Source organism: Camelus bactrianus, chromosome 15 (genome assembly GCF_048773025.1).
Source record: "Camelus bactrianus isolate YW-2024 breed Bactrian camel chromosome 15, ASM4877302v1, whole genome shotgun sequence".
NCBI classification, from domain to species: Eukaryota; Metazoa; Chordata; class Mammalia; order Artiodactyla; family Camelidae; genus Camelus; species Camelus bactrianus.
In genome coordinates this window covers 40,357,717-41,185,509 of record NC_133553.1, presented here as the reverse complement: position 1 = coordinate 41,185,509, position 827,793 = coordinate 40,357,717, and the positions used below count along the sequence as shown (strand labels likewise).

Below are 827,793 nucleotides of genomic sequence, written 5' to 3'. Positions count from 1 at the left end.
CTTACCATCTTGTGTATAGAACATAGGATGTACTATGGAGGTTTGATGGGTCTCCCCAGACAGACTTGAGAGTCAGGAACCCCAAAGTACAGAGAAGATGGAATGAACTATGGCAACTGCTAAGAAAACAAGAACATAAGTCTGGAGGGGAAAAAATGACTTCACCAAAATGGAGGGGTCTGAGACATTTTAGGACTGACGCTTTGAAAAGTTCATGTTTCCTGATTCCATAAGAATTTTCAGCGGGGGGATGGTATAGCTTAACGATAGAGTATGTGCCTAGTGTGAGATCTTGGGTTCAATCCCCAGTACCTCCATTAACAACAACGACAAAAAAGAATTCTCTTAATACTATCCTAGTGATCATGAGCTGGGGGCTGGGGGTGGCTATCCTGTTATTCACCTTGGTATCCCCTTGTGAAGGACATGAGAGGCACTCACCAGAGAGATAAAAATTTAATAGTTTCTATAAATCTGATTCATAGAACTACAGAGCTAATTTAATGATGTTCATTTTATAATATGAATTCTATTCCTCCCAAGTAATATATTCATTGTCATTTTAAAATTCAGAGTTAAGGGGAAAAAAGCCCTTCAAATACTCTTAAGAGAGTCAATCAAATCAAGTGCCCCAAACTGGATGGCATATGCACTGCCTTGACAGTTAACTTAGTGCAAGAAACGTGACCTGTTTCAGGGAGAAGTAGAGCTCAGAGGTAAGGGCATGTTTAGCATGCCCGAGGTCCTGGGTTCAATCCCTAGTACCTCCATTTAAACATATATATATATACACACACACACATACATACATACATACATATATATATAACTAATTAATTAATTAACCTAATTACAAAAAAAAAGGCAAGTTTTGAAAATTTCAGCAGAGGTGAAAGCCAAAAAGAGAACCAAATGGTGATTCTAGATGTGAAAATTGCAATAATTAATATTAGGAACTTGAAAGTTACACTTCAAAGCAGACAGAAAGACAGGAAGTGATTACAAAAGATATAGGCTAGTAGAAAATATTCAGATGAAAAACAAAGAGAAACAAAAGAATTTTGGAGGGTGGATATAGCTCAGTGGTACAGCACATACTTGGCATGTGTGAGACCCTGGGTTCAATCCCCAGTAACTCCATTAAAAAAAAAGGAACCTATTTTAAAAAAAGAAATGTGATGTGTTTCATGAACATAAAGACACTTTGTTGGAGAGTGGGAACTTCTGCTCTTGGGCCTGGGAATTCCCAATTTTTGCCCAAGTCTTGGCGAAGTCAGAGCAAGGCTTCCTGTGTGAGGAGAGCAGCGGGGAGAGGCCAGGGGGAGTTGGGAGGAAAGGAAGAAAGCTCATTATACTAGATATCAAGATGTCTAGGTCCCAGCCTCAGCTGTTCCACAAACTCACCGTCCCTTGGCCTCTGGAGGCATCAATTTCCTTTATCTGAACAAGATAGATGGATTAGATGATATATCTCCTTTTTAAAAAATCTTTCATAGCTTTATTTTTAAAAGTTGTATCAGAGATTTAATTTGTTTTAAAGCTATGCTAATGCTTGATTTTTACTGCTTTTTAGAGTTACAGTCAAAATTAGAAATAATAGCACACGTTGCTGAGGCCTTCTTATCCAAGTTTCGACTGACTTTATGATGACATGAGTCTTCTCCAAGGTACGAGAGAAGGACCTGTTACTGAGGTACCTTGCTTTCCTTATAGTCATTTAAAGTGTAGCATTTACAGACTTTATAGAGAAATCTTTGGGAGCGGGCCGGTAATTAGGTTTATTCTCAGAGGAGATACTGGGGATTGAACCCAGGACCTCATGCATGCTAAGCATGTGTCTACCACTTGAGCTATACCCTCCCCAAGAAATCATTTTTTAAGTCTTTTAAGTCTTTATTTTCCCACCTTAAAATATGTTTCATTTGAAAATATTTTTGACAAGTTATTCATCTGTTTTATTCGCCAACAATCAGTTGACATAGGATTTCTCATTCATTCATACATCTTACTGTAAGCAGAAATCAGTAATCCCATCCACTATCTCGCTATGGGAAGAGAATTGGGGTGAAATCCAGTTGGTATTTTAAGCAATGCATGAGTTAGTCTCTACGGTCTTTCATATTATGTGTTGCTTCCCTATTGTCATCATTCATTTCTTGAGCACCTTGAGGCTATGAGTATCAGAGGCAAAGGTGTGTCATGATATCATCTGCTAAGGATCTAACAGATCGGTGGCCGGCTTTATTCTTTCTAGGTGAACTCTGCCACCCTCTATTTATCCCTTTTACATATGCCAATTACATCCTTTTCATATATCCCAATCATACATCCTAATTGTATCCCTTCCACCCGTGATTCTAAATAATTCTAGATGCCTAATCAAGGAGGTCTCAAGCAGTTAACCAAGAAGACCCACAGCCACAGGGGCCGACCCTCCCTCCCGGGACCTTCATGCCCGGGCAGCCTACGGCGACACCCTGCCCTCCGGCCCCTGCGGGCCGCCTCCGGGATCGCGGGAACGAGCGGCGCGCGCGCCCGCCCGCGGCCACGTGACCCCGGGCCGCCATGGCGGCGGTGCCCGGAGGTCCCCGCTCCGATCCTCCGGCGGGCGCCCGCTTCTTCTGCACGGCGGGCCGCGGCCTGGAGCCCTTCCTGACGCGGGAGGTGCGGGCGCGGCTGGCGGCCACGCAGGTGAGTCGTCCTCGCTGCGATCCCGGGCGGGGAGGCGGGCGGCCCTGCTCCCGCCTCTGCGGGTGCTCCCTCCCCGCCCGGGTGCGTCTCAGACCCGGGAAGGCGACGCGAGCCCCGCACCCTCGACCCCGAAGCCACCGAGGCGACGCCGCGGCCCTCGGAGTTCTGCTGGCAGGACCTTCAATTACTGCCGGAAAGAACCGCCAGTCGTTTTTCCCTACACCTCTGTTACCGCCTGTCTGTCACGGCCCAAGTGGTTTTTTTTCTTTTTTAAGTGGGGTTCACGCGAGTTACTTCCTAGACTCTTTAAAGGAAGGTATTTGATCGTGCCTATAATTAGAATTAGACCTGTCGGAGTTAGCATCCTTTCTCCATCCTTTAAATGCAAATACGATCTTCGTGTTCAGCTACTTTTGTCAGTTTCCTGCCAGTGATTGTATTTATCTCATAGGGTTGTCGGGAGGATTAAATGGTATAGTGTATGTAAAGTGCACCTCACACACGTAGTAAATGGTAGCTAGAAAAATAATATGCTCTTGGAGGCCTCAGAGTCCAGCTTATGGAGAAAGTTTCAACAGTTGCTGGTTAATTTCAATGAAATGAAGGTTTTAACCATCAGTTTAGGTTTTAGGACATGCTGAGCTGGTTTCTTGAAAGCAGAGGGAAAAGATGTCCTAGAAAAAGTCTCCACTATCTAGATGGGGTTTATATGACAGTGTGAATGATGTGTTTTTGGAAAAATGAAAGCTTATTGAAAGAAATTGACCACTCCACTCCCACAGCTCCTACAGTGTTGAAAGCCTAGGAAAGGAGTTCCTGTGAAGAGGGTGCGGAGAGAGGAGCGTAGAGGGGGTCATTAAGAATGGTATCAAACTTACTAGATTACCTGCCATTTGTGGTTTTGGTCACAGAATTTAATACAATGTTGAATGTAACTAATCTAAAAAAGCAACAATATACTAATAACTGCTGACATGGATTAAGCGTTTAATGTGTCCAGAACACTAATTTTCACAACAACCCTGTGTTATGAGGTAGGCTCCACATTTAACAGAAACAGAAAATGGTACAAAGGTAAGTCCAATAAATTACTCAAGTCATGGAACCAGAAAAGGGCAGAGCTGGGATTCAAACCCAAGCTGGCTGTGAAATCAGGCATGAGTGTATTATCATGTTCAACCCAGGCAGGTTGGCACCTGGGTCCAGTTCCTTAACCACTATGTGGCCGTGGCATCGTGCCACACAGATTTTTTTTAAATGTTAATATAGAGTTCTTGGTATGAAAAATAGAAGGCTTGACCAAATCTGAGTATGTTGCATTATTGGAAAAAAGAAAGATGATCTCTGCTTGTTCTTAAGCTTGAAATCTTGAAAGACAAAATGAGGTGTTGGTGGGGACAATAAAAAAATACTCAATTAATCATAGGGGAAAACTTCTTGGCAATGAGAGAAATTAAGTGTCAAGAGATTTGGGGATTCCCACATTAAAGACTGTGTATGTTTGGAGGATAGTTATGCCTGGCCATGGGATCTGGACAAATAACCTCTGATATTCTATCCCAGTTTCACTAGTATAAACTCTCAAAGTTAAGACAATCCTGAAATAATAACGATAGGATCTAACATTTATTAAGCACTTAAAATGTGTCAGACACGTTATGATTTAATCCTCAAAAGAATCCTGTGTGATGGGTCATTTTTACCAACATTTAACAAAGAAATAAGGAGAAAACTGATGCTAAGTGGTGGGGCTGGGACTTATATCTGATTCTCTCTTGCTTGGAAGCCCATGTGCTTTACCACTATTCTAAATTACTGTGGGAACTGCCCCCCAGAACCCTGGATGTAGGTTATTTATGCATGTAGGCTTTCGAGTCAAAACAAATATATTGCAATCTTAGATCATTCTTTAACAGATTTTTTAATTTGGACAATTTACTCAAATTCTGAGCCTCCCTTTCCTTGAATATAAAATAGAGATGTTAATAGCTACTTTAAAGGATGTATGGAATCCTTGAGGTAAAGATTCATAGCACATATAGCACAGTGTCTGGCAAATAGTAGGTGCTCAATAAATGTTCCCAAGAATGAGTTGCACAGAAATACTTAAAATCATTCTAGCAATGACAAGAGAGTCTGTTAGAAACTTTAGTTCACTTCAGGAAAATTAACATGGTAAAATCTGAATTTACAAAACAGATTAATTCAGAGTGATTGTTTACTTGTGCAGAGTAATCACTCTGTTCTAATCAGTAGTTTTCCAATTTAATAAACACAAGAATCCCCTCGGGAGCTTATTGAAAATGTGTATCTCTAGTTTCATCCTTCAAAAGCTTTTCTTTTAGAGGGGCTGCAGATAAGTTCAGGTGTTTGCATTTTAACTCACAAACTCTTTCCTCTCCTAGGTGGGGGACTCTGATGTAGGAGCTTCCTCCAATACACAGCTGATGATAGAAAATATTCTTCATATTGTCTAGCTTTTTATCATGGAGAATTTCAAACATGCACAAAAGCTGACATGATGAATCTCACGTACTCATCAACCAGCTGCAACAATGATTGAATTCTTCATCACCTTTCCCATCCCTCACTCCATTTTTTGAACCAAATCCCAGATATCACTTCATTTGTAAATATTTACTTTTATATCTATATATACCTGTATATCTATAATGTAAGGACTCTTATGATATATGTAGTATAATGTAAAAGAGATGATACATATAATGGCTCTCTTTAAAAAATATAAACCACCATATCATTATCACATCTAAAGATTAATAATTCCTTACCATCAAATATCTAGTCAGTGTTCAGATTTCAGTTTGTCTCATAAATGTCACTTTTGTTTTTAACTTTGTGTATTTGAATCAGGAGTCAAATAAGTTCCACGCATTGTGATTGGCTGATATTAAGTCTCTTATTTAAAAAAATTTAAGTCTCTTTTAATCTGTAGATTTCCACTTTATCTCTTTTTATTTTTCCCCCAAGCAGTTTGTTAAAGAAGCTGGGTTATTTGTCCCATAGTCTAAAGCAGGGGTTGACTATTTTTTTTTTTTTTTGTAAAGGGCCAGATAATAAACATCTTAGGCACAAAGATGTTGGACAGCACTGCTAAAGTTTCTCCTGGTCTAGACATTGCCAGTTGTATCTCCATGGTGTAATTTGACATGTTCTTCCATCCTCTATATTTTCTGTAAATTGAAGTCCTATAAGTTGTACCTACCTCTTGGTCATAGTCAGGTTTGATTTTTTTTTTATCTTTCCCTTTTGGTGGTGTGGCAAGCTTCTCTATAGGTTCCTGGGTATTTTAAAATGTTTAATTTATAGCACATTAAGTAGACTATCTACTATAGTATGTAGTATATAGCACATAGTATAAAGAACACGGTAAAGAAATATACTGGGTAAAATTAAGCTTTGCTTTGTAATAATGTTTAATGTATTAAATACTGTTATTTATTATAACAATAAAGTAGGAACAGTAATTTTTAAGATGAAATTCGGTATAGTAGAGGTGTTCCTAATACCAGCTACTCGGGACTCCCTGTCAGTTGATTAACTGACCTTTAGAAACAAACCCACATAGCAAAGACTATTAACCCAGGTCCTGAGTAAGCCAGCCGTTTTTACTTTTTTGGTGAGGTCATGATGATAGAGGGTAGTGGGGCAGAGACAAGCAGACAGTCAAGTTACTTCATTTAACAGGGTGATTACATAAGGGTGTTATTGGGGTTTGGGGGTTTTTGTTTGTTTTGGTTTGGTTTTTTTTTGGTTTTTTTTTTGAAGAGTCTACATTCCTTGTGGATTGGATACTGGTTTTAAGATTAAGTGAAACATATTTTTAAATTACTTCTAAAATGAACTCCAAGAAGCTCACACACCACCTCAGCTCTTCACTTAGCACTTTAAAATTAAGTCTGAAATGAAATGGCATCTGTAAAATTAGAACTTTCATATCTCTATTACTGTACATTACGTTGTTGCCTGGGCTTAAGCTTTTCATCTTTGTGTTAGACTTGAATCCCTGAATTTTAAAAGAAAGGCAAAAATGCTAACTTTTGAGATATGCTAGCAGATAACAGAGCTTTTACTTTAATAAAGGCTGTTATTTCATCTTTTGAAGTGTTAGACATAAAACCAGCTGGTTTTAGACACTTTGTTATGATTTAATTCCAAATGGGAAAAACAGATTGTATATATAAATAAATTTTCAAGTAGCAAATCCTAAGATGAAATATTCTAAAATGCCAGCATTCTCCCTAAGTTTTGTAATTGAATATGATCAGTTACAAGCAATAAACTGAAGAAAACGAGTAACAGTAGCTTTGACAGTGTTTGAAATCATAAATACCAAAATTCATTTTCTACTAATTTAAGATATAATACTTTTTATCTTCACAAAGGGTGAACAGTTAAAGTGCTTTCATAGATATGACTGAGTCTCACAATGGCTGTTTTACAGTTTCATAAAGCACTTCTGATCACGTGCTGATTACTTGCAAAAGGACTATAAGCCTAATGTTAATTTTTTAAATAAAAAGAATAATGTTGCTTTTGGTCTTGAGAATGTATTTAGCATTTTAATGCCTGAACACATATCAGTCTTATGATTGGACACCAGAAATAAATTAAAGCACATTTTAGGTCCTCTTAATTAGCTTGATTTTCAGTCAGGTTTTTTTTTTCCCCCTTTGCTCTCCATCTACTCCCAACCAAAAAAGATATTTTAGAGGAAGTTCTTTATAAACCATTTCCCTTGATATTCAAGTAAGTGAGAAAACATAAGATCTTTGTACAATTAAATAAATAATGTCTAGATCACTGACTACTTAGTTTAAAATCACTAGTCTAGATGTTTGCATCAGTTTGTTTGTAAGATTTGGACCTTAAAACCATACATTTTTCAGTAAAATAATTATTTCAGTTCCCCCAGACTCCTGACAAGGCATTTCATGTCTGTTAACTTGTTTTGTGATGGCTTAATAGCAGTTATATTTTTAGGTCAAGTAATATACAATCCAAACTTTAAAAAATTTACTTTTAAAAACTTTGTTTCCAAGTTCTAAGCATTCTGAGGTGTGTAATTTAATTTTGACTTCAGTGGGGAAATGTCACGTTTGTAGTGAGAAAGAAGTAAATTGTAGAAACCAGAAGTCCTTGTTTTACTTACTGCATTATCCCCTTAAATATTGATTCCTAAACATTCTTCTCATTCCCTACTTCCTCCATGTCTCTAGGTCAGCTACACTGCTGGTGCCTAAGTTATTTGGGTTTTATTTATATTTGTTTTTCCAGCTCTATTGACGTATAATTGACATATAACATTATGTAAGTTTAAGATGATTTGACACATTTATACATTGCAAAATGATGACCACCATAGCATTCGTTAACACCTCCATCCCATCGTTTAATTACTATTACTTTTTTGTGGTGAGAACATTTAAGATCTCTTTTAGCAACTTTCAACTGTATAACACGGTATTATTAGCTGTAATTATCATGCTGTACGTCAGAACCCCAGAACCTGTTAATCTTATAACTGGAAGTTTTGGAGTTTTAATTGTTATCAACCTAGGGCTTCCTCCACAGAGATTCTTCATCAAGCTAGAGTGGTAACCTCAGAAATTACCATCCCAAAAGCTTAATTAGACCAGGTCAGATCAAAAATACAACAACACTTGGAGTTCAAGTTCCCAGTAAATGGGAGCTGCCTAAACACATGGGATACCCCAGATTCCCAGGCTGCCTCTGTCCTAGGAGATGACTTAGAACCATGTCTGTCAGCCCATGGCCACTGCTAGAAGAAGAATGCAAAGACCATCCACATCCATCCTGAGCTTGAGGGGTTGGGTTGACCCAAAAGGTTTAGGATTCCATTAGTATTGCACACCATTTCCAATACCTCATTCAGCTCTCTCTGAGCCAATGCTGTTTTCATTTTCCTTTCTTCCCTGACTTTTACCCCATCTCCATCCTGTTTCCAAAGCCTCTTTCTGTTTGATGCATGTTTCTTGCTTCTATCCATTTTCTGGTTCCACAGCCAAGTGTCTCATCATTTCTTCCTTGGTAATCTACTTCTCCCTCCAGCATCACATTCAACACTCAGCCCTTTGTGCCTCTTCCAAAGTAATTTTTTTCTGCCAGCTAATTTAGTGCTGCCAGAGTTTTCATCAAAAGTCTGTAATGGGCGACCATTACCGTCTGTGCTACTCCAGATTTCATGACCATTTATCAAGCTGGCCTGCACCGTACCACCCATCCACCTGACACTATCAATCAGCATAACACAGAGATGTTGCCATGCGGACCTACAGTTTCCTTCAGCAGGCTGTCTCTCCCACCTCTGCACTCTCCTCCTTTGTTCTTTCGTTAGAATCCCTCTTCCCAAATCTTACAGGATTCTTCCCCAAGACTTTTACTAATGATGACTTCCATAGTTAGTGCTGCTTCTTGTACCTACAACTTATCAGTGCATGTTTATGTTAACTTGTTAGTTTTCTTTTGGGTTCAATGCAAGTTATTGTCTTATACATTTTACATTTTAATTTGTATGTCAATGTGTGTCTATTGCATTATTATTCATCTTTAGGGTATATACTGTACTGTGTGCTTCCTTGTAGACCAGGTGTTTAATAAATACCTGCTGATGATGTTGACCTTGGGCCAGGCACCTAATTTGTCCTACCTATTATACCTTTCCTTTGCCAACTTTTCAGTAGTGTGTGAGGTTTGGTAATGTAATTACTGAGTATTTTATGTTCTGTTTTTCTAGTAGTGTGTGTGTGCACGTGTGTGTCTGCACACGTGCACACACACACTTTCCAAAAGAGAACATAGATATGATCTTGGTCACTGACTTTATGACTGCATGCAGATTATTGAACCTAAGCCTCAGTTTCCTAATCTGTGAAATGGGGAATGACAGAAGCTACCTTAGAGGGTTGTTATAAGGATGGAGGTGTGGGGATTGTGTCCAGAGTGCCTAGTACAATGTCTGACAAATAGAAGATACTTCAGCAATAGTCATTTTTATTATTGTTAATCTAGATGTTGTGTTTTAATTCATTTAGAAGGGGGAAAGAAATGATTCTTACTGTGACACTGGGTTACATTAATATTTAATTTTTTCTATCTCTAGGTTGAATATATTTCAGGGAAAGTGTTTTTCACCACTTGTTCTGACTTAAATATGCTGAAAAAACTAAAATCTGCAGAAAGATTATTTTTGCTGATTAAAAAGCAGTTACCACTTAATGTTTCTTCTGGAAGTAAAGGTACGGTGTATACCTATCACTTTTACCCACACCATATATTGTACTCCAGAGTTTCCTGCTTGATAATTAGTATGTAGCCATTTCACATTTCTAAGATTCATTCATACCTGTCAGTTCATTAATTAGGTATTTTTCTGTATTTCCTGCATATTATCACCTAGTTGTATCTCTTCTCTTTGCAATCTCCTGTCTGTTTTCTGAGATTTTATTGTCCCAAGTCACATTTCATCCTTGAGAATCGTGGTCAGACACCTTCTCTAGAGATATGTATGGTCAGTGCATTTATTTAGATTTAGGAACATGTAATAACCCAAAATGCATTGATTTAATAAGTTGGTCAAAACTGTCACCTCGTAAATTTTAACTGATGAGTGATATAACTGGAAGAATACTGCATAGTAAAATTTCCTGTTGGGGTGACTCTAAATGTTTTGAATAAACTTAAACTCATTTATAAGGCATTAGAGCTAAAAGGGGCTTAAGAGTTTCCTGATCCCTCCCTAATTTTATAAATATGCTGCTAAAATAATTTAAAGATATTGATAAAAGCAACAAAAGAAGGATTAGATACAGCTGGATTAAACATTGTCTTAAACCTCATCTTGATTGCTGCTTGTGCACCAGAGAGCACGTAATCATAGCCTATAATAAACTGTGTCAAGGGCATACAAATGGCGAGAAATCAAGACAGTATTTAAAGCAAATACTAAGGTATTATACCATGGGGTCAATTTCATCCCAATATTTTGCACACTTTCATCTTCAGAGAACTACAGTAATTATCCTTGGGTCATCTTGACCGCCCTTGTTCATCAAAAAAAGAGTACACTTACCAAGCATGGCTGGCAGCCTGAGTTATGAATGGGTTGTGGATATCTGAAGTGTTACTTTATGGAAACTCGTTTTATCACCTGTGCTAATATTACATGGTCTAAAATAGTCCCAAGATTCAGTTGCTCTGTTTTTGAGCTCTGTGTTTTGCAATTTATTCTGTTTTTTAAATTTAATTTTTAAAATCAGCATTATTTCAGAGATCAGCACACACTCTAGGTCTATGAGTATGATGAAGAGTTACATATGTTAACATAGGACAAATGATCTTGGTAAAGTATGTACTATCTTTGGAAGAATTTTAAAAGTTTTGATGCTAAGTATGGAATATAAGAACAAAGTTTACTCTGTACAGTATTTATGTTAAATTATATAAATTCCGATGAAAGGGATGTCACTATGTAGCAATTTATCAGCACCAACCAACTGAGCTAACCAGCCAGCTTCTATGTAGCAATTTAATAAAACTTATTTTAAAGAAATAAAGGCAATGGGATTTCAGGGTGATGAATAGCTTCAACATAGGATAAACTGAGATTTTATTTATTTAGGAAAAATATTTAATGAAATGCAAAGACTTATAAATGACGATCCTGAAAGCTGGTTGAAAGCCATTTCAATTTGGAAAAATCTTGAACTTGATGCAAAAAAGGAAAAACTTTCTCAGAAAGATGCTAACCCACTAAAAAGAAAAATGGGAGAAAATGATGTCATCGTTGCTAAAAAGTTGAAAACAGAACAAATGCAAGAGATACGTGAGAATAAGGAATGCCAACTGGAAAAACAAATAGAAGAAGAAACACTGGAGCAAGGACATCGCATCACGAAGAGAGAAGAATTTCTAGAAGATCTTCAGAATGATGCAGTGGGCACTCGTACCCACAGCGACTTGACTTTCAGAGTCTCCTGTCGCTGCAGTGGCGCTATCGCGAAGACCTTTACTGCACAGGTATGCGCACCTCCCAAAGTGGGTTCCCGTTTTCTGAAAGAATTCATTACTCTCTAGATCTAAAATGACATGAAAACCTTTCACAGAGTACATAACCAGGTCCAGACAGACAACTGGGCCTAATCTCATATAATTTAGTCTCTTTAAAAATGCACTTTCCTTCTTAACTTTACCTCAAACGTTAAAGAGGAATAGTATGCCACTCTGGGTACAGACCTCCTTTTACTTTCTCCTTAAACATTTCCTCCAACTCATAGATATCCTTTACATTTGGAAATTCTAGGATTGTGGTCCTAAGCTTTTTGGCTTTCTCTTCAGTTCAGTTGTGTGTGTGTGGACTGGCTGCTCTGCTCCAGGTCCTGCAGGTGTGACCATCCCAGGACTAGACTGCCGATACACAGATGTACTCGAAGGGAGAGCGAACACCACACACAGACCCTTACAGGACAATAAAGGGCTTCAGTCTGGGTCCTTTGGGCAACCTTAAAATCATACAGACCCTGAAGTTTGGGCCTAATGCTACTGATCTCGTCGTTTTGAAACATATAGGATTGCAGTAGCTGAAATAGTTCATTTTTCAGCTTGCATCTGTTTCCTAAAATCCAGAATGACCATGTTGATCAGGCCATGGTCTGGTTATTTCACGTGTCTAAAGTGACAAGAATAGAGATTACACACAAGCAGACGTTAACGCGTTAGTGTAATATTTTAGTATCATAACCTTAAATTACCGTCAGATAGTCTGACTTGATTTTCCTACAGGCTACAGGCTGTTAGTTTTTGCTTACACTTAAACTTAAAATTTTCGTTTTTTTGTATTCTTAACTTTTCTATAACCTGCTGCTTTTCCAGGAGGTAGGAAGAGTATTTGGAATTGCTCTTATGAAACAGTTTGGATGGAAAGCAGATTTAAGGAATCCCAATTTAGAGGTAATGAATGTTCATTTTATTTTATATGCTTATAACCTAATTCTTTAAAGACAATGCCAACTATTCCTTTTTTTTTTTTAATTGAAATATAGTTGATGTAAAATACTACGTTTCAGGTGAACTACATACTGATTCGACATTTACATACATTACAAAATGATCGCCACAGTAAGTCCAGACCCGTCCTTCCCGTACAAAGGTGTTACAATATTATCGCCATGTCATCTACTCTTACTGTACTTCTAGAGTTTTAAAAATTATGTGTACAAGAATGCAGCAGTCTGTTTTCTCTTCTGCATTAGACTACTACAGATAATTTTGCTAGTAGTTTTCACTGTGAAAAATCTCTCATCCAAATAGGACTTTTGGAATAGAGTTGTTTAGTCACAGTTGAACTAAAAAACACTTATTATAAGGTTATAGAGATGTTTTGTTTAATCACAGTAACATATGACAGGTCTCTATAATAAGAAATTCTAGCTAATGGCAAAAAAAAAAAAGGAAAACAAAAAAGCCGGCACAAAGCTCAATAGTGTGTTAATAGTGGCTTTGTTAGGGTGTGGGGTTATTTTTCTTTTCTTTTTCTCTATTTGCAAAATTAATTTAATGAGGTCACACAGTGTTTAATTGGAACAGAGTAAACATGCAGGGAAACAAATTTTAGCAATAAAAAAGTCTTCACTATTTTTTGAAAACCATCTCATAAATTCAACAGTTAGTCTAGTCATTTTTATGATTCATTCATTCATAAATTTATTGTTATAAAGCTCGGAGTAATGGCTGGCCAAATCAGAAGATTCTGTGTTGTTTTTCAATTTTGTTATTTGATATTTTTTGCTTTTAAAAAGTAGCACCTGGTGTATAGCCTTTATTTCTGCTATGGAAAATATTTTGACCCCAAGAATGTTTTGATGTAAGAGTGCCTTTCTTCACTGCCCCCTTTCCAGTTCTCCTTGCTTTCCTGGTTTCCTCCTTTCCCTCTCCCCCGACTCCATCTCACTGTCTCAGAATTATAGTTTTCTCATGGTTTAGTTCATAAATATATCTAATTTAATTCCTGTCACTCATTTATTACAATTAATAATAACTATTGGTAGAAATAATTAACACAAAATTGGCAACAATTCACACATAGTAAAATCTGTGTGACAGAAACTGACAGAAGAATCAAATCTTAACAAATTTTATTCTGCAAAATTAATAGAAAAAACTTTATAGTCAGAAAAGCTATTCCTGACATTTGATATATAAAAATATTAATATGTCATATCTTTAATATAAATTTTAAATAGAAGAGAATTAATCCCAATCAATAGATTTCCTAAAATGAATAATATACAAAATTGGGAAGTTTAACTTCAGTGATCAAGGGATTAAACTGACTAAATGGAGTTCATTCCAGATTACTCTTTTCTTAATAAAAATTTATCAATATTGTAATAATTCTGATGAAACTATATTAAAATAACTTTGGAGTGAAAGTATCAGGGATCAAATGTTCTCGAGGTCAAACAGCAGAGTTAGAATATTCCATAAACCTCATCAGGCTACAGAAATAAGATTCTTTTAAAATTTATATGAGCTACTAATTATAACTTGAGACATTTAAATCCTCATTATGACCTAACATGATGACTGCAGCTAACACTGCTGTATGATATATAGGAAAGTTGTTAAGAGAGTAAATCCTAAGAGTCCTTCTCATGAGGGAAAATTCTTTTCCTTTTTTCTTTTTATTGTGTCTATCTGAGAAGATGGATGTTAGTTGAACCTATTGTGGTGATCATTTCATAATATATGTAAATCAGACCATCATGCTGTGCATCATAAATTTAAACAGTGATGTATGTCAATTATTTCTCAGTAAGACTGCTCACCTAGAGATGGTAGGGAGGGAAAAGGTCACCCTTGCTACAGTATATTGGGCCTAAAGAATTTTTTCTGTCAACTGTGGCCTCAAGTCTTATTTGAGGTTAGAATCAGGGCACATTTAGATAGTCCTCTCTAACCTAAAATGTTGAAAAATCTGATTTAGTTAGGGTCATTCAGAGAATCTCTGGGAAGAAAGTTTATCTTGAGTTCCTTCACAATTCTCAATATAACTCAATATAACCAAACTGATCTCTGAATTTTTCTATGATGTGTGCTTAAAATTCACTTTGCCTCTGCTCAAGAAAAGATATTATGGAATATTTTCCCAGAAATGACAAATAAGACCTTGGAATCTCTCATTAAAATATAGATTATATAGGTTCAAAATGGAAGCTTTCAAACTGTCAATAATTCGGTCGTGTGTTTCCTGTTCCATTCTAACTTCTATGTTTGTTTTTTCAGGTCTTTATACATCTAAGTGACATTTACTCTGTGGTGGGAATTCCCATGTTCAGGTAGATATTGTATTCTTAGCTTCAGATTTGTCCCTAGGAGAGTTTGTAAAATTAAGAACTTTATGCTTATATTTCTAGTATGAAACATTGATATGTCAGAGGGGGCTAAAGGCATTTGAGTTCTTTGCTTGAGCCAGTCAAGTGTTTTCATGGAGGCTAGTGGATCTGACTTGATCTGACTAGGTAGAGCTGTGAAAGATTTGATCACAGCAGTCCACTGATTACATGATTCATACTGAAAATTATAACTAATTATTTCTGTTACTAAATGATTTTCACAGGCCCACATTTAAGTTAATAATTTTAGTCTGTTGGTATCTTGGAGTTCTGATTAAAATAGAAAATACAGCCCAATTCTTAAAATTCACCTTGAACATTTTTCAAATTTTATTGCAATTATTCTTTTTTTTTTTTTTTTTTTTTGGTGGGAGAGAGTGATTCCAGTTTTTAAAATATTCTTCAGGTTTTTTCTTTAGTCATGTTGGGTACTATGTAATAATAAACGCAAACGATTCATTTCCTTATTCAGAAATACTTATTGAATGCTTATTGTCCAACTAGTACTTTTCTAGATGCTTTGGGAGGAAAGAGCTGGTTGGATGGAAATAATGATTTTCAGTTTCTTGGCAGGATGTAAATGTTGGCATCTTGAAAACATTTTATACGCATAGCCCTGTTTACATAGTATAAAGAGATTTAGATACCCTTTTTCTAGGTGATTCTAGGCATGGAATGTTTTTTAAGAAAAATCATAGAAGTCCCATGGGAATACCCCATGTACCCTAAGCTCTCATTGAGGCATGTGTAAGCCTCAATCAGGATGTAAAGAAAGAATGCTTAAGTTCACTGTAATAGCTTTATCAAACAGCAAGCTGTAGCAGTTGATCAGCACACTGCTAAGAACATGGTTGATGTTCAAGTTCTTGCTGTATGCTAGTTATACAGTAGCTCCACTAGCCTCTGGATTACGAAAATCATGAGCTAAATAATATTTCTTGTCACCTTAACAGACATGAGGTCATCACCTGCCTCAATGCCCTATTGGTTTCCCTTGGCCGCTACCCACCCAAACTCCCTATAAACTCTCCCAGAGCAAACCTAACCCACTGTTTCACACCTACACCTAAAAGGTGTCCAGGGCCTCCTACTCCAGTGCCTTTTGAAGTCCTAGGCCCTAACCCTGCAATATATTTGTAAAACTCTTTGATTTTTTTTTTAAACAATTTTGCCTACTTGGGTTTTTTAAATTTCATAGTAGTTGACAGGAAAGGTGGGGAAAACTGAAAGATGGCCACATTTCAACCTAGTATAGTTATTGATGGTCATCAAGACAAGGGTAAGTAAGACTAGTAAAACAGTTAAATAGGAAATATATTTTTAGAAGGATTCATAAAGCAGCTAAATAGTCTTTAACACTTTGGTCCAGAAAAGGGTGAGCTTAATTATCTAGAATATTGGTTTATGAGGAACATTTCATCCCCAGCAGTGCTGATGGAGGTAGCATGAATGTATTTATATTTTTAGTACCAAATGAAAGAACTCATTTTTAATTTGTAATTATATATAACATACTAAATTTTATGCTTTTGTTATTAAGTTTCTATATGTTTTTAAACAGAGTACAATTTTATTTAATGCTTGCTAGACATCCTCAAGAAGTCATGCTTATGGCACCTCTGGTAACATACCTAAAAGTTGACAAATAAAACGTGCGTGTCTGAAAGTTAAGGCTCAGGCCCTGAATGGGCAGTGGCTGAAAATAAGATTACATTAGATGCTCTGTGATTAGTCAGTTTGACTACCTCAGCGAAGGAGGAAGCAGTCATGATACGTGTTGGCTAAAAAGAACAATTGGCCGGTGTGTGAGGAACAGGGGGTGTATGAAGACTTGAACAACAGACAGAAGTGCACGGAAGGCATGACATGGAGGTCAGGAGCTGCAGCCTGGTGACCCTGACGAGAGAGGAAAGTCAGAAGTGGTGGAAGGGAGTGTGGAGCAGCCACAGAGTGTGAGGGATACAAAAAAATGTACATCTTAGTAGTCCCTAAAGACGTTTGGATGGAGCTCTTCCTTCTCTGAGTAAAGAAGCATTTGGGTACCAGTAGCTCCTTAGGCATTAACTGTGTCCGCTGTGCCACGCCGCGCACATTGTATGGCACAGGATGGCACGGGGGTAAGGACTGAGACTTCAAGTCTGCCTTCTCCACAGAAGAACTCTGCAAGGTCGAGCGTGTGATCACATCCCTCTGCTATAAAATTAAGGAAAGAGTAGTGTGTACTTCACAGTTTTGTGGTTCGGATTAAATGAGACAGCACAGGGGAAAACGAGATTACTGTTTTTAGGATTCAGTATGGGTTGAATAGATTTCAACCATTTTACTTTTTCAACAGACCAGCAACTAGGAAAGGAATGGGAGAAGCATTTACCAGAGTAAGATTAATTCATTCTATTGATTTCAGTTGAAACAGATAGTAAGTACTTACTCTGGATATCTAACATTGTGCTAGAGATCTGATATTCAAAGATGAGTAAAATGGTTATTGAGTACAAAGGATGCAGTCCAGTGGTGGAACAGCTATGTGATCAGTGCTTGACTAGAGTTAGAAAAGAGGACCCAACTGATGGAGGACAGGTAAGCAAAAGAACAGAGAGGAGTTCACTTAATGCATCACTTAAATGGAGAATAACAGGTAAGTGGACAAGAGGAGAAGATCTTACCAGCAAGGAACTGCATGTGCAGAGGCAGGGGGGTGGAGGGGGCTTGAGGTACACGGAGGACAGCGCGTAGTTTCAGCATAGATGGGACAGGGAGAGTAGGAGAAAATGAGACTGGATGATTAGGAACCGTTCACCGAGTATCTTGTAAGCCGTGTTAAACAACTTGGATTTCTTTCTAGAAGCAGTAAGAATTTGAAGCAGACGAGTGATAATTTTAGATTTGTGATTTTAAAAAATTACCAGGAAAATGATATTTTAAAGTGGAAGGGAAATAAAAAGGAAAGGTGGGGGGAGGTGGTTAAATTCTTACAGTAGTTCAGGCAGTGAAAGCTGAAGAACTGAACTAAGGCAAAGGGGGGGGGGGGCAACGCAATAGAGGCCATGAACTCCAGAAAAAGTTAAGGAGCCTAGAATGACTTCCAGATGTCTGATCTGGGCAACTAAGAGACACTGGTCAGTCACTGAGATACAGAATGCGGGGAAAGGAAGTAGTGTGTGTTCAGTGGAAGATGCCCAGGTGGATACTTAAAGTTACAGCCCTGGGGTTCAGGTGACAAAAGTCTAGGCTGGAGATGTAGATTCAGACCCAATACATAGATGGTAAGTGGCCTAAGAAAAAGAAGAAATGTATTGAGGTATGAACTACAAGGAAAGGAGAGTGTGCTTAGTTGATATCTGCAAGTTTTGCAGTGCTTAAATAACCTCCAAGTAAAAGGTGTCCAAACACACACTTGAAGACAAAGATCTGGGACTCAGGTGACACGTCTAGGCTAGAGATTTGGATGAGAATGTCTTCAACTTGGTGATGGATGGCATGTAAGAGACTGAAGAAGAAATGCATAAATGGAAAAGAGAATCAAAAACCACATTTTTTTTGTATTATGGTAACATCCAGCTAAACTCTGATTAAGCATATTAGCCAGATCCTATGAAAGTAGAGAATTATTTTTATTTCTATGGAGTTTATTTCTGAATACTTCCTTCCTTTGAATAATTTTATGATACTGATATAACGGGGCCCTTTTGTTGAAGTGATAGCAGATTGGTTTTGCCCAAGTTTAAACAAAGTAAGAATGCGTTCACTTTTGTCACATATTAATAGAGTTGGCTCCCATAAAATAAAACCTGTTAGTAGAAATATGTGCATAATGGTCAAAACTTCCAAAGGTTCTGCATAAATCCCTGATGCTTAGAAAAGCGCTTTGTGATATATGTGGACAAAGAAAGTTTTCCAGACTGTTTCTCTCCTGTGTGTGTGTGTATCTAGGGTGAAAATAATCTCTCAATCTGGGTTTTAATGTGTTCTGTAGTAAGATACTGATCCAAATATTTTATAGTCTTTCTGCCTGCAAAGTTTATATCCCCAATTCCAAATCTATGGATATAGTACAATTTACAATGCGAATTTTTATTTCCTGAGAAACCTTAAAAAAAAAAAAGAAAGATGAGAAAGAAAATGATGAAAGGAAATAAGGTTTGGAAAACACTATGGCTTTGTGTCATGTTAGTGGAAGAGCCCCCTCAGTGGGTTTGGAACAAGCCTACCCCCAAAACAACCAAGCACTAATTCTTAAAATCAGACCTTCACATCTTAGCAACAGATTTTATAAATGAAATAGAAAAGTGCATTGAAATGTCCAAGGCAATGCTTGTTCACTGCATTAGAAACATAGAAATAATATTTTGAAAATTTCTATGAAATCTGGAAACACTGATAGTGGCAGTGATGAGGCAGAGGACAAAGTATGAAGTGATACTTAATGGAGACCAGTGAACTCACTGGGGAGTTGTCTGCCCCAGCCCTGCAGTCAGTACGTTATTTTAGGTAGTGCAACGTCATGCTTCATCCCATCTTTTGAGAAAGATGCAAATGAGCAAAAAGCAAACTTACAAAAGGGACTTTATAGAAAACATATTTTGAGGGTTAGCATCCGTTCAGCCCTGCTCACCGAACAGCATTCCTGGGAAGACTCCAGATCAATGGGCAAGGTCTGCTCCCCATGGGAAGTCAGCAAAGTGTGTGAACACTTCAGAGAGATTTCCCCCATGTGATTACATTTTTATAAGTTAAACACATAAGGGCTTAAATTTCAGTTGTCTAAATATTTTACCTTTCTGAAATATCACACTGGCTGGTTAGATATGGTGCCAGTTAGAAAAAGTAATTGTGTAATAAATGTTAAGTACTCTCTAACTTGGGGAATACTTTAGTGTGTGTTGTCTGAACATGTAAAGATGATTTACTGATATGAACAGGTTAATTATTTTTGTTTATATTATTTTCTTTAACATACAGTAACATTGGGTGTTCTTGACCTTTAGGGTTCCTTTAGCCAGCAGAGCTTACATCAAGACAGCAGGGCTGAGATCTACCACAGCCTGGGCAATGGCCTCTCTCGCGGAAATTAAGGTACAGAAGATGTTTTCGTTCTTATCAACAGAAAAGCAAGGTCCGTTCCATAATTAACTCACACAGTCTCTTACTGATGGACATCTTGGTTGCTTTCTTTTCTTTTTTCTTTAGCCCTTTTTTTTCTTTTCTTCTTTTCATTTTTTTCTTGCCATTACATTTATGAACTGCAGTGATATGTTTTTATATATCGCTGAACTTCTGAGAGTATTTTGGCCATGAAAAAGCTGAGTCAAAAGATCGCTACATTTTATTACTTCTCATTTTTTTTGTCACCATCATGTGGCCTGTACAACCTCTTCTTCTTAAACTTCAAGTTTTTCCTCTGTGACCAAGATCTTGATCAATTTTTGTAAATGCCCCATGGACATAAGAAAATAATTTTATTTTCTAGTCAAGAAATGGCCTCTGTATCTTTACTTAACTATTTTACTATCTGCTCAGTTCTGAAAGTGGTATTTTGAAACTTACTATGTTATCACATTTTTTAAAAGATTTTTCATTTTTATTAGTCGTCCCCTCATTTAGCTGCTGGGTAGTTTGGTATATATATCCCACCGTTACTGCTTCATCCTGAATTGTGCCTTTTTATTGTTATGTAAAATTTTTGTTGTCTTGGTTTGTGAATCTAAACTTAAATTTCACCACATCTTATTAACATTTTCACTCTTCTTTCTCTTTGCATTTTCCTTTGTAGTACTTCTTGGCACTACTTTATTTTCAGGTTTGCTTTCAGTGGGTTCTTTGTTTTACAAACACAGAGCTCTGTTTTTAACCCACTCTGCTGGCCTCTGTCTTTCAATGAAAGAATTCAGTATTGTGGCCAACATTCCTGCTTGTATTCCTCCTGTTTCACTCTGTTTATAATTCTTACAGTTTACTCTTTATTTTTGTTAGTTTGATCAAGTTATTTCATTGTTGTCACTGAGGTTGGAGATTTTACTTTGCATTCTGTTCTATGAATGGTTCCCTCCCCCAGCTCTCCTTAAACACATAGGACTCTTCTCTTACTTTAAAACAAGACATCAACTCTTTTCTCTGCCAAGACACAGTTTTCACCACCAAGACACTCTAATCGTCCCCCTCTGTCTCCTCTCCCCTATCCTAAGATGAGACTTTAGGGTACTTTTTTCTCTTTTCCTGCCCCCACCTTTACTCCTCCCTTCAATGAGACCAACTCCCAACTACTCGATTGAACTAAATTATTTATTATGTATCAGAATTTCCCTTAAAGTAAATCCTTTTGTTTCAAAAGTTATTATACAAGGCTCAGTGGTTGAGTGTGTGCTTAGCATGCAAGAGGTCCTGGGTTCAATCCCCAGTTCCTTCATTAAAAATAAATAAGTAAATAAATGAATAAACCTAATTATCTACCCCCCTCCCCAACAAACAAACAAGAGATCTTGTCACAAAAGTTCTTGTCCAGCACCTACACTACACAGCCTGTCCTTAGTCACTAAGATACAGTGTGTCACACACTTTCTGTGTAAACACGCAGAGGTGCAGTGTGAGGGGCATGGCACCTGCCTTTGTCCTTCACTTTGTCTTTCTCCCTTTGAAGGTCTTCGCTCTGGTTTATTTGTTGCTTGGTTAGTCTTTTCTTAGGTACTTTCCTCAGATGTGGTGTTTGAACAATATACTGTCAGCTTCCTCCACATGCTCAGATGTCCTCCTCTCATCCTGGGGACGCCCACCTTGACTAGACGCCAGGTTCCCGGCTTGCGGTCCTTCTCTCTCAGCAGTCTGTAGGCGCTGTTCCGCTGTCTGTTAGCTCCGGTGTCACAGGTGCGCAGTTGGTGCCAGGATGACTTTTCTTTTCCTTTATACCTTGTTCTTCCTGCTTGTAAGCTGGTGGGGGTTTCCTCTTGACTCCTCTGAAGTTCAGGAATTAGTACCAGGATATACTTATGTAAGTGTCTTTTCTACTCAGCCCAGAACTTGGTGAGTGGACCACCTGAGTTCTGATCCTGGCTCTGCCACTTACTGGCTGGGAAACATGAGGTAAGATACTTAACATCTCTCTGCCTCAGTTTCTCATTTGCAAGATGAAAATAATAATTTCATAGAGTCATGTGAGGACTAGGTGAATTAGCATTTCTCAGGTAGTTAGAGCAGTGCCTAGCGTACAGAGAGTGTGTAAGTGGTAACTTCTGCCTAGTAATGTTGGGGAGAGGGAAGTTCCCCCTCCACCCTTCAGTTCTTCTGGCTGATCTAATAATTAAACTGACATAAAACAGATTACCAGGAGAAAAAAATCAAGTTTCATTCGTATGCATGGAAGTCTTATAGAAATGGGACCCCTGAAGTGACCAAAGCAAGCTATTTATATATTATCTTTAGACGAAGAAACAATTATTAGTGAAGATTTAATGAAACAAGGGGGCTTGTGCTGTGGTAGCAGACTAGTGACAAAGTAACAGTGTTTTTTCATACAACTTTCTTAGCCCTGAATTCCCTAACTGTGTTGATAAGGATGCTTTCTATCCTGGTAGAGAGGGGACACCTTCACATGGGAGATTTATTTTCTGATTTCAGGAGGAAAGAAGGGGGTCAGAGTGCCTTTTTTAAAAATATCTTTTCTCTTTTACTGGCTGTTTCTCAAGTCACTTTAATTCAAAATAATCAATGTGTCATTGAGGCATATTATGGGGCAGCCTTCCCTGGACCCCAAGAGTAATAATGATTATAGTTATTATGATTATTATATATTATTATAGAATATATAATAATTATAAAAATCATGTTTTCCCTCCAGCTTAGGCACTCTTTCATCCATTATTTATTTAGTTATTATTTCCTTAACTATTTTGCTTTAGTGACTTTAACCTTAAAACTGCTTCCTTTTTTCTGCTTCTAGGATTCCTGTTACAAACACGTTGAGCTTCCCGGATCTCCCCTCCAAGTCGCTTATCCTTTCTCACATGGTTTCCGTCTCATTATATTTTGGCTCTGCACTTTGAGTTATTCTTGGACATTATCTTCCAGCCTATAACAAGAGTCATAGAGATGTGCTCTGCTTTATTTATTGAAACCTTTAGCTTTAAAATCATAGGGGTTTTTTAGTTTGAGAAGTTGTGTGTGTGTGCGCGCGCGCGCGCTTTATGTGATGTCTCTAGAAGTTCTTACCTTTTTTCAGATGCTTATCTGTCTCCTCCAGTAGTTCTATTCACCAGACATGTGTTCTGTTTGTTCTGCCCGCGTTCTCTCTAGCTGCTGAGGGACCTCCTCCCTTTAGATGTGCCGTTGTTCTTCTTTGTTGGCTCAGTGGGGCTCAAGCGTGGGCAGTAAGGTATTTAAATGGCCAGAATCCTGTAAGTGGTAAAAGGCAGGTGGATGTCTGGCACCCCTGGGCTTGGTAGTGTAAGGAGACTCTCAGCCGTGCTGGGACCCCCTGTTCACTGGTCTCGCTGCAGGTCCACAGGTCTGGGAAGGCCAGATTCTTCCCTGGCTCCAGTGATCCTGCCTTCTGGGCTCCAGTGATGGTCTCTGATCACTCACCCAGCCCAAGGCGAGGAAGCCTCACACCGGCTCCTTCTGGGACCTCAGCAGAGCCCAGGGCTTCTCTTAGTGCCAGGTCCCTCTAGTTCTGAGCATCACTTGGCTCAGAAGAAGTAAATAGCTTGGAGTTGAGAGAAAAAGCAAAGAACTACTTCCACATCACCATGTTCCCAGAATCTATGATTTTCTGTTTTGTTTGATTTAAATCTTTAGGTCCAGTTTCTTTTAATAAGGAGAAGGGGGTATGATTACAATTCATTTTTTCCCAAACTGCCAGTGATTTCACCAGTGTGTATTTACACATAAATTTATTTACCCACCCACAAATTTGAAATGTTACTTTTACCTTGATGTAGACATACATTTTTCAGAAAAGTAGAAAGTAAATGATTGGAAAAGAATCCACAGATAATACTCAATAAAATTTCCTTTACTGTCAGTTTGCCCTGCAAGGACCTAGAGTAAAAACTGTTTCTCTAAACGTGACTGCCAACAAAGAGGGTCCATTAAAGCAGGTAAGACGTAGCACAGCAGAGTGTTTTTGCAGAGGGGACGCAGCGATGACCCACAGTGTAAGTCATCCCTGTGTCCAGCCTTGACCCAGGCCCCTCTTTGGAGCTCGGTACCCAGAGCGGCACACAAGCAGCTCGACCTTGGGGAGGCCGGTGCCTCAAAAAATGAAAGTTAAGCCTGGGGACGTCAGATACATTTCATGTGTACTGTAAACCATTCTCCCTCCTACATGTCATAACAAGTAAGGATAATCAAGTTAGTTATTATTTTAAGCAGATGGAAACACGTCTCTACTTCTGCCTGGTACCCAAATGTCATGGCTTGGAAAGGTCCTACAGTAAAATAAAGAGACTGAAAGATACTTGAGGTCAGACTACCTCATTGAACAGGGACCTTGGGGGAGAAAGAGCACAGGGTCTGGTACATTTTAAGATCTTAATAAAAATTAGTCCTGATACCACTATTAATTTTAAACAAAACTACCATTTACATCTTCATTCTTTTTGTGACTTTCTGCCCCTTCCTGGGGGATCCATATGATTCCCACCTTAGAATTTAGCACCCAGGGAAAGTCTGTCCCTTTCCTGAAGGACATTTTGTTTCTTTCCCCCAGGTACCCCCTGGCTCTGGCTGAAACCTGGCTGTCACTGAGCGCTCGGCCTCCTCTGTAGACAGACCAAGGGACCCCTGGGCCTGGAGGTGGGGTAGGTGTCCGCCTTGCCCCCCACTGCCCCTCCTGCCCCACATCTCTCACTCCCTTAGAGGCACTCGCTGTCAGATTGCCCCGGTCATATGCAGATCTCTTCCTGTCATTTCTGTAATAGCATAGACCTGTATTCCTGTCAGAACTCTTTATGATCTCAGTGTCCACTGTAGTCTGGACACTGTGTAGTCTGTGTGGTCTGATCCCTTAATGTCTTGGCTTCCCTGCCTCTGATGACCTGCCTCAGTTACATCCCAGACCTTATCATCCCCAGAAGGGTATACCTTCCAGAAAATCTCAGTTTCAAGAATCCTGCTCTTAACCTCTTTCTCTTTCCCATCCACTTCCTCTTGTTTCCTGACACGATTCTTTAACCCTATGGGACCTCTAGTCATTTGACTCTCCTCACCACCTGTCCTCAGTCTTCTTTCACAGTTTAAACTTTATGTTCTATCATTCCAGTCATTTCCTTGCTGGTGCTTTTCATTCTCCTGCTTCCTGTTTGACTTAAATGTTAGAATCAGAAGAGGACTTTAACACGCTCTCCTCACCAAGTCTACCAGCGTATTGGAACCTGCGCCCACATCCACCGCCTTGTCAGCATTGTAATAAATGAGCTATCCTCGTCTCCAGCACCGGAGTCCAGGCTTCCGTTCCCTCTTGCCTACTTCAGGGCGTTTTCCCCTACTGGGTTATTCCCATCAGCATGTACACATGCTGTAATAGACTGCAACTTAAAGAAATATAACCCTCTCCTGAGCCCGCATGCTCCATCGGCTACCGCCCCTTCTCTGCTTCCCTTCACAGGAAGACCTGTAGCTCGCTGTGAGTATTTGGTGTCTGCTTCTCCTCTTCCCACTCTCTCTTGTGCCCACTTCCATCAGGGCTTCATCACCAACACTCTGCTGAAGATGTTCACCTTTCTAACCTGTTCACACTTGGACTCCAGTATCACTCCTTCTTGAAGTGGATGTGTCCACTTTGTTGTGGGAGCCCCTCCCTAGGTTCCACTGCCGCGTCAGGGCGTGCTGCTGGCCATATGCATTGCTGCGTCGTCACTGACCAAACATCTGTTCCTAGATCACCAGTGTCCAACCCATAGACTTTTCTTTTTTAACTTCTCTCGCCTCCTAGATGGCTCATCCAGTTCTGATGCTTTAAATACCATTCATAAACTGGACAACAACCACTGTTCCTGATTTACATCTAAATTTGTATCTGTAGCCTGAACCTCTCCTCTGAACTCGATGCTTATGTCCAATGACTCACTTGACATCCATGCTTGGTCTAAGAGGTATCTCAAAATTAACATGTCAAGGACTATATACTCTTGTCTCCTGTGTAGCTTTTCCTCCCCAACACTTCACAGCTCAGTAACAGGTAGCTCGTCTTCCCGACGCTCAGGTCAGAACCGTCAGTCACTTCAGACCTTTCAATCTTTAACATTCCACATCCAACCCATCCTGTTGGTTCCACCTTTAAAATAGACACAGAATCCAACTACTTCTCACTGCATGCACCAGTAGCACTCTTTATTCAAGCCACCATCACTTCCACCTGGATTCCCTAACTAGCCTCCTTGTAACACTCTTAACCCCTCTGTGGTCCACTTTCAACAGAGCAGCCAGAATGATCCCTTTGAAATGTAATGTCATGTTACACCTCTGCTCAAAACCTTCCAATAGTTCCCATCCGTCAGAACAGAACCAGAATCCTTATAACACCTACAGGATCTGATGTGATTTGACCCCCCCCCCAGATGGGAGAGTTACTAGTTTTTTCTCCAAATTTCCTGTTCTCCTCCCAGCTACAGATAGGATGACACCTTCCTGGCTCCTTCAAATTGTGTGTGTCATGTGACTGACCTGCCAGTTAAATGTTGGGGGAAGTGTGTTGTATGTCACCTCCAGATGGCACCTCTCAGAGCCAGTGCATCATCTGACATGTTTTCCTTCCCTCTGCCACACTGATGGCACTGCTCTACATGGTGACCGCTTTGTCACTGGCTTCCAGAGTGAGGAGCAGAAGCAGCCCCAGGTGTGATGCTGTGGGCATGTGTCCTGAGCTACATGGTGCTTTAACCCTGAGGACTTGGGGGCTGTTACTCCTTGCCTGGCCACCTCTCTGATGTAATCGCCACCTTGCCCCCTCACTCACTGTGCTTTGGCCACACTGGTCTCCTTCCTGATCTTTGTGCTGCCAGGCATGCACCTGCTCTAGGGCTTTAACTACCTAAAATGTAATAAAGTGTAAAAAGGAATCTTTACTCTGAAATACTGATTCCTCAAGCTTTAGATTTCTTTTGTAACACCTATTATAATAGGTTTAATAATATCAAATCAATATTTCTGTCTGTAGGCTGGTGCATTTGTTTTAGATCCAATGTGTGGACTTGGAACAATACTTTTGGAAGCTGCTAAAGAATGGCCAGTAAGTTCCGAAGTTTGGTAAACCAAGCAGTGTAGTTATTTTAATCAGTGTGCGTGTGTTACTTACAGGTAGACTTTCTGTTTGGGGATTAATTTTTAATTACATGGGTTGCTATTTACTGTAGTCAGAATGGATTATGATAAAGGGTTAACTAAATTGCTATGCTACTTCTTTAAGTACTGTGATAAATTTAGGAACATATGACAGAATTCCAGTAATTAGTCATGCCCTAGATTATACAGATCCCTAAATTCCTTAGACATCTGTAATTGTAAAATACTAACAGATTTTACATTTTTAACAAAAACTTTTGTTTTTTGCTACTGAATATCATTTTAAAGAAATATTCTAAATTTGTTTTAACATAAATTAACAAATTAATCTATTAATTTCATTTTCATCATCTGAGAAAATGCAAGTTGATTTTCTTGACTCTAAAATGTCTGATGGGTTTATTTATTCTTATAATACGAATTTCTTTTCTCGTAGGATGTGTATTATGTGGGTGCTGATGTCAGTGACTCACAGCTACTAGGTGCGTGTGACAATCTGAAAGCTGCAGGCCTTAAGGATAAAATTGAGTTGATTAAAGCCTCTGTTATAGGTAAGATATTAAAAATGCAAACATTTGGAATAATGAACATATGTAAATACACTTTAAATCATAATATAAAACAAGATTCACTTCCCATATATGAAGGTTGAATTCTTTATACCATGTGATATATCTATGGGCCCAATACTCAGGTTACTTTGAATATTACAATTGTAACTTTTTTATTTTTCAAAAAATTCAATCAGGAACAATATTTATGTAGTTTCCCTAAGCATTTAAGTAAAAGCATGCCTTTTTAAGATATGTTTGTTGCATCTGAACCATTTCTCGTATCATAACCAGAGATCACTTAATACAGGCATAAAATAAAGAGAACAATATAATAATAATAAAGCTCTCTGGATTTCTTTCAATAAACTATATGAAATGTTTTGAGTCATCTTACCTTCTCCTCACCTTTGTTCCTCAGTATTCTTATGCTGTATGAAGGCGAGGTACCCAGCCACCCCAGTTTGCTAAACCAGTACTAATTTCATTACTAAACCTGGGGGAGTCTGGGGCAAACCCGGACAGCCAGTCACCCTGTGAGGTAGAGGGACACCATTACCCCCAGTTCACTAATGAGGAATCTGCAAACATGATGAGGAATCAAGTCTCTGGAGCCCAAAATAATATTTCCCTAAGAGCCATGGGACTTAGACTGTTTTAGAAAAGGCTCACATTCCTTCTTTCTCTCCCTAAGTACACCTTTCTCCCTTAAAAGTAACCACCCTTAATTCCCAGCCAAGAAAACTGTATTCCCTTGTCAGAGCGAGAAGAAGTAATAGGTAAGTCCCAGTACTGGACCTGTAATCTAAAGGAACAGAATATTGTTTAAAAATTTTTCATTATAGTGGAAAAGTAGCAGAGATGAGTTATCAACAAGAAAAAAATACTCGGATAACTTTTGTATAAGTGCATTAATAAAGCAGCCTCTAAGAAAAGATTGTCTTATTGACTGAGATCTCGTTTGCTGCCAGTAACTCTTTCCAGACTTCCTGTCAAGGTTTCTAACAGAACTCTGCATAAGACACACGTTTCCAAAGGAAGCTGAGGAGTGATTAGACCGAAATCAAGTTTTCATACACCCTAATTTCTTTAAGAAAGTTGTTTTTTGAGACCTTCAAGAAAGGATGGAATGGCTCTGTAAGTAGCGTTAGAGCAGTGATTTTTTTCCAAACCCTCTACAGTCTCCAAAGGGCCGTGGCAGCATGAGGAAGGATGCACTCCTTTGCTGTGCCCCCAACACCACTTTTACCAGTTTTTATGCTTCTATCATTTCCCATAAGATTTCACTTTAAAAACAAGCAATGGAGCTTAATTGTTATTTTTTTAAGTGTCTTAAAAAAAAAAGTTCTCTATGATACCAAGTAGTCAATACATCTTAGTTTTTTGAAAGATCATTCTAACTGCCAAGTTAAGAATAGATGATAGTGGGGCAAGGATGGAAACAAAGAGACTAGTTAAGACTACTGCAGTGATCCGGGTAAGAAAAGAACGAGAATGATGCTGGGCCTTCTGACTGCAGCTAGAGGGTGGAGTTACCCTTCATCGAGCTGCGGAAAGCTGCAGGGGGAATAAGTTAGAGTTTAGGGCTTGTTCAGTTCCGCATGATTATTAGACACCATGTGAAGATGCCAAAGTAGTAGTTCAGTATACAGATCTGGAGTTTAGGGGAGAGGGTGGGCATCACTAGTGTAGATAACATTTAAATCCCTGAGATCACCTAGGGAATGAGTACAAATAGAGAAGAGAGCCTTTCTCTGAGGATGAGATGCTTAGAGTTCTGGAAGGTGCTATTTTAAGGAGACCAAGCCCAAAGTTAAGTATTTAGCACATGCAGCTGAAGGAAATGCATTTAAATATCACTCTATGAAGCATGACTTTTCATTTAGATCAAATGACCACTCTTCTAAATTCATTTTGCTCATTTACAATTCCGAGTTTTCTTACGTACATAAACAAAATGAAGTTGTATCTGTTAATATGTTGGCTCCACTGGCAGAAGACCTCTGCAGAAAGTTACATGTTGCCAGTTTTATACTGGTGTTAGCAGATGCTACAAAAAGGGAAATCAGCTAAGTCAATTCCAGTAGTGATTTAGCTTTTTCCCCCCCAGTTCTAGGAAATTAAGGAAGTTTTTTCTGTCAGAAATGAAACATCTTTCATTATTGTGAATACTGTTGTAAATTCAGCTCAGCACTGCTTGTGTGTCTGTTTACACATTGTTTGGTAGACCACAGCATCATGGCAAAAATTAACGTTCTTACTAAATAAAGAAACTTATGAGACGGAAATGTACTTGGAATTTGATGTGGTACCCACATAATTCATAGTTACCTCCAAACAAGCTGTGACATTCTGAATTGAAATAGAAACTTATCAAAATATAAAAGACTGTTTCAAAAGTTTTTAAAATATATACAGAGTAACTGAACTGCAGACTGTCGGTGATAAAGATGACTAAATGCAAAAAAATAAAATTCTGCATGACAGCACATGCTTTATTTGTTTGCCTGTCATTAGTTGGGTTTAAAATGTTTAAGCCTTTGAAGAATTACACTGTAAGTTAGCCCAGAGTATCGCACATTATACTGCTACCTTAAAGAAGTTGCCTTGCTATGGTTGCATTTTTTTTCCAAAAGTCATTGGAAATCTGTAATCCAAGAATTCAACAAATGGAGTGCCAAAAGAAGTTAAGTTTTTGAAATTTTTGATGAATTATAGTTACTAAAAACAAAACTGACAACAGGACATTAAAAATCTACCCCTAAAAACACCAAGGAAGAAATGAACAAAGCAGTGAGAGCTCAATAATGCACAGTGTTTATTCTGGAATTCTGTAAATATAGTCTTGGATAGTCTTATGGGGAGAACCTTCGAAAGGCTTCCTTAATTTGAATTGGATAAATGTGTATTCTAGAATGGAATGGAATGGAATTGAGAAGGGCTTATTAGATTTTATAGCTTCTGAATTTGGTAAAACAATTAAAATAATAGAGACAACTTATCTGAGTTCTGTGTTATGAAAATATTTGTCAAAGGCACCTGAATAGAGAAGCTGTGAACCAAAGGGCTGAAATATTTACTTTCCCTATGAAAGAAGTAGGACTGACAGTCTCCTCCATTTAGCAGAATTTACTCTAAGCTCTCTACCATTACTTCCTATAGAGAAACTGTTTTCTCAAATAAAAATATTATCATTTCCAGATAAGTTTATCAAACATAAAAATGAAACTTTGAAGAATATTGCAGGCAATTGTTTAAAAAAATTTAGAAGTTCACATTTTAGAAAAAAGTACTACATTCTTCAGAAAAATACCAGTGAGAGAGCAGATACATCTAAGCAGATACATCTGAGAAACTGATCAGTATATGAATACAGACCACAAATAATTATCTCACTTATTTTTAATGTTAAATGATACTTTTTAAAGTTTGTATTAAAAAAAATTCATTGTGCCAGATATGTTGTCTTTAGATTCACTATAATAAACCAATTTGTTAGACAATATAGAATATATTATATTCTATATAAATACATATATATTCTATATAAATATAAATATAGAATGTAGTATTATTTGTTATTTATTTATATAGAAATTTATTTTTATTTCTAACCCCTTTGTTCTTAACAACATTTCTGCCTGAACTATAAATTAAATGGTGGCCAGATCCAGAAGTCAGACTACATTTTGTATATTTCAGACTAATTATGGACTTCTAGATTAAGAAAACAGATTGAAACTTCACTGAAGTATTTGCATTCTCCTATATTTAATAAGATAAGAAAAAGAATAGCATAAATAGAAAGAAAAAATTCACCAGCAGCAACCAGACAAGGAAAGTGCATAATCTAATGCCATAAACTTCAAAATCTGGCCAAGACAGAAAGAGAGAAAGTTACAGAGCAAGAGCCAATGGAATAGTGGCTACTTACAAGGTTACTGAGGCAAAGTGTGAACCAAAAATATCGTGCCCAACCAAGATGTCATTTTAGTACAGAGATACTTTCAAATATAGAAAAGTTCAGGCAACATTTCACTAATAAGCACTTTTGGGGGGAAAATTAATAAAATCCAGACATTTAAGAGACGAACCAACTGAAAAATGGAGAAAGCCAAGGTAAAGTGACTAGTCGTGAGGACTGAATCAAATATACAACTGATTTTGAACAAGCGGGAATTACAGGACAGAATGCCATTGCTATGAATCTGGACGGTGGCAAGAATAACAAACAGCAGAGAGCAGGATGGAAGGAAATAGGAAAAGTGTGCCCAATTCTATAGAAGTCCTCAGTTCACCTAGTCTTTTGTCTAAGTATGCAAATGGAAAGATATCTTTAAGGCTTTTAAAACCTATTGGAAGAAAACATCTTAGGGCCATAACCCTGGTTTTAAGCAGTTCTTCCTCATTTTTCTCCCAGTAGGAAGGAGGAAATGGACACTTCTTTTATTTAAGACATACCAGTATTTAAATTTTTTTTCATGTTCTTGAATCATCCTGCAGAGATGCAAAAAAGAGCTGATTTTCTACTTGTTTGTTTTGAGTTATGTTTCTATTTCAGAAATTTATCTCCTTAGTTACAAACACTTCGTTCACAGGCAGTTCAAATATTTAATAATTTAAAAGACTTTACTCTGTGTTGAATCTTATGGGTCAGGTGCTCGTGATTTTAGGAGTTTCTGCATCAGAAACTCTGCGGGTGGGACCAACCTTGTGTTCTACCAAGCCCTTCAGTTGGTTCTGATAACACACTAAATAGGTTTGGCTAAGGAGGGCCTGAGAATTTGCATTTGTGGTTCCCAGTTGGTACTGATGCCGCTTGCCTGGGGACACACCTTGAGAACTACTGCCCTCAAGGGAAGGCGAGTTGGAAAGAGGCCCATTTGGAAGTAGATGTCCTACCTAGCTTTGAGCAGCCGTGGGAAGGGATTGCTATGTTCTGCAGAGCTTCTCTGAAGGGCTCCATCCAGCCCACTAGTCTCCACCTGGCTGTCGTCTCCCCCATACGCATCATGGAGGACGCTGGAAATCATGACTACAGCAGCTGACAGCTGAGTGCTCACTCTGTGCCAGGCCCTGTTCTAAATACTCTCCATAAGTTCCTCACTTGTTCACTTCTAAGATAGGTACTTTTATCCCATTTTACAGATGAGAAAACTGAAGCAATAATTTCCCAAAGCCCCATGGCTAGTAAGTGGCAGAGCCAAACACACACCATCTGACACCAGAGTCTGCACTCTTGGCCCTGTCAACAGAAGCTTGGGTTACTTTATGCTGTGTTGGTAGATGACACTGCTCAGTTATAGAACTTTGTAAAAATAAAAACTATTCTCTTCTATCTAGGTGAAGTTTATTCCTTCAGCTTCTAAAATGATTTAAAAGCAGTTCAGCAAATTATATGTTACAGAGTAGGAAAGTTGCAAATAAAAATAGAGACCAACCAGAAGGGGAAAAAATGTTACCAAACCTGCACATGGGTAACTAATGTATGTGTGTGTAGGCAAAAGACCTGGGCTCGGTCTCAGGAATAAATTACTGCATGGTTCCTCAGGTATAAAACACTTGGTAACCATGATCACCTTCCTTGTCTATTCATTGTCTTTAGTAGTTTTGCAAAAAGTATCGTCACAGTATTCAGTATAGTATAGTGTATAGTATGCAAATAGATGTGTCCTGTATCAATACCCTAAAGCTATGTGTGTGAAGTTAAAACATGCCTTAGAAAAAAGATTTCCTGCCCAGCCCTGACAGTATATTATCCTGTTACTTGTTTTCTAACAACCTGCTCTTCTTTCTCCTGCTAACCTCAGGTAAGGGTCAGAACTAGGAAAGATTAACAAGTGTTCATTAGACGTTCCCAGACTGCAGGATTTTTTGTTTAATTTTTAAATTTCCTGCCAACAAAAATTTATATTGTCTTCAGAATAGTAAAGATTATTTAAGTTCTGTTGGAATTCTATAGAATTAGATGCTGTCCAAAATGAAAGTATCTGACCTAACTTACTTTAGATGGTGATGGAAATAAAATAAAGAGAAAGTGAGAAGTTTACTCAGAAAATCTGGAAGTTAAGGTTGAGTGTATCCCCTTATGGTAATCTAATTTCTGAGAATAAAATGTAAAGCTGAGAAATTTAGATTCAATAATCGAACACTGTATTTAATTTTATTTAGTGATGATGCTCATTGTGTTGATTATTGACTGTTTAGCCTTTTCTCTAGTCTTGGACTTAAGTAGATGTTCTTAACCTTTTGGGTCTCCTTTAAAAATACAGTGAAAGCTAGGGACCATCTTCCTTAGAAACAAATAGATCTACACTTGCAAAATTTTATATATAACCATGAAAAGGGAAGTGAAAGTTATAGGTGTAATTTTGTAAAAGGTTTTTCTAGACAATATATTTCCTCTTGGATCTAGCAACTTTCTATTCATGTAATGTATTTAAAGAATTGAATTTTCTGGTTAATTAAAAAATCTGCTCAACTTATGTCGTGTTTTATTATACCTGAAAAACTAATTTTCAAAGAACAGAACACAACAACTGTACCATCTCTCTGTGATTCTGAAAGCTTTTCAGGATCCTGTAATTTCTTTAAAACAATATTAGTAACCCTAAATTTTATTTAATATGTAAAAATAATCCTGTGTACTTCAGTTATCTCATATTTAGGTTTTAAATATTTGAACTTACTGTAATAGGATTCTGTCGTTTTTGTATTTCAGAATTGCCTTTGCCTTCAGAAAGTGTCGATACTATTATTTCTGACATTCCATTTGGGAAAAAGTTTAAGTTAGGAGAAGACATCAAAAGCATTCTACAAGAAATGGAAAGGTAAGTTGTGGATTTATTTCCATGATTTTTGAGCTATTGGGCATTTAACCAAAATAGCTCTTCAGTTAAGATTTGACTGCATTTTAATAATTTCCCACAGTTTTTATAGCTTAATTTTCTAAAGTCTCAAGTCAGAAGTTTATAATTAGTTATTCCATATCATCTTACACTGTAAGTTTTATTCAGAAAAAAAGTATTTTTTCATTGTTGACTGAAATTTGAGTATCTAAAATAGTAACCTCTCTTTCAGTCGCTGAGCTAGTTAATTTACATATTTACTTCTAATCCTCCCCAAAACCCTGCCTCCTGTGTGTAAATCCCCCACACTTTATAGGTGAGAAACTGGGACCCAGAAAGTTTATCTTTCTCAAGATCACAGAGCTACCGAACAACAAAACAGAATTTCCACAGAGAACATTCAGACACATAGAATGGACAACACCATTGTTGATGGTGATTTGAAAATGAAGAGATGCTATTTGTGTTGTGTTTCTAAGGTCAGCCTCAGGGAATATAATTCAAAGTATTTCTCTGAGAGTTTCAAACAGTGTGGCCTGAAAGTGTATTTTCCTGATCATTTAAGTTGATAAAGGAGAGAGCCTCCAATGCGTAGAGGAATGAAAGGGCATGGATAAGCGGTCAGTTCGTATGGAGTTGTGTCAGCTAAGCACTTGGCAGTGCAGGACAACATCCATCCTGCAGGTAACCCTGCTGTCACCTGGGATCTCCTTTCTGGGACACACCTACAAGTCAGACGCTTTCTGAGCTCCCGTACTCCCCTCTGCCTGACAGCACATTCCCCTCGAGCAGATTCTGCAACCCTGACTTCACACTAACGTCACTTCAGGAGCTTCTGAGAAACACCGTTGCCCATTCTCTGCCATTCCCGGCCGAGGCTCCGACTGCACTGGTCTGGAGGGAGCCTGGGCGTCAGTATTTCCTAAGGGCTCCCGAACTGCTTCTGTCGTGCGCCAGGGTTGACGACCCCAGCCTTCGTGCCTAGTGAGCTATTCACCAGCTATGCTATTCAGCCTGCTCGTGGTGAGATACCAGTGTGTGTGAGCATATTAGACTGAATGTGGAACTTTACGCTTAACCTGGAACCTCCCAGAGACGGCGGCTTACCGTCCCTCGGTCTAGGTCTGCATGTCTCACACATGTCCACAAGGCAGTGGAGGGCAGTGTTTGGAGTAGGCAGTCCTTTCAGCATTAGTAAAATTATGCCAGCCTGACTTACTCTAGGCCAGTTTTGGTTTTTATGCTAGGTAGCTGGAAATGAGACAGTAACAGACATGACTGTCATCACATTGTTTCAGTAAACTCAAATATTTGCCTGGGAAACAGGAAGATATTCCAGATTTCCCACATAATTTGAGAACCTTGGTAGGATCAGTTCGAGGTTAACATATTTGGACAAAAGGAATGTTCCCGTCTCCTGTGACCAAGCCTCCCTGCTGCCTGCCCTTCGCGTTTGTGGTTTTCTTTGCCCTCTTCTGGTCTGAGGCTGATGCAGGCAGTGCAGTGCAGTGTAGTGGTGCCGAGTCCCAGCTTTGGAGCCTGACTGCCTGGCACTGATCCTGGCTCTGTTAACACTTCCTCTGTCCTAGGCACCGCGCCTAACCACTCTGTGCCTTGTCTTTAGGTAACAGTACCTACTTCACAGCACTGCTCTGAGGAGTCCGTGGACTTAAAGCTCTTCGAACAGTGCTGGCACCTGCAAAGCGTTCAGTAACTGTTAGCTTTGTTTTAGCTTAAGCCACTTCCGATCCTTTTGAGATCCTCTTTAGGTGGGGATATATATATAAATTTATCTAAGTCAACATAACTTTTTTCCCAGTGGTTTACCAATAGTTTAAGACTCTAAATAGAAAATGGAAGGGAATGGAGAGGGAATTTTGTTAGCAAAAATAAGAAAAAATATAAGAGGCCAGTAAACATGCTCATAGTTGGTCCTAAATGTAAGACAGCACTGGATTCTTCAAGAAAGAACATGCCCTCAGACTCTTAAATCATCAGACAGATGACTGCTCTGGTAATGTGAGCTACACACTCCTAGCTCAGTTATTTCCTCCCCTAATTTATTTCAGCAGTAACAGTCTCATGCATGCAAAGTGCAGTGAGGAATTCAGACAAGTATAATATTTGAGTTTTCCTCTCTAATATAACCATGTAAAACATGAGCAAAATTAGAAATCAGCTTGCTCGGCTTGAAGGAGGAAGTCACTGTATCCCCAAAGACTCGAGGTGGATTCATGGAAGAAGCAGGATTTCAGTGAAATTTAGAAATTTGCAAAGAATAAAAAAGAAGACCACGCCATGCTTTGTACATACAGATACTCAACTTGAGTACATCTTGAGTAAACAGTGAAGCAAAAAGGGTATTCAAAAAACAATGAATTTACTGGACTGCTTGGAACCGAGACAGTGGTAGAAGGTTAAGGCCTCATGCCTTCCAAGTTCAAATAATTTGGGAATTTGTACCATCAACCCCTAATCATGCAGGTTCACATGCAAAAGGGAAATCTCTTTCATGTTGTTTGATACAGGATTTCCCCAATTTATTGCACATAATTCTTGTTGTTTTTACAGGAAATAATCTCTCATACTACACTAGTGTTCAGAGGACTACAACTTGGGAAATGTTGCTTTTTAATTTCTGAATAGCTTTCTTAATAAGAAATTATGTGTATACGAACATGGAAAGATGCCTGGAAGGACAGTTTATCCAATATGTTCATCTCTGAGTAGCAGGATTTCAGGTGATTTTTACTTTCTTATTTTCCCTGTTATTTGAAAAAAATTTACAATAAATAAATTAGTGAATATCCTGCTAGACGTGTTTCCATGTACATATACACAAGTAGATACATGTTTTCAATTTCACATAAATAGGATCATCCTTAATTTACTGCAGTGTATAAACTGCTTTTTTTTTATTCAAAAATATGTCATGAATCTCTTTTCTGATCAGTTGTTATAATGTACATTGTATTTTTCAGTGGCTGCCACATATATTATACGTATATACCATTATGTAGCTGGTACTTATGGATGGACATTTAGGTAATGCCCACTTTTTCATTTTAATAAAGAACAATGCTCTGAACATCTTTGCACAGTTTTTCAAACTTACTCTATGACCAAGTTACTTAAAACCACAGTGCCTCAGCTTCTTCATCTGCAAAATGGCTATGCTGAGAATATACTTGAATTCTGAAGATTAAATGATATATAATACAAAGCATTTAAAACAGTGCTCCATTCAACATAGTCTTGGAATTCCTAGCCACTGCAATCAGGCAAGAAAAAGAAATAAAAGGGATCCACATTGGAAGAGAAGAGGTAAAATTGTCACTATATGTGGAAGACATGATACTATGCATAGAAAACCCTAAAAGCTCCACACAAAAACTACTACAGCTGATAAAAGAATTTGGCAAGGTAGCAGGATACATGATTAACATGCAGAAGTCAGTTGCATTTCTTTACACTAACAATGAAATAGGAAAAGAAAGTAAAGAAACAATCCCTTTTATAAAATCGCATCCAAAACAATAAAATACTTAGGAATAAATCTGACCAAGGAGGTGAAAGATTTATACATGGAGAATTACAAAATACTGATTAAGGAAATTAAAGATGATGTAAAGAAATGGAGACATATCCCTTGCTGTTGGATTGGAAGAATCAATACTGTTAAAATGGTCATGCTGCCCAAGGCAATCTACAGATTTAATGCAATCCCTATCAAATTACCCATGACATATTTCATAGAACTAGAACAAATCATAATAAAATTTATATGGAACCATCAAAGACCTAGAATTGCCAAAGCATTACTGAAGAAAAAGAAAGAGGCGGAGGAATAACTCTCCCAGACTTCAGACAATACTACAGAGCTACAGTAATCAAAACAGTGTGGTATTGGCAGAAAAACAGACATATGGACCAATGGAACAGAATAGAGAGCCCAGAAATAAACCCACAGACCTACAGTTAATTAATCTTCGACAAAGGAGGCAAGAATATACAATGGAGAAAAGACAGTCTCTTCGGCAAGTGGTTTTGAGAAAACCGTACAGCATCAAGCAAATCAGTGAAGCTAGAACACTCCCTCACTCCATACACAAAAATAAACTCAAAGTGGCTTAAAAACTTAAATATGAGACAAGACACAATAAATCTCTTAGAAGAAAACATAGGCAAACCATTCTCTGACATAAATCTTAGCAATGTTCTCTTAGGGCAGTCTACCCAGGCAATAGAAATAAAAGCAAAAATTAACAAATGGGATCTAATTAAACTTATAAGCATTTGCACAGCAAAGGAAACCATAAGCAAAACAAAAAGACAGCTTACAGAATGGGAGAAAATATTTGTAAAAGATGAGACTGACAAGGGCTTAATTTCCAGAATATATAAACAGCTCATACAACTTAATAAGAAAAAAAACAGACAGCCCAACCCAATCCAAATATGGGCAGAAGACCTAAACAAGCAATTGTCCAGTAAAGACATACAACTGGCCAAAGGGCACAAGAAAAATGTTCAATATCACTAATTATCAGAGAAACACAAATCCAAACCATAATGAGGTATCACCTCACACCAGTCATAATGGTCATCATTCAAAAGTCCACAAACGATAAACACTGGAGAGGCTGTAGAGAAAAGAGAACCCTCCTACACTGCTGGTGGGAATGCAGTTTGGTGCAGCCATTATGGAAAACTGTATGGAGATTCTCAAAAAACTAAACATAGACTTACCATATGATCCAGCAATCCCACTCCTGGGCATACATCTGGAGGAAACTCTAATCAAAAAGATACACACCTCCCTTCAATGTTCATAGCAGCACTGTTTACAATAGCCAAGACATGGAAGCAACCTAAATGTCCATCAACAGATAACTAGATAAAGAAGCTGTATTATATTTATACGATGGAATACTACCCAGCCATAAAAATGAATAAAATAATGCCATTTGTAGCAACATGGGTGGACCTAGAGATTGTCATTCTAAGTGAAGTAAGCCAGAAAGAAAGACAAAGACAAATACCATATGATACCACTGTTGTCCAGATTTTCTCACAGGCTCTGTTTCATGGGCTCTTCCTCCTCTGTCCTGCCTTGAATGTTAAGTCTCTTCCTTGGCCCCTTGTCTCTTCTCTGTGCTGCCACCCCAGCGATCTCATCTACCATTATGGCTTTATCTCCCATTTACTGTTAGAAACTGGAATCTCTGCCCTGAGCCCTGGCCTTTCTCATCCCCTCCACGCTCAGCACAGTCCACCCAGAACTCCCCTCCTCTCCTCCCCCAACCCGTGACTCGCCCCCAGGCTGAACTGCATGCCATGCTCCTCCTCTTCACTTCTTCCTGCCTTTGCTGTTCTCTGCTTCCAGGACCCCCGTGCCCCCATCCCCAGCGGTCCCTCCGCCCAGCCCCCTCCTGCTGGTCCTTGACACCCCGTGTAGGTATCCCATCCTCTGGGGATTTCCCCAACTCCCGCCCAAACTGTTCCTGCAGACCCCACACGTGCCCGATGGTGGCGTTTGCTGCGCTCTGTCACTCCTCACTTACTTGCCTCTCCCACTGTTCGGTCATCGCTTTAGCAACTCAGGGGATTGTATGTCATTTGGCACCTTTTCCACAGAAGTGCCATTCAGACTTCGGTCAAAGGATTAAGAAAACGAATTCTCCACCAGCTGACACTTGAAGGTCTTCCTTCTTCTTCTGATCTCCCCTCTTGCCCTTTCTTTGTTCCTGTCCTCACTCCTGCCTGTGACTTTACTCTGCTATCAGCCTACTGCCTTTGACACACGCTGATTCCTTTGGATTCTTTCACTTGCTTTTCCTTTGTACAATCACTTATTAGACTGTGACTACAAATTACTTTGAGGCTTGCCTTTTAAATAGAGTAAAAATAGATAATTAAAGCAGATCTGTACTAGTGATTTCATAATTACTATAATGAATATGCATTATGGAAGATACTACCTAATTATCAAAATCCTCGTATTTAAATACATAAAATTAAATTTCAAATTAAAAACACCAAATATTTTAAACAAAGTGGGATTGTTTGTTGTCTGCGAAGAAAGAAACACTCATACCAATTATCATTTTTTGTCGCAGAGTGCTTCATATTGGTGGAACCGCCGTGCTGTTGCTCAGCGAAGATCACTGCAGGCGCCTTAGAGATCACGGAGGGACCAGCATCCCTCTGAACTGTAGGGAGGGCCACGCAGGTGAACCCGGGAGTGAAGAGTGCTTGAATCCTGAGGGGAAAACTGGCATATCAGACCCAGTGTCACCTTCATTCGCAGCCAGTAACCAGGACTCCTTGGACAGAATGCCACCATTTGGCTCTTTGGTGCCAGTGGAATGCTACAAAGTTAGCCTGGGAAAAACAGATGCGTTCATGTGCAAATATAAGAAGTTGCACTCTCCTGGACCATAGCAGGCTTGCTGCCATAGGCTGGGTTCCGGTGCTGTGCCAGCTGTACAGCAGTAGAAGATGGTTGTCTGTGAACTCTTGACAGTGCCAGAGGGTTCCAAGTAAACAGACGCCCCTAAGACAGGGGCTGGGGCTGCTGGATACTTGTTCTTAATAAGAGCTCCTGCTTCACACGCTGAAGGATGTTTCTGACAAAGAACAATTAATATATATGTGAACCAACGGACTCAAGCTTTGCCTTTCGTCAGAATGTGAAAAGATCAGCTCTGCCTGCACTGTTTCTGAGCAGAGGCTTCAACTTCAAAACCAAAGGTTTTAGAGGCTCACCATAAAGTATATGGCAGTCATCACACGTTTGGTAATGTTTGCACCATCAAATTTTTTGAAATGTAGAAACTTTCATGTTTTGACATCAGCTTCTTTTGATATTAAACTTGACTTTTTGAACCTGTAATTTTCTTCTCCGTTGGAATGAAACGAACTTGTGTTTGCAATACACTGTGTATGTGCCATACACAAGTCAGTGGCAGTAAGAGCAACGTGAATTAAGCCAGTGTCCTCCAACATGAAAAATAAACTTTGCTTTTTTCCTAAAAGCATTAATAAATTGTGACCTCATTCTGATTTAAATAAAAGGCATTCCTTGTGTTCACTACTTGAAGAAACAGGAAGCTGATGAAAAATATCATTTCATTTCTTTTCTTTCAGTAGCTTCATGTGGTGGCTTAGCTTCATGGCTGCTTTAGTACCATTTGAACAACCTTCCCACGTTTTGGAAAATTCTCACCTCATGAATCCCAGCTCTCCAAAATAGAAGCAAATCTTGTTTTCCAGCTAGGGTGTGGCACATAACTTTGGCCCAGTATCAAGGTCCACTGGTCAGAGTAGGATTAGTGGGGCACAGATGAGAAGTGGAATTTTCACCTGAGAGCCCCTCACAGTAGGCCTGGTGTGACTGGAGCCTATCACGTATTCACAGAATAAGTATTTATCACATACCTACTATCTGCCAAGGCACTGTTCTAGGCCCTTGGAGCACATCAGTGAACCAAACAGATCCCTGCCCTCCCAGGACTTAAACCTAGTGGGGAAGACAGGTAAGAAACAGTAGACATAAGTAATGTGTTTGACAGGTTAAAAGATGGTAGGTGGAGGGGCACTGCAGGGGTAGAGGAAAATGAGCAGTGATGCGGGAGGACCGGAGGGTGGGGACAGAAGTGTTTGGCATTTAAATAGCTCCAGCCTCAGTGAGAATGTGAGGTTGGAGCAAATACCTAAAGGACATGGAAGAGTGTTTCAGGCATATGTAACAGCCTGTGGTGAGCGAGTGTCTGATGTGTTCAAGGAACAGCAGAGAAGCAGATGTGGCCGGAGTAGAGCAAGTGAGGGGAGAATGAGAGGTTAAAGCGGCAGTGAGTGGCAGGAGGCGGTGGCGGGTTAGGCCACAGCGGGCCTTAAGGACCATTGAAAGACTTTGACTCAAAAGCACTGTAGAGTTTGGAACAAGTAGCAGTCTAACACAAATTTTACAGGATGCTGTGACTACCGTATTATGAGTGGACTGTAGGGAGGTAGGCGTGGACATGGAGAGGCCATTTGGGAGTTTTTTGCAATAATCCAGGCAAGAGAAAAACGGTAGCTTGCCCCAGGTGGATTCTGGATACATTTTGAAAGTAGAATCAGCAGGATCTACTGATGTGTTTGATGTGTGGTGTGATGAAGAGGAGGCAGGGATGACTAAAATTTGGGGCCAGCACCTGGCACAGTGGAGTTTCCCAGTCAACCAATAAGGGAAAGACTACAGGAGGGGCCGGCTTGGTGGGAGAGCTCACAAGTTCAGGTTTAGACTTGCTAACTTTTAGACGTGCATTAAACATCCACGTGGAGATGCTGAGTAGGCAACTGAACAGGTGAGTCTGCAATTTGAGCAGAAGGTCTACTCAAGAGCTAGAAACTTGGGGATTTGCTGCGTACAGGTGCCATGATACTGGATGGGATCAACAAAGGACTGAGTGAAGGAGAAAGAGGAAGAGGAGCAGGGCTGAGCCCTGGGTTCCTCCAACACTCAGAGGTCAGAAGAGGAATTTCCAGGGGAGACTGAGAAGGAACAACCAGTGAGGCAGGATGAGGAAAGGGCAGTTGCCTGGAAGGCAGATGAACAAAGAACATGGAGGAGGGAGCAATCACCCAGGAAATGCTGCTAATCCTTCTCATAAGGACTGGAAATTGACCATTGGATTTAGCAGTGGGGAAGTTATTAGCGACTTTGCCAGTGGGAGTTTTGGTGGAGTGGAGAAGGAGCAAAACAAGACTGGATTGGGCTTACTTACAAGAAAATAGAAAAAGAGCCAGAGGTAGTGAGTACAGGCAACTCTTTCAACTAGTTTTGGTGTGAAGGGAGTAAAGAAGGGAGGTAGTAGGTTGGTAGGGGGAGTGGAATCAAGAAAATGAGGGGTTTTGGTTTTTTTTGGTTTTTTGTTTTTGTAAGATGGAAGAAGTAGCACATGCTTTTTTATGTTGAAGAGAATGTTCCAGGAAAGACGAAAACCTGATGATCTAGAAAAAGGGGGACAAATGCTGGAGCCGTGTCCTTGAATCAGGGGATGGAATGCCGGCCACAGGTGGAGGAATCAGCTTTACATAAGAGCATGAATAATTTCTCCATGGTTATATGCGGGAAGAAGCATATAGGATTTCTGCAGCAACATGATAAGCGTGCTCCTGAAAATGTTGTCATTCACAAATTCATGTGCTAAAAATAACAGAATTGATGGGGAAAATAGGGTTGCGGCAGACCATTCCAAACCTATCCAACTTTGCACACTGCGCAACTATCAGAAACACCAATTAACACAGTTTAAAAAAAAAAAACTTTACATTCTAACACTCCACAGCTCCAAGAAAAGGGCAAACACAGATTGACGGAATTTGGTGGAAGGAAGGGTAGGAGCTGCTTAACTGCACAACCAGCATTCCCAAGACAGAACCTGTGTTGAAACTGACCCGACGAAGGCGCAGTGGGCGGGCCTTACGTTAAGTACCTTATTCCTCCGCAGCTCGCCCCAGTCAGCTCATCCCGTCGGTGGCCTTCACGTTCAGCTGCTCTTACCTGGAGGAACAATATATTAAGGTACTGGGGAGGAAATCACTTACGATCCAACCCAATTTTCACGTTACAGTGACATCATCCCCCTACCGAGCGATAATAATTGAGTCGGTGCTCGTTACAGAAATGCGCAGTGTGGGAGCACAGGCTGCAAGGGGGCGCAGGTGCTGGAAGGCGGACGGATGTGGCGGTGGCAGACGGTGGACGTTCTCTTCTGATTGCTTCAGTTTTTCTCAGTGAAAAGGTATGTGGCCATCTCCCCAGTTCCTGAGTCCGTAGTTGGAGTAGCTCCCTTCCACAGTAAAAGAATCCCCACAATGGCTTCGGAACCGTGGAGAAAGGTTGCCTCTCGCTGGAGGGCCAAGTTCACATACTCCCTAGGCTCCCTCTTCCTACCCAAAAGGCCAAACACAAACATACCGTATCTTTATTAGGAATTGCAGCTATTGGTGCTGTTAAAGGGGCACAGATGCTTGATAGACTTCTTTCGTTTAATGTAAATACTGAGGCTCAAACCCAGGACCTCGTGCATGCCAAGCACACACTCTACCACTGAACTATGGACTTCTTTGGCATCTGAAGGCAACCTATGTCAGCTTTGGGTCTGCTGCTCTAACTCATTTACTTTTAACGGAGGCCGGGGCAGGAGAGGGCTCTCCAGCTGGTCCAGGGCCCTCTGTACTCAGCTGTTTTGCCCTGATGACCCAGGAGATCGAATAGTGCTCTAGTGTCTGTGACCCGCCTGGATGCTGTGTGCAGCCCGCAGCAAGTCCCAGTAGGGGGAGTGCAGATGCATCCTCTTCGCTTCTGGAGCACAGCCAAGCTCTCTTGGGCAAGCAATCATTCTCCTTTCAGAAATAACTCTTGCTATAGAGGGCTTGACCACAGAACACTAGGTGACCATGTGACCTGAACTGCCCATCTTGTGATTTGATCAACCAAGCTAGGACAGTGAGCCCAGCCCAGCAGCACGCCCCCATCAGTTGGGAGGGGATTGTATCAGCACTGAGTGTGCATAGCTGACTGTCCTCGTGAGCTGCTGGGACCTTATCCAGCCCTGTGCCTCCCGCCAGCTGTGCAGCCCCCATCCCTCATGACCAGGGTCCCTGTGGGGAGTTCCCATGAGCAGTTCACCAAGGAGGATGAAAGTCAAGTCTGGTTTGCAGATGGCCCTGCCAGTTTTGCTGGTACCTGGTGGCATTTCACTGCTGGGGCATTTTAGTCCCACATGGGGCTGAGGGACAGCAGGGAAAGGAGACCCTCCTAGGAGTGGTCCACGTTTTACACTTTGCTGGGAAAGAGAGACAGCCTGAGAGGCAGTAGCCCCCTCTGTCACGGGCAATGGCTACCAGTTCAAAAGGATGGTCAGTGACAGGAAAGGAGGTCTGAGGAAGAGGAAAGTTGATGCACATGTCAGAACCAGCCTCAATATGGGAGCATATTTGTGTCTTGACCACTGGAATGGTCAAGAGTTTCCATCAAGGACGAGATTCCAAGTATTCAGGTAGCAGACTGCCTGCCCTGTGCCCTTTCCTCAGCCACTCTTGCTCAGTGGCCTCGTGGACAAGGTGGCCATGGTGTCAGGGATGGGGATAGTGCATTAGCCCGACAAGGACTCCTCACCAAGGCTGATGTGCCTACTGCCCCTGCTGATTCGTTTTCAGCAGCAGCAACCAACCTAGACTTATTATAATCCCACATCCAGGCGGGAATGCCCCTTGCAGAGAGGGCAGTAATTCGTCCTCACTGGAAGAACTGCTCACTCTGGACTTGGATTCTCCAGACCAGCCACGCCTTTCAGGGACTTAAAAAGTGCCTTGCTTACTATCATTTACTTCCCTGCAGCAATGCTTCCCACCAGAGTTCAGTTACAGTGATGTGAGTAAGACAGCAGACCTCTGCTCATAGGGCTTCTGTTCTTACAATCTACCCCGTCACCTGAAACAGAAGGCTTAATGGCACGGCGGAACAGCCTACTGAACACAATTTCTGTTCCGGCAAAGAACTCTTGGGGGTGAGACGCCTCCCTGCAGGATGAACCAGTGACCAGTAGATGGTGCTCTTTCTCCCAAAGTCAGAATAAAGGGACCAAGGGGTGAAAGTGGGAGGGATGGCTGTTACCCCAGCGCTTCTAATGAGGCAGGCACCAGAACGGAGCCCACTGCCTGGAAGGACGTCAGCAGAAGCTCCTGGCCTCAGGAGTCAGCAGGGACAGAGGGCAGGGTTCCAGACCCAGAAGCAGTGGTGCCAGCTGTGGTGTGGCTACCCAGCAGAGGCTGCAGTGGGTCACCGTGACAACAGTTCTGTCACAGGGTTTGGAAGGCGTTCCTAGCTGTACTGCCACTTAGACTCATTTCCTGCCCTCTTGAACACCTTCATATGTGTATATTTTTAAGGAACTCCTTTTCTGCTAAATGACCTAGAGCAGATTCTGCCCATAGCAGCTGGGAACCTCGTCCCACGCAGCGGTTACTGAAGCCCACTCCTATCGGGCAGGCCCTGCCCGTCTCATTCTCAGTGCGAGGCTCACATATATTGGGCATGTGCCCTTCTGCTGTATTTTCCCGGTCTCAACTGTATCTTCTTTGCCGCCCCTCCCCCACCCCAAATTACTTTTAATGTTTTGGCCTCTCAAAGATTTCGGACAATACAGTCTTTTTCATTCTGTGCCTAAGCCTTACTTGCATCTTCAGGAGAAAAAAAAATATGTAAAGGTGGACATCTTTTATGTAGGTAACCAAGATGCAGCAAATGGCAAAAAAAAATGTGTTAAAAATGTGTTTCTTCATTGACGTGAATGACAGTGGTGGTGATCATGAGAGGCAGTGCTTCTAAGTATCTCTGTGTATTTGGCAGAACTAAATCATGGTTTCAGTTTCTGCTAAAATATCTTTTAACAAATGCGCAAGCCAATAAATCTTTTTGAAAATCTTCCAAAATTTGAGGCTATCTTCTAGTTAGTTTTCTACAGTATTTCCTCCGCTTTGGCACAGGGTGTGGCACCCAAGAACAGTTCATATTACTTGAACTACATTAAACTGGCTCCTGTTAGAAGGGAACAAATAAATGCTTGTGGATCTGAGGACAGTAAATCAAAGGAACACCCAGAAAGCCATCTGAGAGACAGACAGCTGTCAGGGGAGACCCCTACCTACTTCCTACATAACCTCGAAAGCTAAGTCTCACTGGGGACTCAAAATATGTTGATTTTTCAAGAGGCACTTGGATATTAGGCAATATGACTGTTCAAGATGCTGTGCAAGGAAGTTTTGGACAAAAATTAGGTGAGAAGCAAGGTCTTAACAGAGAAATCCTGGTAATAAAGAAATCCTGAGTATTTTCATGCATTTTCATTCATATACAAAGCCCTAGGTATTTTCCCATAGTGTTTATAGCCTTTCGATTGTCTTATTCTTTCACTCATTCATTTGTTCCTTCACTCATTCATGTAGCAGGCATTTCTGAGTGCTTACTGCGTGACAGGCTCTGGGGGTGCTCCTTGGTTAAGGGACCTCGCCCGCAATGCTACTGTGACCGCTGCCTAGAAGGAGAGGCAGGCAGGGAGCAGGAGGGCACCATGCGGAGGTCCCAGTGTCTGACAGATAGGGTTACCCCTGACCCCTGGAAACAGAGGGATAAAACCACTCTCTGAAAAAGCTTGACAGAGAGAGAAAGATGAACAGAGTCCGGGCAAATACTTGACAGTGAAAAGTAATGGATTTTTTTGAAAGTTAAAAAAACAACTGAAAACATGCCTAGGTGTGGTAAGCTTCGTCTTTACTTACGTTCTATGAACTTATTATGTTCTAGAGAATCAGGAATTTGCAGTGTTATTTTGCCGTCTGAATGCCACAAGCATTTAATATTGTCAGTTTTCATCACGTTCCTTCAGTGCATAACTGCCTTCCCAAGCGTGTAACAAATGAGAACAATGACTCCGGGTCTGCTCCCTGCCTGCCCCGCTCGCTTATGCACATTTTTTTCTACCACTGAGTGGTCATCCTTCTAACTGCCCTTTTGTGGCTCCCGCCCTGGATACGTCTACACTATTTGAGACTGAGTTCACCTTGGGAGAGTGGGCATGTTAACCATGAATTCTGCCAGGGGGACCCAAGTGCCCAGGCCTGGCCTCTGGGTACTAACATGAGAAGCAAAGAAAAGTAATTCACTGGCGCAGAGGGGTTTTTGTTTTTGTTTTTCTGTAAATCAGATGATATCACTCTCTTGCTCAAAACCCACTAGTGATTTTTCATTTTCCTCAGAAGAAAACCCCAAGTCTTGTTCTGGCCCCTGGTACCCCTCTTCCTTCCTCTCTGACACGCTCCCTTTCGTTCGGCCCCCCTTGCTGACCCTGGAATATGCAAAGCTCCATGCATCTTTGGACTTGCTGCCCTCTCTCCCTGGACAAGTCCCCATGCACCTGCACTGCCCAGGCTCTCTGCTCACATGTCCCCTTATTAGCGAGGCCATCCCTGGCCCCCCAGCTAAACGAGCCACCACCTCACCCTTCATGCTCCACTCTCTTAGCTGTCTCCATCTCTCTCCATACAGCTGACATGTCTGTTTGTGGACCGTCTCTCCACCATCACAATGGCAGCTCCACGAAGACAGTGGCCTCGTTGACTTGCTCACAATTTATCCCCCTCTACTGAAGTCAGTCTCTGGCACGTGCTAGGCACACAATACAGATTTGGTAAGTGAATGACCACGTGATAATTCCTTTCCACGCCCATCTGCCAACCAGGTCAACAGTGCCAGAAAGATTCCAGATGCCAGACAAAGCTCCCTCTCGCTCTGCCCAAATCCATGCCCTCCCATGTCACAATGGAAAAAAGAAAAAAATTTCCAACTGTGACTCCCTGAGGGAAATTTTTTTTTTCCTTTTCCCTCTGACATTAGAATGTATGGAATCACGCAGCACAGAACCAGCGGCTCAGGTAAAAGCTCGACATGTTCCGTGACACCCTTCTTGATTATGTAGGCGTATCACAGACCTGCAGGCTGATTGCTTTTAAAAATAATGAAGTTGGACTAAATTTCACCTTAACCCATTGCATTATTCACTCATCTGGCTCATCTGGCTCCCCACAGTTACTGTTTTCTTGGGGGGGTTTGTTTGTTTGTTTTGTTTTATGGCAAGGTTGTGAGAAGGTGTCTATACATCCAGCCCCACGTGGCTCCGTGGGACCCTCACCCCTCAGCCCACCTCACTGCTGCTCACCCTCATTCTTCCTTCCCCCTCACTCCAATTCTCTCGAACATCATTCCTCACTCCTGTGAGCACTCTTTAAACTTGTTGCTTTGTTTGGAAAATTCTTTGCTTAAGAACTGGCTCGTCCTCTGAATCAATACTGCCTTAATCACATGCACTGTCTCCCCCAGATCACCCTTCACACTTGGTTTAGTTTCAATTCCCGAGTCCCCTTTCTTTGAGAAACATGTTGGCAGGAGAGCGATTTACTGTCGTCACAGCAGAGACATAAAGCAGAGACTGACGTTCCATCGACACATTTGCAGGAATAGACACTTTGTGGACCTCAAAACCTAGTTAGCTCATCTGCTGGCGGGCAGGGCGGGGGTAGATGCCTTGCCAGAAACTGGCTGAGAGATCTTGGGTTAATGCTCAGAGTCTATTGTCAACAAGATGACAATTAGCACTTCCACATACCTCCCAAGGCTGTCTCAAGGTTTGGTTTGGTTTGGTTTTGAAGTCACCACACAGAGACCAACCTCTTCAAGAGAAAATATAAAATGAAGAACTCTCCTTGATTCATAATTTCAAAAACTTGGAAGATATCCTTATTCAACTCAGTATCAGATGGCTTTCTTTTACTGTTTGTGTAATTTACATGCGGTATTAGTAATGAATTACTAATCATTCAACTTGGATAAATAAAAGTTTCTAGTGTTTGAAGTATTTTGTGGGCTTCTTAAAAGTGTGGTTACTGCCAACACCCCTGCAAGGCACATCAGCTCGTGGATGACACCAGAGTTTCAGAATTGATGACTTTCAGGACCACAGATTAAGATGGTCACAACACAAGGACTAAAATTCATGAGTTTCTGAGTTCCTACACTGTCTCTAACCAGATAGCCTCCTTTTTGAATAATCACTTTCATTTAATAATGTTTTAAAAAAAAGCCATCAGGAATGCTTTCACAGGACAAAGGAAAGAGGACCTACCCCCTTAAAATATTAATCTTTGAGCCGCCCAAGTGACATGGGAATTTCTCAAAATGTTCTGTGGGGGGGAGTGCCAAGAAAGTAATTAAAATTGCTGTCATACCTTTAGGCGACTGCAGAGTAGAGGAGCTCCTCAAGGGCACTCATGTAAGGAGAGGTGCTGTGCTTATAAAAACAGGTCTGGCATTCTTTACAGAGTTACAAAGGGCAGTGTGTGCTCCGGTAGAGAAATTCAGCAGCTGGATTAAAAACTGCAGAGCCATAACTTCCAAGGGGAACCATGAAAAATGAGGGGGAACGTGAACCTTCCTAGCTGTATACAGTTTTGGAAAATAAGCGCACATACGGTTAAAAGTGCACTATTGGCATTTGTGCTGGGTTTCGGGTAGGTGATGCAGATGTCAGGTGGGAAAGTGGAAAGAATAATGACTTTGCAGCAAACAGGCCAGCATCCAAACCTTGGTTCTGCCACTTGGTACCTTAGGGAAGGTGATTTACCTTCTATGAGCTATAGTTTCTCTGTCTATAAAGTAGGGGCTATAAAAACAAGATACGGTTTATAAAGAGCGTGGCCTGGAATAGCCCCTCAGGAACCTCAGTCAGTCCCTTTGGTGTCTCATCAATGTCGAGAGACAGAACTGGAGAGGCCTTGAGAATCACAGCTCTCTTTCCCACTTCTTTATGCCTAATATTTACAAGGATCAAGGAGACCTAGGAATAGACAGGAATGGGACTCCAGCATCATCCTCTTAGAATCAAGTGCTTTGAAAGAGGGAAGTGGTTTTTGAGAAACTAATAGAATCCAGAACTAACAAATGGAAACCAGGGCTTAGGGAGAGATGAGAAAACCTCAGCAATTTATGCAGGTGTCCGGGTTCTTTTCGGGCTGCTGTGCTAAACAGCTTCAGCCGCTGTGATGAGCTGTGAGGTGTTTTACGTTGTGGGGAATGAGTTTCAAGCCCACTAATGCCACAGCTCAGGGAAGTTCAGCTCAGGCACAGCCAGATTTCTAAAGCGAGTATTCAGGTCCTCACCACAGTCAACATGACTGACAGGCAAAGCCATGAGGATAAAAATAAAAGGTGTTTTATGATTCAAGAACCAAACGTCCCGAGCTTGACATCTGTCTGTGACGGTGAGGGACCTACTGTGTTCTGGGAGCACAGTCAGTGGAGTCCCAGGCCCTTCTTGCCTGGTTCTAGCGGAGCCTCCATGAACCCCTGCACCAGCAAGGCTTCCATGCACTTCCCAGAATCTCCAGAGGAAGTCACTCCACATCTATCCAGCTACTGAGGGAATTTACCTCTATGGTCCCATGAAGATATAGAACGTTTCCTAAAGAACCTGAGGGTACAGTTCATCCATGTTCACAACCCATGCTCAAGGTGGTGACAACATTTGAGTCCTGGCCACCCAGTATGAGCAGATGATGGGGCAGTGGTCTGTGCATTTTGTGACTGTCAGCAATGCCAGCCCTAAGATGTGATGGAAACTTAACGAGAGCAGGCCAACAGTCTACCAGGTGGGATTTAAGCTGGGGGTGGCCAGCGAGTGACATCTGCCTTTCCCATTCAGTCACCATCACAACATCCTTCCCTCTGTGGCTGGACTGAAATCCTCCCAGTCACCACTGATTGATCAAGTTCACTCATACTGAATCCTCTTTGCCAACCCTGGTTATCAGCAGCTTCTGGAGGACAACTAGGAACCAAACAGGACATGGCTGGCTATTGGATCAATTAAAAAGAAGGTGCAGTGGGGTCATGGGGCCATATTCTCAACTACAGCTTTTCAAGCCTGGGCTCCACTCAATTAAGGATTTTTCCTAACTGGTTTTGCCATAAAACTTCGTATTTTTTCTCCTTTTTTCAAACTATGGTATCCCCTTTTTAAGAACCGTAATTTTCTTAGTAAATAACCTAACTCTAAAAATTACTTCGTTGTCACGTCTTTGATAATGTCTCTTCCTTCCCCCTCCATCCAATTTACCAGCACATCTTGTCAATTCCACCTCTAAAATACATCTTAAATATATCACTTCTCCCCATCTTCATTGCCATCTTTGTAGCCATCATCGCGTCTCCTGGATTCCTGCAACACCCAGCTTCCTCAACTGGCTTCTCCATCTCGTGTCTTGGCTTTTTCCAATCCATTCTCTCCACCCAGTGACAACCCTGACATCATTAAAATAGAAATCAGATCCCACCACTGTCCTTTAAGGACTTCCATTGCCAGGATAAAACCCTGTCTTCTTACAGTGTCAGCAGGGCTCTGCCTATCTTGGAAATCTCGCCTACACCACTGCCCACTTGCTCTCGCCTCTCCAGCCCACTATTCTCTCAGCTCCTGTCTGCAGAGAGGCCCATGTGTAGCCCAAGGCCTTACAAACAGCAGGCAGCATTTTACAGTACATCCTAACAGAGAAGAAAAATAAGACAGCAAAGTATCTTATTTTATAGCCAGCCAATTTGTTTTCCTCTTGTGGACCCTACATGAAGACATAGTCTAATAGGTCTTAGAACAATTAGAAATCTTGCTTTGAAGGATGGCAAAGTATGGGTTGTATACAAAGGGGAAATACATTCGATAGCCATGCTCCCAGTATGCAACAATGTGCCTTGAGCGTCTTCAAGCATCTGTGGTTGTCCTGCAGCGAGAACTTCTGGTCAAAGGACATGGCCCCAGGGAAATTCAAATAATGCAATGTAAACGGGTTCTCGGTCGGTTGGTACAGCTATTTGCATTCAAAGGAAATCATCTTTGAAGCCTTCCTTTCAGAATTCCAATTAGAGATGTGAAACATATCAGCACGTAAATGGGAAAGCTTTAAATTGAGGTGTAGAACCATATTGAGTTACTAACCTAATACTGCTTGAGCCATCAAATAAATGTTCCATAGTACTTAATCCATAACACATTGCAAGTTATATCTGAGTTAGTTTGGGTTAATAGTCCTTTTAATTATTCTAATGAGACTTCCTTTCTTGCCAAGCTAGATTCTCATTCCATTTAGCCTATTACACTACTGTCTATTTTTTTTTTATGGGTTCCCTAAAATTCGTGCTAAGGGAGTCAGTTCTGTCCAGGCAAGAGGAGAGTTCGTCTTTGTGACTCTGAATTCATACATTTATTCTGCAGAGATTCATGAGTATCTCTCGGGGTCCAAGGCTAAGCCCTGGAGACAAAACCCAAACAAGACACAGTTTACACCTTACAAGAGTCTATGATGCAGTTAGGGGTGAGCAGGTGATTAGCAGGCAGAGTGTGACTGGGTGGGAAAGGGGTTCAAGCTGTGTAGTGTGCTCAAGGCTGCTTCTAGGATTGTTGTGTTGAAGCTGAGACTCAGGGAAAGGTCAGCTTGAGCGAGAAAGGGTATGGGAGGTGTCCCCAGGGCAGAGGAAACAGCCTGAGCAGAGACCCGGAGGCAGTGACCAGGTGGCATTTGCACCCCAGATGCACTGCCCTCCACTGGGCCGGTTAACTTGACCCTGTGGCCTCCTGAGTCTCTAGGATCCCAGGTCCCTCTTCGTCCTTGGCTCAGGTAACCTTTGGAGCCAGGTTCCTTAGCTCAGGTGACTGAGGTTTATTCCTGCAGTACACCTCTGTCATTCTCAGATTAAAGCTTCAAATAGGAAATCTTCGAGAGGCAAATGTACCCCTCCCCCTCAAAAAAAAGTTAATAATGTAGTTTTCATGTTACTGAGAGTGGATTCAAAGAATGATATGAGTGGAACTGCACAGCCAGTGAAAACTTAATTCAGAAGAAATCTATCTTAATAACTGTGTTGAATCACTTTCATTCTGGATTTATGAAATCATGTGGGGCTTGAAAGGGTGAATTTTTAACTTGTATTTTACTGCATTTTACTAGAATAAGCTTCACAGAGGCAAAAACCTTGGTCTGTTTTGCTTCACTGATATTTCCTAAGTGCCTAGAATACTTCTTGGCACATTAGCAGGAATTCAATAAATACTGAAAGATACACTGACTTTTATGGAGAAATTACATTCTATGTAAGTTTCCTACATCCTGGACTTTTAATGGTCAAGGGTCCATGGTGCTGCAGAGGAGGAGTGGGCAGGGTTCCCTTGGAGTGGATGGCAATGGTTCTAACATTGCAGATAAACCAAGGAAGACATTGTTAAAAGGAAGGGCCCGTGGGGCGTATGGACATCTAATCAAGGTTTTGGGTAAATCACCCCCCCCCTTTTTTTTTTTTGTAAATGTTGTCTATATGTAGCAAGTGGACATGATCCTTCTGTTGCCGACAGATGCAACCGTCCCCCTTTCTCTGCTCATATCTAGCTATCTGCCTGCTCTAACACTTCGTCTACAATCCCAGGTGTTCTGTAAATCCATTTACTTCCTACTCAAAGCCCTTTCTTGCAGGGCTGGGGGGAGTTTGCCCTCAGTCATTACTGGGGACACACACACAGCGGTGCCAATGTCCTTGGCCCTTCCAAGGGTCAGACTGGCTACCACTGAGAAGCCCATCCTCCCAAGGCTTGGCCCTTCCCAGCCCTGATTCTGCTGCTCTGAAACCATGGTTGGGGGTGCCAGGGCCCCTGTATCTCTGGAGACCCCATAGCCACCCTCCCTGTGGACCCAGCCAATAAAAGGGCTGCCATCCTTTTCTCTTTCCAGCCTCCGGGATGCTCCTGAGCACTTCTCATTCACAAAGTCAGTCCTCTGGACCCACTGCATCCTCACTTCAAAGAGCTCAGCTACCTCTGCTTTCTGCCCTGCAAAAATTCCCCGAGGCAAAAAAAAAAAGTCTGGCTATAGGCAGGCAACCAGAAGTGGGACCGAGAGAACATAGGAAGCACAACTGTCTCCATTACTCCTGCCCCATGCAGTGCTGTGCAGCCATTTCCATCCCTCTCCATTCACAAGCCAATTAAGAAAACACCCCAAAGAGAAGCCTAAGGACTGGGGACCAAATGCCTGACTTTGGCAACATTCACTCACACTCTGTGACAGTAAACAGAGAGTAAGGGACTTTGCTCTGAGCTTACTTTGGCTGGAAGTCAGGGAGGCTTCTGACTAGCTTCTGGGCAAATCTTTCTGGTGTGTGAACCCTTCAACCTTCTGTCACTCCCAGGCTCTCTTCCACTCACACCTCAAAGCCCCAGGAAGCTGCTCAGAAACTTCAAAAGTCACTCACTCAGACGCCGCTTTGGTGGTTGGAATATAAATGTTCAAGAGTCTTGCATCTTCTGCAGGGATCTTTAAATAAAAACATCAAAGAAATAGCTCTTCTGCTTTGGAAATTTCCCACGTAAGTAATACATGAAAATAATTGCCCCTTTCTATATGTCTCTGATCTCCTCCAGAGGGATGGGTTTATTAAACAGGCCTGAGAGATTGCTGGGGAATACACCCACGGGCCGCGGTGAGAGCTTGTGTGGTCACCGAGATCATTCCACCTCCTCCGAAAGGCTCCTGTGACAATATGTGGACACTGTCACCTGGAAATCAGGCTTGGTTTCTGGGTGGGGGGTAGGCAAATTATCATGGCCCTTTTTTGAGTACCCAATCTGTTTTTATAATGAAGGGAAGAAAAAAAAAGCATCTTTTATAAAATTAAAATCTGAAACGGTGTTGTACTCCTGGTGTGGCAACTTCCCCAAGTTTACAAAGCATCTTTCTCACACATACGTAGAAGCCAGGATAATGCATGAGTTAGAAGGCAAGGCTCAGAAGTTAGCTAGTGCCCATCCATCCATTTAAGGATAAGGAAACACCATGGAAGGGTTTTAATGTTGTCCTATACCCACACATAGAAAAAAATGAGCAAATGTTCTGCATCCGCCCCTCAGCTTCATTATTAGGAAAATGGAGTAAGAGTTCCTACCTGTGAGGTCGGGCCACTCAGGATGGCTGCTGTCGGCAGCCTTAAGTGAGTAGGGCGCGGGGCCCAAGCCAAAGTTCACAGTACCTTGCACAGGGTGAGAGGTAAATGTACGCATGCGCTAGTAGCGTGACTCCGCATTATGAACAATACGCATGCGCCAGTAGTGTGAGTCCGCATTATGAACGCTACGCAAGCGCCACTGGCATTATAAAAGGGCAAGTGCGTACACCTGAGCGCCGCCCACCACGCACTCCACCCGCTTGTACTGCAATAAAGTACTGTTTTGCTCCGTGTGGGCTCCTCGCGCATTATGTCGGCTCCTCACACCTTCCAGTTGGGCAGCTCACCTCCTGGAAACGCTCTTCAGCATCCCTCGGCTGACAGCGGTTCTCTTTGTGCATCCCCTGTTCGACCAGCCCCAGCTTCCCAGACACCCTGCTCACATGAATGCACTCACCCCCTGCCCCGCCCAGTGATGGTTCTAATCCTTAGGCCAGAACAGCTCCACCTACCAGTTTATTAAAGGGCAGCATTTTCCCTCGTGATCCTCGTTAACCTGAGGGGCTGTGAGGGACGTGCCTCTTGCCTCAGCTGCTGGTTTCCCTGGTAACTGATGAGCCAACCTGGTGTCAGTTCCCCCTATAGATTGTAGCCTCCTTCTCCCCGGGTAGTGAAGGCTGTTGCCATGTCCTGCCCGCCATCTGTTGCACATACTGGGGTGTTGCTCCAGGACCTTGCTTCCGATGTGTAAAATCCCCTGTCCAATAAGCCACTGACGTCTCTCTCCGGCCTCTTGCTTCGGTCTCAAGCCTGGGCAGCTACAAGGCTTGCAGCCCAGCACTACTACCTCATAGAACTTTTGAGAGGATTAAATGAAATTATACCTGGAAAAAAACAGTTACTGGCAAATTTGTAAGTGCTAAATAAATGTTAGCTACTAAGGAGATGACCGCAGCTCTGGCCCAGTCCAGTGGCTCCCATCCCAGGTCTACAGCAGAATTATCTGAGATGTTTGTTGTTTTTTTTTCCAAAAATACTCAAGCCCAGACCCAGCTGCAGACATTCTGAATTAATTGGTCTGGGGTGGGGTCCAGTTTAGGTACAGCTAAAGAATTAACCAGGTGATTCTGGTGTGCAGCCAAGGTTGAAACCCACTGGCTTAGGAGGTCCAAGGATAAGGCCAGAGACCAGGAATCTATCACTGGCTAAATACCAGGCAGATGGTAAACAGAGAAGAAAACTCAAAATACTACAGTAAGGTTTTTAAAAGAAGTTTGAAAAACGACATCTCTTATCAATTAGCAAGTGTGTGGTTGCTACAGAAGATAAGAGTGACCGCCCTAACTGAAATGAAGCAGTCCATACGGCCTGATGAGAGTCTTAGAGTTCTCGCCTGTCCTAAGGGCTAGGGAGATGTAGCGCCAGGGCTGAAAGACGGGAAAACACGCCCAGATTAACAAGGGGGCAGTCATTTAATGCAGAAATCCAGTTAACATAAAGAGACAGGCTGAACGACAGATAGGACTTCAAGCAATACTGCATAGTGTTACAGATTCGCTCTTCCACGGTTGATTGGGTTTTCTTATGATTTTTGATTCCAGTACAAGGACGGGGAAGAGACTTCAATTAAAAATAAATACATAAGGCAGCAACAGAAGAATCTCCCTGTGACAAGGAACATCCACAAGTAATGCATAAGTATTTGGTGCTGACACAACAAGACACCATTAGGACAAGTTCTGAAGGTGCTGCGTTAAAATTGAACAGGCATGGTATGATGACAAGAAAATTACACTTGCTTTGTTAGGAGTCCTTTTGCCAATAGAAACGACACTCGGGGAATTGTTATATACAAACTTTCTGAAATAAACAGCAATCATACAAATGTTTCTACTGCGGTTTCCTTTTTTTCTTTAAAACCCAGAAATGTTCCATAGCACTGCTCCCCATGCCTCAGAGTCAAAGCATAAAGAGTCATTAAAGCACTTGAACACTTGAATCCACAGTCGTCTTGTCCTTAGAAAGGTATGGAGGTTTTGCATGATTTGATATCAGTCATCCAGAAGGGGCTGGCAGGCAACAGGCTGGAATGTAAAAGACCGTTTTGTTTTGTGCTTGGGGTCCTGACTCGAACTCCGGTCTGACCCCTTTAAGAGTCATCTGCACTGTAGACTGGCCACCGAGCTGTGAACTTGAGTGAGGACAGTCATACCGTGGAGTCCCTGCCTGACTTTAGATGTGCGATCTTGGTCCGGCTGATAAATGGGTAAGCGATGCAGAGACCTCCAGCTGTCACAATAAAGCCTAGACTGCACCAGGCACAAAAGATAGACCAGCTGTAGCCGTGCTCCACGTCATCAGGCAGGCTGTAAATCAGCTTGGGGAGCCGGTTCAGATCATAGGAGATGCTGGCGGCGTAAGTGCAGAGGGAAATGGTGCAAAATATTCCTATAAATAATACAAAGAGAGCAGAATGATCGGTTACAGCCCTGCCTGCTACACGGCAAATGCCAGACAGGCCTTTGTGACAGTCAGATCAACGGACGAGATGATCAGTCCAGACACTGGCAAAACCTTTACAGCCCAGACTGAATGCGAGGTTCCAGAGATACAGGAGTGAAAGAGACAGAGGGGAAAATTCTGATAACTTGAATTATTCAGAATTATCTTGATTAAATGGTATGTATATTTGAATTGTGGTTTTTTTTATTCTTAAAAATGACTTGGTAAAAATTTTAATTATTTTTAAGGGGAAAAAATCTTCTATAATCACTGAAACCTATTACAAATGATTTTCATTTCCCTTTGTTCTACACCTGAGTTGACACCGTTTTAGACAGTTGTAGTCATCATACAAAGTCTGCTTTCTTTTTTAATAACCATTATCATTAGTATTTATCATGTTGCCCATGACAAATGTCTGAAATGAATTTTTACAAGTTTTTTTAAGGCACAGCACCTGGCACATTCTAGGGCCTCAAAAATCTTTTTTTAAATAAATGAATAAAAGATTTTAAATAATATAAATTAAAGCCAGGAAGTTGGAATTAATGTAAAATAGCTGACATCATACATTTCAAGATCATATAATTCATCCATTCAGAATGTAGGTAATTTGGGTGGCATAAGGAAAAGCGACAGACCTCAAATTTTACTTTTTTATACCAACACATTATGTATAATCATCCTTTCAGAACACTAAAATCAGCATTCTGATTTTAAAAAAAAATGCTTCAAAAGCCCAAAATGGAAAAAAAAAAAAAAAAGGACACTATGAACTTATCTACGAAACAGAAACAGACTCGCAGACTTAGTAAACAGTCCTATAGTTACCAGGGAAAGGGGGTGGTAGGGGATAAATTTGGGAGTTTGAGATTTACAAATGCTAGCCACTATATATAAAAATAATTTTTAAAAAGTTTCTTTTGTATAGCACAAGGAACTATGTTCAATATCTTGTAATAACCTTTAATGGAAAAAAAATGAAAATGAATATATGTATGTATAGGCATGACTGGGACACTGTGCTGTGCACCGGAGATTGACACATTGTAACTGACTGTACTTCAATTAAAAAAACAAAAACAAAAAACGCAGGATTTTTAGTACTCAAGGATGTAGATGTTTCTATTTCACCCTCAGTGGGCATGTGATCACAATGAAGCAGTTGCTGAGCTGAAGACGCGTGATAAATACAAAAACCAGCACCCAGTCAAGTATTGGAACATCCAGCTCTGTCCCAAGTCGTACGCATCTCTTTTTCATACTTTGGTTTATCCCCATGTACAATGGAGGTTACATCTATTGGCTGGAAAATTGCTTTGGTAACCTTAGGGATCTTAGCAGCATCTCCATAGGAAACAGAAACATAGATTTGGGGACTGAAAAGAGAGGGCTCGAAGTAACAGACCCCCCTACCCCTTTTTCATAGAGCTTTGGGGATCAGAAACACTAGCAGAAAAACAAACTCAAAACAGGCAGCAACCGGGAGGAAATAAAGGTGACCTCAATGCTATTTTTTAAGTGCTAGAATTCTGCCTACACTCAAATCATACAAGGGCACACTGCCTGAATCTTTTTCAAAATGTGCATTTAGAAAAGAAATGTTTTAAATGAAAAGGACAGTTGATCTGAGGCAATATGATACTTCCTAACTCTTTGCCTAATGCTATTTTAAACTCTAAAGTGATTCTGTTTTTCTAAAGAGGATAAAACATTGTCTCCTGACTTCTTGCTTTATTATTAGATTATTCTTGGATTATTACAGTAAACATAACACTTTTTGAGTTCTCCAAAGAAAGATCATGATGGAAAGAATTATTTCATAAAGGAATGGTCCAGTCAAAAAAAGAATACTCCTGTGCTTTTTTCAAATTTTGTGAAGAGCAAACGTTCTTACATCTACGTGAATATTTTCACTGGCACCAAAACACAGACAGCATTTATATACAAACGAGGTCCTTCTAATGAATGCTGGTAACAGAACAACAAGCCAGTTAGAAAAAACTGATCTCTGGAGCATTAACAGGTAAAAGAATATCGGAACAATGACTTGTTCACAGGAAAAACAACTCTATTCTACATTTAACTGCCTGCACACGGCTGAATACCTAAAAGCAAGGCTTTTTACAAATAATGAGGTTTTACTGACCTCTGAAATTTTGAGTTCAAACTAAGACTTTTAAGCATCCTTTGATGTCCAAATGCATTGGGCTGGGATGCAGGGAATACATATTCTGGTCCCCAGATCTATTACTAATCACTGTGTGACCTTGAAGTTAACCCAACCTCTCTGAACCTCATCTAGGGAAAAAAATGGGGGACTTGGTTCCTGAAGTCCCTTGCAGTGTCAAATTTCTGTGACTCTGTTACCCAAAATATGGCAAGAATAGAGCAAGAACATTTCCCAAAATAGGAGTGAATCTAGTACTCAATATTATGCAGCTAAAAACAAAATTGAATGTCATGGATTTTTCTTTCTGCACAAACTCCTTTTGATTTTATCCTCAACATTTGTTCTTTTAGCACCTCTCCCCTGCCCACTCCATAAAACTGCTTTTGGTGAAATGAATGTTAACATAACAATCCCAGTTCATACTGAATAGAAAAAGATTAAGAAAAGACTTAACCTGAGAATTTAACCTCAGGATGACCTTCTCTGCCCTCAGTGTCCTGAGTAGCTGTGCTTTCCGAGAGCACTTGGTTTGTGCTGATGTCACGGACACTGTGAATGACGTCACTAACAAAATGTCTTTCCTTGACCGAGTTGCCAGAGAGCTGAAACTCCCCTAAAGCTACATTAGTGGCCCACCAGGGGCACAAATAGGGGACTTCATGGCATGCTTTTTGGCTACTAATCTCACCTTTGGCTCCATCTTGCCTTGCAAACCTGATTGCTCCTTTGTCTTATTTATATTACTTATTTGTATTTATTTTATCTTGAAATAATACATACAGCTCTGTGTGGCTTAAGTTCTTTTTGGAATAAGGCATTGTCAAATCTTGATGAAAACCTGCTTTATTTCCTGCTGCCTTTACTCTCTCAGGAGAGGGAGGAGGTGATGGAGGAGGTACCATGAGCTGGAAATATGCCCTCTGTCTGCCCCGCCCCCTTCCCACAAAAGCCTCCGGAGGCTGGTCTTTAGTGACATGTTTTCTCCCTGCAAGATACTCTTGAAGTGGCTCTGGGGGATAGGAAAGCAAAGATGAACAAAAGAGCATATCTAAGAGTTCCCCTCTCCAGACCCTCACATCGTAAGGAGGTGTGACCCCTCTTATTTGTGGGATGGGCAGGACTGTTTCTAATTATTACAAAGAAACGTAAAAAGAGGAGACAAAGCACCATTTCCAACGTATGCAACAAGCTTTTGTAAAACAGACCTAACCCATTCAAGATACCTTAAAGAGGGGAAAGAAAAACCCTTCTAACTTTGAAGGCACTAAGAAAAAGTGTTTTTTAAAGGATGAAAACATCTCAGCTGCAGCCAGGTGAGCAGTCTCAGGGCAGCTTTGATGCTGTGGAGCTCTATTTTGGTTCCCTGTGCACAGTCCTCATGTCTATTAGTTTGCTCTGGCTGCCGTAACAAAGCAGCCCAGACTGGGTGGTAGAGACAACAGAAGTTCACTGTCTCACAGTTCTGGAGGCTGGAAAGTGAGACCAAGGTCCTGGTGGGGCTGGTTTCCTCCAAGGCCTTTCTCCTTGGCTTACAGACGGTGGTGGTCCTCTCCCTGTACCTTCACATGGCCCCCCCTCTGTAACCACCTGCGTCTGAAATTCCTCTTCTTATAAGGACACCAGTCATGCTGAATTAGTCCACCCTAAGGGCCTCATTTAGACTTAATCATCTCTTTAAAGGCCTTATCTCCAAATACAGTCACATCCCAAGGTACTAGGGGTTAGAATTTCATCACATGAATGCAGAGTGGGGCACGATTCAGCTGATAACATCATGGGGAGGAGGAGTCAGTGTATGAAGTATATTTCTATTCCGTTTATAGGCCTAAGCAAGATTTTACTATTTTAATGTTAATCAGTTATTCAAGAGTTATTTATCAAGCATCTACTATGTCCCAGACCCAACTGTGACCTTCTTAGAGGTAGCTGAGTTTAGTAAGCTCTTGTTGGTCACAGCCATCATTGGTTTGACATTGATGTGATCAGGAACCCCAAGTGTTCTTTCCACTCAACTGTGCAGTGTGCATCTCAGGGAAAAGCAGTGGAGACCTCCCGGACTTCCTGTAAGTCCCACACAGAGTCTAATAGTGCCGAGGACATGGAGGCAGCAAAACTACTGAACAAAACTGAGTTCTGCGATACGGTAAGTTCTACACAGCCAAGAACCAGTGCATCCCGTATTGCTTCCTGTAGGATTTACCTGGAAAGCAAGTTCTCTCAGATAAAGTTGCATTTTTGTCAGTAGCAATCTTACAAAATATGGGATGAGGGCATGACAACATAAGGCACTAGCCTTGCATTCCAAAAGTTCAAAGTCGAATTAATAGTCCTTCCTGAAAATCCACGAGGAGAGAGGTCACCTCTCCTCCCTTCTCCTCTTAGGCGTTGCCTGCCCCTTTGCTTCTCCCCTGACCAGCAGGAGTTCCCTGGGGCTGCTACCCTTGATACTCTTCAGCCCGCGTGCTGGCACCAGGGGAAAGGGTTTCCTAAGTCCCAGACTCAGTCCTGGCTATTGCGGGTAGCATCTTCAAAAGGGTGAATAATTACTGGTTCTATAGAGCTCTGTATGCAGCTACTTTTCTTATAAAATATTAAAAGGTTTTCTGCCAGTATTCTTAATTAGAAGATACCGTGATATCAGAGAATTATGGGACCGGAAGGGATATTTTCGAATCAGGACAGAAGTAAATGTATGCTGCCCTCCCAGATCATCAACCTAATTTCCTTCCCTAAAATCTTCACGGTGCCCATGGCCAGCTGATACGATATAATTAGGGTAACTCGGCCCAGTCTTCTGACCGCCCTCCTTTGATATGCTTGAAAGGCAGAAAGGGGTGGAAGTGGCTTCACCCTGGTTAGTCTGCTTGATAAATAACGTAGCTGTAACGCCCAAAGGCATAAACATTGATTTTTTTTCCCACTCCTTCAAAAGACGGTCTGCCCATCATTCTGGTCTCTTTGCAATTTCAGGAAAAAAAATGCCTCACGCTACTTTTCACACAGATTTCTCAAAAAGCTATTCCTAAGTTGCCTTCGCTAAATGACTGGGCAGGACTAATGAGACAGACAAACCTTAAAAAAAAAATCGAATACAAAATCCACACTCTGCAATTCTTAAATTCAAAAAACATCTGCTCGTTTTCTGAAAGATTGCAGCCAACTCACTGAGTGGCAAATCCTGACCTGACATGACATGAGGCTATTTATAGTCCTTATTGATCTCGCTCAGTGTGAATATTCATATGTTTTGCTACAGAAATGTTAAAGTATTTGATTTTAGACCCTGTTTGGGGTGTTAGATAACATGGACTGTATGCACTATATTACCTTTCTAAAATAAATTCCAAGATGCACCTGGCCTCAAGGGTTTCAGATATGTCTTTAAGGACCTGTAGTTTTAGGTCATAATCTATGGATAACTTAGACAATTTAATACATCTACAAAGGAGTCTTTTCTTTTTTTAATATAATATATTGAAGTAAAACAAAGGATTGCCTAACATGGGTGTTCCCCTTCCCTGAGCTTTGCTGGGACAGCCTGGGCTGGTCTCCTTCTCTGCTGCCCCAAAGGCCCTCCCCCATCAGCCGTGGTCACTCAGGGCACAGCCTGTGAAGGGGAATGGCAGTCCCCAACAAGGGAGGACCAAGCTTCTTCCAATTTTTGAGACTCCTAGTATATTAAAAGATTATTTAAACCCTACAAGGGAGACATAAAAATTGGATTTAAAAATGTTTGCATTGAATAAATGAACCCTTTAAAATATTTATGTTTATAACCTATAATAAGCCATCATGATCACAATGGCAATCTCATAGAAGGCATCACTTAAAGTTGATGGAGATATGCACTCACAGGGCCTGAAAGCAGTGTAGTCTGGGAATGGGCAGCCCCTTCCCGCTAGGTGACGAGTCTTATTCCCTCAGTCCTCTGTGGAAGCCTCTGTGATGCTGGGGGTGAAACCTCACAGGACATGAAGTCAAAGGGCTACATCTGGGGCCCTTGAGGGATGTCCTCTGGCTGAAAGACCCCTGAGAGGCCCCAGGGACTAGGACTGAGAACTGACAGTCAGCAGCCCTGCTGCTCTGCGGGAGGGTAACCAAGGGCTGTCTGTGCGCAGTAAGGCAGAAGGAGAGAGAGTGTTTTCCACTGAGCATCTTAAACTGTCACATCACTGATGATCTTCAATGAAGGTTTGGCTAATAAATTCAGGTAGAGAATGAAGATGCCGGCGCATTAGAAGAGGCTAAGTTTAGCCTCAGAAATCTGTGGGAGTGACACCGACGAGAGCTGATGAAGACACTTGTGCTTAATTAAAATACATTCTTTTAACCCTGATTTGCTCTCAACTCCGCTGCTACACAGGAAGGTCCTTCTGCTTATTTATCTCAGTCTGTGGATTAACATGGTTATTTCAGTGTTTACAAAGGGAAGGGGAAAGGAAAGGGGTTATTTGTAGTAGCAGAAATGAAACAAACCTCCCTAAATCCCACAGGAAGGGAACACAACACAGCAAATCCACTCCATGGAAGAACACGCAGCTACTAAAAGCTATTAAAAACCAAATACAGAACAACACATGGGGAATGCTTGTGGTTACGATGCTAAATGGAAGCCCAGAAAACTACATACTTTCCATGTGATGATGGCTGCAAACATTTTTTCCTTTTCTTTTTTTTTTAAATTGAACTACAGTTGATTTACAATGTTTCAGGTGTACAGCAAAATAATTCAGTTATATACATATATTCTTTTTCAGATTCTTTTCCATTATAAGTTACTACAAGATACTAAATACAGTTCCCTGTGCTATATAGTAGGTCCTTGTTGATTTCTTTTCTTTTGTTGGTTTTTTTGTTTTGTTTGAGTGTGTGTGTGTGTGTGTGTGTGTGTGTGTGTTTTATGAGACAAAACATTTGGGTAAGATTTGGTCCAGAATAAGGAAAAAATTTTAACAACCTAATTTTTCAGGTGGTGGGATCTAGAAATGGATTTCTCCTTTATTCCAAAAACAATGTTGTTTGGGCAATCAAAAGCAAAAAAAAAAACAAAAAAAAATGTTGTGTCCATTGGTCCTTCTGGACTGGTTATCAAACTTCAGGTTTATAAGTTTGGGGTGCTTCAGGGGTGGCTGTGGTTTTTGCTACTATGGCTATTGTTCTGCTTGTTTCGCTTTTGTTTACCTAAATTGCACCGGGACTTTTGATGATAAATCCTGCTGAGCCATGAGCTAGTCCGGCCCAGACTAGCTAGTCTCTTCCTCTCTCCCTCTCTCCCTTACAGTCCGCAGATGCATCAAGAATGAGCTGAGCAGGGGAAGGTGGGACTGGCTGAAGGAACTCAGCACCTGGGTCTCCCCTGAGCCCACCCAAGACTGAACTCCCCCCTCCTCCTTTTATTTAAAACCAAACCAGCCCCTCCTCCTTCCAGGGAACACTCACTAAGCCTGGCTTTTATGGTCCTGTGATTTATTTTAATGCCAACAATTGTTTTCTGTCTAAGAGCATCCTAAATTATTCATGCATTACCCATATTAAAAGTGTCTTTAAAAACGACTCCTACTGAGGATTTCCTCTTGTCTGGCCCTCAGCAACTTTCATATTCCTGATCGGAGAGTGCGGTGTGCGGTCTTTCCAGTGAATCTGCACTTCTTTGATGTATGGGAGGACAAGAGTCAGGAAAACGGGCGCTCCACTAATAAAGGGAGGGAAGAAGGTGGGGTGGGGGGGATTGCTCATGACCATTAAGCTTAAAGAAATCCCCTGGGCAGCACAGGCCTCTCTGATTCTCTGCCAGCCTCGCCTGCTCCTTCTATAATTTGGATCTTAAATGAATCCTGTATGCGGGCAGCCACCCAATGGTTGGTCTTGAGGGTACAAATCCTCCTCCAAACCTCAGGAACCAGAATGTTAGCCTCCCTGTGCTGCAGTCCTCCAGCCTCTGTGTATTCACCCAAATCTGGAGAACTTTAGCTGGTACTCTGCTGCAGCATTTCATGTGACTTCTGAATGCTCTATGGGGATGATTACAATGACCAGCCACATTCCAGTCTGTTGCCCATGACAGTGCCATCTCATGGGCATGACAGGAGTGGACAGGATGAGAAGGAAGGGCCCCTGTCCCAGAAGTGGGTTACTGAGGCAGATGGGGTGACCAACCAGAAGGCAAGGTGCCTTCTCCCTGTCAGCCCTGAAGGACAGAGAAAATGGTTCCAGCCCGAGGGGTGCGGCCACCTCCCATCAACGTGGGTCTGAGGGAGTGACCAGGACAGTGAGAAGGGCTAGAAAACCCAGTCGTGGTAACCTGAGTAACAGAACCGCAGGGGAGCAGAAATAAGCTTACTCCAAATGGCCACCCCGCTAGAGCAATCTGACTTCTGCTACTGAGAATGCTTTGTGAAACTGTCATCTGGGCACTCACTAATCACTAACACACTGACATTCCGCGAAGGAGCAGGAGGAGAGATTTCCTCCCTGCAGCCACCTTCAGTCAGTGTCAGCCAGAGACCCAGCTCCTGACTCCTTCTCAGACAAAACTGTCCTTGACCGGCTAATCAGGAAGACCACGGTCATGTCCCCACATGCCCCGGCCAATCTCCTGCTTTAAGATCAGGTCATTCTTCTGCTTAAGACCTTCTGGTGGCTTCCATCACCCTCAGATTAAAATCCAAGCCACCGCCTGCTTCTCCACCCCATGTGATACTGTCCTTTGCTTCCCTGCTCTCTGGCCACACTGCTTGTCTTTCTGTGGCTCAAAACACATACACTGACCCATCCCTGCCTTAGGGCTGGGAGCACACCCCGCCATGTGGAATAGGGTCCCCTGTTCCAACTCCTTTACCTTCCTCACAGCTTTTATCACTTCCACTAATTATTGTTTGTGTCTCCCTACAACAGAAACGGAGGAGTATTCTGTCTGTCTTAATCCTTGTACGTCTAAGGACATAGAGCAGAGACTGGTTCATTGTAAGCCCTCAAAAAATATCTGTGGAGGGAAATGAATGAATGTCCTGTGTGTACAAATGACCCCAACGACATCATCACTCCGAGTGGACTCTGAGTTGACTTTCAGCCCAGGGGGCTGGGCTACGCTGAGCTAGCCCCCTCTCCCTCCTCCAGGGCTCCTGATAAGCAGTGGCCTGTGTTGGCCCAGAGTCCAGGCCAAGGCTGGGGGCACAGCACGGGACAGAAAAATCAGAGCTGGCTCATAGGGAGAGTAAACCCAAGATACTTCCATCTAACCTTGTAATGGGCCACAAGGGGGAAAATCAAGGCTGCATTTTTAACACTGTTGTTTTCTTTAAAGTCTGCGTTACCTACCAAAGCCAAACGACCCTCTGGTCGCTTTTCTCACAAGCAAAAAGTAAATGAACGGAGAGAGAACAAAGTGAAGATAGCTGCAGGCGCGGCGAACCTCCCTCTTGCGGGGAGAGGTGCGGAGGCCTTCTGCGTACCTGTCATGAGGAAAAGGAGTCCGGCCACGTGCTGGGTCAGGCTCTCCTCCCAGAAGAAGCTGACGGTGGCCACAATGCAGCCGCAGAGCAGGACGGCGACAGCCATGCCCAGGAAGCCGGCAGTGATTCTTCTTAAATCTAATCTCAAAACACAAACATTCGCAAAAGTCAGCGGAAGAAAATTAGAGAATTTTGAAAATTAGAGAATGAAGCGCCCTGTAGACATGGCAAAAATTAGTAAGTTCCGTGAACAGACGCAGGGTCTCTGGGGCCAGGGTGATTTAGGAAATTCTCTTCCCAGGTATTTCACACAGGTAAAGATGGGGTGTTAACAAATTGAGGGGTCAACTTCTACCCTCCCTGAGTCCATGGACAAGTCCACACCCAGTAGGAAACAGACCAGAGGACCACACAAGGGTGAACTTGGGTAACAGAGAGCAAGTTACTCAGCAAACTGAGAGTGAGGAAGGTTTGCCAAATATCTTTATCATCCTTAAAAGAGCAACAGAAATGTAGGTTACCACCACTGTTGTGGCTGTAATTAATCTGATTTGGGGTGAAAAGCCTCAAAAGTGAGCTACAGTGAAATATGGTTTTACCTGCACACCCAGGATGCCAATTATTTTATTTTTCAGTTCTATTGACTCCTGTCTATTTTCAAAAGAGACATGAGAAAGTGAAGGCAATTGTAACCGAAATAGGGCCCAAGATGCACACATAAGACAGCTCTCATAAATACTGTCTCTCCTTAAACACAGGGCCTACAACCCAAGCACCCAAATACCCAGGCTAAGGAAGGACTGTTCCCACGGGCCAAGCCCCACTGTGTACCCAACCATCAAGTTTGGTTTATCACAAAAACACAACTGTGATCACTGGGCCAGGAACCCAGCCCCCGGCCCTCATCTTCAAGGCCACACCAAGAGCTGGACTGCCTACCTATTCCTGGGTACACCTCTCCTCTGACTGCCCACCCTCCTGCCATTTTATTTTTTCTATTTCCCTTTTTGGGGAACAAAGCTAATTTTTAAAATTGTGAGCTAAATTTGTATGACCCTCCTGAAAGCAACAGATCCTAAACATAAGTCTGCCTCTGAGGCCAGTCAACAGGTCTGGGCAAGGTGGATCGTGGACATCTGGGCACACACGGAGCCCGGACCAGAGGCACACTCCACTGTGTGAGTGTGGGCTACCCTGCAAGGGTGCCGCCACCTCACTGTATGTTCCTGTGGCTCCCGGGTGACTCAGAGGTGATGGATAGAGAGGGTGGATGATGGTAGCTTCCAGTCCTGCCCTTGTCACACGTGGACCATCCCTTTCTTTTAAAGGGATTTCTCATCTCCAGCTCAGAGCATCTAAACTAAAGCAGGGCATCACAGCCTAGAAGAGGACGTGTAGACACTGCAGAGCTAGGAGTCGCGGGCACGGATCATTTAGAGGGGCTGTTTAATGTAAAGGTGTAAGTTGTTTTGAGACATCTAATACGATGTAAGTTCACCACCATTATCTCACAACCTCCTAAATTCCCTATGGTTCAAGTTTTATTTTCTATGGCCATTAAAAAGCAAAAGGTTCAGACATAACCCACGTGGGATGTGCATTAGTACCAGACATGTTAAGCTCATCTGGTAAACACAGTACAGATCACCACGTGTAACTTTCTTGGAAAGAGCCATGTATGAAACTGTAAGAAGCATCTCTCTCTGAGAACTTCAAAGAGGATTAAGAGAATGCTCAGTGCTGTCTTGCTGGGCAGGAACAGGGTACAAACTCTTAAAGAGATACGGTTCTTTTTCAGGACCCTGTGATGATCTTCTCTCACCTGACTAAAACCAGTGATTATGTGGCTTTTGGACCGATGATTAAGGCAACGAATGCCAAACATGCTCATAAAGAATTAAGACATAAGAGCACTGAGATGAGGTTCTAACTAAGATCTGCCAAGAAATGATCGTTAAGATCAGCCAGCAAGAAAGAATGTTCAGGAAGTTATACTCTTAAGAAATAAGCCACATTTTAGCCAATGACTTTCCACGTCCTAAATTAGAAATAATATTTCTAAAATTACACCACTGCTGTGGCAGTATCTTAAGAGCTCCCATTTACGTGTTTGAGATTCAAAATAGAGCCCTTTGATCTGCAGAGAGATTTACTTACAAAATGATTCTCTGCTTGGTTTCGCATAGTGACTTTGGTCACCAAACAAGATTGCTGACATCCTTGCTGCTTATTTCACTGGAAGATGACAATGTCCATTAGGGTAAACACTAAAAAGAATTAAGCCTGGTTTTTTTTCTTCTCTCTTGAATTATCTATCTCTAGGCGGCATATGAATCAACCGTTTTCAGGTAAATATCCACCCTCTTGGGTGTCACCTTTCATGTTCCTTTCTAGAGTTTCACATCTTCCTGACAGTGAAAAAGATAGTTCCTGCCATTGGGACATGGAAGTAACAGACACCCTCTGAGAAAATTACAACATACACTCATAAAGGTATCTTAGCAGAAATACCGAGGTCTGAGATAGACACAGTCACTAAAATGAATCTTGGATAAACAAAACAAAAATAAGAGCACCTGAGGTATAATCTCCATGGTTCACTAAGACAAGTGCCAAGTCACATCCTTGCAGCACATGGCTTGCTAGAGAAAAGGCTCCGGAGGTGGCCTGTGTACCTACTGATGCCACCGAGACAGATACGCTCGCTGCCCTGTCTCACAAAGCCCCACGTTTGATCTGTAAACAAGTGGTGACCACAGCTCAGTGAAATGACTCTGTGAGTCTCTGACCAGGTCGGATGGGGTCCCCGGAGGCCCACGTATGGTCAGCACAGCATCTTTCAGTCCAACCCTGAGAGGGCGGGTGGGAACACTTTTTGTTCAGAAAGACACCGTTTCCTCTCCAACTGTTTCCCAGAAATACTCACGAAGCAGGTGCCATTCATCTTGCTGTATTGTCTTGGTCAAGTTGAAAGGAATGTTCCGTAAGCGGATCGGCTGAGAAAAGTGGTACTTGATAGCTGTACATCGCTGTGCGATACCTGGAAGGAAATAAGAAATGTGACTTAATAGTCTGTGCATTTGTAACAGAACTCTGGAAACTGAAGGCAGGATAACGCATCCTGAGGGGGGAGGGGTTACTCATCTCTCTATTTCTCACATGAATAGAGGCAAATCAGAGCAGTAGATACCCAAAATATGCAATAATTTTTTAAAATTACGCTTCATTTTTGAATGTATTAAATGGGATCAAGATCTAAACTCCCCTAATTGTTTCTTCAACATTGAACTTGTATTAACTAAACACAAAACTCCTCAAGGAGAAAATGGCCTAAAAGTATACAGATGGTTGGAAGAGATTAGCTTAGAATTTTAAGTTAACACAGATAAATTTCATACATCTGAACTGGATCCAACATCAAACTCTCAAGTGGATTGAATCAAAAAGCTCATTAGGAAGTGTGTTATTTGGAAACCAGGAGACGTTTTTCCAAAAAAGACATCTTCCACACGGTGGATGAAGTGGTGATGAGGTCTGTGGAGAACCCACGAAAGCCTAACTAACCCTAGAGCAGCCGATGTAATTCCTTAATACAAAGTTTACTGCCCTGAATTCTAGGTCATAAGAGAAAGGGAAATATTGAAAGCAGAAAGGAGAAAGAAATTTTCCCCTCCCTTTTCTGGTTGTATGCACAATATTTTGAAACGGGCAAGTGTACCCACTGTTTTCTCTGGTATCTTCTCCTACCCTCCCTCCCAACCCATGCTTTTATTGCATAAATTAACACAGGCTTATTTTTCCCCTAAAGTCTTCTAAATCCCCTGAAAGTATCTATCCTCCCTTCAAATTAAAACAAAACAAAACATCCTTCTTTCATTGTAAGTCATCTTGGTCAGTTTGTATAAATGCAATCTGATTAATTTTTAAAGAGCGGTGAGTTAAAGTTAATCCTTTAACTCCAGCAGCTGTTAAAAAATATCCTTGTGGATGCAAATAAGTCTCTAATTGGTGGAATTCAAGGAAATGTAATAATACAGTGAAATTTTTTAAAAATCAGGCATTGAAAGGGGGAGATTAATATTTGAGCACCGTTTACATCATGAGCCAGTTAGTCCCTTATGTGAAGGCATCTACAGGATCATCTTCCCTGAACTGTCTCAGTCAGCAGTGTGCATAAGAATCACCTGGGGAGCTAAACATATAGCCTCCTGGACCCCACCCAAGATATTCTCAATCAAAAGTTTCAGAATGGAGGCAGGAACCTGAAATTTAACGAACATCCCAAGTTAAGATGCAGGCAGCTTTATAAACACTACCCAAGACTAACTCTGCTTTGTGGAAGCTTTTTTTTTTTTTTCCTATGAAACCACAGATTCTCTAAAAGCTCAAAGCTCTTTTATTTTTCTGTTTCTTCAACTTGGGTCCATGGCAGTGGTTGTGAGGTCTAAGGCATATAAGTCAGTGCTGACATATAAGTTATGTGTTTAAAAGTCAGAAAAAGCCTGTGCTTACAAAGAGCAAATGATCTGGTATGAGAATAACAACAGATAACAGACTGCAAATGTCTTAACAGCTTACATTTGTATTTTTCCAAACTATCATTCCACTTGATACTCTTCCTCGGCTAACCTTGAGGCTCCATGTAAGCAGGAAGTGAAGGCTAAAGCAGGGTTGAACACATGCCCCCAACACACATACAGAGCTTGGAGGCAAAGACTGGGAATTTATTGGTTCCAGGCAGTTAAGGACACTTCTGACCAATCATTCACTTCCCACTAAGATAGCCAAGCAGAAACTTCAGGGCCCACATATGACAAAGGATACAGACTTTATAGAATTTGTTTAGAAGAGTCATCAAAGAAACAAACAGCAGCAACAGAAAAGCAATAGCAAACCTTGGAGAAAAGGAAGAATCTAACTTCCAGAGTTGTTACATTATATGATTTTATATGCCCAGTTTTCAATAAAAAAGTACAAAACATACACAGAAAAAGGAACATATGGCTCACACATGGGGGAAAAAAAAAAGCCAGTCAATAGAAGCTGTCACTAAGGAAGACCAAACACTGGATTTACCTCACAAAGACCTTAAATCAGCTGTTTTAAATATGTTCAAAGAATTAAAGGAACTAAACGTAGCCAAGGAACTAAAGGGAAGTATGAGAATGATGTCTCACCAAATAGAGAATATCAGTAAAGTGCCAGAAAGTATGAAAAGAAAAAGAAAAGAAAAGAAATTATGAAGTTGAAAAGTACAATAACAAATTTTAAAAAAATTATTAGAGCGTCTCAAAAGAATTTTAAACAGGCAGAAGAAAGAATCAGAAAACTTAAAGACAGATCAATTGAGATTATCTCATCTCAGGAAAATAAGGAAAAAGAATAAAGAAAATGAACGGAGCCTCAAAGAGTGACTAGACACCATCCATCATACCAAAATAAGTATAATGGGAGTCCTGGAAAGGAGGAGAGAGAGAAGATAAAAAGAATATTTGAAGAAGTAATTGTCAAAAAATTCCCAAATTTGATGAAAAACATGAATTGGCCCATCTAAGAAGTCTGATAAACTACAAATAGGATAAACTCACAGAGATCCATACCCAGACACATCATCATCAAACTGTTGAAAGTCAAAGATAGAGAATCTTGAAAACAGCCAGAAAAAAGGAATGTATCATGTATAAGGGTTCCTCAAAAGATTAGAAGCTGATTTCTCATCAGGAAACGTGGAGACCAGAGGGAGTGGGATGACATATTCAAAGCACTGAAAGATTATAAACCAAGAATTCTATATGCAGAAAGTTATCCTTCAGAAATGAAGGAAAAATGAAGATATTTCCAGTTAAATAAAAACTGAGAGAATTTGTTACTTGCAGACTTTCCCTACAAGAAATACTAAAGGGAGTCCTTCAGGATGAAATGAAAGGACAGTAATTGAATCCGTATTAAGAAATGAAGAACAGTTGTAATATTACAACACGGGTAAACATAAATGGAATTACAGTAAGTGTAAACAGACAAGCACCCCAGTCAAAAGCAGAGATTGGCATTACAGATAAAATAACATGATCCAACTCTATGATGTCCACTAGAGACACATTTTTGATTCAAAGACACAAGTAGGTTGGAAGTAAAAGGATGGGAAAAGATATACCATGCAAACAGGCACCAAAAGAGAGTTGGAATGGCTATCTGATAGCAGACAAAATAAGATTTAAGACAAAAACTGTTACTAGAGGCAAAGAAAAACATTTGATAATGATAAGAGAGTCAATCAACTAAGAAGATATAACAACTATAAACATATATCCACCTACCTACAGAGCCCCAGAACACTTGGAAAAAATGATAAAATTGAAGAGAGAAATAGACAATTCAACAATAATAGTTGGAGACGTCAGTTCTCCACTTTCAGTAATGGGCAAACAACTAGACAGAAGGTCAACAAGGAAACAGAATACTTGAGCAACACGATAAACCAACTAGACAAAGCAGACGCCTACAGACACCCCACCCAACAGCAGAATACACATTCTGTTCAAGTGCACACGGAACACTCTCCAGGGTAGACCATCTGTTAGGTGATAAAACACATCTCAATACATTTAAAAGAAAGCCATACAAAAGATGTTCTCTGACCACAATAGAGTGAAATTAGAAATCGATAACAAAAGGAAATTTTGGAAATTCAGAAATCTGTGGAAATTAAGTAACACACTTCTAAACAACCAATGAGTCAAAAAAGAGACCACAAGGGAAATGTAAGAAATTGAGATTAATGAAAACAAAAACACAATATATCAAAATTTATGGGATCGAACCAAAGCATTGCTTGGAGGGAAATTTTATAGCTGTAAATGCCTACATTAAAGGAGAAGGTCTCAAATCAATAGCCTGACTTTCCACCTGAAGAAACTAGAAAAAGAAGAACTAACTAAACACAAAGCAGGAGACAGATTACATAATTAGAATGGAAATAATGTAGAGAATAGAAAAATAGGGAAAATAAAAACAAAAATAGGTTCTTTGAGAAGACTAAATTGACAAATCCTTATCTAGATCATTTAAGATGAAAAGAGAGAAGGATCAAGTCACTAAAATCAGGAATGAAACAAAAGACATTACTAACAATCTTACAGAAATAAAAAGTGGTATTAAGAGAATCCTGCGAAAAAATTATATGCCAACAAATTAGATAATGGATATTAAATGAGAAATTCCTAGAAAGATACAAACTACCAAGACTGATTCAAGAAGAAATAGAACATCTGAATAGATCTACATCAAGTAAAGAGATTGCGTAAAAGTAAAAGAACTTCCCACAAAGAGAAGTCCAGATGGCTTCATTAGTGAATTTTACCAAATGTTTAAAGATGAATTAACGTTTCATAAAAGTGTCAAAAAAAAAAAAAAGAGGAGGAAGTAATTCTCACATCATTGTATGAGGCCAGTATTGCCCTGATACAAAAAAAAAAAAAAGGGCATCACAAGAAAAGAATATCACAAAATAGTTCTTATGGGTATGTATTCAAAAGTCCCCAGGAAAGTATTAGCAAACTAAATTCAGAAACATATAAAAAAGATTGTACATCACAACCAAATGAAATTTATGCCAGGAATGTAGATTGTTTCAACAAATGAAGGTGAATTAATGTAATATACCATATCAACAGAATAAAGCATAGAAACTACAAAATCATCTCACAAATACAAAAAAAAAAAAAAGCATTTGACAAAATTCTTTTAATACTCACCAAAATCCCCTAAGGGCTAGATATAAAATATGTATTATTAGCTCCATTAGGTAGGCAGAGAAATCTGAAGCTCAGAGAGGTTAAGTAACTAGCCCTAGGCCACAGTGCAAAGTAATAACCAAGCTTTAACATACATGCTGTTACCCAAACTTCATATAATGCTCACTCAGCAAAGCTAGAAATCGTTAATCTTTTAGAAATGCATCTTAATTCTGTGGGTAGTGAGAAGTATAGTTATTAAATGAACTGTCAGTTTGAAGTGAAAAACAAATTTTTCAGTTTAGTACAAATGTATGCTCTTTTGGAAACAAAGCTGATACCTGACTGAGGCTCCTGTCTGTGTATTACCCATGCCTTTCAGCATGTGTTATTTGGAGACTGGATGGGCTCCATGGCTGACTCAGTGGCTTCATCCGACCTGCGTCTCCTGGAAGCTGTGTAATGCTAGAGGAGAGGAATGCACTGAGGAGAAACTGTTCTCTCAGACTCAGAGGGGCTGGCCTTAGGCCAATTCCTGCGCTAGGGAAGCGTGTGGTCCCTTTTACATCATTGCAAATATTCTCAGAGCCCATCTCCTCCTCTGCCCCTTGCTGGGAACAGGCATGATCCCAGCGGGCAGACAGAGTAGCAGAAAGGAGGCAGGCAGCCAGCCCAGTGCTCTCCCGCTCCCCCAGGGGAGTCCCGCACGTGCCAGGAATGAGGTAAGCAGTGCATGCATCACCAAATTACCTTTCCTTCCCCAGCAGGCTAAATTTAAACTGCCAAGAACTCTGAAATGAGATGAGAAAGGAGGTAGGGAGAGTGACAAGGTCTGGACTGGAGAGTAACAAGCAGTACCCAAAGATCCCAAAGAGGGAGTCTTGTGATGAACTCAGAGCATCTCCCTGGAGTTTGCAAGAAAATCCTCTATGGCCCTGGTGCTCCATTCCCTCGGAAGATGACTAGAGAAAGATGAAGTAAAGGACAGATCAGCAGTTGTGTCAGAGGCCTGCCATTAGCAGATTTATTTTCTTATTCTTGAACACTTGTTCCACTGTCATAGCAGAAAGTCAAGTAGATCCAAAGAGGAAAGTATATTATTAAGCTTTGGCTGCCTACAGCACTCGTGTAAAATTGACAAAATGAAACCTGACCAAAAAAAATCACACAGGAAGAGACCTGGAGTTTCTTGGTGGCTTGCCAAAGACAAATTAGGTCCTTTTCGTAAAAAGATAAGCATCCATAAATCCACAAATGGTGGTAAAGACAGAAGTTCCGTGCGAAATTATGTTAAAAAGTGATACTAGGCAAATCCACAAGGAGGCATTAGATTCAAATTTTTTCAAAGCCGTGCATGCAAACTTTGATATTAACTGGCTTTCCGGGTTTTGAGAGCAATGAATCTGGCTCTCTGCAAAGGAACACAAAAAGCATGAGCTCATAGCACCAGATGGCATCACACAATGGGGGGAAGAGACACGCGGGGGGTTGAAAAGAACAAGTTGTGGTCTATTTTTAGTGATTAATTAGCTTCTTAAAGGGCCAAGGAGAGCCACTTTAATAATGCCATAAAGCATAGAAGAAGATATATAAATATGCTGCACAAGGGTGAAAAATGGGGCTTATGAGCTGGCGAATTTCTGTTGTTTCTGCTGGTTGCAGAAATAAATCAAATTCCAAGCTAAGTTACAGAAACCCACACTCTAGGTTAAATGAGGAAGAAAAGTGAAAAAAAGCAGAAGATGTTGTAAAAAGTCATTAGGGTCAACCAATGAAGAGGCAGATGCAGTCAGCCAGACTTGGATTTGAATCTCAGCTGTGTGACTTCTAGCAAATTACTTAACCTCTCTGAGCCTGGGTTCCCTCATCTGTAAGAGAGGGAATAAAGACAGACATAGGGTTATGGTGAGGGCTGAAAGAGACGTAGCATAGGATGTGGCCCACTCTAAGCACTCTACAAATGTCAGCATTCAATTACGAGTTATCTCATGGCATCTGTCCACGTTCACCAACAGAACCATTGCCACACTCTAGGAGTCTGTCCCCTAAATGAGTATCGCAGAGCAACTCAAGTGCACATAGAGATAAAGAGACACATGAAAGAACTGCCTGAACAATGGTCTAACTAGTGGCTCTTGTGTTTCCTCTCCACTCTCAGCACCTCTCAGAAGACCATAAAGAGTCCATTTCACTCCTAAACGGCAGGCTAACTGGCCTCCTGGCCAACTACCTCTCCACCCTCCATCCCACCCTGGCACCACTCAGATCAATCTGCTGTGTGAAGATCTGGGGCCGCTGCAGCCTCGGTTGCCCATCTGTAATGTAGAGCATGAAAACCTTTCAGATTTTTGCTCTATCCACCTGTCTTTTACAGTATCATGAACTTAAAAGGTTTCTTTATATTGATAACTGTAAGTGGAACACAGTTTTACTTGCCGTAATGTAACTATGTATTTATTTTATAATTATGTATTTATTTAAAAATAAAGCATCTGAACCATAGTAAGTGCTACGTAATTAATTGTTGAGTAGCTTTAATGCTGTGCAAATGTACCAACTTCCACACTTAGGCAAACAAATGAGAAATCTCTGGTGGTCCCTGAGAGCAACAAACCTGGGGTTTTCATCATCCAGCTGTCTTGCCCCATCCAAGAACATACCATCAACTTCCCCCTGAATCAAGCCCAGGTTATGGACCTTCATCATCTATCTCTGTCCCCGACTCACTCACACTTACCGGTGACTGGTCCGCAGGTGCTACCCCCACCCCGCCCAGATGTGTCCCCTGGCAGTGTCGTGCCCATTTCCCCTATATCTACAGCCTTCACCCGATGACAGTCCAAAACCTACTCAGCCCTCCAGGCCCACAGCCTTCATTCAAAACGTCTTCCCTGAAGACTGCAGCCCACGCAGCTCCCTCTCTTCTCTGGCTTTATTTTGATGTTACAGGCAGAGCCACACAATCTGGCTCTAATTACTGTCTTTGTTATTTCCGAACAGATCAGAAAGTCTGCCTCCCTCTGGACGTCCCAAGTTCCTTAAGAGCCGAGGCTGTGACTTTTTTCTAGGTCCACGACATTTAAAAAGTTGCTTACAGTGGCTGATGACTACGGTATAACTGACGCTCAGCTTCTCCAGCAGGTGAAGGGGTCCGTGAACAGTCTGCATTTCGAAGGCAACCTGGGATTCCATAACTGGCCCATGGCAGAGAAATGAAGAAGTCTTTCCCCACAAGCTCTGCCTGCACACACCTCAGTTTCAAGAGGAAAGACCAACTGTGGGGTCACAGGGCAGGCTGGCTGCCACGTTCCCGTCCAAAAGATTTAATTTCAGAGGGAATCGGGTGCTCAACAGACAAAAGAAAAGGTTTTCCTCATCACCTCCATGAATGAGTATGAATAGCCCTCACTTAGATAAATAAACCAAGGACAGTAGCTTAAAGCTGATGTTTAAGCCCCAAATGACCAAAACCAGGGCTGAAGGGCAAACCCATCATGAAGGAGAGAGATATAAAATCAGTAGATCTAGCGTGGCACTGTCCAGCAGAAACAGAATCCAAGTCACATACACACACATATGTATAATTTTAAATTTTCTAACAGTCATACTACAAAAATAAACAAGTGACATTAAGTTTGATATATTTTAATTTAACATGCAATCAATATTTTGAAAATTATTCATGAGGTATTTTACACACTTTTTTCACACCAAGTCTTTGAAACCTTGTGTCTATTTTCCTCTTAACACATCTCCTTTCAGACAAGCCTCATTTCAAGTACTCAGTAGTCTCACATGGCTGGTGGCTGCTGTACTGGAGGGAGGAGATTTCCAGATGAAGGTGAGTAAGACTCCAATTAAAGCAAAAGCAAGTGCCTGAAAGGTGTGAACGTTATTCTTTCCTTAGATTCTTTCTCCACAACATACTAGCTTGTTCAGCTATAGCTACTTATTTCTAACGGAGAATCAACTTTTTAGAAGCATGGGATTATATCTGTGTTCACTCTATATTCTCTTTGGAGCAAGACAGCCTGGATTTGCATTCTGGCTTCATCACTCACTAGCTGTGTGCCCTTGGCCAGTTACTTAACCTCTCTGGGCATCAGCTTCTTCAGCTGTAATAATAGACAGTGATAGTCTATCTCACAGGAGGATTAAACATATAATACTTACATAACATAAATATTTGTATAATACTATTAGTGCAAACTTCCATCATCATCATCATCATCATCATCATCATTATTATAACTACTACTACTTTTACTGTTACTATTTTATTTACCTGACAAACCTAGACAACTGGACTATTCCTTAAAGGCAAGACTCAGGTGAGTTCCTTTAACTGTAAATACATCATCTCTAGGGTCCAAAGAGGGAGGGTTCAGGCCAAGCCTGATAGGTTCAACCTCTTGCAGAGATTCTGAACATCAGCTTAAAAAAAAATAGTGACAGTAGAGAAAACAAGAAATAACACTGTTCAAACAGGTCTGATCCTGTACAAAGGTGGAAACTGTCATTCGGTTAGCATAGTGGATGATGACTGGTTTGCTGAATTAAAATTTAAATTTCCTTTAATTTAGTTATTTTGCTGGGTCTACAATAAAAAGTAATAAAATATGTAAAACTTGAAAACCAAAGATTCTCAGTTTCTCAGAACCATCACGGCATACATCAGTGACTTAGCTGGTGGGTTGGGGATTTACGATTAGAAGCTAAAGAGAGGATGTGATTTTATGTGGCTTATGGAGGATTTCAGCCCAGCTGGCTGGGCAGTCTCCCTCCCCCTCTCACTTTCTCTCCCTGTTTCATCTTCTTTCCTTTACCTGCTCTCTCTAGCAGGAGACAGGAGAACCACAAAGGGGAGACAGGTCCTGTTCCTTTTCTCCATCTCAGAGTTGCCAGCGTGGGAAAGGGGGATGTGATGATGCCACTGGAGAGAAGGCAGACTCATCAGGAACCAGCGCTGCATCCCACGCCTTGTTCCCTGAGCCCCGTCTCATGTGAAACCAAACACAGCCACCGCCTCATTGGGGGCAGGGCCGCCACGCACTGTGGTAGCTTCCCTCCCACAGGGGATCCCGTGTTACAGGGACAGGCCAACAGTCACTTCTAGTTACTCTTGCCCTAGTCACAACATGCCGACCTCAGAGAGATCGATACAGTCTGGACAAAAGCTGTCTTGTAGTACACGGGTCTAAAGCCGTTGCTAACACGCACCTTAAGTTAAAATCTCCTGGATTCAGGAAGGCACCCAAACAGTCAGTGCAGGAAGCAAACTGAAGCTTTCTTCCCTCGCCAATCTCCACGACCTTTTCACTTAGTGTGAGCATCGATGAATATAATGTATTTATTTAATCAGAAGGTTAAACCTCTGTACTCCAAGTATTGGGAGAAACTTGGGAATATGGGTTTTTTCCTGCGTCTAATATGCGTGTGTAAGAAGCAGCATACAAGAATGCAAACTAGAATATTGGCTTTGGAGCAAGCTGTGTGACTGAGAACAGTACCCTGCACCATTCTGACCCTCCATTTCCTCACTTGTAAAATGGTAGTAATACAATCTCAGAATTGTCATGAGGGTCGAATGAGATAACAAAGTGTCCTAACCATGCCTAGCCCACAGTTGAAGTTAAATAAAGGGCAGTGTCCATCCACTCGCTCTCCTCCCACCCACTTAATAAGCCAGACCAGGAAAGTGTGAATCCTGACCTGAGGGACTACAATACTTGTAATTTCACCCTTGTCTCCAGTACTTGGGAAGAAAATTATTGGCCTAGGATCAATCACTACCTTTTGCCCTCAAAAGTCAACCATCTCCTCATTTATTCTTTCTTTCATCTGTTCATTTGTTCAACAAACATTTATTTAGCAAGTGTCTTTTAGATGGAGGACCTACTTTCTGAGTCTAGAATACAGTTCCACAAAAACTGAAAACTAACAACAAAATGAAACTAAACCATAACTCTGAAGTGGGGGAGGAAGGAGAAGGGAGGGATGGAGGGAGAGAGAGAGAGACACAGGGAAAGAGAGAACTCCCGCCTGCTACATGATGACCTATAAATACTGATGGCTTTAGCAGTTTCCCAACTACTCAGAAAAGAGCAACTTACTGGAGAAAGGCTGCCCATTTTAGAGTGGGCTGGCAGTGTCTGGGGGCAAATTATCCTTAAAAGCAGTGCACTCTTGGCCCCTTGCAGGTGCCTTGATAGAATCTTTCAAACTGATCTACACTTTCAAAAGTACGTGTCCTTCCTGAACATGAGTCCTGGACCAAGCTGAATTCACTAATTCCCACTGCACAGGGAGAGGAAGAAAGCAACGCTTGGTGGGGCTCATTTATGAAAATTCAGACAAGGGCAACAGCTCTGCTCAGACTGTGAAAAAACATAAACATATTCGCTCTCATGAGCAATGTTCTCATGTCCCCTTCACCAGATGGGCTGCTGGATTTACGACGGGATGTGTCACAGAGACACATCAAGATAAATGGAAACCAGGAGCCCCTGGAAAGCCAGCTTCAGGATCTAAGAAGAGAGCCTTTTTTGCTGCTGGCTAGCTCAGTGATGGAGTTGTACTCCCAGGTTCTGACAGATGATTGAAATCAATTTCAAAAAACACTATAAGCTGTTTTTAAACAATATTTTCAACAGTTTCTAAGTAATGATCAAGGCTAAGGATGATTAAGCAAAACTGCCCAGTCTGAACGTCACTTCCTTTTACCTCTTCAGCTCACCCTCTCCTAATCAGGTGGCCTGGTAGGTACCAGAGACAAGAAACAAAGGAGCCATAAAATCTCCAATTTGGATGCATTATCAAGGATTCACTCCAACAGGAGCTGGGGATGGCGCTCACCGCCTTCCGGTGGCAAGAACCTTATGGCAGAAGAAGCCAAATCTCAAAGCACTGGCAGCCACGGCAGGAAGATGACAGTCGGGGCAGGGTCCTCTGTCTTTGGCAGCCTTTACCACTATTTCCCATGTGTTTCCCAGCTCCTCCAACAGCTCCACAGGCATTTCTAAATCACGGCATGAATGTGCAGCCAGAGAAGCATACTTCCGAGACCACCCGAACTGCTTCAGTAGTTACAGGGAAATGATAACCACACTTTTATTTATTATATAGCCGTGATGTGGTATTCAAAGTGCCTTCTCACGCATCCTTGTACGTTCCATGAGGCAGATAGCCTGTGCCTTTTACTTGCCTACGGCCACATAACTAAATAGCAATGATAATTTACCTAGGGCTTGCTATGTGCCAGTGGAGAGCTTTACCCACATTTTCCCCATGAGCTAGGTTCTGTTTGACAGAGGAAGAAACTGAGGCTCAGAGAGGTTAAATAATCTTCCTGAAGTCCCAAAGCCAACAAGTGACAGAGCTGGCACTGAATCTGCATCTGCTTCCAAAATCAGTCCTTAGGTATCTTCACAGACTTGGTCAGAGGAGAATCTCCATGACTACATCTGATCACGCCTAATTAGACCTCTTAAGTGGACAAGGACAGAGCAGGCAGGCACAGACTGACAGGTGGCATTGCTTTTATCATAATATTAATTTGGGTATCTCCATCCCCTTTGCTTTCACACTGCCCTCTACCTGCAAGGAAGCAGAAACAAAGGCTGGAGGAAATCACTGTCCAAACCTCTGCAGGCAAAGATTTCTTTACCTGCTTGCCGAGGTTTCCTGGTGCCTAAAACAGAGGAAAAACAGAAGGGGCACAGGAGTGGCTGGGGAGAAAGGGGAAGGCACGGGGAAGATGGGAGGGGAAGGAGGGCCATTCAGGGCAGAGATTCCACCCTGGCACCCCAGACACACACAGACCTCAGATGGGGGAGGGGTTTCAGTACTTGAAGTGAGGATGGGCAGGGGAAACTGCTTCTCGGTCCAGAGGAACTGCCACCTCCAGGGACCTCTCTGTGTGCGAGGAAATGAGGGCCCGCCCCCCAGCTGCACACTCTAAACTGAAGTCACCATCCCTCCTCCCACCAGAACTACCCACCTACCCACCTAGTTCAGGCAGTCAAAATAACTGGGCAGGGGTTGAGCCTGAAACAGAAAGGTCCTTCTGGCCCAGTTCCAATGACAGCGTGAAGGAGAGCTGTAATTCTTTCTGTTTTCCAACAGCGCTTATCACATCTAGTCCTCACAAGTCCTTGTCTGAGGACGAGGACAGGACCAAATAACTTGCACACAGTCCAGAGCTGTACCTTATTTACTACTGTTCTCACTGTACCTGCTGACACACGCGCACGCAAGCGCGCACACACACACACTCGCTGCCACATTTCAGCCCACATCTCATCCAAACATGCCCACAAAATGTTTCCAGCCCTAATTTTACATCAAGCAGCATGAATGATGTACACAACCGGGCAGGGGGAAGAAAAAGAGCCAAAAAGTGCCAACAGGCAGTTCTGCAGAGCATCACTTCAATCAGCTATTTGAGGATATGATGTTAAGAACCCGGCGAGGAGGCAGAGCTTATCAGAATCACAAAAATGAAAGGTTAACACCCAGCCCCCTTCATCCAGTCGGGTCAGCAGCCAGGCAATGAGCCTCTCGTTTGCTCCCTGCCCAGCCTCCCAGCCCTGGGCTGGGCAAGGCCTCTCATTCAGCTGCCGGCTCAGCCCAGAACTAGAGCCCATTAGCATTCCTATCACTCCCCGCAACCCAAGGGGAACAACTTCCAGCTGCCTTGTACTTAAGCATCACCCTCGGCACCATAAGCCTGAGCCTGTGCATAACTGACAAGGAATATGTTGATAAGGAGTGAGACTGTTCCAAGCTTCTGAAGGATAACTACGTAATTAAAAGAAAAACCTAATTTAAGAAAATTTGGAAGAAATGTTTTAAAACTCTCTGGCAACATCCTTTATGGATTATTCTCCTCTACAGAGACTTCGGTTTTGCCTTCATTTGGTTTTCAAAGCCTGGGGCTAGATAGCCAGTGTCCCAAGGCATCCACAGTCCTCAGCCCCCTCTGGGGGTCACTTTAAAAGCCCTGGACTAGAAGAAAGGCCACCTCCGTTGCCCCCAGGCTCAGAAGTACCTGAGATTTCTTAGGTTTGAGCACCTGGTGATGTCTTGCTCAGGATTTAACACACTGCTCTCTGAGGACTCTGGCATCCTGGCCAGCAGCTGCCCCTGCTTTTCTAGGGCAATGCAAAAGGACTCAGAGAACACCATTAATTCCCAGGAGCACCGATGAGCAGAGATAAATTCAGCCCCCGCAGCGCTCCCTGCTTCTGGCTGCACCACTTCAATGCCTGGCTGGGTTAAGACTGTGCAACCAGCCAGCCAGCTGCCAAAATGCACCGTGAGACACGCAGACAAACACACAGGGCCCCACTACCACACACCCGGAGGTGCACCACCTCCCAACGGACAACCTGGGCCAGCATTTCTTCATTCCACACGGTGCCCCCCTTTCCTCCAGGCTGGCTTAACACTACATTATGGCCCTGCCACCTGCTACCTTTATGAAAATCTCTTATTTAAAATGAGGCTGATAATGCTGATTTCACAGGCTATTCCAAGGACTATAGGAGATCAGGCACTTTTGATGCACGATCACCTTTAATCCATGCCTCCTACACTGCCCCACATGGTGACATCGAACTGAATCGGTCTTACCTTGCTCGATTTATTGAGGAGCTTGTCTCATCTCAGCTACTGGATTTTGTGACTTTTCCCCAATGCAATCCTATCTATAAACTAAAAATGAACACAAGTCCTATTCTCCAAGAGCTTAAAGTCTAGAGAGTGACAGTGGCATTATTGAAATAATAGCACAAATAGATGCAAAATTACAACTCTGACATTAAGGAGAAGCACGCAGTGCTCGGAGACCATGGAAGAGGGTGCCTGAGCGCTGAGGGAAAGGCAGAGCCTCAGTCCAGGAAGGCTGAGGTCCCAAGAACGAGCAGGATCATCCTCATGGAGAAGTGGTCAGGAACAAAGACTTGGACGAGGCAGGCCTGTGAGACTGGGGAGGGGTGTCAGGGAAGATGGCGCTAGAGAGGAGAGAGGGGCTAGATCATGGCGGATCGAGATGGTCTCTGTCATGAACCTCCGTGGAAGCCACCACAGACTGTGCATAACCAGAATCAATGGCATGATCAGAATTGACTTTTTAAAGCAAACCAACCAAAACACACTTCCCTCTTGCCCTAGCGTGAAGAATGGACTGGAGTGGGGGGTGGACGGGCAGAGTCATTTGAGTGACGGAAATACAAGCAGGTTGCTACAGAACTGCCCAGAGAAACCGGTTCCTGATGGCAGGGTGGTGGGTGGGCAGTGACTCTCTCCTGGAGTGAATTTTAAAAAGGAGCCAGTCAGCCAGGTCACAGGGGCGGTAGGCATCAGAGGCAGGAATGGGTATTCCAGACAGAAGAACAGCCAAAAGCAAGGTGAGAGGTAAGGAGCATTTACAGGGACTGACGGACAGCAGGTTCAGTACCGCTGGAGCAGAAAGTGTGAGATGGAGCGTGATGAGAAATAGAGAGCTGAGAGGGAAGGTTGGCAGAGACCAGTCAGGGAGAGCTCCTGCTTGCACACTGCACAGCCTCCTCCAGCAAGTTATCAGGAGCCACAGAAGGGTTTAAGCAGGGCAGTGATAGGATCAAGTTTTATTTCCCAGAGATGATTTTGTCAGGTGGGCAAAAAAAAAAACGGGATATGAGGCAAGACAGGAGTCAGAAAGATTAGCTAACTAGAAGGCTATGCATCCCCTGGTTAAAATACTCTGCAGATATCAAAAATGACTAAAATTGGAAGCTTCTTGTGGCTTCATGCCGGATATAAAGCAATATATATCGTATTCTCGCAAATATGTCTTTGTGTATATATTTGCATAAAGACTGGATGAAGAGAAATCAGACTTTTTAAACAGGATTATATACACGGTTACAGTTGATTTTTGTTTTCTTCTTGGCTGTTTTCTGCATTTTCTGTAACGAGCGTGTGTTTAGGAACGTTTATAATTAGAAAGAAACAAAGATGTAAACTACATCGAGGCAGTGTGAATGGTCCTATCAAACGGACAGCAACAATTTACATTTCACTAGTGCCTGATATTTAGTGACCCTAAATCTTAAGCCTCAAGATAAATATCATTCTCTCTGGGTTCACTGAGAGGAAAATGAAAAACAGGGACGCAAGATGATTCATTTAACATGACACAAAGGGCTAGAGGCAGAAGCAGACAGGAACTAGGCAGATGCCTGTACTCTTGAGCTGGTCCAATCCTTTTTGCTGAGATATTATTTGAACAGCGCAGACCATGCACAATGCAATAATTAAGGTAGCCAAAATCATGAGAACCAGCCCAACAGACTGCATGATTATCAGCCCAAATCAACAAAGAAGTCAACCCAAAGCCGTGGATAAATAAGACCAAAGGCTACATTCCTAAAAGGACTGTAATTCCAGAATCTTGAGCTCAACCATGACAGTATTTTTCGGGGGGGGGGGGGGCAGCCTTAGAAGGGAAAAAGCTAAAAAGTTCAGGTTTTCGCTAAAAGGCACTCCCACAGGCGCCGTAACAGTTCCGAGGCCAACTGTAAAAGGTCAGAAAGTGGGTGATGGCCCAGTGGAATCCCAGCCTCTTCCCCAAAGGAGCTGGAATAATCCTCCCACTTGTCAGCACATCAAGTTACCGAGCCCATAAAAATTAACAACCCCGCACATGGTGGCGGCTCTCCCTTCTGAGGAAGATGGCCCGCACCCTACCTATGGAGTGTGTATCTGCTTTTACTTTAACCACACTCCCGCGCCTCGTGGCCTCTCTGGCCTTCTGAGATGGAGTACGCTATAGGGTGTAGATCCCTCTAAATAAACCTACTTTTATTCAAAATAAATAAATCAAAAGTTCATGTGTTAAAAAAGAGGAAAAAGCTAACACAAGTGGGACACAACAGTGGCACACTTAACTCCCCTGCCCAAAAGGGTGGGACATACAGTCAGTCCCCAGTAGTTACATGAACACAATCCTGGATCCACAGCTACAGATATCAGGCCCTTCTGGCTCCCCGCTGTCCAGGATGAGTTCCTTTCTCCCTCCTGGGCAGGGAAGCTGTGGCCCCAGGATAGCACCGGATCTGGTCGCTTTTATTCCATGAGTGCCTAGAAAACACAGCAAAGAGAGCCCCACAGGAGACTGGCCCACGTAACACTGATTTTTTTTTTTTAATTTATTTTAAAACTTCAGAAAAGCCTAGAGAAATCCAGTGGTATTTTTTTTTAAAATCTGGCTCCCATAGCCTAAAATAACATTTTTTGCTTTGCTGGATGGGTGAGGTGAGACAATGAGGAGGGAGGACAGAGGAGGCAGGACGCTTCTTCTCCAAACTGCCAAGCTTGCAGATTAAAGAAGTGCAGATTAGTCAGTGTCCACGTTTATGCTGCAATGGACAACACTGTATTTTGTAAGCTAATAAGGTGGCATCTCCATGTAAATACACAGAAAATGAATAACCAATTTACATTTTCTTAATCTACCACCAGTGGTCCTGAGGATCCAGGGAATAAAAATGAACTGGAAGTTCAGCATCCATGGGTCCTAATTCAACTTTGCCATTGCCAATCCCCCTGTCCCTGCGTTACCTAAAGAAGGTGGTGATGGGCTGTCATGGTGGAGAAGGACTGGCCGGCCAAGGCTGTGAACAGGATGACGTGTGGGATGCCCTACAGATGATACCTGGCTGAGCCTGTCAATCAGCTGGAAGCTCTCACAGATCCGCCCATCTGTCCTTCAGTGACCTTTTCCTATTTCTGAGCCCTCTTGTTGTCCCTTGGGCTCTGTCATTCTTGCCCTGCTCTTGTTCTTATTTTCTCCTCTAGGAAGGATGGCCACAAACATCATTCCATAAACAGGAAGCACCAGACACCTTGATGCTGTACTTAATCAATGGGTGGCGTATTGCAGCACAGTACACCCCAAAGGCCCCGGGCAGTGACCTGAGGAAGTCCTCATATTTCATTCTCAAGGGTGCCTCCTGAAACCTCACCTAAAGACTATTTGCCCTAACTCCAGACCTAATTCCAACTTGCTTCCTCTGTGGCCCTCTATTCCTACCCCATGAGAAGCAGCCAAGAGGAATGCAACAAGGGATAGCTAGATAGACAATGGAAGCAGAAAGAAGAGATTACTTAGAAAAGCAGCAAGCATTAAAAAAGGGATCAGAATCAGCACAACCATTTTTGTTTAAAGAGTAGTGTACTGCATCATTTAGTTTTGAGGGACATCATTGTACACACCTCTGTATTCCCTGAGGGTACCTGAGTATTACATCATAGTTCATAACGACAACCTCGAATCATCAAGCAAAAGTTAAATTCAGTGCAGTTTCAGAAGGCAGAGACGTGCATGATGCATTGAGTAAGTATATCCATCCAGCTAGATAAAAACAAGTTTTTGATGCATGGAAGGGTAGGTGTTTTTTTTTTTTTAATTGAAGAATAGTCAGTTTACAATGTTGTGTCAATTTCTGGTGTACAGCATAATGTTCCAGTCATACATATACATACATATATTTATTTTCGTATTCTGTTTCATTATAGGTTACTGTAAGATACTGAATATAGTTCCTTGTGCTATACAGAAGAAACTTACTGTGTACCTATTTTATATATAGTAATTAGTATCTGCAAATCTCGAGCTCTCAATTTATCCCTTTCTACCCCCTCTCTCCCCTGGTAACCATAAGTTTGTTTTCTATGTCTGTGAGTCTATTTCTGTTTTGTAAATAAGTTCATTTGTGTCTTTTTTTTAAGATTCCACATGTAAGTGATATCATGTGGTAATTTTCTTTCTCTTTCTGGCTTACTTCTCTTAGAATGACAATCTCCAGGTCCATGTATGTTGCTGCAAATGGTATTATTTCATTTTTAATAGCTGAGTAGTATTCCATTGTATAAATATACCACAACTTCTTTATCTAGTCATCTGTCAATGGACATTTAGGTTATTTCCATGTCTTGGCTATTGTAAATAGTGCTGCTATGAACACTGGGGTGCCTGTATCTTTTTGAATTTGAGTTCCCTCTGGATATATGCCCAGGAGTGGGATTGTTGGATCATATGGTTAAGTCTATTTTTAGTTTTTGGAGGAATTTCCATACTGTTTTCCATAATGGCTGCACCAAATTGGAAAGGTAGGTTTTAGCTATCTGGAAAACTCATCCTTTACCTCCTGATGCTTTAAATAAATCATAAAATGTAATAATTCAGAAAACTCTTTGAAATCATAAAGTCCGATCCTTTACTTTAAAAATGAGAAGGTGAGAGTTAGAGAGGTTTAAATGAATTTTTGTTTCACTTGCCAAGGTCCCACCAGTGGCAGAAAAGCCAAGACCAGACCAGTGGCTCCCAGTTCCCGGGGTTCCTCATCTCCCCACCCTCCTCATGGACACAGTCCCCTCCGTATATAAATGGTCATTAACAGCAGCAACACCAATGTTATTCTCCTCAATCACTTAAGCTTAGTCAGAGAACATGTCTCCTTCTCTTTGTAAAAACTGCTTTGAGTTATATGGTGGAATTTGCTGGTGCCTTTTCTTACAAATTCCATGAATATCACACTCCTTGTCATATGGTTACTACAGAGTAATTTCAGTCTCCAAGTTCATAGTCTCCCACGGATCTCGTAAGACTATTCCTAGTGTTACTGTTTGTAAAAGGGAACAAACAAAATCCCAAAAGAATGAGGAAACTTTCTAAGAAATATATTTTCCCAAATCAAGAGACCAAAGTTAAGACCAGTAGGGGATGACCTCCTCTCATTCTCCATGGAGGGGCCTCTCCCCCCTCTTTATCATCACCATTCAGTGCAGTTTTGTTCACCTATTTTGAACAGGTTTTTTTTCCCTCCTCTTAGATAATCTTCTAAGTCTTCCAGGTGATCAAAATGATGGGCCCAAGGTACAGTGGTATCCTCAACACCTTACACCATATCCATTCTGTCTTCTGGAACTCACCCTCGGGCTCTCTCAATAAGAATCAGCCTGACCGCAATGGGGAGGACACAGACGATTGTCTTATCTACCTAATCTCTGCTTTGTGGGGAAGGATTTAAGTAAAAACAACGGATCCAATCAAGCATCAGAAGTTGAGCAGGAGATTTGCCATTATCATCATTGCCATGGATGGCTAACAAGGTTTATCTGGACATACACTTTCATCCACATAAAGGAGAAAATTTGGGGTCAGGGGAAGTCATACCATGTTCAAAATTCTTGAGTAGGACTTTCAGTGAAATTAACTGTTATGTCAATTACAATATGTGGCAAATTGCCTGAAATATCATTTGAGGGGGGGAAAAAGAAACAAATGAATAATCAAGATTCATTAAATGAATTAAAGAATATGAAAAGGCATATATGTATGTATATGTAGGACTGAAACATTGTGCTGTCCACCAGAAATTGACACTTTGTGAACTGACTATACCTCAATAAAATAAAAGATATATCTCAAAAAAAATTCATAATATGAATTAAAGTGATCAGATATAACTTCCAGGTATTTAACACAGTGGATTGTTAAATTCAGAAAGCACATCTCTAAAACTTTCGAATAAAATGAATCATAATAGATAATTGTGGATTTCTCTTTGACTTCATGTGGACTATGAGTATTAATACTCTCATGAAGCAAAAAAGGAATAAACCTAGAACTTTTTCCTGTAACAAAGAAAAAGTATATGATTTCCTTCTTTCATCAAAATCTTTCAAAAGTTCTTCAACGAAATTTAAAATGAGCAAGTAAGGCAAAATTTAAGTTATACTATGCAATTTTCTAAAGGGTACTCCTTTTCTGCTCTCTATTATGAACTCTAACTTCAGTTCCTAAAAACCAGATATAACTTATTATTATCAGTTCCCTGGGAAATTATCTAAGAAGAGAAAAATTATATAGTGGAGTCCTTTCAACCAAATGGCAAACACTGCTCCCACAGAAGAGAATTCCTGGAACAATATAGAAAGTCCTGCTTTCTCCTTTGAAAGCCTCAGGAAATGAAAAAGAAAATTAGCACTAAGAAAGCATGTCACATTCAAAAGAGCAAAGGAAAGACATGTGGGTGAACAACTGAAAAGAGAAAAAGGCTCTCATGTTTGGAGCATCCTAACGCTTACCTGCTTCTGGAGAGAACTGACCTTTTTCTGTCCTTACACATTGCTGAGTTAATTAAGCTGCTGTTTTCTGGGCATCTTATAATTACAGCCAGTTAATGCTGCAAAAGACCCACCAGGTTACACCAATCCAACCTCTCTGTTTACAAATGAGAAGATGAAGACCTGCCGAGGTGAGGTGACTCGCCCAAGGTCACACAGCTACTTAACAGCAGAGGGAAGCAGGTGCCTCGAGTCTGTGATTCTTGTCACCTCAATAAACTGCAAAATAAGCTTGCTGAGGGAGAGATCACTTCAGCACATCAGAAAAGCCACCAGTCTGTTGGAGAGCTCTCTCTGCTTAAAGAGTCTGAAGAGCACTCTTGAACCCCGCATGGTCCCCCAGGCTTTTTCCAGCATACAGATGCCTCTGTCCTCAGACGTCTGACACAGCATCAGAATAGCCCAGCCAAGAGCCTGATGAAAGGGCAATTTTTCAGTGATTCATTCTAGCTACTGGGCTTTCTGGTGAAAGCAAGTATGTAATTGGACTGGCAACAGTTTTATTGAAAAACAGAGTATTTAATAAGCCAAAAGTGTATAAAGAAATACTTATAACAAACTTGGGAAAACCCTACCCATCTATTGATTTTCTAGTGTATTTGAAAAACCACCCTGGCTAGGTCCTATGAAGAGAAGAGCAACAAAGGAACATTTCCTTGAAGGTGGGGACTTACTATGGGGTATAAGCAGAAAGACAAGAAAATCGCAGTAATAATGTAATCCTTCTATTAAGGATTAAGAATACTTTATGAGGAAAATCCTCCGTAAAGAAGCATCCTGTTCATTTTACACCGATTTTTTGAAGACTTCAAAAATAAAAGCAACCATAAATGCTTTTTTTTTAATATATACTACTATTACTGCTTTTTTTAAACATGCCAAGTACTTTGTCTTCTTTGAATTATTAGTGTCCTGGTCTTTGAAAGCTCAGAATAATTCTCTCTTCTCCTTGTCCTTGAATTGAACAAGAAATGCTGGAGAGGATGAAAAAGAATGGACCAGATATAATGGTGATTTCAATCAATCCAGTACAATTTTTTTCAACAGCTATTCAAGGGGAAGAGTGCCATGTGTCAGATACTGAGCAGGGCAATGGCTGTCCCTGACCTTAAGGTAGGGGTGAAACAGACAAGGAAATAAACCACAAGGCAATGTAGAAAGTACTATACTAGAGGTAGGCACAGAGCACACTGGGGTCTCAGTGTAACAGAGATTAATTCTGCAGGTAATGAGAGGTTAGAGGGAGAGTCAAGGAAATCTAGAGAGGAAATAGCAATAGCACTAGGAAGCTTTCAAAGAAGAGTGCCCAGATGCACAAGACGGGGTTTCAGCAGCAGAAGCAAGTTCCACGGTGACACAGAGTGAAGGGCATGTGCACTGAGGGAAGAGCAACTGGTCTGGTGGAGCCTCTTCCTAGATTCCATGGAGAAGTGTCTGAGTACATAACTAGAGAGGGAGCTGGAGTCACATGGTGCAGGCTTTTTTATGACCTGCAAAGAAGTTTAGGCGTGCAGTTGTGGGCGGTGGAAATCCGCCAAGAGATTTTTGGTTTGGTTTGGTTTGGTTTTGATCATATTCACCGTTTTAAAGTGCGTAACTCCTTTGCATTTAGTACATTGTGCAACCATTCTATCTCCAGAACATTTCCATCAACCCAAAAGAAAACCCTATCCCCATGAAGCAGTCAGTCCCCACTCCTCCCTCCTTGTTTTCTGTCTCTGTGGATCGGCTTACTCTGGACAACTCATATAAATGGAATCATGCAATACTTTGCTTTTTGTGTCTGGCTTCTTTCACTTAGCCCAATGTTTTCACAGTTCATCTGGGTTGTAGTATGTATCAGTACATCATTCCTTTTGGGGGCTGAATAATGTTCCACTATATAAATACAACACATTTTGTTGATCCGTTCACCAGCTCATGGACATCTAGGTTGTATCTACCTTTTGGCTACTGTGAATAGTGCTGCTACAAACATTCCCATGTAAGTTTTTGCTGGAGTCCCTGTTTTGGTCTATTCCTAGGAGTGGAATTGCTGGATCATTTGGTAAATCTATTTTTAACTTGGGGGGAATCCATCAGTCAGTGATTTTTAATCAAAGGAAAGACGTGATGAAGGTTGTATTTTAGAAAGAGAAATGTACCTAATAGATATTGAAAGAAACAAGATCCCATAGAGTTAGTTCCCCAAAGAGTCACCAAATAGTTGCTCATTTGCTCCTTCCTGCTTTCCTTTCTTTCCTGCCTCCTCACTTGCTTTTTTTCTTTTTGAACCTACAAATTGGCAGGCAATCTGGTGGACCAAATATATGTCCTCCCACATACCTTGTGGCTCTACACCATCTTCTGAGACTTCTGTGCTCAAATCCTGCTAACTCAGCCCATCTGCCACAGTTCAGATTGTTTTCTTGCTTTGTAACTCCTGCTCTAAAGAGGCATCGGGCTTTAATAAATAGGCCTCTCAGTTTCAAATTAGAGGTCCAGGAGGAGCACAGCAAGTCCATCAGGAAAGGTGAAGTGCCCTGGAGTGGTTTGACTTGAACATTCCCGCCAAAGTGCCTGGGCTTCATCTTAATACACGCACCCTCCATCCCACTCCAAACACAGACTCATATGTTGCTAAACCACCGCTTCCTCAGGTGGCCTTCCAGGTTTGTAACACTGACCTCATCAAGTCCAATGTGTGCTAAACTGACAGCAACTGCACTATCTGATCTTAAGAGTACATCGATATCCCCACAAATGCACAATTTTAAACATTTTGCATTCCATCTTTTTAAGTGCAATTATGAATAAGCCTCCTCAAAAATAACCATGCAGTCTCTGGGTTACTAGAGATTAAAGAGTCACAAACAGCACTTCAAAAAGCAAAGCACAGGGCTTTCAGGGTGCTTCCAAATGCCCATGAAGAACAGAAGAATATGCCACTTTGGCATGAGAATTATATTGAGCTGAAGGCAACTGAGAAGCAGATACAAGGAAATCTCCCTGCCCTTCCCCTATTTTGCCTAAAATAATTTCTGTTATTTGGATCTAAATTTGTAAAGATGCCCCCTCCTTCTCTCTACCAGGAAGGACAGAAACTTACTACTGGAGATAACTCTAGACCCTTATCAGTCCAGAGATGGTACGAGAAGAATCCACATAGCAATCCTTGCTCATACTAGCCCTTATCCACCATTAGTTTCTCCTTATATTTGCCTTCCCACAATTTGTCCGCCCTAGAAACTCAGTCCTTTTCCTTTGTCTTGTCAGTTCTCTAAAACTTTATTGTTCTTTCATTAAGATGCCATATAAGATAAAAAACAAATTTCTTCTGTATAGCACAGGGAACTATATTCAATATCTTATAACAATCTTTAATGAAAAAGAAAGTAAAAACAAATATGTATATATATGCATGACTGGGACACTATGCTGTACACCAGAAACTGACACATTATAACTGACTATACTTCAATTAAAAAAAAAATAAAGATGCCACAAAATCCCAAGTTCTATCCACCCCTTTGAGTTACCCAACTCTGAGGGCTCTATATGCATGATGCACATGTGAGTGACTTCTGTGTATTTTTCTCTTGTTAATCTGTCTTTTGTCAGTCCATTTATAGGGACCCAACCTGAGAACTCAGGAATCTAGAGGGAAAAAGATGTTTTTCCTCCCCTATTCCCATCAAGGCAGGATGTGGAGAGAGGATGTGCTAAATCTTGAAGAACGGGCTAGAAATCAGGTTCTCCTCTCAGCCAGATTCTACCCATGGAATGATCCCAGATAGAATGGGACTGCCATTTGGACCTCCCTGCTGTGGTGGACACTATGGCTGTGTACACAACATCCTCACTTCCTTAGCTAAAAATAGCCAGATTTTGTTCAGGGGTCAGGCAGGCAAGTGCTTCCTGGGGAGAGTGAACCCTTAGCCTCCATAAGGGGGGAGCTTGATTGGCCTAAGGGAATCATCGTAATCGCATTCTACTTGCCAGGGGTTGGTTTAAGAATGGTCATGTGACATAATTCTGGCCAATGAGACCCATGGGAAGTCTGCTGAGAGACTTCTGGGAAATTACATTCATTGTAAGAATGGTTTACCAAAAAGGTGCACGGCCTCTCTCCTGCTTTAGCCTTTGTACTATTCCTGTGTGAGGAAGTGGCTGACAGCCCAGCTGGTGACCAGCAAGAGACAAACCTGAAGGCCAAATCACCCATGTTGGAACAACTAAAGCCCAAGAGAAGTCAATCTTTAATTAATCAGCCTAGGCACAGGCTACTCTAGACTTCTTGTTATGAGAGGGAATACATTTATTTTACAGGGTAAGCCATTTTTATTTAGGTTTTCTGTTATTTGGCACTAAAAGATCCTTAGCTGTTAAACCCACCTATGTGAGCGGGTAAATGTTTATCAAGCATTTTATTCATTGCATTTTGAAAAACTAGACTCACAACCCAAATTATAATGTTTCCTACCTAATCAGAAATGCTTCTGTACCTGACCTTTTCAGGAATAAAAACAACTCCAGAAAGCTACTTACATGTGAGAATACTTGGCCAGGAGGGAAAAAAACCCAGGTCTGCCATGTTAGCCTACAAACAGAACTGGGAAAGTGCTCAAACAAGAACTGTGTGATAATTCAGAAATAAAAACACGCTCTGAAGAAGACCCCTGCCACAAACTTCCAAAATGAAAATCTAGGGCATGTTAGTAAGAAGCACTCAATTTCCCCCACGGCATAATCAAATACAGCAGCAGAATCATCTTACGTGTGGTTTACTGAAGGGTGAATTGCTCTGTTTAATGCCTCTCAGGGGCTCTCAGACATATTTATTTCAATAACTCAGTCACTTTTGGAGGACACACCAAACTGTGACCTTTTATGATTTCTCCCGTCATTTTTTTTAAACTTTCTCAAATTAGGTGTGTTGGGACTGGTTCAGCAGACTAACAGGTAATGAGTTATTTTAATACAGCTCCCAATTTCCATAATCAGTGGTGGTGCCTAGGGATGACTTTGGGAGACTTAAGTAGCCATGCTCACAGTAACCATCAGCTCCCTGTACAAGCCTCACCCCTAAAAATTAGACAATCTGGATAAAGCCCCCACTTCCACGGCCAATCAGACTGCAGTCTCTAAGCCTCTTCTGACACAAGATCAAAGCACCTCCCCTGTCCAAATGACAGACTCTGTTTCATAAATTAAAACTGATTTGAGATTACGCTGATGACAACATCCCTTCCTTCGCAGATATTCTGAAAATACACTTTCAGAGAGAAACGGAGGGAGTTATGATGTAATTGACAGGCACGTGTAGCACACGTGAAAATCACCTTATCACCGCATCACAGTGAAAAAAACTGGGTGAGGATCATGGCTCAAAGCTCCTTTCAACTCCATTAATCTTTGATTCTACATGTGCTTACCCATTTTCCTCCAACCAATTTGAGTTTCTTTCAGAAAGAAAAAGGTAACCCTTGAGAAAAAAGGGAAAAAAACACATGACTTTGATGTTTCTTCAGCGGATATCTTTCGGCTGGATTTTATCTTTCACTGCTGAATAGTAAACGGTTTCCTTGTGCCTTTTTTGTTTTGTTTGTTTTAAACATCTGAACAAAAAGACAGTATTTTTCAGAAATGTCCATGTTAGCAGTCACTGTCACTCTTCCTGCCACTCAAGTTCAGCCTCTTTATTTTTGTAGTATCTGTTAGTTTTAGTTTCCTTCAACCAATACTGCCATTTTCTGAACACAAAGTTTCCCCAAAATATGTTAGATGCTGAGGATTAAATCACCTGGAATAAATGATTAAGTACCGGTGGCATACAACATACGCTAAGCTTCCATTGGTGCAGACTCGGTGATTCCCAACGGCCATTATATATTTGGTTTCTTCCCCTCTACAGTTTACTTTCCACTATGTCAAACTGTCACTCTCATGATCAGTTCCACAATTCTTCAGTCACTTGACAGGTGATCAGCTCTCTTGTTTTTCAGGGTAACTTCCTTGAATACCATTTAACAGGATGCACAGGCTTAAAATGCTACAACAACTCGAAGCATTACTAGAAGTAGTTTTCAAAATTGTGAGAACATAAGAATGCTAATTCAAACTCAAATTACCCATCAGCCACGTCCTCAGATGTTCTTCCTCACTACTCTGGGTGTAGTTAGAGAAAGCATAACCTCACAGGACGAGGAGGACATAGCACCCGTCTTCTTCACTAAGCAGCCTCATTTTCAAAAAGCATTTCTTTTCAACACCCAGTAACATTGCTGAGTGATTTTTTTTTATAACTTCACATTTTAAATTTATTTTGGGGGGAGGTAATTAGGTTTTAATTAATTTTTTTAATGATGGTACCAGGGATTGAACCCAGGACCTTGTGCATACTAAGCACGCACTCCACCACTGAGCTATACCCTCCCCATCCTGACTGATTTCTGAGTGAAGCAAATGCTCACATCCCCTACACCAAATTAAAACGTCTCAAAATGGATGCAAAAGAGATCCAATTCACAGATAGCCTCCCACCTCTATCCCCACCCCAACTCTCCCAACCTTGCCTGTTACAGACCCTAAGTATGCAAGTCAGTGCTTACTGGAGTGGCAGTTGGACTCATGGGTGTTGATTTACAGTTGAGCGACCTATTGTAAAGGGACAATTAAACCTTCTGGAATTATCTATATATTAAGAATTTCCCACTGATATTTCTGGAATCGCTTCCCTGTCTGCCTGTGTGGTATCAAATAACCTGGAAAAGCCAAAAGGAACACATGACATTCTTTTGATCCCTAGAGGAGGAATGAGTTGATTGATTTTTACCTATGAACAAAATACTTAGACATCTGAACAATGAGGGACATCCAGCAAGTTATAGAAAATAATTCAGTGTGTCCCCAGTAAGTCAAGATACCAGAAACTGAAATATGGTTTGTATTGTTCCCCCTTTTCACTTGCTAATGCGTTCCCTGATGGGTGTCCCCATGACATTATTGTTTGGTCTGCAATCAGCTTATCTGGCTGAGTTACAAGAAAGATGGAGAACAGCCTGCAGTTTCCCGTTACTCTGAAGCAAACAAAGGCTGTCAGCTTCATGACGGCCCAGGCAGACTCTCTCATGCTCCAAAAAGTTCAGTCACATGCTTTTAGTTAAAACTTGCAATAAAACAGATTAATCACTGCAATCACTTTTAACCACAGGGAAATGCTGCAAGAAAGCAAAACAAACAAACAAACAAACAAACAAAACCCAAATAAACTGTCATACATTTTACCAGGTTTTGAAGATAAAGTCCATTTTCTATTGACAAATGCCTTTATTTTGATAAAAATCATTACCACCAGTTGTGTAAAGCTTTCAGCAATAGCAATGGTGTGAGGTTTTAAAAAAAAAAATATCAATTGGAGAAGAGACTAATTTGTTAAACCTCAAGCAAGTCTACAGGGTTAAAATGATCTTATCTGAATTGCCCCAATCTATTGAGCTAATGCTTTATTCCAAAGGAGATATATTTGCTATCTGTATTATCTGCCAAAGTTCCAGTTTGGTTGTTTTCAGCTTCTTCCTTTCATTTCACCAGTTGCAAGGGGGAGGGAAGTGAAGGGGGTGAGCATATTTGATTATTTTTATTGTTCCAGCCAGCAAATAATACAAGGAAATGGGCTTCAGGTGGTCACACAATTGAGTATCAAAGAAGGACAGCGGAACCTCTCTGAAAGATAAGGTGCACACAGGAAAGGTGGCCTCTAGGAATAAGGAGACAGCCAACGCGAGGTCATGGCTTGCTTGGCAGAGGTCACGGATCAGTAATCCGGGGTAGACTGCCCTGCAGATGCACTAGAAGATGGAAGGAGAGTTCACTCTTGGTAACTGTTGGGAAAACCCTGTGACCTGCCTAGAGTCCTTCAATGTTACCACTCACGGTCTCACACTTAGCACTGGCACTGGGTGTCTCCTTTCCTCCCTCAATGAAATGAAACTTCCAGACGCTCCACCAACAAAAGCCTATCTTCTGTGACAATCAAGAACACTTGCAATTACGAGCAGTCTGCCTGATGGGGTCTGAGGGCTCTTTTTGAGCTCTGAAGGAAAAAAAATCAGGAGCTAAGGAAGAAATCGCAGTGATGGGGGGATAAGTGATGTGAATTTCTATGACACAGCCAAAAAATCTTCTTTTTCCCCCCCAAGGCCGTTGCTAAATGTTATCTATAAGACATGGCAAATAGAAATGTCATTGATTCTGGCAATTCTGATGACAAACCGCTTAAAGCACCATCCACTTTTAGCATTTCTAAATCACTTTTAAGAGACGACTTCCCTGGGTGGATGGAAAGGATGGGATCAGGTGTCTTTTTTGGATAGCAGGATGGCGAGTAAGAATTTAATTTCTCTGCAAGATAACCTTCAGGAGTGTTAGCAAGAGGCTGTGTTGAAACATCGGTTATCACACTTGGGTCTGTTCAGCCTCAAGACACTGTGGGACAAAACTACAAATCTAGTCATGAAGATTTGTGTAGTATGAGCTCGCAGTTGTTTAATCAAAAAGGCACAGGTAACACTGTGCCTACTGTTAGGGATGATACAGAAATAAAATGCATCTTCTTCTCTCCTATGTATGAGATGAGTATGTGTGATACAGTGGTGGACTGGGAGTCCCATCGTAGAGTTCAGCCACGATGGGAAAAATGCTCCTTCTTCTGCCCAGATGAGAAACTCGACTTTGCTGATGGGCAATGGGAAAAGGAGTCTTCCAACGGAATGTGTACATGCCGGTGGGCACACAAGCAGTTCTCTGGAACATGGGTAGGGTGAAAACAGTTGAACTTCTATTTCTATTTATTACCACATCCCTTCGAAGTTTGCTTTCATCTGTGTTCTATGATGTGTATGTTAGTACAGTCCATGCACCTAGGTTTAAAATGAGTAAAGATCAATGACAAAGAGTGATGCTTAAAACAATTTTGGAGACCACTTGCCTTGAGAATTACAGAAAGGAAAAGGAAGTCTTAATGATACCCCTGGAACCCCCAAAACTGAGGAACCCCTATGCCAGCAGCATCTTCTGGTTCAAGAGAAGGTCCGCGAACAGTATGTGAACAAATGGGTCAGGAAGGAGAAAGAGTACTAGTCTCTCAGATTTCCCAGATACATCTGCTCTTGGGAGATAATTATTCTAACACAAATGATACTTCGGTCTACAAACAAGCTGAAGAAAATCATCAATCTATTTCTTCTGTGTCAGGTAGAACTTGGTGGGTCCTACACAGACTATTAATTTCATGGAAAATAAGCCAACAGGGGAAACAGATAAATCATTAGCAGACTGAAGAAGAGACCCAATGAATTCCAACCAATTCTCCTACTTTCTTTTTCTTGCAGAGAGCAAAATGACAAAGTATTTATGTCCTACTGTCTTTGAGATCTCTGTTTATCTCATTAAAGGAAAAATGCTCTGAAACCACAAGGACATGTTCTATTTCAAGTTTCAAGAATTCAATCCCAAATGATTTATACAAGTTAACATTACACCCACAGAATTTTAATCTTCACATTTCTGAAATTCTCTCACTTTTCACTTCATAAAAACAAAACACTACAACATTCATTTCCCTTTTGTATCTTGCAGGCAATATATCATATTAAGATTTGGTTTATGTAAACAAGGTATATATATTTGAAAAGTAATGCCAGTTGTTTTTAATGAAAATTTTTAATTAAATTTGTTTTAATTAAAGTGAAGTCCAGTTAGAACAGTTGGCACTTTCAATATCATTTTGATGACTAATTTCTATTCAAAATTAATTTCTCCAAAGTTCCACATAATGTATTCACAAGACTCATCAATGTTTATTTATTAAAGTCAGTGTTTTCAGTAACTGAAAGAAGCATTATATAATGTTTCCAACTGAGTCTCTTTCCATCTGTCCTCCTATTTTACTGTTCATCCCAGAGTTTAAACATAAGAATTGCCCTTGGAACCGAAATGGCCAGGTGTCCCCCAAAGGGTACAGCTCTCCAGCACTTTGCACTGTATTTCCTGTCATTTACCCACCAGTGCTAGCAGCGTTCCCAAAGGGGTCCTCCCATAGCCTACTAAGAGTAGTTACTGTGTAACCCACTAGAAAATAACTCCACCATTTGATGTCGACTCTATCAGGGCAGGCTTTTTTATCCATTTTGTTCACTCATATCGTCTACACCTAGCACAATACCTGACACTCAATATGTATGTTCATTGAGTTAATAAATTAGATGAACAAGGGAATAAAGAACCTATCTTTAGGTCACTCCTCTCAATCCCTGGGCTCCATATATAATCCATGCCATCCCCATCTACCTTACGGGCTCTTTGTGAGTTTTAGGCCTAAAGGCTTCTTTCTAACATCACAGTCCCAGTGGCACAGTGGGGCCTGAGGCCCTGTTCTTTAAATCAGTTCTCTCAAGTTCCTCCCACAAGGCTCCTTCAACTGTTCTAGCCCTCCTCTTGCTGGGCGGAGGATGACTTCATTTGCATACTGATCAGAGACAGTCTTTACTTAGACCAGCAAAGCTTCCTGAGCATCAAAAGATAGCTGCAAGAAGGGCCTATAGGGAAAAACAACTTAGGCAACTGATCAACTCAAATACAAAAGAACCCCGCCTCCCCTGTGTAGCTGAAATCTTCCTAACACTACCGTGCACACAGCAGGCTTTCAATGGGCATTTATGGCATTGGATAGTAAACTACGGAAATACAGTGTGGGACTACCTCTAAAGCATTTGTAAGGTCCCATGTTATTCCAGTGGGCAAGACAGTGAAATGTGGATTGGACAATACCGTGCTAGTAAGGGGACTTGCTGCTAGAAAAACCACTGTATTTAAACTGTGCTGGTGAAGGGTCCTTTGTCAGCCTGGTAGAATAGCAGGGAGTTCTAGTCTTGGTTCTTACTGGGTTTATCAATAACTGTACCTCCATTTTTATTGAAGGTTGGTTGGAGGTCCAATCTAGACCTTCTGGGGTCACTCCAGCCTAGAAGTAAACTAGAATCATAAAGAAAGGGTGACAGAGTTTGATGATTTTCCCAAATAAATGTCCCAATGATCACTGCTTTCAGGCTCATGTGATTTCTCTCAAGTAGATTAACACTACAGAGCCTATACACTGCATTTCTAAACCAATTTCTCATTGTTCACATTGTATGTTTCTTTCTCCTCTAATCGCTCAGAAATACTTGCCTGGCCTCCAGTAACAATTGTGAGAAAGTCTTCCATAACATCAACTCTACCTTTTTCCCTCTGCAACTTTTACCCACCATCCGGCTTTGCCCTCTAAGTCCACATGAAGAAAGGCTGACCTCTTTTTCTCTCAAAAGCTCACTAAATACGCCAGGCATTCCTTGTGGCCCTTTCCACTGCTCCCGACTCTTCCATCTGAGTCTGCTTGTCTTCATTTCCTATCATTAAGATTTCTAAATGTTTGGACTCATAATGTAATTCAGAGAAGACGGAATGAAACGTGGGGCCCCAGTTGTCCACATGTTTAAATTAGATGTGATGTCAGTTTCTAGATATACAGGGCTCATTTAAGACATTCATACCACAGCCACTAATGTCAGATGCCAAAACAAAGGTAATAATGTTTACCTAACACGGGCGTCAAAAATCATCTGTTCAAATTATTCTTAGAATCGTAGATTTTTAAAGCTGTTCATTTCACAGATGATGAAACTGAGATCCACAGGAGTTATATAAGTAGCCCAAAGTAGATCAGTAGCAATGTTGAAAAGACTTGAGGCACTCTGGCATCTCCCAGACAACAAATTATGATCTTACAATGTACCAAATATCCGTCATTTTCTCCAAACTCCTCACGTCTTAATAATGTCAGCTCATTGACCTCCCAGAAAACTAACTTAACATTGTTATTAGTACAAAAGTGACACACTTTAGAATCAGAAAATCCTTTAAAGAGTCGTGAGCCTTCCTACTACGGGCAAGAAAACTACAGGGCACGTGGAGGAAACACTGTGATTTAGTGGCAGAGCCAGCAAAGGAACCCACGTCTTCCAGTTACAGCCTAGAACCCTTTAGCGTTCTACACGAAGGAAGAGCTAAACACCATCAATAGTACAAATCTGAGACTTATGACTAGAAAAACAGAATTCTTTTAACTAGTACACAGCTCTGTCTCATGGAAGTGTTAGGATGGATAACCATTTGTCAGAAAGACTTACAGAAGAAGGGAGTTTGAGCAGCGGGTGGGCGGTTGGATTTGATCACCTCCAAACTTCCTTCAGCCTCTAGGATTACTTCATTCTGGACTGCCCCAGGGGGCCGGGCATCTCAGCTAGCCAGGGCAGGTGCGGAGGCGGGGAATGAGCAACTGTCTCGTGGGCTCCCTCTCCTGCCGCTGGTTTGAAGGAATTCTACTCTGCTGTTCCAGGCATGACTTTAGATCCAATTTACATGCAATCAAATACTCTAGGCACAGGAAGAGTGTAAGGAAATGCAGCTCTGTCACTTCCAAAGACAGACTACACTGCTTAGCTTTCAAAATTGCCTTTCCTAAATGAGCATTCCATAACAGAGCCTCCACATTCAGCTTTTACAGTTTGTTCATGTACAATGCTACTATCAGAATTAATTATGCAGCATCTTCCTGAGGAGAAATCAGATTTGGATGCGAGTTAGGAGAGGAAAGAATTAAGTGCACTTCCCAAAGGAAGGCTACTATGTCTGATTCCCCCCCCAAAAGCGCTGGAGTCCTTCCACACACAGACAGATTTCAGATGGCAGTCCCCGGCTGAGCTAGCCACAGGAAGGAGGAAGTTGACACGCTTGAGAAATGAAGAATATGCCAACTGACAAGACTCTAAAAGCCAACATGTTATTAACCCTCTCCTTTCTATGTAATTCCATTCCAAACTAGAATTCAACACAAATCTCTTTCTTTGCTTTCCTGAATGGTTACTAAATGTTAAAATGTACTGATTTTAGACTTACTCCTTTCTATTTCAATAATGACTCCAAGGGAAAGAAGGTGGTTTTTTTTTCAACTCAGAGAAAAAGAATTTATATTAAGGGTCAAGCTCTGAAAGTCAGAAGGAAGCTTCAGCAATAGGATTGTCACTTTGAATATTTTTACATGAATTACATATCTGTATATACACACATACATATATATTTATTCAAAGGATTTGATTACACGCATGGGAGTCAGGTGTTGTATAGATTTCAAAAGGGCAAACTGATGCTCTACAGTTCAGTGTGAAATAACCAAACAACAACAAAAACAAGATTACAAGGTATCTCAAATGTAAGAGAGTGATTTTGTAGAGTGACTCCATGCGAAAATACCGAAAGCTCTACTTTAAAAGACTTCGTCGGGTTTTCCGCTCTTCTTGCCCTGGTGTGACTAAACACTGAGGATGCTGTGTGCCCAGTCATTAGGAAGGGTGAAAAAAAACTAGATGTCCTAACTGCGATCAGCTGCCTCCACCAATGCATTAATGTTATCTGAGGTCTAACCCAAAGGAACCCTGCACTTCGTGGGTTTGGAGGAAGGTTTCTGCGGCCTCCTTAGTTGCCCATTAGTCTGCCAGGCTGGCACGACTATATCAGTTCTGTCTGCTCACAACATCAGTACTATACAAGGAAAAATCCTTTTCCTCCTCTTGGGAGGTCTGCACCACTTTTCTTCCAAAGGTATTTCTAAAAGGAAAGCACACCTTGAGGGAAGGCTGGGAAAGGTCGGGGTTTTTTGATTGTTACCCTCCTGTGGAGCAGCGTCCAGAATATCCACACATGCATTCCAAGTCAGGCAGGTGTACAAAGACAGCGAAGGACGGGAGGTGAGGGAAAGAGAGGGGGAAAGGAGATAGAGGCAGAGGGGCTCAAGCAGAGACTTCAGGGAATAAGGGAGAAAAGAGCAGGATGACGAGGAAAAAACAGAGTCGGGGAAAGGAAAAAGAGCGAGAGGGAAGAAGGAAGGCCAAGGGGAAATTAAGGGAGAGGGATGAAGAAAGGAGGCGGCGGGGAAGATGAAAGAATGCGCGGGGGCCGCGGCGGGGACCCGCGCGCCCCCGGGGAGCCTCAGGCTGCGCTCCCCGCGCGGGCGCCAGGGCGCAGGGCGCGCCCGCCGCTCACCTTTCAGGATGAGGGTGTCGATGTCCCGGTCGATGCCCAGGAAGTAGCACTTCCTCCAGAGGCCCGAGTAGGTGGCGAAGAGGGGCCGGCCGCACTCGGCGTCCAGCCCGCCGAACCCCAGCAGAGAGCGCCAGGACTCGGGGTCGGCGCGCCCGGGGCCGCCCGGGAGCAGCCGGCGCCCCAGGGGGGGCGAGTCCCGCAGCGGCAGGTGCGACAGCGGCATCAGGCGGTTCTTCTGGTCCGGGGGGTCTGCGCCCGCGCGGCTGCGCTCGCAGCTCTCCTTGTGGCGCCGGGGGTCGGTCTCGTACCAGTGGTCGGTGAAGATGGCCGTGACCAGCAGCCCCAGGGAGCAGAGGCTGAGGCCGAGGCTGAGCGCCGTGACCAGCGCCCGCGGCTCCATGGCTGCCCGCCCCGCCGCGGCCGCCGGTGGGCTCGCGCGCCGCCGCCAGACACAATGCACTTGGCCTCGACTAGGCTCGGCGCTCCCTCCCGCGCTCCCCAACCTGCCCCCCACCTCCCGCCCGCCCTCGGCTCCCGGCCCGGCGCGCTCCCTCCTCGGCTCCCTTCCGACCGCGCGCCCGCCCCCTCCCCGGCCCGCCGCCCCGCGCCTGCCGTCGCCGCTCGCACTTTCCCGCCCCCGCCCCCAACCCCCTCGCCGGGCTCTGCACGCCCCCTGCCCTGCCTTACCCCCTCGCCTCCTCCCCACTTCCCGATCTCCGGGACCGCCCAGCTCTCCGGCGACCCCTTCCCTTTCGCCGCCCTCACTTTCCTCCCCTCTCCTCTCTCCCCTTAACCCCGTCCCTACTTTACCCTTACTTTTCTTCAACTCTTCCTCTCTCTCTTTCCTCCACGCGTTTTGTCCCTCTATTTCCCCGCTCCTCGTCCTTTCTCTCCCTGCCCGGGAAGCGACGCTTCTCTCCTCTACCCCCAAGCTCACTGCTTGCCGTCCTCTCCCCTCCAACGACCTGAGAAGACATCCGCCAGCATAGGACTCAGTCTCGTCACTTGTCCGAGTTGATTTTGATCAGTGTCCCGTTTGGTACCCAGAGGCAAATCCCCTCCAGGTCGGGCTGCGTGGTGATGTTTAACTCTTTGGAATCTCGATCCGGAGCTGAGGACCCTTTCTCCTGAAGGCTGCAGCCTGACAGCCCCTTGGCAGCTGTCTCCCTGCCGTCCTCCCTTTCCCTGTCACTTGCCCACGGACACCTCTCAGCGCTCGCTCCGCTCCAGCCCCTCTTCTGAAAGAAAAGGCTCTGAGTGTCACTGGAGCGACAGACCCATGACCAGAGATTTTCTGTCACTTCACTTCAGCCTGCTCATTTGGAAATGGGCTTCTTTTTGGATGACCACCTCCATCTCCCGCCCGAGTGACGGCCTCCTGGAATTTCTAGAAGCGCGTAGGATCAATAAGCCCTTGCAATGGCACCTGCTCTGTGAGGTGATTATTGCCTTTGAATAAAGAAAGCTCTTGGTAATGAATCAAAGGAATGAATTTTTTCTCCTGTGCAAGTTTCTCGCATGGGCTGGGAGGGCCAACAACGAAGCAGTGCTACACATCACAGTCAACATCTCAGCTTGCTTCTGTTTTCCAGGGCACCTTGCAGTCACAGATGTCAATTCTGAGAATGGCTGGCAGATTCACATTTACTAAAATGAGGAAACGTTAGTACCCAGGGTCCTGAAAGAGTTAATCGCTTATGTGGAGTCTTACAACAGAGGAGCAATAATACCCTTGTGCCTCTTAATGCCCTTGGGGCCAAGTCACAGACAGAAAACTGGGCTGCGTGGGCCCAGGGATGCCAAGTCTTGTGTTCTTATGCTATGAAATATTAATGATCAAAAGATTATGAGGCATTCATTAGATGCTAAATGTCATTACTCCACAATTTAATGGGACTTATTAATTAGTGCCCCACATCAGTTGGTATTAATATGACATATATTTCCCCTGAAATGACATCTGTAAAGGTGGTATAAGAATCTTGCTGGGATTTATTGTCATTGCTGTTTGTACTCTGAGCATTTTCAGAGGGTATATTTCCCATGAAGATTGTGGACCTCTTCTGAGCGGTTCAGTTCACAGATAGATCACTTAAGCAAATCTTTCAGTCATGTTGGACTCCTGTGCCCACTTCTGCTGACCTGACAATGTGAATTATTGCTTGGATTTTCTCACAGCTTCAGCAAGATCTATGGTGAGCTCCAGTCTAATTAAGGAAGACAAAGAATTATAATTTTAGTGTCCCTCTCACCTATAATCTTTTCCTTAACAGGAAACGCTAAGCTCATCAAAGGAGTCTTATCTGGATTTGCACAAAAATGGTGAGACTTAGAAGCCTTTTTTTATTTATGCTCTATAATATGTGTAAAATCCTAGATCTTTATGGATACACAGACAGAATATATTTAACTGTGAGCCCACAGTTGACATCTGCAATTCGTTCAAGTTGTCATGTGTCCTTTTATTTTTAAAAAATGCCTCGTGAGATAAAGTTATTACAAACCTTGAAAGTCCCAAGGGTGGGCAAACCCTTAGCAATTCTTCATCCCCTTTTCAAACACTGAAATAAACATTCTGCCACATTTCAGAGTCACCTGATTATCTTCACACAAAAACCAACCATGTCCCCACCTGGAGTAGACAGAAGGAAACCTCTTTTTCAGGCACTTCTGTTTAACATAAAAGAACATAAGGCTCTGCTTCATTTTCCTAGCTGGAACCCTTTGATCAGACTCCTCAGGAAATAGCATTATACTTGAAGTTCATTTATGTCTATGTTTAAGACCAGTCTCAGCATATAATCCAATGGTTACTATATGATGGATTACCCTTGACAGGATTTCATAAAAAATGTCACACATTACAAATATGGGCCAGCAGCATGTAATGAGAGCACTGCCTCTGCTGGTGCAGCATTAACGGCATCAGCAGGGATGTGACATATGATATGTGTAAGCAGGTTTTGCTACAGCAACTGCGTACTGCTCCATCCATGTTCTTAAAAATTTCTCTTTTGGATATTTCCAACAATGAAATAGCATCCACTAACCCCACTCTGTTAGCGGAGTGGGAAACGCAAAGATGAATAAGTGGATCCCATCTTCAGAATGCTCCCAGTCTCGTGGCATGAGACAGACACGCAGATTTTTCTGTGCACTCTAGGAGAAATAAGAACAAAGTGTGTGGGGACACGGACAATGAAAAGACTAACTGCCTGGGGGGAGTCAGGAAGGCTACTTAGAGACAGTAATTTTTGAGTTAGTTCTCAAAGGATGAGTTAAACTTTACCAAAAGGATTCCATGGGAGATACTGTCGTTATCATCAGCATATAGATCTTGGATTTATGTGTCTACCTGACAGACTTGGAGGCTTCCATATTGGGGGGCAACTGTAAAAGAAGAATTTTGTTTCCTACATTTTTAAATCATAAAGCTGACATAGTCTAATCCCTGACCTGAGCTAAATACCTGCAGACGAGTAGAAGCAGACGTCTGAGCCAGAATGCAGTTGATGCAGGAGGGCTTTTAACTTGGCGGGGAGTCAGGGTGATGGGAGAGCCAATATCCTACCAGAACGCGGAGGCATGTCTTAGCTGTGGCGATGCTGTGCCCTCGATGATGTTTTCAAACTTAGTTTGTTCTTCACTTGTCTTAAGTTTCTCTTTGCCATCTCCAGTTCTGATATCCCCAGTATCTCCCTTGGAGAATAAGTGTCCTATAATGACAGGGGAGAGAGTGGAAGAATTTACTCCTGGGGGTCCCACTGTACTGTAGAATTCAGTATGTCTGAAGGTAAAGTCTTGTATTTCCCTATGGTCCAACTGCCCCACCTCACTTCTCTCTCTCTGCTGCTGCTGCTGCTGACAAGTCATTTAAGTCACTCAGACTCAATATTTGGAATTATCTGTCACATTCACAGAGTGGTGGGGATTCTTCCTCTGAAATGTCTTTGCAGCCAATCTTTCCCCTACATTTCTCTCGCTTCCTATCACTACACCTCTGTCACTTCACATCTGGATTATGATTCCAGCTTCTTCCTCCGCCCGCATGATTCCAGGACAACCAAATTCACGTGCAGTTCTTCCAGAAGTTATCCTGGACACTTGCCAAATGCATCTTCCTCAAATGTTATTTTGTTGATGGCATCCTTCAGCATCCAAGTCTCCTTTCCAGATTAGAGAGAATTCTCCTCTATGTTACTCTAGAGTCCTTCTTTGTTACTGTCAGTATTCCCATAGCATTTAAACATCCCAACTGATGTGTTGGCCATGTTTAAATATTTAGAAAACAAAACACTTTTGCCTCTTCCAGCACACTTATTATAATATCTAGGTGCTTTATGACATTCATCGTATTTCCCTATACGGTTGGAAAGTTCTTGAATAAATATTTTCTTACAAAAAGGTACACACACACACACCCAGAGGTCTCCAATTATCACAGAGTTACGGCAATAATTTATTGACATACCCATGCTAAGCTAACCATGCTAACCATGAATATTCTAAAATGTTTTCTCTCCTTTGCCCCAGTGCTGAGATCAAAAGCAGTATCTTCCCTCATTTCAAACATTTAGATTTCACAGAATTTATACTATGCAGTTTAACCAAAACCACACACTGGCTCTCATAAAGAGTAGGGGTTTATTCTTGGTAATATCAGACATTTGTCTAGCATTTAATGTGAGGATAGGGTCAATTAAATTTTTGATCTACAATATGTCATTTCAGCAAATAAATGAGGTATCTTATGTTAATGTCATCATTCTAAACCAATCCCCTATAGCAAGTTTATTTTGATTCAACAACATTTATTGAGCACCTCCAGTGTAAGTTATTGTGCTGGGTCCCACTGGATTATGCAAAGATGAAAAAACACATGGCCTGTGTCCTCAGGGAGTTTTAGGTTAGTGGAGGACAAAGACAGACATGCAGGAGGCTATAAAAAGGGATGCCTGAGCTGAGTGCTTTCACAGAGGTGCAGACGGAATTCAGCAGGGAAACCTAGTACAGAGAGATCAATTTCCAAAAGGAAGAATACAGTTAAGCCCAGTGGAATAGATGACATCTCCGTTAGGGGTTGGAGGAAACAGGATATTTTCTGTATATGTGTCAATTTAGTCCAGGGCAAAGCCAAAAGTAAATTTTAGAAGTAGCACCTACCGGAGTGCTCCTTCTGCCCCACGCACGTGGTAATTCATCGCGTCATTTTGTCACTAACTAGAAGCCAGGAACCAGAAAATACCGCAAACCCCCAAAATAGACGGTGCCTGATAAGTTTCTCATTTCACTGACACACCACGGAATGTCACCATTCTTTTTCACATTCCTGGATTAAGCTGTTTCCTTTTTGGCGCCTTTAAGCACATATGGTGAAGGAAAAAACACACACACATTCAAAGGAACCCATAACCATGTTAAGTCCCACTCAGAGTGTGACGTTTTAGCAGATGGTGGCTCATGAATCGCCACCCCAAACTATATGCTCCACCTTATTTGTGTGGACAGACACTGGGTTTCTAAGCTGGGGGCTAATTCAGTTCGTTCAGGCCACATTTGACAACCAAGGTGGAACTGGACATAACTATGATACTAGTCTCTCTAATTCACAGCAGCCTGTGACGCTGTCCAGGTAAACAAAAAAGCTAGTGTTTCCAGGTGTCTCTCCTTTTTCTCACCCTCGGACCTCCTCAGTTGCATCTACTCAAAGGCACCAGGGTCTGGGGAATACACAGGCGCTGGAGTGGGACCATATATAAATTCTCAATCCACTACTTGCTACCCGATCATCCTTAGCCGGTCACCTAACCTCTCTGAACCACCCAAGTTCTGAAAACCAGGGATATCGACATCTACCTCTCAGGATTAATGATTTGTAATTACCACATGCTAAGTAGTGTTTCCTCCCACTCCTCCCTCCTCCAGCCATGTAAACACAGAAACATGCTTCAAAAACCCACAGCCTAATTATATCAAGCCCACATGATTTAAATGTCATAAATACAAATAGCTAAATAAGTTATTCATGACATGATTCTTTTGCATGTTACTTATTCATGTAGGAGAGGCAATCTACTATTCTCGTTTGTTCAGTTAACATTTAGTGAGCACCTATGGGCCAGGGAGAGAGCATTCCAGGCAGAGGGAAGAGCCAGTGCAAAGGTCCTGAGGCATGAAAGAGTTTTGTATCACGGAGGTACTGGAAAGAGATAACTGCAGCTGGAAAGTAGTGAATGAGGTAGTGAGTGGTGTGAGATGTAGTCACAACATTAGTCAGTGGCCATTCTATGGAGTTTGGACTTCGGTCAAAAGAAACCTTTGGAGAGTTTTAAGGAGGGGAGAGGCATAAGTTTATTCGTATTTTAAATGTCACTTAGACGACTGAGTGAAAAAGGAATTGGGGCTGGGGATGGCAAGCCTGAAAGCAGGGAAACCAGTCAGGAGGCTACTACAAATAGTTCAGACAAGAGATATTAGTAATTATCAACATATATGTTTTACTGCCATTTTGTTAATTGTTTTGGATTTGTTTTAGTAGGTCCTTCTCGTCAGTTTCTTCTTTTGTTCTCTTCTCTCGTGATGTGGTGACTCTCTTTAGCGTTATGTTTGGATTCCTTTTTCTTTTTTGTGTGTATATCTATTACAGATTTTTGGTTTGCAGTTACCATAAGGTTTTGGTACAACATTCTGTATATATATGTAATTGCTTTAAGTTGCTGATCTCTTATTTGCAAATACATTTTAAGCACCTTGCATGTGTACTCTCCTCCTCTCATGATAACTGTTTTTGATGTCACGTTTTACATTTGTTTTGTGTATCTCTTAATTGCTTCTTATGGAAACTGATGATTTTACTACTAGTGTCTTTTACTCTTCCTACTAGTTGCTACAAGAAAGATTTCCTACCTTTACTGTTTGTTTGCCTTTACCAGTGAGCTTTTCCTTTTTGTAATTTTCTTCTTTCTAGTTCTGGGCTTTTCTTTCCTGCCAGGAGAAGTTCCATTAGCATTTGTCGTAAAGCTGATTTGGTGGTGCTGAATTCTTTCAGCTTTTGCTCAGACAAGGGATCTTAGTACCTTAGACTAAAAAGAGGCAGCAGACAGAACAGAGAAGTGGGTCAAGGTTGAACACACAGAATTACTGTGAGTCCAGATGAGGGAAAGAAGAAATCAAGAACCAGGCCTCTATATTTCTGGTTTCAGTGTCTGAATGGCTATCATGCACTGAGGTGTGGAACATTTTTGGGAATGAAGTTAAAAATTCTGTTTGGGGCGTGTTAAGTTTGAGATGCCGTTCAGAAATCTCAGCTGGATGCAAGGGCAGCAGTCTGGAGGGAGGATTTAGATTTTAGAGATGTCAGCAGATAGGTGCTAAATGCACGTTGATATTCAAATTCATGGGACTAGATGAGATTGCTTAGGAGAAAGTGTAGCTAGAAAAACTAGGAGGTTCAGGGCCAGGAAGGATCCAAAACCCTCGAGCATTTAAAAGCTCTGTTGAGGAAGGAACTGCCACCAAGGAGACCAGGAAAGAAGGTAAGAGGAAAAACAAGAAAATGCGTGTCCCCAAAGCCAAGATAGGGGAGTCTAAGGATATGCTTTGATGACAGCCACAGGACAATCAAGTTCTATGTGATGATTTTATGGAGAGGAGGATTTACTTAGCCTCTCCAAGCCTCAGTTTCCTCATCTGTAAAATGGGGATCAGAGAAATAATATCCTTCTCACAGCTACTATGAGAATCAAACACAGGATGAAAATAAAGCACTAGCAATCCAGAGAGTGTTAATGGCTGACGTGTACAAGTGCCCCACGTATATGGCGGCTGTGGTGACTACTGCTATTTACTGGCTCCAACAATAACACCAGGCACTGTTCATGCCTGCAGGCCATGATCCTGGTGTGGTACGGAACGTTACTCTCCCAAGGACTGTGCCCCAGTGAAAAGCCAGCGGGGCCTACCATAAGGCTCCCACAAACATAAATCGTCGATAGTATTGGTGGAATGATGAGTGTTCAAAAGTACGAGAAACCATTATGCTCTTTCAATGGGCTATTTTGTTATGAGCCCATAAAGGGGTTTAATGGTGCTCTGTGAACAGCCAAAATAAGCTGCCAGAGGACGATAAGGTATCTCCCTTTCGCAAGGTCCCTAAATGGACTAGATAGAAAGGCCTCTGTAGAAAACAACTGCCCATGTTTATGGATACAAATCACTTCAGGGGAAAAGAGGGAGTAGCTGGATGTCCCTTCCCCATGCAAGGGGCTGGGGAAGCCCTGACAGGACAGGGGACATTAAGCCAGCTGTCAGCAGCATCTGGATGAGAGGAGGGAAAGAGACAGCCTCCCCTGAACAAGGGCAGGGAGTAAAAGGCAAGACTCAGGAAGGACCCAAGACTCAGCCAAGATGCACCTGCTAGAAGCCAGAAGGCAGCTCTCCAATGAGAAATCCAAACTTGGCCCACATGATCTTAGTCGGCATCCCAGATTCACATCCTCCAGACCAAGAGACAAAGGCTGAGTCAAATGTCCCTGAACGTGGTGAACTCAACACAGGTCTGGAGGCATTTGCCCCCACCTCTGAGAGCCATGTCCCTACCTTAGACAACTCTTTATTTTTCCTTTTCCTTCAATTCTTGATTTGGATAAGCCTCTTGAAAAATTATTTGAGTCCAGGTAATCATCAGCCAGTATGTGAATAGCTATGATGAATCAGATACTCTGAAGAATACATAACAATGTGTTGTGTTCTCTACAGCTCTCAGCATGCCAGTATTTCATTAGCCGCTGTGGGGTGCAATCATTGGATGCTCACGGTGCTTAGAGAAGCATCCTGTTCTTTTGGAAGAAGTAACCCATTTGGCAGAACTTGGCACACACCTCCCCACAGCAGCACCTGAGCCCCGATAACGAATGAGTGCCACGTGGCACTGATGGTTACTCATGTGGAGAAGCAAGTAAAAGCTCGAGGACAAATTACTGTCTCACCTCCGACATTGGTATGGAGAGGTAGGACCTTGTCAGGATCAGATTTATGAGGCTGATTAAAAAAGAGAGAGCGGACATGCACCAATGGCCAAAAAGGGGTCCAAGTAGGTGGCTTTGATGTATGAGTTCCATCTGCCTAATTTATTTGGTGTCTGCCATCTGCATGTGATCAAGAGCCTTGGACCATGTGAGTGGCAAGTCAGGGAGGGGGCTGACAGTGAGGGAGATGTCACTTGTGTTTTCCAGCCAGGCCACCATGTGCCCTTATGAGCCCCACTGAAACAAAAACACAACAGAAGGGGCTTCTCTCCAAATAATCCCGGAATTTAGCCAAAAGAAATCCTTGAAGTTTTAAACACTGAAGTTTTATCCCAACTTCAAGACTTTCTGAATATTTAGGGAAATTATTTACTTTCTCAGTTTCCTTTTCAGAAAGCTGCCTGGCTTTTCTGTTTGTTTGTTTGTCCTGAATTTTGTGGGCATAGTTTTAATTACTTGCTTTTTCCATCCTCACTCATCACTTTACCCTTTTCCATATCAACCACTTTTGCAAAGAAGCCCAGGGTCTTTCTGTCAATAAAATGAGATTGAAAATGACTCTCATGGCAGTATTGTTAACTGGGTTTATAGAACACCCTTTTAAGTGTTATATTTGGTAGCAATGACTGCAGACCAGATATAGAATCCTGAAAGGGGGAGGTCAACCCGGAATAGAGCCAGGATCTGGACTAAGGTTGTCTGGGGTTCCTGGGATCTGAAAGGAGATTTGCAGAAGAGGAGCTATAGAAAGTACTCTCAAGACAAAGAAAAAGGAGGTGGCAATAGCAAATAGCACATGATCAAGAAATGTGAGCTACGTACTATTATTCTATAAACTTGTAGGTAAAAAACTGCACAAAATAAGCAACATACCAAGTGGTAGGCACAGGTCACAATGGGTTGGAATGAGCATTCCCCAGCCTGGCTCAGTGTGGGTTTGAGTATTTAAAGATTTGGAGGGCTGATGCTTAGGAGAATGGCCAGATCTACAGTTTCCCTGATTGTCTTGCCTGCTACCTGCCACCGATAGCCATGGAGCGTTTATGGATTTATAAAATAATAGCAGGTAGCTGACATTCGTTGATCACATACTATTTGCCAGGCATTGTTCTAAGCACTTTATGTGTTTTTTTCAGTCAGGGAGTTTTGCTGTAAAAGGAAGGATTAAAAATGAATGATAGGTAGAGGCAGAAGTGGGATTAAGAGAGGGTTTGTTTGTTCTAGTGAAGATGAGAAGATAGTAGCATGCCTGTATAGTTTTGGAAATGATCCATAAGGGATGGAGATATTAATACAGAAAAGAGAAGTAGAAATGTTGGAGTGAAGTCAGAGAATGGACTAGAGGGAAGGGCTCTGGTAGATAAGTGGAGAGGTTGTCTTGGGTAGGTGCCTGCAGAGTGCATCCATAGTAACTGTGGAAAGAGTTCAGGACATGGTAACAGTTGCGGAAAGATGGGTAGGTGGATAATTGGACCTTACAGAAGTTCTCTGCTGATTTACAATGTGCTTTGCAAATGAGGCTGTGTTTAGAGGAAGGAGAAATCCTAAAAATGGAGATGGCCAAAGAATTATTGATGGGGCAACTAGGGATTGAGCTTTGAAAGGTCTATGAGAGTAAATTGGTGGAGAGAGAGATAGTATTTCAGGAATGGAAAACCATGTGATCCCAGAGATTGTAATGAACAAGGCATGTTCACGGGATAGTGACTATCCTGGTCCTGCTAGAATGGAGTATTCGTGATGGAAAGTTTAAGATAAATTTGAAAATATTGATTATATTCAGGCTGTAGAGGGTTTAAACAACAGTAAGATCTTAGGTAACGAAGAAAAGAAGAATGACATGATGGAAGAAGAGAGATTGTGGGGGGAGGGTATAGCTCAGTGGAAGAGCGTATGCCTAGCATGCATGAGGTCCTGGGTTCAATCCCCAGTACCTGAGAAGAGGAAGAGGAAGAAGGAGAAAAAGAAGATAGATTCAGAATTAATCTAGCAGTGGTGGTAAAGTAAGTGGTGAGAAGGACTTCGGATCACCTAGGCCTGGGTGATGAGAATCATAAGGACAGCACTGGAAGCAAAGGAGGAGATGCCAGAAACATTATGATTAAAAACAGTGAATACGTCAACTGAAGGGGATAAAAAGAATCAGACACAAATGCTGGAGATTCAAGCCAAGATGACTAGGACAATGATGGATCTGTCGACTGAAATAAATAAATAACCTTTATATAAGCAAGTAGGTACATAAAATCAGGAGGCAAAATTTAAGCACAGATTTGGAGATTTAAGCTCTGGCCATTTGAATTTGAGAGGACAGAAAGATATCTATATAGAAAAGCCCACCTGATAGAAAAGTGGATTCAGCAGGTATCTACCTAGAGAAACTGTGGGAGTTGGTGTAGAAAAGAACAGAGATAGCATCTGGAGGCAAGGGCTGGGTAGAGGATGAGGAACCAGGGTCTGGCAGCCTGTTGCGAGTCAGCCAGGAGAGCCACCCCAGCCAGGATGGGGAGTTTCAAGAAGGGCCTGGTCAATGGTAATGTGAACAGCGGGAATACACAGGAGCCAACAGAAGAGTGAAAAAGGGTCTCAGCGACATGATACCTGGGCCTTTAGCAAGTCATCACCCATAGAGGAGGCAGGGCAGGAATCAAACTTCTGGAGTCTGGGAGATGAATGAACAGAAGGCAAGGGAAAAAACGGTAGCACATATTGATCAATTTTGGGAGAACTTTGACAGTCAAAGGAGGGAGGGATTTATTCTACAGCTAGCGAGGTCAGGAAGATTAAAGCTTTTTTGAAGGCAGAGAAAGCTCATGTATGTTTGAAGGAGAAACACGGGGAAGGAGAACTGAAAGTTAGTCCTAAAACTGAAATTAAATTAATAATTTGAATAAAGAAAAGTTATGATATAATTAATATTATTATTGCTTGCCTATAATACAATTTCACTTTATCATGGACTGATTTGATGTCAAATAGAGAATTTTAAAAAAAATCTATAGGTATCCCATTAGATCTAAGGGAGACAAAAAAGGTAGATCTAAAGGTAGAAGCTTCCTTTTTCTATTTCCGTAGGGATATCAACTTTGTGGTTGTGGTCGGATACAATAATCTGCCCACTCCACCCCAAGAACCTAAGAATATGTTACCTTACGTGGCAAAAGGGACTGAACGTGATTAAGGATCTTGAAATGAGGCGATTATCTGGAATATCCCAGTGGGTCCAATCTAATCACGTATGTTCTTAAAACCAGAGAAACTTTCCTGGCTAGAGTCAGAGAAAGGTGTACAATGGAAAAGAGGGTAGAGAGATGCATTGTTGCTGGCTTTGAAGATAGAGGAAGGAGGGCACAAGCCAAGGAATGCAAGAAACTTCTAGAAGCTGGAAAAGGCAAGGAAACAGATTTTCCCCTAGAGCTTTTAGGAAGGAATGCAGCCCTCCTGATGCTTTGGCTTTAGCCTGGTGAGACTAACTTTGGACTTCCGACCTACGGTACTGTAAGGTAATCAGCTGTCTTATTTTCAGTCCTTTAGGAGATGGTAACTTATTACAGCAGCAAGGAAACTAATATAGTATTAAATAGCTTTCTTTTTCAAATAGGTAGCCCACAATTCATCAGTACTTTCCCTCCTCCCTGACCCTGTTCCCCCTTTGATCACAGTCTAAGGGTCTACTGAATTCTACTGAATTCCACCAGATATAACAACTAAAATTCCCAACAGCTGGAGAGTGAATGTTTGCTCCAATCCTCCAGCACTCCGGGTGTCTATATTCTCCAGGCGTTTCCTTCAGCTGAGCACTCATTCTCTCGCCCAAGGTGCTGCTCTATCTGCCACCCAGCAATAGGAAAAGGCTTGAGAATGATTGAGGTGAATGGTCCAGAAAGCCACAGAGAAGCCTGAGTACCAATGATTGTGTCCCCCTACCGTCACAGGAAAGATGCGCTCAGTGAGTTTTATAGATTTGTGCAGAACCACGAGCTATTTCCTGTATCAAACAGCTGGGGAGGTTTTGTTTTTTCCTCACTTTGAACTCAGTCAGAATGGCTTTCTACCTGGCATTTAACAGAATGGAGCATCTGTAGCGATTGCCCTAATTACCCGAACCCAAGTCATCAAGACCCTCGAGGTTGCCTTTGGACTCCAAGTATGGACTCTGAACAAGGACCCAAGTATCTTGAGAGTTACCTATAAGGCAGGTGTCTACTGAATGAGCAGTATTGATCCAGAGGAGGAATTTATTGCACAGGAGGAAGGAAAGACATCAAGGCTAACTAGTAGATACAAAAGGAGCTAAGTTAATAAGTCCAGGGGAATGTGGACAGGTCATGAATACTTCATGGAGAAATAGCCAAAAACAAACAAACCAAAAAAGGAGGGGAGGAGAAACTGAAGAATGTTTATATTCTTAGCATCATAAAAGTCATCGGTGTCAAGAACACAGTTGGAGTGTCAGCGTAAAGCATAGAAAGTCTGTGCCAGTCACTGTTGCTTGGCATTGGGGCTTATTTCCCTTGTTAATGATGTTATGATAAAAAATGCATTAGGTTAGTTATTGGTAATTAGGTTACATGTGTCTAATTAGCACCATTTTAAGAAGAGACTTGAATAGAGATTTAGAGGAAGGGTGGTCGTGTAGCCATAAATGAGGTCATGAAAGATCAGTTTACCTCTAGAGGGTTAAGTTGTACTCTTCCAACAGAGAGAGCTTCTGGCTCCCCTTTGCTTCTCTGGCTGAACCAGCAAATGGATATAAAATGTGTTTATGTATAAGCATGGTCTTGGCAGGCCTGTGTGGGAGAAAATTCTCAGCACATAGGCCAGTGATGCTATGTGGAAACCAGCGGCTGGCCCTGCCTCCTGGTATTCAAGAGGGTGTGCACATCCCGTGGCTGCGTGTAGAAGAGGTTAGAGTCGCTCATTGTAAAATCAAGACCAATGTTCAGTAATGCATATGAGCTAATCTTTTAAGGAGACTCACTTATGGGTACCATATGTACGGCAAACAGATCTATTGACCTGGATGATGTCTATATGTATATCATTCCTGGAAAAATGAAAGATGTCTGCTTATTTGTACATTTTTCAGAGATCTTTTCTCTAACTAGACAAGGGAAGGGACAAGTGTTGGGAGTGGAGGGACGATAATGTGATAAATCTTTTTCAACTTTAAGATGTGTTTTTGTTGCTATTCCATGGTGCTTATATTAAGGTTTATGTTTTGTCTTCCTGCACCTTGATAAAAGGTATGTGTATGTCAACTTGCATACACTCACACGTATTTGTAAATACATATTATCTCTCAACTTGACAAGTAGGTTAATAATGTGTGTATGTATATGCAGATGAGGTGGGAGGGGCCAGTAAAATCCCACCACTAAGAACCCACTGCCACCTGGTAATTGTATCACTTCACTGCAGGAGAACTGAAGAAATAAACTATCTCAAGTGACAAAATAATCTAGTGGTCTCGGGAGGAAACACATACAAGCCTCTCCTTCACTAACTGATGCTAAACCCATGCTCCACAATGAAAGTGTACTGTGCCCGCACGCTTAATATTACACAGAGTGATAGGTTATATACCCAATTTTTATTAGGACTCCTGCTTGACAATTCTTTCCTTCCTTTTAAGGTAAGTTAATTTATATCATCCTGTAGCATGCCTTTTTATTGTGAGGCTTTGACACCTGGGGTCTTACTGACTTCGGAGAAACTGCCCCTCCCAGGGCCAGCCAACTCCAGAGACAGTAAAGGACTCATCCTAGAGTACACCCTTCATATGCAACAATGAAGCCAGAGCCTGCCCTGACCACTCCCCTTACTGGGCTTCCACATGCTGAGCCACTGTCCTCAGCCCTAATCACCCCAAGACCAGGGTATCAAACAGCTAGCGACAGCCCTTATACCCCAGAACCCACTGGAATCATTCAAACTAGCCAATGTTAAACGTTTTCACCCTGCCTCACCTGTTTCTTCCCGCAGAAGGCACAATGAGGTCTCTTGCCCTAGTTTCCCCCTTGCTCCTTCTGCCTCCTGGTGGATCCCACTGCTTGCCCTCCCCCCTCCCTCCTCCCAAGGCGTGACGCAGCCCCTTCCCTTGGGAACTGCAAGTAACAAACTATTTTTTCAGTGGCAGTCACCTCTTGATCTATTGTCCTCCCCATACCTGAATAAAGCTACGTCTTAAAACACAGCCCTGTAGGGGTAGGTTCATGATCGTTGTGTTGATTAGTGAGAAGATTAGGATTCTATTGTTTGGGAGATGGTACTAATAAGGCCAATAGTTCAGTCATGAGAAAAGTCCGTTTCTTTTACAAGCCATTGCCAAATATGCACACTGCAAATCCAGGTATTAGCAAATATTTACTTAGAGCTACCAGGTACCAACTAGATCTGCAGAAAACCATCTCTCTACTCTAATTCAAGTGGAATGCTTATATAAACACCTGGAATTACCAAGGCCAGGAAAGAAGAACCATAATTCACCTCTGGTGGGCCAGGACCACCTGAGTCAATACAAATACATGATGTCCAGGAGCTCCCCCATTCCCCATCCATGCCGTCTGGAACGGAGGACCACGGCAGAAGTTCTGTGACCATATCACCTTTGGTTCCTTCCAGCCAGTCTGCAATAAATTGCTTCACAAATGTGCAGCCTTTGACCTTACACCTAAATGTGGTAATACAAAGGACAGCCACTATGTCTTTACAACGTAAGTATCTCTAAAGACATCCATGGAATTGTCCTGAAGTTAATGACGGGGAGGCTAAGTAGAGTGGGTCTACTTGGTTTCATTTAAACAACTGTACACTTTTATAGTTAGAAACTTCACAATCCCAGTTTTATAGTTGAGGAAACTGAGACCTAGAAAAACAGTGATTTTTCTAGAATTAATGGCTAACTGGGATAGAATCCCCATCTGACTCCTACTGCAGCTCTGCCCTATCTAGTTGTGTGATTTAGAGCATGTCTACTAACTTCCCTAAACCTCAATTACTTTGTTGGAAAACAAGGATCATAGAACTCCTTCACAGCTTTGTCGTATTATTCAAGACATGAAAAGTGCTTCGTAAACCATAAAATAGGAAATGAATAATGTATGTTATTAATAGTGTCATTAAGCTAATAGAACAAAGGGGCCAGGTGGATAAACAACTTGGACTTACAGTCCCACCTTCTCTTGTGAGACAGAAAGCATTTCTAGAATATTACTAGGATAAGAAATACACTCAGATGAAATGCTTCATCCAGGAGCCTGGAGTGACCATGGAACCCCTGTCTGCAATTATGAATTTATTCTTTTTGGCTACTGTGTAATCCCAGGATTACTCTGGGAATCTTGACTGAAAAGCTTTTAAATTATTTAATCTCCTTTTGCAAATATATATTTAGTTACAGAAGTAATACATGCTAATTGCAAACTTTCCAGTAAAACAGAAATGTAGCAAGCCAAAGTGATGAGCCTTCCCTCACCTCCCTCAACTCCAGTCCCCAAAAGCAGCACTGATACACAGTTTTTTTAACACAGAAATGAGATCATATTTTATATATATATATAAAGAGAGAGAGAGAGAGATGTTTTTCCCTTAGCAATCTAAAGTGGACATCTTTATCCAAATACAGCTGCTTGGCTAGTTTTTCACAGCTACATAATATACCATTGCATAAATATATCATAATTTATGCACCCCCCCATTTGAGTTGTTTCTAATTTGTCATTCTTGTGCATGATGCTATAATTAACTTCACTGTGGATGTACTTCTGGACACTTGTTTAAATATTTCTGTAGAATTGATTTCTGGAAGTCAAAGGGCAGACACCTTTGGGAGGGGATCAGAAGACCTAGGCTTCGGTGTTTTCACTTTAAGTAACTGTTCTGACTTTCAGCATACTTCGTCACCAACTACACCTCCAGGCAGACAACGGGGCACAAGCCGAAGGCAGATGCAGTGTAGATGGTGCAGAGTTGGTAACTGCACCAGAATAGAACCCAGTGCATCAGAGGGGTTGAGTGGAGTGCTTTGCAGTGACTCAGCCCTCACATCCTTTGCCACTCACCCCATCAAACTCCGCATTCCTGCTGACTTGCAGCATCTGTGTATACAGCAAAACTTTTGACAACGCCAGCCTGGGGTTCCTTTAAATACATGGAGGAGATCATGTCACAGTTAGTGAGCATTCATAGTGAATAAAAACAAGAGGAAGCTGAAAGTACCATCCTGCAAAAAGGTCAGACTCGGTCTCCATTTGGAGGCAGGAAATATCCATCCTTCATGAGCCAGGCAAGGCCCTGGCAGGCCCAAGGCACGGCTCTACCCAGTGGGCTGCTCACAACGCCAGCCTCTCTCAAGCTCCCACAGTCCCAGCCTATGTGTCTGAATTCTAGCTCTTGGGAAAATGCTGGAATGAATCCCAACTTTTGGAGTTGCCTTCAGCTTCAAGAAAAGATTTTCGGGAGTCCAGTTGTATTTACTGAACATTCATGGACCAATTCCTGATGCTTCCAATCTTCTCCATCAACTGTAATTCACCTGTTACATTTGGACTTTTGGCTGTGCTATAGTTTTCCTAAATTGAAACATTTCTTACACTCAAAGTTCTCCCTGGTGTTCAAAAGCAAAATTGGTTTCCTATAAAAACTTGGCATTGCTATTATTAATTAACAGAAAGCAGAATGCCTCTGTGTGTTTACCTTCACAAAGTGTATCCATGCAATGCATTTCCTTCCCAGAGGCAACGTTATTCCTATAGACCAGAAATTAAGTATGTATTAAAAGCAGTAAGCGCAAGCTTTTCACCAGCAGGGAAGTTCTGAGAAGCAGACTACTGTATTTCATGAAAAGACATGGGACACAAGGGTGTGAAAATTAAATAGGACCTCTCACCAGGAGAAAGTAAATGATGTTAAATCTCTCGCTTTATCTGCAGCTACTTTTCTGTGGCTTGATCCAATTTGCCAAACAATGTATGGGCTGCTTATCCAGCCAATCAGTAGCTATTCATTGGCCAGCTTTGTGGCTAATCTGACTTGCCAGTAATGCGCATGTGCATGTAAGAGTATGTGAGATTTTATTGCTAGTTATAACAAGAGGATTCATAGTTTTAGGACTTAAAGTTAGAATTCTTTTAAAGTCTGGTGCTGAACAGTAAGATGATAACAAAGGCTCTCTGTGTGGTTTCTTTTCAGTCGTTAAAATTTGAGTCATGATATATCTAAATCCGTGAACCAGACTGTGATATTAGTTACACTTCTATATGTATTAGATGATTTGAAGTCATAAATGATTTCTGGGTCCACCCTTGAAGTTGGGAGCCACATTTGCTATCATATTTGCCTCTGTGGATGTTATAACAAGGTTAGGGATGTAAATAAAACTGATCAATACTAGATGTTTGATAAACATTTGCTGACTTTAATTAGAGGTAGTCTCTTTCCTCCACTGTTTATGTTCTATGATAGACAAACAGAAAATAAAATATATTCATTGAAAAGGGCTGCTCAGAATCCTTCAGGGTTGTCAGTCATAAGAAGCAGGGGGCACGGTGGGACTTATGGTTGAAGGAAATGGCCTTGTTAGCAGTTCTCTTTTTCTTCCCCTTCTGTTGAAACCAGAGCCAGAGCCAAACAGAGCCATGCCATGTGTCCTGGGAGTGCTGAGGAACATCAATTCTATTAAACCAAAAACGGGACAAAGCCCAGACTCAGGCAGGCAGGAGGCATGCTGGGGCCTTGGCAGCAAAGGGAAGGCAGGAATGAGCACCGTAAACCAGAGTCTGAGCTGGGCCAGCTGGAACATCGAAGGCCCTGAGTCCAGTCTGACAGGTGCACACTCGCTGGCATACAAAGGGGTCACAGGGCCCACAGGAGTCACCCCTTCTACCTCCATCCCTCACCAGATCTCTGCCTGGCCCCTGTGCTGGCCAACCATTCACTTCAGCCCCAGTTTCAATCTGGGCACCTCTGTCCATCTGTTCTTTGGTACCACAAGTTACCCCATCACCTCCAAGCTCATGACATTTCTTCTCCTTTCTCCTTTAGTGATGCTTAAACTGCTTTTCTAGAATCATGAGCATCGTGGCCCCTCAAGCCTGTCTTCGGCACTCACTCTCATAACTGCCCCTACAGGCCACCAGAGCATTCAGCCCATCATTCCCAGCTTATGCTTTGCCCTGGGCTCTGGGCAGAGAGAGTGAGACTCAGCCTCAAGGCGTATCATCCAAAGGTGTAATGAGGTCAGGCTCAGTTCAGAGTTTGTGGATACGCAGAGTTTTGGCCCAAAATAGCAAGAGTTTCTGAGAACGGGCTCAATCATGATGTCAGGTAAGAAGTTGTCACCAGTACTGGGTGATGAAGAAGAGCATGGGGCCCAGCATCTGTGACGTGTCACTGGACACCCAGGCTGGAAACATCAGCTAATCCCAAAGGGGAGGCTGATACACTTCCTGCCAGTTTTGGATTTGGGACTGAGGTGGACATAAGGTTCAAATTGGGGCCATTTTAAAATCCAGCCTTAAGGAGCTAGGGAGGACAAAGTCAGAAGGAGAAAGATGAGTCCAAAAAGTAAGTGATATGGCTGCTTCTTGGAGGAGACGCCAACTTAAACAATGACGATTTATAGTATAGTAAGACAGGAAAAAATCTCCATTAAAAGAATTATGTTTGAGAGAACTTTCAGGAAAGAAAAAAAAGATGCAATTTGGGGTTTTCCTAATTACACAGAAAATGGTTATGACAATGACTATAAACTTACTCACAAACCAAGAGCATTTACTTCTGATGGGCATGCACCTTGCTGAAGGAAAAGAAGAAATGTCCCTTTCAGAGCTCACAAGTTCCCAGTTAAATGACAACTCTCTCAATAGAGCTAGTAGTTCAAAAGAAATAGTCAGGCCAGGAGAAGGCCTGCTGGTTTTAAGGGAACATCTAAACTCGCACACCAAGATCAAAAGGTTTCCTCCCAAAAGTCTGTGTCAGTCATTTAATCCTCCTCACTGTGTAATCTGATTTGCCACGATAAGTCAACATAATAATCACAGCAGCAAATACTTAAATATACGCTTCAAACCTGGATAATTTGCCCAGAAGTAAAATGCATCCAAGGATCCAGTATTCTGACATTTAATAAAAGTTTGAATTATAGTTGCAGTCTGCTGTGATTTAATTTTCTGGAGCTCAATATTTAATAAAACAATAGAAAATTATTACAAATACGTTGTGCCATTCAGAAACTGCTGGCTATGTGCCTGCTTCTAGGGTCAGACTGTAAGAGATTAAATCCCAATTTAGCCATGTACTAGTTGTCTGACTAGCCAGTGATTCAACCTAGATGTCCTTCCATTTTTCTCACCAACAAAACGGGAATCATCCTAAAATCTACTTACCATGGCTCTGCGAGGATTAATAACAATACATCCACATTGCTTTGAACACTGCCTGCCCGACACTCGGAGGGGACGTAGCAGAAGTTAACTAAGTTTATGATTTTGTAAAATGGAAGTGCGCTACTCACTCTGCTTGTTTTGTTTGTTTGCTTGCTTGCTTGTTTCAAATAACTGTCCAAACATCTGCACATTTTCCCAGTCTGTGTCAAATCTTCTTTCAAATAAACCCTTTTTAGAAAGAGAAGAATTGAATTGATTGTAGACTTCAACTCTGAGAGTCTGCAGTTGTGTGGCTGAGAAGCTAACGCTGCAAGGCATCTGAGCCTCAGATCACAGAGAAATCTGACTTTAGGGCAATCTTAGAAACTGGCACCAGCCTTTGAGTTCCAAATCTGAAAGAATTTCCAGAAAGCACAAGGGAGGAAAGATCTGGTGAACAAGGTAACGTGAAAATATTGGTTAAGTTGACTTCTGCCCTGTCTACTGTAAGTCTCGTGATAGCAAGAAAGATGTCACATTCGCCTTTTTATCCTTGAGGCCAGTAGAATGTCAAGAATCTAGAAGGTATTCGGTGAATGCTGGTTGATTGTTTAAATGAATGAAATTAGAAATGAACCACAGACATGGTACTGAGCTCATAACGCATTCTTTCTTCATGTAGGCTAGCACTCCATCAGAGAAAAGGATTTTGCTTCATTTTTCAGCAAAATTTTGTTGAGGGTTTTGTTTTTCTTTCCGGATCTCTGATTATTTAGGTAACAAGAACACATAATAAAAAGAACTCCCATATGCTAAGCAGAACACACCTGATCAGAGAAGAATTCTTGGGTGTGCTATTACTACTGTACTAGTTTTACAAATTGAAAATGGAGAATAGTAAGGTTGAGTTTTTCCAAGATCACCCAGCTAACAAGAAGCTGACATAGGCCTGAAACCCAGCTTTATCCTATTTCTAAAGACCCTGCTTTTAACCACAGCATTGCATTAAACTCTTAAAATCACAAAATATCAAAGACTAAAAGGATCTTGTATACTTTATAGGGAAGGAAACTAAGACCAGAAGGGTGAGGTGCCTTGTCAAATACCACCTGGTTCATCAAAGCAGAGCCTAGGACTTGAACTTAAGACTCCTGTCTGACAATCCAAAATGCTTTCTCCAAATATTTGCAAATGATGTGAGTGACAAGGGCTTAATTTCCAGAATATATAAGCAGCTCATACAACTTAATAACAAAAAAACAAACAACCCAATCCAAAAATGGGCAGAAGAGCTAAACAAGCAATTCTCCAGTGAAGACATACAAACAGCCAATAGGCACATGAAAAAATACTTAATATTGCTAGTTATCAGAGAAGTGCAAATCAGAACTACAGTGCAGAATCACCTCACACCAGTCAGAATGGCCATCATTCAAAAGTCCACAAATGACAAATGCTGGAGAGGCTGTGGAGAAAGAGGAACCCTCCTACACTGTTGGTGGGAATGCAGTTTGGTGTAGCCATTATGGAAAACAGTATGGAGATTCCTCAAAAAAACTAAAAACAGACTTTCCATATGATCCAGGAATCCCACTCCTGGGCATATATCCAGAGGGAACTCTAATTTGAAAAGATACATGCACCCCAATATTCATAGCAGCACTGTTTACAATAGCCAAGACATGGAAACAACCTAAATGTCCATCAACAGATGACTGGATACACACACACACACAAACACACACCCATACACTCACAGAATGGAATAGTACTCAGCCATAAAAAATAATAAAATAATGCCATTTACAGCAACATGGATGGACCTAGAGATTGTCATTCTAAGTGAAGTAAGCCAGAAAGAGAAAGAAAAATACCATATGATATCACTCACACGTGGAATCTAAAAAAAAAGAAGAAATAAATGAAATTATCTAAAACAGAAACAGGCTCACAGACATAATAAACAAACTTATGGTTACCAGGGGAAAAGGGGTGGAAAGCGATAAATTGGGAGTTTGAGATTTGCAAATAGTAGATATACTATATATAAAATAGGTAAACAGCAAGTTTTAAGTTTCTCCTGTATAGCACAGTGAACTATATTCAATATCACGTAGTAACCTATAATGAAAAAGAATATGAAAATGAATGTATCTATGTATACATATGACAGAAACATTATGCTGTACACCAGAAATTGACATATTGCAAACTGATTGTATTTCAAAGAAAAAAATACACTTTAAAAATTTTTTTAAAAAATACTTTCTCCTATAAATAATCACTTCCTTTTTAACAAAAGCAGCCCTATTCTAACTTTGGTAAACCTCAATCAGTCTCTTTACTGAATGCTAAAACAAATTTCCCTTCCAGAAATGACTTACTCTTATTTCATAAGCTCAATCAATTCTTTTGTAATCCAAAATATGCACCACAAAATAAATTCCATGGGTTAGTGTTCTAAGTGCTCTTTTTTTTTTTCAATTTTCTCTGCCTTCAGTATTGCCACTCAGAGCATGCTGCCTGACACAGACTCTTTTCCAGGGACTGGGACTGATGGAGAAAAAGGAGAAAAACAGACAAAGTGCAAATCTATTTTCACAATCAGATCTAGCATTCACAAGATGATTGCCAAGAAATAGATGTGGGTGACAACAGTTCCCTGATGAGGTCTAGCATCTTAACTGAGATGCCCATTGTGTCTGATCCATTTGTTAAAGATGTCCATATTGCACGGACCACATGATGATTAAGGCGTAGTTCACCAAACCAGGCATTATGACTGATTTTTTTTTAAATGCATATGTGCAAATGCAAATTTGATTACAGGAATAATAATGCTTTCTTTAGTTTAAAAGGAGATGCTATTCCAGTATACATGTGGGGCTGGTTTTACTCCAGCAGTGATACAGTTTGGATCGCAGGCCCCATATCCACTCCCCTATTAGAATCAAGGGATGTCTTCACAGTACAGGGAGAGAAGAAAATTCAGTTTTGGGATACAGGACAAAGGCAAATGGACATGAAATATATGTGGTCTCTTTGGAACCACCAGAAGAGGCTGCTGCAGGAAACCCCCCATTAAAAGAGTCCGTTCCACATAGCTTATGTGGCAAATGTTGATAATTGTTGAATTGGAGGGGGGGCAAAAGCATCTATTCTATTCTCTCTATTTTTGTAAATTTGAAAATTTTCACAATAAAAAGTCTTTTTTTTTTTTTCTTTAAAGTAATCCTTTCCTTGGGAAGAAGCTTCCCAGAGTCTTGGCTTAGTGGTGATGCTCATCGAGGAAGCAGGGTCAGTAGAGGGCACTGGACTTGAACTCAGGAGTCCATGGCCTCTAGTGGTCCAGCAACCTCTCAGGCCACCAAGCCTCGAGGATTCAGCCTTTCTTCACTCCCAGTTTGTTTCATATTCTCCCCTCCATTTGCTCACATCATATCCCTGAGAGTCCTTATCGTACTGTATTTCCTTTGTCTGCTTCCCCATTCCCTCAGGAATATAAGAACTCCTTGAGAGATGGGATCACGACCCATCTAAGGCTGAACCTCCAACACTAGTCCAATGCCTGCATGCATCCCGCACTCAGTGAATATCTGCTCAGTTAAGGAAAGAAGCAACTGACATTGATGAAGTATACACTTGTTAGCAGTACCCATTTTTTACTGTTGTAAAGATTAAGTGAGATCACTTAGCACAGTGACTGGTGTGTAGTAAGCACTTATTTAATAGTAGCTGCTTTAATGATTATCATTATTACTATGATCATTATTATCTACCTATCATATGCTATTAACTGTCACCTGAAAGGAAATGCTCAGAGAGTTCCCAATCACACTGTTACTAAGCAGCAGAACTCAAACCTAAGACCATTGGTCGCCAAAGCTCATGCTCTTAGCTCTGCATCATTCTGATTGATTTCTCATGCCACTGCCCTAAATCAGTCTGTAGATGGACCTAAAAAGATCCAAAGGATCTCAGTTGTGGATTGTTATCCTCACCAATAGGATGTCAGATTCTAGGGGCAAGACACCTGGCACCTTTCACGGCTGAAAGGAGGAGTCATCAAACTGTTCCAGGCTGCTTAAACTCAATTTAATCCCTGAGTGAACAGAAAGAAACAAATAGCAGTCGCTATAGTTCATGTGGTTGAAATAAATGTATACTTCACTTGAGTCAGCAGTTTTCTCCTCCAAAATGCATGAGTGTTAGTTTACTGTACATATACTTTTCTCCCTAGACTTAGTTTAATCATAACTATATTAAGTCACGTGGGGGCTGCTAGTCCAACAGCACAGGTTTGGATTAAATATTAAAAGAGCACTGGATACTTCAATAAAAATACTAAAAATAAAAATAAAATTTAAAAAGAGAACACTAGACTGAAAGAATTTCCTTTTCCTTCATCTGCATTTGAATTTCTTTTTCCCTAAGGAGCAGTGAATGGCAGCTGTCAGGGAAGACTACAGGTGAGGTGGACTGGCGGGACAAGGGGTCCGGTAGGGGATAATCAGTGTATGAGCTCTGCCTAGTTCACTGACTTGGTGATCTCAGACAAGTCATCACTTCTCTTTATGCTTCTGTTTGCCCAGCCATAAATGAGAAAAATAATTCACAGTGAGAGTCAGGAGTTTGCATTATGAAAGTACCCTGAAAACCCATGTAAGAGTTAATAAAAAGAAATTTATTATACACACAAATCGCCACATTATATTACACCCCACGTTAAGAAGGTGCCGAGAAAACATGGATTTCCTAAGCTTCATTCTCATATGCCTTCCCAGCCCACAGCTGAAGAGGCAGCATCAGGGAGCCACAGCCAGCCATTCTCAGGCAGAATGCAGCCTCAGGAACACTTTGGCTCCCAGAGATCAGATATGTCCTCCTTGCAATGTGTTTTCCTTGTGAACTCAGCCAGGGACCTAGAACTGGACTTTCCGGACCAGCCCTCAGACACTCCTTTTCAAAATGTATTACCCAGATCATCAGATAAAATTGTAATTGCATCAAACAACCTAGACTAAGCTCACACATGTAGCCTTCTGGGGACCACAGAGTGAAATTCAAAACTACCTCCCTGGAAAAGGAAGGGAAGCCCTAAAAAAAAACAACAAAATGAGTCACTGATGTGGCAATAAAGGGTCAAAAGCAGGAGTGCGTCAGATCCTAAGCGATTTGCCAACACCTTCGAAGTTCAGTGGTTTCACCTTCTTCCAAGTGTTGGGGTTTTCTTCAAAGAAGAGCAGCATGAAGAACCTTAAAGAGCTCCTGGGAAGTCAGATATGTCCCTCCTCATCAGCAATAAGGATAATAAGAAACTTCCCTTCTAGCTAGTCCACACATGAAATAATAAGTAGGAAAATAGTGGCGGAAACAGAAGAGAGGAGAATTAACGAGGACCAGATGTTCAGAAAGCAAAAGAAATTTCAGGAACCTGAAGGTGATCTTTGAACAAGTTACTGACTCGGTAGGAAAGTCTAGAAATCGTGATCATAATGGAACACTGAGACAACTTCCCGAAAAAGTCCATAAGCCCTTTAATCAGGAACAAAAGGGAACAATGGATCAAAATACCCAGAAGAGCAACGCACCCAGCCCTATGAGTGAGGGAGGGAAAATCTGTCTTCACCTTTTGTGTGATGAACAAGGGCTAAGCATAAGTAGCTGTGCACTGAGTTGACCAGTTGACTGAACACTAAATCAACTCTACTGAGCACATGGAGTTCTTTCAAATAACCCACTCATATGGTTAAGCTTCAATTCAAGAATCCTAACCAGGTATTATTTACAGCAACAAAAACTGAAACTCACAGAGCCTGAATGCCACCTGACACCCACACTGGGGGATAGATCATCCTAAATTGGAAATACCTGCACACATGCTAGCACAAGGAGAAAACGTGTCAACATCACGTAGAAATGACCATATCCAGTGTCCATGTTCCCTTGTTGGTCTCCAAAACTACTGCTCTTACCCCGTATCACCTTTGTTGCACACTCCCCACCCTTTGCCCTATGAATAACAGTCCTATTCCCAGAGTTTGCAGTAATCTGGTTAAAGTGATTTATATTAAACTATGAATTTTTGATTACCTTCATCTTTCCAGAAGGATTTGCATTTTTACAATAGAAGACCCATTAACTTCAATTCATGTTCAATGTAAAGGTTTTCAGTTACATGTAGATGATCTTCTTTTAATATCTGAGTGTTTTGGTAGAGGTACAAGGTATTGAAAGCAAATCAAGCAACTGCAAACTGAAAAGGAACCTGTGTTTCATTCCTCTGTCTCCCTGTGGACCATTTTAACTGCTTCTTCATCCAGATGGCAGAGTAAAGCTTCCCCATGTTCTTGAGATTCCATGTTATGGTTCTAGAGACAGACTGGCTACCACTAAATACCACTTTCAATGTGCAGAGAGAGAGTCTGACTGACTGGCAAAGCCTGGCTTCCTTTGTGGCCACGGACATGGGTGCGGCATCACCCAGCCATGAGTACAAGGGTCCTGACTGTGGGTAGGGAGTTGTGTTGGTGGGTACTGTGTAGGCTGAATGGGCATCCTAAAAGCTACCTGCTGCAAGAAGCCTTCCCACAGACCCTTTGAACCTGTGTTTTCCAAAGTTCTCTGAAGGTCGAATCATCAGACCCTCACCTGAAGAGTCTGAATCAGTGGGTCTCAGATGGAGCCCGGGAATGTCTATTTTTAGTAAACACATCAGGTAATCTTCATCACAAGGGGTGCTTGGGAAACCTTGTTGACTTAAACCACAGAGGCTACTGCCTGTATAGAAGGACACCTCTGAGCTGTGCAGCCGAGCCCACCATCCTGCACTCCTCAAAATGTCCTGATTCTGAAGGAGCCTAATCTCTCTTTAGCCTGATATCTTGGGAGTCTTCTATCCTGAATCATTTCAAAGACCCGGGAAGTAATTGTGAGGAGACTCAAAATTACCCACACTTCAACTTAGGTCAGGGTTAGGGTTCGGGAACAATGCATTCAGTTTTTGCCTATCAAATTGGCAAAGATAAAAAATAGTCCCCAGGGCTGGTGAGATGGTGGGAAGGTTTGCTGTCTTGCTGGTGGAAGTACGAACTGGGATGGCTTTCTGAGAAGGTAACTTGGGTATGCTTTCTAAAGCCTTAACAGTGTCCACACTTCTCAACCTAGCAATTTTGCTTTTTAAGAATTTACCCTAAAAAATTAATTAAGACTGGGCACAAAAATGTATGACAGAGTTCATCACCACATTGACTATATTGGCAAATACCTGGAGGAAAGCACACCCAGCAACAGGAAATGGCTGAGCAAACCAAAGCAGGTGCGCACAGCAGATACACTGCATTGTCACTAGAACTGAGGAGGTATGATACCATTTATAGACAGGGAAGTACGTTAGCAAAGTATTCAGCTAAAAAGTTACAAGAGGTATGATCTCATTTTTATTTTAAAAAATTGTAGTAGACTATTGGGGTATGATTCCATTACTTGGAATTACCCCCACAACCCTATTGAAGTGAGTGGCCTTCCTGGCCCTGTTTTTAATAACAACTTGACTGTGGCCAATTAATAACTTAGAATTCTCTGACTGGAAAATTAGAAATAATAGACACAAAACCCACGATCGCTCACATGATCGCTGATGTGTAAACTGAAGGATATTGTTGAATCAGGGCTGGAGGGGCCATTTTCATTCCCCCGCAAGCAGAGGAGCAGCGGAGAGAGCCTTGCCTGCAGGAAGGAGATGGGGAGGACAGAGGAACAGAATGTGTCCCTCATAGAGGCTGTGATGAATGGAAGGAGGCGTGTCACTGACTCCCTCCCCTCCGCACTTTTAAGTAAGTCCCCTTTCCTTGAGCTACCTTGAGTCATATAAAAGTCAACCTCCAAATGTTAAAACAGATATGATATCTGAAAGACGGTATTTTGGGTCTCAGTTTTGCTTTTTGGTATTTTTTTGTTTTAACTTATGAGTTGAAAGGTCAGAAAGCCCACGTGCCACCTAGGATCATCCCATTAACTGAGTGACTTTGGGAAGTCATTCCACCGTCTAGATTCTGTGGGAATTTCAAGCAGGAAATTCTGGGCTTTCTGGGAAGGATAAAGAAAATTCGCAGGGATAGGACACACAGAACACCCTGTCTGCCCACCATGTAGACGGCCCAAAACTGAAGTCAGGAAGACTGAATCATGTCCTGTATTTATGAAGCCAATGAGTGGCAGCCTAGGTGTAAATCCTGGTTCTACTACTCAGTGCCTGTGGGTTTGGGCAAACTGCTTAATTTTTTTATGTCCCAGTTTCCTTATCTGTAAAAGGGGATTTTTATATTGCTTCCTTAGGACTGCTGAAGGATTAAAATAAGTCATAAAAAGTTCTTAGCATAGTGCCTAGAACATAAAACAAGCATTAGTTGTGATCCCCAGATGCCCTGTTCAAGGAAAGGGGGTTCCTTCTTTCCAAGAGACAGATTAATCCCCTAGGCCAGTGCTTCTCAAACCTTCAGTTGGCCTAGAAATCCCCTAAAGATGCGATTCACCAGGTCTAGGGTGGGTCCTGAGAATTTGCATTTCTAACTAGTTCTAGGTAAACCAATTACAGCTGATCCACCAGGCAGTAGTGTTAACAATTCTGCCTCAATGAAACCCTAACACATAAAAGCTTTTCACACCTGTTTCCAATATGCAAAAGAACCCTCAATGAACTGGAAAGCATTAAGACTGGGGCCTTTTCGTTCCTTAGATGTTCTCATTACATTGAGGTTAAACACCACTATGTTTTCAGTTTTAGCTCCTAGAGTGACTATTTCAAAAATATACTATTAGTTCACTTTTTGGCTTCGGTAGGTTCAGCACATAATTTACTCTTTCTCTGATGATTTGTAAGGCACTTCAGACCCTCGCAGCACTTCGGGTCATTATTTAGAACATTCATTTTCATTGCCCAGCTCCGTAGACACAGAAGTTATGAGATAAGAAATTGGACTGAATTTGTTCAGAGCCAGAGCATAGGCTGGACTCTGGTGAAGGGTTTTACGTGTTTCTACTAACTCTTTGGAGTGAGTGTCTCTTCTCGCTGTAAAGTGGAATGAAGCCTGCTATTCTGGTTACTTGAAGAGCCCAATCGTGCTCCAGATAGCTGAGTTTTAGACAGTGCTGCAGAATAACACCCTGGGGTGTGGCCAGGGACTCCCTGCCCTTCTGCAGAGGGCGTTAACGGAAGCATTTAAGACCTTAAGGACCCCAGGAGTCCTTTCACCGCATCACTTATGCAAATACTCCTTTTTCCTCAGTCTTGTCTTAACCAAGAATTAGGGCAGCTTCATAGCCATTTCTCAAATAAATAGACTCAGGATTGCTGCTTACTGAACACTTAGGAAACCTGTGTTTCTCTTTAGCTTGTGGTGATTTTACAGAGGATTTCTGCTCCATTCAGTAGTCATTTCTCAAGCTGTTTCAAACTCACAAGATCTATTAGAAACCACGTGAACCATATCTTGCCTTGTCTGGCTTTTTTTCTCAGTTTGGTTCTATTTCCTTCCTTCTCCATCCCCTTCTACCTTTCTTTCCCCCTCTTTCTTCTCTCTCTCAGGCACTCTTACTGAGGCAGAATGCGTGGTGGTCACGCTTACGGAGAAGGTGGCATCCTCTCCCAGCCCCACTTTTTCCCATGTTTGCCTTCTGAGGTTTCTCTGTTAACACCAGTTCTATTCTTGTTGGAAAACTTGGTCTCTTTTTGATATATTTAAGTCAGGCCCCATTTCTCCCAGATGTTTCTCTGACTCTGAATCTTTCTGAATGTCTGCGGGTCTCAGCACGCAGACATACTTCCCCAAGATTGCTGACAAATGCTGCTCTTGGAGCCTGAGATAGATCACATCTGGCCCTCCCTTCCATCAACAGACACGGGTGTGAGTGTTTGCTTGTACAGCCCTGCAGCACCACCAGTTCCAACCCAAAATAAACACTAATGCAACTCCAGAAGCTCTGAAGGATCATGTAGATTACTGCTATCCAATAGAAATATGTGAGCCACATTCTATTTTTAATGTTCAAATAGCCACTTTTTTTAAAAAAAAGTAAAGGGAAACAGGTAAAATTCATTTTAATGATATACTTTAACCCAATATATTAAAAATATTATCATTTCAACAAGTATTCAGTGTAAAAAGTTATCAGTGGAATAGGTATTTTACATTCTTTTTTTCACACTAAGTCGTCAAAATCCAGTGTGTGTGTTACACTGACTGCACATCTCAATTCGGACCGGCCACACTACAACAGCTCAATAGCTGAAGACGGGTACCTATTCCCACACTGGAAAGAGTAGAATGTAGATGTTGGCTGTGATTTTCGTAAAGGAGCAGGGTGAGAGGTTTTACAAGCATATCATAAAGGCTGTAACCTTAAAAATCTTTCTTAGACAACTCTCTCCACCCAAGGCAATTGCTAAGTATCTCTCACAGGGCTCCCCTCCACTCACCCCCTCTCCTCTTTGTTCTTCTCTCTCTTTTCCCTCCTCCTTCTCATCTTGCCATCCCTGCCCTAGGCCCCCGACAGTGCAAACACTTCTCTGACTGCTTTTCCTCCAAGAATTAGTCCTCTTGGAAATGCAGTGAATAAAATTGTCGATTTCGTTTGCTGATTCTTAAAGGTTCCTGGTGCAGCCGGCACCAGCTCACCAGTCTGCTGGGTTTCTCGTGGGTGCCTGGGTGAGCACAAGTGATCCCCAGCCGGAAACAGATGAGCCACTCTTCAGATGCGTGGGGACTTCACCAAGGCAACCAAATCTGCCTGCAGTGAAAACGCTCCTGCTAACCAGCCCACTTTTCAGAGCCTGTCTCAGGACCGCTGCCAGCACTGCAGCTCTAACAGGAGAGTTAAGGGGAAGAAAAAGGATTCTGCTCCGTGGCAAACACCGTTCCCCACCTCCCACACTCAGAGTCTTGGGACTGAGAGGGTAGGGAACACCGAGACAAAGCAACACTCCCTGGACCCCAGTTTTATTACATTAAGCTGCAGGGGTTACAGAATTAATCATGATTTGTTTGTACAACTATTCTGTCAACACCAGTTATATCTACTCTTTGCTTCTCTGAGACTCAGATGTGCTGCCCCTCAAAGACGATACTGGTTGAGTTACAGCTTCCAGTGGTGAGGGTGGTTTTGCTTACATTCAGCCCAGTCCTCCCTAAGATTCCTTTTGAAATGCATAGTTTTAAATCATTTGGTTGGAATGAAGATGGCAAACCTGGCTCATAAGATAGACCCTCTACCTACGGAAAATAGGTGCACATAATAGCATCTAGAAAAGTAGGCTTGACCGTCTTGGGGCACAATCACACCTAACTGAATGAATCCTCGTTTTATTATGTCCACGCAAAAGATATGATTGGACCATGCAAGATCTACCCCCAAATGACCCAAATTTTCACAGGAATCAGAATCAACTCAGACTCCCAATATTCATCCAGACCAAAAGAGGCCTAGAGCTAATCTAGTAAACCCTTGACGTTTTCTCAGCCAACACAGTACTGGCAGAAATGGGTCATCCAGGGAGAGCATGGATTTGAACAGTGTTCAGCCCAGCGTCTTTTTACCTTGTATCAGTCACTCAGAGAAACCTTGGGCTGAAGACTTGGCTACTCTTGATACACCCTCTCGTATCTAAACACTAACAAATATCCAAGAAATAAATTCTTCTTTTCATCTTTTCCCAGCTGAATCGAGTCATTCTAACGCTGAATGGCTTTTTAATATCTCTGACACACTCCTCCTCCTGCGTCTGCCAATAGTATAATGTATTATTTGGCTGGTGATATTCTCATTTCTCTTCTCAACTCAGCAGCCAGAACTGCTTCTCCTGACTTGGCAGAAGTTGAGGATGTCCATTCTTGCTGACTTTTGTGCCTGTTCATTGCCAAAATCCATAATAGTTAAGGTTTTAATTTTGTTCTCAGTTGTTTTGTGTGTGTGGCCAGAAATTCATTATTTTCCAGATTTACTCTATAGTTTATGAAGTACCTGACACAGGTCTCTACTTCCCTGCAATCCTCAAGAAATAGGAAATTGTCAAGTGGGACAAGTTATACAAGAATTCTACACACAATGTAATTAACTGAAAGGTGTTTTGTGGTTGCTGTTCTTGTTGTCATTGTCAAATACAAGAGCATCTCCTCCTGTGTGTGGTACACAATCATAGTTTCCTCTGAGCTGGTTCACTTAATGATACTTCTCTCTGCTGATCTGGATGAATAATAACTTCAGACAGCTGTGGTACAGTGGAAAATGTGTCAATGAACTGGACTCTGCCACTAGCTAGATGTGTCCTTGGAAAGTCATTTAATATCTGTAAACCACATTTACATTCCTCCATTAAAACAGATTAGATTTGATCAATGGTTCCCAAGGTGCAGGTCCCTGGGAGCCTCCAAATTCATGGGATCTCCAAATCCATGTGCATACTTGGCAGGCTATAGATGAAACAAATGATACGTTTCACTCATATAGGTATTGTTTCAAATATATGTAATTGCTGTTCTGATTAACAAAGTTTAAATTCATGTAAATGATTATTGAATTCACAGTGGCATACTGTCATTATATACTTTCTCAATCCATCAATACTACAAGTTTAAGTGCTACTGAGTGGGAATCCAAGAAATGTTGATGTTGAAAAAGTTCTCTCACTTGAAAAGGCTTAGAAACCTCTGTGGTATAATGAACTGTAAGATCTTTGTCAGCAGTAAAATTCTGCGTCTAAACATTTCTATTTTGACAGGGGGTCTCCCATACTCTAACTCAAGGCCAGTAAAGGAAATAGCTGGGCATGGGGCAGACTTGGAGTAACTGTCAACCCGCCCATGCAACTCGCCCAACTCCCTCTGGTCACACTGTACTGTAATTAACTGCAAAAGCTCTTGCAGCAGGGAGGAAAATTCCAGATGGGGGCTACTACTGTCTTAGAAGATTTCTTGAAACTTCTTTTTTCTCTTCTCTGTTCCATTTAACTGTTGACTCACTTCTGGCTGGCTGTTTCTGGAATAGGCAATCTATCAATTATGGCAGCCAAACTTGAAGCAAGTGGTCTACTCTCATTTATAGCCTGAGTATTTTAACTTAAAATAGGAAGTCTTCAAAATAAGCATATGCAAACACTAAGCAAATTATACCCAAACCACAAACTACTTCTTTGGGGAACCATCTAATTCTTTTTCACCTTAATATAAGCCTTAGGATAATCCTGATGGTGATAATTATTCCAAGGATGTAGGACTATATACTTATTTATGTAAGAAGCAAAGTTCAGTGATTATAAACATAAAAGGACATGAATATCTTTTAAAGAAATAAGGAAGGGACAACTTACTTATTATGAGTTCCTCGAAGGATGTTTATCTTTGTTCCCTGTATCCTAGCATTTATGGTTGTTGTTCTATTTGTTAAATGGTGAATTTCTTGAATATAAAAAGAAGCACTAAAATTGGAAGAGAATCTTAACTGCACTTCAACTAGAAAGTATTGAAAATAATCAATCACAGACTGTGAAATTAATATAAATAATACAGAATTGAAGAATATTTATGTGAATGCATTTTCTAAGAGCTTGGGGAAAAAATGGGTAAGGAGCCAATAGAACTGCCAGAACATATCACTGTAAGGTGATAGATATCAGTTTTTCCAACTGTCTCAAAATTGACGTTTTGGGAACCGGTTTATCAGATCACATGTGGAGTTAGTAAACCACTGCAGGAATAGGACGCAGATAAAAATGTCAGAGGAATGACCCGAAGGGACCATTTGCTCCAATCTAAAGATGCCAGAGAGTAGTAGGCACTAAAACTCTTAGGAGAGGAATGAGGCAAAATGATTAAAAAGAGAGTTAGGTCAAGATACAAAGTCAATTTAGGTAAAAAGAAAACAGCTGACTTAAAATATTTGAAAAGAGAGATGGCATTGGTGAGTTTGTGATATATGACTAAATGGTTAGCTTGACAACAAAAAGAAACTTCAGCCAGAGTATTATTTACAGAAACAACAAAAGTGGAAATTGACTTTTTTTTTTTTTTTTTTTTTTTAGTAAACAGTATGTATCTGGCACCATTCTAAGCACTTTCCTTTCTCATCTAATCCCATCTTCTCAATTCTGCTGGTACTTATGGACAAGGTGATCCCATTCGATGGGTGAGGTTGGAAAAGTTTGCCCCCAGGTGACCCAACCAGAGAGTGGCAGGGTAAAGATGAGAAAACAGGATTCTGCCCTAACCGGTGTTCAATATTACAATGCTCCCATTAGAGATCCTAATGGAAACAAAAAGAGCAAGGGGTTTGGGGAGCAAGAGGAGAAATGCCTTTGTGAAAAGTTCAGGAATGACTTCTACTAAACCCTAGCTAGCTACACATGAAAGAAAGGTGAAATGGTCCACCCTGTAAAGCAAGGGGACAGAGCATCATCTGAAAAGGAAGGTGAGGAAGGCGTTAGTAGCAGAGGCCACTGACATTGCAATGTACTGTTTACAAGATTTTCGCAAAAATTCTGCTGCGGTGGCTGACAAGAATAGCCAAAGGCATGATTTATGCAATCTGGCAGTCTGCCACTGAGAGGAGGGAAAGAGCTGACAGTTGGTGAACTTAAGAGAAGTCACAAGGAGGGGGTGCAAAAGAAATTTACTAGATTTTGAGCAGGGAAAAGACTCTTTGCTCAGACAACACAAATCATATAAACACAAACTAGACAATAATACAAAGCAGTGCAACATCAAGGCGCACGGGAAATACCACTTGTGATACAAGCTATAAGAAATAGAGGAACTCAGATAATGGGGTAGATACCACTTACACATCTTGTATGTATATTTTTTTTTAAAAAGATAATCCTAGATCCTAGTGTGAAAAGTATTTTTAATTAGAATTCAGTTAAACAACCAAAAACCAATGAGGTTTCATTGAGGAATAGGGAAAGTACTGAGCTGAAAGTCCAGAGATTTAATATAACATTTTAAAACAAATACCTTGGTATTGCTAAGTTTAATATCCTCACTGGTAAACAGGGTGTAATAATAATAATACAAGGCTCAGAGGATCTTTGCAAGCATTAAATGCAATGATGTTTGTGAAAACTGCCAGTGCTCTTCCGTCTTCATCATCATGATTATTACGCCTGCTCCGGTCCTACTTAGCTATACGACCCTAACAACTAGAAAGTGGAAGTAGAGATGAGGAGCTTAGACTAGATTGTCCCTTTAAACTCTCACATGCTCTGGTAATATAAACCATTGCTTTTCTTCAAAATTACATAAATACATTTTGTAATAGATATGCAATTAAAATGTGTAAGACCACAGCATCCCCAAACCCAGTGGGTAGAGAGGAAGAGAAATTAAATAGATAAGAAGAGGGACAAAGCTGCCCATCTAAACCCATACACTGTGTGTAGCAAGCAGATCTGTCAGTCATAAGAAAATACTTGCGAAATTTAAAAGCAGTGGAGTGAAATTTCAAAAATAAGTATCAATATGCAGGCAGGGCCCCCATCACACCCCATTAAAAGGACAGTGATAACAGAATAACACAGCAATGCGTCTTCTCCATTTATTTAGTAAGCTCCTACTGATTCTACAAAGCTGGATACAAATGTCTGTCACCTCCCCTGTGAAGCCTTCCCCAAATAGCTCCCAGAGCACTGTGTGTATCACAGGCTTACCATTCATTTGTACTTGGTTGTTTTATACATCTACCTACCCACTAGATTGCTAGGTCCTTAAGAATTAAAACAGCATCTTATTCAACTTTATAGCCTAGCCAACCGTGGGGTCTGGCACATAAAAGTTGCTCAATAATGCTGGTTTGAGAACTGAATTAATTAATTAAGTCAATGTTGAAAACTCCAAGTACATGATAGAAGGTGGCTCTTAAGTCAACAGAAAAGACTTCCAGCTTTAAATGGCATCTGACACGATCTCTCTAAAATTTCCCTTAAAATATCCATGAATCAGAAGGGGCAGGGATAAAAGACTGACATTTTCATTAATCCCCATGTTGATGGAAATGTGCTAAAGAGTGCGATTGGTAAACCCTTGTGTTATGCTGTCTGAATAGAAAGACTGCCCACCTGAAAAAAGGTACAAAGACCATTAATTTCTCCCAAACTGTATGGCTCCCTGGAATAAGAATGCAAGATCTGACCCAACCAAGAAACTGAATAGCTGACCTTTATTGGCTAGCTGCTGCTTTCAGAGGCTGTTGGTGTATTATTTCCCACTTTCCCCAATTTATAAACATCCAACCTATGAATTATAGGTAAAAGGAACCAAAACAAGTGGAATGGAAATTATAATCAATGACATAATTGAAAAAAAAAAACCCACAAACTGGAAAAAGCCTCAATTATTCTGTTAGGAGCCCACAATGTTTCAGAGGGAAAAAAATATATATGTATAAATAAAAAACTCTTCAAGCATTTCGACAGGAATAATAAATTGCATAATAAAGGTGGGGGGGAGTCAGGCTGATCTCAAATTTCTCCTTTATATTATTAAGTGTTAGAAGGAAATTAAGCAGAGTGTACAGAATTTTGAGGGGCAAAATTTATAATTCAAGCTTTTATACTCAGCTTTCACAACACTTGTAGTTACAATTGAGAGGAAACCCAGTTCAAACTAGCTTATGGGGAAATAAATTAATATATTGGCTCACAAAACTTCCAAGGTAACTTTAGGTACAGGTAAACCTAGGGGCTCAAATTTACCACTGTTCCCCTGTCTCTTCCTCCCCACCATCAACCCCACCAACTCTTGCTTCATCCTGTCTCTGATTTTTTTTCTATATTGACCTCATCTTCTCCCACTGTAAGTACACTCCTTCCTTATTCCAGGAAACATAGCTCCCCCCACAAAAAATTCCATGCCCCACTGTTTTAGCTCATGATTCAAATGAAAGACAGACTCCCTGCATCTATGAGATTTTAAATCTCATGAAAATGCTTTGGCTGCTTGTACTCAGATCATGTCTAATCACCGTGGATGAGAGGCTGGTCTGTTAATGGTCAGGCTTGGGTCACTCACTGCTCCTGCAGCCAGGGGATAGATACACTGTAATTAACAGGCTCACAAGAACCTAATGAGATGGGAGCGAAGCAATTCCTTCACAGAAGAAAAGGGTAAGCAGACAATAAGAGCAAACCACATTTCCCCCATGCCTACTTAACACAAACTCATACAATTTCAAAAGTCCTCCACCTAATGTTTGTCCACCTAATGTATAACTAAAAATCACACTTATTCCGAAGAGAGACAGTGCAGAATCACATCTGGTTACCAGCCCATGATTGTGTCCAGGATCTCTGGGTAATGTACACATCTCTGACATCCAGACATGGCTTCTCTTGATTCAACAACCTGCAGTTTAAATGATCAATGTAATGGTCCCCTAAGCTTCCAACACAGTAGAGGAGGGGAAAATTGATACTCCATCTAGAAACTCCATCTAGAAACTCCATCTAGAAAAGGTGACATGACATCTGCCAAAGCATGTACCAGACCGACCCTACAGAATAACATGGCAAGAATTTACGTTTTGACAGTGAAACTGATCTGACAACCCCACCCTTTGCCCTGTGCACTGATCACCCAAGTTCATTATTCTCCAAGACTCTGCCTAAAATAAACGCAGGGGAAAATCCTTCTGGAGGTCCTGCCCCTTAGTGTCCCTCTTACATTTGGCATTATTACAAGGACCATTATTATTAATCCTGGGGATTGCCTTAGAAACCTAACAATCCCAAATTCTTTGGGGTTGTTGCTTCTCTGGCAATTCAGTACTTTTAAAACCCTAGCCATCTACTGGTTGAGTCTAGTTCTGTAGGTGAAAATCAGAAATCTTGTCTTGTCTTGTCCTTGATTATAGACCAGACTCTTTGGCACATCTGTCCCTTAACAGCCAGTCTTAGCCCTCAGCTAAATGAGTCCTAAATGACTCAGGCTGAGGTGCTGAGGCAGAACTAATCAGGACTGTACCCAGGCTGAGCCCACTGATTGGCTGTTTGCTAGGGAATGAATTGTTACCTTCACCACCAGCCAGGGCTGAGCAGCATAATTTGGAAAAGGCTTAAAGGATCAGGCTTCTGGATTTCTCAGATTCCTCCTGAGTCCCAGTCATATCCCCAGTGTTGTCTCCCACCTCTTAACTTCTGCCCACATTACCTCCAACTTAGAGCAAGGATTTTGGCTTTTGTAGTTCCATGAGGTGCATGATTATCTGACCCATAGTGGTCTTAGAGTACTGCCCACAACCAAATGGAGGAACGGCATCTCTTAACAAAGTTATACACTATTTCCTTCCTGCTTTCACAGGGACCAATTTACACTGAAGCTTTTTCTTTTCTTGAAAGAAATGCAAGAAGCAAACAACATCCTGAAGTTTTGACAACTCCTCTAAAACTCCAGTCTCAGCAGGCACATGGTCTGGGTCCAAAGAAGGAAGAGGTGACCCTTTAAACATATGTTTCAGATCAGCATAACAAAGATTGTCAATTTTGCTGCCCTTGGTATGGGGGTCCTCTCCGTCCTGTGCTACCCTTAGACTCAACCAAATCTTCACTTGTAGAGTTTGTTTCTAGCAATTGCCTATTCCTAATAGCAATTCTATATTTAATTTTTAAAAAATATTTGATGTATTTTATTTCTTTCTCGGGGTTTTTTTTTTAATCGAAGCATAGTTGACTTACAATGTTGTGTTAGTTTCTGGTGTACAGCATAATGATTCAGTTATACATACATATTATATATATATTCTTTTTCATATTCCTTTTCATTATAGGTTATTACAAGATATTGAATGTAGTTCCCTGTGCTATACAGTAGAAACTTGTTGTTTATCTATTTTATGTATAATAGTTAATATCTGCTAATCTCAAACTCCTAATTTATCTCTCACCCTCCCTTTCCCCTTTGATAACCATAGGTTTGTTTTCTATGTCAGTGAACTTCCTTCTTTTTCGTAAGTAAATTCATTTGTATCTTTTTTTTAGGTTCCACATATAAGTGATACCATATCTGTCTTTCTCTTTCTGACTTACTTCACTTACTATGCTAATCTCTAGGTCTATCCATGTTGCTGCAAATGGCATTATTTCATTCAGTATTATGGCTGAGTAATATTTCATTGTACATATATATACACCACAACTTCTTTATCCAGTCATCTGTCAATGAAGATTTAGATTGCTTCCATGTCTTAGCTATTGTAAATAGTGCTGCTATGAACATTGGGGTGAATATATCTTTCTGAATTAGAATTTCTCCGGATATATGCCCAGGAGTGGGATTGCTAGATCATATGGTAACTCTATTTTTAGTTTTTAAGGAATCTCCATACTGTTTTCCATAATGGCTGCACCAATTTACATTCCCACCAGCAGTGTAGGAGGGTTCCCTTTTCTCCACAGCCTCTCCAGCATTGATCGTTTATGGACTTTTTAATGATGGCCATGCTGACTGGGTATGAGGTGATACTTCATTGTAGTTTTGATTTGCATTTCTCTGATACAGTTACTTTTTTCAGTTGTAAAGGAAAGAAAACCAACTCAAAGTATCTTAAGAAAAACAAAGGAAATTTCTAGACTTGTATGACTGGAAGGCCCAGGAGTAAGACTTCCAGCACAACTGATCAAAGATCTCAAACAATTCACCTGGACCCACTTTTTCTTCCTCCTTCTCTCCCCTCCAGGGCTCATGCTTTCTCTCTCTCTTTCTCTTCATCTCAGAGATCTGCTTGTTTCTGTTTATTTGTTCATTTCATTTTGTTTCATCAGCCTTATTCCCTCTAGACATAGATGAATTCTGTTTGCATGATGGAAGGATGGCCACTGGCAGTGCAACTCTGCATCCCTACAGCTTACAATCCATACAAGTAATTTAATTCAAGGGCTCTGATTGGCCATATTTGGATTACATGTCCACTATTGCAAAAGTCATTATGGACAGAGTATCACAATGTTCCTACTCTGAAGTAATAATTGCATCCAAACTACATGAGTTGAAGAAGTAAATGCACCTTTCGAAAATAAACAGGACGCTGAGCAGAAAAGCACACAGATGTTCCATCACTCCAACATCCTTGTCTTCTATGCCTGAGGGCACCCCCAATATGCATGGGATCAGAAAATATACCACCCACTTATCTTTTCTGAAGAATGCACTTGAAGAAGAATTCCAGATAACCAAAAATAAGATATTAAGACAGGAGACATCAAGATACTAAAAAATATTGATGCACTTCCTTTCCTCAGTTTGACAGTAGACTTGGGAACTAAGTTTTATTTGTGCTTTCAGGTAGATTTTGCCATCCTGGGGTGAGATTTGTCCCTCTTTTCTTTTTTTCAACCTAGCTTCTGCTTTGGTTTCTTTCCCAATTCCAAGAAATCTGATTCTCAAATCACATCCTTTATCAAACATTTCAGATAGCACCTTCTTATTGGATTTGACCAGTTAAACAACATAGTTGGTACATAACTACTAGGATGGATAAAATCCAAAATACTGACAACACCAAATGCTGAAGGATATGAAACAACAAGAATTCATTGCTGATGAGAATGCAAAAATGTTACAGCCACTTTGGGAGAGAATTTGGCAGTTTCTTACAAAGTTAAACATAGTCTCACCATATGATCCAACAATCACTCTCCTAGGTATTTACCCAAATGAGTTGAAAACTTATGTCCTACAAAAACCTGCACATAAATGTTTATAGCAGCTTTATTCGTAATTGACAAAACTTGGAAGCACCCAAGATGTCCTTCTGTAGGTGAATGGATAAATAAATTGTGGTACATCCATATGATGAAATATTATACAGCAATAATAAGAAATGAGCTATGAAGCCATGGAAAGACAAGGAAGAAACTTAAGTGCCTATTGCTAAGTGAAAGAAGACACATCGGACTGTATGATTCCAACTATATGACATCCTGGAGAAGACAAATCTGTAGAAACAGCCAAAAGATCAGTGGTTGCCAGCAGTCTAGGCTGGGGGGAAAGAGGGACAAACAGGTGGAGCATAGGAATTTTTATGGCAGTGAAACTCTTCCGTATGCTACTGTAACTGTGGACATGTGACATTATCCATTTGTCAAGCCCATGGACCTACACAACACAAAGAGTGAGCCCTAACTTAAACTATAGACTTTAGTTAATAATAATACATCAGTATTGGTTCATCAATTATAACAAATATACCATATCAATGCAAGATAATAATAGGGGAAACAGCCAGGTATATAGGAACTCTCTGTACTGTTTGCTCACTTTTTTGGCAAACCTAAAACCACTCTAAAAAATAAAGTCTACTAATTGAAAAAAAAAAAAAACAGTTAGAAGAAGTATCTTTTGTTGCCAGAAAATAGGAAGTACTCAAAAACAAAATGTGGATATGTCAAAAGAACACAGGATCCAATCTAAAAGAGCTACCAGTAGTCAAAGCTAGATCAACTTTTATAACAAAATAATGATAGCATGGGGTTGTATATAACCCAGAGAATAAATAAATATCCACAAGTCCATAATGATATAAGACAAACAAGCAAACAACTCTTCCTCACAGAATAATTCCAATGAAGAAAGATAGAAATGGGGGAGGGTATAGCTCAGTGGTAAAGTGTGTGCTTAGCATGCACGAGGTCATGGGTTCAATCCCCAGTACTTCCATAAAATAAATATATAAGCCAAATAAAATTACCTCCCCCCAAAAAAACAAACAAAGAAAAATAGAAAGAAAAAGGGAAAAAGAAGATCACTATTAGAACACTACCATAATAATTGCTGCAGGCAAGATCTACTGATGAATACTCACTCAAACTAGTGGATAAAAGCTTGAAGAGAAACAGGATATTTGCACAGTCTCAAAATATTATCCAAAAATTATTTATTAACTACAACAGGAAAAATAGTGACTGCATCATAAAGTAGGGCAGACACCACCTTAACCAAGTGATCAAGGTTAACATCACTTGCAATAAAGTATGCTGGCCTACCGGTCCAGAATGAATTCCACAACCCTGCCTTCCTGGAGCCGAAATGCTTCCAAACATAGAGCACTCTACCATGTACTTCCGTGTTTCTCCAAGAGCATGCATGAAAGCTGCCTTTTTGGAGCATTAAAAAAGAAAAAAAAGGTATACTGGATCACATATCCACCTATGTGATGCACTGAGAAGGGTACATAGCCCCTAACATATCCTTCCCAAAGCGCGTAATTGCAACCTAACTGTGAAAAAACATCAGACAAAGCCAAACTGAGCAATATTCTATAAAATATGTGGTCAGACTCTTGAAAAGTATCAGTCATGAAAGACAAGGAAAGGCTAATGGACGGTCAGAACGGTTAGAGACTAAATTGCAATGAGATCCCTGGACCGGAGAAGGGACATTAATGGGGAGAACGATGAAATCTGAATAAAGCCTGCAGTTTAGTTAATAGTATTATATCAATGGCAATTTCTTATTTTGATCGTTGTCTCACGGTCTTGTAAGATGTCAGCATTAGGGGAAGTTGGGTGAAAGATATATGAACATCTCTGGACTGTTTTTGGAAGTCTTCTGTAAGTCTAAGCTTATTTCAAAATAAAAAGTTAAAAATAATAATTGGTGTTGTTCTGTGCTGACTTTGTTACCTATCTAAACTGTTCATGGGGCTGGGAAAATGACTGAAAATTTTTCCTCTCCCCAGTGACAGAGTCATATGAAATAATATAATAGTTTTCATTGATAAGAAATCTGAAGAAGAATTTCTATATTTTAAGTGAATCCTGAACAACCGTAATACTTTGTATGTCATCTTCCATCTCGACCTGTACTCCAGTGCCAAACATCAGTACAGAAAATGTGGCCCCTTAACTATGTTTTTAAAGTCTGATGTAATAGTGTTCTTATGGCTACCAGCGGGGGAAGAGGGTGGGAAGGGATAAATTGGGAGTTCGAGATTTGCAGATACACATTACTATATATAAAATAGATACACAGCAAGTTTCTTCTGTACAGCACAGGGAACTATATTCAATATCTTGTAGTAACCTATAATGAAAAAGAATGTGAAAAGGAATATATGTATGTATATGTATGTATGTATATGTATGACTGAAACATTATGCTGTACACCAGAAATTGACACAATCTTATAAACTGACTTTACTTCAATTTAAAAAAAATAGTGTGTTGTTACAAGATATGGGAAGTGGTGTCTGGTTGCCTGGAGTCACTGTTCAGCCCTTGGCAGTCATGTTCTTTAGGGAAGAAACATCCTCTGAGCCTCAGTTGCTTCATCTGGAAAATAGGGATCACGAGGCACCTGCCTCACAGGTTGCCCTGAGGACTGTACGGGCTGTTAAATATAAAGCACCTAGAATAGCCCTGTCCCTTAGTTGGCACTAAATCTAAGTTGGCTGTTGTGACAGTTGCTATTACATAAACCACACGGAGAATAATATCACTTTGTTTTGGAACTCCAGGTGACTTATATTTTTGCCTTTATATTTTCATATACTTTTCAAATTTGCTTTAGTACTTTTATTATAAAAACAATGGGCTCCTAGAAAGGATTCATATCATATGTTTGTAATTTTTGCAAAAAAAAAAAAAAAAACTACACACATATTCCTACAACTTTCCTCTCTTACTGTCTCCTCCTCGCGTCAGTAAAGAACTTGGCCCTTCTTTCCACCTCAGTCTCACTCCACACTCTCACCACCTCATAGTCCAGCTCTCATTAATTTCCTTCCGTTACTCAAAACGCCATTTTCTCTCTGCCAAGGCTTTCTCTTCTGTTTCTCTCTTGGAACACTTTTCTCCACCTTACTGCCCAGGTTAATGCCTTCTCCTCCTTCAGATCTCAGAGTACTTGTTTGTGCATTCATTCATTCCATCCATCCCACAGGCTCTCACTAGCTTCTACTGTATGCCAGGTCCCTGGGGAAAACAGTGAACAAGACAGACCAGGTCCCTGCATCATCAAAGGCCTGGCAGAAAACAGATGGCGAGTTCACATCAAGTAATTTGAGGAGACTTTAAACAGGAGTGATTTAAGCAGTTGTCAGTGGGCAGAGTGTAGGGGAGTCACAAAGGATGGTCACAGTGGACACCATGGGGCTTGAGGGGACAAAGGAAGGAAATAGTGGAGCCTGGAGAAAGAGAGTGTGGAGAGGCCGTCTGATAGGACCCGTGACTTCCAGTCAAGGACACAGCCATCCTGATGTGATTCCCCCGGGGGAGGGAGCCAAAGGAGCAAACTCCCCCAGCTCACTACCACCGCTGCTCCACAGGAGCCAGCTGTAAGGGACTATTGGCTGTGGTCCCTATATGTCATCTGCTGGGTCAGCGGGCAATGTGGAAAAGGCAGAACATAGATCTGGAGGGAAGTGGAAGAGACATTCAGCACAAAGCTTGCTCTCACAGAGTGCATATCCTCGTGCAGGAAGACAAACAGCCTCATGAGAGCAAATGTTCAGTGAGCCCTGATGATGTACCAGGCGCATTCTAGGCACTTTACATGTTGTAACTCACTTACTTACTCCTCACAATAGTTATTGACTCAAATTAACAGATGAGGAAACCCAGGCACAGAGAGGTTAGAGACCTTGTGCAGAGGCAATAAGTGGATGAGGTGGTTTCAAACGCAGGAAGTCTGGCTTCCTGGCCCATGTTCTTACCTGCTTTGCTAGACTGCCTTCCAAGCAAGCTATTTTTCAATCATGATATGAGTGTGCAGTGACCAAAATCAACTGGGAAAATGGGTCAGAGAGTGACAAGGTTGTGGGGAGCAAGTGGGGCGGTGTTGGAAGGAGTACCTCTTTATTTGCTAGATGCTCTTAGGAGATCTTTGAATAAAGAAATGATTTAAGCTGGGACCTGAATGACCTGAGTCACCAGAATGAGCCAGTCCTACAAAGAGTGACTCTGGGCTGAGAGGAAGCAGACACAGAGGCCCTCCGGCAAGACTGGCATCTAGGAAGACACCAAGTCCTCCTGGGGCTGGAGTCTAGTAAGCAGAAGGGAGCATGTTATGAAATTAAGCCAGAAAGATAGACAAAAGCCCTGGAATGAAAACTGCTGGGGGTATTAAGTAGGGAAATGAAATGATAAGATTTATATGCTTTTTAAAGATTGTTATAGATACTGGGTAAAGAAAAAATTGATTCCAGAGCAGGTTAGGGAGGGGACAAGACACAGGGAGACCAGTTAGGAAACTATTGTAGGTATTCAGACAAGAGCTGATGATGTCTTGAACGAGGTGAGCAATCGAGAATAAAAAAAAAGTGGGCCGATTGTGGATATATCATGGGGAAAACCTGATGTGAGCTGGTGATAGATTAGATAGAAGGGAGATAAAGAGAATTTCTTGAGAAAAATCCTCGGAAAGTAACTGACGGGAATGCAAGGATAAAGAATCAACACGTTTCAGCCATGTTCATTTTGAGGTCCCTATTAGACATCTCAGTGGAAGTGTCAAGAAGACAGTTGGATCTACAGTCTTGAGTTCAATAACAAGTTCAGGGAAGAAGACAGAAATTTGAAGGTTATCATGTATACATAATAGTATTACTTTATTTTAAAAATTAATTGTTCAGGTTAAACATCGCCGTTTTTCACACCATCCACAAAATATTATATTACGTATATGAAAAATAGTTGACATGAAAAGCCAAGAGGCTTTTCATGGGACTTTCTAGGGAGTGAGTATAACCAGAAAAGACAGCAGAAGTCTGTCACGGAGGAAGCAGCCACGGAGACTAAGAAGCAGCAGCTGGTAAGATGGGAGGAAAACCTGCAGAGGCTGATGTCACAGAAGCCAAGAGAAAACAATACTATTTCTACCAAAAGGAAGACAATTGTGTAGAATGCTGCTTAGAGGCTGAGTAACAAGAGGACAAAGAAATGGTCAGTTTGGCAACATGGATTTTGTTGGTTGCCAGGCCAATAAGGCAAATAGCAGCACATACTCCAGGCGGACTGGAGCAGCATTCACGGAGGGAAACGAAGACACAGGAGCAGTAGGAGGTGTGGGGATGCCCTGTTGCAATGCACAGAGATCTAGCAGGGCTGGACATCAGATTCCAGGAGAGGGACCACAGCCACTGGGCTGAGGGGTTTTCACCCTGCATAACTGGAGGTCCAAAAGTGGAATGCGTTGTGTAACCTTGGCTCCAGTCCTGTTCTTCCAGTTCAGCATTTGTCATTTAAGGGAGAAGCATTGTCCCCCTGGCACAATGAGGAGGCTGAAGTCCGACTCTTGTGGTCGACCACTCAAGCAGTTGGCCATGGTTAGTTTTGATGGGGGCCAACTCCTATCCTGGATAACCAGCTTGCTTAGGATCAGTCCTGGAAAAGTTAACCCTTACCTATCTTGATAAGAAGAGCTTCCATGAAGTGGTGAAATGAAGAGAGACTCAAATGAGAGGAAGTGAAAAAGCGAGTGAAGACAACCCTTTCACGCAGTTCACTGTGAAGGAGGACAAAGAAATGTAACACAAGTCAGAAGATACGGTTGCCCAAGCAGAGTTCTTTGAAGATAAGATATTCTGAAGCCCTTATGAATGCGGATCTGAATGATCCAGCAGAGAGTGATAATTGCAGGCGTGAAGTCTTTCAACTGCAGGGGGACACGTGTTCCACTGTAATGGAATGGAAGGAAGAGCACACTGCTGACAGGTGTATAGATTTGGTGATGGGGAGATAAAGGTGTCTCATGAAGTTTTTGTTCCCTCAGTCAAGGGGAGTCTAACAGGTCAGTTACTCTAAGAGGCTTTCAGGGGACCCCCAAACTATACCTATCTATATGTTCCATAAAGACCTTCACTTATTCTTTCCACTGATAACATTGTGTTTTAATTTTCTGCTTACTTGTCTATACCCCTGTCTAGGCTATTAGCTGCTTTGAGAACAGGTTATCTTGATTATCTTATCATGCCCACAGTATCCAGCACATCGCAGATATTCAATAATTATTTCTTAAATGATGGAACTAATTGTGATTAGACGGAAGGAATATGAGAGATAATTTTTCTTCCTTCTACTTTTTCAGTATTATCCAAATGTCTACAGTAAGCAAATACTACTTTAAGAGTAGAAGAAACAAATTCAGTTAAAGTCAATACAATAAATATAAAGCTGAAACTAAAAAGAAAGGTACAGTGTGATAGAATTAAAGATATAAAGGTGTAGAATGATGATAAAAATTTATCTCATATACTATGGAGAGGATAAAAGGCAGGGAAAAAATTGGGAAATAAAACAAAAAATCAAAGAGAGAAAGTAAATACCAGAAGGATTTGGAAGTTGTCACTAGAATATGGTTAAAGTTAATTGTGTAGTTTCTGGTGTTAACTGCATTAATTGCATATTCCTCTCACGAATGTTGAGTGAAGTCCCTCTGGTGTAAGAAAAACTCTTAAGGTCGATGGACTGTAATCCTAACGTACTGCTGTGTAACTTAGTGGCTCAAAACAAAAAATAAACATTTATTATCTCACAAAGTTTCTGTGGGTCAAGATTTTGGGAGCAGCTTAGCTGGGTAGTTCTGATTCTAGAGGTTACAGTCAAGACGTCAGCCGGGGCTGCAGCCATCTAAAGGCTTGACTGGGGCTGGAGGCTCTGCTTCCAAGATAGGTCACCAAAGAAACACTAATTTGGGGCAGAAGACCTCAATTCCTCCCATGTTGGGCCTTTCCATGGATCACTGCCGTTCTCCCAGCATGGTGGCTGCTTCCCTCAGGGTAAGTGATTGTTCAGCAGAGACAAAGGGAGCAAGACAGAAGTCACAGTGCCTCTTATAACCTAGTATCAGAAGTCATGCACCATCATTTCTGCAATATCCCAGAGGGTACAAGTATCAGCCTACTTAATGTACAAGAGTGCATGAATACCAGGAGGTGGAGATCATTGGGGCAATCTGGGAGGCTGGCTACCACATGAATCATCAGGAAAAACTGAGAAAAGGGCCCCCTAATCTGCAACAGTACAACACATCTGAATGAATGAGGCAAGATAAATAGAGTCCATTTCAGTTTAAGGATTTCGTATTGAAATGGCAGAAAATAACAGCAATAGAAAAGCAAACATCAGATTCTACCTGCCTCTATTAAAAGACTGACTACAAGTGTGGATCTACTTTAGATTTTTCTTCGTTTTTTAAGTGAAAAAGGGTAGATACACAAACACTGTCCAGAATACAGTGGCAGAGTGGAGCATAAAGACTGGTAATCTCAAAAGGAAAAATAAGCAAAGTATATACAAAGACATAGTAAATGAAGTCTATTTCCATTCAAAACAGAGATTGGTGGTGGGTTTATCACTGAAGACATTTTTCAAGCTCTATAAAAGTTTGTAAATATATGGAATATATCACATAACAAAATATTAATTAAATTTATATCTGAGGTTTCATGTATTCAGTGTATGCTCTCTCCCCCAATTCCCCATCCTCTCCTCCCCATGCCCTGAATTGAATTTTTCCTCTTAACTCTCCTTTGTTCACATCCAAGGATGTGTCCTGGCTGCTACAGTCAGAATGCAGGAGCAGAATTTCTAAATGATGGGGATTAGTGATGGAGAAGATAAAAGGAGAAGTGAGATTAGGAAAAATAAAGTAAGAGTTGATGATGACAGCCCTACATACACCAAGGAGAGGGTGGATGCTTTTTAATCCCCTTAGGATGTAAACAAGGAAGTGGAGGCATCAAATCTCTGCCTTCCTGGTCAGTTGCACTTTCTCCTTTTCTTATGCAGATCACTCCAAGAGCTAGAGCCATCAAACATCCCGGTTTTCCCAGGATGGGATGTTTTCCCAACATGTAGGATGTTTAGTGCTAAAATCAGGACAGTCCTAGGCAACCGAGACAATTGGTCACCATATCTATTGAGTTTTTTTTAAACACACATGTGAAATCCAGGTTCACTTCTTGGCCCCTACTCCTTTCCTCCATGTACATGACAATCAAATATTCTTGATCAATTCTTATAAAATTCAAGAATAGAAAGGAAATGTACATAAAAGAACTCATTCGAAAAAAGACAGAGCCACATCTAAACTCTAAATAAACCATGACAAAACGTTTTTGGGGACTATAAATTAGTATTTGGGGAGGATAGATAATGAGGGCAAAATGAATGTTATGGGTAAAAGACAGAGGGTTTCTTTTTTTTAAGTAGTAAGATAAAGCTCTGAGACTAATGGTCCTGGGGATCAACTGAAATACAGTTGCCAACAGATGTGTTAAAAAAAAAAGTCGGAAGAGCTGGATCAAAAAGGAAAACATTATAGAAAAAGAGAAGAGAGACATAAGGGAGGGGAAAATAATATTAGCATATTCTGTTAAGCAAAATTAATATGCAATTATAAGTATTTAAGTATTCATACTATGTAAATGCCTTTTGCAAATAAGATTATAGATTTGCTTGCAAACAGTAACTGTGCTAAATAACTGTAAGGTGCTATTATTTAAAACAACAACAACAATAACTAGTGGATAATACTGGCAGCAGTCCCGACAGAAATCTCAAGCTTCCAGGAAGACCCTATCTATAAAGAAATGTGCACTGCTCACAGCATCCCCATAGCTCGACAGGGCTTAGCAAACGAGAAATAATTATTTCTCTCTGGGTTCTCCCTTGAATTGAAATGGATTGGCTTGCTGGACAGTAACATGGTGAGTTTCAGGACGGAGGTTCAAAGGACAGAATCCTCGGGCTTATGATTGCCCCACAAAGTTTCTCTGTGGGACCAGGACAAATTTAGACAGGACCTCAGTTCAAGTAAATGGCCCTCCAGCTCTGGTGTTTGTCACTGTAAACATGTCTCTGCAGCTCCCGTCCACTCAAGTCCCCTCCTCCCCTTCATCCACAGCACTGACGAAGCACCAAGACCACAGGGGAAGCTGCAGTTGCTGTGTGTTTGGAGCAGTTCTGCAGGACACAGCAAAATCCAAAATGGATTGTGACCTGCTGATAATCTTTCCCAGCGAACCAAGTGATCATTGATTAAAAATAGCTTTGAACGTGTATCGCACTTCTATTTCAGGCCTTGTTTTATTTGGAATGCAAATACTGCTGGAAGCCAGAGCTGCATGAGCAGCAGCTGGAAATCTACTCAGACATTCTAGCCAATTCACGTCAAGCCCAGTTGGTAAATTAATGCCATTCTGCGGTCTCAGTGAAGGGAAGATTGTTAATTATGCCCTACTGTCCAGTGGTTTCTATTATGGACACATCTGGACTGAGAAGCCCATTTGAAATCCCCAATCTCACTGCTTCCCGGAGTCTAAACCAAGTTTAAAAATTGATTTGTGAGGATGAGAGGGTAGTGCTTACAGACTGCCTCACCCACAGACTCCAGGTAGGCTCTAATGAAAGTCTGTCCTACTTTCAAAGGCTCTTTCATGCCTCGGGTGCTCATATTTTTCATGGGTATTTCTTACCGGTTCCTAAAATGCAGTGTTTGGACAGGTTTCTCAGTAAATAATAAATAAAACACACACACACACCCATCCCTGCACCTCAGGGCAAAGGAGTTTAGTTTCCACGGCGCCCTCAACCACCGCAGGCTGTGATTATTTTCATCTCTCTGAAAGGAAGGCGAGCTGGGACCTTGTCTGTTTTGACAGAAAGCCTTTCAAGGAATGTCTATGCCCTTCATCAAGAGACATAGCTGTTTGTTCTGAGGAAAACTTCCCTCCAAATGATCGCTGATTTCTTGTTTTGGCAGCGGGAGTGGTGGAGTGGAGATGGCACCGTGGGAGGTGCCATCCTTGAGAAGAGAATTAGAACAGATCATCAGTCAAACCCAGGGTGGCTATTCAAATCCAACTGGGTTTTAATTTTAGCCAACGAGCAACTTTCTATCGTACTTAGATCTCAAGTAACATAGGTTCCCCAACCTCCCTATGCTCTATTCCCTCTTCCCATAAGACCACCGGTGTTCACAGAGCAGAGAGCATCCTCAGACCAGGCAGCAGTTCAGGATGGAGATGCAGGGCCAGGCTCACCTTGGTGAGTCAGGTGTCCTACATGACTTGATATTTTCACCAAGCAAAGGCCAACTGCCCAATGTGCACAGAAGCCAATACTTAGACATCTGCTTCTGAGAAAAGGAAGAGCTTTATGGCAAGATTGACTGGCAAATAGACAAGAAGCAAAGCTCTCAAATTTACCTCCTCCATTCAGGGTTCAGGGTGAAATTTAAGGGGTTAGGGGAATTTCAAACTTGGAAGCTGATTGGCTAGTCTTAAATTAGTCCCTTTAAGCTATTCATGCTGCTGGAGGCCAGATTTTCCTTATTGAAGGACTTCCCACTTCATAAAGGGCTCCGGTGGCAAACTTTCCATTCTTTGGGTTCCATCAAGGTCACTGTGCAGGACCCCTGGCTCTGGAAACAGCTTCACCTTAAGCTGCTCAAAGCCCACAGGCTACCAGGTGGTAACTTTAGGGAGTGCATCTTGCATTTCTCTACCGTGAACCCAAATGCTAAGATGATGAACGGTGCTTCCAGCTGGAGCTAGAGAACTGAGTCAAGAAATGGAATGACAGGTTGGGGTCAGATTTGGAAACTAGGTGCAAATCCAGATTTATTCAACAGTAAGGTTGAGGCCAGAGCTTGGGTTTAGAAACTTAACAACAACAAAAAAATGCATGGTGCCGTGGAAAGAGCAAGTACTTTGGAAGTAAACAGATTTGCACTCAAATTCCAGTTCTACTGCAAGAACTTTTGGCAATTTCTTTAAGTTTTCCGAGTCTCTGTTTTCCTCATCAGTAAAATAAGGCTAATGGTGCTTTCTTTGAGAAACTACATGAGAATTAAACCAGATAGAATATGGGGAAGGGGGGAAAGCTAGGCTCGGAGTGGGCATTCTGTAAATATGAATTATCCTGCTCCCTTGGCCCAGTGGCTCTTGCCCCTAGCTGCAAGTTAGAATCACCTGGGGAATTTTTTAACCCATTCCTATGCCTGAGCCTCCCCTGCCCCAGAGATTCTGGTATTAGTGATCTGGGACAAGATGCGGTCATCAAAATTTGTAAATGTTGTTAAAATCTTTCCAGGAGATTCTCATTTGTTCCCAAGAGTGAGAACCACTGCCCAAGTATATCCAAATGAGTATCATCCTTGGATTTTTGAAGTTTTCTATTATGGTTTAGGCAAATATTTTCTTCACTGGGGCTTAATTTCTGTATTATTTTAAGAAGGGGAATAATATTCTAATTTTATATTTTTGAGTATATAGTAAGCAATATTTAATAAAGCTCCTGAAAGCAGTAACTGACAATTAGTAGATATTCAATGAATATTCATTCTTCTCTTTCTTGTCATTAGTCAGGGAACACACTTGTGCCAAAATATTAATAAAATAAGGACAACAGACATGAGATCCTACCAACCATGCAGTTTTGAAATTAAGATAATTACTAACTACCTCAGGCAAACTGCCTTACTAACTTGTGCTGGGACATGAGGTTCAATCCTAGGTTAGAGATGGCAAGTATGGTGTCCATTTACCCCAGGCCTCCTCGCCATGCTCTTGGCAGACATAACTAATCAATTACAGCTCTCTCTCCTATGGAGCCCTGATGAGGCCCCAAAGTCCTTCAGCACACAGCTCTCAGGCCTACACTAACAATTAATCAGAGGCTAGTATATGTATTGAAACAAATCTGTCATCCATATTTTAGGTCAGGGCTGCCTTAAACCTACAAATGAGGCATATTTCAGAAATGATTAAGTGGGTTCCCTGGTCAGTAGGGAGTGTGTGGCCACAGATAAAGGCAGACCCTGAGAGTACCCCGTTTTCTGCAATCTGATAAGCAAAGAATCTTCTCTGCTTTCTGGTGGGTGCTGGAAATGCAGCAGGGAAGAGTAAACACCGAGCTAGAAATGGAAGAGCCATTGCTGCATGGTGCTTGGTGCACTCAAGGTGTCCCTCCCTCCCACAGCTTCCAGAAAGCGTTATCAGATTGTTTTCCAAAAGCCAGATTATTTCTCAGACTTAAGAAATGTGAAAGTAACCATGGCTGAGTTTGTCTCCTAAGGTGGTGGGCAAAGACTCTAATGAGAAACCCCCAGGAAGCGCAAGTCAGTGGGTGTAGCCTGACCTTGGTGCCCGCAGGCTTGTCATAGCAGAGCCCTTGTGAATGCCAAGGCCAGAGGGCTGGTGCGAATGGCTGGGATCCTCGCCCGCTGTGCCCGTCCAAGGACAGCCAGCACGTCTGAGATGGAGGCTTCTGCTAGTACTCCTTGTGACTGATTAACGCCTTTGAAGGCCGTTAAGTGTGTTCACTTGTTACAGAGCAGCCTTAGCCCCTGCTGGGCAGCATCGGGAAGGCTTTGCACTGATTCCACAGCAAGCCCAGGTTAGCATTCTAATAGCCTGTTAAAAACTCCTTTACTTGGGACCTTAATAAAATTGTAACTTACTCCACTAAATCTCTCACCCTACTCCCCCCCCCCCTTTGTTTTAAGATCTAGTGCTTTTCTTCATAAAAATTCAGGAAACAGGAGCTAGGAAATAGAACAACTGCAGATAGAACAGAGTGTTGGTTTTGTTCGTTTGGGATTTTGACCACCAAAATGTGTTGCCTGCTCCTTCTACTTCCCTTCCCAGCATGGAGGACTCAGCGACTGAGATCACAGGGAGGTGGCCGGGTTTAGGAAGCCATGTAGAGGCATGGATGCAGGGAGAAGGGAGTGAGACACAGGGCAAAGAGCATGTGGGGTGTGGAGGTGGTGGGTGGAAGAGACAGCCGGCATGGTTGGGAGATTGAGCCAATAAGCAAATATATCAGGATAATAGGAGCCAAAATTCTCATTACCAGTGAAGGTATTAATAAACATCAAAACAGGGAAGCCTAGAAAGAATCCTGAGGTGTTGGATTGGAACTGAAGTATCAGTATGAACTTAGGTTTTATTATTATGTGTGTTTGTGTGGGTGAATATGTATGCACACACAGACAGATATGCAAATAGTTATAGATGTATATGTGTGTACATATGTTTACATATGTAAATACACATATATATTCTACAAGTACATATATATATATATTTCCTATATCTGTTCACTGAATGAATGAGCCTAAAAGTAATGACACCTAATAGCAATTAACCCACTGAGTGCCCAGATCTTAGTTTCTAAATACACTCTTTATTAAAGGAAGCCAGAGATCCTTTAAAAAAAAAAAAAAGAAAAGCTAACTCCAGGGCTGCAACAGAGAAAGTGCAAGTTGAACCTGAAACATCATCTTATGCCAGAAAATAAGGAAGTGCTTAATGAAAAGTGCAGATCTGCAAAAACATGGATGAAAACATTATGCTGAGTGAAAGAAGCATTACATGAAGGACACATGCATTCATTCCATCGATGTGAAGTTCTAGAACAGAGATCTATGGTGGGAAAAAACCAGCACAGTCACTTCCTGGTGGGGGAGTGCTGTGGAGGCAGAGAAATCCCCCAGGGAAAGGGCTTGAGGGAGCTCTCAGGTGCAGTAACATTTTCTTTGGATAGAAGTTTGAGTTACACAGATGTATGTATTAGTTAAAACTCATCAAATGGTACACCTAAGATTTGTGCATTTTCTGTGTATAAATTTTACCTCAAAAGGAAAGAAAATGAACTATAAACAAATATTAATCTATAGTTGATATGTCTACTGAAACACTTAGGGGAAAGTGCACTGATTGATGTCAGCCAATGACTTTGAAATGCATCCCCCAAAATGAGGTCAGTGGATGCAGAGGGAGATAAGGAGATTTGTGATAAAGCAAGTAAAATATTAACTGTATAATCCAGATGATAGATACACGCCTTTCCTATAGATTTCTTTCACCTGTTCTGTTTGTTTGAAAATTCCCATAATAAAGTGTTGGAAATTTTTTAAAATCCTGCTGTGGACTTAATTTTTTAAAATCCTGCTGTGGGAATGCAGGTACTAAGGTGAAGCAGCATAATGCAAAGAGTTGGACCAGCTGAGAAGCCTAGACAAGCTGCATTGGAGTATTTTTCCTTAGTCTCATTCCTAAAAGAAATGAGATACAGGAACATCTATGGGTCAGTTCTTCCCATCGTCTCAGATCACTCAGAATAGATAACCATTTGACCATCAATGGATAGAATGCTATAAAGCATCAAATCAACCTAATTCCTTCTAGTTTCTTTTCTTCTGAAAGTGTTACCAGTTAATCACATTGCTTGAAAATAGCCTGTTTGATATAACCAAATGTCCTTTCATTTCTATTTTAGATCAGTAGTTATCTACTGGGGAATGTGCCTCATTTGAACATATTTTTTGCTAGTGTATTATAATGGTAATGCATAATATATGAAACATAATTTTCTACTAATTACTTTTTGCCTACTATACCCCGGACAGCTTTCCATGTTAGTACATATAAATTACATCATCTGTAAAATAGAAACATTATAATTGTGAAGATAAATTTAGTTAATATATTTTCTGCTCAATTTTGCTGTGAACCTGAAACTGCTCTAAAAAAATAAAGACTATTAATTTTAAAAATTTAGTTAATATTTATAAATAACTTAGAACAATGTCTGGCTCATAGTAATTGTTTAAGATTAGCTATTGTTATTTCATTGTAAAGATGTTTCATAATTTATATAATTTATTGATGTGCACATATAGGTTACTGTTAGTTTTTCCCAACTACAAACACATGAAATTGAACAATCTTATACATATATCTAGATATATTATAAATACCACTAGGATAAATTCCTAGAAGTAGAAGTTCTGGGTCACAGAGAAGGTACTCTGTACCGCTTATATATCTATTGTTTCTCAGCCAAACCCCAACCTCCCACACATTTTTTTCCCCCCACTTTGGGGTAGAAATCTATAAACTCCCTTTCCCAGACTGCCTTGCCAGCTGGCTTCTTTTTGATTTCCAGGAAGATATTGCCAAACCAACCACCAAAATGGTTGCATCTGTTTGAATTCCCACTAACAGTATATCAAAGACTTTCTTTGCCTACTTACGGAGTTTTTAAAAAACCTTAAAAAAATACAGCTATAGTGCCCCAATCTAGACCTTCGAAGCAGGAACCTACAGGGATGGGGCCCAGGCATCTGTGTTTTCTAAGAGCATCACAAGTGATTCCAATGCACGGCCAATGAGAACCATTGTTCTAGATCTTTCATTCTCAAAGTGTGTCCCTAGACCAGCAGCGTGGGCACTACCTGGGAGTTTGTTAGGAATACAGAAGCTCAGAAGCTGCAGCTTAACAAGATCCCCAGGGGATTCAAGTGCACATTAAGGCTGAAGAAACACTGCTCTATAAAGGATGCCATCAGATGAGCAGCAACAGACCCAGGTTTTGTGGGACCTAAAGCCTATATAATTTGGGGAGTGGAGGCCCTTTTTACTGAAAGAGAATACGAAGTCACAAACAAAAACCGAATATTAATTGAATATTTATTTACAGTGAAGCAAGAAATCATAATAAAATACTAATTCCTAAAAGTGGGAAAATTCCACAAACATCACAAAACTCAGGGAGGGAAAAATGGCAAAACATGGTTCCTAGTGTGCTGCCTAAAATACATGCATAAAATTTTTCTACATTTTTAGTCATCTCTTTCTATGATAGATAATGTTCTATAATCTTTCTATAAGGAGATGAGAAAGATAATTCAGTCTACTACAAATTTGTTTTTTCACCATTGATAATTTAGAAAAGTTTTTTTCCCCAACTTCCAACTCATTACAACGTCATGTAATATTTTTAGAGTTTTGTCAAATTTGGGCTAAGAGCTATGCAGCTTCCCTCACCCATGAACTGGAAGAGTCATGGCATTTCAGGCTTCTTGTGCAGTGGCTAGTTTCAAATATCCTTTGACCCACTGACACTCGTTCACTTTTCTTTGGTCCATGTCCTTGTGCGGACCATTGTTTTCATCCTCCTTCTGCTCTTTTAAAAAGTTCCTTGTCCGGGGGTGTCCCAAGTCACATAAATTTCCTTTCTCTTCTGTTATTGTCTTATCTATATTTTCTTTGCTCGTCCAGATCCTGTTTCTTTATCTTTATGACTTTGATTATCAGAATTTTTAGCTTCTGCTGTAATGAAAGAGTGCTCAACATTTTGAAGTTGCTGCTAGCCTTTTCCTTTTAGTTTAGATCATCAGTTTCTAGTAAGATACATCCTTCCCTTCCTCTTTGAGTTTCAGTGTATCAACCATTCCGAAAATAGATACAGAATTAATCTTGAAATGAAGGCATGCATAAGAACAAGTCAAATATGCTTCTAAATTGTGTCTACGATATATTGAGCTACACAAGAGTATAATCAAATTACTCTTCTGCTACATCTATCGCCATACTGATGAGTATAGGAGTTCTGTCACAAGAACCCTTGTTTCTTCAGGATTTCTTAATGCACTGTGTCAATACAGCATGTTGTTTCACCTGAAACCAGCAGAATTCATCTAGACAAGATGTGACAGATATGCTAAGACTTATTTTGAGATGCATAAAACCTGCAAGATCACAGACTTACCACTTAGAGTACTTCTTAAAGGTTTTTGCCCTACAAACAAAGGCAATCTGGAAAATTCTATGCTGAGCACATAACACTTAAAAAAAGAGAGAGAAAATGGTGTGTTTATAATTGTATATGCTTCATTACTGAGCATCTTCCTGATGGAAGAAGGTTTCCATTTTGTTTAGGCATCATTGAGAACTGAATTCTCCATTTATAGCTTTACATGTCTGATGACTTGGAAGAATTTTCCACAGACTAGCTTCTGGCTCTGTACGTTTCCAATCCTGTCTCGCTCCCGAACCCCACAGGCTTCCAGTGCCAAGTCTGGTAGGGTAGGTTCATTCCATGGCACCATATGTGGCCTTGCACCTTCATGCCACAGTGGTGAGTAAGCCAGTACAGCAGAAGATAGAAACAGAAGCCATACATATATTAGAATGTCTAGCAACAGTGTAACGAGACACAGAAGTAACTATAAACTACATAGAAATACATTATTAAACTCCAAATCAACATATCCTCAACTCAATTTCCCTTTATCTCAATCCCCAAAATGCCAGCCACTTGGAGGCTACCCCACAGCTGGGGGGATTGTAATGAAGGGAGAGGGGGACTGAAAAAGAGACAGCTGTCTTCACTAATTTCAGTTCAAATATCTTACTTTTGAAACTTTACAAAATGGTTCAATCTTGAAGAAGATATCCATGGGGCCTCTCCTGGGGCTCCTGAAAAGAGCTGTGTCAGCAAAGATCCCTGAAGCTTGAATTTCATGAAGTTCACAATCTGTCTCTGAGGAGGAGCATGCAGGATCCGAATGATAAAGCAGAGTAATATCTTCAGAGATCTCTAGTAGAACCCCTTGACATCAAGATGGGGAAACTGAGGACCTCAGGGGTTGTGTGACATCACCCATTTGGTTAGTAACAGAGCTGAGACTAGATATCTTGACTCCAAGTCCAGTGCCCTTTCTTTAGAGTGCTTCTAGCTTGGTGATTTTTCCCCTTAAGACCTGTAGACGTTGAGGGTAAATTTATGCCCAATTTGTATTGAAGGAAAGAAAGTATTAGAAGAGGTGCCACTCCAGATTTCATTTAGGAAAAGCACCAAAAACTACTCTTTCTCCCTGTGATTAGTCTCAGAGCCTCTCACAAAGTACTTGCCAACAGAGGTATCTTGCTGAACCACTGACTCTTACATGGCAAAGGAAAAAAAATCCCTTCCATAAGTCATAAGTCACAACGCATATGTTGATCAGAGGTGGTTTGACACCAAAATAGGCATTCTCTACACCAAAGAAGGAAGAACTACGTAATGCTGATACTAATGTTGATGTTAGCCTATTACAATGGTCTCATGCTGTGGCTCTGTTCTGATTTGTGCCTTGAGATAAAGATTTAATATCCCTCACTTAAATTACAGCATCTATTGGGTTTTTATGGGCTGCAGCATGTTCCTACACTAACATTTCAATACAATCATTTCCACCCTGAAGATTTATTTGGCCTGACAATTTAAACACACCACACAATTAACTTACATATCAGCTATCTGGGCCATATTCTCTTGTCCTGATGCATGCAAAAGTCATTTATTGAATGCCACTGCTGTGCCTGGCACTGTGAGAGGGGCAATAGGAGAGGCATGTGACATCGATGAGGGACTACAAAGATGAAAGACACAAGATGTTTGCCCTGGTGGAGCTCCTAGACAAAGGGGAGAAACAGATACCCCACCCAATCATTGCAATGCAGTATGGTGGAATCTGAGAGCACAGAGGAAGGGACCAGTCATTTAGCCAGAAAGATGGGAGTTCAAGAAGGCTTTGGAGAGCTGACCCTTGAGTTAATTCTCAAACGAAAGTGTTCACCAGAGAGAGAAGAGGAAGGGCTTTAGAAGCAGAAGGACTAGCCTGTGCAAAAGTTTGGAGATGTGAAGGTGAATGTTTAGGAGACAACTATAAGTTTATTTGGGCTACAACCTAGAAGCCTGGGGGCAGGGAGGGTGGGAGCAAGAGAAAAGCTGAAATGCAAAGGGTATCATATCCACTTGGTAAGTCTTTGCTAAGGAGTTTGGGCTTGGTGCTGCAGGAAAGGGTAAGCTTTTAGTCACTGTGGTGACATAATCAGATCTGTGTTTAGGAAAGCCAAGTACAGGAGGCATGGAGTTACAATGCTGTGCAAAGATCCAGGCAAGAACTAAGAGCCTGAGCAAGGAAAATCCCAAAGACTAGGACCACAGCATCCTTCAGCAAAGGATCTCAGGAGGGATCATCTGATAACCATCTCATAGTAAACACCTGTAACTAGCAGTGTCAGGGCTGGATAACTGGACTAGAGCCCTCCCCATCTTCGTTCATACAACAAATAATTGCTTACAACATAAAGTTCCCAAATCATTTCTATACGTAAGTAAGAAGTGTCCCAGGATGACCTGTATCTGACCATTCTCCCCTGTTCTAGCCTGATGATGTCACATGCTGTTCAAGTTTTTCCTTTTTTTACAGTCATTGAGACTGGATCCAGATGGTCCAATAAGACTGATTCGTAGAGACAACATTCATGTAAGAGGTTTGGGACCTGAGTCTCAAAGCTCCTCCCTTCTAGGTCAAACAGGAAAGCACAGATATGCCCTAGCTGTGGGAATGAAAGCAGCGATGTAGGACTAGGCCAGCAAGCACACAATGGTCCCCAAAAGGCAGAATTCACTGGTAAAAGCTAAATTGGAAAAAAAAAAAAAGATTAAACTTTAAGACAAATCCCATCCCAACTCTGTACCTTGGAGCCAGAACACTTGGGCATGTCTATGATAAATGGGCCCTCAGAACTGACTGCAAGTCACTCAGTTATTGGGGTGGATGAGGTCTGCAGTGAGCAGCAGGGCAAAGGGAGAGTTACCTGTCTCTTTCCCACGAGCAGCTCTGCTCAGGGGGCTCTTTCAAGAGAAAAAGAGAGGTGCAGTCATTATGGAAAACAGTATGGAGATTCCTTTAAAAACTAAAAGTAGAGTTACCATATGATCCAGCAACCCCACTCCTGGGCATATATCCAGAGGAAACTCTTTATTCAAAAAGATACATGCACCCCAATGTTCATAGCAGCACTATTTACAATAACCAAGACACAGAAACAACCTAAATGTCCACTGACGGATGGATAAAGAAGCTGTGGTATATTTATATGATGGAATACTACACAGCTATAAAAAAGAATTAAACCATGCCATCTGCAGCAACATGGATGAAACTGGAGATCATCATACTAAGTGAAGTAAGCCAGAAAGAGAAAGAAAAGTACCATATGATATCACTTATATGTGGAATCTTAAAAAATGACACAAATGAACTTATTTACAAAACAGAAACAGACTCACAGACATAGAAAAGAAACTTATGGTTGCCAGGGGGAAGGAGAGGTGGAGGGATAAACTGGGGGTTTGGGATTTGTAGATACTAACTACTATATATAAAACAGATAACAGGGTCCTACTCTATAGCACAAGGAACTATATTCAATATCTTCTAATAATCTATAATAAAACTATGAAAAGGAATATACATATTATAACTTAATCATTATGCTGTACACAAGAAATTAATACAACATTGTAAACTGACTACACTTCAATAAATAAATAAATAAAATTTAAAAAGAGAGAGAGGGAGAGGAAGAGACGCCTTAGCTCTTGTGTCCAGGCAGTGGAAACCAAAGGAAGTCAAAGATCTTGCTTTAGACAGTTATCCTTGTCAGTCAAACGTGGCCAAGAAATTTTGCAGATTCTGACCAGATTAATTAGGAGGTCCCGATAAGAGGATGGAGAGAGGCAGAAACACCCTCTCCACATGGTGAGGGGGCAGACATGTTTGTTGGAAGGCAGAAGTCACCAAATAGAATCCAGAATGCCCAGTTAAATTTGGATTTCAGATAAATAACAAATAATCTCATAGCATAAGTATGTCCCAAATATTGCATGGGACATGCACTAAAAACAAAAAAAGTACTCGTTGTTTATCTGAAACCCAAGTGAAACTGGATAGCCCATCCTTTTATTTGATAAATCTGACCGCCCTAGTGAAAGAATCTTCCTCCTTCCTCCTCCTTCCTCCTTCCTTCCTTCACATCCCCCCATCTGAATTAGAATCTCAGGGTTCTGGAAATGTCTGGAAATGGAGAACTTTAAAATCACCCAGGCCATCAGCTTAAATGTATTCACAATGAGGGTGAGAGGATAGCTTGGCCCAAAGTCACGCTGCTAATTAACGGCAGACCAGGGCATCAAATCCATCTGCAGACCCTACTGCGGTGTTCCTTCCCCTCTGCCACCCTACGCCCCTTTGTCCCTTGGCTCACTAGCTCCTAAATTACATGAAAATTCCCTAAGGGCAAAGAGAATTGTTTTTTAATACCCTCTCCCAGTGCCTAACACAATGCTTTATGAGCCCTGGCAGCGCAATCGATATTGCGGAGTGACAGCCCATGCGGCTAGATTACCTGGATGCCTGCCACCTCTCTCCACTTCACTCACCCCTTCTGTGTCCCGGGCGTGTGGGAGGTTGGCACAGCCAGGTATGAACACTGTCCCAGCCCTCCTGAGAGGCCGCGAGGTAGGACTTGCTGAATAACATACAGCCTTTGGGAAGGATCCTCTTTACTGAGGTAATGGGTTCAAGGGAAACACAGCTGCGACCTGCGCTTCTGTGAAAGGCGGTATTACCGTAATCAGAAATTGCAGCTTCCTCCACAGCAAACCTTTGAGCAGAGCTGCCAGTAAACAGTCAGCTGGACTTGTCGGATTTCTTTGTCTCCTTTCCCTTGCCTCCCTCTTGTGGACAAGCAGGCGAGCAGTTAGCACAATGGATGTGAGGAGGTGGGGAGTCTCTAAACAGATGCACAGCCTGACAGAGCCACGTCTATGCCAGCTATGGCGCTTGTCCGCCAGCCCGTGACAAATTTGTGATGTGCCCCGTCACTCCTCACATCACTGCGTCCTCTTCTTGTTCCCAGGACCCCGAGCATCTTCCCTCTGCCCCAGCCTCTCCTAATCTCCCTCCCCCTGTTCCTGACCTCCTCCCATTATCACCCAACCTTTTAGGCTTCTTGAGCGAGCAATTCTTTCCTCCTCCAGGGAAAAACTGAATTGTTTCAATTAGAAGAAGCCTCACGGTCTGAAGCAGGATGCTGAGATGCTTAATGATGATGATCATAACATTTATTTAATGCTTATTAAGTGTAAGATCCTTTTGGACAAACGCCCTTGACACACATTATCTCATTTACATTCATAATCTTCACAGCAAACCGATGAGGTGGATACAGTGCTTATGTCCGTTTTACAGATGAGGAAACCGCGGTTTGGAAATATTAAATAATACATGCAAGCTTTTACTCTAAGTGGCAGAATTGGGATCCAGACTCAGAAAGACTCGCTCTAAAAAGCCCTGTCCAATAGGACTTTCTGTAGTAATAGAAATGTTCTTCATTGTCCAATATGGTAGCCACTAGCCACAAGGAGCTGTTGGGCTTTTGAAATGAGACTGCTGCAACTAAATTTTTACTTTTATTTCATTTTAATTTAAATAGCCATAGATGACTGGTAGCTCCTCTACTGCCTTGCACAACTCAGAATATAACCCTTGTGTTTGTTGTTCCAGTTATTTGCTTTCGCTTTCCCTTCCCCTGACACAGACTCACACGTACACCCTGAGTGGGTCAGGGAGTTACTTTGTTTATATCATTCCCCTGGCCCTCACTCCAGGTAGATTTAAAGTAGACCCTGGCTCGAAAATTGATAGTTGATTTATGTCCCCTTTGATGTAATAAGGCAAGGGAAAGTGAATCCGTGATAGGAAAGATATGAGCTCTCATCCTCACTCTGCCGGTGATAAGTCACATCATTTCTCTGGGCCGCAGTTTCTGCCTCTGTACAAGGACAGACTGTACTCCCTGATCTCAAAGTTGCTCCCCGCTTTAGTGTTCTGTGGTTGGAAGCGCCCCGCAGAAGCTCTCTCTGGCTCTCAAGGTGGCACGTTGAAAACAAGGACCCCAGGTGAGGAGTCTGGCACCAACAGTGATTATTACCTGGAGGCGCAGTCAGCAAGCATGCTTGATTGTGCACATCCAACACCCCGTAATATATGGGGTTCTTTTTTTAGAACCCTAATCAGAGATTCCATTTGCATAATTAACATCTTTAGGAATAATTGCAAATGACACATCTGTCCTCCATCGCCCCCTCCTTGGCAAACTCTGTGTTATAAACACAGCTTCTTCAGCTCTGTAAACACTTGGTGTCTGGCCTGTGCTTTCTGCTTTAGACACATTCCACCTTGGGGCAGCAATAACCCTGTATGACCTATCCCTGCGTGGTTCCATTCTTTCTGCCAGCGGTGCTCAAACCAGATTAGGACCTGCTTGCCACAATGACCCACTGTGACTAGCCACAGAGCAGGAGTTCTTAATCCTGGCTCCCTAAACTGAGGCATCAAAAGATTCATGAAATTTTCTGAAGTTCTGAGTGAGTAGACTTGTGTATGTATGTTCTGGGGAGAGGGGTCACAGCTTCCATTAGAGTTTCAATGGGTCTCCATGATCCAAAAACTTGTTAAGAACCACATGCTCCATGATTTCATTCATCTGAAAGTCCAGAATGGGTAAATCTATAGAGACAGAAAGTAGATTAGTGTTTCCTTAAAACAGGGATGGAATGGGGGGGTATGGATAAAAGGATGAGGCGGGTGATAGCTAAAGGATACAGAATTTCTTCTTGAGATGATGAAAATGTTCTTAAATTGACTGCGGTGGTTGTACATATTATAAATATTCTAGAAACCACTGAATTGCACACGTTAAATGGATGAATTGTATAGTAGGTGAAACTCAAAAAACAAAAACAAAAGCAAAAATCCTGTTTTTAAAACTGGCTAAGAACCCCTGCTTAGAGAAAAGGACTATAGACTGTGGGCCCCCACAGACAGTGAGGCTGAGCCCTCTCTGTTCCCAGAAAGCCTTGGGCAGTACCAAGTGTAGCTCTTTACTGGAAGTAAGGCTAGCTTTATGCGAGGCCTCTCGTGGGGTCTGAATTAATGGTATCAGGAAGGCTTTCTAGGCCAGTGCTTCTCAAACTTTAGTAAGCATATGAGGTACTTGATGATCTCGTTAAAATGCAGATTCTGATTCAGTGGTTCTGGGGTGGGCCTAAGATGCTCCCAGTGGTCCAATGACTAGACTATGAATAGCAAGGCACTAGACCAGAGCTCTGTTAGCATCCTTTCCCTTCCCCTGAATCTGCATGCCATCCAGCCGCTTTTGACGACACTTCATTTTCTGGGATATATAGCCCTGGGTGCACTTCCTTCCTGACTACAGCTTTCTCCCCAGCTAACTTCTCTGCTCTCTTGCTCTAGTGAACTGAGCTGAACAGCTTGGAAACCTCAAGGGCCCCCTTTATCCTTCTCCCTTTAAGTCTAAGCCAGATACAGACCCACTCAGCTCATTAGTTTTATTTCCCCTCAGCCCCACACAGACCCAATTTGGCTCTTCAGAATGAGGCTGCTTCCTGCAAAAGGCACACGTAGCTCAGATAGAACTTAGACAAAAGAAGTTAGTCCTTCTATGTGTCATAAATGCAAATTTTCTTCTGTTCGTCCCACTGAACACTTCACTTCCTCAGTACTGAATAAGGAAGCGTGGGACCCTGATGAGATTTTTGAACCAAGGGGGTGTTCATCTAAAGGGAGAAGGCTGTGGGTGGTCGACATGAAGTGGGTTGCCTCAAAAAAGAATCGGGACCCCTTCCTTAGCCTTACTCAGCTAGAACAACATCACAGAAGCTATTCAGGGACTGAGTGATGTGGTGGAGTAGGCCGAAAAATATGATCACAATATTTTGCAACAACTTCCATCAAGAGGTGGAGTCAGTTTCTCTGCCTTGAATCTGGGCTGGCCCTATAACTTGTTTTCACCAATCAAATGCGGCAGAAGGGCCACTATATGAGTTCCAGAGCCCAGCCCCCAAGAGCCCTTGCAGCCAGCTTCCCCCAACCTGAAACACTGCCCTGAGACTGCCATGGAAAGAGCCCAGCATAGCCACCCAGGATGAGAGGCCGATGGAAGAGAATGAGGCGCCCCCGCCGACAGCCAGCACCATTTGAATGAGAGGCCAGCAGATGAGGCCATCTTGGACACCCCCGCCTCCTCCAGTTTAATGCAGCTGCTTAAGGAGTCCAGGTGAAAACAGCAGAGGAACCACCCAACCAGCCCGCAGAACTGTGAGAAATAATAAATCACTGCTGTTTTAAGTCACTACATTTTGAGGTGGTTTGTTATACGACAGTTGATAAGTGAAATCGATGGGAGGATGAACTAGATAACATCGAAAGAGTTTTCAAACATGATTCTGGGTTTTAAGAAATGTTGGGTGAGGGGGTGTTGATCGAGTCCCAATCAAGCTTTTTCTTCTACCTACAGCAATCTTCTCTCTTCACAGCAAGGTTGGTTCCCACGTGTGCTTGGCGCTGACCGGCCACATGAGGAAAACAATGAATGCCCCCAAAGGGCCTCTTCACATCTTTAGCGATGCTATTGTAACAAGGTGTCTTGCTGGAAGCACAGCAGGAATTACGTATGTTCTAAGGGACTAGAGTTAGGTCACATTGTTCCCCTGCGGGGAAACACAATGCCCGGGGGCTTTGGGATTTGGACGGAACCACTTGGGAGAGGGCTGATGTGGGGGGCCTAGGAAGAGAGAGGGGACAACAGGATAACAACAGCAAGGGTGAAGTAGTACCCCCCTCCCCCTGACTTCAAGTTAATTGCCCAGGACTCATCTTGAATCTCTAAGAAAAGAGGAATTCTGCCAGAAGTTGAAGGAAGACCTTCGGAAAATCTAGGCACAGGTGCTGCCTTAGAGCCCACGCGGGCTCTCTTCCTTTCCACACCCACCCCAACTCTGCCATGCATACAAGGCAGCTTGGGCATTGTAAGAAGGGAAGACTACAGATGTGGTTAGCCGGCTCCCATTTTCAGTACGGGCTCAGTCATCCCACCCAGGCTAAGAGCCCCTAACAAAGGAGCCAGAGCACAAGAGCAAACTCGTTTCTGAGCCGTGTGATATACCAATACCTTGGGGACCCCCCTGAAATGACTAGAGGAGCCTCTGGGGGGAAGGTGGTGGAGGTCCAGTACGGGCAGATGGAGATCTATCTGGAGCACCGTGTGAATGTGTCCAAACATATACTCACAGGCTGGTTATGCAATGAAATAAAGACCTTTTTCCATGTCTATCCTGATGGTGAGAGGTCTCCATGACCCTGGATCAGATATTCTGTTACCATCCAGGTGCTGTGTACATTCTTCCTTATTCAAGAGCTGTTTTTCTACAGGCGTTTTAGGTTATGTGAAAAAATGAAGCTAATTTCGCAGCCTGGGTATATATTTCAACTACGTTGGAAGATAAAGCTGTGGAATGACAGTTTGGAGCTCAGAGGGATGACTTAGTTCCTCTCCCCACTATTCGCCTTTTGTCTATTTATGGAAGACTAATAGTACAGAGATGCTAGTCCAGGCACTATTTTACCTCAAGGAGGATACAGATTGCATTCTACTCTCATTTCAAGAAGGGAAATACAACCATAAATATCATGGAACAGTTTATAGGAAATAAACACAATTTGCCTGATTCAACTGTTTTTTTGTTATGTCTTACTGCTATTAGCCTGTTGGTTTCCTTATTCCTTTATTAGTCTAACCATTAGGGGAATGCTATATGAATTATGAACTATTTTGAAGTCTACAGTTAAACAATTTGGTAATAGCTAGTAAAATGGAAGAAAACTTGTAACCCAGCAATTCCATTCTTTTTTTGTTTTGTTTTGGGGGGTGGGAGGGAGGTAACTAGGTTTGTTTGTTTGTTTGTTTGTTTATTGTTTAACAGAGGTACTGGGAATCAAACCCAGGACCTCATGCATGCTAAGCATGCACTCTACCACTGAGCTATATACCCTCCCGCCCTGTAATTCCAAAGTATAGATCCTGAAGAGAAAATTTCATCCATGGCCCTGAGGAGACTTGAACAAGAAGGTTTACTGAAGCATTGTTTGTAGTAGGAAAAACATATTTATCAATAGAATAGAGGGAAATAAATTTGGAGTTCTTCATACAAAGCAATACAATGCAGCAGTTAAAATCACTGAACTAGGTCAACTTGTGTGAACATGGGTAAACTGCAATATAATGTCATACAAAAAAAGTTTTCAAAGGATTCATACAGAATATATCCCAAGGGTTAATATTAGAAGTCCAGCTTCAGAGAGGACTACATATTCCTTCTGCATATGTCTCTATATAGTAAAAGTAATTTTGATAAACAAGAAATCTAATGCCGCAATAGCACTTCTCTCTGGAAAAAAAAGACAAAGGAATAAGACAGTGGGGTGGCAGTATGGAGATGTAGCTCTACTGTTACATTTTGTTTCTGAAGAAGGAAAGAAGGAAGGAAGGAAGGATGGAAGGAAGGAAGGAAGGAAGGAAATCAATGCTAATATCGCAAAATGATGACTCAAATCTGGGTAGTTGGTATATGAGTGTCAGTTATATTTTTTCAGTTATCTTGTATATTTCTTTTTTAATTTAAAAATGGACAGTTCACCAGCAAAAGGACTTCACCTTCTCTACTGTTGTGCCTATTCATGGGTTTCTTAATGACCAAGGCACGAGTAAGCACATTCTTGGATTAAATGCTAATACCCAACCTCTTCTCATCCCCACACATGCTATTTTTCCTCACTATTACATACATGCATCGCCTTTGGTGCCTGTGGGTGGCACTAGCCCCAGGAGACAGGTTACGAGGGAAAGAGGGGGAAATATCAAACCAAACCCTTGTACGACAGGAAGAAACACTTGCTCTGCTAAAGCCCACTTTGGAATGTTCTGTCTCTGTCACCTTGGGCATTTGGATTCATTCTGAGCATCGTCTCCAGATACAAGTCATTTAGCCAGCCAACAGGAGTAACAATTACTGCTGGTTTAAAAGATTGGTTGATTTCTCCGGCATCTATTTGCCTGCAGTTCTGGCTCTCTGACAAATCAAGTCGGATCAATTTGTACCCTAAAGAGTAAATGGGAGGATGTGATTATTTTCTGGTTCAGTAGAAAAGCATTTCATTTCAAAAGGTGGTTGTGTAGCATTTCTTTCGAGATTCACTAGGAATGGGTCAGGACCGTAGAGAGGAAATGATGGGTTCTCAGGAGGACAGCTCGGCTTTGCTTCCTACAGAAGCTTTGGGAACAGAGGCAGGATGTGGGGGTGAACAGAAAGCATGCTCCACTGAAGAAAAGGCCCTAGGTATCCCATTGTCTGTGTCAGTTCAGGATGCTACCACACAATGCTATATGGACTGGATGGCTTATTGACAACAAAGTTATTTCTCATAGTTCTGAAGGACGGAGGTCTGAGATCGGGGTCCTGGTAAGGGCCTTTTATGGGTTGCAGATAGCTGGCTTCTCTTTCTATCCTCACATGGCAGAAAAGAGAGCTAGCTAGCTCTCCAGCCTCTTCTGATAAGGGCACTAACCCCATTCCTGAGGGCTCCACCATCATGACCAAATTACCTTCCACAGGCCCCACTTTCAAAGACCATCACATTGGGGTTAGGGTTTCAACATGTGACTTTTGGAAGGACACAAACATTCAGTCCATTGAACCTGTGCTTAAGGAATATTTTCTTTGTCTCACCAAGAGCAGTGGGTCTTCTAAGGGTTAGAAAACATGCTGAAGACTCTAGAGGATGGAAACCTAATTCTACTGGCAGCCACATCCAGCTCTAGAAAATTATCCCTGAAATGGAACCAAAAAAAAAAAAAAAAAAAATCCCAGAAAGTTCTGAAGAACGAGAGGGAAACAGAGGTGGGAAAACATGAGAATCAGTTTGCTCCTTGACATTCTAATGCCCTTTACTTGCCTGTTGGCTGATCTCTTGGCTGAGACGCAGCATTGGGGGTTGGTTCTAGGTTCCTGTGACTGAGGGCTCTCCCTGTGGGATCTGCCTTCTCAGGTGTTACCCAACACTTGAACTCAATCTTCAGGGTCAGATTCAAACCCGACTCCTGCACATGTTCCATTCCCCTCACCCTACAGACATTACAGTTGGTACAGAGCAGTTGGGACAATGTAGGGAAAATACTCTGGCTTCGGAGCCAGACTGCTGGGGTTCAGTTCTCCACTCTGTTGTTTATTACTTGTAAAACCTTGACAAACTACTTATGCTTCAGTTTTGTTATCTGTAACACGACAGGAATAGTACCTTCCTCCAAGGGCTGTTGTTAAAGGACATGGTGGGTGTGACTCTGAACACAAGACCTGGTGTAGATGGAGCACTCTGCAGATGCTCACTGTGATTACTGTCACTATCATCTGCTGCTTTTGCTATGTGACGCTATGTGGTTTCCCATGAAGGACTTGAAGATTTTAAATCCAAATTTTTGTGGGAGTATGTCTGTTATGTGAGTGTCAGATATATCCATTCTAGTAAGCCTCCAACCTTAGAGGTGTCGTAAAGGCTCCCTCTGAGTCAATCCCATCCATCATGGAACCGTCATCCTTCCTTACATTCATCGTCATGGCACTCAGACATTTGCTCTTGCTTCCCATCTCTACGACACTCTATGTGGGGTAAGTCCCTTCATGAGCACCATCGGGTAGCGATGGACAAGAAGTCTGAAGGCAAGAGTTCTGGTTCTTTTTGTGGTGATAACCAGTTGTATGTGAGCGATTTGTTGTCATTTGTGTCATTTCTGCCTTTCGGTTTCCTCACCTGTAAAGTGAGGATCATTCTTCATCCTCTATTTACTTCAGAGTCATGAAAAATGAAAACATGAAAGTGAAGGTATGTCGACTTGTAAAAAGTAAGAAGGAAATGCAAGAGACCATGGCTGGTTGGTTATTTATTCTGACGTCTGCAAGTCCTTGAATGCATGACCCAACAGTCTAACATGGTAACACCTAGCATGCAGGAAGTATGTCTGCACAATACTGCTTTCACAGGCCTCGTATTGTAACAGCAAGTGACTTCATAAATATTGTCGATGGTGGTGGATCCCTGGGTAAAGTTTAAAACTTTTCAATACAAACTGCAATTTCTATCTGTCAACTGTTTGTTGCTGCCACATATTACATGAACTTGGCAAATTAAAAGCCTTGCATCCTTAGATTGGAAACTGACCATGTAGTTTCTGGTTGGTTCATTTATATCTGATTCGAAAGTTTCTATTTTCAAAAAGGATCGCTGTGGGACAAATAAATTGGGGGCTTGTTTTCCTTTCATTTTAAAGATACAATTGTCATGTAAAGTATTAGCTGACTTTGTGTTTTCTGGCTATATTTTGAAAGCCCCTAGAGCTGTAGCCAAGCCATTAAAACTTTGTTTGCACAGGAAGTGGTCGCCTCTTACAAACATTTTCTTTGTGTTTCTGTCAAGACTGGGCTAGGACCTACTGCTATGGTTATCTGCTGCACAGTCCCAACAGAAATGATGAGTACAAAGTAAATTGTAATGCTTTACTTGCAACATGCATTTCTTGCTGTTGAAGACTTATGAACACCCCTTTTCATATCCTTGAGCAATTTGGAGATGATTAATCACCACTCCTGCTTAGAGGATGCAAATACAGGAACTAGGGAAAATGCACTTATTGATATTAATGGGATTTATTTCAGACTTTTTTTAAGTGTTCAGTCTCCTTAGTTATGGTGAGACCAGTACTCTCAGACCCTTTTGTTGCAGGGAAATTACTATGTCCTATCTTCATGCCTCTGCTCATACTGCATCCTCAGCCTGGATGTCCCAGTCCTCCATTATTTCTATATCTGTCAAAATCCTTTCATAGGCCACCTATTCTGTGATGCCTCCTTCCCACCCCAACCCCAATCCAACTCCCCCTCCACTAAGCTCCCATAGCAAAGCATCTTTGCGTGATGTTTATTCTGCTTTGCCTTTTAATTCTTTGTCTCCTACAGAATTTTGTTTCTTGAAGAACTCTGACCTATGTCATTCAGATTTTTCTCTCTCTCCATACACACACACACACACACACAGAGACACACATATATATACAGCACCTACAGGATGCTTTGCACGTAGTAAATATACAATAAATAATAACTGACAGATTATAACAGCTGTAATGTGCTCATTTACAAAACATAAAGTTTTAGTACTTCCTATATACTTCCTATATCCTAAATACTTCCTGGCTTGTGCCAGACTCTGAAATTGGAAGGAAATAACAAGGATAAATAAGACACAGACTAATGAAGGAGACAGCCATGCCACTAAAAATTACAACACACAGTGATAAATGCTGTTGATAAAAATATGCAAAGAAATATGGAAACACAAGAGAGGGAGAGATTAACTCCACCAGGGAGAGTCTAGACAGGCTTCACAGAAAAGGCAAGATTTGAACTTCAATTGAAAGGGTGAGAGGAATTCACCAGGTGACAGGGATGTGGAGGGTGTGAAAGGCATTAAAAGACAACGGAATCACTTATGAAGAAAATCATAGGAATGTGAACATAATGATGGCGGGGGTGGGCTGGGGTCATGTGACTGGAGCGCTGGGCAGGTAGTGGTGAATGAGAGAGACGAGAGAAACGGAGCCAGGCTGTGAACTATTTTCCTTGCCAGGCTTAGGCACTTCCCCTTGAGCCAGTAGGCAGGGGACCTGTCTCGGGTTTTGCAGCAGGAGAGAAAGTGGATCAGACCAGTTTTACAGTGATCACGCCGGTGGCTGGAAGCTCCACTGACCGTCACTTTTAGCCCTCATTTCCGTTTCCCACCCCCGGCACTGGTGTTTCACTGTGCTCTGGGGAATGGAGCAAATGAGGGTGAGCTCCCAGGAACTGTTAATTCCCTTTAACGCTTCAGTCCAAAGCAGTCAGATTCTCAGAATACAAATTTACTGTTGCATACTTTCACGTAGACAATCACAGTAAAAATAAATGTTGTTAATTAGTGTTGGTCTTAAAGACTAACAGCATTTAATCCTGCCTCACCCCCCTCAACCTTCCCTGTGAAACAGCATTGCCTTTATAAGGAGTCGGAGAGGAAGGGAATGGGGCAAGTGAAATGTATGAATAAAGCAATCACAGGAGTTTAATTAAGTGAAGCTCTGCCAGCTGCTGTGAATGTGACCCCACAGCCATATTTTGTTTGTATTTCAAATCATCCTTTCTAAAGAAAGAGAAGAAACGTGCCTGGTAAGAATCTTCCTACACTCCTCTCCCCCACCACCCCATACACACCCACATACACACTGTTAGGCAAAGTAGATTTAATTTTTCTCAGACCAACAGTAAGAGGCAGTGGGAGCAGCTGGCAGTGACCCTCGGAGCCTTGCTAATAGCACCTAAAGTGCTTCAAGGATCCTGCAGGGAGTAGAAATATCCTAAAGCTTCCAAAACAGGAAAGAAGCAGCGGGGGGTGAAGGATGCTCTGATTCTCAATTGGTTCTGCCACCCCTTGGCTAGTCTTAAAGCACAGGGAGGGGCCTCGCCATAAGCTATGAACACTAATTTCCTAAATGCCAGGCTCTGTTTTTCAGGACCATAATCCTTTGGCAGCCCAGGATGCAAAGATCTCATTCCAGATCACCAGTTTCCTTTTTCCGTGCCCTTTGAGGGGAAACAATTAGCCTGTTCATTTTAACTGTTGACTTATCTGTAGCCAGTGAGAGCAACCGTTCAAGTTTGGACTTGGAAGTCAGACCTCCCAGGTTCTGATCTTTAATTCACAACTTTCTTTGTGCTTTGGGGCAAGTTACTTACCCCGTCTAGACCTTGAGTTGCTCATCTGTAAATGAAAGTAAAGAAAGCACCTAGCCCAAAAGTTATTATGAGAATGAAATAATACGATCGATGTGTCTGGCACCGAATGAGGACCTTGTAAATGTTAGCATCATCAGCAAGTGTCAACAAAACCTTCTTGCCTACTCTTCTTCTCTAGTAATGCTAATTAGTGTGAATTGGTTTATCAAGTTGCTTTAGAAATAGAACTATAGAATCTGGATCATAAAAAAAAAGTCAAAGAATGCCAAGTTCAACTTCTCTGCTCTTCAGAGAAGGAAACTGAAGTTCAGTGACCTGCCCTCGAGCCCCTGCCTCTTTAGTGGTCAAACTGGGACCGGAGCCCAGGGCCCCCAGTTCTACTTGAGTGCCCTTTCCACCATGTCATGCTTTGCTCTGAAAAAAGAACCTTAAACCACAGAAGGTCACGGAGTACCTGACCCAGCTGTACACCGAGCTCCTAGGCAGTGCAGAGCTTAGGGTCAGACGGAGCAGGTGCTGGAGTTTTCTCAGCATGAGGGGGTTCCTGGGACACAGCACTTTCAGCTCTAAAACCAGTGGTAGGTAAGCTGGACAGCCGGTCACCTTACTTAAGGCAGACCTTCAGTAAGTATTCATGGACCAGGGGAATGAATGTCTCCCAAGTGCCAGTTAAGTGCTGTGTATGAAGGTGCTGGCTTATGCTGGGACAGGGAGACACAGAAGGAAAAGAGAAAGGAGGGGTCTTCCTTTGTGTCGACAATGAGAAGTCTGGCCAGAAAACCGTATCTTCTGGGTTAAAAGGAAAGTCTTTCAAAATGGATCTGTCGAGAGAAAAGAAAAACTGAAAAGTAAAGATAAACCATGATGGACTTTATCTAAAGGAAAAAAGCAGAAGGTTAGCCAATACAACACAGCCACAGCCGGGGTCGGGTAGGGGGCTGGCTGGCCCTGGTTCACTTTTCTCTTGAGGCCCCTTCTTAGTGGGACTGGGAATGAGGCTGGGGCTCTCCCTTCAGTGTGGGGAGGGACAGCGGCACTGTTCCAGGGCAGGGACACTCCATGTCTGCACCTCTAATGGCTGGTGGCACAGGAGATGCTAGTAGAAAAGACAGCTTCAAACCTGGAGAATTAGCCCTGCCTGGAAGATAGAAATGGAAGGACAGAAGGAAAAATACAGCCAGCCAGCTAGTCACTTTTAGAATAATTAAAGGATTCTTATACTGTGAGTCACAGGCAGCCTAGAAAACAATCATAAAGTACAAAGCAATATTTTAAGGCCCAGGATTTGCTGGGCATAAACAGCCATCACTGTCCTTCCAAAACAAAATGGTATTTCCCCTGAAACCGCGTGCTGCATTAAACTGGTAAAATAAGTGCCTTTCCACCACAATTACATAAAACCAGTATTAGCAGTATGGTTTTTGCTCAGTCCGTGGGTTAAACCCTGAAACACTAGAAGATATTTATTCCCCTTTTATTAATAACAGTTGACTGTACAAACTCCACCTGATAGTGAGAGGTAACAATCCTGCCCACTGATAATTTTAAATTTCTTTTTGAAACGTTTCCAATTCTACAAAACACTCTCTCAGCTGAGCCTGGGGAAATCACAGCCCCTTTCTGGACCTGAGCCTTATCCTGGACTTGGTGAACTGAAGCACTCATTCCTGTTCTTCCATTCTGTTCTAGGACCATGTAATAATGGAAACATTTTGCCTATACTCTCAACACAGTTTTAGACCATTCTTAGAACTTGTCATTTGTAATAGACCCAGCCAGGGAAAGAGGAATGGAACAGGTGCCCTGAGCTTCTTGAAGCTGGGTTGAGGAGTCCAGCAGATGGACTTGCCGTAATTCACCAGACCAATCCTCCAAACACCAGATGTGGATAAAGGGTCAGAGAGGTTGCCATCTGCCTGTCCTCATCCAATAGCTTTACTTGTTTCTGTGGCCAATTCATGCACAAGTTATTCTTGCAGCTGGACCAAGACCACTGAACCAGAAAGAACAAGGTCCACATGCCCCGTGATGAAATTTGGCAGCAAGTCAGGGATTTCCTTCCCCAACAGGACTCTGGATCTGGATCCCTTCAGCATGAACTCAACCTGTGGTTCATTCCCACCCCCATCAATAGTATACTTTTTCTGACCTGCCACGACTGCTTCTCCTGCTGCTTAACTAAGTATGCTAAACGGAGCGAAGAGTAGGCAAAATGTAGTAGTAAGTGGACTCTGCCTGAGAGAGTTCCTGCATTCCTTGTTGAGCATGATGTTGGCTATGCTGGCTACCCCTTCCTTCTGCCTCAAGGTCAACAGGACACCACAACCTGGGCACCCCAGCTAGAAGTACTACTTCCATGGTATTACGCTCTGGCCCTTTCCAGAACCGTGTTCCTTCTTTGGCATTACCTCTCTCTCTCCCATTTTTTCAGTGCCTTTATGGCCCACAATCTAATGAATCTTAGTTAATGTAGATGCCAGAAAAGGATCTGCTATATTTGCAACTTTAAGTCCTTCGCTTTTATAAAACAGAGAAGTTATATAATAGAGGGACCAATGTCTCATCCAAAACCCTCTTCCAAAGTAGTAGAGCTGAGGTTCAAAGTCGTCTAACTCTAACTCCAATTCTCCCACCAATGCAAATAGATGGAGCCACACTTAAATATCTTAAGATATTTTTCTTAAGACGTGCTAGCTCTTTTTGATCTGATGTCCTCGGTCTTTCTCTAGCAATGCCTTATTTTGAGGTATGCAATTGAGCAAGGAAAATCTGGTAGCTCTTTGCAATACTCTCCAGTAGAACTCTGCTTCTGTAGGAGATCAATGATGTAAAATAACACGTTGCTTCAATTGCCTTCATCCTGAGGGACAGTCACTACTATACTGTGACAACTCTGAACAAGGAGCCTTTTCCATTGCTGCTTATGCATACTTTTCTAGATCACAACCCAGGATACAAACAAGCCTAAGGACTTCTGAGGACATTTCCAGCCAACTGAGCAGAGCATTTCCCAGAATGTCAATGAAGTTGTGTGATATCAGGAAAACTCGAATAAATAATCACAGATAAATAATTCCTGGCTCCCTGAGCCATGATTGTAGAACAGGATCTTACTGCTTTCTCCCCATCTCCTCAAGGCATTCTCTTCGCCCAGAGAGTCCCAACAGCCTGATACCAGGCTGATGATGTCAAGAACACTACCCTTTGTTTTAGTTGGGAAGAAGTTCTGGCAATTTAGCAAGTACAGACACATGAAAGAGAATGCAGACTCTTTCCTAAGAGGGTTTGGAGACATTTTATCAGTAAGAAAGATGCTAGCATATTTCTTGGAGCAAGTTGTTTTGGTTTTCTTTTCCCCTCTGTATACAAAGTCCTATGAATTTCTTCTTAGGAAGAGAAACAGAAGACTGGGGTAAGTGATGGGGAAACCATTCTGTAACTGTTTCTTTTGTCTCCTATCTCCACTTCAGACTTTCTTCACTTTCACTAGAGATAGGAAAGTTATTCTGTAAATCAAAAAAAAATTTTTTGAAAAGATAGAATCAAGTATTTCTTAGACTTCAGACTTTCTTCTCTCAGACTTTCTTCACTTTTCTTCAATCATTAGAGATAGGAAAGTAATTTTATGAATCTAAAAAAAATTTGTGTAAGATAGAATCAAATATTTCTTAGAAGCTCTTTCAATGGTTATGAAAAATATGGAAGTGCTGCATAAATTGTCCAGAAGTCAGGGCTAGAAGAGAATCCAACTGGTTTCAGGATCATTTATAAATGAAAAGTCAAGAGACCAAGAGCTTCGGACAAAAGGGGGCCCGGGGAGGGGGGGGGGGAGTGTCAGTGGGTTGCTATGGTCACAAGCAAGCAGAAGGTATAGGAATCAAAAAGTCAAGTGCAAGAGGAAGGAGTGAGTAGGTCCCATGGGTCAGGGCAGGCAAGGGTCAGGAGCCAAGAAGTCAAGTCCACCCAAGGAATGGCACTAAGAAGAAGAGACCCTTTCTAGTGGGCCTCACCCTGGGTCACAAGTTCCATTCCCTTTTATTTACAAATCCTGCCTACATAGAAACCAGCCTGGGGGTGAGTCCAATAAGCAAGTGGATATTTCTGATAAAGAAGAAAAGAAAACAAAAATTAAAGAACCCCAGAAGCATGCCAAACATTTGACATACTCGTTAGTTTTCACAGCTCTTTGAGAGAAAATGTATGTCACATTTTCTGGTTATCTCTCACCTTTTGTGTATTTTGCTATTATGAGTTCTGCCTCCCTAAAGTCAGAAAATTTGCTTCCCCAGAGACCTTGGCAGCTAGAACACAGGCATGAAGCCTCGGATTGGCCACGAAGATGCACCCAGGCAACAGTTTAATCAGAAAACATGAGCCAGAGGGAGGAGGTGGTGCCCTGTGATGTGACCCATTTGCTGACAAGGGTGGTGGCAAGAGGCATCCAGTCTCCTGAGGTACCAGTTGTTGTGAGATCAGTTCCTGGCCCAGAAGTATCAGTACTGGCAGGGTTGCCGGAGAGTGTGCATTCCTGGCAGCCTTTCTGTGCTCTGGGGAAAAGCAGAGTCAGCAGCTTCCTTACTGGGTCACTTCTGCAGCATGGTCTCAGGCTTTGACCCCAGAAGCTTAGCCTCAAGCCTGCTCTGGTCCTGCCAACTGTTTCGTGAGCTACCCCACAGCCTTTCGCTTAATCAGCGCAAGTCAGCTGCTATTGCTTATAAGAGCCTTGTGTGTTTAGAGATCAGTATTGCTACCATCCCTTCTTACTGAGTGGAGACCAAAAATTGAAAAATGATAAGAAACCAAAATGATAAGAAAGAAGAAAAGTTAAATAATTTGCCCAAGGGCCTCTAGCTCATAAGTAGCACAGGCAGGATTTGAAGCCAGGACAATCTGACTATAAAATGTGTGTTGCTTCCCATTTAAAACTAGAAAAAGCTTAGGGAAGGAGCACTTACATGGGGTGAGGTAGGGAACATCTTCCATTTCCATCAACTCTAGATACCTTAGTAATTGGGACACCTTTTTCTCTTTGCTTGTGCTCAGTCCCTTTTCTGACTTAACTGTGTGCCAATAAGCATATGGGTGATGCTAAAGATAAACCAGCACCACCAATTTCCATTGCTACCTTCAAATATTGCCGTTCACAGTTTATGAAGGGTGGGACCACTGTCTGTGGATTGCTGAGGAGGTGGCCAACTGTGGCGTTTGTTTACCATTGCTTTTGATGAGTTACAGCGAGTGATGCATTATTCATAAACTCTAGGTTTGGAGAAAGTTCCCTGGCTCAATTTCTGCTCATTGGCTCCTCTGATCCAACACTGAAACAAACAGCAGCAGATAATGAGGTGTATAGCCTCACCTGCGCTCTCTAATTGTATGAACCCAGAGAACCACAAAGAGAGGTTGGAAGATTGAGTTTTAATTCAGAGTCCTCCCATGTATATTAAAAAATGAAAACCGGGCATACTGATAGGAGACTAACAAATTGGAAATAATCTCTTAGGCACCTGAAAATGCCAATATCCCTTAAGGTGAAAAAATTAAAACAAAAAAGATCCCAGGCAGGTGCTAGAAGTTAGAACAGTTGCAACCCTAAAATACGAAGCAGCAGAAATCTGTCTCAGGCCCTCAAACTCCCCTCCTTTCCTCCTCTATTCCTAATGATGTTCTCAACCCTTCCACCCCTCAAACACCTAAATTGAATTCTCTCTCCAAACTCAGTTCAACAGCCCACTCACCTTCACACCACGATACAAATGCCTTATAATAACTTAAAAACTACTCCTCCCCAGGTATTTGCACTTAAACTCAATAAAAATCTTAAATACAGGGATTATATTTTGTAGTAGACATCAGTTATTTGTAGTTGCCCCCAAATCCTTATTTTGCACCCATACAAAAATAGTATTCTTAAAAAGTACGTAACATATTGTAATGGCTAGTTTTACTTGTCAATTTCACGGGGATCAAGGGGTGCCCAGATATTTGGTTTAAACATTATTTTGGGGTGTGACTGTGCGAGTGCTTCTGGACGAGATTAGCATTTGAATTGGTAGATTGACTAAAGCCGACTGCCCTTCCCTGGTGGATGGAGGCTTGAGTAGAATAAAAGGCTGAGAAAGAGTTCTCTTTCGGCCTGATGGTGTTTGAGCTGAGCCTTCCGACTCAGGCTGCAACCGTATCATTGACTATCCTGGGTCTCCACCTTGTCCACTGCAAATTTTGGGACCTCTGAGCCTCCATAATCACATAAGCTAATTCCTTGTAGTAAATCTCTAGACAGGTAGATAGAAAGATAGAAAGAAAGATAGAAAGAAAGACAGAAAGAAAGACAGAAAGAAAGACAGAAAGACAGAAAGACAGAAAGACAGAAAGACAGAAAGAAAGAAAGAAAGAAAGAAAGAAAGAAAGAAAGAAAGAAAGAAAGATCCACCCTATTGGTCTGTTTCTCTGGAGAACCCAGACTAATACACACATGTATTCACTATGAAGTATTAGAAAACAGCGAATCCTTGTGGACCTATCACCAACCCAAGAATTAAGTTGCTATTGCTCTATCCTTTTCTCTCCAGCCTCTTTCTCAGATATCCAAAAATATTTTGAATACCTTCTTAACATTTTGATAGTTCCTCACTCTATAGATCCTGCCTTCTTGACAACAAATAAACAAATAGAAAATTGTATGTCCCAGTTCTCCCCATCCAGGATCCTAGGGAGATTGCTATTCCACCATTCAGATGCACCCATAGTAAACTGATTCAAAACTAAGTTGCACGGGGAAGAGGCGGGATGTGAGGCATTCATATTTCTAACATGGACTGGAACCAGCAGAGTGGTGGCCTCCTGATCATAGCAGATGCTGTAACTCCTTTGGAAGGTCATTTTGGAATATGGAAGTGCACACTGGGGTTACTCCTGGAAGCTTACCTACAAGCTGTCTCTCCAACCTTTGTAATGATTCTTTAAGCTCTTTATTCCCCTGTAAATTCCTTTCCGCTTGAAGTAACCAGAGAAAATTCATCGACAACTAAAGAGCTCTGACCAATACAAAAATTGGACTATAAGTGGTTACAAACAACAGATTTCAAGGACCTGGAACCTTAGATCGACTATCTGATCGATTTGGGGTTGAAGTGATTAAATATTTGGGTATCAATTAAATGACAAGACATTAGTAATCCATGTATGTGAGGTGGTAAACAGCAACCTAAGTGATTCCCTTTTGACATTTGGAATAAAGTGTCTACTGAGGCCAAAGTTTTGGCTTCCCTTTTGACTGCTTTCCCACTTACACCATTATGTGGGGCTAAGGAATAAAAGAAATGGGGGTTGGGGTGGCTGCCTCTATAAGCATCCATGAGCTTTTAAAAACGAAGACAAGGTAAAGAATTTAAATTCTCACACCAAGGTCTTGTTAGAGAAATAGGGAGCTTCTAGGACTCCTCTAGGAGAACTTTCTCTCTTATAGTCACATGGCTGTCGTAGCCAAATGTAAAGCAAATGCAGAGTCAGATCTGGCCAGTTACTGAATTTCAATGTAGGTTGAATTTATGTACTCATTAGATAGCTTATATGAAAGTCAGGGTATTATATGGGAAAGAGGGGGGCCACAAGAGTTGGAATGAGGGCATTTGAGAGGGTCTAGGTGATTCTGAGTACCCTCAAAGCCACTGCACCTCTCTTACCAAAAGAGGCAGGCCCTCCTCCCCTGTCTGAAGATGCTCATGTGGTCCTGCCTGAAGACCTTATATTGACCTCATCTGAGACAGTTATCTCATACAGGAATTCCAGTTCTCGTGCCTTACACCTGTGACCCTTCACTCCCTCCAGACGTGTAACTAGTTCCAGACCCAGCATGCCCAGAGGAGCCAATTAAAAAAGTCAAACCGGGAAGGAAAAGATCTACATGCCAAAAGAATTGCAAGATTTTGCTAAAACTAATATTTGCAAAAGCCTGGAGAGTATATTGGGTATTTTACCAGGAACATAATTTTATGGGTCAAATTATTAGCATGGGTACTAACCAGAGAGTCTGGGTTCATTCAACTTAGCTGGTGCCAACTATTAACTTGGTTAGTTGACTGAAACCTGGATTCCACTGTGGCCTATCGCTGAAGGAAGTAGAAAGGCTACTTCCAGAGGTTTAGGGAGATAAGAATGTTGGAATGGATTTGTCATATGCAACATATAGAATATACCAAAACTAAGCTGAGAGAACACTCCCTTTCCTAAGGCATTAAGGAAAACATTGATAAAGAGAGAACCAGGATCTGTGAAGTGTGCTCTGCTGAATTTCTACTGTCCTCTGGGGATAAAGGTGGTAAATATTGCCACTGAAATGAGTTCCCTGATTTCAGCAGGGTTGATGGATGCCCAGAGGGGTAGATACTCAGTAGTAGGATTTAACTGCCAGAAACAGTAGATGTGGTTATTATAAAAGCAGAATGTTTTGACTTGCAGGTGTCTTTTGGTGGAAGCTAACTGATCATGATGTTTCTAAAACCGAGCTAGATGGGCAGCCTAAGAGGGAGGTACTTGACCAGTAAAACTGAAAAAAATTCTAAGCCTGGCAAACCTAGACTTAAACCATCATATTTGACTAAATCATCACCAGGGAATCATGGCCTAGCCTCCAATATCCAGACTCTCAATTCAGTGAGTGAAAAGGAGAAACCTTGGGGAAGAACACTGTAAGAACCTATAAACATCTTCCTCTACCCTTTCACCAAAAGCAGCTGCATACATTTACCAAGGTAACTGCATACTGGAGGAAGGGAAATGCCTAACCCTCTCACAAGTTACCGACACGGCTTCGGGTTGCTGCTAACCCCTAGGAACCCAGAATGTACTGTTTCCCCCCAACACACACCCAGAGGAGACCCTTATACATGGGAACCAGTGAAAGATGGAGTTGGAGTCCCAGTCCATCTCATAGTGGGAACAAAGTTTCCATTAATCCAACCTCTGGTTATTTGCCCCAGTTCCTCAATTACAGTCTGAATGGATAAATCCAGTAAATGGCAGAATCCTCAAACTGCCTTCTTGACCCAAAGTAAGCACTAGTGGGACCATACCTTTCTAACAAAACAGCAAACCAAAAGCAATGCTATATTTGTAAGAGAACTCTGGAAATTAGCATCATCAGTAAAGAAAACTAAAGGAGTGGTGATTTCTATTATGTCCTCATTTATCTCACCTGACTCACATGTGCAGTGAATAGATGGATCTTAGAGCATGACAATGAATAACCAGAATCTTCATCAGTAACATCGGTTGCTGCTACTCTTTGTAAAGTTGTCAGTACTGGAGCAAAATGACACAACTCTGGCCGTCTAGTATGCCATTATGCCTACAAATGCTTTTTTCTCTATTATCATGAGCCTGAAATACCAGAAGCAATTTTTTTGCACCCACAGGCACAGCACTTTCTTGTCCTGCCTCTGAGCGACACCAATTCTCAATGCTCCCTCTACTTGTGAGAAAAGGGAACTTCTACCTTGTGTAAGTGTTATTATTTCAGGTCTCCTGCACTCACAGCTAAACAAAATTCCTAACAGAAATTGGACCATGTCAAAATGCATACCGTAGTTAATGGATGTGGAAAGAGGGATTTGGAGATATTTGGGCCTTTCCTTTTTAATAAATGCCCAAGAATGAGAATTTAGAGTCAGATTATTTTTCTCCAAGGTAATTAGAAAGACTATCTTAATTGTAACAGTCCACATGCAGTCAATTTAGTAGATCAATCAAACATTCTAAGTTTGTTTGTTTTTTTAAATCCATCAAAGTGGTGGTTAGGCTGCACTGACCTGTTCCATGGAACTAAGTCAATTCTAACCAAGCCCTGAATAGATTCAGTCTGTGAGACTCAACTGCTTTTGATTAACAAAATGTCCTCATATCCATCATATAATAATAATTTTTAAAGTTTTTTTTTTAATGTAGACGTAGCCACAGACCCATTCCTTTTCCCTTGGTTCTGGAACCAAAACAGAATTTGCTAGTTTGACTGAAAGCTTAATCTCTCTAAACCTCGGTAGTGAAAGAATAATAACACTACACTCACTATAAATCAGTGGAGGAGTTATAAAGATGAATGAGGCCACACTGGGCCAATTTCCTGTTTTATGTAAATCTAAAACAGAGTCACACAGGATTAGGACCATAGGCACTGTTTTTCAGATTCCCAGAAGAAAGTCACTTTATCAACATAAACTTGGCATGACTTTGAAACATACCAGCATCCATCTTACTGGCCCATTGACTTGCTGTAGTAAGTTGTGGTATTTTCCTTATTATGTTATGCCCAGAGCCACAGAAAGATTAATGTTACAAGTTAAGCAAATAGTGTGATATTTACAGCTTAGTCTGTTGGTGAATATTAAAGCTCTTCCCGGTCCAGGTTCCTAAGGACCACAGGAGAAGGTCACACATGTGCCATGGAGACAGTCAGGGCTGTTCCAAAATGTTTAGTCCACAGATTAACATCCATCTTCAAAAGGAGGAAAGACAAGGAAAAGTTACCATAGGTCATTAGGAGCGGGGGTGCAGAGTGGTGAATCGATTTACAAAATCTACTGTTTGTGAATAAGAAAGAAGATCTGCACCCAGTTCTGGGTCAGAGACAAGCATTGATCTTATAGATGAGAAAGCAGTGGTGAAATATCACTTCCAAAGGGATCTACTGGTTTCTGAATTCTCAAAATATCACCTCAATCAAGGAGTCTTGTTGAGAATGTCAGCTACATGCTAGAGGATATAAGAGCCACTGAGGCCCTTGAGAAGCTTTACTTCTGTGAATTTGGGGAAGAAGGGAGTGAATCCTAGGTCATGCTCTAACGTGAGTACACGGGCCCCTTTTTCAGAGTTGGTAGCACAATGAATGCATACACTCTAGGTTATCTGTGAAGAGTAGCAGAATATGCCACCCACAAATATGTCACTTTGACACTCTGATTATTTTGAGCTAAGGACCACTGAAAAGAAGCAGACATAAAAAAGTTCTTTGCCCTTCCCCTATTTGCCTAAAAGCAGGATATAAATTTGCAAAGTTGTTCCCGCTCCTTCCAGGAAAAACAGAAGTTAACCACTGGAGGCAGCCCTAAGACCCCTATCAGCCTAGAGACAGCACCAGCGGAATCTACATAACACACACTACTAACTAGCCCTTATCTTCTCCTAGTCCCCCGATATTTTTACCTTCCCCAATGTGCCCCTGCTAAAAACTCAAAGTCCCTTTCCTTTGTCTTGTCATTTCTCTAAAAATGTGTTGTTCTTTTGTTAAGAAGCAATATAAGCCCAAGTTCTAACCACCTCTCTGAGTTACTCATCTCTGAGGGCTCCCATGTGTATGCACGATTTATCTGATAGTTGTATGCATGATGCACATGTTAATAAAATTCTGCTTGTTTTCTCTTGTTAATCTGTCTTTTGTCAGTCTAATTTGCAAAGCCCCAGCTGGAGAACCTAGGAGGCAGGAAGAAAAAGAATTTTGTTCCTCCTCTATACCTAGATCAGGTCACCAAGAAGCCAGCTGTCACACATATTCTGAAAATGGATCAGAAACTGGACTCTGATGGAAGAGACATACCGGGGAAGACAAGGAGTCCTCGGTGAACTCTGCAATCCAGTAGAGGAGACAAACATACAAGCCAGTCACTTACACGTATGAGTTTGTCTCCACCTACCCCTCATCCCTCAACGACACACACACATACACACGTAGAAAATGCTGTCTTTCTCTGCCCAGTGGTCCTTCTCTCACCATTGGAGAGGTATGCAGCTTTCCCAGATAGTTCCAGAAGTCTGGGGATGCAGTCTTGGAGGAAGAAAAGATAAAGACTTAAGGAGGGGATCTGCCTATGAAGAGAGATTGGACAGATGTGCCAATAAGTAGAGACAGGGAGAAGAGCAGGGGAGAGGGAGGAGAGAGAGATGGAGAAGGGGCAGTATGAGAGATGGTGACCAGAGCCTGGGGAGAGAAGGAATGGGAAGTTGTTGTTAAATGGGTATAGAGTTTCAGTTTTGCAAAATGAAAAGAGTTCTGGAAGTTGATTGTACAATAATGTGAATATACTTAATGCTACTGAACTGTACACTTAAAAATGTTTAAGATGGTAGATTTTATGTTATGTGTGCAGTTGACCCTTGGTGTCCATGGATTCTACATCAGCAGATTCAACCAATAGTGGGTTGAAAACACTTGGGAAAAAAATTTCCAGAAAGTTCCAAAGAGCAAAACTTGAATTTGCCACTCACCAGCAACTAATTACACAGCATTTACATTACATTCTATTAGGTTTTATAAGTAATGCAGAGAAGATTTAAACTATACTAGAGGATACAGGTAGGTTACATGCAATAACCATGCCACTTTATCAAGGGACTTGAACATTGTGGATTTTGGTATCACTGGGGTTCCTGGAACCAATCCACCTCAGATCCTGAGGGACAACTGTATTTTACCACAGTCAAAAATTTGTAAATGCAGATTCTGATTCTGAGATCTGGAGTGGAGCTAGAGATTGTATGTTCGGGGGGATCTCTTTAAAATTCCAAAGCTCAGGCTACACCCCAGATTCATTCAATCACAACCTCTGTTGGGGAATCCCAGGTATAGGCAGGTTTTGAAGTTCCCCAGGCGATTCCAACATGCAGACATGTTTGGGAACCATTATTCTCCACTGAATTGGTTTTCACGAAAGAATCCATCTCACTCTTTCTCACTCTTTCTGATTGGACAGCCCAGAACAAGGCTCTCTCAATCCAGGCTGCACTTCAGAAGCATCTGAGGAGTCTTTAAAGATAACCTGTACTCTGGTGTCACCATTTCCTCCCTCCTAAGTGATCCTATTTAACTGGTCTGGAGGAAGGCTCAGGCAGGGGTAGTTTTTAAAGCTCTTCTGCTGACTTCAGTTGAAAACTGGCTGAGATGTTTCCCCGTTAACCACAGCCTTGTGCTTAGCCTGCCTCTCTGCTCTCTGATCCAGCCCACCTGCTCAGACTCTGCCCTTAGCCTGTCCTCTGTGTATTCCACACTCTGACCCTGGTTTGATTATCCAAATATTAAAGTGTGGCTGATGATGAAGGGAGCCCAGCACCAGCCAATCGAGTAAATCTGGCAGGCACTAAATGCTGTCAGAAATCACAGATTTCCTCCTTCTGTGCCAATTAGCTTCGTGCCCAGAAAATTTTGATTTGTGGCCACAAACCACACAGTTTAGCCTCACAAATGCATGTCATCCATTACAAGGGAAGTCAGAAAAAAGGTTTTTGGTTCACACAACTTGGGGGTTTTCAGTTCCTACTATGGGGGAGTGGGGGCTGGGCAAGAGATCTGGAGAATATATATGTGTCAGCTTGCCTGGGCCACAGGGTGCTCAGATATTTGTTAAAACAATATTTCTCTTACACCAGAAATTGACACAACATTGTAAACTGACTATACAAAAAATTTTTTTAATTTAAGAAAAAAGGCACTTAGTATTTGAAAACTTAAAAAAAAAACTATTTATGGGTATGCCTATGAGGATGTTTCCAGATGAGATTAATGTCTGAATCTGTAGATGAGTAACATAGATTGCCCTCCCCAATGTGGGTGCACCTCATCTAATCCACTGAAGCCCTGAATAGAATAAAAGGCTAAGAACAAATTTTCTCTCTCTGCCTGACAGTCTTTGAACTGGCACACTGATCTCCTGCCTTCAGACTCAGACTTGGCCTGGAACTTACGCCATCAGCTCTTTTGCTTCTCTGTGCCTTCCGCCTTGGATTTGAACTATACTAATCCGGGCTCTCCTGGGTCTAGACTCCTCTGCCTCCAAAATTGTGTCAGCCAAGTCTATACATACAAATGCACGCAATACATATGATAATATATATATGATGTGTGTATGTGCATCTAGTTGATTCTGCTTCTCTGAAGAACTCTGATACAGTGTGGCCTCATAGTATTTCATTCATTCATTCATTCATTCATTCATCACTTAAAAATATACATTTTTTTGAGAGCCTATGTGCTGGAAACAGTTCAAGGTGCTTGAATAAAATCAGCTCTCATTCCCCCAGCTGTGGAAGCCACCCTTTCCCAGATTAGTAGAAAACTTTAAATACTTGGATCTTATATGCAAGACATAGATTCTATACAGATTAGTATCAGTGCTTGTTAGCAGAACTTCAGCAAATCGGGAGTTATATTAATTCCCTGCCTCCCATCACTGATGTTAGACCCAGAGGTTTATGCGACCTCTGGGGCAGAGTGTCAGGCAGGGCTAAGGAGAAAACATACTTCATAAACATTGATTGCTTCTTGTTACACCTTGCTAATGTAATCTGTGTTGCAGATGAGAATTAGCATAATATTATCCATAATGCCAGTAAAAATGGCCTGAGCTGCGGTGCTGTTTGTGGTTTTGGTTTTGTTCTTCAGGAAGTTGCTTTAGGAAGGGCATAGCAAGACCTTGTATTTTCTTGCCAGAGTTATAAGGGAGAACAACTTCTTTGCCCTTTTCTTTTTCCAATAATAAATCATGAGTAATAAGCTGCATCGTGTATGACTGCCCCTGGCCAAAGGACATTTAACAAAATTCAGATAAGTCATAGGGTTTTTTCTTTTTTTTGTCTTTTTTAAGTTCTCTTTGACCTTTTAGATCAAAACTGTAACTAACAGCAATGTTTGGGCCAATTCCATTTATGGTATGCTATTTGTAAAGAACTTTAGCCGTGGCCTTTCTAGAAATAGGCGCTTATACACACCTACACATAAGCACAATTCTTCCTTTTCTGTTGATTACGTGTGGGCCTCTCTCATCTGCTGTATTTTACTATAAATCTCTCACAGGCAGAGGCCTTGCCTGTTCAATAGGATATATTTCATGCCTGCTGAGCTGTTGGACTTTTATGGCTCTTTGAATATTGTTCACTCAACCTTCTTTAACATTGAGAAGCTCAGACCATGGAAGAGACACTGGCTACTGATTCTCTCCAGTCGGCCTCTAACGCAGAGGGGCCAATGGCACTTGCCGGGTCCTGGGGAAACTCCTGCTGAGTGGGTAGGTGGGATGCTTGAGTCGCATCTGCAGCCTTCAGCTTGGTCTGAATCTCTCCTCTGAATGCGGCTCACTCTCTCAGACTCACCAGCCCCTCCTCTGCTGCAAGACCTCCCATGCGCTGATGTCCGCTTGAGCACCCTGGCCTGAGTCTTCATCTTACTTCTCTGGAACCCTGTACCCCCAGACCTCTGTCCTTAAAAAAAAAAAAAAAAAAAAGTTTCCTAACTAGGATCTTAGCTCTCAGGTTCACCAAAAGTAAATGAGACCCTGGGCCAAAAGACTTAATTAAGCTTGTAATTCTTCTAGTGGTAAGACCAAGAGGTGAAGTTGTGGTTTTGATTTTTCCCTGCATGTAGAAACAGAAATATGCAGAAACCTGTGCTCCTGACTGACTCCCATCCTTTGGGAAACCATCTCTCCCTCTGAGATACACTGGCACTGACTATGAATACCCTTTATTAATCCCATTTTCATTTTTCCCTGATCTTAGATATTTCCATCTTTGCTGTTGAATCTCTCCAGGTTAATTATAGAGAGAGGTGGTGACTTTTTTCTTAAGATCTTAACCCAAGGGTGGTTCAAATTCTAAACTTGCTAAAGACTTGAGATTAGGATGCATGAATTGCATCCCAAGAAAAGTTCAAGGTAACTTTATTTTGTGCAACTGATATTTTTGTGTTTTCCCACATTAGACTATCTCCATTCTTTTTCTCTGAATATAAAAATACTTGTTCATTATAAAAAAAAAATTCAGGCAGTATAGGAATGTATACCTAAAGAACTAAAGATTATCCCAGTAACTTCTGTGAATTTTTAAAAATTGAGATGTAGTTCACACACCATAAAATTTATCCTTTACAAGTGACTCATTAAGAGGTTTTTAGTATAATCACAAGATTGAGCAGTCATCACCATTATCTAGTTCCAGAACATTTTCATCATGCCAAAGAAACCCCTGTACCTATTAGCAGTTACTTCCTACCCTTGTCCCCTAGTCCCTTGCAACCTCTAACCTACTTTATCTCTATGAATTTCCCTAATCCGGACATTGCATTTAAATGAGATCATACAATATGTGATCTTTTGTGACTGGATTCTTTCACTTAGCATACTGTTTTCAAGGTTCATCCATGTTGCAGCAGGAAACAGTACTTCATTCTATTTTATGCTTGAACGACATTCCATTGTGTGGATAGACTACATTTTCTTTAACCATTCATCATTCATTGGTGAGTATTTGGGTTGTTTTCCACTTTGGGGCCATTATGAACAATGCAGCTATGAACATTCATGTACAAGATATGTTTTCAATTCTTCTGGTCTAGGACTGTTTTAATGAATAATGTTTCAGACTTTTTTGATGCATATTTATGTTTACAGATAAATATGTCGTGGTCTATTATTGTTCCCAGCTACTCCCATTTCCTGTAGGAGAATTAATTCCCGTAGCAAATTAATCAGTTGCTAAATGACTCGCAGTGCCTTCTGAGGGAAGATTATGTATCCCCACCCCATTTTCATGCCCAACACGTCGCTTGCCTTGGCCTGTGGTTTGCGAGTGCGTGTAATACACTTCGTGACTGAGCAGAAGTTTTCGAGCAGTTGTATGTTTCTGTGAGCTGTCCTGCTCTTTCCCTGTGCTGTGCATAGGAGACTGCTGCTTCAGTGTGGGTCCCAGAATAAGACCCAAGAAGCTGATATGCAGCTGACTATAGCCATTAACAATATGAAAGAGGAATAAATTACTATTATGAGCCACTGAGATTTTGGGATCATGGTTTCTGTAGCAAAGCTGACCAAAGCATAAATAAATCATTTATTGTCTGCTTTTCTCACCTACTGATAATAGTGTAGACATTTTTATAGATGTAAATTTGTAACAGTGGTGTTACTGAAATGAGGTCCAAAAAGACTAAGTGACTTGTTCCAGTGACAAAATTACTAAGAGAGACAAAGTCAATTTTATATCTCTGTTCTGATTTGCAATCCCATTTTCTAATTAAAGCAAAGGAGAGGGTAATCTGGGACGTTCTGGTGAGGTTACAGGGCTTTTTGCAAAGATCCTCATGCAACTGCATGATTGTTGGACTGAAAATTCCAAACTCACTCATGCTGTACTAATTAATAAGTTAATACTAATTGGGAAATTGTAAAAAGCTGAAATGTGTGTGTTGGGATTTTTGCAAAAAGGTTTCTTTTTTAAAGGGGAGAGTCTATTATAAGAGTTAATCCTAATTCTTTATCTCTGCAGCCTCCAGGTCTGGGATCAATACTGACAAATAAGTAGTTCCCTGCTCTCAACACACTTTGCGTGCCTCACCAAACCGCCATTCCGTTTTGCATGATTTAACACAATTGCCTGCCTTTGCTCCTGAGGCTGGCCGCTTAGCCTGCAAGGGACCATGCACAAATGGAGGGAAATCTTGGCCAGCATCTGTCCACACTCCGTCTGGTTTAAGGTAGTATTTCCATTTTTATTTTTAATCTTAAACTCATAAATAACTAACAGTTTTGCATAACTAATTTTCAGGAAGAAAGGATTTTGGTAAACCGCCAAATAACAGCCAATAGCTTACAAATCATCGTGGTTAGAACACACAAGCTTTAGTCTTATCACTTTTAAGTGATAAAATGGCCACTGGTGGTCTTCAGAAACCTAGACCCAATACAAGAAGAGTTTTCCTTTCTTATACTGACTAGGCAAAACTCCATTAAAAATCATTGATTTCAATGCTTTAATAGAGGTGAGACTGGTTAGGTAAGAAGTTTCTTTTATCAATTTCTTCTTTTTCTCTGATCTATTGGCACTTATACACATAAATATACAGCATGTAAGCAAAATGCTACAAGTTGTTAACCTTTTATACCAAATCTATTTTATATTTATTATGGCATAGGCCTTTTGAGATGATCTTAGTCTGATTACCTCAATTTACAAGCAAGAAAAGTAATATCCTCAGAGCTCAAAGGGCATTTCCTAGGTCATGAAGCAGGGATAGAGCTGGGACCAGAACCCTGCCTCCTAAACCTTAGTCCAGTGCTCTCTCCTCACTCCATGCCACTCCCTTAGCAAGTGTACAACCAGGAGGGAACTCATTAAGACCAGCTCAAGTTGGGAAAAGGCATCAGCACTGAGTCTTCTAGAAAGTTGAACCTCCCGTGGAAAGTACCCTATGAGTGGGCGTGAGCCCCGCCAAGAAATAGGAACAAAGGTATCTGCTAAGGATATGGATGGGAGCAGACATGGGTCTTTATCTAGTGCAGAATTACAATCAAGTAAGTTTCTCCAGTCCTCACATTGTCCCCCACAGTGGGACAAGCCAGGGCAAGTCAGAGACAGGGTCCTGGAGAGCAGCAGAATGAAGAACACTGAAAGGGGGCAGTAGTTAAACACTGCCGATGCATTAACCCCTGAGCCCAGCAAGATCTGGGTTGGATCCATGAGAGGCAGGAGCGACATCGGCCCCGCCAGGTGCCATGAGGTTAATCATTCTCTCCATCCAGCCAGGAGCCTTCAGTGCCTGGATCTGAAGGGAGAGCCACATCCTCTGGCCAGCCTGACCGGAGTGTCCGCGTTTTACCATGACCTAGGAGTCCTCTGGAACTGGAAGAAAGATCAGAGGGAGCGAGATCTTGACAAAAGGGTGGAGGGGACACCAAACCCAGCAGGTGACCCCCAAATAACACTACCGACTCAGATCCAAGCTCAGGCTTCTAAGAAGGAATTAGAAATGCCCTTGGTGGGAGGCTCACACATGGCTTAGTCTATTTGTTTCTAAACCACCAGGTTATTCTTAGGCACAGTGTTTCATAAGGTCCCCCAGATAAGCCAGTGTTTGGAAGGCTCAAAAGGTGAGACACCCAAGCTCAGCAATAGGACTTGTGGAAAAAATTAGGTCATCCATTGTTCTAATGCCTCAGAGGACCAACATCCTAAACGCTTTTGCTTTTTTGAGCTTTAGACAATTGCTGGGGGCATGGAGTGGAACAAGGAACCTCAAACTATGAAACAATGTGGAAAGCAGACGTGGTGTGAAAAATCGTAATCAAAAGATCTTTTTTTATCTAAGTAGAAAGAGTGGTAAATCAATAGACTTTTTGATAGATTATATACATAGATTATTCTTGGCATTTTAAATATCTTTCCCTTTCCTCCTTTCTCTCAACTCCCCCAAATAGCCTCTGCTCGCTGAAAAAAAAAAAAAACAAATCCAAAATGCCAAATAAATCTTCACTCTGACTACAAAACTCCAACATGCAGGCATTCTGTCACTGCTTGTTATTAAGCAATGTCTGTTTCCAAAATGTAATTTTTCCCCCTTTCCTCTTCCTTTCAAACTTCCCCCACCTTTCATACTCCCAAATAGCTGCTTCTCAGAACATACCTATTAGGCAGGTCAGGGAGAGTTTTATCTGCATGTTCCACTGGAGCCCAGAAAGTGAGGTTAAGTGGCAAGAGCAAGGACACAGAGACAGCCAGGGGTGGAGCAACAGCCTCGAGGCCCTATACCACCCAGGGCTCTGCCTGCCTCATTATTACACCGCCTCTCGAAAACCCTTGCTGAGACTGGCTTCCTCCAGCTTTTACTGTCGCCATTAAAAATATTAATGGTCCAAGAACCCAGGAGCTCAACTAGTGTTTTCTTGAAATATCTCACTGCTGTTGAGGCACACCCAAGGTGAAGCATCATTACACTCACTGCCCATGGACCAAGCGAGACAGTAGAGCAACAGAATCCTACTTGTGAGACTAAAGGGATATTCAAAGGCACCTTCACTAGTCTGAGCTTTTCACCCACTTTACCGGCACTCCTCTGTTAACAAGGGGACCCCACTCCAATAGTACTCTGGTACCGGCGTCGTCTTTACCAGAGGTGGAAATTATATCTGAGATGTTATGATATGTCTAAGTGCTGGCTTTTTCTTTCCCCCAGAAGGGCATTGGTGAATCGCTCCTCTGTCACACCATCCCCTTGCGTTCTATGCTTTGCAATGACTCCTTTCACATTTAGGATGGGGGCCCAGTGGGAACTACCAAGGGCTATATTCAGAAGGATCATTTTGCTCCCATGAAGCCGAGCTATGTGGACTCTGAGGGTGACCCTGCCCTCAGGAAGCTCAAAACCTAGCAGCCTCCCCCTAATAACATAGTCAGCTGTTGGTCTTCCTGATCAAGACCCTGTACTGAAAGGATCAGAGCTGCTGCCTGAACTTCATTAGTCAGGGCAGGATGGGGTGTGTGCCCCCGCTCACCCAGGCTTCCTATTGAACCTATCAATACAGCAACATTAAACTGGATTTAGAGCACAAGTCTGGTGCTCTAAACCAACATTTGGACTGTTCACCATGAAACTTGGGGCTATAACTTTAAATTCTAACTTTAGTCATTTATCCTGAGAAGTTTCATACCAAAGCAAAAACTCCTCAAAGGTTGATTCTGGATGACATTTGCCTGAGTCTGTCTGACAACAGCACGCAGAGGAAGAACACCTGTTTTCTAATCTCATTTCCATCCATACCTGGCCATCTGAGAAGACACAGGCCCTCTCTCTCTCAGCCTTCTTAGTTTCCCTATCTGGGGAAAGGTAATACTTTACACTTTACCTTTAAGTATTTCAACAATGACATTAAGTAACACAAGCAGACCCATGGTAAAATGTAAAGCATGGTGTTCAAGAGGGAGATGGTTGTTATTTCTTTGTCCACTTGTGCTAGCTTCCTGCCCTGTGAAAACTGAAGGACTTCAGTCAGCCAGAGCCAATGGCAACCAGAAGATTTTAATCACCACCAGTGTAGCCCAGCAGCTGTCCGTTTATAAGGATTCTCTGAAGCCTTGGTGTATTTCTTCTCTTTCCAATAACAATAATATATTGTTACCTCTTCATGGTGTGTGTGCGTGTGTGTGTGTGTGTGTGTGTGTGTGTGTGTGTGTGTGTGTTCTTATCTAAACATTTCAATGACACAGGAACCAACCTTTAAGGAATTTTTAAATGTGTTTCCTGTTTAGGATGTCTTTTTCTCAGATCTCCAGCATTTACTTAAAATCGAAGGCTGCCACACAGCCTGCCGTGTAACCTAGACTCTTATTTAACCCCGTCTTGTGATGTTATGGGATACAAATGAACAGGAAGTGTTGACATGGCAACTGTTTGGAAAGCAGCCTGGGCTTGAAGCAGAGGCCTCCATTGCTCAGCCTAAAAATGGCCATGGCCTCTATATGTTAAAAATACGAAACAAATGAAGTCTAGAGATTCTTCCACAAGTAATTTGCAATGGCAGAGAGAGAGGGAAAGAGAGAGGGAGAGGTGGATTAAAGAGATTTAAAAGAGACTTCAGGTCATCGTGATAGGTACCCCCTGATATAATTCTCATGAGAAGGACACTTTAGCCTCTGTGATATTCTTCCCCAAAACCCATAACCCCAATCTGATCATAGAAAATATCAGACACATCCAAACTGAGGGACTTCCTACAAAATGCCCGATCGGATTAAGACAAACAAGACAGCAACTCTCACAAGTGAGAGGAGTCTAAGGAATCGCAATGACTGAGTATATGGTGGTGTCCTGAATTGGATCCTGGAGCAGAAAAGGGGCGTTAAGGGAAAAACTGGCGAAATCGTAATAAAGCCTGTAGGTTAGTTAATAATAATGTCCCACTGATAATCTCTTGGTTTTGACAAATATACCATCGATATGAAAGATGTTAACATTCAGGGAAATTGGGTGAAGGGTTCACAGGAACTCTCTGCACTATGTTTGCAACTTCTCTGTAAATCTACAATTATTCCAAAATAAACAGTTTATTTTGAAAAGAGAGAAAGAAAGACTTCATAAACATATCAACTAAACTGTGGACTTGATTTGAAACTTGATCAAAGAAACAGTTGAAAAAATTTCGTCTAAAAGCCAACTGGAAATTTAAACACTGGATATTCGATTATATGAAGGAATTAATTACTAATTACTCTTAGGTGTGTTAATGATATTATAGCTTTAGTTTTTAAAAGGAGTCATTTTTTAGAGACACAAACCAAAATATTTATAGACGAAATGATACAGTATCTTGAATTTGCTTCAGAAATAATACAGGAAGGGGAAAATGGTGGGGGAGTCAAAGTCATCAGGAAATAATTACTGAAAATGGGTGGTGGGTATATGGGAGTTAATTATTTTATTTTACCTTCTTCAGTATATTTGAAATTGTCCAGAATTTTTTAAAAAATTAATTAAAAAATCCAAAGGAGAAAAACCATAATTCCCCAAATTTTGATCACATAGCATCATCTCTGCTGCTATATTTGCCACCTTCCAGTTATTCTGATGCAGCTTCCCATTCTCACCAAACCCAGAAGCCAGCTTTGGGATCAGAGTTCTCTCCGGCCCACCCACTCATAGGAGCCTCTGAAACTGGCTCAGAGATAACCAGGACATCATCATCCAGCTGGGAAGCCAACCCCAGGTGGGGTTATTCTAGGACCCTGGTAGCCACAGGGGCCACCAGAGCCCAGCAGTGTGAAGAGGGTGCTTATTATGAATCTAAAGGCAGCCCCATCTCTTCAGCCAACTCCAGGAGCGGAAAGGTCCCTCCTCTCTCTCTTAGTGGTGGTTTTGACATTTTTGTTCCTTTCAGCCTCGAAGCAAATTGGATCTGAACGCAGATGAACAGGAAGAGAAGTGACAACAAGTCAAGGCTTAGTTTTAATGCCGAGCTTTTTCTTCCTCCCCCAATGCAGAAGTCTTATTAAAGAAACAGCAGGATGCTGACAGGAAACGGCTTGTAAGCAGAAATAACACTTATTATAACAAGTCAGAACAGCAGGCAGATAGGTTTGTTTGTTTGTTAATTATATCTGATTTTATTTTCTAATGAATGCCTTCAGAAAGGGGAGAATCATTCTGACAGCTGTTTGAAACCAAATTTTAAATCCTCTTAGAAAGATGATACCAAGCAGGGGCAATCAGATTCCGTGAAGCAAGAGGAGGTCTCCTCCAGCCCCTTTTGTCGATCAGATCTGTGATGCTTAATGATGTATAATCCTGTGAATGAGGATCTAAATTCCTGCTTTAATTGATGCCTGTGTCAATTGATACAGAAAAGTCTTTTGCTCACCTATGGGGAAGGTACTGATCGAGACATACACGAAATGCATACATAATTTGCCGGCATTTATAACAGGCAATCTATAGCTATTTTTATGTATGATATCCCCAGAAAGAACAAAGTATGTTTGCCTTAGGGGAAAGTGTTAATTTTATCTAGATTAACTAACTAAATGCTTACACAATCATGAATCAGAAAGAAAGATACAACTTTTAAAAAGAGGACTCGAATGAGAAAGCAAAAAAACTATTTGGGGAGCAGGGCTGGGAGTAAATTAACTGGCAAGAGTGGTTTTAAATTGCCCTCAGGATGAATTATGCCTCCTACTTTTTTGTCAGCAATGAGTAATTATTAAAAGGAGGCAGCATAGTTCACATCTTGGCATTTTTATCCAGAATTAAGGTTTCACATTACACATTCCCACTCTACTTCATTGTGTAACTACAAGTATCTGCAAAACCAATCAAGGATACCTTGGAGATCAGGTCTATGCAGACAGAGCAGTCTGAATCATTTAGACCAGAGCAAAAAATCCATGTGATGGATAAAATATAACAATTAAGGGAAAAAGCAGATTTTCATCTAGATAATCCAAAGCAACATCGCCGTCCCCAGAGGGATTGCCCTCTCTCTTTTTCCCTTGTCACTTCTCTTCACCTAGGCCACCTCTAAAACTTTGCTTTGAATGACACCTCCTCCAGGAAGCCCTCCCTGGTTAATTGACATGATCCCTTCATTTTGCTCCTCAGTGCAACAAGAAGCATGTCTGTATTTTACATTTGGTCCTTAGTAGCTTGTTTTATATTATTATCAAAGTGTCCCTCTGCCTCTGTGTCTTTATCTACCCCCTTACAGAGAAGTTCTTTAAGGACCCCACTGTGTCTTCCACTTGCTCAGTATTTCCCTAGAGTGCTCACCGTCAGCAAAGAGGACTCTCATGAACATTGCCTATCTAATGTGTAGAGCCAAAATCAAATCGGTGGCTTTGGCTTGGGCTTGGAGTCCCACCCAAAAGTTTGGAGGACAAAAAATATGAGATTATGCAAATAATTTTAATTAGATTCTTTTAAAACTTCTCTGAACCTGTCTCATTATTTGTTATGTAGCGATAACGTGAAATTCCCATCCCTCGTCCCCACCATGATTTTTGTTTTAAACTGGCTATTCTTGTTTTTATTGAATTGAAGGTTTCTTCAGGCTTGCTAGAATTTTACTAATAAACTCAAAACCCAGCTTGTGGGCTAGATGCAAGGCTGTGTCAGCAGAGATGCCAGCTCAGGATAGCAGTGCTTCCTTCTCAAAGGGACTGGCTTGGCCACATTCCGAAGTTAATGCAGCTTGGGGGAGTCTAGCCCAATAAAGGGGTCTGAATTCCTACAGCCACTGACTGTGCAGTCCCTCTGGGGAGAAAGAAGGAAATGAAATGCTTTATCACATTCTCAAGTCCATGGAAATCTGGCAAACAACAGACATGGTTAATTCAAGATGGGGATGAATTAAGACAGAGCAGGAGACTGGGAATGGATTTCCCAGGGATTGACATAAGATATTTTCTATATGAAAATTTTTCAAAACCGAATTTCTTACCCTCTCTTTATTAGTATCCAATGTATTCAGGAGCCTATCCTGAGGCTGTTTTAGCCAAGACATTTAGGTTTGCACTTAGGAATGAGTGTGTGTTGGGATTTGGGACAGGAGGAGAAACTCGGTGTGAAGAAATACATCCCTTCTGCTCCTAAGAGCCAAGGAGAGCTATCCAATCTGCAACGGGTCTCAAATCAGCTTTCCTTCCACTAGCACTTCAGAAATCTCGGAGTTTTCAGGGAAACTAGTGGAAGAGGTCATGCTGATGATGAGGGGAAGCTGTAGGCAAATCAGCTCAGGTGTGGAGTTCGGAAAGCAATCAGGCTAAGAGTTGGAACAACTAAAATAAGTGCTAAGAGCAGGATGTCTAGTTGACAGCACCAGGAAAGCACCCCAACTGCCTCACTGTAATGACGATGGGGAGTGGGAGAAGCCCAGAAACGGGAAGCCAAGTGGTGGGAGCAGTCACCAAATGTCCAGTGACCAGGTTCTAATCATGTCTCCAGCATCCATCAACTGGGGCCTGACAGCACCTTGGTAGGCCTTTCCAGACCTGGGTTCCCACATCTGTAAAGCATGCAGGGCGGGCTCCATGGGTGTACACTGGGTTTAGCAATCTGCTGTCACCATCCTGAAATTCTTATTAACAAGAGACCTCAAATTTTCGCCTCGTACTGGGCCCCACAAATTATGTAGCTGGTCCTGAAAGTAAAAGTGGGATATGAAGTACTTCTGGTTTAATTAATTAATTCACTTATTTTGTTTTAAGGTAACTATAGAATTATCCTATGAAACCAGGGTGATAAGATGATGAAAACCAGAATAAGACCACACTTTAAACATGCTTCTTTGGCAAATGGTTTGGTCTTGAATCAATAGGCTACTCCAGCTAACTGGTAAGGTTAGCTGAACTCCTCCATGTGGATGAACTGTCATAGCAATAAGATGCTGAGTTATGTACTAAACACAGAAATTCACACTGAAGGTATTTTAACCTCCTGACTCTCTTAATACCAGGGGATGCTCATTCTAAACTCTATTGTTCAGTGTTCTCATTGAACAAGAAATACAACATAGAAAAATGTATGGCTGTTTTGGTTTCTGGTGATTTTAGTTATGTCAAGATCATAGTAATATTCATAATAAAAAGCAAACATGTATTAAAGACTGAATATGAGTAAGATCTTGTTAGACCCTGGGATTTCAGACTTAGGGTTAGGATCCAAGTCAGGATTAAAGTTAGGGGTTGAGATTAGGGTTAGGGGTTGGGATTAGGGTTAAGGCACAGTACGTGACCTGGAAACATATTATACACAGAAACCTAGACAGACTATTCATGGAGTGATATACACATACTTGCACACACATACACACAATAGAAAAAAAAGAAGAAAGTTTTGTTAAGAGCCAATGAGCCTCAGGGTCACAGAATACTGCAGGAGTTCAGGGGAGGGCAATCTCGGGAAGCAGGAAGGCAGTCTAAACATCACGATTCCCTTGGCGCCAAGAGAGTGGACCCCATGGTATTACCTGCGGTTGGTTCCTGTTCAAGTTTAGGAGTCATCATTGAGTCAATGAATGTATGGTGACACCATTTCCCAAGAGGCTCTGGCTAGTCCTGTGGAGACTCAGAGGTGAACAAGCTAAGGTTCTGGCCTTCGCACAGCTCTAATCCATGTGAGTGAGAAACACAGACATGTGACTGAAGCCGTGCCAGGGCCACTAGCCCTGCCCCCTGCCAGCTGAGTGACAGGAGGACTTGGAGAAGATGAGTCAATAGAATTCTCTTTGAGTTATTGACGGAGACAGTTGTAAAATAAGAAAAGTATCAATCAGGGGAATTCAAAGAAGCAATCTTCCATCCGTGGGAGTGTACCAGAGAGTTGTGAGGTGAGAATGTGACTTCAGGTAGTTTTGCTCATTAGCTGGCTGCCTGGCAGTCCTGAGATCTTCTCTTTCCAATCCTATTTGCGCAGAGTGACAGTCACAAAAAATAATGTTACTTGACTTTTCTAAAAGTAAAGAAACACACAGTATCATTTTGCTTCACTTTAAACAACTCGGATGTTTAAAATCCAAACAGATTATAAATCACTGAGGAATCCTTGACTTTCTAAAATGTCTCACCACAAGATGGCCTTAAAAAGTAAACTCTCGCAGCAGAGCATTTTAGGTGCAAATTTGACTTGCAGAGAAAGAATTTACACACCACATCGAAGCAGCACATCTACCACACAAAGTCAGGTAGACCTGTAGTCGATCCAAGTCATAAAAAAGATATGAGGCAGTCATTCTTCACCAAGATTATTCAATTGAGAGATCTGGAAGAGCAATCTAAACAACAATCTTCCTGTCAGTGGCTATATTATTAGACTGCAGCTTTCCAGTTTCCTGTGTGTTGACAGGAAGCTGACCTCCTGAAGTAGAAAGAATAAGACAATGTAAACCCATGGGATCATTTCTTCAGCCCCATTAAATACTGGTCAGGGCCAGATTTGTCTACACACAGCTACTTCCACTGCAGTGAAAAGTCTGAAGTAACAGACTGGCTTGCAGGGATCTCCAGGAAACTTCTAGAATGGAGTATTTAAATAGTGATTTGTGAGCACTTAGAAATTAAGACATGATCACTGGTTTATATTTTCTTGAGCAGCTGTACTAAATGATTGATGAAAAGACTCACATGAACCCTGGAGAGGGGGCCCTAATGGTATATCACAGGGCTCTTTCCTGCTCAACATTTTATCAACGTCTGGAATAAACATTTGGAAAGCCTTGTTATCAAGATCATTAAGTATGTAAAGCTGGAAGGCTAACATATTAGGTAGCAGAATCTAGATTCAAAGAGTTTCAATAGGATGGAAGGAAGAATCAAAACAAACAAAATATAGTTTATAAGGGATACATATAAAATTTTACACTTAGGATTTTATATAAAGAAAAAAAGCTGGCTTGATGGAAGGTCATGTGACAGAGAACTAGATGTTTTGGCTAGCCACAGGTTTTCTATGGCCCTTAATGAAATATAGATGTTAAAAACAACAAAAATCTAGTGGATTCTTGGCAGTTAATGTTTATTTTCTCCTTGATTATCAAAGATTCTTATTTTCTTTATTCTCTTCTGAACTTTCCCAAGTCTTCTACAGTGAGCATGTTATTTTTATGAACAGAAAAAAACCCTACTCTTAGTATTTGAAAATATTTGAATGACTGTCTAAGGAAGTTGGAGCAGGCTATTCTGTGTAGTTTTAGAGGCTGGAACTAGGAAAAATTGCCTAGTCTCCAGCTCACAGTGGAGGAGTTCCTGTCCCTGGAGGTGTCCACATAAACACTGGCTAACTACAGAAATCACACAGCACAGCACAATGGTTAAAAGCTCTGGCTCTGCCAAGCTGGGTTCAAATCTTGATGCACCACTCATTACTCATACAACTTAGATAGATGTATTATTTTTCACTATTTCTCCAGCTACAAAAGATGCATGACAGTAACTATACTTACCCAGAGGGTTGCTGAGGATTCAATGAGTTCATCCATACCTATGTTCTCAAGACAGTAATTGGCCTCTGCTCAACAAACATGAGCTACTATTATCTGTCAGGAGTGGTACAGAAAGGATTTCTGCTTTGCTAGAAAAATTAAGTGATTACTAAGGGTTCCCTCCACGTCCATGATCTTATTGCTCTAGGTGAGCGACCACCCCTCCTCAGGTGGTACTCTCATTACCTAAGCCTGAAGTTCTGAACAGAATCCTGCTAATAACAAAATTATTGCAGGAGAGGAAGTATCCAAAGGAGGACACCGTCCAAAGGTTATGCAGAATCTCATGAGTCCCATCACCAATAACAGGAAGTAAGCCCAGCAGTGGCACTGGACGTATAAACCAAATTCATGATCAATGAGTTGACAAAGGACAGGGCATAGGTGAAACAGCCAGAAGAAGAGGAAGCCAAAGGAATTACAGAAAACGGAAGTCCATGTTCATTCATTTATTCACTCATTCATCCATTCAATAAATGCATTTACCAAGTACCTACTACAAATGTGCTAGGCACCATGCTGGTTGTAAGCAGAAAATCAGGCCTAGTCCCTACCCTAATGGAGTCCACAGTCAGTGGGAAACTTATTTAAGCCAAATAGTCATCCAAGTAAATATAAAACTACAGCCATGCTCAGCATATGAAGGAAAAGTGCCTAGGACCCTTCGATAGAGGTTTGCCCTGGAGGTCAGGGAAGACAGCCCCGAGGAAGCCATGACTGAGCTGAGATTTGAAGAAAGGAAGGAAGTGGTAAGATGAAATGGGGGGGAGAGCATTCTGGGCAGAAAGCAATTGATGGGAGGAAGCACAGCGAGTGACAGGAAGTGAAAGAAGGCCAGAGTGGCTGGTGTGCAGGAATAAGCATGGTGAAGCACGGTTTGAGATAAAGCTGGAGAGAGGCAGGGCTTTGTGCTCATGTTAAGAATATTAGGAGGGTATAGCTCAGTGGTAGAGTGCATGCCTAGCATGCATGAGGTCGTGGGTTCAATCCCCAGCACCTCCACTGAAAAACAAAAACAAATAAGTAAACCTAATTACTTCTCCCCACCAACAAAAATAGAAAAATATTTAAGAAAAAGAATAATTTAAAAAAAAAAAAGAATACCCTATCCTAGGGGAGAGAGTACAGCTTAGTGGTAGAACGCATGCTTGTTATGCACAAGGTCCTGGGTTCAATCCCTAAGATTCCATTAGAAATAAATAAATGAATAAATAAACCTAATTACCTCCCCACCCGCCTCAAAAAAAAAAATCATATACTAAAATAATGAAAAGGCTTTTGAATATTTTAAGCATTTTCAGGTGGGACGGGGTGGACATGAAGCTCAGATGAAGAAATCACTCTGGATACACTGTGAGAGGTGAAGGTCAAAATGGCTACAGATAGACCAATGAGGAGGCTTTCACGGTAATCTCAGTAAGAGATGATGGTAGTTTAGGACAGTGGGAAAGGAAGAAGGGAGAAGAGAATGGATTCAGGAGAGGTTTCAAAGGCAAAATTGGATGTGACATGTAAAACAGAAGGAAGGGTCAGAGAGACTCCAAGTTGCAGCCTGCTTAACGCTTCAGTGAGATATGGAGCAATGAAAAGATCTGGGGGGAAGGTCAAAAGTGTGGTTTTGGATGCATTACATTTTAGATGCCTGGGAGACTTCCAAGTGCAAATGTTAAAAAGGAAGTTGGACGTGTGGGTCTAGAGCTCAGAGGAGAGATCTAGGCCAGGGAAACATTTTTGGCATGCATAAAATTTAGAATAAGAAGTGTGTCTAGGAGTGAACCTTGGGTATTTTAATATTTATTAACCTGGGAAGAATAGATAAGACTGCATAAGAGATAGTAAATTAGCTGTCAGAGAAGACAGAGGAAACCAGAAAAGTCCTGTGTCAGTGAAGCCAAGAAAAGACAGCTGTTCCAGGAGGAGAGCGGCCAGTAGTGCAGATGACTACTGTGAGGTCAAGGACGACGCAGGACCTTTGCACAAGCTGTCTGGTTGGATTGATGGGCCAGGAGCCAAACTGACAGTGACCTAAGGGGTGAGTAGGAAGTGAGCAAAAAGAGTCCATGAATATAAATATTCTTTCTAGAAGTCTCCATAAAGGGGAGAGGAGAAGGTGATGGTTTGAGGAGAACATAGGGTTGGGAGAGGGTTGTCTCCACTCACCCCACTCCTCCCTCCATGGGGGCCTCAAGCATGCTATAAAGCTGACAAGAAGAGTCCAACTGAGACGGGACTGAAAATAAAAGCATGATGAGAGAGCGTGCAGCACTGCAGAGGGATAAGGGACTGAAAAGGGTATGTAGCCGGGGACTAGCCTTTTGCCCAGGGAGATGAAGCTGGTGACAAGGTGGTCAAAAATGGCAGGAATCTATTAATGTTATGACAATGCTGGTGGAGAGTGGATCAGCTGGAATCAAAGCTCCCTGTTGCTCCCTGGTTAGGCCTGCAAAATATTTGTGAGAAATTGGTATGGTACAACCGAGAAATGTTAGCCTAGGTATCTCAGAGGTTGAGTCCTTGCCCAAAATAGAAATGGCAGTAGTCCCTGTGGGTGGGAGTTCTTAGGGTTCTCCTCTGAGTTGAAATATAAACCAACTCCTTTCTCAGGAAATATCAGGTGTTTTTCCTCATTCAGGTCACAAGATTATTTCCCCAAATCATAATGTTTTGCAAGTGAAGAAACTGGGCCGCATCCCTAGCTATGGCTCATCTCAACCAGAACGGAAGAATTCGGAGTTGGCACGAGTCCAGCTTTCCAGTGTTTTCCAAAGTGCAGAATACCAGCGTGGCATGAAGCCATCATCTGACACAGTGTCTTCAGACGCCCACTCCCAGGCCTCATGAAGTCACAGTAGGGAAGTTAATCCAGTTTGTCCTGAGCATCTGCTGGGTGCCAGGCTCCTTATCGGGTCACCTAGGCAGACATTATCCCATTTAATTGTCATAACACTCAGCGACTTCTGGATCTGAGCTTCTACCTGAGATAAAAGAAATCTGCTTTGCCACCTTTCTGAGAACCCCAGGCTGGTTCTTTCACCTCCCCAGTGGCCTTCATGTATGGCCCCAGGCTAACCTGGCCCATCAGGCCCACGATAAAGGAGATTTTTTAGTTTACTGTGGCACATTTCCTTGAGCCTTTCCAGACTTCTCCCAGCCAACCCAACTGCCAGGAAAGGTCCATATTTTTATCTTCTCAACTTTCCTTTCTTCCAAGCTGTGTTCCAGATAAATATTTGTGGTCATTGCCCAGTGAAACCAAAGTACACAAATATCATGTGCTAATTAAAAAAAAATTTTTTTTAAGCCAGAGAGGGATTTTCTGAGTACTTATCAGAGACCTAATACATTATTATATTCTTAGGCCACCAACCCCGACCTCAACCCCAACCCACTGTGTCAAAAAAATCTTTTCATCTCTCAAATGACAGAACCAGAGTGAGCCACTGAGCAAGACTTGTAGGAGGAAGTGAGGTTTCCGAGAACTAAGAGGTAAATCTCTATTCCTCACCATGTCTCAACAGCAAATTCAGTCTGTCCTTGCCTCCGGGGACACTTAGGATCAATCGTCTCCTTGTCACTAGTCACCCTACCATAATTGCAATACCTCCTGTGAGAATATCTTATTATCCAGCTTTGATGTTCTGAATTCTATAAATTTTTCTTGGTATCTTATTTTTTCCCCAGCTTTTAATCAGGTGATATAAGCATAAGTAGAATGCTGAAAACTGATCCCAGACTCATAAAAGCAATCCCTAAACTATTTGTTCCTAAGAATCAGCAGCTCCAATCCCAAAGGAATACTCTTTCACAGGATAAATAAACATGATGTGTCTGTAACCTCAGAGTGTCCTGAGGACTGCTGATGTGGGTCAGAGATTCAGAAGGCTTCTCCACTCCCATCTGAGAGGAATTCCTACTTCCTTCCCTCTCCAACGTTTGTCTGTCTGACCTCACTGTCTACCCTCCCCGACTCCCCACACTTCCTCCATGTAAAAGTGAGGGAGACTTTTGTCCTACAAGTTTGCACTGACCTGTCCCCAACTGAGTTTAGTGATAAAGCAGTCAACAAAAATTTACTGAATACCAGCTACATGTGAGACTAGTTGACCCTTCATTACCTATCATCTGCATAGCTCATTAAGAATGAGGAACATTCCTTAAAAAACTAAAAACAAAGTTACCACATGATCCAGCAATCCCACTCCTGGGCCTATATCCAGAGAAAACTCTAATTTGAAAAGATACACACACCCCAATGTTCATAGCAGCACTATTTACAATAGCCAAGACATGGAAATGACCTAAATGTCCATTGACAGATGAACAGATAAAGAAGATGTAGTATATATATATATATACACACACATATGTGTGTGTGCATACACACACAAACAATGGAATACTACTCAGCCATAAAAAAAGAATGAAATAATGGCATTTGCAGCAACATGAATGGACCTAGAGACTATCATATTAAGTGAAGTAAGTCAAAGACAAATACCATACGATAGCACTTATATGTGAAATCTAAAAAAATGATAGAAATAAACTTATTTATAAAACAGAAAGAGACTCACTGACATAGAAAACAAACTTACTGTTACCAAAGGGGAAAGAGGGGGAGAGCTAAATTAACAGTTTGGGATTAACATATATACACTATTAAATATGAAATGAATAAGGACCTACTGAATAGCACAGGGAACTATATTTAGTATATTGTAATAACTTATAATGGAAAAGAATCTGAAAAAGAATATATATATATATAAAAATAACTGAATCACTTTGCTGTGCACCTGAAACTAACACAACATTGTAAATCAACTACACTTCAATTGAAAAATGAAAAGAATGAGGAAGACAACACTTTGAAAACATACTGTAAAAATGCTGAATAGTAACAGTTAATAATAACACATCAGCCTAGGTAGAAAGCAGGTTTATCTAAAGGGGATAAAATTACCTACAGCAGCTACTGAATAAAGCGAGTCAGCACCCAGACACTTGTGCTATTTGTAACAGTGATGTTCTTTATTCAGCTTTTAAAGTCACACCTGGCATTCAAAGCCTATTTCTCAAACACAAGGCCCTTGAAAGCTTTTCCTTTTTAATATATAGACAGCATTGTCTTTTTCACTAGAATAATTTCAAGTTATGGCCACTTTTCCCAACAAGATCAGATAGGAAAAAAATGTAGATGTGAACTTATTGTGTGTTTGATTGAGTCATTCCTTCTTTCAGCAAGCATGTGTTGCAGGCCTGCTCTGCCTCAGGCATTACACCAAGCACTGAGATACCAGGGTGGGCAAGACACAGGCATGCCCACAAGTAGCTCACAGCTTGGCAGGCATCTACACAAATTACAGCAATGAAGCATTACAGGTGCATGACAGACATCTGTGAAGTCATTACAGTAGGAGCCCAAAAAGCCATTACAGGGGGTTCTACCTGTGATAGGTCATAAAAGGCTTTACAGAATAAGAGATAGAAAACAATCACGTGGCCAAAAATGCATGACATTTCAAAGTCACATTCGAGCATCACCACATTTCTAAACATTCCGTCATTAAGTGACTAATCTCTCTAAATAACAAAAGAATTTGTTATTTCTGACAGTAATGATAGTCAAACTTAGGAACTATGGTATTGGCTTGATCAATATGTGTGAAATGCTTCTAATTGAGGTTTGTGGTTTGTACATTCTTCTCCAGAACAATACACAATTACCATCAAACTTTTCTAATTCTCAGCTGGCTGATCCACACAGTAAAGCAACAGTTACAACCCATTCTGCAAAAATCTTCTGGCCCAGTATCTACTAAAGTTGCACATCCTAGAGTTATGATTTCACTATTGAAAATATATCTGGTAAAATCTGAATAAGCTCTGTAGTTTAGTTAAATAGTTTTGTACTAATGTTAAATGTCTTTGTTTGGAAAACTGTACTATGATTACACAGATGTTAAAATTGGGAAACTTGGATGAGGGAATATACAGGAAAGCTCTGTATCAGTTTTGCAACTTTTCAGATAATTTAAAATTAGTTCAAAATAAGAAGTAAACAAATATTTGTGCACATGTATGGGTATATTTACATTTTTTATTAGATCAATGCTACAAAAAGTGTGTTCCACAAGCTCTTTATTAGTATCAGACAAACTAAATATGGAAACTGAAAGCAAGCATTTAGAAGCTTTTATAACAATTTAACATTTCCACAGTATTTAAGCATATGATTATTTTCCTAGAAATGTACATTTATCACATTTTTTTAAAGTATCAATCTGTATTAGTCACAGTTCTCCAGAGAAACAGAACCAACAGGGTGTGTGTGTGTCTGTGTGTCTGTGTATCTGTGTGTTTGTTGATATACACAGAATTCCTTCTTGCTCAGGGGAGTTTCAGTCTTTTTTCTATTAATATCTTCAACTGATTGGATAAGGCCCACCCACATTATAGCAGCAATCTGCTTTACTCAGAGTCTACTGATTTAGTTGTTAATCTCATCCAGAAAGACATCTTCACAGAAACATTCAGAATACTGTTTGGCCAAGTATCTGGGAACCATGGCCCAGCTAAGTTAACACATAAAATTAACCGTCACATAGTCCATGACAGATTGGAAATGTTTTAAAATGCCCTTCACTGGACATAATTTGAGAAGCATTATACAAGATAACTTTTAATAGTCTACCAAATAGTTCCATTAATAAAAAACGTTCAGACTAAGAATGCTCATTTTATATGAGAACAGGGGAAATACTGTGAGCAGTGCCCTGGATGGTCTGGGGAAAAAAGGACAGAATCACTTTTCTGTTCTCACCATTGAGCCTAAGCCATTAAAATCCACCTTTGTCCATTGATACAGTTTCTACTGCTCTAATCCTGAGGTTACTAAACTTCCTCAATTCACAGCATTTTAATGTCTCAGTAATTTTTTCACAGAGCCCCTAGGCCAAAAAAAATAATCTAACAGAAATCTCATTTATCAAGTGGGTAGGTCCCAACAACTTACTTTGTTTGAAAAAAAAATAATAATAATATACATAAATTAAAAGAAAAAAATACTTTCATTTTACATTTAATCACAGTTATTTATAGAAGGATGTATATGCCAGCTGGGCACTGAACATCTTCTCAATTCTTGGTACCTGTCTAGATCCCACCACTCAGTCACCTTTTTCCACACCGACTGTTCACTTAATACTTGCATTTTACAACAGTTGCTGAAACCCCACCTTCTCAGAGATAAAACATCTTGGAAAGGAATGTAGCACAATCTAATGTCGAACCTGTGAATTATTTTGGCCTAGTAGTTCACTTGGTGTCCAAAAGATATCTGGTATCACCATGTTCCCTCGACCCTTAACATACACCACAGAGCCTCTGTGAGTTAGCTGTGGTGTCCTCAGCATCTAGCACACTCTTATTCCTTTTTTTTTAAATCGAATTATAGTTAATTTACAAAGTTGTGTTAATTTCTGGTGTGCAGCATAGTGATTCATTTATATATATATATATATATTTATATATTTATTTTATATTTAATAGTGTATAATCCTTTTCATATTCTTTGTCCTTATAGGCCATTACAAGGTATTGAATATAGTGCAATACAGTAGGACCTTATTTTTTTTTATTTTATATATAGTAGTTGGTATGGGAAAAAAATTCTCTTTTTCCATTTTGATTCTGTTCTCCTACTTTCAAAATCTAAGCATCCACTTTAAGTGTCTAGCAATTACCTCTGTTGAACTGCAGTGAAGCAGACATGACATTTATTGTCATGTTATAACTCTGGCCTTTCACGGCTAGCACTCAAGAAGCTGCGTATGCCCTCCTTTGTTCTTTGTCTCTGGTGGAGGCCGTAGAGGACTAGGAGGCCCTCAATGGCCAGGCGTCCTAACTATGTGCCTCAGAGAGCATGGCAAAATCTTTTGGTCTGTTATATATTTAACTACAAATACAGTTTTTCACCAAAGCTCATAAGTAGATACAGAAAACAGATGGGCGATTCCTGGTGGAAGTGGATAGGTGGGGGGTGGGGGGAGATAAAATGGGTGAAGGGGGTCAAAAGGTACAAATTTCCAGTTATAAAACAAATGTCATGGGTATGTAACGTACAGCATGGTAACCACAGTTAATAATACTGTATTGTATATTTGAAAGTTGCTGAGAGAGTAGATCTTAAAAGTTTTCATCACAAGAAAAAAATTTTTTCTAACTATGTATGGTGATGGATCATTTTGCAATATATACAAATATCAAATAACTATACTGTATACCTGAAACAAATATAATGTTATATGTTAATTGTACCTCAATTTTTGAAAAAAGTACAGTTTTAAACTCCTCATGTTACCTTTTAACAGACAAGACAATTCAATCAAGGCTGTAAACAGTACAAAAATAGGTAGAATGTGGTACCTTTTTCCTAATGTTTAACCATTCTCAGTCACATTTTAATCTAACCCTGATTTTTCTATTCCATTACATTTATTTCGCTCACCCTAAATTCCTGTCATTAGAGTCCCTTGTATCGTGTAAGGGGCTCTAACAGCACTACTCTGGGGCTTAAGCATAGCTTGAAATCCAAAGGCTTTGCTTTTTTCATCTGGGTCAATACCTTCTCCTCGTCATGATGATTGTCTTCATCATCAAAACATGAACTATTTATCCTGTTTGGCTGGTGTCAACAGCTGGAGAGATGGCCTCCCTCTGTCTCCTGTTTCTAGCTTTTTCCTGGCTCATTTTCCATAGGGGAGAAAGAGAACACTCCTCCATCTCTTCTATCCCCTGCAGGATTGTCTCTTCCTGGCAACAACAGAAAAGACTTCCTCTCTCTGTCTGTCTCTGTCTCTCTCCCTCCCTCCCCCTCCCTTTTTATGAAGACCCCCTAGTTTCTTTTATCAATTGTTTATTATCACTTTCATACAGCTGATACAGCCTACCTCTGACATTAAGCTCCTACTGGCTTGTAATGGAAACTACATTCATCTCCAAGGAAAAATCCAAGCTTATCAGAACACACGTTTTAAAACCTCTTTCATAATAAAAAGCACACCATGTCAGATAGTGGCATAGAGCCACTAGGACCCCAGGATGCCAGAACACAGGAGAGCAGTGCCCTTCCCGTCCGCTCCCAATACCCACAGCCTGTTGAACTCACCCCCTCTCTCTTGCTGGAGATTTTCTATAAACCAGATGTTAACAAATATATTGGATTCTTTATGCTTTAATCTGTTTGAAAGTTTGAAAGTGCTGAAAGAGTTAGTTAGGTCTGTTATTCATTCAACTATACCTACTTTTTGATGACCTGGGGAGGGGATCAGCAGGATAGCCCTTTGGAGCAAGGCATCCCAGAAACCACCTCACTGTGTTTAAAATCCAACTGGCACACAGCCTTCAGTGGGAAGGCTGATGGGTGGTGTTCAGTAAAAATTAAAAGCCTAGGAAAAGTACAGGCCCCGGGCCAGAACAAAGCAACTGAATGATGGTTCCATCTGGGAGTAGAGGTGGGAGTTTTTTCTTGCCCTGCTCCTGGGGATATTAGTGAAGTCACAACTGCTTCGCAACAGCGACTAATTCCTCATCAGAGGGCCTCCTGCTTCTGCTGAGCTGATTTCATGCGTGGTAAATGAAGCGTTTCTCAAAGAGAGAACTGATAGAGGAGGAAACAGGAAAAGTGTAATTGAATCCCCAAACATTACCCGCACTGTAAAACAGGAGGAAATTTTCGGAAGCAATGAGAGAGGCCAGCCCAACCCCAGGTCTCCCTTAGACACGCTTTCTTCCTTCCTGACTCATCGGGCTTCTTTAGGAAAGCCTGGTGAGAAGGGATTAGGAAGCAGGCAAGGAAGCCAGGCTTTTCTGGCAACACAGGCATTTTGATTTTAGATTCTGCACGTCTTCAAGAACAGACTCGGTGTGCTAGTGTCCTAGGCTGGAGGCCAGCCACAGTTCAGCTGCAGATGAAGCACGTCAGATGGTCAGTGCTGTCAGCCAGAGACCCAAGGACTTTCCTGGGGCTGCACCCTCCAGAAGTTTGAAGATATTGGGACAGGTCTGCCTTCTTGAAATGTGCAAATGTCACCAGCCGGGAGTGGCAGATGCCATGAGGCGGCTGAAAACAGATCTCCATCTGTTAATGGGTTAGGCTTCCTGGGACACAGATTAGAATAGTTTGAAACAAAGTGACGGAAGCACCGGCTGGGCTTTTCACATGTTATGGTTTCTGGGTCATTTCCTGCCTTTGGAATTTACTTCCTTTCCAGGTTCAACAGAACCCAATGAATACAAGAAAGAGGTTGGGATTTTTCTTTGCCTAGAGCCCAGTGGAGGGGGAGCTCTGCATCTGTGAACTGGTACCTCTGAGGTGGTTGACTCTTCCCCTGTACTCGCATCTGCTCACACTGAGCCAGTGTGGAGGAAGCTACAAGAATGGAACAATAAATTAGGGAAGGGAGCCATCTCCAGTTAAGTCAGATGAGTCCTCTTGTCCTTAGTCATCAAAAAGGAAAAGACTAGATTGGGATGGGTGCAAATGATGCTTTATGGAGAGGAGCTCTTTACTGCCAGGACTCTGTTCAGGGGTGCAGCCCCTTTGGGAAGGAGGCTGAAACCAGCTCCACTTGGCCCCTCCCCTGACCTCCACTTAGGTACTGAGGACAGTGACATTTGCTACACAACCATGACCGGTTTTGTTTTATTTTACTAATATTCATTTCCCACATTGTCCCTCAAAAGATTTAAGGTAGCAACGACTGTCTTCCTGACAGCATTTTTATGCAATTTTGGGCACTTTGAAGCTGATGTGAATCCTTATTGCAAAATTTTTCTGCAGCCCCCTGGAGTTCTGCAGTGCAGGGATGCCCCAGAACCCTCTAACTTGGAGGGCTGCAAGAGCTGGTCAAAACTTAAGGCGCGCCCCCAACAACAACAAAAGATGGTTCTGTAGGTCTCTAGGACATTAACCTCCTTCTAGGTCTCTAGCTTTCTGAATAAAGTCATTATTCCTTGCCCCAACAGGGGGAAAAAAAAACTTCATGCAAACGCTTCTGCCACTGTTGTTTTTCTTAAGTCTGAAAAGGTTTGTCTCTCTGGAGAGTGATCCACAGTCACAAGTTCCTTCTGAAAAGCCAGCTCATGCAGTCCTGGTTATCAGGAGGAAGCTCGTGGGGCCTGTTCACATGTCCAGAGCCCATCTCTCTCTAGACCAAGAGATCAGAGTTCACAGTTTCAGAGAAAGGGGTCATTTTTTGCCCCCACCCTCAGCCTAAACACAGCTAAACTGGCAGCAAATGCTCTGTCAGAGCACAGGAAGTGGCAGGTCGTGACATAGGCTTTATTCTGGTGGCCCCCTCCACCTCCCCCATCCCCAGAAACAAGAACCAAGACTCCCTCTCCTCCCCTACTGCCTTGACAAGAGGCCAGGCTATTACTGTGGCTCAGGAGTGAATCAGACTGACCTTTCTGCATCACAGTATCTCATCATCAGGTGGCCACAGAAATGGTCTCCTGTGACCTTCACAGCGATATTTCCCGACATTAGGAAGTTCCAGGGAAGTAAGTAAATACCTAGGGACACAGTTGGCTCCATAAATAAGCAGGGTCAGAAACACCTGTAAGTATGATTCCAAACAATAAGACGTCTACCCAATCTTCCCCCACAGAAGAGCACTTTGGCAGATGAAGGCATTATGTTTCCACGTAAAAGTGTAACCTGGAACTGGTTTACTTTTCTAAGCCATTGCTTTTAAAGTTTAGAGTCTGATTGCACAGGTCTGGCAGGAGGCCAGGGACCTGCATTTTTATCCAGTTTACCTGCTGATGCTTCAGAAAATCGTAGTCTATGGCTGATACTTCAGAAAATCGTGCTGAAAGAATTGTGAATCATTGTCCTGTTAACATGCACTAACTGTTTACACAGGAGAGCACTGCACCTGGATTCCAGGCCAGGCTTTGGCGCTCTGTGTGGCCATAGGCAAAACAATCTAATTCTCCAAGACTGAAGGCCTTGGGACCAGATGGTGACCTCTAAAAATTTCGTTGAAGGCTGGTTTCTAAATTATAGCCCCAAAGCTTGCAAGGCATAAGGTTTGGCCCAAAGGGTCAAAGTGGGCAGGGCTTCTCCAGCATGCCCTGAATACTAACCGATCTTCTGCAGCACAGAAAACTTCAGAGGCCAAGGAGAACCCTCTTGCCCCAGGGCTGCAGTCCTGGTATAGTATCCCACATCTTGGAGTACAGGAACTGAAGGAATAGATACATATCCTTGCTTTGTCCTCAGCTATTTTCAAATAGGAAAACGGGAAAGGAAAAAGATAAGATTTGTTCAATGCTTTATTATCTATTACCTTTCAAATTGTCAAATGATCCTAGTATCATTAGTCCCATTTTGAAGATGAGAGAATTGAGGATTAAAGATGTTGGATCACTTTCCTAAATTCCCAAGGTCACATGGCTACTGAATGCTTGACCTGAAATTTGAACTCATGTCTATCAAGGTCCAAGTTCCATGTTCTTGTCACAAAACCATTCATAACTAAAAGATATGCTGTAGCTATTCTGAGGGCCTAGACATTTTGAGACCCTCAAAGTACCTTCATCTCTCCCTGACCTCCATCTACAAGTGTGACCCACTCTATTTCAGAATCTCACCTCATCTTTGACCTTTATTCCATTCTTGGCCTGAACCAACCCCACAGCCTTGCGCATTTCTTATTACCATAAATTCTTTACCCGCCAGGGTGAAATATCACCACCTCTCCTGGGCCCAGGAGGACTTTTCTGGTCCATAATTCCTCATTACTAACTTTAAGACCAGTGGGTCCTAGAGATCCCAGGATATCCTCAGAGGTTTCGGTGGATTGAGAATCCTCAAAGCTTAAGAGGCATTAGTGCACTTACTGACTTGAGACTCCTCCCCTCACCCTCTATCCCCACACTCCCTACCCACCCCCACCCCCACCCCCAGATCTCTTCTCAAATCAGGACAGAGATGCAGGAAACCTAGACCAGCCAGTGCCCTTCCATTAGGAGGAGATGCCCCCTCAAACCTCAAGTTCTTAGTAACAATGGTTATTCTGGGATGCCATGCACCCCCTAGTGGGAGTAACGGAGAGAAAAGACAGCATTTTTATGCTGTTTTCAGTAATCCATCCACCCACAGCTTCCTGCGCCTCAGCTGCCTTTGACTTCCAGCCCTCTCGCTGTCTTGGCATGATTCATTCTTCCCATGATTGGGCCTTTTGCCCCATAAAGCCCTCCCTGTCTTTACAGACATAATGAACTAAAATTAAGCAGAAGGCAACTCAGGCAGAACAGCAGGAAAAGCCTCCTATGGTGAGAGCTCTTAAAGCCCTGAAATCCCTTATAAGGCAGACCAAGACCTAACTGCGCTGGGAAACCAGCAGAGAATATCTTGGAAAGATATTTTTGGAAGGGAGGAGGATGAGGGAAAGGCTACTTGCCTGATTTCAAAATATGTGTTAATGTACACATCTGACCCTCTCAGCCTAACTCAAGATTTTTTTTGAAGTTTTCCTTAATTTCTAAATACTTCTGAGATTTTTAAGTTATAGTTTTGTTAATGTGTACTATTTTAATTCTATGGTGGTTAAAAAAAAAAAAAAGACAATGTTAATGCCCTGTGCTATGTCTTACCTCTTCTAAGGCCAAGGGAACCGTCAACATTTACCCACTTTGGAAAAAACACATGAAGCCCTGTCCTAGCAGAGGGATAGCCCATCTAAGGACTGCGCACTACAGAACACTGGGGTACATACTCAATATCTGTCACAGTCACTTACTCTTTAAAGACCACGGCCATAGCCGCCCATGACAGGTGATGAGCTCTATTACGTTGTAATCAATAAACCATTTTCTGAGTACCTACAATACACAAGCCACCTGATCTTATGCATTTTAAAGATCTGCCCATATCTAGTTTAGTCCTTTGTCCAAAGAAGGGTTTTAATAAAAGAGAAAGAGACCTAAAGTATTTACATGCCCTAAGAATTCTTCTGGACATATTCACACTCCATGTTTTAGTGAAATATCTGATCATTTGCTCACTGGGTGGGGGTCAGCCGTCTCATCCTGCAGCCCAATGCCTGTCCCTAGGGTATACTATAATTACATAGCATCTCGGCTCCATGTGACTTTGGTTGCTATGGTCTTACTTATTCCTAGCTTTGAGTCATGAACTCATTAGTGCCCATTCAAGTCGGCCTTCTCTGATAAGTTCCCTAAACTTTGGTCGTAATGCTAGCAATTCCAGTGCAGAATTTGCTATGGCTCCTGCCTCATCTTGAACCAAGTCCCATAGACAATCTAATCTCACATCTAATCTTACAACGTTGATTCCTTCCATCATTTCTTTCAGAACCATTTGATAATGTTCATTTCTCTGACAACCAAGAACTTTGGAAGAATCTCTCCCCTCAGGCACTTCCATTTTTGTGTCCAGACTGGCAGCCTTCCGAACTCAGCAGAGGCCTCACAGAAGGTGGGTGAAGGGTTAGCAGATACATTGCACAGCAGTTCAGTGGACACCTAGGAGATGGAGAAAGGTCAAGGATGCTCCATGGTCAGCCTCTTGGGCCCAACAGAAGAAGTTGAGACTCCTTCCTGCATAACTTGGATTTAATTTGAACTTAGGGCATTTTTTAGTCTGGAGACCTCTTACTTTCACCCTGAATGGAACGCTTAAAGGGTGAAGTAAGGTTCTCAGCTGGCAGGAAGGACACACTGATCTCTGGCCTGAAGCCTTTGCTATCCCTGAAAGACACCAAAATGGTGGTGAGTTCGCTGAGCCACCTGGAGCACTTCTGTCATTATAAATTGTTCATCATGTAAGCTGGCCTTGACTCTGGAAGAAAGGGTGCTGATGTGTGTATGTGCTCAGAGGAGAAAAGATTTTGGAGAGAGAATGAGAATTAAAAGGAATAAACCCAACTAATGGCTGCTCTGGGTTGGCTGGGAAAGAAATAAGTGAGGGTGCACCAGAACTCAACCATGCCACCTGGGGCGTCTGGGGACAAAGACAGCTCCTCCCAGGCAGAGCACTGTGCTGGGACTCCTTTAAACCTGCAAGTAGAAGTGTTTCTTTCCTGAAAATCAATGTTGAGTAGATTAGACACCAACACCAAAGAAAAGGTTATGAAAAATTATTTTTCATGCAGGGTAAGAAGCATTAATTTGGGCTATCTGTAGTGAACTGGGTTCCTAACACTGGTTGCTTTCCAAGAAGCAAAAGATGAGCAACCAGTGATGGGAAATTCAGGTGTGCATCTTGTCAAAGGCAAGGAGAGAGTGGTTCAGCTGGCCCAGAGCTGCATCAAACAGAAATCAATGGTTATGGGGCTAGTGAGGTGCCCAGAGAGGACAAGACCCCTGGATGAGGCCTTGAGAGAACCAACATTGAGCTCCCAAGGCAGTGCTTGTGGGCAGTGGGAAAGGTCTAAGCTACCTGCCCGTGTCTACCACCAGTTAGATAGATATGCATTCTCTGCTAATATCCCCAAGGGAAGGGAATTACGTGCCAGCTGGAAATTTCCCAGGAAAGACAGCTATGCAGCTCCTGGATGGCATCCCAGGAAACCAGGTGAGGGCTTGAACTCTGGCCAGAGAAGCAGGGTGTGTGACACATGAGGGAGCTGGGTGGGAATTATTACAACACTCAGGCCAAGGAGAACGGGGTGTGGTGCGTCCAATGAAGGGTGGGTGTGAGCATTCCAGAGCCTAGATAATGTTTACGGAAGAAGCTTTAGTAAATATAGACTGTAGTCACTCTGGCTGTCCTAAAACCTTTTCTCCAGCTGACTTTCTGGGCCTTTTAAAGCTATAACACAAGGACATTCCCAATGAAGTTGAAGCTAGGGGACAGCCACAGACAGGATGAGATGGCCAGATCTGCAGCCCGGAGCCCAGGAGACAAGGCAAGCCGCTTTGACTTGAAGAAGTAGATAGCTCTGTTTTGGAATCATAGTAACAAGTTAAAACAAGGATGCCATGCCTTCATCAACTTCATTTTCCATCCAGCACTTCTGGGAAGGCTGTAAACCACTCTACTTTGTCCTTTCGAGCCTTTTTTTCCCACTTGCCCTGTTTTCCACTTATTTCCTGGGGTGTGCTGAGCAAGTCTGTACCACCTCCCAACTCCGTGTTTAGTTACTGTCATGGCAGCTGACAATCGGCCGTAGTGGGAGTATTTATAATATGGAAATGGGCCAGTGCTACAAATCAGAGCTTTATATTTGTTTCTGGAGAGCCGGCTGGTAAACATTTACCAGTACACCATGTCTGTAACTAAGAGTTCTCACTTGAGCAAGAGGGCAGTGAACTGAGGAGTAGCAAGGTAAGGAGGTGGGGGAGGAAAGGATGGTGAAGCCCAGAGTGTCCAGAGGGAAGTGGTAGATCTCTAAGACTGGCTCTGCCTTCCTCACAAACACACACCTTGCCCCTAACACAAGCCTTGGCTCCAATGTGTATCAGTTGTTCAAGAAGAACCTGCTGTGTGTCCTTTATGATTGTATTATCGCATTATACTGATTCTTATTTTGTGGTTAGCTGCTTTATTCCTTTGATAACTATGTAAATTTAAAAAGCTAAAGCTCTAATCTGTTCTTAGAAACAATGATCAGTACATATATGTAAATTTTAAGTGCAATATATTGTATATATGTATTTATATGCAATATAATGTATATGTGCAGTCAAACTATAATAATTCTATCTAATAAAACTGAAAAAGGAAAAAAAATCACACACACACACACAAAAAGAACCTGCTGTGTGTCTGCAACACATGTAGACACTGTTTTCTGTTGATTACTGTGGGGAGTTGGGGTTGTGGGGTACTTTGACTTCCCAGTGAATATTTTTTGAGGTTTATGGTACAGGGTGTTGTTTTCCCTATTATGGATTTAAAGCGTTTTCACACAGATTCAATCCCACTTTTCCTCTTCCAACCACCCCTACTCCCCGCATAGAACAGCATGTGCTCTCCTTCCCCTGTATGTGCGTCCCGTTGACTTTGGATGCAACATCTTGTCTCTTGTAAAAATATCCCTGAGCCAGATAATTATTACTCCCTCTAGAGTGTTTTACTATACATGCAAATCACCTAGGGAACCTTGTTAAGAAGCAGATTTGCAGTCAGTAGGTCCGGCTGGGGCCTGAGGGTCCTCATTTCTAACCAGCTCCCAGGTAGTACGGATGCTGCTGTTTAGCAGGTCATTGTCAGCAGAAGAGCCCCAGGCCGAACGTGTTCATCAGTGCTGCCTCCAACGACCATCTCTCCCTTCTACCTCTTCTACTTTAGTCCCACCTAATCTCTAGAAGAGGCAGCCCCTCACTGGAGATCAGACCAGGAGCTGGATCATAATCCAGCAACCAAATCCATGTCAGGTGCTTTAGATCTTCTTCTGAGAATCTGAACTAGAATTTAGTTCAAGCTAGAGTTTGAATCGTCCTGCCTAAGTTTCCCCCAAAGCAGAGCTTGAGTCAGAAGTCTGCACAAAGCAATTGATTTGGGAATCCCAGAGAACAAGAGTACAGGCTATGCTGAGTGACAGGAAAGGAAGAAAAACCAGTACTAGCATGTGTTTGTGTTGAATTGATCCTGGCAAAGGACGACAGGTGCTCATTCCTGTGGGACCTGCTAACAGGCCTTCTGCTGTGCATCTCAGTACTACTTCAAGCATTTATCCAGCCTTTCCTTTATGAAATTACTGATTAAATGCTTGACAACCCTTTATTTTCCAATTTCCAAATAATGACTTGGTTCCCTAGCATAGTCACCAATAAATTTTATTGAATATGATCATGAACTCATGGATTTAAATATGTTTAATGCACTTCAATCCACTGCAGTCATTATTCTAATTGGTGCTCAAATTATCCCATCTTTGGTCAATGGAAACTTATGTTCGCTCTTGAGTTCTTCTGCTACAATCTCAGTAGACTTCTGTGATTTCCCTCCTTTCTGGGGTGATAAGATATCAACAGAACTTTCTCTAATGATGGTTATGTTCTGTATTTGCTCTCTGTGATACTGCAGCCACTAGCTACATGTAGCTATTAACTACTTCCAATGTAGCTAATACAATTGAGGAATGAAATTTTAAACTTTGTTTAATTTTTATTAATCTTATTTTAAATAGCCACATGTGGCCAATTGCTACCGTATCAGCCAACACAATTCTATTTTGGCACAAATGAAGAAACTTAGGTACAAAGAAGCAATAGGATTTGCCTATGTTATAATTCAGTCCTTATCATTAGACTAGTGCAGGGGACAACTGCCTCTATATAATCTGGGAAACCTTTGTGAAATATTGATGTCTGAGCTTCACCCTCAGATATTCTGATTCACTGTGTATGAGGTGCACTCAGGAATCTGCTGTTTTGTTGTCGTTATTTTAATATTATCATGTGATTCTGATGAGCAGCTGGGTTACGGAACCACTGTATTCAATTGCTGGAATGTAATATTTATGTTACAGCTGTGGTGCATTGAAGATCATGCCAATGAATCAACTGTGTATCCTTAACTCCTTGTGGTCAGTTTCAGAACTTCTCAGAGGATCATAGCTCCCCGCCAGTTATGTAATCAAGAGCTACATGTTGAGGGGGAGGGTACAGCTCAAGTGGTAAGAGCACTTGTTCAGCATGCACAAGGTCCTAAGTTCAATTCCCAATACCTCCTCTAAACATAAATAAATCTAATTACCCCCCCAAAAAATAAATAAATAATTTAAAAAATAAATTAATTTAAAAAATTCTTTAAATGCATGTTTTAAAAAAAAAAGAGCTACATGTGCTTGCAGAGGCTTGCTCCTCTCTGGTTTCAATACAAGCCCTCTGGCCTTAGTCTGTTTTGCCTGCTATAACACAAATGCCATGGACTGAGTAGCTCATAAACAATAGAAATGCATTTCTCACAGTTCAAGATCAAGATGCAGGCTGATTCAGTGTTGGCTGAGAGTCTGCTTCTTAAACAGCCATCTTTTCCCTGAGGCTTCTTGTAAACAAAGGAACTAATCTCATTCAAGAGGGTTCTGCCCTCATGACCTAATCACCTCTCAAGAAACCCACCTTCTATTATCATCACCTTGCAGGGGGTAAGATTTCAACATATGAATCTGGAGGGCAGAAACATTGGCTTTACTCTTTTCCAGCAGTGGGCAAACTATGGCCTAATAAGTCAAATACAACCTGCCGCCTGTTTGTTTTTTTTAATAAACTTTTTTTGGGACCCCAGCTACATCCATTTACATATTGCCTATGGCTGCTTTAAAGCAACAACACCAGAGTTGACTAGTAAAGTCTTATGTTTATTATTTGGTCCTTTAAAGAAAAAGTTTGCCAGTTCTTGCCCTCTTCTATTCACAGACAGTATCCCAACCCCGTGCAAGAATCTCAGGGTTATGATCACCAAGAGGACCAGGTAAGGGTGAAATGAATCACTGCCAGCTCTTTGCATTAGAAAAACAACTCCAGAGTCCTGTTAGTCAAGGAGGCATCAATTTAACCTTTTAAGAGCAGTGCTTTAGATATTATTCTTCTCTGAACTGGACTCTTCTGCACAGTCCACCATTTGGCCAACATCCATTCAACAAGCAAAATATTAATAAACTTCCTTTGTGCCAAATTGTTAAACTTGAAAACAGAAAACGATTTCTAAAGGAAACTTCCTTTTATTAAAGGATTATGTCAAAGAGCACTCTAAAAATAAATTGGCCTTTCAAACAAGAGTAAATATAGACAGAATTTATCACTTTCATTTTCTCCACACACGTCTTTCTTTGACAGGTTAATAACCACCTAATGAGGACAGGCATTAGATGAATATTTATGGCGGCCCTGGTTGATGAACATGATCCATGAACTATGCATTGAGCACTGGATTTCAGACCAGAGTCATGAGATCCTGTTAGTCGTCGTAGTTGAATATGCGTTGAATGACCACTTTACGCTGGGCCCCCACCCACAGAGAGCTTTCAGTTTCTTTCCCGAAATACTTTTTCAGGGCAGTGAGACAAAGTTATTTGAGAAACCCAGCTCTGACCAAATAACACAGGTGCTTTTATCATGTTCAGAGGGCAGACTTCAACGGCCTTCTGAAAACAGCCCAAAACCCAAAAGCACCAATGAATAGGGAGGGAGTGTTTGGTAATTAGTGGGGTTTTTTTTTGTAATGAAAACAACATCGTATTTTAGAAATTGTAAAGAAAAATGCCCTTTATCCCTGTACCCTAGTACATTTGTTTTTGTTTTTTGTGTGTACATTTTTGTGTGCTCCCATTTAGACTTCATCCAAATGTATACACATGTTCACACGTGGTTGACTCTCAATGAGAGTTTATCCCAATAAGAACAATCTTTTAGATGTGTATAAAGGTTTATCCCCAAGACATTCATCACGGAGGTATCAACAGCGTCCTGTGTTAGAGCTGCAAGTGGCTCTCAAAACTTGCTATGCATTGGGACCTCTTGGGAAGGCTTTTTTTTTTTTTAAATACTCATGTTCTGAGCCCACCTGCCTAACATCCTGATCTAACTAGCCCAAGGTGGGATCAAGGATTGGGTATTATCTTAAAGCTCCCCGAGGTAATTTTATTTTATTTTATTTTTTAACATTTTTTATTGATTTATAATCATTTTACAATGTTGTGTCAAATTCCAGTGTTCAGCACAATTTTTCAGTCATTCATCGACATATACACACTCATTGTCACATTTTTTTCTCTGTGAGTTATCATAACATTTTGTGTATATTTCCCTGTGCTATACAGTGTAATCTTGTTTATCTATTCTACAATTTTGAAATCCCAGTCTATCCCTTCCCACCCTCCACCCCCCTGGTAACCACAAGTCTGTATTCTCTGTCTGTGAGTCTATTTCTGTCCTGTATTTACGCTTTGTTTTTGTTTGTTTGTTTGCTTGTTTTTGTTTTTTAGATTCCACATATGAGCGATCTCATATGGTATTTTTATTTGTCTTTCTGGCTTACTTCACTTAGAATGACATTCTCCAGGAGCATCCATGTTGCTGCAAATGGCATTATGTTGTCAGTTTTTATGGCTGAGTAGTATTCCATTGTATAAATATACCACCTCTTCTTTATCCAGTCACCTGTTGATGGACATTTAGGCTGTTTCCATGTTTTGGCTATTGTAAATAGTGCTTCTATGAACATTGGGGTGCAGGTGTCATCCTGAAGTAGATTTCCTTCTGGAAACAAGCCCAGGAGTGGGATTCCTGGGTCATATGGTAAGTCTATTCCTAGTCTTTTGAGGAATCTCCACACTGTTTTCCATAGTGGCTGCACCAAACTGCATTCCCACCAGCAGTGTAGGAGGGTTCCCCTTTCTCCACAGCCTCTCCAGCATTTGTCATTTGTAGATTTTTGAATGATGGCCATTCTGACTGGTGTGAGGTGATACCTCATTGTAGTTTTGATTTGCATTTCTCTGATAATTAGTGATATTGAGCATTTTTTCATGTGCTTTTTGATCATTTGTGTGTCTTCCTTGGAGAATTGCTTGTTTAGGTCTTCTGCCCATTTTTGGATTGGGTTGTTTATTTTTTTCTTATTGAGTCGTATGAGCTGCTTATATATTCTGGAGATCAAGCCTTTGTCGGTTTCACTTGCAAAAATTTTCTCCCATTCCATAGGTTTTCTTCTTGTTTTACTTCTGGTTTCCTTTGCTGTGCAGAAGCTTGTAAGTTTCATTAGGTCCCACTTGTTTATTCTTGCTTTTATTTCTTCTAGGAGAAAATTTTTGAAATGTATGTCAGATAATGTTTTGCCTATGTTTTCCTCTAGGAGGTTTATTGTATCTTGTCTTATGTTTAAGTCTTTAATCCATTTTGAGTTGATTTTTGTATATGGTGTAAGGGAGTGTTCTAGCTTCATTGTTTTACATGCTGCTGTCCAGTTTTCCCAACACCATTTGCTGAAGAGACTGTCTTTATTCCATTGTATATTCTTGCCTCCTTTGTCGAAGATGAGTTGACCAAAAGTTTGCGGGTTCATTTCTGGGCTCTCTATTCTGTTCCACTGGTCTATATGTCTGTTTTGGTACCAATACCATGCTGTCTTGATGACTGTAGCTCTATAGTATTGTCTGAAGTCTGGGAGAGTTATTCCTCCAGCCTCTTTCTTTCTCTTCAGTAATGCTTTGGCAATTCTAGGTCTTTGATGGTTCCATATAAATTTTATTATGATTTGTTCTAGTTCTGTGAAATATGTCCTGGGTAATTGGATAGGGATTGCATTAAATCTGTAGATTGCCTTGGGCAGTGTGACCATTTCAACAATATTGATTCTTCCAATCCAAGAGCATGGAATATCTTTCCATTTTTTAAAGTCTTCTTTAATTTCCTTCATCAATGGTTTATAGTTTTCTGCGTATAATTCTTTCACCTCCTTGGTTAGATTTATTCCCAGATATTTTATTACTTTGGGTGCTATTTTAAAGGGGATTGTTTCTTTACTTTCTTCTTCTGTTGATTTATCGTTAGTGTAAAGAAATGCAACTGATTTTTGAACGTTAATTTTGTAACCTGCTACCTTGCTGAATTCTTCAATCAGCTCTAGTAGTTTTTGTGTGGACCTTTTAGGGTTTTCTATATATAGTAACATGTCATCAGCATATAATGACACTTTTACCTCTTCTTTTCCAATTTGGATCCCTTTTATTTCTTTCTCTTGCCTGACTGCTGTGGCTAGGACTTCTAGGACTGTGTTGAATAGGAGTGGTGATAGTGGGCATCCTTGTCTTGTCCCAGATTTTAGTGGGAAGCTTTTGAGTTTTTCACCGTTGAGTACTATGCTGGCTGTAGGTTTGTCATATATAGCTTTTATTATGTTGAGATATGTTCCCTCTATACCACTTTGGTGAGAGTTTTTATCATAAATGGGTGTTGAATTTTATCAAATGCTTTTTCTGCATCGATTGAGATGATCATGTGGTTTTTGTCCTTTCTCTTGTTGATGTGATGTATTACATTGATTGATTTGCATATGTTGAACCAGCCTTGTGTCCCTGGGATGAACCCCACTTGGTCATGATGTATAATCTTTTTTATGTGTTGTTGGATTCTATTTGCTAAAATTTTGGTGAGGATTTTGGCGTCTATGTTCATCAGTGATATTGGCCTATAATTCTCTTTTTTTGTAGTGTCTTTGCCTGGTTTTGGTATCAGGGTGATGGTGGCTACATAGAATGAGTTTGGGAGTATTCCCTCCTTTTCTATTGTTTGGAAGAGTTTGAGAAGGACTGGTATGAGTTCTTCTTTGTATGTTTGGTAGAATTCCCCGGTGAAGCCGTCCGGTCCTGGACTTTTATTTGTAGGGAGGTTTTTAATTGCTATTTCTATTTCCTTTCTAGTGATCGGATTGTTCAAGTGTTCAGATTCTTCTTGATTTAGCCTTGGTGGACAGTATGTTTCCAGAAACTTGTCCATCTCCTCTAGGTTATCCAGTTTGGTTCCATATAGTTTTTCATAATATTCTCGTATGATATTCTGTATTTCTATTTTGTTTGTTGTAATTTCACCATTTTCCTTTCTTATTTTGCTAATTTGTGCTCTCTCTTTTTTCTTCTTTGTGAGTTTGGCCAGAGGTTTGTCGATTTTATTTACTTTTTCAAAAAACCAGCTTTTGGTTTGGTTGATTTTTTTCTATGGTCTTGTTAATCTCTATTGTATTTAATTCCTCTCTGATCTTTATTATTTCCTTCCTTCTGCTGCTTTTTGGGGCTTTTTGTTCTTCTTTTTCTAATTCATTCTGGTGGTGGGTTAAATTGTTTATTTGAGATTGTTCTTTTTTGAGGAAGGCCTGTATCGCTATAAACTTCCCTCTTAGCACTGCCTTTGCTGTGTCCCATAGGTTTTGAGTGGTTGTGCTTTCTCCCTGAGGTAATTTTAAACTGCAGCCAGGTTCAGAGCTTTGGTCGAGCCCAGGGCCTCAATTTTACAGGTCAAATATCAAGGCCCGCGAGCGCTCTCCAAGCCTGCTGCCCTTTCCTTGGCCCGAAAGCTTCCTGGAGCCCTGGAAATCACAGCAAATAGCCAGTTAGAGACCTTCTATGTGAAGGTGCATACTCAGAGCTTTACTTGCATTAGGCAGGTGAGATGTATTCCAGGGTTCTGTGAAGAAGGAGTTAGCCCTTGCAAAGCATAGAATAAAATGTTCCTGAAATACTCAAGATTTATAAACACGGGGTCTGGTATCATCCCTCAGTTGGAGCTGTGCCTTTGACCTAGTTAGCACATATTGTCCAAATGTTTGGGATTGTGTTCTCTCAGTCATTCAGTCCTCAGTTTAATATTCAACAGAATGACCACCAATATTTAGAATTCTCCCGAGAGTGTAGGCTCCAAAACTGAAGATTTGACATGCTACCTCTTTTCTCTTTCCTGTGTGGTTGAAATTTAAAGTGCTTCCGTGTTGTCCCTCCCTTTGGGAATTTCCTCTGGAACTGGAGACTAATCATTATGCAAATATTAAAAACTTTGAAAGTTTGAGAAAAGAAGGGAATTTGTTTAAGCAATTCTGTCCCTGCAGTTTAAATGAGAGATGACAAACAGCTGTAGTGATTTGACCCGTAGTCAAATTCTACTATACAATCTGTGTGATTTCAAATTATATTTAATTCTTCTTTGAGATTTATGTGTACTTTTGCTAAAACTTCTGGGTTCCCATAAATCTCAAAGTATACGGACCATCACCCAGCGTGTTTGCACTTCCTCCCAGACTTAAAGGCTGTTCTGGGAAAAAACAGATGAAAACATTTCTCTCTCGGAATGTTAGTTTGACTGAGAGGTTATTTAGATTTTTAAAATAGCCTGCATGCCTGGGGTGATCTGAAAGGAAATGCTGCCTAATAAACAGGGCAAGTCGTGCTCACTGGGGCATAGCCTGAAGGGAAAACAAAGTCTTTACTCTCATCCTGAAGGTCAGAACTCCTTGGCTTCACTTGCCAGATTTTCTCCCTCTGTGTCCTCACAGGTTTCTAAACAATAGACTGCTAGTTAATAATTCTTTATCTTAAACTTCCCGTTTGAATCACTGTGTGGTTTTGCTCTCCTGGTCTGACCCACACTGATATCAGGCCCTTGCTCAGCACTGAGTTCCCCAAGAGCAAAGGAAGTGCTGCAGGGCTGGGACTGGGGCCGGTGGTTCACGGCCTGGCAGATCTGTTCAAGAGCAGACTAGGCACCTGCGGGTCCTTGAACGCCGGGCCCTGGGTCACTTGCTCGTCTCTCCCTGGTCCAGGCCCTCTGTGCTCTTTTCTTTCATTTCCTTCCCTCCCATCCCCCCCTAGAGTTTAGTCTAACATACCCTAGAGAATTCTAGTTAGTACTTGTTATGGGCTGAATATTTGTGTCCCCCAACAAATACATCTATTAAAGCTCTAACCTCCTATGTGATGGTATTTGGAGATGAGGTCTTTGGGAGGTAATTAGGTTTAGAAGAGGTCACGAAGGTGAGGCCCTCATTTGGGGATTAGTGCCCTTATAAGAAGAGGAAGTCAGAGAGATATGTTTCTCTCATACACATTCACCAAAGAAAGGCCAGGTGAGCACACCGAGAGCCCAGGAAGCGGGTCCTCACCAAGCCAGCTCTTGGACTTTCCAGTCTCCAGAACTGTGAGAAATAAAAATCTGTTGTTTTAGTCACCCAGCAATAGTATTTTGCTATGGCAGCCCCAGCTAAGGCAGTGCTCAACTAGTACTTAGTGAAAGGCTGAATTACCTTCTCTTTCAGAACCATTTCTCTAACACAGCCTAAGAAAACAGTTCAGCCTAGAAGCAGTACAGTGTGGTGTTCAAAAGTTAGACGTTAGAGGCTTATAAACCAAGGGTAAAACCTACCATGACCCTGATCCAGTTATTTTCTGTGCCTCAATTTCTTTGGCTATAAAGTAGACATCATAATAACACCTACTTCATGGAGCTGTGGAAAGGATTAAATAAGATTATGCATGTAAAGGACTTAGCTCAATGGCCTCATATATCAGTTTGTAGCATGGATAGTAAGCTAAAGTTACTCCCCATCAAATTAACCAAAAATCCCCCTACTCTGAGTCATAAAATGATGAAATTAAAACCCCAAATTCAGTATGTCAGTAATTAGTCTTTCAGAGGGGGTCTAAAGTCACAAAAGTTGAACATTGCCTCTTTCTATCCCAAGAGCCAAACAAAAGCCAAAGTAAACAAAGTTTAGGAAGGAATGTGAAAAACAGAGCAATGGCATCAATTGCCTCCCCCTTAGGAGAAGATTGGATTAGAGTGAATATTCAATCTGTTCTTTTTTTGCTTCCTTTTCAAAAAGTTGAAACCTTCTTCAGATTCAATTCAATGAGGATGTTTAATGCTTCTTCCATGTTCCAGGAATTATGCTAGTCAGTAAAGGTTCAAAATCAAGATACCCTTGCTCTCAAGTAGCTGAAGGTCTTGAGGTACAGAGATAAGCATGTAAACAAAGCCAAGGTTACTTTGAGTGATGGTTACTCTGGAAGAAAGTTCACAGGCTCTGCAGGAGAGAAAAGGCAGGGACCTAGCAAGGTCAGAAAATCCTCCCAGAGAAGGAAAAGGTAATATTTGTATTGCTATTGCCCTGCAGAAGTAGAAAGGGAAGCATGGAAGGCATAACTTGCATCTTTAACGTGAGGAGAGCAAGATGGTGTTTAGTCTGAAACTTGCTGTTAGAGTATTTGTTCCTTCTGAATGAATGATACTAACAATGATAGCTACCACTTACTAAGTGCTTAGTATAAACTAGGCATTTTGCATGCCTTAGTTCATCTCAGTCCTTCCCCAAACCCTGGAAGGTCAGAATCATTACCACAATTTTACAGACACAAGAACTGATGCTCTAAGATATGAGGTGAATTTCAGCCAGAGTAGTGGAGCAAAGACCACCTCCTTCCCCAGCTCCGCTCCTGACCTGCTGCTACTGCCCGTGTCCAAATCCTAGGGCCCTCTGCTTGTATACAAAATCACACAGGGTCCACAGAGCATTTCAAAACCTCAGCAAACCTGGCTGAAAGTACTTTATGAAACACTGGCTACTACAAAGGCCAGATTCAACCAGCTTGAATTCACAACTGAAAATATTTTAACGGGAAAATAGACGGGCTACCCAAACCCCATCGACTTATTATGTACCACATCTCTAAAACAGTTCTAGCAGGTTATTAATTGCAGCCATAAAGAATAACACACAAAAAAAAATGTTATTGGATTTTATACCATCCTTAGCCCAGTAAGTAAGCTCCCAGCACAGAGCCTAACAGTGTTCGGTCTCCTTCCCTTCCTCTGGTACACAGTGTAGGAAAGGCTATCCAAAGACAACAGGATAGAGAACAGCAGGCTTATCACCCACAGGCATGGTTCACAGTCCTCTCCAGACCCCTCCTGAGAGATGCTATCATCAGTTACGGTTCCACCACCCAGGAACTGACCTTGGCTCGGAGACTTCCACTCACTTGGCCAGGGACATTCCACAATCCCTTTAGTCAAGCCCTGTACTGATGTTGGAGATAAGCTCATTATGAGCACCCAAGGGATAGAATTGGAAACTATGGGACTAGGACAGGAAAAGTAAGCTGCCTAAAATGGGAGCCCCTGGAACAACTGTGTGAACAGCCCCAGGGAACGACTTTGAGATGCAGGTCAGAGGGAAGCAGGACATGAATACCATGACACGTCTGCGTGGATTCTGGTGCTCCAAAAGGAGAGTTTATGACATTTGAACACTCAATTCCTGATTCTGGAAAGAATAATAACATGCTGAAGAGATGACTACGTACACAGGACGTCCTCAATAAAAAAGAGCTGCCACTATTACTATCATTAACATTTTGCCCCTTATCGTTAAGACTAGTTAAGGATGTTATCGTTAAGACTGTGTATATAAGGGGCTGCTGAGGTGGGTGTTGTCATCGGTAGGCTTAAAATGGCCCTCCTGAAGACACCAGGTCCTAGTCGCTGGCACCTGTAACTCCTACCTTATTTGAAAAATCAGTCTTTGCAGATGAGATTAAGTTAAAGATCTTGAGATGAAGGAAGATTATTTTGGATTATCTGTGTGGGCCCTAAATGCAATTACAAGCGTCCTTATAAGAGAGAGGAAGTTTTCACACACAAAGGCAATGTGAAGATAGAGCAGAGAGAAATTTAGGGATGCTGGCCTTGAACTGGCCTTGAAGGTAGGAGTGATGAAGCCATTAACCGAGGAATGCTGGAAGCCACTGGAAGCTGGAAAACGCAAGGAACAGATTCTCTCCTGGAGCTTCTGGAGGGAGCACAAACCTGTCAACACCTTAAATTTGGCTTAGTGATACTGATTTTGGACTTCTGGCCTCCAGAACTGTGAGCTAATAAAGCTTGATTGTTTAAAGCCACCTGGTTTGTGGTACAACAGCTACAGAAAACTAACACAGGTATTAACTGGCTTTTCAGCCTAGCAAAACTCATCAGCAAACTGTTGTCAGCATGAGTCCTAGCTAATGGGTATTAACTGGATTATGCAGTTTCAAAGGTATAAACAATGGTGTGCTGATAAACCAGTACTCTGGAGAAAAAAAAAATCCTGATTTTTAGCAGATGCCAATTCCTGTAATGTAAATACTTCCACCATGGCCCAATTCCAAAGGTTTAACATCTGGCTTGCATAATTCTTTAGTTTTTAACAATCAGCTCTCACTAATGGGTAGGAGACAACTTCAGCACCTCCCTGTAGAGGTGCTCTAAACCACTAGCAAAATTGCTCTCAAACTGTACTGAATGTAATTTAATTTCACCTTGATAATCCTGAAGGGTACTTCATGGTATTGTAGTTTCTGAGAGTCAACATGGGGAATGTTAATTACTGTCACACTGTGGACGTGCCGAGTTGCTAATCAACAGCATTGTGGTGGATGGTTTAAACACTGAAGGGCTGAGGAGGAAAAGGCAGAACAGGATGTTCTATCAGTTGTCAGGTGTATGGTTTTATTCCTTAGGGAGCTCTGGAAGGAATCTAATAGAGGCTATCCCCTTCCCTGGGTAAATTTATCATGGTATAAATAGTAATAGCAGTGACAGAAATCATAATCATTTTCTTCCAATGGAATAAGGCTTTATAATTTTCAAAGTGAATTGGACTTTCACCTTGAGGAAAACAGAATAGAGGCTTTATCTTCAGAAACAAATGAAGTGTGTAAAACTCAGTCTCTCTCTTCAGCCCCATGCTACTGACTTCTGAATAGCATTCCAGTTGTACATATCTGGGGCTTGGGAAATTTTCCTAGTTCCTGGGGAGGAAATTAACTAAAACATATGACATGCCTGGCAAGAGTCACAATTTCACACAAAAACTTTCTTGCAATAACTTCGCATATTGCTTCCCCTGGTGGGATCACTGACTCTAGGGGAAGCTTGGGTCTAAAATGACAACTCTATTTAGTAAAAGTGAGAGCTGAATATTAAAACCAGCAGCCTTTATTTCTCAAGGAGAAGTCTCCATCTTAAAATCACTTTTTACAGATGATGTCATGACAGAGATAAGTTCTTCCAGATTTTTTTCTTCATGTTTTTACAGCACAAAAGCATTTAAAAACTTCTTGGGTGAAAAAAATATATATAAGCAAATATGGTTACTATTAATTCAACAGTGTTCCTTTAGATAAAGTATTGCAGAGTATTTACATGAAATTGGAGGTAAGGGGGTAGTGACTGGAGAAAAGGTTGACCGAGATTGGTAGTTACGTGATTTATTCCTGAATTAGACAGGTTATGGGAATCAATGCTTTCAAATTTCAAAGTGTGCTATATATGGCGTATATGTAACATATATGTAAATGTATATTATATGTATATATGTAAATATATTATATATTTATGGAAATACAAGCAAGACAGTTATTAGCCGTCTTTGCTAGTAGAAGACAATAAAACCATTTCAACATTAAAGGATGCAGTTACCACTTGTGTTTCCATGTGGATGTGGTGAATGCCCTTCAAGTTCCCACATGCACAGGGTCCAGGATCTGAACCACAGGCTGTCTGATGCTGGACTTCATGATGTACTACTACTTAGTAAAAAGATTTTCAGAACACATTTGTTGATCATCACAGTGATGAGATGGTATTAAAATATTTTACGAACACTTACCGCAGACAACACGTTCATTTCCGATAGGAAGGGAAGGGTCAGAGCTAGGAGGATGAAGGATTAGATTTATGAAGCTTCAGTCCCTTCACTGAAGAGTGGTGGGAGTCAATTCAAGCTCTCTGACTGTCCCATAGGCTTTGTGGTACAAAAATGGATAATTTGCTGTGAGTTTAAAGTAACAAAACCAATAACCAGTCTTAATTTTGCTACTGAATTGACTAATTATTTGCTTGTGAAATTATGTATACTTTGCAGAGAATTTTAAGAAAATCTTTGCAATGTACATATTCATGAGCCCCAAAAGTTAAGTTAAAAGTTACTTCTATTATAAGGCTATGAAAACACAAATGTCTGTAACAATTTTAACTAGCACTTTCTCATAAGTAAATGTGTTCAAAAAACCCTAAAAAGATTTGAATATCAGATATTAAATATAATAAGACAGGAGGAAGAAGAAAGAGTGTATCAGGAAATAAAAATTCACAGATAATCCAGTAATGCAACATCTTAAATTAGAACATATAATCTCAACTCTTACTCCAAGAATTCCATAGCATGTTACTACTCTTGGATAAAATCAGTAACAAAAAAATGAGATGGTCAAAAGATAACAGCAAAAAGCAATCAGGAGAAACAATGATTCTGTAATATCCCCAAGCCCAAGGAACAATCCCTGAAGAAAGGAGGAACATTGGTTTTGGATTAAGGTACAGACCAATGTTTGAATCCTGGTTGTCCACTTACAAACTGTTTAATAACCTTGCACCATTCACCTAATACCTCTGAACCTTAATTTCCTCATTTCTTAAATAAGATAATTACACCTATTTTATAAGGATTTTTGAGAAGATACACAATACAAGCTCAATAATTCTAATCATCACCCAACAGATAGGAAAGTCTGCCGTGTGGTTTTCTTTGAGGCTGTGAGTGAGTGGATATGAATTTCTCTAGCTGATTTGTGCCAGGGGATGTAACTGTTCCAAGAGGCAGTAAGGGTTGGAGGTGTGTGAAGGCTTCCCCCGCTCCCATACTTCATTTGTACACTTCCGTCACCAACAGAGGAGTCACCCGGCTGTGGTTAAGCCTTCACTGAGATGGTTTGCACCAGTCACATTCCCATCTGGATGGAGGAAGTCCAGGAATTTTTTTTTTTTTTTTTTTTTTTTTTTGCCCTGACTCTCAGCAAAGATTCACCGACTGCCCCCTTCCAGGAAATCATCTGAGAGACAGGTATCACATGGTGATAAGAGGCCTTGCAGCTGACACCGTTAAGTTCTTTGCCCATTCTATGTATCTTGCACTGAGAGGCAGAACAGCACAGTGATAAGGAGGACAGCTTTTAACGTCAAACAGATCTATTTTCAAAGCCTACCTCTGCCGTATGCCGCCTCTAAGCCACAATCTTCTAAACAGTAAATGATGATCATAATAGCATTTACCTCATGGGGTCATTAGGAAAATTAATGGCCAACATACAATGAGTGCTGTGTTTAACTGAACTCATTTCTCACTTCAACTCTATGAAGTATTAGTATCCCCATTTTACAGACATATAAACTGAAACACAGTTTTTCCATTGCTTGTCCAAGGACTCAGAGCCATTAGTTTGGTTCTGTGTCCATGTTGTTAACTACCACATAACCCCGCCCAAGAAGAGTAAATGAAATAACATATGCACAGCTCCTAGCACAGTGTCTGATACTTAGAAATCAGTCCATATGTGGTAATACCATGGTATTTAGCTATTGTGCATCTGACAATTCGTTATGAATTCCAGTTTGGGTTGCCACCTGAACGTCTGCTGGTTCTGTTCACAGCATCTGGCCCACCAATTGATAAAGTCACAGTGCAGATTTTGGGGGGCCATTCTGGCTGAATTCTCCCCAGTCATTGGAAATACCAGTGAACAGCTGGGCAGACTGGTCAACAGGACCTGCAGTAATTCTTATTCATCCCCTGGGTAATTTGGCACTGGATCTCAAACCATTGAGAAGCTAGTTTTATGGGCAACTGACTTCAGAACTTGTGTATCTTGGCAAAAAATGTGGCCATGATTTAGGCTAATAAATTTTTCTGTGTGATAATTACCTATGTGAGTTACAAACTTAGTAACCTAATTTGAAAGGAAATTATTTTATGTTCATGATATGTGGGAGCAGGAGGAGAGTGAGAAGAAAAGTTACAGGTTAACAGTATAATTCTTTAAATATCCCTAGTGGGGAAAGAAAACCAAATGACAGAAAAAGGAACTAGTAAGGAAGATGCAATTGCATTCTTGTTTTTATATCTTATTTATTTATTATTGTATTATTTAATTATTTTATTTTGGTTGGGGGGTAGTTAGGTTTATTTATTTTTAGAGGAGGTACAGGGGATTGAACCCAGGACCATATGCATACTAAGCATATGCTCCACCACTTGAGTTATCCCTTCCCCTCAACAATAGCATTCTGATTGGATATATTTCCTATCACCATTTAATCCATGTCTTATAGCTCTTCTGAAAAATCAAGATTATCCAAGGGATCATAAAATGATTCCACTCTGCATCAACTGTCTTTTGTAGAGGAAAGAACAAAAGTTCTCAGGCACCACCACCAGATGGGCTGGAATTTTAATATCAGCCCTTCATATGTGCCAGCTCTGCAAACTTGGATGAGTTACTTAACTAATCTGAGCAGAAATTTCCTGATCGCTAACATTCAAATATTATCACTCATCCAATAAATTTTCTGTAAGGATTAAGTGCTAAAGTTTTGCCACATAGGAGATGCTCAATAAATGGTAGTTATTGTTGTTATTATCTTTGATTGGTTTCTCTTTGAATAAATTTCTGTCACCTAAATGAAAAAAGTTCATTCAAGGCATATATTCAGATATTTCTTAAAGGGATTTTTTTCATCCAAATTATATGCATCAATATTGTTCACTTGAGTGGAAGAAATTCTAGAATGGAGATATGACTTAGTAATGACAAGACAAAATTAGTTGAGTAACTTATCCAATCAGTTCAGGAGAGGAAAACAAAACAAAACAGGGTTCTAAGATTTTTCACCCCCTCTGCCTATGGGTTCAGTTTATTACTGCAACCCTCTAATTTGTTTTAGCTATGGAGACATGGCCATTCCATTTCCAGTTTTACCAAGGAACTGGAACTATATTTCAAAATAGGAACAATTGGATTTAGAAAATTACTTTTATATGAATAGAACTCATTTACAACTGGTTATTCAAATATCCAGTGACAGCATAATAAAAATTTAGGCCCTTCATTTAATTAAATGCTCTGGTTTACTATTCCCTGGAAGTCATTACACACATTTGGGAACTGCTCTCTTTCATGTATTTAAAATAGCATTTGACATTAAGACAGTAATTTATTAAGAAGTAACTTGCTGATCTGAAAGTGCTGATGTGACTTCAAAATGTATTTAGGATGAATCCAACTCAATGAAGCTTATATGCATAGATCTGGGAAATAAGAGGCTTATTATAGGATTTTCATAGCTGCCTCAAAATGGCAAATGAAGATAAATTGCAGAAATTAGGACTACGTGTTGTAATCAAAAAGGAAACTTCTTACAGACTGAAACAAACTTGGAAAACAAATGAGTGGAAGATTAAACAATGAAGTCTGAGTAATATTACTTGTTCCCCTGTGATTAAAGCCTGACAGGAACCATGAGTCAAAATGTAAACACATGCTAGTTATAGTGGACCTCACTAGTTTAAACTTTGGTAAACCACAGGTGCCTCAAACTTACCATTGAAAAACTGTTTTGGGGAAATGAAACTAGCCACTATCTTTTTTAATGCATGTGATATATTATTCATAATAAGCAATTCTTATGATAGGAGTAAACATACTTATTCTAGTGACTTTTCTAAATTCTGCAAAATATGTTTATAATATATATTCCACTTCACCTGAAATTAATATAATATAATTCAGCTATACTTCAATTGAAAAAATACATATACAAATATAATTTCCTTATATTTTCCATATCTAATTCACAAAATATTCAAGAATTTCCCATTATGTGCTTAATTTTAAGGTCTGAATTTTTAGACGCCTTCCTTTTTCTGAGCTCGCAGATTTACTAATGCACTACTACAAACATATAGAGGGGAGCCCCCTGAAATATGATAAACCAAAAAAAAATGTAGTATAAATGAAAGGAATCAGCTAATAACAGGAAAGCTGACATTTATTCAGTACTTACTATGTGCCGAACACTGGGCCAAGCACTTTAGGAGCATTAGCTCTTTTAACCAGCAATCCCAATGTGACAAAATCCCAGTATCCCAAATTATAAGAATAAGGGTTTTGAAAATCCTTACGGTTGATAAAACATTAAATCCCTAAATGAGAAAAGAAGGTCTTTTCCAGGTGATTTCCTGGCAATTTGTAAAATTAAAGTCTTCCTAAAATTAACTCTATATTGATATAAACTAATCATACATTGCCAATGCCTACAGCCAAATTCTAAGTGATTTCTCTGCTCTATTAGTCACTTTTATCAGCTTTTATATGAAGCTTCCTTTTTGTAGGTCCAATTGAAGACCAAAAGATAAAACTTCCTTTCCTATACTTTCAGCTGATTTTCACCAAAGTATCCTGTCATCAGAAACTCACTGCTAAGTCTGAAAGATCTGCCATGATTTGGACTTCTCATTCACTCCTCAGACTTTATTAACTACCTCCTGTGCACCATGCCTTGGGGATACAAATAAGACATGAACTCTGCGCTCAAACAGCATTCAGCCTATTAAGGGAGATATGTAAACAAACCATAGCAAGTACAATGTGAATATTATCACATAATAGAGGCAGAGAGAATGGAGGCCCAAAGGTGGAAGTAGTGGATTTTCACAGAAAAAAAGAAAAAGAAAATTCTAGAAGGATTCACGGAAGCAGTGACACAAAAAGTAGTGTCTTAAATGTAGATAAGAATCTGCGACTGTCCGTGGTTGTTCAATTTACTTGCATGTTCAATCTATTTTTTTGTCAACAGATGAATTACTTAAAAAAAAAAAAAAGCCTAGGATTCTGTGTCTAGGTCACATACTATCCTATACTATTTTACTTCCTTTTCCTGACATTCTGTTTCTTCCAGCACTTAATCTGGACTTCATTTTTTTTTTCTTTTAAATAACTAATCATATTGTTTTACTATCAACATGAAAATTCTTTTCAAAATACTTATGATGCAACCCAGCAATGCCACACCTACGTATATAACTTTCACAAGAGACATATATCTCTCACGAGAGAATGTACAAGATTGTTTATTCCTGCATTGTTTGTAAGAGGAAAACAACGGAAACAACGTAAAGGTCCATAAACAAGAGAATGGATAAAATGTGGTCTTTTTATACAATGGAATGCAATATAGCAGTTTAAATGAATACACAATGTATATTAATCCTTGTTGAAAGAGAACTTAGAAGAAAATATAGAATATGTTATTTAATAAAGATAGAAAACAGGCAAATCAACACTATATATTGTTTACAGATGCATGTATCACATAAAGAATTTTAAGAACACACAAAAAATGACAACTGGAAATTCAGGATAGGTGTTACCGTTACAGATGGCAGGAGAGGAATGGGACAGGGTGGTTACAGGGGCTTTAACCACATGTGTAAGATGTTTAATTTGGAAGAAAGGAAGAGGCAAGAGAAAGAAAAGGAGGAAAGAGAAGAGAAAGAAGAGAGAGATCTGGAGCAAATATGACAAAATTATATTATATGACTGAGCTGGATGGTAGATACATGACTTGTTGTTATATGATTCTCTATACCTTTTGATATGTTTGAAATATTCTATAGTAAAATGAAAGATGTGCTAAGCTTTGTAACAGCAACCTTCAGTGTTGTTAACCAAATCTAATAGTCAAACAAAAATTTTAAACTAAAAAATTAGCAAACTGTACATACAATTTTCTAGTTCTACTAATGAAAAAAAAAAGTAGTTGCTTCTAAGGAAGATAACAGGTACAGTGTAAATCTCCCATTCTCCTTCTAGAGCATCCTTAAGGAAGACCAAGTGGGTGCCTTGGTATCATAAAGCAAAGCGCTGGTGCTCATTAACCATTCTGCTGTGAACCAATCTGTGATCAAATGAAAGCTCCTGGGAGACCAACAAAGTACTGACAATTTGCACAACAGTAATTTACACTTTTTGTTTTCTTTTCAAGACCCCTCAGAATTTTTAAGAAAGAGTTTCAGTTTGGCAGGCCTCCAAATGAAAAAGCTTAATATTAATTCATTTGCTAATAACTAAATTATTAGTTCTGGAGGCAAAATTAAAACCTTAGTATGGTAAATCTAGGAATCAAGGTCAAATCCATATTGGGTCTCTGACATCAAAATAGGATGATGATCTGAAGAGTGGCCATTTTTAGGGGAAAAAGCCCAGGGCTGGGAGGATGGAGACCTAGATCCTGGGGCTGCCACCCACCAGTAGGGTGACTTTATAGAGCATTCGCTTACCCTTTCTCTGAACCTTCATGTCTTTGCCCCATAAAGTGAAATATTGAATCTGAATCTATCATTCTAAACTTCTTTCTAGGTCTAAAAGTCTATAATATGGTATCCTAAATCATAGTAAGATTTGACCACTTAGATTAAACCATGGGTAATAAAAAAATTCTCATTAGAGATTTTCAGAAATGTGATAAATGTGTTAGGAACATGTCTCTAGATTTAAGCTTAAGCAAATCTTTTCCCCCTATTTCCCAAAAGAGGAGGTAGGGAAGGAGAATATACGATGTAGACGTTAACATGGGCTCTTTGTAATCCACAATAAATCATGGAAAACTGAAGCCAGAAAGTGGGAAATACAAAAGCAGCCATTCCATAAACCTTTCTGAAGCTATTATGTACAAGGGCACTGTTAGGCACTAAAGGACACAGTCCCGGCCCTTTAAAAGCTCAAGGTTTTGTAGGAAAGACAGAAAAAGATTTAGATGTTAACTACTGTAATAGAGGCATATACAACATGTTACAGGATTAGGTAAGAGTACTTAATTCTGACTAGGGAAATCAAGGAAGGTTTCCTGGAGGAAGTAAGGTTTAAACTAAATTCTAAAGAATAAATAGGAAATAGCTGAGGGAAGAAGCAAGTAGGAACCCCATATGAAAATGCAGAGAAATAACATGAATTATTTCAGTAAATAGCAAGTAGCCTCGTATGGCTATAATTCAGAGTAGGGGGATATGGCAGGAGATGAGAGTGGCAATTGAGGCAAAGGTCAGATCATGAAAGGTATTGAATACCAACAAAAGAACTTTAAATTTTATTAATAGGAATGAGGAACCACTTTGAACCAAGAATAGAGATAAGATACAATGTGAATTTTAGCCGAATCTCTCTGAAAGCTCTGTGGATGATAGACTGGAGGTGTGAGAGGCTGGAGTCAGAGAGACCAGTTGTAAGACACCAACCAATACATGCACAAGTGTAACAACTAATGAGGGCCTTGGCTAACAAAAGTGTTCTGATTCTCGAAAGGGTAGGAAAGGATAGATTCTGGAAACTATAGATTGGTGAACTACATTTTCCTCTCTAGAAAATTCTGTAAAAATCACCTGAAGGGTCACTGGGGAGCCTTAGAAAATGGGTTGAACAGTCGATCACTAGGAATCACTAACAGTTCACCCAAACCAACCTCCTGTCCTCTGTGATGGGGCTGTCAGACTGAGAGATTGGGAAGGAGCCGATGGACTGTGTGCCTTCACTTCTGTTTTGGTGGCTCTCTTCCCTCTTGGAGTGTGGGCACTAGCGCCACCCCAGACTTTGTTTTTGGCCTTGCCCGTCCTCACAATAACCTAAATGAAGATTTCTTTGTAAGAATTGTTAGGATCTCAGTGAGACCCTCACAATTAAATCTAAAAAAGGCCACATGAAATCTACTGGGCCTTGTCTAAAAATATTCTCCAATTTCAGAAGCAATGGCAGGCAAATCACTCATGAGCCTTGACACTCTGATATGTCAAGAATTCAACATAATACTCCACGTGAGAATTGACCAACCTGTCAAAGCCAATTGATTTCGTTTCGTATCAGTTATTCTCAGCTTCAATTCTTATGTCAGTTTGTACCTATTCCCAATGGACAACTGTGGATTCCCAAGATTCTGCCAGGCTCTCTCTTCCATAACAAATTCTTCCCCACCCTTGGGCTTTCACACAGCTGTTTCTTGCCAGAGTGTCCTTTCCAGTTGCCTGACTTCTCTGCTTTTAGGTCTCAGCTGAAGGCTTCCCCAACCACCCTGCATCAAGTAGGGTGCTCCTTGGTTTCACCATCTCTGACCCTTGTTTCCTTCAGGACATTCATTACAGCCTGCATTTATTTATTTGTCTGATTTCTTATTTGGTTTGGTTTGGTTTTGTCTTCTTGGTCTCTCTGCAAGAAACAGAATTCCCTGAGGGCAGGGACCACTTCTGTCTTATTCATCACTGTATCACCAGCACGTAGCAGGGCACCTGGGACATAGTAGGTCATCAACTAATATATATTGAATGAATGAATGAATCCTTGGTTCAGATTGGGCTCATTTATAGGACTCCATTTTGCCTCAGCCTCTCCACTTTGCTTCCTGCCCTGACCACCCACCAACCTTCTCACCCCTACAGTATCGTATTTCACCCCTCACCCCTGCCTGGCTCAGCCCTTCCAGCCTTGATCTCTCCCCTCGGGCTACACAGTGAACCATGTGTTTGTCTTGGAGCTGTTTCTCTTGCTGCCTCAGTGAGCAGCTAAAGTTGTTAACCTCAGCTGCTCTTTGCTGCCTCTCCTTGTCAAAAAACAAACAAACAAAAAACAGCCAAAACCACAGCTGCCTTGGGATTCTACAGCTAATCCTTGAGAACTGGCTCTAATTTTCAAATTTACAGAAGGCACAAAGTTGACAGTGTGGCTAATACAAAGGTGAATCAGTATCACAATGATCTTCACCGGCTGGTCAGTCGCATCTCTGAAACGTTGTTTTCAAGCTGGGTTCCATAATTTAAGGGGGAACTACTGAAAATGTAGATGTCCAGAAGAAAGTGGAAAGTTTGTAAACTACTGGAATAAGAATGGGGCTAAATACACAGACTCTGGAGCCAGACATAGTTTGAATCCTGGCTCTAGTACTTACTATGTGATAGTTGGTAACTTGGATAACCTTGTTCCTTGGTCTCCCCAACTGTGAAGTGGGGCTAATAGTAGCGCCCATCTCACAGAATTATGAGGATTAAATGCGTTGATACATGCAAAGTACTTAAAATAGTGCCAGGCATATATTAAGTGCTATATGAGTGTCAGGTCTTTATATATAAAGAATGGTTAAGAAACTGGTTAGAGTATTTGATTTATTATTCTTCAAGACCCTTGCTAGTTAGAGTGTGGGCTGAGGACCAACAGCACTGGCTTCACCTGGAAGCCTGTTAGAGATGCAGAATCTCAGGCCCTGCCGTTGACTTGTGAGAGCACGCGACAGGAGCCAAGCTGGGAGCGGGGAGAGACACAGTAAGATGTCAGATCCACAGAAGAACAAAATTAATTTTTTCATTCTTCTTTCCTCTTTTTCTTCCCCCCAACCCATCTCTATTGCTTTTTTTCTCTCTCTCATTCTTTTTTTTTTTTTTCTTTTCTTGTAGAATATACTTTAGAAGGGAAAGACATACCAGTCAGAGAGATGCAGCAACAAGTGTGGAGGGTGCGTCCCCTGCTAAGTGCAGCACCATCTGGGCTGCTGCCCCAGATATCCTGGGTTAAAGGAGCCCCAGACTTAAGCAGCCAACAGGATTATCTTTCTTCACCCACCAGACAGCCAAGTCAAGAAGTCCAAAGTGGGCCAAGGTTGGGGAGGTGGGGCATGGCATAGGTGGGCCAGATCTCCTGCCAAGCAGGAGCAATACTGACTCCTCTCACCTCTCTAGCTCTTGAAAGGAAGAACTTTCCAAAAGGCAGAATGCCAGCCTAACCAGCTAGCTGTGCCTGCCCTGCAGTCTAGTGGGATGTCCTCACTCTGGGCCGGGCCATCCACTGGGAGAAGTAGCAGGAAGCAGCCATGGGAAGAGAAAAGAACCTCAGGCTGCTTGGAGACCCTCACATTGAAGGGGCCAGAGAAAGGCTGTGTTTTAGTCCCCACTGTGAGGACTCACCCATAGGAATCCAGCCAACCAAATAGTCAGATTTGGCTCAGAATGGCTCAGAAGGTCTACCAATGAAAGCTTAGTTTCTGCCTCTTAAAGAATTATGACCTGTAAGAGAAACACAAAGAACTTGGTAAATGGACTGCAAAGACAGGCTGAGGAAATGTGGGAGGAATGGACTGTTTGGTTCCACTTTGAAAGTTTATTTTGAGGGGTCATATTAAGAGAATCTTTTGCTGGAATGGGAATGCTGTGGAAAACGCAAGACCATTAAAAAGGAAAACAGTTTCATCTTGCTGAAGGGATAAAGGAAATACGGTGTCATATCATTTTTTTTAATATCTTTTTCTGTGCATTTGGTTTCCTAACTGAAGTAAAAGACACTATATGTCATGAGCCATATATTTTTCTTTCAGTTTTCCCAAACAGAACATAATATACCATGTGGCATGCAGTAGGTGCTCAACAAATGCACTGCATTTCAGGAGATGCTGATCTCACCAGAACTTAAACTGATTTGACAGTAATCAGATGATTAATAGCATTAATATGAAGAAAGTACATGGCACTAAAAGACCAGAATTTCACAATCTTCTTCTTCCTGTGTTAACCAGGTATTTACACAGGAAGGCAACAGGTAGGCATTGTTAGGGGAAAATGTAAACAGATGAGGATGGAGAATCCTTGTTGCTCCTCTAATTTGCTCTTAGTCACTTAATGTTTATTAGGACTTCAATTTCCCTATGTGAAATAGAGATGGAAGACAGTACTTATCAAAGCAAGTAAGACTGACGGAGATGGGCATCAAAGACATTTGGGAAGAGATTCATTTCTGTTGAATTCCTGGCAGAGAGATCCCTGGTCTCATTTTGGCAGTGTCACAGGCTTCCCAGGTTGTCCCATAAGGAATTTATCCTCAATTACCTGCTTCATTTGAAAAATGAAGAAAATGAAGGTGGTCAGTGAAGCCTGACTGAATACTTGGAAAAGATTCTAAATCCATCAAGGTTCACGGTCGCATTTTAATGTAGACGATGTAACTCAGAACTTGGGGGTGGGGGAGAAGGGGCCAAATCCTGGTTTTAGGGTGTGAAGGGATTGGGAGGATGGGGCGAGATGTGGAATCAGTTGGTGCCCATTTGTATACAGCATCCAAGCAGCAAAGATCCATCCCTCTGGAAATGGGATGATCAGTAGGGAAAAGAAGGAAATCTGAACTGTCCTGAGTCACTACACCCTCGAGATGCCCAGACAAGGTTGCTGTGTCTTAGTCCATTCAACCTGATACTACAGAATACCAGGAAGTTGGAAAGTCCAAGGTCAAGGTGCCAGCACATTTGGTGTCTGGTGAGAGCCCACTTCCTGGTTCATAGATGGCCATCTTCTCATTGTGTCCTCACTTGGGAGAAGAGGCAAGAGAGCTCTCTGGGGTCTCTTTTATAAAGGCACAAATTCCAGTCATGATGGCTCCATCCTCATAACCTAATCACCTCCCAAAGGTCCCACCCCCAAATACCATCACACTGGGGATTAGGTTTCAACATATGAATTTGGGGGGAACCCAAACATTCAGTTCTACTGCAACATCCTTACAAGAGTACAAGAGGCTTACTTTCTTCCTAGGCTCATCATTACTAAACCAAAGGTCAAAACCTGTAAGTACATCACTCATTGTTTTAAGACCACATTGTAGCTCAATCTTGGTTCACAGAGAGTGAGACAGGCTGATTTTTTTTTTTTTTACACTTTTTGTATTTTGTAATTGAGTAATAGTTATTTTACAACAGGCTGATGTTTTAATGTCAGAATGGTAGCAAGTACATCTGGTGCTAAAGAGGAGAGTTTATTACATCAGATGTGGGATGGGAAGCAAAGAATTAACAGGAACACAAGTAACACATATGCCCCCATATTTTCAGTTACCTCATGATGAGTATATTTGCTGAAAGCAGTATTTCAGGAGGGCTACACCATATTTGGGGGCTATGTTAAGTAACAGAATGAAGAGGAAGAGAAAGGAAATGGAATCTTATCGAGAAGGAAATGAGTCAAACAAAAGCAAAAAAAAACCTGGGGAATACTTTTGAAGTAAATCTATTTAAGAACCTCAGAGCCTCTTACACCTTTGGGGAGGAGAACCATTAATCTAGGCCCTTCTTGGTTTAACATTTACAGTTCTGAAACTTGGCCACGTTCAGGCAGAACCACAGGATTGTATTTTGTTTATTTTATAGTGTTACTGGAACATCAGCTTGTCATTAAAAAAACAAATTTCAGTGAAACAAGATAAAGATGATATAAAATCAAATCCTACAACACTCAGAGATAGACTGATTTCTAAATCAAATGTTTCTAGCCCCAACTGGAAATTGTTACCTGTCCCAGGAATATTATTCAGATAATAAAAGTTGAGCCCAAAGATGTAACTCACTTTATTGGTAGAAGTTTAATGAGATGGCTTATGGAAATAAAATTAAACAAATGTTCTACCTACAGCAAGAGTAAATTACATATACTGGATTCTGTTTATCAGGCAATTGTTATGGTCCTAATTTACTGCTTGATTCTTAACTCTTCATTTCAAAAGCAATAGCTGCTCCTCTAACAAAATTCTATTCATTCCCTCATACTATGATTGTAGAAAATTTTCACCCTTAAATTCCACTAATTTTCATTAATTATCATTAAATTAGTAGATTAAACTTTGTTGAGACCTTATGAAACGCTTGTTCATCTAATTCTGCCACTCTCATCAGGGGGTTGTTAACTCAAAATTATTTGTTCTTTTATGTTTGTATTTCTGTTTACTCTCTTCTCTCCCTAAAGTTAATCATTAAGGACTTTATATTTCCAACTTTAAAACGAGTACCTGTATCAAAAAAGCCTACACTATAAAGAAAACTCATTCCAGCACATACAATGAAAATGACCTATTTGCAGAGACAACAAACTGGTTAAAAAAAAAAAAAAAAAGCTTTTGTTGTTTTTACATATGAGCTATTAAATAACTACCAAGAAGTAAAATTCAGTCATATTTCTTCACTAGAGGTCAATTCTGTTGGAATCTTACTATTATTGAAATTGACACCCAATTCTCTGATAAATAGACTTCTACTGAGGTTTTACATTTTTAAAGTAAGAATAGTGTTTCAGATTTCTTCTATATCCATTTAAATTTGTCATGTGATATTGGAAACCATATATATTACATTACATTATCATGAATCACTGCACCCAGGCCAATAGGAAGTAACAAAAAAAGCCAAGAAACAATGTGATTTTTTAAAGAGTTAACTCAATGCTAGATATCTTTTAATATCACATTTGCCTTCTACGGAATAGATAAGAATTCCAACATACATAGGAGTGTGTGTACTACACGTGCACAATATATGGCATATAATTATATTCAGGCATTCATATATAGATGTAAAAATATGAATATACACATATGACTTAAATTCAGTCACAAATACATTGCTCCTGTTTCTCTCAGTTACAAAAACCTCTTACAAATTCAAAATTTAAAAATTATTATAAAAATAATCTTTACATATTATATCTAATCTGCATCTGGTATGTGGTTCTTTGAATGTCTATTTGTGCATTCAGTATGATTTTTCTTACTAAAGTTAAATTTTCTTCTAATTTTAACACATCACAAAGGTGATCACAACTATTTCCTGCATAAACCTCTGAGACAGCTTCTCAGAACACAAGACAAACTAAGAAACAACACAAATTGATTTAAAAATCTAAAATCCTTAAAATGATACTCTTTTTAATCTTGGTAGATTACTGTGTTGCAACGGATCCTTTTGCATAGCGCTTATCAGTGTAGAAATGTGTGACAACTTTAATCATTTTCAGATCTGCAAGTTATTTGCAACACAATTAGAAAATCATTTGTTTTGCTTTGTTGGTTTTTTTTTTTTTTTTCAAATTAAGAAAACTCCATTATCCTTATCTTCATCTCCTCTAATTCTAGTGGTATCTATAGACCCCTAACACTGGGCGTGTGCTACCTTAAGCTGACACATTCTATACAAAATTCATATAAAGGAAGGGTCCTCCAGACTCTCTCTTCCTGTTTTACGTTATTCAAAAAATATGACTCAGGGCTCAGTGGTACACATGGATCATGGCCAATAGCAATTTTTTGTTTAATTTTTAAAGAGATCATCGAATATTTGAGTGGATTATACTTAAACCACAGAATTATGAAGTTATAGGCAACAGCCCTCGCATTTTTATCTCTGAGGTTAAGTGGCCTGCATCACACAGCTCAGTAAATAGAAGGCTTGCGCCAGAACTCAGGTCCCACTCCCAGGTGAATAATCCTGAGTGTGTAAGATAAACACAAGTAACAGTGTCAGGTTCTTTATTGAAGAGAAAATGAGTCAGCACTCTAAAATACCATTCAGCTCCACAGGCTTCCAGGCTATTCCAGTTCTGTTCTCAATGAACAGAAACTTGTAGATTTTATAAACAAAGCCAAATTTTCAGATAAGGGAATAAGAAAAATGCAGCAACATTGGAAGTATGTGTTCTAAAAAAAGAACATGACTCTTCTTATCTCAGAAATACTTCATATACAGTTTCTTAACTTGAGAAGTCAGGCTAAATTTGATTAAGCACATTTCCACATATCACATGAGCCTACTGCTAGTGTAGAATAAAGTGGAAACCAAAAGAAATGCCACATATTTCATGGTGTGATTCAGTTTTCTTTCCAAATGACACTTCCTTTGAAAAAGGCATAGAATTGGAATCTGCCTTTTGGAAAATGCTTCTTTTCAACTTTCAAATATAATTGTGATGTAATTGATCTAATCTGCATTTCAAAGCTTCTAGAACTGAGCTTACTACCAAAACTAAGCTGGAGCTCTCCTTTTATGGGTCAAAATAAAGAACAGTGTATTGAATTATTAGATAAGCTTTTGTTCTTTTCTTCAAATATTTGCATGAATTATTCAGGCCTTATATGGATGGAGCTTTGAAATATTCAAATTCCTTGAAATATTTCATTATTTAAGGTTCATTCTTATTAAATCCTGGAGGATGTACTTTTCTTGTGAAAGTGCAGATTCGGTTCAATTATTATTTCTTCAGTGGAGAGTGTATACAGAGCAGAGTCTCAGGTGATGGAGGAGAGACAAAGAAAAGCAAGACAATCTTCAGAGATTTTACCCACAGAAGGAATACAATGCTATAAAATACTTGTAAACCACAAGCTATAGAGCTTATAAAGAGAAAGAGATACCTTCCAGTGGTGGGGCTAAAGGAAACACGTCAGCGAGAAGCTGGCATTTCAGATGGTCCCTGAAGGACCAACAGGAGTTTCACAAGTAGGAGAGCCATGACACGAGGGGGCTGAGACCTGCACTTGACTCACGCTCTCATTCTCATCCCTGAAACCCCTTTAGGATGTGATAACCCGTGCTGTCATCTTCACAGCCACGATGCTAGCTCCTCTGGTCTAAACCATGATTTCGTCCCCCACCTAGCAAACATATTCTGACTGTCCCAGGAGCACACTTTCTGAGGGCCGTTCCTGCACTCCTTCCCTACAGAGACTCCCCTGCTCAGCAATTCTAGGCGCACAGCAGCCCTGAAGAAGCAGTGCAGAGCAGCAATCATAATCTCACCACAACTCCTAATTCACACCCATTCCTTCTCTCCCTTGAGTCCTGCTTAGTGAATGATGCAATCCGAAGCTAGAAACCTGGCCATGAATGTGGCCATGTGACCCCACCCCCACTTCCAGTGCTTCCACGATACCCCAAATGATAGTCCTTAACTTAGAGTAGAAAGCTTGTCTGTCCAGCCTCATTTATTTCCCATCTCCCTGGCTCACAGTGACTCTTTGTAGACCCCAACACGCGCACACACACACACACACAAACAGGCATCACGTATTTTGTATCTGTTTTGCTTGTGCTTCCCCTTCTATCTGGAATACAAGCCTCTCTCCCCTGGGTTGTCAAAAGAGTTCCTACTCATCCTTTATGTCTCAGCTCAAATGAATTCTTTTCTTTTGATAGCTTCTTGCTCTTACTAATAGAACAATTTAGCCTTTCTGGACTGAATCCATTACTCAGATCGGCACAATACATCAGTCTTGATGTTTTGCCCATACAGCAAAGGATTCTTTCTCCTTATTGAGGGTAGGGGGCAGGGGGGAAAACTGTGACTATAAGTTAAGTCTTTTTTTGGAGGGGAGTGTCCAAAATCCTAAATTTTGGCACAAAACCATCAAAATAATGCCACATTTACCTAGGGAAACACTGAGATGGTCTAAAAGAGGAAAGATGGGAGATCACAGCAGGTGCATGAACTGTGCAATGGCAAGAAAGAGGAAAATCAAGGAAAGAGAATCAATAGTATGTATAATTAACTGGCTCTGGAGAAAACTGGAGGAATGAAGGATGGGTATGATTTTGACCATTAGAAACTAGGAGAAGGATGGTATCTTAGATGGAATTTGGAAGGCTCAAAAAGGGGAGGAACTTTGATGGAACAGCAGGATATCAAGTGGAACTACCACAGGCAGATGGACAGCTATAGAACTCAGGTGGAAAAAGTCCTGGACGAAAGATAGGGACTCATTTTAGAGATTTACTGAAGACATGAGAAAGTGTACAATTAAAGGAAAGAGAGGGTAAAACCAGAGGACAAAGGCCTCGGCCTTGTGGGATATCTATGGTTACAAAATGGGAGGAGGAAGTGAAAGCAGTTTAAAAAAAAAAAAAGGAAGAGTCAGAAGAGGTAGTGAACCAGGACCGTGGAACATCACAGTAGCCAAAGGCAGAGAGGAGTGAAAGGAAGTGTGGTCAATAGTGTTGGACGCTGCAGAGTGAAGGAAAATGAGAACTGAAGGAAAAAGCTGCTTAATTTGGTGTTTGGGAAATGACAGTGGTGACCTCAGAGACAGTAGTTTCCAAGAGAGTGGTGGGAGGAGAGGAAGCTAGATCCCGAATAGTAGAGAATAAATAGGAATAGATGGACAGCCAAGACGGTGCTTTGGGGACAGTCTCGTCCAAAATGATAGTGATAACAGATGAAACAAAAAATAGGAGAGATGTCAGGCATATTCATGCTCAAAAACACCTCCGTTGCTCAGAAATGGATAGGAAATAATATAATGAGTGACCTAGAGCTGTCGACCTACTGGATTCAGCCAAAAGCAAACCAAGGTATTCAGAAGCTGGACTCATACAGGGTATTAGGGGCTAAACATCTTCCATGTGAGGCACTGGACATCAAGGGCCAGATCGGGCTACCCCCTTGAAAGGAGCTGTCTAGGGCTTGTAGCCTAGGACTACAGGCTTATACAAATCAACATACCCAGGGAGGGTGGAAGAATCAGGCACACTCTTACAGCCAGAATCTGACTCTGGAAAAGGGAATGGATCTACAATACTGTGGGATAAGACCAAGGTCTGGCCTGGGAATCGCAGAAACTAGATGGAAAAACCACAAAACTACTAAACAGGAAAGGTTGCGTTTGGAAGGACATAGGAAGGAAGGGAGGCAGGGAGGAAGGGTGGGAGGGAGGAAACTAATGCTAAGAAAGAGAGCTAAAAGTAGAAGCAACAACATGGAGAATTCACACTGGACAGAAAATGGAAGGAAAGATTCTAAGACCAAAGAGAAGAAATCAGAGATTACAGTGTTGAAAATATTGAAAGAGGTTTAAATACAGTAGAGTGGACAGCTCTTGTTTTTTTTCCTCTACCCAGCTCCATTTCCCCCCCTTGACAACAGCATTTCAATTTTCCTTAGAGAACCAGACTTACTCTGTCTTTACGCATATTCTAACCCACTGACTAAAATGATTGGTTCAGAGATGTGACCAAATCATGGAATCCAAACCACCCCAGGTTTTTCACAGGTAGCAACAGCTAAACATTAAAAAGGGAGTTCTGGGTATTGCTGAGAGAATAGGATATAAGCCTGGGGCTTCTGGCAGGCATCTTCTCACCACACAGGGAGAGCCTGTCTAGAAGTGGAGCCAAGACAGAAGGAAGTCCACCGGAGGGATTGAGAAAGCAAGACCAAGATTTAATTATATTGTTTGATACCCCAGACCCAAGATTCAATGATATGGTTTGATACCTCAGATCGAATCATAATCGCTTCTTATTTGTTAATTGAGCCTAGAGGTTTCCCTTTTTTTTGATAAGTTAATTTGAATTAGGTTTCTGTTATTCTTAAAAGAGTCCTGATACAACAGAAATGAAGAGACATAGCTGTTTCTATTTTTAGGTAACATGATCAGTTATCTAGAAGATCCAAGAAAATCAACTGAAAACCTACTAGAACCAACGATGCAAGGTCAACATGAAAAAAAATCAATAAACCAATTATTTTAAAAATAGGAACTATGATAGGGAGAAAAAAATAGGTTGGATTCACAATCGTAGCAAAAACTAGAAAATAGCCACCCAAAAAACTAATAAGATATGGGCAAGAACTACAAGAAAAAGCTATAAAACCTACACGAAGACCTGAGTAGGAGGACTCAATATTGTCAAGATAACAACTGTCCTCAAATTATCTATAAATTCAATATATTTCCAATCAAACAAAAATTGATCAATAGCTCAATGGAAAAAGAGAGCCCAGAAATGAGCCCATGTTTAAAAGGAATTTAGTATGTTATAAAGGCAGTATTTCAAAACAATAAGGGAAAGAATGGAGTTCTCAAAAAATGATGTTAAAACAATTGTCTATTATTAGAAAAAAAATTTACTTTTTTTACCTCTATTAGAATAAACTCTAGATACATTTGGGTGAAAAAACAAAGATATTATCAAGCTATTAAAAGAAAATATATAGAATATCGTGTTTCTGATCTTCGGGGTAGGAAATATCTCCAGAAACAATATAAAAAATCCAAAAGCCATAAAGAAAATAAATGAAAAAGATTAAGAAATTTCATTTTATCAAAATTTTAAATCTGTTCAACAACAAAAAAAACTATAAATGAGATTAAAATTCCAGGGATAGACTGGGTGAGAACATTGTAACATACATAGCAAAGGACTTGCTGTTATACAGCCTCAAAAAAAAGACAAACAAAATAGAAAACTAGACAAAAAATATGAACATTCTGTTCACAAAAGAAGAAACATGAATGGCAAACATGTGAAAACATTTTAGGGGGAAATGCAAATAAAAACACGGGGTTACCATTTTCCACATTTAATTGGCAATAAATAAGAAAGATTGATTTCAAGTGTTGACAAGCATGCTGGAAAGGAGGCGCTATCTTAAACCCCTGCGGGGCATAAACTGGGCAAGCCTTTCTGGAGAACAAACTGGGCAGTGGTGTTTCCAGCTTTAGACGCATTTATCCTTTGACCCCGCAATCTCACACCTTGGTATCCACTCTAGACACTTGCATGTGCGCAAAAAGGAAAGTGGTAAGAGGCTGTTCACTGAAGTATTATCAGTAGTAATAAAAACCTACAGCAACCTAAATGATCCTCAGAAGAGGGCCAGTTTAACAGTGATGCATCTGAGTTATGTAAGAATATGCAGCAGTTAAAAAGAATTAGAACACACTGACGCGGAAAAATCTCTACCAGACATGGCTAAATTAAAAAAAAAAAAAAAAAGGGAGGTTGGAGAACAATCCACACTATATGCCACCAGGTCAAAGCAACATTCCCTCTCTCTTTAAATCTCTGTGTGTGTTTGTGTCTGTATACAAACACATATGTATATAAATGTATAATATACATGTAAGTAATATAGATATTTAAACATCTAAAAAGATGAAAAGATACGCTCCAAAGTGAAATCTTTGTTGGCCAGAAGTAGGAACCTGAAATGGAGGTAGGAGGAGGGGTAGAAAGAAAATTTTTTATTTACCTGTAGTGTATGATTTTTTTTCAAGATCCCTTGTAACTTTATGAATGTAGGTCTTCACTCTGTTTAGGAAAAGACCCCCCACCTTCTAACGGCCTCCCAGCATCAGGCATCTGCGCCCCTGCACTATGTTCCAGACTAGCTGCATTCCTGGCGAAGCCATGACTCAGCCCAGGGCGCCCCAGGCCAGGCTGGGACGCAGTGATTCTGTTCTTCTGTTCTGGGTCAACATTCACCCAGATGGACCACGGGCAAATCAGTTTCACTTCCTTTCTCACCACCAGCTCGGTTTGGAAGCAGTTACCTTACAAGGGGGCGAGAACAAGGGAGCAAGCACATGGCTACTCTATATAGGCTGCCTCCTCCCACACTCTCGGTGCCTCTGGTAACCAGCCAAACCCGACTTGGCAGTGGGAAGGTGGAGATTTCAGGGGAAATGCTTGTGGACTTTGTGCACTGCTCAAAGCAAAAGGGCAAGCTGAGAATACCATCACTGGAAATTTTTTAGTGCAGTCAAGTGTTCCTGGCCCATCTGGCAGACTACGCAGTTTTTCTTGCACTCTTTTTGGTGATTGTCGGCCAGACAAAGTGGCCCTTCACCATGAATGTAGTCCTGGAGAGATGATTTATAGACCATAAAGACAGATCAGACTGGGAAAGGGAACCCAGATGCCATGAACAATCTTCTTTGGAGAATGCCACAAATAAAAACCTTACTTACCAGTCAATGGCATCCTAAAAGGAGAGGAAGTCAGCATGTGTAAAACAGCTGTGTCAATTATATACAATTACACAGCTTCCAGGGTACAACTAACCACACCATGCTGCTTCCTAAACACTGGAGTCCCTTCTCTGTTCTCCTCGTCCACCCCAAAATAATCTAAAACCACCTTATACCAATTACCAAACTAGGGGAAAGGCAAACCACTCTGGGAAGGGAAAAAACAGCAGCAGCTCTAGATTATCTTTTTCAGAGTTTGGCTAGGATTGTTGAAGTTATTTGTCATTTTCCTTTCTTCTTGGCTGCCTTGACAGCCCTTCAGGATTTCAGCTGGTTCCAAGCACTGCCCAATAAAGATCATTCCAGAGAAGTTTCATATTCCTGAGATTCCTTGCATTTCTCTTTCTTTAACTTATGAAATTAGGTTGAAAGTGATGAGAAACAGCCCAGATTGCACCATTTCCTATGCAAGGTTCTTGCAAAGCAAGCTGTGCCTCCTTTTCCAATGAGAACAGAGAGAGGCAGTTCTGATTGGGAGGTGGGCGGTGGGGGCCTTTGGAGCAGCAGTAGGACTATTTGTCTTTTGAAGAGGCCCCAGCAGGCCCAAAGGCTGTTTGAAAACTTTTTGTAAAGGAGAGGAAGGAAAAACAAAAAAGCAGACTTTTGTGTCCTCAGCCTTTGAAAAAGCCAGTGACTGCACTGTGGACTTCATTCATTCACCAGACGTTTATCTTGCACCTATGCGATGCCAGGCTCTGTTCCAGATGCTGAGGGTAGAAGGATGAAGACAACCAGGTGTCTGATCCCTGCAGGGAGTTGCTGTGCGGATGGGGTTGGGGGCTGATCTCCAAAGAAAGCTTCAGGAAGCCCTTTCCCCTGTTTCCCCCGAGCTGGCTGCATGCCAGTCCCTCCCTCATTTGGGCTCTGGAATCTCTTCCTTCTGCGTCCTTGGTTTATTATTCCCTTCACCTTTCCCCTTTATAATCACATGTCCCTTTGTAAACATCAAAGCAGAACCAGGGAGCTGATGAAAATGAAGCCTGTGACTCATAAGAGGATGTTTTTCTCTTCTTCATTTATATAACTCTCTTCCCAGGAGAACCTTTTCATTATGAGACTAGCTTGCCTCCTCCTTTTTATAGATTCCTCATTTGGGTTCTGATTATCCAAATCTACTCTCAATATTCCACTGGTGTTACAACTCATCTACTACTTGTCTGAGCCCTCAGAGTAGCTTGGCAATCATTAATTGTTTCCCTATGCAGCTTTTTGTTGGTTGGTTTTTCATCCTTCATTTAGACTATGCCCCCAAATCTCCATACTCTTCAGAGTTTCCTGCCCACATGCCAGCCCAACCTCCCCCCTCACCCAGGAAGCCTCAGTAGACGACAGTGCCCATACTTCACAGAGAACACAGAAAACATCAGAAAAACACTCCCTCCATTTCTAGTCACCTGCTAAAGACTGAATGTTTGTGTCTCCCTCCCCCAAAATCACATGCTGAAATTTAAACCCCAATGTGATGGTGTTTGGAGGTAGGGTCTTCCGGAGGTGATTAGATCATGAGTGGGCTTAGAACCCTTCTAAAAGAGGCCCCAGAGAACTCTCCAGCCCCTTTCCCCTTGTGGGGACACAGTGAGAACCAGGAAGTGGGCTCTCACCAAACACCAAATGCACTGGCACCTCGAGCTTAGACTTCCCAACTTCCAGAACTGTGAGAAGTAAATTTCTGTTGTTTATAATCCACCCAGTCTATGGTTTTCTGTTACAGCAGTCTGAAAGGACTAAGACACCAATTCTGAAGTTATCTGCACCTGCACACATTTCTTCTACCCCTGCACAAAGGAAGGGTGTCCTGTCATTTAAGGCGAGCTCCTGCACTAAAGCTTTGAATCCACCCCCATTTAACCTTCTCAGGGAGAGCAGTCCGTCAGTTAACCCTTCTTCACCTTCCCCTCCATCCCTTGCCCTCTGCTGGATCCTTTTCTCCAGGCTAATACAAAACCCCTAGCATTTCCTCATATGAACTACCTGCTAAAACTGGTCCAGAAACTCAGCCAGGGATGAACAATAATAATACAAAAAAGAACCACGACAGGATCTACATAAAGATATTATTAATTGACTGTTGGATCTTTTGAAATTATCCTTTATGTCTGTCACCTTTTTATATTCTACTTTCTGGGATATTTTATCAATTCTGTCTTCTAATTCTTCCTGTGAAATTTTTACTTTGCCAATCATACTTTTCATTCCCAAGACTTCCTCATATTTCTTTTTATAGCATTCTTGCTCTTATGTTAGGTAGGTAATAGCTCAAATCTCTGAAAATGCTAATTAGACTGCTGGGGTTTAAAAAAAATAAATTTACTTCTGTTCCTTAAATTATTTCTCTGTCAGCCTTGTGGGATCCTTGTCATCACTAGGCGTATACTGATGAGTACATACATTATATTGCTACTCCAGGTCACATTCCTGAACTCCAGATATTTATCTTCAGTTGACTAATGAATGTTTCTACTTTGACATGAGCTAAAGACACCTCAAACTAAACTCATATTTTCCTCCAAATGTGTGTTTTCTTTTGTCTCACTAAATGGAACTACCATCCACTCAGTTACCCAAGTGAGAAATCTAGGAGTAATTCTTGACTGGCCCTATTTTTCCTCAGCTATATCCTCGTGGTTCTGTCTCTTTAATATCACTCAGTGCTGTCGTAATGTTTTCTACTTTGTTGAAGAAACATAGGTGGTGTAACTCCTGGCATCTCTTCTTGCACTTAACCACTCTGTCTCAGGGAAGGTGCAGTGACCCATGATTTATCTGGGCATGTTAGTTCTGAGCCACCCTTCATCCTCTTGGCTGCTAGTTAGAGGGGACAGACATTGGAATCCTCCAGGTATAGGATTCCCCAGAGGTGTCACAGGTTTGGTTCCCTGGGAAACATGTTCTGAGATAGAATTAATGTGCAGGGGTTTATTAGGGAGTGCTCTTGGAATCAAGACTTGGAGAAGGGAAGAAAAAAACAGGAAGGGAAAGAAAAGGATAGGAAGGGAAGAATAGGAACAGAAAGGGAAAAGAAGGGAGGAAGCCTGGGCAAAGGGAGAAGTTGAACTGAGATTCAGTCTCAATAAAGGACCGAGCGGACACTGGGGGAGCTCCAAAATTGGGATGATGTTCAGAGATGTCTCAAATTGGGGCTAGGGGGGTCAAAGCTTTATATTCCTCATTGATCAGTTATTGGATGCTGGTCACCTAAAAGGAAGGCATAACTGTGAGCTAGTGGTTCTTTTCTGCCAAGGCCATCACTAAAGAGGGCTGCTAGCTGAGGGTACTAGCAGCACTCCCAGCAGCCAGGGGAATTTATTTCTGAAGCTGAGTCTAGGTGGTGCACCTCAGCATTCACCTAGAGAGGCCTGCCCTAACCTGGGGGTTTACTTAGCATCTCACTTGGCTCTCACACTAAGCTGAGGCCTCTGTCTTAGCTTTTTTCAGCAATAAATGGCTGAAGAGTCCATCTACCAATTCTTTGTTTTATTCCTTAATTTCCTCAGAGCCCTAGGCTGAAACAAGGGATTCTATTCATTTATTGTTCTTGGGGGGAGTTAGGTTTATTTACTTAAAAGGAATTTTTTAAATGAACATACCAAGGATCGAACCCAGGATGTAGTATATGCTAAGCATACACTCTACCACTTGAGCTATAACCTCCCCCACGAAGAGAAACCATTTAAACCTAAGACACTTCTCCGTAGCCTTTCTGCCACTCACCAGAATAAGACCATCCTCAAGTCCTTCCTAGACTACAGCTGTTTCCTATCTGGCTGTCCCATCTCCATTACCACCTCTCTTCATCTTTTTCTCCACACTTTAGCCTAAGGGAGATTCCGAAAGCACAAATCTAATCAGCTCCCTCCTGGCTTTCCTCTGGCCCTCAGAGATAAGGCCTAACCTTCTTAACAGGATTGAGAAGGCCAGCGAGATTGGGTTTGAGCTCCCTTGTCTGGTCTGATTCTCTTAACACTTAACCCTTATCCCTCAGCTCTGCACTTGATGCTCCAGTAGGAGAAAAGTACTTGCTGTCTCCACCAGCAACCCAATGGTTTCTTGACTCTGTACTTTTAAAATAATTCCTCAGATTAAAATGTATTGAACTCTTTCCTTGTCCATCTCACTGACTTGAATGCGAGCATCTTAGGAGCAGAGATATTTCCCTGTTCTTATACTATGCACTTAATAAATATTAAATGAATGCACAAATGTATCTGGAAAGGATTTATGGGCTGTTCTATGCTTATTTATTAGCCAGGACCACTAAACATGGAAAAATGTTCAACCTTACTATTAAAAAGGCACTCTGAAACACGGAGGTACAATTTTCCACTTAGAAATTGGCAGAGCTACTAACAATAACATTTGAGGCTAGTAAGGGTGTGGTGAAATGGGCACCCTGATACACTGCGAGTATCAGAAAAGCATTTTGGCAATACGCGAAACGTCTTAAAATGCTTAATTCTTGTACTCTAATAACTGCACATCTAGAAATCTACCCTATCTAACCAGAGATAGAGGTAAAATTTAGGTGCAAAGGTATTCATTATATGCTTTTCTATTATACTCGCACTCTTAAATTGTCTATATGTGGTATATTGGATATGTTTTAATTTAAAAATCAGCAAAATGTTCGTAAAATGCTGAGAGGGTTAGAGCCAGCCTCCAGGACAGACCAGTGATTCCTGCTTCCTCGTATTCACAGCATGTGTAGTTCCCTCTCGTACTGTTCCAGAGTTGATCTATGTGACCAAGAGAATGTGGCAGAAGTGATGGCACCCAACTTTCAAGATAAGGTTATCAAAGACTCGATAGCATCCGAGGCAGTCTTTCTCTCAGATCACAAGCTCTTGGGGAAAGCCAACTGCCATGTCATCAGGGCATTCTATGGAGAGACCCACATGGCCAGACACGGAGGCCTCTTAATAAACACCACACGAGTAAGCTCGGAAGTAGATCCTCCAGTCCAAGTCAAGCCTTCAGAAGACTACAGCCCCAGTGAAACCCTGAGCCGGAACCACACAGGTAATCTCCTCTGGAATTCCTGGTCTAGAGAAGCTATGAGCTAACAAAGGTTTATTGTTTTAAGTTGCTAAATTTTGAATAGGATGATCAACTATCTACATTTTACCAGGACTGAGGGATTTCCTGGGACATGGGACTTTCAATGCCAAAACCAAGGAAGTCCTAGGCAAATCAGATAGTTGGTTACACTAGAATTTTAAAATATAGCTTTATTCAGATATAATTCACATACCATAATGTTTGCCTATTAAAAGTTCAACGGTTTTGGCAGGGAGGGTATAGCTCAGTGGTAGTGTGCTCAGCATTCAAGAGGTCCTGGGTTCAATCCCCAGTACCTCCATCAAATAAATAAATATCTAGTCAACCCTCTCGAAGAAAAAGTTCAATGCTTTTAGTATATTCAGAGTTGGGCAACCATCACCACAACCCAATTTTAGAGCAAAGAAATCCTGAAAAAAAAATCCTGTATTCTTTAGCTATCATCCGGAGTCTCCTCACTCCCTCTAGCCCTAGGCAACCACTACAACTTTCTGTCTCTAGTCATCCTACTTTTAAAGATAATTTATTAAGCAGCAATAGATAATTACTACAGGGTTATGGATAATGGGATGGCGGATCCTTGCTTTTTCATTGCTCTTTTACTTTATACGTTTCTGAATTTTGCAAATTTTCTACAGTAAGAATATTTTTATTCAATAAAGAAAAAAGTAGTAATAGTCTGATTTATTGAGAAGATGATGTAAGATTTTATGGAACTGTTGTTTTGGCCTACCTAGCATCCTTCTTCACCCTGTTCTTCTGGTAACATGCTACCCCTCTTCCTTAGAGAGGCCTTTCCCCCAATTCCAGGTTGTCCTGATATGGTTGCCAATCAAAGGATAACTTGACTCAGGCTAGAATGATCAGATTTTATCTCCCAATAATGTAAATTTGGAGTAGAGGCACACAGGGAAAGAATATATTTAAAACTAGTCATCAGGAGGCAGAATGCTAGCAAGTTTGTTAGGAAACTTTTGTTTCTAAAATCTCTGTAACCTTCCCGGTTCCTCTTTCCTCCTGGGCATTCGGTAATTCCTTTGAGTCTGTAATTTACTCCTATATGACTCCATAAATCTCTTTTTCGTTTAAGTTAATTTCTGTTGGTTGCAACAAGAGAACTCTAACTGATCCAAATAATAGAAAAAAAATATTCATGGAGTCGGGGGAAGGTTTACCCCTTCAAAAAAAATCCATAAATCTATCACTCCAACACAAAAGATTTTAATTTTTTCGTATTACTGATTGGTTCGTTTTTACATAGTTAGAATCGTGGTGTACATATTATCTTACATTTTGATTTTCCTACCTAGCATTGTACCTGCAAAATTTTTTAGTGTTCCTACATAGTCTATTCATCATTTTAAGTGTATGTAATTATCTCATACAGGTATATCATAATTTATTAAATCTTGATCCACTGGTTGGATGTTTGAGGTGATTTTAGCCAGCAGATATGATGTTTAAAATGAGCATTTTCACAGCAAGCTGTGTGCTTCTGTTGAATTATTTCTTTCCTTAGGATAAATTTACAAAATTGAAAAATGGATCTGCTATGGTGTTATCCTTGATCCTTTCATGCATTTGATGTGTTGCTTTGTAAAGTGAAAGGTGCTTTTGTGCACAAGTAATCTTCTGTTTTTATGTTTGGATTTCCATTTATAAGATATTCTCAGATTGGGCAAATTCACATGAATAGACTTTACTTGGTTATAAATTGTGCTCTGTGTTATGACTGTTACACAAGTATTCATGTGATTATAACTATTTAAATACACCTTTGATTGAATGTAACATACATAAATAAAAATGGCACAAATCATAAGGGTAGAATCTCAATGAATTTTCACAAAGTGAACACAGCCATATAGCCAGTATGAAGATCACAGAGGACTACTCGCCCTCTAGAAGCCCCCTCGGGCTTCCACTCAATTATAACCTTCTGTCAGATAACCGCAATTCTGACTTCTAGTACCATAATTTAATTTCTTCTTTAATTTGAGCTTTTAAATAAATGTAGCCTTTTGTGTATGGCTTCTTTCACTCAATATTATGTTTATAAGCTTTATCCATGTGTAGCAATAGTTTGTTCATTCTCATTCTGTGTAGTATTGCATTGTACAGTTATACATAATTTATTTATCTTGTCTACTGTTGAATGGACATTTGGGTTGTTTGCAAATTTGGTTACTACAAATAGGACTGAAATTGTCAGGTCACAGGTTATGCACATGTTCAGCTTTCTTAGAAACTGCCAAACAGGTTTCTAAAGTGGTATGCCATGCCAATTTACATTCTCACCAGCTGTGTGGGAGAGTTCCGGCTGCTTCACCTCTTCTGATTTTGACTTGTGCTTTTTCATGTGTTTCCTGTTACTTAGATGTTCTCTCTTTTAACATACCTGTTCAAGTCTCTGACCTATTTTCAGGGGTCAGCTTTATTGAGGTATGATTTTCATACAACAAAATTCACCCTTTTGAGTACAATTCTGTGAATTTTACAAATGTATTCTATAATGTAATCATCATACTCATGATATAGAATCTTTCCATTACCCATGAAAGTTCCCTTTTGTCCTTTGAAGTCAATTTTCTTCTCCCACCCTCTGATTCCTGGCAACACTAACATGTATCCTGTCACTATACCTTTGTTCTTTCTATAATTTCATATAAATGCAATCACATAGGAAGTAACCCTTTTTGTGTCTGGCTTCTTTTACTGAGCACAATGCTTTTGAAATTCTATCCATGCCATTCCACGTATCAGTAGTTCATTGGGGTTTTTTTTTTTATTGCTAAATAGCATTCCATTTTATGGATATACCACAATTTGTTATCCACTCATCTGTTAATGGGACATTTTGTTGTTTCCCAGTTTGGGCCATTATGAAAAAAAGCTGTAATGAACATTCAAGTACATGAGTTTGTAAATACATATGTTTTCATTTCTCTTAGGTAGATATCTAGGAGCATGATGCTGGGTCCTATGGTAAGTGGTGTATTTATAAGAAATTGTCAAATTTTTCCAAAGTGACCATATCATTTACATTCTTACCAGGAATAGATGAGGGTTCTAGTTGCTCGACATCTTTGGCGACACTTGGTACTGTCAGTGTTGTTAATGTGAAGCCTTCTAATGGGTGTGTAATGGTATCTTATTATGGTTTTAATTCCATTTCCTTGATGACTAATAACGTTGAGCATCTTTTAATGTGCTTGTTGCCATTAATAAAATATCTATTCAAATCTTTCACCCATTTTATAAATTGAGTTCTTTTATTTTAATTTGAGCTCTTATTGAGTTGTGTGCATTCTTTTGTGTTCTTGATACAAGCCTTTTATCAGGTATATTTTATAAATATTGTCTTCCAGACTGTGGTTTGAGTTTTCATTCCTTAACATGGTCTAAAGATGAGCAATTATTTTTAATTAGTAAAAAATCAAGTTTATCAATTTTTTCTTTTATATGTCATGCTCTTTGGGTCCTATTTAAGAAATATTTGCCTAATACAAGATCACAAACTTTTTTTGTTTTGTTTTGTTTGTTTGTTTGGTGGGGGGGGCAGGTAAGTATGTTTATTTACTTATTTGCTTATTTAATGGATGTACTTGGGATTGAGCCCAGGACTTTGTGCATGCTAAGCACAAACTCTACCACTGAGCTACACCCTTCCCCTAAGATCACAAACATTTTACTCCATCTCTTAACAATCTGACAACAGCTGCATGCTATATTATATAATACCAGTTTTGATCCTTCTTTTAACATCTTTCTTCACTATTTTTTCTTGTCTCATTTTACTGGGTAGGATCTCTAGTACAATGTTGAATAGAAATAATAATAGGCACCCTTATCTCATGCCTAACCTCAGGAGAAAAGCTATCATTATTTCACCATGAGAGATGATATTTGCTAGAGGTTTTTTTAAGACAGTCTATAAGATAGGATACAGGTCTCTCACTGTCAGAACAGGGAGTTTCAAAATATGGGAATGGGGAAAACTAGGATGAACACTGGTGCTGTATTGGAATTGGAAAAATCCTTACAAAAGAATGGTTTTACATATAGATATACATATAAATACAAACATAATTATGTCTGTGTATATAACTGCATTTATGTACATATATATTTCCTAGCTCTGTCTATTGACATAAAAGTAGAGAGTATATCTAGCACATAAATCTTGGTATCTAAATATTATTCAATATCATTCTCCAAAGGAACTAGAGCTCATTGGGAAAATGGCTGATTCCAGACTTGGGGCAGGAAAAATATGAGATAAGCCTGGAATAGCTTCCAGAGAGTGAGTACGTGCTCCAAAAAATGATAAGGACACGTCAAAAGTACACAGGAACCAGCCTGAAGGAATTTTAATTCATTAAATCTTGGACAATTTGAACATCAGGACAAGTACCAGCAGTAAAAAACTACAACTATATTGAATAAAGTAAAAACCCATGAATTAATATTAATAAATTTAAAAGATTAAATTAACTAGAAGATAGACTGGTGGGTGGATAGCTGGGGGAAGTCTCTTTTACACTAGAATTCTAACTAATAAATATATAGGGAATGACTGGGTTAGAAAATCATCATTTTGCAATCATCATAGTGATTATTAATTCTGGAATCATCAAAAGATGTTAAAAATGAGTCTTAAAGTATCTCCACATAAAATACTTCGAATTGCATTGGGAAAAATAGTAATTTTACAATAGAGGAACTGATAGATACACCTTAACTACGTGATTAAAGTCAACATTACCAGTAATAAGACAAACCAACACCATGGGCATCCTGATATAATATACTGACACAGATACAATATCACTTCTGTGGTATTCCCACCAAAAATGCATTATCTGAATCTATTCATGAGGAATCATTAACTGAACTCAATAGAAGTATATTCTTCAAAACAACAAGCCTGTATTATTCAAAAATTTTATAGTCATAAACTAGAAAGTAAAGATGAAGAACTATTTTGGATTTTAAAAGACTAAAGTGACATGGCAACTAATGCAATGTGTGGTCCTGGATTGGATCCTGGACCAGAAAAAATACATTTTTTAAATTATAAAAAATAATATTAGGAAAATTGTTGAGGTTTAGTAAGGTCTGTAGATTATACGATAATGTTATTATCAATGTATCCTCATTTTGGTAGTTTTACTGTGGTTATGTAAGTAAGTTTCCTTGTTCTTAAACAATACATACTGAAGTATTTGGGGGATAAAGAGATATCTATAACTTAACTCTTAAATGGCTCATACAAATAATATAGATAAAATGAAATAGATAAAACAAATGATACAACTTTAAAAGCTTGGTGAAGGATATACAGGAGTCCTTTCCTTTTCTGCAACTTTTTTGTAAGTCTACAATTATCACAAAATAAAAGACTACCAAAAAGAGAAAAAAAATTACTAGTTTGCCATGAGTTTTAAATCATGAATGAGATGAATTCTTACGTAATTCTTGTGCAAGGCTATACATTTCAGCCTTTAAAGTTATACATTTCCCACTAAACACAGATGTAACTGCATATTAAAATTTTTGATGTCATATTTTCATTATGATTTAGTTCAAAATATTTTCTAATTTCTACTGTGAGTTTTTTCTTTGATGAATTACTTAAAAATATATTGCTTAATTTCTGTGTTATGGGGAATTCTGTAAATGTTGGGTGAAATATTTCATATATATCAATTGTGTCAATTTTGTTAATCACATTGTTCAAACGTTATGCATCCTTACTAATTTTTGTCTCCTGTCCTATCGATTTCTGAGAGATGTGTTAAAAGCTTCTAATGTGACTGTAGATTTGTCTATTTCTCCTTGAAGTTTTGGCAGTTTTTTTTCGCTTTATGTATTTTGTACTATGTTGCTGGTTGTATGCAAAATTAGAATTGCTATATCTTCCTGATGGGTTAATATTTTTATTATTGTGAAATATCACACTTTATTTCTAATAATGTATCTTTCCTTAAAGTCTACTTTATATGTTATTTATAGCTATATATGCTTTCTTTGGGTTAGTGTTTATATAAAATGTCTTTCTATTCTTTTACTTTTAACTATTCTGTGTTATAATTTTAGATTATTACTCTTGTATCTTTCATAAACAGCACATATATTTTTAAGACCAGTATGACAATCTTTGTTCTTTACTGGAATATTGTGCCATTTATATTCATGGTAATTAACTGGAGGAGTAATATATTGGGGTTGATAGCTAACATCTTACTATTTTAGTTTCTATTTATTCTACTCGTTACTTAATCCTTCTTATCATCTTTCTTGCCTTCCTTGGGCTTAATTGAGTGTTTTATTATTATGTTTTCTTTTACTATTTATACATTATATTATTTATATATACTTTTACTATTCTCTTAATAGTAACCCTGAAGTTTACAATACATACCCTTGACTTGTTTCAGCTAAGGATAAATACTTTCACTACTTCTGAGACAATATATCCTTGCCGGCATCCCCATGAGAGGGCTGTATCATTCTGATCCGTTCTTTGGGAGTGGACGTAGGTCTTCACCTTTTATGAAAACTGACTCTTATCTGGCTCTCTCCTCCTTCTGGGCTCAAGAGATCCAGATTCTCCCGAAGTCAAGTCATTCCCATTTTCTTAGAACCCCTTTCAGATAACTGAGTCTTCTGCCTCCCTAAAGGCTCTAGAAAAATCACATTTTAACCTTCCCTCTAGAGAAGAGAAGGGGAAAATACTTCTTATTTTTCTATGACAAGCCCATAGTCAAGAAAACAAGATAGATTTCTTAATCAACTGCCACACCTACTAATATTTGGGTTTTATGGCCTTGACTTAGAGTGTAATCATAATTAATCACACTGTTTCCATGGGAAATTAATTCAAAGTTATAGACATTTATCCTTTAGGGAACTTTGAGAACCCAATCTATCCACTGGATATACTCTCTGTATAACAGCATTTTTCTTGCTTCTCTTTATTTAAGGGAAGGAAAAATTGCAGAGACCAATGATAAGTTTCATTATTACTATAAAAATACTCTGGTCACTGCTTTAAGGCTTTGCTTCAACATTAATGCCTACAAATGATGTGAACATGAGGGAGTACACTCTTTCTCACCAAACTGCAAGATATTTTTGTGTCTTTAGTTTTTCTTCACTGGGGACATAAATGACATAGAGATAGAGAGGGGTAATCATTTCAAAGATATAACCTCCCTGAGGTACACTGTAGGGTTAAGAATGCAGTCATAAATACAGATGTAGGTAAGGCTTAATTTAAGGAACTGAATTTTGAGTATTGCAGCACTTAGGCCTAAGAACCATGAGACAGTGGCCTGGTTTAATAAAACATTACAAAGGTCCATTAGGAAAACTCTCCAGGGACAAAATGGTGGTAGTTTTGAAATAGACCATAACAGCTGCTGCTTTTGCTAAAAGTAACCATCCTGATTCCTAAATTTATCTCATTCTGTGATAACCGACTTCTCATTTTGGGGAGAGACAACGTGCTAAAGCATTTCCTGTGCTCGTTAGCTTTCATCCTGGACTTAATACTAGTCTTTCTTTGAGGTGTCTGATAAGGTGGCTGCCTCAAGTACCAAGCACTTTTCACAAGATGGACTAAGGGTAAATTGAACTCAAATTTTTTTTTCTCTAAAATCCTTTCCTAATTCCACAGGTGGAACACTTTTGTTTTTCAGTTTCACTGGACCACCATTCCCATGTCTAGTCCAATAACAAGGTGTATTTCTATGTGATTATGCAGCATATCGTAAGAGGAAACGTTTTTCCAAAATAAGTTATAAATTTGGCCTAGGGTTGTCCAAAAACTGGAAATGATCTATAAAACAATTCAACAGTCATAAAATGATTTTTAAAATCTGCTTTTCCCCATAAGAGCTCATCCACACTTAATCATTCAAGAGCTGATTATCCAGAATGTGTAATATACAAATCCGTTATTTCTTCTTTTCCCTTCTGCTGCCTGATTTTTGGTCATTTCACAGCTCATTAGTATTCTTGCTCTTGGAAAATAAAAGCAAATGTAGCTCAAACTAGTATTTGCAACTTTCTATCTAAAGGTTTTGTAGGAAGGGTTACAATTACTGGTTTATATATCGCTTTTCTTTAATAAGTATCTGTTTAGGCTCCATTGGGCACTGGGGAAGAATTAAAGATATACAAGACATTGTTCCTATCCTTAAAGCTATTACAATATAATTGGAGAAAAAAGGTTTGTGTATAGTAAAGTCAAATATTAACGCAAGACAATATATTATTAACCAACAATATGAAGGAATGTGGTCATACATACATAGTGTACAAAAGAATTTTATAGACCTATCATGGTTTAGAAAAGGGAGAGCACAATATGAACTGACAAGATTGTCACAGAAACTCTCAATAAAGTAGTGAGACTTGAGCTGGGAGAGCTAGACTAGCAAAGAATGGATGGAATTTTAGCATGGGAAAAGCGAAAAAAAGAAAATTCTGCACAAAGTAAAAAACACAAGAAAAATCCCAGAATTCCAGGGTCAAAGACCCACAGATACTTTTAAATGGACTATTCCAAGCATACAGAGTATAAAGAATAATACAACAAATTCTTTTTTCTTTCCCACCCAGCTTTGTCACGTATTTGCTTCAGATCCACATTTTTTAAAATACAGATTTGGCTAAAGGCTTCTATGTATTCTATCATTGTCCTGCTTTCTCAGCAGAGGTACAACTATCCTGAATTTGGAGTTTATCATTATCATGAATGGTTTTAAATGTTTATGACAAATGGAAATATATAGTATTGTGTAATGTGCTTAAAGTTAATGAAAATGATAGCATACTTTATGTACATTCTGCTACCTTTTTTCACTCAATATTCTATTATTGGAGATTTATGCATATTCTAGTTCTAGTTCATTTCTTTTAAGTATAATATTATATTCCACTGTGTGATCATACAATTTACTTATCCATTTTCAGATTGATGAACATTTAGGTTGTTTCCAATTATTTTCCTGTAATAGACAATGCTTCAATGAACATTCATTTACATGTCTCCTTATGCATATGACAGAGTTTCTTGTACAAATGGAGAAGTGGAATTGTTAGATTGTAAGATTTTAAGGACACTTTTAGCTTTAATAGATAACAAAAAATTGCCTTCCAACATGGTTGTACCAATTTATTCTCCTCCCCATAGTGTATGAGATTTTCCATTTCTTACCTACCTTTGCAACTCTGATGACTACATCATAGACATGGAACTGCCAGAGTACCCTGGAGTCAATTCTTCTTGTAAACTAGCTCTCTGTGTAGGTGATGCTCAGCTTTGGGTCTCACCATGAGCCAGCCCAGCCCAAGCTAAGAGGCAAGATCAAACGTCTAAAAGAGAATTGGAGAGCAAAAAAGGACTGGTTTAGGGGTTGAGGATTGGGTGCGTATTGTATTCACTTTTGCATCCCCAATTATATAATACAACCTGAAACTCAGTACTCAAAGCTCAGTAGATGTTAAATTGACTGAAACTAATTGTAATCCCTGATCCCCTTCTGGCTTTCACTCCTCTAAGCGTCAGTTTCCCCATCTGTATATTAAGGATGATAATAAATTAAGGAGTCACTCCAAAATTAAATGATATATAAATATAAACCCATTTTTAAAATTTTTTATTGAAGTTTAGTTGATTTAAAATATTGTGTTAGTTTCAGGTGTACAGTAAAGTGATTTGGATATATATATTGCTTTTAAAAATTATTTTCCTTTATAGATTATTACAAGATACTGAATATAGTTCCCTGTGCTATACAGTAAATCCTTGTTGTTTATTTTATATATGGTAGTGTGTATCTGTTAATCCCATATTCCTAATTTATCCTTTCCCCACATTCCCCTTTGGTAACCATAAGTTTGTATTCTATGTCTGTGAGTCTGTTTCTGTTTTGTAAATAAGTTCATTTGTACTGTTTTTTAGATTCCACATTTAAGTGACATCATATGATATTTGTCTTTCTGTCTGACTTACTTCACTCAGTATAATCCATGAAAATGTTTATAAATGTTAAAAAGCAATGCAAATTAAATTATAAAAGATTCAAAAGCTGCTTCTGTGTTGTGACTTCTTAGATTTGACCAGGTAATATTTTAGCAGTTCAAAAGTATTGCCAAATGCAAAGCTACAGAAGCAATAAAAAGAGAGTGGTTTCCAGGGGTTTAGGGAGAGGGAGGGAGAGAGGAATGAATAGATGGAGCACAAGAGATTTTTAGGGCAATGAAATTATTCTGTATGATACTACAGAGGTGGCTACAGGTCATTATGCATTTGTCAAAACCCATAGAATGTACAACATGAAGAGTGAACCCTAATGTAAACTATGGACTTTGGTTGATAATCATGTGTCCATGTTGGTTCATCGATTGTACCAAATATGCCACACTGATGAGGGATTTTGAGGGTAGTGGAGTATATATGTGTGGGTGGGGAAGGCTATGTGCCAACTCTCTGTATTTTCTGCTCAGTTCTGCTGTGAACCTGAAACTCCTCTAAAAAATAAAGTCTATTAACTAAAAAAAAAAAAAAAAAAGTATTGCCAAATGTCCCATTGGCATTCTTCTTATAACCCTAATTAGTTTTGGACTCCCACCTACCTCAGACTCTTCTCAGGATCACATAAAAAGATACACTGTAATTTTAAAAAGGTATTCCAATCTTTAATTGCAGCTCTCAAAGAGCATCTATGAGGAACCCATTCACGGTTAGAGCCACACTTGAGTTCCATTCAGTTCTCTCTAGTCCTCAAACATAAATTCCCAAACGCTTTTTCTAGGACCCAGTTTATTGGGCTTTTCATTATTTTCTCCCTTCTCCCCTTCTTCCAACACCTGAAAAGTTGATTTAGCTCCTTTCTGGCTAAATTATCCCCCTTGTCTTCTCACTTCTCCACTATCATGTCTTCACTATCCTTTCCCTAAATTCCACATCACAAATACATTAAAGAAAGACAAGCTGGAAAATACTTCCTGGGGAAGAATGGATACATACTCATATTTTAGTAAATCATCCCACAGCATAAAGTCTTGTTATCGAAGTCAGTAACATTATTTTCGCTTTATATGTTTAAAAAACAAGGTCAGGAGGGAGGCTATAGCTCAAATGGTAAAGCACATGCTTAGCATGCATGAGGTCCTGGGTTCATTCTCCAGTTCCTCCATTAAAAACAAAACAAACTAATAATAAATAAATAGACCTAATAATCTCCCCCCACTAAAAAATAAACTAAAAAAAATAAAAAGGCAAGATCCAGAAACATTTTCTGCTTCTGTTAAGCTGCTCACCATTGCCCTACACTCTCAGATTCTCTTAGCGATCTCATGATTCTACCGTCTTTATTTGTATGACTCAAATTTAGACGTCATGATCTAATTTCCTCTTGCACTTTCTAAATCTGTCACTATCCTTGCAATGGCTTCTCCTTAATGCCCTTTCATCTTCTCAAACTTAATATTCCTAAAAGTGAACTCACATTCATTCCAAATTTAGTGGTCCCTCAGGACTTCCATGTTTCCATTGTTGGCATTTTGAGAAGCATGTTTCCTGGCCAGGTGTGGTTTTATTAGAAGAAGAATGAGGCCAGAGAGACTAATTAAGAGGCCTTGCACCAAGCAGCAAAAAACAGGCTGCACTCAGATTTCCAGACATGGTGTTTTGGGTTTCTTTGGAAGGACCAAAGAGGGCTCTCTTTAGGTGAGAGGTAAGCCCTAAACATTGGCATCAGCAAGGTAAAAGTGTTATACTTTCAGGTATTAAAAGTTCATACAGACATTTTCAGCTACTGACACCCAGTTAGTGGTGCTGATGTTGAGACAAAAAGAGAGAATGTGTGGAAACGGCTCCACACTTACACTGGAACAGTATTATTCACAAATTTCATATGAGCTTAGCCATTTGTACATGAAATACAAAGCAGCAGGGAGATTGTCATGAGTTTCCTTCCTCCTGTTCCTTTTGCCATGAGAACAATTATTCCATCAACACATGTTTAAACTATTTCTGATGGTATCAGACGCTCAGCTGGGAACGTTCATACTACCAGATTAGTCTTAATTTAAACATAATTTTTTTTAAAAAAGTATCTTTAAGTAACCCAGATGATTAGACTCCAGGCTGAAGTTTTGGCTCTAATGCTGAGAGAGGCCTTGTTCCAGCTGGGCTTTGCCATAAACTCAGGACCAGCAAACAGATCTGTTTCCTGGGGGGGGAGATCTGAGTCACTCTGAGAAATAGGTTACCTTCACATCTGCCTTCACCCATGAGCAGGGGGTAAGGAATAATGAAAAACTCCTGGTACGTTATTTGAATTATTTAACTGAGCTTGCTTGCTTGCTTGCTTTTTTTTTTTTTTTTTTTTGTCTGTTTTGATCAAGAAAAACTCTAGTCCAGGTTTAAACCAAATGAGCAGATTTTTTTTTCCCAAAGAGATGAACTTTCTAGATCTATGAGGGGATTGCTTTTCAATAGGTTTTGTCAGCAGCAGGGTAGTGGAGTCCTCCTAAGGGAGTAATAATAACTAGAATAAAGCTCCTACAGAAAAGGCCAGCAGGAGAACACTGGGCAGTAATGTACCCTGGAAACACAGTGTATGTCACCACATCTGTTCTTGGTCAACTTGGTCTGGCCCAACAGTGGCCTCCCTCTGTATTTGGGAGCTAGGGGACAGAGCAATACCCTTTAACTGAGGGCATCTAAAGGGAATTTTAGGCTAGGTGTTATATGAAAGGGAACCAGGGAAACACTATGCTTTAATCTATCACGGGATAAAAAATGAATATAATGAGGAGTTTCGTTGATAAGATTATCCAGCATCTCTCTCTCTCTCTCTCTTACCCAGTCTATACTCAGCCTGCACTTACTTACAATCCTCTGATATTTTGTTGTCTCTTTTTCACAGAGCCTGCACCCCTCAAATTGAGTCTAAAAAGATATTACCTATAGTGCAGGCCAAAGAGCACCCCCTTGAAATCCTGGCTTCCCAAGAAGAGGTTCTTGTCTAACTTGTTTGTCTTTGCAAGATCTCACCGGGAAGCAATACTGGGTAGAGGCACTCTACGCTCTGCTTTGTTGGTGCATCAAAGCTGTTTGGTGATGAGATGACATCTGTCCTGATGAACTGTTGGCAGGGCAGGAACTTTACAGTAGGATCTATGAGACCAGGTTTCTTTTCCCTGTGATGATCTCATTCATCAGAGGGGAGCAAATACATTTTTTGGAGATGTTTCCTGACTGGGACGCCAGGTCGGAGTTGAGGATTCTGTAATTATAGATTGTGTTTTGATCCCCTGGAGTTCGGCAGCACAGCGGCCCTGAGTTTGTTGCAACTATAAAAAAACTGAATCCAAGTTTAGGCTACAATATTGTGTTGAGATAATAGGTAGTTATAATCCTACTGTAGTCAACACTGACCAGACTGCATTTGGAATACTGAGCTCAAGGCTTAGTGCCAGAGTTTGGAAAGATACTAATAATTAAACGAGTCCAAATGAGAGGGGTAGAGATGAGATGTATGATGATCATAATGCATGAGAAAGGCTGAAGGGGATCTGGGAGAATATAACTAAGAGGAGCTAGAAGAGCAGAAGAGGGACTCTGAACATCAATAGTTAGGTCAGACTGACCTCCATGATGACAAACCTAATGATACTTTACTGTCTCCCTCCTCCTTAGTCTCTCTTTGGCATTTAACACAGTTGATCATTCTCTTCTCAAAATTCCCTCCTTCTTTGCTTCATCGATACCAATTGTATTAGTTCCACAGATAGTAAAATTGAATAAGAAGTGCAAGATACTTGTGTGTGGAAACACCTGCGAAGGATAAAGAGGAACAAGAGCAGGAGTAGGAGGCAAGAGTGTCTGACTGCTATGCATACTGTAACGCCTGTGATGGGAGAGGAAGAAGGGAGAGGGGTTGGGTAGGAAGAGCCTCAGTCTGCAGGGCAGCTCTGGGAAAGTCTGGGAGCCTCAGAACAAAGACTGCTCATTAGAGGAAAACAAATTGGGCAGGAATGGCTGGCCAAGCTCAGTCATTGGCTAGGAGCACCTGGGGGGAGAAAGACCGCTGCATGAATGCTGTGATGTTTCCCAAAGACACGGCGCCTGGTGGCTGCCAGTGAATCACACTCATCACAGCAGGTGAATCCTTGAAGGGAGTCCAGAGTGGTGCACTTCTATGGCTGCCACACAACTTCATTTCCACATGACATACTGGGTCCCACCTTCCTAGCCTCCTTTGCTGGATTCTCTTCCTTTGCTCACGCTCTGTTGGGTTTCTCTAGGAACCCATTTTCTGCCTATTTCATACATCTTCTCTATAAGAATTCATCTCAACCCACAATTTTAAATACTACCATCACTGAATGTTAATGATCACTCCATACGTTAATTCAGGTCATCATTTTCTCTCACCCGTTACTGCAAGGGTCTCCTAACGATTCTCCTATCTCATCGCCAGCCTTGTCATCTGCTTTAGATTCATTTGCCTTCTGCAGCTGGTGGGATATTTCTAAGGTACAAATAAGATCGTGTCTTTCCTGTGCTGAAAACCCATTAACAGCTCCCTTGTGTTCTCAGTTAAAAATCCAAGTTATTTAACACAATGTATATGCCCCTTAATGGACTGGTCCCTGTTTATCAATCTAGCCTCATCTGTTATTCACCCCAAACAGAATTACTTCTGTTTCTTTGAGTGTAACCTTTCTCCTCTCAGAATGGCTTCTTGTCTGGCTAATTCTCTACTTGTCTTTTAAGTCTCAGCTTAGAGGTTCCTTCCTCTGCGAAGACTTCCATAAGCTGCAAAGACTAGATTTGGTGCCCTCTTATATGATCCTAGGAACCACATAATAAAGGGCAGGCGGAATCTCGGTTGTGCATTTACAGAGGGCAGTGAAACATCACTTGGGTGCTACATATTGGAAATGTAATAAAAGGGACAATATTTTACATTATCAGGACTTCTCCTAGGGAACATACCATATGAAATAGAAAGGAATTTTATGATAAATAATTTGGCGTGGGTGATCGTTCTCCGAAGGGACGTGATAGGCAAATATTCTCAATCCAGTCATCATCCACACTCCCTAGCCCAACCCCTAGGCATTTAGAAATGTTAATGACAGTATGGCTGGGAGCAGTATTGATGCGGGCAGGGATGTTATAATGTGTGGGGACAGTCCCACACAAGGAAGAACTGTCCTACCTAAAATGCTAATAAGACCTCCATTGAGAAACACCGTGCCAGGAGGTGTGCAAATCTGGGAGCAGAGCTGAACTGTAAAATTTACCACTTACTTTACATTTCTATTCGAGCACCTCAAACCTACCAGATATAAAACAGGATTATCTACTTTGATCCAGTGTTAAAACCCTCCCCCAGATAACCCCAGTTCCTCTTATTTTGCCAAACGCTATCATCTTTTTGGGATCTTCCCAGTTGTCTAAGCCAGAAGCCTGCTTGTTGTCTATGTCTCTGCCTGCTTCCTCACCTCCCCAAAACTGTCAACTCCATCTTCCAATTATTTCCTGGTTTCTTCCCCCTCTCTCCATCCTAGGCATCCCTAGCCCTAATCCAGGTTCTCTTATATATGTTATTGCATTTTCTTCCTAAATCATATCTCCATTCCCATCTTCATGACTATCACCCTTTAAAACATTCTAAAATGTACTCAAGGGGAGTGGGGATAGCTCAGTGGTAGAGTACATGCTTCACACGTGCAAGGTCCTGGGTTCAATCCCTGGTACCTCCATTAAAAAAAAATTTTTTTTAAAAAGAGGTAGGTTTCTTTAAAAAAGGGGTGGGGGGACAAACTACTAAAAAATAAAATAAAATGTACAAAAAATAACAGTAATTAATACTTTGTGAGATTACTGTGGTGCCAGGCACTACTGACTTTTGCATGTGTTTTCTTTTTGACTGTTCACAATAGCCCCAGTTTGAAAGAACTTTCCAAGGTCGTTCAGTAAGGAGACAGAGACAAGATTTGAACCCAGGTAGCCAGGCTCAGAGCTAGGCTAGGCTACATAACCTCTGGAACTTTCTGCCGTATTGTTTCACAGACATATCAGGGTCTGCTTCTCCTCCCCTGGTGGATGGCCTGGTTGTAGTGAGTCTTTTTTGAGCTCCGTTGGCTCAGTATTTCTTTCCCAGAGCAGCTAGTGTCCTGAAAATGTGAGTGGTGGTTATGAGGTCAATAAGCCAAAGAAGTGGATCCAAGGGGTTGGTTATTAGACAAGAGGTCCTGAGGATGAGACTGAAAGCTAGGTGGAGACAAGGGACCTTCTAAGCCAAAGACCCACGAGGGACGGGCTAACAGAAGGGTGTTCTGGATATAGTGCCAAGAGCTACTGCCCATCTTAGCCTTTCTGTGCTCCCTCCTGTGTGATGCTTACTTGGATGGATGCTTTAAGGGGCTAAGTGGTCAGTCTAAAGTGTACCACCTCCCCCTTGTTTGTCTGGCAAACTCCAACATATTCTTCAAGATTTAACTTTAGCATCATTCTTCTATCTTCCTGTATACATTTATGTCTCCCCTGGGCTCCTCACACTGTCTTGTGAGACTGCAAATTCCTGGAGGGCAGTCACCATGGCTTTTCTTTTTGTATTTTATATCACTAGAGTCCTATCATCACTGACTCTAAGTGTGTTACAGGGAAGGCAGCTTTTGGCTTAGCACAAGGGAAATTTTTAAAAGTATACTTTAACTACAGACTAGTGGCTAAGAGTATGGCCTTTGTGTCATACTACCTTGGTTCAAATTTCAGATGTGTTACCTTGAGCAGTTTAATCTGTTTGTGCCTCAAAAAAATGGAGATAACAATACCTATGCCATCAAGCTGTTGTGAGAATTAAATGAGATAATACATGGAAAGTACTCATCTCAGTTCCTGGCACCCCGCAAGCACTTGGTAATGTTAGATATTATTTTTTTCTATTATTTTCATGATTATGCACCAACACCACCTCATAATGAGGCGGAGTGCTTTGGAAACAGTGAGTTCCCTTTCACTGAAGGTATTCAAGCAGTAGTAAATATAAGAGAGATGCTGCGGAAGCAGCTTATGACTTCTAAGGATGCTTCTAATCATAGAAGAGGGGAGCTATTTCTTCTGATTCAAAGAAAGTGTGATCGTTAGTGTTACTTCTAGTGAAGCTGAGGAGCATTGGAATAGGGGGAAAAAAGACATCAGATTTGGCTGTATGTATATATCACAAAGAACAAAATACTTTATTCTTTGTCGATTGCAAAAGCCCTTTTATTTATGTTGTAACCCACATGGCAAGTCAGGCCCTTACATGTAAATTCATGTCTTTTCAAAAGGCCTAGCTTGGCCTTGCCAAGATGGAACAAACAAAACTTTAAAGACTGTTTCAGCCCTACTGAAATGTCTTTTCCCTTTGAAAGAAGTCTATTAGTGATGCAAAGGCAAAGTTATCTACACAGAAGATAATCCTAGCAAACAAAGCAGTGAAACTATTAGAACGTTCTTGTGCAGCATTCAATCCTGAGAATTTGGCTTTCCAGCATTAAAAAGGCGGAGAAAGAGAGCAGGACTGATTCCTATTTGGGATAGTTTATTAGGTCTGCTTATCTGAACCCTGGGCTAATTATCCCCCTGTTTGGCTTAGAGGCCAAACAATTCTCCAAATGTGGACAGGCTGAAGGAAGTCTTGCACTCTGGGCAAGTACTTTAAACAGACAAAAGCAGGGTTCTTAGCCATGGAATAACATTTACAGTCAGGAGTTTAATTCCCAAGACTTGAGAGCCTTAAGGTAGATCCATCCAGAAGTCACCCAATGAAAAGCACTCATAGGGCTGCAATTTAAGCGCTATGCTCATAGCTGATGCTTTAAAATAATTAAAAATTAAACAGTGGAAAGTCTACTTGTATAGGTGAAGATATGGTCATTTTCCAACGTCTTTTAGTCAGAGCACACAACTTCTTTGAGAATTTATTAAGCATGTAATCTTTCTGTAAGCAAAAGAATTGCAAAGATAAAAACGTATGTTGCAGTTAACTGTAAATTTGCTTGACTATTATTTGATTATACTTATTTATCCTTAACAGGCTTGATAAGACCTAGTTTCTCAGGGAGCCAAGAGGCTTTAGGGAATATTAGTGGTCAGAAAGTGTGGTGCCTAAGGGCATTGGGAAAGCGTTCCTGAAGTAAAATTCCAAAGTGGAATTGCTGAAAGTGGCCATCACCTTCTTGACTAAAGCTTTTGGAAATGCCTAGTGGGCAGTTTATGGATCACAGAAAATTAACCTTCCACATCCACATGATTTCTCGGACAGCCAATAAGAGTTGCAGCTGGTGTCCACACAGATAGTATGTAACGCTCGCAATCTGGGTCTTGAGCTGGGTGGGGCTTTGGGTAGGTAAACTACAGAGCTTCCGGATCATCACGTGTTGACAGCTCAGGTGTGGGAATGGATCTTGTCCTCGCTCCACCCTCCACTCTCCACCCCCACCTCTCCTTTGCAAGGTTGCTGGGCAGCTTGCAGTCCCCGCCCCGGCTTTAGATAATCCAGATGTCTCTGGTGAAGGTCAAGCCCAGCCTCAGTTCTGCGCTCTGCCTGCCTCCCACGCCCTCCACGCGGGCTGGCTAGCGGCCGTTCCGCGTGTTTTCCCTCAGAACTTCCCACGCCCTACCCAGTGCACACGCCTCCCAGGCCGCCCTCCTGGCTTGACCTGTTTTGCACCCTGACAGGTCAACTCCAAGGGCCCGAGTGTCGGGGAGCGGGGCCAGCACAGTTCACTTTCCTCAGGGGCTTTCCTCAGGCTTTTCCCCTTCCCCACAATCCCAGAAAGTCTGTGGTACTCCGCTGGGTCCTCTGTGTGTACCTGCTTCTAAGGAAAAAAAAGTTTGGGACACTGGCAGTCTTGCAAATGAAAACTATACTACCTGCTCAGGAGGGGACATGATGCGGCGACGTCAAACTTTGTCGTTGCGGGAGTGACAAGCGAACAGGAGCTCCCTTCTGCCTGTCTCTCGCGCGGTCTCGGGGGCGGGCGAACCTTTTCTGGCACCGCACCGTAGCAACCGCGCGCGGGGCCGCTGCCCCGGGAAGATGCGGCCGCGGGGGCCGGGTAGGGCCGGGCCGCCCGCCCTCGCCAGGCAGGCGCGCGGAGCCGGAGCGCGCACGGGGCGGGCCGCGCACGGGGCTGGGGAGCGCTCCCTCTGGGATCGCGGCTGCGCAGTCGGGCGGGAGCCGGGAAAAGGGGGAGGAGGGTGGAGGAGCCGGAGTAAGGGGAGGGGGAGGAGCGGCGAAGGCGGAAGCCATGTTGGAGTTTCACCCCGAGCGAGGGGCTGCGAGCGTTCTCCGCTCCGTGTGGGTGTGACCCGGGTTCGGCGCCGCGGCGTGCTGCCGGGGGCGGGGACGGTTAGGCCGGTCATCGTCGTCCGCTGCGGCGGCCGCAGCGTGGAGCCGAGCGATTGTGACCGCCGGGGGAGCCGGGGGCCGGCCGCGGCTCCCACTCTCCGTGTGGCCCCCTGAGCGCCCCCCCTCCCCTGCCCGGGAGGGAGGCGGGGGGCACCCGGGGCCCGCCATGAACCCCGGCTTCGATCTGTCCCGCCGGAATCCGCAGGAGGACTTCGAGCTGATTCAGCGCATCGGCAGCGGCACCTACGGCGACGTCTATAAGGTGAGGGCGAGGAGCCGCGCGCCGCCGAGGCCGCGGGGCGCTGACCCGCCGCCGGGAGGGCCGGGGGCGCCGCGGAGCCTGGGCGTCCGAGTCGGCGCTGCCTCTCGGTGGGAGACGCTGGCGCCCGGGAGCTGTGGGGGAGGAGGAGCGGCGGGCGCCCAGGGCTCCGCGGCCGCGCAGCGAACAAAGGGCCAGATGTTTAACCCCGAGACCTCGGAGTCCTCACCTGAGCCTCCCCTGGACGCGCGTCTCCCGGGAAGGACTGAACGGTGGCGGCCACTCTGCTCTTGAGCGTGCGGGCAGGTCGCGGCGTTTGTTGCATTGGCGGGGTCAGTGCGACGAGCCGGACCGCAGGGGTCTGGCGTCTGTCAAAGCTGCGTGCTTCAGGCCGACTTGGGGTTGTCCGCGGTGGGTTGGCATCTGCTGCCCACTGGGCCCAGAGGTAGTACCCTTGGCAAGCTCGGTTGACAGCCCCTCAACCTTTCTCTTCTTAACATCCGCATACCAGTTTAATTCTCCAAGTGATGACTTTATTCTGTAAGAGAGATCTCGTTAGTATTTTTCTCTTTTTTCTTTTTCTTTCTTCCTTTTTTTTTTTTTTTTGGAGGAAAGAGAAAATTTGTTTTCTTCAACTCAGATTGGATTATGATGCCTTATTTAACTTGTTTTTGTCAGTGACACATAGGATTCAGCTTTTTTTTTTTTTTTTAGGTAAATTGAATACTTAGGAAAGGTGCTGGTTTGACAAGGTTAGAATTCAAAGTCCATTGGTAGTACAGCATTCCTGTTGTAGAGGGACCACTTCTAAATGTGGGAGATAAATCATGCTTCCCTGGCCAGCTCAACTCTTGTCCTCGCAGAGACTGCCAAGAAGAGGAGGCTAGTGCCAAATGTGGCAGCAGTCTTGATTTGGTTGTGTATCTTCTTACTTGTAACTGAAGTGGAACTTCTCCTGTTTCACGTAACACCTGAGGATGCCCGAAGAAACTTAATTTTACTTTGGAAAGTTTTGTCTTAACTTTATTTTGCCCACGTTTAAGCAGTAGATTTTTAACTTTTACTTCACTGTAATGCAAATGGTAACTTAAAATGTTTAATACAGTGCAGCCAGTATTCTGCGTTAGTCTTGTGAATGACTTGCTTTCCATCATCACTTATCTCGCCACTTTTCTCCATAGACAGTACAGGTGTCTTGTGCACACCTATGTATAAGGTACTGTGCATCTAAGCACTTGGGTTGCAGCAAAAAAGACAGACACATTGCCAAGTCTTACTTGTTTATATTTTTTGGACAAGAACAACATTAAACAAGCATTTAGATAGTTGTTTTAATGCAGTTTTATCTTGTGCTGCGGAGAAGAGAAGATTAGGATTAGGGTTAGGAGAGCATGTAACAGGAGAGCCTCATCTTCTCTGGGGAGTTAGTGTAATGGGGAGAGGAAATTATTCCAGATAGAGGGAGCATGATCTGTGAAGGCTTGGAGGCCCCAAGGAACAGGGTAAGGATTTGAAAGGAGACCTCTATGGCCAGAGCAGCCAGAGAGGGAGGATGGCCCTAGATCATGCAGTCCTCCTAGGTACTGTAAGGAGGTCAGACATATTTAGGACAATAGGGAGCCATTGCAAGGTTTTAAGTAGGAGAGTGAAATAAGATTTGAATTTTTAAAAGTTTACCTACTGCATTGTGGGAAGTGGAGATGGGGGGGCAGAGGTAAAGAGCAGTTAGGAGGCCATTGTGAGAATAACCATTATGCTCTTGTGCTTTGGAATTTGTAGTGATTGTGAAAGTTGAAGTGAGTGGATCCTGGTAGCTTGGAATTGATTAAAGAAGTCTGGTTGTATTTAGACGAGAAGTTAACTGAAACTTTGCTCATGTGTCAGACTTAGGCGGCAGTGTGTGCAGTAAGTTCTTTTTAGGTTCTTTGCAAGAATAATTGGCTATGTATTTACTATATTTAGGAAAAACAGCTGGTAGTTAAGCCATATGATTAAAAAGTTAAAAAAATTAAGGCCTGTAATTTCCTAAGGACATCTAGGTGCAGTATAGATATAAGTTGATTAATCTTGTCATCTGTTTAAAATAATCATAATAAAAGCTAACATTTATAGGGTGCTCATTACTTGCCAGGCACTGCTCTAGGACTTCTCCACGTATCAGCTTACTTAATCCTTACAAAAATCCTATGAAATAAATGCTGTAATTAATTCCATTTTGCAGTGGAAGAAACTGAGGCACAGAGAGGTTATGGTGACTTGCCTAAGTTGGTAGGTGGCAAAGCCAAAGTGTGAACCAGTTAGCTTCAGCGAGTACATTCTTAACCAGTAGGCAGTACCATTTGTCTAAAGACAGGATATGGGCAGGTAACGTATTACCAAATTTCCAGTGGAGAAACTGAGGCACACGCTTAGTGCAGCATCTGAGTTGCAGTCACACTCTGAGTAGGAGTGGATCTTCAAGTAGTAGTTAAAATACCCATCTCCCGCTGAGTGGCCAGGCCTCACTGTTTTTGTAGCGTCTGCCAAGTGCACATCAGATAATAGATGCTTGATCCCTGACGGCGACTCTTCTAACACCAGGGGCCCAAAGCAGAGAAACTCCATGTGGTTTTTGGCATCATACCCCCTGCTTGCTAAATAACCCAAAGCTTAAACTGTATGTGTTTCTGTCTGTACATAATCATGTTTGTGCTATAACAGAGTTTTTTATAATTGTTTTGCTGTTTTAGATTTTTCTTATTTATACAAATTGTGTTCATCAAAGAGGAGTGCATTAAAGGATTTTTTTCAAAAGCCAGTGTATATAGTTTGCTCCTTAATTTGTCAGTGTTCAGGTGCTAAAAATGGAATGAGCTGATTAAATAAGTTAGGGATCTAATTATTTATAGTCATTCTTAGAAGTTTGGTGTTTTAAGGGATTTTTACTTTGAAAACTGTATGCTACCCAATGGAATCATATGTTTATTGTATATAAAATGTCATGGTTTAGTTAAAAAGTCTGAGCTAAGATGTGGAAGTTCTGGAATATATTAGCTACGTGGCCTTGTAAAATCATTTAGTCTCTCAGAGCTGTTTTCTTGTGCAGTATTATTACCCTCATTATGTCCTTCTGTTTATGGTGTTAAATAAATGACTTGAGTTTTACTCAACAAATAAGTTTTAATTTTTTTGAGTCCAGAAAATGCAGATATACATTTCCTCTGCACCATCTTAAAGCACATGAAAATATAGTTTAAAAAGAAAAATCAATCTTACTTTTAAATGTAACTCTGGGCTTTATCTGTCAGGTGAGGTATCTATAGCAGGGGCTACCTAGGGACCTGGGAGTTGACACCTAGAAAGAGCTCTATGGTTGGGCCTCAGGGGCCCATGAAACCCTCTGAAATTAATGGCTTAGTGTTGTATATGTGTTTTTGTGAAGAGATGGCTTATGATATTCATTACATTTACAAAGAGATCCATGACCCCCCCCCCCCAAAAGAATGAATAATCTGTAGGTTTGTCATTTGAAAGAGATTTCTGGAGAAGTGATATACCGTATCACTTTACCAACATTTACCAGCATCGCGTGCGTTGTGCTGTTTTTTCTCTGGCAGTTTTCTAGTTTACTTTGTATTATTCCCACCCTTACAGTCTTTATGTCTGGATGGTTTTCTAGATTTATTCCTAGAGAGAAGAAGATACTAAAGCTGGAGGTAGGGTAAGGCAAGGTTTTTTTGAGGGATTGGTCTGAATGTGTTTCTAAGGGAGTATGTCATCTACTCTGGTGGCTTTAGCCTGGCTCCTGTGAACTACTCCCAGATGTCTCTAGCTTGTGCTTCATCTTGAGTTCTAGCCCGTTGTCTCCAGCTGACCTCTTCACAGACTACATCGTCCTCCAGAGGGATACCTTTCCTCATAGCCCACTTTTGTCGAATGCCCCAATATTGACTGTTTACTGAGGGTTAAGGCCTTGGAATCATCTTTTATTTGTGGGCTTGACTTCGTAGGTTTTACAGAGTGTGACCAGGATGTTCCAGGGAAAGCAGTTCTAGGGTGTATTAGACTCAGAAGTCCTATGGTAAAGAAACCTGGTAAACTTTGCTTAACCCGGTAAACTTCACACTTAATTGACAATGGGATTCTTTTTCTCTGTAATACCAATTGCGTGTCCTTAGAACTAGTGCCTGTAGAACATGCTTTGGAAATGTTGGTATTCATTTTATCTACATGTGTTTGGAAGCCATTCCCTCTGAAGCAGATGCTGTGATGTGGCTAAGCTCCAAGGTAGCATTCACATGGTAGTCTGTATAAACAGACTTGGAGTCTCTTGAAAGCTGACAGGAGGAATATTGGAGATTGGACAGAGAAATCAGGAAATTAATTTGTATGTTCAAATATTTAGTGAGTTATATGTTGGCTTTTTTTTGAAGCTCTGCATCTTTCAGGGTGTTCTGATTAATGTCATCAAACACTAATTCTTTCATTATGGTCAGGATTTATAAGAACGTTTCTGGAAAACTCAGTTCTGAAACCTCACCTCTTAGATGGGACATGAAGCCCTTAAGCGTTTAGAAAAGAAAAACTGAAGGAAAATGAAACGTGGATCTATCTGGGGTTATGCTCATTTTTACTTTCATGGAGGACAAAGTCTAGAGGGACCAGAGGAAATGGTCCTAGACTTCAGAGAGATTGTTTGAATGTTTAAGGAAAATTAAGGTAGATTTTTCGAGCATCAGTAATTGTTTGAGATGGAAAGTGACAGTGGAACAGTTGTGGGATAGTTTCTCTAGAGAACTTTAAAAAACAAGCAGGTTATCTGACTTTGATATGTATCTGATTCCCTAAAGGAGGTACTTACCTCCAAGATTGGATTTGTATATATATTTACTTGTGAAAGAACATCTAATTATTTTGTATTGAGAATGAATAGTTAGTATTCTCTCATGAGAGTCCATTGAACATCCATCCTATGCTGAATAGCTGTAATGTGAAAGGAAAGGTTCCAGGGACTGTGAGAGGAGTAGCAATGACAAGACATAGCACATGGCACTTTATTTATAGAGACATAAAATGTGAACCTGCTTTTAGCTGTCATAGTCTGAGATCAAAACCTTGTTGATTTCCTCTTTTCTGGCACATTAAATCTCTTAACTGGCTGAGAGATGGTCTTGACACTCCATAGTGTGGACAGCTGACTTCTCTGTAGCACAACATAGTGATTTAGGAGCCGGGATCTGGAGTCAAACCGCCTAGTTTCACCACCCACTAGCCAGTTACTTAATGCTTCTCTCTGTGCCTCAGTTTCCTCAGTTGTAAAATTGAGATGCTCAGGAAAGTGCTTAGGACAGTGCCTGTCGCATGGTACTCAGTAATTGTTAATTGCTGTCAGTAGTAGTATTTATTACTATATGTTTCTCCTGCTGCTGGCCTCCTAACCTACTCTGCTCCTCATGCTGCCACCTCGGTGTTTGTGCACTTGCCGTCTGTGCTTGAAAATTCCCCTGTCCCAATATCTGTATGGTTTGCATCTTCATTTCTCTCAGGTCTCAAGTGTCACCATTTAACGCCCCTGTTCTTATCATCCTATAAAAAACAGCTCCTCTCCCTTTTGTCTTTCCCAAGGATGGATCCAGATTTTGTCAGGCCTGAACTTTATAAAGTAATTTGGGGGCCCTCGTTAAGAAAACAAATAAATCAGAATAAAAATTTTGGTGTGAAAATGAATATTTAGTTAGAATGAGAAAAGATGTCCCAACAAGATGTTGTAACCTTAGAGTCAGATCCCTTTCTTGTGAGATCTCTTTAGGCATTTAATCAAAAAAGCTGTCGTAAAATGCTTCCTGATAGCAACCTAGTTTCTCTTCCCCAGCTACACTCTCTATGTTCCAGTAACTGTCAGCATTCACAGAGGCCCATGCAAGTGACGAGGCCTGACCATAACTTTTATTAGGTTTATAAAAAAATTGAGCTCTGCCCCTTACTCTCCCTAATTTTCGTTGTGGCATGTACCAACTCATATTTATTTGTTTATTGCCTTTCTCTCTTCACTAGAGATTTCAGAGGAAGAAGATAGTTGATTCTGGTTGGGAGAAATCACAGCAGGTTTTACAGCCGAGATGGCATTGGGCTTGACCTAGAGCCCTGGCTGTAGTGGGTACAGAATGAATGAAGCATTATGGATTATTATCAGGCCTAAACAAAGTCAGTAGGCTTAATGTATCTCCTGCATATTAAGCAGTATTCATAATTTGTGTGTATAGGAGGATACTCTGTCATTTTAAAGTAAAGACCGTTGGTGACTAGTAAATATATGTAGTTACTACGTTACTGTTTTTTGGTTTTTAAAAATATGTTTAAATTGGACTTCTGGGCAGGAAGAGGACTTTGTTCACCAATACCAAAAGACCTTAGTTTTGAGAGATGAAATCATGTTTGTTTTCTACTTTAGCCTTTTTTTTTTTTTTTAAATACAATCTTTTTTTGTTCTGGAAGATGCCATGTTTCAGAGTTCCAGCTGCCTTGACCTGAGATTACAGGTTTGGGTTCCTAATGTGATAATGTATTACATACCTTAGTCCTTAAAATCTGTTGAAAAATTTTTAGATTTGACCACAGATTTAGGTATGTCCAAATAAGATGTTTATTTAGTTTGTTTAAACTCTTCTTAGAAACTTGAGTTGCTAAGAAGTTTCTTTCCTTATAAATTATCCACCTTCTGCTCAAAGAATCTTCTCTTCATTGCCTGTGGACTAAGGTATAAACTTTTAAGCCTGATACTCAGGGCATTGTCCTTTTTGCCCTCCAGCTCCTGAAGATGAGAAAGTTTAGATTGGAGGAGGCAGAGAGAGAGGAGGTAAGCAGAGGAAGGATTGGGGCAGGTGGGTTCCATTCCAGGTGGGTTTTGAGACTAAAAGGGAGGATTAACTAACATGGAAAACTTGTTTTGGGGAGCATGGAAAAATAAAATTTGCTAGGTAAGGCAGGGCCAATTTATGAACTTGAAAACCAGCTAAAATCGTGTAGCAGGATGTTGGGAGCACTAAGGCTTTTGTATGAGAAATAATGATGTTGAAAGTGCCCAGAATTATTCTGGCTCATAATGAGAATGGATCAGAGAGGAAGGACAGAAATATCTGCCAAACAGAAACTGTTTCAGAACCCCTTCACGCTCTTAAAATTATTGAGAATGCCAAAGTTGTTTATGTTAAATCTATTGCTGTTAACCATATTAGCAATTGTACCTGAGACATTTTTTAAAAATATCAGTTTATTGAAAAGAATAAGAAACCTGTTACATGTTAACATAAATCATGTTTTTATGAAAAATAACTATTTTCAAACAAAAAATTTAGTGAGGGGAGTGGCATTGCAGATCTCTTTAATATTTGGTTAAATAGGAGACAGCAGATTTTCAATTCTGTTTCTTTATTCAGTCTGTTGGGATATTTTGTTTTGGTTGAAGTATGTGAAGAAAATCTGGTCTTCACATGTATTTGGAAAAGGAGAGTATTTTAATAGCCTTTCCAGGTAAGTTGTAGGTATTCTCTTCTGATACTTCTCTACAACTTGACAATTGGTAGCTTCTTAAAAGTTAGTTGCGTGTGTAATCTAAGACCTTATCAATGAACTTTTCCTGTTGTTATGTTAAATGCTAATTATTGGTGTCTCTTGGGCTTAAAGTAGATGGTTTTTACCTGTGTATGACTTTTTTTTTTTTATCATGCATTGGTCATTTGGAGAATACAGATTCATAGAATTATCCAAATCTTCCCAAGTTGCCGTGTTTCATTACACAGTATCAAAAATCATCACTCATATCATCAGAAAAGTCTTATTGATGGTAGATACAAGTTTTCCAAGATTCAAATTCCTCTTTGGAAGTATTCAATGCATCACTTGCAACAAATGCTGTTGGTTTTTTTCATTAAATTGACACATTCATTTAGTTCATTTTTGAAAAAATGTCAGATGTCTAAACACGAATAATCAGTTTGTCAGTTGCTTTCTCAAGTAAAAATGGTGTTCTATGGAAAATGTGGCTAGTTCAGTTTGCAACTCAATCACACGTGCTATTTTTTGAGGTAACCAGGGTAGTTTGGTATGCAGAAGTGCTTTGTGCGTTTCATCAAATAGAATGTTAAAATGAGAAATACTCAAGGGTCAAGATTTGATAAAACTAATAATGTTTATGCTTCAATAAGGGCATTCTTAAGTGAAACTGGCTTTTTCCCCCCAGTGAGTGAGGGCATGGCAATGAAGAATAACAGTGACTGCTATACCTTGTGGGGCCGCCGCCTTGATTTGTGCAAAGGCACCAGCAGTTTTACCACCATTGCTTTTGTACTGTTAGTGCAAATGTTGGCACAGTGGAAGAGGGGCCAGCAACATTTTGGTATAACATGAAAACAGTTTTGACCTTTCAGACCCTCAGAAAGGAATCCTGGAGACCTCCAGGGATTCACAGAATTGTGGTAGAAGATGATACGGAGTAAGCTAAGGGTGAGGTAAGTGGTGATGGGTCAGACAAGGCAAATAGTAGCGAAGAATGGAAAGGAAGGAACAAATAGATGAGAAGCATCTTGGAGAGAAATTTGACAGGGCTTTGTGAGGAAATACAGGGATGGAGAGAGATGATTCAAAGAGGACTTCACAATTTTAAGCCTGATTGAGGAACATAAAATGGGTGCTTTATAAATATTTGTTCAAATAAATTAATAATGGGAGAATGTTATCAGTTACAAGGACAGTAAAGTTGAGAAGGTGGAGAGCTATGATCGTGTTGGGCTATTTTATTAGAAAATAAAGAGATAACTGTGAGATTTCTTTTCATTATTTTCTTGCTGTGGTTACCCTAAAGAAACAGAAATAATGACTTTTCTTCATTTTTCTGTGGAGAATAACAGTTCTTTAGCAGTGTCTTTAAGACTAATAGAAACTGATAAGGATCAGTACCTTTCTCCCAGCTCTTAACTGAGGGGTTGCCAGGAGGACGTGCAAAGACGTGTTCTTCTGTTGAAGAAAAATGCTACAGATTTGGAGGGTAATTGATTAAGGAATTAGTGAATGGAACAGTAGAATATGAGTTAGATATTTTTATTCTGGTGTAAATTTAAAACTTTTGTTTTATTCTAATTATGACTTACACATTTTTAAAAGAAAAAAGTTAATAAGAAAACTGTAAGAAAACAATATGATCAATAATCTTACTTCCAAGAGAGAAATACTCTTAGTATTTTTTTTTTTTTTTTTTTTTGTAGACAGATGTTTTACAAAACTTGTGTGCTTTTGCAAAATACTGAAATTAAATTCTGGCTTACTTAGAGTGAAATGCATAGAACTTAAGTGTTTCAGTTAGATGAGTTTTGATACACATACAGCTGTGCAACCCAGGTCTTTATTAAGATAGAACATTTCCTTAATTTCAGAAAGTTCTTGTGTCCCTTCCCAGTCAGTCATGTACCCCACCACCATTGCAATCTGTTCTGATTTCTGTCTCTATAAAGGCTCTTCTAGAACTTGATATAAATGAATCACAAATGAATTGCCTTGGTACCTTTGATGAAAATCAGTTGACAGTGCATGTGTGAGTATATTCTGGACTCTGTTTTGTTTTGTTGAACCATCTGGCTGGACTTGCTTTCAACAATACCTCCGTGTCTTAGTAGTAACTTCATAGAAAGCCTTGAAATCAGGTCGTGGGTCCTGCAACTTCATTCTGCTTTTTCAGGATTGTTTTATCTATTCTAGGTCCTTAACTTTTTACCACACAAATTTTGGAATCATCTTTTCGAGGCATATAAAAAAGCCTGCTGAGACTTTTTTAAATGTTTTATTTTGAAATAATTATAAACTCATAGGAGGTCACAAAAAGAGTGCCAAGAGGTCTCATGGACCCCAACACCCAGCTTCCCTCAGGGCTGACATCTTTACCTAACTATCGTGGATTATCAAAACCCAGAAATTGATTGGCACAATGCAATTAACTAGATCTTAGATTTCACCACTTTTTGCATGCACTCAGTTTTTTATGTCTGTGTGCATAATTTTGTGATATTTTACCACATACGTAACCTATTGGGATTTTATTGGGAGTACATGGAATTTGCAGCTCATTTTGTGAAAAATTGAGGTCTTAACAGCATTGAGTCCTCTGATCTGTGAATACAGTATTTCTCTCCATCAATTTAGATATCCTTTAACTTATCAATGTTTTGCCCTTTTTTCTTTTTAAATTATAAATTTTATCCCTAGCCTTTTCTACTAATATTGTAGTAAAGATAACTATTATGTAGTACTTCTTCAAGGTGGTACAGGAATTGTAATGTGAACTACATTTTCAGTTTTTATTAGAGTCTTCACTATACTAGTGGTGTCTGACTTCCTTTGATTTAACCTTGTACATTTTTAGCCCTGAGCATATGGACTCTTTAAAATTGGCAAAAATGAAAACAGGGGAAATGACTATTTAAAAAGCTGTCACTTCAGCTGTATTATCTGTAAACATTAAAACAAAATGCTTAGAACCTTTTGTATTTTTATATGTTAGAAAAATGTGTTTATGTGTGTTATATTTTGCAAAATTCATATTTTTGTGCTTTTTAATGGAAAATAATGTTTGCTTTGTCCTTAAGTGAAAAAAAATATTGTGCTTGATTGTTTAGAAGAGCCTAAAGAATTTCTTTCTGATCTTGAGGAGATTATGCTCTGATTGAGGAAATAAAATATGCCTAAATGGAATATCTGAAGAACATTTCTAAGGCAGTATTTTAACAATTAAAAGAGCAATAACATGTTATAAGTACTATAGAAATTCAATTCAAGGGGAAGGTGAATTAGGGTTAATTTGGTAAAGACTTCCTGGAAGAGTGAATCTTGACCTGGGAGTTAAAGAAATAATTGGATTTTCATTTGTAGAGGAACTTCCATTGGTAGACAGCCTTTCATTTGTGAGGGAAGCCATTCCAAAAGAGATTAAAATGTATAAACATACAACTGTGGGACTGCAGTGAGCAAAAAAGTAATAGACAGCATTCTGACTAAAGCAAGGGTCCTAATTGCAAGATGTAATAGATAATGTTTCAGATATCCAGGATACAGATTTCAGTGCTTGGAGAATGTAGAATTTGATTTACAGTATAATATTTTCGAAATTCCTTAGGGCCAGTCTTAACATTCTAACCTGATTGGTTGCTATTTGGATGGTACTCTGAGTTTTATTTCCCCCCTTTCCCTTCTGTTAGATTAAAAGTTATACTATTTGGATACTTTTGGTGGGTACCTTAAAATTTCAACATGAATAATAATATTAATAAACATCTCTGTTCTTTTTCTGGTCAGTACATGGACTTGAGAATGATTCCATTCAGTTACCACCTTCCTGTTTTGTGTTGTCTCTTATTTTGGGTCTTTTTTTTTTTTTTTTTTTTTGTCTCACAGATGAGTGTTTATCATCATTGCTTTCCACAGGCAGTGCTCTTTTACATTTACCTGTATAGGTTTTCTGACATACAGTGTTTCTTTGCTCATCATTATTTCTTGGCATCTTATTCCATCGTTCTGGCTTCAGTTTTTGTCTTCTTGGTGAGCATGATTGGTACGGTTTTTCCTTCTTCTTCTTTCCCTCCTATCCCTCCCTCCCTTCAACTGTGTAAGGTAAACGAAGTCTCTTTTTTTCAAAAATGTCTCTCATTTGTCTTAACTTTTAAATCCTATTTAGTTTGGTATAGAACTCCAGATTGATAGTTATTTTCTCTCAGAACTTTGAAGATACTCAGTTGCTGATGATAAAAAGTCTTATCAATTTGTTGTTCTTTGTAGCTAGTTGGTGTTTTCTTTCTGATTGACTTTTAAGATTTTTTTCTTTGACTCTAGTATCTCGCAGTTTCACAGTGATGTTTCTAGATGTGGGTTAAAATTAAAATATTTGTTGTTTTTCTTTAACCTAACAAATAGCTTATTTCATCAGTCCTGGATAATTCTGAGCTGGTATACCTTTGATTGCTATTTATTCCCCATCTCTGTTTCTTTTTAGAGCTCCTATTGTATGCTTTATCCTTCTATTCCTTCATGTCCCACAACATCATGATTTGTTCACCTCTTTATTCTTGTCTTGTATTATGGTTTATAGCTTCAGTATATTCGATAGTGTCTGTCTGATCTGCTGTTCAAAGTTCCTGTTGCCTTTTTTTTTTTTAAGTGGGTTTTTGGGGAAATAATTTAGACTCATAGGAAAATTGGGAAACTGATAAAGAATTCTCATGTTCCCTTACCCAGATTTACCAATGGTTATTAACACTTTGCCACATTTGCTTTATCATTTTGTCTCTTTCTATATATAAATACATATTACTATTTTTTTCTGAGCCATTTCATAGTAAATTACAGACATCATGCTCCTTTACACATCTACACTTCAATGCATATTTCTCAAAATAAATACTTTCATTTAAATAAAACCATAGTATAGTTACCAAAATCAGAACTTTCAATATTAATATAATACTATTATCTGAGCTGTAGACTTTATTCAGAGTTCTACCAATAGTCTTAATAATGTCCATAATAGCATTTTTTCCCTTACTTCAGCAACTAATCCGGGGTTATAACATGTTGCTTTTAGTTTCCAAGACTTTTCAGTCTCTTTTAAACGAGAATAGTTTTTAAGCTTTTCTTTGTTTTTCTAGACACTGACATTTTTGGAGAGTGTGTGTCATTTATTTTGTAGAGTGTTCTTCATTTTTGAAATGTCTGATGTTTCCTTTTGGTTAAATTTAGGTTACACATTTTGGGCAGAAGAGTATATAAGTGATGATGTGTACTCAGTGACTCATATCAGGGATATGTGATGTTGATTTGTCCCTTTATTAATGTTAGTTTTGGTCACTTGGTTAACATGAATCTACTAGGTTTCTTCTCTACAAAGTTATTATTTTTCCTTTTGTAATTAATAAGTAATTTGTGAGGAGATACTCTGAGACTGTATAGTATCTCCTTCCTCATTTGACTTATACCCATTAGTTTTAACATCCATTGATGATTCTTCCTTGAATTAATACTATGATGGTTGCAAAATGGTAGTTCTCTAATTCCATTAATTTCTTCTACTTTTATTGGTTGACATTTTGTTGTGATGAAGAGCTCTTGTTTTTCCATTTATTTTTGGTCCTAAGGATTCTAATTTTATTCATTGGGTTCTAATTAATCACTATCATTTATTTTGATGGTCAGAGTATTAAAGATTTAGTCAGTTAGATTCTGTCTTAGTCATCTCAGGCTGCCCAAACAAAATGCCATAGAATGGGTGGCTTAAACAACAGAAATTTACTTTCTGACAATTCTGGAGACCAGAAGTCTAATATCAAGCTGTGCTAGCATGATTGGTTTCTGGTGAGGGCTCTCTTCTTAGCTTGTAGATGGCCCTCATCTACCTCCTTGCTGTGTGCTCACATGGTAGAGAGCGAACAAAGCTTTCTTGTGACTCTTCTAAGGACCCTAATTCCATCATGAGGGCCTCTACCCTCATGCCCTCATCTAAAACTAATTATCTCCCCCAAGGCCCTGTCTTTAAACACCATCACACTTGGAATTAGGGTTTCAGTACATGAAATGATGGTAGGGGATGGGGCACAGCTAAGTCCATACCAGGTTCCATTGCTTTTCAAATTATAATAAGTGTATTTTTAGAAGCCCTGTTTTACTCTTTCTCTACTCTTTTTGCATAGTTTCTTGTTCTTGGCAGTTGACCCCTTTTTAATACCTTTATTATTTTAGCATACTTTATTAACATTCTCTTTCAAATTACCATTCTATCTTTTCAAATTTGGAGGGTTTTTATTCTTGCAGTGTGTTGATTTGTTGTGTTTACAGACTCCCACTTGCAGTTAGATTTTTATTTTAATTTTGAATTCATCTGAAATTTCTGTAAGAATCTTTTGTGGTTCAAATTATGAGAGTGTCCTTCCAAAACAGTTTTTCTTTCACTCTTGTCAGGACCCATTGGTCTGGACTGAGTCTCACTGGTCTGAGATTAATCTTTAGGTTAATTGCTCAGCTTGGAATTTCCCACCATTTATAGGTAATGCAGATTTGAACCCCAAGCCAAATAAGCAGCAGGCCCTTGGTTTTGAATGCTTATGGGACTTTTTTTCTTCCTCCCTGCTATAAACATCTGTAAGCAGGTTTTTGTGTAGATATAACTTTTCAGCTCATTTGAGTAAATACCAAGGAGTGCAATTGCTGGGTTGTGTGGTAAGACTATGTTTAGCTTTGTAAGAAACCGCCAAACTCTTTTCCAGAGTAGCTGTACCATTTTGCATTCCCACCAGCAGTCAGTCCCATTCTTGTTGCACCATAACCTTGTCAGCATTTGGTGTTGTCGTGTTTTGGATTTTGGCCATTCTGATAGGTATGTAGTGGTATCTCGTCATTTTAATTTGCAGTTCTCTAGTGACATTGATGGTGATTATCTTTTCATGCTGTTATTTGTGATTTTTATATCTTGTTTGGTGAAGTGTCTATTCAGATCTTCCGTCCTTTTTAAAATTGAATTGTCTTCTAATGGTTGAGTTTTAAGAGTTCTGTATATTTTCAATATAAGCCTTTTATCACATCTGTGTTTTGCAGATATTTTCTCCCATCTGTGGCTTGTCTTTTCATTCTCTTAACAGAGCAGAAGTTTTTAATTTAGTGAAGTCCAACTTAATGATCATTTCTTTCATTGATCTCACCTTTGGTATTATAGCTAAAAACCCATTGCCAAACCCAAACCAAGGTCACCTAGATTTTCTCTTTTAGAACACTTATAGTTTTGCATTTTACATTTAGATTTATGATCTGTTTAAGTTAATTTTTGTGAGAGGCGTAAGGTCTATGTCTAGATGCTTTTGTGTGTGTGTGTGTGTATGTTCAGTTGTTCCAGTGCCATTTGTTGAAAGGATCATCCTTTTCCCATCTAGTTGCCTTTGTTCCTTTGTCAGAGATCACTTGACTGTGTAAGTGTGAATCTGTTTCTGGGTTTTGTATTTGCTAGGGCTGTCAAAGCAAAGTATCACAGACTGAATGGCTCAGACAACAGAAATTTACTTTCTTGTAGTTTCTAGTTCTGGAGGCTAGAAGTTCGAGATCAGTGTGTAGGCAGGGTTAGTTTATTTTGAGACTTTTCTCCTTGTCTCATAAATGTCTGTTTTCTCCTGGTGTCTTTTTGTGGTCTTCCCTCTGAAACTGTGTTCAAACACAGAGAGTTTGAGGTTATTGAAGAGTAGTAATTTGTAGTCAGATATAGCACAGAACTAGGGGAATAAAGCCTGAGAGTCCATTCAGTTTAGTTAGGAGAATGTACTTGCTGTGTGTAGAGTTGTTTTCTGATTGGAATGATTGGCAGAGTATTCTATTTACAAGTGATTCAGCAGGTAAGAGGAGGCAGTGACATCTTCTAGAGTCTCTTGTGGAGGAGTTTGATCTTGTTACTTCCTCCTAGGATCATGTCATTCATTTCCTTCTCCTAGTGTGTTCCCTAGGAGTATTTACTGAACATCTGTACTGAGCTTTGTACCATGGCTGACACAGAGGATATGATTCTTCTTCTCAAGGAGTGGCAGACCTAGGTATGGGCATAGTACTAAGTAATTTCATCACAGTATTAATATGTAGCATTTAAAAATTATATATTGAATTATGTGATTCTTGACAGAAGTTCAGAAGATCAGAAAATGATTGTAGTCAAATAGAAGGCTTTTTAGAAGAAACAGAATGAAAGTTTGGCCTTAAAATATGATTTAGATTTAAATAAGTGAAGTGGAACAACATTGTAGTTGAGGTGAATATTGCGAAATGAAGATCTAATGGAGGAGGAATAAGCGAGAAGGGATCATGCAAGAAACAGGTCAGACTACATGAAATGATTTGTATTGGAGAATAGTGGAGAATACTGGATATTAATAACAATAATCATTATAATAATAGCAAATAGCATTTATGGAGTACTTACTATGTAGTAGGCATGGTTTTATGTAAACACTTTTCAGGTATTTTCATTTTAGTCCTCCTCACAGCTTTATGAGGTAGGCATTGTTGTTATTTCCATTTTTCAGATGTGAAAAGTGAGGCATAAAAAGAAAGGTCAAGAATAGGCCCAGAATCTAGTAAGTGGTGACATTAGAATTTGGATTCAGGCAGTCTTAGCCTCAGAGCCTGTGCTTTGTAGTCACGGTGTTTTGCTATAGAGAGGTAAGTGACCAAAATATGTCTTGAGAAACTGTCTTCTACATATACATTAAATATAATAGAAATAAGGGAACCATTGAAAATGTTTGAACAGAAGTGTACATAGTGAGCTGCTTGTTGACAGGGACCACTTTTTAGTCCTGTGGGGTGTGGGTGGGTGTGATGTAGGGTGGGTAGCTAATCCTTAGTCTGGTATTTCAGATTATCTGAAAGATAGTGTACCAGTTCATGAGTCAATGGTAATGATGTGAATTAGATTGATGACAGGGGGAGTTTTGGTTTGGAGAGATGGGAAGCTTGAGTAGAACAAGATGTGGAGTTAGATTTTGGACAGATCGATTGAAATAATACTTCTAAGTAGAATGGTCAGTTGTCTCATTCCCTTCCTCATCCCACCCCGCTTCTCATTCCCACTCCTAAGCCCCGCAGTGATAGCCCAGCAGACTTGAAGGGACCGATGGGGAGATATGGTAAAGAAAGAGAGCGTTCGTGAGAACAAGAATTCTTCAGTGATGGAAGCCAAAAGAAGGGACATCTTTTGCCTTGAATTTTCAAAGGAAGAATAGCTCGCATCTAACTTCTTCCTCATTTTTAATATCCAAGGAATTCAAAAAATTCAAGACTCATAGTTTCAAGCTGTCTTTTGAGGTGTCATGGTACATGACATGACTATAAATATGCTATAAAATAAAAAATATAAATATGCTGTAAAATATACTATAAAAGACCTATGCTATAAGTACACATATATGTGAAAGTTATGGTCTTTAGGAAAAGGAAAAGATTTGATATTACAAGTTACTGAGTATTTTTTAGTTGAAACAGGTAAGAACAATGGAGTAGAGGTAGTGAGAGATTACCCACCATGTTGTTGTTATCAGAGTTTTCTTTCAAAAACTGTGCATCGTTAAAATCCTTTTTTTGGATTCCTATATTCCTTTTAGTGCCTCTGGAATAATTTATGATCTCCCATTGTCCCTGCACAGGAGGGTTCACACTCTTCTCCCTCCACGTCATTCTTAGGAGGTAACAGAGCTGATGGAGAAAAGAAAACATTGACGATGCCAAGTGATAGGAAACCCAGATGGACAGTGTCATTATTAAAACTTGTTTATCTTCCCATTCTCTGCTTCTTGCTGCATTTGTCCCCACTTTCTGCTTCTCCACCCTTTCTTTCCTTAATGAAAACTCAAACCCCAAACCCTTAAAGAGGGTTGAGTAGAGACTAAAGCTTTTTGCAGAAACAGGCCACACACACACACACACACATACACTTATGTTTACTTTTTGAATGTCATTCAGCTTCAACAGTCATAGGTCAGTTGTCATTTTTATTTCTTAATCATTATGTTGACATTTTTCTTTGAGGTTGCTTGTTTCTAGTCAGTGCTATGATGGCCATTTGCTAACACTACTGGAGTCTGCTGATCGTATAAGATGTTTTGATTTAGAACATTGAGATTTTTTTTCTTCAGTAAACTGTAGTTACATGAGGTTTGACAAACTTTTTTCTTTCAAAAACCAAAATTGAAGGTTACTGTTAATTACTGGGCAGACTTGCTATTTTTACAGTAAGTTTGTATTGTTTGTGTTGATATTTTCTTAGCTATTTCTGTAGTGAAAGTATTTGAATTAAAATTTAAAGAACATTTCTATATCATAACGTATTTTATTAGACGTGATCACATAAAAGGTATGAAATTCAAATCTATGTTTTATAATATTTTAGGCAAATTATTTTAAAAATATAATTTAACTTATTTTGGTGGGTTTTAGAAAAGTCTGGAAACCAACCTTATTTGGCAGTAAAGGGATCTAGTTTTTTAGCACCATTGTTTGCAAAAATTATTCATTTACCTGATGGGATCAGCTGTTTTGGGAGACAAATACCTTTTTGTTTACCTGGCCAAGGTTTAAACTTACCTTTTTAAACTCGTAACATTAACATTTACAAATTTTATTTAAATTGTTTATTATTTAATTCTTTAATTTAATTAAGATATTTCAAAATCAATTTTAGACTATTTTTAGATTTATAAAAAGTCACAAAAACAATAGTTTCTGTAAACTCACCCAGTCTCCCCTTTTGTTAACATCTCACATGACCATGGTACATTTGTCACAACTAAGGAACCAACTTTGGTACCTCACTATTAACTGAATGCCACTGTTTATTTGGATTTTGCTAGTTTTTCCCTGATGTCTCTTCTCTATGCCAGGATCCCATCCCGGATACCACATTACATTTTGTCATCATGTCTCTTTAAACAAGATTTTCCTGTCTCTGGCTGTTTCACAGACTTTGTTTGTTTGTGATGACCTTAACAGTGTTGAGGGGTGCTGATAGGTATTTTGTAGTGTGTTTCTCCGTTTAGATTTGTCTGATGTCTTTCTCGTGGCTAGACTGGGATATGGATTTAGGGGAGGATGAAGTATCCATGCTGTTTATGTGACTTATCACTGGTGATGTTATCCTTGATCACCTGGCCATGGTGATGTTTTCTATGTTACTCCACTATAAAGTTACTTTTCCCCACCTTTCTGTGGTGTTTTCAGAAAGCAAATCACCAAACACAGCCCCACACTTAGCAGGTGAAGAGTTAAGCTTCATCTTGAGGGGAGGGAGGGAGTAGCTACGTAAATGACTTGGACTTTTGTAAGGAGATTTTTATCTTTGCCCTTTAGTTATTTTATCTAACATCTAATAGTTGGATTTATCAATATATATTTTGTATTCTAGGTTATAATCCAATGCTCAGATTGTTCCAGCTTAGACATTGGGAGCTTTTTCAGATTGTCTCATGTGTCACTTTGGTATGTCCCTATCATTTTGTTTTTATGCTTCCTTACTCTCTGGCAGTATAAGCTGTCCAGGCTCCTCAGGTGTGTTCCCTGCCCCAGCCTTATCATCAGCCATTTCTCCGAGGACCCCTGGTTCCTTTTATTGGAGTATTAGTCTAAGAAACCATGGTTTGGGTCCCGGGTGTGCTAGTTCTTACTGATGTGTCATTATTTCCAGGCCCTCTCAGTAGATAGATCTAGGAAATATATGTATTTATATAAAATATGTATTACTACATATGGTGTTATAGAATATGTATTTATAACATTATATATAAGTATATACATTACTAACTTATGTATACATACATATCTATAATTATTTCTGTGCCTATCTAACTGTACCCATCTTAAGCTAAACATGAATTTATACTGGTGTCTCTGACTCTGACCCAGTCCCACATGGTTCAGTCTAGCCTTCCCCTATGGCGTATCTGTAGCCTTCTTCTCTAGTAGTAAGAAACCCGGCTGCCACCATCCCCCATCCATTTATACCTTTGTTCAATTTCAGTATCTGTACAGCTTTTGGGGAATTGTCTCAACTCTGTTTTACAAGTTCTCAAACCACACTCTTCTCATACTTTAAGTTGCTCGTTTATTCTTTGAAATAATAATTATTATATATCATGTGCTAAGCAATTTGCTGTGAACTTTTATCTGTAATAACCAATTTTGGTCTTGATCCATGCTATGGTGTCAGGTCTTTAATTATCCCTGTTTCACAGATGAGAATAGAGGGGCCCAGAAGGCTTTTCTGATTGGCCCGAGGGTCTCCAGCTAGTAAGTGGCGGAGCAGCAGAAGAACCTACAGTCCCCTGTGGGGCCTGTGCACTCGGCTACACTGCCGTAGTTAGGTACATGAAAACACAGATATGTATCGGTTGTGTTGGTTTCTAATTTTTTTAAAGTAGTATTTTTTACCAAGGAAGGAGGACTGATAGTGATTCAGTGATATCAGAAGAATCCCCAAAGTGTCTTCCTGGACTTGAGAGGGGACAGTGGTTAGCAAAGAGTAAATTTCCTTAAAAAGGCAACAACCAGGGGGGTGGGAAGGGACAGACTGAAATTTCAAAATGTGGAATAGATAAACAAGATTATACTGTATAGCACAGGGAAATATATACAAGATCTTATGGTAGCTCACAGCAAAAGAAAATGTGACAGTGAATATCTGTATGTTCATGTACAACTGAAAAATTGTGCTCTACGCTGGAATTTGACACAACATTGTAAAATGACTATAACAATTAAAAAAAAAGGCAACAATCATGCAGTGGAACTGTATACTTAATAAAGCGGAAGGTTTGTTTTCTTCTGGTTAGTTGAGATTGAGCTTCTGAGAAAAGTAGTTTTTATGCTTTTGAAAATGTTCTGGCATAAAACATGGTCAGATTCACCCCCCGCTTCCTGCCCCATACCACCCCACCATGATTACCAGAAGATTATTTTTTCCTTCTGGTGGAAGCATGTGGTTCTTACCCTCTTCACATATGTCCCTTGAGTAGAGGGGAAAAGATTGGGTCAGAACTGTGGTTAGCAAAGGCATTTAGCTGGTGGCTGATCAAGTCAAGAATCCAATCAGTTGAAGGGATTTCTTTATTAACAGGCCAGAAATATCATATCTGTTGTATTTCACCAGAATCTGTTTAGCTTTTGGTTTCATTGGTCAGCTTATACAGAAAAACTTATTTTGGAGCTTTGTTTTCAGACATTGCAGTCACCCAACCCGCCCTCCACCAACTTCTAGCCACCCTAGCATTTGACTTAAAAGTTTTTAACAGTTTTATTGAGATAAAACTTAACACCATCCAATTCACCCATTTAAAGTGTACAATTCAGTGAGTTGTACAACCATTCTGACTTAAGTTTGAGTCTTAAAATCAGAGACGAGATAATAATGGATGGAATTTATTCTTCAAATTTATGCATTTTATGTAATTTATAATTCTGTTTTAACGTTAGCTGCTATTAATGGCGACCAAAGGTGACTATTATTGCCTGGCTTTATTAAGTTATACGGCTTGGAGAGATGTAAAAATCATTAGAAACTATCAGAATGTGGTTTAGTTTGTTTAGTCCTCATTAAAATAATATACATAATTGCCTTGTTTTCACCATAATTTCAATTTCCTTTCTTCTCTTTACTGACTGTCTCCTTTTCTCCCACTCAGTTTTGAGGTCATCCAATCTCTTCAGCCTGCTTCAACTAAGTCATGATTAAGCTAGATTCAGTTTATTATTTGTCTACCAGTAGATGCAAAGGGAAGAGATCTTTTTTTGTGCACTGACAATTCCCATTTCTTTAATGTAGAACGTGTTAAATTTCTCCCATTGCTTAAGCAAAATCAGATCAGTTAGCATAGAAAATCTGAAAGGAACTTTAATCATTAATGCTGGTGCTTCTTCATTAGGGCTGCATAGTTTTTAAATGATGGCCATACATTTGGAACTGTTTGAGAACAGTATCTTTTTAAAAAGCACCTCATTTCCTAAAAGGACTTTGGATTTAACAGGTACAGGCTGTCATTTTACAGAAAAGTAAACCTGGTTGTGAACCACACCCAAGTTGTGGGCCATCTTACCTGGCTCATAGAATCACTTTCATAGCCTCTTGAACTTCATCTTTCTTCCAGAAATTGTTGGTAAAAGTAGTTGTGATTCTCTATGAATTTGGTGTTTTCATTTTGACTAAATGAATTACCATTTATGTAATGAATTACCACTTATATAATATTTGATTTTCATACAACATTTAAAGTATTGGATTGGTACATACTCTTAAAAGAACTGAGGCACAGTAGGCAGGGTAGGAATAGAGATCTGCAAGCAGGTGGCAGTGGAGGTGGGATGGTGGGGGCAGTTTCTCAGAAACATTACTGACATATTTTCTTAAGAAAACCTATTCTTCTAGAAAATTTGCCTAGTATTATTGTAAGTAGCAGTTTTGAGTTGATACTCACCTCTCATTTCCCCTAGAATGACATGTAAAAACTGTTTAATAGGAGATTTTATTGTAAAATTTCAAAATTTCCATACTCTGGGGTTTGGCAGTAAGATATTAATGTTAAGAGCAGGATTGTTTCCCTGCATCTGAGCATCACTAATCCTTAGAGAAAAATGGCACCTTTTTTTGCTTCTTGGTTTTGGCTTTTGATGGAGAGGTTGGTGGGTATGTTTCTGGTTTCCAGACTTGGCAATTTCTATAAAGATTAGGAACGTGTTGCCTGTTGTATGAGTATCAAGACGGAAAGGAATGAAATAATGTTTAACTGTGGCAGAATGGTTTATTTTTTAATTAAAAATTTTTTGACACGTAGTTGACTTACAGTCTTTCAGGTATACAGCAGAGAGATTCAGTGATACATGTATATCTATTCTTTTTCATATTATTTTCCATTATAGGTTATTACAAGCTATTGAATATAGTTCCCTGTGCTAAACAGTAGGTCCTTGTTGCTTATCAGTTTTTTATATAGTAGTTTGTATATGTTAATCCCAAATTCCTAGTTTATCTCTCACCTCCTTTCCCCTTTGGTAACCATTAGTTTGTTTTCTGTATCTGTGAGTCTATTTCTGTTTTGTAAATAAGTTCATTCTGTCATTTTTTTAGATTCCAAATGTAAGTGATATATATTTGTCTTTCCCTATTTGGTGTAACTTCACTTAGTACAATAATCTCTAGGTTTATCCATGTTGCTGCAAATGGCATTATTTTATTCTTTTTAATGGCTTAGTAGTATTCCATTGTATATACATACCACAGTTTCTTTATCTAGTCATCTGTTAATGGACATTTAGGTTGCTTCCATGTCTTCACTATTATAAATAGTGCTGTTGTGAACATTGGGGTGCAAGTATTTGTTTAAATTAGAGTTTTCATCTCCTGGAGTAATGGAAACAAAAGCAAAAATAAACAGATGGGACCTAAGTAAACTTAAAAGCTTTTGCACAGCAGAGGAGAAACTATAAACAAAACAAAAAGACAACCTTCAGAATGGGAGAAAATATTTGAAAACAATGTGACTGACAAGAGATTAATTTCCAACTGTGCAAACAGCTTATACAGCTCAATATCAGAAAAACAAACCACCCAATCAAAAGATGGGTAGAAGACCTAAATAGACATTTCTCCAAGGAAGGCGTACAGACAGTCAACAGGCACATAAAAAGATGCTCAACATCGTTAATTATTAGAGAAATGCAAATTAAAATTATGGTGAGATATCACCTCACTCCAATCAGAATGATCATCATCAAAAAGTCTACAAATAATAAATATTGGAGAGGATGTGGAAAAAAGGGAATCCTCTTACATTGTTGGTAGGTCTGTAAATTGTGCAGCCACTATGGAAAACAGTATGGAGGTTCCTTGAAAAATGAAGAACAGAGTTACCATGTGATCCAGCAGTCCCACTCCTGGGCATATGTTCAGAAAAACGAAAACTCTACTGTGGCAGAATGTTTTAATGCTGACTGTGATGATCACATTGTTCAGCTAGCGGATACTCCTTGAGGTACTCTTCTTTTGGAGTCACCCTGGGGAAGTATAATGGGAATCTGTGAATAACTGTGTGTGCTGTTACTTAAAGATGCAGAGACTGACAAGAGGGGAAAGGCACAGTGTACTTTGGGAATATATCAGAATCTTGTACATTTTCTGCAAGATGCAGGAGATTAAAACCCCCATGAGTGGCCAAGTGATCCAAAGCTGGACTTTCCCAGGAGCTTCTTTTTCTTAGTCAGCACATATGTAGTTGAGCCTCGACATCTTATGCCAAGAACTTTCCAGGTAGCTCTGAGAAAGACAGTTGTGAGCAGAATCCTTTGTCCAGTGGCACAGTGTGCCTGCCTCTACCTGGCCTGGCCTTTCTTACGACTTTTTCTGATTGCATTCTCTCCTGTATAGTCCCTGTTCCTAGAACTTGCACTGTTACCGTAGTTGCTGTTCCATGTGCAGCAGATGGATTCTCACAGGTAACCTCAGTCTCTGTAGTGACTGGCTGTGACCTGTTTTTGGCTGTTAGTCTCTGGTTTCAGTTGTTTTGTGGTTGTGCTTGTTTTTCTCACCAATAGCAGTATCTAACCATTGACTCTGTGCCCAGTCTATCCTCCAGGCTGCCCTGGAGTTTTCCAACTTCTGTTCTGATCTGGACCCCATCCTCCGGGCATGAGGATACTGGTGGAGAGACAGTGAGGAGAACCTCGATTCTACTCCTAACTAGGAGATAAACAGATGAGTGTGCTTCAGTCACTTAACTGTCATCTTCTCATCTCTTGCTAAGTCCTCTTTTACTTTGTGTTGGAATTTGGTCTTTCCTGTCATTCATTATCTTCTGGTCCGAGGACTTGGCTTTTTCACTGCCACTGTATATTCTTTGATGAATTTCTTCATATCTTGAGTAAAACTGAACACTGGGATACAGTTTCTCCTTTTGCTAAGAAAGAAATCACATAATTCTTTGTTGGGTCTCTCTGCTGGTAGCTTCAGGGAGGTAGAAGTTAGTTACGTGTAACAGACAGTGAGACAAGGGAAGAAACTTAAAAATGATTGAAATAGCAGTTTAGTATCAGCCAAGTAGATATCACTTGGCCAGATAGGAAGTTATTACCCGCTTGAATTAGAGTGCTGGATTTGAATTTAAGCTCTGCTAGTTTTTTTTAGCTTTGTGACCTTAGACACCTAATTTATCTTTTCTATGCCTCGGTTATATTTGTGAGATAAAAATGATGAACTAGTACTTACCTCAGAAGGTTATTGTGAGGTTTAAATAAAGTATTTAAATCTTAGTACATTACCCTGCACATACTAAGTACTCCATAAATGTTAACTATTAGTGTAATACTATTTGTCCCTGTTATTTATTACATAAATTTGAGGTGATAGTCATGACTCTGTTTAGGGAAGTCCTTCTAAGTATTTCCAGGGTTTTATTTATTTGTTTTATTTTTATTTTATTATCAGCCTGTCTCAATCATATTCTCTCTGTCACATCATCTGGGGTTTTTCCTCCTGCAGAGCACTAATCAATCTGATATTTTCTTGTGTTTGTTTCCCACCACTGGCATGTAAGCTTTGTGGGATCAGGGGCCTCTGTCCTATTCATTGTTTTATCTCTGACTTCTGGTGTGGTCCCTGGAACACAGGAGAAGCTCAGTAAATATTCTGGAGGAAGACTAACTGCTATAGTTAGTATTCAGTGTGTAGCTGAGGGGAGATGGCAGTGACTCTGCAGCTAGGAATCGCTGACATTTTGTTCTCCTCTAGAGCTATTTTGTCTGTTTTCCAGGTCCCTGACCTTCTGGCTGTCAGTTGATTTTGCCTCTGGAAGTATGTTTTCCTCTGACTTGATTCTTCTTTTCTTATCTTGTTTGGTGCATTAGTGTAGTTTCCCAAAATTTGTTTTCTGGAGCATTAGATTCTTAAAATGATCCTTAATTAAAGGATTAACGATTCTATAAACAAATAAGATTGGGAAATGCTGCTAGTCCCTTCCTCCACACGCAGATTCACAGTATGTATTAGCATATTGAAGATTCTGAAAACTCCCATAACAGATGTACTTTTTAACTTTGATCAGTTATTTTTCTAAATTAATTGATCATAAATCTAAACACATTTTTTTTTAACCTAATGACTATAATATCCCAGTTCCCCAGAACACACTTTGGGAAATGCAAACTAGCTGTTTATAGTGAAACATTGAGTTTTACAACTTCAAGTGGATTTTTATTGGGATTCCCATCCAGTGCCTTTTGTCATACCTTCAGTTCTATTCACTCAAGAGTCTGTGTTCGGTTTTTAAAAATTAAACAGAATTTCAACTAAATATTGTACACTTATTATGTATAAGCACCACTCTATGGAGTCCTGGGTATAAAAACACAAGTAAGGCAGTCTAGGAGCTCACAGCCTTAACAGGCAAAACAGTCATACAAATAACCATAATAACAGTGTGATTTTATTTTAGAAGTGTATTTTAAGTTCTGTGATGTGGTACGAGTAGAAATTCTGCGTTAGGATGCCAAGAAAAGTTAACACTGTGGAAATGACCTTTAAATTTTTTTCCCTTTTAAAAAATGCTTTTTGGAGGTGTAATTGACATACAGTAAACTGTGTGATTTGACAAGTTTTGATGTATGTGTATATACCTGTGAAGCCACAGCCATCACAGCAATCAAAATAATAACGTATACATATCCTCAAAAGTTTATTGTGTCCCCATATTATCTTTCTTGCTCCTGACCTTTCTGGCCTCTAGCTAGTTCCCAGGCAACCTCTGATCTGCTTTCTGTCAGTTTAGATTAGTTTGCAGTTCCTAGACTCTTATGTGCATGGAATCATAGAGTATGTACTATTTTGTCCAGCTTCTTTTACTTAGCTTAATTATTGTAACATTTATCCATGTTGTTGAGTGTATCAGTATTCCTTTTTATTGCTGAGTAGTGTTCCATTTACAAAGCATAAGAATTACTCAGGACTGTATTAACAGACTGATTTCTAGTAAATTTATGAAGTTGTGCAGTTATCTCTACAATCTAATTTAGAAGGCATCCCTCATCCCTGAAGATTTCTTTATATGCCTTTGATCTCAGTTCAGTTTGATTATGATGTGCTTTAATGTTTTTCTGCATATTTCTTGTGCTGGGAGTTAATTAAGGTTCCTTGGATCTGTGGATTTGTAGTTTTCATCAAATTGGAACAAATTTGACCATTATTAAAAAAAATTTTCTGGTTACCTGTTTATTTGGCTGCTTGAAGTTGTCCCGCAGCTAACTATACTCTGATCATTTTATTCCAGTCTTTTTTCTCTCTCTGTTTCATTTTGCATAGTTTATATCTGCTATTTTTTCAGTCCACTAATCTTTCTCAGCTGTGGTGTCTAATCTGCTGTTATCCTATTCAGTGTATATTTTACCTCCGTTATTTTAATTTTCATCTATTAGTATGATTTGGGTCTTTTTCATAGTCTGTATTTCTAGTTAACTTGCTCAATCTTTACTTTCTTTAACATATGGAATATAGTTATACTATTTTATTATTTTTTGTCCTTTATTATATTAGTCTAGTAAAGTATTTATTATTTTAATGTCCTTGTCTGCTAATTCTTTTTTTGACTCTGTTTTTGATCAATTTTCCTTCTCGTTTTATGGGTTGTGTTTTCCTAGTGCTTTATGCGTTCAGTAATTTTTAGTGGATCTAGACATTGTAAATTTTGCCTTAAATGTGTTGGATATTTTTGTATTCTTGTTAATGTTCTTGAGCTTTGTTCTGTGGTATAGTGAAGTTACTTTGGAAACATCTTTTTGAGGTTTGTTTTAAAGCTGAGTTAGGTGGAAACAGAACAGCCTGTAACTTAGGGCTAATTTTTTCCAGTACTGAGGTGATATCTTTCTGAGTATTTTTACCCATTGCCAAGCTGCGAGGTTTTCTACTCTGGCTGGTGGGACCATGAACTCTTTCTGGCCCTTAGGGAACTTTGGGAATTGTCCTCTCACCTCCTTCCTGGTAGTTCTGTTTTAGGCCTCGTGTCCTGAGGATCAGTCCTGAGCTGAGAACTAGAGATGGAAATGGACCCTGCAGATTCCTGAAACTGTCTCTCTCTGCAGTTCTCTCCGCTCTGGTACTGTGTCCAGTGACTCTAGCGGCCTTCGTTTCCCCACGTTCCGAGCTCCATCTCCCTGATTCGGGGAGACCATCAGACTCCATGTGGATTTCCCCACCCCGCACTCAGGCCTGAAAATGATCTCTAGACTGTAAGCTGGGACAGTTGTAGAGCTCTGGCTTTCTTTTTCTATTTTCAGGAATCACTGTAGTTTACTGTCTGAAGTTCAATGCCTAAAAACCACTGTTTAAAATTTTACTTTTTCAGTTTTTTTCGGAGGGAAGGGTAAAACTGGTCCTGGCTACTCTATCTTGGCCAAGTATCATCCTTTTGGAAACTAAAAAACCACTTTATTACTCACTAGTTAAAAGGGAAATTACAATAAAAATTATACAGTAATTATGTCAATGGAAAATTATCAAAACTATGGCCATAGGTGAAGCAGGACTTGCAGTTGTAATTTTCAGTTGCAAATTCATTTATTAAAAACAAGAACAAAAAATAAAATGATTAAGCATTTGCCCCAAGAATTAGAAAAAAAGTAAACTCATAAGCACTGGAAGACATGGAAACAAAAAGAAAGGGCAGGAATTAAATAGAAAAACAGAGGAAGAACAAGGGAGGGAGGGAAGGAGAGAGAGTGTGTGCGTGCTGTCCATAAACCCTAAAGCCGGATATTTGAAAAAATATGTGAAAAAAGACAAGTTTCTGACAGGGTCACCTAAAAAATAAAAGAGAAGGCATAAAATAGTATTTACTGATTGATTGTTATTAAGAACGAAAAGAGGGTATACTTACCAATATAGCAGATATTTTTAAACTCATAAGGGAATGTTATGAGCAATTCATTCTAATAAAAGTGAAAGCCTGGTGGATGCGTGGATTGTAAAAGTCAAGACAGAGTCCAGGTTGGAAACCGTTGCAGTATTCCAGAGAGGAGATGATAGTGGCCTGCACCTTGGGGCACTAGGAGTGGAAACAGCAGTAAGAAGATTGAGCAGACATTTATCATCCTGTGAATGAGAGGTGGGGAGTCTCAGAGAAAGGTTAAGATATTGGGTTATAGGATTCTAGTTTGGATGGTATTTTATTGCCCAGTAGTGTTACACCTGAGGAATGCAGGATTTGGTGAGGGGGAGGGTGGAAGTTGAGGTATACGGGGGACAAGTGGCATTGTCTAGTTGGGTCTTGAACTCTGAAGAGGGTTCTTGCTAAATTGTCTGCTTATGTTGCTGCAGAACTGGGTTCTTGTTTCTAAACACCAGCTTGGTTTTGTTTTTGTGAATATGCCTTTAAACATACCCAGAAATATAAAATACCTTTAAAAAAATCAGATTAAACCCACCCCCATATAAATATTATTTACCCAGCTAGATCTTAGATAGGAGAACAAAGATCCTACTCAGAGCAGCCTCTTGTAATACACACTAAAACGTATGCTTGTAATCAGAGCCCTTAAATTTTTGGCACAGTTCTTTGTAAGTACTCAGATTTCTCTGAGTGATGTGACTGTGACTTGGATTCTGATTCTCTAGAAGTCATTGCCAGGTTTATCTGACCCTGCTCCCAGGCAGCTGGGGCAGCCTTCCATCTTACCTTTCATTTCACTAATTAGTCCCTAAAATTCTTTTTAAATGGGCCACTTCGACTTATGTTAGTGAGGTGCTAAAGGTAGAATTTGCTTTCCTCTCCTGGTTCTAAACAAAACCCCTAGTTACCCCAAAGATGGAAGAAAGGTGCTTCCCGTGTCCTTTTTTGTTCTCTGGGAGAAGTGACTGTGGCAAACACTGGAGTGGCCTTTCCTCTTATTCTTTCATTCCTTGACTGGTTAGAAAGCTGCCACATACCACTTCCACCCTGCCAGTTTTAGCATAATCCTAACCTGACCTGCACTGAGCTGGCTATTATTAAAGCCTTTGTCTACATTGTCAGAAGCATTTACTGCCTGGCAAAAGCGTTGGCTCTGCCTGCTGACTTCTTACTGACATGTGAAGTGCAACTGTGTCTCCATCTAGGCCTATAGTGTGCTTTTTGCAATGTAAGTTTTCAAAGTGCCAGAGGTCCTCTGGTTTTAATAGATTGCTTTGAAATTTGGTATGAGGATGTAGACAGATTTGATTGCATTGATGTTTCACACAGTGATCAATTATTCCTTTAAATATCACTCAGAGGAAAGACTTATACCATGGTCCAATAAATTTTTTGACCAAACATTAACCAAATCACCAAGTTCCTGTTATCTTTTAATTTCAAGTTTAATTGTTGACTTATAATTTTTAGAATAGAGAATATATTTATTTACATGTTTCAGAAATCGAAATGCTGTTTTAAACAATGTATGTACCTTGAGAAGACTTGCTCCTACCCATCCCCATCCAATCCTCTCCCAAGCATGTAATTGTTTTTACAGATTTCTGTTTATTCTTTCCAACTTTCTTTATGCAGATAGCTAATCAAATGTGTATTCTTGTTTTCCTTGTCCTTTCACTCAAAAAGTAACATACTAATATTCTTCACTTTGTAGTTTTATTTTGTTTTTCATTTTTATTCTTTGGAGCTCTCTCCATATCAGTACATAAAGATCTTTCTTTTTATTTGTTTGGTTTTGACTGCGTAGTATTCAGTTGTGTGTATGTGGCATAGTTTATTCAACCAGTTCTCTGTTGCCAAGCACTTGAATGTGTTTAGTTTTTTGCTATTACAAATAGTTTTGTAAAGAGTAACCTTATTATTAATTTGTTATTTCCTATGTATGTAGGTATCTTATTTAGGTTCCTAGAAATGTTTCCTAGGTAAAAGAGTAAATGCACCTGTAATTTTGGTAAATATTATTGGATTCCCTTTGTAGAAGGGTTGTGCATTTTGCATTCCTCGCAGTAGTTTGTAAGGGGCCTTTGAGCACCTGTATCCCCACAGGTTGATGAGAGTGTGGTTGGATTTACATCAGATTTTGCCTGTGATGAGAAATGCTATCTCAGTGTATTTTTTTTAATTTGCATTTCTGTTATTGTGAGTTAGGTTAAGGATCTTATATGCTTACATTTTCTATCAGATTGTCTATTTCTGGAAACTTCGGCTCTGTTTCTGGACTTTATATATCCCTTGATCTGTCTCATTCATTTGCCACTTCTACACTGTTTTAACTCTTGGGGCTTTACAAAAGATGCTTTAATATCTGTTAGAGTTGTTTGCTTATCTTTTTCAGAGTTTCCCTGCCAATTATTGCTTATTTATTTTTCAGTAAGTTCTTTAGAATCAGCCTGTCTAGTTCCTGGAGGAAAAATAAGTTGGTATTTTTACTGGGTTTGTGTAAATCATAAATAACCGTAAGAAAAATTGATGCCTTTATGATGTTTAGTCTCTCTCTCCAAGAATATGATTATAGCTTTCCCTTCATTCAATTCTATTTTCATTTTTAAAGGTTTTTAAAAGTTTTCTTCATTAGTTGCACATTCTAGTTAAGTGAAAATGTACAAATATTTTACTTTTCTTATTTGAAATGAGGTCTCTTCTTCCTTTCAATCTTGTGTTGTTGTTTGCATATATGTATATATGAAGGCTGTTTCTGTATATTCATTTTATGGCTTACTGTCTTACTGAATTCCCTTGTGTTTGTGGTCGGTAATTTTTAGTATTCCTTTGAAACGCATTTGAAAGAGTTGGTGGGTACTATATAGCTTTTTAATTAAAAAGATCTTTTTTGGTACTAAAGTCTTGGTTGAGAAACCTTATTACACTGCACCTCTAGTGTAGATATGAACCCTAGCAAGTTGAGAAGGAATCATTTCTTTGATTTGAAATTTGGGTGTGTTAAGGGGGTTATGAAATCCAAACATTTACTGGTAATTGATGCAACTTAAGTCAAATAACTGAGTATGTTTGTTTTTGAATAATTTAGTAATGTATCTATAATATATCTCATAAAAGCTTCATCTGGTGTAATACAGTTCTTTTTTCTTTATACAAATAGCAAGTATAGGGAACCTGTAAGAGTGTTTCAAGGCAGGTTTATACTGTGACTGATCAAGACTTTGCAATGCTAGGCCCTACTTTAAGAATTTTATGATCTTTCACATTTTAGAAAAATAATCTATATCTCTCAGATGGTAAGCATGGTCTTTTATAAGTGAAGAGAGGATACTGTTTCTGGGCTAGTATATTTGCTAAAATTGTTTTATGAAAAGTGCTTTCTGCTCTATTAAAAGCTTGAAGCTAAAATACATTGTCTTGAGTAAGAAACTATTCCTAGAAGTTCAGAAATGTAAACTGTATTGTCTTTTATTTACCCGAGAGTACTCTGGTGTATTAGGCTGTCAGGGGCTTTTTAAACAGCTCTAGTCTTGCGGATACTGAATTTTTTCAGGTTTTAAATAAAGCCGATATGTCAGAAAATACTTTGAAGAGTAATTGAGATCTCAGTCCCTCCTTTTTTTCTTTCTCTCTCTCTCTCTTTTTTTTTTCACTAAACAAATGGGGAGAATTATTTGACACAATATTTTCCAAGCCGTTTGTAATGTAGCATTGGATTTCTGATTCCTTGTATGATGAGTGTGAGAAAAGTGAGAAGATTGAACATTGGAGTACGTGTAAAATGCCACAGTAGATTTTAGCAAAAGTCTTGTTATGTCACAGCAGTAAATGATAAGGGACAAGTAGGGTAATATGTTTGGCCTTACATTTGGGAAATTACATTCAGCCTGAAAAAACAAAGGCAGTGAAGTATTAGAGACAAACTGAATGGCACTGAAAAGCGAGAAAGTAAGCTGATAGTGTAGTCCAGACAAGTCAAAGTATGTAATTCCTCTTTTGTATAAGAGAAAAGTTTCAGAGGCATTCCACTTTCCTTTTTAGATATAATGTAATTAGTGAAAATCTGATGGTTGACTGGATGTATTGATTGACAAAGTAAACCAGAGCCAGTATTATCAGGTAATGGAAAAAGCTACTTACTATAGCCTAATTAAAGCCATTCTGAGTTAAAAATGTCTATATGTGTGTAGGTTGTTTCATAAAATCCACTTTTTATGTACTTGTTTTAGTTTTGTCAACAGCAGGTTATTTCCCACTCTATGGTGTTTTTCACACATTGAGAGCCCCTTGCAATTGGGTTTATTGCACGTTATGATATTAGTACTTCATTGTGAGTTGGTGTTATTTCTTGAATGGAAACAATGGCATCACCTTTCTTTCTTTCTTTTTTTTTTTAAACAAGATGTCGGAATGCTAGAGAGTTGTTTCATTTCATCAGTGTGTGGCTGAACTACCAGCGTTGTATTTGCTCTTAACTAAAATGATAGATTCTGGCTACTGTAACAGTGGATCCAATCATTTGTTTTTTGCTTTAGGTTACTAAGAGTTAGGAAATAAAAGTGTTGGTTTTTTTTTTAATGTGTTTGTCCTTCAGAAGTATAAAATCTTGATCAAAAGACATATTTTATGCATAATATCAGATCCCAATTGTATCATCAGAGAACCCATCCCCAACTTCCTGATTATCTAAAGAAGATTCCCAGTTATTCCTACAGCACATATCACGAGTTCCAGTTCTGTATTTGTTTTTCTTCCATGTTAGACTATCTTCCCCCAAGAGCTCATTATAAAGAACATACTGCATAGAGCCTGGCACTCAGTATTTGTTAAGTGAAGCAATTGATGCATTGTTAAGCTTTCTCTAATGTTTTTTCTCAAAAATGAAATCTAGGCACAAGCGAAATTCACAGCTGAATCTTTAATTTTATTTACGGCAATTGACAGTGTATGTGGTGTCTGCATAATGAACATTCATTTTCAAATAATCTTTTTTTGAGTAACATTCCTGGTTATGGGTAACTTGGTGATTAAGAACATAGCTTTTTGGAATCAAGACAGCCTGGGTTCAAATTTGTTAACTTCTCTGAGTGCCAGTTATGTCATCTATAAGATAGATTTAATAATAAAGCCTACCTCATAGGGTCATTGTGGAGTAAATAAGCTTTGCACATAAAGCTCTGGCACAATGCCAGGCACATAGTGAGTGCTTGGTGAGAGGCAGTTCTTTCGAGTTCATTGCTGGCGTGGTACCATCATCATATTCTGAGTAGCACCATGGTGCATTTGTTGAATCAGGGACAAAATATTTCCAGGTAGGAAAGCTGTAAAATTATGTAAAACAAATATCCTGTTGTATTGGGATGCTAAAAATATACTAGTGGTGTGAGTTAATATTTTATTAAAGATATCCAAAAACAAACCATTTTAGGAACAAAACACCTTATTCAAGTGTTATTAGCTTGTTCTAATTAGCAAATATGGTACTTTTTGAAGGTTGTAGGATATTTTGTAATCATCAAAGATTGATTATACTTTTTGAGCCTATCTGATATTATTAACACACATGAAAGAGGTTGCTGGTTTTCATCTGCTTCACACTAGGAATTGTTACTGGAGTGGAAATTGGCAAAAATCACTGAAAGAGCCTGGTATCAGCATTGCGAAACTGTTAGACCATGAACTGAAATGAGTGCTCTGATAAAGTAACGTAATCCTTCTGTCAGTCTCATGAGTTGTTGTTTTTCTTATAATATTTCATCTTTAAATATGCATGCTTTGAAATGCCAAGATTACTAACTAGAAAATACATGTGGTTTAGCAAAGTTGCATGGCTTCATATAAATTTGTGCCTTTTGAATTAGAAGCTTTAGGGACATTCTCTTATGTTTTCATGGAAAACCATAAAACTAAAATCTTTGTGCTTCTATTTGGCTCTGTGTGTGACATGGTACCACTTAAAGCCTTCAGAGGTTGAGAGACTGAGAATCTGCTAGTACTTTGAATAATGTAGCTGAAATTGTAGATGAATTGTATCATCAGTTTCTTGTTTGCAATTCTTTATGTTGTATATAGATTGTTGTGCTTTTGAAAGTTATTAGCACAACATGTTATACTTATGCTTCTTTTTGTTCCTTAAATAATGTATGCTTTAAAAAATCAAAACTAAAAAAAGTGAAAGTCCTTTCCTCTCACCTCCTTCCTGTTATCTGTATCTAACCACTGGTTGCTGATTTATGTATTCATTTCTAATGTTTTTCTACATGTGTGTATGCTGCATACTCATACATGTTTTATTTTTAATACTGTCTTATCATGCATCTTGCTCTTCTATTTCAGTACCATGTTATGGAAATCTCATTCTGTCAGTACATAAGGCTCCTGTGGGATTTCATAGTATGAGTTTACCATAATTTAATCATTTTCCTTATAGTGGACATTTAGGTTGTTTTTAGTTTTCTTATAACCTTTGCTGCAGCAAGCATTTATATATACATATCTTTGTACATTTTGTAGAATATTTGTGGAATAGCTTGTTAGAAGTGAAATTGTTAGGTCAAAGGGTATGTGTTTTTAAATGGTGATATTAAAAATTGTTCCTTTAAAAATTATTGTTCCATTATACACCCCTATCCTGAACATGTGGGGATCTTCATTTTCCACGTGTTTTTTCCATCCATTCATGTCATTCATTCATTTGAATTTTACAAAACTGATATGCTGGGATATGTATTTATTGTGTTAATTTGCATTCTTTGGTTTTTACTGAGGTTGGTAATTTTTTAGTAATTTATTGTTTAGATTTTTTCTATAAGTTGCTTTTTAATATTTCCCTTTGTCTATTTTCCATATATTTATTTTCCCATGTAGAATTCTTAATTTGTATGTGGTCAAATATGTTGCTACTTTTCATTGTCCAGTTTCCTTGCTTTAGCCCTTAAAGACCATTGTGAGATTATCATGAGAAGCCACAAGCTGTCCCACCAGAACGTGGTACCTGAAAATAATATTCATCAGCATTGGTGACATCAGTTTCAGTTATTGTCAATGATCTGGGTTTCTAACCTCTACCATGCCTGTCTCTACTTGGTCTTAAGTTTGGCCTCATAAACACATTCTCCCTGTCTTATTCTCTGAATTGGTCTTTTTTCCATAATCTGCTCTTACATTTTTTTTTCCTGCCCATCTGGCCAAGCTCTTTTATAACTTATTTGAGGATATGCTGTCTGGATACTTGGCAGCCTGCATGAGCTCAGGTCCAGCTTTACTGGGGAGGAGTGGTCCTACTCCACTGTGGCCCTGCCTTCGAGGACTGTTCTGGACACCTCTAGATTGACAGTGCAGCTGTTTAATTCTTGAAAATAATTGCTTAAACAAATTTAATGTGAGTCTTGTTGATTTTGGCTCTGGACAACCACAAGCCAGAAAATTTGGAATACAGAAGCATTTTTTTTAACCATTCCTGTCCATTCCCATTAAATTACTTTAGTTCAGGCAGTCATCATTTAAGGCCTACTCTAATACAATATATCCTTAGAGGTTGTCCTGCCTTCTGTTGGCCTCTTCTCAGTTTATCCTCTGAGATCATCAAAGTATAATTGAAGTAACTTCTGCAATAACAGAAGCAAATGAGATGCGGCTGAAGGGTTTTGGGGACAGAGGAAAAATGTGAAAAGAGAGGTATTCATATTGGTCATTCTCCTGTAATAGGTGAGCTTTTAGTGAAAGGAGGAATGATAGTAGAAAATTTTTTATATAATAATAATAAAAGTGTTTCATGTCGTTGCTGAGAGTGCTTTGTGAAAGTAACATTCATAGATTTCATGAAGCAAAGTTAGCCTATTTGTCTTATAAATGTATTGAATTTTGTGTCATGAAAAAAGCTTATGTCTTAATAGCACAGATTTTAGTGAAAGATATCAATCTAGCCCTCATCCAGGCACATATTCCAGTAATTTGTTCACTCATCCCAGATCTAAACAGACTTTCAGATTTAAAAGATGAAGTTGACAGTTACATAGCTTTTTTAAAAATGGTTGAATTCTGATTATTACAAGCAAAAATGAGGTTCTCAAATGGATAGGTGCTAGGCTTCATGACTGATGTATTTGAAGGATATACTCTTTTGTAAGGTAGAAATTTTCTTAAAATATGCAGATGGCTTCTAGTGAGAGGGTAGAATATTTTGTGTGTTTTATAATTAATCTGGACCACTGATTATCTGCATTGAGAATATTCAGTTAATTTGACGTATATTTGCCACCAGTTTTCATGGTTTTATTTTTTTGTTCACTATATTTGTAAGTAAATTCCTCAGTGATTTAATTAAAATACATTTTCTAACAAGTTCACTTATCAGTTTCTCTAACCCAGAGCAATTAGGAGGTGAGAACGTCCTAAGCAGCACACTGGCAGTGAGAAGTAACCACTGACAACCTAATGAGAGAGGGAGAAACCAAAATCCTTCAGAAAGCAAGCAGAACAGTCAGATATATTTGGAGATGTGCTTCTTAACCTCTGGGTTAGGGATACCTTTGGGATTACCCAATGGAAGTTGTAGACTTTCTTCCTAAAAAGATGTGTAAACATGTATCCGTTTACATTCAGAGTCAGGGAATTCTTGGGTTCTTTGAAGCCCATCCTTGGGTCCAGGTTAAGAATCCATGATTTAGTAAAGGGGCAGGTAGCTTTCCATACCTCAGTAGCCTTTAAGAGCATCATTGTATGAGTTTATAGATAATTGACAATACTAAGTTAACAGAAAATGCTAGAATTTGTACTGCACACTAATAAATACACAGTATTTCTTTGAATTAAAAAATACACATTTGCCATTTAACATTATCCCATTATCTGGAAAACTCAGACTTCATTACTCTGAATACTGATTAGTAAGGTGGTATTCTGTATTTGCATAAAAGAAGCTACATTTTAGCATTTTGTTGGGAGGATTAGGTTTATTTGTTTATTTATTTAATGGAGGTACTGGGAATTGAACTGAGGACCTTGTGCTTGCTAGAGTGCTAGGCTTGCACTCTACCACTGAGCTATATACCCCCTATATTTTAGCATTTTAATTGTCGGTGTCCCTGAGCCTTTTTGTGCCAGTGAAATAATGAGCGTCTCTTCCTAAGCCAGTGTTCAGAGATGTCCAGTTGGTACCTTGTGATTGCCATGGTAGGAGTGTTTACAAGGCCAAAATGCATACTGCCAGTCAAGGTTTGCTCTGCCCTTGTCCCCCAGACTGGTTTTTAAACATTTACTGCGTGCATCTGATTTTAATTACTCATTCAGCAGACATCTTTTAAGTGCCTGTTGTGTTCCAGACATTGTCCTAGGCACCACAGATACAGCACTGAATATATTTTTATAAATCTTAAATTTCCTACTAAAGACAGGGAAATGTTGGGAGTCCTTAATCAGATCTTGGAGGGAAATGGGGAGTCAGGCAAGTTCTTACTGTAGAATCTTCAGAATCTTTTAATGTACTGTTGTGCATTGTAAATCTCTAGGAGGAGAATACAGTGGCTACTTACTTAACTCTTTTTTTTTCTCCAGAACATATTTATTATCTTTTAGAAATACTATTCTGCTGCTCCATTGCAGTCGCATGCCAACTGTTAGGAATTGATATATGAAGAGCACTTACTCAAGGGGTGTAGGTCGGGGTATGGCCAGGACTTCTAAAGAAAGACCTTCCCATCTGTTTTATAGGTGGTCCACTTGTAGGTTGTGGATTGAATTGTTTAACTGATGGTGTCCTGAACCATTCTATTGTATTTTCATTTCCAGTATTTAAATGAAAAAGCATCTTACGTAATGAGAAAGCACTGTTCTACTTATATTGTTACTAAGTTTAGAAGAATACTTTCCCTTCTAATCTGCAGTTTCTGACTTGGAGACACCTTATGGTATGTGCCTGTGAACTTCTGCCGCCACGCGTTCCCTGCTGCTGGATTTCTCCTGAGCACTGGGCATCTCTTGCTCCAGAGACTCTCCCTGTCTCAGGAGTCTCTGAAACCCCATTCATCTTCCGCTTCACCCTCATTAGGTTGCAGTGTTTCTCAAAAGTGTCATTGATGGACAAGTGCATCACAGTCACCTGTGTGGTTATTAAAATCATGGGTTCCTGGGTCTCATCTCAGCCCTGTTGATTCAGAATCTGTTATGTATGAAGCCCAAGAATCTGTGCATTAAAAGCATATCTAAGGTGATTTTTACTGAATTGTTTATATTCCATGCTGAATTGGAAATTCATTTTTGGAAGGTATATACAGTATTTCTCAGTGTAGGGCTATTGGCATTTTGGCCAGGACTGTATCATTGTGTGGCACTTTGCAGGCACAGCAGGATGTTTAAAATCCTTGGCTCCCACCTACCCAATGCTGTTGTCATCCCCAGTTATTGGTATAACTCAGAATGCCTTCACACATTCCAGACACTTCCTGGCTATAATATCATTTGGGGGTAGCATCCTCCTTAATTAAGAGTCACTACCATATACTACATTTCTTATCTAGAAGTTACTCTTTAATTAATTAATTAATAATAAATAAATAAATAGTTAATACATATGTCTAACCTAGGACTGCAAATTACTCACTGAGTCTACACACTTCCTAAACAATACACGGTCCATAGAGCACTTAAATGTCAATCACACCTTCCCATTTACATGCCACTTTGTTCAATATTTGAGTTCTGGCTTTTAAAAACCTGCATATATTAGATATTATTATTATCATTATTACTATTACTCTGCACAGTCATCAGTATTTGTTTATATTGATCCAAGATTGACATTTTATTTGATTTTTTTTACTCCTTGCATTTTAGACTTTCCTTCTGATTCTTTTTTAATCCTGAAATATACTTTAGAAAAATGTATGCCTTTTCGTGGTAGACTCAGTTTTTGTTTGGCAAGTAACATTTTTTTATCCTGTTTCTTGAATGATGTTTTCACCTGGGAATATCATTCTAGGTTGACTTAATTTCTCTCAGCACAGTATTTATTATTCTGACTTAAATTGTTTCTGTGAGAAGTGTAATTGTCGTTCCTTTGTAGATAATCAGACTCCTTTTTCTCTGATTGGTTTTAAAGATCATCTCTTTGTCTTTGGTGCTTTGCAGCTTCATATGATGTGTCTGGATATGGATTTCTTTTTTATTTATCATCCTTGTGACTTGGGTCTCCTGAGTCTGAGGTCTTACATCTTCTATCCATTTTGGAAATTTTTCAGCCAGTCTCTTGGAATATTACTTCCTCTCCATTTTTTTTTTTCTATTCTTTCCTTCTGAAACTTTAATTGAATCTTATGGTAATCTCTCTTTCATGAGATGTCTCTACGAGATATCATGATTTTAAAATTTTCTTCTATCTCTGTCTCTCCTTGCTGTTTCAGATCTGTCATTTGATTTACTAATTGTCTCTGTGTCTGCTCCAATTAGGTTTTTAATTTCAAGGATTGTATATTTTTATTTCCAGAAATTCTATGAACTTCTTTTTTCCTGTCTGCCAGGTCATTTTTGCTAGCCCCTTGTTTCTGGCCCATGTATTTAATACCTTCCTTTAGTCCAGTATACTTTTAAAGCATACTTAATTGTAATTTTATATTATGTATCTATTAATTCCAAAATTTGGACTTCTTGCAAATTTAATTTTGTTGTTTATAACTTTTGCTACTCCAGTGGTTTGTTTCTTTTTGATTTTATAATTTTGTTTTGATTTCATATTTGGCTAATACTGAATTTAAGAATCTCCTGGGGCATGGGTTGTAGGTGTGTTTACTTCTCTTTCCGACAGGTGCCTGATTTACCACCAACCCAGAAACAGCTTAGACTCATATCTTGGCTTGAGACTCTTGGTCCTTGCAAGAACTGTAAATTTATACTCAACTGAGAACAGGTTGTAATTATGAATTTGAGTTTTCAACCACATTCCAGAGAAGGCCTGATTCAAACACTTGTTTTGTTTTGTTTTGTTTTGTTTTGTTTTTTAATTCAGTCTCTTTGTCAGTGGACAGACACCCCTTCCCTCCCCTCCATTTGCTGAAGGGTATGGCTTTTCAAGGGTATTGCTGGTTTTTATGCTCTGGTCTCAATTCCAGCTTTCACCGCATCTAATAAAAATTAAAATTCAACTCTCTAGATTCCAAGTTTAAGCTAAGGTCATGGCTTAGCTGTTTCTTACCACTCTGATTTCATTCAGTAAATGCATTTAACAGATAGTTTTTGAGCTAATTACTGTTTTCTCTTTGTTTTTGCCTCCAGTAGATTTCTTTCCCTGTGAGTTCAGCAGTGCATTTAGAAGAGTACTTGTTGTATCTTATCTGCTATATCTAGGTATTTGTAGTGGGAAGATTTTTATGTTTAGTCTTACGTATTTCCAAAAGCAAAACCTCAGGTGATTTTTGTACGCACTGAAGTTTGAGTACCTTGGGGCTGGAGATGCTGCTGCAGTCGCTTCGGTAGTAGGAAGTTGGAATGTGGTTACCTGGTCCCTTAATGTTTTCCCAAAATTAATGCCACTGTTAAGTTTTATCCATATTATTCCATTAAATTGACATTTGTGGTCTACCAATTATCATTTAAAAATATTATTGATATGAAACAAGTCTATTTTGAATTCCAAACAATTTAAAAGTTAAACTTTGAAATGTAACTTATTGCTGTCTTTTTATCAGTCAGAGTATTTTCCATGCCTAAATATAATTGTTAGCTGTTAAGTGCATTTTTTTTAAAAGTTAGTGTGATAGTTTCAATCTGGTTTTTTTTTTTAATTTTTTGAAATTAGTATCATATAGTCCTAGAAATTTAGCTCTTTAATCGTCTGGCTTCAAGAAACAAAGAGGCATTCAAGTTAATTCAAGAAAAGAGAGGCTATTGTAAGGATACATGTGATATGGAACTGGAAGATTGTCAGGAACTCAAGGCAGCTTCAGAGATTTGTTTCTTTCTCATGGTCTCTTAACTTTTTTCTGTGCATTTGTTCTTTTCTCTTCTCTTTATTGACTTATTACACTGGATTATATTGCATGGTGGTTCAGACTTCTTAGAGCTGTGATGGCCAACACAGTTATCACTAGGCACATGTGGCTATTAAATAAATCAAAATTAAAATAATGTGTAGGCTCTATAGGCCAAATACTATAGAAACACTCATGAAAGATACCAAAGAAAACCTAAATAGAGAGTGGTGTTCAGGGATTGGAAGATTCTGCATAGTAAAGATGTCATTTCTCCACAAATTGATCTATAATTACAATCAGAATCCCAGCATGATTTTTTAAAATAAATATAGAATAAACTGATTCTAAAATTTCTATGGAGAGGCAAAGGACCTATACTAGCTAAAGCAACTTCGAAAAGGAAAAATAAAGTTGGAGGAATCACAGTGTCTGATTTTTAAAACTTAACTGTAAAGCTGTAATCAAAATAGTGTGTGGTATGCATAAAAAGTAGATACAAGATCAGTGGATATACATAGAATCCGGAAAGAGACCCACACAAATATAGCCAAATGATTTTGACAAAGATGAAAGGCAAGTCAGTGAAAGAAAGAGAATCTTTTCAACAAATAGTGTTGGAACAGTTTGGCTTACAATGCAAAAAAACAAACAAAAGGAACATTCACCTGAACTTTACAAAACAAAATTAAATTAAACAAAAATTAACTCAAAATATATCATAAATCTAAATGTGAAACTTTTTCTCTTAGAAGAAAACATGAGAAAATCTCTATGACTTGAGATTAAGCAAGGTCTTCGGCATGACACCAAAAGCATAATTCATGAAAGAAAACAATTGATAAATTGGACTTCATCAAAAGTAAAATTTTGCTCAGTATATTAGTTTGCTAGGGCTGCCATAACAACATACTACAGACTGGGTGGCTTACCCAATTGAAATTGTATTTTCTTACAGTTCTGGGGACTGGGAGTCATCAGGGTGTCGTTAGGGTTGATTTCTCCTGAGGCCTCTCCTTGGGTTGTAGGTGGCTGCCTTCTTGCTGTGTTCTCACGTGGCCTTTTCTCTGTGCACACGCATCTCTGATGTCTCTTCTTCTTCTCATTAGAACATGTAGGTACCGATGGATTAGAGCCCATCCATATGGCTTCATTTAACCTTAACTACCTCTTTAAAGGCCTGTCTTCAAATAGTTATATTCTGAGATACTGGCGGGTTATGAATATGAATATTGAAGGCATACAGTTCAGTCCATAATGCTCTGCAAAAGACACTATTAAGATAATGAGAAGACAGGTTATAGACTGGGAGAAAAATATACGCAAATCATATGCCTGAAAAAGAACTAGTATCTAGAATACATAAAGATCTCTCAAAACTCAACAGTAAAAAAATAAACATCCCAATTAAAATTGGACAAAAGACTAGAAGACACTTCACCAAAGGATGGCAAATAAGCACATGAATAGATGTTCAGCATCATTAGCCATTAGGGAAATCCAAATGAAAACCACCATGAGGTATCATTACATACCTGTTAGAAATGGCTAAAAAGTACAATACCAACTTCTGGCAAGGAAGTTCTGGAAGAACTGGGGCCCCCATACGTTGCTGCTGGAAATGAACAATGGTATAGCCCCTGTAGAAAGAGTTTGACAGTTTCTTAAGAAATTAAACATACCTACCATGTGGCCCAGTCCCTCTCCTGGGTATTTTTCTAACCTGTACATAGATGTTTGTAGCGGCTTGATTAGTATTTACCAAAAACTGAAAACAGCCAATATGTCCCAACACTAGTAGTGAATAAATTGTGGTATATCCATACCATACAGTGACATATGACTTAACAATAAAAAAAGAACAAACTAATGATACATGCAGCAACTTGATGAAAGAAGATAGTCTTAAAAAGTTACATAATGATTTAATTTACATGAAATTCTTGAAAAGACAGAACTGCAGTGTCAAAGAACAAATCAGTGGTTGCCAGGAGTTGGAGTGAGGGGAAACTATAACTTTCTAGGGAGTTTTTGCAGTAATGGAACTTTTCTGTTTATGGATGGTGGCTAAGTCACTTTATGCAAATCTATACATGTGTTAAAACTACTAGAACTATATTTTTTGAAGTTGATTTTTTCCAGTTGAAAGCTAAGTAAGTCCTGAGGATGTAAAGTACAGCATCATGACTATTGTTAACAATACTGTATTGTATATTTGAAAGATGCTAAGAGAACAGATCTTAAAAGTTCTTATCACACAAAAAAGTTCTTGTAACGTGGGTGGTGATGGGTGTTAACTTATTGTGGTAATCATTTTGTGATGTATACATATATCAAATCATTGTGTTGTACACCTAAAACTAATACAACATTATATGTGAATTGTATCTCAATAAAAAATTTAAATATCTCAAAAAAATTTAAAGCTCTTCTAATTTAAATATTTTCTTGCATACACAAAAAGTAAATACATTTCAGGCTTCAGTTGTGCTAGCCGCATTTCAGCTGATCAGTTTCTGCATGTGGCATGGTGTGCTGTGGTGGACAGTGCAGGTGTAGAACATTTCCACTAATGCAGAAGGTTCTAGTGGACAGTGCTCTTTTGCCGTGGAGGGTCAGCCTTTTTTTCCTGTAAAGGGCCAGATAGTAAATTCTTCAGGTTTTGTGGGCTACATGGTCTCCATTTCAGCTGCTCAACTCTACCATTGTATTGTGGAAGCAGTCATAGACAGTAATTAAACAAATGAGCCTGGCTGTGTTCCAGAAAAATTTCATTTATAAAAATAGGCATATTTGCTGACCTCTATTTTAGAGAATCTGATTGGCCTGCTTCCTTTATTGTGTCAGCTCAGGGTTTATTGGTAGAGTGACCTTATAATTTATCATTCAAGTTAAATAAAATTGTAATTATAATTTTGAGAGTGAAAGTGAGCACTGTTAATAATTCTGATAGACAGTAGGCATAACCTGGGAGTGTCCTGGGCAAACCAGGAATGTATGTGACCCTGGATATCAGTCTTCCTATGAATTGGTTGCCCTTGTAATAGGCTGGTGCCTAGTCCAAGCAACTGTAGAAGCAAGCAGACTCCTCCTTCAGCAGGGGCTGTGAGTTAGCCATTTCCCTCTGAAAGGGAGTATTTATATGGGAGGCACCCTGAGGTTTGGCCGGCCCAGTATACTCAAAATAGCCTGTCTTCTGTCCCTGTGCCTTCGCTCATGCTTTTCTTTCTGTGCCCTCTTTCCCACCCCTCTTCTTTGTTTGTTGTAATCCAGTCCATCTCTCAAACCTCTGCTTAAATGTACGTCTTCCATAAAGCCACTCCTGTAACACCCCTTTCAGATTTAGAAGTTGGTATTTATATTTTGGAAAATTCACATGACACAGTGCCTTAGACCAGGTCCCCAAACCTGGCTGAGCATCAGAAGCACCTCAGTAGCTTTAAATACGGATTCCTGTGTCCCATCCTAAATCTGCTGATTGAAATCAATGGTGGTGGTCTTTGTTGTTTTTCTTTTAAACTCCTTGGATAACCAACCAGCTGGTTCAGTATTGGAATCTGTTAATTTAGACTTAATATTTGATGTAAATGTTGACTTTTAGAAGAATCTTAGAAACAATCTTTTCTTCACTTTTTAATTGAAGTATAGTTGATTTACAACATTGTGGTTTTTTACTTTCTTGTTTTTAAATTGGAGGGAGAAGACGTAAGGGAAATTACTTGCTCAGATCCCAATGCTTATTATTGGCAAAGCCAGGACTAAACTTTGCATTTCTTTACCTCCATTTCAGAACCTTTCTTCATACTCATGTTGGACAGCCCTTTCTAAACAGGAAGCCTCGAATACTGGGAGGTGCTTGGTACACAACAGATGATCAGATTTTTACTAGTCGTTATTTAATTCACTTTGTATAGTACATAGCACATTTTTTGCTGTGTAATGGTTGCTTCTTATGTTGTTTACACCCATTCTCACACTCAAGGCTTTTTTGATAGTTGGAGATAACTCAGCAATCAATATGCAATCATAACAGAAAAATCCTTTCCCACACTAGTGCTGCTATGAATGGCTTCTGAAAGGCTGACTGAACCAGACTGAATTCTGGGGCAGCTTTGAAAGGTAATAGTTTACAAGAGCTCCTCTGAACTGAGATCAGCTTTAGATGTGCAGGGTTTTCCTCTCCGGGCCCACTCCCATTTGAGAAAGGTTACCCAAGATCTGTGGGAGTGTGTGTGGAGGAAGGGATGCCTAAACTTGAATGGGAGTCAGGAAAAGGCTTGTGGGAAGTGACAATAACCTAAACTGAGCTTTAAAAGACATCTGGGAGTTAGGGAAAGAGTTTATCTAGGCAGTAAGTGTCAAAGGGCAAAAATGTGGATAGCTTTGGGGAATGGCAAGTTGTTTAGTTTGGCTAGAGCATAAAGTGCAAATTAGAAACTAGAAAGATAGACAGGGGTCAGATAGTAAATGATTTTATAGGTAAAATGCTGTATTTCACAACTGGCTATCCACATTCAAAAGAGTAAAATTGGAGCCGTGCCTGACATCATATAAAAAATTCACTCAAAATGGATCACAGACCTACATGGAAGAGCCAAAACTATAAAAACTCTTAGAAGAAAACAAGGGAAAAAAACCTGACCTTGGATTCCAGGCAGTGGTTTCTTAGCTGTGATACCCAAAGCACAAGCAACTAAAAATAGATAAGTAAAATAGATAAGTTGGGCTTCATCAGAATTAAGAAATTTTGTGCTTCAAAGAGCATCATCAAGAAAATGATCAAATCCATAGACACAGAAAGTAGACCAGTACTAATTGTCAGGGACTGGGGAGGGGAGGAGTAGGGGTGACTGCTAATGGGTCTGGAGGTTTCTTTCTGGGATGATGAAAATATTTCAAAATGAGATGAGAATGATGGTTACAAAACTGTGAATATATTAAAAACCACTGAATTGTACACATTAAAAGGATGAAGTTTATGGTACATGAATTATATCTCAATAAAGCTGTTATAAAATATAAAAAGTGCTATATTTATTGAATAATTTAAATTCTCTGATAGGGAATTTGAATTTGTGTCTTTAAAGCTATGGTGTGCACTCCTGAAGAGTTTTAAACTCAAGAGCAACATGATCTGAGCATCACTTTCAGAGCATGTCAGAATGGTGATAGTGGTCAAATCAATGATGTGGCAGAAGACTAGGTCTAGAAGCTTAGAATATTTATCCTTGGTTTTCTGCCCTGGGCAGATCTAGAAATTTTACATTACTGATACTGAATTATATATTTTTTTTTACTGTATTTAAGGTAATATTTTACAATATTTACCTTGTTTTGATTTTTTTCTAATAAATTTCTCTGAATGATTGAAAAAAAGAGTAGCAGTTACAGAGTTAGAGATAATACTAATTTTTAAATTTACCTGTTTATAAATTTGACCACTGTGAATTTAGAGACACTAAAATATGGTTTATTTTAGCTAGAAGACCAAGATTCTTGATGAATCATAATGCTTTAACACCTCTTTAATAAACATAAGGATTTTCATGTTGAAAAGCTTAGAAATTCAGATTTCTTGAGTTTTTTTTTTTAATTTTTCTTTCTTTGTGCGAATTATCTTAATTCTGTTAAGTAAATTACTTAATGGGCGATATTTCAGAAGGCAAAAAGAGCAGTAATCATTTTTGCTCGCTTGTTTTTCTGTTGACTTTAAAGAACCGTAATTTTAAAACTTGTTATTCTTTAGAAAATTCTGAACTGATTTAAATTTTGAAAAATTATATTCATAAGTCAAACCTATAGTAAACAGTTGACTTTAGTAAGCTACTTACCAGTAGTTTACTGTCACAGTTTTTCTGTTAAATATATGCTGGTGTTAACTATTAGTAAATCTATTTTTAGAAGAGTACATTGTGTACCACAGCCATTTTGGACACTTTGTGTAACTTGTGTTGTCAGTAGAAAGTGTGCCCTCTTGTGGTCAATTGGGAGTAGAATTTCAGTTGTGAAAATAATCATTCTAGCTTTCTTTGAGTTCCTGTTTTTTCTGCTAGTCTGTGATGGAATTACCCATACTCTGAATTTCATTTCAATAAACAGAAAACAGAACCACAGCAAGATTAAATAGAGTTGAGAATTGAAGAGAGTAGCATCTTGTCTTATTTTATTTGGTGAAGATGTGAGTTAAAGGACAGAGTATGAAGGAGGAGCCTAACAGAGAAAAGATTTATCACAGGGTGAGGAAAGGCAAGTAGTCTGATGGTGTTTGAGAAGATTGATGACTAATATTGATGTGATACACCTAAATGTTTTGCAGGTGCACTCTGCCCTATCCTCTTTAAAATATACTCCTAGAATGATATTCTAATTTTATTTCTACTCTATTACATACACATATGTATATACACACGTGTGTATATGTATAAAAAAATCTTATCTTCTCATCCAAGGGAAAGGAATAAATACTTAGCTGGCACTTTTTGAAATGTCTGTCTCATGTAATTGAAATTAAGTTTAGTTTGAAATAAAAGTTCAAGTCTGTTTTGTACTGCCTATAATAAGTCGACATCATTAGTGTTTATTATGGGTTTTTTTTTCCAAAAGAAATGAATTTTCCTAAAAACTTTAATTTTTTCTTAATTTATATATTTTAATTTCTTTGTTCTTCTTTGAGTTAAAAGGGTAAATTTTTTATTTCAGCAGTGGCTGTGTCTGTCACATGTGTACCTTCTTAAATACTGATTTTTTTAATGCTTTATTATTCTTAGAAGGATTCCACTGTTAATGCTGTTATCATCCCCTGTGGATGATTGACTGATCTTTACCAGTCCATTAATAAGAGAATGTTAAAATTGGGAATAATTCTGGTCACATGAATGAATGTTTCTGTGATCAGGGAATTGCATAATTGGTCTTCACTGGTTGATATGAAAATCAGTTTATTAATTTTCAGTTAATAGTTTAACATATTATTTTGAAAATTCTGATCCAATTATAAAACATTTTAAATTGACAAAGAGAAACTGCCATTTTTATACAAATTGAAAAGACAGTTTCTGCTTATTTATACATAATTACAGTTGTAAACACCAGCAATCTAATATTATGGATTGATTTTTTTAATGTTTTATTTTTAATATGTGGCTTGTAAAAATCTATTTGATTTTTATTGAGTTGTACTTAACTGTACCATCAGGTGTGTCTAAACAGATGCAGGGCGAATGTTTTTACAGTTATATAATGGTGTTTGCTTTTCTTATTCTATGATTTTTAAATTTAAAAGTTTAAAGCTAGTTCATGAATTCAAAATTTTAACCAGCCTTTGAATGAATGGCAATGGAGTGTAATGCTTAAAAACTCAGACTCTGGAGTCAGACTGCCTGAGTTAGAATCCCAGCACTATCCCTTACTAGTTGTGTGACCTTGGCAAGTTCTTTAACTTCTCTGCGCCTCAGATTCGTCATGTGCAACACAGGAGTAATATTAGTACCTACCTCATAGATTGTTGTAAGGATTAAATGAACTGATATAAAAACACGTAGAATAGTGCCTGGCACATACTAAGGTCTGTGTGTGTATTAACTTTTATTACTACCATTATTAAATTTATACATGGATTAATATTCAAATTCATTGTGCGAATACTCTGTTTTGTAAATGTAAATCACTTTTGCAGTTCTCACTTTAAATATATTTCTGAATAATTGGAAATAAATAGTAAACTAAAATGACAAACTTTTTTGAAAGCTTTTTTTCACAATTATCTTTTCTTCTCTTTTAGGCACGGAATGTTAACACTGGTGAATTGGCAGCAATTAAAGTAATAAAATTGGAACCAGGTAAATTAATTGAAATGTGATGTTTCTTATTGCCATCAGCCACTGGTTATCTTTAAGGCTTGTTTTAATGATGTTCGGTCAACATTCTCTTGTTCCCGACATCTTCTGGAAAATAGAACTGGTACCTACTCTTTCCTCCACCTCTTTGAGACCTGTAGACACCTTGCTCAATTTTTCCCTGAAAAATAACAGTGCCTGAGGAGACATTGTTCCTTCTGGACTCAGCTGAGCTAACTTGTCACAATTGATGGTGGTGAACATTGTCCAGGTGATGAGGGGCAGTGTGTTGTGGTGGAAAGAACAGACCTGAGATTTGGTGGTTGTAGTCCAGTTCTTTGTGTCCCACGTTCTTGCTCTGTGAACTTGGGCAAGTAAGTTCACTCCTGAGTCTCAGTTTCCTCAATAAACCTAGCTCTCACATTTTATAGGTCAGTAATATCATAGTAGTTACGCTCCTTTACAAGCTGTAGGACTACTCCATATTTTTTGTCTGATTCAACCATATTCCATCTCTGAATTCTCTCTACCCCCATAAGGCCCATGTCTTTCTGAACTAACTACATACCCTTGTTTTTCCTCTCTTTAAAACCCCTCCCTCCTCTCCCTCCCACCATAAACAAGTCATCATATTAGTGTCTAGACTGAGTTCCACTGTGATGATAGTGCCTCTCTGATGGCTTCTTCCACTACAAAGTGATAATACATGAATTTAGTAAAAACAGGTTTTAGCTTTGCTATGGGCACAAATCCATTCAGTAATTTTTTTTTAAAGGGTAGGCTGCTTTGTCTATAAAAGTTGAGATGGTCAAATTCATTAGGCTTTTTGGACCACATGTGATCTCTGTATCTCATTCTCTCTCTCTTCCTCTCTCTCTCCTTTCTTCCTCCTAAAATGTAAAAAACATTCTTAGCTTAAAAGCCATTAGCAAACCAGGCCTCCTGCGGCTGTAGTTTGCCCACATCTGATTTGGATCATCGGTAGACTTTTTAGAAGTTTCATTAAAAAGAAATTTGAAGAATGTGTTGACTGGCTGTGATCAAACCACATTCAAATATAATGAATTAAAAAAATACTTCCTCAGTTATACATATTTATAGATTTTGTGTACTCTATTTTCTAACATCGTAAGACATTTCTTTTTTCTGTGAATTTTCTATTCTTTAGTGGATATTTGAAGTTGATGAAATCTGAGATTTAAAAAAATGAAAGATTTGGCATTTGAAGTAGGGCCTCCATTTTTAACCATTATGAGGTAACTGTGTTATTTGATGAAGTTATCTCTAATTTGAAGTAGTTTGTACATACCTCATTCTCTCAAATCAGTTTAGTGCCTTCTCTTTCAGGAAGCCTTCCTTCCCTGACCCACGGTCCCATTAAGATGACTCCTCTGCAGGAATAGCTCTGCAGTGGCACTTACTACAGCTGTATTGTCATTCTAGAATTGCCCTTCTTTGTTTCTAGGGGTTAATCAACTTTGTGTCCACAGCACTGGACTTAAGACTTGGTGCATGGTATTCATTCAGGACATCTTAAAACTTCCTTAAAAAAATTAGGAACTTGAAAAATCTTGTTCATCTAGTCGTTTGTTTTCTGATTAATAAATTGTTTGCCTTGTTATGATGTTAATCTTGGATACTATCGTGTATATTGATCAAAATAAAAGTAGAAAATACAATTAAATAATAAGAAAATTCGTTCATATTCTGCACCCAGAGATAACAAGGGTTATTACAATAAATATTATTAGATACATACTTAAATTTAATTAACATTGGATTCCCTACTTATGTGTTTATAGAAACCACCTGAATTTTTATATTTAACTTCTTTGTTTTACTGTGTTTATATCCTGTAAGAAATATTTAACATGTTAGTGAGCTTGAAGATTATAGCCCAGTGGTTAAGAGCAGACTCCAAAGCTAGGCTACTTTGATTCTAGTCTTGCTTGACCACATTGCTTAAGCTTTCTGGGTGAACCGCTGTTTCTTCATCTCTAAAATGGGGATAATAATAGTAGCCCCTTCTTCAAGTTATTGTATCGATTAAATGAGCTAATATAACTAAAGCATTTTAAATGTTTCTTAAGAAGTTAAATATTAACTTGCCATAATGACCCAGCAATTCCACTCTTTTGTGTCTACCCACACAACAGTTTTCACACACAGATGTTTATAGCAGCATTATTCGTAATCTGTACCTTTGCCCACAAAAGAATACTTATAATAAAATCTTTACTTTTAAGCAAAAGTTGATATCTTACTGTTAATTAATTAACATTTCTGTGTCTTCTAGTAATTGGATATCTTTTCCTCCCATGTTTTGTCTCAGTCATTTAACAAGTATTTATTCATTGTCTACTATGTGCTGGGCATTGGTCTAGGTGCTGGGAAAATAGTGGTAAACAGCCCTTGGGAAGCTTATATTGTAGTTCAGAGAGACAGTAAACAAGGAAGATGATTCATGAACTAAAGCTCATGTTTAAAGTAGTAGAGGCACTTTAGCCAATGTGATGATAGGAGACATTGAGAGCAGGTGACATTTGGATTGAGACTTGAATGATGAGAAGACAACAGTCATGAGACAGTCTTGGGGAACAGTATTCTAGGTGGTCAAGAGCAAGGACAGTGAATGAGACAAAAATGAGTGCGGCAAGATTGGGAGCGGACAGGAGGCCTGTATGGCTGGATCCTTGGGAGCCAATGGGAGCAGGGTGTGGAGGAGGGCTGGGAAGCTAGGCGAGGACTACATTATAGACGGCCGTGAGCACTGTGGTAAGGAAGTTAGATTTTACTTCAAGCTCAGTGGAAAGCTTTTGGAGGATTTTTGGACTGAGCAACTGGGTGGTATTGAAGGTACTGTTTACTGAAATGGGGGAGACTTGAAGGATGAATGTTATCAGCAATCTGGTATGTATTTTCAGTAGTCCTGTATTTATTATGTATGTTTTAGATGTTGAACAGGCAGTTTGACATATGCATCTGGAGCTCTGGGGGAAGTTAGGTTAGAGATATGAATTTGAGGGTCCTTAGCATGTAGGTGATACTTAAAGCTGTGGAAGTAGATGAGGTCACCTGAGAAGAAATTAGAGATAGAGGAGGATGGCCAAGATCGTAACCCTGGGTGATTCTGATCTTAGAGATCAGCTAGAGGAGGAGAACCCAGCAAAGAAAACTTGAGAACAAATAACAAATTAGGTAGGAGAGACACCTGCCAAGTGTTTTGTCATTGAAGCCCATGGAGGAAAGTCTTTTAGGAAGGAGGGAGATTAGACTCTGTGAGATGATGCTGGGAAATGGGGGTAAGATGACGATTGAGAATTGAGCATTGGTTTTGGTGACTTTGATAAATCAGATCAGTGGACTGCAGGAGCTAATTAAGGAGAGAATGAGAGGAAAGAAAGTGAAGATAGCAAGAAAGATTCTTCTCTCAAGGCCTTTTGCTAAAAAGGGGCATTATCTGGAACGGGACCTGGGGCTTATGGATGTTTTTTTTTTAGTATAGATGATTCTAAGTTATGTTTTGTGCCAATGAGAAGAAACAGGTAGAGAAGAAGAAATTGATGTTGCAGAAGAACTCTGGGAATAAGTCTGAGGAAATGAAGAGACAGGATCCAAGACGTAAGTCTAAAAGCGAGGAGAGGTGATTCATTTTAACAAGAAATAAGGCAGAGTAGAGTATAGAGGCAGGTAGGTTGGTGGCATTGATGGTGGGAAGATGGGTTCTTATCTGATTCTTCCCATTTTCCTTTTGAACTATAGGACGTGGTTGTCATCAGAGTGAGAATTGAAGGGTGTATTGGAGATTTAGTGATGGAAGTAAAACATTAGAAATAGCCTCGGAGGCTATAAAATGACTTATATCTTGATGTATATATCTTGGAGAGTGCAAAAAATGATATGTAGAGTGGGATAAATGTAGTAGGATTGTCTGATGTTGATAAGTGACCCACTGAAATTCGAAGCTGTAAATTTGAAGTGAGTCTAGTATGTAGGTACTGCTCAGGCGCAGGTATGGGGAAAGGATAGTTGGGGTTTATCCTTGTAGTTTCGCTTGACAAATATTATGAAGGGAGAGAGGTCTTGGAAGTTGAGGGAGTTTGTAAAGGAATGGTTATATTGCTGGTCTGTGGAATCAGGGCTGAGTAAGAAGGAGAGTAAGGACAAGAAGGTGGTATGGAAAGTGGAAAATGATAACGTCAATGAGATCAGTCCTGTGAGACAGGAAGATGGTTGGAGTAGGAGAATTGGTCAGTTAGCTGGAAAGATGGTATGACCTGAATGGGATATTTGAAATAAAGATTTTAAAGGTGGTGCATTTATGAAAGGTGACAAGATTTAAGGTATACCCATGTGAGTGGGGATGTGGCTGTCCAGGAGGCCTGGGTGTTTTGATGGATCATTTTTGAGGATGTTGAGGTCACCAAAAGGGATGAGTAAAGTAGTGATGGAGAAGGAGAGAATGAGCCAGGTGCTGTGCTATCACTGTGAGGTAAATGGTGAAGAATTCCAGAAAAGCAGCTACAAGGGGAAGTAAGAGGTGGTAACTGTGATAATAGTCACTCCAGGAGAGGCTGGGTTTTTGAAGGAGAAGAGTGGGGAGGTATTTGGAAGCAAGAGAGAGGATGAAGAAAGATGCCTACCCCATTTCTAGGCCCTGAAGTATGTGGGATGTAAAAGAGTGAATTCCCACAACTTGAGAGGACTGAAGAGGAGGCAGAGTCCCGGGGGACGGGCAGGTTTCATTTAGAACATACATGTGAAGGGAACCCAGAAAAGAGCTTGAGGGCAAAGAGGAGTTTCCTGGTGACCTGTGAGATTAAAGAATACTCATTTCTCAGTCAAGGTGTTTATCTTTTATTTATTGATTTTTTTGAAGATCTTTTTCTATCAAGGATTTTAATCCTTTTTTTAATAAGTTGTCATTTTTTTCCTGGGACATCTTCAAAATTTCCATATGACTTTTGGATGTAGATGAATATATAGCTAAATCTATCAGTATTTTTCTTTATGCTTTGAAGGGCTTGCCATTCCCACTGTTCGTTTATATGTATGTGTATTTTCTATTCACTCGAGTTTTGTTGTACTTTTTCTTTAACATTTCGATCTTAGATCCATGTGGAATTAGTTTCAGGTATGATGTAAAGATCAAATTTATTTTTTTTCTCAAATAGTTAAATCAAGCATCCTAGTACTTTGGTGTAATTGGCTCTGTTCTGGGCTTTCTGGTCTAATTTAAAGGATTGCCTGTTTATTTTGTTGTCAGTGCCACTCTGAAACTAAGTTTTGAAATGATAGTTGTTCTTGAGATAGGTTGTTGAAAAGAATATTTTTATAGAATTTGATGAAGATTAATTTAATGATTGATAATGGCATATTGTTTGGATGTCAGAGATAGATACAATGATATAAGATACTCAATGACATTGGAAAATAAAGGTGAATTTTCTAAAATATTTAAATTACAAAAATTATTTTAACCATTATATTTATATAAATATTTCTCAAAGGCATTTCATCTCAAATAGCATCCTGAGAGTACTGTGTATAGCATGATGTAACTAACAGCTATAACTTATCCTCAACAGCTCATGACAAATAGAGAACTGTTGCCTCTAAGAAAAAGGTTCCTCTCTCTTAGTGTCACTTGTTACTTTTCTTTAGGTTGATAAACATTTACTGGCATATACTAAGATAAATGAAAAGACACATTTCTTGATTTTGAGGTGTCCAGTCCTTTATATCTGCCTCCTTTGTCTGCTGTTTCTGTTGCGTTGTTGGCCAGGAGATTGGGCAGTCAGATTTGTTAGAATTGCATCTAATGAAAAAGTAAATGCTGTGAGTTTATCAAAAGAACATTTCCTTTGAGCTTTGAGTCCTCTCTCTTGCCTTCTCAAGGTACTTTCTGTCCATGGGTGGTTCTCATTTATGTTCTGAAAAGTTAAAGTTACTAAGTAAGTGCTTAGTTTGAAGCCTAATTGCTACTTGGGAAGAGTTTCTACGATGGGTAGTGGGAATCAAGAGAGAGCATATGGCATAGTGGTTAAGAATGTGGACTTTGGACCAAAAGTGCTTAGGCTGTAATTGAGGCTCTCTCACAGTAGACTATGTGACTTTGGCAAGTTACTTAACGTTTCTATTTTCCCCTCTGCAAAATGGGCGTAGCAGTAGTTCCTACCTGATAGAATTGTTGTAAAAATTAAGTAGTTTAATATATTTGAAGTACTTAAAATAGCTGTAATTTTTATTAATAGGAACTTAAAAGTTAAAATTATTATAAGTACATTCATGTTTTACTTGTACAATTAAAATGAGTAAAATTAAATGTTACTTTTTCATTCTAGGAAATAAATGTAACAGTTGATTTCTTATACTGTCTACTGACTTAATGCTATCTCTTCGCACCTCCCCACCCCTCAACAGACACACATAACACTCTTACACATGCCATAGAACTCCCGGAGATGCTGAAAGTGATTTGTGTGTTAGATTTTTCTTTGTGATAACTGTGGAGGCTACAGAATAAGGCAAGCTTATGAAATTATTTCCTTAAACTTGCTTTCTTTATAGTGACCACTCAGGTGCAGTGAAATAAAGTTCAGGAATTGCCTTTTTGAACTTAAATATTATGTCGAAAGTAGACTATTAAATCTTCAATGGAGGAGGCTTTGTCTCTTAATTATAGCCTTGAGACAGTGTGCAGCTCTCTGCACATAAATGTTTGGTAAATATTTTATTGAATTAATATTATATATAATTTGTATATAATAAACTAGGACATCCAGAATAGTGATTATTTTTAATGTAAAAACTTTTTTTTTAATGTTCAAAAGAACCTTAACAACTTATGAGTTCAGTTGCTAGAGTTCTTGTACTTTGTGGAACAAAGCAACTTTCTGGCCTTTTGTAGGTTACCCATCCTACTTTCTGGAGAAAATGGAGAAATGTATTTATTATTTGTAAGATAAAATCAATCTCCAGATAAACAGATTAACCCTTTTTATATGTTTAGTTTGGATCTTTGCTATGTACATATTTAGTGTTAAAACAAAGAGTCTGTAAGTATCATCTGTATGAGTAACATTAAAAGACTCTGAAATGCTGACAGGTCCTTTTAAAATTAAAAACCAGGGAAAACACTATTATTATATTGGGTTTGTTTTCTTTGTCAGAGGAGGTACAGGGGAGAATTTAGCAGCATAATTTAAATGAGCCCAGAAAATCAATAAAAAGTAATGATGATGTACAGAACTTGGTTTAGCAGGATCCACTTTCTTATTAGTGTTTTTCCAAATGGTAGAATTATTTTTCTTAAATTCACATATTCACATAACAACAGCAACAATAATGGTGATAAAAGTCACAGCAGCCACTCTGTGGTGGCTTGCTTAGGACGTTGTGCCAGGCTCTGCACTAGGCTCTTTGTGTGCTTTACCTCAGGTAATCCTCACAGTAACAGACGCTGTGCAGTAGTTATAGTATTATCCTCCCTCTCACAGATTTAGAACAGGGACACAGAAAGAATAAGCAGTGGAGCAAATTCAGATCCAGATTTATGTTTTCCTAGAGCCTATGCTATTATATATATTCCCTTATGGATGCTTCCTGTAATTTTTAGAATAATTCCCAGTTCTACAGCAATATATTTTTTTGAAAGTTTGCCTCTACTATAGTGCTCACTGTTCATTTATTTTCCATTTTAAATTGAATTTTAAGTTTTTATACTTTTTATTTAACATAGTTTCAGACTTTAGAGAAAATAGTGCAGAGAACTTCAATACTTCACCATTTCTTAATACTAATATTTACTACATTTGCTTTATCCTTTCCTACACTGAGACACCCTCTTCCCTTGAATACTTTAGTGTGTATTTCCTTAAAACAATGAAATGTCTTTTCATTGTCTTACCTAACAGTATGATGGTCAAAATCAGGAAATTAATGCTGCTACAATGCTATTATTTAATCCACAGACCTTATTTGTATTTGTCATTTGCCCCAGTAATATCTTTTTAGGCAAAGGAAAATCTAGAATCATGTGTTGCATGCATTTGCCAGATCTCTTCAGTTTCCTTTTATCTGAATGTGTTCTTGAGCCTTTGTTTTGAGTGCTGGATGTATTTATTGCTGCTGAGGCATAGATGCTGTCTTAAGGGATTGAACTAGGACATAGATGTGTGTATGCACACATAAATACCTAGATACCACACACCTCTTCCCTCCCTCACCCCCAATATTTCTGTACAAAACCATGTGGGTTATTCCATACTTATCCCTCCAATCCCAGTCTAACATTACAGGGTTCATTTTCTCTTTCCTTTCCATATGTGTCACTTTATTATCCAACAGGGAGAAACCTGGTTTCTATTATCCATAATATATTTATCTATTTGCTTAGTCCTTGAACATAAGAGTAATTTCAGAATTGTTAGCGTATGCCTCTGAGAAATCAGCTACTAACTGGGGGTCATTTTTTGTTTAGAATTTTATTTACCTGAGGGCTGGGGGCACCTAGTGTTGTGAAATCTGGTTCCCCTCCTTCCTCCCCCTTTCAAAAGTGATTATGTTATTCTTTTGAAGTCTGCTTGGTGTATTAGTTTCTAAGCTGCCATAAGAAAGTACCACAAACTAGGTGGCTTGAAACATCAGAAATTTATTCTCTTACAGTTCTGGCAGCTAGAAGTTGGAAATCAAGGTGTCAGCAGGGTTGGTTCCTTCTGAGAACTCTGAGAAATATGTTTCATGCCTCTCCTCTAGCATCTGGTGATGGCCAGCAATCCTTGGTGGTCTCTGGCTTATCGATGGTTCCAGTGTGCCTCTGCTGTCACACAGCAAGCACCCTGTGACTAAATTTTCCCTTTATATAAGGACATCAGTCATAGAAACCACTGTAAAGGCCCCATCTTAACTTAATACTGCAGAGAAATTATTATTTCCAAATAGGGTCACATTCACAAATACTGGAGGTTAAGACTTCACCATATCTTTTAGGGGGTACAACTCAACCCATGATGCATGGCCAGTTCCTTTGTTTCTGTTTGTATTCATTTTGGGGATGCCTCCCTCATCTTTAATTTTTTTTTTAAGAGTATTTTTCAAGTATGTGAAACTTTAACAAGATTCAGGGACTTGTCATTCTTCTTTTTTATCCTATTCCTACTCATCCCTGGTTGATAACCACTTTATTTGGTCTCCGGTTTTCCATGTTTTGTTGTTTTGTTTTGTTTTACCCAAATGAGCAGACACTTCAGCATTTTCTTATTTTTCTCTTCTTTTCTTTCACAAAAGGTAGCATGCTATATAGATATTCTTTTGAATTTTGCCCCTTTCATTTAACAGTATGTCTGGGAAATCATTCCACATTAGTTGCTAAATATCTTTTCTCATTCTGCATAGTACTCCATCATATGGAGTATACCATAGTTAGTCACTATACTATGTGTGAGCATTTAGGTGGATTCAGATATGTTGCATTTACAAATAATGCTGTTTATAAAATTTGTATTATCCATATTGAGAAATGCTACTACATGGATGAACTCAGAAACATTTATGCTAAATGAAAGAAGTCAGACACAATAGGTCAAATATTGTATAGTTCCATTTCTATGAAATATACAGCATAAGTAAGTCTATAGAGACAGAAAGCAGATTTGTGGTTGCCAGAAGTTGAGGGGAGAGGGGAATTAGGTATGAGGTCTCTTTTGGGGGGTGATAAAAATGTTTTGGAACTAGATAGAGGTAATGGTGACACAACATTGTGAATGTACTAAATGCACTGAATTGTACACTTTGTTTTATAGGTTTCACCTCAATAAAAACTATGTATTATCCATATAATTAAAATAGCCTCTTAATTGCTTTTTCTCATTGGTGTTGGTGCTCTTGACATTTCAGCCATGGGATAGTGCACCTTCAGATACTTCCCCAAAAGAACAAACCCTGAAGTTTACCATTTTAATGACAGTTTGTATGAAGTATATATTTTCTGTTCACACCTTTTTTTGGTCTCCCCATCAGACTTCAATTTTCTTTACCTCCTCTGTTTTTCATTTTGCAGAGTTATGTTTTGTTTTTCTGTTACATTGGAGAAAGTTAAAGTCTAATGATGCTGGAGCTAAAGTAGCTATGTGGGAAAATAGGGGCATGATCTAGGAAGGGAGTGGGTCATAAAGGATGGAAGCTAGGAGAATACTTAGGGCCGTGTTGTATACCATGATACTTTCTGTTCCATGTCAAAACATTTAGAGCTGTGGGTCATAGAAGGTTATTAGAAAGAAGACTAATACTTAGTCTATATTTTAAAAGATAACTGGCAGTAATGTGGCAAATGTACTGAAATTTAACTGGAAGACCAGTTAAGAGGTATATTGAGAAGGGTATTGGGTTCAGATATTTGCTTTAACAAAGAAAACCAAAATAAAGTGAGCTAAACAAGATAGACATTTCTTTCTCTCTCATGTAACAGTTCTGGGGTGAGCCCAAGGTGTAGTTCAGTTCTGTTCCATGAGGTCATTCAAGAATGCATGTTCCTTCCATTTTATGCCATCACTTGGTAGAGTGCTCATTCATCTGTTTATGTGAAGCTAGGTCACTGATGTGTCCATCTTTAGCTTGCCAGAAGAGAGAGAGGTGTTTGTTTTGTTTTGTTTTTAATTGAAGTGTAGTTGATTTACAGTGCTGTGTTAGTTTCTGGACAGCATGGTGATTGAAATATACATACATATATTCTTTTTCACTATAGGTTAATACAAGCTATTGAATATAGTTCCCTGTGCTATATAGGAGGTCCTTTTTATCTGTTTTGTATATAGTAATTTGTATCTACTAATCCCAGACTCCTAATTTATCCCTTACCTCCCTCTCTTCCCTCTTTGGTAATCATAAGTTTGTTTATAGAGACAAGTATTTTAAGGCAAGCAGTTTTTCTTTTAAGGAAGTGAGGTTGAAAGCTACACACCAATTTTGCTCATCTTTTGTTGCCAGAATCTAAGTTACATGGGCACACAGATGCAAGAGAGGTTAGGAAATGTGGTCTTTAGCTACATGGCCAAGAAGGAAAGAGTGGCTGTTGGAGGCACACGTGGTAGTCTACCCCAAGAGGTGATTTGAGTGTTGTTATGAGGATTTGAGCCAAGGTAGTTGTAGTAGGGCTGGAATTGAGAGGCATTTAGGAGGTAGACCGAAGAGAGAGAATGTATTTCCATTCATTTGAGACATGTTATGAGGTGTTTAGAGATTGTGTAGATACGTACAGTTGTCAGTTTGCAGGTTTGGAGCTCAGTGGAGAGGTCTTGGCTGGAGGCATGGATTTGGAAATCATTGGTTTTTGGTAGCAGTTGCAGTTGGAGAATTTCAAAACAAAAGAGGAGGTCAGTAGGATCAAATGCTGCTGAAATTCAAGTAGAATGAGAATTGTTAAGAGGCTTTTGATTTGGCTCTTAGAATGACATGGACCTTTGCAAGAGTAATTTCAGCAGAGTCATGGGATGACAGATTGTAGTGGGTTGAGGAATGAATGGAAGTTATGAAAAAGAAACAAAGCTCAGACTATTACTCGAAGAAATTTGACTGTGAAAACAAGTAGGGGGACTGGTTTAATATGGGAGACACAGCGTAAAGGGCAGGTTTTTTTAACTTTTAAGTCTACCCAAGAAATAGAAATAAAAGCAAGAATAAACAAAGGGGACCTCATTAAACTTAAAAGCTTTTGCACAGCAAAGGAAACCATAAGCAAAACAAAATGACAACCTATGGAATGGGAGAAAATTTTTGCAAAAGTTGAAACTGACAAAGACTTGATCTCCAGAATATATAAGCAGAAAGAGGCTGGAGGAGTAACTCTCCCAGACTTCAGACAATACTATAGAGCTACAGTCATCAAGACAGCATGGTATTGGTACAAAAACAGACATATAGACCAATGGAACAGAATAGAGAGCCCAGAAATGAACCCACAAACTTTTGGTCAACTAATCTTCGACAGAGGAGGCAAGAATATACAATGGAACAAAGACAGTCTCTTCAGCAAATGGTGTTGGGAAAACTGGACAGCAGCATGTAAAACAATGAAGCTAGAACACTCCCTTACACCATATACAAAAATCAACTCAAAATGGATCAAAGAGTTAAACATAAGACAAGATACAATAAACCTCCTAGAGGAAAACATAGGCAAAACATTATCTGACATACATTTCAAAAATTTTCTCCTAGAAGAAATAAAAGCAAGAACAAACAAATGAGACCTAATGAAACTTACAAGCTTCTGCACAGCAAAGGAAACCAGAAGTAAAACAAGAAGACAACCTATGGAATGGGAGAAAATTTTTGCAAATGAAACCGACAAAGGCTTGATCTCCAGAATATATAAGCAGCTCATACGACTCAATAAGAAAAAAATAAACAACCCAATCCAAAAATGGGCAGAAGATCTAAACAAGCAATTCTCCAAGGAAGACATACAAATGATCAAAAGGCACATGAAAAAATGCTCGATATCACTAATTATCAGAGAAATGCAAATCAAAACTACAGTGAGGTATCACCTCACACCAGTCAGAATGGCCATCATTCAAAAATCCACAAATGACAAATGCTGGAGAGGCTGTGGAAGAAAGGGGAACCCTCCTACACTGCTGGTGGGAATGCAGTTTGGTGCAGCCACTATGGAAAACAGTGTGGAGATTCCTCAAAAGACTAGGAATAGACTTACCATATGACCCAGGAATCCCACTCCTGGGCTTGTTTCCAGAAGGAAATCTACTTCAGGATGACACCTGCACCCCAGTGTTCATAGAAGCACTATTTACAATAGCCAAAACATGGAAACAGCCTAAATGTCCATCAACAGGTGACTGGATAAAGAAGAGGTGGTATATTTATACAATGGAATACTACTCAGCCATAAAAACTGACAACATAATGCCATTTGCAGCAACATGGATGCTCCTGGAGAATGTCATTCTAAGTGAAGTAAGCCAGAAAGAGAAATAAAAATACCATATGAGATCGCTCATATGTGGAATCTAAAAAACAAAAACAAGCAAACAAACAAACAAAAACAAAGCGTAAATACAGGACAGAAATAGACTCATAGACAGAGAATACAGACTTGTGGTTGCCAGGGGGGCGGAGGGTGGGAAGGGATAGACTGGGATTTCAGAATTGTAGAATGGATAAACAAGATTATACTGTATAGCACAGGGAAATATACATGAAATGTTATGGTAGCTCACAGAGAAAAAATTTGACAATGAGTGTGTATGTGTCCATGTATGACTGAAAAATTGTGCTGAACACTGGAATTTGACACAACATTGTAAAATGATTATAAATCAATAAAAAATGTTTAAAAAAATTAAAAAGCAAAACAAACAAAAAACAACAAGATCCTATTGTATACCACAGGGAAGAATATTCAATACCTTGCAAAAAAAAAAAAAAAAGACTAGGAATAGACTTACCATATGACCCAGTAATCCCACCCCTGGGCATATATCCAGAAGGAACCCTAATTCAGAAAGACACCAGCACCCCAATGTTCATAGCAGCAATATTTACAATAGCCAAGTCATGGAAACAGCCTAAATGTCCATTGACAGATGACTGGATAAAGAAGATGTGGTATATTTATACAGTGGAATACTATTCAGTCATTAAAATGACAACATAATGCCATTTGCAGCAACATGGATGTCCCTGGAGAATGTGATTCTAAATGAAGTAAGCCAGAAAAAGAAAGAAAAATACCATACGATACCACTCATATGTGGAATCCAAAAAAAAAAAAGACAAATAAATACAAAACAGAAACAGATTCATAGACATAGAATACTAGCTTGTGGTTGCCAGCGGGGAATGGGGTAGGAAGGGACGGACTGGGAGTTCGATATCTGTAGATACTGACAGATATATATAAAATAGATAAACAAGTTTATGCTGCATAGCACAGGGAAATATATACAAGATCTTGTGGTAGCTCATGGTGAAAAAGAATGAAAATGAATGTATGTATATTCATGTATGACTGAAAAATTGTGCTGTACACCGGAAATTGATACACCATTGTAAACTGACTACAACTCAATAAAATTTAAAAAAGAAAAAATAATAAAGTCTGAACTTGTTTGTAGGCTATAAGGCAAACGTGAGTGGTAATAGGGAGAAGAAAGGCATCAAAAATAATACAGATGATGGAGCAAGGCTCTGAGGGGGGTTTGGAAGGAGCTAGGATCAGGAGGTGCCTCTTGAAAGAAAGTACCTCTGTTGGGGATCACATATTTGTAGGGCCAAGAGTGGGCACAAATATACATTAGCTTTAGTAAAGGTTGAGGAGAAGGTAATGAAAAATCTTAACAACAGGGCCTCCATTTTCTCAGATGTAAGAAGCTAGGTCCTTAGCTGAGAATGAAGTGGGGATGGGTAGGTGTTATATCTGAAGGGTAATGGAAATGACTGTTGTTTTAAGAGCCATTGTAGAGAACAGAAGGAACTGGTTAACAGTGATGGGACTGTTGTGTAGTGTTATATGCCTAATTGAAGTTAGACATAAACCATTTTTATTCTGCTCATTAACGTAGCTATGCTACTGTTCAAGAGCTGTCAATAGAACATCACCTAAAAACAATGTCATCAATTTTCACCTATTGAAAGAGCTTTTCTCAAGAAATTCAAGTTACAGAGAAATTGGTGTTAAGGGAACTAGACAAGATAATACTCCAGGGCAGGCAAACTTGTATCTATTTTAAAAACTGTTTGTTAGTGAATTTCCTATTCTGTTATGTTAATTATGCACCCATGTTACCAGAGTCTCAGAGGATAACAAGCTTATATTCATAAATTTATCTTCAGCCTTACTCATAAAGTGGGTAAAAAAAAAAAAATCTGAGCAACCCTAAGACAGATGTTTAATGAGACAGAAGTACTTTTATGGAAAAGAGAAAAGTAGTGCCCAGATATGTCACTTCATAATCTCATCCTCCTGATGGGTCTTCTTGACTCCAAATGTGTAATGCAACCAATGATTTCTGGTATTTTACTTGAAATGCTGCTAATACAAATTTAACATTTATTACACTCTCATAATGTACCAGTTTCCATTTAAGACTTGGTTCTAACAAAGCTTACATTTTCTTGATGTTTTATAAATTACACTGTAGTCCCAGATGTCTTCACATTGAAATATTAACCTATGCTTGCTACCTTTGTATTTTTTATGATAGCCATTCTAACAGGTATGAGGTGATTTCTCCCTGTAGTTTGATTTGCATTTCGCTGATGATTAATGATGTTGAGCACCTTCTCATACACCTGTTGGCCATTTGTATGTCTTCCTTAGAAAAATGTCTGTTTGGTTCCTCTGCCTACTTTAAAATCAAATTGTTTGGGGTTTTGTTGCTGTTAATTTCTGTGAGTTTTTAATGTTTTTTGGATATTAACTCCTTATCAGGTGTATGATTTTCAGGTATTTTTTTCCCATTATGTTGAGTGCCTTTTCATTTTCTTGGTGATGCAGAAGCTTGTTAGTTTTTTATCATACAAAAGACAATGCATAAATGTTGGTGAGGATGTGGAGAGAAAGGAACCCTTGTGCACTGTTAGTGGGAATGTAAACTAGTATAGCCACTATAGAAGACAGTATAAAGATTCCTTAAAAAATTAAAAATAAAATTGCCATATGATCCAGCAATCCAGACTTCTGAGTATATATCCAAAGGATATGAAAGAATATCGAAGTGATACGTGTACTCCCATAGTCATTGTAGGATTATTCCCAATAGCCAAGATAGGAAACAGCCTAAGTGTCTGTCTGTGGATAAGTGGATAAAGAAGATATGGTGTGTGTGTGTGTGTGTGTGTGTGTGTGTGTGTGTGTGTGTGTATACACACGAATATTATTCAACCAAGAGGGAAAACGAAACCCTACCATTTGCAACAACATGAATAGGCCTTAAGGGCATTATGGCAAGTGAGATAAACTAGCACGTTAAATGAGTAAATGAACCTCACTGGGGCACTCCCCAGTGTTCCTCAAAACCAGTATGTCTGCCCAAATTGGATATCTTTCTTAGAGAAATTGCTGCATAATAAACAAACCAAAAGATAAATCAGCAAATAAAGTCTTTTCTGAAGAGCGTAATGTATAATCAGTTTAATTAGCAAGCAATTCTTCACACACTGACATAAAATGGAGACAGGAATCTCAACTAACTGAGAAAGTAAAAATCTGGCCATTTATCGGGCTGGAATAACAGACAGATAAAACCTCAAACATAACAGGAAACAGTGTTTCTCCCAAGAGTGGGAGAACTGTGTAGTATCATAACAAACTGTCTTTGAGTGACTGTAGCTTGCTTATTCACTGAACAACCTTGTTCTTGAAAACCAGACTATTGGAAACTTGACTTGTGTGTAATTATATCAGCACGAATAAAGCATCCCACTCTTGCCTGGAGAATCTAAGTCTTTTTGACATAGAGTAGCAGTCTTGATTTATAACTGAGACACACAGCTTCGGATAAGGGGTTTCTGGACACAGCATCCACATCTGTCTTAACCTTATAGTTGCTAAGGAAAGAGAACCTTGGTTCAGGTTGCAGTACATTTCTGAAGTGGACCCCTTTACACATAGCTCTGCTTTGCTCTAAGCCTATCAAAACACTGCTTCATGTAAATTTCTTGTAGATGCCACTCTTTGCCAAATCTTACAACTCTCTTTTCCTTTGTTTTGTGAGATGGCCCAAGTTCCCCCTGGCGTGCAGTCTTCCTTGTTGCAGTGGGTCAGTAAACCTACTTTTGTCAGACTGCAGGCTTCTTCTTGTGGTCCTCGGGCTGCTGAGGCTAACACACTGCCAACTCTTGAGACTTTTAAAAGAAAATTAAAAACAGATCCAGATGAGAACTTGTGGCAGAGCTTGCTAATAGAATAAAACTCACAGACACGTACTTTCAGGCTTCACTTTTAAGTTCTTATAAGGTGTTATCTTTTTTCTCTTTTTGTGTTTTAGAGTCGGAATTTTAGAGCCATAACATGCTTTTTAGGTCATCTATCTAGATAGTTGTTAGATTATTACAACCTTCAAAATTTGGGGCATTAACCTGGTGTTAGGGAAGTATTACTTGAACAATCTCTTAAGCCTAAGTCTTCCATTTCATACGGCTGAAATGTAGGGACAGCGTTTGTAATTTATCCAAGGTCACACATCTTATTTGTAGATCTGATTCCTCTGACTCTTGAGCCATTGTTCTTTAGTTTTTCATGCCAGAAAATAGTATTTAATTAAGGTTACTTGTAAGTACTCACTTGTGGTGTTGTTTACAACAGTAGTTATTAAAGTAGGCTATAAATGCTGACAGATAACACTGATTAATTAGGTAGCAACTCATGGGAGAAACTGTTCTAAATGGGGAAACTCATTCCTTTTCCAACACAATGAAAAATACTCAGAATTGATGAGCAGGGAAAATCATAGGGACAAAATAGGGTATTATGTTTTGTTTCCATGAGAGCAATGTTTATTAAATTGTAAAGCAAAAATTTTACAGTGTGACTAGGTACCAGTGAGACCCCCTTCCACTATTTTTTCATGGATCTCCAAAGTTAAATGTTATCAGTCTTCTTTCCTGTCACCTTTTGACATTAGTTTTTTCTGTCCTGAGGAGTAGGAGAGGTGCTTTCTCCCCCTTTGCCTTGCGTCAGTGACAAGACAGGAGGGAAATGATTTATCTAGTCCTCTTTCTATCTCCCTAGAGAACGTTAATAGATCCCTTACCCTCAGTTGTTTATTCAGTGCTGCTGTGTGTTTACTGTCATCATGAAGAGAGTCATTGTTACATCATTTATGATCATTACTTTTCAAAGGTTAATCATGGACTGCTTTGCCAAAGCAATAAAGGACTATTTAGTATATCTACAATTTCTCCCTCCTTCCCTACCATGTTCAGTGATTTAGCTTCAAAAGTATTTATTTAGTATTCAGTTTACTTAGAACAGAAGATACAAAGACATGGTTCTTGCCTTCAGGGAGCTTGTTACCCAATGTGAAAACTAACCAGAATGCTTGTGTAAGTAGCCTAACTGCAGGGAATCACCTGTTGAGCAAACAGTGTGTTTACAAGTGATGGTGCTGATACTAAGGAATGGTAGTGGCTTTGACTAGAAAGACTTGACCAATTCACAGGTATTTGAATAGGTGGCTTTGACTGTTACGTGTGAAATACTCTATTTAGGGGCTATCTAGGCAAGACTCCATGCGAAAGGACACTAATTGGACAGAGGAACTAAAATATCCTGATTGAGTTGGTGAGTTCCATAGAGGTGGTGAGGTTCATTTCACTTGCGGTAATTTAAAAAGGACCAGTTCTGCCGAGTCTTTAAGGCTGGCTAGAATTTTGCTGGGAGAGTAGGAGAATGGAGAGTATTTCATATGAGGATAATGTGAAAGCAAAGATGTTGTTGACTTACTCTGCCTGTTTGGGAAATGGTAGTTTCATTTAACTAGACTGGTACACTCTGCTTGGGCATAGTAGGAAATAAGACATGAAAAGTAGAGTGATGATAATTGATAGAAAATCGTAAATGCTAGCCCAAAGATTTAGACTTTACCCTACGGATAGTAGGATTTTTTTAAATAGGTTAGTAACATGGTCAGTGTACACAGGACAGATTGGAGAAGAGAGACCCTTGTGGTAAGAAGACATTCCTATTACAACATCCACACTTGAGTAGTATGGAAGGCAGGTACAGGCAGGATTTTAGGGTGACAGAATAGGACTTAAGATGTAATTGACTGGTGACAAGGGATAAGGAAGGGGTACAGTCCGTGTCACCGTTGGAGGCAGGCATATGTCAAAATTGAGTTTATGAGAATAATTTTGCCATACAGTTTTGAATTTAGGGAATGGTAGTTTCATGAGTTTTACTTGGTTGTGGTTTATGCCTATATAGCTTCAAAAACAGCTCAAGAACCACTAGAAAACTTTATTTTAAGATAAGTGTTGTGAGAGAAAACCGGAACATCCACAAACTTGAAGCATCTCAAAATAAGAACTAGCCCTAAACAATACTGTGGTTTTTGTTGGTAAGTCTGGTAAAAATAGAAGTTTTGCCCATGTATTCTTCACTTGGTTTAAAATCTATTCCATGCATTATTTTTCCTTTTTCTGTTATTACTCCAGAAACATTTTTAAACCTATTACAGATCTACTTTACACAGAGAGACTCTAGATATGCTGCCATAATTTTTAATAAGTAGGAAGGATATAATCAAGAGAACTCATACTGGGAGTTCACTTCTGTGTTATGAGTACCTGCCTTATTTTGGATCTTACTTTGGACTTAGATAAATAAACTGTTAAATAGACCAAAATGGTAATGCTGCCTCGCAGCCAATAGTTCTGTTTCGATAGCTTCACCATATTTATCTAACAACAGTGTTTCTATAATTATTTGCTTTATTGGGTTTTTTGGCTTGTTTTTTAAAAAATATGAGTAGATAGTTTATTAATTCAAAGTGCTTATGTTATTGATGAGAAGAGTAGATCTTACAAACTTAGTACAACTGACGGCAGTGAAAATAATTAGGCATACCAGAAAGGCAGCCAGTTGGATATTAATTTAAGATTATTATTTTGTCAAAGAAAAAGTAAAGAATTGTACGAAATGTTGAAAATACAGTGGTTATCAGTTTGTATCTAAAAGGGAAGGAGGTGTTAGGGATTGAATGTTCTGCTGTTGTTTTCAGGGAAAGACCTACCCCTTAACCATTCTCTGTTAGAGGGACAGTCTCTTGTTTGTTAATCCACTAAAACATTTGTGAAGCACCTACTATAGTTCGGACAACTTTTTCATAAATCGATGGTAATAATTCTATCAGTTAAAATAATCAGTTTATCAGTTAATTAATCAGTTAATTATCAGTTTAGGATACTGTTTACTGTAATAACTAAACTAGAACATATCAGTGGAAATTTTATTTCAGCTTTATGTAATAGTTTAGCAGATGAGATGTTCAGCTTTCTTTTGATGACTTGGGGACCCAGACTTAATTTTCTGGGGCCTCACAGTGTCATGTAGCCAGCTGATAGGCAAAGAAATAGTGGGAAAAGGACACATTATTTTTGCTAACATGCCATTGGCGAGAACTGGTCTCTTGGGCACATCACGTTGACTGGGAATTGTTGTCTTTTGGCTGAATAATTGCCTCCCACAAATAACTTCCACAATGTGGAAGGGACAGCATGGATTATTTGTGAATGGCTGGCCGGCTCTGCCACAGTAATAATGTTGATAGGAATTGGGCATTGGTTTCCTGTGGCTGCTGTAGTAAAGTACCACAAACTTAATGCCTTGAAACAGCACAGATTTATTCTCTTAAAGTTCTGGAATTTAGAAGTCCAGAGTTTCATCAGGTCAAGATTAAAGTGTTAGCAAGGCTTCACTTCCTCCTTGTACTCTAAGGGAGAATGTTATTTCCTTGCCTTTTCTAGCTTCTAGAGCTGCATTCCTTGCATTCCTTCATTCTTGGCCTCTTCCTCCATCTTTAAAGCCAGCAGCACAGCATCTTGCTCCTTGCCTCCTTATAGTCAAGTCTCCCTCTGCCTCCTCTTACAAGAACACTTGTAATTACATTTAGGGCCTACCAAGATAATGCAGGATTATCTCCCCATCTCAAGATCCTTAATTTAATCACATTTGCAAACAACCATCCCCTTCGCCCCGCCTACATGGTAACATTCACAGGTTTCAGAGATTAGGGCCTGGATACTTCTGGGGCCATAATTCAGCCCACTGCAGATGGTTAACATTTATTAGATGCTTAATAAGTGTCATGTTTATTCTGAGAATTTTGTATGTAGAAGTTTATATTTTTCTGCCTGTTTACATGGTTTATTCATGATCTACTCTACTTGCAGACTTGCCTGTTTTCCTCAGTTAAGTTTTGTTTTTATTTTTACCATTTTCTGGAAGATACATTCTTCACATTAGTGTCTAAAACTTTCATCAAAAAATCCTAGACTCTCAGAATTGGAAAGAATTTTGAGATTTTCTAGTCTAACCATTCTGCTTTACAGTGTTCAATTAGGTATGTTAGGATTTTTTTTTGGAGGGCAGGTGCTGTTACTTTATTCTTTCAAGTATATTTCTATTGAGCTTTGAAGAATGTCCTTTAAATCTACTATTAGCCTTCTTTGGATTATTAATGTCTCAAACTGCTTTCTTTTTTCCTACCGTTTTTCAGTTACCTTTAAAAATCAAGTTGTGGATTTTTTCCTCACAAAAATATTGAATTTAATAATTTGGCCATTCTCATAATCATGTGGAGATAACATGATAGGACAAAAGGGATGCACTTTGGATCAACAACATTTCATAGAAAAGAGGTAGTTGAAGGCCACTCATAGGTTTTAGTAAAAGCACAGGAGTAGCAAATAAACAGTTGTATAAAACATACTAATAACTAGATGAAATTAAACCAAAAGCAAATGCTCCTGATTTAGAGTTATCATGTATAGGAACTTTGCACTGTCATAGATTCATTCAGGCAGCAGTTCTACTGTTTGCATATTGGGTGCTAGAGGACATAACATTCCAGTGAGGACATAGACTTACAGACATCGAGGTAGTGTCATGAGGGCTAGGATTCATACAAAGATCACTGTAGACATGATGCTTGCAGGTGTGAATAACAGAAACCACAGCTCAAGATGGCTTTTAAATAATATAGGGAGTTTATTGGTCATGTATAAGAATATCTAAAAATTACAGAGGCAGATGAGGCTTCCTGCAGTAGCTCAGCCACTTCATCACATGCCTTCCTCCTTCCCCCGTTTTCCTGTTTCTCCTCGTGCTTTCTGCAGATCAGCTTCATTCTAAAGCTGGCTCCCTTTGAGGTTGGATGGTGACCACTGACAACTTCAGGGCTGCCCCAGGAAGAGAGCTGCTGTCCTCTAACCATCAAACTAAAGTCCTAAAGTTCTCTCTGACTAGAGCAACTTTGATCTCATGTGACCCTTTCACTGGATTGGGGAAAAGTATAATTAAGAAGCAAGTGAAAAAAGCAAAATTTAGAACTTTCAAAGTATTTAGTATATCCCTGAAAAATGATATTAGTCTCATTATGGCTTTATTATTTCTACCTTGGAGTTTTCTTAATATACTGAAAATCAGCAATTCTTACTGGTGGGATGTGAACCCAGAAGAGGATCCTAGTTTAATGATTTTCTTTTGAAATTTTGGAGGCATAAAAATGTCCTATTCTCCCTTTGGAGATCTTTGATTTTGTACTTATTTCATTGCAGAAAATAAGAATCTGACATACTGTCTCTTCTCCATTACTTCTTCTCTTGTAACTGGGATAGTAAGGTGGGTTTTGATCTTGAATTCAAATGGTTCTTGGTTAGGCTATTTCATGCCTCAGTTACATTTACAGTAGGAACATACCAAGGCCAGAAATGTCAGAGCTTGCCATAACAGCCTCTTATTTATGATTTGAGATTTATTTTGGAAAATCTTCTTTACTTTGCCACTAATGTACATTTAATCAGGCTATTCATAGTATACAATGCTTTAAAAAACTGAACTAGATACAAAGCTACTTTGATTTAAGTGTAAACACTTCCATGTGTTCTATTTCTGCATAGTCTCTGGTTTACCACATTTGCATTCATGCACTTCTGTTTCTCTCTATGACAAGTGTTCATTCAAGAGCCATAGCATGTGATAGTGCTATAGGATTGCCAGATCTTATCTTGAAGGATTTGGGCAGAGAGGAGTAAAATGAGAGAGATTATTTGCTAATAGTCTGACCAGGCTTAAATACAATCCCATTCTGTATTCCAGCATAGCTGGAACAAGGCACTCAAATACAGGATAGGCCTGGGTATGTGGGCCATCTGGTAACCCAGTGCTGGTAGAGAACAGGCTTGTCAGCTCTACAAAGAGAACTGTTGAGGTACATTTGATATTCTTGGTCTATAAGGGTTCCTGCCCTAACTTAAAAAAGAATTACTTCTTTGTGCAAAATTATACTAAATATTATCTAGTAATAAAGTAAAACATGCATGTTTTCTAGTGAATTATATGATGATTATGTCCAAGGCATAATAGTAGTAAAAGCAAGTGCTTACCTAGTGCTTACTCTGTGTCGGATGACGTTCTAAGCGTTTTATATACATTAGCCCATTTAACCCTTCCAACAGCCCTGTGAGATGGGTTATTATTATTTTTATCCCCATTTTACAGAGGCAGAAATTGGCACAAAGAGGTCAGGCAGCTTGCCCAAGTTCACACAACTTAATAGGACAAAGTTGGGATTTGAAATCCACATAGTCTGGGAATAGAGTTTATGCTTTTAATCACTGAACTTTCTGTCAGGCAAGGACTGAAATTGTCATTAAAAGTAATATCAACATTATTTATTATGTTTTGAAACAAATTGACATTTTGAAGTTGACCTCCTAAATACTCAACATGCTTATTTTTTATTCTAGGAGAAGACTTTGCAGTTGTGCAGCAAGAAATTATTATGATGAAAGACTGTAAACACCCAAATATTGTTGCTTATTTTGGAAGCTATCTCAGGTACATTGTTTGTTTCCCTTATGAAAATGAGTAATGATTTCCATCACCTAATTCACTTAACAAAATAAAGTTAGCTCTAATACCATGTTTCGTAGTTTTCTTCATGCTTTGAAGGTATTTTCATACGAGTGGAATTTTTGTTTATGACCTCTTTATGTTAATTCTGTAACCAGTATCACAGCCTGTGATTTGTCTGTCATACCCTTGGGAATTCTGGATGTGGTTTCAGTGAGGAAGCTGGCTAGTAAAAACTGACTTTCATGGTTAGTCTTCCTGTGGTAGACTAGAGATCTAAATATGCCATTCTGTTGCCCCTTTCTCCTAGACTTGGGTGAATTTAGGAAGTATATCTGCTGTTTTTATTAGAACCTTTTTTTCTTTTGTGCTTCCAGCCTCAGAGTATTGCATCATCCCTTTCCTTCATTTGGTCCAAAGGACTAGAAACTATAATTATTGCACTAACATCTTATTTTCCCAGATCCTAAAGTGAACTTAGAAAGACTGAATTTGCCGCCTCTTGTTTTGGTTTGGCAGGACCAAGCCAAGTTCCCCAGGTCATATTCCCCAGGCGAATGACCTCAGGGTCAAATCTTGTGTTTCCATTCAATTATGAGTTGAACACTGTGAACTTGTTATTTTTGAGGTTCCTTCTATAGGAGGAGAATTGGAGAATGTTTTCTTATGTATGTAAATACTGCTCTGTTTGTTTCCCAACAAAATGACCCTACTTAGACTCATTTGGGAGAAGCATTATAAAATTTTCTTCCCCCAAAGGCAAACAGGTCTTTTTTAAAAGAGTTTTTGTGTTTCCTCAGGGACATTGAACTGAGTATTTCTCAAACATGATCAGGATCTTCTAGAAGTATGGGACTATGCAAAGCCTAATGTTAAAAAAGAATATTCAAAATATAATCAGTATAGCCCCATCCATTTACATAGCAGCCTTGGTGTGATGAAATGAGCATAGTCTTTTTGCCACAGAGACAATAGTGTAGTTGGTAGTTTAGAGCTTGGGTTCTGGAGTTGGATTGTTCAAGTTGGTTGAGTCCTGACTCCATCACTTACTAACTTTGTGACTTACAGCAAATTACTTAACCACTAACCACTCTGTGCCTCCATTTCCTCATCTGTAAAATGAGGATAATAATAATAGATACATGATGTGATAGCTATAAGGGTAATGGGTAAATACAAGTAAAGTGTTAAGAAGAGTGATTAGAACATAATAAATTCTCTGTAAATGTTAATTACTATTACTATGATTATTATTACTGCTCAGCTATTTTTCTTTTAATACAGTCAGGTTAGTACCATATTCAATCTTTTCAACAACACTGTTAGCAGTATTACTCTATGGTAAATATTATTTCCATTTTACAAATAAGGTGTTTGAGAGAGTTTCACATCAAGTATTTACAGTCTCATTTCAAGTTATTAACAGAGGAGGGTCCTAGTTCCTTCTGTGATGTTGCACTCATGGATCACATGACTTTTGACTTGGCCTTTCTACTTCCTTACTAAAAGAGCTGACCAAATAAACTTCCAGCACCTCACCACCCCCTACCCCACACCTTCCAAAAAAAAAGAAACTAATGCTTAACTAAACTGGACATTAGACTTTCTGGGTTACTTAGGCAAAAGCCTTCCCACACAGGTTAGGCAGCAAAACATTTGATCTTGTTACTGGAATGTAGAATTCCTTTTGGGTTTGTATCCATTTTTGTTGAGACTTGAGGCAAAATAGCACATCTCTGTAGTAACTATACTCTTGAAGCTTAACTTTTAGACATGCTACGAGAGAGCCAATTTGAGGTTATGCCTAACAAGAATTGTACTTACCCATTTCCTGAAATCTAAAAATATTCTGATTATATTTTGAATATCCTTTTTTTAAAGTGAACTTTTTAAATCGAAGCATAGTATATATATATAGAAAAGTATACAGATTTCTGTTTTGTGTATAACTTGATGGATTTCTTTAGCGTGTACCTTTATTTTAATCCAAATATAAGAATATAAAGAGCAAAATTGCCCAGAAACCATAGTGAAACAGACAAAATTAGAGTCTCTTTTTTTTTTTTTTTTTTTTTTTTTGCCCAGTAGAGCTGTGTGTGTTTGGAGTTTTATGATCTAACCTAGGAATACTAGTTTAAATAGATGATTTTATTCTGTAATTGATGCAAGTGATATGAAAGCAAACAGTAGTATACTACAGAACAGCAACTCATCCTCTCTTTCTCTAGCTCTTTTCTTTTATAAAATGTCTTCCCTGATTCCCTAATTAAGGTCCAGACTTAGCCATATTTGAAGTAGGGGTTAATGAGTAGCTTTGTGGGTTGTTGGAGCTGGAAGGGGCTCAGAGGTCTTGTCACTTAGCCCACTCTTTTGTACTGATGAGAAAATGGAGTACTGGATAAACGACTTTTTGAGGTTATCTGTCTACTCATTGTTGGCCCTGGGATTTAAACCTCACCAGCAGTCTTTTGGTATGCTGTATTACTTAATCTGGGAAGGGCAGATTTAGTCTCAAAGGGAACATGGCTTCTTGGATTCTTCCTCATTACTCAATGATTTTACATAAGACAAGGAGCTTGTTTGTTAGAACTTGATACAAACCCCCTAAAATATATTCTGTTCTTAGTGACTTTCTTCCTTCTATCTTTTTGCCATTACAGCCTGCTGTATCAAATTTAGACCAAAAAAATTGAGGAAGTTAATGTGGTGTGACCATTAATAAATTTCCCCTCCAGGAAATCAGACTAACCCTGTGAATTTATGGAGTAAATGACCAGCATATAATTAAGTTTAGAAACCTGTACTATAACAAGGTAGCTATGCTCACTTCTCAAAGAAATACTGAGATTGAGCTCCTATAAAACAACACCTAGTATTCTTGATGGTGCCTTCCCTACCTGTTCTTCAATATCATTAAAAGCCTATGTTTATTAATTGCCTAATTACACATACTATGCAGTAAGAACTGGATAGACAAAACTTTTCTCTGAAAGTTTAAAATTTAAATAGTCTTGGTTTGGTGTATACTTTTATCTGTGTATTTCTCTGTGTGTATTTATAAAACAACAGATTTAAATCATCATAGAGCTATTCTTTATTCCTAGTAGAGCTTAACTATTACTTCTTTTAAGCAAAGAATGATTTTAACTTCAGATTTCTTCTAAGCTTTCCTTAGCTTAGTATAACCTTTAACAATAAATTAAGAAAATTAAGTTATTCTTTTCTAGTTTGAACTCTTAAAATTCTGCCTAAATAAAAGAAATGATCCTCAAAAGATAAGCCACTGGAAAATCAGATCCATACAGTAAAAAGAATTCTATTTAGATCAGCTGTTTTAAACTTTTGAAATCAGAGTACTAGTTTAGATGAGCCTAATTTAGCTCAGAATGATAACAAACTTATAAATCATCATCATTTACAAAGTGTTTTTACATTATTTCTTAGGATGTATAGAGTGCTGTATTTGGAGATGTTAAGATAGATAAAACAATCCGTTCCTATAAGGAGCTTATTATTGAATAAAAGAAATAGTCATGAGCAAATAATTGCAGCATAATATGCTAGGTCCAGTAATCTTGATGTGAGGTACAAAGCAGTAAAGAGGGTAGAATATCTGATTTTGTCAAACTAAGGGAATCGAAGAAAGCTCTATGAATGGTGTGATTCCCAAATATTAAATGTTAAAGGATTAGTAAGCATTTACTGTAGTGTGTGTGTGTGTGTGTGTATTTGTAAAATCTTAATTTTTGACAAAGGAAATACATGCATGAAAAAACCATGAAGTGTCCAGGAGACAGCTAATAATCTCATATTAGACCTTAAGGGGAAAGGGTGTAGTTTCAGTGTGTAAGGCTGTGGAGATGTAGGCAAAAAAGGAACCTTTTGTGCCTTATTTAGGACCTGTATGTACCGAGTATACTTGTTGAAAAGTTTTAACATAGAGGTAGTTTATTCTATGAAAGATGGACTTGGGTTATAGGAGATTGAGATAGGAAGTCAGTTAAGTCTATTACAGTACATTTATTACAGTAATCCAAGAAAGAGGTGGTAGTCTCTTGAGTTATATAAAAAGTGGGAGAATTTTTTTTTCTCAATCCAGAGACAGGACTTGCCAGGAAAACCAAAGGATCTTAACTGGAAATGCCTTTTTGAATGCTTACACTATGAAAATTAAAATTACAGTTAAGTCAGTTTAATTTATACCTAGCTACCCTCTTTTTAAAAAAAAAACAACTTAATTTTAGAGTGTGTTAGATTTACATAAAAGTTGCAAAGATCGTGCAGAGAGTTCTCCCAACTTTCCCTAGTATTAACATCTTACATAACCATGGGACATTTGTCAAAACTAGGAAGTTAACATTGGTACAATACTGTTAGCTAAACCGAGATTCTTCATTGGGATTTCACCAGTTTACACTAACATTCCCCTTTGTTTTTAGTTTTTTGTTTACACTGATACAAACCACATTTGCTTCCTTCAAGTGCAGTGGTAGTAGTAGTAGTAGCAGCAGCAGCAGTAGTAGTAGTTGTTGTTGTTGTTGTTGTTGTTGTTGTTGTTGTTGTTGTTATAGCAGTTACTTCAAATGCCTTGTAGGGTGGTTAGCACTGTCCCTGGCTTCCACTAGATGCCAGTAATGGCTCCCCAGTTGTGACCACCAGCAATGTCTCCAGACATTGCCAAATGTTTTTTGAGGGGCACAGTCACCCCCAAGTGAGAACCATTGCTTTAAAATGAAAAAATCGGTGGAACTACCTTATGAAATTCCTCTTTATGCCAGTGTTTTCTATAGAACATTGGCTCTGAGGGATGCTAATATGTGATTTGAAAAAAATGAGTTTATGGAAAAAATAATTTGGGGAAGTAGTGAACCAAACAAAACTAGAGAAATCCTATTTCTTCTTTCTCTTCTTGATCCTCCCTCTCCCCTCTGCTACTTTATCTCTTTCCCCTCCCGCTCTCCCCTTCTGGACTTTCTCCACCTTCCTTCTACTCCTCTTCTCTTCCTCCTCCTTTCCCCACATTTTCGTCTTTCTCCAACACCTCCTCCTTCCCTTTCTTCTTCTATTCTTTCTCTATCCCTCCCCCATGGCAGGATTTCTCAGGGCCCTTAACATACCAGTGGCATCGTTAGTTTCCAGGAGACTATATATAGTATATGACATTTCTAAAACTGATTTAACTGTGCAGTGATTTCTTTTTGGAAGTATACTTTGTATAGGACTGTTGTCCAGTGACCCAGCCTTCGGAAAATATGCTGAATTAGGGGTTTTAGGTATAATTATAGAGAAATAGGTCACCTTGTATCCCCGAAACTCAAGAGCTACCTCTCATTGTTAAAGGGGAAGCAGATCATTGGGTTACATATAACTCTTTGAAATGTAGTAGTTTTTGCATATCTGTTTAAAAATGAACCCAAGACATTTTATGTTTACCTAACATTAATTAAGTTATTCTAAATTAAAACGTCTAGCAGTTATTGAACCTTTAAATTTTCACTTTGACGGTTGAGGTTCAAGTTTAATTGTTTTGCTGAATATGGTGGAGTAGCCATTGGCAAGTGCTGTGGTCAGCAGGATAACCAGCAGTAAAGTACAGGGATCAGGGGACTGCAGTGTGGGCCACGGGTTGGCATCCTGTCCCGGGGGAATAATGATTTGGTATGCTAGTTTCTAGCAGACATTCTAGAGCTGTTTATTCTTGGTGATCATGCTCCCATTTTATTTTACTTTTTAAATAATATTATATTTGGGCAAAATACACAAATAATTATACTTCAGTCAGTGTAGGAAGATTAAAAAATATGTTTTAGAAATGATAAGATTTTTAATTTAATGAAATAATTACTAGAATGTTTGTTCCTATAGCTCTAGTAAACATTGAACTAGAAGATGAAAATAGTGAACTTTTTCCCTGTTAGTTATTTTTCTATTCCTTGTCAGATAGAAAGATAATTTCTAAGAATAAGAAAAAATTATTCCAATGATTTGTTGAGTCAGGGAATTAATAGTGTACACTGAATATTTACCTCAGTGATTAATTTTATTTCAATTAAAAAACTCAGAAACAAAGATTTTATAATTCATTGGCCTGCATAAAATGGGCTGGTTTGATTCAAGCCCTTTCCTGTTAGGCAGATGGCTTGGTAAATGACCAAAAGCAAATGCAGATTTACCATAGCAAGAGACACATTCATGGAACAGATAGAAGTCATTTTTCTAATAGACTCTGAATATTCATGCTTTCTTGACAATACTAGACTTAACTAAATAGAATGTTATAAAGGTAAAGTATTTTAGGCATCTTAACAATAAAGTATTAAATATGTAATTATGATTTTTTAATTTCTCATTCTGTAAGTTGGGAAGTCATTTTACATAGAGTGAGTAGAAAATTGTGTTTTAAGCAAGGTGGGAAAGGTGGGTAGACCAGCTTCAAGTAGAGGATAGTACGTAAGAAAGCAGAGAACTCATTTCCTGCATCCATTTTCTTTACGAAGGAGAATTGTTTTCAAACTGGAATCGTAGGGAAAGCATTATTAAGAAAGAATTGAAGTGCAGATAGGTGAGTAAATAATTATAGAACAGCTAGACATTTTAAATGAATCTAAGTTTTTAAACTTATATAAATTATATTTCATTATTATACAAAAATTTAGCAGAAATGAGCATCATCTTCTATCAGTGAGTGTCTTTTGATAAACAGGCGATGTGTCAGAAGATTAGGGATCAGCGTTGACCAGTTCGCAAAGGAAAGGAAAAGGTGATTTCTAGAAAATACAGACCTTTAAACTTGACATCAGTCATCAGTCCCCAGTAAACATCTAGGATAAATTATTAATCAGATAATTAGTGCTTATAAAAAGGAAGTGATTAGCATAACTTTAGGAAGAAGTTATGTCAAATCAATCCTATCTGTCTTCTACTTTTTTTCTTAAAAAAGAAAAAGTCAATTTTACTTATTTACACGTTCACTGAGTTCCAGGAGCAGTTTAAGGTGCTTCACATAAATACACGACAAGATAAAAAAAAAAAAGTAGAAAACAGCTTACGTTTATTGAGCTTATATTGTAGATCCTTTACTAAGCAGTTTACTTGTTATTTCAGTTTATCCTAGGCTGATCCAAAAACTACCATTCAGCCACTTTTTGTAAGATGTGAGGAGTCTCCGCTGCCTGTTCCTTAAGCACTCGGGGCAGGTATTTTACATGAGAGATTCATGTGTGGCAGATGTGAAAATACTTTAGAGGGGTAGTTCCCAAACATTTTGGTCCTAGAACCCCTTTTATTTTACACTCTTAAAAATTATTGAGTACCCCAAAGAGCTTTTGTTTATGTGGGTTATATTTATTGATATTTACTGTACTAGAAATTAAAACAGAAAAATTTGAAACAATACATTTTCCAGTACCTACCAGAAGGAGGACATCATCATAACACTTCCTGTCACCTCTGGAAAACTCCACTGTATCCTCAAGAGAGACAGTGCAAAGGGCAAATAAATTTTTAGTGTTATGACCTTGCTGACCCCCTCAAAGGATCTCCGAAGCCCCCAGATCACACTTTGAGGACCACTGTTCTAGAGAAAGGATTCAGTCTAGAGAGGTCAGGCAATGGAATCCTTCATTACACATATCAAATTGATTGGTTGATTGACTTGCCAGAGTCATGTCTCAGTTTAAGCAAAGACTCAGGTAATTCTGAGCAATCTACATTGTTAGAGTGACATTCATGTCACTAGTGAAAAAAATATTTCCAACGTTCCTTAAGCTCATTAATAAACTCAGTAGTGCAGGTCAAAATAGTTTGTAAGCAAAGCCCTGTAGTAACTGCCTCTGGAGGGTAGACTCCTGATTAGGGTCTTTTCAACCAACCACTTCTGGAGCATGTGTGTGTTGGGAGGGGTGTGTTTCCAGCTAGAAATATGTGTCACACTGCCTATGCTGAAGTAAAACAGTTGAAGGGCTAATAAGGTGCATATCAGAAACAAAGGGATGTGAGTCAAAACTTTTTTTTAAGAATGATATTTAACAAAGACAGAGTCTTCTGCATAGTTTCAGTGAACCATATATACAAATATGGAACTGGAAAGGAAACTCATCTTACCACTTTTATATAAAAAAAGGTCCAGAGGATTTAGGTAACTTCACACTGCAAACCAGCAGTTGAATGCAGTTGCTAAGATACTGAAGACAGCCTTTAGCCAAGTTAATAAAAAAAAAGTGTTCAAATAAAGAGATAATTGTTAGATTCTCTAGAGGATCTAGATTTCTCCCTGTCAAGCAGTCACCATTTATAAGTGCCTCTGTCATTTTGGATGAGGCCACACATCTGCCAGCCCCAGACATCCATTCTAGAGTTATTCAAACAGGACACTGGGCAGCTAGCTCATACTTTACCATCAGCTGTCATGTCTCAGTTTCATTGGGATGTGGACCACCTGTGAACTTTAGGTCCTGATTTCTTTTTCTGGGCCTCACTATCTTCAGCTTTTGTTACTTTTTTTTACTCTGTACTCTAAAGTTCACTGGCCTTCACACTCCGAGGGCTTGTGTTGCCTTGTTACATGCTGCATGGTCCATCGCATCCAACCAAGTCAGCCCACCTCTCAGGTCTAGTTAATCTCACCACCACTGCCACATGTAGTTCACTGCTGATAACAGCTCCACTTTTTAATGCATTGTTCTTGCAGTACTCAGAATAGTGCTTGATTCTGGGTGCCACATTTTAAGAGACATTGACAAACTAGAGACCATCCAGTTAAAGGTTACTAAACTGAGGAGTCTACAAACCACCATTGTTCTACAGTGTGAGCTCAGCCTTTTCTGGCTTCATTTCCTTCCATTGTCTCTGCAGGTAGCCTGTGTTGTGTTCAACTCACACTAAATCACCCACAATCTCTCAAATGTGGCATCTCCTTTCAAATATTCATTCTTCTGCACAGTCCCTTTCCCTGTCTCTTGGTGGTGAATTCCTACTTTAACCTCAAAAACCAACTCAAATGTTTTTTCCTCCCTTAAACTTTCCCTTGACTTTCCTAGTTTTTTACTTCTGGGTTCCCCCAAAACTTTATACATGCCTGGATTATGCACTAATCAAACCATAATCCAGTCCAGGGTCAGCATACCTTTTCTGTAAAGGACCATATAGTAAATATTTTAGGCTTTGTGAGCATTGTGTGTTTGTCTCTGTCGCAACTAACTACTCACCTCTGCTGTTTTTGTACAATAATAACTATAGATAGCATGTAAATTAATAAGTGATACTGTGTTCCAAACTTTATATGTACACTAAAATTTGAATTTCATGTAATTGTTCTGTGTCAAGAAATATTATTCTTCTTTTGACACCCCCCGCATCATTTAAAAATATAAAAACAGCGGGGGGAGGATATAGCTCAAGTAGTAGAGTGCATGCTCAATCCCCAGTACTTCCTCCAAAAAATAAAGTAAGTAAACCTAATTACCTCCCCTCCAAATACACACACACACACACACACACACACACACACACACACACCCATACACCCTCTACCGTTCATAGTTCTTGGGCTGTACAAAATCAAGGACCCACTGGCCATAGTTTGCTGATCCTTGATCTAATTAATTTATTTATTCTTTCAATCATGCATTTATTCATTTATGGGACAAATTTAATTTGCTAGATATCCTTCTAGGCACTGTGAGTCACTAGTGGTGAATGAGACAGTCATATTACTAAGGCAGAATCTTTCTTCTGCATTAGACAGAGCTTGCAGAGTTCAGAGACTTTCTATTCTATCATCCCCCCTCCCCGCAAGTATAGCACATATCCTGGTACATTTTGAGATGAAGTAATGATTCAACAAAGGAATAAGCTATTAAATATTTGCTAATTATTTCTCCTGTGACTGTATAATTATGCTATCTTATTATGTGAGTGTGAGAGAGAAATGCTACTAAGGACAAGTGAGTGGTAAATTTTGACAGGTTATTTTGGAAAGATCTTTGTTGAGTTTAGATATGAGGGTAAAGTTTACATTTTGTCTGTTTTGTCGATGAGAGCACTATCAAAGTGATAAATTTGGGATGTATTGCTGTGATGAATCATCTACATCATTTTTTGGTGTGAACCTTTTAATTAGCATTAAATTTGTATGATACAGTCATAGGGTAAATGGGTAAACTGTGAGGGAGGGGTAGTTTTTAACTAAACAGACATTTTCTCTAATTGAATATGCCTGATGACATCTTTATTTCCTATAAATGATGTATTTTAAGGATTAAAACCTTGGGTTGAGTTATAGTAACACATTATATTAAGTAATTTGTTTACTTGCAGAAATTAGCTTTTCTCTTAGCACATTGCATTTATGTGTTTTTTTAAGGTATGGCATACAACCTTAAAACACTTGTTACTTCAAATAATTTTCATCATGAAAATGTGATGCATGCTTGTTTTCTTTTTATAGGCGAGATAAACTTTGGATATGCATGGAATTTTGTGGCGGTGGTTCTTTACAGGATATTTATCATGGTAAGACCAAAGTTATATGTTAAAAAGATTAAGTAGAATTTCTTAAAATGTAGTCATTTACTATATTAAAACATTAATGTTGTTTTGAGGGAAGTATGTTTTATCATTGCTATTTGGATACATAAAGAAATTTAAGATATATGCAGATGAAAGGAGCATTTGCTTTATAAGAAAATTATATGCAGTTGAATTATTTGCTAAGGCTAAAGAAGACATTACTATATTAGTTAATTCAGTTGTAATAGGATACGGGAAATGATAGATTTTCTGAAATTGTTTTAGAAGGCTTAATGAAGAAAGTGGGCTTTAAGTTGGTCTTTAAAAGTTAGGTAACCTTTGGGGACCAAGAAGAAGAAGTGCATTTTAGGAGATGAAATAGCAGTACAATGACATGAAGGTGTAACATCTGAGAGATCACTCTCACTGGTCTGTCTGGAGTATATATCTGGGGAATGGGGTCAGATACAGAGCCTTGAAAGCCAGATGACAGAACATGAGAACATTTTGCTTTATCAAAAGCTGTATCTTTTTTGAGAATATTTTTTAGTAAGTGTGGCTATTCTTTATATTTAAGAAATTTTTTCATTAATGACATTTTAATTTCAGAAGTTTAGTGAAAATTGAGAGACATTTGACATCATTTTGCATTGCAGAACATAGATAGTATTTCTGGAAGCTTGTTATGAATTCAGAAAGCAGAGTTGGGGGTTTTAGAGCTTGAGCCATCGTCCTCCTTATATTGGTGGCTTTACAATAAATGCTGCATTTTCCTTCACCAAAATACATACATACATGCGAAAAGATGTTTCCCCTCTTTTTTTGTCTTCATTTGGACTAATTTCTCTCTACTATTGTTTCCACACTTAACTGATTTGATTACTTTCTTTCTGCAGTTCTTTCAGCTAGGTCTCCTAGCGGTAAAATTCTGTCTTTGACTCTTATTCTTAAATGACAGTTTAAGTGGTTTAAGGGGCCTAGACCGTTTTCTGTGTTGACAAGTATTTTCTGTCAGCATTCGACCATTGTCTTCTAAGCTGCTGCAGTTGTCGGTACCTCCTGTCAGTCTAACCATTGATCTGTTGCATGTTATCTTTTCTTTTCTAATTGATTGTAAGATTTTTCTCTTCATTTCTAGTGTTTCTGTATCAAAATGTATGTGTAATTTTACTTTTCCTGCTTAAGACTTAAAGTGCTTACTGCCAAGAATTAGTTCTTTCATCAGGTCTAATTATCAATTATTTATCTCTTAAAATATTTACTCCTTCAATTTCTCTGACTTTCCTTCTAGAATTTCAGTTAGATGTACCTTAGATCTTCTCCATGTCTCTTAAAGTCAGGTTCATTTTTTCCACTTTTTAATCCCTCAGAGCACTGAAGATACTCAGAACCATCTTCCAGTTCACTGTATGGCTGTGATTCGTATATCCATTAGGTTTTAATTCTTGGTGACCATATTTTCCATTTCTAGAAATTGTTTGCTTCTGTTTCAGATCTCCCTCCATTTTTTATTTGTTTTACTCTTTTCTTGTAATTTTTCATTCCTTCTTTTACATCTATAGTTTTTTTAAGCATAGTTTTTAGTCTTAGATTATTTAGTAATTCCATCAAATATATATATATGTGTGTGTGTGTGTGTGTGTATGTATAAATATAAAATTGTTATTCCGTTTCAACCCTCTGATGAAAGTAACATAGCAATATGAATTTGTTAATATTGATTTGTTTATGCTGATCAGCCTCTTGGAAGAAATGATGGTTTTTTTAATACCTTGTATGTTCTCAAACGTGCATGCTGGGAATTTACATGCTTATACAAAATCCCAAGCCCTATCTTTCTGTGTATTCAGTCCTTTGATTATACTCAGGTTTCTACCAAATATCCTCCTCATGACAATGTATACTCCTCTTTGGCTACAGTCTACTGTAGACTGCAAAGAAGCAAACAAAAACCCCATAAGCATTGCGGTTGTTAGAAAATAAGAACTTCTCTTTCACCAAATAAGGTAATCCAGGATATTACACTACTACGTTCAATGACATACATGGTGACATACACTCTACATAGAATGACAACATGGTGAAAGAGAGGAGAGAAGGAAAGAGAGAGACATAAGAAGAAATGGAGATACATGTCTTATATGGCTATACAAGTAGACTGTTTCTTTGCAAGTGTATACAAATCATATTTTGATCTGTCATACAAAAATGTTTTTGATTAAAGCCTCCTTTTTAAAAATTATTTCCACTTATTTCTAAAGTACCATTAAGCCAATTTTATATTTTGTCTTACTGTCCTTAATTCCATCGCTTATTCCATATGATTTATTTTAAATCTTCTTAAAAGGGGGAATATATTAGTTATCTATTGCTGTTTAACAGTGCTCTTAAAATTTGCCATCTTAAAGCAAACATTTATTATCTCACTGTTACTGAGGGTCAAGAATTCGGAAATGGCTTAATTGGGTGATTCCCTTATAGGACAGGCCAAAACATCCATAAGACATTTGGTCCATGCCACAAGGTCCTTGAAATTTGGTCCTTTCCAAAACATCCATGAACATACTTGGTTCATGCCGTATAGTTTTGGACAGGACCAACTATGAGGGACTTTTTGGCATGGACCAAATATGAACAAATATCAAGGGCCTTCTGTTGTGAACCAAAAGTCTTAACAGAGGTTTTGGGCAGGCCCAAATGTCCTACGAACCAGATGTCTTTTGGACATTTTGGATAGGACCGAATGTCTGCTAACTAGGTGATTCTAGCTCATGGTCAGTCATGAGGTTGCAGTCAAGCTCTTGGCTGGGGCTGTTGTCATCTGAAGGCTTGACTAAGGTTGAAGAATTTACTTTCAAGATGATTCACTTAACATGGTTTTGGCAGAATGTTTCACTTCCTTGATAGCTGTTGGCCAGAGGTCTCAGTTCTCGTCATGTGCATCTCAACATAGAACAGCTTGAGTATCTTCACAGTGTGGCCCCTGGCCTCTTCCAGAGCAGATGACCCCAAAGGGCAAGGACAAAGCCACAAACCTTTTATGGAGTAGTCTCAGAGATTACATTCTGTCACTTCCACCACAATTTGTTCTTTAGAAGCAAGTCATTTCTGTCTAGCCACACTCAGGAAGGGAATTAAGTTCTGCCTCTGGAGGGGGATGTATCAGAGAATTCACAGACATATTTTAACCACAAGGACTGGGGACAGTGGGGCAGATTTTAAATTTACATTTTTTCGTAAGTTCCTTCTCCTCTCCTTTGATTTACTTTTTCTTTGAAGAACTAACGTTAGAACATTTTATTGTCTCAACATAATAGATTTTTTGGTCTCTATTTTTCATTGACTATTTTTCCTTCTTTTTAATAACTTCCTACATTCTATTTATGGTGAATTGTTTTCTCATTTATTTCATAATTTTGAGATCTTCAGTGGGAATTCCATATAGCTTTTGAGAGTACGTCCTTCTAACTGTTGGGTTTTTTCCCTCGGACCCCAATGACCTCATTGTTGTTGATATATATTTGAACCCTAAACCTGAGTGAAGAAGAGGCCTGTGGTGACAAATTCTATGAGGAGACTTCTTCCCCCTGTCCAGATCCCAGGCCGTGACATACAAATCCTTCCTTAGTCATCTCCCGGTGCTTGTCTACAATTTTAATGAGGATCTAGGCCTTTGAGGATTCTGGTTTTATGTGGGTGTTTGTTTTAACTCTTCCTCTACAGACATATAGCTTTTTCTTCTGTGCCCATATAGGGGATAAAACTGAAGCCCTATCTTGCCAGAATTGGCCTTCCCCTAAGAGGCAAATAGAATATTTGACACGTTTATCATTCTGTTTTTCATTCCGCCCCCCTACTTTTTTTTTTTCTTCTTCTGGGAAAGTCTCTTACTGTTTATGAGCTTAGTGAGGCATTTAAAAGATTATTTTAAAATATTTTTCCTATCATTTCTAGGTGTTATTTTCAACATTTTTAGGTTGTCTTGTTTGCCATATTGTGGGAACAGATCTCAACAAGGCCTATCTTACTAGATGAGAGTGGGCTTACAAGCCACAGAAATTAGTTACTATAAGGATTATCCTCCAATATTTAAACTTAGCCTTGTCCCTTAAAGAATCTAAGTGAAATAAATTTCTCTCTGCCACAATTGTAAAATACAAGTACTGTGAACTACACATTTTTACAGAAGTGTTAAAGTTTGTGTAAATGTGAGCTCACTATCTAGCACACAATTTCATGGTTAGAATTTAATTCAATTTCTAGAATAGCTCCTCCCACCTAACTTACTTCTATATTTTAAAGTGATTTAATAGCAAAAAAGAGAAAACTATTTAAATGTCCTTCATAGTTGATAGATGCACACAGAGGAAATACTATTCAAATATGATGATATGATTAAACTATATATATTGATATAGTAAATGAAAAAGGCAAGTTTCAGAATTGTATGTGATAAGATTCCATTTATGTTTATGTGTGTGTAGTAGATTATAGGCCAAACTGTAGATATTGTTTATTATTGAGTAATACTAGTTTGGATAAGGAAGAAACCTGTCTCTATTGATTGGAATGTTTTATAGTGATCATGCATTAATTTTATACTTACAAAGTTAATAATTTTAGAGAAAAATTACTGATTTTTAACTTAACCATAATACATGTTGCGTGTCAATTTTTTACAAAAAGCTTTAACGAAAACTAGCTAAACTTTTGGCCATGCTTGCTTTCTTTTAACATTTAAGAGGTAATATGATCAGGTGTAAAAGTGAAAATGCAATTAAGTTCAGTGACTATTTCAGTGTTTCATTCATTCATTCATTCAGTTTTTTTTCCCATATTAAGTCATTTTATTTTTGAAAGAGTCTTATGATGACAGTTCACTCTCCCACATTTTATAAACATTTATTGAGCACCTTTTCCATGCCTGGCACTGTTCTAAACACTGGGTATACAATGAACAAATGAGATTTTTAAAAATTCCTGCTCTCATGGAGGTTAATATTTTAGTAGATTTGTTTAAGTATGTTAAACTGCTGCTTCATGAAACTTGTACAGCTTTGTCTCTTACTGAAAATACATGCTTTAACTGATTTTATTAATATTAATTTTCTTCTTTTATAGTAACGGGACCTCTTTCAGAACTGCAGATTGCATATGTTAGCAGAGAAACACTACAGGTAAATCCAGTGCGAATTAAGAAGTAATGTTCTTTATTAAACTGAATGTTTGATTATTGTATATTATTTGTTAAGTAAAGGTTAAACATTCTAACTTGGCAAACTCTTGAATTTAATACATTTTAAAGTTGTTTTTGTTATAAACTCAAATTATATTTGCAAATAAATACTTTAAAGCTTCAGTATGATAATATACCTACTAAAATTCAAGCACTATGGATTTGTTATTTATTTATTTTTAATTCCTCTTAATACCAAAGAAAGGCTTGAAAATTAAGTACTCTTATGAGTTTGAAACTCATTCTGATACTCATTGTTTTTAATATATATTTTTTAAAAATTGTTTAAAACTATTTGCAGAGTTTAATGAAAATTATTTGTCTTAGGAAAACTGGTCATTCAAACTGAGCTTTGCTTCCTTCACTTTCTTGATTCTTTTGTCTTTTAGGATATTCCAGTAAGATAAATTGATTAATACTAGAACTTTATATAATGAGTAAATAAGTAAGAGAGAATGCTACTCAGTTGATCCCTTTAAATTCCAAAGTGTGCTCTATATTAAAATCTTGTTAATTTTTTTTTTTAATTCCAGGGATTATACTATCTTCACAGTAAAGGAAAAATGCACAGAGATATAAAGGTATATACATCATATGTTTAATCTCATGGCCCTCTCTTAATTTTTAAATATCCTAATCAAACTGTTGAGCATAATTGTCTTGATTATTCTGTTTGATGAACTTAACTGTCTACATGTGTTATGATAATAAAATTGAGTGATAATTTGAAGGGTTTTATTTTTTATAGTACCTCTTTTGAGATACAGTTCACATACCATAAAATTCATCCTTTTAAAATGCACAATTGTGAATTCATGCTTTAATCATATTTTAATTTTTTTATTTATTTATTTATTTATTTATTTATTTATTTATTTATTTATTTATTTATTTATTTATTTATAAAACACAAATAAAGTCCATAGCTTCCATCAAGTTACAGTCTTTAGGAAATTTCATGCTTTGAATGTTATAGTAAACTTTGGCAATCTTAAGAAACTGTCATTAATAATGTGTCAAAATGGATAAATTAAACTTTGACATTTTCTGCTCGTCTTTAATAGGCAGAGGAGAGCAGGTGCACTGGGCATACTGTGCTAAACCATTGCTGTGGCAGGACTCTGATATTATTTCCAAAGATACTGTCACCTCCCCACCTTAGATATTTTCTCTGTTCATTTTTCTTTTCCGTTCTTCCTCCTCATTCATCTTTCCTTGTACTTCTTCTTTCCCCCTTTTGTTTTCTGCAGTTTTCTCTAGCGAAAAGATTCTAACCCTTTTTTTGTTTGGGGGAGGGCTTGGGTTGGGGAACCACTATGCTCTTTGAGTCTCTGATGAAAGCTGTGGACTCTGCTCAGAAAATGTCCTTGTGCACATGCCTTCAAATTTCACATGAAATTTCAGTGGGCTCTCAGATCACCAGCTGAAATTCTCTGCTTTAAGTATTATTCATAAGCCACTTAAAAGATGTAAGCAAAGAGCATTGGATTCAAAGGTAGGAGAGATCAGAAGAATATGAGTAACTCAAGAAAGATTCTGTGTCATTAGCACTTAAATAATCTGGAAGGATTGATAGATTTTTGTCAGAAATGGATGTTGGAGTGCCTTCCATACAGAGGGAACAATGTGAGCAAAGATACAGAGGTCAGGAAATGTGGGGTCATTTTAGGGGGCATAAAAGCTGCACTGTTTTTGAAGAGGAGAGACTGGAGGAGAGTGGCAAGAGATGGGGTTGGCCAGGTGGCGTGGTGCTCCATTGTGCAGGAACCTGTGGGCTGAACTTCATAGTTGGGGCCTAATTGGGTAGCTCCTGACCACTGCCACTATTGCTACCATGTCTGAGTCACCACTGTGTTGTATCTCACCTGCGCTTAGGGAATGGCCTTCTAACTGTTCTCCCTGCTCCCATTCTTGAGTGGTTCTGCAGGCACTTTTCTACCTCACAACCGAAGCAATCTTCTTAAGTCAGATCTTGTCTCTCTCCTGCTTGTAAGCCACCATTGGCTTCCCCTCACACTCAGTATAAAATCCAGATGTTTTACCATGGCCTATAAGGTTATGCATGATCTGGCTCCTGCTCTCCTCTCTGACCTCATCTCACATTCCTCTTCGTTTTGCTCATTCTGTTTCAGCCACGCTAAACTTGCTATTTCTGGAATATGTCAGGTTCCTTCTGGTCCTAGGACTTCATATTTGCTGTCCCCACTTTCTGGAATGTTCTTCTGGATTTTGGCACACCTCTGCACCCTCTCTTCATCTAGATCTCTGCTCAGCTGCTACTGCCTTAGAGAGGTCTTCCCTTCCTAGTTTATTTATATTCAGAGTACTTGTCTCTACCTGGCTTTGAATCATTTGTTGATTCATTCATTTATTCATTCGTGTGTGTGTGTGTTATGTATTCATGTTTAGATTTTCTTTCTCTCCTACTTGGATGTAAACTCCATGAGAACTGGAACTTACTCACTACTGTCACCCCAGAGCTTAAAATAGCATGTGGTTGCTAGTAATCTCTCAGGGAGTGAGGGATGAGTGGATGCATAGATGGATGGATGGAAGTAAGCATCAAAGGCCACAAGTGCAGGTGATCTGATATAAACTGTAATTTAGAAAAATTACTTTAGAGCTGAGGAAAGACCAAACTGAAGATGCTGGCAGAAATCTAGATAGCTAGGACCTAAATCAAGTTGAAATCTCTACTCTGGTTTCTTCTTTCTCCTTTTTCTCACTTCTCTCATTATCTCTTAGGGTTGTAGTAATATCAGCGGGTGCACATTTTGGTTATTTCTTCCCCTTTTGGGAGCTGAAGGGTGCTTTCATAGTATTTTTCCCCTGAACTTATGGTTAGATGGTTGATGGCTCTCTGAACTACAGAGGCTGCTTACTTTTGCTTGCTCATTTAAAAGTTGCAGAAAAGGAGTGGCGGGGGGGGTGTAAAAGCCTGTGCTTTGAGTTTTTTTTAAGATGAAGTGGTTATTATCTTTCTTGAGCTTAGGTCAAGAAGCAAAGTGGCCAAAATGCTACAAGGTTCACAGTGACATTTCAATTCTCTGGGCCTGTGGCAAGTTGTTTATGTACTGAATGGGCCTAAACTCTGGGCAGACACATTAGAATGGACTACCCCATGGACTAAGCAGCAAGGTTCAGCCTTACACACTAGCACTGGTTTAGGTGATGCTGATTTCCTAGGAAAGGAGATGTGTTTCGGTGTTTTTGAATGGGAAATAGCAGTGAAGTTTAAAATGTAATTCAAGGAATTGGAATTCCATTGTAGTGACAGTGATCAGAAAGAAAAAAACATTTAGGTGAAAATATGTCACTTTCATAATAATATTCATATTGTTAATAGCTTTTTACAAGGCAGAACATTTTATAAGGATAGTTAAATTGCCTAAAAAATGGACAGTAAATTTTCCTTTGAATATAGTAATGAATTAACATTTTAATTGTGCATGCTTTAAATTTTAAGTATTTCTAGATCTAAGGCTGTCACGTGATTATTTTAAAGACATATATTTATTCTGTTATATATGCTGTCTGATAAAATGTTTCCTCCTTTAACTAAAATGTTCTCACTTTGAAGGGAGCTAACATACTTCTAACGGATAATGGTCATGTGAAATTGGGTGAGTAAATTTGAATTTTGTCACTTGTACAAATTTATTCCAAAACATAGTAAGTTTATATTTTCCTCTTTAGGACTAGATTTCCCCTCCCTCAGTAGCGTCTATGTATTTTTAGGTGGAAATCTCATTGCAAGACATATGTAATCTTTCTGTATTTGTTTCCTCTTCTCTTTTTGTTAAAAAAAAATTTAACTTTATTTGGGGGAGGGGTGGTAATTAGGTTATTTATATATTTATTTATTTTAATGAAGGTACTGGGGATTGAACCCAGGATCTCCTGCCTGCCAAGCACACACCTTACCACTGAATTATACCCTCCCCTCTGTTCCCTCTTAAATGGGAATAAAGTTTGTCCTTCACATATGACAAATTTGTTGTAAAGATATAATGAAATACTATTCCTTGGAAATTCTTTCACCTTAACTCCAGGAATGGGATTTCTAATAAGAAATCTGTACAGAATTATCTTGGAACCAAAAAACAAGGAGAATAAACAAAAGCCAAAAAAATCAGTAATGCCCAAATCCTACCTACTTAACATAAGCTTTCAAAATAAAACACAGTATTACTTACATAAGAATGTACTATAGATGCTGAACAGTGCTTTATTTGAAACTGTAACTTTTATTTTGTTAACTTTTGGTTGTCAAGTTATGATTAAAACAGAGTTCAAAACTTAATAACTTAATTTGAAAGTCTGACCAGAAAACATGTATAATATAGTAACTTTATAAAAAGTCAGGTCTGTGATGTCTGTTAGATATAAATGTTAATAACATTTATGTTATTATATGTTAATAAATGTTAATAGTAAACATGAAAGTTATTTTGAAGTGTATATTACTATAAGACCAATATTCAAAAAAATATTTCTCTTATAAAAACATGAATAAAACTGTTTTGAAGTATAGCCTATAATAGAACTAATCAGATTTAAAAGTATGATAAAATTTGCCTAAGCCACCTCTAAGTACTGGAAAAGCAGTTGTCTAACTATTGATGGCTTAGTGAACAATTTCCATCAGCAGTTCAATATTTTTTGTCAATATTATGTGCCTTATTTCTGTGAAATTAGTTTAATGAAAATAATTATTGAAAATTTCTTCTCATGTTACTTTAATTTTACTTTTTTTGTTTTCTAAATGTTTCTTTTTTTTTTTAATAGCTGATTTTGGAGTATCTGCTCAGATAACAGCTACAATTGCCAAGCGGAAGTCTTTCATTGGTACACCATATTGGTAATTGTATTTTAATCAATAATTTAACTTTTTGTTTTTCTATCATTGTATACAGTGTTTATTAAAAAAATAGACTGGTCAAAATTATTGGGACTGAAAACAGATTAAGGAGATCATTAACAGGTTAACTAATTTAGGCATGTAAATTTGTGGATGGAACACACAGCCATAGAATATTCTACCATGCTAATTTTCATGCAGTGGAAAAAGCTTTAAAGATTGATACAGCTTTTGGAAACCTTGATATAGTTCCAGTTTTGCTAGAAAAACCCAACTCTTGATCCTACACATATCACATGTATTTTCACAGATAAGTCCATATTCTGACAAATTTTTCAGCATTTTATTATTTACAATATTGAACATTTTTGACATATCTTGGTTGCACACAAGATCAAATACATATTTCTTGGCATTTGGAGGCTTCCAGTATCTGATCTGCTTCGTTAACCTTAAGTCCTACCGGTTGCCTCCACAGACCTTCCTCTCTAGCTGTGTTTGTCTGCTTGGTGTTCTTTGCCCAGTCTATAAAAGCTATCTTATTCATTCATTTATTTATTCAGTAAATGCTTTTGACCACTTACTGTGTGCCAGGTATGCTATTAGTCATTGTGAATATAGTGGTGGACAGGTCTAGAGCTCTTTTGTGCACACCATTACTTTGAAGTAACAGCACTCTGGAGATCTTACATTCCTTCAGCCCAAGAGCTCCCCTTTCTCTCCTGTTGCCCTGGTCTGCCTCCTCAGCAGTCAGGTAACACTAACCTGGATGACTTATTTTCTTGCTTAGGATATGATGTATACCATTTTTAATATTGATTTGTCTTTTTATCAAATAGATCCATATTTTAAAAGTCAAATAGTGCTAAAGAGAAAAATTTCGTATAAAATTTTATGACATAGAAATTCTTCTAGTTGTGCCTGCTGCCACCTGTAGCATGGTCTACTATTATTTATAGGCTTTGTGCTATGATAGGTGGAGGTTTTAGCTCTCTTCATTCATCATCCAGTCTTCTCATCCTTTCAGCGTACTTGCCGAGTCAGTTATTATACTATTATTACACTTACTATCTTGAAATTTTTTCTATATTTAATAATTTCTTCATTTTTCATCTCCTTAGCTTTTATTTTTGGTCCCTGGCCAAGACTTCCATACCTTCACACATTCTGCAGTCTGTGAGATGCCTCTATACAGTTTTCCACACCATAAAGCCTATCAAATTATCTGTCAGTCCCGATTTTTGTTTGTTTTTGCTTTGTTTTAAATTTTTTTTCTTACTAAGTTCTTTCCCTACTATTCCAATCTGAATTGTTTATTTTCTAGGTGTTTTGTATAGCTTCACCCTGGGAATTTTTCATATTCAGCTTGGAAATTCATTTTCTGGAATCCAGGTCTTCCTCTTTCATTAATGTCTCCCTCTCACATGTTTTGGTAACTTCCTGAGAAATTTGAGGAGAAAAATTTTGAGGCTCTGCGTGTCTAGCCTCACACTTGATTGATAATTTGGGTGAATATAGAATTCTAGGTTGGAGTTGTGAAGCATTTCTCTAGTGTCGTCTTTTCTCTGATGCTGATGGGAAGTGTGATGCCATTATGATAGATGATATTTGAGCGTAACCCCTCCCTGCTAGAGTCTTCGTGGTTTGGTATTCCATAGTGATATACCTCATAATGTTTTTGTTTGTTCTTTCTACCTTTATTCATTGTACTTGGTATTTGTGCTTTTCAATCAAGATTCATGTCTTTCAGTTCTTGGATATATTCTTGTATTATTTCTTGATAGTTTCTTTGCCATACTTTTTCCTACTTTCTTTCTGGAACTCATTATAATAATAATGTTATATCTTGGACCACTTGAATGAATCTATTAATTTTCTTAAACTTCCTCTCACTTTTTTTTTTACTACCAGTTTCTCACTTTTTAAAAATCATTTTTGTTGTACTTTAAGATTTCCTTGGCTTTTGAGACTCATGCTTTCATGATGGAGGCTTCCTTCAGATGTCTATTAATCCTTGTCTTCTGGTTTACATTGAAGAGCAAGGCACTTAAATCTGTCATACCTCTGTGTTTGTGGGAGTTAGCATATAAACCTGGTTTTTAGTGTTCCAGAACTGAGCAAGTGAAGGAAGCCAAGGAACTCATTGTTCTGTACACAGACTTCTGCTGCTTCCAACCCCCACTCTCCCTTATTCCTGATGTCTCTCAGTCTGAAGCCTCTCATTCAATTTTCCTTGGTCTTTATGCAGTAGGAACGGCAAAGGAGTAGTTGCTGGACCTTAATGGACGAGAAAAGGAATCTGGAGGACTAAGTGTTCATTATTTAGACTTGACATTTTCAAATACACCTGTTTTTAGCCCCAGTGTTAACTCTGCTTTTGTAAGTTTGTAACCCTAATTTGTAAACCTTTCTGAGATTCTTAGGGGTTAAGAACCAGCTAGTTGGAATCTAGTCATCAATAAAGTAGTAACTGACATACATTAAATTTTACTCATTTCTGGGGTTCTTAGCTTGCTGGTTGTTCTCCTCTGCACACAGTTACGTTTGTCCTTCCTCCTCTTTGCCACATCATTTGCTGTCATTTTCAGTCCAAATATGTCTTCTGGATTTTTCAAAGATAGTATGTTTATATTTTTTTGTTTGTTTGTTTGTTCTTCTTATTGTTTAGGGTTGATTTTTGAGAGGATTAAGAGTTTAAAGAGCTGTATATTACTATTTTTAGGTACTCTGTCTCCTCAGTTTGATTTTAAACATCTGGAGGAGCTCTCATTGAGTCTCCAGGGCCCAGCATGGTTCTCTGTACATACTTAGTAAATGTTTGTTGATAACTGATCTCCAGCTGTGGCTTCAGAGATTAAAAACTAATGTCATTTTTTTAATGATGGAGTAGGTAATATCTTGGGAGTATGTGAAATTGTGAATCAGGCAGAGAAACATTTTGGAATACTCCCCCTCTTCAGCTCTTTCTAGGGTCATGTCTTTCCCACCTAAACTCTCAGGATATAAAATCGAATGGAATCTCTCATTCATTTGACTAAGGTCAGCACAGTTAATCAGTTAATCAAAAAAGTCTGTTGAATTGGAAAAAAAAAAAATCTCGAAATTAATGTACTACACCTGTACCTGAAACATTTTATTTCAATTTAAGGCATGTGAGTGTACTTTTTTTTTTTTTTTTTTTTTGCCAGTCTTTTGATCTAGGACCAAGGCCTTTTCTTTGGATCACTAGATAGAGTTTTCTATCTTATTAACATAAGCCATGCGCACGTGAATCAGCTACATTTCCTGGCTTGTGTTTCTCTGAAGTGCATGGATAACTTAGACAATACAAAGCATGTGATTTTTTTCCGGTCAGGTTTATTGAGGTATAAATTCAGCCTCATTAGGTATACTGTGTATGAATGTTGAGTGACTTGTGGTAGTGAAAAATACCACTGCAATTAATGTACAAAATAGGTTTCCATACCCAAGAAGGTTTCCTTTTGTCCCCTTTTAGTAAATTTTTCTAGCCTCTGGCAACACCTGATCTGCATTCTATCTCTAGTGTTGCCCTTTCCCCCAGTGTTATAATGTCATACAAATGGAATTATGCAGTCTGTAGCCTTCTCAGTCTCTTTCAGCTGTCACGTTCTTAACCTGGGTTTCCAGATTTTTTTTTTGGTTTTGTCTTCAGAAACTTGTCTTCAACAAGTTTTTCTAAAGCATACACTTTAATTTTCGTAACAACTTACTCTTTTCACTTTCATAATTCAGTTTTTATGATATTTAATTAAATTATGTAGTTACAATAACAAATGTAACAAACAGGTTCAGAGATGACTCAGTTGACTGTGGTAAGCATACATCTAAACTGGCAGGAGTAGAAATGCACGAGGTGGACTCTTTCCCTCCTATTTTTATGGAAGAAGGGAGAACATCAGCTAACTTGGGGAGCTAGTAAAGAGCCTGTCACCTGTGTGCGCTTTCATACTCTGCCGAGGCATTTCCACCAGCTGGCTAGAATCGAGCCATCAATTAAGTTACAAATGACTTACTTTAAAATTCACTTTTCTTATGATAATTTGAATATTCATAAGAGCTACTCTTAAGATTTAAAACATTTTAAGACCAAACATTCTCAAAGTTAGAGAGGGTTTTTTTGTTTGTTTGTGTGTTAACTTTATTGATTTACTTGACTTTCCTGAAATCATACCAGGAAGACATACTTGTAAGGCTGCCTGTTTAAATCAGTTTTGCTATGTAAGAGTTGAAATGTTTATCTCAGTTATTTTCAAAGCTACTACTAAGGATTTAAAATTTTTTATATTTGAAAATTAATATAATTATTTAATCAATCAAATACAAATTTATAGAGGTGTAATTAGAATAAACCTACAGCAAAGTTAAACAAAATAAATAGTGAATTTAGGTAACTTTCCTCTGAATGAACATTTTTTTAAAAGAAGACACTCATTTTAAAAATTTTCCACCACCCAATTAAGTTTATAGTAAATATAAGTTAAGTGCTAAGTGAAGATTATTGGTGCCCCAATAAATAGTTTTGGTCACGTGAAAACAGTCAGAGGCCAGGTTGCAGTTTATTGATATAAGGAGATAGAGCTAAAAATTATAATTATTTATTACAGCATGTCATTTCTCTATAGAATTTTTCATCTACAGAGGAAGAGAAATTGGGGTGTGGACAAGTTTGGTACATGTTACTCTGTTACAGTTGTAAATTTGTATAAATCTTTATAGTGAATAGTTTAACAAAATAATAAAGAAGTAACTAGAAGGGCTTGAGATGGAAGGTCTTATAACATGTTAAGATCTTGGGAAAGATGGGCCTTTTAAGTACCACGTACTTATTTAAGTACCACGTATTATTCAGATGTCAAGGCCTGCATGGGCCTCAGTTTAGATAGTAATGGTTCCATGTTCCTCTGATGGGAATATGAAGGAAAATACAGTAAACAGAAGGTTTTTCTTTTCTGGAATATTTCCTTCAGGATGGCTCCAGAAGTTGCAGCCGTTGAGAGGAAAGGGGGGTACAATCAGCTCTGTGATCTCTGGGCCGTGGGAATCACTGCCATAGAACTTGCTGAGCTTCAGCCTCCTATGTTTGACTTGCACCCAATGAGGTCAGTGTGTCACAATTGAAGAATCCTATGCTTAAATTAAGGCCCCCTCCCCATCCTGGTATTACTTATTATATCATGAACAAATAATACTTACCTTATTTGGGAATAGTAGTAGTAGAATTAATATTATATATTAAAATACACCAACATTAAAATGCTGTTAAATGTTGATTTTTCAGAGCATTATTTCTAATGACAAAAAGCAATTTTCAGCCTCCTAAACTAAAGGATAAAATGAAGTGGTAAGTATTTTCATGTTATTTACTTTTATAGTCCTGAGCAAAAAAAGAACTGAAATCTAAAAATCTTTATTTTCAACATTTCTCAGGTCAAATAGTTTTCATCATTTTGTGAAAATGGCACTTACCAAAAATCCAAAAAAAAGACCTAATGCTGAAAAATTACTCCAGGTATTATTTTTGCCCTGAAATACGTCTTTTTTCAAAAAGATAAAATGTCACTCAATCAGACTTCTAATAAGTGTTCTGTACTTTATTATTTTATTTTTGTAGCACCCGTTTGTCACACAGCCTTTGACACGGTCTTTGGCAATTGAACTGTTGGATAAAGTGAATAATCCAGATCATTCTACTTACCATGATTTTGATGATGATGATCCTGAGGTAGGAATTGTTTTTTTACCAACTAGTGTATATAACATGTATGAATATATGTATGTGCATCTCAAGATCCATTTTTTTTAAGTTCTGGGTCTAGTTTAAACAAAAAAAATCTTGGGGGAAGAATTAACTCTTTGACTTTGCCTGTCCTTGGGAAGTCCTGTGCTGGATTTTTCCTGTTCACTACTTATAGAGACTGTTTTCTGAAAATGGCAAAGGCAGAATCGTCTAATCTACTTGTTGAAATTAGTGTGCTAAATATTAGATGAAGTTGCCAAATAAATCATCCTCTATAAAAGAGAATGCAAATGGGAAGCACTTACACAAGATGTTAAAATATACTCAAAATTTCTATTCCATTTTCTTCTCAAAAAGAACCCTTTTTCAATACTTTATGAGTTAATTAGCGGTTAGTGAAAAGTATAGGGTTAACTTTGTTGGTAACTAAAACCCTGATTGTCCACTATGGAAATGTTTAAAAATGAACCAGTGTAAGTTAAGAGAATTAAGTAACCCTGGTATGATGGGAGCATGGGTGTTAATGAAAGTTTAACTTTGGTTGGCGTGTTTAACATTCCTAACTTAGCCAATGATCATGGCACCTGAGATAAACTCAGTATATGTGACATGTCAGAATTCTGTTATTGGGTCTGTAACTGAGCTGGATAGCCTTGAACTTGACCGGCTTTATGGAAGGTACTTAAAATGGTGTAAATTTCATTGATGATACTGAAGGAACAATAGCTCTCAGTGGTGTAAAGATGCCACAGATTGTCTTAAATCAGAGAACCTTTCTATCAGTTCACCATTGTTCTAACTTGTCATCTTTATGCAACTGAAAACAAGCTACTGTCCTTTTGTTTAAAGGTCTGGAAAGGCATTTGGAAACAAAAACTTAAGAAATAAGAAGTTTTATTGACTTTATACTAGGGAGGAATTGGTTTTTGTTGTTTTGCTTTATAAATTCTTCTACTATAATTTAATGTACAGGCATTCCTTGATTTGCATGGTAGTATGAGACTGTAAAAATGATCATGTGAGCTGAAATCCTGCAAAGCAATCAATAGTCAATAAGGAAAATTATAATTGTTTTGTGACCTTAAAAAATTTGTCAGAAGATTTAAAACTCTCATGGTCAGTTTTAAATGTATAGGAAAAGAAAAAAGAAAAAAATGTATAGAGAAGTGAAAAAATAACAATGCTAATATTTATTACATTGCAAGTTGAAATACTAGAACCTGTGAGAATTAACTTGTTTCTTTTCTTTGTAAAAAAAAAAAAAAACAAACTTATGTGGATTGTTTACTTCTCAAGTAGTCTGCTTATTGAGTAGATTGTGCAATGCTTGCCTTCTTGTTGTATAACTTTTTGACACAGAGCAAGTATTTTTTTTTATGCCTTGGTGAATGTCATATTCCTTTCTAAGTTCAAATCAGCTTCCAACATTTTATCCTTTGAACTTTCATTGCATGAAATAATTTCAGTATCCCTGTGATGTGAAGTTTTTTGTTGGCTCCTCTTCTTCTGGGACATCATCGTCCTTTTTATCAGAACTTCTTTCTTCTCATCTGTCAAGTTCACGTTCACTAAGTTACCCTGGCTGTATGTCTACAGTTTCTTGAACAGTGGCAGTGTCAGCATTCTCACAGTCAGCTATTTTCTTCTATAATTTCATTTATGTTTGATTCAAACTTCATTTCCAACATTATCCAGTGTTATCACTTTGTTTCTTTGCAGCAGTTTTATCTTTGTTGGCTAATTCCTTCTTTCAGTTATCTTTTTTTTTTTTTAATGTTACATAAGTATATTATTACTGGGAGACAAGGAGGCAACACAACTGTGCACTTTACTGTCTGTGCATGAACTGAGTAACAGATACTCGGTGGCCAGTCACAGACAGACTTTTAAAGAAGTGATGTGGTTAGTCATTATCAAGATTTGCATCTGTTTTTCACATAGTGATTTGTGGACTGAAGAGCTAGCAGTGAAGTTTTTATTTTATACAGTTATAATTAATATACTGAATAACAATTAATATTATATACTATTATACAATTAATATACTGGTGACTGAAATTTGAACCAATTATAGAAGCAACTTGTGGAATAAAGATTCTTCTGAAGCTTTCTCACGTAGCAGAGAAAGAAAGGTATCCTTCTCAAGATTATGTTGTTGGTTGTAGATTGGGGAATAACTTTTCTTCTCACCAAGTTTAAGATCATAGTTTTTCCAGAGAAATTTATAATAATTTATACATATATAATACTACACTGTGTATATGTTATACATACTATAATAATATATAGTATATATATTAACTGTCTTATTATTTACAAATGATCTGTAATTGTAATTGCCAAGTGCTGTGTGTTGTCACTCAAAATTTGAAAGTGTCTAGGATTTCAGCACTTGCTGTGATACTGTACATACTGTGCGGAAGCTGAATTCTCTTGAAAATATTTAGCATGTGTACTAGTTCTACTTTAGTCTTTAGTTTTTAAAATTTATTATACTTTATACCCAGTGGAAGAAAATTGACTTGTCATGTCGGGGTCCCATGTACTTGAGAAGTTGTACACCTTGAAGTATTGTGATTCTGATTTTTACTTGATAGTGTTTTCCGCTATATGTTAACTCATTTACCATGTACAGCATTATAAGATTTAATAATTTTATAATTATGCCATTTAAGCCAGAAAAGTAAAATTGTTCTTATAGGCAATCGTAGGTTTCATCCATGTTCACTGATGACAGCCGACTCTGTGACTAACCTGATACCTATTTTTGCTTGTTTGTTTTTGCTCCAAATACTGTGATAAAAAAATCCAAGGTTTTTTCCAGTTCTGTAGCTAACTAGCTGAATGTCCTCTATAAAGTGAAGATTAATACTTGTTTCACAAGTTTATTTTGAGGACAAAATAAGCTTAGGTATGTGAAAATACTTTGTAAACTACAAATCACTGTGTACATGTAAAATTTAAATACTTAAAGTTTTTAAATTATTTTTGCTACTGTTTTACTGCCATTGGTATTTTAATGTTTGGGTTTTTTAGACTCATGTATCTTAATTTCCTGAGAGGTGCCTACACTGAGAATCACTGGGTCCTGTTCTTGATTTGCCTTGTAGAATCTTAAGAATTTGAGCTCAGATGTTTATGAATTACATTTTCCTCAGAGATGTGTAGGAGTGTATCACCTTCAAAGGTAGTAACTTCAAAGGTAGTGTTTCACACACAGGAAAAAAAGCCTATTTGGTACACGAAGTAGATGCTGGCTCTCTAAGGTGAGTCCTTGGAGTGTATGGGATAGAGCTGCAGAAGCTTTCCAAATAAGGCCTCTTTTACTCCATAAGTTTCAAGGACTGTCCATGAATTAATAGTAAGAACTCGTCCCCACTTCACCTACCCGCCAGGATATTTCTCCCTGAAAGTGACAATACATGTAGAGAGATTTTAAGAAAGTAAGAGGAAAGAAAATAGAGAGCTGCTTCTACAAGGAAAAACATTAAAAGAGGGGGCAGTTTGTGTTTACTTATAAGTAAAAGGATCATAAATCATTAATGTCTTCAGGATTATTTCATTTATCTCATCCTTCTTGATATAAGAAATTGAGGCAGATTTTTTTTTTAATTACTGTTTTCTCTGCAACAGGGAAAGCTAACTGCAGCTTTTCAACGGCTATTGAATTGTTAAAATATTCAGCTTTGAATATTTATTTAACTCAGAAAACATGTGTTGGGAACCTGCTGTGAATAAAATATATCCCTAATCTTAAGAAGCTCCCAATTTAAGAAATGAGAAGCTTTCAGTTTGTGATTGCCTTTTTTTTTTTTTTAAGATTAACAAAGTTGTATTTTCTCCCCATTTTTATTTATTTTTTATGGTGATACTCTTTTTTTAATCTATTCTTCATCATATTTAATAACTAAAGATTTTTGAGGTGGTTCAAAAGGTTTTTTAAATTGAAGTACACTCAATTTGTTCCCATTTTTATATAAAATGAAGTATTTCTTTAATTTGAGGTAATTCTGTGAACCACACTGTAACTTGTCATTGGCTTTGTTCTTTCCCAGCCTCTTGTTGCTGTACCACATAGAATTCACTCAACAAGTAGAAACGTGAGAGAAGAAAAAACACGCTCAGAGATAAACTGTAAGTGTATACCATACACAGTGTATAGTTTAGCAATGAAAAATAAAATTTCAAGTTATAATTGAGTTACCATTATTTTTGCTTCATTTTCTTCCAGATAATTTTTCTTATTAGACCCCTTGAAAGGTAGAGTTTAATGAAGGCAGTAAGAATTTCATTTTTCTTATTCCTGGGGACTCTGTGGTGGTGACCAGGGGCAGGTATTTATGTTGTTATTGTTTGGGAAGAGGAATAAAATTCCTAGAACAGTCAGGAAAGAAGTAATCAAGGCAGTGCTTCCTAAACTTAGATGTGTGTAGACCTTGCTTAGAGAGCTTGCTCAAATGCAGTTTTTGATTCAGTATATCTGGGATGAGACCTTAGGTTCTTTACTTCTGGGTTAGATAGAGGCTGACGGTCCATGGCCCACACTGAGTAGCTCGCAGAGGTGGAGGTCTGCAAACTGGATTGGCATCTGAGTAACCTGAGAGCCTTTAAAAATGGGTTTTCAGGTCCCACTTTTCCACAGATCCTGGTTCTTTAGGTCTTCCTTTAAAAGTAATCTACCTTTTAAAAAAGCTCTTCATGTAATTCTTATGAGCAAGCATGTTGTGGGCCCACTGAGACAAACCATTCAGTTCACTTGGGATCCAGTACTGTCAACTCACCGATGATTAACTTTTCCAACAGGAATCTCTGGAATAATAGTGCCTTAACTTTTTTCTTTTTGGAAGCATTAATTCCTATGACTTAAAATGCTTAATTTCATACCATCAGGCTTACAAAGACAATTTTCTGTGAATAAAAGATTTATCCAGAGGAGTTAAAGTCCGAAACGACCTCAGTGATGTTAGGTCATGTAGTAACTTAAGATAACTACCGTTAAGAAGCTTTTCCCAATTTTTGTCTGCATTAGTAACGATAATAATAATATATTTCATACTTTAATTCAGATAAATTCATCTCTTCATCTGAAGAGCTAAGTAAGGTAAGTAAGGACAGGCACTACCAACATTTACTAGAAAACGAAAAAGAAATGCAGAGACAAATCGATTTGCCTGTAGGACAGAGTCATACACCTAGTTAACAGCAAGCCCGAGCTCTCTCGACCTCCAGCCCGGTGGTCTTTCTCAAACACTGCTCCAGTTCAGAAACCATCTCAGCACGCCTGTGTGGCCTTTACACTGGAAGTCCCTTATGAACCTTCCTTTGAAATTTTGTGTGGACCGTATACTGTGTATTAAGTTCTTGGAAAAGTTTGGTGCTAGTGCTGCGTGGAAATGCTCTTAAAAGGAGGAAATTCTTGAAAGAAAACACGATGCACTGTACAAAACACCCAGGACTGGGATTTGTACTTTGTTTGCCTACAGTTAGTTGTGTGACCACATAAAATTACCTTTACAGCTGCCTCTGAAGCCACATGATTTAATTTACTAACGTCCCCCCCCAAAAGTATTTTTTGAAAATGGCAACCTTAGTATGGGAGCATTTCTCTTTTTTTTTTTTAATATACAAAAAGTAATTTCAAGATGTCTTTGTTGTTTCTTTAATAATACAAAAAGTAATTAGAGATACCTTTGTAATTGATTTAGAAAACCTTGTGTTCAGTATTATTGAAAATCTAAAGTACTTTCTATCTTGTTATCCAATTCTGTTTTAAAATTGTGTTGTCAGGCCCTTTGTTGCAAAGTGCTGTTACTTCTGGATCACTCTTTCCTAGTTTCAGTGATTCCCAGCTCCTAACTGCATATGCATGTAAATGCTATTTGAAACTAGTTGCCTCTGCCCCATTGTTTCTGAGATTCTGACATGCTCTCCTCTTGGTGGGAGTAGGTAATACATGGTGGACATCTTACCTTCTCCCCATTTGCCAGTAAGACAGGGGACATATCCCTCTAGTTGTTGAAGTGGCAGTAGAATTAAAACCACCACTTTTAATAATTTGTGGGTTTGATATTTGAGGCTTTTAAATCTTACACAGTGTTCTAATATTTGCTTTCTTAGGATGTTTTATGATTTCATATGAGGTATGATACATAGAACAGTCAATTGTGCTATTGATGATGAAGACAGGCTTTGGAAAAATAATTTATTTTAATAATTGTATGTATCTATTCTTCCTGATAATGTTTATGTTTACAATTATGTGCTGTCTCTCGGTGCAACCGAGGTTTTCTCTATTAAACTAAATTGTGTTTAGGCAGCGTGCATGTAAAAACTGACTCATTTGTAGAAAAGGTGTTACTATTTCCCTTTTAGGATGTCCCCTCTGCCTTCAGTTCAGTATTATAAGCAAAACTTGCTTTAAGAATAAATGGTTCTGGGGCTCTTCTTATCTGATATAGGAGGATCAGTTTTGACCCATCATGACTAATGAAGGGGGTCAGCAAATAATCATGTTGGAGCTGTTTCACAGAAGCTAAGAAGGAGTTTTCATCTCGATATTAAAATATAAGTTTATGGGGTGTGATTTAATGTACGTTCAAGGAGATGGTAGAGGGAGCAGAGACCAATAGACAATGACAGCTAAATAGGCATTTTCAACATTATGAAGAACATCATAAAACAGCATGGCAGCCTGCAGTGATTGCCCAACAGTTATTTGAACAGTAACTGGAAGGTCCTGTGGCAGAAACTTGTCATAACTTTAGGGCATTTGAAGAGAACAGAAGAGTGATACCAGGACATGAAGGATGAATCTCCGTAGGGGCTTTGCTGTCCAGGCTCCTCTTTTTGAGAATGCATTCCCACAGGGGTGTTGAACACATGCTACAGTCCTGTCCTTGTTATGAAAGTTAGTCTAAGACAACGTCCCTGCACCCCTGTACTCAGTTATACAGTCTGGTGGAAACAGGCATGTTCACATGTGACCTTAACACAAGGCAGGTAGATGCATAAAACTATCTTCATGTGACGTTATTTACAGATTTGATTTTGCTATTTGATGACAAGTGTGTGTGAGAGCTGTTCAGTAAGCCTCTATCAAGGTGAGAGAGAGAGAGAGATACTCATGAAATCTATATTTTAATTCCTTAGTAAAAGCTATTTGATCATCTTTTGATGTGTGATCATATGTGAGCATGTATGAGGAACCCATTATTGAAAAGCCTACTTATCTCTAAGGGTCAGAATTTGATATCTAGTGCATAACAGCTATAAAGCATATACATACTTCACAACTGGAGATCTTGTAGGGCTATGTTTCTCAACCTTTTTTACGTGTGCCTCCTCTTGCTAAATATTCAAATCTCATGGTCTCCTTTAATTGGTATTAACACTCACAATAAATCATACATACGAAGCTAAAATCAAAACAATTATAAAATGATTGTACTTTGAAATCTCACTCATTTCCCTACCTTGATTGAGAATTACTGTTTTGGCTGCAGCTCTTAGTAGTTGAGCTGTCATATATTTGTCATTAACTATTTTTCTTCCTTTAAGTGTTTTACATTTGTGCTCTGTCTTTATCTCAGTGATCTTGAATGCTGTACCCAGGTTATAAAAGTAGATAATAATAATGATAGTGAGATACAAAAATTAAAGGTAAAGGTATTGAAACATTCATAAAATTAGAATAGCAGGGAGAAAGGTGAGTGTAGTTCAGTTAATTTGTATCTGCTTTAGCTACAGTAGTGTATTAGTTATTTAGTGCTGTATAACAAATTACCCCCAAATTTAGCAGCTTACAACAAACATTATCTCACACATGTTCTGAGGGTCAGGAATCTAGGATAGCTTAGCTGGGTGATTCTGGCTCAGGATCTATCATAAAGTTACAATCAGGATGTCAGCTGGAGCTGCCATGTTCCAAAGGTTTGAATAGGGTGGAGGGTTTGCTTCCAAGGTTATTCACATAACTGTTAGCTGGAGGCTTCAGTTCTTTGCCTTGTAGTGTCTCCTTGGGGCTGCTCACAGCATGACTTCTCCAGAGCCCAGGACAGAACCCTTATCTCAGAAGTTAAATGTCATCACTCTGTTGTATTCATTTGGTCACAGAGAGCACCCCTGGCGATGTGGGAAGGGACTACACAAGTTAACGAACACCAGGGGGCAGGACTCATTAGAAGCTATCTTGCAGGCTGGCTTCCGACAGTACTGTGCCTCACTTGCTACCTGCACACCTAAGTCCTAAGTTAAGGTTGTCTCTATTTTATGCTGGGTCACAGTGAAGTAGTATGTTAAATCCTGACTGTAACGTACACGTAATTTTGCTAGTCATTCTTTTTTTACCATGGAAAAGGCCTAGAATTATTAGATTAAGCTTAAATAGCTTAGACTTTCTTGGGGTTTTTTTTTTTTTTTTTTTTTTTTCAGCTAACAGATTCTTTATTTAAATCTTTGGATTGTGATTAGTGTGTGGTAGATGGTAAAATTAAATGTGTTTTGCCATGGAGTAGCTTTTTAAATTATTATATCATTAAGAATATAGAAACAGACAAGCCTTTACTTTTTTACTTTTTTTATTTTTTAGTTGGCCAAGTAAAATTTGACCCACCTTTAAGGAAAGAGACAGAACCTCATCATGAACTTGTAAGTAGTATAGTCTTAGAATCTTAACACTGAAAATGAATGTTTGAATTAGTCTTTGTGACATATTGGTACTCAATACAAAAGCTAGTTGTTAATATTTTCAAAGGCATTTGGGGAGATAAAAAGGTAAGTAATTCTAAAATTCAGAATAAATCTGTGTTGCTGAGATTAAATATTTTCAAAATTATTTTAAGAGAAACTTACCAGTTTTGACACTCTCTGATTAAATGTTTGTATGCAAGTTCTTTAATTTTTTTCATTTTTGCTTTGCAGTTTTTGAGGGGCTTTTTGTATATGTATTTATTAGGATAAATGCCGCAATTTTAAACTAGAGTATTGGACCAGTAGCAGCACATCTTCTCACTAAATTTATGGGCAGCTTTTTAAGAGTGTAAGTCACTTTTCTAAACATCAGGGTAGAGCCCAGTCTGTTTGGAGAACTGAAACTCAGAAGAAACTAGGTCTACATAGCAGATCAAGTTTATCATTTATTGAAGGATTACTAAAACGTTCTTTTCATGATTCTTTTTTGTTGGTGTTTTACATACTCCTTTCTAGATATACGATAAAATATTAGATGCAGTCTTAGAAGCAAAATGCTATGCAAACATTTGAGGTGTTAATATTTTGTGGAAGAATGAAAAATGAGACTTAAAAAGCAAGCAGAATTAATCCTAATAAAATTACTTAACCAGAGTTCCAGGTTATGTTTCAGTTTTTTTTTTCCTTTTCTACTTAATAATGAGAAGAAAGGAACTGTTAAGTGCTCAACATTGAACTGGGAACTTTTTTCTTAAATTTAATGCTTATTTTAACCCACTTGACTAAAGGCAGACAAAGGGAGTCTTTAGCTTTTACAGACTTACGAAGTTGCTCTAATTTAGTATACTAGCCTGCAGGAAAGGAATGTTAAAGAAAAATTCTTAAAATGATTATATTACTTAAGCCTGACATTTATGTAGAGAAGATGGAGAAGGTTTAGAAGAAAAGGTAGTCATGATGTTTATAAATGCAAATTGTTATTTTCTGCTTCTATTTTCAAGTTAGCATTGCATGTGTTTAAATTCCATACTAATTTAGTAACTGCATTATAGAGCAAAGTTGTTTCACTGTTGCTTTTTTAGAAGCTCCTTAATATGATTTGACTTTGCAAGTTTGCCTTAAAAAGTTATGTTAGCTGGATTTATTTCACTTGTGAAAATTTCCCTTTGTGACTTTGTGGCTTTTAGTCTAAGTGTAAATAACTTGGGTTTCTTGGTCTCTGCTAAACAGCCCGACAGTGATGGTTTTTTGGACAGTTCAGAAGAAATATACTACACTGCAAGATCTAATCTGGTATTTCTCATCTTCTGATTTTCTTTGTCAGCATTGTTTTAGTCTTAATTGTTCTTAGTTTTTTTTAATCAAACATTTTGTCCAGTTTTAATGAACCAATTTAAGCACTGTTTTATAAATTCTGCCATTTAGCAAGTTACCATATATTAAGGATTGTAGCAGTTTTTTTCTACAAGTTAAATAAACATATTTACTCAAATATAATTTTGCAATTAAAAATTTTAGTGAAAACATTTTATTTTTTCACTCAAATAGATTTTTTAAGAAATTACATTTCTCTATAAAAATGTATAGTTTGAATAACGCAGCTTATCTTAATGAACTAGAAACCTTTCATATATATAAAACTATTCATAGTGTTACATATATAATACCTGTATAATTTAAAAAATAAGTTACCCCTGATTAACAGTGAAATCAGCCTCAGGTGAAATTTTAACCTTGTAACATTATATAATACCCAGTTTTCTCTGGCCAAAATTTGGGTTATAAAGACTTCCTGAAGTTATAAATATTAAAGCTATCTTACCATTAGGTAAGAAAAGATGAGAAATTAACCCTAGTAAATATTAAATAAATAGTAATTTTAATAGTTGCTATTAAATAGTTCTTTCTACTTCTGTAGCTGGCCATGGCCCCAAGTTGCTTCCATTTTTCCTCCTAAATTCCATTTTTCTGCCTTTTCAATGGAATTTTCCTTCTCTTTTCTTTGTCTCCAGCTAAATAACATACTTCTTTAACTTCTGGTTGGTTTAAGTGATTCTTTATATAAATTCCTAGATCTATGCCCAATAACATTCATAGAACATAAAAAAGATTTTAGAGATAATTTCTCTTTTTGGAAAGTTGCTGTCTTGATAGGCAGAAAATACTTGCATATATAAACTCTTAGCTCTACAACAAAATACACAGTTGATTGCCAGAATTTTGCCAGGTGGTAACTGTTGATGAGGAGAGGCTTAACATAATAAGTACTATGGAAATCAGAGAAAAGGGAAAAGCTTTTGAGTTGATATGGCTCATCTGGCTTCTGGGAGGGACTAAGACTGGTTTCAGTATTGTGTAGGAACCATTACAGATTCTTCAGGAAGAGAATGGACAGATGCCTCCTGTGTTTTCATGGGAATTATTAATGTGGAAACAGTCATTGGCACAATTTTGAGAGATGGCAGATAAAGAGCTGAAATTATGAAATGGTTATTCTGCTGGAATTACGGGATTAGCTCAGAGAAGGAAGATTGAAGTCATCAAAGAGGATATGATAGATGAACCCATGGGATTGCATGTATCGGTCACCACAACAGATGATGCCTGTGTTTTGCAAAGGTAGAACCAACACTGGAGGTGGGGAAGAAGCAATTGAAACACTAGAAGAGTCAGTAAGATGCACTGTCTTAAAAGAAAAAGGGATGCATCAGGTGTCCCAGAGAGGCCAGAAGCATGAGGCTGGAATAACTGTCTGAGGGGACAAGTGAGATGGAATGTCTGAAGAAAGCACTGCCCATGATTTCTGGATTAAACGTTTCTTCATAATTAGACATATATAGGCTAGAATGATAATTAGTGAAATTTGTCGTGGAAATGAAAGACCACAGAATCAAAAGTTTAAATTGACTGTGCTATTCATTAATATTCTCCAGGAAAAAAACCCAGAAACATACTACTTTAAAATTGCAAATATTCTTCTGACCCTGTGTGTAACTAGCCTGGTAACTTGAGTAAGTTATCATGGCTCTGTTCCCTAGAACTACCCTCCACGCCCCCCAGGTAATCAGGAGTTTCTTGATAGAGGGAGCAGTTGACAAGAGGGTCTTTTGTCAGAGGAGGGCTTTGGGGGCAGTTAACTTGTGGAGAGTTCTACAGAAGAGGGATAATGAAATATTTGTCAGATCCTACCATTTATAAAGTCAGTCTTTAAAAGCTAACACTTATCTATAAGTTTGTATATACCAGACATTATTCTAAACACTTTAAATATATTAACTATAATCCTTATTTTACACTTAAGGGGATTTAAGGTGCAAAGAAGCTGAAGTTGATCTTAACCACCCAACTAAGTGACAGCAGAGCTGGGGTTTGACCCAAGCAGCCTGGCTCAAGAATTAAAACTCAAACCACTGTGCTGTATTGCCACTACCCAACACTGTCATCATTTTTTTTTTCCACTAATACCAATCTTGTACTCACATCCTCTCTCTCTTTTTAATCAACATACATGTTTCACAGTTATTTTTTTATTATGGTAAAGTATGTATAACATAAAATTTATCATTGTAACCATGCTTAAGTGTACTATAAATGTGTAAGTGGCATTAAGTATATTCATACCATTGTGCAACCATCACCACTGTCGATCTCCAGAATGTTTTCATCTTCCCACGCCACAGCTCCTATCGCATTAACAGGAACTCTCATTCCACCTTCCCTCCCAGCCCCTGGCGATTGCCATTCTATTTTCTGTCTCTTTGAATTTTTCTGTACTCTGGGTACCTCATGTAAGTGGAATCATACATTATTTGTCCTTTTATGACAAATGATGAAAGTGAAGTGTCTTGGCATAAAGTCATAACATCTTCAAGAGTCACTCATGTTGTAGCATGTGCTAGAATTTCTTAAGTCTGAATAATATTTCATCATATGTATATAACCACATTTTGTTTATCCGTTCATCTATCAGTGGACACTGGGGTTGCTTCTACCTTTTGACTATTTTTGAATAATGCTGCTATGAACATGGATGTACAAATATCTGTCAAGTTTCTACTTTTAGTTCTTTTGGGTATATAACTTGCAGGGGAATTGCTGGATCACATGATAATTCTGTGTTTGATTTTGGGGGTAATCACCATGCTATTTTCCAGAGCAGCTGCATCACTTTGCAGTTCACACCAGCAGCGCACAAGAGTTCCAGTTTCTACGAATCCTCTTCAATACTTGTTATTTTCTGGTGTGTGTGTGTGTGTTTTATTGAAGTATAGTTGATTTACAACATTGCATTAGTTTCAAGTGTACAGCATAGTGATTTGTTTTTTCTTTTTTTTTAACGATTATATTCCATTATAGATTGTTATAAGATATTGGGGATAATTCCCTGTGCTATACAGTAAATCCTTGTTACTTACCTATTTTATGTATAGTAGTTTGTATCTGTTAATCCCATGCTCCTGATTTATCCCTCCACACTCCCTCTCTCTTTTGGTAACCATTAAGTTTGTTTTCTGTGTCCATGAGTCTGTTTCTGTTTTGCATATAGATTCACTTGTATTGTTTTTTAGATTCCACATATAAGTGATATCATAGAGTATTTGTCTTTCTGTCTCACTTCACTAAGTATGATATTCTCTAAGTCCATTCACTTTGCTGCAAATGACAGTATTTCATTCTTTTCAATGACTAGTATTCCATTGTATGTATATCCCACATCTTCTTAAGCCAGTCATCTTTTGATGGCCGTTTGGGTTGCTTCTATGCCTTGCCTATTGTAAATAGCACTGCTGTGAACATTGGGGTGCATGTATCTTTTTGAAATAGTGCTTTCGTTTTTTGGTGTGAAGTATCCATGGTTATTTCATTCCCCTGCTTTCATTAGTCTTAAGTCCTTGGCATTGTGAATAGGACTTTAACTCTTACAAGTACTTATTGCTAGCCACTAGACCACCTAATGAAGCCAGAATGTCTAGCTGTCATCTTAGTAGACAGTTGGCACCAAGATGACAGCCCTAAATCTTTTAGGACCCAGAAGAAACATTTACCCTCTTAGAGACCTTGCTCCCTAAAAGTTCTGTGTCATCAATGATTTCTGGTTGTTTTAAGTGCTAGGTGTATTTATCTTATGATTTTGTAAATGAATTTAGTATATTATATCTCAGTTTTCATTACTATAATAAAATGATTTTTTTAATTAGGTAGTCATAATATATGAAACCAGAAGAACAGAGTTTGATTTTTAGCATTATTAGTGAGTAAAAAAGATCTTTAAATTTTGAAAGATGCCTGAGTTAAAAAAAAGAAAAAAGAAAAACTCACTATAATTCTATAATTAAATAGTTAAGAGTTTTGCCCATAACTGTAAGGCCTAGGTATATCAATCTACAAGATGCTATCTTTACATTAAAATATTATTTTATACATCTGTTCAGCTGATGCTGATTTTTTTCTAATTTGCCTAGTTTTGCTGGACATTTTGGACCATATGCCAATGAAAAATATATTAAAACTTAATTACAGTTGACCCTTGAACAACGAGGGGGTTAGAGGCACCAGCAGTCGAAAATCCAAGTATAACTTTATAGTTGGCCCTCCATATCTGTGATTCTGCATCTGCAGATTCAACCAGCAGCAGATCATGTGGTACTGTCACATGTATTTACTGAAAAAAATCTGCATGTAAGTGGACCCATACAGTTTAAACTGATGTTGTTCATGGGTCAACTGTATATGTAAAACACTATATTAATTGCTGTGGAGGAACATGAGTAGTAACATAATCATTGCTTGGAAGAAACTTACAGTATACCTGAAAAAGTAAGAATAAAATACTTAAAATTATAATTAAAAACATGTCCAAAAGATATACCCAACTGATCATTATCAGTAAACATAACTGAAGTACTTTAAGATTACCCGTGACTTAGGTCAAAATTGAATGAAGTCTGTAAGTAAAGTTTAATTTATTCTGGAAAAAAAACAGATCGGTTTTGTTAATTTCAAATCTGTTAAACTATTATTATAAAAGTTATGTTGTGTGATCACTTTTTTTACCTGTTATCTATGAAAAAAATTTCTAGGGAGAACTCTTTTCATAATTGCACAATGATATATCAGAACATTTTTTAGAATTTCAAACCTAACCTGCTGATACTCATTTCCAACCTTGCTGTACAGAAGTCATGTTTATTCAGTTTGAGTTCCCTTAAATCCTCTGCTTTTATTAGTCAGAATACTACTTGGTCAGTTAGTGTTCTGACCCTACTTGCTTTCCTTTTCAAGAAATAAGTCTTTTTTGAATTATCTAGGATCCAATCCCTTTTTAATTCTGTAAATTACCTACCACATTAAAAGGTATTTCCTAACACCTCATTCATGCCATATTTTTTCATTTTTTGATGCGAAAAAAAAATTCTGCTATTCTCTTTTTTCTTGGTTAAAATCTATTGCTAAAGTATATTTTCTTTTGTGTTTTTGTAGCCAACTGTATCAGTTCTATTGACTTCCTGCTGTTTTCTCATCAGGTATAGACTTTGTAATCTCCAGAGGGGTTTAAAAAAATAAAAAACAGTAAGATTTTCTTGATCATATGTTGTTCTTTTCCAGTGTTCCACGTTACATCCTCTGTTCTATTTCAGTTCTTGTTGGCACCACAGTTTTCTCAGAGTCTCTATCCTAGGTTCAGAAGTATTCTCCCATTCATCGAAACAAACCACTGCAGTTGGAACTTTCTGTCTCCAAAAAATGTTTTAATTGGGTTTAGGGTGACCTTCTTAAATTTTTTGCTTGAGTGCTCAGTTTGAATCTATACTAGGCTTTTGCATGTTTTCAGTCCATGTTGTTACTAATTTGCCTTTACTATGTAGTTAAACATTGTCATTCATTAATAAGTTGATGCCTGATTTATGCTACTAATTTTTTTATGTCTATCCTGACATGTTCAGATGTATTCTTACTTAGCTTGTAAAGGAAGGCCATATTTTACCATCACTTTACAAGGTTATTTTAAGTACTTTTCCAAGTATAATTTTGTTAGCATTTTCCTATTACAGAATAATAGCTTCCAAGTCCTTTTTGAAAAGCCGTTTTAGATCAGTCTTTCTTAGACTGCCCTAAAGATATATCAGTGACTACCAGCTTTGCCCAGGTTTCACTTTTCTTCCTTTCCTTTTTATTTCTTCTCATTTTTCTTGTCTGGTTTGCTGTCTGAACTCCTGCCACATAATAGGTGCTCGCTAAAAAATAGTTGAATTAAATGAGATTAGCTACTTATTAGAAGGACTTAGTGTAATTCTTTTACTTGATAACATGCCTAGTACATTGTTTTTTTTCCCGTGAATGCTAAAACGTAACTTGATTTACGGAGAAGGAATTAATAAAGAATGAGACCCTTTCAACCTTAGCTTTCCTAGTAGGGCTTAAAACATGGTCCATGTAATAATCAGACTTGGATCTATCTACAACTTCTCCCTAGCCTGAATGTTATTCTGTATTTGAACCTACACTCAATTTTCTGTTAAAACATTGCATTAGTTACTTTATATTTTAGTTTCTTCTCTTACCTTCCTAAAAACACTGCTGACCTCAGTTGATTTTTTTTTTAAATCATTATCATCAATCTGGTAATTGTCATTTTTCAGATGGGCTGACTTTTCTTAATGACACATCTATATTTATATAACAGAAGCCATGGCCACTCTGCACACGTGTGCTTTTGAAAGCTGTCATTTCATTAAAGGCTTAAGAGATTATATTGGTTAAAGGGTTACTGGTCTGGGAGAAGGGCCTAGTTATGTGTAGTGGGAGAAAACAAACTTGAGTTCAGAAGGGTATCCACTGAGATTAGTACTTCTCTATACCAAATACCAAAGTTTAGAGGTTACTATATAAAATCATGACCACTTAGATAGTGTAGCATAATAATTGTGTGGCAGTCTTATGATAATAGCAGTTATATCCTAGTAAGGTAAGGTGAACAGCTGTCCTTTTTCATTAGAATTTTATGTGATACCTTGTGACAGTTCACTATTCTTTTTTGTTTATGATGTATTATCTTTTCTGTCACTGGTAAGAACATTTATTATTATGCATGGAAGAACACAATTATTAAAGAAGACAAAATGTGAGCCTTGTCAAAACCAGGCATTTGACTTTTATTTTCATCAGATATTTTTTTGACAGGTCTTGAGGTATTTAAATTTTTAAGTGCTTTTCACTTAAAAGTGATGCATTTCTTAGACGTCTCATATTGCTAGGCTTAGTACTTTTGTGATCTAGAATTATCTGTATGTATGTTAATAAAGCTGAAGTGTTAGTTACCAATTTACAGTAAAATAAACAAATGGCATTTGAGCAAGCATTTATTTAGGGCCTAGTTAGTATGTGTCAGGCATGATGCCAGACACTAGGGAAGAAAGATGGATTTAATAATTTTCCTTTGTTTCAGGAGCTCACAGCCTAGCTACCATTTTTATAGACTTATAAATTAATTAATTAAAGGGCAGCATAAGTGCTAGAGAAGTGTGTGTTAAATGCTGCGCAGACATGGAGAAGGTTGCAGCTATCCTCCTGGACAGTCTTGGAAGGCTGCTCCAAGGAGGTGACCTCGCATTAAGTCCTCATCGTGCATCTGACAATGACTTGTAAAATTAGAAAGCACTTTAAGTATACGATATTCTAATGAAAATAAAATTCATGTAAAATGTTGAATATTCCCCATTTAATGTTAAAACAGTACTTGAAATACAGTGGCTTAAAAGGGGGAGAAAAGGAGAATTCACTCTGTACTTTCCATGGTTGTTGGAAAGCATTTTTTCTCTAAAAAGGCATTTGAGTCAAGCACATACATTGTTAGTTCCTTTAAATTTCAATTCTTAACTCTACAACCTTCAGCATTCATTGGAAATGTTTAAATATTTGAAGAAATGTCTTAATAATATTCATTTAAAGTTTTGCTGCTTAACTCTTTAAAAAATCATTAAAAGTCCTTCAGTGCAATTTATAATCTTATGCAAGTTCACATTTACAATTTACTTTAAAAGAGCACCCTGTTTCATATCTTTAAAAAATTATTATTACTGCATGAAATAGTAGAAATATGTGAATATGTATATATACATAATTATTAACAATCTCATGTACAAAGTTAAACCAAGATTTTTGTTGCTTGTTCTCTTCTGTAATCATTTTTGTTTCATTATCGCTTGAGAATAAATACCTCATTTGAGCTTTTTTCTTTCTAAAAATTGATTTTTTACAAATGTTAATTACAGAAGCAATAACGATAAATGAACCTTGCATATACTATTCAAACAAATTCCCAGAAAAATATCGAACTTAAATAATAAATTATATAAATCAGGGCTATGAACTTCAGTCTATTTTATTATTGGAAATGTCACCATGCCTTCTTTTTAAGAACATACAGCAATACAGATTTATTTGAAGTCTGGGTTTCTCTTTTTAAAAACAGTGAATATTAGTGTATCATGATTTGTGATATACCACTATTTGCTAAATATTTTGTTTTGTACTATTAGGATCTACAACTAGAATATGGACAAGGGCACCAAAGTAGTTACTTTTTAGGAGCAAACAAGTAAGTAAAATTCTTTTAAAATTAAATTTAAACTCAAGAATAATTAAATTGACTTAAAATATATTATATACTAATCATATTTTAAATATTTATAGTAGTAAATTATATTAGTCTGTTAGATATATTTGTAATATTTTTTTTTATTGAGATATAGTCTATCGTATGTTTTTAACTTTTTTTCACTACTACCTTACTAATCATCTCATTAATTGTCATAATGGGGACAGTCACCTTAAATTTTTATATCAAGCTACTTTATGGACCTTACTTGTTAGACAAAACTAAGTACATTCCAACTAAAGATGAGTTTATGTTTCAGCAACTTACTTCTTTTATTTGCAAAGCTGATCAGTTTATTCCTTACAGAACTTGCTTTGGTACGTCTCTCAGATGTGTTGGCCTCTGTAAACAGCTGGAAATGTTCACACTGTTTAGAAATCTTTATCTTTTTAGTTCTTAAGAGTCTTTTAAAAAGTAGGTAACAGCTAAGTATCATTTATTTCATGCAAGAAATAAACCCAACAGTTATTCAAGGTCTGCTCTACACCAGGCAGTGTCTGGGTGGTACAGCACAGGGGTGAAAAGGCACCTTATAAGGCATAACAATTTAAGTTATTAATAGGCCTGAATTAGGAAGATACGGAGACAGGACTCCACTATTCCCCATGCAGTCTCATTTCCTGAGTTCATGGACAAATTATCATAATAAAACCTAATTTATAAGGAAATACTTAAATTGCCAAAATCTCCTAGCAATCTAGTTTTTATTTTAATAATCAGAACTCCCTAAAATTTTAAAATACAATTTCAGTTACATTAGTGAGTTGAGACATATATATATATACCCATATTTTAAGTTAAGCACTTGAGAAATGGTAAATAAAGACAAGTAGCTCAGATTTAGAGATAATAATGCAAAAATCATGTCTCTCCCTTTTTATAAACTAAATAATGTTTAATTTAAATACACCTAAAACCTAGAGAAGGCTTTGAGTGACAGAAATGCATTAATTTTGATTTAAGCTGAACTTTAGTTAAACACTATGAAGTGTTTTGTTTTTATTACCCTTGCTTATGTTTCCTAAAATGGAAAGTAAGTCTAAAATTTCCTTGGTAGAAAAATGAAATATTATCTAAATAGTAACTACTTGCTATTTATAGTTTGTCCTAATTTGTTGATGGACAACAAAGGAAAATTTATCTTATAATGAGTTAGCAAATAAAAAATTCTGAAGTGTTTTTTTTATGTTATTTTGTCTGAATTTGAGGTCATTGGTTTTATGGACCTTGTTAGCAATTTTCGGTGTATTTTAAGAGAATGGATAATTTAGAAAAATATTTCGTTTGCCTTTTTTGGTTTATCTTAAATATATTTATATATTCTTGCAAAAATACCCCCCAAATGGCCTATCACTAAATGCTTTTCCAGATTCCTTTGTTCCCATTGTCTGAATTTTTATTGTTAGGCATTTTCATAGTATATAGTTACTTTGGCTAGGTGAAATGTTAATAATTTGCCCAACCTTCATTTTTTGATTAATTGGATCCCTGCTTAAGGAACTGTATTCTATATAATGAATCACTGGCAAGGTAGGTTGGCCAAAAGCTTGACCTTTGGCTGTGTTTCATGTACAGGTATATACATACATGTGACATGAGCATGGATGTAGCACTTCTCTTACTGTACTGATATACGTCTGCTTTATTCTTGTGATTAGGCAGTGTTTTAAAACTCACAGGATTTCCTGCTTTCTCCATAGGTGATCAGGCAGACAAATTTCCATTTATGGGTTTCTACCTATTCCAGACCACTCAAGAACTATCTAAAATAGTTTTGTTTTTTTTTTTTAAATAGAATGCATATATATTTTGACTTACTAGGCTGTTTTCTTTTCTTTTGAATTGTTATAATTGGGATCAACTTTTCAGACCATTTAAAGTTGACAAAATATTATTTTTAAAAGAAAACTAAATTGTTTCTGATTTTGTTTTTAATGTAGAGCAAAAGTTCTAAAAATAATTTTCTAAAGACTTAAGTTATAGTGAAAAGAAATTCCTAGCATAATTAAATGTGGTGGTAGTAAATGCCAGATCCAGAGTCAGAACTGTCTCTTCCTATAAGCTGTGCAATTTTGAGAAATTTACCTCAATTATCTCTAATAAATGGGGATTATAATAGTACCTGCCTTATAAGATGCCAAGGGTGAAATGGAATAACCATTATAAACCATTTTGCACATTTAGGGTTTACTGAATGTTTATTCGTTGCCCTTATTTGTAGTATTTACTCAATAAATAAACATTGATCATAATAACAAGTGAGTATGAGTGAATAAAACTGCTTTTTGGTTTTAAAGAAATAGAGAAGTTTTTTATTTTGTTTTTTCAAATATAATCAGGCAGTACTTATAGGTTGTAAAAGGCTGATTATAAAAAAACTAAGTCAGGTAATTTGGAAAGATTTTAGTAACCAGCAGCACAGATTTTTTAGTTAATTCAAACATGCTAGATATTTTGTAGGTGGTTTTTCACTTCTCTCCCTATTATTTTCTTCACTTTATCAGTTAAATCTATGATCTTCATTTGCACATTGTTCCATTTTTAACCTTTTCATCCAAATTTCCTAATCATTTTAGATTGACTTAGTAATTCAGTATCTGAGGGCATCATTTTTGCTTTGCTCATTACTTTCTCAAAATTTCATAATAGAAGAATCCAAGTGTACTAGTGAATAGTGATATTGTTTATTGTATAGCATTCAGTCTTGATGGTTAAATTAGTATCATATTTTTCGCATTGCTCTTAAGATACAGTATTTAGTATAAATGGACCTTTAAGCAAATTTAGCTGTGTTTCATTTTCTCTTTTATAAAGGCTGAAAAGCAAATCATATTTCCTGCCTTTCATTAAGACTTCGTGAATTCTGTAACTTTATAAGTAAATATCTTAACACATAGTAGGAAATTTAGAAGTAAATGAATTTAAAAGAGATTTTTAAAAAGTGGAATGCCATATAAGTCCAATTAAATACAGTAAACTGAAAATAAACTACATTTTAAATTCCCCTTTTAATTATTTTCAAATCCTAATATTCTCTACTGGAAAGAGAAATGGCTCAAAAAATATCATTATATGCTTTAAAAAAAGGTTTTTTCCACATCTAAGATGATATGAAAGCCCACTGTACAGTTCAGAGATACTATGTTTAACTTGATAAAAATAGTTTAAAGCAGTGCTTCTTAAATTTTTAGTCTCAGGATCCCTTTTCATTTTTAAAAATTGAGAACTCCAGTGAGCTTTTGTTTATATGGGTTATAAATATTAATATTTATAGTATTAGAAATTTAAGTGGAAAACTTTTCAAAATATTTATTGATTTATTTAAAATAGAAGTATACTCATTACATGTCGTCATAAATATCTTGTATGTAGTAAGAAATTCCTCATTATTAAGGACCAATTCAAATGCCACCTCTTAATGGTACCTTCCATGTAACACCACTTAGTTCTTCTCTTGAGACTTAGAAGCAGCAAATAATTGCAATAAGAGGCTTTATAAGTGTCAACATAGTACAGCAAACTTTTTGTTGAGGCCCACTAATAACATTTTTTTATGAAGAACAGCTACTTTTTTTTCTGAAAAAAAAATTAGCAAGAAAAGTGGCATCATTTTATATTTTTTGCAAATTTCCTTAATGTTTAGCTTAGTAGAAGACAGCTGGATTCTCCTGTCTGCTGCTAATCTGTTGTGATACCATGTATCTTAGTAGTCTCCAGAAAACTCCCAAGTTTCATTCTCCGTGAATGAATAGTGCTTTAGTATTATGAAAAGAGTTTTGACCTTGCAGATCCCTTACAGGAGCCTAAGGGACCCCCAGGGTCCCTGAGCCGCACTTTGAGAATTGCTAGTTTGAAGAAGTGTTGCTTAGTTGATAATAATAAAGGAAACACTAATTGAGTACTTAATACCTTCTGAGTTACTACTCAGAGCACTTGTCTGTATTATTTCGTTGTATCTTCAGATAGAGACTTTGACATAGGTACTGTTGTAATTCTCATTTTAAAGATAGGGATACTGAGCTTACAGTGGCAGAGGCGGGATTCAGATTCCAGCTGTCTTTGCTTCACAACCTGTGGCCATTTTGCTATACTGCCTCTGAAGACCTGCCTTCCTAGAGCTAGCCCTTGCGGAGCTTTGTGAATAGATAATGCATTTCACTGAAGTACCTCAATTTTTTATCTGCAAAATAAGATTTGCAATTATTTTATGGTTCTTCTATGTCACTTACCACACCAGATTTGAAACTTTGTTTTTTTTAATACTTAGATTGTTATTAAGCAAACCTAATTAACATATTTGATGGCTAAAATCTAGTCTATTAATTGTTCATACCAACTAACCACACCTTTCAGTTTCTCTGGTTTTATGTTTTGATAATTCTAAGGCAGTTTTTACCACTATATATCGGAGAGGAAAATGATTAAAAGATAGTACCTTACAACTTCTGAGGAGAGTACATTTTCTGCTGATTCACTTTTACCACAGTAATCTATATAGTAACCATACTTCTCTGTATCTCATTAGCTTTAAGAAGGCTATTGAGTTTTTATGCTCAAAGAGTATAATAAAGGAAGTATGCTGCATAAACTTGCAGTGAAAAGAAGTAAGGGAACTTCAGGAATGCCATGAGTTCTCTCTTACATTCCTGGATATCAAAGTTTTATAAATTGCTCCTAATGATAAAATCCTCGCACCTGGTCTGATACAGGCTTAGTCTCCCAAAAGTGTAAATGTGTTTGCCAGTACACCCCTGGAGAACAGATACCTCAGGTAAGTGAGTGTCTTCTGTGAAAGCAAAGTGCTACTACATTCATGTATTCACATCACATGCATGCATGCTTTTGCAGAGATCCAACATGTTGAGTTTCATTGTAGGATTGCCTGAGAGCATGATGTTTTTTAAAGTGTGTCGCCTTCCTTATCTTAAGAAAAAGAAAATATAATTTCAGGTGTCAGGTAAAATTTTCCAGGTAAAATTTGAATCCTGGAAACCCCTGACAATGACCCTGCAATTATTGTTTTGTCAGTCCTATTGTGACATTTCATGGTGGGTTGTCCTTTGTTTGAATTGGTATTTTTCAGTAAACATTAGGATTTTTTGTTCATTTAAAATACATGTATAAAGACATTAGCAACAGAAAATAGAGATATCTCATTAATTGTAATTTGATGTTTTATGGTATAAAGGTGATCATTATAGCACATTTCTTGTAGTAAATAGTAAAAAAGCAATTTAAAATTTTATAGGTAAGATTAAAGTGATAAAAAATGTATTTGGGTTTTTTTTGCTTGTTTATTCACATTATTTTTAATTTTTATTTTTCTCTAAGGAGTCTTCTGAAGTCTGTTGAAGAAGAATTACATCAGCGGTAATTTTAATTTTAATTAAGCGTAAAATACTTCATGTCAGATGAGTAGAGTCTGTTTGCCCTCTTCTCTGTCATGTAGCCTAAGATTGTTTTGTTGTTATTTTAATACTGTGAATCCTGTAAAGATGTAGAAATAAAATTCTGTCCTGCAGCAGCCTTCCTGCATTTTGTAAAATTTCTTCTTGAGCTATTTTGGTAAAGTCCATTTAGTAACAAGGGAATTATCCTTCTTTATCTGTAGAGGGCATGTGGCACATTTAGAAGATGATGAAGGGGATGATGATGAGTCTAAACAGTAAGTTCTGTTTCCATTTTTGGTAAAAGAAAAGATATTTGACCTGGTTTATTAGTAAATCTGACAGCTTAATACTGAAGTAATTTTAGTATCGTTACTAATATAACATCATGGGTTGTACCACAGTTTTCTTTTCTCTGTTCTGGTTGTATTAATTGACTCAGGCATCCTTAACAAAATACCATAGACTGGTGGCTTAAACAACAGAATTTATTTCTCACAGTTCTGGAGCTGGGAAGTTCATACCTTCTGGCTGTGCCCTCACATGGTGTTTTGTTAGTGTGCGCGCGCGCACACACGCACGCACGCACGCACGCACGCACGCAGAGAGAGAGCGTGCGATCTCTTCCTCTTCTTATAAAGCCACCAATTCTGTTGGAGCAGCTCCCTACCCAAAGGACCTCATTTAACCTTAATTACCTCCTAGAAGCCCTACGTCCAAATACAAACACATTATGGGTTAGAGCTTCAACATAGGAATTTTGAGTGGACACAATTCAGTCCATAGCACTAGTTGATAACAGAAAACTTTGAAAAATATTAACAAAGACAGTAAACATACCTTGTAGTTTAATGTTATAAATTAGTCATTAGTAGCTGCTGTAATTATTACCTCAACCACAGTCTTACTATATGGTTGTTTAAATTTCATCTGATATGTTTCAAATAAACATACTTTGCATATGAATGTATTTTTAAGGGGGCAATATTTTCACTTATGTAAGTATTGATATTTAGTCCTTTTCTTTTTTTGTTTTTTTAAAGACAGATACATATTCATGGTAGAGTGACAAGAGCCCCTGACAAGCAGTTGGTTTTCCTTTTTACCTCTGTGACCTTGAATCAGGTCACTTAACCTCCCTGGGCCTCGATTTCTTCATCTGAGAGTTTATGCTCAATAATCTTTTAATGTTTAGTAGTTGTAAAACTCTGATCCTGGGTTGTAATGAATCTTAACTTCAATCAAATAAATGCTGCCGAGAATTTCATAGAGCATGTATATTGCTTTCGATGAGCTTCATCAGAGATATTCCGTATCTAACAAGAGTAAAAATGAAGCTTCCATTGTGATATATTTTTATATCATTTTGCTGTTTTTCCTTAAGGCAGTTGTTGCTTATGTTTTTATATGAATTACCTTTCAGTTGATATAAATTGGAATTGTAGTTATCTTTTCCAGTTTTAATTACTATATAATATTTGAAACCAAGAAGGCACATCTACTCAGTTACTTCTGAATAATACTTCATCCAACATAACTTGAACATTTCACAAAATACTTTGTAAAACACTCATAACCTTAGAAAAAGAAACTTGTTTATGCAAATTTTTCTTCGACAGCTTTGAAAAATTGATCATTTTAGTAATGATTTGTTTGTAAAATGAGAAGTTCTGACTCTAAGCTTTTATGTCTTTACAGTTCAACCATGAAAGCAAAAGTTCCACCTCCTTTGCCACCAAAGGTAGGCAGGCTTGTTCTCCAGTTTGAATTGCATATGTGTGTGATTGTTCTGCCACTGTAATACTATATTAGTACTTATGCTCTGGCCTGTTTTCACTTGGGATCCACAAAGAAAAATCATGAAGAAGTTACTAACCATGATATAAGTAAATGGTTGTGATTATTTTTGTTTGTCTTTTTTAAATTATCCAACTTGTTATTTAGTGTTTATTCTAAATAATAAGTTCTAGAAATCTGTACGTGAAAATGATTAAATTAATGGATTGCTATTTCATTTGGGATAAACTCACATTTTTTAAATAAGTTTTTTCCTCAAAATCTACAATCTACTAGTAACTGATTTCTTGAGAATAGGTAAAGAATAGTGATTTATCATCACAGATATTTAATTTCCAGAAGATTCTTTTAAATTAAAAATACAAAATAAAGGACAGTCATTTTCAAGATTTTTTTTTAGCAACAAAATCCTTTTGTCAAACAAAGAAGCATCATAAAATAATAATCCCAACTGATGGGATTTTTTTAAATAAAATTAGTTAATATAGGTATGATAATTTAAATTTATTTTCTAAGTTCATTTGCATAGCAAATTTTAATTATAAAGTGAACTTTTATAAAATGAGCTATTCGAGGGTTTGAAATTTTGTAAATGAGAATTGGAGTCCAATCTTGATATCCATTGTATTACTATATTTTGTTTTCATTTTATACTTTCTTAAATCATGATACACAGAGGTACATAATACTGTTTTTACTTTATTTAGTTTAACACTAGCAGAAATATAGAGATCTGAATTTCAAAGAGATAAATTCTGAGCAGTCTTCCTAATAAAGAACACATTATAAGGTTTTATAAATTCTCCAAACCTTCAGCTGACTGGAGGTTTTCCCAATGTCTGCACAGAAAGTTTCTCAGGTGTCCTGCATTGCTGTGTTAGTATTCTCTCATTTGATAAAATCTTAATTAGCATCTTCTCCTACTCCCAGTCTGAAATTTTATGCATTAGCATAAAAGACATTGAGTCATCTAAAAGAGACAGTTAAGATTAGCCTTGTAAAGAGGTGAACTTTGATTAGCCTGAATGTTTAAAATAAAAAGAGACTCATTTAAATTGGAGATCAGAAAGAGCAGAATATTTTTATTTAGCATATCAAGTGGATAGGCTTGTGAGGAGTTAATAAAAAGAGACCTTTTTTTTCTGAGAAAACTTACCTAGTGTACATTTTCAGGATATAACGATCATCTGAATCAGATAGTTGAATAACCTTTGAAACTCAGCTGATAAACACAGTTTGAAAGCCTCTGATATGTGATAATATTTACTTCAGGAAGAATATTTAATATTTTTAATGTTTAATGAAACATGAATAATTTCCTGTTTAATCATTGGTCTCCTTTTCTGTATTATTTCAGCCTAAGTCCATATTCATACCACAGGAACCTCATTCTGCTGAGGATGATAGTCAAGGAACAATCAAGAGATGTCCCACATCAGAGAGCCCAGCAAAACCATCCCAAGTTCCACCGAGGCCACCACCTCCCAGGTTACCTCCACAGAAGCCTGCTGCTTTAGGTAATGGGGGAAGCAGGGGTGAATGAAGAATGTTACCAGGTTTTCATAACATGTGGGAAAATGGGGGGAAATCCTTCTTTAAGAGATTATTTGAAATTCCTTTGAGGAGGAGAGAAGAAAGAGGCAGTAGCTCTGGAGGTATTCTCTACTTTTGGGGTCATGGTTTGAAGTGTTTTTATGACAGGATTACCTATGCCCTAGTCTGGGATATTTTGCCCCTTGCTTCTCATTTCATATCTAGCCTTCCCTATTTTGGAGAATTGTTTATGTCCAATTCATCGTTTATTTAAAGTGTTGCAACGAAAGAAACAAAACTCTGAATAAACAAGGAAAATGTATTTTGGTTCTCAGTTACTTCTGTTTTAGAAAAAAAAAAAGAGAGTACCTTGTCTAACTCCTTTATTTTATTTCATTTAATTGTTTTTAGAAAAATGATTGTCAATATTTTCTAAGTATTTGCCTCCAAATTAATACTGGAAGGTGCTGTTATAATACTGTAAAGTTTCTTTTGTGCATTGCAAAAGAAGCAATTAAAAAAAGAGCAGCTAATATTTCTTGAATAACAGACTATAAATTGCCCCTTTCCTGAAAATAGTTATGTATTCAGTATTTTTTTTCTTTTGAACACAAATATATGTACTTAGAACTTAGATACAACCTTAATTTTAATTTCCCTGTATGAAAGAAATAGAGATAAAAGTAGAAGAATCTGTGTATATGTGTATATATATATATGACTTGTAACAGTACTGAATATTCTGATTGTGTGATCCCAGATGAAGACTGGAACTGTCTTAAAATATTTTTGTTTCCTACTTGATAATTTTCTGAATGAAATTTTTGTGAAAATTAATCCTTTTTTAATATATTTAAACATATCTTATTGAAGGAAATGGGGTGAGCTCCTTCCAGTTAAATGGTGAACGAGATGGTTCATTATATCAACAACAGAATGAACATAGAGGCACAAACCTTTCAAGGAAAGAAAAGAAAGATGTACCAGTAGGTATTTATATTTGTAAGCTCTTCTTATATTTGTTTCTTTTTTCACAACTAAAATAGTTTTGTAATTACAATTAGTGGAACTATATCAGTTGTATATTTTACAATTAGTATATTTGTACTTTAGTATATTAATTATAATGATAATAGATTGTTTAAATCTTGAAAAAATTGACTTTGTTGTGGTAAACTTGAAGGCTTTCTGCTGTTCAAATTATTTAGGCCAATTTATGATAGCGTATTATAAAATGTGACCTTCTGCATATAGGTAAACACTTAGTATTCTTGTGATTGTTGAGAAAATATTATACTCAGTGATGAGAATTGATTCTTACAGATTCTTTTTATAGTCTCAAGAACTTATGGGAAGAAGGACATAGGCAAATAAGGAAAATAGCTTCTACCTCAGGACAAATTTCTGTTTCACACTTTATGATATTACTACTCTTACTCAAAGAAAATAGCTAACAAAGAAGAAAATTTGATTATTTTCTAGTAGATATAAGGTATCACTTCAGGAGAGATGAAATTAGCCTTAGCAGCTGTTCCTGTTACAAATGTTGGATAACTGTTGCTATGACATAACTACTGCAATGTAAATAGAATTTTATCAAGGAGATTAAAAATTTTTCACATTTGTAAAGAATTTACTCTTGATCATCAGAAGATGTTTGTCCATCATCACAGAACTTAAAACAACAAAAAAGTCCTTTGTTATTCCTATACATATTTATAGGACATTTAATATGTTTGTGTGCATATAGCTGCAGTTTTGTGCAGTAAGCACATTGCTACAAGCTTTTGTACTGTATCTGTTCAACTGTTTTATAAGATTTCACTGTGGAGTATGACACTGTTTTTTATAATTCAGTTAAGTAAATTTGACTGGGGTTATCCATTGTAATCTGTGAAACTTAGGACGTTTTTAATAAAAGTATGAAATGTCCTTCACGAATAGGTTTTATGAAGTCTGTCCAACAGAGTAGTGCCTTTTTGCTTTCATCAATGTAAGTTTTAGCAGCCCTGCTAATGTAGTAGCACAAAAATGCAGTTCTATGACTCTAACACAGTATAAGAACCCTGGAGAGATGAATACATTTTTTAAATTTATTCATTTTCAATTCATTTTTTCTATTACCTTATTTTACTAGGATAAGGAATAGAAGTTAAATTAACAGTCTATAATTCTGAAATAAATATGTCACGACTGTATCAAAGGATAAACAGTATCTATGGTATATGGAAACATGATTATAGTTTGTACAGCTTCTTGAAATTATTTACAGCTAATTCTGTCAGTACTTAAGTTAAACATGACAGTTATTAAAATTAAATCCAGAATTAAAAAAAGATATTTTGCTAAAATAGATGATTTATGATAATTTAAGGACATCAATATAAAAATAAGTACAGATTATTTGCAAAATAGGAAAAAATTATCAGAAATTGATGGCAGTATTAGTCTGTATATCCTCATAAACATATCTATAAAGTAAAGTTTCAGTCTTTAGAATGTCTAAAAGTTACTCATGTAAGTAATACTACCCAGAATATCTCATTTGTATCATGTATATGACATCAGTTAACAGTGGCTTTTAAATTTTTGTCTCATTTAAATAATTGATTTATAGTCGATTGAGAAATACAATTATAACATCATTCTTATAATGATGGTATTAAGATAATCTCAAAAGAAATCAAGGTTTTTTCATAAATTTATGTTTAAAGTATAATCTCTTCCAAGGAGAGTCTTTCTCCAGAGACAAATCATGTACCCCAGGAAATGTAGCCACTTAGAAAAATATCTGGTACTCTTGAGAATATTGCAGATGAGCAAAAATGTGCTGTTTTTGCTCTCCTTAAACTATCAGTATACTGTGACCAATGATTCATACATTTGAATTCATCAAAATTTAAAACTTCAATTGACAAAACACTCTGTAAACAAAGTAAAGATCATCTGCAGACTAGGAGAAGGCATTTGTAATATATATAACAAAAAGTATTCAATTAGATTATATAAAGAGCTCCAACAAATACAGTTAAAAAACTCAGTTAAAAAAAGATGGGAAATGAATTCATAGAGGAGGGAAGAGGGAATAGAGTTAGCCAATAAATGTTTTTTTAAAAACACTCTCAAGCTTCCTAGCAATCAGAAGCGTGCAGATTAACAAGAAACACAGGAGAAAACATATTTCACTAATCAGTTTGATACCATTATGTGTCTGTGAGACTATAAGGAACCAGGACTCTCATACATTGCTGGCGGGTGTTATGTGAAATGGGCACTTTGAAAGGCAATTTGACAGTCAGTATCCACTAAATTGTAAAAGGTACAGACCCCATGTTCCACTGGTTTCACTTCTCATGGTCTCTAAAAAAACCATTCACACATTGTGTAATAAGGTATGTACAAGGGTGATCATTTCTCCAATGTTGTTACAGTAAAAAAAATTGAAAATAATCTGAATATCCAATAACAACTAAGGAATAGCTAAATAAAGTCATACTGTGCTGCAGTTAAAACAAATGAATCAATGTGCTCATATAAAACACTGTCCAAGACCCAGTGTTGAGACAAACAAGTTGATAAAAGTGAGTGTTTCTGTTCAAAAACACACAAAAACAATATTTCTGTGGGATCATATATATAAACATGCAAAAAGGTCTGGAAGGATACACAAATACATGAGTACATATAATTGCCTAGAGAAATGTTTGAAAGGGTACGTAGTAAACCACTGGGGGTGGGGGGCAGGTACTAGGAATAGGTGAACTGTAGAAGGACTATAGGGAACTTCAGCTTTATCTGTAATGTTCTGTTTGACAAAAAAGAATGTATTCATGTATTTTATTCCAATACATGTGGTTGAAATACAGTATTGATATACCAAACAACAAGAAGTATAATCATGCATTTGTTCTTTTTCTAGAAGCCTATTAGTAATGGCCTACCCCCAACACCTAAAGTGCATGTAAGTACAAATATCAAATAGGTTAAGTTTTCAAACTAAATACAACAGCAGATAATTGCTTAAATGTGTACCTTTGGTTGGGTTTTTTGGGTTTTTTGTTTTTTTTTTTCACCTGATTGAAAGAACCATTATTATTGAAAAAAAATCTGGACGATTGCTAATTTAAATATTAATTGATTATATCTGGAAAAAAGCTTTTCAAAAGGAAATTATGATAAATTATGTATTTTAAAGCTACTTTATTTGAAAATTTGTTAATATTTTCTTTGCCCATACTTTTGAAGCAGCGTAAAAAAGGCACGGGTATAATAGGAAGTACAAAATGTAGATATGACACATTTTTCTCTTACGTGTTTTCAATCATTAAAAGCATAGAATTTTAGAACTAGAGGAGCATCTAGCCCAAACTCTGTTTTGCCCATGCATAAAACTGAGACCCAAAGATCTTAGTCACCAAGATCACAAAACTTCACCTAGTTCTAACCAGACCTAGAACTGGAACTTAAATGTGTCCTATATTATAGTCCTTGTAGGTTTTTTTAGAAATAAATACATACCATGATGTCTTTTTTAGAATTAAAATTACATTAATGCACCATAATTTTTGGTTAGTATGGATAGAGCAACATTTTTGCTGATCTAAATCTATAATCTTAAAACCTTATGTAACATTAGTGTCCATAGTTTTCCTAGTTCTTTCAATTCTACTTTTTAACCTTCTTACCTTTTAACTCTACTTTTTAATTAGTATAAAGATCTAAATTAATTATCTCTTATGTTACAAAATAAAAAGGTTTTTGGGTGTAGAGGTCACCCCAGTCTAGCAGAGACATGCGCGCGCGCACACACACACGGATGAGAGTTCCTATTGGGCTACAAAGTGAAACTCCTGTATCAGGTATGCAGTTGACAGGGAAGAGCTGATAACTGTGGGCTAACTATAAATTTGATTTAACTTGGGACTGGTTTGATTGTTTTGTACCTCATTTTGTCATTCGGATTTTTAGGGGATTATCAGTACCTTAACATAGCAACTTTGGTACCTGTCTTAAGGATAATTGTGGGATTAATTAAATCATATAATTTCTGCCCTACACTGTAAAAACATTTTTTACTGGTATCCTACCACCTGGTAGTATTGCCAGCCTGTTGTTCTTTTTGGGGGACTATAAAATCTTTTAAAATATTGGTTGGTAGATTTCTATGAATAAAAAGGAAATCTTGGGGGGGGGTGTATCTCAGCAGTAGAGCTCATGCTTAGCATAATCCCCAGTACCTCCGTTTAAAAAACATTTTTTTTTTAAAAAGAAAATCTTAAGATTTATTATTTTGATTATTTTATGTTAATTTTTTAATCCATTATAGTCAGCTATAATCGCTCAAAGTATTATCCCCATAATTGTGAAGAAAACATTCCTGCTCTAAAATGATGTATAGTCCTGTTCCTCTGACCAAATATTTCTGTATTTTTCCCTCAAGTTCTTGGGAGTAAAAGTGATTAAATAAGTAAGCTTTCTTGTTTTTATTTATTCCAACCAGAACAGTAATTAACATTTTACTCTTTGAAGATCAAAAAAAAATGTTCAAATGAGTGACATATATTTCATTATAAGGTATTTATTATCTGAAAGGTTTGTAAATGGGCTTGACAAATCAATATTAACATCAAAGAATAAAGCTTTTAATTGAATCCTTCCAGGGAAAATAATCAGATAGCTCAGTGTTTTTTAAAAGTGGGTTTTTTGAGATTGAAGTACATATATGAATTTCAAATCAGTCGTATCTCTTCCACTTTGTCATATTAAATTCAGTGATTAATGCTATTTTTAGGCTTATGAAATAAGCACATTTTACCTTTGTAGAGATTATGATTTCCTTCTCACCAGAGACTACTGTATTGCTCTTAATGTGGAACATATAAGTAATATTTCTGTAAGCAAATTATTTTGCAGAATTAGTTACTATTACTGCTTTGTTTATTTCAGAAGATAGGAAGAATAAAATGACTCTCTGAAGTAAAACCTTGTATCATTTGACAGTTCTTGTGCCTGGAATCTCTGTGGTACCACTGTAAGACAAATGAGTAAGACTTTGTATATTTGTTTAGTTATTTTTTTGTTTTTCCAGATGGGTGCATGTTTTTCAAAGGTTTTTAATGGATGTCCCTTGAAAATTCACTGTGCAACATCCTGGATAAACCCAGACACAAGAGGTAGTACTATGCCTTTTCATCAGTTTTATTTACTTTCTACATATCTTCCTGAAAAAGAATTCGTTACAGTTTTTTAAAATATTTTAAGTTAATATGTTTCTCTGTGTTATTAGCAGTGTTTGAGGTGACACATGACGTTAAAATTTCAGTGTACTGTCACCATACCGATATGTTGAAACCATATACTCTGTGCCATCCATCTATGTAAAACATACATTTATTTCACAGGTAAAGAAAATGACACTCAAAGAGAGCCATTGTGCATAGCCGATCGGTAGTAGAGCTGCCGTTTGAACCCAGTTCCATCCTGTCTGACCCTATAGCTTATGCCTTTAATCTGCCAGTCCTCATCCTAAATATTGGGCAGTATAGGCATGCTCTTGGCATTCTGAGTTGTTCTCAGCGTACTTCAGCTTAGTCTGGAGAAGTTCTTCACCTGTTGTTTTTTGTTTGTTTGTTTTTGTTTCTGGGGGGGGCAATTAGATATGTTTGTTTGTTTGTTTATGGAGTTATTGGGGATTAAACCCAGGACCATGTTTTATATTATCATAAAAACCAATCAAACAGGAGCATGGTCAAACTTCTAATATCTTTTAGAAGATACTGAGTACCCTAGCAGGTATTCAAGTGTTAATTAGCTTTTTAAATAGGCAGTAGTCAGATCTTGTTTTTTTTCATGTTATGTTTATAATAACAGCCCATCTGCAAAAATATTTTAAGTCTATATCAGCTATTCTTGATTTGTATTCTGTATGTCAGTTGCACGTGATCCTCTCCCAAAAGGAATTTAGAAAAGGAACTGCAGAGTCTCTACCAGTCCTTAGCACCCCGTGATGAGTGAGGGGCCCTAGCGTGCCATTCTTCAAAGCTTCTTTTACATAAGTGTTCTTCACTGCTTTGAGGCTGATATTTGCATATAACTCAATTCATTGAGCTAGTGTTTCTGAGCACTTATTTGCATTAAAATAAAAAATACTGCTTAGAGACCATATGTTAATGTATATATAACATATGGTTATATATACACATGTTAATGTATATATACTTTAGATTATATAAATCCTTTTAAAAAATATCTTATATATCAAATTCAGTGGATTACTTTTGTTTTTTCAGATCAGTACTTGATATTTGGTGCTGAAGAAGGGATTTATACTTTGAATCTCAATGAACTTCATGAAACATCAATGGAACAGGTATGTTATTTTGTATTTTTCCTTTTGTTGAATTCTTAAGTTATTATATGTAGACACTAAATGAGAAATAAATTTCAGCGCTATGATTTGCTGCCTCTTTTATTCATAAAACCTTCCCAGAACATGTTCTGTTTACCAGATACTAAAGACACATTCAGAGGATTAGCCCTCACCTTTAGGGAGCTCATGCTGTAACAGAGGAAGCAGACATGTAAACCAGTAACTGCAACACACTTGGAGTTAGATGGCACACTCGGAGGGAGTACAAGATACAGGTCACAGAGGTGGCTATCACTAGCGCCTCCTGTGGGGAGATGAGAGACATAAATGGTGATGGTTGACAGACAGACAGAGGATAAACATGAAGGCATGGAGTCATGAACAGCATGGCATGGATGGGGAACCATGAATGGACACTTTGATTGGAGTATAGAATGAATGTAGAATAGTAACAATAAATGGAGCTGGGTGGGCAGGCAGGTGCCAAACCCCAGAGCTTTGTGAACCATGCTGATTATCAGATCTGTGTTTTAGAAATAACTCTTTGCATGGTGGTGAGAGATGAGACTAGAGACTATGGTTAAAGAAGTGTCTAGTCAGGGCAGAAGGAAGAAGGCAGAGAGGAAAAAATGGGGTTTGGAATTGTACGGGGACATTTTTGTCACAGTGACTTAGGGGAAGCTTTTGGCATTTAGTACCCAGGGGCCAGGAATGCTAAAGAACCTGTCTACAAAAATGATGATAATGATGACATTAATAGCTAATACCTATAGAAAGCTTACTATGTGCCAGGTACTGTTTTTAAATGCTTTACATATATTAATTTACTCAGTCTTCACAGTGACTCTTAGAAGTAGGTACCATTGTTATTATCATTTCAGATGAGAAACCTGAAGCTCAGGAAGTAGCTTTTCAAAGATCCCACAGCTGTCAAGTAGATGAACTGGGATATGGGCCCAGGCAAGCTGGCTCCAGGGTCCCTGTCCTTAAATACTTCATCATACTGTCTCTCCCACTTGCAGTGCTTCTGTAGAGAACCACTGGACTTAGAGAGGGATTAAAGAGCTAGAACTGGCCAAATTGAATGACCAGTTGAACATGAAGATTAAGGAGAAATCCGGGTTGACTTCAGGTTTCTTGAGTGACTGAGTGAATGACAGGACCTCCAGGCAGAGTGTAATGTACAGGAGAAGTCAGTTTGAAGGGAATGATGATGCATTCAGTTTGGTCATGCTGAGTTTTGGGTGCCTGTGGGATGTATGTATAATCCTCCATTCTCAGTATCAGTTGATTACAAACAAAATGGAGAGCAAAATCCATAAGTAATAATAATTTCTTTGTAATGAAATATACCCATCGTTTGTCATCACATTTTTTAATCGGATTTTTTAACTGTTCGATACACATACTTTAAATCTTTTAATCTGGGAGAAAGTATAGTGTGAAGTAGCTGAAAAATACATACGAAGTAGGGGAAAAAAGAAAAGAATCTTGTTATTTGTAATAATAAATAACTAATTCAAACGTGGTTAATATTTTTCTTGGATATAATAAGATACCTAAAAATCACAGTACTGGTATGAGTATTAATTGTACACAGCAAGACCAACATCATGGGGTAAGCATTTATCAACCTAGTTTAAGGGACTGTTGAGTGAAGGCACTCAACCCCACCCAGCGCCAGTCTGTAGTAACTCCCCTTCTTTGAAATTACACAACTGGGGTAATATTTTTTGAACTAAACATGCCCATCAAAGTGAAATATCTTCCCTCCCAGAGGAAGCCTATAGGAGTAGAGAATGTGAGTATACGTGAGATCTTGAGATTCTTCATCTTACTGTGAAATTGATTATTATGCCGTGAGTCTCCTAGATAGGGGAAGATGCTGAAAGGTGAGAACATGACACAGAACATGACAGAGAAATGATGTAAAATTTATCTGCTTTTATTATTTATAGCTAACATTTATTAGGCACTCAGTGTGCACCAGTCTTCTCAGCACCTTACATGGAGCATCGCGTTCACTCACCACGACAGCTCTATAGGATAGGTGCTCCGTTTTACAGATAAGAACACTGAGACACGGAGATTAAGCCAGTTACCCAAGGTCACAGTGTCTTTGAGAAAGCAGCCATCTGAATCTAGGCAAAATGCAGAACCCACTCTTCTTAATAGTGTACCTTTATTAAACTGATTATTTCACCCAGAAATAATTCACCTCTTTTGGTAAGGAAAGTAGACATTAAAAATCTAGAAGCTTTAGAATTTTACTGAACATGGTTAAAAATGAAAATCAGAAGTGAAATCCAATATTTAATAAAACTTTGCGTAAATACTTTTCCATGTTCCCTATGTTGATATTTATCAAAAGAATTTGTCTTAACCCTGGTACTTTATATGTGATTGTGTTAATAAACCCACTTATATTTACAAATATGTATTTTCATAATAAACTATAGGTTTGGTACTAGCAATGCTTTTTAAGTATGTATTTTTCTGAAAATAAACTCACATTTCAATCCTGAATTAAATGAAAATCAGCTTCTTGCTACTTTGACAACATGTACTGGTATGTGTCTTGGAGTAAGTTATTTCCCCTTCTTTTATCTGCCTAATTTTCTCAATGTAGCCAATGTATTCTCAATTCTATTGTGAAATTTTTATGAAGAGTATAAAGCAGGGAATGTTTATATATGTACTTTCAGTCTGAGACACAGTTATAATAGGCAAGTTTTCCAAAATTAAAACCCACATTGCAATGCCACATTTACTTGTTCGGAGAAATTACATGTTATATGTAGGTACATTTAGCAAATAAATGAAAGAATCAGATTTTATTTAAAATAGATTTTACTTTGTTTCTCCCCCTTTTATTATTACCTTCTTTTAATTATTCAGGGCCATCATTGTGACTCTGCGGTTTAATAATGTCCTTAGAGACCTCGATGTTTCATCATTCGTCTCTTCGTTCTTCCCATCACCTAACCCTCGTCCCCGTCTGTTTTGGAGTAACCTAGTAGGGACTGTCAGGGCAAACCCGTCAGCCAAGCTTGTTAAATCAGAATCCTTAATTACGTTCATCAGTCGTTCCCAAACCTCAGACTCTCCTGGAGGGCTGGTTAAAACGTAGATCGCTGAGTCCATCCTCAGAACTTCTGCTTCAGTAAGTCTGGGACGAACCCCAATAATTTGCATTTCTAACTTCTAGTAATGCCCAGGTGACGCTGATGTTGTGGGTTCAAGGACCACTTTCAGAACCACAGAACCACTCCCAATGAAATGTTAATGAGAGCAATTGTTTCTTCCTTCAAAATATATTAACTGTGTTTCATGAAACCCTCTTTTCTTTGCCCTAAATACGATCGATCACTTTAAAGCTTCCAGAGAGGTGCCTCTCAATTCTTATGTGCTGGATTTTAGTAATGAATTCCACATGTATGTCCTATATGATTTGTAAGTTTTCATCATATTTTCTCTCAGCCTATTTTTCCTCCATACCTCAAGTTTCCATATCCTGTGTTTCACTACACCGTGATCTTTTTTCTCTCTCCTCTGCTCTAAAAGCCATACATGTCCCATATGCCTAGATAAGGACATTTTTTTGGAAGTACACAAGAAAGTCTTAATTATTTAAAACCCCAGATCCAAAATAAAGGAATAGATGTTTGAAAATGTCCTTCACCCCATGTAGTTTGGAATTACGTAGTCCTTACCGTAAGGAGACTGGAGCTAATCATACCATGTTGAAACTTAGATAATGAAATTACACTGCTAATTTATTTTTCTTCCATATAAATGTGTATGTATGTATATCATCTTGTATTAAGTACCTTACAAAATGAATTTCTATTAAAAATAAGTTTCCTTTTTAAGAACTGGCCTATTGATATGACAGCACACATGGTTAGTATGTGCGTGTTTACACCACTGTTATCTGGTACCCTTTGTAAACTCTGTGCTTTTTTTTTTAATCAGCTATTCCCCCGAAGGTGTACATGGTTGTATGTAATGAACAATTGCTTGCTGTCTATATCTGGTAAGTTTTTTAGTTTTTAAATACCTTACAGTTGTTCCTGTTTATGTTACCAGTTTTTATGTCTTACTCATTTTTCTCTACAGGTAAAGCCTCTCAGCTTTATTCCCATAATTTACCAGGGCTTTTTGATTATGCAAGACAAATGCAAAAGTTACCTGTTGCTATTCCAGCACACAAACTCCCTGACAGAATACTGCCAAGGTAGCTGTACATTTAGTTGTATTTTCATCCATGGAGATAATGTTAATTTGTTGTAGAAAATAGTTATACTACAGAAACTGAAGAAGCGTTAAGCTTGGGGGTGTAGAAATCGTGTAACGAAAAAACTGCAAAAAGTAATATATTTTCAGAAACGTTTATCACATTCTTTTAAAATTTTCTACTTTATGCATTCCAATTACATCAAACATTTTCTTTCTAAATTTTTCATTGTTTTTCTGCAAGGTTAAAACTTTTTTTTTTCTGTAATTTTATGGTAATTTTATATCACAAAGTGCTTTAGACTTATTGTGTCATTTTGAATGAAATAAATTTTTCTGGAAGTATTTTCTAAACTTAGAAAGTGTAAATGACTTATTAAATGAAGATTTTTAATAGAATATAATTACTACTTAGAAATCGAAGTGTTCTGCTTTTCTACTTTCAAGGATTTTTAATTATGTTCTCTTCTTTTTGGTTATTATTATATTGGACCTCATTTGTTTAGTAAAGTTCTCCTGACTGGTATAAATTGTATTTTACAAAAATTTTATAATATAACCCTTCCTCCTTTGCAATATTAGTTGCAGAGAGAGTAATGTAGAACCTTAGCTTTTAAGTAGCTTGAAAATCTGTTGTTAATTGCTGAGTTTACAGTATAGCTAAGATTTATATGCCCCTTTGTGCACAGAAAAAGATTAAGTTTTTGATGAATATTATTTTAAAATATACTGCAAGCTTTTTTGTCTTAAAATAGATTACACTGAGTTTAATTGGATCTTTTCATCATGACTTGATAGTGGATTATGAACTTGATTTATTATACTTGTACTGTAATCTCTGTAGTTGGAGTTAGGGGTATGGCTCCTAGTCAGGGAGTTTCTTCCCATGTTGTTTACGTGCCCCTCTTTCTCTCCCAGCTGCCACTTTGTGCTGTTGTTTTTCTGCCTACTTATAGCATGTCTCCATTTTCTCCAATTTTCTGACTTTGATAATCCTAAAAATTCCTGTGAACTTAGAAACTGACCACCAAACTTTAAAAGTAAAGAGCCCCTAAAGAGTGTAACACGCATAAACTTTAATGCATTAACTTTTTTATGTCATTTTTTCAGAATAGAGGCCTATTCTTTTCCTAGTTTGTGGCTCATCTTTTTACTTTCTCAGTGGTATCCTTTGGTAAACCAAAGTTAATAACGTATTAAACAAATTCATTCAACGAATTGAATGCCACTCACAGTTTGAGGTGCTAGGGATCCATCAGTGAAAAAATATCAATTTAAGTGTATCAGTATTTTCCTGAATGATTTGTTTTTGCATTTTTAAAAGAAATCCCAAGGTTGTATTCTTCTAAAATCTGAATATTTTTAGTTTTGTTTTTCTTATTAAATCCTTAATCCATTTGGAATTGATTGGAGGAGGGATGAGAAAGTTACCCAATTTATTCTTATTTTTAACAGATGACCTATTATGTCAGTGCCAGTTTTTGAACAGTTCATCTTTTCCCCACTGATCTGTGACAGTACCATTATCATGTACTAACTTTGCCTACATGTATTATATATTCATTTCTATTTAGGAAATTTGCTGTATCAGCAAAAATCCCTGAAACCAAGTGGTGTCAGAAGTGTTGTGTTGGTAAGTAAACTGTCTGAAATCATGTAGCTCTCCTGCTTTGCAGAGTGTATCAGAAAACGCAGTAAGACGCATTTTTAAACCTAGTGTAGAACAGTACTACTCCAGGACATTCTGCCAGTAATAGTTTTATTTTTCCCCTTTAAGTAAAATAAATGTCTTGGCCATTCTATCTCCACGTAAACTAAACCTAATGTAGTACCTTGCACATACAGTTGTTTTGCAAAAATTCCTTGACTGGGCAAATGGAGAGAGTAGGATGACTTTACCACAGGACTTTATCACACCTTGTTCTCCAAGGAGCCTGTTACTTTTCATTCACCATTATTCACTCAGCGTGTATTTTCATACTTTTAATATGTGAAACCTTACATTTGTGATGTGAAGGTTATAGTCTTCCTGTTCACACACCTCTAGCCTAAAGCATCCCCACCCCCATAACAACTAGCTGATTTATTTGCATCTAACAAAAACAAAAAACAGTTTCCTTTCCTCCCTTAAAAAACTCTGAGACAATTCAGTTTTATTATTTGTAAGCCTGTCCTTGAGATTTGATTAGTGTCTTCATGTAGCTAAGCCCAAAATGTTACTGCCTCTGAACATTACTACCAAAAGCCCCCTGAATCATACCCCTGAATGTGCTGCAGCTCTCCATTTGGCGACTTCTCCCCAGACCTACTTGGACCCTTCCTTCAGAGTCTTGCTGCTTCAGCTAGTCTCCCTGCTGCCATAAGACCTAAAGTCCTTCTTCTCGCCCCCAGGCCCCATAACAACCAGCAGTTTCACTTGTGCTTACAAATAAAAATCCTGCAAATGATAAGGGAGTTTCCTACACTACCTGAAGTAGTGTTTCTTTTTTACTCTGCAGTCTAAGAAATTGAACTGGCAGCCAGATTTTGCTTGTTTGTTTTTAAAGCATGCAACTATTCCTGTAGGGACTTTGTATTATAAGAGAAGTTACATGTACTTTTTTGCCTTGACAGTGAGAAATCCTTACACGGGCCATAAATACCTATGTGGGGCACTTCAGACTAGCATTGTTCTATTAGAATGGGTTGAACCAATGCAGAAATTTATGTTAATTAAGGTAAGCATGAATATCAGCCTAAGTCATTTTTAGTGTAAAAGCTTGTCAGTTTTCCTGTTCTTTCAAGAAAACTTTTTTTTTTCCCAGTTAATTCTTAAGTTAATGTAATGATTTTGGCTATGTGGCAGAGTGGTGAAAATCTGCCCAATTGTAAGGAACTCAACTGGCCTGATCGAAGTTTTGAAAGAGACTAGACAAAGAGTTCAGAGTTACGGCAGTTAGAGGAGCTGGAAATAGTGACTCACACGTACAGTCTGATGTCAAGAACAGGAGGTGCTGAAAGAGCAGAGAAGTGTTACTTGAATATATTCTCTGTTGGCCTGCTCCATCCACTGCAGCAGAGACAACCTGTGCGTCGGCGTAACCATGCTGAGGGAAAGTCTTCGTTCTGGTTGTCTGCCTACCTGTTAACTTGCCCAGGCCTCCCCATGGATGGTTCTGTGTGCGTTAGTTTCTCTAGACTCTTTAATGGATATTCTTTAAAATGTTTAATATTAAATTTTATGGAAAAACTAACTTAAAATCTGTGAAGTGCTGGCTCAGTCACCCCAAGGAAATACCAGATGAATTTTTAAGCTATTTTATTTGCTATTTTATATAGATCAAGTAGTCTTATTTCATGAACATTTGATATCTCCATAGAAATTGGGATCAAAATAAAATTGGAGTGAATTCTTTCTAAATTGTATAATACAGAACCAGGGTGTTTAAAGTATTGGCTTCCTGTTATTTAATTTTATGAGTAACTAGGCAATCTAGTTTTAATTTTCACATCAGTATTTATTAACCTCAAAATTAACTAGGGCTAAAGAAATGAAAAAAGAGTTTAAAAAATTTAAAACCCATTGCAGTAGTGTTTCCACAGGTAAATTCACCGAAAAAAAATTCTTTAAACCAAAAGTTCAAGGGGAAAATAGCCTTATAAATTGTCCAGAGCAGAGCTGCTGAACCAGCCCATTTCCAGCCATGTTGTTTTGTTCTCAGTTCCTTTTTGTTCTTGCCTGTTTGGCAAAAGTGCATCCTAGAGGTGGGTAAAGGGTATGTAGTTGTTCCTCTGCAGCCCTTTGCTTTCCTGTCTTCCTTCCTAGTCTGTTAGCGATGTGTCCTTCTTGTTCCTTTCATTCGTAACCCCTGTCAGAATGACAGTTTCATTACATCAGTTGCTCATGGATACAGACAGTCTGATTAAACCTTATGAATGAATTTTGTGTATTACGTGATGTATTAAACCACTTAACCCTTTCTCCATTGAAGAGCACGCAGGAAAGAATATATACTTTGAAGACATGGGAAGTTTAATACCCATCCATATGTTCTCTTTGCCAGGTAGATAGATGATACCAGGGAACTTGGCCCTGACGAATGAGGTCTGCTGCTGATACTCTAGGATATTAGACCCACAGTAGAATTCTGCTTGCTGGTCCACTTCAAGACCTCTCACTTTTCCCGCTTTCCTTAAAATCCCTGAGCTTTAGGCCCTTATTTAGCTTCCCTTCATCTTAACCCAGCTCTCCTTTCTCTGTCTCTCTGCTCAGGACTTCTATATGTATATTTTGTAGCTATATTTGACATTATCTCAAGTGATATGATATATATTTTTTTTAATCAAATGCTTGGTTTTCCTTTTGGGGTATGAGAGTAGTTAGATTGATTGACTGACTGACCTGATTGGAGGTACTGGGGATTGAACCCAGGACGTTGTGCATGCTAGGCACACACTCTTCCACTGAGCTATACCCTCCCCCTTACGATATTTCTATACTACAACTCTTATCAGATGTATTCAAAAACATGCTTGTGCTATCTGTATTCTTCATGACATTTCTGAGAAATTTTTTTGCTTCACTAGACTATATTTTCATCATAAATAAAAGTTATAAATTGAAGCAAACACTTGTTACAAACCAGGCAGTGCTATTTAACTAGAGAGACAAAGATGAGTAAGATTATAGTCACTGCCCTCAAGGACCATCACCAGTAGCAACTGGAATTAAAACTATTATTTGGGAATCCTCTTCTGTTTATGATTCATACATTTCGTACATTTTGCTTAGTTACTGTTGGAGGCTAAGTAGAAGTATCCTCACTCTGTTGGTTTTCTTATTTGCTCAGGAAAAAAAAATTAAACAGAAGCATTATTTTCTTTCTGTCTTACTTGCTCTTTCCACATTTCAGAAAGAATTATTTAAAATGTTTTACCCTATTAAAAACAGGGCAGATTTTACCCACAGCATATCCCCCAGGTGGGACTGCTCCTAGAGAGGGTGTGGAGTAGGGGCAGCCCCCCGGCAGTTGCAGGGAAGGAAGGATGTGGGGACAGCAGGGGGACACAGAGCTTCACGTTCCAGCCATGAGGACCATGCTGTATCTCCTAACACTGGTAGTTACTATAGCCCCATTTCACCCATTTAGTTTCTCTAGAATTTACAGTGAGTTCCCAGATTAAAGAATAAGTCAAATTCAGTAGCTTTTAAAGATATTACAATAGCCATTTGGGAAATATAATGAAAATGCAGCCTATTTTTAAAAGCAACAAAAAATATAAAATATATTAAGAGTAGACTTAATATGTGTAAGACCAGTATATTTTTTATAAACAACCTTGTTATTGTAAAGAACATTGCTATCACCTCAGACCTCCCCATGGCACTCCCTACAAATCATTTTCCATTTTTATCATAATCATGCACCTCTAAACGTCAGCATTAAGTTTACCTGATTTTTCAACAATATGTAAGTGGAATCATAAAATATATATTCATTTGGGTCTGACTTCTTTTGTGCAGCATTACTGTTGGATGTATTACAATTTGTTCGTTTTCATTGAGCTCTAATTTCCCATCGTGTGACTGTGTCATCATTTTATCCATTCTACTATTGATAGGCATTTGGGTTCCATCCAGTTTTTGGTTATTCTGAGCAGTGCAGCTTGTGAATATTTTTGCATGTTTCCTGTGCGTGTATGTAGTGGTGTTCTCTAGAACAGATAACTAGGAGTGTTACTGCAGGGTTCTAAGGGAGGCATATCTTAGCATTAATGGTTATGTAATTAACCGATATAGTCGTACCAATTTGTACTCCCACCTTCTGTGTATGAGTGTTTGCTCCTCTCTGTTATTAATAACCCTTAATTAATAACCCTTGTTATTGTTGTTCTGCTGGTGGATGTGTATAGTAGCTTGTGGTTTTATTCCCTGATTATTAATGAAGCTAGCATTTTCCATCTATTTTTCCAAACTTTCAAAATAAGAATATATTTAGTCTCTTTGTAGCAAAATAAAAAATAATTTTAAACTTACATAAAATTAAAATCGGTTGCGTTATAACTAACTTAATTTACTAAGTTGAATCACTTGAAATACAGGGCTAAATTTCTTATTTGGGGGATTTTTCTGTCCACACTTGTAAGAGGAGTGTCTCTTGCTAATTAGCATTTCAGTTTTCTCATCCACGTTAGCTCAGTTGGATAAGAAGGCAGAGGAGTATTACTGAGATAGCATCAAATTGGGAGACAGGCGACTCTGCCACAAAGGGTGGAGGGGACCTGGAACAGCCACCCAGTTGCTAGGTCTCAGTTTCCACCTCTGAAAAAAAGAGGGTTGGACAGATGGTTTGTAGCTTCTTTCTAGCCCTAGTATCCTAAAAGCATGTGTTTTTTTTTGACTAAAAAAAATTTTACGGGTGCTTACCTTACAGTCTTTATAAAGATACTTCATAATTTGGATTTTTCTGCAAATCCTGAGTTTCTGTGAGAAGAAGCTGTATTCATAGTGGAGAGTACTATTTCATATATTTTCATAGAACTAAAATTGTCAATAGTGTTCTTATGAAATTATTTGGCTTTTGTTTTCCTTTGTTTAATATATCTTGTTTTTTTTCTAGCACATAGATTTTCCTATACCATGTCCACTTAGAATGTTTGAAATGCTGGTAGTTCCTGAACAGGAGTACCCTTTAGTTTGTGTTGGTGTCAGTAGAGGGAGAGACTTCAACCAGGTGGTTCGATTTGAAACAGTCAACCCAAATTCTACCTCTTCGTGGTTTACAGAATCAGGTTTGTGATTTTTATTAATTGTTAAGGCCAGTGTCTAGACTTGTTCGATAAGTATTAAATTTACTGTATCTTTCATTAGGCAAAAGCCATGCATAAATATCCAGTCTTGAATAACTTACCAAACTGGAAAAAGAGATGACATGCTTTGAAATAGCTAATTTGTGTGACACATTTAAAACCTACTAGTGATTCCCAAACTCAAGTGTGCGTCAGAACCTCCTGGCGAGGCCCTGCCCCCAGAGTTTCATTCAGCAGGTCTGGAGTGGGGCCTGAGACTTTCCATTCTGTAGGTTCCCGGGTGATGCTGATGACGTTAATACAAGAACCACACTTGGAGAACCACACATATACACACAAACCTCAGGCTAAGAGAAAAACTGATTTATATAAAAGGAAAAGCTGCACTAAGTATGGTGTATTTTCCAGTATATTTTTGTAATCGATACACAGGTATTACCCAGTAACCTTAATACATACTTTTAATGATTTATAATTAGGATAGAAATTATAAGTAAATAGTAAAATACTTCCAAAGTATTTGAGGGTGCTTGAAAATAATTCTTTTATATAATTTATTCCCTTAAATTCTGATCTATGTTGCCCAGTTGCATAATAAATCCTCCCTTTGTAAGTTGTGTCTTAGGAAATACTATCTCCAGTTAATAAGCTTTTTACAGAAATTTGATTGTTGTTTGAAACCTTCAGTAGTATTGTTGCAGTCCACACACATTGGCAAAACTTGAGTTTCATGGTAAATAAATCTGATTAAACTTTCATACTTAAAAAAAATGACCTTAAAGGCCTTTTTAATCTTTACTTTTAAAGCACTGTGTTTGTTATGAAGCTCCTTTTGCTTTTTTCTCTTTGAAAATAACACTGTACAATGTTTTGCTATAAAATAGACAGTGGCCATTTTAGAAGATAATTTTTAAAGGTCTGGCAAAAGCCCCTTTGTGTCAATTAGTCAGGAGTTGGTTGGAAGCCTGGAATAGCGTTCACAAAAGGGAAAAAATTAAGAGACTGAGGTTTTTTGGCATTGACAAAAAAAAAAAAATGATGACAAACACATTCACAAAAGTCTAAAGACAATTATATGGCTTGCTAAAACCCAGAACCCAGGAAACTCGAACCAGCTTTCCTTCCAGGACACATTACTGAAGGAAAACATGGCCGTCTCTTGGCAGAATTATGTGGCTTCTCTTTGGCTTCCCCAAACTCACTGTTAAATTTTCCCTGTAGACACCCATCTTCCCTTGCAGACACAGGACGAACTCCTGCTTTCTAATCTCTTCCTCCCTGTTTAACAGGAAGGGATTGTTGGCTGATTAATATTTTATTTAGCGAATTTCAGTTGTCTTATTTCTCCAAAGCACTTTAGTTTTAAATCCCTTCCCACCAATTGTTGAATGAAGGGCTTCATTTCCTGACAAAAGAATTTTGTACCTTCCTTGCCAGGAACTTTTGATTACTTCTCTTACCATAATGAAAGCCCTTTCTTAGGTGTTAAGCATAATAAATATAATTCAGTCTGGTTTTTAGATGATAGAATAGAAGAAGAGAAAGAAAGTATGTCTAGGGTTTTGTATCAGCTGAAATCATAAGCTAGTGGCTTCCTAAGCTCTGCTGCACACTAGAACCCACCTGAGAAGCTTCTAAACCTCCTGATACGTCAAGTCACACACACCCTCAATTAATTAAGAACATCTGGTGGCAGCTGGGCATCCAGATGATTCCAGTGTTCAGGAATTAATGTTATAAGCAATTTGTGAATCTTATTTTCCTGTCTTTCTAATAATGCTAGACTGGCTTCTTGAACTGATTCTTAATTTTCACCAAGTGTTTAGGAGTTACAAAGTTCTGGCTGGCCTAATTTACTGGAGACCTGTTCCATATCCTTCCAAACCTAGCTGTGGAAGTACCAGGTCTAAAATAGTGTGAGGGTCTGAAATACAGCATTCCTTGGGTTTATTAAGATTCTAAACATATAGGAAGGAGAAAAGAGGCAGGCTAGACTTTGGATCAGACCCATTCTCTAGAAACCAAGCCCTATAGCTCAGTAGTTTCAATTCTGATGTTCATACAAAGCCTGGTATATCCTGCCTTTCACTTCCTGGAAAACTAAGTCATCTAAACATTTTCCGTTTGTAAGAACTTTGATGAGCCATTATAAAAATAATGCCTCTTTGTGTTTTTATAGTACTTCATACTTCTCAAAGTACTTCAGTATTTTTATAACTCATTTGTTATTGAAGTAATTTGTTTGACTCTAATTCATTCAATAAATATTTATTGCATGTGCTCGACACTAAGTATAATGATGTACAGAGCACATCCCTGGCCCTCTGAGCTTCAAATCAGAAACTAGTCATAGCATAATGTAGAAGATTAGACATCTGATTTCACATATGAATAAAATAATGACATCACCAGTAGTAGTGAAGTAGCTAACCCTCTGTGAAGCACTCACGTCGTTTGGCACATCTGTCAGTGTTTGTACACAGCCGCCTGCCTCAACCACTACATATATTTAGCTAAAAATGTGTATCCATTTCAAATTCAGTGACATTCAGGATTTTTTTTTTATTTATTGTTTCTATGCTTTAAATATTACTACTTTCTGTAAGTTTTATCAAAGTTGTTTGTGTTGCAGATACCCCACAGACAAGTGTTACTCATGTAACCCAGCTGGAGAGAGATACCATTCTTGTATGCTTGGACTGTAAGTTTTTGTTTACGAATATCTTATTTTAATAATATTTCTTTTATCTTAGTTTCTGAGTGACTTTTTTTCTCTCTAGGTTGTATAAAAATAGTGAATCTCCAAGGAAGATTAAAATCTAGCAGAAAACTATCATCAGAACTCACTTTTGATTTCCAGATTGAATCAATTGGTAAGCCAAAGTTTTCTTTCTTGTTTGATTGCATTATAAGCTGCTCAAAATAATTTATCTGATAATTATTTGAAATTATAAAAATGTATTACTAAGGACTCATTTTTTTAAATACAGAATATAATGAATATGAGATGAATATCAGTCTTTGCTTTTACACATTTTCTAAAATAGTTTAATATAATCTGTAAATAATATTATCTTCTCTACAGAATTAGCATTTTCAGAATAATTAAATATCATTTTTCATAACCTAGTTATGAATTTCCGTTTTCTCTAGGCTCCTATAGAGTTCCCCTATAAGTACTTTAAAATTTAGTCCTTAGTATAGTCCATTGTATTTTTGCTGTTGTATCTACTGATCAGAGTATAAGTACATGGAAAGTCCTCTTGCCATTTTTACATTTTGCTTGATAAGAGTTTTTTCTGAAAAAGGATTTCTTTTAGAATCAGTATTCTAAGATGATTGCATTCAGGAAAAATGAGGTTAAATGACCATAATAGAGAGAATGCTGGGGAAAATGAGTGACAATTAATCTAGCTATACACAGTTTCTCTGATGTCCTCTGTCAGTAAAGACACTTGCATGTGTATGCATCGGCAGAAGGGAGGGCCACGGGCAGATATTTTATTTTTCTTATTCCTAGTCCTCTTTTTCACTCTTTCCCCCAATTAGAGTGCCTCTCTCCCAACAAGCAAATGTTGATGATAATAACAAGTCAGTTTTGAGGGACATCTACTTGAGAGGCTACAATGGATTCTGTATTTAAAAACACAGAGCAGGGAGGGGAGAAGGATATAGCTCAGTGGTAGAGCATGTGCTTAGCGTGCACAGGTTCCTGGGTTCAATCCCAAATACCTCCATTTTAAAAATAAATAAATAAACAAACAAACAAACCTACTTACCTCTCTCCCCCCGCCCCCTCCCTCCAAAAGGGAGAAAAAAAACGCATAGCCAGATCAAAAACCAAGACGTAGAACAAAAACTCAAAGTAATATGCAGGCCTGAGGCCAACAGACCTGCCACACTCCTGGGTGATAAAGAAGACTAACAGCATCCCACAGGAGGTGGGGAGCCAGAGCCAGGAGGCACCTCCTAATTAAGACTCCACCCACATAAGGCCTGGTGGTTTTGCAGGTGATTTTTACCCACCTTTAGAAGAAGAGATAATCCCTATCCTATACAAACTGCTTCAGATCGTAGACAAAGAAGAAATGGGGAATAAATCGGTTTTTAACATTGATGCTAAAATCAATAAAATTATACAGAAAACAAAATTATCTGATCTCATGAAAATAGATTTTGGGAAATCTAAATAAAATACCAGCAAATAGAATTCCATATTATCAAATAGTAGGCTTTAATCTCAGAAGAGCAAAGATGGTTCAGTATTAAAAAGTTTATTTATGTAATATAGCACATGAAAGGTTAAAAGCAAAAAGTCATGTAACTCTTCAGCAGTTACACCAAAAGCATTCAATAAAATCTGTCATTTATAACTTTAAAAAAACTTCTTAAAAATTAGGAACAGAAGGAAATACCCTTCATCAAGCAAAGCCTATTAAAAATATCATGTTTAAGGGTTAAAGTAATTCCCATTAAGCTGGAGAATGAAATAAGGATGCTTGCTCTCATCACATTTCAACATTGTCTTATTAGACAGGAAAAGGGAACTATGAGGATTAGTAAGAAATAAGTAAAAATAAAAATCCTTTTTTGCTGATGGAATGATTATCTACTAGAATATACAACTCTAAACTATTAGAACCAATAAGAGAATTTAGAATTGCTAGATACGAGTAACAGAGATGATGGCTTTCTGATATGCCAGTAAGATATATAGGAATAAATGTAATCAAATATATCTAGAAAATCACAAATTATTGTTCAACAGCATAAAGAAGATTTGAACAAACAAACTACACCATGTCCATGGATAGGAAGACTAAATATGAGAAAGATGTCAGTTCTTCACAAATTAATCCACAAATTCAGTGTATTTACAATAAAAATCCCAATAAAGTATTATGTGCCACTTGATAAGCTATCTTAAAATTCACATGGAAAAGCCAAAGGCCAGGAATAGTGAAATAAATTTTGATGAATACTTACCCACTTGATATTGAAACTTACTATAAAGCCTTAGTGATTTAAGACAGTGAGGGATCAACAGAGAGATGAACGTAAAGAAGAGTGGAACAGAAGAGAAAGCTCAGAAGTACGTGTGAATGGAAAGTTGTATCATATGTCAGTGGGAAATGATACACTATTCAACAAATGATTCTAGTACAGTTGTTTATCTGCAGGGGAACAAAATTAGATTTCTTCCTCACTGAATACACACAAAAGTATGTATTAAATATGTAAATACAGAAAGCGAAGGTAAAATTTTTAGAAGGCACATTTTTGCCTCTTTCCCAGTAATTCTGTTTCTAGATATCTTCCCCAAGAAAATTTCGCACATGTATTCCAAGAAAAGGTACAATAATGTTTATTGCAGCATTGTTTGTAATAACAAAAAAATAGAAACTTCGTTTGGTTCATCATACCAAATGTAGGAAAGTTGGAAACATTCAGTATAAAGTTTACACTGATAATGTGAACTTACTATGTTGTAATAGTAAAAACATGCATGAGATAACATTGCTGTCTCAGGGAGGAGGGGAAGGCTGGAATGGAACCAGAGAAGGAATATATAAGCACGCTAGCTGTATTCATTTTTATTTAAAACAAAAAGCAAATATGGCAAAAGGTTAGGAGAGTGGAATGGTGGATACATGTGTTTTTATGCTATTCTCATATTTTTCTGTATGTTTGAAATATTTTATTTTAAAATATTGTTATTTTATCAAAGCATACAGCAAAAAAGATATTTTCAGTGAGTTTTATTTTTCTTGTCAGAAAAATAAATCAGCTGTGTATAGTACTTACGCTACATAGTATATGCTGTATAGTTCTGAGCGGTGTAGTAAAGATGCCATTATAAATACGGAATGACTAACATTTGTTACTAATTGAGATACTGCTATGCGAGATAGAAAGAGGGATGAAATGATGCTTATCAGTTGAACTTTTGTACTATTAACAGTAACTGAGCTGTTCTTGCCTGCTAGTTTGCCTGCAAGACAGTGTGCTAGCTTTCTGGAAACATGGAATGCAAGGTAGAAGTTTTAGATCTAATGAGGTAAGTAATCTTTTTTAAATTATGTCCATTAACTATTATGTCCTGATAATAGTTAAATTATCAGATTCTACATCAGTTTTCTTTAACTTTGGAAAATTCCTAATTGGTACAAGGAATACTTGACTTGCTAATACCTTTATTAATATTTTCAGTATTCAGTCCAGTGATTAAAATTAGTAGCCCATACTTTATAGCCACATCTACCTCTCTCCACTCACCTGAACAACTTCCGTGCACATTACATGCTTCCAGATAATCACCCTCATATGCAGAACAGGAACTCCCTAAATACTGTGGTTTTCTCTCAGCTTTCCCAGACTGTCACCTGGAATGGGATGGCCGATGCTGGCTCTCTCTACTTTGTATGTCAGAAATAATGACCAATGCAGGCTATCACTAAAGGGTTCTGCATTTCTCTTGAAGCCATCTTGCCTCCTATTTCTGTTATCCTTATTCACTTGACATTTATAAGATTCTTTGCCCATTTCCTTTCCCTTTTCCCTAATCTTTTATTAATCTTACTCCTTTTTATTAGATAGCTTACCTGTATCTCCTTATCTTCTTACCTTAATTTAACTCCAGGAATAATTTAACTCCAAGTCATACGATGTATTCAGTTCAGTTTAACGTTTACACAAGAAAGTGCTGAGGTTTCAAACATGAACAAGACTTGGTACTTGCCCCCTAGAATATTACAGGCCAGTAAAGTCATCCTAAGTTTTTCCATACCCCCCAGCCAATTTCGGTAGTATAACTTTCACTTGAGCATTAGAGGGAAAGGAAAACCTTAGGTGCCCAAAGCGAGAAAATAGCTCATTTGTGTTTTAAACTGTCATTCATTAAGCTCAGAGCATTTCTTCTAACCAAATGAGCAGTGCAGAAGAGTGATCACGAGCGTGGGTACCAGGGGAGACACCCGGTTCAGTCTCAGCTCTGCTCTTCAGTAACTGTGTGACCTGGCATATCACTTCACTTCTCTTTACCTCTGTTTTTTCATCGTGAATTGAGGATAACAACATGGCATTTCCTTCATAGGGTTGCTAAGGTTAAATGAAAGGAAGCCTGTAATGTGCTTAGCATAACGCCTGGCCTACAGTAAGTGTTCAAGAAAGGTGGCTGCCAGTATGTTTCTACGAGTAATTCCCACAAGAAGGCTCACTTCTCAGGAAGATTTTTTAAAATCACTTGAAGCAGTGGGGGCTGGAGATAAGAATAGTCAACAGCTAATGAACACCAGGCAGAGGAAGAAAGGCATCATAGGCGGGATACAAGAGAATGGTTTAAGAAAACACAAGTTCGCCCCCAAAAGTCACCTGCAGGGCTTTTTCAAACATAAGCAGCCCTTACTAAATACAACCCCTCCAAAAATGGTATGTCCCTCTAGTAGGCAAACCCCAGAACACATCGACAATCAGTCATGATGAGCCACTATTATAGCATGTTGTGTCCTTCAGGTGTGCTGAGTCACAAAAGAAGTCAAGAATCACCGACTGTTGTTTCCAGAATAATCAGTTTCAAAATCAAATGTTTTTTCAGCCTGCCAAATTTAGGGGAGAAGCTACTGCCATTATAATTGGGAATGTTTTGCATTCAGTAAGCAGTAAATGGTGGGTTTCTCTTTCCCCTATAGGCTTTTCTTACTCTCCTGTAGGCTAACTCCCCAACTAGTAACTGTTGGGGAGTCACACCGAGGACTTTAGGACATACACCATCAGAAAATATTATTTCAAGAGGCTGGAAAAGGGAATTATTATTCCTTAGCTAGGCATTATATCCACTAACACTTAAGAGAATACTGCAAGATACCAATGCAAGGTAGACATTATCTGTCCTACTTTGCTGAATTACAAACAAATTGCATACCTTGCATAATTATCACAGCTGGTAAGTGGGAAACCTGGAATTTCAACTTGAGTCCTGAGTTTGTCCCATCATAGCACATGGCAGCCTTTTAAGTAAAAGGACCAGACCAAGTGGCTTACTGCTGCAGGAGTCTTGCTGTTAGTACAAACATAAGTGAGGTTTCTGATAAATAAAATGGACTAGGTGCTTTGCTTTTAAATTTTTCCCTTGAAGTCTGTATAACAAGTAAATGGTTTCCCACTGTCATGCTTTATGATTAATTGAAAAGTAGCCACATTTTTCCTAGACTAACAAATGGATGCACCTGTGTGCTGCCTTAACAAATTAACAGTCATAAAGAAATCTATTTCCATTTTAGGAAGTATGTTTCTTTTCTTTAGTGTTATAAATTAAATGCCCATATAAAATTCTGTGCCTTTAATTTCAGAAATTGATATTTTAATTGAACAGGTAACACAAGAAATTTCAGATAGCACAAGAATTTTCAGACTGCTTGGATCTGACAGGTATGAAAAGGGGTTATATTAAATACATAGTTCTACACGTGTTTTATAAATCCAGCATGAAACTGGTTTCTTTTTCAAGAGACTTGAAATTTCTGCAGTAGTATATTCAACATTGTATTTTTCATATTATAAGAATTCACAGGTCAGAAAGTTATAAAGCCTTTGGGAATGTGTCTGACCTTCCAAGTAGCAGGAATATACAGATCTGTCAGTACTAGTTTTGCATTAAACATAATATTTAAAGTATGCTTTATAGCACAAGAAAGAGGAGGTACTGTATGCTAGCAAACAGAAACATTTTCAGTTTTAGTACCAAAAAGGATTTGGGGGTTCTATTCTGATTTACTTTCTGATTCTTGAACTACAGATTCCTTTTGGAATTTGTAATTGGAATTAAGTTCTCCCAAATTATTTCTACTACAGGTTTGCCCTGCCTGACTCTTAGAACAACACTGGCTTAGAGGTGGGAGGTGGTGGGCGGCAAAATTACTTCCCAGAGCTGGAATTGACTCTTTAATCACAGTGATTTGCAAGTGATTTCTGCCCACAAGTCAAATAACCAACATTTATTAGAGGCATATAATGAAGAAGCAATGGGAAAATTTTCTGCTAACATGAGTTTTCAAGAGTAACTTTGTTTTGTTACATGTTTTTTGTTTGTTTACTATTTTAGGGTCGTGGTTTTGGAAAGTAGGCCAACTGATAACCCCACAGCAAATAGCAATTTATACATCCTGGCGGGTCATGAAAACAGTTACTGAGAGATGTTGTGCTTTGACAGTTAACTATAGAAAGAACGAACACTACCACTGCAACATTAACGGATGCTTGAAGCTGTACAAAAGCTGCAGTAACCTGGCTTCAGTTACTTGTAATTTATTGTGGCATGAGATAAGAGGGGGAAATTGTGTGTTTTAAGTGGTATGGATATATTTAGCATACTGAACCACACAAGTGCTTTTTCGTTGTTATGTAATCTTTGTATATACAGGCAGTAATTTTTCTGTGAAACTTCATATTGCTGAAGACATACACTAAGAATTTATGTAGATAATGTACTTTTATGAGATGTACAAGTAAGTGTCTTATCTGTACAGATGTAAATGTTGATGAAAATGCAATTGGGATTAATATTTTAAGAATTCTTTAGTATATTGGGTGTGGCTGTATTACAAAATGGGATGCTGGCAATGAAACAGTACATTTAACACTATTGTATTTTTATTATATGTAATTTAGTAATACAAAGATAAATCTTGTAACTTTTAAAATTGTAACAGAGGCTGTAATCATTTTATAATCTTGTTTTTAATTTTAATGCAAGTACACTGGTGTGTTTATATTTGCACAAAGTATTGATATGTGATGTATTAAGTCACAAAAGTAAGCTGTGACATTGTCAATGTGCATTCAGCTCCACAACATCTTTTTTAAATGTATTTGGATTGTTTTCTACGTGAAGCAAACCAATTAACCCTCTGTCGTAGTAACTGGTCTTTTTATATTTAAGCAGAATCCTGTCAGATGGCTTGTCTGTGCTTAAAAACAATACCTTTGGGAAATTTTTGAATCACAGAATAGCGGTACCGTGATGTAACACTGCAGTTGTTGGCCGAGTTACAGTATGCACAAAGTATAAGCATATCAGAGAGTCCACACTAAACATTTCATATAATCACTTTAAAGAACTATGACATTCCATAGAGTGAAGTGGTTCAAATTTCTAGTGGAATTTTTACTTTTGTTGGCCTTATTTTATGATCATTTTCATGTTTCTTTTGATTTAGAATATTTAACACATGGCCAAAATAATTTAGTTACTACCTCATATAAACAATGTAATGGTTACTACACATCACAGGAACTTGGTTTTGGTCAAAGTCATTTTTGATTGCTTTTTTCCAGTGGAATATGTATATACCAAGTTTTAGCAAAATGAACACTTTTGGCTCTTTTTTGGTATATGTTCTTTATATTTTAATGTGAGTATATACACTAAGAACAAACTAAATTGTGATTTAATGGTCTTCATTTATTTTAATTGACAATGCTTTTAAATATGTTCATGATTGTACATAGTGTAAAATAAACATGTTTTTTAACATGCTGTTGTATAGTAGCTCGTCATCTGGCTTAATCTGTATATAGTGAGACTAAAACATATTAAGGAGAAAATTTTTTTAATTATTCTGCATTAAATCCTTAGGTGACCATTCTGATCCCTCAGCTCATGAAATTTTTATTCAATCTGTTCATCTCAGTTTCATAAAGGACTGATATTCCCTCATTTGAGAAAAGGGCATCTTTTGTAGAATCTTCAACTTCCTGATCAGGAAAATCAGTAAAACATTCGTAATCTTTTGGTTAGAGCAGGGATTGGCAAACTGCATTCCTCAGCCCAATCCTATTCAATGCCTATTTTTATAAATAAATTTTACTGGGAAACATACTCATTTACATGTTGTCTGTATAGCTGCTTTTGCCAAAAATACAGTTTTCCCAAATAAACTGTATGGCCCACAGAGCCTAAAATACTTACCATCTGCCCCTTTATGGACATAGTTTGCTGCTTCCTGGGTCGGAGAACAGAAGGGAGAGTGTTGGGAATGCAGTTCCAGAGGCCGGAGAGGGGATGATTCGGTGGGAAGAACTGTGCTGGGAGCAAAAGGTGGCATTTCTACTCCTGTGAATGCTCCTGCCTGTTGTTACCACCTTTGGTGATTGACTTGACTCCAGAACAGTTTCTTTATGTAAAAATGTGACTTCTAAATCATACAGATGTTAATAATCATAGCAGTTGTGTACATTTATCACTTTTCCCAAATACATTGTGACTAATCTTAACATTAATAACTGAATAATGATTTTCAAAAACATGTCTTTATCAGTATAACATCATCATCAGTTTGTTGGAAAAAACAGGCTCGTGGAAAAGATTTTTGAGAAATCAGTATTCTATCCTTGCCATTTATTGACAACGTTGTTGATCCTTTTTCTGGGCCACTGTTTTTTTCTAGTGTCTAAGTCCCATAAATTATATAAAGGGTCACATCTCAAAAAACTTAACCATCACGTTTAACTGTCAAGCATTTCAAAATACTTACAGAAAATAAAGTACACAACTGGTTGTGTGTTATACATGGGCTTTTTAAATCTAGTGACCCCTGGAATCAATTTTTGAGGATGAGGCCCAATAACCTGTATTTTTATGAAGTTGTACAAATGATTCTGATATGCAGCCCTCCATGAGAACCACTGGCCCGACACTGAATTTAAACCAGTGTTTCTGAGTGTGGTCCAAGTACCACCTGCCTCAGAAAGAAGAATCTTTGATAACATAAAAATGGAGATTTGGGGGCTCCACCCAGTAACTTTTGATTGAGGCCCTTTATTCACTCAAAAGGAAGAGAACTACTAACTGAAATGTTGGAAACAAACGATTTCATCTTCACTGAAATTCAAAGCTGTCTAATCTTGTTAGCTAGTTTCTTAGACGGTGTTAAGAAGAATGAGATCAGTTGTTCCTGGGCCTGTTGGCATCATTCATCTAGCAAGTGGATCACTGATTTCAGTAGAGACAAGGAAATAAAGGACAGGTATCAGTTTTCACCATTGCTAGAAGAAAGGTGGAGGGAAGTGTGCTATATGAAATAATGGGTAGACACTAAGAGTATTACTTGAGGAGACATAGTAACAGGAAGTGCCCAGTGCACGTATGTGTGTGCCAGGTGTTATTCCACTTGCTAAATTTACATAGATTGTCCCAGTGAGGTGCCAGAACAGCCCGGTGAGGGAGGAATTGTTAATGCCACTTTACAGATGAAACTAGGCCAACACAAAGGTTAAATAACTTGCCCAAGAATATAGCTGGTAAGTAGTAGAGCTAAGATTTGAACCTAGGCACTTAGTTCAAGGTGTATATTCTTAACTACTGTACCAGACTGTAGTACCCAGAATATATACAGTATATCTACTACCCTCGGAAATACATTCTAGCATTGCTCCCCTGCAATTAGACTTACTTTCTCCAGGAATTGGATTTCAAATTCTGATCTTCACTGTCTCTTTGCAGCAAAAGAGAAATTAACTTTCTGCCTTAATTGTTTGCATTTTCTTTATTCAGTGTTTTTATGTAAGAATAAAAAGATTTGCATATAATTAATTAATTTTACAGTTAAAGCTTATGAAATAAGTCTAGTCAAAACTCATTACAAAGACTTTTTTTTTCTTTTTTTTTTATTCTTGTGAAGTAATTATTTAACCAACATGCATTGATCACTTACAATGGATTGAGGCACTTTACTGGCACTGGGGAAAAGATGGAAAAGGCATCATTCCCAGTATTCCAGGAGCATGCTTGGATGAATAAAGATAAATTTAAGGAAAGGTACAAAAGGCTGTGCCTAATTCTGCTTTGGGAAAAGGAAAACCTTTGTGTAGAACATTATATATAAACCAAGCTGTTGATAGATGAAGAAGAGTTTATCGAGTGCAGAAAAAAATCAAGGTAGGGAGCTGTGGCTAGACTAAGCCATATGCAAAAATACTGCATGTTCAAGGAAAAGTGATGCTAAATGCAGCTGACCTTAAGGTGTGTAGAGCAGAGTAACAAGGCCTGAAGCTAGAAAAAAAGGATGGGCCTCATTGCGAAGAGCTTCCTAATGAGAAAAGTAGATCCCGTAGTCAACAGTTACAGAAACTGTAGGGATCAGGTTCCATGAAGATGAAAATAGCCATTGGGTTTGTACCTAAGATGATGGCTTGGATCCCTACTGAGAAAATTATCTATGTAGCATGATGAGGGCAAAAATGATAAAGAGAAATAAGTTGACGTCAGTTTATGTAAATTTGAGTTTAGTGGGAGTTATGTTTGGTCTTGAAAGAGGAAGGAGATAAAGGTTACTGGTTTGGTTTTGTTTCTGAAGGTGGGAAATTAGAGCATATTTCTAAGTACATGAAGGAAGTGGAGAATTGAAGATGAGAAATGCCCAGGCAGGGAAATGGACTAACTTCAACGTTTACATGGGCTTAATCTTTGTGCTCCTGAGGCCTTGGAAAGGAACAGTGTTATGGAAAAGCAGTTAAAACGTTTCCCGAGTGCCTCCTTCAAGGCATCTTGAAAGGGTTCTCCGAGGAGAGATTGCTGCCGTGTCCACACTTCAGGGCTCAGCCCAAAGATGAGCCACCAAGATGCTGAGCCGGGCGCGCGGGCTTCCCCTGCGGCGGGTGCCAGCGGAACCCGCTCCGGAAGCCGCAGGGCCCGCGCGGCCCGAGCGTCCGGTTGCCCGGGAGACGCAGCGGCGGGGGCGCTCCGGAGTCGCTGCGCCGCCGGCTGTCTGCGTCCCGCGTCCCGCGCCGGAGTCGGGGCCGCCGGGGCTGCTCGGGGCTGCGTCGCCGTCGCCGCGTCCGCGCCGTAAGTGCGGGTGCCGCCGGCGGCGGGCGGGGGCCGGGTGGAAGCGGGTCGGCGCGGGGGATTGGAGAGAGAAGTGGAGTGTGGATGGAGGCTCCTAGAAAAGGCTCCTGAGAGAAGGGGAGCGCGAAAGTCTTCCCCTTCGGCGGCCTCTGGCGGGACAAGCAGGGGTGGGGGCGAGGGGCAAAAGGTGAAGAGTAGCTCCCGCCGGAAAAACGACCCTCCCGGTGCGGCCTCCCGGGGGCTGGAGGGAGGCGCCGCCCCGGGGAGGCGAGCGAGGGCGCATCTGCACTTTGGGGGACCCATGTGGTGTGGCGAAGCTGGGCTGTCATTAAACGTATAGTCAAGACTAGTTTAAGGGGCAGGGTATAGCTGGGTGGTAGAGTGCACACTTGGCATGCACAAGGTCCTGGTACCTCCATCAAAATAAATAAATACCTAATTACCTACCCCAAAACAAGAAGGACAAAACAAACAACAAACAAAAAGACCAGTTTAGAGGCTTGGAAATAAAATGGATTATGCCAGACTTACAAATCTGTCCTGTGTACACAAGACATGTGAGGTTTTTAAACAAAATTAGCTTCTTGGATTATGAAAAGCGTATGGCCTTCTGGTTTTCTGGGGATGCTTTTAATTAATCCAACTGTACTATAACCAAGACAAGTTTATAAAGACATGTGTGTACTTTTTAAGTTCTGCAATTAGGTATTATGTTTGTAAGACAGATGGAGGATGGTCTTATAGCCCATTTTCCTGGTCCATTTTATTAAAGATAAATGTATGTTTGTTGCATTGGAAACAATAACAACACAGCAGATTAATACTTTTAGCCTGTAGAATCCACAGCGGGGAAACCTCATTCCTAACGCCACTATTTACACGAGTTGCCTATAAACTTTTAGATTAGGCAGTTAATGTGTTTTTTTGCCCCATTTCCTCTCCCCTTCTGAATTTTGCTCTTCTTCTCTCAGTGTATTCTTTAAAGACTTGCTCAAGCCCTCATGACCTGCTTTGTGATACAATCGTGGAATATAATCTTCCTCCAAGTGTTTTCTCCGTGTCTAGGTGCATCCTTTTGCAAATCCTCAAGACCAAAGCAGTTCAATAGAAAATTTTCAAGAAATTTAATGATCCGCTCAAGTATCTATCTGTTTATCTTTGTATATTCACCAACTGGCCCAAGTCTATGCCTGTTTTTGCTTTTCTTTGTACACAGAACATTGTTAACAGTCAGATATTTGGTAAATTCTCAAGTCAGGAGTCCCTGTAGCCAAGAGGTACATAGGTTCAGATTGAAGGTCACTCATTACTGTGAAAAATACTTTCAGCCAATTGCATCTATTCCCTGCCAATAGCTAACTCACAGTTTAATCTTGATTTCCTGCCCAGGTTACTATATTAACAAGCAGAATGTAATGATTGCCTTTGCTTAACAAAGAAAGTCATTCTACATATTTTGTAGAAAAGCTAGAGAATAAAATTATGGCAGGACTACAACAGACAGGCTGAGCACCTACTGTGTGCCAGACTATGGGCAAATAGTAGAAGTCAGGTGTGATGAATAATGTGTGAAAAAGGAGCGGGGGGTGGGGGGGAAGTTGTTAACTCAGTATGTGTGCAGAGAGAGAGCTTGCCTTTGGGGATCGGGGAAGGCTAAGTAGAAAAGACGTTTGAGTTGAACAACAAAGGATTTCGGGGTCAAACCTTCCAAGCAGGGGTGTAAACAGAGACTGAGAGATCTGAAAGTATTTGGGGAAGAATCTGAGAAGCCGTGCAGGAAAGGTTCACTGGGACCAGGATGGAAAGGCCTGTAAATATCATACCACAGTTTGAACTTTCTTCTGAGGCCACACACATTTTTGAGGGAGGACAATATCTGATTATACTGATGTTTAAGAAAGGTATTTTTGGTGTAAGTGAAGTAGATATGCAGGAAAAAAAGTGAGTTGAGACACTTTAGTCCCACTATATATGGGTTTTAAAAATAGCTCAATTTTTTATATAATTTCAAACCTGCAAGAATAGTACAGGGAACTCCCATACATCTATATTCATTCATTATTTAAATTTTACTCCGTTTATTTTATCATTTCCTTTCTACCTCTCTTTGTATATATATGTATATGCGTATTAATCTTTCTGTACCATTTGAGAGTAACTTGCAGACATCATATCCCTTTCCCTTAAAGTAGTTCAGTGTATATGTCCTAAGAATTAGGACATAAGCACAGTACAGATTACCAAAATCAGGAAACTTGGTATCTGATCCACCGTCAGTATTTAGGTTTTGCCAGTTATCCCAGTATGATTTTTTAATAGTTACTCTTCCCCGTTCCGGGGTCCAATTCAGGGATCAGACATTACATTGTGTTTTCACATCTCTTCAGTCTCCTTCAGTCTGGAATCGTACTTTGACCTTTGTCTTTCAGGACCTTGATATTTTTTAAGAACACAGGCCCATTATTTGTAGAATGGCCCTCAATTTGACTTTGCTGTTTCCTCATAATTAGATTCAGGTTTTGCATTTTTGGCAAAAATATCACAGAGGTGATGCTCTGTCCTTCTCATTGAGTTAATTCTGATATGTTGTGTGAGGTAGCTATCTTAAGTGTTTTTTTTTTTTTCTTTGTTTTTTTGCATATGGATACCCAGCCATCCTAGCACTGTTTGATGAAAAAGATATTTTCCTTATTGAATTGCCTTGGCATCATTGCCAAAATCAATTGATTATTAATCAAGGGGTTTATTTCTTGACTCGCTCTTTTGTTCCATTGATATGTATGTCTGTCCTTAAGCCAATATCATACTCCCTTAATATACCGTAACTTTGTAGTAAAATTTGAAGTCAGGTGATGATAAGTTTTCCAAGTTTATCCTTACTCCAAGTTGTTTTGGCTCTTCTGGGTACTGTGCATTTCCATATAAATCTTAGGTTCATCTTGTCGACTTCTACCCCCCCCAAAAAGCCTATTTTTTTAATAGAGGTTCAATTTGATCTATAGATGAATTTATGGAGAACTGACATCTTGCTGAGTTTTCCGATCCATGACCATGGCATTTCTCTCCTTTTCTTTAAACCTGCTTTAATTCCTCTCGGCAGTGCTTTAATTTCCTGTGGACAGGTCTTGCACTTCACTTTTTAAATTTTGTCCCTAAATATATGATTCTCCTGATGTTACTGTGAGTGGAATGGTGTTTTTTTTTTTTTTAATTTCATTTTCAGATTGTTTGTTACCAGTATGTTTATTGTATTCTGATCTTGGATCCTACTACATGGAACATTTGTTCATTAGTTACAGCAGTTTTTTGTAGACTCATTAGGATTTTCTACACACAGTAGCATACATTTCCGAATAATAGTGGTTTTTCTTTCCATTCCCAATCTGTATACCTGTAGTTTCTTTTACTTGACTTACTGCACTGGTGAGAACTTCCAAAACAATGTTAAATAGAAGTGAAAGCAAACATTTTTTCCCCCAGTCTTAGGGGAAATACGTTCAGTCTTTCACCATTAAGCATGATGCCAACTGTAGATTTTTCACAGATCTGCCCTGTAAGAAGTTTCCTTTTATTACTAGTCTGTTGAGATTTTTATCGTGAATGGGTGTTGAGTTTTATCAAATCCTTTTTTTTCATATCTGCTAAGATGATCATGTCCTTTGTCTTTTATTCTGTTAATATGGTGTTTTACGTTATTGATTCTCAGGTATTATAGCAAGCTTGCATTCCTGGGATAAATCTGTCAGAGACATGGTGTGTATCCGTTTTATATGTTAATGCTAATTATTCTGTTGAGGATTCTTGTGTCTATATTAATGAGAATAATGGTCTGTAGTTCTTTGTGTGATTTCTTTGTCTGACTTTGTTATCAGGGTAATACTGGCCTTACAGAATTAGTTGGGAAATGTTCTTCCCTCTTCTGTTTTTTAGAACCGTTCGTGAAAGATTGGTATCAATTCTTTGAATTTTTAATAGAATTTCTCTCTGAAGCCATCTGAGCCTGGGCTTTTCTTTGTGGGTAGATTTTAATTACCAATTCAGTTTCTTTATTTTTTATTATGGGTGTAATAAGATTTTCTGTTTTTCCTTGAGTCAGTTTGGTATTTTGTGTCTTTTTAGGCATTGGTTCAACAAAGTAGTTTAATTTGGTTGCATAAAGTTGTTCATAATATTCTCTTTTTACCTTTTTAATTTCTGTAGGTGGTCCTGATTTTGGTAATTTTTCTTTCTTTTTTCTTAGTCTAGATAAAGATTCAATAATTTTGTTGATGTTTTTCAAGAACCATTTTTTTTGCTTTATTGATTTTTTGCTATTATTTTTCTGATGAGGAATCAGGCGTTAATCATATTGCTGTTCCCTTGTCTGTGAGTAGTTCTCTCTCACTGTTTTTTGTTTGGTTGGTTGGTTGGTTTTGGTTTTGGGGTTTTGTGGGGTTTTTTATTGAAGTATAGTCAGTTTACAATGTTGTTTCAGTTTCTGGTGTACAGCATAGTAGTTCAGTCATACGTATACATACATATATTCATTTGTATATTCTTCATTATGGATTACTGCAAGATACTGAATATAGTTTCTGTGCTATATGGTATAAACTTATTGTATATCTATTTTATATATAGTAGTTGGTATCTGCAAATCTCAAAATCCTAATTTATCCCTTCCCTGCCTGGTAACCATAAGTTTGTTTTCTATGTCTGAGTCTGATTCTGTTTTGTAAATAAGTTCATAAGTTCATTTGTCTTTTTAGATTCCATATATGAGCGATGTCATATGGTATTTTTCTTTCTCTTTCTGGCTTACTTCACTTAGAATGACGATCTCCAGGTCCATCTGTGTTACTGAAAATGGCATTATTTTATTATTTTTTGTGTCTGAGTAGTATTCCATTGTATAGATATACCACAGCTTCTTTATCCAGTCCTCTGTTGATGGGCATTTAGGTTGTTTCCATGTCTTGGCTATTGTATGTAGTGTTGCTATGAACATTGGGGTACATGTGTCTTTTTGAATTAAAGTTCTCTGTGGATATATGCCCAGGAGTGGGATTGCTGGATCATATGGTAAGTCTATTTTTAGTCTTTTGAGGAGTCTCCATACTGTTTTCCACAGTGGCTGCACCAAACTGCATTCCCACCAGCAGTGTAGGAAGGTCCCCCTTTCTCCACACCCTCTCCAGCATTTATCGTTTGTCTCTCACTGGTTTTCAGATATTCTCTTACGTTTTCAGCAGCTTGGCTGTGATGTATCCACTTACTGATCTCTTTGTGTTTATCCTGTTTTGGGGATTTGTTAAACTTACTGAATCTGTAGATTAATGTTTTCCATTAGGTTTGGAGAGTTTTTGGCCATGACGTTTTCAGTTTTTTTTTCTGCCCCTTTTTTTCACTGCCCTATTTCTGAGAATCTCACTCCATGTAAGTTGGTACTGTTGATTTTGTCCTGCAGGTCTCTGAGGTGCTGTTCATCTGCAGTATTTTTCCTTCATTGGTCATTTTCTAGCCATCTGTTTTCAGACTCACTGATTCTGTCTCCTGTCATCTCAAATCTTCTGTTGATTACATCTGGTGAATTTTTCATTTCAGTTGTATTTTTTTTAATCTAATATTTCCATTTGGTTCTTTTTTATACTTTTCATTATTGTGTTGAGATTCCCTATTTATTGAGTTACCATGTTTTCCTTTAATTCTTTAAATTATCATTTAAATTTATTTGAATATACTTGTAACAGCTGTTTTTTAAGTCTGTCAGCAAAATCCAATACCTGGATCCACTCAGAATTCATTTCTCTTGACTTCCCCTGAGTATTGGTCACAATTTCCTTTTTCTTAGCATGCCTTATAATTTTTTATTGAAAATTGGACATTTTGGATAATATGTTATCCAGAAATTCTAGATTCTGATTTTTCTCCCCTGAGGGTTTTTTTTTTAATGGGCTGTTTTTTGTTTTTGCAACCTGCCGGTATCCTAGGATCTGTCTCCTCCCAAGTGTCTGCTCAGTTTTATTTTCTCACCCTGGCTTTTGCAGAAGTCACCACTGTCTGCATAGCTTGGCAGTCACCAGTAGTTTGAGCAGTGCTGGTACTCAGACATAAGCTTTTCACTCTCTTCCAGGGGATCAGCGTGTGGTTGGGGAGTGCATTCAAAATTCAGCCCGTCCTCAGACCTGGCCAGCGTTGACTTTCCTCTAGGCCTTCTCAGGTCTTCCCCAGGTGTGCCTGCAGCTTCCCAGTTAGCCAGAGATGTGTGGAAAGCTGATCTCGCCTTTCTATGGTTCTTTCATTTTTAGGGTCTTCCCATAAATTTCTGGCTAATCTACACCTCACCCCAACTGGACCACATTCTCAGGCTTACAAACCTGTTTCCTTTCCCATTTGTTTCATACTGAATTGGTAGGAATTTTACTGACATATTGTCACAGGTTTTCAGCCTCTGAGCCATATCAGAGACATCCCCCGGGAGTAAGGCTGCTGGCCTGGCCAGCCCACCACTACACCTGCTGGTCACACCACTACACCTGCTGAGCCGGGGGACAGAGGAGAGGATGGATGGCAACAGCCTCAGGCAAGAAGCCACAGACCCACTGCTCTTAAGTGGAGTTCTAGCAGCTTATCACAAATAAATGCTTCTCCAGTTGTTGTTTTTTTGTTTTTTGGTTTTTTTTGCTTTTGCTTGATTTCCAGATACTGAAAATTGTTGGTTTGGAGTTTGGTTGGTTGCTTGCTTTTTTTTTTTTTTTTTTTTTTTCTTTTTTGGACAAAATTTTGCTTAGTCTTATGCTTGTGTTTTAGGAAAAGGACTTGCCCATCTCTTTACCCCACCCTAGTCAAAGTCTGACCCCTTGTGCTTTTTTGTGGGATTTTTTGAAAACATAACTTTCTCCACTTCCTGTACTGAAACCAGTCTAAATTCTGAATCTCTAATTGGGCAAATTTTGGTAGACTCTATTTTCCTAGGAGGTTATCCATTTCATCTAGGTTTTCAAATTCATCTGCATAGATGCCTGCAAAGTAGTCTCAAGAATAAAAAAAAAGAAGTCTTCTGTTTTGATGGTTACTCCCTCTTGTCATTTCTTATTTTGCATATTGTTTTTCCTTTTTTCCTTCAGTAAGTTAGTTAACGATTTGTCTATTTTAAATTTTTCCGGGAACCAGGATTTTGGTTTACTAATTAGATTTACTATTTTTTGTATTCTCTGCTTTACTAATTTCTGTTTCAGTTTCATTATTTACTTTCTTATGCTTTCCTTTGGTTTATTTTTTAGTTATTTTTCTTTATGATTTTTCAAGATCACACCCCCCTCCTGTCTTTGCTCTCTGCAAAAGTTTACAATGGCAGCTTCAGAGATACCTCTTCCAAAATCGGGGGTTTACTTTTCTATATAAGTTCGTAGTTCTCTGTCCTTGTGATGTTGAAGGCATTGGGTTTACGCAGTTTTATTGTTCTAGTTGACTTCTGTAGCTTTGTGAAACAGATATGAAGAGAGGTTCTATTTAAGGAACTGCCACTATCCTTGGCTACCTCAGAGTTTTCACCACACATCTCTTCACAAGCCATTTAGATGCAACGTGGAGCAAGTCTGGGCATTTGGCTTAGAATGTCCTGATTTTGAGCTGGTTCTGTCCATTCCTACAGAGAGTTCATCGAGCAGTGAGATATTTGGTCAGGACCTCAGGTGAAAGGTTAGGAATTATTGCTTCTAAAAACTCTGGTGGAGTCCAGGTGAGCTGGAGTTAGAGCCCTCAGTTCCTTTGTGGAATTCCTGCCATGTTCTGACTCCTGCCGGTTCAGATTCATCTTCCATGAACCCTGTGAGGACTTCAGAAAACAGATAATACTGAGACGCTACCCGGTGAAGTTCTATTTTCTGGTGCTTCATTTGATCATATTCAGCAGTTTGGCTGATGTGACAGATATCTAAATATTTTGCCTGTTCATATCTGAATATGAACCTGTTGAAAGAAAAGGAAAATCATAGATCAGTAGATCAAATCACCTACTTAGCAGGAAATAAAATAACACGTAGACTACAACTTTATAGTTAAGTCTTGTGGCACGTTCAAAATTTCCCTCGATAACCATAGTGCTTATCAAGTAGGCTAAATTCATAAATCTACAAAGTTCTGCACCAATAAATTTCTAAAGCAAACGCATGGTTTCTTTTGTCCTCTTCCCAGTCACCTATTTCTAGGCTATAGAAAAACAAGTGTATGCATGCTTCTATCTAAATAGCTTTAAGATCATAGTACCTATTTTGTTTGTTTGTTTGTTCTTTTTGGGGGGGAAGAGGAGATAATTAGGTTTATTTATTTATATGAATTTGTTTTTTAATGGCAGTACTGGGGATTGAACCTAGGACCTCATGCATGCTAAGCACCCGCTCCACCGCTGAGCTATGCCCTACCCCCCAATTTTAAAATACAGTATAATTAAGAGAGTTTTCAGAGTATAATCTGTGATGGGTTTTGCTGGTATCTTAGTGTGTTGCTCAAGTTGTCTTCCTTTTATAAGAGAGAGAATAGAATCTACAACACTAACAAAGAAATAGCATGTGTAAAGCAGTATGGCAGTAGTCATTTATTTCAGAAACACTTTTCCCAGTTGTCTGCGAGCCAGAGCAGATGATTTCTTTCACCACTGAGATAATCTGTAGATGGAAGAGACTGAATAAGAGTGAAGTTAAAAATGTGTACTCATTTGAAACACGAGAATTTTTTAAAGTGGTCAGCTCTGTCACTTGACATTTCACTAATCCTAAAACCTGGAATAAGTGGTTCTTCAAATTGTGCGTTCTCTTGAATCAACTGAGAGGCAGTGTAGTGTTGTGATTCAAATTGTGATTTCTGGAACCCGACTGCCTGAGTTCTAATTTCATACTAGCTTCACTGTGCCTGTTTCCTCATCTGTATAACTGAATAAGAATAACACCTACTTCATAGGGTATTTGTGCAGATTATATGTAATTTGCATAGAACAATGTTATTTAATTGCTAACTATTATTATTACTATTAGATTGTATTAAGATACTGCTGGAAAAACTGGGGTGGGATTTTTGAGACTATTTAGAATTTGTGTATTTTTAATTGCTACATTGATATGTTTAATTACACTGGCCTTACTTGTTACTTAATATGTAAACCAGTCACCACAAAATTTATGAATGTGTGATGCAAGTCAGAAAAATCAAGCCTCATATTTCAATAGAAATCACTATGGATGTGAAAACATTCATGAAAAATTAGAAAAAGCTTTCCTCTTTTTGTGCTTTATTATTATTTTCTTTGAGATCTAAGAATTTAAGGATCCATTCCTTCATAATATAAAAGTTAAGGGCAGTAAATGCTCTGGAAAGATTTTACTGTTTTTGATAGCTGCTTCGTTCAACAGCCCTCTTTCTTTTATCCACCAGGTGGCAGTAGAGCACTTTGTACCATGTCCTACTCACCGCAGTACTGACAAGGGTTAGGAGGGAAAAGATAAACACCACACACCAGAGTACACAGTGTTCCTTCAGCTGGATTCTACAGCATCACATTTTAATCATTTTCTTGAGGATAATGACAGTAGACTGGATAAGGTTCTTTTCTATAAATTCCCAGTTCACTGAAGTAAACACAGACCCATTACAAGAAATAATACATGGAATCTTTGCAGTGGGTGAAAGAACAGCATAGGACTGAACTAAATGAACAAAACAATGTCCAAATATTTTTCAGTGTATTTAGAATAAATTGACGGAAATAAATCTTTGGCATCCTGGGCTAATTGGCTTTACATAGAAAACTGTGAAGCACTGTCCTTGGTAAAATGATTAAGCTGAGTCCTCTTATTTTCCAGGTGCAGTGCTGAACTGCAAGTCGATCGATACCAGTAATTTAAGTCACTTCAGCTCAAATGGGAAAGTATGAAAAATTGGCCAAGATTGGAGAAGGGTCTTATGGAGTTGTATTCAAATGCAGAAACAAAACCTCTGGACAAGTGGTAGCTATCAAAAAATTTGTGGAATCCGAAGACGATCCTGTGGTTAAGAAAATAGCTCTACGAGAAATACGTATGTTGAAGGTAGGTTGGCTTCCTCTGTCCACCTGTAATAGCATGGTACTGGGTGAAATGTGTATGCCAAAATTACAGAGGATTTTAAAGTGATTTTTCTTTCCCCATTGGACTTAAATTTCTTTGTATCAGCAGCTATGTAAATTGATCATCACTTTGGACTTTGGCCGCTCTGATGTTTTACTAATATTATGAGTACAGCTACAGATGGTTAGAATATTGAAGTTCTTCCGTTCTGGCTGGTCCTAAGTCCCCTCATCCCAGTGTTTACCCTCCCCTTCAACCCTGGCCTTCCCCCACCCCTGCTCCCCCCAAGCATCCCACTCCAGCCCAACTACTTCTCCCCGCAAACCAGCAACTAAGAGAGCAATTCCTGGCACAGAGGGGCCCATAGGACTGTGCCAGGGCCCCTTTAGGCATCAGCGTGGATTGGTCCCTGCCTGTGCTCCACTGGCTCTTGACATATCGACTGTCACCCCCAGCTGTGTATAGACATATGACACAAGCGTTTTGTTAGAAATTGTTTTTACTCTGATAGGATCTGATATGTAAGCGTCATTAGTTCTCAGTGTAAACTTTTTCCTATCCTAAAAATCTTACAGTTTTAGAGCCACGAGAGAGCTTAGAGATGCTTCTCATCCAGCACTCTTATTTCATCAGAGAGGAAACGGAGGCGTCGCCTGGCGCTCCTCAAATATTGACGCTCACCGGGATCTGGGGAGGGAGGTGGTTCTTGTTGAAATGCAGATTCTGAGTCGAGGCCTGGGGTCAGCCTGAGATTCTGCATTTCTAACAAACTCCCTGATGGAGCCAGCAGCTGCTTGTCCATGGACCACACTTTGTGTAACGAAATTGATTTCCTCAGAAACACACAGCTGACCTTTACTTTTGACAGGTGTCATCTGTTCTTAGGAAAACACTAGAAATCCAGTTTTTTAAGAGAGATAATATTTATTATATCATCTATCCTTTTCAAGTATTATTTGTAGTAGGTTTCTTCAACTAAAAAGTTTTAGTGTTTCGTTTAAAATGTAATTTGATAAACATGGAGTTTTCAAGAGCACACCCATCATGATTTAAAAAACAAGGAACAAAAAAAGTTCCCTGTTACCTCGTAGCCAGCAGAGGGCGCTAGTCAGACAGCCAGCTCGTCACAGAACTGAACTGCAGGGTGTGTCTGAACATGGCAGTGGGTTGTTTTCTAATAAAAGATGCTTTTTATCCACCCTCTCCCACCAAGCCTTCAAGTAAAGTTAATGCTTAACCTCCTGGGTTACAAGTGCGCAATTTGACAGTGCACTTGAAGGTTAAAAGTAGCCAGACTCCAACTCTTTCTGGTCTCCGGTGATGACTCTCAGAATGAATGTACATCTTTCCTGCTTTTGGTATGTTTCACCCTGTGCCCTGAACAGATCCCTTCTGTGATACATCTACCTTACCTTCCTCACAGGCTCCTATTATTTACATTTTGCTCTGATTCCCCTCCCCTCCCCCTGCTTCCTGCTACTACCTGTTTTACTTTTGACAAGTCACTATTTTTCTGGGCTAAGTTCATTTTATTTGCAGAAAAGATATAAATTGCCGATCTACCCAAAGGCAGGAGATCTGACCTTGCCGTTGCATCCACCGTAGCACCCGGGACTCCCTGACTCTCCTGGCAGAGACCGTTTCGCTCCTGTCCTGCAGTTTGTGCCTCAGCACTGAGCTCACCTGTGTGACCTGTTTCCTCCACTGTTGGCCTTTCTGCTCTTGTCGACGGTGGAGCACATAGAAAACAAATGGATCTGGTGCTCTGGGCATGTCCTTAACGTATAATGGATTCCCTTTATCCCGCACTGCGGAGCAGCAGGCACATAATCACAGGGTGATTTCTTCATGGTGGTTCTATTTTTTGGTCAAGCCGTGCTTACAAGTCCTGAGGGAGAGGGTGCTATATAAGCCCCCATACTTAAGACTCTACTGGACCTGCAAAACATGTACTGAGCTTCTATTATATACAAAATACTTCTCTCTCTCCATATATCTTTCTGAGTAAGTGGTGCATAGGGTTTAGAAAGTTGATTTGTCTCCCATACTGGGACAACAACACGGAGATGCGTTATAAGCAGGAATGATCAGATGTCCTGGTTTGTAGCTTTTGTACCATTGTTCAGTCTGGTTAGCATCCTGTTTGTCTGCTTAGCATCTTCTTTCAAAAGTATACTGGTTTGTATGTGAAATTATACGGTCACCTTAGCCAGAGGCAGGATGACCGTATGTGTCAATTTGCCAGGAACAGTCCTGGCTTATACTTGTTAAACTGGTTGGATGATAAATTGTGCAGTTACTCTAGTGACAGATGATTTTACTTAGTCAAGATTAGTTTGATTTGGGGGGGGCGGTTTACAACATTAAACAGAGGCTGCCTCGTGAAATGCTTCAGTTTGGGAATCAAATTTAACACAAAAAACATCTGAGCATAAGAGAGAACAAGAATCAAAGAAGAGAGCTGAAAATGTGATAAATTTAAAACACAGACCAACCGTAGGGACTCCTAGAATATGCAGTTGAATCAGATTTGAGGGTTGAGATCTAGTATTTCTGAGAGCCAACACTAAAATCCAGACCGGGTTTAAATCCAGCTGACATTTCCATTAAATCCATGGCGATATGTAAGCTAAATGGGTATTGATGATTTTTATAGTCTTTTGCTCAATAATTCCATTACCATTCTTTATTCAGTTCATTTTATGACTTTTTATTTAGAATTTCCATTAAATGCATAAAATATTTTTTATTTTAGTGTTTGTATTTTAAGTTGTACTTTATGTGCTATCTCTGAGAGATTCAAGCAGCTTAGTTACCCTTTATTATGGGGTACATAAGATAAATTCTTAAATTTCTTCCAATTTTAAGATTCTATGATTCTTACTCAGAGTAGTTTTTCTCTTGTGAGTAACTGTAATAAAATTCTCCACGAGAGATACAGAGAGGATGATAAGCAAGGTCTTCTGCTCTTACAATTGTAAGGGGTCTGGGAAAAACTATTATGAGAAACAAATCACCAAACTTTGTATTTCAACTCCTTTGCAGCAATTAAAACACCCGAACCTCGTGAACCTCATTGAAGTGTTCAGGAGAAAAAGGAAAATGCATTTAGTTTTCGAATACTGTGATCATACACTACTAAATGAGCTGGAAAGAAACCCAAATGGGTAAGTAATCTAGAAACTGAAGTTCTGTCTGGCCGGTTCTCAGTTTCATTATCTGTGGGATTAACTCTGGCAAATTCAAATCTGAGCCCCTTTCTACCCGGATGCATCTGCTGGCCCCCCATCTCCAACCTCAGGATGTGCTCAAAGGGCAAACAAGTATTGACTTACAGTAAATATAATATATAGTACTTAATAGTAAAATGTGAAACCCTAGATATTTTTACCACCTCTGAGATTCCTCCTGGGTGAGATTGCTTCCCTCCTTTGAATACCCATGGAATTTTATTGTCATCCCTGTTATGGTACTTGGTACCTACTACCTTATATATTTTCTATGCATTGTGTCTTCCCAGACTGTGAGGTTTTGGAGTGTAGAATTTATGTCTAATTCATCTTAGTAGCTTAGTGTCCTGCATTCTTTCATTGATTCACTTCAGAAATTTTATTGAACACCTGCTGGTGTAGAGAATAGAAAGATATAAAGGCACAATCCTGCCCTCAAGAAGGTTAAAATCTAAAGAAGAGACAGATATTCAAAGTAGCAATTACAATTGACAGTGTAGCAATGACAAATGATGATTTAGACTGGGTTACTGTTGGTGCACAGGATACACAGGAGAAGCAGCTCCAACATCTATTGGTCCTGGGGAATCAGGGAGGTTTCTGGAGAGGAGGAAGCATTTGGGCTGAGACTTTGAAAAGGGGAAGAGTTGGCCAAGTGGACAATCTTGGAGGAATGCACAGATGCAACAAAGAGCAGGGCATAGTCAAGCAGCTCTTTTGTTCTCTATGTATTTAGCAACCACAAAGCTCTCTGAACTACCCTACTTTCCACTCTGAGTTTTTCAAGTGCATTTAGCAGTGCCAGTGTATACAGTGTGCTTTTGGTCAGCCCTGAGATGTGGCTCTACATAGCGAAATGCAAATAGGAACAATGCAGAATATGCCACTCTTTTTATGAAATCCTGGGTACTTGATTAATTTTGGTTAATTAATTTAAGTAACAATGATTAATTTAAAATTCATCTACTTTCACTCCCTCCCTAAAACCTACTTAAATCACAGCCAACGGAGTATAAAACCCGGTAAATAGCACACAGACCTAAACAACCAGGCAGCATACATACCAAGCCTATTTGACCTTTGCTCATTAGGGTAAATTCACAGTTTGAAGAAATAACTGATGTGTGGATATGAGATGATCGATGTAGTGGACATGTGGAATGAGGTGTGGGATGGTGAGATAATCAAGAGACTTGAGGGCTAAACTGTATCATAAAGAAGAGCTGATTTAACACCGGAGTAAGGTGTGAAAGTGTACTGCTTCCCCTGCCAAACGAAGGCTCCTGTGCCCTCTGCTTTTCGAGTAGAGGGAAAAGCACTTGTTAGATCAACAGCTGCATACAGTGTTGGATTTGCTCCAGCTAAGAAACTCCATGTGTGTAAAGCAACTGCAGTTGGTTTCATCTGATTACATTTAAACTACTCCCATTCTCTAAGATCCTTTTCTGTTCAAAATAGGTACCATAGGTAAGTTATTGGCAACATGATAGGAATTACCACCCTACCAATAGGAAGGATTTCCTTTCGCTATCATTGCTCTGTACATAATGGAATAATCCTGCCTTCAAGAAGCTTAAAATCTAATGAAGACTCAGATATAAAGGAACAATTGGAAATGACTATCATGCTGTTATTACATGGGTCTGTAAAACCACAGCTATCCACTCCTGGCTGGCGACAGCACATCATTACATCTGCAAATCTGTATTTCAATTTTTTTCTTTTAATTCAGCCTTACTGAGGAATAATTGACATATAAAAGGCTTGAATTTCCTCTCAGCTAACTGACTGTAGAAAATTTCCCATAAGACTGCTGGTGTGGGTAGGTGGAGGGATGGCAGTGCATCGTGAGCAGTGAGAAATACTTTAGTTAGGGGAGCACCGGCTTCACGTCCCAGATACTGAGGCAGGGAGAGTCTTCCTTTGAAATGGCTTCCTGACTTACTGGGGATGATGAGATCCCAGGGTGACAGAGGCCAAGTAGTACTGCTTCACTGTCTTCACACGCAGAGCCAGAGCGATGATCAGAATGGTTTGATCTGACTATGGATTCTCCCGCACCACGATAGATGGGCACATCACTGTGGTTCTGTTTGTTCTGTATAAACTAGTGACTCACAGTTAATCAACAGGAATTAATTAACCTCAGATAAATTCAATCTGTGTTGTCATTTAGCACCCTGCAGGATTATTCTCAGTGTGTGATTTTTCAGTCATCTCATGGTTGTCCCAGTGGTCAATGGAGCGAGCCTTACAGATAAAAAAAATAAGGGCAAACATTGAAAATTCTGGTGTCCTAACTGTGCCTTGAACCAAAATAGTAAAAGCCCTAAAGCTATCCTTTTGTCAATTTATTTTTTCCAGTGAAATGAAAAATGGCCAGCCCATCTCACTTTTCTTTTATTACTTTCCCATATGTTCCCATGTTGTTTGATCACACCCAGTCCAGCAAAGCCTTGTCTTGAATGGGCACTTTATTCCAGATGACCGCAGGTGATTATGCAAATAACGGGTTCATCACTGGACGCCCATTTCCCAGCGTTCCAGCCGCTAATGGTAATCACATCCCCCTTCAGAACCAACTACATCAGACAGCCGAGATTCCCAAGGCCTTGATTTTGTTTCCCAGACCCACTCCTGGCATCACAGTCTGAACTAACTAGGATTCAACAACAGAGTCCACTCTAGCTAGTTGAAGCAAAAAGGGGTTTATTGCAGGGTATTATTATGTACAACTCCTGAGAGTGCCGGAGAAAGAAGCTTAGTTGAGCACCTGTTAGGTACCAGTTACTGTTCCAGGCCCCAGAGCTACAATAATGGACAAGATAAAATCCTTGCAGAGTTACAAGCCTTTGAAGAACAATAAAGCTCACTGAGAAATTCGAGAATGCCTAGGGAAGGGAGTAGGAGGATGAATAAACACAAAGCTTTGGAGGTTTAGACAAGCCTGGCCTGTTCAGGGAATAGCAGACGCTAATGGGGCTCAGGAGGAGGTGGAAACGTGGTAGGAGATAAAGGCGGGACAGGGGGAGGGCACTTATAATAGACATGAAATCATTAGGCGGCTGGGAGGCCAAAATACAGGTTGGGTTATTGTAGGTTAGCAAGGACCGATTCGCCTTGGGTACCCATAATGAAATCATGTTCTCCATATCGAGTTATGTAACAAACTAAAACAGAGATAATGAGCTCTGACGTCAGAGCCAGGATTCCCTGAGTGGCTAAGGGAGCAGCCTCTGAGCAATCCAGCCTGAATCCCCGACCCTGCGACCCTTCCTCACCCCTTCAGGGTTGATCCAGGATATCTGATTTTTGCTTTTAGGCCTTCACTATTACTGTCAGTATTTCTGCACTCACCCAAAGTATACTGTTTAAACGTCGAGTATCAGGTGACTTCTGCAGGTTTTATCCACGCCAGAATGCCTTGGGAAATGCTGACTGTGGCTGGATCATGTCTCAGGGCTCCATCTTTCTGGAATGAGCACTCTGTGATTCTGTATTCTCTTTCATAACCATCTTCTCTTTGTGAGATCAGTGGCATTTGTTTGCAGCTGTTATTTGTACGTATGTTGTTTTGCCTAAGATGGAATCTCTCTGCTTGGAATCCAGCTCACAGGATTCTCGTTTGAGCAGAGCCGTGACACTTCCCGTGAGATGCCGCTAAACACCCCTCTTCCACAGCAATAGCTGGGGAGTTCCTTATGACATGACTTCATGCCCAGTTCCACGATATTAGCGCTGGTAACCAGGGTTCTGCCGGTTTCTGAACCCTCACCCGTACCTGGTTTCCCAGACCCAGCCCTTCATCCCCGGCCCCTGGGGTCCTTAGACCCGCCCAGCGCTCCGTCTCTACACGAGTAGGGCATGTGTTACTCTTGCCAGTCCCTCCCAGGATCTGAAATCCATTTTCCTCCCTCCACCACCGCCACCCTAATCTAAGTCACCAGATCTCACCTGGAGTATTAATATTAGCTGTCTAATTAACCTCCTGGTATCCACTTTGCCCCCAGAGATCCATTCTGTCTGTTTTGTCACTTGCCTTCTTGAGTCCTTTCAATGACTTCCTTCTGAACTTAGAGTGAAATGCAAATTCTTCGCCAAGGCTGAGGAGGCCCTCGGTGGTTTGGGCCCCACCAGCCCCACCAGCTTCCCTGGCGTCTTAGCCGCACCAGCCGCCTGGTTGTTTTCCCCACACTCTCCGCTCTTTCTCACCTCCGGGCCTCTCCCTGCTCCTTCGAGGCTGTTTTTATTCCTGTACTGGGTCTCAGTCCCCTATACCGGCCTCATCAGATCTCAGACCCTCACCTCCTGAGCCATGGTGATGTCAAAACCCAGACTCTTTGGGGACAGATTTCTCAGTCAACTGGTGAGGTATTTTTCCATTTTCCCACCTCAGAAAACTGAAGGCACAGATAACTTGCCCAAGGCGATAGGACCAGGAGGCAGCACGGCTGGGGTCGGACTCTGTCTCGTCTGCACAAATGGCTGTACCGTTCTTTCCGCCTCATTATAAAATGTAAAGTGTTGTCTCAGGTTTGGCTCTGCTCTGCATGAAGGGAGGAGGATAAATCTATATCAGAATTCAGTGTAGGAAATAGAAACCACTGTAGACATTTCAAGCAGAAAGCGATTTAACACTGAGAATTAGGTGATTTCACAATATTGAGAGGAAAGGCCAGAGTCGGGGGGCATGCCACTGTCATTGTGAGCTGAGATGAGGAAACTGCTCTGAGCAAAACTGCAGCCCACGTGTTGTTGTGCTCAGTGTGTACCCCAGCCTCCCGGGCCTGGTCACTAGTGCCACACCCGAATCACAGTCACAGAGGCTGTCCCACTGCTCTGCACGACCAGCTGCATCTGTGCAATGATGAGTTCAGTTTTTAAAGAGTGATCTAAACACATGATTTAAATATCCAGTTATGGCTGCCGTCACCAGGGGAAAATCCTGGGCTATCCTGCTGGAGAGGCCAAGTGAAGGGGCGCCGAGGCTCCCCGGCTGGTAGCCCGGACGTGCGAGTGAGGCCTCCCTGCAGCCTCGTGAGTGCCCGCAGGAGACTGCACAGCTGAGCCCAGGCTGTTAAACAAAATACAAAATCCCGTCAAGGAAATACATGGAGCCCAGGCCACAAGTTATGTCCCATGGGCCTTCTCTCTGCAAATCCCTGATCTCAAGAGGCCAGTTCTTGCTAATCTGGCTGCCTCCCAGCTGCCTCTCAGATCCCTTCTCATCCCTCCACCTCACCACCCCAGGTGAAAACCCTGTTGGCTTTTATTGTCCAACGCCCCCCAAATAAAAACCTCCTGCCACTTCCCTCCCAAAAATCCCAATATGATAAAATATTAAAACTGAGTGATGGGTGTGTTTGGAATATTAGATAATTTTATGTCTTTTAATCAAAATATTCTTACAGGAGATATTCTGTAAAAAAAAAAACAAAAACAACTCTTGTTCTTCAGATTTTTTTTAAATAGTAAACCACAGCCTCATCTCCATGAACAGGGTTGAAAAGGAAGCAACACACTAGGAAAAACAGTCGCAGCCACAGGCAGACGCTGATACACACCGAGTCCTCTTAAATCAATTTGGAGAAGAGTAAATAGGCCTATCAGAAAGCAGTACAGGCCATGAGCAGGGAGCACACAAAAGGAGACATTCAATGTTCATCAGTGTGAAAATTAAAATCATGAATGAAATGAAATGAATGAAACCCAAATCAAGTTATCTTTCTATTTTAACCACAGATTGGCAAACGTAACACCGGCAAAACTGTCTTGTTGGCAAGACAGCGAGGAGATAGGGTCTCGGACGCACAGGTGTTTGGCGGGGTGTGCGTGGTCATGACGTCCCTCAGAGAGGGTAGTTTTTGGCAGACGTGGCTGTGAAGGCGTCGGCATGGGTCAGTGGTCTGAGCAATGAAAAGACAGCAACAGAAAAGTTAAAGGGAATGTAATTGCTACAGTTGCTAGAAATGGATACACAAAGTAAACTAAGTACTCCCAGACAGACACTAGTTGCCCAGAACCCCTATTCCCCAGTGGAAGATCCTTCGCGATGTTTTTCACACGGAGCAAGGAATCTGCAGGAGTGAGAAGCTCCCAGCCTCGCACTCTCATGGGCCCCTCACTCTCCCCGGCCTCCCCGGCTGTGTACCTGCCTGCTTACAGGCGTAGGTAACTGTGCTAAAACAGCTCCTGCACACACTTGAGTGTTTACTGCCAACAAGAATTGGATGAACTGAAGATCAGTCTACAAGTATGTCTCTTTTCCTGCAAGGTCTCAAGTCTACCTGAAGTTCATACCTGCAGGATCAAAATATAACATGTGCCTACCTCTGGTGCCAGAAATCCCACTTCTAGAACTTCCTTTAAAAAGATAATTGCACAACTGATACAGGAAAATGGGGTGTGAGAGGATGGCCATGTGTCAGGTCTCAGGTGAGTCCCTGGGACGTGCCCCCGTCAAGTGAGGGTCCTTGGCTTCATGCAGGAAATAATTCAAGAGGGAGACACAGTTCATTAAAAGTAGATTTATTCAGAGAGATGTACTGTCCATAGACAGAGGGCAGGCCATCTCAGAAGTCAGGAGAAAGGCCATGAGGTGAGGGGTTGGGTGTTGAGTTTAAAGTGAAAGTAGATACACACTCCACAGACAGAGTGCGGGCCGTCTCCTGAGGTGAGGGAGCGGGAGGCTGTGAGGTGCGGTGTTGCTAGTGTTTCTGGTCTCGGTAGCTTCGTATGCTAACAAGTGGGAGGAGTATTCCAACTACTTTGGGGTAGGGGCTGGGATTCCCAGGAATTGGGCCACCTCCCTCTTTCTGACCTTTTATAGTTAGCCTCAGAAGTGTCGTGGCTCCTGCGGGCGTGTCATTCACCATGCTCATATATTACAGTGAGCATATAATGAAGCTCAGGGTCTACTGGAAGTCAAGTCTCCTGCCGTCTTGGGCCTCAAGGTCTGCTGGGAGTTGAATTTTCTGCTATCTTGGTCCTCACTGCTGTCATTCCTTTAATGGCTGTGCCCTGTCCCCTTCCGTCCTGTCTCACAACTTCCACAAGATAGATGATTAGATATTTGATGAAGCATCGTTTCTAGAAGTGAAAATTGGGTCAATCTAATTGCTTATCCTTGGGGACTAAGTAAATTATGATGCATCCATGTCATAAATCCTTGGCCACTGGAATATACATATACATGTTAGTATCTGTACCTCAGTGCATAGGATGTTTCTGAAAGAGGCTGGGGAAGGTTGCCAAGGGTGAAATGGGTGGCTAAGCAGGTGTGAGAGAGAATTCTTCATGGATATTCCTTTAGCTTCAGAAACTTTGAGCCATGTGAATGCATTTAATTTAAAGTTAAAGGTAAGTGCAGAGAGAGGGAGAGAACCTGAGATTGCTCAAGGGACAGCCACTGTAAGTTACAGCAGCTATTTCAGGGTAGCAAGATTGAATCAACACTTTTCATTCCTTGTCTATATTGTTTGAGTTTTCATGAAAAGCACATATCATTTTGACAGATTTAAAAACTTCAGATTACACAAGAAAATTATATAACTATAATGAAAAAACAGTAAACCAATTTTCATTAAAACATTTTAAAAATTTTTTCCGAGACCCCCTTTGCACTGCACTCGCTGGCCATGACAAGCCCTGCCCATTCGATTTCTATTCCCAGTTCTGCTCCTGAAACCCTGTCCTGAGAGGTTTCATTTCCTTTTCTATTTTTTCCCCAGAATTGCTGATGGAGTGATCAAAAGTGTTTTATGGCAAACACTTCAAGCTCTTAATTTCTGCCATAAACATAACGTAAGTAACATTTTCTGATTTATTTGCTAATTTTTTCACCATGACTCTTTTCCTGTAAATAGCTCAGGGGTCTGTTGGAGAAGCTAATGACAGAGGGAAAGTTAGAACCAGGAGAGCAAAACAAAAGAAAGTTACAGAATATGAAGGAAGATCATGCATTATTCATGGCCCCTTTCCAATTTCTGTAAGAATCAAATTACTCATTCCTTATGAATTAAAAGTTTGTATAAACTTAATGTTTCCTTTTGCTGCAATACTAATGATGCCTGTGATTATTTTTAAATTGGGTTAATATAAGTTTTCAGGGTATCAGTAGTGTATCTCATCATAGCACTCAGTTTTGTTTTGTTTTCATGTCCCTTAAGTCTTTGATTCTATAAAAGACTATAACAGTCCCCCTTCCCCTACCTTCTTTCCCCGTATCATTAACTGTTTTAGGGCCATGGTTGTCAAACTTGAGTGTGCATCAGAATCACCTGCAGGTCTGGTTAAGACAGTTTGCTGGGCCCACCCCCGAGTTTCTGATTCCAGAGTTCTGAATGGCGCCCGAGAATCTGCACTGCTCGCATTTGCCCAGCTGGAAGTGAAGCCGCTGGCCCTAGAACCACGCTGTGACAGCTGCTGTGGTTCAGAAGTCACTTTGGCTGATTGCTTCCTATGTGTTTCTTAAACTTGTTCTTTCACCTGTATTTACTGTCAGCTGGTGTATGAGGCTTGATCATGCCCGGGTTCGGTTTTTTTGGACAGGAATGCTTCATGTGCACTTCTTGTTGCCTCCACATCACGAGGCATGAAATCTCTAGCTGCTTTCCTGCTATGATACTCTCAGATGAGTGGGTTCAGGGGGTGCTCATTTGACCCTCTCCATTATCCCTTTTCCTGCCGATCATTTACTTGATGGTTTTAGCATTCATAGACAATTGTAACCTCTATCTAGTATTTCATTAGGGTTAAAAGGTGGTGATTTTCTAATTCTGTTATCCCTTCTGCATTTATTAACTGGAACTCTGTGGAGAAGAACTTACCATCATGGACTCTGGCTACTATAAAATACAGTCAGATCAGTAGGTGACTATTCCCTTTATTTGTCAGTGCTCAGAGTGACGAGCTGGTGTCCCAGCATCCACCAAGAGTGAGCAGTGAAGGGTTTGGGGGAGCTGTTGGACACTGCCATAAACTTACGGATCTTATGAACTTGATGTGTTTCAATCCTTTGCAATCATTGTTCTCTCTGATGTTCAAATTGTCCCCTCTCAGGCCAGTAGAAGCTTCTTTAAATTGGCTCCTGGGTGCTTTTGCTATGATAGTTTTTTAAAAAATAACTCTAGACCTTTTGAGTTGGTGCCTACACAGAGGCAGCGTCGAGGGAAAGATACAGACTACCATATGGTCAATTCTGATGCCAGCAGAACATCTATCAGAGAAGTCTGGGATTGCTGAAAAATACTGTAAGATCATGGAAGTAAATTTCAATACTTAGGGAAAGCTCCCTTTGGTTTTAAGAAGGTCAGTGAATTTTGTTGCTGTTGTTAGGATAAGTCAGAAGCTTTTATTTTCTGTTGATAGAGGATAGAGAATATTGTTCACGAGATACATAAACCTGTTTTTCATGATGCAAATTGTACTGTCAAATAATTGCTGAAGATGACCCTGAATTGAAACCACATCTCTGTTGATTTCCACCACGCTGTGAGAGGTATTCAAGTTCACCTAAGTTTGCTGCTGGATTTATGGGTCATTACAATGATTTTTTAAAAATTCTGTTTACCGTAAGTGTTTGTGCCTTATCCCTATATAGTCAGACACTTTCCCATGTACTCGATTGTAAGCTTGCATGCAATGTCTGTAGCAGATTTATCTTTGTATTTCTTTAATGCCTAGCATGGATCTTTTTATATAAAAGGTGCTCAGGAAATATTTATTGAGTAACTGGATGAATGAATGTGTCAATCAACCAACATACCTCCCTGATTATGACTTACTGTTTCCACTGGACCTAAACATTATTGTAGCTCCATGCAACCACCACCACTTCTCTGCTTGGAACAACATGTTCTGTACCTTAAGCTTTAGAATATTAAAAACCTCTGATTTATAATCTATGACCTTTATTAATAATGGATAATTTTTCGGACAAACGTTATTCCTCCAACGTGGAAATTACTTCTGAACTCTGGGTATCCCATTTTTTTATGTTATCTATGGTAAGCCTTTTTTTTAATCTATTAGCTAAAATGCATGCAAAGGGAAAAAAATCTAGACCATATATAAGCTGTTACAATACTACATCTAAAACCCTTATACTCTCCTTATTTTTAAAGGAAGCGTCCTGATACTCTCAAGGACTAGAAAAGGCAGTGTGACCCTGCGGTGTTGCCGAAGATTCAGAGCTTTGCACCTGTGGAGGCCATGACTGCCCTTTTAGCTCCAGAGTGGTGATCCTAACCCAGAAAGGAAGGTTAAAGTAGTAAGAGGTTAAGGCCTTGCTACTCAAAGTGTGGTTCATAGAGACCACCTGAGAGCTCATTAGAAATGCAGAATCTCAGGCCCATTCCAGGTCGACTGAATCAGAATCTGCATTTGAACAGGATTTCCAAGTGATTCATGTGCACATTAAATTTTGAGAAGCACTGGGCTTAAGAAAATACTGACTCTATTCTTTTTCACCCGATAATGTGGCTAGAATGAGGTAATGGAAGTGACCATTCAGCATCATTTTGAGCTCATGGATTTTCATGTATTTGGTGTATTGATTAGACAGAAAGAACTTCATGTCAAAATGACAAAACTACAGTGGCTTCCAAGATACAGACGATGTGTCTGGCCATACAACCATCGTCATCTTGTTGATGGTTCTGGTTGTCAAAAAAGATTTCCTTCCCTTCTCGTTGCTGTATGAGTATCCATCCATAAGGCTCAAAGAACAGCCTTCTCAGGCGTTCGGTCAGGCTGCGTAAAGAAGCAGCTTCTGGTGGGGAAGTTTCCGGAGATGATTCTTAAAATTAAAGGATGGGCACCTCTTCTTGCTGGCTTGTAAGATTATAAAAATGAGATTGTACACCAGCCCCAATGACCCAACTTGAGCATTGTTTGCTGAAAGCTGTGCTTGAAACCCAAATCTATTAAAATGTTTCGGTTACCTTGACTTGCAAGTTCCCTGTTCTTTGGTGGAAAATAAGCTGATTGCAGGAGGCACTGCAGAGTTTGCACTCACTGCAGCTTTGCAGTGGAGAAAGTGAAGGCTGTGTGTCTGAGCATCGTCTGTTCTCCATGCTCTGTTTCTTACTTGCCCAGTGATTTTTACTCTTTTTCTTTCTTCAGTACTCCATCCATCCCTCTTTATCAGTAGCTCTCTTACCTGCAGCTACACGAATAATTTTTTCTGTTTCTATAGGACTTCATTTGCCTTTGTATGTTTTGGTTGGAAAATAAATAGCTGTGAGTTTCCCATGGATTTGCACACTTAAATAGGTCAGTAGATGGGTATCAGTGTAAGTCCATTTGCTTGGTAGTCGCCACCCACAGTCCAGGAGTTTTAGGATTTGACGCAGACTCATCTGAGGGTTATAACCTTCCCTTATTCAGTCAGTATCACAGGTGAGTCTAACGCAGAGTGTCAATCCAGTTTTCATTAATGTGTTGCCTAAAAGGTAGGATCAAATCTGTGCTGGTTTATATTACAACAGTGTATTTTTTAAAATTAATATCTAGGGCCTTGGGCCTCTGAAGAGGACTAAAAAGCTTTCTTCTAACTGCTGGTCGTGCAAATTATGAAACAGTGGACAGTAATGAGAGTAAATACAAAGAAGCTTCTAGTACCAGTGCCATTTTTGTGACCCAAAATGAATGTAGGGTTCAACATGTTCTCTTCCTAGATAGCTATTATAGACACAAAGAAAAAAAATGATTTCAAAACTGTCAGTTTGACGGGGACCCTTAAATGGACTGACGCCACAGCAGAGAGGTGAGGCAGAAGGAACTGGTGGTTGTGCTACTTAATCTGGAGACTGTCAGTGGCCACCTGCAATCACAGGGTTGCTTCAAGGATGAATTAATTCCTGTGAAAGTGGTGTGAAAGGTGCAGAGCTCCCTGTGAGGACTGAGCTGTAGGAGAGCAACAGCCTTTTCATCTGTTTGCTTGTTGGGAGGATAAAGTGGAAAGCTGACGTTCTGAAGACTAGGGCCCGGGTTGCTTTCTCCGGGGGCATCGCAGCATGGAAGAGCCACTCGTGGAGTAACAGTGGTGGGGTGCACCCAGCCCGCCTCCATCCACACCCCCAGCTTGGCTCTCTCACGTCCAGCCGGCAGCATCTGCCTCACTCAGGGTGGCAGGATGATGCAGGGAGCCGTGAGGTCTCTCTGCACAGGGGACTCAGGTGAGAATGCCTCCCAGCGGTGACCTGCTCTCCCAGGAGCGACTCTGGCAGCATCGTGCGCTCACGTCTCAAGAGAGCTCTTAACGGACCCTGTGGAGGGTCCTCATCCGCGGAGGCTGAAGGCTTCAGTATCTCTTGTTAACAGGTGACCACACATGCCGGCTTACCCAGGTCGGTTGTGGTCTGTTGTCCTGGCGTAGTAATTGATAGCGCTCACTATCACACATCCTGATTGGATGATAAATAAGACGGTCACTCTAATGAATTTGCTTTTGGTTGTCACCAGAATGTTTTTCCAGTATCTCAAATCTGCAATACTCACTCACGCAGCCTGAATCTTGATTCTTGGGTGGCAGCAGTTCGGTTAGAGGCACACTGAGTGTGATCTCATTCAGAGTTTTATCTCTTACCGTTTAAGTGGGGCCTAGTAAAAAGTGGAAGAAATGATTATATAATTCTCCCTTCTCAAGAGAAAAATTCCTATCCAATAATTATTTTAATTTCTTCCCTAAAGGAGTAACCTTTTTCTTCTTTTGGTATGACAAGATTTTCGAGGGAAAAATGGCCAATTTAAGTTTTTTGAAAAGTGAAGGAAAGCTGTATTTATATTTATGTCTCTCACAGGCTGTGTTTATCATTTAAACTAATCATTAATGTTTATTATGCTTTGTTGTTCTGGTGGCTCAGGGAAATAATCAAATATATTCTTACAGTGTATTCACAGAGATGTGAAACCTGAAAATATTCTAATAACTAAGAAAGGAATAATCAAGATCTGTGACTTTGGGTTTGCACGAATTCTGAGTAAGTAGCAATTTTTTTACTAACTCATCCAATTCAGATGATTATGAAATGATACAGTTAAATTCTTACTTTAGAAATTGAATGTATGCTAATTGTTATATTGTTATTATTCAAAAAGGAAAATGTCCCTTTAACCTTTTAGTCAGTACATTAGTTTGCACTTCAACTGCATCCAATCAACTACAGTTTATTAGATGTCACATTTGTGTGCTTTGCCCTGAAGGAAAGGAAAAGAAATACAAGATGCATTTCTGGTCTTCGTGCACTTACAAGCCAAAGTAAAAGAAACAAAAGAATAATGCAAGATGATTGGCAGTAAAGTACTAAAGTGAAGGTGCAGATAGTTCCCTCGAGGGAGAGATTAATATGGTCTAGAGTGGTGGGGAAAAGCCGCATGGAGCTGGTGAGACCAGGAGAGTGAACTGAAAACGGCAGAGACAGTTCAGAGACAGGGCTGAGAAAAAAGAAGTCATCCCAGACAGGGAGGAACCAAAGGGAAAGGGGGACAAATAATGATTTCTCCCTGAATCTGGAACTGTGCCAGGGGCAAAACCATGCTTTAACACCACGTACATTGCGTGGCGGGTGTGCACATAATCACAGGTGGCTTTGACATTGCATTTGGAGCTGGTTTACATCAAGTTACACTCCAGAAATTCTCGTTACCTCCCCCTTCCTACCCATCTGTGTTTGGGACTCTATAGAGTTAACTAGCTAAGGTACCTTTGAAAGCTGAATTATTTTCAACTGAAGTATAGTTGATTTACATACTATATTAGTTTCAGGTACACAGCATAGTAATTCAGCATTTTTGCAGATTATACTCCATTTTAGGTTATTACAAGATAATGGGTATAATTCCCTGGGCTGTGCAGTGAATCCTTGTTGCTTATCTATTTTATATATAGCACAGAAGGTGAATTTATTATCTGATTGCACAGTGTAACTGCTTACTCGATTAGTGCCACAGTACATTAACTGTTAGGAGTATCATGGCTTCTGAATTATTGACGCTTATCTGAATGCCTGACGTGCCCTTGGGAGTAGTTCCTCTGATGGGAGACTGTGACCTCCTGACCTGATTGATGCATTTGCAGTTCCAGGAGATGCCTACACTGACTATGTCGCTACAAGGTGGTACCGAGCTCCTGAACTTCTTGTGGGAGATACTCAGTATGGTTCTTCCGTCGACATTTGGGCTACAGGTTGCGTTTTTGCAGAGCTATTGATGGGCCAGCCACTCTGGCCTGGAAAATCAGATGTGGACCAGCTTTATCTGATAATCAGAACACTGGGTAAAAGTTGCATTTTGTGGCTTACAGGGTTTCCAAATTTTTCTAGTAATAGTATGTCATTGTAATGAACAGTAAGAGCTTTCTTGCTTCTCAAGTGCTACCCCGGGTGGTGGTTCTGGGCTGCAGCCGAAGCGCAACCCTCTTCTCACTATGTAGAGCCCTAACTCTTCTCAGTGAGGAGTTTTCAGGTGCCTTTCCAGGTCGAGTCACTTAGCCGTGGACTAAATTAAACTCTACATTCACTCTCTGCATCAGGCTAGGCGAGGGCTAAGGTTGAGTCAGCTGCATAGCGCTTACTCTAAAGATATTTAATCAAATGCAGCTCCTGTCCACCATGAAAGAGGGCCCCCCACTTCTAGAGCAGGGATCAGCCAGCTTTTTCTGCAAAGGGCTAAATGGTAGATATTTTAGGTTTTGCAGGCAGTACAGCCTCTGTTGCAACTCCTCAACTCTGCTCCTTTGTACTTTACAAATTGTAAGAATTGACAGATTATACTTTCACACACACCATCTCTTTCAGTCTTAAGAAAAGTGCATTAAGGACATTATAGCATTTTTCATTATGCCCATTTTACAAATGAGGAAACTAAGGCTCTGGGAGCTTCCATGAGTACCTAAAGTCATACAACCAGTTAAGTGCAGAATAAGAATAAACTCAAAGGGTCTCTCTCGAGCTTTCATCCCGTGTCAGCATCCTGGGCCGTTGTCCACTTTCACCCGGCTGGGGGAGAACGTAACCCAAAGGTCAGCTGCAGCTTTACACCTGCAGCACGAATGGACACAAAGCGACCGTCCACCCACAGGAGGAGTGTTTATTAATTCTTCCTCTTGCCTCTCCTGGTAGCCTGGCTGCTGGGCAAGGGAGCTACTGCTGTCAGGTGTGATGCAATTCCCTGTTTTGTTCTAACATATTTTTCTGGAGAATCCTGTGGCATGAAAAACGTGGGGTGGGGTACCACTGCAGGCCACACCTGAAGCTTACATCGTTTAATTGGCTTCCTACAAGGATGGTGGAAATTCACATTAGGCAGATAGTAGACGGCCCTGAGTTTGAATCCGGGGTCTGTCACCTTATGATCGTGTGACTTTAGACAGGTCACTAAATCTCTGAGCCTCATTCTCTCACTGGGACAGTGGAGGTGAAAAACAGCAGCTATTGTGAGATGGTTAGGAGATTAAGTGAGACCTGTGGGTGAAGCCTCCGTACCACTTCCTCACCCCCTCTTTCGGTGGTGGCTGAGTGGCAGACCAAGCCACACGTGGCAAAGAGGGCTCTTTGGGAACACTGATCTGACCTGAGAAGGCTTTTTTTTTTTTGCAACGACCTGTTCCTCCCAGATCTGGAGGGAACGAGCAGGCTCAGTATTTCTTTCACATCTGGACTTCAGAAGTTAATCATTTAAGAGCTATGATATTTTTACCAAATTTATCATGAGCTATGTGGTTTGTGCTTTACAGGGAAACTAATCCCAAGACATCAATCCATCTTTAAAAGCAACCAGTTTTTCCATGGCATCAGTATTCCTGAACCAGAAGACGTGGTAAGCTGCTCGATGCTGGATGCTTTGTTGTGTGTGTTGCTCCTTTCTTTAAGGGGCACTTGTTTCTCTTTTAGTATTTGTGCTTTTGGCTCCTGTTTCCCTTGTGACACACTGACACGGGTCAGAGAAACTATATAAAAACTGCATAAAATGAAGCAGGAGAATGCTTTTAAAAGTTTACATGCCCTATCTGTTCAAAGAGTCATTTTAAATTTTAAGTGAGAGTATACTTAGTTCCTGCATAAATACCTTGATCCTTTGAGTCAAAACACTCAGGTGTCTTCCCCTGAAATAGTTATGAAATAATTATTTTCTCATAAACAGTACTTACCATAGTCTATTTTGAAGGAAATGCATTCTCTCTTTTCTTTTTTACATTCTCTATTTTTTTTCAACTTCTGAAACAAAGTTCAAATCAACAAAAGCCGTTTCTTCACAACATGTACTTTCACTCTGAAGGTTATTCCACAAAATGATCCTCATTGTATCCACATCAAAGCGTCAGACCCCAGTGATCACCTCAACACTCTTGCCTTTCTTTGGGAATCTGTCAGTGGCCATTTGACCCTCTTACACTCTGTAGTCATTGATTTCCTGTCTGTTTCACCTCAGTTTGGGCTATGATCTTTAAACCCCATATGGTCTAGATTCTGCCTACAGAGCTGTCAGGAAAGGTGCGTGCCCAGCTCAGGCTGTGCTAGAGACAAGAGCAGTGCAGGGATGGGGAAAGTCTGTGAGGCCACGTCATGATTTACAGCACATGCGATCAGTCGGGTTCAAATGGTCCCGACTGTCTCTAGACACCCTGTTCATTTCAAATTTATTTCACAGAACACCTTGATTTATATCCTAGACTTTTTAAAATTATATTTGTTAAAGCTTTTAACAGATATTGTAAAAAAAAAAAAAGGTTAAAAATTGAATGACGAGGCTAGAGGTTGAATTAGAAAAGAATACTTATATAACATGTTTAATTTAAAGACTAAAATACAACCAGATCACACGTACTTGCTGCCTAGTCAGGCTTCCTGCTTTCCATATACTCCTCGATCCCATCCTCTTCCCTCCTTACTATTTTGAATTTTGTGTTTATCATTCTGTTGTTTCCTGTAATGCTCCTCTACGTGCAGTTCACTGTATTTTTATTCATGTCCCAGGCATCCCTGTAAGTAGATATTACAGTACTGATGTAGGATTTCAGAACATGGAAAGAGCACTTACCAAGCATCAATTGCAAGACATTGTGAAACTAAGAAAATAAGTCCAGTTTTTCCCTTTCTCATTACACTATCGTGTAAAAGTATGATTTTAAAAATCTTTCAGAGGAATTAGCTAACCCTCTAGGGGCTCTTTCACCAAAGTGTTCTTAATCCTAATATAGTCAGAATATACATTGCTTTGATGTTATGTAACATTGAAATACTTCGGGGTTTTTTTTAGGAAACTCTTGAAGAAAAGTTCTCAGATGCTCATCCTGTGGCTTTGAATTTCATGAAGGTACCTAAGAATCAATTATGGCCATTATTGACTGCAAATCATAATGACTGAAGCGGGCAACTCTGGGAGGGGTGGACAGTAGGACAAATATTGCCAGGGTAGAATGTAGTCATTGAAACTGTTAAGGAACTGTAAAATAATTACAGTTAAAGGGACATCCGTGGTTTAAGCAGTAATCTTCCTGACATACCCATTAAAATTAGGAGAAGATGAAAGAGTATAATTAGGGTTTGCTGTGATGAACACCATACTTCTTTTGCATTCCTTAGGAAATTTGATGGATAAGTCAGTATATTCAGACTATGGAAATCTATGAGGATGAATGTACTCCTTCTTAAGTTTGAAGGTCAAGAACTGTGCTGTCCAATATGGTAGCCACTGGCTACATGTTACCAATGAGCACTTGAAATATGATTAATTAGAATCGAGCTGTACTAGATTTCTAATGATAATTACTTTAAAAGGATACAAAGTATTTCATTAATAATTGTTTTAAATATTACATGTTGAACTGATAACATTTTAGATACACTGAGTTAAATAAAATGTTGAACTCTTTTAAAAAATTAGATCAGGCAAAATGAGAGCCATGCAGACACCAGAGATAGCCCCTCTACCAGGGCCAAAAAAGATAGTCAAATAAAGGACAAATTCTAATAAAAAGCAGAAGAAGCTCATCTGTGACCAGTCTGCCATTCATGTTTGACCAACCGAGGCCATGCTAGAAAGTGTGACTCCTGCATTCAGCGTGGCTGCTGAAAGCCTTTAGTGGGGTAACGATGGAGACACTAGTAAGTGTATCTATCTTTAACAACCGATTAAGCTGTATTTATAGCAATGGCTTCCATGTCATGCATCAGAATGACTGCTCATCAGAATGAGCTTTTTAAAAATACACATTCCAATAAATAACCTCAGATTTACAGAAGCAGAATCTCTATGAATAGAACCTTGGAATTTGTATCTTTAAATCTCCCCCTAGGTGATTATGATAAGGAGCCCAGTTTGAAAGTTGTCTGATCTAGAGAATGGAGCCATCTGGATGACCTAGAGTCACCTTTGTAGACCAGCCTTTCTGCTAGTGCTGGTCACTGCCCAGGTGCTATCCAGGGTGCTGGATTCCTTCAGTCTGGGTCCTCCTGAGACTCAGAGCCCAATACCTGTGAGCCCTCAGACTGCCCTCACCACTGCTCCACTGGACCTCATCTGCCTTCTACCTGTCTCGCTGCTCTGCCCTGTCCTAACCCAGCACTCTTCAGACCCTGTCCTGGAAGTCTAATTCTCCAGCCTTGTTCTGGACAGGTTGTTCTGACCCACTTGCAATTTAGCAGAACCCCCAAATGGTGGGGGAGGATATGTCAAGCACTACAAGCCCAGTCCATTCTCAGGTGGCTTCTCAAACTTGAGCAGATGTAGGTGCACCCAGGAGACTTGTTAAACACAGATTGCCAGGCCCCACCCCAGTGCTTTTGATTCAGTAGGTCTGGCATTGGACCAGAGAATTTGCATTTCTAGCAAGTTCCAGGTGATGTTGATGTAGCTGGTCCAGGGACCACATTCTGTAGAGTCCTACAAACGATCTGCTTTGACATGTGAGGAAGAGATGTCATTGGTGAAGCACACTTGTTCTACCTTTACCCGCTTTGTGACATCCAAATTTCATCAAGTCTTCCCTCAAAAGACTTGGAAGTGGCAAAGAAAGAGCAATTCTAGTTATTAACAAGTTCTAAGTACTGGTAATATACAGACTTGAGGTTTTTCTAAACTCGTATTTACTCTATCAAGTTGTTTTTCAGAGTTTTGGGGCACAGTAACAAGATAGGCCCCTCTTTTAATATCTTCTTTGCGCTTCTCTTCTTCCAAAGGAGTGTCTGCAGATGAATCCAGATGACAGGTTAACCTGTGCCCAACTCCTGGAGAGCCCCTACTTTGATTCTTTTCGAGAGGACCAAATGAAAAGAAAAGCACGTAATGAAGGAAGAAACAGAAGGCGTCAGCAGGTACCTCCATTCAAAAGTTAAAATGCCGTAAAAAAGATCCTTTTTTTCCTCCTCAACTTTCAAAGAGAGACGAGGTGGACACCAAGACATTTTTCTTTGCACTGGTTTAGTTGTATTTGTTTAGCTAATAAATATTGGTGACTGATGTAATAAAACCATAAAACTATGAAAATACCCAGATTGTTGCAAAATCTTATTCCAAGTACACTTGAATCAAGTTGTTGTGCAACTCTTTTGTTACACGGATTGGATATTCCCCACCAGGTCATGTACCCAAAACACAATAGCTTCATACAGTTAAACCCTGCTTACAGCAGAACTGAGTTTGAACCCTAGTACCTTTCTGTAGCCTCCAGATGCACAATAAAGGAAATTTGACTCTCCTGTTTCTTGCACCCGTGGCAGGCACCTACGTCTGCCTTTCCCAGACTTTCCCTGGAAGCCAAGGATGTGCTCTGGCCAGATACAGTGGGATGAATCAAATACCCGAGAACCAAATCCTGTCCCAAAATGTGCCAATATTGCAGACTGATATGGTAAATATAAAGGCAAATGGTGATCCTGTAGCTGATTAGGTGACGACCCTTTACTTGCTTTCAGGAAATCTTTGAAGTTAAAACATAAACTCCATGGAAGTAGGCTTCTTTGGGGGGTTTTTTGGGTGGGGGGGGGGAATTGGGGTTTTATTTTTTAATGGAGGTACTGGGGATTGAACCCAGGACCATGTGCATGCTAAGCACGCACTGTACCACTGATACCCTCCTCCTCCCCGGTTTCTTTGGGTTTGGTTTTTTTTTCCCCCTCACCTGTATTTCCAGCACCTGAAACAATATGCTGCATCAAAGATACTTAGTAAATATTATCCAAATAAATAAATAGATGAACATGGCTTATTAATAAGCCAGAATGGTAACTTCCCATTTTTCAGAGACTGACAGTCATCACATTTTGCATTTGCTTAATCTTCCTTCCATCTTTTTTTTTTAATTATTTATTTGTTTATTTTAATTTGGGAGGGAAGGTAATTAGGGTTGCTCATTTATTTATGTTTAGAGGAGGTACTGGGGATTGAACCCAGGACGTTAAGCATGTTAAGCATGTCCTCTACCACTTGAGCTATACCTTCTCCCCCTCTTCCTTCCATCTTTGAGCTCCTTTTTTGTTCATTTATCTTAAGGAAGAAAGCGGCCTCTTTCTGCAGTTAAAATAGAAGTTTATTGGGAGAGAAAGATCATACTAATCAATAAGATGAAATGTTAAGATGATTTCTGTGCATCCAAAATCTTTATCCAAAATAAAAAATCCAAAAATTTTATTACATAGGCCATTTTACAACTTTGACTGTTAAAGTTGCATGCTTGCAAATCAAGCCTAATACAGTTTACTTAAATAGCCAAAAAATTAGAGTTGGTTCAAATAAGTCTGAGACAGCAATTGGAAATACAGTGTAAAAACACTGGTCTCCTCAAAAACATCTCACCAGCTTCCCCACCTTTGTCCTGGGAGGGTGAAGAGCACCACTTCCCCATCCTTCCTCTTGGTCCCTGCTTCACTTTCTACCACACTCGCCGCCAGGTGGCTGGGGATGCTGCTCTCCCTCTAAGTCTCCAGTTCACAGCTCTGCCGCCCTTTCCTTAATACCTTGTAGCCCAGCTGATACAGGTCAGGGAATTTACAGAGGCCTTCCCAAAGACCCAGGACAACCGAAGGGAAAGAAAAAAAGAGCAGCATGCACATCAATAATCTCGTTTACAAAGACTATGTCATTTTTCTCTGTCCTTAGCCATTCGCATCCTGTCTACCTGTGTGTGGCAGCCCCGCGAGAGCCTCTACCACAAGCCCACGTCTAAACACCTCCCTCCCCCAGGGGAAGTCCCTCAGGAGCGAGGCCAGGGGAGGGACAGGGATGGCTTTCAAGTTCTGGTTTTCTTTCTGAGCACACACCTCTCTCCTAGGCATTTTACTGTATCAGAAAATAAACTAAGAATTCAGAAAGGTTTTTTTCATACAGGGTGGTTTCATTTTGTAAGTTCAAATTTCTACCGAGATCTTAGTTCCTGTCTCTGAGTGGATGACCAACAATTTCCTTAAGATTAAACATTGTTTAAAGTTGATCACAAAGAGGTTTTATATCTTTGCTGTTCTGCCAGTATCCTAAAACTGATATCTAAAATTAAAAATTTGAGATGGGTAAAATGTAGACTCTTGGAATTATTGTTTAATAGCTGGTGGACCTCTATCTATTTTTTAAACACTGACTACTCAGAATTGAGTTTTTTTGAAATTAATCATAGTACATCTCTGAGAATCCTAGAATAAGTAATAGAAACGAATTTTCAAGTATCAGAGAATCACAATTTTTGGAAAGGTAACCCTGCTTAATTTTCAAATTCATGTTCTTTGACATCTTTGTACCATATGTATCCTTTTTATTTTACCACCTTTAAATCAAGCTGTACCGATAGGAATTGTTTTCAATGTACTTTTTTATTTTTGTCTCATTCTGCTATTAGAATCAACTGTTGCCTCTCATACCAGGAAGCCACAGCTCCCCCACACCTGATGGAAGAAAACAAGTCCTCCAGTTAAAATTTGATCATCTTCCAAACATTTAGGAAAATGCGCTTTCAAGTGGAAAGTAATTTAATACGTGCACACTTTTTATACAAGAGAGATACGGATTCTCAGTGTTTCAAATGCAGATGAGCCATATGAAAATTAAGATGCTTTCTAGAATTGTTTTGCTCTGATCATTACTGATTCCTCTGCCCATGCTTTTTACATGCCAACTTTATCTTTTACAACATTTTCTTTAAATGTTATACAGTCTGAAACTGCACATATGGAGGAGACATTTTCAATTTCATCAGAGCAGCTCCTCTTGAGGCAATTTGTACTGAGAATCTGTGGGCTTATACTTGGATTTATGAAAAAGGTTTACATATGCCATCTCACTCCAGCTGACCATGTAATGTCTCAGAGCAATATCAAATAGCTTGCCTAGCTGTTGTTTGTGTAAGGAACCTCATTATGTTTCTGCATTTTAATTTACTCTCATTGTAACCAGGCCTGTTGAGTAATGCTGGCATTTAATTCTATGTTTTTATATTGGTGTAGAAAGGGAACCTTGAAATGTCGACTAGGTTTATCCCTTAATTCCAGGGCAGACTCCACATTCTCTGTCTCCTAAGACATTGATGATTCTATTTTTAAAGCTAGCTAGAGAAAAATCCATACATTTACATAGAAAATAGTGGTGAATGACAGGGGATTACCATCCTCATGACATAACACCCTCGGAGAATTCACTGCTGACTCTCCTGCTGTCCTTTGATACCTCACTGTTCCTTACCCTTTTCTTCTCCTCCTAAATCATCTCAGTACCTAAACCTAGCCTCCAGTATGTTTTCTAAATAGTTCACAGTCAACACTCTTCCAAACATGTGCATCCATCTATAAATTTTACAGCCCTAAATTTGTGCATCATGGAAATTCAGGTTTGTAAACACTTCTGAAAGCAAGAAGACCATCTTTCAGTTAACTTCATTTTATGTCTCTTACCCAAAAAAGGGGGCACAAACAAGCAAAACACCTTAACAGGTGAGTCTAATTTATGTTGGGACACTTTCCCAAGTAAACTTTACTTGCATACATATATACATATATGTAAATATATGTTTATAATTAGAATTTTTGAAGCATCATAGTAAATGCCTTTTATCCTGGACATCTGCAAGTGATGCAGAATGTTTGAAAGTACTTTTAGCTTGCTAAGAAGGAGCTCATGCTAAATAACAGCATGGGGCTGTGTATCGCTGTCTGGTGTAAAGGCACAAACTGGTGATATTTCCATCAATAAATATTAAGATTATTTCATTAACTCTTTTCTGCTCCTGGGTCTGGCATGCTCCCCCTGAACACTGTCAAATTTTGCAAATACACATAATTTTAGAAATTCCTTGTATCTGGCACCAAGATACCAAGCATAAATTGTTTCAAGAAAACACAGTTCCACCTTACGTTCATCTCTGAAAGTCTGGTGCACATATAAATGTGGTTCTGTAAACTTCCAGACACCCTCATTCAGTAGCTTGAGTACATCTCTTTATTAGGAAAAATGGCACCTAAACAATCGTTCCTTGCTCACTAGAAGGATATTTTAAGCGGGCTTATTTGGCCATTTAATGTTCTTAGTGTGAATGTAAGCTGCTAGAATCTTCTTATTTTCATCTTATTATCAGAATATGCCTCTTCAGATTTGTATGTTTCTTGCATTTTTAGTAAGATGATACCACAGGTGCAAGGAAAATGAGAAATAAAAGATAAGTGGCAACTTTGCTGAAAGATTTCTTTTTAGCTTTCACAGTGGGTTTTTTATTTTTATCATTTAATTTTTGTTATTGCCAAACAACTCATGCTGCTCCAGCTCTCTTAAATGTGTGTGTGTGTACATATATATATATATATAATATGTAACATATATACACACACATATGCAGAAAGTAAGAAGACAGCCCAAGACTCCATTATCCATTTTGTAATTGTGCTTCAAACAACAGTGGAGTTTTTGGCAGGGGTTAGTAGAGTGTATTCCCTTAATTTTTGCTTACATTTAAGAATCAATTCAAGCTAGATTTCACTCAGTTTTTTCCCTTAGACAAATTCAACATTTAGGTATCAGTGGGGAGAGGAGAGGAGAAAGCATCTAATGCTTAGAAAAATGTTCTCATGCACTCCTGTTACCGTGAAGAAAAGGCGTCCCTGATGACATCTGCGTGCTTCACTTCCCTGGGCGACCCAGGACCGGCGCGCCGCAGCTGCTGGCACCGCAGGAGCACACATCTCCAAGCATGGCTCTTTTCTCTTTGAAGAGCGTCTTCTCACCTCCATACTCCACAGATTCCCTTGCATTTCTCAGCCACATGGAAGACAGTTGCACTAAGCCCCAAATTAAGCAGTGACGTTTGTAAAAGTCGTCCTGAGCCAGTAGGCTTGCCCCAAGCTCTTCAGAGAAGCCCACACGACTCTAGAACCACAAGTTTCCTTTTACAGTCTTGCACAGTTTCTGGCTTTCCTGGGACTTGTCTCACCCATGCCAGCTTCCAAGCTTTTAAGTTTATTTGTAGAGCTCTTTGCCATTGCTGCCCAAATACTGCACCATCATGGTGAGTGACCGGCCCCAATACCCCCTTTCTCCACCTCGGTGTGACCTCTTGCCATCCTGGTTTCCTCAGCCTTTCCACACACGTGTACTGGGAAATCCACGCTGTTCTTTTCTTCCTTTCTTTCTTATATTTATTTTTTGCGAAGCACTTTACAGAGGATTAAAAATGCAGAACTTACTTCTTGTTAGTGCTCCTGCTTCTTTAGGGAAGAAGGAAGTACACCCAAAGAAAGGACATTTGATTCGACTATATCAGCACCGTAAGCCTATTTGCTTGGATTTTTGTCTTCGTGTCCGTTTCAGTTCTGGTGGTATTTGAATGTAATTGCTCCGACTTGCCCCAACCACAAAGCCCTGTGGGGGTGGGGGGTCGCTTTCTGAGGATGATTTTAACTAGGCCAAGTCATTTAAAAAGGTGTGTTCAATACAAAACAGAAACAGACTCATAGACATAGAATACACACTTGTGGTTGCCAAGGGGGCGGAGGGTGGGAAGGGATAGATGGGATTTCAAAATTGTAGAATTGATAAACAAGATTATACTGTATAGCACAGGGAAATACACACGAGATCTTATGGTAGCTCACAGAGAAAAAAATGTGACAATGAATATATGTATGTTCATGTATAACTGAAAACTTGTGCTCTACACTGGAATTTGACACAACATTGTAAAATGATTATAAAGCAATAAAACATGTTTAAAAATTTTTTAAAAATTAAAAAAAAAAAGGTGTGTTCAAGAAGCTTTTGATGCCTTGGATGAGGGAGATGATTGAGTAAATAGTTAAAAAAAAGAAAAAAGCTCCCAGGCAGGCAATGAAGAGAGGAGCGGCAAGGAGATCTGCCCTCTCCTAAGGCAGGTCTCACTGCTCTTGCAGATTCCCCAAACCACAGGACAGCAGACAATTAATGCTGTTTTTAATGAGATGAAAAACTTTTAAGATGTTTTACGGTCCTTTTGTATACTTGCCATAGAATTACGATCTTTTCAAAAAGATGACACTTTCTTAGTCATTTGTCACCACCAATGATTTCCAGTCCTGATTTTGGAACAATTTAAATGGCAACAGAATTCTCCAAAACAAATTTTTTTTTTAAACTAAAACATACTACCAAAAGAGGAATGATCCTAAAATTCCACAGACAGTAAAATCTTGAAAAAATTGGAGTATCAGTGTAAGGTATTAGCTAAATCACAAATACACAGATTTTTAATGCAGATAGTTAAGAAAAATAAAAAATGGCACTCACAAGTTAATGTTCTGGGCATGTGTGTGTATTTGTTCCCTATTAAAACCATTAACTCAACAACTTCAGTCTTGTTTTAAGAGAAGACTGGAAGTCTTTAAGAGTGGGAGTTCAGAGAATAACAGAAGTATCATTTGGTCTGGGAGTTAGGGCACCGGGTTCCAGGCCTGGCCTGCGACTCTCTATGTAGCCTGGTCACAACATGTAACTTTTCCGCGCCTTCTATTTCCTCATTTGTAAAATTAGAGAGTAGGTAAGTTAGGGGGTTTCATAGGCTTCCCTTCAGCTCTAAACTTCTGTGATTCTCTGCAGCACATGCGTTTGTGTCCTGGACCCATCTCCCACCAGGAGAGGCTTTCTAGAGAGTGTTTAACAATACCAAGATGAGTGTTGGCGTTGACGATCTAGCCAGGAGCCGGGGGATCTCCCTCCCTCCCTCTCTCTCCCTCCCTCTCTCTCTCCCTCTCTCCTGTCTCGCTCGCCTTCCTTCACACTCAGACACATGCACCATCACCTCCACCCATTTCTATCAAGTCAGTAGCAGTTTGCAGACAACCACCTAACAGCGGTTAAATTTTTACAAACGAAAGTGGATTTTAAAGCTCATTATCACTGGATTTTAATTAATGTAAATCAAACAGGTGTGCTTTCAAAATGCAGGGTAATATGTAATCATTCATTGCTGGTTTAATCTAACTCCAATTAGCCTGGGAATGACATATGCTGTGAAATACTCATTTAAGATATCCATTAAAGCAAAGAACACTCAGGACATTTCTAACTTCAGTAAAAGTTTTAGTAGTTTCAATAAATGATAGATGACTTGATAGAACTCTATGATTAGATCTAAATTATATCTGTTTTATATTTCAGCAACAAGGACCCAGGCTCAGTTAACTTTATGTTTAACTTATAATTTAAAGTTTGTAATCGAGCTGAGAATTGGCTATCCTATTTAACTGATATATAAATGACTTGTATTTATAAAGTTAACATCCTTCTTTTCTGTTGTGAACACTAGTCACTGACCATCTCTAAATATTGTCACATTGAAGATGCTGTGTGTGTCTACTTAGGATTTTAGAACAGATTTGTATACAAGCAAGTCTAGTTCAAATCACATGAAATTATAGCTATATTTCAATTAGCACTTGATAATTAACATAATGGCAATTTACAGTACTAGGAACAATTCACTACAAAGCAGTTTTAGTTGTATTATTTTAAATATGTATAATTTGTTAAATTTATCTCAAGATATGTAGAAAACCTACATATGGGATTAAATACTTTGGTGACTTTATAGTTGAATATATAACTTAACCTAAATATGTTCTTCAGCTTATTTTAATAAAAGTTAGAAATATTTCTGTCTCCTAATTTCTGTTCAACTCAGCTATTAGTTCATTGCCTATTTATATTTAAATGAGAAAACTGTCCTCTTCATATATAAATTCCAGAATTTGTTATTTAATTTCCTATCAGTTGGAATATCTGAACAGCTGATGTGGCAAAACTATTCCTTTTTTCTTTTTTTTTTTTTTTTTTTTTGTCTTGGGTTGGGAATTTTTACAAATGGAAAAACTAACAAAATCTTTTCCAGGCTGATTGGCTAGATGCTAATCTCTGAGGACATCTTTACAACTTTACTTTGAGGCTGTAAGATTCTTCTTCTTTCAATTCAAATATTTCTCTGGCCCTTTACAATGCTTAAGATACAAGATATGAAATGTTCTTGTATCTTCAAGTCCAAGCTACCACAGTGGTTTCTGTTGTAGGTTTATTTTTATTTTTATTTTATCAATGTATAGTCAATTTACAATGTTAGTTTCCAGTCTACAACATGGTGATTCAGTTATACACACACACACATATATGTTCCTTTTCATATTCTTTCTTTTTCTTTTAACATTTTTTTAAATTGAAGTATAGTTGATTTACAATTTTGTATTAGTTTCTGGTGTACTGCATAGTGATTCAGTTATGTATTTTTTTCATATTCTTTTTCATTACAGGTTACTACAAGCCACGGAATATAGTTCCCTGTGCTGTACAGTACTACCTTGTTTGTTGTAGGTTTAAAAAGATAAAAAGACTCAACACCAAACTTAGACTAATCATCAAGACAGAGAAAAACAATTGGTAAAGTAATGAAAGAGGTCACTATTTAAATATGCTATAATTCTTCTATCTTCTTTTGAACTAACCTTTCTGCTTTCATTATTTTTAATGGTGTTTATGCAAAAAGAATGTGGTCAGTCATTTCCAGCAGTAACTGCAACAATTCTTCTCAACCCACATCACCTTTACCATGACGCTTTGCCACTCCTTTTATCGAGAGGTGAAGTCTCCCTCCCCTCTCCTCGCCTTCTGACCTGTGACTGCCTTAGACGCAGCAGAGTGGCCTCTGTACCACTTCTGGGCTTAGCCCTTGAAAGGCTTGGCGGCTTCTGCTTTCCCTCTCTGGGGAAGCCAGCCTTCATGCTGTAAAGAAGCTTGGGCTAGACTAGTAAATGATAAGATACCACAGGGAGGTCAGATTCTGGCTTTGCCACTTATAGGTCATGACTTTAGATCATCAGTGTCTTCAGCTCTAAGATGAGAATAATAATAACACCTGCCTAAAATGAGAATTTTAACACCTGAGGTTGTTAAAAGTATTAAATGAAACAATTATGTTAATATGCTTTACAAGAGAAAGAGCTATGTCAATATGATTATTTTTAATATCTTCTAGAATATTTGAACATTTTAAGTTCTACAGTTAATATGTGATCCCTTGAAATAAACCCATGGAATTTTCAAAATACAGTAGTTGCCATGTTCCCTCCCAAAGAAGTGTGAGAACTCATCCTGTTAGACTGGTCCTGTCTTCCATTTGGTGGCACTTGCATTTCCAACGTGAAAAGGCTCTTACCTTCCAGCAAACAAAAATGTCAAGTCTTTCTTTGTACACCAATTTAGTTTACTGACACTATTTAAAGTGTTTGCTAACTGCCTAGCAAACACTATCAAATATTAGGAAGAAACAGACGTAAATGAGCCCAGAATGGAACATGTAGAAAGAAAAAATGTAATGGGATTTAACCAGAAAGGCACAAATTAAGACCTCACTAGAAAATCTAAAGACACCAACACTAGCATCATAAAATAATCTGACCATGACTCTTGGCGACTTCCTAAAGGATTGGAATCATCAGAGGTAAAAGAGTTGGCTGGAGAGGTAAAACTAAATTTTGAAGAAAAAGCATTTTAGATATGGGAATACACAAAACAAATTTAATATTGTGCTTGTTAAGCAGCCCAGGGTGATTAACTATAGGAAACTCAACTAGAGAAAAAGCAAGAGATCCAGGCTAGAGACACAAGTCTTTAAATTTAATCTGTCTATTCTGGCAACTGAATTATATGAACAATTTTTATTCCTGAGGCAATGAAGATGTGCTGTGAGTGAGAAGAAAAGTCAGCCCTATCTTTGAGAAACACTTGCACTAAGAGAAGAAAAAGGAGGGGGAAATGTTAGAAGTGCCCTCTAGAGGAAGAATCAGTCATTGTCACTTGTCCTGCAACAGACCCCATCTCAAGATCTCCTTTCCTCCTTTCTTCTTTCCTAATTATCCCCCTCTCTGGCCACACACCTAATTCCCTTGGATTTGACTCCCTAGCCTGTGTTATCGGTTTCTTCCTTTACCAAATACCCATCACCCCACTCTTCTCTAACAAAGACATGCTCCACTATCCAATTTCCTTCCTCTGAGATTTGCTGATCTTCTGCTACCTGTAATTTTCAAGTCAGAGAAAAACATCCTGAATTTAATCTTGTCTAATATAAGAACCCCCAGTAAAACTCCAGCTCTATCTTATGTAAACTAAATTTGGAAGTAACCTTAGACTGAATTCAAATAAATCTCTAAAATATATTTGTTTTAGAGAGTGACATCTCATTGGATGTCATATACTCTGTTATTCCTTCAATGTAGTCCCATTCAGAAAAGAAAAAAAAAAAAATCCCTCACCAAAATTGACTCCATCAAATGTTCCCTCTATGTCATGGGTTCTTAGCCATGAGTTGGCTTCAACTGGAAGTCCCCTCTTCCATTTCCAAATCCAGATTCCAAATGTAACCCAGGGCTACTATTGCACCAAGCTCCAGAGAGATTTGCTGAGTTAATACCTGGACAAGTCACAGTACCTCCAATCTGGGACAAAGGACCTCTTCCCCTTTGCCCTGCTATTCACCAGCTTGCCTTTCCCTGCATCCCAAGCCCTTTATGACTTGAAATAGAGCGAAACCATGACTAAATCTACCCTACAGGCTGACCGGCCTCGAAGAGATAAAAATCCCTTCCTCATTCTGCCTTAAATAGTTAACATTTAGAAATGCTTCTGGGTTCCAAAGTAATCCCACTGAGAAGCTATTAGGGAGATAAAGTACCAGTTAGAATTTTTGTGTGAATTTGTTTAAAGGAATAGCTTTCCCAAGAGTAGTTTGTCATCAGAATGTCAAGAAGATGAAGGTGTGGGCTGTGGGGGTGGGATTGCTGGGTAGCTGGAGGGCAATGTGAGGACATCGGGGTCTTTCTTTAGGGATTGGAAGTGAAGGGCACCACAAGGGGTGAGAAATGCAGGTGGAAATACACTTACAACAAACCATATCTACTTTGAAAATTTACCAGTGCCACCCTGGCCAACATTTCTTACAAAGACCATACATCGAAGCAGCGTGGGGAGGTGGACATACCTTGGCTGGGTTCTAAAGGCAAGTCTGCCACTAACTACATTGTGGTGAGAGAGTTCCCTTCTCTCTCTGGCCCCTCAGTCTGTGATAAGGAGAAGACAAGCTCAGCGTGTTTAAGGATCCTTCCGGCTAAGACATTTTGTGAAGTGACATGGATGAACAACCTCATCTGTCTCTTGTCTGGTTCCTGTGTCCTCTTCCACCCTCCCTTTCTCAGTTGTGTCACAGATTGAAGGGAGAGGTGGGACAGAGTAACGGCCCAGCTAAGGATCGTGCTCTCTCTGCTTTACAAGGAAGGAATTAGTCCCACATCCTCGCACCTTCCTGATCATTGAGATCTCCCTTCTCCACCCTTCTGTCAGCTGCACAGAGCTGGGTCCGTGGCGGCCAGGGCAGTTGCTCTGCAACATCCCAGCTTTCATCTTGTAGGCAAACCGAAGATCTGTGAGGCATTAGATGGTCTGTGTTACTCAGCATTGGGTTTGGTTTTTGTCCTGTTTCTGCTGTTGTTTTGTTTTGTTCTGCCTTGGTAAGCACTTTAAACTCCTTGTGGCCATAGATGACACACACCATAAGTGGATGCCACTCTGCAGAGGAAGAATGCCGTTCTTGCCCAGTAAGTGCACACCCTGCCCTTTGATCAATAACATCGACGAAGAGGAATACATACGGCTGAGAGAACAGCTATTAAGTACAAGTGAAATTGAAACTTCAATTTTCAAATTGCACAATTCTGAAGTATTAAAGTAAATCCTTGGCCCGAATCCCAAGAAGACTCCATCTAGCAACATTGCCAGGAGATTTTCCGGCACTCTTAGTGTGTAAAATCCCAGAACATTATTTACAGTACTTTTATTTTATCTCAACTTGCTAACCACCAGCTACTTTATCTTGCACAAATTCACAAAGTGTTTTTTGTTATTGCTGGGTTTTTTTCTTTTTAATTTTCAGGATTTTTAAACCTATAAGGAAGTGATCATCTCCAATGCAGTTGAATATTCTAGGAAATTTGACAGGGTCAAAGCTAGAGAGAGACATTAAATAATGACAGAAATCTCAAGCCTTCTGTAGTAAAAAGAAAACAAATCTTTTAAATCAATATTCTAAATATAAAGCAGCTATCTTATGTTGAAATATGTCATTGATGCATTGTTGAGGCAAGCTATGGCTTTTTTAGTTCATCCTTGATTTCACCAATTTATGCATGTATTGTGCATTTATATGTGTGTATTATCACCTCTTTTCTGTTGGCTTTTATGTTCTTGGTAGATTAACTGGTCCAAGGGAACTAAATTACATTAAGCTCTTACCAGATGTCAGGCATTGTACAGGATGCTTTATATATGCTCTGTAATGTTTTCCCAAACACTGTAGGAAGTAAATATTGTTGGCCATCTTTTTGCAGGTAAGAAATCTCAGGTTCAGAGATGTAGCCAGAAAGTGGCAGAGCTGGCTCTAAAAGTTTCAAAAAACTTCTGCCAAACTTTGTACTTATTTTTGCATTGAAAGGTGTTGAGCATTAATTGTCTGAATCCAATTCACTTGTATGGGGGCATTTTCAATCTTCTCTGAATTCTTATATCCTAATAGTTGTAATTTTTTTAAGGCCAACCTTAATTAAAATAACTATCTAAAAACACTGTGTCCTTAGCTATATAGCTGGCCCCCAGCTATAACAAGGTGTTTGGTCTCTTTGCTTGTAGATCGCATCACATTAGTAAATGAAGGCATCTTCATATTCCTCTTCTGTATGTACAGGGCCTGCCTCCAACCAAAGTGAGTTACTGAAATTATCATGAAATGTGTCATATGAATGCAACATAAAAAGGTAAAATTTAAATCAGAGAGTCCTTTGTGAGATCACACCAGTCTTCTGATTTTACAGATAAGGAAACCAGGGCCTCAAAAAAGTTAAGGGACCCAAAGAAATGTCAGATACAGATTATTAAGGGACCCAAAAAAATGTCAAATACAGATTAAGTAGGTGGTCAGAACTGTATTTATTCTGTTTAACTACTTGTGTCTCTTCATCGCCTTGTTTGATAATAGATTTGAGGCAGTTTTTATGTATAGTAATTATAAAATAAAATGTGAAAATAATTTCCCAAAGCAGAAATGATGAAAATGTCCTAAAATTAGATACTGGTAATAGTTGCACAGCCTGGGAATATACTAAAAACCATCAAATTGTATACTTCAAAGAGGCAAACTTTATGGTATAAAAATTAATCTCAATAAAACTCATCCGTTTTTTCAAAGAGCAAAGCTTTGTTTTTTGCAATAGGATAGATGATAAATGACTTTTAAATTTTTATTTATTTTTATTATTTACAGCCTCTCTTCTCAATTCTCTATTAAAATATCACCAGTAAATTGGCTTGTGTCGTATTAGCTTAATCAATCGAGAGCATTGATCTATTGCCTCCATTTCTCTATTGTGGAGTATTAAGCCAGGTTTCAAAGTTTCTGCTGGGATTGAGAAATTGTTTTCAAATAAGATTCTGTAATATATTTCCAAAGAGAATATACTTTTCCCATGAGAAATCCTCTGAGTAAATTAAAAGCCATAAACTAAGGCTAAAAACAAAACAAAACAAACGAAAAAGCTAAGGCTAAATCTTGTTGATTTCTATTAAGAAACAGAAAGTTAAATCCATTGCTCTGTATATACAAGCATATATTTGCATATAAACCAGGCATACATTTCAAGCAAAATCCTTGGATTAGTTTACACAAATTGATCTAGGAATCAGCCTCTTTCAAATTTATCATAGAATATAAGCTCAGAAAAAGGCTTGAAAACAAAGATATTCATCCAAGCATTATCATTATTTATAATAGCAAAAAGGTTGAAACAAATTCAAGTGTCCAAATCAGTGGATTATTGTACAGCCCTTAAAAATGGGGCTTTTATTTATTTTAAAATCTGTATTACTTTTCTGCTTACAGAGATAACAATATACATAATATTTTAAAATTTTAAACCTCCAGAAATTTCCATGCAATTCCTCCTCTTAAGACATAACCAAAGTTAAGTGCTTGGTAAGTATTTTATATGATCATCCTATAATAATACTGCTTTGCAACTTACTTTGTTCACTTTGTAGTGAATCTTTGTACATCAGTTCCTGCACGTCTGCCTCACTAGCTTGTTTGTTTCTTTGTTTTAACATTGCTTTAAAGTATTCAAGACTTAGGGAGATGTTCATAATATAATGTTAAGTGAAGAAAAAAAGCAGACTAGAAAACATTACATATGCTATGATCCTAAATTGCGTAGGAGAGGGGAGTGGCAAAGATGATACACAAATGCATATAAAAGACTAAAAGAAGTACAACAAATTGTTAATAATGGTTAGTCCTGTAGTGGAATTGTAACTTTTTTTTTCTGTATAATATTTTGTATTTTCCAAATTCTCTGATGAGCATGTTAAAAATAGCATTGGCATTTTCTACTTCCAAAAATAATTTAGGTTTCTTGTAGGCAATCTGGAAAATACAGATAAACCCAAAGCAGAAAAGAAGAAGTCATTCATGATCTGACTACCCTGAGATAATAATTGTTGCCTTTTAGATACATTTTTAAACACTTTTTCTCTGTGTATGTGTGTGTGTCTTTTACAAAAAATTATGCTGGCCATAATTTTTGTAACTGCCCTTTGTCACTTAAATGTATTGTGAACATTAAAAAATTTCACTAAACACTCTTCTACAAAATGTTCTTTGGCTACACAGGACAATAATTTATATATAGGATTCAGTTACCAGTTTTTGCTTTTTATAATTAATGTACTAAACATTTGTATGACTAAATCTTGATCCATATATACTGTACAATATTTTCATCTGGGTAAACAGATAGAAATGGAACTGCTGAGTCAGATGGTCTGCAAAATGTTAATGCTTGATACTTATTGCCAAGACATTCTTAAGAAAAGATTTAGCAGGTTTTCTTCCCAGCAGTGGCAAGAGAAAGCGGTCATTTTCCACACTTCCCGCAGTGCCAGGTGTTAGTAATCTGGAAACTGACTTTTATTTTTTCTCTTAGTAGGAAAATGCTCAATGTTGAGTATAGAAAACTTAGAATGTACAAATAAGCAAAGAAAAGTAAGATCATTAAGGATCTCCTCAACGGCTGATTCTATATGTGTGTGTGTGTGTGTGTGTGTGTGTGCTCAAGCACATGTACATATTTACTGTATAATTTAACAAAATTAAATCATGTAATAAATAGCAGCTAATATTTATTAAACATTAACTATTTGTTAGACTCTAGGCTGTGTGTTTAAAGTAAATGAATCCCTCCACCTCTATATAATAGTATTTTTTGTATTTAATGTGGCTTTATTTTAGAAAGGAAAACTGAGTAGAGAGAGTAAGAAATTTGCTTTAGGTTATACAGCTAACCTGTGGCAGGGCTGAGATTAAACTATCTTATTTTTTTAGGTTCCTTGTTCTTATATCCACCAGGAGCCCCTAGAGGGTTCCGTGTTCCCTGTCACCGGAGAAGGTCAACTTTGCTAAAAGCTTAAGTACTGACCGAACCCCTTTGCTTAAAACAAGAGTATTTATTATTTGGAATTAGAAGGGTGCTTGTACATAAATAAGCAATTGAACAAACAAACAAATAGGGAGGGAAGGACAAATCTTCGTTATAGAAGATTTCTAATATGTATAGATGCCGTTCCCTCCAAGCAGTGGACTTTAGTTCCCCTTCCCTGGATGAGGGTTGGACTTAATGACTCTGTTCCGAAGAACAGAGTATGAAAAGGGGGCAAAACAGTGACTTTGGAGTAGATGAACCTGGCAGACCCCCCCTCCCGTGTGACCCATGCTAAAACCCCACCTGTGATCAGTCATGCTGGTGTCACGTCCCCTCGATCTGGCATGAAGAGAAGCGTATTTCACTCTGGCCATCTCCCCACAACCCATAACCCCAGTACCATCTTGAGAAAAAAATATCAGAGAAACCCAAACTGAGGGGCAGTCTACAAAACACGTGACCTGTACTCCTCGAAACTGCCAAGGTCGAGAATGAGAGACTAAGAATGTGTCACAGAGCAGAGGAGACGATGGAGACATGAGAGTGGAGTGCGGTGTGGGATCCCGGGCTGGACACTGGAACAGAAAAGGGTATTTGTGGAAAAATGAGTGAAACCCACATAAAATCTGGAATTAGTAGTAACATACCAGTGTTGGTTTCTGAGTTTTGACAAATGTACCTAGGTAATGTAAGTTGTTAACATTAAGGGAAACTGGGTGATGGTATAAAGGAACCATCAGACGTCTCTTTGCACCTTTTCTGTAAATCTAGAATTATTCCAAGATAAAACGGTGTTTTTGTTTTTGTTTTTTTAAGGAAAGGATGCCTATTTCCACATGAACACCACTCATGGAGTAGAGAGATGCGGTGCCAGCTATGGCAGGCTTTTCAGCCTATGGAGTCTGATTCAGTCTCCTCTCTTCCTGTTGTTGCTTCCCAGTTAGGGTCCAGCCTCCAGCCAGAGTGAAGCCAAGAGGGAAAACTCAGATGGGGCAGGGCAGGCGGGATCTCTTGGGCCTGATCCCGGGGACCCCAACTAGTTTTCCTGGTTAGGGTTGGTTTTTTAGTTTCTGCAGGACTGAAAGGCCTCTGGCCATGTTATTGGTGAGTCCATTCCTGTGATATTTCTAACTCGATTATTAACAAGCAAAGGAGGTGGCAGTGAAGTCCACTCCTAGGTTGACCTCAAGCAGCAGGGAAGTCTGGGGTTGGATGCTCCCACTACAGTGCTGCCTGACTTCACAAGTGAGCATGGAAGAGAAAATGTGTTAAGATCACCAAGCCCTTCCAACCTGGGCCCTGTAGAATGGCTCCCACAATGAAGGGTGGAGAGAAGGGTGGTTCTGTCATCAGCGAGGTAGTCACCAGAGAATACTCCATCCATGTTCACAAGTACGTCATGGAGGAGGCCTCAGGAAGAGTGCCCCTCAGGCACTCCAAGAGGTCCTGAAATTTGCCTCAAAAGAGGAGGGAACTCCCAATGTGCACACTGACACCAGGCTCAGCAAAGCTGTCTGGGCCAAAGGAGTAAGAAATATCCCATATCGTGTCTGAGTGGGGTTGTCCAGAGAACATAACGAGGATGAAGATTCACCAAACAAGCTCTGTGTGGTGGTTACCTTTGTACCTCTCACCACTTTGAAAACCTACATGCAACGTGGATGAGAACTAATTGTTGAATGCCAAAGCCATAAAACTGAGGGAAAAAGAGAGATCACTGAGTACCCAGAGGACAATATAACCCTGTTTGTTATCTTTAGCTAGACCATCTCCCCAGTATTTCTTTAGATCATGAACCAGGGCTGTTTCCCTGGTTACAAGGGCCAACTCACTAGGACAAAGGGCACAGTGGTTGTGTTATTCCAGGAATTTGTAATGGCAAATGCCAAGCTTTCATGTGAATATGTGTGTTACGTGTCCTAAGCATTTGGAATAGACTATTTGTAGACTTGTATACTACTCTAGCTCTCAACCACTCTGTAATCTGCTGCTTTCTTTTTACCCCCCTTGATAAATCATGAACATCTATTTATGTTATTAAATGTTCTACAAATCTTTCACAAATGCAATCTTCTCAAAATGACTAGATAAATTAAGGGACACATATCAAAGGAATACTCTATGGTTATTTAAAGGAATGAGGTAGCTCTCTACATGCTTGTATTGAACAATCTCTAAGAAGAATTTAGTGTAAAAAGCCAAGGGCAGAGCAGTCTGTATAGTGTTGCTACCATAAAAGAAAAATATATATGCACGTATATAATATGATATATGGAAGAATATCTCTGGAAGGATTAGAAGGGAAACTGGTATCTGTTGCCTTCAAGGAGGAAACTCAGTGGCTGGAAGATAGGTGTGAAAAAAAGGTTCATTTTTTTTTTTACTGAATAGCCTTTTACATCTTTTTAAAAATTTTGTAAGACACTGATGAATTATTTACTTTAAAGGTATAATTTTTTAATTACATCATAGTTAATGCCTGCCTAGTATATACATTAGGCTATTTCCAATTATCACTATTATATATAATGCTTCATGCCACATTACTTAGTTGCTAAGTCTGGGCCTACATTATGCTAATTTCCTTCAAATAAATTACTGCAAATGAAATTGTTGGATCAAAACATTTTTAGGATTTTTTTTAATATGTTTTGGTATGTTTTGCTAAACTCTCCAGAAGTGAACTTAAACATATTTTATTTGCCTAGACCCTCACTAACAGGAAAGAGGTTTTGTTTTGTTTTTTTCCCACTTTGGTAGGATAAAATATAATGGAATATATATATATATATATATATCTGTATACAGTTTGCTTTGTTTCATGAGAAGCACATGTGTGGATGGTAAGTTTTCCAAATTCTTGTGTATATGAGTATTTCTTCATAGTTTTATCTGTTACATATTTTAGAGTCAGAATAATTTTCTCTCGCCACTGTGAAGACAGGGCTCCATTAACTTGTGGTTTTAAGTCTGACATTGTCTGACTTAGACTCTTTGTAACAACCTTAGAATCTTAGTGGGTCACACCTGCTCACGTTACTGGCCGTCGGCTGCGGTTCGGCTGCTGCCGCTCTGCTCCGAGCGGCGGCTTGAGAGAGAGCGCCTGCGTCTTCTTCAGACACTGAGGCTAATGCAGCGGCTCCCGTAGGGGAATGTGCCCTTCTCCTGGCTGAGGGCACAGGAGCAATACACCTGGGGGAACCCCGCAGTGCCTCTAGAATGTTCTCTTCAGGAGCGATGCAGGTCACGTCTGCCCACAGTCTGATGATGCTTAAGGCAAATCTCCGGGCCGAGCAAATTACAGGGAAGGGAGTGAATGAGCCTTCTCCTTGAAATTCTGAATTTTTTTTCTAGAAAGTGTCCAGATGTAAAATCACCTTCTTAATTTTTACAAAAATTCAACTCACACAAAACAATTTGTGGGTAGTTGTCTTCACTAAGCGTTAGAAGGAAATGAGAGGACAGAGGATTTATGGCAGAAAAAGAACGCTTCGAATTTGAATTTTGACATTCTCGGGTATAAAAGCCCTTCGACCCCCCCTCCCACGGGGATCTTGTTGCCACCTCGCGCCCGGAGCGACCGTACTACGTCTTCTCCCTCCTGTCTCTCCTCCTCACTCCCTCCCTCTCTTCGGTTCTTGGAATTTGGGGATTGGTGTTCTGGAACTGGAGCAGGAAGTGGGTGACCTGACGGAAGAAGATCAAACGTGCCTCTTTCCCTTATCTTTTGCTGCCTAGCAAACCACCCCAAAACTTAGCGGCGGAGGACAACAGCCATTTTATTATCTCTCCCAATTCTGCAGGCGGGCTGCAGCTCAGCGGGATGGGGGTCTCCGCTGCTCTCATTCCGGGTCTCTGGTGCTGCTGTGGTCAGATAGCGGAGGGGCGTCCAGGGCGGCTCCCCGCACGTGTCCGGCTAGAAGGCTGGGCCCACGTGGGACGCGGGGGCAGCCACCTCTCTCTCTCTACCCTGTGATCTCAGCCCTTTTCTCTTCCCTGGCGATCTCTCCACAAAATGCCTCCTACACTTTTGCTCTAGGCTCCAAGATACACAAAAGCAGGAGCAGCCAGGCCTTCCTAAAGCCTAGGCCCGGATGGCGCAGGCTGTCACTTCTGCCACTTTTCACTGGTTAAAGTGAGTCCCTGGGCCAGCCCAGGTTCGTTGGGGCAGGAGAAAACCCAGAAGCGGGGACAGCTGTGCTGGGGGCCGCCTTTGGAGAAAGATACCACAATGCTTTAACACAACAGTTCATGGCATTCATGCCTTTGTTAAGTGTGCTTACTAAGTGGTCATAAAAGCTAATACCATCTGGCATTATTAAATATTAAAGTGTTGATATTAAACTAAATATTTATTATTACTTTGCTTTTATTATTGATTGAAGATTTTGGTCACTTTTACTCCTCATTCCCACCATGCCTTCCCTTGCAAATAGATACAGGATGATGTAGTTCCTCTGCTGGACACCTTTATACCTTGAATATACCTACACTTTGTAAAATCAATCAGCTATTCTCAGTTCATAAGGCTGGAGACATTTATTGCTCCGTCACCTCTCCTCTCTCTAACTTCTTTCGGCTGTAATTTGCAACGTCAAGGTTGATTACATTTAAAGTATTCTGCAATTAGGCTTGTTTTCCATGCTTCTCTGTGGACTGATTCTAAAAGTTCACAAACAATAGGCAGTCAGGGCAGGCCTTGTGGACCACTGTGAGCACTTGGACTTGGACTTTGAATGAGACGGGGAGCCCTTTGAATCCTCTTCTGCTGACCCTCAGCCCTGACTCTGCTGGCCACCTGCTGTAAGTGTTTTTTAAATGAAAGAAAGAAGGGGAAGGAAAAGTCTGTGGCAATTTCAATCCACTACACCTGCTTCAGAGAGCGTGGATGTTAAGGGTAGGGTGATCTTAACAGGAGTACTATGGAGAACCATCCGAGTCCTGGTCACTGCACATCTAAATAGAAAGGTATGATTACGTTTCCTTTTCCCCTAAATGATGCATGCCAAAAAAAAAAAAAAAGTGTTACTCTCATTTGATGAATAGCTGATGTGTGTGTGTAGAACTTTGTATTAGAAATAATTTCCCTTTTAATCATTTTTCCCTCATAATTTTAAAGGTATTATTGCATGGTATTCTAGCATCTAGTCATGCTGACAAGAAATTTGAGGTCACTTTGATTCTCATTTCTTTATAGATTACCTGGTTTTCCTTTATTCTCTTAAAGTTTTTAGCACTTTCCTCCTTATCCTCAGTCGTCAGGATTTTCACCATGCTGAATCCAGCTGTGGGCTTGTTTCCTCCCTTCCTGCCTCCAAACCTTCCTTCCTTGTTCTTTCGTGTCTTTCAGTGCTGGGAAATGCTTATATATTATTTCTTTTACAATTTTCTTTCCTCTGTTTTCTCTGTTCACTCTTTCTGTAACAATAAGTCAGGTGTTGGACCACTTGGATTGATGCTTTGTGTCTCTAAACCTTTCTGTCCCATTTTCCATCTCTTTTGCTTTCCTCTAAGGTCATTTGTTTCTATCATGGTCTCTTCTTTTCTGTTTCATAATTTTTTTTTTCTCGTAAATCTGCATATGTGGGCAAAACTTGTTGATTGACGGCTCCTCTTAAAGGTGAACAGCTGAGGAACTGCTGGAATTCCTAAATGCCAACATGTGGGGCTTTGTTCTCTCCTTATAAAGCCATCCTTTGGGGGGACCCCTCTATTGTGTGCCAGGGATTGGGTGGGAGAAATAGACATGTGTTGCAGGTGTTGCACGGGTGGCGTCTCAGAGGCAGGTGGGTGGGGCTGACTGTCCCACGTGCAGATGGGAATTAATACCTGTCTTCTCAGCTCCCTATCTTACTTCCTCTCTGAACCTGGCATTTCCAAGCCATCTCTCCTAAGACCTTTAAGGCATTTCACCTTTCTCCAAAGCAGTATCCCTTCGTCCATACTCCCAGCTGTAACTGTCCACATTTCATCACCATTCAGCCTCTCCCCATCCGTTTGCCGTCTTTCATAGACCTGTTCAGACCTCTTCATCTGCTGTGGCTTCCCCTCCAGTTCTCTTTTTTATTTTGGGTTTCTTTGAAACTACTCAAGTGGAAAGCCTGAGGTCTATCAATTTCTCTGCTTAGAAAGCACAACCTCATGTAAAAGAGAAAAGGGGGAAATATCCCATATTTGAGAAACCATTTTCTTCCTCACCCTGTGTTCCTTTTTTGATCTAGAAACCTAAACCATTTACAGTCTTTTGAGAGAGTGGGAAATGAGCTTCCACCCTTTCTTCCACCTCTGCTCACCCACTCTTTCTGAAGAGGAGTAAATCACCTGTAGGCAAGGTCAGGGGAAGGGTCTGGTGTGTGTCTGGGCCCCTTCTTGGCTTTCTAGAAGCAGCCTATCCTGGGCAGACTGGAATCCTCTCTCGGGCAGACTGAGTGAATCTAGTGTTAGCAGAGAGTAGTGAAACAGCCCTGGGGGTTGTCTCCTGAGGTGATTCTCTATCTAGAAAAGACAGTGATATCATTACCCATTTCTGATGGCATTACCCTTCAATTTCACAAACGTCATTAAAATATTATTAAATATTTCTTATCCATTTAGAACTTAAGTGCAGAGTACTTACAAGGAATGTATTAGAGTGATGGATGGATTTCTTGGTTTGGGGTGGGCTTGAGCCAAAAGAAGTATGACTAACTCCCAAAAAACAGAACAAGAGTTATGCCGAGTTATCTCCAAGTCAATCTGGGTATATTTTATTACCCACAAAGTGGAAAAAAAATATTTTTAGAATTCAGAAAAAGGAAAATGTCAAAGTGTAACAAGGTAACTTCATGTGAGATTGGACTGCAGAATGTTTTGAATTCTTAGTGGAGAGAGACTGAAAAAGAATTAGACTGAACTTGGTTTAGGATAATGTGGGCTCTTGGTACCTCCTAGGTGGTGTAATTTATGACTGAATAACTTAGACATGGAGAAATACACTATCATACTGTTTGCCATTGGTTTTTGCCCTCTGTTAGGGGTGGGAGGGAATAGGATTTCCCGTAAGGGAAATTGATATTCTGCTATTGACCATCCTTGCATCAGATAAAGAGAGACTCAAAGTGCCTTCATTACAAGGTGGAGCCATAGAAGGGGTAAAGCAGACCAGTAGTAATGCAAAGCAAGGTGGGGCTGGTGTGGGCACTGAAGACTTACCTGCTAAGCTGCTGCCTCAGAGTGATTTCCTTTCTTTGTCCCGCAATTTTTTGTCATGTCTCATTAAAAATTATAGCCTGGTATCAATGTATACTGAGAAATTAATGAGATCCATGTAAATGTGATGGGGCAGCTAAGGAAAGAGCAGTCAACGGATAATAGCTAAAGTGATTCTATTGGAGTAAAACCTAACATCCGTAATAAGGAGATTCCAAAATCCTGTGGTTCAAACTACATTTAAGTTGACTGCTCTGACCCGTGACAGTCCAAGTGGGAGCTCCAGACCTAGACACCGCTACTCCACACAGACACCCAGGGCCCTGTGGTGATGAGGGTGCTGCCACCCATTATGTGTAGTGTCCAAAATTATCTAGTCATCACCATTCAAGCCAAAAGGAAGAGTGAGGAGGGAAAGTCTAGGGCTCTTAAGAGTAGAAAATGGAACTTCCCCCACATCACCCTTCCATGGGTTGGAGCTTAGCATCCTGGGAGCAAGGAAGGATGATATGAAAAAAGAGAATGTAAAGTACCTCAATAATAATTTTCTACCAATTACATGTTATAATAATATTTTGGATATATTGGGTTTAAAAAAGTTTTAGCACATACTCCTTACATATATTTACCAACTTTTAATAACACACATATAAACACCAAGCTAAATCATGTGCATAAGAAAATATTCCAGTTATTATTGATACAAAAATTTTGCTGTCACAAATAATATTAGGGGTAACAACATAATTAATAAAGGCAATATAATTGATTTAGCACTTTGCAATGGAACAAAGGTCCAGTTCTCTATTCAGTTTGTTTCAATATATTCTTTTAAATTCTGTCAAAGCTAAAAAAATACTTCAAAACGATGTGTAGAAATAGATTGTTGGCTGCCTTTACTAAATCATAATACTTATTTTTCAATTCTATCTAATAATTGTGTAAATGTTTTCTTAAAATTTGTTTAGGAAAGACCGTTAGGAAAGGTTGATCAATTATTCTTAGAAATTAATTGGATATTGTCAAATTTCTATTTTTAACAAGGATATTTAAAACCTATTGAAACTTTTACTTTATGAGATTTTAAAACATGTTAGAAAATTCTGTTTCCAAGTTTTTCATATGTGTGCATACACAGGTTTTTATTGAAACATTTAATTATGTTGTTTGAAGTATTTAAACAATCATATAGTGACTGGTACCCACTTTAAAAAGGTACGTAGAAGAGACAAATCAAAAGAGATAAAAAGTAGAGTAGTGGTTACTGGAGGCTGGAGGAGAGGGGAATGGGGAGTTATTATTTAATGGGTCCAGAGTTTCAGTTTGGGATGTTGAAAAAGTCCTGGAAAGAGAGAGTGGTGATGTTTGTACAACACCGTGAATGTACTTAATGTCACTGAATTGTACGCTTAAAAATGGTTAAATGATAAATTTTATATTTTACCACAGTCACAAAAAACAAAAGAAGGAACAAACTACTGATACAACATGAATGAGAGACTTGTCATCTCAATGACATTATGTTGAGCAAAAGAATCCAGACACAGAAAGGAGAGTACCTAGTACACGATTCCCTTTACAGATTCAAAACCAGTCTATCCAACCTATGGGAATGGAAGTCATCACAGTGGTTACTTGGAGTTAGGCTGGCGTAATTTTGATTGGAAAAGAGCACAAGGGAATTTTCTAGAGTGATGAAAATGTTCTATATCTTGATTGGTGTTACACAGATGTCGACTGAAAAAAAAAAAAAAAACCCATAACCTAAAAGTTGAGAATTACTTTTTACTGGGGGACATGACTGAGGACTATGTAGCTCGGGAATCAGCCTCTCAGATAGTTCTGAGGAACTGTTCCAAAGAGGTAAGGGAGGAGCCAGGATATATAGGAGTTTTTGCTAAAAATAAATCACCTAGTGGAACATCAAAAGATTACTGCTAATCACAAAATCCAGACATCTCAAGTTAGTGATTTTAGTGCTTTTCTATGGATAGGAAGATGCAAGGGTCTGGGCTCCCAATGATTCCTTTGATATGCATCTCAACTACGTAGGGCCAATGTCCTGTTCAGCGCCATCCTGAAATCCCCTGGGCTTGAGGGCAGGCATAATTTGTTGTTTACCTGAATGGCAGGCAACAGTTTTTCTGTCCACACAGGTGTATGCAATTGTCAAAACTCATCTAGTGTCTATGCATTGAGCTCTACATAATGTACACATCAATTAAAAACAAAACAGATGAAACATTATGATAAAATACAATAAAACAGAATTAAAATGTTTTAAATTGAAAATAAAATGTAACAAAGAGAGTTGTGAGACATTACAAGATAAAGTGGTCCAATAAAATACTGCTTCAAGAATTTAGGTTTCTCTGAGTAGCCAGAGTGCATCTCCTCAGTGCTCAATAGAAGACATGAAAAATCCACCAATTCTCAAAAAGAGCTTAAAATATTTTCCCCTTTTGTAGTTGGTTGGTTGGTTGGTTTTAGCTACTGAGCTAAGTCAACATTCATCAGGAAAGAAACTGAACTAGTAAAGAACCTTAATCTCAACTCCAATGTACAGTAGTTCCCCATTATCTACGGTTTTGCTTTCTGAGGTATCAGCTACCTGAGGTCAACAGCAGCCTGAAAATAGTAAGTGGAAAATTCCAGAAATAAACAATTCATAAGTTTTGAATTGTCTGAATAGTGATGAAATCTCTAGCCCACGCTTGGACCGTGAGTCATCCCTTTGTCCAGTTAGCCACTTAGGATTATCAGATGGAGTTATTGCAGTGCTTGTGTTCAATTCACCTTTATTTTACTTAATAATGACCTCAAAGCACATGAGTAGTGATGCTGGCAATTTGAATATGCCAAATGCCTTTTAATTGAAAGGTGAAAGTTCTCCACTTAATAAAGAAAGAAAAAAAAATCATATGCTGAGGTTGCTAAGATTTACAGTAAGAACAAATCTTCTATCTGTGAAATTGTGAAGAAAAGAAATTCATGTCAGTTTTGCTGTTGCACCCCAAACTTGCAAAAATTAGGGCCACAGTGCGTAAGTGCTTAGTTAAGATAAAAAGGCATTAAATTTGTATAATAAGATATTTTGAAAGAGAGACACAATCACTTAACTTTTATTACACTATATTAATAATTGTTCTATTTTACTGTTATTGTTAATCTCTTCCTATGCCTAATTTATAAATTAAACTTTATCATAGGTATGTATATATAGGAAAAAACATAGTATTTATAGGGTTCGCTACAATCCATGGTTTTAGGCATCCACTGGGGGTCCTGGAACACATCCCCACAGGTAAGGGGGTGTGGCTACTGTATTCCTTTCCCAAGTATCTCCCTCATGGTCCATGAATTCTCAAGAATGTTCTGATTTTTAGAAAAAACACTTCCCTACACAGTCATTTTACTCTGTGGCATTCTATTCAGTGGGGTTTTAATTTGGAGAAAAACAAATTTAGTCAGAAAAATATTCTGTTTGGCTTTCTCCTGAGAAAGGCCCAAAGGATGGATTAAATCATCGATGCAAACTAAAATGTAAATCCCAGCCAAACCTTCTGGGAACCACACCCAACTTCCTGGGTAGTCGGGCAGAGCCTAGGGAAATGGGGCAGCCAGGGCTGCAGGGTGGGAGGGAAAGAGAGGGGGAGGGAGCACTGCATTGGTTGAATCCCTTCTCCACTCCATACCCTATTTTAGGAGCTTTACTGTAATTGTGTCATTTCAAGACTATAAACAAGAGTACAGAAAAGGGATTCGAATAGAGGTAAAAAAAATTTCCTTGCCTATCTTTACCCACCAAATACAGAGTCATATCTAAGCAGAAGCCGACAATGACAGATTCCAGGAAGGACTGGGTGGAGGTGACTGCCAAGAACAGTCACCTCCTGGGAACTCTAGCACCTCCTCACTGTGTCCCCACCCCCACCCCACAAACAGGTGGCTAGGCTTTTGTAAGACTTGTCTAAACAGCCAGTAAAAGAAAGTATGTGTTTAATTTTGGAGAAAAGGCCTGCTGTTTTATATGATTATTTTTAATTAGCTATTTTCTGGAGGTTGATTAAATTTGGAAATAATTGCATCTTGGGAACTATTTAAGAACGTCAGATTATAAACCCAGAGCTGCCTCAGGAATTTGGGGATGAGTTGTCACCCTGTGACCCACTGCCAGGCCTGAAAACAAGCATCTTTTGTCTACAAAAGAGATCGTGGTCATGCAAATTTTTCTAGTTCTCTGCCTGGAAAGAGAATCCCATCTGGCCGACTTCTCTTTTTTCTCTCTTTTCTTATATGAAATATGCAAAACACAGATGCCCGAGCCACCAGAGCGGTAGATTATGTCACCTGTATGTTGCAGATAAAATTGAAACATGACTAGAAGTTGAAACTTGCCCTTGGGAGAAGCATGTAAAACAGATTTTATTTGCATAGTGATATAATTTTTTTAAAATAAATCCAGGATGGAAAGTCAAACAATTATGGGGAAGAAAAGAAAATTGCCAGTCTGAAAAATTCAGTCATAAATAAATTACAAGAGAAGTAGTTTGAGCATCTAGAATATTTAAAACTGGGATGTGAACTCATAAATTTTAAAAAGTTAAGATTTTTTTTATATTGTTACGATTATATGTCTAATCCAATTTACAAAGCACTTTCACACCCAGTATACTATCTAATACTCATGCCTATGAGATAGGCAGAGATGTCAATATTAGGCTTACTTTACAGATGAAGAAACTGAAGCTCAGAACAGTTTTGCCCAAGGTCACACCTGAATTTTAGTTGGAACCCACAGGCAGGTCTTGACATTCAAAATTCCTGGACTCTTGCCACAGTATCCCACTGCTTCTGTTTTCTTCCTGAAAATATTATGAAACTAAATAATAAGGTAATCATAGAGCAAGCTCTTTAGTTAATTGTATTTACTAGTACAAATTTAGAAAGGCATCATAGGGTGGTGGTTAAGAGCTGCTTACCACTGCTGAGCAGTGTGACCTGGGGTAAGATACTAAATCTTTTCTCTGCCTCAGACATCAGCAAGACTAGAATAATAAAAGTACCTACCTCATAGGGATTTTGAAAGTAGTAAGTCATTTAATATATATTAAGCACCTGATACAGAGCTTGGCTCACAGTAATCATTTAATAAGTGTAAAATTTTATTGTCTTTGCAAATTAATTTTATGTTTAGGTTACTCTGATTAGCATTGAGGTATTTTAAGTAGTTGTATGTGTGTTGTATTACATGGATCCTAAATACTACACAAATTAAATACTGAAATCAAATACCTCATTTTACTATCTCTAGCATGTTCTTGCCAATTATGAGAAAGTATTTCTTTTATCTGATTAAGGATCAGACCTCAGAGTCAAATTAATTAACCTTAAGTCATTACAAAAGACTGCAGTTTATACCTCCTCTGAGTCATCCTAGTCCAAGAATCATGGAGACTTCAATGTAATTTTTTTTCAATATAATTTTGAACAGCCTTTTGACCTTTCCAAAATAATGGCCAAACTCACTTACCTTGCTCAAATATATTTATTGTGTATAATATTATTTAGATATCAGTTCCCTTCGGGTAAGTGTTAATAGCACACTTCAGTATAAAACAGGCAAACACAGTCAGGAACCACTGACCTTGTGTCAGACAGCAAGGATATTCTCAACTCCTGAAGTTAGGTGGAAAGAACACAGGAATGGCTTAAAGGGGATTATATCAGGGAAATGAAGGGCTATTTGGACATCAAAAAGAATGGTGACTGTAACTGATTTGAGCACACTGAATTTCCAAAGTCTGTGAATCCATAGTGTTTAGGGTAGGGAGAGAAAAGAGAGAAATGTAGGGCAAAACAAAGGAAGGTTTTCTTTATAGAAGAATGCCAGCCAAACAATCAACAAAGTGAAAAGGCAACCTAAGGAATGGGAGAAAGTATTTGTAGACCATATATCAGATAAGGGGTTAATGTCCAAAATATATGAAGAACTCACACATCTCAATAACAACAACAACAAAAATCCCATGTAAATTGGCAAAGAAACTGAATAGACATTTTCCCAAAGAAGACATACAAATGGCCAACAGTACAAGAAAAGATGCTCAACATCACTAATCATCAGGGAAATGCAATTCAAATCCACAATGAGCTGTCAGCTCACACCTGTTAGAATGGCTATCATCAAAAAGACAAGAGATAAGTGTTGGCAAGGATGTGTAGAAAAGGAAAACTTTCTGCATTGTTGGTGGACATGTAAATTGGTGCAGCCACTAGAGCAAATAGCAGGAAGATTCTTCAAAAAATTAAAAATAGAACTACTGTATATTCCAGTAATTCCACTTCTGAGTATATATCCAAAGGAAATGAGAAGACGATATCAAAAAGATATCTGCACTCCCATGTTTATTGCATCATTATTCACAATAGCCAGGGTATGAAACAATCTAAGTGTCAGTGGATGAATGGCTAAAGAAGATGTGGTCTATACATACAATGAAATATTATTCAGCCATGAGAAAGAAGGAAATCCTGCCATTTGTGACAGCATGGAGAGAACTTGAGGGCATTATGCTAAGTGACGTAAGTCAGAGAAAGACAAATACTGTATGATTTCACTTATATGTGGAATCTAAAAAAGCTAAACTCAAAATGCAGAGTAGAACGGTGGATATCAGGGGCCGGGGGTGGTGGATATCAGGGGCTGGGGGTGGGGGAATTTGGGAGATGTTGGTCAAAGGGTACAAACTTGCAGTTAGAAGATGAGTAAGTTCTGGAGATCTGATGTACAGCATTGTGATTATGGTCAACAATATTGTATTCATTACTTCAAAGTTGCTAAGAGGCTGATCTTAAATGTTCTCACCACAAACAAGAAATAATTAGGTGATGTGATGGTGATGTTAGCTAACACTATATTGTAATATATAAATGTATCTAATCATATTGCAATATCAGTGTATCAATCATCATGTTGTACACTGTCCACTTACAATGTTATTTGTCAATTATCTCTCAATTTTTTAAGAAGAGGAATGCCTCTTAATTAATGCCAGTTTATTAGTGTTCAATGGATGATGGAAAGTTACCATTTTGCAACCCCAGTGTTATAATTAATCCAAGCAGGGGTTATCTAAATCAGTTCTCAAATGTCAGTGTACATCAGAATCACCGAGAGGCTTGTTAAAACACAGATTACTGGATGCCACCCCTACAATTTAGCAGGTCTGGGATGGGGCCCAAGAATTTGCTTTTCTATCGGGCTTTCATGTGATACTGGTTCCAGAATCATACTTTGAGAACCACTGATGTAAACAATCAGGTGATTGATTGTTGAGGAGCAGGTTATTCACACAAACAAGGGTTATTTAAAATGAACACTTAAAAGGAAGAAAAGAAAGTGAATCAGAGTAGTAGAAATTACCAACACCCTTTTCTGACTAAATTCAGATACTGTACATGTTGTCACTTGGTGCTGGAGTCTCGGGATCTGGAGACGGCAGACCTTCCTGGAAATGCCAGGAAGATCACATCTAAACTTTAAGCTCCCTTGAGGACCAAGAATGCTACCTCTACCTCTATTTCTACTATTAACAGACTTGTTTTACCTTGGGCAAGTACTTGACTTTTCTTTAGGTTTTATCTTCCTTAGTCATAAAATTAAGATCTTGAACTTTTTTCCATGAGCCTTAGTGTCAGAGTGTCACAAAGCCTGAAGAAATTAGACTGGAAGAAATAAATGACTGCATCCTGTAGCTCTGAAATCAGATAATAGCAATACAGAGACAGACACCATCTCTAGTGAAAATTATTTTTGTAACATTGCATCAGGGATTTCTTTTCCTAAGAAAGACGCTTATCTTAGCATCTTAGCAATATGGATTTTAAAAGAATGTGAAAAAGAAATGTTGTAAGACAAGTTTAAAAAAAAAATCAATGTTGCTGCAGCCACTCTGCATTGCATAGGGGTCTAGAAATCACTTTACACTGTGGAGGTGAATAAACAAATAAATAAATAACCAATGTCTTGCTAGATTTAAAACCATAAACCACTCTTGTAAAATTTTGTGTGATAATGAGGTAGATTAAGGGAGACCTCATCAGAAAATATGTTTCTTTGCTACCAACTATCTATAAAAAGCAGCTAGTTTATAATCAATGCAGTTTAGACAGGTCCCAGGTTTATCTCCTTTACAGACCCTCCATTCTGAGGAATAAATGGCACTGGAGCTACAATGGGCATAATTTGAAGGATCCTCAAAGACCATCTCTCTAGCTCCAAGCTTTTCACGTGAATTTCATCCATAAAGATCCTCTTAGCCAGGAAAGGGCAAGTCACCTTGATGGGTGAGCTATGGGGGAAGGGTGGTTTCCCAAAGGAAAACTCTCACTGGAAGAAGGTGGGAAGGAGACTGGACAGGCAAAAGGGAGATTCCATGTTAGGTTTCGGTTCAGTGAAATTAGAATCTCTGAGGAAACAGGAGTTGGGAGTTGGGCGGCAAGGGGCTTGGGGAGTGAGACTTGGTGAAGGACTAGGGAGATGGACCACTGAGGCAGCCTGGGTGGAGGGAGGTGCTGGGCAGTTGAAAGGTGGAACCTCTTTGTCAGGTGGGAAAGAAGAGGATGACCCGGAGAAACCGGGCTTGCTGTCATAGTTCCTTATGTTGCAAATGGATTATAAACCAAGCTGATAAGGTCGAAATTATGCAGTTCTGGGAAACATTTGCATGAATTTTTATCACGTGCTTCAATCAGTGCTGCCTCCAGCTCCCACAAACTTTACACTCTTTTACCCCAGCAAGATACCCTTTTGTCACCCTCTGTCATGGCAGTGGGTTGTAAAGCTAGGGAGGGAGGGCAAAGCAAAGCCCTCAAGTGTAGACCCACCCTTCTTAGTCTGCAGTATCCAGCTTCTTAGCGATCCTCTCCAAGGGTCCTCGGAATTCCCAAACTCTAGCTGGACGGCTGCCTTTAGAACAAAAGCCCAGGTCAGAAGTGCCAGATTGAGAGCCCAGGGGGAAAAGGGTGTCCGGTCTTTGGCTCACCTGCATTCCATGATAATTATATTACAACAGAAACACGTAAAGGCATTCCAAAGTGCATTGAGGCACACGTATTTGTTTCTTTGACCTTAAGAAAATGTCCTAATATTTCAAAGTTGAAAAGATTTGTAAAATTCTAGAAAATGTCCTTTCCCCCTTTCTGAAGGTATTCTCTCAAGCTAGATTGACTTAGCACAGGTCTCATTTTTGTAAGACTCAATGCTGGTCTCATTTTTCAGAGCACATAAGCTGCCCAAATAGAGAGTGATACCTGCATAGGTCACACACCCGGAGCCATGCTTTTGGTTTTATGAACTTAGATCAAGGATCCATTTTTCAAGGTCTGAGTTTTAAAGGTAGGAGTTGAATAGTGACTAATGGCCCTATTTACCTCCTAAAAACAAAATGCTGAAGAACAAGAATGGGGTTGAGCAAGGGGACCGCTTCAAGGCAGAGCCTGCCGACAGCACTAGCTGGACCCAAGAACAGCCTTATAAACTGGTGTCCTTCAAAAGATTAAAGAATAAAGCTGTTGGAACGTTCCTCTCTTGAACAGTCTCATTTTTCAAAAAGATAAATCTGAAACAGCAGCGTACACACAGTCCTTGGCAGGAGGAAACTGGGGTGGATGAAACAAGTGCTGGCCTTGGAGTCGGCCCACTGCTCTGCCCTGGGTGAGATAGGGCAGCCTGCTCAAACTGGCTGAGCCTCAGTTTTCTCCTCAAAAAAGTGGGAATACTAACACCTGCTTCATACACCAAAATATAAGGTAACTGGGAAGTTGGAAATGCTCAAAAAAATGTTAGTTTCTTTTGATCATAGCCAAACCAGTTCTTCGAGAGCAAAAGCTCAGGGTAATAGAGCACGATCTGTGCGTTAAAAACGAAGGAAAAGATGATACAAATGAACTCATTTACCAAACAGAAACAGGCTTACAGAGGCACAAAACAAACTTATATTTACCAAAGGGGAAAGGGGAGGGAAGGGATAAATTGGGAGTTTAGGATCAGCAGATACAAACTACCATATTTAAAATAGATAAACGACAAGGTCCTACTGTATAGCACAGGGAACTATATTCAGTATTTTGTAATAACCTATAATGAAAAAGAACATGTAATTGAATGACTAAGCTGTACACCAGAAACTAACACAACAGTGTAAATCAACTATACTTCAATTTTTTTAAAAATGAAGAAAAAAGATATGGCAAAATGAGGGAACTCCAGGTTGATGGTTTTGATTTTCTTAATGAAATAAAAGTCAAAATTAAGAGCAAAAGGGAGGTGGAAATGGGTAGGAGAACTAAGGTGTAAGAAAAGAGGGAAAGGTGTCAATTAGGTGTTGTGAAGATTGATAGAGTTTACAAGAGACTCAGCAGACGTCTTGGGGATAGTGAGTGACCTTTAGAGGCTTGCGATGGTGAAACGAAGGTGACACCGGCTGTGCAATTGTGTGGTTCTCTAGCACAGCTCAGGTGCGCATGCGCAGGCGCAGAACTAGTGGCTGGTTGGAGTTATCTGAGGCTGGACTTTTTGCAAGGCAAGAGTGGTAAAGGGAGAGAGGCAAGGAAATGCAAAGTATTTTCAAGGGAGTGATCATAGTGATAATCATGGAGTTTAAGCTAAATAAGGGAAGAAGACAAGACAGAAGGAGACTTCCCTGAAAACGCAAGGGAGCAGTATAGATGTTTACTCCACTTCTGGTATGAATTATGTTACCTTTCTCCTTAGGTGGCAAAAGCAGTTAAGGCCAATTTTGTTTTAAAATAATAATTATTTATCTCCCTTCCATTAGCAAACTAAACCCAGAAGTTTATTAACAGAATAATACAGCATGAGCAAAAACAGTTTATTCTAGGAATTCTCGAGTGCTTAAATATTATTACATCAACAAATGAAAGAAGACTAACCAGACCATCCTATCATTAGATATGGTATCAGTTATCTACTGCTGTGTAAGAAGCCACCCCAAAACTTTGTGACATAAAATTGTCTTGCTACACTCTTAGATTCTGAGGGTCAGTAATCAGGACAGAGCCCAGCAGGGGCAATTTATCTCTGCTCCACAATGTCCAGAGCCTGGCTGGGGAGACTCCAAGGCTGGGGTGACTTGATGACTGAGGGACAGAATCATCTGGAAGTGTCCTCACTCTTTGGGCACTTGATGCTGGCTATTGGCTGGGACCTCAGCTGGCTGTCAGCTGGAAAACTTACCATGCCTCGCCAGGTACTTTCTCACAGCGTGACTGATGGGTTCCAAAAGTGAGCATTCTAAGAGAAGAAGGCAGAAATATGGTATTTTTATGATCCAGTCTCAAAAGTAACATAGTGTCACTTCTGCCATACTCTATTTGTCCAGGCACTCACAAAGATTTTTCCAGGTTCAAGGTGAGATGATATAAACCCCACAACTCAATGGAAAAAGTGCCAAGCATGTGGGATGGGAGATAATCTTTTAAAACATAATCTGCTACAGATATTTAAAAATTATTTGATCAAAGGCAGCCATTCCTTGCCTTTTTAAAGCTCTTAAATCAAAGAGAATAGAAGGATGGGTATATATCCAAAATAATTGAAAAAATAGTCTTAAAGAGATATTTGCACATCTGTGTTCATAGTAGCACAATGGCCAAGAGGTGGGAGGAACCCAAGTGTCCACTGCCTGGTGAACAAATAAACAAAATGCAGTGTATACATACAATGGAATACCATTCAGCTTTAAAAAAAAAAAAAAGGAAGGAAATTCTGACACATGCTACAACATGGATGAACTTTGAACTCATTATGCTAAGTGAAATAAGTCAGCACAAAAAGACAGATACTGTATGATTCTACTTATATAAGGTAACTAGAGGGGTGAAATTCATAGAAACAAAAAGTAGAATGATGGTTGCCAGGGGCTGGGGGAAAGAGGGAAATGGGGAGTAATTACTGAATGGGTACAGAGTCTCAGTTTGGCAAGATGAAAAGAGTTTTGGAGATTAATTGCACAATAATGTGAATGTACTTAACACTACTGACCTATACACTTAAAAATGGTAAATGGTCAGTTTTATGTATAGGTATTTTATCACAATTGGAAAAAAGAAAGAAGGAAACTTTCTAGCTCTGCTAAAGAATATGGTGGCAGATATTGCATGTTGATAGGCTCTGGAATAAATGCACAGATGGAAGTGGAACAAACGATTTCCCAGGCTCTCCTGTGGCTGGGGCTCAAATGGGATTTGGGTCCTCCCATCAAACAGAAGCACTCAGGGGAGGCTTTGCTTTGGACCTGTGTCCCCTGTGGAGAGGGGCAGTGCGCAGACTATCTGCTTTGTTGGTGCAGTCTGTGGCAGAGGTGGCAAGGTTCTGGAGCCAGTCCCTGGAGCAGCGGCTTATTTGTTTGGCAGATGACTTCTGGATTCAGCAGCTTTTCAACATCAGATAGTGGCAGCATTTCTAATTTTGGTCAAGGCAGAGTGGTTATGGGGTCCAGGAGTTTCCCGGGTCCCGCTCCTCCCACCTTTATGCAAAGCCTGGAGGCAAAATCATCACAGTTTTACATATAAACTGAGTGTAAACAGAGAGAACCAAAGACACTGAGTTTTTTAAAGAAAACTATTGGAACTAATGAAAGAGTTAAATAAGGTAGTCAGATTGAAGACAACTATATTTTAAAAAAAATGAAAACTAATGCTTTTTCTTTAAGCCAACAATAATCAGTTAGGAATGTAATTTTTAAATCCAATTCCAAATGACAATAAAGGTTAACAAGAAGTAGGAATCAATGTACAAGAAATGTGCTAGACCTACTCAGCACACAGGTTCCATTTCAGCCCTTTTCTTCTTTGTTTCACCTTCAGAATATGTTCCACATTCTCCTAACTAAAACCAATAAATGGCTAAAAGGAATATTATAACAAAATACTTCATGAAAACTGCTCCCACTGAAGTCTCTGTCATAAGAAAACCTGTTTTTGCCTGATCAGCTGAGCACATTAAAATTCAATTCTTCTTTTCTTTGTTATTGTTGTTTTCCATCCCAAGGTTTTGTTGTTTTAACATCCATGTTAGAGTTAAAAAAACAAAAACACACCATAAATCAAGGCAACTTTTTTTGGTTTTTAGACAAAAGAGGTTAAGAGGAAAACAATTCTGAAGCAGCAATGCTTCTGCCTCAGGGAGAGAAAGTTTTAATATAATCCGTATGAAACTGTGCTCCTGGCATTCTCTTCATAAATCATGCATGTATGAGAATTTTCAAAGATTTAGGGAAATGAAGTGTTGCACAAGGGATGACGAGATATGTTATTTTGTTTTTGTATTTGTTTTCTTTCTCTTTCTTTTTTCAGAGTAGTTTATTGGCCAAAAAAATGAAGCGATTGTCTCTGATAGAAGCAGTCAAAGTAGAAGAGATCTGAGAAAGTTTGGATGCTTAGCTATATTTATCATAAGTAAACTCTGTTTAAGGACCATAAGCAAAAATTAGGGTAAACTGCAAGCTCTTAGAGATTCAGAGCTATATCAATTTCTATACCTATTATGAGAAAGGAATCAGTTTTGAAAATTATAGATGTATTTCTAAAATCAATGAATTTGAACAGCTTCATATGGATGCATCATGATTAAAAATATCAGTTAATGTCCTATAAAACAATTTCATATACAAATGCATCAGTTGGGTCTGCTGGGAAGCAGAAAGTGAGATAAAGTTAAGAGTGCAAGAGATTTATTGAGGAATAATATCCGTGAAAGGAAAAGAAGGAAGCACATCTCGGCAGAGAAGCCATCAGACCAGAGTGCAGATCAGCCAACAACTCAGCTGTCACAATGGGGAGTTCCAGAGCAAAGACTGCCCACTAGAGGAGTTCTGCATTGGCTGGAAATTGCCGGTCTTTTGTTTCACTATCTTGCTGAGTCATTGATTGGGGCCACTTCAAGTAGAGTATGACCTTGGCTCGAAAGCTGAAAGAGACTGTCAGCTAACTGCACAATCCTTACAGGTGGCAATGAGTCCTTTCTTGAAGGGGCATCTGAACTACACGGCATCTTCATGTTTGCCACAACAAGTTAGCATCAGTGTTACATACAAAACAAATAATGTGCTGCTTCCTTACAATTTCATATTTTTTTAAAAATGATATGGGTGTGTAACCTATAAATGACATCAGGTTTTAAGAAATGCCAGCTGACCACTTGGTCTGACTGTCTCTGTCATTTGCTTTATTGAAATACTTGGAAGAAAACAGGCATTTTGTAGGTCATGTGTGTTTATCTAGTAAAATCTAGAGTAACTCCACTAGTCTGGCAGATCATCTGAGCTCTCAATGGGGTACAGCCCTGATCTACAAAGAACTGACAGCAGATTTATTGTGGAATATATTTATCTGTAATTAAGCTACATGAACATGAAATAAGACAATAGTATTTTAAAAATCACTTGTCTTATATAGTTCAGAAAGCATTATCACCTCAAGGCGTGAGGTATGACTTCAGAGAAACTCAAAACACTGTTTTATAGTCATTATCGATATTAACATAATAGCAATAGTCACTATTAGGTAACTAAAATTTTTTTCTTTGGCTTATTATTACTATACTACTCCTAATGAGCACCCTAAAATGCATTAAGAACATTAAATAACTAGCCCTCTAATTTGTCAATATTTATCAAAATTATAAATCTACTCTCCCATTGGCCCAGCAATCCTTCTTCAGGGAATTTATCTTCATATATACTTGAACACAGGCAAAATAATTTTACTTATTCCACCACCATTTATAATCACAGGTTAGAAAAAAACCAAAAGTCCCTCAGAAGGAGACTAATAAATTATTGTACATCTGTCTAATAGAATTCTATACCATAAAAACATGAGTGTGTTCTCTATGCATGGATTTGGAAAATTTTTTAAGATAAATCACTAAGTGTAGAAAAAAGATGCAAAACAGTGTTTGCTACAATCAAAGCAGAAATGTAAGTATATATTTTTAGACATAATAAATGAGTTTAGCAATGTTGCAAGATATTAAATATTAAAAAATCAATTGTATTTCTATATAGCACCAATAAACAATCTCACAATAATATTAAGAATACAACCATTTACAATAGGATCAAAAAGAATAAAATATTTAGGAATACATTTAACAGAAGAAATACAAAACTTTTACTGTGAAAACTACAAAACATTATTGAAAAAAATTAAAGAAGACCTATATGAATGGAAAGACAGCTCATGTTCATTCATCAGAGGAGTCAATATTGTTAAGATGACAATACTCACTAAAATGATCTACAGATTCAATGCAATCTCTATCAAAATCCAACTTTCCTTTTTTGCAAAAATTGACAAGCTGATCATATAATTCATATAGAATTGTAAGGGACCCAGCGTAAACAATCTTGAAAAAGAAGAACACTTTTAAAAGACACACACTTCCTTACTTCAAAATTTACTACAAAGTACAGTAATCTAGAGAGTGTGGCACTGGCATAAGGTTAGATAAATAAACTGATGGAATAGAATTCAGAGTCCAAAAACAAGCTCTGACATTTATGTCAATTAACTTTCAACAATAACATCAAGACAACTCAGTGGGAAAAGAAATCCACTTTTCAATAAACGGTCCTGGGGCAACTGGATACCCATCTGTGAAAGAATGAAATTAGATCTCTTCTTCACACTGCACACAAAAGTTTACTCAAAATGAATCATAAACCTAAATGTAAGAGTTGAAACTATAAAACTCTTAGGGAATTTTATAAATCTTCATGACTTTGGGTTAAGCAAAGTGTTTTTAGATATTATACCAAAAGCATAAGCAGCGACAACAAAAATTAATAGATTAGACTTAATCAAGTCAAAAACTTTTGTTCTTCAAAGGACACATCAAGAAGGTCAAAAGATAACCCACAAAATGAGGGAAAATGTTTGCAAATCATGTATCTGATAAGGAGTTTGTATTCAGAATATACAGAGAACATTTACAACTCAATAGTAAAAAGACAAATAACCCAATTAAAGACTGAGCAGAGGATCTGAACAGACATTTCTCCGAAGAAGATATATGAATGGCCAATAAGCACATGAAAAGATACTCAGTAGCATTAGTCATCAGGGAAATGCAAATCAAAAGAACAATGACATACAGCTTCGTATCTACTAGGATGCGTATGATAAGAAAAATAGGCAATAACAAGTGTGGTGAGAATATGGAGAAATTATAACCATATGTCACTGGTTGAAATGTAAAATGATGCAACCACTTTGGAAAACAGTCTGGCAGTTCTTCAAAAGGTTAAACAAAGGGTTACCATATGCCCCAGCAATTGCACTCCTAGATACATACCCAGGACAAATGAAAACACGTGTTTGCACAAAAACTTGTACAAGAATGTTCATAATAGCATTATTCGGTATAGTTAAAAAGTGAAAGTAACCCAGATGGTCATCAACTGATGAATGGATAAACAAAATGTGGTTATTACCATACAGTGAAATATTATTTGACAATAAAAAGAAATAAAATATGGATATATGTTGTAACAGCAAGAAAACTTGAAGACATTTATGCTAAGTGAAAGAAGCCAGTCACAAAAGTCCATATTTCGTATGATTCCGTTTATTTGAACTCTATGGAATAGGCAAATCTATGGAGGCTGGAAGTAGCTTATTGGTTGCCTGGAGCTGGGGGAGGTTGTGAAGAAGTGAGGAATGACTGCTAATGGATGTGAAGTTTTTTTGGGGGGGGTTAATAAAAATATTCCAAAATTGATTGTGGTGATGGTTGCACAACTCTGTGAATATACTTTAAAACATTGATTTGAATGCTTTAAATGGTGAATTGTATAGTATGTGAGCTATATCCCAATGAAGCTGTTTTTAAAAATAACATATATTTGTTCAAGTTACTAATTAATTACAAAGGGTGAAAACAACTTTACTTTGGAGAAACTTGATCGACTCCACCTTAATCAAGTAATCAAAGTTAGCATCACTAATGATGGGACATACTGTCATTGTGCTCCCCCTGATGTGATATACTCAGGATACTACGCTTCAGTACTATTCCTATCCAAAACACAGAAACGTAAATCTTAAGGGAAAACTTCAGACAAACCTATATTGAGGGATAGTATCAGGCAAAATGACCTGTCATCTTAAGAAACATCATTACCATGAAAGATGAAGAAAGACTGAGGAACTATTCCAGATTAGAGGAAACTAAAGAGACATGAAAACTAAATGCAGTATATGATCTGCATTGGATCCTAGACCAGGAAAAGCTATCTCTATAAAGAACATTTTAGGGATAATTGGTGAAAACTGAATAAAGTCTGCAGATCCGATGATAATATTGTATCCATGTTAGCTTTCTGAATTTAATAATTTTACAATGGTTACAAATAAAAGTCCTTATTCTTGGGAAATGCACACTGAGTCCCTTAAATGTTTGGGGTAAAGGGAAATGATGTGTGCAAGTTGATCTCAAGTAATTCTGAAGAAATATTATACATACATTTATGTATGTATGTGTATATGCATGTATAAAGAGACAAGGATAGAGACAGAGAGACAGAGACTGAGAGGAAATGATACAGTAAATGTGGCAAAATGCTAAAAATTGGTGAATCTGCATGAAAAGTATATTGTGCTGTTTTTGAAACTTTTCTGTTAAAATATTATTTGTGTTTGCTTGTGTTTGCATTGAGAAACTCTGGAGGAATATAAAAGAAACTAATAAAAATGGTTACCTGCTTGGGAATTGGGGGGATGCACTATAGTTGGTGGGCAAGGTGAAATAGACACTTTATGAATCATGTGAATGTATCACTTATTCAAAATTTTAAATATCAATTTATTTTTTTAAACTAACCTTTGAGTATCTTTGCATGACATATCATGGTACCGTGGTTCCTCATATTCAGGTATTGAACTCCTTACACGGTGCCTGCTTGACTGATGAGGTTACTTCCTCTGGACACAAATTACACAAGGTGTTATAATAGATATTAAGTCATTTGCTTACGGCAACAAAGAGCAATAGAGGACTTCAGTTGGCTGACCTGAGTTAAACCCAAAATGTAGCTCTGATTCTCACTGCTCACTTGCCCGTCCAGCTCTTAGTGTCTGAGACTGAGAAACTGCAGAAATGTTAGCATTTTGCTGCCGAGGAGAGGAAGACGAGAGGGAAACTGGCAGTCAGTATAGATGCTCCGTATCGTTTGTCTTTAAACTGCTGCCTACTTGTGTTTACTTCTAGCCTCTTCCAACTCTGATCTGTAATAAAGAGCAGGCAGATTTTATTTCTTGAGTGCATTTCTGAGACCGTCACAGTCAGTTCAGAATTGTCTATGAATCCACTTTGTTCTCTGTATGTTGGCCCATTGTAGCCATCACCCGTCCTGTGTGTACTCTGTGTTTGTAACACATTTTAAGTACAACAAAGAGTGTATATGTTTAAATTTAAAAATTAGATGAACAGCTGTGTACCTACTACTCAGGTTAGAAATAGAACATTACCAGGATCTCAATAGAACCTTATATAAAACTTTCCCAGTTGCAAACACTGTTCTACACTATTTTTTCCTACAATTCATAATATATCTTAAAGATCTCCCCATGACCACCATTACGAATTCAGTATTCATGACCGCCATTACAAATTCAGTATTATTTTTAATATTTTGTTATAATTTTACCACTTATGTATATATCCATAAATATACTAGTTTTCTAATGTTGCATAACATGTTATCCTAAAACTTAATGGCTTAAAACAGCACACATTTATTATCTCTTAGTTTCTGAGTGTCAAGGATTTAGAAATGGTTTATCTGAGTGCTTCTGTCTCAGAATTTCTAAAAAGGTTGCAGTCAAAACATTAACCAGATTTCAGGCATCTGAAGCCTTTACTGGGGGTAAGGGGTCTATTTCCAGGAAGCCTCAGTTCTCCCATAGGGTTGCTTAAGTGTCCTCACAACATAACTGATTTCTCCCAGCATCATGTCTGAGAAAGAGAAAGAAACTAAAGTCACAATGTCTTTTAAGACTTCACCTCTGAAGCCACGTACATAATTTCTGCAAAATCTTATTTTTGCTGATTGGCTATTGTATAGGATTGTCTATTCAATATGGGAGTGGTATCAATACCAGGGCAGAAATACCAGGAGGTAAGGCTCATAGGGCCATCTTAGAGATTGGGTATCACAATAAATAACATACAGCTTTGTTCCCCTTGGTTTTTTGCACTTTATATAACAGATCATATAATGGTAGTTTCCTGCATCTTGCTCAGTGGTTTTTTGTTTGTTTGTTTGTTTGTTTTCTCTTTTTCTTTGGAGGTTTACAGGCATGTATTACCAGTTTTATATTTAAAGGTTTTTTTTGCAGTTCTGGAGGCTGGGAAGTCCAAGATCAAGACCCTGTAGATTCAGTGTCTGGTAAGAGCCCACTTCCTGGTTCATAGATAACTGTCTTCCTTCTTGCCCTCACATGGTGGAAGAGGAGAGGGATCTCTCTGTGGTCTCTTTTATATTGCCACTAACCTCATTCATGAGGGCTCCACCTGCATGACCCAGCCACTTTCCCAAAACCCCACCTCCAAACACCATCACATTGGAGACTGGGATTCAACATATGAATTTTGGAAGGAACATAGACACAAACTAGTTCATTCATTTTGCTACATAATTTATTTACCCATCCTACCATTTATGATATAACAAACAAAGCATTGAGGAACTTCCTCTGGGATATATATGCTATGAGAATATATCTATACCAGTTTATATGGGACTTGTCCATATTCACATTTTAAGAAAAGAAATAGTTATCTAAAGTGACTGTCTCATCTGTTTTCTCATAGCAGTGGAAAAGAATTTTAAAGCTTTATATCCTTGCCTAAGCTTAGTATTGTTCAACTTCTAATTTTTTGCCAATTCAATGGGCATAAAATAATATTTCATCATGGTTTTAACTTGCGTTTCCATGATTACTAGTGATCTGAACATCTAACCATCACTATTTCCTCTAAAGTAAAATACCTGTTCTGGATACTAATTCTTTTTTGGTTATGTGATTTGCAACTACTTTCTCCTACTTAATGATTTGTCCTTTCACTTTTTCATGGCACATTTTGATTTACAGATGTCCTTAATTTTAATACAGTCAAATTTATCAACCTTTTCCTTTATAGTTTGTGTTTTTTGTGCATTATTTAAGAAATCTTTTCTACTTTGAGCTCGTAAAGATATTCTTCATTTTCTTCTCACAATATTATAATTTTGTGTTTTACACTTAAGTCTTTTATTCACATGGGATTGTTTTGTATAGCATGTGAATTAGAGATGTAATTTCATTTTTTCTATATGTATTTATCAATTGTGCATATTTTATTTATTGAATAGTATACCCTTTTCTCATTCATCTGCAATGCTTGCTGTGTCATGAATCAAATTACTATACATTTGGCTTTCTACGGATCCATTGGTTTGTTTGTCCTTGTGCTGATACTACATTGTTTTAATTAATCTGACTATATAATAAGTCTTCATAACTAGTGGGTCAAATTCCCCTGCCTCGTTCTTTTACAGAAGAAAAAAATTTTTTTTTTTTTTTTTTTTTTTTTTTTTGCTATGCCATATACATTCTAGAACCAGTTTATCAAGTCATGACAAACTCTGTGGGAATTTGATTAATGGTGCATTGGATTGAGGTGTGATCAGTTTGAGGAGCCATTACAACTTGAATCAACTGGAAAGAGACTTTTGAAAAAAACTGGAATCTGCAGGGATCCTGGAAAAGAAGTGGCAGGAATAGTTCCATATATCTTGGAGAGCTTTTGATCATTTATTTGAATTGTACCTTTCTTGCTCCCCTACATGTTTGAGAGAGAAAAAGACAGAGAGTCAAAGTATTAACCAGAGGTGATAAAGGGTGGGTATCCAGTGGTTTTATCAGCCACTACTTTCTCTGGTGTATTTTCTGAGGACATATTACTTGGAGAAATGGAATTGAAAATAGAGATTGGGAAGAAAGACATGAGAAGAAGTAAGAGAGGATTATGTTGCTGCAAGAGACCTTAGCTTTGCTGATGGCTGCAACTGCTGTTTCTTATGCATGTTGGACTCTGAAGTTTAAGGGGAGGAATCCTGAATGGGGGTTGAAAAAGACTTCAGAGAAAAGGTGGCATTTGAGCTGGGGGCGACAGCGTGGCTAAGAGTTCCACAGTGAGCATCTATATGGGAGGTGGGGTGAAGCTGTGGCGGGTAGGACTGAAGGAAAACGGTTAAGGTCATTCCAGGCAGACAGAACAGCATAGATAGGAAACAGGAGATAGAAATGATGGGTTTATAGGAGGCAATAGTCGTTCATTTGAACGAGGGGTATAGCTGGAAAGACAAGTAGTAGCCCGATTGTGCAAAGCCATGAATACCAGGCTAAGGACTTTGGACTTTATTCTGGGATGGCAGTGGAGACTCTTGAACAGGAGAGTAACTAAATCTCAAGTTTGTTTCAGAAAGATTACTGTGGCTGCCGCCAGGCAGGGAACTCTGTGGCTGCATCCGTTTGCGGTGCAGGGCAAAGCGCGGACAACTGCATTCCCAGCTGCAGGGGGGCGCGACGCCGGCCCCTCGGCCCTGCTCTCCTCCTTCCCTGCTGACCGAGTTCCTACTCGACGCGCTCAGAAGTCGGCTAGCCCGACTGGACGCGCCCTCCTCGGGCCTCGTCTAGTCCGCCTGGACGCGCCCCCGTGCGTCACGTCCGCTCTGACTCTTGGCTCATTAGAGTCGACGGCGGGCGCGGACGGGACCTCTGCGCCTGCGCGGGGCGAAAGTCGGCGGTTGAAGCTGAGGGGCCCGGGGGGAATTTTGGCGTCTTCACTAGCAGGTTTCTGAGTCTGCCACGGTCGTCTTTTCTCGCAGCACGCCCATAGGTGTTTTGATTTGTCCCAAGAGATATAAGCAAACGCTGTAGAGGGGCTTGGTTGCTCCTTGACCTTAGCGGCGCTGAGTCCAACATTCTTATGTGTCTCAGCTGAGAAGTGTAGAGTCTCTTTGTAGTTTCAATCCAGCTGCTTGCTCGGAGTCGGCGGCCAAGAAGTAGACACTAGTGAAAACCTGCCCTGGCCGCTAAGCATGCCTAGCCAGACTGTAATCCATGTTTCTAGGGCTTGTTTACCTCTGCGGTCAAATCTGAGACTCGGAGTTGAGGAGGTCATCAAGTCCAACCTCTTAACCTTTCCTGTCGTCGTGAGTGAGCTAATGTACGGTTTTTACCTGCACACCCCTAAGAGATGTCTTAGGACAACTCTTGATTACATAGTCTTGCTGAAAGCTTCCTCCATTCAACTTTAATTCTTTAAACAATAGTTATAGAGAACCTACTATGTACCAAGTAGTGTAGTTCCTTGGGATACAATGATGAGCTAGAGTGCACACGTAAGATTGTTGATATCTTGGAGTTTACATTTCAGACGGTAGGGGCGGGTGGAAGGGGAGATCAACAGCCAAAAATAATTAAGAGGCCATGATTTGTGCTTGCAAGAAAATAAATCAGCCAAGGCTTATGGAAGAACAGTATAGGTGGGAACCACTTACGTGGTCACAGAAAGTTTCTCGGAGGTGGTGACGTTTATAACCAGCCAAATGAACAGTTAGCAACAGAGTGAGTTCCAGGCTGAGGAAAGAGCAAAGCCCTTGAGGCAGGAAAGAGGTTGATGTTTTCTAGGAATAGATAGAAGGCCAGTGTGGCTGGAACGTGGTGAGCCTCTTACCCAGAGGACTCAAGGATGATTTTTCAAAGTGTCCTTCTGAACACTTTGAAAGTGCGGATAATTTTAAAATGTAAATCGTGTGTACATTTTAGAAGGAAAGGACCTAAGACTTTGCTGAGATTCTCAAAGAGGTCTTGTAGATACTAAGAACCACTGCTTAAACATTTTTCAACTATGTGATCCTGGTTATTCTCTGGAATAGCAGGGTATAAATAATATCAGTTTACACCCAGGCTAGTTCTCTAAACTGTCTTCTCATCTGTGAAACAAAAACAATAGGATTGCTATGAGGATTAAATGAAAGTGCTTAATGGTAAAACTTCGAGGCGAGGCGCTAGCCACACAGTGCTACTGTTGAAAACAAACCCCTGCATCCCTGGGTAGAGGAACGACTTACAGATAATGCTCCTTTAGCATTCCGCAAATATACACTAAGAACCTATTCTGTGTAGAGCCCCTGGTGGAAAAGATCTGCCTTCCAGGAGTTTGTTATCTAGTTGAAAGACCCTTGTAGAGATAGAGAACACGATAAACTAAATGCTGTGAGAGGGGTTTGAGTTAAGTGCTCCGGGATCTGCAGGAGAGGCTTCAGCTTCCACTGGACCTAAGTGGCTTCTGAAGTTCATATCTGAAATAGGTTTAAAAGATGAACACACTGAATTTAAAAACACACACAATATCAATATTACACGTACACATTTTATTCTTGGTGATGTGGAAAGCCCGATTGGAAACACTGCAGTCACTTCTATTATCCGAGAAATATTGAGCCGTAGGTTTCGTGAGAAAGGCACCTATCTTTTGTCCAGTCTGTTTACTATACATTGCATACTCTGGGCAGTTATCTTCATGTGGGGAACAAAGTACACACATCACACCCCTTTCCGAAACGAAAGGCCGCGGGACTCCAAGAAAAGGGTGGGAGCTCTCCCGGCTTAACCACACAATGGGGGCCGCTTCACCGTAGCTAGCACTCCACCCAGCAGGCCCCACTCGGCCCGGGGTTCGACTTCTCGGGGCCTTGTCGCTCCTCCCCCTGCAGCCCTCGGGGGCGCAGCCACAGCCCGGCAGGGCGCCCTCCCTCACTCGCGCGTTGCTCCTCCTTGGCTGGGGAGCCGGAAAACCCGGAGCGAACCGGCCCTACCCGGCGGCGCATGCTCAGTAGAGAGCAGGTTCAGTTCGCTAGTAGGAAGCTCGAGAGCTACACCGGCGTCGGCGTCGGCCGCGGCCGCACCTCAGGGCAGCGAGATTCCCCAACAACGACCTCGGGCCTTTCCCCTCCCCCGCTAGACCCCCGAGCTCCGCTCCGCCCCGCCCCGGGTCGCTCGCGTTTCGGGGTCCCAGCTGCGCGGAGCGGGCGCCGCGACCGGAGCGTCCCTCCACACGCCCTCCCCCAGCCGCCGGCTCCGCCGCGGGGCCAGGCCAGGCCCGGGAGTGCAGCCCCGGCGGGCGGGCGGGCGGCGGCCGCGGCGGGGGCAGCTCCGGGCGGCGCCGGCGGGCCGCGGAGGGGTGGGGGGCCTGGCCCCGGGGCGGTGGTGCGGGATGCCGCCGCCGCCGCCTCCGGGCTGCGTTCGCTCTCCGCGGCTGGTGCCCGTGTCGGGTGGGTGGCCGGGCGCGGGCCTCGCCCCCCAAGCCCCACTCCGGGGCTAGCCCGGCTGCGCGGCGCCCCGAGGGGGCCGGGCCGTCCGTTGGGGCCGCGGCCCTGTTCCGTGCCGCGAGCTCGCCCTCTCGCGGCTCCCCGGCCCGGCCGCCGCCGCCGCCCCTCTCCCCTCCCAGAGGCGCCCCGGGGGCACCATGCAGGCGCAGCAGCTGCCGTACGAGTTTTTCAGCGAGGAGAACGCGCCTAAGTGGCGGGGACTGCTGGTGCCTGCGCTGAAAAAGGTGAGACGCGCGCGGGACCCCTCTTCCAGGCTGCATCTCCTGCTAGGATGCCGGGCGGGGGCCGGGGAAGCCTGGGGAGGCGGGGCGCGCGGGGCCGTCTTTCTTCCCGGTCTCGCCGCTTCCCTGAAAGGACGGCGCACACGTAGAGGTTCCCCAACACTCGCTAGCTCTCGGTGTTGACATTCACCCGGTGGGTGGGAAGGCCGCAGGGAGCCAAGGAGAGTTTGTCCGAAGAATCCAGTCGCTGGGAGGTTAATGCCGTGCCCCTGATTCAGAGATGAGGGTTGGAGGAGCCTCAGTTTTCAGTGGAGGTCAAAGCAGGCCACTTTTCCGCCTTCCCGGTCTTATCCCAGAGCTGCTGTCAGCCTCCGGTTTTAGATGTGTAGTCTGTTCTTTTTAGTGGGCTCGAGAATGCTCTGGCTATAATACTTGCTCTAAGTAATTGCAGAGCTCGCCTGCCAGCAGGAACATGGCCTGCTTTGCTCGCCCTCTGTAATCACTCATTCCTCTGAATTCCCCGACTCCTCCGACTAACAGGGGAGTGTGCACATGCCACTATTTCTCTCTTTCTGTCTTCCTTCCTTTCTTTCTCGTTCTCTCGTTCTGTCTCTCTCTCTGAGTCTGAGAATCTTGGTACTGTCTTTCGGTTTGTTGATTAGAAATTTTAACTTTTATGTGTTTCTTCGAGTTTCCCACACTTATCGAAAGTTATATACCCCATGATCTGTACTTTTCTTTTAAATGTTTTAGTATAATTAGAAAATGTTGCTTAATTTTCAAAGCTTCTAACGCAGCATTGTGACTTAATAAATACATTAAAACATCAGAAACCGATGTTTGAATGAATATAAAAACTACCAATGTATTTTTTGTTATCCTTTCCCCTTATAAATACAGGGATAGCTTTACTCTTAATAGTGTTTCTAAATCCCATTTTATTGTTGCTCAAAGAATGTTTCATGTTATTTGTTTAAAAAATATTTTCCTCCTCACTGAGAATTGAGATTATAGTGTACCTTTTGTTCTAAACATTTACACTATTAAAAACTGTGTTTTAAAAGGTGCCTGATACTGCTCAAGTGCCAGCAACTTTTGCTTTCCCTTTTGCCCTTTCTCCCTCTCCCCCTCTCGGTATCTTACAATGGAAACTATATTTCATTTGTTAGCAGAATTTGCTGGTTTATTTCAGATGTTAGTTAGTGACTTTTTTGCTCAGGTGTCTGACTAGTCACAGACATCTCTGTGCTATTGTTTTCTAAGAAAACCAAAGAGATGCCATATGCCTTACAGTACTTAATTTATTAGAAATCCTGTCAGGCTCTCACTCTGTTTACTTTTGGCTTTACTGCAAGCTTGGCAGCCTGTAAGAGAAGGGGAGCACAAGGTCTCAGTGATGGGAGAAGCAGGTATCTTGACCAAGGTAGCGGTGGGGTAGGGAGGAGAAAGAAAAATTACTGAAAATATATTAAAGAACTCATAAAGCACTGTCAATTTGGGGCTATTTTGCTTAGAGGCAAGCAACTCCTATCCCAGGGGAATCACTATGATACCCCATCAGTTGAGGGTCCTATGAAGTAGTGAAAAGAGCATTATAGGAGTTCTCAGTCCGGGTCTAACTCTGCCACATTTGTGGCCCTTGCTGAAATTTGTCCACAGAAGCATTTTGTTTGGCTGGCATAGTGTTGTTTTATTTTTAATGTAATTAGTTGCCAATATTTTAAAATGGGAACTATTACATAAAATCTTAATTTTTGAGCTTTCCTTGGAGAATAGGAAGATCTCTCTGCATTGGGCCAGCATTCAAGCAAGGCAGTAAACTGCTGGAGCTGAGTAAATGGCTGTCTTCTTTAGACAAGACATGTATCTCTGATTTAACACACTCCCCCTTCGATCCTCTTTGCTTATTTGCATAAACCAGCTTTGACTTCAAGCAGAGATACTTTTGCATGATAGTAGAAGTGATGGGAGGAGGTGGAAGTGTACACAATCTAGCTGATATGTAAGATTCTTCCAATTCTTATTTAAAATATCCACTAACCATGATTCTAAGCCACAAAAGACAAGGTTGAAATTATATTCCGTATCTGGATGTGCTCTTGGTAGCTCAAAATCTGCTTATAGACTTTCATGTGGGTATCTCCATATCTTCCTTCATATGCTTCCTTTAGACCTATTGTACTATTTGCAGATACATCCAGCTTGTGTTATCTTACCTGAGGCTCCTTGGACATGCTGTTTTCTTCACCTGGACTGCCTTTTGCTTGGCCTAACACTGTTCATCCTCTGGACTCACTAGACCTCAGATCTTTTCTCAGATCCTCCGGCCTGAGTTATATAGTCTTTCTTTTAGTCTAAATATTCTTTTAGGACCCTAGCCTAGCATTTAACAGTTAATTTTAAATTCCTGTTTATTTATCTTCTCCCCACCCAACTCAATTGGGTGGTCCTTGAGAGCAGGGATGATATTTTACTCTCATTTTGTCCTCCATGCATACAGTGCCTGATACCTGGTTGACACTAAAGTTTGAATGAATGGGTGAGGGAAAACCCAAACAAAACTATTAGCTCTCTCCTTTCTACCTACCATGAGAAAAAATCCTCTTGGTTAACAGCTTTATTATTTTATTTGACTGGTTCAGAAATTTGGCGTCTTCTCTGACTTACTACTGCCCACACCCAGGCAGATCCTGTAGACTCATTCTCCTTTGACTTGTTCTGTTTTTTGTTTTTTTTTTTTTAACTTTTTTTAATATTGAAATAATGTGTCAATTTAATTTCTGGTATACAGCACAATGTTTTAGTCATACATGAATATGCATATATTCGTTTTCATATTTTTTCACCCTAAGTTACTGTAAGATATCGAATATAGTTCCCTGTGCTATACAGTATAAATTTGTTTACCTCTTTTATATATACCAGTCAGTGTCTGTAAATCTCGAACTCCCAGTTTATCCCTTCCCCCCACTCCCCACTCCATAACCATAAGTTTGTTTTCTATGACATGTTCTTTTAATCTGTTCCCTCCTACTCTAGCTACTCTTGAGTCCTCTTTCTCAGACTGCTGCTTTAGCCTCTTAACTGAGTTCATTGCCCCTTACTTCTCCTTTATTTATTTTTTAAATTTCAGAAGTTATAGGACACTTCTGAACATGTCACACTCTTGTTCAGAACGTTTGGTGTCTTTTGAAGGCATAGAATGAAGTGTGTATTAAGCTTTTAGCATAGAATTGTTGGTGATCGATGACTTGGCTTCACCCTGCTTTTCTGAATGGATTGATACTGTAATCTTTATGCTTTAGTCAGACTGGACTACTACTTTTCCTGAATATGCCCAGAAGGTCTCACTGCATCTCTCAGTCTAATTCCTACCTTATGTATTGCATAAGTATATTATACCTACTATAGACCAATTATTGCCCTCAGCACTAAGGATTAAAAAGTAATTGACATCACCCAGAAATGACTAAGTTCAAACATGATGGGAAGTGGCAAAGGGTGAGTTTGGAGAGGAAACTGGCTTATAGAGAATTTTTTGTGTGTTAAGCTAAGGAGTTTGAATTTTACCTTGAGGTTATAGATGTCATTGAAGAATTTAAATAGAAGAGTAACATCAGATTTGAATTTTAGAAAATCCATTTTGGCCATAGAATAGAAAATGAATTGAAGAAGAATGAGACCCAAGGTAAGGGAGAAAAGTTAGAAGGCTAGTTTAACAGTCTAGACAAAGGAGGAGGATATAGCTCAAGTGGTAGAGCTCATGCTTAGCATGCATGAGGTCCTGGGTTCAATCCCCAGTACCTCCTCTAAAAATAAAAAAAAGAAGTAAACCTAATTAACCCCCCCCCCAAAAAAACCCCCAAACAAACAGTCTAGTCAAAAGATGAGATGACCTTGAGGTAAAGGTGCATTTGAATTAGGATGGAAATGTGGGGATGGGTTTTATTTGAGAGGTGTTTAAGAGGCAAAATTGACAGGATATAGCAACTCACTGAGTGAGTGGGGGAAGTGGTAAGAGCAGGAGGAATCTTTTCTGGTTTGAGTGCTTTTAGTCAAGATAGTGTAGGAGGAGAACCCTTTGGGGTGGCAAGAGTGGCATAATAAGATGAGTTTTGGATTTGATTTGAAATTCTTTTTGGGTTATCCACATGGACTTGTGAAACTGGCAGTTGGTTGTTGGTATCTGGTGAAACAGATTTGGGACTTCTAGGTGTGTAAGTAGAGCCATGAGAATAGATGAAGCCTGTATCCATACAAAGACTTGTACATGAATGTTCATGGCAGTTCTGTTCAGCAAAAAACTGGAAACAACCCAAATATCCATCAACAGGTGAATGAATAAACTAATTATGATAGAGTCATATATTGGAATACTACTCAGCAGTAAAAAGGAATCAGCTGTTGGTATACATGACAATATTGCTGAATCTCAAAATAAGTTGAATGAAAGAAGCCAGACCAAAAAACCCTCACAGTGTACACTATATAACTCTGTTTACATAACATGCTGACTAACCTACAGTGACAGAATGCAAGTTAGTAGTTGTTTTGTGGGGAGGCTTTTATGTTCATTTGTTTGTACCAGTAGTTTCAGGAGTGTGTGCGTAAGTTAAAATTTAACAGATTATATGGCTCACGTATGTGCAATTTATTGTATGTCAATTGTACCTCAAAGAAGATGTTAAAAAAAAAAAGTAGATGAGGCCACTCATTGGAAATGGTTAGACGTAAGGGTGAAATTGGGCTGGCATCAGAACTGGGGGAAGAGAATGGACAATAGGGTGTAGAGGGAGAGCAGAGGGAAAGGAGTGAGTACAGGTTAAGAAGGAAAGAGTCAGAAAGAATGAGATCCTAGTGTCTAAGAAGCTGAGGATGGAAGGAGTTTCAAGAAAAGAGTTATGAACTGTGTCAGGCTATAGAAAAGTCAGATAAGGTCCCTGAAAAGTGTTAAAATTTGATACCTAAGGGGTCACTTCTGGCTGAGCAGTTTCAATGTCAGAGTAGAAGATGGGAGAGCATGGAAGAAGAATAGCAAGGACAAGTGACTTTTTTCAGATTTTTTTTTTCCCCTAGAAGCTTGGAAATGAAGGGAAGAGAGATACTTCTGTAGCAAGGAGGGGATTCACGTTGGGGAAGACACTTGTATTTTATTTGAAGGTGATGGAAACTTGTTTATGTTGGGAGCCTTTGGGGAGGGAGCTGATAAAAGAATACTGGTAAAGATACTGAACAAGGAGATGAGATCAGGAACACAGCAGTGGGATTTAGCTTGAACTATTTGCCACGTACCATTTTAAGTGCCTCACATGTGTTCTCTAATTGTTACAGGAAACTATTATGTCTATGTTATAAGAGAGAAAACTGAAGTTAGGAAAGGGTAATTTGTATAGAGTCTGCATTTTTAAACAGTACTGATGATGCTATACTACCTCTGGCAGGAGTGATGACATCCTTTCTTCTAAGATGGAAGGGAATGAGGTTAAGATGGCTTCGTAAGTTGGGGAGCAGGGGAGTTCATGCTAGGTAACTTACATTTTCATGATGAAATGAAAGGCATGATCCTTTACATAGAGTGAGGAAAGAGAAATGAGTAAAGAGTTTAAGAAGCTGATCAAGTCTTGGAATTGATGCTGTGGAGTCTGTAGAAGGAGCCAGCCAGAGAATTAGAAAGGAATTGCTGAGGAGTGCTGAGTGGGGAGATTATAAATTTGGAGTAGCATTCATTGTGACATTTCTTCCAGCAGCATTGATCAGTTCAGGTAAATGGGTAGAGAAGGATAATTCGTTGCAGGTGACTGCAGTAGAGACAAAGAGTATAGGGATAGTTCAAATAATAGAAAGTACAGCTATATTATAGACAGATAAATATTGGAGGTATAAATGAGAACTCCATGGATTAGAAATCCTGATTAGTTGAAGAGGATAATGGGAGCAGATAAGGGATTAAGATTAGAGATGATGATAATTATATTTTGAAGTTTAAGGATTCCAAAGATGAAGAAGATGAGACAATTAGGAGCTGTGAAGTTGGTGTGTTGAATGATAGGTTGCGTACATGGATGACGATGAAGTCCACAAGAATTATGGTGTATATTGTGGAGAGGAAGACTAGAATCCAGCAGTGGTAGGGAGGTCCAGAAATCACAGGGGCGAGGATGCTGTAACCAAATAGTAATAAAAGTGGCAGCTACCCGCCATATTGTATTTTTTTCATTACAGCTGTAGCTGGAATATGAGAGAACTTTGCACTTCATTTTAGAATATTTTTTGACTTGTAATTAAGTTTTTTACCCAACATTTATTATGAAACGTTAAAAATGTACAGAAAAGTTGAAAGAATTGCACAATAAACACCCATATACCCATCACCTAGATTCTACACTTTACATTTTGCTGTTTTCTTTATCACATGCCTGTCCTCTCTATCCATCCACCAATCCGTCTTATGTTTTGATGGATTTCAGGGTAAATTGTGGACATTAGTGCACTTTACGCCTAAACACTTCAGCATGCATGTCATTAACTTAGAGTTCAGTATTTATTTATGGTTCTTTTTGTTTTTTGGGTAAAGTTCATGTACAGTGGAAGACACAAATATTAATTGTACGTTTAATGAGTTTTGGCATATGAATACCTCTCAAGCTTCTACCAAGATTTTGAGCATTGCTTAAACAGTATGACAGTCTTTGAATTTCATATCATTTACCTTGATTTTTAGCTGAGAGTTGCATAGTTAGCCCATTTTTATTTAGATATTTTAATGTTTATAAGATTTATCTAGAAGATTTTGTGCATTCTTGCCTTTCTAAATGTGTAAAGTCGTTACAAGGAACAACATTTTTATATTGTTTCCACCACATAAGTTAATCTTACGAAATAATACAAGAAAAGGTTGGAAAACCACCTTTCAGGAGTACTTGGAGTGATTCCTACTTCTCAAGACAAGTTGGTTAGCTGACCTCTAAGGTTCCTTTTGACTTTCAGTTCTATGATTATGTCAGAGAGGAGAAAGGGTGGCTGCTGGGCAAAGCAGAGACATGAATGATTACTAACAAGCAGTCTTATGTCTTCATTTGTATATAACCTTACTAAAAATGCAATTCAATGCAAAAAAAGATAAGGCTCATTATCGTCACTCCTAAAATATTCCTCATGTGCCTTCTCAGTCAATTCCTGTCCCCACCTCCCAGAAGCAACTGCTATTCTGATCTTTTACCATCCTACCATAGATTAATCTTATCTGTTTTGGCTATCATATAAATAGAATCGTACAGTGTATATTTTTGGTAAGGCTTTTGCGATTGTGTTTATTAAGATTTCAGTCCTTTTTTCTATCATATGAATATGTCAGTTTGTTTATCAAGTGGATATATACCTGGGAGGTTTCCAGTTTGGGGCTGTTGTGGATAAAGCTGCCATGAATGTTTTTATACAGATCTTATTGTAGAAATCTTTTCTTTTGGATAAATACTGGTAAAAATGGCTCATAGAGTAAATGTCTGTTAGTTTTGTAAGGAACTGCCAGACCTTTTCTCACAGTGGTTGTACCATTTTGCATTCCCAAACAGTATATGAGAGTTCCAGTTGCTCCACATCCTTGCCAGTATTTGGTGTTATTTGTCTTTAATTTTAGTCATTGTGATGGATTTGTAGTAATACCTCACTGTGGTTTTAACTTGTGTTATTCTGATGACCAGTGATACTGAGCACTTTTTGATATTCTTTTAGGTTATTTGCATATCTTCCTTTGGGCAGTGGCTGTGTAAATCTGTTGCCCATTTAAAAAATTGAGTTGTTTTTAGTTCTTTATATATCCTCGTTAACTGTCCTGTATTAGGTATATGTTTCATGAATGTTTTCTTGTAGCTGTGGCTTGTCTATATTGATGGAGTCACATTTATAGTTTTTTTTTCTTTTAAGGTTATTGCTGTGTGTCCTAGACCCCTTGCCTGCCATCAAGTCATAAAAACATACTTCTAATGCTAGTTTCTAAAAGCTTTATAGTTTTAGCTTTTATATAATCTGTGGTCCATTTCAAATTAATTGTGTATGATATAAGGTAGGAACTGAGATTCTTTTTTATGCTCATATCTAGTTATTTCAGAACTTTTTGTTAAGAGACTTTCCTTTCCCTGTTGGATTGTGTTGATGTTTTTGTGAAAATTAAATGAATATATATTATATATTTGTGTAAATGTATATTTAAATATGTAATATATGTAAAGTAAATATATATGTATTTTTCTAGGGTCTTCATTCTTTTCCACTGGTCTTTTGTTCATCTTTACACCATTACCACACTATTGATTACTGTAGATTTATAGTAAGTCTTGTGGTTAGGTAGTGTAAGTCCTCCAATTTTGTTCTTTTAAAATGCTATTTTACTATTTCTAGATTTTGTATATAAAGTTTGAACCATCCTATCAATTTCTACCAAAAAACCTTGGTGAGATTTTTATTGTAATTGCATTGAACTTGTAGATCACTAGGGAGTATTGACTCTTAATAGTATCAGATCTTTGGATCCATTAATGTGGTATATATCTCCATTTATTTAGACTTTTAAATCTCTCTCAGCAGCACTTCATAGATTTCACTATGTAAGTCTTACTTGTCTTTGGTTAAGTTTAATCTGAAATATTTTGTTTTTTGGTGCTGTTGTAAATTGTAAAATTTTATTTTCCAGTTGTTTGCTATGAGTATGTAAACATGTAGCTGATTTTTGTATATTGATCTTGTATCCTTTGACCTTACTGATAGTTGTTTTATAGATTCCATAGAATTTTCTCCATAATTATATCATCTGCAAATAGAGACAGTCTGACATTTATTTCTTTATTTCTTTTTCTTGCCTTGTTTTACTGGTTAGACTTCCATTACATTGTTGAATCAAAGTAGTGAGAATAACCATCCTTGCCTTGTTCTCATTCTTAAGGGAAAAGTATGTCTTATTTCACTATTGAGTGTGACATGAGCTGATAGTTTTCATTTATCAGATTGAGGGTTTCCCCTTCCATTTTTAGTTTTCTGAGAGTGTTGGGGTTTTCTAAAATTATAAATGGATGTTGAATTTTGTCAAGTGATTTTTCTGTCTGTTAAGATAACCATAGGGTTTTTCTCCTTTATTCTGTCAATATTATGGTAAGTTACATTGATTTTGAGTGTTAACCAGCATTTCCTGGGTAAACCATGGCACATAGCATTTTATTGAGTTCCTGCTTCGTGCCAGTATTCTAGACACTATGCTTGGTACTTTATGTACTTATCTCTGTTCTACCTATTGATTTTTCAAGGTGGTAATTTTTACAGCTGAGTTTTACAACTGAGGAAATGGATCCTAAGAGAGCCAAATTGCTCAAGATCTAATAACTGAGTAGAATCCAGGTTTGATCCTAAGCCTATCTGGCTTCAGAGACACCTCTTTCTGCTATACCGTGTTGCTTCCTTTGAGTATGCAGTATAATACAGAACAGTGGTGTTGTAATTGTCCTGTACCTTAGATTTTAGGGAGGAAGTTTCTTAGGAGAGAAGGAGGTGGAAGGAAGAGGTTTTGAAATCCCTTGCTTTAGGCTTAGAAGCATGGCTCTTTTACATATTGGGGTTCTGCATAGGATTGCATTTGTTGGAAGGGTTCTGCTGCATTAAAAAGTAAGAGTTTTAGCGGGGAAGGTATAGCTCTGTGGTAGAGCGCATGCCTGGCATGCATGAGGTCCTGGGTTCAATCCCCAGTACCTCCACTAAAGAAAAAAAAAAAAAAAGTAAGAGTTTTAAAGGCACTAGTTAGTGAATAGATAGCATAGACCGTAAAGGAAAGGGCTAAGATGTAATGGTCTTGGGATGGCAGTAGGAAGCTAGGAGACTATCTTTGTGTGCTTGTATTTGGGAATGAAGGAAGTGATATTTTAAGTGGGAGTGAACCAGGTGAGGATGAGGAGGAAGTGTGTTTGTTCCAAGGGTTTGTGGTGGCTTGGAGCTCAAGAGGAGCTCAGCATCTTGGGAATTCTGAGTAGCTGGAGTCTGGACTGTGGGACCAGATCTTGTGAACCAAATTATTGCATTTTATGTTTTGAGTGGTTGAGAATCACTGAAGGGTTTTAAGTAGGATATTGATAATTAGATATGAAATTTGAAGGATCACCATTTGCTATGTGGTATCTAGATTAAATGACAGCAGAACTGTAAGCAGGAAGGCAAGTTAGGAGACTTTGCAGCAATTCATGGAGGAGATGATGGTGGTCTTGACTAGGGATGTAGCTGTGGGGATAAAGAAAAGTGGACTGATTTTCAACTTAGAGGTAGATTGGTGGTTGAATATCAGGGTAGTGAGAGAGAGAGGAGTCAAAGCTGATTCTGGCTTAGGAGTCTTAGTGGTAATGATGATGAGTGAATACTGGGAGAGTAGCACCTTTGGAGGGGAACTAAGAAACCATCAGAACTCTGTGAATGAGAAAGTGTGAGAGAATTGTGATAGAAAGGATTTACACATTGCAGTTAGCCCAGTATGGCAAACATGGAAGGTGTCTTTGTTGGACTGTCCTCATTAATTATGGGCAGGTGCAACCTGAAGGCTCTGATGATGTTTTTCAGTGTACATTTCAAATGCCATCTCCTCTACAAAGGCTTTCTACTTCAATTTCATGCCCTGAGTAGAATCAACCTCTTAATTTCTTTAGTACTTTGTACCTTAATTTTAGTACTTAATGACAGTCTGCCCTTTAAAGTGCTCCTCTCCCAGTATTCACTTCTTCATTGGGAGTTATTTGAGAGCAAGATATGATTGTGGTCACTTTTTTGTTTCCTATAATGCTTAGCATATTTCTCATGTATAGCAGGTGCTCAGTATACATTTGTTGAATTGTGTGGTTCTGAGCCTTTCCCCTCAAGAATATAGTTACTGATGAGTTTGGTAGGTCATAGTTGAGATCTTCACCAGTCAAAAGGCATTGGAATTATCATGTTTGGTGTATTCTATTTTAGCGAATAGGGAAACAAATACTATACTTTAGAAATAATTCATTTGAAGTGGCTAAATTAAAAAAAAAAAACATGTAATGCTTCAGGGGAGAAGCAGATGCCAAGATGGGAATAAGCATGCAAGATATTTATTAGGAGAAGTGCTTCTGAGAGAAAACGAGGAAGGAGGCAGGGAGAGTCGTCAGACCATGATGCAAGTCTGACTCCATGTGAAGGAGAGAGGCAAGGAAGGAAGGAACTTTGGGTGAAAGTGTTATAGACTGCAGTGCAGTTCTAAGGAAAGTCACCCAGATCTCAGGAAGTCCTTGAGTGAAAGTTGCCTATCACAGGGATTCCTCACCTCCCAGGACTAGGCCTGCTTTAGTATGCCTGTGGTGCTCATTGACTGGGAGCAGTCAGTAACAACTGTGGCCTCCAAGCACCATGATGGATTTCAGAGTGCAGCAGCTGGGGCCCTCAGTCGGTTATTTTTCCTGGAGTCAGAGATCTGAGAGGTTCATTCTCTTAGCCAGCCAGGGCCATCTCTGGCTATAAGTAGCCTGATTGGGGATAATTGAATTACAATATTCCCCCACTTAAAGTAGGTAATCTGTTCCCTCTATACTGCTTATGTTTTAGAAAATATATTTTAGGATGAATTCTTAAAGTCAAAACTTAATTATCATGATATTAATAGTACAGTTTGCTTTAGCAGTTATCAAAGTTTGCATTTCATATTCATGTTTATTTCATAATTAAACATTTAATGTACAAAAACATAAAGCACTAAAAACAAAGGAAAACAATGCAAATAATACTCATTATTATACGAGCTAGTGAATCAAGAACACTTCAAGCACTTCAGCAATACCTTGAGTAGTCCATCCATCCAGTTATGAAGATGAGTGCTTGTTGATTTTCCTTTCTAGTCTGGACTACCTCAGGCAGACAAACACAAGTCAATAAAAGAAATTTCTCATAAAGTCAAATTCTGAAAACCTCCCTTTGGAGTTGGGGATGGGGGCATACACTGTAGAAAAGAAGTAATTTAAACTTCTGGTTTTATGGACCCTGAATTATTCAGATACTATTTTTAAAGTAGGTATTTTGTTTATTTTTAGAGGGCTTTTTTTGTTGTTGTTAACTTTTTTTGTTTGTTTTGGGGGAGGTAATTAGGTTTATTTTTAAATGGAGGCACTGGGATTGAACCCAGGACCTCATGCATACTAAGCACAAACTCTACCACTGAGCTATACCCTTCCCACCTAAAGTAAGTATTTTAAAACTGTAATGGGAAGATGATTTTGAGAAAAGTTTCCTTAATGCTGCTTTTCTGCTTTTTTTTTTTTTTTTTTTTTGAGGGGGAGGTAATTAGGTTTATTCATTTATTTTTTAGAGGAGTTACTGGGGATTGAACCCAGAACCTCATACATGCTAAGCACAAACTCCACCGCTTGAGCTATGCCCTCCCCATCTCCTGCTTATTTTTGACTGTTTCGTTTATTCACCAGATTTGTTACTTACTGTATGGCACGCATTGGGGACATACAATTAAAAAGTAAAACATAATTGTTGCTTTTATGAAACTTGTATCTGGTGATAAAAAAGGTCTATAATCTGGCCGTATGTATTAAAAGTAACCCAATTGCAAGTGGGATCAATCCTATTATATAGAAAGTTGTTTGGTGCAGGATTTAAGAAAACGACAACAAAAACCCCCAAAACAAGTCTTGGGATAAAAAAAAATGTTGAGTTTCAAGTTAACAGACACTTTTTTTAATAAGCTAACTTAAATTCCAGTTTTTTTTTGTTAACAGACACTTTTTTTAATAAGCTAACTTAAATTCCAGATTATTTATCTCCCGTATTTTTTTTTAACCATTTTTTTTGAAGTATAGTTGATTTACAATATTATATAAGTTTAAGGTGTGTAACATAGTGGTTCACAGTTTTTTAAAGTTATACTCCATTTATAGTTATAAAATATTGGGTATATTTGGTACCTCCCGCATTTTGATATTCTTAGTTATTCTCTTATAATCCCTGAAAGAAACTTTTCCCTTTCTATCTAGACAACTCCCATTTTCTATTTTACTTATAATTTAAACCATTTGCAAGTAAGTAGATTTCAGTATATGGTCCAGTACTCTGTAATGGAATGCACTTATAATTACATTCACATCTGTTTTCTTTAAGGACTTGAGTAGGATTCTGATTTCTGTACACATACTTAATAACTTTCTCTTAATTTTTTATTGTGGTAGAAAATATATAACATAAAATTAGCCATTTTAACCATTTTTAAGTGTATAGTTAAGTGCCAATAAAGTATATTCACAATGTTATGCAACCATCACCACTATCTATTTCCAAAACCTTTCATCACCTCAAACAGAAACTCTGTACACATTAAGCAATAACTCCCAACTTCCCCCTCCCTCAGCCCCTAGTAACCTCTAATGTACTTTGTCTTTATGAATTTATGCCTGGTCTAAATATTTTATAAAAGAGGAATCATACAATATTTGTCCCTTTGTACATGAGTTATTTTATTTAGCATAATGTCCTTAAGATTCATCAGTATTGTAGCATGTATCAGAATTTAATTCCTTTTTAAGGCTGAATAATATTCCAGTGTGTATATACTACATTTTGCTTATTCATTTATCTGTTACTGGACACTTGGATTATATCTCCCTTTTGGCTATTTTGAATAATGCTACACTGAACATTGGTATAGAAGTATCTGTTTGAGTTTCTGTTTTCAATTCTTTTGGGTATGTATCTAGAAGTGGAATTGCTAGGTCATTTTGGTAGTCTCTTTAACTTTTTGAGGAACTGCCATACTGCTTTCCGCAGCAGCCACTCCATTTTACGTTCCTCCCAGCCATGCACAAAGGTTCCAGTTTCTCCACATTCTCATTTATACTTGTTATTTTCTGTTTGTTTGGTTTTTTTTTTAACTGCCATCCTAGTTGGTGTGAAATGATACCTCATTTTGTGTTTTGCTTTGTATTTCCCTAATGACTAATGATGTTGAGCATCGTTTTATGTGCTTATTGGCCATTTGTATATTTTCTTTGGGGAAATGTCAAGTCTGTTGCCCATTTTTAAAATTGTTTTTTATTTTTGTTGTTTAATTTTAGGACATCATTGCATATTTTTGATATTAGACCCTTATCAGATATATGATTTGCAAATGTTTTCTCCCATTCAGACACAACCAAGATGCTGTCTTTTCAGTTTCTTAATAATATCCTTTGCACAAAACTTTTAAATTTTGATGAAGTTCAGTTTATCTTTTTTTCTTTCATTGCTTGTGCTTTTGGTGTCATATCTAGGAATCCATTGCTAAATCCTAGGTCATGAAGATTTACCCTTAAGTTTTCTTATGGTTTTAGCTCTTATATTTAGGTCATTGACCCATTTGGGGTTATATTTTGTATTTGATGGGAGTTTAGGTATTCAGTTTCATTCTTTTGCATGTGGATGGACACCTGTTGTCCCAGCACCATTTGTTGAAGAGATTAATCTTTCCCCACTGAATAGATTTGGCACCATTGTCAAAAATCAATTGACCATAGATATATAGATTTATTTCTGGACTCTCAATTCTATTCCATTGGTCTGTGTGTCTGTATGGCAGTATCACACTGTTTTGATTACTGTAGCATTGTGTAGTAAGTTTTGAAATCAGGAAGTGTGAGCCCTACAACTTTGTTTTTCTTTTTCATGACTGTTTTGGCTGTTCAGGACCTCTTTTAAATTCCATATGAATTTGAGAATTGGCATTTCCATTTCTGCAAAAAAGGCTACTAGAATTTTGATAGGGATTGCACTGAATCTGTTGATAGTTTCTATTAGTATTGGCATCTTAATATTAAATCTTTCTACCCATGAACACAGAATGTCTTTACATTTATTTAGGTCTTTAGTTTTCTTCAGTAATGCATTGTAGTTTTCAGGATAAAAATCTTTCACCTCCTTGGTTAAATCTATTGCTTGATATTTTTTCTTTTAGAGGCTATTATTCTTTTAGTTTCTAAATGGAATTACATTTCTAATTTCCTTTTCAGATTGCACAAAGCAGGTATATAGAAACATCTGCTTTTTGTGCGTTGGTTCTGTTCTATAGCTTTGCTGAATTAATTTACCAACTCTGGTAACTTTCTTATAGATACTTTGGGATTTTTCTAGTATAGGATTATGTCATCAGCAAACAAATAGTTTTACTTACTCCTTTCCATTTGGGTGCCTTTTATTTCTTTTTCTTTTCTGATTGCTTCAGCTCGGAACATCTAGTACAATTTTGAATAGCAGTGGTAAAGTGGGCATCCTAGTCTTATTCCTGATCTTAGGGCAAAAGTTTTAAGTTTTTGACCATTAAGCATAATGTTAGCTATGGGTTTTTCATAGCTGTCCTTTGAAATGTTGAGGAAGTTCCCTTCTATTCCTAGTTTTAGGAAGATTTTAATCATGAAAGGATGTCGGGTTTTGTCAAATGCCAATCTACTTCAGGATGACACCTGCACCCCAATGTTCATAGCAGCACTATTTACAATAGCCAAAACATGGAAACAGCCTAAATGTCCATCAACAGGTGACTGGATAAAGAAGATGTGGTATATTTATACAATGGAATACTACTCAGCCATAAAAACCGATAACATAATGCCATTTGCAGCAACATGGATGCTCCTGGAGAATGTCATTCTAAGTGAAGTAAGCCAGAAAGAGAAAGAAAAATACCATATGAGATCGCTCATATGTGGAATCTAAAAAACAAAAACAAAAACAAACAAACAAACAAAAACAAAGCATAAATAAAGGACAGAAATAGACTCACAGACAGAGAATACAGACTTGTGGTTACCAGGGGGGTGGAGGGTGGGAAGGGATAGACTGGGATTTCAAAATTGTAGACTAGACTACACTATATAGCACAGGGAAATATACACAAAATGTTATGATAACTCACAGAGAAAAAAATGTGACAATGAGTGTGTATATGTCCATGAATAACTGAAAAATTGTGCTGAACACTGGATTTTGACACAACATTGTAAAATGATTATAAATCAATAAAAAATGTTTAAAAAATGCCATTTCTAAATTAATTGATTATGTGTATTGTTTTCCTTCATTTTGTTAATGTGGTATATTATATTGATTAATTTCGTTGTTATTGAACTACTTTTGCGTTCTTGGGATAAATTCCACTTGGTCAAGGTGCTGTTTAATATGCTGTTGGATTCAATTTGCTAGTATTTTGTTAAGGATTTTTGCATCTATACTCATAAAGGATGTTGGTCTGTAATTTTCTTATGATGTCTTTATCTGCCTTTGGTATGAAGGTAATGCTGGCTTCACAAAATGAGTTAGGAACTGTTTCTTTCTGTTTTGGGGAAGGGTTGGTATTAATTCTTTAGATGTTGGGTAGAATTCATCTGTTCTGCCATCTGATTCTGGACGTTTCCTTGTTGGGAGGTTTTGATTACTGAGTCAGGGACATTACTTGTTAATATGTTTGCTGAGATTTCTAAATTTCTTCTTGAGTCCATTTAGGTAATTTGTGTGTTTTTAGGAATTTATCCGTTTGTTCCACATTATCTAGTTTGTTTGTGTATAATTGTTCATAGCATTCTTTTATAATCTGTTTAATTTCTGTGAGGGCAGTAGTAATGCCCCCACTTCCATTTCTGATTTTGGTTATTTGTGTCTTCTCTTTTTCTGAGACAGTCCAATTTGTTGATTTTTCCTAAAGATACAGCTTTTGGTTTCATTGAGTCTCTCCGTTGTTTTTCTTTCCTCTGATTTATTTCTAATTTTTATCACTTACTTGCTTTGAGTTTAATTTCTTTTTCTAGTACTCCAAGGTATAAAGTTAGGATGTTGATTTGAGATCTTTTTTTAATGTAGACATTTATAGCCATAAGTTTCCTTCTTTTTTTGTTTTTTGTTTTTTAACATTTATTATTGATTTATAATCATTTTACAATGTTGTGTCAAATTCCAGTGTAGAGCACAGTTTTTCAGTCATACATGAACATTGTCACATTTTTTTCTCTGTGAGCTATCATAAGATCTTGTGTATATTTCCCTGTGCTATACAGTATTATTTTCTTTATCTATTCTAGAATTTTGAAATCCTGTCTATCCCTTCTCACCCTCCGGACATCCCCTTGGCAACCACAAGTTTGTATTCTATGTCTATGAGTCTGTTTCTGTTTTGTATTTATGCTTTGTTTGTTTGTTTTTGATTTTTTTTTTTTAGATTCCACATATGAGCAATCTCATATGGTATTTTTCTTTCTCTTTCTGGCTTACTTCACTTAGAATGACATTCTCCAGGAGCATCCATGTTGCTGCAAATGGCGTTATGTTGTCAGTTTTTATGGCTGAGTAGTATTCCATTGTATAAATATACTACATCTTCTTTATCCAGTCATCTGTTGATGGACATTTAGGCTGTCTCCATGTCTTGGCTATTGTAAATTGTGCTGCTATGAACATCATAAGTTTCCTTCTAAGCATTGTCTTTGCTGTATCCATAAGTTTTGATATGTTTTCTAAGTATTTTCTAATTTCCCTTAGGATTTCTTCTTTGAACAGTTGATGTTTAAGAATGTGTTGTTTAATTTCTACATATTTGTGAATTTTCCAGTTTTCCTGCTGTTGTTCATTTCTAACTTGGTTCTATCATAGAAGAGATTCTTTGATTTCAGTCTTTTTAAATTTATCGAGTCTTTGTTTTGTGGCCTAACATATAGCTTATCCAGGAGAATGTTCCATGTGTACCTGAGAAAAATGTTTATTCTACTGTTAATGAGTGAAGTGTTCTATATATGTCATTTAGGCCTAATTGGGTTATAGTGCCCTGTTTCCTTATTGACCTTCTATCTTGATGTTCTGTCTGTTGAAATTGATATATTGAACTAACAACTATTATTGTAAAACTATTTTATTTCTCCCATTTGGCCAATGTTTGCTTCATATCTTTTGGGAATCTTTTGTTTGTGCATATATGTTTATAATTGTTTTATCTTCTTGATGAATTGACCCTTTTATCAGCATATAAAGTCCTTCTTTGTCTCTTGTAACAGTTTTTGACCTAAAGTCTATTTTGCCTGATATTAAAATAGCCACACTAGCACTCTTTTGCTGTCTATTTTTCATGGAATATCTTTTTTCCATCCTTTCACTTTCAATTTATTAATAGTTTGGGGTATAAAGTGAGTCTCTGTAGGCAACATATAGTTGAATCATGTTTTTTAATCCATCCTCCCAGTCTGTGGCTTTGATTAGAGAGTTTAATCCAATTAAACTTAAAGTACAGTAATGACTGGTAAGGTAGGACCTCTGACATCATATTGCTTTTTTTGTTGTTAAATTTTGTATCTTTTTGTCTCTCATTTCCTCCACTACATACTGCCTTTTTTTCCCCCTCCTAGTTAGTTTATTGTAATGAACCATTCCCTTCTTATTTCCTTTTGTGTGTGTTTTTTAGATATTTTCTTTGTGGTAGTGCATGGGAATTACATTTAACATCCTAAATTTATAACTATCTAGTTTGAATTGATATGAACTTAACTTCAGTAGCATACAAAAGCTCTGCTCCTATATACAGCTCAGTCCTATCCTCTTATGTTGTCATCATAGATTATATCTTTATACATAGTGTATCCAGTATCATGGATTTGCAAATTGTATTTTTACGCATTTGTCTTTGAAATCCTATAGGAAATACAGCATGGAGTTACAAACCAAGTATACAATAATACTAGTTTTTATATTTCCCAGGGTATTTTACCTTTACTAGAGACCTTTATTTCTTCATATGGCTTTTAGTGGCTGTTTAGTGTCCTTTCATTTCAAGTCATAGGAGTATCTTTAGCATTTCTTGTAGGGCAGGTCTAATGGTAGTGAACTCCCTCAGTTTTTGTTTATCTGGGAACATCATAATTTGTACCTCATTTTGAAGGACAGTTTTGCCAGATGTAGAATTATTGGTTGACACTTTTTTTCTTTCAGCACTTAAACATGCCATCCTACTATATTGTAGCCTCCATAGTTTTTCTGATAAATAAGCTGCTGATATAGAGACTTCCTTGTATGTGAAAGGTTGCTTCTCTTGGTGCTTTTAAGATTCTGTCTTTGTCTTTGGGCATTTGGATTCCAATGTCTCTTAGTGTGGGTCTCTTGGATTTGTCCTACCTGAATTTTATTGAACTTTTTGGATTTGTAGATTAATGTATTTCATTAAATTTGGGGCATTTACAGGTATTATTTTTGTCCCTTCTGCTCTCCTCCTTCTGAGACTCCCATAATGCATGTTTTGGTCTACTTGTTATCCAACAGATTCTTTAGTCTCCATTCACTTTTATTTTAAGCATTTTTGAGCATATTCAAGTAAGTTATTTTAAAGTTTTTAGCTAGTTTGATATCTGAGCTTCCTTGGGGACAATTTCTCTCAGTTAATTTTGTTCCTTTGCACCATTCTTTTTTTTTTTTTTTTTCCTTGTTTGGTATGATATGTGATTTTTTTTTTAAACTGGGCATTTAAATAATATAATGTGGTTACTCTTGAAATCAGATTCTTCCCTTTCCCCAGGGCTTACTGTTTGGTTGGTTGTTCTTGTTTTTATTTCCTTTTGTTTTTGATTGTTGAAGGCTATATTAGTATGTTTGTCTAATGACTTTCCTAAGATTTTGTTTTTTCCAGGTACTGTACTCCTTGTTACGTGTAATTACTGATGTCTCTGATCCTTAGCTTGTGTTCCCATAGTGTTTTGGCAGAGATTCCCTTGAGCTTCAGGAGCTAAAAAAAACAACCAACCAAACAACTTCCTTTCCTTCCTTTTCTTCCTTTCCTTCTTCCTTTCTTTTGACATACCCTTTTTAGTACCCTCATTCCCCCTCCCCATTCAACATATATTTTGGAGAGCATAGCAGTTAAGATCATCACCTTTATTCTCTTCTATGGTTACATACTATTTGGTTGTATTATAATTTATCTAACTATCCTCCTTTTGAGAAACATTGAGGTTATTTTCTATCTTTTTGTATTATAAACACTATTGTAGAGAAAGCTTGTATATATGTCATATTACATATGTATGAATTGTTTCTTTATGTGTCTTGCTCATTTTCTAATTGGATTGTTTGCTCTTTTACTGTTGTGTTTTGAGAGTTCTTTATGTATTCTAGAAACTCATCCTTTGTTGGGTATGTGGTTTGGAAATATTTTGTCCCGTTCCTTAGCTTGTCTTAAGCTTATCCACTTAACAGGGTCTTTCTCAGAGGAAAAGCTTTAAATTTGGATGAAGTCCAGTTTTTCAGTATTTTCCTATTATCCAGTCTTAAGTATTCTTTGCATATTCATGGATCCTGAAATTTTTCTCCTATATTTTTTCCTAAAAGCTTTATAGTTTTACATTTTACATTTAAGTACATGATACATTTTGAGTTATTTTTGCGTAAGATGTGAGACTTAAGTTGAAGTTCATTTTTTTTGTTTTGTTTTGTTTTTTTGCCTATGGATGTCTACTTGCTCCAGCACCATTTGTTGGAAAGACAATCCCTCCTCCATTGCATTGCTTTTGTACTTTTGTCAAAAATTGAGCATATTTTTGTGGGCATATTTCTAGCTTCTCTATTCTGTTCCATGTGTGTGTCTCTCTCTTCCAATGCTACACAGTTTTTATTACTGTAGCTATATAAGTCTTGAAATTGGGTGGAGTGACTCCTTTCACTTTATTTTTTTCCAAAATTATTTTAGCTATTCTAGTTCCTTTTTCGTATACATTTTAGAATAATGCTGTCAATATCTGTAAAAAAATCTTGCTTGGGATATTGGTAGAAATTCTGTTAAACTCATGTGTTAATTTAAAGGGGTAGGAGAATTGACACCCTTACTATGTTGAGTCTCCCATTCCATTAACATAGAATGTCTTTCCATTTATATTTAGATATTTGAGTTTCTTCATTAATATTGTGCCATTTTCAGCATACAAGTCTTGTGCTTGTTTTGATAGATTTACAGCTCATATTTTGGATGTGTGGATTCTTTTATTTTATTTTATTTATTTATTTTTATGTCCATGTGTTCACTGCCAGTATACTGAAAAATACAGTTGAATTTTATGTTTGTCTTGTATCCTATGATCTCACTGAACTCACTTGTTTGTTCTAGGGTTTCTTTTGTTTGTTTGTATTTTGGTAGATTCTTTGGAATTTTCTACCTAGATAATCATGTAATTGGAAAATAGGGACAGTTTTATTTTTTTCCTTTCAAATTTGTGTGTCTTTTTCCTCCTTTTCTTGTCTTATTGAACTGGCAAGAACTTTCAGCAGCATGTTCGGTAAGTATGTTTAGAGTGAACACTGTATCTTTTTTTCCCCAATTTTAGGGATAAAGCATTCTGTATTTCACTCTCAAACTTTAGGTTTTTGTAGATGCTCTTTATCAAGTTGAGAAAGCTCCCTTTTATTCCTCTTTTTTCTGAGTTTGTTTTTTTCCCCCATGAACGGGTGTTGAATTTTGTCAAATACCTTTTTCCCTCAGTTGAGATGAATCATGTGATTTTTTTTTTCTTTAGCTCTTTAATGTGGTAGATTACATTGATCATTTTTAGAATATTGGTCTAGACCTGCATTCCTGGAATACACTCTCCTTTGCTACGGTGTATAATTCTTTTTTATATTGCCAAATTCCATTTGATAATATTTTGTTAAGGATCTATAGTTATGAAGGATATTGGCCTATAGTTTTCCTTTTTTATACTGTCTTTATCTGGTTTTGTTATCAGGGTAGTACTAGCTTATTAATATGAATTTGAAAGTGTTTCCTTCAGTTCTGTGTTTTAGAAGAGACTATGGAAAATTGGTGTTAATTATTTTTTAAAAGTTTGCTATAGTTTTCAGTGAAACCAGCTGGGTCTGGAGAGTCATTATGAATGTTTTGAAATTACAAATTCAGTTTACTTAATAAGTATATGATTAGCCAAATTATTTTATATTGGGTAGGTTGTGGTTCCATTTTGTGAGTAATTGATCCATTTCTTCTAAATATCAAGTTATGTCTATGCAGAGTTACTTGTTCATAGTGTTTCCTTTCTATCCTTTTGTAGTTGCAGGGTCCATAGTGATATTCATGTTTCATTCCTGATTTATTCCTTATGTTGGTAATTTGCATCTTCTCTTTTTTTTTTTTTTACTCTTTGTCAGTTTTGGTAGATGTTTGTCAACTTTTGATCTCTTAAAAGAACCAGCTGTTTCATTGATTTTTCTCTATTGTTTTTCTGTTTTCAGTTTTATTGATTTCTGCTAGTATCTTTTTTATTTCCTTCCTTTCTCTTGCTTTGCTTTTAGTTTGCTCTTTTAGGGGTTCTTGAGGTGGGAACTTAGATTTTTGATTTGAGGCTTTTTTCTAATGTGCTATAAATTTATTTCTTAGCATTGTTTTACCTGTGTCTCGTAAATTTTGATCTGTTATGTTTTTATTTTCCTTTAGTTCTATATATGTATTTTAAAGTTTCCCTTGAGACTTCCTCTGTGATCCAAAGATTATTCAGATAAAACTGTGTTGTTTAGTTTCCAAGCGTTTGGAGTTTTTCCTGTTATCTTTCCATTACTGATTTCTAGTTTGATTCTGTTATGGTCAGTGAACCTTTCTTTAATGTTTCAGTTCTTTTAAATTTAGATTTGTTTTGTAGTCCATGATATATTTTGTCTTGTTTTATGTTGCTTAGGCACTTGATAAGAATGTGTATTCCTTTGTTGTTGTATGGAGTATTTTATAAATGTTGAGCAGTTCTTGTTGACTGATGGTGGTGGTGAGTTCTTTCAAATTCTTTATGATTTTCTATCTAGTTTTACTGATTGTTCAGAGAGGGATGCTGAATTGTCCAGCTGTAACTGTGAACTTGTCTGTATATTCTCTTTTCAGTTCTATCAGTTTTTGCTTCACATATTTTGGAGCTGTGTGGTTTGGTGGATACACATTTGGGATTGCTGTGTCTTCTTGGCTGATTGACCTTTTTATCATTGTATAATGTCCCTCTCAGTCTCCAGTAAGTTTCCTTGCTTTGAAGTCTACTTTATCTGATATTCATATTGCCACTTCTTTCCTTTGATTAATGCTTGCATGATATGTCTTTTTTCTGTCCTTTTGCTTTTAATGTACTTATATCATTATACCTGAAGTGACTGTCATGTAGATGGCCCATGGTTGAGTCATGTTTTTTGATCCACTCTGCAGTCTCTGCTTTTAATTGGTATGTTTAGACCATTTTCATGCAGTGTAATTATTGCTGTTTTGTCTTGGCCTGCCACTTAATTTTATTTATTTATGTTTTGAATGGAAGTAGTGGGGATTGAACCCAGGAGCTTGTGCATTGTAAGCATGCGTTCTACTACTGAGCTATACCCACCCCCTTCTCCTGCCATTTTAGATACTTTTTTTTGTTCATCTTTTCATTTGTTTTCTTTTTCCTGCCCTACTTTCCTGTGGGCCACTTGAACATTTGTTAGAATTTCATTTTGATTTATTTATTATGTTTTTTGAGTATTTCTTTGTATAGCTTTTTGTGTGGTTGCTCTAGGGATTACATGATGTATATAGTCAACCGTTGAACAAGGTGGGGGTTAATCTGTGCATAACTTATAGTTGGCCCTCAGCATCTGTGGTTCCTCTGAAGCCCTGCATTCTACCAACCATGGACCATGTAGTACTGTAATATTTACTGTTGAAAGATAGCCCCCTATAAGTTGAACCATGCAGATCAGACCCACATTGTTCAAGGGTCAACTGTACATAACTTATCACAGTTCATTGGTGTCATTTTATCAGTTTGAGTGAAGTATAGAGGAATTTTACCTCCCTCCTTTTATTCTATTCTGTTTATAAGATGATTGCCTTAGTATTTTCTCTACATGCATTTAGAACCACAAGTCAGTGTTACAGTTTTGCTTCAAACATAATTAGAAAGGTCAAGAAGAGAAGGAAAGCTTATTGTATTTACCCATGTATTTTCTCATTCTTCCTTCCTTTCTAATGTTCTGAAGTTCCTTCCTTTCATTGTTTCCCTTCTGTTTAGATAACTTCTTTTAGCCATTCTTTTAGGGTAGGTCTGCTAGAAACACATTTTTAAAGTTTTGGTTCACTTGAGAATGTTTTGATTTCCTCTTCATTCTAGAACAGTATTTCACTGGGTATAGAATTCTGGGTTCATGGCTTTTTTCATTTAGTACCTAAAAAATATTATTTAACTTCCCTCTAACCTCCATGGTTTTTGATGATAAATCTTCTGTCATTTAAATTTATTTTCTAGTATAGATAAGGTGGTGTTTTTCTCTGGTTGCATTCAAGCCAATCTGTTCAGAAAAATCTACTCTTGTATTTGCATATGATTTTCTATGTGTGTGAAAAAAATTTTTTTCTCAGCTGAAGTTGAATTGTACTGGTCTTAAATAGCAATGACTTAGAAAGTTTTAGTAAAATTATTCATAATCAAACTACTACTTTAGATGGTAATGATAGTTATACTTAAAATCTTCATAGCAGCTATAGATATATCAACTAACGCTTAAAAAGAAAGTCTCTAGGGAAGTAAAAATATTACATTTATCTATCCTCCTCTCTCCCATTCTAAGCCAGGGCACTTTATATTTTCAGATTCTGTTAGCAAAAGTAATTTTTAATTCCATTGACTCTATTTGGAATTTGGAATCAGACATTTTGGTCTGTAAAGTATGTGCTGTAAAACTACCAAAACTTAAATGAGTGGAGTCTCTTTATGACTATATTTTAAGTTATCTGTGATACATTAGCATTTTACCTGCGATAGTTAAAAACTTTTCAAGGTGAGAAATGTGTAAGTAGCCAGAAATATTTTCAGATCTGTATGATAAGCCAGTTCTAGTTTGCTTTTGCTTTTTTAAATTTTTGTTTCCCATGGAGTTGGCAAAAACAACTTAATCTGCTTATTGATATTTTATTAACAATTTTAGTATGTGTGATAAATTCTGCCTTTTAGAATGATTTAAGTATTAAAGTACCCATTTTTTGCAAAATTTATTTTATTATTCTACCATTAAGTAACTCCTAATTTTTTCATGTAGTCACCACTGTGGAACAAAGTATCATGCATAAGCCAAAACTTTTTTCTGTGGTTTCTTTTTTAGAATTTGAGTATATAATGCTTTTTGACAATTCATAGTACTAAGCTGTTTTAGTCTAGGTACTTTGGTTACAGCAAAAATACAAGTTTAAAAATAAAAGTATTTTAAAATACAAGTATATTTAAAAAATAGAAATTTTAAATGACTAACATTTAATAATCAGTATGTTGGTAATTATGGGCATCTTCATACTGGTTTTGTAGCTTTCTTTAAAAAAAAAAAAAAAGAACTTAAAGGATTGAGACCTTCCTTGGGGGATCTTTGGGGGATCTTGTCTCTTTTTAAATAGTAATAAGCATTCAGCATTCAAATAATTAAAATAATACAGATACATATAAAATAAAAGTGAAAAATCTCTTCCTTGTCTTCCCCTTTTTCCATACCACCAGTCTCACTCCCCAGAATCTACATGGCCTAATCTTTTGGACTTTAAAATCCTGTTCTTTCCTATCAATAATGAATTCCTCTCCCTTTTAAAACACAGAAGCAGTACTTAAACAAAGATTAAGCAGTTAAACAAAAATACAGTATATTGACAAATCATAAAGAAAGTTTTTAAAAAATTTTTTGTAGAGATAGTGAATAAAATTATGTCCCACCTTTACCTGGTGGTACTTGGAGTACCTTTTGGAAAATCCTCAATTCCTTGCTCATAATTTGAAAACTCCTACTCCCTGTGTGCTCTGGTAGTTAAAAGCAAGAAATTATTTGAACATTTTATGAAGGAGACATACTTCTATTTTTTAAAAAATTGTATTGAAAAAATAACCTTATATTCCTAATATAAATGTTGCTTTGTCAGAAATTTTAACATTTAGAACAAATTTTGGTAGTTAATTTCTAAATAAGTAAAACATAATTCAAGAATTTCTTAATGCTTTTTAGCCATGGTTAGTTGCTGAATTCTTTAGTTTCTTTTAAAATTTCTGTATGTATAAAGTACATTTTTCTTTCTAGGGTTGTCTCCCTTCAGATTTTCACAGATTTCCTTGAACTTCAGAAAATATCTAATAATTAAAGAATATTAGAACTTAATGGAACTTAGATCATACAACTAATCTCTTTTCTCCCTGCCCCAGATAGAGATTAATTAAATCACTTAATCCAAGATTATGTAGCTAATTAGTGGTAGATGTAGGCAATTCTTAGTGAATTTATTTCTGATGATTCTTTTTTGTTTGAAGAAACATAAAAATTTATTTCATTTAATATATTTTTTGTGGTTTTCAAATACAGATCTCCTTGGTAACATTTTTTTAGATAATAATAAGCTTAATTTTTTTGTATATATGTTTTTATTGATATATAGTCAGTTTACAATGTTGTGTTAACTTCTGGTGTACAGCATAATGCTTCAGCCATACATAAACATACATATATTCATTTTCATATTCTTTTTCACCATAAGTTACTATAAGATTGAATATAGTTCTCTGTGCTATACAGTATAAATTTGCTGTTTATCTGTTTTATATATACTAGTTAATATCTGCAAATCTCAAACTCCCAATTTATCCCTTCCCTCCGTCTTCACCCCCTGGTAACTGTGTTTGTTTTCTATGTCTGTGAGTCTATTTCTGTTTTGTGAATAAGTTTGTGTCTTTTTTTTTCTTTTAAGATTTCACATATAAGTGCTATCTATGACATTTTTCTTTCTCTTTCTGGCTTACTTCACTTAGAATGAGATTCTCCAGGTCCATCCATGTTGCTGCAAATGGCATTATTTTATTATTTTTTATGGCTGAGTAATATTCCATTGTATAAATATACCACAGCTGCTTTATCCAGTCATCTATTGATGGACAAGCTTAATATTTTTAAAATGACTTTTAAAAAGTTGATTCTGTGCTAGATAGTATTTTATTACTTTACTGTATACCAGAAAAAACCATGAATTTAGTCTGAGAGATAATTAGGCTTTAAAAGGTAATTTTATAGATGTCTTTGTTTTTTTTCTCTTTTTCTCCCAGCTTTATTGAGGTATAATTGACAAACAGATGGTATATATTTAAGGTGTGCAGTGTGATGTTTTGGTATACATTTACATTGTAAATGATTATCACAGTCAAGCTAATCTCAACCACCTCACAGTTACCATTTTCTGTATTGTGAGACCACTTAAGATCTATTCTTTTAGGAAATTTCAAGTATACAATACAGTATTATTGACTGTAGTCACCATGCTGTATGCTAGATCTGCAGAACTTATTCATCCTACATCACTGAAACTTTGTACTCTTTGTATGAGGGGTACCTGATAAGGGATCAGCATCTCCCCTTATAGGTATCTTTTCTGTTCTTAAGTGAAGGAAGCATGAGGAAGAAGATAGACGTTTAAAAATGTGTGCTAGTGAGATGTGGGACAGATTTCCATGAATAAACTCATGTAAAATGGAGTACAGTGAACAGGTTAATGTTATACCCAATAGAAAATTCAAAGGAAGTCATGAGTAAAGGACATGTAATGGCAAAAGTATAAAGCTGCCTGCCCTACCCCTGCTCACCCTCCTCCCTCTCTTTTAAAAATCTTCCTGGCCACGTCTGATTAAGGGAAAAGACGTCTTGCTTTCATCAGTCTAGGTTATAGGCTAGTATATGTTCATTTTTAATAATTACAGAAGTTCTGAAATCTCTTTTTTTATTTAGCCCTTCACGGTAATAGTTAAGCAAGTTTTGTTGGGTTTTTTTTTGTTTGTTTCATTTTTGTTTTTTTGGCTGACATTAGTTGATCTGCTTTGTTTCTTTGATAGGAGTTTGAGTAGCCAAATAGGTTGCTCCATATAAACATCGCTTCTCAGACACCACTGTAAAATGCATGGAAAACATTATTAAATGCTAAAAATAGATGGTGAAAGCACTGCCGCCTGACTTGCTGTCCTTGGTCAGCTCCTGCCTAGACTTCTATACAGCCAGTAGCCTATTCCAACCATTCGGTAATGTTGCTAAAATAATTTTTCTGTTTCACTGTTAAAACTCTTAATGACTTCTGTTTTCTTTGAACAGTGACACAGCTCTAACCTGTGTCATTCTTACATTATGTGGAACTGGCATAATTTTTGTCTTGGAATCAAGTATTCCTATTAAGTCTTCAGGCTTGATGTGTTTTCACCTTTTAAGTTTTGCCTGGAGTAGGGAACTTACTAAAGTAAGAAATTTACTTCTGCCTGAGATTCAGGAATAGAGTTATTTCACTGTTTCAGATACAGACTTTTGAATGTAGCTTGCAGAACTCTAGGACTTGAGAGCCATACTGCCTGGCACTTAAGTTCTCCTTATAACGTAGGAAACATGCCTCATCCTATCCCTTCTTTACTAAACTTCTCATCTCTGAGCTAAGACTTTTCTGCTTGCCTAGTCATAGTATCTTTCTCCAGGAAGCCTTTTCAGATTAACTCCGCCTGTCCACTGGTCCTCAAGTGGTTTCTCAAGAATCTTTAAACATTCTCATGGGTCTGAGAGTTGTCTATGAGATTTATCAATTTTGTGGTTCTCTATACATATAGACACAAATACTATGTATCTAGTGTCTGTTGGAGGGTAAAGTTGAAAATGATCATTTTGAAACAATGGCAGAACCTTTCTGAAACTTTTATAAGTAGCAAATTGAGCAGTGATTTTAAAATAAAGATTTTTAAAACTGTGTTTTGTGTGATTCTAGGAAGTACCTTAAGGAGTCTTCATGGTACCCAGGGGATGAATGAACTAGAGGCAGGAGATAACACTTTCACTTTAACCAGGCCCCCTTTACTTTTATTTGTATTATAGATTGTGGTTCAGTGGAGATTTCTCTTGGGAGCTCTCCTCTCCCCAGTAAAAGTTTTGAAAATCACTGGACTAATAAATTTATGGTTTGGAGTTTTGGTGAGGGAACAGGGATGATGTGTGTGACTGACTGAATTATTTGTAAATAGACTTTCTGTAGTTAACTTGACAAGAGGTCCTCCAAAATTATTAATGATGATTGGAGAATGCTACTCCAAGACATCTTCAATTAATAGATCAGTAGTTCTTAAGTTTTTGATCTCATGATGCCTTTATACTCTTAAATATTATTAAGATTCTCAAAGAGCACCTTGTATATGGGTTATACCCATGAATTTATATTTTTGAAAATAAAATTTTAAATTTATTTAGAAATGGTAAACTTGTTACATGTTAACAATAAAATTTTTATTAAAATAACTTATTTTCCAAAACAATTTATCATCATTGTTTTATATTTTGTAAATCTTTAATATCTGGCTTAATAGACAAAACATGAATTTTCATATCTGCTTCTGCATTCAATCAGTTGTGATTTGCTGTTTTAGTACCAAATACAGTCTCATGCATATAAATAGTTGGAAATGGAAAAGGTTTTTCAGATTTATGAATATTTTTCTTTGACATCAGACCCCATAAGTTGTAGTTTCTTATTTGTAATGTGGACTCTGAAACCATAGCAATGAATTTTTTGTTCCCTGAATTTAAAATAGCAGTGTACTCTTGTAGAAATGCTCTGAGGACCTTCTCATTGGCTTTCGATCATTGCTGCTCCATCCCAAAGTCCTTAAGTGATCCGGCCTCTACTATCTCTCTGATCTCATCTCCAAACCCTCTGCTGCCTCTGCTTTAGTCTCACTGAACTCCTTGCTGTTTGTTTCTCTAAACAGTCTCCTGTGCTGGGCTTTTGTGTTTGCTGTTCCCTCTGACTTCTTGGAAAATACATTAAATACTGTGTTAAATCATTTTAATTTTCTAAAAACCTACCAGCAAAACATATATCTGGTTTTGAATGTAAAAATAGGAATCCCTTAGCAGAATTGCTAATACTTGTCTTGACATTGGCATTGCAGTCAGAAACGTTTACTTAGTACCCTAATGTCAGGCTCTGACCCAGCCCTGTGTTGGTAGAAATGAAAGTGGCACCAAGTCATTTGGATTGCTAATAGAATACAGAAAGGTGCCTCCCCTTTGCAAAACACTGAAAATTGTCTTTACTACTATAGTTACTGGAACCTAACCACGTAGGTTACTTTAGGAAAATATAACAGAAATAGAAAATCATTGTTTTACATGTTTAGGGCAGATTTGATTTAAATCTAGATGATTGAAACAATTAAACTACTAGTCAGGAATATTCAACATTTTTTCCCCGAAAGTACATTTTTATTGCTTGATGTACTTAATATTCTTCACTTAAAAGGTATTAACTACGTTTTCAGGAAGTTGGATTTCCAGATGATATTTCATATTTCACTGAATTCACCAATTTATTGAGTGGTAGGCCAAGGATAAAGGAGTTAAAAAAGATAACTCTTACAGAATTGCTGTGATATTATATAGTATGAGCTATAGAAGAGTCCCAAGTAAACAAAGATAAATTCTCACTAAGTTTTTAGGAAAAGGCCTATCTCCTATTTAACAGGTTAAAAATATATATTTGGGAATATATGTTTTTTCCTGTTATGTGTTAAGAGTTCAGTGGATACTGAAATATTTAATTATGTAACTTTGTATCCTGGATATCTGTAATGACTTAATACTTTAAAAATTCAATTTTAAGGAAATAATTATTGCTTTACCTTAATGGTTAGACATTTACTTAAAACCTTACAGAAGTTAGATGTCAGCATGAGAAGGAAACTCATTCACCTTCCTTGTCTAGTTTATTTCCAGGTCTTTCCCTTTTGTTTCCCATTAGTATAACAGTTGGGGTACTTAGCTGCAAATAAAAGAACTTGGTCATAGAAAGAGATTTGTTGGAAGGTGCTGCTCAGAGGGTCACAGAGAGGAAAAGCAGCCCTGACAGAGAAACTAGTGGGAGCCAAGGGAGCTCTGTTCAGGTCCTCAGGGTTCATGGCAGCAGGCTTCTGAATGGAAAGATGTTCTGGATCTCTGCTTCTGTTGTGACTGATGCCTGATTAGTCTTTCCTTTCTGGGATTACCTGTTTAGGTTTTAGGGGAGAGTGTCTATGCCTACCCCCTGGCTATGCTAGAACTTGAAGAGGCAGGGTTTAGCCCTTCTAGATTGGGAAGTGGTCACCAGAAATTCCTCTTTTACCAAGATTGCATAGAGGGGGGAGGTAATTTCTGAAAAGAAAGTCAGAGTCCTATTTGGAAGGTGCCCAGGAATGACAGATATTCACCACAATTAGTTAAAGGGAGTACTATCTTTGTAAACCCACAGAAGGAGCCAGAGTTAGTTAAAACTGTATTGTTGCCTCAATTGAAAGAAAAAAGACTGCAGTTAAAAAAAAATTACCACTTTTTGTACAGTAGTACAAAAACACCTGGATTGTTGCATTAGTCATTTTTGAAATAAATATACTTAGGTCACCCACTTAACTGATGCAGTGTTCTTGAAAACCTGTGTGTGTGTGTGTGTGTGTGTGTGTGTGTGTGTGTGTGTGTGTGTGTGTGTGAGAGAGAGTGAGAGTGAGAGGGATACAATTTATGGTGAAAGGACTTCAATTAGCACTTCACATGTAATAATAGTCCCTTAAAGTTATGTAGCATGTTTACGTTCATTTTTAAATCTTTGTTGTAACATAATATTGTAGGTATTATCCCCTATTTAAGAAGTAGGAAAACTGAGAAGTTCAATCTTTTGTCCAGAGTCATACAGCTGCTAAATTAAATAGTCAAGGTTTTAATCCAGCTCTTACTTACTCAAATATATTAAGAATGGCCTGGGTAATCCTTAATTATCTGCACACTGGGAAAAATTGTGTCTATCTTGCAAGATTATTTGAAGATTAGAGGTAAAGTACAAGAAATCTCCTGTTATTGTTAGAGTTAACAAATATTTAGTTTTTTAAAATGTATTTATTTAAAAAATTAAAGTATTTCTATAGTAATTGATGTTTTGGGATCTTTGGATAATGCATAGAGCCACTTGTTTCAGTCACATTTTACAAAAGAAGTAATACTGCCTCGTAAGAATTCTGACATAACCTACCACTTTGATATTTAGAAGTAAATTGTCATTTTCATTTTAAGCTTTAATTGGGGAATTTGAGTGGTTATGTATTAAGTTTTTCTTGAATGCCTAGTTTGAAGAGACTTTTTTTTTTTTACTGCTAATTAAGAGCTTCCAAGTGGATTTAAATGTCTTGCTTTAAAGAGATTCTATATCATCTACCTTTCTTGCCTTAAAAACCTGTGATTTCTTTGTTAGTAGATAAATGTAAGGTATAAATATATGGAGTTTGCTATTTTTAAAAGTTGAGATAGAAATACAGTGTGAATGCATGTTGTGAAAACACAGGGAATCTTGTAAAAGAATATATAAGCAGTAGAGGGGTGGAGGTCTGCTCGTGTTAACCTTTTAATTAGCAAGGAGTAGGGAGATTCTAGAGTTTCAGGTTAAGGGTCTGGACGACAGGGATTGTCTGTTGGAGAGAAGGGGTGTTTGCAGTCTTTGGGCAACAGCTCAGCATTAGACCTGGTGGTTAATTCTCAGGTTAGTGCTACAAAAGCACATTTAGCTTTCATAAAGAAGAAAATCTGAATATTTACAGAATAAAAAATGGTAGAAAATAATACTAGTAATTAAAGTAGAAATTTAAGTGAGGATAGTTCTTTTTTCAACTTAACATAGGCAGTACTTCAGAAAAATTGATTTAATAGTAGAAGAATATAGAGGTAAATCCTTTGTATTTTGAGTCTGGAGGGAACTTTTTTATGCTTACAAGGAGTTTTTAGAGATTAATGGCCATGATATTGTGGTAAGTCTAATTCATGTCAAATTTGGGGGTTTCTGTTAATTTCTTAAAATTTTGAGTTGTCTTTTCTTTAACTACAAATCCATTTAGTGTTTTTTTGTTTCTTAATCATTCATTTATTCATTCAACCAACTAACAAAATGACAAAAAGTATTCTAGATACCACGGAGACAGCAGGTGACAAGACGAAGTCTATTTTCATGAATCTTAAATTCTAGTAAGAGAAAGCAAACAAATAAATAGACAAATACAGAGCTATCATTTCAAAAGAGTAAGTATATTAAAATGAAGCAGGTTGTGATTTAAAAGGATCTGAGAGACAAGAAAGGAGGTGTTCTTTTAAAAATAGTGGTCAGGGAATGCATTCTGAGGAGGTGACATTTGAGAAGAGACCAGAATGTTCAGAAGGAGCCAACCATGCAAAAATCTGGTTAAGGAACATTCTAAAAGAGGGATTAGCTAAACACCTTGAATCAGGACAAGCTTGGTGTGTGCAAGAAAGATCAAGACAACTAGTATGACTAGAGTGTTACATTTGTGAGGAAGAATGATAAGAGATAAGCCAGGAGAAGTAGAAAGGGACCATTTCATGTTGGGGCTTATATACTTAGTGATGGTAAACCATTAGAAGGTTTTAAGCAAAGGACGAAATCAAATTTAAATTTAAAAAAGATAATTCTGGTCACTTTGTGAAAGAAAAAAGATTGTTAATGAGCAAGAATGAAACAAAATGACCAGCTTGAAGGCAAGAGGTGATGGTTGTGTGGACTAGCAGTATAGGTGGTAAGAAGTTGTCAGAATTGCGATATATTTTGGATAAAACAAATAGAATGTATCGGGGTAAATGAAAAGAGGAATCAAGGTTGACTGCTGTATTTTTGGCCTGTGCTGACTGAATGAAGGTACCATTTACTGAGATGAGAAAATTTTGAAGAGGAATAGTCTGAGGGTGGAGTGAGACCCAACAATTCTGTTTTGGTTGTGTTAAGTTTGAGACTATTATTAGACATTCAGTTGAGATGTATAGGAGACTGTATATCCGAGTTCAGGGGAAAGGTTAAGATTTCGGATAAAAATTAGGGAATTGTCAGTGAATAGTTGGTAAAATAACGGACTGGATCATTTAGAGAGAGTACAGTGTATAAGGAAGAGTTCCAAGGATTTTTTTGGATGTGATTTTAAAAGGGATTGTTTCTTTACTTTCCTTTTGTGATATTTCATTGTTAGTGTAAAGAAATACAACTGATTATCTTGTATCCTGCTACCTTTCCAAATTCTTTTATCAACTCTAGTAGTTTTTTTGTGGAGCCTTTAGGGTTTTCTATATATAGTATCATGTCATCCACTTTCATTGACAGTTTTACCTCTTCTCTTCTAATTTGGATCCCTTTTCTTTCTTTCTTTTTTCTTTTCTTTTTTGTCTGATTACTATGGCTAGGACTTCCAGTACTATGTTGAATAGAAGTGGTGAGAGTGGGCATCCTTGTCTTGTTCCAGATTTTAGTGGGAAGGCTTTCAACTTTTCATCATTGAGTATTTTGCTGGCTGTGGGTTTGTCATAAATAGCTTTTATTATATTGAGATACGTTCCCTCTGTACCCACTTTGGTAAGAGTTTTTATCATAAATGGGTGTTAAATTTTATCAGATGCCTTTTCTGCATCTATTAAGATGAGGATGTGATTTTTGTCCTTTCTTTTGTTGATGTGGTGTATCACATTGATTGATTTGTGTATGTTGAACTATCCTTGTGTTCCTGGGATGAATCCGACTTGATCATAGTATGTGATCTTTTTTATTGGATTTTATTTGCTATTATTTTGTTGAGTTTTGCATCTATGTTCATCAATGATATTGGCCTGTAATTTTCTTTTTTGTTAGTGTCTTTGTCTGGTTTGAGTATCAGGGTGATGGGTTGCTTCATCGAATAAGTTTGGGAATATTTCCTCCTCTTCAGTCTTTTGGAAGATTTTGAGAAGGATCAGTGTGAATTCTTTGTATGTTTGGTAGAATTCCCCAGTGAAGCTATCTGGTCCTGGACTTTTCTTTGCAGGGACATTTTTTATTGCTGATTCTAGTTCACTTACAGTGATCAGTCTGCTCAATATATCTATTTCTTTTTGAGTCAGTTTTAGTGGACTGTATGTTTCTAGAAACTTGTCATTTTTTCTAGGTTGTCCAGTTTGTTGCCATATAGTTGTTCATAGTATTCTCTTACAGTTTTTTGTATTTCTGTGGTGTTGGTTATAATTTCTCCGTTATCCTTTCTTTCTTTATTTGTGTCCTCTCTCTTTTCTTCTTGGTGAAGCTGGCCAGAGTTTTCATGATTTTGTTCACTCTTTCAAAAATCCAGCTCTTGGTTTGATTGATTTTTTAAATCTCTTTTATTTATTTCCTCCCTGATCTTTTATTATTTCTTTCCTTTTGCTGACTTTAGCAAAGTTTGTTCTTTTTCTAATTCTTTTAGGTGATAGATTAGATTGTTTATTTGAGATTGTTCTTGTTCTTTGAGGAAGGACTGTATTGCTGTGAACTTCCCTCCTAGGACTGCTTTTGCTGTATCCCATAGATTTTGTGTGGTTGTGTTTTCATTGTCATTTGTCTCAAGGTATTTTTAAATTTCTTCTTTGATTTCATCATTGACCCACTGGTTTTTCAGTAGCATGTTGTTTGGTCTCCATGTAGTTGTGTTTTTCCCTCTTTTTACCCCCTGTGGTTGATTTCTAGTTTCACGCCATTGTGGTAAGAAGAGTTGCTTGAAATAATTTCAGTCCTCTTAAATTCACCGAGGCTGTTTTCTTCTCTTGAAATGATCTCTATTCCAAACCATTTTGTGCGTAGTATACTTTTCATTATTCTTTTAGATCTTCCCTGTGAAGAATATATTTGTCACATTTGAACCCAGTAGTCAGTAGATTCCCTTCTTTGCCAGGGACACCCAGCCATGTTATAGAATAGTAGAAAGATGTAGGTAAGAGCCACTTCTGACGTTCTTGTTTTACACTGATACCCACTGTAGCCTTACTGTCTACCATCATGGAATTGGTGGGGAAAAGGCACATTTTACTGGACTATAGTTTTCAAAGCATTAAAATGCCTTTAATTTCTGCTGGATGATATGGGATATCTGTGAGGGAAAAAAGTTTTATTTGGTTTCTTGTTACATTTTTTTTCCTTTTTTTTATTGAAGTATCATCGATTTACAATGTTGTGTTAGTCTCTAGTGTACAGCATAGTGATTTAGTTATACACATACATATATATTCTTTTTCATGCTCTTTTTCATTATTGGTTACTTCAAGAAATATAATTCCATGTGCTGTACAGTAGGACCTTGTTGTTTATTTAATATATAGTAGTTAGTATCTGCAAATCCTAAACTCCCAATTTACCACCCTACCCCACATTTTTGTTTTAACATGATTTAATATCTAACTACTTCTTGCTGTTTTGATAGGCTAGAAGCACAATATGATAAAATTATTAAAAATAAAATTTCAGGCTTGTTACCCATATATGAAACTGATTGTTTGCTAATTTCATGTGTCACCGATACTTCAAGCATAATGAACTCCAGATCATTCAGATCATCATATGATCATCTCAACAGATGGAGAAAAAGCATTTGACAGAATTCAATCTTTTATGATAAAAGCTCTCAATAAAGTGAGTATAAAGGGAATGTACCTCAATATAATAAAGGCCATATATGACAAGCCTAACAAACTGACAGAGCAGCTAACATCAGCTTTTCCCCTTAAGATCTGGAACTAGGGTGCCCACTTTTACCACTTCTATTCAACATATTATTGGAAGTCCAGAGCAGTGAGGCAAGAAAAATAAATAAAAGGCATCCAGATTGGAAAGGAAAAAGTAAAACTGTCACTGTTTGTTGATGATATGATTTTTATATATAGAAACCCCTAAAGACTCCACCAAAAACTGTTGGAACTAATAAACAAATTCAGTAAAGTGGCAAGGTACAAAATCAGTATTTAAAAATCTGTTGCATTTTTATTCATTAACAATGAACTCTCAGAGAAATTAAGAAAACAATCCCATTTACAGTTGCATCAAAAATAATAAAATATCTAGGAATAAATTTAACCAGGAGATGAAAGGACCTGTGCACTGAAAATTACAGGACACTGATGAAAGAAATTGAAGAAGACACATAGAAATGGAAAAAATATCCTGTGTTCATGGATGGAACAATTTTAATGTATTCTTAAAATGTCTATATAACCCAAAGCAAGCTATAAATTCAATGCGATCCCTATTAATTCCAATGACATTTTTCACAGAAATAGAACAGATAATCCTAAAATTTTTATGGAAGGAACCACAAAAGATTCCAAATAACCAAAGGAATCTTGAGAGGGATCACAGCTGGAGGCATCACATTCCTTGCTTTCAAACTATACCACAAAGCTATTGTAATCAAAATACTATGGTTTTGATTTAAAAGCAAACAGATCAGTGTAACAGAATAGGGAGCCCAGAAATAAACCCATGCATAGATGGTCTATTAATTTGCAACAAAGGAGGCAAGAATATGCAGTGTGCAAAAGCACAGTCTCTTCAGTAAGTAGTTTGGGAAAACTGGACCACTAACTTACACCCTGCACAAAATTTAACTCAAAATGGATTAAAGATTTGAATGTAAGATCAGAAACCATAAAACTACAAGAAAACATAGGCAGTAAGCCCTTTGACATTGTGCTTGGCAATATCTTTTTGGATCTGACTCCAAAGGCAATGGCAGCAAAAGGAAAAATAAATGAATACGTCAAACTGAAAAACTCTGCACAGGAAACCATTAACAAAATAAGAAAGCAACCTATTGTAATGGGAGAAAATACTTGCAAATCATATACTTAATAAGAGCTTAATATCCAACATATGTGAAGAATGCATGCAACTTGATAACAACAACAAAAAACAACTAATCTGATTTTAAAATGGGCAGAGGTTCTGAATAGGTATTTTTTTCAAGGAAGACATACAGATGACTAACAAGGCACATTAAAAAAGATGCTTAACATCACTAATCACCAGGGCAATACAAATCAAATCTACAATGTGGTACACTCTACATCTATCAGAATGGCTATTACCAAAAGTACTAGAAATAACAAGTTTTGGCAAGGGTGTAGAGAAAAGGGAACCTTTGTGCCCTGTTGTTGGAAATGTAATTTGGTGGAGCCCCTATGGAAAACAGTATAGAGGTTCCTCAAAAAACTAAAAATAGAACTCTCGTATAATCCAACAAATCCATTTCTGCCTGTGTATCTGAAGAAAATGAGAACACTAATTTGAAAAGATCTCTGCACCCCTGTGTTCATCACAGCATTATTTACAATAGCCAGGATATGGAAACAACCTGAGTGTCTGTCAATGAATGGATAAGGAAAATGCAGTGTGTGTGTATACATACACAATGGAATACCACTCAGGCATAAAAAAGAATGAAAATTTGCCATTTACAGCCTGGGTGGACCTTGAGGGTTTTGTGCTAAGTGAAATAAGTCAGACTGTGAAAGACTAGTTACCTTATGTTTTTTACTTACGTGTGGAATTTAAAAAATAAAATGAATGAACAAAATAAAGCCAAACTCAGAGATACAGAGAATGAATTTTTGGTTGCCAGAGGTTAGAGGTAAGTGGGCAAAATGGGTAAAGGGGATCAAGAGATACAAACTTCCAGTAAAGAAGTCATGAGGATGTAATGTACAGCATGTACAGTAAAGAAGTCACTGGGAAATAATGTACAGCATGTACAGTAATATTCTATTGTAAGTTTCAAAGTTGCCCACAAAGTAAATCTTATTTATTTATTTTTCACTTTTTTAAACTTTAAATTTTTAAAAATTTTATACAACTTTTAAAGGTTACTTTTCATTTACAGTTATTACAAAATATTGACTATATTCCCTGTGCTATACAGTATGTCCTTGAGCCTGTCTTGCATCCAATAGTTTTTACCTCCTATTCCCCTACCTCCACTGGTAACCACTAGTTTGTTCTCTATATCTGTGAGTCTGCTGCTATTTTGTTATATTCACTAGTTTTTTGTAATTTTTAGGTTACACATGTGATACCATACAGTATTTGTCTTTCTCTGTCTGACCTAATTCACTTAGCATAATGCCCTCTAAGTCTGTCCACATTGCTGCAAATGGCAAAATTTCATTCTTTTTTATGGCTGAGTAGTATTCCATCATGTGTATATCATATCCTTTTTGTCCATCCATCTGTTGATGGGCATTTAGGTTGCTTCCATATTTTGGCAGTTGTGAATAATGCTGCTATGAACATTGGACTGCATTTATCTTTTTGGATTAGTGTTCTTGTTTTTGTTTTTGTTTTTCAGGTGTATACCCAGGAGTGGAATTGCTAGGTCATATGGTAATTCTGTTTTTAGTTTTCTGAGAAACCTCCATACTGCTTTCCACGGTGGCTGCACCAATTTACATTCCCACCAACAGTGTACAAGGATTCCCTTCTCTCCACATCCTCACCAACATTTGTTTATTTATGTTCTTTTTGATGATAGCCATTCTGACAGGTGTGAGGTAATATGTTACTGTGGTTTTGATTTGCATTTCCCTCATGATGAGTGATGTTGAACATCTTTTTATGTGCCTGTTGACCATCTGTACTTCCTCTTTGGAAAAATGTCTATTTTGTTCTGCTCATTTTTAAGTCATTTTTTGTTTTTTTGATGTTAAATTATATGAGCTGTTTATATATGTTGGATATTAACCCCTTATTGGTCGTATCATTTGCAGATATCTTCTTCCATTCTGTAGGTTGTCTTTTCATTTTATTAATGGTTTCCTTTGCTGTGCAAAAGCTTTTAAGTATAATTAGGTACCATTTGTTTATTTTTGCTTTTGTTTCCTTTGCCCTAGGGGACAGATGCAAAAAAATACTACTGTGATTTATGTCAAAGAGTGTTCTGCCAACAGACTCACAGACATAGTAAACAAACTTATGGTTACCTGCAGAGAAGGGGGGTGGGAAGGAATAAATTAGGAGTTCAAGATTTGCAAATATTAACTACAATATACAAAATAGATTAAAAAACAAATTTTTGCCTTTTTGCGAAGATGGAGTCAAAAGTGAAGAAGGAAGCCCCAGCCCCTCCCAAAGCCGAAGCCAAAGCAAAGGCTCTGAAGGCCAAGAAAGCAGTGCTGAAAGGTATCCACAGTGACAGAAAAAGAGATCTGTTTGTTACCCGCCTTCCAAAGGCCCAAAACATTGCAGCTCAGAAGGTAGCCCAAGTATCCTCAGAAGAGTGCCCCTAGGAGAAACAGGCTTGACCACTATGCCATCATCAAGTTCCCCCTGACCACTGAGTCAGCCACGAAGAAGATAGGAGACAACATCATGCTTGTGTTCATCGTGAATGTCAAGGCCAACGAGCACCAGATCAAACAGGCTGTAAGGAAGCTCTATGACATTGACGTGGCTGAAGTCAACACCCTGATCAGACCTAGTGGAGAGAAGAATGCATATGTACGATTGGCTCCTGACTATGATGCTTTGGATATTGCCAACAAAATTGGAATCATCTAAACTGAGTCCAGCTGGCTAATTCTAAATATAAATTTTTTTCACTATAAAAAACCCCCCAGTTTTTTCTGTCTAGCACAGGGAACTATATTCAATATCTTGTAGTAATCTATAATGAGAAAGAATATGAAAACGAATATATGTATGTTATGTATGACTGAAACATCATTCTGTACACCAGAAATTAACACATTGTAACTGACTATACTTCAATTTAAAAAAAAAGTATTCTGCCTATGTTTTCCTCTAGGAGTTTTATAGTAAGTGGTCTTACACTTAGGTCTTTAATCTGTTTTGTGTTTATTTTTATATATGGTGTTAGAGAGTATTCTAATTTCATTCTTTTATATGTAGCTGTCCAGTTTTCCCAACACCACTTATTGAAGAGACTTTTTCTCCAATGAATATTCTTGCCTCCTTTGTCATAGATTAATTGACTAAGTGTGTGGGTTTATTTCTGGGCTCTCTTGTTGCATTGATCTATGTGTCTGTTCTTGTGCTAGTACCATACTGTTTTGATGACTGCAGGTTTGTAGCACCGTCTGAAGCTAGAGAGTTTGATTTGTCCAGCTCTATTCTTTCTCAAAATTGCTTTGGGTATTCAGAGAGTCTTCTGTGTTCCTATACAAATTTTAAAATTATTTGTTCTAGTTCTGTGAAAAATGCCATTGGTAATTTGATAGGAATTGCACTGAATCTACAGATTGCCTTGGGTAGTATGGTCATTTTAACAATATTCTTCCAATCCAAGAACATAGTATATCAGAAAGTAATCTTTAAAAGTTCTTATTATAAGGAAAGAAAGTTTATAAGTTTTTATGGTGACAGGTGGTACTAGACGTATTGTGGTGATAATTTCACAGTATATACAAATGTTGAATCATGTTGTACACCTGAAACTAATGTTGTATGTCAGTTATACTTAAAAAGATATGAAGCATAATGAACTAAACTTTTAATCTCCCTGTTGCTCTCCCAGTTAGTAAAAAATCTGCTTCTTACAGTATTTCTCATCTTAGTAAGTGCATCTGCTTCTGGTGCATCTGGCTAGTGGTCTGGGCCCTACCTAACCCTCTCTAATTTCATTTTCTTCACTCTTCCTTTCGTGTCTGTACATGCTATTCCCTTTGCCTAGAATATCATTCCTTTTACTTCATCAGTCCACTTTTCACCTAAATTCTATTAACCCTTCAGGTTTTGACTTTAATCATCTTTTCCAGAACCACTCAGTTAAGTTAGACCCCCTTTTGTAGCTTCATGGCATCCTTTACTTTAGTAAGAACACTAGTTAATAGCTACAGCTAATATTTAGTAAATATTGACAGTATACTGGTACATAATGTTATAAAAGGATTAATGAGGATTTGCTCAGGGTTATATACCCTGATCAATTTGAAGAACTAACATTTGAATTTAGACAATTTAGCCCACACTTAACCTCTTTACTATTCTGCCTCTTACCATGTTTTTTTTGTTTTTAATTTAATGCCTTGTTCCCCTCTTGTACTTCTAAGCTCTGCAGGGGAGGGATTGTATCTGTCTTACATTCCTGGTATCTAGCAGAGTATCTGTTGAACACATGCAGGTGTGCATTATCATATTTGTGATAGAGCCTCATTTACTCAGTCTGAAAATGGATAAAATTTATAAGAATGTCACCTGGAGTTCACAGATGACATTGACCATTTTATCTTCTAGAAATAAAAGTATCTAAATGTGGAGAAATTAATTTAGTTCATCTGGTAAATCAACTTACTGTTAGTGATCATACATCAAGGAATCTGATCTGTATGGAGAAGACTGAATAAGTTTTCTCTGCTTTTATGCCTTTGATGCTCTAGATTTTAGAACGCAGTGCTTAGAGGTTATGGGCAGTCAATTGGTGAATCTTATTAGAAAGATACTCAAGTCACAAACTGCCATCTGTTGGTATTTTTAGGGAAACTGCCAAAAAATAAACAAACACACGTGTATTAGGAACTGCTTTTCCAGCTTTAAAGATGCATCTTAGAATAGAATCGAAATTTAAATTAGGATAGAATAGATTGGAGGCACTGGGGTTGAAAAAAATGGCAATTTTATAAAGAGCTGCTACCTTTGTCAGGACATTATTGATAAGAGATTTCTGTCACATTTGGAAGACTCTGTGTATTTAAGAAAATGCTTGAAGAAGAATTGAAAAACTTTGAGATTCTTTTTTTGAGTCAGTTCTTTGTTTTATTGGTGGAAACTCTGTAATCATAGAAAGTAATAAAAATTTGGGAAGATGATATTTAAAAAAAGCAAAATAAATGAAATATGATGTGACCTTGGCACTTGACGTGTGTTTGAAATTTGATGTGTGGAGATATTTTCTGAGGGAAAGGACTTTGAATATTGTCTTTTCCATGGCTAATATACACACAGCAGAAAAGCATGAAAAGTCTTTATTTAAATGAAAAATTCAATTAAATCTCTATTTTACTTTACATATACATAAAGTGTTACAAAAGTGCATTAATGTGACGATTATTTTCAGTAGTTTTTTTTTTTTTTTTGAAGGGGGAGAGTAGTTGGCTTATTCTTCCCCCTTTTTTTCTTCCCTTCCATCCGTATTCCTGCCCTGCCAGATCCCTCTAACCCATGATAATAACCTAGAGTATGTCATCCCATATTTTTCTCCATTTTGTCGTGTTCATGTACATATATATATTTATAATACATTATACACACATACAAGTGTGTGTACACTGTTTTTTAGGCATTTTCTGTACTTTTTAAGTTTTCTGTCTTACCCAAGAGTACCTTGTGGACATCTGTCAAATGGCAAAGCTCTGATTGATTCTTATTAACGAGTACATAGTTATTAGTTGACCAGGGCTGCCATAGCAAAGCACCACACCCTTGGTAGCTTAAACAACAGAAGTTTATTTTATTTCAATTCTGGAGACTAGAAGTCCAAGATCCAGACGTTGGCAGGGGTGATTTCTTCTGAGGCCTCTCTCCATCCTTGTGGATGGCTATCTTCTCCTTGTGTCTTCACATAGTCCTCTCTCTCTGCATGTCTGTGCCCAAATTTCTCCTTCTGGTAAGAATACCAGTCATAGTGCATTTGGGCCTACCCTAATGACCCCATTTTAACTTAATTACCTCTTTAAAGATTGTGTCTTCGAATACAGTCACATTCTTATGAAGTACTGGTAATTAGGACTTGAACATATGAGCTTTTTAGGGACACAATTTAGCTCATAACAATAATATTCATAATTTATTCAAACATTCCCTTACTGATGGACATTTACTTCCTAGTTTTTTGTCAGTATAAGCAGTGCTACAGTAAAATCTTTGTATGCATATCCTTTTATTTCCTTAAGACATTCCTAAGAGTGTGTTTGCTGGACCATAGAATATATTTATTTTTAATTTTGATAGTGGTTGCTGGATTACTTTTTTCAAAAAGTCTGTTATCAGTTAGCATTTCTACCAGCAAGGTAATAGAATAACCTTTTCTTAGCATGCCTGTCAACAACAGGTGTTACTGATCATTTAAACTTTTGCTAGTCTCATTGAAGCAAGATAATACCTTTTTTATTCTTTAATTTGCATTTCTCTTGATTTTGTTGAATTTGAGGATCATTTCATATGCTTGTATTGGGAAAATTTTAAATAAAAAGCTTAGTGAGATTGTAAAAAATTATTTTAAGAAGAAAAACTTGAATTACTGCCTAGATATGTTGCCAGTTCCCACTTAATAATGAGTTGTTTCAAACTCAAATTGGCAAATTGCTTGGGATTTGAAATGGTCTCCTAAAGAGGCAATATTATGAATAATGATTCTCAACTGGCCCTACAGAGCTTGTAGTATAGATAGGATAAGGACTTGGCTTTATTAGGGATGAGAGAATATTTCTGAATTAACCACCAGTTAGTAATGTGCTTACACAGAACACTTATTAGATGTGCCTAAGTAGAATGTTTCATGTACTTTGAATAATAAGACATATTCAATTCATAGAAAAATTTAGATATGCTCAAAAAGACTATTGTACTTTAGTTATACCTGTAGTTCCCATTTTACTTTAATTTACAGACCTTCCTCCCCCAAGTGACTTGTTGAAGGAACTAGATCACTTGTCCTGCAAAATGTCCAACATTCTGAATTTTTCTGTTTACTTTCTTGTGGTAATACTTAACTAGTTCCTCTTATCTGTCTTAATTTTGAGTACTTCACAGGTGGTGCTGTGGTCTTTCTTTACACTGCATCAGTCTGGTCCCAGTTTTAGTGATGCTAGTATTGACCAGGGGATTCAGGAGGTGACAGCCTCAGCCCGCCTTTATAGAGATCAACTCTTCATTTAATGGTTTCATCTATTGATAATTAATGTCTGAACTTATATTATTCAGGTTGCAAATGGGTGATTTTCTAACTTTGCATTTCTTCTACATTTGTTATCTCGAATCCTTCTGTAAGGGAGAATTCCTCATCAACTAGGGCTATTTGATTATCTTGGAGTATAGTTCAGACAGGAAAAGAAGGGTGTATATTAATTCTTTCAGGAAAAGGAATTGGTGTTCCAGTTATTTCCAGTACTTTTCAATGAGGTTTTTTTTTTTTTAGCATAATTTTGACCTTATTGATTTTAATAAATTTATTGTCTTTCAATCAGTTACAATTGATTTTGTTTTTGAATTAGTCCATCTTGCCAATAAGAAGACTTTTCGTGATATTCCTGTATTTTTTTTTATTATGACCCATTCATCTTTGAGACCTTTCTTGCTCTCTGGTTGTAATAAGATGTTTCAAGCTTATATTGTCATTTGCACTTTTATTTGGAATAAAGCGTTAAATATATGTGTATATTTTAAAAAATTTACTGTGTGAATATCTCTTACTATAATTTAAAATTTCTTCAGATAGTAGTTGAGGTAGAATTTTTCAGTAACTACATTTCCTATAATTTATAGGGATTTTTTTTTTTGCTGTAAGCTGTGTATTTTTAAAATATAGTAAAAATTTAAATTATCTTTACTGTTTTTGTATATACACTTTTTTTGGCCATATATAATAGTCCAAGCTTTCTTCTACAATATGTGTAGGTTCTCGGATTTCTAATTTATTTATATTTTGCTCACATGGCCAAATGTATGATAAATAGTCTTAAAATAAATTTTACCTATTTCAATCATTTTACTGTAACCATTGATCTTTTTTTTTTTCCTTAATGGTGAATAGCTGACTCTACTCTTTTTTTTTCAGTTTTCAGTTTTATTAAATAAAGTTGATAGTTTGACTGCACATATTCAATAAATATATTGCATGTAAATACATATATACAATATACTGCACATTTTGGAAAATGTACATATATGTACTATTCACTGTTTCTAAGAACAGTTTAGAGCTTTAGCTTTTAAACTTACATAGTTATCAAAGGAATAAAGCCAACTACAAAATAAGAAACAACAGAATGCAGTAATCCAATCATAAAGGACAGTCAGATGTGCTTATACATATTCAAGAAATCAGTCATCTGAGTTATAAATAATAAGTAGTTCATTTGTGTCCTTTTTTTTTTTCTTTAAGATTTCACATGTAAGTAATATCCTATGCATTCTTCTTTCTGTTTATGGCACCACTGATCTTTTCACATTAGTAAAAAAGAAAAATCTTGAATTTTGGTGCTAAGTTATTTGCAAATAGTCATTAAATAAGTTCTGTTTACTTTCTGCAGTTATGACAGCTTGTAGGTTAATAAGTAAATTTATCTCTATCATAAACACACAATAGTTAGGTTGTTTTTCCTTTTTGAGTATTTGAAACACCACTGGGGCAAATAATTCTCCTTAACCAAAAAAAAATTAAATACAATCAAAATTTTAAAACCACTCATCTGATAAAAAACAATTTCAACTTTGTTTCCCTAGATAAAGTATATTATAAGAACCTTAAACTAAAGTGTTAAAACTTAAAATTTTTTTTAAATTGAACTATAGTTGATTTATAATATTGTATTAATTTCTGGTATACAGCAAAGTGATTCAGTTAGACACACACAGACATACACACATAGGTATGTATTTTTCAGATTATTTTCCAATATTACAATATAGTTCCCAGTGCTGTACAGTAAATCCTTATTGCTTATCTCTTTTAGTGGTTTGTATATGTTAATCCCACACTTCTAATTTACCCCTGCCCCTCCTTTCTCCTTTGGTGATTGTAAATTTGTTTTCTATGTCTGTGAATATGTTTCTGTTTTTTTAAAATACGTTCACTTGTGTTATATTTTAGATTCCACATATAAGTGATACCATATAATACTTGTCTTTCTCTGACTTACTTCACTTAGTATGATAATCTCTAGGTCCATGCATGTTACTGCAAATGGCAATATTTCATTCTTTTTAGTGGCTTAGTAATATTCCATTGTATATATGTATACCACATCTTTATCCATTCATCTGTCAATGAACATTGAGTTTGCTTCCATGTCTTGGCTATTGTAAATAATGCTGCTGTGAGCATTGGCATGCATGTATCTTTCTGAATTAGAGTTTTGTCTTTTCTGGATATGTGTCCAGGAGTGGGATTTCTGGATTCCTTAGGTTTTTTTAAGGAACCTCTATACTGTTCTCCATAGTGGCTGCACCAATTTACATTCCTATCAACATTGTAGGAGGGTTCCCTTTTCTTCACACCCTCTTCAGCATTTATTATATGTAGACTTTTTGATGATGGCCACTGAATCCCTTATCTTTCTGAAAAATATTATTCTCGTCTAGTATTTCCTATCCTGGCTCAGTTAGTGCTTTTCTCATTGCAGCCTTACCCCTTAAATAATTACCCAGACATACCTCATTATTTCTTTTATATCTCCTGCTGCTTCTACCTTGTTTCAGATGTTCATTGTGTCTTTTTACAGAGCATGCAGCATCTTTCCAACTACTTTTGCTTCTTTGAATTTCATCTTCGTTTTAGCCTATCCTTCATGCTGACACAGAGAGATAATTCAGCAAACAGATCTAATTATGTCAGTGTCTGTTTAAAACCCTTCAATCATTTTCTCCTTCCCTGATGACTTCCCAACTTCTTAGCTTGACACACAAGCCTGCCCTTTCTAGTATTAGTTTTTCCCACATGTACTTTTTGGTCCAACTCTTTATTGGTTTCCCTAGCACATAAAATCATGTGTCTTCACCTTTATGACTTTATATGCTACCTCTTTAAGTGAAAGCCCTGTTTACTTAACTGCTGCTTGTCATACGTTATTCATCCTTTGTGCTCCAGTTCAAATGTATTTCACTTGTAAAGACTTCTGATACTCGTCACATACCATCAGCAAGGGTCACTTTTTTTTTTTCCATCACTGTATCTTAAATATAACTCCATTTTGACCTCATCACACTGTGTTAAGTAAGTTGTTTATATGTCTAAGCTCCTCTGTGAGCTGAACTCCTTGAGGGTAGATGCCATGTCCTAATTGACATTTGTGTCCCCAGCAAATAAGAGGAGCTGGGGAGTTGGGGTAGGGAGATTGTTACATACATAGTCCTAAAGGCTAATTAACAGGTTCCAAGAAATGAGAAAATATTTTCAGTCAATTTTATTTATGGAAAAGATTTAAACTCTCTGATTTATCATTGTCTCTTTCAATTTTTTCTTTTTTACGAACGATTTTTGCTTTGATTTTTAAGTAAGCACCTGAAACATCATACATTAACTAGACAGTCATAACACTCAAAAAGAGATTTAATAATCCAAATTTTTATTATTTGCTACGGTAAAGGTTTTGAGAATATCGATTTTATTTCAGATTATCTTGTTATATTTGCAAATAAAAGTAGCAGTTCTGGGCTCAAAATGTGACAAGTGCAGTCTAGAAGCCTTTCTAATTCTTCAGAGAGCCATTAGCTAGAAAAGGCTATTAAAGATTCATCAGAATTCAATATGGTGTTTTCTGGCAGTTTACCCAAGGGGTTCCTGAATGCAGTTAGAGGACTCATGTATCAGACAACTGAGAATTAATACAGACCTAATCCCTTTGCTTTTCCAGATTCCATAAAACCTGATAATAGTAGTCAACAAAGTTGCTTCTTAATCTGTTAGAAATTACTAGAGACAGTGAACTGTCCAGATAGAAGCAAGCAGTTCTTAAGAAAGGTTTAAAATTTAATGGGTGGCATCTTTAATTGAATATGGTGATTATACCTTAAAAGAATTACTGTCATGACCTTATATAATCCTTATTCCTGGCTGTCATTGTATTTTTAGTGAAGTTTTTGCATTTACTCAATTTAAATTACCTAAAGTAAGTGCATTTGAAGAAATATATGAAGTTTTTTGTCTCAGTAAACCTAAGTACTAAATGTTTTTGAAAACTGCATGTAAGAGAAATTCCCCAACTATTTTAAACCCAATTTTAAGTGCACAATTGCTCTCAGACACACACCCCCTCAGTGAATATCAGCTGTAGATAGCTTCTGAAGGCTGTCGTGAGATTTGGCAGTGTAACCTATTCTGTATGGTCTTGAATAATTTGGATCATTTGATCTATTAAATATCTTTGAGTACCATTTAGATGAAATGGAACACTTAGCTGTAACACCATCTCATAGAAGAGAAGTGTTTTTTTTAAAAATTCTATCTGTGTAGGAAATGTAATGCTGCTTCTGCCTGCTTATTAAAGAAACCCCTTAACAGCATCTTCCTTGAAAGAATAAAGAGCAAAGTCTGTATTTCAGGAATTGGTTCTCTGCTTGTCTTTAAACATTTATCATTGCCCATGTTTTTCAGTCATAGGTTTTGAAGTATTGTTTTGATTTTAAAGAATTAAAATCATTTATTAGTCTCTTATATGAAGGCACCTTGTGATCCTAATTTGACAGATTTAAGATGTGGTAAAGGTTAATGTCCAGAAACTTAGAACAGTTGACATCATGCATTATTTTCTATTTAAGCCTAATTCTTTGATTTATACCTAATAAGTTTTATTTGGCTATTAGTAACCATCAATGAGTAAAACTTTGAATTTCTAAAATTTTATATATCATGAAAGGTGTCAAACTTAGCATTTTAACTATATGTGCCTGAATTATAAGCAGTATTTTTTTAAACTATAGCATTTCACCACTGTAGTTATACAGTTCATTTGATTCTACATGATAAACATTGATTTTAGTTCTGACTGCCATTATATGTTGAATGGTTTCTGCTTCACGGTGTATGCTTCTGAAATTAACCAGACTCCCTAGCCTTACTGCCACCCCCTTTCACTCTTAATTTCAAGAAAGAGATATTTTATTTTATTAACCAGACTCCCTAGCCTTACTGCCACCCCCTTTCACTCTTAATTTCAAGAAAGAGATATTTTATTCCTTTCACCCCTACAACACAGAGGCTTTGTGTATTGCCTAAATGTCAGGGGTTTCAAGTGAAAAGCAAAGAGAAAATGATTCTGTAAGTAGATAAACAAAGCCTTGCCCAATCAGAGCATCAACAGAGGAAATAAACAAGGGAACATGTAATTATAATTCAGTATGACAAACTGGATAAAAAGTGTGGTACCTAGTACAAGGGTTAGCACAGAGCAAAGTATAAGGCCCATATGAGCAGGGATTAGTTTTGATTCATCTCTTTATATCCAGCACCTAACAGAGCACCTGGCATTTAATAGATCAGTTAAATGAATGAGGTTAATTCTGCCTTAGAAAGAGACAGGAAATGAGACTTCCCAAATGAGAGATCTGGGTTTTGAAAGTCAAATAGGTAGATGAGAGGGTAAGAGAGTGAGTGAGAGTCATGGAGAACATTGAACTGCATGCTGTGTTCTAGCAAACTGCAGATAGTTTGAATTGCTCAGCATAAAGTGTAAACTGAGGAGCAGCTGGAGATGGAGCTATATTAATGAAGAATTGTGTTGTTTCTATGGATTTCTTTGAAAAGCAAAGAACATTTTTATTTAGTATGATCTGATCAATTTACATTCTTCTGAGCATTTTCTAAAATGTGTTTTGAGGTACCTAAACCACTTCCTCAAAAGGGCTTTGATATTTTTTAAGTTAGTTAGAATTATTGTAGATTAAATATTTTCATCCAAATATTTGTCTATAGTGATAAGCTTTATGTTGAATTTTTAGTATATTTATAATTTTATGTGATATATGGGATCTGTATAATCAATGATCATTTTACCTTTTAAAAAATTTACATTTTCAGATTATAAGATTTATAATGTTGCATTTGCATTTATGACATGCTAATGTTTATTAGAATATGACCATATACTTCAAGCCAAGTTTTATCTAGAAGCGATTATATAAATAGATACAATTCATGGACATTTTACTCCTTACGCTGTTGGGGCTGCTGGAACACTTCCCAGACTCCTCGGGTTTGACAGTCAAGAGTTTACTGCAAAGAGCTTTGGCCTAGACACCAGGAGGCCCAGGTTTGACATTACTAGTTAGCTACAGGATTGTGGGTATCTCCTTTTTATCATCTGCTAAGTAGAGGGACTGAGTTAAATGATTTCTAGGGTCCCTTTTAAATATAAAATTTGTGGTTTTTTAAATCTATAGCTCTATTTTATGTGATGCTAGAGCCTTGAACAGAAATGTAACCCCCCAATTATAGCTACATTTCCCAGGACTACATCTTAGTGTAACCAGCGGCTGTCTGTACTGTGTTTTTCATTTGTGAGTTATCTCTGTGTGTCTGATGATAGTTTTTCTTGTTCAGCTTTTATAATAAGTGCCCCACCTCAATGTTATCTTTGGGATTTTGGTAAGATAGGTGGAGATACCCAGCAAGTAATGTGGAGTATGAGTCTAAAACTCAGGAGAAAGTCAGGGCTAGAGGTAGATGTGGAGTCATCCACACAGGTGATAAAAATGTGGAAGTCAATGAGATTAGCTGGTGGGGAAAAAAACAGAAGAGGGCAGACAGACAAGAATGGAATCCACATTTGAGGGGTAGGTGTAGATATGGAACTCAATAAGGAACGAATAGAAAAAAGGAACAACAACAAAAAAAGAGCAGAATAGATTGTGTCACTGATACTAAGAAAAGAGAATTTAAAAAATAAAAAGGACTTGACTTGAGACTCCCTACCAAAAAAAAAAAAAAAAACAAAACCCTACCATGTGGTGTCAGGGTTCACTACTAAAGGAAGATAAGTAGAAAAGTCAGCCATGAAGGTAAAGGATGTCTAAAAAGACAGTTTAGGCGAATGGAGGCATGTAATTCAATGTATAAAAATAAAACTTTTGTCAAGTTTCAGTTTTGTTTTTTTTTAAAGGTGTTTTTATCATGCTTAGTGTTGAAGAGAAGTAACTTCATGAGGTTCGTTACCTACACACAGTAGTCAAAATGTGATGGCCTGGTGAATGGAAAGCTGAGAAACATGAATTCTGGATTCTCGTCCATACTCCATCCATTATTTTAACTGCACAACCATTCAGTCATCTAATAGGGTAAAGAGATTTGTAAACAGATCATTTATAGTCAGGTTGGTAATTGCTATACCAAAGATGATCAGAAGTGCTTGGGCAAATGATTTAAGGCTTTTGAGGCTCAGTTTCTTCACCTGTAAAATAATGATAAATTGTTTTAAACCTCACACTTCATGTAGCACCCCCTCACACAGTTCTGAATTGTCATAATGTTATTTGTGTCTAAAATATTTTTCTTTAGAAAGTACTGTAAGTGCATATATTCGTATACATACACATATCTGTGTAATTTTAATACACATTTTAAATTCATTGTATGGTACACTTTATAGAAATTTCCCCACACTCTAGGGCTGTCTGTCATACCTTCTCAGCTAATGAGGTGTATGTACTAGGTAGGATAGACCACACTAAGTGCTCTTGACTAGTGAGTACCGGAGTGCTTTCATCCAGTGAGTGCTCTACCATCCTTGGGACAGTTGGGTATATTTTGAAATATGTATTGTTTGTCTCTTGGAACTGAATTTTTGCCATTTTAAAAAGTAGGGAGCAGTTTTGACCCACGGTGAATGGCAAAGGGATGCAAGTAAAGAGTATCATGCTGGCTATTAAAATGTAAGTTTTACAAAAAGCAGTGGCCTGAGATGCCTCCAAAGAAATGGTTGAGGGAAAATGAGGGTGAAGACCAAGTTATCTTCCTTAAAGTATAGAGTCTCATATTGTCAAAAGTGCCCATTTTGTATCCTTTGACATAGGATGACTTTGTGTTCAGCAGACATTTATCAAGCTTGTTATTATGTGCCCTGCACAATGCTAGATACTCGAGTTACTTTGGTAAATAAGATAAGATATATTCCTCTGGGATTTTATCACTTGGTAGAAAAGATAGAGTTAAACAAGTGACAAAAACCTGTAGGAGGTCAGTTTTGCCCAAGCAGTATGTTGAGTAAATGTTATAACCACCACTGGTCCTTGGCAAAAACCATATAAACTGTACTATTTATTCCCAGCTCAGCCTCTCCCTCTCTACATTCCCACACCCCAGGGTAACCAGGGTTTAAGAAAAAATACTAAAATTATGCAATTAAGTCTTTGAATCTCCAGAAGCATGTTAATAAGCATGTATGGTACATGTGGCTTGGAAAAAGGTTAAGAATCCAGACTTGGGTCATAATATTCAAATCTGTATTTGCAAGCCAGACCATGTTCTTGAGTACAAACTCACATTAAAAAAAATTGTTTTGTTTGTTTAGATGAAACAAACCTATATTTTAATTACTTTCCTTTTTGTTTATAGGTCCAGGGGCAAGTTCATCCCACTCTCGAGTCTAGTGATGATGCTCTTCAGTATGTTGAAGAATTAATTTTGCAATTATTAAATATGCTTTGCCAAGCTCAGCCCCGAAGTGCTTCAGATGTAGAGGTATGATAAATTTTGCCTTGAGCTGTTCTGTGTTTATTGTAATGTCAGTGAAGGAGGGGAAGAGTTTGCTCTTCAGTTCTACAAAATATATAGGCATTTAGAAAATGAAGACTGGATTTATTTTAACTTTATATTGGGTGTATGATAGCTTGTATATGTTTTAGCTGTCAGACTATTCCATGTTTTGCTTTTAATCTAAAATGAACTTTTTGGGCCTCTGAATACTACTTATTGATGCTAGAATGACAAATATACTCAAACCTTTAAGGGTGGAATATGTCCAAGTTTTTTTTTATTTTTTAAAGCCAGCTGTCAATTCTTCAAAATATTTCAGTTAATCCATTGATCTTCAGTTGTTACGTGTATTTTAGACACTAAGTGAACCCCTTCCTATCAATCAGAAGGGAAGGAAACATCTAAAAATCTGGGAAGGAAGTTCTGTCATAAAGATGGCATGGCTCCTGTCTTTTTGGGGCTTATAGATTAGTGGAGATACAGACAGATATATGGACAGTAAGATAAAATGATGTATTGTGAGGAAGAGCCATCTAAGATGAATTCCGAAGGAGTCACATTAGAGAGGAGAGGAAAGAAGATTTGAAGTGCCAACTATAGAAAATGGGAGATAGAGCTGTAAATATAAAAATTTTCTGCCATTGATGATCATTTGACTTTAATGACCTCGAATGTATAGTGTACAAATCTTTGAATTTCTGTGACATTTCTTTTCTAGTACTCAAGTGTGGGTACAAAAAAGATTGTTGAGTTGAATGGTATTTCACCATAGACTTACAAGAGCAGAACAGTAGGTCTAGGGAATTGTGGAAATTGGTAATAGCAGTGATTTACAACCCTTTTCAGGAGACAACACACTAGAATGTAATAGTGATTTTGTGGTACACAGTGACTGGGGAGGAGGTGTATCTGTATCTGCCCCAGGACCTTTTCTGTTCCACTGGGGGGTGAAGGATTGATACATAGTTATCCAATAGGAAGCTCGACTGAAAAGAGCATCAGAGAATCTAAATTGGATAAGGAAAAAAAGTGAAATTTAGTAACAGCTGAAATTTGAGAGCTTGCTATAATACCATCAACTGGTCTAAACAGATCTATGTTTATATTTCATTTAAAGTTTTTGATAACCACGTGAAGATGGTGCTTTTTCCCCCCTTATTAGAATATAAGATGTTGTTCGCTACCAAATCCCCAGCACCTGGAACAATGTCTGGCACTGAGAAGGCACTCAGGAAATGTTACCTTGAATGAATAAATGTGGAAACTGAAGCAGAGAGAGGTTAAATAAGTTGCCCATGGTTTCAGCTGATAAGTAGTGAAGCCAAGACTCTAACCCAGAAAGTCTAAGCTTTCTAGGCATACATTCCACTAAACTGTCCTGCCAGGTAGGAGAGGGCAGGTAGATTGGGAAGATATGAAGGGAACCACAGTAGTATTGGGTTTCCCAATAAGGTGAAAGAACTGGTAACACTAAAATACCTGAGTGAGAAAAACAGAAGAACAGATTGAGATCAGAGATAGAGTTGTTAGAATTCAAGATTTCTGAAGTAACACAGTTAGAAAGCAGGATGTGGCCATATGGTGGTGGCTAGACTAGACATGAAGGTCCCAATAATGAAGTGTTCCAGGAATTAAGAGGTCAGGGTATTTTATGTATCCTTAATTTAAACAATAAAGTCATACAGGGTGATGATGGCAGGACTTTACGTGAGAGTGGAAGAATGATATTCCAAAAGCAGACTTGCAGACATAGTAAACAATCTTATGGTTACCAGGGAAAAGGAGGTGGGAAGGGACAAATTTGGGAGTTTGAAATTTGCAAATGTTAACCACTATATATAAAAATAGGTTAAAAAAAAAACCAAAACAAGTTTCTTCTGCATAGCACAGGGAACTATATTTAATATCTTATAATAAACTTGGGGAGTGGAAGATTATATAGGTTTTGGTACAAGGACAATTCCTGTTCTGGAAGTCTTAGAGGAGGTCCAGATTTCAGTTGAGGCAAAGAAATATTAAGGAACACTGAGTTACAAAGGTTGTGGATGTAGAAGAGATTGTGGTCTGTGAAATTCACTTTGATTTCTTAAGTAATTCAAAGTAGATTTATACATTTTAGCCCCATTTTTCAATTGAAGTATAAGGTCACATAACTTTTATTCATAATTTCCTTAAGGCACCTGCTATGTTGGGCTTCAGTAGAGATCTTGGATAGAAATGGTTACCTGACTCTCCTCATTAGCAACTCCATTTGATCATTTGGACCCTGGTTAGGGTCTCTCGTGGTATTTATAAAATGCAGCATTCAATTCTATGCCTAGTGCATTAGACTGTGGTTACAGATCTTGTCATCATTCTGATGTTGTTACATACCAGGAATTTGCTAGTTTGGTAACACTGCAAACTCGGAATTCAGCTCTTTCCAAATATGTTGTACTATATTTATGTTTATCTAACTTCCTCCTTTTTAAAATATAGAAACTAATATATAATTTTCCAGTATTGAAGATCTTCGTGAATTCTCAAAAATTATTAATGTCTCTCAGTCTTCCACTTGCACACATTTCATCAATGTGTAGGTACTCAAGACTCTAAATAATAAAGGATATTTTGTACCTGTTTTTAAAAATAGCTTTTTAGAAGCTAAAGATCTAATCTGTTCTTAGAAACAATAATTAGTACATATATGTAAACTAAAAAAAATGCAGTATACTGTATATATGTATTTACATGCAATATAATGTGTATGTGCATTCGAACTGTAATAATTCTACCTAGTAAAACTGGAAAAGGAGAAAAAAATAGCTTTTTAGTACTCATTTAGAAAACTTCTGAGATACGATATCGAAGATACTTAGCCTATGCCCTGTCTTGTAATTTTTAAGCACTTAATCTGAACCTTTAAAATATATATAGCATGTGATATTTCAGTGAGCTTATTTTATGGTTGGGAGTGGTTTTTTGGAAGAGAATATATGACAGTAGTAGAAAGAGCAATCAACTGTGTAATAAGCTTTCTATTTTCAAAGTACTGTTATATACATTTTTATGTTCTTTTAACAACCCTGTGGAGTAATTATTGTTCTCCTTGTTTTATATATTAGACAATCTTCAGAATGGTAGAAAAGATTTTTAAAAGATGGAAATCTAGGTCTTTTCCAGTCAATAGTCAAATACCCTTCTTGCTGTACCATTCCTGGAAGGTATTTATTTAAGAATATGAAGATATGGCAATATCTAAATGAAAATAATGGTGTCTTTGATTCTTTCATCAGGAAATAATTTTTTTAATTTTTAAAATACATTTATGGAGTTTTTTAAAAATAGTAAGGGCCATGAATTTAGCAAGCCCTTCAAATAAATTTTGAGGTAAGAAATAATTCATCAAAATTAAAAAAGAATTGAAGGCCATATAAAAAATGTACTTCAACTTCTCAGCGATAAAAAGAATAAAATCATGCCATTTGCAGCAACATGGATGGACCTAGAGATTGTCATTCTAAGTGAAGTAAGCCAGAAAGAAAAATACCATATAATATCACTCATATATGGAATCTAAAAAAAAGAAAAAAAGAGGACTCTAATGAACTCATCTACAAAACAGAAACAGACTTGCAGACATAGTAAACAATCTTATGATTACCAGGGAAAAGGAGGTGGGAAGGGACAAATTTGGGAGTTTGAGATTTGCAAATGTTAGCCACTATATATAAAAATAGGTTAAAAAAAAAAAACCAAAACAAGTTTCTTCTGCATAGCACAGGGAACTATATTTAATATCTTATAATAAACTTCAATGAAAAATAACATGAAAACAGATGTATGTATGTATATACATGACTGAGACATTGTGCTGTATACCAGAAATTGACACATTGTAACTGTATATACTTCAATTTTTAAAAATGTACTTTAAGAAATAGATCAGTCTGATTGAGTGGAATATGTGAATTTTATTTCTAAAGAATACATTTTGATTATTTTAAAGTATAAGCATAATTCAAAGGGTGGCAATTCCTGCTTCATATTCAGCCCCTAGGGAATTTGTTTTAGTAAAAAACTTAAAGTGATTTTCAGTTGCCCTATAATTTTAGGAAAATAGAAACTTCAAAAGTGCTTAAAAAATAATGAATTACATACATATTTATAATCTTGCTCATGTTAGTTAAAAGTTTTGATAAATTGTACTATAGATCATCACAAACTATGAACTATTATAATTTAAATGAATGGGATTTTGTTTTATTGATGTAGCTGATATTAACTAATCCATGCCATCAATATTCAAGAATCCACTGTTTGTCAGGCAGTGTTCCAGATAAATAAGGAGTATATAAATGCTCTGGGAATGCAAAAGAAGAATATATGTTATTTGGTCCTATCTTTTCAAAGTAATTTGTTTTAAAAGATAGTGTATAAAAATTGTTCCAATCTGGTTTATTCTCCCTCTCATTTTCTGTATTTAATCTTTTTAGAAACTGGAAGTAAAACTAATAGTATTTTTTTTCTCTGATTATGTCCCTGGTAAAGTATGTTCTTTAATTTCCTAAATCTTGTTATTTCATAATTCTCCTTGTTTTTTATTTCTTTCTGGTTGACTAAACTGATTTCCATTTGTAATTTCTTTCTTTTCCTGTTTCCTTTTCTGGCCCGTGTGTACTGTATTTAATGAACTTTCATTTCTCAGACACCAATATATTTTTCCCCTTGTTTAACTCAGGCTTTCATGGACTCATGGACTCCTTAATCTTATTATACATGTGAGCTGTATCCTTAAATTTTAAAAATTTGCTTTCCTTTTCCATTCATTTTTTCTTTAAATTTTTTCCATTTTCCTTTACATTCCAAAGAATCTTTGTAATTTCTAATAAGTTTGCCATTCACATGTATATTTCCCAAGTAATGTCTCCGTATTTTCTGCCTTTCTAGACAGAAAAAAAAAAATTTGGCCACACATCCTAAAGCTTTATTATTAATAGTAGCTCTTCAAAAGTACCGGTGAGTCTGAGTATTTGCACTGATGTACATATATAGGAATTTTCATAGATCCTAGAATATTTGTATTGGAATTGATCTTTAGGATTATCTATTTAGACACCTTTATTATGTAAAGGAAAAGACAAAGTTCTGCTAATAAGAGACAGAGCAGAATCTCAAACCTAGTTCTGTATCTTTCCCAAAGCCACTAAATGATTAATCAAGATGAAGTTTCTCTATTTCAGACAAACAAAATTATTAGTCTTGAAAGTGACAGAGTAATAGACTTTTAAAAAATATTTTTAATTGAAGTATAGTTGCTTTACAGTGTTATCTTAGTTTCAGGTATATAGCAAAGTGATTCAGTTATATATATATATGTTTTCCTTTGCTATTCTTTTACATTATACTTACTACAAAATATTGAATATAGTTCCCTATGCTATATAGTAGGTCTTTGTTATCTGTTTTATATATATAGTAGTGTGTATCTAACTACTACTGTAGTAAATAATAAATAAATTAGTAAATTTATCCCTTCCCTTCCCTTTCCCCTTTGTCATCATAGGTTTGTTTTCTGTCTGTGAGTGTGTTTCAGTTTTGTAAGTAAGCTCATTTTTATCGTATTTTTAGATTTGCACATTTATGTGATATCATATGATATTTGTCTTTCTCTGCCCAACTTACTTAGTATAATGATCTATAGATTCGTCCATGTTGCTGCAAATGGCAGTATTTCGTTCTTTTTTATGGCTGAGTAATATTCCATTGTATATATCACATCTTCTTTATCTATTTATCTGTTGATGGACATGTAGGTTGTTTCCATGTCTTGGCTATTTTAAATAGTGCTGCTATGAACATTGGGGTGCATGTATCTTCTTGAATTAGAGTTTTTATCTTTTCTGGATATATGCCCAGGAGTGAGATTGCTGGATCATGTGGTAATTTTATTTTTAGTTTTTTAAGGAACCTCCATACTGTTCTCCATAGTGACTGCACCAATTTATATTCCCACCAACAGTGCAGGAGGGTTCCCTTTTCTCTATACTCTCTCCAGCATTTATTATTTGTAGACTTTTTGATGACAGCAATTCTGACTGGTGTGAGGTGATACCTCATTGTGGTTTTGATTTGCATTTCTCTAATAATTAGTGATGCTGAGCATCTTTTCATGTGCTTTTTGGCCATCTGTATGTCTTCTTTGGAGAAGTATCTGTTTAGGTCTACCTGCCCATTTTTTGATTGAATTGTTTATTTTGATATTGAGTTGTATGAGCTGTCTGTATATTTTGGAAATTAATCCCTTGTCAGTCACATCATTTGCAAATATTTTCTCCCATTTCATAGGTTGTCTTTTCATTTTGTCAGTGGTTTCCTTTGCTATGCAAAAGCCTTTAAGTTTAATTAGATCCCATTTTTTGATCTTTATTTTTGTTTACTTTACTCTAGGATACAGACAAAAAAAATATTGTTGCAGTTTATGTCAGTGTTCTGCCTCTGCTTTCCTCTAGGAATTTTATAGTATCCAATATTAAATTTTGCTCTTTAATCCATTTTGAGTTTATTTTTTATATGGTGTTAGAAAATGTTGTGATATCATTCTTCACAGGTAGCTGTCCAGTTTTCCTAGCACCACTTATTGAAGAGACTGTCTTTTCTGCATTGTATATTCTTGCCTCTTTTGTCGTAGATTAATTGACTATAAGTGCATAGGTTTATTTCTGGGCTTTCTGTTCTGTTCCATTGATCTGTTTTTGTGCCAGTACCATATTGTTTTGATGATTGTAGCTTTATAGTAGCTTTACAGAATAGTCTGAAATCAGGGAGTGTGATTCTTCCGACTCTGTTCTTCTTTCTCAAGATTACTTTGGGTATTCGGGGTCTTTTGTGTTTCTATATAGATTTTTTTAATTATTTGGTCTAGTTCTGTGAAAAATACCATTGGTAACTTGATAGGGATTGCATTGAATCTGTAGATTGCCTTGGGTAATACGGGTTTTAACAATATTAATTCTTGCAGTCTAAGAGCATGGTGTATCTTTCCATCTGTTTGTGTTGTCTTCAGTTTCTTTCATCAGTGTCTTACAGTTTTCATAGTATAGGTTTTTTACCTCCAAAAGTAGGTTTATTCCAAGGTATGTTATTCTTTTTGATGTAATGGTAAATGGCATTGTTTTCTTCATTTCTCTCTGATAGTTTGTTGTTAGTGTATAGAAGTGCAACAGATTTCTGTATATTAATTTTGCATCCTGCATCTTTACTGAATTCATTGATGAGCTCTGGTAGTCTTCCAGTGGCATCTTTAGGATTTTCATGAATCATGTCATCTGCAAATAGTGATAGTTTTCATTCTTCCTTTCCGATTTGGATTCCTTTTATTTCTTTTTCTCCTCTGATTGCTGTGGCTGGACTTCCAAAACTATGTTGAATAAAAGTGGTGAGTGTGGGCATCCTTGTCTTGTTCCCGATCTTAGGAAATGCTTTCACCTTTTCATCACTGAGTCTGAGGTTCGCTGTGGGTTTGTCATATATGGCCTTTATTATGTTGTGAAATGCTCCCTCTGTGCCCACTTTCAGGAACATTTTCATCATAAATAGATGTTGAATTTCGTCAGCTTTTTCTGCATCTATTGAGATGATCATATGGTTTTTATTCTTTAATTTGTTAATGTAGTGTATCACATTGATTAATTTGCAGATATTGAAAAATCCACGCATCTGTGGGTTAAATCCCACTTGATTATGGTGTACGATCCTTTTAATGTATTGTCGGCAACAGGTTGCTAATATTTTGTTGAGGATTTTTGCATGTATGTTCATCAGTGATGTTGGCCTGTAATTTTGTTTTCTTGTGATATCTTTGTCTGGTTTTGGTATCATGGTGATGGTGGCTTCATAGAATGTTTGAAAGTGTTTCTTTCTCTGCAGTGTTTTGGAATAGTTTCAGATAGATAGGTGTTAACTCTTCTCTAAATGTTTGGTAGAATTCACCAGTGAAGCCATCTGGTCCTGGACTTTTGTTTGTTGGGAGTTTTAAAATTATTTATTTTGTTTTGTTTTGTTTTGAACATTTTTTATTGATTTATAATCATTTTACAATGTTGTGTCAAATTCCAGTGTAGAGCACAAGGGAGTTTTAAAATTATTGATTCAGTTTCAGTACTGGTAATTGGTCTGTTCATATTTTTTATTTCTTCCTGGTTCAGTCATGGGAGATTGTACCTTTCTAAGAATTTGCCCATTTTTTTCTTATGTTGTCCATTTTATTTGTCTGTACTTGCTCACAGTAGTATTTTATGATCCTTTGTATTTCCTTTGTGTCAGTTGTAACTTCTCCTTTCTCATTTCTTATTTTATTGATTTGGGTCCTCTCCCTTTTTTTTTCTTGATGAGTCTTGCTAAAGGTTTATCAGTTTTGTTTATCATTTCAAAGAATCAGCATTTTGTTTCATTGATCTTCTGTTGGTTTTTTTAGTCTCTATTTTATTTCTACTCTGATCTTTATGATTTCTTTCCTTCTACTAGCTTTGGGTTTTGTTTATTCTTCTTTCTCTAGTTTTTTTAAGTGTAAGGTTAGGTTATTTATTTGAGATTTTTCTTGTTTTCCTGAGGTAACAAGATTCCTTCTATCACTGTAAACTTCCCTCTTAGTACTGCTTTTGCTGTGTCCCATAGGTTTTGGATTGTCATGTTTTCATTTTCATTTATCTTTAGGTATTTTTTGATTTCCTCATTGATTTCTTCAGTGGTCCATTGGTTATTTAGTAACATATTGTTTAGCCTCCACATGTTTTTGGTTTTTGCAGCTTTTTTTCTTGTAGTTAATTTCTAATCTCATAGCATTGTGGTTGGAAAAGATGCTTGATGTGATTTCAGTTTTCTTAAATTTACTGAGGCTTTGTATTGTGGCATAGTGTGTAATTATCTTGGAGAACGTTCCATGTGCACTTGATAAGAATGTGTATTCTATAGCTTTCAGATGGAATGCTCTATAAATACCAATTAAGACTATTTGGTCTAATGTGCTATTTAAGGCCTTTGTTTTCTTATTGATTTGCTGTCTGGATGATCATGTCCATTGATGTAAGTGGAGTTTTAAAGTCCACTGCTGCTATTGAGTTACTGTTGATTTCTCCTTTTATGTCTGTTAGTATTTACCTTCTATACTGAGGTGCTCCTGTGTTAGGTGAAATATTTTAACAGTTGTTTTATATCTTCTTGAATTGATCCCTTGATCATTATGTAGTGCTTTGTCTCTTGTAACAGTCTTCATTTTAAAGTCTATTTTGTCTGTTATAAGTATTGCTACTCTGGCTTTCTTTTGATTTCCTTTTATGTGGAATAACTTTTTTTCATCCCCTCTTTTCAGTCTGTATGTATCTCTAGATCTGAAGTGAGTCTCCTGTAGGCAGCATATATATAATTATTGTTTTTGTACCCATTCAGCCAGTCTGTCTTTTGATTGAAGCATTTATTCTCTTTACATTTGAGGTAGTTATCCGTATGTATATTCTTTTTGCCATTTTGTAATTGTTTTGGATTTGTTTTTGTAGGTCTTCCCCCCCCCCTTTCTTCTTTTATTCTCTTGTGATTTGATGACTATCTTTAGTATTATATTTAGATTCCTTTTCCTTTTTCTTTGTCTGTCTATTACAGATTTTTGGTTTGTGGTTACCATGAGGTTTTTGTGTAACAGTCTATATATATTATATATATATGATTGTTTTAAGTTACTGATCTCTTAATTTCAAATGCATTTTAGATATCCTGCATTTGTACTTTTCTCCTCTCAAGATTACTGTTTTTGATATCATAATTTACATCTAATTGTTTCGAGTATCACTTAACTGCTTATTGTGGATACTGATAATTTTACTAATTTTGTCTTTTAACTTCTCTAATAGTTTGTGTGTGGATAATTTCCTTCCTTTACTGTATGCTTGCCTTTACCGGTGAGCTTTTCTGTCTTATAATTTTGTTTCTACATAAAGCCTTTTCTTTTCTGCCTAGAGAAGTTCCTTTAGCATCTGTTGTCAAGTTGGTTTGGTGGTACTGAATTCTTATATCTTTTGCTTGTCTGTAAATCTTTTGATTCCTCCATCAAATCTGAATGAGAGCCTTACTGGGTAGAGTATTCTTGCTTATAGGTTTTTCCCTTTCATTATTTTAAATATATCATGCCACTCCCTTCTAGCCTTCGGAGTTTCTGCTGAAAAATAAGCTGATAGCCTTATGAGAGTTCCCTTGTATCTTGGTGTGTTCCTCAGTTTTAATCCTGTATGAGACTTTGTGCATCCTGGACTTGGGTGACTGTTTCCCTTCCTAGATTAGGGAAGTTTTAGCTATTATATCTTTAAATATTTTCTCAGACCCTTTCTCTCTCTGTCTTAACCTTCCAGAACCCCTATAATGTGAATATTAGTGTGCTTGATGTTGTCCCAGAAGTCTCTTAAATTGTCCTGATTTATTTTCATTCTGTTTTCTTTTTTCTGTTCAACAGAAGTGATTTCCACTGCTCTGTCTTCCAGCTCACTGATTCGTTCTTCTGTATCATTTAGTCTACTATTGATCCTTCTCGTATATTTTTCATTTTAGCTATTGTATTCTTCAGCTCTGTTTGGTTGTTCTTTATATTTTCTAACTTTGTTAAAACTTCTTCTTGCTCTTTGCATCCATTCTCCTCCTGAGTTCTTTGATTATCTTTATGATTATTACTCTGAACTCTTTCTCAGGTAGATTTTGCCTATCTCCACTTAACTTAGTTTTTCTGGGGTTTTATCTTGTTCTTTTGTCTGGAAGATACTCCTCTGCTGCCTGGTTTTGTGTGTATTGCTATTTGTATTTTTATGTATGTGGTAGGTTAGACATTTCTTGACCTGGGAGGGGTAGCCCTCTATGGGAGATGTCTTATACATCCTGGCATTGCAATCTCCTCTCATCACCCATGCTATATTTTATAGGGGTTCCCCTAAGAGGGCTACATGGGTCCTTCTGTTATAGCAGGCTGACTATGTTGGCGGTCTGGTAGGTTGCCAGGCCCTGCCTTGTGCTGCTGGCTGTTCTCTAGTGTGACCTGGTTATGGAACCCTAGGGGGTCCTGGAGCTAGTGCTGTCTCACTGGTGGGTGGAGACAGAGTCCTGAAGAGTCTGGAACTGTTGCCTCCTGACTGGAAGGTGAAGCCAGATCCTAGCGTTAGGCAGGCAGAGCTGGTTCCTGGAGTCTGGCTGCAGGGTCCAGGGATCTCAGCTTATGTTTTAGGTCATTTGAGCAGAGAGGAGGAGGAGGGAGCAGTTCCTGACAGTTGGGAATGGGATCTGGGGTGTGTTGGCCTACTAATGGGCTGGGCCAGGGTCCAACTGGTCCCAGGGTAGGGTCTGGCCTGCATTACAGGATTGTAGTTTTCTTGCTTCTGGTGTCTGCCCCTCAGTGGGTTAGGCTAGTCTAGAGGCTTGTGAAGGCTTCCTGGGAGGCGGGACTGGTACCTGCCCTCTGGTGTGTGAAGCTGTATCTTGGCCCTATGATGGGAGGGCCAGGTCTAGGGGCATGTCTAGAATCGGTTGTAGGCTCAGGAAATCTTTAGGCAGTCTGTTTGTTGATGGGCGGTGCTATGTCCCTACCTAGTTAGTTATTTGACCTGAGGCATCCCAGCCACTGGAGCTTACAGACTATTGGGTGGGGCCAGGGCTTGGTGCTTTTGAACCAATATGATAGCCACCAGGAGAGTTCATATGATTAAATGTTCCCCATAATGTCTGCTACCAGTGTCTATGTTCCTAGGGTGAGCCTTTGCCAGCCACTGCTTCTTCAGGAGATGCCATGTACAGCAGGTGGATCTGGCCTAATATTCCTATCAAATTACTGCTTTTGACCTGGGTCCTGGTACACACAAGATTTTGTGTGTGCCCTTAAGTGTGAAATCTCTATTTCCCCCAGGCTTGTGGGGCTCCTGCAGTTAAGTCCCACTGGTCTTCAAAGCCAAATGCTCTGGGGGCTCATCTTTCCAGTGCCAGATCCCCCGGCTGGGGAGCCAGACATGGGGTTCAGAACTTCCACTCCTGTGGGAGAATCTCTCTAGTATGAATATGCTTTATTTAGGTTGTGGATCACCCATTCTGGTAGAGTATGGGATTTGATTATATTGCAAGTCTGCCCCTCCTACCAGTCTCATTCTGGATCCTCCTTTATGCCTTTATTTGTAGAAGATCTTTTCTGGTAGGTTCTAGTCTTTTTCATCAGTAGTGGTTCTACGGATAGTTGTGATTTTAGTGTGCTCATGAGAGGAAGTAAGCTCAGGGTGTTTCTAGTTTGCTATCTTGTCCTCTCTCCTCAGTAATAGACTTTAATTCATGAAACTTTCATTGATCATTCTTCCTTGGGCTTCTTTTATTTTAAAGTATGTGTAAGATAATTGTAAAAAGAATTTAATTTGTTCTGTATAATTAAATTTGCCACTACAAGAGATAATTTTTTTATCTTGGCCTTTCCACATTCAAGGCATCTTTTTTGACCCTACCAGTCTTTTCCCACACATTCTGACCTTTGGTATTACATCCCAAATATACAGCTCCAGGAGTAAATACATAATAAGTAAGCTTAAAATGTGTTCTTCATTATTATTACTTTCCCTTTCTTGCCTTCTCTTTTATCATTCTTAATTTTCCTTCTCCTTCTTTCTCAAAACAGTAAACTTGGAATTAGGTGGATAAAATTGAGATGGGAAAGGATTCTGTCTTTTTTTTCTTCCATCTCAGCCTCTGCCTACAGTTTGCCTCTGTAATTCTACTGATGATTTTTTTTTTCAAACATATATGTTAAGTAGATCTAGAATTGTTAGATTGAGTTCAGCTTCTATTCTGTTCTGCTGCTTTTCTGTGCATCAGTGCTTTTTAGACTCTAGGTCATCACTCATTAGTAAGTCATAAATTCACTTTAGTGTATTGTCCAATTAACATTTTTGTAAGTGAATAGTAAATATCAGTGCATTGCATATAATAGTAGAATGTTTTGTTTTATGAAACTTTGTTCCAGTTTACTATGTATATAAGGTTTGTACTCGTGATTACACCTATTCAGTTAACCATGGGTTAAACCCATCAGTGTGAAAATTTTAATTGGGAATCATGGTAAAATTACTGTTGTCTCTTAATTGTCATTTTTGGACTTGCAGGTCTATGGTATTGACTTGGAAAAAGGCAAAGAATCCTTGTTTTAGGCGCTCTTTTTCACCTTTTCCCTCTTCCTTTTTTTAGTCCTTTTTTGCCTGCTGATCTTCCCCAGAATTTTAGACCTTCGTGTATAGCTATTCAAGTAGGCATTTGAAAAAGTTTGTAAACTCCATTTTCAGCTATACTATTTTCTTTCATTAGAATTAAAATGTATACTTCTTATATTTGGCAGATGACTTAGCCTTGAGCATAGATGAAGAAAAAAATTTATTAAACTTAAATGGGTTAAACTATTTTCAATTTATGAATTTGTTCCTAACATGTCCTGAAATCAGTGTTCCCTCTTCCCCCAGAATATCATATAACAATCTTTATTTTCCATTTCAATAGCAACTGCAAGACTTTAAATTTACATTCATAATCAAAAGTGATGTTTAATTTTATCTAGTAGTTTTTGCATATTACTATTTTTTAGTTAAATTTGGAGTAATTCAAAATACGGGTGTTAAAATTATGTAATAGCGACCTCTACTGGTTTTAATTTTGCTATCCTCAAAGTGAGTTTTTAAAAATACAGAGTATGAAAGTACTTTTTGTTTGAAGTAAATTACATTAGTTTACATTAATGTGAGTTCTTTCACTTTCAGTGGAACTTCTAACCGAACAAGTGCTGGACATTAAAATGAAATATTTTGTTAAAAATTAATGACCTATGGATGTGGATGACTGAAACTCTAATGACAAGCTACAATATATCAAAATTGCTATTACTAATCTAAACCCCTGATTTCCATGACTTGTAAATAGTTTTGAAGTCAAGTGCCTTTGCATGATGGATAAAGAAAAAAATTCTTAGAGATTGCAAGTGCAGAATGCTATTTTAGCTTGTAATTGGTGTTGAAAGTAAGGACAAATGAGAACTAGGTTTAGGTATTTGCCTCTTGAGCTTAGGTCTTGTTCCTTGAAATTTTATGTAAGTAATGTTTAAAATAGCTTCCGTGTATCCTTGTCATTAGCTTTATTCACAGTGAAATTGAAATTCAGAATGTGATCCCCTCCCAGATAATACAAGGAATGTGTAGTCTCTTAATTGCCTAGTTAAGAAAGTAGGATACTGGCAGTCAGTTTTCTCTAGCTTAGGTATGTTTGTAGTATCACTTATACCACATGTGAAAAGCTTGCTTTTAGTACTCTCTGATTTTAAGAGTAAGTTGTAAGTGAGCGCTACTTAATATATTTGTTGCTTAGTTGTTATTTTCCTATTTTCCAAGGAACGTGTTCAAAAAAGTTTCCCTCATCCAATTGATAAGTGGGCAATAGCAGATGCCCAATCGGCTATTGAAAAGAGGAAGCGAAGAAACCCTTTATCTCTCCCAGTAGAAAAAATTCATCCTTTGTTAAAGGTAAAGCTGAAATACTGCCTTCTTGCCTTTTAAAAGCAAAATAAAACCCGTGATTTTTAAACACAAATAATAATTTTATGGCTAATAGAGTCAACTGAAGAGTGACATTATCTCATTTTAATTTTTCCAGTAACTTACATCATGGGGAGGGGAGATATGATAATAGGAAAGTATAAGTTGGGCAACATGAGGTAAAGAAATTTCATACCAACAGTAATACTCAAGTGAATTGAAAGGATTAAGAAAAGTTCTATAATTGTGGATTTTGTTCATCAAGTGTTAGTACAACCTCAAAGAGAATTTGTAAAACTCTTTTCTTTTTAGTTAGACCTAAGTGCCCTTATAATCCTTCAGATCTTAATGCTTCACTTCATTAAATATATAGGGTCCTATGTGAGACTGCCCTAGGGCTGTGTGTAATCTTTGAACAAAAATTCCCTAAAGATCCCCTAAACTATCTAGTCATACTTGTCATGTAAATTAGTCAGTCAGACAGTTGAATCTCTCTGAAACTAATAGAATAACTGCTGGAAACTCTAGCAGTTTCTGTTTTATTTAGTACAATGACAAACTATTGATTAACTCTCACACCAAAAATATAGGTATTATAATAATTGAAACCCTAGTAATACTTCTGATACTTCTGTATGTATTGTAATGCAGTCAAAATGCTAACGATTGCATGCATTAGCTCTAAGTTTTATTACTCAACAGAGTTAATTATTATCTCCAGTTTGTTGGTAAAGTAACTAAGGCAGAAAGTGATTAAATAACTTTTAGTCCAAGTTCCCAGGACTCTAAGTGATAGTGTTAGGATATCCAAGTCTTTCTGATCTTGTCCAAGATTTAAGGCTGAACACTTGGATGATTAAGACTATTAAAAGGTTACGTTTTGTCCTTTGTTATTTGATTAAAAATATCTGCCTGTATCTTACTAACTGGTCTGAGGAAGTAAGTGTAAGTTATAGAACATTACTAAACTATTGGTAGTTGTGTACTTCTTATAATTCTTTTCATGATTTCTATAGCTATGCATTTAATTATATTCTAAGAGAATTAAATTGAAGTATATGCATGCTGCTTTAATGATTCTGAATGTTGAATTTAAAAGTCTAGTTGTGGATATAATTTCAATTTATTAACACATCCATATTACTATAAACAGTTAATAGTTTTTACATATTCTTAAAGGTAAGTGCAGCCTGCCCCCAACTCTAAGTAAACTTCTTTTTTAAGAATTAATGTATAGTTGATTGACTATATTAGTTTTACATGTACAACATAGTGTTCAATATTTTTATAGATTATACACCATTAAAGTTATTATAAATATTATAAGTAGACTTATTTCACGGTTTTTTTCCCTTAATTGGATTGTTTAGAAAATAGAATTTGTTTTCCTATAGGATCTGGTCAGTCCCACAAAAGCCCATACTCTCTTTGAAGTCTAATAAAGGACTATTTAACATGCTGTTAATAACTACTGTTGTTCAGCAGGACATAACATGAATTTTTTTCCATAGAAACAATCCAGATACCAGGAATGTGGCACTAGGGCTTTGGGAAGTGCAGGTTCCTTTGGATAGAAGGATAGTAGTATAAAGATAGTACATATTCTCAGATATCAATAATATGTTAACTCTTGTTTTGCATAAAGAAAAATACCTCTTTTGTCATGGTTAATTCCAGGTATTCTGAATTAGGTAACCATGGGCATTTCTCCCCTCCCCTAAACTTGGGCTTCCTTCCTGGATTAGGGATTATCTGTTTAGTTATCTGTACTTCTTCAGTATTTTACATAATCATAGGTAATTTTGCCTTACCGTTTCTTAGCTTACATTTTCAAATAGCAATATACTTATTATTCCTAGATGAACCACTTAAAATTAAGTGCTGCTGATAATCACAGGCCTCAGTAAAAGTTAAACTAAATTGTATACATTTAAAAAAAAATCAGTGTGTCAAATTTATAGTAAGTAATTTAAAATATGCTTTTCTTTTAATTTTTCAGGAGGTCTTAGGTTATAAAATTGACCACCAGGTTTCTGTTTACATAGTAGCAGTATTAGAATACATTTCTGCAGACATTTTAAAACTGGTGGGGAATTATGTGCGAAATATACGGCATTATGAAATTACAAAACAAGATATTAAAGTGGCAATGTGTGCCGATAAGGTAAGATACTGATCTTTATGTTTTGTTCTTAAATTTTTATTCGTGACTTCTTGGGTGCTAACATATTATTCAGACAGAATAAAATTGTATATTTTGTGTTAAGGCATACTTTTAAGTAATCTAATAGCAAGAACTCAAGAGGTTACTTTATGGAAATAAAAGTATTACGTAGAATTAAAATGTGTTTAAACATGTCATGCAGCTTTTCCTTTATGTGTTGCTACATGTAGGGTTAATAACAGTAATAATCTATTATTAGCAAATTTCTTAAATTTTATTTGGATTAGAAGACTTAGAAGGTTTTGGATTTACATGAAAACAATTTTTGAAAATGTAAAAATACTAAACTTGTGACAGTTTTATTTCAATACCTCGCTTTCTTTAAATACTGCTTGTATGGTTTTATTATGATAATATTAAGAGTAAATATTTATTGAAAGTTAAGCATATATGTGACTTATCTCATTTGGTCCTTATGTACCCCTCTAAGGTAGCTGCTCTTACCTACATTTTATAAAAGGGAAACTAAGTTCAGAGAGAAAAAGAAGTTGGTCCAGAATTTTCCGAGAAGTTTCAGAGCTTAGACTTGAACTCCAGAGCTGAGTCTAAAGCTCTTAGTCATTGCACTATACTGCCACAGTATTTTCATTTTATAAAAGTGACTTTTCAGGAAAGAAAATATTTCCTAATGAAGCGTTTTAGTCCACTTTTACCCACTGTTACTGATTTGGAATATTCTTTCTGATTACTGAATCTGCTTAAATATGCTTTAGTATTTATTTGTTCTTCCAGAATGTGAACAAGTAGAATAAGAATTACCTGATCTGCAAAAGAATTTCAAATGTTTTGATATTTTTAGTGATAAGTATTTGACTTTAAAATAATTACTTTTCAATGAATATAAAATATTTGATACTTTGAAATGAAACAATAAATAAAATATTTTTTAGTGCATAGTTGTGCTCACACAGGGAAGAGATGCAAGAGTAGTGTAAAAAGGTTCTAGAATTGAAGAAAGGGTATTTATATTTTTGAAACAAGCAGAAAGTAATACAAGATGAAATACTAATTTATTGTGTTATTGGGATAATTCTTTGGAAATTCATGGAAGGGGAAAGATGAGATTCAGCAAGAGTAAGAAAAGTAGACTTCTTGGATAAAAACAGGACTTGATTTGATCAGTCTCTAAAAAACTTAGGCAAACAGGCCAGCTAGAAGGCTGTAAGAATTATTTAAATATGAATTATGTGAGACCCTGGAATGAGGTGGTGATGCCAATGGCATGAAACAGGAAACTAAGAGAGAAATCTAAGACAGGATTTGGAGCAAATTGGAAGTAATAGGTTAGCATGAGAGACAGACAGACAGACAGACAGACAGATACTGATATTGACAGAGAATTTGGAAGAGGCAGTTTGTGATATCAGGTGTAGAATTCTGTTTCAGAGAAGCTGTGGAGGCGCCAGTGGCATTATATCCAAGAAGAGGTAATTTTATGCCTGCTTTTTATCATTTAAGAACTATTTTCAAATAATAACTTTAGAGTGCTTAACTTCAAATTTGACTATAGGTTCATATTTTATTACACTTTTTAAAATATCTCTATGTAGGTATTGATGGATATGTTTCATCAAGATGTAGAAGATATAAATATATTATCTTTAACTGATGAAGAGCCTTCCACCTCAGGAGAGCAAACTTACTATGATTTGGTAAAAGCATTTATGGCAGAAATTCGACAGTACATAAGGGAACTAAATTTAATTATAAAAGTTTTCAGAGAGCCCTTTGTCTCCAATTCAAAACTGTTTTCAGCTAATGTGAGTATCATTGTGTACACATATATCATTGCATGTGTTGTTAATTTTACATGACAACTCAGGTATATTTCATGATTTGAATTTGTATAGTTCATGATTGCTAATTGGCCCATTTTTTTTAAAGTTGTGGGATTTAACTCATTGCAACTATGATTACAAATAAAATTGATACGACAGGTTCAATAAGTTAAACATCAGAAATTAAGAGACAAAATCCAAACTTAGACTGATTGTATAAGTACAAATAAATTCACAGAATCTTCTAAATATCCCAAAGAATAAAACCTCTTGTTTAGGTGGAAGATTTTTGTGTTTAAGTTGATTCATTTGCATCACTGAACCAATACTTCATCAGTGCTGCCTGCATTGTTAGGCTCCATACTTGGCAGTGGGGATTTAAAGATGAATATAAAACAGTTTCTTCCCTCAGGTTTAGTCTTGACAAGACTGAGATGTAAACTTAAATTTAAATTGCAATACAATGTGGTAATTACCAGCTGTGGGGATATAGCTCAGGGTTAGAGCATATGCTTAGTGTGCGCAAGGTCCTGAGTTCAATCCCTAATACCTCCATTAAAAAAAAAAAATCACAATGTGGTAATTACCATAACAGAAGTATGACAACGGTATTTTGGGGAGCTCAAAGGAGGAAGCCAGTAACGTTGAAAATTAGAGAACGATTATTACTGATCTTACAATAGTAGTCAAACCAACATAACTGGGTCCTGGAGAAATGCTAAGTGAGAATAGTTGAGATTGTCTGAGGGAGGTTGCATTCTAGTAATTTCTGGAACTGAAGCTACATAGGTGACTCATGGAGACGCGGTGCTCACTACAGAGGCTGAGATTGGGGCTCAAGTTATGGCAATAAATGAACAATGAAAAATAAAGGAGTAGATTATGAGTTGCACAAACCTGGAAGTATGGTAAAAACCATTGAATTCTTCACTTTAAATGGGTGAATTGCATGATATGTAAATATATTTTAATAAAATTGTTTTAAAAAATAAAGCGGTAAAGGATAGGCAAAGATTTCTTAGGACACAAAAATAAAGAACTGTAAAATAAAAAAGTAATGAATTGGATTTCAGTAAAATGAAAAATTTGCTATTCTTTGTCAGAAAAATAAAACATAAGCCACAAATTGGTAGAACCTATCTGAAATACTTATATCTAACAAAGGACTTGTATCCAGAAAAAAGAATTATTGCCATTCAATAATTAGAAAAACAGCCTGCTGTTCTTAAGTGGGCAAAAAATTTGAACACTTTATAAAAGAAGATATATCAGTGACCAAAAAGTACATCGAAGATGCTCAACATCAGTAGTCATAAGGAAAATGCAAATTAAGACCATAATGAGATACTACTACACACTCATTAGAAAAGATAAAATTAAAAAGAGTGACAGTACCAAATGTTGAAAAGAATGTAGAGCAACTGTTTGTGGGAATATAAAATCCCCACATTGCTCGTGAACACATAATTGTTAAAAATACTTAGGAAAAGAGTTTGAGTTTCATATAATAGTAGCTGTAAACTAGCCATACTAGTTAGTAATTCCACTACAAAATCACACTTGGATAAAACATTCAAAGTTCAAACTAGAACAGTGGATTTTAATGTATCAGTACAAAATTTATATTGTTTCGGATTCCACGTTGCAGCTAATGTTTACGAAACTACCATTCATTGGCTTTTGTATGATATCATAAAAGGATATTCACTCCATATGTATGAAAGGTCCAAGATAGGCAAACCCATAGAGATAGAAAGTAGATTAATTGGTGCCAGAGACTAGGGTTTGGGTTGGAGGGGAAGAATGGCGAGTGCTCCTAATGGATACAGCCTTTCTTTTTGGGGCGATGAAGACGTTCTAGAATTTGATAGTGAATATGTGAAAACCATTGAATAGCTTTAAAAGGGTATGTGACTTATACCTCAGTAAAGAAACAATACAGAAAAAGAAAAGGATGCCCACAGTTATTTGAATAGCCTGTTAAAATACCACTCCCTTTTCCAACTACATGTCTTTGCAAAGCTAGATTTCTCCATATGCTTTAACCAAAACAATGTATCACAAAAGACTGACTGCAGAAATATTTATGAAAAGCCAGGTATCTTCTATTAAGATAGATGTTAGAGGTTTGCAAAAATGTAAAACAATGCCTTTCTTTTAAGTTTTTTTGTTTTTGTTTTAGAAAACATAGTTTTCATAAAAGTGTTATTTATTATCATTTTTAAATGAATTAAATGCTTTATAATTTTCATGGTTTTAGTTTCTAATATGACATTGATAGATATAAACAAAAGCCCTTTTGACTTTTGAGTAGTTTTTAAGAGTGTGAAAGAGTTTTGAGACCAAAACGTTGGAGAACAAGTGATGTAGAGAAATGTATTTGCAAATTGTACATCTTTCCAAAAAGAATTCTTTAATTGTCTTACATTTGTAAGTTATTGAAATTTCTCACTGTATCTGCCATGTTAAATTTCATGATTATAAAATGACTTATTGGCTCAAATTTTATTTTTTTATTATACAACCAACTGAATTAATGTGTTTTTCCTCCCAACAGGATGTAGAAAATATATTTAGTCGTATAGTAGATATACATGAACTTAGTGTAAAATTACTGGGCCATATAGAAGATACTGTAGAAATGACAGATGAAGGCAGTCCCCATCCATTAGTAGGAAGCTGCTTTGAAGACTTAGCAGAGGTAAGTACTCTAATTATACACCTAAAAAAGGTCTGCCTCTAGCAGGCCTTACATTTGCATTAAAATTGGGATCTTAATTCTTGTTTCCAGCTAACATAGGTATTAACTGCTGACTAATAATTGTACTCAACTCTTTTTTAATTTCATGCAAAATCTTTTACTTGTGATGCCATGAGTTTACAAAGCACATTAACCCTTGATGAGTGTGATATGTTGGTTAATTGTTTAACAACTCATGATGAAACAAAATTCTCAAGCCATCTTTCTAAAATATAACAGTTCATTTTCTAGTAAAGCACTGTAACTCAGCTGTATTACTCCTTCATAAGATCGTTATCAACATTCGTTTCTGTTATTTTATGAAACATGAAGTAGTCTCTCATCCATTATGAAAAAGCATATCCCACAGAGGGAAGCATTGACAGCTGACAGTTAATCTTCTATCTCACATAGCAAAGCTAAGAAAAGTTGGTGAATGCCCTGTCAATGAAGAGGCCATAGAACTTGGACCTGAGATCAGATCACTGTGCTCCACTCTAAACTCTGCTGTTTGTTAGTTGTGTGTGACCATGGGCAATTTATTTCACATCTCTAAACCTTATCTATGTTTGTAAAATAAGGATATTAATAAGACTCAGGATTTCTGTGAAAATTAAGTAAAATAACCTACCTGAAATATTTAACCACCCTCATACAATTACTCAATATATGATAACTGTGCATTATTATTTAGAATAGGATGGATGATGTGACTAGGAAAATCAAGTCCAGGACCTAAGTGATTCGGATATCATGGGAGTAGAAAAATAGTAACCCTCTTCTTGATATTTCAGCTGTTAAAATATATGAGTTTGTCCTAATAAATTAGCATTGATAGTCATTCTGAAATTTCTAGCTTTTGCTTTGTTCTCATTCTAAAATCCACTATATATTTTATTGTAACTCAGAGTTGAGTTTGTAAAACAAAAAACTTAAGACTTTCAAGCAAAATAATTTGCTAGTTTAAGCTTCACTACAGTCTTTCAGTCTTGCTTCAAGCACATAGATGTCATAAAGTATTAAAAGAAAAAAAAGGAATATACATAATTAGACTCAAAAACAAGATCAGAAATGGAACATACTTTAAGGTAGTTAGCTCTGGTAGCTGAGTATTTAGCTTTTAAGGATAATGAGGACTAAATGGGCTCCATGAAAATGAGCAAGATTTCTTACTCTAAGGCCCTGATTGTAATAAGATGCTGGGGAAATCTGCTAACCTGCAACCTATAAGATTTTATAGAAAATTGTGGACTGGAGGTAGAGGACAAAAATCCTACGTTATAACTAATTTACCTTAAAACTTAACACAGCATCCCATGATATTAAGCCAGTATGATCACAGAGCCCAAGACCCAAAAGTCATTTTAAGATTTAAGAGCAGGTTCTGGTCTGGAAGAGTGTTTATAAAGAAATGGGAAAGGAAAAGAAATCAGAAGTTAAAAGCCTCCCCCTAAGAAGCCTGTAATACAGAATTCCAAAATATAAGACAAATATTAATACTTTGAATGATACCTAACAAAATCAACTATTAGAATATGAATTCATTCCAGATCAAATTACTTTTATACAATAGATATACAAAGAGTTTAAAAGTTTTGAATGCTCAAAGAGATAAATGAAGGAATATGATTCATTTATAAAGAAAACATTGTGAAACAAAAGAAGCGGAAAGGAAACAAGAGCAAGTAGGTATCAAAAGAAACAGTTAGAGATACTGGGAAATAAATACACAAGCATTGAAGTAAAAGCTCATTATGTAGCATAACATTTGCCAGACCTAGTTCTAGGATAAAATTAGTGAACTGGAAGATAGAATTCAGGAATTCACACAATGACACAGAGAGAATATGTGAGAATATGACACAGAGAGACCAAGATAAGAATATGAAAGATCAGCTAAGAGTAGTAAAGGCTATTCTGAAAGGTTTCAGTATACATCTAAAAGGAATTTCAGACAAAGAATGATGGAGAAGCAATATTTGAAGAGATAAAAATCTAGAATTTTCCAGAAATGAAGAACATCTGTTCATCAATAGACAAAATTAAGAGAGTGAAAAGACAAGCTATAGACTGGGAGACAATATTTCTAATATCTGTAACCAATAAAGAATTCATATCCAGAGTATGTAAAGAACTTCTACAAATCAGTAACTACCAGACAGCTTAGTTTTTTTTTCAAAGATAGACAAAAGATATGAGCAGATATTTCCTAAAAGAAGTAAATGTGTTCAATATCGTTATTCATTCAGGAAATGTAGTTTAAAACCATGGAGCAGTTGGAACTGTACATTGCTGGTGGAGGGGGTGTAAATTGGTACAGACACTGGAGAACTGTTTGGCATATCTGTGAAAGCTGAGCATACAACGTACCGTGTGTTCCAGCAGTTTCACTCTTGAGCATATACCAAACGAAAATGAGTGCCTGTGTTTGTCAAAAGACATGTTCAACAATGTCCATGGCAGGTTTATTCATGATGGATAATTTTGTTATATTCATACAGTGAAATGCTATATGGCAGTAAAAAAGAGTGAACTACTGATAAAAACAAAAGGCAACATAATGTTGAGTGAAATAAGACTCAAAATACTACATAAGTCCATTTGTAGGGAGTTCAAAAATACGTTAACAGATCTTTGGTAATAGAGATTGGAATAGTGGTTGACTACAGAGCGTGAAGAAGTTTGTCTGAGGTGCTGGATTTCTGTTTCCTTACCTGGGTGGTGATTACACAGATGGATTGCATACCTAATGTAAAAATTCATCAAATTGCAGAATTCATGTAGGTTGTACCTCAGTTTAACAAAAAATGAGAGGGAAATGGCGAGGAACAAATAAAAACAGATAGACGTTAACCAAGAGACTTTACTATCCATAGGCCTTTATTATAAGAAATATTAGAGGATGTTCTTCAGCCAGAAGGAAAGTTGTACTCTGAGAGAAGTCAAGGAATACCAGAACTAATGGTGGGAAATGTGTTGGTAAATTTATAAGCTATTGAGTATTTTTAAAACCAAAGTATTTTTCTTACTTTAAAAGGAAGGGTTAAACTACACACATAAAATGGGCTTGTATTCATAAGAAAAACTGAACAACTTTAAACTCTCTTTAAAATTTAGAAGAATTTATAGATAACAAACTATATTTGATTTTTAAAATGTTTGGGAAAATCACCAAAAGAATAGAGATACTACCTATAGTTTAACAATGTACAAGAACTATAGTAACACTTTGAAGTATTTCCAGTGCTAATAGGAAAGAATAATGAAGCAAAGAAAAGCAATGATAATGAAAACAAAATGCAGTCATCTCTCAGTATCCATAGGGGATTGGCTCCCGGAAATCCCCCTCCCATCCCTGCTCTAGTGTCAAAAATCCATAGATGCTCAAATAACCTCATATAAAATGGCATAGCACAGTTGACCTTCTGTATTGGCTGATGTGGAACCTGCAGATACAGAGGGCCAACGGTAGCATGATACAAATAAATCCAATTACCTTATACTACTACATCAGTGACTCAGTATATGTAAACTGATAAAACTTGCCTATTTAAAGAAAGTACTTATTTTCGATTTTTAAAGGTCCATTTTATGTAGCTGAAAAAAAGTACACATACACATGATATGTAACAGATTACATTGTTAATCAGTAGAGAAAAAACTAATTAATAAATGATGCTGGGTCAAAACTGGTTGTCCATATGGAAAGAAAATATTTCTTCCTTAGCTCATATCATACACAAAAAGCTCTCAATAGTCTATAAGCATGAACTCAAAATGGATCAGAGACTTAATGTAAAAGCTAAAATTATCAGACTCTTAGGAGAAAGCATAGGTAGGTATTCATGACCTTAGCTTTACAAAGGATTCTTAGATATGACACCGAAATCACAAGCTACAAAAGAAAAAAATACATAGTTTAGACTTAACATTTAAAACTTTTGTGCTTCAAAGGGCACCATCGAATATGAAAACGAATATATGTATGTATATGCATGACTGGGTCATTGTGCTGTACACCAGAGATTGACACACTGTAGTTGCCTGTATTTCAATTTTTTTTACACTTTTTTTATTGAGTTATAGTCATTTTACAATGTTGTGTCAATTTCCACTGTAGAACACAATTTTTCGGTTATACATGAACATACGTATATTCATTGTCAACATTCTTTTTCTCTGTGAGCTACCACAAGATCCTGTATATGTTTCCCCATGCTATACAGTATAATTTTGTTCATGTACTTCAATTTTTTAAAAAAGGGCAAGGTCACCATCAAAAGTGAAGACAGCATACAGAGTATTTGCAAATCATATATCTAATGTTATCTGGTATACACTGATATATTCAGTGTATGTAACGAACTCTCACAAAAAGACAAACAACCCAGTTTTAAAATGGGCAAAAGATTTGAATAGGAATTCCTTCAAGGAAGATACACAAATGTCCAACAAGCACATGAAAGGATGCTTAGCATCATTAGCCATTAGTGAAATGCAAATCAAAACCATTGTGAAATACCACTTCACATGTACTAAGGTGGCTAGAATTTAAAAAAAATAAAAATAACAAGTGTTGGCGAGGTTGTGGAGAAGTTGGAACACTCATACTTTGCTGGTGGGAATGTAAAATGGTACAATTACTATGGAAAACAGTTTGGCAGTTCCTCAAAAAGTTAAAGAATTATCATATCTAGCAAGTCCAAAAAGTTGTATACTGTGTAATTTTTTTATATGACATTCTTGAAATGAAAAAAACTATTGAGATGTAGAACAGATTAGTGGCTCCTGGGAGCTAAAGAGGAGGCTGTAATGGGGGAGGGGAGGTGTGGCTATAAAAGGACAGCAGGAGGTCCTTGTGGTGATGGAAATATTTTATACTTTACTACATCAGTGTCAATGGCCAGATTGTGATATTGCACTATTGCATGAGGTTACCACTGGAAGAAACTAGGTGGTGTGCAGACAGGATTTTTCCATATCATTTCTTAAAACTGCATGTAAACCTAAATTACCTTAATGAAAGGAATATTTTACAGTAGAGTATTATACAGAGTTTGTAATAAATGAACTGTAAGGAACTGTATGAATCAAAATGAATAAAATTTTAAAATAACTTTAAATATAAAAACTAAATTGCAGAAGAATATACTATTTATATTATTTTTATATGGAATTTGAAAATAGAGCCTTATATCTTGATACGTATGTAATTATGATATTTAAACAAACATGAAATGATGAAACTCAAATTCAGAATAGTGATTTCCTGATTTCTTCTGGGGATCAGCAGGAGAAGAAATTAGCTTCTGAAAAGAAGCCCGGGAGGATCATTACATCTGTACTGTTTTATTTCTTTAAAAAAGGAGCTGAAGTGTTATAAAATGTGGGGCTTTTTTGAGTTAGATGGTGAATCGAATTGTTAAGCTGTTCTTTGTACTTTTCTTTCTGTTTAGAATAGTCTGTATTTTTCATTCTTAATTCACAATTGTATATGTTGATAATTAAGTTTTTAAATGACTTACAAGTATTGCATTTAACCAGTAAACTGATCATAAAATCTTCTATTAACTTATATATGGATTCTTAGTGCTTGCCATTCTGCAAATTTATCCTCAAAATAAAACTATGTGATGAGAGCTTGGATTCTCAGTGACTTGTTGATTTTTTTTCTCTTTCTTGAAATTTGCTATTTTAGAATGATAATACTAGATACCATTTATTCAGTGCTCACTATGTTCATATACTTTTGTAAGCACTTTGCACGTGCTGTCTCATTGAATTTCTAAAACAACTCCTTAAAGTACGTATTATCCACATTTTCCAATGAAGAGACTGGCTTAGAGATGGTAAATAGTTTGTCAAAGGTCACAGCTAGTAAGTAGTACAATCAGAATTGGAATCTGGGTCTCTGTGACTCTGTAGTCATGCTTTTAAGCCACTACACTGCATAGCCTTTCCTTTATATATATAATTGTCATAAAAATTCTATAATAAATTAGAGTTTATTGAAAGAGAAGGAGAAGATTATTTGCTGTATACTAGAATTGAAGAGACCGAAGATATAACATCTAATCACATTTTTATTTCTCTCTCCCATCCACTTTATTCATACCTAACTCCTTCCTGTTGTTATTTTTGAAAACCTACTATCCAGCACTGTAAAATTTTCAATGGACTGCAATTTCCAGTGTTATATTATTATAGAAATTTTCAGTTGAGAAGGCAGTTGAAGGAATTGAAATTACTCAAGGGATTTAGGGTGACTTGGAGCTTTATATCCTGTATTGCATTTCACAAAGAACAGAAGTCAGGTCTTCTGATTTCTGATCTTGTATTATTGTTATTCAGTCTTTCCGTAAAAAAACACAATCTAAGAAGCAACATTTAAAGTAAACATTATTTGTTCTGTCTTTCACTCAAACTTCCTTTTTCTGCTCTCCTCCACTAGATGTCCTCTTCCTCTTTCTAGAATCACCCTTCATAGAAATGAGCTCTTCCTAGGGTCTAGAACACCGTTTTCGTTATGGTTTTTTTGTTCAACCTGGAATCGGGCACAGGACACAAGAGAGTAGAGATCCTACCTCCTGATAAAATCAAGACACCTGCTCTCTTTTTCCTCAGGAATCATCAAAAACAGATTCTAACCATTAGATTTGTTTGGTTTATTAATAACTGATGGTAAAAATTTTTTTGGCAATTTGGATTAAATTGTTTAATTGTTCTGTGAAAAGTGTAACAATAAATTTTAGATGATATAAACTTTTACCTATGACTCACAGAATGTGAAAGTAAGTCTTCCACTAAGAAATAACCATGAGAAAATAGATGTCTGGCACCAGTATTCTAAATGTTTATACTTTACCTGGTTGTAGATATTTATATTCTTTATTGTTCAGGCTAACCTTTGTTTTCCAGAACCAAAAATCCCTCTATTCTTACAACCATGTATTTTGATAATTCTCTACTGGAATCCTTTCCTGAGAAGTGTCGTAATATATAAGAATCTTATTACTCATCAAAAAGAATTGATATACTTTCTTACTTGAGAATATTAGATTTATTCTATTAAAATTAATAGCCACGTAATTTTGTTTAGAGGCTTTAAAAGAAATACATAATTGTGCAGGCATAGATGTGCCCATAATTTAATCTTTCTGTATTTATGGTGGTAGGTTATTTACACTTTACCTTGGAGAAAGATTATTTATGTTTTACCTTCTTTATTTTCTAAGGAACTGGCATTTGATCCATATGAATCATATGCTCGAGATATTTTACGACCTGGTTTTCATGATCGTTTCCTTAGTCAGTTATCAAAGCCTGGAGCGGCCCTCTACTTGCAGGTATAGTAATTTTTATGTCAAGATATATGATGTCTGAAAAGTAAACTTAAAAATTAAATCACTTTGTTTTCTAGTCAATAGGTGAAGGTTTCAAAGAAGCTGTTCAGTATGTTTTACCCAGGCTGCTTCTAGCTCCTGTTTACCACTGTCTACATTACTTTGAACTTTTGAAGGTAAGAAAACTCTTTAACTGTTACTTATAAAATGTTGAAGTGTGACACAGTTTTTTTTTCCAATTAGTTTGTGAATTATTGAGTGCTCATGAACATTAGTCTGTATCCATTTTCTTTTTCTAGTTAAGCAAATGTAAATGAATCTACAAAAGAGTCACATATTTTCTCCAGTTTTAATAGTGAATTTTAAAGCAATCGTCAAGATTTTTTTTGTGCTCTTTGTTTATATCTTGTGTTCTTTTTGTTCACACGGACGATTGTTTGGAAACAACCTTAGATTTATGCATCGAGGTCTCCATTTTGAGATCTCAACAGATTCAGGGACTTAGATAAGGGACCAAGTGTGGGGATAAGGCCAAGTAATGGGAAAGATTAATCACCTAATTTTCATAGCCTAAGTTTGCAACTATTTCTATAAAACTGCTCATTATTACTTTACAAACAGTAAATAATATATAATCCTAGTAAAAATTTCCCGTTTGATTATAGTTCAAAATACTCAACTTAAAAAGCAGTGAACCAAAAGAAAGGATTTTGCTTTTTTCCCTCCTCTGCACTGAAATTAAGGAAAAAGGGAACCTTAGTCTGTATAAATTATAATACAATACTGTAGCTCAAAGTGATTTATGTTTAAATGTCTTATGTATCTAATGATGTCTACTTTGAGTTATGGATAATATAGCCTAAAAAACAATTTTTTTTTCAAAAAATTTAACAGATGAGTTATAAAGATATTTTATTTACCATTAATGAACTAGCCTCATGAAGATGAAATAAGACATGCATTAATACTATTATTATTTCTTTAGCTTTTAAAAGAATGTTTTCATTAAAGAAAAATTCTATTTAATATGTTGGTTTTGTTATGGAGCTTGTATTACTAGAAATCAGATTTATAGTTTGCAGGAGTACTTGATGAAATGGGCTCTCTATAATGAATCAATGAATGAGTAGAAGACCTAGTTTAGTAAACTGGAGGAACTCTCATCCTTGAATTTTCCTTCCATTTTCCAAGGTCTCTCTTCATTGTAGTAATTTGGAGTTCAGTTAGATTTCTCAAGCAGGAATGTTTGAATTAAGAGAGGACTGAGGAAGTTAAAGGATTTAGTCACCAGGCAGAATTAACAGCACTCTTAGCTCTCTGTTCTAGGCCACAAACAAAATACCATTTATGGTCTTTAGTAATATAGGATGATTATTTTAAGAGGGTAATCAAGAGGAATGATGGGATTTTTACTTGAGACTGTAATGAAATTCTGAAAGATTAAAGGCCATATGAAACCTTGAAGCAATCATTAGTTAATAAGTAGGAACAAGAACCTTTGATGAAGGTTCAGAAGGCTGTAGAACCTAACCATCTTAATAATATGAGAAATTAATTATTTACTCCCCCAATTATAGGCAATTAAATTTTTAAAGTTATAAGTTACGGTAATAGAATCTTTATTTTATAATTGCATCAGTTAGCAATTTAAAAGATCTCTACTGGTAAGCATGCTTATTCCTAGTTCATATTACTGCCTAAATTTCATTGCAAAATTAGTATATTAGGCAGGAAACTTTGCCTAATTAATTCCACAAATATTGATCACTCCTTTTTATTCTGCATTCCCCCAGGACTAATACACTATTTGTACTTATCCTTACTTTGTATTTGTTGGTATGTTGCTTAGTTAAATAGTTTCATTGAGCAATGTTTTCAAAGTATATTCTGTGGGATGCTAGTCCCATGAGATACTCTAAATTAAAAGTTTGGGGGAAATGTTCAGTGGTCAAATATGTTTGAGGGGGCACTGTATTCTTAATTATACTACTAGAAATTCTCAGTGTACGTTAGAACATTAAAAACTTTAAATTGTGTAATAAAGCAGTTAGTTCCCAAATTAATTAGACCATGAAATCCTTTAAAAATATAATATATTTATAGAGGTTACTTTGAGGAACTATGGTAGAATTCTTCCATCAGATGGACTGAAAGACCTTCTAACTCTTAAGGGTCTAAGATTTTTTTCCAGCATGTTTCTTACTGTAAATATTTTTCCTCTGGGTATTGCCATTACTCCAAGTGCCAGTGTAGAGTTGGTGGTTCTAGACTCACTAATGATTAAATAAAATTGGGGCAGTGGGAAGCAGCAAAATGCTAAGACAGCAATGACAGTTGGAAACTAGCCATAATTTATCTGTGGCATGGAGTAGCTTTTGAAAGCTCGTGAGACTAGATGGTAGCCTGATGTTTCCTCTCCGATTCTAGCCCTGTAGCCTACTAACTGAGTAGCCTGCAACAAGTCATTTAACCTTTTGAGCTCTGGTTCCCTTATCTGTGAAATGCTTATCTTACTGGGTTATTATATCAACCAAGAGAATGTATGTAAAAATACTTCAGTATACATACAGTAAAGAATATAAATACTGAGAATTGCCATTAATAGAAACTTTTCTTCTTGCCTTGCAGATATCTTAAACTAACCTTTTACTCCCTCATCCTTCACCACTTCCCCTCCTTCTCCTGCCTGCCCAAATTTGTGCTTTTCCCTGTATTCCATTTCTTTGTTGATCAGCTCAGTTTCCTTCACCAGAAGCCTCAGTTCCATCTTTGATTCTTCTCTCTTCCTTATTGGCAGATCATCATGATTTGACTGTAGAAATAATTTTGGAATCCAGTATATTCTCTCCATTCTGCCTTAGTCCAGACCCTCAGCATGTCTTGCCTAGATTACTGTAGCAGTTTCATATATGATCTTTGTATTTTATGGAACTCCCAGTTTGAAAAGTGCAGTTGGTTCCCTGTGAACTGGGACACAAAGTCTAAATTCTTTAGCCTCTCTCCAACCTTATCGCACAATATTTGATGTCACTTACCTTACACTTAAGCCATAAAACATTTTCTAGCAGCCCTGGATATGTTATTTCTGTTTAGGATTTCATACCCTTTTTTTCTGTTTCCCTGGAACTCCTCTTCTATTTATACCTTCTCCTTTCATCTGAGAAATTCCTACGTGTCAAAGAATTTGTTCAAATGTTGATTTGAACCAAGGGAAACTTGGCTTCCCTCGGTTCCTTAGGTTGATCCTTTAACTACACTCCTTTACTCTCTCCTATTTATGAACTTGACCCATTTTTACTGTCTGTCTTGTCATTGGACTGTATACTCCATGAATAATGGAACTGATCCTTATGTATCTTTGAATTCTCATGCCTAGTAATGTTTGGCACTTAGACATTCAATAAATGCTTGTTAAAAAATGAATAGGAAAAATAAAGTAAGTTTTCCTTAGAATTCCTATAAATGTCTTATATTTGTAGGAATAGTTTAACTATAACATATATAATTACGTTTACTTTGGAAACTTAGAATGCCTTACGAATTAATTTATAAATAAAATAAAAGTATAAATAAAATAAAATTTATAAATAAAATGAAAGTATAATTATTAATAGTATAAGACTTTAATGCCACTGAAACTGGAAAAAAATTTTTTTTTTTCCTGGCAAGTTAAAGTTTAGTAGTCAAGTCTTTTTGGAACCTTTGATCAGTTTTTTTCACATTGAAGTTCATTTTTATGAAGTGAAAAAAAAACAACAAAAACTCTTCTGTGTCCTTTGGAAAACCTCATTTTCTGTGTTAAGTAATGTGATTTTCTGTGTTAAGTTTAATTTACTTTGTTAAACAAATAGAATTGTTTCCTGGGATTAAGTAAATATGTTAGCTGATATTTTGAAGGTTAGCAAATCAGTACATTGTTCAGCTCAACAAAAATTTTAACCTTTTCTTTGTTTTATAGATGTGTTATTTGTCTGAGTATACCTTAAGGAGATAAAATATTAGAAAAAAATTATCCAGGATGATTTTGAACTAGTCAGGTCCCTAGAGAATTGCCTATTCTCTTTCCAGTATGCTGGGTCCATGTAACCTAGGGAAAACTAAGTTTCTCTCAATTTAAAAAAATCAGGTACAAATCTATATTGTTATTTGTGCATTAGCATGTTAGTGTCCTAAAGCTGCCAGAGCAAAGCACAGACTGAGTGGCTTAAAAGCAACAGAAATTTATTCTTTCACAGTTTTGGAGATAAGAAGTCCTAAATTAGGGTGTCGCAGGGCCATACTCCCTCTAAAGTCTCTAGCGGAGAATCCTTCCTGCCTTTTCTTAGCTTCTGGTGTATCCCAGCAATCCTTGGCATCCCTTGGCTTATGGATGCCTTCATTTCAGTCTTTTCCTCCATCTTCATGTCACTTTCTTCGCATCTTCACATTCTTCTCTGTTACCTTTGCATCCAAATCTCTCTTTCCAAAAAATAATTTTTTTCATTTTCTGTTATAAAATACCAAGTCAATGGATGTAGGGCTCACTCTAGTCTAATATGACCTCATCTCAACTTGATTATACCTGCAAAGACCCAATTTTCAAATAAGATCATATATATAAACAAGTATGGAGAACACAGTTCAGTCCATTACAGTTAGCTTTTGGTGTACCATAAAAATTATATTCATTTTGTCTTTCTGATTCTCCTGTGTATATTGGCTTTCGTAAACCCATAAAAATGTGTTTTTTATGATTGGACAATTCATCACTTCATCCTGGTCTTAGATTTTTAAAATTTAATTTTAGTTCAACAAAAATCTCATGAAAAGCAAACAATGTTTTTCAAACAGATAGATTATAGACATGTAAAAACTTAGAGGAATGCAAAATTATTAACAGTCATCTGAATAAGACTAAATGTACATAATTGAGGTTGAGGTTAACATACATGTTTTCTCTTAAATGAAAAAAGAATAGAAAATTTAACACTTAAAACCTCTATACCTTTTTTAGGTTTTATTGATAATAAAAAGTATATGATTAGCAAAATAATTGAAAGAAAATATGTCCAGGTTTAATTTTAATGCATTCAAAACAACCCTGTCTCTTGAGGTAAGATTAAATTAAGAACCAATGGAATAGTAAATATCATAGTTAATGTTAATTCATTGTAACAGTGCAGTGTTTATCTTGATTACCAGCTTTACTTTAGAAAATAAGGATGCTTACATGGTTAGATGCTTCCTGTATGTTAAAATTTAACATTAGATTCTTTATTATCCCTAAATTTTTGTGTACTAACTGACTTGAAGAATAGTCCTTAACTTTTCCCTATAACATAATACATATTATAAACATTGTAATCCTAAATGCTTAAGTACAGGAATTGTAGGGTAGGATTGCAGATAAGAATGTACAACTGAATGGTGCAGTGAGTGGCAAAAACTTAGGATCAAGAACTGAGAAATGTTAAAAGTAGGAGATAATTTTCCTCCTAGAGTAGTTTTTTTTTTTCAATGCTATATAAAACAAACTGAAAAAGACAAATACAAATTGCTACATCATTCACTTTAAACACCTAGTAGTGGCCTTCACATAATGTGCCAGGAACTCTTTGTAAAGAGATATGCTCTGCAGACCCCACTACAAATATCTTGTGTACATTTCTTAATGGCTTTCATTTGCTGCTTTTCCAGTTTGGGAGTTGGATGCTATCAAACATCTATTCTAGTTAAATTTTTAACTACTATTTTTTCATATTCTGCATTTGGTTTAATTGCTATTGCTATATGCTTAAGACCATTTTTTTTTGTGCTGCTTATGAGCTGATGTCTTAATACCAGCAATAAGAGGAGATTTAGAAAACAGCTCTTCTCTCAGTATCATAAAAATAAGCCCAGCAGAGGTCTGTCTAGCTTCCATTTCTTTGAACTAGCTTTCTAAATTTAGAAATTCTTCTCCAGAAACATGGACTTAGAGCAGTGAGCTAAATGATATTGTATGTGACCACAGATGTTTAATGTCTAAAGTTAAACATAGTATAGTGGAATTCAGGAGTCATTATAAACAAACAGCTGACTATTGTACTACAATTTTTCAATTTTAAATCAGCTAAACTACTCTTAAGGGCATTTATAGTTTTGGTAATTTTCTCTCTGATAAGAACAGAGAGATGGTTTTTTAAAAGGTATTTTATTTCATAAATGAGATTATCCTAACATTTTTTAGGGTTCATTTCCTATTTAAAGTTTCAAACTCCTTTCACCATTGAGATTTTAACTTGCTTTTACATTATTGCATTTTCTTTAATTTTTCTCTCATTTCTTCTCTTTCTGGAACTAGTTATGTTTATATAGAATTGCTTTATTTTGTTCCATAGAACTCTGAGACTGTTCATTTTTCTTCAATCTTTTTTCTCTTTATTCTTTAAATTGGTAATTTCTATTGATCTGTCAATAGAATTGTTAGTTATTATACTTACTCTAGAATTCTCATTTGGATTTTGTTTCACAGTTTCCAGAGACTTCCTGTCTGTCCACTCAATATGACTATGTCTTTCTTTTATTCTCAGAATATGATTACAAAAGCTACTTTGAAGTCTTTCCTAAATCCAACATTTGAGACACTTGAAGTCAGTTTCTATTAACTGGCTTTTTTCTTTAAATATGGGTCACATTTTCCTATGTTGTTGTTATTGGTGGTGGTGGTGGGGGGAGTTTTGCTAGTTAACAGCTTTGGATTCTGTTGTGTGAAGGATTATTGGGATCCTTTTAGTGGGCTTTTGATTTTGTTTTGTTTTGTTTTAGATTGTTGAATTTTTACTCTAGTAGGCAGTTAACTTTCCTGGACTCAACTGTAAATTTGTCTCTTGTCTGTTGTGCAGCAGCTGATACCTCTGTTCACTTTTTAGGATTTCCATATGCTTCACTTGACTCTCTTACGTCTTCCCTTTGCATATATGACTTGGCAGTAAGACCAAGTGTTTGGGCAGAGATAGTGTTCAGATTTGGGGGCACATTCTTTGTGGTTTCCTTACACCTAGAGATTGTCCCTTAATTTCCAGCCACTCTGCCAGTCTCAGGCTCTGTCCCTTGGCACCTTAAAGCAGTAAGGCTTTAACTCTCTGCTGTGTGAGCTATGTACAGTTGGGAAGTAAACTCAGTTTAAGAAAAGCAGAACTCATCTGCTACAATTCTTGTCTTTCAGGAGTAGATTCCTCTTTGATCTCTCCCTACTTTTTTGCTAGGCTCCCTGGGGTCTTCCCACACATGCAGAGTTTAGCAGTCAACCAGGTGTTTGGGTAGAATTTACCCTCAGATTTTGTCTCAACCCTTCTGCAGTTCATTCACTTCCAGATTCCTCCCTTCAATTTCTTCTTAAACTGCTCTCTTTTATCTCGAGCCTGTAAAGCTACTTTTTCCCTCCCATTCTTCCCCACTGTCACCGTAATCTCATAGTGTACACTTTCTAAAGTTGCATCTTTTCAAGAGTAATAGTGCTTCTGGCTTATGCTTTCTTTTAGATGTTTTCCAATGCCTGTAACTATATTTAATATTTTGTCCAGATTTAATAATTGTTATCTGCACAGAGTTTCCAAAACTTCTGCCTTCCATCACCTGTTACTGGAAGTTCTTGAATTTTTATAGGTCTTCTTCAGTATTTGTTATGGCTTTGGTGACTGTAACAATAAGAGGGATAGCAGTGAAGGGCAGGCTGCAACTCAGATTCCACAGGTAGGCAAGAGAGTTGCTAATGTTAGAAAATATATTTTAATAAATTTAAAGATAGGAATAACTGGATCTTACTTAAAATATGATTTGAATATGGGGCATGTGTAAAAATTGGTTGCATAGATTATTTTTCATTGCTCTTGCATGTTCTTCAATCATCTTTTATCTCACCCAGATGACATGCTTGGGCTTAAAATACTCCCCAACAAAAACAGTACACAAATTTAGTCTAATTGGCAGGGATTCTAAAAATTCTTTACAATTAACTAAGATTATTTTCTGTCTGAAAACACAATAGTGATACATAGAAACACCTTTTTTTTACTATTGTGTTATGACTTCTTCATCAAATAAATATCGTGGTTTCCAACTTTTTTGCCTTTTTTAGCTAGAATTAATTTCTAGCTAGAATTTAGCTAGAAATTCACCAAACTGGTTTACTACATGACAGCAAAGGGGTTACTGCTTTTTCTAGATAAACTTCATGAGTACCCAGTGGGATAGGCGTGGAGGAGGAGAAGGGTGTGATGGGGTTCAGGACGCACTACCCCCACCAAAGTGGCACATTAGCATACTGAATATTTTAAGTTGAAGGAGTCTGAGACACTGTCACAACAGAGGTTGCTTTTAGCAGCATGAAGAAAATCAGGAATTTATGTTGGTCTCGATAGAATTAAAGAGATTAAATGAAGAGAGGGGTATTGAAAGAGAAATGGGGAAATGTGAGCTATTTATTGTCCAGCTATCTGTTGAACAACTCTGCTTGTTCATTGTGTAAGCAACTCAAATTCACTTTCTTGAAAACTCCTTATCTTTCCCAACAAATCTACTCTTTCTGTGTTCATTGACTCAGCGAAGTGGTCCTGCTATCCATCTGGTTACTCGGAATAGAAACCTGGAAGTCCTCAGCTCTTCTCTTTCTCTACATCACACCTACTTAGTCACCAAGTAACTCCTTTTCATTCTTGAAAAGGATCTTCTTTTGGATTCATCCTCTTTTCGTTTGCTCTCACTTCTCTATGAGGACCATGATAATCACATCTGGACTATCACAAATCTCCCTCTAGTCTTTCCTTCCCATCTTCTCTTCCCCACACAATTTGCCCTTGACTGGGTAACCAAACCCAAGCCATCTTTCTAAAATGCAAAATTAATCACATTAGTCTCTATTGCTTAAAATCCGTAATGGCTCCCTATTGACCCAAGTTTATGTCCAAGTTCCTAATAAGGCTTATTGTCATGACTTGGTCCCTGTTGACTTCTCCAGAATCTTGACTCATCACCTGTCCCCACCTCCCATCTTTCCCACCCGCTAGGCGGTATGATTCAGCTAGTTTCTCTCAGTCTTGGTCCTATATAACTCTTTGAATTACACATGCTATTTCCTCTGCCTAATTCATTTTTTGTACTTGTTTCCCCATGGCTAAATCATTCTTACCCTTCAAACCTTATAGTCATTTCTTTCTGGAAGCCTTCCTTGTCATCTTCTCTCCCTTTATTAGGTCAGGGGCTCTTGCTGTGTATTTCCAGAGTGCCCTATATTTTCCCCATCATAGCACTTTGTAATTCATTTGTCTTCTCTTTTATACTCTAACGGCAGGGACCAGATTTGGCTTGCTCACCATGTTTTCATTCTTATAATTAATGGGTGGTTAATTAAATATTTGTTAAATTAATTCTTATTGGAACTTGACTGGCTTCCCCTGTAGATCTGCCCTTTTGAGTTCTTTTTTTCACTCAGCTACTATTAATAGTTTAGTTTTTAAAAGTGTACAAGACCATTTAAGTATCTCAATAAAACTTATGACATTCTTCAGAAACCTTGAGAATTTTGCTTTTATTTTCTAATTATAGATCACATAATTTATATTTTAAGATTTCATTTTTATATTTTCCACCATTGGCTAATTTAATAAAGATACTGTTTTATTTAAATTACAATTATGGAAGAATTATACTGTTTATTCCATGTAGTATATACTACCTTGATAATGATCATCTGCTTACTTGTCTTGGGGGAAAATGAGGATTTACACTAGTTAAGTAAAAGAAGATCAAATTTTGTTAATATCATTAACATCATATACTAGTTGATGAACTTTTCTGTAATGTAGGATAATTATCTGCATATATGAAATCACTAACTCAAAAATACTTTTGTTGGGAAAAAAAGGAACTAGTTTTGAAATTTACTTGGTGATTTTCTTCTTTACTTGTGTTCTTACATTTTGTGATGGGCTCTTATATATGTGCTCAGTATTTAAGATAGAGGTGAATGTCTTTGTCTTTTTGTTCCAAATCTCAGTTATAATTAGACAGTTATAAGGTTGTATATTTTGTCATCCTTGTGCATTGCAGTTTACCTATTTGGATGGAATAGGTTTTATTTGGTGAATATTTTCTAAACAAGTATTTCAAGTCATTTTAGTTCTTTGGGTAGTATATTGAAAAGGTCACTGGATTGAGAGTTGGGAATCCTGGTTTCTGATTCTGCCTGCCTCTGTCAGCAAGCATGTGGCAATTTATATTATTTCAGAATGTATCATTTTATTTATTTCATGTTGGAGAAAACTAATTTCTAGAAATAAAAACATATGGATTCTAATTTGTTTTTTTAAGAAAGGAGTCTTTATATGTTTGTGAATTAGTTGAACTCATACAAAATGCATCAGGTACAACACTTTATTTTTTTATGTGTAAACCAATCGAGTTTTATTCGTCTCCTGAATACCATTGTGAGTTTTCTTTTTCCAGTTCATAGCTTCTTAAATTTAATCCTATTTATCTCTCAGGGTTTCCTTTGGACATACAATATATCATATTGACTACTGCCCCTTCTACTTATTTCTTAAGGACTCTCTCCTCAAAATAACTGCTGGTAAAAGTGGCTCCTTTCTTCTGAAAATAATTTTAATCATCTCTATAGATGATACGAGTTTTCATTGTGCTTTAGAATATGATTCTCTGGATCAGTTTAAATATGATCTCATACGGCAATGTAATTTCAGGACTTGATAATTTTTTTAACTATTTAAGTGAACGGGATTTGTAAAATTAAATTGTTGCTATTACATAATGTTATTAAATAGACAGTGATGAGAAAAGTATGGTATTGAATATCACTTTGGTAACAAGAGGATGCTGCTTTGTGGAGTCTCATTTACATACTGATTGCCACTGCTTTGTTTCTGTATCAACAATAAGTCACCCCTTTGATGGTAGTTAGCTTGAATTATTCTGCACCAGTGCCCAGTTTAAGTCAGCTATGTTAAGTAAAAGAAGCAAAGAATGCTTATAAGAAAGGTCATTTATTACACTGAAATTTGTTTTAGATGCTTGATTAATACTATGAAGGTAAATATTGCATTTAAAAATTATTTCATCAGTAAAGTTTTATGGTTTTTGAAGTAGGCTTTGGGTTTGTGATTTTAAAATATACTAAAAATATTTTTGAGATAACAGTATATTCCACATGTAAAATGCTACAGTTAAGTGGTAGATAAGTAACCCAGAAACTTGAAACACTTTTAGAACAGAAAATCAAATGTATTTCCTAGTGGATTTGTTACTTTCGTAGTTGTTTTTATGAATGTTAGAATTCTGTGTTTTGTATAACTTTAGATGTGTTTGTCAGAATTAATAATATAAAAAATATCAAAGGATAGATTGTAAAGAACTCAGTAATATTCTGCTGTTAGTATCAGCCTGTAAGACTAAAAAATTACCTTGCGTCATATTGACTTGAATATTGAGTGATTAAATTCTGAAACAACTCAGTGAAATAATTCACTCTTTAGTGATGCTTTCATTACACTGTGTAGAATTTTGCCCTTTTTTATTAAACATTGCTTTCAATGTTAGATTACCTGCTTCCTTTGAAGCCTAAACTTCAAAAGGTTTATGGTAACATTTGTCTCCAAAAATTCTTCCATATGAGAAATAAATAGTTTAGAATGATAGAAGTAGAAGTACTTTGAGAGTTTACCCAGAGTCCAGCGTTCAACCTACTAGTAATATCTGTTAAAACCTAGTTATCTTCTTTATGAACACTTGGCCATTGATTTTCTTTTCATTGAAAAGTAAACCTTTGTAAATTTGAAATTTGTGGTTTTATTTCTCAAGTCTTTTCCTCTATGATAGAGAGTTTGTTCTTAAATGTTGCATGAAAGTTCTATTAATAAATAATATTTCTTAATTTTTCCTTTTTGGTAGCCACAAACAGATTTATAAGGTTACTGAATTATTGACACTCATACCTCAGTTAATTGCTTGCTTGAATTATAGCCACCTTGTTGCATTGATGATTAGTAGTTATTGATGACTTAATCCTTTTTAAGCACAGACTTTCTGTCAGGCATATGTAGTATATTTAGCCACTAACTGAAAATATGCTTGCATTTCACTAACTCAAAATCTTAACATGTGCATACTGACAAAGTTCTTCATAATACTAATGTTAATTCTGTAGTAAAACTACGAAGAAAACAACTTACCCTTAAATTGTACATTATCATTTACAAGTGCTTTGATTTTTAATAACCCCATAAAATAGGCAAGGTAGGCTTTTTATAAGCTCATATGACAGATAGGAAAAGTGAGGCTTAGAAGTCAAGTAATTTGCCTCAAAGTCACACAGAAAGTAGAGTCAAATTTTGATCCTAGGTTTTGTGTCTTTCAGGTTCCTCTCCACTGTATTGCATCCTTCTCGGTATATTTATCTTCCTTAGCATCCTATTGCTTTACAACATCAATGTTGGATTCAGAAATCTAATACCAAGTTACATACCTCAAAAAAAATCTCATCTATGTGTGTCTACTGCTGTGCCAAGTCCTATGATTGTTAAAAAGATAATTTATGTATTTTTTTTCAGTAAAATGCATCTGAGAAACTGCATATTATTGCCTGTCACAGACTGTAACATCTTATAACAGTGGTTCTACTCCTTTTTTTTTTCCAGTGGAAAATTTGGTTATATTTGATATGGATAGTAATACATAAGAAAGAAAATGACTTAAAAAGAATACTGTATTTCATGACATGTTTAAAATTTTTATTGTGGTAGAAAGAGTTCAATCAATGTTATCTTTATCCTTAAATAGAATAGGTGTATTTTTTTCTTTTTTGTCCAAAACTGTTCTACTGGTTCACATTTGTTATTTTTTCACTTTGCAGCAGTTAGAAGAAAAGAGTGAAGATCAAGAAGACAAGGAATGTTTGAAACAAGCTATAACAGCTTTACTGAATGTTCAGAGTGGTATGGAAAAAATATGTTCTAAAAGTCTTGCAAAGCGAAGACTGAGGTGAATATTTTCACTTTTTAAACAGTCCTTCTTTTCATCCTGAATATTGTGTAAATTCAGGGATCCCAGTTCCCTCCTCAAGTAAACAATGAAGAAAATAGTTTTAGTGACAAGCTTGGTCTTTCAGAGGAAGTGACATCAAAGCCAAGAGAATTTGTTATTGTTTGAAAAACCTTTCATATTTGTGCATTTTCCTTGCATACTCCCAGACCAGACCTCCTGAGAGTCAACTGGTAAGCTAAAGGAGAGATAGAGCAAAATGTATTGGGTAGATTTATGTCAACATCATTGTTCTGTCAAAGTAAAATTAGTAGTGTCCTTTATTTTAAGGATTATATAACTCAAGGCATTAATTCAGATAATATTGCTTCCAGTTTTCTAATTACAATGTATGTATGTTAGTTAGCTTTAGGTATTGTCCACTTAAGTATTTCTAGATAATTTTTTTTAAAGCTCTTAAATTACTTTTTTTCCCACTCTATTGGGCTACTTTTTAATACTTGTCATTCTAAATATTTAGTAGCTGTAGTAGAAATAATCATTCTGTAGCTTAATTTATAGGGCAGAATTTTGTTAGTAGTCAGTTGTTCTTTTTAGAGCACTAAAAAAAGTCTTACTGTGTTTGCTTTAGTTTCCAAAATTCTGTATGTTGTAACACTAATATATTTGGAGAATTAGTGAAAACCTTCTCAGTGGAACTTTTCAAAATACACTTTTGCACTGGCCTTTCTTTACATGAATTATAGTTTCCCTGTCATCTGTGTACTAATAATGTTTTTTCCTTCATCCCAGTGAATCTGCATGTCGGTTTTACAGTCAGCAAATGAAGGGGAAACAACTAGCAATCAAGAAAATGAACGAAATTCAGAAGAATATTGATGGTTGGGAGGGAAAAGACATTGGACAGTGTTGCAATGAGTTTATAATGGAAGGAACTCTTACTCGTGTAGGAGCCAAACATGAGAGACACATATTTCTCTTTGATGGCTTAATGATTTGCTGTAAATCAAATCATGGGCAGCCAAGACTTCCTGGTGCTAGCAATGCAGAATATCGTCTTAAAGAAAAGTTTTTTATGAGAAAGGTACAAATTAATGACAAAGATGACACCAGTGAGTACAAGCATGCTTTTGAAATAATTTTAAAAGATGAAAATAGTGTTATATTTTCTGCCAAGTCAGCTGAAGAGAAGAACAATTGGATGGCAGCATTGATATCTTTACAGTACCGGAGTACACTGGAAAGGATGCTTGATGTGACAATGCTACAGGAAGAGAAGGAGGAGCAGATGAGGCTCCCTAGTGCTGATGTTTATAGATTTGCAGAGCCTGACTCTGAAGAAAATATCATATTTGAAGAAAACATGCAGCCCAAAGCTGGAATTCCAATTATCAAAGCAGGAACTGTTGTTAAACTTATAGAGAGGCTCACATACCATATGTACGCAGGTAAGAAATATGAAGTTGCCTATCGCTTTTATTTTCCTGCTTCAAGCTGATTTTTTTCTTTGCTGCACAGGTCATTGTGCCTAAAATAGAAAGCGAACTAACAACAAAAGACTCCGCATTATCAGAGTTCATTTTCCTTTGACTGAAAATACAGCCACTTCATATGTCTTTGAAATTTTATAGTTTTTCTACCACATTTACATATATTATTTTTAACTTTATAGCCAGAGTTATAAATGAAGTTACTTGGCTAAATGTGCCCAGGTAGTGGCAGAAACAAGACTAAAAGTAGTGATAAATCATCATTAGGGTCTAAAAATCTTTTTACTCCATTACTTCTTTTTCCTTTTCTTCTCTTTCCATTACTGAGATTATAAAAATTTTAATATATATCCATCACCAGAATTGTGCTACTAGTACAGATATACACAGCGTTGCTTTTTACGGATTTCCATTCCCCATATTTAATAAATTTAGCAAATGTGGGAGTCATTTAAGTTTTCAGTATTTTTTGCTTTTTACAACTGATGATATTTAGAAAACAGTTTCACCTTAGCAGGGCAGTTTTTAGAGATAAACATAGGGATTTGAGGGGTGTTCCTAGGGGGCTGAGACATGTTTGTCTCTAAGTAGGCTGAATCAAATACACTGTTTGAGAGGTAAGAAACACAACGATTCATTTTTTTTAAGTAATTTTTTTCTCCTGATAAAGTAAAAAAATGATAATTCAATGTTCTTCACCTTCCTGACTTAGTAGGAAGTTTGCTAATTGTAAAATACTGTGAAAAGAGCACTGAATTTAGATTTACACCCTCACTTTATCATATTTTCTTAAGGCCTTAGAACCTTAGTTTTCATCTCAAAAATGACCATCACAACAGCTCCCTTAGAATGTCATTGGAAAGAATAAATGAAATATTATATGTGAAAGCTCTTTAAGAAATATAAACTTATTTTTAAAGAATGCTTTTATTACAAAGACATAAAATCAGATGTGACTCATAAATAACATAAATGCTATTAAATAGTTGAATGTGTAAGTTAACCTCTATCTACAGACTTTTTGCTTAAATATATTTCTATCTCTAGGAGATGAGTGTTTCTGGGGAATTTTTTGTTTTCCAGTTTTTGAAGTTCTTTAAATGGGTTCTCAGTTCTCTCTGGAAACTGCTCTGGCACCAGTTAAATTAAACTTTTAAAGATATCCATTAACTAATCCACTGTAATAAAGATGAATGGTATTCAATAATGTTCATTTGTTCAGTTTATTAAATGTCCAGTCAGAACTACTTATATGGCCTGGAAACTATCAGGACCACCTTGCAAAAAAGTAAAATTAAGTTGGAATATTTTTATCAGTGATATCAGAACACTTTATAAATGTAATCTGTTTCATTATCTCCACATGTCTCTGGGGTAGATAAGCCAGTGTTCTGTTTTGTTTTTAATTTTTATTTGACCTCTAGTTGGTAGTTCTTTTGCTAGCCTTTTCCATAGTAAAATAATAGTGTTTTCCATAGGCTGATTTTAAAAGCAGTTTGTGTTAAGTGTACACCATTTGGTAGTAGCAGGCAGTAACTGAAACGTTGAATATAGTGAAAGAAGACTCTGGGTGATTTTTCACCTAGAAACTTCTGCAGTTAGTGTATTTATTTTTCTGACCCCCCCCCCCCAATCAAAGTACAGGAAATTTAAATAAGCTGCCTAGGATTTTACATGAAAAAGAAATAGATTATTCTGTCATCATTTTTTACAGTTACAAAACTGATTTTGAGAGGTACAATTTTCAGTAATTAGTATGACCTACCTATTTAGTTGATCACCAACTTCTTTATCTAGAATACAACTGGAGAAGTGTTTTATTAAATTACCTGAAATTTGTGGCTGCAAAGTTGTTATTTCGTTGCTAACTTCTTAAGGGATTTTTAAGGTTATGAAAGTTCGAGTTCTTCTTGCCACATTATTCTGATTTTTGTGTCTTAGAAGATGCATAGAATTTTTTAGCATAAGCATTCTAAACTGTTAATCATTTTATTTTAAATATCTTTGTTTTGAGTTCTTAACTGTTTAAAATAAAATTAATTCTCAGGTTTTTATCTATGTTTGTGAGACAAGTACTACTAATTTTTTTTCCTGTGGAGCAATACAAGTGGCAAGTGCTAAAGAAGTCTTGCTAGTGTTTACTATGACAAGTCAGTGGGATTTGATTTGGAAAGCATTTTCAAATTTCAAAATTTTTAACATAATTGTTTCTTTAAAACTCTATTGTTAATGATAGAATTTTTCTTTAAACTGCTTGCTTTATTTCAGAGAACTTACGATTATTAATAAGCAGTTGAAGAACTACAATTATTTCTTTTCTGGGGAACTATGCTTCATTTTGTTTCTTTTTTTGAATGCAGACACTTTAAAATAAACAAAACCTGAACAAGCATAGCTGATAGTTTTTCTTTAGACTTGGCAATCTTCTCTCCTTGATGTACACAACACTAGTCAAGTCTGTAGACACAGTACCTTTGCTATGGTGTTTTATTAGTACTTTTGATAATTGTTCTCTTTGATATTAATTTTTAGCTTTTGAATAGAATAATATTTTAAGTGGTTTTATTTCTAGTTAATATAAAACACTTAAATTTCTAGATTTATAGAACTCTGCAAAGTTAAGTGTATTCAGATTTAAATTGACAAGATTTTTTACTTGTTTAAAATGTGAAAGTTTAAAAAAATCCCTTACATTAATTTCTTAAAGAAGAAAAAGCCAGTGTTGGCTTTAGAAGTATTGTAGCTGAGTTTTTTGACATTTTTATTTTCTGTCTTCTTTTGAAGCTTAATTGAATATGTTAACTTATGTCATAAGAATATTATTAGTATAACTGAAACCCATAAGCAGCTTTCATGAGTTGAGGTTTACAGTACACACAAATAATTATTGTTAGCTAATTTGGGCTCTTCTCTAAAGTCTGTGAGTGAATGTATTACTGACAATATAAAATGTTTTTAATAGACCATGTATAAACTTGTAAAACATGAAAGCGGTTAACTTTTAAGGTCTTTTCCAGCTCAAATGGACTCTTGATAATGATAATAATCATTATTATGATAATATAATCATTATCATAATAATGATAATAGATCAGGTAACCATTTGTTTTAAGAACTGTTTGTTATTTTTAATTTTGGTTCATTTGGTTGGTAGGTATTTTTATCCAAGAACATGCAGTGCAAGTTGTGGCTTACACTGAAATAAAAGCTAAAATTTAGCTTGCATATTTTTATTACATTGAATAGAATTATAATAAAAGCATTGGCTCTAATACATGAGAAAATTCAGTAACTAATAAGCACTACTTACAAACATGTTTTAGATTATAGGTTGGTCAGACATTGTCTTAAAAAGCCAGAAAACTGGCTTAACCTTACTTAATTCAGACTTCACTATGGCTTCAGCCAACTTGATACCTCAAGTAATTTAACAGTACTTTTTGAAACAGAGCTATAGATCTCTGATGATCAGTCCCTCACTTTATTGACCAAAACCCAAGCCCCTGAAGGTTATGTGATTTACCAGAAATCCTATCATCTGTTAATTGCAGAACAAGGTTTCTTGACTCTTAGTACTGTATGTTTTCCATCATGTTACACTGACTCATACAAGGTGAATTTTTAAAATCATTTTTAGAGACTTTTTTACCTACAGTAAGAAAGCACAAAACAATATGCATAAAGAAGAGGAGAATAGGAATTTCACTTCTGTTACAGAGATACAGGAAATAATGTAGTAGAAGTTAATTGAGACTTAAAAGCAACATGAGTAAAGAAATGTTTGGAGATGGTATATCTGGTTTTGATAGTCTCCTTTAGAGAAATGAGGTGACTTTGAGGTAGGGGTACTAATTCAGAACTGACATTGTATGGAAAAAGCTTTTCATACTGAAGTGTGGGAAAGGTGTTTCCCATGCATGGTGAGCTTCTCTTTTAAAGAAAATGTTATTGAAAAAACATTAGTCAGTTGATATTTTTCTTTAAAGTACTTACTGCTATTTTATGCTCCCATATAGAAAATCCACAAAAGCGTCATTAGATTTCTGTGGAGTTTGTGTCCTATACAAGCTAAGTTTGAGTGTTTTAACTTAAAAAAAATTTTTTTTGAACAATTTTTGATCAGTAGGGCAGTGCTCTTCTATTTTTAAACTCTTGATTTTTTAAAAAAGTGTTTGTGCGTCAGCATAGCGTCTGTTTCCTTTTTTAAGGAATTCAAGAGTGATTGTTTATAAATCCTTGTTGAGGAGCTTATTGTTTCTGTGGCTTTTTAAATGGCTATATTAAAGGGGGAATTATCACATGAACAGACATCCTGATTAACAGCATTTCACTGTGGTGATGGGGGAGGGATATTCTTTACATAAATAACTTGCTATGTAATAAATATTTCATAAATATAATTGACCTTGCCAAAAAAGTTTGTGTCAATCAAAATAGGTACATAAGAAAAAAGAATGGAATTTATCACCTCAAATCTAGTATGATATATTCCAAACATTAACATAAATATATCCTGAGTCCCTAAGATTTTGGAGAATTGTGCAAAAAAAAAATTATGAGAGAATAGTTTTAGAGTGAGGAAGGCAGGCAGGTAGAAGGCCAGCAGAAAATAGTGACTACACCTCATATTTGAAATAACCTGGCCCTAGACCAGGGACTTGATGGTAGAGTTGGCAGGTATTTGTACACATAAAGAGGTTGCATAGGCAGAGGAAAACAGAGCAGCTAGTAAACATGGTGGAAATCTTAGTGCAGGGCTTTGAGAGTCAGGTAGAAAAGAATGTTACCTAAAATGAAGAAGAAAAACTACAGAGAACATTTTTGCCATTGCTCATATTGAAGTCTATTAGGGGTTATATTTGAGAAAGAGGTTTGTGGAATTACATCCACAATAAACAGAACAAGGGGAATATCTAAATAGTCGATTTTCATTTTCTCCACAAATATCTGACCAAGTCATCCTGGCTTTTGTGTTTTTAATGCATTTGCCTTCCCTTTCTCTAAAGCATCATCTTATAATATAGGTAGGTAACTGCTACCCTGCAACCAACAGAGGCAGTGTAAAACTTAGCTTTCCTCACTGTCTGATAAACATTAAGTAGGTGTTGTTTTTCTACGAAATAATATAACCTGTCCTTATTGGTGGGTATTTAAAATATCAAATTATTTTAGTCCTTTGTATCATCAATAAGATAAAGCTCTCCAGTGGTTAGCATGACATGATATATGTTACTCTCCCTGAAAAGGGGAAATCAATAGAATTAAAAATAGCTTCTAGAATATGTACCCTTTTTGTGTAAAATTTCAAATACAGATATGTCCTCTCAGTGTAAGTTTTTCATTCATTAGTAATTTTCTGCTGCTTTAGACTAAAAATAGAACCTAATTTAATATAAGCCTGGGAATACATGCAGCCTTTAGGATATTTTTTGAAAGAGTTTAAACTTATGCCAAATTTTCTTGGTTTATTTTTAGCTTCTGCTGTTTTTTCTTTCTAATCAAGCTAAAAACAACTTAAACTTGAGTTACTTTAGAAGTTAATACAACAGTGATGATTGTGGGAGTGTTTATTTCACCGCCAGCTTCAGAAACTCCTCTTCTGAATACAGTGTACAGGAAGGTACAGCTGCTACTTCCTAAAATCTGGAAGAAGGCTTAACAAGAATTACAGAATCACAATTAGATTGCTAATTTTTCAATGACTTTAGTGCCTTTAACCAAGATTAGCTACATTCTGGATTAAATCATTTATGTGAATTTATGTCGTGATTAGATAACTCATGGATTCATTCTTTATAATTAGGTCTTATAGCTATGGGAACCTTAACAGATCCTTTAATCCAGGGAGGTTATATGATATGGTAGAAAAAAGCAATAAATCAGGGATCACATGATCTAGATTCTGGTTTCATCTCTGTTGCTCTGCTGTGTGACTTTAGGTAGCTTAGTTACTTCTCTCATATGTAGAAAGGGAAAAACAAGAGCGGTCCTGCTCACTTCACAGAAATCATATGGAGTTGATTTTGTGAATGCTCTTTGAAATCATTACATAACAGTCACCAGGTGTTGATGTGATCCCCTTTTGACTGATGGCACTGAGGCACATCATGACTTTCCCAGCATTGTCATCAGTTACTAAAGTACTGAAATGGCCAGAAGTTTTGGTATAAAATGAAAAGACAGTTTTAGAATATTTTGCCTTTTAAAAATAGCCAGTTTTCTTAAAGCATTCGTTAATTCACTTAAACTTGCTTTTATTGTTTTTCAACTTAAATTATCTTTGATATCCCACAAGTTTTTAGCCTGACTTAGGTGGCATTTGAGAAGTGAATCTAGATATTGAGTTTAGACTTTTAGGCTGAACTTTTCTTTTAAAAAGGAAGAGATCATCCTTAATTTGAAACACAGCTCAGGGATATTTGGACTAAGTACTAAGGGTCTGTACTAAGGGTCTGGCTTCTCCAACAGTGACAGCTCAGTGTCTCTACAGTGGCCACTACTTTTGCTTCCTAAACACATGATGTTTGAAGCAGCCTCACCTTAACAAATAGATTTGCAGAACAGGAAGAAGATTCTTGAAAGGGAGGATTGTGATGAAACCGATATAAATCTCTGTTTTAAAATCTTGTACAGCCTTCTGTTTTAAAATCTTTTCTTCTGGATGAGACATTAGTCTTTAACGTTTGAGGAACTCTGTAACTGAAGACAAACAATAAAATACCAACAGAAAGGAAATTACTAAAGGATTGTATCTATTTAAATTACTTTTATCAGTAACCCACTCTAGCCTCAGAAGGTATAAAGTTAAAAGAGAGGAGGGGTATTTAAAACCAATATATTTTTTGTTATGTAAATTTTTCTTTAACTCAAAAATGTATTATAATCTTAAATTCAAGGTTGTCTGATACTTAAATCAATTCATTATCTTGATGACCACATATACCAATAGACTGGAAACAGATTTATATTTTATAATAAATCCATGAATTTGATTTTGGGGGTGGGGGAAGTTAATATAATTATTTTACTTTAAGGCTAAATTTAGGCGTTAATCAAACAGAATCAGACTAAATAGAAATTTCCAAACAAATGAATTCTGATTCTTGCTAAATCCTATGCTAATAAAAGACATTATATTTCTTATAAAGAATCCGTAGTATGTAGCCTAACAAAAATAAAGATAGTTGCTACCCTCAATGAATTTATCATTAAATTAGATCTTACCAGCCCATAGTGATGTAAAATAGGAAACTGACACTCCCAATAAAAAATAAGTTAATGAACTCTCCCCTCCTTTTTAAAGACTTACAACTAAATGCAGACCTTGATGAAATTTGAGTTGTAGAAGTGAGTGGGTTTTTTTCCATTATGGGAAGATGTCTCCCCCCCTCCCCCATTTATGCAGATGACGGCCCAGGTCTCTTGTGCTGATGACAGCAGCCTTTCTCCACAACTTGGGAGAATACTGCCAAGGAGAGACTGGAATAGGCAGGCCTGGAGAAGTGACCACACTCAGTCAGCTTCCTGCTTTACTTCATGGAGATGTGAATGAAAAGTAGGTCCTTTCATGGAAGGGGTTGAAGATGCCTACTCTTATGATTGAACTTTCACTGTGTCTACTAGAAATATAAGTAATTAAAAGTTGTGAATAGAACCAAATCAACATATTCTCACACATTTAATAGTTTTAATAACTTACAGGTTATTTATAAGCATCTTATAGCAGTTTTAATTAAACCCCCTACAAATAAAACAATTTAGAAACTGCATTTAACTTAATCTACAACATCATAAGATCCAATTTCTTTATACTTCTGTGACAAATAGTGAGTTTAAGATCAGCTAGTCAGAATGCAGAGGTCAAGAAATAAGTTGACTTGAAATTTTCTATCAGTGGTTTTGCCACTAATTTAGGAAGCAGTTAAAACTAGCAGTTCATTACAAAGTCCACAGCATTCTATGTGATCAGAATATTTTGGGACTTTTAAAATTAAATTTTTAAATATTTAATCTCTTTTGAAAATGTAAATAATAGTTTTAATCATTCTGAATAAAATATTTTAATAAGATACTTTTCCTTTTTCACAGATCCCAATTTTGTTCGGACATTTCTTACAACATATAGATCGTTTTGTAAACCTCAAGAACTACTGAGTCTTATAATAGAAAGGTCAGTCAATTTGAAATTCTTTGTCCTTTTTTTAAAATGAGATTGGGTTAAGATTTTATCTGTTTCTTGGAAATATATTGAATGAGCTTTAAATTGTAATGAATATTTTAAGAAAAAATATCTCCTAGATGACCATTTATTTTATAATATGTTAACTGTGATTATTTAAATACGAAAATAAGCATCCTTTTTACCTAGAAACTCAGTATGTGAAGTTTCAAATTTACAGAATCAGTCAAATTAAAGACCTATATAAAAATGTTGAATTTAGGCTCTGGAAATTCGAATTTTAATGATTTAAATGTTCTAAACAGAATTTTTCAAATATATTACATATTGAGAAAAATGGAGTGAACAACTACTATAATCAAGAAAAGTGTTTCATCCAACCAAAGAGCAGCCAGCTTCTCAAAAATTAACTTTAAACAGTTTTCTGTTGGCTGATTTAGAGTAATTACAGAAGCCAAAACTGAACATCATTTCCTTAACTTTATAATCACATCTATTTTTAGACTTCGCATGTATTCTTTATTATGTTTCTTGTTAGCTTTATCTGTATTGGCAAGTATTAATTTCTTTTTAAAAAATTAAAATAAGATCATTAACCTTTACATTATAGAAACCTCACGTTTTCAATGATGTGTATATCCTCAGTAATTTTTTATGGTGTCTCTTGATTGTGCTGACTAGTAAAAAGGTTTTTTATTTGTATAATTTGATATAATTGGTTTTTTCACTACTTTGTTCTGTTTTATGTTAGGTTTGAAATTCCAGAGCCTGAGCCAACAGAAGCTGATCGCATAGCTATAGAAAATGGAGATCAGCCCTTGAGTGCAGAACTAAAAAGGTTTAGAAAAGAATATATACAACCTGTACAACTGCGGTAAGCATTAAATAAATAACTGAGGTAAATAAGCCTTTTTTGAACTTTTGTGTCAGAGTTGAAGTAAATAGGATCTTTCCCAAACGAGGAAGTAACAAGTAAAATGAGTGAAGTAAAGAGGAATTATCAGAAATTACTGTATAAGTCTTAACTAACATAGAATTTTGAAAGTGTTAAGCCATGTATAAAATTAAAGTTGACCCTTGAACAATGTGGAGGTTAGGGGCACAGATGCTTGGCACAGTAGAAAGTCTACATGCCAAACATGTGGTTCTGTGTCCCCAGATTCAACCACCTGCGTATGGTGTAGTACTGTGGTACAAATTTAATGAAAAAAAAAAAATCTAAATATAAGTATACCCATGCAGTTCACACCCCGTTATTCAAGAGTCAACTGTATTTAATTTGGTAAGAGTTACTCTGTTTTCATCTATAACATTCGTTGTGATAAACGTTTATGTCCGAGTTCCCATGTAATTTAATTATTCTTCTGTGTTAATGCCATAGAGTATTAAACGTATGTCGGCACTGGGTAGAGCACCACTTCTATGATTTTGAAAGAGATGCAGATCTTTTGCAGCGAATGGAGGAATTTATTGGAACAGTAAGAGGTATGTTTCTTTTAAGTGCCTAAGCTTTATATGTAATAAAAGTACCAATATGGTGATTATCGATTGATGTTACTACTCCTCAGTGTGGTTAAGCGATATTTATAATAGTGCCAGCATAACCAACTGAAAAAGTTAAAAGTTGTTCAGTAATCACCCTGTTGATCTAGTGAATTTTCATTTAGTCAATCAACTTCCTGGTTATTATGCATAACATATCAGAGAGGCAGCAGAGCATATTGAACTGAGAGCTGAGAAATTACTTGTGTCGCAAACACTGCCGCTCACCAGATAAATGACTTTGGGCAAAATCATTTTGATTTTTTAGACTTGAGTTTCCTTATCAGTAACATAAGGGACTAGGCCTGATGATCTCCAGAGTTTCCCTTCTGGTTTTAAAGATTCTATGATTGTATGGAATAGGTCAAAGTATGTTCTACACAAATTTGTTTCTGTTTCCACTGAACTCTCTAAATGAGAATCAGAAAATAAAGGGTTAAATAATAGTACTTTCATGCATAGTACAAAACAAGGCTACATCAAAAACTCACACAAAATGAAGGAATCAGTTCTCTGGCACTGTTTGGTTTATAAAATGCAATGTTAGTTAGATTAATGTATGTTAGTGTTAGATTAGTGTATGTTATTAATGTATTTATGTATGTTAGTTGATGATGTATGATTTCTCCTTATAAATCTCATTTGTGTAGGATATATCTTCTGGGGGGGAGAATTATGAAACAGTATTTTGAACTGAAGTTTAGAATAGTAGATGTGAAATTTTTCTACAAATAAATTACTTTCTAATTTTATTTAGAAAAGATATGGAAGAATATATACCAAAGTATCAATAGTGGTTACCCACATGAAGAAAAATGAGATTGTGATAGGGAACAAGAGATGGTAAAGGGGAACTTCTATCTTTTAATTTTGATCATTTGAACTTTTTATAGCAAAGATATATTCAGATGTCACTTGTCTGATTTTAAACTATTTTAAAAAAATACAATACAAATAAATATTATTTGTAATGTAATGTTATTTCAGGTAAAGCAATGAAAAAATGGGTTGAATCCATCACTAAAATAATCCAAAGGAAAAAAATTGCAAGAGACAATGGACCAGGTCATAATATTACATTTCAGAGTTCACCTCCCACAGTTGAGTGGCATATAAGCAGACCTGGGCATATAGAGACTTTTGACCTGCTCACCTTACATCCAATAGAAATTGCTCGACAACTCACTTTACTTGAATCAGATCTATATCGGTATGTAATTTGATATTCAAGGTGAAAAAATCATTTCAAAGGAGTTAATTTCTTCAAATGAAATGCTGATTTCTGCCATATAGGATTGTTATAAGACATAAATGAGTGTCTTGTAATAAGGCCTGATGTATAGAAGGCTCCTCTTCTTTCACTCCCTGATCCCCTTTGCACTGTCTGGATTACAGCTTCTCTTTGTAGTCACCCCTAGTTGGTAGAACTAATAAGTTCAGATCCTGGCTTTACCAATTGCTTACTTGGTATCCTTGAGCAGTTTTAACCTTGTGTAACTTCTGTCCCTCTGCTGCTTAGTTTCCTCAAGAGTAAAATGGGGCTAATGATAGTACCTACTCCTGGAACTGTTGTGAGGTTTAAAATAGTCCGTATATTTCCAATGCTTAGCACATTGCCCAGTGCAGATGAAGAGTTAGCTACTGCCAATATCCTTGTGAGTTTAAGTCATGACCTTTTTTAGTTTTTCTACATTGATACAACCACTATCTCAAAAAATGTCTGTTTCTAGTTTTAAACAGGGACTACTTAGAATCTCAAACTATTTTTCTAATAACTAAATGAAAAAAGGAACTAAGTTGATAGATCTCCCACCAAAGATCATCACTATCCCCCAAATCAGTGTTAGAATCTGTTTTACTCTTCCCCAGGACCTTTTTGAGATAGGATTTTTCCCCTCCTTTAGAAAGAAAAAAAATTACAAGTTGCATTGATTACTATACCCTCATTGGACTGACTATTATAACAGCTATCATTTAAAAGGATGATCCCAAACTACTTTGTCACCCTAATTTGTTAGATAATATTTATAAGTGCTGGGAAAGATACTATGAAGAAATCCCTACCTTGTTCAAAGCAAAATGCTACTGTAAAGGAAAAAAAAAAAAAACCCAAGGGTATATACATTCAAAAAAATTTTAAGTCTATAGGAAAAGATGCAAAAATACAATTTTTTTTATACCTTGTTTTCATAAACCTTTTTTTTTTGTTGTAAGAGAAAAGTTTATATGGGAATTTAGTTTTTATTTATCTCATTTACTTAACAAAACAGTCATACTAGAGGGAAAAGTATTAAGTAGAATTATGTCTTGATGACTTTAGAGCTGTACAGCCATCAGAATTAGTCGGAAGTGTGTGGACAAAAGAAGACAAAGAAATTAATTCTCCTAATCTTCTGAAAATGATCCGGCATACCACTAATCTCACTCTGTGGTTTGAGAAGTAAGTATTACTGACCTTCTTACATTTCATAGCAGTCAGCTATGTTAGAAATTTCAGTGCAGTGCTATTTCTGCATCATGTCTTTTTTTTGTCCCTCTATTCCTCCTTTCTTTTACACTCACTGAATAATTTTCTAATGAAGCATTTTAAAGGTTTTTTTTTTAGTGATTGCTTTTAGGTTTACCACATACATCTTAACCAGAATTAGCTTCAGATCTATACCAGCTTAATTCCAATGATATATAGAAAGGTTACTCCTCTGTAGCCCTATTCCCGTTCCTCCATCTTTAGGGTATTGTCATGTGTTATGTAGATCTAACAATGCATTGTTATAATTTTTGTTTTACCATTTACCCTCATTTTCTTGGCCCATTACTGCTTTGCTTTCACCCACTCTTTGTGTAGTTATTAGCAATATGTCTCACATAAATAACATTTCTATGTTACAGGCCTGACAATACATTTCATTTCATATTACTTTATACAGTTGGTTTTTAGATCAATTAAAGAGAAGCAATAAGGGAAAAAATAGCCATTTAATCACATAATTACCTTTTCTGCTGCTCTTTATGTGGATTCATATTACCATCTGGGGTCACTTGCTTTCAGCCTGAAGAACTTGGGAAATATTTCTTGTATGGTGGGTCGCTAGCAACAAACTCAGTTCTTGTTTATCTGGGAAAGTCTATATTTTGCCTTCATTTTTTAAACAATACCTCTGTCTTCAAGTTTTATTTCTTCTGCGAATTCAAATTGACTGTTAGGTCCCTCTAGTAAATTTTTTAATTATAGTACCTTTCAAATCCAGTTTCCATTTGGTTTCTTTTCTAATTCCTGTGTCTTTTATGATACTCTCTATTGATGCACATTGTCATCATACCTCCCTTTACTTTTTATATCATCCTTTCCTTTGGTTCTGTGAACATATTCATAATAGCTACTCTGAAATCTTTTTGTTGTTAAATTTGACATCTGATCTGTCTTACAGGCGGTTACTTGTTCCCTGCTTTTTTTCCCAGTGAAGCTTCACATTTTAGAAAATATACTGTAGCAATTTGAAGTACTGCTCCTCCTACCCGCAAGGCTTGTTCCTGTTACTGCTTGTTCATTTGTTTAGTAATTAGCTGGATTATTTTAGTGAAGCCTGTTCCTCCCACACCCCTGACACTGAGATGTTAAACTGAAATGTTCTTCTTCTGGGAGGTAGAGATTTGGGTATGCCCACAGTCACCCTAAAAAGGCAGTGATGAAGGTAGGGCTTTCTTTCCCATCCTTGACCAAGCTCAGTTGTTAAATTCCATTAATTGCCAGCTGATGGCTCCGTTGTTTTCAACAATTCCCTTGTGGCATAAATTGCTCTGCAAACTAATCCAATCAAGTTGTGACTCTTGAAGGAATGTTTTCTGAGGTCTCCGATACATGTTCTAACCCCAGGAGGGGTCCTTCCAGCTGTCTTATTCTCTGATTTTCTCCTGCAAGCTAGTTGGCGCTCTGTCCAGGTCGTATCTTCATTAGATCCGCGAATCTTCTGAATTGCCCTTCACCATCACCTTCACTGTTCTTGAGGTGTTCCTTAGGTTAAAACTTCTCCGCACTTTGTTGCAAATGACAGACTAGGAGCTGTTTGAGTCTGGAGTCTGGAGCTGGAGATAGTGACAGGCTACTCTCTGAGTGACAGTCCTCTTCTAGGAACTGAGTGCTCGTGGTTGGTAGGGTGGTGAGGAGAGGTTTGGTGTGTGTGCATATCCACCCACAGTAGCCTGAGGTCCTCTTGGCTTGCTTCTCCTGGCATGGAGCCACTGTCTTAGGAACCAAGAAGGGATGTCTTCCCACTGCTGTTAGTATACCACTCAGGGTAGAGCCTCTGTTCCATGTGGGAGTTGGGCAGAATCTATACTCTATACTTGGGGCTTAGCTTCAGCAGCTGGCATCTGGGGGCAGGATGAGAAATGCGGAAATCCTGCTCCTCCAGGGAAGAAAGCCTTCAGCTGGGAGCCAGGGGGATAGAGAGCCCCACTACCCACCCCTACCCGCACACAAGGGTCTCTGAGAGGAGGAGGGGGGCGGTCTTGGTTCATATACCACAGACTCTTACCTCTCTTACAGACTTATTGTAGATTTTCCTGAATAGACGTTTCTTTACTTGCCATTTGCTCTTAGGGCCATTACCAGAGATTGCTGGAACTTCATATATAATTATATGTATAATTTTTACCAGTTTCACTGAGGAGTAAGCAGAACTCCTTACACTGTCATGTCAGAAGTCCAGAATCTCAGTCCAGTTTTATAGTTTGAACCAGAGATTGGAGTTTTATGTATTGGCCATATTTTTTTCTAAGTAAATACAATATGATTTCTAGACCAATATTTTATAAGGGTGATATGAAGTTTCCACAGATCATATTAGCATTATCAGAATAATGGACCAGTGACATAAGGGAATGACTAGAGCGTGAGCTACAGTGTGGATAAAGACCAGAAGGCAGTTCTTAAAGAGAAATAATGCGTCTGAAAGTTAGGACTTCCTTCTATTTATGTTATTACTTCTTAACTTCTAAGAAGTAAAACTTGGGAATTTTCCCTCCAAATGTTACTTCCTGATTTCTAATTTAGCAAGTCAAATAACTACACTTCAGTATGAAGAAACCTTTTTCCATCATAATGATTAAAACTTTGTAAAGAGGAAACATAACTCATAAGACATACAATTTTCATTTCTGTCCTATTTTCAATAAATTACTGAGAAGGTCATTTCCTGCTTTTTCCTTTTTCTTTCTGTTTTTTTAATTGTAAGATTTTTTTCAATGTACAAATAAATATAGTGTTATTAACTATAGGCATAATGTTGTACAGCAGATGTCTAGAATTTATTCATCTTAAATAACTGAAATTTTATACATGCTCATTAGCAACTCATTCCCCTCTCCCCCAACCCCTGGCAACTATCATTCTATTCTGTTCTTTGCTTTTACGAGTTTGACTATTTTAGACACTTCATATATGTAGAATCATGTAGTATTTGTCCTTCTATGACTGGCTTATTTCACTTAGCATAAATGTCCTCAGTGTTTATCCATGTTATTCACATATTGTAGGATTTCCTTCTTTTTTTAAGGCTAAATAATATTCCATTGTACATAGATTTCTTGTTTCCTTTATCCCTTCGTTCATAGGTGGACATTTAGGTTGTTTCTGTATTTGGCTATCTGTGATTAATGCAGTGAACATGGGAGTGCTAATATCTGTTTGAAATCCTGATTTCAGTACTTTTAGATAAATACCTAAAAGTGGGATTGCTGGATCATGTGATAGTTCTGTTTTTAATTTTTTTGCAGAACCTCCATACTGTTTTCCATAGCAGCTACATTTTACATTTTACATTTACATTATCAACATTGTACCAGGGTTCCAGTTTCTGCCTTTTTAATCTAAGAGGTTCTTGTTCATTTGCTGCAGTGGTTCTTAGTCATAGCTATGCATTAGAATTGAAGTCACCTCTAGATAAATCACCCTGGACCTACCTATTTTTACAAAAGCCCCACAGGTGATCTAAGTTTGTATACCTAGTTAATATCAACTGAAATAGTTAAATAAAAGATATAAACATATACTTGTATCATACCTTTAAAAATGTCCAGCTAACTCTTTAGCTAGAATATGAAATATTTGTAGAGATCTAACTAGTGCTTTAAACATGTAAACATACTGTGTTTAATTTGATAATAAGACAAGGTTATTTTGATAGTCTTGCAGTGTTTTTTTCTTAGTGTTAGATCAGCCGCACCAGAGAATAATGTAATCTGCAACTTCACATTTTTGTTAATATTTAATATTGATTGATATTTATTTTTTCCATTTATATATCCTATTTTTCTCAGATTATAAGTTGTTTAATATTACACATTATTGAAAACCAAGTTTAAAATGTTTTTTTCCCCTTTACTGATAAATGATTAGTAAATAAAAATTCCTTTTGAATGTTAGAAATAGAGAATAAACTCCCACTGAGGAATTTTCTTCTTTTGAGCATAGCTTCCTTTTAGCTATTTACTGGGATATTTATACTTTCCAAGAATTCTTGGTATTTAAATGTAAAGAGTTTTTGTTTCCATTGCCTTTTTCTAAGTAATTTTTAAAAATTTATTCTTAATCATGGTAAAATACTTTTACTTTTTACATTATAGTGCATATCTAAGGAACTTTTCCTAGAAATGTAGCTGATTATTTCTGTGTATCAAAGAAAGAAATTGAGCGTTAATCACTAAAACCTTACAACTAGATAAAGAATAGGAGGAAGAGAATTCTGAATTTGAGAATAAATTCCCCTAGAATACACCCACATCCTAAAGACCAGCATATATTCAACAAGATGATAGACTCATCAGTTAATTCTAATGCTGAGAGAGAATGCACCAAGTACAATAGGAAGTGACTGACAGTTGACTGTATCTGTCTGGAAAACAGTAAAGAGCAGCATGCCTAACTGTGAAGGCACTGCCTCGCCCTCCAGTCACCTACTATTTACCTATCATTCTAAATACATATTCTCTACGGTTTTACCCTGTAGCCACCCTCCACTTTTTCTTTTCGACACTAAATTCTTTAAATCATATCTTGGGTGGGAAAACAAATTTTTAAATTCAGTTTTTCTCTTTGATTCCCAGATGTATTGTAGAAACTGAAAACTTAGAAGAAAGAGTAGCAGTGGTAAGTCGAATAATTGAGATTCTGCAAGTCTTTCAAGAGCTGAACAACTTCAATGGTGTCCTTGAGGTTGTCAGTGCTATGAACTCATCACCTGTTTACAGGCTAGACCACACATTCGAGGTAGGTTTGCATAGGTGTTTTTAAAATAAACTTCTATTCCCTGTCCTAAGAGTCAGTTATGATCTTTAATTTTTAAGTGCCTCATCTGTCTTTTCAGTAACAGTTGAAATGATGGGATTATCTAAATTCTGTATTGAATTGGTGCTCTTTTTAAATTAGGCAGTCTCATTAAAATGTGTTCACAGGTCCTAGCTTAAGTTAGAAGAAAAAGATTTCAGTATGTAATTTGTAATATAATGTACAGTTAAATGCTCACATAATTAAGGAATAGCGAGATAAACTAGATTACTCTCACACGGGCACACACACACACACACCCCTTTTTAAATCTGTAGTAGAGTGTTTGAAGCAGTTTTATCATTCTTTGAATCAAACTGATACTCTTGTATTTGGGCTTTACTCTTAGCCTAGCGGTTTTTGGCAAAATTTGTGATTCCTTTTGTAAACTTACGCTCCCTAAATACTATTTTTTTTATTGTAGCAAATACCAAGTCGCCAAAAGAAAATTTTAGAAGAAGCTCATGAACTAAGTGAAGATCACTATAAGAAATATTTGGCAAAACTCAGGTCTATTAATCCACCATGTGTGCCTTTCTTTGGTGAGCATTTCTTCTTAAATTACTTACTTTGTCTCTGTATAAAACAAGGTAGTTATTTCATTAAATGACTGAATAGATACATGTCTAATATACCAGCAGAAAGTACTAATTTAGCATATATTTAGCACCTGAATCCCCTTAGAATTTTTCTCTATTAGGACTGTTCAAGATCAAGCACAATATATATATATATTTTTTTTTTTAAATTTCTATATTGGGCAGCAATTTGATATTATACAATGCTAACTTCTCTTTTAATATTCATAGAAATCTTTTTAATTCAATTTTAATAAACCAAACACTCTACAGAAAGGGCATGACCATATTTACCCATATTTATAATCATGCTTCTTATAAACAGTTTCACAAGGTTAAAAATCATGATGCATGTGTCTTTGGGCACACACCTTCTGCACATCAAAATTTTACTACCCTTTTTTCTTTCCCTTCTGCACCAGAGGAAGGAAATGCCTTTTCTTCCTTTAAAGACTGAAACATCTACCATCTGAATCTTTTCCTTTCCTGTATCTTATTCTGTCTTTTATTTCCTATATTTGATATCTTCAGTATCTCTTTAACACTGGTTTCTTTTCTCTGCTTGTATATATGCTCTGATGATTCTTCCTTTAAATGCTTTCAAAAATTATCATCTCAATGACACAGCTGGTGTTTAGTCTTTTTAGTATGTGGTATATTTTTTTCTAGCATTTTCCTCAACTCTCTGGATTTTCTGTATAGCTTTAAGTTACACTGCACATAACATTGTTATGTCCTGATGATACTTTTTCAGTTAACATATTTTCCCACTTTTTTTGTTCAGGCTTTATACTACTTTCGTATTGACTTTTTTTTTTTTTTTTAAACTTAAGCTGAAGCCACCCTAATTTATTCATTGGTCTTCACACACAACATTTACTTTTTTTTTTGGCTAGGGGAGGTAATTAGGTTTATTTATTTCTTTGTTTTTAGAGGAGGTTCTGGGGATTGAACCTAGGACCTTGTGCATGCTAAGCATGCGCTCTACCACTGAGCTGTATCCTCCCCTGCTATATTTACTTCTAATCTTTGTCCTATTCATATTGTATATAGTTGTAATTGTGTGACATGTACACGTTGTTTATTTTTTTCACTTACCATTTCCTCAATATATTGTCATGTTTTATTAGTCTTCATAATTAACATTTGTAATGGCTGTGTGATGTTCCTTAAAATTGTTCTACAATTTATTTAACTATCACCCTGTGACTGGATGTACGCATACATTGTTTCCAGCTTTTTTGCTTTCCTGAATAATGTTATAATGAATATCTTCATATATTTAGCTGGATATTTGTTGAGCTAGATATTTTACCAATCTGCCCCTTAGTTTTTATTCTTTGAAATACAGTATTTTTAAATTCTGTAATCTGTCCATTTTTCCCATTATGATTTCTATTGTTTCTAACCTTAGAAAATCCTTCCAGTCTGGTAATTTATTATTCAGACATAATTTCTTTTAGCTTTATGGTTTGACTTTTTAAATTATATTCTTTAATCAACCTGAAGTCTATTTTAGATATCATATGAAATATTCAAATTTATTTCTCACCAAATTATTTGTTGACCTAGGTTTATTGAATGAGTCTTCTTCATCACCATTTACATATGATACTTCCTTCTTTAATAAATACTATTTACCATTAACTTCTTAAACTAGCGCCCCAGTTTTGATGATGGGCACTTTATAATCAGTGATTCTCAACTGGGGCAATTTTTGCCCCCTAGGGAACATTTAGCAATGTCTAGAGATATTTTTCATTGTTCTAACTGGGAGGTACTAAAGGCATCTCGTCAGTAGAGGACAAGAATATTGCTGACGTCCTACAATGCACAGGACAGCCCTCCACTACAAAGAACTATCCAGTCTGAAAGGCCAGTAGTGGTGCCAAGGCTGAGAGACCCTGCTTTAGATTTATAGCGCTTTCACATGTGATAAAGCTGGTTTGCCAGTGTTTCTTCAGTATTTTCTTTACCAATTTTGTCTCTGTTTTTCCAAATAAACTTTATAATTAGGGGGGAGGGTAGTAATTCCCCAGAATGCAGTTGGAATGATCTATCAATTAATTTGAAAAGAACATTTATGACATTTAGCTTTTTCTTAGGTTTTTTTTTTCCTTAGGTATTTTTTTATTGTGAATGGTATTCATTTTTTAATAGTCAATTCCTCTTAATTCCAGGAATTACTAATTTTCTTAGATTTTCTAAATATTTAATCATGTCTAGCAATACTAATAGTGTATTTTCCTTTGAGCTTATTTCTGTGTTATGCTGTATACCATTAGTCATAACTTATTATCCCCATATTCCCACTGTCAGTCATTATACCACCACCCATTCAGCCACTCAGGCATGAAGTTGAGAGTCTTCCTTCCCACTGTACCCACGCTCTACCCAAACCAGTTAATCGGTTCTTGTGGAATGGACTCCACTCTATCCCTGTAGACCCTAAGATAGCCCTCATCATCTCCCCAGGACTACTTTTATTCTGTTAACTTCCTGCTTCTAGTCTTATCTGCTTTTAACCTATCTGGCTTTACAGAACAACCAGAGTAATCACTCTAGAATGCAAAGATGCTAATAATCTCCTAATTACCTACTGGATAAAAGTTAAACTCTTTACAAAAAGGTTCTTCATGACCCAGTACAGGTGCTACTACCCACAGAGTCTTCACAGTTGGACCATCAATTTGTGATCAGTATGGAAAGTTGATTTTTGGCTGCCGTTAAATAAACTGTTATGGACTTTGTCAGACTGAACATTGAGCTAAGTGGATCATTCAACTTAGGGTAGAGGAGAATATAGCTGACTGAAAAGTACAAGAGCCAGTAACAAGCAGATGTGGAAAATAAAAGACCCTGTGCTTATTAGAACACATGGTCAATTTGTCTTGCGAATGTATAATCAAGAGTAGCCTAGGTGCTGAGAAATAGCCAAGTGACTAATACGCTTAATAACTGCATACTTTCTAGAACCAAACAGGCAATGATGTCTATCATGTTTTCACTATTGCTAATTGTTCACTATTGAGTTTGAATCATTTAATCTTTTCAAGAATGTAGCCAAAAATTGTTGTATTTGAAAGTTTGCCTCTATTACAGAATCATTTAGAACCACTTATCTATGATTAGAACTAACGTGTCTGTTACTTTGTTCATTCTTCTCATCCAGTCCACAACCTGCATTGATGGAGAAGGGATTAGAACTACTCATCCCTTGCCTATCTGTGTGTCTGCACATCCTGCCACCCTCCCTCTGCCGCACACACCAAATCATACCAGACAACATGCTGTTTCCGAGTATGCCTTCCAAGCGCACCGCAAACCATTGCCTTCAAACACATGGCTGCTTTGCTTAGAATGCCCCTCTATCTTATTCTCCTTACTGAACTTCTGTTCACTGTTCATTTTTTGAGACTTAACTTTAAGCATATTTTAACCCTGTGATGTTTTTTCTACTGCCAGCGGTTCAAAGCAGAGTTAGGCACACCTTGTTTGTCCTCTCATAGCATGTTATACATTAGTACTAATGAATATTAGCACTTACCAGATGGTACTGCAGTAGCCCACATTCAAAGCTCTGAATTCCTTGAGGTCAGGAACTGTGTGTCTTGTTCATCTTTGTATCTGCAGTACCTGATGCAGTGCTTGGCATACAGCAGAGACTCAGTACGTGTGTGCTGAGTGAATTAACTCAGATGTTCACACACTCTTTTTTTCCCCAAAGCATTATAGTCAGTACATTAGAGGAAAAGGCAGAATAAGAGAATGGGGCAGGAATAGCAACAAGAGCATCAGTGATCACAACCATAGCCAATTAAGGATCTACTTTTTGTCAGCCACTGTATTTCTCACAGTAGAAGGCTATCCTCATTTTATGGATGAGAAAAACCAAGGCACAGAGAGGCTAAGCAAGTTGCACAAGATCACAAAAGTAGAAAGCAGCAGGGCTGACTCCGGAACCTTTATGCTAGAACAGAAAGCAACAAACGTGCTCCTGTCACTAGAGAGTTGTGTAAAGAACTAAAGTGCCTGTTATTCTGTTGATTCTCCTCCTCATCCAGTGCACAGCCTACAGTAGTGGGCAAACAGGAGCCTCCCTTACCACGTTGCCATAATTGTAGAAGTGCTAAAGACCAGAATATACACAGATTACATGCAGTCCTGTGTTTGATAGGCTCACATATCCTTCCACGTGTCTATAAGGAAGCCTATCCAAATGGTACTACCTCTGAATTACAAATCCTAACAACCTCTTGCAGGCCTCAAGAGCTGAATAAGCAGATAATAATCCTCTGAATTTAACATTTTCCTCATTTGGCAAAAATATGTGTTATTATTTGTGAGTAATAAAAATATGTGAATAATTATTTTTAAAGTTCCTTTAACAAAACCATGACTTATGGCAAATAACATATGATTTGAGGGGAGATGGAAAATTGGTTATTCCTCCTGATGGTAAACTTGGTCTCTCTTTTTCTTGGGTATCTATAAAACCTAAGTCACAGAAGAATTTGATACTTATAAAAATCTTCCTCTTGTTGTTTACTTAGCTTGTTTTTCAGAGAATGAGAACCTGTGCCTTAATTCTTTGGTGATGGTGATTGAGATGGTACAGTGTAATATGCCTGTAATTACTGAGAAAGAAAAAGCTAGCTTTTTCCTTCTTTATCCATAAAATAATTTCATTATATCTTCTAGGAATTTATCTAACTAATATCTTGAAAACAGAAGAAGGCAACCCTGAGGTCCTGAAAAGGCATGGAAAAGAGCTTATAAACTTTAGCAAAAGGAGGAAAGTGGCAGAAATAACAGGCGAGATCCAGCAGTACCAAAATCAGCCTTACTGTTTACGAGTAGAATCAGATATCAAAGTAAGTTGAATTACTTGAGGATACATACTTCTGATTAAGTTTATGACCACCTGATAAAAGGCAGATTTATTTCATAGAGGAGAAAAAGGGAAATAAAATAATTCCAATTTTCTTATGTTAAATGTTTCTTAAATTATTTTCATGAATCTCAAACTGAATTTAAAGTATTTAATAATTATTTATTTCTTTGCATTTATTTTAGAAGTTCTTTGAAAACTTGAATCCAATGGGAAATAGCATGGAAAAAGAATTTACAGATTATCTTTTCAACAAATCCCTAGAAATAGAACCACGAAACCCTAAACCTCTCCCGAGATTTGTAAGCATTCATATATTTTATTTCTTTTACATTTACATATTTTTTGCAGTTATTGTCTATATCTGGTGATTTCTAGTTTTATATAAAGGCATTCAGGGATGAAGTGCACATGTAATGGATAAAAACAGTGAATAACTGCTTAATAAATATGCTCAGGATTATTCCCTCTTGGTTCCAAGTAAATGAGCACTAATATTAATGTGAATAAATCCTGATATGATGATGAAGTTGGGCAAATATACATTTTTTTAACCAAAAAGAAAAATATTATTCAAGATTTATTTTAAGGACAGGAAATTTGATTATACTAATTCATTTACAATAAATATATGTACTTATGACTTTTTTTTAAAGTAAAGACTAATGAGAATTTTTAACCACGAATCATTAGCCATAAAAATAACAGGTTTGGCTAAAGATACTTCTGGGAGGTGGAGGGGAATTGTTTCTTATTACTAGTCAGTGCCTGGGCAAATTTATGTACAGTATCATCACCTCACTGTTCTGAATATAATCTCTCTTATTCATAAGAGAGTCAAAAATTAGGACGTAAACATAAATGGCTGTTAAGTAACCAAGATAAATCAAATAATGTCTATGAACTAAAGCTTATGAAATTACCTAACAAGAAAGTTTCTAAAGGCCTAAAGTTGTTTTTTAATAGATGGATTAAAAACAACAAATTGGAAATAGCTATATATTCTGCTCCATTGAGGCACACTGATATCACTGAGAAGTGATCACTCTAAGAAAAAATTCCGTAAAACTAACATGAACAGATGAAAACTCAAGCAATGTAATGCATTTGTAAATAGCTCAAATGATTCTGATGGTATCACTGTATTACAACATAGTAAGGTATCATAATTCATAACAGTGATCCTGGCTTTTCTATGAAGGTTAACATAGTCCATTTAAAAAGCCAGAGAAACATACAACATATATTAGAAAGATTTCTATCCAAAAGTATTAAAATAACAAATACTCTTGATATTTATAGGACTAAGAGTCAGTTATTTAAAGAAATTCATTCCTTAATAATTTAGATAGCCAAGGCTTTATGGAAATGGGATGTTAACGCTTTAACCTGGACACTTTGATTTGAATCATTATATAACTTCTTTATTAGTGGTTTATGGTTTTCCTAGATACTAGTTCAGTTTTACCAGGCATATATAGAAGAACCTTCTTTTCCATTATGGTGTTGTAAGTACTGTGTTTCTTTTGATATGTCTACAGCCAAAAAAATATAGCTACCCCCTAAAATCTCCTGGTGTTCGTCCATCAAACCCAAGACCAGGTACCATGAGACATCCCACACCTCTGCAGCAGGAGCCAAGGAAAATTAGTTATAGTAGGATCCCTGAAAGTGAAACAGAAAGTACAGCATCTGCACCAAATTCTCCAAGAACACCGTTAACACCTCCTCCTGCTTCTGGTGCTTCTAGTACCACAGATGTTTGCAGCGTATTTGATTCTGATCATTCAAGCCCTTTTCATTCAAGTAGGTGCTAAAATTTTAAGTGCTTTACAGTAATTGTTAGTGTTATATGTGCTAGAGGTAAAAAATAACTTGTATATATATATTCTTATAAATTGGTAGACGAATCAAATACCATTTCAAAAGATATTATAAAATATAAGACAAATTCTAAACTCCAGCAGCTTACAATTTTTAAAAAAATCTATGAAAATAGCCCTCTTTAAATGCATTATACTTTACTGAAATGCCTGATGATGAAATTGATAGTTGAAACTTCATTTGAACATTTGTTTTCAATTGGTGAATTTAAAATGCATCTCTCACTAACAGAGGAAACAACATTAACTCCTAAAATCTGCATGGAATGTCAGCCCATTATTTTAAATGCTGCCTCCAAAATTATATATGAATACTGCTCGGTACATTGTTCCTTTCCCACCAAACTCTGTAGTTTTTCATTTTGCAATGTGTCAAATTGGAACGCCTACTTAATCCTTTCTCAATCTACACCATCCAGCAGATGGTATATAGTGCCTGCTAATACACTGCCTATGCTGTCAAGCCCAGCTGTACGAATCTCTCAGACTGCATACTATTGCTCATCCCTTTCCTATCTCTAGATCAGTGCTGTCCAGTAGAAATAGAATGTGAGCCACATGTGTAACTTTAAATGTTCAATAGCCACATTAAAAGGAGCAAAAAGAATTAGGTGAAATTAATTTTAATAATATATTTTATTTAACCCAGTATATGCAAAATGTTGTCATTTCAACATGAACTCAGTATAAAAAGTTACTGAGATATTTTACATTCTATTTTTTTTGTTCTAAATCTTCAAAATTCAGTTCATTTCAGCACATCTCAGTTCGGACTAGCCACATTCAAATGCTTAATAACCACATATGACTAATGGCTACCAAACAGTACAGCCCAGTCCTAGCCCTTTGAAGAGGATACCTTTTACATCTAGATCACCATGCTTCAATTAATTTTCTAATCAATTTCATGTGGAGCTTTAAATCTCTACTGAGAACACTCTGTTTTTCATTTGTTCATTATTAAATCAAAATTTGAATCCAATCACCTTTAACCCTCTTAACAACCATTTCCACATGCTCTTCGCGTTGGCTGTCTTAGCTCAGTGTACAGATCAAGTTCTACCCTGGTATTTGATATGATAGACTCCAATACTGACAGGCAGCATGACATTATTTTGGGGGAGGATGTTGAGAAGCACTGACATAGGAGTTAGGAATCCTGGTTTGTCATATCAGTCTGCTAGTGAGTGCTCTTGAGTTTAGATAAAATACTTTTTCTGTGCCTTCTGAGGATCAAACTAGATTTTTTTAAGGCTTCTTCCAATTCAGAGAATCTAACTTTAGAAAAAATTATTCTTTGGAGGTATATTATTTTGAGATTTGGTCCAGAATCCTGTTTATTTATTCCTGTGTTATACATATATTTGGAGTTACCCAGCAGTTTATCTTATCTTTTTACCACCTAAAGTGTATTTGCTTTAAGAATTACTATATCTCAGCTTTTGAGGATTATGGAGTCATGTTATGCATGTAGTAGGCTATCAGATATTTTTTATAAGTTCAGCTAAACACCTGGTAAAAAAAAATCCCATTTATTTTCCCCAATTTGCCAACATTCTAAATTAAGTAATATAATAAATCCAGCACTTTTTGCAGCATACCTGACCCCAAATCATTCTTTACTCTGACCCATTTAACTGTTTGCAGGGTTTTTTCCCTAGAGCAGATGGCTATGGTCTGTATTATAAAGATTCCCATAAGTGAATTACTGAAATCACATGAAAGCCATCAATTGCAAATTCTGTTTCTCTTAGTTTAGTAGCTGAAAATGGAAAAGGTGGAAAAACAGGAAATAAGCACATTATGTTCCCTATTCGTGCTAAATCTTTAAATGATTAGTTGAACAGGGAAAAAGGAATCATTTTGGAATGCAGTGCTCTGGATCAGTGTTTTGTCATATGTGGCAATGGAATAATATTAAATAGCCGGACAAGTAGAGAAACCGCTGTTTCGAGAGTTTATTTTTCTAATCTCAGCCCTGAGGATTTTTCTTTCTTTGTGATAAAGAAAACCCCTATTACTATTCCCTTTGTTCTTAGTAAAAATTGAAAATAACTGATCTTGAAATTAAATAAGCCATCAAAATATAAAACCATCTGTATGCTCAGTTAGTCACTTAATTCAAGCTTATCAGCGGCCTGTGTATGTTAAAGGTCCTCATCTGCTTTTGACCACACTCTGCTTAACAGACCTCCTCGTGTTGGGTGGGTAGTCACCAGTGTGCCCAACTTAGTACTCCTGGTGTTGCCACTAGAGTGAATACCTACTTCCTGGTTTCTTGGGGCAGGGTGGGGCTAGCAGGAAAGAGCTGCTGTGCCTACATTCTTAAGTCATCTGAACCTATTCCATTCAGTCCAAAGTAGCAGAAAGTTCCATTGCTTAAGTTTTTCAAAAGGCAAAGTTTGACTAGAATTTTTGATCTGTTATAATAGTATTTTTTTGCTCCTTATAGTTTTTTTCCAAAATAATTTGCTTTAAAACCAAAAATTAATCTTTTCAGCCAGTATCTGTTGCACATCTCATTTCTTACTAAGCACTTACACATCTTCTCTGGTAAGGCTTGCAGTCTTACTGAGAGATGAAAAATAATCATAGTACAGAGAAAATCACAGTTAAATGCTTAACCATTATTAAATGCTATGGTTCTCTTTGTACTATGATTTTTTTCATCTCAGTAAGATTGCAGGCTTCACCACAGAAGATGTGTAAGTGCTTATTAGCAAAATGCTCAGTGACTGGTGAAGAGATAAATGCTATAGAAGTTTACACAAAAATGACCACAGAATGGACAAGAATGGTCACGGAAAGCTTTATGGTGAAGACAAAGAAAGGAAACTGGCCACCTGCTTAGTGCTGCACACACCCTCACAGTCAGAGCACTGCTCCACACCTTGCCCTGGCCAGGTCCATCTCTGAAGTGATGGCGCCAGTGGCCTGGAAAAAAGGTGGCCCAGCTCGCTGCGTTGTATGTGCTGCTGCAAGGAGCGAGGAGGATGAAGTGCTCTTGGTACCTTCTTGTTTGAAGGTTGCCTGGCATAAAAGGGAGCCGCAGGTCTGGCCTGGTCTGTGTGCTACAGATGAGCTTTAGACCCATCCCTTAGTAGGGAAAGCTTGGACAAGAAAAAAATGTACTTCAGGCATTTCAAGCAGGAATGCAAGGCTTTTCTTCATAGAAGATTGTTGTAGGCGATTAGTTTCTGATCTCAAATACATTTGCATTTAACAGGCTTTTGTGAGTTTAAGAAGTTATCCATGATTTATATTATTTTTTTCTATAGTGGTTTTAACCCTGACTGTATATTATAACCCCCTGGGGAACTTAAAAAAAAACTACCTATATGCCCAGCCCATGCTTGAATTAGGCTGGCATTGGCACATGGGTATCAATATTTTTTAAAAGCCCCACAGGGGGATCTAATGTGTAGCTACGATGGACAACCACTGGTCTGTTGTCTGGGATTTGTACTTAACAAATTAATACTACTTTTTTGATTAATTTGATTTCACTCCTAGGTCATTACCAATAAATGTGTTCAGTACCTAGCTGACAAGAATTCCTAGTATATATTTCTTTATATATGTGTGTGGGTATACTATATATATATAGTATAATTCCAAAAGAGTTTTTAATAGCATTTTCCAGGCAGTGAGACCAAGCAATTAGTTTAAAGTGGCAAATTTTAAAAGTGCCCCAAATTTACACATGAATCTAAGCCTGTGCTGTATATAAATTTGATCAAAGCCGTCTACATCTGTGTGCACAACTATGTATGCATAGCTATAATCATTCTTTCTAAAAGCCTGCAGTTGGTAGCTGTCATGAGCTTTATGTTTGGGTTTTATTCCTATATTGTACTAAGTATACGACCACGTTCTTGAGGCTTATCTCTAGAAGACATGTTTATTCCCTTTCCAAGAAAAGTGGAAAACATATAGGTAGCAAACGCTAGACTCTGGATACCTTTAACCCCTGTTATGCTAATGAAGAGAATCTAGGTTTTAGTGAAGAGAATCCTTGACACAGCAACAGTGTCATTTAATATTAAAGTATAGAAATGAATTTTAATATTCTGAGAGGCAACTATTAGAATTAGCTAGATTGCTACCCTTAGTAACCATGGCCTCCAAATAAATATCCGTACATACGGAGAGGAGGTAATAGGATGGATTGTTTGAAATTGGGGCTGTCTAGGAAGTAAGACGACTGACTGTATCTATATAAGCAGTCAGATTAATAGTCCTGCCAACTGAACGTGGAATGTAAAGTTATCTTCATTCTGACCAAAGAAGCTGGAAAAAGCAATAGTCCTAATTATTTGAGTGATTGCCTGTTGTGCAAAAACAAGAGAGAGGGGGTGGGTATTACCAGTGGTAGAGTGCATGCTTACCATGCACAAGGTCCTGGGTTCAATCCCCAGTACCTCCATTAAAAAATTTAAAAATATATAAATAAATAAATAAACTTAGTTACCTACCCACCCCCAAAAAGAGAGAGAAACCTGAACTTTTAAAAATAATCTCAGTCTATTGTTATAGGTATTGTTTTAGTCTCTTGGCTATTATCTGTTCAGTATGTTGGTAATACGAGGCAGTGTAACCTAAATGACCATACTGATTCAGAACCAGTATAGACCATCTAGCCTTTGTCTCAGCTTTTCTATTTTAATGCTTTTGGGGCTTTGGCTTTTATGATTTTTTATTTTTTCCTATAAGAATTAGTATTGTTGAAACTTAGACATTCTAAGTGTATTAGAGCGTTTCCTATATATAAATGTGTCTAAGCACCAAATGTTTAATGATTTTCTTTTTTATGTGTTCAAAAATATAGAAGGAAAAAAGCTACATCACTTCCAGGCTTGTTTGGTAATATGCAAAGCTGTAGTTATTTAGTGATGAGAATATATGCCACAAAAACACTTTCAAAGATATATAATAATAGTAAGAAAGTCCCTTTTATTTTTCAGCTTTTATGACATTATTTACTACTTACTTCACAAGTTTGAATTTTCAAAGTAATCCTTAGTAAATGATATATTTCTTATCTATCCAACTGGATTCTTTGCTCAAATTGGGTTTACACATTTTTTTGAAAGTCTTCCACTAATATAAGATAGTTTGCTTTTCTCATGGACACTTTTCATTTAATTATTAAGACATCAAATAGTGAATCTAAAAGGAATCTTCAAAATGCCCAATATGATATTAATGCAGTTTAAATCTTTATTTTTCTCAAAAGTAGTAATGAGCTTTTACTAAACTGTACTATCATTCTTTAAAAGTAGAATACAAAAATAACATTTTAATCAAATTTTTACAGATGAGTTGAATATATCAATGAAAGAAAAAAAATCTACTGTTTCTTGTTTCCTTTCACAGGCAGCGATACCGTCTTTATCCAAGTTACACTGCCCCATGGCCCAAGTTAGTATATTTGGTTTAAGACTCATAATTCTCGCTTTGGCTTTAAAAATTAAACCAAATGTAACCTTTCGTGCTAAAACTCCTCTTGGGTCTGGCAGCATTGGTACCTTGCTTTGCAGCATCTTAGAAGTGAGGCCTACACTTCTGCTATCTTTTGATCATAAGTGATTTGCTTATTAAACTTGTATACTTTTCATGCTTTTTGTAAAACTTTTTTTTCTCTTTTAAAAGAATATTATGATATGGGTGGCTTCCACATTTAACCCTTTCTCATTTCCAACTATAGAGTTCTAAACATTTTAATGCTCAACTTAAAAAAAAAAAAAGCAAGAGCATGCATGCGCATATGAGAATGCTGGCAGCTATGTGCAGTGTCTAGATCACAAAATACACTTCGCCTGGGGACAGCACAGATTGTAGGCCAATTATTATTATTTGACTTTAGAAGAGTTATAATTGTACCTACCTAAATTGTATAACCTAAATATTCATCACTGATAAGCAAAATAAAGTTCCAACATAGATATTTGCTTTTAATTTTAACGTAAACTAACAACTCACTAAATTACTCCATAAATTTTAAGCTAAGAGACTGGTTTTTGCTGTCCTTCATACAAATGGTTTCACAATGTGCATAATGAAAATATTACTTATGAATTAAATTAATTTACATAGTCTTAAGAAAAAAGGTAGGTGATCAAAATGTTGCTCATTTGAATAATATCAGTACACAAAGTACTCTCAAAGTCCTATGTTGTTACGTTAAATTGACAAAATAAAAACCATCATTGCTTAAAGGAAGAAAAGAACCTGTCAAATACAATTTTGAATGATTAAGTATTTTTTCATATCTTTTAATTGTGCTGATAAACTAGCTAACAGCTTACATAAATGTTTTTCAAGGTATAATTATTTATATGCCTATATTATGCTGTTGTCATCATAAATGTCTGTAATGTAGGTTCTGATTAGAAGTTTTACTTACCTTTTTTATGCCAGTTCATCAACTTACTCCTAAATCAGGTTCACTAGATTCTAGTGTAACTCCTGTTTTTATTATCAGCACTACCTCAGTCATCTTAAATATCTCCATCACAATTAAAAATTTTGAATTAGGAAATGTTGAACCTGACTTTGCTTACCTGGCAAGGAGAGCTGATAACCTAAGCAAAATGAGGAGAGACTCCCTCCCTCAGACACTAGATTCTCCCCCTGACATCCTTTGAAAGGATTGCTAGGAGAGACATTGAGGAGAGTGCGTAAGATCAGAAGCTACTCCCAAGGACTATCCAGTAAAGGAAAGAAATTCTGTACTAATAAAGTCAGAAGAAAAAAAAGAGCCCATTATAAAAGCTTACCAAAAATGACCATTCCCAAGGTTTTTAACAGGTTGCTGTCTCTCCCAGAAATCTGAGACTCAGACCCAAATAAAAAAATTCCAATAATAGATTAACAATGGGAATGTTATTTTGTTCAAGAAGCAGAATAACAGAATATGTTAGGCAGCTTTTTTTTTTTCTGAAAATTCTGCTAAGAAATTTCTGCATGCTTTTTATAGCAGTTTGCTTTAATAAAGGAAATACTTTTGGATATTGATTTATTGAACTGCTTTTGATACTTTTATACATTTCTTTGAATAAAGATAAGCAGTTTCCAACTAAGTCTTTTGAGGACTGATAGATGAAATAAAATTCCTGTGAACTTTTCAAAAAAATTTAACATCCTACAGGATCTGCTTCAGTATCATCTATAAGTTTAACTAAAGGCACTGACGAAGTGCCTGTCCCCCCTCCTGTTCCTCCACGAAGACGACCAGAATCTGCCCCAGCGGAATCTTCGCCATCTAAGGTAAAGTAGAAAACCTTGTTACCTGGAAACTGGAATCATTACTGTTACATTATGATAAGTTGCTTGTGTCTAGTTTAGTTCTAACTGGATTAGGTTAACACTCAAGAGTATATGGGCATAGTAGAGTTTAAACAAGGATTAAATATGGATTTACCATGGAGCAATGTTTATTTCCTTTCTTCTGAAAGCATTTTTTGGTAGATTTTCAAAACCCTTATAAATCTAAATTATGAGTACTGTCAAGGAAAAAACAAATTTAACTTACAATGTATGAGTAATGTAGTCTCAAGCAGTTCTTTAAAAACATAAAACAGACAGAGAGAGAGAGAGAAGGAAAGAGGTCCAAAGCTTTATATGAAAGCACATTTTAAGTGAAACTGTATCTTAGTGCTACACATTACCTATCTGAGCCCTTAATAGTGAATCTGACATGCTTTTATATGGGATTTGCATGTAAATTCTGGGTTGGAAGAGACCTTAATAGCTATTTTTTCTACCTGTTTGAATTTTTTTATTTGCCAACTGTTAACGTGATTCAGTGGTCTCAAAGTGTCCAGAGGCAGAGAGCACCTGGGCAAGTCAAGACACTCTTTGCAGAATGTCATGAAATGTTAATATAGTTAAGTTTAAAATTGTAAAACTGACAGGTAAGGCATGTTAAATTAGAAATAATCTTATCTTAGATTGAGTGAGAGGTAAGCAATAGCAAATAACAGAATTTTGAGAAAAATAAAGTAAAAACAACATTGAGGGGAAAATAATTTTTAAATGAAGAGTGAACTACCATAACTTCCAATTTAAAACATACAGCACAACTCCCTGATCCACACAGGGTTCTGCAAATAGCGTGTTTGAAAACCCCACCTTAATTGTTCATATTATCATGGTACTACATAAATTATTAATAAATGTCTTTTTTTTTTCATTTATGTTAGATTATGTCTAAGCATTTGGACAGCCCCCCAGCAATTCCTCCTAGGCAACCCACATCAAAAGTGTATTCACCACGATACTCAATATCAGATCGGACTTCTATATCAGACCCTCCTGAAAGCCCACCCTTACTACCACCACGGGAACCCGTGAGGACACCTGATGTTTTCTCAAGCTCACCTCTACATCTCCAGCCTCCCCCCTTGGGCAAAAAAAGTGACCATAGTAATGCCTTCTTCCCAAACAGCCCTTCCCCCTTTACACCACCTCCTCCTCAAACACCTTCTCCTCACGGCACGAGAAGGCATCTGCCATCACCACCATTGACACAAGAAGTGGACCTGCATTCCATTGCTGGGCCGCCTGTTCCTCCACGACAAAGCACTTCTCAACATATCCCTAAACTCCCACCAAAAACTTACAAAAGGGAGCACACACACCCATCCATGCACAGAGATGGACCACCACTGCTGGAGAATGCCCATTCTTCCTGAGTTCCTCTGTCCCAGGATGTACATTTTCCTAGCCCTAAATCCATTGCTGGCAATGGATGCACTGAACGTGCCAGCACTGAGGAGTTAAAGTGAGAACTCCAAACACTAACGACTCTACTTCAAGATGCAGTGTAAGACAATGAATTTTAACCTAGACCTAATTATAAAATGAAACTGGTGTTCATTTAGAATATGGAAAGACTGATCTAGAGGAAGTGGACAACTGATTGCACCTGAAAATCAAGTTAAAGGGACTTTCTCCAGCCAATAGGCAGGAGTCTTCTTTTTGTGAAGTGATCTTTATCATTAAAGGGATGGGAAACACAGTCTAGTGCCCAGCAGGCCCACTTGATGACAGTTTTTGTAATTCAAAATATTATGCACTTTTTAAAAAGAAATCTTAAACAGGGATATTCATATCCTCCTTTGTTTTCCTTTGCTTTTACTCGTCCTACTTTTAGAGTATTTTCTTAAAAGTCATTCAGAGGACTGTGAGGAAAGGCTGTGGTACCTGACCTTGTTGGAATCAAGGCCCAGCACTGTACTGCAGTCCTGTTTACAGATTATTACAGTGAATTGAATGGGTACCGAGGCTTCACCAAAGAGGTACTTTTTTTCCTTTTTTTTCCTTTTTTTTAAGAATAATTATACCAACTTTATGAGCATTCCCCTACCTACCCTCCGTAAACAAACAAAACGTGGTGGTGTTGCCTTTAAATGAGAAGTTTTGTGTCATTAATATGACAGAACAACTTTTTTAAAAATGTAATTGTCAAGTATATGATTCACATTTAGGAGACTGTTAATCTATGCTAGAGTGTCCTTTCCCCCCCCTTCTTCCACAGAAGTTTACTGGTAATCCATGTCATGGCTTGTAGCTGTCCCTCTAACCATACTATGGAAATGCAGTCACCCAGTGTGAAAGGAGCACTTGCTGGGCATCACTGATACCGTTCATGTTTTACTAATAGTTGAGTGATCATCATATCTAGAATTACCTTGCATTGCCTAAATCATGTGTATATAGTGAATGTTATATAATATACCTGGCAGGTCTGTTTTAATTTAATTGAATAAAGATACAAGTACTTTGTTTGGCTGGCATATATTAAATTATTATATGGAGAAAACGGTCGATTCTTATTTCTTTCAGTTGAAACGCACACACACACAAACACTAAGCATAAAAGCACGTATTGTGGTGCGCCTTGGTTTCTAGTTCTGGATATATGTATTCATCTTAAAGAATGATCTAAAGCTGCAGTTTGGCATGTAGGAAAATACTTGGTTAGAATAGGATGGGTCTCTTTTAAGCAGAGCTTTGTAAGGTTTTAATCTCCTAGGCAACATGTGTACAGTTTGTTAAAGTTTATATTAAACATTCTACCTTGCTTGAGGTCTTTGCTCTATCAGAACTATTCGTAATAGAACATCTGCCTACATCATTAATATCATAATATGGATTATTTATTAAGCCTGTGTACTGATCTTATGAGTCTAACAAATACTGTGACTGAAATGCATGCAATTTGTTGAAGAGAAAAAGTATTACTAATCTCTACTATAGTATCTGTGAAGTGTGCAGTATTCCATCCTTAGAGAGTCATCAGTTCATCGGTATCTGCATGCGTCCTCTAAATAATGAAGCAACATTCAGCAATTCTGTTAACCATGCCATTAGAGACATTTTTAGAAGTGCTGCATCGTGGTGGAAACCTAGTACTTCAATATTTCCTGTGATATTTATTAGAGCATTAAATGTACATCACAATAGTACAAATATATAGTCCTTTAAGACCAGATTGGTGGTTGCATCATCATTAAGCAATCTGTCCTATCATATCCTTTCTTATCTGTTAGAGTTGAATCTTTTTTCAGTATCTGTACCATTCCTATTATGGTGGCCATTTTTTTCTTTGTAAAATGTCTCCTTTTAAGAGTCTTTCAAAAAATTAATTTCACATCCACTCTTGTATGCAAAGTGTCCGAAAGACCATTCATTCAACAAGTAATTATCTAAGCCTACTTAACTAGTGCTGCTACAATTAATCATAATACACATTCCAGAATTTCCGTGACTTTCTATTAGAGCAGCCTCATTGTCCCTAGGATCTCTCTTTCTGTGTCTTATGCACACTTCTCTTTTTAATTACCCCGCCCCCACTCCAAATGAGAACCAGAGAAAAGTCACATTGGAGTCCATTCACTATCTCTGGCCAGTGTGTTAGCCTTCAATAAAGTAATGACTTCTTTTCAACCTGCATGATTGTGTAGAGGAAAAACTCAGATTTGAAGTTCTAATCATATTTCTCCCAAAGGGAAGCATTCTTCTCCCCTGGTGGTTCTAGGAGACCGCTTCACTGTGCATCAGCTTTATATGCATTGGGGATAGAGGATATTTTTTGTTCTGAAGTATAACATTTGGGTAAAAATATTTTCTGCAGTGGTAACTGATTAGAAAAATTCCAGTTGGACGCCCTTAAATGAAGGTGAGAAAACCATCTCCTTGCCTTCTTCACAGGTGAAATATTAACTAGCTGACAAATTTATTCTTTGTAGTAACTAAAATATACTTAATCTAGGGACAAGAAGTTGCTGAGAAGATAAATGCATCACCATAAAATTCTGCTTTTGAATTCAGGACATTACAAGATAGTCAATGAGCATGACTTTTTCTAAACTATGTTCCAAAATATGGAATATTTCTTTTAGAAATGGAAATGCTCTTAGATGTTTCATTATCTTTGGATCACAAAGTGAAACTATTTCAAGGTTGAATTTACCTAAGTGGACTGATAACCAATATAATAGAAAGGGAGGCTTTTCACATCTAAGCACTTTTAAAAACAAGAACAAATAAGTATATGTTTCTACATTTATTGAAAGACAGGTTATTTACTCTTCCCGGACCTCTAAATGTATTCTGAGACTACAGATTATCAGGAAATACACAAATATTAAAAGTTTGCTTAATTAAAGGTTGTTGGGTATCAAATTATGTGTTTAGTAGGTTACTGTGCTCTAACAACTCAAGGATGTTTTAATGGATCTGAATTTAGCAAAGAGCATACCATGCTAATTATACTACAATTAACAGAAAAGTGTAGTGAACAAGTACTACAGTTGGAGGCTCTATCATGGTTCTAAATTCCTTAATGTGTTTTTTCATGAATCAAAAATTACACAAACCGAAAATTAGTTGGTATTTATGATCACAATCTTGTCTTAATCCTCAAATTGAATTCATTTTAGCCATGTACTTCATTGTTTGTCTTTTAATGACGGCTTAAATTCAGTTTTAAGTGGCTCAGCAAAACAAACAATGGAAATGAAGGGAGGGGGTGTCCCAGTTTATTAGTGTTGTAAATATTGAGGAAAACCATTTTTTCCTCCAGATTTAGAAAGAAAAATTTAACCATTTATTTCTCAGTATTCTGCTGCTATGGGTAGGTTCACTTACTCTTTTAACCTATATTGTATGACTGTTTTACAAGTGTAGGTCCTGTTGTGTTGCACATTAATCTTTACCAGTAAAATTAAACATCGCAAGGTTAATATCAGTTTGGCTGAAAGAATTATGCAGTAAAATTACTTAAGGGAAAGTGATGACTTAGTTTATTTATTCAATATTTTTCTTTTGAAACATCTCATTACTATTTAAATCATTTCATAATCCCTTATACATGAGCCAATAAAATATTTTGAGCTCTAGTTAAGCAAAGCATGAAGTCTATAAAATAAATCTAAACAAAAGCACTTGTAACTTGTTTTGTAAATTTCATGCCTTATTTTCCATTTTTGACACCATAAAGTGCATTTTCTGTCGACTGTGAGCAAATTTCCCTTTTGCCTTTAATGAAAATAGTGCATTAAGTAGCCAATTGCTGCAAAATTATAAAACAAGTTAGCTAAAGGTGGATCACATTGGACTACCAGTCAAAGGAACAAGATGCGTAACAGATGGAAGTCACACGTGGTGTGGCTTTAGGGAGAGTGCACCTGTGCCAGATGCATGCCACTTTCAGTAGCTGCCAAACGTGCCTTTAATTAAGAACATCTCTAATTTTTTTCTTCAGATCAAGTCAGCATTTGGGGGCGGGATTAGGGCAGGGGACTTTGGGGTGCAAATATCTGGTGAAACCCACCAGAGAAGAAGCCTTTGTTTGTCAAAGTGACATGTATAACTTTAGTTGAAATGTGTTTGTGTATATATATGTTTATTTGCCTTTGTTTAGTAGCACAGTTATTTGCTAAAATAATTGTCAAAAAAATTGCTCTGTCAGTCTTATTTTGATGTAGAAACAAAGTGCGGTCTATACATCTAATATGGCCTTTGTACCTAACCATGTTCGTAGGTAATCTTTGTACTCTGTGTGCAGCAGTATTTGGTTTGCATTTAAAGTGAAAATAATGGCTGTTATTTTTCTGGCATTACTAAGATAAACCGAAAGTAATAAAGAAAAATGCCTTACATAGCCCGCAAGTGTATTATTTTTGCATGTATTTATTTTAGAGGACAATATTTTAATGTCATTAGTGATTCTCATTTTAGCTCATACTTTCCATGTAGAAATAGTTTGCTCTTAATCATCATCTCGCTTTAGAGGCACTTTTTCCTGTATCACATTATTATAAAAGAAGTTCAGTATTTCCTTGTGCATCAAGTCCTGTGGTTGTAGTGAGTGGGAGGCCCTTGGGTTGATAATTAGTACTTTGGTGACCTTGGGTGTCACCTGGATGAAGGTGCAGAGGGCTGAGGCATTTGTATTCCATAAAAGAACTCGTAAGATACCACAGTTCCTTGACAGGCAATTTTGCTGAGACCTGCTGGAACATGGCAGCCTGACATTTAGCAGTTCTTTCTAGGGTTGGCATGAAAAGATACAGCTTACAGTTGTACATTGTAAAGAATTATGCAGATATGAGGGCATTCATGGTAAACTGTAGAATGTGAAAACTGATGAAGCCTTAAAGATCTAATACCCTTACTTAAGAACTGAAGCAAGTGAGGTCTTGAAGCAGAGAGATGACTTAGCTAACATCATGTGACAGTGATTGAGACCACTGACTCAGCTTTGACTCCAGGTATTTGGAGGACTGCTTTCAGTAATAGCCAAAATTCACTGGAGTTTTTTTTTTACTCCTAGTTTAAAGACACAAAATCAATGGTTTTGTACAAATTCCATTTGTAGGTCACTGTGAAATCCAAGCATGTATTATTGAGTATATTCTAGAGAATCAATTTAATAGCTACAGGAAAATTAGGTTAATATTGATTACTCAAACCTAATTCCATATTTGCTCTTGAAACATGACTTCTTTTGAATTTTAACCAGGTGGTTTGCTTTTTTTACTTATTTTAATCTTGAGCTCATCACAGATTCAGATTCAGACTTAAGTCATTAGGATACAGCCCACAGCCGAGCTTACCTCTTTGCAGATCAATGCACATGGCAAGAAGGGCTTTGATAGAATACAGTTCCAAAATAGTTCATGGCCATTCTGCTATCTTAGGGCTTTTGATTCTCAATGGAGGCAAGAAGAAAACTACAGCCCATTTTTACAAGCTGGTTTCTCACCTTCAGGACTCATTGAGAAAAGGAAAAATCATTGAGGTGAAAATACAGCAAGCAGTTGCTTTAGAATCATACCTGTGTTCACATTCTGGTTCCATTAGTTATTAGATGTATGACTTTGGAGAAGTTATGTAAATAATCTGAATCTCTGTTTCTCATCAGTACATGAGGTTTATAGATCTACTGTTTTGAGACTATTGTGAGGTTTAAAGGTTGTATGTGTAATGCCCAATGCCTTGCCAGAGGAAGTGCTTAACAGTAAACCACCGTTAGGAAGAATATGTTTGCCTGCTTTTAGGTATCTTTTAAGAGGTTGATGGTTCATCCTAAAGTTCCCATAATTTGATTCTTTTCCATACTGCTTCCTTTGATGTTTACTGTCACTTAAATTGGTTTTGAGTGACTTTAGTTATAAGCATTTGATAAGGGCCCATCTGACTATTCAACATTCAACAAATATTTATTGTTCCACGTACAGTTTTGATGTTAGAAATATAGCAATGAACAAAATAGACAAAAATCCATATCATCACGGGATTAATTTAGTGAGGAAATGTAGACAATAAATAATAAGAACAAATGGGTATATGTTAGAATGTTGTAACTGCTATGAACAAAAAAAGGTGACTGGGAGTGTAGGGGCAGGGGAGGTAAAATCTAATGGTCAGCCTCAGATAAGGTGATATGAGTAGAGACTTGAAGAAAGTGCAGGAATGAGACATACAAGTATCTAGGAAAAGAATATGCCAAGTCACAGGGAACAGCCAATTAAAAAGTCCAAAGGCAGGAGCATACTTAATGTATCTGAGGAACAGCGAAGCTACTTGTGTCTGGAGAGGAATGAATGGGTGTGGGCAAAACAGGAAATGCCATCAGAGGTTTAATCGGGTTCAGATCACGACTATCTGGAATATATAATCAGTTGTACCAGTTTATTATAAAGAACATTGATCATGTAAATTTTTAATCAAAATCTTACTGTATATGATAGAAAAGGTCACAGATAATAAATTAAATAATTCAAAAAAGATTCATTTAGGTTTTGATGAACTGTCAGTTTTCTGCATCTCAAGGTAAGTAGGATCAATTATTTATTCTGTCCTAAAATTCAATGTATGTATAGAATCTGAGTGCTGATGTTTACATACTAAATCACTCAATGTATCAGTTGATCTGAGAGGTAATGGCTCTACAATTTCAGGGGGCCAAAAAAAATCACCTGAGTGCATTTAAAATGCAGGTTCCTGGGCCCCACTCTTAAATATTACAATAAAGTGGGGCTGAAATAGTACCCAGGAGTCTGCATTTTACAAGTGCCCTCATGGAGAAGATAATATATTAGTAAAGACTTGAAGGAGGTGAGAGACTGTGACATGAGGTTCTATAGAAACACTGTCCCTGAGCAAGAGACTTTCTAATTTTATGCCCCAGAGTAAACTATTTGTCATATGATAAAATAACCCACTGCATGGAACCCCAGAGTATTGCTCCATAAATCCCTGGTTCTCCCAGGTTCTAGTCCTGGAATCAGAGAAGCAGGACAACCCTTGCTTGGGGTTGTATACAGACCCCACAGGGATACAGAAGGGACCTGTTGCCACTCCCAGCTTGTGCAAAAATATCCATGTCACCTTTTGGTGGAGAGCTGCTTATCAACCCAAACACTTGAGGTGCTATCTATGGTCTCCCATGAAAACTCTGCTTCTCCAGAGGACTGGAGGCAACAGATTTCAGCAGTTTCCAAGCTCTTTCCCACCGTGACTTCATTCCTAGTGCTGGAACATACATTTAATATCATTAATCAATATCATTAAAGATCTTATCTCTGTCAATTTACAGTACTACCTAGAAAGATTATGAAATTAGCTGGAACAACATAGAAAGGAGTAGCAAACTTTTTTCTTTTTCATAGATGCTTTCTAATGCTAGATGCTGTGGAAGTGGCAGTGGCGCCTTTAACTGCTTCTGAAGACAACTGTATTTTATTTCCTTTGTGATTGACATTTTTCTTTTAAAAAAATGAAATGCAGGAAGGTAAAGTGACAATCCTGAATCTCTGTCAAATTATGAGTAGAAATTAATTCCTGTAGCCTCGCTCTATGAGAGCACCACCATTAACATTGGCATCAACCATCTACTGAGCACCTACTATGTACTCTCAATCTAGAGGTGAAAAGAACTTTGAAAGATACGGTATAGCTCCTGCCCTTGCAGAGACTTACGTTCTTGTTGGGAAGAAAAGACAAGACACAGCAAAAGATAGACAAGTTTCACAAAGGATGAGGATGCTTAAACTGGGTCTTGAAGATCAGCAGAGAGGAAGGAGGCTAGAGAAGAGGCATGAAGCAAGTGAGCCCAGGCAAGATGCGTGGCTTTCCAGGAAAGAATAGAAGCCCAGCTTCTTTCAGGTACAACAGTTCACCAGGATTGCAAAGAGGGAGATGGTAACCAGGGAGAAAACTTGGAACCGTACTGGACAAAGAGACACAGCCTTGAATGTCAAGTCAAGGAGTTTGGAATTTGACTGTAGACAAATAAGAACAGTCAAAGAGTTTCACACAAAGCAGTGTTTGGGAATATTCACATGTTAGAGATACGTGGGATTGATGGGAGCAGAGAATACATGCGCGCAGTTAGAAAGCTACCAGAAAAAATCCAGATATCAGGTGATAGACACCCAAAGAGTAGCAGCATCAATTATTACTAGTCTTATAGGCTAATTTCATAAAAATAACTAAATTGAGTTGTGCTACAGGCGTTGCATCAAGATTTTTCAAAGGATGTTATCCAAATGAAAATTTGGGAGGTATGTGATAGTTCTGAAAGCTTCCTCAGTAATTGATCATTTTTATGATAATATGAAGGGAAAAGAAATTTTGTTTTTTATACTTTATTTAAGAGGTTGTGTCTCTTGTTCACCTTACATGTCCAGTCACTTTCAAGCACTGCCCCTCAAAACTTTTCTGGCCTCAGAATAGAAATCTAATTTCAAAGGAGTTCATTAATTTCAGGAAAATGAAAAGCATGGCTTCAACTTAAATATTGGAAACTCCAAAAAGTTGGCAGTGATCCTTTAAGTGTTCCAGACACCTATTGTTCAGGATGCTAATAGATGGGTTCCTAATTAGTCATGAGGTAGTGGGAAGAAAACTTGTAACACTTAGAAGTTAAACTTCCCCTATTTTAGCAAACAAGAACAGCCATTTCTCCATTACTGCAGGAACAGCCTCTGGAGAAGTCAGCTGGAGAACCAAGATTCTGAAGGAACAGTAACCCGTCCCCCTACTTATGGATAACTACCTAAAAATAGAGACAAATTGTTTAAAGCTAATTTTTTTTACTGTTACCATCTTGACGTTTGGGGTATGTTAAGGATGTGGACCTATATCTATGTGGAAATGGAGCACATTTTATTGACCCATAGCCAGACAAGCTTTGTTGCAATGATTCCTCTGCCTGAGCTGTAAGAACTTAGTTTTTTTTTTTTTTACAACTTACTGCTGGAAAACAGAATAAGGTACTGCTAGCCCTAAATTCTCAATCTGACTTGGCGTTTTTTAACACTGTGTGTGAGCCTAAGTACTGATGTTGCTTCCACCTCCTTTACAGACTGAAGAAAGTCTTTGAAGAGGATGTGGCTAAATCAGTGCTTTTTTTCCCCCAGTCCATCTGGTCATGAGTGTTTGTGACACTCGGGGTCTCTAGTGGATCTCTGAATCCTGAGTACTCAATAAAACATACCCTCTGGACTTGTTCCCATCTGCAGCACAACCTATGGGAGGGAAAAGGCTTCTTTGGCCTCCCGGTTTCTAGGGAAACCACTGCTCCCTGTCCTGACTTGCATAACCATAGAACAAGAGGAATACTACTCTTAAGGTTCTCTTCCTGTTTGGAGATCAGTATGTCTTTAAGCTTTGAACCTTCTGTGTCATGGTTTAAGCACAAATTTTCCACAACTCAGATTTGCAACATGTAAAATACAATTCTGCTAACTGATCCTTTGTCTTAAGGGATGTTAGGCACTGCCTTGGGGGTTTTGGAAGACAGGTCAAAACAGAACTGGCCCCAACATAGTGTATTATTAGTCTAAGGACACTGGGATGAATTAATAAACTAAATGCCTACCTAGGAAGCATAAAATTCACATCCACGTTAAATATGAACATGCTCAATATCATACTGGGGGAATGACTTCAAGGTGGAAGTTTTTGTTCTTACAAACATTTATTTTCCTCCAAATGTATGATGTTTTTCTGTAATACTGTGAAAAGTCTTCATTTCCCCTTTCCCAAGTGTTGAGGTTCAAAAAGCCAGCTCTCAACCATAGACTAATCTTCATCTCTTCAATGTCTTGTATGTTGATTTGGTTTCATATGTAAGTATTTATATTAGTTTTCCTCAGGGATTTATACATCAATATATATATATATATATATATTCCTACACAGATATATACAAGCTTTTTATCCTCATCTTACCACTTGACAATACAACTTTAAGTATGTTTTACACAGCTGTTCCTTGGTCAAGGTCATTTGCAAGAGCAAGTCGGTTTCTGAAGAAATCTTGTTTGGTGGGTGAAGGATCCATTGAGGGGTTCTCATTAGTTTTTTCCCTGTATTCTGATCCACTGGACCTAAAATCTCAGCACACAGATAAAGTACAGGTTGATTTGGTTTTAATTGTTTTCAAAATTATTTTATCTATCCAAATTGTCTTGTATTTGTAAAACAGTTGCCTCCTAGATCTGGAATAATTTTTACTTCCCCTGAATTTCATGGCTCAGGACATGTGTATCTAAGATTTGTATGAACATAAAGAGATTACCTTTGTAATACATTATGGGGACAATGGTGACAACTGTGTATGTCAGTGTAAAAAACAGTGTAATAACACTCTAAAAGGGGTATAAAGACTTAGAAAATTCAAGAAATCCTATTTTTGATTTGATAAAGTAACTACTCTGCAAGTTACCAAGGCCCTTAAATTTTAAGGGATGGAATTCATTATTCTCAACCAAAGTTATCAAGGGCCCTTACTTAATTTGGGCATTACATTACAAACTCTTGCTTTTGCTTGTTTTCATTTTTAAATGAAAAATTTATTGAAGCCAACCACACATATATGCCACATTTGGTAGAATGCAGAAATTAGTACAGTAATCAGATTTAAGGGTATTCTATTATCTCAACCACCACAAAGGAGACCAAGCCCAAACAAGAGTCAACAACGTAAACAGTCCACTTGAGTCCCCAGTCCAGGGTGCATTCTTCCTTTCTCTCGGTTAAGCCAGGTGGGTAATCCATTCCAGCTCTGCACCTTCTCCAGTTTGTTCATGTCAGAAGTCCCTAGAGGGAGGAGGCTTTCTGGAAACAACCTCTGACGGGCTAGGCTGGGGCCCTTTGGCTAGCTTTAACTCTGAGCTAGAATGGGTAAAATGAGCCCAGTGACTGAGAACCAACGTCAAGAGACCTCATGCGAGGTGTGTGAAAGGGACACTAGACACGAAGTTCTCTGTCCAGAGCTCCTGCACACTGAACAAGCGCTCCGCGTGCAGAGGCAGAGGCGGGCAGGCCTCCACCATCCACAACAGAAGGGTAGGGTCTTGCACTGTCATGGATGTGCTGGGGGTGTCCTCACTGCTGGTAGGAGGTAAGTTAATTATGACTCTACCATTTACTGGATTAACTGGGCAGAATTCAAACACCCCCTTTACATTATTCCAGGAAAGAAGCTGGATCCACACAAGGACTAAAATTCCTGAGGTCTGGAAACCTGGTGACGTGCTTTCCGCCTTGATATTTGGTATCACAGATGGAGCCATAGCTGCCTACTATGCTTTCTACTTGTGGTCAGTAAGGAGAACTTTTCTCTGCATCCCGGTGCACAGAGGAAAACCTGTTCTCTCCTCAACCCCAGTACATCTGAGTATTTATCAAATAAGATGAAGCTGGGTGGGGTGAAAGTCCTCTTCCTTTGCAGAAGCCCCCTGGGAACCCCCCCTTGGAGCAGCCTCCACAGGCCCCACCCTAAAGCTCCAGGCCTTCTCTCAGAACTCCCAGCTACTTCCAGTTCAAATCAGCCCTGGTTAGTACCCCTGTGCCCAAAATGTTAGGAAGATAGATTTTTGACCATTTCATTCTTTCTCCATATCTTCTGTCATCCAGAAGACTAGGAATGCCTATAGTTTTGGGGGCAGAAAGCAGGAAGCAAGATTTGAATCTGGCTGGTGTTGCTTCTGAATTGTTTCCCCACGTGACAGTTTCTCGTCAGAAAGTCATTCGTCACAACTTAAAATCTTTACCTTACATTTCCCCTCTTAGCTATGTCTGATCTCTCCAAAACCCAACACGTCATACTTTGATGGTTCCAACATGCAACTGTTTCATGTTTACCTGGAAATGGGAAAGCTTTGATGTCACCACCAGCCCCAAGGACCACAGAAATCTTCACCAGTTGCGTTCCCATTTCTGAAACAAATGCCAAAATCGCCCTGTCTAGTTTTCAAAGTCCACAAACTCAGCTTAGTTTTTTCTTTTTTAACTGCTCTTCTCACAAACCACCTTCTCTGCATCTGCAGGTGTGTGAATGGCTTCACATTTCTTGATATTAACTAACTAATAATTAACTAGTGGCTAACTTGCTAATCATTTTTTAACTCCAGCATTCTCCTGTAGCCATGACTAAAAGCTCATTTCATCCGTTTAAAGTTATTTTTAACTGACTTCTTTCTAATGCTTACATGGTACAAAGCCACCTCAACTCGTGGACTCTTCCAAAGGTGTGGCTGTAAGGCTCTGAAGTAATGCATACCTAAATTACTGGGGAATGACCTGCGGAATCTAGGAGGAAGAGGTAATGTACTTGCTTTTATCCCCCTTCTCTGCAAAACAGAAATGGCTTTTGAGTTCTTGGAGCCATCTTGGCTGACTGCAGGGCAGACCTGAGCCAGACGTAAAGGGCCAGGCAGGCAAACACTTGCTGGGTAAGAGTATGATGCTGCCAGTATGTTTTGACACAGGACCTTCCGGGTGTTTGATGCAGAGAGAACAGACCTGTTGCTAATTTTCCTCCCACTCGACTGACAGGGACAAAGAAAATAACAAGTTGGGTAGGTAATACGAGTATAGATTTGCTACAATAAAGCCTTAGAGTTTGTCTGGAGCTGGGGAAGTGGGGAGGGCTGGAATCAGTGCCACAGGACCCTCCGACCTAAAAGGGTTGGTTTTCTGACTGGAAAGATTGTCCGCCTTGGAAGCTTGAGGAGACATGTACCTGGAGAAGGAAGGGACCAGGGGAACACCCATCCTGGCGGCCAGTTGGCCCCGGTAACCAACAGGGTGACAAATGAGCGTTCATTTAATATGTATTTGTTGAGTGCTTACTATGTCCTGAGTACTAAACCTTGTAGCTGTTTACTCTTACATTTGGATGGTCAATTCCTAAGGACGGAACCTAGGACACTGAAGACCACTAACTTAGTGATTGATTTCAAATGACTTACTGAGAAACATTTATAATCAGGTCTAAGTAAAGTGTTACCCCTTCAACCATCTACCTCAGTTTTAAAGTTACATAAGGAAGTGAAATAGGAAATGAGAGTGAACCCCAGAGTGGGTGGGAATGCGGCAAGACCTGCAGGCAGGCTTTATTTAAGGGGACAGAGAAGAAGGTGAGGGTAAAATGATCAGTTGATTCTTTAGTCCTGCTTTCTGTGACATGGTCTGTTCCACAGCCGAGGCTGGGCAGACGCAAAAACAGCAGACAGGACACAAAAGAAGAGGACTCATTGACACTCAATTATATAGGGCCCTGCAGAAGTCCTCTCTGTACAGTGTGTGATTAAGAAAATAGAGACTTTTGTGGAGATTGGTAGAGGGAGGGTGATGATTGGGAAGGAGATACTCCGGGGCATTTAAGTTACAAAGTGCTAAAGAGGAAGAGAATGGGTGAGGAAGTAGAATTAATCATTTGGAAGTCATATTCTTTGTCTTCCACTCCCCCCAAATTTGAGGATAAAAAGAGAGCTTCTACAGTCCCCGACCCTAAACTGCCCCACAAAACTCTCTTCCCCTGTGCCCCACCCCCAACCAAGAACACTTATTAGCCTAAGTACAAGATTCATAAAGATGAAGTGGCATTTGCCTCAGACTTCAGGATGGTCTAGATTTATGTTTTTGAAAGCCTCCAGAGAGATCCTTATAGAACGGGATAGTCTGCCTTCCATCCTGCTCAAAGGCAGGGGAGTAAGGATTCAGTCCAGCATCAGCCTATCACATTAGGTCTGTTCCTGGCTTCTAAAAATTCTCATTTAAAAATTTTAAAATCACTTAACATTTTCCAACTTGAAGATATGTAGTCTTTTCTGATCAATTCTGGGCAGCTTTCAGGGACATGTGACCTGGTGTCTACCCAGGACAAATGTGCCTGAGATAGAAACAATCAGAGCATCATCCTTTTACCCAGATATCCTGGGCATTTTTCAGGATTTTTTTATGATGTCAACTTGACTCTCCCTTCTGAATCCTTGTGGGAATGAGCATTCGGCCCTCCCAGCCTCAGAGGGAAGAGAACCCTTTCTCAGGTTTTCTGTTGCATCTGGCTCCAGGCCTAGCTTCATCCCGAAGCAGCATTCTGGGTGTGTGGGGCCACCAGCCAAACAAGCCCCTACGGATACAAAAAGTGTGTCAGTGTAGACGGAATGAGCCTCCAGAGGGCTGTGGGGGAGGCAGGCAGCGAGCCCCAGGTGTGACAAAGATGGCTTTTCTGGTGCTAGTCCATTTTGGACCTCTGAGGCCAGCCTCTTTTTTTCCATGGTTCCAGTACCCAGAATTAACCACATCTTGAAGTCAAGGGCTTGCTGCCAGCCTGACCTCCCGACATACAGGAGGAGGAGGAGGGGCTGAATGTTTCTGGTTCCTCCCTGTACTTGTCCACATGCCTGGCTTCAGAGTCCAAGTTTCTAATAACGGCTGGGACCAAGCAAGTTATTCACGATTCCTAGACAAATGTCTCACACAGTACACGCACATAATAAAGAATGTTTCATTAAGGAGAAGAATCGTGTGTTCTCATCTGAGTTAAGAGCCTCTGAACTTTCTGTGCTCTGCTGGGGTCTCCCTGCCCTTCCTCTCTACCTTAGGATAATGGAACAAACTTTTCATGGTTTGTAAATGAAAACACTCAGGAGAAGCTACTCAAACTGCTTATTTATACCCTGCCAAGTCCCCAACGTGCCATCACACGATGGTGCTCACAGTCCTACACAAGATGTAAAAAGCCAGAGGGAGCAGCCATCTGTGTGGTGCCACCTTTACTTCCATCCGTGTGACACTTCAGATTGTAAATACAAGGGCAGTGCCAGGACTGGTGGCAGCAACAGAACTGATGCAGGAGGGACTAGTCTAGGAGAAAGGATAAAAGGACTGAGGGGATCCACCCAGCCCTCTAGGAAGGAGCCTAAAAAGCTGCAAGGGGGCTGAAAGCAATTAACCAGCATGAATTTGGAGAGTCCACAGCAAATCCTCAGCATTGAACCAAGGGCAGTAGGGGGGTTAGAGAAAGATAAAATCTGGTCTTGTCCATTATGTGTCTTTAAAATTATAGGTCCCAAAGCCATATTCATTTCTTGTTTCAGATGTTAAAAAGATATGATCACCCAGACTGATCTACAACAAAGTCAAGCTACAGAAAAAGCAAATCTCAGGACTAGAACTCACTCGGGCGTCAGTCCCACCCAGGGCGGAAATCCCTTTTATAGCTTCCCTGACCAGGGCCATCTAGCTTCCCCAGAAGAGGACCCACTCCTTCACGAGGCAGCCAACCCCCGTTCCAGGCAGCTGCATTTTTAGAAAGTCCTTCCTCCTACCCGTTGCTCCTAGTTCTGCCCCCTGCATACAGAGAGGACAAGTCCACGCCCTCTGCCTCAGGTAACTGGCAGAGTTTGCTTACATCTCTCTGCAAAACGGGAATTTGTAAAGGAACCAGTGGTAGATCCGTGACTCACTGCTCTCCAACGGTACCCAGTCATGATAAATGGCACTGGGCAAAAAGTGGCTGTCTGCTTTGGAAATAATGTGGTTTTAAAACAAAAATAAATAAAATTTTAAAAATAAATAAATAAATAAAAATTACAAGATAGGCTCAAGCAGTCCCCTTAGGAGTCTGGAATCCTTAGAAGGATTTAGGAGCCTAATCCCAAGGTCAGGCCGGACAGTTGTTAGCTTCCAGGTCTCTCCACCCCTGACAAACTCAAGGTAAGTACTGGGTCGGAAAAGACCTAAATCTGTGATCCTAGAGTGAGAGATACAATTCTTAGCCCGTTACCCAATGAATAAAGGGAGTCTGGCAGGAGGCACGCATGCGTGGGCCCAGTTTAGCAAAACTGAAAGGGGGCTCAGGAGTAGGGCTGCCTCGTTGCAGGGCTGTTGCTCCTCCTCCCCTTCCCTTTTCTTCCAGGACCAGCAGGCGGGGACCAACAGAGACCCACTAATCTCAGTACTACCCTCCCCATAGGAGAGGAATTTGACGAACCAACCGCAAAAGTCCTCACTCCAGGCCAGCCCCCAATTCTTCCAAGACCATTATCTAAATCAGCCAGAAACCTCCACCCTCAAGGACAAAGTGACTTCCCTATGCTTCCTCACTTACCGGCAACTCTCCAGAGGCAGCAATAGTGTCTTTAACTTTTCCACCCACTAAAATATGAAGACTTAATGTTTAAAACCTAAAGCAAGAACCTCCTCTACCAAGAGAAAGTAAGGCACAGTCTCCATAAGGGAGAGGGCAGTCGGCCTGAGGACCAGTGGAGAGGGAGCCAGCCATCTCCCAGGCAGGCAGCACCGGCCTGCAGAATCCCCCTACATCAAATGCTAATGCTCAGCTCTTTCTTCTTACATTTCATGCTGGGGTTTGGCCACCGTCTCCCAGTCTGTGAGACAGTGCTAATAAATGCTGGCCAAAATGACCAGTGGGTGATTTCATACAGTAAGGACCACAGAAGGGAAATGCCTTGTTTTTGCCTCCTATGGAGTATGGAAACTCCAGTAAAGTGATTTTTTTTTTAAACTAGTGCCCAAGCCATATCCATTCAATCATTTCTGCTAGGGAAAACATTAGCAGAGGTCCCCCAAAACATGTGCGAGCAACCAGGATAACTACAGGCCCGGCTGGCAAAGCGCTGCCCACCGGTGGGGAGATTCGCAATAATGGGTCCCACTCCTCCCGGGCAAAGGGGATTTGACTGTCACCAGCTCACTTCCCAGGGGACCTCCTCTGCTCACCCCTTTCAAGACACATGATTTTGGGAACAAGGAAGGTAGGGCTAAAAGATAGAAGAGGCAGAGGACAGAGCTGCGTTTGCTTTTACTCTAGGAGAGTACAGTGAGAAACATCTTCACCTGGCAGGAATCGTGGCTACTGGGTGCAGGCACTGAGCTTTGAAGCAGTTGTGTGAAACCAGGCTACTTGATACTTATGACTGTTAAACCCTCAAGACTCAGACCACAGGGAAATGAGTTACAATGCTGTCTTGTCTAAAGGCTACTCACTTCTTTTTAAAGAGCTTGCGGAAGGAGCTGCGAAAGCCCCCTTTCTGGTCTTGCCTGGGGTTTTGATCGCTGAAAGATGTTTGTTCGCTTTCTCTTTCCTCCTTTGGACAGAATCTGGTGGCGTCTTCTAAGTGCATCTCCTGAAAACACAAGAGAGAGGTGTATTTTTACTCTTTTCCAAAGAGAATATCGATCCTGCCTAGGGGACAACTTTTTTAACCTTGTCACCGTCCCTCTCCCTCCCTAAAAGACTAACGGTGGGCACCCTATTCCCCCAAGCAAGCCTAGGCTAATTAAGAATCAGTTGAAAAGAGGAAAATTTTCTCTGTCAAAGCAAATAGTCTAGAGTAGGATTATGATATAACAACAATTAAAGGTCAGGAAATAAAGGAAGATTAACTTCTTACTCGGGTAACAATACTGTCTTGCTGGAAAACCACTAGTAGTCCCCTCAAAGCTCTGGGTATGTTTCTCTCTCTACAAAATAAGAATGTTCCTTGATTATAATACTAGTTTTAAACTCGTGTTCCTAATTCTCCATTTTAGACGCTAATGAGGGAAGGCGTTTTTGGGAGGTCAAATTTGTTTAGAAGTAAATGTCAACTAATATTTCCAACCTGCACATATGCCTTTAATACATGTTTTATAATTCTTTTTTTTATTTTGGCAGGGGGGAGAGGTAATTAGGTTTATTTATTTACTTATTTATTTTGATAGAGGTACTGGGGAATGAACCCAGGACTTCATGCTTGCTAAGCGCACAACTCTACCACTGGGCCATACCCTCCCTCCCATTTTTTACAATTCTTAATCCATGCTATTTACAGTGTAAAGTAAAAATAAATTTAAAAAATAAGGTCCTCTCTTTTGTGAACGCTTTTTAAAAAGCAGCCAAAAATAGCTGCTTGATTTTGAATCCAAAAAAGAGAACTTAAGAAGTCAAAGCAAAAACCACCATGGAAATTTCATGAATTGGATGGGTGACTACTTGCTGATAGAGAAGCAAAGAGTGGGGATGAATTTTTTTCAGAAAACATGGGTTTGACTTTGAGACTTTAACTCGGAGTTGTAGTAGCAGAGCTAGAGGTTTTCTGAGATCTTCCTAAGATTCATAACTAAACTGTGGAGATCAGCATCTCGGTGGCTTAGTGTGGTGTTTCTGAAAGTGTGGTCCTGAGGCTACAGGATCAGCTGAGGCTTCTATTTAAATTCAGATTCCTGAGCCCCACCCCAGGCTTTCTGAATCAGAATCTCTGAAGTTAGACCTAGACAATGGTTTTGCACACTTAGATTTTGAAAACCAGTGGTTTAAGGTAATCTCCTGCCCACCTGCACTTAATGTTTACATGAATCACCTAGAAATCCTGCTAAAATGCTCAGCACAGATGGAGCCCAAATTCTGCATTTATAACAAGCTCCTGGGTGATAATATTCACTACTAGCCCAAGGACCATAATTAGAGAAGTGGTCCTTTTAGGCACTTTTTAGGAACTAAATCTGTTCATAATTTCAGGAAAGTATTTCTCTGGAATCACGATCTTGATAATATCTTGCATTTTTATAACATTCTATACTTTACAAAGCATATTCACAAACTTTATCTTCTTTGGCCTTATCCTCACAACAACCCTGTGAGGTCGGTAAAATACATACTGTCTCATTTTCACAGATGCGAAAACTGGAGGCACAGAGAAGCCAAATGAACTGTCCAAAAGCACACAGCTATTTGGCAGCAGAGTCAAGACTAGAACTCAGATCTGACACCTAGTCGGGTGCTCTTTTTTCACTAAAGCATACTGTCCTCTTTCTTGACTCTTAGAGACAGAACAATTTAAAAACTAGGGTTGGGCTGGCTCTGAGGGCAGCGGTGGGAGATACACAGAGTATATTTGAGGAGATGGAACACCAGGAACTTTGCACATCTCAGGAGGAAAGAGCTGATACCTTTAAAGATGGGGCTTTTGAAGGGTTAATCTTTTGCAAATAAAACCCCCATCTTGCTCCCACCTCAAACACACTCACAAACAAGCACACAGATACACACATGTACAAGTACAGATGAATGCCCACACATACACACACACATGCAGGGCCCCCCCCCCCAGCATGCTCACCCACAGCCTCTGCCCACCTGGACTCTGCATGCCACCTTTCTCTAGGACTCCCACCAATCCACACCTTCTGAGCTTTTAGAAAGAAGAATTTTATCCATAAACAGAAATATGCAGTGTGAACTTTGAAAAATTCATATGCTTGGAAAATTTACTGATAACTGAAAGAGAAAAGGCCTCTATTAACTGACCTCCATTTGATACCTCCTTAGTGTCACTTTCTGAACTGACTGGACTCTGTCTGATACTGTCAGGGGATAAAACTTGCTGTCTAGTATGTCTGATTAACAGTCCCTGATAAATTTTTGTTATTTGGTATGTCTGATACATAGCCACAGATATTTTACTCATTGTTTGCTTCTCAGCAATTAAAATATTTGCTTAGCAAGTAAAATACTACTTGTTATTTCTAATGAATGGTTTTTGCCTGGCATTTGTTGAGCTCCCAACCGTTCACATGTCAACTAGGGAAAAGAAGACATTTCTATGAACATATGAAATAAAAGCATTCTTTGCAGCTTAAACTACACTAGTTACAGGGTTTTGTATGTAAATCTCTGCCCATATCAAGTCACTTTGAATTGGCACTATTATTTCCTTTCTACTTCCCTGGTTAATGAACTTTGACACATGCCTAACTTTGATTTCTCTAGGTAATTTTGCTTAATGGAGTTTTATAAAGTTCAGGGTTGAATATCAGAGGCAGAAGGAAATCTGAGAATCCCGGGGAGACTCAGAGGCCTTAGCTGAGCATATGAAGGAGTTTTTACCCTCTCAGGAACCAGACACAGACTTTCATTCCTGGAGTCCAGGTGGGCTGCAAGCTCCAAGGCTTTTCATATGCCCTTTTCTCTGCCATAATGTCCACTACTCCCACGTGGCACAGTATTCAAAAGGAAAGGCTCACCCTGCTTTATTTTTTTAAAGGCTCATGAGCCTTTTTTCCTATTTCCCTACCCCACCCTTCACCTAGCCAACTTCTAAGCAGTCTTTAAAATCGAATTCAGACGTTCAACTTATCTAAGAAGACTTCTCTGACCACCATCACCTCAGGAGGGTTTAATACCCAGCCTTGTGCTTCCAGAGTTTACTATGATTCTGTGTTTATGTGTGTCCTTCCTGGGCTAAGCCAGTGGTCCTGAGGGCAGAGACTGGATGCCATTTATTTCTGAACTCTTAGCACTTAGCACAAAGCCTGGTTCCAGGCAGGTGCTAAGTGTTTGTTGAAAAATGAATGAAAGAAAGGAGTTCTCTCTCACTTGGTAATGGGAACAGGTAGAATACAGAGCCCGCATTCCTGGGGGGGAAAACCCTTTCTCACCTAGGCAAAGGATTCTCCAGTGCTGGCTGCAAGTGTTCCTTAGTACAGGTAAAGGCGTCCTGGACTGTCATTTTCAAGTTGTATAAATCAATACAGAGCTGCCCTGTAAACCCTAACCACCAACTCCAGAATGATAAACAGGAAGGATGGGGGCAAAGGTCAAAGCCACCCTGTTACTCTCTGCTTAATCAGAAATTGCCTTGCTCCAATTACTTACAGAGAAATTACGTATTCTCTCAGGAACTATTACTCTTTTGTGGATATGTATTTAAACACCTCTTTAAATACCCCAAGGCTTGCAGACACCAAGGTTAGACATCAAAACACAAAACATCCACATAGAGGCCAAAGAAGGTGTTTGTGAGTCAACACTTCCTTCACTATTTTGTGTTGTCTTTGTCCCACTGGAGCCTTCAAAGTGATGTGACACCCTTTTCCAGGCAAAAGGAAAGCCAGCGGAAATGAATTTAGCTTTGCAGCTAACTTTGCAGGGAGTCCTCAGTGAGACAGGGCAACTTGCCCCTCCCTAGCTGCACACAAGGGGGGTGTAGGTCAGGGAGTCGGGTAGGCTGGCACACAGGGTTCACTATTTTGAACAGGTAAACAAGGGATGCGCCTAACAGGCAAAGGAAGAAACGGACAGATCGGGGACAAGTGAAGTGCAACGGGGAGGTGCCACAGCTTAAGCAGGCAGGCAGAAAACACCTCTAACTTTTTAATGGGGACAGGGGCGATGTTATGCAGGTCTAAGAGGAACCCAAGTCTTTTTGACGTCATACATATGTATATATGTATACAGGTATGGTGTGCTCTTGTGTGCTGGTACTGCAGAATGGGCGCTAATACCCGCCTCCCTGGGCCACTGAGGAACAAGCCTTGAACCCGGGCTCTCCCTGAGCATCCTGGTCCAGCCAGGCCTCCGCTCCCACACCTCACCAGCCTGCTTCCCTTCCACGCTAGGTGAGGCCAGGTTGCACCCTGGAAATCTAGACCCGGGAACGCCAGATTGGTGCGTTTGGGTTCGGTTTTACTTTACCCGCCTTACTTCCAAATAGGTCTGCTTTTCGCTTTGGGACCTCTGTTGGGGAAAGAAGGTCCTGGGCGCGCCGCGAGCAGCGGCTGCAGCGGCGGCGGCTGGGCCGTGCGGCTGCGCGGCGCGCTCGGCCTTGAGCGGCGCGCGGCCGCCGCTGCTGCTTCGCGTGCTGTAGAGGCGCGGGGCCACGCCCTCGGGCGGCGGCGCGCGCGGGAACTCCTTGAGCGAGCGGCTCAGCGGCTTGGCCTTGCCATGCGCCTGCGCCTGCGCCTGCGCCGCCGCCTCCAGCTTGTAGGCGCCGCTGCTGCCGGCCGGCGACGTGGCGCTCTTGGGCAGCGGCTGCAGCGGGTGCTCAGGCCGCTCGGCCTCCATGGCGAAGCTGACGGGCCGCAGGAAGCAGATGTCCAGGCTGGACTCGGAAGAGGCGGGCGAGCAGTTCTCGAAGAGGGCCGGGGCCTGGAAGGGCTCCTCGTCGTAGGGCGCGGGCAGCGCGAATATCTCGCCGCCATACTCGAACTCCTCGTAGGCGGCGGGCACGTAGCCGCGGGCGTCGGGCAGGAGCTCGGCCGGGGCGCGCAGGGAGCGCTCCACGTTGCCTAGCGGCTCGGCCGGCGAGGGCTCGAAGTCCATCTCCGGGATGGCCTGCAGGGGCCCGGCGAGCGCCTTCACGTCCTGCTCGGCGGCACAGAACTGCGCCGGCGCCAGGAGGCTCTCGGGCCTCTCGTGCTTTCTGCCCTCCATCTCCCAGTCACTGGGCTTCCCGGGCTGCATGCTCTCCATCAAGCTTTGCTGCTGTTGGCTTTTCTTCACTGGGGGCATCAAATGCCTTTAAAAGGGAAACAGAACGCAAAAGGTGTGCTCACGGTTTGTTGGTGCAGGCCTCTCACCGAGCAGCAAGGCTGAGAGCAACACGCTTCCTGCTAGATACAGTTTAGGGGCAAATTGCCAGCTCCTCTCCTCTCCGTCCCCCACCTCCCCCAACCCAGGCACCTACAAGTTACCCACCAAGCGCCACTGACTTCTGCAATTAAGGAGTTCCTACGACCCTGGTCCCCCAAGTGGGAGAGTGAAAGTGACCATCTGTGAAGGGGATGCCAGAAGTACCAGTCTGAGCGAGGACGCACTGCGTAGAGATGGCTGGTAGGCCAAGGTGCTCTTCATTCCCTGTGTGGAAGCCCTGACCCTCCCTACCACGTGTCAAGGCCCCAAGGCACCTCTTTTTTCCCTTTCATGCCCTTGTAGAGTCATGTAGAATAATAGAAACAACTTTTGTTCAACTCATGGGTCTTAATGCTTAAGAACAATTAAATTGCCCGATGAAGGAAGTGGGGTACAATCTTGATGACTTGAATGTGGATGATGGTACGTGAGATTCATTGTACATTTTACTTTTGTGGATGTTTGAGATTTTCATAATAAAAAACAAATTCCTTGTGGCCATAGAGCATGCTGTATCTGTCATCTCAAACTTCCACCCACAAAAGCATTACTAAAGTGAAAGACTGTCACTCTGAATATACCCAACTTCATGGAGGGTTTTTTTGTTTAATCATGGATAAAGAATAATTTATATAGCATACCCATTAGATTGGATGTGATTTGCCAGTTCTGCTGGAATTTAATTGCCAGACAGATGTGAGTAGACTACTAGATACTGACCCAAACTGGTTATTGTGCTACGTTATTCATACTTGATTCTGCCACAAAAATGCATAAGGAATGAAGATGTAAACGCTAACCTCTGGTGGTCCCAAGATGAAAATTAGGTCTCAGGTTTACAGAGGTAAAAAGCAATATTGACTTGAATTCTCTCAACTTGTACGATTGTTATTGGGTTTTTTTCTGGCTGTTTTCCCAAGGCAGAGTGCAACAGCCTGGGAAAGCCTTGTTCAGCCTGGATATAATCTCTCGGGATTCATTTTTTTGGCTGTATTTGTCTCACTTCAAAGAAGATAGTTTTATCATTGTCTTAACTGCTAAAGTGATCCACAAAGTAAAATTCTACTTCCTGGAAATGTATTTTTTCTGTGTGAAGTTCTCTCCCTATGGGAATTCTACGATTTTTTCTATAGGAAGAAAATCATCCTGGGCTCTCTTTATAGGAAGGTTAATGTCTCATGGGTTTTCAGAAATATTATGAAATTTCTCCCTCCTGCCTCTGCACATTTGCACTTCCATCCCTCGCTCTAAATGTTCTGTTTTAAGAGGTGAAGGCAGAAAGGAAACAGGATTTATTTTGTATTATTGATTAGTTGTTCCTTCCAGTGATTGTAATTGGTATTCTAAAAACTAGTGATTAAAAATTGAAATAATCTCAATTGCCTACCTCCCACTTCATTGTAGTTTTAGAAAAGAAAAGTAGCTTCTTGCGTGATTTTTCAATTTTCCTTAAGATAAGAAAAACCAAAGTAGAAACTGGTCTGAAGAATTCGTTTTTTGAGAATTGTCTGTATTTGGTAAAGTAGGGATCTGGAATTTAGAGATTTGATTTCCCTTATTCTTACAGAATTCCTGGTTTCAAAGGCAGCCAAGTTGAATTACCCTTCAGAGGTAAAATAAGTTCCAGATATGTAAATGGCCTGATCTTTATCCTAAAGATCAAGAAGTTTGCTGAATAAGAATCGAGCTTAGTGTGCAAGAGAGTTGTGTGCAGAAACTTTAAAAGACTGTCAAATCCAGTCACTGCCCAAAAGAGTTTTTGGAGAAGCTATCATAAGCGAAGAACAGAGCCCATGAAGTCACTTTCTGAAGAAGCTTCAAGGAGAATTGGGAAGTACTAAACAACATGCTGTCTGTATCACCTCAGACCTATTATTTCTCATCCTCAGAGCTCAGGCTTCCTCTGACCCCCAACCAGGATTCCGTTTTTCTCCACTAAATCTTTTGGAGACCTTAAGTGTGTTCCCACCCTTCTGATGGGCTGCAAGATGCCTTCCTGTAGTTTTATGGCACTCTCTTCTATTCCAGTAACCAGCCTCTAGGCCTGCTGCCTGACCTTAGTACCTTCCTCTGGGATCCAAGCATGGGGTCAGCTTCTTGTCTGCCACATACAGTCTGATGGGGCTGGAGGGAGGAGAGTCCTGTAGATTATACTCCTAATGCAGGCTGGTGTGCTACCCCACACAGACTGCCTGGGACCTGAGGGCATTGCCATTAACCTTCACACAGCAACAGGTACTTACGTGACAGCAGGGCCAGAACTGGGAGCAGAAGGGTAGGGTTGCAGCATCTCTTCTGAGTGGATCCCACTGTCACGGACAGCCTCAGGCCCTGCAGTGGGAGAAGCATCTTGCCCGGCATTTGCACACTGGGAAGCCAGCCCTTTGTACAGCTTCGCCATGGATGACCTAACAGGAATGGAGGTAATAGTTCTCAGGGTGTACAGTGGGAAATTGGCTCTCTGAACACATAGATTATACCAAGAAAGATAGTGTTTCTCAGATGAAGCTCAGCTGTAAAGTTCTCTCTCCAGGGCTCTCTACAAACCAGGTTGCTTACATAATAGGGTACAAGCTAAAGGCTGGGTAGGAGTAGGAATGCTGATTCATTGGCTGAATTGAGTGTGGGTATAAGGGGGATACGGTGAGATGTCGTCCTTTAGAGGAGCCCTGACTTGGGAGATAGCATCTTTTTCTGGGGTAAAGCACCCACAGAAGTGATTCTGCTTTCCTCGTTGAGTTGGGATGAGGTTGAAGGAAATCCAGGTCATTAGGAAGCTTTGCTAAGGGTTGCTTCTGTTCCCTCTGAAGCCCAGATTCTCCCTAATCAGCCCTTCCTGTTTCTTCTTAGTGTGGAATCCATTCAACCACCATCCCTCCCTTATTTATTTCTATCCATGGCACTCATCACCATCTAACTTACTTACTAACTGGTCTAAATAGTCAGCTCCAGGTGGCAAAGATTTTTGTCTGTTTTGTTCTTTGTAGTATATTCAGTTTATAGGACAGTGCCTGATACACAATAGGTGCTCAATAAACATTTCTTGAATTAATGAAAGAAATCACATTCTGACCTTTCAACTGCAGTTTTAAACCTGGCAAGTTTAGTGAAACAACTATTTTTGAAGTGGTTAGCAACATGCAGTAATAGAAGGTCTGTGTAGGCATTAGAGTGAAAGTGCTTATTTTTCTAAAGTAATTTCCACCAGGTAGTTAAGTACCTCCTTCCTGTAGCCAGCCTGGCCACCTCTCTTCCCTGCCCATCTCTCTTCTCTTCTACCCCATCACTGCATTTCAGCCACTTTACATACACTGTGGTTACTGGTGACAGACACTCACATTGACCATCTGCATCCCTGGCCTCAGAAACCTTTGATCAACCCTCTAGACTGTACCATCAGAACCTTACTTCTTGAGCTTTTTCCGTTTCTGAATAAGCAAATCCTCATTGCACTGAAACAGCAGGGTGTAGTGTGAGATAAATACTCGCAGGCGCTGAACACACACCAGAAGTAGGTAATAGTCAGGATGTTCCTGCTCTGTGAACTTCAGGACGTTCTGGATGGAGGAAAAAAGGAAGCAGCAGTGCATAATTAGAATGATAAGTTTTGTCTCTTCTGTGCCTTGCCTTGATCTGTTGTAAGAGTTTGGTAGCCATTTAATCAAAACAATGCAAATGGCCAACTTGATTACAAACTGTAAGACTGAACTTATTATTATTTTATTATTTATTATTATTGCTGTTCTCTTTGTCCATCACACCACAGGAAAATAATAGTCACTATTGCTCCTGTTTGAGTTGAATTTGAACATAAGATAATTCCATCTGAAAAATTAGAAGGATCTACTAATTAGATCTCTGAGGTAATGAAGCCATTCTGACAATTACTGCCTATAAGCAATGCCTTGAAATCCAAAAGAGTCTGACCAGTGGTGCAAATGTCAGGCATTTGCAAGGCTGGAAGTGAGGAGATGTTTATGATCCAACCTGGTCTAGTATCCACCCCCACCCCCCACCAATGCCACTCCGTTACATTGCCTGCTGTGCTGTAGTGGAACATGCATCCTAGTTGGATTTGGGAAAGTTTTAATAGTTATTGAGTACTTCTTTGCCAAACACTAAGCCCTTTACATTATTTTCTCATTTAATTTTTACCACAACCCAGTTAGGTAATTATTACTACCTCCATTTAATAAATAAGGAAATCAAGGCACAGTGAAATTAAGTAATCTTCACTGGGTCATACATCTGATGTGTAGTGGAGGCAGGATTCGAACTCAAGGCAGACAGTAAAACCAGGGCCCTTCCTTATTTAGATATTTCTTGCAAGACCTGGGTTTCAGTCTTAGATTTTTTTTACCTACTAGGTGTCTTAACTTGGGCAACTTACTTAACTTCTTTGACTCCCCATTCCGTTATCTAAAAAAATGGTAATAATGATACCCATTTTATGAGATTGTTGAAAAGATTAAGTAAGATAATTATGGTGAGAAAATGATTTTAAGATCTAAAGCCATGCACAATTGAAAGTCTTTTTAATATTTACATAGGGTTCCTACTGCCTGAGATAAATCTCAAGCATTTCTGAGATGCTTTCACTGAATTACTTAGGAGGAGGAGTCAGCAATTACACCAGAACAGGTGGGTGGCGGGAAGGAGAGGGATTGGCAGGGGTACTGATGAATCTCAATTCTTCTGCCTCCAAGGTGCTACCCGCCCTGTGGGAAAACGATGTGAAGAAGTCAGTTCATCAGCTTCTCCGTGCTTCTGTGACACAGGACACGAGCAATGTATTGTCCTGGACGCAGGCCAAAAGAAAGTAGTCAGGATAGCAGGTAAGTGGGAGGCTATATAGATATTTCTCAGATGCCCAGGGGGTCGGGTAGGGGGTGCATTTAGATGGCGGTAGGACCAAGGTGGGAGGGACTGAATTGGTACCCAGGCTCTAGCAGGAGCTGCTATAGAAAGGCCTTGGATCAACAGAACTGTGGATTGCTGGTAAATGAAGATAGAACTTCATTTTTAGCGTCATGAGCCAAAAATTTTTAGAGATTGAGATTTTAGCTCATACCACAAGGCAGAGATGGAGTAATCATAACAATTAAATCATTTAAACACGTTTTAGAAATATTAATGACTCCTTGACCCTTTAGTGTCTTTCAGTTGGAAGCCAAAGGCAACTGTTTATCATGGGAAGCAGTTTAGTGGCTTGCCCAGCCATGCCTACCTGCAGATGTATCAGGTATTCAGGGATGCGCTGCACTATGTGAAAAAACAGTGTGTAGATGTCAGACTTAATCTCTTCATCACCCTAATGAGAGAAAGTTGGAGTCAGTCTTCAGTGTCCCTCCACCTCTGGTTGCAGAGCCCCAGAGTCAGGTCCACCAGGGTAAGAAGGGTTTACTCCCAGAACATTTTCTTCCTCTAGGGCATCATGAAGCATTGATCTGTCATTGGAGAGGCCACTTATTCAGGGACATGCTTAGGGAGACAACTCTTCTCCAGCAGGGAGCCTATCATATACTTCTTCTGAATCTACCAAGCTTTCCAAATACTCCCTCCTTCTTCCCACCCTCCAACACCATCTTAGCACACTGGGCACTCAACAGATTGTGTTTGAATTGACTAAATTCATTACAGTTCTTTAGCAAGTAATCTTTACAATGGTTTACTGATAGGTACTAAGGGTGGATCAGAGCCTCATGAGAATGGAGAAGGGAATATGATTAGAAATTGATCAGCTGGCCTGGCAGCAGGGAACATGTTGGACTCTCTCCATTTCCCTTTCCTTCCCCTCCTTCCCCTCCCCTCCCCCTCCTTCCCCTCCCCTCCCTTCTCTTCCCTTCCCTCCTTCTCTCTCCTTTCCCTCCCCTTCCCTCCCTTCCCTTCCCTCCCTTTCTCTTTTCCTTTCTCAAATACTTGCTGAGTGCCAACATGCGGTAGGCATACTGCATTGGGAGTAGTAGGGGGTTGAAGTAGAAAATTAATAGTGCCTCTCACCTCTTGTGAAACTGGATTAATGCTTAGCTTTAGAGCTTCTGATATAGGTCTTCTCTATTTACCTAAAATAACTATATATTTATATATATCTTTATTTAGCACCTAACATCACTGCAGCAATACACCTGTTTACTCTGTCCGTACTTCAGCGGAATGGAACAGAGGGTCAGGAAGGCAGGGCAAAGACCAAAGCAATGGTACTGACCCTTGAGTGGGCTCCTTTAACCCCAAGGAGGAGTGTCAAGGGCTGTGTTCAGGTCATTCCCCAGCCTGGAGAACAAGCTCCGAGTGCATGTGGTGTATCTCCTGGGTGGATGAGCAACGTCATAAAGTTACACGTGTAACCAAAGGGCAGTGCCCGAGTAGAGCTAACTTACCTCCTTCAGAACAACCACGTGAACCAAAGAGATGCATTCAGGCAGGTCCCTCAGGTAAGCAACATAATAATCCAAAAAGTTATTCTTGAAAACAAACATAAAAATGCATGGTGAGAACCTGGAAACAGGAATGATAATAACTAATATGTTTATAGTCATGTGTATCAAAAAGGAGCACTTTGCAGAGATTATTATAATCATTCATTTAATGTATTTATTAATATCTTTTTAGTTTTTTATTCACCTTTAAAAAAATCTTTTTGAGTTTTAAGGAAAATATCCCTATAGACTTAGGAACCAAAATTCAATAGCCCTGCTTTAATGAGAGAATGTGAAATGGTAAACCAAGGCATGGGAGGAGGGGTCATGTTGAAAAAGTACATTTAAATTGTTAAACGATAAAAATGCATATTTCGGTTTTCAATTATTTTTCATTTCAATCATCTACATCCAAATGAGAGATTTGTCCAACCCATCTCATGGTGTCTAGACCAGTGGTTCTCAACTTTTTCCAGTAATTGCATATTCACCTATGGAATAGCCCCTCAGGAAAACATTCTCACCTTCCAAAGTTATATTCCCATAGGTATAACAATTCTCAGCTCAAGAAAGCATACTGAATACAAATGAGTAAAAGCAGCATTAGAGGGTTAGCATTACATACAAGTAAATAATCTGTAAAGTTTGTATTATTAATCACAGTTGAGAATCATTGATATACAGAGGTTAACTGCAAGCAAAATCTGGCTTGCAAGATAAATTTTAATTAGCCCACACAATATTTTTAAAATAAGAAAATTTCACACAAAATTCTGGATTTCCCGCTTCTCTTAAAATATCAGAAGATCTAGCATCTCCAGTCTTTTCCCCTACAGAATAATTGGATAAAGTTGGGTAGTTTTTCCTTGTAGAAGGACGTGTGTGCTCCACTTAAGCTCACTCCCCAGCAGTCCACCTCGCATGACAGTCAGCTCACTTCCACTCGTGAATGCCACTGGCATTTGAGTTTGCAGCTTGTGGCTTGGATCATATTTTCTTTGAAGAACATTGGAGAGATTTCAAAACTTAGCATCCTTTCTCCAGGGAAGTGAAAACAACAACAACAAAAAACATTCCAGACAAATAGCTGCCCATCACATTTTTAAAAATCTCTAAAAAATGAAATTGTGTGTGAAAGTATATACATATATACAAATCCTCATATATTTATTTTATATGGATATATGGATATACATGTGTGTATCCGTATTTACACACACATACAAATATACACACATTCAGTGGAGGACAATTACAGTACAGTGGAAAGTGATGAAGTGGAAGTTAAAAGACTTGGGTTCTAAGTCACAGATCTCCAAATATCCAAATAGCTGGGTGATTTCAGCAAAGTCTTTTAATCTCTCTCAACATCATTTCATTATCTGTAGAATGAGGAGGTTAGACTAGATTGCAGGAGTTCCTCTGCCTCTGAAATTCACCTATTCTAGATTCTCCTTTAAAGGAAACAGACAAAGGAGACACAAATGCATCTAATTCAAGTTTATAAAGGATTGGAAAAAAAACTCACACTTACCTCATCATTTGTTAACTTGAGGAATAAATCTCCAAGGACTCCTTGGCGTGGCCACTTCAAGACCCTTTCCTGCAGAGCATGAAGCAAATCCAGGTGCTGCTGGACAATGTACCGTAAAGAGCCAGGGAAGAGGCTTGAAACAGAAGAGAGATGGGATCACACAGACCAGGTGCAGAGAAGGAAAGGCTCCACAAGAACACATGGAGCCGGGCACGTCTTCCCAGCACTCAGAATACTGAGTCACAGGTCGGCACTTAGGATTCAGAAACACAGTTGGCCGTTGCCGGCCTCACAGCAGCTACCCTCAGACTCTAAAGGGAACCCTTGACTGTGGCTCCTATACCAGTGTTTATTCAACTAGTGAAGAGCACATCACTTGAAAAGCCTTTTTAAAGTATATGTATTTATGTGATGGTGGACACTTTAAGGGAAATCTTTTTAAGTGTTTTAAAGTGATTCCCACTTGACGTGCAAATCGTCTGTTCTAATTAATGTTGCCCATGACCGCACTGGAGTGGCACTTGGTCATCCTTAGCTACTGGGAAGGAGACTGTACTTAAATAAGTAGGAAATTTTGTTTAAAGCTGACAACTGCAAGCTCAAGGGAGGAGGACATAAAAGTATTTCTTTTTCCCTTTCCTTCAGATTCTGAGAGGAATCTGGACAAGGAATAGAGTCTTGCCAGGGGAAGCTACAACAGGTCCTAGCCTGCTACTCCCAGGAGTTTCACTGAGCCCCCTTCTTGCTCTGATTTGCCTCTTCCCCCATCTCAGTATGTCTTGTTTTTTTTCAGAGGAAATGAAGGGAAGAGGGGATAGGGTGGAGACAAAAGAGAATCATAGAGGGAAGGAGAAGGGGGATCGGATGGAGAAGGCGGTGATCAGAAGCCTATGAGAGTGAGGAAGGAAGAAATAGAAGGAATGGAGTCGTGCTGGGCTGCAGCAAGGATTTCAGCCCTAACTTGGTAACTTAAGTCTTCCTGTGCTCTCAAGACCCCAGGTTAACAAAGATGAAAGTGATGGTCTGCTTGCCACTGAGAGCAGAACTTATTTGGATATTTCCCCAGGGTCTACCAAGCATAAATTAGTGGACAGTTGGGGTGCTTTGCCAACCCCAAACAAGCAGACTTTTATTGAGAACAGGAGGAAGGATGCCAATTTGAGAGGTGTTTTCAACCCATCTCCAAGCAAAGTAAAGATGCCCCTGTAGCTGTAGCTTAGAGAAGATACACAAACGCCCCCAGCCTTCCGTGAAAAGATACAAGGTTTCCTTCCACTCTTGTCTTACCCCCTCCACCCCGTGTGGTGAGTCTCCACCTGAGATGCTGATCTGTAGCCACAGGAGGAGGGGCCCCTGGATCTGACCTCTTACGCTGGTGCAGTGGGCTTGGAAGATCTAAGTAAGCCCTGTCCAGATCAAGGGGAACTCGGAGTGGTGGCTAGGAGACAGTCTGACTGGCAGACCATAAAGCTGGGGGAGGAAGGCACAATGGATCCGACTGAAAAAGTGAAACACTGCACCAGCAAAAGGTCTAGATGTGAACAATTTCTCCCCACCCAGAGGCTAACAGTGACTCTGGGTGATGTTCCTGGTGTGACCCTAAGAGATGTTAGGGCATCTGATGTGGAGAGACCTGACTCTTTGATGGGTTGTCAGTACAGGTAATATGTCTTTGGTTATCTCTTTTCTTTTTCTCCCCTTCCTTCCTGTCCTTTCTTCTTTCCTTTCCTTTTCTTTCAGGAAAGCTGCCTTCAACCTGCAGAGTTGGACAGCTGGTATCGCAGTTGGAGCCCACATGGCTCCTGGACTGTCCATTGGGGTAACAGCATGATGTTTCAAGACAGGGTCAGAAAAGTCTAATGCTCCCATCAGGCATTGTGGAAGCATGTTACTGGAAGAGCAGTGATTTATGGTGGGTTCTGAACCAAATATTGAAAACAGGCTTAAGATTTTTTAAAAATTTAATAAGGATAATAACTGAAATCGGGGAAGAGTGTGGAGGAGGTGAGCCAGGAAGTGGAGGACAGAATGAGAACGAGGCAAGAAGCTTGGACACACTTAATCTGTTTCACTATTTTGCCTGAAGCCAGACCTGACTTTCAGAAGCAACTTTTTCAGTAAGACAAAAGGATTAAGAGCTTGATTTATTTTCTATTCCTTACCTTGGGTGAAATTATGGCAGCATGAGTAGTTCATTCTTTCTAAAGCTTCTAAGGTTATTTTAACTCCCACAATACAGTACTTAAGCAAGGAGGGATACAAATTGAAAGCAATCAAGGAAAATCCAGTTATAGCTTAAAGTTTGTAACTTTGTTTTTGGCAGTCCAGTATTAGGGCCAAATTAACAACCAAGCTTCAGCTGTAAGATGTAACCAAATTTGAGGCATTGATAATTAAAACACGTGCCACCTGGTGGTGATCTGACGCATACAGTTCGTTGAATTCTTGGTGGATGTGGCGCCGGGGTCTAGTTTCTAAGGCGGACCAGCAATCATGCAGAGCTGACTTTGCCCCCTCCTGACAAGGGTTCGGACAGGACTGTTTGAGCCTGAGGTTATGGCTCTACCTGGATCAATTAGACCAGGAAAAGCCAACTTCTCCGTCCTCCTACAACTGGACAACAGCCCGCACGTTCCCCTAAGGCTTCCACTGGCCACCTGTGCCCCTGCAGTGCCCAGCCATTTCGGCTGGGGCAGGGCTGGGTCGAAACAGCCTGAGGGGGCTCCTGAGCACTGCTGAGAAAAAGAATTCATTTTTATAGGTTTGAGAAGACGGGCAACCTCAGATTTGAGTGTCAGGTATGTAGTTTGTGGTGAGCGTTATTTTCTGCCCCAGGTGACTTTTCCAGGGGGGTAGGAAGTGCTGAAGTCTTGCAGTTTGTGACGGGAAAGATAGTAAACGTTAATAAATTTATTTGTATCTTTGTATGGGAGGAAGAACACCAGTAGGGACAAGGAATGATCTCGTCTGCCCTGTATTTCATTCAGCTGGTCTATTTAAGTAAAACACACATGGAGCCTTCAGAAAGCTTAGAAAAAAGAAGAAACACAGCAAGTGAAGGAGGAGGGTGAAAATCTAACGCCAGGTAGAACAGGGGCAACCCGGCAAAACTCGAAAACCAGAGATTTCATATTAGTGCTAAGAATAGTGAGCTGAAGCTTTCCTCTTCTTGGGCCATGAAAACAAGAAAGAGGGTAGCAAATAACGAACATGAATAGCATCGTCATGGGTATGAGAAGTAGCCATCATCTTACTGTCACTGGGGATGGTACGGCAGTTTTAATTTGTATTAGTCTCAGGATTTGGGGGAAAGGCTCACTTTTTCCTCAGTAAAGGGTCGTGAGAAGTAGGACGTGACAGCAAGTAGAAAAGAGTCTCAGTGAGCTGAGATCATATTCCTACTCGATAAGTAAGCTGAGATCTGAGGTAAGAGCTCACGGGCTGTTAAGAGAGAAGCCTGGGTTTTGAAACTGGAAGAGACAGAAAGTCGACTTCTGGCTGAGACACGTGGCACACTGCTCTTAGTCACGGTGGCATCTCTGAAACTACGAGGTCCTGAGGGAAGCTGTGTGATGTTGAAAGAGCGCGAGGCCCAGGCTCAGGCAGGCCTGGGTTTGAGTGCTGGTGCTAATTGACTGTGTGCCAAGCCTCTCTGGACCTGAGTTTCTTCATCTATAAAGGAGGATTCACAGGGTTTCTGTAAAGATTTCATGGAGTCATAAATGAAGTGCCAAGCACGGGGCCACATTACTGTGTTCCACAGTAAGTAATCCTCCTTTCTCTCCTCGCCCCATCCCCAGATTTTTAGAGACCAGAAAGGGATGCTGCTGGCTGAGAAGCTTGGATGTGGAGGCAAAGCCACATCAAAAGGTAGATTGGGCTTTAGATGGTTGGTGTAAACTGAGCAGGCCTTTGGCAATAGTAAGAAACTAGAGGCCGGAGAGACTTCTCAGAGGGCTGAAGGGGCAATCTGGGAGAGTAAGACAAGCTCGACTGGGATGAAGGAAGGGGAATTAAGTGGCCACATGGGGAAGGAAGGACCGGCAAGAATCGGAGTGCCACTGAGTGAAGATGAGGCCCAGTCCAGAGCCTCTGTTGGTCACAGCTTTAGCCGAGTCACATGACCCTTTCTGTTCTTTGTTGCTTTCTATTTTGTGTATATCAGTTTTGCAGTGAAATAATTCTCGAAAATAGTCGAGCCATTTGTGGGTTTGTCAGGGAATGTTTTCTCACCTCAGTCACTTAGATAGGGGCAGCGTTGTGTTTTGGTCCTTGGGGTGTATTGCTGGCAGCTGCAAAGCCCAGTAAATTGGGAAGGGGGTGATAAGGATCAGGAAAACATCATCAGGGCTTCCCTAGATAGATTCACAATTTATGAACTGCCAGTGTATATTACCTGATAGAATATTTAAAGTAATAATGTCTTATTTGTCCTTAATAGTCTGTTATCCAAACTTTCCATTTATTTGAATTGGCCTTTTCCTTAATTGACTTGGATTACTGTGTCTTTATTACATTAATTTTTTTCCACCAAATCATAGTTTCTCCTTCCTGCTTTCTCCCAAAAGAGAGAGAAGCAGAAAAAAATCTAAAGTTTGTGAACAGGTAATAGATCAAGGAGTGTTGTAACCCTGGGGCTAGGGTGCTGTTACATCCGTCACAGGCTCTATGGAAACATTGCCCCACAGCTCAGGTGCCCATACTCACACATTATCCAGGATCATGTGAACAAATAAAAAGAAAGGTCCAAGTTCAGAGTTATATCAGCGCTGCATCATTTATCCAATAGCCACTTCAGAACTCCATTGCATCTACCCCCTTGTACTTCCACGAGAAGTGATCCCAGGGGTCTTCCGTGATCCCAGGGGGACATGAGGATGGCAGCAGACGGCAATGTCTCCCTCACTGCATTTACTCCCCCTCTAGGATCCTAACAAACATGCTAGGGACACTGAAAGCCCCAGAGGCTACACTCATTTTCTTCTCTGCTGAATATCTAAATTTGAGACTTGCTGTCACTGCCTAGTTTTCTTTTCAAAGACTGTTTCTGGAACTCTTTATAGGTCTTAGAATTCCCAAAGTGGAAACAGGAAACAACTTACCTTAAATTTTAATCAATCTGAAAAACAAAGGCAATGAATACATGGATACCTTCTCTCTTTGGGATTCCTCTTTCCATCTGACCCCTGGAATGTTGCCTTGATCTTCAGGATCAGAGAGATGTTAATGACATATTTTCTTTCTGATTCAAGCAGTTCTAGAGCCACAGTCTGTCTTTTAGCTGTAAAAACAAACCAAGGAGGGAATTTTTGTTAACCACTCTTCCCTGAAACCCAATTAAATGATAGGAAGCAATAAAAAGATACTGAAAGCAAAATAAAGAGACACCAGCAAGTTTCTGGAAGATGGAAGACAGAATGGAGGCATGGTTATTAATTCAGCACAGTAAAGAGCACAAAACCCTCTCCTTTGGTGCTTTCATCTACAGATGGGAAATCTGCTGAGAAGCAGACAGGCTCAAGGATCATTGGCACCAAGGCATTACAGAAAGTACAAAGAAGGGCCAATGCTGGAAACAGGAGAGACGGTCTACATAAAGTGCAAGTGAACCTCCAGCTCCCCACCCCTATGCCAGTTGGCTTCCTCATTTCTACCCCATGGGAAATGAGAAGAATTAAACTAGAGAAGCCCAAGTCTTTGGTACACGGGATAAAGACACCAGACATGGTAGAAGGCAGAGTTGAGATGCTAAAATGCAAAGAAGGGGACTCAGAGAAGGCTTGCACACTGAACAGTGAGCTCCCTCAGCCCCTTTTGCTGCAGGTCCCAGAATGCCAGCAGCCAGACTTACACTGCCCAGGCAGGAGGCAGGAGGATATTTCACTGGAGAAACTGAACTGCCCAAGCAAAAAAGATCTACAAACACTGACATAAAGAGGTCACCTATCAAAAAGTTAATTTGCCACCTGGTTAGCCAATAGTGAAGTCTACCTACTGATAACCTTAGCCAACACAAAATTTTTAGGTTTCTTTTAATTCAGGGCCCTTTCTTGGGTATAAATAATTAGCTAAGAATCCTCAAACATTTGAATCAATCTTACAACATAAAAGAAAAAGAAGGGAAAAAAAATATATATATATACTTTTTTTTTAAGGGAAGAGGGGAACCATGAATAAATAGAGACAATGCAGAAAACAAAAGAAAACTTTTTTAAAAATCTTATAATTAATATCCTCAAAGAGTTACCAAAAAATATAGCCATTTAGTAATTACAGGATGCTATTTTTTAAAAGAAGACAAACAATGAAAAGGAAGAAACTTTTTGGCATTTTTTAAAGGAATAGAAGATAAATTCAAGGAAGCTTGCCCATCTACCTCCTACCCAACTCCACCCCCCCAAAAAAAATCAAGAAAGAGACATACAGCAAAAGGTGGTAATGGAAAAGATAAATCCAGGAAATCCAATATAAATTAGTAGAAGTTTCAGGTAAAAGAAAGAAAATGAGTGAGAAGATATTGTCAAATTAATAATAGGGGGGAAGGATATAGTTCAGTGGTAAAGCAAGTGCTTAGCATGCACAAGGTCCTGGGTTCAATCCTCAGTACCTCCATTAGGAAATAAATAAATAAATAAACCCTATTACCTCCCCTCACCCCGCCCAAATAAAAAATTTAAAAATTAATTTAAAAACATTAATAATAGAAAAAAATATCAGGACATGTGTTTCCAGAGGAAAGGGCTAACTGCACTCAGAATAATTAATGAAAAGCCTCCCATATCATTGTAAGGCACACTACATCACTGTGAAACTTTAGCACATCAAAGATAAAGAAAAGATCCTAAATGTTAGAAAAATCAGGTAACATACAAAGGACTGAGGATTAGAATGGTATTGGATTTTTTATTAGAAACATTAGAAGTTTGAGGACCATGGACAGTTGTTTCAAAATGATGATGGGAAATGATTTTATATTCAGCTACATGAATTATCAGCAAATCATGTGGAAGCTACTGGACCAGGTATTCCACCAAAACAAGGAGTAAACCAAGAAACCAAGAAGGATATGCAAAAAACCCCACAAAACCCCAAATAGGAAGCTAACATAGGAAAAATTTGAAGGGAATTACCAGGAAGACTGAGAAGTTCCAGGATGGCAGCAGTGCAATGAGCCAGATGGACTAGGATGACAGGGCAAATGCTTTACAAAGCAAAATGTAAATGATAGGTTTTCTGTTACGTTGCTAAGAAAAATTAAAGAAGACCTATATAAAAGGAGACATATACCATATGCTTCGACTGGAACATCAATAATAGAAGATGTCAGTTCTCTACTAATTGGAATAAAAAGAATGTAGTATCTAGAATTAAACCCACCCATATGTGATCGGTTGACTTTTCCTGTGCAATTCAGTGTGGAAAGGAAGGTATTTTCAATAAACAGAGCTGAAGCAACTGGATAGTCACATGGGAAATAAAAAGGAACCTGGACTCCTTCCTCATACCACACATCAAAATTCATTCAAGGTAATTATTAATAAAAAATTAACATTGAAAAATTTATTTAAGTCATAGACTCATAGACCTAAATGAGAAAGCTGAAACTATATTTTATAAGAAAATATATTAGGATATCTTTATAACCCTAGAATACGCAAAAACTTCTTGGAAGAACACATAAATTACAAGCTATTTTAAAAGTTTTATATTGATAAATTGAACTTCATTAAAATTAAGAATGTCTGTTTATCAAAAGACTATTTCAAAAGTGAAAAGTTAAGCCATATAATGGAGTAAAATATTCTCAACACATATATCTGACAGAGAACTCACATCTAAAATATATTAAGAAACCCTACTAATAGAGAATAAAAAGATAAGTTAGACAAAGGACTTAAATAGGCACTTCATAAAAGAAATTATATAAATAGCCAATAAGCATCTGGAAAGATGCTCAACACCATTAGTCCTCAGGGAAGTGCAAATTAAAACTACAATATGATACCAGGAGACAGCCTGGTATCTTAATTTGAACAAGAATGGTTCAAATTAAAAAGACTGACCATACTAAATATTGAGAAGGCTATAAGGCAACTGGACCTCTCATGCATTGCTGATAAGAGTGTAAATGGTCCAGCCACTTTGGTAAACTGCTTGATGTTTTCTTTTAAAGTTAAATATAATCCTATAAACTAAAGTCTACTCCTAGGTATACACCCAAGAGAAATTCAGGCATACACTAAAAAAAGAAAAAAAAAAGACTTACACAAGAACATTCATAACAGTTTTCCTCATAATAACCCTAAGCTGGAAGCAATCCAAATGTCCAGCAACAGGAGAATGGACAAATTGTGGTAAATTCATTCAATATGATTAATAAAAAGGAATACACTACTGAATAAATTACACACAACATATTATGTTGGGAGAAAGAGGCCAGACACAAAAGACTACATGTTGTAATATTCCATTTATATGGAGTTCAAGAACAGACACAACTAATTTGCGGTGACAGAAGTCAGAATAGTGGTTCTGCGGGTGGGTATTGCCTGGAAAGGTGAATAGGCGAACTTTCTGGGGTAATATTTCTACTATTAGAAATATTAACGTATTTATTATAGAGATCTGTATATTATGACCTGGGTAGTGATCATAAGGGGGACAGTGAGCTCGAGCTTAAGCTTTGTGAATTTTACTCTATGTGAATTAATCATCAGTAAAGTACTGATAGAAAAAAGTAGCATAAACTCTTCTTAAGAAATGGAAGCAACTACCAGAAAAAAACTGTCAAAAGAATTTAAAGTGGTCACTGCTGTTCTTCATAATAAACCTTTTAGTATGGTGTAATTTTTCATTTGATAATAAAAATTTTAAAAGTTACCTCCCACAAAATTGTTGGAGGGAAATGCCATTGTCTGACATACAGTAAGTGCTCAGTGATGCTTCATGATTTGAAGGAAAGGAAGGAGGAAAGAAGGAGGGAGAACAGACCCTGTGCAGTGTTTGGCATTTTGGTGGTAAACCCCTGATACAAGATTTATATATTGAAGATACCATATCACTGAATAAAAGGACACAAAATTCTGCCCTCTTCTCTGCTAACCTTATGCCTTTTTTTCCCCCAAAGTGCTACATTACTAAATGTTGTGGAGACCCAGAATCAAGCTGGTGGTCACAGTTGGCCACGTGACCATAGACGAGTCCCTTCTCCTCTATAGACTTTAGTTTATTCATCTTGGAAGGAAACCAGAAACTGGATGGTCTCATATGTCCAGTGCATCTAAATGGCAAGGATTCCAGCCCTTAGGTTTCCTGTTCTTTACAATTTCAGCCTGCATTCCCCCTTGGGACTTACCAGCTAAAGAGGTTTCACATAAAACATTGTCCAAGGAGCTGTGTCTGCCCTGGCCAGCTTCCTTAAGTTTATCTGGATGGTCTTTCGTGACATATTCCTCGCCCCATTCTTTACCCTCCTTAGGCTGCCTCCACACACCAGATGAGAGATGGCCCTTGGGTTGGATATCGGCTGAGAGGCAAGACTTAAGGTTTTCTTCTGCTTCTGGAGTTGTTGGGTTCATTCCTGAAAAATAACATCTGCCATCAAGTTCTGATTTTTTAAAAATTGTATTTCTTACTAACTTAAATATTATGCCCCTGTTTGGGTACAACTATCCCTCGAGGACTAAATGTATCAACTGAGGATTAAGTCTCCACAGTTACAATGGACCACCTTTCTCTGATTCTGGTCTATATATTCTTTACTCTTTGCACATAGTCTCTACTGAATAAGGACTTTTGAAAAATACATTTCGAAAGCGATATAACTAATTTACAGTAGTATGTACTGGTCCCTGATACCTTCTTCCTTTCAGGTGAGCAAACCAGGGAAGAAAATACAGAAAGAGGAGGAAAGAGGATGCCAAAGACAGTGTCTTATTTCGGAATTTGTCCTCCTTGGTCCTGGATGGTAAGTTTTCAAAGGCCAGAGGAAGGCAGAGAGGGAAGATGAAATAATTTATAAAATCCTGGTGAATTATTTCTTAAATAAGTAACTTAAATTATGTAAACCATAAATTATGTGTGGTCTATGGGAAATTTATGTCAGCCTACAAACACCTAGGAGTTCTCAGCAAATGTTAACTCATTGGTAATTGAAATGAGCCTGAAGGAACCAGGAATATGAATTTTGTCTTTCCTACCCTTTCTCTCTCTTCAGGTTTAACTGAGTCACTGACCTGCTCAAGGACACATCTTGGAATCTTAGTAGCCATACTGCTTTATCTTGCCTGAGTTCTTTCATGCCTGGTTTGGAACTGAGTGGGTAGAAGCAGGGAAGGTAGAAGAAGGGAAAGGGTGGAATTGCGAGAAGAAAAGAGAACTCAAAGTAGAGCCGCTTACCAGGGCCCATCATCCCTTTCACATTGCTGTCTGCTACATGCAAGGATCTGGACTCTTGGGCTGCAGAGGAAGGAAAGCTTTCAATCAGTATTCATTCCACTGACACGGACTGGCACCTTCTATGAGCTAGGAACTGAGATAGACTCACAGAGTTTACATTTTACTGAGGGAGACAGAACAGTAAAATAAATAAATAAATAAAATTACAGTATAGTGTGACAAGTGCTATTTCCCCATCTCTAAAAAGATACAATAAGTGATACCGCATAGATGACCATAAGAATTAAATTAGGTAATATTTCTTAATTGCACACAGGAAGAGCTAAATTATTGTTTAACTATGATGGTGAGGATGGCAATGTTAAGCAGAGCCAGAATGATGCTGTTGAAATGTAAGTCAGACCCTGTCACACCTCTGCTTAGCCCTTCAGAGACTTCCCATTTCAGTGCAAAGGCCAAAGAACTTAGAATGATCATAAGGCCAATCATAAGGCCTTAAAATATCTGCCTCCGCTGACCCTCTACCTGCTATTTCTTTTCTTTCTTAAAAAAAAACCACATCTATTGTCTCCCTGTTCATTCTGCTTTAGCCCCATTGGTCTTCTTGCTATTCCTTGAACATGTCAGTTCTGCTCCCTCCAGGACCCTGGGGCTGTTCCCTTTTCTCCCCGGTAACCATAAATTAACTTTCTTCCTTCCTTCAGGTCTTTACCTGGCACCCTCTCTAGAATTACACCTGCATTTCCTTATTTGTCTTCTTCCCACTCCCTGACGTACTACATGTTTTATTTATCTTTTTCATTGTCTGCTTCCTTCAGAACAAGAGCTCCTTCAGGGTAGGAATTCTTGTTGTTTTTTCATTATGACATCCCACCACCGAATCAGTGCCTGGGGTGGGTGGACGGATGGATGGATGGATGGAAGGAAGGATGAATGCGTAGTGGGACGCTCAGCACCTTGACTGCAACCTTATGAGAGATCTTGTGCCGGAGGCACCCAGCTAAGCTGTGCGCAGATTCCTGCCTCAGAGAAACTGTGGCACAATGAATGTTTGCTATTTTAAGGTACTGAATTTGGGGTCCATAGATAACAATGACACCGTTTTATAATTAACAGAGAGTAAGCCAACCCTTTGAAAGTACGGTCTTTTGACCCCTAGTTTTAATATAATCTACCGCCACTCGTATCCAGAATGTCTTACGATGGCACATTATCACCAAATTTTTGCAGCAATTCAGCAGAATAAACCATGCTATGTAAGCTGTACCTATGTAACTGGGAAGGAAGGAGGATTTGGCACCAAACAGCTAATTTAAATCCATCTGGGCACTTTGCAAATATAACTTTAAATCTTTTACCTTGTGAATGTGGTCAGCTCAACATTGCTCTGACCTCCACTTTCCAAGCCCATTCTCTATTCTTCCCTAACAAGATCATTCTTTTGTGTCATGCTGTCTATGACATGGTGCATAAAAGGCAGAGTGGGATGAACCCACTCCTCAGATGAATAAAGTGAGTTTTCCCAGGCTGCACCTATTGAGTCTCTGAAATAACTACTCAAATGGGTAAAAACTAAAAATAAAAAAGCAAGTCTGTACTTTAAAGTTAATAACAATTAAAAGCCATTTGATTTAGATCTTTAAATTCAGTTATTCAAAGTGTATTCATTGTTTATAAATATATGAGCCACATTGCTTCTTAAGCCATAAAGGTAGAAAAACTACCAGCCCTGCCCTTGAGGAGCTTACAATTGGTTGAGAGGTCATTGAGCCTCTTTTGGAGACTTTTGACATGAGAGCAAAAAAAAAAAAAAAAAAAAAGAGGAAAATTCATCCAAACAGTGTTAATATCTACAGTCATACTCCTGTGTACTCTGCTAGACATAGTTGAGGATACAAAGATATAACAAATATGTAATCAAACATGGTTACAGACATCCCTTGGAAAGCCTATTTCTTTAGTACTGCCTTTTTTTCTAACATCTTTTCTTTCCCTCAGATGAGGGATGTGGTTGCAACTGTTTCAGCCCACAGACTACACCAGCTCAGTTTTCCAAAGTGAGGGGAGTACAGAGTTAGACTGCCACTGACAGCACTGCCTGCCAGTTAGGGCAGATAGGACTTCTCATACCAGTGAAACCTTTGCTGAAAAAAAAAAAAAAGGAGAACACACACTTTTATGTCTCTGCAGAGAGACAAGGATCAAGAAGTAATGTAGAAAATGAAACAATTCATCAGAGTGAATAATTTTTTAGTATTTTCTCCTATAGTTGGTATAGTAATATTGTGCAATGACTAATTTCTAATCCATTTGAAAGTCAGAGTACCCAGATTAGGGTTTTCCCAAAAAAGAAAATCTTTAAAAATTGTGTAGACTCTCCCCATCTCTTAGATCCTATGGATTCTTCTAAATCCCAGTTACAAAAGGAAAAATTCTGAGCGATACACCATTTTCCTCTAATAAGGATGGAGGACGTGTGTATTCTCAGCGTTACTTAAGCCCTAGGAATCAAGGAAAAATACTTGGCTAATTCAATACAATTTGTGAACTGTACCTTTTTCATAGGCCTGAGAAGGCAAAAGGTTTGTAAAGTCTTCATTTGGAAGGACAGGCTCAGGGATGTTGATTGAACGGAAGGGGCTTCCTTGTGCTTGAGCAGGCCCGGCCTGTGAGCCGTGTTCTTCTTTCTGAGTTTTCCTAGGGAAGGGAAACAAAGGGACTTCAGACATAATGGGTTAAGAAGAGAGTCAGTTCATGTTTTTATAGTTGAAGTCAAATTCTACATGCCACTTTACATCATTTTTATTTACTTTCTATTGTATTAAGTACCTTTATTGTGTAATAGTCACCATTCATTTTTAGTATTAACCAACTTTGATGCTGTATAACCTTCGTTGCATGCTGACCTGTGGAGCTGAGTGGCCAGCTGACTATACACCAATAGTGGGGAAAGTGTTCCCGGTGCCTTTGTATAAGCCATTGCCTATAGGTTTTCCTTTGGTCGATTTTTCTGTAGGACACTCACTTGGCTTTAACTTTTCGAGATTCTCTTCGCTTCTCCTGTTGAAGCTGTTCAATTTTCTGTTGCATTTCTTCTTGTTTGGAAGTGATGGCCTGGATCATTGACATGGCATTGCTCAGCTCTTCCTAAAAAATGAGAATCAATATGTATTTAATCTGGTATATGGCCTAAAAGTATATAACATAATATCTAGTACACAGGAAGCTTTTAATATATATTTGTTAAAGGAACAAATGAATGAGATGAAAATTTTACTTCTGTTATAGTTCCTAATTTTAACACAGAGATCCAAGAAATTAAAACATGAAATAGATATTTTCCCATGAAAATTAATGAATAGACCAGAGGGAAATTCCTGTATTTGGCTGCTATGCAAAAAGGCAGGTTTTCTACTTCTGTTACTAAGACCAGAAATCTCTCTTCAGCAGGGAAATAGAAGAAAGAGGGGCCTACCTTGAAATAATTTAATGAATTCTTCATCTCAGTAACTTTTTCTTCCATGGAACATCTGCAGCTCTTAACCTTCTCTTCCAAAGCATATTCTCCATGTTGAATTCTTGACAGTTCTTGCATTGCTTCCGTGAAGCCAGTTTTGAGTTCAGAGGCTAGGGCCTGCAACTAAATAATACACAAAGAGTGAATTCACTTTGCTATAAATTGTTATAAATGGTACCACTGACCCCTTGGATGTTTCTTTTGTTTGAGAAACCCGGCTCTTGAACATGTGCAGACCTCATTTACTAGCAGACTAAAGTTTGGACAACCTACGGCAACCCTGGCCCCATTCATCTGGGGAAAAGAGGGTGGTCTTTATATCGCACATGCTGAAGCTTGATACTGACAGGAAAACAGGCAATTATTTAAGTTTACAAGTGCTCCTGCAAGCTACTATTTATTGTAACACCAGTAATTAAAAAGAGATTTACTTGAAAAGCAACATATGCATGTGAAAGACAATGCTGAATTCTCAGAATTCCATGAAAGAAGGGCTGGGTCTTATTATCCCTGGTTGTTAAGAGAAGTTGCAGAAACTCAAGTTATTTTTTCCTTAAAAAATGAAATGATAAAGAGTTATAATTAAGTGTATCTGAATATTTCTTTAAAAGGGAAGAAGTTTTTATATATATTCTTGTATGATATCATGGAAAAGAAGATAATTGCATTTCCAGTGGCAGGAAATACCTGCAGTGGTTAGAAGCGCAGCTGTTGATAGTGTTGTGACTCATCTTCAGCTGTCAAGCCTGGTTGTGTAGAAATACACACCTGGATTTTTAGTGTCAACTTCTAACTGAGGAGAGTGTCAATTTTGGAGTCAGATCCTAGCATTCTCCTGTAAGTACTAAGACCTGAGACAAGTTGGTTAACCTCTTTATAGTGGTTTCCTCATTCATAAAATACCTATAATAACATTTCGCAGAGCTGTCTTGAGAATTAAACGAAGAAATATAGGTAAGGTGCCTCCCACAGTACATGCTTGGTACATAAAAGATGTTCAAGAAATTTTAATTCTTCTCTCCCCTTTACGTGGCAAAGCAAAAAATTACGCACAAACAGAAGTGTGGAGAAAATGGAGCACTTCTAAATTTCGGTTTTATTTATTGAACAAATGAAAAAGGCATTTTCAACAGACAGAAAGTTAAGAAAATAATAACAATAAGAAAATAATAACAAGGTAATAATATTACTTTCCTGGCTTTTGTGATCTTACACTCTGCTAAGTAAAGGAATGCTTAGCTCTAGATTGCTTTTTAAAACAAAACTATTTAGCAGGTTTTTCTATAATTAAAAGTATCCACCAAGTATACTTATTTTAAAGGGATGGAAGTGAAAATCCAGGTACCTTAACAATTTCTTCAAATGCATATTTTTAAACATTTTTAAAAAAATCTGTTTATCCAAATGGTTCTAACTTGCAATGGCATCTCCAATTATAAAGTGACTTACTCTCCTATACCACATTTTCAAAATATAAGTTTTTTGGTTCACTGTGCTTCAGAAGTTTTCTTTAGAGGGCTAGGAGGAGGGAGAAATAAGAGGAACCAAGGAGACCATTCTGAGGAAAAAAGTAGGACCTGCCAAGTGTTTGGAGCAGAAAGACTGGGAAACAAAATGAGTAACCTGTTTTTCATTCCAATCATTTTTAATTCTAATTAATCTTTGTGATGGATTTCAGCACATGTCCTAATTCCATCATCATGATGGATTAAACCACCAGATCAACTGCATTTGATCTGGTAATCTTCATTATGTGAATTCATCCTCTGTGAGCAAAATGAAATTGATGGCTATATAATACCAAAGCAAAACGTAGGCAAGTTTTAAAACTGAAGGAAGGAAACCTGGCATTCACTCAGGCTTCCTGCTTGTAAAAAAAAAAAAAAGGGAACCATTTTCCAACAGAAATAGGTTTCATTTTCACTGCTCCCTTAGGTGGACGTGTGGAGTTTTCCCTAGGAGCCAAAGGCTGCAGCAGGGTCCTAGGGGAAAGGACTTTTCCTCACCTGTAAAACCCCAGCTGTCAACAAATTAAAAACTATCAGTAAATTTCCCTAACAGCCAGATTATATAAGGACTTTGGGAATTCTGAAACCCTTTTGAGCTATGAGCCTGCTTCCTTTCCATATGTTCACTTTGAGCCCAGGAGACCTGCCACTGAAGTAATACTTCTGCTTTGGTAAACAGCTTCACAACCACTGACCAGCCAGGGAGGGGATGCTGTAGTGAATACAGTCATACACTTGAGACACCCCTTTTAAGATGCTTGGGGCTTTTAAACCCTTTAGCTGCTACAGACTGATTTTGCAGTAAAACTGGCCATTCCTTTGTGAATAAAAAATATTCTGGAGACATGGACTTATCATCTTTTTTCTGTTCTCTCTTCAGCTTTCTTATTTGACAGCCCACAGCCCACCCGAAGGATTAGAAATGGGTGTCTACCTTGTTCTCCAGCGAGTTGAACACGTTCCTCATCTCGTTGATTTTTTCATGAAGCTGCTCTAGAGAGGTTATGATCCCTCCATCTTGCCGCTGAAGGCGGGCTCCCACTGGAGGCAGGTTCAGGGAAGACTTGTACTTCGAAGCCTACGGTACCACAGAGGGCATCTTAGGCTCAAAGAAATAGGGGAGAGGAGTCCGAATTCTTCCTATTTCCTGCTCTTAATTTTCTTTCTCTCTCTCTCTCTTTTTTTTTCTTTTTCACTTTCTTGCCTTCTTAACTCTTCTCAAGGTGACTTCTAGTCAATGTCTTCCAATTTTTTTTTCCACCAGAGTCCTCAAACTAAATTTTCACAAATTATTCAAGTTGTTCCAACTTGTTTTTTTTACACAGACTTTTCCTTCCTTTCTGTCCCATTATTAAGGTTGGAAGGCTACTGTGAGGCAAATTCAGGGGACTGGACCTATGCCTTGAGAACTCTACAAAGTCATAAATGTCAAGATCTGAGAAATCTCCACAAGGCAGGCCAAATTCCTCCAATGCCTGGCTAAAGGCTCTATAGGAGCAAAAGCCTGAGTATTTTGAAGTAGCACGTGATGGCAAGGATGCCATGGTAATTGCTTTGGTTTCCCCCTAAATCAGGGTTGTTACATGGTCTTTCTGCCAGCTTCCTAATTTGGGGCTTCTTTATTAATTCAATGCAACAGATTAATCCATTGCAATTAATTTAATGCAGTGATTTAAAACACAAAATGGGCAGCAAAACATTTTGAACAGTCAAGATTAAATTTCCCAGATCTACTCCTCTACACTTCCTGCAGAAGTTGATCTTAAAGTCATTCTTACAGGGCACTATTGAAGCTGATATGAAGCCTGGTGTGCTGGAAATTTATCTTATCTATTCCTGGATACACCACGTATCTAGTAGAGTTAACTTCTCTGGTGTTAGAAGAACATTCCTCAATGGTAAAAAGAGACTGAGGCTCAAACAGGACTTTCAGTTCCTAGGAAACATTCAATAGCAGTTTTGGTGATGAAACCTATTACTGCAGGAGTGGTTCCCATGGTTTTTCAGTTAGAATTTCTTTGGGCACGTAACTCATTTTCTTAAATTATTTTCATTACAGAGGAAAATAAAGAAGAAAAAAAGAGAATCACCCCCAAATCTCATTACTTTAATATAACCAGTGACGTATTGACATATTCTCTTGTATTTTTTTCTATGAATATAAATGCAGATATTTATATAGTTGAAATCACACTAAAGATACATTTTGATTCTGCCCTTCTTTTTTTTTTTTGCCTAACATTCTTATAAGCCCTTTCCCTTAGCCCTCACATTTTTTTTCTGTGTCTATTTTTAATGGCTGGGGGAAGATATAGCTCAAATGGTAGAGTGCATGCTTAGCATAGATGATGAGGTCCTGGGTTCAATCCCCAGTACCTCCTCTAAAAATATAAATAAGTAAATCTAATTACCTCCCCACCAAAAAATAAAATAAAATAAAACTAAATTACTTTTAATGGCTGTATAATATTCCATTACAGATGTATCAGAGTTTACCTACTCATTCACTCTTGCTATAAATTTATATTCTTTGTAATTTTTAATATAAATAATGCATTGAAATATAATACTTGTTATTTAAAAGTTTGTATATAGTTTAGATGATTCCCTTAGGATAAATTTCTAAATATGAAATTACTGTGAGTCAAAGGATGTTAGGTAGGATTTGACCCAAAGGGAAATGTACTATATTGGAGGGATTAAATTAAATTAAATTAAATTTAAATGTATTAAGTTAATTAATAACTATGCAAAATATATTTCACTAGAAGGTTTAAAAAGTTATAATAATATGGTTGTATATTCTTAGAAACATTCTGTATTATGTACAGTGTCCTAAATTAGTATATTTGGAAAAACATGTCTTGAACAGGATGTATGAAGCATAAGTAATATAAATGGTGGAAGCTGAAGTGTTTACATTCCTAAGGTTACAAGTGAGCCAAAAACACAGCTGGAGTTCAGATCATGTGTGTGAGAGTTGAGCTAGAACTCAGTTGTGCAGTTACCACATCTGTTGCCTTAATCGGGGACCTCACCCTCCACTTCTTATGTTAATAGGATCAGTATTTTAAAATGCATATGCAAAATAAGGTAATCAAAGGTGAAACAACACAGTCTGACTCTGGAGAAGCAATTGGGGTGGAGTTTGAGAGGGTTATGTACAGAGGATAAATGACAAGAAGGAACATGGGTAGACTTGGATTCAAATAAAAGGGAATACACTAAGCTAAGGCACAGTCCTAGTGGACACCACACTGATTCACCTTGTTCCACAGTGGTTGTACCTGGAATGAACTGGGAGATGGTAGTGCTCATACTCCTGTTGGCTTCTGTGACCTAATTTAGGGCACTGTACCTTACTCTTAACAAGGAGGTCATGTCCATCCAAAGAACAGGGAATCAATTAGGGATGTGAACATTTTAACACTTTTCCTGCACTTTAATAATTTTCATAAAAGTCTCCATCAATTTATACACACTCATTGGAACTAAATACTAGTATTTATTTTATTATTTGCTAATTAGGTAGTCAAAAATAATACTCCTTGTTTTAATCATTGTTTCTTGGAGCTTCAGCCTTTTCTTCTATTTATTAGCCATCTGTAATTTTACTTTGGTAAATTGTCTGTTTGTGTTCTTTGCCCATATTCTACTAGGGTTTCAGGAGTTTTTTCTTTTTTATTTCTATGAACTATTTATATATCATTAAACCTCTGTAATATTTTTGTAGGAATTTTCCCAGTTTTGTTATTTGTCTTTGAATTTGTTGAAAATATTTTTACTTTGGAAAAGTTTTTAATTGTGATGTGGTTGAACCCTCTAACCCCTTCCTTTGTGATTTCTTCATTAGTGCTTTTTTACTTAGAAAGACGTTTCACATCCACAGGCAAATATTCACTAATTCTGAACTCTTATGGTTTTATTTTTTATATTTAATCATTCAATCCACTTTTGAGTTTATTTTGATTAGAGTATGATGTGAAGATCTCTCCTTTCTTTTGCAAAGAACCAGACAATTTTCCAAACACCATTTGGCACCAGAGACTAAATGACTTCATCAGACCTCTTGGCTCAAAGCAATATACACATCTTACAATATTCATTCATTCATTCAACTAATATTTATTGAATATGTATTATATTCCAAGCACTATACTTTATTCTGAGAATACAACAGAGAGCAAAATGTACTAAATCCCTGCCCTTGGAGCTTACATTCTAGAGAAGGAGATAGACAATTATAAAATAAATAAGTTAATATTTACTATAATGTCAGGTAGGGTTGGGGGGTCTATTGAGAGAATAAAATAAGGAGATAGAAAATGGCTGAGATGTCACATTTTGCTTCAAATTTCATTTTTTACTCTCCCTTTTTAGTGTAGATTGTGTCTATTATGGTTAACCTCTCCCTGCTTCCCTCCATCCTCTTCCTCTTCTTCTTTGTTTACTTCTCCTCCTTCATCTTCTTTTGGTTAAATGTTGCTTGGAGTAAACAGACTAGGGCTTAGGAAGCATTCTTTTAATACAAGGGTGGGGTTATGATCACAGCATCACAGAGGTCATATAGACCAACTTCACTTCCACTGCTTCACTTGTTCCTCTGTGAACAGATGTACTTGGATTTGTGATACAGTAAGAGAATGAGGCCACCCCCTGCAGCTATGTTTAGCCAACATTCAGGGAGTGACCTACATAAAATCTATAACAGGCTTTAAATCATACCTGAGTTTAAAGAGATAGTCACATTCATTCAAATGCCATACACAGGCCAGACGTTAACAGATGGGGAGGTGGGTGAGGAACACACCTTGGAGGTCTTGGACGCATGAGGCGTCAAATCAGCACTGAATGAAGACTCACTCCAGTTTCCAGGCCTTTGTTCAAGCTAGTCCCTCTGCCTGAAATACCTTTCCCCAGATCCACTTACCAAATGATCAACTTGTCCTTAAATGCCTGGTTCAAACCCTTCAGTCAATATTAATTCATTCCTTGTCTGTATCCCACAAAATTTTGTCAATGCTTCTGCTATAATTCTTGTAACAGCCTACCTTGTATGAGATATTAATTGTATGTGTTTTCCAGGACACTTAAAAATGAGGATGTCTGTTTCATCTGTTTCATCTCCCATTAGGCCAAGCAGTAGACTCTGCACATAGTAATTGCTCAATAAATATGCATTAAGTTGAAACAAAGCTGTTTCCCTTACCCCCTCTCATTGCTGGTCTAGGTTTAGGAGCAACCTAATTAAAATGTTTCTATAATCCTGTGCTGGCTTGCCCTAAGTGGGTCCACAGCAGTGCTCTCTTGTGTGGTATTTCTGGAAGCTAGTTATTTTCACTTTACTGTTACTTAAACTCAATAAGTCTAAATTACATTTCCTCCGAACTATCTGTTCTTCTGGATTCCTACATCTCTATCCAGGAGACCACTCTTTTTCCTAGTTACCAGGGCTTAAAACCTTAAAGTAAACTTAAAAATCACCTTTTCTCCCAACCCCCACCAAACCCTGTCAATTCTTTTTTCCTTCTCATGCATTCCAGATAACAGTGCCTTTACTGTTGAGAGAAGCATGGATTTCCCTAACCCGAGCTGCTTTTACGTTACAAATTATGTCAGAATAAACTCTATGATTTTTAAGGACAGAAATTTACTTCAAATTACAGTTGGAAGATAGAAGTCAAAGAAATATTATCAAGAGAGTGAAAGCAGCCCAATGTGACTCTCACTGAAAACATTTTACATAATGTTTTGTAGAACGTTTATCTCCCTTGTAAATTACATTATTCTCATTCTTTAAAAGGAGCTTAAGTTTTTTTCTAACATCGTATTTGAACATTTGCCTTATTAACCCCCTTCTATTCTCAGTTCTCCCTGCTAAAATAAGAAACTAGGAAAAATAGAACTTGCTCTCTCTCCTTCTCTCTGATGGAAATGTTACTGCACAGTGTAATGGCCACAGTGATGGTGGCAGCAGTCAAGAAGAGCAGAGCTGATGTGGGAGGGGTGGTGCTGTATTTTATAGACTGGATAAGTTGACCTTCAGTAATCAGTTCTCTCCAAAGTACAACATGAATGGTGCTCTCAACCTTCTGCCCATCTCACAGTCTTAAGTGAACAAATACAATGATATATGTGGGAGCTTTTTTGAGTGCTAAAAAAAAAATTTATACATAAAGGACAGCCATCAGTGTTACACATAGGAGAGCTGGAAACAATCTATGTCTTTACCTGGTAAATCTGTGTGGAAGGATTATTCATTGGCTTGTGTTCATTCTCTCCTGTAGGGAGAAAGAGCTTTGGTTAATCAAGCAGCTCGTTCTGTCCCTGTGTTCTTCAGGCACATGCAGGGAATAAGGGGACTTACAAGATCCTAAATCTGTGCCTGCCTCACAGGAAACCAATGATTCGACAGGAACAGAAGATAAATGGACATAGGTGATTGTATATTACATCTCAGTGACCAAACCCTATCTACCTGATACAACTCTTGTAGTAGAAAACCACGTTCTACCATGGTGGGGAAGTTTCCCGAACTGAATGATGAACAATCATTAGTTAGCCAGAAGGGAGTGCCCATGAAAGTCTCTGCCTTATTCTTGGGGCTGACTGATGTTTACTGAGGGGACAGTTCCACAGGCAGGAAGGAAGCTATCCAGCTGTCACTCTGTTGTTCTCAGGAGGCCTGTGTAAAATATCCCTTCCTTCTCCTGCCTCTCATCCTTGCTAAACTTCTGACCTCTGCCCTCCTGTCACTGTCCAGATCAGCTAAGGGAATCTTGCTGTCCTGCTGGCAAGAGGGTTGATAGAAGGGAATTGTCAAGCAAAGGTCTGGAAAGAATTCAAGCAGGAAGAAAACAGAATTGTCAACATTAGAGACTGTGAAACACAGGCCAAACACAAAGGATGTAATAAGTTATAGAAACCATTTACACCTAAGGAGGAAGAAAGGTTGGCCTAGAATGTACCATTCAGAATCACACTGGCCCTGGAGAGGAAGCAACCATGTAAAATGTGAAGCCCACGGGCAGCCTGTGCTTATCCATTCTGCTACATCTCCTTGTGTCACATGTATGAATCAGGCAGTTTATAGACAAAACCCCTGGTTGCAAACATTTAGTTGTATGGGTGTGTATATTGTTCTCCTAAGAAATGCGGGTACAGGAGACCCTTCCTTAGAGGAACAAGCCTCAGTATGTTAAGTTCATAAATAATGCATAACCTCAGCCCAGAACTCATACACTGAAGGCTGTCCCTGTAAAATCCAGATAGTTTGAGATTGCCAAAATTCCCACACAAGCTTGAGTAAAGACTACTTTGCCCATTTAATGGCAAGAACAAGAACTTGGGAACAGAGGCCAGGCTCCCAGATCAAACACTGACACTTTGTGAGTATCACCCGACATCTCTATGACTGTTTCCTCACCTGTCATTTGGAGATGATCACAGAACCTACTTTTGTATGGTTGATTCTGTATGGTAAAGATTAAAAGAGAAAGCCCTTGTGTTTCTAGGCCAGCCAAGAAAGTGTTGGATGTCTTAGTCGAACATGTATTTTGGCCTTATTCAGCAGGTTGGTCTGAAGCAGTCCTAAAGTTGCTGCTAAGAAAATTAAGATAACTACTCGGACCAAATTACACACATGTAGCATTTCCTGTTTCTTCAGCACCAAGTCTCTGCTCTTTCTGGTCATTCTGTTATGATGAGGAAATGAGACTAGTCAAGTTAACTATTATCTTGTTTTGAAACAACAGCAAGACAAGCCTGTAACCTGCATTTCTTAAATTCTGAGCCTTAAAGCAAGATACAGGAGAAATCTAACCTTGCTTTGTTTTGGTTTTTTCCATGGTGCCTGTTTCTTCTCTCCTCCAGCTTATTCTTCAACATTGCATCTTCACTGTTCCTGGATCAGGCCATCCTCTCTTTCCCGGACCTGTCCATTGAAATGAAGAGTAAGAGACAGCAGGTGGAACAGGTGAAGTGACGACTTATTTTCTGTGTTAGCGTTATTATTATTTTTTACTTGACTGTTGTTTTATTGTTTTGTGTTTTATTTCTTTAACCATTTCATACATTTTTGTATCCTGTACCTGATAATTCAATGTCTTAAGTTCTTGGGTGTCTAGATCAATGTTATATTTGTTTCTGCCAACTATTCATGTTGCCTTGTTTCCTTCGATACTTGATAACTGATGAATACTAACTCAAATTTTGGCATTCTAAGAGCTGAAAGTTTTTTAATTGAAGTGTATTTGATTTACAATGTTATGTTAGTTTCAGCATACAGCAAAGTGGTTCAGTTATATATATATGTAGATATATATATATATATAAATTCTTTTTCAGATTCTTTTCCATTATAGGTTGTTACAAGATATTGAATATAGTTCCCTGTGCTATATAGTAAGTCTTTGTTGTTTATTATGTGTTAACTTTAAAAAACTGAAATAAACACAGACATTTGTGGCAACATGTAGTATATGCAATTTCAGAAGAGTGAAAATATTAAGTTGAGTATTTAGCTTTAAACACAAAGGTAAATATTTTGTCAGTAAGTATGAAATTCCTTACTTAAAATTATGGTAGATTTTAATATGCTATATTCTTTTGGGGATCAAATCAATTAATTTAAACCCATTGATTTAATAGCAGGGTATAGTTCAGGGAAATTAACTTGAGTAAGTATGAAGGCTAATATATCTGTTTCTATTTCATTAACTAGTAAATTCCTTGAGGACTTGTCCCCACTTTTAGCATCTGGTAGACCCCTTTACACCAGGAGATGCTTGTTAAATGTGGCCAGGCTGTTGTGACTGTTAGACTTGAAACTGCCAGTTCAGAATGCAGTCTAATAATCAAAAATAATCAGTATTGTGGACATTGGCCCTCTTTTTAGCCATCTAGAATTGTAAACCTTTCCAGTAATAGGGGAACTTCCCAACCTTATGCAGCTTGATCAGAGGCCTCTCCTTACAGAGGCTGAAAGTGCCAGGTTCTCCTAGCCTCCCTTGCAGCTAAGGTATGATGGACACATGATGCTTCTCTGATACACCCACCCCAACTGACACTGGCAGCTGCAGGAGGATTTCCTGAGACAGATATACCTAAATATCTTCTACTTTCTTAGAAACAAAAATAATTCCTAAGACAGCAGCAGCAGTGAGGGTAGCGATAATGACCATGATCTGGTACAGACAGTGTGGGTAACTCAAGCTGCTGCGAGTGGTGCTTTCCTTACCAGAACAGCTGTACTGTATGACTGGGGGCATTGCTGCTGTCTGCATAATCCCAAACTCTGTTCCCTGGGCTCCCAGCAATTCTATGAGCTGCCCATAACCTTTTAACAAATTTTTTTGCTGCTTAAATCAGACAGAATTTTTTCTGTTACTTTGCAATTAAGAAACCTGATTGAAGGGGGAGGGTATATCTCAGTGATAGAGCATGTGCCTAGTGTGCACGAGGTCCTGGGTTCAATCCCCAGTACCTCCATTTAAAAATAAATAAATACATAAATAAAATAAATAAACTGAACTACCTCCCCCCCAAAAAATAAAAAAAAGAAACCTGATTAAAACAGTCAAAATATATTAACACTATCCAAGATTGAGAAAACACAAGTTATAACTTTGTTCGTTGCTCTAGAAAAGACATATCTGCTCCATAATGACAAAATGCAGATCAGTAGTTGCCTAGGGCAGGAAGTGAGAGTTAACTGGGAAAAGGCACAGGGAACTTGTTAGGGTGATAAAAATGTTTTGTTGCTTAATTGTGGTTAGTGGTTATACAGGTGCATAAATTTGTCAAAACTTATCAAAATGTGTATTTTTGACAGTGTGCATTTTATCCTATGTAATTTATACCTCAAAATAGAATTGCCGTTTCATTCACATATTGAGGTTTGTAAAGGAAAAATGATAAAATTGCCAGAGCCTGGAGGGTGCATATGGATGAAAAAGCATTGGTCAATAGCTACGCAGTTATAAATGAGGGATATAAAATAAAGAAAGGCCCGAAGTGAAGGCCACCTGCTATTTGGAATCTTGTACATTTGTACACTTTTCATGTGAGCATGAAAGCTTTGTCAAGATAAGGCATCTTCCCTAGCTGTCTGAATCTCTTTCCTAGCTGATATAAGCATTGCTAAGGTGAAAAGTTTCTTCTCCTTAGCAATTGACCATTTATTTAATATTTAGTGCATTCCATAATGAATATAATTAAATCACAAAATGTGACAGCCAAAAGGCACGGAGAAAATTATTTAATCCAATTTCTTCATTTATAGGAGAAGCAACTGAGGCCTGGAGAGAGGAAGAAAAGTGACCTGCTCAAAGCCACACAGCTTTGAAAATAATTGTTAGAGGTGATTTCTGTTACCTTTTTTGGGGAAAAAAAAATCTTGAAATACATAAAGCCATATTTTTATGGATAATTAATTCCAGACAATTTAATTATCTAATCTACAACTAATTAAAAACAAACCAAAAAAAACTTCATCAATCATAGATAAAATGTAAATTTGTGCATTTTCAGAGCTAGGACATCATCAAGCTCACATATGTACAAATGGTTACTGATTTCAAGGAGTAATAAGAGGTATGTGATTGCTGAAAAATAAATGAGAAATTTTATTTTTTTAAATTTAATTGCAAAGACAACCAAACTACATTTCAAAACATTTAGAAAATGTAGAGGGAATAAAGCAACTATAATGCCTCTACTTAGCCATCGCGATCATTTGATTGTATTACCAGGCAATCATTTTTCTCTTGAATGTTTTACATGATTGTTAATGGAGCCTACCTGTCATTTTTATCTCCTTTTTCACCTATGTTATAGCATACACATTTTATTTTGTTTTACAAATTGGATCATTATTATCCATGTTGTTTTTATTGTGGCCATCTGTGCAGAGAGTTCCTCCCTAGTCCCAGCCAGTGTTAACCATCTGCTGGTGTTCTTCCATTCCTTTCCCCATCCTTGTAGGATCATATCTGAACGTATATACAGAATGTACATATTTGGGGTGGGGCTGTTGTTGTAGGGTCATACCATATCTCTCTGCATCCTCTCTCTCAGTTAATCCATCATGGTAGTCTTTCCAAGTTAATTGATATCAATCTAAAGTTATTTTTAATGGCTGCATAATATCCATGGTAGGAATGACCCATGTTTATCATTCCTGTACTAATGGGCATTCCCTTTATTTCCATTATTTTGTCACTACAAACAATGCTACAACAAATATCCTGGTATATAGAGCCACACATACTGGTGCTTTTATGTATGTGGGGCTTTAATAGATATGACTAGGCTGCTTTCCAGAAAGACTGTATTTATTCTCTTTTCCTCCCGGAATACTGCATGAGTACCTTTTCTCCTGCATCCTAACCAATAGTGGATGTTAACACTTTTTGGTTCTTGCCAGTCAGATAGGTGAAGAGTGATATTTCATGGTTACTTTGGCTAATTTCTACTGCTGTTGAACATATCTACATATACTTACTGGACCTTGAGATTTGCTCTTCTGTGACCATCTATTCCTCTGCTTTGCATATTTTTCTATAGGGTCATCTGCCTTTTTCTTATCAATGAATAAGGGCTTTTATATAATATAGGTTAAATCTTTATCTGTCCTATGAATTATGACATCTCTTTTCCCATCTATCTTTTTGTCTTTTGACTTTGTGGTCACTTCTGCTCTTGAGACATTTTTAAATTTATGAAGTTAAATAACTTTCCCTTAATTGCTTTTAGGTTTCTTGAGTTGGCTTAAAAGCTCTCCTCAGCCCAAAAGTTTGTATATATATTTTTTCCTAAATTTTCTTCTAAGGTTTTTTATTATTGTTAAGTATTTAATGCATCTGGATTTTGTTTTTATGTATGGAGCAAGGGAGTGTTCAATTTCCTTATTTTCCAGATAGCCACTTGTAGCTACACTAGTTATTATGTAAGTCATCCTTTTCCTTCATGGAATTGAAATATCATTTTTATGATGTATTAAATTCCCATGTACACCAGGATCTATTATGGACTCTCTATTCCATTCTGATCTCTCTCTCTGTTCCTATGCCAAAATCACAAATTATACAGTTCTTTAGTGTTTTAAAAATACTTGGTGAGGCAAATCAGCTATTACTCTTTTTTATGATTTGCTTTTCCTAACACTTACTTTTCCATATAAATAAATGTACTCCATGATTATTTTATCCATTACCAAAAAATACTGAAATTTTCATTGAAATTACACAGATTTATATATTAATATAGGAAAATTAGCATTTTTCTTACACTGAATCTTGTCATCCAAGAACAATATAGTTCATCTCATTTGTCTGAATCTCTTGCTTTATGTTTTTCAATCAGATTTTATAGTTTTCTCTTAAAGTTCCTGTTCTTTTCCTGTGAAATTTATTCTTAAGGATTTTATAGTTTTTATTGCTATTGTGAATGGCATTTTTTTCCATTTCCGTGTCTCTCTAGTTGGTTTTTTATTCTCTTTTTTTTTCTTTTGGGTATTTATTTTGTACTCTGCCACCTTGCTAAATTCCTTTATTAGTTATGGAAGATTTTAAAAATAAATATTTCTAGGTAATTTTTAATCCTCATTTTCAAATTTTATACTGGCTATTTCATTATATTTTATTGTATTTGTTAGAGATTCTAGAATAATGTTTACTAATAATGGTGACAGTGGATATCACTATCTACCTTCTGGTTTTAATATAAATGGCTTTAAAGTCATTTAGAATCACATTTTCTACCTTTGGTAAATAACAGGTATCACTCTTAAGTAATTTCTCTGTAGTCTTTTTTTTTTTTTAAACATTTTTTATTGAGTTATAGTCATTTTGCAGTGTCAAATTCCAGTGTAGAATACAATTTTTCAGTTATACATGAACATACGTATATTCATTGTCACATTTTTTTCACTGTGAACTACCACAAGATCTTGTATATATTTCCCTGTGCTATATAGTATAATCTTGTTTATCTATTCTACATTTTAAAATCCCAGTCTGTCCCTTCCCACGCCCTGCCCCCTTGGCAACCACAAGTTTGTATTCTATGTCTATGAGTCTGTTTCTGTTTTGTATTTATGTTCTTTTTTTTTTTTTTTTTTTAGATTCCACATATGAGCGATTTCGTATGGTATTTTTCTTTCTCTTTCTTGCTTACTTCACTTAGAATGACATTATCCAGGGATATCCATGTTGCTGCAAATGGCATTATGTTGTCAGTTTTTATGGCTGAATAGTATTCCATTATATAAATATATCACATCTTCTTTATCTAGTCATCTGTTGATGGACATTTAGGCTGTTTCCATGTCTTGGCTATTATAAATAGTGCTGCTATGAACACTGGGGTGCAGGTGTCTCTTTAGTCTTATTTTAGTAAAATTCTTAAAAAATTTTTTTTTAATTTTCTTTTGTTTGTTTTTTTATTTTGGAGGAGGTAATTAAGTATTTGTTTATTTTGATGGAGTTACTGGGAATTGAACCCAGGACCCTGTGCATGCTAGGTACATGCTCTACCACTCAGCTATACCATCCCCCATAAAATTTCTTATTAGGAATGGCTACTGTATTTTATTAGTCCTTTTAGCAACTATTGATAGAATTACCTTTTTCTCCTTTGACTTATTGTTATAATGAATTATACTGATTCCCTGATATTGAATCATCCTTACATTCCTGGAATATTTGCTTAGTCATAGGGCTTAGCTTTTTTTTGGTACTCTGCCAGATTCTATTTGTTACTATTTAGACATTTTGGCATCTATATATTCATGAGTGATTTTGATCTGTAGAGGATTTATTGGGTTTTGCTTTTTTTTATTCTATTGGGGGGGCATTAAGTTTATGCTAGCTTCTTAAGGTGAATTAGAGTTTTTTTTACCTTCTATAATCTAGAAAATTTTCAATTAAATTTGGATTGTCTGTTCATTAAAAGATAAGTAGAGCATAGCTATGAAAACATTTGGTCTTGGTGCCTTTCTAAAAAGATAGACAGGTCTTTAAATCCTATTCAGTTTCTTCGAAGGTAATTTGTCTATCCAACTTTTTAACTTAATTTTATAATTTATATTTTCCTAGGAAATTGTGTATTTCCTTACGTTTGTCCACAAATCTGTTGATAGAGAATAAATATCTTCCCATGTGCTATAAAAGGAACAGTGGAGAGAGAACGAACGTTTATTGAACAGCTACTATGTGTGAAGCATTATATTTCATATTTTATTTATATTGTCACATCTAATTGAATCCTCATACTGATCCTGTTTAGCATGGATCATTATCCTCATTTTACAGATGAGAATACTGAGGCTTGGGGAAATGAGGTAATAATGTGCCCAGGATCACAGACAAGAAATGGCAGAGGGAGCCAGGATTGGAACTCAGGGCTCTGTGATTTCAGAGCGGGTGGATTCACTCCTGGACTTCTCCATATAGTTTCACAATCAGTATAGTTCATTACTGAAAAATAGTTGTTTGAGGAATTGTGTCATTGTTTTCTTTGCGTCCTCCAATCATTGAATATTAGGATCATGTTCTGGTTTTCCTTCTAATAAAGGAATATAAAAAAGAATATAGCTTTTCCCCCATTTAAGACATTTTTTCCCTTAGGCTAGGTTTCCAGAAGAGAATTACTAGTTTGAAGGGTATGATCTTATTAATGAGTAATATATATTGAAAGGTGCCTCTTAAAAGGAAGAATAACAACAGGATTGCATGGAAAAGTAGTAAGACTTTTTCTGGAAAGAGCTATACTACATTATGAAATTCCCTTTGAGATCTCACTTGCGGTCCACTTCATTTTGTATGGGAATCTCTCACTGTCTGAGTCCAGTAATTCTTACTCTGCCCTTCATAGTACTTGAATCACTGCCTCCCCTTGAATAAATCAGATGCTGCCACATTCTCACCAAGTTAACATGCTTCTACTCTTTGCCAGCCTTCCTCCTTTCTTTCCATCTCTACAATAGCAATAATAGCCTCTAAAAACATCCTTCTGGGCCTTGGCAGACCCTTGAGAAAATACTAGTAAATTTTTAGAAAAAGCCTGTTTGTCTCTGAACCATGCCTGATGATTATATAGAGCAATGGCTTTTAGTCTGTACTTGGAAGCCCTCAGGTTTTTTTGAGCCTGTCTTGGGAACAGAGAGAAAGTCACCAAGCTGGTGAGGTTCTGGGCCCCCCTTCCCAACCCCTTCAACCAGAGTCTCTCTGTTCTTGTCTGATTCAGACTGTAGCTTTTGGGGAAGGATTTTCTTTTAAAATGGGTTTCTGCTGCTTAAAAACAAAGATTCTAAAGTTATTACAATAGAGAAATAAGAATGTTGAAACATTAACGTAAAAAGTTATAGCCAGACTTTTGTGAAATTAATTCGAATAATAAAATTAATACTATTAATAAAGTTAATAGAAGCCTAAAGAATACCAAAAAAATCTCCTCACCCTCCCCCATACTGACCTAGAATGTATAACCCCCCCCCCACAAATGCAGGCATAAGACCACAAAAACTCAGGATTGTCTATTACTTTCCAATTACTGCTGTGACAGAAAAGGAAAGTTTGGCACTTTGGGGAATTGAAATTAATTGGAAGCAGACTGGAGTTAATTTCCACTTCAGTGTCCTTTATTGAATGGGTCTTTAGTGCACATTTCTAATTTAGCAGAATGAGAACTTTTATGTTGGGGGTAGGGTGATGAAATATTTTCCCCTGAAACTAAAGTAATTCATCAGGACAAATCCTGCAAACGTTTTCAGGGAGGAAAGTCTATATGATCTTTGTGATGTAGAAAAGTGCTTTGAAAAAAATTATTAAAGGGGTTATTTGTTTTTTTCTATACAGCCTAAAAGCAACATGTATTTCATGAAATGATGGATTTCGTGACCTTGTTTTTGTACCTGTGTCATAGTTTCCAAAGCATTCTTACATCCATTATCTCACTTGATCATTGTAGCACGTAATAGACAGGGCACGTTACCATCCATTTTATACAGAAGGAAACTAGCTCTGAACAAGTAAGGAAGTAGCTCCAAATGAGACCATTATTCTTTCTTCTATTTTCTATCTTTAAATAAACCACTTTATGCTACAGGATTCTGAAACACTGTAGTATAAAAGGCCACTTTTGCTGTCATTAAAAATGCATCAGTTCCTATGTGGGGTCTGATAGCTACTTGAAAAAACAGATTGAGTGGGGTGGTAAAATGAGAAAAGTTTTGGCAAGTCTAATGAGAGAGAGGGAGATTGAGAGAAAAAGAAAGAATGCAAAGTAGGACAAAAAATAGGGTGTAATTTCTGACTCAGAGGCTTTGAAATGTTATTTTTAAAATTCTATGTGTATTTTATTGGCAATAATTTTTAAAAGCTAAATAAAATGGACAATTTTTTAGGAAAACATAAATCTTTGAACTTTGCTTTAAAAACTGTAAAGTCAGTTACAACAGTCAGTATTGTAAGGGGGATATCGAATATCTACCCCCTAAATAAGAAATAACTCAGGATAATATCACAGGAAGTTTCTATCGATAACCATGACTCTTTGTTACTTAATCCATACCAGAAAATAAGATATATGTAAATTACTAGATCCATTCTATGAGTTCCAATTCCCAATCTACTCTAGAATGGCCTAAATAAATATACAAATAATCTAAATAGAATATCAGAAAACAAAAATGCAACACTGTAACCAGTAGTTTGCTCTAGATTATAAAAAATGTCTTGATTTTTCTAGCTTAGAAATCTATTAGTGGAAGGAGGGTATAGCTCAGTAGTAGAGTGTGTGCTTAGCATTCACGAGGTCCTAGGTTCAATCCCCAGTACCTCCATTAAAATAAATAAATGGATAAAAACCTAATTACTTCCCCACACACAAATTTTTTTTAATTAAGAGAAAAACCAAATAAAATCTATTAATATAATTCATTAATCAATACAATGCAAAAACAAAAAACCAAAAACAAAGAGCACAATGTGACCCTTAGAAGCAAAATGGTAAGGAGGTAAGGCAAATTTCATAATACATAGGTATGTATGCAGGTGTTTAAAATGAGGTTACCTTAGCAATAATGTAACTTTATACCCACTTCCCCAAATATATATATAATCAAATCATCCTTGAATACATAGCAATTTATGATGGCAAGGACAATAAATTAAAGAATTAAAATAGGACTCTGTCACCTGACATCCCAAATAATAAGTAGCTTTATTTTGAAAATGGTTTTGGTCCTTAAGTCAGCCTCTTACTTGACCTTCTGCAAATATAGGTGTTGCTAGAAATTGAGTGGCCCCTGCCACAGAATCAAGTCATAAGGCCATCATCCCATCCTTGGTTTACTACCTGAATGCTAGTTCCCTCACCAGACTGTAAGCAGAAGAAGGTGTATTTTATTCATCTTTGTATCCTAGCTCCTTGCCGCATTCTGAGCTTGTGCTCAACAAATGTTTATGGAAGTGAATTGAATTCTCATCCAATAGACAAGAGAAACATGCTTTTTATCACATGTGCTTCACATAAGCAAAAAATAATTAGTGGTAAATATAGAAAGAGTTTAGCCTGGAGGGAATTTTGTTAGGGAAACAAATCCCTATTTTATTAAGCAAAATTTCACTGGCAGAAATATATCCCTGTGCCCACCATTGATGAACCAAGAGAGAGCAGGATTTCCTAACAAATTGCCCTGCACCAAAACTAATTATAACCAATACTCCACAGCTGCCCACAACCTTAGGGTGCCCAGAGCCAGTGAGAGAGGGGCAAAGCACGGAGCGTGGGCAGTTCCAAAGCGCATAGAACACACAGAGGTTCTTTACATCTGAGTGTGGAATAAGAGAGGTCCTCCCTCCTCCATTCCACTGGCACATTATTTTTGTTTTGTTTGTCTACCTAGTATCAGTCAAGATAAAGTAATTTGGTTGAGTTGCTACATCGATCAGAAAAAAAGAATCCTAGCATGCTATTACACACAAAAAACAGTCTAAAGCCTAGAGATAATTATTTTAAATTTAAGAATGCCTCATTTAGGACATCAAAACTTACCCGAATTTCAGACCATAATACTTCCAGAAGCTCTTCCAACTCATTTTATTAATTGGCATACATAAAGTTGGAACCTGACTTGGGGAACCTGGATGCTTCATGAGCTGTGGGTCTGGTGAGGAGGATGTGCTCTATCTCTTTTCTAATCCTGGTTTGACTTGTTTTAGTTTCAACCTTTTAAACAGGTTCTCTCCCTGGATTCATCTGAGTGGAAGTTAAGAGCCTCCCAGAGACATGCTATGCAAGAGACAGAGGGCACAGAGTCGCCGAATACAAGGTAAATACCAACTTTCAAAGAAAATTAAGTGACTGTTGTATTTTCACTAGGCCAGTCCCGGTTGGAAGAGAAGGAAGAGAGTGAGAATTGTGAGGGGAGGGAGCCCTGAGCTCCAGAGAGAGCCCCCTCCAGCCCGAGGGGTGATCCTCATTTGCAGAGGGTAAATCCTTAACTAGTCCTCAGGAAGTATGCTTCCTGCTAAAGCAGAAGCAGTGGCAGGACTCACAGGATCTGAATCGCGTAGCTGAGTTAGTAGTACCTTGTGAAATAGAGCATCGGTTACTACTGGCAGCCTGTTTTAGGTGAGAGGGGAAACCAGGTTACTGCGGACACTCCTGGGAGAATTTTTTTCATAGCTCAGATGAAATGACATCCAATTTGGATCTGCCTTTGGCACTTTCAGAAGTGCTAAAAAGGAGAATAGAGTAAAATCCAATCTTCAGAATGACTAATTTCTCACTGCCTCCCAATGAACTCCAGGACTTGGAAATCACAGACAAATTGTGCAAATCTATGACCTCAGTTAGAATAGGCCACAGCCTGTGCACCACTGCCAGGGCTCAGCAATGTTCTCTTGAAACCACAGCATTCGTCCTGCAGGACTAATCCACCCATGGGCCTTATGCATTCCTACCTGAGGACCTCAGTCCCTGCAGTTAACCTGCCTAAAACCCTCTGACCTCTGCCAACCCAAGTCCTTCCTGCTCCACCTTCAAAGGGCAGTTCTTGTCTCATACCCTTCATAAGCCTGCCTTGGCCATTCTCAACTCTCATCTTTCCTCACTAAGGCAAGGGTTATCTAATAACGCATTATTATTAGAGCCCAACAGCATAGTACCCTATATATAAGAAATAGTCAACGTGTTTATTGATTGATGACAAATGTAAACTCATCATTAGTTTGATCATTTCTTTTTAAATTTTAGTCTATTTCATGCATGTCCTCCTCAGAGCTAAGGCATACTGAACCCAATCAACGGGTAATTTCTTACCACATCTGCTAAATTTGGCACAAGGGAAGAAGGCCTAGAAACATTCCATAAAGAGACCAGAACACGGTGGGCACATTGGGGCTGGTTTTACTGAGAAGCTGTGTTCTGATTCCTAAATCTCGTGTTGCACTGTTTCAGTTTCCTTTTTGAAACAAACTGGGACAGAAATAAGTAAACAAAACATAGTATAGAAGCGCTCCATCCTCCTGCCTCCAAACTGAATTACATACTTCTCCCATCCCAGGCAGTTGCATAGCAATCCTGTTCTTCAGAACCTTTAAAAAATATATGGATTGACACAACATTGTAAAATTATTATAAATCAATAAAAAATGTTTAAAAAAATATGGAAAGATGCTGAACAAGCTCACTTGAAATCTATCCAGGGCCGCTTACACACACTGCAGGAAATCATTCCCTGTGTAGGTTATGCCTGTTCATCTTGCTCTGATGTCACTTGAAATGGTTGCCTTACCTGATGGCAAGTCACTCTGACAAGCACACACAGGCTGCCCCACATCTCCTGCCTACATTGCTATGTGCTTAGTGCTCTTCTCAGATCAGGAAGGCCATGGTGGCCATATCACCATGTTGCTGAGTAATATTTGGAGACACCCTGCTAGATTATAGCCTCAGCATTTCAGAGGCGCAAGGACTTTGAGAGCCTCCGCATACTAGAGATGAGGAAATGGAAGCCCAGAGAGGGTGCCTGGCTTTCCCACAGCTGCCCAGCCCCACAGCGAGTGAGAAGTGAGAGTCAGCGCTCACTCCAGTATTCCCTCCTTTCCCTGACACTGCCAGTCAGCAGGTGCACTTTCTTCCTGACTCTCTGGGGAATACTGTCTCATAGTTCTATGGCAGGAAGCCTGATGAAAATGTTTACAGATTGCATTATCAAAAAGCAAAGTGGATGATCTGAGCTTTGAAGTGTGGCGCATCTAGATTCAAATCTTTACTCCGTTATTTAAATAGTTCATGACCTTGGGAAAATTGCTTAACCTCTCTAAGAGTCTGATTAGCTCTGTCTCTGGTATGATTAATAAGTCTCTTGTAGTGATTATTACTAACCTTGGCAATTTTGCCTAGGACAAAGCTGCATGCTCTAGCCTAAAATCAACAGAGATAAAAGAGTGGGGAGGGTATAGCTCAGTGGTAGAGTGCTGGCTTAGCATGCACAGGGTCCTAGGTGCAATCCCCAGTACCTTCATATAAATAAACAAACCTAAATTACCTCTCACACACACACACATAAAATCAATAGAGATAGAAGAAAAAGCAAACATTAGATCCTCCCGAGGGGTCTAGTTTCAAAGGTCTTTAAAAGTAGGGACTGTATGCTAAGCTTCTCCTGCGGCCCCGAGCCCCTAGCTCATAGGTGCATACTTTGCAGGCGCTGGTTACCACTTCAGGAGCCAGAGTGGAGAGCTTGCGTCCACAGAGTCCCCTCGGTCCAGCTGTGGAGAGGGAGGGAGCCCCCAACAATCAGTTGCTTGGCAATCTCGAGCCTGAATATGGGGTTACAGCTTGATTAAGGGGCTGTGCAACACCAATCTTTCAGAGGTTCTGAAAGAACCCTGGCAATGTGAGACGGACAAAACCATACTTATCAGGAATTCTCTCAAGGAAGGTGTCTTATGTGATAGAAAGGAATGTTTTGAGGATGTGTGAATATATATGTGTGTGTGTGTGTGTGTTGGGGTGGGGGGTGATGGGATAAACTTGATGCAGGCTTGAGTGGCAACTAATGGGTGCCAAAAAGCCTTCTAAGAAGGGTGAGTCTGGTTTTATTGTGAGATTTTTGTTTTGCTGAGTGGTGTAGCCAGTGAGAGGCCAGAGCTGACCTGCTCTGCACCCTGGATGGGAGGCCCAGTACTGCCCTTGAGGCTGCTCTGTTTCCACTCTACCTCCATGAAGGAGTCAGCCTCTGTTCCATTCAAATGTTGAATAATGAAAGAAAATCCGTTTGATTAAGGGCCAAAATTTTAGTCTGCCTCAGATCTCTCCATCCAGCTCTGCTTGTTGGGCCTTAATTTTGTACCTCAGGAGCCCCTTCTCCCTAACTCCAGCTCATCAGTTCTGCAGATCACTGCCTCACCCTATCCATTTCTTCTTCTGAACCTTGAAGAGGCTGCCTGGGTGGGGCTCCCTACATGTCCCTGTACAAGTTAGACTCTAGTTGATGTGATTTTGCTACTTGTAACAGCTAATGTCTGGACTAGCTGGATTTACTTGATTTGTTTCTCTGTTTCATAGTATTTCAAATAAAACCTCAGAGTAGTCAGTATGTGTGATACAGATGTGTAGATGATCACAGTTCATGCATTTCATCAAACACTTGCCCGTGTACCTTTGTTCCTCCCATCTTCTATGCTTCAAATATCTTTCCTTACCTAATTAAATACTTCTCATCCTTCAAGGCTCAATTCAAGCACTGCCTTCTCTATGAAGCCTGCCCTGGTCCTCCAAGTCATCATTAGTCAGCCCTTCTACTACATTCTCATACCATGTTGTTAGTGTCTCTCCCTGCTGGGATTTATAGGCAGTAGTCTCTGTGTCTGTTTCCCATACAACACTGTAAACTAACTAGGGCAGGCATTATTTCTTATTCATATCCATTGCACCTGATGAGTATCTGGTTCTTACCAAATGAGAGTGCTGGACTTTAAGCCTCAGGATAAACATAGATTATCTCTTTAAAGTAGCAATTTTACCCAATGGTAAGCAATTTTTAAAATTACTATATATTTTTAAAGGCTCAGATATTTCATAGTAAGGCATGCAAAGTTAGCTCGAGTTTTAAAGATAAATACATTTATATCATTTGTTCAGATTCCTCTGATATGAAAAGTTTGAGAACTTTTTGCAGTGGGCACTCAACTCAAATTTGAGTTGAATTTAATTAAATTCCAGAGGATGTTTATGGTTAATGATTTCTTTCCCTAAAGAAAACATTAGGGAGAGGTTGGTAAAAGGATACAGACTCTCAGTTTAAAATGAATAAGGCCTGAGGATCTAATGTATGACATGATGACTGTAGTTGATGAGACAGAATTGTATGATTGAAATTTGCTGAGAGTAGAACTTAAATGTTAGCACCAAAAAAAAAAAAAAAAAAAAAGACAAAGGTAGATATGTGAGGTGACAGATATGTTAATTAACTCAGTAAGGGAGATCCTTTTACAATGTATACATATGTCAAATCATCACGTTGCACACTTTAAATACCTTACAATTTTATTTATCAATTATGCCTCAATAAAGCTGGGGAAAAAGAAAACAACACAGAACTTTATTTATTTCTATTAATAGCAAGGAGACACATTTTAAAAAAGTAATGAGGTAGAAAGGCAAGCTGGAAAAATCAGTGCAGTGTCACCTAAAACTGTAAATTTTGTTTTAACAAAAGTTCACTATCTAAACATGTAGGCTGAGAAATCTTTCATGGCACTACCCTTTGGTAAAGACGAAAAGCTTCTTTGTATTTAAATATATATATATTATGCATTATACACACAAAATAGCATGTATAATATATGTACAAGGTTAGTCTTCAAAGCCTTTATAGCATCTAAGTAAATTTTTAAACAAATAATAAATATTTATCAAGTGAAGTATCTTTGAGACTTCATTGTCTTACCTCACTTATGAAGCCACTGCCAACAAATAGGAGGTGAGACTAATACTGGATTTTTGGGTAGGATATATTGGTTTACAGCCAAATAGAAATGCACCAGCCATGACATTATTTGTAAGCCTGGCTTCATACTACGTTACTTAGAAACAAAATTACAAAAATAACTTTAAAGCGAATACCTGCTCAGTGTAGAAAAATTGAGAACCTGACCTATTTACCACCTTTCTCTTTCCTACTCTTCGCAGAGTCAGTAGGACACCAAATGGGTCAGGAATTACTAGAGGACAATAGAGGGCAAGAGGGTGTGGCAGACCAGGAGTGATGCACACACCTGAGTGACTGACACTGGCTTTCCACTGATTGTTCATGGGACTCACTGCAGTGAGGGGCTGATGTACTGCCCAAACTCTGAGTTTTATCTTACAAGTGCAATTTCAGAGCTTTAATCTCCCAGTGTCTTTTGTGAAAGCAGCGACCTTCCACTCAATTCCATTTGATTTTAGCACCATCTTTTTAATAGCATATTATTTCATCAACCATCCCTCAACAAATCTGAATTGAATAGTCTTACCTCCTTTTTATATCTTATTCTGTCATCCACATTAGTATTCCTATGATCATTTATTTAGTCACACATTAATTATAGGCTTCTCACCTACCAGTGAAAATCTTGATCAGGATACTTCAGTGATACCTAAAGTTCAGGCGTCCAAACACCGTAGACAAACCCCTTCTTGATCTGGCCTCTACCTAGCTCTGCAAACTCATGTTTAGTCACTTCCATATATACGCTGGGCTCCTATCACAAAGACAGCCTTGTGGTTCCCTGTCCTTTCTGGCCTCTAGGATTTACAGATGTTATTTTCTCTGTGGATATCCTTCCCCTGCCCTGGGCAAAGTGTCAGACTCCTTGTGTCCATCAAGACTTTGGGCGAGTATCACTCTTCCTTTTCTTGATGTGTCTCAGTAAAATTAGTCCCTGCTTTTCTGTGCTGCCATTGCATCTTGTCTGCACTTCTATTATAGTATTTATGTTAAATTACTAATTTAAAAAATCTTACTCCTACAAGGTCAAGGGTCTGTATACTCTCAGGGTATGCATAAATCCCTTGAATTATAGGCAGAATTCTATGCAGATTCATTTTCTTCTGGGGGGAAGGTTCAGATCTCGCATCAGATCCTCAAAAGCATCCATATTTACTCTGTCAAAACCAAATTAAGAACTATTCCACTAAATTATGAGTAAAGAACGAGTGAAATCTATTCTTTGAGTCTCTACAGTTAGATACCAAATAATGGCTGAATGAGCATTTCAGTCATTATTTAAAGATAGACATTTATACTAGTAAAGATATATAGTAAATTCAACCTCCTCTATTCATTGATGTTTTTAAGTAGACAGAAAGTGTGATATAGTGCAAAGTACATTGGACAAAAGGAAAGATATGGACGGGTTTACGTCAAACTACTAACAGTGGTTATGCTTGGAAAGAGGGATGGGCTTTTACATTTTACTTCTACTCTTCTGTCTTGATCAAGTGTGTTTGTTTTACAGTGTGTACTTTTTAGATTTGAAATTTAAAAATAATGCTTTGAACAACGGGACTTCTCTCTCTTTTTAATTTTTTTATTGAAGTATAGTCAGTTACAATGTGTCAATTTCTGGTGTACAGCACAATGTCCCAGTTATGCATATACACACATATATTCATTTTTCATATTTGGGACTTTTCTCTGAAGTGCATTAAATATCTAGCTTCAAATTCTAGTTCTGTTACTTATTTAGTTTTGTGACCCTGGAACCTTATAACTTAACCTTTGTAAGCCTGTTTCCTCAACTGTAAAATGAGGATAAGACTTACCCATCCCACATAGTTATTCTGTCACAAAGCCTAATATAAAGTAGGGGCTCAGTAACTATTAGTTGAATGTAAAGTAAATGTTGTCATTCTTAAGGTTTTTTGGTTTTTTTTTTTTGCAATTCTCAAAGACATCCAAAATAGAACTCAATTCAACCATAGTTCATTATTGTCTCAATACTGTGAGTGAGTATTCGTAAATGCAGAGAAGGTCTGATGTAACATGGCTGTTAGCTCTGACTGCTCACTAATAAAGGACTCCCATAACATGTTCATTTGTTTGTATTTAAACAAAGAAGGGTTACAGAATTCTTCAAAACAATTTGGAATATTTGTACCTCAAGAATGAAGTACAAGAACTGGTTTAAACTAAGTAAAGTACAAGTACATTGATTTAACTAAGCCTCAGTTTATCTGCGTTCTTACTAGTAAAAAGTTCTTTGCAATTTTCACTCACCTTGTGGCCTGACTCCACCAGTAGTCATCACACCATGTTTTGCGAAGCTTTCTTGATGTCTTTAGAGATTCTATAAAAAAAAAAATGGCATTGATAATGACAGGTACCTTGTAATTTATACCATCCTTTTTTCCTATAATTTCAGAACTAAAAGTTTTTATTATATATGCAATTGTTTAAAATTTCTAGTAGTTAAAAATACATAAGTAAAAGTTCTTGTTTCTCTTAGTCTTTTAATTTTTAAGTCACTTGGCATTGAGTAGGCGTAATGACCTTGGTATTTGTATCTTTGGGGTGACTAATAAAAATAAATTCTTATGTATTTAGAAACATAGGTGGAATACTCTTAACAGGACTTAGGGGGCTTCACTGAATCAGAATTCAAAGCAGTTTATTTGACCCAAAAATAATTTTAGCCAAAAAGCTAGAGATTTTCCTATGTATCCCACATTAAATGAAATCACCCACATCAAGTGACAAGTGAAATAGGTTTGTAATAGGTTTTTCTGTAGGGGCTAATGGAGGTGATCTACAGTCAAAATTAAGCACAAATTCATTTAGACAACACTGTGAATTATATGGCTTTTGTGAGCAGTACAGCAGGTTCTAAGCCAGCTACATGTTTTATTTATTTTTCATCACCCAAAGCTTCATGGGCAGTTTGGCCAAGTCTGAATTTGGGCTTTCAGTTTCTTGACCTGTATAATTGGCACAATAGTGATAATAGCTCACAGTGCAGATGTGAGGATTAAGGGAGAAGAAGGCTAGAGGGCGGAGGCCAGGATGCAGGAGTGAGCAGTGGGAGGAACAGAGTCTTACTTAGCCACCTTGTCATTTTGTCAAGGTCCCTGTCCTTTATCCTAAGTGAATCTATGTTTATTCCCAGCTTGACTTGTTCTTCTCTTCCTCTTAAATTGACAGAAATTTTTTTTCTTAAAAGATTCTTTTCTGTGCAGATGTTGTTCATTGTCCTAAAGGAATAGAAGAGGCAAATGTAAGGCCTTACTGGCTCTATCAGTCACTGCTAGTTGCCACTCACTGTCCATTTTCCCTATTTTCCTTAGTAACCCGGTTAGAAAGCTGTCTCCCCGCTTCTCCTTCACAGCTAGGTGTAGCCATGGGAACAGATTCTACCCATGAGGCATAAGTAGAAATAGTGCGAGTGACTTCTGGGAAGTCTCCTTAAAAAAGAGATCACATCTTTTTCTTCCCATTCCTCCTTCCTGCTGGATGAACACCAGTGAGATAGGTGGAGTCCTAGCAACCTTCTTGGACCAAGAGGTGAGACACCAAGAAAAGCAGATAGAAGAGACCTGGGTCCTTCACACCAAGGAACTGCTGGAATAGCTGTGGATTGCCTATCTATGGCCTTTTTCTTTTTTTAAATAGAAGAGAGAAATAAACTTCTAGCTTATTTAAGCCCCTATGATTTTGGTTTTTCCATCATATATAGATGAGCCCAAACTTACTGATGTGCTGGTCCTCTAGGAAGTTGTCTCCAACCAAGAACCCTTTTTAATTCTTGAAAGTGTTCTTACATTTCCTTTGATTCTATGTGTACTTTCTACACATTAACAACAAATTCTCCACTCTTCAGAAGCCTCTAGTGTGTCCCTCCAGTGTTGTTTTTACCCTTTCTCTCTTGCACCCCCACCCCCATATTTTGGATATTATGCACTCATTTGGGCTCCTCAGATAGGAACTTGGAAAATAGGGCCACTCTATTTGGGAAGAAACAAGGAATTTGGCTAAAATTAAGTTTTTAGCTTTTTTGTGGATTATAGGAAAAGAAGATTTCATTTCAATTCAACAAACATTTCTTAAGCACATACTGTGTAAAAGGCATTGTGCCAGGTGCTGGGAGAAATATAAAGATGACATTCTTCCTGCTTCGAGGAGCTTACAGTCAAGTAGGGAAGATGAGGCACACAAATAACTGCAGTATATGATAGATTAGAGTAAATGCAATAAGAAAAGTATAAAAAGCCTGAAACTTGCAGAGGAGAAAATATGAGTTACAGTTGTGGGGATCAGAGAAGATTTCATGAAGAAAATAGGATGTGAGCTGGGCTTTGAACAACATGTATAAATAGCAAAAAGGGGATCAGCAAAGGAACAGAGGTAGAAAGTTACAAGGCATAGGTGGATTTAGGGATCCCAGGGAGCATCGAGGGTAGAGAAGATGGTAAGGCTGGCCTGGTGGATTAGAGACAGATAGAGGGCTGTGATATCTTCTTGAGACCCTGCACTGCAGTGGAAAGAATAAGGAGTCAGTGAAAGTTTTTAAGCAAGAGAGTAACCAGGTCACATGTCTTCAGTAAGATGGCTACAGAGGAAAGACTGGCTGCAAAGAGGCCAGGAGTAGGCACCTTTAATAATCCAAGTAAAAGATGATGTTGGCCTGAATTAGGGAAGCGACTTTTAGAAAGGAAAGGAGGGCACAGATAAAAGCAACATTCAGAAAGCTACTGCATGAACTAAATGTTTGCTTTGCCCGGGAAAAAGAGCTGAACTGCAGTTCCCTGATCCAGAAGTGGAAAATCTATCTATAAAATAAAATTTAAAATTATTCTACAGTTATTTAAACTGGGAAACTAAAAGGAGGCTGAATATGCTGTGATAACTAACTTACTGGTTCTACAATTTTAGCAGAGCCTTAACTTTTATTTTCCCTGGATGTCTGTTGTGGGTACACTGATAACTCTGCTAGAGAATGGGGAAGGGATATTGAAAGAATCTCTGTAAAGAAATGCAACCATCCCTCTGCCCCACTGTTCATCCTTTATCCAGGTGTTATGGTAAATAGCATGTGGCAGGGTATCTTACAAGTAAGGTTTCCACTTCTTCCTAATTATCCCTTTACCCACCCTTATCCACTGTCTCTACCCACTGCCTCCCCACCACTCCAGTGAAATCTTAAGAGAAGGAGGAGGCTTTCTAAAGAGCATGAGTATTTTCTAATTTGTCTCTTTGTTGCTCACTAAAACCATGCTAGCATAGCCTTTAAAAAGAAAATGGGAAGAGTTGGCATAGACCCATATGAGGGCATTGTATTCTCAGATAGCTTTCAGATAAGTAACACCCCTCTCCCCCAAATCCTAAATAGATAATTTCTCATTCTTGGGGGATAAATTCTAGAGATTTCCTGACATGGACAAATTTGAGCATCTGATCAGCTGCCACTTTCTCTTTTTATTTTTCTGATTATTTAGGAAGATTTAAATGGGTGTTAATACCTACTAATCTTTCTTTTCTGAGTAAGGGCAGGAGCAGACAACAAAAGAATCATGACCCTACCAATCAGAATTGTCCTGTGCATTATTTTGCAATTTATGGTTCAGTTCATCTTATGTGGGGCACTGTAAGCAATAAATGAAATCAAATAACGAGGATTTTTTTTTCTTTGCATGATTTTCAAGGTGATTTCTGGCACTCTTGAAAGCGTAAGTGATTAATCAAGTCATTGGGGATAAGCAACAGTAATATAATGGTCAAAACTATGGATATTGGTTAAACTGTGTTTCATTCTCATGTAAGTTGTCTGTGTGTGTTGGGAGTTGATCAGTGGGAGAGTTAGCATCTTCGACATTGTCCTTGAGAGAAGATTAGCAGAAATTATTCATTTAAAAGATGCTTACATTTTATAAAAATCCAGAAGCTAAGAAAAATATTGAGCAGCTCATACTCTAGTCCTAAAGCTCAAAATCAAAGGTTCTTAAGCTGGGGTCCACAGACTGTGCTTCAGGCCATCTGTAAATCTCCTGAAACTAGATGCAAAATTTGGTGTGATTTTTACTTTTTTTTGCAGAGAGGATGGGCTGGTTTATAAAAATTTTTAAAGAGTGATCCTTGACCCCAAAAAAGGTTAAGAACTCCAGCCATTAAAGAAAAAAGGAGGGAGGAGGAGGAAGGTGGGGAGAGAGAGGAAGGAGGGAGAAAAAAGAATTCAGGAATCTCATCAATTCTGTCCCAAATCAAATCATCAAATGTATGTGAAATTTGTTCAAGTCACTTATCTGTTAACCTTTATATTTGTATTGAAAGTTAAGAATGGTATGATCATCTTCCTTCCAAAAGCCTCTGAGATTTCAAACTGGTTTAAGTTGCATTTTCAGAGCCCATGGTATATTAGCAAAAAATGTAGATATTACTTAAGTTCATGGGAACTGTTTAGAATAAATGTGTCAAAAAAGTTATTTCTCTAGTATAAATTTCTGATTGTTTTTGTTAAATCCTTCAGAAGTGCCTTCAGTTAAATGGCTATACCATTTGCAGCAAATATAATTTTGTATTGAAAGAAGCTATTTAAAAAGACAAAAGGGTTATACAAAGACAGATTTCTGTATTTTTCAGAATATTGTTTCAACATATAAAAACCCATATAATTCCAATAATAATTATAATGGATTCCTATTCTCACTTAAGAATAGAAAGATTTCAAGTGAAACCCAATTCTTATCATGCTCCCAAAACCCCCAACAAGGGGTTTAGAAATTTTCACTAATATTCCTGTATAATTAATTAGCACATATCTTTCTACACATAAAGGATTGAACTCTGATAGAATCCTCTATCCCTTTTCTGTGTTATGAAAGGCATAAATTAACCTCCCTCCATTCCTAATCTTTTTCATTCTTTATTTTTAATCCCAAAGAGGCATATACATATTGGATTTATTTGCCCTGTAAAACAAGAATTCAGCCATCTTTTCTTTAAGATTGCTCTCAAAATTTAACTCAGCTTCAACTAAATATGTAAATATGCAAAACTCTTCAGTCTAAACATTTCATTAGTTGATAACCTACAAAGGCAGATTATGACATATAAAAATTAAGCAAGAAAATGAGTATTTTACAAACTGTTATAACTTTTGAATAAAAAGTTATTTCTTTAAATGACTACCTTAAATAAAAATTAGCATATTTTGAATCTAAATTAGTCAGGATTTATGGGATTTCTTCTCTTATGAAAATATTTGCCCTCTCAATGCCTCTCAGAGCACATAAAAGCACACACTTACCCCATGTTGCTTGCTGTGGTTATTATATCATTCTCGGATCAAGGCTTATGTGGATTCTGAATTAACTTAAAGGTTATAAAAAGAAGCAGTAGAGGTTTGACTTCCCCGGAAACGAGACTGTCATATGCTAACTAGGCTTTTAAATGAGGAAAACTAGTGTGTCTTCTAATTATATAAGCTCCAGGTCAGATTCTAGCATCAACTAATCAAATAACTGAACTGCACGTAGTTTCAAGGAGTAAAAGAAAGAAAACTGTTTTTAAGAGGAATGACTTTGGTATCTTAGAAAACTGGAAACTTTAGCATTGAAAGTTTATACATCAATTAAAAGGTAAATATCTTTAAAGCAATGTATATATCTTCCTACCTTAAATAATTTGAAGAAAAATATTGGAAAATATTTAATTTGCAGTAAAGCAGATATTTTTCTATATTTTCCAGAAGTTTTGAATTTGTATTATTTGTACTGGTCCCTGAAACATCCTCTCACCTTATCTTAACTTGTCCAATATTTATCTCCTTATAAACTCCAGTTCAATAAAAATATTTAATTCTAAAACCATACCAGTTAATGCTAAGCAATATATCCAGAGATGTCTAATTTTTAAAATATATCTTTGAACACCTAAAAATAGTGTCTTTTGAAATTAAATACAAAGCTATTATTATGACAAACTACCAAGAATACCATTTTAATTTCAATATTTTAAAAGACATTTCAACCCAGATTTATAGTAGTACAACAAAAAATAAAAATAAAAATAAAAAAATTTTGGCAATGATATATTGAGAAATGCAAATTTTCCCAAGATTTTGAGGGAAGAACTATGATACAGAAGTTACCTATTGCATACACCATTTGGGGGGTCAGTTTGGGAAAAATAGTTTCAGCAAAAACAGTAGGATCTTTATTTTAATTTTTGATATGTAGCTGTCATGTACTGTTTTGGTAATTTAAAAATTATTTTATCTAAAAGATATAGCAGCTTTCTAGGCATAGACTATGTGAGCATACACTGATCTACTTTTTTAAAAAATTGAGATATAATTCACCCATGTCAGGGAGAAATAAAATTTCCCCTACCCTTCTAGGCTTTACTGGGTGGTCTAAGAATTACAGATTTGACATGAGACAGAGTAACAGGAGAAAATCAAACAAAAGTTTAATAACATAACATGGGAGAGAATCAGGAAAACTGAGTAACTCACTAAAATGGCTAAAGCCTTCACCTTAAATACCATCTTCAGCTAAAGACAAAAGAGGATATTGAAGGTAATAGTTTGGGGCTTCAGAGGGGAGGAAGACAATTCACGCGGAGATGGAAAAGCAAAAGTTTGGTAAAGAAATGTTTGTGGGGCCATGCTGAGACAGTGAGACAGGAATGAACTTGAAACTCTAGGCCTTGCAGTTTCCCTGCCCCCACCTAGCCTAAAGTCTTTGCAGGTATCTCTGGTATACGTCTATTCTGGGAACAGGTCCTTTATCTAAATTCTTTAGGCAGCTAAGGGGGAGGGAAAAAGAAAGACTTCAGGAGGCTTCTATTTCTTAAAAATAATCACCCTAAATTATTCCTTATGCCAAAGACCCATTTTGGGGTGGTGAATTTTTCTCCAGTACATATGACTTACATAAAACTTCCCTTTTAATATGAACAATTCAGTGATTTTTAGTATTTATAAGGTTGTACAACAAATAATTCTAGACTATTTGCATGACCCCAAAAAGAAACCCAGTGCCTCCCAATTCCTCCATCCCTGGCAACCACTAATCTATTTCCTATCTCTATGGATTTACCTGTTCTGGACGTTTGACATAAAAGGCCATATATTATGTGGCCTTTTGTGACTGGCTTTTTTCACTTAGTACGATGTTTTCAAGTTTATTTATGTAGCAAGTTTATTTATGTTATGTGTCAGTACTTCATTCCTTTTTATGGTGGAATAATATTCCATTGTACAGATTTATTACATTTTATTTATCCATTTGTCAGTTGATGAACATCTAGGCTGTTTCCAGTATTGGGATAATGTGAATAATGCTGCTATAAACACTTGTATATGAGTCAGTTCTCTTGAGTTCATACATAGGAATTGTGGGGTCATATGGTAATTACATGTCAGTTTTTTGAGAAACCATTTTCACAGTGGCTGTGCCATTTTTCATTCCTACCAGAAATGTCTGAGGTTTCCAATTTTTCCACATCCTTGCCAATCTTTGTAATTCTCTTTTTTAATATAGCCATCCTAGTGACTGTGAAGTGGTACCTTATTATGGGTTTAATTTACATTTCCATAAAGAGTAATGATGTTGAGCATCTTTTCATTTGCTTATCAGACACTTCTGTATCTTCTTTGAAGACATGTCTATTTAAAGCCTTTGCCCATTTTTAAATTGGGTTGTCTTTATTTTTTATATATAAAAAAATATATATATATTTATATATATATGAGTTCTGTATATATTCTAGAAACTTTATCAGTATATGATTTACAAATATTTTCTCCCACTCTGTGGACTGTCCTCGTTTTTTGGGTAGTTTCCTTTAACATATAGATATACTTCTTAAAGATGACGAAACTCGGGTACAGGATTGGAAATTGACTTTGTCAAGATCCGAATAGTTTGGCTGCATTTATTAAAATGAGCAAACTCTCAATTAAATCACATAATTTATTTTAAACTAGTTATAAGATAATGAAAAGAAAGTTCAAAAAGGCATAAGTGAGTGATGGTTTTATTGGCAAAATTATAATATGCAGGTCGTGTATGAAGTTATTTCAGATGACAGATTTAGTTGTTTTTCTTACAACTAAAAGCTTCAATTACCACGTTAAAACTTGAATGCAGAATATCTACATGTGGAGCTTTAGTCTCAGGCCTGGAGCAGCTGTGAAATGAAAGTTACCGCACCATTCTAGTCCTTGGATGTCAGTGTATTGTCCTTCACCTTCCACCCTGTAAGAGTGAAAAATAAATCTGTCTGTTAACCAAGACCAAAAATGTACAGTCCAGATATAAAATTGCCCAGCATATTATATACTATGTATGAAGAATTATATCTTTCCACTTTAAACTCTGATTTAAAACCTGGCATCCTGCTTTCATATCCTACAAAAAAAATACTACTATTCCAAACAAATATTGTCATTATACAAATTTTGGTGTCTAAGATTTTAAGATCACATATGTTTAATTTATACAAAACCAAAACAATCAGTCAAAAAATGAAAAGCTTATATTGGTTATCTGGCTTAATTAGTTCATTCATTTATTCAACAAATATTTATGGACCTTTAACTATGTCTGAGGTGCTATGCTCTAAGCTGGTGTTTTCTTGGACTCTTCGGAGTGGTGAAAAATCACTTCACATAACCACATAGACCTTTATCCCATGGGTTAGATTTTTCTCCCTTTATTAATATCAGTGGAAAAAGTTTGTATGTTGTCGTCAAAAACTTGGCATCAGAATACTTTTCTACCCTTCTGAATATGTATCAACTACTTTGTAACAATTAGGTTGCACTTTCAATTTTGGAAGTAATGAAGGGGTAGTTTTATAAATGAAGATGAGCCTCTGGATGGCATGGTGTACTGCTCCGTGTGAGGGTTAAGCTTATAAAGCTGTGCTAATGTTTCCCTTCACTTTCATTTTTCTTACAATCATATGCTTATAAAGGACGACAGTGGGTACATTTTCACAGTTTGAAAATTAACTAATTTTGCTTACATTTTAAAAATTAGCCTAGTAAAAATGTATACACATATCAAGTCAAAATGAAATAAAAAAATTATGAAATTATCCCCAAGGCTGCTTTTTTAAAAAGTTTATCAATGACAAATGGTAACTAGATTTATGGTAGTGATCATTTTTTGTAATGTATAGAAATATCAAATCCCTATGTTGTACGCCAGGTACTAACATGGTGTTGAAGGTCAATTTTACTTCAGAAAACAAACAAACTCATAGAAAAAGAGATCAGATGTGTGGTTGGGGGTGGGGGTGGCGATTGGTTGAAGGTAGTCAAAAGGTACAAACTTCTGGTTATAAGATAAAGAAGTATGAGGGATGTGATGCACATGATAAAAGTAATTAACACTGCTGTATGTTATATAAGAAAGTTAAGAGAGTAAATCCTTAGTTCTTATCACAAGGAAAAAAATATTTTTTTCTTTTTCTTTTGTATCTATGTGAGATGATGGATGCTCACTAAACTTAATTGTGATAATCATTTCATGATGTATGTAAGTCAAATCATTATGCTGTATACCTTGAACTTATACACTGCTGTATGTGAATTATATCTCAAACTGGAAAAAAAATTAAAACAAAAAAAAATTTTATCAGTATATTTCAAGTCAAAATAATTTTGGCCTAAATATTCTCAATAATTGCAATAAGCTTTCCATTTCCAGTATGACTACAAAAAGTTCTATAGGAATAGAGGAGTCAAGAGGAAATAAATGAAAAGTCTAATAAATTAGCACCAAGAATGATATTTTGTTTTAGAGGCTCATGATGGCCTTAGCCTCACATTAACATTTTTTCTTTTCCAAAATATAACATGACAATTCTTATGAAATATATTATAAATGTATTTTAACTAGATACATTACAAAAGGTATTTAGCATTCCCTAAATTTTAAACAAATGTGCCTGAAAAGAATCTTTTAGAACTACAAAGACTTTTTATTTTAAGCTTACCTATTTTCATTGAAATTTCCAGTGTACTTTGCCCCAGTTGGGAATGTGTAAGTCCCCAATCCATGAAACATATTGTCCTTAAAATGTCCTTCATATACTGCTCCAGAAAAATGCTCAAGTCTTCCAAAACCATTCATCTGTTTGTAACAAAGGAAATGACCTCAGTAACCTTCTGTTTCCCTAGAACATTTTAAAAATGTACACATATGTCTATCGTCCACTTAGTTATTATTTAATCTGTCACTGTATCACCCTTTATATGCATAAAATAACATTTTAATCATTGTCCTTTGTATGTATCTCTCTGTGAAGCTCAGCAGGTCAGTGTTTCTGATCTGGGGCACTGGAACATCTTGGGGGTCCATGATGATAATAACAGGAGACCTCAAGATACCTTGAATATATCAAAAATCTTAAAGGACAACCAGTTTAGTTAGCCCAGGAAACAGCACAAGGAAGTTACGTTAAGAACAAAAATGTGTATTTGAGCAGAACCAAAAACATTCTTGTTTCATCACTTACTAGCTGGGCAAGAAACCTGAGCCTGATTTCCCTCAATTGTAAAATAGGAATATAAATGGTATCTAATTCATGAGGACGCTATGAGGATTAAATGAGAAAATTGTGTAATGAGTTAAGTTTGCTCAATGATAGATTACAAAAAAGATGATAATGATGATAATTAGCTCTCTGCATGAATCTAATACTATTCATGTGTTCATATATATTAAATACAATCATTTGTTATTTTTACTGTATGGTCTACTCATGTATTTAAAATTTTTTTTCTTTTTTTTTTATTGAGTTATAGTCAGTTTACAGTGTTGTGTCAATTACTGGTGTACAGCACAATTTTTCAGTCATACATGAATAAACATATATTCATTTTCATATTCTTTTTCACCGTGAGCTACTACAAGATCTTGAATATATTTCCCTGTGCTATACAGTATAAACTTGTTTATCTATTCTATATATACCTGTCAGTGTCTACAAATCTCAAACTCCCACTCTGTCCCTTCCCACCCCCCTACTCATATATATTTTTGATTAATGCTGAAATGCCTGGAATCATTTAACTAATAGAGTTACTTATCCAGTGTCAGTGTTCAAAACAACAATAATACCTTGTCATCTTTCCAGCTTCCTGTGTAGACAGTCCCATTAGGAGTGGTATGAATACCTATTCCATTTCTCTCAAAGACTCCAGAAGATGTTCTTGTACAGTCCCCATCTAAACAAGAGAGAAATACTGAAGATTATAGACGGGAGCCCTGTTTGACTAAGTAATAAAGTATTTATATTCAGGCTTAATCAGAACTGCATCCCTGTGGGTTTCTTTGGCTCTCTAGCACTGGAAACCACTGGGACCAGAGATGAAGGGCTCCATGGACCTAGAAGGCGTGACCACTGAGACCCAAAGGCCGGGAAGACTGGCATATGGGTATGGCTCTCCCATGGGTTTCTAAGGCATACTGTCTACACTTAACATTATCATTTAGATTTAAATCTATTCATTTATTAGTATTTCTAGGTTATTTTATTTAATGGAGTTAATATCTCAGTAGTAGTTTTATAAGTGTGACAGTCTCAGTTTTGTACTCTTAAGCTATTTTAGTCTATATAGAAAGTACTTGAAATGTATGCTTACCATACTTGTCTCCATTTGGAAATACAAAGTTTATCTTAAATACTTCTGGAGCTGTTTTAAAAGATTTAAGAAAAGTCACACAAATGTAAATATTTTTATGTCAGAAGACCTATAACAAATGTGCTTTAAGAGCTAACCAAATAGACTCCCTTCATATGATCACAAGCATATCATGATTACTTGGTATTTCCATAGTCTAGTGTAGGGTCCTGAGGAAATAAATAATTTTGTCTAGATGATCTATTTTTATGTATTTGTTTATTATAACAGCTTTGTTAATATTTAATTCTCATACCACAAGACTTATCCTTTAAAAGTATACAAAATGCAAATTTTTTAAAGGCATATTCAGAGTTGTGCAACTGTCACCACAATCTAATTTTGGAATATTTTAATCACCCCCCCCAAAAGAAATCCTGTAAACATTAGCAGTTAATCTCCATTACCCTAATTGCCCCCTACCCTCTTCCCCAGCCCCTGGCAACCACCGATCTACTCTCTGTCTCCATATACTGGTGTATTCTGGACATTTCATAGAAATAGAGTCAAACAATATGTGGTCCTTTGTGATTAGCTTACTTAGCATGTTTTCAGGGTCCATCCATGTTGTGGCATGTATCAGTACTTCAACATTTTTATTGCTGAATAGTCCATTGTATAAAAATAACACATTTTGTCTATCCATTCATCAGTTGATGGACAGTTGGGTTGTTTTCAGTTTGGGGTGTCAGGAATAATGCTGCTGTGAACATTCATGTGTAAGTTTTTATTTCTCTTAGAGTAGCCTATATATGATCTATTGACTGTCTCACAGGTATGGTGGAGTGAGCAATCTTTGATTTGACAGTAGGAGGAAATAGAAAATAAAGAGAGTGAGGAGATGTGGAAGTAGGGAGGGGGATCCAAACAGAATGAGACTGAAATGGAGACCAGGTGAAAAAGGGAAAAAGAAAACCACAGGACTGGAGAGGTAGGGGGGTGTGTGGAACCTATGCCTCAGAGCCCTGGGACACTTAGTGGACTAAAACATTAGAAACTTAATTTTTTCCAATACTGAAGAAAACATATGTGGAGAAGATAAGTAAACAATAGTCTAATAGAGTGTTACTTGAAGTGAGGCTCATTCATGAGAAACCTCTGGGATGCCTTACAAGTTCCTAGGCCCTACCTGACACCACTGAATCAGAGTCTCTGTGGGTGGGCCAAGAGAACTGATCTTTTTTAATTTAAAAATTAATCTGAGTGCCAGTTGAGAAGGCTGGAAGTTCATCTCCTTTGAGGAAACAGTTAATAACACAATAGGCAGAGGACTTTAAAATAAGAGAGAAAAGGAGGGTATAGCAGCCTTGAGACAGGGACAAATGCTTATGAAAAATAATCAATTAGCAATGTAATTGTTGAAATAAAACTCCTTAGAAGAGCTGAATAGCAGAATAGATACCATTTAAAAGTAAATCAGTGAACTGGAATACAAGGTTGAAAATTTTTCTCAGAGAGAGGCATAAAGGAAGACAGAGGAATCACCTGCAAAGCCTTTCTTATCTCCCCTCACCCTCAGACTCTTCTAGGAGCCCCCACAACACTCTGGGCCTGTCCCTACTGTAGTACTTAGGGCCTTATTAAAACAGAGCTTTTGTGCCAGAGTCCCCTCTCAGACCCACTCCTCTGGGTCAGGATGACGGATTAGTCAAATCTCTTCTCACCCTAGTGTCCAGCTCAGTGCTTAGTACCTACTGGTAGGAACTGAATGTCTAGTGAATGAGTGGCACTTGGGAAGCAATCGTTAAATGTTTACTAAGCAGAGCACTAAACGTGATCAAACCAGAAACCAGCTGTTTTCAATTGCCCTTAAATGGTTCCACGTTAGAAACTTTGGAATGTTAGACTTACAGGGAGGCAACCTAAGACAGACTGGCCAGAGAGGAAACCGAAACCAGAGAGGCTGACACTTGCCTAAGGTGTCACAACAGCGGATCTGCGGCCGAATGAGAGCTAGAATCCAGGTCTCCAGATTCGCACACTAGGGACATTCCGCGTCCCCACTGCACTTGCAGTGTAGACGCTGAGGAAATACATCGCACTGGTATCGGAGTTGCCCGGGGAGGAGCTCCGGCTCAGTGTGAGTTTTACTTAACGGGGCCTTTCCTGTCCGGGGCTTTGGGAGGACAGGACACTCACTTGACACACAGGTGCCGGAGAGACTTTCTGGTGTCTGTGATTCCCCCTGGGCCGCCAGCTCTGCGTCCTGGAGAGAACGAAGCCGTAGCACTCGGCCCCGGTGCGACTCGGTTGCTAGGGAAACCAGGCACCTCTCCCCCGGAAGCGGAAAGGCAGGGCCCGAGGTTGAGCCAATCAGAAGGCGCCAGGGCTGTGCGGCTGCGGCTGGGCCGCTGCGGAGCCGCTCCAGGTGAGGTCCGGGTGGGTGGCGGCGACCAGGCGCGGCGCCTTGTCGGTGAGCCCTGGGTTCTGACAGCCACTCAGGGAAGAAGCGCTGCGAGCCTGGGACGGCCTCCCCTTCTGCGGGCAAGGGACGTATGTCTGTGTGCGTGGTCTGCGCGTCGCCCAGGTTATCAGCGTGCGGACCCTTCTACCGCCTCCCTCTCCCGGGGTGGGTAGGGTCTGAGGAGCCTGCCGGCCCAGTGGGATCCAACCTCTCTGGCTAGGGTCGGTGAGTCTGGACCAGCAGGATCCCAGTCTCTGGGACCGAGCCAGGCAAGGGTCGGCAGCTGAGGCTGTTCACGCTCAGGCTGGGGGTGGGGGAGCTGAATTCAGCCTCGGAGCGGGATGAAGTGTTGGATTGGAGGGGCTCAGGCTTCGTTTCCTGTTTCTGTGTCCACCTCTAATTGGTGGCTTTTTAGGGAGAGGACTGGCTACGATGTATGCTGGAAGAAGGCACTGGGTCTGGGTATCTGCATGGACCTGGATATATGAGGGTCAGTCAGAGATTTGCCTGGGAGGAGAGTGGTGTGTAGTCAGTTTTCACTGCTTTTCCTGGGAGCCAAAGTTGGGTGTGAAACAAAGGATACTCTTCCAGCCAAACATAGGTCCCTGTGTCCAGGTTAAGCAAAGATAGTTGATATCTTACCAGCCTAAATGAAATAGAATGGTGGAATCTATCCATGTGAATTATACAACCTGATCCCAGTTTACTGGAAAATGCTGGGGGGAGAGTCTTATTGGATACAGCCCACAAGTCTTTATTCAAAATTTTGAGAGCAGATCTCAGATCAAGTTGTAAAGATAACGTTTTGTGGATTGGTGAGACAAGTTGTTGATCGCTCTTTAGGCCAGCTTGCTGTGGCTTGCTCTGGTTGGCTGGACATTCTTCTTTAAGAATCAGAGCAAAATATCTTCTTGCTTATTTCTAATGTCTCTTACTACACAAACTTATGGGGGCTGGACAGGTTTTGTGATGAAGTTCTGATCTTTCTGTTTGATTTGTATTCCTTTCTCTTTTCTGATTTTTTGGAAATAACAGGTAGTTATTTGATGCACTACTTTACAGAATTGAGTTTAACCCCCCCCCCCCTTTTTTTGGTCTCCTGTTGAGCTTTTAATGACCTTACATTGTTGTAAGTATATGTACTACTGTATTTACAGAAGAATTTGAGATATTGGACTTCTTTCTTACGATGTTCTTACCTAGGAGAATATGGAGTCAGAGGAAGCTTGTAGTGATGGGGTTTTAAATTTGATTGAAAGAGTGTACTAGTCATATTTTAAATTTTCTATAGTTTATGATGTTTTGACATCTTGTGGGCCTAACTGGCCAGGAAGAAACTACCATTCCAGGAGTTAGCTAATTAACAGTTCACAGGTGAACATGCGTTTCATATGCAAACCAACCAGTCCTACATCTTTACTTCCAACCACCTTCTTTGTCATAAGCCAATAGTTTCTGCCTGAAATCAACCTCGGGCCAGGTACCGGGCAACTAGGAATAGCCCCTGTGCCTCAGAGTCTGTGGGAATTACTCAGACTAACCAATCCTAAACTGTTTACCCTGTCTTGCCTCGCCTTTCCTCTGGAAACCCCAAGAAAGACCATGGCCTGTGCCTTCCCCTTGTTCCGTTCTGCCTCTTAACTGACACTGGTGCTTCCCCCTGTGGTCCACCATGGCACGGCATGCATCTTGTTTCTAGGGGAGCTGTAAGGAACATTAAACTTTTCTTTCAGTGGTATTGTTCTCTTTGTCGGCACTCAGTTACCTTTATAAATTAAGATCCGGATACAAATCAAAGGGGGATGGGGCTGGCTTAACACTAAATTTTGAATTGAAGATATGAAGTACATACTTGACGGGTAAGAGGCAGGTATGGTGGAAAGAATTTCAGCTTTGGAGTCAAATGAATTGTTTCAAACTCTGGCTCCAGACTTTGCTTCTATAGTTGGTGATATTAGACGCATATAATTTATCTGTACTCTGGTTTCCTCCTCTACAAAATACAGAAAATATTTACCTTATAGGAGTTTTAGAGAATTAAGTGAAATAATATTACCTTTTCCCTCAATGTAGACTTGTATATCCAACTACCTTCTACATATCTCCACTTGAATATGTAAAAGACATCTCAAAGATACCTGTTTTGAACTTGTGGCACTCCCCATATCTTTTCCTCCCCAATACTCCCATTCTGATCCCATGGCTGAGCACAGAAACCCTATTCACATAGTTAACCTAGGCCCTAAAATCTTACATTTTAGCTCTATTAACATTTTTTGCTTTAAAGTTTGTTTTGTCTGATATTAGCATAGCCGCTCCAGCTTTCTTGTGGTTGCTCTTTGCATAATTTGTCTTTCTATCCTTTTACTTTTCATTTATTTATATCTTTGAATTTAAAGTGATCATGTTTTTATACAGTCTGATAATTTGTCTTTTGATTGAATTGTTTAATCAGTTCACATTTAATGTTGTTATTGATATAGTGGGATTTACATTTGCCATTCTACTTTTTGTTGTCTATATGTCTCATGTCTATTTTGTTTCTGTGTTTTTACTGCTTTCTTTTGCATTAAGTCATTAAATGAATGTTTTCTAATGCAGTATTTTAATTTTTTTAATGATTTTTTTTCCCACTGTTTTTGAGTTTTGGGTTTGTTTTTTAGTGACTGCTCTAGGATTTATCATATACAGCTTAGCACATCAGAATCAGCTTCACATTTATACTAGCTCAATTTCGGTAACATACACAAATGTTACTCTCATATAGTTGTATTCCTTTCCCTTCCATTTTAGGACATTATTGTTACACATATTACATCTATTAATGTTATAAATGCAAAAATACATTTGTTATAGTTACTATTTTACCATCCGTAGTCACTTTCTTAGCCCAATACAACTATACTCCCACTGACCTGCTTTGTGCTGTTTTTAGCAAATATGTTACATTTGTAAATATTATAGGCCCAATATTACTTCATATACATATTATTTTATACAATTGCTTTTTAAATTGGTTATGCAAAGAAAGGAAAAAGTTATGCATTTACACTTTTTTTGGTAATTATGTAATTACCTTTACTGGTGCTCCTTTTTTGTGGATTCAGATTATCATCTAGGGTTACTTTAGCTTGAAGAACTTCCTTTAGTATTTTTTTTTGTAAAGCAGATCTGCTGTCAACAAATTTTCTCCTCTTATCTGGGAAAGTTTTAACTTCACCTTCATTCTTAAAAGATAGCTTTTCTGAATATAGGATTCTTAGCTGACAGTGTTTTTCTTTGAGTACTTTGAATGTATTATGTCACTGCCTTCCAGCCTCCATTGTTTCTGCCAGAAAGCCAGCTATTAATCTTATTGGGGTTACACCTGTAAGTGACAAGTTGTTTTTCTCTTTCTGCTTTCAAGAGTTCTCCTTATCTTTAACTTTCAACATTTTCACTGTAATGTGCCTTTGTATTTATCCTACTTGGAGTCTTTTGAGTTTCCTGGATGTGTAGGTGGTTGTCTTTCAGTTAATTTGAGAGATGTTCTGCCATTATTTCTTTGAATTTTTTTTGCTCTTTTCTCTTTCTCTCCTATCACTCTGGTGCTCCTGTTATGTGAACTGTTAACTTTGGGCTTAGTTTGAGTGTAGTTAGTTTGTCTTAGTTTGGGCTTAGTTTGTTCTTTCTAGTTCGTTGAAGAGTAAATTTAGGTTGTTTGTATGAGATCCTTTCTTTTCCTTAATGTAGTCATCTCTTCTCAACCTGAATTTTTTAAACCCTATACCACACCTAACCAAGTCCAAGTGTAGGATTGAGTTGTAGGCATGTGTATTTTGAAACTTCTCCTTGTGTTTCTGTTACATATCCTGGTTAAGAAATCTGTGTCAGAGAAAGTCACTAAATATTAATCATGAGGGGGATGTGCTCGTAAATATTTTGTGAAGCAGTTTAACTATGCGTCCCCTAAATTGGCCCTTTTAAAGTAAGCATTTTCTTTTTTTTTTTCTTTAAAATAGGCTATATCCATAACTTTGACAAACAAAGGATTATTATACTTGTCTAGTTTAATGATGTCTATATCCCTTTTTTTTTCTTGCAGGTGAAAATGAGTTCTTCAGTGAGAAGAAAAGGCAAGCCAGGCAAAGGAGGTGGAAAGGGGTCTTCTAGAGGAGGAAGAGGAGGCAGGAGTCATGCTAATAAATCTCACGGGGGTGGCAGTGGTGGCGGTGGAATTGGTGGCAATAGAAAGGCGTCAAGTAGAATTTGGGATGATGGAGATGATTTTTGTATCTTCAGTGAATCAAGGCGCTCATCCAGGTAATTACACGTTTTGAATGTTCAAATTTGCAAACAATATCAGTTCCTAATCTGTGGGACAACAGGTGGCTAAGAGAAGAGGGGGGATGCCAAGTAATTCTGGTCAAATTGATTGCCCCTCTTGTTTTAAAACCTTCCAGCCCCCTTCTCTGTAACCTTTTATAAAGATATAATGGCAAATAACAGCGAGGGTTGAAATCTGAAATTAACTTTAACTTCTGTAAGACACTGTGAATTGAACATTATTGTGAATTATTGTAATTAATATTACCAGGAAAGTAAATATTGGAAATGGTGAAAGTGATGACAATTATTTTAAGTATTTCTTAGGTATTGTAATTTGAAGTTCCCAAAATGGGACTTGACTGTACCCTGTCTGTCTGGTTGATTAATTATCTATTTTCCAACCAGATCAGCCAGATCTTCACTGGAGCTTCATGTGATGACCAGTGATAGATGTCATATCCAGGTTTCTCTCATATTCAACTTTTAATTAGTGAAGAAATTCTGATGATTCTAATGAAAGTAACGATTTCATTACTGCACGTTATGCAATATAAGTATAAAATTCTTGTGTCTCAAATTGCACTGCAAGCTGTTTACTGGAATTTTTAGAGATGGAGAGCCTTCTTTAAAGCTATGTATACACACATTCTTTTGTGGGAATAATTCCCACCTAAATATTAGTTAGAAAGGGAATATAGGTGAGTGCTAAAGTTAACTGCATCATACATCCTTTTAACTTAAATGAATTCAATTATATGGATTCAGAACAAAGAAAAAGAAGAACAAATAGTATTTAAGTAGTTTAAAATTCACTAAATGAATCTGGGCCTTCCAGTGAGCAGGATATGGAGAGAGGAGTGTGCTAGTCCCTCAGGCAATCTAAGTTTTAAGTGCTTTTTCTAGTTTAAACCTCTTGATGCACTGAGTGTGTGATACTGATGTTTAAATATATGTTTCTTAAATGTGATCTCTACCAAATACTTCATTTGGTGTGCAACCAGAGAATCTACACTTTTTTCCATTCTAAATGAAAAATGGTCATTTTGGATATACTGAGAGATCATATATCAGTCTCAAACTTGACACCTTTTTAAGGAATCTTCCAGAATAATTTAAAACTATATTTTCACCTTAGCTGCTCACTTAAGAACCTAACTACTGAGTTAGATGCAGCTCTGTTCTTTCTGAAAACATTAACCTTACAGGTTCTTAGAGACTTAGATGTTCATTCATGCAGCAAATATTTACTCAGTGCCTACTATGCACCAGGTACTGTTTTAAGGACCAGGGTTACAACAATGAATAAAATACTGTCCTTGTCTTCATGGAGGGAGGTTGGAGATATTAAGACCATAAGCAAAGGTATAATGATATGTCAGGTGGCAAGTGCTATGGAGAAAAATAAAGGAGGGTAAAAGAGATAGAAAATACCAAAATAGGTTGATGGTACTTTTAAATGGTTGCTGTTTTCTGTAAAGTGATCGGAAAAGACGTCTCTAATGCTGTATCATTTGAGCAGGGACAAGAAGGAAGTGGAGGACTAAGCTGTGAAGCTTTCTGAGGGAAGAGGGAACAGCAAGTGCATGTTCCTAAGGCGGGAGTGTGCTTGGAGGATGCAGGACATGACAAGGAAGCCATGTGGCTAGCGTGGATGGCTGAGAAGAGTTAGGCAGTTGGATTCAAGAGGCTATTCTGTATATCTTATAGGCCATTAGAAGGAACGACTTTGTTTTGTTTTTGTTTTATTTTTGAAGTTTTAAAAGTCATGTTTATTGAAGTATAATTTGCAATCAGTAAAACTCACCCCAAAATTTGACAAATGCAGTCACCACCGTAATCAGGGTGTACAAAAGTTCTTCAAAACTCGCCCATGCCCTTTGTAACAAACTCTTCCCTGATCCTTAGGAATCCATTGATCTGTTTTCTGTCGAAGGGGTCAGATTTAATCATTACAATGATTTATTATTTAAAAAGCCCTGCAAGCGCATAGAAGCAAGTTTTTAAAAGGATACTTTGGAACATATAATCTTTAGAATAGTCAAAAGAATGAGATTTTAAAATAACCTTTGAAAATTAGGCTGGGCTGGAGAAGTAACTGTATGGGTGCTCTATGAATAAATGCTATTTAGAGCTATGAGACTGGATGAGATAGGATATGGAGAAGAGGTCTGAACTTTGAGCCCTGGGGCACTCTAGGCTTTACAGCTGAGAGAGATTAGGAGGATCAGACACAGTGGATTGAGGAGTTTGCCAGTGAAGTAGGAGGAAAACTAAAAGCATGATTTCTGGAAGTCAAGGAAGAAAGGTGTTTAAAAGGGGAGTATCCGATCAGGTGGGGTTGGATACTTGAAGGAGATATGCAAATTGTATTAAAAATGCTTCTGATAGGTCAAGAGAAATGTGTTCTGACAATTGTCTGCTGGATTTGGCAATGTGGGTAGCATGGGTAACCTGGACAGGAGCCGTTTGGTTTGGTATAGTTGGTGTGGAGGAAACTGTGAGTGTGTTTCAGAGAGAAGACGAAAGAAAACGGAAACAAAGACAGTGGTTTAGATAACCCTTTTGAGGAGTTTTGCTATAAAGGGCAGGGGAAGAAGGAGAGAGAGGACAAGAGCTTGATGGGGATGTGCAGTCAAATGGAGGATTTTGTTTGTTTGTTTAAGATGGTAGATGTTATGTAGCATGTCTGTATGCAGATGTGAATGATCCAAAGGAGAATGAAGAATTGCTGTTGTAAAGGGGGGGATAAGTGCTGGAATGATTTCCTTGAGGAGATTAAAGAGATTGGGATACAATGTACAAACAAAAGGACCAACTTTAGGATCGGGAATGGTTCATCCTTAGTAACAGGAAGGAAAGCAAAGGATAGGGCTGTACAAATAAGCGGTGGATGGAATAGGAGCATATGGAAGTTTTTACTAATCATGAGGAAACAATTAGACCAATCTGCATTGTGAGAATGTGCGTGACCACTTCAAAAAAGCCAGTGTCAGGAAATAGGTGGGGGAACTATTCTAAATTAAAGGCGTTTGGGAAAAAAAAAAAAAGACAGCTAAATGTCATTTTTAATTAGGTACTCAATCAGAAAATCTGTAGAGGATATGATTGAGACAGGAACTTTGAATATGGATTACATATTGGATGATATCAATATAAAATACCTTGTGAGTGATAATAGTATTGTGGTTATATGAAAGTGTATCTCTGTTCTTAGGAAATAACATGCTCCAGTATTTAAGAGTGAATATGATGTCTGCAGCTTGCATTCAGATGGTTCAGCAGAATGTGTATGAGGGGGCATATACACAGGCATATGTGTGTGTGTGGAGAGAGAAATAAGAGAAGGGCAAAATGTGTGTGTGCATGCAAGTATGGCAAATATTAACAATCGGTGAATCTGGGTAAATGCTGTTCATTTCTGTAGATTTGAAATTTTTTGAAACGAAAAGAGAAAATGATGAATTTGGGGTAACATTTCTTTTCAGAAGTTGGAACTATGTGGTTAAAAACCACAGTCTATTCTGTTTTCTCCTTTCCAACACAGTTTGCAAGGGTAAATGTGTAGTTCTTTTTCAAGTCTCAATATTATGTTGGATTTTAAATATAGAGAAAGTTTCTGCCATTTCCTTGGGTTTGTGAAAATTTATAATAAAACATGTCAAGTGAAAAAAAGAAAAATTCAGTGAATAAAGTTAAACTTTAGAACTGATTTTTGTTTTAAATATTAAAAATTATCCCTAAGAAAATCTAAAAATCAAAAAAGATTTAAATAAATAAATGATATGAAATAAATTCTGATACCTCCGTATCTATATGTAACCATTTAAAAATTATATTGTAGGAAAATATTTAATTTGGGGGAAATGTCAGTTTTATTTTGATAAGGAAATAAGGTAGATTATAAAAGATTATATATGCTGTACAATTTTATAAAAAGTATTTTGTGAAAAAGAATATGATTTAAGATGACTTCGGTATTCCTCTTTGTTCTTTACTTTTCTACAATGAACATGTATTATTTTTGTAATCAGGATAGAATAATAATTTAGGTAAATATTTCAGAAATGGGTCCTAATATTCACAAGATGGGACTCTTGGTTGTTTTCAGATCAAGTACCTCAAATAGGGTGAAATATATACTCTTTGTAGTAGCATATTTCTTCTGAGAGTCCAGTATGTGCAGAAGGGGTCATCATAGCATTGCTTTCTCCAGAGGATTCTTGAGTAAATGAAGCCAGATTTAATGGTTAAGAATCTGATCAGGTTTTTTCCCAGCAGTTCCATTATAATGAAGTCTCATAAATACTGTAGAAAAGGGAGAATCTCTTCATATTCATTGTCATCTTTTGTAAGATACTTGACAATCTAGTCGTGTTGTACATATTTGGGGATCCTGAGGAGAGTGTAAAACTTCTGATCACAGGTAAATGTGTAATTTTGTTCTTGTGTCCTTTGCAGACCGAGCAACAGTAGTGTGAGAAGAGATACATGCCCCAAATGGAAGCCTGACTCCAAAGTGCCCCTTCAGACTCTGCACATGACTTCTGAGAATCAAGAAAAAGTGAAAGCTCTTCTCCGAGATCTGCAGGAACAAGATGCGGATGCTGGATCTGAGTAAGTTATTTTACTTGAGTAAATTGTTATATTGAGGAAGATGAATTGGCAGTGGGAAGGCCCTGTGTGTCTTTGGAATACTGTATCAATACTGATCCTGTTGAGGCTGTGTAATTAGTTGAAAGTGAGAAATACAAGAATAATTATTCAGCAGCAGTTTCAGAGTGAGTTTGTTTTGCAATATCTGTGAGCAGTAGTACAGATTGCCTTTTCATCTTTATTTTTTCTAGGACAGTTGCTAATATGAATTCAGTAGTTACTGTATTGATAATCCTCCAAATAAAACCTTGCAGTGAACAAGTAGAAGTATTGTTCTAGGAGCAAATACTGAGTTAATCAGAAAGTCTTATTATTTCTCATAAAAGAGAAAGAGTTTTTAGTCTTTTGGCTATTTTGTTTTGTGATTTCAGATGGAGAAGTTAATTCTTTCCATTTGCCAAAATGAATAGTCAGTGATGAATAGCTCGATTTCCATCCTGTCCTATAAATTTCTTATCTGTCTTAGAATTAGGAAAGGTGATTATACAGCAAAGCAAAAAATTAGCAATGGTTTTTATGAATGAGAAGAGAGAGGATAGCCAGGGCTTCTGTGGTTAAGAACACAGGCCCTGGGTCAGACTGCCTTGGTTAAAATCTCTAGTTGCTCTTTACTGCTCTCTTCCACAGTTACTAATCTTAAGTTTTAGTTGGTCATCTGAAAAAATGGAGATTCCAATTGTGTCTGGCTGGATTATTGGGAAGATTTCCCAAGAGATAATACATATAAAACATTTAACATAGTACCTGGAAGGTAATAAATGCTGTTAATTGTCAAGATATAAATTAATAGATTAATAAAAGATTAAATCAGTGACTGAATAATGTGGCCAGGGTCCTATGTCCTTTGGCTCCTTGAATTGAATTCTTACTAAATTTTTCTTTGACATAAGTAGAGATTAATATATGATGTATAAAAATGTTACTCTTTCCAGAAGAGGCATTTCTGGGGAGGAGGAAGATGACGAGCCTGACTGCGATGAGGAGCAGTACTGGTCTGCTGGACGAGAAGCTTCCCTTGTTCCCGACCCTGATCCTTTGGAATGTGCTGGCTCAGGCCTGGTAGAGCCTCATAGTCCAGAATTTACAGTCTCAACATTTGCAGTGCAGAAACTTTCCAGGTTTGCTTTCATCATTTATGGGAAAATTAAAGGAAACTGAAATTGCATTATAAACCCTGCTACCTCTGCTTGAATGTTTTCCTGTTGTGTGGGTTCCAGCAGTACCGGTATGCCCTACTGTCCTCTCTTTTAGGATAGGGAGAGTAATGAGGAGTTAGTATGATCAGGGATACTCGTTAAAAATGCAAACCCTGCCGAAGTATAGTTACAACTTCACATAAATGAATTTAAATGAATTTCTCTTCTGTGGTTTGATATCACTCAATCTTTTTTGGTCATGTTTCACACTTGACAGATACGGTTTCAACATTGAACGCTGTCAGGCAGCCCTGAGGATTTGTGATGGAGATGTGGGGGCATCGCTGGAACATCTATTCACCCAGTGTTTTTCAGAGACATTTGGAGAGAGGATGAAGATCTCTGAGGCAGTTGCGCGTATAAGCTTGGATGAGTGCGTGGAACAGCGACAGGAAGAGGCATTTGCTCTCAAGTCAATCTGCGGAGAAAAATTTATAGAAAGAATTCAGAACAGAGTCTGGACCATTGGATTAGAACTGGAGTATTTGACGAGTAAATTCTGCAAATCCAAGCGAAAGGAAAGTACCAGAACTATACAGGAGACTTCACTTGAAATCTGTAAATTTTACCTCAAAGGAAATTGTAAATTTGGATCAAAATGCAAATTCAAACATGAAGTGCCACCAAATCAAATTGTCGGGAGAGTGGAAAGAAGTGTAGATGATTCTCACCTTAATGCTAATGAAGATGCACCTTTTTTATATGAACTTGAAATTCGATTTTCTAAAGACCACAAATACCCCTACCAAGCTCCTCTTGTGGCATTTTATTCCACCAATGAGAATCTACCTCTGGCTTGTCGTTTACATATTTCTGAGTTCCTTTATGGCAAGGCCTTGACATTTGCAGAAACTTCAGAACCTGCTGTATATTCTTTGATAACCCTTTTAGAGGAAGAATCAGAAATAGCCAAGTTACTAACAAATACCCATCACAAGTACAGTCTCCCTCCTGTGAACTTTCTTCCAGTATCCTCTGGGACCAGAGTAAACAATCCTGTCTGTTGTAAACCAGCGATTCCAAGTAATTCTATTGTTTCAAATCAAATTCCAGAAGGTAGGTAAGGCATTGAGCAGGTGAAGGGTGTTGTGGAGGAGGGCATTTGGAATGATGGATTAAAGAAGGCAGGGGTTCTGAGGGATAGTCTGGGATCTCCCAGTGATCTGAGGCAAGTCGTTTTCCTCAATCTATGGGCAAAAACGAATAAGAATCTGCTGAACTATGGCCTGACGTTAATTGTAAGGCCCAGTTGTGTCACTGTGTTCAGGCTCCATGAATTGAAAGTTTGTAGTGATGTATAAGTCTATTCTAACAGTTGAGGGCTGGAAGAACCTTAAAGCATCCTTCCAGAAAATCTATTTCATGGAATCCATTTGGTTTCATATGTTTATTTCTGATACTAAATACGGGATTACTTTCAAATGAGTTTTTAGAGATACTTCTCTTTCTATACCAGAATCCATACCCTCCTGCATTTAGTGCGCCAGACCCCCACAATTCCTTAAGGAAGGGCTCTCTTTATGAATCCCTGAATCTTCAAATAGAGAAACGTGTGTACAAGCCTCTGCCTTTCTTTAGATCATGGCTTGCTGTGCAGACTCATATACCACAAGTAACCCCCCTTTCAAAGTTCATCAAAGGGATCTTATTATTTGTCATTTTTCTTTCAGAGAAACAAGTTTTTATTATTTCCCAAGATCTCCTAAGTAAGTGTCAATAGGTAGAGAATAATGAAATGCACTGAAATGTGGATGCTGGACAGCTGTTTGGGTTCACTCACAGGTCCCTTAACTCCCAAATTACAGCTAGTTCTAGCACATGGGATTCACATATGTTCCTCAAGAAATGACAAACTCTGTGTCATGGACTTTTAAAAAGAATAACAGCTTTATCAAGATATAAAATTCACCCTTTTAAAGTGTACACTTCAGTGGTTTTTAGTATATTGACAGAGTTGTGCAACCATGACCAATGTCTAATTCCAGAGCATTTTCATCACCCCAAAAAGATACCCTGTAACTGTTAGCAAGTCACTCCTCATTTCTCCCTTCCCTGAACCCCTAAAAACCATGAGTCTACATTCTGTCTCTGTGGAGTTGCCTGTTCTGGACATTTCATAGATATGGAATCAGACAATAAATATGTGGCTTTTTGTGATTGGCTTCTTTCACTTAGCAGAATGTTTCAAGGTTCATCCATGTTGTAGCATGTGTCAGTACTTTATTCCTTTTTATTACTGAATAATGTTCCATTGTATGGACATGCCACATTTTATTTATTAACTCATCATTTTGTAGACATTTGGGTTATTTTGTGTCATGGAATTTTGGGCAACACTTGCAAATATTTGAAGCTTTCTGTTAATTACTGAATGTAAAGAGTCTACTGGATTAACAAGGCATGCTGAGATTTTCTCTTCTTTGTTTTTAATTTGGTTTAACCATAGCCACTTACACTTGATTAAAGTTTGTTTGAAGATGCATTTTAAGTTCTTTAGCAGTAGAAGTGGTAGTACTAAAATGAGTGAACTTGCTTTATTCAAGCTTTAACTTTTTCTCCATTTTATGATTTTTTTGTTGTTGTTACTTCGTTAGATAGTCACTTCCCCCGTTTCCTAAAGAAAGGGCACCATATCGAAATGTTTCCTTTTATCCCCTTCAAGTTAAAAAAGAATCAGAACCTGAGGAGGAGACAGATGAGGATGAAGGTCCTGCACCAGTTGTAGTGGAGAATGAAAGCTATGTCAACCTTAAGAAAAAGATTTCCAAAAGATATGACTGGCAGGCAAAGTCAGTACATGCCGAAAATGCTAAAATCTGCAAGCAGTTCCGAATAAAACAGGTAGGGTATTCGGAGAGAATGGCTAGCATGTGTGGATGAAGGGATTAGGATTTAGGAAGTTTTGGCTACCCTCCCTAGTATATTTTCTTTTTGGCTCTCTTTTACTCTATTGGTCAGAGTTTCTGCATGCCACAGCAAACTTGAATGCGTGTTCTAGATAGTTTTGGAAAATCCACTGGCTGATGAAAATGAAACACATATATACCAGATATTCTCAGAGTCATGTGGCTTTGGTATTATGATAGAAATCTGATAAATGAAAGGAAAAGTAATACTGTGATTTACGTTAGAAATATCAGTGTAGGAAAGGAGAAGGGTAAGGAGGGACTCGGACCCCATTTCAGAGGCTCACAGGAATAAATAATTGGCCCAAGGTCACAGAGCTGGTAAGTGACAACACAGGGGTTCAAGCTAATTCTCTTGTTTCCAAAGTCCAAGTTATTTTGACCCCATTCACATGAAGATTATTTTGAAAGAACTCACAAGTGAACTGTTAGGGCAGAGTTGGATGTAGGATGTATGCTTAACCAGTTTGGGGACTGGATTAGATGCTGTCTAAGGGCCCTTCCAGTTATAAGCTCTGTACTTCTGATTTTTGACACAGTATGATAGTATTACATATATGGTACAACACCTGTAGAATGTCACATTGAGTAGAAAATCGTACCATAAATAATAAACGATAGAAACGAAAAATTACATATTCAGTTTGAACAATGTGTTTAGAAGTGATAAATTTATATGATAAAATTATTTGCAGAAAATGTATATGTTAATTAAGTGTTAGTATATAATTTCTTATGTTATTCAAAACTACATCCACGTTTTTAACCTACAGTATAGTGTTTATAGCATTGGCCATTAGATGTCAGACTGAGTTACATAGATGTGTTGGTTGGCCAAAAAGAACCCTTTAACGAATGCTTTGATTATTATTTCGGTAAAAATCTGATACTATGCAGAACTATGCTGTCCTGTATGGTAGCTTCTATCCACATGTAGCTATTGAAAGTTAAATTAATTAAAATTAGATAAAATAAAAAATTCAGTTTCTCAGTAGCACTGGCCATATTTCAAGTGCTCAGTAGTTGCATGTAGCCAGAGGTTGTTATATTGGACAACACAAATACAGAGCATTTCCGTCAGCACAGAGAGTCCTGTTGAACAGTGCCAGTAGAGACTCTTGCCAGAGGAGCTGGATGGGTGCTAAGCAAGAAGGATTATTTCTCTTATAAGATCCTCCCATTTATTCAGATGTAGGAAAACCAGATTCCACAGCTTATTCTGGTTGATTCTCTGAACAACCTTCTGACTAAAATCACTAGCATCCAGCCTCAACAAATCTGCAATTTCTGTCTCTAAACAAATTGCTAAAGAAAACAGAAAGGGTAGGTCTAACTATGGGATTCCACATTCAGAGCTTTGTGAAAGGTGATTCCAAGTAACCCAACTGATGTCTTATCTTTTATTTTACTAGGCGTCCAGACAGTTCCAGTCAATTCTGCAAGAAAGACAGTCACTCCCTGCTTGGGAAGAAAGAGAAAACATTCTTGAATTGCTGAGCAAGCACCAAGTGCTTGTTGTAAGTGGTATGACTGGGTAAGAATGAAGTTTATTTGTAATTCAGCTTTTATCCATAAATACAGTATATGCCCTGGTTACCGCAGACAGTTTTACTTTTAAAAAACCAGTAGCTGGTATTATTTGTGCTTTCTTCCTGTCAAATATTAAATAATATTTCACAGAGGCTAATAATGTGGCAACTGTAGCCAACAGAGCCAAGTTACAAAAAACAAACAATTCAGGAATTTAGGAATTTATAGACATATTTCACCTCTGCCTTGAGACAATTTTAAGGCAAAAAGTCTAGTTGGAGGCTTTTAACAAGGCCCATTTTAAAATTTCTTCAAATAGTTCCAGAACATTTAGCTTGAAACTTTTCATCTTCTAAATTTATTCTGAAATCCTTAAAGCTTTTGTTTAAGAACAACTTAGAGCACATTATTTTTCCTGTTTCACACTCTCTGTATGTTATCCAGACCTATTCAGCAGGGACAACTTGCAGGCTTAATTTAGTTTTGTATTCAGAGGTCTTCAATTTAATCATTACATTTGTGCCCAGACTCACTGATATAGTGGTAACTTTCTGTCTCCCAGTTTCTTATCTTTTTTATTTATGTATGTATGTATTTATGTATGTATTTATGTATTTATTTATGTATTTATTAGGGGGAGGTATTTAAGTTTATTTATTTTTAATGGAGATACTGGGGATTGAACCCAGGACCTTGTGCATGCTAGGCATGCACTCTACCACTGAGCTATACCCTCCCCCTTCCCAGTTTCTTATCTTTTTAACCTCGGTCTAATTATAGCCAAAGCAATAGCCCATCAAAGGGAAAAATATAAAGTATTTTAACAGTCATAAGATAATACTCCTATTTCTTTAGATATAATTTATATGTAGAGTTCACATTCCTAGAGGCATTTATAGACCTTAACCTAATATTTATTCAGTAGTTCCAGTTTCATAAATGATAGGAAACTGTTATTTGATTGCCCTGTTAATCTGAGTGCAAATTCCTAGGAGTTATCAACTGTACATAATAAGTCTGTGGATAGGTTTAGAAGACATAGGAAGCAGAGCAACTCTTATTCTAATTCGCTTTCTCACTTTCCTCACTGCACACAACTGCTTCTCTAGTTAGCTAGCACTTGAAAACTCTTATTTTCGGACTTGTTTTGACATGCAGATGTGGGAAAACCACACAGATTCCACAGTTTATTCTGGATGATTCTTTGAACGGACCCCCTGAGAAGGTGGCCAACATCATCTGTACCCAACCCCGACGAATCTCTGCAGTCTCTGTCGCTGAGCGTGTTGCTAAGGAAAGGGCAGAAAGAGTGGGTCTGACTGTGGGGTACCAGATCCGGCTAGAAAGCGTTAAGGTTTGTATGCTCTGCTTATTTCCTGATGACAGAAATTTACAATTTTCAAGTGTAAAGAGCTCTTGGGATCAGGAGATTCACAGGCAAGTTGGGAAATACACTTCAATAGGGCCCAAGTCCTTTTAGGAATATTTTGGTTTAAACTCTTATTTGGGTGTACTTCATTTCCTCTATGGAGACCTTCTGTTCCTTATTGACAAAAGTGATCTAGTAAATGCTGCTTTATTCTTAAATCTGGGACTTAATCCTTTTAACCAAGTAAGGAATAGACAGATTCAGAATTGATTTCATCGCTCACTGTTGTTTTTCTGTTTTTTAATAGTTTTTGAATGCTTTTTAAGAGTCTTAAATTTAACATTTTGATGTGAAGTAGAAAAGCTTTTGTTTTTGTTGCCAGCAAGAAACTATGCATTTAATTTTTTGGTTTATATTAAATGGACCTGCTGGTGTTTTCAATATTCTTTATCCCTATCCATTAAATATGGCTTTGCCAGGAAAGTGTTCCCTTTTTTCACCAATTTCACAAAAGCTCTCCATGCCCTTTTATGTAAGTCCTCAGCCACCAGACTGTTATACTGCACCACAGGAGTGCTGCTTAGGAGGCTCGAGGGGGACACGGCTCTACAAGGAGTCACCCATATCATCGTTGATGAAGTTCACGAGAGGACAGAGGAAAGGTAAGACAAAGATTTTCCAGATGAATACCCACACACATAACATGAAGATATGGCTGAAAGGATTTTATTCTGCTTTCAAGTCCGTTCCGTAGAGCTCGAAATGGTAATTGCCATAGAGAAGACTTCAGTTAGAGAGAAGGAATTGCTTAGAGAGGAGGTCTCCAGGGCCTGTGACATGAAAAATGCGAGGAGAGCACGTGTTCATCACTAGAAGAGTCATCCTATTAGATGGACATCATCTAATAAGAGATACTTAACACCCTCCTGGGCACCATCCTGCTGAGTGGGGCAGTGTGCTTAGCAGGAATAACAGATGTAATGCGTGCTGTAGCTGATGCATTGGTCAATATGTGCTTCCTTCTTTGTTCATGTGGTCAGTCATTCAGTCCTGACATTCATTCATATATTTATTGAACCTGTATTAAGTGCCAGTGTGGCTGGAGCCAAGTGAATAGGGGAAGAGCAGTAGGAAATGAGTGGCGAGGGTACAGATCATGTCACATAGGGCCTTGTCAGCGAGGACTTCGATAAGTTATCGAAGGATTTTAAGTAGAAGAGTGGCACCATCATGTTTACATTTGAGCAGCATTATTGGTCTGCCATATTGAGAGCAGATTTCAGGGGGCCAAGGAGCGACAGGGAGACCAGTTAGGATATTGCTGTTTTATAGTACATATTGTTCACTAACAACGTCTTGGAGATGTTTTCATATCTGATCTGGAGTTCTACTTTATTCCTTTTATCTGCCTCAGGTTATTCCTTAGAATGGATGACATTGTTATCATTAACCATTTCTTGGTTGATAGATATTTAGGTGGTTTCCATTGATTTGCTATTACAAACAATGCTATAATGAAAATCATTGCATATGCCTCTTTATGTGCATGTAGATTCAAATGCAGTGATAAACCCTGTTGGTATTTTGATTGTACTACACTGAATTTAGTTTATTTGGTAGGAAATTGATCTCTTTATAACATTAAGTCTTCACTTCTAGGAACATGACACATCTTTCTATGAGTGTTATAAATTTTTTTCACATAGGTGTTACACTTACTCAAAATATGTCAAAAGTTATTAATTTTTATGTATTGAATTTGTTTGATCCTCAGGTGTTTCTTTTATTTTCCTCTAGTGACTTCTTGCTGCTAGTTTTGAAAGATATTGTGTTGCAGAGACCAACTCTTCAAGTTATTCTGATGAGTGCAACTTTAAACGCTGAGCTCTTTTCAGAATATTTTAATTCCTGCCCAGTTATCACTATACCAGGTGATTAAAATGCATCATTAAATATGTATTGTCCTAATAAGCAGATATAATTATTTTAAAGTTCATTTGAAATATAAATTAATAGGTATTTATACCTCTTTCTAGAGAAGAACTGATTAGTTGATAACAAATAAAACCACAACCATATAATAAAATTAAAGAGATAATGTTATATTCATTTGCTGGGAGATTTTAATTTATATATGCATTTTTAAAAGTATAGGTTATTAGAATTTCTAGCATTCCTTTATGTTTAACATCAAAATGTGAGCTTATAATGGTAATCTGTCATAAAGAGAGAAGTTGTATCTGTGTATAGCATATTTCTTTATTGCTGAATTCTGCTAAATTTCCAGATATTGGTTCATTCTGGGAGAAAGTGAAGTTGGACAGCCTGTGTCTTCTTTTGATGCTTTCATAGTCTAATTGTGGAATTAGTTTATCACCTTGGGGTTTGGTTTATCCTTTTGCAATTGATTTCTAAAGGAACAATTTGGAAACACTGACTGATGAATAGTAGTATTCTTTGTCCTAGTTATAGAGGATATTGACAATAGATTTAAAGACAAAATTATATGCTTGATCTAGAATACAATCGTTGACTCTTTAAAGGTCTCCTGTGGGAGAGGAGGAGGAGAGGAAAAGTTGTAACAGATTTTTTTTTAAGAGGTCTTATTAATAAGCAAATGATTGTCTCTCCAACTGTACACTTCTGTGTTATTTACTAACTAGAATCTACCCCTTCCAATTTCTGTCATCAAAAGCTTTTTTTGGATACATTAAAGGCCACAGAATAAATTGTACCTTATTGTACCAAGCCTTGTTTTAAGAGAATTTTACACATACAATTTTAAGAGAGTTGAACATGTATTCTGAGAGTTTTCTGTTTTATTTTCTTGTTCTTCTAGGTCGTACATTTCCTGTTGATCAGTATTTTCTGGAAGATGCAATCGCTATGACAAGGTAAGGAAGACGTAAATTAAGGTTTGGTGCAAGCCTTTGAAAACAGAATTACTCTTTTACGTCAGTGTGCCCAGATACTAATAAATGTGTTAGTGTTTCTTCTGATTTTTCTATTTGAGGGTTTTGCTTTCCCCTCTCAGTGAATATTTATTATACAAATTATTTGAATTCACAAGTAACATTATATATTAAAAGTACTGTCTCTGGAACCCCTAAGGTGAACTATGGACTTCTGATTATAATGACATATGGATGTCAGTTCATCAGTTGCAACAAATGTACCACTCTGGTTGGGGGTGTAGATAATGGGGGAGGCTGTGCACGTGTGGAGGCAGAGGTCTATGGGAACTCTGTGTACCTTCTGCTCAGTATTGCTGTGAACCTAAAACTGCTCTATTTAAAAATGAGGGACCAAACATGGAGAATTTAGATGGAAAAAAGAAAGAGTACTAATTCTGCAGACAGGCTGCTAGTATTTAAATCCCTCTACTTACCCACTGTCGCACTGGCTAGTAGCTTAATCTGTCTGTGACTTAGTTTCTCCATGTGTAAAATGAGCATATTAATGGTAGCCTTTTCACAGAGTTGTCATGAGGATTAGTTAATTAATTAATACTTGGACTTAATAGTTGCAAAGTGCTTAGAAATGTACCTGGCCCATAGCACATGCTTTATAAATGTTAGCTATTATTATCATTATCGTCCTACCTTCAAGGAGTTTGCAGTGCATATGAGTGTTAACATGTCTGTATAAGTTCAGTACTGGGTAGAAAATGATAATGTCTGTTGGAGACCAACAGACTTCTCCCCTTTGCAAGCCCTGCTTCCTCTTCCTACTCTTTGACCTTGAAGATTCCCCAGGATTTTATCCTTGCACTGTTCCTTCTCAATGTTAAACTCTTCCCTGGCTCTCTCTGACTCATGTGATTTCAGCTGTCACCCCTGTGCCACGAACTCCCAGATCCATATCTTCATTCCTGACCTCTGAGTGCCAGAATGAAAACAGCTTTGATGTCTGACACCTTAAGCTCAACCCAGAATTTTTCTCCTCCCTGCTCCTTCCATTCCTATAAGCCCCCTCCTAATTCTGTATTTACTTAATGATACAATATTCTCAAGTTAAAAGCCCCAAAACAGTGGCTCTCAAACTTCAGTCTGCGAGAAGCATACTTAGGGAGCTTATTAAGATTGTTGTTTTGTGGTTCCTGCCCCACTTCCACTGAATGTGAATCTCTGGGGAAATCATGTTTCATCTAGTTTCCCTGTCTTTTTTTTCTCACTTTTCAAACTCATTGCCTCCAGAATTATCTTAAAATAGAGTAAAAACACATTCCATTGTGTTCCCTACCAGCAAGAGGGCACAGCCAACAGAGTCCTGGACTGGTAGAAGAATAGCATGTGAATTGGGAAGAAACAGAATAACATTCTGCCGAATGAGCTCATAAAATAAGTGCATATGTTCATTCCTCACCCACAGACCCACGTTCATGCACACATTCCTTGTCTTCCTTCCTCAGGTACGTGTTACAGGATGGGAGCCCATATACGCGCTCCATGAAGCAGATGTCCAAGGAGAAGCTCAAGGCGCGGCGCAGCAGAACTGCATTTGAGGAAGTGGAGGAAGACCTGCGGCTCTCCCTTCACCTCCAGGACCAGGACTCTGTCAAAGACGCAGTGCCCGATCAACAGTTAGATTTTAAGCAGCTCCTGGCCCGCTATAAAGGTAATGTGCCAGAGATAACTAGTTTTCCCCCCGCTGTGATCCAGAAGAAAAGTGGCTCGTGTTTCATGGTTACCTTGTCTGTAATTATTCAGAACAACCTTAAACTTTGAAAAAAATAACAGTTCCAACACATATTAGATTAAAATTGTTGCTACATTTACCAGTGGGGTTTTTCCTAATTATTAAAGAAATGTGTTAATGATAGAAAAATTGGGAGGTAGTAAAATATGAATTATATTCTTGAGTATTTTGTAACTTTGTATTTTGATATGATTTCAAATTCAAAACTAAAGTTTGCAAGACTACAATGAACTCTCCTATATCCTTTACCTTGATTCAACAATTGTTAATATTTTGCTTCATTTGCTTTATTATTTGCTCTGTGTCTATGTATATATTTTTCCCTGAGTCTTTTGAGGGTAAATTGCAGATATGATGTTCCTTAACTCCTAATATTTTGGTATGTATTTCCTCAGAACAAGGGCGTCCTCTTATGTAAACAACAGGACATGATCAAAATGAAGACATTTAGCGCTGATACAATACTACTGTTTAAGCCACAGTCCATATTCTAATTTTGTCAGTTATCTCAGTAATGTCATTTTTTGCTATTTTCTAAGTGGTCCAGGATCCAACCCAGGACTACATATTACATTCAGTCATCATATGTCTTTAGTTTCTTTTGATCTGGAAAAATTTGCCAGCCTTTACTTTTCTTTTGTGATTCACATTTTTAAAGAGTTTGGGCCAATTATTTTGTAGAATGTCCCTCCATTTGGGTTTGTCTAATATTTCCCCATAATTAATCTTAGGTTATATATTTTTGATAAGAAAACCACAGAAACAGTGTTGAATCTCAGTACATTGTATCAGGAGCCACATGATGTGGTCTGTCCCATTTTTGGCAGTGTTGACTTTGATCACCTGGTTAAGATGATGACTGTGTTTCCCTGTTGTATTACTTATTCCCTTTGTAGTTAATAAATCAGTTGTGGAGAGAGATTTGGGACTATTTAAATATCCTATAATATCCTCAAAATTTCACCCACTAGTTATAACATTAGTTAGTGGGCTTGAAAATAACATCTTTTTTTAGGGTCCCTCCTGTGCTGGACATTTTTATATGTGTCGTGCCAGACCCCACCCAGCTTTGTTCTTCGATAATCTTCCATACATATCAGCTGGGCTGAAACCATAGAAACCCTAAGGTTTCTATTCTTTTTTCCTAAAGGCTGGACAACTCTCAGCTGTCTTTTCTGCTCTCTCTTCTCTGAACTGCCACCCCAGCTCCTCTTAGTCCTTTCAAAAAAAAGGTGTTTACCTTTAAAGGTGGAGCCTCCAACCCCTGTTCTGTAGCAGAAAGGGCAAGTGAGTTTTCCTTTTTTTCCTTCTACCCAAAGACTCAGTCCTGCATGGGAAATGGTAGTGATCAAGGAATTAGGGCATTAGCCATTTGTTCTGCTCTTTAGGAAGAGATGCACAGCTCCCAAACATGATTGCACTTCATCTTCCCAAATTCCTGAGAAGTAAGGTTAAGAGCATAGACTTGTATCTTACAGATCTGGGTTCAACTCCCCAGGTTCTCATAAACCCACGTATATATGCAAGTTCCTTATCTTCTCTGTACCTCAGTTTCCTTATTTATAAAATGGACTTGTTTAGGAGATGAAATAAGACAATACAAATCCACAGCATAGTGCCCAGCTAGTAAGTACAGATTTGTGATTCTAATTAAACTGTATGATTCACATGTTTGTGTTCTTTCTGTACATCATACCAGCTGACAGTTCCCATTTCCTTTTTCTATTAAATTATTCAACGGGAAAATCTCTTCGGTTTCTCTTTTGAAATTCCAGAGTTTTCTCCAAGAATTATGATTGGCTCTAAGCCGCGGTCTTTCTAATTTCAAGCACAGAGATACCAAAGTTCAGAAGGCACCTCTGAGAACTCTTTTCTAAGGATTTGAGGCCTGGAAACCTGACTCTGCCACTAGTTTCTGTGTGATGCTGGGCTGATTACTCAGCTTCTCCAACACTCCCTTTCCTATAAAACAAAGACTTCATTTAATTGATCTCAGTGCTCTCTTTGGCTTTTCAGAAAATTAAGTGATGTTTCCTAGCTCAATTTTTAAAACTTTTTCTAGTTAAAAACTAATAATGATCAGTCCTTTAAAATATGTAATTGATTAGTAAAATCTGCCAAACTATAAAACATTTTTTTTTATGATTTCCATTTCTCTTTTTTCTAGTTAGCTAATTCTTTCTCCTTTTTCAGAAGTCAGGCTATTTGGAATCTTGGCAAATAAAAATGATTCCTGCTTTGCCTTCCACACCCAACCACACCCTTGCTTGTGTAGCCTACTTCTTCATTTTTCACCAACATAGGGTTCCCTCTGCCAGAACAGCATTGTTTAGAAACTGCTCTTGCCCCTCTTAAAGCTTTTCAGCGTAGTGTAGGAAGCTTCCCTTCCTTGATACCAACTACGGTTATCTTGTTCCAGTTAGACTCTTTCAGGTGATTAGAAAGACTTAAAAGGAAAGGGCAGCTGTCTTTGGAGAGTCGTTCTCCCCAAGCATATGCTATTTGTTTTTCAAAGAGCTAAGGTTTGTGGTGCAACCCAAGGAACGAATCTTTTACTAGGGCCTCAGATGAATTAGAAGGAGACTGTAGACCCTTACCCAAGGATCTGTGTGTGGACTTCAGGGGTGTTGGTGAAGCCATTAAAATCACATGTATTTTTCAGGGAAGATTCATAACTTTTATGACTTTCTCAAAGGAACCTTAAAGGTTATAAGTTACTGTTGTTCATGGTTACTGTGAGCTGGACTTTCATTAAATCTGACTTATGACTTAATTGAATCTGGAAGAGGTTTCTAAAATGTATTTGATTTTGAATTTTGTTTCTAGAACTTAAATGTCAATAAGCATGTGAAAGATAAAAAGGGGAAGGAAGGAGGAAAGTTCAAAGTTGCCTCTCTGGGCCTTTGCAGCAGGGACAGGATTCTGCTCTTTGGGTCATTGTTCAAGCAAAAAGTTCTTCTAATGAGCCTGTATTTTCTGAGAGCCTGAAGTAAAAAAGTTCATTTCAGTACATTAAATGTGAACATCTGTAGTATTAAATCAAACCAAGACACTCGCCTGGTTCCCAGGCATATTTTCTTTCTTTCTTTCTTTTTTTAAACATTTGTTTATTGAGTTATAGTCATTTTACAATGTTGTGTCAAATTCCAGAGTAGAGCACAATTTTTCAGTTATACGTGAACATACATATATTCATTGTCACATTTTTTTTCGCTGTGAGCTACCACAAGATCTTGTATATATTTTGCTGTGCTATACAGTATAATCTTGTTTATCTATTCTGCATATGCCTGTCAGTATCTACAAATTTGAAATCCCAGTCTGTCTCTTCCCACCCCCCGCCCGCATATTTTCTTTAATAAGGTATAATTATCCTTCTGATTTTTACCTTTCTTTCAGGGGTTAGCAAATCAGTCATCAAAACAATGTCCATCATGGATTTTGAAAAGGTTAATCTTGAATTAATCGAGGCCTTGCTAGAGTGGATAGTGGATGGAAAGCACTCCTACCCTCCAGGTAACTGCTGCCTGTCTTCATTCATGTGTGAGGTGGCAGAGGGGAAGGGAGCCCACTTCCTGGATAGTGGGCATTGTGGGGACAGCCTCCCTTCCTGGAGTGCTCCCCCTACCCTCACCTTCTCACCCCCAGTTGTGTGTGAAGTTGCTTATTAGGATTTTCAGGGGGAAATTTTACCTTTGACCTTTTGAGGAAGTTTTACCTTTTATCAGATGTTAACAATACAAGGTCCAAAAGGAAGAAAGCTGAAAAGAAGGCCTGGGTGTCCACACATTCAACACTCAGTCCCTGGCTAAATGGGAGTCTAGTAATGAGTGTTTGAATTACATGAAGACTCTGCAGTGGAGGCCACAGGACAGTGGAGTTAAGGGAGCAGCTTTGGGGAGTCTGATATACTGCCCTGTTCTGCTCCTCTGGAGCTCTGTTACCTTGCATAAAGTCCTTATCTTTTCTATGCCTCAGGTTCCTTGTTTGTAAAATGAAGACAGTAAATAAGTCCTCTGTTTTGATGATTAAAAGAAGCCATATATAAAGCGCTTAGCACAGTGCCTGGCATGTAGTTAATGCCCAGCAGATACTACCCCAACAATGATAATATAATTGTACTAGTATATTTGTCATCATTGTTGTCACCACTCCTCCTCCTCCTCTTCTACTATAACGCAGAGTGGTCCCTATCTTCCCCTTACTGTCTTTCTGTCTCAGTGGCTTCTTCCTCACTTGTAGTCCCTTATCCCCAGAATGAATGCCCTACATCATCTCATAACTGAATCCTTCACATCATTCAGGTTTCTGTCAAACGTCTTCTCTTCAGAGAAGTCTTCTCTGACACCCTATCTGTTGTCCTGCCCTGCCCCCCTCACTCTATCATAATATCCAAAAATGGTTTTCATTTTCATTATAGCACTTAACACTATCCAAAATTATATGTCTACCTTCAATAGAATGTAAGCTCTTTAAGAATAAGGATTTCTTGTGCACCACTGTGTTCCTCAGACCCTAGAACAGTGCCTGGCATATTTAGGTATCAAGTAAGTATTTGTTGCATGAATAGAGGCAGCCAGTGTTGGGTGATGTGATCATTAAGTGGAATCATAGATCAGAAGATTATATTATGGACTCATTACATAGTGCTTAAGAGAAATGGGAATGACTGCCCTCTTCTGCTTAGACTTTAATCATTGTGTGGTATTTTCTAAAGAAACATGTGAACCACATAAAATTATTGAAGTGCCTTGTTTCTCAGCCTTTGACAAGTAGCCAGTGTTGGCTAATGCAGTATCAGTGGATTGAATATCTTACTTCATCCCAAAGAAAAAGACTTATTGAAAAAAATCAAGTATAGCAGCCAAAAAAAGTTAGAAAATTACCAGAATTCAAAGCAAACGTGTTGTAGTGATTAGGCAGTTGGTGATATTATTTGTGAATATCAAAGATACCTCTTATCCAGATGGCCAAGCCATGAGGGCAGAGCAAATCAGAAGGCACATGAAAATACAGGCAAAAATTTTTTTCCATCCATATAGATTATTTTACACTCTTAAATTTTGTGGTCCTTTAGTAGAGAGAAAAGCATGGAGTATGTAATGGAAAGAGCATGGATCTGGTACCAGAAACCCTACGTTTGTGTTCGTACTCCACTCTGACCATGTTACAGAGTCGTCTTAAAGGGTACTAAAAATCTTCTTAACGGGTGGTTATGAGGATCTAATGAGATAACATGTGAACATTCTTTGTAAATTATGAAGTATTAAAACCAACTTGGAAAGATACCTTTTGCCCTTCTTACTTCAGAGTTCCATTTTTGTAACAATTTAGTTTCCTTATTTATTTAGTGGGGAGAATAACTATCATAAATAATTGGTTGTGAGTTCCTTGTGGGCAGAATTTGTTCTATATTTCACTGTACCTGGCACAGAGCTGACAGAGGCACCCAGTAGACATTTGTGGGATTAAAGGAGGAGCTGGTGAAGACAGTATCAATTTCCTCTCTGAATAAAGCACAAAAGGAGGTGACTATTGCTGAGTGACTGTTCTTGGCACAGAAATACACTACACAGTCAGTTATCACTGCTTATTTTCTTTCATGTAAAATTTTAAAGCCTATAAACCACTAATATGGCATGGTTGGTTAATGTACTGCCTCTTCAACACATATCTGAATTTAAATTATCAGGCTGGCCAGCCAGTTACAGTTTCTTTTTCTCATTTCCAGTAAAGTGTTTATGGATTTTATTTACTAATGGAGAGAAGAGTTGTTCTGTCTTATAAGATTAGAAGGATAACTCTATCTATAGAAAAGAATGTCAGTGCCCAGGGCACTGAAGGACTATGTCTAAAGAGCTTTGCTAATGATTCTTGTATAACTTAAGGCATCATATTTTTCCACACATCATTTTTTTGTTGTTGTAAAAAGATATAATACCTCATTTATTTTGTAGTTATTAAGTCAGAAAATATATATTGCAAGTTTATTATCCATTAAATTCCCTGGGGACTTCACAAAGAAAGGAAAATTGACACTGAAAAATCACAGATTATTAATTTTTTTCACTTAAAACTATAGTCTGTATTAGTTTTTTCTTTTTTTGCATTTACCAGATTGATTGTTTTTATATACCCAGGTGCTATACTTGTATTTTTACCGGGACTAGCAGAAATCAAGATGCTTTATGAACAGCTACAGTCTAATGCTCTTTTCAACAACCGACGTAGTCATCGGTAAGTTCATTGCTTTCTATAGCCTTCATCATCTGTTGCAGTCATATGTGAAGATAAATAACCAGAAAGGTCTCTTTGATGGTCATCACCCTCTTTAGACCCTGATGTCACTCCTTAAGAAAATGTTTGTTTATGCCAGCTGGGAATAGACAAGTCAGTTTGTTTCAGGAAATCAGGAAACCCATTCTATTATATAAAAATATTTCTCTTCACTTAACATAGTGGCTCAGCAAAGTTACGTGTACGTTTGGTACAACATGGGTTTGGCCTGCATGGGTCCACTTATATGCGGATTTTTTCCAGTAGTATATACTATAGTAGTGCATGATCTGTGGTTGGTTGAATTCATGGATATGGACCCATTCGCTCGGAGGACCACAGATTTGAAGGGTCAACTGTCAGATAAAAGCAGATTTTCTACTGTGCAAAGGGTCGCCCACCACCCTCTGCCCTGTGTTGTTCAAAGGTCAACTATAATTTCAGTTGCCAGATACAGGTGATGGGAGAAGCCAGTGTTAGGAACAGCAAAGAAATGCTACCATTTTGAGAAAAAATAATTTTGAATGGTTCCTATTCCAATAGCAATACACGCTGGGTGTGTCTTCATATCTAAAGGGATAACTACTTGATAAAAGAGCACCCCCTAGAAATATAAGGTGAAGTTTCTTAACGTATGTGACTGTCTCTGCCTCTCTTTCTCTGGATTTAAAGGTAGGGAAAAATGAGTCTTTGCTGATTAGTGTCCTCTAGGCTTGTTACTTGTAGAATATCATCTATTTAGTCTTCTTGGTTACACTCCAGTTTCTCCCAAGTTGATGCAAAGTTTTTAGTTCATAGAACTGAATAAATACTTCGTTAGGATCAGAAAGATCTGGCCTTGAGGACGGGTTGTAGAGAAGCTGCTGATTCTTGGAGTCATATTGTTAGTCTTGATAGAAATTCACCCATAATAACCCATTTCAGTGTTCTGTGCTGGAACACTAAGTGTGTTTCTATTTTCTTGCAGATGTGTTGTTCACCCACTTCATTCATCTTTATCCAGTGAAGAGCAGCAGGCTGTGTTTGTAAAACCGCCTGTAGGTGTAACTAAGATTATAATTTCCACCAATATTGCTGAGACTTCCATAACCATTGATGATGTTGTCTATGTCATCGATTCTGGGAAAATGAAAGAAAAGAGGTATTCTCTTTTGGTGATGTAAGAAAGGGGCTAAGCAACACAGCTGTTAATGGCTAATGCTATTAAGCTGCATGCATTACTGTTTGAAAAAATACTTTATGAAAATTGTCCGTGGATATATGAGTGATTCTATAGCTAGGACCATGAATCTTATGTTCAAACAGAGGTGGAAAGTTTAAGGTTTTACCTTGGATGTAATTATTTTTTCCTCTCTTTTTCTCATATGTTCATGAAAAAGAGTTATCGTGGGAGGTGATGGATATGTTAATTACCAAATGATTAGTAATCATTTCACAGTGTATACATATATCAGAACATCACATTGTACACCTTAAATATATACACTTTTTATTTGTCAAAAATAAATAAAAATGGGAAGGAATTTTTTAAAAAATTATATAAAGAAACTGTATGTGGTAGCATTTGATACCATTTAAATCAGCACTGGGTGCTCCCACCCTGGACTCCCCTACCCCAGAACACACGGTACACTGTCCTTCCACAAAAGGACAGTTCATCTGTTCTGTCCATGCTAAGTAAAGGCTTGGCCACATTCTTATAAGGTTAACTCTTTTTTACATTTTCTTTAACTTATAGATACGATGCCAGCAAAGGAATGGAAAGTTTAGAGGATACTTTTGTCTCTCAAGCCAATGCCCTGCAAAGAAAAGGGCGAGCAGGTCGTGTGGCCTCTGGGGTCTGCTTCCATTTATTTACCAGTCATCACTTCAATCACCAACTTCTAAAACAGCAGCTACCAGAAATACAAAGAGTGCCGTTGGAACAGCTCTGTCTACGGTACATCTTGATCATTGTTCTGCTTCCAGAAGGTCCCAGTGTTTCTCACCTTAAGTTCCATGTTTGTTTTTTCCCTTAGTGAAGATGTTTTGCTAAGAGTGGACTTGGATGAACTCATTCATTTGCAAAGAAAGAGCTCTTTGGTGTTGCCTTTACCATTCTTTTTAACTTTCTGCACAGAAAGATCTCTTGCATTGCAGAGAATGGCCCTAAAATAGAGTTTAGGAGTACAGTTATAAGTCAGGAAAGTAATCTAACTTGTCAGGAAATTTCTGCTTGGGTAACACCAATATTAAATCATCACAGGGGAAAATCTACAGCCTCATTATCAGGCAGAACAAAGTGAACAAAACTTGAAAACACCATTATTTACCTGATGAACAAACAAGAACAAATATCATAAAATAGGATTTAATGAGTGAATAATTAAACTCAACTCAACGTTACTGAAGCTGGGGAACGTTTGTTTCAACTTTTCTGAAAATTTGCATAGAATTACATAAGAACTCTAAAACTATCCATGCCCTTTGACCCAGTCATCACTTTGAGGGAGTATATGCCCATAAAATGACAACCCAAAGGAAAGAAAGTTACTTATCCAAAGATGTTATAGCTCTTCTTTTATCTAGTAGGTATATTTTGAGAGCCTTCCATTACATTAGTAAAAATGTAAAGTGGTATGTTTATAGGTTCGTAGATTAGACAGGAATTATAAGTGAAATAAATTTTATATTAGATTTTTCTCTTCTGAGAATTGCCTAAACTCATAATTTAAAATAGCTTTTCGAGAGTTACACAGCAGGACACAAAGCAGATTAGTTTTATAAACAATTACTATACAGTTTCAGATGTGGGAGAGAGAGTGAATGGATCATTTGAATTTTATTTCATGATTTGAACACACTGATAGGGAATCATTTTAGAAGTTTATAGAGAGAATTGTAATCCAAATCTCAGTAAATTTCACAATCAGAAAGTGTTTCTGCAATTATTTCCAGGAGAACTAGAAGACATGAGATTTTTAAAAAATTTATTTAAACTGACATGGTTTGGTTTATGAAAGCATATATCTGGAAAATTATAAACTATTTTCACTCTTTTGTGTCATGTCACCAGAAGTAAAATTGACAAATTATTGTTTTCTTTTTTCAGAATTAAAATTTTAGAGATGTTTAGCACTCATAATCTCCAGTCTGTGTTCTCTCGGCTCATTGAACCTCCACACGCTGATTCTCTCCGTGCCTCAAAAATACGATTACGAGACTTGGGAGCCTTAACTCCAGATGAAAAACTGACCCCTCTAGGGTATCACTTGGCCTCTCTGCCCGTAGATGTGAGAATCGGCAAACTAATGCTGTTTGGGTCTATCTTCCGCTGTTTGGATCCTGCTCTCACCATTGCTGCCAGTTTAGCTTTTAAGTCTCCTTTCGTAAGTAAACAACATTCATCTAAACTGGAGTCCGTAAGTCTCTAAGGGGACCATGGGGGCTTCAGGGTTATGGGAGTCCCCTAAAAATGTTCTTGTATGTTAATATGTGACTCTTTCAGGGCATAATGTCTATAACTGATCTGATCCTCAAAGAAATCCATGCCCCAAGTAAAGATGAAGAACTAGAGATCCAGCTTATTTAAATATTATAAATATGCTTTTGTATATCTGCTTTACTTGCTCCTTATAGGATTATAGGAAAATCAGAAAAAGCAAGCAAGCAAAAAATGCCCTTGCATGATTTTCGAAAAACAATAAATACATTGGGCTACTTTTTCTTGTAACACTTTATTGAAATATAATGCATCCATTTAAAGTGTACACTTTTATTAGTTTTTAGTATTGTGCAATCATCACCATAGTCAGTTTCAGAACATTTTTATCACTTCATAAAAACACCTCTTAGCTATCACTCCTATTTCCTGCCAGTCCTCCCACCACTCCAGCCCTAGGTAACCACCAGTCTCCTTTCTGTCTTCATCGGTTTGCCTCTTCTGGACATTTTGTATTAGTGAAATAGTATAATATACAGTCTTTTGTGATCAGCTTCTTCACTTAGCATAATGCTTTTAAGATTCATCTAGTTACAGCATGTATAACATCTTTTCATTTGCTTATTGTCCATTTGTGTAATTTCTTTCAAGAAATGTCTATTTCAGGTAGTTTGCCCATTTTTTAATTGGGTTATTTGTCCTTTTATTATTGAGTTGTAAGAGTTCTTTATATATTCTGGATATAAGTTTCTTCCAGATACATGATTTGCAAATATTTTCTCCTATATTATGGGTTGCCTTTTTCACTTTCTTGATCTATTCTTTGAAATACAAAAGCTTTTATTTTTCTAACTTCCAGATTATCTAGTTTTTTGTTGCTTGAATTTTTGTTGTTATGATTAAGAATCCATTGCCAAATCCACAGTCATGAAACTATGTATTTTTCTAAAAGTTTTATAGGTTTAGTGCTTACATTATGGTCTTTGGTCCAGTTTGAGTTAGTTTTTGTACACAGTGTGAGGTAAGAGTCCAACTTTATTCTTTTGCTTGGACTGTGACTTTCCAGTTGTCCCAGCACCATTTATTGAAAAGACTGTTCTTTCTCCATTGAATGGTCTTGCATTCTTGTCAAATATTAATTGACCATAGATACATGAGTTTATTTCTAGATTCTTGATTCTGTTCCATTAAGTTATATAGTCTGTCCTTACATGAATTCCACAGTCTTGATTCAAAATACAAAACTCTAGTTTTGTACAAAGTTTTGAAATCAGGAAGTGTGAATTCCCAGCTTTGTTCTTTTTGGTAGTGTGTTGAGGATTTTTATGTCCATATTCATAAAAGATACTGGTCTTTAGCTTTGTTTTCTTGTGATGTTCTTGTCTGGTTTTGTATCAGAGTAATACTGGCTGCATAATGATTTGGGAAGTATTCCTTCCTCTATTTTTTGAAGAGTTTGTGAGGAATTAATATTAATTCTTCTTAAAAAGTTTGGTAGAATTTATCAGTGAAGCCACTTAGGCTTTTCTTTGTAGGCAATTTTTTTTATTATTATTAATTCAATCTCTTCACTTGTTAATAGGTCTATTCTACTTATCTGTTTGAGTCTTTTTTTTAATTGAAGTTTAGTTAGTTTACAATGTTGTCTATTTCTGATGTACAACATGTTTCAGTCATCCATATACATACATATATTCGTATTCTTTTTCTTTATAGGTTACTATAAGAATTGAATTTAGTCCCCTGTGCTATACAGAAGAAATTTGTTTGTGTATTTCATATATTGTAGTCACTATCTGCAAATCTTGAACTCTCAATTTATCCCTTCCCACCCCCTTCCCCACTGGTAACCATAAGTTTGTTTTCTGTATCTGTGAGTCTCTTTCTGTTTTGTAAATAAGTTTATGTCTTTTTTCAGATTCCACATATGAGTGATATGTGGTATTTTTCTTTCTTTGAGTTGGTTTTGATTGTATTTTTCTAGGAATTTGTCCATTTCATCTAAACTACCTAATTTATTAACACACAGTGTTCATAGTATTTTATAGTCCTTTTTATTTCTGAGCGGTTGGTAGTAATGTCCCCATTCTAGTAATTGGACCGTTCCCTCTCTCTCTTTTTTTTTCTCTTGATCAGTTTAGCTAAAGGTTTGTCAATTTTGTTGATCTTTTTAGAGAACCAGCTTTTGGTTTCATTGCTTTTCCCTACTGGTTTTCTGTTCCCTATTTTATTAACTTCTGCTCTTCATTTCCTTCCTTCTGTTTGTTTCAGGTTTAGTTTGTTGTTCTTTTTCCAGAATCTTAAGGTAGAAGTTTAGATTATTGGTTTGGGATTTTTCTTCTTTTTTAGTATAAACATATACACACAGCTATAAATTTTCTTTTACAGACTGCTTTAGCAGGATCCCATAAGTTTTGGTATGTTGTGTCTCCATTTTCATTCAAGTATTTTCTGATTTCCCTTTTTATTCTTCTATGACTCATTGGTTATTAGGTATGTGTTTAATGTCCATGTATCTATGAGTTTCCTAATTTTTTTCTATTATTGATTTCTAATTTCATTCTGTTTAGCCAAAGAACATACTTTGTATTATTTCAGTCCTTTAAAACTTAACTAACCAAGCATATGCTCTGTCCTGGAGAGTGTTCCACGTAGACTTGAGGAGAAGGAATACTCAGCTGTTGTTGGGTAGAGTGTTGTGCTGCCTTTATTTTCCCCATGGCTTATCTCACATAGATAGAGGAATAGATAGATGCAGTGATTTTCTTCAGTTTTAATGTTATACTTCACGGAATTGTAAACTCACAGATCTGCAGAGGGATCTCAATTCAGCCCTCTCACTTAACAACATGACAAAACTAAGGGCCAGACTGGGTGCTGTAGCTTGCCAGGGACAGTCAGTATTGTGGTGAAAAGACCTCCATTACCTATTTCTCAAATCGTCTAAATAACCTCTCACTGGCTGTTTTCTTTCACTGAAATACAGAAAATTGTTCATCCTTAGCCAAAACTGAATACTTGCCCTTTGCTGGGCTCTGTAAACATAATATTAACCTCCCAGATGTAATCCTTTTCCCATTGACCTTCCTAAAAAGGAAGGAATTTTATTTTCTACTTGAAATTGTTGTTGGCTATAAAGGTATTCAGATATACAAAAATTAGAGAGACACATCATAGGTGGTTTAGAATGATTCAGTGTGATACAGTGAGGGCCTCGGACTGACTTGCTCTGAGGAGCTACTGCAGGTGTCTCTAGTACATGTCTGCTGCCGTGGGAGAAGGCAGTGCAAAGTAAGTTCTCAGCTAGTTTTACTAATTTGTAGGGAAAAGGAGGACCTGTCGACATTCATTTTTAAAAACTAAAAAACATGAAGTATGGGTATAGAAATAGGGGAGACTCAGGTATAAAAGATGAATAAGAATCTGTGAAATAAAGATACCACAGAGGTAACAGAATCTTAGATTTTAGATGTAGCTTTTAAATGAGTGACTCTTTGATGACCTCTTGCCACTAGGAAGTAAAAGATCCAGTAGAGGTTATTTTGGGTGGGCAGATAGACTCACAAGGACAGGGAGGACTGTTCGCTTGTCACTTAATCACCGTAATTACTTTTAAAGCAGCCACCCACTGTGCACCCTGTTCCATATAAAACACTTCCTAAGGCACCTGGCTTCAGCAGTAGGAAACTGCCATTTGAAACCTCAGATAATATGTGTCCTTCACACCTGCTTTTCCTCATGTAGGTCTCTCCCTGGGATAAAAAAGAGGAAGCTAACCAGAAAAAGCTAGAATTTGCATTTGCAAACAGTGATTATCTGGCCCTCCTACGAGCATATAAGGTACTTATATAACCTAATAGCTGAGGTTGTTACCAGAGTTGGCACTAAAGACAGAGTAAGTTCATTTTGATTTTCTCCAAAATTTAGGGATGGCAGCTAAGTACGAAAGAAGGGATGCGTGCAAGTTATAATTACTGCAGACAAAACTTCTTGTCTGGAAGAGTTCTTCAGGTGAGTTGTGGAAATTTGTTTTCATTCATTTTCTATTGTAGTAGCATGCCGGAGGGGGTTGAAATTTTATCTTGCTTGTCCTGCCTTGACATTGAAAATGTTATTTTTGGAACATGCTTGGCTTTACCCGCTGTGTACAACAGACTCCTGAACTATGACATCAGGCCTTCTGTGTGGAACTTTCAACTGACTTGTTTTGCCTCTTTTCAGTGAATTTGCGTTTACTTATGTGGAGGCTAGGGGAATGTAGGCACTCTGAAGATTGCTGTTCACTGGAAGTCAGTTTTTTTAGTAATTAAACCAAGCATCCTTAACCTGGATCCATAAATCACAAAATTATATGTAAAGTCATATTTATACAGATGTGCATTATCCTGGAGAAAGGGATCAGAGCTTTCATTGGATTCTCAAAGTGGTCTATGACTGTCCCAAACTCCCTACCCTCTCCCCAAAACCAAAGAACGAATACTCAAATGGATTCTAATTCTTCTGCTGTCCATCAGAGGCTACATGTCAATAGTGAGTACACAAGGAAGAGAAAGGTTTCTTATCTTCTGTGTATTAATAGACAGAGCTCTGTCTTCTGTCATGACAATATTTTAGGCTTCCTTCCAGAGTGGCATGAAAAGCCCGAATAATGACAGGGCATATCTTTATAAAGCATCTATTTTATTCAGAGATTTGAGGCTGAGGGGAGGACTTTATTCTCATATTAGAACATATGCTGGAGTAGGACACAAAATTAATGTTCATGGTACTTACCACTGTCTGCCATCTGTTTATCTCTCCACCCACTAAGCTCCATCTGAGCAGAGATCTTACCTCTTTTGTTCAATACTGTATCTCCAGTGCTTAGAACAGTACTCAGCACATAGTTGATGCTCAGTAAAATTCACTCAATGGATGAATTTGGTCATTTGAAATGAAGTAAGAGACCTCAGAACCATCCCAGTATCTGCCTTCATTCTCCTCTGCCGTTAGGTGTACTGCAGTGAGACATCGTCAGGAGACAAAGTCTCTAGTATTATTCTAAGTACAACAAAAGCAGTGATTTTCAGTCCTGGCTACACAGTAGATTCACTTGAAGAAGCTTAAAAAAATTAAGTAAAAATGCCCAGGTTCCATCCCAGGCGAATTACATCTGGAGCTCTAGGGGTGGGGCCTGGGCATCTGTTCACTTGCCTTGTTGTTGGGTTCACCAAGTGATTCTAATGTGCAGCCAGGGTTGAGAACCACTGGTCTAAAGGGTATTTTTTATGTAAGATACAGTAATAAGTATTTCCTTGAGTCATTAAGATTTTTAAGCATAAAATGATATTTCTCTTGTTTTTTAACTATATTTATTCTTTTTCTTTAGGATATATGTAGATTTTGTTGTGATCTGTGAGGTCCATCAAACAGTTACGTATTTTCACTAAACTCCAGCTTAAATGATAGGATTAGTTTTATTAAGTATCAATTAAGAAATTAATTGATACTTAATAAAACCTTGTCATGAAATAGAGCTCTGATATGTTTAACTCCTAGTTACATTGTGCCATGTTATCCATGTGTACTTGAGACATTCCAAGAAAATACCCAGTGTCATCCAGAGACTGGTGGCAGTGCTTAGCTTAGTTCCTTGCAGTATCTTCTTCTCTGTTGTCTGATACACAGCCTGTATTTGAACAGAAGCTGGAAGAGAGGTTTGCGCTTTCTTTCTCACACTTGTGCTGAGCTACAGAAAGGGGTGTCTAAATCTAAACCACTTAATACTGTCCCTAGTCCTAGGAAATGACGCCAGGTAAGAGAAAGGGAAAGTGCTGCATCCATTGAGAGCGAACATGAAGCGCTCCAGGCTCAGGTAAGGGACTAACAGGACCTGAGCAGGAGGGAAGTAGGAAGAACTAGACAGTGTCACGTACCTTGGGTTGGAGTTCCAGACAAAGTCAACTACATTTTTGGCTGTCCTAAGAATGTCCGAGAAAATCAGACCTACCCAAAATCCAATGAATGTTTTTTTAAGGTAATCTAGAATTAAGTGATCTTTGGGTTTTTTCAGATTTGTGCATTTCTATGTAATTATTTTTACTCTGCTGGTTTGTATAAATGAAAACTGCCCTCTTGGAAATGAACAGACAAGATAATCTTCATTCCTGTTTGATGAACCCATATGCACCTCATTACTAGCCACTGAACTAACGTGTTTTTGTAGTCATTCTTTCTTTTGATACATTGATGCCCCTGCTTAAAGATTTTCTCCACTTCTTTCAGGAAATGGCCAGCCTCAAACGACAATTCACTGAACTGTTGTCAGATATAGGCTTTGTAAAGGAGGGGCTCCGAGCAAGGGAAATTGAGAAAAGGGCCCAAGGAGGAGGAGACGGTATCTTGGATGCCACAGGAGAAGAGGTACAGAATGTGTAGTTAGCTCTTACTTCTCCTTAATGATCACATGCATATTACCTCAGCATCACTGGTAGGCATTCTTCCCTTAAGCCCTCTACGCAGTGAGTGAGCGGCATTCTTGATTTTCCTCTTTCTACAAATAAATGTCAGCTAACGCTCATAAAAATAGAATTGTTTTACTGTTAAAAAACAAAAACAGAAGCAACAATTAAGTTTCACATTAGTTCTTGGTAAGTCGATCAGAGGTAGAATAGACTTTCCAATAATGTCTTAAATCAGACCAGCCTTTTTCCAACCAAGGATAGTTTTTATTTAACTAGAGGACGAACACTTCAAGGTGAACCTGATGCTGCTCTATTCTAAGTGTAGTTAGTACTTTCTGGAGATTGTGAACATCTCATGGACCAGAATCTTTCCAGTGATCCTTAGGAACACTGGCTTTGCAACTGCTTTGCAGAGATCTAGAAAGTTATTGTGGGCTTCTTGGAATGGGTCCTGTGTGAATGTGGTCCAGTAGATTTTTTTTTACTTAGAAAGGAATAATTTTTCTAGCAAAGTGTAGAAGTTAGATGCTTTTCTTTTAAGATAGAAAACAAAAGAAATATAATAGTAAATTCCAGGGCACAAATAGCCACATTACTTATAAGATTAATGCTGTATTTCCCTCATAGGCAAACTCAAATGCTGAGAACCCCAAGCTGATATCAGCAATGCTGTGTGCTGCTCTGTATCCAAATGTGGTGCAGGTAATGAAATACTTTTCCTGGGTCCTGGCACTTCTTGTTTGACTTGTAGCCAACGGCTGTAACTTAAGACATGCACATTGATCATCTTAAAGATATATACACACACACAACCTGTTAAACTTAGTACACATTTTCAATCCTTCAGTTCTCCAGTGTGTTTAGACACATCATTCAAGAACACATTTATTATATAAAATGAGGTGCCTCTGTAATCCTTCTGACGTATGACACTCCAGAAATTAAAGTGGACCAATGTCACTCTGTCAGCCAGTCTGTGCATAACTAACCCTCTGTGTTAGATAGAAACTTGATTCTACTGCAGTTTCCCTTATGCCCTCTACTCCAGATGAGAAATAAATAAGAACAAAATCCAACAAGTCAGCGTTTTACCATGGGACCACCTGTGACTCCCCCCTCTTCTGGAAACCCTACCTGAATGTGCTGTTAGACTTCTACCTGAGTTTTATCCAGTCCTTGTCAAACTTAGAATTTGAGTTTGTCAGAGTACTGAATCACTTAATTTTCTGTTAAGTGCTCAGTTGACATCTGATTCATTTATGGCTTATTTTTCCTTAGTACTTGTATGCTTTTTAAACCATTTGAAATTTACTTTAAAAAACTATTTGGAGCAAAAGTATGGAGACAAAAAATTAGGGGGTGGGGGGATGAATAAGCAGAACACATAAGATTTTTAGGGCAGTAAAAATACTCTGCATGACACCATAATAATGGATACATGCCACGCACTTGCCCAAACCCATAGACTATACAACAACACAAGTGAACCTGAGTGTCAGGTATGGACTTGGGTAGCTGTGGTGTGACAGGTCTTAAAAAATTATAATACTGGTGCTGCCATAAGTCCCCCAAAATAATACTGTCACTGTTGGTAAGAATATAACTTGATCTACCCTTTCTAGGTAGCAGTTTCACTTCTAAGGATTTATTACTCGGAAATAATGCATATATACATAAAGATACAGCTAGGAGAATGTTTGCAAGTATAAACAGCACTTGAATGAACAATCTAAAATTCCAATAATAGGGAATTTATTGGTTAAATTTATATATCATTACAATGAAGTACTATATAGCCATTGAGAATTGTGGTTTTAGGAAAAAATTTAGCATGGAAAAATGTTAAATACTAAGTTTAAAAAGATTATAGAAAATGATCCTATATTAATTTTAATATATATTTATATTGTGTTTGAGTTTCTCCATTTCTATATATAAATATAAGTCTAACAGAAAACTAAAATACTTATCAGACATTAATGTTGGTTATTTCTTAATCATGTGATTACAAGAGATCTGTATTTTTTCCCTTTTTTTCCATCAAAGTATAGTTGATTTACAAGACTGTGTTACTTTCAGGTGTATAGCAAAGTGGATCAGTTATATTTTTTCAGAATATAGTTTATTACAGTTATGTTTTTTCAGATTTTCCATTGTAGGTTATTACAAGATACTGACTATTGTTCCCTGTGTTATACAATACCAAAAAGTTATTTTCTACAGTAAACATGTAGATGTGTGTGTGCGCATAAACTTCATTTATTAAAAATGAAACAGTGTTAATTCATATAATTTTTTCCATTATTTTGAAAGAAATTCATTTGGAAATACTGGACTGGGATTTTCAGCAGATTCCAGTGTTGCCAGCTGGATTTCTTCACCTGATAATCAGTGTAGACCTGAAATATTCCACATGGTTTCTCCCCCACATGGCTAGTGTGTGGTACAGTCACCCAGAGCTACTCACCTACGCCCACAGTTCTTCCTGGATAAAAAAAGAAAAAAAAATTCCACTTAACTGCTTTCAAAAGGAAACTAGGTGAGAAAGGGAAGAAACAGGAAAGGCATTCAAATAAGACTGGTTTTGTGTCAAGGGATATCCTACAACGGAGATACGTACACACATCTGTTTTTACAAATACCTGTTGTTTAGGTGAAAAGCCCAGAAGGGAAGTTTCAAAAGACCAGTACTGGAGCTGTCAGAATGCAACCAAAATCAGATGAGCTGAAGTTTGTCACCAAGAACGATGGATATGTACACATTCACCCTTCATCAGTGAACTACCAGGTCAGGACAGCTGGGTACACTTACATCAGGTTCCACACTCAGAGATTCAGCCGACAACGGATCGTGAAGTACTGTAGTATTTACTGTTGAAAAAAAAATCCCAGTATAAGTGCAGTTCAAATCCATGTTGTTCACGGGTCAACTGTATTTAGGTCCTGGGGTGAGAAACAGCCCCTTCAGTTCAGCCAAACCCTGTTCTATCACTCGCTGACCCAGGCGGCACCACTGACTCGGGGAAGGCTGAATAAGCACAGACTTACTAGAAACTGAACTACTAAGTCTGCTCTCAGATACAAAATTGTTTCTTTGCAGTGGCGATTTAAGAGGCCCCAATGTAGCCATCGTTGCGTCTGCACTCTAAAAGGTGGTGCCTGTACATGCTGATCTGCTCTCGCTCTTCCTTCAGCCCATTGCTGGGAGGCTTCTGCCCCCACACCTCCATTAAACTCATCAAAAGTCATAAATAACCTGTTTGTCAAATCTAGGGAACGATTCCTGGGTTCTCATCATTCTTGACGCATGTAGTATTTGACATTGCCGGCTTCCCTACCTCTCTACGCTCTTTGACGGTTTTTTGCTTCCAAAAATGGCTTTCTTCTCTCTGATCATCCCCCTCTGTCTCCTGTACTAGAGTCTCTTCCCATGCTCTAAGGTAGTGGTTCTGTCCGTGTCCTTGTCCACATCCTTATCTTCTCACTGTCATGTACAGTCTTCCTGAGCCACCAGAGCACAGTGTGTTCTAACTGCCACCTCCATGCTGACAGACCCCACATCTCTCTCTCTGGTCCTGGGCTCTGAGCTCTCTTGCTAGAAATCACCTGGATACCCTCTGGAGTCACCTCAAACTCAAAAGCTGGAAAAGCAAACTTACTGTCTCCTAATTCACTCTTTGTGTGTTCTCTGTCTTGGTGAAATGGCACCATCCAGATTGGAACCCTGGAGCCACACAGAGCCTGCTGCTTCTCTCCTGACACCAGTTTAGTTGGTCACCAGGTCCCAGCAGTTCCCCCTTTTTCCACGTCTCTCAGACGTGCCTACTCCCCTTGTCCCCACTGCTGTTTCCTCAGTTCAAACCCCAAACATCTGTCTCTCACCTGAAGTACTAATCTTACTTCTGGTGCTTTCTTTCTCCAACCTTTTACACTACTGCCAGAATCATCTCTACAAAACATACATTTGATCACATCACGCCCTTGCTTAAAACTCTTCGAATGTGGCAGCTACTGCAGACTCTCACGTGACCCTTCACGTCTAGCCCCTTCTTAGACCACATCTCCCCCCAACCTCCTCCTTCTGTCATTCTTTATGCTCCAGCAGTACCAGACAACCAACCGTGCCCTCAGATGCCGTGACACAGGACACACTGTCCCCTAGGCCTGGAATGGCGTGCTCATTCCCCAGCAGGCACCTACTTATCCTTCAGGCTTCCATTAACCACTACTTCCCCAGTGACCCTCTCTGTCTGAGTTGCTCCCACTTCTGTTCCCACCGTACAATGTGCATTTGTCCACTGTTGCACTTACCACATTATTTTACAGTTTATGGTATGTCTCATTCTTGGAGTTGTGAAATTCCTGAGGACAGAAGTTGAATTTTATTCATTTCTACATTCTTGATGTCTACCATGGAGCCTAGGTGTCATAGCTGAAAGCAGATGCTCAGTAAAGCTTTGGGGAGAGATGAAGGAGAAAAAGAGGAAAGGATGGAGGAAGAGAGTTAGAAGTGTTAGGGCTGGTCAACCCCTGGAACTATTGACTAAAGTGTCAGCAAAGCGTGAAAAAAATCTCCTTAAGCTCAGAAGAGTTTGAGGACCAGGAGGTCACCTGCCCACTCAGCTGCATGCGCTCTTAGGAACCAGGGGCCTGAGTTAACCTCCACACCTCCTCTCCCTTGTTTCCATGACATTTCTGCAATGAGTCCAAATCCTTCCTGCCTCCATCAGTCTGCTAGCACCTCCTCTGTGCCAGGTGTCGCTGAAGGCCAGGAAGAGAGCGGAGCTTGGGGAGACGAGCTCTTTGCCCTCAGGGAGCTTACTTTCTAGTGGGGAAGTCAGGCAAGAGACAAGTCATGTCAGGTTAATGACAGATTTTATGAAGAAAATAAGACAGTAAGGTTGAGTATGACAGGAGAGGGGCTTTTTTTTTTAAACTTATTTAACTATAGTTGACTTACAGTATCGTGTTAAGTTTCAGGTGTACAGCTACAGATTCTTTTCCATTATAGGTCATCACAAGATATTGACTGTATTTCCCTGTGCTATACAGTAAATCCTTGTTTATCTGTTTTATAACAGTGGTGTAGATCTGTTAATCCTAATGGAAACTCTTAATTGATCCCTCCCCCTTCCCAAGAGGGGCTGTTTTCCATAGAGTGGTCAGGGAAGACCTCTGAGAAAACAACAGATCCTAGATGAGATGAAAGGCAAGCCATGCAGATGTCGAAAGAGAACATCCCAAGCAGAGGAGATGAGCGCGAAGTCTAAGGGATGGGCACGTTGAGTATGCTCCGGGAAACGCAGGAAGGCGGCCAGTACACACAGAGGGGGAGGGTTGGGGGTGCAAGTGGTAGGTGAGTTGGGACCAGCAGGCAGGGGAAGGTTGCATAGGACCTTGTAATCCATGGTCAGGATTTGAGATCTTACCCTTGGGAAATCTCTAGAGGGTTTGGAGCCCTAACTGGACTTGTTTTTAAAAGGTCACTGTGGCCACTGTGTAGAGAAGAGACCGAAGATGCGAAAGGGCAAGTACGTAGGCAGCCGTTGCAGTGACCTCTGCGAGGTGAAGTGGTTTGTACAAGGCGGTAGCTGTAGAGGTGGTAAGAATGTCAGTTCATCGTGCCTTTTGAAAGCAGAAGCCTTAGTGATGAGAGAGGTGGAGTGAGGGAAAGAACAGTCAAGGATGGTTCGTAAGTTCAGGGCTTGAGCAACTGGGTAAGTGGGAGTGTCATTTACTGAGACAGTGAACGCTGCAAGGAGGGGAATGTCAAGAATTTTGAGAGGCTTGTTATATGTCCAGATGGAGACCGAGTGGGCAGTTGCATATATGAGTCTTGAGCTCAGGGGAAAGGTACAGGCTGAAGATAATCTGGGGAGTCACTGGACAGGTGATAGTTAAATCCTTGGGACTGGTAGAGTTCCCCTTATGTTGTCAGTGACATCACTGCCCTATGTTCCAGGTCAGGCACTTTGACAGCCCCTACCTGGTGTACCACGAGAAGATCAAAACGAGTCGGGTGTTCATCCGAGACTGCAGCATGGTGTCTGTGTACCCACTGGTCTTGTTTGGAGGAGGCCAAGTGCATGTGCAGCTTCAAAGGGGAGAGTTCGTTGTCTCCTTGGATGATGGTTGGATCCGTTTTGCAGCTGCTTCTCATCAGGTAGGAGATAACGAAGTCTGTCCTGTGAGGTTCAGGAAAGGTTTAAGGCAGAAGCTGTCAGTGAGGTGTTGGAGCTTACTAACTGTTATACAAATATATGTTCAAAGAAAAATCAAAATAGAGATGAGCAAAAATAGATCATCCTGATTCCACAACTACCATTTAAAAAATTAAAGATAATGGTTCTGAATTTTTTTTTTACTCTCAGGTCTCAATTATTCACTGTATGGAATCTTGAGAAAACATTTAAGGGGGGTGTATATTTTTAAGAACTAAAAACTCATTTTAACATTTACAGCTGTCAGAAATCTATTGCAAGAAGCAGAAATACCATCTCAGAACATTAACGGGAATTTATTGGTGTATGTAACTAAAGTCTGAGAGCAGCACAGTCCAATAGAATTATGTGTGCCACATATGTAATTTTTTTTATGTTTTGTGTTAGGGGGAGGTAATTAGGTTTGTTTTTAATTTTTTTGGGGGGAGAGGAGATTAATTAGGTTTGTTTATTTTTAACAGAGTTGGGGGTTGAACCCAGGACCTCATTCATGCTAAGCACCCACTCTACTGAGCTATACCCTCGCCCCCACATATGTAATTTTCTTTTTTTTTTTGATGGGGGGAGGTAATTATGTTTGTTTATTTTTACAGGAGGTACTGGGGATTGAACCCAGGACCTTGTGTATGCTAAGCCTGCTTAGCTGAGCTTATACCCTCCCTCCTCCACATATGTAATTTTAATTGTTCTAGTAGCCTCATTTAAAAAAATTAATTGGTCAAATTAATTTTAATATATTTAGCCTAAAACATCTAAAAAGGTTTAATTTTTTAATAGATTACATGTTGAGAGTTTTTTTTGCATTTTTTTTTACACTAAGTCTTCAAAATCTGGTGTGTATTTTATACTCAGAGTACATCTCAGTTTGGACCAGCCACATTTCATGAGGTCATGAGATCAGCCACCTGGGACTAGTGGCTGCCATATTGGAAAGTATAGGTCAGGAGGGCCAGGGGGGTTGGTTTGATTCAGCCGCTTAACAGTGAAAGGCTGGCTGGCTGACCTTGTGGTAGCAGGACGGCTGTAGTAGCTCCTGGCCTCTCATCCGAGCAGCATACTGTCCAAAAAGGGAGACAATGCTTCTTTCCTAAAAGCTCCAGCAAACCTGCTCTTCTTAACCAGTTCCTGTGGCTGAAGGAATGTCATAGGCTCTGAGGCCTGGATCACCTGAATCTGGCACATGGCATGAGCTTGTTTGATTTAGATCAGAGTCCACACTGCAGGGTTGTCAAACAGTGCAGGAGGAACCAAACAGACATTGGCAAGACATCCACGTGCCACTCCATCAGCATAAGCAAAATGCCATAAAAAACTGTGGAGCTATCTCCCAGCCCCACCCCACCCACAAAAGCATAAAAATTCCAAAGTTTAAGAGATTTGTTTAATATCCACCATTTTTAATTCTCTATTTTCCTGCTTCTCCTCTCAGAGCAAATTATACAAGTTCACCAAGCTTTAATACGGAGAACACTATATAAAAGCTGTATTTCCGGATTTAATCTTGTCTTTAAATGAGATGTGATACAGCAGCCTTTTTATAATGGACCCCATTTAGTATATTACAGAGCTGACAGTAAATGTTATAACTGCATCAAAAAATTTTAGAAGCACTTTTAGAAAAAGTTTTGCTTTCCCAATGGAATTAAAATAGCAGAAATCTAGAATAATGATAATCGTAACTAGAGAATTTCCTTTAATAATCTTTCCTCCCTTGTTGGTCCAAGCACTGCTTACATTGCAACTTTCATTTTAGGTGGCTGAATTAGTAAAGGAACTTCGCTGTGAACTTGACCAGCTCCTCCAGGATAAGATAAAAAACCCAAGCATAGATCTGTGTACCTGTCCCCGCGGGTCTCGGATCATCAGCACGATTGTGAAACTTGTCACCACGCAATAGAGACCAGTCTTGGGAGAGTGCCTGCTCCTCACCTGGGAAGTAACAGCAGCACCTCTACCTCGAACCACAGCTCAGCTCGGTGCTGGGGCTGGCGCTGGGGAGGGATCCCAGCGTGCGCTGCGAGTCAGCCGAGGCGACGCACACCTGTAGGGGAATGTTCCAGACTAAGTATTCCTAACAAAGCAGAAGGAACTCCCAGCACAATCTGGAGTGTCAATGTGAGACAGTCCGAAAACCAACTTGCCTGTCTTTTTCTGGGACCGTCCTGGAATGAAGTTCACAACACAAAAGTGAATATTTAATACAATTCTGTTTTCATCTATCTATGTATTATTTTTCTCCTGCTTTTTACTGGGGTGAGATGTGAGGCATGAGGAAAAATACGAATTGTTTTTTCTGTCATAAAGGCTTAACTAAGAAGTCAACAGAGAAGGGAAAAAATCATGTGAGCAAGAAAAATTGAAATTTCATTTTCGGCTGTAGGCTATTACATAAACTTCATTTGTGAGGGATTTTTATTTTTACTCATTAAAGGTCAGCTTAAAAAAAACAAACAATGAGCTCTTATTTGTTGTTAAAATGTGAGCTGGTTTTACCCATTACACGCTTAACTCTTAAAAGCAGAAGCCTGGGTATTTCCATTCTTTTAGGTTTTCCATTTAGGAATCTTACTCTGTCTTATGAACTCACCTGAGTCTAATGGCCACATGTCACGTTACACAAAAGGGAATTTTAATGGTATTCTCAGAACAGAGTTGGCATGGTTGAGGTAGAAAAGGTTGCCATGCTAGTGTCAGGTTTACAGCCATAAAAATACCTTCCATGAGACTGCTTATTTTCAGCCACCACTTAGGTTAATGAGGCACTACTGGCATTTTGAAAAAAAAAATATTAATGCATTTACACTTTCCCTGGACATTTATCAGCGTGGCCAAGAAGAATCCCAAAGAGCTGAGTAGAAAAAAAGTCTCTTATTCATTTGGCTGTCAGAGTCACTTCCGGTTTCACACTATAGGTTGAATTCACACTAATTCAACAAAACCACCTCAGTGGAAGATGTTTATTTTATGTTTTCAGGAAAGCTCCGAGGCAGTCTAAGATGGTCCAAGATGGTCGTTATCAAGTGTGTTGAAGCTTTAGTGCACTTGAAGATCTTAGGCTCTAAGCAGTATTTTTAAAGGCATTAATTCATGTCATCCCCTTAAATAAAAACATACGCATAGCACCCACAGTCTCCCAGTGCTGACTTGCCACTGAAACAAGGCTCACGTTACAGACCAGATGAGGCTGGGACATCTAGGAGACGTGGAGAAAACGGCGCTAACTCACTGAAAAATTTTTTTAAAACCAGCTTTGACTCCTGGTGCTCCAGCGGAGCCCGTGCTGCCTGCCCCAGCTAGAGGCATCTGCCCACGTGGGCCCGCAGCCCCAGACGCACGTTCCCAGCAGCGCGCACAGCTGCGGGGTGGTGAATAACGACACTTGCCAGTCGGAGTGCTGAGTAACTGTCCCTCAGGGAAGCCGTGCTTGGGCTGGTTCCTTGCAGCCACGTACAAACGCGCACGTCCAGTCATTCTGTTGATGTCCCAGAGTGTGAAAAAGGGTGGGAAGCCTCGACTGAAGGCATTCAGGAGAAAATCCTCACCACCACCCCCCCACAAAAAACTAAACTTTTTAGGCTCATTAAAATTATGAAATAAGAAATGAAACAGGATTACCCGTTTGTAATTAAAGTTAAAATAGTGTCATAATTCAAGGTGAGAGTGGGTTTCTCAGCCCCAACAAGCTGGTCAGGACTTACTGTTAATTTTATGGAGAACTCTCTACTTTCTTAAGTATGTTTTACTCTTACTGGAATCTAGTTAGGGAACCATATTAATGAAGTACTTGCTACAAAATTAAATACAATACAAAACAGTACAGACTCATTGGGACGTTCTCAGGAAATGAGAATAGCTCAACATTTCTTACAGAGGTGGTCAGGTTGATAAAATACTAGCTTCGTCTTCTTCCTGCTTGCGTTCCATATCTGATTATGACACCTCGATCTCCCTGTCAAGGACTGGACTTTGGTCTTTATCCTCCCATTCTATTATCTGAGCAGTTTAAGTAACAGAACAAAGCGTGCAGCCTGGGAATCTGTAGGCATATGGGATGTGCTTTTTTTTTTTCCTTCCTAAGCAATGGTTTTGAGTATGTCCCTAAGAGGTTATCATAAGATCTTGTGAAAGTCCTTTGGAAAATTAAAATACAGTAAATGTAAGTAAATTAGGACTGAGGGTCTGGTTTTCAGATGCAGCCCAGACTGGCTCTGTAGGGTCAGCCACTCTGTGTTGTGCTCTCTCAACTGCTGGGCTGAGAGTTGGTGAGCTCAGGCTCTGTACCCAGAGGGAGCCTTAAGGGTGTCACCCATTTGCCACATAATAGTGGATTCCTGGGGTCAGCAGAGGACGCTCACACCACACTATGCTTCAACAGGCCTAAGCAGAGGCTGCCTCTTTCCTGTAAATTACACTAGAATTACGAACGATTCCTAGGGTTTATTTTCCTCCAGATGCAGGTAGAAAGTCTGCTTATAATAAATACACTGTGAGCTCTTTTCAGAAATTAAAGCTTGATATGAATCCGTGTCAATCAATATTTGAGTGCTCATAGTACAGAGGGCCTCAGGTAGAAACAGACAGTGCAATTAACTATCACAGCAATAGTTTCAGATCGTTCCAGAGTCTAAAACTGCACTGACCTTGTGAACAGTTAACCACAGTGAGTCATTAGCACGGACAGACTTTTCTTGCCATTGCTAAGTTATCACCCCCAAATGGCATAGTGAAGAGACTAGTCTTAAATAGGATCTGTAGCCAATCACTAATCCTTAAGGTGCTTTTAAAATCTTAGGTGTTTTCATCATTTGTTTTATCGAAGAGCAGAAAAAGGTTTTTGGAAAATATGAACCATCAGGAAGGAGTGGAATCAATGTTTTCTAAAGATACAGGACAGCAACCCAAACATGAAGTTTTTCCCACAGACAGTCCATCCTCTGCCCCATCTTTGCCCGATTTGGGCCAGCCCCAGGTCTCCGCCCGAGGCAGTGCAAACCCAGCTGCTTGCATAAACAAGCCAGAACACAGTGCCCAAGAGAGAGCTATGAGGATGGCTTGAATCAATTGACTAGAGGTCTTTTCACCTCCATTTCAACTTTTTAGTGAAGAAACAAATGCCACAGAACCAGTGCGAGAGGTTTGTTTGGAAAAGCAACTACCCAGGGGTGGCCTTGGAAATTCAGCCCAAACTCATAACTACCTACAGTAAGAATCAGTGTTTAGAATGATGACCCTTACATACGACAAATATTGCTAAAAATGGCATAATAATGTAAAATAATTATATTAAAACATTTTCAACAGAAGCATTTTAAACACTGAGGTTCTTAAAAATCATTCCTTATGCAGAAAATGCAGTTACTGCTATCTCCTCCAACCTTTTACTGAAAATGGCCTGGAAGGAGTTAATTTTCCTTCCACGCTGAATGATCTTTATAAAGAAGAGATTATCCATGGCTGTTTTTTCCTACAACAATTAAAGACAGGATGACTTAGCCAGAAAGACCCATTTACTTCTTGAGAGTCTCCATTTAATAAATTTTGTCTCATTCCAACCTTGGTTTCCAAATGTGTTATAACAATAGTGTCTGTTAACCTTTCAAGTAAAACTTTGTCCATAGAGGTTGATTAACTCTAACAAATACAAGACCTTACATACAAAAACTAAAGACATTTTCTCACAGGAGAAAATGTAGTTATTGTTGGTTTTAAACCAGTGGTTCTCAACTGGGGGCAATTTTGCCCACCAGGAGACATTTGGCAGTATTTGGAGATGTCACGGGAGTCGGGGAGGGTTAGAGGCCAGGAGTGCTGCTAACCATCCTACAATGCACAGGACGGTCCAGGAAAAAAATGATCATTCAGTCCACAATGTCCATAGTGCCAAGGTAGAGAGAAGCTACCTGTCTAAACAAATGATAGGTGACCACTTATAAAGTCTAACTACTAGTCAGATATAAATTAGACCCATAGTTGAGTTTAAAAATCTAAGTACATGTGGGCTAACAAAAGCAAAACCTCTGCCAAATCAACTCTAATAAACATGTACTGTGTGAGTAAGAGCTTAGGAGTACATTGTTATGAACAGAGTATTTGAGAATTTGAGGAAAATATGGGCAAATGGGAAAAGCCATGCACAGATGGGTAGGGATAGCTTTACTTTAAAAACATGTTCTACTGTCATTTTTTTTATCACTTATTTTGAAAAAGCAAGTCAAAACATGCTCTTTGAAAATATGACTGGTATATGGCGTTAATACCGCTAACACTTCCCACTGCAAAACTCAAGTTCTCACACTTGGGCCCACGTTAAGATGTTTAAAACACACACACACATCCTTGCTTTATCTTTGTGCTATTTGAACAGAGTCCAACTTAGTAGAGTTTGGCCAATAAGCTAAAACACAAACAGGGTTAATACAAAGGGGATGGGCGTATACAGCACTACAGGTGTACAACTGTAAAATGTTTAAATCTAACATGAAGTCTAATTAGGAACTATAATTTCTATGCTCAGTATCCCTTCTCCCATAGTTTGAACTGGAAAAAAAAATGTTTGTCTTAGGACTTGACTATTAGATTACCAGACTGAATGTCAAAAATGTGTTATGTTCTTCAGAAGACAGATGTCTTTACAAATCCAAGGCTGTACTATACCATGGGCACTAAGGGACTAGCCCCTATGATTCCACGAATCCACTAATTATAGACCCAGCACAAAACAATCCATAATTATAGACATTTCCATTAATGCTGCTCTTCTGCTTGAAATTCACCTGTGTACTTTCCTATTAAAACTCCAGCTGTCCCCATTATTTCTAGTCCATAAATCTTTATACTATCCTTTTCTATGGTAAGCATGGCTAAGATTGGATTAATTGAAGCATGCAATCTGATTAGTTAACAAGAAGGCCGATTGTCCACTTTAAAACTAATGTGTGCTACGTAGCTAGTTTGAGACCCATATTGGGGTTACAGAAATTCCTCCCACATTCACGCTCATTAATTTCAATATAATCAACTTGTTATTTTAATCGGGTACTGTGTGCCAGTCACCTTAGGAACTCAAGATACAAAGATAAACAGGGACACAGGAGAAACAAGGCAAGAGAGAAATAAAGTTTACTGGAATAAATTCAGTCAGGAACAGAATTTACCCCCTGCAAAGCCTCTGAAGGTTCTAAGGAGACTGGATGCCTAATGTTGAAATTAAAAGAAAGGATACTAATGGCTTCTACTAAGCCTCTTAATGGGAATTCTGCTTTTCATGACTCTCATTTGTTCAGCAATTAGGTGTGCCTCTTTAAACCTTGTGAGCAACTTCTGCATATAACCAAAGCTGTAGGGAATATATTTATGGCCTAATCTCTCTTCAGAATGTATTTGGGTAATGTGAAGCAAAGTGAGAGGAACTCAAAAGTGTGTGTGTGATAAATTAGTTCAACAAGACCATGGGATACAAGATCAATATGCAAAACTTACTTCTATATACGAACGACCAATAATTCAGGAATGAAATTAAAAAACAATTCCATTCAGAATAGCATTAAAAAATTAAATAGCATTAAAAATACTTAGGAATAAATTAAGCAAAAGCAGTATAAAACCTGTACATTGATGACCGTAAAACACTGTTGTAAGAAAATTAAAGATCTAAGTAAACTAAGAGACATTCCAAGTTCATGGAATGGAAAACTCAGTATTACTAAGATAACAACTCTCCTCAAACTGATCTATAGATTCAACCCAGTCCTTATCAAATCCTCATGGGTGGCTTTTTTTCCCCAGAAATTGACAACCTCATTCAAAATTTGTATGGCAATGCAAAGGAGCCAGAAGAGTCAAACAATCTTTAAAATGAACAAAATTTGAGGACTTATAGATATCAAATCTTATTGTAATGCTATAATAGTTAATACAGTGTGTTACTAACATAAGGACTCACAAATGGATCAATGGAACACAACTGTTAAGCCCAGACATAAACCTTTACAATTTATCATCAACTGATTTCCAACAAAAGTGCCCAGGCAATTCAATGGAGAAAGAAATCTTTCAACAAATGGTAATGGAATAATTGGATCTCCACATGTAAAAACATTAACTTAGACCTTTACCTCAGAGCAGACACAAAAATTATCAAAATAGAGCATAAATCGAAGTTTAAGAGCAAATGAAAACACTTAAAAAAAAAAGAGATAATCTTTGTGACTGTGGGTTAGACAAAGAATTCTTGGCTATGACACCAAAAACATGATCCATAAAAGAAAATTGATAAATCGTACTTAATTTTAAAAATTTCTTCACTTCAAAAATATCATTAAGAACATTCAAGACAAGCCACAGATGGGGAGAAAATATTTACAAATCATTTATCTGATAAAGCACCTGTATATAGAATATATGAAGAACACTTACAACTCAATTAGATAACTCAGGTTTTCAAATGGGCAAAAATTTGAGTAAACATTTCACTGAAGATACACAAATGGCTTAACAAGCACACAAGCAACACGCAACATCATTAGTCATTAGCGAAATGCAAATTAAAACCAACATCATATGCCTCCCGATATGACGTACTGAGAACACACTATCATTTCCAGGGTATTCCTACCCCAAAAATGCACACTGAATTGAATCATAGGGAAACAAACAAACCCAAATTGAGGGGCATTCCACAAGAAAACTGGCCTGTATTCAAAAATGTCAATGTCATGAAAGTCAAAGACTGAGGAACTACTCCAGAGTGAAGGGAACTAAAAGGATATGACAACCGAATGCAACACGTGATCCAAATTAAAGTCTTTTTTGGCACAGCGGACATTGAGACAGTGGGTGAAATCTGGATGATGTCTGTATTAAACCACAGTAGTATATCAATGTTAGTTTCCTGATTTTGATAACTGTATTTTGGTTATTTAAGAAAATGTCCTCATATTTCCATTGTGTCCATGATTTATTCTCAAACAGTTCAGGGAGAAAAATGAACACACATACACATGCACAGAAAATACAAGTGTGGTAAATGTTAACACTTGCTGGATAAAGGATATATGGCAATTCTTTGTCCTGTTTATGCAAATTTTCTGTAAATCTGAAATTATGTCAAAGTTAGAAGAAATGCATGTATCACTAGTTGCTTACTTACATAAATCCACATGAGTAAAATTTAGAAACATAAACAGATATGACATGATGGGAATATGGAGAAAATAACTTCTTTAAAAAATGAAGATTTTTTTAAATGAAGATATGAATCAAACAGTTCCCATACTGGGAATAAAGACACATGGGGAAATGCTAATAAATACAAATTAAATCAAATTTTAAAACACCATTTTATATTCAGTCATAAAATTTAAACAAAACAGTAATACTCTAAGGGTGTGATGAAATTAGCATACATTTATTACTCTTGTCAATGTAAAGCAGCACAAACTACTTAAAAAGGGAAAAACCAACATGTGTTCATACTCTTTGACATAGTACTTTCATTTCTATACACTTTAGTTTAATAGTAGCAATAAAGACATATTCATGAAGATATTCTTTGCACTGTTATCTATGATAGCATTAATAAAGAAGGCAGGAAAAACTGTTGGAGGTGATGGTTATGTTTAGGCATAGATTGTAGTGATGGTTTCATGAGTGTATACTTATCTCCAAACTCATCATGTTATATACACTAAGTATGTAGTTTTTTGTATGTTATTCATATCTCAGTAAAGTGGTTTAAGAAAAATCATATTTGTCAGTAGAAACAATTAATTATGTGTAATTATAGACCTTCACTGCTCTGATTTCTCCCAAAATTATAGTAATCCTTAGCCTCGACCCTAACATTCTAGAAATCTATTTCAAGCAGCATCATGAAAATTCCACCAGTTCTCAAATAAAACAATTGTCAAGGTTTTACATGCTCTTCAACAAGTGGTGTTTGGAAAACTGAACAGCAGCATATAAATCAATGAAGTTAGAACACTCCCTCATACCATACACAAAATAAACTCAAAATGGCTTAAAGACTCAAAATGCTTAAAGACTTAAATATAAGACAAGACATGATAAACCTCCTAGAAGAAAACATTGGCAAACATTCTCTGACATAAATCTTAGCAATGTTCTCCTAGGGCAATAGAAATAAAAGCAAAAATTAACAAATGAGACCTAATTAAACTTATAAGCTTTTGCACAGCAAAGGGAACCATAAGTAAAACAAAATGACAACCTACGGAATGGGAGAAAATATTTGCAAGTGATGCAACTGACAAAGGTTTAATTTCCAGAATATATAAACAGCTCGTACAACTGAATAACAAAAAAAACAAACAACCCAATCCAAAAATGGGCAGAAGACTGAACAAGCAATTCTCCAATGAAGACATTCGAATGGCCAATAGGCACATGAAAAAATGCTCAATATCTCTAATTATCAGAGGAAATGCACATCAAAACTACAATGAGGTATCACCTCACACCAGTCAGAATGGCTATCATTAAAAAGTCCATGAACAATAAATGCTGAAGAGGGAGTGGAGAAAAGGGAACCCTCCTACATTGCTAATGGGAATGTAGTTTGGTGCAGCCATTATGGAAAACAGTATGGAGTTTCTCAAAGGACTAAAAATAGATTTACCATATGATCCAGCAATCCTACCCCTGGGCACATACCCAGAAGGAACTCTAATGCAAAAAGATACATGCACCCCAATGTTCACAGCAGCACTATATACAAATAGCCAAGACATGGAAGCAACCTAAATGTCCATTGACAGATGACTGGATAAAGAATTTGTGGTATATTTATATAATGGAATACTACTCAGCCATAAAAAAGAATAAAATAATGCCATTTGCAGCAACATGGATGGAGCTAGACATCATCATTCTAAGTGAAGTAAGCCAGAAAGAGAAAGAAAAATACCACATGATATCACTCATATGTAGAATCTAAAAAAAAAGAGAACACCAATGAACTCATCTATAAAACAGAAACAGACTCGCAGACATAGTAAACAATCTTACGGTTACTGGGGAGAGAGAGGTGGGAAGGGATAAATTTGGGAGTTTGAGATTTGCAAATGTTAGGCACTATATATAAAAACAGATTAAAAGAACAAATTTCTTCTGTACAGCACAGGGAACTATATTCAATATCTTGTAATAACCTTTAATGAAAAAGAATATGAAAATGAATATATGTATGTATGACTGGGACATTGTGCTGCACACCAGAAATTGACACATTGTAACTGACTATACTTCAATTTAAAAAATTGTCAAGGTTTTAAATTTTCATTAATAATTTTATTGAAAAAAAAATGGAAAAAATCTATTTCAGCCTTAACATCTTTAGGAGAAAGAGGAGAGATCTAGGAAAGCATGTGAACAATGGGATAGCAAGATGTAACACAAAAAATTGGCAACTTTGCTCCAAGGGGATCAAAAAATACGTCATAACGACCTTTTGTTCTGACAAGTATTTTTGACACCAACTGTGATCAAAGAGTTCCCTGGCTACCACCTCCAGCTGGCAGGGAGCAGAGCCAGCTTTGAGGAAAGATCTCCCTCCAGGAATCTGGAACCACAGGAGGGATCAGAAACAGGTGGGTTAAACTCCTGGGGAGAATCTTAGCTGAGGAACTGGCGGGCCCAGCGTCCTAAGCAGGCTGGTTTCCATGGCAGAGCCAGGTCATGGACTCTTTAGCACTCAGGTTTTATTCGCAAGGCAAATTGTTTAAACAATCAGAGGACCTATTGTCAAGAAAGTCCATCCCCGGCTCATTAGTCTGACAGCAAATAAATCTACCAACACCAACGCACCTGTCCCTGGGTCAAGGGATCAATCCTGACTGATGCCATGGATAATTTGCTACAGATCTTCCCTCCTCTCAAGGCCTCCCTCATTTTGTCGGAATCATTTCCACCTAATTTACTCTTATTCCCCTTCCCCTATTTGCTGTCTGAAGCCATGCAGGGCTTTGAAGGGGAGTCTTAGTCTCAAGGAGAAAGGCTACGGACTAAATTTTAATTTCAGGATCATGAAACTCAAGTTGTGAAGGAAGGACTTTCTGTTCCCCAAAGTTTTAAACTACTTTTGCAAGTGTGATCCAGGACAGGCAGCATTACCATTATTTGGGATTTTGTTATAAATGCAAGTTCCTGGCCCCTGACTGAATCACAGTACATTGCTGGGCCCTACTCCCAATTTGTGTTAACAAGCTCTCCAGCTGATTCTGATGTTTGTGAAATTGTGAGAAGCACTGGGCTACATCCTGTTACTAGACAACTGTGCAGGGAAGTAACTTAGCTACGTTATCAAACTGCTTTCAAAGACCCTCTAAAACTTGAATATTTTAAAACATTTCTCCCAAAAGGTACAAGAATTCTTTTTGTATGGATGAGAAGGGAAATACACAGGTCACACCTGCGTTGGGAAGTCCACCCTGACCCCTGGTGGCCCAGGCTAGCTCAAGGAGCTCCTAGGGCAAACTTTACTGTAAAGGGCCATATTTCTCTGTAGAGAATATAAACCACATAGTTCCTGTCAATACTCAACTGTGCCATTATGGCTCAAAAGCAGCCACAGATGATATACAAACCAGGGGGTACAGATGTGTTCCAATAAAACTTTAATACATGGAGGCAGCAGGCTGGACTTGTTCCAAGGGCCTGAAGTTTGCTAACCCCTGTTCTAGGGAGTAAGGGGTTCTAATCTGATGTGGGAACCCTGGGGTCAGTGTAGATGTGCCCCTGAAAAGACCTTGTTGGGCTGAACCCTTCAGGCCTGCAAGCCTTGTAGTTGCTCAGCTTCAAGTTCAAAGAAAAGAGCCCAGAAACAGCGACAGAGACATCAATGATTTAAAAGATGGGGGATCTTACACATCTGAAGCAAGGCCCTGGAGCAACACCCCACCATGTGTGTGGCAGACAGCGAGCAGGACATAGGAGCAGCCTCCACTACCCAGGGGAGGAGGCTACAATTTATAGGGGGAATTGACACCAGATTGGCCCATCAGTTACCAGGGAAACCAGCAGCTGAGGCAAGAGGCACGTCCCTCACAGCCCCTCAAGTTAACGACCATCACGAGGGCAGATGCTGCCCTTTAATAAACTGGTAGGTGGAGCCGCTCTGGCGTAAGGATTAGAACCATCACTGGCCAGGGCAGGGGGTGAGTGCGTTCATGTGAGCGAGGTGTCAGTGAAGCAGGGGCTGGTCGGCAAGGGGTGTACAAAGAGCAAGAGAACGGCCATCTTAAGTGCTCTGACCTACACTCCACCCCTACACACCCCACACGATCCTACACTCTGCACAACTCATAATCCTGGTCCATCCCTCTTTCGCGATGTCCCTGGGGTCAGGTATGCAGAGGTGCACTGCAACCCAAATACCACAAGTGCAATACAGACAACAAACAGCAGTTTAAAAGTATCAAGAGTGCAAGAGGCGAGCAACCTTTGGAGCCAGGTGCTTATTGGGTCAGTTTTGCACGGAAGTCCAGAGGAGGACGACAATGGCATCTCGCTGCAGACCCAGCCATCAACTCATTCACAATGAGGCCACTGTTGTCGCCCAGTCTGCGAACAGATTCCCTCCGCTCCAACTAAGGATGAAAGGTAAGACGTTTAACAGGCACAATACAGGGAAGACCGTGACCGTTAACGAAGACACAAGCAGAGACAGCATTCTAAGGTAATACCACCCCTGCTGGTGGTTTTTGTCCTGGCCTGCAGTACCGTACCGTCTACCCTCAGTCCCCACAGCCAGTGCCAAATACTGGCAAAGCAGTAAAACAAGACCATAGGGTTAATATAATGGTGTCTTTCTCCAGTAGGGGGCCCGGATTAATTACTTTCATAGTCTTAGGTAGAAGAAAGGTGAGATCTGTAATCCTATTCCCTACGGGCCAGCAAACCCAAACCAGTGGGGACTTACCTGCCAGACCCAGGGCCATTTTATGTGTTCCCCTGGGGGTGGATCCTGTGACAAGGGCAAAACCGAGTTATTGTCCTTACCGATAGTTGGCCATGGTCCTTTGGTGGTCAACAGTTGAACTCAGATGGTGTTGAATAGTGGCCTGTGTTAACATGGCGTAAGCACTGGGACAACTGCTCCTGGCATGTTCGGTTTTAGTTCATAGGGCTTAAGTGAGCCTCCTGATCCACACGTTGGGAGAGCCGCTTTCCCGTCTCAATTGTTGTTCAGCTAGTCCACCCTCTGAATTAGCCTGGCAGCAGTGGGGTCATAGGGTAGGTATAAATGCCAGTGTGTATCATTGTTATTGGCCCATTGCTGAACGTCATGGCCAGTAAAGTGGATTCCTTGGTCTCTATCGATGTCCACGGGGGCCCTATATGTCACCCACAGCTGTTCCAGACCCTGAATAGTGGTTTTTTGCATTGCCTTTTGCAGTGCCTTCCACCTGTTACAATGTATCATAGCCTGCCTATAGCTGCCTTTCCATCACACTATATTGCTGCTCTGCCCACTTCTGTAGCTGGGAACAGAAGCCCAAGGGTACTCTTATTTTGCTATTGCCACAGGTCCCAACCAAACCCTTCTGGGTAAATGGCTATGTCCAGTTCACAAGTCTGTCCTAAGTTAGTATCCCTAAAGCCTGTGTCTGTAATTGTTTAGGGGTGGTGGGTCGGGGGCACGTAGGTAATCTAGGTCCTTGCGTTTAGTCTGTATTCACCAGCCATCCCTGTGATGTCAGATGAGACACGAACATGGGGCTGTACTTTAGACTCTGAGTTAACAAGATATCACCAATATAATGGAAGAGAAAAACATCTTTTATGGTAGTCAGCTGCCACAGGGCTCCACATGCTGGCGGACAGCCACCTTGGGATCCCACCAACTTTCTGTTCCCTAGCCTTATGTCCCGACATCCAGTGCTCAAGGAGCTTCCTCGGCCCCGTGACTGGCTTGTCAATTGTTGGGCTGCACCCTGCAGGCCTGCGAGCCTTGTAGTTGCCCAGCCACGAGAGAAAAGAGCACGGAGACAGCAACAGAGACAACAGCTTACCAGACAGGGGATCTTACACGTCTGAAGCAAGGTCTTGGAGCAAAACACCATCTGGTGCAAGAGAGCAAAACATGGCAGCTACCTGGGGGGGTGGGGGGGAGCTACTATTTATAGGGGGAATTGGCATCAGGTTGGCTCATCAGTTACCAGGGAAACCAGCCTCACAGCACCTCAGGTTAATGACCATCACGAGGGCAGATGTTTCGTTTTAATAAACTAGCAGGTGGAGCCGATCTGGCCTAATGGGCCGAGGGCGGAGGGATGAGAACGTTCATGTGAGTAGCGCGTAGGTGAACCCATAACTGGTCGAGCAGGGGTGTACAAAGAGCAAGAGAACAGCCTTCTTGAGTGGCCCGACCACACAGACCCCCAAACGAACAATCTGAGGTGCCTCTGTAAGCCAGAAACCTCCCCAACCGGCTTCCAAGGGGTAGGATCAGGTGTACTGAAGCGTACTTCCTGCATTCTCTCCCCTCAGTGAAGCCTGACCCAGGGAGTGGAGACTGAAGGCAGAAAGCTCCGTGACCCGGAAGCCTGGGCTGAACCCACCAGGCAAAAGAACTGGGTTGAGCTCAGCAGTAGCAAGTCTGTCACACTGACATTCTTCCTCTGGAGACATTAGTCAGTGCTCACTTCTAAGGCTTTGAAAGTTGTAAGGCTTCTGTGTTAAGATTTTACCAATAATCAAAACTTTCAAGTTACAACAAAAGAAGTATATACTCTGTTTCAAGAACTATTTCATCACTACACCAAAAAAATAAAAAGTAAACATTTTAAAACAGACATATCTAATTAGTGCAAGGGACTTAACAAGACTGATTTTCCCTAAGCATTTTATATTGAATCTAATGCATGTTGCATCCTTTCCAAATACATTTCTTGCCTAACAAAAATGGAGGGGTAGCCCTATCAAGACTTGTAATTCTGATGTCCATTGTTTTGTTTTCTTGTGATGTGATCCTTGCCCAGTTCACTTATTAGCACTCATAATCCACTTCTTTGATTTTACCAAAAACAACAAAGTTAAAACTTGTACACACATACTTGTGTGCCTTTAAAGTCCTGTAATATGACAGAATTAACATTCAAAATGTTTTATGAATCAAAAAAATGAAGTCTTGCTTCAGTCAGTGTATCCGCAGTTCTTGGCCTCTCACTGGGAAGCTGTAAGATGTCCCTGAATAAGATCCTGAACACGGGACAAAATAATCTCATTAGAACTGTTGCAATTTTCTGAACCATATGGTGGGTCGATAGTCAAGACCCCAGCCACACAGAGAGTCTTTTGTGAATCCCCCTGTTCAGTGATGGGGATATGGTTCTTCTCCAGCCATTTCTTTAGGCTGTTCTTTCTCTTTTCCAGATCCTCAGGGCTGTATGCCTTGCAGTCTCCACACATGAACAAATTCATCAGCTTCTCTCTCACGGTATGGTCCCCTTCATTCACAATGTCAACAGTCTGCACAGCATGTCCCATAATCCCGGTCACAGACATACTGCCATCTTCAAGGATGTTCACGAGGACAACACTTTGGAGGAAAAGTAAGTTCAGAGCATAGTGCAAAAGAAAAACCTAAAGGCCCATAAAACTATGGAAGAAGCAATAAAATGAGAGGCGGCATCAACCCCCAACAGATCACTAGACTAATAGGGAATGCTCTTCCTCATTTTAAATTAATCCTCTCACCACCAAATGTTTTCACTTCTTTCATACAAATTCTCTGAGGGCCCTAAACATCTAAACCTTTTGTCCAGCCTAAAGCTAATCATTGTAGGATGCAGTTAAAGCATTACTTAGAGAGTTATAAATGCTTTAAATGTGTATTAGGAAATGAGACAGGGTACAGATTTAACTTTTAGAGTTAAAAAAAAAACAGCTGAGTAACTCCCCTTCAGAGCAGACCAAAGAAAATAACAAAGCACAAAATTAATGAAACAGAAAACAAGAGTCAATCAGGGGATCATCAGGCCAAAAGCCAGCTCTTTGAAAAAGACATAAAATTCACAAAACTTAGGCAGGAGTAATAAGAGAAAGAAGGCACATACAAATAATATGAGGAATAAGGCAGCAAAAATTAACTTTTAAAATATTAAGGACAAACTTACGCCAAAAATGTTGAAACTTACAATAGAAAATAGTCTTATAATCTTTAATAAAAACTGAATAACCAGTTTCAAATCTTCCCAAGGAGGGGGGAAAAAGACCCAGATAATTTTACCAGGAAGTTCTGTAACATTTTCAAGGATCACACATTTCTAATCCAACCAAATTCTCCTAGAGACTATAAAAGGGAGGCTATGCCTTTACTTATTTAATGAGGCTAATACAACCTCGATACTAAAAGCAGAAAAGGACAATATTAAAAAATAAAACTATAAGCTAATCTCACTCATGAATACAAATGCAAAAATCCTTAACTAAAATACAACATCATATGATATATAATATGTGATGCAATGTGATGAGAACCTCATTTCTGTGGTACTTTTCCCTAAAACCTATAAACTCAGTCTATTTATGAGACAACATCACACAAACCCAAATTGAGAGACATATAAAATACCTCACCAGTACTCCTGCAAAGTGTCAGTGTCATGAAAAACAAGCAAAGACTGAAAAACTGTAACAGATCAGAGGAGACTAAGGAGACATGACTATTAAATGTAATGTGTGATCTTGGATTGGCTCCTAGAACAGAAGAATGGCACTAGTGGGAAAACTGATAAAATCCAAATGACTGTAATTTAGTTAATATAAATGTTTAGTTTTGACACATGTTCGATGGTTGTGTAAGCTGAGGGACATTAGGGGAAGCTGGGTATATAGGTGGTCTCTGTACCTTCTTTGCAATTTTTCTGTAAATCTAAAATCATTTCAAAATAAAGTGTGTGTGTGCGTGTATCACCACCTTTAGTCTTGCAAAAAATAAATCTAATCCTAATCAAACTTCTAGATATGAATACTAGTATATAAGAAGTAGAGGGTAAAAGGACATGTTAAGGTGTACCATGACAATGCAATGAGCTAAATTCAGAGTGTGTTCGATTCTATAAGACAAATGACTTTGTTTCTTCAACAAATAGATGACATGGAAAATCAGAGAGGAAGTGCAGAGATATATTAAAATTCCTAAGAGACATATCAGCCAAATTGATAAAAAAGAATATAGAACGATACCTTTAAAGATATAAAAAGATATTTTGGATACAATCAGGAAAATCTGAACTCAGGCTAGGAATCAGCTAATGTTAAAGTTATTATTACATTTGTTACCTGTTATAATGGTATGGTTACATTTATTAGAGGTTACTTATCTGCTAGAGATATATTAAAGGATTTATGAACAATATTATGTCTGTAATTGGCTTTAATGTATTTGAAAGGGGAATAAGATTAGTGTTTATTATACTCTTCTATTCACATTTGTGTATTTTTGAAATTTTGCAGTAAAAATGTAAAAAAAGAAGCGTCCCATTTCTACGAACTTGGCTGGTCTGACAAATCTATAGTTAGAACAGCACTTAGATTCAAAGGAAATTAAATTCTTATGTGGGAATAATTAGCCGTTCATTTATCTGCTTTCTTAGTATGGATGTAACACATAGACAGTACAAAGGGGTGACTTCTAGGAAGCAGAACACATACTCACTTCGCAGAGACTGGGTCTGTGGTTAAAACCCATCCTTTATACTCCTTGTCACTGGCTGTCACTCTGACTTCTTTATAAGTGTACTCTTGCCATTCTAAGGGGCCTTTCTTCATCCATTCATTCATGGCTGCCACCTGGCTAGATAGAAAACAACCACCAATTCGGATTAATACATACGTTCCACACAAGCAAATGTTTTATCCCTAATCTCCACCCTAGAGGTAGAGAACACCTGAGATTTCCCTCAAGTTCCGAATCACGAAAACAGTTAAAACTTACTATTCAATCTTAAAGCCAAAAGGACACCGAGTCGCCGCGGGGCCCAGTCTGCGGTAACTCATCTGGTACACTTTTATTCCATCCCAATCCCATCCCAGATCGCCTTCACGACGGCTTCGATCTCCGGCTTACAGATTTAACTCTGCTCTCCTTCGATCAAAGGAACTCAAGCCACACCACTATTAGCCAAAACTGAAAAAGAAAACTCCTCTGATATCCACCCACTCCGTCTCTGGCTCTGTGTCTCCGCTAGACACTCCCGGGAGAGGCCCCTGGATCTGCAACAATGTCCTCTTAAAATTGGTTCGGAGGATACATAAACGAAGGCGCAGCAGCTAACGCTCTAGAGCTGATTCCCTGGCCTAATCCGCAGCCGCTGGATATTTAGGGTTGTACTCAAACCAAGTGATACTTTACGTCTAATCCTGACAAACGAGAAAAGTACCAGTTAAAGAGCCTAGCAGCGCCGGGCACTCAGCAACCACGCCGGGAGGAAGGAGCCTCTCGAGCCGAGCGCGCCGGGCTCCAGCATGCTTCGCGCCGTGTCGTCACTTCCTTCCCCCAGACGTCTCCGTTTTGTAGTCCCCGGCCGTGGTCACACCTAGAGGTCTGGGAGTCGCGGGGCGCGGAGTAACACAAGCAGGGTGCAGGATGCAGGGTGCGGGTTGCCGCTGAGACTGTTGTAGTAAAAATAATCTTCCTTGTTCGCTTGCCCCGCTCCCGCCTCCACTGCCACAGTGGACATTGTTTAATGCTAGAGGAAAGGCTAGTACCAGCTCCTCTTTGGATGTAGAAATGGAATTCCACTTTTGCCATGGATTCAAAACACATGATTCCCCAGGTAAATGCTAAAGCTCTAGGAGTGTGAGGTGATGGCTCCTTGGAGAAGAACACGGAGCCAACATATTTCTTATTTGGCCTATGTAACGCAATTAAGATGCCTGCTCCTTTGGGATGCTCCCTTGTTACAGTGCAGAAACTGGAAAGAAAAGCGCGGGGTTGGGTTGAATAAACGTCCCCATCCCCAAGTGAAAAAGTGCAAAAGATTTGCTTCCACCACAGATTTCTGGTCAGGTGCTTAGTTGGCTTCTGGCATGGAACAGAATTTTTCCCAGACTGTGATCCTGAACAATGGTACAAGGTGGTAAATGTTGAGTTCCTGCAAATGTGAGCAACCAAGGGAAATTTACAAAAACTGAGAGGACTATCAAACCGCGATGTAGAAAATACGGGTGGTAAAATTAGCTTTTCCCTTACTACTTGGGATTTGAGTTCCATATAATCTTTGAATAATATTACTTCTTAATGTCATCATTTCAAATAATCCTTCCCCAAACCTTCACTCATTGAATGATTGGTTGATTTATTAATGTGGCTTTTGTAGATTAAATTAGATTTTGACTGTTAAGTTCTGTAAATCTACAAAAAACTAATATAACCAAAGTATTATTATAGTGTGAAGGAAAATATTTGACCTCACAAAAATTCAGTCTAAAAGAGCTACAGGCAATCTGTGACAACTGGTCATTTGCATTTTAAGCCTTCTATCTATAGGGCAGGATGAAAGATTTTGGCCTTCGTTTTATATATATATATAATTCTACCGGTAGAAGCTAGCATAAAGCTTGTTAACCCTTTTAAAGCGATGAGTGAGACAGAGCCATTTCCCTCTCTTCTTTCCCCTATCCCTCTAGTCTCCTAACTAAACTAAAGGCTCATTTCCAATACCTGCTGATAAAAATCACTGACTTGTAACAGACTGAGCCCAGTTCATTACCATACACAAGTTCACAGAAAGGCCCTCTCCTGTAGCCTGTCCTCACTGAGTTTAACTGGTGTGGCACTTCCTTACCCTGGTCAACTCCTACCCTTGGTCCTGCTGGTGCCTCCTTCATACTCACTTGGTGTCCCTTTTCTCACCAACTGAAAAGTAGAGAGAACTAAACAAATGTAAGGCATGAAAGTTTAGAGTACTGCTCCTGTGTTGTTTCTTCTCAAATATGCCCAGGTAATAACTTCTCAAATATGCCCAGTACCTTTTATTTCCACTGAGTTCCTCTTACTCGATGAAGTAATCAATCTAAGTGGTAGGAATATACATGTTTTACATAGTTTATTTTTATTTGAAAAAAGAAGTGGAGTTAACTATTTTTATTTTTCCCTGGAATTGCTTTGGAACAAAATTCAGTACTGAGTTCCAACTCAGTAGTCCAGACAGGAAATAATAAACTCCTAGCCTGAGTTGATAGCAACGAAAATGAAAAAGAGAAAAAAACTTAGATTCAACAAATATTTCAAAGGAGAAATCAAAGGATTTAGTGATTGATTGTATTGGGGTAAGGGCATGTTGAGAAGAACGTTGACCCTAAGCCTCTAACAGAAATTCTCTTTGTCCTTTTATTCATTCATAACCCCTTCTTCCTCTTCATTTTTCCAGTATCTCAGGCCTGCAAATAGTTATCTACCAAATTAGTTAAGGAAATTTCATCATTAAATAAAAAATGCTTCAATAGAACTTTGTGCTTATGGCACAGGAAGGCAACAGTGAGGTACCTCCTCCAAGCTCTTATAAACCAACCCTCAACATTAAATGAGTGTGATCTGATTCATTTGCACAAAGAGACCATCTATAATCTGAGTAACCAAAGAATGTGGGAACAACCCATGCTCCAAACTAAGTGACCTGGTTGCACCCTCTGGAAGCAGGACTGGAATGGGACTATATTTTAGTAAATGGAACAATTATATTGTATCCTACTTGGACACTCAGTAATCCAGGGTTGGCAGAAGGCAAAGGAAAAAGGCCAGCAAGCAAAAGGTTGGGAGGTATTTATCAAAGACCCTGAATCTGGAAGGCAGGGACTTTCCAGAGATATATGCATATTGTGGGGAATGGATGATTCATGAAGTCTCACCCTGGCTGGCCTGGAATAGATATTCCTACAACTACCTGCCTCCTTATATTCTGCCTTGTGACTCTTCTACTGGTTTTCTAGGTGCACTGTTTATCAGGAGACAGTTCTTGAGACAGAAACATGAGCAGTGTCTAGTCAACAGAAAGGAACAGACCAGAAGCTAGGGTCAAAATGTCACATCAGGACATGCAGATAGGTTTAACATCTGCACAGTGTTAAATTTTGTTTTTTAATTCGAAAGCCTTTAGGTAAGTTTCCTCTCTCTTCACAATTAGTTTTGGCCACTTTTATTGTTTTACGCTTGGCCCCTTCATGTTTACGTGATCTGCCTGATCCCTACAGGAAACTGAGTTTTTGACTCTGGATTAGTCTCTACTATAAATGAGTAAATTAGTAAATTATCCCTTAATCTCTTGTGAGTTTGGTGAGAATCAGCCTCAATATGTCTAGTCAACTCTTGGGCCAAGTAAAGGCCAGAACTTGGGCTGTGGGGAGCAACTTCAAGGAAATGCCAGTTGCAAGATCTCCTGTTAGATCTCCATAGTCTTCTCCAGGTGATTCCATGATCTCATTGTCACTTTGCCCTTTTCAACTGCAGCCCTCTGATACCATTTCGTAGCATATTGTTATTTAATTTGTGTTGTGGCAGTTACTGCAGGTTGGCTCATTTAACAATCCTTTCCCACAACCTTCTAATGAGGCTTGAGAGCTAAAACTCAATCTTCAGCTTCCCTTGCTGGGAGAAGTGACCATATGAAGACTTCTGGCCAACGAGATATATGGAAGTCCCTAAGAAGGCTGCGCCTTCCAAAATAAAGAGGCAGAAGAAGGAGAAAGCCTTTTTTGTCCTTTAACCATTCCTCCACCAGCCTGCCTCAGGGTGAAACACACTCTTTCCACCGTGAGGAGACATGCGCAAGAAAGTCTACATGCCAAACAGAAAAATAAAAGAAAGGAAAAGAGCCACCGCAGACCTGAACTACCTGCCTTTGGGTTTCTTTTGTTTGGAACAAATAAACTCCTGTCTCTTTAAGCAATTGTTTTAAGTGTTTCCACCACCAACAAAATCATTTTCTAATTTATCTCCCTAATAAAGTCCTCAGGAGAGAGACCATGCTTTACTTTTATACTCTCAGTACCTGGTTCAATGCCTGCATATAGTAGGCACTCAATATATGTTTGTTTAACCAATTAATACATTTTCTATTCATTAGGAAAAGCTGGGACAAAACACAAAACTGTAACTTAAGCGGAGAGTTACTTATTTCATAAATGACCAAGATAATCTAAGAACAAGCAAAGAAAAAGCAAATTGACAGGTCAAATTTTAGGCTGGCAAAGCAGGTAACAAAGGGAACTTTGCTTTTTCTAAGGAAGTAATTTAAACCCTCTGCACTGAAGATTATATATGTTACTATCCTTACTAGTAGTAGTAATAATAATAAATGCATATTAAGTCAATCTTAATAGAGAAAAACCATAAGATAGGAACTATTATTATCCTTATTTTACAGCTAAGGAAACTAAGGCACAGAAGCTCAAGGCCCCACAGCTAGTAAGTGACAGAGCTAGGATGCAAATGCAGGCAAGTGGATCAAAGCCTGCCCTCTTATCCACTATACCGTCCTAATTAAGTAATGGGGAATAACTCGAGCATAATTGTTCCCCTAAAAGCCTATTTTTAATTAATGAGGAACATGTTTTTCAAAGTAAGCGTTTCTAAATCTGAAATACCAGCTCGTCACTGTGCTCACTATTTTCCAGTTGGTTGTTTGGACACCCAAAGCATTAGGATAATGTGTTTTGCCCATGTGTTTTAGGAAGCCACTCTCCCAGCAACTTCTGTCTCCAAGGGTGACTGCAAGGAGGATGTAATGGTCGTAGCCAGATGTAATGGTCTGGAAATCAGGGACTGATTTTATCCCTAAAGCAGGTAGAATACAGAGCCCCATTCCTACGGCTGCTGTTTACTCAGATTAGTCCATTAACAATGGCAACAAGAGAGGTGCAAGTGGTTTAATTAAGTTGAAGAGCAGATCTTAATAGAAATTTTACCTTAGGGAGGACAGCTAAAGGGAGGGCTTTGCGGTAACTAAACTCTCCCTCCAACAACCTAGTCTTTTTCTTCTACCCAGTGAATCTATCCTCTTGTCCTCCTCCAATTTCTTCAAAAGGTTTACGTGTGCGAAAGGGAGGCCTCTTTCTTCTCTATCCTGTGGCAAGTTATGGACCCGTATTTGAGCCTCTTAATGAAAAAGGGTAAAATAAACCATTGATCACACAGGGGAAAATACCTTCTCTGGTATAAAAAGTATTGTGTATGAGGAAAAACCAATCAGAGTCTATGCTATTTGGGGCATCATTGTTTTGAAATGGAAGACCTTAAAGCCTTTTTTCTTTCTCTAACAATTAAATAAAAACATTTACAGGGTTCTGGTATTCCTAGTATAGCTACTTTCCCTATTTTATTTGTGAGCTCTATACATGATCTAGTGAGACGTTAAAAAATATTTTGAGTTTTTAAAAATGTTGTCTAACATGATTGATAAATTCATAACATAGAAGAGAGATACTACGTGTTATAATGGACATCATTTGCCTTTTCTTTTTCAAGAATGTGCATCACTCCATTTGCCAGTCTAAGACGTTCCATTTTATAGGTATAGAGAAGGAAAGAGGGAAATGTAATGGCCAGTTCCTTTCTTCTTTGTTACTGGTCAGATTCTTAGCAGTTGCCTCTTCTTGGATTTCATCCACAAAGAAATTATTTTTCTACCTTTTAATTACCTTGCTGATTGTAGATACTTCACTCATAATAAACAAAACCATACTTTGTGTCTAAATCAGTTTTCTTTAGGTATTTGTTCAAGGGCTATGTGAGTCCTAAACTGTAATCGGGCTTCCATGGAATAGTCTTTGTAGTTTTTTACGTTTTCTAGGTTTTTTATTGCACTGGCATAATCTCCTCTTAGATAGTATAGAATTCCCAGTTCATAGTAAGAATATGGCACCAAATAGTGGTCATATTTTAACAATTTCTCCTTTTGAATGACATGATTAAAGTAGTGCTCAGCCATCAAATACTTGCTTAAGTATTTCAGGCACAGACCTTTCAGTAAATTTAACAAGCTTATGTCGTCTATCCCATACTCTTCATTCAGATTTTCTTGTAAAAGCTGTTCTCCTTTGTCAATTATTGATAGCCAGGCTGAAATAAGGTCTCGTCTTTTGCTCATGACTCGGAAACCACTCCAGCCATAAATGAATTCCAGAATGGGCTGTGCTGTAAACCAGCCTGCAGTAGTGCCGTATCGCTGACCCTTCTCGGCAACAAACTTTTCTATTGGCACAGAAGTTCCTAAAATTTTGATTCTCAGGTTATCCACGCTTAAGAAGAGAGAATTCATGTCCTCACTTACGGATTTCGCAAAATCCAAAGGAAGCATGGCCAGTAGTGAAGCTTTAGAGTATGAATACACTGCCTTGGACCACCTGCTGTTTTGAAACAGTTGGTTGGCATAGTGGTAAGCCTGCTTCCAATCCAGCAGAAAAATGTGGCACCACATGAGTTCCCAGTAGCAGAGGTGATGAATCTGCTTCCATTCATTCTGAATAAAAACGCACTCCTCTAATGTTAACTGTGCATGTTTAAAATTTCCTTTCAGCATGCTAAAACGTGCATGAAAAAATTTAAGTATGACACAGTTTGGAAATTTCTGGAGGTAGATTAGGGAGAGATTCTCCATGGCAGAACTGTCGCTCTTTTCAACACCAAAAGCTACAGAGATATAATTGTAATAAAAGAGTAGAGTCAAAACACTTAATGTATTATTTATGTGAGATTCAGATGCACTCTCATGAAGCAAAGTCAAGCCTGCATCTCTATCACCAAAATATCCAATAACATTGAGTAGTTTAAGTGTCTTTGGCGGCACAAGTGATAGTATCAAATTGAACGCTCCAAGTCCAAATTTTACTCCTCCAACCAGGTGTCTGTAGGTTTTGCTTTGGTAATTAGGTATCTGTCTTATTACTTGTTGACAGTCTTTGTATATTTGGTAACTTAACCCAATACTAATCCCGCTTTTGAGAAAACTAAGCACACTGTCATCCTGTATAAACATTACAGTGGATTTCAAGATCAAACACTCAGCATAGCAGACTTCTGCATGCAACTCCTCTTCTTTGATAGCCTTTATTCCATGTTTATTCACTAGACGAGAAAAACTCATCATCCTAGATTTTCTTCGGAAACTGTTACAGGTTCTCAAAGCTTCCTTTGCGGCAATCATCCCAATCTCTATATCCTGTGGATCAAAAGTCAAGATGGCCTTGACAACCATAAGGATACCATAAATTAGAGCATGGTATATGCTGTTTTTTGACCATGGATAAATGAGACTTATGGCATCTGAGAATCTGTTATTTAGAAATAGATACAATCCAGTTGTGCATTCTTCCAGGGAAGATAGTAGGTCCATTGTTGTTGCCGCAGGGATAGTTTCATAGGCGTCTTCAAACACGTCCTCATCATTTTCTCCCTTTCTAAATGATGTAAAGCCATCCTCCTTATCATTCCCTCTTTTACTTAGAGTAACTGACATATTTGTTTCCCCACTTTAGAGATGGGAAATATCTGAAGTAGAGTGATGTGGCTGCAACGAGGGCAGCTCCTGCTCTGCTGACTGGGGTCACTTCTTCCACGGCTGTTGCTGTTACAATGGAGGCAAATAAACTAATAGCTGTGAGGTGCAGCATGGAGATATTCTCATCTATGTCAGACAAAGGGGGAAGAAAGATAATTTTATTTACCCAGATGTATTTTGGAAAAGTTCAAATCATTTGGAATGTACTAAAGAAAACATGCTCTTTTAGGATACTGTGAAGCAAATCCTATGTAAACCAAAGAGTTCTTTTGTAACCATCCCTCCAATCTATCATTTTCAAAAGATCAATTTTTTGTGTGTTTGTGTTGCAGAACTGTACTATGATAGCTGTACAGAGAAAATGAATTCTCTATAGGAAGGCCTTGGGGGCAAGAATCTGGCTGGAAAGAAGAATGTATTTGTGCAGGTCTTTAGTTAAGACTGAGGAAGGAGTAAATTGTCTAGACCAGAGAATAAAGATTATGGGAATGAAAAATCCATCTCATGCCATTAGTACCACTGCTACGCTTGCATATATTTTCATAGAAAACTAGGTATAGTTGATGTACAATACTATATGTTACAGGTATACAATATAGTGATTCACAGTTTTTAAAGGTTATACGCCATTTATAGTTATTATAAAATACTGGCTATATTCCCCATGTTGTACAATACATCCTTATACTTATATCCCTTATACCCTTTATGCTTGATAGTTTGTATCTCTTAATCCTCCACCTCCATCTTGTCCCTCCCCTATACCCTCCCCACTGGTAACCACTAGTTCCTTCTCTACATCTGTGAGTCTGTTTCTTTTCTGTTATATTCAATAGTTGGTTATATTTTTTCAGATACCACATGTGATATCTTACAGTATTTGTCTTTCTCTGTCTGACTTATTTCACTTAGAATAATGCCCTCCAAGTCCATCCATACTATACACCAGAAACTAACACAACATTTTAAATCAACTGTACTTCAATTAAAAAGCAAACAAACAAACAACCCATTTAAAATACGGGCAGAAGAACTCAACAGACATTTTTCCAAAAAAGGAAATGCAGATGGCCAACAGGAACATGAAAAGCTGCTCAACATCACCAATATCAGGGAAATGCAAATAAAAATCACAAAGAAACACCAACTCACACCTGTCAGAATGGCCATCATCAAAAAGAACACAAATAACAAATGTTGGAAAGGATGTAGAGAAAAGCGAATCCTTGCACACTGTCAGTGGGAATGTAAATTGGTGCAACCACCATGGAAAACAATATGGAGGTGTCTCAAAAACCCAAAAACAGAACCACTATATGGCCCAGCAATTCCACTCCTGGGCATACATCCAAGAAAAACAAAAACATTGATTCAAAAAGATACATACACCCCACTATTAACAGCAGCATTATTTATAATTGCCAAGACATGGACGCTTCCTAAGTGCACATCAATAGATGAATAGATAAAGAAGATGTAGCATATATATGCAATGGAATACAACTCACCCATAAAAAAGAAGGATATTTTGCCATTTGTGTCCCTTCATTCACTTTTTTTTTTTTTTTTTTGCACTTCAAACACCAGGATTTTATAACTGGCATAAACATTTCCATTGCATCAAAAACAAAAAAAACCCACCCAGAAATAACCTTAGCCAAGGAGGTTACCTATACTCTGAAAACTGTAAAATGTTGATGAAGGAAACTGAAGATGATACAAAGAAATGGAAACATACCTTGTGCTCTTGGATTGGAAGAATCAACATTATCAAAATGTCTGTACTACCCAAAGCAACTTACAGTTCCCGTGCAACCCCTGTCAAAATACTCACGACATTTTTCATAGAAAAAACAAGTTACTTTTAGGGAGGCAGTGTGGTGCAAAAGAAAGCTCTATGGACTGAGAGAATCCGAGGTTCAGATTTGGACTCTAAATAGCTATATAACCTTGGGAAAATCACATGTAAATATTGATTGAGCAACAACCATGTGAAGCTGCTGAAATACTTTCTTAGCAGAATTCATTAGTTCTACAAATACTACTGAGAGCCCAGTACTGTATAGGTCAAGCACAAGGCCAGGCAGCAGGAAGGTATCCGTGAGTAAAACAAAGTCCCTGCCCTTGTGGGTCTTACCATGTGAAGGACTTTCACAGAATAAATGAAGAGGTCGGAGGTGAGAAAAGCTATGAAGGAAAATAGAGTGGAGTAAAAGGTATAGAGAGTGTGGGAGAAGGGCATGTTATAATGTTGAACCATTATTATAAAAGTACTGTATTTGTTTAGAAAACCACAAAACATTCAAACAATACATAAGACTACACTGTGCAGTTACACAATGAAAGCTCCTCTATCTTCAACCAAACCCCATTTCCCAGAGGCAACCACAGTTAATAGTTTGGGAGTATATATATTAATGCTAGATTCTCCCTATATTAACTGTCCTGTTTAATTCCCTCATTACTACTTCCACTTAAAATATTTATACTTATTCATATTTCAGTTTACATTCAATTTTTTTACAAGCAATACAGATCAAAAAAGAAAAAATTTAAAAAGAAACAAAACTCATGTAAACTACACTCATAATACCACCCATCCACAGATAGCATCATTAAATTCTCCATTTTCTTCTGAGAAATCTTGAGCCTAGAATGACAAATATAGTCACATGCTCTAATTAACACAGCTACTAAACAGTGATTCTCAGTTCAAACTTGGAATTCCTGTCTCCAAGCCTCCCACTTAAAAAAATATTATAGTAAGTTGTAAAATACAGAAAAACAAAACAAGAAAACTTACTCATTAATATGATTTATTTTTATAAAATCAGAATCTTTCTGTGAATGCAAATCATTTTGACATCTGCTTTTCTTACTTAACTACATACCGTTAACATTTTTCTGACATAAAGTCTTATACAACGTGGTTTTTAATGGCCATAATATATGTAACCAACTCATGTGCCATAACATTTAGCTACTCCCTTTATGTTTAATTTTCAAACTATTTCCAATTTTTGACATTATAAATAAGATCCTACCAACATTTCTGCATATAAATCTTTATGCATAACTATGAATAATTCTTAGAATAAATTCCAGGAAGTAAGACTGATGAGGCAAAACAGACATCCAATTTAAAACACTTCCAAACTGACCACCTCAAATGTATTATTTCACATTCTCATTAATGTGTGTAAGTGCCAATTTCATTGCACTCCTGACAGAAATAGGATGTTGTTTTAATCTGTATTTTCAGTAAGGACATAATTTTTTTTTCTTTTCTTAACTGTCTTTTTTTCTCTATTTTTTATGGGTTAAAAATCACACTTTGTTATTTACTAGAGATTCTAGACTCTTGAACTTGGGGTATTAGATAGATCTGAAAAAAATTGGGGAATGGAGGGGACAGACTTTTTTTATCAAGAAAACATGAGATTAAAAAGAAATATTATTAGCATCTTTTCCTTTAAAAAATGAGAGGATTTTAACAGGAAAATTTTAACAGGAAAAAGATTTTAACAGGAAAAAAAAGACATATTCACAGAATAAAAGATGGTTCTTCCCAAGAAACAGTGGTTGGCAATAGTTCATATTTTTCTGAGACTGGAGAAATTTTCATCAAAGTTCCAACTGACAGTCCTTGTAGCAGGATCTGGGAACAACTGCATTCATCATGCTGCAATTTTAGGTCTTACTCTCACTTGAAAAATGAGGTGGTTAGACTAGTGACCTAACAAAATTCCTCCTGTCTCTGAATTTCAAGCTATTTCTTTTATATGCAGTCTACTTGATAATCTATTTGAGAGTTGTAGTATATGCATACATTTGTCATAGGCTTTGAAGTAGATTTCATTTCCTTTTTTTTTTTTAAGGTGTGCCTAATCTTATAGAAATTAGCTTCCAAGACTAAACTTTGTAATAAAAAGTGACAATTTCCACATTGCTCATGAACACATATCTCCCCATTCCACAGGCAAATATCTTTGCATAGTGCCCTTAAGAAAAGTTTCAGCATTTGATTTAGGGGTTCCTAGGGATTTACTTTTCATGAAGAAAATTTCTTTTTCTGAGTTTTTGTCTCTTACATGCCAGATTGTTTTCCTCTATGTGGATTGGGTCAAAGAAGAAAAGTTACAACTTCCCATATTGAAGTCATTTGTGAAGAGACAAAGGTATCTTAGGGAGTGGTTTAGGCGTGGCCACTTAAGGATGGTTACCACCATGTTCCAGAATCTGGTCTGCAGCTTTGCAGAAACTTCAATTTTGTCAACACGCCTGGATCATATCAGATTTTTAGCAACTGACAAAGGTTAGTCAAACCACTGCTACTACTCCTACTCCTATTACTAACAGTTAACATGTACTGAACACTCACTGTGTGCTAGATACTGTGCCATGTTACATACTTGGTTTACTTCGTCTAATCCTAACAACAACTCCTCGGGATGGGTACTGTTATTAAACCCCATTTTGCACATAAGGAAGCTGAAGTACCAGGAGATTAAAAATTTGGCCAAGGGTAGGCAGCTATTCAATAGTGGAGCCGAGCTTCAATCCCAACTCTGTCACACTTCATGAGCTTATGCTTAATCATTACACTATACCATCGCTCCTAAAAAAAGGATTTACGAACTAAAATTATCTTAATTTTTACAGAAGACATTCATTTCCAGAGACTAGTAGATCGGTGTCAAAATGTCAAACAAAACAAAGTCAATGGTCTTGTGCAGTATTTCTCTAAGTATAGCTGAGAGGTGGTTAATAATACAGGTTCGCTCCTTCCAAGACAGTGCTAAGTGCTAAACTCGAAGTCTAAGCTAGTCCAACTCTCTATAATTAAGACACCAAGCTCACCAACTCCCTTTCATTAATATTGTTCCTAAACAACACAGTTGGTTAGTTTAGGGCTTGATGATTTTACAGTTTCACACTTTTTAAATACAATCAGGCATTCCTCAGAAAGTCTCACTCTTCCTGGATTGCTTTATAGTCCTAAATCACCCATTTAGGTAATATTTGTATCAGTGGGCACTCTTGCATCACATTTTACTCTTCCTAGTTTTACTCTTTGAAATTGGTCAAAATACTGGTATTCTTTACTTCTGTTCTCCTCTCAGTCCTATATACTTCAGTACTGATTGCAGTCCAGTACTTTGCTAATGAGAAGTTTATTTCTTTAATACAATATGAAAGAATTATAAACATGCCCCTAAGAGTTTCTCCTTCCCAGAACTTAACAGCAGTCTAGAGTGAATAGAAGATTATGAAATGTTGAAAAATGAAAGCTGTGGTTGACCATAGTTGTTTGGATTGACCTATGGTACAAACATACACAGCACATACTTAAATACATAGTAAAGGATTAGTGTTTGTAATGCTATTCTAACATAAAGACTACTTTTTATATTAAAAACTGATACATGTACAAAAGGTCTAAACTTGTTTTTCCAGTTGTAAAGTTTTCATGTTCAAGCTAAAATGGTGACAATGACTTAAAAGTGAAACTAAAATGGAGAACAAAGTAAGATAAAAAGTGAATTTTTCTTTAATGCTTCTCTGGAAATACTGAATCTAGGAAATGCAGATAAATTTTGAAATCTGCAGTAGGATTAGGAATTACCTCCCCTTCATAAACTAATAATATTATCAATATTTAACAACAGTAACATAAGAATTATTCAATAGGTCATAATAGGAAATATTAGAATATTTGTTGAATTGAATTAAGTAACTTTCATATTCAAATTGAACCTGGGAATGAGATTGTAATTTGACATAGAATCCTAGAGGCAGAAATTTATATAGGTGAAGCTGATTTCAAAAGAATCAGCAGGAATAAAAGAACTCTACAGAAAAAAAATTTCTCTGATTTGGATTTGACATTTAGTGAAAAGAGTTGGTTACATGTTCTTAAAGAAACAGTGTTCAGTATAACAGTGTACAAAAGTAGTATACAGTACTATTTTTTTTTAATGGCAACTAGGTTAGCAAAGCCCAGCCTAGAATTGGCCGTTCTTTAATAGACATAAAGAATACTTAGCTACAGAGGCAGGGAAGCCACTCTGGGTTTACCCCTTTTCCTTTAATGTGCTTGAAAGCAGTTTGTTATAAGTTGGACAACTGCTTCTTTTCATTATTGTTTACACTACTATTTGCTTAGAAATTCTCTTTTGTACAATTGACTTTGTATTCAGAGCCAAAAAATATTTATTGAGGCCTATTAAGAGCTATGCAGTACAATAATTACTATCTTTCAATTAAGTTACCTATGCTTTGTCCAACAGTAGTTTTCATAAATTCTTAACAGGAGAAAGTTAAATTAATGAGGTTTTGCAGTATTGATATTGTTTCTATATAAAAATATATAAAGGTATATATAAAAGATCTTTATTGTTTAATCCTTTTGAGAAGCATCTTGTTAGTAGATAACAAAAATCAATAAGGGAGAATGAATATAACAAACTGTATACAACTATTTTCTTGCTAGAGATTTTCTTGAGATAGACAAATTCCTCTCACAATTTGAAAACTAAAAAAAAAATATATAAATTTGTAGCATTACTCCGAGAGAATCCATACTTTATTCATCTGAATAAAGGCTTATTTACCTAAGCCTCCTTTCCCCTATACTTTGTATCCTACACCTATACATACCAAGTGAAGTTACAACAGATGAAAAAAATAAAAATGCAGATGTCTAAGAATTTCCTCTTTTATGTGGAACAGTTCCAACTCACGTATTCCAAGTATTTTTAGTGTAATTTTTTTATTAATAAATGGTAAAAAAAAAAAAAGAAGTCAAATCTCTATTTACAGAGTTGGTTTCTGGTAAATGCATTGTATAAAATCGAAACTGAATTTTCAGCGATTCTAACATAAATACGGATTTTCTTCTATTTGATATATAGAGTGGCTGAGCAGCAAGGCTGCTACTCAGAGACGACTTAAAGTCCCAGTCCTCAGAATCTGAGTATTAGTGGATGAGATGTGGTACTGCAACATGAAGCAGAAAGCACTGGAAAGGAAGCACAAATATTACTTTGTGCTTCAAATGCAAATAATTTCAAGACGATTTAAGGATTTCGGATTTTGTCACAATTCCAATATAGGGGGGGAGGGGGGAGTCTATTCCTTTGTTTCCCGGACTCGAAGAACTCGGACCCTGTTGGTGAATATTGGTGGCTGGCCCTGAGGGGGCTGGAAGGTCCGTGCAGGGCGGGTTGTCCCTAGGGGCGTCACACCTTTTTGAAGCGTCTGTTGCAGAGAGCACTACTCAGAACGGCGGGGTTCATGGAATTCTCACCCTGGCCAAACTCCCGATTACCTCTGACGAGCCCCAAAGATCAATGAGTAGCAGTCTACGCCAGGTCCCCCAGCAGAAAGGCGGTGACGGCTGCAACATCAGCGGTTAAATTTTACAGCCTTTCATAAGGCCGGTCTAGTGCACCTGTAGGAAGATTACCAGAGCTGAGGGTCCCCAGATTGGGAAGAATGAAAGGGAGGAGGGAGAAGGGAAGGAAAATGAGGAAGGTACAGGGAAAGGGGGGAAGAGAGGGGGCGGGACACCACGGGGAAGGCCACGGGTTTACAGGGGAAATCGTGGCGTTCCCATGGAAACGTATCCCTCCGCTTCAGGTTCGCGTCTTAGCCTCTTCAGTTCCCTCCGCGCCGCTTCTCCGCTGTTTCCGCCCAGCTCCTTTGTGCCGCGCAGAACGTCGAGGTGACGCATGCGCAATGAAACCCAGCCGCCGCATATATAAGCGCGGACCCAGGCTCTTCCTTGTAGTGCCGCTGGGATCGTTGGCGTGTGGCGGTGTTGCAGCTTTTGTATTCGTCGCTCTCTGGGCGCTGCGAGCTGAAACAGCAGAGCTCGCGGGCCAGTCATCATGTCGCGTTACGGGCGGTACGGAGGAGGTAAGTGGCTGGGGCCTAGTGAGGAACGTTGCTGTGGGTGTAGTGAGTATTTAGAGGCCGTGGGGTTGGCGCGGCGGTTGGGAGACGGTTATTCCGCGTGCGTAATGGCGGCTTCGGCGCACACCATACGAAGCCGGAGGCGGCGGGGGCGGGGTAGCAAAGGAAGCCTGGGGATGGCGGGGGTAGGTCTGTGCCGGGGCTTATGCCAGTTCTTGGGCATTTTGGTCTCTCGCCCAGCCCGGGCCAGGCCCTCGATCACTGTTTTGCTTTTGCCCTTCCTCGAGCCGCCCGCCCGTCCCCCACACTCCCCCCGCCCTCGGCTGCCATTTTGCGCACATTGACGACCATGGTGGCGCATTTCCTTGGCGCTTTCCCGCCACTTTGTCGGACAGATGTGGTCGCAGCCGTAAAAACAGGGGTGAATATAAGACTGGACAAAACTGTGGCAGCCTCGAGCTGTGCATTCTCGTCAGTTGGTCGAATTGCGGAGTGGGAATGGAGACATGATCTTTTCGTCTGGCGGCTGGTTTCTTTTCTCTTTTAGCTCTTTCGAGCGAGGTTTATGGCTCTGGGGCGGGGAGCTGGAGTCATGGGCGAGCCTGCGCCTGGGGCGGTTGCCGTGGAGGACGAGAGCCGGCGCAGCCCCGTTCTCCCGGTCCGGCACCCGCCGGGGCCTGCCCGCCGCCGACGCTGCTGCCGCCGCTACCGCCGGCCCGCGCGCTCCCAGCGCGCCCGGGGCTGCCGGGACTCGGGGGCGGGGCCGGGGCGGAGCCCGCCTCACGCCTCGGAATATCCTACCATGCAGCTGCCCTTGTGTTTTGAGGTTCCCCACCTTATTTGAATGTTAAAAATTTTGACGTACGCCTAGCTTTTCAGAAATGTACGGACCTACTTGCTGGTTTTAAGACTAAATTCAGTCCTTGATAGAGCATTAAATGTGCCTTGCACGGTTTTAAGAATAGCCTCTTTTACGGCAAAAAATTCAAATTTAAGCCAGATTTTGCATAACATGCATTTTTCTATTTGCATTTTTAAACAGAAACCAAGGTGTATGTCGGTAACCTGGGAACTGGTGCTGGCAAAGGAGAGTTAGAAAGGGCTTTCAGTTATTATGGCCCCTTAAGAACTGTGTGGATTGCGAGAAATCCTCCAGGATTTGCCTTTGTGGAATTTGAAGATCCTAGAGATGCAGAAGATGCAGTGCGAGGCCTGGATGGCAAGTAAGTAAGGTGTCAGTTATGAAACTTAAATGTTGATGAGACTATTCCTGTCCTAAGCTAGGATTCTGTAGTCTGGAGGAAATTTTAGATAAATACCTAATCATTCTATTAAGACAGGAAGGGGGGAGCAAAAGTGGAAATTGAAGAGCTTAGAAACATAGCTGAAGCTTGTGAGGGCAAAGAAGGAGTGGTTGTAAAGTCCCAAATCTGGAAGTCACAAGAGTGTTTTTTTTTTTAGCATTAGAATTTTGTTTTCTTTTATAGAGTGATTTGTGGTTCCCGAGTGAGAGTTGAACTATCAACAGGCATGCCTCGGAGATCTCGTTTTGATAGACCACCTGCCCGCCGTCCCTTTGATCCCAATGATAGATGCTATGAGTGTGGCGAAAAGGGACATTATGCTTATGATTGTCATCGCTATAGCCGACGAAGGAGAAGCAGGTATTTATTTTAATAAAGGAACGGTTGGTATAATAGTTAATCGAGTTAATTCTTTTATTACCAAGGCAGAAATTAGTATTTTTTTTCTATAAACTTGAATGTTAATTGTACAGGTGTATTTTACAATTTTTGTTTAATTAAATAAATGTTAATATATTAATAATCAACCTGGTCAAAACCTTTCAGGTTTCTTCGTTTGAGTCAGTCGCCTTGATTCAGAATGTCACGAGCCTTATGATATCATGCTGAGGCGCCTTGCAAATCCGACAATTAAGATCCTCCTAGACCTTGAGGTGATCAGCATAAGAGGCCAGATCCCCTCGAGTCATCTACACCTAGCTTCACCTTATTCTTTAAAGGGCAGAAAATTTGAGACGGTGATCGCCGTAACAGTAAATTTGGCTTACAATTGGGGCCCCCTCCGGTTTAGAAAGAGGAACACCAGATTGACCACATTCCCAACTAGAAAAATCTTCTTGCGTCAATCAAGCCTCATCTGGCTCATTTGGCTGTCAGTTTGATCGTCGTTAGATTGAAGAAAACATCTAGATGCAGCGATCGGCTATAGATACTTCTAGATCGTCTAGATCTACTAGACCATGGGCCAAAGAGGGTCGACCTGCAAACTTGCAAGGTTTATTTTAAATACACATTATGGTGTTTTATATTATGTAATTCTAAAATGTAATTGAGCTTTTAACAAATCTTTTTTTAGGTAGTTAAAAAAAAAAAACTAATAGGCCCAGAGTTTATTTCCAAATGAGACACTAAATTAAAATAGTTTTGAGATTTGATTTCAGCAGAGGCACACAAACTCTAAAGACGAGTTACCATCTGACATTTTCCTTTTTTCTGACTTGAAAAATAGGTCACGGTCTAGATCACATTCAAGATCCAGAGGTAGGCGATACTCTCGCTCACGCAGCAGGAGCAGGGGAAGGAGGTGAGAGATCTTGTTTAATTCAAGTTGTTAACATGATAAAAAAAAAATTGGAGATGGACTTAAACTACTTTGACTTACATTTTAGATCAAGATCAGCATCTCCTCGACGATCGAGATCTGTGTCTCTTCGTAGATCAAGATCAGCATCACTCAGACGATCTAGGTCTGGTTCTATAAAAGGATCGAGGTATTTCCAGTATGTAACATTTTTGTTTCCCCTCATTTGTATTTGGATTGTCACGTCTTAATGACAGCAATGGAATGTCTTAAGGACATAATTGAAATGGAATACTGCAGAAAATATTTGAAATTGAGAAGTTGAAATTATACATGTACACATGATGAGAAAAGCCCAACTAAAGATTTAATAAGAGTTGTTACAGAAGCTGTGGTAGAGGAGGATCCAAAGCACAAATCCTCATATCATTCCAGCGAACACTCGGGTTAAACATGTTGAAAACTTTCTGTTGTCAGGTGGTATCTGTTCAGGTAAAAGATACTAGCTCTAAAAGATAGTTGGCTGATTCCTCATAAGAAGGGCCATTAGGACATGGAAGAGATTTAGAATTAGAAGGAGTTTACTCTTTTTTGGAATGATAGGGTGAGTTTGAGACCATGGAAAGTTGTTTAGGTAATAATATACATAAGGGTGAACATGGCCTGTTTCACCACTTAAGTGAGACACTGAAATTTAAGTTAAAAATCAAACTAGACACCTCAGAAGCTTTTAATCACTTTGTAGAAGGCTTTAAAAGGTGATAGAAATGGATACAATTTTAGAAAAGTGGTTGACGGTGCTACCCCAGGATGAGTCAATGGTAGGGAATGCTACTGGGAGCTAACTGCTATTCAGTAATAGCACAAAGTCCTTTGGTGCAGGGATTCCAAAACTTGTGGTCCATTTGAAAAAACTCTGGACCTTCTCCAGATAAATGCATTTAATTTGACTGGAAGACCTCAGGCTGTGTCTGTTAGCCTGATTTGGTTTGTCTGACAAATTGATGGTCCTGGAGCATGATAGTTTGTTGATGATTCAAGAAAAATTGTCAGCCTTGGCACGTCTTGACTTTTTTTTTCATTGAGCTTACCACCTGAAGAAATTTTCAGTTCAGCAGTCTACATGAGGTTGATTTCTTTTAAGATAAAATCATACCAGTTTTCTCCTGAAAACCATTTACTTCTCTTGGATACTACACAGTGTTTTAAGAATACTGTACTTTGGTAGAGGAACTGACAACCCAGCTCCACTGAGGATGATAGATAATTGAAATGGTAGTTCTTTATTTGATAACAGGTTATCAAAAGTGATTATTTGTCCGATCTTAGACTGATAAAAGGCATCTTGCTCAGTTTTAGCCCCTCTATTTTTAGCCTACTTAGTAAGGTACTCAGTAGATGTTTAAGGAGATGACTCTTATGGACTAATTGGTATAATTGTATTTGTGTTTTTCTTTTTATCAAGATCCCGATCCAGGTCGAGATCAAGATCCAGGTCTCTTTCACGACCAAGAAGCAGGTAGAGTAAAAATCTCATTGATACTCTTCTAGTTATATGGCACCAATATCCAAAGAGTTCAAAGTGTTTTTGAGTTGTTGAAATTTCAAGTGTTAGCTCTAAGCCAGATGTTAAGTAGGAATATGGCACTTCATTAGTAAATCTAAACTTTAGAACTTCCTTTTTTACATGGCCTATTTTGGCTGACTTCTTGGACAAGGGCATGTTAAACTAGTGAGAAAGATGTTGGTGAATTTGGGGGGTTATATTAAGAGGCCCATGTTAGAACTGATAAGATGCATGGAGAAGAGTTCTGAGATAATTGTGCTTTAAAGCAGTGTAAAGGATTGGTCATGATAAAATAAAGCAGTTCACTCATTTGATGAAGAAAAGTTACTGGAAGATTGGATTTTTGTTGACAAAAACTGGTAGGTTATTTTTCAGTTTAATTGCAGCCTGACATTGAAAGTTCAGGACAGTGTGGGGGTTTATTTTATGGTATTGTGACTTAAGAAGGGGGTTGGATAGTACTTTTTCTTAATAGAATTTCTCATGTTTTGACAGCCGTTCAAAGTCCAGATCTCCATCTCCAAAAAGAAGGTAAGCTAAATTTATTTGTTGCCAAATCTTAACTGTGCAGAATAACTTCAGAATATTTGCTTACTGCCCACTTTTGCAGGCTTTGAGCTCTTTGGAGAATTGGTGCTATATACATCAAAATACTAGGTACAGAGTTTCTTAGACAGTCCTCCCCCAAACCCCTAAAATTCAAATAGTTGTTCTCTTTAACTAAATTTTGTAATTTTAGCAAGGAGTCTCTTAAGCCTCAAGTAATTTTTGTATTTCTGCTACAGGAACTTATTACTTTTGGCCACCTTTGAGTTTATTGAAACTTGAGCTTTGACAATGTATGTGATAAGAGTAAGTTTCAGTAGACACTAATCGATTCCAAACCTGATGTTTTTCTTTTTAGTCGTTCCCCTTCAGGAAGTCCGCGAAGAAGTGCAAGTCCTGAAAGAGTGGACTGAAGTTCTCAAGTTCACCTTTTAGGGAAAAGTTATTTTGTTTACATTATTATAAGGGATTTGTGATGTCTGTGTAACCTAGGGAAGGGTATTTTCAACCATCTAATCAAAATGGATCTGGACTATTACTGTGTAAATTCACAGCAGTAAGATAATATAAATTTTTGTTGAATGTATTAACATCCTATGGTCTGAAAATGTGGGTTTTTATTTGGCACATTTAAATAAAATGTTTCTAACTAGATTTTTGATTTGTGTTCGATATTAATACTCAATTTGGTAAACTTCAGGAGTCAATATTAACTATGTTTATGCAGACCTATGTTCATGCAGACCTATGTTCAAACTTAATGGTGTTATTTAAGTCTCGAACATCACTAATTAGTATACATACATATAAGAAATTCTTTTTTACCCTTAGAGCTTTAGTTAAGAACTTGAGTCCTCCTTAATATGCATCATGACAATTCCAATTCTGTTGGAGCTGGTGTTACTAGAACGACAGGAACTAATAAAGAGTTTTTAAATGTGGTATATAAGAAGTAGTTGGACCTGATGTTGGAGACTGAGTTTTTTGAAGGTTATTTTACGTACATTAACTGAGGTTTTCAGGCTGTTACATGGGATGGTGTCAAATTAGAGCTCATTTTAGGAAGTTCATTCTATTCAATGTTCTTTGTTGTCAACATAACCAGTTTTATACCAAAATTTTTGCATGTTTGAGGAATTGTCTGAGTTTGGGGCAAAACATCTTAATGTAAACCAGCTTTGCAAAATTTTCCAGCCCAGATACTCTTCTCTGTCCTTTAAAATAGATTGCCTTACTCTGAGCAGAGATCTGTTAGTTCCCAAGCTAGGTTTTTTCAGTTCCCGAACACCACCATACTTGATCTCATTTTGCCAGGCTGGTGCAAAGTAATCAAAGATGTCAATCAGAAATGTTAATGAGACTAAAGCAGTTTTGTAAATCCCACCTATATTTAGCAACACTTCATGTAGTTATTTTCTGGTAGCACCTGGTAGACCTTAGAATGTTAATAGCCAGTCGATTCTTTATTCTCACTTTAAATATCTTACGTATAGTAAGGCAGTAATAGTTTGAGTTTTCTGGTCAAGCTTTTACCAAGTATTCTGTAGCCTTGGTGCAAAAAGGAAAAAAAAAAAGCTGGTGGCACAGCTATCTGCCCTTGTTTCTTGTGCTTTTAAACAAAGTTACTGGGTGGCATTGCAATTTGAAAATACTGATCTGCCTCATTTATTTAGTGGTCTGAATGATCACTAGTGTGTTGGAAGTTTGGATGCTTTGTTTTTGGAATTTTGACAATTGGCTGCTTTATATGGTTGGTATAAAGCTATGTGTGTAATCAGCAGGCTTATTTGTTGCACTTGGTCAGCTTTAATTGTTCTGTATATATAAAGATAAGTTTACTCAACAATAAATCTGCAGAGAATAAACAGTCCTGATACTCAATTTTTGCAAGTGGGAGATTTGAGCCAAGAGGAGAAATCCATTAATCCTGTGGCTTTGGGATGGATTACTAGCAGCATCCTAGAGATTAGTATGAAAGGATATGGAGGAGAGGTAGGGGCAAAAACGGCTTTTAGATAAAAGTTATTTTTCTTAATGGGGAAAGGGAATGCTGGGTATATAGGCCAATACCTTTTGTACCGTGGATTGCAAATCAGTAAGTCCTCCTGTGTTTAGTATACATCTTTAGATGATAACACTGGTGCAGTGCATCTTTTTTCTTATTTTTAGAAGTTGAGACTGCTTACATTGATTGTGATTGACTTGCAAAGTGCTGGTCCAGACTCATTTTAAATTTTAAACATGGCACTAATGGGTAGCTAATTGAACACATCAGATGCTGTTTTGGGTATACGGCCTTAGTTCTCTCTCCTAGGCATTGAAGAGGTAAGTACATAACCTTTACTTTGATAGTTCTCCCTTGGGCTTTAAACTAGGCTAAGTATTAAGCTGAGGTGTGGTCCTATCTTTCCATGTTTCCTTTCCTGAGGACAAAGAAAATCTGAGGGGGTCTTGAAATACTATCAGTTTGAGATTCTGGGTTAAATGAACTGGTAGTGTGGGATTGTGATTTTTGTCTTTATGTAGCCTACCTTGAAGTCTAAAGGAACCCTGATTTCTAAGATGTACTAAGCTGATAGGAGTTGGAAGCCCCCAAACTGGCAGGGTGGCCAGGAGTTATTAGTGAAAGATAGTAGCAAAGAACTAATTAGAGCTGGCTCTGAGCAGCTGTTTTTTGGAGACCTTTGTAGGGGAGGGCTGTGAAACGTGCAGGATGTACACATAGCTGTAAAGACAGGGTGAAGCAAAGAAGGTCAAAGTAGCAAAAAATACTAAGGGCCTGGCTGGTCTTGGAGTGTTTGGAGGGTGGTGGAACTGGCGACAAACCAAATAAATAAGGCAAAGATCCCTAGGTTTATGATACGGTAGAATTAAAGCTGTTACATCCAGAACTATCCTAAGGCCGGGGAGGGGGCAGGGGAGAAGAGCACCAGTAGCCAGTTTCGACGTCTGATAAATCTTTTTGACACCTTACAGGTTTACAGTTAACCATTCTAGTAAAAATGTCGAAGGATGTCACTTAATCCTCACCTCACAATGAATTAGTACTGTTAAACCTCATCTCACAGAAGAGGAAATGAGCTCAGAGAGATTGGTAACTTAATACTGTACTATTAATCTGCTAGGAGGTAGAAGTTTGAATCATACCTATGGTTTCAGCTCTTGCTTTTTTAATCAATGAAGCACCTAACTGCTCTTTTAAAACAAAACCACATGAAAAAGTCAAAGAACAAAATAACCCTTGGTGTCCTACCTATTGTATACCATAGTTAATAACTTGGCTAATTTCTTTTTAGAGTTAATGGGGAAAATTTGCTGGATAACTCTGGAGCACATGGAATGCAGTAGTCAATTAATTGTTAAGCTCTCAAGGCCACTTCTCAAAGTAGTGGTTTTTCCTTTGTTGTTGTTGCATACTATTTAGTTGCCTGGATGTTGTATAATTTATGCAGTAAACTTTTGTGCCCCTTCAGTATGCCAGGTACTGCTAGCCTTGGAATGCAGAAATGAACAGTCTTTACCTTCATGGATCTTAACTTCTGGAGAGACAAATGAACGAATACCAGGTGGGTAATAACTGATATGGAGAATAATGAAGCAGAAAGAAGGCTAGGGAGTTGGTTGCTGTTGTGTTAAGGGTGGACTGAGGAAGCCTCTGATAGTGACAGCAATGAGCAGGTGAGGGAGTAAGGCACACCAACTTCTGAGGGCATGGTACGAACAAAGGCCTAGAGTAGTTTGAGCTGTTGGAGGGTAAGGAGGCCAGCAGGAAGTGGACAGGAGAGTGTGGGAAGAGATAGCATAGGAAAGGAGGGGGATGTAGATCATGGAGGACTTTGTATGCCTTGGAAGGGACTATCTTGGAGAGTTTTTGAGCAGAGTAACAGGAATTCAGTCAGTTCCCTATTGATGGATATGAGGGTTGTTTCTAATTACTATTACAATTCTGCAGTGAATAGCCTTGTACAATACATTGCAAATGTGACCCTGTGTATCTAGGATAATCCCTAGAAGTTGAATTGCTGGGTCAAGAGTTCCGTGCATTCGTATTTTTATTAGGTACTTACTCGCCCGGGTGGGAATGTGTAAGAGTGCCTGTTTCTCTGTACCATTGCCCATTTGGTACACATGGTGTAGCTACATGGTGGGCTGTCAACCTTGTTGATTTTTACCAATCTTGTGTTGAAAAATCGTATCTCAGCAGTTTGTTTTAATTGTGGTAAAATACATGTTTTCCCCTCACTCTGGAAAATTGCCATATATTCAAAAGTCTGTTTTAGGTTCCCTTGCTCTCAACACACTGACCTTCTCTAGTAGGACTGCTGTTTACACTGTAATCGCCTGTTTACTTATGTGCAGATGTGCTACCACAACACAGATTGTGACAGCAGGTACCAGGCCTTGTGCTTTTTTTTTTTTCATTGCCTGGTGCTTATTAACACTTAAATATTTGATGAATGAAAAGTGAATTCATGGATGAATGAATGAATTCTTTTAAGCCAAACAGAAAAGTAGAAGAACTGCCTCTCTTATTTGAGACTTTTATTATTAATCACTATTTCAGTTAAAAGCCCACATTTTCATTTTAACTGCCTGTAAGACTGACTCCTATGTGAATTTGCCTGCAGAGGATTTAGATCCTTAGGCTGCTGTTTATAATGCCCAGCTCTATTCTGCATCTCTAGTGCAAGGTTTTTATCCCCTCATCCAGGTTAACTCTCAGACTTCTACTTAGAAAGGGTGTGGAAAATTTCTGTTCAGAAAGGGTGCAAACTTACCTACCACCCCAAGAATTGGTGAGCCCAGGTGAGTCTTCCATTTCTTTGCCTAAAGTTATGTCCTATCTACCTCTGAGACTTCTCTGGGTTCTTAGTGACTAAAGCTTGAAGGTGGCTAGGTGTGATCCTATACAAAGACCCTGTTTTTATTTTGGTTTATATCTCCAAGAAATCTGGATTCTAGAAAATGGATCCTTTCACTGCCAAGGATAAAAAAATCTGGCTGTAAAGAAATAACATGTGACAGAGATAAAGGTAGATGGATGGGTTTATCTTGGTCATTGTCTAGAGGACCATCACCACAGTTTCTGGGCCCCTATAGCAAGAGTGTACTCCTTCCTTTTTCTAAGGATGGGTACACTGTGTTACAGGGGCAGAGCTGAGTAACTGCTTCAGACTAAGTCCCACAAAGCTTAAAATACTTACTCTCTGGCCCTTTACAGAAAATGTTTGCCCACCCCTGGTTAAGACATTTCTCTTTAACTGTTTACAATCTTCAAAATAATTATCTCTGAAGATCTTGGGTCCCAGGATTATCAGTAGGGTTGCCAGGGCCTTAACAAGGCATACTTTTGGTCTGGGAAGATTTTTGTGTGTGTGTGTGTAACTCATTCTGGAGGAAGTGCTTCCTGAAGCTAGAGAGCAAATTCTAGCTAAACACATTAATGTACTTAAGATATTGGTGAATGTTACGAGGGCAGTGGTTCTCATCCCCAGCCGCGTATTAGGGTCACCCCGAGAGCTTTAAAACCTAATGAAGTCAGAATTGCTGAGGGTGAAGCTGGGCATTAATATTCTAAATGTCTCCCTTGGTAGTGCTAATATACAACCAGAATGAAAAACTGCTGCTGAGGGGGCTAGTGTTAGCGTGCTTCTAGTTCCCTAGTTATTAGACAGACTGGCCTGGCTTACTGCTATTACAAGAAAATTAGCAGCACTCACATGGGATTCAAAGGAAGATTCTATGATATATCCTCTAAGATTCTCTGATACTTTCTCTAACCAAATAATCCTGGAGTGGAACCTTTCTATGAAAAAGGAGTTTATATTAGTACCAGTAGAGGTCACTGTGCTCAGAGAAATACTTTTTAACAAAGTTAATACTCTGTTCAAGAAATTTGAAGGAGTATTTACCAGACCTATTGGGTCATGCCCAACAATAAGGCAACCCCAGACATGGCCTCTGGTCACAATTGCTTCAAAGCATCTAAGGCTCTGTTAACATGCATGCATGCATTTATGATTGTTATATCTTCCTGATGTGTTGATGCTTTTATCATTATAAAATCTCTCTCTAGTACTATTTCTTTAAAGTCTTTTTTCTGGTATTTAGTATAGCCACTCCACTAATTTTATGATTACTGTTTGTATGGTATATCTTTCCCATCCATTTACTTCCAGCTTATTGATGCATATACAGCTGACCCTTGAACAGTGTGGCTTTGACCTGCATGGCCCACTTACACGCAGATGTTTTCTTCAGTAGACACTGCATACGTACTACGGTACTGCATGATCCGTGGATGCAGAACTGTGGATGCAGGTGGCTGACTGTAAAGTTATATATGGATTTTTGATTTGGGCGGGGGGTGTTGGGGAGTTGTTCAGGGGTCAGCTGTAGTTGCTAGATCTTGCTTTTTTAGTTCAGTCTGACAAACTGTCTTTTGGGTTGTTTAAACCATCTACATATAACAACTGTTAGTATGTTTTGGATTTACAGTTGCCATTTTGTTGTTTTCTATATGTCTCCTGTTTCTCTTCTTTTTACTACTTTGTTTTATATTAAACATTTTTTTTTTAGTGTACCATTTAAATTCCTCTTGATTTTTAACTTTATTTTTGAGTTATTTCCTTTGTGGCTGTACCTTAATATATCACAGTCTATTTCAGGTTAATATTCTGGTAAAATATAGAAATTTTGCTCCCATATATTTTCCTTTCCTGAACTTCCCTCCCTTGTGCTACGTGTATGTATTACAAAAAATGAAAATAGACATTTACCACTTTTGAGAATACTCATTACCATGGATACAAGTTACTGTCTTCATTTCCTTTCAGCATGAAAGACTTCCTCTAGTATTTCTTGTAAGACAGATCTGCTAGCAAGGAATTCTCTCCTTTGTTTATCTGGGAACGTTTTTGTTTCACTTTTGCATTTGAAGGGTAGTTTTGGGCAATACAGAATCCTCGGTTTTTAAGCACATTGATTATGTCATTCTGCTGCCCCCAGGACTCCACTGTCTGAGATGAGAAGTCAGATGTTAACTGTATTGGTGATCTTCTATAGTGATAAGCCATTTCCTTTTGCTTTCAAATTTTCTTTTTGCTTTTTTGGCATTTAACAGTTTAAATATGATGTGTCAAGTGGGAATCTCTTTGTATTCATCCTTCTTGGACTTTGTTCAGCTTCTTAGGTGTACAGAATAGTGGTTTTTGTCAAATTTGGGGGTTTTTTTTGCCATTATTTCTTGAAATATTTTCTGTCCTTTTACTCTCCTTTTGGGACCCTCATTACACACATGTTGATGTGCTTGTTGTCCCACAGGTCTCTGACGTTCTTTCCCAAATTGTTCAGTTTTTTTTTTCTTTCAGATTGAATAATTTCTACTGATGTACCTTCAAGTTCATGTATTCTTTTTTCTGCCATCTCGAATCTGCTTCTGAGCTTCAAGTGAACTGTCACTTGTTACTGTACATTTCAACCTCAGAAGTTTCACTTGGTTCTCTTTTATAATCTCTATTTGGTATTTTTTTTTTTAATCTGTGTGTTTATTTTAAGCTCTGCTGTTGAGGGGTGGCCGTGAGCAGAGCTTGTTTGGTGGTCAGCATAACTGCACAGAAATTGTGCTCCAACACCTCAGCCAGTCAGATTTCTGCCCTCTGCTGATGGGGCTGTGTGTACCCAGGGAGTGGATTCAATCCTTAGGCTGTTTACAAGTCTGCTCTAGCTTTTACTTTTTGCTAAGTTCCCTTTAATTTCCTCTGCACGTGCATGTGTTTAGCCTCTGATCACCCAGAAATCTGCTTGCTCCAATCACAACTGCAACCTCAGGCTAATAGAGCCATCAGCCCTCCCTGCTCACAGTAGCACCAAGGTCATCATTTCTGTTGACAAAGCAGTTGGGTATGGGTATCACCTACCACTCCATATTGAGAACCCCCTTCAACCATAGCCATCTGCTGGTCGTCATAATTCTGTTGTGGCTTGGCAGAAGCTCCAGTGACTAGGCTGAGGGAATAAAGGGAATGGAAGCAACCCCAGGCAAGAACGCCACACAATTCTCTGCTGTTCCTACCCAAAGTTCTGTTTTTCAAACATAAACATGTCT

At 38.3% G+C, this 827,793-nt stretch overlaps 10 protein-coding genes, 2 long non-coding RNA genes, 1 other non-coding gene and 2 pseudogenes across 44 annotated transcripts; 10 read left to right on the top strand and 5 right to left on the bottom strand.

The window, feature by feature from the left end:
• The first annotated feature begins 2,544 nt into the window (after positions 1-2,544).
• THUMPD2 (THUMP domain 2 tRNA and snRNA guanosine methyltransferase) lies at positions 2,545-58,265 on the top strand. 10 transcript variants are annotated; one of them, XR_012511880.1, is made up of 13 exons: positions 2,545-2,691; positions 9,836-9,971; positions 11,354-11,751; positions 12,604-12,681; positions 15,016-15,068; positions 20,111-20,198; positions 27,271-27,342; positions 27,832-27,946; positions 34,668-34,776; positions 44,466-44,585; positions 48,893-49,034; positions 55,628-55,804; positions 57,982-58,265. XR_012511880.1 is itself a non-coding variant. In XM_074378759.1 (11 exons), exons 1-10 carry the CDS (start codon positions 2,566-2,568, stop codon positions 44,557-44,559), a joined length of 1,269 nt encoding a protein of 422 aa, XP_074234860.1. In that variant the 5' UTR covers positions 2,545-2,565; the 3' UTR covers positions 44,560-44,585; positions 57,982-58,265. The 10 variants fall into 10 exon arrangements, 5 of the variants coding, with proteins under 5 accessions (XP_074234860.1, XP_074234861.1, XP_074234863.1 ...); XR_012511879.1 differs by having other exon boundaries at positions 55,171-55,804; XR_012511881.1 differs by lacking the exon at positions 55,628-55,804.
• Positions 57,834-107,114, bottom strand: TMEM178A (transmembrane protein 178A). The gene is made up of 4 exons (XM_074378763.1): positions 106,531-107,114; positions 71,433-71,546; positions 68,507-68,644; positions 57,834-58,828 (listed from the first exon to the last, which is right to left on the bottom strand). The coding sequence occupies exons 1-4, from the start codon at positions 106,928-106,930 to the stop codon at positions 58,587-58,589; spliced, it is 894 nt and encodes a 297-aa protein (XP_074234864.1). The 5' UTR covers positions 106,931-107,114; the 3' UTR covers positions 57,834-58,586.
• A 99-nt stretch (positions 107,115-107,213) lies between these two features.
• Positions 107,214-283,790, bottom strand: LOC141573328 (uncharacterized). Of its 8 annotated transcripts, XR_012511888.1 has the most exons (6): positions 283,542-283,790; positions 273,817-273,970; positions 110,000-110,246; positions 109,820-109,920; positions 109,581-109,689; positions 107,214-108,737 (listed from the first exon to the last, which is right to left on the bottom strand). It is a non-coding gene; the product is annotated as an uncharacterized LOC141573328 (long non-coding RNA). The 8 variants fall into 8 exon arrangements; XR_012511886.1 differs by lacking the exons at positions 109,581-109,689; positions 109,820-109,920 and adding an exon at positions 238,720-238,854 and having other exon boundaries at positions 283,542-283,789; XR_012511885.1 differs by lacking the exon at positions 109,820-109,920 and having other exon boundaries at positions 107,215-108,737; positions 283,542-283,785.
• A 126-nt stretch (positions 283,791-283,916) lies between these two features.
• On the top strand, positions 283,917-439,498 carry MAP4K3 (mitogen-activated protein kinase kinase kinase kinase 3). 4 transcript variants are annotated; one of them, XR_012511878.1, is made up of 34 exons: positions 283,917-284,281; positions 333,478-333,535; positions 357,026-357,116; positions 367,579-367,643; positions 372,762-372,817; positions 373,410-373,457; positions 376,457-376,499; positions 377,665-377,737; positions 382,726-382,857; positions 383,037-383,099; positions 383,186-383,267; positions 383,370-383,480; positions 387,551-387,629; positions 392,083-392,141; positions 393,414-393,476; positions 401,723-401,781; positions 407,173-407,211; positions 407,453-407,506; positions 408,927-408,969; positions 410,383-410,542; positions 411,432-411,544; positions 414,478-414,519; positions 416,647-416,731; positions 417,848-417,927; positions 421,903-421,963; positions 422,047-422,164; positions 423,738-423,796; positions 424,777-424,880; positions 428,763-428,934; positions 431,585-431,653; positions 431,733-431,825; positions 434,915-435,010; positions 437,324-437,379; positions 438,053-438,103. XR_012511878.1 is itself a non-coding variant. In XM_074378754.1 (34 exons), exons 1-34 carry the CDS (start codon positions 284,186-284,188, stop codon positions 438,138-438,140), a joined length of 2,685 nt encoding a protein of 894 aa, XP_074234855.1. In that variant the 5' UTR covers positions 283,921-284,185; the 3' UTR covers positions 438,141-439,498. The 4 variants fall into 4 exon arrangements, 3 of the variants coding, with proteins under 3 accessions (XP_074234855.1, XP_074234856.1, XP_074234857.1); XM_074378754.1 differs by having other exon boundaries at positions 283,921-284,281; positions 434,940-435,010; positions 438,053-439,498; XM_074378755.1 differs by lacking the exon at positions 393,414-393,476 and having other exon boundaries at positions 283,922-284,281; positions 434,940-435,010; positions 438,053-439,498.
• A 3,142-nt stretch (positions 439,499-442,640) lies between these two features.
• CDKL4 (cyclin dependent kinase like 4) lies at positions 442,641-484,639 on the top strand. Of its 3 annotated transcripts, none has more exons than XM_074378751.1 (10): positions 442,641-442,792; positions 452,629-452,853; positions 455,917-456,038; positions 463,832-463,904; positions 468,994-469,084; positions 470,182-470,379; positions 471,838-471,920; positions 473,361-473,417; positions 475,283-475,417; positions 477,931-484,639. In XM_074378751.1, exons 2-10 carry the CDS (start codon positions 452,686-452,688, stop codon positions 478,030-478,032), a joined length of 1,029 nt encoding a protein of 342 aa, XP_074234852.1. In that variant the 5' UTR covers positions 442,641-442,792; positions 452,629-452,685; the 3' UTR covers positions 478,033-484,639. The 3 variants fall into 3 exon arrangements, with proteins under 3 accessions (XP_074234852.1, XP_074234853.1, XP_074234854.1); XM_074378752.1 differs by lacking the exon at positions 477,931-484,639 and adding an exon at positions 475,823-475,968; XM_074378753.1 differs by lacking the exon at positions 470,182-470,379.
• Positions 484,640-491,932: 7,293 nt separating this feature from the next.
• On the top strand, positions 491,933-493,445 carry LOC141573405 (large ribosomal subunit protein eL31-like; annotated as a pseudogene).
• Positions 493,446-522,860: 29,415 nt separating this feature from the next.
• SOS1 (SOS Ras/Rac guanine nucleotide exchange factor 1) lies at positions 522,861-656,992 on the top strand. Of its 2 annotated transcripts, XM_074378748.1 has the most exons (23): positions 522,861-522,992; positions 576,137-576,262; positions 590,695-590,826; positions 592,838-593,002; positions 594,613-594,822; positions 597,398-597,541; positions 604,816-604,926; positions 605,001-605,099; positions 617,807-617,934; positions 618,727-619,382; positions 627,513-627,594; positions 628,355-628,477; positions 628,985-629,088; positions 630,133-630,355; positions 631,466-631,585; positions 636,250-636,412; positions 636,894-637,011; positions 641,749-641,921; positions 642,124-642,240; positions 643,480-643,744; positions 649,198-649,242; positions 650,972-651,090; positions 652,026-656,992. In XM_074378748.1, exons 1-23 carry the CDS (start codon positions 522,906-522,908, stop codon positions 652,515-652,517), a joined length of 4,002 nt encoding a protein of 1,333 aa, XP_074234849.1. In that variant the 5' UTR covers positions 522,861-522,905; the 3' UTR covers positions 652,518-656,992. The 2 variants fall into 2 exon arrangements, with proteins under 2 accessions (XP_074234849.1, XP_074234851.1); XM_074378750.1 differs by lacking the exon at positions 649,198-649,242.
• Positions 522,881-565,721, top strand: LOC141579852 (large ribosomal subunit protein uL23-like; annotated as a pseudogene).
• Positions 532,657-532,729, top strand: TRNAA-GGC (transfer RNA alanine (anticodon GGC)). The gene has a single exon. It is a non-coding gene; the product is annotated as a tRNA-Ala (tRNA).
• Positions 656,993-660,746: 3,754 nt separating the features above from the next.
• On the bottom strand, positions 660,747-706,266 carry ARHGEF33 (Rho guanine nucleotide exchange factor 33). Its single transcript, XM_074378747.1, has 16 exons — positions 706,242-706,266; positions 704,651-704,700; positions 696,870-697,034; positions 696,420-696,541; positions 695,949-696,091; positions 693,395-693,454; positions 692,352-692,576; positions 688,148-688,277; positions 682,997-683,129; positions 681,424-681,507; positions 680,274-680,357; positions 678,455-678,603; positions 677,290-677,454; positions 674,111-674,933; positions 669,643-669,782; positions 660,747-662,729 (listed from the first exon to the last, which is right to left on the bottom strand). Exons 1-16 carry the CDS (start codon positions 706,264-706,266, stop codon positions 662,600-662,602), a joined length of 2,628 nt encoding a protein of 875 aa, XP_074234848.1. The 3' UTR covers positions 660,747-662,599.
• On the top strand, positions 676,619-708,885 carry LOC141579851 (uncharacterized). The gene is made up of 5 exons (XR_012511877.1): positions 676,619-677,469; positions 679,753-679,881; positions 692,869-692,963; positions 706,292-706,394; positions 708,702-708,885. It is a non-coding gene; the product is annotated as an uncharacterized LOC141579851 (long non-coding RNA).
• A 22,549-nt stretch (positions 708,886-731,434) lies between these two features.
• On the bottom strand, positions 731,435-739,186 carry MORN2 (MORN repeat containing 2). The gene is made up of 6 exons (XM_010967675.3): positions 739,072-739,186; positions 737,248-737,586; positions 735,070-735,120; positions 734,546-734,652; positions 733,419-733,555; positions 731,435-731,671 (listed from the first exon to the last, which is right to left on the bottom strand). The coding sequence occupies exons 1-6, from the start codon at positions 739,184-739,186 to the stop codon at positions 731,569-731,571; spliced, it is 852 nt and encodes a 283-aa protein (XP_010965977.2). The 3' UTR covers positions 731,435-731,568.
• DHX57 (DExH-box helicase 57) lies at positions 737,418-782,987 on the top strand. Of its 4 annotated transcripts, none has more exons than XR_012511875.1 (24): positions 737,418-737,476; positions 741,597-741,814; positions 746,279-746,434; positions 747,406-747,591; positions 747,887-748,725; positions 750,332-750,510; positions 751,988-752,109; positions 753,264-753,459; positions 754,012-754,136; positions 755,272-755,405; positions 756,314-756,368; positions 757,886-758,091; positions 761,572-761,688; positions 764,313-764,409; positions 765,416-765,589; positions 766,187-766,387; positions 767,540-767,816; positions 771,614-771,709; positions 771,797-771,880; positions 774,134-774,271; positions 774,940-775,014; positions 776,966-777,100; positions 779,795-779,914; positions 780,275-780,413. XR_012511875.1 is itself a non-coding variant. In XM_074378744.1 (24 exons), the coding sequence occupies exons 2-24, from the start codon at positions 741,603-741,605 to the stop codon at positions 782,428-782,430; spliced, it is 4,149 nt and encodes a 1,382-aa protein (XP_074234845.1). In that variant the 5' UTR covers positions 737,418-737,476; positions 741,597-741,602; the 3' UTR covers positions 782,431-782,987. The 4 variants fall into 4 exon arrangements, 3 of the variants coding, with proteins under 3 accessions (XP_074234845.1, XP_074234847.1, XP_010965975.1); XM_074378744.1 differs by lacking the exon at positions 779,795-779,914 and adding an exon at positions 782,287-782,987 and having other exon boundaries at positions 780,275-780,475; XM_010967673.3 differs by lacking the exons at positions 737,418-737,476; positions 779,795-779,914 and adding exons at positions 737,598-737,737; positions 782,287-782,987 and having other exon boundaries at positions 780,275-780,475.
• GEMIN6 (gem nuclear organelle associated protein 6) lies at positions 777,046-800,051 on the bottom strand. 4 transcript variants are annotated; one of them, XR_012511876.1, is made up of 4 exons: positions 799,213-799,351; positions 782,463-782,574; positions 780,299-780,497; positions 777,046-777,183 (listed from the first exon to the last, which is right to left on the bottom strand). XR_012511876.1 is itself a non-coding variant. In XM_010967674.3 (3 exons), the coding sequence occupies exons 2-3, from the start codon at positions 799,335-799,337 to the stop codon at positions 796,716-796,718; spliced, it is 501 nt and encodes a 166-aa protein (XP_010965976.1). In that variant the 5' UTR covers positions 799,338-799,350; positions 799,937-800,051; the 3' UTR covers positions 796,321-796,715. The 4 variants fall into 4 exon arrangements, 3 of the variants coding, with proteins under 3 accessions (XP_010965976.1, XP_045360732.1, XP_045360731.1); XM_010967674.3 differs by lacking the exons at positions 777,046-777,183; positions 780,299-780,497; positions 782,463-782,574 and adding exons at positions 796,321-797,091; positions 799,937-800,051 and having other exon boundaries at positions 799,213-799,350; XM_045504776.2 differs by lacking the exons at positions 777,046-777,183; positions 780,299-780,497; positions 782,463-782,574 and adding exons at positions 796,321-797,091; positions 799,937-800,025 and having other exon boundaries at positions 799,213-799,346.
• A 14,763-nt stretch (positions 800,052-814,814) lies between these two features.
• SRSF7 (serine and arginine rich splicing factor 7) lies at positions 814,815-820,340 on the top strand. Of its 4 annotated transcripts, none has more exons than XM_010967670.3 (8): positions 814,815-814,972; positions 816,012-816,192; positions 816,457-816,633; positions 817,502-817,576; positions 817,662-817,763; positions 819,039-819,092; positions 819,636-819,671; positions 820,045-820,340. In XM_010967670.3, the coding sequence occupies exons 1-8, from the start codon at positions 814,945-814,947 to the stop codon at positions 820,097-820,099; spliced, it is 708 nt and encodes a 235-aa protein (XP_010965972.1). In that variant the 5' UTR covers positions 814,815-814,944; the 3' UTR covers positions 820,100-820,340. The 4 variants fall into 4 exon arrangements, with proteins under 4 accessions (XP_010965972.1, XP_010965970.1, XP_010965974.1 ...); XM_010967668.3 differs by having other exon boundaries at positions 817,662-817,772; XM_010967672.3 differs by lacking the exon at positions 819,636-819,671.
• The last annotated feature ends 7,453 nt before the right edge of the window (positions 820,341-827,793 follow it).

What these genes read in the sequence shown, in the direction of transcription:
- THUMPD2 (XM_074378758.1), top strand. Translation starts at nt 2,566, where the DNA reads ATGGCGGCGGTGCCCGGAGGTCCCCGCTCCGATCCTCCGGCGGGCGCC. An exon ending in CGAAGACCTTTACTGCACAG is followed by an intron (nt 11,752 to 12,603) that starts GTATGCGCACCT and finishes CTGCTTTTCCAG; the next exon opens with GAGGTAGGAAGAGTATTTGG. An exon ending in GTGGGAATTCCCATGTTCAG is followed by an intron (nt 15,069 to 20,110) that starts GTAGATATTGTA and finishes CTTGACCTTTAG; the next exon opens with GGTTCCTTTAGCCAGCAGAG.
- SRSF7 (XM_010967668.3), top strand. Translation starts at nt 814,945, where the DNA reads ATGTCGCGTTACGGGCGGTACGGAGGAG. An exon ending in AGCAGGAGCAGGGGAAGGAG is followed by an intron (nt 817,577 to 817,661) that starts GTGAGAGATCTT and finishes CTTACATTTTAG; the next exon opens with ATCAAGATCAGCATCTCCTC. An exon ending in AAAGGATCGAGGTATTTCCA is followed by an intron (nt 817,773 to 819,038) that starts GTATGTAACATT and finishes CTTTTTATCAAG; the next exon opens with ATCCCGATCCAGGTCGAGAT.
- DHX57 (XM_074378744.1), top strand. Translation starts at nt 741,603, where the DNA reads ATGAGTTCTTCAGTGAGAAGAAAAGGCAAGCCAGGCAAAGGAGGTGGA. An exon ending in TTCAAATCAAATTCCAGAAG is followed by an intron (nt 748,726 to 750,331) that starts GTAGGTAAGGCA and finishes ATCCCCTTCAAG; the next exon opens with TTAAAAAAGAATCAGAACCT. An exon ending in CCCTCCTACGAGCATATAAG is followed by an intron (nt 771,710 to 771,796) that starts GTACTTATATAA and finishes TCCAAAATTTAG; the next exon opens with GGATGGCAGCTAAGTACGAA.
- MAP4K3 (XM_074378754.1), top strand. Translation starts at nt 284,186, where the DNA reads ATGAACCCCGGCTTCGATCTGTCCCGCCGGAATCCGCAGGAGGACTTC. An exon ending in TTCATTGGTACACCATATTG is followed by an intron (nt 377,738 to 382,725) that starts GTAATTGTATTT and finishes TATTTCCTTCAG; the next exon opens with GATGGCTCCAGAAGTTGCAG. An exon ending in CCCCAACACCTAAAGTGCAT is followed by an intron (nt 414,520 to 416,646) that starts GTAAGTACAAAT and finishes TTGTTTTTCCAG; the next exon opens with ATGGGTGCATGTTTTTCAAA.
- MORN2 (XM_010967675.3), bottom strand. Translation starts at nt 739,186, where the DNA reads ATGGTGGACCACAGGGGGAAGCACCAGTGTCAGTTAAGAGGCAGAACG. An exon ending in GAAAGGCGAGGCAAGACAGG is followed by an intron (nt 737,587 to 739,071) that starts GTAAACAGTTTA and finishes CCTTGCCCGCAG; the next exon opens with AAGGGGAGGCCGTCCCAGGC. An exon ending in CTCCGGCACCTGTGTGTCAA is followed by an intron (nt 735,121 to 737,247) that starts GTGAGTGTCCTG and finishes CTTTTAAAACAG; the next exon opens with CTCCAGAAGTATTTAAGATA.
- CDKL4 (XM_074378751.1), top strand. Translation starts at nt 452,686, where the DNA reads ATGGGAAAGTATGAAAAATTGGCCAAGATTGGAGAAGGGTCTTATGGA. An exon ending in GAGAAATACGTATGTTGAAG is followed by an intron (nt 452,854 to 455,916) that starts GTAGGTTGGCTT and finishes ACTCCTTTGCAG; the next exon opens with CAATTAAAACACCCGAACCT. An exon ending in TGGCTTTGAATTTCATGAAG is followed by an intron (nt 473,418 to 475,282) that starts GTACCTAAGAAT and finishes CTTCTTCCAAAG; the next exon opens with GAGTGTCTGCAGATGAATCC.
- TMEM178A (XM_074378763.1), bottom strand. Translation starts at nt 106,930, where the DNA reads ATGGAGCCGCGGGCGCTGGTCACGGCGCTCAGCCTCGGCCTCAGCCTC. An exon ending in CGACACCCTCATCCTGAAAG is followed by an intron (nt 71,547 to 106,530) that starts GTGAGCGGCGGG and finishes ATTTCCTTCCAG; the next exon opens with GTATCGCACAGCGATGTACA. An exon ending in ACTCCTTTTCCTCATGACAG is followed by an intron (nt 58,829 to 68,506) that starts GTACGCAGAAGG and finishes TATTATTTATAG; the next exon opens with GAATATTTTGCACCATTTCC.
- SOS1 (XM_074378748.1), top strand. Translation starts at nt 522,906, where the DNA reads ATGCAGGCGCAGCAGCTGCCGTACGAGTTTTTCAGCGAGGAGAACGCG. An exon ending in GAAGTGCTTCAGATGTAGAG is followed by an intron (nt 576,263 to 590,694) that starts GTATGATAAATT and finishes CTATTTTCCAAG; the next exon opens with GAACGTGTTCAAAAAAGTTT. An exon ending in GCTTTGAAGACTTAGCAGAG is followed by an intron (nt 597,542 to 604,815) that starts GTAAGTACTCTA and finishes TTATTTTCTAAG; the next exon opens with GAACTGGCATTTGATCCATA.
- GEMIN6 (XM_045504775.2), bottom strand. Translation starts at nt 799,553, where the DNA reads ATGAGTTACCGCAGACTGGGCCCCGCGGCGACTCGGTGTCCTTTTGGC. An exon ending in TTTGGCTTTAAGATTGAATA is followed by an intron (nt 799,351 to 799,491) that starts GTAAGTTTTAAC and finishes TTTTCTATCTAG; the next exon opens with CCAGGTGGCAGCCATGAATG. An exon ending in ACAGACCCAGTCTCTGCGAA is followed by an intron (nt 797,092 to 799,212) that starts GTGAGTATGTGT and finishes TTTCCTCCAAAG; the next exon opens with TGTTGTCCTCGTGAACATCC.
- ARHGEF33 (XM_074378747.1), bottom strand. Translation starts at nt 706,266, where the DNA reads ATGGAAAAAACCAAAACAAAGCAAG. An exon ending in AGGAATCCCAAAGAGAGAAG is followed by an intron (nt 683,130 to 688,147) that starts GTATCCATGTAT and finishes TTCTGTTTCAAG; the next exon opens with CCTCTTCCCTGGCTCTTTAC. An exon ending in TCAAGTTAACAAATGATGAG is followed by an intron (nt 681,508 to 682,996) that starts GTAAGTGTGAGT and finishes TTTGTTTTCAAG; the next exon opens with AATAACTTTTTGGATTATTA.